At 38.1% G+C, this 1,153,433-nt stretch overlaps 2 protein-coding genes and 1 long non-coding RNA gene across 3 annotated transcripts; 2 read left to right on the plus strand and 1 right to left on the minus strand.

Annotated features, from left to right (window-relative positions):
• Positions 1-326,183: 326,183 nt before the first annotated feature.
• CTNNA2 (catenin alpha 2) lies at positions 326,184-816,552 on the minus strand. The gene is made up of 18 exons (XM_082051003.1): positions 816,430-816,552; positions 765,198-765,304; positions 722,882-723,077; positions 700,676-700,842; positions 696,916-697,035; positions 694,020-694,286; positions 679,003-679,206; positions 445,228-445,308; positions 428,142-428,294; positions 388,622-388,714; positions 388,196-388,352; positions 384,877-385,077; positions 371,671-371,822; positions 364,212-364,325; positions 360,102-360,283; positions 357,279-357,384; positions 354,140-354,274; positions 326,184-327,318 (listed from the first exon to the last, which is right to left on the minus strand). Exons 2-18 carry the CDS (start codon positions 765,297-765,299, stop codon positions 327,031-327,033), a joined length of 2,718 nt encoding a protein of 905 aa, XP_081907129.1. The 5' UTR covers positions 765,300-765,304; positions 816,430-816,552; the 3' UTR covers positions 326,184-327,030.
• LRRTM1 (leucine rich repeat transmembrane neuronal 1) lies at positions 486,225-487,790 on the plus strand (the record flags this gene model as incomplete). Its single annotated transcript, XM_082051002.1, has 1 exon — positions 486,225-487,790. One exon carries the CDS (start codon positions 486,225-486,227, stop codon positions 487,788-487,790), a length of 1,566 nt encoding a protein of 521 aa, XP_081907128.1.
• Positions 816,553-818,190: 1,638 nt separating the features above from the next.
• On the plus strand, positions 818,191-825,468 carry LOC309439342. The gene is made up of 3 exons (XR_014183970.1): positions 818,191-818,260; positions 819,519-819,731; positions 823,971-825,468. It is a non-coding gene; the product is annotated as an uncharacterized lncRNA (long non-coding RNA).
• The last annotated feature ends 327,965 nt before the right edge of the window (positions 825,469-1,153,433 follow it).

Consider the following 1,153,433-nt stretch of genomic DNA (forward strand, 5'->3'; position numbering starts at 1 on the left):
ACCAAGCACCCCGGTGCTCTTGGGAGCTGACTCTGTAGAGCTCTTTAAAATAAACCTCTTTACCCTTCCTGTGATAAGCTTGGCTTGTGCTTCAGAACGAGGATGCACCCATTGTTATTTCATTCACATCATCCAGCAGCCATCAGGTACCGAAGGACTTCTGACTCCTATCGACCCAGACATCCTTTGAGCTGACAACTAGAGGTTAAACACTTCCTATCCTACCAGCATACAATTAACAGGGATTAACTAGTACCTGTGCCTCTCTTCTGGCCCAGGCACACACACAAAACAAAAAGAATTTGGTAGTGAGTGAAAATAACCGAAATCCTGTTGACACACCTCGCTTATTTGACCCTTTAAGCTAACAGGCGTTTAGTTTCAGTGGGACTTCAAAATCGACACTGAATAGGATTCCCAGTGAGTTAAATTCCTTGGCAGGTAACCAGACGATGCACTATATGTCTAGTAAACCCATTTCCACACTACATTAGGGATTTATCAAGGCAAGCTGAATCAATTCTCTACAAAAACGAAGGAATCTTGAGAGAATTTTGTGTCTGTGCCTTCAGTTCTTCTTCTGTCCCTGGTTAAGATTTATAATTTGGCAGCCTATTTCTTCGAGCTGGTATTGAGTTCACAATGTACCTTTCTTCCATAGTAAAAAAAAAATTCCTCTTTTTTTGTTAAACAATGACTATAGAATCGCTATGCTTTATAGCTCAACTAAATTGAAGCACTAAATTGCTATATATGTAATTCAAAGCTGTATGCCGTAGCTCTGCAAACTAATCTGAAAGTACCTCCAGATCATTGTTTGTCAGAAATAGCACTTTATGTCTTTACATTTTCTTCTGAAAGCAGCGCTATTCTGTATTACAAGACACGGTGACAAAATAAGATTTAGTATTCATAGCTTAATAGATTTTATGATTTTTCAAAGTCATGTAGATTGCATTACTTTCATATAGTAATATAAGAAAGGTATCCTATACATGAGTTAGTGAATGTGCTTTTTAAGTGTGGGGTTTGCTAGTATTTGTTGCAATTTCAGGTACTTAGCTTGACCATTTTCATAGTTTTTTGCTGACTAGAAAATTCCCATGTTCGCTTTATTGAGAAGTATGTCTTGAAATCTTGCTTGAAAAAGGTGTTTCTGCTTTACCATTTGTTAGTTTTCAGAATTTTCCAGAGAATGAGCAAATATTTCTTGTTTTGTTTGTTTTTTTTAATGGTATGTGAGCACATGTCTGTGTGTGAAGCTGTTTTGTTTTTGAGGGAAACAGTTTTGTGAGACTAGATGAGGAATTTGATCTTCAAGTCACTCATAGTATCATATGCAAGTATCCTCCATGCCTCTAATAGAGTATCAACGTTTTCTTAATTCTGTCGGAAGGGAAAGGGGGAATGAAAGGGCAAGGGAATGGGGAGAGCATTAGAGGACAGAGCTTGCAGATCACAGAATTACCAGGAATCCTTCAGATCTGGGATCACTTCACCCCATCCTACTCTGCCCCAATAGTGACTCCAAATCCCTTATCTTAATGGTTTAAATTTTTTTAAGGTTCTGAAATAGCTACACAGATGTGCTGTGCCTTTCTACCCTAAGAAATTGTTTGTTTTATGTGATGCTTGAAAACATTTTATAAGAAGTTTCTAAACTGTTAATACATAATGAATAGATTAGAAAAGTTTTCTAAATGAATTTTTATAATCTTAACAGAAATATGCACGCACTTTGGATTGTGTTCCATAGCAATTAATGGATCTGATTTATTAGAGGAAACTATTCCTTAATTAACCCCATATCCATTATATGAAATTATAGAATATGTATGAATGTATGAAAAAGTGCATATTGCATGGTGCTTTGGACTATAGTGAGGTACATATCCCAGAATTAGAGGGTACTGACAGAAGCACTTCATGGAAAGGAAATGATCAGCACTGCTCTGAAATGTACTGAACGTTGGAGCAGTAATTCTTACATTTTGTTGTGGCTTTTTTTTTTTTCCCCTGGCTTTGACAATCTGTCCCATAATTCAGGCAAAGATATAATATGTGGCAGAATCAAATGCTCTTTTACAAAATGCTGTAGGGTTTGCCTTTTCTATCTTCAAGTATCCAACCAGGCTCTTTAGTTTTCCTAAATCTTCACAGTTCCAAAATATTCTTTTTTACTTTGTTCTGGAGGCAGACTTTTAATGTCTTTCTTCAGTTTTAAGCTGGATTCTTTCCTCCCCTTTTCCTCCCCCCTTTTCCTCCCCCCTTTTCCTCCCCCCTTTTCCTCCCCCCTTTTCCTCCCCCCTTTTCCTCCCCCCTTTTCCTCCCCCCTTTTCCTCCCCCCTTTTCCTCCCCCCTTTTCCTCCCCCCTTTTCCTCCCCCCTTTTCCTCCCCCCTTTTCCTCCCCCCTTTTCCTCCCCCCTTTTCCTCCCCCCTTTTCCTCCCCCCTTTTCCTCCCCCCTTTTCCTCCCCCCTTTTCCTCCCCCCTTTTCCTCCCCCCTTTTCCTCCCCCCTTTTCCTCCCCCCTTTTCCTCCCCCCTTTTCCTCCCCCCTTTTCCTCCCCCCTTTTCCTCCCCCCTTTTCCTCCCCCCTTTTCCTCCCCCCTTTTCCTCCCCCCTTTTCCTCCCCCCTTTTCCTCCCCCCTTTTCCTCCCCCCTTTTCCTCCCCCCTTTTCCTCCCCCCTTTTCCTCCCCCCTTTTCCTCCCCCCTTTTCCTCCCCCTGCTTGTCTTCTTTCGGTGGCTTTATTCTGTGGCTTAAACTTTGTCAATGACATTGTTTCATAACTTCAGACTTTTTCTGAAAAAAGTTCATTTGTCAACAGCAGACCTAAAATATGTTCAATCCTCAGTTTTAAAATGGAAAAAAAACCCAACAACAACAACAAAAAAAAACCCACCAAAACAAACAAGTAACCAAATTATGGGCTTCTGAGAAGATCACCATGATTTTGAGTCAGCAATGCTGACAAGTACCTCTTTTATGCACACTTAATCGACAACTATGACCCTGCTGTACGTGATTGAAAAGTTAAAATTACACTGTACAGCTTGATTCTTCTTTGCTTCTTTTGACACTGCTTGGACAGACACGAGACCTTAAAAGCTACAGAAGCTTCAAAGGCTATTGCAGTGGAACCCACCTGCCAGTTATGATAATCTCTAAGGAAGGAGACTCCACAACCTCCTTCATATGGTTGGATATCTCATATATAATAGTTTCTGTCCTTACCTAATGACTACCACATGAGATCTTCTAAATATGTATACATTTAGAGTATATCACAAAACAAACAATATATCTTTTTGTTAAACGTTACTGATTTGAAATATTGCTCTAATGTTTTCTTTTCAGTACTCTGTATAGGAGTCCTTCAAATTCATTTACTTCAAGCACAGCATTTGTTATTGTAAGCACATTTTTCAGATTTGAATTTAGTTCTGATTTATTGTATGCTGTTTGTTTTCCTTGTTGCCTGGGTTATTGCCTGTACAAGTAAATGTCTTCAGGATACTTCATCATTGCTGAGAATCTGTGATAAGATACTAAAAATGTCCTTTCCAGACTGACTGCTAGACGCATTAGGTATTGCATATATTGTGACTTATTCTTTCAAAAGTAATGAACAAGCTGTTCATCCTTTTGTATGTAATGCAGATAATTAGGTACTTTATTAACCATTATTTCCTGTGGAGAAGTATCTATGTGTCCTTTTAATTTAGAAAAGATCCTGCTTTTCAAAAACTGCTTGGCCTCTCTAGTTAGTAACACAGGTCTTTGAAAGGACCTCATCTTGAGCTTTATCTCTTTAAAACGGGTTAAGATTTTCTTTTTTGCATCAAGATGCTCCATATTCGTAGAGGAGACCAAGCATTGTTGTGTATTACCTCAGCTACTTAGCTGACATCGACCCTGTCACCTTTCTTGATCTCCTTGCTTTAAATTCATCAGGGTTAAGAAATGTCTTACCTCCTTTAAGAATTTACCTCAGAGTAGATATTGTAGCATAGACACACATCTTTAGATAGCAGTTTTGTTGTAAAAGTACAGGAAGGGGTTCCTCAGTTTTCTTATTTATTATATTTTCTTGTTTCTTATGTGCTCCTTCAACCTGAAACTTTTTGCAGTCATACTCTATCAGTAAACATTTAGTTCTCTTCTGTCTCCCTGTATCTCTGTATGTAACTCTTTCTTCCATTTCTTGATTACTACTTACTAGTTCTCAAAAGCTGCATCTGGAACTGGAGATCTGATGTTTGAGATGAGGAAATGGAAGTCTTATTTAATAGAAAATAAGTTACCTTCTTTTTGTTTATTTTCTAATTTAAATCCATCTGGATAGTACAGACTGAAGATTTAACCCAGAATTTAATGCTGGGATTCTGCTCTGCAGAACAGAGCTATAAATAATGGAGCAAACAAGAAGGAAGGAGGGAGGAAAAAAAAATCCTTCCAGCATTTTTGCTGATTTATCACTGTATTATCTTTTGTCTAAATGAAGAAGCGAAAGAAAAGGAAGGAAAGAGAACATACCCCCTTGTCACTGAATCGATCTGTCCTGTACATCCTTCAGCAAAACTTCCAGACTTGGGGGCTCAAAATCTGCAACTTTTGCAGAAATCAAGTCATTTAGCAAAGGGAGTCTCTACTGAAGGTCCTCCAGCCTCTGCTGCTCCTTCTCTAATCTACTAACAGCACAGAAACCTAGAAAGAAATAATCGCAGACTGTATCCTTCAAGTACTCTCCATCACAAAGAGGCAGTTTTTGCAGTTTGTCAAGCCAAATATAAATGAGGATGATTACCTTACAGATCGAACCTTACGCAAAGGAACCTAAAGTCTCTCCTACATCACTTTATGCACATTTGAACTGGAATCCCTCTTACCAGACTGTTAATGCTGTTATCGCAGAATCATAGAATCATTTTGGTTGGAAGAGACCCTCAGGATCATTGAGTCCAACTATAACCTAACCTAACTCTAGTATTTAACCATGTCCCTAAGAACCTCATCTAAACACCTTTTAAACTCCTCCAGGGATGGTGGCTCCACCACTGCCCTGGGCAGCCTTTTCCAATGCCCGACAACCCTTTCTGGGAAGAATTTTTTCCTAATATCTAACCTAAACCTTCCCTGGTGTAACTGGAGGCCATTTCTTCTTGTCCTATCACTTGGGAGAAGAGACCAAACCCCTCCATGCTACAATCTCCTTTCAGGCAGTTGTAGACAGTGATAAGGTCTCCCCTCAGTCTCCTGCTTTCTAGACTAAACACCCCCAGTTCCCTCAACCACTCCTCATCAGACTTGTGCTCCAGCCCCCTCATCAGCTTCATCACCTCCTCTGCACTCCCTCCAGTACCTCAATGTCCTTCTTATGATGAGGGGCCCAAAACTGTTAACAGTTTCAACTAATTCATTTCAGGAAAACGTTATCTTTTAGCACCATTGTCATAAAAGATCACTTAACTCTAGGTTAATAAAAAGAAATCATCATAAAAATCCTCATTAAAAAAAAAACCAAAAAACATCTAAGATAGAAGCTTGTCACTAAGAATTGAGCCCACAAGAACAACCTTCCTCCTCTTCTTACCACCCTTCCTAAACTTTTGGGATTCCATGCAGGTCAGATTTAGGCAAAGATGTAGCTTCTGTACTTGGATTTACCTTCTTACATGCCAACACTGTTATCTCTGTATGTTGTGGAAGTAAAATGTGTGTGCATGTAATGTAAAACAACATTAAATTGCAAAATTACCTTTTCTTTTTTTTTTTTTCAAAATGTGGTTCAGTGATAATATATTTCTAGAAAAAAAAAAAAAAAGTCTTTTTGTGCAGTATTTCTTCTGTTTACTAGCTGGGGTATCTTCCAAGAAGATTGTTTGGAAGATTTTTGGTTGTTTTTAGCTAATTTGCTGTTTTCTGGTATGCTAAGGAGAATCTACTGGAACAATTTGTTGGGTGAAGAAAGCAGCAGTCAGGAAGTTTTGTCTGTAGCTGCATACTAATGAAAGGCTAACAGCTGTCAATTATTTTTGTATTTTGTAGTTCATTCCACTTGGAGTAAATAGTGTCTGCCTCATTTGGGGCTGTTGCCTTCAGGATCTTAGAGGGCATTGTGGTGATTCTCCACTTGGTCCAGAATTCGGAACTATTAGCAAGCTTAGCAAAACCTTAATGACATAAGTGGTCTAAGTGGAAAAAAATGAAAATTACATGGTGGTTTGAATTATCTCATCCTAAAGCACTTTTGTTTCTGTCCACTGAAGCATATGGAGTCCTGATGGAACTGAATTGGACTGTAACATCTGTTTTGAAACCACCTTTTATTGATTCTACTCTCACACCATCATCTCTGAGAACATAAAAATATATTGCACTGTTCCGATTTTCTTGCATTACTTTCCGTTTTCCAGAATGTGTTTATTTCTTTATTTCACATTGTTCCTCTGCATCCGAAGCCCTAAATGTCCAGTTTGTGTTCTATCAAGTCTTATTTAAGGGCTTTAGCTTGTATTCCTGAATATAACTTAAATTTATTGCTTGTTTAAGAGGACTGGTGAAGGGATGACAGCGCATAACATTTTATTCTCTTCTTTCCTTCAAAGTTGCTCCCTAGTCATGGCCTTCTCATTTGTGTTGCTCATAATGATCTGAAACTGGTCATCCGAACAGGAGTCAGTTTTTAAGGCTTTTTTCCTTCCTACTAAAATGGCAATAAAGGGATATGGAGCAGGGTAAAAAAGTACTGGATATTGACTCTTTTAAATATGAATATCCATAGAAGATTGTGTATTTATTTAATAGTATTATTGCTGCTATTGCAGTAATAAAGGCTATGCAAGATGTTTCCAGGTGGTAATTTTGTTTGTTCATCCATTCAGATTGCTCCAGAATGATAGTTTTTCCTCCTCAACCCATTTTGCAAGAGATATTAAAATGGCCTCAAGCATATTTCATCAGAATCACTGAAGCTTTGATTTTTTTTATATCCTTGATTTATCCTTTAGAATTCCCTGTGACCACTGAGATTTGTCAAAAAAATTGTATTTTTCTTTGTAGTCCTCATTATGAGTTTGTGTTACTCAGTAAAACTAATGGTTAATTTTTGTCCTTTATATTCTTCTTCCATCAAGTTTACCCACTGTGTTGTATGTGATGCCATGTTATGAGATTAATCATGTGAGAAAAGAAACAAAAGGATATATATATGTGTTTGTATAAATATATTTATGAGTGTATGTTCCGACATGTCTGGATTTGAGTCAGAAGTGACCTTTTTGCCTTGTCGATCAGAAAGCGTGGATCCCCATTATCCTGGAGCCAGGGTACTTCCAAAATTCAGCACTTGATTATCTGGTTTGTTGTTTATTGCACATTTTATCCTTCTTTCTGTGCAGACACAGAATTGAAATAAATCCCAGGTTTCAAAGATGGAGCAAAAAGTGTAACGCTGTTACACTATTTCTCATTCATAGACCTGACCAATTGCTTGCCAGTACTTGTATTTGTTTGGATTTCTTGTGATGAAATTTATATTTAATTTTACTGGCTGATGCAACTCATTGCTTGCCAGTACTTGCATGTGTTTGGACTTGTGATTAAATTTATTTTTGAATTGAAAGTCACTTTATTTTACAGGAGGGGCAAAAAAAAGGGCACTGTGTGTAACTCCATCGTGTCTTGCACCTCCATGCATCATTTATACAGGTGCAAAAAGAAGGTAGAAGGCTTCTGTTCTCAGCTTTTGTGGTTTCATTCCTGTAAAGATGCAGAATCTCCTTCAGAATAAAAATCAGCTGGCAAATGAGAGCCATTCTGAGTTAACCAGAAAATACATATCATTCTTTGCAAAAGCTCAGAAGTTTGTGTTTGGCTCCCCAAGGAGAAATTTTATCAAAACAAAAGCAATATTGGTATATCTTGAGGTGAATTTTCTATTAACAATAAATATATTCTTCCTTCCTAAGCTCCCTACATAATAAATGGAGATGCACTTACCCTGCTCAACCTGATTTGTGTTTGCCAGCAGTTCAAATATTCATCTGGCTTTGGTTTGCTAGTACTTGTGATATGAAAAGTCTGTATCAAAATTGGCAGCGAGCTTTTAACCCCTTTTCGCCATTGTCTGTCAGGCACCCCCTTAATTATCACTGAAGGTGGAACTGGAATATCTCTTACTCAGTATTAAAACCTTCACTCTTGTTCGCATCTTGAATTAAATCAGCCCTAAAAGTGATGCTGTGATTTAACTGAAATCGTTGCTCAAGTGCAGATGAAACAACTTTCTGCTGTATGTTATTATCTCAGGGTGAAAGTGATATTGCAGAGAAGTAGCAGAATGGATCTGGACTGACTAAAACCTCTAGAAGAAGCCCAGACATGGGCTTAAAGAATTTATTTCTCTTTTTTTTTGGCCTCTAACCCACAGATGGATGTAATTCTTGTACTGCGTAACAGTTGCATATACAGCAATCCTTCAACGTGCCTTGTCGAGACTTTTTTATCCCCCCTATTTTTCATTGTTACTATCTTACTATCCTTTACAGGTTGCAAGCAGGAGGCATGAGGAAAAAGGGGGATGTCTTTCTCCAAGGGAAATGAGATAATTGTGTAAGAGGTCTTAGACCAATGAAGACAAACTTCATGAAATAAAGAAGTCCATTGAACAGGTCTCAGGAACCCAAATCTTTAGTCTAGTTTCTATACGCCCATGCAAATATTTTAAATGAAAGTATCAATTAATATTTTCTTGGAACGTGCCGTGCCCACATAAAGTTAGTGGGAATTCACCTTTTCTTTCAGAAGGTTTCATAAACAATCTGCTGTGTTTGAATTACCTAGTGACTCAAATTCCTATGGAGCTGGACTTCATCTTTCCTTTCTTCTCTTACTTTTGTGTGGACCAGCTGCCCTTGAGCTGCATTTAAACTAATCAAGGCAAATTGGCCTTTGGTCTGTGCTGTAGATACCCCTGTCCTTTAGGGAAGGCAGTGGCAGGTGGGGATGAATACAACTGTCTAATGTATGGTTTCTTGTTTTGCTCAGGCTCGTAGCCCCATATCTGCAAACTAGATAGTAAATCAAGTAATTCTTTAAATATGTCAAAACGCTGCATGAAAGGAGAGAGACTGTTCTGAGTACCTTCGTTGTTCTTGCTTCCATTTGCAAGCTAATGCCTCGTACCTAAATCTATCTTAATTAAGGATGTTTCCATTGAGGTGGAGAATGCCTTTCATCTGTATATCCATTAATCACATCCTCATTAACTTAACTAGTATAAGGATGTTTGCCTTAAACACATTAGTGCAATTTTTATGCTACTGTCTGCAGTCATTAAAAGGGGATTGTTTTCCCTACCCATAGTGGATAAACCATTAAGTGTGGAAGCGTTAACGGCTAGAAAGGGTATATGGGATAAGTTGTTATCTCTAGAAATGTTTAGAGCGTTTTACATGCTGTCACAAACTAAGAGCCAGGAAGCAGTTTGATAAATAAATGTGACAAATGGAAAAAGCAAACAAACAAAATAAAAAATAATACCTTAAATTATTAGACTATTAAACCAGTTAGAGCCAATGTGACATCCTGCACAACATAGGCCATAGGAATTGGGAAGTAATTAATTTCTCTGGGCAACTAGCTACAACTGAAATTGGTTATTATTTTATATTTCTGTGTTCAGTCTTACTTTAAAAAAATTTAAAATGAATGAAGAATCCACCATAGCACAGATCAAATTTTTCAGTTGTTCACTATTAAATTATCTTTCCTATTAAAAATAGAGATTTTTATTCCTCACCTAAATGAAATGAGCTACAACTTTCATTCATTAAACCTTATCGTAGGAAATGCTTTGAAAGGGATTTCAACAGATTGTCTGGTCCATCCTTCTGCTTCTTGGCAGAATCAAATACAAGTTTCCCTTGCTTCAGGGCAGGATTAACTCTATCTAAACCATTCTTAACTGGAGTTTGTCTAAACTGTTCTTGAAAGACTCAGATGATGCTGATTTCATAATCTCCCCAATACATCTGTTCCAGTACTTAACTATACTTATTTTTAGAAATCTTTCTCCGGAGGTCTACCTTGAATCTCTGTTTCAGAACTATAAGCCCCTTATTAGTTGTTCTTTGCATCGTGAATAAGGAAAACAGATTAGTTCTTTTTTCTTCCAGTAGACTAATGAGGTTGAAGACTGAACCTGCTCTTCCCCCCACAACGTTCAGCTTTTATATGCTAGAGTTAAATTCCATGCACTATAAACTTTTTGTCAAGTTCTTAATTCTGTAATCATGATTCTGGTCTTATTTGGAATCTCTCCATATTTCCATTGTTAGTGGTGGTCAGCAGACTTGATTCTCTTATCTACAAATGAATATGGCTCTCATTCTTACTATTTTTTAATGCATGTGGTGCTAACATCAGCCTTTTGAATTGTAGTACTGTGCTTAAATTGACTTAATTAGCCAAAGAGAAAGTCTCATGTCCTATAAACATGGTTTGTGCTCAATGGACATACTTAAAATCTGGTTTTCAAAGAACTGAATTCAGTTTCACCTGCTTCAAAAGAGGGACAGTACTATTTTGTCTTAGGGCAATCATAGAAAGATACAAGATCCAGGTTCTCAGGGAACTATTATACTTTGTTCATGATCTTGGAGGTTGGAAACTTATTTCTTCCCCTACAATATAAGAGAAACTTACACCAAGTTGCCATCAACTTTTTAGAAATTAGTGCTAAGTTCTTCACTAAAAACAATGTGCAGGTAGGCTTATAGTATCTTAGAAGTGCCATAAATCTCTAGAAAGCTTATAAACAGGACCACCATCCAGCCCTTTTTTATCATCTGAATATAGTAATTCCAAAGATGTGCAACATTTTCAGTTTATGGTCATATATAAACTGGCAGAGGGCAGGCACATTTTTGGAAATAACTATTTCTAAGGCGAGATTAACCTTACCTGATACTTTAAATAATGCTAGGAGAGGTGAAGGTGGGGGAGAGAAAGCTTTGGGAAATCCTTCTTTAGAACACTTGCAATTTGTGTAGGTGTCTTCGGATGCTCTTGCAAGCCTGTGGTTGCGATCAAGGCTTAGACTGAAGGCAGGGTCATAGAAGGAGCAGGAGCAGCAGTAGAAGAGAGTGTCTGAAGTCATATGAGTAAGGTAGTAGTACTTTTAAGATGTTCCAGTGAATCAAGATATTAAGCTTAGGAAGGAAAATGAAGTGCCCATTACATGAAGTGTCTGTATCAAGAAGGATAGATGTGATATTTGGAAGTTGCTATGGAAAAGAGCACTCACATCATCCACAAAAGTGGGTATCTAGGTAACACCTCCAGACAGAGCTATAAAAATGTTTCTTCTACCTTCCTCCTTCTACCTCAAAGAGATACACTTATCTCAAGCCATCAAATACCTTTCCCTTCCTATATAAACTATGACAAACTTAAAACCAGTAACACAGTGTGCTAAAGCTTCAGAGACTTAAATTCTGCTGAAAAGGAGACAAAGAGAAATCAAGGGCGGCTCAGATTCCTCTAGTAGCAGGAAATTTATTAGATGAAAATGCACAAATGAAACAAATCTATTGGTGTGAACACCCTATTTCAGGGGCAGTACCTTGAATGTCGCATTTTCACTCTGCTTGCTGTTTTATCTCCTCCTACACCTAAAAACTTTTACCTAAACTTCTCTCTTCTTACCTCCAGGCCTTTTCTTCCAGTGCTCATCATTTGAGACTGAATAATTCCCTCCTTTTATTTATATCCTTACCTTGAAGATATTTATAGACTGAGATCATGTTGCCCCTGAGCTTTTGCTCTTCCAGACTCCATAAATTTTTCTTCCTTACCTTCTGTCTTATAATCTTCTAATTCTTGTATTAGTTTTTTCTCCTCATTTTGTATTTCCCTACATTTCTTCTGTTCTTTCCAAACAGTGGAAAAATATGCTCCCAAACTATAGTTTTGATGTTTTTTTGCTGTTATTATAGCATTCTGGTTTTTTTTATTCTTTAATCTAAATAATTGTAAGCAATTATTGTTATGCTCTTCCTCTTTGAAAATAAGTAAATAGCTGATGCCAAATTTATTAAAGCTGTCTATTATTATACAAGAGGACAACATAATTTAATGTGCATGAAACAGAACTCTTCAAAGTTATTTTTTTTTTTATCTGGTCATGTATAATGAAGTTCTCAGTTATGAAGCCTCCTGAAATCTCTATGATGAGAGCTGCTTCCAGCAAAACAACTCTACAGGTCCTTCCTAGTTCATGCTCCTGTATTCATGTCATGAAGGTCTCCAAAAAGGTAGATAAATACAAGTTATTAGGATCTTTGCAAGGCTAATCAGATGCAAATATGTAATCTTTATTACACAGAAAATGACATCCACTTATCTAATGGTCTCTTCTGGCTTTAAATTCAGTAAATGGTATCAAATCCCTAGTGCGAACACTACCAGAGTGAATTGAACAGTTTAAGTATAATTTTTCACCTTCTAAGGTTATGATAGAAAAATTGGTGTTCCTCTTGTTTGTTTAGGGGCTAGTGAGAAATTGATGAGTCTCCAGCAGCTACCGCTTTGAGGTCTTAAACATTTAGCTCAAAGAGCAATATTTCATTTTTATAATGTTGTTTACCCCTGACTGTACAGGCTGAAATCTTATTGTCAGGCCAAGGAAAATCAACTTGCTGTGAGATTTAGGAGATTTTAAAAACACATAAGTAAATAAAACCTTGACTAAAACAAATTTAATATTGAGAATGCATATATAAACAGTACTGTTAACAGATTTGGTTTTAAAAATATTCTTTGGAAACTCAATAGAGTTGGAACAGAAAACTTGTAAATGCTTATTCATTATTGGGATCCCAACCTGAGATTAAAACTGTTTGAATTAGACTTAAATTTAACATTTCTGAGATCACAAATGAAACACCACCTCTTAAGGGCTACATAAGGGTAACACATAAATGCCATGAGAAATGTTCTGTCCTATGTAGGGAACATTTCAGGAGGTCCCACAGTTTTCTAATATCCTAATACCCTCTGTGCATTAACAGATTACAATAAAGCTGATTTTAAAGCATAATGTGAAGAGTACAGTGGATAGGTAAAGAAGTAGTGCACTGGAGACCTAGGTTCTCCTGTCACCACTGCATGTCAAGAATCTTTGAGCGATGTCGGTGTCATTTTACCTCAGTTTACTGTAAGTTAAAAGACTCATGATGACCTTTACAAAACCCTTAACAACTGGTTAGAGCTGGCAGTTAATATATTTGAACCAGGAAGCACTATTATCACTATTTGTTTATAGAGGTGTGAAAATGTTTAACTAGAACAAATAATAGCAAAGAACTTCACTTACACTCCTCTTTCAGGAAGTGCCTCAAGTCTGCTAGGTAGACTTAAACAGAAAAATCAGTTCAAGTTGTTGCCCAGGAACTGAATACCATGTTTTGGGCTTGATCCTGGACCCCTTTGGATCTGCAAGAAATACTCAATATTAATATTGATGGGAGCAAGACGGGAATATGGAACGAGGAGCATAAAGAAAACACTGAATGAGTGTTTGAATACAGAACACTGCTGATAGGATCAAACCAGTCATCTGTTTATGAGATTTAGTTTTATTTGTATGGTAAATTCTGATAGATGGCCTGTCAGGTTGATAAGGTTACTTCTGTAACTTTATTTTACCCATAATGTATTCCTGCAGTTTGGAATATGATTAAGAACTCCTGAGTGTAAACCTCTTGGAAGACAGTGAAGGGTGAAAGCATATGGAAAGGTGTAAGTTGTTTAATGGGTGAAATCCAGTGTGGGGACTCAGGAGACCTGATGCATTTCTAATTCTGGCACAGTTCTGCTTCATCAGTCTCAGAGTGACACTTCATTTATCGGTACTTCAAGTACCCATTCACATACAGAAATAATAATCCTCACATCAGTCAAATCTTTCTCCCTTTTCTTTTCGTATTACAAAAACATGACAGCAGGACTATGTCTCAAGAAGTGTTTGTACCTCATCTATCACAGACAGTCAGATAATATCAGGTTGGAAGGCACCACAAGGATCATCTGGTCCAACCTTGGCAAAGCACAGTCTAGACAAGATCATCCAACTGAACCTTGAAACTGTCCAATGTTGGGGAATCCACCACTTACCTGGGGAGATTCTTCCAATGGCTGATTTTTCTCATAGTGAAAATTTCCCCTTAGTGTCCAGTAAGAATCTATAGGAGTAACTTGTACCCGTTACCCCTCATCTTTTTGATGGGACTCCTTATAAAAAGGGAGTCTGCAAAAGGGGCTCCTTCAAACACTTCTGCAAGTACAAATTAATAAATATATTCCCCACAGTTTTCTGGAAGTGATCTTAATTACAACATTTTTCAGAAACCTCCATATTTTTTCATTGATGTAAGTACAATCAAGCCTTAAGAACAGGAAAAGAGAAAGAAAACAGGGACACTTTAGAAAAAGACATTGAAAACCTTAGTGTGTTAGATGAAGGCAGCTTTACTTAGGAAACTCAAGTGAAAAGAAGCTTTGTGACAAGAAAAGGACTTTAGCAGGATACTTTAATTTCTTTTTCCTTGTTTGGTGGTACTTTTTCTTGAGGGTTTAATTACCAGGTTGATTAGAAGGAAGGAATTTGTGTTCATAATTGGCACTTATAAAAATCATCTTTTCCTTCTTGGTCTCCAAATGAAAGATGATCTCTGATGTCAATTTGACTATGAAGAATTGAATAAGAGAGCAAAATATACTACCTGGAAGTGGAATTTTTATAGTATACAGAACACATATTAAAAGTCAAATGTATTTGTTATGCTCAACAGAACCAAAGTTTTATTAATTATAATTTTGTATTTACATAGTTAGAAAACTTTATGTTAATTATGAAAATGGCATATTAGTACTCTGTATACCAGTGTGGTAATCAACTTTCAGGATTCAATGATAGTGTGCAGCTACTCTTTAGTGATATGGAGTCTTCTGTAAAGGAGAGTTTATTTCTTAAAAAGCAGCTTTCAATATGTAAATGGAAAAAGTCCCCTCTATATCAGATGGGATGTGCTTACTGATGATAGTTACATACAGTTTTTTTCTTCATTAAAAAAAGGCAGGTAGGTTAGAAAACAGCAAAGATTCTGAGGAAAGGAACAGAGATACATCCTTACCCAGAACACATACAATATGTTCAGCAGTCTTGGAACAAACTCTGAGGTTTTAAGATAACAGTGACTCAGTCAGAGCAGCCCAGATCATTGCAAAATTCCTGAAAGAGCAGAAAACAGAATAATGTAGTTTTTTCTATACCAGTAAATTGTTATCGCCACACTCAGCTTAAGGGACCTTTTCCTCTCTGCTATGCAACTCACAGCTAACTTTTCTTCAAAAGACTGTGGTCATTGACCAAAGGAAGCAGTCATTATGATTTCAGAGCCATCCATGAAAATCACAAAATCTGAGCCCAGAATGTAGTTTAGATTGAGAGACTTTTATTTGGCTTGATGGTTCATGCTTTCTCCTTACCTTACTCTTTAACTAAATGAGTTTGGTGAGTCAGTGTTTTCCTCTGTTTGACACAATGAGATTTTGTTAGAGCCCTTGATCTGTTTTGTCCTCACCCTCTCATTTCTCTGCATACTGATTGCCTGTTCTTTGTGTGCAACTGCTGTTTTTTCTCCCTTTTCTCTCTTCTTTGTCTTTGCCTTGGATATTGCCTTTTTCTCTATATTTCTCCATGTTTCTCTTTCCCCGTCTCATCTTTAAACTGGGCCTGTAATGTTATTCAGTTGTTACTCTGTTCCCTGCTGTGCCAGAATTTCCACTTCTTAAGAAAACAATGGCCCCCTTCTGCTGGCAACCATTGATTTCATGTATACAGAAGAGAAACTCCACTTTCTGCACAGTACAGAAGCTGCTGCTGCTTTCTATCACTGTGGGACAACTGCTGTAATATTATCTTCCATAGCACAATGCTGCCTGAGTCTGTCCAGTGGTAGACACTGATCAGGAATTTTTATTTTATACTTTGGAGGAGCCCTCAGGCAACTATACCAGCTAGAAGCAGGACAAGAATAAGAATGTGGACTGCCCAGGGAGCGTTCCTCCTCTGCTCACATTTATGAGAAAGTGTCATCTCTCTTGCCTGGTCTTGTTTCTGAGTCACAGGTTGGTGAGATAAAGACTCACAGTAGTGGTTCATGGACTATAACAGTTCAGGGACAATCTGGGTGCCTTGATGGGTGGGAGAGGCAATCCTGTGATTCACAATGTGGAAAAGCCAGAAATCAAAAGCTTTTTCTTTGGCATAGTTCTTACAGGCAAAGCCTGCTTCAAGATATCTCTGCATACCGGTAAGGTTAGGAAAAGGGACAGCCAGGAGTGAGACAAAGATTAGGGACTAACAGCAGAAGCTGAACATGCTCAACTCTGTAGGGTGCTGAGAGAGTTGGCTAATGGGTTGGGAGAAAACTCTCCCTCATGTATGACAAAAACGTAGCAATCAGAGAAGGAAAAATATGTTAACATTGCATTCATTTTATTTAAAAAGTCAAGAAAGAAACATGGAAGAGAATAAGCTGATTGAAAACAGTAAACACATTTTCCAAGGACAACACAGGCTTGGTTAACCTGGTCTGCTTCTGTGATCGAATGCCTGGCTATATGGACAAGTATCTTCACGTCATATTTATATGCATATGTGTGTGTGTGTGTTTGTGCATGTGTTTTAACACTACATTTGTAGTTCTATACATCTTAGATGACTATGAAGTCACAGGCTGGAAAAGTAGTTGCATACAGTTTTATTTAGGTGATGTTTGAAAGCTTATTTAGTTGGGTGTATTTATTTTGCTTGTTGTTGCCTTAGGCCTGGCTGGAGTGTTGATTAGTATGTTCATTTCTATAAAGCTTTTGCTAAAACGTTAATCAAAGTATACCTCATGGAAATAGTGACCAACGGTTGAAAAAGTTAAGATGAGTATATTGATGAAGTAAGGAGAGCAGCACCACAGCTAGATGGAGACAATAAGGGATATATACAGCTATGGGACACCAGATGTTCCAATGATGATGAGATAGATCTTTGTGAACTTCCCAGCCCAATTACAGTACAGGATTGTACTGATCACTGTATGTAAATGAAGTCAGAGATTTTGTATATTCTGAATTGATCTAGCAGACATAGTTTTCTGCCAGTGAATTCTTACATGTATATACAGCTATGTTAACATTTTGTGCCTATTAGCATGATCAAACAGGTTAAATTTGTACTACTAAAGTAAACTTACAACAGTGGTTTCAGTTCTATGACTAGTGCTGGCATCTTTGGATATCACATGAACTGGTGCTTTAGGATGGTGCCAGGATGATGATACATACACATTAACAGCAGAAAGGTCCAACAGCTGATGAATACAACAGCAGCTGCTGAGTCTGTCATAGGCTCATTTAACATGTCAAGTGCCACCTGCCCCTAGAAATAATCGCTGGCCCGCAGGAAAAGTGGAAGAGTGTTGTGCATTCCCATTGCTCAGGGCCAGTCTCTGTAGAGAAGATTGACTGACTCGTCAAATCCACTACTTCATTGTGTGGGCTGAATTTCCTGTGGGTTCCATATGGTGCCCCATGGACCCTAAGATTTCATGCTTCTTTCCTTAAGAGTTTTTAATCAAAGTGCCCAAGATCATACTGAGTGTATATTGCTGTTCAGTAGCACAGGGCTTTCATGTGTGACATCAAGGCTACCATGTAGCATGAGGGAATTGGAGGCATCTTAAGGCACAAGTGTAGATTTTGGAGACAACGTAACCTGTTGTAGCGTATATCCATACTCCTCCTGAAGCATAATGTGTGGAAAACTATTTTCTCTGCTCTGTCTAGGTTTACTCTTGGAGAAAATTAGCTGGTTTCTCAAGAAAATTGCCATCTAAGCTACTCAAGTAATCAGGAAACCAGAACTCATGAATGAAATGTTGAGTAAATTTGCCCAGTGACAGTGTACATATAGCTGTGAGGAAATCTTTTTGGGGAGAACAGATTTGAACCTTGCCTCATTTTTCTGTTACAGCTGGAAAACATTGTTAATGCAAAACATTTGGCTCTAGATTCTTTCCTGAGACCAATAAATCACCCAAACACATTAGTTAACACAGAGTTCAGAATTTGTTTCTTTGGGCAAAAAACATTATGAATTTCCCTTTATCAAAAAAGTGTTCAGAAGTGAGTAGAATAGCATTCACCTGCAGGACTCCTTATTACAGGGTAGCCAGGTGTTCTCAGTTGTGTCCCATAAGCTGTGCCCTTGGTCAAATCCTTTAAAGCAGAATGCCATGCTTTTGTCACGGCTCGACAGTGTAATATCCAGAAGCCTGACTGAATGAAGAAATGTAAATTGGGGTGTTCATGCAAGACTAAGTTACATATTGCTGTGGTTTGTTACCGAGTTAAATCAGTTGCTAATTTAGCAAGGGAAGTGCTATAGGTGGTGATTCTGCTCAGTGTGTTCCAAATTATGGATTGATGTTTCTTAAAAAGTCTCACCCTTGGCCATGTTTTTATTTAACTGGAATTACCCACAGGTGTGGCTGCAGTCAGCATGGCCTGTGGGACTATGCTGAAGCACGGAATGTGACCAGTACTTGATGTGACCACATTATAAGTTTCTCCATCTGTCAACTTGTTTCCTTCCTTACTGCCTCTGCTATTTTTAAAGCTTTCTATATGGTCTTTGCTGCAGAATATGTTCAAAATTTTTATATCCCTAGTAAAGAAGGTAGATAATGTTTCACTGGCATCAGCAGTATAACTGACCTGTATTTGTTCAGTGGCACTCAGTATTTACATGATAATTTCTTTAAAGGATCTTGCTGTAATTTATGTAGGAAATAAGTATTGTAATCCTTAATGGCTGATGAAAATCAGGTGCCCAAAGTCTGGTAGCACTTGTTCATAGTAAAAAAATACAAGCCAGCTCATTTCTCTTGAGCCTTAGTCCTCGCTCACTTGGATGTACTGCATATACTGTAATTACTTTAAACCATGCTTTATAGTACAGTGTACTATACTTAACATTAGAGCCATATACATTAATAAACATATTTTTATTCTCTGTTTATCTGAATTTACATCCTCATTTATTACAAATATACTCATGGGACTATTCCTTGCACAGGTGTCTAACTGGTTATGATTTTGTGTTAGCACACTATAGTATCTGCACGTTATAGTAAGACAGTACTAAGCATCACTGATGATAAGGATTCTTCCATTTCCTTTCTCATCACAGTCCTCTATAACAGATGTTACATTGTCATTAATTTTATACAAGTTTTCTATGTACAAGTTATATATCTAACTTGTAGGAAAGCAATCTGGGTTCTTTTCAGAGCTGTTTCCAGAGATGGGATTATTTGGGTTGGTAGGGTGAATTAATTCCATTGTAAAATAAGTGTATAAAGCACATTGACAGATGATTTGATGGCTGAAGCTTGATACAAAAAAGTCTATATGTTGACTTTGATATTATAATCACATATATATAGACTTGATCAATAGCATGAACAACATACCTAACTTATAGAGGGTAAAATTCCATTGAGAAGAATCTTATCCTCATATTAAATGGGGCTGAATTTCCATCTGGAAGAGCATATATATATATATATATATATATATATATATATATATATATGTATTTCCCATATATAGAAGGAGTGTGAGAATGTAAATAAAAGTAAATATTTAAAATAGTCAAAGTGAACACCACCCTGGCTGTCTAGTATGAAAAAGGAAGACTCTGGAATAAGGAAATCATATGAAATATTTTATCATTGTCTTCATGTGGTTTATTGCATCCTGATGATCACATTGAATCTTTATATACAGGTCTCATCTCACTTTCACTCTTATTTGCAATTTCCTCAGTTACATTCTATTTTTCCTCCACAATTATGACCAAGGCAGAATTTACTCATTTTGTACATTTTCTGGGGTTTCTCTATGTCATCCCTATCAGACACTGTGATCAGACTGCAGAAACTCTGGAAATCGTTGATCTAGATGCTATATATATAGCATATATATATATATATAGCAATCAACCCCCCCCAAAAAAGGAATCTTTAAGCACTCCCTATCAAAGGTTACCTAAGGGGGAAGTACTGTAGGATTTTGAACTAATCTTGTTCTTTTGGCAGAAAAGGTGTGAACTGGCTAAAAGCAGATCTGTTGTAGTTCCAGTCTAAAATACACTCACTTTTTGCTGCTTCTGTAAGAAGAAAGCTGAGGGCATGTTGGAGTAAGCCTGTTCCTCCTTTTCTTACAGCTGTACAACAGAGATCACCTCCTCCATCATTTAAAACATCTTTCTCCCTGCAACCTTATTCACATTAATTCTCTGGGCAAGCATGAAAACTGTCTACCCTGATCCTCCCACTATAAGTCTTCCAGAATCCTCTGCCTTAAGAAGATCCTTTGATTCTCAGAGCTGTTTATGTGTCCAACTGTCTTGCTAACATCATTTAATATTTCACATATTTCCCCCCTTTTTTTCTTCTGCTTCTCCCTTTTCTGTCCTTTATCACAATTATCGGATTTTGTTCTATCTCCTGTGCTTGACTAAAGAGAAACAGTTGGTGAGGTATTCCCCAGGGGTCCATCTGCATGTTGTTCTTCAAAGTTTGCATTGTCAGAGCCCTCTTCACCTTCTGTTTCTGAGTTGTCAGAGAGCCTGTTGGGAATTTTGGGTCACAGTGACAACACGGCAGGTGCCTTCAGAGACTGTGAGAACATTCCCAGCTAAAATGTTCAAGGCAAGCATGTTGCTCCCAGGCAGATGATGCATCACAGGTGAAGAGTCCCCATTTTTGTTGGCTTTATCTTTTGTGGGCTGTTCACAGAGATGAAGTAACAACAAGCAGTATAGAGATGGAAAGTGAAAAAGGAAAGTGTCATCTCACATGAATGCATCTCCCTTTGGGTTTTGTTTGTCGGTAGTTACAACAGTGGTGATCAGTGCAGGTTAACTAGTGCTAACCCAAGGCTGTGTAAGGTATATCTGGTTAAGCCTGTGTGATTGCTTTTATCCCAGAAGAAACCTTAACTGAACATAGTATGGAATTTAAGGCTCTTCTCCTTCTACTCACATATTGGGTGATTTGATCACTGTGGAATTTAGCCAAGAATGGGCTTCTCTGTGGCCTGGGGAGAATTGCCCAGGTACTACATTCCTAAAACTAGTTCCTTCCAGAGGGTTTAACCCAGCTACATTGAGGAAATTTACTCTGTACAATGGGAACAGAGACATTCACATCCCTAATCATGTGCTAACCCAAGACTAGGAGGCATCAACAGCCACAATGTGGGTATGTCTAAGCTTCTCTGAAATCTCTATATTTGCAATATTACACCAGATTCAACAGAGAGACTAAGTACCAGATACAGTATCATGTTAATGTGGCTAACAGATGCTAGACCCAACTTGCCCGTTGCAGCAATGTGCTTGGTGAAAAAGAACAGTTTGAGCATTTGGAACCTTGGGAGTTTCTCTATTGTGCAGTGTAGAAATGCCTTTTGATACTTAGCATATAACTTAACCCGAATAGTGCATCTTCTGCATGGATGGGGTTTTCTTTAGAAATTACCTTCTGGAATGGTATATGACATTCTAATAGGCGTGTAAGGTAAGGTTTTTGTGAGATAAATTGTCTGGGCCAAGCGGTAGTTTTAACTTTTAATACAGGTCCAAAACAGTCCTACTTAGGCAGTCTGTTGGATGGACGAATAAATGTGCTTTTTCACTTCCCTAGCCAAAACCTTCTCAGCCAATATTCAGAAGGCAAGTCTACTCCATTCTAATGTCTCTCCCTTTTTATATGCAACATTAGTGTACATAGCACCACTGCATCTACTTTTACAGAAATCTTTATGATTCTGCAGATCCACTGGAGACCCTAAATAACAAGAGAATAGCAACACATAGAGCATAACTAGATTGAAATACGCTTTTGATTTACTTGTGGAACAATGGAAAAATATCAGTGATGGTCAAGTAGCATATTGCTTTTTCTTTTATTTGTGTACCTTTTATTGTGTTTCAAGTTGCAACCATAAAAGCAAAGGAGTCACCATTGCATCATCACTTCAATATCTGAAATGAAATTGTTAACTGTAGAAATACCCATTTTTCCTGGTGTCACATTTACATAAATATAGAGTGAAGCATCCTGAGAAACTTTGATTCTCAACTGGTTGACAACACCCATACAAAGTGCTATCAGCAGATTCAAGTGTGTTGTGGTACTGAATTCTGCTCAAGGAAATATGCTTGGATATATGTTCCTTTCTCAGTACTAAGACCAAAGCCTCTTGTAAAATGAAGCAGTGCTCCAGGGGAGAGTTCCCTGGGACGATTATGATCTTTCATGGCATATTCTTGCTCTCAGATCTAACTGTGGATGGTGAAAACTGGCAAATGTTTGGTGTCCTGCAGCTTCTAAAATGGTGAAATGGAGAAGAAAAAAACCAACCAAACAAAAAAACAAAACCAACAAAAACATGGGGAAAATGCATAAAGAGAACAGTCCCATGTCATTTCGTGTTTATTTATCCTAGTAATATGTAAAGATGCTGTTTGAGTGATACAAGAATCTGGAGATGTCAAGAAAATTTCTGAATTTTCAATATCTTTTAATACAAAGACACAGAATTTCCTTAAATAGCTCCAGGGGCAGGAAAGACATTGATTTTATAGAAATAGGAAAAGAAGCAATGCCATGAAATAAGGCAATATTCTATGTACAAAGTCTCGTGACCAAAACAATGAGCAAACCAAAACCTCAGTGGCTTCTGAATGTCATAATATGAACCCCATTTATTTTCCTTGTAACATACAGAAACAGCAGGACTATAAACCTTGTACTACAATTGAAATTAAGATTAATTTTTTGAGAAGAAGCCTGTTGAAGATAGCTTTCCTATTATGAAAAATGTTATTCTATTTACCAGTTGGCTTTGCTTGTTGATATTTTTGGTATATCAATCACCTCTGTCATTGTATCTGATAGGTAGAATGAAAAATTTAAATAGGAAGTATATTCAGATTAAAAGTGAAGACATTTAAACCTTGGAAAAGCAACCAATTTAAACAGCAGGTTCTCTATGCCCTACTTATCTTCTTATTAAAATTTTATTGAATTCAGATATGTATTTTAGACACACCCAAGCAACATTTCTGCATTGAGTTCAATAGAGGCACAAAGTTGTTTGTAACACATAAGTGATTAAAATAAATCATAAAATTATTTCCTATGGCCTGTGTACCCCTGGAGACATAGGAACTCCAAACAATATCTGTATCCCTGTTTCAAATACTTTCATACAGAATAAATTCCATCCATTTGAGGTTATAAATTGCTAAATAAAACATTGTCTCTTGTTGCTTTCCTTTGCATAATTCAACTTCATGCTCTGATTCTTTGTCATTCTTCACAAAACTTCCTTTTGTAATAAACTAAGTATTAAAAACTTAATTCTCATATATGAGATATTTAAAATGTATTTTATAATTTATTTCATCACATACTCCTGTTAGTATTTGTCACACATAGTGACCATTTTTCACAGTTCAGCTGTGTGTTAAAGAATGTGTCGAACTTTAAACTCTCAAAGAGACCCAGAATAGATGGGCATGAACTTGAATTTAATGCAGAATCAGGATCATAATCATGTTTACATTAAATGAAGTTATGCTCTCACCTCTTCTGCTATATAGGCATTAATCATCCATGAAATCTTTCCATTTACCTCAGAATATGCTTCCACATAAGTATCTTGCAGCAATTCATAAGATGCTGTTTGCACTGCTTACTCATAAATTCAAGGTAATTTCTTTGATCAGTAATAGCTTCTTTACACAGTTTCTGCCTTCAGTTTAACTGAGATTGATTACATTTGCAATGGGTCTGCTTGACTGACCAATTGCTTTTCATATTGTTTACAGTATTTTCATGTTTTTAGACTTGATGGGTTCCTCCTTATCACTCATCTCCACTTACAAATTTTCATCTGATATGTGCCGTATAATGTCTGACTGGAAAATGGTACCACAATAATTCCAGTTTGTATGTACGAAGCATAAAAATCTGTCAATACTTTAAATTATGCCAAGTATTTGATAACTAAGGAATATTTAACTTGTTTTTTTAAAAATTTCTCTACGCTAAAATGTCTTCTTTGTTAGTTCACATGAGAAGCATATTGTTTTGATTGTTTTAATTTATATTTATTTAATATCTGAGAAATCAGAATTCAAATGGAAAGTGACTAACTGAAGTCACCAAATTAACCAGTTGTGAATTAGAAATTCTTTTGATGGAAATGAACATATGAACATGACCTTTGATGTTTACTGTAATATACATCTACTTGAAAGCAGTAAGAATTAGAACTATTTGGGGAAGCAGTTGAACGGTGCTTTTCTGGACATCTGTCTCTCAAGTATTAATTCCTACACACGTCATCAAGAGAAGCCATTTAGACAAATGTATAAATTGGGTGGAATATTCCTTTTCCATAAGTATCATAACTCCAAGTGCCTCCTTGATAGATTTATTTATAGAGAGCTCCCCATCACTTCTCCTTCTGCGTGAACAGAAGAAAAAATAGAAATTAGTAATCACCCTCTTTAATATGGGGTTAAGAGTCAGCTGAAAGAACGTGATTTCTAACAAAATCTCTCTGACTGTAAGTCAAACGAAATAGAATTTGATGTCATAGTTTAAAAATTACTACAAGCCTTGCTACTTTCTGTTTCTCATATGAGATGCCCTCATTAACTTCACTGTCACAAAGATACATAGCATACAATTCCTATCTGTGTAGCTATATTAAATATTTACATGCGGAACGTCTTCTCTTCCTCCCTTGCTTTAATTTCAGGTACTTAGCTAATCACCTGCATGTATGTCTAACACAGTGCTTCTAGCACAGTTTTAAGGAGTTTTGAAGCTGAAAAGGATGATTCCAGTCCTGTTCCAGTAGCTGTGAACAGCCACCAGTGTGACTATACCACCCTTAGAACATCTGTCCTGATGCCTGATAACTGAATTTCTCTGTTTCCCATTTCCCTTCTGAGGCTACTCGTGAAAAGATCACTGTAAAATATTTAGTGCCATGTCTGAGCAACACAAGATTTTTTCTAACCACAGTGCTAAGGCACAGAAATCACTCAGATACCATGTTGGTAACTCAAGCATCCAAAAGATTGCAGGGAAACATAAAAAATTCACAAAGGTGAATATACCAGGGTTTTAATATTATTTTTTTTTTCTGAATTATAGGTATCAAATATAAAAGCTGTCTTTGAATACAAAAATGCAAATTCAGTTCACAAAACCACCACAAAGCTTCCCTGCAAAGAGTCAACATCAAAGTTCAGCTTTGAAAGTTTAACTCTAGTCGCAGATGCCAAAACTCCTAGTAAGACTCCTGTTTAGCCTGGAGAAAAGGACTCTGAGGGGAGACCTTGTTGCTGTCTACAACTACCTGAAAGGAGGTTGGAGTATAGGGGGTGTTGGTCTCCTCTCCCAAGCACAAAGTGACAGGACAAGAGGAAATGGCCTCAAGTTGTGCCAGGGGAAGTTTAGATTGGATATTAGGAAAAAAAAATATTCATGGAAAGGGCTGTCAGGCATTGGAACAGGCTGCCCAGGGGAGTGGTGGTGTCACCATCCCTGGAGGTGTTTAAAAGGCATTTAGATGAGGTTCTTAGGGACATGGTTTAGTGCTAGAGTCAGGTCGGGTTATGGTTGGACTCGATGAACCCGGGGGTCTCTTCCAACTGAAATGGTTCTATAAGATCTACAGTCTAATTCCACATATGAAGATTCCAAACAGGCTAAACCTTTAGCAAAAGAGGCCCTGCCAGGAGCGGAGCTGAAATTGAAATGTTATATTATCTTGTCAGACAGTGGCCAGTGGATCTGCCTGACTTTATGTTTGCCGTTACTGAAAGAGCAGAGATGTTTAATGGTTACGTTTTAGCATCCTGTCACATATTGCATGAACACAAATGATCAAGCTGAATATAGGTACGGAATTTTAAAGAGGATGAAAGTACTGATTGACATAGGATAAGAAAATGCTTACATGCTATATTCAATCAATGCTTGGGAAAATGAGCACTGAATGTGTGCCAGGGCACTGCACTGATACTGTTGGTTTGGGTAGTAGCAAGGTAATAAACTATTTATTTTTGCTTATCTCCTATGGCTTGTGTTCATTTCCTGATATTTTCATGAAATTCCTTCATTGTAATTTACTGTTAGACTATTCATTGTTTGAAACTTTATTCCCTGAAAGAAGTAAAACTTAATTATGCTGATATTGATCAATTCTGCTTAGTAGTTTAATTGTGCCTGAACCTGTGTTTGCATTCAATAGAGGATTAAGTCAAGACTGGCTTCCAGGATGGTCTCTAGAACTATTGAGGCACCAAACAGCCATTTGGCATATGTAGAGATTCCTACATTTTTCCTGTATGTGATAGTTGTCTGTATTCAATTTGTTATATTTTTGCTATTTTTATTTTGTCTGACTTGTATTAGCTCCATGGCCACTTTTCACTTGACTAGAAGGCCGGCAGCATATTTTCCTTACCATGATAAGGACATATAACCAGACAGATACCGCTGTGAGGTTTCCTGTATCTTGAAATTGTGTTTTATGGACTCATTTATTTATTACTTCTATGTTGACCACCTCAGTAAGCTAATCTGTCCTTTTCACACCACTTCCAGACATGGATTGTAATACCTCAGCAATGTAAACAACGGGCACAGTAAGAAATAGTCAAATTGTTGGTTTCCCTTAACTCTAATGAACTATTTCAATTTAAAGTAAATTGAGAATGAGCCTTGTTCCTTTGTCTAACCGTAGCACTGAAAGTCAGAAACTGTTAATCCTGTTCTGAGCCTTTCTATTATTGATTATGCATTGTACAGCCTCAGACAAATTCATTTGGCCTGTTTGTGTCTCAGTTTCTTTCTGCATAACTAAGATAACAAAATGTAATGAAAATGTAGGAGTGTTAAAAATTAGTTACTGATTATTTGCCAAGATGTGTTAAAATGTACAGAAATACGAGAATGAAAACCTGCCATCTTCAAAATAAGTCAGAAGAGAAAAAAATTATTTTGTATGGTTTCACCCAAGAAAGTGGGAAAGACGATAATACTGATGAGAAACCAAACAAAAGAAAGAGAAATGAATTTCTAAAAACATGGCCATTGCATGTAACACAAGAAAACTTCAGCAAGTTGAAACAGAAAAGATTACTGAGCATCCTGGCAAACTGTATCTGCAGGCACATGACATACACATCTGAAATACAAACTTATAGGGTGTTTAAAATCAGGCTTATTGGAATTATTAATATTTTGCTGTCTCCATCTATTTTAGAAACACCAAACTGTGTAGGAATCTTTGGGGGTCTAACCACAAATGCTTTTTTAATTGTAATTAGTGTGTTGGATCCACTCCACACATTTCTCTTACTGAGTTTGCAGATTACACCGAATTGGGTGGGAGTGTTGATCTGCTGGAGGGTAGGAAGGCTCTACAGAGGGATCTGGACCAGCTGGATCATTGGACTGAGGCCAATTGTATGAGGTTCAGCAAGGTCAAGTGACGGGTCCTGCACTTGAGTCATAAGAACCCCAGGCAGCGCTACAGGCACGGGCGAGAGTGGCCGGAAAGTGCCTGGCAGAGAGGGATCTGGAGGTGTTGATTGACAGTGGCTGAACATGAGCCAGCGTGTGCCCAGGTGGCCAAAAAGGCCAATAGCATCTTGGCTTGTATCAGGAATAGTGTGGCCAGCAGGGCTGGAGAAGTGATTGTGCCACTGTACTCGGCACTGGGGAGGCCCCACCTCGAATCCTGTGTTCGGTTTTGGGCCCCTCATCACAAGAAGGACATTGAGGTACTAGAGAGAGTGCAGAGGAGGCAATGAAGCTGGTGAGGGGTCTGGAGACCACAAGTGTGATGAGGAACAGTTGAGGTAACTGGGGCTGTTCAGCCTGGAGAAAAGGAGGCTAAGGTGATAAGGTCTCACCTTATGGTTGGACTTGATGACCCTGAGGGTCTCTTACAACTGAAATGATTCTGTGATTCAATACAATTTTTGTTTCTATTTTTATTTTAACTTTCAGTTGGAAAGAGGAGTTGCATGACATTAATTGAGGTTTGAGAAATGCTTATGTATTTCTGTTTCTTTTGAAACTCTTTGGATCTGGAGAGACACTTTTAAAGACACACTTTCTAACTAGATTTATAACAATAACAAGCACACAAAAGAGTTGATGGTGTTTTTGCTGTTAAGCTCAGTTAATTTTTACTGGAAACTCAGTTCTTAATTTGACAAAAGGCAACATTGGTTTAAATAAGGGTTCAGGAGTTCGTGATTCAGCTCATACTTTTCATACAGCTGTCTGCAATTTCCTTATTCAATTTAACTGTTCTGTGCCTAAATATTGGTCTATAAAATGTAAATTGGTTATACTCTATGCATGTATGCAGGTAATATTTCCAAACATAAATAGAATATATGTGTATATATACAAATACATATGTACAAATCACAAATTCCAGCACAAGCGCTGGAATTCAGTGACTGAATGCATGTTGCTGTGTATTGTTGCAACATGTTGCATGTTTCTGTGTATGGCAAAACACACACTAGAACAAGAGAATTTCTGGTTTGATGGGGAGGAAAAAATTCTTCACCTTGAAGAATTAGCCCTGGAAAAGGGCCCCAGAAATACACAGCTTGCAGTTTTGTATTTAGACTTGGACATTTCTTCTCCAACAGTATAACTGGTTCCACTCTGTTGTAGAGCTACTGTTGTACCTGCGTTTAAAATATACTCATTCTAATTCATCAAAATTCTCTGCTTCACAATCCTTAAAGTAAGCTGATTCTTCCATGGACACAGGAATGTGCAGAGGAGAGATAGTGAGCCATAAAATCAGGATCAGACGTCTTGGAGGTTCACAGTCACCAAAATGTCTGTGTAGCAAAGACTACATAGGGATGCTCAGACTAAGGCAAAGAAAACTGTGACATTTTTCTCAATGAAAGATTTTGATGCAGTTTGAAAAGATGGATTTCATTTTAACATGTACTTATTTATTAAAAAGTGGAGAAAAAAACCCCAACAAACAACTTTGTCTAAGAGTGCGCATATGATGGAAGTGGGTTGAAAAAATAATCCCATTTGTTTGATAGCTGAATCATATTTTATATTAACCTAAGTACATAAGTGATATTTTTGTTCAACACAAGTTGTGGTGTTTTTGGTTTGGTTTGTTGTTTTGTTTGTGTTTGGTTTGGGTATTTTTTTTTTCCTATAAATTGGGTCAGCAAACTGGAAAATGAGTCTTCATGCCCACTCTTTAATTTGATGTTCTCACCATGCAAAGACTATTTAAATCCCTTATTGAAACACCTCTCTGCTGTGTTGTAACCAGACCACCACCTGCTGATGATCGTTACAGGTTTGCATGTCACAGGCATTTAAAATCTTGGCTCATGTTCTAGAACTTGAACTAGCTGCCTGTGCTAATCAATAGTGAAACATTTCAAATACCCGCTTCTGCTCAATGTAATAGCCAGGGTAGTCATAGGAAGAAAGTCAGTCTTGACCTTTCTAATGGATTACTCACAATAACAGAAGGAATAGGACAACCTTTAAGTGGGTGACCATAGATTTCACATTTACACAATTTCACTGAAATATATGTATTCATTAACTGAAAGGGAAAACATGGAGATTTAATAACAATAACGTATATTTAAAGAACTTTTTGACTTCATCTAAACTCTGGCCAAATCACGTTGGAAGACTAGCTTTTCATAGTAAAAATTTCATATGTTGCTACCCAAATGCAAAATATGATGATAAGTTAAAAACTAAGTGAACTCATACAAGACTGTAATACTAAATAATGTACACTGTAATCTTTAAATTTGTAAGTCTCCATGATTGCATACTGTTTGTGCTGGAGATGGTTTGATACTCTCATGGTGGGTATAAAGTAGCTCAAACCATACACATTTTGAGTATAATTGTTAGCAAGGCAACAGCAAAACTTCAGGAGAAATGCTTTGGAATAAGACATCTAGGGAAATACGTATTCAGAAAGATGTAGACATAAATGTAAGTTTCAATATCATACTCCTCCATATCTGGGAGAAAATCATGCTGATAATACTGGAGATAGTAGATGAAGTGGGAGAATTACACCAGGATGAGATACTAAACAAATTGGAGCAACGTATTTAAGCAGAAATATTCTAATTGCTTACTGCAGTTTTATGTTATTGGAAAGAGTCTGGTCATTTCAGCACCAGACCTAGCACATAAAATTTTATTGGAGGTTTTTATACAGCTGGTGTTAAAAAGGGAGAGAATTCATTGAAAGCAATGAAATATACTCCTCTGGATAGCTTTTTTTTCCCCTCATATACACCAGTTTTACATCATTGTAATTCCACAGATGTCAGTGAGGTTACTCTTGATTTCCACTAGGATAAAAGAAGGAAGAATCTTGCCCCTTCCTTTCCTGTCTGTATTTTTATATAGCTTCAGAAGTCTTGCTATTTAAAAAGCCACGATGGAAAAGAACAGTGTAAGGATTTTTATTATTATTATTATTCTCACATAAAAACAACGACAAAAAAATCAATTAGGGTTTTTTTATTCCTTTTTTTTTTTTTTTTCTTCCTTGCTTGGCTTTTTAGTTTTTTCTGTTCAGGGCTAAAATGGGACAAGAGGCCTTCCTAAAGCAAGAAAAAATGATAATGTACGTATCTTAACATAGTGCTAAAATGCAGAATAGGTCTCCCAAGTTGTGGAGGGTTTAGTTGCTTAGAAATAATTGTTATATATCTAACTGATTTAATTGTTTTGTGTCTTAGTATCAGGCTGTGATATAGATGTAATATTTAACAACAAGATTCAGGAACTTTATTGGATGCCCTCTGTTAAACACCTTTATAACATCACATTACCCACTGATTGTTGGATATTATCCAAGAACAGGAGAAAGTAAGACTGCAAGATTGCAAGAACATCTGAACTACCCTAAACAAGTCAGCATCCAAAATGCTTACACTCATTCCACACCCTTTTAACTCTATCAGACCAGCACTTTACTTACCTGCAGATATCAAGAAAAAAATCTATGACAGCTTGTTCTGTCCACAGTGGAATTGAACAATTTTATTCCTTTCAACTTTGCAGCTCTTCTTTGCATGTTTGTTGTATTTGAAAATCAATACTGTGACTCTTGAAAATTTTCTATTCTTTAGGGATTCTGTAAAAGCTTTCCTAGGTCGTGTTTTCTAGTCCTTCAGTTATTCTCATTGAGGCTCTCTGAATTCTCCATCAGCAGTACAATCAGTCAGCAGAATTGAAAGTCGTAGTCTGAGTGAGATTTTAGCAGTTCTTTAAGGCTGGAAGGCAAATATTCATCATAAAATCTAAGACATCAGACAGACACTGTTGTTTTATATTCATTTTCTAATCAACTAAAATATTCACTTCCTAATGATCTCTCTTCTCCCTCTCCTCTTCCCCAAGCAGAAAAACGTTTGCATTGATTTTACCTACTTCCAAAATTTACATGTGATCCGTTATTAAAAGATCTGCCATTTTCTGAGAAGGCAGAGCCAGGCACTTAGGGGACTTGGTTTCAAGCCCAGACTGTTCCACAGCCAGAGGTTCATTTTCTCTGTGTTCCCTGAGGACTTTTGAACAGTGGCAGTTCTGAACTAAATTTTTGAATCAGTAGCTCCCTCCTTAAACCATTGTATCTGCTACTACTTCTTCTAACCAAAGATCCCACAGACATGAAAGTCCTGTCATCTTGCTCTGAACAAAAATCAGAGGATGACTGACATAGAAAAGATTAAGTATCATGGCCTTAAGTCACTGTTTCCCTATCAAGCATCTTCCCATATCAACATCTTACCAAAAAGATTTCTGCGCTGAATTTGATATGTACAATTATTCTTCGTAGATGGCCACACTAGTATTTCTTCAGATAGATTAAATTTCTTGAAATGTCTGTGTTTATTTTGAGCTGACACCACATTCCTATGGCACTGATTTCCCTACAATGACTGGCAAAAATGACATTGACATTCTAGCCCTGCAGAAAAGAACGAATTTCTTTTTTTTCTGTGCTCCTTTTGTGATACAACTTCCCCACCAGGGCCTGAATAATAGGTGAAGCTGTGCAAATTCGATGAATCTGCAAAGAAGCAGTAACTGCTGTATTGTACATTGAAACTAACGACTAGGGCTAGCTTTCCTGTCTGAACCTGGCTCCAGACTTTATCTTCACTTTGTTTATAGCCATGAAGGACCCAACATTCAAATGCTGAATGCTCAGTACCCAAGCAAAGGCAATATTAATTTCATTTTGCTCCCCTGTGCTCACACAATGTCATGGAAAAGAATAAGAGTATCTATTTACATTAATAAACATTTCTGCAGTAGCAAATTATCGCATTAATCAGATTAATGTTCCATATTTATAGATCTATCAAGAACACTTCTTAATCAACAGTGGGGAAGCCCAAACCTTGCAGCACTGAGGGCTGGATTAGGATTTGTCAAGAGCTTAAGGCCTGCTCAGAATTCACATATTATTTACATAATATGTTTAAACAAAACAGACATACATAACTGTGATATTTGCTTTGATTTGTTCCTTACCTGACATCTGAATGGTAACTATTAGAGTTTCATATCCAGCTACAGGAGTTGGACGTGGGGATCCTTGTGGGTCCCTTCCAACTCAGGACATTCTATGATTGAACAGTTTGCAGGATGGGAGCAGGCAAATGCTGATGTTCAGAGCACTGACTCTGACCCAACAATATGTGTAGTTTTCAAATGAGATTGGTTGATTAAAATGGAAAATTGTAGTGTGTTTGGTACTACTAGATTCTGTATTTCTTCATGTTTTCAAATTCATTTCTGCCTTGGATTTTCCTGCTGTCCTCAATGAATTTGCCACCCTTTAAAAGACGTAATGCGACACCAAAACGGGACTTCAAGTAACAGAGCATTTGAAAGGAGGAAAAGAGGAATCCAAGAGCACTTCATCTTGTCTTCCCTGGACACCCACATTCAGAGTGGATAAATTGTTATCTGAAGATGTCTGTTTTTACCATAGTTATAAAGCTGGTTTAGAATATTAGATTAGACAACTCAGGAGGTCTCTGAGCTAGAAGACAGCACACAGCAAACTGGTATCTTTTCTTGCAGTGATTCTCATTAGGAATCCATTTTGGCCACTGACAAAAGACAAGTTGCTGAATTAGGCAGATCATTGGTCTGACACGATAACCATCTTAAGTCCTTATCAACTTTTAAATGGCAGAAAGTTGCTGTTATAATTTGAATATTTAGGTAGGGAATACCAGAGAAATTACCTGAAACTTCAAACAAACTAGTTCTGCCAGGAACTGATACTTTTTCTTGACTGATATGAGTTTCACTGGAATGGTTTGGATGGGAATAGAAAAATAACATTAAAGGCTTCTATCCTAAAAGGTTTGTACTCACTAGGTTCAAATCTGCTTGGAAGTGATCTGCATCTCAAACTCTTCTTATGTACTAAGTGTGAAGGAAATGTAGTATGTGTGTTATGTATGAGAACAGGCACAGACTGAAGCATAGAAGGTTCCATCTGAATATGAGGAAAAACTTCTTTACTCTGAGGGTGCTAGAGCACTAGAACAGGCTGCCCAGAGAGGCTGTGGAGTCTCCTTCTCTGGAGACATTCAAACCTGCCTGGACACATTCCTGTGTGATCTGCTCTGGTGAACCTGCTTTAGCAAGTGGGTTGGACTGGATGATCTCCAGAAGTCCCTTCCAACCCCAACCAGTCTGTGATTCTGTAACTCTTGTGTGACTGTGTTTGTACTGCACATTGAAATGGCAATACCCAACTGCTATTCTATAAAATTTCCATCCTTTCCAGGGAAATTTCCTTCTTTAATTAGTCTTTTTTACTCAAGTGACTTTCTTTACTCTCATATTCAAATAACTAGAAACCATGTTACTAATTACATGCTGCTATGTATCTAAAAGTCATCCATCTATGATGACACAATTCACGAGTCAGCATGACCGCACTACATTGTGGGGCTGTTATGCTGTTGCACTGCACTTTGAAAACCTACCTACATCATACCTACTTGCATTTCTGCCTGTCCTCTATGAAGAGGAAGATATTTCATGGGAGAGGTTTTCCTCCCTGTCTACTCTGCCCTGGTGAGACCACACCTGGAATATTGTGTCCAGTTGTGGCCCCTCAGTTCCAGCAGGACAGGGAACTGCTGGAGAGAGTCCAGCGCAGCCACCAAGATGCTGAGGGGAGTGGAGCATCTCCTGTGTGAGGAAAGGCTGAGGGAGCTGGGGCTCTGGAGCTGGAGAAGAAGAGACTGAGGGGTGACTCTTTCATGGGGATCAAGTTGGAAAGGGTGAGTGTCAGGAGAATGGAGCCAGGCTCCTCTCCATGACAACCAATGGTAGGACAAGGGGCAATGGGTTCAAACTAGAACACAAGAGGTTCCACTTAAATATGAGAAGAAACTTCTCAGTGAGGGTGCCAGAGCCTGGCCCAGGCTGCCCAGGGAGGTTGTGGAGTCTCCTTCTCTGCAGACATTCAAACCTGCCTGGACATCTTCCTGTGTAACCTCATCTGGGTGTTCCTGCTCCGGCGGGGGGGTTGGACTGGATGAGCTTTTGAGGTCCCTTCCAATCCCTGACATTCTGTGATCCTGTGATATGCTCCTGGTCATGTTGCCTGATCGAATTTACTCAGAACTGTGACACCACAGACTTCCTCCTGCAACCCATTAACACTTCGTCATTTCAGACTGCCAGGACCTATTGTCAGTAACAATCTTCTTTGAAAGGGGTATAGCATGTAACATCATTACCTCAGTAATCATATATTTTCTTGGGTTGTCTGCCTGCAAGTATCTCCCCATTGATTTCTCTTCATTAGTGTATCTGCCCTTAGCAACAACCTTCCTACTTCCATGGGCTCAGGATAGCCAGTGCTTCCGCCTTCCCTTCATTAATTACATAGTATTAATCCCTAATGGCATGGCAATCAATTCTGTGTATGTAAATATATCTGTACTCTATTACTCTGCCTATGAAACATAAGCTTTCTCTCCTTTATCCCAGTGTTCTGCAGTCACAAGCAGTGAACAGAACAAAAATGCAAATGTGGCTCCTGCAGCATGTTTGTGTTTGCAAACTGCACTGGTCTGTGGAGCTGGGAACTGATGGAAAAATCTGGCTGGATGAGCCTGAACAAAACTCCCAACTGTGTTCAATATCTGTGGATTTTGATGAACCAGTTTCCTATGTTAGTCAAAGGCATTTTTAGAGGAGTTTGTGTGGAAAAAAGAGGAGTGTATTAGTTATTTACCGTTGCTGTGTATTGGGTGCTAAGGATCTTAACAATAATTGCAGGAAGGATGCTATTGAACAATCCTTCTCCCCCTTCCCCACCCCCTCCATATGCAGATATACTTAAAGGAGATAAAGTTAGGATAATATATCTACCTATAGATTATAGTGTCATGTGTGTCAGGCACAGCACAAGCAGGAATGCTACATGAGAGGGGACAAGGCAAGAGTGACCACAGCCCAGGCAGTGCCTTCACCGACCAATGTGCAGCCCCACAGCATCTGAACACAGGGTGCTGGTAACAAGGTCTACTGACAATCTCAGAAAGACAAGCTGAAGAACCAAGTTGCAGACCCATCCATTCACCTGTACTCCCGTTTCTGTCACTGACACTGTTATTGCTATCTCCCTGGAACACAGAAATACAAAGAACAGACCTCAACCAATTTACTTTTCATAATTTTTGCTCTCTTCTTGTCTTAGGACATCTAAATCAACTCTTTAGTTTTCATACTCTGGATGATGTAGCTCATCTAGACACTTAGGTTGCGCCCACCGTTAGCATAATACTGTTGTCTTCAGGTTTCTGATTCTCCATAGGACCATGATAAGGACTCGAGTACGTGCGACTGTTCTCTTGTTCACTTCAGTGAGCATTATATAAGCAGATTGCTTTTGGCTACAGGTTAGCCTCTTTTCCAAAGCAAAACTAAAACCAGCTTTTCACACAAACCCAGGAAAGCCTTTCTTGTCACTGAGCCATATTTAGGATTTTTGTGTCAGAGTCATTCTCTGTTCTAAAAATTGGTGATGCAAGTAGCTATTAAACTGTTCTCCTCTTTTTTTTGCCTATTCCCTTTAACTGTCAGCTTGTCACTAGATGAGAATAAGTCCTTGATTCCAGTCATTGATATATTTGTATTAGAGCAAACCACTTGTGTAGACAAGGAAAACCATATTCTCTCTCAATGGAACTTGTTCTTGCTTAAAAATAAGATCAAGTCTATCATCCTGAATCATCTTGAAGGCTTACTGAGCTGCAAACACTGGCAGCAGAAATGCAAATGAGATCAAAGCCTAAGAACTGTGTCTATTATCAATTGCCATTTGTCATCTCAATTTCAGGCAGGTGTATTGAATAATTTGTCTTGCCATTTTCTTTGTTTATGACTACAGAACAGTGTATGTTCTGTGTTGTGTCCTTCACTTCTGGTCCCTGAGAGCATACTTTGTCTATGCTGAGACTGTGCTGAGGCAAAACCAGATTATCCACCATTTTATAAGGTATATTATTTTATTTGGAAGGAATTGTTGTTACACAGTCAAGAAGAGAATTTCTGTATCCTCCTGAAATGGACTCTCAGGGCATTGGACTCTATGGTTCCCCAAAAACTCAGGACTTAAATGTAGACTTAATCTTTTCCTTCCCAAGACAAGGGTAAGAATTCTCTCAGAGGTGATTGGTATAATTATTTTTATTTTACATCATTGATGCTGTATTTGATCGAAAGTAAAATTGGAGAAAAATTGGGAAAACAGTAAAATTTAATGCAGATTGTAGAAGCTGTAACCCTTTATTTAAGAAGCCACATATATGCCTGCAAAACTGCTTTTTCAGGATATGAACATCATTTTGGTGATGTACAACTCCATTATGGCTCCTGGCTCTTGTCTTGTGGTACCAGATGAAGTTTAATTTGATTCTAAGTTTATCCAAAGTTCTAACTAATGAATGTGTCTTGGGCAGTTCCTTGGTACACCCAGTATACTTATTTACATTTTATTTCTTTACTTCAAAACAGAATCTACTTTGTTAATAGGACTGTAAAACATTTATCAAGGCATCTTCTTCATTGTCGGATAATTATTCCTGGATCGTTTTGCAGTGGCTGAGAATCAAGTTCTAGTAAATTTACCTTCTGTTTCTCTGTCAACATTAAACAAATCAAGTAAGTTTTTTTATAATCTTTCTAGGGGAGTAATATTCCAAGACACATACTCATATTTTTCTCTTCTTTTAAAATAATATCTCACAGTGAAGTTGAAATGTCAGTGACTTGTTTATGGACAAAAGTAATATATACAGAATGTTTAATATGGGATAAATCTGCTATTCAAATGGCTGCTGCAATCAATAGATCTCCCTGGATATCACGCCTGGCACAGCAGCCTAATCTGAATTTTATGTCAGACTCACTATTAGAAATTGAGTAACTTAGTTTCTGAAAAATTGAAACGTTGGAAAGACAGACGGCATTCTGTGGTGTTTATAAAAAGTCACATTTGTCATTGCATTTTGTTTTTTGTAGTGTTTTTCACCTCTGCAAGATGAAAACAAATTAAGCAGTGGTAGTTTGTAATACTTTTAAAAATGGCAAAAATGGCACAATGTAATAGACAGTCAACTTCCAAATCTGTGTTGAATTAAGCTTAATATATCCCTGATACAGCCCTGGGATCGTGCAGGAAAATTAGATGTCAGTAGTTTTACTACTTAAAATAGTCATCGATTTCTTTTTCCCACTTTCCAAAGCTTAGTGTCTCCCCTTTAATTTCACCCTTCTCAACACAAAGGGCTTCCGTGAAACCTTTTAACATTGCCCTCTGCCAGCCCTGGAGCTCTGCTGGAGCCAGTGCCATTTAGACCAGCTGGGGATTCATTCCAACAACCCTTTTGGGACTTTCCTCAGCATTGTCACCAGACCCCATACTCAGAGCTGTGACTGCCTGGCTCTCCTCTTCAGTTCTTGCAGTGAGCTCAGCTGTTTTTGTTCCACCATGTTAACCATTTACCCAATTTGACTGGGATACAATTGCTTAATGCTGAGTGTTGTGTATCTCCTTCGTTTCAAATGCCCAGATCCTCTTGCATTTCTTGATAGTACCAGGGGACACTCCATTGCATTCAGATGGCAAATCAAGCCAACAGGACTAAAATGCTGTAACCAGATGAAGAGCCACAATTCCAGTGTGTTAAAAGCAAACTGTGCAATGGTCCAGGGGACAAACACTAGGGATATCAAGAACCTATGTTGCTAGAAGACGAAGTCTCAATAAATATTGAACACATTGTTCTACTCCTGTCCCTGTTAGAGCACAGTAAATTGACTTACCCAGTCCTGGAAATGGTCAAGGCCAGGCTGAATGGGGCTCTGAGCAGCCTGATCTGGGTGAAGATGTCCCTGCTCATGGCAGGGGCTTGGACTAGATGAGCTTTGAAGACTCCTTGCAACCCAAACCATTCTATGATTCCATGATTATAATGAGGAGAAGCCAGTAAAAATCCAGAAAAGCCACACTGTAATTGTCAGGATGCAGGAATTTTAAAAGAATCCAAGAAACAACAACAAAAACTTTTGTGAACTTCTAAATGTCAGTGGTGCACACGGTAGATATTTCAAGTGCACTTAATTATAACACATCCGTGAATTGGCAATGGAAAAATCCAATTCCAGCAGCAGAGATGACTTGCAGCTGCAGACAGCAGAGGGATGTGAATACAGAGAGCACTTATATGATGAAGGCAAGACCAGCAATCAGTTGTGTGCTTCAGAGCAATGAAGCACAATCAATCTGACAACAGGGCCCCATTGTTAACTGTGACTTTCTGTTGACAGGAGTTGCACAATGGAAGGGCCCTGCAAAAGACCAGCCTTGCCCCAAGCCCAATCACAGTCTTTTCTGTGTTTTTTGTTTGTTTGTTTGTTTTTTACCCTTTCCCCCCTTTGCTTCATAGCTGAGATTTCCTCATTAGGAGGCAATTCTTCAGCATAGTTCTAAGTTTCATTACCTTGCTTATATTTTGTTCTGCCTTCACATCAGTATTTCAAGTCACAGAGGTTTCCCTGAGAGCTATGACTGATAAAAAATAAAGCAGGTGCAAGTCTACAACATGAAATGTTACAATGCTGTTTGGGTGCACTATATATCGGTCAGATCAGCATGCAGTGAAGCAGAAGTGTACTTTTCCTAGGTTCTTTTTATGTATGAGTTAAACAACACAAAGATCACTGATCAGTTATATCAAGAAGAAAATGCTCTTTTTTTCTTTGTCAATGAGCAATTTTTCTACCAAAAGTTTCTCCCATACACAAACTAATATTAACATTCTAGGGACAACTAGCTCTCTTCATCTGAGCTAGTTCTTCAGAATAGTCCAGTCCTTTCCCTAATCATTGCATAATTCGCTTTTTCTAAAGCCTTTGAAATGTGCCTTTTCTTTTTCTGAAAGACCTATCATTTGGAAGTTTCTTAAAACCACACTGTTTTTTAAGTTCTCTCCCATCCTGAGCAACAATGGCTATCTGACTGATATCAGCCTTTTCTTACAAAAAGACTCAACAGGTTTACATTAGTCCTGATTCCATTTTCCCAGCACATAGAGGCATCCCAAACATTTAGAGAGAAATAATAATTAACTGCTACCCCCTGAACTGAGCATTTTACTGTACAATTTAAGCATGGATAGCAATACAAAGAAAGACTTGACAGGGAGAGAGCAAGCACATAACAACCAGGGAAATGGTTACAAGAAGTTGAAATCATGAAGACAAGGTCACGGTCCTTATTACATGGACTGTGCAATAACTTAAATTCTTCCCTCACTGAAGTCAGTGGCAAAAATCCAGTCCTTAATTGCAGCAAGGTGCAATGTGAAAAAATGTATAGGAAAAAGGCAGTGCTCTCCTGAAGAAAAAAAAAAGGATATATGAAAAAGGAAGGTACTTTTTGATCTGATAAACTTCGACATCTGCTTTAGGCTCAGTCATCTTGCAGTGGTGCTGGTAGCAATGCTGAATGCAAAGTAAGTGAGAATTAACTATTCACTGTTACAGCAAGAACCTGAACACGTTTGCCTGCACTCTGTGTCTGTCTAGAGATGAGAAAGAGGGATTCAGCTTCTATTTCCTCTTGAGGAGCCTAAAGATCTCTTAAAGTCTTCATGCATCTTCTCTGAAAAAACATCCTTTCATAAGCAAGCATAGAAAAATGAGGTACAGCAAGCTGGAGAGATACCTTATTTATTGTAAAACGCCCCACAGGTTCTGAGGCAGAAAGCTGCAGCAGTTTGCTTTGTTCGATGCATTGTGGCAATCAGGCAGCTTATTTTCTGACCTTCAGAGATCTGGCTCCACAGGAAAAGGAAACTAAAAGCAATATAAATCTATGTAAGGATGTGATTTCAGTGAATCTTGTGTGTCATGGTACAGAGGCAGTAGAAGCCATGCAAAATGCAGAAGCACTTTGATCCACCCATCAGGAAGGATCAGAAATAGCAATGCTCTTCCCCATATAAATATCCATGTATATCTCAAAACTAATCCGACTGAGCATAGAAAGGTGTCCCAAATTAAAGGATCTGATGACTAATAATCTCTTTATAATGGTAGCTGAATAGTATAAAATGCAAAGCAAAAAATAAATCTCATTTTTAAAACCTTAGATTAAAAATAAAATCTGGGAGTATACACAAGGAGGTATCTCCGTATGTGTCCTGTTTTATACTCTGTCCCTAGACATCTGCTATCTGTCGCTGGATACAAGACAAATGGCCGTTTGTTTTAACCCAGTGAAACATTCCTCCATTTCTCCTTTGGATTCAGATCATTATTTTTTATTTAAATCATGGCTGAAAATTAATAATTTCACTTACAGTGATTTCGATCATTCTGCTCTGTGTGCCATTACAAGGACCAAACTTCAGAAATCTGTATTTATTGGCTGAACATACAAGGACTTTGTTGCATTTGTATTGAACAGAATAATTGCTTTGGGCATAAAAGGAGAAAAAAACCCAGATATTTTCACTTAGAAAATTGTTCTACTCTAACCTTTCATCTGTATTTTAATATTGCCTTATTTTGTCTTGCAAATCATATCTAATTAATTTTTTTCCCTTACTATTTTAAACTGTCAGAGAAAACTTGAATTTACTTTGTTCAGCTAAGTGAGATTATGCTACGTAAAATCATGGAATTGTCACGTAAATAAAATAAGCTATTGCCATGTTACATATATTATTGGTACAACTGGGTAGTTTGCATTAGCCTTCTTATAATGGGCACCTGAACATGCCTTGTATAGATTGAAGGAAAATTGAAATTCCTCAGGAATGATTGGTGTACCATAGATCAGTTAGAGGTCATAATGTTATTTAGTATTTTATGGTGAATAAATCAGATGTTCACTTCAAAATCCCCCTTTTATATGAGCTGTAATACATCCAGTTCTTTATGGCAAAGGAGTGAATTTTTATGAACTGAATCTGAACCACATTATCCCGTAAAGTAATGGGGCAGCCACACATATAATGAATAGGACATCGCTCACTTATTTTGTATTCTCTGTGTCACGCTGAGAGCACAACAAGTCTGAACCAAGGAGATTGCTTCTCCCTGTGCAAACAACAGGACACTTGCAGCAGCAAGGGTGGGAGTCTTCAGGTCTACTTTAAACATCTAGATTAAGATGATTGTTTAGATTCTCCATAAAAGGAGAAGCTTCACAATGTTCTAAATAAAACCCAATCTAGGAATAAAGCAAGAAACCACAAAAATAAATGTGCACTGGACAAACTTTCTAAAGAGAGGCAGGTAAAATAGATATTTGCTGGCACTCAGGCAGGTTTGCTATGAATGAATATTGAGGTGGTGAAGAAATAGAATCATAGAATCGTTAACATTTCACATGGAAAGTCTTGGTCTTAAGCACATGGCCAAGATCTTTGAATCTGGCTCTTGCTGTATGGCTCAAGCTTTTCTGCTACATTGTGTGATTAATATGCTTTGTTTTTGATAGGTGTAACTATTAAAATATTCTATGAATACAATATATTCTGGGCCAGTTATAAGTGACTCACAAAAGTAGAGGAGTCACATTACACAGCTTAGTTCATCAGACACTTCAGCTCCTACAGGCATTCAGCCACAGACATTAGCTAAATGCAGAGCAACATGTGGATTACAAGGAGTTTGTATATATACAAAGTTATTTGCTTGTTTCTTAGAATTTATCTCATTATTTTCCAGCTGAAATAGGTAGGGAAGGTGAGAAGAATTTTGTTAATAACTGATGCTAGCTTCTTACCCCATTTTTCTTTTCTTTATCAAAAGAAGAAAAAATTTTAATGAATACATTTAATTTTTAGGAGTAAAATAATATTACATAGGATCAGGGATAATTTGTTCTCTTCTGTCTGAGATTTAAAACATTTTTTTGACTGATTCTTAAATAAATTTTGGTACATGTTGGAAGGATGCTCTGAACGTCTTGATTAATTTTCATGTGCCCATTCCAGCCTCTTATCCTTGAAAAGAATGAACATATAATTACCTTCATTAGCAATAGAACAGCTGATTGTTGCTTCAAACACGCATTTTGTTGACATTTCTTTTTCTTGAATTTGCAGCTCTGAAGTGACAGGAAAGCCATGGTACAAATTGTTCTGATGAAAAACTTTCAATGTTGGTCAGAAAAATTTCTGACCCTGCTTCTTTCTTATTAACAACAGAGATTTTTTTTTTTCATAACTTAGTCTAATAGTAGCTAAGGGTGGAGAGTAAGGGGGTGATTCATTTATCTTAAATTTCAGCTGTCTGAAATTTAGGTGTCTCATCTAAAGGAACTGTCTACATATCCTGTCGAGGGAATGGAAACAGATAAACAACTCCAGAAGGCAATACATCTTATCTTAGAATGGGCCTATTTCTCACTCCACTCACTCAAAATGCCAAGGCATCCAGTTAGACTTTGTGTTTAACTGGTCTTCAAAGAAAGTTACATTATTTTAGAAAACTGTAAATCTTTTGCTTTCAAGGATTTAGCAGGTAATACCTAAGGAAACGCTTTGGGAAAAAAATGTGGCTGCTGTGAGATTTATCACTGAGCTTTTCAAGTTTAATACTATGTCAATGCTGGGGTTTAAAACAAACAAACAAACAAACAAGATATTCTATAGATCATGTATTACTTTCAGTATAGGCCTGAACTTGAGGCACTGTGAAAAGCAGATTAGAAATAAATGTTTTGATCTTCCTTTATTACCTGAATTTAAAATAAATTTTTAATGCTACTTCAGCTTTGAAGAGTTTTAAATATCATTGGTGTAGAGAAAGCCTTGCATGGGACTTTTAAATGAAAGTTTTTATATTTAAAAAGTCTTACTCTTTTTTTTTTCCCTATTCCTACTGGCTGTATGTTAGAGAATCCATCTATTAATAATATCTGTTCTTCCTTTCCACCCTATGGGAGATAACAGGAAATAATCACATCTTGTCAGAATCTTGGAGAAAATAGGAGCACTAAAGGGCTAAAAATTTATTTCAGAGAAACAGTGCATTCAATATAAATTCGTTGCTATGCGTTTTTCTAAAAAAATGTGATTTGTGGTTTTATTACTATTACTGCTGCACCTGTTTTGCTTGTAACTGTTTATGAGCTAATGTTTCAGGTGTCATCTCTGCTTATTCCCAAATCAATCAAAAACTTGAGAATAAAAAAGCCTCAGTCAATGAGCATAAATATTATACAAGCAAATCAGTCAAAACAAGAAAGCCATAATAAAATCAAATGTACAGCAAATATATTTTTCTTAACTGGTTACTAATATTTTTCCTTACTGGATTTTTCTTTTTTTTCCTTATTTGAGAGTATTAGTGATGTAGCTCAGCATGAATTTTGAGTCTTGATTTACAGATCTTAGTGTCATTTAATCTCTTCAGTCTAGGTATAGGTCTAGACTGTAGGATATAGGTATTGATAGAGTTTCCTACATTAGTAATACCTCTACAAAATTAATGGGAAACATTACCATTCAGATAGTACTCATGACTTCCCCAAGAAATTAGGTCAGATAGGGTTACAAGAAAGGAACTAATGAGCAGCTGACCTTGTAACAGAGACTATGGTTGAACCTTATTTACCAATAGCATAGAGGATTTAAAAAAATATCTGAAGATTACCACAGAAAGAGGGCATCAACAGTCTCTGGCAGATATTTTGAAGTGCCTGAAAAGGCATAAAAAATTATTTTTGACTAACAAGAGGTTATAAAAGAGTGACTCATGGGATGGAGAGCAGGGGAAGAAAAGAACTGCAAAAATAATTTCCAGCCTAACATGAGTGAGGACAGCACAAGTACCCAAGAATGACTAGAATACAAACTTTCCTATGTATTAATAGATCTATAAGATCTGATTAAAACTCTCCTAGCTGTAACTTATGTAATTTCTAGGTGTAGAGCTAATTGGACATAACCTGTAGATTTTGATAATAAAGTCACACCTTAGATGACAAAATCTGTCCCAGTATTTGTACTTTGAAGTGGTGTGGTAATCTGTAACAGCCCCTGTAAAAGAGATTACCCTGCCAAACTCCTTTGAGGACCAGATGGTAAGTGGACTAAATGTTTTCCCTCCACTAGTTGAGCCCAACTGGTGAAAGTCACTGGCCCTTAGCTGGCTGCAATGTGGATACCAACTGCATTTTGCAGCCATTTTTGGGTATATTTTTTTTGTCACCTCTGTCTACGAAGTGGGAATTCACAGTTCAACTGGGTCACCTCTACAGCACCAACAGTACTTAACCCCTGAACTCCAGCTACTTGAGCAGCCTGACTTTTGCTGGAGTTTAACTCTCCCAAGGCAGATTTGCTAGAGTATTACATATAATTGACAGAAATGATGATAAACAGGAAAAGAATGGCTTTTTTTTTTTTTCTTCAGTACCTGGCTGCAATGTTCTTTGGTGAACAGTGTTGTGGGAGTTCCTGAAAAATCTGTTAGAGCCCAATCAGGTCCCCAGCAAATTTGATGATTTGAGCTGATGAGGTTAGGTGATGAAAAAACATAGAAATCAATTTTCAGTTAGGACCCTAAAAGCATCAAAGATATTAGTGAATTATTTTGTAGTCAGAGTATGAGCTACTTATATGGAAAATTAACTCTATCCCAGCCAAAACCAGTGCACCCCTGTTTTTACAAACAGTTCCTCCCACGGGGGTACCAGGCCCCTGTTTTAAGATTCTGTGCTTGGTTTTAAGATTGTTTTTGTGGTTTAGAGGATCTGATTTAACAAATCTCATCTGTCAGTCTTCATGCAACCTTGAAAGTTTCAGTCTAACAGAACATCTGAAAAGAAACAGTGCTATACATTGAAAATAGTGTTGGCAGATTGATAGAGGCACATACAGAGAGATCTTTATTTCATGAGTAGCCTAAGGGAGCACAAGTTGCTGGAACTTCTGTTTTAACGGGGCCTGGAGGAAGAGCAAATTGCAGCAACTTAGATTCCTCTGATGTTACCCACTGTGCCTAAATATAGATCCAGCCTTGAATATAGTGATGCCTGTTCCATGCAGAGTTGTGAGTGCTAATTGTCTGACATGATGTCCAAACGCAACACCGAGCAAACATTTGTGGTGCTGTATCAGTGCTCTTCTGCACACTGCCAGGGGGTTTTTGTGGTCGCAGGCAGACAGCTACAGACCTCAGCGGCTGTAATGAAGGGTCATATCTGAAGCACGAATGTTGGAAATGGAGGTGTAACAAATCTTGGGTCACTGTGGTTTGTATCATAAAGTCATCAAATCACAGAATAGTTTGGGTTGGAAGGGACCTTCAAAGCTCAACCAGTCCCACCCCTGCCATGAGCAGGGACATCTTCACCAGCTCAGGTTGCTCAGAGCCCCATCCAGCCTGGCCTGGGATGTCTCCAGGGATGGTTCATCCACCATCTCTCTGGGCAACCTGGGCCAGGGTTCCACCACCCTCAGTGTAAAAATTTTCTTCCTCATATCCAGCCTGAATGTCCCCTCTTTTAGTTTAAAACCATCACCCTTTGTCCTATCACAAAAGGTCCTGCTCAAAAGTCTGTCCCCATCTTTCTTATTGGCCCCTTTTAAGTATGGAAAGACCATAATAAGGTCTCCCCAGAGATTCTCTTCTTCAGGCTGAACACCCCAACTCTCTCAGCCTTTCTAGATAGGAGGGGTGTTCCAGCCTCCATCCCAGTGTCCTGGAGCAGAATTTCATAGATAGCTCTCTCTTTCTGATCGGTACCTCTTCCACCATAAGAGGGGGATGTCTCCCTTGATCTTCCCAATTTCTGCTTCTCTCTGACTCGCTGCTGATCTCCCAACTCTATCGCCAGCCTTGCTGCAACTTCAGTGTTTGTTGGATCCTTCCATGAAGTTGCTAGCATATACGAAAACAATTCAGTTCGGTTTGTTTGGTTTTGTTTCGGTTTGGTTTTGTTTTTGTTTTTTTCCCTGGATTTAGTTTTTGCTAAACTAGTGGTATAAAACACAAAGCAGCTCATAGAAGGTTTCAAAGTGTACCAATACCTGCTGGGAGCAAGAGGGAGTGGGTAGAGGGATCGATAAGAAGGAACTTCCAGTTGTGGTGACAAAGTTACTACACTGGTTCACTGTGTTGTGTGGAACAACACTCGTAAAGCCATGCACTTATTGCGGTATATGTTGCTCAGGAAGTAAGTTGTGGTTTATAGCATGCTTTTTCTAGGAAGGACGGACTCTTTCCAGCTTTAGCATGAGTAGGACAGCTAGTGCTGATAACCACTTCAGGTAACAAAATGAGAACATGAACCCCAGAACCCACAGAATCAACGGCCATAGAGGAGTGAGACATCTGAGCTCAATGCTGGGTAGGTTAAATTTATCAGTTTAGTTACAGCAGCACAGATTTTAGTTCAGTTTAGAAAGCAATTCTGAAGTTCAGGATGGCTCAGTAGAGGCTGATTGCGAAATACCACCCCCACATTATTAATTGGATGAGAGCTAGTTTTAGAACCTGTATTGGTTGTCTCTACTTTTTACTGCAAGGGTCTCTCTGACCATGTCACAGGCATCTCTTTGAAATGTTAGGTCAAAATTCAAGAAAAGACCCAGAATTTAAACTGTGTGTCATTTTGTAGAATCATAGAATCATTTTGGTTGGAAGAGACCCTCAGGATCACCAAGTCCCACCATAACCTAACTCTAGCTCTAAACCATGTCCCTAAGAACCTTGTCTAGATGCCTTTTAAACCTCCGCACAGATGGTGACTTCACCACTGCCCTGGGCATCCTGTTGCAATGCCTGACATCTGTTTCCATGAATATTTTTTTTCCTAATATCCAATCTAAACCTCCCCTGGTGCAACTTGAGGCCATTTCGTCTTGTCCTATCACTTGCTACTTGGGAGAAGAGACCAACAGCCTCCATGCTACAACCTCCTTCCAGGTAGTTGTAGACAGCGATAAGGTCTCCCCCTCAGCCTCCTTTTCCCCAGGCTAAACAGCCCCAGTTCCCTTAACTGCTCCTCATAAGACTTGTGCTCCAGACCCCTCACCAGCTTCATTGCCTCCTCTGCACTCTCTCTAGTACCTCAATGTCCTTCTTATGATGAGGGGCCCAAAACTGAACACAGGATTCAAGGTGGGGCCTCCCCACTGGCACGATCACTTCCCCAGTCCTGCTGGCCACACTATTCCTGATACAAGCCAGGATGCTGTTGGCCTTTTTGGCCACCTGGGCACACACTGGCTCATGTTCAGCAGCTGTCAGTCAACACCCCCAGATCCCTCTCTGCCAGACACTTTCCAGCCGCTCTTCCCCGAGCCTGTAGTGCTGTCTGGGGTGTTGTGACCCAAGTGCAGAACCCGGCACTTGGCCTTGTTGAACCTCAGACTACTGACCTCAGCCCAATGATCTGGTCCAGATCCCTCTGTAGAGCCTCCCTACCCTCCAGCAGATCAACACTCCCACCCATACCGAGCTCTAGGGAACACCACTCATGACTGGCCACCAACTGGATTTGTCTCCGTTCACCACAACTCTCTGGGTCTGGCCATCCAGCCAGTTCTTTATCTATCGCAGATTATACCCATCCAGGCCATGAGCTACCGGCTTCTCCAGGAGAACATTTACAGCCTTCCCCTCATCTACTAGTTGGGTCACCTTTTCAGAAGGAGATCAGGTTGGTCAAACAGGACCTGCCTTTCATCAACCTGTGTTGACTGGGCCTGATCACATGGTTTTCTTGTATGCACCTTAGTCAGGGTTGTGAATTCTGCTTTCAACCAATACTTAAATTTGAGACATTTTACGACTCATAACCTATCCAGGGACCTTGTGCTCAGCTTTTGGGATAGGTATTTTGCCCTACTTCTCTTAAAAGACAGATGTATTTTTTTTTATTATTATTTTTAAAGGGCTAGGCTCTAGAAACAATGCTTAAATTTAATAGCTACAGTTGGAAATAATTTCATAACTTGTCTTTCAAACACCTGCCAACAGAGAATTGCTCTCTACAGTATATTACATTTTTAACTGTCAACATCAGACTCAGTGTCAGGCAAACTGTGACACTAACTAGTCTCTAAGTGTGAACTGGAATCCAACCAAGGAAATTCTTAGATGAGGCTTCAAACTCACATCATAGCTCTATCCACTCATTTATTATTTAGAAAAAACAGTCTGTAATGTTTTAGTTTGCTAAACTGAACTGATAGCTTTCAGCACTTCTGGAATAAATCCATACAGGGCTCAGTTCCCAGTTGGGCACAAAAGGTTTGTTTGATTAACATTTCCAAAGTTCTTGGTCCACCTCTTGTATTATTTAAGAAACATTCTTAAGATAATGATATTTGGAGAACCTTTTAGGCAGGCTGCTCCTGCGGGTTGATGGACATACTCACTTTCTTCTTATACCGTCGTGCCTTGAGAAATTTGGCAGCAGAATCATAATAAGAAAAGATGAAGAACAGCTTGTAAACTAAGGAGGAGTATTCATTGGGGAAACCAGGGTACATCTTTCAGTCTTCTCTACACATTTTGAGCTGCTTCTTTCTCCATCTTTATCAGGCAACAACTGAGTCAGATAAAGTATATAGGAGGATCTTGGTTGTACTGCCAAAGGAGAAATATCTAAACTTCTAGATAACTATTTCAAAGCAGGAAGATGAAGTAAAATTCTGCTTTTTTGGGCCTTGGAAAAATGACACCTTTACCTAGTTCTTAATACTGTTCTTGATAATACTCCACATTTTATTGGCTTCTTTGGCTGCTTTTACACCCAGATCCACCTGTTTTAGAAAATTTATGTTCAAAGTTTGGCATCATGTATGCATGGTTCACATTATTGTTCTGTAGATTAATTTCTTTACTTCTATCTATGTAAAAGCACTCCTGCCATTTTCTCATGATTCACTCAGTTTTATGAGGTCTTTTTCTAGTCCCTGACCCTCAGTGAGACTTTTGGTTACCAGGAAGAGATTAGAAGCATCTGAAGATGTAAACATTTAATTTTCCTTATATTTCTCTGTATCAGTGAGTTTGTTTAGTTGAACAAAACCATTTTCAGCACTTGTTCTTCTTGGAACCCTTTCCCCCATTTCCTAGTTTAAATATTATTCCATGACCTTGCATGGATCCATTTGGATTACATGTAACTCTTCTTTCTGGTACAGGTTCTTCAAATCCCAGAAAGTTCCTTAGTTTCTAGCAAATTTAAATTTCTCTTCTCTGCACCTAAACCTCATTGCTGTCTTAAGATTCTGGATCTCTGCCTGCTCTGAGGTTTCATGTTTGACAGTATTATGGAGAATTCTATTGTGGAGATAGTGGTGGCTTGAATATAGGTCTCAGAACTAAATTCATCTATTTTTCTGCAACTGGTGCCAGCACAACCCTCAGACACGGGCTTCTACACTGCATATCTGTACAACTTATCTTCTGAGGTCTAAAATTCCACCTTTTCCATGCAACAGCAGTTAAGTTGTGGTGTGGTTCTCTCACAGGCCACATACGCAGCTGTCTGTCCAGTGAATAACCGAAGCTCCCATTCTTGCTGCCTGTTGCTTTCTATCCCTGAGAATCCACAGCAACAACATCCAAGGTGGGAGACATCAGCAAATCTCTTCTGAGATACTACGCCCACTTTTTCAGCTCAGTGCCCTCATTCCCTGAGACATAATGGGCTGCTGCTTTCAAGTTTCACCAGCTTGTATCTATGAGACAAATTTTACAACAGGAAACCTCTTCCTTCAGCTGTGCAGATAATGTTTCAACTGTCAGTTGGCTGTGATGTGCTGCTAATGCTGTATGTGATACTTTACAAGATCAATTCATCTTTCTCTCTGACAGATTGCATAGATTTCAGAAATGAGTTTTGTCTATCTCTATTTTAGGAAGTGTACAGCTTGCTTTAAGTGCCACCCCAAAATAGTATTTGCTCATATGCATATGTTTACCTGTCTGCCTCATGTTTTCCATCTCTATACATGTTGTGCAGTAGCTATGGTACTTAAAATAATGCAGGTAAAGCTGATGTCTGGAGGATTAATTCTTCATATAATTGCGCTCACAGATATAAGGTTAAAAAATTGTCAGCACTAAGCAACAAGAATTACAATTAGCTCTATCAGCAGAGAGCTCACTGTATGAACTTCTGTAGCATCCAGTGTACTACTAGTTTTTGTGTTATTTTCCTGACTGGTTCTGATGAATAATAAAAGAACCTTAAAGATTTCTGAACTGAGAAAATAAACCCTACATGTGAAAAAATAGACTGTTTTACAGTGCGTCAATTTAAAATCTATTGCTTATGCACAGATTTCATATTATTTGTGAGTTTGGTGTGTGAGATACTGGGTACACTCAAGAAAAAGATATGGTCTATTAGTGTACAATTTGAATATGAAGTCAAGAGTCCAATAGAGTCCAACCTTGTGACTCATTTTCATGATGTACTCTCAGCCTCTTTTAGAGATGATGGAGACAAATAGGCAAGTGCAGGATGTAATTAATCCTCCTGTTCACATCCAGACATGGGATTGCATCATGTAAATAAAGCATAGATAGAATGCACATGTTGGAATAATGCTATCAGGGTCAGATGTTACTTTGTATATGCTGATTGAATGTGGTATGTACTCGATTCATATATATTCACATACATTCATGTACATAGTTTTCATTTAGATTGTTGGATGTTTTTTGGTAAGTTAATTTCCACTGGTTATAATTAGCTTTTTATTACAAATGGTACGAAGGGATCAAATATACTATGGAATCTTGTCCTACAGATAAAAATTTAAGCAGCTGGTGGATTCTATAATATTCACTTTGGATGTGTTGCAATGTAAAATAAAAGTAATTTCCATAGTCAAAGGGTTGGGATGTAAAAGACGTTGTGTTCCTCATCTTGGAATAGGTAGAGTAACTATGTCATTTTATCTCACATCTCTCTTAATGTTAAAAAAACCTGTATGGACTGTGGAGTTCAGATCTCTGTCTTCTCACATAGAGGAGCGTCCAAATAAACTGTCAACATAGCCTTGTAGCCCTGAATCACACAGTTTATGAAGACTGAGAAGAGGCCAAAGGAAGTAAAAGCCAAGGATTGGTAGCTAAGACCAAGGTTAGCTTGCCTACAGTGAGTGAGGGCATATAATGGAGAGAGGTCTCAGTTCCAGACTCTATAGTATCTCCACATGGTAGTGCAAGACCAAAAAGGAACAAAAGATTTCTGCAAATACCCACATTAATATACTTCTTACAGTTTTAAAACTGGATTGATTGCTGGTCCAGTCCATATTATCAACATACAGTGATACTGACATGCCCTGTGACTATTCACTCTTACAGGTAGCTATTACTGATAAAGCTGATTGTTGCAAAAAAAAAAGATTTTAGAATAATTTTTAGGTAAATTTCCACCTCTTGGAAATCTGAGGGTCCTGACTTTGCAGCATGACAGAGTAACATTCTAACTTACTAGTAGCAAGAAGATTTCCAAATATAAAAATATCTTCTATTGTGCTGGTGGGTTTTCCATACATGCACAGCATGCTTTCATATGGAAAAAACTTCAATTATAGATTAAGAGAATGAAAATACAGAAAAGAACGCAAGTTAAATTCTCAGACATGGGCTACACTTCAAATTCAAACAAAATGGCAATGGAATTGGTCCTTAGAAAAACTAATCAAACAATTATACTTACTGGAAGTCTTAATTGACTCTGTGCATCTTTTAAAATTGCAAACCTTATCTCTTATATTGTCTTCCTCTATTTGGTAAGTAGGCTAGCAATTAAAAGATACGTGTGTTTCCTTTAGATTTTTTTAGTGGGTTGCTGAAAAAATGTTACATGTGGCAATTGCTCTCCATTCAATTTTTTAAAGCCATGTTTTACTAAATAGATTATTTTGATTTCTCTTTGAAAGGAGGAAAAATACAACAAAATTGTCATCCTGAGTTGGAACAAATCATAATTAGTACTGTGTGGATGAAATCAAGCTTTGCTAATCCAATGAAAGGCTTCTCTAATGGAGATTTAAAACAAGACAGAAAATCCAGCCTTTCCTTCTTAATATGGCACTTCTCTCCTGTCCCTCTCAATATTTAAGCTCTTCATACAAGGTTAAAATCTTAAGAATCTGGACTCCTTCTAGGCTTATAAATATCTTTACATGAAGTTACTTTCTAGTGGAAAATGTGTGGAATCTAGTGGAAGAAATGTCAGAATACAAATCTAGTAATTCCCATTCTGTCACCACCAGTTGTCAGTCCAAGACAGCTCACCATCTAAGATATGGATATTATCAAATCCTGTGCTTCAATTTTTTTTTTCCTTAGTCAAAACTTTAAAATATAAGTAAACACAGACCATTTACAACCTTGACGCTGACTTTTGCTCAGTGATCTTAGCACATGCACCTTCTTACCTCAGCCTGTGGGATCCAAAGAATGGGGTATTCAAAGAACTGTTATTTAAGGGAAGAAACTGTATAAATTCCTGTGTTTCGGGAATGTTCGTTGTTGTTAGAAATACCTTTAATACAAATGGAAATACGCTATCAAACTGTGGCTACATCATATCTGCTGCTAAGCAGCCAGTGCATCTGTATGTAGATAAGGTACCATTCAATATCTATTTCAGAAAAGACTGATGTACTTGCAAAAAAATAATTCAGGCCTTGAGCACCAGTAGACCAATGGGTGGCATGGACAGAAGCATATGAACATATATACATGTACAAGATACTTGACACTTTCTATGTGGATGTGATTAGAGATAATGTGTGTGTGCTATAGACTACACAGCAATGTTGTCAGATCACATTGGAAAAAATTTCCAACTCCTGTGGACAAATAGTTTTGGAAGTGAAAGATGGCATGTATTGGAAAATCCTAATTTAAAACTAGCCTTACCAATTTTTTATTGATTTCTTTTTACAGTTGGTCCAGTAATGCACAGGATGATCATTGTGGATTGGATTAAGTCTATAGATTAAGATACATACAGTTAGTCTATGTAGGTGTCTACATGGGAGTTAGACATCTAAGTTCCCATTGCGGTCAAATGGAGTTAAGTCACTAGGTCCTTAGAGTCCCTAGATTACATCCTCTTTGACTCTAACAGGAGCATAAACAAGTATTTCACATGTAGATGTTTACATGAAAATGACTAATTTGACTTGGTTTAATCTTTAAACAATATCATATAACATACCGAGACTTAGAGTCCTCATTCCAAATTCATGGAAAATGCACATTCCTCTTGAATGATGTAACACTTCTAAATATCAGGCTATCCTATTAATGTTCAGGAACACACTTCTCAATGAATAAAATGAATTCTGCATCCATAATTTTGTAAAGAGCTCCTGTGCATATGCAAATGAGCATGTATAGGCAAATAGAGGAAAGTGATATCTCTTGAATATTTAATAGCTGTGTCTATCTCTCCTAGTGTCTAAACTGGTCCCATGTGTGGACTTACACATTGGTGTGTTGTACTAACTGCTTGATTATTAATACTCTCTCTGACATAGTTTAGGCTCCTTCTCATTCTCCCAAACTGCGTGTGATCGCAGTCACAGGATCATAGAATGGCCTGAATTGGAAGGGACCTAGAAGGATCATTGAGTTTGACTCCTGTCCCTGCATAGGACCACCCCAAAATTCACAGCATGTATCTGAGGGCATTGTCCAAACTCTTCTTGAATATTGTCAGTCGGGTGGGTAGCATAGACCTCCTCTCAAATAGTAGCTAAAGGAACCTCTTCTGTAGGGAACGAGTGTTCAGCTGTGGAAATACTGTGACTCTCCCTGTTAGGGCCAGAGAACAGATAGAAAGGGCACTCATTTTACTTACCAATATAGATGTAGCTAGTAAGTATTTAACCTCCCCTTTTCTCTCCTTTTTCACCCAGAATCTTTCAGACTAGGTGTACCATTCATATAAGGTCTGAATTTCTATGGTATCAGAGCAAACAAGAAATCAGCTATAGACCACCTTTATACCATGTGTTAAATATTTAAGGAACAATGCAACATACCTTAAGCCATTAAAGCTACAGTAAAAGTTGGTTCTGAGACTGAACAGCATTTGAAGCAACTTCAAAAAAGGGCAGACCCCAAACAAGTGCATTATCTATTGTGGAGCTCATCTGCATGTCAGAAGTCTGTCTCCTCCAGCTGCACCATGCTGATAAGCCTGAAGAAGTCTAAAAAATGAAGAAGCCTACTGCTTTTCTATTTGCTTTTTAATACAGTTAATTTAGAGAACTTTTTAACAGTTTTTGATCAGAGTTATAAACCAGGGATGATAGGAAGTTAATCAATATGAATATACTTCTCTCTATAATGGAAGTTTCTTTCAGAGAGGAAAAATATTTGGTTAACACAATCAGGACACTCTTCATTTTTATGCAAGTGTGAACACATACGGAACACACATATGGAAATAATTTAGTGTCTATATGAAAGACTTACTAAATATAGATATACTGGAGTTCTTAATCCAAGTTGATGAGACAAAAATGTATTTAGAAGTTTTCTATTAAATACAAGTTAAACACTTAACCTTAAGTGTGCTTGATATTACATTAATGTTTTAAAAACTGGTGTTTTCAGACTGTCAGTCAAAAAGCAGAGAAGAGGGTGGATAATCTCTATGGTTGAAAAGGTTAAGGAGAGAAATGCTTGCAAATCTTTTCCTACATTGATTCTTTTTTTCTGCTTTAAAATAGCAGAAATGAATAAATAAACACAAAGCCACTAAAAAGTAAATTTCTGAGGAACAGATTTTCAGGCTATATTATTAAGGCCAAAAGATTAGAATCATAGAATAGGTTGGATTAGCAACATCCTAGAAAAGTAAGTAACAGTTATAGCTGTCAGCAAAAAGATATTTCAGGGTATGAAAGCCTCAGGCTTTTTGGTGTAAACTGACCACCAAGAGATAGAAGGAAGAGGAGTTATGCCTTTATACATTTATTCCATAATAATATTAATTATAATTTTTTTCTGAACTTTTCTTTGGATTTGAACTTGATGGACTCAATCTGAGTTCAGAGAGCTAGTCTTATACACTATCAGCTCTAAAGATATGTGGTACAACTTTTGATTTGATTATCACTGTGTATTAAGTTAGACCATCATCTTCAGCATTGTCAGAAATACCAATTTGAAAAGGGTTCCTTTTTTTGAAGACTGTGTTCTACAAATAGTGTATTTTATCCTAGTCTTCTTATCCAAGCAGTCCCTGAGCCCTTTCCTAGTGACTGGGAAGGACCATACACAGTTATCAAAATTATAGAATCATAGAATTATTTCAGTTGGAAGAGACCCTCAGGATCATCGAGTCCAACCATAACCTAACCTAACTCTAGCACTAAACCGTGTCCCTAAGAACCTCATCTAAATCCCTTTTAAACAGGGGTGGTGACTCCACCACTGCCTTGAGCAGCCTGTTCCAATGCCCGACAACCCTTTCCGTAAATAATTTTTTCCTAATATCCAATCTAAACCTCACGCGGCACAACTTGAGGCCATTTCCTCTCCTCCTATCACTTGCTACTTGGGAGAAGAGATCAACACCCTCCATGCTCCAGCCTCCTTTTCTCCAGGTTGAACAGCCCCAGTTCCCCCAACTGTTCCTCATCAGACTTGTGCTCCAGACCCCTCACCAGCTTCATCACCCTAATCAGGCATGCCAGTGACAACCTTTGCATATTCAGAAGATTCACACATTCAGGAATCTTTAGAGTAACTATACATACTCAGACTGTCTGATCACATTCATGGTAGGTCTGTCCATATCCCTGCTTGGGCAAAAAGCTTCCAGGAATAATAACAAGCAAGGAAGACTGCTGCTAGCAGAGCTGGTTGCTCGAACCATTCTGTGTTGCACCCTTTTCCAGATGGTTCTCAGACTGAGGGAAACACATGGCTCTGATTGCAGTCTGATTGTCATCTGTCCCAAAAGCATTTCTGTCCTTTGTACCTGACCATGTGAAGTGATAGAGATCACAGAATCACAGAATGGATGGGGTTAGAAGGGACCTCTGGAGATCATCCAGTCCAACCCACCTGCTAAAGCAGTTCCACCGGAACAGATCAAACAGGAATGTGTCCAGGTGGGTATGAATGTCTCCAGAGATGGAGACTCTGCAGCCTCTCTGGGCAGCCTGTTCCAGGGCTCTGGCATCTCAGAGTAAAGAAGTTTCTCCTCATATTCAGATGGACCCTTCTATGCTTCTGTCTTTTGTCGTCTGCAAAACAGTGGTAGCTATTGTCCTGGCTTCAAGACATAATATTGGAGGCTGACTCTAGAGGTTTCCAAGGAGGAAAGGCCACTTGGATTGTGCTACAGAGAAGTTAACGTAATTTCAGGCCTCTCATGAACCTCAGGCTGTAAATTAAGGAAGGTCCCTGCACTACTGATGCCCCTTTGGCTTACTGACACTTTAGCAACTGCTAGTTCTTGAACTATCCCAGCTCTCTACTAACACTGTAGTACTGATTTGCTTACCTACTTATGAAAACTAGACTGTTCATATTTTTAAACTGTCACATATATTTTTAGTTCTGGCAGCTGAGTATTCTTCCAAATGGCTTCCAGAAGAGTGTGACCCTTAGAAAAGGCCAGAGAACACTTTCAACAGGCAGTTGGGATGCTGCTGCTTTGATTTGGAGTCCGAAGAGTTCACGAGCACAGACATGGACTGTACCATGACTATTGCTCTGAATAACCAAAGACAAGTCCCAAGGATGTTTAATTTTCTATTGCAGATGTGGCCACTATACAACACTGATCAAACAGAACAGAATAGGAAAAATTGTCTGCCAGCTTGAAGCTAAATGATCCAAACCATGACTCTTTTTTAATATGTATTGAATCACTCCCTCATACAATGTGTCATGATCTTCTAATGGTTTTCATCTTCTCTCATACAGTTTTTCAGAAGTTAATTATTCTACCTATATAATCAGTATGCACACAAATTCCAGGCTGTAGCATCCACATCTATACAGTTTATGTTTTTTTAATATTTCAAATTGGTGTAATTTTTAGTCTGCTTTGTGCTGTGCCTTCCTGACTGGAGCTCTCTTTCTATTTGAGCTGTATACCATATTGTAAAAAAAAAGAAAGAAACAAACAAACCAGAAAATAATCAAGAGTCATCTTTTATAAATATAACATTTCAAATAAAATAGTATTTACCAGTATTTAGGTCTTAATTGTTCTCTCAGCATTAACACTGCCCACTATCATTTATACTTCCCTCAAGATTTATTAGTGCTAATACTATTATCCATTTCTCCTGGACCATGGACCAAAGAGCTTCGTGTCCCAGTTATGCAAAGAATTATGTGTTTACATTTTTTTGTATCAGCAGCTATGCAGTTGACTTATTTTACAGCACTGAGTTGTAAGACAGACGAGGAAATGACAAGGGAACAATGTACAAGAGACTCATATTCAGTTTAGTCCTCAAGTGTGAGATTATCCTACAGACATTAGTGGAGAGAATTCATTGTGTAATGAATGTCCTGAAACAAACTTCCCTTGCCTCTGTATCCACTTGCGTATAATGTTATTACATAATCTGGTTAATAAGTACATGAAGTTTCCTTTTAAATTATTTACATTTTAAAATCAAACACTTCTGCTGTGGAACTTCTCTGGGAACTCACAGCTTCAGTGACTAGAAAGGTTTTTGTTTCAAAGTGAATGCAGTCACCATCAGTTTATTAATTTCTGTGCCAACACTGTTGTTTAATTTCTTTCCATATTTTTTACAGTATGTGGTTTTGTAAACCGCATTTTGCAGAAAACCTGTATTCTACTAAAGCAAACAAAGCAAATTCTGTTTATATCTCAGACTCTGTTTCATGGTCATTTTAGCATTTCTTGCCTACCTGTATCTCAGCAGACAGAGGATGTCAAGAAAAAGGTGAGGGGAAAATGCTGCAAGAATCAAGACAGGAACTGCTAATGAACAGATTGATAACCATGGAAAAATATGTGTGGAGATGTTAAGGGGATAATAACACCCAGAACACGGGGCCCCATGATCAAGATGATTTTGGTGATATAGGGCAGGGGTGCCAAGCTCATTTTCACAGGGAACCACATCAGCCAAATAGAATTTTAGGACTATAGAAATGTAAGAGTAGTAGTAGTATAAATGTAACTACTCCTACATTTATACAGTCCTAAAATTACATTCGGCCCTTTGAAGGCAGCTGTGAAGCTGATGTGGCCCCTGGTGAAAATGATGTTGGGGAAGGATACAAAAGCAGGAGATGTAGGATAATATTTCAGTTGTTTTAGCAAATAAAGTCAGTGTCAAGGAAGAAAAAGAGAGCTCATAGCCAGAATCCTTCAACCACTAAAAACAGGAGAAAAAAGAAATAGAGGATCTACTGACGGGAGAGAGCTCTGCTGAGGGAACTGGAGCAAACATCACAGTACATGCAGGAATAACAAAAGAAGCAGGATGGAGAGTATGTATTGTCAAAATAAGTCAGATAAAAATGTATACTATTCACTTAAAATTGTCCATATTTGTATAAGAGGGATTAAGAAATGGGTTTCTGAGACTTTATGGGGAGAAGAGTGTATAAGAGCCTGTGTAAGGTGATGCAGAATCAAAGTAAACTCCCTCCCCAGCTCTGAAATAAAACACTGGCAAAGTAAATACGTTCAGCAGCAAATACAGGTGTGTGGCTCTTTCCAAACTGCGCTTTGCACTAGGCAGTAAATTAGTTCCCAACCAGCACCAGAGCAGATACAAAATAAACACAGCAGCATCCTTATTTATTTATTTATTTTAAACTCTGAGCAAAGCACTAAAAATTCAGAGCAACACTGAGTGATAAGCATCACTCCCTCGATAAATGATGGGCCTGTTGCTAATGGCAACAGCTCTGTTCCTAAAGTTAGCTGGGCTCTTATGGTGGCAAATTCAGTGTCCTCACGTCACTTGCAGGATTTAGCTCATCAGTTTTGCCAACTCCTGCAGCCATTCAGCAGCATTTAAGCATAAACTTTGCCTTTCTCTTTGAATGATATTTATCAAAGAAAAATACAGTTATAGCTAAATTCTGATTTACATTATAGTATCCTGAATATATAAATATATTCAATATTTATTCTTATGATTGTGTCATCCCATTTAATCTCAGATTACTGGGGTTTTGTTTTAAATAATTTTCTACAATACTGTAGGACAGATCCTTTAATTCCAGATGAAGCTTGACGGAAGTAGTTCATCCAAGTTATGGGAGACGACTAAAAATGGGACATAGGACTAAATCATGTGTTGGTTTGGGTTTCAAACTGTAATAAGCAAGTGATGTGGCGTGAGGGGCAAGCATTGCATTAGTTTATAGTTGCAATTTTGCAAATAGATACACACTAAACCCAGTCTCTGAGGTAAATGAGATTAAAATTAATCTCTGTTCCTGATTTGTGAGCCTTCTAATTGGTTTCAAAGATCCTTTCATCAAAGTCAATGAGGAAAACAAAAGTATTTACATGGGAACTTTTTTATAGAGAATTCAGAATCAGTTTTGGAAATCTCGTTTGGACTTTGGTTTTGAATTCCAATGATTTAGAAAATTGTGAGTTATAAACGGTCTGTCTAAATTGATGTGTTAAACAATGATTAATATTGCCTTTAAAAATTTAATTTCAAATAGAATTTTCATTTTTTAAATGAAATATGCATTTCAAACAAGAATTTTTCCTCATAATTACAAAATTGTGGAAAAAGTTTTCAGCCACGTGTTGATGACAGAAAAGATAGCTGCGGAAACTGTTTAAGTATTAGTTCGTAACCTCTACATTATTGCACTTGGAACTCCATAAACTAAACAGATAAAATACAAATTATTACTTTTCCTCTTTTATGGCTTTTCAAAGGTTAGCATAATTATCTAAAGTCAACAGTGACTGTCCCACAATTAAAATAATTACAGTCACAACCTGAAGCCCCAAAGAGAATCAGGAGCTGGTTGTGTAATGCACTGTAAAGCACGGTACATAGGGGTATCTACTTAGGGCTGTATATGACCTAAACTGGTTTCAGAAAAAAATAAATTGATGGGCTTGATAACTCTAGGTTAGACCTGTCTGTTCCATTTTGTGCAGTTTTCTATCACAGTCATTGAAACAGCGTCTGGGATTCAGTTTTGTAATGATATTTAGGCACCCACTTCAAGTTAGTTATTCTGAGTGTTAGACACGTAAATGATGGCTGGCAGGAAGGCGAAAAAAATGACTCTTTTTTTTGCTGGTTTGCTGGTGACAAGGGATGATGAGTTTTTATGCTGGTTTTACACAGGCTGAGATGTCAGCACCAAGAGACAAAAGAGCTGATCAATCAGGTCGTGGATGCTACCAAAGCTTCACAAAGTTTACACCTCTTTTGTCTGAAACACTTTGTGGTTGTTACTGCATGTACAGCACACTTCCCTGCCACGTAAATAGAAATCTGCTTCCTGTAATGCTTTACAAGCATTATTTGCAGCCATAAAATACAAATAAAAGCATAAAATATTGAGGAAGATATAATTTTATAGTACATTAAAAATAAAAAAAAATTAACAGGCGTGACAGGTTAACATTTTACAAGCATCAAAGAAGGAGGTGAATTATGGCATTATCGGCAGCAGAACAAGCTATATCTCGCGATTAGCCCTGGAGTACTTTATTTTTCCATCCCATTTCTAATTAGAGTCTTGAAATGAGATCCTATTAGCAAACCCCTAAATTACAGGCAGCCAAATGGGGACTCAATCCAAATACTTCTAGTGTAGTACACAACTGTGAGCCCAACACACTGTGTCCTGCATACAAAGCATTTGAATTCTACATGTACAGAAGGATTATATGGAAAAATGGGAGGGAAAAAAGAATTAAAAAAAAAAAAAAGGGAAAGTAAGATCTCCCCATGCAAGTGGCCTTTGTGGTTATATTTTACAATGGGGGAGTTTTGTGCATAGGGCCAAGAAAACTCAGAGGTCTTTTCCAGAAAAAAAAGAAGTGAATTTCCACATCAGAATACTTAAGAACTAAGATTCTCAAGATCAAGAACTAGAAAAATCACAGACTAAATCAGGAAAGGAAAATAGAAGGGGAAAGGGAAAAGGGAAAATGAAAAAGAAAAGGAAAGGAGAAAGATTGGCTAACAGGCAAAAAAAGCCAAAAACTTTCTTGTGTCCACAAGCATGTAATAAAATCTATGAAGCCTTACATTGTTAAAATATGGAACAATATCCCGTTATAAGCAAAAGGCAGTGTATCCTGGATTAATCTTTCTTTTTATTGACATATCCTGTAGGGTGTAAAGATGCATATGTATGCAGATGAGAAAAAAAAGAAAACATCTGTCTTTAGATTACATCAAACATTACTACAGATTCATAATATCTGTTCGATATGTATGACTTAAGTCATACATACATACATACATACATACTTAAGTTTAAAATTAAAAAGTATGTAAAAATAATTATATAAATAATCTAAAATATCGAGTGAACAAAGTAGGATTCTAGTTAGACTGTGGCTAGGGTTTGCTTTTAGCATTTTTATTCTCTAGCCAAACCCACTTGAAGTTAAACAAGTTCCTTGAGTTGCCACTGAGTGAACCCACCAGTAAAAGGTAAAGGAATTGATTAGGTAATTCCTGAAACGATATCCTTTGAGGACGGTAAATGTATAAATACGCAAATAGATTCTGATCCAGGGTAATTACTTTAGGAACCTAAGGCAGATTAATTAGTTTCTTAGCAGAGGACACAGGAAGGAAACCAGTCATCTGAAATCAGCAGCACAGGTTGTCTATGTTGTTGGTGAAGCGAGATCCATACTTCTGTAGGATTCCAGAGGCTCTTTGCTCTGCCTGGTATCTTTACAGTCAATTAATTTACTGGTGCCTCTAAGAATATGTAGTTCATGAAGGGCAAGTCAATGGCTGTGTCTTTTGTCTTATCATCCAAGAAACAAAATAAAAAATACACTTTAAGAGCAACCAGAAACGTGAGAATATAAAGTAAGGGAAAAATTGAGGGGAAATTTCCATGAACATTTTATTAACAAAGGGGTCATTTCAGTACTGGAACAGAGATGGGAAATGGCTCCTCAACCAATTCGGTATTTCTGACATCTGTGCTTGCTAGATCTAGACAGAAGTTAGAAGAAGGTTTCTGCTTTAAGAGGTATCAACCCAATTGTAACAGATTATGCTCTTTGTCATAATTGTGGTTACAGTGATATGCTATATGCTCTGAAACTGCCAGAGACAGAAACAAATTGCAACAAAGAGAAGCTTTTGGTGCTTATTTCATAGGCAGAAATTATAAAATATATGAAAAGGTCAAATGTAAAAGGAGGTATCAGGTCCAAGAGGAAGCAACTTTTATTACCATGGTCAGTTTAACTGAACATTGCAAATATGAAAAGATAAAAGGAGGCCTACTAGGGAAGAGGGTAATTGCTGCTATCAGAGACACTGATCTATGGGCACAATTTCAGTTACATCAAGATCTCACTCAGCACAAAAAAAAAATATGAAAAAGTAGTAATATAACTCCTCTTTTTTTTTTTTTTTTTTTTTTTAGTAGCAGAAAGGAAGATAACCTCAGACAATATTGATTGAATAAAGAATGAAGACACAAATAAGGAAAGAGTTCTATTGAATTTACTACACTAAGAATTGAAAGACCAAAAAATTTCAGTAGTGCAGGGAGATGGAAAATCTGGGGAAGATGTAGTAACACAGAAACTACAGCTGACAACCGTGTTTAGCAGAAGAAAGAGGATGTAGCTCAAACCAGAAGGCAGAGCATTGTACAGCAACATGCCAGTTTGCCAGAATAATAAAAATGATCCGAGGAATTTTAGCTTTAGGTAGTAGTGAATCCTTATTTATATTATAATTAAAAAAAAACCACCAGCATGAACAGAATGTTGAAATTCTTAACCAAAAGTGGTCATCGTAATTTCAAGAATAATTTGTAGTCAATCTAATAATGGATATTTGTAAAAGCAAATGAAAATATATACAGGGGTAGTCATATGTAATGCAACATAGGATGCTTGTAGTCAGTATCCAGACAAACGGGAGAAAAATATAGTCCTTGGAAAAATATAGTGCAAAGACTGATGCTTTCCCACTAGGTGGCCAGCAAAACAAGATCAAGGATGCATCAGTAGCAGAAAGCCAAATCACTGAAGAGATGTAGCCGCATGGCTTTGTGGGAATAGAAGCGTTTCCAAGAGAATATAAATCTTGCAACATCAACAGTTCTAACATCAGTCTTTGACCTCTGTATTTTCTTACTAGAAAAGATAAGAAAAGAATAAAAAAGAATGGAAGGTATTAGAGGTATTTAACAGATAAAAGTACTTAAGGACTAATGCAATGAAAATCTCAAAGCTCAGCAGAAAATTACCATATGTATGTGTTAAAAAACCCAAGCTGCTTATATTAGCTTGTTTACCATAAACCAAATATTCTCAAAGTTATATACTTTGAAAGTCCTCTTGGCCTTTCTCCTCCTTGGCTTTTTCATAAAGAATCTAAGCATTAACTGTATTCATCATTATATTTGGAAGGGACTGTGTCAGCTGGCTCCCAGTCAGCATCACTCTAGCAACAGAAAATTTCTGAAAAGGAAATCTCAGATGGTGCCAGGGTTGCTTGGCATCCTTTACCATGCAGAAGATGTGTTGGTTTATGACAGAAATAAAACTGAGCATGATTAATTTTGAGATACTTTCAACCGTGCTCTGAATGAGGCTACTACCTGTGAAAAGGAGCAGATAAAACATGTGCTGTTTAATATTAAGAAATAAGAAGTTCTGGTGAACCATCACGTTTCTGCAGTTCCAGAAAAAGCTCAGCAAAGTTTGTGAATATGGCAACGTTGCAATGGTCAAAAGCACTAGATTTGGAAAGCATGTAACAAAGCCATTTAACATAGTTAAAGGAGTATGGATACACATAGCTCTTTAGCATAAATTCTTTATTGTAGCTGTCATTCAGAGGTAAAGACAAGGGATGCACAGTTGCTGATATGTATATATATATAAATCTCCCCATCAAAGAAAACCTGTCAAGAGACAAATAAACACACCCTGTTATATTCAAATAAACAATATCCGCAGAAATAAGAACATGTTGTGTTCCCGTGTATAGGCTGCTCAGAAAGGCACAAGGACTTGCAAAAGGCCTGGTCTTCACGTATTCAGCTAATTTTATAATACCAAAACAGATTGTAGCATCTCTAACATACTGGATTCTTGTTCAGCAACTGACCTTTGCTTTTAGATTCAAACACTCTGATAAGAAGCGGTGCTTTCTTTTAATCTTTGATAGCAGCAACTATTCTTATGGAAGGTCTTTGTTAAACAAAAACTCATGTAAAAGAGCAGGCTTTTGAGGAAGATGCCTAAGTAAACAGATGTTAACATTGACCTGACAGAAATTATCTTCTGTCAATCAACAAAAATGTAAAACATTTGTTGTTTTAATTAATTATTTATTCAAGATAAATAAAATTTATTTATTGCTGGCAAAGAAGAAAGAGCCAAGGGGATGAAACAGATGAATTGCCACAGTAGTAAACAAAAGCTGACTTTCAGATATCTGACACTGGGATTATGGAATTACAGTAGTTTTAATCCTTTGAGACTTCAGAATAGCTGCTCGTCAAAATCCTGAAGAGAGGCAAGAGCACAAACAAGGGCATAGCATGAATACAGGAGTTTGTAGGGTTTGACTGGGATGATTCAGACCTAAGGAACAGCTGTGAAGAACATAGCATGGGAGGGAAAATAAGCAAACAAGAACATCCAAACCATTCCCTCTTCCCCCAGAAACAGTTGCTAAAATCATTAATCTCTACAAAGCTACCTGACAGACAGAAACAGCTAAAGCTAATACTTGCTAGGTATGAAATTCCTAAGCTTTTCATAGAAGACTCTGGCCCTTATATTAACACCTCTGATGCGTGTCTTCCATTTGCCGAAAATGTTGATTTGTTTTTTTTAGTGCTTATAGCAGAAATCACGCTACTTACTCAGCAATGAGAAGGTACAGTGGTGCAAATGTGATAGAACAGTAAGAAGTTATCTATACAATAATTATGATGTATTGATCACTTGCATCTGGATTCTCTCCAGTAGAATGATGGGAAGCATGATGAGAGTGACTCTACCTGAAGCACTCATTAATCTTAAAACTCAGAAGCCCAACCAGAAGTAACTACTAGAGCAAAATCCTAAAATTTAAACTTGGCAACTGTAATGATCTAGTGTACAAAAAGGGAAAGCAACTTCTTGAACAAAAGGATCTTCTTTTTTTCTTCTCCTTAAAAATCTTCTGGTGCTCTTTGTCAGAGCTCCTGCTCATGATGACTGCAACACATTTCTTAAAAGAATGAAGTGCTACATTAATATTTCTTGCTGCAGTAAAGAGAAAACAGATAACTTATAATGGCGATGTGAGTTAAAAGCAAGGAGGGATGTCCTCCCTGAGTCCCTTTCCCAGTCTCAAGGAGCTGCACCTAGAAGTATCAAGAGAACTGGTCCAACTTAATCCAAGTTCAAAATTCAGTTCAGATTTAATTCTATGGACTGGATGAGAAGACTTATAAATCAGTAGAGACAGCTTTGAGTCATTTGGAAATGTTTCAGATTCTTGATTTAAAGAGACAGGACATATTTTAACATGCTGGAAAAAATTTTCTCAGTTTACTTCACAGGTGTGTCATTTAATATTATTAGTGAGTTGTACCAGGCATTAATTCCCTTATAAATGAATTTGCTTAGGATTTTCTGATATAAAATAGCTGTTCAAAAAACCTGTCATTTGTTAAAGTAAATGGAACAGTATGCATTTGAATTTAGAACAGCATATAAAATGTCAATCATTGAAATTAGACATATTGCATTCAGAATTCTATGCATGAAAATAAACAGTTCTGAGGCTGTGGATGATATAAAATATTCCCCTGTGTACTCATACAGTAAGATTTTTGTGATTTAAATACAGTGTTTCATCTTTGTCTCTCTATTTTGTTTAAGTATCATATTCAGACTCCTTATGTGTTAAAATGTGTGGTTCTGCACTGGTTTATTAATATCACTGTGCTGTTTCTTGGGAATTTCCTCACAAAAACAGATACAAAATATACCTACTCAGAAGGTACTCATTTCTATTCTTTTTTATATAAGAAAGTTTATTTTATATTGTTTCCCTTAGCATTTAGAGTGTGTAGGCGTAACTTTGCACTGCTGCAGGGAATTGAAGTGTATTTCCTTTGTAGATTTTGTAGCTGTTGGTTTTGTCTCTTTGGGAGCAAGAAGAAGCTAGAGATTTCTTCTGGAGAAGAAAGTTCTATTATAAATATTTGACACATAGCGAGAATGATTTGCTAAACCATTTTCTTGTTTGTTAAAAAGATGCATATATTTCACTAGCACCTGCAAATCCCAGTCCTGAGACAAGACCCAGCTATGTTTGGCAGTAAGGAAGATCCTTTTTGCTGTCTTTCGGGGAACTAGTGTGAAGCATATTTAGTTATTGTGCTCCATGGCAATTTTGACATTCGCCAGCTAGCGTTTTGACAGCAAATGCCCTCTCATGGCTTGTGCAATAGCCTGGCCTGATAAGCTTTTATGCGTGAAGCCACCATATTTAAGAAGAAATTTTTTCTATATCCATCCACCCATCTATCCACCCATCTACTCATCCTGTGTTACTTTCCCTGAAGACCAAAGCATAGGCCTTGGTGCCTGCTCTTCACTCCACAGACAGACCCTACAAACTTGCAGTTCTTGGGAAACTGCGTATTTAAGCTGAGCGCAGAGCCACCTTTATAATCTACTGGGCTCTAATTGCAGCTTCCTACTTCAAATGCACAAAATCTCTCTGAGAGTGGTACTTTTTGTCAGGCATTGGAACAGGCTGCCCAAGGGCAGTGGTGGAGTCACCATCCCTGGAGGGGTTTGAAAGACGTGTAGCTGAGGTTGTTAGGGACATGGTTTAGTGACAGTGTTGGGTTTACAGTTGGACTCGATGATCTTAAAGGCCTTTTTCAACTAAAATAATTATGTGATTCAGACCATAAAGAAGGGTAAATTGGGCTAATGTGGTACGAGACAGAGGCGAGTGGCTCATACTCTGACACGGAGTACAGCTGATGCATTCCAGAGAAAAGCCAAGCTTAGGTGGCATGGCTGTCCCCCAGCACACCAGAGATCACCTGGACACAACGTGATGCTTCACCTGTCCTTTGCTCAAATCCTGGCTTTACTTATCATCACTGTATCATATTTACTTTTCTTATTCTTCTGCTTTTATGTATTTCAAAGTGCTCAGCCCAGGGTTCTTCTCTGCTTAGACTAATTTTTTGACACCTAATAAACACTTTTGCTATTTCTGTCTCCCTTTATAAAACCAGGGCCTAAAGTGCTACTGCCCCTGAATTTTCAACAAGCTGATGATCCTTCTGGTCTGAATGTGTTATATTCTTACTGGTATCAATTTGGGGTACTCACACTACCAGGTCTTGTAGTTTGTCATTCTAAAGTATTTGTAGACTAACTGAAAATGAGTAGCTACTGTTTAAAACTGCAAATGCCAGACTTGCTGAAGAAAAAACTCTCTAGCTTCCTAAAGTTCCTTCCTCTATTTTGCTATAATTCAGTTTCTGTATTTACTATTTGAATAAATATATTCTTTATACTTTCAAAACTCAGTGTCTCCTAGGTGGTGCTACAGAGGAATGAGTGTGAGTTATTATATTTTCCTAATATGGTATGGGAAAGTTTTTTATTTTCTTGACCTTGTTAGTTTAATAGTTTTATAACCAGGAGACAAATAATTCCTCTGAAAAATATCCTATAACTCTGAGAAAAAAATAGCAAATTCTCATTTAAATTACTTACATTTTGGAGTTCAACTTTTTTCAAAAATTCGTTTTCCCTGAAGCAATCCAGGTGAAATTTAATTGGATCATTGTTTAATTGAAAGTGCAGATATGGAACAATTGCAGAAATCGTTCAAATCTCAAAAAATACATAAATATATTTATTTTGTCACAGCAAAGCCAGGGAGATGGATTTTCAAAAGACATCCTCTTGACATAGCTCTTTCCTCTGTGCAAGTAAATGGAATAATTCACAATCAGAATTTATTAATGTCTTTGAAACCGCATCTCATTTTTCACCTCAGGTGTCTGTATCAGAAACCAGTGTCAACAATAAGACAGCTGCATAATCGTATCACATGTGAAACTGTTTTTCATATGCCTGCCCCTTAAGTACAGGCTGCCATCTATATTGGTTGGTAAATATAAATGGAGACATTATAATGGATAAACTTTTGGGGACTCACAATTTCTTTTACAAATACATGTGAATTTGCTATGTTTATAAGAGGCAGTTCATGACACAGTTTTTGTGTTTCCTAATCATAGTTAAATTTCATCCCCCTAAACTTGTTTGTTTGTTTATTTGTTTGTTTCTGGCAGAATCCAAAGCTTAGAACCTTTATTTTCTTTAGAACTTATTAGGTGTCTGCTGTTGTAGCATTGGAGCATGTAATGCTTTTCAATGCAATTATCCTCATCATACCCTGTAAAACAGGATAAAACTAATAGCCCAAATTTATGGTTTTAATCTATGGTGAGAGAGTATTTTTGTGTTTATCTTCCAGTGAAATATATTTAGGCACCACAGCATGAATTTACTGCAAGTAAACACTTTAGACATGTCCTGTGGAACCTGTGCAGATGTGGGTCACCTCTCAAAAAGACAACTACAGGAGAGAACAGCATCAGATAAGGATCCCTTTCTTTCAGGGAGACACACACCAAAACTAGAGGTGTTTTAGGTTTGAGTCCTCCCATTGGAGGTCATTGATTTCTTCTGTCTTTCAAGTGTGTTAATTGGAAGAAATGAAAGGAAGAACCTCTTTCCTTTCTGGTGAATTTGTTGCACTTTTTTAGGAAATCATTTAAAATTAATTAAACAAAACAAAACCAAACCAACCAACCGACCAAGCAAAAACCCAAACCTAACCACCAACAACAAAAACCCCCAAACCAAACAACCCAAACCAAGTAAACCCAAACCAAGCAGCCAATCAAAAAAAAAAAAAAAAAAAAACAACCCACAAAACCAAAACAAAACACAAACAAAAAACAAACAAACACACCTTAATATAAAATTAGTATTTTATGTTGAAACCATGCATAGATTAGATGGGACATCTGAATACCTGTCTCCATTACACGTAATTCTTAAGAACATATGGAGTCATTGAACATTTTAATGTTTCTGGCAAATGCATTTTAATTATTTTTTCTTTTTCCTTCCTTATTTACTTTGTTGTGCTTTGCTGTCACCTTCACAGCTTCTGCAGTGATTTATCAAAAGGTCTCTCATCTGCTCAGCCATGCAGAATACTGATTCTGTGTTTAACTTGCTGGATGAATCACACAGGGCAAAAGTTTTTGTGCCTCTTGCATGAAAACTGACCTTATGCTGAGCTTATGATTCCTGCTTAACAGCCCTCAGGAGACAGATTGCTGAGGGACATAAAATCCCGAAAAAGGAAAAAAAGAGATTGATGTTGCTGTATTGTATAGGGAGGAAACTAATTAGAAAACAAAAGACTATGAAGACATACTGAGAAAGGAGGTTAGCATAGAAGTGATGGGGGAAGAACTTTGACTTGGAACAAAGTAAGGCAATTGAGAAAGAATTTGAATCCTAGCTACAAAACAGTAAAATTTAGGATGCTTATCTTTCTGGTAAGGAAAGGGTTGTCTGGTGGAAAAGGACAGCTTAATTTTCTTTTTCCAAGATAAAATGAAAGATTTTTAAAAAAAGGAAGTCTTAGTGGCATATACTATAGAGATTTATCGTCGCTTTTAGGTTTACCATAGATTAATGCTTTTGATGTTTTTTGGAAGCCAGAGAATGTCTCATCATCAGATGCTGAGATTTTTTGATACCTAAAATAACAGGTATGAAAATAACACCTGATACAGTACAGGCATCTTTCCCACTCCTATCATCCTAAAGGGTGGGGAAGAAGCAGTATCATGACTCCAGCCACAATATGACTGCTCTCAAAAGCTCAAAAGCATTTAGCCTGCACTGCTGAGCTACTCACCTCCATCAGTGTGACTCAGATTTGAAATTATAAGGGCTGCAATTTGCACTTGCAGTGTTCAAGTGGGCATTTTAAAGTCAAACCAAGCTTGTAAAATGTCCAAATTTGTATGTTTAGAGCTGACTTGTATCATGTACTTTCTGCTATCTTAAATTACACTAACAGCATTTTCATTTAAGGAAAGAGGTTGAATATAAAACTGGATAAATTCTTTGAGTTCTTTTTTCTTTTTAGATTATTTATTAGTGATAACAACTAATGTACTGCTTAAGGGTAATGAATCTTATTAAATGCACTTTCAATTATCTCCTAAATTAATACAAGAGCGCAGTTCCACTGCTAAAGACCCACAGAATAAGACTGGAAGAAGAACTAACATTTGCTTTTTATGAAAGACTTATTATTGCCTCCAGCTAAATGATGTATATCCAATCAAGTTCTTGTCCTATCAGAGATGTAACATGTGTAAGCAGGTTAAAACATTATGTACTACTTATGGAAGTTGTCTATAGATTTAATTCAGAGGGTATCCCCACTTCTTGCAAAGACTGTATGAAGACACATTCATTGTTCATGGCTATTTCTCAGCATGTTTAGCAGATGTTCTCAGTAAACTCAACAATTACCTAGCCCGTGATACAGCTCAGTGTAATCATGCTACATTAGTATGAGTGAAGGGATTTTGTCTTCGGAGATAGAATCATTCCCTTAAGATGCAAGTTTATTTGGGAGGTGAAAGTCAACTTTCTAAACATGTAAGGAGTGTGCACACACAGGTGCCTTGGGGAAATGTCACTTTATATATTCCCCAGCTTCTCCAGCCAGTTTAGCATGTTACCTGGCTAATTGTTGGCTCCTTCTACCTTACCTTCTCTTCTCCTACCCCTGCTCCCATGAGGTTGGCTTTGGCTCTAGGTAAATATTAAATATGACTATAATAAAAGACTACTCAATGGGAATGGTTATTTGCATTCCCATTAGCCTGGATATCCTATTAATAATCTGTCTTTCAAACACAATGCCAAGTTTGAATGTAAATGCATCTTTATAGCTCCTGTGCACTACCAGAGATGAGCTGCCACAAAAAATCAGTCGGCTTCTGAGGGAGAGAGATTTAAGGAAAGGTTATCAGCAAAGAATGCTGAGGAAAATGTCTGGAATAGAATGAGATTAGCTGTTGGTATTTATAATCAGGAAATTCTTCCTTTCCATAATTCTGGAGTGAATAATTTCTTTCATCTTCCACAACATGCAGCTGACAAGTCTGACCACTGGAAGCAGTGGCTGCTAAATGAAAAATTTTGGCCAGCATCTCAGCAGCATGGAGGTTTCCCATTGCTCCTGTGACCAGACTCAGAATATGCCCACTGCCCATGCACACTGCTTGGTCTCCTCTGACACTCAACAAACTTTTTTTAGGTGTTACAAAGTAACACCAACAAAACTAACAAAAAAATAAGAAAAATCAGCTGCAAGAAGTTCCTAGAGTTTTCATTTCTTCAGAGACTAGAATGGTACAAAACTTTGGTATAATATGAAATTTTTATGCCAACTTCAAAAGTTGTTAGCAATTCACTGAACCCGTTTCAGTATTGGAATAATTTGTTTATTTCTTATTAACTCATTGGAAAATAAATGGACTACATCCTCAAAAAGAAAGTTGTGGTTTTGTTTTGTTTTGTTTTTTTCTTTTAGCTGCTTTATATGGAGTTAAAGATAAATTCTTAATTTGACAGTTACTTCATTTTTCATTTCATATTCATGAACTTCTGTATAATTTCTATTCTTTTTTGATGATTTAAATTAATCTTTCCCTTGAAGATTTCAGAACGGGGCTATTACCAGCATTCCTTGGAAACAGATTTTGGTTTTGGAACTATAATAAAGCTTTACTTTCTTTAAAGCTTTGTTTAAACTTTCTTCAATGTTTTCACCTTGTTGTTTTTAGCTGGTATGTCATATTGAAACCTGTCTGACTCACAAACAAGGACTCGCTCAGTGATTTGTGGAGGTAATGGGAATCAGTAGGTTCAGCTGATTTACAGCAGGAGTTGTCCATGTTCTGCTGTTCTGAAAATCAAGTTTTATTTACTAGAATTACTGTCATGCAGGAGGAGATTTCCATGCACAAAGAAATTGTTAAAGGTCTATGAAAAGTGATAGAAAGACTTTGTGTGTGTGTGTGTGTGTGTGTGTGTGTGTGTGTGTGTGTGTGTGTGTGTGTAAAGCAAGTTAACAGGCTGCCCAAGGAAGTGGTGGAGTCACCATCCCTGGAGGTGTTTAAAAGATGAGTAGGTGAGGTTCTTAGGTGCATGGTTTAGTGACAGCGTTGGGTTAAAGATCGAAGTCAATGATCTTGAGGGTCTTTTCCAACAAAAATGGCTCTATTATTCTGTAACATCTATCCACATAAAAAGTGCCAAATGAATTCGATGTCAGCATGGTTAGGATATAAGATCTTTAATTTGCTACCTGCATGCCCTTGCAATGATGGGTATATAGATAATTTTGTATTATAGTAGTGTTATCATGCAGTTGGAATAATGCTAATTTATGAAGAGTATCCCTTAACTAATCCAATACATATTAGAAATGAAAAAGGCCTCCCAGATAAAGATGTGTTAAAATGTACCGTAGGATTCCCCTGCTATTAATGGTACAAAAGCCATGACCTCTCATAATGATTTTATCAATAATATATCAATTAATAATTAAAGCTCCATTAATTATAAACTGGAAACTCTAGTAGGTCTTTCTGCAGATTACAATGACACCTTGGCAAGGAGAGGAGTGCTAGATGGGAATAATGTTTGATCAAATTGTTGAAATTGTGAAAGTGGATTAGAACAAGAAAACAAGATACAGCGTAATTGCAAAGAACTCATCTGGTAAACCGTGACTTAACCTTTGTGCCTTGAGATGAAAATAGTGAGAATAACAGATGCGGTTTTAGTTCTTCCTCAATAAATAGGTTTCTGATTAAAAAAATATGTGATTTTTTTGCCCCCTGTGCCATACTTTTTAACTCCTTTGCTACTGTGGACCAAATATTTATTCCAAATTTGCATATGAAATTCCAAGTTATGACTGGAAGGTTTCCAGTATGGACAATCAAGCAAATTCATTTTCATTGAATAGTAGAAGGGTTATTTTTAAATATCGAATTTGGGAATATAAAATGAGTACCAACAGATAGCACTAAATATATATATATGTATATATAAAAATCAGGTAGGTAGATAGAAAAATTGACAGATAGACAGATATATTTCTTACCAGGAATAGAAACCCATATACCGTATTATCAAGTTGTTTACCTTTGTCTAATCAATCAGAGGCAATGTTGCATTGCATGAACAACTCTAACTTCCACTAAGGGGATTCATAGATTCCTCTAGCAAACATGACTAATTTTATGGATGTTTACTAATTAGGGTTTGGAGAGTGGGTAAGCTGATGCAGAGGAAAACTGAATTATATATCTCTGTGTAAGTTTTATATAGCAGTTGTTTCCACTTGTAGATCTTAAGCAGGATTGCAACGAGACACAAAGATACTTCTTAGTCAAGATTTCTCATCTGAAATAGGTAGTGCCGTGCAATTTTCCATACTGAAGGAGTCAGTTGCTCTATGGAGGATCAGAAACCCTTTTATGTCATGATAAATGGTGTAGTGCGCAGTGGTCAGCAACAAAGGTCGAGCTTGTGTCTGGATGCATACATTGGCTGAACATTATTTTCCACTAATCAGCTAGTCGCTAGTGATAATATTTGTGATCAATTATTTCTGTATTAGCTCTGCACACAGTGTATTTCTTGCTTTTTGTGGACTGTGGAGGGAGCTTCAGCCATTAACTGAGACTAGATGCCTGATGCTAATGGTGGTGGATAAAGTGAAACCCTTATGGACCACCACTGATTGAGGAGGTTTTCATGTTTTCTTTCCTGTGGCTCACACTGAACTTAGGCAAAAGAAGGCCTGCAGTTCGGTGACTAGTTTTCAAAATCCTGGCTTTTCTTAGAAATGAGTAGATAACAGTATTTGCCATACTTACAGGAATGCTTTGAGCATCTTGCAGAAGACTCTGAAAACAGAATATAAGGCTGTGTTATATGCTTAGGCTCCACTACTTCTGTATTTACATGAGATAACAACACTGTACATATCCAGTGCCCTACAGGTTTTTCTCTCTTTATGAATTTAGGCAGTTTTTCAAACAAAGCATGTATTATGTATACAGCAAGGGAAATGTCTGCTTCTGAGAAGCCAATGTCTCAAAAGTAAACATGTATAAATGTTTATACATTTTTTAACACATATTATTTACCCAGAAGAGCACAACAGCTGCTTCCGAGTTGTTCTGGTCTCAATGGTAAATAGGTATTTTGGCAGTTACTTGAAACAGAAATGACTCTTTGGTTCCATTCCATTCTAGCCTCTCCACTTGTTATTCTAATGGTTATTCCAGAGGAATCAGGTGCCAGAGTAGATGGATTTCACTTCACATGAGGATTCTCACAGATTAGACTGGTACCTCCTGAGTAGAGAGTATCTTTTATTTTTCATTCTCTGAGTCAGAATTTAGTCTCCTCCCTTGACCTTGTGATTTTCATGACCTCCAAACAGGGATGAATTCTTTCCTATTCAGTGTCACCTGAGAGTGTGTACACACTTTAATGCGTGTGGGTATTCACCAAGTAGCCCCATCCCCGCCAGCAGTAGCAATAAAATTGCAATGGTGTGGTACTGTCTAGGTCTGATTACTTGTCCTAGTCACTATCCAGAACACCAGATGAGCTTGAAATTAATCTCATTGCTACTGTCAACACTGAGAGAGCGAGCAAATGCTCTCACACGTGCTGCAATGACTTTACTGATGGCTGGATAGACAAAAATTGGCTAGACACATGGAAGACATAACCAGGCATTTCTGCAGCCTGCAAGGAAGCAGGATCTTTCCCCCTTCAACCTGCACCTCCCAGCACTGGGATCCACAGCTCTAGAGGTCTCCCCAGTGGGTAGTTCACAGGTCTATTTTTGCATTCAGGCCTACAGCCAGTCACTAATTAAGGCCCAAGTGCACACATCATGTGCATCACTAATGCTTCTGTGTGTTATATTCTGTAATTCTCCTGGCTATGCTAATTTGTTACAACATCAGCTCACTCTCTTAACTAAAATTCTCTGCACTACTAGAGATGGTTGTTCTGTGTGATTAGTCCTGTTGTCGTGTATGCCCTGGAGTTTATTGTCCAGATCTAATCTCTCTGGTCTGTGGTAGCTATTCCAGTTGTTTCCCCACATCCTCATGGCTCTAAATGAACCATTTGAACTGATGGGAAAGAACAGTTCATACTACATCCATTGCCTTAGGTGTTTATCTGTGACAAATACAATTTTTTTGCATAGAAGAGTGGATATCTGACAGTTTGCTCCACTTCACAGACCACCACATTAGTGCAAATTCTTTTTCACTGTGAAAGTTTAGCTATTGAAATTTGGCTGCTGATCAATTAACTGTAGCAGCACATATATTGGGATGTATTCTCTTAGAGTCTTAAGGTTGTGATAAATTTCAACAGATGGGTGCACAGAGAGCTGAGGGCTCTTATGTGTTAAGTTGCCACAGAAGATTCTCCAGAGCTCATGTCTGAGAATAAACATGACTCATTAAATCAAACACCAGAGTAAATGTTATGATATGATCCATTACAGTAAAACTGCTTTCTTACATATCAGGACATAGAGGAAACAGAAATGTCACTGAATTTATGAAAAATGCACTTTATTGCTATTTATTCATGAGCTATCTTAACGTTCAGTGCTTCACTTACAGATTTGAGTTCCGCTAGATTTTTTTTTTTTTTTTGAGTATCATACTGGATATGGCAAATAATTCATGCAAAAGCATTTATAACATTAAAAGATTAGATGGCTCACCGAGCTGGTGATGGGATGAACAAGTAATCATTGCAAAATCACAGATTGAACAGGAAGTCATTTAGGATGTATTTAAGCCAACTAGAATTTCAGTATATAGTTTAAGGTAGTTTTGTATACTTTCTCTGCAGTCAATGAAGAACATTAGTCACTTCCAGAAAGTAATTCATATCACCCATCATAAATATTGAGAATGGATCAATTTTGTCCCAGGAGGTGAGTGTCACTCTGAAATTAGTTTTCCTATCTTACGGTTATTCAGTAGTCTACTGATATGAATTACTGTCTCTAATGCAATTTCATGCAGTATTCTGTATTCACAAACCAACATAACATCTGCTGACAGCCTCAGATTAGATGAAAAGACAGGGCAAAGTGAATAAAAGAAATATTTCACTGTTGCTAGAAAATACAGATCAGGAGAGATCGGTTCTTCTTGCTCTTAAAAGAGAGCTGTAGTCCTGTATACAGTTCTTGACAGGTACTGCAGGTAGGTTAATCAGTGCCCATGGTAGCTAGAGAGATTAATTTATCAGTGTTGTAATTTCCCCAGTACTAGCATCACATTTACCCACAAAACAATATTTGAAGGACTTTATTTAACAGAGTAGTTACTGAAAGCTGGCATTGCTCATCAGATGTAAAAGTGGATGTAGGTATCTAATAAGTGAACTGCATTTCAGAGAAGAATATGCACTTTGTAAATACCATATGTATCTGGATTCAATTGATAAAAATCCATCTAGGAGGTGATTTTTAGAGAGGAGGTGAGGATGTTTAGGTTGAGATGCAGCAAAATATCTGCATTTTCTGCATCATATAATCATTATCAGTCATATAGAGATGTAGTTTAGCCTGTTTATGAGCATGTTTATTTGAGATTTTATTGCCTTTACTGTCTTAGCTTTAAATGTCTTCAGAAACTTTCTAATATGTTCTGATGTCTGTGTGTCTCAATTTCTTGTGAAACTCTAAAAACAATTTCCACCCACACGCCAAACAAAACTTCAGCCATTGCAGTCTCAGTTTGCTCAAACTTGCCACACTTGACTCCTGCAAGGCTTCTATCACGTTACATTTCTTTTCTGGTCTACATCAAATATCACTGCTTCCTAGGGCTATCAGGGGATCGCAACTTCCTTACCAAATCCCAATCTTTTTTACAGTTTTGGCTTTGCATATCAGATTAGCAAAATGCTAATGAAGCCTATTAGCTCATGTGTCTTCAGTGATTAATTTTTAGCTATAATTCTTTTCTTCCATGCCTGTACATTTGAGATTTCCAAACGTTTTCCTAGGAAAACATGGTGTGGGACCAGTACTCTGCTTTTAGTAGCAGACACAATTAATTACATTCAGTATCCTGCACCTAAAAATCTTTTCACTTTTCCTGACTCCGTCATGTTGCAGACAATTGATCCCTTTTCCTAATAACTTCTGGTCAGCTACCTTGTACCAGTCTTATTTATCAGCCTTTCTATGTATCCATTAATCCTAAAGCCCCCTCAAATTATTTAATCTGCTCTTCTGCATTCCTTTCTAATAATGTGGGATCATGATTACTGACAGATTCATTATGAATCTCTGAGTTCTTCATCCCTTCCCACACAGCTCTTTTTCTCATGTGTCACCCATTCCAGTCCATTCTGAACTCCAAGTCCCATCTTCTTTGGACCTTCATTTATGCAATTAAAAATGCTTCCAATTTTTAAATGTTCTGTTGTCTCATTTTTCCATAAATATGGCAAGGAACCAAACCTTTTCCCTTCTGGAAAATTTCAAAGGGAAAAAATGCTAGTCTGTAGCTCAGGTCTAATATCTGACTGTTAGTCATTGCAAATTCAAGTGGAGATGAAAGCAAATTTTCCAATAGTGGAAGAAAAGGATGGGGTATGGATCTCTCTAGACTTCATCTTAATTCATCCTGTTAATTTAATAGTATTTGAAACTGGCTTTTATCCTCATAGACTTTTATAAATGTTCATCACACAACTTCCCTGAAATAGAACTCGACTATTTCTGCTTTACAGTAAAGGATTCATCAGAGGAATTAATAAATCAAGATAAAATCAAGATGAAAAAATCAGGTTGTCCAAGATTTCCAGTCTCTCTCACTATTTAGATATATCTGTCGTAGCTTTATGGTTAGGACAGACACTCCGTTGCATTCTGACATGCATCTGTGAGTTGCATTGGAAGAAAAATTTAATCTAAGCACAGCTACTGTGGCCACTGCTACTCATGTCATTAAAGAGCTGCTTTTGAGCCTTTTCCTGACACAACGTTCATTTCATTACTTCTGTCATGATGCACAAAGGTCTTCCGTTGAATGATGAGAGCTTGAGCAATGATCCAGGCCAAACAGGTCAAAGCCAGGGATATTGACTATGTTGACACATGATCACCTCATTGATGAGTCAGATCTATCCTAATTCAGAAATCTGGTCTTTCTCATGCTCTTACTGCACCTTCTCCAGACTGAGTGAAAGAACTGATGGATCTAAATGGAGGAGAAGATACTTCACATGGTAAGGGCTGCAAACAAGGAATTGCTTATGGATTGAAGAAATTATGTCAACTTTTGCATGGTAGGCTTCTGTTATTTGCAACAATTTGATGTGCCATGGGACTAGATTTCAGTCTCAGAACAATAATTTTTTAAAGATGGAGAAGACTAGTTTGATCGTCACTATTAAGCTGCTGTATAACATTGATCTTCCTCTGCTGTGTTTCAACAACGTGCTGTCAAATATCTGGCTTCCATTTTATGTGTGTAAGTTGCTTGACTTTCTTAAGCCTGGCCTTTGTTGGAGTATCCTACTTGACTCAGTGTTGTCTATGATAAATGTAGCTAAACTGCAGTAGTATGTAAGGTATCACAATGAGTTCTCCAGTGCCTGTTTTATATTTTGAGAAGAATCAATAACTTTTGAGCTTAAGACTTGCTTTTGCTCGCATGTATCCTTGAACAAATCAGCTTGCCATTGGGGAAGAACACATCAAAGTTAAAGAGCTAGCTTTACAGTTAGAGCTTTTACAGGAGTTAAGCATGGCTGTGAGCAAAAATAGCAGGGTTATTTTCTTTCTTTCTTTCCCTTGTTTCCTTGGTATGGGTTTCTTACTGGTTGTTTGGGCCTTTAACTCTTATTCCTTCTTTTATCATACACTCTTCATTGGTCTTTCCAAACATACAGGAAAGCTACAGAGGACCCTGCTGAGGGGCTTAGGAAAAGACAGTTGGAAATTAGTGTTAAAAATGCTGATTCTTTTTGATTCTTACCTCCCCTCAACCCACACACCTCCTTAGTTACTTCTTTGGAAAGAACCAGTCAGAAAATATGGTTGGTTTATGGCCTTTTTAAGACATTGTACAACACACTTTTTCATTCAGTCTTTTCTATCTAGCAAGTCTCTTTTTTTAAAGAATATGTTGTTGCTACGCAACTGTGAATGAGCCATAAAAAGAAAGGGAGCAGGGAAAGATGAAGGCGAGAGGGAGGTAAAAAAAAGAAAGATGTTCTTAGAAAAAAAGAGGGAAGTCATAGACTACGATTTGAAAATTAAAAGCAGGAGAAGATTTTTCTCTTTCTTTAGCTGTGTGAAGGCAAGAGGCAGAAATGGAAGAAATCTCCTCTCTTGCCCTCCACTTCTTTTCTTCACTTCGTCCAATCATCTCCAGCTTGTAGTGCATGACCAAATGATTGAACAATTTGAGAAATAGGAGTTCATGTGGTTGAGGGGTCTGAGTGGGATTCAGGTCTGCTAGGTATTCCCTGCTAACCAATTATTACTTTGGGTCACCTAAGGCAGAATGTTTAATCTTCCATCCAAATTTTATTCCTCTAAAACAGGGACAATGCCTCTGATTTTTGCCTTGTCAATTTAGACTACGAAAGCTTCTTAATAAGCACTGACATTTAACACTAACACATCCCAGTGTGGTCTCAGGATCTCTTTGCTGCAATGATAGCAGGGAAAATAATAGTAAAATAAGGATCGTCACACCTTACTGACCTCTCCACTTCGATGGTGCAAAGCATCTTACAGCTCTTGATGTTGAGCTATGGCACAATTCCATTCTATCAACACACTTGAGGGCTGTGCTTCAAATTCAGGAGGACCTACCTTTACCCCATCTAACTCCAGGCCTTTGCAGTGCCTCGGAAACACAGGTCCCTTCTATACTCTGTGGATATACCTCTAGATCTAGTTCACATTTCAGAAACGCCCATTTTGCTTTCTTTTGAAAATCTTCAGCGAAAGTATAGGGTATCACAGTATGTTTGGGATTGGAAGGGACCTCAAAAGATCATCTAGTCCAATCCCCCTGATGGAGCAGGAATGCCTAGGTGAGGTCGCACAAGAACATGTCCAGGCGGGTTTGAATGTCTGCAGAGAAGGAGACTCCACAACCTCCCTGGGCAGCCTGGTCCAGTGTTCTGTCACCCTCACTAGAGAAGAAGTTTCTTCTCAAATTTAAGTGGAACCTCTTGTGTTCCAGCTTGATCCCATTACCCCTTGTCCTATCATTCTTTGCCACCTAGAAGAGCCTGGCTCCTTCCTCGTGGCATTCACCCTTTATATATTTATAAACATTAATAAGGTCCCCCCTTAGTTTCCTCTTCTCCAAACTAAAGAGCCCCAGCTCCCTCAGCCTTTCCTCATAAGGGAGATGCTCCACTCCCTTAATCATCTTTGTTGCCCTGTGCTGGACTCTCTCCAGCAGTTCCCTGTCCTTCTGGAGCTGAGGGGCCCAGAACTGGACACAATATTCCAGATGGGGTCTCACCAGGGCGGAGTAGAGGGGAAGGAGGACCTCTCTCGATCTACTAACCACCCACCTTGTAATACACCACAGGATGCCATTGGCCTTCCTGGCCACAAGGGCCCAGTGCTGGCTCATGGTCATCCTGTTGTCCACCAGGACCCCCAGGTCCCTTTCCCCTACACTGCTCTCTGATATGTAATTTCCCAACCTATACTGGAACCTGGGGTTGTTCCTGCCCAGATGCAGGACTCTACACTTTCCCTTGTTAAATTTCATCAGGTTATTCCGGGTAAACAGGTGCCAAACCTGGGTGCCTGAGTTAATTCTCTGAAGTTGAATAGATATATTCAGGCCAATGTGGTTTCCATCTCCTTTTTACATGTGTTTCACTATGTGGTGTTTTTACACAGTGGAAATCTTCCATTCCCTCCTGAAAGGAAATTTCCAAAGAGGGTAAGAAAAGCAGCAGAAGGTAGAACTGAGCTCTGCGAGAGAACTGGCAGGATGATGCTACCTTGTTTAGAATTAATTTGTTTGTGCAGTCTTGTTAAAGTAAAAGTGGCATTTTACTTGCTCTGATGAAGACGGAATTAATTTCTCTATGATTAGCATTTCTGCTTCTTAGAGATATTCACTGGTGTTCAGCTTTTTTGCCTGTAATAGAGGATCTTTAAAAACAGAATTAAGAATAAAGGCCCCACTGTCTGTACTTACGTGACAGTGCTTCCAAATATTGAGTTCTTATCATCTGATTTGAAGGGGGTTTTTTGTGTGCTTTATTCTAATAATTGGTGGGGCTGATGTGCTAGCCACTGTTCTTTCAAAATGAACAGCAGTCACCATTGGCCATGGAATAAGCTATGAATAGTATTGGTGAAGATTTCTCCTCACTGTACCTTGCAACGTACCTTCATGGATCAAGTCAGCTCTCTCTTTCACACCTTTAACATCCTTTGTCGGTCTTATCTATTCAAAAAGCAAAATCTTTGGTGGAAGAGCTTAACCCTTGAGCAAAAGATTCAGTAGTGGAGCATCTAAGGCATCTTAGCGCAGGAGTATAAGATTTGTTGCACTTTATCCATCTATACGAGGGTCCTCATTAGGATGATGCTAGCTCAGTGAAACACTTCAGTTCTGTACAGATCTTTGATTAAATTGATCTTCACTGTGTGTTTTTGCTTCCTTCATCTGATCAGTGGCAGCTGTGGAGCTGTTCCAGTGGCTCGCTCAGCTAGGCCAAGCAATTAGCAAAACCCTGAAACTTTCAGCCACTACTGATGGTGGTTGGTTCTACTATAGCTTAAGAAAATACTCTGTATCCCCTCAGCATCGCCAGGAACCAGAATTGAATTGGAAATGTGGTATTTTGACTTGTATACTGACTATCAGCAAAGCTGTTCCTACAGTTTTTCACTATAATCTTTCCTGTACCCATGACTCTACTCCTCTGGTCCTGAACCAGGACTTTTGGGTCTGTCCAGTGCAATGAGTCAGCAGGACAGAAGTTCTCCACACTGAGCTCTGATTCCAAAGCAGTCATGTTTGTTGAGTACTATAGGTGCCGGAATGCCTGGTGAAGCAGGAGTTTTATCTGATTGAACATACCTTCCTTCTGATCTCCTAATGGCCATTGTGAAACAAACGGGAAGGTTCCTCAGTTTCACTTGAAGGAGATATAATTTTAAAGGAGTAAATAATTTCGCATCTAGAAAGCCTGATTCTTTCAGGTCATTAGCAGAGGTGGAACGTCAGCAATAAGCAGGTCATTTTAACGCAAGCTTCAGGTAGCTGTTGTTAATTTTTTTATTAACTTTCAGTGATAATTAAGTAGGGCCAACAGCCTTTGACTAAATGGTGCGAATCTCTGGAGACTGTAGAACCATGACCTCCAGTTTATATGCAGTATTTTCTGCATCATGATGAGATTTTAACAAAGATTAAAATTAGCTGTAAAATGTACTTTGTACTTTAAAAGCATGGGATACCTCATGGGATAAGGGGGGAAAAAAAAAAGAAAAAGAGGAAAGAAATTCAAACTCTAAAATTTGAATTTCCATTTACTTCTGTTGGGCAGTGGCATGACCATAGAACACATTTTTTATATATATGTTACGTGGTGTTTAAAGCTATATATGTTTTTTTTTTTTTTTAAGAGTTAAACCTTTCCCATAAGCACAGTAAGTGTATCATGTACCTGATGTGATGGAAGATTGACTTGATGACACACTGTTGTTTAAATAACTGCCACCAGCCATGTCTGATGTATGTATTTCTGTGGATGATCCCTACTTTTCACATCCTTCTGCTAAGACTCCTTTGAACAAAGAGTTAACTCATCTACAATATTGCAAAGGTTTTAATGATATCATAGTCACATATTGTACTGAATCATAAATATCAGTTAAATATATTTAAAGATATATTTAGCTTTTACAAAGCGAGGGTCTAAGAAGATCCCCCAGTAGGTAAAATAATATGTAGTTTCAACATAAAAAAGTAACTTTGATATAAAAAAAATAGGTAAAACTTGGCCTATATTCCAACTATACATTTATATTATTGGATAAAGAAGGAAAGATCACAAGCAAAATGTCATTGATACAACTTTTTTTTTTTTCTTTTTTAATCCTGACAGCTAAAGTTTAAAGCACTTTTTGTTAATATTCTGTATTAATGTATTCTGAGAGCAGTTTTAACAGCAAGATCACCAAAAGTTCTTTGCAAACCAACATTCAGACTGGAAGGGAACTTGGATTGCATACCATAGAGCTGCCATTGTCCTGGGACAGACAGGGGTTTAACACTGCAAAGCTGTACTTCTTATGGAGCTATGGAATTATGGTGATGTCTTTTCTGTTAATTGTTTTAATCCTGCATTAGAGAAGAACTTCTAGTTTATAATTGGTTTTGTCTTTTTTTTTTTTTTTTCTGGTAAAATTTGTAGGAAGTGTTTTGTTTTTAGTTCAATTTATGAGGACCCATATAGAGATACTAATTTTTACCCAGAATTAATCTTAATATTATTTTCATAGTTCTGGCATTAAAATTAAACAGTGCCTGCAAGATAGCGCAGTATTATAAATAAATATTTGAAATATTTTTTTGACTGGTGTCAGACTAAGACCTCAATACTGATCCAAAACAAAACAAAACAAGATCTTGAGAGAAAGTGTAGTAAGTTACCTCCTTAGATCGTTGCAGACTTTGGTAACTTCAACAGATCCCACAAGAACAGGACTGTGGATATAGATAAATATTGGATCAACAGTCCAATAGGTAGGAAACTGTGTTGTCCAAAACTAATGCCTTTTCTATGAGACAATGGTTTGGTGTGAGTATCAAGAGTTGTTGGATGTTCCAAAAGAAATTAAAATAGTAAAAATGAGGAAAGGGCAGTTGCAGAGGCTGTTATAAAGCCTGCCAAGTAATAAGAAGGGCTTTCTTGAATTTTCACAAAGAAATTTTCACATAAGAAGGTGTGATGGACATTATTATTGAAACCACTTTCCTTTACAGCCCAACCATTGGTTTCTGTCATCATATTCGATAGAGTATGTACTTCCCTGTTTGATAATGTGAGTTTGTGTGAAGGAATATTCATCTCACCTGTTTTGGTGAGAACTGTGTCTGCAACTCTGTAAACACTCTCAGAAGCTCAAAAAACTGCTTTATTCAGAAGTTCCACACAAGAATGTTCCTGGACTCACATTTCCTCTGTAGTGTACAGTGTCTGGTGTTGACTGTTTGAGATTACAAACTTCTTTTATAAAATGTAATTTCAATCACATATCATTATTTAATAATAATATCTTCCTAACATTTTCTTATGTGAAAGTGATCTGACTTATGCACTGACCAAGAAGGTCACTTGAACAATAATGTAATATAAAAAAGCTCTCTGAGTATTTAAGATATGGCTATTAATTGAAGAAATGTGTCTGGCAGCACATTATCATTGACTTCATCAGAGACAGACACCTTGTCTATGCTAGTAAATTAGACAGTGACAGAGAATATTCCTGAGCACTGGGACTTGAGTCTTTCTACCTTTAAGATTTTAGGACATGCCAACTAGAATTTTTGCAGACAGAAAAAATTCTGCAGTTTAGAGCAGAGAGACCTTTCCCTTAAAATATGCAAATTGGATAGATATATCTGCCTCATTTTAAGGCAAGTGATGTTGGGTTTTTGTCTCCTTACCTTAAAGATTTTAAGAAGAAGTTGTTGGGAGGAAAACAAACAAACAAAAAGCATAAACAAAAACACCACACACAATTTGACAGTCAAAAGGGTTTTGTTTGTTTGTTTATTTGTTTGTTTAAAGAGAAGTTGCTTGGAATTCTTTGAAAGGATTTGAACTCAGTAGACATTGATGAAAACAGAATTTTGCGTCATCTGTTGGAATGAATGCCAGAATAATTTGAAAGAGGATACAGTAGCCTAGGAGAGTGGTGCAGTTTCCAAAGAAACACCTTGAACTGATTTTATTTGGTTATTAATTTAAAAGGCAGGTGAGCAATAAGTGAAATATTATAAATAATATATAATATATAATGTATACGTACTACAAATATGTATGATATATAGTAAAATGAAATAGAGCCAAGTGCAATGACTTTCTTTTGGGACAGAATTAATCTCATATAACTTTTGCCATCCAGAAGTGAGGGGTAGGATTCAGATGCACTGTCCTGTAATGATGACTTTGTACCCATGAATAGGAAAAAACTATTTAGACTGAAACGATCCAAGAAAACAACACATGAGAGAAAACTGCTTGTAACCATTGGAGTGGTAAGAGTTTGTAACAGTTTGCCAACAGAGTAGCAGAAGTAAATATTTAGTTACTTTAAGAAAGAAAGAGATCTGGTTAAAGCACTTCAGGATGAATTTGTCCATGTTAGAAAGAATCTGATGACACAAGAGATTTCTTTATTCATAGGTTCCTTAGAACACAACCTTTAAAAATACATACAAAATTTCCCATCCTGAGAACAAGGATATTCTTTGTATACATTACACAAGGTACATATTAATGAGCAGAAAGTGTTACAAATATTGGGAAAGTACCAAGCCAGTAAAAAAGTTAAGATATCATTTTAAAACCAGTCAAGAATCAATCAGGGAGGGTTGTCTTTTTTCCATAAGGTTATAGAGGGAAGGAGTAGAAATCACGGCAATTAAAAGGGATTTATGTTTAACAGCTATATGCCTTTGGTATGTTTTACTGCCATTGTTTTGGCTGCATCTGCCACATCTGTGAAACATGGAAGAGAGAATGTGCCTCCCACTTCTTCTTCTTTGATCCATACCTTCAAGTCGCAGCCTTTCAATCTGATTTTCTTACAAAAGAAAGTTATTTCTTTTCATGAAATTTCCTCCTCTTGGTATGAGTGGACTAGCACATACCTTCTGCATCTAACATGGAGTAAATGAACTTTCATGGTGCTGTAATGTATTCTGATAGCTTTTGGATGCTTCAATACAGTGCCTGTCTACCAGCTCATGTAAATGGTTGAGAAAACAGATGTAACTTTCTCATTGCAATACCTGTCTGAGATGGACTCCTCTCCTTGCTATTTTTTCTCCAGGACTAATACTTTGATACATTTGCATCTGCTGTGTATTTTATAGTGTATATATTTTGCTGCACAGATCTAACATCTAAATACAAATGAGGATCTGGCCCATAGTTTCACAATTTTAACTAAATAATTAAGAAAGTTTCTTCACTCCATGATTAATCACCTAAATAGCTGTTAAAAGTTTCAGAGGCTGTGAACACTTGCCTCTTCCACTAATTAAACAGAACATGTTCTTGAAAAGGACTTCTGAAAATCAGAACACTCGAGTGGCTAAATTTAGAAACCAAATATCACTGATATGTTGTAAGTTGATTATGTCTCAACTCACCTGCATTCAATAATCTGTTAAGATGCTTTCATGACAGGTATGACTAACTATATGATTTTGTTCCTGTCCCTCCTTAGCAAAACTTGCCACTTTACTATTTCTTTGATTAATTTATTATCTTATGCCTACAATTAACATCAAAATTATTTAATACAAGCAAGTCCGAGGATACATTTGCGTCCTGTGAAATACTTGAAAATGCTTATGCAATTCTGATAACAAAAGTGGGGTGCTGTGAAACTCAGTAAATCACTTAATGCTTATAAATTATTTTGCACTACTCAAATGGGGATCTCATTGCTGAAATAATTGTAATAATGTTTCTTGCAGTTATGTTGTTTTTAGATATCAGTGCGAGGAAATAATAATGATGATGATAATAATAATAATAACTATTATTATTATTATTATTATTATTATTATTATTATTATTATTATTATTATTATTATTATTATTATTATTATTATTATTATTATTATATCATCTGAGTGAGATTCCTCTTGTCAACTCCACAATACTGAGGGTCAAAAATATCCACAGAATATGGCATTCAAGAAGAAGGATCCCTATTTCAGATGCAATTGCTGTACTTAGAGACAGATCCCACTTCCAGAGAATAGTACACCTGTAGAACCAAGCAAACCCACCATGGCCTCATGGTGCACACACTGAAACATTAGCAACTCATATTCCTATTACAGGTTTGTTCAAATTTTTTTAAAAGGTAAATGTGATCCAGATGACCTCACGTGAGGCAGTGTTGCCCTTCCCTACTGGTCTGCCTTGACACCAAATACAGTCCACGGTCAGTGCAGAAGTTGTATTTTGTGCTCTGGATAGAAATGCAATCATGTGGATCATCGGTTCAGATCATACCTGTGCTGTGGATGAGCTAATACAGCACTACAGCTTTAGTAAGATGTAAATATGAGCATAAAAAATCATATTTTTTAAATTGTGGATGATTTAGCTAAATGCAGTGGGACACAAATTATAAGCTGACTGACTTTATGAGCTAATCGGGATTAATATAGTATCATCTATGAGCTCAGTGAAGTTCCTCACGTTTTTTGGTAAGTATAAAACTTTGTCCATCTTTTAGAACTACTAATTTGAGCATGGGGTGATTTCTTTTACATCACCTATTATGTAGAAAGAAAGACTCCATTCCAGACATTGTAGCATAATATACATGTCATTGTTCACATTACTCTGTGAAACAGTGGCTGGAAGCACTGAGCTGCAAAATGTGTATTGTTAATCACTGGGTCATTAACCTTAACAATGTCAATGCATTTGCCTATCAGATTCAACTAAATGACTGCCCGAGGTAATAGTTAAGAGAACATTTCACACAGATGAACATATTAATGCTTTATTTGGTTCTAAATGCAGTGTGAAGGATTTAGGTATGAGCTAATATATGTGAAGAGGAAAAAGGAAGATGAAGTACAATAGAAAAAAGAAAGTTAACACTTCCCAAAAGAAAGTGAGTAGACCCCGGCTTTCTGCAGCTGAGAACCACATACCTATCTCACTCTATTTTTAGTTGCAATAATTCAGATTAAAAACTATGCTATTTTGAGGATGACTTAAATCAAAGTCCCTAGGTTTCATTAAAAGACAGAGATTTTTTTAACATCTAATCTCTAATTTCTATAATTCATGTGAGTTCTCTGATCTGGTGTTTCCACAGCAAAATGCTGCTGATGAGATTTTCTATATTTGGCTACAGCCTGAACTATCCTCTGCCTACATCTGACAAAACAGGTCCCATACATCCTTCTGACATGAAAATATGCCACTACTATCCCCAAAAAAGTTTCTATTGTACATGTCCAGTACAATTGACCATACATGGATAAATCAAACACTACACAAAACCTGTGTTCACTTCTCCCTTTGTATCAGAGAGGAGCCTGGAAAGATGTCACCCGGCAATAGACTTCTGCTAGAGTGGCTTATTTTGCAAACTCATCTTTGGAGACCTCTGTCCAACACATGTTCCTCAGACCTAGGATAGATTAATTTTCCTGGTGCATCTCCTGGATCCCATAGTTTCCAGGGACCTGGAAGAATCCTTTAGTCTTTTCCTCTGGGTCATTTCCACATGAGCATCTGTCACCCTGTGGGGTGGCTCAGAAAGCTGGTGGCACAGAATAACCTGTTAGCATTGCCTGAAAAATACACACAAATCATCAGCCATTTCCCAAGTTTCACTCAAGAAAAAGGTTTTAATAGTGCGCTGGGTATTGGATGATTGGTCCCGGTGGTCTGCAAGTGGCCTATAGAAAAATATTCAAATTGAAGGCCTTTTAAAACAATTGCACTGATATTTTTCACTGCAAGTCCTTTCAAAAAGTCTCAGTTATGGGGCTTTCATGCTTCACTTGGAGGATTAAATACACAAAATGACACATTTCAAAATCAGTTCCTATTAAGCTGTTAGATAGCCTGATAACTTGTTTCTGTAAACGTGCAGTATTCAGTCACATTTGCTATTGAAACTAGTCTATTAACATCACTGCACTTAGCACTAGCAAGGAAGAGATCATACCCTATAAATATCTGACGAGTGTTATAAAAAAAAAAGATAGGAATGAATTAGGGGGTCTTAAAATAGAAAGTGTGATATCACTTGGTGGATGTTTAGAGAATCAGGCCACTGATTTTTTTTTTTTTAGTTTTAATTCCATTTCCTTACTTTTAGTTATGGTCTCCTAAAGGACATAAAATTTCACTTTCCTGTCCTTATACCCTTTGCAGACTGTTACCATGTTCTCTTAGGCACCACCTAGCAAAATTATACTATCCGAAGTGGCTACTGAAGTTATTTACCTTTATTACAAAAATGATTTCTTGTTGTCAATATTGTGGAAAAGTTCATCTCATTTTTTTGGTGGTTTCTCTCATGCATGGATATAAATCTGTTGCAATTCCCAGTGAATAAACACTAATAATTTTGCAGTACTTGGGCCTTTCTGGCTGCATGGGCTTGGAAGGAAAAATTTGGTAGTGTGTTAATTCTAAGGAAGCTTTTTAATGTTCTGTTATTTTGGGGGGATTAAGGATTTGGATGGTGATGAGGGGGAGTGAGCTTTTGTCATCAGTTTTGGTGACACATAATCTGTTTTGATTATATTGAGCTTTTTATTGTTGCTATTTTTTCCTTATTTCACTCATTCACGAAGTCACTCTGTGAAAGCTTTTTTTAAGTACTACTATTCTGGTAATAAAGAAATGAATGTCAAGCAATGCAATTTTTTCTAAATTTACAACTAATTCTCTTAGACAAGATCAAAACTGACATAAAGAAAATATCCTTCATATGTAAAGAAACAGACCAGGCTGAATCTCCCTAGTTACATCCACTGACAGATAGTAAGGTGGCATTCTTAACCATTAACAATTTGCCACAACTAATCCCAGTCACTTCTTGTCGCATTTGTTTCTCTAAAAATGGGAATGCATAATATGAGGATGAATAATATTTTATCAGAATGAAGCTTCTGCAGCTGTTGCTAGGTCCAACAAGATGTAAGTTCTATTTCTGTACACGTTCTTAGCCTTCCATCCCACTCTCCCTCTCCAGGTAATTGGAATTTGGCCCAATGAAGCTGAAAGAAATGTAGAGCAACTAAGATAGTAAGATACACACCAAACAGCTGAAAGGAGAAAGCTATTGCAGCAGAAATAGCTGGGTATGGAACTGGTATTATATTCTTAATATTTATGTAAACCACTGACATAAGATTTGTCCTATCTGGGACAAACTCTACCTTCTCTTTCAGCGTAGTTTTGATTTTTCATTTTCATTTTGTTTTTCAGAACAGTTCTATATCTCCTCAACCCGACAGCATAGTGCAAACAGTTTAACCCAGCTTTTATAGTAGACTCAAAAAGTCACTAGGTTATGCAAGGCAAATCTTTGCCCTGCTAGGCACATTTTCTTCTCTTTTTCCGATAAGGTACTCAAAGTGCCTATAAATTCCACGTGCATTCTGGCAGACGGCATGCTCTAGAAGTGTAGTAATAACCAGGACTGACTGTTCTGGGATGAGAGCAGCTTGGTCTCGGAGTACTTAGTTTTTCTTCTGTGCTGCTGTTTATCCCACAGTGGAAACAAACAAGATGTTGCAGTAGATTTAAACTTGCAATCCTACTTCAGCCTTATGGATAAATCATTAGACCCTCACTCCAAATCAGGTTTTGCTGCTGCAAATCATCTGTTTACATGCACATCAAGTTTAACTCTTAATGATGGTCTCAGATGTGCTCCACATTGAGAATAGATGGACTCAAGCAGCATAATAAATTAAGTTGTGACTGGCAAACAAATATGAATTACTGAAAATGAGCCAGAGATAGCCAAGATAATGCTTATGGGTTGATTTAGAAATGCAGCTGCATCTGCATACTCTTGGCATTGTTTTAATGGATGCTGAGAAACGGAGCTTGTCACCTCAGACACTGGTTGGCATTTAGTGCTTTGGAATGTTGATTAGTATCTGCTTGTGCTACTGTGTTGTACTGTGTCAGCCAACCATCTCAAGTCATTGTAGCTTCAGGGTTCTTACGTTGTAATTTATTCTGTATCATAAGATTGTCCTGCATGTTCATAACTGGGGAAGTCGAAATGCCTATGGTTGTGTCCTCATACAGATACTGTTTTCCCCATGATGGAAGTATAAAATACATTTTGACTATGTAGTTAAGTATGTGCCATTAAAATGTCTGTGTCCAAAATGCAAAGTTTTTCATCAGCATTTACATAACTTGCACATACCTATAACTATCCTTTTTCGCTGAAGATGCTTCCTTCTTATTTTTCTAGTAAGCAAACAATTCTGATTACACAGTTTTGCTTTCTCCATATGAATATTTATACAGATAATGATCTAGAAATGACACTGTAATACTTAGCTGATAATGTGATGTGCTGTTGATTAAGTTCCAACTGCTGGAGAATATCTGGGCTGACAAATTTATACTCTGGATAGGTAGTTATTTTATTCATTTCCTTAACCTTAATTATACATGATTCAACCTTCTTTCTAAACAATGGGTACGGCATCCAGGAAAATAATTTGATACATCAAGAAATGCTATTCCAATGTTTCTATACTATCAAAGAAAGAACAAAGTTCTAGGCCATGCAGCTGGGGTGAAATTGTCCATGCTGTTATTTTCAAAATATTCCTTCCACCTATAGTTACTTTCCTCTTGCAATAGCACTCCAAAAATACAGGCATTTAATTTTCTTTTTGCTTTAGTTAGCACTTTGCTTATTGAAGGCCCTCGAGGGAAGTGGAAACTCTGAAATACGAAATGCGATTTATGCTTGCCTTGTAAAATGCCAGGGAAACTGCTTTAAGACCATAATAACCCTTGCTGCTCATTCCATGAACATGTCTGTAGAAAATGTTAATTTAATCAACAAATTATAGCTTAACACAAAGCAAGAAGTGTGGAAATACTGGCAGAGGAGGAGAAAAGGTCTCTCATAATTTTTATGATTAATCATGAATTTGAGACTCTTTATTATTCTTGCATAAATGAAGAACTTCGCGTAAATGGATTATGTTCTGCTCCCAATTCCTTTTTTTTCCTGATTCACATCTACATACATGTCCCATGAAAATTTATGAGAACCCACTTATGCTTACATGAATGCATTGTTGTGAAATTGTTGATTGCTTTATTTATTTGTGGGGTTTTTTTGTTGTTTTGTTTATGGTTTTTTTTTTGTTTGGTTGGTTTGGTTTAGGTTTTTTTTTGACAGAGATGTTGTTTGAGAGGGAGATCAAACAGAGAGCTCATACCTTCAGCAGAAACCCTGCAGTTTTACGCTGGTTTCTACCAGTATTTTTAGCCCATGGATACTGATCATGGGATGCCTGACATAGTCTAAGTGTTCCCTGCCAGATGTTGAAGCAATGAAGTTAAAACAGGAATATTGGAATGAAAAGGAAAGGAAATAGATTTGTACAAGTCAGCTTAAATATCCATTTGCAGTCAGGCAATATTACATTTTTCAAAGGCGTATATTAACTGATTAGATCACCTGCAAATAGATTGTTAATTAATAATATTCATAATACAATGCAATATAATTACATTAGCAGGAGAAGCTGTCAGATCTATTGTAGCTGTGTCATAGAGACATTAATCCTAAAGATAATGGAGCAAATTCTTCTCTGTTTGGTTTTTTTTTTTTTTTTTTCAGTGTAAGTATGGAGTAACTCTAATAACACAGGCTGGCTGTACCTTTATGTGACTGAATAGTGAATTAGTCCCATTGTCCTTTAATGAAAAGCTTTCTGAAAATACCTGTCAGTGATGCATACTTGGTAAACCATCTTTTTGGTTGAGAATAACTCAAAAGACAAAATAATGGGTGTTAGCTCTGCAGTTTGAGATGTACATAGAGGAAGGTCATAGAGGGAAAGACAGTGGCTTAGAGTAATTTTTATATGCCTCTAATGGTAAACTCAAGTAATCTTTACTTCATTCTAATTAATGTCCACCTACAGAAAATCTTCAGGTAAAAAATTTGCACCTGCAGTAGGTGCAATTCCAAGGACCAAAACCACGAAGTTTAACTCTTATATATTAAATCAGTTTAGGAAACCTTAAGCATCAAAACAGCTCACACTTGAGCTGCACTCTTTCTCCAGCACGTTCTCTTCTCCCAGGCAGCAAGTGATAGGACGAGAGGCTTGTTGTGCCAGGAGAGGTTTAGATTGGATATTAGGAAAAAATTCCTCCCAGAAAGGGTTGTCAGGCATTGGAACAGGCTGCCCAGGGGAGTAGTGGAGTCACCATCCCTGGAGAGGCTTAAAAGGTGTTTAGACGAGCTTCTTAGGGACATAGTTTAGTGCCAGAGTTAGGTTATGGTTGGACTTGATGATCTTGAGCATCTCTTCCAACTGAAATGATTCTTTGATTCTATGATAAAAAGACTTGCATGAAATGTTGTTCTGGCCCTTTGCCTTTAATATTCACATCTTCCCCTCTTCCCCTCAAGATGTCTGAAGAAATCCCTTTGATTGTTGTGTTTGTACTTCCTGTGATCTGATATCATACCCCTTAATGCAGTGGACATTGCTGACCCACTACAAAAATAATAACAGTTGAAAAAGTAATTGGCATCAATATCATCCTGCCTTTAAAACATATGGAATTGCACTTAGCAGCTGGTGAAAAAAAAAAAAAAAAAGAAAAAGTGCAGAATTTGTAATAATCAATTAGTTTCATTTTTTAAAATGCATTTTAAAATTATCAGCCAAACTAGGCAATTATTAAGATGAAACTGAAAAATTGATATTTTGATTGCAAACAAACCCTTCTCCCTGTTCAGGGATGTACTGCCTACAGTCAGCAGAGAATTATCTAGTTCTTGTGGAAAAATATTTCAATTCGTAGACCTAGGCTGAAATCAGGTCAAAGTCTATCTGACTTCTTTGATACATGAGCTGCCACCTTGATTGACAAAATGAGAATATAACTAGGCATATTTTGCGTTAAAAACATTATTTACTGCAGCTGGATTTATTGGGATTGTGAAGGACTGGTGCTCTTGTACAGCAATAGATCAAATATAAGTAGAGTATCCTGTTGAAAAGCCCATGTCTGCTACACAAAAGGACACAGAAACAGATGCTTGAACTTCTACTATGCTTAGCATTTAGGCTAAAGGTCTAGGAGGAAAAAGGAAGATGGAATAAATCAATAAAATAGAGTTAGAATCCAAAAAGAAATGTATTTAGACACAGAATAGATATATACCCTGCCTCACTCAAGAAAAGGAACCTGCAATAGTGTTGGAAGGGTAGGAAAGGCTCAGAGGAGCAATGGGGGCAAACGTGAGGAGGCAAGTGATAAACTGAGCAAGGCAGCAATGTCTAGTGGGCACATATAGCTTTGCACAGTCAATAGAAGATATTGATTTAGTGTACTCTGGAGGCTGCTGATGGCAGAAACACTCCAGTACAAGACAGTATTACACACTGGAACTTCTTGGTCATCAAACATTAATTCCAATACTATTCAAGGTGTATAGCCAGCAGCACTAGTAATTAGTAGTTTTCTGAATTCTAAATTTTCATTGCAACCACTGCTAATTTGTTCTTGTAATGCATATTGAGATTAATTGTCTATCTTATGAATCCTCTATTAGCATCATGCTGAAGGGGCAGAATGGACCTGTGCATTGCAACGCAGAGTAAGACTCTCTTTTCCCAAGAGGGCTTACAGATGGAGGCCAGACAGGCTTGAGATGCTAAAGCAAGTAAAGTTATTATAGAGGTCTGATGTCAGCCAACATCCTATTTGTTACCAGTAGAAGATGGGGAGAGTGGGATAAAAGAGAGAGAAGAGAGAACAGAAATCATGTGAAGGGGTCAAAGGCAGAAGATGGAGAATGGGAAGAAAATGATCCCAAGGCAAAAATACTGGGTGGAATAGAGCAGGAAGAATCAGGAAAAACAGCTGTTCAGCATAGGACACCAAAAATCTCAAAAAATGTAGGCAGTTCTCTGAAGAGTCAGGGTTTCCAGCTTCAGCTGTTACCTTTCTGCTCTCTGCTGGGCTACACTCACATTAAATTTTCTATGTGGACTTCTCCAGCATAGAAAGGTATAGAATATCTCACTTTATCTGTGAAACTGTTTAATTGGGAAAAAATTATGGGTTTTTAGCCTGAAAAAAAAAATGCATTCCTCATGCTAAATTATCTAATATCTGCTCTTCTTATGAGAGCAGTTTTACTGCTTGTAATGTATGCCTTGAGTGCGCACACAGTATGGAGGACAAATGTTTATGAGTTACAGATTTCAGATGTTCATATCCATAAAGGTGTGAAAGCATAGCATGGGATAGTTTGCTTTGTTGTTCAGGGGACTTTGTAGCTTCAGTACCTCCTTGGTGCTACAGTTAAGTTGTGATTGATATTCATTTAAAGGTAACTCAGGTGCAGCTGTACTCTACTGAGGACAGAGTTAGCACTGTGTTTTCAACATATCCTTAATTTCTTTAAATAACAAGTTCTGTGGTGAACTACTAGAATTACTCTAGTAATTTCCATATCAAAACCATTAGTTTGGGAATTTTCTTTCTTCAATGACATGTTACTCCTGCTTCTTATCCCATTTGAGCTCTGTGGAGTATGTAGTCGATGAAATGTGTAGGGGAAATGTGATTTGTTTATTGAATGCTGCATTTTTAATTTGAGTGGGCAGGTTGGAACTGCCCTGAATCACCTTCAGATAAGAGTGAGTACCAATTTGTGCTAAGTTTGGCTCATGCACCTTTTACAATTTTTGATGTTTAAAGAGCTTTATGCTTGTTCCCCCCACCTTTTTCCTCCAGGAAGAAAGAAATTTTTCCGTCTGAAAAATAACAATACATAAGGAAGGTAAAAGTATGTACTTTTCCTATAGAACAATTAAAGAAACTTGGTCACTAAATATATACTCTGACACTAATAACTGGCATATAATATGATGTATTTGCCTGAGGTATTTGGAGGAATCCTGAGTGACCAACTGGCAGTTGTTTCTGATCTGTCTTCAGCTTCATGAAGTCTACAGTTGTTTTGTATTTGCTTAACTTACCGAAGGAAACATATATTTTCCCTCACATGAAAGAAGCAGCAATCTTTTGTTATTTGACAAACACATCCCATGGATCTGAAAGTGATTTTTTGATCCACACATCTTTAGAAAGCTTCCACAGTGCTTTTACTTACGTACCTATCTATTTCTTCATTGTCTCAAGCAAATAATCCAAATATTTCTGTTACATGTCCCCCAGCTTCACCAAGGGATTCCATGACAGTTCCCATTACTACAAGGATGCTTTCCAGTGACAGTTCTCAGCTTGCCTTAGTCCATTTCTTCTTTTCTTCTTCCAGTTGCCGTTCTTTGTCATACCCTGCTGATCACATCACAGGTTCCCATGACAATTCTCTGCTGCACAGCTACACAAGGAAAGGTTGCTAGACTGAAACTCAGGAACGCAGTCTCCCTTGCAAGGCATTTGCATTGCTGGGCCCTCCAGAGGATAGATGCCAAGACTCATACTGAAACTCAGGTTTTATATTCCAACAGTTGTGGAGCTGTACGGAGTGGTGCTGTGGTTTCATAGATCATAGAAAAGGATAAAAGTATATCTAGCTAGTGATCTAGTCTATTCATCAACAACCGTGCTATTCCCTGGGGTTGCTATTCCACTCCTTGAAGCAGCTGATATTTAAATATCTACTGTAACAGGTCTTCTGCCGAAACAATTGGGAATTTCTGTTAGAGAACCACTATACCAATGTTGTTATCAATATTAGTCTTAATTGCCTTGCACAAGTCTAGTTTGCTCACGTAACCTTAAGAGCTGTAATCAAAGATCAGTGCACAGGAAGGGACTGTACAAGGGAGGGAAAGTATATTGTCTACCTACGGTGCTTGTAGTCTTTAGATCAAAAAGGAGTAGCTGGTGAGTTATCCCAGCATAAAGACACAGATGCCAAATTTAAAATTACATTGAGGAATCTGTGTAAAAAATATTTCTCTGTAGCCAGTGCAAAACTGGAGGGAGGGGTAGTCTGAGACAAGACATGTTATAAAGAAGGATTTAAAACTGAAAATAAAATTCCTTCACAAATGTTTAGAGAGATTTTTTTTCAGCAGAGGATGCAAAGAGTAGAACTGTTAATAGGGAAAGCAGATGATCAATTATTGTGCAAAGGTAAGGGCTGATGACTTGCTCAAATCATGAGTCTTACAGGAATAGGGTGAAGTAAATTACTTTTTAGAGGCTAGCACAGAAAGCTTGCTTTGGATATGAAAAAGATCAAGCCACACATCATGGAGGGAATGATGCAATCAAAGCAATGTGCCAAAACCAACAACTTGAACAGTGATGTCTTCATAGATTGAGATCTCTGGTGGGTTGGGCTGTTCATTACTATCGAGGTGAAGAATCAAACACACTTCATGTGGATTTATTTTCAGCTCTCAGTGATGATATAGTAGTCAGATACCAGCAAAATTTGTCAAGGTCTGACACGGGAATGACAATCTGATGAACAGAAAATGTGTGAATTTTCTAAATTCTAAGTTATTCCCTTATTTAAGAATACATGTTTCTTCACAGGGCACTGTCATGATTCTGAGTCTAGCTAGTTTTGCAGGACTTAAGATTCAAAGCTCTCAATTTTCACAGCATCTGTGTATGACAAGTATTTTTGTAATGATTAGGTGGTGTGAGGTCAAAAAGGAGGACCATCTAAGCCACAAAATACAAGCCACTACATGAACTAGGGTAATTAACTTCTACAGAAATTGTATTATGCTTGATTCCATTTCCCAGTGGTGAAAATAGGCTCAATCAACTGTGTCCTCAAAATATGGACTTTTCTGAAGCAGCACAATACATGATGCAATAGGAAGAAATGGAATATTGAGTGAACCCTGAAGCAACAGCTTGATAATTTTTAGGGTTTATGAACTGCCGAAGCAACTACTTTAGCTATGCTGATTCAATAGGTTCATTTCCACCAAGAGAAAAGGGAAACTTCTGAAAGTAATGAAACTACTGGATTATAATTTAACTAATATAGAAAACATTGAGATCAACTTCTGCATTTCATGTGTAGACCACTGAACATAAGAAGATTTTCGGAAGCCAGTCCAACTTTTTGTGAGAGCTCCAAACCTCTTGCTCATCTTTCCTCAATAACCATCCAAAATTCTGACTCAATAAGGTTGAATTCCTACAGTGAGAAAAAAAAAAACATAATTAAATGTTCTATGGAGACACAGAGGAGCAAACAGGTAGGGTTTAGATTGCATAGAACACCTTAATTTTGTTACAAGAAGTGTCTGCATGTAAATGCAGAAGAGTTGGGTAGTATATGTTACTGATATGGATATTCCAAATGTGAATTCTTAAAAGTAAAAACAAACTAGAAGATGCCCAATGTTTGATAAGCATAACTATTTACAGGAAGCAGGCAATTACTACCTTTTATTTATGTGTGCATGATAGGATGATTTGAAAGGAGTAATATCCTATCACTCAGAGAAATGTTGATAAATGAATGACTAAAATGAAAGCAAAACTTAGTAATATGTAGAGAGGAATTGCTTTTCCATAGGCACAACAAGAAACTATTTCAGTGATTTACAAATTACATATAAGTTTTCTCAGTTATTTACCTTTCGTACAGGAAAAAAAAAAAAAAAAAACATAAACTTTTTGCCTGTAATAAATGGTCTAGCCCATCCATCTCAACAGTTAGGGGAAAAATTGGTCTTAGGCATTTTTAATTTTTTTAGTAGTTTTCAGGTTTTAGGGTTTCTGTTATAGATTTTTTTCCCCATCTTGGACATGCCTCATTAATCAGCTACGCATTGGAATTTTGGGTCAAAAGTGGTCTCAATAATGTTTGCATTTCAGAAGAGGTAATTCTTTCAATATTGTTTCCAAAGTAGATCCAAATGACATGCTCTGCATGTGGAAGAAACTTCATAGAATCATAGAATAATTTGGGTTGGAAGGGACCTTCAAAGCTCCCCCAGTGCCCCCCCTGCCATGAGCAGGGACATCTTCTCCAGCTCAGGTTGTTCAGAGCCCCGTCCACCCTGGCCTGGGATGTCTCCAGGGATGGTTCATCCACCACCTCTCTGGCCAACCTGGGCCAGGCTCTCACCACCCTCACTGTAAAAAATTTCTTCCTCATGTCTAGTCTGTTTAAAACCATCACCCCTTGTCCTATCGCAACAGGCCCTGCTGAAAAGTCTGTCCCCATCTTTTTTATAAGTTCCTTTTAAGTACAGAAAGGCCACAAGAAGTTCTCCCTGGAGCCTTCTCTTCTCCCAGCTCTCTCAGCCTATCCTCCCAGCAGAGCTGTTCCAACCCTCTGATCATTTTTGTGGCTTTCAGGTTCTTCTACAGAGAGACTGTAAAGGACTGTAAACCATGCAACTGCTTTGCAAACTGAGCTGTATTGCAATTCCCTTTTTTTTTTTTTTTTTTTTAGAATTGGTTTAAAAAGCAACTAGTGGCAACATAATTTTGCCACCACTGAAACCTACTGTGGTATTTCTACTGATAAACTGGTTCACTCCCTGTTTACTTCCAGGGTTCTAGCTACTAGATTATTGTACTATAGACATGTGATTTAATTCCCATGGTCTAGTATGAAGGAAGACAGTTAGTTTTCCTTGCTAGGAAATGCAGGAATAAGACACATGAGAGATAATGAGATGTATTTGAAAGGAAAAAAAAAAAATCAAAAGGAGAAAATATAAGATTTTGTAGTGTTTTGTTTTTTCTTTTTTTTTAAAGCTAAGTAATTTGGTCCTCACTCTCAAAAAGGAGAGCTGTTACACAGGCAGCATCCTTCTAAGCAATAATTAAATCCTTTTCTTCCTGGGATGGTGGTTTCTTGGGGAACAGCTCCTATGAAGGCAATAGCTCCTGGCAGCTCCTGTGCCATGAACTAGTGCTGTCCATCTAAGTCCTGTCTTGCCCAGTGCTAGACTGCTTCAGCAATAAACAGGGACAGATCTCGACTTGCCTCAGCTTCAGTGGGAGCTGAGGGTTCGTATGGGATCTTCTCAGCACCGCAGTTTCAGATCCTGTTGCATTTTTTGTGCCATCCAGCAGTCTCCATAGCAACCCTCAGTGCAGCACTGTCTTATGCATTGCATATGTGCAGCCCATGTGTTCTTTACCTTCTGCTTTTAAACACCTTATATATATATATACATATATATATATATTTTTTTTTTTTTTCCCTACAGAAATAATGACTTTAATACAGATAATGACCCTGCTGTTTTGCCAGATGAACACTTGGGTAGCTTTGCAGTAGTCCTTTCTGGGTCTAAATCATGCACTAATGACCAAATGTCATTTTCCTACACTATTTCCTGAGGTTAGTTTATAAATGTATGCTGGTAGTGCTAATGGTACAGCACTGGTGTTTGCACTGTTAAATCTACATACAAACGAAGGACAATTAGGACGTGGGCAGTCATGCATGATCATTTCTGGAGCCATTGTACAATATTTATGCTTCTTTATGCTTCATCTGTTCTGCGTTAGTTGTCTCTTTCAACTGGAGCCCTGTAGAAAGCCTTGTGCAGAGGGTAAGGCTATTATTGTGTAGTTTATTCAGAAGAGCATGAATTTTGCAATATTGTTACCAACTTCAAATGTTCAATAACTGTATCTGCATGAGTAGAGTTTACTCAGTACCCATGGTGCCCTGTCAAGGATTAAAAGAATATTATAGGGCAGCCTGAAGCAACCAACATCTGCTTTTGGACATCTCATATTAGCAGTGACATTGCCCACAGGAAATTGCTTCTTTTCTACTGGTGGAACTTTATATCTCTGGTTTCTAAGAAGTGTTATTGTAAGAGCAGAAGAGGGAAAGAAGAGGAAAAAAGGAAAAGAAGAGGTAGAAGAGAAAGAAGTACAAGAAAAAAAAGAGGAGGGAAGAGAAGGAGAAGAAAGAGAAACAGAGTAGGAGAACGAAGAGAAAAAGAGAGAGAGAGAAAAAGATAAAGAGAAAGAAAGAGAAAGAGAGAGAAAGAGAAAGAAGGAAAAGAAAAAGGAAAACAAGAAAAAGAAAAACCTCAGGAGGATGAAAAGCCAATTGACAAACGACTAATGGAGACTCCTTGGAAAGCAAATAAAAAGTTTCATTTCGGTTACACATTGTTTCCAATAGCACATTTAAAAGAACTCAATCAAAGTGTGTAGAACAAGCACTTAACCTAGCCTGACCTTCTTGAAACCTGTCTGTCTCTTCCCTTCTCTGATCTCTTGATCCTTGAGTGTTGAGAATATTGTTTCCAGGAACATATTAAGGAGAAGGATCCACAAGTGAACAGGGACATTCAAAGACTCAAAAGAACTGTATATTTCCAAGCTCACTTTATGGTGTCAAGTAAAACATCGAGTCTGTCTCGTGCAGTGCTCCAACAGAAAAACTAGTTTTGAGTGGTTTACATCACAAAGATCATGTGAGGATGGAATTCGCATTCAGCTAACAGAGTCATCAGTAGAACTGCTTGGAAATAGTTTTACATTACAAAATTGTGTTATAATTTTTATTTTTATATTTATATGTGTGTGTGTGTATATATATATATGTATATATAATTATTAATTTTTTTGGGGGGGTGAAATTTCCCAAGAGAGAAAAATTCTTTCCAAAGTGAATGGTGGAAGTAGCACAAATCTTCTCATGACAATGCTTCTGAGGTGAGAGAATGCTGGAAATTTGAAAACTCTGCAGTTGAAGAAAGGTTGGAACAAATGTCTCCTGTTCCTATGTTCATACTCCAGTCTCTAAATGATACCAAATGATATAGTCATATGTAAACAAAACCCAAAAATCAACCCTAAATGAGTCAGTGTTGTCTAAAAAGGTGCCTCTAAGAAGTTTACATGTGGTGTGAAAATTTACAGACAAAAGCTTCCATTTGATCCTGAAACTTAAGGGTTATAGATAAACGCAAAGAGTCTGGCAAGAGACAATGTCACAGAACCACCTCATCATCCAGAGTTTCCTAAATCATACACCTCTATAGCCTCAGTGTAGCAGCTATCATTAAACCCATCCTTACACAAAGGAACTTGATTCTTCTGAGGTATAGGATAAAGAACATAAATAATTAGGTCCGGTATTTCCATCCCAACCAGAAGTTTTGGGTGCTTTTGAGGCATTTTGAGGGTCTAGTCTGACATAGCTTGCCCAATAATACCCAAGCAACCTTGCTAGAAAAGGAGATTGAGCCCAGCTCTCTGACACCAACTGAGCAGTCATCTTCTTTTTGTACATTATGCAGAGAAAACACATGTTCATCCTAAAGCTACATCAAGTGACATGAGCTGCAACCTTTACCAAAGGGTGTTCCATGGGAAGCATTTGACAAACAAGTAAATACAATAATGGTGTAGAAAATATACTTTTGCTTTTAATGAAGAGCATGAGATGAAACAACATCTGCCAAAGAAAGATGAAAAAGAACCAACTGTTCCTTCTGTTCTCACTGTTTACATAGGCATAATACTTTGCAGAAAGGCCATATTCAGGAATGCAGTGTAGTTTTTCTAAGAAATGAAGCCACAACAATAGAAAAAAATCTTGAAAAGGAAAATTTACTCTTCTACCTTTTTGACTCCATCTTCAAAGATAAAGTATCTTTGTAGAGATCATATATTAGTGAAAACAGTATGGAAAAAAAGTAAACTGTAGACACAGAAGAACAAAGCCAGTAGATAATGCAAAATAATTTCACATTCATATAAATATTTTTGTTTGTTTTCCTGAAAAGCCATTGTGTGATTTATCACAGTAAGCAACATATATGTCTGGTTCACTGCAAAGTCCCCTGACTGTCCACACAAAATGTATTTTACTTTGTTACTAGAATTTCTTTTGCAATGAGCCAGCCAGTTCCTTACAAAATGAAAGCTGATTACAGTACTCACATAGAGCACTTGAGATTTCTGCTGTACTTAAAAAAATATTTTACTGTCCTAAAAGGTCTTGCATCCTCAATTAGTCAGACTGTGGCACAGCCCTCACATTGTCCCATGTGTTTGAACTGGAAAAAAACAATTAAAACTCTGTTCAGCAGAAACACTCTAGGCAAAAGTCAAATGAGATCTAGGCAATATAGTGAATGGAAGCTGGAGGCTAACTCAACTGAATGAATTCAGGTTACTAGCTCTAGGAAAGCTGAATAAATTTCAAGATGCTGCTGACTCTATTGATTAGATCTCCACAGAATACAAACGGGAGCTTAGACAGCCACAGTGCCTGCAGACATTGGCATGCAGGTATTTAAATTTTGGCTTCATTAATCTGGAACTGAATTCCACCCAGGCACTCTTCTGCAGGGCAATAGACCTCAAACGTGTGATCGCAAACTGCTCTGAACCTCGTAGCTGGAGCCCCTGGGTTGTCCCTGGGCATTTATGCCCTTGCTTCTGCACCATGGTGACTGCTTATGGACCAGTTTTGTCATAAACGCTTTAAACAGTTCCAAGCTGTCATTTTTCTCCCCTGTCCCTCCCATTTAAATTCTCATAATGAGAAAATTTCCTTCTTTTTCTGTTCTTCAGGGATTTCCTGTGAAAAATTGAGAAGTATTATTTTGGCATGAGTGGGTTAGATCTACAAAACCAAAATGAACACCTGAAGCTATAGCAGGAGATGTCTGATCTTTAACTTTTTTCTTATAATGCAAATAAGTTTTCTCTCAAATCAATAACCTTTGTTTAGGCACGAGACAGAGCTTTCTCTGCAATCTAAGGGCCATCAAAGTCATTATCACCTTGTGCTTTATACTAAGTTTTTGCCTTGGACTATTTTCACCAACACAACAGACTAAATCTTTTCTAAGAGAAAAAGAAATGAAGAAGAAAGGAAACAGAAATAGTTGTCTTTAAATTAGGAAACAAAGCATTCCACAACACACACACACATTTTGTTCTGAGAAATGAGAAAAAAAAAATGAGCTGCAAATGATGTATTTTATTCATATTGCTAATTCTTGATTCTTAAGCCAAGGGTTTAACTAGACCAATGCTACTTCAGAAAGGAAAAAAAAAAAAAAAAGGAAAATTTTGCCACAACCTTTAAGCCCTCCTCTCTAATCAAAAAATAGATAAGGGCTTTTTTAGGTGTGTGATTCAAAGCACTTAAAATAGATTTTTGCTTTGAAATGCTCTGTAAAAGAGCCTGTCTCAATGGGCAGAAACACAAGGAACTGGTTCCCAAACATGACTTTGAGCTGGATGTCTCTGGGTAGTACAAACATGTCCCAGTAACAGCATGAAGTAAAACTTCCTCACTGATGAATGACACAAACTATTATTCAATTTTCCTGACATGAGTGGCTAACGTATTAAATTATAACACTGTCGGAAATCTGCCCTGCATGATGCCTTATATTTATTCTTTTGTTTCAAGTCAGATAGTGTAGTTATTGCAGATAAGTGAGAAGTCTTTGAGTTTAAGTGCCAGAGGCTAAAGAGATTTTGCCTCAGGATAAAATACAGGAATTATTTAAGAACTGAAAAGTATTGTAAATTTAATAACAATCATTAATAAATTAAAACAGTCTAATTAAAATATAATAAAATGATAGGTTCTGTAAGAGAAGCTTGACTATGGGAAGCGTTCTGGTTATATGGAACCATTTAACATTTCCCATTCCAGTGCTGGCTTTACAGATTATATCTTTTTTATTGGTTGTGCTAACATAGTGACTTCATTTTGCATCTTCTTTGTTCTTGAAATGCCACAGTTACCTAGCTCAGTTTGAATTATGTACTATTATACTCCATTGCTTCTCCTTTTGCTTTATGGCAGTCAACTACACTCACAAACGAGGAGTAACAAACAAAAAGCCCAGGATTGTCTTCTGTTTCCCAGGTTCTTTCTGCCTGAATGGCCACAGATGTCATCCCAGGAATTTGCTCCCATTGTCTCATGCATCTATTTCTCCACTAATTACAATTATCTGCTCCAAACTCTGTTTCTGACTTAATCTCTTAAAGATGCTTATTTACTCTGTCTTGCTGAGACATAGAGTTTCACTCTGTGTTGGGTTCATTACTCAGAATCCTTTACTATTCTGGCAGTAAGTGTAAAATGATGTATTGTTGATCATGCAGCAATACAGCTGTTTGCTATCTGAAATCCAGAGTGAGTTCTGGTTCTTTCTATACCAATGAATTTGACCTAAAATTGCACCTCGCATTATCCTACAATCTATTTAACTTCTATCATGTACTTCTCATTTATCTGCTGTTTACTCACATTCTACCATCACACTTATTGCATATTCTTGCCCAGTTATTAAAGGCCTCATCCTTGAAGGTGCCTACGTATCATTGGTCAATGAACTGAATTTGGTGTTCCTTTCATAATGACCCAGCAGCAGGACCATAACCTTCCTGCTTTCTTGTACTTGGCCCAATGATAGAAGCAAAATAATCTTCTCTTTCATATGCAAAGAGATTTTACCCATCCATAGTTGCAAATTAAGTGGCTAATTTCAATGCACGTTAACCTACCAACAATACTAATAAATGTAGAGCAGAAATGCAATATTTTAATGTAACTAAAATGTTACTGCTGGCAGTTAAGGTTTTAAAATTCCAGTGTTCAAGTGGTTGCATAAGTTTAAAACTTAATGGCTTTTTCTTTGTTCATTTATTTTTGTGTGCTTACATATTAAGTGCTTTTCTTGAATTTTTTTTGGTACTTTTGTCTTACTATAGAATTTCCAGCAACCTCCACTGGAAAGCAATTCATATCCACATCCATATATATATATATATTTATGTCAATAAGTATTTTCTATGGAGGATTACTCTGGAAGAAAACAGAAAACAGCAAATAGACAAACAAAACCAAACCCCCAGAAGGTAAATACACACTTAAAGATTAAATAGAAAGAAACTTGATAGTATTTCTGAAAGATGAGATGATAGAATCATAGAGAGGTGATCTCTACTTAGCAAAAAAGCTGAAAGAAAAAAATACATGTACTTCACACAATAAAAACTGAATCAATCCAAGTACATAAACCTCAGATGATTTAATGTATACTGATATGTATTTAATCCCATTTTAATACATTTTTCATGGAAAAAAATACAATGATTAATATTTTGCTATGGCAACTCCTTAATGTCCTATTCCCAAGCAAAATTCTTTCTTAATTTCTCTGAAACAATCACAGTCTTCCAGTATATAGGTGTGCTACTGAACAGGGTCATGTGTTTTTGGTTGGATTTCTTTTCTTCTTCCTTTCATTTCCTACAAGGAGAGGGAAGGCTGACAAGGAGCCAGCTATAAATCATTCATTTTCAAAATTATGTTTTGACCAATCTCTGGCAATGAGGGAATTATTATTGCAGGCTTCTATGTGGTCTAAATTATGTCACAGGCTATGGTTCCCTTAGTGACCATACAAGACTTGAAAGCTGCAAATTCCTGACATTATTTTCTTATTACTCTGGTAATCCCATCTTTTCCATTGTTCCCAGCTGGAAGCTGATAGCCTGAAGGGCACAAAGGGTGGAAGATAATATCAGAATTTTAGACTTTGACTTTACAGGAATTACTAGGTTCTGCATTTTCTTCTGGTCTTCTCATAAAGTCACAGAAATTTCTAAGTAATTTCCAAAATATCCACAATGGAGTGTTTCACTGGGATTTGTTTGTTTGTTTTCCTAAGACCATTCAGTAGATATTTTTCTAGCACAGCTGAAGAACTTGTCAATGTGGATTCCTTTTCTCCCTTCTCTTGGCACAAGTTCCTGGGGGACAGGATTGCCTTAAGCAATGTCAGTCAGGCAGGGATGTTGTAGGGAAAACAGTGACTTGGGGTGTTACTGACCTTTGGAAAACTGCGCCTCTGGAAAGCAAATGCCAAAGCCTATAGCAGCAAAAATTAGACCTCACAAGGAGCTTTAAAAAAAACCCTAGTGAGATGAAGCTTATAAGTGCAGTCTGAGCCATTGAGGTACCTCCAACAGCAAGACAGGAACTTATGGGATAAGGGAAAATTATTCCAAGCAGTGATTCCAGCTTGTAGAAATGAGCCCTCTGGTTGTGAGAAGTTGATCTGTTTTCCTGTTTTCTGTTTTTTCATGAGATATTAATCTCAGGTAGTGACACTGGCTATGCTGAAATGCCTGCATGAGCCTGTTAAACATATGTGAACTGGCTTTATTTATCATGTAGATCCCAGGTTTTGCCAGGTGTGAGGGCACCAGCTGCCTCCTCAGACAGAACCCCCACTATTCCTTCCAGTTCTGCTTAACAAGTCTTAGCCTAAGTTAGTCTGATTTTAATTGCCAGTGCTGGATTTTGTTATGCCAATATTTTTTTATGCTATGGAAACATTTAGTACAAGAGGCTTTTCCCTGCATAGGAATTACAGATAATCATAAATTGTCTTCCTGTCTTTTCCTGAAGCAGATTAAGTAGCTTGAGCTCGTGTGATCTCTGTCCATGAGACATATGTTCAAGAATACAGGACAGCTTTATACAACTTCTCAGAAATATCTCTGTTTTTTAAAATGTTATACACCAGAACTGGACATGATATTCCAGTAATGCCTAGTTGATGTTTTCTGTAGACATGTCATGCTTCCCGCCCCACTCCTGTGAGTACCCACTGAAATCTTGGACTCACATCACATATAGCTGATTAGTTTATACTAATTATTAGTCTTACACTAATGCATACAAATCTGGGCTCCCCTGTTTAAGAAGGATAAAGAATTACTGGAGGGAGTCAGGCAGCAGGCTATGAATATGATGAGGAGTCTGGAGCATCTCTCTTACGAGGAGAGACTGAGAGTGCTGGGTCTGTTCAGCCTGGAAAAGAGAAGCTGAGGGGGGAATCTCATCAATGTTAATTAATATCTCAGGGTGGGTGTCAAGAGGATGGACCAGACTCCTTTCAGTGGTGCCCAGCGACAGGATGAGGGGCAATGGGCACAGACTGAAGCACAGGAGGTTCCATCTGAACATGAAGAGAAACTTCTTTACTTTGAGGTGCCAGAGCCCTGGACCAGGCTGCCCAGAGAGGTTGTGGAGTCTTCTTCTCTGGAGACATTAAAAACCCACCTGGACATATTCCTGTGCGACCTACTCTAGGTGAACCTGCTTTAGCAGGTGGGTTGGACTGGATGATCTCTAGAGGTCCCTTCCAACCCCAGCCAGCCTGTGATTCTGTGATTTATTCAGAAGCAGTAAAGCCATGGCAGTACAGAGGACCTGAAGTCCTTCCCTCCCTACTCATGTGCAAAAAATGTTAACTTTGGTGCTGCTGTATGGAATTCAGTAATGTATGGAGATGAGTACGCTGTACTCAGTGCCTACCATGCATTTGCATTTTGCTTGCTGTACGGGCAATTTAAACCACTGTTTGAATTCTGGCCAACTAAATGTGGTGTTATTTGGGGTTGGAAGAGGAAGGGTTGTGGTTGGAATTTCTCCATTATAGTAGAAGGTGGCATGTGTCTTGCAAACAGGCTAAGTGAACTGGTGACGTTCCTTTCATCTAAATCTAACTCTGCCTCTCATGACTTCCTGCAAGAGATGTAATTACTTGGATTCTTGCTTCAGGCCACTATTGCTCTTTCAGTGCTACTCTGCAGCTTTTGAACTCCTACTGTATTTGCCCTATTATATTTTTTCTTCTTCTTCTTTTTAATACCAGCAATAACTAGCTTATTATGTTAACACTAATTTCATCTGATGGTCATCTCTATCTGAAACACAGAAGCTCTATAAGTCTTGCAGCCACGTTTCAGCAGAGAGATATATGTGAAATGACTTAGGTTTGTCTTATATTTACAACCTGTCAGCATGCAGGTGATGGAGAGAGGAAAGACCATTATTTTTCCTATAAATCTAAAGTTCGGAAAGTTTTATACAAGTTTTCTATAAATTATCCACTAACTGATAATGCCACATGCAGAAAGGTTCAATATGCATTTTGAAATGTAATATAGTTTGCAAGGATATGTGAAGCCAACAGGCAACCTGAATTAAGGAAAAGAAATTTTAGGTTGTATATCACAAACCCACAGTCAATTTTGAAAATTACTAGCTTACTTTAAACTTCAATACCTCTTATCATCAAGATGATCAATGATTCAAAATATCTCCTGTAATTTTACATACACTGTCCTTTACAACTCAGCAAAGGCAGCAATTTTACTCACAGTATTCATGCATATAGACACAACTATCTGTTTCCATGGATAAACCAGTTCTGCATGCAAATATTATTCTGTATATGCTCATGTTTATATCCCTTATGGGTTGAGGTCAGGCAGAATTATTCATGAAAGCGGTTTTAGGTGGCTTTAAGCTTATCTCTTTCCATTAAGTATTCAAGGAGCTTGTGTCTTCTGAAAGACACTTAAATTAACTTTCAAAAGTAGCTTAAAGTAGATAAAACAAACATCCTGACTGCCAAATTTAGTTATGAATACATAGTTTTCCAGGGGCATGTGGATTTTTTTAGATCTGGATCTGTGATATAGAAATTAAACTCCCTATACAAGTCCAAATTTCAGGATAATCAGTATCAGTATTATGGTCTGAATTAAGTTTTTCTATGTTGTGATTGCATGCTGATGAAAATGATGCAAGCACTTAGTACTTTGTTCAGAATATTTTGCCTGCTCCATAAAACCCCAATTAACATGACACAATAGGTAACCCAAGCAAATGTTTAATTCCCTTTTCATAACTGAAAGAGTGTAAAGCAGCCAGTGTTTCTTAAAAAAGCCCTCAACACAAGAGACATGAAAATAGACGGGTCCAGTTGCTATAACTCAAACATGAGCTCAGGAAGGCAGACGGCAGCACTGCTGAGAGGCAGGACACTTGTGTTCTAGTCTTTTCCCAAGCCTGGGGCGAGTCACTGTATTTGCTTTGCTTCATTTCCCATACGCAAAACACTGTAAACATGGGCTGTCTGTTCTGTTGGGAGTTGAGTCCTCAGCGGGCACCACAGGTGTATAAGTTAGGAGGGGACTGGTGTGAACTGTTATGGGCCCTTTTCTCTGGACTAAGCCTTTAATGAGCATGACTGCTCTCACCATATAGATATGAACATATGGATCTTCGCTTGGGCTGCTTCAAGGTCAGTATATGAGATGTGCTATGTGAAAGGTGCATAAAATTACCCTTAACCTCTACATTCTGGAAAAGGTGGATTAAGCCTTCTCTTTCCAATGCAACAGTCATGGGCTAGTTCTACTTGCAAAACATCTGACACATTCTAAACAATTTTTAACACTCAGCTATGTTCTCACTTCCTTATCTGACCAGCAAGTAAACCTTTCATTTGTTCACTTTTGGTGCAAAAGAAAATATGTTCTTTTAAAGTTGTTTAAGTGTCCTCCAGGCACAAATGAATATGGGGTATTGCCAAACAACTGAGTAGGAATGGCTTCCTAAAATGTAGCTGATGCTTCATACATTATGTATATAGCTTTAAACTAAATTACAGTCTCATTCTGTCTTTTAGATAGATATATATATTTTTATATATATATATATAAGAAAAAAAATATATATATATAAAGAAAGCAAAGTTTGTGGTTTTGTTTTGTTTTTATTGAAAGACCACTGGTGATGTGAAGTAATCAGTAGACACCACAGTCATGTTTACAAGAGTAGCTGTCTAATCATCTTTGCTTCCCAGTGTATTTACTGTAAAGAAATATATTTCATTTTAAAAAAGAAACTAACTTGTGCAATCACTATATACAGTAAAACATTGATTCTGCTCAGTACTACATTTGCTATTAGACTTGAGTGAATGCAATAACTAACCCAAAGCTGACATATAACAGAGGAAGAAAACATTTTTATTTCAGAGGGATCTGAACAACTTTCAGTTTTCAAATGATTGGAGCAAAGATGCTCACTGTAAGGAATTGACACCATTAGTCATACATTTTATTTGATTGCTTTTCTTAATAAGTCTCTTCGTAGTGCTTGGATTTCCCTTTTCTAGTGAAAGTAGGGGTAATTTATATTCCGACACGACTCGCTGTGGTTGCTGTTCATGAGCATACCAATATTAATCCACCAAAGTCTTATTTATTGTAGCTGACAAATTAGGTAGAAGAAATCTGTAATGAAAAACAGTGTTAAATTTTATGACTATGAAATCCTGTCATAAAAAATTAAAGGCCAAAAATATAAGGGTCAATGAATGTCATTAATTTTATCTTCATCTGCGCCATTGTATTGGTTAGTATTAATAGGAAGGTCTAGTAGCTACTGACTAGAAATGAGCAGAATGAGTAGGAAATATAAATCTTTACCTATTTATACTTGTGAACTATAATCTCTCTCTCCCTTTTATATAGATATACGAACATATACACACAGGTGTATACAAGTGTCACAAAGTTTTCTCTCTTAGAAATCTCCAAATCTGCCACTTCGACAAATTCAGTGTCAAAAAAAGCGCATCTCTTTATTTCCTTCCAAAATCATGTTCAGGATTTCTTGGATGTTTGATACCAACAGTCACTGCCTACACACAAAACCTGGCTCCTGCATCTCTCATAAAAAAAAGACCTTTTGGGCAACATTCACCCACAACTCAGTTATCATTTCTACTGTAGATTCTGATGGTGAGAAAACAAGGAATATTTCAAACCATTTATGGTCCAGGAGAATGGCATCCTGCCTGCCTAGAAGTTAAAGTTCCTGCAGTGAATAACTTGGTAAATGACCTACAGCTGCCACCAGCTGAGCTCTCCTGGCTGTTTCTCCTCACGGTCTGTAGAAAGCCAAGGTCTGACAGTCTTGGGTAGGAGACAATGAGCAAGAATTGCTTTTTTGCCTCTCTTGACTTCATACTTTGTGGTTGTTGAAGCATTTGTGTTGGCTGTGTCTAGGAGGTGAAATGGAAGCCAACCCCACAGGTTTAGCCTCAGCCCAATGTGTTGCTTAGGCATCTCAAGCAGTAGCATCCAATATTTGCAGATTTTTTATGATGAAAAACAGATTTGATTGCTTCTCTGTTGAGCTGGAAAGAAAGTGTTTGGCTTTGCTTCTTGTTTCAGTAATGTCTCTGATTACTGCTGGAAAGCTTTTTGCAAAGACAAACTGCTCATTTCAAAAAATGAAATGCAACAATCTATCTTCTGTTTCTTTTACTAATTGTTGGGAGGAAAATTATTTTTATCTTTGCATATAAATGTGAAGCTCTTCCCAGTCTTGAGATCCACCAGTCTTACAGACTTTTTAACCTCACTCAGATTCCATTTTAAGTATTGAAATGGTTCTTAATTGCTGGGATAGGTTCAGGCACATCTTTTGAAAAGAAGGGGGAGGAAAAAGAAAGAGTGGCTAAGAGAAAACTTAACAGGTTTTGTGGGGTATTATTCTGTAATATGGCATGTAGTTTTACAAATTCTATACATTTCTTAGGACAATAAGCATATGATAGAGAGATGTGCTGAAATCTGAAACAATAAGAGTTAAGGCACATTATGACTTTAAGGTACAGCAAGTTACACAAACAGTCTCATCTGTTCTTGTCGGTCCAGCAAGGCAAGACCAATACAGCACACCTCTGCTACCTTCTTGATTGCCACATTACCACATCCCACTCAGAGGTCACAGTTTGCACTCCTTATGATTAAGTTGCCTGATATGGGTGAGTTAGAGTCTTTACAAGTCATTTGTTTCTAAGTTTATGCATTTTATTGGTTCCTCATCATCTGCTGCCGATCAATATGCCATTGATTATCTAAATGCCTAATCAGTTGGGTTTCAATGGTTTGCAATGGCTGATCAATCGTGTCTGTGAATATTAACAATTCTGCGTATATCTTAGTTCAGTTTGGATTTTGTTATTTTTTTATGCAGCAAAAGACTGTTCAGATTCTGTTTGGGGCTAAAAAAATATAGGACAGCCAAGATACACCTCCTCACTTACAAGAGCTTTTAATTATGCCATGTATGCTTATATTAAACAAAGCAGAATGTGTATCACATCTTCATGCTACACCATGAGAGTCACACTTCGGACTCACAGTAAGATCAGAAGGAGTAAAGTTAGAGAAACATGTCTGGATGAATGTTCAAAAACTAGCCAGAGCAGCCAAAGAATATTGTTATTCACCTTTGGAAGACTGCTGGGAAACCTAAAAATTCTTATTATTACATTTTGCCAAGTTCGGATAAAATTTGAACATGCAAGGTTACAGCTGAATTTGATTTTGCTTAAAGTTAATTAAGAACTATAGCCTGTTTTGTATCTACTGCCTACCTACTCCCTAATCCATACTCCCACCCAGCTACTCAGTCACTCCTTCTCCCTGATGGGGTGGAGGAAGAAAATCAAATGAGAAACAGGAACAAGAAAGACTGTGGGTCAACATAGAGACAGGAGATCATTTACCAATTATTGTCATAGGCAAAACCGGCTCAACTTGGGGAAAATTAGTTTTATTTATTGCCAATTAAAGTTTTGTAGCAAGAAAAAAAAGGCATACCTGCTCGGGCTGCAGGGAGTTTCCTGCTCCACCATTGTCTCCTCCATAGGCGGCAGGAGAACCTCTGCTTCAGCTCCTCAAGCATCTCCTGCTCTGTCTCCATCTCTGACCTTGGAGTGTGCAGGTTGTTTTTCACTTTTTTCCCCTCTCCTCCTCTGCCTGACCAGTATTTTCTGCTCATTTTTAAATACATTTTCCCATTGGTGCCACCAGCTTGTCTGTGTCCCACAGTGAGGTTGTTGTGGAACCTACAGGAACTGGTTGGAATTGGCTGGAAACAGCCATGTCCAGCTCAGGGCAGCCCCACAGTTCTCCTCACAGAGACTTTTCTGCAGCCTCACCCCACCAACATCTTGTCATGGACACCGAGTCAACTAATTAATTTCTACTGATTATTGCTGTCAGTGGGTGTCAGGTTCATGGGAGTTGCCAGATCCCTCTATAAAGATTTTAATCCTTAGCCATATATACAAAGCTGCTTAACCTTATTGAAATATTATTGGCAGCACCAAGAAAGAAATCCTCCTGCTCGTGGACAGAAATCAGAAATAAGCAGTTCACAGAATCCCAGGGTGGTTGGGGTTGAAGGTACCTCTGGAGTTCATCCAGTCCAACCCACCTGCTAAAGCAGGTTCACCAGAGCAGATCACACAGGGTCGGTCCAGGCAGGTTTGAATGTCTCCAGAGAATTAGACTCCACAACCTCTCTGGGCAGCCTGGTCCAGGCTCTGGCACCTCAAAGGAAATAAGTTTCTCCTTATATTCAGATGAAACCTCTGGTGCTTCAGTCTGTGCCCATTGCCCCTCATCTTATCAGTGTGCACCACTGAAAGGTGTCTGGTCCATTCTATTGACACCCACCCTTCAGATATTTATCAGCATTGATGAGACCCCCCCCTCAGCTTCTCTTTTCCAGGCTGAACAGCCCCAACTCTCTCAGTCTCCTCATAAGAAAGATGCTCTAGGCCCCTCACCATCTTCGTAGCCCTCTACTGGACTCCCTCCAGTAATTCCTCGTCCTTCTTAAACTGGGGAGCCCAGAACTGGATGCAGCTCTTCAGATGTGGCCTCACCAGGGCAGAGCAGAAGGGGAGGAACCTCCCTTGACCTGATAGTCACACTGTTGTTAATGCAACCCAGGATACCATTGGCTTTCATGATTCTAGCTTAAAAAATATATATATATATTTTTTCTTAAGTTGAGTTTGTGATGAAACGCAGACTTTATTTCCGAGGCCTGGGGGAAAAGGGCTATTGTTTCTGATGTCGTCAGTTCATACCTTCTTGTTAACACAGTCATGCCTGCAAATATTTTTTTCTGTCTCCTGGAGAGAAGATGAGTTAAAATCCTGCTCTGTTTTCTAGAAGATGAATCGGTAGCCTGCGTGTTCCAGAGAGGAAATACTCCACTCACTCTTCTTGTTCATTAATCTACCGGGTGTCGTTACAACTGCACAGAGTCCCAACTAGAGTTTATTGCCTCTGCTCTGTTTGTCAACTTGGTGAGTAATTTACATGAAAATGCCTAGGCGTTCCATTTAAGAAGAGCAAGTCCTCCTAAAAAACGTTTGTCTGTACCGTGAACAGAACCTAAATCATATTCTTTCTTAAAAAAGCATGATCTGACTCATTGCAGCCTTCAAATAGAATTTCTGGAGGTTGCTTTCACAGTTGTGTGGAAGATAAATAGTTTCTCTGAGGTATAGAAGATGACTGGTTTCACTAGATTTATTAAAGAACAAGATGGAAAAAGTTGACTAAAAACAATAACTTACGTTTCTGGTGTAGAACAAAACGTGTCATTTGGTCTGCCTTAGAAATTTGAAGAGATACACAGGTATTGAAACATTTGAATGGTTTATCAACAAGGAAGCAAAAAAGAGTTGGTTCTCTTGGGATTACTTGAAGTGCTTGAGCATAGTATATCAGTTGCAACATATTGTATGCATTCCTTAGAGGTGGATATTGTAGAGGAAAAAAGCAAAACACACAACTGGTTGTTATGGGGTTTCTTGGTGAGAACAACTGAACAATGTAGCTTAATACTTCCACTTGTAAGACTTCAAAACAGGCTTATGATTTTCTAAGGCTTAAACTATTCAGGATAATGTATCCTCTGTCAGATGTTTACTTCACAGTACACGTGATTTTGAATGTTTCAGATATACAGTTCAGCCTTCTCCAGTAAAAGGATTGAGAGGAGTGGAAGTTTTTTGGTTTGGTTTGGTTTCGTTTTAAGTGATTACCGTCCAATCAGACAGAAATACAAGTGCTTCCAGTCTTTGAAATAGAACCAGGAGTTTGAAAGGTGTTCAGTCATCAAGGGCACTGGTAAAGATTTTTATAATTTTGTAAATACATAAATATATATATAAACACATATTTGAAAGTTAAGGATTGTACATGTTTGGAGTAAGCTTCTTGATGCAAACCATTCTTTCTACTCTGGATAACAACTTATATCATGTAGAAACTGATGAGCCACAATTCATTCTATCTACGACCTTATTACAAAACTGAGAGTTTCTGTCAGTCCGAAGATTACTTCTGTTACAGCTACCCTTCATCACAAGAACCACTGAAAATCAGAATTCATAGTTCATTTGCAATGTATATACTCAAGAAGTATGGAGGGAAAAAAGAAAAAAAAACATTGACTGGCTTACTTCGAGGTGAGGAACAAAAGGATGAACAGGGTTGTATGGAGGTACACAGAAAATAAGAGTAAAGCAAAACCACAAAACAGTGAGAAAGGTAAAGTTACAATGTAGAATGATTTTAAAAATATATAATAAGAACAGGTGTAGCCTGAAAAGGATATTGAAGAACATGGCAATTGACGAAGAGAGACCAGGAAAAGTATAAACACAATGCAATAAGAACTATTGCATTGGGAAAAAAAACAGATTTCTTTTTCATAGCCTTCATTTTTTATCAGCCAACATCAGTAAATCCCACCATCATGCTATATTTTTTCTTCTTTTTTTTTTCTAATCATTTGCCATGTAACAGAAAACGGCGTCCTACAGCTGTCTGCCACTGAGACAGTTGAAGCGACAGATGTTTGCTCTATGGATCTGAGGTCTCCAGTCTGTCCAATGGCCTCAATTGGAACCATTTTGATGCCCTGTGATGCAATAACACAAAAAACACTTCAGATATTTCATGATTAAAAACTATTCCACAAGATATTCTCTAAAACTGCAAATCCGGGCACATAAAACTTACTGAATGCCAAAACTGACAGCTGCATTTCATTTAACCTGCTGGAGTGCTCACATTATGGTGGTCTCCCAATAAACTTCCGTGACATTTTAGTCACAAGACATTTGCTTGGAAGGAAATCGTTGCATAGTTTGCTATTTCATATTTTTAGACTCATTGTTTACTGTGTACTACTTTAGGATTTCCTTCCAAACCATCAAGTTAGACACTATATGAGCTTCCCAACAATCAACTTTAAGACATTTATTCTCATTAAGATTGATTCACTTTATTTACACTCTCCCTTTCCTTTCTTTTTGCTCAACATCTCTTGAAGTCTTTCACAGGTCCTTCAGTGTGGATAAGGAGAAATAATTGCAAGCAGTTGAGTTATTCAAGTCACCTAAGTGAGCCAACAGCCTTTTCTAGTTTACCCAATACATAAAAAGAACTCCAATGACTGTATTATTATAGTGGCTTGTGAAGATAGTATAAGCTAATGCACTGCTTGTGGTCAAGATGGACTTGTTTTGTGCAGTTTTGTTGCTCGGTGGTGAATCCTAACTCATTTAGAAAGGAGAATTCAGTTGGGTTACAGTATCTGTCCATCTCTCCTCACATTTCAGTCTATGATGAAGAACAGGTTAAGAGACACAAGATCTCTGCAATTGTTGCTCTCTTCCCTAAATTCTGCAGATTTCTGAAGTTGTTGTTAAAAAAAAAAAAAAAGACCTACCAATTTTTATGTTCTGAGTTGTAATTTTTTTAATATATTCCTTTTTAACTTGTTTCTTTGTCGCTGTTTATTTATTTTAACAAGTTCAGGCATTTCCTCTTCCATCTACACTTTCTATTCTCTTGTTTTTGCTACATGTGATCTCTCCATCTCCCCTGATGGAGGTGCTGCTCTTAAAACTCTGGTCCTCTATGCTGCTGAGAACTGAACCCAAAGCAAAGGCAGAGCCCAAGTCCACAATCAGGGACATCAAACAGGCAGCCCTGAGCAAACCCACATGAGTCTGACTGATTTTTATTACCTTGTTAAAGGATTGACACAACAGAAATGAGAGGGAGTTGCACTCTGTGCAGAATAATAGATTGTTATATCCTGTCAGCTGAAAGTGTTTAATGTGGTCAAGAGGGGAGATGTGATAACCTGCATCATGATTGCAAGTCTGCTGGCAAGGAGTTTTCTAATTAACAAGGGATAGTTCCATATAAATGAAGACTGGCACATGTAGTCTCTATAAAACCATAAGGAAAAAAATTGCTGAGGTTTTTACTGGCCTGTTAATGTGATCTCAGTAGTATGGATGTTTGGAAATAACCTGGAAGTACAGACGTTTGACTGAACTCTGCTTCATTCAGTAACATCATTCTAACAATCTTAGCAATCTGATCTTTATACAAAAAAAAAGTATATACATATGTATATATATGAATATATATATACATCTATCTAACTTTTCAAAAGACCTAACTTTACAAAAAAAATGCTAGTTCTCTTTCAAACTCCATCAGATTAAGAACTAGGTCTTTGTTCTAAAGAAAGCCAGCCTACAGGCCCAACTCAGAGCCCAAATCGCTGAGCGGGATGTACAGCCTATGAGGAATAAGACGATATTGGCAGGACATAAACTTGCTATAAATAATTTGGACTACAAACAGGAATGCTTCTAACAATCAAGAGAGTTTTCAGCTTTTACTGAGGTATATAGAAGCAAACAACATAACTCATTTTCACATAAAATTTCTTAAGTTTAGGATAGAAATTGCATAGTATAGATGTCTCTGATAGAAACAAAAAAGTGCTTGACTTGGTAGAGCCACAGATCTCTTGTGGTTCTGTGTACTTTTTTTTCTTATGATGGCAGGTGAACATTACAGGTCCGAATTTTGATTTCTGTAAGGTAAGCTTAAAAATTCTAATGTTAACTAAAGTATCCCAGGATGTATCTCCACATTATTGTTTTCCTTCTCATTTTTTGCTTGGTAGTGTCTTCAAAATCATTGGAAATTGACTGAAAAAATAGATGTGCCATGGGAATGGAATCCTGGTTTTTATGCTGTTCTAGCATCTTAGTCAATAAATTATTTTTCTCCCTAGCACATTGTGGTTTTACTCTTAAAAACCAATTGATTCTTGCTGTTAGAGTAGATGTGTATGAACTCATCTTTCCATGTTTTCTAAGTCTGTCTCCAATAAGCATAAAGCCTCGTCAGCTGTAAGAATTGGTTACCATGCTGTAGCACATGATATTATTCCACAAACCTTTGTTTACCCTGAGTAAGAAAGTCTTTAAAGAGTACAAGATTTTATTACAAGCACAAATAGCTATGCTTATCTACATCGGGCTCACAGAAATAGTGCAAGGGTTTGTTCAAAGTACAAGCTGGGGTGTCTTCTAGTCATTTTTAGATACTATGCCCTTTGTGTTCCTATAAAAAATTTCAGTGCCTTTTTCAGCTCCCAGAAGCAGTAAGAGGTTTTTTTTCAAAGCAAATATTACCCTACAGGTAACCAGATAAAGCAGGACCCAAGCAATTTCTGTTTTTCTTTGTGGTACCTCTGAATTTAAAGCAGCTGAAGGCTTTTACTCAGATGAAAAGCTTTTGAGCTCTAGTGTAAATTCATTCTTATTTTGTAGATCATGAGCAGTTTTGTGAAGGGACTTAAACAATGAGATTTGCATCACTTGCTTTAGCCATCTAAATGTGATGGTGTCTCAGTAAAAGCTTTGAAATGTCCAATTTAGGAACCTAAAGAGGACAGTTTCATTGCAAATATCTTAACATCTCTTTTTCCTGACACTAGAAGAAGCCTAGACGACTAAATTATAGTAGATTCTAAATTTTACCCACCTAAAGTCAGAGGAATGCCAGCGGTCACCCCAGGCAGACCAGTCATTTCAATTCATGCATTTTTTTACAGCATATCAGTGTTTTTTACTTTGCCACCTGTAAAACACAGGAGCTTTTTCAGGGTCTATGACAGGTTAAGCAAATCAAGCCTTCTGTCTGTAAACTCATACAAGACACTACAACTTCCTTGGGAAATATTTCAGAGTTCAAAATCTGAAAAAGTGTAATACCATCTGCATTACCAAGACACCAAGCCTTAGCGTCATTAAACTGACAAATGAGTCAGCCATTTACTATTTGCTTTCCAATTTCTGTGTTTTTAAAATATCACACAAAGGTTTGACAGGAATCTGACATATTTGACAGAAGGAATCATAAATACTTCTTCTCACTGGTGTTCTTTAAAGGCTTTTTCACATTTAAAAATTGAAAGCTCCTTGATATTATGCCCCATCTAAAATAGCTAGTGGCTTTTCAGCATTCTTTTCTATTAATTAATTTTCTGAAAGGTATCATAACATATTTCCTCTTTCTGACACAAGTATAAAAACATTTGACTGGTGGCTGAGAAGACGGAGACATCACAAGTCAAAGCTTTTCTATTAGATTCAAAAGATACTGCTTATAACTCCTACCTTCAAACAACAAAATACTTAAAATTCAAAGCTCGTGTGCTTCGGAATGGGTCTGGGAATTCATTTTGTTATCGTCTTCGATTCTTGTTGTTAAAGCAATCTAGGAATTGAGAAATGCATTAGCTTACCTTAGGGAAATGCATATATATACTAAAAGCTGAAAGAAAGCAGAAAGCTAGAGAGATACTGAATTCACTAAAGGATATGGGTTTTTTTATTATATCTCAACAATTTTTTGGCACTTTGAGGAAGTAACCCTTACCACTGGTCCAGTGCACAGATTAAACTGTCAAACAGACTGGCTTATTTTATGTACAAACCTGTCAGTTGTCCACTTTCTGGTACATCCTTCATAACAGAATAAAAGGGGACTTGAAACAACTGTTCAATACCATTTTATCTATGCTAATTGTCACATAGCTGGGAACATGGGAAGAGTAAGGCAGTGACAGTCTATGTTATTTTTTAAAGATGGTTGTATGAAAAGTAAGACTGGTAGACTACATTATTTTTTAAAGGCTGTTGTGCTTATGACACCGAGAACTTGATCATTAGTTTTTAACACTGTTCAGGAGTGGGACTCATACTACAATTTCCATTCAAAGGGGCAAATAATACACAATATAGTCAGTGTTGAAAGGTGGTCATAGCTGTTGGATATCACTGAAGCCATGATTAAATGAGGAAAAAGAAAGAAGGAGGAAGGACGGAAGGACGGAAGGACGGAAGGAAGGAAGGAAGGAAGGAAGGAAGGAAGGAAGGAAGGAAGGAAGGAAGGAAGGACAAAACACCACCACAAAAACACATTCAATTTGATTGTATAAGGTCCAAAATTTTAATTGCTTTGGTACTTTGTGTCATTTCAGATTTTCAGTATGTATATAACTTGGTTATTTGGCTGTAATGACACCACCAGCCAGATTTTTATCAGTAATAGTCAACTTTTACTATATATAATGAACCAGAAGTTCAGATTATATAGTATGAATCTTTCATATTTTTTGGTCTGGAAACACACAATTCAGTGGTACCATAGTAAACAAAAAATTTGACAACAATTAAAGCCCTGTCATGACCTGGTATGAAGTGACTCATATGTAGGGAGTGTTTCTTCTGAACCAGAAAATAGATCTTCGATTTCAGGTCAGCTTGAGGCTTCCCAAAATTGCGGTGAAACAGCACTTATAATGAAGTGTTAAACCATTCTTTCAAAATTCCTTCTTGCCTGTTCATTCTAAATATCTACATAAACTGGAAAAAAAAAAAAGTATTATGTTCTAAAAAAGATGTTTCCTCATAATTGAAAGCATTGGGTTCTGGCATTAGGCTTACATAAATAAATATTTATAAAGTCAATGTGACTTTGCAGGAAACATTAAATAGTGTTGGCTTGGCACGCATTAAAATAGGCTTTTTTATTAATAAAGCTACAATATTTTATTTAATACCTATGTAAGATCTGTTAATGGAACAAATGCCTTTCTGCATTGTGGTTCTTTCAGATTTATGTGGCTTTCTTCTGGCTTGTTTAAAGAATAATCTCTCCTCCTCACACTGTGACTTACCTTCCAATCTCTGTCACTAAGGACTGTTTATTTCAAAGCTCTTTTCAGTAATCAGTCAACAGTAAAGTCATCGGCTTTGGTGAGGACTTGCTTTCCTTTAATTTCATCATAGTTTTTGCTTATGACAAAAATCAGCCCAGAGTTTTCAGGAATAAATTTTTACAGGTACCTGGTGAAATCGTTGCCTAGAGAAGTCAAAGGAAAATTCACTTAAACCAGAAAGTTTTGTGTATTAAGTTTCAGACTAAAAACATCCATTGCCATAGCCTAGTCATACCTCAAGTAGAACATTCAATTTCAGCAATTCCACACTAGTTGTGTATGGAATTACAGTATATATTTTAAAAATATGTCCAGTCTTGATGTAAAGACTTCAAGTGACAGAGTCACATCCCTTGATAAACTGTTCCAGTGGTTATTTGCTGTCATTGTTGAAATATGTGCTTTTGCTTGAACTTGTCAAGCTTCAGTTTTCACCCACTGAATCCTCATATCCCTTTTTTCTGGTGGAATAAAGAGCAGGGTAGGAACAGACAAGTGGTCTGGTGCATTAGTTTCCTTCCCCACTACTTTACAGGCATTGATTATCACCCATTAGTACAGGCAGGATTAATTGTAACAAATCCAGTCAAGTTTCTTCTGTCAGATACTTCCTATAAGGTTGTGTGAGGTCCTAATCTAAAGGAGGCTTTTGCTATAAATTATTTTAGCTTGTATGCCATAGTTAAAGGCAGAAATGCTCCAAGGTAGCAGTTTCTTTTTTTCACCAAGGAATTTTTCTACTGTACTTCCACTAACCTTGGATAGTCCTGCCACTACAGCAGTATTTCCCACTACAAAAGACTGTCTGTGTCTTTCTACCTCCTGTCTAGAGCTCCCTGTGGTGTCTTTAATTTTTTTTTTCCCTTTTAAAATCCTTCTTCGAACCCTTAAACTCTTCACATATCACCTCACTTCCTCTGTCCTACTTGAAGTATTTCTGGATCTCTAGTCCCTTCCTTTCAGGCAGGTAGGAAAAATTTAGTATTCCTGCCTTGTTTCAGTTGCAGTAAATGACCAGTTAAGATTTAGTGACCAGCCACTAGTTTGACAATAACACAGCACAGCCATTATCAGCAGTATTTGGCACGTACTCACATAGATGTATCAAGATTATAATAGGCCCATATTAACAGCTTCAGAAGATTGACCAGAAATCATTAATGTGCAGTCTTAACTCTCAATTCATCCTGGTGGGGAGAAATGGGAATTTTCTCCCCTATTCTGTGACATGGTTGGGTGAATATATCTGAGACTCTTCCAGAGTAACAGCCATTCTAATTCTCCATGGTTGGATGAATATATCTGAGGTTCTTCCAGAATAACAGCCATTCTCTTGCAAAACTTGTCCCAGCTTTATAGCTGCAGTGACTAGAAGATGTAAATCCTATAGCCCTGTAAAAAAAAAAAAAATACACTTTGCTTTGTAGGACATAGTACATGAGACTGAGAGAACTGGATTTGTTTCACCTTAAGAATGTAAGACCGGCAAGAGATCATATTGTTGTCTTCAACTTCATGTTGCTGGGAGAATATAGAGGTGGAGGAGCCAGACTTGTCTTGGACGGGCACAGAATAAAGAGAAGGGACAACGGACACAAATTAAAATCCAGGAAATTCCACTTAAATATGATGAAACATTTTTTTCTCCATGACAGTTTCTATCCTTTGAGACATTCAAAGCTCAATTGGACAAGGTCATGTGCAGCATTGAGGCTTGCTTTCAATGACGTTGAATGAGACACCTTCACAGGTCCCTTACAAACTAAATCATTCTGTGATTCCATGATAATCTTTTTCTGATTTTTTTTTCCTATGTCATTATTTCTTCGGCATGGTCTTTCTGTATTCAAGAGTGGATACAGCATTTTTAAAAAGTTAACATGCCTGTGACTGTTGGTGGTGTGACAAGTGCTCAGTGGGCAGTGCATGGCACTGCTGTTCTATCTACGTACGCATGGGCTTGTCATAGCTCCTATTTCCCATGCCTACCTTACCTCTACTAGACCACATAAAGTATTGCATACTGAATATTAATTAGAAATCTAAATGTGAAACACAATCTATTTGTATTGTCCATTAATGCATTATTTAGTTACTATGTTTTAATCTATTGATGGCAAAGCAACTTTATAGAATTTTGATTTCCCTCCAACTCTCTCTATTGAAAGATGCTAATTTTAACTTATTGAACCAACCAGGAAATTTTTTTTGACCTTTTCATTCTCTTGTTTAGTGTTGTGCCACAGCTCTTCGCAGAATATTTTAATCAAATACAGAAGCTGTATAACTCTTAATAGTTTGCATTTCCCAATACTGTAAGTGGCATTATGTTAACAAACATTGAAAAGTTAATTACAAGAATACATTATGTGACACGGACCTTAAATATATGTTTCACTGAACAAAATTGTGAGTTTTTCCAGAATCATAAAGCAAGGGACAAAAAGAGTGGACAATAAATAACCACATACAATAATCACAAGGCAGCATTTTTCATAGATTCATAGATTTTAGGCACAAAAGGGACGAATATTGTCATCTCAGCTGCCCTGAGATGACATTTCATCTCCTGACTCCTGCACAGAACCAACAATTAGTTGCTCAAATAATATATATATATCTTCAAGTAAGACGATGTCCTCTCTCCAAAGAATATCAAGGCATTGATTCTTCCAGTGTTTAATCATTTTCATAATAAGAATATAGAGAGTTGTTTCATGCTCTATTATTTGTACCTCTCTAGCCAAACAATAAAGGGCTTGTCATGGGCATTTATCCCAAAATGGAAAATTAAGTAATACTGTCCAACTACTCTTTACTGCATAGCACCATTATTCAGGCACTCACCTGGGAATGGGAGATTAAGGTTTAATATTCTCTTCTTGCTGAGAATGCTTTGTTCATGTAGTGAAGCATATTTTACTGTAAGGCACTCCAAGTCTTTCCAGTCGGTGCTGCTTATTAAGCCAAGGTGAGAGCACAAGGGAAAACAACTCCAGAAATTAGGGATTGGGAATGAATCTAGAATGCCAGGATTTTAATTTCAATGAACATGTAAGCACCATGAAAGCAAGTGGAGCACTGTCAGTGGGATAACTTCAGAGAAAGGCACAGAGTAATCGCATATTGCAATTTAACCGGGATACACCTGTGAGTAATGAGAGATCTGGGATTGAATCTCCACAGGTAGAGAAGAAAATTGAATTCCCTGCCTTACCTCTTGTTTGAGTGCCTGAAACCGTGGATTACTGACTAAAAGACAGGTGATGTTCCTTCTTGACATGAGTCTAGTTGGTGCTTCCAGAATTTAAACCAGGTCTAGATTGCAAATATCACTCAAAACCAGTAGGCTTTTTTTTGCAGGTAGTGAAAGTCAGAGCTATTTTTCATCTTTCTACACTCAAATATGAAAGCTCTCAACACAAAGCAGAAATTACAGTAAATGCATCTATTCAGCTTAAATTTAGACCAGGTTTGGTAAAGAGTATGAAAAGTCATATAAAGCAGATAAAACTTTGGTAATAACATGGTCTGGGAATGATTCTATGCTGTATTATTAGTCAAGCCCAACATAATAGATTTCAGTGTGACTCCATGCTTTTTCTTTTCTCTCGCTAATTTAATTTTAGCGTAGTCCATTCAATTTCAATTTCAGACATGTATGAGGCAAAGGTTTTCCTTGCTCACAGCCTTGAAAGTGAAGATACATTAACTGTTTCTGAATTGATGCAGATCTCAAAACTAAAATACAAATTGTGCTAACCATTTAAGTTAAATTTCATATAAATTGAGTATATAGTTCTTGTTTGTTTATTTGACAGAAGGAGAAGAATTTAAAAGCACTGATGTCTTTCAGAAATTTGCCTCTTTTCAACATGCATTGTATCTGTAAAACAGAGGGCTGAACTGTGCTATTTCTGTTTACCAGTCTCTCTTTTCTAATTAACATGAATGTACTTCGAAAGTTCGATATACATTCTCATATTTGAAAATAAAATATGTTTCTAACAGAATTCGTACGTCCTATGGGACTAGAGAAGTATAGGTTTAATGGCCTGAAACAACAATAAATAGTAAGAATAAATAATGCAATCCACTTTGCCTTACTGTTGTATAAGCTATTCAAAACTAAACAGAAGTATTCTGGATGGAATAAGCTTTCAGCAGTGCAGTGTGCATAGAATTCATAAACAAGAAGGATTTCAAAGCTGTACAGAAACAAAGTAAAAGATCTGTGATCCGTGTAGGTAGGTTAAATACTGAAGTTACCCAAAATTTGACCTAACATCTGCAGATGCACACAATTCCTCCATATATATATCCATATATAGACCGTGTATAGATACAGCAAAGTCCAACTAAATATAATAAGATTGATGAACTTTCTTACCCTAACCACTCTATATAATATGCTAATGGAAATAATAGCTCTGCTCCAGAATTCCGGAAGGTTTTCTTAAATAAAAAGACATTGCACTTGGGATATTTAGACTACATTTTCCAGAGCCATAGTACATTTTGAAAGGGGCCAATTATTTTTTGCCACAATAAGATCCTCCTATCTTCAGAGAAAGGACAAGAAAAGACAGATGACGGGCCACAGATTATTGTACAGTAAAAACACTGAAATGTGGACTTCTCTTAATAAGAAATAAAAGAAAATACACTTTGTTTTTCATGTAACTTTAAACATTTACAGTGTTATCCCATTGAATGCCAAATATAATAGCAGTTGTAATTATTTATTTCCTCTGACCTTTTCACTCATATTTAGTGACATTATCATTTTGACACATTGGGGTAGGATAATTACAAAATTATTTGGTGTTTTTACAAACAAGAACAGTCTTAAAGGAATTAACCAAAGCAAGAGAGCTGTGTTTAGAACTGCAGTGACTGAGACTGACAAAGAAGCATCTTCCATTGAGTGATGACCCAAACATAACAAGCAGGCATGTTTGCACATGGAAGAAGCTAGGCAATTAGTTTCAATTTTTCTAAATTTTTATATAGCCATGAGGAACACAGGACAAATACATAGGGATTTGTTCCATTAAATGGTGAGGTTGTTAGGTGTGTCATATATTGTCTTCTTACCTGTTTGCAAAGCAGTGACTATATTGTTCTACATAGATGAAAGTGTATATGTGATGCATCAACAACAACAACAACAACAACATAAGCAGGACTTCCCCCAAAAAGTTTACAGTAAAAGCTTCAGTGAATTTTAATCAGTATATCCATTTTGGTTCAACTTCAAATATGAAGGATTTCACACTATGGACGGCTGAGAATTTCAGTCACCTTGGACAAGAAATTGTTATCTACCAAAAAACCATACACGGGTTGAGTGAAATACACCCCGTACCTCCTCTTGTGTCTTTGGTTTTGGCAAGGGGATGCCAAGGGCAAATAAGTAGAGTGGTGAACTTTGCAGTGGTTAAACTTATTTAAAGAAAGTTGATATCAAAGGAGTGTTGACATAAGCTCCTCTGTAACTGGGAGATATTTGCCGATATAGATTTGAAACCACAAGTGGATAAATTTCCCACCCCCTCACTTCATAATTCTTTTTTCTTGACATAATATGCAATCCTTCAGGTTACTTAGCCCAGTCAGTCTACATCTGATTTGCATTTAATATCATTCATCATGAGTAATTATTTCTGTGTAGACTCCATCAAGCACACTTTATTTCAATATCAATGTATCCTCTATTAATTTTTTCACAAAGAACCTGCCTTACACAATTTATATACAAATGCTAAAACAAATATATTTTTAAATAAAAATATCTTACTTGATCAGTAAATTAAACCTACATGCAGCTCAAAAAAACCTGTCTGCTCAACTTATTACATTATTACTGCACCAGTGCCCCAATTAAAGTCTCTACAGAGTCTCTCACTAGAGAATGCTGTGTGGATAAATAATTTCTTCAAAAAACTAAACAACACAGAGAAAAACTAGTTGGTCATAAGCAAAGAAAGCTGTCATGGTCATTAACTGTAACAACATTTCGGATTTTAAAAAAGCAAAAAATTTGAGTGGTTTTTGTTTCTTTTGCTTAGTTCAAAGCTTGTAAGATGTGTTTAAGTATTACCGAAACTGCATTTTTTACTACATTAAACATCTGATAATTGTCTCATAATTTTAAAATCTGTAATCATTTTAGTGAAAAAAAAATCATGTCCAAGCAAAGGTTATTTTTCATTCCCAGGTTTTCAGGAGGAGCTATCAGTTGTCACTTACTTTTGGGTCAAACACCCCTCAGCAATGCAAATTCTTAAATCTTTACATGCATGTTATAATCATGTGCATTCAACTTTTATACGTGGGCTCTTTATGAGGAGTTGATTTAAGTCACGCTCAGGTAATTATCTACAGCCAAGCAGAGTTTGCAGCAAGTCCTGCTCTCTTTTCAATCTTCAGTCTGTTGGATCTGTCTTTCTCATGCTTTTTCATGCTATGCAAAATACAAAAGACAAATAGAATGGCTGTATTATGATGGCTAAGCACATAGATCAGATGTCACCACATACATCCATATACCTCTGTCCTACAAACTACTTAATAATTCACATTTTATGTGAGTTGAGACAGAAATTACTTTTTGTTCGGCTGTGTCTAGTCATATGAAGGCTACATGACTATGAAAATAAGCATCACCCCACTGATGTACTATTGATATTTAGTTCAGAGACTGGGGAAAAAAAATGTTGGAATAGTTAATCCTGCTGGTCCACCAGCCTGAAATGTTAAAGAGCTGAATAATTTGATCCAGCATCACCTGCATCACTCTTGAATGGAAAACTTTTCTGTTCATCTTCTCCTGGACTTCAGAATGGGCACATGATTTTAATCCCAAACTGCCTTATAAATAAAGAATCTCGGTTATCAAAATCTCTCAGGCATGTCACACCATCTGCCTCATCTTGTTGAAACATGCCATACCACGGTATGTTCAAAGAACATCAGCCCCCATTCAAAACTTCAGAATGTTCACAGGTCTGTGGTGTGTCATTCTTAAAGAGAGCCAGAATTTATTATCCTTTCACTGTTTTGTTTTGTTTTGGTTTTTTTTTTAAGGGTAGTTTTATCATTCTCATGGTTTGTCATGATCATTTAAGAGTAAAGCCCCCACAGAGGTTCCTAATAGACTTGTTTTGTCTTCAAGTATTGGACAGCAACTTTCCCCTTTTCACAAACAGCTGGTTCTTGCAGCCTGTGATCATGGTCCAAACATGACCACATGGGCATCTATCGTTACCTTCTTGGGGCACAAAAGTAACCACCCCTTGTGCACAGGGAGATTATAATTGCTGGGCTTGTTCAGCAGCACGTTCCATCATGATCATTCCACAATCTTCTCCACTTTCTTACCTGACTGAAATCCTTGGCATTTTTAGGCAATTTTGACTAATGTCTTAGAAATTACAAAAGCTTGTAGTCATTTGATTCCTTTATTTCATAGGCTCTTTGCATTCTCAGAAGGCTTTTCAAAACCTTACCAAGCCTGTTTTACTTCTTGCTCTAAGGAAAACCTCAAACAGCAGTGCCAAATGTAGTGAGAATTCAGTGGTGGAGCAGGCCACCAACCCATATACATTGTATTAATACAAAAATTTCAATTACCATTGGGTGTAGTTTGCATTAGTATCATCTTAGAATCACAGAACCAGTCCCATTCAGCCTGGCCTGGGATATCTTCAGGGATGGGGCATCCACCACCACTCTGGGCAACCTGGGGCAGTGTTTTACAACCCTCATTGTAACAGTGATTTCCTTGTGTGAAAACGCATTGCGTAGCCAGTTGCTGCAGCCCAGGAAAAAATTGCCAGTTAAGACGTTAACCAACACTTTACCTTGAAGGATATAGAAGAATACAGGACTCAATCTGTGTGAACAGCTGTTGACCAAGTCTGCTGTCTTCAGCAACAGTAGTTACCAGTAAAATGCAAATTGGACATTATGGAGTTAAGGAAGGAAAGTTGCACAAAACCTAAAGGCAACATAAAGCTGCAGAAAATGGCTTGACCTAAATGACTGAGACATGAGGCAGGAACTGTTCAGCAAATTGGAAGTTGTGAGTCATTAATGATGCACATTGTTCAATTTACAAATTAAATTAATTGTGTTAAAAGTTCATGGTTGTGAGTCAAGTAATTTTTCAGACTACGCATCATATTTAGAAGCATTAAGGAATTTCTATGGATGGAAAGTGAGCTGTTATTTGATGATTATGTCTCTTTCCTAAGAACCCTAAATTAAATTTTTAAAATGTCAGGCAAATTATCCGTGTGTGCATTTCTGAGGCACAAAAACTTCATCCTTAAAGGATGTTATTTCTTCATCTGGTAAGACCTGCTATGCCTGAATATACAGAGCACGGTACAGCATCTGGTCTTTTAAGCTTTAAAAGCTTCTGAAACTTCTCAGAGGATAAAGCCATTATGAGGTGTATTTTAAAATTAATCCAATAAATTAAGCAAGAGCTTATTCAATTTAATTTACATTTACAGTTTTTTCTGGTCCACAGCTATGAAATAAAAAAAAAAACAAAAAAACAAAAAAACATTGCTTTTGTTGCCTGTTCATTAACTCTTTCAGTGCAAGGGTCTAGATGGTAAGTATGTAACTTATTTCTTTCCAGGCATTATTTTTTTTCTTTTTGGTTTGTTTTGCGGGTTTTGTTGTTGCTGATGTTTTAATAGCTATTTAGTTTTTGCAGATCAGTACAAAGGGAGCATATTCTTCAAACCTTTCAGTGCTTTAGTCCTGTATTTACATTTTCAGCATGCAGCAAATATAATACCTGATAAAAGGTCTTGCTTGAGAGAAAGACATATTGGTATGTTCTGGTTTTGTGTTACATTTCACTCTGTAGTCCTGGTTGTATCAGCTCTTTTTAGGTGATGCTGTGGTTTCAGTTTAGAAGACAGAATTTCACCTGGAAGCTGAAGAAAGTTGTCTCTCAAAGGTCATCATTTTATTTTAGCTTAGACAGTGAAATTAGCTGCCAGAGGAGTTTATGAAATTGCTTTCACTGGAAGTATTCAGAAGTAAATATTAAACTGGGGAAATTTGCAGAGGATTAAGTCAGTGATCTGATTAAGTGGCAGACACCTGGGGAGATGCAGGAAGATTTCTCGCCAAGGTACAGCACATAGTTCACCTCAGCTGGTGTTTCTTTATAATCCCCAAGTCACAGTCTCGGTGGAGATGCTCTGGTCCAGAAAGGCAGTGCTGCATTTTCTGATTTGAAACCTGATTCTATTCTAACTTAACTACCAGCATGGTGATGGATCCTCATTCTTCCCTGGCCCTATAAGCAGGAGATAACAGTGCAGATTTTTATGAATAACAGGAGTAAAATCAGCTTGCCACGATAAAAAAAAGAAGAGATACTACAAGCTTCCCAGTGTGAAGAGTCTTGAGACAACTGCCAGAGGAGCAAAGTGGAACAGGAAGGACTTTTACAGTAAGTTTTATACACCGTCAAGGTGAAAAAACCCATCGAAAGCTTTTCTAATGTTGGCACCTCCATGAAGTTAGTCAAGTTTCCTGAGCCTTTAGGAAACCCTCTGCCAATGGTACCCAACATTCATGGACTTACAGGCACTTAGGTTTAGCAAAAGCTGCCTTGCAAGAAACAGCATAAATCAATGTCTCTCAATGGCTTTAGAAAACAAACCAACCAACCAACCAAAAAAACCCACACAAAACCCCCACAAAACAAGCACTCTTTGATTGTTCTGTGACCTGTTGTTGTCTATGTTGACTGTAAGCATCATTGGTCCACAAGCCATGAGATTTTAACATCCAATTCTTCACTCCAAAACTGGCATTTCTCTCTACATGCTAAGTGATTGCTATTCCAAAGCAAAGATTTCTGTTCTGCAGGAGTGACTCGCAAAAAACAGTTGGGTTGGAGACTATAAATATTCATTCAGAAAATGTCAAAATACGTCTGTCTCATGGCCTGTCTCAAAATTAAAGTGTAGTGTGTATATTGAAGAACAGAGTTCAGGATACTGGATAATGAAATCTGCTCTCTCCTTTACTCAGAAACAGAGCTGAGCAGTCACTGTTGTCATGTCATTCTGACGTGGAAGTTTAAAACTAAGGTGTTTCACCTTAAATGCATCTTAGAATCTTTCATGTCAAAAATCACACCAGTCTGTGCTAAAATACACTGGTATTAGCTGTCACTGTTAGGTTGCTATTTTTTATTCAGTCTGGCAAGCAAAAAAGACAGATACTGAGTTAACAATTAGTTTTACAATTAAGAACGCCTCTTTTTTAGCTTCATGCTGGATGGCATGTTCATGTTCTATAAATTCCTACTGTCCTACTACCCATGTCTATTGTAAGTAACTTAAGAGGAACACACAAAAAATTATTTTACTTCACAAAATGATTGATTAATTCAAAAACCAATATCTATAGGCACAGTTTAATTGTGATTACTTCAACTACTGAAATAAAATTGAAAATATTTAGCTTGGTGTATGTTCTGGGTAGTTTGTGCTTTTAATCCGTTCACAGATACATTTTTACAGGTATTCCTTACCAGTGATCATTCTTTCCACATAAATTAGTACTGTATTAGTATTGACTGATAGCCAATGGAATACCATATGCAAGCAGCACGCAGACTGCTGCCAAAGAGATAACTCCATCTCTATAGGGTAATAATGAAAAGACAAGGATAAATTTCTATGGAGTAGTGCAAGACTGTTCATGCTCCCAAGATTTCTTGGTGTCACTTGGATAGGAAAAAACAGAGGAGGGTCTGGATATGTGGTGACTCACTGGAGTCCCCTTACCTAGATGATCTTGGCATATCGTTGACTATCTTTGGTTTCACCTGTACAATATAGTGGGAGGAGACTTGAGGGCAGCGGTGCAGTAACACAGCTCAAAGAGTTACTTTCTGTCATATTAATATTACCTGGAAGGAAGACAAATACTACAAAAGTGGATGTTGCCATTGTATTTTTCCTGTTGCCATACACACACTCTCAATACCTTGTTTTGCCAGGATCAGGATGAAATTTTCAGAAGTCAGGATTTCGGAGCCTACCAAAAATTGTTGATGAAAACAGCTTCATTGTCTTCAGAAATAAGACTCTGCCAGAGTTCTGGCAAAGAAGAAAAATGGAATTTGTATTTCTTCATTATACCTTCTTCTGTATGGGTGGAGATGTGGAAATAGTAGTTCTCAAAGTTGATGGGACCAGAACTTAGCTTCACTGACTGCAGCTAGAAATCCATTTTATACCAAGTAACTCTATAAAAACATATTCTCTTTTTCTCAATAGAAAATGCGAAACTCAGTGGAACTGAAAGAGACTAAAGTACAAATTAATATTTAGAACTTTTAGGACTGCACTGTGGGTACTGGTGACACCTGGATGCAATGCAAAGGACTAGAGGTAGAAGTGCCTGAGCATCAAAAAAAAGCAGGTCTGCTAATGGTACTGATCTTCCTGATACAGGCTTAGGCCAATCTCCTTGGAACTGTCCCTGAGGACAAATTCTTCTCTAGCTTCAAGACAGTGCATTCAACTCTTACTGAGGGTAGAGGTACCAGGCACTGTTGGATACAGGACACTAATTTAGGGATCAGTTTCTCAAAGGTATCTGAATTCAGCTATTCTGTGATTCTGTAAATGGCATAAACTTCAAAGCTCTCATTTCTTCACCATAGTTTATGACATAGAATCATAGAATGTCCTGAGCTGGAAGGGACCCACAAAGATCATTGAGTCCAACTCCTGACCCTGCACAGGACAAACCCACAGTTCACACCGTATGTCTGAGGGCCTTGTCCAGTCTCTTCTGTATTCACTGTATTCTTGGTTAAATACTGTATTCGTGGTTAAATTCATTGCTCCAACTAGCTGTATTTCTACCTGACTGCATTAAGCAGAATTCTCATTGAGTTAAACAGGTTGAAATTTTGTGTAAATGCATCTCTATTATGCATTAATTTAGTTTACCTCTTCCTGACATTGTAGACTCATTGTACCTGTGTGTCACTAACGAGTCTATGCACTATTCGTCCTTTTATTGCTCTTAAATCTGTGTTTAAAGGCTCGCCTGCAGTTCGGTGTTATTCCATACAGCAGACCAAAAATGTGAAAAGGACTTTGCTTCCCAGGGAGAGGTGAATATATAGGAAACTCTAGGGAAGAATTGGAATATAACGATATATAAATCCATTACTAAAGGAGCATTTGAGGAGTCAGGCCTGGAAAACAGAGCACTTCTGGGTCAAGGAGCTACAAGTAAATTATGAGAAGCTCAATGACCCAAGCAAAAAAATAACATTTCTAGCAGTGTATCTGCCAACAACCTTATAACAAAGAATTTGACAAGATTCTGTCAAGATGTTGGTTCAAGCTGCATTTCACTAAAGATAACACCAAAGTCATTGAAGATGCGAGATTTCTATGAGTCTCATTGTAAGGAGGATGTATCTCTCATTACAGTGTCTCTGGAGCAGGGAACAGGAGACAACTAGAGACACCAACCTGAAGACAGCAGTTTGTAACCCACCCTGGAAATCCTGTGGAGGGCACATAAAAAGAAAGGCTTTTCCATTTAGTATTTATCTATTTATTTATTTATTTTTAATTTAGAGACACAGATGATGTTAGTTCTTTTGTAGTGACTCTGGTATTTGGAGGTAATGCAAATGGAAAAGTTACTTTCCTGGGTAACAAAGTTTTTATGCCATTCTACCCACATGCTCAAAACAAACATGCTGGTTGTCTCATCTGTAAAAAACATTATTAATACTACATTGTGAATAAGCAGTTGAGTAGCCCCTCACAATTCCTTCCTGCTAATCCACTCCACTGCACATGTATCCAAATCTCATTCTCCTATCCTGCTATCCAGTCCTCAACCATCCCTGCAAATTCTAGTCATAAAAACTGAACCAGAAACACATTTACCAAGTGCTACAAAAACAAGACCCCATCCAAATAAATTTGCCTTGCCATTCGATCAGTGTTTTGCTTGAGGTAATGAGTTTTCATAGAATTCCTTTTTAGATGCTGTTCAAAGAAAAATATCCCAGAAGTGTGTGAGATGTAATCCACAGTATTTTATCTTTGCATGTGATAAAGTACATTCCAGATTACTGCATCAGATCACTGTGTGGGGTATATTTTATAGCATTTCATCATACCATTCAACATATGCATTTAAAGCCATTTATGCAGACATTTAATCCAGTACAAAGCGCAGATTTCTAGCAGCAGGTAAACTCTTCTGAGGAAATATTTCAGAGAATAAGCTTAAATACATGTGAAAGTACAGAAATACAGTAGAGCACAAATCTGAGAACACTGCTCACTGCTGTGCTTCTGGTGATACATATTTCACGTGTTTGTCTAAAGGAAATATGAAATACAATAAAAACGACAATGGTTCTTTACAATGGGCATTCCATTAAAAGCACAAGTGACTTGCCTGGTTTTCTAACATAGAAAAGTTATATCCTGGGAGCATCCCATTTTAGTTACTGGCTGCCCAGGTGCCCCAGAAGGCAAATTAAGCTCATTCCTGGTGAAAAATAATAATAGGAATAATAATAAGCTGTAAAAGTGGAATTTCAAAATTGATGGAGAAAAATGTTAACATTTTTTATTCTCTGATTTTCTTGATAATCAGTACCATCTTTCCCCTCTGAAGCATAATAACTCTAGGCAAAATCTGGCAGCGGATCTGCTGAGAACTCAGCGAAGGGGAAGACATAATTTGCTTTCTTAAAACTTATCCGTAGTCATCTGCTCTTGACCCCTGGACATAAACCAGACCAGCAATATCAGCAGATAAGTGAACTTAGAATTCATACTCAGGTTCTCAAGTTTAAGGATGAACCTGCTACTGCAGTGTTTCAACAACTTACCAGAAGAGAAACTGTGCTGAAAGCCTGCACAAATGAAAATAGGAATGGTTTTGAAATTTTGTTGAATTATTTGCCTATTTGCAGTATGCATTAAAACTTAATGGAAGATAAAACACATAAAGTTAGAGCTAGAGATGGAAAGTAATTTATATTAAGTATTTGTATATTTTCACTAAAAAAATAAACAGTGCCTATGCTGAAATGTGATCAGTTATGCTTTTACAAATGCCCCAAATAAAGTGTCTTAAACAGGCATATTTCTGAACACAGAAGTGGGGTTTTGCAGATTAAAAAAACCCCAATGAACATAAAAATAATTATGAAATAGCTCATGAAATACTCAGGAATTATCATCTTAAATTTTGATGGAATATTACATAAAGATTAAAGAAAGTATTTCAAGCACAAGTTTAATAAAATATAAGTTTAAGATCACAAAAATGGTCCCCCTGAAATTATCTTGAACTACATCATGAACTATTTCATTATATTGCATAGAATATTAATGACGTTTTATTCCTCAAACATTAAAATATTCATGAAGTTTCACAGAAATATTATCAAAATGTCAAACAAAGCATAAAGAAGTAATCACAGCCACCAAAAAAAAAAAAAAGGCATAAAAGTCACTTTTCCATACATAAAAAATATCTTTTTAAGAGTATACTTCTTAAACTCATATATAAATAGTATACTTAGATTTTCAAAGAGCTTTGAAAACCCTTCTCTTCAGAGGAAACTAAGTTGTCATGGGATAAAAAGAAAAGTCCTCCCATGGATTAACTACGGATTAATGAATAACAACAAGAGGTAGGAAATAATTACAGTTTTCACGAGGAAGGGAAATTGCCAACATAATCCCAAAGGATCTGTGCCAAAACCTGTGCCTTTCAATGTGTTCACAGGTAATCTAGAAAAGGATACAGATAGAGAGCTGAGAAATGTTAATGATTATTCTAATTTAGCCAAAAGAATAAAAGGGCAAGTTGACTGTAAGGATGGCAAAAGCAGGTCACAGTTTTGAGTGACTCGAAAATAAAAAGTGAAATCAGATGTTGATAAATGTAGGAAAAAAATTAGCCGAAGTATGCAAATTAGAGCTTTATTAACACTCAGACACCTTAGATTTATTTGAGATAACTCAGAAAATATTACTTGATATTCAGTAATAAGTGAAATGTAAATCAATGCCAGGTTATTGGGAAACGAATAGAAAATAAAAGAGAAAATGTCATTAAGCCACTGCGAAGCTCCTTAGGAGTGGTCACACCTTGAATACTACTTCTCCTTACATCAAAAAACATGAAATAATATCAGAAAATGTACATAAAAGAAAGAAGCAAATTACTAAATACAGCAGAGTCTATGTGAGAAATTAGCATGACTGGGATTTGAAACTTCACAGTAGAGTAATGGAAAGTGCTGTGGAGAGTGATCTACAAATGAAAGATTTCCGTGTTGATTCCTTAACTAAATTTTGTCCATAGGGTAAGAATTTAAACTTAGCTGAAAATAGGGTAAAAATTCCTTTACAAATTGATACTTAGGAATTTCCCTGCGCCTCTGTATCAGTAACCTTCATTACTGACTCCCATGATTATGCTAATTTTTGCAGTTGTTAAACTACTACTAAGTGAAAACTTCTACATCACTTACATGGTCAAATTTGTTATTTCTTTTTTTTAAATTTATTTTTTCCCGGGGAAAAAACAGATTTTAAGTTTGACAACAAAAGCTACAGATCCAACATCTGGTCCTTATAGAACAAGTTTGCAGAGCTGTAACGTCTGAAATGTCCCTCCTACACAGCATTCACACAATGTTACAATAAAGGGATCACCTTGCATAAAATCTCTACACTCCACTGTTTAGAATTCTTTGAAGCTAGAGAAGGCAAAAGAAAGGGTAATTGCTTAGCTGATGTAAAACCAGGCTCAAGGCTACAATTATTTGAACAGTAGTGCCTGCTAGCCTCGCCTTCAGCTACTAAACAGAGCTGCTTTCCTTCCTTAAATCAAGTAAACTTGCAAAGGACTGAATATATTCGGCACAAAAAATGTGTCTTTTTCATTCCAACTAATATTGTAGTTACTTAACTGATGAAAGCGTGAGTTTGTTTGGAAATACTGCACACACAATGGGACATTTACTCATTTTTAGAAACAAACCAAAACAATGTTTCAGCCTTTCAGATTACACTCCTATGAATTGCCTTTTTTGGTAGGTTTTCCTGCATGGTGAGACTAATCATCCTTTAGTCATCTTTGTGGAACTTCACTGGACTCATTCCAGTATATCCATGTCTCCCTTGTACTGGGAAGCTCAGCACTGGATGCAGCAATTTAGGTGTATCTCAGCAGTGCTTCATAGTGGGGAAGCATCACATCCCATCACCTGCTGGCAAAGCTCTGTCTAAAGTGGGTCTATAACTTATTTTCAAAAGGTTTTATGTTATTTAACAGGATTCTTCTGAATATAGAATTTATAAATGGTTCTGGATCATTATCTAGACGCACATCAGCAACAAAATTTTCTTGTCCAATGTCTACATTGCCAAAAAGCAGGTTAGCACCTAGATCTCCTGAAAATTTATTCTAAAATGTTTTCTTAATTTTTCACTTCCTGTTCCCCCTTTCTCTTCCCAATGAGTCTAACGTATTTTTGAAAAGTGTATATTTTCAGAAATTTAAAAACACAATTTTCCTTCATTGATATTAGGTACAATGCAAGATGATGGGAACAGTATGAAATGAAACAGTAGAGTCAACATGGTAACATATCGATTTACAGACCTGAATTTAAATCAGTACTGACATGCAAAAACAAAAGACTGAAAAATTGGTACTGTTCATATGCTATCATCTGTACTTATTTTGTGTTCTAGTACCACCTAGGATTCTTATCGTGCAAGGTGCGGCCCAAATCCTAGACAGAAGAGCATTCTGTGCTCCCAGATAACAGAGATCATATTCATTTGCAATTTATTTGAAGGCTTCACTATTTTCCAAAGGTAGTTAAAACTGTTATTTATTAGGGGATTTCTTGTAATACTTGTGGAATACATAAAATCTTAATGTATGCAAAATAACTTTGATGATAAAGTCCATAAATCCTCTTTACTGTGATGTCTTCTATAATTACAGTCAGTGACTCAATGGCTATTTTAAAACAAAGGGCACGTACTTACAAATCTTCATAAAATTTAAAGCTAAAGAAGGTAGAGGTACTATCATGATTATCTAGACTGACATTTCTATGTGGGCTGCATCATTTATCCCAGTGACAGAATCCTGTACTGATTCCAAAGGCTCAAGGTTAAACTAGAACATCTGTAGAAAGATACTCCGTACAACAGAAATTATCTCGAAGTCCTGGATTCCAACGTAAGCTGTCAGAAAGGCATCTAGTATAAGCTACAGAAATACAGGCTCCCTCTTACAATTGGTGAAGTTCACTTATCTGGAAATAGCTATCCAGGCTATTTGGAATAAAGTATTCATTTCTTTGAATAACTACATTTTTGTAGTTTAAAATTAGGTTAAATGCATCCTTCCAAATAAGAATTTTTACCCTTTTGTCCTCTGCATCCATGGCAAGGTTATTGATTATCTTCATCTACTGACTGAAATGTGATAATGAATTCCCAAGGTTAAACCGGCTCCTAGGACAGGGCAGGTGGAAAGGTTCTCCGATCTCCCCTCATTTAAATGCTTTCTGAAGATCACAGGCAGAAACTTTGTTAGAGCTGGAAAGGAAATGTAGATTTTCTTTCCTCCATTTCCCTATGCCATGCAAAGCTTTTGAAGGTGGGATACCAGGATGCAGTTATAACATTCTCAATGGCTGGCTGGACACACAACTAGAAAAGTCAAGCTACTGCTTCATAGCCAGCTGCACCTTTTCCAATCCCACGCCTACCAGTAATTGTGCTTTACAAGGCAGTGTCTCCAAGCTTCTATTTGTGGACCAGGAACTGGAGCCATAATATGATCCCACCATTAAAACTCTCCCCCCTAGCCCAGCTCCCAATCCCAAGACTTACAGATAATACATTATTCAAAATCATCCCACAATAATTTGAGGGCTCCATACTGTCACGCTCCAAAACTGATCACAACGTATAATCCAGTAGAAGATGCCACCATGTACGTGTGAAGGAACACATTCAACATATGAGGTCAAATAATTCAGTAAGCAAGTAGCTATCTAACAAATGCATGCATACAGCTGGCTAAACAATAAAAGCTACACATAAAGAAGCATCCACAGAACAGTTTGGGTTTGCTTGAATAGTTGTAAGAGTGGAATGGCAGGAAAGGGACTCCAGTATCTACAGTTGCACAACCTGACTATCAAAAGGAGGATGCTATTGTATTACAGGAGAATATTTTGAATTACTGTGATATTGTTTGACCAAAATCCATGTTTCTTTTGTTAAATACATGCTCTACTTTCATAGTGAGTCTTCAAGCTGAATACATAATAGAAGGTTTTTTAAATTTTAAGAGTCGTGGGGCAGGACTATAGGAGGTATGGGGCAGTTTACAGAGATGTTTTAATAAACCATAAGGGTATGTGGAAGCATTTCTTCATTTTGTACAACTTTGGGTTTTAGTTCCTGGTATTTCTTCCTTTATTTATTTTTAATGCATGAAACTTAAACAGCGGTAAAAATGTTAAGGAAGCTTAAAGAGAAACGTGGTTTTCTGTTGTAATCTTGCCCCTGAACACCTGTGAACTGTTGAGTTTAATTGGGTTACAACTGGTGCTGAGTCTGTGTTTGGAGAGAGGGAGGACTCTGTGTGAGGAGGTGTTTAATGACTTATTTACCACTTTGCCATATATTTACAGTGTGATTGTTTCTAGCTGTGCTCTCTGTTCCCAGCTTCCACTTTCACAGCAGCAGATTAAAGCAGCCTGGACAACAGAGTAACAGTAAGTTCACTTGCATAAGCTCTTCCCAATTTTTGCAGAATGAGTTTACTATAATAATGACAGTCATTTGTAGTGTGGAAGCTGATGTGGGTTGGGTGTCTCTTGTGGACTGATTTGCTGTGTTAATGTTCCCTGGCCTGAGGACCTCTTCAGATTGTAGCCTTCAGTAATAGTAATTAAGGCAAAGGATAATATTTCAGTTATTCCCATGGGACTGGACAGCACATGTATGGTTCAAGTCACACAATGAGCAGAACTTCAAGGCCTGCCAGGTATTTCACACTTCCAGAGCTATGTGTAAAATGCAGCCCTATCATACTAATTGCAGACTCTTTACTCAGCTAGCAATTTCCCAGTAGGTGGAAATAGTTTTTTCTACATTTCTATATGCATTACAGCTCTCTAGATCTGTAACAGATGATGGTCCTGAAGAAGTGCAGTCCAAGACCAGATGAATTTATTAATGTGGTTCTGAAACAGAGAAGTTCTATACCTATTCGTAGTTTACTTAAATTTGCAAGTATTTATATAGTCTAGAATAATTGTGGGCAAAAATCGGTGGTACACAGAATGTCAGCTTAGATAGTCATCATGGACCTTCCTGATGTTAATGGAATACTAAGAAAATGTCTGCCAGAGGCTTTCAGTGCATTAGCTGTATCACAAAGTCAAGGCAATTGATACAGTGTCAGTAAGAAAGGACCATCTTGAGAGGATACACCTTATTGTAACAATGCATCAGAGCTTTCAAACGACAAATCCATCATTTTCCTTTGCCAAAAATCTGAGTAATAAAATGATGAAATAAGAGCTGTTGGACTGCAGCAGAGATGTACAAAATATCTTGCCACGTAGCTGCTTTTGTTCGTAACCATGAGAGATTTCATAATGAGCTGCTTTGCTAATCATACTATAACACAGAGAAAAGGATTTTCTGAAATAGGCAGAACCCATGAGACATTTAGGAAGAAAGCTGACATGCAGTCTACTGTAGTTTCAGTTCTAAAATGATTTGAGGTCTGAGCTATTGTGTGCAGAACACACTACAGCAGAGTATCAAGTACGAGAAGATTGTCACAATCTGCCAGGTTAAAAATGAAAAATAAAACGTTCCTTCTGGTAATTAGATTAACATGTAACATAGAAAGACTTTCAATACATGCAGGAGATAATACTTATTCCTATTTTTGTTCAGAAGTAGATTAACTCCTCACTTTGCCTTTGATAGTTCCTTCTGATTTGCTGTGTTATCCCCACTTTCTCTAATGTTTTAACTGCCATTCATTTCAGTCTCCGCCATGTACTGAGATGAAATAGAAATAGATCAGGTTCTCATTAAATTCTTGGGCTTAATTATCATGGGTTAAAATTATCAATTTATAGACTTATATACCATCTTATTCAGGAGCTCAACACATCCAACAGACAGATCTTGAAGAAGCCTATATAGAAGCAGTTGGCTAGGTCTTAAGCCATGTGTGTTCACCAAAACTCACTTATCCAAACAAAAAATCTAGCACCTTGGAAGACTCTGTATCTATTTTACAAGTCTCTTTTGATAGCCTTGAGGAGAAGATTTGCATTCAGAACATATACAGGAATGAAGCCATATGTGTTGAAACACTGACATGTCTTCTCATTGAAGACAAAATCTGTGTCTTTATCCTGATGCTTAGCAGGATCTAACTCTCTGTCCTTCACTACAGCATCAAAGGATGATGCAGGTTGTAAGAAACCTCAGTAGGTCTTTAGTCCAATATCCTCCTTCAGTATAAGCCTTTCTTGTTTTATCTTACATTCATAATCTCCCGTCCCGCCACTGTATCTTCTCAATAAACTATTCACTGGTACTGGAAGGCTGATATTAGGTCACTGTAGAGTCTTGTCCTCTCCAGGATGAACAGGCCAGTTCTCTCAGTCTCTCTTCATCAGTCTTACTAAGGTAGCTTCAAAGCTACTTCATGCTCACCCAATTTTTCCTTCTTAGTTAATAGTGGGCCCAGCTATGCATCCCCCCAGTTGTCCCTAACTCCTCCCAGGAATCTTCTTGACTGCTTATGTCCTGCTGTTTCATCCTTCCAGCAGACATCAGGAAGCTTAAAAGACTCCCATGAGAGCAAGGATCTGTGATCTAGTGCCTTCCTTGAGCTGTTTTAAGAACACTTTTACCCTGAACCAATTCTCAACCAAACTGTCATCTGTCCCAAATAAGAGCCTCATATACGCGTGATTTATATCTTGCCTTTCTTTCATCTCTCTTTTTTCCATGTGCCTTAGCATAGCTTCCAGGAAGATTTACTCCATGATCTTGTCAGGCACAGAGATGAGACTGACCAGCCTGTAGCTCCCCAGGTCCTTCTCTATTTGCTTTTTGAAAATGGGGGTTATGTTTCCTCTTTTTGAGTCAGTAGGAACTTCACCAGTCTGCCATGACTTTTCAAATAGGATGGATAGTGGCTGTAGCAACTTGATATGCTGTTTCCCTCAGACCATCAGATGCATCCCATCAGGTTCTATGGACTTGTGCACATTCAGGTTCCTTAGATCAGGCGTGTCAAACTCATTTTCAGCGGGGCCCACATCAGCCTTGCAGTTGCCTTCAAAGGGCCAAATGTAATTTTAGGACTGCAGAAATGTAATTACTTCTACATTTATACATGTAAGTGTATGTTACAACTGCTGAGCTGAGCTGTACCTTTTCTCCACATTCCATAAACAAATAAAAATTGCATTTAAATGATTGGATAGAATGTAAAAGCTACTATTTATTTTGTCGGGAAGAGGAAAGAAAAGTAACTTTGCATTAGGAAATGCATATTGATAGTTAGTGACAGCTTAGAAAGGCAAATTAGGCTCCACTTCAGACAACTATTTTAGGTCAGGCTTTTTAACAAAGGGTACCAGTTTCATTTGCTTGCACAGCTCTGGTTTTAAGTGCACTCATGATGAAAACATCTTGGTGTGTTCTTCTCTTCTTACAAGATGCAGGACATATTCATGACATTTCTTAACACTCAAAGAAATTGAATTGAACTTTATCCCAGTGGAAAGGGATTTAGGTATTACTGAAGTAGATTAGTGCGAAGCAGGGACTATTTGAAGAAAAAAACACATCATTTACAAAGAAAATAACAGATAGTGACATAAATTGCTAGGCTCTGTTCTGCCTATTAAAAGTTGAATGAGGCAGCTTGACAGATGATTTTATAATGATGCACATGGGACTTTTTTTTTTGGTGGTGGTTTTATTTTTAATACACTCAGGATCTTGTTGGCCTCATTTGATTTGAATCTTTGTAATGTGCAACATGGTATCAGATAACAAGACCCACCACAGTAACTCCTTATCAGCTGCCAATACCTGACAGTTCAAAACAATAAATAAAGTAAACAGTGATATAATAGTCAGCTCAATCATAACATAGACACAGACAAAGTAGTTCCTACTTCCTGTGGCTGGAGCATGAGAAGTAATTTGCTGTGATATCTGCAATAAAAAAAGATCACTAGTATGCCAAAAGTGTGCTGACATAAGAGTAAAATATCCTGATGAGCATTTTCTGTTTGTTTATCTGTGCTGTCAATTTTTCTGCTCTTCCATGTCTTTTCTCTTGTCTTGTACTTTGAATGCAAGATCTTTAGGGACACAGTTAATTGAATATTATATGAAAAGATTGTATTTAATAATCCAGGGGATCTTTCTCAGTCCTGTGTTTCTTTTTTAATGGCACACAAGGAAAGTTTGAGCTTTGTTTTATGGAGTTTTTCCCTTGTAGTTTGCTGATTTAAGACTTCTGAGAAATAGCAAGTTTTACTATTAACACGTCCATAAGAACATTTTTCCTCTGCCAAGTCTTCTACCGTATGAAAAATCTAGATGCCAAGGAGTGGGGACACATGCAGGGTAACTAGTCTTTCTTTTAGGAATTGACCAAAATCCCATTGGGGTCAGTTGTAGTCAGCAAAAATACTGAACTTGAAATAGTAACCTTTACTTTAAAATAGTACGAGCTTCCACTGAAGGGAATAGGGCTCAACCTAATGCACAGATTGCCCCACTCTTCATCAGAAGCCATTAGAAAGATTCCAGTGAAAAACTTGCATTTAAAATAAAATGAAGCCATTAAAGAAAACAAACAAACAAACCCCCCCAGAAAACACAACATAGGGAACTAACACATAAGAAGAGTGTATTTAAAATAAAGACCTAAAAGATTTTCTGTATGGGAAGTAATAAAATAATTTAGATGATAAAAGAGTTCTGACACTGACAGTATGCCATATGAAGCTATTTTGATATTAAAATATGGCAACACAAATGTTGTTTATCAGGAAGAGTCTTTAAGTAATGGTGTGAGGAGGAGTTTGCTACACATTTTATTTCCTGTTTAAAATGCTTTTAAAGATATGGTTTTTGAATTTAATGGGTTGTGGGGGAGTAAAGAGAAACAATTACTCTGGAGTTCAGTTTGTAAAATATTTAGATTTCTTCACTTTTTTCCTAATTTTATATTATCCCTGTTTAAGTCTGTCTTTCACAACTGGAGCTCTTCACACTGTAGAAACACGGAGCTTAAAATAATCTCATAGCCAAAGAATTTTGAGGCTTATCCATTTGTTTGTGCTCTTTCTTCTCCAAAAGATATATTAAAAGACATGTCCTCCATGCAGAAAGTGCTATATGCTAAGAAAGTATTACTTCAGACTACAGCTTATTAAATTAGAAAACAAACAAACAAAACCAGCACAAAAGAAAATCAAGCCTCAGACTAGGACAGAGACCTCAAAGTTTTCCAAAATATATCCAGTTTTGTGTCTGCACAATCTCAGCAGACACAGAGGCCCCTCTTTCTGGGTCTCTACCAGTTATATTCTACTAACTTTACTTAAAGACATGGACCTAAATAATAAATGTCAAAGAAATATATCTAAAACTTGAGCAGGGATAACCCATGTAGAGGAAAATAATTTTTATCAGAGGCCCTAACACCATGAGTGCTCTCCTACCTGTGTCCTCAGTGCAGAAGCTTCAAAACCAGGCACAATGAGGTTGTTCTTGGATAAAAAAGACACAGTACTCAAAAATTTTACTGCTTATGTTATCTGCCTACAGTGGTTTTTATCTTAGTGAAATTACCTGTATAGAGAATATTATACTTGAAGGTCATTCCTATGTACACGATATTACATGACACTGAACTAATGAAAAATGCAAATTTATCTCAGCTCTACCACATAGAAAAGATTCACTGAGGGAAAAATAACGTGAGTTCAATTTTGGTGTCTTGTCCCAAGCAAGTTCAGAAGTGCAATCCCTCAGCCAAATTGTGCTGTCTGCTTCCCTCAGAGCAATATAACCCAGCAGGTAGTCCCAATGTATTTCTGTCCATTTGTCCCTCAACTTCATCTTCCCAGTGCCATTTCCCTCTATTTCTTTGTTGCCTCTGAAACATTTCTCACTAAATTCTTCATGTGAAAACTACTGCACAGTGATGCAGTAGTCAGATGGCTGAGGCCAACTGTCTGAGGTTCAACAAGGCCAAGTGCTGGATCCTGCACTTGGGTCACAACAAGCCCAGGCAGCGCTACGGGCTTGGGGAAGAGTGGCTGGAAAGTGCCTGGCAGAGTGGGATCTGGGGGTGTTGACTGACAGCATGCTGAACATGAGCCAGAATGCACTCAGGTGGCCAAAAAGGCCAACAGCATCCTGGCTTGTATCAGGAATAATGTGGCCAGCAGGACCAGGGCAGTGACTGTCCCCTGTACTCAGCACTGGTGAGACCAAACATTGAATCCTGGGGTCAGTTTTGGGCCCCTCACTACAAGAAATACCTTGAACAACTGGAGCAAGTTCAGACAAGGGAAGTGACCTGGGGAAGGGGCTGGGGCACAAGTGTGATGGGAGCGGCTGAGGGACCTGGGGGGTTCAGCTGGAGAACAGGAGCTGAGGGGAGACCTTCTGATCTCTGAACTGCCTGAAAGGAGGTTGGAGCATGGAGGGTGTTGGTCTCTTCTCTCAAGTAGCAAGTGATAGGATGAGAGGAAGTAGCCTCAAGTTGCACCAGGGAAGGCTGAGATTGGATATTAGGAAAGTTCTTCGCGGAAAGGCTGGTGAAGCACTGGAACAGGCTGTCCAGGGCAGTGGTGGAGTCACCATTCCTGGAGGTGTTTAAGAGACATGTAGATGAGGTTCTTAGGGACATGGTTTAGCACTAGAGTTAGGTTAGGTTATGGTTGGACTCAGTTATTTTGAGGGTCTCTTCCAACCAAAATGAGGGAGAAATCCAGGTATCTTGGCTCTCCCACAGTCCCTCTATCACATTGCCAGCCAGTCCCATGCAGATTTCTCTTCCACAGAGACACTTAAAATGGTGCTAGATCCATAGTTTTAGGCACTTGCATCAGTCTCTGAGTCTTTTTCTTTGGCAGTCACTCATGGCAAGCATGTCCCAACAATGAAAAAGGGAACACTGGACAAGTACAGTTTAGGATGATCATCAGTGAGATTTACAAGTTTCTCTAGAATCATAGAATGTCCTGAGTTGGAGGGGACTCATGAGCATCAAGTCCCTGCATATGACAGCTCCACAGTTCACAGCTCTAGAAAATATCTGAGTAGTTATCTACAGTTTAGGAACTAAAATAGCTGTTCAAGAAAATTCTGATGATGAAATATATCAACTTCAACATTTAACCATTATGTTTAGTCATTTGTGATTTAACTACACGTAACATTGTTGGAAACATGGACTTCCATTTGAATTGCCTTCAGTGCTCGCTAGATTTCTTCTCTAATAGCGCTAAGTATAATTGGTTCTGCTACCACCTGTGGTGTACTAATCTAATTTTGGCCCCATCCCAGCACCTATCTGCTCATAACCATCAGTTACAACAGCCTGAAGGCATCTCTGTAGTGTGTGAAGTTCAGGTACATACCTGAGTGCATTACAGTAGATGCAAAATAACCGATAGAGAAAATTTGTCTGTACTGGGATGAGGTGGCCACAGTTCTACTCTCTGAATGAATGTAATTGTACAAATGGATAAAATTGTACAAATGAGTATCATATGGTTAAGTGGCATCTATCATCACATATAAAGTTCTGTTGAATGGAAAGATAAAGTGTTGCACGACACCAAAAATTCTTATTAAGTATGGTGTGCTAAACAGACTTGTTTGCACAAAGATTTATGCTAATTACACTGTAAAAGTACAACTCAACATCTTGTTTTGAAAGAATAGTGAAATGAAATGTGCAAGAGTGAGCTCTTTAAGGTTTCTCTCTACTTCTGTAAGAGATTCACTCTCAGATAACTAATAGAATTTTCATTTATTATTCCGTTAGACACTACACAACAACATAAAAAAGAAAATCACAATAAGAAAGATCCCTGATATTAATAGAAAAATGAGAGACATGCTCTGATATTTAGCAGACAAGATAAAAGTAAAAATATGAAATAAAACCCTGGGATGGAAAGTCAGAGATTGAAAATTACCCTGAAAGACACTGATCATTTTATTTGGTAGTAAAGCTCTACCAAGTAGGAGCTTTTAACTTCCTGCTAGTCACATCTGGAAAAAAATTCACAGCTAAAAGCAGACTGCCATATCAGTATGCACACAATATTTGGTTTTATGTGTTTCTTATGTAAATGTGTTTACAACTTCATAAACAAAACTGTAATCTTTCCCATTTTTTCAATAAAACCCATTTACTTTGTACTTTAAGCCTACACAATGCTTGAAGTGGAGACAGGTGCATTTCCCACTCACAGCACAGCACTTCTGCAAAAGCAAAGATTTCAAATAAGTCAGTAGAGAGAGACAATCACTCCCTGGCTTATCTTCATATCTTAAGAACAGAGGTATTTTTCTCATTAAAGAGAAAGATTCAGTTTGCCTGTGGCTAGTGGCAAGCATGAAAAGAAAGACAAAGATACTGCCAAGGATGATCTATGTCACTTTGGCAAGGGGTGAACCTGTAATGCTTGGACGTGCTTGTAATGTCTCAGGGAAGATACTCAAGGGAGAATGAATGAGGAATGCAAAGGACTCATCTTGTGTAGAAAAGGTTCCATCACTGTTCAAGTGAATTGTCACTTTTTGATACATGCAGATTGAGTTTTCACAGATACCCAGAGAATTTAGAATTCTATGTTTTGAATTTTGAGATCTAAGCATCTTTAAACTCCTCCAAAGCTGTGCGTGTTTCAGAATCAATTTCCCAAACGATAACATTGTTTTATGACTCAGTTTAATAGGTTTAAGTTAAAGTTACCCATGTGTTATCTGTCAGCTTCCACTGATGTGAATTCCAGCATTGCTATTCTCTATCCAATCCTCCCTGCAAGCAGCACTAAGTATCTATTTAACATTTATAATTTCTTCCTCTTCAGCAAAGCTGAACACACACACACACACACACACACACACACGCACGCACGCACACACTTCCCTTGACACCATTAAAATGTCTAAATGTTGGAAAGATTAGGCTCTGCTAGTTTTGGATTTTCTGAATAGCAGGTGAGGTCTTTTCCTGGCTTCCTTGTTTACTTGAAGAAGCATTCAGTGTTCAAAAGAATGGATCATGAAATCCCAGGAAGATTTAATAGGATTTCTGGTTCAGCTTTAAAAGTTGACCCTGTCATCTCCACTGAATTACAGAAATTTTGCAGACTTAGCATGTGGAAACAGTGAAATTGCAAATCCTTGGTGTATAATAAGTTGTTCACCTTCCAGGTTCTCTTCATGACCAATAGGATCCTTGAGTTGTTGTTTGGATCCTTTGATGGATGGATCCCTATGATGAATGACTTGATATGGCTTCATATGCCAAAATGCATTTAATCCAATTAATATTTATGTCCTATAAGAGGTACGGTTAGCAGTTCACTAAATGGCATTCAATGGGAATCAGTATGAATTCTCAGTCTATCACAATATTATGTGTAGGGGCAAAGACTTGTTAGAAGTTTGTTCATCACAGATTTCAATAATTTGCTCCTAATGTACACCAGAGTAAATGACACATGAATCTACATTTCCAAAAGATTCTTGAATGTTAGAGACCTTTCAAAGCTAACATAAATCAGCATTTTAAACTCCTGGAACCTTCAATTTTTGATGCTCCTTGGTTAAATTTTTGGTGGTTTTGTTTGCCATTAGCATTTGATTCCTGAATTCAGCCCAAGAAGACACAATTTTGGTCAACCTCAGAATCCAAGGCTCTGTTAGGATGCATAGTTATGCTTCCTATTGATGACTTAAATAAAGGTCAGTGTATCTTATTTCCACAGTTATACCTTTCCTAACCTCAAATTCCAGAATGCATCTAAAATAAGTATTAAACATATCCCCTTTGCAAGAGATGCAGGACATAGAGATCTCAATAGAGATCTCAGTGTCTGAACAATGCTCTTAGTCATATGGTTTAGTTCTAGGTAGTCTTGCAAGGAACAGGGATTTGGACTCAACAATCCTTGTGGGTTCCTTCTAACTTCTGATGCTCTATGATTCTATGATTGTAGCCAAGTTTTTCAAGTGCTGCATGATTTTGGGGAGCACAAATTTAAAAAAGTTTTTAAGTGTCCAATTAAAAAAATACAAAACCTTCTGAAAAAATTAATTTCTTAAAGTTTTCTGAAGTTACCCACTGAAAAATTAAGCAACCATCGCACACTGGTTACTTTCAAGAACTGTGTCCTTTTACAGTCTGGTTGTGGGAAACTGCAGTGGGTTTGTGGAGTCCTTGACAGAAAATATGGGAGTAGAGATCAGCCTTGAAGATATTAAGATTTACCCTTGAGAAAGATGGGAGTAAAGGAGTATCCGGAGGTATGGACTTGTACCCGTGAGAAAGGAGAGATATACCCGTGAGAGAGAAGGGGATAGAAGAATAACATGGATGATAGCAAAATTAACCAATGAGATATTAGTGCTGTAACTTGTGGCCAATAGTGAAAAGACACATGAACTGGTAGAATTGTATAAAAATGCACTTGTAGCAATAAATGGCACCTATTACTTTCATCTTGAAAGAACTTGGTCCATGTCGTTTGTCCGTCTCAACCGCGACATCTGGTGCTCACTGCTGTCATCTTTTCAGATTCCTGCAGAAATCTCACTGAAAGTGGAATTAAGACAATCAGTGGGTCTGTGCCACAGAATTATTTGAGCCCACTAAGAGCCAGGCTTCATTGCATGCCACTCAGACCTGAGTGCTGCATTAACTGTGGGAACTACAGTCTGCCAGGAGAAATCATAGGAAGGCACACAATAGTACATAGAAATTTAAAAAAATTTTTCTGAAAGTAGTCAGGAATGCACTTAGGAAACAATTTTTCAGGGGCCAGAGGAGGGAATAAATAATGTTTCCTTTCCTCATACTTCTGATTGTCTGATCTTCTGTTATTCTGAAAAACATATATGATTTTTTTTTTTTTCCTGTAGTAAAGTTGTTAATGTTGTATATAAATCCTTACTTAGATTTTTCTATTGTTTCCTTTATTGTTTGTATGCCCAGCAGGGAAATCCAGAGTGATTGTACATACAAAGACATAAAACACCTGGGCAAACAACACTTATCCCTTTTCTTTATAACTTGCCTCTTACATATCCTGTTCCTTACCATATACGACCTTGCTTTTCCACTATACTCTCCTAAAAAGGAGTTTAGTTTCACTTTAAATAGGTAATTTACCCTGGAAGTAGGAAATGACAATATGAAAATTAATTTTTCTGCAGGACTGGATGATTATTGTTATTATTGTATTAATTCTCAGCGGTCAAGTGATAACTCTGAGAAATGGCATCTGTTACCAAAAGAACTCTGTTTTATAGTATACATTATTCATGTGTGTCCCTCTTTAAAATTATCTGGTCCATAGCCAGGAAGGCTAAGGTCACTAAAGAGACATGCTTTAAGATGATATATCACCATAGCCCTTTGCTAGCTTTGTAATAAATGTTTTAATTAAAGGGTAACATCAGAAAGTCCAACATCTGGAACAGGTCTAATTGTAATTCCTAATTTTCACAATTTGGTATCTTCAGCTCTGAGAGCACTGAAACACCCACAGCTAATTATCTCTTGCTGTTCATTATTCTGCAAATGCATTATAAACACAACTTAAATTTTTAAGGTGCAGTGTTGTATAAGCACTGTCTGCCTTGTCAGAATAAACTACTGTTTTTGTTGACTTCTTATGTTCCACCAACCTTACAAACTAAACAAGGACTTTATTCTCCAGGATTGTCAGTCCAATAGCCTTCTCTTGGACTATAACATCAGTTGGTGTTTTAAGGCTAAAAGAGGAGGTAGAAGGATTGAGGGAAATTGTATTATTTAAAGTTTTACTTTTGCATATGTTTTTCAGTCTCTCCTTCCAAAGCACTGTAGCACTCACTGCTTGCAGATATCTAAAAGAATGTAATTAATTTCTTTATTTTTTCCTTGCTCTCATCCTTTTCATAATTAATAAGTACATACTCTTTTTGCCAACTTTACTCATCTCGCAATTGATATCAAATGCCGGCACTTCACTGTCAGTGTAGATGGATCTATTTCTTTTCAACTGTCATCTTCTGAGTATACAATGAGCTTCTTTTCACAAGCAGACTCTAATATTTATTGATTTTTACTGTAATGTTAATGTATATCATTATATCAGTTCAAATGGAGATCAGTGTGCAACAGGATATCAGTAATGTCTAAATGGATCAGTAACAAGTGGTGCCTCTCGGGGATCTGTATTGGGACTGGTACTGTTCAATATCTTTATTAATGGCAAAGACAAGTGGGATCGAATGCACCCTCAGCAAGTTTGCAAACAATACCAAGCTGAGTGGTGCCGTTGATCATAGAATCGTAGAATAGTTTGGGTTGGAAGGACTTTCAAAGCTCATCCAATGTTACCCCTGCCATGAGCAGGGACATCTTCACCAGCTCAGGTTGCTCAGAGCCCCGTCCAGCCTGGCCTGGGATGTCTCCAGGGATGGGGCATCCACCACCTCTCTGGCCAACCTGGGCCAGGCTCTCACCACACGCATCATAAAAAAATTTCTTCCTCCTGTCCAGCCTGAATCTCCCCTCCTTTAGTTTAAAACCATCACCCCTTGTTCTATCGCAACAGGCCCTGCTGAAAAGTCTGTCCCCATCTTTCTTTTTGCCCCCTCTTAAATACTGAAAGACCACAATAAGGTTTCCCTGGAGCCTTCTCTTCTCCAGGCTGAACAACCCCAGCTCCCTCAGCCTGTCCTCCCCCTTAGCATCTTGGTGGCCTTCCTCTGATATTCTAGAAGGAAGGGCTACCATCCAGAGTGACCTTAGCAGGCTGGAGAATTGAACTCATGTGACCTTCATGAAGTTCTACACAGCCAAGTGCAAGGTCCTGCACTTGGGCTGGGGCAATCCTCAGTACCACTACAGACTGGAGGATGAAGGGATTGAGAGCAGCTTTGAGGAAGATGACTTGGGGATACTGGTAGTTGAAAAATCAGGTTGGACAGGGCTTTGAGGAACCTGATCTAGTGAAAGATATTCTTGCCCATGGCATGTGAATTGGACTAGATGACCTTTAAAGGTCTCTTCCAACCCAAACCATTCTATGATCTGCCATCTGACACCTCTGGAAGAGGTTTTGTGTGCTGTTCTAGTTAGTCCAAGTGAAAGTGGAACAGGCTTTGGCACTTATATTAAACCACATTAAAGGTGGTAAAAAAAATCACATGTATTGCTATTGCAAGAAATAATAAGGCTGTTCTTCCCCTCACTTCATGGGCTTCCTTTATGTAGTTTAAAACACTTCAAAGTTTTTTAATAAGTTGAAGAGAGAGAAAGGAATACGAAGTCCCGATGTTTCAAATCAAAACCTAACTGATTGTTATCTGATTTAGACGAATATGACATAGAAATATTTTTACTGAAAGTTATGAGGTCTACATCCATAGAAGACACATTGCATTTACCAGCTAAATGCGAGAATGTAATGTAATGTATTACATCCAGTAGGTTCATACCTGCATGCTCTAAAAAAGCAAAAACAAGTTTAAATTTGTGTCCTACATTCAAGAGTTCACCTTGAAATCCTTGGAGCCTGTCAGTTTAACCCCTAAGAAATGTAAGCTTTCTCTGGTTTTTCCAAATAACAAGCAAGAAAGCTTGTCAATAATATAGGCTAAAAGGATATTCAAAGGGATGCAAAAGAGAAAGAAATGCTTTTTCGATTTTAATATGCCTATCCTATCAGTTCATGTTTTTCTACCATCTTTCCTCATAGAACTCAGGCGAGCTGATCGATTAGTGAAAGAAAGAATACCAGAAAAGTAAAATGTGAGCAGATGAGAAGACTTCTCTATACTATACTGCTGTAGACTATGAAACTTTGCTCCATATTTAAGTTAGAATGAGAAAAATAATAACAATAAGAAGACAAGATAAAAAAGATACTAATATAACCTTAGGATTTGTGCTTTTAGCATATTGTGTGAATTTTGAACAATTGCATGGGGGAAGGTTTAGAAACATTCCTGGTGCTCTTTTTATATTCCAGTTTATGGATTTGGGTGGCAAATTCCTCTTACCCAGGTTTGAAATGATGGATTTGTTACTAATTTCTAATGGATATTTATCCCAGAAGTAGCTGCATTTTATATTATCATTAAAAACTTATTGGATAATATCTCAGGAGACTTTGGGACAGAACAGGAGATATAAATGGAATATCCTATTAATATTCCATTAAGTTAATAATATCTGTCCAACCAAATCACAGTTATATTTCCTACCAGCTTTTAAATACAGTTTATTTCATTTTAGTGTTTAAATTCCCGTTTGTAGAGCTGTGCTAGTTTCTATGTGCTAGTTTTTGCTGTTTATCATCTATTCTTCCACATGTGTGATGGATAAATTATTGAGCTGGAGGCAGAGGTATAAGAAACAGAAAAGTCTAAGGCAAAATAATGATTTTGACATTGTGTCCAAAGCATAACCACATGTCTCAGTGAATCCCAGACTCTATCTGATTACACATTCACACACTGCTGGATGGTTGTTTATCTTCTTTGACAGTGGGTCCAGAGGAGTGTTCAATGAGCCTTAATTGCATTAATTTATATAGATTAGGGGGCTTTTCTGGGATTACATTTCTCATCAGGTTCCAGCCAGACCTGTTCACGCTGGTCACTTCACATTTGTGTAGAATATGTGCCGCTTCATCAGATACTCCAACAAATCTGAAGAGGCAAATAATTACAAAGACTAATAAGACAGGACCCAATTGCTTCCACCTATAAATAAAACCAAAATAACCATAGCTATGGTAGAAACCTTGAGAAGGGTGAGCAACTAATGTTACCTCGTTTTTATTCTTGTTATTATTAAATGCAGTTACTTGCACTCTATGTTTATGTTTTCAGTGGGAATTAGTCCCTTTTTTGCTTATGTACAAGAAAAAAAATCTAAGCTAAAATTCCACGGTTTTCTTGTGGACCTATGGGCTACATGCCTTTGGTTCTGATTCCCATGTGAGTCTGTAGGTATTTTTAAAATTAAAATTGGAAGAACAGTAGTCTTGGTGCCTTCATTTGAGATCAGCTTTACTACTCTTCTTGCCATGATCTCAGTGTTACCTAGAAGTTTTCCCAATATCAGTAACTGATTGTGCCCAAGTAAGATCAAACTTAAATCTAGATAGATTAACAAATCAAAGTCTAGGAAAGGAATAACAGAAATGCTGATAAAAGTTTTATGAGTTGACACTGAAAGTAAGTTATTGTATAAAGCAATGCAGTAGAAGATGTAAAATGAAAGCCAGAAGCCCTGTGGAAAAGGGGAAAGTAGGTATCAATTGCTTCAGAGAGAAACAGAGGGAGAGTGGCAAGTGTAGAGTCTTGCATCTGGGCAGGAACAACCCCAGGTTCCAGTATAAGTTGGAAATGACCTATTGGCAGTGTAGGGGAAAGGGACCTGGGGGTCCTGGTGGACAGCAGGATGAGCATGAGCCAGCACTGGGCCCTTGTGGCCAGGAAGGCCAATGGTACCTGTGGTGGATTAGAAGGGGGGTGGTGAGTAGGTCAGAGAGGTTCTCCTGCCCCTCTACTCTGCCCTGGTGAGACCACACCTGGAATATTGTTTCCAGTTCTGGGCCCCTCAGTTCCTGAAGATCAAGGAACTGCTGGAGAGAGTCCAGCACAGGGCAACAAAGATGCTGAAAGGAGTGGAGCATCTCCCATGTGAGGAAAGGCTGAGGGAGGTGGGGCTCCTGATCTTGGAAAAGAGGAGACTGAGGGGTGACCTCATTAATGTTTATAAATATGGAAAGGGTGAGTGTCAGGAGGATGGAGCCAGGCTCTTCTTGGTAACAACCAATGATAGGACGAGGTGCAGTGGGTGCAAACTGGAACACAGGAGTTTCCATTTAAATATGAGAAGAAACTTCTTCCCGGTGAGGGTGCCAGAGCCTGGACCAGGCTGCCCAGGGGGGTTGTGGAGTCTTCTTCTCTGCAGACATGGACACCTTCCTGGACACCTTTCTGTGTAACCTCATCTGGGTGTTCCTGCTCCGGCGGGGGGATTGCACTGGATGAGCTTTTGAGGTCACTTCCAATACCTAACATTCTGTGACTCAAGAATATGGCAAGCGGGTAGACAAATTGGGAATGATGGCAGATCAGAAGTGTTTGAGCAAAGCGGTGATTGTTTTTCTCCAAGTAGGTCATCAGTTCTTTGCCGTGGTTGTTTTTATAAATCAGTAATGTATATATATGTCATCACTATTTTTTTTTTTTGTTTGTTTTTTGTTGTTGTTGGTTTGTTTGTTTGTTTGTTTCGTGAGTCAATGCTCTCCAGCTAGAAACCTTAATGTTAGAAATACAGAGTATTGTGTAGTTATGAGTCACTGAAAGGAGTAAAAGCAGATGGAGCTTCCAAAGGAAAACATGTACTAACCTGCAGATGGTAAGCACGGTTCAGCCAGCAGGATTTCAGTGCCTGAGCAGCACATCGTCGAGAAGGCACTTTGCTCTGGTGTCTCTGCTGAGTTTCCAGGGAAACTAATGGCTAAACTGAGTATGTACAGACTGTTCTCTAAGGTGGAGACATTGTTTTCATAGATTCACAGCTCAAGCTAAAATTTCCCAGAGGCCAAGTGATCCAGAACAGAAGAGCTTAGATGCTTACACTGGGATTTCAGTAGCTCCTGTTAGTGTAATTTCCAGCTTTGCCAGAACACCTGTCTCACAATAGAATAATCTAAAGAATTTGATGCTACACTCTTTTATCTGGCATGTCTACTTTGAGAGATATTAACATATTTTTTAAAATAAAATTTTTAAAAAGGGTTATGCATGAGTTTAAAAGGCACTTTAGCATTGTAGGGGACAAAGTGTTGAAGGACAGCAGTACTGCCACCTCTTCCTCAATTTTGATGCCAAATAACCTAAGTTCCAAAGTCCCATGTATCTGCAAAAATGAACAGACATCACTCCACTCTTCTTGAAATTTTAAGTCTTATTTTCATGGCTGATATTTTAAAGAGATCATGGAGATCTTGTTGAGGATCATTTTTTCATTTTTAAAAACATATAGATAGCTTCTCAGTCGATAGATTCTTTCGAGTCAGAATGTTAGTCCTGAAGTGTCATCTTCATCACACCAAAAGATTTGAAAAGTCTCTTTTGTAGCAAATATTATATTAAATACAATAATTTAGAGGACGCTGGACCTTGGTGCATCTCTTAATCTTCCTTTCCAAACTAGATACCTCAATCGTTAGGCTACACTGTCATGTTAATACTGTTTGCTTGATAACTTAAAGAAACGTCAATTATTCTGCACAAATTCAAAGTAGTTTGTCAAAGGAAATTCAAAGATATCTACCTCCTGATGCACAAGAATAGCTCATTTACTGATGGTTAGAAGAAACCTGAAGGTGGTAGGAGTTATGGCACTGAATTCCCTAAGCAGTCAAAAATCAATAAATGACTTTTCCTTCCCATCACTCCTGGCACTAATGACAGGCGTAATAAATATCAGTTTGTGATTCTGAGAGGGATTAGGCATCTGACAGATGCAAAATATCAGTTTTATCAAGAATAAGATGGTTTTGGAAATACTTCAGGGGAAAGCTTAGACTCGGGGGGAACCTCTGCATCATGAGTCGTGTTGCCTCCAGTTCTTCAGTTTAGGGAACACAGGAGAGGAAAGTCATAGGGAGGTGTGGATAGCTCAGTTTGGGGTTGATGTCTTGAATGCAAGAATCAGACTCGACACTTGAATCACTTGAATTCCCTTTATGGATTTGATCGTAAATAAGTTCCTTTTATGATTAAGCTGTTCTACTCACCAGAATCTTGTTGCAAAGCAGTCAGTTTGACATAGCATGTAGGTACTAATCTGCAGATAGGACTATCTCTCCTTGTCAAAGTTGCTGATTACATAAAAAAAAAAAAAAAAGAAGAGAGAGAGAGAGAGGGAAAAAATATTCAGTTATAATGAAAAAGCCAATTTAGCTTCCTGCCAGAAAGACTATAAATATGACATGAAATTAATGCCAGCAGTGAAGGAACTTATGGCTAGTTTATTACTGATTTAGAATTAACACTGTCTTTCAGAATTAAACAAACAAAAACATAAATACAAATACATAAATACCTGTCTTAGAGAAAATTCTCCCCTATCTGTGATTATTTTACCCCCCAGTCCTACACTTGGGATTTTTGGATATTTCAGAGAGACCTCAGTATTTTTATGAGACCTGTGTTTCATCATGAGCTTTTTTTTTTTGTTACTACAATTTACTCTAATGGTATTCCAACGTCACTGACCTTGAGTCTGTAGGCCAGAATGTAGATTGGATCAGCAGCTTTATGTTCAGAATAACAAACTTAAAAGGTTAAAACCAGACTTTTATACCACACAAGCCAAACTAGAATCAGAAGGTAAATTGCCTCTGGATGTACTATACTTGGCAACTTGCTTAAGAAAAAAATAATACATTAACCTGCTTAGAGTATAAAATTATCATCAGCAATTGTCACTGCTAGACAGCATTACTCTGGAAATGGGAATTTAAACCCGAGTGACTGAAGTCTAGTTCTAAAGCACAACAGAAAGAGAGAGAGAGGAGATGGAGATAATTTGATCACACTGTAAAGTCAATATCTATCTGCAGGAACATTTGCTGTTTACTGTAATTTCCACAGGCCTCTTACAGACTTTTCCTTTTATAAAAGGAGATTTGCATAGGTTTTCTTATGCATAAAGTTGCTTTACAGCATTTATTTCACAAACATAGCAGCTAACAGGACAGCTAAATCTCAGAATATGCATATGGAGAACAAGCATGAGAATTTATGTTGCCGTTCTTAAAATTATACTGGGTAGCTGAGGGTTTTGTATAGACACACACAAACTTTACCACAAGAGAAAGCAATAAGATAGGAAGATAAGTTTTTGGACGTATTACTTTCAAAATTTATGGTCTATGAAAACTATTAAAGAGTTCAAGCCATATTTTCAGGTGCTTTAAATTGATAGAGTTCTAGGAAAAGGAAGAAATCTGCGCTGAATTCCACCGTCTCAGAATCTGCTTCACATAGAAATGCCAAGTTTCCCTCTTCGCATTGCTGTCATAGGTCACATAAAGGGAGAGAAGCTGACTTTCCTGCAAAAATCAGATTATACAAGGAAGCTGATCTGAGCTGACATGATTTAATTTGGTCCAGAAGATTAATCCAGACTTCAGCTGCCAGAGGCTTTTAGATAAATAGCACTTAGCCCACTTATACTGAATGGATTTTTTTTTTTAAAAAGGAAGGATTATTAATTAGAACAGCGGTAACTTGAAGTGTAAGAAACCTGCAAAGGCTTAAGATTCATGTGACAAAGGCTATGAAATACTGCTGTCTTCAGAGATTATTGTATCAATGTTTGAAATGGGATATGTGTTTCTATGATCTGGTTAGTGACTGTACTTGTGGCTTATCTGATGAGGAAAAAAATGTAGTATCTAAAAGCACTGAGGAGAAAACAAAATGGTCCAGGCTGCTTCAAAAGGGCTGTGAAGACAAAGCTTTTGAAACTATTTCAAATGCCAGTCCTGACCTAAGGCTGAGCAAAACCTTAATCCAAGATAAGACGAGCATTGTGACAACTTAACATTTCAGTGCACTGGATGGATGACAGAAGTTTCATGTTGCCAGCAGTCAGATGTGCTCCTTCTACATGTGTTTCTTTCTGATATACTCACTCTGAAATATTTTTGTTTTGAATATAACATTAACCAAATCTCTAGTTAGACCTAGTTGTTCCCTAGACAGCAGAATCTTCTGCTAGGTTCCCCCTAAATTAAAACTAGCAAACCAAAAAAGGTAGTTTATTGTAATTTGGAGGAGTCTGCAGTTTAACATCTTTGGCTTGGAGGGGCAGAGTGTGGGATTTTACTGCAAGAAAAATGACAGAAGTAAAATTTTATTTTGGAGATTAATATCTCCAAATATTAGCCACAGAAATGATCCGAGACAGGAACAGCTCTGCTGGGAGGACAGGCTGAGAGAGTTGGGGTGTTCAGCTGGAGAAGAGAAGCTCCAGGGAGAACTTATTGCTGACTTTCAGTATTTAAAAGGGGCTGATAAGAAAGATGAGGACAGACTTTTGAGCAGGGCCTGTTGTGATAGGACAAGGGGTGATGGTTGGACATAAGGAAGAGATTTTTTTTTGCTTTTATGATGAGGGTGGTAAAACACTGGCTCAGGTTGGCCAGAGAGGTGGTAGATTCCCCATCCCTGGCCAGGCTGAACAGGGCTCTGAGCAACCTGAGCTGGTGAAGGTGTCCTTGCTCATGGCAGGGGTGGCACTGGATGAGATTGTAAGGTCCTTTCCAACCCAAACTATTCTGCGATTCTGTAATTCTATGAAATTTCAGTGGAGATCAGAGGGAAAGAATAGGGAAGTATCTGAAACAGCTTGTGACACAACCCCAAAGAGTGCATTGGAATGCACAATTAACTGGTAACACTATGGTAATGGCTGTGATGCCTGTCAAAACCCACTGTGTTAAACTTTGAACAAACACAATTCCATTCATACATTTTAAAAAGATACAGCACAGCCAGGAGCAATGCAGAGACTTTATTCCTGTTAATAACAGAAATTAATTGCGTTTTCTAGTTTCACACAACAAATCTGTTGCAAAACAAGAATTTTGTTTTTCTAAAGCTCAGTTAACAGCCCATCCATAAAATGTGTGTGGCAAATGCACTTCCCACCTCTTTGCCCCTACCAGAAACTCCTAGGCTCATGGATCGCTATGGTCATGCACACACCCCCTTGGTTGACAGACAGGTCTTTTAATCAATGACATGCCTCAATTAAGAGAAGTTTCTAGAGAACTACCATAAATGACCACAGCTCAGGTTCAACTAGGTGTGAATGAGCCCCATTGGAGACCTACATTGAGTTGGTCTTCCTTGGAGCTGTAGGTCTGCAGTTGAAGACACTCCTTGAATTGGCGATTTAAGGAATATCCTCAGGAGTTGAGATAATTTTTTTGACCCTGTAAGTGATCTGGGTACCCTTTAGAGTTCTCACTTTGACATAGAATGGGAAGATGGGCATTTTGAATCATCAGTTTAGAGTTTGAGGATCTGATTGTGTTGAGTTTGAGTTGTTTGTGTAGCAATTGATCTCCTAACTGGTATCTGAACCTGTGTTTTGTCATGTGGGAGTGCGGAATCATTTTAGGTAAACCCTGTTTGTAGTTGGTTTTCTGCTAAACAGTTCTGGTTAGAATAAAGTGTATTTGGAGCTTGGTGCCTGCCTAACTTGACTTTTGGGGTGCCTCTGTGATAATGCTGAATGACTAATTAATGTTTTTTTGGGATTTCCAAATGAGATTATATTAAAGCACTGTTCAAAAAGGTGAAATTACTGGCTATTTATGTAAAACTGAGGATGCTGACACCTACCTTCATTTTGTTCAAATGTCAAGAGCCTAGTCTAAGGTAATACTGAGAATTCCCCATGGAAAAAAATCAATGGAGATGGGTGACTCAGGGACATGCACCCATCCTAAGTGTGTATGATAGGTCAACAGATGGGAGTGTGTGAAAAACACCCAATAGAAGTGACACATTCCTTTCTAGATACTTCTAAATACTACCTAATATCAGAAACTGAACTTGGACACTGAAACTGCATCACCCACACTGAAAATATGCCATTTAGCCAAGTTAAGGTAATGCTGTAACCTGTACATATACTGACACGTTGATTAAACAATACTAATTTGTGTGGTAGTATAATTGGATGGAAGTTCCATTGATTTCAAAGAACTCTGCATAATCTACTTCTCAGAATTAATTACATATGTTCCCTCAGACTCCTACCATCCAGTGGAGAAAATCTGCAAAATCTTGTGATTACAGATCTTAGTCTTTAGAACTGTAAATCTTAAATTCTGCAGGATATTTTGTTGTTTCCTGTTGGCCAGCCAAGAAAGTTAGACACATATAAAAGAGAAAATCCTTTTGGAGTAAAAACTGGAAGCCACGTCTAGGCAGGCAGATGAAGAATCCAACACAAATTATTGTGTTAGTCTGAGGGTGAAGTCTTATGCTTTACTGTCCAGGCGTTTTATTAAATTTACAGCAACAGGTGTTGTCCAGCTCTTAAGACATCTGGTTAACTTTGGGAATTTGAATAGGTCTTACCCCAGTTGTTTGTATTGTTGCATTCTCTTTATGCAGTGGTCATGAACACAGAATTTACTTCAATAAAGTTTTGTAGCTACAGATAATCCTTTCAGTCTTATGCTTGGTCAAGATTTAATTACTCCTACACTTCCTGTGGGAAGGAAGGGAAGATTTTGATCCCTTTTGAATTACCAAGTGTCATAATTTTAGTGACCAGTTCCTAAAATACTGGTTTATCTAATCTCAGCATTTGTATACAGCATTAAAGTACAGATCATTCTATCGATTGACTCTTCTGTTGAAGATTAAAAACTCATTAGCAACTGAAAGTCAGAAATACATAGCCTATGTACTATTTTTTGTTACTATCAAAGAAATTATTATATCAATAAATATTTCATGAGAGATGCTTTGCACAGAATTCCTCTATTTGCAAAAAATAACTTTGAGGACTTAGTGGCAAAAATAAGAATATAAGGAAATAATTTGATACCTCTTGACTTCACGTGAAAAGAGAGCTCAGAAAAGAGTGAGTCCTGTGTGTGTCTGCAGCTATTTTGGACTAAAAGTCAGGTAAAGGTCAGAAAATAATAGCAGCATAACTGGCAACATACTTGTGAAGAAAATTTGGGACATTGGGGAGATACGATGTGTCAACTACATGTTTTCTGAAGAAATCAGCTCCTTGCCCAATGAGTGAATCCCTTCTAGAGAGAATAAGTTATTGTGTAACAAAGCTTGTGAAGCAGAACTGTGCTCCACCTGTATTATGAGGGCATCTTAAGGATTCTTCAAAACTACCATGGAAGAATTAATAATTTTCATTCATTTCAAGTTAGATTCTATATTTTTAGATATAGCTCTACCTATCTGAATACACATGCACACATGTGAGAAGTGTGTGTATGTATATATATATATATATATATATATACACATACACAGACACATTATGTCAGAGAACATCCTGAGTTGGAAAGGACCCACGAGGATCATCGAGTCCAACTCCTGTCCCTGCGTAGGACAACTGGATGTGTGATTGTGTGTGTATGTATGCATAAAAAGATATAGGTGATATATTTTTTATTTATTGAGAAAAATATCTTGGATAATAAATATATAATAGCTTTTCCTGTATATAATCTTATTTTCAATAGATAATCCCCTTCATGCTCATTCTCTTTATGAAACAGAATTCCAGCCATAACACCGTAACATCCCATGGTTTGTAGCTCAAGCAGATTGCAGTTAAGTACTTTTTCATTAGCGTTTGCATATGAAACAAATATTTGAAATATTGTTTGTTTGTTTGTTTGCTTTGTTGGGCTTTTTGTTTGTTTTTAGAGAAGAGTAAGAAAGCATATACTATGCATTTTTTCCCTTCAAAAACACAGATGTGGAACTAATAGTTATGTTTCATGAATATCTTTAAAGCCAACAAAATTAAGTTTTTGGAAATTACTTTTGGAATGGCTCTTGAGTTATGACAGACTCTTTCTGAAAGCTCTGGCAGACAGCCTCACACATTTTCTTTTTAAGATGGTTTATGATTAGAGCTCTGTGCGTAAATCAAGGAAAAAAGGTGACAATTTTCTTGGGCTAGAGACAGTGAATATAATCAAGGTTCTCTGTGGTCTGCCAACGTAAATATATAGGTAAGAAAACTATTAAACTGCACATTTTCACTATTAACAGTGATTTGACATTTTCAAGCAATAAAAGGTAAAGGAAAACAGAAATGTGTGGTGTAATTCACCATAAGTCAAGAAATAACAATGAAAGTTTTTCAGATTTCCTGTCTGATGTTTTTATAATAATATTCAGCTACTACCTAGAGTGGTTTTCATCAGTAAACTTCAAAGTATTTTTCAAAGCAGGTAATCTTTAGAAAGGTTTGGGAAAATTCAAGCTAAAACAAGTTTTCATCAGGTTTTGCATAAGAAAGAAAAATAAACCAATTTGATTTCCACCAGTTTTCCCAGACATCAGGCATGTGTTTTCACAGAAAGTACAAACTCTATCTCAGTTTTATACATTGTGATGCTTTGTGTTGGCACAGGTACCACAATTGCCTGAAATGTTGTTTGAGAAGGAATTTGCAATTTCTTTACTACTTCTTTTAAATTGCTATTCATCCAACAAAATTACATGGAAATAACTTGTATTTGAAGCTATTGATATATGGTTGTAATTGCAGGCTTTAAATATATAAATATTCCCTGACTGCGGATCACATTGATTAATGTAGGGAAAGGTAAGGGGAATGTGTCCAGGTCACAAAACTGTCTGGAGAGGATAAAGTAAGTTCACTATCCTGTCCCATGGGTAAGAGGGGAATAAACTTTTTAGAAGTAAACTATTGAAATGGTAAAATCACCTCAGTGTTTAGATGCTCATGTATCTCCCAAACCATGGACTGCTCTAGTGGCAGGGTTATCCTGCAGTTTGTGAAATACTGTTTCTTTATTTAAAGTCAGAATATTTTATTATTCCATGCCAGGGAGCTGAAAGGTGAATAGACCAAACTAAAGCCATTCACTAAGGTCCTGGCAGAAGCTTTTTCACTGACCAATGTGATTGCTGAAGAGGATTATTATCAAGCAAGGAGAAGGAACAAAAAAAAATGCCTCTTTAAGAGAAAGGTTTTCAATGCATAAAAGAGATTTTTGTGTGTGTGTGTGTGATTTGGATGCAGACTGCAGTGTTTGATGACCCCAGAGATGTCCTCTCCTCCTAAGATATATGACACTGTCTCTTAGACTTGTCCTAATGGAATAAAGGACTATATTTCTGCAGAGCTCTTGCACTGCAGAGAGGAGATGTATTAATGATGGTGGCTTCGGTGCTGACCATGTACGGCAAATAGGAACTGAACTGAAATCTCCATATTCATTTCACAAAGGTCAGTGAACAGATATCGTTGCAATACATCTTTTAAGCCTGAGGGATCTGATTCAATGTTTTATCATTTTAACTTTATGTCAGTTTAACTTCTCCGAAATCAGGCCGATGCTGAAATCAGTGGAGTTAGAAATGGCATGAAGCTGGAAAAAAGTAGGGGTGAGTCATGCCTTTTTATTTTCAAATATAAGAGATGAGTGTTTACTGTGCTTTCAGCATGAAGCCAGAATAAATGAGGAAATTTGGAGTGGGTTTTGATGACTTGTCTGAACCTGTAGCTCAGAAGGCATGAATCCATGCAAACCAAAACCAATATACAGTGCATGCACACATCCCATTGAACAAAACCTGCTGACTTTCACACAGCTTTAGCTGCAAACTCACATTTGTTTGACATTTTTTCCTTGAGGAATTGTTCACAACAATCTGCAAGTACCCAGATAGAGAATGTTTGCAGGGAAGAATGGCTTCATAGAAGGGATGCAATCACAAAAGATTTGCTGGTATATAAAGCAGGTAAAAAGAAAACAAACCCAAACAAAATATCCTGGAAACAAAAGTAGTATTCTCTTATTGTTGATATTACAAACTAATCAGGCAACTGCCCACTCTCAAGCCTGAACTCCTTCTGTAGTTTGTTGTCTTTCTGAACTAGTGGTAAAATATCGAGGCTATGCATTGATTTCATATGTTTACTGATGCCATTTCTTTACCATACAGCCCACAGGTATTGTCCCCTTATCAGTCATACAGATAGTGATTTAAGGCTGATAACAGTAAGTACAGACTCACTATCCCTTCAATTACTATTGCAGTACAACCATATTACTTGAAGTATGATGGAATTACGAGTCTTTTTTTTTTCTCCCATGAAACATAACTAGGTCCTGGCCTGAAAGCGTTGCAGTAAAAGGGTGTAAGTGTTGGGATGATATACCATACGCTCCTCCAGTTTGTGAACACTAAGTGTGTTTTGAAGTTTGTGCACTACTGTTAACAATTGCAGTAAATCTGGATCCATGAAGGTACATACCTCATAGCCTTTTATGAGAATGTAACAAGGTGGATGGATGATGGCAGAGCGGTGGATGTGGTCTACCTTGACTTCAGTAAAGCCTTTGACACAGTCTCCCACAGCATCCTCACAGCTAAGTTGAGGAGGTGTGGTCTAGACAATAGAGTAGTGAGGTGGGTTGCAAACTGGCTTAGGGAGAGAAGCCAGAGAGTGGTAGTCAATGGTGCGGAGTCTAGTTGGAGGCCAGTATCTAGTGGAGTGCCTCAGGGGTCAGTGCTGGGGCCAATATTATTCAATATATTCATTAACGATTTGGACGAGGGAATTGAGTGTACTATCAGCAAGTTTGCTGATGACACCAAGCGGGGAGGAGTGGCTGACACGCCGGAGGGCTGTGCTGCCATCCAGCGGGACCTGGACAGGCTGGAGAGTTGGGTGGGGAATAATCTAATGAAATTTAACAAGGGCAAGTGTAGAGTCCTGCATCTGGGCAGGAACAACCCCAGGTTCCAGTATAGGTTGGGAGATTACATATTAGAGAGCAGTGTAGGGGAAAGGGACCTGGGGGTCCTGGTGGACAACAGGATGACCATGAGCCAGCACTGTGCCCTTGTGGCCAGGAAGGCCAATGGCATCCTGGGGTGTATTAGAAGGGGGGTGGTTAGTAGATCGAGAGAGGTCCTCCTTCCCCTCTACTCCACCCTGGTGAGACCACACCTGGAATATTGTGTCCAGTTCTGGGCCCCTCAGTTCAAGAAGGACAGGGAACTGCTGGAGAGGGTCCAGTGTAGGGCAACCAAGATGATTAAGGGAGTGGAGCACCTCCCTTATGAAGAAAGGCTGAGGGAGCTGGGTCTCTTTAGTTTGGAGAAGAGGAGACTAAGGGGGGACCTTATTAATGTTTATAAATATATAAAGGGTGAGTGCCATGGGGATGGAGCCAGGCTCTTCTCGGTGGCAACCAATGATAAGACAAGGGGTAATGGGATCAAGCTGGAACACAAGAGGTTCCACTTAAATTTGACAAGAAACTTCTTCTCAGTGAGCGTGACAGAGCACTGGAACAGGCTGCCCAGGGAAGTGGTGGAGTCTCCTTCTCTGGAGACATTCAAAACCCGCCTGGACATGTTCCTGTGCGACCTCACCTAGGTGTTCCTGCTCCAGCAGGGGGATTGGACTAGATGATCTTTTGAGGTCCCTTCCAATCCCAAACATACTGTGATACTGTGATACTGTGATACATACAATTTCACGAATTGCAATAAAAAAACAACTTAATATTAATTTAATTTTCACCTTCTAACTCATCTCTAATGAATGACTTAAACTTGATCTGTTATCTGCCATCCTAAGACTAGGGAGTATTTTGTAGGTGTATTTTTTACCATGGAACTGTGCTATATCAATACTATTGTCACTACTGTATAAAGGCAGAAACTGAGAAGCAAATCTTTCTTGAAACCACAGAAGAATGGGGCAGAGATGGTTAGAGAATCCAGAACCGCAAAATCCCAACCCCACACTTTTTCCCTTTAAAAACATGTAATGCAAATAGTGAATTCCAGCAGTGCTGCCAAGAGAATAATTGGAAAGCTGTGAAGACTGCAGGTATGGCTGAATACCATCTGGGACATAGAAGTTGCTCATGTGAGAAATTTTTGCTCATTGAGGTAGTTCTGTGAAAGGCAATAATAACATTAGAGAAGGAGTGTTTTGGGGAGCATAAGCATATTGAGCTGACAAATGTAGAACTGCATGTCCAATAGTTATTTTTTTAAATACTTAGTTTTACAGTGGTAACTTAAATCAACAGCTAAAACCTTTAAAAAAAAAAAAAAACCCAAAACTGTGCTAGGTGATAATTCTCTTATATACACTTAACCACACTAGTGATCGCACCATATACTATAGATCATTTATTTAAATACATTGCGAAGTACTGAAGTTTAGATCCTGCATTCACTATTCAGTTAACCAAGAGAGAGGGGAATACTGCAATGCAGAGCACCTAAGGTTTGCTAATGCGGATGACTAGAGTGACCAAAAATCAAAAGAAAAGAGGGATCTGTTCTCTCTCTCACACACACACAAATGATAACACTGAAGGAAAAATGGTTAGTAAATGAAGTCATGATACAGGGTCTATATTTTTCAGACTTTCAACAGGAACAAAAAAAAAAAAAATAATGAGATGTCTCTACACTAAGATAATTGACTAAAAGCCAAGACAGTAGGAAGATTCCAGAAGCCTCATAGTTGTATGGATTGTGTGTTCCCTTTGTAGGAACATTGGAGAACAGATCCTCTCTTTAAATGTTTTCCTTGTCAGCAGGAAATGAGGCAGAGAGGCTCTTCATGGAGATGGACTGTGATGGTCCTGGATGGTGAAGGAGTTTGGCTGGCAGCAGAGGATAAATACAAGACACAGGTAAGGAAGGTATCCCAGATCACCTAGAAATATAGAACTGTATAGTTGAAATGGCCGAAACTCATACAGTTGTTCAGCCCCCTTTAAAGCAGGTTCAGTTGTCCCAGTCACTCCTAGGAGATGTTTCTGTAACCTATTCATAATGATCTCCCATGCTGGCAGCTCCGTGGCTTGCCTGGTCAAGTCAGTGTATCACAGCTCTGATCATCTTTTTTCTCCTAATACTTAACTTGAATTTTCCTTGTTATAAGTTAAACATGCTACTCTTGTCCTACCTTTTGAAGAGACAGAACAGAGATAATTACCTTTTTCTTTGCTGAATTAGCCACCCCAGGGTGTGATTCTGTGATAGCTGTGGTCTATAAACAACACTGGACTATGAATAAGTATCGTAAATATCTAAAATGTATCTTCAGATAGACCAGAGCCAAGGGCAATTCTCTTTTTTTTTTTTTTCCCTGTATCTATGAGAAATAATGTTATTGACATCTTTGGCATATAGATGTCAAAATTGCCACTGTAAGATGTGCCTCTTATTCAACATGAAAACCATTGTGTGTGATTCTCATTTATTTGCTCTCTTGTTTTTTGTGACATGACTACAATGGTCAATTTATTTCTCCATCTGAGTTTATTTTTTTATACCTTACCCTATGCCCAGTGTCTTCACCTGCTGCTTCTAGTTCCCAAAGTGCTGTGAGATCTCAGTGTGTCTGCAACCCTTCCTGTGGGAATACAGAATAAAATGCCAATTTGTGCATACAATCCCAATGCTGAACAAAATTTATTGTGGCACAACAAATTCCTCCATGTAACTCAAGTCACATGAACTTTGTAATACAAGACGTTACATGGGGGTTTGAATTAGAAATATAATTGCCTGCCTCACCCTGAAACTCACTGGCGTACACTAAAATGTGTCTTACTTTATCCCCTCATTACCAGGTTAATGAAACCGAATGAGAAAACTGTGGAAATAAGCCAGAGAGAAGAAACAATTATTGAACCTGGTGGTCATGACCTCAAAAACACTGTGTCCCCTCATCTCTGGAAAAAATGAAGGTTCAGCAAGAGGAAATTGTCACAAATGCAGGGTCACAATGGAGAAACAAATTTTATCATTTGACTTGCGGGATTTAGGGTGATGTGGTCGCGACATCTCACGCTGGTACGTGTATCAATCATTCCAGGGCCAGAGACAAACAGCCAAGTATCACAGGATAGAAATGTCATTTCACCCTATCTTTAGGAACGATTTCAGCAAGAAGCTTCTGGAAACAGCAGAATACCAATTTAGCAGCAAACCACTAAGATGCTTGTGAGCACAATACATGCTGAAATTGCACTGCAAGATCTTGAAAGACTGCTAGATTTTTTTTTTTTCCTTTTTCCAACAGGAAAAGCTACACATTTTTGGCTGTGGAAGTACCTCCAGTGCAGCTGAAATTTCTTCCTGTACCAAAGCACATGACGCTGCCAACAAACCTTTGGCTGTTTTATAAGCTAATTTTTCTCTATGGCTGTGAGAGGGATAAGACTATACTTTAGATGCAAATACTTTTAGTGTAGTATCGATAACTCTGATTTCCCTGTACTCACAGTGAATCAGTCATATCTCGTTACAGTACATGCAAGATTACATTCACTACATATCTGATTAGACAGGTACTCCTTTTTCAAGACAGGCGTTATAATATTAATGACAAAAGAGACAGCACTTGTCAACAACGATAGCATAACTGAGTCAGAAATATTAATTTCTACGTTATTAGTTAAAATGGGTGGGTACTGGAGTAACTCATCTGTGCTGACAGATATCTCCTGTTCACTGTAGCAAATGAACTAACAGATTTTCTCATACTGTAGTAGAAAGATTTATCTAAAAAAGGAGCTAGGGTTAGGGTTTAAAGAGTATTGAGCTACTGGATTCAGTTGCAATCATATTAGTAGCTGTGAAATCAAGCTGTGTTTTCATCTAGGTATTGGTCTGATTTCCTCTTACATCATCAGGAACATATGAAACACAGCAGTTTCTTGATGAGAAGAAGATTATAGACAAGAATAATGACAATTCCAGGAAAACAACACCCCTCCTGTGCTGCAGGCTGCGTAAGGCAGGGATGACAGTACTGATCCGTAACGCCAATAGTACAATGAATATTGACTGTGCAAGTGAATATCGATCATACAAATAGCAGTCATAACATTTAGATTCTGTCATGATTTAGCTGCAGTGCAGTGAGGAAACATGACTATCGGAAAAGACAAAGAGCTGTGCTAAGCAGGTGGTGCTACTGTTTTATAAAATATACATATTTGTCATGAAGCAAAGATCAACACATAAGTCTCAAAGAGTTTGATACAGAGCAAAGGCGTTGTAAAAGGCAATACTTTTAATTTCCACAGCTACGCCAACCACTGTAATTGGTAAGTGCCTTATGATCTCATTAGCTGTAGGTACAAAGTATCTTGTGCTCTTTGGAGGAAAGAGAGCTTTGCTTTGTTCCAGTGGGGAAATATGGACAGACTTTCATGGAGAAGAATGGACCGCTATGAAAATAAGTAAAACCTAAGAAAATAAATATATAAAATACTACTTAATATAAGACCGGAGAATACAGTCTACTTGTTCTTACAGCTCTTTTAAGAGATGTGGATCTGAAGAGCCTCGCAACATGCCTTGGACTGTTTAGGTAAATGATCCTATTTTTTTATAGACAAGAATAGATATTTCTGACGGATTTCTAAGCTCTGTCTGTCTTAAGCTGAAACTGAAGTTCAAGCACAGATTTTATGGTTTTGATCAGCAGTGTCCTCTTTTGACTTTGAGTGGTGCCAAGGAAGAAGAAGAATTAGCAAAAGCAAGAGAATTAACCAGACTTTCTTAAATCTATGACTAAAGCAAAGGACAGAAATAAAGCCTGTAAAGTAAATAGTCTTATTTAGCCCATTAATGCTGTATTGTTTTGGTAGACAAAATGCAAAATTATTTAAATAGATTTGTTCTAAATTGAAATATAAACTCAAAATTTCTAAACAAAGACCCAAACATAAACTAAAAATTGCTTTAGAAAAGTAAAATAAATTCAAGGGGTTTTTATATTCAGGAAAACAGATTCAGGCTGCTTGATGCATGGAGACTCTGTAACTGGCTTATGTAGAGTCCTCTGGAGTTGGAGACTTTTCCTGCATAATGGAAATAACCCAGAAGTCAGTCAGCCCTGCATTCGAATAATTTCCCTGCATTATGGTTCAAAAACTGATGGCAACTTGAAATACTATGGTGCCTGGAATGACCTTTGAAAAATTCATTCCTTGCAAGTTAAATGGATGGGCATAGAAAACGTGCTGTTTTGGAAAACGTTACTTTAAACTAATACTTCAATAAAATATTGCTTTTATAGTGACTCTTCATGTTCCGATGAATACACACACCATAACATTCCAGAAAAGCTCTCTGGCTGTAACAGAAATGTCTCTGTTTTCTCCCATGTTTTCAAATTCCAAAAGAAGATGCAGAGAAGAGGAAAAATTACCTTAAGTATGACGAAAGCTATGTAATAGTCTGCTAGAAGAACAGTTACCTGTAGTCAGGAATAAAAAAATACCAGCTGTGTTGGTTTAAAAGTGAAGATGATATGCTGCTTGGCACAAGTCTCACAATAACATGTACAGAAGGTCAGCCATGAAAATGGAGTTGGCATTTCTGGGCTGTTTCTATGTTTATACAGACTACCCACAGGCGTACTCATGCATGGTGCTTTCTTGAGGTGGTAATTTGCGCAATTTAAAACTAAATATCTGTAGAAAAGCTCTGCGCAGAATCAGAATTTCCAGTGTATTGCTTCTCTCCTTTCTCACTCTCTAACATCTCTTCTGTAAAAGGTGGAGGAAGGCCTTATTAATCAACCACAAAGTACATTAAAGAAAACTGTCTAAGCACCTAAATAACTTGTTTATACAAATGATCTGCTCCACTGTAAGTGATGGGGTCAGGAGTCCCATTTGTCGTGGCGTGCCATTTTATTGATGCAGCTGGATACATCGGCAACTGTAATTTTGTCACAGTCTGCTTTCTGTTCCTCCACAGGATAATAATTCTTGGGCTGTCAGATGCATCAAATATCCCAATGCATGTTGCATGTTTGATAGGGCGCTACCTTAGTCATTAATCACGCATGGAGCTAGATTTCCTCTGTCGATACAGCAATTCTGCAAGGACAAGAATGTATTATCAATTTTTATTGAAGAAATGACAAGAAGAGAGTTGGTCAGTGTGAGGTTGCTTTAAGGCAGTTTCTTAAAATTATACTGACTAGCTAAATTTCATAATCTGATTTAACTTAAAAATGTTTTCCATATCCTGTTATATATCAAGTCTCAAGGATTGATTTTTATTTTTTCCAAAGTGCATCCCTTTCTCAGAATATAATATCACTTTAGGCAGAGAAAGGATGATTTTAAACAGTATCCCATGACAAGATCATTGGCTATGGAAATTAAAAAGAAAAAGTCTCCAAGATCTTGCAGGTTTTGGAAAACATGTTAGAAAAACAACTATTCTGACCATGATACTTAAAAATCCTCCAGACTTTCAGTAGTCATTCAGATTGTCAAACAGATGCAAAGGCTAAACCAAAGCAATATGAAATATGTCAGGCATTTCAACTTTACATTTTTGTATTCATGTAGTGTACGAGACAAAAAGGTTATGAAGAATCAAATCAACTTCAATACCGTCAAAATTCAACTTATAGAATTATGGATGATCAACATTAACATAAAAAGATTTCTGAGGGAAGAGGCCTCTTTGATCTAGCAGACAAAAGTATAATGAGATGCTTTGGCTGGGAGCTGAAGGTAAGACATATTTAGAACAGAAATAAGGGAAACATTTTTAACGATGAATGTAATTAACCATTGGAACATTATACTTAGGAGCAGAGGGGATTTTTCTTCACTTGACATTTTGGAATCAGTCACTTTCTAGAAGAAAAGCATTAGAACACCTACAAGTTGTTATGAGCTTCATACAGGAATCAACATGGCAGGGAGGAATAAAATATAGGCAGATGTTGAGTACCTGTTAGAGGTCTGTTTATAGATACAGTATCATCCTACTAATCAAATGCATTTATTTTTTCTTTGTATATTCTGCTTATTATAATGATGAGAACAACTGCCAATTTTTTTTTTTTCCTTGGTCTATATAATTAACAGAGCAACAGAAGAAGGGCTAAGTCTATTGGAGATATTTCATCATCAGTAGTTAAATTAAGGAGCTGTGGTAAAGGTTACAGTTATCTGTACACAGAGCACTGTTCCGTGACACCTAAAATAGTAACTGGTGTTTAGTACTGGTGATGATGATACATAAACCTTAGAGGATGTATTTTTTGTTTCCATGAGAGAGTAGCTAGTTAGTAGGATAGTTTTGGGAGGTAGGACATTTGTAAATACGATAAATGTCACCTGCAGTAATTAAGTGTGGATATTGTTCCAGCAGAATCACACTGAAAAATTGGATTTTTTTCTAAAAGAATAGTTAATTGATGAAATTCTTTGACTCTGAAGACCCTCTGCTCATCTTCCCATGTAATCTCAGCATGCAACATTTTCATTTGCGGTCTGTGATGTTATACACAGAAGAAAATTTAACCCTACCTGAAGACAATTTCCCCACAAGTACAAAGCCATCTGCATTTTCATCAAGTTAAGGAAACATTAAAAGTTGCTGAAGTCAGGTTGAGTATCTCAAAAGGCAAACAACACATTATGCTTTATTTACTTACTTATCTGATAAGTGCTTCAAGTGTCACAGAGAAAAAGAAGTTTTCAGCATTCCCTAAACATGACAAGACAAGAAACAGATTAGGACCAAATAGAGAAGTGCTTATTTTGGGAAGGATTTTTTGTTTTCCTTTGTTTCTTAGTTGCCCCTGTGAACTATTATCGAACCAGAAGAAGCACATGAGAGGGTCACAAGCTTGAACTGTTTTCTCTTTACATATTTCAGTTAATTTTTCTTTGAGTGGGAAAACAATGAGTCTGTCAGTCCCAGGGTTGAACAGGATTAGATTGATGCCTCTATTCTTTCTGCTAGCAAGTGACCTGAATTCACATATTCTGTTTATTTTAAAAAATTCTATTATTTACTGCACTGACTCAGTATGGTATTTTTTAAATATTTATGAAAGAAGCCCTTACATACATACCACTGATGTTCTTCCTTGGACTGCTGCCAGAGAATGAGCAGTGTATGGCTTGAACAATGAGTTCAGATTATGCAGTATTTATTGCTTTTCTATTTTATCTCTTTCATAGAATAGACAGAAGCTTTCATCTGTTATAAAATACAATACTGTTTTCTCCACATGATAGTATTACTTACTAGATTATTTTTTTTTCCTAACCCACCTTGTCATTTCTGGTTTTGAATCTTCCTTTATGCTTCTACACCTCTTTTTTTTCTTCACAGAACACAAATATTTTACTATTTTCTTGGCACCCCGTGTTCTACTAAAATTTTAAGAATGTCACACTCCATTTAAGTGTCAGGATGAAGACATCTAGTGTAATCTCTTCTTCCTGTAAGTGCTTCTGACTTCTTTTTTGTCTGTATAATTCTGCCTTGCAAGGAGCCTTTTGCAAAGTAATGTTCTTAAGAACGCTGTAGATGACAACAGCTCACCTATGGCATTAGAAAGAAATGAAAATGACAGTGGGTGAATAGCTGGGGGAGTGAGATACTAGAAAGAAAAAGAAGTATTCTAAGTAGAGTGAAGCAGTCTGAAAGCTCATAGCTGAAGTGTAAGGTAATGAATTAAAAGTGAATAATATGTATTTCCTCTAAGTGAGCTAAATCCTTGCTGGAGCTACCGGATTGACAGTTCTGAAAGAAGTTGTCTGTGGAAAGGATGCTAGGACTACAAAAGTGCAAGTTTTTCTCCATCACTGGGCATTCGATCTGGCCTAAGAATGTCTTAGTAAGGGCAAAGTATGCAGCTATTTTTCTGCCTTTCTCTTGGTGGTTTGGATCTCTCAGACATTGATCAAGAATGATCAATTAATTTCATATAAAGTCACCTTCAAGCTGTTATTGATGATGGTAGTTACTGCACAGTTTCTTGTCTCCTAGGGAGTGCTAAACCTTTGTTTAGGTACACAGAAATAGGAGCAAAGTGAATAACAACAATAATACATGACTTAATCTAGAAGGAGTTTTGGGGAACAACTTTTCAGTGTGATAAAGTGTGTTTGGATTTTGTCAGAAAACCACAGTTTTAACTTTACTTATTAATGTTCTTTGCCAGGCTTGGGTAAGATATCCCAAAGGAATCTTTTGGTGTTAACACTTCAAGTTTTACCATTTCACCATAAACATAAAACCATTTCACAGGAGGGTGGTAGTGATAATAATCACATGAAGATACCTATGTTTTTAAAGTTTGAAACTGTGGATAATTATTTAACTAAATTTGAAAAGATGTATTTAACAAGGCAAAAATTGTCACTGTGAAAACAGTATATAAAGCCTTCAAATGTATTTTACAATATTCCCCAGAAAAGAACATTCAATCTTGTTTGAATGTGGTTTTTTATTTTCACATGGCCCGTCAGGATTGAAGTTGATAGAAAAACTCTTTTGGGAATAGTATTATTAATACACTTTCTATCCAAAGAAAATGGAAGAAGAAATATCAAAGGGTTGATAGAAACAGATATTTGAAGAATTGCAGGAAGACATCAAACAGAGCAGGCTTTAAAGAGTGGAATTAACAGAAATTCGGTGTATGTTTAAGGACTGTTAACAGAAATTGTCAATGATTTCATCCCATGATAAACAGACAAGATGTGAAATTAAAGAACTAATCATAAAAATAATTAGATTTTCACAGGTATTCTGGGAGTGACTGTGATTTTTGGTGCCAAACAAAGATGCTTTCGGGGATGGGGAGAGACAGGTCCTCCTGTATTTCTGGTACACTGGTATTTTTCAGTGTAATTTAAACCATCTTAATGTTGACAATTTGAGTATGCATATTGGAAACATTTCAATCAGCAATGGATAGACTGATAATTTCTTACATAAGAGCTAAAAAAAATACTACTTTTCTTTAACCTCCTGGACCACAGCTCTGTACAATCAATTATTCTTATGCCAAAAAGCATAAAACAGAGAAACTGAAGAAACGCCCAAAAAGCTAAAATCTTTCCCCTGCCTACACCACGTTGTCTCCAACAATATATTTGCTGTTGTTTTTGTCTAAAACACAGACCCTGACTGATACTGGTATTCAGCCTATATAGTAGATGTTATTCTAGTCCTTCTATCCAAAGCTTTCTGCTTTTTACCCTTCTGACCCTGGGAGAAGATGAACTGACATCCACTATAAACTGAGATGATTTTTTTTTCTGTAAATTTCCCATCTGTTCCCTCAGAAAACAAAAATTATTCCTGAGATATTTTCTCATTATTACAAGTAGATAAGTAACAAAGTCCAGGTAGCTAAAAAAGCCTTTGCTACATGAAGAAAAAGTAATTCCATAAGAATGCAATAAACACATGTAATAAATTGTGCAACAAAAGACCAGGACCAAAATTCATGGCTTAGACATTAGTAGGATACTTATTTTATAAAGCTTAAAGCAAATGGCTTCTTTACTTTTATTTGAATTATAAAAATAACAATAATCTTTAGTGAGAAATGGTAGAACCCTGCAGTCTGTAAATATTCATTAATGGAATTATAAGCTATAGTTCATTTTTATTTGTTTTGTTTTACTCCTCCTGTTTTGGTAGGAAAAGGAATCAATTTAACAATGCAAATTAATTCTACATTTACATAAAATCATTCACCACCATTATTTTTAATCTTAGAGTTAAATATATCATGCAGTTAGAAATTGCAGGAAGTACATGTCTGTGTGTAAATAGGTACTGTGTAAATTATTACCTACTTTATAAGTCAAAATAATCAAAACCAATAATTTGACACTAAAAATTCTACAGAGAAAAAATGTTTGATACCTCTTATCCTCGTATGGCTTCCATCACTGTGCTGAGATAATTATTCTTCATTCTACAAGTAGAGGCATTTATTGTAGCTAGAAGAACGACGACATCTGGAAAAAATATAATTTCCATCAATGCAAGTAAAATGAAGTCAAGGTTTCCCCTTTTGCTTTACTCACTTTTTGCTTTCTTCCTAGCCATTAGGGTTTGTTTTTTTGTTAGTCAGTAGTCTGCAGACTTTATCACAGAGGCCACTTCCTACCTGTTATGCACTGGAAAGACGCATAATGGTGCATCCTTGTGTGACATCCTGGGATGTATGTAGGACATACAAAGGATGAGCTGGCCAGGTAGCCAGGAGCTGAGAAACACTTCTTGGTCTCCAATGTAGATATGCCCAATAAGAGGAGCAGTTGGGAATCAAGGTGTACATTTTAAGATTGCTGGCAAAAAAGAAGAATGAGAAATTAAGCCCCCCACAACTGAACAAAATGTGTCTTCTCACTGATATTTCTGAAGGAAGAATATAGTCTACTGTACAGAGAGTACTATGTTATTTCAATGTGGAAACAAGGAGCAAGCCTTTTTAAAAATGTGTATAAGTAATTGTTTTGGGTTAACCCTGGTAGATAGCTAAGCTAAAATTAGTCTTAGTGGAATTTATAATTTGAAATGTTTCTATTTCAAAACATTTCATGGTTTAGATAATCTAAAAGCAATTGAAAGGCTGCAGTCATGGACTGTGCTGACTTGGATATGTTTTAGCTTGTGGCATTCTCAAACTTAATCATTAAGTTTTCTTCTGACCGAAAGTCTCTGATTTTGTTTAGTTCCTCTAACTAAAGGGCTGTGGTGGAACCATAAGGAAAAATCCTATCCCCTGTTATATACTGCAGGCCTACTTGTCTTTGCTCTCTATAAACACACACTTTTAACATTAACAAGTACAAAAGTGTATTTATTCATATGCTTGTACCCACATTGGTGTAAACTCACAAGAGTCAAGACTACCATTTTACCTTCTGGAAGGACAGGAAGAAATGTCTTCTCCCCATTACACTGTGTTCAACCAGAACATCACATTGAAATGAGAATGTCTTAAGAGTACCACTGACTTTGAACATTTTTACCTAACAATTAAGAATGTCCTTGCCAAAAAGTATTAAGACCATGAAGAAAGTAAGATCTTCCATACATCAATAGGGTTTATTGACTAGAGGTATGACACAGATAGGTTTTGAGCTCCCTGGTGGTATTGTGGGATCAATCTGAAAAAAAAAAAAAAATATATATATATATATACATATATATATATATATATATATATAGCCTGGTTTAGCTGCAAAATTAAGGGAGCATTGGCATATGATACCATAGTTAAAGCAATATCTATCTACAGACAACTTTCAAATGTAGTGACAAGGGAAAGGAAAAGCTAAATCTTGGAAGTTGAGCTCTTTTTATGGTTGATAAGGAGTGCCATCAAATGCATGGGAAAGCTTATGAAGCAAGGGATTTTAAGCAAAATTTTCATCATCAGAAATAATCATTACCTCGGCTGCCATAGTGAACAGTATTACTGCAGAAGCAACAATACAAAAAAATAATAAATTGCCCTAAAGACAAGAACCAAGCCTTAAAAATCCTCTGTCTTATTCAGGATTATGGTCTACACATAAATATCCTACAGGGAAACACTGAGTGATCTCAGTCTGATCACGTTTTATGGATATGCACCATATGGATGAAGGGGAAATGTCTACATTGACAATAGGAAGCACTGAGCAAACAAAATGTTATCTCTGGGGCGCAAAGATAGACAAATTTACATAAGAAATGAGTTGCACATTTAAAGAAGAAGGTTAATTAACCATTTCAAAAGTTTATCTGAGAACATGACCAGTTCCACCAGCTGAAGTCTCCCAAATCAATATTAGAAGCCTTTTTAAGTGATATTAGCTGATTTAACCAGATTTTTTTAGGAAATTAATATAGGCATCACTGAATAAAATATTATGAGCAGAGCACTTCAGCTTTAGAGTCTATAAATAGAAGAAAAATGGCTTAACTATAGTGGATGAGTCGTCAAACGACTCCCGCTGATACGGAAAATGACCCCAAAAGCTAATTGCAAGCATAAAATATTATGTAGCTCTTGCCAAATATTTGCCTAAATGATCTCTTTGCTTTGGAAAGAAGGCATTAACCTCTCCTCACTGTGCTATCTTTTACAATTCGTAAGTAAGTACTCATAAGCTATAGAAATAATGATAAATTAACCAAAAATTAATCTGAATGCATATTTGAATACACTCAGACAGAATGACTAGGCTGTAGCTTTTCATATTTGTTTATCATTGATTAATGATATAAGTGAATTTGAGAAGGTTTGAAGGTTTACTGATATGAGCATGCAAAACATTTGAACCTATTTGAACCAACTATCTGATCCACGAAGTGGGTTGGAAACACGACAAGCTATCACATGAGAGCTTCAGATGTTGGTTTCCTAATATATGTTGCCATGCTTTATTTATTATAATTTTCATGCTTAATATTCAAATCTGAAATTTATTTTCTTTTTGAACTAGTACTTCAAGAAGAGTATTTTTTTTTCTGCCATATACTAACAGACTACTGTATTTGTACATGGAAACCGTATTCCTCCTCCTGGTATTATTACAGATGCATGACATAAAGCTGCATAAATGTCATCTAAGTCTCAGAGGATCGTCTACTCTGGTTTCTTGAGCCTATCTTTGCTCCTGAAATAAAATCAGATTAAGACTGCTAGGAGTGATATGCCCAGAGAAAGCAAAGAAACTGGAAAGGTGAATAGTCTTAGCCATAAAATGTCTCTGAGTATTCAGCAATACTTTCTAATACTCATATAGCAGCACTTTGGCTTTGGGATCATGTTCAAAGCTGCTTTTGTGGTCTTAGGACTCTACATGCTTGTCTCAGCCTGCCTCAAATTTTGGTTTTACTACCAGTTTTCTCTGCAGTCCACCCTGGCATCTTCCATATTTCTCAGCACAAGGTGCCTCCTTGTTCAAATTTCCTGATTCTTCTGCTTCATAGTATCCTGAAAGATCCTACCCAAACTCTTTTCATAGCCTTCAAAGTGATAAAATCACCCGTTCAGATTCCTATATACCACAGACCACTTAACGGTATTGAATTATCTTTCAAGTGAGAGCAGTCAGTGTTTATTCCATACATTTGTGCAGTTTTGAGAATTTCAGGAGACTGAGAAGTCATCACTGTTTTTTTAGTTTGCTGCATTTATTTTCCATGTTAAGGATTTGTGCTTTGTTTTTAATTTATATTAATCAATTTCTAAATTGCAACCATTACACTTGATAAAGGGCCTTTAATACCTGGCATTTTCTTCAGTGAGAGTATTTATGTTCTGTAACTAAGTCATCTCTCAATCTCCTTGTGAAAACGGAAACATACTGAACTTAATATATTTATCATATTTCTTGAGTCTTCAAAACTATTTGTGTCTCCAGTCTGTGCATTTTTCATCTTTTTAATATCCTATTAAAATCACTGGTCACTCACTGAGAACACAATATTCCAATACTGGTCTCACAGATGCAACTATTGACTTTGATTTTTAACAAACTACTCCCTGCTTTATACATCAGGAGTTACAGTCATGTCATTGCACAAAAAGCTATTTGCTTGGCTACTATAACTCTTAAATCCTTTTAACGCCTTATAAATTTCCAGCACACAGTCTCCCGTTTGGCATGACTGACGTTTGTCGTTCCGCCATCTCTAATGCTTTACTCAGCTGTGCAGACACATGCTTTGTTCAAGAGATCCAAAGTTACCAAGCAGAACAAACTTCTTTATGTGATTGCTGCTCCCCCTATTTATTTAATAAAACACAATTTTTTGGGTCATCTCCCAGATTTCAGTAATTTCAGATCTGTCTCTGGATGAATGATCAGAATATTCCGTATCATAAGAATTATTCACTGCGAACATTTCCATCTCCATGTTGCCCTTCACCTCAATCTTTTAAACTGTGAATTTAACCAAAAGCCTTCAGGAGTTCTGCATTACTCTGACAGGAGAATAGCACAAGAGATTAAACATTTGGTGAGGTGTCTGGATACCACCATGGCTGGTAACTTCACATTTGCATTGTTGTAAAGAAGAATTTGGTCCTTTCCACATAGCACTCATCTCAAAACCAAAACAACCAACATCATTCCCAGATGAATAAAGCTGGAAGTTATGCATGAGATCAGTAAATACACATTAACTCATTTGTTTCACAGTTGCAACCTTTGAAAGCTTGGGAGAGAAAACTGCATTATCAGCAGCAGACAACAGGTGGAATCATGACACAAGTCTGATAGTTCTGAATTAAAATTTAGTCATATTAAAAGTTAATCTAACAGTGTTATTGCAGTCATGCGGCAACTTTCAGGCCTGATATTTTTATTTTTTTCCATAATTTTATCATTTACACCTCAGCCATCAGAATGCACAAATGACCTACAAATATGCAAGTCACAGAGAGCATCTGGCAGCTTTGTGCTCAGCCACCCTTCACAGCACGCATCATTCGCAAAATAATACAGGCATACCTTAGGGCACTGCTGTTTGCACCAGCAGCTGCATCAGTGTTTCTATAAGGAATACAGATTTTTGTGGTTTTTTAGTTGGCTATAAAACTCGCTTTCATACTGATGCTGACTGACTGGCATGAGGGGGTTTTAAAATTTATTTTAAAAAGAAAATAAATTTGGCATTTTAAAGGACAAGACCACCAGCTGTATGTAAAGTATTGATATCAGACAAGTTCTTAAATGCAGTACACTGTAAAAAGCCTGAGTTACGAGGCGTTTTAGTGTTTGTTTTCAAGACACAGTGACTTGCTCATGTTTTGTTATCAGCTGGTCTACAGTCACAGAGCAATTCTAAATTTACTACGGTGGAGTGGTTCTCCTGACTGCCATGACACTGTTTTTTCCAGTAAAAGTGGGGGTCCAGAACTGAGGCTAGAACACCTGAATTTACCTCGGTATATGCAGGTAATTACAATACTGATTAGATCTACCCTGGCTGTAAACTTAACAGAGCCTATTTGCTGAAGGTGTCTACTGAGCAGTTCTTTATCTGAGCTCCGTTAGCTGCCATGGGAGCTTTGTGTTCAATTCATTCATCAAAAGCATCTATTGTCATTTGAGACACTCCAGGACATCCTACATAGCCTACAACTTCCAATCCAGAGGATGTATATTTTTCACCCCTGGTGTGTCACACCTTCCAAACTTCTAGAGATGCCACAGATCTACTACCATGTTTGCAATGGCTCCAGGTGGCTGGTTTTCAGCAACTGATTCAGGACTCTCACATATAGGCATTTACATTTAGATTTAATATCAGAACCTACAAGCTGATGCCCACCTCAAATTTTCACGTTTCTGCTAAACCAGGAGAACTACGAAACTGTACAATGATCAAAATAACATAAAATTTTCACCTAATTCTTGTTGCAGCCCGATTTTGAAGTCAGGAAATGTTATAGTATTCACTTGTTCCCTCTGAATATTTGGAACGGGATGTTCCCAATACGTACTGCTATTCAGTGCTTCATCTTAATTAAGAAACTTCACAGTGTCTGTGCATTTTGTTCTGATTTAAGTAACTAAAGAAATAGTCACCAGTAGACAGGAAACACAATATATTTGCTTTCCTTAGAGGGACCATCTTCCTGGAACATTTTGGAATAATCAAGTACTCACAGACTGTTACTGTGACTAGTAGGAATGCTGCAGAGAACTTTCCTTTAAAATGACCAGAGTCGTGATTAGCAGCTTTATGCATGAGCCTTTTTTTCTGGACTGCTGCAAGGACAGGATCTTCCCCAGAAATTCTTGATACAAATGACCTGCACAGTCACATGTGAATGAAGAGATGAGAGACAAGGTTATTTTGGAGACTTGAAAGGAGTGTGTTACTCTTTCTTGTATAAAATCACAGTTCGGCAAATCAGGCTATTGGGGTCTGCAATAAGTCTTTCTTTTATTTCTCCCTATTCTCTTCTCACTTGCCTTTCTATAAAAATCCTCCAAAACTTCACTGAAGTTAATGAAATGTCACCAAAGTAAAAAGAATCAATTTCAGGCCATTTATGTTGCCTCACATTTGATCTTCTTGATGTTTTACTTGTCTTTGTCTTCCTTTCTTATTTCCCAAGAGAAAAAATAAGCAGGATCAGAGCCCAGTTCATCACTGAATTTTTACGCCAGTATAAAGCCATTTATTTTAGTGCTTTATACAGGTATGAAGTCTGATTTATAATGTTTGGATGTGCACATCCACAAAGTGATAAGTTACAAAGCAGGTATGTTAAAGTTAATAGGCTGAGATTCATGATGTTATTTTTCAACTCTAAGTTCATTAAGGATTTGTTTTTTATGAAACATCTGAGAAGTAAGATATCAAATTTAAGATTTCAGAATTGAAATAGGGAAAGATCTTTAACTGTCATGGCAATAACAGACAAAATATCATTAATGTCTGGTTTGAATACAGTCTGAAATTGAATTTCTTTCATTCCATGAGAAAGTTGATAACAAGGCAAAATAAAACATTCCAATAATGCCCATCCTATATTTCAGAGAATAAATATGATTTCTTTAATGAGAAATCTGAAAACTGGCATATTTCATATTAAAGTACTAAAGGAAGCAATGATTTCCAATCAGAGAAGACTAGAACTTCAAATTAAAATTACAATAATAATATGGTCCGTTGCCTCTGCCCATTCTGCGTGTTATTCTATTATTTTCTATCGGTTTTGTATATGCAATTTTCATTCATGTTTGTGTAATTTGAAACATAGGTTCAGCAGTATATTCCAGACACAACCAGGTTTGATATTCCTCAGATGAAAAGCTCCTGTGAAATGTTTTTGAATCATCTGTCTTCCTAAAGTATGTACGAATAACATCACGACTACTGATGTCTGCAGTACCAGTAATTACACTCAGCATTAGTAGAATTGTATTCAAAGTCATATTTAGCCTAAAAAGGACAGCAAAATTTATCTACAGCCATAACATGTAGCTCTGATTAACTTATGGAAACAAGACTGTCAGATTTGTTTAATATTTTAATAAATAGTATTAAAAAAACAAAACAAAATAAAAACAAAAAACATAGAAGACTCTGGGGAAAAAAATATATGGAGGATTTATTCTAAATAGGTTTTACCTTCAGAATCCAGTGCGGAGTATGGAGCTATGCAGGATCAAACTTTTAAGTATATTTGTTTAGGCGGACTTCTGTTGAAATTTTTTGCTTTGCATTTCTAAGAGGAAAGAAGAAAAGCAAGGTTTATAATGCTCATCTTTTCACAAAAGCATTCTTGATTAATATAGACAAATCATTTGCAAAAACAAACAAACAAAAAAACACAAACAAACAAACAAAACCCCAAAGGATTGGGATAAATTATCTGATAGCATCTAGTATTCTGCCACTTCAAAAAGATGAACCGTTTAACATTCTGTCAATGAAAACTCCGTAGAAAACTTTATTTGAATATCTCTATCAAACTGGAGGATATTTTTTTTTAAACATTTGAAATGTATAGAGGAAATTTAGACTTTTTTAAAATTATTTTTTCCTTTTTTTTTTTTTTTTTTTTTTTTTTCAGAGGGCGAGTCGCTGTTTCCTTAATTTAATTTATTCTGGCCCCAAAGCAACTTGCCATTTAAATATGTGCATAACTTTAAATACATGCTTGGTCTCCATAAAGACAATAAGGCTTCTCACATGCTTAAGTACCTTACTAGATTGGGACCTATAGACCTAGTTCAATTTCAAACTGTCTTTTAATTTATTTTAATGAGAGTTAGATTGGATGCTGTATGAATTTATTTCACCATTGTCATCTTGCAATATTTTACCCTGGGGACTGAGTGCAAATACTTGAGATTCAACATGTGTTGCTCATCACTTTCGATTAGAAAATATGCCGTGTTTCCCATCTTCCTGTTCTTTGAGTGGAAGAACACAGAAGGACTTCCCACAGGATGCCTTCCTGTTCAGATTAATTTCTCACCTTCTGCAGATGCTCATATGAGGCTTTGAGCTTCATTTGCTATGAATATTTGTGCCAGTAAAACTTTATTGTCTGGATGTGTGCAGAAAGTGAGCGGAAAAGGCATGTGAGTGTATGAAACCCCTTACTGCTAAGTGTTATTTACATCTTTCACTGTGGGTAATGAACAGATGAGTTGGCTACAGGAATCAACCAGAGAATTTAATTTTCCCAGTCATATTTTTCAATGGATTGTTTGAAATTTCTCTAAATACTGGAGGGATGAGAAGTGTATGAAGGCCAATATAGAATAAAATCTTGCAAGAAGATAGCAGAGTTCAGTTCAGAGTGAGAACAGAGGTGGCAGTCAGTGACTCACACAAAGGAATTTATTAAACTAGATGACAGCTGATGGAAAATATTTGAATATTCATTAAAGTTGGAAAGCAGTAGGGCCATTTTATGTTTAAACTCTCACATTGCACAGATGAGAATTGTTAAATAGCTGTCACATTCAACTTCAGTGGTTCAATTTCAGTGGTGAGAAAAGTCCTTGTGAAGTGTTATAAGCATGCATGAGTTGTATGCTGAATGATTATATCTGGTGATAAAACTTGTGAGTAAATACATTAAATGTTTACAGGCAAAAAATCTCTCGTCAAGACAGGATTATATCAGATAGAGTTTATATTTATCCCTACGTGCTAATGCAATATATTACAAAATTCTATAGAAATATTTACAAGCCAAAATAATAAGTTCGCTTTATAGACAACCTCATCATGGTGAAGATGTTTGTGTCTATAAACAACAGAATTTCCCTTCACACTTGAATAATTAGAAAATGGAGAGCAAGGGCACAGATGAGAAGAAAAGATGAAAATCCATTTCCTGTGGAAATAGTGTGCTAAAAACTGGGTTATCAACCCAACAGGATAGATTCCTTAATACAATAGCTACCTTTTCAATTAGCCCCTGTAAATTAACCAGCTCAACTAAACTTTGGCAGGATCTTATCACCATAATGAACAATAAACTCTACATTATTAAAATTCCACTAAAGAAAACTTAGTGTGAGATAAGGCAGACATGAATGATCATTTAACATTAATCCTGATGACAACCATTTCCACTTTGCTATTGAAATTCCCTCCTTCCTACATTTTCATTTCCAAATACAATACAGACAACATGCTCTAATCAATCACATATACATCCACCGTAATTTTTATACAAGGCCTTGTATCTTCAATATATAAGCTATTGAAGACAATTTATCTTCCCTCTTGCTTTGCAGTCTCATTAAATGAAAGGATAGGTAGAGGAAGGTAATGTACAGAGGAGTAGCAGGTAAGATATAGAGTTTTGGGGACCATAGGTAGTTTCAGCACTGACCTTTACATTGAGAATTCATTTAATGATGAATTACAGATGTTGATAACAGTCTAACATAGTCCAGTTCAAAAGAGAGCTATCTTTGTCTGGCACAGCATCACCTGAATGTGATGAGATTGCTTCCAAACTAGTTGTAAATCAGAATGAGCCGTCTTGATCATCTGTGCAAAATGATTCCAAGTGAAGGTTCGTCTCATACGGAGTCAGCTTGATACTCACAGTCCTGAATTCCCCTCCACCCCTAAGTGTAAGGAGTAAATTAGGATGTTTGTAATCACAGGCTGTTTGTAGATGGTAGATTTTGGAGAAGTGGTGCCTGCGTGGTAGAGTTCAGATCACTTACGATGTGACTGGTTTCCTGACCATGTTTGAGTTTGGTGTTTGTGGAGACAGACTAGGATAGCGATGCTCCTAGTTTCTAACATGTTCAGAGGGGTGGATGGTACAAAGACCTATTCATAAATCCCCAGTGTTTACTCTGAACTGATACCAAAATCTGCAATTACACCTGCATTAAGTGCTGGCACAAAAGGCCTACATTTCAGAGGGGAATTATCAGTAAGGATAGTTAGCACTTAATGTCTCCAAGAGCAAAAATACATCAGGTGACATTGGCAAGTTGGCAAGAGGTGTTTTAGTTTTGTTGTCTGAGCATGGAATGGTGATTTAAGTACCCCCAAAAAGAAAAGACTTAATTATTCTACCATAAAACTTTCAAATGTATGCATGTGGATGAAGGACCTAAGTAACTTCTCCCACTTCACCCTTAAACCTTCTATTAACTCTTATTTCAACAAGTCAGCACAGTAAAATCTCCAGTTTATAAAGATAAACATGAGAAATACTCTATCAAAATATGAGTCATTCCTAAAATGTATCTATTTAAATAATTTCATCGGTTTCTAAGGAGGCTGGCAAACTGGAGAACAGAAAATGGCTCTTTAACTAAAAATGAGGACCCTTTTTTCTGAAATCTGCCACAAAGATCAGTATAATGGTACCATTGAAGATTTTGCAGACACGATTATAAAAATGTGAGTCTCTTTGATTTTCTTTTTTTTTGACATAGCTATTGCATGGAATAATTTTCTAAATTAAGACAGCATTTCATTCAGCCTCCATCAGAAGTTGCAACTGGAGATTTCAAAAGGTGAGCAGAGTACAAAACGAGAAGGAAAGAAAATGCAGCTACCATTTTCATCACAAGTCACAGTGACAATAGAAAAAAGATGTTATGGAAAATTCATGTAAAATGACTTGAAAATTAAGCACATATAACAACGTCTCTGAAAGAAACATGAACTAAAAACTACAATGAAAAAAACGGAGGATAAAATGAAACTGTTATGCATGCCAACAAGAAGAAAGGTTCAATCAACTCACGTAAATGCAAATCAAGACCTTTAACGTTTTGAAGAAGAGCTATACAATGCAGTGGGAAGAATTTGTAGACAAGAACAAGTTTCAGGGACCTGATGAATACCACCTGAAAAGCAATTCCCTTCTGTTAACTGCAAAATAAATATTTGAATGAGTCATGGCTCCATCTGACTTCTCTGTATACAATGCAGATATTGGTAACCATGAACTTTTACACTTAAAATATCCAGACAAAAAGGACCTTGTTAAAGGTATTCTGAGTATACCTACAAGAAAAAAACTGTGTTGTTAAGGATGTGCTTTTACTAGTTGCAAGCATGACCCAGGAGTTTAGGCCCCAGGAGTTAAGTCTTACAGTCTAAGTTCTGTGGTGCCAGAATAAAATCAGAATCAAAAGTTTCTTATCACTAAGAAGAAGAAATTGGATGGAGCTGTTTTAAGTATATTGTAGCCAAACGTTAGGAATAAGGCTAGGGAACAAAGTGGTTGATTCAAGTAGTTTCCTAGGACCTTTCAGATATTTACCTTTCAGTGTCCGTGGCAGCCAAGAAGGACCCGTGTCGTGGGTGCATCCAGCACAGCATGGCCAGCCGGGCAGGGAGGGATTGTCCCGTTCTGGTCTTCACTGGTGCGGCCTCACCTGGAGCACTGTGTGCAGGGCTGGGGACACAGAATAAAAAAGATATTAAGCTACGAGAGAGTGTCCAGAAGAGGCTACAAAGTAGGTGAAGGGTTTGGAGGGGAAGCTGTATGAGGAGCAATTAAAATCACTTGGTTTGTTCAGCCTGGAGAAGAGGAGTCTGAGAGGAGACCCCATTGTGGTTACAGCTTCATCACAAGGGGAGGAGGAGAAGGAAGTGCTGATTTCTTCTCTGTGGTGACCAATTATAGGACCCGAGGGAATGACAGGAAGATGTGCCAGGGGAGGTTTAGGTTGGACATGAGGAAAAGGTTCTTCACCCAGAGGGTTCTGGAGCACTGAACGGGCTCCCCAGGGAGGTGTCACAGCCCCGAGCCTGACAGTGTTCAAGAAGAGACTGGACAACACCCTCAGACACATGGTGTGAACTGTGGAGTTGTCACATGCAGGGATAGGAGCTGGACTCCATGATCCTTGTGGGTCTCTTCCAACTCCAGGCGTTCTATGATTCTATATGCTAGTTATTGATAAATCAACATACAGCCAAGAAAGTTTCACATGTCAGAGTTCATACTGAGTTGCTTTGTGACAAAGATGAGATGATCACCCCTCTTATTAGGTAAAATGCCTTTAATACCAATACAAGATTTGATGGATTTTATATATTTGAATAAACTACTGTTATTAATACCATCTCCCCATGCTCTCCAAAATGAACAATGCTATAAATCCTTTATCTGTTTCTGGGCTGACCAAGGCACAGGCAGAAGGCAGACAGAATGTGAGACTTGGGGGCGAGAAAATGCTTCCAGCAGAAAGAACAGATGAATTAAATTAAGAGAGACAGTTTACAACAGCACATAGGAGGGCCAAAAAAACCCAACCAAAACAACACAAAACACCACAACAACAACAACAAAACCAACCCAAAAATCAAACCTATCTGGACCAGAAATATCCAAATCTTCAGTGAACAGGTAAGATGTCCACATTGACTGTCTTTGATGTGTTCAAACTTTGGTCAGTATATTTTCATCATGGACTGTATATATGCCTTAAATGACAAAAATCTGAATGTTGTACGTAACTATATCCCTGTCTACAAATGGTATGATATATGCTTTCAGTGGAACATATGTCAGACCACTGGCATTTTGTCCCTGATTAGCCTCATACTAAGCTGTCTTCTTCTGTAACACCATAAGGCACCTGATCAGTCAGTTATAAATATTACGAGGCTTTTAATATAAATATTGTAACTCTTTTCTTCCAGGAAAGGCATATGCTTTTCAATTCCATGTCATCAGATGATAGTGAATACAAGCTTCTTGGTAGTGAGTATTCTTCTCATTCAATTTGGTTTTAAGATGGCACATATTGAGATCTCTTCTGATACATCATGTCCTCAGTCAGCAGATGATGTCTCACTAAATTATTTGCATAAGAACAGATTACAATTGCAGTTGGAAGGCCCTTGTAAGTTGATTGAGCCCTTGTAAGATTTCTGGTTTCCAACTAGATATGTTTTTCTTCCTAATTGCTTATTGCTCATTAATATGTCTATGCAAACAAGGTGAAGTTCTGTCGCCTTTGTCATGTACTTATGCCTCCTGCCTATGTATTCTTCTATTTTTTATGAACTTAGGTCATGTCTATCAAATAAGTTTGGCAAAAAAACCCTCATTTACAATTCTTTGCAATTCTTTTAAGAGAAAGAAAATATTTCACAAGAAAATAGCAGTTTCTTTTAAACCTTACTTAACAAAACCATTTCAGGCTGAGATCTACTTTTTTTTTTTTTGTGAAATGTTCATTGCTTATATAAATATTTTCATGGATAGAACTATATATCATATACATGACCCTGCATTTAGTTCTCATCTCTATACATAGGTATAAATGTATCAACATGTCATAAAAATATATGTAGAGAAAAAGAAACAAACCTAACTAATCAGTAATTTGGTATTTTGCATACTAACATCATGGGCTATGAAAACTGCATTTCAAAACTTGTTCTAAATCAGACCTATCTATTCCAGGACAAATATCCAGATAAGCTGATCTTGGATGGTACATGTTTTTTTTTTTCTAATTTTCTTTGTGTTAAACCATTAAAGTTCTTCATCTCAATGCAGAAATGACTTTTGATTTTAAGATATCACTAATTTTCATGGAAAAGAAAAATATTTTTCCTTTTTCTACTATTGAGTAACATGCCCACATGCAGTGCTGTTAATGGACCACATGGTAAATTTTGACCCTTCCCTTTACATTCATACCCTTTATACTCACCTTGCTGTTTTGTGCTATTATTTTCCAGCTTCAGTCAACAGTGAGGAGTGTTACTTAAGGTACGGACTATTTTGACAGTGAATTTACTTCAGCATGTCACTGTGAAATAAAAGGGAAATAGGTCATGAAAAACAAACCAAGGAAAACTAGGAACATTTAACTGGAAAAAAAGCAATAACTTTCTAAATGGGGAAAAAAAAAAAACCAACAACAACTATAATTGTGAATTAATCTAAAATTTGGCCAAACAGGAATATGTCATGCAATCCTGACTATGGGGGATCTTGCCCCAGCTGGGCTTCTCGGTAGTATCATAATACATTATAAATATTTAAAATTAAATGATCTTCTGGAACAACGCAAACTGAAGTGGGAGAATACATGAAGGAAGTCAAAACTGTATACAGACTATTATTTGATCAGCTTAAAAAGTAATGCATGTGATTTGAGGAAGAGCTGGAGATCTAGAGGTGTTTGCTTTACCTGCCCCATAATATTGGAGAATTGTGAGGCTTGAAGTACAGAAGGTCTGAAATCTTAATTTAAACAGCATTAGATACATGTAACTAAGTAGCATACTTAAGTATTATAGAAAGAATTTTAGCTTCCAGGGTCTCATAGGTCTAGTAAAATTCATATCTGCAAAACCATTAAGAACAGTCAATCAGTTAAAGACAGAAGTACAATCTCCATCAATAACAGCTTCATCTGCTTATTTTTCAATTTTAGAAATCAAGGATTCCTCAATAGAAAAAAAAATCTTCTTATCAACCTCTTGATGAATAGGCATCTTATCCATCCATTTTATGCTACTTATTTCTCCCATCAGATGGATTTTGTTGAAACAAGTTTTCACATCATTTTGAAATCAGCATGCAGACATGGTGTTAAAAACCAACCAACAAACAAACCACACATGCTGTTATTCTCACTGTCCTTTGATCACCTCTTTGTAGGTATTTTTCTAGGGTCACGCAAAAGGTCTGACTTGGTGAGGAAAAAAAAAAGAAAACATAAAAAGATGCTATTGTGTCTAAAAGCACAGAAAGCAGCTGAGAGATTCAGCTTCAGTTTCCCCTTCATTAAAAGCTGGCCACATTCCTGTAGGCAAATCCTTTAAATGAGAGGTTCTAAAAGTGCTTTATTACCAACAACTGGGGACAGACACTCAAAAGTGCTTTATAAATGGAAGGCTATAAACACTTGGAAAAAATCCAGCCTAGAGGACTTTTGTAACTTAGATTCTTTGAGCCCAATTCTGCAGTCTTCCCTCTTGAAATCAGAGGGGCTTGAGGATACTCGGCTTAAAGCAGCATCATATTCTGTCCCTTTGTTTTCCATATTTGTAAAATAAAAAATTATACTCCCTTCAGGACTGTGACAGGAATATCATTAATGTTAGGAAAGCTGGGCTCTCCAGGGAGGTGTCACAGCCCCCCAAGCCTGTCAATATTCGAGAAGTGATTGCACAACAATCCCCTCAGACACATGGTGTGAACTGTGGGGTTGCCATATGCAGGGACAAGAGTTGGACTCGATGATCCTGTGAGTCCCTTTCAACTCAGGACATTCCATGATTTTATGATTCTAACCAGTGCCAGAGAAAACAGTATTAGGGCTTTGTCCTATAGTATTATTTGTGTTACTAAATAACAATTATAAATATATGAAAACAAAATCTTATAAGAAATGGATCCCTGTATTTCAGTGTTTAGACCTGTTGAAATTTTGTGGTAGAATGCTCTAGAGCAGGAAGTTCCATAACTTCTTTGTTACTCTTCTCTCTGCTTTTGTGGCCTCATTTCTTGTACTATGAAAGAACAAAACCACAGCAAATTCATAGTTATGAAAGCCTTTATGTGTATCATTCTGCTTCCCATTAAAGCTATTTGATTATAGCAATGTAATAATCGAGGACAGGACCTCAAGTGAATCTAACAGAGATATGAAATGAGTGTCATACAGCACAAAGGAGTATTATGTATTTCTCGCCTGCAAGAGATCAGAGGTGAAATGTGAAATGACTTTAAAAGCTGACATGAAGAGATTCAACTAACACTAACAGATATTGATACAGGATCAGATGCATTTGGCTTTTCATGGTTCTAGGCATATTTTAGATCCTATAAAAATTCCTTGCTATCTTAAATCCCCTGTGTGCAGCCCAGCTGAGATTTGAGGTAGTTCACTAGGCCGTTCCTAAGCACTAAGTAATCCTTTGATTAAGGAGAGATTGGTAAATGTCAGTGTTACGTCTGCACTGCACAATCAAATGTTTCTGGTACTTTCTATTATAAAAAGAAACAAAATGATTCAGAAGCAAACCACCCTGCAAGTTGCAATACATTTCTACAAATCCTATAGGTCATTTCAGATCAATGAACACATGTAACATATTTCTTAAGAGAAATTTCTCATGAGTTTATATATCTAACAGACTGCTAGGTAAAGTTTAGAAGTTTAAAAGTCTGTGACTATGCTAAACCAGTCAGGTTTTAAAAAAGTAACATTTTAGTGGTGGAACATTTGATTTCTTGCTCTTAAAGGAGTCTTTTGTGGTAGAAGTGAATTCCTCTAAATCGCCAATGCAAATGGAAATATTCTAGTACTCGCTGTACACAAACATAATGCAAGGAAAAGAAAACATTCTGTTAAGTAAACTTTCTGATGTATACTTGAATGTGAGATTTCTCCTTCTTTGTGCTTGCTGATCTATAAACATAAGGCATTAGAGCTTCTGTGTTGTCTGCCGCTTCGTCTGACACTCGGGAAAAGTGGAGGTTTCATTCCCAGATCTGCACTACATCAGTTAAATGATTAAAAACAACAGCGACAACAACAACAAAAACACATTATATTTTCCAAACCAGTACAGCACAGCAATAATAGGCTTAAAATTTGGAAAATTATTCTAGTTAGATTCATCCATACCTTCACCCTTTGAATCAAAGCTGGGCAAGCTGAGTGCCTTGACATAACTGAATTTGTCTTTTTGTTTGTGATATTGCAAGGCACACACTGTTATGTTATTTTCCTTCCTGAATAACTGATTAAATTTATCTATGCTTAGGTAAAAACACTGTTCATAATACACTCCCTTACTAGTTAATATCTTTAAAGGAAGAAAACATAGTTCAGTTGGGGGCCAGGAAGAGGCATTTACTTTACCTGCAATAAAAAAAATCCCAAAAATAAAGAACAAACAAAACTACAGATTTAGTAACCTCAATAGTTTTATGATATAAAACATCAGTTTCAGTAAGTAATATATACTATCCATTATTAATGTATCATTAATTAAACCATTCAGCCAGTGCTAAACAATCCTGGAACTTCTTCAGCCACCACCCTACATATCACAAAGGTTGATTTGTCAAATAAAAGCACAAAAAGGCTTTTTATAACTTTATGTCTTTTTCTTTTTTAATAATTTGTTTGAGAAGCTGCAGCTCTGCCCTGATTATGAAGCATTTTCCACTGTGTAACAGTGTCTCAGTATGCTATTTACTTTCTTCAGCCAGAATTTGTGAAGATGTAATGTATTTTTGTTTGCTGGACATTGTTTCACAGAAACACGGCAAGCAGCAATAAACCTCATACTGGAAACCTATGAGCACATTACAATGCACCAAACTATGGCCATTGAATCAAATGATAACAAGATTTGTATGGTCCTTAAGAGAGTTATAGAAAGAGAAATTCCAGTATTAAAAGACTCTGCTTCGTTTGTTTCACTGATTTTATTTTTTTTAAACTATGAAAGTCATAGATGTGCTGCAGTGATAAAACAAAAATATCAGCATTGTTTTGGATGCTTTCTGATATTCCCTCTCCATCTTCCTGTTCTGGACCAATTTTGTTGATAAAAATGAATGTTACTGTTTTCTGCAATTGAATCTGGTTCAACATACTTTGTTCTGCCCTAGGGAAGACACAGCTCCATATACTGTTCATATAGAAGCAAAACTTGTTGGCCTTATACAGCATTGCACATGAAATTCTCAGTTTCTTTCATCCAGCTGCAAAGAATTATCCACTAAGACTTGTGAAATTAAAGTAAAATGCATTTGTCAAAAAATAATGATGGAACAAGGACACAAAAAACATGGACTTCGGGAATGATATCTAGAAGTAGTTTTAAAATATATCCTTTATTTAGAATCAGATACTAGTCTGTCTGTCAGGGTGGGATACAGCTGCCACAGTTTAGCAACAACTATGATGATAATTAAAATAGACTGAAACAGTAACCTTTATAAATATAATCAAAACAGCATCTAAGATGATTATGTTCCTCATTTTATTGTGATTTTGACACAAATGAAGTCAAGATATATTTTATTCATATTGTATTTGCTGTTCATGTTTTGCTTTATGGCACTCAGAGATAGAGGAGTACGAATGTAAGGAAGACTATAAATTAAAACAAAGCCATGTTTTATGGCAAATACTACCACATCTTTATAATGCATTAGCTTAATGTGATAAAACAACAGTTTTCATGGTAGTTCATTTGCATTTCCCTCCTTGCAGGTTCCCAGGTATTTTGAGGTATCAGTACTTAGCTTGTGGAAATTATTATGGTGAGAGGAAAACTAAAAAAAAAAAAAAAGACCAAACGTCATCCTCTAAGTTTTCTTATCTCAATCATTTCCCTTCAAGTCATTTTATACCATTAGATATAATCCTTCCTTACCAACAGGTGGAGATGGAGTGTCTGAATCTATTTGAAACCTGCTGTTCATTTATTGTCAAGACAGTTGGAATATGAAGAATATGTCTGAGAAGTCCCAGCTTTGCATGCTTATTCATAAAGTTATAACGGTTTGAACTTCAGATGTGAAAAGTTACGATTTCCCATCCTTACCAAGCATGTAGTTCTCTCAGTGGATTATTATAGACCGTCTTCAAAGACTGAAATAATCAGATAAGAAAAATACATTTTCCCCTTCTCTAGAACTGTTCTTAGAATCTCTGCATCAAGGATGAGGACAGAAAGCTTTTCATTTGGGGATTTGTTTGTTTTAATGAGTGACTAGGACCAGCATTTCACAATTTAATAGAAACCAATCTGTCTATCTAGGTCTTTATTCCAAACCTTTCTTTGCTTCCCCTAGCAACTGAGCACTTCTTTGCCAAAATAGATACCCAAAGATGACAGAAGTCTTACCAGAACTTGTTTAGTAAAAGATGTCAGAGATATCCCTGCACTCCCAAAAAGACATTCAAGTGGCTGTGCGTGATGCTCTAAGCATAATGCAATTGATGGTTAGACTGTCAGTGGTGTCAAAGGGAGAAGGAAATCATTCTGTACCGTCTGGGGCAAGAAGTCATGCTCAGCTCTCTAGTGGAGTATCCAAAAACGTAATATATATCGTCATAAAGAGCTTCTAATGTACAGCCAGATCTGCACTTTGCAAGGCAGATTTCACTTCAGCTAAGGAGAATGTGCCCGGAATAGATGGTATGCATGACACATGATTATTATATATATATATATATATATATATATATACACACTAATATATCATAATGTAATTTCTTGTAACAGTAAGACTTAAATAGCAAATGTAGTCTGATTTTTATTGTTGGACAGAAGACCAGAGTATAACACAACACCGACTGTTTGAACAGTCTTCCATCATTTTTTCCCATATGTTTTCCTTCTCCTTTTCTTGACAGGGAATACAAGTGTGTCTGTCTGTACATACACACACATGCACGCGAAGAGATATAGATAGACATATATGAATATGTAGTATGTTCTACACACACACACACACCAATTACTAACACTTTACTGGACCTTTCATAAGTGCATTTCTGTTTCCTGAAATGCTCTTAAATTTTCGTACATGTATTTTTGTGCAAAAATGTTGTTATTATGCCTATAGAAATGATGGGAAGAAAAGTAAATGTTTCATCTCCATATTATGCAGAAATTAATCGAGTGGAAGAAAGTTCTATTGATTCTAGCTAAAAATACTCTTTCAGTTGTCATCCTCAAGTCATATGCTTTTTAGGTTCTCATGCAAGAGCATGAGAGTAGTGTACACCCCATTTAATCTGATCATGATTGCCTGCTATTTTAATTAACCTTTATTGGAATACCTATATTGCCAAGAAAATATACTTTGAGAAGCTCCATTAATAACACTATTCTTTGTTAGGGTTGTGTTTTCTTTTTTTTTTTTTTTTTCCTGTTTCACTCATCAAATTCTTTAGACAGATAATAAATCTGCGCAGCCTAGGGTTGTTGGCAGGCTGTTTGTTTTGTTATGTTTTTAAGTATAGTTTTAAACATTATTTTTCTGAGAAAAAGAATACTTAAGAAAATAATTTCGTCCCTACTTTCCAGAGAGGAAAACTGAGGCAGAGATTATACGTTTTTTCCCTCCCTGTACAGCAGATCTAGCCAATAGCAGGTTCAGATAGATAACCCAGATAATACAAGTGTTTAATCCTAATATTTAATGATCATACCCTCCCCACTCTACATCCTTCCTTGCTTCCCACTGGTACATCACTACCCGATTACCATTCTGGCTGGGGTCAACAAGGTGGTCTAGGCTGGTGTTTCAGTTTCAACTCAATCCTTTTTTCTCACTATGAGGTCTATATCCCTATAGTCTTTATTACCCTGTTTCCCCAGAAATAAGACAGGGTTAGTATTAATTTTTGCTCCAAATGTTGCTTACATTTTTACATGTATAGCTGCCTGGACACTATTTAAATTGACTTTTTAGATGAATTGTAACTAGGGCTTATTTTTGGAGTAGGGCTTATACTTCAAGCATCCTCAAAAATCCTGTTAGGGTTTATTTTTGGGGTAGGTCTTATTTTCAGGGAAACAGGTTAATCAAATCTTTGACATTTTCTGCTAAAACCAGAGGCTACCTGACCATGAAAAGCACCTTTTGAAGCTTCTGAATCATGGGTCCGCTCACCATAATGGAGTAAACCAAATCATGTTATTTTATGCTCATGCAAGAGCATGAGACAATTTGGTGCAGCCATCGAAGTACTGTGGTGGCAATGGAGCATTTATTTCATTGAACAGCATCTCTCTAGCCAATCAATACTGACCTGAAGACTTGTCACCAGGAAAAAGATAAGGTTGAACTGAACTTCAGGTGATCAGTTAATCTTTCTTTCTGTTCTAAGGCAGGATCCTGTGCCTGACCATGTTTTATAACCCACCAAGTGAGTTCCTAAAGGGTGCATTTTGGTGTGTTTTCCAAGATCTTCAAGACATCTGAATTTTTGTTCTTTTCTGTTATTTTTCTTCTTTGGCAATAGACTCCAAATCCATATGTTGCTTCCTTCTACTATAAAGTTACTAAAGAAAGCTCAGCAGAGTCTCCCCTACTCTTAATTGGATCCTTTCCACTTTCATTGGGAAGACAGAGTGCTTTAGATGATAAAGAGCTGATCAGTTGTTTTCAATGGAGTTTCAATGAACTACCTTTACTATCACCTGGTTCTGTATAAATATAGACATTTCAGCAAGAGTAAGGTCTACTGCTTTTCGTCCACCATGGGCTGCATGCTTTAAAGATTAGCCTGGTCTCACTTTTTAAATTTTTAATTAATATATTCTATAGGCCTAGTAAAGTATGAATGTTGAAGTGGGATTTTCCAGTCACTGCTATTTGAATCATAAACACAACCCTCCATGCAAGTACAAGTCACAGATCTGACCTTATGGGCTACTCTCGAAGCAGCCTGGTGAATGAGAAATCACAGGACATCATAAATTCTATCTAATGAAACACATGCAGATATAACAAGAGATGTTATATCTGCATATAAAGGAGAGAATGAGTCCTGTTTGTTCTCAGTTATGCCACCTCATTTATAACTGCTTACTCCTTGACAAACAAGTAAAATGTTTCATATTTCAAACATGATCTGCAAGCAGAAAAAGAAGGCGTAATTTAAGAGACAGAAATACCAGTTGCCTCTATAGATTTTCATGTTTTTTTGAGTAATATTACTTACAAACCCTTGCATAAGATGAAGCAAAGTACTTGGTAGTAAAATATCAAATAAGAGAGTGCAACGTTCTCCCTAACTGCAGATGTGTGGAGAACTGGAAATGATTTGGTGGGAGCTGAAGCGGAGAAGGAAGCAGTAAGAGTTAGCTTTGGACATTTAGTGTTCTAAATTTCTTTTGTCAAAGTTCTTTCTGTTTCATTGTTGATGCTATGAGAGAAATCTGATAAATACTAATGGGAAGGTATCACTTGGTTCAAAACAAATTTGAATATCAAATCAGCAGAAGCCCACTGACAAAGCACTGAATAAGCCTAAATATTTTCTGCACACAAATGAGGTGCCATATGTCATATGGTAAGAGGAAAAACAGCTTTATCCTACTGATAAACTATACATGTATTAGAATAAACTAAGAAATACTATTTGCCAAAGTAGCTTTTCTTTCCTCTCCTCTGCTCACTGTAATGCTTATATCTAAAACCATTCTCAGTTCTCTTCTGCTTGGACACCAACTGCAGCTTTAAAGAAGCTGTGCATGTTTTATTTCACATGCTTCTCTTTGCTACAATTAAATACACAGGAGAGAAAACCATCCATTTTTAATCATTCTCCCTCAAAGGGAATTAATTCACAGGAGCCTCCTTATGTATCTTCTGCCCCTTAATTCTGAGGTTTTCCAAGTGCAGCCTGCCCCTACCAAAGGGAGATTTTAGGAAAATGCAATGGGACCTATGCGGTACACGCAATATGCTGCTGCTCTGTGACATGGAAGTAGCCGGCTAATAATAAATATTCCTCCTGTCTTCTCCCCTAGAAACTGTGACTAAGATTTCTAGTGTCTATGATCATAAATTATTACTTGACAAGGTTCCCTGAGATGGCTCAGGTGTATGTGGCTATTTCATGAACCCCGTAGCACCAAATAAAAGTAACTGTGTGCTTTAAACAGCAGCTTTTGTGGAGGTTACAGTATCATATTTCTTATTTTACAGACAGAGAAAATGGGATATTGACAGTGAATGATTTATGCAAGATCAAATCATATACAAATAGTTAAACAGGAACAGAATGCAGAATGTCTCATTCATGTATATGTGTTTTGACTACCAGAATATGCATTTGGTATTTGTATATTTTAGTGGGAAGATTAGCAAGGCCACAGAAGACCCCAAAAGCTCACAAACTGAGTCAGGCGACAATTTCTCATCATTGTGCCTCTGCAGTCTTCCAGTGGTAGAAGGCCACCATTATGTGTACGACACTGGATCTGAACCTCTTTAGCAGGTATGAAACCGAGTTAATTAATCATTCTGCAGGGCTGAGTAAGTAGCTTGTTGAACTTATTTCTCCATGCTTAATTCCAGCAGAGAAAACGTTTTTTTCATTGGACCTGGCCAGCAGGACTATTTCTTAACAGCAAGAACTGCTGAAGAGGTTCCTGGATGGCCCATTACTCAATTAAAAGGTCATCATTCACTTGCCCAGTTCTCTCTTCTTTCTCCTGCCATTAATTGTTTAATTTTCTGCCAAATACAAATTAACTTTTATGTGTCTGATGAGCAGTAGAAGGTGACATACAGATAAAAACAGTTTCAGAAAAGCTTGCTCACAATGCAGTGTCCTACCTCATAAATAATTATTGGCCTCATACCAGTAGGCTCACACAGAGCAGCCTGCAGAAGTTCTTTTTAGTGTATTCTAGCTTTAACAAAGATTTACTGAAGGGTTTTTTTCCTTCTGTGCATGCATATCTCTATTTCTGATCACAGCAAGCAGGCCAAGTAATTCAATTTGACTAAGAGTACAATATTCTGGAGTAGTATTGCAAAAAGAAAGACTCCTGTTGCTCAAAAGCAGGTGCCCAAACCATGTATGCTTTCATGGTCAGCTCTCTCCCAGCAGAAAATGATTTCCCACCCATTCATAAGTTTTGGAGATTTGATTCCCATACATAAACTGAACCTTTCTGGACCCTGCAGCTAAGACAGCAAGGATTCCTTGCCCTCTGCTTGCAAAAGATGGAGGTGAAGTAGTAAAAACAACAGTAAGTTCCTGTGGAATCTGTTCTTGCCAAGTGATGTGTAGTTCTTTCAACCCGCCAAAAAGTATGCAAGTTCAGTATAGTAAGAATGCAAAAACTTCTAATTTTTTTTTTTTTTTTTTTTCCCCAAAGATCCCACAGGATTTATCTAGGGCCACAAAGAATTGCATGAGTGGGGTTCTCCAGCCCTGCTAATGTTGATCCTTTATTGTGTTTGAAGTTGAAGAGGTTGGCTCAGTTTCACCTGACTGCAAAGTAATTTAGCGCTTAGTCCTAGTTGCTTTCTAGTAGTGCTGATTCCAAATCTGGTGATGCACCAAGGTAAAAGGATGGCAGAAGGAAACAAATGATAACCTGAAGGGACTCTGGGCATAAAAAGTTATCTTCTGTATAATATGATATAGTTATTACTGTTAATATTTGTGGCTGCCACAGTGCCTGCAAATCCTAGTTCTAGACCATCATCACACTCCTCTAAGTACCACAGATTCTATAATAAAAAAAGGACAAGGACTAACATGCTATTTTATTCCTTAGAGAGTGTTTTCTTTCTGTTAACAAGGTCTACTAATAAAGATAAAGCAACAGCATCTTAATTCGGGATGGATGGGCTGCTGTGCCCTGTTTCCATTGACGGGAACACTGGGCAATCTGATTTCATGTCCATGCAATGACACCTTTATGTTCCTGCTACCCAGGAAATTTCAGCTTTACAGATCAGGAAGCTGAAATACAGAAAAGAATTACTTGTCCAAGGCCATAGGGCAGGCTCTGGCAGAAATGGGAATAGAAACTGTGGATACCAAGTCACACCAACTATACTAAATAACACACTAAAGTGTCTTTTCATTTTCCAGCTTTCTCTACTGCATTTAGGCAATTACAGGGCAAATTCAAGGTACAATGCCTTTTTAATTAAAGTTCTTTGTTTTCTTTTTCCGAATTAAAAAAAGAGACAACTTTGTTTAGAAGTCATTGATACTTACAGAAAATACTTTGTATTTTTTTTGTTCAAAAGGTAAGGAGGAATCAAAACAATTTTATTTAATTACTGCTGTAATTTTGCTTGCTTAGTGCAGAAAAGCAGTTTATCAAGTTGACAGGGAAGGAATTTATAAACCTAATTGTTGTACTTGTAATAAAAAAAAATATATCACTTAACAATTAGACAGAAATAAAAGTTCAGAATTCTTAAAATTATTCAAAAGCTTGGAATATGATGGAAAACAATGAATTGTTTCTAGATTCCAATAATGGTGCTTCTCTTTTCCCATGATAATGAACACTGAAAGAAAAGTATGTCATCGAAGTGTAATCAAAGCCAGCTTGGTTTGTAAATCATGGACAGGGACAGAAGCAGAACTTGGATTTTTTTTCAATCTCACACTAATAGTTCAGCAAGACACTGAAGTGCACATTAAAGAAGATAATACTTCCCCAGATATTTTACAAATGCAAACATACAATATGTATTGAGCTTTTATCAATATAATGAAATGAGAGACATCAGCACAGAAGTAAGAGAGTGTTTGTAAACTGAAATGGACTGTTCTGAACTAACACACTAGGATATTAAATACAAATTACATAATGTATTTATGTCACCTGAATAATGTTTTACACTTGATTGGTAGGGGATGATCGACTGAGCAGGGATGTAAGAAATACAGTAGCTAATCAGAACCCTCATTACCTGCAAACTGAAGTAGACTCATGAAGGAAATCAATACCACCTCAGCATTGGGATAATGACAGCAAACCTTCATCTGCAAATCCTCAGTCATGGCAACTGAGGTTTCTGTTTGTCCCTGTTCAAGTAAATGGGACTAGCATCACAGTAAAGATTTATAGGGCGAGATCCACGATTAGGTATTCATTCTGGTTTTGCCCAGAGTGAAGAGTATTGAGTCTCACTCTTTATACTATAAGGACAGCTCACTTTCCTTTATTAAGTAGAAAGAATGAGGTGTGAAAGGTTCCAGAAGATTTAAGGAACTGGTCAGTCAGTTGATATGATCTCATCTGGGCAGGTCTAAATGAGAAGCAGTAACATGAAAAGACGAAGAAATTTTCATGAAGGGATTTTGCTCTGCTGCTGCATACAAATAGGATATGTGAAGACTGACAACTGTAAAATTGTCAAGGACAAAACCACCAAAGTATTTAACAAAAATACTTCACACTGATGCTGCGGGACTCCAATGTATAACTGAGCTTTACATGCCTGAATTATCTCTATAGTGAGTTAAATGATTTATTCTAGATCCTGGGGTGGATGGGGAGAGGAGGTGTAGGCATCATGTTTCACCTTGAAGGCTGCACCTGTTGGGCGGGTATTTATGAAGATTTCATCAACATTTTTTGGATGTGATAACTCTAAAATAAAAGCAAGTTCCTTTTGAGAGTGAGAATAAAATTTTTTTGTTGTTGTTAATACCTAACAAAACCAGGGTATTCTTCTTTTCTACTTCTTAAAGTTAGCATTTGATACATAACTCTGCCTCTTTTGTTTCATTTAGGAAGAAAGAAACCAACACAAATATCTTTTCTATAAGTTGGAACTCCTTTATTAGTAACTTCAGAAATATATACCTGGATTTTAATTTTGGTCATTTAAAACAACATAGTATTTTGGAAAAGGATAACCATATCTAACCTTTTAAATTTTTTCCTCTTCCATCTGCTATGCAAGTTTATGATGGATAAAAGGGAATACCAAGAAATAATATAGTGAATCTCTAATTGTGCTGCTTTGAAGCATAGGGAGTTTTTCACCAAAACTTGTATTAAATTCTGAGGCTCTGTATTGAAAGCTAGGGAACAGTCAAAATTTATTTTGACTTATCACTGACCCACAATGATTAAGAATTATAATTACAGAATTAGAAGTAAACTGACCTAACATCTTTTTGAAATGTCATGTACTTCAGTGACCAATACTTGTTCTGTATTGCGTTTTTACTCTGGGTTTGCATATCTCTTGGTTGTATTAGTCACTATTTCTTCTTGATCAGACTGTGTTTTTTAAATAGCAGACAACAGAGCAGCTAGTCCTCATTGGAAAAGCAGACCATGTTATTACAAAGCTAAATTCTTTCCTCATAATGCGTAATTAAAAGATGGTCCATTAATAGTGACATCCATTTTATTTCAAATAACTTTTTTATTAACTACATTTGATTTCAAAGCTGGGTTCATTATAATAATTTAATTGGCTTAACATTAATGTAGTGATTACTACAGATTACTACTAATTTACCTTACTTCTCATAGGCCATTTCTGAAGGGAAACATAGGTATGTCATTAGATGTTCTAATGTATCTGACAACTCAATTAAAAATCAATTGGTTTTTATTTCTATAATGTTTTATTTCCCTTAGAAGATTCACAGGACTGTGTTTCCAATACTTAGAGTAGACACATTCTCCTACCTTATACTAAGAAAATTCTCATTTTTGGGGCATCTTAAATTAAAACTAAAGCATACCAAAATACATGAGGTGCTAATGCAGTGAGAAAACAAGAGAGTCCATGATATGTCAGACCAAAGGTACAAATAGATTATTGTGCTGTTTGCAATGGTGTGCAACAGCGGATGCTTAGAGAGTGAGAAGAAGAAATTGGGCACTCTTATTATGAATATCCAATACTATAACACCTAAATTCTAGTCCATGTACAGGAATCAGTTATAGCTGTCTTTCTTTTACAAGGAAAGAAGATGAAGTACCATCAGAAAATCTTAACACAACAAACAGGAAAGCAAAAGCTGAAAAGAAGAAAGTTCTGGCAAAACAAAACAAAAACCCAAAAAAAACCCCAACAAAACAAAACCACCAACAACAAAACTCTATCAGCTTTTCTGAACGTTGCTTACAATGCTAATGTTCAAGTGCAAGACATGGATTTCTCTCTCCAAGGAATCACAGAATGGTTGAGCTTGGAAGTCACCTCTGGAGGTCACCTTGTCTCGGAGCTGGAGAACATCTCCAGTGTCCAGAGAACGCTGTCTGGTCATGACCACAACATGAGAGAGCTGCATCCCGTGTCTTCCACTCCCCATCAGAGATTCAGAACTGCAGATCTTACCCCCTGGGAGAGGATTCAACCAGCAGTGATTGGCACTGGAGATGGAATAATCTATTCTGAATAGGACAGCTACAATTCTCAGGCCAAAAAGAAAGAAAGAAGGGTGAATAAAGAGAAACTCCAACAGTCTGCAAATGTGAGTCAGATTCTTAAACCCCATGACTGCAGAACTGCCTTTGGACAGGAGATTTCCATATTGCAGTTCACGCTCTATAAGTTATCTGTGCATTTTAGACATCAATCCCTCATTCTAACTGTGTACAAAACCCTCAGGTCACAGCCTCAAACTCCTGTCTACTCATTCTACGTTAACCACTAAGCTATGGAGACACATTACAATGTGCCCTTTTTTACCCCTTCCTTCCCAAATGTATGCAAACCCTATATAAAAAAAGTTACTACTCAACAAAGTGCAAAATTTTAAGCTGTTCCCTCATTTGCTTTCAGTGGGAATGAAACACCTAATTTGATACCTGAAGACACGCAGAATGTCCTATTTATATATTGCTTAAATACATATATTTACACGTTAAGATACCTGACTTCCTTTGAGCATCTACCCTTTCTGCTTTTTGCAATATCAAGATATGTAAGAATGTCACAAGAACAGATGAAAAAATCGCATGCCTCACTAAAATAAATATTATACTATATTATAATATACTATGCTATACTAATTAATCATAATTGCCAGAAAAGTGACAGTTGCAGATTGTAGAAACAATGTCTTTGTCACTTGATATATAACCAGGAACTGGAAGAAAGAGATATAATGCAACTTCTGCATTAGTTTTGCATGGGATGGAAATGTTCTGGCAAAAATAATGTTCTCTGATATTGTAACCTAATAGGTTTCTCATTCTGAATACTACTGGCAACACTTGTGATTTCTGATAGGAAAATGTTTGTTAGAAATCTTAGCATCTTGTCAGAATACATGTCAGTGTGAAGTCAAGAGTGTGATTATTTGTTACTGTATGATTTTTGTGTTACACGGAAATGTGTAAAAAAAAAAAATGATAGAAATACTCATGGTAAAATTTTTACTTCCATGCTGAGGGGAATCACTCAGAGAAATTTACTTATTAGCCTCATGAAATGCACAATTTAGTGTTAAGGTCAGATTTCCAGAAAGGTACTAAGAGGTCTCCTTTGTTTAGTTTCTGGTTTTCCACTATGACTCCAACTGGCCATGAGAATTTTTCTTGCTATGTTACTGTTCATTGGCTCAATCAGACTACTTAAAAAAGGGTATTGATGGAAAATTGTAGGATTGTTTAACTCAATGGTCTTAAAGATTTTTCTCTTCTATGGAGCCTATATAAGAACTACTGCCCTTGATCTGCTAATCTCCCTTTTAATTTCTTGAATTTTCTTGATGGGAGGAGATGGATGCTTGTCCAAATAGTATTGTTACATTTGCAAAGAGTGATCAAAAATGCTTTCTTTGTACTCTAATCTGTTTTGCTTTGCATACCTGTACCCTCCCTAGACTAACGAAAGGATAAAATAAAATAAAATAAAATAAAATAAAATAAAATAAAATAAAATAAAATAAAATAAAAATGAAGAGAAATATCTGATAAAGTTGGGTATAAATTTCTGGTCAAGGTTTTAATGGGAAAATTGAAGTTTGGATTAATTAAAATCTTATTAGTTACTGATGAACTGCTTAGTTAAAATCATTTTTGCATTGCTTTTCAGAAGCTGAATTCTGACTTTTTAACCCAACAGTGGCATTTCTGTATCATTACATATTTTTTGTCTCCGTTTTTACCTGAGTACAAGGTATTAAATATTTTATAAATGAATGAGTGAAATGCCTTTTTCAAATGACCAAAGAAAATGCTTATTTAAACCTTAGTATTCTGCTTAAATAGGTTATTAAAAGAAAAAAAGCAACAAACAACAAACCAAGAAACCACAACCCTGACTAGTCATTTAAATTAACATTAAATCAAATCTGTTACCAGCACAGTTACAACTGGTATTCTGTAATAAGTGCAATTTTTATTATTGGTTAGTTATGGAAAAAAATAAGTACAAATTAAACAGATTTTTTTCTTTTGCAGAAAAGAAGAAATATCTGGCAGATCAAGACACTATTTTCTTAATTTAGACAGGTTAAAATATGTAAAGATTAAATGATTTCACAGAAACCTTGCAAGGAAAGTGATTGTGACTTTAAGTACAAAAATCCCCATCTTAGATTTTTCACTGTAATAGATGCAATTTAAAATGTCAAATTCGAGAAAGTATGTATGCATAATAGAAGTTCATTAAAATATGTACATGCTCAAGTTTGGTCCAACTGCTCGTAGAATTTATTCTTAAATTTTAGATTAATTTATTTAATGATGTCTATGAATTCCTTTATTAATCCCACAGCTTCATGGGATGGGTAGATTTCAGGATTCAGAGTGTGGGCACAAAATATATGAAGTTCGATATTTCTTCAGTGACTTGTTTGTATCTGTTGTGTTTCCCCCTACCTCAGCAGTATTCCTACTGATGTTGGCCACGTTATCCACAAGGAAGATCAAAACTGACTGTAACTTCAAGGCCATTTGCTTTGCAGAGATGTGTGAGAATGTACATTTATATTCTCTGCATTCAGTTTTCCAGTGGAATGTTATAGACTCAGTTAAGACCTATAGGTCACAACCATACTCTGTAATGTGTTCTCAAACCCAGGAAGCTTGTTTTGATAGAATGCTGGTGATGAGAAGACATATCCACCTTCAGCTCTCTAAGTCTCTTTTGAGCCAGCATAGGTTGGTTGGATGTACACTGAGAAACCTCTAGAAGGGGGCCAGGGTGCTGGGCTTTGTGTGAGAGCAGACCCATCACTTTCCTGAATATAAAAATCTCCACTTTTGACCCACCTGGAGCCATTTTTGGTAAAAGAAAACAAAAATTATCTCCAGCATCAAACCAATAACACAGCAGCAAAGATCATTGAAGACATGCATAGGAGATATGGTGGAGAGGGGGCAGAAGAAAATTAAGACAACTAAGAATACTTAATCTAGTTATCCTAATATCACACCCAAAAGCTTTCTCTTTCCTTCTTTGTGTCTGATGTATTGTCGACATTTGCTTTCCTCTCAAGGCCAGTGACACGTTCTCTGTGTGCTCAGGTTGTTATAGCAGGGAGCAGACATTACTTGGCAAAGTGTGTTAGTTTTTATGTTCAATCCTTTTCTTAAATCTCCCTGGGGTTTCATTTAGATTAAAATCCTCCTTCCTCCCACCAAACATTATTGATCCTTGATTTATTTAGGAGGCAGTTTCAGCACTTCTTCTTTCAGGTATTGACTGCTCTTACTGCCTTGGAAATGATAATGGCCCTTCAGAAAAATAGGTGCTATCTCTTGCACTTGAGTAGATATTAGAAAAAATATTAACAGCTCTCCCCTATTTGGACAGACAATGAGTAAATCTCTTTAGGAAGCTTATTCTAAACACTGAACCTTATATTTCCATGTAAAGTCCTAAGCATATATCAGTGGAATTGATGCTTGTAGCTCGTTAGTGGGTGTTGGTTGAGACAGAAGTGAAAGTAAAAAGATAAAGTTAGGTCTTTGTGAAGTTGACTAAGCAGTTTGCTTAAGGGAAAAACAAACCACATGTCTCAGTTCTTTACATCAGGACCTGTAGAAAACCTATGTTGCACCATTAACAATAGCTGTCTGAAGTATCTTCTTATCACAGTCTAACTATTGAAGTTGCAGGGCACAAAATACCATTACCCTAAAAAAGAGTTCATGAGTAACTGTAACCCCTGCAGGCTCTGCGTGGCCTGTAATAATTACACCCTGCCATGGTTTTGAAAGACTCTCTCACGTATCACCTGGTAGGAAGCTGGTCACCTCTTTAATAGCACTTCTAAATCCAGAAACACTCCTTAAAACAACCTCGAAGAATGTTCAGGAAACTTCTGTTGCATCACAGCTGACAGCAACTGACTGTCTGGCTTTATTACCCTGACAACACTTAAGGGAGAGGAAATGTGTGCTCATCAACTGCTGGGTAGAGGAAAATTTGCCCTTCAAAAATAACAGCTCTGCACAAGGGTCTGTCCACATTCCTGTATGTCCACTGTTCCACATCAGTATCTGAGTTCTCATAATAGATGTTAATGAACTAAACTTCACACTATGTCAGTATTACAGGGAAGTGTCCACCTTCCTCATCTTTACAGATGAAGAAATCATTGAGACAAAGAGGAACCAGGAGCATCCCCACCACAAGGCACAGAGCAAGGATTTGGGTGTCCCTGAGTAGTAACACAATGTCTTGACCATCTCTCCTCTTCTGGATTCTTTGTATTTACACACATGGCTGAGGGAAGAGACACCCTGACCTTTTAAAAATCCATAATGAAAATTTCCTCAATGTTTTCACTTTGCCAAAAATGAAAGGCAACTACTCTCTGTGACAAACTCTGCCATAAATGAAAGGCAACTACTCTCTGTGACAAACTCTGCTGGGTAATTACATTTGCTACCAAAAAAAAGTTTGTTCTCAGCTATTGTTCCATGTGTTTATTAAAAGAAATCAGGGTTAATGCAGTCACCCCTCAGAGTGAATTCATCTCCCGGCAAAGGATTTCGTTTCCAGATGAGACTGTCACTAAACAAGAATGTGGACTTCAACACGTAAAAGCAATACCGATAGGCTCTTTGACACTGAACCTCATCATTAAGGTAATAGATATCATGCCCCATTACTTTTAATGGATTGATTAATAACAATTATTGCAGCCTTTTCATAATAATTTTTGAACATAATAGATGTGCTAATATTTGGCTTGCAAAAGTAAAGGATGAATGATGGTACCGCAAAGGAACAAAGCAGCCTTCCCATTCCCTCTGTTATTTCTAACACTAAAAAGCATTTCAACTCCAACAGGGTGAGGACCCAACATATGCGAAAAAAGTTGGGAGTGTAATGACATCAGTAATTTTAAGATAAAATTTTTAGAAATTTTCTGTTCTGTAGAAATACAGCTTTAAGACGCTCACAAGGTAGAAGACTCAAAATAGGGTTTGTTAGCTATAGCTTTAAGCTTATAACTACAGGCAATTGTTTTGCCCTTGAACATATAATTTAATCCCAGATCTTAAAGTTTAAAAGTAAATGGGATTTCCCACTGAAATTAGATTCTTGTGTAACTTTGAAGATCACAGTATCACAGTATGTTTGGGATTGGAAGGGACCTCAAAAGATCATCTAGTCCAATCCCCCTGCTGGGGCAGGAACGCCCAGGTAAGGTCGCACAGGAACGTGTCCAGGCGGGTTTTGAATGTCTCCAGAGAAGGAAACTCCACAACCTCCCTGGGCAGCCTGGTCCAGTGCTCTGTCACCCTCAATGAGAAGAAGTTTCTTGTCAAATTTAAGTGGAACCTCTTGTGTTCCAGCTTGATCCCATTACCCCTTGTCCTATCATTGTTTGCCACTGAGAAGAGCCTGGCTCCATCCTCGTGGCACTCACCCTTTATATATTTATAAGCATTAATAAGGTCACCCCTCAGTCTCCTCTTTTCCAAACTAAAGAGACCCATCTCCCTCAGCCTTTCCTCATAAGGGAGATGCTCCACCCCCTTAATCATCTTTGTTGCCCTACCCTGGACCCTCTCCAGCAGTTCCCTGTCCTTCTTGAACTGAGGGGCCCAGAACTGGACACAATATTCCAGATGGGGTCTCACCAGGGTGGAGTAGAGAGGAAGGAAGACCTCTCTCGATCTACTAACCACCCCCCTTCTGATACACCCCAGGATGCCATTGGCCTTCCTGGCCACAAGGGCACAGTGCTGGCTCATGGTCATCCTGTTGTCCACCAGGACCCCCAGGTCCCTTTCTCCTACACTGCTCTCTAATATGGAATTTCCCAACCTATACTGGAACCTGGGGTTGTTCCTGCCCAGATGCAGGACTGTATACTTTCCCTTGTTAAATTTCATCAGGTTATTCCCTGCCCAACTGTCCAGCCTGTCCAGGTCCTACTGGATGGCAGCACAGCTTTCTGGCATGTCAGCCACTCCTCCCAGCTTAGTGTCATCAGGAAACTTGCTGATAGTACACTCTATTCCCTCGTCTAAATCATTAATGAATATATTGAATAATATTGGCCCCAGTACTGACCCCTGAGGCACTCCACTAGATACTGGCCTCCAACTAGACTCCGCACCATTGACTACCACTCTCTGGCTTCTCTCCTTAAGCCAGTTTGCAACCCACCTCACTACTCTATTGTCTAGACCACACCTCTTCAACTTAGCTGTGAGGATGCTGTGGGAGACTGTGTGAAAGGCTTTACTGAAGTCAAGGTAGACCACATCCACTGCTCTGCCATCATCCATCCACCTTGTTACATTCTCATAAAAGGCTATGAGTTTGGTCAAGCATGACTTACCCTTGGTAAAGCCATGCTGACTGCCCCTAATAACCCTCTTATCCTTGATATGCCTTGAGATGGCACCAAGGATAAGCTGTTCCATTACTTTCCCAGGGACAGAGGTGAGGCTGACCGGTCTATAATTACCCGGGTCCTCCTTCTTGCCCTTTTTGAAGACTGGAGTGACATTTGCTTTCCTCCAATCCTCAGGCACCTCTCCTGTTTCCCAAGACTTGGCAAAGATAATGGAGAGTGGTCCAGCAATGACTTCAGCCAGCTCCCTCAGCACCCGCGGATGCATCCCAGCCCGACCCCTGGATTTATGGATCTCCAGACTATTTAATTGCTCTCTAACCCAGTCCTCATCAACTAAAGCAAACTCCTCCATTGACCTGGCTTCATCCGGGGTCTCAGGGGTACAGGGCTCCCCAGGACAGCCTCCGGCAGAGTAGACAGAGACAAAGAAGGCATTCAGTAATTCTGCCTTCTCTGTATCTTCTGCCACCAGGGCACCCACCCCATTCATCAGCGAGCCTACGTTGCCTCTGGTATTAGTTTTATCTGCTATGTATTTGAAAAAGTTTTTTTTGCTATCCTTGACCCTTCTCGCCAGCTGTAATTCTAAGGTGGCCTTGGCTATCCCAGCTGCCTTCCTACATCCTCTAACAGCAACCTTATATTCCTCCCAAGTGGCCAGCCCCTGCTTCCATGACCTGTAAACTCTCCTCTTCTGCTTGAGCATACCCAACAGATCCCTATTCAACCACGCAGGCCTCCTGGCTCCCTTCCTTGACTTCCTACGTGCGGGGATGCTCTGATCCTGAGCGTGGAAGAAGCAATCTCTGAATGCAACCCAGCTATCTTGGGCCCCTTTTCCTTCAAGCAGTCTTGCCCATGGGATTTCCCCCAGCAATTGCTTGAAAAGGCCAAAGTTAGCCCTGCTAAAGTCCAGGGTTGCAATTCTACTTGCTATTCTGTTCCTGCCACAATTGGAGAATGAAGGTGATGTCCTACATCACAAGAATTCTGAGGATAACTACAATAAAGATTATAAATAAAGTCATGTAGTACAACAGTAAATTCCAAGTAGGAACCATGAAAAATGTATTTTACAATCTCTCCATGGTATTTCCAGAAGAAGTAGACATTATTCTTCAGACTCCAGGTAAGATACTGAATGTTGAAAATGAAAACACAGTATGCAGTACCATGCTGAGCAAGGAGCCTATCTGGACCATGATGTGCAGAAGTGACTTAAGAAGAACACACAGTAGAGTTGATGATAAAATGTTTGTTGTTATCTCCCTGGAAGGTGTAGAAGGTCAGATCAATACACCCATCAGTCCCAGACCCAATGGTTTGTACAGGCTCAGCTTTGCTGCAGGCTTTGATTTCTTACATTCTGCACCCTGAGCAGGAGGGAAGCGCTGTGCATGTGTCGGTGCCTGTGTTTGTGTGTGCATGTGAGCGAGAGATGTGCAGCGAGCTGGAAACTAATTAAACTGTAGTGTTAGATAGGTGACGAAAAGGGCTCCATAAAAGCAGGATGGTGCCAGAAGCTAGAGTTAATATAGCACCTGGCATACAGTGAATAATAATAATAACATTAAAAGTGTCCTGAACTAATTTATTTGTAGGAGTAAAAAATAAATAAATAAATCTATAATAATAATATAAAAGTTCAAACAAAATGTCATGTTCAAGCAACAAACCTGGAGGAAAAGAAGCAGCAATCTTACATCTTAAAAAATGCCCAATAGTATAAAAGAGCAGTTAACAATGAAAGGTTTGAGGACCACTGAATACTGACTGCCAAACCTCCATTAAAGATAACCCTAAAATGTTAAGTGATTGTAATAAAGACTTTCATTAGGTGTGATGGGGGAAGTATGAGTCACTACAGTCACGTTGCCAGGTCTCTTGAATCTATCATGAGTATCCTCAAAGGATACTGATCCTCAAAAGCCAATGTGGCTTTTGGGCAACTGCAGACAGAAATGCAGTACCACTTGCCTAGAATTTCAGCTGACTCTGCTCATCCATTGTTTAACTGTGTCAGCCGTGTCCACCACTTAATTTTATAAAGGATAAATAAAGCAAGGCTCTCACTATTGCCCTAACCTTCCACAGTAAGGAGAAGAGAGGAAGAAATCTTTCCTCAGCATGTTTGGTCCTCACACTTACCCACGGCTGTTGAAAACAGTCAGGATGCTCAGAGAAAGTATTTCAGAAAGAGCTTCCAGCCCTGAGGTGCCTCTGGCAAGAGGCTGAATAAAAAACTGTACCAGCATGGTATCCCTAAATAAGATAATTTCAGGTTATTAAAACAAACATAGTGAGTGGAAATAATCTTCTCTAGGGATTACTAGACTGACATTTCTGCCATTAGAACAATTGCTCAGAAGTGAAACCACATATATGCACATGTACACACAAAAACAAGACAAGAAAGGGATCTTTGTATGGGGAATAAATGAAGCAGTAACTAAACCAGTTGGTGACTGTTGGTTTTATACAGCCAGACTAATTAGCACTGTTTTGAATGTTTGAATAAAGAAACAGTTAAGAAAAGGTAAGTCAGTATCCTTAATTAGTATTCTGCATTGACATTTGCAGTCAGTTGACACTGGTCCTTTTGAAAGACAAAGAGGATAAAAACTGTAACTCTAATTTTACCTTTGGCAATCTCATTATTTTCTGCAGTATTGCACTGTCAAAGAAACAGAGTTAAACACTGAATTAAGCTCAAAGATATTGGCAAAATCAGGTGACACTGTACACAATATTGAAGCTTTCACCTCTCGGTTTCTTTCCTAAACATCAACAAACATTTGAAGCTTTCTAAAAGCTTGCCTTTTCTTTTTTTTTTTTTTTTTTTTGTTTTTTAAATGAGTGTTTTATAGCTTTTGTGTTCACAAACCCAACACTATCAGTGCATGTTGCTGGTTTCAAATCAAAGCTCCACTGATTTTTATTTGTTGTGTTCTAGTATTGGTACCTGCTACCTACTCTGCAAGGTAAAGCACCATCACTGAAATCAATCAGAAAAAAAATAAATCCCTCAAGCCCACAGAATTTAAAATGAAAATCTGACCCATATTGTTCTAGTATTAGTGAAATGAGAATTAGTTGTCCAAGTTTAAATTTGGAGCACTTACAATCCATAAAGGTGCTTCAAATTTGTGCCCGCATGAGAGCAGCATTGCTTTACTAGATACTTTGAACAAATTCGCAGGTTAAAGAACAGACATCTTCATAGGTTTTGATGTGGTTTCACTGGACAAGCTTCAGCATAAGACTGAACAGAAGCAATCAAAAGTGGGACTGGCAGGTTATAACCATAAAACACCTTTGGAGGCTCTTGTCTTTCAGGATATCTTCTTAATAATGTCCCCATTGGGATATACATTTAGATATCCTAAAAAGACCGGTCTTTAATAGCAAAAATGATCCCCTTTCACTCCCACAGGTTTGCAAGCTGAAGAGCTAACTCTCATATTCATTTGAATCTCTCAGTCTTTATGGACAAGTATAGGAAGACAGAAAAAACCATTTCTTCTAACTATAATAGAGATCCAGTTGGTAGCTCACCATTCAGCAATAACTATTCCATTCTGCACCTCTCAGCAAGAAAGATGGGACACAACGGGATTTCACCACATTTGTTATAATGGTAGAATAATTGGAACAAGTCTACCAGAACACCTGAAGGGACTGATGGAGTATAAATACCATTTCCCTTAGGAAGTAGATATGAGTCAAGCTCACCTGCCAGCCAAAAAGCTTTCCTATCCACCTTGGATTTAGCTACGCTTGGTATCTCCTGTTTGATTTTTCTGACAGTCAGTATTATTTCTTATTGCATGACATACAGGCTTTCTTTTTATTTTCTTTCTTTTCCTCTTTTTATTTTAAGTGAGTATGTAGGTTATTATTTATGCATGGTAGGGAATAAAGCAGTCACCTCTCTGTGGAAAGAAAAGCGCAATTCAAGCGATTTGACTGGTCATTATTTCAACATGGTTCATATATATTGTCATAACAGGCTGCCAAATTGCTGTTCCTTCATCAGTCCCATTTTGCATGAAGAGTAACACAGGAGAAATAATTCATTTGTGCTTCTTTTTAGCTGTAAAACACTGTCAAGCTGGTCTCCCCTTCCTCTCTGGTACACACAAATAACTAATTTAATAAAATACCACAGAGCACAACGATAGAAAGGAAGAGAACTAATGTTGCAAAGAATTCCCTTTTGAGAAGTTTTCAATGCTAAAACCCTTGAAAGATCCAGTGCACAAAAGTTGCTTGAAACATTGTCTGGATAATGAAATGCAAACCCTAAAGTTTTAAGAACTCATTGATGATTGAAAAGTTCTCCTGAGTAACAAAAAACAGAACAGGAGAGCTGTTTTCAACACATCAGTCAATGAATATTGAAATGACTGTTTGGGATAACTCTTAACTGTTCTCTAGGTCCTTGCACTTCAGGAGACTCCCCTCTCCTGCAGGAAAAGCTGAGTTTTGTATTCCCAAAAGTATCACTGTATCCAAAATACATCAGAATACATTTTGGTGAATTGTGACCATTTTTCCAGCCATTTCAGATCGTGCCAACATTATTTATATGCCAATAATCTGTCTGTTGTGCCCATGATTTGACAAGATATAGGTTATTGCATATAGTACTGGAACCCATGAGAAACAATTTCTTTATTGACATCTCCCCGTTAAGAACTTGAGATCTGTCTGTTATAAAGTTATTAATCTGTCTAATGTTCTTTGCTCACTCTATGTATGGAAAGTTTCCTTTATTCAAATGTCAGACAGTCATATGCCAAATGCTTTAGAGAAAACCAGTTTCTTTATCACAAACAGACCTTTTCAGCTAGACCTGAAATTCTATCAACTAAAACCTGCTTTCATTTTACTAAAAATTCCCTTTGAAATTATGCTAACATCATGAATCTGAATTTTTTTCATCTAGTCCTTTGCTGCTCAAATATTTTACTAGCTATGTTAATTTGTCTAGAAAAAAAAAATCAACTGATTGATGCAATATATTTCCGCAATTTATTTTAGCCCTTTTCAATATTGAAATTAGCAATGTTCCAAACTTGGTTATTAACAAACATTCGTGATTCACAGGGTTCCTTGGCTAAGTCCTTTAATGCTTATAATATAAGTTACCTTGGCTTGCTAATTTATTAGGATTTTCAAGTTTTCTATTCCATCTACAAGACCAGAGAAAGCTCCATCATCCTTTGTGGCAGGGATAAACAGCTTGAAGCTGACACTTGACAATGGAACTACAGTCTATTTTTCTTCCTCTCATTATTTAGGGTGGTATCAGCATATGCCTCCATCATTAATAAGCAGCAATCCACTCTACCTACATAAGCAGCGACATCTGTTTTCCCACTTCCACCTCTCAAGCTGTGCCTCAACAGGTAGACCACCCCTTCCCAAACAGAGATGTCTCATTTGCCATCACCATTTGCAGTCCATTGGCATTTGACATAAGTTGCTCCCTCACCTTCTGCATTAGAGGTTGTCTTCTCTTTACTTTCTAAACAAACACAAGCAGTCCTCCCTTTCCTCTTATCCCCACACTTGGGGGAAGACAAATCTGGTTTTAAGATGTCTCGTTTCACAGTTTTTTTAATGCTAATGCCTGTTGCAATTCGCCTCTTCCTTAGATTTCACTTGTAGCATTACCACATTTTGGGTTTGGCCACAAATTCTCTGCACAAAGCAAGCCTGACCAGGCAATAATCATGGTTTAGTTGCAGAGTTGCTGTGTTTTAAATTAGTGATTAATGTTTTACTGAGAATATAAAAATTATCCCTTGCTACAGGACTTCACTGTGTTTCTGAGGTTCTGAGAATTAAGTGGGTTTTGTTGCAACATCTAATTAATATTCCCCAGCTAAAATTGCTCAGTGTAACACAATTTTTTGATGTAGTCTAGGTCATTCTTTAGAGAGATTAGGTAGTCTATAATAAATTCCTGCTCAGCAATTTCATTACGTACAACTTTAATGAATTAGTATTTAGAGTCCTGTAATTCTCAGTGGTCTCCAATTATAAGCATCTGATATTGACCCCAGCAATTCTCCTTGCATTCTGATTCTTGAGAATCACCAGCTCCATCACATTTCCTTTCTGAGTATGGTGTTGGCAACAGTACATGTACATGTATTCTTAACAGACAATTTGCAGTTGACTTTGTCAGATGTAAAGGTTTTCCAGCTCAGGTTTCATGACTGAGTATTCAGAAATGACTGGTCCATTTTTAGCCTTCTCTCTCTTATTTGCTTAAAGGTCTCTTGACCATGAAAAGATTTAGATGAGGGCTACCACATTAAACCAACCTACTCTCCCTATACTTGACCCAAGATTCTTCAGCCCAAACTATCAGTCTGGTGCCACTTAAACACCTCATTTTAGTATCACCTGGCTCCTTTCCTCTATAGACTGCAGAATAGTTGGTTTTCTGGGAAATTCATGGACAGCCTGGATATTTTTAACTTTCATCTTTCTATTCAGATCATTCAAGCTTTCTAGACTATGAGGAACAGTGCCAGATGCTGTGTCACTAAGCTCAATATAGATGGAGCCAAAGGCAGGCTCAGTTTTCAGTCCTACAGTCTCTCTGATCACTGAGTCATTGTGTTTGCCTTCATTCCCAAAAGCAAAAAATTGACTTGATATCCTCCCAACTTTACACCAAATCTTGTCCACTTCTCTTAGTATTCTCTCTGACAATTGCCAGTTATGGATACTCTGTGAGTTATATCTAAATTTGTGTTTGAGTTGGGCTGTTTTGCCTATGTCAACCATTAAAGACCTCTCTGCCAGGATTTCTTTGCTAACACAACTGTGCTTTTGGAGGGGGAAACAGGCTGTGACTCACTTCAGCATCTGCTGACACCATAAGGAGATCTGAATGGATGGGTGGGTGGGTGGATGGATGGACAGAGCTTTCCAAATTCACCTGCCAAACAGACAGAGGAGTCTTTCATTTCCAGTGACAACTTCTGAACATGCCATGTCCCAGCTTTCATACCCTCTGTTGGCAGCTGAGTTGAAGACCTGACCCATCAGTATGTTACATTCACACTGAAGTTTAAGAACAGAAGAAGAAGAAGATTGTGGGGCTTCTGGTATTCATAGTTCTTTTGCTTTTAACATCTTCCTTGCACTGCTCAATGAAAAGGTAGAAGAAAATACAGTCCTTATTCTCAGACTTTCTCTTCCCTCCCCTCCGACATCAGTGTGGACCAGCAGGTAGGACACAAGGATAGCAGAACCTGGTGCAAAGTATATTAATTTTTCCCATTATTAAAAGGTGTTATTATTTATTAAAAGGGATTATATGAAGGGGGTGGTGGATAACAGTCACTTGAAAGATAAAGCATAGCACTTTCTGCAAGCACAAGAGTAGCACACTTCAGCTCTAATCAACACAAAGCATCAAATTTCAGAGCATTACAAACAAAAACCACTTCCAGGTCACAAAGTTTAACAGATTGAAAGAAAGACTGGACATTGGTAAGCCTACAAAAATATGTACAGCTATAGTAGTTAATGTAAGTTCTGGAAGGTTATTAAGCACCATCCTTCAGTTTTCATACAGATTTTGAATATTAGAGATTAGACAGAAGTGTAATAATCTGTTATTTACATTATGTCTTCTGCTAATGTGAAATTCTTGCATCTCTTTCTGGGATATCTAATACTATGCACTGTAGGACACTACACTGTGTACCGCATATCTCAGGTCTGAGCCTGTATTTCCATCCTAACATAATAAAAATATTCCCAGTTGCTTAAGAAACAGCACCGACAGGCTTTAAAAAGGAATTTCTCTATAGCAGGAAAAATAATTCCTTTAAAAGGGAATTTTTCTATAGTTTGATGCTACCTTTTAGGGAATCAGGACTCAAACCAAGAAAGTAGGGGTCAAATCACTGATGGTGTTTTTTCCTTTGTGGTTTGTTTGGTTTTGTTTGTGTGTTTGTTTTTTGTTGTTTTTCTTTGTTGTTTTTGTGGGTTGTTTTTTGCTTTGGTTTGGTTTTTTTAGAACACCACAGTGTAGACAACTGAGATAATTGAAGTATCAGTGGGACTTTAATAGCAAGAGTTGTATAGGATGCAGCTAAGACCTTTGCACTCCTGAAAATGTCAGTTGACCTGAGCCAGTCATCCCTGCAAGTGGGATAATTATTAACTTGTTGTTATAGACTTATGGACTGATGCAGAAGAGTTATTTTCCCCAAAACTGCATATGAAATTTATTCTTCCCTTCTTTCTTGAAGGCCTTTATTTTACCATGACAATATTTTTCTTGCTTGTATTCTATGAGCATGGAATAGTCACTCTTATATTTGAACAAGTACAATCTGTTAAGAAATTCTCTAATGGAAAGCAGTAACCTAAATGACAAACAAGGATCACATTTTCCACACCCTAATTCTTAATGTTGTCTTGGGGTTTGGTCTTTTCTCCTAAAATGTGGTGGTAACTGAATGATTGACATCAAGAGTGGTAGCATAAAAAACCTTACACCTGTGTTCAAAAATCTAGTGTCTCTAACTTAGCAAGATTGTACAAATAGAACAGTGAAAACCATGGATAAACAGGCTCCATATCTTCCAATTAGTTTTTGAATTAATCAGAATGTTACATAATTTCTTAATGAACTTGAAAAAGCTTGTTAAAATGAACAAAATTAGATATTAATTTTGGCCCAAATAAGAGTAATTGTTTTCAATTATGTTAATAAATTGGTTTTGTACATTCTTTGGGTTTGCTGAAGGGTTATATTTTTAATATAAATAACTGCTTAGTCAGAGCTGGATTTCATTACCCTTGAATATAGGCTGTAGAAAACCAGTCACGGGCTCTGATGAAAGCTTTTTACATTATTTGCAGATTTTTTTCTTTTTAAGAAACCCACAACATCCCTAGGAAGTGAAAGAAATACTGTTGGGTGGAAAACATTTTGAAACTTCTGCATTTAGTGCAGCAAAGAAAAATGCCTTTAACAGCTGATACACTGGGCACATAATTCAAACTGTCTTGCATTTCAGACCTAAATTTATCTTCCATCCACACAGATTTCTACTCTATCACACTTTTTTTCTACTCAGAATTATTCACATCAGAAATGTAGGCTCATAAAATGTAGGGTAGCAAATGTGTTATTTATGTTAAAGAAACCATCCCCGCTTCTTATTTTAGCTTTCTGACTGTGGGTTTATTGTGTCCCCCTTCTTGGGGCTAAGTCCCATATGGTATCTCACATTTGCACCCAAGCAGATTGGGAATATGGTGCCTTTGCCTCTAAGAACCTGAATTAATATACTAAGACTCAGTCATAAAGTACTATAAAGAGCTAGCGGCTTTATTGACTTTAAGCTCTTTGGATGCATTTTTGCCATGTGAATTATTATAAGGTCCTTTGCGAGCTTCCCTGGGGTCTTTTGAAAATAAACTCACAATTGCCTTCAAAAATGCTGTGGCCAGTCCTCCCTTAAAAAAATCTCCTTTCTTTAAACACCATGAACTCTGGCAGTACCTACCCATTTCTGTAAGGGAAGTAGAGTCCAATAGTCACAGTTTTTGGATTGTTAGTTGGAAGAAGAAGAAGTAGTTAGAAGAAATTCTACTCTAAATGACTGGTAATTAGTTTTTTATTTTCCCAAGATAATGGATAAAAAAATCCTCCTAATAATCATAGCTTTTCTGATGGCCTGTCTTACTTCTAGACACAAGATTTATCTTCATAGGGAATATGGCAAGCAATGCTATTTGAGAATTGCACATACAAGGCATTCTGCAGTCATACATGTTCAAAAATATATGGTTTTAGTTAATTTGCATTACGTCCATGTAATAAAGTCACCGTCATTCAGAAATTATTTCAGAATAATAATAAGATTTTCATTTCACATCCTTTTTCAATAATAAATTCTCCATGAAAATCGACTCAAAATTGTATGAGGCACAGGCATTCGTTATTAAAGAGTTCTGATAATAGACACTGATGATTACTCCAAACAATGCTTCTGGGGAACTTTGTTCCCAAAAGCTTTCAACCAATGAATCCAAGAGTTCAGTCTTAATATTATCTGTATGAAATACAGCAATGAAAAAGCTAAATCACCACCAATATGCAGATGAATTAGGGCTCTAATTCTTTTTCCATCACACACCAGTGGAAGTATAAACTGAAGCAACATTTTTTAATGTATAGCTAATGAGGAAATCATGTTGTAACACACCAGCCAATTCAGGACACAAGGAAGAAGTATCACTACTCTACTGTATCCCCTTTGTTTCTTCGTCTCACCTCTTCATCACCTGTGATGATATGAGACCGCTATTCAGGCCCAGATATAACTTCTTCACCTGTCCATATATGCTAGTTAGACTGTGAACAAACAATTTTATAGACTATGCTTTTCCTCTCTTTTTTTTTTTTTTTTTCCCCATTTTCCTTTCTCTTTTTGAATTTCTGGCTCAGTAAAGCTTTGCCTAATAAGTTCATCCAAGTCTTCCTGGGGAAAACCTGCCATGACTTACATTGTGTACCACTTGCGGTGATAGTCTCATTAAATAATAAGTATTGATAATAAGAACACCACCATTACCCCAGCACTTTGCTTAAGCTGACAACGGTGACACAAGCTGCTAACAACACAAGATACCACTTTATTCACCAAGTAATCTTGACATTAACTTATACAGCAATAAATAATTATCTAAATTATTTGTTAAATTATCAAGTAGCAACCTGCGCTTTCCTTTGCAGATCCCAGTTACATGATAAAATTTCCTTTTGAAGCACATTACAATATTAAATTGAAGTGCTTTGGATGCTTATAAGATACTAATCTTACCCTGAAGAAAGACCCTGATGCAATTTAAGATTTCTTTCTCCTCAGAAGTTAAGACTAGATAGCACTAGATGAGGATCTACTCTACAGTTTTAGTAGATCTCAAACCCAACATAGTAAGAAACCTACTTATTGTGTCGGAATAGATTTCTTTCTTCCCTCCAAAGAAATATTTATACAGAAAAGTACACTACCTCAAGCAACTGCAGGATAAGAATAATTTAATCTCATAAGGAAGATAGACCTCTGAGATTCCTAGATTTCATGCAATTTTATTCTAGGGCTAAAGTTAAATTGTAAAGGTATAATCAGAAGTTCCAAAGGAAGATCTCATTTCTTACTGAATTGAGACAATCTGAAACAGCTGTCTCCAGAGAATAAATTCAATTAAATCTATCATGAGGGATTTGATTACTGTTATATATTTGCAGTAATCCTTCTTATGGCAGTTGAACTCTACACGCCTTTCAAGAATGTACTGATAATTTTTCTGATAATATATCTGTATCTGGGAAAACTATTGGGAAAATCTCTCATTGAAAGTAAAAACAAATATGAAAAACAAAAAAAAAATTGCACTGAGTGTTTCAGAAATTATAAAAATCACAATATCAAAGTCTGTGTGAAGACTAAACAGCTAGAATTAAAAACAAACAAACAAAAAACAAAACCATCCCCTACTCATATCCTCGAGATCTGCCTCTTTTCCAAGAAACTCAGCCTCAAATACAAATCAGTGCTTCAGTGTTTCCAACTTGGGTCATCTTGAACAGATCTTTTTATCAGTTTTCTACTTCTCTCTTTATCCCCTACTCCAATGAACTGCCTAAGTAGGAACCCAGGAGAACTTTACAAATTCTTTGTTTCCCAAAAATAACCAGAATGAGATTTACCATTTACACTTGCAGGAACATTATCTACCAAAATATTTTTTGTGCATAAGTTAGACAGCAAATTTATTTAGGTCTTCAGTGACAGTAGGGACAGTAAATGTTGTGGGAAAGGAAAAGTAAATAGCTTCCCAACTTTCAGGTGAAAAAGCTCTGTAATTTTTCTTTGCCATTGCATTCTCCCCACTTCATACTAAAACAAGACACAGGAACAGTCTGATCCTTCTTGTGGTTGCATCAGTCATATAATTTTCTGATGGCAGATACAATGGATTCTGCAGCTACTTTGGTTTGTGGTTGCTTAAATTAAGGCAAAAACCTCCAGATATTTCGGTAGATAACCGTATAAGTTCAGTTTTAAAGTAAATAGTAAAACAGTTAATCAGTTAAATTACCTTAATCTTTCTTTATCATAACACCTTAATGTAATCAGGAGGTTAAAAATCCTTTACGGTTACAAAAATCTGATTTAATAAACAATACATTCTGTAACAACATGTTCTATTAACAGATACTGTCAGGATCATTTACACACTGAGCTTCTGTCTCAGCAGTGCAAGTGATGGTTTCCCTTCCTTTCCCTTTTATGGTATATAATTCACCTGTTTAACTCTTAAAATTCATATTTCTCAAACTGTCACTTAACTGTTTGATAAGCTTTCACTAGACCTGTACATCTTAATATTCTCACAAGCAATGCATATTAAACTGTGAATATGATTTTAAATTTGAAAGGTACAAATAAGTGATCAGAAATTAAGAAGCCATACTGATACAGCTAAGGCCTGGATTTCTCAGTAAAAATTCACAATCAAATCACACTGAAAATACCTATTGAACATCATATAATCTCATTAACTAAAAGAGAAAATTACATGTAATTCTTATTCTCTGAAGGTATGAGTTATAATAAATCCTACCAACATACCAGTGCATGGGCCCAGGAGCTGGGATCTATTATAATCTACTTAGCCTCTGAGAACCTAATTTCTGCTTGAAATAATAATTAAAAACAACAACAAAAAAAAAAAAAACAACCAACCTTAAATACATTGACCTCTAATACATTCAGAATTTTAGAATAAATCAAGTAGCAGAATTAATAATTGACTCTTTAGTAATGTGCTCTAATGAAAGAAAATAACTCAATATGCTTAATGTTATCCCTAATTTGAAGCTCCATCTAATAGCCTATTCTTCATATTATTCATCCTGCCAATTTCCAAGGTAAACCTTTTTAAGCTTTTGCAAAAGGGAACAAAGGTGAAATAAAAATATAGTTGTAGCTACAGTTTGAAAGTGTACATAATCCATTATTTTATGTCATATCCCACACAAGATAAATAATATTTTTCATTTACCTTGCAATAGAAAATAACACTAGAGCTTCAGTGTGGCAAATATAACAAGATATCAGGTTTTAAATAGGCAAGACATAAAAAAGTGAAAGAAATCAAGCCACACTCTCCCCATTTTAAAGGATGAACAGACAGAAGAAATTGTGCAAAAGTCACATTAAAAACTTGAGATAAAGCAGAAAGTGGAGGCAATATGTTCCAGCTGTTAATCAAGTAGTCGAACTAAATAAGCATCCTCCTTCCCTCATCAGTTCAGTGGATGATTATCTGCACACCAAACGTAAAATGTGCATGCACACGACCATTCTCATTCTAAAGTTACAAGAGACATTGATTAAAAAAAAAATAAATAATCAAGCTTATCCATGAAGGAGTGAATTTTCAGTATAAATTACAAACAGAAAGAAATGCTACATTTTATTTATTTATTAGTTGTACCAAGGTCAATGGAGCAGAACATTTTTTTGGGGAAACTCACTGTTTATTAGATACATTGTCAGGATTGTGCCTAAGATGTTTAAGAAGGGAAGGGATCATCTACATTGGATCTGAAACTGAGTTTAATGTCAAAGTGTATTGACATACAGTACCTATGGTATCTTTGCAAAATGTAACACTGTAACAAGCTATTTGGGATGCTAACCTTGACAGGAAAAATACATTTTTAACATGTAAATGTCAATAGAGGTTTTCATTGCAATAGTGTTTTGGCTGAATAGGACCATAACATATGCAAAATCAATATTGACACATTCCAACCATAGTTATATTTATATTCATTTTTTTCCTTCTGTCTTTTCATTTACAGTTATTGTGTAGGTGAAGCAGATGGAAGAATACCTTTTCCCTTGAAACTGGAGATATTTATGAAATTATTTACATTCAAAACTCTTTGAATTCAACAATGAGTAGATGACATGAAAAATATCTTAAGTATCTGGGACACTGTCCATCAAATTCCATTTAAATAGATTTGTGAATTTATTAAATAAATTAATTAACTAAAGGCATTGGTAAAATTCTTAACTGTGTTCTTCCTAATTAGAATTTTCATTGATTCTGCAGTTCTATCTAAAAACCTCATTATACTTGCTAAGACATAGAAAGTCAAGAACAAGGGAAATGCTGAGTGACTGCCATTGACTGTTTTGTGTACATATATTATGATTTTATCATATGATTTAATTAAAAGCTTCTGGAAAGTATATTACTACCATATCTGCGAAAGTATAAGCAGCAACTGTTCTTTAGTTTTTTGATATATTAATTGTCATACAATTATGTATAAAGTAGCTCTTTTTGACTTTTACCAGATGATAATAATACAAGCTCCTTGCTTATGGTTTATAAGTGTGGAGGGGGAGGGGAAATGTTTATCTTTGAGACTCTGTTTCTCATTATCTTTTACAGTAATTAGGTGTCTGTTGATCTGGTCAAAAGCTTTTCCATGGACATTAATTTGTTCAGTTTTGTTCAACTTGATCAACCTTCTTTTATTTGCTTGCCCATAATCAGATCGTGTGGCCCAATAGACCCAACATGCAAATGTGAATGCTCATATCATCTAATCCATCTAAATTACTTTGGAACCTCAGCAACTTCAAAACTAAATATTTTGATCCTTAAATCACAGAAATTCTTGTTAAAAATATCACAGCAGAAGTTAGTTTCTCAGTTTCTGGCAAAATCTTACTTTATTGAGACCAGTGCCTATTACTACAATAATTACTTTATGCTATTAATATTTAACTAACTGAAACACTTCAACTTCTAGTTGATTTTAACCTCTGTAAAAGTCAACACTTTCAGAGAATGAACAAACTCTATAATGAATTTATTTTTCTAACCCAATCTAGGTATTATTTCCTAGATAAAAAGTTGTTCAGGCATGTACAACATCGTTCTTTTCACAATAGTCACTTGTCACTCTGAATTAAGCATATCTGAAGACATACCAAATTGCTACTAGATTCATGATCTATGACAAAGGATTACAACATATTTTATACCAGCTGGGTAAACTTGCAACCCTGATTCACTTGGAGTTAATTATGTCCTTTCCCCCACATATGCCGATATTAAAATCCATGTCTTTGGTGCTAATCTTACAAGAGGACTTGTCACATCAATGTGCTTTCAAGTTTAAGTATCACTGTGCTGAGCAAAAATGTGCACTGGTGCAGGGACTTCCAAGCAATGCTGGGAAGGTCTGGAGTGAGCACTGCCTAGAGAAGACATGGAAGTTTGAGACAGATCTGTGGTCTTTTCTTTTGCAAGAGCATTGACAGGCATCAGCACTCGAGCTCAGATGCCAAACATCCAGAAATCAGATGAAATGATTAATCATGAAACAAAGACACAGTCAATCAGGGCCTGACCTGATGACAGCACAGAGTATAGTCTTCAGGATGGACAAGATGATCAGGTTTGTCACTTCAGATTCGTCACTATTGTTATCCTCTAGTAAGTTAATGTGAAGGGGCAAAAGAGAGTAGGTAGTAAGGTGACAGCATTTGTCTTCCTGCAGCTGTTGTGTAATATTGCAGACATTCCTGGAAAATGTAGTAACCTTATACATTTAGCAATAGGAAGTAGAAAGGGAGGAGTAGGTTTCCATCCATATGTTGCTGGTCTGAGTAGCTGGGTAAGCTGTGTTAAAGTGGACCCCCAGAAACCTGATATGGAGGACTAGATAAATACTTAATGTTTTCAAAGACTTTGCCTTACTGGACCTTCTTCTGAAAAATAAGGGTTGTCACAAAACTAATTTTTGAGTCATGAGTTAGACTTGACCTATGGGTTAGTTAGCCCTCAGTTGCTTGTTCATGTGAAATATCATTCACACAGTTGTTTGCACCCAGGTACTGATTCCCATTGCCAAGCTGAGAACGTCCATTCCTAATTAAATTAAATCTATCGCTGTATCTATAAGTTAGGGTCTTTATTTTTTTGCCTCTTTGCTGTCTCTGAGGACTAATAGATAAATTTGACTTTGATTTGATACTAATCACGGCTTCCTAGAAGTTTCATTAAAATTCTTTTCTGTGTCTTTGCTTTACAGGATTCAATATCCTTTGCTATGAGCCTGTGACCTCCAAAAATTAGTGGTGAAAAGGAATATTCAAAAAAGCATTAATTTCGGGTAATTTCACATTTGCTTATTTCAACTTAAAAGCTAGCCAAGATGAATGTAGGTTTAAGTTCATTAGAATGTTTAACACATTGAGCAGAGAGCTTTGCATTATACCTGGCTCTTGAAACATTTAACTTCTTCCTGCTACACATCCTAAATCTCTGTCATTATTTAACTCCAGCCAGCAACTAAGTACCACGCAACTGCTTGCTCACTCCCCATCAGTATGATGGGGAGATAATTGGAAGAGTAAAATGTCAGTTACAACAATTACAGTCAGTTAAAACAGTTACACCACAGTGGTATCTTTCAAGGAAAGAGTGAAGTTTAGAAATACAAACTGTCAGAAGTGTAAATTCAGTAATCTAGAAACAGTTTGCTAATTACTTATATGAAGGAAATCAAGTCGGTCATAAATCAGTAACAACTGTGGCTCTTCAGGGAACTGAAGTGCAGAAGATGATAATGAATGACACTCTATGTGGAAGGACAACGTAACACTCTTTATGAAATGCCACCATAGACTTATGAGCATTGGTAAATATTTGGAAGCTACTTCAGCCTGTATTTAGAGCCATAGCCACACTCTTCTATTAGTGTGTGCGTAATATGCTACAGCTAATATTTCACACTTATCCTTGCAGTACAGCAGTAAACGTCCATTATTACCTATGTCATTATTTTGTAATTCATATGCAGACTTGTTTCCTGTTACTTTTCAGGAGTTTCCATAATGAAACTTATTCTGCCTGGGTTGATATGTAGTTCAGCATGGTCATACATGTCACAGATTTTTCTCCCAGACTCATTCAGAAGGTGCATAGCCAAGGGAGACCAGCCCAAGCACACTAACCAAACTGAGCAGGTTGGAGCCAGTTTTTTTTTTTCTCTCCTTCGAATTTTCTATTCCTCTGATGATGCTCTTCCAAACCAACAGAACTGGTCTTGAAAGCAGCAACTGGTCAAAGTTTAGAGGACAATGCTCATTCTTTTCCTCTTGAAAAGACCTCCACAGTAGTCTCTTAGTAACTGCAGGATAACAGAATTGCTGCAATGAGCAGAAAAAGATGCTAAGATATCAGAGTTCTGATATAAGGTGTATTTAGGGCCTAAAATCTCTCTTGAAAAAGTCTACTGTAAACAGCTAGATTTTCAAGATTCAGAAGCTGAATTTAGAAGTTAATACAAGACAGATAGGCAATGGAAGACAAGGTGAAAACATAGCTCATAAGCGATGTAGAATGCATTTGTAAAAGTTATTGTAGATGAGTTTCCTTGAAAGCATTGAAGATGCTCTTTGTATAATCGATGAGAGGAGTCTTGATCATGCAGTCCTCAAAAGAGCCCAAGCAGATTGCTGCTAAGCGAGGACATGAGGAGAAGATGACTTTGTAATAAAGAATGTGTTAGCTGCTTTTAAGTAACTCAGTGATAATGTAAACTATATTGAAAACTGCAGCAAGTGGAAGAAACATTAAACAATACCTGACAGTCCACAGAGAATGTGATAAAGTCTCTGCATGAAATTAACTCTGCTTGTTCTTGTTATATCTGCTAAAAATGGCTGATGTGACATAGGGGACATGAAGGAAACAGAGGACAGACAGTTCTATAAGAAATAAGAGAAAACATAACAAATGACAGTGCTCAGATGCAAGAACATGAGAACCAAGACTCCCTTACAACAAAACAGAAGGTCTCCTAAGACTCATCTTAGTGTGGCACTAATGGGGTGCATCTAGGTCCAAAATCCAGGAAAATCTTTCTCAGAAAAAAACCTGCAATAATTAGCTTAAGCATTAAGTCAAACTTGTCTGCCTTTATTTGCTGTTACCAGACATAATTTATAGAAGAGCAAAACTCCAGACGTTTTGTGATGGACAATACAACCCAAGGAACAAACCACTATTTGCACAGAAACAAATTGTTAGGAATACTATTATTCTTTAGAAACTTTAATTCAGTCATCTAGCCCATTTCTGTATATATCGTATAACCATCATCTAGTCATCTGCTTTCACAGACAGAGTTGCTGGGTTTTTTTATACCTGATACTTTCTAGGTCTTTATTTGATTTTTAGACCATTTTCACAGCCCAGTAAATATCCAGCCCAGGAGATGTATTTTTTCCTTCCCTGTGCACATATTTCAATGTGTTTGCATTTGCCATTTGCTAAATGCATTATGATACACCATGGCTTTGATTCCCTGAAGAATTCATCATTTGATACACTGATTTAGAAAGTAGCTGATGAAGGCAATGGGCTTATAAAGTTTCTAGTAACAGCTACATCCATACGCTTCAGCAAGGTACTAGCAGATGTTAAAATGTGTTAGTGCCCCTGGATAAGTACAGTTTGCAAAAATAAGTTCCAGTAACAGGCTTCCAGTTTTCAATTGCCAGCACATTTCTGCTGGTTATAAAAATATGTGCAGAATGCTTTGTAGAAATACATTTGGTAAGTATGCAGTCATTCCAGAATGCCTCAATCACTATGTTATCATCAGAATGAATTTCTGCTTAGTCCAGCTGCCAGACCCTCTTGAGACTATCTGAAGAACAATGAGGCATATCTTCATCTTAAATTAATCTCATTTTAAATGAGGAGAGACCAGTGGGAACAATTCTGCTCCATGATATAACTGCACTTTCCATTCATAACTCCTACTGATAAGCCTATACTACCGGCAATCAAATTCTGCTATCAAGTATGAGTCTGGGGTGTATCCAAAGTGACTCCAAAATTAGTACACAACTACTGTAAAACTGTTCTTGTCTTGGAAGATGAAATCTCAAATGCAGACAAGGATTTATGTGCCATCATACTTAATATTAGAATACCTAATTCTTGGGGACTTCACCTTCATTATCCACACAAGGAACCTACTTGGGCTGCCAGTTGAGAGACCGCTTTTGATATGTTCACCACAAAGAACTCAAAGAAAACCAAGCAGGGCATTCTCAACAATGCGGGTAAACCCCTGCTTCAGCTTACTGTGAGAATCTGAAGCACAAATAGAGTAGCATGCCATTCCCACAGTATTTCATTATCAAAGACTGCAGGATACAATATATTTATTTAGCAACTACTATAAATTAAGAGAACTATAACTGAGATACTTCCAATGTTATGCGTCACCACAGAGGACTGAAGGTCCATATGTTGTTTCTTGATGTTATTAGGTCAAAACCTGCTTCCTTCTATTTCCTATTTTCTTCTCCAATTATTAATTCGTTATAGGTACCTAGTTGTAACTGTGGAACAAATTTCTCTGTTGGAATAGAGGCATTTACCTTTCTCACTTCTTGTAATTTTGACTGTCATATCACCTCTTTTTTTTTTTTTTTTTTTTTTTTGTGTGTGTGTGTGTGTGTGTCTGTGTTTTGTTTGGTACATTTTGGTTTTCTTTGTTTTGTTTTTTGTTTTCCCCTCAGTTTCTCAAGACCCATACTCTGGTCTATATAGCAACAGTCAGATCATACAAGTTATGTTTTGTCACTGTGTGAGCTATTCTGCCTGGTTCTTTGCCTGCCAGCCCTATGAGAGGGTTACTTTAGGAAAAAAGGATGCCTTTTAAATCTAAGTACCCTTCAGGACTTAAATAATTTTTATCACTAGGCACCAACAGCATAAACCCTTTACTAAAGGTAGGTTTTTGTAATCTTTCTTGCAATATCACAGCAGCAGATATGCCTTTCTTTTAAAGAAAATTAAAAAAAAAAAGGAAATGATAAGAAAAATCTCATTTTAAATAAAAGCTCAGAGAGGAGTTTGTAACTGCTGTATAGGGAGTGAGGAGACTTCCCACCCCTCTTATTGCAGCTATTTCATCTCTCATGGATTAAGTAAAGCTTGAGTGAATGGCACCTTTTCTCTTCAATCTGCTAAGATATTCACCTGTAGGGTTAAGATATCCACCCACTCTGCTCCAGAGAAACAAGAGCTCTCACCTTTTTAAGTGATGAACATGTGTATTTTTTTTTTTTGGCCAGGGACTCAGCTAGCAAACCCCTGCAGTGACATGAATGAATCGACATCTAATTTATGGTTCCTCCTAAGGCTTAAATACATCCTGTTGAGTGAGACATTCAACAGAAAGGATGAGAAGGAAGATATTATCAAGTATAGGTTCATCAGAGAGGCTGTATTCTCTGCAGCCAATATTGAAAAGGATTCATGACCATTAACCCAATGTTCCTCTTTAAGATACATTCAAACATAAAAGGTAAAATAGTGCCAGCAGCATTATTTTCTAGAGGGGGACATTACTCCAGATATGTGATTTATCATGCATTTGTGTTGTTGATGACATGAGAACATTGGGAGGCTGGTCACGCCAAGATGAAGAATTTCAGACGCTTGGGAAAAAAACACTGAAAACTAGAGTGTAAGAGCATCTGGGGTAAAAGTGGCAGCTGAATGGAGGGTTTTTAAGGACTGCAGTTTTGGTTTCAGATAGTCAAAAGTAGGGGTGAGCTGGAGTTTATGAATGAAGGAAAGATATAGCAGGAGGGAAAATAAACATGTACTATTTATATATGCCTGTGACATTTAATAATTGCAAGAAATATAGGAAGTGAATTCCATCCATCTGTCCCACAAACCATCATTAGTCAGCAGCCTTCTTATAATCTGGTATCAGATGAGGCTGTTGAGACTTTTTTCCTTCTCTTTTTTCACTTGCCCTTATGGATCACACTAATGAATCACTCTTTCTCCAGCTATTCTCATTTCTTCTCTAAAGTGGCACTTCATAATTCTTAATCCCAATTTTAATTATGTCTTAAGTAAGAGGCTTCACTATATGTGATTTATTGTATACAGGAATAAAAATATGGATAATGTCTATTACTTACTTCTTTCCTTGCATTTTTCCTAAACTGAATTATAAAGTAGAAGGTGAAAACTGATAAGAATAGTCTTCTAATACATATAAGTTTGGTGTCAGTCTCAAATTTTCTTAATGTAAAAATTAACTGTGTCTTTATCAAACAATAAGTTAAAATATTAAATTATCAATTGTAATTGTTAATAACCAAAGTAATACATTGGTAGTCAATGCATATATGTATATGCAAACAGTAAAAATATTGTTATAGTAAGTCTCTCCCTCTCCTACTTTTAACCCAAAATTATTTCAAAGCCAGAAATGTGTGTAATTATAGGCTATCTGTGTGATTCCAGGTCTGATAAGTCCTGTAAGTTTCAGGTCTGTAAGTCACAGTTTATCTTCTAAACAACTTTAAACTGAAATACTAAATGGTTGTTCTACCATTTAGATTTTTTCCAAGTAAATTCTAATTCTATCAAAAAACAAAACCCACCAAACACAGGAAAACAAAACAAAACATAAATATATGTAGTCAATAAGTAAAATCTTATCTAGATCTTAAAAAGTATAGCAAATGCATATTTTTGTCATGTGTTGATCCAGGCAGAGGAGATCATCTGACTATTTGACAATAAAACTATATTTTCTCACTCTTTTATCTGTAAATTATCACAGTTTAGCCACTTCATTAACTCAGCGTTTTGAATATTTTACTAGAAATTTTCTCCAGGCTATTCCCACATCAAAATTTAAAACTTGTACTTGACCTAGAATATCTTTTAGAAAGTCATTAATTTTCAATTCAAAGAATAAAAATGATAGACTTGTTGTAATGACTAATGATACTAATTGTTAAAACTGTGCATTTTGTAGCTTCTTATGCTTTTTCTATTTTCTGATGGACTAACATGCCCTTTCAGAAGTCTGATCTTCATGTGGATGAATTTACATAGAATTTCAGTAGGTCCTCTCTTAATCTGCATTTGCTAAGTTAGATGCTTGAATGTTTTAAAAGTTTATTCATTTATCGATGTTAGACTGATTTTCCAGAGAACTATAGTTTTTTATTTTGAATTCAGCAATGGTCATACTTTAATACTTTATCTATGAGCAATAATACTTTTGCACTGCTAGTCAGTATTGCCTTGATTTTACATGCAACATTGTATTTGCTAATTTGACTTCATCCTCTAAACCTTATCCCTTATCTTATACAAAGACAATAAATGTTTTGTAAGAATATACATCTTTCCTCTAACCCACTTCTTCCTGTATCGTATCACACTTTGAAATAAGTTTTTTGAAGTTCCCTAGTGTAGAACAATAAAAAAATTTATGTAAACACCGAATTAAGGAAATTAAAGGTGAGATTTAGTTCACAGACTAATGTGCTCAAAACTCAGCTTTGTGGTGGGGTTGGCTGATAAGACACAGGATATAGGAAAGACTCATGTCCAATAATTGGAGATCAGACTGGACATCTTAGGGTATTTTGAGTGACACTAGGAACCAACATGTGGACAACTGAATTAAGACCTTGGCCAACACAGTCTGAAATCTAGAAAGCTACAGAGCTACAGAGCTCACCCAATGTACATCTATTGTGGGAGACCTCAACACTTGCACTGATGGTGTTGATTAAATCTCCTGCTACTGTCATATGAACTGAACTGGTAGACATTCCCACATTGGCAACTAGTTTAGGTGTCTAAATCTTGAAGCGTAACCCCACCTGAAATGGCTAAAGTGTGACAATTTACAGAAAACAGGGTAGAAGAAAGAGCTATTCCCCTGATGCTTTGCAGTGGAAAATAGCTAAAGAAAATGGTATTTGAAGTACTAGACTTTTTCCTGGCTTGTAGTGTATTCCATATTGTAACTTGAGGACCATGCTGTCCTTAGCTTCCCTTTTAAAGCTACACAAAGCTTCTTGGTAGCTCTGCCTTATGCCTGTTACAACAAACTACTGTTTCAGAATTGGGTATAATCTACAAAATATGATTCAAGCTAAATTTGCAGGTGAACCTTCATTTTTAAGTTTACTTTGTCCATTTGGTGCACAAAACCGGAACAGCGTTCTGTGTGAAGCAACACTGTTTTCCTTTAAATATTAGAGCTGTTGTTATCAGAGTGAATTGAAAAAAGCTGAAACTATTTTTTGTATTTTTAAGCTATGTTTTAATGAAGAAAATATTAAAATTATTAAAATCTGGAGAACGAAACAAGAAGATTGGATTTTGCCATAGTTAACCAATTTAGCTCAGCTTGAAATAATATTTTGCACTCTGGCATTTTTGTACCTGCTTGTCTCTCTAATGAAGGGAAAATAACCTTCAAATGCTTTCCTTACATTGATAAGAAATCTATTAGAGTCCACAATCTATAGACATCCATTTCATTCATTGTCTCAAGTATCCCACCAACTTTATATATATACATATATATATATATATATCCGAGAAACAACTAAAACAGCTGTGTAAAATTAGAAACTGCAGAAAATTTTATACCAATAGGATCACAATAAATATAGTACCCTCCAAAAAACATTTCTTCTAATACAGGGTATCACTCTTGAAATTTTAAACACTCAACGTTATAAATGTGAAGGACCTACTCAGAGAGAAACCAGCCTTCTAATCATCGGTTCACAGTCACGCTTCGAACACAAATGTCACTGGACACGCACCCTACTTTTAAGTGCTAAGAGCAACCTATTATTCACAATTTTGCATTTAGTGACAGAACCACTCTAAGTGCATTTCTCAAGTCTGTCATTCAGAGTGTTTAAAGATCACACTCTTAGCACTCAAGAGTAAATTTATCTGGTGTTAAAGATAAATTATCTTACAAAGTTGGTGTCAAGTTATATTATTCAAACGTGGAAAAGACATTAAAAAAATAATAGTCAGGGGGAGACCATATGCAAGAACTCGAAGCAGAACACCCACAAAACTGCAGGTAGATGTATCAAGATACAAATATTGGCACTACCTTCTCAGGTAGGTTCCTTATGCTGACAGCACTGTAAATACCTAGACAGAAAATTTAAGACAATACATCTGAATCCTCCATCCATTAAAAATTAAGCAGATGTGAACGTTCCTATGAATATATGTATATATAAATTTTGGAATATAACTCAGGAAAAAAGAAAATATTCCAAGCTAGCAAACAAATTTTTCTTACTGCCTGGGTTGATTAGTTAACACTTTCCAACAATTTTTATGATGAAACCAGGAAAAACAAAAACAAATTTTGTCTTGTGGCAGCAGCCTGATGTACACCAGATGAACACTGCTTCATCAGGAAAACCACCGCGTAGGAAGAATATAAAGGTTGGACGTCTAAATATCAAAAAAACACAAACCAAGCCAAAACAAAGAAAAAACTAAACAGCAAAGCTTAGTGGAATCTTATCTCTATTTAATGTAAGAGCAACTGAAAGGCAAAATCATGAAATACATTCCCAGGGCTGCACAAGTTAGGCACTGGAAAATGTAGTGATCTATCTAATAAACACAAGTAAAAATGTCCACTTTCCCCTGTCTTAGCTCAATCCAAGCACTAATGAACTGGCATGGAGTAACTCCTAAGCACCTTATTTGAGGTGGTAGAGACAAGGATAAGGACAAGGAAATGCAATTTGCAACTTCTGCTATAGACTATGTAACTGATATTAATTTTTCTTATACATCAAATAAGAGAATTTTTTAATTTAACACTGTGTCATTACATACGCAACACATTTGAAATCTGTGCCACTTCAAATCCTAGGGCAAGTAACTAACACCCAGCTTCCAAAGTCTGCAGGTTGAACTTGTCTTCTCGACAGAGAAATTTACAGGAGACAAGAATCTTTGCACTTTTACCGGTTACCAACATTCAGTTCCCAACCATTCACATCATTTCCCCTTTTCATTGGTCATATAGGGATTTCGCTCATAAAGAATAAAACGTTATTCCTATACACATTTTGCATTCTCTTGGAAGGGGAATTACAGACGCACTAGACAGTAAACTGAAGTGAGTATTTTAGTCGCAGTGGGTTCCAGTATATAAACCAGGCAGAACACTGGATAAACTTGGCTAAACAGCCATGAAAAAAACAAATATAAGCAATGAAGCACACTTGAACTCTGTAATTTTTTTTTTTGTTTGTTTGTTTTCACTTTATCACACACTTCAACCAAGGATCTCAAAACTCTTAAAAATATTTATGAAATCTTACAGCACTCCTGAGAGGTGAATTATCATGAGTTGCCACTTTAAAAAGTGTTACACTGAAATTAAAAGCCAACTCAGCAGTGGAAATGTGAAAAGAATTTCACACATCTAACACCTTCCCTGCAGTTCTGAATAAAAATGTCCTAAGTTGTGTGTAAAGGCAAGTACTCAGAGACACCCTGGGAGCTCTGACAAGACACACTTATGTTGTTTATTAAATTAAAAAAAAATGAATGATTTGCATTAATTGATTTTATTCCTTGCTATCCCTTCTCTGTTCTTAACAGTCAGTTAAGTGTCACAGTTCTCTCCCCATCCCATCAAATGTCTCATCTTAAATCTCATTTTTCAATCACAGAAACAATGAGTTTGCTGTGAAGTTAAATTCAGATAACCCTGAGAATCTTGCTGAAAAAAAAGTATCCAGAAGCAGTTATATCCCAAATTTGTACTAATGTGCACTTCCAAATCTGATTGATTTCAAGTCTCATATCAGTGAGGAGGTTGATCAAATGTTCAGTGTCATAGGATGATATTGTCTTTATCAAAGAGTCTCCCAAATAAAATGAGAAAATGAAAGGATTAACTTCACTGAAACGGAATGAAACTGGGGTACAGTATTTCTCCTGATTTGGATTGAAGCTCCTTTGTATTAGCTCAGTGTAATGGATCAGAATTTGGACAAAATCCTTGCATTAACTTTGAGGTACTGAAGAGTGCAACCCAAGAAGGAAGAATTTCACTGAAGATTAAATATGCCACACTTTGGATAATAGTAAGTTAAACGTGACTTTGTGGTAGCTGATTACAAATGTGATGGAAACATGAATAAATCTTAGAACCTGATTTTTCTATCAGTATTGGACTATTTTGCTTAATGAGACAGTAGCTGTTTAGGAAAGGGACAGCCTCCGTGCATTTTGCAGTTGCAAAGCCTTCATGCTGATCTCTATAACTGGAATTGTAACACTGACAACAGGACTCACGCTCAGTGATGGTTAAAATACTAGAAACACTTTCGTGTATGTAATATGTAGTCCCCAAAGAGATTTTTTTCATTGGTCAGCAATGGTGGTTGTTTTGTTTTGGTAGTGTTTTTTTTTTGTTGGTGTTTTCTTGTTTGTTTGTTGTTGTTGTTTGTTGTTTTGGGTTTTTTTTCCTCTAAGTTGTTCATTGGACAGATAAATTAATTTAACAGAGAGTATGCATTCATGAATGGAACAAGATTGACCTAGTGCTTCTTGTTTCCTTGTGCTGTTAGGTGAGAACAGCTCATAACTCAGAACTGGCTAAGGCTGACTGTCAGTTCATGGCTATTAATATTATTAATATTAACCTATTCTTCAGTTTCGGAAAGAAGAGAGTGAAAATGAGGCATGGGTTTCTTGAGAAATAAATACCTTGGTTGGTATTGGATTAATAAGCTAAATAAAGTCAGTACCTTGGGGGAGTTGTTTAGTTTGTCCTTGTTTGTTTGTTTGAGGTTATTTTCCTTTTTCCAAATGAGATCCATACTTTCTTATTGGGTACCAGAAATGCACACAATTACACAGATTACCCATTATCCAGCTTTCTGATGTAAGTTATAGTGAAAGCAGAAATGTAAAGACTGTAAAAAAAAAAGTAGAATGTACTTTGTTTTTTTCCTTTCCCCTCCCTGTATCTCCCATCTAATATCTACAAGGGAATTTTTTCCCCGTTGTGGCAGATGTACCTCATGAACACAATTATATATTCTGTCCTTGAGGCTGAAAGCGTTCTCAAAGACTTGTTCAATTACTAAAAGGGGAAAAAGTAGTCCCTAGAGAGTGCAACACTTTTTAGAGTTTATCAATCCCAATCAGTGGGGCTAACTGTCCATTGATTTACTGACAACCCTTAATAAATTTTTAAGTGACTGTATGTCATGAAAAGAAAAAGATACTGTTCAGAATTTTTCAGTCCTGAAGGGCATACTTTTTAATACTTTAAACTCTGGTGTATTCCTCACTGTGACCATCGAGGTTCAGTCTTAAATTAGAACTGCAAACCTGCAGGTATTTTCTTGTACATTACTAAATGTGATTACAAGATAGCTAATTTGTTTGCAGCTCTGCTACTACTCTGATTTCATTGGATTAATAAGCTAAATAAAGTCAGTACCTGTTAACATTTAGACAGAAGATGGCCAGCTTACTAACACACACAAGTATACGAATTGCCTACAACATAATTTTAATAATTATTTTAGTTCTGAGGTAAGGTATTCCTCTGTTAAGAGCTGTACTAGAGTACATCATCCTCTTAATTGCTCTCTCTCACCCATTCTTCTGCTATTTCTCAGTGTGTGATAAGGTCTGGATATCACATATTCACTGCTGGCTGAACCTCACCCCATTTGAAAAGGAAAGTCTTCGCTTTTTTTTTTTTTTTTTTTTTTTTTCCCCAAGTAGATGAGGTGACTTCTCCTTGGTTGTATAGAAAAAAAAACATACTGTACAAGTGACACTAGAGATCCTTAATCTATTGCAAAGCCACAGTCATCCATGGCTAAACCTCCTTCCCACATGCCTGCCAAATGCTTTTCCTCACATGTTGACCCACACAGTATGGATCTTTTCATTCCCTCCCTTTCTATCTCGTCCTTTTTTCTCTGTTCTGTCTCTAAATTTCTCTTAGTCTGTGCCCACTTACCATATGTTGTGTTCTTCCTGATCCTACCATCCAAACAAAATCCAGACTCCAATGATCAGCACATATTCCTTGCTATGTCGGCACAGATGGCCTAGAGGATCTCCAAGATTGGCTGGGCCACCAGTACACAGCCCAAATGATGTCCTGCACATCTTGTACATCTGCCTAATAAAGGTGTAACAGCTTTCTCAGTTGTCCACTCCACTTGTTGGAATGGAAGAAGCCGACATCATGATTGGACCTTCATTAGCTTTCTGTGTTATCCAGGATTACTGACATTCCTATTATGGACCACTGGCACTTCATCACTAGCATGGCTTCTGGAAAAATAAAAAGCAATACAGAGACTGCTTCATCCCTCTGAAACATATGCCAGACCACCCACAGTGATCCCTGGTACAGAGCTCATGGCCACCTGTTACAGAGATACTGGTGTTTGTCACTTAAAGACACATTTGTTAGCTACTGCAATATTGAGTTGCAACTACTTGAGGATGATGTGTCTAATGGGCTGTTTGGAGAGGTACAGCCATATACAAGCCAGGCATAAAACAGCAATCAAAAAACATTATTGGTTAAGCCCAAAAAAGTGGTGGAGAAATCCAGCTTCCCATGTCATCACTGAACTGGGAGAAAATAAGGAGAAAGACAATTTGGAACCTTTTTTTCATTGCCCCTGTGAACCTTTAGAAAGATGGTGTTGCATATTAATAAGGAAAAACTGTTTAATTTATTGATTCGTCTTTAAAAATGATGGGTGATGTTGTGTACCTAGTCATGACATCTTTTCTTAATTTGATGCATTAAGCAACATTATATTCAGTTTCATTAAATGATCTCCCTTAATTATGACAATTGGTAACGATGGTCATTAAAGTAATGACATTTGTCACGATCAGTAATGGCAGGGATAATGAATAATGAACAAGGCAAAATTTCCACAGAGACTTTATGGTCTTATATTCCACTTAGCAGCAGGTTAGAAAAACACAGAAACCGGATAGACCCTGGGGACAAAAAAGTTTGAGGAAGCCAACAGAGAAGCTTCCTTTTTAAAATACTAAAACACAGTAACCACTAACATGGATTAATGATGCTGAGTAAAACCAACCAAAAAAAAAATAAAAACACACAACAAAACTTAAAAATCTTGTGAGCAAATCCGTCTTATTTGGTCTGCAATACTATCACCCTATATATTCTTTTCATCAAGAAACACAAACTGTTTTTTAATGCACCTGGGATAAGAAAGAGCAATTTTTTGTGTATTCTACTGTCAAAAAGAGAGAAGAGAAATACATGTTACAGTACCTGGACATGCTGGAAGAGTGTCCTAGCAAGAACAGTATTGAGTTTAACAAAGACAAATGCAAAGTCCTGCACCAGGAATGGAATAACTACAGACACCAGAGCAGGCTAGCATCTGTGTGGCTAGAGAAGAACCTCTCTGAAAGGGAATTGGGGGTCCTGGTCAACAACGACCAGAACATGGGTGAACAATGTGCCACCACAGCAACAAAGGCAAATCAGATCCTGGGCTGTATCCACAGCGGCATTGCTAGCAGAGCTAGAGTTGTGATCATCCTGCTCTACTCAGCACTTTCCAGGCCACACGTGGAGTACTGTGTCCAGTTCTGGTCCTCACAATTCAAGAAAGATGTGGACAGATTGGAGAGAGTCCAAAGGAGAGCCACAAAGATGATAAAAGTGTGGGACAACCGGCCCTAAGAGGAAAGAATGAAAGGGTTGGACGTTTTCTCCATGAAAAAGAGAAGGTTCCAGAGGACTTTGTTACAGTATTCCAGTGCTAAAAGCGTGGCTATGTAGAGGGTGGAAGCTTTCTCTTCACAAGGAGTCACATGGAGAAGACAAGAGGCAACAGGCACAAGTTCATAATAAAATCATAAAATGTCCTGAGTTGGAAGGGACCCACAAGGATCATCGAGTCCAACTCTTTACCTTACATATGACAACCCCACAGTTCACACCATGTGTCTGAGGGAGTCGTCCAGTCTCTTTTTGAACACTGCCAGGCTTGAAGCTGTGCCTACTCCCTGGGGAAGTTGTATCAGAAGAGGATTCATCTTGATATAAAAAAAAGATTTTTTTACAGTGAGAACAATCAATCAGTGGAACAACACGGCAGAGTCCCCGTCTCTGGAAGTTTTTAAGATGTGACTGGACAGGGTGCTAGATAGTCTCATCTAGGCTCCCTTTCCCACAAAAGGCTGGACCAGATAATTTTTCAAGGTCCCTTACAATCTGTTCTATGGGCTGTTCTGTGATCCTATGGTTTTATGCTGAATCTCAGAAGTTGTTTAGGTACTGATACTGAACAAAATAAGGAGTTAAGAATGCATACATATACTTTGAGACTTAATAGAATTATCTTTTTGTCCACCTACAGAAGTAACTCAATCTTATAACTAATCTGTCTTTACAATACCTCCTATTTTTTTTTCTGAATATAAGTACAGTGAATTCCAAATACAATTTTCTTTTTTTACATGAACATACTATGTGTATGCAGAAAGGTACTGCACATGTCTTGCAGTAACACATTAAACTCATCCATGAAAACAGAGAGAACATGGCAGAGCATGTATTTCTGCCAAGAAGCAAGAGGAAATACCTAGGGCCAAAAAAAGCTCATGTAGTTTTAAACTTCATACTATAAATACTACCAAACCTGGTGGTATGTTCATTTTATCTGAAAAAAAAGAGGAGACCATGCACCTTATTAGCGTTCATTCTCTTTGCCCAGATTTTCTATCCATTTTCAATAAGCAGAGCTATGAAAGTTCACTTTCTAATAAATGCCTTGATAGCTTTTAATCAAATGATGCATTATTAGCAAAGATTAAAAGAACTAATTATGTACAGCATAGTTGAATGATGGCTGGAGGGAGAGAGAAGATAACTATCTCTGTGTATTTGAAAACTAAGCACAAATAAAATAAAGGATTTTTAATTTTTAAGGCAGAAGGAAGACAGGCCTCATTTAGAAAAATATAATTAAAAAAACCCCACTAAGCTGGAAATTCAGTAAAGACAAAAATGGCTATTAGTCTGCAGACTAAACTCCTCAAAGTTATTGTGAAATCTCTGTGACTGAGGCTGCTGAAAACTCAACAAGAAAAAAGTATTCGAGAGAAACTCAAAGGAGTATTTGTTGAGTATGGAAAACAGATTTCCTGGATACATCCTAGACATAATGGACAGCTGTGCCAAGAGAAAGGTCAGACTTTGGGCAGTAGAAATGATAATTTCTTCTGCTACTCCCATATGGATGAGATTTAGCTGTTACCATGTAGGGGTTCACAACCTATGATACGAAACATATCACATTAGAAAACCATAATACCATCTTCCTTACACAAAAATCTGTGAATCTCAGGTGTCTTTAGGCACAATTTGGAAATAATTTTAAGTAAGTGGTTTAGAAATGAAAACAGTTAAATAAGGGTTTACATAGCAGTTGTCACCACCAAGGTGCTAAAGCCATATTGAGGGCTGTATAGCTATATTCTAGTATAAAAAAAATATGCTTTTAAATGCAATAAATGGCATAAAAAACTATACTGAAGTGAAACCTAAAATAAAATAGATTTGAGCATGAAGTGAAAGGATTTTAATAATTTGACAGGGCATGGATAAAGCATTTCACTAACTCCACAATAGACTTTGCTAATTTTATGTTTGTCTGTGAACAAAGAGGGCTTGGTGCAATGTCCCAGGAAATCTCTACCTGCCTCATATCCCACAGACACATCAAAAGAAAACCCTCCATGAACAGAGCCTCAAAAGCAATGGAAGTTGAAAACAATCAGCTAACTATCTCTTCTTGGATGCAGCATATGTATCTGCACATACCACAGGGCAGCATGGAGAAGAGCTGGGGCAGAGTTTCAGTAAATGCCCTGTTCTCTTTATCAAGGGCAGTAAAGTATTTTCATTCACTGTTTCTTTTTCCCATACTCAGACTATTGTTAGAGACAGGCATGACTTAATGCTGTTATTTCCCTCTCCTCCCCCTCTTTCTCCCTCCAAAAAAGCAGAAGTAAAGGGGAAATAGATGATGCTATTACTCCCAAGGGTGGCTCAGTCCATCAGGAAATCAAAACCAAGCCTATGATTAATGTGATTAATTCAAAAAAAACAGCTCCTTCAGCTTCAAGAAAACCTTTTTTTCCCCTCGTTATGAATGTCTTATTCAGCTGAGGACAGTAAACAGTCTTATGTTCAGTGACAGATGTTACATTCAAATGGACTGGAAATGTGATGAAGTCTCCAGTTTTGTCCCACAAAGGCTACAGAAAGTACTGGAGTGAAACACTGAGAAAATGGCAACCAACCAGCCTGGATTTATGAGCAATCCAGAGGATAGGGAATATGGAACATGATCAAGAACATAAAATATCTGAACTTCTTTAAAATATTGAACCTTTAGAACATTATGTTCACTAAATAAGACTTAGTTGACAAAAAAATGAACAGGTACGAACACTATGTGGATTAGCTTGGAGATGATTTAGAGCTGAGTGAACAGTCTAGAGTACATTTTCTCTGCACATTTGGCTTTCTGTTTTCAAATTATCTGTGCATAAGAACCAAAAAAGAAGAAATGGAGAAATGAATTAGACCAGAATTACTACTTCACACCATATTAAAAAAAATTAAGAAGCTGAAGAGAAGCTAAATCAGAAAGGACCTTAAAACAAACAAAAAAATAAATTCTGATTAATGTAGAAAATAAGGACTCATGCACATCTGAGAAAAAAAAGGTAGTATGATCAGAGCAATGAGACAGGAAGAACATCTTACAGGAGGCTTTGAAGTAAATTGTTGGGGTAAAGCAAAAGTTGTCCAGGGCATGCGAAGATGAGGTTGTGGTAATAAAGATTCCAGATAATGAAGTTTGTGAATACTACTTGCAATTTTCAATCAGCTTTAGTACAAGTGTGGATCTGTGTGGAGAACATAATTAAGCTTGGAAGCACATTGTTTTTCCTCTTCTATGATATGACTTATTTTTTTTTTCTCCTTTAATAGGTATTGCAATAGGCTTAGATGGGAGATAAGAAACCATGTGCTTTGTTTCCTTACTGTACTGTCATCTTTCCCAACCAGAAAACTACAAACAAAACCAAACCTAACTCTTATCTTTGATCTTCCAAAATGAGAAATTACCATATCCAAAATCAGAAACATAGCACGGAATTGTTTGCTTTCTTATCACAGTGTTTCCAGATTACAGCCGGGTGAGAACCTCAGTTTAATCGGAGTTGGTTTCATTGTAAATCTCCATAGTTATATTTAATAAGAGTTCATTAATCTTCTAGGAACATAACATCAAAGCTAGGGGTTTGTTAAAAATTTTTAAGAACCATGGTTGATTCTTGATACAATGGGCATATTTCATTTAGGCACCATTTTTCTGATTTTAATAGAGAGCCTTACTAAAATCCAACTGTTAAATGTAATCAGTTTATGTTGAAAACATAAAATAATCCAGTAAACAAGGTAAATAAAATTAGATTATAAATGACAAAACATAACCAAAACCGGCAAAGGGTAAAATTCAGGTGTGGTGGAATTCCACAAAATACAGGAAAATTAACTAAGAGCAAGACACTATATGCAGTACATGTAGAAATCTTTTGTGTATTGTACCCCATAATGTGGTGGAATTAAGATAATTTGTTTTTTAATGATTAATGAAGTGAGAAAAATTAGTGTGTATTTTTTTTTCCCTGCAAAGAATATAGCAGATGGATCTGTCAGCACTTTATAAAGTTCAAATTAAAGATGGGGATTTTCCTCTCCAATGTTTGCCTTAATTCTGTGGAGGAGGAGGGCTGTGAGAAGGAAGAATAACTGTATTAATTCTGAATAAACCCTTAGGTGTTATCTTTTTTTTTTCTTTTCCCCAAGCAGTTGGGTTTTCAAGCAGTTAAACTGTATTTTATTCCTTCTCAAGAAATGTATATTCTTATTTCTTAATAAGCCATTCCTGAAAGTCTTTCACAACAGTTGCATTGCAGAGGGGGCTTATTGCTATATAGTTGTATTGTCGCTAGAATCCAGCCTCTTACTCAACAAAAGGCGTATAGGCAAAACGAAATCAATTTAATCCCTCTTAACATCCTCCAAGGTCTTTCAGCAGACTTATCATTGCACAGGCTTATGCAACTGTAAATCAGAGCAAATACCCACACCACTCCTGGGACTTCTGGAACAAAAATACTTGCCCATATCATACACAGTATACGTGTAGCGACCTTATTTAACATTTATGTCTGAACTTTACTACAAGTAAACAGTGGCTTCTGTCTTCCTTATCAGATTTGCTTAATCATGACAGTTAATGTTCTGGAGTTTCTTGACTCACAGTTGTCACACTGCTGTAGTCTTTGCTCTATTAAGACAGACTTCTGAATATTTCAAACCAAGGCAGGAAATCCTCATGTCTGCTCTAAAAGTTTTCATAAATGGAAATAAGAACAGTGTAAAGGCTGCGTGGCACATCTAGATATGTAGACTACTTAACACTAATACTAGTGCAGATGCTTTGTCACTGTCTCCTAAGTATAAATTGCCTCTCTTCAGGATTTTTAATAGCTTCCATGTTGAGCAGAGACACAGATATGACAATTGATATGTATTAATTTTTCTGTCTCTGGGACTCAAGTGCCCACATGGCAAACTGGAGGCCTACAATCTTGGTGATGCTCTCAGAAACATTGTCCCACAATGATGTCCAATCTTTCCCTGGTGAGAGTTGCTGCTTCTTGGAGTTTGGGCAGTTCAGCAACGGAAAAGTTGCAGCTCACAGAGCAAAACCTTCCTGTTTGTATAGATAAGCTATAGAATTGCCAAACCAGCCAGAGAGAAGCATCTTCGCACTAAATCACCATATAAGAAGCCCAGTGACGACCTTTTCTATAAAACACAGGAAAAACATTCCTGGAAGAGAGTTTGAATTCAGGTTTTTCCCCAGTCCCAAGGAGACAAAATCATGCTTTGAACACTTTAAAGAACCTTAAACCCCTTTTGCATAGTGACACTGCTCTGCTTTACTTGGATTCCATGAAATATTTATTCTTAGTCTTTTTAAGTTGTAAGAGGCTAAGGTGAGCTATGGGGTAGGTGTGCAGTGCTTACTCCAGCACTGTATTAGGCAGGCTTAGAGGGACAAGATTAGACGACATGAGATTTAGTAGGAATGTCACAGAGGCTCAAGCACTGAGATCTTCAGCCCCACCAAGAGGGGTTAGTACCAGCTATACATAAGAACAGTGGAACAGATATAGACATGGAAAAGCTGTACAGACTGACCCAAGATATTTAACTCTGCTCTCCAATAGTCCATCAGACAAGGATTAGTGCTAATCTAACACACCTATTGCTTCTAGTTTTGGCATTAATTCATCGTAGAATCATTTCGGTTGGAAGAGACCCTCAGGATTATCGAGTCCAACCATAACCTAACTCCAGCACTGAACCATGATTCACAAATATGTCAGGCATCTCTCTGAAATAATGCATTGAGCCACAAATCCTAGTAAATTGGTTAGGAATTTTGAAGTTCACAATTAGAGTCAGGCAGCAAAATGCACATCAAGCACCTTGATGCTCCCATGGATTTTACCTTCACCGCCAATTCAAATACTTATCTCTGGTAACTTGAATTGGAGAAGTTGTGTCCCTGTCATCAGTCTAGGACTTGTCATCATACAGTCACTCTAACACAAAACTGAAATATGACAGAGACTGAAGTCAGCCAAAATTAATTAGATTTAGCTGCGATTAAACAAATACCTTATTATAATTAGAATGCTTTCCAGGACACTATCTGTTTAATCACACATCACCTGATTAGTTAAGGGAATCAATTAATTTTGCACTGTCCACCAGCCCATTTTACTCTGGGGAAAAAAAATTACATAAAACCAAACAACAACAAAACCCCCACAAAACAAAAAACAAACAAACAAAACAACAAAAAAAACTCCCTACACCTTGCCAGAAGATTTCAAACGCAAATTGCATAAAACCTTTTCCAAAACTGTTCAGATAGAAATAGTCTTAATGAAAACTTCCATACAGAATTTGAAGCAAAATATGAACATGAACCTATTATCCATCTTTCCTCTTTTAAAAATGTGCGGGTTTCAATGGTATTGCTAGCAGTTACCTAAAGAGTTAAAGATTTGCAACTATACCTGTCTGCACTACTGGCCTATGTGTTACAAGAGAAAGAGCACCTGCTGTAAGAATAGAAACCTCTAATAAGAGGAGAGACTTTTACTAAGCCACTCATGCTTGGAGTCTATTGAAAGATAATCTTTGGTACAGTACTTCCAGAAAAGCAGTGAACTGAAATCAATATTCAGTAAAAAACAGATTAAGAGACCAAACTAAAGAAATCAAAAGTCACTCAGCAGAACAGACGTACACCTTGAAGATTATCATTCATCGTAAAAGCACGGGTTCTTTTTAGCTCTTGGGAGAGAACCATTTCTAAGGATGAGACCCTGTCTCCTTTTTCAGTGAAAGTAGAAGCCCATACATTACAATGTATTTTAAATCTCCATATTTTATTAAAAAAAAAAACAGTGAGGGAAAAAAAAAGGTTCAAAGATCAGCTGATCATGGGGAGAAAAACTATTTTTTGTATCAAAAAGGAGCTGCTTTTCCCTCACACATTTCAATATGTCTTTGTTTTTCTTTCTATGGAAAGATGCAATTTCTTTAGTCTTGAGATGAAAGATGATTTCTGCAGCTGGGAAACTGGACGAACATTTGGCAAACTGAGGTTATCGCCAACTTCTTCAGAGACCTTGGGCCAATCTAATTACTCCATGACACCATTTCCATCCACAAAATGTCAATAATAATAGTGTGCATCCTTCCTGCTCAGATGGCCAGATCTTTGAACCTGCCATAAACCCTTACTATGAAAGCACATAACTTCCTAACACAAAATTAAGTGTATTCTGAAGGTATACTCTGATTTCTCTTTCAATACATTTAAGATTAGGCTCCTACTTTGTCAAGGTACAATTTTGCCTTCCTTTCCCTGTCCTTTGGTGTATGTTAACAAAAACAATACATATGTTCATTTTCAAACTGTGAAACCCAGGAATGAACTTTTTCCTCTCCTAATTATTAGCATTAAGATGACACAAGATCTAAAGGATACAAGGGATATTTTTTGCAGAAAAGTCTAACTGTAGAGAAAGGCCAACTATCTTAACAGGAATTGCAGGTGGCATGTTTGATTTCATGTCTGAATGATTAATATCAGCAAATAAAATAAACCTATTTTAGTGGACAGCATATTTACTTATTTCTACTGTAACGTAGTTCAAATCCTGGTCTACCTGGTACTAAAACTTTTACATAGGGAAAATAACACCAGCAGTAATTAACATAAAAATCTGTTTTGCTCTTAATTAAGTGTACTTAGTATTGAACATTGTTTTGATATTTCCAACATCCATCCATAATTTCTTAAAGTCCTTCTCCGCAGAAAGTAACTCACAACCCCAAAATAACAAACTGTATGTATTTGCTTCTATAAAAAGGAAACAATCTTTTTAAAACATATGCCACTAAATTTGCCTGTTCTTCGGATTTTTTTTTCTGATTTTAAAACTTTCTTCTGATGCTTCCAATAAAACAAAAAAGAAGTTTCACATTCTTAAGTGCTTTTTCCACAGGTTTGTTTGGTTTTACACCTTTATAAGAAGTAAAAGTTTAAATATTTAAGCACACAAGAGCTCCCCAAGCCTTGGCAACCTTGAAATCCTCTTTCTGCTACAAAAATAGACTCTTTTCCTTTCCAGGACAGGATTTAAATTTGCTAAACTAGAGTGAAGCTTCACCTCCCACTATATCCTTGCTTCCATGGCTGCTTACATACAATTTTTTTTCCTTATGCTTTCAAAATAAAAAGAAATAGAAAAACATGAAATAAAGGATAACTGAAATTGTCTTGCCAAAAATGCAAAAAGAAAAAGCCTGAAAACACACCTTGGAGACACCAGTGATCAGACGTTTGATCCCTTCCCTTTATGTTGCACTAGGGAGACTCACAGATATGCTGGACTGAGTCCAGCAAAGGACCACAATGATAATTAAGAGACTGAAGCATCTGTCATATGAAAAAAATGTGAGATCATTTGCATTGCTCAGCCTGGAGAAGACTCAGGGAGATCTTATCAAGATGTATAAACACCTGATGGGCAGTAATGAAGGAAAGAGCCCAGCTCTTCCCAGTTGTGGTCAGTGAATGGACAAAAGGCAATTGACACTAAGCCAATTACAGCAGATTCCATTTGAACATAAGAAAAACCTTGTTGGTTGCAGAGGTGATTGAACACTGCAATAGGTTGCCCAGGGAAGGTTTAAGGTCTCCATCATTGGTCCCTTCCAAATTCTATGATTCTGCAGTTTCCAGGTAAATGCTGACCTTTTTTTTTTTTTCCTAAAAAAACCAAACAAGTCTGTGTAAATACCTTAATTGTTTATTTGATTATATTTTCATTAGAGCTAGTAAGCATATTGTATCGCAAGCTTTCTTCTAATATCCCTTACTAGCAAGCCATCCCAGATCATAGAATAATTTCTGTTAGAAGAGACCCTCAGGATCATCGAGTCCAACCATAACCTAACCTAATTCTAGCACAAAACTGTGTCCCTAAGAACCTCATCTAAATGCCTTTTGAATACCTCCAGTGATGGTGACTCCAGCACTGCCTTGGGCAGCCTGTTCCAATGCCCAACAGCCCTTTCCACAAATAATTTTTTCCTAATATCCAATCTAAGCTTCCCCTGGCACAACTTGAGGCCATTTCCTCTTGTTCTACCACTTGCTACTTGGGAGAAGAGACCAACACCCTCCATGCTACAACCTCCTTTCAGGTAGTTGTAGACAGAGATAATGTCTCCCCTCCACCTCCTTTTCTCCAGGCTGAGCAACCCCAGCACCCTCAACTGTTCCTCAATTGCCAAACCCTTCAAGTTTTTAGCTTCTTAAATAATCTTCCTGGGAAATCTTGCTTCTCCATCCAAAAAAAAAACCAAAACCGAAACCAAACCAAAACCAAACCAAAGAAAAACACATAGAAAAAGATAAATATTATCTACAAAACAAGGCTTACCTTAGTGCCTATTTAACTTGTGTATGGCTTTCAGGTTTCCACTGACTTTCTAGCACAAACGCTATATTGACTAATTCCATATAGTGTCAGATTACATGAGGCTAAGTATAAAAGGGGCATATGAAGCCACAAGGCCACAACAGCTACCACGCAATTCAATGCTTGACTTCTGCAAATCCTGTGCTGACTGTACTGTCCACTCATTCCTCACAGCTTCTGCAATCTGTAACAAAGCAGACATGTATCCCGTGATCTTTTGCCTGTTGGCATTTCTTTTGTTCTTTCCCCCCATGGTGTTAAAGAAAAGCTGTATTTTTCACTGCAGAAGGATTTCTTGTGCGTATCTTGAGTCTCGCCCTCAACTGTTCACAGGTCTTTCACCTCTGGTGATCAAGAACAGCCTTCAGCCTGCGTTTGTGGTTTCATAGACTTGGCCTACCTAGAGGCTTGAATTTGGGACAGCTTATTATAGTTCAAAGCAATGGAATGCCCACTCTGAAATGAGAGATAAAATGAGTCCCTTGCTTTGATAGCTCTCCAGTTATGTTCTTCTGTTTTCTCCTTGTGTTCATATGACCACACACATTCTTTCCTGATCCATCTCCTATCAAGGAGGCACATCGAAGAGAGACACATAGAAAGACATGCTGTCTTCTGTTAGACTTGCATGGCAGATCATCTCAACTTTTTAGACCAAACAGACTGACTTTGGAGACTCACACCACCATTATTGCTTAACACAAGACTAAGGGCAAATTCTTTGTGTGTAACCCAGTAACTCAACCTCACAGTGTAACTGCTCAGCGACACGCTGGCTTAACCCTGCTACTCAAATCTGGATGGTGATGACTTAAAGTGGTTTTGCAAGGCAAGCTTATTGGAAAATAAAGTTAAGTTCCCAGGCGATACAAACTAAGGAAATTACACCATGTCCTTATGTCTACGTATATTCAAGCTTGTTTTTTTTTTTTTGCTAACTAGCTCTCAAAATAATGTATATTTGCTGATGTCAGAAGACAAAACATTTTGCAGCCTTTCAGCAGGACTCCTGAATGGTGTCTGAGAAGGAAAGTGGAAAGCAGAAGTATATAAAACCGTTGCATCCAGGAAGAGTTCTGTGTAATCACATTAAGTGTTTCTGCTTCGATACCTACTCATAAATGTCAGCTGAAAGTTAACTTTGTTGTTTATTAAATGTATGTTAATAATGTCACTGGAAATCTAAGTGCTCTGTTGATTGCAAATGTAAATTGACAATGCTGCGGTCTCTATCTGCCCGTCAATCACAGCAGTCTGAGTTAGTGAGGTAAAAACAGAATAAGGGAGTTGATTACAGAAGTCATTGAAGGAAAAGATAGATGGCAGAGAATATTTTTGTATTCAGCAGTATCATTACACTCCCTACAATATAACTCTTTATGCAGTACCTGATAAAGATTCAATCCCTATAGCCTTTTTATTTCAATTTAAAGCTCAGTTGAGATGCTCTCCCTCCCCAGCTACCACCTCCTTTAGGAAAGAGTCACAAGTAATGATGACTTAGAGGAGACAGCACCTCAGGGAGCACTGTCTAGACCCACAGCTGCTGGATGGGATCAAGGACCTTTAGAACACCTCCCTTTTCTTTCCAATCATGCATTTACTGTCAAAAATGGCATAACACTTTTGTGCTAAAACTCCCCAAAGAGTGACCATATCCAAAGCAAGTAGTAGCTAGCAACCAACCATATCTCAAAGAGGGTGATCAAAAAAATCTTCCTTGGGGAAGAGAGAAGACAACCATTCTTTTTGTAAAGATGGCTTGGAGTTTCAATCCTGCTTTTCTACCCAGGATCTATAAAGGTTTTGGAAAAAATCTTTGTTAGCAAATGTGAACTCCTTAATATTGCTTGATTTTTGATACTGATAAAAAAATCATTTCATGTCAAAGACTAAGTGCTGGAGTCAACAAGGACTTAAAATCTCAAGTTTATAACTTACTTCTCTCTGCCTTAGATTCCCTACTATCAAACAACATAACATTATTGTGCAAATCTACTATGAATGTCTTCCTATATTGTTTGCAATAGTTAGACTTCAAATTCATTTGAGCTCCTAATTTCCAGTATAGTCTGAGTAACAGTAAATCAGAACCACATTATTGTGGCATTATGCAGAAAGGGTCCTGAGTGCCATTTGATTGACGTTATTTGTTTCCTGTATACAAATGAGTTTCCCTCTGAGCGCCACAGATACTGTCTCGAACACTATCGTTATGAAGATAAAACACTGCAGAGACATCTTTTACAGGAGAATTAAAATAACTCATAAGCAGCTGAACTAAAGAAGCTTGTTTTTCTATGGGTTTGAGTCCTATCTCCTACTGCTTTCCCCCATCATCTGTTCCCAAAACCTTTTTCTTGTTGAAATACTGAGTACAGGGAAAGCCACTGCGAGGCTCCATCTGCCTTGTCTTGGATTTAGACTATTCCCTTAGGAGCTGTGCCTGGTTTTAAGTTACCTCTACATCAATCAGCACTAGGTTAGGTTGTTTGCCCATTCAGTCAGAATTCTCGCAATTCTGGTCTTTATCTGTCAGGACATATTGACAGTTTTGACAAATGGAGCAACAATGGCCAACAGATTCAAAAAGCATAGAGAGGAAATAAAGCATCAGATACACAAAGAAGTTGATCTGTTTGGCGTAATTTACATACAAAATTATTTTAGCCGCCTTCTTCAAATCTGACTTTTAAAAGACTGATTTCAAATTCAACCCAAACTGTTAGGAGTCAGACAAATATATCGCAGTCTGCTAATAAGTCATTTACATAAACATACAATCTGCTAATTTCAGACAAGTGTGTAAGCTAAAACTATGTCAAATTTCTAATACTGGAGAGAAAAAAAAAACAGATAAAGCAAAAGTAGTTTTGTTAGGTACACAATAACAATGCTGGAAAAAATACCTTAAGTCTTAAAATGTCAAGTGACAAATTATTTCATAAATTACTATTTAAGTCAAGTAGTAGTTGACTTGATTTTTTTGAAAAAAAAAATATAATTGAAGTACTTTAAAATTTTTCACTGCCTATATAAAATAAAATAATTGCAAAATTAACACATAATTACTTTCGGGAGTGACTAATTTTGGATTCTATTAGGTATGCATTAATTGCTATGCTGACAACTGGGAAAAAAAATACAAAAAGTAAAACCCTTCCCTTATCAAGGTCAGCATTTGCATTATAAGACTATCAAAATAGTGTTAAATCAATTAAATAGTCCAATATTCAATGGCTGCAAGGCATAGTGCAGTGAAATGGAAGGACAACCATAGGACTCAATAGGGCTTGCTGGCAAGATTCCAGTTGACCTCAGGCTCAAAGGTCTGGTGTCACAGCCCTGTGAAGACAAATGTTCCCAATGAATTTACTGGTGCAGGATTAGGTCTGTTGACAAGTTACCTATTGACTGATGTTCATCAGCTATGTAGAATCTGCTTTCAGACCTCTTGTTCTGCTCTATCATACATAAGTACTTCTGCTATTCAGTCTGTGGAATTATGTAAAGATAATTAAATGTCCATCTCTTGTTGCAGTTGCTTGTTTTATTTCATCTGTGAATAGGAATAGCTAATAGGGCAGGGTGCAGTGTAACAAAAGAACTTGACCCACATTTTCATTCCCTGAAATAAGGAGAAGTCTCTTCTCATTTACTGTTTGCAGCCACTTTGCTAGTAGCCAGCTGCCTTAACTATCAGGCTGAATTAATTGAGAAAGAAGAGCCAGCAACCTGATACAACATAATAAACTGTCCCAGTTGAGACCAGAAACCAAGATCTACAAGTTCCCTCCATGCAATATCACTGCTTTAATTTTTCTAGATGTCCTGTTCCTCATGCCAGCCACTTCATTAATGTCCAGTTTTACAGACCACAACAAATGGTTTTAGAAAAGCGGTTCCCAGGACTGTTCTTTCTATAAGGAAAACAAGGGATCTACAAAAATCGAAGCCACATATGGCTTTGACAAAATTTGTTTGCGAGGGTAAGCAATTGCATAGACCCAGCTCATTTTGTCCTGCAAACTGGATGGGATGGCCCATCAGCCAGTGAAAAACTGAACTGGAAAGGAAAAGGCAGAAAATTCTGATCTCCACAGTGCTTGCCAATGTTTTAGCTCCCTTTGGCCTCACATCTGGAATCGTTTCCAATAAAATCAATGTGTTTGTTTTTAAAATCTCAGCTGAAACGTCATGATCCCCTGTATTTCTTAGTTTACTGGGTAGAATACTGTATAGAATACACATCTTAGTCCAATGTGATTATGATAACAGGAAGAGTGACATGAGAAAATTGCGTAGACTCAGTTTTTCAAAATTTAGCTTGATGCTTGTATTTGTAATTTCATTTATAAACAGGTAAGTGTATGACATGTTCTTGACTCTTTTCAAAACAAATGCTGAGCTCTCTTTGGTCCTTTAGCACCACAAGGACAATTTTTGCACATAAATTCTAGCTTGTTGAATGAAATTCCTGTAACCCCTCTGTCTCAAATTTGACCTAGAAGTGTGAGGTTCTTGTTTGGTTTTTACTTTTATTTATTTTCTTCAAATCAGCTGCCACTTTCCACACTCTGAGGATGTTTCAGAATGATTATTTAGCATGGGTAAGTCTCTGGTTTTTTTCACCCCTCTGTCTAGAAGTTTTTGTCTCACATAGTCCCAGAATAAATACAGGTGGGTAACTGTTTTACCCTTGAGTTTGAAGAAATCAAAGCTGGTGTTTTTCCCATGTACAGGCATCATATCCAAAGAGATATTTTATTCCAATACACGCATAAACAGAAACTACTGAGTTTGCATTTTAGGTGACCTTGGCACTCACTTCTTCTAGGCAGCCCCAATACTTGGGTGTGAAAAACATCTGAAATAATGTTATGGGGTATTAATACACATTAAGCTTTTCACTTATAAGACATTTGTCTTTCAAAAAAAGAAAAGACCTCAGCAACCAAAGTAATGTTTTTCATTCACATTTCTTTACCATCCTATCCTACTTGGCATTGCAGGTACCAACTAAGTATGAAGTTAAATTGACAATTTATTATTGCGGCGAGGAAAAATTGAGTTAATTATAGGCAACTGAACAAGTAATGATTTTGAAGTTGTTGATGCTTTTTGGTTTTGCATCTCAGATTTTCTACTGGTCCAGAGAACTGTTTTTTTCCAGTAATAATCACTCTGCAATCACATTTGTGATCATTTTGAAGCAAGGAGGATCACCCCAACCCATGACAGGCACACTAAAATACTTCTGTCTTCCTGATGTCATGCTTTTTGGAAAAAGGAGATGATACATAAACTGATTGGGCCAGGCAACAGTTTTCAAAAATAATTATCCTTATTGAAAATGAGAAATATGGCCTTAAAACAAACAAACAAACAACAACAAAAAAAAACAAAAACAAACAAAAAAGCCACAAATTGAGCACAGCAGAGAGAGAAAGAACTGCTTTGAAGATACTTTTTCTCATTATGAAGACTGACCTCTATATTTCCATCTTGCATTGTGAAAAAAGTCATTACTTCAGGTGAACGGAAACTGTGACATTGAACAGGAGACAAAAAATGCATCACTGTATTCAAAAGAAATAAGCGAACATTTTCCCCCATGTTGATAAATTTACCAAATTGTATTCTTCAGCAATGACTTCTGCCCTACATAACAAAACCCATGTCAACTACAACTGAGAAAAGAGGTGTTATGAATAAGAAAGGATTTATAAAAGTGTCCTCTCAGCTTTCTTGATATCAAGCGGAGTCGCATATTTAAGTTTGTTATGCAAAGTAGATTCTCTGTCATTTAAAAAACAAAACAAAAAACCCTACAACATTTTCAAATTAGCTTTTAGGTTTCTACTAAAGATTTTTAAAAAGTTAAAATACAAATGGTTGGTAATGACTTTTTCCTGTGGAAACATCCATACCTAACTGACAGATATTCTCCTTTGCCTTAAATTAATTCAATTCAAAATGCTACAGAGGCATAAATAATTAAGTCTGATTTTCAAAGACAGTGAAAAAAGCAGGACTTTTGCTTGTAACTGTTGCAACCTTACGGAAAATCCTCATTGCTTATTTATATTTAACAGGAAATGTCTTTTGTATGGATGGGGAGCATGCTAAACTTCATAATATCAAGGGAGACAGTCTGATCAGCCATTCATACTTAATCCTTTGTGTTTTGATTTCATTAGATCTATATTTTGCCAACTTGAAGTAAAGGTTAATTAGAAATATGCCAAAAATTGTTCTACTAGGTGCTACCTTACCAAACAATCTTAGAGATGTTCATATATGGCACTGGAATAATGATTCCAATAATATACTTATAAGTAATGTCAGCTGAAGAAGGCCAAAGGATTCTTGAGGAGCAGGTTGAGGGAACATCTGACCCTATTAACTCTACTGAAGGCAGCTAGAACCTGCAGCTGCTCTTGGAACAAAAGAAAATGGGTTTTGGAAAGCTGCTATTGGAACCAAAACAAGATCTTTCACAGCTTGGATGTAAAATCTGGTATGCTGCAACTCAGGACTGGATGACAGCAAGGATATTCTTTGAACTAAGGGGAAATGGGAGAAAATGACAAGAGTTTCAGTTCAGTATCTCACTGTGGCGCTACTCCAACCAGAGCTTATAGTAATGTGGTCACTTGGCCTCAGCACTTTTCAGAGGAGTCCTGCTATGTGAGCTGACCCTGAAGAGCATCTTCTCCTAACTGAGGTGCCTTATACATTTTGCATCCTTCTCTGAATCAGCATTTCAGAGAAAAAACTCAAAATTTACAGCTGACTAAGGACTTGAAAGAATAAACTTAAGCTACTTGTTGCTCTGGGTTAATTTTTCAGGCTGTTTTCGCTTCATTTTTATCTGAAGATATGTTTACCTGCTGCATATTCAATACAAGCCCATATAAAATATAAGTAGGCTCAATACGGAATAGACATTTCTCTTACACTTCATCCTGTCCAGTATCTGCCTACACATCACCACTGAACTTCATTGTTTCTAATAAGTCCAGGTCCCCAAGCTCTATCATCCATACACATGTCACACAACATAAGCCCTCTCCTGTCTTTACAGTGTTCAGGTAAAATAATTTTGTTTTCCTTTACCTCTTTACTGTGTCTTGATTTGGTTACAAAGCAAGTCAGAGAGAACCTTTTTTTTTTTTTTTTTTGTTAATAATCTAGCGTTCCACTCACTGAGTCACACTGACTTGTGAATTGTTGTATTTGACTAATTTTTTTTCAAATAAAAACTAAATAAGCCATACACAAAATAACTTCATTTACATACCATTTTTTGTCTCGTAGGACATCAGGAAAATGTAGCATGTTCCTAGAGTCAACTAAATGTATTAGCAATGCATGCATTTCTGACAAAACCTTCCTAAACAGGAGGTTAAACCCCATTTGGTCTTTGAAACTCATTCATTTTTGTCTGTTACAGCTTTGATAACAACACCTCTCTTATGACTCCTCAATCACCCAAGATAGTTGAGGCACTGATAATATCAGACATCCTATTTCAGTCACACTTCATTAATAATATTATGAAAAAAGACCAAGTCACTATTACATTTTTTTTTTAAATGTTGCAATACGGTGATTGTCCTTTTGAATTTAAACCTATTTAAAAGTAAACCAATACATATTTATCTGAAATATTAGAAGGTCCGCTTGCAGATTTTCAGCCTGATCCTACTTGCATTAATACCAAACTTGCAGTGTCTTGCAGGAAGATGTTTTTACTTCTGTCATTCTTCCACTTGCTGCTTTGCATACTATCTGTATTTCAGGTACCTCAAAGTGATAATTAGCTGTACTGGTCAGTCTCACCTGTAGATGGACCACAAGTCATATAAATAAATGACTGAGGAATAATCTAAGTATCTCAGAAATATTTTAAAACAGGTCATTGCTAAAGCAGTTCAATCTACCATTGGACAGTAGCAATAGAAGGAAACAGGACCTTCCTGCAAATCTTTCATGAAGGGTGAACTTCAATGTACTCAGATTGTGTGAGAGAAAGCAACTCCTGCCAACAAGATTAAATTGTCAAAGTGAATGAATTTAAAACCTGGGTTTTAACTTTCTACCTATTTACATATCACACAGAGTTTAACGATTAGCAAATTAGACACAAATCATGTGCAAATCAATGCAAATTGCTGGTTCACACACACAATGTAAACCTCATTTTTCATGTTGGGATGTAGCCAGTTCCTAGTTAACAAGCATATGGATTTCAGATCTGGGGTAAATGAGTTTCTCTGTCACAAACTGAAGCTTTCCCTCCATTTCACCCGCCCCTCACCCCACATTCCTCCACTTGGCACAAAATCACCAGACTTCTCATTCAATCCACATAATTCAGTCACTACTTGCCTTCTGTCAGACTTCGTGTAGGCAGGTAATAATTTCAAGGATCATTAAATTTGTCTATGCTTTCTCTAATCTATACTCTTTGGTTAGAGTTTTGTGGTCACTTACACTAAATAGAAATACTTGGTTTATTAATGGAAGATATATATATATATATAGATATATATATATATACACACACACACACACTTCTTTGGAAGGCCCCTTGAGATCACTGGAATATTTATAGATCCCTACAACTTTTGTTTTCTTGACTTTTGCACTGTGTCATATATAACTACTCTGAACTGAGCTGACAAAAGCCATTTGAGCTCATCCTCATAATTAGAAACCATTGCATTCACTGCTTCTTCAGTGCTATTTTTTATTTTAGTGGAGATGTCCCTTTTCCCCAGGAGAGATTGCACAAAAGAATCACAGAATTGGCCAACAGTTGTGTCTGGAAGCAACCTCTGGAGGTCCATTGTGCAAACTCCTGCTCAAAGCAGGAGCTACTTCAAAGGTAAATCAGGCTCCTCCAGAAATTGTGGAGCTGAGTTTGGAAAACCCGCAGGAACTGCAATTCCACTCATCCCCTTGCTGGGCCCCTTTTTCCTGTGTGTAAATGCTGTGGTGGGGGGGAAAAAGAGAAATTCCTAATATCCAGTTGGAGTTTGCATTGCTGAAATTTTTGGCCTTTTACTCTTGACCTGGTAACTTCTCTCACCCCATCCACAACCATCCTATTCTTAAGCCCCCAACCCTCGCTGCTGTACTCACACCAGTGTCTCAGCTCTGGGGGACTCTACAAGGTCCCAGAGACCCCTGAGTAGCAGTTAAAATATGTTACTGTCCATTGGTGTGCTGCTGCCAATATCTGTGAAGTCTGAATAACAAACTTCTTATGCAATTACCAACCATATTTTTGCTCCCTCTCAGCAGTTTTGCATAACAGAAACCTTCTGTAAAGGCCAGGTAGAGAAAAGGGCACCTGGAAAACTCTGTTTCTCAGCCTCAAACTGACTTTGAAGTGTTTCAGACAGGGAAGATCAAACCAGACAAATCAAGGGAATGTGCCCACTGGCAACATCCAATCCTTAAAACTCCAGTGTCTCTCATAGAAAATATCACATAATATGTATATGCAGTAGCCGTTGAACTCTAACCATTGCTGAAGTCACCACATCCATTTAAACTGCCTCAGGCTAGAAGGGCTAACTGGTCATGAGTGATTTCAATCCCTATCAGATGCGAATAACATAAACAATCAAAGAAATATGTCTTCTCTGACATGACCCTTAATCACTGCAGAAAAAGAGATGCTGACCTTGGTTAACATTGTGCTGCTGAATTTGATATGAGAGATCCCACTGATCATGGATTCAAACAACTGGGGACATGCAGAGCCTTCATTTTCTTCCCTTCATTTATTAACCGTGGAATTTAAGGTACAGAGGAGAACGTTACATGGGCTGCATCCTTAATTTTCTGCTCCCTGCTGAATATGAAGCTCTGTCATTTTTTTTTTGTATAAGAAAGAAATACTTATATAACCAGGGCTCAAGAGGAAATGCCAGTTAAGTTTCCATTGTAATGCATGTACTGAAGGACAGAGAGAAATTTCTGCAGGTAACTCTGCACACAACATTTTGTTGGCCATTGTCTATATAATGTCTACAACCTAAATAAATGAAATGTGTAAATTTTTTTTAGTTAGGGGATTTTAGCCTTAAGAATCAGCCTTTAATCAGAAAGGTGGTTTAGTGCTCTGCAGCAGTACCGGCACTCTTTTGCAGCATATTCAAATGTATTAATTGTATGCTTTTTCTTTTAATCGTTAAAATTAACACCTTTCCCATGACAATATCTTTTTTCCCCCCTCTACACTTGATGCTTTCACAGATCACACTTCTCCCATCTAAGCTGATCTTTCCTTTACTCCTTGCCTTGCTGCCCAAATAAATTAATTCTGTTATGCCAGTGGTTTTGCATGTATAAAACATCAGATATCAGTGAGCATTTTCTGACCTTCTGTTTCTTTCAGAAGTCTGTTCATTATTCTGTGGCTTCAAACAACCAGGTACTAGTCATATTTTTTAGACTTCACGATCATCCATCTGATGTGTCAAATGTTTAAAGAGGCTTTGCCAACAAACATACAGCAAGCTGAAATTTGCAGAAAGCATTAATAGTCTGATTCCCAGTCAAAAAATGTCTACAAATACTTACGGGCCTCTCTCCCAAGCCCCGGATATAATCAAAGAGACTATGGTTATAGCTATATCCTAAATTCAGTATTCCTGCTAACTCAGCCCCAAAAGCTAACTGTATTAGAAAGGATATGTCGGTGTGGGGTCTGAAAAATTATAGCTGATTGGAAACTGTTGGAAATGACCTCAACAATGTCCTGAGTCTAAATCATACTCTGAATTTGCTTCACCTAAAGTTTATTAGTGAATTAGGGTCCAGGTCAGCATATGGATGTAACCTATATTCTCGGTCCTAGAGGTAGCAAAGGGGAGGCACATAACGGCTAATGATTTTAACAATAGTTAGAAAATCTTTTATAGTGTGTTGGAAAGTGAACAGGGAGTTTCTTGCAGCTTTGGGTGCTGAAGTAGCCTTGGAAAGTCTGTCTTCCTGTGAAAATCCACTTTTGAAAATATCTCAGAGCTTTGGGTTTAGGAATTAACCTACATGGGCACCATAGTGACAGTATTTCTTCAGTAAGAGAGCTCTTAATTTCCAGCCCTGAACTTGAGTTTTATGCCCCCATCACAGTGTATAACAGAAAGTCATTAAACAAGGTGTCTGCAAGCCACTTGCTTTGTATCTAAAAATAAGATCTGTGCCTTGTTTCCACCATGTAATCAGTCCAAGAGGGTGACCTTTTTCTTAAGAAATCAAAATGAACTACCATGACCACTGCATGTTTTTACCTCAGAAATCATATGGATTCACAAAACGACTGAAAATGTTGTGGTTTCCCCCCCATCTCCTCCTTGCCTTCCCTTCAGCTAGTTTGTGTTTGAGGTTTTTGTTATTATTTTAATTTATTCATATTAAAATCTCCTAAGCCTGGGCATTGTAAAGGAAAACTGAGCACTAAACTGCATCCATGTAGTGCATACAGCAGTACCCAGGCCTGGCTCTAATGCTCCTATTGAATCAAAATAAGCTGACATAAGCTGAACAATAGAATGACTGGGTTTCTAGAGTCATAGCTTTTAAACTGCTGAGCTTGAGCTGCAATAGGACTGAAGTTTAACAAAATAAAGCAAAGGATCCCCCTCGAAACAACTCTCTCTGGCTTTGAATGAATGCTATTTTTCACTGGCAAACTTATGCCTTTCTTCTATATGTCTATTCTGTGCACTTTATCTGCTTCCAGGATTGCCTTTTTGTAAAGATGAAGACAAGTATGATACCACTCTGAGCCATAGTTCCTTTGGGAGGATCTATAAGGCAAAGCCATTGCTTTCTCAGCTTCCGCAGAAAGTTTGTTCCAAATATATAAATATATAATCTTAAGCATATTTGCACTTTTTTTTTTTTTTTAAATATATCTCCCTCTCTCCAAGTAAATGCCGCTTTTGTTGTATCTCAGATGTAGAGCCTTGGATCTGAAGCAGGGAGAATCATGATATGCGTTACCAGGACGTGGTGTCTTTGAGTACAGCTTCCATCCCAAATTAGTTGCTTTTCCTTCATAGCTGTTCTTTTAATCATTTCCACTGGCATAACCTCCAGATAGTTATTCAACCATGTAGTTAGCTTTGCAGGGCATTTGAATTCTACCTTTCTCTTGATATAATGCTCATTAACAGTCAGCTACCAATATTTCAACACAAAAATTATTTCATTTCCACCCTAAGTCTGCAATATGTGCCTTTCAGTTACCATTGCAGGTATGGCAATTTGTTTGATTTTTTTCCAGTTCCCATCTCTCCCAGGAATGGAGGAGTTCTAGGGAGAAGTTTTATCTCATGCTTCCAGGGACTGCAGAAACTCTGAACGAGCGCTGGGATGAAATGAAATAAAACTGGGAAAAGATTGTTAGGTTCATAGAATTATTTAGATTGGAAAAGACCTTTAAGATAACTGAGTCTAACCATTAATCTGACACTGCCAAGTCCACCACTAAACAATGTCCCTAAGTGCCATATCTTTCAAATATCCCCAGGGGTGGTGACTCAACCATTTCCCTGGGCAGCCTGTTCCAATGCTTGATCACCCTTCTGGTGAAAAAATATTTCTTGATATCTAATCTAAGCCTCCTCTGGTGCAACGTGAGGCTGTTTCCTATAACTTGCTACTTGGGAAAAGAGACTGACCCCCACCTCACTACAACCTCCTTTCAAGTAGTTGTAGAGAGCGAGAAGGTCTCCCGTCAGCCTCCTGTTCTCCAGGTTAAACACCCCCAAGTCCCTTAGCTGCTCCCCATCACACTTGTGCTCCAGACCCTTCATCAGCTCCGTTGCCCTTCTCTCTCCAGCATCTTAAGGCCTTTCTTGCAGTCAGGGCCCAAAACAACACAGGATTTGAGGTGGGGGCTCACCAGTACTGTGTGCAGGTGGGCAATCCCTATCCTGGTCCCACTGGCCACCATAGTGCTGATACAAGCTAGGATGCTGGTGACATTCTTTGCTAGATGGTGGGTTAGGTTAGAGAAGTATGGTAGCTGCAAAGTAGAAGATAGACAGATGATGAGAGCCTTGGACAAAGTAAACCCATGCCACAGCACAGGCTGGGGGCTGACTGAGTAGAGAGTCAAAAAGGACTTTAGTATCCCTGTAAAGAAACTGAATGAGTCAGTGTGTGCTTTAACCACCATGATCGTAAAACACATAGTTGAGTGCATTTGAAAGAGTCCTATCAGTCAAAGTAAATTATTATTCTCCTCTTTCCAGCATTTGTGAGATAGTATCTGCAGTACTTTGTGTAGCTTTGTGCCCCTGTCCCTGTATAAGACAGATGGAGAAACTGGAGAGATGCACACAAAAGGACAAGGCATCAAAAAGCTTTTCCCAATGAGACTGGTTATGTACCACAACAGAGGTCCAAAGGAGTGGTTTGAACCTTCATCCTTGGAGATTTTCAAGACTCAGCTGAACAAAGCCCTGAGAAACATCCTCTGATTTTGAAGTTAGTGGGTTTCAAGCAGGAGGTTGGACTACAGGCCTCCCAAGGTCCTTCATAACCTAATTTTTGTATGATTACAGTACATAGATTATTTAAAGATGCCAGCAAACATTGGGATTAACTGTGTGCAAATTTAGTTAACTCCATAGATCATTCTTGCTCATTATCTTCAATGGAAATGGACTGAGATACAGGCCCATGTCTGTAGGTGGTAGTATTTCATTGTGCGGTTGTTATCTAGCAGAAAGAAGGAACTGATGGCATTGATTTAGGGTTTGTGATTTTAAATAACTGGCAAGCCAGGCAAACTCTGTGGATGGGTACTTTCTGTTGCAGTCAGATCAAAACAAATAACATAGTTACGGGGCCATGCAAACTGTTTTGGTTATTGTCATATCATGACATGGTTTCTATTTCTGACAAACATTAATTAAATTTCAAAGCACTTTTTTGTTTTCCCCCAGCTTTCCATATGTCAGCTGCTATCCAAATATACTACTTAGACCTAACTGGAAAGAAAATTAAAATTATTTTTCTAGTCTCTGATTTTTAGGTCCTCAAAGAAAATCCCAGACAGTGCAATCTGTACTACATGTCCAGCTCTACCCACAGCTCTAGGACAAGTCTACTGCTTACAAGGATTGTCCAAGCCTGGAGGACTGCAGACTCAGCCCTGCAGCAAATAACAAATCCATACCTTTCCCAGCTACTGTTTTAGTCATTCAAAATTCACCAAAAATAGAGAGCTTAAGGCTGAGATCAAGATTCTCCCATTTCATGTAAATGCTAAATGGATCAGTCTCTTTAGAGAGATAAGTTGCTCTATAGTGTCAATATGTAGTGTTAAAAAGTTACAAATAAGTAATCAAAAGGAATAACATACACACTTATACAAAGTGGCACTGTGGCAAAATTTGGCAGAGAAGTAATCTCCTGGATGTTCATTCAGGCCCTGTACTTGAAACACCAAATCGAGTTCAAATGAGTCATCCCATGAAGATACATTAATAGCATGGTTTGAGTCAGAAGGGACCCTTGATCATCATCTAGTTCAACTCATCTGCCATGCGCAGAAACATCTTTCACCAGATCAGGTGGCTCAAAGCCCCGTCCAACCTGACCTTGAACACTTCCAATATGGGGCATCCACAACTCTGAGCAACCTGACCCTTTTTACTCTACAGGCAACCTAAAAAGCACATTTTGGGACATAAAATAAGACAAAACCCACTCCATCTCTAATTCTTTATGAACTACCATGAAAAAAGCATTTTACAATTTTTTGTAGTCATGTTAACTCGCTGCTTTGCTTACATTGCCATATTATACTTCATGCAGCAAGGTAGCCCAAAAACACCTCACCCCAAATCAACACTTATCAGACAATATAACAACCCCATGGCAGCATCCTATGAATGGGTACAAAATTTAGTTAATTTCAAAGAAGACACACTGTTTTCATTACAGTCATACAATGCCTGACAAATTATATTTAAGAAAATACAGTATTTTGTGTGCTCTGTATGGCAGTAAGTCCAAAGAGCCACTTTTGAAGGTGATAATACACGATATAAATTATTAGTCTGAGGAATTACATGAGCACATAATCACATATGGTTTTTAAAGTTTTATAAGACTGAGCAAGAATTGCTCCTAGAAGGCTGTTAGAAGCCAATTTCAGGTCATAAGAAGGAGGGCATCCATCCAACATGCTTCCATTTCATCTAAAACCAAGCTCCAGGGAGCATGAACAAACACAAAAAGGAGAAAGTATTGGAACTATTACAGTTTTAAAGAAAAAAAGTACTTTTTGCATTAGCAGAAAGGGTATTATTCTGGCATTCTCTTGACCCATTATGCAAAATGTTTTCTGAAAATTCAGGTAAATGATAGGTAATCAGGTAGGCATAGTGCTAAGGAAAAGAAATTGCTCACTGTAATTAGCAATACAAATGTAGATTTCAACAGGTGAGTGACAAGCAATTGCTGAAGTTAGATGTACTTTCAGTCTTAAATTCAGATAGTAATATAAGACTATGAGACAGCTAGAGCATGTTAATATAAAAAGCTGCTCAAAAAATTAAGTTTGAAGCCTACTTTGAGCATGTACACTTCAGTTCCAAATTCATTGATAGATACAAATAGAAGAACAGTTTACTCATGCAGTACCTTCACAGTTCCTGATCTCATGTGTAGGAAAAAGCATTAGTGCCAGCCTCATGGTAATAGATTGCAGAGAAACAAAAGCAAAGCAAAAGATGCCGAGAGACTTAGGGTTTGATACCGGGAGAAATTTATTTTAGACAGGTTTACACCATGCAGTCAATAAAGCACTGAGTTTGCAAGATTGACCATATGCGAGCTCACAATGAAAATTTGGCCAACAAATCAGCTGTAACCTTGCGTTTGTCACTAGCTTTCCATCCATTACCCTATTCTTTCCTCTTTGCAGTAGCACTTGCATTACTCGTTATGTCTTCTCATTTCTACAAGAGATAACCCAGATTCCTCCAGTTTTCTTCAGAGGCAACGCTTCTAGATTCCTTATCACTCTTACTGCTTTCTTCAGTTGGTCCACATTAACATTGACTATTTCTACCTAAGTGTAGAATTTTGAACTTATCTCTGATAAATACCAACCCATATCTCCAATTTATCAGGATCATTCTGAACTCTCATCCTGTCATCCCATGTACATGCATTTTCTCCCAGCTCAGTGCAGCCTGAATTTCAATAAATAGAGTTTCCATTCCATCATCTGGATGTTAATGAACGTGTTTACTAGCATCATCCTAGGACATATCCCCGAAGAGCCTCACTTGATTCATGCTTCCTTTTCTGTCTGTGTCTCATTCTAAGTACTCTCCGAAAACAGAACTTTGCACCCCCCGATAGTAATTTCCTGTACACCAGGGATTCACAAGCTTGGTTTTTATTATCATAAGAATAGCTTGGGTTGGAAGGGACCTTCAAAGCTCCCCCAGTGCCCCCCCTGCCATGAGCAGGGACATCTTCACCAGCTCAGGTTGCTCAGAGCCCCGTCCAGCCTGGCCTGGGATGTCTCCAGGGATGGTTCATCCACCACCTCTCTGGGCAACCTGGGACAGTGTTTCACCACCCTCAGTGTAAAAATCTTTCTTATATTTAGTGTGAATCTACCTTCTATTGTCAAAAACCATAAAACCATCACCCCTTTTCTTGCAACAGGTCCTACTACATTATTATTATATAATAGTATAAGTGTGGGTCCAGGAAGACAGTACTGGTAGAAGTAATGGTGCTGGATGGCACCAGTTCTGGTAGTGACTGGATCAGGCTTGTTTATGAGAATATTTTGTATGAAATATTACTGATTCTTCCTGCTGATACCTTCTCTAAATGAAAAAAAATCAGAGAATGAGACATACAGCAGCCTAAGTTCAAACTCAGCCAATCCAAATATGTGTGTATTTTTTGCTTCATATCTCTCTGACAGGAGGAGAACTTACTGTTGCAGATGCTAAGTGATCTAATTGAAGTTTTTCTTCCCAGAATGACTGATGCAGAAATCATCAGACCTTTAAGCCTTCTCCTCCCTTATGTGTAGATAGCATTTCCTCTTCCCTAAGCTGTGGACCAGCAGTTTCACTCATTTTTTCCTATTACTAGTCATGAACCACTCAAGAAAATTATCTTGTTACTACACCCAAAGATCACAAAAATGCCTCTCCTTTAGGCTTGGATGTTTCCAGCTCTACCCTTACAATCCATCCTAAATCAACAAGACCAGCTTCCACTTTTAAAAAATATATTTTCTTTTCTCCCCTTAAAGAATACCTGTGAGCTTTCCATTGCTTTATTAATTACTTAATTTTATCTCTATTACACTTTCTGTCCTTCCACACCTTTGGGTAGATTGTACTCTTGTTTCTAATAATGGTCAATGCCAAAAACTGAAGGGGAAGCATGGAGAAAACTTCCACTAAAGATTGCGATGGTAAATATTTTTCATGCCAGTCAGAGAAAATCTAGTACAAATGAACAATGTGAAACAGTTGTTTTCTATCTGGATAATCATTTTAATTTAGTTACAAAGGAACTGAAAAACTTAATATTCCTGAGACGTAAGCAGCTCATAAGTTACAACTTGAGATTTGAGACATTTAAAAGCAGGTTTACATGAGCTGATTCAATCAGTCTTTGTTCTGTACAAATTAGCATAGTGCCAGCATTAATAGTGTATGTTCATGTACACAGGCGACCTCAGCATAAAATGCTTTCTGACCTCATATTTCTTTGGGATAAAATACCTCATGATTTTGTCAAATATAACTTCTGGCTTCCCAAAATATATCTTCTTTTGTGTAGGCTTTTGTATTTACCCTTATCCTATTACACTGATCTAGCCAAATGGACACATCTAAGTGGCCTCACATCAGAAACAAAATCCAGGAAGAAAAAGGTTGCTTATTCACTGGCCTTTTCTACAGATTTTCAATAGAGTTACAGCTGACCTTGAAACTTTCTCTCAGATTTGTGGCCTGAGAGATAATGGCAGAAGTGCTGATAGACTAACTAGTGTTTTGGGATATGAATCTTTGTTCCGTTTACTCCCAGAAGCAGTATATCATTCTGCATCTGAAGTATTACTTATTCCAGTACTCTTACCTCTGTCAGCACTATGAGTAGTTATCTCCCTCCTTATCATTAAGTAAGAAAAATCCTGTAGAATGGCAGGAAACAATTCACACTTTGGAATAAGAAAAAAAAAAATAGACAACAATTTGTGTGCAAACCATAAGCTGTATGGCAGTGAGACAGGACTGTAGTCCTGAAGACTGACTGAAAACAAGTGTCTGTCACTTCACTATTATAAGAGATTAAAACAATCTTAAGATGCTCCAAGGTGGTATCTGTTTTATAAAATTTCCAAATCATTCAAGAAGAATTTGATTACCTTACTCATTTTCTCAAAGACAGCAAAGAACAGGTAAAGCCAATATATTTCAGGCTTTGCTGTAAGAAATCAGTTTATTTTAGTGGCAGGTGATGTGTTCAACATCTTTTTGAAATGTATCACTTATTAAATTTCTGACAACTCATATAGCATTTCTGGATGCTCATAAGACACTGAACCGTGAGTCACATGGATAATTTCTGGAGCTATGAAGTTCTTCGGTGTTCATGGTCATCCATACCTTAACATCTCTGGTAGCAAAATGAGCACAAACAGTCACTATTATCAGTTCCCATAGTATTTCAAGGTAGGTATTTGCCATTGAAAAACCAGAATGAGATATCTACCACTCAGCCTACAGCACTAAGAGAAGCAACAGTTCTGCTATGGAAAGGTTAGAAAGCTCTTTGTTTAGGTATCTTCCATAAACAAGCCAAGAACTAAATAACTGCCTGCACTGATTTCCACTGATCTGTATCTCCTGGAAGCGAAGGTAACTTTTAGATCATTCAGGATTATTTGAGTAAAGGATCTTCTAAGCAAAGAACTGATGATTCTACGAGACCTGAACAGAGACAAAAGGCAGCCTGGTACAAATTTCAGTTTTGTGTTAATGAATAGGCTGTACAGTGAAAACTAAGCATCCAAAACAGAGAGTCCACACAACACTTGGTTTGTCAGTACTGTGGTCATGTTACATCAGATTTAGTGTTTCCTTGAATTCACAGAGGTTCTACTTTTCCTCTTCACGTTTCAGGATACAGTAATGGCTCTGGCCATAATCCAAATTATTTCTGTTGTTCAATATTAATCTATTCTGGCATATTATGTTCAGTGCTTTTTTGAAAAAAAATATTGAAACACAGCTTTTAAAAAAAAAAAATGGACCAGGACATAGAAAATATATTGCAAGTTGCACATCAAGGTGACCAGCCAGGACAATTTAAAGCAGCCAGTTTTCTCACATCCCTAGGTGAGTCAAAGAAACATGTTTTAATCAATAAATCTGTCTGACACACTGCCAAAGATACGTTTTGGACTTACAGAGGTCCTGAGAATGATTTGTAAATATTTTGGTAGTAAGGTTTATTTTAAGATCTTACAATGCAATGTAAATAGAGGGGGGAAAAAAGAATCAGGAACATTTAAAATACTACTCTAAATAAGTATGGGGGAAGAGCTAGTTCCCTGAATTGGAAACCAAATTGATCACATATATCCTAATGGTCCCTTACTTGTGAGGACCAAATTAGCCATCCCAGATACATACACTGACTGACAAGCAGGGGAGGGAAGAAAACACAAGGTCTAATAATCCCTGCCAGTGACTTGGTTTGTGAAAGGATCCCAAAAACAATTGCAACTATCATAAACAAGTGAAACCAGTAAAAATTGCATTTCCTGTTATCAGGCACAGCCATCAGTCTGGGGAGAGGGGAGGCACTCAGGGGGACTGCCAGGGAGCAGATTTTGCTGTGTAGATGCTCAGCCCAGTGCACATACCAAAGGGACTATGCAACTGTGTAGGAAATCAGTCCCCTCAGCATGTGCACAGCAGAGAAGGCAACTGCTAACAGCCATTAAATATGCTAATGAAGCCATGGGGCTGACCGGAAAAATCAAAGTGGGCAAAGTTTCATGTAATGTTAGAATGATGATGGAGGGTATGAGGATGGAAAGAAGGGAATATGCCAGGCCTTCTTTCTAATGCTTGATATTATTGTATTCACAATGTAATCTATTCTCCATTTCTTTTTCTTGATAAATTTAGGAAAACTTGATTCTATCCTATTCCTGCACATTCATTCTGTTCGAGCAGTCAAATAAGGTTCCAAACATTTCATAGCACAAATTTTAGCTATATTGTACCATAACTAACTGGACAAAACCACTGGAGGTACAACAGATAATATTCTGAAATCACAAAATAGCTGCTTTGCCACTGAACAGGCTGTTGAGTCAAGACCCAAGAGTCAAGTTTTACTTTTTGCTCTGCAGGGTGGCCTTGGGCAGCTACTTTGCCTCTTCCCTCAACTTCCTTTACCCACCTCTACAAAGGAAAACAATCTGCTTCTAGCAAGTGCTGCAAGAGATGCAGATTTTCTTTAACTGTAGAAGCCTTGTAGCCAGTTAATGATACCTACTTAACTCCCCCTCATCTCCCAAAGCAAATATTCTTTTGCTATTAAGAAAAACAATAAGCTTTAATAATATGGAGTTGAAATTACCCTTATGTTCTTCCAAGATTGTTGGAAATAGTACTCTAGGGAACACAAATCATAGGACAATGAAACCTTGACCTTGTGTTTACTGAGAAGCTCAAACAGTTTGTGCTTGCAGATGACACATTTTTAATGGGGAAGAGGTTCCATGATAATTATTGCTTACCTTTTAAGTTCCCTCTCCTTTGACAAAGGAGAAGTTGTCTAGCTGAACTCTACTAGGAAAGGTATCTGTCATAGTCTGAGTCCCCAGTTTTCTCCTAGGATCACCTTTACACCTCTTTTGCAACCCGTTGCTTATTATTCCATGCTGTGCCCTCCTGCCTACAGCTGCAGCTACAGACTGCAAGAGCAGAACACTTTACGGTTGGCCGTGTCAGAGGCAATACTCAGGAAATCAATTCTGAGCCACCCAATATTGACAAGCACCTTCAATCACACAGAACCAGCAGAGCATCACCGGTAGCTGTTGGCACAGCTTTCCTTATCTCACCCATCACTGTTTGCTGCTCCCTCAGCTTCCAGAACAGCTGCCTTGGACAAAGCAAAAGCAGTTGAGTGATGGAAGGTTGACACAGGAATTACCACTACTTTGCATGTAGGAAGAGTCTGCATGGCACTAGTGTTTATCATTTGGATATTTGATGTGTTCCAAACATTTGTGTGTTGCTGCTGGTGTTCTGGATAGGCAGATGAAGCGGAGAGCAATCTGAACTCTATCTAATGAACTTATGAATAAGAGACCTGGTCTGTCTTATGATTTTTTTTTTTCCCCTGAGAACAGTGAAGGTATTAGTACAATCTCTTTATACTAGAAAAGTGAGCTAGAAAGAGAAGTGAGTCTATAATATCATATTGTTGCTATGCTTCCACATTCATTGCTTATTTATTTCCCAAGAGTCGAGGACACTTTTTACTGTCCTCAGTAAAAAAAAGAAGTAACTTCCCTTAATATTTTTCAGGTCATACTATGTCTATATTGAGCCTATCACTTTTTTTGGGGGGAGGGGTTAGGGGTGGTGGGGTGAAGAAGAAGAGGGAATGGTGTTCGAGGAACAATTATATAACTGAGGCTGCATCCTCTAGCTGTCAGTCAGCAACTCCCAGGCAAAAAATTCTGCAACCAAGTCACTCAGTTTTAAATGAAGAGTTAATTACTGGGCTTGTGTATAAAGCTGGGCGGCGGGGGGGGGGGGGGGGGGGGGAGTGCACAATTATTCCAACTTTCAGTAATTAAATATTGAAATATAATATGATTTAATGTCTCCTATTCCTGTTTCAGCTTGGCCACATACTCCTTAAGAGATTTATATGAAAACTGGTACATGGTCATTAGTGATTTGTCTTCATCTGTCAGAAAATTTACAAATGTCATCCACATCAAGAGTGATCTTCCTGTAGTTCTTTCTGTATACGCAGCTGACAATTGTCACGTTCTGGAGCTTTAAACAGCATAAAGGCTTCACTGATACTGTATCTAATGGATTCACGCATCTCTGCATTCACATTAATATTTACTGCTAATTAGTGTTGTCGATACAGAGCAAGTAAATGAATTGTGGGATTTATTTGGATCTCCAAGTGAGGTTAACATTTCATAGCAGCATCTAAAAGCCTTAGTACATCCCATGAAGTTTTACCAGACTTGTACCACACTGTATAATGGAAATAAATGCCAAAGGCAATAAAAATATAGTCCCATACTCTTCTTTGAAAAACTGACTCTATGATCGCATTATAGCACAGAATGGAACCTTGTACTTCAAATCTTTTTAGTTTCTGTCTGTGTGCATGAGTGCATTGATAAGATAGAGAAACATAAAAATAAGATATAACTGAACAGCTTTCCTGTATGTGCAGCTATGCAAGTTGAAAAGATCAAAATCAGCAGTAGGAATAAAACAGCCAAAATCACAGTTTATTGAAGGTCTTATTGGAAGATTATTGCATTACTTCCAGTACAGAAGAGATACAGATCTGATTTAAATGGATTCCAAATATGTTTGAACTTCAGAATAGTGTAGAATGATCCATTTTGCTTCATTTTTTGCTGGGAGAGCTCATCTTTAGACATATATATCACACAAAAAAAAAATAATTTCACAGAGGCATAAAATACCAACTAGTCCATCATTTACCTGGGCTGAATGAGCCCTGCCTTAGTTTTGACTAGAGCCACCTGCCATGGAAAACATACAGTGATGTAAATTGGGCAGCATCTTCCAGCCAGGTGCTGTAGCTCCTGGCTATCAGGAACCACATGGAGAACCCTGCACCATGGCATGTCCTACCTGTGACTGAAAGCTTCATATCATGGCCATGCCTTTGAACACAGTGGGTCATCTGACATGGGATGCCATACTGTGGTAGAGGAGACCCAATAGGACCTGGATATTTATAGGAGGGGATAGTGATCAAAGATAGAGCTGGTCACTCAAAGCAAGCTCAAGGAAAGCAAAACAAGGCAAACCAATTAAAACAAAAAACACAAGACACCAAGCATCTTGAAGCATACACAGTAACCAGTATTTCCTGCCAAATTCAATCAAGTTTAATTACTAGCTTTCACCCAATTAGCTTTCTTTTTCATATCATTTTTTCCTCACTTTGGTCCCCAAATCCTGCAACAGAGATCCATCAAGTGATTAATGGCTGACATGCTTTCAGCTGGAGGAAACCATGTCAGATGTATTACTGATCCTCATACAGATTTCAACTAACAGCTCACCACAATAACACTTCAAGAGTAAAGTTCACTTGCATTAATTTTATTAACGTAAGATTGACTGCTGAGCTGAATGCATCGCTGCAGCAGAAAAACAAGTGATCAAAACAGAACAATGTTTTTTCCTCTCTTCTTAAGAAACACTACAGTCTGCTAAAACCATTCCTGCTGAAGTACTTCTCATCCTGAGAGGTTCACAAATAGCAGGTTTTATTCTCTGCAGTCACAAGTGGCAAGATGGTTAGTTTTCAGATTTCATTTTTCCAGCAAGGTCATTTTACCTAGTGATTCAGCACTTCACCATTTCATTTTCTCTCTAAACATTAAGAAGGGGGAACAATGTCTAGTGGGAGCCCACAGACACACAACATTTTGGAGGCAAGATGGAGAAGAAAAGGGTCAGATACCTTCTATTTTATCAAGGAAATGATTACATTAGCTGGTTGCTTTATTTAGATGCAGTTCAGCCAGCTTGCAGTTTGTCTATTAGAACTGCCTTGCTCTTAATTATATCAACTTTTGAAAGCTTTGATCAGTTACAATACAGAGCAACCATTTCAAGCAGAGAGATGACTATGTCAGACAAGACCTACTGATTCTGACCAGTTTAAGTTAGTGTTTACAACATTTTAAGTCCCATAATAAACCAGAGACAAAACTGTCACTAGGAAAATTGTAGATGATAGGGAACATTTAAACTTTTAACATTTAAACAATTAAATCAAAGTAGTCCATGGCCACAGAAGAATAGCAATCTATATACTTGTTTATTTCAGTTGGTGCAACTGAATGAGAGAGACAATAACAGCTTTTTGTTTCAGTCACTGGAATGAAAATAAGTCACATTAAATACATGGATTTAATGTATAGATGGAATTTTTCTCCTCCATTGAAATGATTTTTTTTTTCCAGTTTTGGGAAATTTATTCACCATGTGGTCATTGCTTTCATCTGTATGCTGAACTGCAAGAATTTGAGAGCCTATGTAAACTGTACAGGTGCTTTGCATCTCTCTACCTCATTTCCATCAAAACCCTCAGTGGCTTTCAGAGGTTGGTGCTGGCACTTTCTGATATCTATGGCATCATTCTGCAAAATGATATGCTTTCCCGAGTTGCTTAAGAAAAAAATTTGCATTCAATTCCCAAAATAGCCATAGAAGGTTTACATGTCCTTGAAAGCATCACTTCAAGTAGGATTCATTGAAACCTGACTGATAGTCAAGCTTTTCAATGGCTCTAGGAAGCCAACAGAGGAAAATTGAATTGCCCTCTGCAAGTGCTGCTGTCTCTCCAGGAACTATAGATGGAAGGTAGATGACAAGGTTAGACTAGATGCATAAAGTTACAGGACCAGTGTCTCTCTGCCTCATTTTCTCCACCTTTAATTTGGTCATGGCAGCAATTCCCAGGGTTACTGTATGAGGGCATATTCATTAACATTTCAAGTCCTGCTGCTAAAGACAATTATGGGTGAAAGATTTAAGAGAGTGACACTCTGGCTTCTTGATTGATTTTGCAGTGCTGATATTTGTGGCTTCTTAAATCCTACAGCTGCAGCCATTCCCATCTTCTCTGTGTGTAATGGTTTGGGGTTTTTTTGTTTTTCTTTTTTTCAACTCCCTCATAACTTCTGGTATTCTTTTTCTCCTTTATCTATTTGTCCTCTTTTGGTGTCACTACAGTGATTACTTTCTATTTAAATGATCCTAGAAATATATATCCTTCAATTTTTTCTTTTCCTGATAGTCAGGTGTTGTTATTTTTTATTATATTTATTATATTTTTTATTATATTTAGTTGAGGAGTTACTAGTTGAGTTGTAAACTGTAACCTGCAGTACTAGTTTCAAGACTGAAACATGAGACTATTTGAATTAGCTTTATACAACATTTTTCTTTGTCACCTGTACTGTTACCACATCAACCTTCAGAAAAAAGCTTAGTGGGAATAGACTGTAGTATTGTCAGCCCAGGCTTCTAAACCTCTCTGCTTGAGTTTCAAGCTCTGATTAAATCTGAACTACTCCCCACTTTTAAAGTGCTAGTGGGAAGCAGGTCAACTGGCGAAGAAAACAGCATCTCAGGAGAGCATACATCAGCAGCTTTGGGGGTCAGGCAATATAACACTAAAGACACAGAGAAAATTCAAGAGTCAGCTCATGATGTATTGCTTTCCTTACTGCCTTCGAAATGGGGCTCTGTCACAAGCAGCACAGTGATATATTGATGCTCCTTCTTCCTCATCCACCCCACCAACACCTCACCTCAGATCTGACATGACTCTTGAGACAAAATAGAGCTTACATTTTTTCTAAACTGGTCCCTGGTCACTGGGATGTCCCTTTACTTTAGGGAAAGTTTACCACTAGGAGTTCAAGTTCAGAGATTCAATTACTTGCCCTCACCAGGTTTGGGGGCCAAGCAGTCATGGAACATTGGAGAAAAAGATGCATAAGTGCTGTCTTGATGTGAACCACACCTTCAAGGCCTTGCAAGAATTTGCCTTCAGTGAAGGGATTCAAACTGCACATTTCCTACCCATACTGGAACAATAAGCATTAGTAGAACAAAATCAGAACATAGTTCTATGTGTTCCTCAAGGTCAGCACCTCAGACACTAATTACAGAGAAGTAAAGGCCTCTTCACAGTGTCTGTGTGGGTAATCATAAAAACATTTTAGTTGGAAGAGGCCCTCAGGATCATTGAGTCCAACCATAACCTAACTCTAGCACTAAACCGTGTCTCTGAGAATCTTGTCTAAACACCTTTTAAACACCTCCAGGGATGGTGACTCCACCACTTCCCTGGGCACCCTGTTCCAATGCCTGACAACCCTTCCCATGAAGAATTTTTTTTTCCTAATATCCAATCTAAACTTCCCCTGGCACAACTTGAGGCCATTTCCTCTTGTCCTGTCACTTGTTACTTGGGAGGAGAGACCAACACCCTCCATGCTACAGCCTCCGTTCAGACAGTTGTAGACAGCGATAAGGTCTCCCCTCAGCCTCCTGTTCTCCAGACTAAACAGCCCCTGTTCACTCAACCGCTCCTCATAAGACTTGTGAAAACCCAACCAGCCCTGATTAAAAAAACACCACGACTGTTTAGCAACCATCACTTGAAAAAACATATTCCTTACTTCAAGTCATAGACACACACAGAGCTTTCCAGTCTGACATTTAACATTAAACAGAATACCTGATATCATATATATTCTCCACATACAGAAGCACTAAAATGGGGAGTCAAGCACATATAGTCAGTGAGTTAATAGAAGTAACTTGAACATATGCAAGGACACCTAAGTGAAAGAACTCCAACTTCTTTGCAATTAGACCTTCTCCTTGCTGCACAGGATTTTATTTCTGACTATAAAGCTGTAAGCATCTTCTGAAAATTAAGAAGTCCAACCTTTCATCTACAGTCTTAGTTATAGAATAAATTTTACAGTTTAAATACAAACTCAGCATAGAACTTCAACAAGCAGTTCAGTGAAAAACAAAACTATTAAAGCTTAATTACCTGTATCTTTGATTTAACAGTAGAATAACAAACCCTACCTTTCTTCTGTCCTTCCTTGCATAGACCTTTCTCAGCATAACACCCACCAACTTGCCTTCTTTTAACTAGGGGACAGAATGGGTTATTTACAGGCCTGCCCATGCTGATTGCTTAAGTAGCTATTTTCTCCTGGCTACCATGTGGGTGTTACATACTGCAGTAATGTGCAATATATTGCACCTGTTGTAACAAACGAGCCAATGTTCCATCCTTTTGGCAAATTTATACAATCTCTTCTGCCTTCTCTCCATAGGGTAATAGGTTCATAACGGAGAACAAAAATGAAAGCACTGAAGGATACCAGGTCCTTGGGAGTACTGAGTCAGAAATACTCCTATGATTGTCGAAGGGGCAGAAAATGAGCTTTTCCTGATGGCAATAATCTTTCAATTACTGCCCTAATTAAACATTTCCCAACCTGAATGTAGAAGTTCTTAATCAGAGATGGGAGTATGTATTTCACAAATGGCTATGCTATAGCAGAAGTGTCCACTCAGTTTCCTGCATTGTGGATAACTTCAGTTCCTATCTCCTCCTAACAGAGTTTGATTTTTTTATATATATATTTCTTATATGCCAAAAAGGCAACTGTCCCCCCTCATTCTTAACCCATTGATCTCCATTTCTAGAGCAAGGCAAACCCATCCATAACACTGTGGAAATCTTTTTCCTCTTCTATGAAGTTTCTGTAGTGACTTTTTGTCCTTATCTCATCTGTCTTGCACCTCTCCCTTGCTAACATCTATGACAGTTCTTTTTAAAAAACTTATTATATTCCCATCAATACCTACTTTGAGTGTGACACTTTGTAGCTGCTGTAACAGAGACAGCACAAATGACCAGGCACCAGAGAACAAATTCACACAAATGTTACTTTTGTTTTATTAGAAGGACATAAACAAACCAAAAATAAAATGGAGCCTTATAGGCTGAGAGTGTAAAAAAAAAAAAACCTTGAAACTGTCTTTGAAGTCTTCCTTAAAAACAGTGAGATTCAAACATTTGGTAACACGGATTTTATTTTATATACTCCTATACTTAATCATCAAGCAAAGGGAGCATCTTTTGCTTTTGTCTTACCCAGGACTTAGCACAGTGAAATCTAGAATTGCTCTCCCTCTGTGCTACAAATGACGATTACAGCCTCTCTTCTCTAGGAGTAATTTCACTAAATTTTTCTAAGTGATCATTATTGAACTCATTAAAAAAGAAAAAAAAAAAAAAAAGGATAAATTATGTTCCGCTAACCAGGATATAGAGATTCATGTTTTTGCATTTTGTATCTCACATCCCCATTGGACTTTACCAGAAAAAAGTCTGAGGTAATACCTCTTGAAATTTTATTCGTGGCCTACACACTAGCATGTATATCGATGCCATGTAATCTGAGAAAAGAAGGAAAATAAGAAGAACATATTAAAGAGGAGTGCAGCAGTAGAAGTAAAGCCTTTACGACAACACTCTAAAACCTGGGTTATGCTGAATCTTATAATTACTCAATATTGTCAAGTGCTAATGAAATGTCACTGCTAAAAATCATTCCTTTCAACTGACAGGAAAGAATATGATGATACTTCTGTAAAATTTTCTTCTTCGTGTTCTTTTCAGCTACTTATAGATCTTTCAGATGGCTTTCAAATTTCAGAAAAAAAAGGGGAGGGTAAATAAACATTTTTAAACTAGGTGTGATTTTTTCCTTTTAACTGGTCAGCTGTATTAAATATCTTCATTACATAATCTCAAAAGAAGAAAGGAAAAAAAGAAAACACTCACCTTGTTAATACTGCTGAAATATATCAAGCTTAGAAGGGCTAAAAACATCCAGCAGGGTAAGAATATACAAGAGAATTTATGAAATGCTTAAATCCTAAGTCTGCAAATTTGTTTTTATTTTTAGCTTGTGTAACAGTGGAAGAGGATGTTTTTTCCACAGTTCTTTTAGCATAATCTATGTCATGACCAGTGCCTTGACTTGTGCCATCTTTGAACTCATGTGACATAAAGATCCACACACTAAGATCTCAGCTCCTATTTTACTAGTCATATTGCACTCTTTGTTGTGATCTCAGCCAAATTTAGCTGACCTTTCCAACAAAACCATGACCGAATCCAACTAATTGCAAAAAAATTTTAGTCTTCTCAACCTAATTAAGGAAGAGGAAAAGAAAAGCAACCACTTGGAGGACTATTGGATAAATAATGACACCAAGACTGAGTCCTGTTCCTAGTAACACCTTCTCTTCAGCTGAATCAATTAAATATATATATATATATATACACACACACATTCAGATAAGTATGTTGTTACTACTGAGTTTCTTTAATGGCACCGTCTTCTTATCTATACGCTACCCACATATATTTCTTTCTGTAATCAAACTTTTTTCAGAAGTTCATTAGTTTCCATATTTTTTCCTTCTATCAGTGCAAATTTATTTCCAAAATGCTTCTATGCTCTTTCAGCTCTCCTTTCTATAAGCTGAAACAGACTTATTCTGCTGTTTTGTGGTTACTTTCTTTCCTTCTGGTACTCCTTTCATAACTTCTTCTGCAAAGATGTGGGCTACAAAGAAGTCAAAGCTTTAGTCCCTTTCCCACAAAACAAAATAATGTATGTACTCTGTTTTCTGAAACAACTGCTTAATCTCTCGGGTCCTTATCATAAGTCATCTTGAAAACATGGAATGGAAAATGAGACAGCCTGGCTGCTTTCCTGGGATAGTCTACTGCAGATGCAATTCACCCAAACAATGCAAGTCTGCTCATGAACAGACTTCATTGCCACCACCAGGTTTAATTCCATAAGTCATACACATTAGTCATCCATGGGAAGTGTCATTTCATTTTTAGACCATGACCTCAAAAGAACTTCGTGGTATTGGTAGATTTTGTGTCAGTGCTCACATAAATTATCAGCTGTGGAAACCAATGTGGGATCTTGACACTGATTCTACTCTCCTTCCAATTGTCAGAAATCAGTTTAACTTGCTGGAGTATATTGCAGAATAGCAAAATGCTTTTTGAGTAAGGATTGGAATACAAAGATATTTAGACTGAATACTTCCCCTCTAACTTAATATAGAACTACTACATTTATAGTCTAGAAACCTATGGTGTAGGACAGAGAGAGAAACAGGGAAAGAGAGAGAGGAAAAGAGATTACATGAATAACTTCATGATGTACCTTTCATAGAGGGCTTTCTTAGGAATGGAGAACTGTTACATAAAATGGACAAATTACGAACCAGTGTCAAAGAAAGGAGCATGGAGAATATAGATTCCTAATTATGAACATCAGATTAAATTTTTTAATTAAACAAACTGAATTTGAACTGTTGATCATATACTGCCTGCTAAAAGAAGATATTACACTATAAATGAGACTCCTGGACACACACATGCACACAGAACAGACACCCTCTCACCCAGTAAAAAGGAAATAGAGTTTAATGAGAAAACAAACCAGATTGCAGTGATAACGGCCAGATCAGAACAGTATCCAGCAATCCACTTACACATGACCAGCTCCTTTTATCCCCTAATTACAGGAATTACAGGGTTTCTCCTCCTCAAACCAGCTTGACCCCTGCCTTTCCCTGACTCTGCTTCTTCCCCTAAACAGCCCTTTGTGCAAACTCCAAAGTTCTCATAAGGTGTCTCATGTAAGCCTTCTGAGTCTGTAAGGTGATCTGGAAAGCCCCTGCTGTTGACTTGTCATGATGGATGTCATCCTGGCCAACAGGACTGACAGTTCTCCTGGGACAGCCCTGGGAGATCTTCATCCTAGAAAAGGGGATCGTGGTGCAAAAATACACACACTAACTCAAACAGTGCTGTGTCATGCTGACACAACAGTGCAGGTCTCAAAAGACTCTCCTGTCTTACAATAGAGCTCTGAGCATCCCAAAAATGCAGTTCACATGCTCCTGCTGTTTCACTATTTTAAGTGTTTTAAGTGTTGTGCAGACATAAATGCATTGGCTGGATGAGACTTGGACTACCATGAAGTGTTGATGAGACTAAAGTTCTGCCCTATTTTCTGCAAGGTGTCTTCATAAGTGACCGCAGCTAGACCTGGACCTAATCTTTAGAGTTTTCTTTCCTCCAGGAAAGCCTGAAGTAGCTGAAACTCAAAACAGAACAAGTGCCACCACCAAATATCTGACAACAAATCTGACCATCAAGAAAAAATACATAACATGTAAAAACAGTGAGTAAATAGCACAAAGAGAATTGTAGAAAGGTGGTTGCTTCAATCACTTTTAGAAACCCTAAATTAAATCACTGGTGCTGTAGCAAACTATTATGCATTGAAAGTAAAACTGGGCTACATAGTATGGAGGATATTCCATCTTTCATTTCAAAAGTGTAAATCCGTCTCTCATTTACACGAGTCTAAATCTAACATATCTCAACTAATTCACCAGAAAAGATAATTGTGCAGTCCAGAGCAAAAATAATAACCTGAAGAAAATCCCAGTCTTCGTTAGTTATTCCTGATTAATTTAACAATTCCTCTAACTTTAACCATAAATTAACTGATAGTTTTTATCAAACTAGAATCTCCATGGACAGGAGCTGCCTTCCACAGGCTGGTTGACCTGTCTTCTAAAACAAGACTCATAGTAAGTCTATACAATCTCAAAGTCACATGAAGAACTGCATTTTAAGCCTTTAAACAAATACAGCTGACTGACTGCTTTATCTCCCTAAGTACTAAGACTTTAATAAATTGATTGTAATTTATGTAGGCATTCAAACAATGGGGTATAATGAAGAGATTAGAATGGTGTAAAACCTGTTACATACTATTTTGAATGAATACAGTCTCAAGACAGATTACCAAATTAAAAGGAAAATGTTTTGATTGCATTCTATATCATCAAGATTCTGTCTGCTTTGGAAATGGTGAGCAGTTAATTCCGTGTCAGTGGAAACTAGTTTGTGAAGGAGCTCTGAAACTATATCCACACACAAAAGTCAAAAACCTGCAAAGGCATCTGCAAGATTTTCTGATCTGCTTTTGAAGCACGGAAAACAAGAATATCTTTGTACAGCTGCTAGAAAAGGGTGTGAAGATTTACACATTAACCCCTCTTTCTTTTTTTCTTTTTTTAACCTTCGTGAAGAATAGCAAATGATAAAAAACACAACTGAGTCTTTATTGTAGTAGAGGTTATAAGTTTGTTTAGGAGAGGTGGAAGATGGTTTGGGCTTTGCATTACAACTTTTAAGACAGGTTATGTTCTCTGCTCCTCAACAGACTTCCTCTATGACTTGAAGCCCTTATCTCTTGTGCCTCAGTTACCTATTTCTAAAACAGGGCTATTAGCATTTTTCTGCCTCTCAGGAATTCTGGGTGGGTCAATACATTAAGGATGCGAGGCATGGAGATAAAGAGGTGAAATGGGCTGTACATCTCCTAGATGGATGGCTGCAGAGTGAAAGCTACAGCCAGAATTTTCAGAGCACTAGAGAGATTTGTTATTCTGATCCTTAAACAGGGTAGAGCTGTATGAAGAAAATACGACCTTGAGATTCTGCAACTCTTCTTTTGATTGCCTCAGTACCTAGAAAAAGACTCTAAATTAACCCAGACCCCTCAATTTTATGCTTCATTTGGGATTCCCATCAAGTGACCATCCGCCTGCACTGACCATTACCCTTTTACACTGTTAGTTAAAAGTGAAGAAAAAGCATCATCTCCTTAACGTAGTCATGTACCTTGCCCTGATGTGATGACCGAGACTGTAACATTAAGTGCAATCTCGTGATACTCTGAGTCTATAAAAAACTTAAAACCCCACACAGAAAATAAATGTCACCTACACATAAAAGTGTCATTTCTCATATACCAGTCATTGCCCCTTTGCCTCTCAGTTTCCCATGAGCCACAACTAAATTTCTTTCTTTATTCTGTCTTGTCTTCCTGATCCATCAAGATATTCCAGCAAAAGTAGAGAAGTGGAACAAACCTGTGAAAAAATGGAGGTGGATACAGTCCTACTTGGTTTAACTTTTTCATGTTCAAAATGTTAAAGCAATTCTACCAATATGACCTACTAAACCAAATAAATGTATAATGCCAGATAGAATGGACAAAACTCTCTCTTAGAGAAGTATTATAGCTGAGTAAGGATTCAGTTCAGAGTCAGAAAATCGAATTCAGATCGTTTCCTAAATGCATAAAGTGGAGGTGGGGATGTAAAAGTCCAGACCTGGAAATCCAGAAATACAGCTAGAAGCAGCAAGCAAGAACAATGTCTGAGAGGGAAAGTGCTAAAAGTTCAGGTTTTATATTCCTCATTTTAACATGAGGGGTGATTAGGAAGTATTACTATCCCTATGTTCATTCACAGAACACTGCTAGAATAGCAGAAAGATTTTTTATTTTCACTGAATGAATGAAAGCTGTGAAGGTAAGTAGGGTATAATGTATATTTTGATCTTAATTAAATACTTTTCCATCACATCTTCAGGACAAAGTTCATCAGCTGTCACAGAAATATACTGCCAAACAAAAGAGAAAGGGAATGATTTGAAGTGGGTGAAATCTCAGATTATACAACATAAATGGTTATTAGATTCATATTCTCCATACAACAGCTAATCTATTCAATGTTTATTGATTCACTTGACCAACACTTATTCTAAACACATAAGAAATAAGATGTTAGAGAAATCAGTATATTATTGTCTCCTATTTATGCAGAAGCACTCCAAAAATTCTCTCAAAGCCTTTATATAAGATAGCTTAATCATTTTCATAATAAAGAAAATATATTATAGTAAGGGCTAGCCAGCTTGGCCGCTAGAGCACTTATAAAACAAAAACAGAAATTGCGACAAAGGATTACTAAGATCACAGAATCAAAACCACAAAAAATCAGCCTATGTTATAATCTATTTTCTAATTCCATGAGCTCATGCTAATTCTTTCTTCTTGCTTTTCACAGAGTGGGTAGTGCTCAGTATCCTCTTCAGTTTCTCAGTAATGCTTATTTGTATAGCAACCAAATGCTCCAAAAACATTACTTAACTTTCAAAACATTTCTGTGCAATTAAAGCTGTCTGAATACAGCCCTGGGTAACTGGCTCTAGGTGGCCCTGCTGGACCAGAGGGTTTGGACCAGAAGACCTCCAGAGGTCTCCTCCAACCTCAACCATTCTCTAATTTTGTGAAAAATACTACTGTGCTTATTTTGTTGAATGGGAAACGGAGGCAGAGGGCAATGAAGACTGCTCTGCTTGGATCACCCTTTTGAAACACCTCTGTGTAATGTTTTAAGGTTATTTACATTTGTCTTTTCAAAGAACTCTCTACATCTTTAGTTTAGTATTTTTGCAGATAACATACAGACTACCAAAGAACAGATGGTCTCAGAACAGAACCAGCACTCACAGAGGTGGCAGCAGGTAAACTGTCCTAGCATTACCTGAGGAACTCTTAAGATCTTCTTGAGGAGAATCCATCTCCAAGGAGTTCCCAATCTTTTTTAATCATGAAACAATATAGTGAGCTCCATGTTTCATTTGGTAAATCCATCCAGGAACACTTTGGAGTTAATTTAGCAGTTCATAAGTAAGACTTTTTCACACAGTGAATAAAGTAATAGTCCTAAGATGGTACAAAGTGGAATGCCTCCAGCCTTCACTTATTGTAACTGTGGTACATAAATGCACTGAAACTAAATCAGGATTGCAGAAATGACCACTGTTCTCACAGCTTCTGACATTTGTGCTTGAATTAAGACACAGAATACCTATCTTAAAATAATAAACAAAATTTGCTATTGTCTATAGTTTACAAGTAACTGTCAACAAAAAATACATCCAACTCCAGTATAACAAATCAATCCAATGTTCTCACAGCTTCTGACGTTTTGCTTGAATTAAGACACAGAATACCTATGTTAAAATAATAAATAAAATTCACAGTTTTCTAGTGTTTACAACTAACTGTCAACAAAAAATACATCCAACCCCGGTATAACAAATTGTACTGACATCCACATGTTTCACAAGTGTACTTGGTGACTCATTTCCATCACACGACTCTCTGCTAAGTAAGCTAGCAAAGTTACTGATAGCCCTAGGGGATATTCATCCTTTACAGGAATCAACAGAAGAGCAGAATGAACACAGTGTGTTTCTCAGATATTTGCTGAAAACAGAACTCTTTCCTCAAATGAGACTTTAATCAAGCTGACCTGTAAGATGTCTTACACCCCTGGATACAAATGTGGTTTTTTTCCCAGGTTTGAGTTCTTATTTTTCTATGATCTCCTTTTCATTGAATATTTTTGGATGTTTCTTGATACCCTGTTCAGAAATCAGACCATCCATTCCCATTTTTCCCATTTTTTTTTTCTTTCTTCTTCCTTAACTGATTATCTTCTCTGTCTCCAGCCAACTCCTGCTTTCTAGTGCCCCTCTTAAGCTCTTCAGGAGATACTAGTCTCCCTTCTTGGTCCAAATTGTCAGTCCCCAATCCTAGTACTAATCAGTCCCAGATCTTTAATTTTCCTTGCCTGCTCTCCGGTTCACAGAATCTACTAATCTAGTTATCCCTAAACCTCAGGCTGTAATCCTATTAAGGCATTTTTACCAGATAGTTTTCTCTAAATTAGCATGTCTACATTTTGTATGGAAAAATGGCAGAGACTTCTGTGAGTGTCCTTCTTTCTCCAAAACTCATTCTAAAAAATTCAGCACAGAAAATTCACCAAGAATAGACAGCTTTGCCTCATAAAAAAAGGGCAAACTATGCACTTAACAAATATGAAGAGGGCATTATAGTGCATTCCTCATGTGACTAAACCAATTTCTATCCTGCTCTGTCTCTGCCTTGTGTATTGAAGTGAACTTCTTGTTCAATCCACAGCACAGGGACCCAGTGTGAGAACCATATGTTCTACAGCCAAGCAAAATAGAGGACAGTCTGCCATTTTTGCCCTAGATTGTTGAATCCCAGATGTAGAAATGTGGTTATTACTTTCAAACCATATCAGCACTGGAATATCAACTTGTCATAGCGATTTATCACATTGGAATTGGAAGTCATAGGCTCAGCTAATGTGAAGAAGAAAAAGACCAAAAAGACACAAAAGTTTTAGAAAGAGGGGAAAAAAAAAATCTCAAAAATAGATATCTAAAAATTAGAGTCCAATACAGACAGAAGTTTAATTCACAAGGCATGTAACTACAGCAGCTTCGTAGTAATCTGTTCCCCAGTTAGGTTACAATTACTCTAAATTAGGATGGAATTTTGCACCAGCTGAGCTTCAAAGTTAAAAAGAAGCTTTTGGGTATGAGCTTTTGCCTAAAGCTTGGATTCTCTAGGTGGAATTTTAAGGGCTAAGGAACTTTGTCTTGCCAGACATCACAGCTGTAATAAAAAGAGTTGGTGTTACACCAAGTAATTCAAGGACTTTAATAGATCCCTGTCAGAGCCAGGTTTCCAGCCTAGGGTCAGAGTTTCAAAGCCAGCAACCCCTGCAGAAAGCAAGCTTCCATGCTGTGCTTTTTTCAGCTAAGCCAGGCTTTGCAGGTAGCTGGATCCCAGTGCCATGCAACTCCAGCCATTTGGCAGGCAGCAAACTACTTTGTCAAATTAGCCCCATTGAGTCCAAATCACTAAACAAACCCTGAGAAACAGCAAGAGATTAGCTATCACAAACTTCCAATTTTGCTATTTATAGCAACAACATTAGCCAAATAATCTTGGTTTTGAGGGCCCATATCCTAACAGACACACTCACATAATTTTTTCAAAATTATGCTGATGCCAGATTGAAAGTACAGTTACAATAAGCAGAGATAGCTCAAGTTTTTTCCTGTTTAGATTTTTTTTTCTTTCTGGATCTTTCCAGTAGCTTCCTCGCTACTCTTCAATACACTCCTTTGGCACGACCATGTCAACTTCCAGCAGGCTCACATTCACCATGGAAACTCCTAATACGTACAACATCCCATTCACCAACTTCATTATGACATAAAGAACAATTCTACCTAGTTTAACACTTCATTTAAAGCATAGAGCTGGGTCATGCAGGCAATGTCTGTGCAAACAAACTGGTAGAATTCAGCAACTGAAGCAGAAAGTGTTGATGACATCCTCAATATTTTCTCAAAGTGCTGACGACAAGTTCATGGTTTTGAGTAGTAATGCCAACAGACTAATTAAATGCTGATGAGAGCCTAAGAAACAGGACCAGGTAAAATAGATATTGCAGTAAGAGGAGAGGAATACAAAGTAAAATCCCCTTCTGGATTCTTATACCCCAAACTGTGGAACATGTGCCTTATTGAACAGTAGAGCCTCTATGGCATCTTTTCTTCCTGCATTGTCACATGTGAACAAAAACATGAAGGAGTAAAAAGAGCTTGTACCTGGTAGAAAAATGAACATAAAAGTAACTAAAAGTATGCAAATATTTTATTGCTTTACAGAGTTGTGCCTACAGGTTTGGCAGAATTTTCCTTCCTTCCTTCCTTCCTTCCTTCCTTCCTTCCTTCCTTCCTTCCTTCCTTCCTTCCTTCCTTCCTTCCTTCCTTCCTTCCTTCCTTCCTTCCTTCCTTCCCTCCTTCCCTCCTTCCCTCCTTCCCTCCTTCCCTCCTTCCCTCCTTCCTTCCCTCCCTCCTTCCTTCCCTCCCTCCTTCCTTCCCTCCCTCCTTCCCTCCCTCCCTCCTTCCTTCCCTCCACCGTTGCCTCTCAATCCTTTTTCACTGAAGCTACTCCATACCTGTATTTCTTACAGTCCTCATGGGATCCTCCTCAGTTCATGTTATTTCCTTTTCCTTGAAGTTATTGCTCTTGCATAAACACCATTATTGAACCTTAGGCCTTTACAATTTGACACAACCAGAGCTTTGATATGTCATTTACTATTCACTTAATTCATTCAAGTGCCAGGTAACATAACCCCTGCCCATCTTGTATATTTAGGTGACAGTCCTTCCGTGCACTTTTTATCAACATCTCTGGGTTTGCACAAAATTTAACACTAATTGCCGTGTTTTTAATGGCAAATGTAGGTATAACACAACTAAACAAAATACCCAAGCCATAAAAGGATTACTTCAGGATTAAAAATAAGAACGGTCCTAGAAGAAAAGCCCTCAGGCTTGTTCAGTCTTGCAAATAAATTAAGAATGGAATTTGTAGCATTATTTAGGACAGCAATAAGTGTGTGCAGGAAGATCATATATTATTTTCGTTTTTTAGACCAGCCACGATCACATAGAAATATTACCTCTTTCACTGAGCAAAGTTAGAGCCTAGAGAAACCCAGGCTTAACCCATTTGCTTTCTTGGAAATCCACAGAAATACATGGCAATACTGCAAAGGATTGAATCTTTGCTGGCGTCAGGGTCACAGCTTCACTGAAAAGACAAAGTTTTGGAAATCACATGGAGACTCAGTGAAGTTTCCACTGGATAAAAATTGTAATGAATCAGGTAAATCAAAAAAATGTCTTTCTACCATGTTGATGTCATATATGTATTCTATGGTTGCATTTTCAAAACCCCTTTTGTGACAGATGGACTTGATTATTCCCATTTTACAGAGAGGACTGAGATGCGGGAAGAAGAGCCTATCATCATACTTGAAAGTTGCAAACAATGGAAACAGCCGCAGCATTCAAACCGCAAGACTATGCTTCAAATATAAATTACTAGACAATAAACACTTTAATGAAGTACTAATTGATTATGCAGTACTGCTGGATGTTTCTTTTAATGTACTACAGATGTTTGGATACTTTACACACTAGACTTTCATAAAACAGATGACCAGCCATAGAGAACCTCATAAGACTATTTAATGTCTTAGCTATTATGAGTTTTTTTCTTGCAGTTTCATACAGTGAAGCTGAGGATAATAATATATTTAATTTTCTTTCTCCTCTAATGTGCCTTTGTAAGTTAGTTAATTGTGCAAACATATATGCAGAAATAGAATACATATGCATGGGAAAAAGGGCTCTGTGGTATCATAGAATATTAGTGTACCCTGAAGCTTTTTTATTACTAAGCTGTGAGTTGTACCTAGAGAGGCACTGAGATTACTGATGCAAAAAACAGCACTTTCTCAAGGTAGGTCTATTTTTTTTTATAATCCAGTATTATGCCTATCATTTTCATCAAGTGGCAGGTATTCATTCCTTCTGCAGTGATGTTTTGTCCTTGTATAAAATGTCTTCACAGTTCTGTTACAAATAACTGAATACTACTCCCATTTAGGGTTTTGTGCAGTGGCCAGAGCTCTGTCCAGAACACAGAACAGGGGATTATTCAGATTACTTGCTGTGATGCCCTTTTAGTTACTTTATATATATTTCAATATCAACATTTACAAACAAATCTCAGTATAATGTCAATTTACCCACTACACTATTTTGGGGCAGGAAATTTCTTGAATAATTGTGTGATCTGAAACTGGGGAGTTTGAGACAATCATCTTGTCCTGTTGCTGTTGTGAAAAATGACAGCAGAAGACATCAGAAGATTCATCAACCCATATGTGTCAGATCTGTTAAAGTTTTATAAAGGATTGGGCTTGGCAGAGAGCCTGTTCTTGGTTTGCATATGGAGAGGTGAAATATCAGTTCTGGTGTTTGGCAGAGAACACCATTCATGGGTAAAGAAAAAGGATGAAGGTCTCCAAAAACTGAAGGAGGGAAGACATATGTATGTCATTTCTGTATTTTGCCCTGGTTAGATGCTGCACAGAAACATGGATGAAGCAAAAGGAATATGAAGAAAACCCTCCTCCTTCAGACTGGGGACACAAGGAAGTATCTTACTTGAACTCTGCAGCTGAGCAGGAATTCCACAGACCTAATTTCCTACTGAAGCATAGGATGGAGGACCAACACAGCAGTTAAGTACTTAAAGTCATAAGTGGATCAAAGTGCATTTAAGAACAGAAAGCAAATATTTAAGCCTTTAGAATTAAGAGATTTAAATGGTGAATATATATATAAGGATTAGGGAATATATATGAATCTTTCACATATCCTAAGGAGCTTTCTTTGATGCCATGCATAAAATAACTGCCTCCCGTACAATATTGTGCATTATCTGCCAGACACCAACAAGGACAAGATGCTGAATTAAATGAAACTTCAGTAGTAACCTGATGGCAATGCCCTTTTTTCTATGAATAGTCTAATGGGAAGGTCTCTTCCACAAACAGCATCACAAATAATACAGTCCTTGAATTTCAGTCATGGGTATTCAGGTACACATATTCCGGCATTGTGGGCCAAACCAGATGAAGATTGAACAGAAGTTTAGAGCTCAGATATGATTTTAACATAATCTTGTTTTCTGAAGGTTGAGAGATAAAAAGAAAGATCTGGTTTAATCTTAGGAAATAATTATTCCATTCAAATAATCTAAACAGAATTGTGCAATTTTAATTATTTTAATGATTGTGACTAAATTGAGAAGATGATTATTCATAAAATTATTGTATCATTCTTCTACAAATAAAATGAGACAAAATGTATTTTGTGGTTTCAGGAAGTTTAGTTAATACTAATGCAGTCACTATATTTACTGCTGTGAATCTTATTCAATATTCAAGTGAGTTCCAATCAATTTTCTCGTATGAGCTGCATGTACGAATTTTAACTGGCAAATTAGATAGATGCCATTTGTTGGGTCTTTTGGGAAATAAGAAATCCCTTTACAAGATCATCAAATTAGTTTTCACCAATTGTGTGAAATGATATTAAGCAATACCAAGTTATGTTTTATTTATTCCAAAGCCTGCATCAGGAATTGATAAGTCAAAGCCAGCAAAACAATCCCAGGTGTAATTTTTATGAAAATGTCTATTTCAAACCACTGAATGTGACAATTTTTAATTACTTGGGCACATGTACGACTTGCATATGACCTCTGTAACAGATTAGGAGATGGAGCTAGATTTACATCCCAGATGAAGCACTAGAAACTCAACGATCTGCAGGTATAACCACTCATAATCTATTTCTCCTTGATGGGAAGCACGAGACTATGTAGCCATTTGAAAAAAATCTGATGAGGGACATCACCACCCATCAGTAAGCAATAATGTAAGGACAAGAAAGCCTCATAGATCTTGCAAGCAAATTTTTGCATCTTATAGTACTGCTTTTAAAACTCTTGAATACTTCAATACACATAAGTCAAAAACTGGCATCTTCATAATCTCAGACAGAATTCTTGACTGTCTGAGCTAAACAAAATCTTTCACGTCTCACATAGGAACCTAATATGGTTGACCAAATCGAGTTACTGCAAGTTGTATGAACACATTTATTAAATCAAAGTATATTTTGAAAAAAACTTAAATGACATTTGAGTGAAATTTGAGATCTAAGAACTGCAGCTATCAATTATGAATGAAAAGGTAACTCCACAAATAAAGACACCTTGTCTGAACTAGGAAAATAAAGTTTTCTAATGTTGTGACTCAACCACTTGTGGACTGAATAGAATAGATTTGGTTTGTGGTTGTGTAACTAAAAATTAAGATATGGAAAGTTGGAATATAAAATAAATTTCCTCTTAAAATTAGTTGCTAATTATTAATATTAATTTATTCTAATGCCTATGCCAAACCACTATTTGGGGATTTTTAAAGACTTTTAGAAAATTATTTTGGTTAAAATTACTCAATTTCAGTCTGAACTCAAAATACTTTAGTTGCTGAATGCTTATTTGTAATATTAATTAAAAATGAATGACAAACAAACTCACCCCCTCCAACCAAACAAACAACAACAAAGAAACAAACAAACTGTAAAATACACTCAAAACCCCACTCCAAGCTAAATGAACTAATGAACCAGCAAACCACCCAACCATATTTCTAAACTATTCTTGTGGGTTTTCTAAAATAAATGTTGTATGTTCTGTCTCCTTGCAGTCAATAGGGGGAGGCAGGTACCTCCAAGGAGAAGTCACAGCACAAATTACAGCTGACAGAGTATTCCCTCAACAAGTGGCCAGAACAGCCAAGGATGTCCCAAGAATACGTTGTTACAGCCCAACCCCCATGTAAAATGGAAAATGGAAGGAGGAATCTGTTTCATATGCTATTTGATAAATTCTCTGTGCATTGTCTGAGTAGAATGTCTACCTGTCTATATGCTTACCAGCAGTGCTGATAGATCATTTCAGTATCTGACACCATTTACAACCTTCTAAGTCTTATGCAGTGGCACAGAACAACTAGGCTTTTTGCAGTATGCAAGAAAAACCACTATTCCCTAAGGGTTTGTAGGTGAGGAATGCATGTCTGTGTTTGAGCTTCAAGGTGACCCTGATTACAAGTAGTTGTGCACAGGTCTGGGCTCAAAGGGGACAAGGAGAAGGGGAAGATGTAAAAGAGGCAACTGGTGTAGCAAGAGAAATACCCGGTGGACTGTGCTCCTCTTCAAAGTCTTCAGTTAACTTGTTCTACTTCTATTTTATGCCATTCCCACACAGAAAAATTATGTTCACTGTGAACATAATGAGTGCATATTGAGAGCTAAGGATAAGTAAACATAAAAGTGTTTTCTAAAGTTACAGCAAAAATTACACAAACAGTACAATAATTGGGAAAACAAGGGGTGTAAGAGGAAATTCTGATATACAGGTAACTCCCACAAATTTTCAATATTTTTGTAAAAAATATTGGGTGTACAGTACATAACCAGAATTCCTCTAATAACTTGAGTGCTGTTCTGCCTGAGTGGTCTAAAGAGGAATGACAAATAAACTACCTTTAAAAGAGTATTTATCTGGGATAACAGATAATAAGTAGCAACAAACACAGTCTAATTATTAAACTATATCACTGTAGCCTAAATTAATCAAGGAGCTGTGATTGCTGAAGCTATAATAGTTGGTTTTAAGACATCTACTCTTTTGTATAGTTATGAATTCTTACATAGGAAATGAAATATGTATGCTGAACCATTTATTCAATAACCATTTATTCAATAACCTGTGATGGATAATCCATCTATACAGGATAAAATTAATCACAAAACTCCCATTAAGTTCAAAGATTATATATATATGCAGATGTATATATGTGTATAAAACACCTTGTACAGATAGCCGGAGTATCCGTTACTAAATAGAGACTTGGTGCAGAGACAGATTTGAGTCTTATCCTCCTGGATAAGGCCTAGGTGTAAAAATCTGATGCCACCTTCAGCTGGATTTAGAAAGACTCAAGGAATTTTTCTGGCATAACCCTTAAAGCTTAACTGTGTGTAACAGCTTCATATTCTTCACTTTGGCAAAAGTTACTTCTACTTGCATGGATTTAGTGACACAGCAAAATGTGACTGAGTCTTCTGTTTGTACAAAGCTCCAACATTTCAGAGTGAAAAATCTGGCTGTGCTGGAGTCAGAAGGAGTTTTTCAGTATTTAACCTTTATTCCTTGTGTTTGTAAGGTTGGGACTGAAAGCAAATTACTCCGGTTGCAGACTAAGCCCTGGCTTGAGATTAGGGGAAAAAAAGAGGTCCTGATAGCATTGGCAAATACTTCATAGCACTATGCATTAGGCAGAGAAAGGAGTGGGTCAATCAGTAACAAGATTAATCTTCTTATCAGGATAAAGTTTTAAACTCATTTTAGTTCACTGAAATTTTTCTAATGATTTTTAAATTATTTATCTTAAATAATGAGTCAAATGGTATGATCTCAAAAAAAAAAACAACCCTGATTATGTTTGACTCCAGCAGTTTGAACAGTTACATCACATTTCTCATTTAATTTCAGTAGGAAAAAAAAAATAAAGTACATTTCAGAAAGGCCAAAAGATTTTGATTTTATATACTCAAAGCAAACTTACTCAACTTTACGTGTTGAAACAATATTCCTTTCCACCACATTCAGTCAGCATGAAACAATTTAAAAGAGGCTGCATATAACCAGAATTGTTGAGGAGGTCAGCTGGAACCAAAGTGAAACCTTTTTTTGTGCACAGCTCCAGGTATGAGTTTCACATTCAGCTGGCATGGAGCAACAGGCTCAGCAGGAGAAAGAAATTCAAATGGAGAATGAAATAACGACCTTCTCATCATGGTCCTTCCAGATCATTCCTGCAGTATACAGAAGCTTTTACTGCCATCATCTATGCAGTACTTGACTGCTTTGTCACTAAATGGGTGAATCAATCATCACAGGTCTTGAATTCACTGGAAAAATATCCATTAGTGGAGCTATGCCAGGTCAGAAAAAAATGGCCCATTGTCTTCTCCCTTTCAGTGATGAAGGGAAATGTTCTTTCGGCTAGAGGCAGAATTGACGGCTTCTTTCTGTTGCTTATAAAGGCCAAAGTCCAAAGAAAAATACAGCAAATGGACAGCAAAAAATCTACCTTTGCTAAAAAGCCTATGAACTATCACTGGCACTGAACACTTCGCTTTAGTTTGCATAACACTCTCAGCAAAGTGCCCTAACCACCTTCTCTTTGGCCTTATTTACCCAATTACTATAATTATATATTGATGATGCTGACTCATTTATTGCTACAAATACAACTCGAAATTTGAGGGCCTTAATTCAACCCTTTGGATCAATAAAACATCCAGGACTTGTTTCCATACATCAGTACAGAAATGCAGCAACAGGCAGCCCAGTCTGAATTGCCACTGTGCACATATAGTTTCCCTAGGTCCTTTCTGAACATCTGTGATGGCCTCTTGCTGCTTGCACCAGATGAGACACAAATGATCATCCTGTCCTTTTACAAGGGGAACGGACTGTAGTTGGAGAACAAGTCATGGGTTACTCCTACGGTGCCGCAGTAGGGAAGATACTGAGCACACACTGGAGTCCAGGCTTTTTAAACAGCCTCAAAGCTGGAGAATTCCCATCGTTTTTGCCCACTACCTCAACCACCATAATGCTTCTAGTCCAGATTTCTGGAACTGACTCTTAGTCCTTACGCTCTCTGTCCTTCTCCTGCCTGGATTTGCCAACTGCATCTCTACACTTGCACTTTAACCTTGGCATGCCTTATTACCCAGTCTGACAAGCTGAGAATCACTGGTGTGGTAAATATTAACTGTATGTTGTCTTTCTTAATGTTTTGAGATCATTTAATTTGGCCTCCTTGCCTTTTACTGGAGAAGCTGGTATTACCTCACAGAACAGCAGTATATGTATATTGTTAGGCCAAGTGAGATTGTACTTTTTTTTTTTTAAATGTGTTGCAGAGCTTTTACCAGTTGTTTTGGTTTTTATTTATGCAACTGCTTGATCCCTTTTCAGTGCTAACCCTGTGTAGAAAGCGTAGTTGCAACATGTACCAACCCAGCAAGGTTTCCTGGGAGCACAGAGAGAAACCTCCTTAAGCAGATCAGTTCATGTGCAGCTCCAGGCACGTGCTAATTTGAACTGATTTATCAATGCCAGCATCTCACCCAGCATGTGGCAACAGGATTCATAATATCCCAATGGGGGTAAACGGCTCTGCATCCTGACATCCCTTACCTCCTCCTTGCTCCAGGCATTATCTCCTGTGCTGGCCCCTGGGCTCTGTGATCTCAGGGAGCAAAACCGTGTCTCGCCTGGAGAAGTCTCTCCAGAGGGAGCTGGAAATCTTGTTTGCACTCAGGCTCCCATTTCCCAAGCACCCACACAGGGTCAGGCACAATCAAGCCTGTTGTGTTTGAACAACTCTTCTATTCATTTTTCTCCCCCTGGGGGTTCACAGCTTGAGTAAGAGCTTATCTTTTATCTGGATGAAAAGAATACCAACTGAATTTAGCAGCTTTTCTTGCATCCAGCTTGCACTAGGGGGTCTGATCTAAAAACCTGTGGCAGCTTTTCCAGTTCTTTCAAAGAGATTTGGGTTGTCCTTTTAGCATCAGGATTCTCTTCTGATGAACCTAATTGTCCCATGGAGGCTGACAAGGGGCAGGCAGCCAAAGTGTCCCAGGCTGTCATTGCCACTCGCAAGTTAAGCTAGGTGGCCTTGTAAGTACATCTAAGAGAATGAAAAATGTATTGCAACGTTTTTCCAACTGCAGCCATCAGAAGGATTATTTTATTTACCCTGAGTAAAAAAGCCAGTGACTGATTCAGCATGTACTGATTCAGTAATTTATCTCAATAACCTCTTGATTCCACTACCACTACAGAGACCAGTGAGTAGAGAACAAGGATTCACTCAGCATGTGCCATTCGGCCTTCTTGGAAAATCTACCAGTAGTTACGGATGCTATCCTGGAGATAACATATCCCTGAAAGTTGCTCCACACCAAACAGGTAAGTCTTGATTCAAAGGCAATTTTTAAAGAAAAACCTACATATTCAAATATTCTCTGGTTTATGCATCACGCTTTAGGAAGATCAGATGGCTACTGGTTTTCTTTGCACTCATATTAGAAAAAAAAAAACCATACTAAATTTCCTACACATCCAGGCGATGGCTTCCAGTCTTAACATTGGATGCTTCAACCCACAGTTCTGCATCAACCGAGTGTGAATGATTTCCATAATGAGTTGAAATTGGTAGACATTTTTACACCATTTGAATAAAAGAAACCATATAAATATAACTAATTTTTAAACAATATCACTATTTTTTCTTTTAAAAAAAAAAAAAAAATTCTAATTAAAAAATAAAGAAACAAACAACATCCTAGAATTAGATTATTTACCCACAGGACATAGGAGATCTAAAATATAAATGCTCAGCCTTATCTACTCCCTTTGCTTTACTTTCTACTAATTCCTTTAATAACTGAAATCTACTTTAAAGACACCTGGCACTAGAGAAATCTGGAAAAAATCCTCTCCTTCCTGGGAGAAATATCCATACATCGTGACATTAAATGCTTCAACAAGCATCATAAGGAGAATATAAGCCAAATAGAAACCACAGTGTCTTCAAGGAGAAGAGCTGAGTGTGCTGAGAACATCTGAAAACCAGTCCTGTTGTATCTTATTTCACAGAGTTCTCCATCAATTTATAATGCCTGTTCCATAGCATCAGTATCATAAATTTCCTGTAATTCCTTATTTCCTTGTCTTTGAATGGCATGAAGCTCGTGGCATTTTTTTTACTAGTTTTTTGAAGACATTTGTCTAATGAAGCATATTCGTAGCTAAAGAGACTTTTCAGAAGTATCTGCCTCTTGCTGTACGACTTGATAAAAGAAATAATGTTCCTGACAAACATGGACACCTACTGCTTTTGGTCATCTTTCTAGATCCCTATTTGCATCTTCAGGCACCCAAACACGTTCACAATTCTGGTCCTTTGCTATTGCAAATAGAAAATTATGCAGTAGATAATACCACTTTGTGTTATAACAATACTATGCACAGACCTAGTTTCTATTCACCCTGATTTTTAATATGCCCAGGCCAATGAGAACATAAACAATGCTGTCATGCTTAACCTGGGATGTAGAACTTACAATTTATATTGCTTTCTGACTCAAAGAAGAAAAAAGAAACACAACAACCTTCCTCCTACCACAAATTATCTTCAAAGTAGAAGATGACATCATTATTTTATAACTATACTATATGCCATACTAAACACAAGCAATGTTGAAGATAAACTGCTGTGGAATGAGTCATACAAGATCCATAACCTTAAGAACCAGACCTAGGATTTTCTTGCAACGAAGAATACTCTTTCAGATTTGTTCTATATTGCAAACCAAATAGCTAACTTTCCCAAATTCAGTTAAAAAAAACAAAACTTGTCCCAGACCAACTCAAGTGCATTTCTACTGTGTGACTTCAGTTGCACAGCAGTTTTGCTCCAGGCCCTATGAGAATAGGTAAGGGTTTCTTTCCATGTTAATTGCACAGTAATATAAGGAGGGAAAAAAAAGCATTAGGTAGGTTTCTACTGATTACATCTATGTCAGCAGTGCATGCTTATGAGGTTATATATATATATATATATAAATGCACAGAGGATGGATAACATAATTTTTTTTTTTTTTTTTTTTTTAAATCCAAGCACATAAAGTACTGATTTCATCTTGCCTATACATCAGCTAGTGGAGCTAAGCCAACCTGAGTGAGCATGTAAGAAGGACTAAGCCATGCCAAGTAGAAAGCTGGCTTTGTTTCCTACCCTCTAGAGCAAGGATGAAGGAAGGACCAAGTTTTTGAACCCCTGGAGTTCACAATTTGGATGCAGCTTTGCTTGCTAGGCAACAAAAATCTGCATAGCCCCTCAGTAAGGTCTAAAATCATTTCCATTAGAGGTCTTTGTAGTTTGGTTAGAAGTATTTAAAGGCATTTTGTACTTTTACAACCAGTAGGCAACACCACTTTAGAGAAAGAATATGTATTATATTGCCAAATCGAGATGAAAATGACACAGAAACACTAGAAGACTTACTGCACATTTCCAGCTCTCCTACCTTACATTGTAAAGACTAGAGACAATGCAATGTGCTATGATGGTAAATAACAGCTCTGAAAACAGAAATGTTTCAGTCTTACAAAAGCTCAGGTGTAATCCTAGGAAACCCACCTCACATAAATAATACCTGCACCTACATTCAGAAGGTGAGAAAGAAGTTTCCCTATACATCAAATCCAGCAAGTTTTGCACTAAAATGTCAATCTACCGAGTGAGAAGTCAGACTGCTATGGAAGAGACTGAAGGGTTAACCACAGAACAATATGTATTATTATTTGCAGCAAGAGGAAAGTAGAACCATGTGTCACCCTGTGCAACACCAGCTCCTGATTTCAGAGTGGCCCAATTTCAGTCAAAGCTGCCGGTGATGTGAATTAGGAAGGAGATGAACAAGTTGGCTGATGTAAATGGGTTGGCTTATTTGTCAGTATGAATGCCTCGTGAGATTAAAAGATCTTATCCCGACTAAAATCAGAAACTTTATTATAAGTTACGGAAAGTGCAGGAGACCCCTTTTATTTTAATATAATACTCCTTTAATTCCAAACAAAGGATTCAGTTGATACATACATATTTCAACTATTGATATGCTGTTGAACATTATCTTTTGCTGTTGTTCATTTCTTCTTTTGTTGTGCAAATAAAAACCCCACATATCTGCCTAACCCTGTTCACCTTTTTAGTCTTAGTTCTTTTTTTTCTTTTTTTTTTTTTTTTTTTTACTTTAATTCCATCACAACAAAACACACCATCAGAATGTTTCATCCTTTTTCCCCCCCAGAGCTTTCATTTGCTCTCACATCATTCTGTTTCCTTTCTTGCATTAACATCAAACAGTTCGGCTGTGAAGACAGTCACTCATCAAAATCACTTGGAGTAATTCCAATTTCACACTGATCACACAAATCTGAAACCCCTCCAAGCAGAGATTTTCATCATAAGAGAAAATTTGGTCTCCTGTTGGGGTTGCGGGTATTTCAGTTTTGTCTCTTGTTAGCTCTTGGAATAGATGTGTCATGGGATCTTACCTACAAAATTGAATTGATTGCAACAATGATTTAGGATTAAACAAGATTATTTTATTTCTTTCCAAGGGGCATTTGTGCTGCAACTTTTTCTTTTTTGCCTTTTTTTTTTTTTCTTTCTTTCTTCCTTCTATTAGTTTTCATTATGGAAAGTATAAAATCTGTTTCTGGTTTGTCCTACCTTCTTATTGCTTTTTTTTGGTCCTATTTTGATGTTGTTTTTACATTTTTAATTATGTTGCACGTTGCACCTGAAGTCCTCAATCAAGACCAGAGCAGTGATGACAGGTACGTCACAGATTGTGAAGACTGTCCCCACAGCTTTCTAATACAAAACAAAAAGCATTGAAAATGGAGCAGAAAGACAAAATGTATTGCTTATGATCTATAAATACATCCCAGCTCTTCATAATTTTCTGGACATGCTCTGTTTATGTCCTCTACCATATTATTTGTTATACGCAGATTTGCAGCTGTCTGCTGTAGACGGTGAGATTATTGATACTGATTAAACCTTTAAGTTTTTGCATGTTTGGAAGCCACCATATCATTAATTATCCATAGAGCACAATAACTATGGAGACTAGATTTTATCATAAGAAAATATTTACTTTTTTAACTAACTTTGTGAAACTAGCCCAGACCAGTTAAACATGTTGATTGTGAAAGCATTCTTCATAGATTAATTCTTTAGAATAGAAGACTATTAAATGCTTTAGGTGTTATATTGATATATTCAATGTTTCCTCAGATTTCACAGAAGTACTTTGTTTAACTTAAAACATTTAAAGGTATGCAACCTAGCAAGCCCCATACTCTTGGACAGAAATGTTCCTATGGGCAAGTATACCTTCATTACATGACTTTTGTAGGCAATGACTGTTTGCCTATCTTCAGGTATGAATTGGATATCTCCTCATCAGACCACAACATCTGTGAGAACGTATTAGTCAGTGTTTGGAGAATAAATTAGGAAGATTGTTACTGATTTGAATTCTAATATTGTAAATTAGAAATTATACCATTGATCAATATAAGTATATTCAAAACTACAGACTGAGTGTGATGATAATACACTGCAGCAGGAGAAATTCCAATTAGATATTAGAGAAAACATTTAAACCATGAGGATATTCAAACACTGGAATATGTTGCACAGAGAAATTGCGGAATATCCATCCCTGGAGAAATCCCAGGACCAGGCCCTGAATAATCGGTCCAATTTGAAAGTCAGATGCAACATCATTGTGCTGGTCTAAGTACCAAGGAGGTCTCCATGACCTCCAGAGGTCTCATCCTGGCCACATGACTCTCTTTGATGCTGAGTTTAGTCTTCAACTCTTGGTCTTCCTGAGAAAATTGCCTCAATTTTCTTTAACAGCTCAGAGCTTAGTGCATTCAGCCAAGATGTGGAACATATGCCTGATTTACTCTTTCCCTGAGAGGATACAAAACCACATCTCTGTCCAGGAGAATGCACTAACCACCAGACCACAGCTCTTCCAGGGTGAAGATCAGGAGAAGAATCCTTGACCCCTTCCTTTTGGGTCTGTTTCATTTCATATAATGCAATTAAAGATTCATTAGAGAGACACTCGTGATTGGTGGCTTCATCTGGGAAAGCTCTGATTTGTTTTTTCCACTCCAAGGATTTTACTGTATTTTATACAATATTTTTACTGTGTTTTATATAGTAACCATTTCATTCAGAAGACATCAGTAGTCAGGTGTTCAGGTGCTGACAGAAAGAGAAAACTAAGTTATAAACAACAGCCAAATTACAGACTTTTTTCTCTTAATTTCACCTCCTAACCTCTCAGATGGCTCACTGGTTTCTGGAGGAAAGAATAAAGAGAACAATGAAAGATGTATATATATATATAGCGTAAATTTTCAGACAGTTCCTCACAACTCCATGGTATTTTCTGAGACATATGGCTAATTTCAGCCTCAAACATGCTATACAGATAAAGCAGAACCTTATACCTCATGTTATCCCTCAATTAGAATATCTGCCTACTAATATTCTGTTATGGCATAAATTCTTAAGATATGCTCTTCTCCTCCATATGACCAGAAAAATCTTCCAGTAACAATACCATTTGAAGATTAGTTATTTGTTAAGGTTATCTCAGTATTATCTGACTTCCCTTTGAGAGACTGTTATTCTACTGAATAGTACAGTGAACAGGAAAATATTTTTATATGTATTTGTTATATATAACATAATATATTTATCTTCCTAATCTTTGAAGGTTAAAGAAGAATAGATACAAAAAGGAAGAGAAAAGATATATCAACTTAGACTGCAGACCGAGACATATTTGTTGTATAAAAAACCCCAGAAAACATACCAGGGACCATACATTGCTTCCAAGGGGTAAAGTAAACAGCTCTTTAAATGCTGTCATAGAGATCTCTTATTTTTCATTTTCACACTCCTCTCATATTTTAGAAAATATTGCACTAGGAAATGCTGGACTTAAAAAAAAAATACTGCAGTAATACTAATCCTGGCACCCTTAGCTGTGGAAAGGCTTCAGAAAGCTAAACTTTTCTCACAAGATGAAACATAGTTTACTCATCTATGTGCTCATCAGGCTTAATTTATCCCTCAGTGGAAGGGTTGATACAAAGTTCATTTTCATCTCAAAACAACCTAGACAGTGAGGAAGAACCATAATAAAGACATTTTAAAAATTCTCTTACATTTTATTTAAGGCATTTTGATTGTTTCTTTATTTTAATTAATAAAATAATAGTCCCTCACTTGCCTGTGTATTCGCTAATGCTCTCCCTTCTAGTGCACTAAGAGTAGGATTCAAGTCTCCTAATTCCATAAAACTCCTGAGCAAGTCACCTCAGGTTCCCTTTTATTGTCAAAGGACAAAAATAGTTACCTTAGAGTGTGATTTTCTTGATCAAAGGTAGATGTCTGCTTTAGGGTGCATTAACAACACCCTACAGTTGCTTGCTTGTTTTCTTTTGCTGTAAAAGGAGTCTTCAGTGACTCATTGTAATAATTTAAATATCTTCACAGTAGTGTCTTCAGTCAGACAAACGTTATTCCTGATATCAACTCATACAAGGCATTTTTAGCCAGTTAAAGTCTGAGCATTTAATCTTCGCTGATCATTTAGGCTTCCTCTGAGAACATCACTGTTCTACACCGTGCCTTCTGTGCAATGCCTGTTGAATATAAATCCTTGTATTTTCAATCACTTTGACTTAAATGCTCAGGTAATACAAAAAATGTGGAGAATATCAAAACTATCAATAGCTTCCTTTCCCCAAAATACCACAGGACTTTCACATGACAGAAGCTCTCTGCACAATCAATCCCAGCGATGCAAACACCTGTTCATTTCCCCAAGGAACACGAGACCATGAGCCACATTCCCACAGTACACAAGAATAGCCAAAACCTTTCACAAAAGGACAAATCAACACCTTGTTCATAGTGTTACCCATGAGCACAACACAGCGAGGCTGTTCTCTTTATAGCCTCTTATTTTTTCCAATATGTTATTTGCTACTCCTCATTGTACAGCACCTTTATAAAGGGTGTAGTTTCGCAAAATGGCTTTACATAGGCATACAATCTATTTCCATTTCTTTCCACAAAAACCAGCCCTCATGTGGCACATGTCTAAGAACCTATCTGTAAAAATATGGTATTTTCTTTCATTTTTTTTTTTCCCCTAGAGAATTCAAATTTTTCTGTGTACTCCTTGTCTCCAAAGATGAGCAGAACAATATATTGTCCTCAGGGCTGAATCTTGTTTCATTGCTACTGACAAATGTAAGATTTTCGTGTTTAGGTAGAAGGGGAACACAAGACAACAAAAAGAGGTCTTTCCGTGGTCAAAATCTGAGCTACAAATTGCAGGAGAATTCAAGGAGTGACTGCTTAATGGAAACTTTAAGCTGTAATAGCAGGTCATAAAACTTCTTTCAGCATAACTAGAATTTTATTGGCACACAAAATTACACAAACAATTATGACACCATCAAGGGAAGTGATGTTGTCAGAGCAGGTTTGAAAATGTAGTCCTCACTTTTTTCTGCTTTTCCACTCATGTCAGAGTCATTGATTTTTTTCCCCCTCTTATCAGCTTTTCTCTAGTGCCCTATTTATTAGGCAAGTAAGATTCCTACTCTTTTACTCTTTTTTTGTTTGTTTGTTTTTTTTGTGTTTTTTTTTTAAATTGTTTGTGATTATTAGAGAGCCACTCATGTTCCATCACTGGTTTAGCACTCTCTTAGCTATAGACTGTGGTTAACTCACTTTATATTACAGTAATTTTACACACATCAGAAACATCAATAAAATAAAACCAGGCAGTTATAAGCTTTCGTGTGTTTTATCACATGCTGTATCCATGCACTGTAAAAGGTGTTTGCTGTACAAGCTGGAAACTGATAAGTCGCTGACATTTAAAGAGGAGGCTGTGTGGTCTGGGAGAGATGTACTTTCAAATTAGAAATGTTGGTAGCAGCAACCTCTGAAGCTATGCAAGGATTTTTTTATATGCTCACAGATTGTCAGTTGCCATTAGAAAAAAATCTGAACACCTCTAAAAGTATCTAAATTCACCGGATAATTCCATCAAAATCTGATCTAAAAGATCTATTCTCTCTTCAAGCCAGCAAAACTGTTACTAAATTTTCAAACTTCAATATCTTATCTTAGGTGATTTATACATCTTTATAAGCACCACTCCTTGAAATTAAATTTAAGATAGTTTGTGTGCAGGTCAAATGACCTGCAATAGTCAAAGACAGGAGTCATGAGATGTAGAAGAGCTATTGGAAGAATATGAAAGACTACAGGGAGTCAAAGGGCTTGGCAGTATTGGAGTTAAGGGACACATTGCTGGGAATCAGGGATTTGCCCACTGTACCCTTTGCTTTGCATTACCTGCCCACATGTGTAACTGAAATGGGGTTGGATCTGGGAGTTTTATACTGTTTATCCTCATGAAAATACCACCTGAAGCCTTTGACACTGGTGATGAGTTATGACTCAAAGTGTTGAGGTCTTAGTAAAGTTTTCATAAATTCTCTTCAGGTGTCAAACTCCTCCAGATTCTGGCCATAAACACCACTGATTGAAATTAGTACAGCCCAAGAAATAAAATAAATTTTAAAAAGACATAAAGAAGTAAATCAGAATTATTCTACATGAGGGTAGATTTAACCCGGTGTCTTCCAGGCATTCTCCTTCCATGTTTCTGAACTGTGATATTTACTCTCATAATCACAAATGAATTAAGAGTCAGCACTGTACATGGGAAATTAAAAGCAGCACTACTTAGAAGGGATTCCTCTGTGAAATTTTCCTGAAAACACACAATTGCAACCTGAATGCTGATAGACAACAATATCAGAGCCTGGACAGGTAAACGGATAGATTAAATTGAAACCAATGACTTGAAGCTTGGAATAACTTTTTAACTGGCAGAGACCTTCAGCAGTTTGAAGACTCAACTGCAGAACTGATATTGATTCCCTAAAATGAATACCAGTAATAAAAAATAATAATAAAAAAAGTGTCTAAGCAACCAGACAGGAGAGGAAGCGGGGGTGGAGCAGATGGGGGATAGGGTGGAAAGAGACCATCTTGAGCAAGAACAAGCAGTTCTGAGAAAGGGAATGCTAAATTATACATCTTCAGCTAGTCTGTGATGTCTGATAGATATTTTCTGGGAGTTATGTAACACAGTAATTGCTGTTATATTTTTTTTTTTCATACCATGCTGATTTTATTAAATCATTCAGCAAATGCTAATTTCTGAGTAGCTTTTCCAATTAGTCACAACATTTCATGGGTATCTCTGCTAGTGAGCAGATGCTTCAACCTCTGCTCCTACTGAGCAATGTTTTTCCCCCCTCAAATAATGCCTTGTGCTTCTCAGGGTGAAGATGATTGAATCTGTCCTCAACATTTTGCCATATATAAGTCATTCACATAGTCTTAAGGTCAAAAGAAGAAAGAAAAAAAGATTAGTTTTGTACATGATACTCTCCATAGCCAATAGGAAAACTATATCTCAACGTTGATAGATGAAACAAATCCTACTGTCCTGGTGGACAGCAGGATCACCATGAGCCAGCACCAGGCCCTTGTGGCCAGGAAGGCCAATGGCATCCTGGGGTTTATTAGAAGGGAGGTGCTTAGTAGGTCCAGAGAGGTTCTCCTGCCCCTCTACTCGGCCCTGGTGAGACCACATCTGGAATATTGTGTCCAGTTCTGGGCCCCTCAGTTCCAGCAGGACAGGAAACTGCTGGAGAGAGTCCAGCACAGCCACGGAGATGCTGAAGGGAGTGGAGCATCTCCTGTGTGAGGAAAGGCTGAGGGAGCTGGGGCTCTGGAGCTGGAGAAGAGGAGACTGAGGGGTGACCTCATTAACTTTTACAGATATATAAAGGGTGAGTGTCAGGAGGATGGAGCCAGGCTCTTCTCGGTGACAATCAAGGATAGGACAAAGGGTAATGGGTACAAACTGGAACATAGGAGGTTCCACTTAAATTTGAGAATAAACTTCTTCCCAGTGAGGGTGACAGAGCCTGGACCAGGCTGCCCAGGGAGGTTGTGGAGTCTCCTACTCTGGAGGCATTCAAAACCTGCCTGGACACCTTCCTGTGTAACCTCATCTGGGTGTTCCTGCTCCGGCGGGGGGATTGCACTGGATGAGCTTTCCAGGTCCCTTCCAATCCCTGACATTCTGGGATTCTGTGAAATGATTTTGTTTATAACCAGGACTTAAAAAATTAAAATATTTTCAGGGAAAAGGAAATAATAAATTATTACTTTTCCATTTTAACTACTTTAGATGTGGCTTTTCCTAATATGTAGATTTATTTCTGAAAGCTGAAAACAAACACATTGATAACTGTCACTACCAAAAAAACCCACGAACAACCAAACACCCCCTAAATCCCCTTTTTGTTAAATTGCTGAAAAAAACCCATCTTTAAAAGAAATACCCAATGGAACATTTTCAAACAATACTATAAAGTATGATCACAGCATGCTAGCCTTTTTTTTTGTTGCAGGTAGATATTGCACTGAAGAATGATGACCTGTCTTGCAGAAGGAGAATATCTGATCTATTGTATACTTTAACATCTGCTGGATTATTTTTTTCAGCAGTGAACATTAATTTCTTTACCTTTATCATGCACAATACTATGGAAATGGCATTTTATGATATATGACTTTCTGCTGTCTTTAATGAAATTGACCTCAATTTCTCTATCTGTAAAGCAGAGGCAATGGTTGTGTTTAATTATTTTCCTCATCTTTTTTTCCCTTTTTTAAAGTTAAAATTCCACTGATGAAAGGTGTTATATGAGAATCAAATTTCTTACCCCTGAAGCACTTTCAGTACAATTGAATTTTAGTTGAAAAATATCATAATGATTATTTACAATTATTGCAGCATAGAATTAGTTTCACAAGCACAATGGATACATGAAATGTTGGGGATTCAAAGTACATCTTTCTTCATAGCATCCCTCAACGTAAGTTACAGTAGTTCATCATAAGATAAATCGTATGTTTCCATTATTAGCTGACCCAGCCTTGCTCCGTGCCACATCATGAGAACGACCTGACAAAAAAACTTATATTTCTTAATGACAGAAATTCAGGTGATCAGCTTTACACAGATGTTAATACATAAAGTGTGTGTCTGCACTGATGTTCTGCTTTAAGATTTCATTGTCTCTTTCCAGTGTTCAAAAAGTTTTAAGCATATTTTCTGCAGCAAAATGCTCATTTTCCCCTTGTTTTCCAGTTGAAAGATGGCAATTCTGAATATTTTCAAATTAAGAAAATAGTAATCTATTTCCACAGGATAAGAACATGTTCTAAAAAAAAAAGCTTTCACCTTAGAATTCCATAGAAAAAGTGGTCCAATTTTAAACATATCTGATTTGGTCTGGCTCAGGACAGACAGAGAGGTTGTTTCACACCTCACCCTCAGAACAGTAAAGACAATTCTCCCTTAATCAGCTGCCACTTGATACTCTTGCTTCATTGGCTCTTCCTTTATTTACTCTGCCCTAGTCAATTCCAGCTACAAAAACATAATTACTAATTTCTTCCTGAACCTTCTAGGGTGCTCATCACTATAGAAACCAAGTACTTAATAAATAATAATTAACTTACCCTTGCTGGGAGGTAACAATATCTCCATTCTACCAAGGGGCAGCCAAAGCACAAAGAGATTTAAAATCAACTATATACACTAATTGGGAGAGTCCAGCCTGACACACTTGGAAAGTTATTTTTCCAGGATATGTATCCTTAGATCATGTGTTTTTGCAAGCTCAGTACTCAATGACTTTGGCTGCTACTGCAGGACCTCAGACTCCTGCCAGTCATCACCTAAGGTCTCAAGGTGAGAGACCGGGAAAAGATGAACACTCAATTAATGACAATTTGTGCAAAGTTCAGTTTAAATGACTTGCTGTGCATCACACAAGTTGAAGGCAGAGGTTGAAATATAATTATCTCCCCAGAGCAGCACACAGCAACCTCACCATGAAGCTGTCTCCTCTTTCTGCGATCCTTTGGCTTGCTCAGTACAGTTCCTGACAGAAAGTGAAGACGATGTCTGACAGACAGACTCCTCTACTATGCAGCCATGATATATCCACAGAAGTCCGTCATACATGTGGAATAAGACAGGATCTTGTGCCAAAAGTTGTCCGTGTTTAAGCAATTAAAGATCGTATCATAGTCTAGATCAACCAGGGAAGCAAATAATCAGACATCTTGAGTTTTGCCTAATTTTGTGTTGTTGAAGATGCTCTGTTAGCTGTGCATTGTATGCACACATCTGTGCATTGCGATTTCCACCTTGGCACTCACTAATCATACTACACTTCCCTAAGAATCATTGCTTGCCTGACAGGCTTTGCCTTTATTCCACTGTCTTATTTACTTTCTTTGAACAATATTTAATTTGAGGAGTTGACAGTGTGGACGTCTATGAGCAAATCATCCTAAATGGCCTTCATAACCAATAGTGAGAAATAGGCTTTTCCAAGGATTCAGCTAATCTCACATATTTCGTTATTATATGTGAGGATATAATGAACTGGAGCTGAGGTGTACCTCACAGTGTCATCTTTGACTGCAAGATTTACACATCCACATTAGGCGAGATGAATGTGTGTGATTTCCAATCTTTAAAAAAAAAAAAAATCTGAAAAGAGAGCAATTCTCTATGCCCTGTATCCATATTCTTCAAATGGAGATTGTGTTAGTATTAGATATAGCAAGTAATTACAGGCACAGCAGCCTGACACTGGTTCTGAGGAAAATAATATTTGATATGGGATATAGCAGATAAAGACCTAAAGGAAGGCAGTATAATTCATATTTTTTTCTGAAAGCAGATCCTATCAAGCTCATTTGATACCTTCTTTCATGAAATTGCACATTTGATTGATTGTCAAAGTTTACAAGGCATTTTTCAGGGCATCGTATACCATTGGGGTTAAAAAAAATCAAAAAACAAATAAACAAAAACCACCAGAAAAATTTATAACTCACAGGAAGAATATTTAACATGTTGAAAAACAGCTAGCCAACAGTGTATCTCTGTACGGAAATGCAACTGTCCATGAAGAATCATCACTGCAAGAATGTACCCTAATAGAAAGCTGCTCTTGTTTCTCATAACCAATGATAATTTCCTCAGAGTCAACGTGAGCATCTCTACAAAAGCTACATTGTGCTGTGTGAACTTACTCTAGAAGCCATTTGAGTTAATGAGACCAATGGCATGTTGCGATGCTCTATTTACACAGTGGAGGGAACGAGGTTCACACTGGGCAGTGGTCACAAGCAAAGCTGGACCAAAGGTGGTGGGTTCAGCTCTAGACGGTGCAGAGAAAACCAGCTCTCCAGGGAGACTGACATCTTCGTATGGGACAGAATTGATCCAGGTGATTTTTTTTTTTTTTCCCCAGCTGTTTCCTAAACACACAGTGTAGAAAATGTCAGTCCTGAAGGCTACACATTGGTAAAATGGCATCCAAAAAAGTGGATATTTTTTTTTTTTTTTTTTTTTTTTTACAGGCAAGTATCAAGTAACTGTTTCAATATGCAGACCCTTGTGAATCTTGCCTGTCATAGAACAGAATACAGTAAAGCCTCATGTTGTTAAAATCCTGCTGGGTAATAACTTACAAGACCTTTAATATATTAACTTCAGATGTCAGTGCAGCTATTCTGGCTTTAATCAGATGAAGATCTGCTTTGGAATGGTCTCTTATTGTCTTCAAAACACAACTAGTTGGAAATATATTGTTAAATTTGTCTTCCACAGAAAAAAGTTTTGTCTTCTACAGAAAAAGGTTTGTTTGATTTAAAATTTGACAGCAGGAAGATCAGTTGTTCACTGTAATCCTTCAATGCCTCAGTATAGATTTTTCTTACTGAGAGCAGAAATAGATTTGGTATTCTGGGAAACTATGGTTATTGGATTTTTTTTCCACAAATGAAATGCTTAGAAAATATTTATGAACTAATGTAATAAATATTTTTTCTCCTCAAAGTAAATACTGACAGTTTCCTAGCCAGATCTGCTCGAAAATGATGCAATTCAAAGCAAGTAATATTTTTTAAATGTTTGTCTTATCTTATATTTATTTTAAGGTGGAACTGACAGGAGAGAGGGAGAATTTTGCTTAAGGATGCAGTATCAAAGTGAAGAGGTTTACTCTCAGTTATAGTATTGCCCTTCCTACAGGGAGCAAGAAAATATTTCAAGCCTTTCATTTATTCTATAAACTAAAACCTTCACCAGTAGCTCTCACAGTCTTATTGCAAAATTTTTCTTCTTTCCTATGGCAGAAGTGTTAATATGGTGCATCATTTAAATAGTATCTTATTTCTTGTTCTCCTCCAGAAAAGGAATAATCAGGGTCTTGTCAGTATGGGCCAGAGATTGTTAGACAGACACCAGAACTACGAATGGCTGTTTTGTGCATGGAGCAATAAAAATATTCTCTAACTGTCCTGGAAACACAAAGAGCAGCAAGAGGCTCCTCAGCTTGCTTTGAAATGTTATAAAATACAGAAACCATATTGTTTTCAGACTTCATTTTCTCTCCCTACTTGTGCATGTCCCCTACTTGACGTTTAACTCTGCTGATGTCAAGGTGGTCTGTGTTTCGGGAGTTATTCTTAAATACTCCAACTTTCACAGACACATTCTCATTAGTAACACAGTTCTCCTATTTCCTTCTCAGTTTTATGACCAGAGACAGTGCTGTGCCCTGTATTTGCGGTAAAGTTGTGAGATGAGTTTTAAATACTTGCAGCAAGGCCTCTTTGAATAAAACCAGGAATCTTGGTGAAATCACAGAACAATAATAAAAAGATACATGCACCAGGACAGCTGTAGTCAACATTAAACCCTCAGATATCAATTATTGATGAGAAGTTCTCCTTGTGCTTGTAGAGGATTGCTTGTAAGGATCTTATTATTTAGAATTCTTAGTGAGACTTCATCAAATATATACAGTTTCCTGCAGCTTAAATACCTTAGAAGTTCACCAGAAGCTTTCGGTTGTTTAATGTTGGGGTCTTCTTTTTAGCTTATCTGAACTCACTGACTCAAATAGGCTGCTGCTAAAACCAAAGCTTGTCTAAATATGAGACTATAATCTGCTCCTACTTGGATCAAAAGAAGTCTCAGAAATGTGTATAGATGTACAGGTAAAAAAAAAAAAAATACACAAAATTGAATAGAAGAATCTGGGTTTGATGATACATTAGTTTAGATAAATATCAGTAATCAGCCTTTTCTGCTGGAGTGGGGCACAACAACAGGGTTAAGTAATTTCTCAAGTTGTTTTACATATGGAGAATTCAAAAGACATAGGACTCATGGAGCTGGTGATCTCTTTTTGATCATGCTCTGCATGCCAGGGATGTCTGCCATGGTGTAAAACAATCCTTTAACTACTCCTACCCAACAGCTTCCCACCTCCTCACTCTGGTGCTTCTTTGGCTTGCATAATATGGGTTAGTCACCAGGTTACTTAAACTTATGGCACAGTTCTCTGATGAGTAAGAGCAAGCAGCCAAGCTCCAGTAGCCAAGCATTCCCAGTGCAGCCGGTGAAAGATGTTAAAGAAAAACCTGCTCGAGCATTTTACATCTTATAAAAAATAAAATCCATTAAAACTGCAATAGGATTCCAAAAAGGTAGTGAGCTGCTGTTGATTGATATTAAATTGATTAAAGAAATAAACATTCCATTCTTTAAAATAAAACAAACAAAACAGTGCTCATGGAAAATAAGTCTTTGTTAGTGCAAATTTAAATCTGGGTTAAATCACTACTGATAGAGAAAATATGTGTATAAGAACAAGATCTTTATTCAGTATCAGCATATTATAATCTAAGCTAATTTATGACTGATGCATCTTTGTGACAAAATAATTATAGGCAATTTATGTTAAAGAGAAGGTATTTTGAATTTTTTTCTGTTTAATTTGTATACATAAGGGATGTAAAGTCACTTTAATGTTACTGCACAGGACAAGAATCCACAGTTATGAAGCATTTATATTACAAAATGATACACGGTTTCTTAACAGAACCTCAGGCAAAGATAATTAGAATAAAGGATGTTTGCAACAATTTCAAATAAGATTAATATAATCTCCTGATAAAGTTCTTCACCAGGGGCAGCAGCATTACTGATATGACTCATTGCTTTAGTATTAGCCATTCTTCACTGGCGTCTAATCTGCCAATGTATGGATTTTATTATAGAATTAATTGTGGATAGAAGATTTTGCATAACATATTTCTGAAGTTCCTATTCATTTTGTGATTTTTTTTTTCACCTTGATACGTGTATGACTTCAGAAGCGGCTCCTTTGTAATTTCTTGATCACTTATTGTCAAATTTAAATCGGTTTCTGAAGCTTCCTCAGGCAGAGAACTTCTGTGCTCAGGTGGCCTCATACAGACAGACATACAGTCAGATCATGCAGGTTAATGAGACAGGTAGACAGAAGTGAGAAAAAGACAAAAAAGAAGCAAAGGACACAGGTTGAACAAACCTTCACCAAGATTCATGCTCTTACACACAGCCTGTTTTTGGTACCCAAACTGCTCAGCCAGCTCTAACGCTCCCTGGATTTATTCTGAGCACACAGACCAGGCAGCACGAAGAATTTCAACTCCAAATTTGATCACAGAAGGCAACCCAAACACCTCCAAACCCAAACAACCCAAACACCTCCATTTAGAATAGGAGTTCGGAGCATTTTGAAGAGATCAAATAAACTCATTTCTCACCCCTAATTTTCAATGCTTGTTTGAATGTCTTTGCTACCTCCACCATTAGTTCCCATGTCTGTCAGACTTCTGTTTATTTTTTAAGCAATCTGAAACTTTAGGACACCACCTAAAAGGCTTAGTTGCACAATCAAGTCCAACCTAACCCAAATAATTATGTTAGATGCCCCAATACTGTCTTTTATGCCCTACTTGCAGAAAACAATTCAACAGTTTATTGTTATTCAACATAAACGTCCCTGTGCTTCAGACTGCAAGCTTGTTTTGTGAGTCTTATAACGGCACTAGCCTAGAAATGGAGCCAGTCAAGTGACTATAAAATATATATATATATATATATATATATTCAGGGCCTGTCTGTCCTCATGAGAGATTAAAACAAACAAACAAAACCTTACAGGCAAAGGAAACTCTTGTTTAGAGGGCCAATGCTGAGTAGATGGTGCACACAGTAAGAGTTGCACCATGCAAGGCACAATTTCAGTTCAGTAGGACATACATGCCCCTGTCACATAAAACATAGAAACTATCCTCCGCCGTCAAAGCCTGCTTAGAGAAATTGCACCTTCACAGGACACCAACCATGTGCAAAAATAAAAAATCCATGCCCCAAAAAACTCAACAAAGCAAAAATGAGGGGAAAACACAGCCCAGTTTCAAGCTTGAAGTAGTTGGGAAATGAAGGGTGTCCCAGAAGGGTATGGAATTGCTGCAGGGAAATAATAGGCTCCTTTCTTTTAACTTTATGCTGTTGGCCCACAGCGTAGAGCCCTTCAGGTATTTCCCTGGGGTATCTCAACCAAGTTAGCAACAGGCTGAACAAGACGGTTTAGCAAAGAGAACCCTAAGAGTCACTGCTGAGTGCATTATTACGATAACACAGAGACCTATTAGCCTTTTTCTCAATGTAATCACTGCAGAGTACATAATCCAGAAGGAACATTTTGCTTCTGACAAATAATGTTTTGAAGGTGATCTGGGATAGCCCTGCTTTGGACAATCATATTTCACACACCTGCCACAGAGAGCACAGCTTCACCCTACAACCGAGCATGGAGCAGAGATGAGTAGGCAGAGAAATGCTGGGAAAAGTTGTGGGGAGAATTAGGTCCTCCCTGGAAAAAGGGAGCCTGATTTCCTCAGGCTCCAGAATGGGTCCGGAAGAAATGGGAAAGACAAGAAAACATGGAGCACGACGTTCAGAGAAGGGCGTCTGTGTGATGCAGGTAGCAGATGTGCAGTCCAAGCACTGAAGAAGATGGGAAGGGAGATCCTCCGAGCACTCTGTTTCCTGCCAGTCAGAAATGCAATGATTGATGGAGACTGAGCCTGAATGCAAGGAACAAGCTACAGTATTGCAGTAAACAAAGTTGAAGTTGTTTATCTTGCTCTTTGCTCAGGACCTTTTTGCATTTTAGTTATGTTAAGAATTATTAATGGCATATATTCTAATGAATCTTGACATTTACAGTTGTTTTGATCTCCTTTGGAAGGATTACAGTGGATAAAAGATGTATTTTCTGTGTTAAAGCCTTGAATATCTTGGGCTTTTTTCAAACAGTGTAATAATGTTGCTTATCAGGGTTTTACTTGCACAGAAAATGGCTGTGATGGAGTTATATGCTTCTGGTTTTAGATGTAACTCAGGGACAACTAGTTTGGTTATCTTGAAGTCATGCTTTGTGGCACAAAATAGACACAATCTCAAAAAACATCACAGAAAATAAAGAGAAACTAAGCTAGAACCTGGACCCATCTGCAATGATGCAAGATGAAGATCCATGAAAGTACTTGGTCTAAGCTTTCTCTTGAAGAAATGTGTAATAAAGGATAAAAATATTTGACAACAACTTGTCCTGCATCCCAGGCTACTGGAAAAGCTTCCTGGTTGTGTGACAGGTGCGTATGATAAGATGCCCACCCAATTAGGTTAATGAAAAGATGCTTCCTCCTGAACACTAAATCATAGAATCACAGAAACATTTTGTTTGGAAGAGAGCCTTGAGATCATAGACTCCAACCATAACCTAAATCTAGCACTAAACCTGAGCTGAGAGGGGAACTAATAAAAAGTCAGAGTGGCTATACTTAAGATACAATGCCAGAGAATTCTAAACCCATAAAATCATCAGTAATCAAGTGTTTATTTAAGCAAGAACAGAGCTTTCAGTAGTTTAACTGAAACCATGAAATCCCATGGCTTTGGCAGTTGTGAGAAACATCTGAAAATAAAACACTGAAAAGCAAGGTGCTCTGCATGATTAAATTAATAATGTAGAAAAGGCTTCCCAAATAAGAAACACCAATCCTGACAGAAAACATAAAACTTTTCTGCAGTCAAAAATAGTTCATCAATAAGAAATGAAATTCGCTTTTGAATTAGTTCTGGTAGCTCATTTTTTCCTGTAGAAATGCTGTGAATACAGGTTACCCGCCACAAGCAACATTTGTCATATCACGAATGATGCATTCAGTTTTCCAGCGGGGCTATATCTAACAATCTGACCACGAGTCTTTCAAGTCCCTACCATCACCTTTGCAACAAGAAAGTCCAAACAGATCAACTTGAAACTGTCCCTTGCCAATGGCCATACATTTACCATACATTCTCATACAGAAAATACCTTTAATTTGACTAAGCAGCCTTTTAACAGGAGACCCTCAGGGGAAGCAATTAAATTTAATGGGAGGCATAACTCCTAAATAAATCCATCTCTTAGCCAAGGCATCAATAAGCAAAAGCTCGCTTACCCTCTGCAGCACACAAGGTACTCGGAGACATTCCCACATCAACTTCAGCATTTCCATTCCTCTTTTCAAGTTTAATTTATGTCCTCATTTCCTAATGAGCTGCACTAAAGCAATAAGCCTTGATGAGGAAGGCATTATCATGAGACAACTTAGTATGCCAAACACATGATGCTCTACAGGTCAATTATAAGGTCAATTAACAAACTATATTCTCAGTCAGACCTTTTTGGTAGTAAGAACAGTATAAATTAACAGGCTTTTGAACTGCCCTAGTAATTTTCCTTTTCTCTAAGTCTGAAACACATTTGAGAAGATTAAGGAAAAAAAAAGTCATTTAGGGAGTGATTTCTTCACATCTTCATTAAACCAAGGCAGTAGCTTCTGAAATTGAGACAAATGTCAGTCTTTTACAGTTATATTTGAGTCTGGAAGCAGCTTTCTGCTTTATATTTCTGTAGATGAAGGAAAAAACTTAAAAATCATTCTTTACACAACTACAGAACGTGGGAACATGAGTCAGGCCATTTTTTTCCTCTATTTTATATTTTTGCCTAGATTTAGCTCGGCTAATACAATTAATAACATGAAAATCTGTATCCATTAAGTTAGTTTACATGTATTAGGTAATTTCAGTCCTTGACATGAAAATTTCCCATAATCCACAAAATTTGCATATGGAAATTTAAAATAGGTTCCCTTTAAAGATGGTGACCACAGAGTGTAGCCCTTTAAGGAGGTGAATTGCAGGTGCTGTGTGTTTGGTTTGTGGTATAATACCAGTAGATCTGATGTCTGGAAGAATCAAGAGACAACTAAATTCACATCAGGGTGTTCTTTCATCCCTGATGAAATATATTTAACAAATTAACACAGATTACGGGTTCCCATGTGAGTATATGTGTGGGTGTAGACCTAGACTAAAACCTGACATTCAGTTTGGTTTTTCTTACCACCAACCGGGTTACAAGAGTTAAGTGGGAACCTCCATTATCTACTTTTCACTCAGAGGGGACAGCAGTCATGGTGGTTTAGGACTTTTTCAGTCTGAGAATTTATATAAAACCTTTAAAGAATTTTTTTTTAAACTTTTATTTGTATTTTCTTCTTGAATATGCAGTAAAATGTATTTTCCCTGTTGGTGGATCACAGATTAAGGAATACCATGCCTGCTAGGGCCCAGGTCTCTGCTTGCCTTGTCCTGAACCGTTTGGTAACCATAGGAGTCAAGGCTGCTGATGTCTACATTGATCAGGTTGGTCCAGCTCCAGACTCCTACAGATGACCTTTGCAGTAACGATTCTGTAACCTTTTCATACACTGACTCGTGGACACGTGGTATTTGGAGAAGAGAAGCAGAGAGGGGATCTTATCAATATTTATAAATATCTCAAGGGTGGATGTCAATAGAATGGGACCAGACTCCTTTCAGTGGTGCCCAGTGACAGGATGAGGAGCAACGGGCACAGACTGAAACACAGGAGTTTCCATCTAAACATGACAAGAAACGTCTTTCCTTCGAGGTGCCAGAGCCCTGGCCCAGGCTGCCCAGAGAGGTTGTGGAGTCTCCTTCTCTGGAGACACTCAAACCCACCTGGACACATTCCTGTGTGATCTGCTCTGGTGACCCTGCGTTAGCAGGTGGGTTGGACTAGATGATCTCCAGAGGTCACGTCCAACCCCAACCGGTCTGGGATCCTGTGATTTGTGCAAAGTTGGATGGGAAACGTTGCATCAGTCTGGGCAAGCTTGATGTGCTCATCTGAACGCTGATGCCACCATGACCAGTCCTTTGGACAATGAGAAGGGGTGGAGAGAGCCATTGAATATTCATCAAAATCTTGTGTTTCCTCTTTAAGGTTTATTAAATTTTAAATTATAAAGCCGCTCTACACCTATACCTCTCCTTTTCCAAGGAAATACCTTACTCATTTCCAAGGAAATAGGCATTTTTTACGTGAACCTGACACAGCTTTAAGATTACTACAGCTGCCCATTTTCCTATTTTATCTCAGGATTTGTTTTTTTCAGACTTCATTCCAGAGTGTTTTTTTGGAGATGCTAAAACAAAATGCTTTTCCTCCTTCCAAACATAGTCATTTGAAAGTTTTCAAGGTACAAAGTATGACTTTCACATAAAGGCTGTCATAAAGATATGGAATGTAAACCCCTTTTCATTACTCTTTTAAAAGTAAAGAAAATAGAAAAATGCTTGCTTTGATTGTACACAACTCGAATAACAGCCCTAAAATTCTAATAGGTGAAACAGTTATCCAATTCTCCTTCGATCATGAGACTCTGCACCATTCTAGTCCTTTAGATGAGCTCTCCTGTCCATAACACTTGTATTTACTTTTGTGTTACAGCTTCTTCATGCTGAAGTGATGAAAGTTTACCTGCAAAAGAGAATGAATGGGTAGATATGAATCAAAGCAGGGAAGACAATTATAAAGAAATAAAAAGAAAAAGAAATGATCAGGATCTTCTCTAGTATTGGTTTTGTGACTCGAGAAAATACCTATGATTTTCAAATTTATATCATTCACTCCCCTTCCTATAGATATTTCTTTCATATTGTGTACAAGCAAAATAGGTGCTGAGATGCAGTTTTTTTCCGCACTTAATCATTTGAGAAGTCACTGTTGTAGATAAAAGAAAAATAAACATGATTTCTATGAGCAATAGAAGCACCTGAAGATGCACACACTGAGAGACGCTAAAACCTTTGTGTATGGAATGATGACTAATATTCAATGTGCAATATAGCTGATGTATAAGATACGTGTAGCACATCCTATCGTCTCAGGCAGGGAATGTTTCCACCAGTTCACACAAATATAAATCTGTAGTTTAAATGGCTCCCAGTGAAAGGGATCTCCCATGGAGTGTGATATCCAGCTAATGCGAATTTTGAGATATCATTGCCAATGAGATATTATTGCCCCCAACATACACAATTGTGTGAGCACCCAAATCAGCTTAGAGCAGTGAAAACTGAGGGAGCTTTTCTTCACAGCACAAATAAATGGTTCACTGAAATATCACAGAGCTTCTCCAAGCTCTTAGTTGTGCAGACTGCAGATTTAAAACCCTGTCTTAAGGGACTCTTAAGGGACAAATTAAACTAAGAGGCACGTAGGCTTCACATAGCTCTATGACAGAGTCTAGTGATCTTAATTTATTCCACAATTATAGCCCACATAATGGATCTTCCTTGTAGTCTCAGTTGTAGATCAGGGCATAATTAATAATGAAAATTATATATGACAATTAGCAGGGTCTCTGTTATCTCCTGCAGGTTCCAGACACCGGGCCGCATAATTCTGAGTAATGCTGGGCAGTAACACTGCTGGTGAGCTAACGAAAACCAGGAGCCTATGGTTTAATTGAACCAGGCTTGACTTCCACATGGCCAAAACACCCCCCACCCCACCCACATATATATATAGATACATATATACATATATGTGCATATATATATATTTGAAAAGTCAGGCCTTGGGATCTTCAGAGATCTTAAAAACTCAATACATCCCATGCAGAAGGTCTTGTGACATATTTGTGATAGTCCAGCTAAATAAAGGCACCACACCTGTTTCCTGCGTAGCACATTGCTACTTGGTAGATATTTGGCCATCTAAATCTCTGTGTAGCCTGGGAATTTTTTGTGGGCATATGTATTTATATATATATATTTTGTGTGCACACATGCAAAGTACATATAAATGCAGACACTGTTAAAGAAAAATCATCAAATAGATCAAGAAAAATTAAGATTTTTGTTTTTTTTAAAGTTTGTTTGTTTGTTTTCCATTTATCCTCCTGTTAACAGCCATTTCTGTGGTTCAGTGAGGAGACAGAGGCATTAGCACAATTTAATATGACTTCCTGGAAACACAAGCCAAAGAAACTTTTTTTTTTTCATAATTCTTGCATGAAATATTTCAGAAAAAAAAGTAATAAATCAAATACATCCTTCTAGCAAAGTCATTATTTCTGAATATTATAGGAGGGTTTGGAAACATTACTTATCTTTCTTTCCTCCTTGTATGTAATTTTTGGTGAGCTGGGACAAAGCAGGTGAATATAAACATTTCACAGTCTGCAAAGATGCATCTGGGCAGGAACAACCCCAGGTTCCAGTATAAGTTGGGGAATGACCTGTTAGAGAGCAGCGTAGGGGAAAGGGACCTGGGGGTCCTGGTGGACAACAGGGTGACCATGAGCCAGCACTGGGCCTTGGTGGCCAGGAAAGCCAATGGTATCTGGGGTGGATTAGAAGAGGGGTGGTGAGTAGGTCAGAGAGGTTCTCCTGCCCCTCTACTCGGCCCTGGTGAGACCACACCTGGAATATTGTGTCCAGTTGTGGTCCCTCAGGGAACTGCTGGAGAGAGTCCAGCGCAGGACAACAAAGATGCTGAAGGGAGTGGAGCATCTCCCATGTGAGGAAAGGCTGAGGGAGCTGGGGCTCTGGAGCTGGAGAAGAGGAGACTGAGGGGTGACCTCATTAACTTTTACAGATATATAAAGGGTGAGTGTCAGGAGGATGGAGCCAGGCTCTTCTCGGTGACAATCAAGGATAGGACAAGGGGTAATGGGTACAAACTGGAACACAAAAGGTTCCACTTAAATTTGAGAAGAAACAACTTCTCAGTGAGGGTGACAGAGCCTGGAACAGACTGCCCAGGGAGGTTGTGGAGTCTCCTACTCTGGAGGCATTCAAGACCTGCCTGGACAGGTAACCTGCCTGGACAGGTAACCTCATCTGGGTGTTCCTGCTCTGGCAGGGGGATTGGACTGGATGAGCTTTCGAGGTCCCTTCCAATCCCTGACATTCTGTGAATTTTTCAGGTGCATTATTATGCAGTAATTACAAAACAACACTGGAACTTTACAGTTTCACCTAAAGGGAGAGGCTAATGTTGGGTAGCAGCTACTCACCTATGACATCTCACCTGACATTATCAAAAAAAGGAAATATCATTGCACAAGTAATTAAATATTCCTTTAAAAATATAACTAGAGCATGAAAATGCATTTCTACCTCCCACAGCTTTTATCAAGCTGTCAAGTTCTCCGTAGCTTGGTGTTAAGTGAGTCATAAAGGGAAAAATATCTAAAGCAGGAGAAAGGTGTGAACCCTCGCGTGAGGATGCACTTGGTCATTCAGTGAGAAACCACAAAAATTATTGACTATTCCAGATCTCTGCAGGTACAAGTCAGCAGCGAGCTCGGTATGTGCTGAACTTCCCAATAGATGTTTGAATTCACTGCTAAGATGACATGGGATAAACTGGTTTTGGACACAGCTTCAGCTGTGACCTTTCTCTTCTGGACAAACTACCGATAAGGTTCAAACAAAACATGCCGCTTTCTCTCTTCCAGCTTCCTACCTTTACCACATATGTATTGATCCTCTGCATTGCAAAAATAACTGAACAACCAAGTCTGATCTGAAAGATTGTTTGAAGGCATATTTACAGATTGAAACGAGATGCATTGCCTGATTTCCAATATAAGCCTTTAATTTAGATTCATACTGCGAGGGGCGGGTGTCATTTAAAACAAAACAAAACAAAGCACTTGTTTTTTGCTTAAAGACCCCATTGAAATATAAATTTTTATATGCAGAAATGTCATTTTAAGCCTATAAATATACATCCTATTTATTAAACTCAATTTTCAGAGAGACACAAGAAACTTGTTTTGGCCAGCTTTCACGTGGAAATGCAAAACAATGTGCTAGATATAAAAATACCCAGTATTATTGTCTTTTTTGGAATTACTTCTCACTACATTCCCATACCTTGGTCCACCTCTTTTTAAAATGTAAAAGAACTGAACTATTGATTGGTATTTCACACTCTAAGGACACAGTAGAGAGAAAATGCTGGATCAAAGCAAATCTGTGCTGAGCTTTATCCCCTGCTTCCTTATTATCAAAGCATTTGTGCAACTTTAAGCATATGAATGCTATCATTTATATGCAGCCAAGCACTTAAACTCATGTATAAATTTAATGATGTAATTGAGATCACTGGGGATTAAGGATAAGAAAGTGCTATGTATGAATAATGTACTAAGTTATTTTACTACACTCAGATTTCACCTCTTTGGCCCGTCCAAAACTCATATTCCTCTGTATTATAGTAACATGTCTTGCTCAGGAGCTCCTTGACCTAAAATACATATTTAGCTATTTGAACTCTTCTTCTCACTTTCAAATTATTAATTCAATAAATAAACCAATAAGGAAAAAAAAATAATATTAGGAAAAATATTTTGAAAGTTACTTAAAAGTTCTCAGGCTATTTTCTTTAACTTCTTAATTCAGAAATTGGCTGCTTTTCTTGATGAAGAAGTTTACTATAAACTGAAATACTCTGCTGTTCCTTTTTCCATATTTTATTTAGATGTGTTATAAGACAAATCCCTTTCTCTAGCCTACTCCTCATGGCCACGGGTCAAAAGATAGAACCATTTCTGGAAGAAGCATTTAACTCACTCTTGTAACTTGGGCTTCAGGCTTCTCATCAAGAAATAACAAGAACAGTGACCACAGCATGGAAACCCACACTAGGATGGAAACTACCTCAAGCTCAAGGGTGCCCACCTGACCTCTACACTGACCTTCAAAACAGTCATTTGCTGTATGTTCATCTGCTGGAAGTAAAAAAAAAGTAGTCATCAAGAAACATACAATTGTCATTTCTAGAAACAGCAATGTAATTGTTTCTCTAGGTACAATTCAAGGAGAAATTTTTCAAGGTTGTATGTATACAGTAATATGTATGTTATCCATATATTTGGTTTGTCAACCAAGATGATACTCACAAGAAACAGATGCAACTTTCTGATCGAAGGCTGTGGAGGTCCAGTAGTTGTTCATTACACTATGCTGGTGGCAGGAGTTCCCTGTTGACAGTGGAGGGCTGGATGAGGTGAACCTTTCCAAAATTCACACGCATTCTTTTATTCCTACACTTCATATTAGACTGAAAAGTTTGCTAGATCTTTCAGATCTGTAAGATTTCCAGATGGAAAGTCTGTGGGATGAATTATTGGTTGGAGTAGACAATGGAATTGTTATCATTATGACGATGGATATTCAACTTGCTGAACTTGTTCCTTATTTACTTATCTCATAGCCTCACTCTTACCTTATTTAGCCTCTCCATATATGAAAGCAATTCCAGACTTACTAATCTTTCTCATATTTCCATGTATTAATACTTTTATTTGTGCACAATTGTCTATTTTCTTTCTCCATGCACCATGCTAGGACATATTTATTTGTCTGCTATTTGCTATTTTTTCTTTAAACTTAGTATCTGTCTTTTGCCCCTCTAATTTTGCTGGTAAATATCCTGATTACTTTTAGGTATTTTATTGGTACACAAATAATGCCAGCCTATGTCAGACATCAGGGCATTACAGTGAAAGCTCTTCAAGGACTTCCCCACAACTTCTAATGTATTTTGATCATATGTACTGTCTCCAGTTCTGATTAGGGACTCTTTTTACTAAACAGTACAAGTAAACAAAGTGAAAATGGTAATTTCCTAAAAGGCCTCTGAGAGTGAATTTCTTTATATAGATTTTGTAGGAGGGCAATAGAACAAAATTTGCTACATTGCTGTTCTAAGGAAGAATCAGCGTATCTGAGAGAAGCAAACATCTCCCAAGAACACAATATGGGATATACTTGTCTCTTACGGTATATGTTGTTGTTTATCACAGTGCTTCAGATCCCTTATGATGTGATGAATGTTCTCTTAAGTTGCATTTCTTCGCACAGTGCTTTTAATAGAGGTCTATACAGTGTGACACAAGAGATGATTTCTAACCTTTTAAGCTTATAAGCCTTATGAGCTTAATAAATTGAACTATCTGTATGATGTTTCTGAGGTGGTGTATTTACAGAAATAGCTTCAATTCACACTTGCCACATACGTCTCATATGTACTGAGGCTTAAAGTTGTCTCAGATTTAAACTCTGGTTCTGACCCACTCACCATGTTTGTCTATCCTGATTATAATAAATGAGAAAATGAATGTAATGTTGTTTTACCTTCACAAAACCAACCAAACGAACCCCAATTAAACAGACAAAGAAACAAAAAAACCAACAAACAACCCCCCTCCAAAAAAAAAAAAAGAAGCATGAGGCAAAATGAATCACTGTTTACATCAATTATGATTCAGAAGATATTTCTGCATTAAAAGAGATGAGTCATGTTGAGGATTCCAAGATTAAATGAGTTTATTGAGTTAGTGGTTACAATGGTATGTCAGATACCTGTAATCCAAGCTACACCTACATATTTGCCTCTAAATTCTCACACTGGCAGTTTCTGTGTCTCTAAACATTCCATCACCAGGTCTTCTATTACTAATATAATAATAATAATAATAATATAAAAGGCAATGTCAATCACCATATTGTGCTTCATACTCCACCATAAGGAATTCAATTGGCAAAAGTAAATCTCTGGTCATATTAATGGGTTTAGTTGAAATGTGAGCAGTCATAACACTACTAGAATATAAAGAACAAAATATGGTTTAAAAGAAGTATTTTTAAAGATGAATTACTTTGTATCTGGTTTAAAAATTCACATACTATAATGAAGATGACTTAAAAGTTATATCATTTCATTATTGGGCCACACATTTAAGCATATTGGCTAGTACATTTTTGCACTGGAACAGAAGCAATACAAGCTTTATGGTCTACCATTACAATTCCATTTTTTTTTTTTCACTTAATATACCTGCCAACCTAATGTTTCTTGCATGCACAAAAATTTCTGGGTTTAGACTTATTATTTAATCCACACGTACCCCTGTGATGCAAATTCTTTGGCCAATTCAACGCTATAGTTTAGTTTAAAAAGTAAGCTTGGAATAAGTCCATTTAACATCAGAAGTGAATGCCCTAAATTTTGGCATTGCAGAAAGTTAATCACTTCGATAGTCTCAGGTTGCATGCAAATCGACACTGCTTCCCCCCACCCCATGCCAGACGCATACAAGTCGGCAGGTATGCATACAAAAAAAGAATATAAAACCCTCCTGGTAAAGCTTAGTGGTTTAGAATGAATCCATCGCTTTAAATTCACTTAAGGCCTGTACAGGGGAAATATGTTTCTTCTGGGATCCTCTTCTCACTCTTGTCTGATATTCCTCTGGTTTTTCCCTCTTTACTAGAGGTTTCTTCTCAGGGGCCTTCATCTTCCAAGATACAACCGGTGAGTTCACTGCAGCGGTACCATAGACCTTCTGATATTTAGTAGAAGCCACATATGAAGCTTTCACTGTAAGGACCACAGCGTTCATCAGATTTTTAGCTGCCTGGATGAGAGAAGTGGCACTGTCCAGCTATGAATAGAAAAGAAAATGAAATACAGCAAGGTTAGTCCACAACTGAATCACTGGACCATTTCCTGAGTGAAGTCGGGATGCTCTGAGATCTCATTAAAAATGAAATTAATCCTATCCCTCAGGATTAAACAAGCAGCTTGAAGTAACAAGCACCAGCAACAATATGCACCAAACTGTAAAGGTAAGACTGTGGTAACTCAGATTAAATTTTTGTAATAATTCAAAGGAAAAGCTTGTGCTGTCTGTTTTGTTTGGTTTATTATTCTTTTTATATGGGTGAAGTAGTTGCCTCTTTTTTCACAAAAACACAAGACTTCTCACTTAAACCTTTAAAAAATACTTTTACATGTAAAAAACTGCAAAACAGGTTAACAGGGTTTTTTTCCAAGTATTCAGGTTTGTTCTAATTATTCCTATTAAGCCCAGGATAACACCCCCAATGACGTCTACAGGAACAGTGTGAGGCCAGTGCTGAGCTTGTTAGAGAATCCCATCTGAAAAGATGAAAGGAGGTTTTGAAACCCCTAAAGAAATGAAAAGATGAAGCAGTTAACTGCAGGCTTTTGTAGCTACTGTAATATTTGAGCTACTTGTGTTCACAAAGCATCTTACTTTATGACTATGCATTTCTCTCATGTACCAATCTGCCTGAGCTTCCTGGGTCCTCCAAAAGTGAGAGGCCTTAAGAATTGTCAAACTTCCAACCTTTGGGACTTCCAGACAACAAGCTTCCATCATACACTGAAATCAATCCTTTATCCCTGGGCAAATCTTTCAAAATTATTTAAGCATATAATGGGACTTCCAAAGCAATGTCTCAATGTTCCAAAATGCAGATTAGGCACTTCCCAAATCCAACTGGACATCCTCAAATTAGTAGGTGCTAAAAATATGCTCTTAAGTACTGTAGCAACCCAGGCTATTGTTTAGGATGTTCACTTATCTCTTTCCCAAATACTGAAAAAGTGGGATATACTCTTTGTGACAAACCCTTTCAGTTCTTCCATGGAAGCTGCCTTATTTGTCTTTTCCAGCTTGTAGGAATGATTTTCTATGTAATATTATTTTAACTCTTTAATTCTACCCCACATACTCAGTAAGTTCTTAGCTATTTTGAATTAGTATAAAAGGACTGTCTCTCTCCAAACCTTTCCTGCTCCATACTTCGGGAAAATACGATTCCTTAACATAAATTCTAAGCATGGTAACCAGGATAAATACTCATAAGGCAATAACAAAGACCATATTATACTTCACCTTGCGTATTTTGAATCATTAACAGAAGAAGAGGTCCGGAGAAACCTCTTTCTGAAGTGTCAGTGACTGATGTGAACAATAATAGATGTTACAGAAAGTCTGTGTCTGGAACCACGTTAATCTATAGACTTACCTATTATTTTTTATATCTTCTGCTGTGGTGTTAAACTCATTATGATTCATTAAATACACAAACAGCTACGTACAGTGAGGTGAAAAACAAGAAAGCATTTCAATGATTTTCACGTACTTGGTGCCATTCCCTGAAATGCATAGTTAATTGCCTGCCCCCAGTAAATATTTTTCCTCAGGACTGATTTGTATTTTCTGTTAGTGAAAGAAACTAAGTTAAAAGATGGAAAATTACATTAAATGGCAGAAACATGACTGTTCAATAGGGAGTAATGAAATATAATTCAGTATAGTTTTATTCTATAACCACACTACTGCATGATTTGTAAAGCAATCTGTATGTTTGTTGGGAAATAACAGATCATACTCTATTAAATTAGGATATTCTAATTTACTGCAGAGATCTACAATCAAGGATTATTCATTGTTAAATGTTTCTTTTGGAAACGCTGGTGGATTGATATTGAATATAAAGTGATGCCGTCAAATAGTATTTACTTCATAATCAATGTGGATAAACTGGCTGGATCAAGCCTATATTGCACACTCCTGAATGAATTCTATTTATTGAAGGTTTCTAATAGCCTCACATTTTCCAGCATTTCTTTATGAAAAGAGTTCTGGTAGCTGTTTTACATGGGGCATATATAAAGGAACAGAACAATTAAAGGAAGCATTTTGAAATGAGGAGGCACCTAAATTAGATGCTTAAAACCACACAAAAAGATGCAATCTACATCTTTAAACACATTAGTAATTTTATGGAGTAGATCAATAAGGGTGAACAGAAGCACGTGCTTCTGCAAGATCAGATGCGGATTGCAATGTCTGCTACAAAACCACGCTACATATTCTGATGCCATTTTAATTATCTCTAGTTTCAATCTGCTGTTAAAGTAGATAACAGCCTCTTATTTTCACCATTATTAATCACATTTTCACATGCAGATACTTAGTCCTTGCCCTTAATATCCATTAATATTGTAAAATGCTTTCAAGTTCTGGAATTAGAAAAGAGACATAAAACCCCCATAACAGTATTAGGCTATGAGTGTTCTCCAGAATCTGCTGGTAGCCATCCCATGTATCCAATTTGGTTACGTAAGCACTTCCAGTGATTTTCTTATTGCTTCCAGCTCCTTGCTTGTATTATGGCTCAGTAAAGAAGAATTAAACTCAATGAACATCATTCCCATTAACATTTAGATCTTACTACGCCACTGCATTACTTTGTTTTTAGGCTGTGCTTTGTAATCAGCAAAACTACGGTGGCATAAAGCGGGAAGGAGGCAGCAGTGAATCATGCCCTTAGTGCATTAAATCCTTAAAAAATTTGGGCATAGAAGCAGATGCATTTTCCCAAACAGATAATATTAATAATAATTAAAAAAAATAAGAAGGAAAATTAACATTTCAAATGAAAGAACCACTAAGAAATTATTGCACAGTACAGAAGGAAAACTTCACTCTCTAGTAATGGTTCAGGGAATTGTGAATAGAACGACAGCTTTCTGTGCTAACAGAGCCTTTGACTTGCTACATAAAGTAACAGTGTTCTGGTACTTAGATCTCTTTACAAATATATTTGCCTCCATTTAGGATAAAAAACCCTCCTAAACATAAAAGATAAATTTAGGTTATTGGTCCATAAAAGTCCAAGAAGAGAGAATGTTAGAGAAAATTCAGAATTCATAAAGAACTTAAGAATTACTACAATGGACACAGTCGCTTATCCAGGTTAAAACTGCCATCTGCCCAGAGGTGGCATAAATCATTCAGAAAATATATATCTATAAAATAAGATTCTGCTACAAGCTAACTTTGCAATTAGTGAATGCAAAGGTAGAACACTTGAGCTACAGAGCGTAATATCTGCCAAGAAGATAATTTCAAGGGTTTTTTTCCCCAAAAATCTATAAGGCTTTGAGGAGTTTTTGATCTGCTTATAAGCCGTGCTGCATTTTTCCTACACTACATGTGGAATTTTCCAGAATCTTGTGACAATCAAGATTTTTTGCTTCTTTTACATAGACACATAATCTAAGTAAAATACCCAGCAATTACAATACCAAAATAGCTGAAGAAGCAGGAGAGAATGAAGCTGGAAAATTTTGTCTTTAACAATAACACAAATGAAAAGAGATGTTCTCCCTGCATTGTCACACTACTGTGATGGGGAAGGACTGTACCACAGTGTTTAGAAAGGAGAAAATTTAATTTCCAGAGATATTTTCATTTTTATAACAAGAAATAATACCACAAAAATGGAAATAGAGACAAAACCCCTGTAATTTCAGTAAGCAAGCATACAATATAGGTAGCTTTAAAGAGATTATTATTTAAGGATAGTCTATATTACTAATTTTTATTTTAATAAACCTCAAAAAGTGGGGGAAGACATCAAAAGAATTGGCTATAATTCCTAGTCTGGAAATTTTTGAGCCATGCAAATAGAACGACCTGTGAAATTATAGGGCAGTTCAGCTAACGGCACTTCCAAATAATTCAATGTCTATGACAGAATCCATAAATACAGGGAGGAAAGAAATACTGTTAATGGTAACCAAATGGTTTTGTGGGTAAAAATATTTTCAAAGTAACCTATATCATACTTTGATGTGATTAAACTTTGGATTGCTTAAAACAATGCTGTTGATATAACTGGACCTTTGGAAGGTGTTTTGCTTGGTATCACATGACAGTTCAATTAAAAACTCATCTCCTTCTCTGCAGACATTCCAACCCGCCTGGACACCTTCCTGTGTAACCTCATCTGGGTGTTCCTGCTCCATGGGGGGATTGCACTGGATGAGCTTTACAGGTCCCTTCCAGCCCCTGACATTCCGGGATTCTGTGATACAAAATTAACAAGGCACATACAGAATGTTTCCAAATTCTCTAATAGCTAAGTTTCCAAAAGCATGTATACACACACACAAAAATATTACTAAACAGTGACTTTTTGCAGTGGACTCTTGGAGAAACCATTTTCCAGCTTTAAAATATTCATATTTCTGTTAAAAACCTGGAACCTGAACACAAAACATCTTATATGGGATGCAGTCAGATCTGTTTTGTCCATTAATGAAGTACATGATTAAAAAATTAGTTGATCAAAGTCAGGAAGTACGTAGTAACAGAAGGCTAATAATATTGCAGGTTCAACAGATTAGACAAATATGTAACAACTTACTGGTTGAAAAGTGAAGCAGGTCATTGTAGCTATTAATTAGCCAAAAATTTTTAGCAGTGATATTAATTAATCAGAAGAACTCATGAAAGACAGTGATTCTATCCCTAGAAATTGTGAAATCAATATTGAATGTTTTTGCTTAATATGTACACTCTAGTTTCAACAGAACTATTGGACATTTTTAATGCACATTCATTCAGAAGCCTATGTGTTAGTTATGCAGAAAGACAGCTTAGATGCTAACAACTACCTATATGGACCTTGTATGAATGCAAAAAAAAAAGTAATTATTGATAAATAGAGTTTAGTCTGGTTTATTTTGCACAGATTGGGAGGAGAAATTATCATTTCTTCAAAATGTTGAAAAAGAACCTGTAACCCTTTGAATATTCTTGGCTAAGACTTGATTTGTGTCCTTCAGAAGGTAATTTAGGCATTGGCAATCCCTTAGGGCTATCTGTGGAACCGGGGTACGTTCCCTGCTTGTCCTGCTTTTGGAAGCAAGTTCTTACTTTTGTGGACAGGTGACAAACAAAAAATCACAAATCAAAACTCAATTAACAGCCGCTCGAGCAGCTAAAGATTCCATGAAGCAATTATGAGTCTGGAGGATAAATCAGGAGTATCATTTTCCCAGATTACATTCTTATGCAACAGAATATTTTCCTCTCAGCTGTACTTAATAGTAAAACCAGTCCTACATATGTATGTAAGATATATATGTAAGAAATCTTATTCATAATAATTCTGTCTTACATTTCTGTGGCACATTTCATGCATAAAACATGATACTATTAGTGACAGCCAATGCAAGAATGGCCGATTTGCTATGTAAATGCTCTCATCCCTATGGTACGAGACATCTGCTATTTGTCAGCACTTCTATGCAACGGCCAAAGTCATATTTAAGTCAGTCACTTGAAAACGCACATAACGTTTTTGCTACATATGGATCCATTGTGAGAAAACTACCCTATACATCTGAAATGATAAAACAAACTAAATGTCATTGTTGGGAGTGTAAGGTGGCTGTCATGGTGTTAGAAAGAGATCTGGGGCTACATAGAGAAAATAGTATTATACTCCTCTTTTCCTAGATACTTATTTTCACATTTGATTCCAATTAACTTATTTCTTTATACCTGTTGAATATTTAATTCATTTGGGGGGTGGTTGTGTTTTATAGGTGGCCAATCCACTGACTAACTATACTAATCTGCATTTTTTCAATTAAAGGTAAGAAACACACTTAGTTTTATTTAACAGAGGCTGCCATCTCTTAGGGTATCTTCTGTCCTCTCTGGACATTTAAAAACAGATGTTTAATTTACAAGGTCAACAGGATACCAACTGTTTTATGCCAGTTTGAAAAAGCATAAACATATAAAAATCCTCCCAATACTGGCATTCCCAATAAAAGATAAACGGACATAATATGGAGAATTTGTAAAGATGTATTTATACAGTTGATTTACTTATTCCAGGCTATTTTAAAAGAAAAAAAGGCTAAAAGACAAAATGATACCACAATCTGCTTTGAGGAGAATACTTAGTATGAAACTAAAAACAATATATAGGTATAAATATAATCATAAAATACAATTATGCACCAGATATCACTAAAATTGAGGGTGATATACTTCATTCACTAAATGAAGAAGTTATCTAAGTTTATGACAAAATAAGAATACTAACTCTGTAAAGTATAGGAAAACCACCTAAAATATTATTATCTAATGTCCACCACAGTTGCATTACTGATTGTAGCAAAATAGTACAATCACGTTGACAACTTTAAAATCATTCTGTCCCATGGAATGTTTTGATCTGAATTCTCGGATGATTAAAAGGACTTTTATATGGCTCGTTTGAAGACAGGCTCCTACCTAATCTTCCAGGTGAAGATAAATTGTCTGCAACAATGAAGTCTGAACTAAATTGGACAGGATAGGTTAACTCAAATTGTAAATAAGTTGTTTTGTTATTGCCAGGAGGCTTAGTGAAGAAAAATAGAGTAAGAAGTCTATCAAAACTCAGTATCAGGCCCAATTAAAAAAGCCATTAATGCAAAATTTTATGTAAGCGGTCTGTGTATCACCACGATTGTATACACCAGTTTACACAGGGATTCATAGGCCAGAAGTTAACGACATTGAATCTGATGTCACAGACAGAAAAATGCAGACAGGACTCTGTCAAAAGCATCTCAGTATGAATTTCCACTTTCATATCCAACTGCAGTTAATCTGAAAGAGGAAATATAGGATATCTAAATAGTCCATGCTACTCATCTCCCTCCTGCTGAGTTCTGGTTTGTACGCAATTTGAAGATAGATATCTTTTTTTAAAGCCCAAAGTAATCAAGCGCTCTTTCAAATGGAGTTTTGGAAGCAAACCTTTTGTTCTTTATCTAGAGAACAGGTATAATAACAAGAAAAGCATGTCTCATACAGTCTTACCTGAAGGGAGTCCGAATCGTGTCTGGTTGGCTGGGAAGTGTACTCTCAGTGATAAAATGCAGGAGACTTTGGATGAAAATAATCAATAAAGCACAGAAACACTGCATTCTTTACATGATAATGTGTTATCTCCTGCTAGTCCTCTTGGCTTTGTCACAATGAAAACAAAAAGCAAAGCAGCATAATGCAGGATTTCAGACAGCAATGCTGAGAAATGTGATGTTTACCCGACTTCTCTTTTAATCTGAAAAATTTGTAAGATGAATCGGAATAGTGTCATATGCAAGTTATCTCTATGGCTTCAACTGTAAGGATCTCTCACATCTTGAGGCAAATTTGCTCCTTCAGATAGCTTAATGTCTCTAAAGTTATGCTTGCCCAGGTCAGCATAAAGCCACTTTGAAGACAGCTGCTCTACAAGTGAAGCTGGCTTTCCTCAGAAAAGGGCTTAAAAACAATACATCACAGTCCAAATGGATGAAACAAAATCCACTTGTAGAATGGAAGATAGTACCAGGACAATTGTTCCTCATTTCCTAACGTTTGCCTGCTGCTGTTCATGTATATTTTATGTCTCATAGAAGCAGATAAAAGGGCTTGATCATTCAATATATTGATCATTTCTGAGGTGGTAAAAGGCTTTTACTTCGTTGGGGCTGAGGGTCCTTGCAGTGCTGCTCAACTCAATCAGTGAAAACTTTCTCTGTTTGATTCCCTGGGCACCTTCCAGGACCTTACAACAGTATGCAATGAAATAAAGAAAAATAATTGAATACCCACAGTAGTCTTCAGGACAGACCCCTATTTCAGCTTTCCAGAAAAGTCCCAACACTGAAAGAGCTAGCCTAATAATATATGGCAAATAATCTGTAAAGGAAATTCTAACATTATATTCCAAACACACTATTTACAATTAACTGTTCTATTTGTTTGACCAACTCAATCAATGGTTAAATAACATTCACTAAGTGTTTGTTACTAGAAGGCTTTTTCCCTGGTCAGCTACCGAATATACAATTTGTGAATGCATTTGTTCATTTCATTTATAAATTTAGCTTGGACTAAATGTTATTAAAAACCAGCAAAACAGGTAAGAATTACTAGATACTGCAAACAAATGAAACCAGAACAAAACAGAAACAATTTTAAAGGCTGTTGCAGTTGACATGGGAAGAACAAGTACAGGTGACAGCAAATTAAGAATAAATTGGAATGAGTAAAATCTTGCTCTGAATTGTAAAGGCTCATTTTTATTACTCACATTTTGTCATGCAAATATTCATATAATCATAGAATACTTTAGGATGAAAACAACCTTTTGAGGTCACCTACTCCGATGCCTTGTTTAAAACAAATTGAACTAGATGAGGTTGTTCAGGATTTTGCTTAAACTCAGAGTATGTCCAAGGATGGATAGTGTCCTACGTCTCTGGACTACGGAACTCCACCCTGCACTTGAATTTCATTGCCCTTGAGATGAAACTTTTTTTTACTTATATTTAATTGGTATTTCCCATGTTAAGACTCATGCCTGTTGCCCCTTTTCCTGTCACTATGCATCTCTGACAAGTCTAGATCTGGCTCTTCTAGAACCTAATGTTAGGTAGTTGTAGGCTACAATATCCCTTAGACTTCTCTTCCGTATATATGCAGATGTATCTAAAAGTAGAGTAAATTATATTGGCAATATCATTTTCATTGTTACAAGAATAAGTGTCTCATCCAAAGGGAGAAAACTGAGCAACTGTAGAGGATAGGAAAAAATATAATGAAATACTGACAAATATTTAGTAGCTCACACAAGCTGGTGAAGTCCACTTCTCTCTTCAGAAAATTATAATGCTAGGAAATCCTAATTTACTTGGTCTCTGCTCTCTTTTGTGACACAGTGTTTTAGATGGCATTTTCCCTGAACAACAAATGCAGAAGAACCTATGGCCTCAATGATTCATGTAACCCAAATGGTTTCTGTGCTTTTTACCTCAGGACATTCTTCCCCACACACAAATAAATTAATTCATCCACATCTCCAAATTTTACCTCTAATCCAGAATTTATGTAAAGGAGATGAAGGTATAAACTCTGCTGTTATTTAGAAGAATATTCAAATGAAAAAGCATCTGCACTGGCTCTTTTCTTATAAAGCTTTTTCCTAACTTAAATATTGTATGTTAGTCATTATTATCTATAGACTCGTCTGCACTTAATTGGCATCAGAACAATTGCAACTGAATGTCTTTAAAGATCAGTCAGGAACCAAGAATGGTTCATAGCTGGTGACACTAGAACCCCCAGAAGCATTTTTCAGATGTCTGTAAATGAACAGTTTCTCTAGGAATGCGACAAACAAAGTAGTGCTGCTCATAAAAGCCATTGAGATGATGTGTTTGGTGCAGAGGTTTGCAGAGGTTTGCAGAGTCTCCATTTTTGTAAAAGAAGTCTTAGCCTACCTCATCCTACCTAATTCCAGGCACTGGACCAAGGCGTTCCAGGCTCCTGTATGCTTGGTAGAGAAGACCAGGAACCATGGAGCACTTGAGATGTTCCATGGGTTTGTTTTCTATGGAGATGGGCCAAAATACCCCACCTTTTAAATTATAATTAGAGATCCTAAATTGCATTAGATCCTAAAGACAGTACAGTGAATCTGGTGAGTCTGCAAAACAATTGTATTTGGATTTGACCCAGTAATCCAAGAATTCAAACAAACTTAATGAATATTTTTAGGACTGTATTCTTTAATATTTCTCTTTTGATCCCCAAAAGTGTCAAATGGGGGAAACCACAAATTATAAAATATACACAATCTCTCCAACCTACAGAAACTAATGAGGTTGGGACCCCAAGAGAGATACTTTATATAGATAAATTCTCCTTTCAAAATAATTTAAATATTTCTGTCCAGAAAAAAATCAGGCAGTTTCCTTTTTCCCCATCTCTATGTTTCTCTGAATATATGGTTTAATACACCTGCCCATGCTTCTGTATCCTTTTTCGAAGATACGAGTAACCTAACCAGTTATCAGCATCTACTGAAATGAGAATATGTTTTCTAGAAATGGCTATTGATCTCCACTAATTAGAAAGGAAGCCTGGAGTGAACGTCTCATATGCAGCTGTTTACAATCGGCTAGATGAATCACTCTCAACATAGCAATGGAGATAATAGGCAGAAACTCTGCGTAATTCAAGTAAAATCTTTCTGAATAATAAAATATTCAGTCTTCATTTCTCCATAGACCTACTCTCATCTTTTGCACAACTTGAGTGGGGTAGTCTCACCCTGTTAGTGCAAGATTTCTTTAAAACTCTTTCTTAAACCACACTACTTAACTACAGTGAACTCTTTCTCCTGGTTTTTATTTTTATTTGGCCATCCAGAGTGGAAACTGCAACATAGAATGGAAGACAGAGAAATGCTGGTCTTGAAGGAGGATGTAGCATTTGAAATTCATCTTGATTCTACAGGTCTTTTCTGCCTTGAGTGTAGCTCAGTACTCTCATTTCCAGAAGGGAAATAATGACAAAATTTGCTTCTGTTTTCAGTTATACAAAGCTACACAATGATGTTTGCCCTTGAGACACTCAGATGGGACTGATAAAAATCCAAAGGATTATGACTCAACAGAATCATGTTGCATGTCAAGATGTGACTGTTGCAGAAAGTCCGAGCCATTCAGGCAGTTCTTGTTTCCTCCAACCACTATACTCAGTCCAAGTGCTACTGAGCATTTTTGTTGACAATTCAAATGAACTGAGGTCGAAATTGCAATTTAAATCAACATAAAGTGTCCTCTAGAATGCTGTGACTTCTTTTGCTTAAACAAGATTAAAGCAAAAGTAATTCATTTTGAGTCAATGGTGTTATACCAGCCTAAAACTGCAGCAAGAGAGGGCAGGTGATGAGCAGCTCTCTGCCAGCTGACACGGTTTGCGAACAGATGGTGCATTTCACAGCTCTCCCTCACTTCTCATATAGAAAAAGAAGGTAAGAACCAACCCACAAAGTTTTAATTCAACTTGTAAGAGAAATCAGCTTGGCAAATACAGAAAATTTGGGAATTTTACATCGCCATCTTAATCATGCTGAAAAAAAGGTTCAATTCCTGTATATGATCTGGCATCATTAAAGTAGTGCACACCCCTTGCCAGTATTACTGAAGAACGTATCGGTAACTTTAATGCTTACCTCCTTAAATATATAGATATAAATATATTAGTTACTGGTTTTACTTTGAGTCAGTAATACAAAATATGCTTGCCAATGTAAACCAACACAATTTTTAAGAATGCTTTACATAAAGTAACTTTCAGTGTGCAAAATGCTTATGAAGATTTAAATCATTTACATCAGCATTTATTGGAAGAAGTTGCTCAGATATTTGCTTTAAAAGTTTCATATTGCACACTAAGTAAAATCAGCTGAAATCTAGGCCTTCTTATATTTTACTTTAATTTATGTACGTGTAAATAATATACAGTTAAAACAAACATTGCAATTGACTGAATATACATTTAAGCCAAAGTTGTAAAATACAGGAATCTGTGCACTTTAGATGTTTTAATTTTATTTTAATCATAGCTGCCAGTAAAATAATTTAACAGGGGAATTAGCTCAGTAAATGTAAAATTAGGCTATTTATTCTATAAGAGTTAGGTTACTCAGGCAAACTCACATCCTGGGGTTGCATGAATAAGAAATTGTTATTGGATTTGGCACAGGCAGATTCCAGGTTAATTCTTGCAACAGTTTATGTCATTCTGAATATCATTCCCTTCACAAACTGCCTCCTATACATAAGTCAGGCAGCTGCTAATTTGCTCATTTTACATGAAAAATGGAGACAGAAATTTTCTCTGGATTTCAAGTAGTCCACTGACATCTCTGTTCCACAATACCCCCTCAGTGCTGATCACTATCTCTAATTCACCTTAATTACTGAATGATACAATTCTGATTTCCTGTTCCCAATCCTTATATCAGTTTTTAAAATAGGTTCCCTCTTTATGCCACTAAAATGCTTTCATATCATTGAAGTGAGATTAGGGGCACGGTACAGTTGGTCTTTATGTTTTACCTATTCTGTGCAAAAATTAAAGTGTCCTGCATTATGCAAGAATAATTATGCGCAAAGACAATTTTGTAAACTCATCAGCAAAGGATGTGCTTAGGACCTAAATTAAATTTTACCTCAAAGCATTTGCCTCTGAAAAGAACAAACCTCAAATCATCTTTAACAGCAGTAGTTCCTATAAAGTTTTCCCAATGAAACATTAGAGGTTGGCTAACCTGCTTTTCCTTTCCTACTGAAAAGATTAAAGTTTCCTAGGGAAGCTAAATTTGCTAGACAAGCTCTTGGCTTTGCAAAGGAAGATTTGAAGACCCCAGTGTTTGGTTTACCAAAGGAATAAACAGTAGTAATAAAACTCCTTGCACACATTATTCAAAGTTAGAAAAGCTCCCACCTGCCAGCGAACACATTTTTTATTCTTTGTCCTTATTTTTCTCTCTGACAGGAAGGAAAACGGTCATTAGTGAAAGTTTTGGTAGCTTTGTAAACAAGGCTTTCATCCTCCCAGAATTTCATTCAGCTCTCCTATGCAATGATACAAAGAGCATCACTGAGTCATCAGGGAGGAATATCTATCCATCACAACTGATCAATCCCCAATACATGCCAGTGAGCAGAAGATGGAACGGTCTGCATCCTCTACCCAATTCCTCAAAGCCACCCAGTCACCTGAGAATAGAAGTACTTCATCAATCAGACCATGGACTACCTCTGCTGAAAACGCAGAGATTGCACTCCCTTTGCCTTTGATTTATAGAGTATGCATTGCTGCCTTTTAGTGCCTTTCGCTGAGATATGACAAGACCCCACACAGAGCTGGTAAAGAGCTTTTAAATTAACCAGAACAGCAAGATTTGTGTTATCCCTAGGGGCCAAAATCTTCATATGATCCTTCTTCTGCCCTTTAGCATGAGAGCTCTGACATCTTGACAACTTTAATAGATACCCAAGAGGCAGAGCAAGAAAGGAAGGTCTTCATAGTCCATCTTGTCTTTTTAAAAAGGCTGAGGGATATTAAAACAGTGAAGCAATAACACTTGGGGCCAAGGGAAACAGGTAACAAGACAGTGCTTTAAAGGAAAATAGCAACCTTTAGGTATTGAGACAAAAAAAAACCCACCAAGAAATTCAGTTTTCAATATCCCTGCCCACCTCACGTTCTTGTCACAGAAAAAAAAATCAAATCCTTTGATTTATGATTTCAAAGGTTAAATCTCAGTTACATGTCCTGGAATTTGATTTCCTGCTTAATTTTATATCTTCCACAATTTACTTTTGAATTTTATTTCGTCTTTAAAATAGATCTTATAATTGGCCTATTGCCAATGCACAACTTCATAAACACTCTGGATAAAGCAAATAAAAACAGTAGCAGATAATATATTAAAATAAAACCCCTGTCCTGTATAAATGGGCATTGTCCACAGTTAACAATGATAAATATATAAATAACACCATCTATCTTTAATCACAGAGTACTTCAGGAAAATGATGGCCCAGCACTACTGTAATTAAATTAACGAAAGTTTATCAGTTGAGTTCAAGTGGACCAGAGTCTGCCCTTTTCACAGTGTGAGATAAATGCTGAAGGATCAGTTTAAGAACCAGTAAATAGACCACCTCTGCAACAAGATGTGATCATTGCTTTACAGGTGACATTAACTCTAAGACTTCAGAACAGTAAGGAAATCATTTTTCACAGGTGACTAAGACAACACATGCAACTTATTCTGTGAGCCCTATGGTTAACAATTAAAAAGCTAACAAACGTCCCCCCAAAACCCATATTCTCATGTTTTCTCCCTCCACCCCCAGATCTATAGAGACAGTTAAAGATAGAGATGAGACAGGAGGTTACTCACCGTCGAGGAGTCACCGGTTCCGGCCTCAAGCGTAGCTCCCTCAGCACAGGTGGGTGGGTGGGTAGAAAGTTGACTAGCCCTGCCCCCATCTATGACATCACACTCTACCTCATAAAAGGTAGTGAAAGTGCTCTGAACTCCAGTCTGATTTCCGAGAGATACAGAAAAGAGATAGTGAGAGAGAGAGCAAGAGAAATATTGTGCCGTAGCGTAGAGATGAGGAGAGGGGACAACGTGTGCTGAAGGAGCTATGCTTGGTCAAGGAAACAGGGACTCTTCCACGATGAGTAACCCCGCTGTCTGGTGGTTCCTCTTACTTGCTCCCATAGCACAGGTTAAGCATGCAAGACCTACAGGGTAGGCTGATTGGGAAAGGGGAGAAATTTTGGCACCTTTTTTAACGAAAACCAGAAAGGATAGAAAGCTATATCTCTATTAAAAGCTAATTAGCATCAGATTGGGTATTAATTAGGTTAATAGACTTCCAATAACATAATTTTATATATGGTTTTGAACAGCTGAGCTGCACAAAACCATAAACACTGATGGAAGCAGCTGAAATTCCAGTGAATACAACTGGAATTACACTTGCATCCACCAATTCTGAATAAAAAATATGCATTCCAGCCCTCTGGGCTGACCCTTGAGTAGAGTTAAGCCAAAGGGTAGACCACCAAAACCACTATATGAAGGAGGTCAAGAAAGAATTGTGGTTTTGTTGCATTGAAAATGAGAACTGACAAACTGTGCTGAAAGAACAAGTGAGGGAAGTATACAAATTTTGGGCATACATTTATTTACAGAGCACACTTTAAAGTTCCAGAAAATATCAACAAAATTGTAAAGAATTGTGATGCTTTTAGAGACTGTACATTTTTAGACAGTGATGACCTTACAGGCTGAAGCACATTTGTTTTTCAAACAACTTCCTAAGAACTGAAACTGGAGGTCTTAAAATGGGATATTCATTCTAATTTATTGTAAATGGAATTTTTATCATCCAAATTCTGGAAAAGAAAGTCTGAGAGTAAACATAATTGCTTATGTTATCCACTGGGATTGTCTTAATAACCTAGCTGTATGCTAAAATTGAAAAAAATAGTATATGCTGACAAACCTAACTCCATTAAATAAAACTGCACAGAGAACGGGGGACTCTTCAGTGCCAGTAAAGAGTGCTAGCATAAGATCCTGCCTTTTGGAAGAGGAAAAATGAGTGCTCCTTAAATCTCTTTTAAGAGTGTTAACAGCACAGAGTTAATATCAACATTTTCCCTTAGGCTTTTTGTTGCTACAAGGATCATGTAATCTATAATCTAGTAATTATTATTTTTTCAGTCCTCGTAATGATTAATGTGTATTCCCTGCTCTGTTTGTTTGGTCTTTGATTTTCTTTTATTTTCTTTCCTTCTATTTAAAAGAGTGTGACTAATGTCTAGTACCAGTCACTTCACCTAACAAGAGAAGGCACATCTTTTTCTTCTTAACCTTCAAAACTTTTAATATAATCTAATCCTGCAGTATCTGTAGATGCCACTTTAAACCAGTGTATTTGTGGATTTAAAAAATCAACAAATCAGTTAGTCCAGTTGACTAAATGAAGAGCTATTGTGACTGTTAGAGATGATATATAACTTCAGGAACACAATGCAAAACTAGGTTGCATCTGAGTAACGTAAAGAGATGATAGTGCTGTGAATTTCAGTTCATAATTGAATTAAATACATGTCTATCTGATTTCTCATTACATCATCTTGATTTCAAGATACTTGCATATATGAAGACAGAGAGGAGGAAAAACACCTCTGGTATTATCATGTGTGTCTACTAGTCCAAAGACAAAAGAGAAATTGAACTTTTAAAGGCTTTTATGGTAAAAAGTACCAAGTAGAAGTCAGTTAAATCATAGCTTAGGTAACCTATGACTGACTATTGCACCACGATTGTTTTTGCCAAATAAAGTAGGAATACATTTTGATCCCCTGTGACCACCAGACTTCATGAAGCCTAAGCAAGCTTGCTCATTCTGATGAAGAGAAGGATGTTCAGATGATATATCCTTAAATATGAGAAATATTACACTAGTAGTACCAGTTCTAAGAGTACTCCTAAAGAGTAACAAATTGTCTTTTATTGGAATAGAAACAGCAGCACAATTGAATTCCAGAAGACTGAGAATGGCCACAAATATTCTGCAGTAACACCACAAGATGAGAAATATGGTAGCTTCCATCATGGCAATGTAATATGAGCAGATTGATAGATAAGGTAGCAGATAATACCCCAGATAGTACTTTGGACTAGCACTGCTCAAATCTGAAATCTTGTTTTGAACTGTTTAGGATGATACCCGCAGTTGATAAAGAAAAAATTAAGGGAAGAGCAAAAAAGATATGACATTTGTGAACATACACTAGCACACATTACTCACCTAAATAGTGAACAAGAGCAGAGAGAGAATATACCTAGGTGAAAACGTGTTAAAAATGTATATACATTCAAGAAAGGAGGGGAATCTTCCAAGTATTCCAAGGAATACATCTAAGATTAAACGAATGCATGGAAATGCAAAGACAGTAAATGAAGACTTCAAGTATTTTCTTAAGTGTTGTAAGCTCAGCATAAAGCATAGGAAACTATGTAAACACAGATAGAGTAATTGATTTAATCATTTGTATCCCGCCACTAGAAACCAAGAAGAAAAAAAAGTCCATGTTCAGTTTGACATCAAAGACGTGTCAGAGAAAAGTACTTTCTGTCTTGCTTAAAAAGATGGACAGATGATGGGAAATGGGCAATCACCACTAAAGTACCAGTGGCTGCTTTTAAAGTTTCAGTATAGCAAAACTGTGAAAAGCTGAGGAGTGCCAACTGCACAGAAACATCGTACTGCTATACCTACCGAAGGCAAGAATGGATATATCTGAGTAAAGATGTAACTTCTCTAACTTTTTTGACAATGGGAACGCTGAATCTAGCTGCAGGTATAAAGAAGGATGAAAATGTTTCTGCCATCTTTTGGATCAGATAGTGATGCTATAATCCAGTTTTATACAGCTTTAATTTGGTCTTTGATGAGATTTAGGACAAATCACTTGTATGTTTCGCCTCATTTTCTAATGATACTATTACCTACCTGGTAACCCAGCTCACAAGGTATATTGATGATGTCTTAGTAAAAATTAGAAAGAATTGATGTTTAAAGAAAGCATTGGAGAGTATCTAACAGTAAGAGGTTAGGATTGTTTTTTTCTGATACTGGACAGCTTTTTACTTTGACTCCATATGTCTTGATGACTTCATATCAATGCCTTGAATAAAATATACAAAAGAAACATTTTTTTTATGCTGTTGCTTAGAAATATTTTTCTGTTTCTCCTATGAGGTAAATATAATAATAATAATAATAATAATAATAATAATAATAATAATAATAATAATAATAATAATATGTTCCAAGTGTGAAAAAAATATTTCAGAGTTAAAGATATAATGCCACTTCCAACGTTCCTCGCTCAGTCTGATCTCTTCCTGAAGGCTACGACCTCCTACATGCAATGGAAATACATTCCTATTGTGAATTACATTAAGCACTTTGTTGTAAACTGGTTTGTTCAGTATTTGCAATTGCTTCTGCTCAGGCTGGGAAAACCTGTTGATGTTTTCCCTTGAGGGTATATCTTCTTGTCTGTGTTTCCATGTGTATGCTGCTCATCTGCAACTCAGGTTGTCAAGAACTGTAATTAAAGTGAAAGAAACTGATGAGTCTGAACTGAAGTTGTTATTCTTTCAGTATCTGCAGAAGCATCATCTGATAGTACTTTAGTACTATCATCTGATAGAACTTTAGAAGTCACATTAAGTCTCATCACTATCCAGATCAGGAAGGTAAATAATTGCAAGAACTGAAAGATGTACTTTTATATAAGAAACACAGTCCAATAACTCCTATTTTGTGTTAAATCTGTCATTATGTAAATTCAGTTCTCCATATTTCCATGTGCAAGAAACCTAATTTTGCTTTAAAACCACAGGATATACCTATCTGCAAATCTAAGAAGGCCAACTGAAAGACCCCAGTGGAAATAAATTCTTATTTAATACAAAATTGTGAAGCTTTGTCCCAAATCACCTCCTTTACAGGCAGTAAGACAGTAAAAGAAGCAAACATGAGATAGCACTGAAGTCCTCTCTTTCCTCATAGTAATTTTTACAGGAATATTCCTTTAGGAACATACCTTAGAGTACATTAGAATGGTCTCTAAGCTTTGCTAATTATTGCAGGGCTGGTGTAGTTTGTGTATCAGAAAGCCGTAATATAGGAAAACAAGCTGGACTGAAGCCATAACACTGCTGTAGCAGGCGAGCTTTGGATTTCAGAGTGGTCACTATTATTAAAACAAATGAAGTATGTAATGAAGCATATATATTAGTGTTTCCTTCAATTCTCTAATATTTTTCTATCTTGATATTTGTTTCAAGCCTTAATCTTGAACCTGTAACACTTTGCTTTGTTCTCATGGAACTAAATGGCTTAACATTATTTGATATCAGAAATGCTTTTCTTTGCAGAAGACTCTTCTAATGAGAAATTTCAATAAATGTAAGCTTCAGAAATTAATGAAATTTGTTACCTGATAAAGCACAAGAACATGTAGCCAAAATGGATGTTAATAAGGATAAAAGTCTGACCTGTCTAAATTTTGACCTTCTAAATGCAGACAAATAGGTGGTGTGTCTCCATGAATATATTCTAATGAGACAACTGCAGTGTGATTTTCCTTTGCAAATGAAATTCTAGATAACATCTTTCCACTTATGCAGGATATATTGTTTCATATTTATGTGTGTGTTTATATGGGCATTTATATACAACAAGATCTTTTCTTAGTCCTTAAAATAGCCAGAACATTGTAGCTTCAAAAGAACTGAGATTGTTTCATAAGAAATATTGTTGAATTTTTCAGTTATTTCGTAAGCTTCATTTAACTATTTTTCCTTACATAATGTAAACTCAGCCCACCACCAATCCACCTTCACTCATCTGCTTCAAAGAAATAATCATAACACTAATAAAAATAAATCAACCTCTCCAAAGTCTTCTGTGCTTTTCTTTAGGTGGATCATACTTACGATCCCCAGGTTCCCAAAGCTCAGGGTATATACCGATTAATACTATTCTTGTCCAATCCAGCAACAGTTACAACGGCAAACCATGTGAACTCACCGACGTAGAAATAAGATCCTATGGGAACTTTCACTGAGCTGAATCAAAACGCTGTGCAAATATCACTTGAAAAAGACCTCTGGAGGTCTCTTGTACAACTTTTGACTTGAAATGACTTGATTATCAACATTAGATCTGCTCAGCTGCTGCATTGTCCCCCTGGGATTTGAACCCCTTCAAGGATGCCAATTGCTTAAAGTCTCTGGGCTCCTGGTCCGCACTGCTTTTACTGGAAAGCAATAGGTATACTTCATCTAATGAATTAAATTTTTATTATTTTTACATATTTGGAACAGGTATTGTAAATGGCTTTAAAGACACTATAGATACATTTATTTATGTAATTTTTTTTCTTTATTTGTGTTTGAGCTGTTTCATAGGATAACTGGGAATTCTTCACCATTTTAACTTTCAGAAAGCCCTCAGACAGTATTTCCATAAAATACATAATATATAATGAATATATGACCATTAGGATTTTTATCAGCACTCATGTTGATTAAGCTGCATAACTCACTGATGTCTTCATCCTTTAGGAGTAGTAAATTGACTCAGTGTCAGGATGATAAAATTTTTATGTTACCACATCATCAGGTAGTCCCTTTCTTGGACAGTGTATTGAGGGACACAGCCTGTGCCAGCAGGACTTGGAGACTCCTGTATTAGTCACAAATAGAATAGCTCAGACAATTTCTTCTAGATAAAGGCTTATCAAAACCTGTATATTTGTAAGTATCATGTGCTTCATATAGCCATATATTTTGGAACAGAATAGACTTACTATGGCTTTATTTTACCCTCAGATCTATCAATATATCTGCTTACATTCAAACACATACGCAGAAGATACTTAAATATATCTCAATACCAAAAGTCACAGCTGAAAAATCTCCCTGTATTTTTCATTTCTTCCAAAGCAGATGGCATGAGCTAGTTGAATAGAAAGTATTAATAGATCCAGGCCTCTCACTTTCCCCATCTAGCCCCAGCCATTCCATCCTGGAAGCTGTGGTTTTACAGTGGTAACTTCAGAGTTGCAATAAAGACCCCAAGTTTTTCTTTTCTCTCCTTGCTTGTTCTACTAGGAGAGTAGAGATTATTGTGGAGTCCAACCAACTTTCTGGTCCTGACTTTATCTCAGTCCTTTCCCACAACTGAAATGCTTTGATTTCATATTCCTATCTTACTTTTGGTTTGGCTTTTTCTTCCCATGACCTTTTCCTATCTCACATTTCAAGTTCTTTGGCTTACTTTATTCTTTCCAAAGTCCTCCCCTTTATCTGCTGTTTTCGTTCCAAGTCTCAAAACTGAACTCCTTCCCATCAATGCCAACCTAAACAAATATAATTCCATGAGTCCTGTCTCACATTATTTCCACAGTATTGGTACATATGGTACACTGTTCATATTTGCAAAGTCCCGTTTTTGCCATTATAACTTCTTACTCCAATCTTGTGGTGAAACAGTGGGTAAACATGAAAAGCAACTTAAAGGAGAGGGAGAGGGAGAGGGAGAGGGAGAGGGAGAGGGAAAGGGAAAGGGAAAGGGAAAGGGAAAGGGAAAGGGAAAGGGAAAGGGAAAGGGAAAGGGAAAGGGAAAGGGAAAGGGAAAGGGAAAGGGAAAGGGAAAGGGAAAGGACCGAAATTAAAAAAACCACAATCACAAAAGTGAAATTATATTCTTAAGCAATCTAGCAATTATTTAATGGTCCCTAGGTCCATCTTCCACTTCCCTTTACCAACTTGAATATATTCATGTGTGTTATAACCTTTTGTCATGTATTACCACAACCCAAACCCTAGTCTTGCAATCATAGAATCACAGAATCACAGAATTGACTGGGTTGGAAAAGACCTCAAAGATCATCGAGTCCAACCCTTGGTCCAACTCTAGTCCGTTTACTAGATCATGGCACTAAGTGCCATGTCCAATCTCAGTTTAAAAACCTCCAGGGACAGCGAGTCCACCACCTCCCTGGGCAGCCATTCCAATGCCTGACCACTCTCTCTGGAAATAATTTCTTTCTAATATCCAGCCTAAATTTCCCCTGGCAGAGTTTAAGCCCATGCCCCCTTATCCTATTGCTAACTGTAGTCAGGTTAGACACCAGACTACATCTCTTCTTTGTGGTGTATAACTCTTTGACCACTGTTTGAACACGAACACAGCAATTATTTAGGAATAACTGCTTACACTCAGCTCCAAGTAAAATGAAACATTAGCGGACAAAATAAAAAAATTCTATTAGTGGTATCTATTAATCACTAAGATCAGCCTGGTCTTAGCTCAGGTGTTTCCTACTGAGAACAGTGACAGCTTGCCAGTCCAAGCAGCCCATCCCAGAAATACCTACAAAGCCTGGTTTATTAGACTGTTTCTGTGAGTATACTTCATGAAGCACTTTTCCATTTCTGTCAGAAATTAAAATTAAAACTTATTTTGTTGCTAGCTAAGTAATAGGAGTAACCTTTTTGCACTCCTGAGAATCTTGAAGAAAGGAATATGATTTGTCAGTTTGCCAACTCTCCCTTCAGCAAATTTTCTTTTACACAATGCTAAATTCTTGCCTGATTCAGGAGGAATTAAATTGCTTTATTTACCAAACTCTAAACCAACATTTTCTCCATCCTCTTAACCATTTTAAATGCAAAGATTCCCTCTGATTGCCCTACTTGAAAACAAACAAAGGAAAAACCCCAGAAAGACTTTCTGATGTGGGGAAATGAAATACCACGTCAGTGGCTCTTAAGTAACTGCTTATGCACAAGCTGTTAATCCAAATTCACTGCAAGGTGGCCTCACTCACTTTTAACAGCAGGTGAACTTCAAATTACTCGACTTTTCTTTGAGTCTATAGAATTTATAAGGAGCAACTTGAAACTTCACTACACATATGCAAAATAACTTGTTTTTACAGCACGAGGTAGTTTAGGGTGATCCGGCCTCAAATGAAGGAAATGTAAGAGCTTTAAAACATTTTGGTTTAATAGAGGTAAAGTGAGAGGGAAACTTTGTCGGCTCACTTAAGTAATTGCTGGATGGACAATGTTATTCTGTGATAAATAATAAGAGATTCATTCTTTTTTGATGAGAACTATCTATTTCTGGTTACCTTATTCTTATCACTGATCAAGAATAAACGTACAGTTATTTTTCAGTATATCTCACATCTGCTAATATTTTTATGTATCCAACCTCCCAGTCCAGCTGTTAGAGGAATTTTCATCATGTCCTACCGAAAGTTAACGAAGTGGCTCCAACTCTTTGACCTTCCTTTTTTCCCCCCAAAGTCCTCACTTAACTTTACCAAGCAAGAACTCCTAGATAAAGTCTTAACTAGTCTGGCATCTTCAAAATGTTATAAGAATCCTTCTCTTATTATTGTAGCTGAGCCTATTATGCTAAGATAAATGGGCCCTTGAAAGTAATTGGAAATTGCAGGCAGCTAAAGTGTATGTTTGGAGTGTGCTTTGGCTATTGATTCAGTATTTTTGGACAGCGTTCAAAGGTACGTGGCTGTTACTCTGTATGACACTGCAGATCTATCTGGCTTAGAAGTTTCAGACTCTTTGGGCAAATTTTCTGATAATACAGCTGATTATTTCTGTAGAGTTCTATATCAAACCTGAACACAATAGGGGGCTGCCTTGGATAAGGGATTTGCTTAGGTTCTGTTCAATATTATCCTGCAGGAAAGACTGTAACAAAGCTACAAACATAAACAAGAATTTTTTAAAATGTAAGCTCATAGCCTAAACAGAGAGTAGGTAAATGAGCTGATCGGCTTTGGAACAGCAGTAAACAGAACAAGTGGATATTTATCCTACGGTAAGAAATGAATACATAGATCTGTTTTATTGTAATGGTCTAGCTAACAAGAGTCAGATGGGAGTACTAAAAAATAAAGCAGCCCTAGAGTTAGAAGAAGTCTGAATTTTTATCCAAATAAGAAACACCATGGTTAAAACTAACTCTGTTCAACAAAATATCATGTAAGGCTATCTATCAGCATGACCTAAGTAGATGTAAATGTATTTACTTCACTGACAGTAGCATATGCTCAGCACCTCAAAGGATTCATTCCAATACCATGGTGCAACTCATTATGAAGCAAATATGCATTACATTAAGTAAACTAAGGCAAAAAACAAAGAAAATTATTTTGAAGTGCTTTTAGTCTGTGATTTTATTAAGGGAGGTTGTTTACTCTTAGAGGGGAATTAGAAATTGAATATTCAAATTTAAAGTAACAGAAACATATATCTGTTCATGGACCAAGGTCAAAGAGACTTTTATTAGAAACAAGAATATGATCTGCACAGATTATAAAGTTTTTTAAAGTGTTTTGCATTTTTTGAATATTAATTCCTTTTTAGTTTATCTAACTTCCACTACACCTCTTTTCTCTACTTTCTTCCTCATAATCTTCTTCAGGTTTACTCGATTTCTCACTGGAGAACAGGTATCACATATTCTTTTCCTTATTTTTAATTTCAAAATTCAATTGGAATCAGGAATTAAGAGTCTCACCTTATAATATAAAGGGCCAAGTCAACAGATAGTCTAAATTGGCCTTGCTCCATTGATATTAATGAGGTCAGGCTGATGTGTGCTAGCTCTCAATTGCCAGATCTTACTTATCTGGTGAACATAATTTTGCTATCTGCATGCAGAGAATTTGATGGGAAAGATCAAAGGAGAGAAAAAGCTGGGGGAAAAGGAATAGAAGAAAGAAAGGGGAAAAAAACAGTGGGTTCTTTACTGAAATAATTTACACTTCAGGAGTTTGACATTTTCTTACTTTTTGATCTGTTTTTCTATTTGCAGCAAAGTCAGTGATGCCAAAAAGAACCACTTCATATGCTATGCTAGTATCATATCAATCTATAGAGGAAAAAGCAAACAAGATCAGCTTTATCCTTATTTTAAGAGATAAACCATACTGAACTACTGAATCTTGTGGGAAAAAAATAGAAGTTTCAGCAAAAGATATATAGCACATTATATGTTATGTACACAGTATTTTTGAAGTTGTTGCAACACATTTTTCTCTAACAGAGCTATAAGAACTGTGGGGTGGCTTTCATCTGTCTGTTAGGTTTTAATTGGGTTTATGTCTCTTTTCTTTTTACACAAATATACATATGCCCACACATAGATTCATATATACATATGCATATATTCATTTCATTTATAAATATTGATTAATACTCTTAATGATGCAAAAAAATTAAGCAGCAAGTCTACTCCCCATAATAATTCTGAATCATAACTCATCTTTTAGATTGGTCTGAATTGTATTGTGGTTCTTTTAAAACACAGTAGTAAATTACAATATTGTAATAATTTTCCTGGTGCTTTATATTTACATCAAAACATTTAAATATAGCACATTCACATAAACTTCTATAGTCATAGGTTGGGAGTCTTGAATTCTGGATTTTTCTTATGCTTCTAACATTGTACTGTATGCGAGTTGCCAAATAATGGTATTTCATTTTAACGTAAATAAAATACTGCTTATTTGTAAACGGCTATCCAAGAGAAAATGAAGAAGAAGATGGAAGCAGAAGCAGCAAGTAGACAAGCAGATGTAGATGTGCACTTGGATACCAGATCTCTGGATAGCAAAGGAGCATACAGTACCCAGCACCTTGAAGATAAAACACTATCAGGAAAGTGTTGTACTAACTGTGTTAGACCAGACAACAAGATAATGCTCTCAAAAAGGGATGCACAGGAGTTCAGCTCTCTATATCACCTCCTGCAACAGCAGAAGAAACAAGCTGGGCAATCCATCTTTTCTCTATGTTAGTACTACTGAGTCTTCGGAGCAGACCAAAATAATTTCTGTGGTTGAAGCTTGTTTTGTCTTTATCTGCAAGAGATCGCAAAAACCCAACCAAACAGAAACGTAATGGTGATGAAGCCTGGTAAGCAGCAGATGCTAACAATGCCAGACTGGAAATGATGAAGTCAAGCAGTTTGGCCACTTAAATTTCACAACGGATGATGATGTTCCAATAACGAATAGATGCTAGAGATTCACAATGGCTTATTCAGCATCCACACACACTGAATAAAGAGACTTGAAAAAGAAACACACAAAACCACAAAAGCCAAGCTGGTAGAAGCACTGATTTGGGTAACTGTTATAGATAGATGAATATGACAACTCAATGAGTATGAAAAGCTGGACCCAGATGGCAGTAGGTAAGAAAAGATCATAGCATTTACGATGCAGCACAGCTGGCAGCGAAACAAGGACAGATCACTCCATTAATATCAGGAAAATGGAAGAGGATCTTTTCACCGCTGTGGGAAGATCAAGGTATTAAAATTACATATGTACATACGTCAAGAAGTGAAGACCAATTGCAGGACAGACACAGGAACATTTAAGCAGCTCATTTTGGGATTGCATATATGACCTCAGAATGTTTGATCCAAGAAAGGCTGGCAAGTGTTTAAGACCTTCTATAGTGCTTTGCAAAAAATCAAAATGTTATGTGGTTGAGAACATTTGCTCTGACTTCTGACATGTTTGAGGAAGGCCAGTGATTTCACTGGGGAATATTATGGATGAAATGAAGGGCATAAGTTAGTTGTCCTAACAATCTTCATACTTGATTGGGCTTAAACATTTGAAGGGTGCTTTTTCAAAACTGCATTTGAAAACAATCTTGTTTCAAGTATCTTGGGTCTCACAAATCTCCATCATTTTGAAAACAGACTAAGGAGAGCGATACATATTATACATTTCAATACATATGGTCTGTGTTTGAGTTAGAAGATAAATGTGTCATGGGGCTAATACTAGGGTGATTAGTTGAAAGAACTAAACAAGAAAATAATGAAGAGCAGCAATTGCTACTGCGTGGTTCTAGTAATCTCCCAGAGGCACAGAGTCCAACATTAGGAGAATTAAAGAAAAAAAAACAGTTTAATAATATAGAAAGCTCATTGTTTATAATGTTACTACTGCTGCTCATTCTTGTCTTTATTTCTAAAAAAGATTGTAAAAAGTTTGTAGCATTCATTGAAAATAACTGAAATAACTAGATGGGAATTAGACTATATAGTCATTGTTCTTGCCAATAGTATTTGAAAACAGCACGTGCATCAAAAATTAAAATATTTTGCTGGCCTTCCAGAGTTTTTGCTAAACCTAGTGTGCATTGGAACCTGAGTGAATGAAATCCCATTAGTCAATACCATCTTAACAATATGCACTACATACAGAGCTGGCTTCTGCACAGAGGAAGGAAATTACTAGTGCTAACAAGGGAAAGAAGGTTTATAATGAGCAAATATACAAAAGCTCTAAATAATTATAATATTCACAGCTTGACAATGACTTTCTAGGCTATGAAATTACTTTTTTTTTTTTTTTTTTAAAAATGAAGATTTTACAAGGTTAGTATAAACAAAGGGTAATTGGAAAATCAAATTGCTCTACGCAAGTTATTGTAAGGTCTGGAATAATGGTGATAGCATTTTAAAAAGCTTGCTTATGAATCACTGTATTTTTGTTTTGTACACTATTGCCATCAAAAACGCTCCCTTTCAAGTGCTACATGGCAAACATAAATGGTTAAATACAAATACCAACTTACCCCTGAAACAATAAGTTCTCCACCCAGGTTCTGAACTTCTGCCTTCACTTTACTGCAGATATTGAGCTGGTGGCAGTAGAGGGCAATGCGCTGCAGGTAGGCCAGCAGATCCTGTTTGCAGGCGGAGTCAGGGCACTACAGACAAGAGAAGATTTGATTAGATACAGATGAATTTGTATAATTATAGAGAGGCAATCATAGGTGATAGTGGTAATGTGTGTATATTAGATGGATCCACTTTATCTTTACATGGGATACTTGATGAAATGTGAAAATTTGAGCTATACCTTTCATTTAACTCAAGACTTATGAATTGGAGCCTGAAGATGCACTATGCAATTTTGTAAAAAGAAGAAACTTCTCTGTCTGCCACTAATAAAAGACAATGAAAATAATACTATTGCCATGTTTGTGAGGCAGGTTCACTTATAATATCAATTTGTACAGAACAGAAGAATCTATTGAGCAGCCAAAGACCAAGTTTGACCTGAACCCCAGGTTGTCAGCTGGGTGTCCAGGTTAAGATACAACACAGATGAGTTGAAGTCCAGATAAACCCAGTTCTGACTGGGTACATCCACTCTAACATTAACTCTTGATTGCCTTGCCAGCTTCCCTTGCATTTGTGGAGACTTTCAGAGGACACACCTTTGCTTTAGATTTGGACTCAAAAGGCAGAAGTGAAGCTGCTTGGGTTTGGTACTGACAGCTTTGGCAAGCTTCTTAATGCATAAATACCTTAATCTGTGCCAAAAGTAAAATTATTTACTAGATTGTGACATATCACAGAGTCTCTCAGGAGATGACATCAGTCTTGCAGCCCTTCTCAAGAACACAATGAGATACGTTGGTCCTTCTACAGGTCTAAGGGACACCTCTTCGTACTAGAGGGAAGCTTATCCGCAGTCCTGTACCATTTTGGATTCTGTGCTTCTAAAATGTATTTTCATTGAATCATTTTGGTTGGAAGAGATTCTCAGCATTGTCGAGTCCAACCACAACATACTCTCAATACAAAGTAAATTAGGTCAAAAGTGGCAGATTCAGTGAACGCTTTAAATTAATATAATCAGAAAAGGCCCAAGAACAGTTTATTCATAGCCTATGGCACTTTTAATAGAAGCTGCATCATCCCCCACAATATCAGCGCAATAAACAACAGTCTCGCAGTTAATATTCAAAGTCTTGCCCCAAGAAAAGAGACCCCAGTAGTTCACTCTAGTGAAACATTGCTAAGGGGTCCATTGCTAACAGCATTTCTCCAATAAATACTCTTTGGGGCTACCCAAAATAGTGTGACTGACAATGTTCTTTGAATGTATAGCTTAGGGAATAAAGATTTAGGGATTTTTGAATACATCTTTTTAGAATCTTACAGAGTTTATGCTCAATTTTTCTAAAATATTATCAGAGGACTTCAACGAAAACTGATATAATTAAATACAGACAAGTCAACAGCGTCACAACCTCTGACTTGAGATGATCGCTCTGGCCCCAACAACTGATGTTGGCAAGTGATATGTTTGCAGTGAAGTAGTTGCATATATTGCCATCTATAACTCTGAAAACAGCCACTTTGCTTTTTTTCTCTCCCTTTAAGACTAACAATATACAAAGCTGAAGGTTCACTGTGGCTGTTAGGTTTACTCTGCTCCATACTTACGCCAATGCTACAATCTCTCTTTCCAAAGCAGAATCCCTGAGAGACCCATTCTCCCTGCTGGTGACAATTTAATATAGAAATATTTACCCTACTCGTCAAGTCTGTGACCTGAAAGAAATGAACTTTAAAGCAATATGTCTAGAGAGCTGACAAGGCTTTAAATACAAGTACTTTGGAGCAAATGAAAACGCAAGATCTCATTGGAGCAGTAATTAAAAACGCAACTGTCCATAAGAAGTTTATATTGTGTGTCTCCAAAGTTCTGTAAAATATCATTAAAGCATAAGCATTAAAACAAACACTTCATTCTCATAGGGATGTTATTCTTTATTATTAAAGTGTGCATGTTACAGTGTTCTGAAATTTAAAATCTGACTCAAGCCAATACACTCTAAGCATAGCAAGTCTCTTTGTGTTTCTTTCTTTAAAATATTCCACCTCTGCAGATTTTGTAGACTAGGAATTTCACAAGCTGACAGATGGATTTCTTCTTTTTTATGCTAAAATGAACAGATGCTACATCTCAAGGACTGGAACGGGTTAAATACAGGAAAAAATGCTTGTTGATAATGAAAAAGCTTAAGCTCAACATTTCTGAGGTTATAGGAAAATGGGCAGCTTCAGGCTTCTTGCCACTCTGGTCCATATTCCCTGGCAGGATGTGTTACACTCTATTACAAGCTTACTTGAAGAAGAAAAATAAATACTTATTTCCAAGAGAAAGATTAGTTATAGCTCCTGCTTCCAGTAAACTTTGTCCCGATGACAATGAAAAGAAACAAACTGTAAAGCTTACAAAGGAAACAATAGTCAAATTTAACTTGCCTACATTTAAATTAGCTACCTTAGAACCTGAGTTTGAAATTTGGCTCTTTACTTTTAATATGGTGTTTCCTCTTGTTGTCCATATGGATATATAATCCCATGGGAAAGAAAGAGGCTGAATATAGCAAGTTCATCTTCCTATTTGCGACATGAATTTGGAAAAATGGACTGAGGACGTAAACCATAGAACATAGAGCAGGGGACTGCAAAGTGAAACCACAATACCCTGATGCAAAGCAAAAGAAAGGGAGTCAGTGAATCTTGAAAGAGAAGAGTGTGATATTAAGGGAAGTTGCTGGAAGAAAGAGCTGAAAATAATATAAGGATTCCTAGGCATATGGCAAGGGTAACCGAGCATCCAAGTTTCTATTGCTTTCATGACAACAAATGTATTAGTCTAATTCTAATACAATCACCTGGGTCCAGAAGGGAACAATTCAGGCATTTCTGAGGTTTAGAGAGACTCATTTATGAATTTTCTGTACTAAAAAACCCAAGTTGTTTGGTATAGAAAAACTTCTATTCAATTAGTAGAGCAGTATCCAGAGAGTGACTTCCAACAGGTAATTTTCTGGCAAGATAACCTTTTCCTGCAAAAGGCAACTCATTGATAGAGGTTACATTATACTTCTGCTCATTGTTTGCTGTTACCTGATCAGCTACCGCCCGTGCCAATTTGTCCATCCTCGATCCTGCCTCTGCAATCTTCTTGGCCGCATTAATGACATCTGATGTATTCTTTAGGGGGCCTTTACCCCTGTGAAACACAATACAGTTATGCACAATCTCAATAAATCACGAAAGACAACAGTTTTAGTGACCTTGTTTAGTGTTTGATTTTAAAATAGTAATGTGAATGACTTCTTAATTTATTACAACTTCATCTTTTAACTACTTTATGGTACAGCTTGATTAAGAAATCGCTCTGCTATATTTCCTCTCTCTCACAAAATGGCTCACTAGCAATTTAGTCTGATGGCACCTTCAAGCACATGAACTACATTTAATAGTATAGGCATTTTTAAGTGCTCATTAAGCCCACATTCATTCCGGAAGACACAACTATTTCAAAATTATGTTATTCCCAAGGCAGTGCTAAATATTAAGCCTGTCATGTCTAGATCAAGACTGTCACATTTTAGAAAACCTTTTCTGGTAGATTTTTGTCAGAAAATCAAGATACTTGGGGCATAATCCTTATGTTACACGAAAATGCTACACTTAAAACATAATTAGTTTTAAGACTGATCTTTCACTAGACTCTTCAGATGATGGACAAACCTCTGATTTTAGTCCTTAAAGTTACTAAAATGTACACAGACGAAAAGTAAAAAGTCACTGAAGACTTCTCTGAGTTTGCTTCATACTCAAAACATTAATTCTATTTGTAATAAATGTGTAACTGCTCCTGGGAATGGCTCAGTTGGAAATGAGCTGATTTTTCTCTCTTTTTTTTTATACAACGTGGAGAAATATAGGTTCAGATAAAATTGACAGAAAATCAGAATATGATAAAACTTATTTTTTTTAAACTAAAACTGAAGGCATTTTTTTTCTAAACACAACATTATAATATCTTTACATTTTTTCATCTATAATGTCAGGAATAACACACTGAAACACATTTCCATTTTCACCTTCTTTCCCTGCTTCCTTTTCCACCTTAAGCAGATATTGAAATACAAAAAGTATCCCACTGTTTTTGAACTTAAACTGTCACAGAAATCCTTCTTAGTGACCTCATACGCTTCTACATTAATTATATCAGCATATCTGACTGTCACAAACTCCATACATTAGAAAAATTTGGTTTATTTTAGCATTGCTGAGGTTACAGTCAAGCACAAAGGTGTGAAAGGCTTTGTTCTGTTTTAATGGAATACATTAAACAAGTTTGTTACTGAATCTGATGCAGACAGAGTTGCACTTTGAGTTCTGGGATTTTTTTAATTTACTTAATTTGTCACAGTAGTTTTCTCTCATTCTCATACTAGTTCTGACGTTTGATGGTAAAAAATGCGATTACAAAAGTTTCAATTTGATGCTCAGTGTATCAAAGGTTGTCTGAGAGGCTGCAGAACGTGTTCATATTCTGGGCTGTTGCCTTAGAATATTATTTCTTCCTTCCATGAAATGATGGCACTTTATGGAGAGTTTTTCACTTTGGTTTTAGGCAGAAGGATCAGAAACCCAAAGACAACACAAAATTATCAATATTCCTCTTATCCTTATTCCTTATTCCTCTATCTACCCTTCACAGGAGGTTCTGCACTGTCATTTGCTACACGTGAGTGGTGAGTCTACTGCAAAGCAATAGTTGTAAAAGCACAAACTGAGAGAAAAACAAATAAGCTGAGAGAATTATTACTTGTAAAGAAGCATAGTAGCAAGCTATTAAAGTAAGCAAACTTTCTATATGCATATTTAAATTTTAAATGGACAAAAATGTTTGCTGTTGCCTGTTACCAACTAACAACCTATGAAGTGCAAACGTTCAAGTTATTTGCAAATTAATGGTATTTATACATCCCGCCCATCAATCCCTCCATCCATCCATCCATCTATCTGGTATGTGCAAACCCTATATTGTCAATGCAGAGACGGTCTGCTCTGAAATAGGTTGAAGGCTCCAGACACAAGGCATGTGATTAGCTGGAGATTAAGAAATCTATTTAAGCATCTCAGGGAGATAAATAATATATGCTGTATTTTAATTGTGAAGAAAAACATAAAGATTTTTGTCCAGCTTTGTCTGATCACATTTTGATAAATACCATTTAAAATTTTCAGTTCTCATTAAAAGTAAACACTGAAAAACCTGTAATTTATTATGGTGATCTGTAATTCAAAGTATCTTGTAAAATGTTCTCCCTGGTGTGATTAACAATATGTCTATATTTAAACAAAATATTTCTGTTTCTATGATATCATTAATGAATGGCCTTTCGATGCTTCGCAATTAGAAAAGAATGAGACATCAATAGAAAACAGAAATGAAAGAAAAAAAAATCATTACTGAGAGTCTCCAATAAAGTGTTAGATCAAAACAGTTTCATTTCATTTGGGATTTTTTTTGGAAAGAAGTTCGCTGTTCAAAATAGTTTTGTCATTATTTTTGATTGACACAAATTGTGTTGAAATGCTGTAAATTCAGAGAAACACATGCATTTAAAGGGATACTAAACAAAATGTCAGTTGAGTGTCTGTAAGGTCACAGACTGTATTTGCTGCTGAAATTCAAGATGATCTGCAAATAAAACAGATTTGCAAATAGGACCAAAACTTCATGTGATTAATCCCATTTGGTGAAATATCCAGAGCAGTCCTGTGTAGAGAAATGTACAATTATGTATGATGTGTTACCTGGCTTTGCATGCCCACAAACAGAGCCCATCATCTCAGCTATAAATCACAACAAAAAGGAAAGATACGGGATGTCTAAAGAAGTTCTCAGCAAAAGTTATTTTGTCTTACCTGGTAAAGTCTGTCATTTCCATCATAATCATGCACATCTGCTTGGCTAACACAATGATGTCGTTACCGCTGTCATCCCACTTGGCCACCTCCGCATCCAGTTTGCTCTTTTCTTGGTGGAATATCTCGACCTGCTCAGCAATCTTAGCCTTCTCCTCCTGAGGAAGCTGAGCCATGATAGCCTGGATTTCAAAATATAAATAAAATAAAGAAATGGGAGAGGTTGGGCATGAAAAAAGGAAGGTAGAAACTATGTACATTTCCAGTGGTTCAAACAGCACGACCAACTTCTAATAGTTTCTTTTTATGGGAGTGGAAAATGCCAAGTAAAATCCGGTAGACATTTCATTTCTGTTAGGACAGTCAAAAACAAATTCACAGGATGTTCATAGCTCTTCCTACACCTTCAAGAATTTAAAAATTATATATGTCATGCCATGATGTACAGATTACTCAACAGTCTAAAGAAAATTCCTGTTAAATCATGACTTTTAGGAAGAACAAATGAAAGAAATCTACATGAAAAGGCAGACGGAGTTGCCAGTATCTCCCCTAGACTCATTCTCGGTCAGAAATAGATGTTTCCTACTTAACCCAACACTAGAATATGACAAGCAAGATAATGTATTTGAAGTGAATTGTAATGAATGTACCTTTCAATAATATTTAGTGGTCTAATTGTCTCTTGGAAGATATGCAAAAATGCACTAAACAGGTTGATACTAATCTGCCTCGACATCATCAACAAAGCAGAAGGATCTCTGCCCCCCAAAAAATGTAATAAAGAAAACCGTACAAAATTATAATAATCACTCTTGAAGATGAAATGGCCACTTTCAATAATGATTTCCAAGTTGAGCTACTGTATGGCTTTAGGGGTTCTGAAGACCACATTATGCATTTAATGGGGTGTGACACATATTTAAGTGTCATTACATTTTTTTTTTTGTTTATGTCACTTTCAATCAGCTGAAGCCTTTCTCTACATATCCTTAAAATGCTCTTGGCTTTTAAAAATTCATAATTGACCTTTTCCAAAACTGAAATTAAAAAGGGTTATAAACGGTGGATCAGAAAATAAGAAATTTGCAAGTTAATCAAATTAAAATTCAACACATGAGTTTTAATTAGCCCTTATCAATGTAAGTCAGCAGTTTCAAATGTTAGCGTATTAGTCTTCCCATAGAAAAATACAGTGTAGGTCAAGCTAACAAATACATGTATAAAATACACATAGAACACTAGAACAGGTGAATTAAGTGAAATCAAGAGAATGTGATAGGAGGAAGATTTGGAAAGCCAATCTGTATGTCTTGCATGTGGTTTCTCTCTGTGGATAGCTTCACCTGCACACTCTTTAAACTGGCATACAGTGTTTTAACATTTCCATTCCAGCTGCTGATGTGTTTTCAGAGAAGCTATATCCCACAGCAAATGCAGCTTATATACAGAAGTTTTATTTCTATTGAAGACCAATGCAAGTATTTCTGCTGAAATATTAATAGCTTTATGGAGTAAGTATATTAAGCAAATTCATTACATTCTAGAAATAACACCCAGATTTTCTACAGAAAAGGTTCAAATATGATACTGTTCTGCTTAGAAGACTCATTTCAATGAGTCACTCAAGACTGTAGACTGGGCAGCTTCTGATTAGCATGTTTTTGGTTTTGTTTTTCAGTTCAGGTTTTCATTGTTTTTTGCTTCTTCTGGCATATTGCATTCTCTGTTATTCAGAAATGGTACTGTCTTTATAACATATTTAGACAGTGTGTAGCTGATCAAAGCAGAAGGTTTTTAAGTGCGGCAGTGGCAATAACCACAATAAATGTAATAGAATTTAAGACTCCTCAGTCCCTAGGTGAACTAGATTCTTAGTAAAAATATTACTGCGGTCTTTATTTGTTTTTCAGAACAAGATGATATGCTACACAATCCTAGATGTAAGAAAGAAATAAATACTTTGTAATAACTGCATTGTATCTCAATACTTTTGTAACTGAGACTTTAGTAGAAAGTTCTTTGAATATATCAAACTTGACTCTTTAAAACATAAAAACGCATCCAGGTTCTCTCTAGGATGGGACCTACAATCTATCTGCTTTTCATTTAGGTGATCATGATATATATGGTATGTCCTTGATACACAAGGACAAAATTTTCTGTCCTTGGAATGCAGTGACAGAAAAACAGCTTTCCTGATACAAAGTATGGTTTGTTTACCATCTGTATTCAATACTCAAGGAAATAAAGTTGAAAAGAAATCTCTGCCCATCCAACTGTGTCTGTGCCCTGCATTCCTCCAAGCAAGCTTCATTTAGGTTTGCACTACTCTACCATTTCTTTTCAGGGTATTCAATGATTGTGCCAAGGCCTTGAATGCTGTGGTTCTTCCTAGAGGAGCTGAAAACTCTTCCTTCCTGGTCCTCTGAATCAATCTTTCAAAGCTTTGTTGCCTTTTGGTCTTCAGGTTTTCAGCCCTGTAAATCCTCTTCCAGAATTCAAGGTAAGAAGTCCCCACTCTGTTTACCAGCTTTGGTTACAATGTGTGAGGGGACGATGCTTCTCATTTAGTCCATTACTTCTACTTTTAGCACTTACCAGAAGAAAATGCAGCCATAAAAATCATTTGGGTGATTCCCAGTTCCCCACTGCTTCTCTGCTGGAAAATTTTAAGACCTTTTTTTAAAACTGTCTTTCCAATCAACTACATTTTCATTATGTCATTTGCCCCCAACATTATATTCTGCTTTTTTTTTTTTCCTTGATAAATAAAGTGAGCAGCCTATTTATTAAAAGGTAAACATTCATCAGAGGGTGGCATAATCCTGAGTGTTAACAAACTTCACTTCTCCAGCACCTGTGACCCCTGAAACACTCATCAGCTTAATTTGCAATCCCCATGCGCAAGCTAAGGTCACAAATCACAACTACTCGAGTTTATCATGATGTAATTACCCTGGTAAAATTACATTGACTCAGTAACAAATGTCTTCAATTACAATTAAATTACAGGGACTACTCGGTAGCTTAAACAGATCTTCTTGACAGGTTTGCACACTGGGAAGGATGACTAATGTAAGATTTCTCTGGATACAGCACGTGGTGCCCTGATGGGATTTTTTGTTTTAATTAGCTGACTACTCCCATGGTTACAGCACATTCCATGGCCATCTTGGGCATGGTGAGCATGAAATTATCAAGTTTTCTATTCTTGGAGAAGTAAGAAGGGTGGTCAGCAGAACTGCTATTTTGGACTTCCAAAGGGCAGACTTTGATCTGTTTAGGAGGCTGGTTGGCAGAGTCCTTTAGGAGGCAGCTCTGAAGGACAAAGGAGCCCAGGAAGGGTGGTCGCTCTTCAAGAAGGATATCTTAGAGGTGCAGGAGCAGGTTGTGCCTATGTGCCGAAAGACAAGCCAGAGGGCAAGAAGACCAGTATCGTTGAATAGAGAGCTTTGGCTGGAACTCAGGAATAAGAGCAGAATTTATGAGCTCTGGAAGAAGGGGCAGGCAACTCAGGAGGTTTACAAGGATGCCGTGAAGTTGTGCAGGGAGAAAATTAGAAGGGCTAAAGAAAAACTAGAACTTAATCTGTCTACTGCTGTAAAAATACAATGAAAAAAGTATTTATTTTAATATAAATAGATGAGCAACAAAAGAAGGGCTAAGGACAATCTCCATCCTTTATTGGATGTGAGAGAAACATAATGACAAAGGATGAGGAAAAAGCCAAGGTACTTAATTCCTTCTTTGCCTCAGTCTTTAAGAGTAAGACCAGTTATGCAGTTGGGGTCAATGGTTTTAAAGGTCTTTTCCAACCTAAAGAGTTCTGGCTCTGTGAAACTTCAAAGGCCTTTTCCAACAGCACTGGCTGGAGTGAATGGCTGATACAAGGCATCATATAAGCCTAGGGAAGATCATTCAATAAGTCAGTAATTTTGAATAGGTGAGACACGAAAAACCTTTAAACACCAAGGCTAACTTACTCCTGTCCTTTCTTAAGTGACCCTGAAGTTTTGAAATCACTGCATTTGCTTTCCAAGGCACAGATTTTAATGTGTAGCTATTAATATACAGACACTTCATGTAGCATGTGGACTTTATACTCACCCTTGCACTCTGGCCAGCAATAAGCTGGTCATCTTCAGTCTGAACACTCGTTCGGCTGCGAACATCATAATCTTCCTGCTCAAAGTCCGAATCATCCTCCAGCTCTTCAGGGGTCTAGAGAGGAGACAGGGGGAGAAAGCAAAAGAGAGGAGATGACAAGCTTATAAAAGATACAGACAAAGTCTTATGTACAGTAAGCTCTTATTTCATCGACTACCTGCCCAGGAAATGCTGTTTCTCTTTCTTTCTAAATTAACTTGTCTGCCCAAGCAGCCAAGAACTGAAATTGAATTGTCTTAAAAATGAAGTTGTTTCAACTCTGGTTTTCTTTACAAATGGAATTTATCATTACCTTGCTTCAGCTTTTCTTAACTCTGTTAATATGATGAATATGGTTCCAGGAACAAAGATCCTTTGGAAACACTAACAATGGGAGTTCAGTATTTCAAAATAATGTTATTTCACATATAAGTGGATACTAATACTATTATATTACTGGAATTTCCACATAATCTTCAAAAAGGAAAGTAAATACCTGGGAAAAAGTAACTAATGCCCTGGAAGAAAAAGTTATCAAAACAAATAAGAGATTTCCCCTTGAAAGAAAACATAAATTATGTCAACTGGTTTTGAAACAAACATAAAGTTTATAAACTGCTTTAGCTTGGTGGTTCACACGGGTCTTTTCAGATACAGACTTGTGGAATTTGTCTCATCCCCTAAACTGAAACCACATTAACTGAAGGGTCTGTTTATCTGTTATTTTCATCTTCTTGCAAAAAATTAGGAGAAAAAAAAAAAATTCCATATGTATATAAATAGAGACAAAGAGAGTCTTTTAAATCATTATTTAGTACTATATTTAATATGGATAGTGCAAAACCTGAATTAGGTGTTAGAAGGAAGATTATGGTCCATTTTGTGCTGGAGTAGCATCTAGTACAACAATTTGACCATGAGTAACTTCGGCTGGTACAATACATGATACTGGCAATAGAAAAAGAAGATTACAGTGACTGTGCAGAGAAATCCTCACCTTACTGGATACCCATATGCCTCAGTGTTAACCTAGACGGGCAACCACTACAGAAGAAATCATCCATGCTGGCATTTCATGCTTGGAGGCAACGTCAAGTTTGCTAGCAGAGGTGCTAATCATTGCCAGTTGTCATTACAGTTCTGTCGAGAAGATGCTCAGTCACTAGGAACTGGTCCAAACCCTCTAACATAATGCAGAGAAGTCTTTTGGCGATATTTATATTACAGCCCGGTTTCCAACATGAAGTGCACATCACTGTTTGTAACGGAAAAATCAGCTGCACAGTGAAGCGCACATGATGGGGAGAGTAAAACGCAGCCATCATCATTTGGCTTAAAGAGTATGAATTAAATATGTGTTTTGATGCTGAGTGCTGGAGGAAGAAATAACCAAGTATGACAGTATGGTAATGAAACTCAGGCTGCATCTCTGAAGAGATGTACGTACAAATAGTGTCTATAACGGGGTAGACAGGGGATGAAATTTAGGTGAAAAAATGAATTTGTCTTTTCTGCCACAGGAAAAAAAAAAAAAAAGAAAGACTCATCATTATAATGTTCAATGGTCTTGCTTTCCAATCAGTTTTCATCACTTCATTCTCCTCTGTTCAGCTGCTTGAGGGCAGGATGGGACTTTAAAATCTGCCATAAGCAAACCAGCTACTAAGAGAACCTTACGATTCCCTGTGCAAAAGATATTATTTCCTATTATAGGGCTCAGCTTTTCATCTGCTTTGGCTTTACTGTACAAAATAGGAGTAGGGTGGAGAGTTTCAACCCATTCTTCATAAACCAGCTGACTCTTTCCCCATCTTCCAAGTCCATTCAACTAGCCAGTTGCACTGATCATTGTAAAACTGACACCCTTTCCCCTCCAGGTATACTCTTTCTAGTTCCTTCTGTCTCCACTTTTATAGATAAGTCTATAAAAGATAATGTGCAGCCCTTTCCCAGACTTTCATAGTCAGAGTTGCAGTAAAGTAAGGTTATAATATTCAAAATATTACATCTCAAGACTGTAAGCAGTAAGGACATGAGGGTGACCCTTAAAAAGCTAAAAGATTCTGAAAATTCTGTGTTTCAGGAATTTATTCTTAAAGAAACAATCGGAAAAAATATATTCTTGTTACTGCCCTGCATTCATAATCTTAAGATTTACGGTCTTTAAAAGAAACTTAATGGGTATAGATGTTGAACTTGGAGAAAATGTAGTTCAAACCTGTCCTGGTTTTGTGTAAAACAAGACCAGTTCTCTTTTAGTGAATTTTCCTTTCAGCAAAGTTCTTCTAAGTAACTGCACATTTTTGAGTTTGGCAGCATGTTTTTCAGGCACAATTAATGTAAGTTAATGCAACTGTTAATAGTAAACTACAAATGCAAGAAATGTCAGCATTTCCTCTCTGTACCAGTGAGATCTAGTTCAAAACTAACCTTCACATTCACTCAAGTTTTTCAAGCGTGGAAAATTTAACACCCTCATTTTCTTCCAGAATAGCTACATTTTTCATTAAGATGAAGAATAGTAGTTAACTGTTATCTATGTGCTGCAACTTCAAAATTGTTGCATGCTTTTTACTCTTGCACCATTGTTCTATCTGATTTCTTGGAGATGTAGCCCGTATATAGTAGGCTCCCCTATTTGTTTAGACATAAAGGTGAAAAGAGAAATATTATCTTGAAGTACTTTGACTTAAAGAAGTTGTTCTTAGCACGGCCTTCTAAACATACCATAACAACTCTAATTTTAGTGCACAAATAAAAGGACCTTGGTATTTAAAACACAGTTTCCAAGACAACAAAGTCTGGAACTTAATTTGTGAGTTGGAAGACAGGAGGACTGAATCAGTCTTGCAGACACCTGTACCTATGGTCACACAGACGTAGGAAACATGGATTTGAGATTGGAGACAGCTTTCAAAAAAAAAGCTCTGAAAACCACCAGTGGCCGGAAGAGCTAGAATAATTTCAGAACAAACAGATTTTAGAACCTCATTGATTTCAACAGAAAAATAGACCATTTTGATAATGTTTAGCCTATCTGTTCTGTAGCACAGGCTGTAAGACTTCCCAGGACTGATTTTTTCAAACATAATATCTCTTTCACACATAGACCATTTTCTTCATTCATCTAATTCAGATGAATTCTCTTAGTGTAAAAGAATCTTTCAGAATCCCAGGTAAATCACCCGATAAATACATACTTTCTCTTTGAAGACGCATGCTTTATTTCTAACATGCATTTGGTGACTTTCAACTTCCAGTCATTGGATTGGTTTGGTTTTGATTTTGTTTTAAATATCAGTCTGGCTGCTAGACTGAAGATCTTGCTGTAAACAAAATATCTTAGTTCAATACGATTTTGTTTTATCTTTCATAACTGCAGCATAAAAAATGTGTATTATACATGTATAAATCATAAAATAGCATATACATGCAGATTTAAAAGTATTACTTGCTTAATATTTCACTGATTGAAATATACTTGATGAAGATAGAAACCCCACTATGCTATAGTACTGTAGGCACTTAAAAATTGTGAGATGCAATTATAAGCCTTTCAGCACTGTAAACACCAAGTCAAGCTAACCTTGTAATGAAAGAAAGACTGAAAAGATATTCCCCTACTTTTCACCATGAGAATATCCTCTAATTCTAAAAGCTAAGGAGAAAAGTGCCTTTATAATATGCTTTTCTATTCAACTCCACACTATTCTGTATATTTGTTCTCTTCCAAAGTGACTCAGGTGCACCAGTGTCTGAGTTGCAAAGGAGAGAACGTCTCTCACAGAAGGTCTTCAGCTGCTTAAAGATTTACAGTAAAAATCAACACTCTAAATTCAACCTGGGAAGAAGAGGTAGTCAGTGTAGACCCCATAGCACTCTTTGGAGATAGGCTATTTAAAAAGATGATGGTATTCTGCACCAAGCCTAGTTTTCCAGATGATCTGAGATATAGCAGCACTTGGATTTCACCATAGGTGATCACGGCTAAGCCTACACTGACAAGTGTGGAAGAGTAGAAGAGCAGTCATTGCCAAGTAGCTATTATAGATAACCCTTCACTCTCTAAAGAGATCTTACCAAAAAGCCTCATTTTTTAAACAAAGGTAACCCAAAAAAGGCCTTTTTATGCCTTTCACATATAGCATCTGGTGGTGTGGTTCATGCCAATCTCTGGTCTTCACAGGCTGAGTAGTGGCTCAGTGTGGTGTGGTACATGTTGAGCTTACAGGCTGATGGAGATGTCCACAGCTCACTGATTGAGCCAGCCTCCTGCCTGTTTTATATATATAGACATACATATATATATAACAGGCCATGTTGGATGAGGATTTGAGCAACTTGGTCTAGTGGAAGGTGTCCATACCAATGGCAGGGGGGTTGGAACTAGATGATCTTTAAGGTTCCTTTCAACTCAAACCATTCTGTGATTCATATATCCAAACAACTGAGGCTAAGGACTCCACATTTACACCACCCTCATTTCATTTTTATTCAGACTCCCTGCAGTCTTCTCCCACTGACTGAAAGTCTCTTAATAACAGAATAGAATAGAAATCCATTTAAGATGCTCCTAAAGCACGTCTTCCAGGAACACCACAAAGAATCAAGTTTATATGCCCTAAGACTACTCTGTATCATGAACTAAACCACAGCAAGAGGGAACAATTGGTGATTGCTCCAAAAGTGCACTTCTGATACAAACAAATGTAACACTAAGGCCAACGTGAATGCAGCTAACATCAAAGTTACCAATAGCAAAGGCCACGTGTGGAAAGAGAAGACTGGCCTTGGAGATGCTTAAGAATGAGAAAAGGTGCCACTGTGATTCTTTCTAACTGTTGAGAGGGTTTTTGTCTAATAACTGAGGGAACTTCGTAAATTAGCTATTAAAAATAAGAAAAAAAAAAAAGTAATTTGATCCCTATGCAGTAATAGAAAAGATGTTGAAACTAAGTTATTATTTTCTATCTTAATTTAGGTGCTATAATTGTACTCCTAAATTTATTTTTACCACTGCTTAAGTTGTGGAAGATTTTTTTTTTCTTCTGTATAGATCATAATAATGGTCCTTAGTGTAAAAAATTAGTCTTCTTTTTCCTCCAAAAGGACAATGAAATCTCCCCTTTTAAAGGAAAAAAGAGAAGAACAGAGCTTATCCCACTTGCCTTCAGCTTACCAAAAGTTATAACACCAACAAATATTATTTTAAAAGTGGCTTTATTTCTTCTATGGAATGGGGGAATCATCTCAGATAAATTCAGTCTTTCATGGCATGCACATGAACAATTACTGCCTGAAAATAATTGTATCAGTTGCTCTAAAAAGTTTTCAAGTTGTTTTTTTGTTTGGTGTTTGTGGTTTGGGATATTTTTTAATACTTCTGCAAGAAGTTTTACATCCTGAATTAAAGGAGTGCATGAGATTTGATAGATTACTAGATAAAATATTCTAAAAATGGTCTTTTATAGCTTAATGCCTCACCCTTCAATTATACATTCCATTTCAGTGTGAGATGTTCAGATGGGAATGCTAAAGAGTGTCTCAAACTGAAACTAATTTTCTTTTCTACAGCAAATAAGGTTCTGATTCAGCAAACTCTGATCTATGTAAGTTTATATATGTGGATTTTCCCCGTTAACTCACAAGGATAATGAGTCCATTTATGTGCTTTAGTTCTCTACCTGGGTAAGGAGTACTACGTTTAGCTCCATGAATAAATTAATTGTCTGAATGCAAAAGTACATCTTCCTAATCTGGGTAAGCAGAATTCATTAACTCCTATCATACAAGGAACAGAAAGTAGTAGCGATATAATTGCAAAAGTAACCTGGGATGTTCCTGAGCAGTCAGCAAAGCCTGCATGCTGATCAGCTTTCTGAGCTAGTGGTTAAATAAGACGGCAATTAAATAAGTGATTGTGCCTCCGGAATTTAAAATGGTGCTTTGTGCCGAGCAGAAGTGTCTCAACCAGTTTGGAAGGTCTCACTGGAACCTCTCTGGGACAACTCTGATATACAGGGGGGTGCTGGAAGCCAGAACTCCGCATAGGAGATGGGAAAGCGTGGGTCTATAGCAGATCCCAGCTGATGATTGTGTCTCATGAAGTAATTTAAAATGACTCGTGAGAGACTATAAAAGATTAAAATGCTCTTAGAAGTTATTCTTGTCCTGAGAGAAGTTTGGAAACTGCTGATACAGGCTAAGGAACTGGATAATCAAAGAAAAAAGAGAAATCCTTCACTCTGCAGATCTTTCCATCCCAGTCCAGAAGAGCTGCAATCACCCAATGTTGCACACCCAGAAAACAGGACAGGTTTCCCCCGTCATTAGTCATTCCTATAATTCAGGCTACCTGAGATTAGCACTGCGTACAGGAATGGAATTTACATTTCACAGGTCTAAAATTAAGCATGTCAAAAGCTTTTTCTGTAAATGTTAATGCATAGTGACAGATGACTAAAATGAAGCTATTCTGAAGTCTCCAACTGCCTCAAGTCTTACATCAGTGCCACAATATACTGACAACCACGAGTGTATGTTACCTGTTTACTCAAAGGGATGAGCTGTTTAGTACTGTTATTTACTTCATAGGTTTTGGCTGCAATTTTCACTGTAGCTTTATTTCTACATGGCTTGCACTGGGGCAGATTCAAGTTAAGTGGGATTTCAAATCAGAGGTTCAATTGTTGAAAAGATGTCCAAACAGGTGGTTTTGATTGGTTGGTTGGTTTTGTTTGTTTGTGTTTTGTTTCTTTGTTGTTGTTTATTTTGTTTTGTTTCTTGTTTTTTGTTGTTGTTGTTTTTTAATCTTTTAGTGTAGACTACACTGTAGACTACACTGAAAAGCAAGACACACATCTACTCTCACCATGCCTAAGAAAATCCAATCAACTGGTTAGGCAACGCTGAAATCACAAATTCTTTACCTCAATAAACATCCTAAACCATCCCTGCCAAAGCCCGCTGGAGCAGCAAGGTGATTTATTTATTCATTTAGATTTTAACCAGACTTACCTCATATCCTAGGCAGCACATACACATTAGGAAAAAACAAAACATAAACCAAACAACAAAACCATCACAAACAACAAAATCTGCACAAGCTCTGAAGATCTAAGCAAATTAATGTTATTACTACAGAAACAGAAATGAAGTTTGCATCTCTTGGCAGTTGTGATCATATCTTCTCTTGGGTGATTAATAAATCAATTGTGGTTTGTCTCCTAATACACGCTCTTCTCTTTACTCACAAATTCCTGTTTTACTGCACAAACTTTTGTCTCATGCTTGTTTCAATCTCAAGCTTTTCCACCTTATTATGAAACAAAGTTGATTCCAAGAAGCTTTTATATTCCTCGCATCCAATCTAATACTTCCCTTCTAGTCCTAACTTTTATTTCCCAGGTGTCTTACATACCCTTATCATCAGAACAGCTTTCCTGATGTCACGAACTCCATCATAAACCAAGCGGGAGGCATCTATGAACTCATTTTCTTCAAATGGCTGTGGGACATTCGCACTCAAAGCTTCAATGGCAACTTCAACTTGTTCGGCAAAACGTGGCATAACTAGATTAAGCAAAATGAAAGGCAGTAAGATTAGACACTTTCTTTCACAAACATTTTTTCCCCTGCCCTTGGGCATAAATACTTTCCAGTAGACATGGTGCATATTGTTGTTACGATTCAAGACCCAGGAAGGCTCATGACGTGGGTTTGTACCGACTCCACGCACGCAGAGCTCTGGTACATTTCCTGACAGCATGAAAATAGTGATCTTCATATTTTCTCCTCCAATTGCACAACAAAAGATGCAAAACTTCCTTTAAAAAGTGTGATTTACTGAGTTTTAAAAGACTGCGAGAGATCTGAGCTGTCAGGAAAGTACATTTAAAACCATTACAACTTGGAATGAACACAGTACATATTCATGCCAAATGATCAAAGCAAAATGCAGCCATTATGCCTGCTAATTTAGAAAACTAACGGCAGTCTAGCTCATATTGAATAATAATAATTGCATAAGGAACAAAATGCAAAATCTAGCAAATTACTTTTGTGAAGGCACATAAGTGAACATTCTGTTTCTTCACTATCATCATGTATATAACATAGAAAATAGCCATAGATATTAGCTAACAGTATTATAAACTGTGTATGAGCTTTTTAAATACATATCTTTAAGCAATTATTTACTTATGTAAATAGTTAAAGGCATTCCTTGCAGTAATAAGAGGCTTTTATTCAGATTTTATACAGGATTCCTTTGAAGGCATAATCACTATCACTTTTTTTTTTCATATCATATATCCAGAAAGATAAATGTTCCCCAGTTTAGTTCTCTAACAACTCAAACCCAAATCACAAAAACGGGAACATGACATTCGGGTTTCACTAATTATAATTCACCTATACTACTGTACTTTATTACTCCTTCAATATTTTAACATTAATATTGGAGGATTGGGATCTCATACACTGCAAGACAAACAGAATCAACGTTCTATTAGAAATCTGGATAAAAAAATCTATTGGGATTAATTCTTACAAATTTCAGGAACTTGGGTCAAGTTTAAGATTTACACATAGCCATCTTTTCATTACATTCACTTCATTATTATCATTTGCCTTCTTCCAGCATCTAGGTATGCAAATCATGCTCCAGTGGTCTTATTATTTTGACACTACAAGTGAAAGAACAGGGAGAGATTATTCCTAACTCAATTGCCTTTTTTTCTTATAATATTATCTTTCTCTATCATCTTTTCCCTAGACCCTATTTTTAATGCACTTTTTAGTAGCCTGATCCTAACTGGAATTTCCAGTGCCATTTTCATCAAGAGCAGTGAAAACCTTTCCTAGGAAATAAAGTTTCACATATGTTCTCCTTGACTGAGTGTCCTTAAATATATTTTACTCATAATGAAAACTATGTATTATGCATCTTATTACCTGATTTAAAGTAAAAACACCGAAAAACATGATTCAAGACTAATCTACATTTTGAAAAACAAGTGGCAGCAACTAAGATCGCAACTTTTCTGTTTCTGACATTAAACTATTATCCACTGGATGCTAAAGGGGAACCCTTTAAAGGGATATGTCTATTCAAATCTTGTTTATCTTACGTATATACACATATATATGTTTGTTCATGTACACAGATGAGAGAACAGAATGGTATATTTCACGTAGATAATGTTCAGTAAGTGCAATAAGTGCTTGGGATATATTGGAGAAATCAAGAAAAAGTGACAGCAACAGTGGACTTTAAAAAAGTAAACATTAACAAAGCATTGCTAGGCAGAGGGGAAACATTTCCATTAGAAAAGGACTTTGAGAGAGCTGGAAGGTTTGGAACGAGTATTAATAAATGCATATATGAAATTATCTTGATTAATGGAAAACTTGAAAGTGTAGTAGGAGACTAATAAGATTGCATAAGGAAGTCTTTAGCCTGAAAATCAAAAAGCAATCATTAAAAATACAATGAAAACATAAAGAATAAAAGAAATATTTTTAGGGTCATAAGGATAAAAACAAGTAAAGCTGGAGATGGAAAAATGACAACAAAAAAGGAGGTAAAGAACCCTAATATTTAGGGCCCTAAAATTTCTGTCTAGAATTTCCTAAATAGCAGAGGTGGTCAGGTGTATAATATAATTAACAAGAAGTGCAGCAAATGTGGATTACACAACAGAAGTTTGTAAAACATTGACATAAACACAGGAAAATGTATCTGCTAAATACGTCTTCAAGTTGACAGACCATTATAAAATTTACCCTGTAGTTCTTAAGAAAATAATCAAAGGAATTTCTGAACCACCTTTCAGAACTCAAGAAAAGCAATAACAGTGAAAGGATTTAGGAACAGGAGAAAAAGCACATATTTATGTATACAAAAGCTGAGAAGAAAAGAAGGAAAAATTATATAATATTCAGCCTGATTTCAATATCTGGAAAGAAAATGAAACATGACATAAAGCAATTAATGTTTAATTATCTTGTAAATAATGAGCAGATGTTGGACAGGCAACAGATTTGTCAGAATAGGTTGCATTGAGGTGTTACAATATTTTTCTTGACAGGGCAGCTAACTAGTGGGTAGGAGGAAGCAAGAGATGTGATGCAGCTGGATTTTGGTAAGATTTATGACATGGCCACACATGACATTCTTAGAAGAAGAACAAGAGAAGCACAAATTGAATTACTCTATGGTGGACATGGAACTCATTAGAAAAAGCATCTCAAGGAAGAATTCCCTCTGGTACATTGTCAAACCGGGAAGATATGTCAAGTGGCTTCTTGCAATGTGTCCAACAAGGTGATGCTATGGTACAAAATGGCAAATGTCAATCTAGATTATTACAATATAGAAAAAAGACTTCAGAGAAGATATTGTGAAGTTGCATAATGAAGCCCTTTTTGGAGTACTATGCCCATTTTTATAAGTACCCGACTGTAGAAGTGTGCCCACAAGAAATATATGATTATTTTTCCTTAAAAAAAACCCAAAATATACTTTCTGGTTGTGTCCAGACATATTTCTACGTTTTAACAACATAATTTAGTCCAAATAATGTAAATGCTTATATATTCTTTATCTAGAAGATATTTGTTTAAAATACTCAAATGAAGGAATTTCCACCAACCCCTCAAGGACATTGCTCAGAGACTGATAGAGTTCACTGCTCAGATTTTTATTCCCAAAGAAAGAACATAAAGATGCTTATTTTAGTTGTCTATTGCATTTAATTTCTTTTCTTGCAATATATATTGTAATTTACAATTAGCATCTAAACATTTTATTTGGGCTACAATTATTTTTTTAAAGGATAATTAATTTACTAATTATTAAAAGTAATTATTTACTTGATAAATCAGAACTCCCCCTGGTATCTGAAAATCAGATAGTGTTAATAGGCAGTTAGAGTGTTTAATAGGCAGCTATAGGGTCTTTGTTCAGCACAAGATCCTGCAAAATGTGCAACTATAAGAAATACTCCTCACCAGAAATGAACTTTTAATTTGTGAGAGATGATTTAAACTTATATATTACTTTACTAATACAATGCTATTGGACTTATGACCAGGCTTTTCTTGAAATGGATGTGCAAGAGGAACAAATAGGTAAAGGTCAAAGCAGAATTCAATTGTCAAATAATTACAGGATCTTCCATATTTTTCTATGTTCTCTTTGCATGAGAATTTTTCTCCTCCTACTTAAATTTTCAAGTCCTTCATCTCAGTCAATGAAGCCTTACGCCAATAATGTTCCAGATTGAAGCCCCACAGGGAGTTTTTCTCACTATGCCACTGAAAAAGATGCCAACAGACACGATTCTATTCCTCCATTCAAGCAGCAGCTCTAGTGCATTCATAAGTATGAGCTCGTGGGAAGGAGATGAAATGTTAAATTTTGTTCATTTTGGTGAACATGATGTACTCATTCTTGACCACATGTGTAGCCAAGGGGAGTGCCCATTGGATGTGAAAGCTCCTTTCAATGAGGTTCTTAGGGACATGGTTTAGTGCTAGAGTTAGGTTGTGGTTGGACTCGATGTACTTGAGAGTCTCTTCCAGCTGGAATGATTCTACGATTCTAAGAATTTTGACCTTGCAGACCTGGCCATAGTTTAGTCCTTAATTTACATTATTACACATGGACATTATCTGCTATTTTAAAATGGAAATAACTATTAAACTATATGCTGGCTTGCCAATTGCATTTTTACATCAGTGCTCATTTTTGATTAGACAAGCAAGAAAAAAAATACCTTAAACTAATAAGATCCTATTACTTACAGTTTCTCTAAGCACATGTTGTCATTTAATGCAGTAAAGATTTTGGAAATTGAATCGAGAACTGCATTATTCTCCAGTTAAGGTTATCAGGCCACACTCGAGGAGCTCCATGACAGTGATGGATGGGGAAATACCTTTCTCAGTTGCACCCACAAAACCTCCAGTCTTTCTTATCTGTAATTTACTGCACAAAGAAGGATATTCTTATGCTGACAGTGAAAGAGCTACAATCAAAGGCATAAAATCTGGTGTTGAAACTTGTAAATGCATCAGACAGAGGATGATTCATTTATTATGTATAGAGACCTTGGCTATGAGTTTCAGATTTGGAAGCAAATCAATACTTGCGTGAAAAAATTAAATATTGTTTTCTTAGTTTGAGCTGTGGTCTTGAAAACAGTTCCACACTTCAACTGAAAATGTGATCCATTACCATCTCTCAATCTAACTACATGAATTAATTAGGCACCTGTATAAATGTTGACAGAATAAGGTCCCAAGTTAATAGCAGCATTTCTAATTTACTGACTTTGTCATCCTAACAAATAAAGATTTTTAAAGCGTTTCTATAGATGAGTTTCCAATGGTACTGAATGTAAAATCACTACCAACAATCTAGGCTGAACGGCTGCTGGAGAAAAACTGGGAAAAAAGAAAGTTAAAATTACTTCCATCTAGTTTATTGATTATTATTATTTTTAATATCAGCATAATAGAAAAATAACATATTGCAATGGATGAATTCATGTCTTGCTAACAACCTGCATTTTCTTTTGAACCATCCTGCACCACACGGAAAATATTTTCTCAAAAGCTTTCTTGCTTTTCTCCCACCATGCCCATATCTCCTACACATTCAAATTATCAATTAATTACAGATTTTCTAAAAATAGATTTTCTATGGATTTTTTTCTCCTCTGGTAATCAGTTTGTATTGCAATGTCTGTATTTAAAAACATAGCCACAACTTTTGTTTAGTGACATGTGAACAAGAAATTCACTTTATAAACAGGGAAAAGTTGGGTTACATAATAACATTATTGAGATTAAAGAAAAAGGTGTTTAGGCTTTATTGTTTACAGCATTAGAATATTAAGTTTCATTATGAGCAAGATTAAATGAATGCTTAGCTAATTTTATGCACTTTTATGGCCTTATTACTTAGGCGTGCAAATGCCTCACAAACTTAAGTAGATATGAATGGTAGTGACCTAGAAATGGAGAAATGCAATCAAGGTCAAGGTCCCTCCAGGCATACAGCTTTCTAATTTCTAGTGGTATCAGTGGGAGTTGCAAACGGTGGCTTGGTTTCATCTTACTCGTTCCATAATTTTAGGTGCCCACCTGTAAAAAAATGGTCTGATTTGGGTAAGATTATTCAAGAATGTCACAAAAGTCTAACGGTTTGGACCGCTAAACTGCTAAAATTTGAAGGAAGGATCCTTGAAAATCTCACTCAGGGAAGCTGTGCTTCTAAATAAACATGGCTGTCATGTATGTCAAGTAAATCAACAGAACTATCCAGGATGATTGGCAGTATTGTAAGCTAAGAGTTATCAGGGGACACTAATAAAGCAAAAATCCATGCAGGCCACACCACGCTACAAAAAAAACCTCAAAACAAACAAAAAAAACCCAAACAAACAAGTTCTGTTAGGAAAAAAGCCCAACCATTATGCAGATTTAAGAGCTTTTAGTACAGAAAATTCACAAAGGTATACCTTAAAAATTCAGAGTTTTGAATAAAATTTCCTCCAGTTTGGTTATTTATTTCTTTATTAAACCATACTGGGAAGTTTAAGTATTTTATACAGGTATTTAAAACATAATTCCTATGGAATATCTGACATATTCTGTCAAAGAGAGCACAGTTTCTCAATTCAGCTTGAAGGATGTAAAAGATGACATCTCATTTAGCTTAAAGTGTTTGTCAAAGTCTGTTTCTAGAAGAATCATAAATTCCTTATCAGATGATTCTACATGTTTAATAAAATGTTTATTAGTTCTTGCTCTCATATCATATAATAATATTTAACATTTCAGCCATTATTATTATACTGCTAATTAAAAATAAAAATGCTTATAAAGCTGTACTGAAATAGTATACAATATATAGCAATATTAGACTAACTGGTTTTCTGAAAAGCAGATTTAAATATTTTGTGGCTTGGGCTAATGTATGCTTCCATCTATGTATCTTTGTAGAACATACTGTGCATAGACATATCATGCATACATATATATATAAAAATAATATTTGGGTTGTCATGGATGAAGAAATGCCAATGTATAATTATGTGTTTTACATCACTGGATTGGGTTTTCAGAGTGTTTGTCATTCTGTGCTCAGAAAAGTGGTCTCTGACTCCTGTTACAGCTAAATACTCAATACAAATGTGAATCTTCATCATCAGTTCATAGAATCATAAAATCATAGAACGCCCTGAGTTGGAAGAGGCCAACAAGGATCATTGAGCCCAACTCTTATATGACAACCCCAGAGTTCACACCGTGTGTCTGAGGACGTTGTCCAGTCTCTTCTTGAACACTGTCAGGCTTGGGGCTGTGACACCTCCCTGGGGAGCCTGTTCTGGTGTCCAGCACCTCTGGGTGAAGAACCTTTTCCTCATGTCCAATCTAAACCTCCTCTGGCACATCTTCCTGCCATTCCTGCAGGTTCTGTCATTGGTCACTAAAGAGAAGAGATTGGCACCTGTCCCTCCTCCTCCCCTTGTGATGAAGCTGTAATCACAATGAGGTCTCCTCTTAGTCTCCTCTTCTCCAGGCTGAACAAACCAAGTGACTTTAGCTGTTCCTCATACGGCTTCCCCTCCAAACCCTTCACCAGCTTCGTAGCCTCTTCTGGACACTCTCCAGTAGCTTTACATCCTTTTTATCCTGCAGTGCCCAGAACCGCACACAGTACTCCGGGTGAGGATGTACCAGAGCAGGGTAGAGTGAGACAATCCCTTCCCCGTGTATCAAACTCTGCATCTCTCATTAATCACTCAGGAAATAGGAAAAGCAAAAATTAAGGCAAAATTTATAGCATGGGGGTTTAAGCGTGATAGCATAGGAAAGGATGAAACAACACTGTCCGAAGCACAAGGCCATCTTTTCTCTTCTTGCTCTTACCAATTCCTTTTTCCCCATAATGAAATGGTTAAAATATAAATGTAAAATAATTTAACTTCTTTACTGCACTTTGCAGTAAACACAAGACTTTCAGGAAGAATCAGCCTTCACTGCCAACAAACTGCACCACTGGCTTAGCTGCGGACCATAAAACCAATGTTCTCAAGGTGCCTTGGATTTATGGCCAAGCCCTGACCTTCTGGCCCGTATGTCTTAAGTAAATCTTCCGAGAATTCACAGAAGGTTCCTATTTAATCTGTGGGTATATGCTGTTATGCAGTATAGACATGGTAGACAATCATATAATGAAAGAGTAGGTCTCAACGCATACAAAGATGCATACTCAACGCATACTAATGATGGCTGCAGGGACATATGTGCCTTACCAATTTCGTATGTCTCACTCATTCTCCTGCCTACTTGTGCAAATCAAAACCACATACGACGAGTACCCCAAAACATTATTGCTACTAAATGGAACTCCCTTCTACTTAATACTTCAGATAAAAGGTAGCTGCAGTTCTTTGAAAAATCCCTTCAAGAAAACAGTTGCGTTCTGTTGGACAAAACATGGCTTATATAACACAAGCAAAACACTCTTTCTGGCTTTTGCTATAAGTTTGTGTATATCTGTTTGTAGGTGTGTGTAGGCAAGGGGATGCATGGAATGCCAGTGTTTTTATTTTAAAATATTATTGTACAATTCACACTTACATTCGCAAAATATACTGTTGGAGCTAGTCAATGTTCACTGCATTTTTCTACCTATATTTTCTAGACCTGGTATATATTTTTTCTACCTCCACAAGCATCCTCCTTACTTTAAGAAATGGCTCTTAAGAACACAAGATGTTTTTGAGAAAAGATTTGAACAGCAACTAGATAATAATGGTTTACAAAAATGGTCACTTTTATTATACTAACCTACCATTCATTATCAAAGATATCTGGGCACATCCAAAATAGATAATCCTAGTCTTTTTAAACTCTCCTACAGTTAATTTGCTTCCAAATCCCCAGATTTCTTTAATTTTGTCATCCTTATATCTTGACCTTTTTCAATTTCTGGAAGATCTTTAGGCCATGGAGATCAAAGCTGAAACAACTATTTGGGGCGCTCAGTGAATATCCTCCTTGAAGTACAGTCCAACATTTTAAGCACCGATTTGAGGACGGTTGTGCACAGAAAAGGTATCGTTGCCCAGCTGCCCATAACGATACCATATTTTTTTCTGAGAGGATGAATTACCTCAGAGCCTGTCAGTGTAGATAATATAGTTTAAGTTGTTCCATTTACCTAGAGAAATTAAATAAAATTATCTCTTATTGTTGTCTTTCTGATGAGGAAACTCCCCTATTCCCACCGGCCAAACCACCATTTTCCTTTTGGCAAATTTTGCTTCTGTCTATCCACCTGTTAATTAATACATTATATAACACAAGCCACAGTGCTGACCCCTGAAACATCACAGGATTTATCTTTCTGCCTGCTGAGAAATGGTCATTTATACTTTGCTGGTGCCTTGTAACCAGTTCTTAATCCATCAAAGGCTTTAACATTCACTCCATGGTTACCCATTTTCCAAACAGCTGTGCGTGCAGGACTTCATGAACAGCCTTTGAAAAATCTAAATCAATTACGTTATATTCTCCTTTAGTGCTACATTCTATTTTTAAACTCTGAAAGTAGAGAGAATAAGAAATAGTGTTTAAGCTTTTAGACACCATGGAGATTCATACATCTCTTATGTGTTGCATTTAATTGGTTTACAATATATTTTACGTGGCTTCTTAATGTATTCCTCTACACATTGAAGGCAGTCTCTCTGTTTAAAAATCACTTGGATCAAACTAAGCACTGGTGGAACATACTATTGGGTATTCTCTGGTCCTTTTGTAAAACACCTTTTTAAAATAATCCATTAAATATTTTTTGTTGGTGATACCTTGACCTTTAGATTTCAGTTTAGCAAAACTTGAACGAAAATTCTACAGTGCTTTGCAGAATAAAAGTCATAATTTCATCAAAATCCCTGAATAAATGATCTCATGTTCTTGGGATGATGGTACCCAGAAGTTGTACTATAACTACCTGAAACACCCATAAAACATGAATTTAACATAATTTATTTTTAAAATAGGTTCCGTTTTGCAATTTTCAGCTCTCCCTCAGATTCAATATTCTCTTTTTTATTACAGCTATGCTTAAATTCATCTCCTTGCTTCTACATTTTGTTTGACTTCATATGACTCCTGAAAAAACCATCTTTACTACATTTTAGTATTAGCTTTGATAATATCATTGAGCTGCCTTTTCCTAGTGATAAATATCTTTCAAGTTTATCCTAGTCACACTGATAAAACTCTCACAGGCTTATTGCTGAATTGTCAGTAGTGCTGATTTTGAGCTTTAGTTCATTCTGATAAAGACAAAATAAAATAATTGAGTCAAAACAGAAGTCAGAGACTGGCCTACTAAAAAAACCCTAGTTACAAAATTACTAGGATATTTTTAAAAACATGCTAAGAACTGAAACTCTAATTTCTGATCTGAATCAGACAATTCCAGATTTCCTATGTCCTTTCCAGGACTGAGTAACCCAAGTGCTATGGTAGTGGCTCTTCCAGGATGGTTTTCAGACATCACAACACTAAATGAAGAACAAAAAAAATATTGGAAAGCTTTTGCAGCCCCTCCCAAACAGTTCTTGTTTCATTTGTTTCACCTTTTCTCCTTCATTTCCCATTCACTCCCTTTCATTAAAGCCCTGCAATGTCTACTCTAGTCCCTAATTTAAATTGAACCTTCTGACCTTTAAAGAATGTCACAGCTTCTTCTCCTCACCGCATCTCAGAATTCTTGAAAAATAAAATTCAACCTCATTGCCTGTTACTTGATTCATTTCTATGGACAACTCTTTTTACCTGTTCAGGAACTCATGCTGCTGCTTTTCAGTTGTTACAACTTCTCAAGCAACTGCTGACTGGACTTCTATCTCCTTGTTAAAGTCAATGGAACGTTCTGTGTTTTCTATGTTGAAGATGTCCCTGCTCATTGCAGGGGAGTTGGACAAGGTCACCTTTGAAGGTCCCTTCCAACCCCAATATTCTATGATTCTGGTCTTAGTCGGACCAGGGTGCTGAGCCGCATGAATGATCTCAATATTCAAATAGAAATTGTGTTCTCTGTTTTGTCTTATTCCTTTCCCTCACTTTTCACCACCCTCTTTTCCTTTTCTTTCTCCTCTCTTTTCCTTTCCACGTTTCTCTACTTCACCACTTCACCATGGAGCTGCCCAGGCCAAGGGCTGCCCCCAGGGAGACCCTGGCCGTTGCTCTTTAGGAAATGAAGCTAAAGATATTAGTAAAACTCCAGAGTCTTCCCTCTGCCCCCAAAAAACAGATGCACATACACACACCAAAACCCAACCAATCAACAACCAAAAACAAAATGAAAAATCCCAAAACACACAACCCACAAAGAAACAACCAACAAAATTAGACCCTGAAGCTCTGGTTTATCCCTGCACATAATTAACGTTCACTAATTCTTTGAGTTTTGTGTTTGTTCCTAGCCAGCCCTGTAGACTCTGTGGTTTTATAGTTTTAATTTCGGATTTATAAGGAAGTCAGCAAGTGAGAGCCAAGTGTTTATTTTGGTTTTAAAGGAAAATAAAAATATGCAATTTTAAGAAGACATTTAGCAATGCGTCACTCCCTAATCCTGCTGTCAGAGATAAAAATCTGTCTTCTACCAAGTGCTTGGCTATAAAGGCCGTGGCTTAGTCAAAAGAGAGAAAGAAAGCACTAAAACACTAAAGAAACCCACCCTATCTATTCCAAAGGCTGTAAAGTAAAACAACAAACAAATACAATTTTAATGGGAAACCAGTTATTAAACTAAGGTTTGCAGAGTGGCAAGTTCTCAAAACCTACCAGTATTGTTTTCATTAAAGATTAATTTTCTCCCCCTCCCAACGTTAGCAGGGTGTTTCTCTTTCCAAAACAGTGAATCCATATTTCTGTGGATCAAACCCAGCACTCATATAATATGAAATTCCTGCAAAAAGAGGCTTAACAGAGGTTTTCCTTTCCTGCGTTGATAGTTTAAAGTAAATCATAGTTATAAGAGAAAGATAATGTGCTTATTTCCCTTCCTTTGTCATGAAAATATTTTTTCCCATCTTTAAAAGCACTTCATTTAAAAATAAATGTTCTGTTCAAAATAAGAAGGAACACAGATGAATAAGATAAAGTGTTCACAATTTTGTGTCTCAGAGAGATTTTGATATGTGCATCTGGGGGTGGAGCCTGATAACCCTCATCATTCTTGAGTGTTTGATAAAATCTGCACAGGATCTCAAGGTGATGAATAGAATTAATAGATAAATATATGCATGTATTCACAGATACTCAAATCTCTACATCCATAGCTACACAGATGTATATGTAGACAGACAGTAGTTTTGGGGGAGAGGGCAGGGCATAAAAGGGCACAGAATGGGGTAGGGCGGTCTAAATACCACTACTTTAGGATGACAAAATGAGTCAGTAGATTCTACTTTTTTAATGAACAATCATAGAGAAATAATAATCAGTGCCTTTGTAAATAGCATGAAAAGCTGCGGGTAGAAATTGAGCTATAATATCAATGATCCACATTCACATCTGGCATAAATCATTTTATCTTCACTGGCTCCATTGAATTTGGGCACATTCTGTGTTCTGACCTTATATTGCACAATGTGTACATGATGAACAAATCTTAACATTTAAAATAGATATTTATTACTTATAAGTTTACTTAGCTTTTACAAAATACAAGATAAGTAAAAACTTTGAAGAGCAGAGACACAGTGTTAAGTATTGAATCTCAGCATTAACAAGTTGATGTTGTTAAGATGCACTTAGTCCAAAGCTTCTAGCACTTAGTTATAATTTAAATTATATCAAAAAATGTATTAAATATGGAATGTATTTACTGTGTCTATTATTGATCTATATAACTGTACTTTATAACAGTTGGTTACTCTGTTCAAAAATTATTAATAAAACAATTTACGGAAAATTACGTCAGAAATTTTAGCTGGATAAAAAGCCTGAAAATGTGTTGTGTTGCCTCTGAAGGCAAAACCAGATTAAAAAAAAGTGTTTTCACCCCGTCTACCCTTCTAGTATACTTTTATATTTTTATATAATCAATTTATTTTATATAATCTAGCAGAGATTTATATCTTTTCAATCAGGTAACATATTTTCAGTTGCTCAAATGTAGTTTCGATGGAAAAATTGTTTTGATTAGAAACACAACTTCGGTCACCAACAAGAACATTCACCTGCACAGGCCAGAGAGTAACGTTTGTAATAATTTTCTAGAGACACATAATACATAATCCACCAACTCAGAAAGAACTTGAAGAAAATGCTGTGTATTATTTATTCAGATCATTGAAACTTTGATGAAGTAGACTAGCCTTGATGGAGTACTGAATCTCTTCTTTTATGTGGCTCTTGTCAATATGACTTCTGCAGTAACATTGAGTAGGTAATAAAATCATGGTCATTAACTTGTTTGTTTGTATCTTGCTTTCAAGCACAGGTTTCCCTCTAAGTTACAGATTTCAGAGAACTAACTGAAAGTTGCAAGTGACTTACTATAAAATAATATTTCAAGTAAGCTTACCAGTTTCAGAGAGCAGTTTCGTAGCTTCCAGCACCTTCTCGGTATAAACTCCAGTTTCATAGTTTTCCATCTCTGCGTTAATGATGTGAATCACTCTGGCTGCACGGCCTCGGATGGCGCCCGCGGTTCTGTCCAGTGTATCGACATCCCCCTCTTGGAGAGCAATCACACACTTGTTCACATCTTCCAGAATGTGGTTTTCTGGAATGTAGGGAAAAAAAATATGGCTCATTTGATTTAATTCTTCCCTAGCAAAGCTCACTGATTTGGGGAAATGACAAATGACAGTATGTTAAAAAAATGATATCTGTCCTTATCCAGGTCTGCAAAACAAATAGCATTCTGTAATACTATGCCACATAAGAGTAAAAATCTCAAGAGTGATATTTATCTTTAAAGCAGACTGGGCTATATCCTTCCACCTATATTGTGAGTACCAACCTGTAACTCTATGACGAAGTCACATTGCTTTCACGCATCACACTGATTTTTATTATAATGAAAGTGTAATAAAAATCAATTCAAAAAGGAAAGCAGTCAAATATTATGCAGATGTTCTATTAAACAGCTGGGCAATTTCTTGAAGATGAATTTTCACATTCTTATGAACATTTAATATTTTTGGTGCATTTGTGCCTAAATATGACACAGTATAACTGTCCATGTTCTGAAGTAAGAGTTGACACCACTGAGTTTGCTCAGATGATGTAATATTAAGTAGGTTTCCTGAAATCTGGGGACCTGCATTGTTTTTTCTTGGCTCAGAATCACACCATCTACTCTCATGTGCTGTAGTATCATAGTTTTCTCACATACAGATAATCTGAAAGGATCAAGCAGATTTTGACTAGGTCAGATAAATTTTTCCCACAGCCAGTACAGTTAAAAATCATTTCAATAATAAAATCATGGCTGAATTTCAGATGTGAGCAAACTCACTCTGAGAAACTCAGTGACTCTACACAACTCACTTTTCTGCCACAGCCACCACTAAACTAAAAATGAAATGCTCTTCTTTGTAGTAGTAATAAATAAAACAGAATCAATCAGTGCACCAACTGCTTTTTGTTCGTTATTCTCGCCCACAAAAATAGAATGATACACTAATCTTCACGGTTAAAAATCCCAAGGTTGGATCATTTGAGGGTTTCAGAAATGATTTACATTATGTTGAATTTTAAACCGTAACAACTGTGAATGAAAACTGGAAGTGTCCTGAGCTGTGAGTCAGAATAACTTGTAAGGCTAAATTCTTCATTTAAAAAACTCTCTATCCATATCTAAAAATATTGTTCTGCTAAAATTTTTCTTCACTATTTTCTACTCACCATTGCCATTCATCTTTACCATGGCATAGCCAAATTTTGCCGAACAAGAAGCACTTTCTGAATATGAACAGATGCAGAGTTTGGAATATAAAGTAACTGACTTAAAGCTATGGTCAACCTTCTTTTGGTAGCCACCGTATTGATAAAACATGCCATCAAGTGTGATGCTTCATATGAAGAGGAAGAGGTATCTATCACCAGACAGCAGCCCATTTTCAATGCTTCACTGGTTTAACATCCAAAAATAAAAGTACTCGGTGTAAGCTGAGCCTTCCAAGCTTACAGCTGTCAGCAACAGGCTTTCTGGACGCATGACACATTTTCTCACTTTTAATAGATAAAGATGTCTGTGGATAGTATTAGAAAAAAGTCTAAACCCAACAGAAATACTACTTCTCATCTGCCTTGTGAAGTTTGGATCTAGGTCAAGACTGTGTTTGATATGAGAAAAACAAACAAGACAAAGTCATTCATTCAAGTTTTATGGATACAAGTGTTAGGAGTGAATAAAATCCTCAAACAAATAACCAAATGGCCATTTAAGCATGTTTGCCATCTCTTAGGCTTGTGGACTGGGTCTACAGTTTACAGCTTGGTCTGCCCTTTCCTTGTAGAACTAGGTCTGTTATGAAGTGCCTCTCACCATGAAATCTTGAATAAAAAAATTAAGTGCTACCAATTGTGAAGCACCTTTATATTCTGAGAGCTCATTTTCATTTTCTTGTCATGGCTTGCAGTAAACACTCCAGCCGTGATGTTTGAACAGTTGAGTGTTAATTATACTAAACCAAACAATTTCCTGTTACTAATAATAGTGGGATACAACTAAACAAACGAACAAACAAAAAAGTTTATTTTTAAAGGATTTTTTTTTTCTTCTAAAGATCTTAAACTTGTATTAGAAAAGTTAACAAATGTCAAATAAAAGAATGTAGAATGAAACACAAAATTAAGTCCAAGCTATCTCCTGAAGACTGGGTCTTTTGTAATGTTAAGTTTAGAGTAAGCTAAGCACACTGGGCACATTCTGTGTCCTTATTCACAACAATGAAATACACCTCTTTCAGATCATAATAGGAAAATGAGTTTTCTGCAGCAGACAATTAACCCAAGACATGCAGCACTCGGCATTTACAGTACTCATTGTGTATGACCATATTATAACAAAACACTCTGCTACAAGTTGTAGCACTTTACAAGGAGGATGGAGAAAAGATTATGACTCAACGTCCTTCTCCATCCCTTTGTTATGTAAGGACTAAGGTACTTTGTTTTTGTAGAAGAGCTTGCTTTGCATTGTAATCCTTCCCAGCAAGGTCAGAGAGGTGCTAAAATTTGCTGTTTCTTATGCTACTTTAATTCTCTCTGGTTGCATTGCTACCTCAATAACTCAGGGACACATAAGTGCTTCCCAGCTCTCTGGAAATGTAGACACTGGTCATGTCCTGAAAACATACCTAGATGGGATTCATATGTAGCATCTGCCTATTTCCCTTCTTTTTATCCCTCTTCATGGCATGATAACCTGGTATTGATGATCAGAGGGCCAGGACTATATGGTACATCTGCCCCACTGTTTAGACACAGCTTGTCTGAGCCAAGTGACAAAATGAAGTAAGGAAAGTTCTTCTTTCCTCCCGTTGCCTCCAACTGCACAAGGAGTCTGACAATTTTTATAAATACAGTCAACCAGGTCTGGAACACATTTTTAAAAGGCGGCCAAAATCCTACTTTGTGCCTGAGTTAAAACAAAACTTCCCTAGAAATAGAATCTCAAATAGGATGCTATTTTCTGGTAGATGAAAAGCTAACCATTGCTACCAGGGATTAATTGGCATGGCATGGTTGCTCCTACCGAGCACAGATCATCAGCGTTCCAATAGGAATGGTCTAATGGACTAATGATGCTTCAGTAATTATAGCTTTTCTCTGCTCTTACCCCTTACTTTAATTTAGGAGTTTATTTTTAGAATAATCCCTTATCCCGATACCTGAAACTGAGAGGAAATCGTCCACCGAAGTGATGTCGTCAACAGCTTCAGTGAGAACTCGCACTTGTTTCTCCCACTGATCTTTAAAGACATCCATGTTGTCCTGTGCAACTTTGCTCTGGGGTCTGGCAGCCAATGTGAGCGCAGCATTTATTACCTGTTGTTCAAAATCATTCGTTACGAGAAGTGGCAAAAGTTTTTTCACAAGGGAAAGAACAAATAGATTATGGATGGTGTTAAAAATATAGTGTTACACCCCATCTGATATGCAGGTCTCAAGATACAAATGGATTTTTCACAGTTCCTGGAAAGCAGGCAACAACGTAATGACAAAGGCAAGGCTATAATCTCCATCTAGGCTGTTTTCTCAGCTAACTGATGCTTTCTAATGCCAAAAGAGTAATTTTTAGCAGGCATCTTACTTACCTGTGGGCAGAGACTATCAATCTGTGTTGCTGCCATACGGACTAACTTCACACCTTCTTCATTATTTGAGATCGAACAGGCCAGATTTGCAACCTGCAATGAAATCAGCAGAATGAGAATTATGTTTTAGGCAAGCAGGCCATTTTATACCTTTCTCTCTTCTTATTGAGCCTTGCCTAGAGTGAAAGAATTGTATACAAAAGGAACGATACAGCATCTTCTGTGCTTGTGAACAGAAATCCTTGTAGATTACTTTTTACTAGCAAACTGAACTACCGTTTTCATTAGATTTTTCTCAAAATCTTCCATTGCTGTCAAGTATTTTGCAACCTCCTCTATAGCTTGAAAATAATATCCTGAGGATTCATCTAGAGAATGTAGAACGTCCAGCAAAATATCTATACATTTTCACACACAGAATTGACTGGGTTGGAAAAGACCTTAGAGATCATCAAGTCCAACCCTTGGTCCAACTCCAGTCCATTGACTAGATCATGGCACTAAGTGCCATGGCCAATCTCAGTTTAAAAACCTCCAGGGCCAGTGAGTCCAGCACCTCCCTGGGCAGCCATTCCAATGCCTGACCACTCTCTCTGCACAGAATTGCTTTCTAATCTCCAGCCTAAATTTCCCCTGGCAGAGTTGAAGCCCATGGCCCCTTGTCCTGGGAGAAGAGCCCAATCCCCACCAGGTTAGAACTTCCCTTCAGGTAGTTCTAGAGAGTGCTGAGCTCACCTCTGAGCCTCCTCTTCTCCAGACTAAACAACCCCAGCTCCCTCAGCCTCTCCCCATAGCTCTTGTGTTCAAGTCCCTTCTTTCCTCAGAGTTTATTTTTCTTTTTATTAACCATGTCCACTATGAATAACAGCAATCAGGCTCATCCATATACTCCCTGCTTTGCAAAATATAGAATCGTTCATGTTCTAACATATGGAATTGCGTTTTTCCACCTGTGAACAAAATTCTGGTACTATCACTGATACTGGGAAGCTACATATTTCTCTAGTATCTTTGTTGTTTTGGATCTTGATGGTTTTATGCATGTTAAAATTGTTTTAATTCTCAGGTGTATCTATTTATTTCTATGTGATTGTCGACCCTAGAGTAAATGTTCATTAGCAAAAGTATCACAACTCGATATTGTGAAATGTCTCAGCTGAAAGCCTTATTCTGGAATGTATGCCCGAAGATCTCAATCAAAGATGTAGGTATCTACATGTGCTTTCTCTGGCACAGTTTTGGGAACGCTGAATCTCGCAAGACTGAAGGTTGTTTGGATAATATGAAGACAGGGGAGATTGAGAGAGGGACTTGAATGAGATCTTGAATGAGAAATCAGGCCATGACTTCAGACACTGCAGAGCTGTGTCCCTGTAGCTTGGATACAAGTGGTAAAGCATGCAGATCATGTTCTCCCAGTTCATACAGTGCTTCTTGCAAAAAAAAAAATCCATTCCCAAAAGCTCTGTGTGAAGTCCGTGATTCTGCCATGGGTTTTCCAGACAGCAACTCATAGAATCATAGAACAGAATAATAGAATCATTTCAGTTGGAAGAGACCCTCAGGATCATCGAGTCCAACCATAACCTAATCTAACCTAACTCTAGCACTAAACCGTGTCCCTAAGAACCTTGTCTAAATGCCTTTTAAACCCCACCAGGGATGGTGACTCCACCACTGCCTTGGGCAGCCTGTTCCAATGCCCGACAGCCCTTTCCATGAAGAATTTTTTCCTAATATGCAATCTAACCCTCCCCTGGTGCCACTTGAGGCCATTTCCTCTTGTCTTATCACTTGCTACTTGGGAGAAGAGACCAACACCCTCCATGCTACAATGTCCTTTCACATCACAGTGCACATGACTAAGATCATCGGTGATATTAAGATCACAAGTGTACACTCTGGGAGAGGAGAACTCAAGAAACGTTTTTTCAATCATCCAAAAGTATGGCTCCTCACTCTAATCTACATTAAAATAAACTTATAAAATTTCAAGTATGCTTCCTTGATTCACTGTGCCTGAAGGCATAACTATAAGTTGGAAATAATTCATAAATTAGTTCAAATACCCCCATCTTTCCAATTTTCCTCCGGTCTCCCTTTGTGGTATTAATCTGTTCTCGTTTCCAGTGTGCATCGCCACATTAGCCCTGGTCCATCTGTTCTGCATAGAACCTATTTCACTTCAGAGTTATGTAGAACGTGGTTTGCATATATCACAGTGGCAACGCCCAGGCAAGAAAAGAACCCAAGGCTTCAAAGAGTCTTGCAGGCATTTCCTAGTCAAGATTTTATCATAATGTTGTGGGTTTTATTTTCATTTCCTGATGAGACAAATGAGTTAGTCTGTTTGTTAACAGCCTTACAGCGCTCATGTCAAAAACACTCTCCTAAGCTGACATCTTTTAATTAATTTACCATTTTCTGTATCACTTCTTTGCACACATCAAACAAACCACTTTAATCTTCATGAGAAACAAAACCTAAGCAAGATAATAATTAGAATGCAGTAACATGAGTGGAAATTACAGGCCATAAAAACTTGCAAATGGTATTAAGTTGGGCAAAGTTATCTTCTGTATTTTTTTTCAGATTGCCCGTTTGTTTTGTGATTATCATTATGAAAATCTATCCTGAGGCCCCAGATGCACCATATTTCTTACTTGTTCTCAAACAGCAGTGAGAGATGTGACTGAAAGGGGCTGGGTGTCATGAAGTGGCAATCAAACCCGTAAGCAGGTCTTTGAGTTCTCTTGGAAGACATCTTCACAGAAAAAAGACAACCAACCAACCAACAACAACAAAAGCCAAAACCAAAAACCCCACAAACAAACAACAACAAATATCCTACAACCATAAAGTAAAAATTATTATATTGTTTGGATGTTACTATCAATACAAAAAGAGCAAAACTGTAATCTACAGCTACATTAAATAGGCATCAAAAAGCATTACAGTTATCTGTTTAAAAACAATAATTATGCATATAGTGAATAATCATAATCTGAATAGTTTCTGTGGTGTGTTTCAAGTCCTGTATCATCAGCAGTCAGAAAGCAATATTACTTTCAGAATTCAGCAGGGAGTACCAGCCTATACCATGGGAAGATCTGATTATGTCAAATGAGCATACAGATAAGCAAATCCTACAAAGGTAGATGCAATCTGGATAAAATTGAATTTAGCATTACGAATCAGAAAAACTATGACTTTACCCAAAACTTATTTTTAAAGCAGGGCAAGAAATAGACATTACTTGCAAAAGCCTGTGTTTCGGTGCTGTTGTGTAAGCATGGATCTGTGAAATAGCACAAGTTCTAAGTGCACTCAGTCACCAGATACAACACTATTTAATTATTTTGACTGACTTTCTTATCAAGTACACCATCAAATTATTATCAATTAAGGTTTTTGGTGCTGCAACACCCATACACATAAAGCATGAGATAATTCAACATGGTTTAGCCTACTATAAATTCAGCAATCTCAGAGAGTTTTCCTACTTAAAACTATGACCAAAAAAAGCTTAGACCCAATTCCACCCCACGTAGCTATTTTGTATAGGTGCCAAACTGATCACTTTGGATAATCGACAAAAGAGAAATGGAGATTCCAGAGACTGTTTCAGATCTTTGGTTGACTATCTCATCCTCTATATATATCTAGTTTATTATTTAAACTTGGATTATAGCTGGTTCTGATGATTGTTGACAATGGTATTACTGAAATAAGAGAGGTTTTAATGGTGCATTATAACTTGTTTTGCATGTGTGTATTTAATACAAATGTTTTGTGAAGAACTCAAGACTCTCTAAGTTTGGGAATTTATTTAATACACCACTCCTGAGTTGGATGGAGCAGATAAAATAGAAGGGAAAATAAAAAGGCTGTATGTTATCATGGCTGCTAATTTGCCAAAACTTTGATTTGACAGCCTTTCACTTCAAGTGCTCTGTCTCCACTAAAGCATTGAAGAGGAGATTTCATGTGAGGCTGTGGAATTAACTAGATTGATTGATTGATTGATTGATTGATTTCTTTCCTTCTTTCCTTCCTTCCTTCTTTCTTTCTTTCTACTAATTTTCTTGAGCATTCTGAATTCACTGATTGCCTAAACAGAACGTAAGTTTGTATTATGATCAATGTGAACTGTCTGAAGAGTATTTATATGAATGAATACATTTTAAATACCAAAATCAATGAACTGTGAATCATCCTTGAAATGCATTGGGAACCTAATAACAGTGAAACTGCTGGGTAGATAAAGATTATTGTTCAGAATTTCAGGTCTGCTAAGCTACTCTTGTGCCATCAAAACAATTGCTAAATACCTTAAATCTGTCCTGCAAGAGCACGGAAAAGTAATGAGCAAGAAATTATACACTCCAGCTCCAGTGATGCTGTATCTCTCTAAAATCACTAAAGCCACTGAACCAGTTCTAGAACTGGGGAGGTCGAAAACTGTACTAACTCCTTCAAATTAATTGTCTTATCATTGGCACAAATAGCCCAAGATATAACTCTACAGTTTGCTAAGTATGTATCTTTGATCATGCAAATAGTTCTAATTATTTAAAATATATGCAGGATCAGTCCCAATAAAATGTATTTGCATGTATTTGGTTGTATTTCAGCCTCAAGCTGTTTCTTTCTTTGGATTAGTGCTTTTTCATTGCATTTGCCACACAAACTACCTAGGACAGGAAAACTGCCATAAAATTGCACCCCAAGTTTCAAAAGTAATCTTTAATACTAGTTTACTTTATTTTTACGCTGATGAAAATCAGGTGTAGGTACTTTTCATTGTGCTTCTGAACTAGACTATTTCCAATTTTGACTTGTACTCTTTGTATTATTAAAGGTAATTATGGCAATCATGATGTATTGACCTCTGGTTCAAACTTAAATCCAAAGATTTATTGTGGCCGCTCGGAATTTAATATATGTGGAAAGTTCCAAAAAATAAATTCATCATGTAAAATAAATTCATCAATGTAAAAAAGTGGATCAGCATATGCTATAGCAAAGGAACAATATAATAACAAAGGCTGTAGAATGTTGTAGCTAATGTAAGTATTCTGTTATTTTTCTTTCTACCATAGTTTGCTTAGAAGAAAGGGTACAAAAAACTTGATTTAGATTCCCCAACCGTTTAACCATTCTAAGGTAGAGAATGTAACCTACTTATATCTCAGTTTTGTCTATTCTTTGTATATATTTGTTTTTAACTTTTGTTATATGCATATTTCTTATTTATGTCATTTTCACTGTAATTAATGGATCGGAATATTAGGAATAAGAAAACTTACAACTAGGCTGTGGTTTTTTTAGGGAAGCATGGAATAACTTTGAAAAACCTCAAGACACCATCAGAATTACCTGCCTACACCACACATTTGAGAAATTGAAACTTTCTGAGTTACTCAGCTTGAGTTGAAGGTGATTTAAGTAAGAGACTTCTATGACATTTATGGTGAACTAAACCCAAGCAAATAACCAGTTACTGTGTTCCAGCTTATGAGTGGTAACTTGCTGAACTGTGATATCTTGACTATTTGCAATTATTTATCCATCCACTGAGTAAATTATCCAGATATTGCTACAATCTCAGAACCCTTCAAAATTTTGACGTATATTAATGTTGGTAGTGCTGTAGGCAGCCCAGTGACATTCATGGAACAACAAATAGATTTTTTTCTAAAGGAGAGCACAGAATTGAAGCTAAGTTACCCAAGATCTTCAGCTTATTTATCCTCTTTCTATTCACTCAAGCATTATATTATGAGCAAAACGCTATTTGTCACTAGACGGGATATTTTTGCACATACACAAACAAGTGCCAAAACCCAAAATGTCACTGAGAGTACATATTGCAGCAGATTCCTCTTCATCTCTTCATGCACAGCAGTGCCAATTTGTACTACCAAGAAAATATTAGGCTGTGGTCTCTTTCCCAGTATCTATTCCATATGGCATGGGGGGAACCTCATACTGGATAACATTGCCAATTATCCCTCATTTATATTAACCAGTCACATAGTTTTATCAAAAATAAGACCTGTATTTTTAAGCTGTTGGCGTGTACATACATTCACATATATTAAAAACAATCTAACTGCACACACAGCAGTAACAAAGGCATTTGTTCTGTAAATTACTAATAATCTGATTTGTGGGGTTTAATGTTTCCACCATTTTTTTTTTGATACCATACTCATATACACACAATATATTAATTAATATAAACTTCTCAGACATTTACAATACTCTGTACAAACCTAAGCAGGATGGTAACAGCAGGATGTTAGAAAGCTACAGAGAATTTTAAGCACAACAGTTAAATCTTTTATTTCATGTCTTATATGCTTCCCACTGAACTCATGAAAAACTCCATTCTTCTCAAAAGGTCAACAGCATATTCACTCATATTTACTACAGGAATAAGGCTTTTCTACTCACTCAAACTCCCTTTAGACTGCCCCCATATCAGATTTAGTTGAAAGAGCTTTAAGAGATTGCTGCTTTTGGTAAACTTTGAAGTAATTCTGATTTGAATAAAGTCAGTGGGTCTTAGACTGAGATTTTTGAAAGAAACTTCAGAGTGTTAGAAGCCTCATGTGTACTAGAAGATCAACTCAAAATGCAAAATGATATTCAGAGTAAATACTGCTGCTCCCCCGCCCCCGCTTTCTCTTTTTAGATGGAATTTGACCATCCAACTCTCTTCCTGAGGGCAAATTTCTACACCACACTGATGAGCCACAACCGTGATAAACATGGCTGATTGCAAGCACAAGAAACCCCCTACTGTGGTTCAAAGACCTACTAAAAGAAAAGGGGTACAATGTTGATGTGTATCTGTGATTTCACACCCACCGTCCAGGTCATTCTGATTTCTCAGTAGGATCAGCCCAAGCATTCACCATGAAAAACAGAGGAAAGCAAATTGATTCCAGAAAAGGTAGGTGATCGTTTCAGAGCATTTTCCCAATTTGCACTGAAGAAAATAACTCTGCAAACCTCTTCAGTTTCATCTGTAAAATTATTCAAGAAATGCTGTTGGGCACTTAGAGTGGAACACTGTCCAGAAGCTCACCCTGCATCCTCAGCTAGAAAAACAGCTCAGAGGTGCTTCGGTTGCCATACATGAAGACCTGATCCTGCAATTAATAGTCTAGGCATACATCTGTTAGGGCTTCTGTGCTCCAGCATATTTCTAAATAGCTGGAAATCCAAGGACCTTAGAAACTTGGGTGCAGATCTTGATTCCAAGAGTTGAAATCAATAGAAACTCAGTTTCACATATACAGGATATCTCCCTTGAATGATTTGCTTACTACATTGATGTAATTTCTGAATTTTCTCTGTCTACATGTGTATCCATTGCTGAGGAAATCAACAGCAAACAGCTGCAGTAAACCAAGCAGAAGAGGAGGACTTAGTCTCAAGAACAGTTAAGACCAGATTCCTACTTTAATTTTAATTAGTCTTGAGCAACATAGCGTTACACTGATGAAATGCAGCTAACCTTTCTCCTACAAGAAGGCAGCTTATAAAGCTATAGGGGATCTGTTGTCTACTGTCCATCCATTCAGGTGGGCCATGAAGCTGATATCCTGTTCCAAACCACATAGACTGCCAAGTCTAAGTAGTATACCTGGAATTGATTAATTTGATTTACTGATTTTCTGAGTTAAGGGTATAAATGCATTTTACATTGCAATAGTACATATTTATTTTCTTCTTTTCACAGAAAACAAATGTAAAATGTCCTGCTACAGGATTTCCTTCTGCACAGGTTGGAGATCAGTGACCCATCTCAGTGCTCTTTTACCTCTGTTAACAGAATCAGGTTACATTTCTATACCTGGGCTATTCACACTGAAAAAACAGTGGACAAAGAATACAGAGGCACACCAAAAACTACAGCAGCACCTCTGAAATATCAAACAACAGAACCTTTAGCCAATAGTAACTGTTGCATGCAATATGGACAAAAGAATTTCTTGTTTGGTTTACCAACAAACGAGGAGGAAATTCAGGGTGTTTGTGTGTTAATCCTTTCTGGTCAATCTGCAATCAAGGCCATTGCTATTAAAACTCATAATGAGTAATGAATAATGTTTACTAAAATCTTCAAGGGGTGAGAGGGTACTTAGTGTCCTATGGAAACAAGATTTACAGGACTACAATGTGTATGAGTTGATCTCATAAAGCAATTTTGACAACATAACCCTGGCAGTGCTATAATTAATAGATAGATATTAATAGCAAGTAGTTACCAAAGCAATCTACCTATCTAATAACAGTCCACTGCTTTTGGCAAACCATTCAGTCACCCTAGAACAGGGATGCATGCTTGACCAGGCTGTAATAATTAAACATTATATTATCAAGAATCTATATTTTGACAGCTGCTGAAGAAAAGCAGGAGATTGTAGTAGGAACTTGAAAAAGTTCACAACAGTAACAGAAGCTTTGAAGATATTAACACGGTGTGATATCAGACACCTCAGGGTATAAACAGATTACAAATTATAATTACTGATCCCTAAAGAAGCATAACTTGCAAATTATATAGAACCAATTTTAGTTAGCTGACCAATGTGGATGGAGCTGAACTTGGCAAAGGATGAAAAAACTAACAAGGAAGACTTCTACAGGTATGTTACCCAGAAAAGGAAGGTCAAAGAAAGCTGATGAGCATGACTAGAAAACTGTGATGGCCATCTAAAGTACATGAAAGTCCACACCTGTATTGAGACAAGTGTCTCACTGAGGGAGAATTCATATTTTTTTTGCTTTATCTGGCCTTCTTGACAGCCTGGAAGCACTGGTCAGTACAACCACTTATTCAGCCACAGCTCATGATGCGTTTGTCCAGCCACCAAAGGAAACGTAGATAGGAAACATGGAAAGGGGCTTTGAAGATGAGGAATTTAATGGGGATGAAATAATGCGGGCGTAAGCAGAAACTAGAGACAATACAGAAGTAGAAATGTGATTCACCGTCATAAGGACTGGAGGAAAAACTACAGGTATTGCATGAGAAGAAAGGTTGTTCGTGTGAAACAAATCAGAGATTATCATGGTAGAGGTCATATAAAATACAATTTTTAATTTTTGTTTTTAAGAAAATGTATTAACTCCCTTGCTCATAGACAAAACCTTGTAAAATACCATGATTGTCTTCATGGAGTGAATGGATTTCTGTTTGGATTAATATTTTAAAGGCTTACAAAGTCACATTGAGAGAAAGATTGATTTTACATGTATCCAATTTTTGTGCAGTAATAGTCTACAAAATGTTTTTTACAATAATTTAGTAATGGTTCAACAGTAATGCAAAATGATGTCATCTGCCCAGAACAGACAAGGAAACAGAACTAGATGTTCCCATTTCCATTCCTCCTGTCAGTATGTTTTAACCTTGGCATGAAGAGAGCTCATATTGGCTCAAAACATCATTTGGTTTTTACTCATCTGCTTAGTAGCCCTTTTTCTTGCTAATGCATCTCATTTTCTCTTGTAAAATTCATATTTATGATAATTATCTTTACAGTATGAGTATCTGACACAAAGAAATAAAGACCCAGGATATTTAACAGAAAAACAATATATGGATTTAAGTGGTATTTTCCCATTTCTGTATTATAAAAAGCTAGCAAGTCAATTATTCTTACCTTTTTGTCCTACCACTGTGTAGTCATACTTCTTGCATGATCAGAAACAGATGACTTACATACATTTGTTTAACAGCATCTATTTATACCAGTAAGCTAACCACAACCAAGGCACAGACCTGAGCACTTGCACACACACATCCACCCTTTTCACCTGTAAACATCATCTTTAGCCGAGTTTCAGCCTAAACTGCCTCATCCATATAACACACGGTCTCTCTTATATCTATTAAAAAGGTGTGGGCAAAAGAGATGGCACTGAGAAACCTCACATCTTGATCTGTTCCAACAGGTAAGTAAAGGACAATGAGGTGAGAAAAGACATATTTACATTTACCTCTCTCTCCACCTCTGAAAGGAGAATACATTAAAAAAACAAACAAATCAGTATTATTTATTCAATATGTTGGAATTTGTATCCTCAAATTATATTTTCTCTTAATTTAAGACTGCGTTCTTCTGTTGTCTTTTCTTTTTTTCTTAGAGTTTTGGGGTTTGTTACAGTACTAATAAGAATGCAGAAATTTTCACCTTAGTTGTAAACTCAGTCATGTTGTTTATTTGATTAAAAGCTGTTACATTCTGGCTCAATCTTACATTTTATCCCAATTGTCACACATTAGCTATTCTATGCTTGAAAGCTGATTATCTTTTTCAAAGAAACATCATTAGCCCATTCATATTCAAAACCATTTCAACAAAACCAGGATTATTTACTATGTATTAGAGTGCAGTTTCTGGCTTTTTCTTTTACTCCTCAAACAAAAAAAAAAATAAAGAAGTCATATCACAGAATCACAGATTGAAGTGACCTCAAAAGACCATCCAGTCCAATCCCCCTGCCAGAGCAGGAACACCCAGATGAGGTTACACAGGAAGGTGTCCAGGCGGGTTGGAATGTCTGCAGAGAAGGAGACTCCACAACCTCCCTGGGCAGCCTGTTCCAGGCTCTGTCACCCTCACTGAGAAGAGGTTTGTTCTAGTTTGAGCCCATTACCCCTTGTCCTGTCACTGGTTGTCACCGAGAAGAGCCTGGCTCCATCCTCCTGACACTCACCCTTTATATATTTGTAAACATTAATGAGGTCACCCCTCAGTCTCCTCCAAGCTCCAGAGCCCCAGCTCCCTCAGCCTTTCGTCATAAGGGAGATGCTCCACTCCCTTAATCATCCTCGTTGCCCTGCGCCGGACTCTCTCCAGCAGTTCCCTGTCATTCTGGAACTGAGGGGCCACAACTGGACACATTATTCCAGATGTGGTCTCCCCAGGGCAGAGTAGAGGGGAAGGAGAACCTCTCTCAACCTACTGACCACCCGCCTTGTAATACACCCCAGGTACCATTGGCCTTCCTGGCCACAAGGGCCCGGTGCTGGCTCATGGTCATCCTGCTGTCCCCAGGACCCCCAGGTCCCTTTCCCCTACACACAAATAGTTTTTAATAATGACTTTTTATATCAAAAGTTCTTCATGTGACTTTTAGCATTAAATGGGAAAAAACCTGTAACTAAGAAGTCAAAAGTGATGTCAAAATTCTAAATAGGACTGCAGAGATCTTTAATACACTGTGCTCTAATTTAAGGTCTTCTTGGCATGTAGTGATCAGTATAATAAGTCCATTGTCTTTGCTATCAGGCTAATGGCAATTATCTGTCTGCGTGTGGGCTCCTTTGCAGCCTGTGGCCAGTGGGTCCATGGTAAGACTGCAGAGAGCCTCTCCACCAGTCCACCTTAATTTTTAAGCTTTTATTTAATTTGATTCAAACTAACAGGTAAGTCTCAGTTTCCCAGTGAATATTAAATTCTTGAAAATTCAATGAAAATAGGAAACAGTTTTGAGGACACAAACCTTATTAGCCTCTTAATACCTCTTTGAGGAATGAGTTTAAACTGAGGAATCTGCATAGATGAGAGATTTCATAAATTCTCTGGGAAAAGCTTTGGCTGGATATGCCTCTTGACCACAAAATACAAATCTCTAAGAAACTAGAATTCATACTGACCAGTGTTTACTGAACTGCTTGTTTAATAAAAGACAAGCTTCTTCCTACAAAATACAGCAAGAGTTGCACATTGGAAAAACTCTTTTAACTAGGAAGCGGGAGAGTTACTGTGCTCCTGAGGGGTTACACGTTGGTTATGGGAAAACAGGTTTGCAGTAGGAAGATGTTTTACCATGCTTTTAGAAGAGACTCGTGACCTTTGTGATATATTGAAACTAACACTTTTAATATTGCTGTGGGCATATAACCCTAAATTAGGCTGAGAAATTGCTCTGGCACTTTGGTTTCTTGTTTCTGGAAGAACTTTTCAGTAAATCACCTTTAAAGTTAGCCACAGGTGAGTGAGTGAATGAATTACGAGAGTAGATTTTCCCACTGTGTTGATTAGGAAGTTATCCTCCATCAAATCACAAGTCATCAGGATCTGTTTTCAGTTTAAATGATTTCTGAGGCATCATTCTGGAACAGGAGAAAACTGAAAACCAGGAAATGCAAGGACACATACAATAAAATAGGCCATTCTTAAGTCTCCTCTCAGGCCCATTCCATGCTGTTTTGAGCAGCAGTAGTTGCACTCATGAATATATCCAGATAAAATGATGGATGAAAACAGTATTTTTTTTTTAAACCCATAGATTACCTATCTGCGGACCAGGTGAAGAATAACACCTCCCTATCTCCTTTATTTAGGAGCAGGAAAATCAATTTTCTCTTAATATTGGGAACATTCAAGCCAAATCTGATTAGTTTCGTCAAGAGACTAGATACCACAGGAACAGTCATTTCACTACACCAATATTAATATAATGTTACTACAAGTCATGGAAATCAGAGCTGAAGGGAAATTTGACAGATGATGCTCCTGTCTGAAGGCAGGATCAGCTGTACCTAAACCATTCTTGGCAGATGTTTGTTTCACTTAGTCTCATGAGTCTGCACTGATACCAGTTCTATGGATTTCTATTCCTGTAAATGAAACATTTAATTAGGGAAAACAGATAGCAAGACTGTGTGACGAGGTCAGATTTACTAGACCAACTGCAATGCGTGTGCGCTAATCTGCGCTCAGGGCCCATTCAAATGCATATTAAGAGATTGAGTAGTGACAGGAAAATAGAAAAAACAAACAAACAACACAAATCCATTTTTCTTTCCTCTGCGTATTTCTTCTTTGCAAGCTCACTGTTGGCTAAAGTCTGGATCTATTAGACTTTGTGATTGAAGAAAACAGGGGAAAAAAACATTTTTCTACTGCACAGCAGTAAGGCTATTTGCATCCATTAGGACTATCTTTACATGCATATAATAAATCCATAGAACTTTAGTAGCTTACAAAAATAGAAACAAAAAACCTCTTAAAATGGGATCTACCAAGAAGCTTCATGCATCAGTGTGATATTTTTAGTTAATATAAATGTTGACATGTCTTCATACTGTCTTTTTTTTGCATCTGAATTTCTGTGCTTGATAAACCACCACAAAAGATTATTGGTTGACTATAAAAAAAACTTACCTTGTAAATTAAATTTCCACATGTTACCCAGGTTCTTATGATATCTTTACGCACTTGGAAGACCAAAGGAAAAAATATTAAAACATATCTTTGATGGATTTTTCTTTCTCTGACAAGTTATCTTCAGAGCAGGTGACATGCTGGGTCCTCTGATCTGATTAACGCATTGTTATTGCTGTCTCTACTCAGATGTCTGTAGTATCTTTGACTTTCCAACTAATGCAAATATATAGCTTTAAATATAAATTCTTTAAATTGTGCATGTGAGACTAAGAGGCAAAGGGAGTTCAAGTGCAGCTATAAACAAAAGCAATTAAGCACTTGCACAATAAAGAACAGCAGATCACATTCAACATTTTACTCAATAACTTAATTCCAAAGTAGAACTACAAAGCTCACCAACTCTAACATAAAATGATGAAACCTCTTCATACAATGCATCCAATGAGACAAAGCTGAAGATCCCAACAGATCTACAGCAGCTTTGTTCCACGTCAGCAAAGCTTCAGTGACTGACACCAGCCTTGGTTCATATAACACACTCTTTTGTCAATAAACTGTAGCTTTACCAAGCCAAGGTAGAGATGAATTCCACAATCACTCCACCAGTGATCCACAAATGTAGTAAATGTTGCTCTGTTTTCACTTCTGAATATGCACAATTGCATTCCTGAATGTTTATGGGACTCCATGTAGAAGTGTCTCTGTAGTCCATGTATAGAAAGAGGTAAATAAAATACAATTTTCTAAATGTGTCAGATGATTATGAAAGGTTTTCTTTCACAGGCATGAAAAAATCATGATTGGTTGATGAAAGAATGTGTTGTGGTCTATAAAAACAAAGGTATATATCATTTCTACCAGAGATAACCTCAGAATCATATAATAGTTTGAGTTGGACAGTACCTTCAAAGCTCCCCCGGTGCCACCCCTGCCATGAGCAGGGACATCTTCACCAGCTCAGGTTGCTCAGAGCCCCGTCCAGCCTGGCCTGGGATGTCTCCAGGGATGGTTCATCCACCACCTCTCTGGGCAACCTGGGCCAGGCTCTCACCACCCTCAGGGCCAACAATTTCTTCCTCATGTCCAGCCTGAATCTCCCTCCTTCAGTTTAAAACCATCACCCCTTGTCCTATCACAACAGGCCCTGCTCAAAAGTCTGTCCCCATCTTTCTTATGGGCACCTTTTAAGTCCGGAAAGGCCGCAATAGGTCTCCCTGGAGCTTCTCTTCTCCAGCTGAACACCCCAACTCTCTCAGCCTGTCCTCCCAGCAGAGCTGTTCCAGCCTCGGGTCATTTCTGGGGCTCCTCTGGACTCGCTCCAATGGGTCCATGTCTTTTCTCTACTGAGGACTCCAGAAATAATGAGTGTTGTTTTACAAGAGCACACTGTTCCTGTATCCCTTTGTTCTTCTAACCTGCATATTTTTAATGGCTAATTCATTATGAATTCACTGAACAACCATCAGCATATATTTGCACTACTACAAACTGGAATTTATTCATCTAGCTGCACACTGGGATTTGTTTAGTTATCGGGGGTCAGTGAACATGTAACACAGTTTTATGAACTGATATTGAACAGGAAGAAACTGCATTAGAATGAAGCCAGAATAACAATAAGCCAAGGAGTCAGATAAGTATTTCTTGCTTCAGTTGTTATATACACATTTTTTTTTTCACTGTTGGGAAGCTGATGCTTTTTTTTTTTTTCTTACTATTCTTTTTTTAAAGCCTTACTTTCTTTCCATTACAATTTCTTTTGTAGCTCTTTAAACCCCTTGGCGTCTACCAGGATGACAGCTAAAAGGGCGAGGGAGACGAATGGCACAAGTGGTCTGACAGTTTTTGGCTGAACCAAACACAAAACAGGTTTTTGTCCCAGAGACAACGATTCCCAAATGGCAACACAATGTGTTGCAACTTTCTTCAAAACCTACAGATTGCTATCAAATCTTTGATTCTCTTCTTTCCCTATATTTAGCATTATATGGCCATCAGCTTCAGGAGAATTAATCCTGATTTACATCACTGTGAGTGGCAGGAGAAGTGAGCTCAGTAGTTTGAGGATATTAGATGTTGAAAGCATTTGTTTGCATAACACAAGGAAACCAATTCAATTTGTGAGTCAATAGAAACATAACCTACCTTAGGCTGTTCCCATCTGAGAAATTACATTTTCTAAGAGTCAATAGTTTGCAAGCTATTACCTGCTACCTATTATGCTAATATTACACTGCAGTCTTAAAAAAACACATCAAGAAACAATGTAAAATCATACAGAATTATGTGGTAACACAAGACTGACATTCAAATTAGGTTGTGAATATGTTGCTGAGATGCATGTTCACCCGTTTGGTCAAACTAACAGAAAGTAAGATCATGCAAACAGACATAGGATATTCATGTAACTCTTAAGGATTCTTTGATTATGAAAAGTCTGAAGAAAGAAATACTGTTCGATGTAGGAATCAGAACCAAAATTCCTAAATTTTCTGTTCCTAGCTGTCAAAACCCCATATAAATAATGGTAAATGGATTTTGCTGAGGGTATTCTAATAGAACATATGTTGAGCAAACACTGGTGTACTTAAGATCAACTTTACTCATTTTAGAAGTTCACAGAGCAGCTGATTTTCATGTTGTGTTATTCCCAGTTTAGGCAAGCATTCAATTTGAGAAGGGAGCACAGAGGTGATTTACATTTAGTATCTCGATCTCATTTCAAGAGAATGGCTTAAATGCAAACATAGTCAAGTTGAAAGTCTTAATGTTCTACTTGAATTCACATGATTTATGGGAGGGAAAAAGCCTACACTGTTTCAACAGGCTGAGAAGTGCTAGTTTCATCTACATGGACTAAAGGAACCCAAATTCAAACAGCACTCAAAACTAACTTTTAACACTCCAGCTGACATTCAACACTGACATTCAAACTTGCATTCCAGCTAAGAATAAATCTTTTGAAAAATCCTAAATGTAAAATAGGGCAGATACCACATTCATCTATACAGATATAATTAGACATACTGGACTGAATTCATGTTCTTACCCTGGATTTATGCAGTGTAACTGAAGCCTGCTTTTCAGTCTTCAGACCAATGCCAAATATGCTTCTGAGAGCGGTCAAGTGACAATTCTTTCTCCTCAGAAACATAATGCAAATTGGAATCAAGATGCCCAAATACGCCAGTGCAAGCTTGCAGTATTACCATAAAAAACTGAAGTATTTTCAAGCATTTTTATCCATTTTCAGAATCACTTGTTGGCTTTAGTGAGACATTCTGAACATTTGAACTGCACTCTTCTATTCCTAAATCACCTACAGGAAAGTACTGCTTTTCCTTTTTTTGTTAATAAATGTCTGGTTTCAAAGGATAGCAGTCTCTGCTTTCCAGCTGTCTTGATATTAATCTCAGTATATGCAAGGAGACCATATAAAGGTAAAGGCCAACAATCCTGACTTGCCCAACTGTGGTCCCACCTCAGTGAGACCCTTGTGTTTGCCTGCATGTCTAGATCAGAGTAGTTAGTCCCTGACATGCTGGTATGAAAGTGGAAAAAACAAAAGCTAATCACTCACAAAACCAAGCTAATGAGTATACACAGAGTGATGAGCTTGCTTTCCAGACAAAAGCTAATATCAGACCATAGGCTTCCCATAAATCTCCCCAAACGTGGGTGAAGAACCAATACTACCATCACAAGCCCCAGGCAGCTCCCTGAGAGTCTTTCATAAGCTGTCTAGCATCTATTTGGCAGAATTAAAGCTCTTTATTTATTAAATAACTACACCAATTCTCTTATTTTCTCCGCTCTAATTCTGAGGGAAACTCTTTCTTTTCGACAGTGGATAAACCAATTAAAAAAAGAATTCCCACCCAACCCATATAATAACTACTTTATCAAACTTGAGAACAATTTGGGAGGATTTGTGGGACTTGATGTCTCTTCTCTAGATTGTTAGCACACAGGCTGTTTTCAAATTAACTAAGATAATAATCTTCCTTAATCTTCACTGCTGGCACAGCTGCTGCTATCAAGCAGTTTTCCTCTTTAACAAACTAAAGCCCCAAGTACACTGTAAAAAGGTAGACAATGTATAATTAACTAGTCTAAATTCAGAGAGCATTTTAACTTCTCAGTGATGTCTACACTCTGCTTTACAGGGAATTTATCTTTTGTCTGTAATAAAAATATAAAGTGCTGACAAAGATGGATCAGAGACAAGTACCATGTTTTTTTGCTGCTACATTATTTTTTTCAAGTTAGTTCAATGTGTCTTGGTGGTTATGAAGGGCTATACAACTTTGGAAGGGAGGAGCAGAGAGGGCTCGAGTTCTGTCTATAATGTTCAAAATCTGAAACTCAGTTGCTGTGGCTGATTAAAAATGTGGGTACCCAAAAGATATTAATTATTCTCCAGCTTTATCAATTTATTTAGCTAAATCTATACAACTATTCTTACTCAGGCTCTCAGATCTCCTGAAGGGCAGTTCTAGCCAGGTGGGGATTGGTCTCTTCTCCCAGGCATCAGCAATAGGACAAGGGGCCATGGGCTTCAACTCTGCCAGGGGAAATTGAGGCTGGAGATTAGAAAGCAATTCTGTGCAGAGAGAGTGGTCAGGCATTGGAATGGCTGCCCAGGGAGGTGCTGGACTCACCGGCCCTGGAGGTTTTTAAACTGAGATTGGACATGGCACTTAGTGCCACGATCTAGTCAATGGACCAAGGGCTGGACTTGATGATCTCTGAGGTCTTTTCCAACCCAGTCGATTCTGTGTGATCTCAACTAGGCTACTGCTGCTTTCTATAGCCAAAGGAACATTTAGGTTTTTCATTCAGCATTAGTGGTGAAAACGAGCTTCAAGATCTCAGTGCAATTTGTAAGAAAGCAGCTTCATAGAACCTCAAGCTCGTTTTGCTCTCATAGCAGAGATGAGTGAACCAAGGCAAAAACCTTCTGTACCAAAGACTGACAGCTGACAACAATTTCCAGGAGGTGAGAATTTAGATTCTCTCCTATTTAATTCCCCAACAGCAGTGCTGTCTCCTTGATTTTGAAATATGTTGGGAAAAAGAGTTAATATATCCTTATCTTCGTACAACTACTTAATTTTTAGACATCTAGAACTACTTCTATTCTTTGCCTGAATATGCTTATACCCACAGCTTTAATATCAGTAGATAATGTCCAAACCACCAGGCTACGAAACACTTATCCTTGCTGCCTTCATAACAAAGTTTTAACAGTGTGCATAAAAACTTTCAAGATTCAGTGAAAATCAAGATAAGGTTTTGTTCTGAACCCAAATACAATCAACTACATGTAATTCAGAACCTCGTTCAAATGGACATCTAAATAAAACACAGGCATCTTTTGGTAAAACTCGGACTAACACAGTTAAAACTGCCAATACAAAGAAATTCTAGCTCTTGAAAATCAAAGCCATCCTACCCATTCATTTATGCCTCAAAAATTAAAAATATCAGCATTTGTCTATTGGTGTATTTCTCCAAGAGTTAGAGAAACTGAGTTTAATTAAAGACAGTAATTACACATAATACTTTATTCCTAGAGCATATGAACCCACATTAAGCTGCTACAGGGTTTAAAAATACTAACATACATAGATTTTCTGATCACTGTAACATTAGCTTACTTAAAAAAAAAAATAATCCCTTCCGTCAACTTAAGTAAAATACATCCTTATATTATTACCTTTCTATATCAAAGTATAGATCACGTATCTCAGTCCTTTGACTTCCAAGTAAAAAGAAAGACAAACACAGGAAATTAAATATAATCTTTTTCCTTGTAATGTTTTCTTTGGTTCTGACCAGCTGTGACTCACTGGACACCTTAAAAAACAAGGTTGCATCAAGAAATAACCAAGATCATAAAGCTCTGCTATGGTATTTTTTTTCCTCTAAGATATGCTTTAAATACAGTCTCGAGATCAAATTTATTTTCTTTAATATCTATATACTACTTTTCATCACACTCACAGCTAATCCTGATTTGTCTTTCCATTTTATAATGGAATAAATCAGATCTTTACCAAAAAAACCCCTGGAAATTTCATATTTCAGCTTAAAGAAGGAAATGAAGAATATATTAACTAAACAGAAATGAGAGAGCTTGAGTAAAACAGAAATTAGTCAGAGCATTATGTTTGATATTGCACAATACTGCAGGAAACATGACCATGTTTCTAAAACATGTGAGAATTCCCCCACACTTTCAAATATACTATTAATACATTAATTTATCCTTGTGTCTTTCCTCCAGATCTTTATCGTTAAGCAGAATATATTAATGAGTGAGGCTTAGCTTTATTATAAACATATATAACAGATTCAGGAAAATTCTTTTATAATAAGAGAATAAAAACACAGAAACTGTGCCAGACAAACTATCTGTATGTGAAATACATGCCAAAAAAAATAGAGCTGTTTAAAGAACATTTTTTTCCTGTTTAATAGCTGCAATGAAAAATAATCACAAAAAATGGTCTCAGGTAGACATCGAGTATATTTCTGACGTGCACATTCAGTAAACTTTCACAAATAGTTTACATTGACCTAAAACTACATTTCTTTTGGGAAAGCATTCACATGAGAAATTTCACACAGCTTCTCTCTAGTCCCAGGTTTTCCTGGAATGAGTCAAACGTGTAATTATACAAGATGCATCTCTGTATTTATCATCCCTGGTTTATATTTGTTTGGAGGGCTTGGAAGACTCGGTGTTCAGCTGTATGGATTCATCACATCAGCTTCAGAATGGCTCCACCTGTTACCATGCAAATAAATTCCCTATTTTTTACCTGCCACCTACAAGCTTTACCCTTCAATATCAAGAGTATTCTCTTAGTGTTTTGATTAGTGTCTGACATTGCCCACAAAATTTAATGAGCTGTCTTATTTTTCAACAGAGAGCCCTTTCATTGAAAATTTCTATGGATTTTTCACAGAACTGACATTTTCCTGCACCATCCTACCATTTTTCAGCCTTTTATAGTCACACACTGTAGATGCAAGTATATTTATCAAACAATTATTATCAATTACCTGAGACTTGAAGCTTCACAGGCATTTTATGAATTCCTGAGATTTTTCAGGGTTCTGACATGACAGAATATATGCCAATATGTTGTAAAATAATTGAAACCACACAGCCAGAAGTCAAATTATGTACCACTTGCTGCTACCAATATCATTATCATTCTGCTTATGTGGACTTCTGGGAAGGAGTCTTTCTTTTCAAGAAGGACAGACTCACAATCATGAAGTAATTGCCACAAACAATTAAACATTGTCTTTTTATCCCTTTAGATATCTCCTGACAGATCCTTCTTGTCTTAAAATGTAACTCATGTAGAAAAGGATGTAAAATGTTGCTTTAAGAGACATTATGCTACATCTATATTGTTAAATACGATAATTCCACTAAATGATCCCAGCTCTTGCACTAGGCCTCTGATGATCTTTTATTCAGAATTATATATGTATCTACGAGGCCAAAAGGCTTGGCCATAAGTCTTTGAGGAATTGCCAAAATAACGTGGATTACCACAGTGTCCATCAGACCAAGAAACTGCAAAAGATTAAGCAGAAATAGAAATTGTATTTCCTGATCAACCATGAAGAATTCTATTAATAACAACTCTGACAGGTTACAAGCACAGATGATACTCTATCAGAAGAGCCGTACTTGTGTAATCAGTTTTAAAGACAAAATAGACCAGATCAGAGATAAAGCATCCAAAGACACAGGAGCAGATAAAAATTTTGAAGAAAAAAATATAAATCCAAATTAAATTTTTAGTACAAACAATTGTAAAACTTCATTTAGAAAGGTTACATGAGTAAAAAGAGCAACATGAATCACACAAGTACAAAGAGGTTCTAGGATGGTTGGGGACACAGGACATTAGAAGAAGCTACAATAGCTTCTAAAAAATACATTCAAGATAGATGCTTGGAAGGGAAAGATAACTAAAGCTTCTTATTCTGGTAAGATTTTAAAAATGAAATTTCAAAGATCTGTGATCAACATGGTAATGAAATTTTGGAATCGTCTTCGACATAGAGCTTGAAGGTTTCTGGAGATTACAGATTAGAAATCATACTGGAATCAGAAAATAGATTATGGGACATCTAGAAAAATTTCTCTGATGATTTACCATTTTCTATGGTCTTTCTTGTACTTCACTTCTACAACATTCAGTATAGAAGCAAGATTTTCAACTTTTGTTGTTGTTTATTTCTTTGTTTGACTTTACAGGCAGCACCTTCATAGCAAGAGTTCTGCTTTCCTGGTAAGTACAGGATCCCACATATTCCATGAGAAGAAATTCAGAAAATTCTGCCCTCGATGTCTTCTAACACAATGAAAGGCTCTCTTGAGCAGACATAGAGATGAGAAACTAATAATGATAATTATCATGTGAGTATGACAGAGATGCAGAAGGAGGAACAAACATGAAATTTAATTTGATCACAAGAACAAATCACAATACTCTTCCTTTCTTTCTCTCTTCTATGATCCTTCTACAAGTCATCTCAATGAAGATTAAATAACTCTCTCTTGTAAATTCAGATTTTCATTACTTTATGCAGAAATGGAGATAGGCTTTTTTTATTTCCAAAAAAATATTACAACAAAAATGCCATAATTACAGTATAGGATATGAAGAACACCACACAAGAGCTTGTTTTTATTTATTATATTACTGAAGAAAAAAAGCAAGCAGGAAGAATGAGAACAAGTACAAAAGACCTGTGCAGGAAAAGCTGTAGAGAACACTATCAGTGAGTAAAAATATGGATTTCTGCCTCCTGACTGTAATAACTGCTGTCACAGAATCCCAGAATGTCAGGGATTAGAAGGGACCTGGAAAGCTCATCCAGTGCAATCCCCCCATGGAGCAGGAACACCCAGATGAGGTTACACAGGAAGGTGTCCAGGTGGGTTGGAATGTCTGCACAGAAGGAGACTCCACAACCCCCCTGGGCAGCCTGGGCCAGTGTTCTGTTACCCTCACTGGGAAGAAGCTTCTTCTCAAATTTAAGTGGAACCTTCTGTGTTCCAATTTGAACCCGTTACCCCTTGTCCTATCATTGGTTGTCACTGAGAAGAGCCCCAGCTCCATCCTCCTGACACTCACCCTTTATGTATTTGTAAACATGAATGAGGTCACCCCTCAGTCTCCTCTTCTCCAGCTCCAGAGCCCCAGCTCCCTCAGCCTTTCCTCACACGGGAGATGCTCCACTCCCTTCAGCATCTTTGTTGCCCTATGCTGGACTCTCTCCAGCAGTTCCCTGTCCTGCTGGAACTGAGGGGCCCAGAACTGGACACAATATTCCAGGTGTGGTCTCCCCAGGGCAGAGTAGAGGGGCAGGAGAACCTCTCTGACCTACTGACCACCCCCCTCCTAGTCCAACCCAGGTACCATTGGCCTTCCTGGCCACAAGGGCCCAGTGCTGGCTCATGGTCACCCTGTTGTCCCCAGGACCCCCAGGTCCCTTTCCCCTACACTGCTCTCTAATAGGTCATTCCCCAACTTATACTGGAACCTATAAAAGATACCTTTATTATTTAATTGTATATTTTTTTTTCCTTTTTCTATGAGAACACTAAGAAAAAAAAAAAGCCATCTAGAACTAGACTTAGAGTGTGCTCGCATTTGGTAAAGGAAAATCAGTTATACCATGTCTGTGTTGTTAGATAGTCATACAGCTACAATTATATGTGTAACTATGTGTACAACATTTGTAGTCGGTATAACTGAATAAATCAGACGCAAAGCACATGATGTATTCACAGCAGCCCAAAGAAAGCAAGTATTCAAATATGTTGCTGTGTTATCTCAGTCATTCAGATTTTTTTAATCAAGTTTTCCATAAATATTGCACCTTTGTAAAAAATGTGTCACACATTTTTGAACATATGCTCATTGATTTGATTATGTCAGGCTTGGGCTTTTATTTTATTTACTTTTTTTCTGCAATATTTGAAACTTCAATCAGTGTTTGCCAAAGTGTGAGTTAATTCAAAGGCAGCTGCACTTCAGCTCAACAAAGGGAATAGGAGCTAGAACGATGGAGCATAAATTCATGTACGAAAGATGAATCTCAACATGAGAAGGTATAATATGAATCAGCTTTAAAGATAAAAATATGTTGACAAAGGGTAAAAATTGCTAATGAGACATTTATCCCTCTGTCAGAAGCCAAGGTTTATAGAGTCCTTTTTAACTGCTTTTTAATAACTACTGTCTTATGCTCTTCACATTGTAATAGATACATAAACTTATAGTGTTTATTTTTCTTGAGGGAATGGTATTCTCAAGTTTTGCAATGGTATTCTTGAGTTCCTTCAGGAAATCGTAGGCAGAAAATAAAATCTGGCCTGCTAAAGATTCAAGAGCTGGTAGCCAATAGTGTTCCAATTCGGCCCAAATGAAGGCTAATTAACAGGAGAAAAGGGGGCATTAGGAACTGAAAATAACAGAACAATGATACTAAAAGAAAACCTTCTCAAGAAAGTGATAGTCTCAAGTGTTGACCAATTTTAGCCCAATTTTTCAGCTCCCAAAGATGTAAGTCCTCTTTGTCCCCAGTCCCTTTTCAATGATATTGAAAAATAAGAGTATGACTTGGAAACACATTAATGAAGTTTGTGTGCACTACTTCCACTGTTATTTTGGCTTCCTTGTCTTAGTCAGAAGGAAACATAAGTTTTCCAGGTATTTCATCCCTGTGGTTCTCATTAAAGTCAATGGAATTATGTTTCAATCCCATAAAACCATTATGAAAAGTGACCTCTTCATCTATTGTAATTAGAGGATTGCAATTGGCATTTGTTAGCTTGGTCTGCAGTGTGAGAAGTTCTTGGAAGTTTATTCTATGGTAATCAAATCAGTTTAGTTATTTAAATGCTGAAAGTAGAGGTCAGCCAAGCTGCACTGTGTCCCATCTGTTGTGTTAAAGTTGCATGCCAAGATAGCGTTCAACACACGTAAGATGGAAACAGGAGCATCTTTGACAGACACTGCAGACTAAAATAAGCTCAGAGAGCTCAAACAGGTTAAGATTCAACCGACCACAGGCAGTAGCTGCAGGATATTATTATTTTGCTGCAGCTTAAAAGAATACATTAGAGAATCAGATCTTCAGCCTGCATGAAGTGGGAAGTGTTGATGCTCCTCTTAGACACACTGGTGGTCTTACTTTCAGAGAGACTTGATATTATAATGTTATTACAAGGGAAGAATCTGATGCAAATGAAGCATTCTGGTCTTCATGAGAAGACAATTAGAAGAACACAATGTCTTCACTGCAAATAACTGAGGGCAGAATTAGAAGTATACCACACGCAATAACAATGAGTACTCTGGTAAACATTTTTCTACCACAGATATGACTTTTCTCATTACAGATAGAGGTTCACCATACATAAGTCAACATTAGCTAAAAGACATTTATTGCCACCTCACTGTCTAGTATACCTAACAAAATTGCACAAGAGAGAAAGGTATCTTCAGAGTCAATGTGTCCCATGTATTTTGACTGAGTGCCATACTTTGGGATGGTGACACCTATTAGAATTGACCTTCTCTACAGCAATGACCCATAGGGTGTAGACAATAGCCATCTAAAAGGTTAAAAGATTAGTTTAAAGCAAAAGGTAGGCAAAATGAATCTTATCTTGTACGCTAGAAAGGTTCTATGTATTTAAAATTAATCCTGGAAGTATACTATATTTACTTTTAATGGTTTATATATAGTAAAGCGTAGGCTATATCTAATGGCTTCTAAATGCTCAAAGCTTTTTGCTCACTTGTATCTAGTTTACTATTTTAAGGCTACACAAATAACAAGTCAACTAAAATTCAAAAGACACTATGGTTAAAATCTAGAAATTGGAACAAGCAGTGTGAAATCCTCAACGATAAACAACTGATGCAAATCACAGTGATCAGATTAATTTCCTAGATTTGCCACAAGTTCACTAATACCCTGGGAAAATTATTTCGCTTTCTAGGATGTTACCTACAAAGTGTAGATAATATTGATGATTAAATTTAAAAAGCATTTGGAGTTCAACCAAAAAAAAAATCTGATGTAAGACAGTTTTTTGGTGCTTTTGAGCATTATAAGGGATACGAGGCAAGAAGCATCACCCAAATCCTAAAATAACCTGAGATTATGTAGTTATAAGTTCGGTCAAGTCGGAAAATTTGGACTTACACCAGTTTGATGGAGACTGATGTTACAGCTGCGAAGACGGAGAAAGACTTATCATTTTACACCTACTGAGCATCTGGTTTTACACGTTTACTTGCGGCTTGCAAAATGCCAAAATTTTTCTGTTAAACATTACAAAATGAGAAGGAATAAAAATTGCTATTCTCCTGTTTTGAAGATGTGGGAAATCATTAATCTTTAAAAGAGAAACTCTATATGAAGATAAAAAAAGACAAGTAAAGACAAGGAATAGGATTGTATGCAGCAAAAACATTAGGGAAGAAGTTTTTGTATTTGTAACTCAAAGGCAGAAAAATGATTAATCATTCTAATGATTGCTACCAAATTTCAGTATATTTAGATAACATCTCATCCATTTGCAAATCAGCAAATTCAAAAATGGGGAGAGAGATGCATGTTTCTCATTAAGTAAAAGACGATTTTTAACCATGATATGGATGAGAAAGAAGGAAACTTTTGCAGAAATGGCAAAGACAGAAAGATGTAAGGGAAGACCTTAAGGTAAAACTGTATTTGCACATCGCACTCCAGAGCTCCTACTGCTTTCTGGCTTTTTGCCATCTCATTCTCCGCACACCACTTCAAATGGGAAAACTGCTCTCAGCGACTTTCAGAAATGAAAATATATGGTGTGAATCAGAAATTCCTCTCTAATCCAAAAAGGGGTGGAAGGGAGAAAAAAAAGATAGATTTTTACCTGGGGTGGAGAGGGGAAAATAATGAATATTAGACTATTATAGTACATTTAAAAGATTCATTAACCTCAGTTTTTAATTGAGTAGACAGTAAATAAAAGACTGATCAAAAATAATCAGATTAAATTAATGATTTATGCTCTTAATGTTTTTTATCTATTAGGCTTTTGAAAATCATGTGTCACAAATTAGTATAATTAGTATTTTGCACTGATGTAGAACCTTTTGTATAAGGTTGCCAGTGAGCTAGTCATCCCATCTATTTACCATTACTCAATGAAATGGGCAAAGCTGACAGTAATGTTGAGATATTTGTATGCAACCCAAGGTACAGAATTTCATCTCCTCTTGCTTCTTCTTACACAGACTGATTGTGAAATGTTACCGCTTCCTACTTGTGTTATTTCAGTGTTTGACTTTCTTTAAACCAGTGGGTGTCCAGGTAACTCAGTGATGGGTTCCAATACTATTTACAATCAGAGGTTTAATATTATACAATATTGTATAGCAGCTATTCCTACCATTTCTTGTATACACGTCAATTTTTATAACTTAAACCAACAAAAATACCAAACATTATTTTGTTAAAAGGGATTACCTTTGATATGGTTGTTTTCTGAGAGGGATAGCACAAAGCCTGAGCTATTTTCCTCTCCTACATAAACTTTACTCAGCTATATTGGCATCCTAGCAAGAACTATTATCCTGCTGAAGAAGTTGCACTCTGAGTCAAACAAGCTATGGCTTCTTTCTCATTTCCCCGTCACCTATCTAAAAAATTCTGCAGCATGTAATTTCCTTGTTCTTTTGTTAATATTCATTGCCGAGTGCCTTCATCTTCTTTCTGACACTATGGCAATAGCAATTTTTGCAACAAAAACATATCCATGGGACTTTTCAGCCGCGTCACAAACAGTGGTTTAAGATCTTATGACTGGTCTTAACTGTTTCCTGGGGCAGGGTAAAATTTACAAATCCCCTTAAACTACAGAAGAATACAGATTGTGTGTTGGAAAGGTAACAGCTCATCTGCTACACACTCTGTGTATCTGTGGGTAAGAATTGTACTTATTTTTATTACGAGTAAAAGTAAAACTTGAGTCATTTAATTGGTAACACGAAGGGTATAACTATGGAATTGTGCACTGCAAGGAGATGTAACACCACCATTTTTGGCCCTATGATAAAAGTTTCTGATTATTTAGCAATGACTTGCCTTTCTCACTTAATGATATCACTAACCAGTAAGCCAGTCAACTTTTAGAAGCAGAGCCTCTATCCTAGAATCCTTTTGACTGCAAGAAGTACAGACAAAGATAAAATCTGAACTTTTCCTCCCTTCTCTCTTATGCTTCTCAAGCACAACATATTGTAAAGAGATTAAGGCTTACAGAACATCTCCTGAACTGCTGAAGTCTTGGAAGCACTTCAGGATCAAAAAACATACCAGTTTTATAATGTGTGTACTGTGAAACTAAGCTTACTCTCGAGATTACACTTTCATGCTAAGATCATTTTCTTGGCTACTTATAAGTTTCTTAAGAGGTTGTACTCAGGCTGAAGCTCCTCATGCTGTGCTCTGAGGCCACAGGATAAACTTTTGTGGAACTCTGAAGCAAACGCACTTAATTATTTATTTGATTTTCAGAAATCCAGGCTTGGAAGTAAAGCAATAAAACCAATCACTTTTCACACTAATCTAAGTATTTCACACTAATCTACATCCTCCTTTATTGTCATCAATATCTCATAAAGGAATTATTATTGAAACGTGATCCACACATTTGTTACAATGTTGTTCTAATGGAGTAGAGAGGTGGCTGTATTTTCTTTGGTAATCTATCTCCAAATTAAGGTATAAAATACATTTTTCAAACACTGAGGAAACTTGGCATTAGGATTATAGTATTTTACTCAGTAATATCTAGATATTTTCTGAATTATCTTACTATTATATTTACCCAATAAGGTATAACAGGGTTGTAGCATCATGGGTTTTCCAGCGTCTCTTCTCCTCCATAACTGAGTTCAAGTTTTTAACTAGGAAAATTGTGACTGAAGATATTTACTTTCTGAATCCATATCTACATGAATCATTGAATTTTCTTGCTGGGTTGTCAATAAGAAAAATAAGAAAAGAGTAAACTATATTAAAAAAAAAAATCTAGTCCCATACATACTTGCCATTCAAGAGCAGCATTACAAGCACATATAAATTACTTCACTGAAAATTCACCCTAAAACCTTATCTTCCCCCAATGGTCCCCCCAGACCCTTATTTCTCACAGCCTGCTCTGCATCCATTCTCAGCATCACTCTGATTTCTGTTACTATTTCCCTCATGCAATTCTACAGATTTTGTTCGAATAACAACTGTCCTGGGGGAAACAAAGACATGGTCCATCTGCCTCTGCTGGTTATCTTAAGGATCTATTTTGACAGAGAACATATTTTAAAGCTACACAGGCCATCCGAGGCTTAGACTATAGGTGTGAAAACACAATAACAACACTTATTGAACTTATGGAAAATGGCAAAAGGTGCATTTCAGTACTGAAAACACCTGGAGTTCCAAGAAAAGACACATAACATATTGATGTGACATGTTTTTTTCAGTCAAGTAAAGCCAAGACACCATGCCTACAGGTATTACTTCTATTTAGTAAAGCTAAGTAGGACATTTTGTAGACATACTATTGAAATTGCTGAAGAAAGAGGTGGTGTAGAGATAAGTCACAGAGTTAATTAGACTTATTGAAAAAAAAACAAGAAATGACTTACAGGAAGAAGACCAAAGGGGCTTGTGTGCTGTTGGATCAAAAGCTGCAAGTATCTATGTGGCAAACAGATTTATTATAAGAAAGGTCCTTCTTAACAAAGGTGCAGATAAGATGTGGAACAAACTGTAAGGGCTGAGAACTATGATATGCTTGAGATTACAGATAGATTAACTAGTACTGAAGGGAATTCACTGCTGAAGTTAGCGTAATTGATTATGAATTTGGTATCAGTGAAATGTTTCTAATCAAAATTTAGGACGGTGGAGTTTTGGCTTTCGTAAACAATAAATACACCAAGATATTGTATACATAAAGATAAATGGAAGTGGGTGCCACTAAACACAGTCTATTGGAAAGTTTCCAGTGTACTCATGTATCACAGGGAGTTTGAAAAGCCAACAAAAACAGCATCACTGACGAGGAACATTTATACGATAAGGATTATTTTGATATTCATGCATTACCAGCTAAACAAGTACAGTCTTGGCACTGTAGTAAAACCAGTAAAAATGCGGTAGAATGGGTGCATCATCATAACCACTGCACTTGTTAGAATATAGTTAAGAGGATACAAAAGAAAAACCAGGATAGAGTACACCATGACCCACACATTGCCTAAGCTAAAGCAACACAGAGACACCTGTACAATTCTAGTGTACCTACCATACTAGTATTTGGAGATGATGATTTTTGCATTTGCATTCCCTGTTTTGGATTAATAAACTTTATAACTCAAGGGTCTATACTTGAAATTTTACTATATATATCTCAATTGTGATATTTTTAAAAATCAAAGTTGCTATGACTTTTGCTCAAAATCGTAAGATTTTTTGATTACAATTTCTTCTTTTACATCAGTTCAAAACTCCATCATTAAGCATGCCACTCTGTCCTCAAGTCTTTGACATGGCTTTTCCTTGTGCATCTTCTGCTGATTTTCTTGAGCATGTCTGAATACTTATCTTTATATCTGACTCATTATTTTCTTGTGAATGCTGTTTTCAGAAGTACTTTCTGGTCATACTGAACTTTTTGGCTTCCTAAATATTTCTAGGCCTTCTAAATCTGTCCTGTACGGTGAGAATGACTCAGTCCTGGATGATAAACTCCTTTTCTCTATAGTAATATATGCTGTTTGTTTATTTCCTATTTTATCATGAGTTTGGAACACCAGCATAGCTTCTTGTATTTCATCCTTTATTTTATTCCCTACCATTACCCTTATTTCTCTTAAATTTCATGCTCTAACACAGGTTATTTGATTAAACTCTTCCTTCTTACAGTGAAGCCTAAGATGCATATGTAAAAGCACAGTTCTTAATATAAACTGATTGAAATATAACCATGCTAATACATCACAGAAAAAAGGCCAAGATGCTAAACATTTTATGTAGTTTTAAAGTGTTAACCTGTCTTGAGTAGCAAAAATTAATCCAAACGTACAGCTTCTAGAGTATAAACTTAAATTCCCTTTTTAAAGAAACACTGGGAAAAAGCATCAGTTATGATTAGTGCTTGTTACCAGAGACACAAATAAAACTTATAAAATAGGATATAAGAATAAAAATAAAGAATGGGGGTAGGTAGGGCTGCCTAGAAAATATCACATTTGAATAACTAACATGCCAAGAATCTCATTCTCCTTATCTTCAAGAGCAGGTATTCCCTTGAGATCCCCACAGCTGACAACTGGAAACACGTCTCTATTACACAACACATTGAAGACAGTCAAAAGAAATTAAGAGATTAAGAAGTTAATAGATAGAACCCATTCTGAAGTTTAAAAACACATGTCTTGAAGTCAACAGTAATAAAAGAGCCTTGCTCTGGGTTCCTTTTGAAAACAACCTTATTGCATCTGAAACAGGTTGAAAGACGAGGAAGCCAGCAGAAGTCAGTTGTGGCATTAATTGCATTTCTACCGGATATATTCTTACCATGCTAGTCCAAAAAGATAGGCTTGCTCATATTAATCTTTGTCCCTTTTAACTCCAGCTGTGTAGCTTATTACAGCCTGCCCTACCCGCTCTAAGAAATCCTTCTTCGACTTGCTAGAAAGAACAGTCAATGGGAGAGGAAGAGGTTGTCTCATGAGCGATGCCCTGCTGACATATGAATAAAACAAGGTTCATCATATGACTATCAGAAAGAGAGACAGTTACCATCTTCTTTTATTAACCTCTCTCAAAGGATAATACCACTTGATGAATTTCCCACTTCCAATCACAATCCATTTTTGGGGGTAAGAGATCAGTTTCTTCCATGTGGCCAAAAAAGTAATAGTTTGGTCAGTGTAAAATACGGGTAATAAATTTCATCTGCTAAGTGAAGAGGCGTTCATATTTGCTGCCTAGCAAAAAGAAATATATATGAAAAAAACCCTCCAAACCTAAAAGAAACTGAAGGTAGATAAATTACACACCTGCCAGTATTGATTTCTAGCTGCCAAACAGTGAGCTGAGCACTCATACAGCTGGGAATTTTACAGTGTCATCACACAGATGCCATGGATTCATCCTGACAATTCGAGAGCAACGCCTCTGCTAACAGTTCATTTCACCTCACTCATTGATGATGGTGTAATTAAGGAAAGCTTGTATCTGTCTCAAGAGCTTTCACTTGCTTTCATCTCTTCCCTAGCAGAAGAGATGACATCTAAATAAAAATCATGTCCATCAGAAGTGCTTAAGTTCAAATTAAAAGGACATTTAGGTACCAGAGGGTGCCTACCACTAAAAATTCACATATATTCACTCCTTTCAAAGCAGTCCTTCCTATGGAAGAGTTAGGGGATGATTTCCAGCCTAGATGTTGTATGACATGTTGGTACACTGAGGGTACTAATTCAAGCAACTGGTTAGGAGGAGCTAAACCCATGATATATGTAATCAATTAATCTAAACGGTACCAAGAGCTCTTTATTGTACCATTAGCAAATTTTAAATCACAAAGACTGCTACGGTTGGATCGTAGAAGATGGTAGACACAAATGGATATTAGAGTTTGTAGGTGTAGTTTTATTTGGGGAAAATGTGCCACATGAACCACACAGCAGAGCAGCATGAGCAGACAGGAGAGGTGAGTCCCTGGCTAAGCAGGTGTTATTCACTAGACAAATATTTTTAAAAAAATAACTTAGTGGTTAAAAAGGGAGTAATCAGACTTAATCTCTTTTACAGAGGCCATAAATAAGCATGGTTAAAAGTTAATTATCTTTAAGAAAAAAAAAATCAGCTACCTGGAAAATATTGGAAAATTACAAGGAATATTTATGAAAGAAGAAAACCAGATATTTCTCATCCAAATAATGAGTAGAGTATACAAAGATACGTTAAAGAATTACAGCAAAAAAAGTGAAATAGCTAAAATACATTTTCATTTGTATAAAATCTTCCAGTAGGTTGTTTTGTTTAGTTGTTGTTGTTTTTGGGGTTTTTTTGTTTGTTTTTCCAATGAGTAAAAATACATAATACAATCATTTGCCAATGAATGATGACGTATAGGAAACCAGATGACAGACCATCACAGCACAGGCGTATGTCTACATCCTAAAGCTGGATATGCATTCAAGATGACAGATTCTGCAGCTATTTAGAATCATAGAGTCATAGAATCATTTTGGCTGGAAGAGACGCTCAAGATCATCAAGTCCAACCATAACTTAACTGTGGCATTAAACCATGTCCCTAAGAACCTCATCTCCACATCTTTTAAACCCCTCCAGGGATGGTGACTCCACCACTGCCCTGGGCAGCCTGTTGCAACACCTGACAACCCTTTCTGTCCTAATCTAAATCTAAACATCCCCTGGGCACAGCTTGAAGCCATTTAAGCCATTTCCTCTCATCATATTGTTTTTACCACTCTTTTTTTTTTTTTTTTTTTCCTTTTACTTTTCAATCTTGTACTCTCCTGGGAAGGAAAAAAAGAACCATCATTACCCACAGGTTGCTACCTTTATGTAACATTTGCTTATTATGTACATTACAGAAAGATGTGTGAACAAACAAAATTATCATTCAAGCCTTCTGGTGTTGCTATGAGACACAGAAGCAGAACAATCTAAGAATAAAGGAAAGGGACAAATGAATAAAAGATGATTACTCAAATACTACTAATGGTCTCACAGGTTCTGGTGTGCTTGTTTACCTGGGTGTTTATTAGTGGGAAGGAATTTTTGAAACGAAACTATATTGCCAAAGTACCTGTGAGATAAGGATCTCCCTCCCCTTTCAACCATCCTGCATTCCTGGGTTTCACCAGAAACTTGCCAAGGACAAGTGTTGAAGGATGAGCATCCAGGTCCTTTGGTATTTACTATAGCCAAGTTCTCTATTGCTAAATTGTTTAATTTCACCCATGTTTCCATGTTAAGAGTGAAGTCTGCAGATCACAGGCAGGTTCTGCAACTATTTCCTCCTACAGCTGACTTTGCGAGCACAAGATGGATCTATATTGCCTGAAGGCAGAGGTGGATTGGCTGAAAGCAATCTTGAAAATTCAGACATTGATTATTTAACTCCTTTAATAACTTATCTTCTTCATGGACAGGTACACAAGAGGCTCGAAAAGTCACAAAGCAACAGTTATTTCTGTGCCTCACCTTTTCTACAAGGCAATTTGATTTCATTTTTACTGTTAATCTAGAAAGCAGAAGATGAAACTGGCATAGATCCCAGTGGGCTAATGTGAGTATCTAGTGGCTAATGTGAGTAAGAAAGTCAGCATAAAGAGTTCACCAATGACATAACATTAGCAGAAAGTTTTATTCTGAAAACTTTGAGTTCACTTTGCCTCAAAGACATTTACACCTCCAAGATGGGGAGATGGACAGAGTAGATCTGGTTGCAGTAGGGACTCAGAAGTAAATGCAAACAATTCAAGCTTTTCATGCTCTTGTTGAAGATAACTGGACTTGTGGTTTTTAGTTATCATCAATATACTCATGACGCTTACTAGGAATTGAGAACGTCTGCTGCCCATGCAGGAAAGAGAGGCCTGAGATGGAAATTAAAGTGAACAGATGAAACATGAGAACACGGAGGTAGCCCATGGCTTTGATTTCAAATAAAATCTCACAACTCGAAGGGCTTGAATTAAGCTCATCTATGACTTTTTAACAGTCCTTGATTAGAACAGAGAATTACCATCTTCTGAATATTATTTCTTATCTAGCTTAATGTCAACTAAAAGATAAATGCAACAACAAAGGCTATAAGAGGAAATCCATGTACATATAAATTTTTCTTGATGGAAGCTGGATACAGAACCTATGAAAGAATATTGACACTTATTTTCATTATCAGAAGAACTAGTTGTATACTCTGATAAGGTATTGATCTGCACTGAAACAAAAGAAAAAAAAATAGAAAATTTCAAGTTTGGACAGTATTTGTGCAATATGCCAGTAGGAACACTCTTTGTTCCTCGAACAAAGGTTGCAGAGAAAAATAAGCCAAATTCTTTCCTCTTAGGCTTGCTACTCTGGGTTTTGCCTATCTTAAATGAAAGCCCAACTCAGTTCATAAGCTTATACAATACTTACAAAAGCACAAACAAAATATTTTTATCTGAATGTGAGACAGAGTTGTACAGTGTAAACGGTCAGAGCTCTGTTGATCTCAGGTGTGTTGCAGATTTACACAGAAGATCTTTACTCCCTAGGAGAAAGCCTAGCTTTGTGTTTCTTAGACACCAAATGCTCTCCATGATTTCTGAGAGGTTAAATTCACTGTTGACCACCATAGTAACGCACACATTACTGAATCAAGTAGGCACTGAGCATGTCCAATTGCTTGTTTAGTGTGCTGTGCACACTGACCGTGTTTGGTTTCTTTTCCTCCTGTATTCAGTGTGCAAGCCTGTTTCCACATTTATGATGGGAAACATACAATCAGTCTGAATTAAGGAGCTACAATACAGTTCTTGGAAAATGAAGGGTAGTTTGCACTGTGCCTTATAAAGAGTTTAAATATCAGCTTTTTTTTTTTTTCTCCCTTGACATTTTAAGAGGAAAAAACCCAACCCCTAAACTCCCAAAAGTAACCCCAGTATCCTGTTCAAAGTAGCGATTACATGGTCAGGAAAAAGTTATTAAAGACTCTTATGAGTGTAATGAACAAAAAGACTATAAAACAGAAACTCTGCTGTAAGGTTTCATCTGTTACAAATTACTATCCAGCCTTGTGATTCTATTGATTTGCTTGCACTGTATCAAATTTTAATCACCATAAACCACTGCCTAACACAGTCCTTCCACTAGCCAAGTGTTCTTAGAAGGTAGCTTTGATTATTTTGTCTCCAGAAATCTTAAGTTTGTATGAGATGAAGCTGATAAACACATATAGGCCTCACAAAATTATCCATAAAAAATTAATTCATACAAAATTGGTAAGGCACTGGTTTTTGTTTTGTTTTTAGAAAGATTGTTTGTAGCTGTTTCAGCTTTGGTGCTGCATCAGTTTGTGCTAAAGAACAAACATTCCCTTCAGTCCAATTTTGTTGGAAATAAGTTTCAAGTAAGAATAAAGCAGCTGGACTTAATTCTTGTAAATGTTCACTTAAACTAAACGTTTAAGTCCTTCCATAAAATATTTTTTAAAAACTCACAACTTAAATCACACAGAATGACAGAATATCAGGGGTCGGAAGGGACCTTGAAAGCTCATCCAGTCCAATCCCCCGCCAAAACAGGAGCACCCAGATGAGGTTACATAGGAAGGCTCTCTTGGACTTTTCTCCATCTTTGTGAGGATGGAAACTCTGATCCAATTCACTAATTTAACCAAAAGGCCCTGTAACCTGAAGTTTCACAGATCTTCATTAAATGTCAAATATGTTGATGTTTCCTATAGAAAGTAAGTAGGCAGCTTGCTGTCATGACTATCATGCTATCAAGAGTTTACTGGCTGCTGAATTTCATCTCCCAGGAAAAATGGTTGGATTTAATAATTTAATTTTGCAAAAAAGAGTCCAGAGGTCTAACAGTTAAACTATGGAAGCTGAGCTAAAAGGAATAATAAAAATATAATTAATTAGCTGCCATATAACACTTTGATAGATGCATTGAATAAATCTGAGCTGATTTATCAGTCAAGTGCCTTTGTGTAGTAGGTATTAGAATTATCTGTCATTAACCTTATGCTACAAATGAAGGTGCCAGGATACAGAAGTTAAATGACTTCCCAAGGTCACATTTGAAGCTGGCAACACAACTCAGGCATTTACTGACTTTCAATCATTAGAGATAATTTTTTAAAAAAGCATTAAAGGGATTCATGAGGTAAAGATCATGACCTGGAAAGGCACCATCATTTCTCTAACTTCAGTTTCAAAAGGCAGAAAAGTTGAGAGATGACTGCTGAAATATGATTTGAAGGAAAGGAATTAGCCAGCCAAGCCTGGAGTGGTACCATTTAAATTCTGTGTTATTTGATTGTTGGTTTTTTACCCCAAATAACTGTAAGACAATTTGAGTCATTCTGGGTTATTTACACCATAGTTAAGCTGGGTCTCATTCTCGGGATGCTCTGTCTTCTTGGGATCTGGAGGGAGCCAGGAAAGGTTCTACACATAACTATACCAGATCAAGTGCCTCAGGTTTCATGAGGTGACACCTAACTCTGAGTTTCCAACATAACCCATTGACAAAACCAGTTGTCAGTGAATGTCTAGAAAAATGAGAATTCCTCTTTGCAGTTGTAATTCTCAAATGAGGCATATCACAGCAAGTCAAGTGAAAAGCAAAAGACAAAAGTTACCATAAGAGGCAGGGAAAATACATAAATAATGAAAACAGCTCTTAAGAGAAGATTGAAGTATTCTGCAATATGAACTATAAAAGAAAGTTGGGTTCCATAAGCCTCATTCTCACAGAACATACTTTAGAAAATGTATTGGCTGTGCAAAGAAAATTTTGTCATTTGTATTCATCAAATATCAAGAAATGTATTTTTTTTTTCTCTCAGAAAGGTAAAACACAGCTTTTATATAAAAAATTATAGAAACATGGGTTATTTTTCCTGACCTTTTGATGGACTTTCTATTGAGCTTGGAAAGAAATTCAGATTCTAATTTTAAAATTAATTATTACAGAGTTTTGACAGTATTGGATCTGCAGTTCCAAATTCTTGTAACATAAGTAAGTGTAACTCCACATCCTTCAGTGGAACCATGTTTGCATGTATCAGCAAGCAATTCTGGCCCTGTGCCTGAGAAAGGATCTTACATTCCACAGTCACTTGATTATGTCTCATCTTTAAACCACATTTTACTATTTGCAAAATACTTGACCCACAAAAAAACATAGAAGCCCATCTGCTAAGATACCACTGTGCATCGTTCAGTAAAAGTGCTGAAACTGTTTTAAGTTCAAAATCTAGTGAACAGGGACGTAAATCTATTCCAAATATTTATTTTCTTGTGCAGTTTTATGAAACTGAAATGTGGGTTTCAAAATTCTGCTTGCAATAGAAAATAATTTCTTCAAGATACCTTATTGCCCAAACCAGAAAGAATTTTTATAAATAAAAGTCAAAGATACAGCTAAAAGGACCCATCCTTGGAAAAGAGTAATAGTGGACCCCCAGGTTCATACCAGATGTCAGAGACATACAAGAACCAATTAAAGATCTGCTTCTAACAGTCTGGAAAAACCTAAATGGAATAAAAATATCAGGCAGTAGGGCTAAGACAACTATCGTTACTATCATCATTCTTTTGTTGGTGGACTACCTAAATATGATCACATAATGTTCAAAAACAGAAACCAAACTCTACTTTGGTCTTGAGGACAAGTCTAATGTAATGTTAGGCTTGTAAAACCAAAGCTATAACTATTAATGACTCTCTCAGTTGAAAGTGTTTTATGTCTTTTTGGTTTTGTTTTTATTTGTTTGTTTGTTTTGGTTTAGTTTGGCTGTTTTGCTTTTAATTGGGGTGGCTGCTTTTTTTAACTATAGCATTTAATAGGTATTTTTCCTCTTTTTATGTCACTACTTCTTATTTTCTTTTTAAAAAACATCTTCTTAATTATTTTTAACTTTTTAATAGTTCTATTAGACCCATAATTGCAATGTTTTGTTGCAAGTCTGTGGAGGAGGGGACTGCTATAATATTAACCACATACATTCATTGCATATGATTTATAGGGCTACAACTCTGACTGCCACTACAATATAACTGTGACTATTGTACAGGGGTTTCCTGTTTGTTTTTTCTCTCTTTATGTACCTACTGACTGTTTGCTTTTTCATTTCCACAACTCCAGTCACCAGGTGACAGTAGCAAATCTTTGCATAATACAGAGGGATCAGGACTGGAAGCTGGTGACAGTCCTGTGCTCCTATTTCGGATAATAGTAGTGAACCTTATTATACATGGCATTATACAGAATTCACACAGAGCTTTTAAAACCCGGGACCTACCAGGACCTACAAGTTAAGTTCTATAGCAAAGACCTGACTCCCAGACCTTAAGACCTTGGTTCCTTGTTTTGTACATGGGAAGAGCAAGATGCTCCAGAAGGGCATCTTACTCTCAATAAAAATACATCCCACACATATTTGTCAGGAAACTGTCTAGCTCTGGTCAATAGTAACCAAGAAACACTCCTTGCTACATCTCAAGTACCAGAGAATTAGGACAATGTCTGCTTAAAGAACAAAAACCATGCAAAACTATAATTCAATACTTATCAAATCAGTAGTTCCCTAATCATATTTTCCTTTGCTAAAGAACACATGGTACTGCTACAGAGAAAGGATGTTGCAAAGGGGCTCCATATTCTTCAAAATAATGCTAGTATAGAGAAGTCAATAACACCACATAATGATGTCAAACAAATCATTGTTATTTTTCTTCAAGAAATATAAGCATTTTTCATAGTTCTTGATCTGTTAAAGGCAAACTGACATGAACTTTATTATTATTTTATTAAAAGCCCATTCAATGAGCATCCAGGTTTCAATCATTATGTTTTATACCTCTCATGGTAGTATAGAGCTATTGCAATAAAGTCCCTAAAGATGTGAAATTATCATTTGACTTTGCACAGTAAGTCTCTTAAGAAGAGAAGATACTATATGTATATATCTGTAATATGCACCTTTCAAGAGTAAACACGGTCTTAATGCTGTGCCTTCTCTAAGTGTCCTTTTTCCTATTTTAGTTCAGCATGACAAGCTCTTCAGTTTAGAGCAGCCTCTGGCCAGTACCAGATTCAGTATTTTGAAGCACCTATTTGGATTTTTACTTAATAGAGATTAAGATCTATTCTACTGTTAATAAAGCTGAGGTGAAATTTACTTACTGTTGCCCATTACTTTCAACAAAATACTAGAAATACAATTTTAAACATTCTTGATTGCTTTAATTAACTACTGAAATACAGTGCATGCTCTTCCCTGGCAGTCATCCAGACATTTGCTGTGCAATCAGAAGGATAAAGTTGATCAAAACTCCTGAAACCTGCATTACAGAAATGCTCCCTCTGCCATTTCAGCTGTATATCATTTTCCTTGCCTCTTCGAGAGAGGCAGGATGGAAATCTAGCCATGTCAATAAGATCACTTACCTCAACTAACTTGTTGGCGTGTTCACGGAAGACCTGAGCATACTCCTTCACTTCTTTCTCATTACCGCTTTTTGCAGCTTCGATGAGAACCAGTAACGGGACATTGGTCTCCAGGAATGAATCCGATATATGATCCATTACTGCCTTCCGTAGCTGTGACAAAAGAAAGCAGACCAGTAAATAAAAGGAGAATTATCAATATACATTCTCACTGTATTTGTTGGCTACTTATATTTAAGCATTGATGTGTTGCATCTCACAGTACTGCATGGGAGGCTGGACTTTTCTCTTTCTTTCCTCCAAGTTGTATATTAAATATCAAGCACTTACTGGCCTAGGGTCTGCAAAACACTGCCGAGATTTGTGCTGGCATCCATCTAATCCTACTGGACTGAATGGATCTATATAGGATGATGGTGAATACCCATGTAATACATTGCAAATTGATGAGACCTGAAAGCTGCACACTTCTTTAAAAAACAGTTCAGCTCACTTAGAAGCCAAATATGGATTAAGGAGATTAACTTCAAGCAACCATTAACAATATTAGCCAGAATATTTCCAAGCCTTTTCTAATTCCAGCACTGAATAGTATGCTGCGCAATAATGAGTATTTAGTTTAGCACATGGCTTGGGCTTTGTATTCTCCTTCAAATACCTCCAACAAGTATAAACAGAAAACCTTTTTAAGCATTTACCAGGCAGAGTAGAAAACATATTACAATTTATTCCAAAGGAAAAAAAAAAAACAACAACTAAAAACCAACAAAACAAACAACACACCACCTTACAAGTTACTGAAAATTGAACATCTGTTATTTCTCAAAAACATCTGTTTGAAACAATAGTACTGTAGAAATGATGGCTAACTTTTCTCTAGCTTGCTAATAACTACTAATTAATGTCAAACTTCACTAAAATTTGAAAGAGAGTTAGAAAGATGACTGAAATCTTAAGTAATTCTTCCTGGAAGCTTAATTGCTCTATAGGACTATGGATCCAGAACATTTTTACCATGTTTCTCCAGCTTTTTTGTTATTAAGAAGAAGGAACTGTGGACTCAAACACAAGCTGGGAGCTATTCAGCCTGGAGGTCTGGCTGGCCATTAGTCTCCTTAAATCACATTTTTTGAGTTAGATGAAGCATTAGGAAAGGTAATTTTCTATGTTTTGCAGGCCAGAAAAGAAAGCTCTAGATAGCCAAGGTGTCATAAAAACACCCAGTCAAACTGAAAACGGGTATGTTGTTAAGCACTGTAAATACATGATCCAAGGCATGTTTGCTGTTTGACAGCAGCTATTGTCAGCTCTATTTGCATAAGGAGAAAGTTAGATTTGAGTATTTCCATTCAAGTGTTGCAGTAAAAACAAGCTAAAGCAAAATAGCATGTGTGTGTTTGCATGAGGTATTCCTTTTATTTCTGTTATAACTAAAGCAGCCAACATATTAAGAACAACAATTTTTAACTCCCCTTAAAAATTAATTCTACTCAGATTCTACCTGGAAAGTGTTATTACACTTCCAAAATGATTAAAGGCACTCAGAATAGCTTACACAGTAATACATACGAAAAAGGGGGAAATAAAAGACAAAAAAGAAGAATACATCAAAGAGACCTGCCAACAATTAGGAAGCTGGTGTGTGGTTGCTACTACCTATCACTTTGCCACCTTGTAGTCTTTCTTTTTTTCTCTCATCAATCTGCTGATATCCACTCACTGACTCAAATTTTATTCTTATATTGAAAGCTCTTTCAGACCTTCCTTTGAATCTGCACAGCATCTACAATGAGATCCTGAGCCATGAATAGTTATCGCAGGTACCATCTCAACACAAAGATGAATACAAATATTGCTTCAAATATATCAAAGCACACAGAATCACAGAATGTCAGGGATTGGAAGGGACCTTGAAAGCTCAACCAGTGCAATCACCCCGCCGGAGCAGGAACACCCAGATGAGGTTACACAGGAAGGTGTCCAGGCGGGTTGGAATGTCTGCAGAGAAGGAGACTCCACAACCTCCCTGGGCAGCCTGGGCCAGTGTGCTGTTACCCTTACTGAGAAGAAATTTCATCTCAAATTTAAGTGGAACCTCCTGTGTTCCAGTTTGAACCCCTTGTCCTTTCACTGTTTGTCACCGAGAAGAGCCTGGCTCCATCCTCCTGACACTCACCCTTTATATATTGATCACCATGAATGAGTCACCCCTCAGCCTCCTCCAAGCTCCAGAGCCCCAGCTCCCTCAGCCTTTCCTCACACGGGAGATGCTCCACTCCCTTCAGCATCTTGGTGGCTGCGCTGGACTCTCTCCAGCAGTTCCCTGTCTTGCTGGAACTGAGGGGCCACAACTGGACACAATATTCCAGGTGTGGTCTCCCCAGGGCACAGTAGAGGGGCAGGAGAACCTCTCTGACTTACTGACCACCCCCTTCTAATCCACCCCAGGTACCATTGGCCTTCCCAGCCCTCATGCTCATCCTGCTGTCCCCAGAACCCCCAAGTCCGTTTCTGCTACACTGCTCTCTAATAGGTCATTCCCCAGCTTATACTGGAACCTGGGGTTGTTCAACCCAGATGCAAGACTCTGCACTTGCCCTTGTTCTATTTCATTAAGTTTTTCCCTGCCCAACTCTCCAGCCTGTCCAGGTCTCTGGATGGCAGCACAGCTTCCAGTGTCAGCCACTCCTCCCAGCTTGGTGTCATCAGCAAACTTGCTGACAGTCACTCTATTGCCTCATCCAAATAATTGATGAATATATTGAATAAGCATTCCAAAAAAGAAAAGATACAGTAAGATGTTAAGAGCCGTAGAATAGTGCACCAGCATAGGATTCTGCATTAGATGCCTGATAGACTTCCAATTACAATTTATATCAGTCCTTCCCTATTAACTGGTGGGTTTATATATATATATATAGGAGGTTCAGATTGGATATAACGAAAAATTTCTTCACTGAAAGGGTTGCCAAACACCGGAACAGGCTGCCCAGGGAAGTGGTTGAGTCACCATCCCTGGAGGGGTTTAAAAGATGTATAGATGAGGTTCTAAGGGATGTGGTTTAGTTAATGGTTGAACTCAATGATCTTGAGAGTCTCTTCCAACCAAATGATTCCATTATTCTAAAGGGTTTGTCTCACATTTGCTTAAGCACCCTCTCTTGCTGGTCATCTTCCAACACTTGCTGAGAAGCTCCGCTCCCAGGTGAGATGCCTCACTTCAGTACCTACAGTTAAGACTTTTTGAAGTCCACTGAACCAAAACATGCCAAATGGTGGTGTTTCCAAATGAACACACCAAGGTGTTAAAAATCCCATGTGGTTTCCATTTCATTCTCAGGGAAAACCCCTAAAAAAATCCACTAGCTCAAGTTCAATGTCATTACCAATAAAACTATCCACCCACTGCACTGAAAAAAAAAAATACTTTAATTGTTAAAGGAACACCAAGAATTTTCTGTTTATATCTTTCCATAATTACACACCTGTTTCAAAGTGTTGTGTTGAATGAACAAGGAATTCAATTTTTAATCAAGGTAAATGTGTTGTTAGTATTATAGACCTGATTATAACAATACGCCCCATGGAACTGTAAGAAATGTCTCAAGATGTTTAAGTACATTGCTTGTTTTCATCAATATTAAATACCTTCAGTCTACAACCACATGCCAGAAATCCATAAGGACAGTAAGAGCATCAGCTCACCAGCAATTTGGGATTAACTATATAAATATATAGTAGAGTTATATCTGAATAAAAATGAATGAATGAAAAAATTGATATCTTGTTTCTAATGGTCACTATATGGTGCCTTGTGCAGTTCAGAATTGCAGCAACTGAAAAAACAAAAAAAATCTGAGTTCTGACTGTCACAGGTTTGATAAATATAGAATTATCAAATTCTATTTTCCTATGCTGTGTTAATCTTAGATGTCAGCAGCATATTTTTGACCCCTCATGTAAAAACACATAATTTCTTTAGAAATTGGTTATCTGAGTTTTAGGACGCCCATGCATTGAGATTGAAAGGTATAGTTAACGGTTTTTATATATGCAGGAGACCACTAATTTTTCTATCCATCATCACAGGCTATAAAGAATGACTTGACAAAATCATTTGTTAAATGTGACAGGAGTATGAACATTAGACATTCATCCAACAGCTGAAACGGATACATGACAAGGTAATATTAATTGCACAAGACAAGACATTTGAAAGTATTAGCTCAGCATTGCCAGTCTATTTGATCCAATTAGGGCTATTCATCAAGGTAAATAACAACTGGAAAACTAATCTTGTATGTTCCTCTGTGTACTGCAACAAAGTCCAGCCAAAGTGATGACTTACGCATCCAGAGATTTTACTGTTTCCTACAACCGACATCAGTTCAGGAGGGAATGGGAGAAGTCTGTGACTTAAATTTAAATGGTCATCATAAAACATGCGGCAAAAACACGTCAAGTTTTATTCTAAAACCAGCATGAGATCTTCCACTAATATATACATTAATAAATGTCTTCGTAATGCCTTAATTTACCTCACATTCTGATGTAATTATGATGACACAAATTATTACTCATAAGACAATGCTTTAGGATTCTTTCCCCACTGCATTTTTAAGTTAGAGGTGACTTCAAAGTGTGGATAGTTTTTGCTACATGAAACTGTATTTGTTAGAGGAGAAAGCACATTAAATAAAGGTCTTGATTAATTCATTTTGTCATGGAGAAAACTTTCTTAATTAACATATAGCTAAAAGAATAATAAGCTTGCCAGCCCAGCACAAAAATGCAAAAGGAAAACACCAAGACCTGCAAGTATGAATGGTGAACCACAAGGCAGATTTTATGTCTTTCCAGTTCAGTCAATTAAGTCAGTTTATGGCGCAGAGTCAGTTGCTGGTTTTGATAGCATCATGTTCTACTGTTCTAAGCACTATTTTGGGCTGTTTTATCATTGCCAGTTCACAGCTATAATTGAGCTCAAAGAGGTTAAACTGCCCCCTGAAATTATGTTTTCCATGGCTATATAACAATTTTAGAACCAAAATGTCTCAGTGCTACTTACAGTCTAGCAGAGAATTAAATGTCTAATCCTGACACTGGAAAGTAAAGTCACAGCAGGAGATTAATGACTCTAACAGATTGTTAAACTTTATAAATACTGGCAGTATAAAGCTATCTGTAACAAAAGTTTACCAAGGAATACCTTATTCACCATTTTCTATTTAATGTGCATTACAAGCTGAACCCAACTTCAGTTTCTGCAGCTGCTGAGCACTCCCAAACAGGTATTAATTTAATTGAAAGACATGAAAATAAAGACTTCCCCATTGCAGTTAATGTCTCCTCTAATATATTGTGAATTTGAGTTCTGGAAAATAAGATCATAAGATCAGAAGCTGCTGCAATGTCGTGCTAAAGAGAAAGTCTCAGTCAATTCTGCACAATACAACCCCTGAAGATGTGACCCCAAAATGGTATATTTGGGAATGTGGACTCTAAAGCCATAAATTATGTCTTGATAGATTAAACAACAAAAAGATTAACATTTAATGCATGTATCACACTTGGATACTCAGACTAAAGATTTCTGGAATATGCTATATACAAATATTTAAGATTTGAGCCTAAGATTAAAACTCAGGAAGAAATTATATTATGAAGACTCATCATAATCCTTAATGTATTTTTTTTGTGTGTGCAAGCTTTCTTCTTAAAGAGAAACTTCCTTAGTCAGGGAGAGACTGTGCATGAATTTAACAAGTAAAGGGACTTAAAACAACAAGTTTTGACCAGAATTTTGAAAGACAGTAAGACACACAAAAAGTTCCTCCTAGTTGTAGGTTAGTACAGAGAATTCCTCAAACTGGTATATGGCGTGTGTGTATATATATATATATGTATATATATATATTTATATTTAGGACAGAATGTTTACCAATTTTGTGACTTTGAAATTTTATATTGTCTTATAAAAAAATATGTATTTGGCAAGAGCAAGCCTCAGGCTTGCTAACAACATTAAGACAGTTACATAAAAGCAGAGAAAAGTATATAAGCTAAGGGGACAAAAGATGTCCACATATCCTCCAATATATGAGTATTATCAGGGCAAGAACTCTGTCTGGTTTCATGTCTGGACAGAACAATAAAATCCTAATGCTGACTGGAGTGCTGGGATAGTACCAAATACTTATTATTTCTAACAGTAAAGGACGATACAGGGCTTTGAAAAGGTAGAGAACAGTATGGAGATTACTATTGAAAAATGTAAAAACAGGAGGACTGAAATACAGTCAGTGACTGAACTGTTAGTGAAGTCAAAATAATGCAGAAGTAAAAGACAGTGATTAACTTTCATATTCTGTGTGACCTGGGAGGGCAGAGTTGTGACAAGGAGTATACGGGAGGATGAAGGTGCAGAATGAGACACTGCACATAGAAATAAAGGAAAGACCATAGGAGGTGAACCCAGCAGAGAAGAAAAGGGATAAGACTTTGAAAAATATCCTTGTGAAAACTGAGGGCTGTGAAGTATCAAAAATGTCACCAACACTGCAAGTCCAGAGGGTTTGATGCAAAAGAGGAGAGGTGTGACGAAGAAGAGGGTAATGAAGAATAAGAATCATGGATTAAACATCCACAGATTAACAGAGAACCACAACACATTGTGTATCTTCGTGTATTGTCTCAGGCTTTGTTGAAATGGTATTTGGCTTTGGAGCTTTATGATTTATATATATATATGTATGTATGTATATATATATATAAAAATAAATAAATAGATAAATATATATAAAAATATAAATATGGTAAATAGGTTAAATAGCTATTTGGTCACAAATGGGAAAGAAGTTGTCTATGAAAGCCCTTCATGAAATTATTGTCACTGTGATAAGCAGGCATAGTAACATCATTTAAAAGCAGTTAGATCCAATACATTTTAAAGGTTTTATATAATATGTACTAGATGTGTCACACTTGCATTCCCACCTACCTCAGCTCCATGAGCAGGCTGGCATATTGAATATTGTCATCAGCTTCTCTAAGACCCAGAGATTTAGCCCAAGTGAAAGCTGCTGACAACTGTCTTTGGTAGACCTACCTACTGGAGTTGCAGACAATGCCTGAAATGAGATTAAAAATTGATTCTGTTCTGCAAAAATGGGTTCTTCATCATCCTTTCCAAGAGTGACTCAAAGAAACTGATTCTGTCCCATGAAGAGAGATGATTGATATCTGATACTATCAATTATCAGCCATACCTTTCAAAAAGGCCCTTACTGAAGTGAGATCACAGATTGGGGTTTTATCTTGAGTTTGTTCTATTGAGGTTTTTGTCAGTTTTTATCACTGTTTTATTATTTTTTTTGTGTTTTGTTTATTTTTTTCTCATTTTTAGTAATTTCTATAAAGCAAAAAACAAAACCGAAACTTTTTGTATTTCTGATTGCTTAACAAGTAACATTAAATATATTTTATAATACTTTAGAAAGCATTACTGAACAAAATTAATGTCAGCTGAGAAACAAATACAATGTTGAGATCCCATTTGGAAATTAAATTCTACATACTTTGCCATTGCTCATAAATCCATTAGGAGGACAGAATTACAGAAGCCTTTGGGAAAGGACTATGCTTTCCTTTACATTGATAGAGCTCCCTACCTCATGCTACTGCATTATTCATAATGAACATCAAAGCTTGAAGCTGTCTTGATGAATCCAAGCTTCTATAAGTTTCTTTAGTTGATGTTATTACAGGTCATTCTCTGGTTGACACTACGGAACAACAAGAGCTTCTTTACATAAAACTATCATCAATAGAAATTTCTTGGAATAGTTTTTTTTTCTTTCTTTTTGAGTAGCTACATTATACGCATCTGTTAAACGTCTTGCACATACAGTGTCTCCCATTAAAAAGAGTTTTAAAATCTCCATACTTGTTTATCTGCAGTCATTACAGAGCTAGACATCTTATAGAATTCCTGGAGTGAGTACAAAGATTTGTTGAAATATGTGAGCCTTCACTCATTATTTGAGGGATAATAGATAAACTATGTGCAATAATCTGCTCTAAGGCAATATAGCTGTCATGGAGTTTTGCCCAATAACTACTGACAAGCCACTTTGAAAGGCCAACCCTCTGTGTTCATAACTTCATTCAGGTAAAAAAAACCCAAAAAACAAACAAGTCTCTATTTCAAAAAGCAAAAGCAGCTATAGCTACTACACTCTTTGGATTTTGCCAGACAAAAATAAGCCATCATTACTATTATGTTGCAGATCAACCTTGCCTTCATTTAATGAGAATGTTACACGCTGTGTGTAGCCTTACACAAAACTACCTGATATGGGTATATTGTCCTGAAATATGGTGCCATATGTGCATCAGTAAACATTATGTGTAGAGTAAATTAAACCCTGCCTTATAATTAGGCAGTAACGAAATTACTGCAGGCCTGAGTAAATCAGCAGTATTAAAACGCTCTCCATTTCCTCTGAAACACTTCAGAGCACCATAAAAACCTCAATGTCACAGTGATAGACATCTAGAAGAAATGCATTTTGAGGGAGACAAAGACAGGTGCACTCAAAAATCACAATTCAGTGCAATTTAAATAACAGTCCGCTGCTTCTAACTTTCTAGATCAGATTTCAGACATCTTTCTAAAACTTCTTTCCTAAGGTAAATACACCGGTTATTCTATCAAATGGGATCAGACAAAAAGTGGATGCAGTATTGAACAGCGTTCCAGGGGCTTACAGTTCTTTCAGTCCAAGCTGGTGAAATTCCGAGTTTGCCTGCTTCTGTGGCTTTAAGCAGTGCCTACAAATTCAGTAGAAGCTGAGAGAGCGGAAGACTTTATCAAGTGGAGCATCACCATCTCTGCTTTATAACCCAGTATTACACAAGACTCCTAATACCTTTGTACAAACCGCTTGAGAAACCCAGTAAAGAAGCGCTGACGTATGTACAATGCAGTGCACCCCTATTAAATAAACACAAGGAAAAAAAAGAGCCACCGATACATAATGGTGGCACAGAAATAAAACTGCATTAGCATTTGATAAATCACTTTCAGAAAGCCAGCTTCCAGAGTTCCATAATCAAGAGCACTAGAGGCACTGCAGGTGAAAATGAGGCAAAAACTACAAAAAGGTGATGAGTTTCTAACGAGCAGAGGCTGATGCCTCAGGTGGAAGTTTCTTCTCAAATTTAAGTGGAACCTCCTGTGTTACAGTTTGAACCCATTGTCCCTTGTCCTACTGTTAGTTGTCAAAGAGAAGAGCCTGGCTTCATCCTCCTGACACTCACCCTTTATATATTTGTAAACGTTAATAAGGTCACCCTTCCTTTAGTCTCCTCTTCTCCAAGCTCCAGAGCCCCAGCTCCCTCAGCCTTTCCTCACCCAGGGGATGCTCCACTCCCTTCAGCATCTTGGTGGCTGCGCTGGACTCTCTCCAGCAGTTCCCTGTCCTGCTGGAACTGAGGGGCCACAACTGGACACAATATTCCAGGTGTGGTCTCACCAGGGCAGAGTAGAGGGGCAGGAGAACCTCTCTGACCTACTGACCACCCCCTTCTAATCCACCCCAGGTACCATTGGCTTCCTGGCCACAAGGGCCCAGTGCTGGCTCATGGTCACCCTGCTGTACCCAGGAGCCCCAGGTCCCTTTCTGCTACACTGCTCTCTAATAGGTCATTCCCCAACTTATACTGGAACCTGGGGTTGTTCCTACCCAGATACAAGACTCTCCCTTCCAATCCCTAACATTTTGTGATTCTGTGACTCAGGTTCAAAGGCACTTAGATTGATTTATGGCTGGCTCCCTTTGAAAAATGCCAACATTTTGTCAAGAAGCATTTTCATGCAACAGGATGAAGTAATATCACCAATCCCACTGCGCTTTCCCTTGGGAACAACTGGTGTCTCCTCTTTGGTAGTACAACCTTAGCAAGGCTTCTGTGGGTCATCTATTCAAGTATGACCTTGCTTCAAGTTTGTCTTTGCAAAATAAATCTTTAGAAAGCATTAATGCAAGATTAAATTTTGAAGTTACAACCTTCTTGGCTATTCTACTACTACTTAACTCTTTCATGAAGTTTTGCATCTTCAAAATGCTGTATTAACTCTCTTGCAAATTCTCAGCGTTATGTGAGCAAGGTATGGTCTATGACCCTCTCTCTGTGTTTTCAGCCCTCCTTAAATTATGTAGACCTTGTATTTAAAAAAAAAAAATTCACCTTCCTGGTTTACAACCTTAACCGGTGTCCACTTGTCTGCAACAAAGGGCTCATCAAAACCTACTTTTATGGAAATGATAGGCAGAGTTTTCTTCCCCAGCCCTCCCAGAAATGGACCCATTGCTGCAGTGTTGACTAGCTCTATAGCTTGAAAATTGAAGTGTTATTCACAAAAACCTACCTTTAGGCTCCTCTCTTTTGGGTTCCTAAATTAGGAAGCAGTTTATTCATAACTCCCTATATCCAAAGAAACATAAGCTTTTCCAAAATACAGCCTTGAAACCTCAAACCACCCTCTTTGTTGACCACAGAGAAGGTCAAAGGAAAACCAGCTTCCTTATATTATCAACTAATTTCCATACTTGACATCAGCTGGTGTGACTTCTCAGGGTTCTCTTTTTTCTCTTCCCCCTGCCCCCTCAATACAAGATTTTATTTCCTTGGGTGTGCTGTTCAGCTTCTCAAAGGAGCTGAAAGGAATTGGTTATCTAGTAACTTTAATTAGAATTAGGTTCACATTTTTTTTTCAGAAGTTCAGAGTTTTGTTTCACTTTCTGAGCACTCATGCTTCTCTTGGGTTTGTATCTTAACGTACAGACGCTATGCACCTTTTCAAGCTGGTACAATGCAGAATACCTAAGTTGAGGCAGCTTTACCTCCACAGGAGACAGTAGCTTGGCTGCTAAATTATGATAAAATTTCCACTGTTGTAGGGGGTTTTGTGTTTTCTTCAACAGTTTACATACTGTAAAGAACCAAGCTATACACACGCTTGAAGAGAGATTTAAGTCCACAGACCAAAAGCATTATATGTGTCTATTCATAATATAATTTGCATTGTACAGGTTACATGTGATAAAATCTGTTCCAACAGAACACATTATTTCCATTTTAGGTGTCCCTTCAGTCTAATTGTATGAGTTAGTATTCATGGCTTTTATTTTTTTATTCTGAGTGTCTCCCTAGAGTCTACATCAATTTCTGGCAGATTTGAAAGTGCTAAACAATTTTTTTAAATAGCAAATAGCATTCATAAATAGTCGTGATACAACTCAATTGAAGTGGAAGTGACTGACATAAAAAGCAAATGGACTACGCTGCCTCAAAGAGCTAGTAAAAAAAAAAAGACTAATAAATGTAAGAATATTATGAAGCCTGTTATCTAATTCAAACTGTTGTAACCCATATTAAAGAAAGCACACTGAATTGGGAATACTTTGAGAGACCTATGAAGTAGGTAAAAACTGAGTATGATCAAGAAGTTCTCCCTAGGATCTTGGATTTACACCACTTGCATGAATAAATTACAAGAGGGATTTTTTTCTCATCAGCCTTTAACCTTTTAAAAGTTTGACACGTAGCCTGATATAGAAACTGAAAGAATATTATCAGGGATTGAAAGATAAAGAGTAAAATAATTGAGGCTGTGCAATAGAAGGGAGGTATTCAAAGGGAGATATTCTGGAGAATATGGCTGAAAACAGACTAATAAATACCATGTCTGCAGCCCACCGAGTGTCTTAGAAAGGTATTTGTGATTATAAAGCTTAGCACAAGAATAATGTAAAAGAGCAATCAAAAATACATGAGGGTCATGTGAAAGGATGTATTAATTACATGATGCATAAAGAATTGATTAGAGGTATAGAAAAGGCAGACACGACTTGGATATATATATATATATGTATTTCAATTTAGACTACTGCAAAGTATGTGATTGAACACGTCTGAGTGTGTGGCTGATAGAAAGACACCATAGGACAGTCACTATTATTAAAATATTAGTTTATGTCTAAATTACTAAAACTGATCCTGAGTACCTAAGAGTGTGACACCATTCCTAGGGTGGCTACTGGGAAAAGCAGACACAGAAGAAACAGTCAATATCCAAACCTTCATCAGTATTCCTAAGAAAGAGAGAGACAGCTCATTCAACCCAATACAGAAATTGTAGAAGTGCTTGGCTTTCAGCTTTGAGCTTACAAAGTAGCTGAGATTAAATAATGAATTTTCAAATGTCAATCCACAGCCACATGTGAAACTCATTCTTGGAAAATCAGAGGTGAAAATGAGCTACAGGTTGCTGTAGAAATCATATTGAAGGGTCTATTTACAGATAATAACATGCTATAGTTACACAATGCCAATATTACTAGCTAAGCAGCACAGCAGGGGGTCTTAAAATTAAATATACTTTTGAAAATTTGCAGTGTTTTTTTGCAGAAAGCAGAACAGGATCATAGGTTTTACCATAAAGACTTTTGTTTCTAGACTGATTTTCTGAGGAAATGACTTTACTATATGTCTATCCATTTTTTTCAAACACAATTTATTGGCCAAGTTTAAAACCATCTGACAAACAGAAAAGTCGCTAAATAATTAATTCAGCTGTTGACAATTTTGTTTTTCAGTCCTGTTTCCACACAATGCGTATTCCTCGGAGGTTTGTAAGATGTTGTCTCAAAAAGACTATCTGAGACGAGGGCATTTTGGATAAAAAGAAATGCTAAATCAAAATGTTTTACCCCACAGAGTGGTGTGAAAAATTCACTTAGCCAGGAGAACAAGCACAGATATTTTGAGTCCAGAAATGATGACAGCTTTCTATATTCCAAATCACCATCCTCGCTACTAACTGTATGTAGCTACTAATACACTGTTGACATTGTTTTGCTTTTTGTGGTATCTGCCTGGCAGGTTGAACTGGGTTGCACTCAAAACCACATAATCTAAGGTCACTAAATAATAATCAGAAGGCAAAAAATACATTTTGATACTGCACACAGGGTCACAGATAGCATTAATTTCCCTTAGACATTTGTTCCATTAGAGAAAACAAACCTTGAAATCATAGAATCATAGACTGTCCTGAGTTGGAAGGGACCCACAAGGATCATTGAGTCCAACTCCTGTCCCTGCATATGACAACTAAATCAGTCTAAACATTCAAAATACAAAATGTAGTCATTGAAATGCAACCAGTAATGGAGTTATTTCTGGTCTTTCCAATTCACGGTTCCTACTAATATATTTTATAATAAAGTTTTGTTGCCTAAAACTGCAAGGAGAACCAGAAATCCAACTCTGAGAAAAATATGGTACTTATAAATTTTTGTTTTATTCAACTTTGGAATGAAATCTGAAAACTTCAAAATGATTAAATCATCTTAAAACAATGTACAACTTTCCTGAAAATTCTGAAATTGTGTTTTTATTTTCCAATATTTATTTACACATATATATTTCTACTTGCAATGCTAAGCTAAAATAATCTGCCGACTTTCAAAATGAAAGTTCAAAACTACTGAAAAAATGCAAAAGTGACTTTTCAACACCACCGGGTTTTCTTTTAGTTTTCCAAATTAAATTTCTGGATAACTTCTGATAGGAAAAATTTCTGTAAAGTATTAATTTCATAAAGTATTTCTACCTAGCTACATTAATGACATAAAGCTAATTCTGCAGGAGGTGGATGAATTCTCCTTAACAGGTAGATGAGAGCATCATTTCCAGGATAAACTGAGAATCGCTGGTAAAAAGTCTTCCTATTTCTTTACAGTTCCTTCCACTTGGAGGCATACAAAGTGTTAGTCTGGCTTGAATGGACAAAAATGAAGAATTACTTCATTTCAATCTACTGCATAGAATACTGTGGACAGGCTGCTCTGTTTAAAATTAATAGCAGTACAGATATCTGCTCGTTAAGAGAAAACTAATGGGTTTGGTTATTCTACCTTGCGGGGAAATCAATGGGTTCATACAGAGCGAACAAGCTCAACCGGAGCAGGACCCAAGGAGAAGAGCCGATGGCAGCAGGAGATAACAGCACTGACAGGTGGGACACCAGGGGTGGTGACAGCAGAACAGCTGGTGCCCTCCCCGGACAACTCCAAATGATCTATAGAGCGTGTTGGTCCTCACCAGGCATCCAGTGTGTGTGTCAGCCAAACACTTTGGTGTGTCCTTCGTGCTTATCTTTGTTTCAATGTCACCCTAAGGTTGCAGTGGTTGTAACAGCACATGTGCATGTTGCTTTATGATCAGTGGTAGTATTGAAACTATAGGTTAGCATTATTTTTTTTCCCTATGCAAACAAGCAAACAAAATAACCAGCATCAACAAGCACCCTGCTGCTGCTCTAGCTTGCTGTACTACATAATGAAAGATGTTTTTTTTCTTCCGTTTTTTTTTCTTTATTTTTGTTTTCTTTTTAACAACAGACTTGTGTGCCAGTGGGGAAGACCCCAAATCCTGCCAATTGGCAACACTTCTTATCAGACACAGAATTCTATGCTTTTTTTCCCACATTGTTCACAATCAAGTAAGAAATGGCAGCGGTAAGCTATGGGTTGGTGAGACTTGTCTGCCTCCAGCAACTTGTGCAGTCTGGCTTAGGTTGATGTTCTCACAGGCAGTTTATATTAAGACATAATTAGATCTCCGTAATAGTTTTCCAATGCCCAGAAGAGTTTAAATGATGAGGATAAAAGATGCAATCCCATCAGAATAGGAAATATTGATGTGAGTGTAAATTGTGAGATGGAATTTTAGCACCCTGTATCCCAACCACAATCATTTCACGTCCGTTCTGTAGATAATGAAATAAAATCTCAGAAATTAAAAGCTAAGTAACCTGGGCAGAGAAAGAAAAATCAGTCTTAGATGGCTGACTACTGAAGTCTTGCAAGGGAGCCTCCCTACCAAATGAAATATATGTACCTTTTTCATTACCAAAACATATTTTGTAGGTTGTCCAGTTTTACTGTGGTAACATTAAGCTTCATAAATCTGACAAGCAAGGCTGCTTTAAAAGCTATTCATTAAAACCAAAAGGCATTATGGTATTGAAAGTTAACCAACTTTCAATTTACCCCGAAACAGACTGAAATGGTATAAAACTGCAATCTCAGCTGTGGTTCCTTTCTTCTTAATTTTCAAGCTCCTCTTCCCAGCCGTTAAACTAAGCCCTCAGGGATATCCTCATCTTCTGAAATTTAGCAGAGGGTGTATAGGCAGGTCTTGGTAGACACACACATGTATCCTGTTGATTATACATGTGATGAAGCAGAACACTGATTATGCTTCCAAAGCATAATGATGTATAGTCGGAACATACATTGTTGAAAGCAGAGACTCCATCTTCCTCTATGCCATGCAAAACCTAGCACAATTATGATCTAATCTTGATTAGTTTACTAGCAACTGCCAAAATTTAATAAACATTATACCTACATGATTAACCTTCATAAATATCAGAAACTATATTAAAAGCTTCATCTCCAAGCAGGAAAATATTTATATATGCGCTTCACTTTACCCACATACAGAGTTCCAACCTTTCTGAGGTTGAATTTAACACCCATGGGGCTGAATCTACATGAGAAGCAGACAGTTTATTAAGAAAGGTGCCACTTTTATATCACGTTTCGGAGTAAATTTGGCTTTAGAGATGAGTAATTCAGGCAACTGCTGAGAACCTCACATAGAACAGCAACTCGTGTTAGTCTGCTACTTCCTTCAAGCAAGAAGAACAGAGGTGGGAGGCAACACATGGTACAAGCTCCACTGCAGAACCTGGGATCCCAGAAATTAGGAGGTCAGAACAATGAAGATCTTTCTTCTGTCATTAGCTGATCAACAGATGTGATGGGAGGTTTGTACAGGACACTCAATGATTCATACTATCTCTAAGTCCACTGCAATATTTATTTATTTTTTTTTATTTGGAGAAATAAGCTCTGAGAATATGATCCTCAAACACATTTGCTGAGACTTAAAGGAAGAGATGAAATGAACTGAGTTTTAGCAGTGTAGAGCACTGATTTCAAAACGTCTGTAGGGGCCACTCTGAAACTATCACATTGCAAATAGGTATTTGAAGCTATATTTAAGTCCTTGGTTAGTCTTGTAGATTTGTGGACTTTGAATAATTTTGAATAATTTTTTTAATTGCAGATTTTTTTAAAATATTTTTTTTACAGAAAATACAAAATTGGGATCATACCAGAAGCAGAAAAAAGAGGTAAAAAGAGGCAATCCTCATGCCTTAACTTTAAAAGAGTAAAGATAAACCTTTTGTTTACCCATCTCCCTTATATTCTTTTCCATCTCAAGCTTTTTGAAGAAATCTTTCAGATTTATTACCAAACACAACGATAAATGTAATATAAGAAAGTTGATCTTTACAGTTTAAACTGTGCTCTACAGTTATTCGTAGGATCATATAATGGTTTGAGTTGAAGGGACATTCAAAGCTCATCCAGTGCCACCCCTGCCATGAGCAGGGACATCTTCACCAGCTCAGGTTGCTCAGAGCCCCGTCCAGCCTGGCCTGGGATGTCTCCAGGGATGGGGCATCCACCACCTCTCTGGCCAACCTGTTCTTTATTAGCCTTCTCCATATCTTCATAGGATCTTTCTTAAACACCAAACCTTAGAAGTTTTCTTTGCAAACGTTCCGCTCTTATAAACTTTTTCATAATCTGCTCATCATTCCTGTTATTTCAATTAGAGCATTCAAATAAATACAAATACGCACATATGCCAGTGTTTTTATGACTGTGGTTGCTGGGCTGCAAAGGCAGTGAACGTCTGGCCGATCTGCCTACCCTCCCACATATTAAGACCATTGAGAGTTACACTTGGAATATGCTTCAGTCTCCCATTTTTGGCTCAGTAAATACTCCTCCTTTGCTTAATGCCATGTGTAATGTAGTGTCATATCTAAATAAGGACACATATTCTTTATGCCTCTACAAGCCGCAAAACCAATCTGAAGGTGAAAAGCAATGGCTTCCTTTGAAAATCAAGAAGCGTTATAAAAAGCATAGATTACCTGTCTTCGAAGGTCTCGTGTTTTCTTGGTCATCTTGTCAATAGCGATGTTGAGTGGGTCCCCCTTCTCTTTCCTTCCAGTCTGTTAAGAATGAATGTTGGAGTTAGAGAAAAATAGTCCAGAAAATATAGACTTTTTTAAAAAAAGTACTGATTTATCAAAGGAAATCTGTGCATATCTTTTTTGTTTGCTTCCATCAAGTTGTTATTTCCACTGTAATGTTTATTTTAACATGTTTACGTGTGAGGACATACTAGATTATTTTAAAGCAATCCTAAAAAGATAAGAAGAAAGATTAAGGTGACTCACTGGCGACTTCAGAACTTTTGCACCAATAAATAATGTGCATATATTATAGCTTATACTCCAAAAATCTGGCAAGACCTTTCACTATAAAACGAATATTAAGAGTTTCTAATCTCCATCCTGCCAGGCAGTGGGAACGTTAAACATGATAATAAGCAGCAACACAGCTTGAGGACAGGAGGAAAATGGTCCCTATGCCTGTAACAAGAATCATATTGGCAGACATTAGGTGCAGTATAAAGATGAATTCCACTTAAAACACTTTCCTGCAGGAAGTCTCAAAGCAAAAACCCTCATGAAGATTAAAAAGGGGGGAAAAAGCTTTTTGTGGCTTATAACCAATGAAAAAGAATTTTTTGTATGTTCAATGCTACAAAAAAAAAAAAACATTAAGCGAATTTGTCAGCTGTACTACCTTTCTCTTAAGAGAAATCTGCTTCTCTAAAGATTTGTCACATCTCTCATCACATTGAACTCTGTTTGGTAGCTTTTCATCAGGAATCAAAACGATCTTCCATTCTTTCTGGCCGCACTTTTTCCTTCCCAACACTGTTTTCAAGCACTCCTATTTTGAATTGTTTCTTGCATATGCTTAAGAGGGATTTTCTATTTGCAGCTGAGCCTAATAGCATATGTTTCTGGGAACTACTGAGAAGTCACTTTTGGAGTAGGATGGGGATGAAACATTCCCTTTCAATAATGAACCCTCAAATGCACAGTGCTATTATCAGCTCTACACGGCCACGTTGGTAAGTGGCGTGTGTTCCAGTTATCTGCTTTAAGCATTCATTTGAGGGAACGCCTGCTTTCTACTATTGTCTGTAATTCTAATTATGATATGAGGCCAATGCATCTATGACCGTTTAGATGTCTGCAAAACCCATTATTTTTTTTTTATTAGAAATTCAACCACAAAAATATCAAGCACCATGAGACTTTAATGTAAAACATTACATTTACCTCTTAGGTTTTCACAAAGAACACAAATTCACACCAGGAAATAGAGAGAAAGTATTTGCTGTGATACAAGAGGAAGCATCTGTGTAACCTGCTGATATTTTTATCTCATTTTTCTTGTGTTCATCCTTTCCCTGACTTCTTCTGGTCCCCAGCTAAAGAACTACAGCTCTTTAGCTTAAGCAATTTCAGCACATGTTTTTAGTGGTAGATGCCCTGAATTCAGTTCCTGATATTTTGTCCAAGAGAGCAGCTGGCATTTGTGTACACAATCTATAGTTTTTCAAGCTGCAATTTCTCCAGTAAAGTGAAGCTAATAAGTTTGGTACAGGAAGATGCTCCTACCTGTTGAAATGACGCAATGTGGAGTGCCAGCGGAGCTGGTCTCAGCCAGGTTCCTAGTCTCTTAAACTACAAAGCTATTTTTTAAGAAAGTTTTTAATTATTCCAGCTGTGTACTGGCTGAACCACGTATCGTTGGTGACATTAGTGTTCTGGGATGCTTTGTTTTCCCAGTCAAATAATTCAATTTCTGTAATATTGTTTAAATTACTCTCTTCCTTCTCATTGTTTAAGCTTTAACGTATTGGCTTAGACAGATACATAACCACACCAAATGTTTGAAGACATTTTTTGCTGGGGCAAAGAAAACCTTTTTTGCTTCCATAAAACCAGGGAATAATTTGCTAAACTGTGCAAATTATAGTGAATATTAACACAATGTGAATAATCAATATTGACACTTAAGGCTACATTGGGATGGTATTTTACAGCTCTCAAGCAAAACAAGAAGATAACAATTCTTCTTCACTGATCTCATGCAGGGCAGATGTTATTTTGTTTTCCCCTCCAATGTGGGAGATCAAGCACTTACTGCTTGGCATCTATTTAAGGGGTCAGAACATTGTCCTGAATGAGAACTTGGGAATTGCAGGGTTGTCAGCTACAGGACACAATGACACTGAATAAATTAGGTTTTTGGCAAACTGTACCATTTAGGAGCAAAGGCTCCTGAAATTCCTTAAAGGGTCATGTGAAAAATGTAGATATTTTTATATTGCTTTAAAAGTTTGTAATTTAGATTCCTAACCTGAGTGGTTTATATTGCTCATAGGAGGAAAATGAGACTAGGTTTGTAGTAGTCTGTACCTAACACCTCTCCTAAGCCTCTCTTCAAATTTATCCTGTAACTTTTTTAGTCTAGTTTTAAATTAAATAAACAGTGGCCCTTAAGGTACATCCTATTGTGAAATGCAAGACAACTGGGGATCCTTCTGTGACCCCTAGGCCACACAACACAAACTGTTGACATCCATCTGGCCAACCCCTTCTCCTTCCAAAATAGAGTAAGGCCTGTTCTGTATCGCTTCCCGAAAACCTCCCTGCTGGGATATCAAGTGGACAGAGATCCCCTTGAGCTCTCTCAGCGGCAATATTTTATTAACATATACAAATACAGATGAAGTCAGAGACATTTTGTATGTTCTGCACAGTTTTTAGTTATCCAGGAATTTTAAGTGTTCTTCACCTGTGATAAAATGACTACTGCCTTTTCATCTGGATACAAAACCCTTTCCTCACTGCATGATTTCAAAGAAGGAGAAATTTGTTTAGTAAATCACATTATTGACAAATAAATAGCGTGGCATGTGATGTTACATAGCTCCAGGCAGGTCTGTCAAACACCATCTGCCATGTGCTGAAAATATAAATTTATTAAAGTTTATTTATTTAAGTCCTTAAATACTCTTGTATTAATGTTGCTCTGTGATAATTTTTTTGGCCTTCATTCCTAGAAGGGATAGAAAGGAATTTAGTGGTTTCCTGTGTTTCTGAAAAAAAAAAAACAAAACAACATACATTTTTGGTATTGTGCCTTATAGCACTTCTCTGTTAATCTTTTTCTGTAAAGAGGAGAAAGATACCTTAGAAATAGGATGAAAAGGAAGTAAAAATTGCTGCTGGCATTGGGTTAAAAGGAGAAAAAGGAGAAATGCACAGAATTCCCTGAGTGCCAAAATATTGGTATTCAGTGTTCCTGTGGACATAATTACATCTCTTCCTGGTGTAATGAGGAGAACTTAGCTCCTGAAGAATATATTAATCAGGTCTCTGATTCCTAGTGACCAGCAGTTGAATACTGTTTTTAACCATGATATTTTCAACTTATTCCCTCAACCTTTGTTACTCCCATCCTAATTTCCCTAAAGCTTTTCCCTGCCTGTTGGATTGAATCTCAGTTGATCAGGTTGAGATGAATTCCATGGGCTCTCAACCAGGGGCTGTGCTGTCTGCAGAGTCCCCCAAGTCAGGAATGGGTTTTCCAATGCAGTTCTCACCCAAGGCTGCAGTCTCCCTCCCAGATCAGGTAATATAAAATCCAGCTCTCTGAATACATTCTTCAAGAATTTTTAAGACTCATTTGCCACCTGTCCAGATGGTGGAAGAAATCACGGTCTCATATTTTTACTCTAGAAAATGCCAACAGTCACAACCACTGCCAACAATATTACTTGAACAATAGAACAAATACAGAACACAAACGTCACCTTTCTTATATTAAGCAAAGTGCAAAAAGCTTCACAGTTAAAAATGAATAATATCATGGTAAACACTTAGACCGGGATCTTCATTCAGTTAGGAAGATAAATAAAATAATAACAAAAAGCACTTAAAGATGGTAAGAAATTTCAGCATCTGCTAGAATGATCTGTGCTAAGACTTAGTGCCATTTTTCCTTTTGAAAAAAGACTTTTTTCTCTCCCTCCCTTCCTTCTTTTCATGAGCTGTTCACAGTTTGTACTGCTGAAGCAAAACAAAAATCCCCCAAAACATTTTTCACAACTATTAAGGATATTTATATCCCACAACTTGCTCATTACAGAATTGTTTTGATCAGCATGAGGTACGTAACTGGAGACTCTTTTCTAACCCTTTGAAAATATCACGGAATCAAGAGTGCACCCATGGGTGCATCCCATGTGGACCCATGGATTTATGGATGTCCAGGTTGCCTAACTGCTCCCTAACCCAGTCCTCATCAACCAAGACAAACTCGTCCATTGTCCTGACTGCCTCTGGGGCCTCAGCGGTGCGGGATCCTCAGGACAGTGGAGACAGAGACAAAGAAGCGTTCAGTAACTCTGCCTTCTCTGTATCTTCTGTCACCAGGGCACCCACCTCATTCATCAGTGGGCCTGCATTGCCTCTGGTGTTAGTTTTATCTGCCACATATTTGAAAAAGCTCTTCCTGTTGTCCTTGACCCCTCTCTCCAGGTTTAATTCTAAGGAGGCCTTAGCTTTCCTGTTTGCCTCCCTACACGCTCTTACAACGGAGTTATATTTTCCCCAAGTGGCCAGCCCTTCCTTCCACGATCTATGAACTCTCCTCTTCCACTTGAGCACACCCAGCAGTTCCCTGTTTAACCACACAGGTCTCCTGGCTCCCTTCCTTGACTTCCTATGTGTCAGGATGCTCTGATCTTGTGCCTGGCAGAAACAGTCCCTGAACACTAACCAACTATCTTGGGCCCCTTTACCTTCAAGCAGTCTTGCCCATGGGATTTCCCCCAGCAATTTCTTGAAAAGGCCAAAGTTTGCCCTGCTGAAGTCTGCTTGCTATCCTGTTCCTGCCACAGGAGATTCTGAACTTCACCATTTTGTGGTTGCCGCAACCCAGGCAGTCCTCGACCTTTAGCGCTTCAACCAGACCCTCCTTGTTGGTGAGGATGAGGTCCAGCAGCGCACCTCTCCTAGTCGGCTCCTCCACCTTTTGCATCAGAAAGTTATCGTCAATGCACTGGAGGAACTTCCTAGACTGGGGCTGGCTGGCCGAGATGTCCTTCCAGCAAGCATCAAGGAAGTTAAAATTCTCACCCATAGACTCTCAACTCACCCCTCATCCGTGCCTGGACAGTACTCAGTACATTGTAGTTGCTCTCTCACGTAAAAAGCAACTCCACCACCTCGCCTGGCTGGCCTGTCTTTCCTGAGAAGGACATAGACATACATGACTACATTCCAGTCATGTCAGCTGTCCCACCATGTCTCTGTAATTGCCACCAGATCTTAATCTCCTGACTGAACACATATAAACCTCCCCTGGCACAACTTGAGGCCATTTCTTCTTGTCCTATCACTTGCTACTTGGGAGAAGAGTTTCAGTATGGTAATGAATATCCTTGTATTTACAAGTTTGGTTTACTTACAGTTGTGTGAGATGCAAACCCCCTATTTTGAGCATATTTAAAAAAAAAAAAAAATATATATATATATATGCAATGTCAGATGAACATGGCTGACAATAGTAGCCTATTAAAGAAGGGGATGGAGTGCCAAACAAACCACAAAAAGTACAGCAACTGCAGACCTACAAGATAACATCATAGACAAGGATTCAACGTGCATGACAATTAAATGAGAGATGTTAGAGAGAACTATTGTCCTTTGTCTTTAGATGTATAATTTAGAAGCTCAGTCATCCAATTTACCAATAATAATAATAATTACAGTAACAGCCTAAAACTGTGTAAGAAATGTTGGGACCAGTGCTTCTACCCCTTGCCCTGTCTTATCTGCTGCTGTAGATATAAGCCAGAATACCTGGGAGAGCTCAGTCTCCTAACATATTAGATGTTGCATGTCCAAGACATCTTCACTGCCATTAATCAGGTAATTTAGCCTCTAGGAGACAGGTGGAAAGATTATCTATTGATCCAAAAGCCTCCAAACCTTGATATACTTTTATATTTTCATCATCCCCTAGGTAGATGGTTCTATTATTTACAGTTTATTTGGAACTTCGATAACACAATGTTTTATTAAGGTGTAAATAGCGGCTCAAAAATATATCTGTCCTAATATTTTATTTTAAATGTTGGACAACATCACTCTTTAAAAACTATGCTCATGTTCAACAGCCCCTTAAAAAGTGATGAAGAGAAGCTTAGTACTAAGAGGAAAAACATTTTGAACAACAGACATAAGCCGCATCAGTGCTTTTAACCAGAAAATTAGGTTTAAACATACCAATATATAGTCTCCTCCTGACAGGTTAAGAAGACTAATTTTGGGTCAAAAAAAGGCTAAACTACATACTCTAGCAGAAGTGAACAGAGACGAAATTTCATTGGAAGCTGAAAATTCTAACTATTAGCTAAAGAGATGGCTCAGGAAAACATATTTTGAATCTATGTGGTCCCTCAATGGATAAAATAAAATGGTATGGTGAGGAAAGCTCTTAGGAACATGGTGTGAACACAAATTACTGTTGTACTCAACTTAGCAATTTTATCCCTTCTTTATGTTTATTCCTGCAGACAATTTTGGCTTTTTTTTAGCATTTATTCTGAGTGACTAGATCTAGAGAATCACCTCATATGGAATGAAAACTTGTGTTTCCTTTTCCTCTTAGTCAATCACTTTTTTCTTAAGGAAAAAGAAAAAAAAAGAAGAAGAAGATAATTTTGTATATACGAGGGAGAAACAGATTGCTTAGATATCCTTTTTCTATTTGGGTCTTTCAGCTTTTCTTTATGCAGTTGTGAAGGAAAAAGCTTCAGTCAGAACACAGGAAGGGCAAGACAGGAAAATCCTGGTATGTATTGTGCCACTTCGCAATAAAACACTGAATTATAGGCTTTCTTCACAGTGCTTCCACAATATTACTCAGTTCTAGAATGCCATTCACTAAATAACCTGCTCATAAATGTGTGTTACAGACAAGAAGTTCTCCTAAAACAAAACAATTGCTTTCAGCAGCTTTTAATTACCTTACAAATTTGTGACCAGATCACAGCGAGTGTAATTGGTTCCAGTGTAGCATAAATAATCGCAACTATGCAGAAAACTGGGTAAGCCACATCCCTGCAATCCCAGACAGTAAATAAAGCCAATAAGATATAAATGAACCATAAGCTGGACATGATATCAATAGCTCAGGTGCACAAATCTTGAACATGGCCTGGATCCAAGCAATTTTTATCTAAATCTGCAGACAATTAAAACTAAATATGTAACGAAATCAAGAAATTATGAAAACTGAAGGTGTAAACGGTTGCAGAAGACTCTTTTTCTCTTTTATGTATGTTTTTAAGCGCTCTAAATGCCTTCAAGTGGTGAACTGGTGATTTAAACTGCGTATTTAATATCAAACATGTGTGGTTTATTCTTTTATCTTCTCACCAGAGGGACAACTTGTATGTGTTTTACTTTGGCTGGTTAGTGGCTATTGCTTTTCTTGTTTTGCATAACTCACTCTAGTAACTACTTCTTGTCTTTTAGCAATAAACATTATCAATGACAGCAGTTTGATTTCAAAGATGATTTACAATCAGGGCTCGATCTTATTAGTTCCCAAGTGGCAGCTGCTACTATTAACTGATATTTACCCATAATCACGTACTGGCATCTAAACTTCCCCAAAACAAAACCAAACAATCAAGAGGATTGCCTGAAGATTTTATATTTATAATGGCATGTTAGAGGTTACCAAAAATTGAGAACTTTTTCATTCTTGAGAACGAGGCAGCAATTTGTTGTTTTTGTTTCTTTCTTTACATTTATGGAAATACATTGAATATTTCTGTGAATTTTTGAACTATAGTTTCCAAGATCACTGTGGTGAGGATACAGTCCTTCTCTTCTATAACAGCTACTAGCCAAGACTGGATTTAACAGCATACTGAGGTACCACAAATGCAGAACGGACAACTGGTGGGACTTTACTAAATCACAAGGCAAGTGTAACATATAAATCTCATTGAGATTTCAGTAGGTAAACCATACACATTGTGCACCTAGTAGAAGTTCTTCCTAATAGAAAGAATATCCTGCCATCATTTAAGAGTTGTGTCATTTAATTAAATTCAGACCATAATACAGTGCACTGCCATTCAATAAAACAGCCATAGTTTTCAGGGTACGACCACCTAATATAATTTTATCATCTAGAAATATTGAATAAAATCTAGTTATCTTACTACTTCTATACTTCTGTGTTCAATACATAGTAACACACATTTTTAGAGCACCAATCTGTCTTACAGATTTATTTTGATATGGGACATATATCACCACACGAGGTGGCTTCTCTCCACTGACAGTGGATGGGGGTTTTGTGGTACTAGATGATCAATTATTAAACAGCTAATTTTTATGAGATAAAACACCTTCTTAATAACTATAAAGATTGTAGCCCTCCTAAAGACCAGGCTAGAGACAGCACCTTGGACAAATTCTGTGTGTTTTGGATTATTTTCTTCCAGAGAATTAAAAAATATTAGCACCATAAAGGCTACAAACAAGCTTCCCCAAAAGAGCTTCCTGTACTTTCAGGTCATGATATTTTGAGGTCCTGTAAATAATTCACTTTCTTCCCACTGTCTAAAAGAGATAAACTTCATAAATCTTAGATTAGGCATTGGATCTTAACAATCTTGTTTCTCAACGCTCATTTTCATCCTTCAAAACCCTTAAAACACTCATACACCACTTTAATATTTTGGGCATCACTACCAATGGCCTTGGGACAATGCTGCGTAAAAACTGTTTCTTATCTTTGTAATTATAGGTGTGATTGCAAGAGACAGTCGCTGGTCACCAAGACATCACAACCTAATGCTGAAAACAACAACAAAAAAAACCCAGTTATAGCTGGATTTCTCTAATCTGAGCTTTCTCAGATAAAGACATGTGACAACACCAGCCTAATTTGGAAACGGAGTTTGTTGATAATAGAAGAAAACAAGGAAATGCAGTTGGAGAGCTAAGACTGACAACCTGAGCCAGGTTTTCTGATAAGTCTTGAATAAACCACTCCGATTCATGTGTAATGTGATCTATATCACTGCAAATGCAGGTGATACAAGTGTTAGCATCCCAGTGTACTTCTGATCCAGATTTTTGTCCTAATGTCCTTGAGAACTGATGCCTCTGAAGCTTCTCTTCACTCCTTTCTGGTTTTAACAATTCGTATTAGAACACTGATCTGCAGAGTATTTTTTAATTAAAGATAGTTTTTTCCTTTGCACTGGACGTCACAGGACTCAAAGGGAAAAAACATCAGGGTTTTCATAGAATAAACTGCACATTTCTATTCAGAAGATGTCAGTACACATAATCGATGCTGTTACACTTAAATGCGTATAAAAAACCAGAATTGTAGAGGACAGAAATGTGAATGGTGTAAACTGTTACAAAACCATCAGCTTCACTAAAGCCACGCTAATTTACACCTGCTGACAATCTCCCCACTCATCAGTTCAATGAAATCTTGCAGATACTTCCATTTAGAAGGTCAGAAATGTTTACCCCAGAATCTGAGATTATTCTAATTTTTCCACAGCTATCCATTTGCAAACGGCCCACTACAATCTCCTCATTTAACCACCAACTGCTTTTCAGCTGTAAATTGCAATATGCTTTTAAATCACTTCTGGATGGTTTATCTTAATCTAAAATAACTGGAGGAAAAGGAGATAATGCAGATTTTTTAATTTCTCTTCAACTATGGGAAGCCCATAGTGAAGGACTAGGCAAATAAAGTGGTAAAATTTACCCACTTTAATATAAGGTCTTGAGAAAAGTTTATTCTATCATTACAAGCATAATAATTAATGTTACTAACTAATGAAATAGTTATTAATAAAACATTCTATCATATTTTCCATTAAGATTTAATCTGTTAAAATGTTTATACCAGCAACTATGAAAATAGGAGTGGTAGAGAAGTTCAGGACACCTTACAATAAGTAATGAATAATATCACAGGCATCTAAATTCAGAAAATCTATTGAGTAAATCTTTTTTATGTCTCTGCTACAGATTAGTGGTCATACTTGTTAGAACTCTTAATGGAAGTGATATGGGTGCCTGGTATGACCACTGGCCTCAGTTTTACGACTCATTTACTAGAAAGCACTTGTAGCCAAACTCTTCCTAGTTGGCTTGACAATAATGAGTGTTATTCACCGAATTAAACACAGACATCTAAGCATCCCTAGAAAACATGCTTTCAGTATTTTTCAGGCATTGCTCTTAAGTAGAATGGGAAAAGTACATAATGTTATTTGGTTGCAAGAAATGACTTTCCTATTTGTTTACATATTTAAGAAAAGGCTCCAATTGATGACAGTATTTGACCATTGGGTCGACTTGTGTAGTGTGAAGGGGCTTTTTAAACAAACAGACATCTCTGACAAATGAAGTGACTGTTGGAAGTACAACAAAGACATCACAACCTTTACAGGTATTAAATGAACATTTTTAATGAACACATTTGAGTTCCAAATACACCATTCTGTTTAGATGTAGAATTGTTCTTAATGGCATAAAGATGGTTATATAAGCTTAGAGTTCAACACCCCCAAATCTGGCCTGTCTGTAGGATTGTCTTGACTGTGCTTGCAGTGCTTTGATCATCAAACATCGCTGAAAAATTGTATTTCAACTAGCTGGTTGCATTCGTCACTACATAATTGATCTCTTAATGAGATATATATGAAATATTATATCTGCATTTCTTTCTTTTTAACTGCATCGTGCTTATACTGCTTGGATGATCCACAAGGAAATGAGATTTTATTTCCTACCAAAAATCTGTTCATCAATGTATGCAGCTGGAAGTCAATGCTAACCCAGTATTTGTACTTATAACAGAGAATTAAAAGCTTTTTCAAATTCATCACTACTATGACATGTGTCTGGCAGCAAGATTTTTCAGTCTGACCTGTAAGCAAACTATGCACATGAGGTTTAATTGAACACATACTGTAGTTTGAGTTACCATTTTTAATGAAGGGAGAGAGAGGAAACCCTGGAAAAGAAAATAACTTAATCCTCATTACTGTAATTAATCATTCACTTCGAGTACTGGCTTCTTTGTGTCCACGCATTCCTTTGTAGGACATCACAACCATGAGGCATTGGTGATGGAATAAAACAAAACAAAATAAAAATAATAGAACTATTTAAACCCCAAGCAGACATTCAAGCATCCTCCTTTAAATCCCAAGCATCCTTCTATTTTTACAGAGCAAAGCCATGGTCTGTTTCTGTCGCCACTTCAGATCAATGCGCTAAGTGACATCCATTCAAATTGCTTGTCAGTTTAATCAGAGGAAGGGAAACACAATTACAGGGCATTAGTGTAAAAGCCACCACAAAATAAAAGAATGACCATGTGGGATATCTGAAGCCAAGGCCTGTTGAAAGTAACTCTATGACATTTTCATCAAGTCTTTTTACAGAAAAAAAAAAAAAAAAAGCCCCAACCCTTTGTAAATGTTATTACAAACTAATTAGGCATAGAATAATGCTTTAAATCTATAAACTGATTAGAGTCCTTATTTCTCCGTGTAGATAGCAGAATCTTTTTTGGCTTTTCTTCTGTTCTCAGAAAAAAAACGTAAATGCATAAAGACCTTTACTAAAACAGTACCTGGTGCATTTACAAAGCCTCTCAGTGCTCCCTCTCAAGTCAGCAGGAGTTTTACCATTATTTCCACTGAACGATTTGAACATTCACTTTTTGCAGACACTCCAAATTTCCACTAAATATAAGTGATATTTTTGCAATCATCAAAGAGATGACTTGGATTCAGTGGATGAAATGGGGGCAAGGAAAGGAAGGGATGACTTCTTCTCCACCCCAAAGGCAGAGGGCAGAGGTGCAAGTCTGATGGATTCAAAAGGACAAACCAATGCAAACCTGTCCCCAAAGCCCTGTCTGGTGTCCCCAGGTGGGATAGGACAGGGTCGGTTCCTCAAATCTCTCTGACCCTTTGGTCCCAAGCTGCACCACAGCTCCATTTCAGCAGGATCGGTAAAAATATTAATATACACCCAGCCTGGAGGTAGAGAGGAAATAAGGATTCTTGAATCCCCACAACAGGGAATTAGATGAGGCCTCTCATTACCTGAGTGATACTCAACTATTTAAAAAATAATACAGTTGGTAGAATGACCTCTGGGTGATTTAAATACAAAGGAACCTCACTTAGACTTTTCAAAGAAATAACTCTCAATACCCATTCCCAGGATAGACCATGAGCTGGAAAAAGCCTTCTTCCAGCCCTAACTTGCTTTTTAAGATGCAGATGGCACTGGAGCCCAGACGATGCCCAACACAGTTAATCTCCCAGATTGAGGTGACTTCAGTTCTTCAAGAGTCACAATGCATAGCTGAGGTCCTGGTACCCCACAGCAAAAAAAATCACTTAAAATGTTCTTCTTGTAATTCAAAGCTTATAGACTCCGAGGTCTTTAATTAGATTTGACCCTTTATCTTCTATATTAATGAGACAGTAATTAATTTGACCATCCCTACCTGGTTCACAAGGTAATTGAATGAATAGCTCTGTACATCCACATAAATGCCTCCAAAAAGAGCTATTACTGTGAATGTGCAATATGAAGAGTTAACCCTGTTATGTTGATAATGATGGCATAGAAACTGTTAAGGTAAGTGCCATTGGAGCATATCTAATAGCTAATGGAAATGAAAGATAGGATATGAATACGCAATACAAAACCACTATACTATTTACACTCTGCTTAGCCAATAATAATAATAATAATAATAATAATAATAATAATAATAATAATAATAATAATAATAATAATAATAATAATAATTATTATTATTATTCTATTATTCAAATTTCTTTAATATATTTTCATCTTCTGTCACAACTACAACTCCCAGAATATTACAAAGGGTTAAAAGCAAGATAGTTCTTTTAGCAGATTGCCACAAAGACTTCTTGTAGGAAATTAAGTGGAAAAAGAGAAATAAAGAATGTTGAATGAAATCACAACAGACTGAAACCTGTGGTTCCAGTGCAAGACCTGAAATAACTTTGAAACAGATGCTAATTGGCACCACCTTCATTCTGATGTTCATAAATGAAACTGAACAAGCCTTCAAAGGTGCCAAAGGGAGACCAGTCATCCAAAGAACATTAAAATTTGCTTGGATTTGGTTTGTCAGCTCCAAAGTTATTTATATCCTGCTTAGTTATTTAGATGCTTTTGAAAATTCATCCAATGAGACAAGTGTGTATGTTTTCAAAAGGGGTGGAAGTCTGTGGAAGTCAAATTCTTAAATTATCCTGGATATGCCTGTATTATCAATTGGCATTGGCTTTGGAGGTGAATTACCAATCTGAGGTTGCACCACGTAATTCACTACAGGAGATTTTCTACTGGGGAAGAGTTTGTGGTTTTTACCAAGACAAATGTGGTAGTTTACAAGTCTCATTACAAATTAAGGACTGTTAAATGTTATCCACAAACACCTACAGCTGTTCGGAATACCTTTTAATGACAGACACATACAGAAAATAATTGCAAGTGGTAAAAGTGCCAACTGACCTCTACATCTGGTTTTCTTCTTTCCCTCCTATATAATTTTAACTTTGACATTCCAAATTAAACCTGTTTTTAATATATAAGGATATAAACTATTTTAAATAGTATCATTCTAATAATTCACTAAGTTGGCTCTGCAGTGACTTCAATAGCAATTTCAGTAGTAACACAATGTAGCGTTCCACACTCATCACCTATATGCAATACCCTATACATTTCCCTGGCTTTGTCTATAAAGTGAGAATTGGATAAACGTTTCCTATAAAAATCAATTATTCCAGTAAAACAGGAACAATTGTAGAGAATCTACATGTTACGCATGGTCAAGATGTACATCAACAAGATAACAACTGAATCCACAGTCTATGGGAACTAGACCATACTTCCAATTCCCAGTCCAGTTCTGCCTCTAATAGACTATATTTTAGCTAAGCTTTCTTTAGTATGGCAATTAGCATTAAGGGTGAGTCAATTCCATGATGATCAAACGCCTAAAGAAATTTAAAAAATATAAACTAAAGCCCAGCAGGAGAAGCTCTGTGGCTTTCCACACCGCATGATGCTTTTCACTTCAAAACTACTAAGTAAATTACCGAGAAAAAGTTACTGTGAATAAAATAGGCTGCACTGTGTTAAGCGATTATTTCTAAAGTGTGAAATGGGTAGGAAGCATCTCATCTTAAAGTAGGACCATGATGCATATTACCTCTCTAGTCAAAAGTGAACAGTCTTTATTTTTTACATTTTCTTTATCTTGCAGGAGCAAGAGCAAGAATGAGAACTTTATTTTCTAACAATCTTTTATGTGGGAGAGAAGTGTAAAGACTCAACTTGTGAAAACTTGTGTACCGCACTCATGTCTCTGGAACAATCTTATAGATTTTCATGAGCTCTCAGGAAATGCCCAGTAAATTATAAACGTATTTGGCTAATGATCCCCATTTAGGGAGCGCATGATGGAAATGTGATTCCCCATGTTAAAGACCAGCATTTTTGGGTGTGTTAAGAGTTACACCTCAGTTAAGATTTAATTTGTGAGATAATGCAGAACACAACTTGCCTTTAAGTGTGTTTTGCAAGTTCACACCCATTCTGTTCCTCAGTCTTGAAAACCAGTAGTAAAAGGTCATTTTAATAGAAAAGTTGTGATCGCAGCATGGGTTACGAAAATACCTTTTTGATGCTTCTGAGAGAACAGAGGGGATTCTTGCAATTAATTAATACCTAGATGCATAACAACAGGCTATTTCACAGGAAGAAAATATGATTTTTTCTCCTATTGTTTTACTTGTTGTGGTTTTTCTTTGAAAACTGTTACTAAAAGTTGCAGGGACTGAAAAGAAAGTGGAAAACCACATAAGAATCAAAAAAGAGCTTTCTCTAAGACAAAAGGTGACACAAATTGGTAGTAACGAATTGTGTATACTAGCTGGCTAAAATGGCTGTCCATTGAAGGGATAATTACACATACATTAAAATATTTATGCAGAGTTCATCTCCCAGATCAAAACCAAGAGGTAGTAGAGATTAAATAAGAGAGTATGAGTCTGGGTTTAATGACTGATGAGCACAATTTAAAGAAAATATCTTCCCTTAATAAGCTTTTTCAACAAAGGCAATTCAGACTTTTGTTTTCTTTTCTTCATATTCATAAGAGATTCAATTCAAAAAGATCAGAAATGGTTATATTTTGTCAGATTAAATATCATATGGATATCAGATTTAGACTCTGTGAGGGCAAAATTTCGGAACACACGCAGAGCCATTTAGTGACCCGTTCAGTAGAAAGAGCAAAAGCGTATCTACAAAGTGGAAACTCATTTTGGCCTTGGTCCTAAAACTGGTTTGGAGGTTTGACCTTCAGAAGAACTTCACATAACACAGATGGGTTGACCGGGGTTGGCCACAGGAAAGCATTTAACAAGTCAGTGTTGCAAAGTATTCTGGAAAGATGCAGAACAAGCCTCTAAATATATCAAAAGTGCTCTTCTCTGCTGAAATATCTATATGTTAATACCTTGTTCTCTGGGATCAGAAAGTGTTACCTCCAGAAGATGAATGGATAGAACACAATAATTTCACAGAATCACAGAATGTTAGGGATTGGAAGGGACCTCAACAGAACATCTATTTTCAATGCAGAGCTTTGAAATTTTATTTTATAATTTAAAATTGCTAATACTTTAGCATTTAATAATGTAATATTGTAACACTTTAATTTGATATTTTTAATAATTTTAGAAATTTGTATACTTTCTAATACAGTAATTGTAAGGTGGGGTTAGTCTGTACTTAGGGCTAAGTGATGGCCAATGCCAAGTGATTTTGGAAGCTTCTCCATAATGTAAGAAAATTAGGCAAAGGTAACAATACTATAGCAGGACGGTTATTCTGGCCATCACGTTTACCCACCGATGGATGTAGCCCTGATATACCCGGACAAGATGGGGAGCGGACAACCTGAAACCCATGACAACATCACACATGGTACCTATAAACATTTCTGATGAGCCTGTTTTTCTAATGTCACATGCTCATACAAAACAAAAGAGAGTGTGTTTTAAAAATTAATATTTAATGCGCTTCTCTTTAGTACAATTTTTTTTCCTTACAAAACTGCCTTAAACACACAAGCGTGCGCACACATTTACAGATATTTGTATACTCAAGGATAAAATTTCATCTCTCGGATAAGTTCCTAAATCAGGATGAGAATGTCCATCAATCATCTGCTATACTTAAAGAGTAGAAATTCTGGATAAATGAGGCTAGCAGAATGGCTGCCTATGCCAGCACTAATTTTGACTGATAAATTCCAGAGTAGTTTATTACAACAAATACCATCTCCTAGTAAAATTCTCTATTTCCAATATCATTCTGCCCTCCAAATATACATGTTTTTTACATCAGAAACAAATTGCAACAAGACACAGAAGAATGAGCTGCTGCCTCAGAAAGCCATTTCAAATATTCCATGTAACTTCAAATTTTAACAAGACAAAAATAAATCTGGATGATACATATTTATGCATTTGTGTGTGTGTATTATGATTTTATCATTCAAATTCACTATATTTTTACCTTCACACAATCAAAATAAATCAAAATTCAAAATAGCCAGGATTTCTTGATTGTTATATATAATAATTTCACTGCTGGGACAGGTAATGTCCAATATCAGGCACTATGTTAAATATCTTATTTCAACTGCCACTTCTTTTTTATGCAAAATCTTTTTCAAATTGCAGAACCAGACACTTGAAAATAAAATATTAGTATCACAGCTGCCTGTTCAACTAGAATTTCCCCTTTTTTTCTCCACATGTTATTTTACGCTCCTCAATTATATGATCAGATCTTAATTTTTCCACAGGAACTCTGCTAATGTGCATACGATAGATGAGCCTCATTTGTTGCTCAGTTGTTTATACAGCTAAAATATGTTGTTTGCAAAATTAACACAGATTAATGTAGTAGTCTAAAAATGTTGCTGGGTATTTCAACAGTTTCTTATAAAACCACAATTTAGCTGCAGAAAACATCGTATTTAAGATTGTAAGCATGGCAGAGCAGAGCTTTTTCTTTTGAATTATCAGAGAGAATGTTCCTATAAGCAAAATGTTATTGTTCAAGTTGGCATTAATATGGGATTTGTTCTCCATTGATCGCCATGCTTCCCAGGAGTGATGGGGGAGAGCTGAGCTGCAGTGATGTTGGACTGAACTGGGGAAAAGGACCTGGGAGTCCTGGTGGACAGCAGGATGACCATGAGCCAGCACCGGGCCCTTGTGGCCAGGAAGGCCAGTGGTACCTGGGGTGGATTAGAAGGGGGTGGTCAGTAGGTCAGAGAGGTTCTTCTGTCCCTCTACTCTGCCCTGGGGAGACCACACCTGGAATATTGTGTCCAGTTCTGGGTCCCTCAGTTCCAGAAGGACAGGGAACTGCTGGAGAGAGTCCAGTGCAGGGCAACAAAGGTGCTGAAGGGAGTGGAGCATCTCCTGTGTGAGGAAAGGCTGAGGGAGCTGGGGCTCTGGAGCTGGAGAAGAGGAGACTGGGGGGTGACTCATTCATGTTTACAGATATATAAAGGGTGAGTGTCAGGAGGATGGAGCCAGGCTCTTCTCAGTGACAACCAGTGACAGGACAAGGACTAATGGGTACAAACTGGAACACAAAAAGTTCCACTTAAATTTGAGAAGAAACTTCTTCTCAGTGAGCATGGCAGAAGCTGGAACAGGCTGCCAAGGGTGGTTGTGGAGTCTCCTTCTCTGCAGACATTGAAACCCCCCTGGACACCTTCCTGTGTAACCTCATCTGGGTGTTCCTGCTCCATGGGGGGATTGCACTGGATGAGCTTTCCAGGTCCCTTCCAATCCCTGACATTCTGTGATTCTGTGTATCAAGAAGGTATCTAAAAGCCATTAAATTAATTCACTATTAATTCACTAAATATCTGCAGTGAAATGCTGTAGCACAGCAAACACTGGTCTGGAAAAATATTTTGTTTTGAATATGGAATATCACAAAATGTTTTGGTTTGGTATCCTTATGATTTGTGAACTAAATTGACTTTTGAATTATATTGACTTAACTGGTTTTGCTATCACTTCTGCTTTTTTTTATTCTTCTAAGAAAAGAGAAGCATTATAATAACTGGCTATTTTTGTAAACCTTGAATCTACAGCATTAAATGTGACCATTTTTCTTCCCTTTGGAAATAAAACCTAATAACCTAACTGGATTTATATCAGCCTATTCTATAGCACGTTCATGAATATAGACCCATTTTCAGTTTCTGGGACGAGAATTCGTGATCGCATCTAATCTCCTATGCCTGCCAATAAGTTTTTGACAGTGAGTGGAGAAGCTCACTGACTTCTGAGGTCATTGAATGAGACCATAAACCATTTTATACATCACAGTTATTAGCAAGAAAAAAAATAAATAAACAAAGCACATTAGTAAGAATAACAGAAAAATACTCCAATTGCCTTTTGCGCTGCTCTAACTGCATGGATTTTATAGGCTATATTATTCCCCAGAGGACACACTGATATAAATAAAGAAACTGTGAGCAAATGGAGATATTTTTTTTTTTCCCCTCACAAGCATTTCAGGAATTTCTAAGTTCAAATTTTGAAGATGGAAGCATCTCCCTGGAAACATTCAAGGTCACATTGGACAGAGCTTTAAGCAACGTGATCTAGAGAAAGATGTCCCTGCTCATGGCAGGGGAGTTGGACCAGATGATCTTTAAATGTACCTTCTGACCCAAACAATTCTATGATTCATTGCGATTTTGTTATATATCTTTTATTCCTTTTTTTTTTTTTTTTTGTAATCAGAATAATTAAAATGAATAAAATTCTGACCTCTGTACTATTCTCACCTACTGTATGGGGTATTTATGTAGGAGCTGTGAGATCCCAGTTGGGCTCTGCTGGGAAACGATGCAAAACAGTGGCCGGATCAACTGGGTAATTCAGTGAATTGGACTGAGAATTCGGGCACACATTGTATTCTTACCAGTAAACAAGAGACACGTCTTCACCTAAACTGTAATAAATAAGAACAGCTACTTTGTGATTTCCTGCATAGATACACACCGTAAAAGATTATTAACTTTGAAAGTAATGCAATGTATTTAATTGAACACTGTAAAACCAGTATTCAGACAAAATAATCTTTTTAAAAGTGCAATGAAAATGAACAGATCTGTTTACTGCTTCATAAACAGGGGGTGAAATACTCTGTTTTGTAAAGATGATCTGCAATATTTACTTTAAAAAGCCAGCAATCTAAACATTCTTCTATGCAAGTCTTTATTTTAAATATCAATTACTATAGCATCAGAGAGCATTCATACAGCTAAATGATGCTTTAACTAGCTTGTTATGATAAACGTTCTATGACCGCAACAGTGTATCTATCAAATATTTTGCATTTGAACCAGTTGTAGGATTTGCATTGAACTAGCAAACCAGGGGAAGGGGAAGAATCTCCTCTACCAATTCCTGGAACATGTTATAAATATCATACCAACATTTCAACAAATTTTGATTTTTAATACCTTTCAAAATTCTTTTCTGAGCACCCATGTAGAGTGACTCCCCTCTTTATATCCCCTGCAGATAGCATCAGCATATTGTGCTAAAAATGAGAAAGACATAACCCTTAGACCTAATAATGGCAATTTAAAATCATAATATACACTATGAAAGTATACACTGTTTAAAATACACATGTTTTTTAAAAAAAACAATACTTTGTGTTCTCTTTATTTGTCTTTTAGCTTTATGTTTTAAGGAACTCTTTCAAATATCTCTGTGTACGCCCATTGGTTAGAAGTTTCTTTTACTAAAACGAAATTAAGAACATTTTGCATGAAATGAAGATATGGAAATGTAGAGTGAACTTAAAGATTTGGAGATCCAGAAACAGAAGAGTTAGCTACAGTAACTACAAGACATAAATAATATTTGCAATCTTAATTATCCTCCTACTCTCTCATGTCACCAAACCCCTTCCACATTCTGGGGCAGTAACCACCTACTCCCGCTAAATCACTTCAGCGAAGCCTGTAAATGCTATCTAACATTTATCTTCTGTTACACAAACATATGCAAATGCTTATCCCTATGTATAAGCACACAGACACACCTCCAGAATAATACTCAAATCCCTCCATCGAGGTCGGTGTCTTCAGACTCATTGCTCCCATCCCAAAGAGTCTGAGATGTGGGAAAGGGCATGGTGAAGGCAGATTAATAAGAATAATATTGTCACAAAGTCTAATTACAGGCAGGAGAGCTTGGTAATTTAGTCATTTGTCTCTTCAGTTCCTAGATTCTTGCATCTCTCCTACTTTTTCTTGCCCACATCAGTCATATGATTCAAAGTTTACTCCTGTTAGTGAAATTTCTATTGTTTATTGTCTGATTTCTTTCCATAGAAACAATCTTAAGTTGATTGCCTAGCTAGTGTTATGAGTAATTTCTCTTTCAACTGAATCAGAACTATCTTCATGGTGCTTTTCATAATTTCATTTCCCCTTTTTCAAACATCCATTAAAAAAGCTGGGGTTTTGTCCATTAGACACTCAATATTCTACAGAACGCCTACGTGAAGGTGTTCAAGAATTTGCTTCAGTTCCACCACAGTGCGTTTCTGTTCCCTGAGTTAAGATGCTGCCATGGGTCAATATGCTTTCTTATGCCTCCTCACCAAGTCATCCTCGTTCACACATGAAGTAGTTTCTGGACTTGTGAAAACACCTAAAGAGCTCATGAGGCTTCAGTGGAGACACCCCCTTGTTTGTTAAGCCTTTCTGCTGAAAATGCAGTCCCCCAAAATACCCCAGTTAAAACTTCTCCTCTGCTTCCTTGCTTCCATTTCTTTACTTCAGTGCTGTCCCCAATTTTTGGACCAATTGACTATTCAGCCTTCAGTCTCGCCTGCTGTACAGGATAAACACAAAGGTTTATTTTGAATGGCAGGCTTGAATGTTTTTTTGATGACTAGTATGACTGTCCTCATAGACACAAATATCACTTAAATCTGGGAAGGAAGCAAAAAACATATGGGAACATTTCTCAAGCCTAGGAAAATATTATTTAAAATTTGAAATTATATAGATATATATATTCTTTCTTTTTCTTTCAGCAATTTAGTACGGTGATTAGCATTACAGTTATTTTTACTTGTGGAAATAAAATAAAGAGAATCGAAACACAAAATGTTGCAAGCTAAACAAAATAATAGCATCAGTCATCTCTGAAATCATTATTGCACTTGTGAAACAGAATAAAATTCAAGCATATGAGACTTTCCTGGAAATTTCCCTCACAGTATTTTAAGACATCTGTTCAAAGCAGAAATATAGGGTGAATGGAGGGAGAAAAAACAAAAAAATTTGTATCTTCCTTATCGTCCCTATTGATTACACAGTTTAGAGCAATTTCTTTGGGGCATTATGTGACCTTTTCCTCTTGTATGAGTTTCTCCTCAGCTCTGGGGTGCTCACACTGAATCAGCTGGATGAAGTTTTGCCATGAGGAAGAGAAATGGACTTTCAGCTTGGCTTTCCACGTCTACAGGCACGGACCCATATTTAACTCATTTGTCCCACTTAAATCAAGTGCTTGTTCTACGGGGACATCCCCCGCCACTCACAGGGACTTAATGCTGACTGCTCTGTCAGTCCCAAATTATTAGGCAACACACCAAGGTAGCAGCAAATTGGTATTACACTGTTTTCTCTATATACTGAACAGGTCACACTGTATCACCCATTTGCTATATTCCTCTCTGCTGTGAGTAAATCCAATGAATATGGCTTTTGTATCTTTCTACTATCTGCAAAAGTGCTTCAGTAGATCTTGAGTTACCAGGACCTGTTTGTAAGTCCATCGTGTTGGACATGTTTTTCTCCTAAAATTACAAACACTATACTAATATAATTTTTGTCTCCAAAATTAAACTGTTTCTACCAGTCCTATCAAATTCCTGCAGCTTTCTCACAATACCTGTACATTTATGGGTTTTTTCATGCTATTGCCCCATATTGTATTTCTCCATATCAATAACTTTCTGCTTTAAATAAATTCTGAATCTATTCTGCCCCTATTTTCTCTCTTCTCTCATTACTCACAATCTTGACCTCACAATTTTGGAGCCCTTGTTTTCCTGCCTTTCAAAGCCTGCTGTTATTTCTGACCCTCAATTTATAAGCTGTGCTTTAACCCAGCTCCTCATAAAGAATGAAGGACGAGCTTGGGCTTAGTCTGGTCATACAAATGTAGATTTGCCAGAGAGAGGAGAAAGAGTTACAAAGTGTTGTCAGTGGTTTCTGCCTTAAAATTGCCAGTTTATAGGTGCTTTGTCCAGTTCCAGCTCCAGATTCCTTTTTGGGCAGGAAAAGGAGCATCCCTGGGGTTGCCTGACTTGGGGAAAAAAAACTACGGGACACAGAAAAGGGAGCATAGAGAAACTACTGAGAGGGAACATGTAATCCATAAGGGAGGAAGTTCATGCCCAAAATACATACTCATCTGTAGGGCAAAATGATCCTTTCAGAGGCAGCAGTGGCAAAACTCCACTTGGCCAAGCATTCCCCATGTCTGTGGCACAGGTAGGACCAAGGAAACAAAATATGGTGCAGAGATTTGCTCCCTAATCTGTAATTTGTGACAGTGAGTGACTACAAGACATGGTGCATCTGAAAATATTCAACTGCCATCCAGAAGCTGGTATACCTCCCTTTCCTAGGCCAGTCAACCAAGACTGAAACAGGCTGGCCAGAGAGGTGGTGCATGAACCATCCCTGGAGACATCCCAGGCCAGGCTGGACGGGGCTCTGAGCAACCTGAGCTGGTGAAGATGTCCCTGCTCATGGCAGGGGTGGCACTGGATGGGATTTGAAGGTCCCTTCCGATCCAAAACATTCTCTGATTCTATGATACAGTGTGACATGAGACACACTCTGCTTTACCTGTTTCTAGAGGTACGCAAAGCCCAAAGGCACTGGAATTGCCTTTGGGATCTACCTTTGGGATTGTTCTAGCAAATGCTTCTGCACAGGTGATGCTCTGGTGCAGAAAATACGCCACCTCAAATCTGTGCGGTCATTGACATATAGCTGCCTCATGCTGCAACGCCCAAAACAAATCAGTAGGATTGTCTCATGCCCTACAGGAAGGAGTAGCAGCAAGATTAAATGAGAAGAAAACGATAATTAGTGATAGAAATGATAGATTTTACCACACTGGGGAAAAAAAAAAAAAAAATCTCCTCAGCATTTAATAAGAGACATGAGATTTGAAGCTGCACTGGGGAAAATTTCCTATTATCCAGAACATTTAAAAACCGTAACATGATGCAGCAGACTACTTCTATAGAGATTTTAAGGCTCTGATATCAAAAGGATTGAGCAGAATAACTCTGAGTCTGTGTGCTGCCAGCCCTTTGCAGACCCCACGGTGGAAACGTTTGCCTAGAAGTCAGCAGGACTTTCCTGGTCTACCAAGGGCTGAAGGGATGAGGACTGTGAGTGTCTGGATGCCGGACAGTCAGTAAAATAGCCCTTGTGTGACAGTCAACCTCTTCTGAGAGACAGGTTACAACGAAACAAAACCTGAGATAAAAATAAAACAATGAGAAATAAAAAAGAATAAGCCATGTCTGGACAAGCTGTTCTTTTTTTTCTTTACATATCTGATCAACGTAATACAGCCCTATAGGCATGAAAACCAAATTGTTATGTGGGGACGAGCTGAGCACGATGAGTTTTATGTAACAAGCCACAGAAGAAAAGGGCTGGATGCCTGGGGTGCCAGTTTTGGCTTCTGAAGCACAAAATCTCTGCTTCAGCATAGGATTCCTGTGTGGTGTCTGTTCTGTTAGTTTAGTCTCTGTCTACCTTCCCTATCTATTTATAAGCAGGAATACTTCACACAGGTATTTTGAAGATAAACAACATAAAGAAAAATACTCAAAACCGAGAAATATTATTGCACTGGAAGCTGCAGATGTACTTTAGATAGCTAAAAGTGTCTATAGTATTGGGCAGGTGTCAAACAAATTGAAAGTAATAATATAATAGATTACTCCATATGAGCCAAAGTTTCATCAAAATGCTGTTTAGATAACAAAAATCATATCAGCTTGTCATTCATTGTGTGCGCGTGTGGGCTTGTAAATAATCATCCCAAAAAAGCAAAACAAAACTCGTTTAGTATATTCCCAGGAGAATAATGCTACTGAAAAAAAATAACAGAAGCTTTATTTCAACTCAGCAAACCAAAGCTGTTAAAGAGTCTGCTAGGCAAACATATTCTGCATATACAATGGTCACTGACTAACTGGGGTGACATTGAGGTGTTACAGTCTAAGGCAGGCAAATGTCCATGCAAATTAATGGATATAACATATTCCAGGACTTCAATGAAATAGTTAATGCCTTTGAGAGTCCTCAAGGGCATAGCTGTCCAGCTTCATGAATTTTTACACATAATGTGGGTAATCAGTAATTCAAATGTTATGTCGAGCTCATAGAGACAGGATATATGAATGTAGTACGTCTTCTCACAGCAACTTTACAGCTAGAAATGAGATGTATCTACTTCCATAGTAGAATGTTGGAAATATTTTTTAGAAGCTTATTTCATATTAAAATAAAAGTTAGGAAAATACATAATTCAGCACAGAGCGATTTGTGCATGTAAGTGAACGCTCAGCATCACCGAGCTCTGTGGGAGAGGGTGTTACAGGATGGGAATGGTGAAGATGGGGACCGCAGTCCTGTAAGCATCCCTGTGACCAGAGAAAATAGGAAGAAAAGCCCTTTTATTGTTAAGTCCTTGCAGGTTTCCTTGTTTAAATTAATGAGTTTATTCGTACTCTACTGACTTTCTGGGCAGACAGAGGAATGAAACATGTCTTACATTGCTTATGAATGTTACTAAAATGCTCTTTCTTTCTCATTACAAGACTCTAAATTCCCAGCTCTGCCCTAGAGTCAGAAGGAGAAAATCTATTTTGTTCTTGCTGCGTCCTGCCTGTGAGCCTTGGATGGTAATGAAGAACAGTCAGATAACGTCAGCTCAGGCAAAAATCGAGAGGAGAAAAGGAAATCTTGGTGTAGGTGAGTTCTTCCAACATCATTGTTAGATGTGGATACTTCCTTATGTTACACAGTTTCATTAATATAATATAATTAGTCATGCCGTATGATGAGTTTGCTACCTAAAAGCAATTCTTTGACTCACTTAGAAATGGCAGAGAGATGTCTTTTCTGGGTCCATCAATGTTTCATATTGTCATTAATGACCTAGGTGACAGAACATGGAATACACTTATTAAATTTGGAGGTGATACAAAGCTGAGAAGCACTGGAAGTACTCCAGAGGGCAGAATAAAAATTCAAAATGATTCTGAAAAATTTCACTTATATCCTAAATGAGAAGAAAAAAGACAGATGTTATCCAGTAGGGTCATGTGCAATATATTCACTCAGTCGGGAGAAGCAGCTGTAAAACACAGAATGAGTAGTATCTACATAGAAATTCAAGGGATTTTGTGCATCATGGAGTGAACAGGAGTCACCAGTGTCACCCACCTGCAGAAACAGCAAACACCAGTATAAGGCAGAACAACACAACTGCAGCCAACTGTTCTCTGTATTAACAAGATCTCAGCTCAATTACCATGTGGTGTATTTGGCACCGCGTATCAAGAAAATATGGACCATTTAGAATGGGTCCCAAAGAGCTCAAAAGCAGTTACCAAAAATCAGCATAAAACCCCCAACTACTAAAAGCTTGGACACACTGGGCTTGTTAAACTCTCAGAACTTGAAAAGTGAAGCATTGGAATAGATTCCCTTGAGAAATCTTGAGTTCTGGAGTTTACAGGAAGAGCTGATGTGTCAGAAATGACAAAACTAAGACTGCATTACAGCAAAAAGATGGACTGGGTGATTTCTTAAATCTACTGCACTTATATGAACTAAGTGCCTTTATGTCGGAATGACTTGTCCAGCTATAACCAAAAGATAGAATCACATTAGAGCAGAGGAGCTTTTTCACTCTTATTCACAGTGGTTTATATTTAATTGAGAAGACTGGGTTAGATGCGAAACTACAAGTAAAAGACGATTTACAGGAAGGCTCCAAACTACTGTCAAGGCTAAGACTCAAAGCTTAAAGGTGCTTCAGAAATCCACATCCCATGATTTTGGTGAGAATCCATTTCAGCTCCAGAGGATCTTCAGAAGATCAGAACGTGTTTATTCTCCATATTATAAAAACAAACAAACAAACCCTACCCCAGAAACACAAACCAAACAAAAAACACACAAAACCCCACTGAAGTCTAACATATTTAAAGATTTTTAAAATATAAAAATAAAATAAGCACCTAAAATAAGTTCCACTATTGTATTGGACCACTACTGCTTAAAGCAGAAACTAAATCAAGAAAGTTCACAAAAAAAGGTGATGTCTCATATCTTGACTAATACTCTGCATTTTTTTTCCAACGTAAGAGAAATGGATCACAGGGACATGGTTTAGTGGTGGACTTGACAGTGTTAGGTAGGTTTATGGTTGGACTCGGTGATTGTAAAGGTCTTTTCCAACCGAAACGATTCTGTGATTCTATATATATTGCATCTACACATATTTTTTTCTATTTCTTGATATTTTGATTGAGCTGGCTGGATAGCAAATGGCACATGCAGATAGTTTTTTCTTCCTACCATGTGAAATGTTTTTCAGCCTTGTAAATTGTCAAGAAAAGCTTACCTATACACAGAATTTACTCAATTAACCTTGCATGCCATTATCTAAAACTGTATTATTTAAAATTCCTATAGAGAATAAATACATTGCAACAGAGTAAACATGTTTTTACAGTCTTCTGTAGTGGTTATACCACTCTATTATGTTTTTTAGACAGACATCTGGAAAACCTGCTTCGGAATGAAAAGTAAGGAGTGTGGTGTATGGTGTAGAGCAAAAGGAGAAGAATTATGGTATGTAGCAAAATTAATTAATTCCTGCTATTGTTAGGCTATAAACAGACTGTAGAAATAGTTACAGGGGAAATTTCACTGCATATATAAAGAATAATTATTTATATTTAATGTTGGGCTACAGACAGCAGTTAAAGTGCAACATCCATCGGAACATTGACTGTTTGATTCCAATTTTAATGGCAACTCTTAGGTAACATTGCATTTGAAATCTCTGAACATAACACTCAAGAAAATTTCAGTCAAAAAGAAAAAATCAGATGAGAATGTGAATGTGCTTGTGAGCTGTTCAAGTAATGCACTGGAAGACTTTGATAAGCACAAAGGAAAGATGAACACCTGTCTGCCTGTTATCCATTACCAATCTCTTTTTAATATCAAACATCTCTGCATTTCAACAGAAACTTCAGACTGAAAAAGAACAAATGCTTCTATACTTCTATATTTTGTAAACTTCACATGATCATTTTTAAAAGCCAGACCAGTAATGGGAAATCTAGCAATTTGATTTTGGGATCATAAATTCAAGGTCTTTCCTAAGTCAATATTTTATCTTATGATGAACATGAGCAGATTTTCCAAACTAGAAAAAAAAAGAAACAGAACAATCCTCAAAAAAAAAAACAAAAAAACCCCAGTTGTTTTCACTTGTTGAGGAACCACATTTCAGAAATACTTGCACTACTCATATGAGTAGAATAGAAATTTTAAGGAGTGATTTTTTTTTTATGATGACAGTGGTGAAACACTGGCCCAGGTTGGCCAGAGAGGTGGTTGATGAACCATCCCTGGAGACATCCCAGGCCAGGCTGGACGGGGCTCTGAGCAACCTGAGCTGGTGAAGATGTCCCTGCTCATGGCAGGGGGGGCACTGGGGGAGCTGGGAAGGTCCTTTCCCACCCATACTATCCTATGATTCTATGATTCTGTGACACTGTAAGACTAGAAGCAATGCTGATCTTGACTGGATTACTTGTGAACAAGGACTTGTATGATGAAATGGTATTTCCACACTTTCCCTCTCATAAATATGATACTCACACCAGGAATATGAGCTGTAGGATTTTGATGGCTTTTACCAGTAGGAGCACCATGGAAGTCAGCTTGATGCTTTGCTTTTTCTCCATGGTTTAATTGGAAATAGCTGACAACCTCCTCCCTGACGCGTGAGGTCTTCAGGATACATTTGTAAACCTCATTCTCCACTGATTCGTGTGGCACTTCAATGGGTTCTTAGTGGAGCAAAATATATAGTCATATAGTTTGTGTGGGGGGGAAGATCTTTAAATGTATGCTCTTCATTTACTAATAGGAGCACAAGGTCTTTTCAATACTGGAATACAATTTTTGACAAAGTGCCTGGTGGCGAATTTGAAATACTAGCCTGAGGGCCCCAGTGAGACATAATTCATTCCAGTAGCTAGAACAAATCCAGCTTCTACATCCATTCCTCTAAAGTCATTATTGACCCAAGGGAAAATGCTAGCCTTAAGCAAGTTTTAATAAAGACTCTGGTGGAGTAGTTTCTGTAGCACTAAATGCAATAATGAGAAACAAGCCACTTAGCTGCAGTAGGCCCAGGACCTGTATATAACCCAAAAGCCAGTTTTCTGAGGTTCTTGGGATTCTTTCCAGAGATGAAACAGGCATCCAAAAGAGATTTAATTACCTTGCTCACTAATTTGTTACATAAAAATCAGTCAGGCTTAAATGGACCAATATTCTGCTTGTCCTATATAGGCATAATTTATTTTACTACTGTTTCTGTGGAGTAAAAATGTCACCACAGAGTAATCAAGTCTGGGTTGAAACCCAAGGTTTTTACTAAACCTGTGAAAATGTGAATATCTAAATCTGGCCTTAAACATCACTCTGCTTTAGGACTTTTACTCAGCACAATAAATGTTTTTATCCATGACCATAAGCAAATAGCATCATTGATGCTACAGACTGTGGCGGCTTGAAAGTTTCTTACGTAATTACTGAAAATTCTCTAAGGACGAAGTAGGTAAACAACAAAACCTGATAAGCAGTATATATTCTTCTGAAGTTAGATCTGTATTTATTAAAGAAAAAATGATAAAAAATAGCTATGCCTCGCACTGCCTCTTTTTATCCATCAGCCACAAAATAGAACTTTGCTAAACATAGTGGAAGTGATTTTAAAATTAAACTACAGTCTTGATACAGAGAGAGAAAGAATCTTTTGTGTGGCTGTTATGATCATTAGTCTCCATCCCAGGCAGAGCAATCACAATCTTTTGTGCCTGTTGTTGGTGTCTGGCATTCACTCACAGAGAGACGCTTTGTTTTATGTCTTCAGATTCTACAGGCAACTATTTAAGTTGTGAAAGTCAGCAGAGGAAAACGGAGAAGTAGACTCTTCTGCATTGATGCTTTGCTAATACAATTGATGGGATGGAATAAAAGCAGGAATAAGACGGGCTGGATATAGCAGCGCTTTGAGCAAGAGGGGCAATCTGAGAATATTCTCATATCTAATAGGATGCAGTAAACCCCTGGTCCTGCTCTTGCCCTCACCCAAGATAAGCCACATCTAGATACATCATTATCAACTTCACCAAGACATATAATTTTAAACATTTTAAAAGCCTGAGGAAGTGTTTACCATGCATAGCAAAAATAAATGCTTTAACATAAATGATGGGGAGGCATGGACTGTACGCTTTACAGTCAGCCCATCAAACTTAAAGCCAGTATGCTGTATTTGCAGCCAACCCATTCATTTATTTCACATAAAAAGAAGTTTTGGGTACTAATCCTTTTTATGAAAACTCCTGGAATATTTTTAAAAGTTACAGGGGAATCAATGTGTGTTTTATGAACCGGGACAATTGGTGCTTACAGGACTATTTTGTTATATTTTTTTCCTTTTTGGTGCCATTTCAGTTCAAATCAAATACTATGTAGTGACTTCAAAAAAAGTAAAATTGAATCACGTTTCTGTGAAACTCTTCGCTAGTTATATAGATGAGATGTGGGGGGCGAGTCTAGAAAACGTTTCTAGTTGGAATGGAGATGAAATGTCAGGAAGACTGGAGTTGCCATCTACTGGAGTGTGCAAAGAATGACAAGTGACATGCAAAAATCCTGAACCGAAAGCATTAGTCACAATAACAGTCTAAGTACATCGTCTGTTGCTCCATAAGTAACATAAAAATATATATGAAATCTCCAAAGAAAAGGAGTTATTCTCCACTCTTAGCTTTTGAGAAGTCGGAAGATGCATGAGGAGACTGTGTTAAAAGAAATCTCATTTGCTTACAGCTTTTACCCACATTCAGCCAAAGATTATATTTATCACTTCTCATCAGAACACAGATAGTTCCCGCTTTGGAGCTTCAAAAGCGAAAAAATATGTCAGGATCTGAAAAGAATGGTAAATTTGTCAAATATGAGCGCCTAATCACTGCATTTTTAAACCACCATTTTTTAACACAAGATATCACTATGGAATATCTCCAGCTGATGGAACACTGACAAATATAACAAAAATGTTCTGAGAGCTGCTTATCATCAAAGAAAGTTACTCAATATTCACTGTACAGATGCTATAATGTGTAATAAGTTCATATGCAAGGAAAAAAAAAAAGAGTATTCACTTTTATGTTTCTAGATGATCTAAAGCAGAGTTTTTATTTCCTACATAGGAATCTTGCAAAAGACCAATTATTCACATAAGCAAATGAATAAAATAAGTGTTTACAACAGGACAGACAAACCAGATCTCTCCAGGGAAGTTCAGAGGAGAACACAAAGGTGAAAAAGTCCTTAAAGTGATATGAATTAAATTACACAAAATTAGCAGGAGACATGATGTTGATGACAGGTACAGCCTGGAAATTCAGTGCATTTGTAGACATGAGCACAACATGTCCCACCTCACAAGACAAAAACCCAGTTAAAAACTACACACACACACTGGGATTTTTTGGAAACAGTTTAATATTGTCTCAAATTTAGTGAGGATGCTTATTAGTCTCTCACTAAATGTAGTGGATGAAGTGACTGGTCAGAAGTATCTGACATGTGAACTATGTCATTATGATTAATGGAGTTCAGACATAAAGGGTTATTTCTCTAGAAAATGTCAGATTGAATAATTACTGGAATTAATCCCAAAGGGCTTTAGAAAATTTTCTACCCAGTTTCAAGGCACATTTTTATCACATTTTTCTTTTGACTAGAGGGCGATCTTTAATTGCAGTTTTAAGTAAAACAACTAGTGTAAGCAATTCATCAAACATTATGAGAAATGATGTATTTCTCTAACAGTCCTTGAAAGTAGCTAATTCTCTTTTTACCCTCATCTCTAGGCAATATTGCAAGGTCCAATCAATAAATAAACTGGTTTTGTTCTGCTTCTGCAACAAAAAAAAAACATGCTGTCCCTATTTTTCGTGCACTGAGTTAGGTATAGAATATCCTAGAATTGATATATTGGAATATTACTGGCAATATTATTAAGATAAGTAGGGAACAGATGATAGCATTATTTGGTCTCTTGCATTCCTTAAATCTAATCAGTATTTAATGGATAGAATGGTGCCAGCAAATCCAGAAAGTCAGAGAGCACATCTCAAAAGCCTCAGAGCTGAACGTGTTTCAGGGAAGTATCCCAAGGTCAGCATTACTTTGCAGTCCTGCAGGTGCATCCAACAGGCTCCATGGCCCAAGAAAAAACATCATGTATCAAAGGTTTTTTTAATATTGTTTTCATATTTTTTTTGTTTGTTTGTTTGGGTTGTTTTGTTTCATTTTCCCAATAAATGTTTTTATAACTACTGTAAATGTGATTTTCTTTGGGCAGAATTAACTCCCAACTTCATCTGCACTAGGGAAGCTTCTTCCCACTACATCTTCAGTGTCTTCTGATGCTTGTTGCCTTGGTGGCCCTCATGGCCATGAAAACAACCAGAAGTGGCTCCTTCTATCAGTGCATGGTCCAAGCTCAACCGGAGAAAGACAATGTGACCAACCCTCACTTGTATAGATTACACAGCTGGGAGCACTGTAATTCACTAATTCTTGTCCAACAATTGACTTGAACACCCAAGCTCTGTTGATTATTTTATATTCATTAGGACATAGTGAAAGATAGCCCATGCTGGGCATTACACAGGGACATACGAAGAGACAATCCCTGAAATTAAGACATGGAAACAGAAAACCAAAACCAACCAACCAACCACAAGAACCCTAGATGTAGGAAGAACAAAGGCATAGAAGACACCAAAAAATTATATACAATTAGAAGAAGCGAAGTGAAGATTGGGACACATAGTACTGCTTCTAGGATTATTTTTTTTTTTTGCTGTTGTTTTTTAAGGCTCGATATCTTTATGTCTCTCTGCTCAGACACTGCGAGATCCAGTTGTTTAAGTGCATAAACGATGCCCACTTGCTATTCTCACACCCTTTCTGATCTCTCTTGCAATATTTGGCAATCGTTATCGTAGCTGCTTAATCACCTTTTGTCCCCTACCTGCTGATTCCCCAAATGGGCCCCATTGAGCAACCTACATGGTGGATCCATAGAGATTCTGGGGGCTGAAGGATGATGCTGGGGGACATTTGGGAGCAGCTTCTCTGCTCATCATCCATAGGGCTGGGGGGAGAAGGGGAATGACTGGGTACAAGGTACGGTGGGACATGAACCCTCAGTCAGCATTTATAGACCACACCAAAGAAGTGCAGAGTTCAGGAGTTTCATGCCAACGATTTCCCACATCTTTAGGATTGCTTTAAAAATATAATAATGACAAATGGTTTGCTTTGTTTCTTTCTGCAGCCATACAGCATCCGCTTAAATACATAAACACCTTTGCACAGACAAAAATCTCCGAATAATGGGCAAAGAACTACAATATATCTTGAGCCACGGGCATTTCACAGATACTGACCTTTGATTTTGATTTAGAGGCTCTAACTAATAAAGCTTGGCTCCACACCAAATCTGAAGAAGAAAATCAAGCACTCTCTTGTCAAATTATAATTAATTTGCACTGCAAAAAAAGAGCAGAAGTAAGCCAAGTGTTCTTTAAAAATGGTCTCTAGAATTCAAAACACACAGTAAAATGTCCTATGTCTTGAAAAACAGGCAGATCTTTTCCTGTCTTTTCAAGTTGATTATGCATGTTTCCACCCATTTAAAATATAAATTGAGTCTTAAGAAACAATAAGCTCTTCACTTTACATTGATATTGAAGTTTCAAAACTACAGCAGTAGGAGAGGAAATATGATTCTGACACATATCTGAAGTAAGCACTACAGATTTGTTACTATTTGCCCCCCAAATCTGCTGTTTCACCGTTAAAAAACTTATAAAATTTGAAGATAATTTACATTCCTATTATTCTATGTATGTCGAGAATGTGGCTCTTGTATGCTTTGTATATAATTGCAGGTAAATTCAAGATCTTTGGATACGCTATTAGAATTTACTACACCTCTCTATACATTTATTGAGAATAAAGAAGCAACACAAAGTTTTGATTACGTTGTATGTTTCTTCCTTATAAGATACAAAAAGTCTTTATTGCAGACACGTCAATACGTTGAAACAAAACCAAACAAGAGCCAGGGAGGCACATTTCAAATACTGCCATTGGAGCTCACAAAATCAAATTAGCTGTTAAGCAAAGCTGGGTTTCTGAGATTACACATACACCACACACAAACCACCCCCATCATATGAACATCTTCAGTATTGCCTCAGTATTTTTAAGTTGTTTTTTAAGAAAAAGGTTAGGTTATTCTCTTATTTTAGAAGACATGACTATCTTTTGTTATGCCTTTAAATATGTCCTCCTGAGACTCCTGACCCATGATTATTTCTCTTAGACATTACATCAGTTGCAAATAATACGTAATGAAGCCATAAATATTACAGGTAGTCAACAAAACCTCTTCTTCAAGTTTGCAGAAAATCACAATGGCTTCTATCTGAAATGTAAGTCTTCAACCTGCTTTCTGCACTATTGCTTCGGTGGGTGAGCTAATCATTCAGATTCCTGCTACTCTCCCCCTAAGCCACCATACACAAACAACCATCATTTCCACCAATTTTATGCTGAGTTTTCCCTTCGGATTATGGATATCGTTGGAGCAGAAGGATGGAAACATAGAAGTCCTCTCTTCTCTGTTTGCCAAAATATACCAAGAAGCACATATAACTGAGAATAATACAGTCTGCCCAAGATCCAATTGCCTCCTTGCTATAGGCACTCTGCTACAGTCCAACATCTATTTCCATGACTACACAATCCTGTTCATACTGTTCAGGTCTTCAGTAATTCCAGGAATCAGATCTAAGAGTATATCAGATGATACAATTTCCAGATAATATTGTCCAAAAGTGAAGTTTAACCGTAAAATTCCCTCTGGAGTCAATTCAAATGGTACCCTCTGTGATGGAAGAGAGTTCAAGAAAAGTCTTTATTCGATTTCAAAATACTAGCTTAGCACCAAATTTATCATTGACCTTTTTTCTTTAAATAATGTGCCTACAAAGGCCAGCAGAAGGTTTGTCATCTTTTCTGACTGTGCTTGAAAATTGGAAGGGAGCAAAAGAAACAGATTAAGGGCGACAGATTGTCTAATACTGAGAAGTACAGTTTTCCTGCTCTGGGAAAAGTTTCCAAAAGCATTTCATCCGTTTGTAAGAACTTTCCAGGAGACAGCCAGGAACAGTTTTTAACTTGTTCATCCTAGCTTTTTATAACTGATTTCATAAATTCGCTCTACTTTCTGCTACCTGAAAGTCTGAGAAGTGTTTACTGCCACCAAAGTGATGTTGTTGATGTTTAATTTCCTATTTTCCTACAACAGTTGATAAAAAGAGTGAACTGGTTTGCATCAGGAAGGTTATACTAACATAACACAAGTTACTTCTCTACAGCAGGAGTTTGTTGCATGGTTATACCTACATCCCTAGATGGGATTTGCCATCTTGCTGACCAACAGAAGTTCTTCCAGAGATGGACACAAAATTCCAGTAAGTCATGGACACATGATGGGTTTAGGGCCATAATCAATACGGCTACAGGGCAGATTTTTCCAAGTTTGAACCAACTCTCCTCTTCTATCATTTTGTAGTGTATTCATGGTCCCATTATCATCCAACCTCTCACAGGTTTGATGAATTTGAGTAAACATCAAGATCAACCAACCAACCAACCAACCAGCATGAGATGCAATGACATCAACAGTCCTCTTGGATTAGCTACATCCACGGAAGAACAGAATCATTTCCATAAAAAGGAGTCATAAAACACAAATAAGACCATTTAGCATTACAGTTTATTAAAAAATAATCCTTGCAGATAAACTCTTAACAGTAGAAGAGGGCAAAATAGATGTATTCAAGTGTATGGATAAGCTGTGGTCCTTTTTGCTCTTAAACTAATTGGAAATCAGTTACAGTTCATTCTCTGACACTTCCAGATATGCTGGGGAAGGTCTTGATATGAACCTTTCTGGAGTGTCTAGCTTAGCATTTCTGAAGGTAGAACTAATTGATTTCCAATTAAATATGACTAACTAACACTTTACAATTACTAATCATTACACTCGACACATGCTTCCTCCAAGACCTCCCAAGACATTTTTAGAGATGTAAATTAGCAAGAGTTAATTGAAAACCAAGGTTTCAATTTCCACTTTCTCTATAAACTAGGAGTTCCAACAATCCAGTAACTTGATGGTAACACACCAGTCTTTGCTTAACCTGGATGCTACACGATCTTCAGCAACGTGTTTATTAATCACAAAAGGAGAGTTTTCACTTGTCGTCATTTTTCCCTTATACCTGGACATCCACAACCAAAAACACCAGTGAGAGCTTTGACAGCACATCCAGAAATCCATAGGCAATTTCACAGCTACTTAAGAGAGTCAGTAACTCTTTAGCTTATTCAAGTAGTCCACAAGTAATGAACAGAGGAGAGAGACACTTCCAATTATATATTTTCCTAAAAATTGACATTTCTGCACTGCATTGACAGTTCTGAACACAGGTCTTTATAGAGCTATACATGATGACCTGCTATTGACTGTGGCTGATGACGAGAATGGAGTGACTGTAATGAGATGGAAAAATGTTTCTCACATTGTCAAAAACAATAAGGTGATTTACATAAGAATGTCTATTATTTAAAGGTAGTAAGAAATCCAATGTATCTGTTTTGCATTGCTAGAATTTAATGCTAGTTATCATTATTACCCTGACATCTTTAATCGCCAGGGGTATTTTGGTCAAAAACGTGATTAATATAGTGCATTTTTATATATACTGAAAGATGTATGCTCTATAGGTGATGGACTTCTTATCAGCAGAAACCCTAAATTCTATACAGAAGGGACATCCAGCCAAATGCCAGGGATGACCAAGATATAAATACCCGAGAAATAACAGATTTAATTTGCTTTAACTTGGAGTCATGATTTTTTTTTCTTCTTCCCTTTTCTGTTTTTAAATGTTTCCTTTATAGAAAAGGCCATGGTTCAGTGCACTTGAAAATTAAAGACTACCATGTAAGATCAAGGTTTGAGTCTGTCCATTCATGAAAGGAAATTAAAATCACCACCAGAAGTACCACTTTTTATTATGCTGATAGAAACCACTCAGAAAATACCAGAAGGAAGAAATATACTTAGCATTTAATATACTGATTTTTTTCTTTCCGTATTTTGTTGGTTAATTTATTAAAAGATGTATAAATGCATAGCTAGATATTAGTGGACAGATTCTGATGTTATTCACTCTGTTCCAACTCCATCTGTACTGTATTGCAAACTCAGGCAGGTTAAATATCCAGGCACAAACTGTAATGCCATGGAATGTGTGAAATTAGTAAGTATGAAATGATTCTGAAGCTAGTTAAATGGTATATGACATTAATCTGGATACAATATTAAAAATATGCAGGCTAAATACATTGAAAAATGTTTTCCTTCTTCAACCTGAACAATTTTGGCAATCACTGCAGGGTGATGCCAGTGAATTAGACTCCAAGAAACAGCTCCCCATCTAAACTTCCTAAAACTTTACTCAGGTTGTCTTCTGTAACCTACTTTATGTTGATTTAATCAATCCCCCTTAAACACATATAAACTTAGTTTGCACTTCTTAAAATGTTTTATAATAGCACATTTAATAAAGCTAATTTAAATCCGCTAATTTATAGAGATTTGCCAGAGGCTTTGAAACTTCAGAAAATGTGTAAACTTAACAGTTTGGCTGTGATAACAGCTCAGACAGTGGAAATTAAGCCCTTTGCATTACAATCATCTTCAAATTAGATTCCTAGTTTTATGGCAAAAAAGTACACTTCAAAAATACAGAAGAAAAACAAATTTACAGAAGATATTTCAGGCTACGCTGTTTATTCACCCAAGTTTGTCTTTTCAGATCCATGTGCCACAATTCTTGAATTCAATCACTGTTCTGCCTCAGCATCACAGCCCCAAACATACATTGAGGTCTCTCATTTTAAGACTACCTGGATTCTTTTTTACAAACAAATTTTGGACTAATAAGAGCAAAGTCTCTCATGCAATAGAACTCCGACAGAGCTGTAAGATAGTGTGCTTAGGGCCATTAATTCTGGGTCTCTAATTCCAGTTGTCAGTCTTGCAGCTGATGCTATATAGGTTTGCTACTGTCTGCTCTAATTTCTACCTCTGGAAACAAATGATAATAGATTATATGCCAGTGTAGGAATAGGCAGATTGGTTGGGATCCAGGCTGTATCCCAGGTGACTGGAAGAACGAGTGAAACAAAAATAAAAGTATTCAGCTCTTCACAGTGATGTATCAATGAGCTTCATCTCCTCTAGAGGAATTCTTCACTTCATACATAGCATTTAGATGGTAACCAAGTGATCATTATCGTCATCTGATGTGCAGAAAACGTCAGCTTTCCTTGAAGAAAGATAGAGTTGACATTTTGAGGGGTACTGTTGCAGATCTCTCCCCAAATTGTTATATGAGAGAAGGCATTAAGCCCTACCCCACGAAGACTCATAGGGTACTGTCTTTTAAGGGACACAGCCTTACTGCTTTCAACCTTTTTTTGGTATCTGTAAAGTTCAGGTCATCTTTCTATTTTTTTTTTCCTGCTACTTGCATCAAAATATTCAGAAATGTAACCTGGAATATATTCTTGAACAACATCTATTTAGTCTTTTCTCCTGCGTCAATGCTCTTTCCTTTGGTTCAGTCATTGCTTTAGCTCCTACTTTTGTGTACTGAGAAAAAGAATGAAGGTTCACTGCAACCAGTGGACTGTTGCATAAACAGCCTGCTTTGAATAAACCTGCATGATCCTGGGAGAGGAAAAACACGTTCTGCTTTCCTGCCCAAATGCTAAAACATAGAAGAGTTTCATACACTATTAAAACATCACATTTTTGCTTAGAGACCACTGAAATGCAAGGGCTATGAATAGCAGCAAACTGTAAATAAACTGAATTAGGAGCATAAAAGCACATTGATTCCCAGGTTCTGAAATCACGAAGTGGTTTATATTGGTAATTTATTTAAGACTTTTCTTTTTGGTAGATACATATGTAATGAATCTCCTTCATGCATTTTTATGCACGAGAGCTTCAGTTTTCCAGGACTCCTGTAAAACAACTTTTACTGCATCAGATTACTGCATTCCTTGATGTCTACCAGCACGCAGCCCCAGCACCCAGCCGCACGCAAACACAACCACCAGCTCTGCAACAGATACTTCAAAAAGAAGATCTTTTTCCAATTAATACAGTTGTGAAAGAGAAAGCAAACGGAACGGTCTTGCCCTGCCTCCCGCATTTCACAACCGAGGCTGCTTTAAAATTAGCACAATCTTCGGCGTTACTTGGATTTCCATGTGAAACTTCTTCACTGAGAATTCATGCAGAATTGCGAGCTGTCAGTTCTGATCGCGTTCACCAGCACACAGGCTTCAGACTCTGTCTCATAATAGGAAAAGATGGCCAGCGTTTTCCTGACAGAAGTATCGTATATTTTCCAGTCAGTAAATATTACAGAGAGATCTCGTTGTTTATGCATTTCCCATAGATAATGGGGATTGCAAATTACTAGGCAAGGATCTTTTTTGGTGCACAGAACACAAACTAGCACAATCTGCAGAACTTATTAACTAATTGGGTTTTAAACCCCTTCTTCGCATGCTGCTGACCTGGTCAGAGTAACCTATACATTGATCTTATTGCAAAAGCACGGTAATCTTTATGCTGCAAAAAATTATACTTTTGTGTGCCGTAGTGCACACTGCAAAGAAAAAAAGCCTTTAGGAAAGGCATGTGTTGAACACACACGAAATATGCAGGATGGAAAAAGACCAAATGTAATTAAAGCTTATATGAAACCAGACATTCCTATTTGCAGAGCTCTGGCTGCATTTCTATGAGAAAGAACGCACAGAATTTCAAATCATGCTCTATTTAGACAATGTCAGAATAAAACCACGTTCCCCCCCACTCCCCCACCCCAAGACTCCAAAAGGCAAATCTCCTCATCAGAATTAGCGAGAAAAAGCAATCCGGAGATATTGGTTTATATATTCCTTCGCAAACCAGGAAATCAAGTATCTCCCTCTCCCGGCTAATAGCTTATAAATTCAGACTTTAAACAAAAGCAAAAACCAAATAAAAAAATCCTAATTCTCAAGCTTCCTACTTAGCACTGCCTCGCTCTTGATGATTTGTGCGGCTGTGTGTGCGTGCCTGCTTGAGAAATGGCGAGATAGGCTTAAAGTATTTTCCATTTCATCAAAGAGCATATATTACTTTCCTGGATTCGCTCGAATGTTGGGTTTCTCTCTCTCTCTTTTTTTTTTTTTTCCCTTTTCTATGCCCAACCCCTTTTCAATCTGCCCATGTCTGAGATGCGGAGTGCAGGCGTACAACCATGAGCAGCTTACGACACTCAGTGAACACTAGGTGCCTCTGCATGCTCTAGCAACACACTGCTCAGCTGAAGGGAAGGGATTCTTGCTGTCTCTCTCTGCTCTAAGCATCACCTAACAAGCAAAGCGAACAAAGAATGGGAAATAAAGCTACCCTTAGCCGGTCAGTGACTGAACGGTAACCTCTCTACGGAGCAAAGGTTGTGCCGGTCAATGGTCGTTGCAAATGACGGACATTAAAGAGATTGCCAAATCCTGTGGAGGCGTTAGTAAAGAGTTTGGAGTTTTTTTCACGCCACAGTGTTAACCGCAGAGAAAAAGGACAGAGGGAGAAGGAGAAGATCAAGCTCATGTACATAGTTCTGAAACTTGCAGGTCCTAGGAGTCAGCTCAAAAGCTAAGCTGGACAAGCCTTTCGCTCTTTGAGCAGAAGCGAAGTGAGACATTGTGAGCTTGCCAGCCCTGCACAAAATTGAAAGGGACTGAATTTGTAGCACAGAGGGGTCTTTTTTAGCTCTGCATATAATTAGTCCAAACACAAAGGAAGCAACTGAATGGAGGTTGTCACTCTCTGGAAAAGGGTGGGTAAGACACTTTTTAATTAAATTCTTTCATGAAGAAAGATTTTTTTTTTTTTCCTTTGCTGCAGCATTTAACATGAACAAAATCACTATCATTTTACCTTTGAATGTCTGTGAACTTTAATGCTGCACAGCTCTGCATGCTGTAAAGTGAAATATTTGCCTCTGTGTTTGTTCTGTTTGCTGTTTTGCTTTGGTTTTCTGCCTTTTTTTTTTTTTTTTCATTTATTTTCTTTTTCCTTAAATAAAATATGATGTAGAATTTGAAAAGATTCAATGGACATTCTCAAGCATATTTGGAAATATTCTTGCTAATGGATTTCCTTCTTATTGGTCTCTGTTTAAACTGGCTGCTGAGGAAGCCCCCGGGGTTGATTTTGTGTACGCTGGGTATCTTTTCTAAAATGCTTCCAGCCGTGAATAGTGGGTGTCCACAGCTCTGTCGGTGTGAGGGCAGGCTTTTGTACTGTGAATCACTGAATCTCACAGAGATGCCTCGCAACCTGTCGGGCATGATGGGCTTGTCTCTGCGGTACAACAGCCTTTCAGAGCTGCATGATGGACAGTTCACAGGGTTAATGCAGCTCACGTGGCTCTATCTGGATCACAATCACATTTGCTCAGTGGAGGGGAATGCCTTTCAAAAATTGCGGCGAGTTAAAGAGCTCACCCTGAGTTCCAACAAAATCACCCAACTGCCCAACACCACTTTCCGACCCATGCCAAACTTGCGCAGTGTGGATTTATCATACAACAACCTACAGGCTTTGGAGCCCGACCTGTTCCACGGGCTGAGAAAACTGACAACTTTGCACATGCGGTCCAACGCCATCAAGTTCGTGCCAGTGAGAATTTTTCAGGACTGCCGCAGCCTGAAGTTTCTAGACATAGGATACAATCAGTTAAAGAGCCTGGCTCGAAACTCTTTTGCAGGCTTGTTCAAACTCACTGAGCTGCACCTCGAGCACAATGACTTGGTGAAGGTGAATTTAGCTCATTTTCCCAGGCTCATCTCCCTGCACTCCCTCTGGTTGCGAAGGAATAAAGTTACCATTGTAGTAAACACTTTGGACTGGATATGGCAACTTGAAAGAATGGACCTCTCCGGCAATGAAATCGAATACATCGAACCTCATGTTTTCGAGAGCGTACCTCACCTCAAATCCCTGCAGCTGGATTCCAACCGGTTGACCTACATCGACTCCCGGGTGCTCGACTCCTGGAAGTCCCTCACTAGCATCAGCCTTTCTGCAAACTCCTGGGATTGCAGCCGCAACGTTTGCGCCCTGGCCTCTTGGCTGAGCAACTTCAAGGGGCGCTACGACAGCAACCTGCTCTGTGCCACCCCTGACTACGCGCAGGGCGAGGATGTTTTGGATGCCGTGTACGCTTTTCACTTGTGCGAAGACGAGGCAGACCCCACGAGCGTTAACACCCTCTCCCCGGTAACCAACAACAGCGACCAAACGTTCAGCTACGGCTCTGCCACCGCCACGTACGACGTGCAGGACGGCGACGAGGACCAAACGACGTACGGCATCACCGTGACCATGCCCGGCGAGAACTCGGAGAACGCCGTTCAGATCCACAAAGTGGTGACGGGGACCATGGCACTGATTTTTTCCTTCCTTATTGTGGTTTTAGTGTTGTACGTCTCCTGGAAGTGCTTTCCAGCCAGCTTAAGGCAACTAAGACAGTGCTTTGTAACACAGCGCAGAAAGCAGAAGCAAAAACAGACCATGCATCAAATGGCTGCCATGTCAGCCCAGGAATATTACGTTGATTATAAACCCAACCACATTGAGGGAGCCCTGGTGATCATTAATGAGTACGGATCTTGTTCCTGTCACCAGCAGCCAGCGAGGGAATGCGAGGTGTGATTTTCCTTGGGGGATTTAAACAGTGTGCAACCAAATAACAGCGTGCAGGCAGACAGTGGCACCGGGAGGGGGGGTTTGCTGGGCTTTGCTGGTGTTTCTGACAAGCCCCTCTGCCAAAATTGCTAAGAGGGGCTGTCTAAAAGACTCGACATTTTAGCTTTATGGTGTCTTAAAAACCTTCAGGACAGTCAATCTTAAGATTTCATATGCTAATACTCCCTTTGAAGATCTGTCAATATTCAGGAATCTGAGAGTGTAAAAAGGTACCAATTATTGATCTTTTGTAAACTAAGAAAACTGTTTAAAATAAAAAAAAATAGCATTTACAGTTTTTACAGCCTGGTGTATGTTACATGAATTGTTCCCTGTATACAAAATGCAACAGTTTAACCTCTTTTTTCCTCTTCATACTGAGTGAAAGTCGAGAAGCAAAGAAGCCACGTAAAATAGAAAGCTTAAAATGAACCAGATGGCTTCACATTGTAATTAGTACACATTCCCTTACATCGTGTTGCTGGAGATATGAAGCATGACACTGGAATTATACTTCTGTTAATGTGCTGCCTGTAATGGGATGTCAGTCCAAGGAGCCAGTGCACCTCAGAAAGGCTGAAGTTTTGACCATGTCCCTGGGACAGGGGTTCTGAGTATTTTAAGTACAGCTCACTTGTTACTTGCTGTAAGATCCATAAAAAACTGCATCGTAAGCCCTGAAAGTATTTTATATCAAAACTGTTGTTGCAAAGTCTCACTAAAAAAAAACAAAAAAACCACAACAAATAATAAAACTCAAACAACCAAAACACTGCCAAAATGTGCTCAGCGTAATTTCCTTTAAAATAAAAAGACAAATATATATATATATATATATCTAAATTTAAGGGCTTTTACTAGTATTCCCCACTTTTATGCTTGAGATCTACTAAAAGCAAGGAAACCCTTGTGTTGTGAACTGTGGTGAATGGAGGAGAGCAAAAGCTGTTCTGTTCTCAGCGGTGAAACCAGAGTGTCTCTTAAGAGCAAAACCTCAGCTGTAACACTATCAGAGTAAGACAGAGAGTTACTCAGTCCTGGGTTACTGGGTCTATAGTAAACTGCTAGCAAAGCCCGTCTCGTGTCCCCCACTTCCACCACCAGCCTTCACTAACAAAACAACTCGCAAAATCTCTGCAGAGGCTGAAAGTACATGAACCCTCCTTAAGACTGATAAATGGATTTGATGGCTATAAGCAGTGATTTAATAATGTAGATTCACACAGCTGTTTTATTTGACTGCCCTTAAATAAAGGCTTCCTGTCCTTGTATTTTGGATTTTTCATTCCAGCATGTGAACAACCTACCGATTGATCTTTTCAACAACCCCTCTCGTACTAATGAAGATGAGGTAGCTTTGTAACAGCAGGCAGAGCATCTTGAAATTTTCTTCATACAGCATTACGCGCTAATAAAATGCTAACGATAATGAATTGGCTAACATTTCTATGTAATATTTCTCTATCCTTAGGTTACCATCAATAGAGGAAAATTTCAGGAATCTAACGTGTTTTAATACAGGTTTTTCCTCTGATTTTATAGCATCGAAGTGCCACCTTGCCACCTACTCTTTAAAAGCTTCAGCAGACTTACAATGCAGAGAATAGGCACCGAATAACCCATTTTTTTTCCCTGCACAGCAAATTTTATCTATAAATTTTGAATGTAAAGAATATCTTCTCTTTTTTTCTGACTAATACTATTTTTTAGGAGTCAGAACTTCCTCTATTTGCTATCTCTTACTTTGTTTAATATTAAACAGGGTGATAGCTTCTTAATTCACATTTTTTATTTAGTGAGACTATAATGTCATCTGTGAAAGCAATGAGATTTTGTATTGGGAGAAGACCTTTTTCATAGAAAATCTCATGAAATTCAACTGCATTTTTACTAAAGCCACTGAAAATTCACCCACATCTTTGAAACAAGCTACGGCTGTTAAAACTTGGCTTTTCTCTCTTTAAACTAATGTACATTTCTGTGCCTCAGACCCAGAAGGGCCTGATCCATCCCGAATTTCCCAAGAGATCTGAGGGGTTGAGTGTCCATGTATGAACCCACCAGTGAGGGCAGAGTGTCTCTTTGGGTGCCTGCTCCCATTTTAAGCAAAAATACATTATGCCATGCTAACTGAGGGCCAAAATACACATATTTTCCCCGTTAAACCCTTCTCTGAAATCAAAAAGGAATTTAACCGTGAAAAATTGGCTCTCTGATTTAGGATTATATTATATTTTCCTCAGGTCAACATGCAGCACTGCAACCAGAACTGATTACAGCTACTTGTCAGGAAGCTTCCAAAACCAACCAAGATTGTTAAAACATTGTCTGCATATGGTAAAAGAAAAAAAGTAATATATATATGTATTAGCATTATTTCTATAGTGACCTCCTGTTGCTATAAGGAATATAGTGCAGTCTTGGTTTTGCCCCCGTAAATCTGATGCAAGAGTGATACCGACAAACAATCATCCCATGGTTGTATTTCTATGTATTTTTAGCATATTTGTGGGTTGTATTTTAAACACGCTAGTGATTGCACCCCTCTGGAATTACTCCTGCTGTTTATTGGTGTTAGCAACCTCAAGCTACATTTGCAAAGACGTGAGCAATTCCGCCTCTGGAATTTATTCACCCCTGTGCTTCATGCGTCTTGCATTGACAGCTCAAGTAAACTGAACAGAACATTTCTCTTTAAAGGTGCAGTGACTTCCTAAGTGAACGCTGATTTTACTATTGCCTGTTGCCATTTCTCCCTAAGAGAAGTAATGACCACCGATGATTTGCCATCCTTAGCAGGATGATAGATGGATCCACCATGTAGAGCACAGCACTTATTAAACTTCAGGAAACCATATATTTTCCAATCTTCACGTAGAAATCTTTCCTAAGGTTCATATCTTCTAGAGACAACCTCCTCATGTTCTCCAGAGGATATCTGGAGATCTGGATACCCTCTGAATATCTCCTGGTAGAAACAGAGGTATTATCACTGCTCTTCCATGGCAGGAAGGTGCTCCACAGGGTAACCACATCTATTCTGAAAGTTTACGTGAAAAAGATATGGATTGTAAAGGAATAAAGGAGCAAGTATTTCATTTCAATCCGGCTACTGCAAACCCAGTTATTCATCCTGCTCCAGGCTGCTTGCATTGGTATATATGAGAGTTATTATATTTGTACTGCATTTATAGCTGCTGCAGGGACAGATTTTCCTTAACTCTTTCTTCAAATTTCATGCTCTCCAACTGTCCAGAGATCAGTCATTCCCTCTCTTTTGGTGGCCTTATGCTGGCTCCAAAATAAAATGAGAAGAAAAAGGAATGCTTTTAGGGTTAACTGTGACAGTTTTTTGTTCAGGAGATGCTTGGGGAATACTGAAGGAATGAAAATATTTTGCATATTCTCCTGTTAATGTTCCACTTAATAGGACTATCTCCCTTTTATACTTAGATAATTAGCATTTTTTTTCTTTTTATTTAAGTGTCTTTTAACATACAAGGCAGGATGAGAGGTAAAAGAACCTTTTTTGAAGATGGTTAACACTACCAGTGTCATAGATCTCTAATATGCAATCTCTTGCTGCTAACATCAATACACACTCACAGTGCACCCAGTGATGAAGGAACTGTTGCTGTGTATGCTTTGAATGTATATAAAGGATGATTTATTTTCCTTTCTGTCTTTTTTCTTTCCTTTCTGTACTACTTTAAAAAGTCATATGAAACCACAGAACCAATGCTAATGTACCACATTCTGTTTCTGGCCTGAATATGTAAAATGTAAAGAAATTCTGTGTTAAAGCTGCAAATTCCCTCCTTTACCATGCTGTTTGAGTACTGCAGGGGGTTAGACCGAGGGGATGATCTGTTCCTCTATGTGCACAGCAATAGGCAGATGGTTGATGATACCTAAGGATATTTTTTGTATGTTATAATATATTCTGTATGTTTTTACGGACCATTTTCTTTGGTTCTGATAAAAAGTCCCTCATTCACTTCCGAGATGGACAACATTTGTTCCTTGTATGTGTCTCATTCTGCATTAATAGCAGAATGCTATGAATACCCCTCCTCTTCCCCCCCGGCTTCTCCAATGGTATTCAGAATGGCAAATAGAAGGAGAATTTAATGAGGAAGCTTATTTCTAGTGCTATAATAATAATAACAACAGTAATAATAATAAAATAATTTAAGAGGAGACGAAAGATGAAAGAAAAGACTAGAGTAATGACAACTAAATCAGGTTGTTGCTGGCTCCCTTTGCCTTTTCCTTTTTAAAGCTGGTAAATCTAAAGGACTAGCACAGATGCAAAACCAAGACTGAAGGTGGGCGGAGAAAGCAGTTTTAAAAACCGTGCAAGCAGGGATGAAACAGCTTCTGCAAAGGAGGGTACAACAACTGAATAGCTTCATTGAGCAAGAAAAAAGAAAAGGAAAAACTGAGGGGACAGGACGAAAGGGAAGACGAGAACCAGTGAGAAGTCAAGGGGACCGCTGTGCACACATGGAACATGAGACTTTTTTCACCTCCCACGTTGAAACTGCGGCAAGCACAACATCAGAGATTGCAGGAGGATACCCAGCACCTCGCTCTCTCTTTCTGCCCATCTTTCCAAACTCTCAGTCACACGCGCTCTCGTTTAGAGGCGCAGACGGACACGTTTTCCCAAACACACGCACGCACGTTCCCCCGTCATTTCCTCTGCCACCTCCTGCTCCCGGGGAGCACAATGTCCCCTCATCCATCATTTTGTTCGCCGAACTCCAGCACCGTGTCTCATCCACTGATTATTTTGGCCGGACTTCTTTGCTGTCCTAGACACAGTTCACCACAGACTTCCTGTATAATCAGACTTTTCTACCCAAAATATCTATTCCCCCCTACACCCCATCCCTTTAGAAACCCCAATTTAGAGACAGGGGGTGATCCTGAGCTATAGCAAATTCTCATGCTAATTATATCCACACTCATACTCCCTCATATTCAGCTTTCATGTTCACAGTTATTATGACAAACAAACCTGAGCTATTTTTGCTGTGTTCAGTTTATCATTATGCACCAAGGTTATACTTTTCCTTGACCTGCTCAACCCAGTCTAATATTAACAAATTGAGCATTTATACGGGTTCCTTTCCAAGCATGAAGTTGATTAGGAATTTAGGAAATGCTGGTGATTTAAAGATTAACCTTTCATATAATTACTGACATAAAGCAGAGCTATTAAGGTATTAGAACTATTCAGAGTATATTCCACGTGAATAAATAAAAAAAAACACAACAAACCAAACATTTAGAGCCATGCAAGACTTTCCATATCAGCCTTTTTGTTTTAGAGCAGAAAACCTGGTTAAAGGAAAAGACTAAGCTCAGTCTACCTCTAAAGTTATGTAGAGGAAAGCAAGGCGACAAAAATATTACAGAAACCAAGCAACAATCTTCTGCTGGCAAGACACAGCCTGTAATTGGGTGGGTGGCTGTGAAGATCTGAGATGAATGCTGCAGAGCACTGTAATTTTATTGCAGTGTGTCTGCTTCAAAGCGAACATACTTGCAATGAAATCTGTATTTCCCCGAGAACAGGGCAATTGGTTTCGTTATAACGCTAACGTCACTTGTTGACATTCAGACACAATTATTCAGCCTTTAAACTGATTAGTGTTGTTTGCTGGTGTGGTAGTTTGGTGAGACAGTCAAATGTAACAGGCTGGACTGAAAGGAGGTTGGGGTCAAAGTAGCCAGATTTGCATTGCAAGAGTAAAAAAACAGTTTAAAATAAACATCAGCATTTCACCTTTCCCTCCACTTCTCCTCTTCCTAAAAATCCACATACGAACATCACTTATAGAAATTAGAGATAATCAGCAGTGGCTTAAAGGATAAGGTTATGTGTGCCTGTGCTTGGCAAACAGCACATACTATTCTGCTACAGCACTTTTTATTTTAAACCATTTCGCTGCTCTCATGTTCTTCACGTCCCCACCAGACACAGTAACCACCGCTAGAAAGATGCCTTTCCACACGGGCGCTATGGGAACATGACCCATTCCCTTCCATTTTGAGCTAACAAACATTAAATCCAAGATTTCTGAGGTAGTAGGTAAGTATAAAAATCTCCTTCATCACTGAATTAGTGTTTTCAGCACAGCAGATTCTCTGGCTGACATGGTTTAGACACTAAGCTCTGTCATTCTTTTATTGCCAACTTTGTCCTGGCTTTTTTCACAATGTACCTTTCTTCTAATAGCAAACCAGAGTGCGACACCGGAGAGGGGACTAAAAATCATATTTTCAGTAAAATCTGAGATTAAAAAAAGTATGCACGGACATATCCAATTGATTTAAGGGTTTATCCAATGAAGGCGATGCAGCTTATATATCCCAAATCTCCCTGACGCAGCACACCTCTGTACTCTAGTGGTTACAACACAGAATGAACAAATATCCTCCTTAGAGCTGGGTGACTCCAACTTTAAAATGCCTTAAAACATTTCCCCTCTAGTTTTTATATCTTCTTACCCGCTTTCCCATTTTTCATTCTCAGAGGCTCCCAGGCAGAGTGAATCGAAAAGGGGGTGGGGAGGGAAACCCTGAAAATCCCAAACTAAGCTGCAAGAACAGTCCACAGCTATTGAGTTGCAGAGGTTTTGATTCTTTTAACAACTGCCAGCGCTTTGAAACGCATCTGCTGTCAAACATCATTGCAAGACGAGAGGTAAAGTCAACTAGCAGGAGTAAACCTTCATCTGTCTCTAGTTCGGTGCCTCTCCTGACAATCTGCCTTGCTTAGAGAGCCTAGTAAATATGAAAGAATGTTAATAATAATAATGAGATAAACTACCAAGGGATTTATTTTTCCTCCCTCTATTTTTTAAACTTGGCTCTGTACTAAAGTTTATCTTGACAGAAAATTTACGTCCCGGATCCAGTTTATTTCCCCAAGCAATTTTTCAACGGCAAACAGAAATTTGTGGCTGCTGCTAAAAGGTTTGCAATCCCCATGCTGAAGAGGCCACCGCATGTCAAATGTTTGCCTTAATTTCATGTAAATGTCACTCCATATTGGATGTTCTGTATTTCTTTGCAGCTGCCTCCATCTTCGCAAACCTTCCCCTTGCACCGTAACTACCTTTACAAACAGCCCAGAACCCAACGCTACTGTCAGATTCAATTCCCAAACAACAACTGGATGTAATGAATTTATCATGTAATTGCTGGAGTCTAATAAATCGAATGCGAATCCTACAGACAAAGAAATCCTGGAGACAAGAAAGGAGTAGAAGAAATGCAGCTGACATATTCTCTGTGGGGAAAACACCCCCCAAAACACAACCAGCTTTGCGTTGTAGAAGGTGGAGGGCACTGAGCATCACCTGCAAACAGGTGAATTACACGGGACAGAGAAAATCACTGCCAAAACATAAAGGGGAAATTGGGAAGGGGGATGGCACCCATAGCAGATTAATCAGAATGAGAATTAGGTGGAAGCCAACATAGGAGAAACTCATCAGGGGACAACAAAGCACTGAGGTGGTATTTGATGAGCAAATGAGTCACTGGAAAGGTGTATTTGCAGTAGGGGAAACAGCAAGACATGTATTTCCTTGGAGCTGAACCCTGAGCTTATTCCTCTGTCCATCTTTGCTCTGTTGCAATGGGCTTTTTTGTATACTTTTTCAAAATCTTAACTATTTATTGCTGTTACGCACAGAACTGGACCCTTGCAGATTGTGCTCTTTATGTCATATATGCTAAACCAGTAATTGTTTTGTTGTTGTTATTTTTTTTTAACTGGGTGGCACTTCCATGCTGAAGGAAGCCCTATTGTATTGGCTTTGTGAATGTATTGCTCTGATTCCAGCAACCATTCAGGATTAAACAAGGTTATTCTAGTGGGTGGAAAGAAGATCTTATCACAAAGTTCCCCAAAGTAGTTTTATGAATTTATACTGTGTATCTTTTATAAAAAAGGGAGTTGAAAACTTTTTATATCCTTTTTTCCCTGGTTATGTTTTCACATTCTGTACCATAATCTGGCCCCAATCTGTCACTTTTCATTAGCAAAGGAGTCAAGCTATGGTTGTTAATGATAAGTCTTAATGAGGATTTGATGACTAAGTCCTGCAAAATCAAACTTGAAACAAACACTAAAATCTTTCTCAAATCTATTGTTTCTAAGTAATAGAGATGTTGGGAAATAAAAATGAGAGTGTTTAAAGCAAATAAGGCATTTAAAACAACAAATCAGTAGGTCCAAATAGAAATTAAAAAATAAATAGTGTAAAATGAAGTGGGGGAGCTGGTAAAAATGAAGATAGATTTCTTGTAAAAGTAGCTATTGCACCAAAACATAAATACGCTGCAGTTCCACTAATTGAGAGCTGATTAGAGATGATCATAATGGACTGGTAAGTCTTATCTCAATAGCTGTTAAGTTCATTTTAAGATTTATGAAAGTCTGTAATACCATACAACAGGGATAAATTAACTGATAGTCTGTGGGGTAACATCATGTTTCCATAATAACCTGCGGTCCTGAAATACCATGATAATATTTTAAAAAGTGTTATATAAAAAAAGGCAATTTTGGATTTGGACTTTTAAATAGTTTTTGACAAAATGCCTTTAAAAAATATTGTTTCCCAAAAGATAAGTCTATGGTCATGGAAAATTAGCTGAACACCCAAAAATACCATGGTCTTCTGCTCAATACAGAAAAATGCTAAAGTGTGGTCCCAAGGCCAGGGATGCTGAATCATCCAAGCCACAATCAGGAAATAAATGGCATTTTTCAAGTGACAGATTATTGCTATCACAAAAAAGTAATGAAAATCACGAGGGTGTGCAAAGCGACTTCCAAAGGCTGAAGATTATATAAGCTTTGATGGATGAAATTCTGAATTGTCATATACAAAGCAAAAGACGAGATGTAAGGCAAACTGTTTATCCATGCCTTGGAGAGGTAACTTATACGTAACATTGGACAACTGTTTTTCTGGATATTGTATTGAAAATCCCTGCTCAGCATGCAAAGAAAAAAGGAGAAAAAAAAGTGAAATAACATCTCAAATGTATATATAAGAGAACAGCTCTCAAGAAATTAAATAGCTTGATATAAATCACTGCTACGCTTTCAGAGACAAAACAGTCCCCAGTTCTGTTAAGGATAAGGTGGGAAAGGATAAAACCGCTGGATAAAGCTAAGCTACCAATGAGTAAATAATAAATGATTTGGAAAAGTTTGTACGTAAAGAAACAGGCAAAGAATCCAGACCTACAATTACAGCACAAGAGCAAATCGTGGATCCATTCCCCCTCTAGCGGCCAGTCCACATAGGGCCATTGCAACAATAGAATCACAAACAGGAAAAGAAATGCACTGGCAATTGATTTTAAAACAAGCACACACTCTTTTTTTTTATTCCCCTCACAACTTTATGCTGCTCCATTTTATATTATTATTATTTGCTATTCCTCACTAAGCTTCCTGCTGCATTCCTGTGTTGTTTCTTGTCATTACTTAGTGCAGAAGGTGTTTTACAGCAGAGATAAATTGTTTTGTGTGCTATGCTTGTATCTACATGCAAGAAGAGGATACGGAGTGTAACAGGGGCCCATCCAACCTCGAACGTCAGAAATAATCACAAATTAAAAAAGCAAACTTTGGAACTCACTGTACAAGACATCAGTGATGCAAAAAATAGGCACTAAAAAAGGCGCAGTTGTACAGAATTGGGAACACTGAATTACTTTTGTAAATCAAATTTTAGAGTAAAAATGGTGCTTTTTGGGACACCATGGCACACCATGGGGTGGAAACCATCCTTTTAATTTCCTACTCATGGACCAGTTACTGAATTCCAGTGTTCCCAACCTGCACTGCCTCAGTCACCTGAGGAAACTGAGACCAGATGAACCCTTTGCATCCCCATGTTTCCTTGGTCAGTTACTTCTTCTATCAGCTGTAGGACAATGCTAAAATTGGAAGAAACCCCATTTTTACCAACTTCTCTGCATAACTTAACAGACCATTTTGTGTTCCTGTCTTTTCACAATCCTACCCTAGAATGTCTTGGGGTCCAAAGGAGCTGGGATGCTGCTGAGGACTGAAAAGGAGTGGTACTCTATTTTTGGTTGAAATAACACAAAACACTTTGTTAGGACTACATGTTCTGGTTAAGTTCCTGTTATCTACCAAAAAAACCCCAATATATATATATATATATATATATTTATATAGGTATAGGGAAGATGAGAAGCAGCAAGCAATTACGTTTTTCTCTTACAAAATCTTTCCATCACTTCAGTTTATCAGCCTCTTCTTCAAATACCATCCTTACTAGTGTATTTTTATAGATATAGGATAATTTACATATCATATAGACAAATTAAGGAACCCTACAAGTGATCTGCTAAGAAATTGCCCAAGAATGTGCTTCTAATTAAGGCTTGTAACACACTATGCACTCTTGTGTGCATTTGAATAATTAAAGCATGGTTAAATAGTGTGGTACTGCCCTTCTATAGATTATTCTGAAATTACCTGTTAACCATCTAAGAACGTGCCTTGCTGCTGGCTTTTGGTGAGGACTGCTCTCTAGTTTAGATGGAGTTAAGACCTATTATTTTAATGTTAATTTTAATATATTGTTGTGAATTTGTTCAACTGAAACTAAAGAATAACACAACAAGGCACAGTTCGACTTCTTATGTCGAAACTTTCAAAATGAACCCGTTTCCACGGTGTCTTAATAATTTTACCCAATTAAAACTATTTTGAAAAAAGGCTATTCAAATGATTTCTATATAACAATGTAAGCAGTTTGCTCTTCCAGCGTAAAATTAATTCATTACTATCCACAGTCAGAGCCACTTTGAGAGTTTATCTCTTACTGATGCGATTTCAGACAACTCTTGTACTTGTAATACCTGCTGTCAAGAGAGATTCAAGAGAGATTCCTGTATCCAAACCAGCGTGGTCAGCAGGACAAGGGCAGTGATCCTTCCCCTGTGCTCTGCATTGGGGAGGCCACACCTGGAGTATTGTGTTCAGTTCTGGGACCCTCAGCTCAGGAAAGAGATTGAAGTGCTGGAGCGGGTCCAGAGAAGAGCAACAAGACTGGGGAAGGGACTTGAACACAAGCCCTATGGGGAGAGGCTGAGGGAGCTGGGCTTGTTTAGTCTGGAGAAGAGGAGGCTCAGAGCTGAGCTCAGCACTCTCTAGAACTACCTGAAGGGCAGTTCTAGCCAGGTGGGGATTGGGCTCTTCTCCCAGGCATCAGCAATAGGACAAGGGGCCATGGGCTTCAACTCTGCCAGGGGAAATTTAGGCTGGATATTAGAAAGAAATTCTTTACAGAGAGAGTGGTCAGGCATTGGAATGGCTGCCCAGGGAGGTGCTGGACTCACCGGCCCTGGAGGTTTTTAAACTGAGATTGGCCATGGCACTTAGTGCCATGATCTAGTCAATGGACTGGAGTTGGACCAAGGGTTGGACTTGATGATCTCTGAGGTCTTTTCCAACCCACTCGATTCTGTGATTCTGTAATAAGAATATAAGGAACTGTACAGACAATGCACAAACAAAAAGGGTACTTGAGTACTATGGGTATGGGTGTAAGTAGAAGGAAAATCTTACAGAGAAACCTAAAGAATATGGATTATTTGCTCAATATGGAAAGACATCCATACTGATCCAATAAGGACAATTTTTTTTCCACCAATACGTACATATACAGGCATATACATATTTCTGGCAATTACAGTATGTATTGTACAGTACAATATGTGTTACCGTGTTTGAGCACCTAACACTGGGTGGGAATTCTTTACCTGTTTCTTAAGTGCAATAATATGCTGAGCTTCATCCAGGAAATGCATATTTCATACATAGAACTTACTCTTCTCAATCTTACTCTGTCAAAATAATCAATATTTATTTTTCCTAGTTTTTTCCTCACAATAGACAAAAGGCACATCCCGAGTTCTCAGCTGAAGAACCAGAAGTTTCTACAAATTGCAGAAAAAGGGCTTCTTCAGATTGAGAGTTCAGTGTAATCTGTGATTTCCCTTGAATGCCATTACTAGGGTAAATTGTCAGATTCCAGACTAATTCATCACTTATTAATTAATAACATGGACACTTATTTTTTTGTTACAGATAACACACATTGCAGACTACCAGAAGCATCTTTTATTGCTAAAGTTATCTCAAAGGCTCTTCCCCAAGATCTGCCACAATTAAAAAAAAATACTCAGGAAACATTCAATCATCATCTTAATGACAGATCATTTTTCCCTTCACTAAAATTAAATCTGAAAAGCCATTTAATTAAACTAATAATAACTGCATAAATGATAACTGAATGACTTTAACCACACAAAGAATTAGCACTATGGATGCTCTCTACCCAGACACTAAAATATCGCATGGCAATGATTTACCACAAGGATAAAAAACTTAATAAAGCAAACTATTCGGAGCAAATGTTTCTTATTTATAAACCAGGCCTCTCTTCAATATCCTAAATTCTCTGCATTTTCAATAGCACATTTACACAACAACAACAAGTTGTTCAGGTGCTCTGCAGAACAGCAAACAGCACAAATTCAAAGCAACGTCCAGAACTGATTTTAGTCAAAAAGGACTAAGTTTTAAGCTCAGTTTTAATACCTGCTTGAACCTCCTGGAGTGTCTTAAAACCACTACTCACTGCAGCTTTACAATATATAGTGCATGCATACATTTTGTGCAACTTCTGCATGATTTCAACTGTACATTTACGCACTATTTGCAACCAGCAGCAAACACATAGTTGGAACAATTTCTTTTTAAATAGTTTATCTATTTGCTTCTACTTTAGAGGTTTTATCTAACATATAGCTAACCTTGTAGAAGTTTTTATTTTTTATATTTTTCCCCCTTCTAGGAGCTAAAAAGAGAAAGTTTCTTTCTATTTCAAATACAATTTGCTAAGTCTCTTATGTGTGTGTATTCTGTGCTTCCAGAGAATTAAAGAGAAATTTTATCACGGAAAGAATAGGAAAATAGATTTGCAGATGCAGCAATCTTGTAAAACGCAGAGTTAGAGTTCAGAAAAGCATTTGCACTTTCATCAAGAAGGAGAAATAATTTCCCAAATTGCCCCAAGTCTCTTCCTACAGAGATTAAAAGGACAATGATACAACTCCTACGTGACTCCTTTCAACTGCTTCTAACAACAGACCAGCTTCAGCTCCAGCCCTGCGATTATGCTCTCAGGATTACTTCATGTCTGTCTCTTGGTTCCTGTGTTCATTGATGTGGGGCTGTTTTTGCAAGGTGAACACAAGTTATTTCATTCAGAGGTGTGAAAAAAAAGAACTGGGCCTTGATGCATTAGTCAGGTTTCCATCACTACAAAGTAAAGCATCAATTGGGATTAAAACTCTAGAAATCACATTTTTTGAAACTCTTGCCAACTACATAATTATGCCCCAAATGATTTTGTGCCAGGTGGCTTTGGCTAACAGATGGAATGGTATATTTGTTCACTCTTCAAAAACCAAGCTTCATTCCAAAATCTGCGAGCCAGGAGTATCTAAATTATTGATTGACAGTTGCATATGCCTAATAATTAATTAAACTCTAGCTACAAATTGCACTGAGTCCTGTGAGTACTTAAGAGGAAAAAAAAATGTATAGAAAATGTGCGGTGGTGTCTTTACAGTAACATTTTTAAATCATGGCAGCTAAAAATAACAGTATGCAATGATGCACTGCAGACAAAAGAGCTTTGGTATGAAGCATCTTAGAAATGCTTAAAGTAGGATATATTATACAACATTAAAAAATATTCCTATAAGATTATGTTTTGCAATGCCAAACTTCTCCAAATGTTTACTAAAATCAAGTAAGAGTTGTGACCAGACCTAACAAATGCTGTCAGGTTCAGAAGACTCTTCCCAGGCAACATATATTCTATATAATCACCATTAATGCTCTGGAGGGAGAAATCAAACCGAGATCAAATCATGAGACAGCCGTTGGTTTATATATCCTGAATTAGGAGTTATCCGAGGCTCATGTATTTCCTGCCTGTAAATCCCAGATGGAAATATTGACATTTTTGTCATCCAGGGTATGGCCAGAGAGTCCATTTCATCTGGATGTCTCAGCACACATGCAGATTAATTGTGCTGAGGATTCGCGGTGGACATTTCAGATTGATGAATGGCACATGTCATCCATCATTTTCATACTGGAAACAGGCTGGATTTTCTGTTCCTGTGCAGATCAGCGGGGCTACAAAGGTACAAGAAGTCTACAGCAGAGCTGACCTTGTCTCATTAAACACTTTCCTATGTGTCTGATGCTTATCACCAATTTTCCAGCCAATGCAATGACCCCCATCAAAATCCCACAAAGCTGAGGGTAACAATGGATATATTCTCCCCCATGGGAAAACAATAATTAATTAAAAAAACAACAACAACAACAAAAAACACACAGAGAACGGCTTTTTGTCGTAGTATATTAATATCCCTACTTCTATCAGAAAGCTGTGCCAGAAACACTGATTTAATAGGCACTGCAAAGCAATTACCATGCAAATAATATTAGCCAGCAATTTGTTATTTTTTTAGTGAAGTCCTTGTTTTGGCTAGCAGGCCATAGTTACAGATCCCAATAAAACCGGGTAATTGAAAGAAATTTCAAGTATCTAAATAGCTGTGACAACAAGCATAAGTAGCAAGAGTTCCCAGACTGGCCTCTTGGTCTGGTTGCAATTTCAAGTATGGACAACCCGGGGAGACAACAAAGGAACAACTTACACAGTAAAAAGAGAGCAATGAAGCAATGGGAGGGAAAGATATCCAGGAAAATTCTCTTTTAGTAGTGACAGTAGCAAGGAGGACACTGCAGAATGTTTTAAGAGACTTAAGAAATTCCATCCTGCCCTAACACTTCCCTTTGTCCATGGTCTTCATTAGAAACTTTTTATTTGGAGTAAATCTGTCATTTTATGTACCATACACTCATCTATCTCTAGCACAGGGTGGGAAATGCTTAGATTCATTGAAGTGCTAAGCTCCATCTTCAGCTTTAGAAGTTGCCCAGTAATTTCCTTGTCCTGGATTGGAGCTGTACTTAAATCACAGTTGCTCACCCTACACCAGAGTGCTGCGACACCCACTGTGAGCATTTACTCTACACTAAATGGCCAAAATAAGATGGCTCTTGTTCCTTGAGTTAAACACGTTTTTGTCTGATCAAATTAGTGAAATAACAGATTTGACTGTGTGTTATCTCTGCAACTAAACGTGAGTTAATTAAGATTAAACTTGAAGATAGAAGACAGGACTCACTATTTTTTCTGATTTCCCTCACGTAGGATGCCGATTATATAGCATATAAAAATACATTATAAGAACACGTACCTGTGCTATGTTTCCCTCACCACTTTAAAATTCAGACACTTCTTTTAATTAACAATCTAAATACTCCAAATAGAGAAACACATTTCTGTGTATCTTATGAGGAGAAAAAGAAAATCAACACTAACACGTTTCCTAAAACTTCTAAATATTTTGGGGAGGAACAAAATAAAAGTATTTTCTAGTTAAACTGATAAATATACAAATATTGACATTGTTGTGCTCAAGATCAAGTACAAATTGAATCTGTGATTTCATTTATGGAAACAGGTAAGCTGGGAAATGCAATTACTATCTATAAATCATTTTGCTATAACCTTCTATTTCAATCTCCTTAAATAGCAAAATGCAACTGAAGCTATTTTAGTTAAAGCCTGAACAAAATAAATCCTTGTGGCAACACTCATCTGTCAGGGGATTTGATGTTCTCCAAAGTACTTGTTGGTATAAAGCAAGCAATCTCTCATTTCTAACTGACTTTCTTATTGATATGTATGAGCTAAGTAGTTTATTATTTATAGTTAAGTGTGAAGTGATATGTTAAAAAAAAATACAAAATTAAGGAAACTACATATTACAAGGTCTAAAATATTTAATTCCCATACAGAACAACTACTGACAGTTGTGCACTTGGAAACATAATCACATAACTAACTATTAAATGATACCTCCTAGGTAATCTAGGACAATAAAATATGCTACGGACTAGTCTGTCATCACTTAAAGGACCTATGGAGATCATGATATATGCACCCACTTTAAAGCAGGCCCTGCAGAAGCCAGAAAGATTTCTGGAAAGCTGGTCAATAGTGAAACAGGCAAAAAACTTTTACACAAAACTTACAAATTATTTGAGACAGCTGGTGAAAACCTAAAATTTCTAGCACACAATTCACTACAAGACTGAATCAAGAAGCAAGAAAATAGGAATGGGAAGAGTCTATGTTCTGCAATGCACAAGTTTGGTGCTTTTTACTGAAGGCATCTTAATATAAGTGAACAAAAATAAATGTATGCAAAAGCTTACGCTGCCTTCGAAATAAATATTAGTCTTCTTCATTTCTTTATATCTCAAATAATCTTATCTTAACCTTATCTTACAAGGATACCTCTGCTGGCATGATAACTGAATTAATACTTCAGTATTTCGCAACTGAAATCTGCCTCATTTCCTCAACAGCTCTTCAGGCGGAATGGCAGCTGACATGACAAACCAGGCAGGAACACATTTGGCATTTGCCACCAACCTATATCAAGATACATAGTCTTGACTCTCAAGCTTTGCCAAGGAGTAGGAGTATTCACAGGCAAGAATCCCAGTTTTTTACACAAGATTTTAAATACAATATTGGTGGTTGTTAATAGAGCACTGTCTACACCAGAATTTAATGCAAAATGTCAAAGTTCATAGGTATTTTCAAAAATTGGTGGAACATATTTCTGGACTGGCTCTGCCAGTGTTATTTCAGATTTTTTTTTGCTATAACAAAACTCCAAAGTCATTGTTGAGAAGTTGCCATCAGCAGTTTCCACCTAATGTGACCGGTAGGACGTCTCCCTATCCAAACATGGATCAAGTGCTGCGTTTTCCCAGGGAATCAAGGTTGGCCTAGAAATCCTGTGGCATTAACATCCAAAATCGCAATGTCTCTAGGTGAGCTGATTACATTCCTGACTACAGGAGCCTGGCTGGAAGCCAAGCTAATTGTGCATAACGGGAGCTCGATTACAAATCTTCCTACTTCAGTGTAGGCTCTCATAGCCAACAGCTTGTTTCTAGACCTGTCCTGAGAAACTGGTAGCTCAGCTCAGTTCATTTCAAAGTCTGATTTTATCACAGGAATTTCAAAAAAACCCAGAACCTCTTCGGTGACGAAGCTTTTTTCCCTTTTCCTCTCTGGTGGGAGTGAGCGTCACTTCTACAGATGGGATCTTCGCATTGATGTTGCTGATTAAACTGGAGCACGTCTGGATGGATCTGGAGAAAGTTCTGTTCTTCCTTAGACACATCACTCCATCAAGGGCTTGGTTAAATCTCATATTAATCTCTACTTCTTACCTACCAATACAGAGCTCCTAAATGACCTTGTTTCATTTCACTGTCAGCGGCTGCCTTTGTTAGACAGTGCTTGGCAGCGTGGATGTTTCAACCATTCTTTTAGAACACTATGAAAGAGGTTGGTTGTAGCATAAAAAGATTTTAAAGAGATTAGAAATCTAGATTTGCTTGATGTCAGAAAGAGAGAAAATAATTCCTTGTAATAAGGTATCACCATCAGCGTATCAAATGGTTGCATTATAGCTAACTGAAAACTTCAAATTTAGACTAGACTAAACAGCCAGCAGAACAGCATCGGATGATATTCACGGGATAAGAAACTCTATCCTAGACAAAAGTGGCTCTGAAAATTAAAAAAACAAGGTTTTCAATTCTTTTGTAAGGGAAACGGTTCAATTGCCCTGTATGTCTACACAGGGTTTGATAAGAAGTAATCAGCTCAAATTGCAACAAAAGAGATTTGGGTCACATATTAGTAAGCATTTTCTAACTGACAATACAGTTCAGGACAGAAGATGAAATAACTTCTACTTGTGCCAAGAATTTTGGCATTTTTATTCTTTATTGCAACTGAACTGTATGAGGACTCTTCCAAATAACCGTCAATATTATATTGCTTTTTAGGAACAAGAAGTACACTTTGTATTTTGCTTTGCAAATTAAGGCCTTTTCCACGTACTGCTAGCTCATTGATTTTCTTATAAACTTACCTAGACACACAAATATTTAGGAAAAATACATATACATGCATGTGTTTTTGTAAGTTTTTGACAACGTGCAAACTGACATGTAATTAAATCATTAAATTGGATTAAGGTAAGTTGCAGGGAACCACTAACCTTTAGTGCATAGAAATCCATACATTTGGATTGGGATGTATATTGGAATGATTTTGAATGGTAAAATTACTGAGTGGCCACCAGGGCAGTAGGCAGCTTTAATAAGAATATAAAAATGTTTGATATAAAAAGTGGTATCACTCATACAAGCATAAACTCAGAGTCTTCATTGTAAATACATCCACATATTGTCATTAATACAATACAGATTATTTTTAGATATTCAGGATAGACTTAACACTACTTATCTTCAGGTTAATGGAAATTCCTGTACACTCAACAGCACAGTCACATCACTACTTAGTGATTTTAAAAATAAAGTGCAAGTTTGAGACAGAAACAAGCACTTATGATGTTAGCTTCAGTCTATTTGCTTATTTTATACATAACATAAAGGCAAAGTAGAGCAGAGGTATAAACCCCTGGTTTTATTTTATTCAGCTACTAGTTTATCAATCAGACTCATTTTGATCCCTGTATTTTTCATTTCTTTTTTCTTTTAAGAATTTTTGCTCTTTTTCAGTAAAGGAGAAAGATTGCCAGGAGAAAGAATGGCTATCATTAACTCAGATGTTTCATATTCAGAACAGGACTAAATGTTTAGCAGTTCCAGATGGGTTCTACAACAGGGATAAGGTACGTTTTAATCCAAATATGTCTTTAGACTTCCATTTTCTATAATATTGCATACAAGTGTATTAGATATTTTTATTTAGCTGCTAAAATGATAGAAAAAATAATAATTGAAAGCATTTTAAGGAGTTATTTAGCTCATTTTCCCGCAACAAGGCAAAATCAATTGTATCATTCCTGACAAATGTTGAGCTATTATCAAAACCCTGCACTGCTAGGGATTTTGCAGCATCCTCAGGCAATTTATTCCGTGCTGAACTCCCTTTACTCCAAATACATTTTCCCTAATTCTAATCTGAACCTTCCCTGCTGCAATGTTATTCCACAACTATTTCTCCCGTCCAGCAGGAAAATGAAACCTGTTTATTCTATTTCGCTTTGCAGCAGAGTTTTACATAGCTCAGGGCCTAGAGAAAAAATGGCAGCAATTTTCACTTTTCTAGATGAAACACCACTAGTTCACTCAATATTCTCTCATCAGTTGTATTTTTCTAGCTCTTTGATCATTATTTTTCCTTTCCTTTTCAATCAGACTTCATTTCTTCAGCAGTCTGCACCCCAAATTGACACAGTAGTTCAGCAAAGGTCTTAAAAATGCGGTCGGGTAATAAATCCCGCTTATAGGTGCCTGAGCTATGAACAGATTGGGATGTGCTGTAACTCACCTACATCCTTTTCTACAGAATCTCTGCTTCCTTAATTAGTTGTTTCTTTTTCTAAGATGCATATTTTATTATGTAAAGAGATTTAGGGATGATAAGTAGATCAAGGAAACGTTTAGAATTTTGCTATCTTATGTATAAATATTGAAACTACTCATATTTATGCTTAAAATTAAAAACCCATATTTTTGTCTCACTATAGCCTGTGTTTAGTTTACATAATATCTCAGGCAAATTTATAAAGTTCAGTTCTCTCAATACTCTGTATACACCAAACTACATTCTTTTAAGGAGCCACTTTTCTTTTAATGAAACAGCTCATTTGCCTAATTTGCCCATGCATTAATGCATTTGCACAAGCAGAGCTGTTAATTTACCTGTCTATTTCAGCCAAGCATTGAACCATATCCTTAACTGGAGATGGACTTTACATGGACCTCAAACTGGGAACAAGCCAATCATTTAGTATAAAATAATAAATCCTTCCTCTCACAAACTACAGTCTGGAAATACATTGCATTGGAAAGCACTTTTAAAAATTATTTTAAGACAATATATTTTAGAAAACAATTCAGTCATCAGAACAAAGAAATATTGGACAAGTCACTACAAAACAATTTTTTTAAAAATATATTAAAAGTTTTTTTCCATTTTACAAAGGCAGGGATTTGATTTTCTTATCCCTTGCAGGGAATGGCAGCTCTGCTGAGAGCACCGCAGTGCTTCTTCTGGACCTGACCCAAGTGAGGTGACATTTGAGAGACATTACAGAGCTGAGAGGAACTACATTGATTATTATGAAAAATCAAAGCTGTGTTCAGATTATCTCCAACTACTTAATGCAATTCAGCATTGTGTAAAACACATTGGGGTTAAATTACACTGTAAATGTAGCTCTAAGCTCTGATGTATAGCTGTAAGTCCGTTTTTAATTAAACAAAATAAACCACACATAATGATTTAATGAGAATATGAATATTTGGAGGGGAGATACGAATCTGTTTAACTGATGAGTCTGATAAAGTCCTTTAACGTCCAGACTCAAAGCCCATTGAAACAAGAAAGACTCAACAGTCAATACACACAAAGGTACCTCACACAAACTTCTGATTTTTGTCACTAATTCTCTGTATTTTCTTTTTCCTGCTGCCTTGAAATTGCTGTGTGCACACACAAACCTGCCCTTTTCTCTGTCTCCAAGAGACAGAGACTTCGGGCTCTCCACCATTCTGACGTACCTTCCCATTTCAACAACTTTCATTTCACCATATTCTCCTTGGCTGAATATTTTTCCACCTGTGGAAAAATTTTGTTTCCACCTTCCTGTGCATTTTCACACCTGGCAACAGCATCTCTTCCTCATCTCCAGCTCTGTCTTCTTTGTCCTGGTTTTGTTAAAAACAAGACCAGTTCTCTTTCAGTGATTTTTCTTTCAGCTCAGTTCTTCTAGGTGCCTGCACTTCTCTGAGTTTTAACCTGCATATTTTCCCTCGGATGCTGCACTCGGTGCTGATAAGAGACCAAGGGAATGCTGAAGCTCATGTTTAGATTTATTACTATGGTAGCCAAGAAAGACTGATAAGTTTTCCCACGTTCCGTTGTGAGAGGAGCGTGTTTGAGGAGGGGTGGATGGAACAGGTGACTAGAGCTGACCAACGGAAGTATTCCACCCCCTATATAAGGGGGTGATCACAGGGTCACTCTCTCTTCGCCCATGGCGGCATCTGGAGAGGCCCCTGTCTGTCTGTCTGTCTGTCTGTGACCCACAGCCCTCAGGCCCTGCATCCCGCACCCAGGTTCCGTTTGCTGGGCAGTCCCGCCCGTGACTGCCGGGGCCTGAGCTGCAGCTGCTGGAGCCGCCAGCCCCGCACCCCCAGCTCTGCTGCTGAGTGACGCCAGCGCCACATCCAGCGCTTGACATTGGCTTTGTATATTTTGTATATATATTCTCTATTTATTAGCAGCATTAGTAAAACCCTTTAAAACTCTCCAACTTGAAGTCTAAGTCTCTCTTCCTTTCCTCTTATCTTTCCAGTCATCTTTCCGATCTAAAGGAAAGGGGTGGTGGGAAGTGAGGGGAATAACAGGGACCATCTGCCGCCATTTATTGCCGCCTTGCCTTAAACCTTGACACTCTTCCACATTATTACCAGTCGAAACATCTTCACATGTGCTCTCAAGGTCTCTCACTGTGTATCTCCCTTGCCTACGAATCTGATTTTTAACACTAATTTCTCATATCTAACCACATCCCCATGTTATCATTTTCCTTTACTACAACTCTTCCTCTTCCTCCTCTTTTTGCGAAGCTGCTGCATATGTTTCCTGCAAACGCATTGCATTCTCAAAGCTCACTGTTACTCAATGTATATATTACGCTAAAATGACTTCCAAATTTATCACCTAAGTATAGCTGTGAAATCAGGTTTTCTCCGGTTTCTATTGGGGTTGTAATTTCTTTGGGACATACTTTGTGTCTTTATTTGCATTCTGTACATAACATTTGATAAATTATTTTTTTAAAATGTGGAGGTTTTCTCTTGTCACTTGTGGCTTTAGCATTAGAGCCGTATCATAGCTAGTATCTGGAAAAGTCTATAGAAAGTTTATATTCAGTCCCAACTCAGGCAAAATTTGACAGGATTTAATGAGATTCCTGACTAAATTCAGATTGACGTAATACTTAGGTCTGTGAACACTGGAGATTTTCCATTACATAAATGAATCCAGAGAAATAATCTAGAGGCATATTATGAATGAGAATACTTATATATATATATATGTATATGTAATTTAATGTTAAAATCTATCTAATTGGATATACTTTGGTTTTTTTTTTGTACATGTGTGTATGAATAACTATAGCCTGGTAACTCCTGACTTAGTGCTTTTTCATTACAGTTATTCCTAAAAATGATTACTGTGTGGAAGCAGACAGAAATGCTGATTACCACACATTAGAAATCTTATTTTGTATATTCAGGATTAAATATATTTTTTATGAACATTATTTTTTAACCACCTCATTTTCAGACTTTAGAGCAAGGACTGCCAAGAGTTTGAATTCAATCAATTTATTTGGGAGGTCACATGAGTAATTTGTATAAACTGTGCTTATATTTCACATAGGCACTCCAAGACTGCTAAAAGCAGCGGTTCCTCTCTGAGCACCAATGCAATCACCAGCTGAATTAATGAATTCACAGCCTGGCCTTCAAACTTCACTATTTGGCTTAGCACAGGCAGGGTAACACATCTAATCTCTCCCCACCACTTCTTTCTCTGTCCATATATAAGCTTATATATACTAATATACAGAGAGAGTGAGATGGAGAGATTCATGCTGACCGATATTCCCATTCCAAACATTCTGTTCACTATTAGTCACGATAATATTGCTGATTCTTTTCAATTACTTGTATTGTGTTTACAGCAATTTAATATTATCAAGGAGTTAATATTTATCCGCTTTCTTTGGAGCTCTTGGAATTAATTTTACCAGCGAATTTAAGAGTCTGCTCATCCTGTTAAAAACACAGATGCATCGAAGAGAGCGAGCCTCTAGGAGGAGTCTTTATTATAAGGACAGAGACAATACTTCATTTAGTTCCTCATTATTATGTATTTTTCTTTAACTGATGCTATTGTTTTGCCTTTTCCAAACATAACCTTTAGTGAAGGCCTGTCAGTGGTTACTAGTCAAAATTTGGTGAAGATCCCGAAGAGATCCGCAAGCTTATCAGATAATAATCCACTGCTTTACTGTTTTTAACTTTAGGAGAAAGACTCTGGACCAACCACATATCTGGAGAGAATTAAGTATCATTAATGAGATGATGCAATTAGAGAATTAAAGAAAATAGATGTAGATGAGACCTTTGGAGACCATTTATTGTCCCAATTTCTCCTTGGCCATTGTTTCATGACCCTATACCAGCCACTGGGTTTTATTTTGTTTCTGAATCTCAGACTTTTAAACAAAGTGAGTTTTCTTCAGTCAGTAAATTTTCACTCCAAGAAATTAATAGAAAAAGATTGGTAAAGACTGTTACTTTGCAAGAGATTTCTTCTAGTGAGGGAAACCTGACTAAAGCAGCTAATTTTCATAGATGCATAAAAAAATGAACCAGGAGATATCTGCAAAGTCATCTAGTCCTTATACAACTCTCAGAGAAGGCAACAGTATGTTCTTACTTATTTCAGCAGGTGTATTAATTCCATCACCAGGGAATTATTTTTACCTATAAGTAAACTGCTCAAGGGACTTTCACTCATTATATTTACTGAACCAGCCTGGAGTAATTTCATATTTGTTTTGATCTTACTAATCAAGACGTTCTTGATCTTCAGCTTAAAGCCTTCTTGGATTCATCTCATTTCTTCTCACCAACTTACACACCAGTAACAGTTACATAATCAACTTCAACAATTTATCTTTTTTTTTTTTCATATCCATGCTTTTCAAACACCTACATACATATCACATCCTCCTTAGTTGCTCTAGATCCAATGTTTTAGCTAATTCTTCATGACAGTATGTCAATGTCAAGTATTATTGAGCCTTAAACAAAGTCAAAGATTGCCAAATGGAACATTCAAGCATCTTCCCAACCCATTATATAGCAAACAGTTGAGAGCTGATTGTAGGAAGGGATTGATTCAGCGGCAGTTACCTACATTTCTGAGAACAGCTTTTTAACCTCTTTTTTTTCCTGTAAGGATTATTTCTGCTTCTTTATTCTGAAGGGTGCAACAGTGTGTTGCAGTAAGGACTTATATGAAAATGATTTTCAATTTTCATCATTGGATCAGAAGAGGTTATGAAGCCAAGAGAAAAGCAAAGAAGCTCTTGAAAAATAACGCGTGGTCTACTTTCCTTTTCCTCCAGAAACATAATGGAGATGATACGATGGTGCTGTTCACAGGAGTTTTTCATGGGCTCTTGAAAAATAAATAGGAAGCTTCAAATTGTCTTTAATTTTTGAATTAAATGCACTTTAACAAGCATTGCCAAGGTGGATGATTCATAAATACATGCTATTACAGGAAGAGGAAAACAAAATTATGAAAATAAAGTGGATTTATTTTTTAAATTGTTGTAATATATCGCCAAAGCATTTTTATATACACATCTTAAGAAAATAATATGGAAAAAAAATCAAGCCAGGCCACACAAGCATAAATCTGGCATAGTTTTACTCTTTTGACAACTGTGAAACTACTATTTTCAATTTATAATTCAGCTGAGCTGATGACAGATTTCCTTTCATCATCATTGATTTATGAGCTCATCTTGTCAACTTTTTACCCCTTCCCACGTTGTTTATACAAGTTGAGGCAGGTTTTTTTTCACTCAGAACAAATGGCAACATTTCAAGAAACACTATCAAGTTGTGTAAATCCATAACTGGCTTTTGAAACTCAACAGATTCTGTCTGGATGCTATAACTCAACTATTATAACACTAGGAAATAACGAGAAAGCAAAACTAACACAGGACCATTCTTTATTTCTTTCTCACTTCAAAGACAATAATACCATGAGTAACTTCACTGGGATTGTTTGTTAGGACCAAGTAAAGCACAACAGGTATGAAAAGTTCATCTGAATCCAAAAATCCAGTCTTTTACCATAAGTAGGTTCTTGCTTTTCAGTTTTGATTGGTTGGTTTTGGTTTTGTTTTCAGAGTGAACGTGATAATTTATTCCTGTTCTATCCAAATAAAAGGATTCTTATGAAAAGCAAACGAGTGGTTGGATCATTAATTAATACACTAGTCAGTGCTCTGGGATGTAAGAGGAACGGGTACCCAAAGAAGAGTGGCCCTCTAAAATGAATCTTCGGAAGTTGAACTAAACAGAAGGGGAAAGGGGAATTCTGTAAAATAGTTATTTTCAGGCTGGAATTTTTAGAACTACTTTTTAGACAGTGAAATCTCACTGAACCTCTGAACTTCTTCCCAAACTTTGCAAAATCCCAGCATTTAACTTCTCAAAATAAAACATATCACTCTGTTCTTCTTGTCTGTCCTTCTGTTATCTCCTACAATTTATATAATCTTTTTGACCTCATCACTTCAATATGAAGAGTTGGAAGACTTGTAATTATGATACTTTTATTAGTAGGTAGTATATGTCCTTGTATGAAGTCGGGAAATGAGAGAAGGTAATTCTTTTGATTAGCTGAATAATCAAGCTGTTGTTTCTTCAAATGACCTTTTGTGTTATGATATAGCTTATTATCAGCTTCCCCACATTAACTCTCCTCTAAATACTGTTCTTTCTATTGTAATTTCTTTCTTGACTCAGGAGAATGCATTTTCTCCTTCCCTTTTCTTCTATTGAAATTGTCAGCATCTCCCACAGTGCTAAATCTTTGGCCAAGATCAAGGTATTAGATCGAGGTAATTGACTGCTTATCTCTTATTTAAATGATACTATTTAAAGTCTTATTTTAATATCAGTCTTATTTCATACTATGTATAATATATGCAGCTTCTATAACTGTCAGTGTATGAAATTTCCTCAGAAATACCAGGGTCAGTTAATGCTTTCAGTTCACTTGTCAAGCATCCTATAACTTCATTTAGCCTGAAATACATACAGGAATTTGTTAATTGTATTCAGGTGTCAAGCTCTACAAAAGCCTTGTAAGAAGGATATTGTGTAAGAGTTTCTCTGGTATATGGTCCAGTAACAATGGTGTGCAAAAGTGCAATATCTTTAAATTACAGCACTTGCAAGAACAAGGATATTTAGTATGAGTAACTACGGCAGGGCTAGCTCTGTCATTTTTATGTGTTTATTTTCACTATTGGTCCTACAGAGATGTTTTCGTTCACCTGTCTCAAATTCTAGAAAAAGATTCAAAAGTACAAATAACTTTTGTCGATGTAATTTATGGAGCTAGTTTAGAAAACAAAACTAAACTAAACCTGTAAAGTCAGCAAAGGGAACTATTTTTATCAGAGTATATTGTTTAACAACCCTTCGCAGTCATCAAATTTAGTGCACCTATAAAGTGCAAGGCAGCTGCAAAGATGAACCAGCAGTTTAAAAATACTAAAGAGCCCAAAATGATCCGATTTCCCATCTCCCTGATCCACTGATATTGTCAGTTCTGCATAGAAGTGATGTGTATATACAGTATTTACAAAAGGTTGTCAGAGTTTTAAAATTGGACAATTTTAGGAAGCAATTACTAAAATTAGGAGAGTGAGCGACTGTTCAGAGTTACAAGCTGAGTTAATGTCCTCAGAAGTACTTTCTTTTGATTTAAGCAGCGAAGTTCTTATAAGCCTGAGGTAGGATTAACACCCCTGAAGTCCACAGAAGTGTGTTGGTGTCAATCCATACACAGATCAGATCTAGAAGGTGAAATTCACACTTTATGTGAGCTGCTGAATTTCATTAACTTCTGAGGAGCTGTGCTTATTTCCATCACACTAATACAGAAACCTGATGCATAACTGAAAACTCTTAATGGCCCAAACCCCTATAAACCAATACTTTATAGAAAGAAATAATACTATTGTGGAGTTTTTGATCTTGGTTTTGCTTTGATCTGCACCCTGATGGCAGGTGTAAAAATGAATCGTTGTGCTCACTCTCCAATTTAATGGGGAAAAAAAAAAAATCTGTTTGCTTCATTGTAACTATTCTTATATTTCAGCTTCCATTTCTGCTGCTGTCAAGCCCACATCCATTCATTTTCCCCTATGGAAATCTCCATCATCAGTTCTGCCCTTCAACCTCCCTACCTGCTCCTCTCCCCATCACTCTTTCAAGATTTCATCTCATCTCTGGGGTCAAAGACACAGCTCAAAGATTCAGGCAGAAAACTAGTGCTGTGGAAAGCCAGTACAATCCTAAGGAAAAGGAAAATCACAACAACGAGGAATTGGGTGCCTGTTCCAAAGAGCAAAGAAGGAGAACCCTTCCACACTTGGATGAAATCCTCCAAGCCAGCACTGGGCCAGTGACTACATTAATGTTCAGATTAATATTATTTAGCTTAGAAATCCGCTATGTGTAGTAACCAATGAATATTAGCTCTCTACTCTTAAATTGTATGTATACTGTTTGCAGAGTCGTACACAGCAAAAGGTGCCCAGACAAAAGCAGCACAGAGAGGGATACATAGGCAGCCAACTAGGACTTTTCACATCTTGGCAACGCCAAAATTTCCTAACATTTTTACTAGTAATAGAGCTGGTGACCCACAGTCTTACACCACCGCAAGGACAATCGAATCCCAGCCAAAATCCCACCATTCTAGAGAAAAATCAGAGCCGCTGTCAACATTTTGCAGCAGCTTGATAAGTACTTGCTGTATTTACGCCAACTAACAATTCCATTTTATTTTATGAGTGTTATTTTGTCTTCCATCTTGTGCTGCAACTTTCAAACCTCCTCACGTTGTGGTGGAATGCCACCCCCCTCTTTCCCCTTGCCCCCCTTCAGTTTGGAAGGAGTGGGCGCATCTCCCTCTTTCTCTGGTACTTGAGGCTATCAGCTTCTTTTGTTTGGCCCCAGAGCCCCCTGGCCAGGGCCATTAGGAGAAGGGAGTGCCGAGGCGCCACTGAGCCGCTGGGTGCCTGCGGCCAGTGTGGGGGATGTTTGGAGGCTTCAGGGGCACCCATAGTCAGTGTGGGGGGTGCAGAGAAGCTTCTAGAGCGCCTACAGGTCAGATCTGATCAGCCTATAAAAACGGGACTCTCGTCGGCGACTCCGCCCATTGTGCGGGTCCCTCGGAGCACGAGCTTGGCCCCTGCCGCCGGGAGCCACGGGCCCCCCCCCCGCTCCCCGGGATGGAGACTCCACTTGCCCTGCCGCCACGTGTGTAAGTAAAACTTCTCGCAGGATTGCGAGCATATTTATACTTTCCGTGCACATTTGCACATATATTTTCCGTGCACATTTGCACGTGTACTTTAAATTAATCCTCGCACAATCACGAGTGGCTGCCGAGAGCCCCTCGCACAACCGCGAGTGTATTTTCCTCCCGTGCACGGGTACTTTAAATCCTCGCACAATCGCGAGTGGCCGCCGAGAGCCCCTTGCACAATTGCGAGTGTATTATAAATTTACCCTCGCGGAATCGCGAGTGTACACTTCCCGTACTCACTACGAGTGCGAGTATCTCTTTTTTAAAAAAATAATCCTGCACCGTGTTTGGCAAGTGTGTGCTCCTCCGGGACCCAGGGCCGGCTCCGGCATTGTTTTGGTGCAGCCTAGTGCCATGTACACTGTGGACCGCCTGTTGTATTAGTTGCTGACCCTTCAAATTATTTTCCTCAACTGATATCCGAACCTGTATTTAAGTCACTTGTGGAGTGCTAAAACCCTGTTTCTCACTGGTTTAGTAAAGGTTGTTGTGGACTCTCTTGTCCCTTAAATTAACCTCGGGGTGCCTCCGTGTAATATTTCGTGACACACATCTACAACAGCGCAAGATGTAGTGAACAATAAGTCTACAAGGCAACTGGTTTTTCATTCAAATGGAAAAAACACAGCACCGATAGCTGGCCAGTACCCTGAAGAAACAATCCTGCCAGGTCTCTTTATAATCCTTCACTTAAAGATGGATGAGCTGGTCTGCTTTCCCTGCTTATTTGGGAATCATTTTCAACTAACGTCCCCCTTTTGCAAAGACCCTTTTGCAAAGGCCAATTTTTAATAGTCCATTGTACTTGTAGCTTTTGGTCTTTCCCTAATGAATTGAAATTTCTTACAGGGCATTCAAACACACTTCTATGAGTAGGTGGCCTAGGAATTCTCCTCCTGTGGATAATTTCAAACTCAGTTGAGAGAAAGTGTTGTTTCTGTTTTTTTTTGGGTTTTTTTTTTTTTTTTTAATGATATATTAAAAACAAGAAAAAATTGATCATCAGGAGAAGTAAAAAAGGAGTATCTTCCTTCCTAAATGACCTTCCAGAGTCTGACTGTGATGATTTTCATACATAAGTCCAATGCTAGTTAGCCATATACTCCACTTTTTTGGAAGAGCGTATCAAAGTGACAAAGCCTATTTAAATCTGACAAAAATAGAGCAGATGTAAAGCACTATTGTACAATCACATACAGTTAACTCTTCTCTGCACATCTTCCCTTTGGCTGTAAGTGGGATTTCTACATACCGGTACTTATTATTGCTGCCTTTCGGTGCCCTTAGATGTCTCTTTACGCATTTTGCAAAGAGAAATTTGTTTTCAGCTCTCAGGGTCACTCCAAGATGAAAAAGCCATTGCTGCTAATCAAAAGCCTGAAGTTTTTTGTGTCTGTGGATCTTTGACTTCAAAATACCTACATAAAATTCAGTGTAAAAGGAACAGCATGGAATTTCACTGACATTTCTCGGGTAATTCATCCACCTACCGTTGTCCAGTTACAACACAGATGTAGCATTATCCATTAATGAATGCCAAATTTACACATACACAAGCTTCGTTCTTATCATCCCTGAATTACTAAGTCATCAAGATCTGTCAAAAGCATTTCTCCCTTTCTTCCATGCTACAAGACAAGGAGGTCGTTGCTGTTAAGGAAAGGTTTTCTATATGTATCAAAATATTTCAGTTAATAGTACATACCAACAAGTGGACAAAATAAACGAAGCAAAAACACATCTTAGCATGAAGGATTGGAATTTGGACATACAAGATGAAACATGGTCTACTTAGGAAAGAGTTGATATGAGCTGATATCTAATGTTATAAAATGTGACGTGTTTCTGTAAATCCCAGAGACCTTTCCTGCTCCCTGCTTTCTCATCTTGAGGTCTTATAATGGGTTAAAAATGAGTTTTTTATACAAGTATGTAATAATATGCTTACTAATATTGTCGATGTGGATGCTCAACAGCAGATGCTTTATGAGAGACCCCGGAACAATATCTGCTACAGTCCTGATTCCCTGTGCTCATCACTTCTGCAAACCTTCACACACCTCATATTTGCTTTTGTGAGGAAGATATTTCCACTTCTTTCTATAGAATAAATAGTTCCAATAAGAACATGAAATACAGTGGAAAAATAAAATGAAAACAAAGCCAGAAAATAAACGTAGCGCATCTGAAATGTGAGAACCAGCAGCGAACATGATGTGAAAGTCCTTCGAGCATAATGACCACGGCTTTGAAGATAAATTGAAATCACAACTGTGAGGAAAAAGAAGCGGTTGCTTTGCATTTTTGCAACGTTACGAAATATTCTGTAGACTCAAAACCTTTCAGAGTTAACCCTGCAAAGACATGTGCGTGAGAATTAATTCAGGTAAATTAATTACTTTAATTAATTCATTAAAACGGGAAAGATATTTATGATACAAAACCCCATTCTCAGCTTACTTACTAACATCGTTATTTACTTTTTCTCCACCCGTCCACAAGGCTCCATCTCTCAAGCTACCAGGTGACAACAGAGCTCATCTAGGAAGATAAACTGAGCTACAGACACATGTTTTTTTCCACGTTAATCCTCTCCCTCCAAAAGCCACATAAACAACAGTGCCGAGAACTCCTACATAAATCACACAACTCAATAACTCTTCCACCTGCACATTTTTCTAATGTTATCTCAAAAGATGCTGTGATCTTCCACAACAGAAAGAAAAAGGAAGCTCTTTGTCTCTGTAAATGATTTGCAAACAGCAAATAAACACTATATATCACCTAAAGTAAATGTTCGGGATTTTTATCTTTTTTTTTAAATTAGAAAATCCTGATTCATCAAGATTTGACAATTTTGCCAAGGATTTTCTTCAGTCTCCTGAATGCACTATCTGCAAGGAGGAAGACAGACATAAAATCATTCAGACAGACAAAGGGCAGGATAATTCCTCTCTATGCAGACCAACGAATCTTTAATTATGTATACAAATGGAAAGCTGCAATGGGAGACACTAATTCCACAGTCTTATGGTCCTGGTAAATGTTTTGATTGCCAGGCTCAAATTCCTGTATCAGTTCTGGTACAGCAAAGTCTGTGTTTCTCACATCCCTCAGTTATTCTGTGTTTAAAGAGTAATATGGGTTTGTGTTTCAAAATACCTTTTGCATTTGACAAGAAAGTTTCACGGGATAAGGAATGCGGTTTTTAACCTTCATTTTTAGCATTTTCTTTTCTTGTATATAGACAAGCAAACACACACACGTGTATATACATGTATATACAGGCAGCACACAAATGAAAGGCATAACTGAAAATCACAAAGAGCAACCTATCAAATTGTGATTTGATGAAAAAGAAATAACACTCTATTTATATCAGTTTAAGCCTAAATAACTGCTATGCTTAATTATTAATCAAGCAGGATCTTGGATCCTTTCAATAAACTACTGCAGACGATTGAGGCTGAAATCTCTTGTGTTGAGACAGCAAATCATGCAATTGACACATTTGAATGTTAAAAACAAGCAGCAAAAGAAAAAGCTCTCATATGGTACCTCAACTGAGATTACGTGTAACCAAAACAGAATCTGATCTAGTTGATTTAAAATACTCTTAACTTTCCTCCAACCTACACATCTCTTTTCCATTTAACTCTGCTCGATGCCAGGTACCAAAGCGATTATGGTTTTGCATCTGTAAGAAATAATTGATTCAGGATGAATAAAAGTCTAATTCTAAGAACAGCAGTGATAACTAGATGTGGATGCAATCCTCAGAACAATCCGTATCCTCTGTATGAATAAACAGTGATTTAGGGAAAAATAAACCTGGATGAAGGTTACAGAGGGAAGTCCTCTGTCTGTACTCAGGTTTTCCAAATTGTTTAACTCAGCCCTAATGAAGCAGAGACACTGGTAGCCATGGTCAGGTTAAGCAGCACAATAAACAATCACTAGAATAGAAAACTCAATATTAATCAGTCCTAATCAGTCAGAAGAATCAAAAGGAAAATTCACTAGTAAAATTTCTGCAAAGCTTCAGAGTTTTTTAAAGGAGTTTGAAACACTTTCACTGCAGAAGCCTAATAACAATGTTTTATTTTTACAATATCCTTTTCATAATGACTTAGTATCCAAAATGAATGTGATTATTTTATTTATTTATTTATTTAGAGGACACTATTTATATATTAAATAATCCAAGGTTACTAACCTAAAAAACTGGTTTGACCACTTCACATAAACTCAGTTTTAAAGGCTAAATTCAGCTTCCTACTGTAAAGTTACAAACTCTTAGGAACTCTACAAAACAGTGTTTTTTTTTGGTGTCCTGTATAATTTCTATCATTAAAAAGTCATGACATTCAGTCACAAAGACCATTCTGAAAATTAAAAGGAAAAGAGAATTTGAAACAAATGCCATGACCTTCAGTTCTCTACCACCGAACAGCAGTTAAAGTGAAATCACATGCTCCTAAAATCCAGATAACATTAACGTTGCCCCCCCAAAAAAATCCAAATACAACCAAACCCCAACAGATCAAACAAACAAAATAAGAAACAAACAAACAAAAATCAACCAACCAACCAACAAAAAAAAGCATTTCCAAGAACTCCAAAAGAATTTGATCCCTTAAATTTTTGGATGATCAAATATATTGTTTATCAGAATCAGAGATATTAAGCCAACATACTTTAAAAACTTATTAAAATCTACAACTTAACTGTAGAAGAAACAACACTTGTGTGTCTCTGACCTTCAGTAACTCTATCAATAAAATATCATAAATGCACACCAGAAATTCCACCCATTACCAGTAAGAAACAATGGCAAACACCAGGTACGGTAATTCACAACCTTCATGCTGTTTGAGGATAGACTGCAAACTGCCATCGTACCAAGATCATTTCCTACTGAAGTATTGGTGCATCAGGGCTTGAAATCAAATACCAGCCCTGGGGTCAACACACCATTTTTCTTTCTAGCATATCATTTGGTCAGACCGTAGAAACACCATCTCAAAAACTGGAAAACCCTGAGTTGTAGATTATTCCACACGTTGCCAACTGGACAGTACTGGAGCAACTGGAAAGCTTAACTATTTAATTCAGTTTAATGTGACAATGAAAGCATATTGACATCCCTGAGACATATATAGATGCTCGGCCCGAAATGCATGACTTTAAAACTCTATTTTCTCAATATGTAATAATAACAGAACTCAATAAAAATGTTAATGAGGTACATTAAGTGCAAAAAGCTAAATGATGCTGATAATATCACAACTCTGTGTCAGCTATCGTGTGAGTAATATTCACACTAAGTTAAAGGAAGGAGGTGGCATAAACTATTCTTTGTATGGAGTGTGACAGGTCGTGAAACCTAAACAATCTTCTCTGATAATGAATTCAGAAGAGAAAGCCAGGAAGAAAATATTTGTCAGTGGTGTAGAATATTGTTCAGAAATTAATTTTCCATTTGTTTTTGAAGAAAAATAAAAGAAAAACTGGTAATATACCCAAACACATGACAAACAAAATTAATTGGAAATGCACCGGTGGTAGCAATCTTGTTTCTTCGTTACTTTGTGTTTCTCATTTTTGCAGGAGCTGGAATATACTTAAATTGCAAGGTAGCTAAACGGTAGGATACAATGGGACTCCTCTTGTTGGCATAATTCTCCTTCTGGGAAAATCCTAGAGGACCAAAATGACAGGCAGAAAACTCCACATCCTGCCTTTGCCCAAGCTCACACGGGCCTGAAGGAATATATGAATACCAAAATGCTTCAAATGCTGATAGGAAAGTTTAAGCCCCAGATTTCTAGAAATCTGGAACACCTCAATGGTCCCAAATGACTTGACTGAAGTTGCTCTGAGATAAGAAACTCAAACACAACCCAAAAGAAAAAAAAAGAAAGGCATTGAAAACTTTCATTCCTACTGAAAATGCTGACCATGAGCTCTCTGTTGCTTCAATACACTGTAGGCATTTTTGTCATTTCACAGCAAGCAAGTATCAGCTTCACTGGACAGAAGCAAAATTTACATTTTGTAGCAATAAATTGCAAATTCCCTCTTTCCAACTTTCCTCTAAAACATATATTGTTGATAATTAATAATTATACACCTTACACTGGGTAATTTCTTGAGTGTACAACTAGACTGGTTCATTACTGACATAAATATTGGCACACATGCTGTAAGTATATAATGCAGTATATACTGAAACGCTGTATCAACAGCTAAAGTGCAATTATATGCATCACAGTGTGTATATACATTTTCTTGTTTCTTTTTCATAGCCTAGTCACTTGCAACCCATGTTCCTTTCTCTTAGCACCATGCATGCCATTTCACCCTATTTTATCTGTTTGCGCTGTTAATATTCCTTCCACACATGCGTTCCCTGACCTGCAGGGTCACAGGGTTATCGGTACAGAGTTCAGCACAAAGACGTGGTATTGACTGCCGGCATATTTTATTTGCTTTCAAGTGCACTCAAGTGCTTCTCAAATAAGAATTAATTCTAGTTTATTTTTTCATGGTTGGATGAGACTCGACATATTGATGTTTTTTCTCCACCAGACCGCAGCCTAGAAGGTCTACAAACTACTTATGTTGAGTTTTATTTGACTTTCTTGCACCAAGTTTTTCTATGCCTGCCTGGCTCTATTGCTGGCCCCTCTTTTAATATCATACTACTATACTTCTAGGGTTCTCTACTATACTTCCAATCTCCTTTGGCTTCATCTGCTCTGCTGTTTTAGGTCTATAGTTGTTGCATATGGTTTCAGGCTCATCACAGGCCCAGCTGCTGTCTTTCGCAACATATGTGACATTTTGAGAACTGGACCATCAACCTATCATCCATCTCAGCTTCTTGTTCTCTTTGCTGTACTATGCTGCCAACACAACCTCATTATCTCTTAGTAGGTTCTGTCTCCTTTTTATTATGTCTATTTTCTATATTTCTGTTATTCTAGTATTACTCTTTCTTTGTTGCTCTGGAATTCCCAACCTTAAGGATATTCGAAATTCACCTAAATAAGACCTTTAGTAACTTGATCTAAGATGACAACGGCTTAGACCAAACACCTTCAGGGGTTCCTCCCAACCTAATTATTCTGTGATTGCATGTCTAACCACGCGATGGACAACTCAACGGGAAGTGGAATCTGGGCTGTCCAGTCTTGTCTCAGCACTGGGTATTATCCCTGAAATCCGTACAGTGCTACCCAGCTTCATTCTATTTTTTTCTCGACTTGGTTTCTTTTGTATTGAAATCTTGCTTACTCTTTTTTTCTTTTGCCACCAACGCCTTTTTGTTACTTTGTGGATATGGAGATGAAGTCATCCTGCACTCCATTTCCATGTATAGCTCTCTGTCCTTGCTATTTGGAGGCATTTCATTTGCTCAGATCTGCTTTTCTCAGCAAATGATTCACAACTCCCATGAACGCTCTGCTTCTAATTAAAGATTTGATAACATTTTCCAGGCTATTCCCAGATACCACAGTTCTAACACTGCAGTGTCTACTCTTTCACACTTTTATTCCATGCAAGAGAAAATGTAGAGAGCTCATGACAATGATCCCAACCCATTGAGGGCAAGAGTCATCAAAACACATATAACTCCTTACTTTAATGCTTCTATAATTTCTCATCCTATTTTCTCTCCAAAAACGTGGGTAGAAAATTCTTAATTCTGAACTTGTCCTTTTTGTTGCCTCTACACACAGTGTTTTTATGCTGGTCATGACCAGTGACCCTGGTAGCAATACTTCTGGAATATTTTTGCTTGTCCATCACACTTCCTTTCTCATTTGGGGATTGACAAGACAGTGATCACTCACTTTAGCTTGTTTCAGGTAACATTTAAAATACTCCGTACCAGTACAGTGAAACTCTCTACTTTGTCAGGTTGCCTTCAAGACTTCCCTTCATCTCCTCCAAACCTTTAGTTCCTACACCTGACCATTTCTCCAGCTTTAAGATAGACCAGTGTAAACACATAATTTAAAAGATGCAAATAGTTTGCACACGGAATGTTGGGGAGCAGAGATTCACAAATACAGAATCACAGAATGTCAGGGGTTGGAAGGGACCTGGAAAGCTCATCCAGTGCAATCCCCCCATGGAGCAGGAACACCCAGATGAGGTTACACAGGAAGGTGTCCAGGTGGGTTTTAAATGTCTCCAGAGTAGGAGACTCCACAACTTCACATTTAGCTTTAGAATATTTGGATTAAGATGGACTCTTTTAATTTGGCTGTCTTCATTGATCAAGGTTTTAATGCAGTCTCAATTTCATTGAGAAGTGCAACTGGGGGGCAGCTTTGTGTGGCATGAGGGTGAAAATGAGCAACTGGGGTTAACTGAAATTCTTGAATCTCATTTCTTTTTTAACCAGAGAAAGAGTAACGTGAAGCTCTACACTAAAGGAAATTCTCAAGTAAACCAGAGTGAATTACCAGTATGGCCACAGCTGCTCTTTTATTAAAATACATATATGCAGTTGCAGAAGTTAGAATCTCTCAGAACTCTCCTGAAATTGTTCATCTGTATAATGCTACAAAGATTGCAATCTCAGAACCATATGGTTTGATCAAAACCCCACCTACCTGTGAGAAAGGTTGAACTGATTTTTATGGGACTTGATTTTTTCTTATTATAGTAATCGTTTTTGTGTTAGTGGAAGTTACACTAAATTGTTCTGCAATTCGTAAGCTAAAAGCATGTTTTGAATATGTCCAATTAAAAAGATATTCAATTACAAGTGATTTATCTCACTTTAATTTCTTATAGATCATTCAGCAGTAAATCTAATTAACTGCACTGGATAATTTTCCCCCGATATTTTCTTAATACCCCAAAATATTCAAGAAGGCAAAGCCTGTAACGGAGTTGCTACTTTCATTATCTTACTATCAAGTTGTAGCTTTATACTTCAGGTTCATGTTACAGGTAGCAAGTGAAGTAATATTTCTTTTCAACAATATTTAACAGCAAGGGAAAAATCACAACTGAAAACCTTAGTTTTCCTTGCATCAACAAAAGATACAACAAAAATTCAGAGCAATAAAAGTGGTGCTCAGCTGCATGGTAAGGTAGCTTAAGAAGAGTATTTCTGAAGTAGTCAAGTGAAGTTAAAGCTTCCCTAATGAAATTAAACAATTAAAACTATGATTGCAAAACATTCCTGACTTAAATGCATTCATGAGGAGACTTCAGCTTTAAGTAGGATTCTCAAGACAAAAGCATAACTTCATCTATTAAAAACCCCTCACTTTTTATTTCCAAATATTATGAAAGATGAAGAAAGGAAAAATGTAGGGAAATATAGATTAAAAAAATAAATACACTTGGTGGTTAAAAATAAGATCCAACATTATTTTTATATGATTCTTCTGTATTACTATTGCACTTCTCACATACAGGCCTCCTCTATTTTGCTTTTTAAAACTCATTTTTCTCAGATCTGTTCTGTGCTTCTTCGTATACACTGTTTTTCACTCTTCTGCCTCTCATTCCATTCTCTCTTCTCTCTTTTCTTTTCCCTGGCATATAACAATGTGATTTTACCCTTCCGGCCCACCCTACACAGGTCTCCTGTTATCCTGGCACATCTGCTGGGATTACTCTGAAGACCACAGTTTATTTTACAAAATGTTGAGCACACGGTAAAATCGCCCCCCATATACCTGAAAGCCACAGCAAACATTTCACTTCTGAGCACCTGTGGGTTTTACAGAACAACACGACCAGGTTTTTATCTCACTCGTATCAAACAAAAGTAAATGCAGATCGGCAGCTTAATATTAATGCTCAAAGAACCAGCCCTGCCTGAAGATTCACAACTGGAAGGGTATTACATGGGAAAGATAAACTGATGCAAGCCCTTCCTACAGACTCTGAACGCCAATTTGGTCAATAAAGTATTTAAGCCCTCAGTGATTTGTGGGCTGTTCCAAGATTAATTTTTGAAAATCTTTAGCAGCGCAAAAAGGTCTTTGATTTACTTTCACTCTAAATTATCATGACCAGCACCAGAGCAGGAAGCTCGCTTTCCAGTCTTTCTTTTAATATCAAGGCTTTTGTGATCTGATGGACAGGGCAGAACTTACACCTTTTTCTTCTACATATATTCACTATGCATTGAGCCCAAAGTGCTGACTCGAGGGAAATCTGTCCTTAGCACACACTAAATAAATACAGATCTCACTGTTGGGGCTCAGATTTACTCCTGGTGGTGACAGCTGTATCAGCACATTGGGTGAATCTGGAATTTAAGTTGTTTGAGGGTCAGCAGAGTGACCTTGCCTGTCTGTGTGTCCAGACAGGAGAGGGTCTGCAAATGGGTTTGCAGAGCCATATCTCAGTAACTCAGATGGCAGCGTCACCTACCGGGTAATGTGACATTGAGACGGCATAAAAACCTCAACAATATGACCCTGATGTTACTGAAGTTGGGAAGACTTGTGAGGATTGAATGCAAACCCCTAATTTTAGATTTTGCCTTATGGATCCAGCCCCTGGGACAATGAGGTCGCGTCCTCCATCTGATGTCAAACACCCAAACTCACCCCCCGCTTCAACTGGACACATGACACACACACATGCACCCACCCAAATGCAAAACACTACAGAAATAATGATGCAAAATACTACAGAAATCATGTTTGTACACCATGGCATTATAGGCAACTACTTTAAGGATGTGACAACTTCCAAATCAGCCAAGTTGTAAGGAAGGTAACACTCATTGCTGCCTTTTCTTCAGGAGAGATGGAGTAAGCAAACAGTTCCAGAAATTACTCACCAGAGGACTTTGAAAGTGCTATCATCTTTTATCAGTGCTAACTACATATGGTCTGTACTACCAAACCCTTGCATGGAACATAGAAGGAAAACTTATTTGCCAACCTACTTCAGGCATACAACATAGTTTGGGTTCCTCATGTAGTTAATGGAGAAAGATAAGTGCTATCAGAAGGCCATTCAGAGCAGGAATCAAATCATTGTCTGCCACAGGTGCTCTAAGTTTTCCCAAGTTAGATGTGGAACTTAATATGACTATTCCTTGGTGCTTTCCATGAATATTTTTGTGCAATACAACTTTTGTGCCTCTGAATGTAAGAGACGCTGCCTCTGTGGTGTCCAAGTGTGTTATAATCCCAACGCAGCCCATCTGCTCTGCATTCACACACGGCACTATGTTAATTTGGGGTCTGAATAAATTACATCTGTGATGTGGTCACAGTACAAACCCAGTTCTGTGGTGTACCAGCACAGCCACCCGTATTCCTGAGGGATGGACATCACAGATGGCCACGAGTGCATCGCATGGCACTAAAGTAAGTGCCACACAGCGACGGCAGCTGGAGCCCCCATAGTTGCCTGAGGATACACTCTGCCTGTGGGTTCAATGGGGTTTAGTCTTGGGTATCTTAATTTGTGGTTTGCATTTTGATGAAACGATAGAAGTTCCTATAGAGTAAATTAAGCACACTGTAACGAATGCAAATCAATGGATATATTAAACTCTTTCCCTTCTACTGCATCGGAATTACTTTTTCTTTTTTCCTAAGCATGCATTTTAAATCAACTCCTCCAAGAAACTTAAGCAGAGGATACAGATGTGCAAACACCACCACCTTCCCACTGCCACATTCGCAATTTGCAAATTGATACAATATTCTTATTAAAATTCATCATATCAAAGCTACAGTACATCTTTAATCACCCCATAATCAGAAGATAAAGTATGCCAACTCGGACTGCTCTCTCGAGTTGCCTACTGATCTAAATGGTTTTTATGCAGTTTTGGAAGCTCAGGCTTGTACTGAACAGAGTAAATACAAGGATATGTGGTTAGACCACAGCAAAGCAGAGACTACTGTTGTCATTTTGCTGCGGTGCACATGCATGTGTTTATTTAACAATTCCATGAGTTATTCTGACTTCAGCACCCTGCAGTCCCTGACCCAACAGGCCACTCCACTGGATATAAAAGCCACATGCTCAGGCACAGCTTGGCCCAGTAAGCAGAACTGCTTTGCATGTCCCATCTGCTGAGAGGTCAAGGCTTCATTAGCAGAACCAGTAAATGAGAGATTAAAATGGACTCTGGCCAGTTTAGCACATCTGCCATGGAGGAACATCAACCACCGGTGCTTTCAGGGGACTTGGGTTATTAAATGAAGTTTCTTCAGAGATATAAAAAGGTATGAAAGACACAGTGATGCATCAGCTGCCTCTTGCTGGGATAAATCTTCCTGATCCACCATTCCCACAAACAACCTTGGTTGTATTATAACTCTGTTCACTGAGGTGACTGCAATCCCTTGTCTATCCCGTTAAGAAGTAGAAACTTAACTAAATCTACACAAAACTTTGTGGCACACACCTACTCACTTGATGATCAGAACCAACACATAAGTTCTTGACAATTCTTCAGTGACACCCATAAGCAAATGAGTACAAGAGACATGAGTAAGACCTAAACTAAATAAATAAAAGAAAGAAATGGAATAACATCCCAAAAAAGTATAATTTTCAACATGAACTCAAATCGTCTTGTAAACAGAAATCAACACGTATCCACTGAGCTCTCAGCCAAGTACGTGCATGGTGAGCATCTGACACTGCAAATGGTGCTTCTAGTAATTTATTCTTTTCATTTACTTCCATAAGATTAAGAACTAAACTGTATTTTTATAATTGAACTGTATTTTTATTGGGGAACCAAGTCTGACTAAAAGACATTTGTTTCCTTAACCTTGATCTGTGTAGAGGAAGAAGGAAAACATACTCCATATTTTTATTTCCAGGTGTTTTGGTGTACCACTAAAACAATGCTAAAGGATCCCCATAAATGAGCAACTCAAAAGAACCCCTATAAACATCCTCTCAAACTAAAGAATAACTGAGTTATTTGGTGAGGTGAAACCCAGTATAATTAATTTGTTATCCTTTTGTGTAATGACACTACACCTTGAGAAAGACTGTGATAACAGCCAAATACAACAGGTACTCCATTCTTTGTCAAGAAAATGCTTTTCTTTTGTTCCATAGTATAGTTTAGTATAATAATTCTCATGTAAAGTCAATTGTATTAATAAAATAAATATTGAATGGTGAATTTTAGAGCTCCAGGAATATTTTTTTTCCTTTTAACTTCAGCCACAAACAGTTTTGTAGGCTTAGGTACATTCCTGTAGTTAATGCTGAATCCCACTAGGTGTCATCTACCGCTGTATTTCTACAGAGAATATTGAGATGCTGGCTCATAAGCTGTCTCACGTTAATGTTTCTATATATTAGTCATTCCTTGTGTTAAGTTCTCAGTATGTATCCATAAATCCTCATTCTATACATTACTTATGCACATCTCATTATTAAAACCACCATTGTTACTTTAATTAGGCTTATTTTGTAAAGAAAATGTACCTTCTTGAAAGTATGGGAAGCTGTCGCATTTTCAGGAAAGAGAACAAATCCACACCAACTCCAAAGGAAAATAAAACCTCTTCCGTGCCTTTTTACATGGCATTCCTTATGCTTGAACAGTGCTGTTTCTGGACAAACACATCATTTCTGAGATACAGCTAGAAATTATCTCAGTCTTATAACAATACTACCCTGGATGGTGCTCAGAGCATATAATTCAACGTATATTTCTGCATATTCTGACAGCACCGTTAGAAATGTGTGGCTGAGAGGCTGATATTTGTTGGAGAAGTAGCTGGAGTAGGATAGTGCAAAACCTACATTAGTCCAGACATACTAAACTATTTATCTTTAGCGTTCTGACTTGCAGCACGTTAAGACAATCTTTACAACCCCAACCCGATATAATTTGAATCTGGTCATAATTAATGCAAATCAAATGTTCCGCTGAGATTTGAAACCAACAAATAGACAGATAAATATGGTTTTCAGATGTGCAATGGAGTTTATGTATTAGCCAGTATAGAAAGGTATAATTGCTGCTGCGTGAGGCGCTGGTACCGGAACATGATAAGAAATTCCATCGTTCCTGTCCAAGATCTATGTCCTGGTTTTGTTAAAAACAAGACCAGTTCTCTTTCAGTGATTTTTCTTTCAGCTCAGTTCTTCTAGGTGCCTGCACTTCTCTGAGTTTTAACCTGCATATTTTTCCTCAGATGCTGCACTCGGTGCTGATAAGAGACCAAGGGAATGCTGAAGCTCATGTTTAGATTTATTACTATGGCAGCCAAGAAAGACTGATAAGTTTTCTCACGTTCCGTTGTGAGGGGGCGTGTTTGAGGAGGGGTGGATGGAACAGGTGACTAGAACTGACCAGTGCAAGTATTCCATCCCATCATCGTCATACCCCTATATAAGAGGGTGATCACAGGGTCACTCTCTCTTCGCCCATGGCGGCATCTGGAGAGGCCCCTGTCTGTCTGTCTGTCTGTCTGTGACCCACAGGCCTCAGGCCCTGCATCCCGCACCCAGGTTCCGTTTGCTGGGCAGTCCCGCCCGTGACTGCCGGGGCCTGAGCTGCAGCTGCTGGAGCCGCCAGCCCCGCACCCCCAGCTCTGCTGCTGAGTGACGCCAGCGCCACATCCAGCGCTTGACATTGGCTTTGTATATTTTTTATATATATTCTCTATTTATTAGTAACATTAGTAAAACCCTTTAAAACTCTCCAACTTTAAGTCTCTCTTCCTTTCCTCTTATCTTTCCAATCATCTTTCTGATCTAAAGGAAGGGGTGGTGGGAGGTAAAGGGGATAACAGGGAGCGTCTGCCACGGTTTATTGCCGCCTTGCCTTAAACCGTAACAATCTATAAATGCCAAATATAAGTACGGAAATAAAATTACTGCCAGAAGCACAGGTCTAGGCAAGAAATGGGTCCCTGAGGAACTTGCTGTCTTTAGAAAAGCAAGTAAAACCAGAAGAACATAATATTATGAACAGCCAATAGCTCTAGAGAAGAGGAGCAGCAAAGACTGATTCAAGCTAGATGACAATTTTGGCCCAAGAACAACTAGATATGGTGATCAATTAACTTAGTTTAATTCTCAAGAGATAAATAGATATTAAAGGTTTCTGAAATGACTTCTCAGTTGAGAGTGGTAGCTGGCCAACTCTTTTTAAGGTGGACATTTCTCTGTTCATCATAGTTTCTTATATTCGTGGTTGACATAAGTCACAAAATTCACGTACATCACAAATTAAATTTCATTTTATTTTTTTATGCTTAAATATTTTACTATCTCAAAACATTTCATGTATTCTCTACCTCAATGGAACCCCACACTATAATGTAGCAATCATTTATGTGATAAGGAACCAGATGGTACTAGTCAAAAATCATTTTCATTCCTTCTTATGACATTATTTGTTAAGAATTCATGTGTGAGCAGCTACCAGTGGGGCTCTAGATATTTTAATTAATTCTTTATATTTGTATATACAACACTAGAACTTATATTTAAGTATACTATGTTAGTAAATAGATGTCACAGCAATATCATAACATGCTTATAATCCTAGGCCTACTGGTTTTAGAATGTTTATTTTAAATGCTGCAAAATTAACAGTTATCTTCTTTTGCACAGACTTCATGCTACACACTGGAATAATGGACTAGAATAATAGAACTGTTGAGGTCACAAATGACCTTTAAGACCATCAATTTTTAACCCAATGGAAAATATTTCCTTTATTATTAACAAAGATACTGCTGCCTGGGTTGCTTCTCAAATGGGTCTCTATTGTATCTCTATCCCTATAATTTCTGTTTACCATTTTTTAGCAACAATTTCCTTCATTTGCATCTTTGTATTAAGAACGCCTGTAAAATACTGGGGTGTTGAACAAATAATACAGTGGCACACCATATATTGATACTTCAAATTTCCTATGTTAAATTTGCACATGACTTTTCAAATGGCTTCTCTCAACAGTCACTTAGTGACAAGATTTATATAGCCCACATATACCAAAGTATCTGAATCAGCTTAAATTCCCAGTACTATGGAAAGCTCACCTCTCATGTACATTGATTTGTGTTATTTCCATATAAGTAGTACGTTACAAAAGATGCAGTAGTAGGGCTGTTGAAAGCAGTCTCTTTCAATAAAATAACTGTTACCCATTATTTCAGTAGGTATGTCCTAAAAGCCACATTTTTCATTCCTGTTGTTTTTTCCCTCACAATACCCTGGTACAAACCCCTCAGGATGGGGAACCCACATCCTAATAAGAGCTGGTCTTGTCATGTTCCCCCTTTTCTCACTCAATCAACTCACTATTAGTATTAAGCAGAAACATCCCAACTTACTAAATATCTTGCTATTCTGAAGTGTGAAGAGCACAGTCTCCAAAAGGACCGCAAGAGCACACAGGAATCTCTAACAGATTTGAGCAAACTGGTGAAAATTCAAATTGCAAGATGAATCTAAGGCTCCCCGATTAAAGTATAAGGAAAGATTTATTCTGTTTGCAGGCTGGCTTTTCATGACCTGCCCCTCAAGTACAGAAGGATTCACATCATTACCATGATTGAGACCATGCATTTTTCGTACAAAATTCTACATCCAGAAAAATAAAATAAAATAAAAAAAAATCTAGCACTAAATAATATGGATTGGTGGGAAAATGGAAGAGAAAGTACAACTCGAAGAATAGTTTTAATGAAGAAACGTTTCCAGAAACCCTCATGTGAACCAGATCCCGTGATATTTTAACAAACAAAACCAAGGCCACAAACTGGGTGATGGGTTTTTCTGACACGGGACATAAAAAACTGAACTTTACCAGAACAGAATATTATATTAAGGTGAAACATTAATCTTGCATGGGGAAGACCTGCTTGTGGTTGATTTTCCATACACACCATACACTGTCTACCAATGTAATTATCAAGATGCAAGAATTATTTATAACCCCTTCCTCTTTGAACCCAAATCCTTCATTATAAAAGTGAGACTAGTGCAGATGCCTACAACAACAGGCTAACAAAAAAGAGAAAAAGAATAACAGTTATTTTTGTAATTTAAAAATAAGCTTGTCTTTAAAACATTAAACTGCAGGTGTGTAATTACAAGGGAAATCTAATGGTGCTTCTGATTTCTCATTAACACTTGACATATGCAATGGCAGGAAAAAAACTGCTGAATTTTGACTTGCACTGAAGAGACGGCACTGTCAGTATTGTAACTATCCCCCTCAAAGTCCTGCTAGCTTTAGTCATATAGGTAGTTCAAACAGGCATTACTTATGGGGCTTATTCTTTATAATAATAGCAAGATAATGGCAGTTTTGGTCCAGGAAAGGCTACAGATTAGTTAAAGAGATTCCAGACCTCCTCACTCCCACTCACATGAAAATGGTCATTTTATCTTTGTACGTAAATACACAGCAACATTTGCAAAGTTTCCAAATTATCTCGTTTTCTTAGAAGAGAGAGACTATAATTGGTTGGGCTGTGCAAGCTCGTTCTTTCTCCTGCTAGTTAAGTCGCGGACATTCATCTTCCCACAAAGAGCCCAAATTGTTCCCGCCTGTGCCGTATGTTTTGTTGCCTCATTTTGACTGACCTATCAGATCATAAAGAGCGGAACGAGACCTTCACATCTCTTAATTGGTGTCATTAGGAGTCCTTTCTCATTTTCTATGAAAAAGACTAATATCTCCTAGAGAAGAACCGAAAGCCTCTCAGATTTGAAGCCAGAGACTACATCAATTAAATATAATTCTTCATTAAAAGATACGAAGTGGCTGGGGCTGGCTTTCTGAGTCGAGAGGCATTTCTTGTTAAAGTTCAAACAAATAAATAAAGTTTCTCTTGCTGTTTTCTTTATCCTGCATTATTCCCTTCTCAGTGCAGACTGCCCGCTCACTGTGAAGGAGAAATGCAGAATCATATTCACATGACTCTGAAGTTTCACCCATGCCTCCTGAATAAAACAGGTTCTTTCCAATATACCCGCTGCCAGAAAACATATATCAGCTGAAGACTTTGAAACTTCAATTAACAAATGACCTGTAGGCAGCGTCGCCTCGCCATGGTCCATGAACAGACATAAAGCAGCGTATTAAACCACTGTTACATTAAACAGCTTCACTGAGCACCCGAAGACACCCTGTTCTCTTTCTACCTTCACAAAATTATTTGTTCTTTTTACCAATACCGCATGATCCGAGCTGGCCTTTGCAAGGTATTCTGATTGCAGAGCACAGCGCTGACGTGACCCAATGGACCATACGGAAGGATGTTAATAAAGATGTGTTCCAGTTGCTATCTACAAGCAAGTGTTTAACACGGATATTATATGGTGGGAATAATAAGGTCATCGCTACTTGCCTGGCCTTATTAATAAGAAAAACTCCTGCTGGCTGAATCAAGGGGGTTTAAAGGATACAGTGGGAAGATGCTGAAAAGTGGTTGAAGCCCCAATGGCTGCGGCCAGAGCCTGATGCTGTATGTGCAAAGCAAAGCTGAGCTGCCAAAGGGGATACAGGAGCAAAGAACTGACTTTGAGTTACGTGGTGGTAGCACTGAAAAGGCCTACATGTAAGAAAAATTGCCTACTGCTAGATACATTTTTAAACACTGTGGCTTCAACTTGCTTTACCAATTTTAGTACTTACACGGGGGAACAATAGAGCAACTAGAAAATCCTCTGATGTATACAAGTACCTACTTAAATTATACCATGTAACAAGTCTGTTGGATTGTGCAGGGCTAATATCTGTTAATAAGGCAATTTATGGAGCTCTTTCGTAGACACATATCGTAGTTCAACAGCTATTCAGTAATTCTCATTCCATAGGTGACGGCATCTGTCTCTGTAGCCTTTCAGAAGCAAATCAGGAGGCTGCTTCCTAACTATCTTACTATTTTTTTCTAATTTAGAACAAGCAACAACATCATTTTTTGGCAACATTTGGAAAAGTGTTTTTTGTATGCTACTGATGTAAATAATAAAAACAATGTGGGGTTTAATTTGCCCTCTGCACAGAGCTCTGGCAGTCACAGAAATTGTCTACACTCAGTTAAGAGCAGAATTCCACTCTCAGTTAATAAATAAAACCACTTGTATAATACAGTCAATGAAATAAACAAGTTGTAGCACATCTATATCTCTTTTCATCCAGGGCTGTATTTTAACAGCTTTCCAAATAAAACTGTTCCCTGCTAAAGGGTTTTTTGTTTCTATAATCACCCGTCGGACCACAGACACAGTGAAATCCTGTGGATCAAGGTGATTGCAGTTCTGTTTGGACTTGTCAGCTTTCATACCCCTTCACTGCCCTGCAGATTTTCCTGGGTCACTGTGACAACCTTGAAGCATACCCCCCATCCTCAGCAGAACAAAGACCTTGTTATGCCTTAAATGTCTGGGTTTTGTTACTTTGGGAGGAAGAGATAGATGACGCCTCATCTTATCTTCCCCAAAATTTTATGGCCATGAAGGTAGACACCTTGGAAGATAAGGGCAATTAACAGTGTTGCTGTAAAAGGTCTCATGGCGGAATTGGGATGATAGAGATGGACCATCTGTTGGACAACCAACTATGAGAAGAAACCACCAACCAACAGCTACCCCTGACAGGCAAGACAACTCACTTCTGGTCAATAACCCCCAAGAAGAGAGAAAGCGATAACTCTGTAATGATTTTCTTGGATTTAGATGATTTGTTTTCATAACACTTGGTTATTGATTTCTGAAGGGAAACAGGTTAACAGTAGCACATAAGGATAAAAATATATAAAAAGAAATATAATATTTATATTTAATAATAATTTTATTTTTATATAAAATATTAAAATACGGTTTCACTGAATAGCACTAAGTAAAGTTGTGGCACTGATACGAGTGCTTTCCATGAGACATTTTACAATATTCACTTGGAATATTTTGTATTTTTATTTTGACAAATTGACTCAAAAGCAGGACCCTGTGTATGGCTTAACTCATCCCTGATATCCCGCAGACTTGACATGAAACACAAATATTGTGTCCTGATCCAGTTCCATCTTCAGTTTTACCTCTCTCTAGGAGGGAAAAGACTCTGAGTCTACCTGTGATGGCTAATATATATTTACAAGATTCAATACCTGGTTACTGGAGCTAAACAAATTCAGAACACCAATAAACTTTTAAGTGACAATAATAAACCCAGAGGAAAACTGATCAAGGCTCAGTAAAATTTAAGATCAAAGCTGCATGGGAAGGGTTCATATCACGTAATTTGAGGTAGTTAAAATATAAGGCCAGCCTAAACCAGAGCACAGGCAGTGGGGATAGACAAGATCCCCAGTGGGCAGCCCAATTTATTACATTTTAAATAACTGAACTCATGGGATGAATCTTTCTTTTTTCCACTTGCTTAAGAAAGCCGAGTCTATATGAGTATTTTGCTTGAGAGATGAAGTTGGGTGAGATACATTATTCATCACCTTTCCAAGAAGCATGGGCTTAATCATCACACCTAATGCAGGTGGAAATTTATGTCAAATGTTATGCCAAAGGTCAGATTACACATAATCAGAATGGCCCTTTTGACTTTAAAATCTATAACGGTTATGGATTAGGAACAGCTCCCTTGCAGGCAATGCAGTTACATGGATGGGGAATTGATGAGAGATGAAAGTCACTCATGACAACTCTGTTATATTTCTTTTTCATAATGGCTGTCCATAAAGAACCACTCAGTTCATTTTTAAATGACTGAACTTTTTGAAGCGATCTGCTAATGGCTCCTATGACATTGACAAAATCTGAACAACATTTATCAGGTACATAAAGCTGAGAACATGGTCTCTACCGTGCATCAGAGAAATTTATCCCAAGCTGTCCTAAACTTGCTGACATTTTTTAAAAAATGACTTTTTAATCCAATAAATATTAATACTGTCTCAAGAGACAGATGATATAAAATTCTTCCATTTCCCAACAAACCAATATATTTTATCTGTACAGAATATTGGGTTTTGACTTGTGTCTGGAAATAATGCAAACAAGAACTTTAATAAACATAATAACTCAGTTGAGTGTGTGTGGGGAAAGCTGAATAACCTCAGATTTACATCCTTTTAAAATAAAGGTTGTCTGACAATGTTGTAATATTTTACCCTATTCCATTTGGATGTTTTCACTGGGATTTGCCAGATGCGTGCACCTAAATAAGCAGGAATGAGATATAACTGTGTACAGGGCTGGAATTCACTGGTAAAATAGATACATCACAATAGAATCAGGGAACATATTTTTCTTAAAACATGTACTATAAATGCTTCATATTTTGGCATCTTCATGATTTATATTTAAATATCATTATTTTCATTTCAGAACAATAAAACAGACTCTTTTTCTCTGGGTTTTTTTTTAATGGCAGAAGTTCTCCACTGACAAAACAGAATGATGTACTTTAGTCATCTACTGACATTTTTATTAATACACTGACATAACTGAAACAAAATAATAAACCACAAGAGAAATTATTATTTAATATTGGCTGTGAAGGGTAGAGATGTTCAGTGGATAGTGGAAGCCAGATCTTACAGCTACAATTTTCTCTGAAGTATTGTTAATATAATTTCATTTTTCAGTAATATCTGAAGACTACTAAGAAATCACTATAAAAATTCCTATAAAAACAACTTGGACTCTCAGAAGAACATGAAAACTTAGAATTGAACTGGATCAGTAGGGAGCCTGCAGCAGTTGTTTCTGGGATTACAAAACACTCAAAAACCAAGCAGCCCCCCCCCCCAAAAAAAATCTACAATAAAGTTAAAGCTTAAACTCCAAATGCAAAAGTTACACGTAAACCCAAGAGCAGGAAGAGAACGCGGCAGCTCACAACCATCACCATTGTCCTCACTCCCTTTAACTACATGGATTACATGAAACCAAGATTTTCCAAAAAGTAGACCAGCCAACTCAGTCCTAAAAATCATTGTTAATGTTTTCTAAGAGAGAAAAAATTCTCACTGACCCCAAATCTTGTGAATTTAACATGTTTAAGCAGAACTTAATCTCAGTAGCAGAATCCTGTCTGTAACACATCTGCAGGTGAGATTCTCCAATAGCTCCTCACAAGCCAAGAAGACACAGAAAAATGATGAAACCCAAGTAGAAAGAGGAGTAAAGCCTCGATGACCATGGAAATCTTTGGATTAGGAGATGAATACAGTATAAACACACTACAAATCTTAGGCATTTCAGAAGGTTTTTTCAAGATAAATGTTCTCTGGAAATAAAAAGCCTTTGTATTCTTATCATCATAATCATGGCTAGAAAAATGGGTAAAAATAGTATTTCGTTACAATCGTCTTCAAATTTTCATTAAATTCACCATGTTTCCCCTTCCACTTACTATAAAAATTTTCTTATTTAATTGTACCAATAAGTTTTTTAGTCTATTCATCTCTCCATATCTAGTGTCTTAAGTTAGAGATTTTAAGATCCTTCTACCATAGGCAGATACGTGACCAGGCAAATGTAGATGAGCAAGGTATAATTCCGCTTCTTAAGGCAGTTGAACAGTATCACCACATAAATAGGATTGTGTTATTGATTCTTTAACAGAAGCTCTACAAGAAACTACTCAGTGCCAGGTAGAATTCCTTCATAGATTTGTATCTGTTAAAAGATCAAAGACAGGAAATTTTTGCACTGAGGGGAAGTTATTAGTGGAATCCCACAGGGATCCGAATTGGGTCTTGGTTCATCTTTATGTCCATAGTTGACCTAGAGCTGGTGAGGTAGTGAAATCTGCTTGTGATACCAAAATATTCAGCATAGTCACAACTAATTGACAGTGTGAAAGGCTGCAAGGAGCTTGGAAACAAAAACACCCAGCTGAAATTCAGTATTTAAGTGCTGGCAGCACCCCAACATCACATTTACACCAATATTTCCTACTTAACAATTAACTCAGGAAGGAAAACTTGTGCCAGTTGAAATTGTTGCCCAAAAACACAGCTATAATGTTGTTGGATGATCAAGAACACAAACAGAAGGAACTATTCTGGAAAGAACAGAAAATGACAATTGCCATGAAACCATATAGATGTGGGGTGGGCCTGTGCCTGCAATGCCACAGGTGAACCAAAGGACAGAAAATAGAAAGAGGATTAATATAGGCATAAAAATTCTTCCATTTAAAATGAGCCTTGTGGAGACCGACAAAAAAAAGGCCGACATATGCATTTATAAACTTAATGGAAAAGGTGACTGGAAGGTAATTATTCATTGCTCTCATTATACAAGACCTCAGGGACAACTGCGCTGAATGATTAGGCAGAAGAAAATAAATACTCTCTCACTTACAAACATTTGTCATAGATATCTTGGAGCCATATATAAAAGGACTCAAAAAGCAGTAAAACAAATTGAAGAATTATTACACAAGATGTCCCAGATGCAACTTTTATCTCCAAAATTCCTTGAATCCAAACCAGAAGGATCACTCAGCATTTGTCTTCTTTTGCTGTTTGCTTAAGCAGCTTGTAGAAGTTTCTCTCAGAAACAGGTTAAACCTGGAGATCTTTGGTCTCTCTGTCACTGCAGATGTAACTACTTTCTTTGTTGCAAACAAAGTTCAGGTAACTTCTCTTAGCCCTGACATTCCTTAATACGAGTCCCCAACATATCATTTTTGCATCAATGCAACATCTCAGCTTGTTCTCCACAAAGGACCCATCACTCCATGCTGTCCCTAGATACTCCCTAAGTCATTCAGAACATCTCTTCCCATCCAGTCCTCTCAGACTGTGATGAAAACTATCCATCCCAAACCCTTCCACATACAACCTTGAGATCTTCACAGAATCACAGAATATCAGGGATTGGAAGGGACCTCAAAAGATCATCCAGTCCAATCCCCCCACCGGAACAGGAACACACAGATGAGGTTACACAGGAAGGTGTCCAGGTCTTGAATGCCTCCAGGGTAGGAGACTCCACAACCTCCCTGGGCAGCCTGTTTCAGTGTTCTGTCACCCTCACCATGAAGAAGTTTCTTCTCAAATTTAAGTGGAACCTCCTGTGTTCCAGTTTGTACCCATTACCCCTTGTCCTACCATTGGTTGTCACCAAGAAGAGCCTGGCTCCATCCTCCTGACACTCACCCTTTATATATCTGTAAACATTAATGAGGTCACCCCTCAGTCTCCTCCAGCTCCAGAGCCCCAGCTCCCTCAGCCTTTCCTCACACAGGAGATGCTCCACTCCCTTCAGCATCTTCGTTGCCCTGTGCTGGACTCTGTGCTGGACTCCAGCAGTTCCCTGTCCTGCTGGAACTGAGGGGCTCAGAACTGGACACAATATTCCAGGTGTGGTCTCCCCAGGGCAGAGTAGAGGAGGAGGAGAACCTCTTCCTTGCACTCGCTCTCACAAAACCCAAAATCCAATGATTTCCCCAGGTAGAAAGACGTTATCGAAAAAAAAGACTCTGGAAATCAAAAAGGAGGACATATAAAAATTCCAGGTATAGCTTGTTTCCAGGCAGAATAGGTTATGGTGACTAATTTTCAGAACATTTGCTTCTCTTTTCAGTGGTCTGTTTAGGGGGAAAAAAACATCCTGCGACATTTACTAACACAAAACGCTCTTCTGAAGTGTGAATGCTTAGTATCTTTAACAATCAGGCGATTTATTCAAATGTCTAAAAATGGATATAATAGAAAATTATTTCCTTTCTGTGAGCTTAAAAAAAATAATAGTACACTGAGATTCAATGGTTTTTGTACTGTTGTATCTTATCTTAGAAAGGCTTAAAAAAACTTGAGAACTTCACAACAAGCTTGTAGATGGGTTAGACTGGTGTGTTAAAAATGCTTCTTTTCCAGAAGGCATAAATAATTGCTGGGAGAACGATCAAGAGTCTCATCCAAAGTCAGTAGGAAGACTCCTACGGACATCATCATACTGGATCAAGCCCAAGGTTCGTATTATAGCTCAATGTATTTTTGTACTGGCACTGCAATGAATTCCAGCAAAAAGAAAGTTTGAAAATGTTAAAGGGGAAAGAACAGGTTACACTGCTAAATCGAGGGAAATTTTGAAATGGATGTGCTTCCTACACACAGAGCATCAATTCTGCTCTTCTATTCCTGTCTACAACAACATAAAAGTCCCAGTAGGTGTAAAAATCTTCTCATAATGCTGTCTGCTTTTCAATACATACAAGACAAAATGCACTCCCTAAACATATTTTCCTTCAGAAACCAATAGTTAAGTAACAATTTCATATCCTCTCCTTCTCCTTATTTAACTCCCATATCCCTTTTCTCCAGCTCAAAACATTTAAAGAGCTTTATACCACTGCTGATCCCTGTTTGATTAAATTTGCAAGGCTGTTTATTTCTTGCAGTGATTTGAGAAATAATCTATCAATGCAGCTCTCAGCTTCTCAACAGAATATACTTGGGAGCACATGCTCTTTTCTTTAGGGGATAAATCAGTTTTTCAGATGCCACTGCTTAACTGGGGCTGAGAGGCATCCAAATCAACGGTACTGAAATTCTTTGAGGAAGTTTCTTACTGCAGGTAAGAACAACATTTTGATAGAAGTGGTTGTGCTTTAAGGTGGAAACCTTTACCTACAAACAGATTGAAAAAACCTAATCCAAAATGCAGTATGTTCCTCTAGGGATTATTAGTGATTTCATAGTTTGCACTTTCCAAACAGGCCGGGGAAGAACTAGTGAGCACGTTTACAATACTTGATTAAAACTACAGGAATGCTGTGATAGGAAACATAGGATTTTTTTTTCATCAGAGAAGAAACAGCAGCGAAAACTCATTCCCTCACAAATGTCGGGTCAGCTAGGATCATGAATCTTGAATCGGAACATCATCTTTTCTTACAGTACACCAGCTGCAGCTGCTGGAATTGGGATGCGGTAGCTGGTTTGCGATCCAGTGCAAGACATCATGAATTTCAGAGTAGAACGTTGTTGTGGAGATGAAAGACTGCAGGAATAAAAGATGAAGGGCAAGAGGGTGAAAACTCATCAATATTTGTAATTCTAGAGGACCTGAACCTCAACCACTTCTGCAGTGTCATTGCATGGTTCTTCATGTAAACAGGTTGGTTTTGTCTTGATTTTTTGGTTGTTGTTTGGTTTGTTCATTTGTTGGTTTGTTTTTTCTGTTTATTTGGTTTTTTGTTTGCCTTTTTTATTCCTGCTCGCCTTCCTCGGTGAAAAATGGTGGTAATTATACAAAACCGCATAGTTACCAAGAATTTAATTTTGTGCTTTAACAATACAGAAATTAGGCACCAACACAGCTTCTCTAAATGAGATTCGCTTCATTTCCCTGTCTCCCAAACAGAATGCTTCCCCCTTCCAGAATAAAATACACAGAAAACTACCATAGCCCAAGGGAATCCCTTGGATGACAGATCACCTCCAGAACAGGGGCTCACAGAAAGACTAATGTTGGGAGGATCCAGACAGAAGCCTGAAGAAAACCCAAAGCAGTGTAGGGGAAAAGGGACCTGGGGGTCCCGGTGGACAGCAGGATGACCATGAGCCAGCACTGGGCCCTTGTGGCCAGGAAGCCAATGGTACCTGGAGTAGATTAGAAGGGTGGTGGTCAGAGAGGTTCTCCTGCCCCTCTACTCTGCCTTGGGGAGACCACCTGGAATATTGTGTCCAGTTCCGGGCCCCTCAGTGCCAGAAGGACAGGGAACTCCTGGAGAGAATCCAGCACAGGGCAACAAAGATGCTGAAGGGAGTGGAGCATCTGCCGTGTGAGGAAAGGCTGAGGGAGCTGGGGCTCTGGAGCTTGGAGAAGAGCAGACTGAGGGGTGACCTCATTAATGTTTGCAGTTATATAAAGGGTGAGTGTCAGGAGGATGGAGCCAGGCTCTTCCCAGTGACAACCAATGATAGGACAAGGGGCAATGGGTACAAACTGGAACACAAAAGGTTCCACTTAAATTTGAGAAGAAACTTCTTCATGGTGAGGGTGACAGAACACTAGAACAGGCTGCCCAGGGGCGGTTGTGGAGTCTCCTACTCTGGAGACATTCAAGACCTGCCTGGACACCTTCCTGTGTAACCTCATCTGTGTGTTCCTGCTCTGGTGGGGGGATTGGACTGGATGATCTTTTGAGGTCCCTTCCAATCCCTAACATTCTGTGATTCTGTGATATACCCACCCCCAACCACCTACTCTTTCCCTTTCCTCAAATTAAAAAACAAACAAACAAAAAATCATCTTACCCTAAGTCTATTTCCTCCAAGGCTTAAGATTAAATTTCCTCAGATGTAGGTTAAACATTTTTCAGCTGGTGAGATGACACACGCCTGCAGATCACAGTGGGATCTGTATCTTTGCTGGTAAATGCGGCAAACCGAGCCTTGCGGAAAGACTCGATGGGTAACAGGGTTCTGAGAGCAACTCATAGCTTGATCAATAATGTCAGCATGCCAGACTGAATTGATAGACAGAAGTAGAAATATTTCAGTGGAAAAGGATTTGTAAATAAGGATTTAAGCATCAGAATAGGGACTGGTTTTGGAGGGGGGACTGTTGCTTTGGTTTTTAACTTGACCGAAGCTATTATATTCTAAGTGTGAAACATATACCGAAAAATCACTGATTGTGTTACTGAACAAATCAAATAAAGAAGAGCATAACTTAATGTCAATATTGCACTGCATTTTAATTTCTTGTGTCTCAATGGAATAATGTAAAATGTCTATCCTTCCTCCAATAATTTATCTTGCAGAAATTTTTTGCAATGAATATTAATGTCCTTTGCTGATCTGATGTCACCGATATCAGTATTTATTGCACTTTTTTATTAGCTCTGCTATTATAATTCACATAAAACAAGGCACAGCACAAATAAGAAATGTTGTAAATAGCTACAGAAAGCAGAAGCAATCAGTTCCTACCAAGGCATGCATTTTAGCCCCCATCCTACCAAAGCACTTTATTGTGTGCATAGACTAAGCCCAACCTTGGTGAAAATGTCCCTGCTCACGGCAGGGGTTGGACTGAATGAGCTTGGAAGGTCCATCCAACCCAAACTATTCCATGATTCTGTGGTTCTACATCATTTTTTTTCCCTTTAAGTTATATGGAGCAATCTAGGATTATGATAACTCTTGGAGACTGTTCACATTGTTCCAATGACCAAAGGACTCCCAGTCCTTGAGAGAAGAAGTCTGAATAATAGACATCTATTCTATGTTTCTATCTGAGACTGCAATAGATATGTAAACTGATAAATCTCCTATGAAATCTAACATAAGAAGGCAACAAAATCTTTCAGGTTTTGGCAGAGCACCTGATTCTATACAGAAAAGATCATGAAATGACATGCACTGAAGCTTCAACCTTTTATAAATAGAGCAAGTTAGTGATGTGTTTAAACCTTTTTCAAAGACTGACATTTGTGCCAAGCCGCGTCAATGAGAGTGCAGGAAGCAAATCTCAAAATCAGCACTACTGGTTCTCCACCCACAAGGATGTTTATAAGGTTTTTCAGACAGTCATGCCTGTGTCAGATGCAAAATCCATTTGTTTTTTCCATCATTGAGCTTAGCATGATGCTTTAATTATTCCTCAGGTGGCAGGCATAAAAATATAGGGGTACTTAGCTTAACTTAGTGACAGAATTATAATGCACGTTGTGTAGAATCGATTCCCTTTTTAAAATACAGGAGTGCAAATTATCAAGTAATTCTATCGATGACTTAATTTCATGTATTTATTTACTTATGGGCAGAAAAGAGGGGTGACTCAAATTTATAAAACCAAAAAATTAATCTGACAGTATTGCCATGTGAGTATTGAACAAGAAGTTATATAGAAGTTTAAAGGAAAATCCCTTGCTCTTTGTATATCTAACACTGCCAATATTTGGCACACTGATTTCTGGAAAATGTAAACTACTGTTAGTGTTCATCAATGACTTGGATGAGGGAATAGAGTGACTGTCAGCAAGTTTGCTGATGACACCAAGCTGGGAGTAGTGGTGACACTGGAAGCCGTGCTGCCATCAGAGACCTGGATGGGCTGGAGAGTTGGGCGGGGAAAACTTTAATGAAACAGAACAAGGGCAAGTGTAGAGTCTTGAATCTGGGCAGGAACAACCCCAGGTTCCAGTATAAGTTGGGGAATGACCTATTAGAGAGCAGCGTAGGGGAAAGGGACCTGGCGGTCCAGGCGACAGCAGGATGACCATGAGCCAGCACTGGCCCCTTGTGGCCAGGAAGGCCAATGGTACCTGGGGTGGATTAGAAGGTCAGAGAGGTTCTCCTGCCCCTTTGCTCTGCCCTGGGGAGACCACACCTGGAATATTGTGTCCAGTTCTGGGCCCCTCAGTTCCAGAAGGACAGGGAACTGCTGGAGAGAGTCCAGCGCAGAGCAACAAAGATGCTGAAGGGAGTGGAGCATCTCCCTTATGAGGAAAGGCTGAGGGAGCTGGGGCTCTTTAGTTTGGAAAAGAGGAGACTGAGGGGTGACCTCATTAATGTTTACAGATATATAAAGGGTGAGTGTCAGGAGGATGGAGCCAGACTCTTCTTGGTGACAGCCAATGATAGGACAAGTGGTAATGGGTACCAACTGAAACACAAGAGGTTCCACTTAAATTTGAGAAGAAGCTTCTTCCCAGTGAGGGTGCCAGAACACTGGCCCAGGCTGCCCAGGGGGGTTGTGGAGTCTCCTTCTCTGCAGACATTCCAACCCGCCTGGACACCTTCCTGTGTAACCTCCTCTGGGTGTTCCTGCTCCATGGGGGGATTGCACTGGATGAGCTTTCCAGGTCCCTTCCAATCCCTGACATTCTGTGATTCTGTGAAATTGCACTTTAACAAAACTCTGTTACAAAGGACTTGGTTTAAAATGAAGCAGACATAAGTTGTAGGGAAGAAAAGTCCAGAAGCCAATATGTGAGGCTGGTTAAACTTTCTAAAGAAGTCAGTTTTATATCATAATAGAGGATCTGTAAGCAAATTTCCATTGCAAATGGCATTTATCTATAAATATTACTGCATAAATATTAGTTAGAACTACAGGGTGTTTCAAAAGGTAGACCTCATTTAAGTCTGTACTGCTTTGAAATTGGGTCCATCTTTTTGAAACTCCCCAGATTTCATACAGCTACAATAATACAACTGGCATATCCACAGTGCAAATAATATCGTTTACTATTTTTAGTTCTGTTAATTGCAAAACAAGATTTCTGGACACATTTTATAGAACTAAAATGTAATGAATAAAATAAAAGTGTAACATGCACAAGATGGAACACGAGATACATCATCACAGGTAAACTTATATTTGAGAGGAAAAAAATAGTGACAATAGTAAAGCAAAACGTAAACTTCAATAAGCAATATTATATTGCCTTTTAAAATATACAATTAAGAATGCTCTACAGATAACTATAATACTGTAACATCATTTGTGATTGTAACCATAATACTGGTTGAATCCAAGTCAAAAAGAAACCTAAATATTTCCAAGCTATGCCAAGTGGTGTCTGACTGGAGGTGGAATATACTCCCAGAATAAGTGGCAGAGGATCTTTAGTGGGCAGACACACAGTAGGAGAAAAAGCCAGATTTTGTAGGTAAATGGAATGAATGACCTAACGTGGCTTTTTATTCATCTTGTGAAAACATTTTCAAGAGATAGAGCAAAGTTATTGCCCAAATCAGTAATGGTCCTCTGTAAGTGAATAGGAAGTTGTCACATCAATTTGGGATGGACATTCCCACAAAAGAGAGCACCAAAAGCAGGGAAAGGAAAGGAGCACAAAATGTATCTTACCTGATGTGAGCCACCCTAAAGTTGTACCTATAAACTACATCAGGAAAAAGAAATGCATATTCAGAGGCTGATTCTTCCTATCCTAAGGCAGGCACCTAAGGTAGTGCATAAAATTATCCTCCTTTTGCTGACAATATGGAAAACATGGAGATGCTTAATTTTAATTGTCTAATGAGCAGGTGAAGTGCAGAAAGGGCAGAGCTTTCACTTTGTACCTGCAACAGCCCAGCTCAGCCAAATCAGCATTGGATGGAAATTCAGATGAATAGTCTCTAAGTAAGACTTTAATTGATTTTCCCCATGCATAGAAAAAGCAACACAGATAAAATCATTTGTACCTCGTTCCAGAAATAGCACAGTTACAGGCTGTTCCTTTTTCAGGGTGAAATACCTGAGTTTGCCCCAAACATATGTGGTTGTCATTCTTTTGATCATGCATAACAGAAAATAAATACAGGAAAACACCGTGGCAGGTTTGCTTAAGTGTATGTGGTATGAACTTTACTCCCCTGTCACCCTTTCAAAGTTGGTCTAAGCATCACGTTAACTGAAATATGAAAAATGTGTCAGGTGATCACTTGGTATTGATTTGAGTTTAATTCAGTCTGTCAAAATAAGTAATATATTACCTGTGCTCTAAGTATGGCATACAACTGAGGAGTGCATTTGTATCCATTTAACACTTTTCACTATAGATTGTGTTTGTCAAAAGCAGAACAATGTATCAGTGAAAAAATGATGTACCGATGTTTTAAAACCAAAGTCCAGGTGTTAATATAGTCTTTGCAAATAGTTTAACATATAGGAACAGAGTATAAATGGTGAATTCATTCCATGCATACTCAGAAAACCTTGGAAAGGAGATCTACAGGGACAGCAGCGATAAAAACCCAAAATCATTCCAGGTGAGAACAATTCCATCCAGCTAAAACAATCAGTTCCTTTCCAAACCATAATACCAGCATATTCACTAGATTTCTTACTTACTTATGCATTGTACATGGAGCCCACAACCTGGGTGATCCACATGCTAGTAGTCACTGCATAAAGTCGTATTAACTTGCGTATTCTAAGAACACACAGAGATATTTTCCTGATGACTACAGACGGTGGTGTCAAATAGAATTTAGTGTTTTTCCTGTAATTTAGTAACTTTTATTTTCTTAGTTGTGGACAGGGAAAAAATGAAATTTTCTATGACATACACAAACTTCTGCATATTGAACCACCTGCAAACCAACGTAGCTTGGGTCTGCTTAGAGTATATTGCTCCTGAAAAACTAATGAGGTATTGAATAGTGAACTCTGCACTGCTTAACCCATAAAGGGGACCCATTGGTAATACCTGCTAATGCCTGCATTCCCATCCCTTGTTGAAACACCTTAGTCTGCAAATGAAACATTGACAAACAGGAGTGAAAATAAGCTGATTTTATCCAGTGTTTATTCAGCTTTTTCCTACTTTAACGGCTTGTTTCATTAACCACAGAAATGAGATACAGACGGCATGCTTTGAGAAAAGCTGGGACTATCTGGACCTCTGACTGGGGTGAGAAGTTTTATGTGCATTGTACCTGTCGCTGGTACTAAATATTTGCAAACTGTTACTAATGAAGAATTTCCCATTGCTTACACAGGCAACCACTTCCACAATACAAGGAAATAAAGTCATGATCTTAGCTATCTTATGACAACTTTCTATAATTCAAATAAATCTACAGCATAAATAACTGTAAAATAAATCCTAGTGTTTGATTAAAAAGTGAAAAATGCAACAGCAGCAAGTTGCATCCAAAATTCTGCTTACGAAAATACATAAATGAAGCTGTTGCTTTAGTGCAGAAAATGCAGTTTTCTGTCAGTATAGAGCATTTAGCATCAAGGGATGTAAATATGGCTGATAAACATGTCTAGCCAAACAAAAGCCTTTTTCCAGTAAATCCCAATACTTTCAATCAACTTGTTTATCAGAAGTAATTATTTATTTACCAATTTACTAGATTTAAGAGAAGACAACATATAAACTAGTTGACTTAAGCTGAGTGACATAAATCTTTTAAATTCAACTTAGCTAATGAATTTTGCATTTGGGGATGAAATCTTGTCTGCCCAATGATGGTTCCCTGAAAAAGTGAGCTTTTAGTATTGGGTTTGGTCCAATTCCCACTAATATCAACTGAAATGCTGAAATTTAGGTTCCTTTGTGGAGAATCAAATGTCACTTAATTTGCTCTGCACTAACCACCATATTTTCCCCCTCTACTTTGTCACTGCCGATATTACAAAAAGTGGTTAAATGTTGAAATAATACCAAAAAAATAAACATTTTAATACTTCATACCTTCAGTGCATATTTTCTCTTCCTTCTTCCCAGTTTTGCAGTAGTCAGAACTTGATCCTGCTCATAACTCTGAGTGGCTCTTGCAATTGCTGCTTTTATCTGATTAATTTTTGTAGAGTGAGAGGAGGTTCTTAAATTACTTCCTCAATTAATTTGTGATCTGTTTTCTTGAATGACTTTGCCTGGTCTGAAACTCATTGGGCACATTTTGAACCAGACTTCAGTGACCTGAAGTTCTGCTGGTGCTTTTGACTGTCAACAACTTTTTGCTCAAGCCATTCGGTTAAACAAAGAACAAAAGCAAAATTCATGTGGTTTGAATTATAATCAGGGCAAGGAGCAGTAAACCAACTTAGTCTATCAGAATATAAACAACCAACAGGTGATTCTGGTTTAAAATGTTTGCAAGAACCTCCCTAGTTAATCAATTAGGAACCGGTTTATCTTTGATTTTCTGCTCAATCTGCTAAATCCTGCCACTTGCCAACATTTCTACCTGCTACAACAGAAGAGGATTATTAGATTTACAATACCAGAGCATTATCTTATGAATAGTACAAAATATACTCAATAATTCACAGAGAAAGGAGGCATGAGTGCCCAGCAATATAGTGACATTCTCCATGCTGCATGGGATTATCTTTTCATCATTCCTGTCTTTTCCCCAAATACCTTCTATTAAGCCAAATACTACATATTGCAAAAAGAAGAAAATGCAAATCAAGAAAACTGTTGAAAAGCACATTTATTAGCCAGGATAAAAGTCATTTATGCAGGGTTGATTAAAAAATACACATAGAGGAGAATCAATATAAGAGCAGGGAAGTCTTTCTCTAATATTTTCCTTAATTTTGAAAACATATATAAATATATAGATATACAGAGAGAGATAGATGTGTGTATAGTACACACAATCACTTGGCGCTGAGTGCACTTCAAGGTCTTAATAGCACCATATGCTTATGTTTGCTGAAGCTGTAAGGTAGTCGGTAGCAGTCAGGTAGACATTGATAGTCCACTCAAATCCCATTCCTCATAAGTTTACAGACAGGTATATACTAAACACCTTTCTGGTAAGAAACACAAATGGTAAGCAACTAAAACCACTTCGGGCGCAACATATTTTTGGCACAGTTTACATTGCCTACTGCACAACAACATATACAGTCCTGATCTTGCATCTCTCTACGTATTTTTAAATGACGCATACATTTATAACTTTGACACTAAACTATGCATTAAAAGTGCAATTCAAATATAACCTAAAGTATCCTGCTTTTGTTTAAAGTTTCCTTCTTGTGCTTTTGATGCATTCCCTGATGTCTCTTCTTTTCCTTGTTAAACACTCGTGCTCACACTCTGTCTGACTTAGTAGATTGTACAGTGGTGAAATCTCAATTTTGCTGTTGGGAAATTATTGAATATAACAACAATATGTTCAGGGAAGCATCACCAGGACAAACCAATCCTTCTTTACTCTTCCTGGAATGGGCTTTTCACAACGACTTCACAGTTCTTTGCAAAGGATACACCACTAGTGGGGCTCAGGGAATACACTGCTACTGAAAACAAGTGGAAGCACCATATCTTGCCAGATCACATACAGAATCATTCATAACAAATAGCATTTTTATTAAAGAAAAAAAAAGAAAAGATAAAATTAGACTGCCAGGATTACAAATTCAGAAATGTAATTAATGTTGCAGGCTTGAGGAAAATCACCCACCCAAGGAAATCTGGTTTCCTCTGAGACCCGCTAATATATAATAGACTTTGAAAATAAAGAATACTACTAACAAAAAGCCCCCAAACATACGCTAGTTGGGAAGGCAAAGTATGTTCAGAGCTACTGTCCATTTTCTATACCTGAGATGGCTGATATTCCAAACCAGAACCTTCCTAAACACTGCCCAGCCAAGTACCAACAAAATCGCCTCTTATTAGGGGAATCAAATCCATCATACAGAAAAAGGTCCTTACAATTTTACTATCCATAATATATTCAAAGCAACCATAATTTTAAGCTGGCAATTAAGAGAAAAGGAAAAAAAAAAAAAAACCTTGTCAGAATGTCATTTGAAATAAATTTATTTCCATGTTAAAATGGAAATTCATTAAGTTTGCCAAGTGTTTTAATGAGCCCTTCTTCTTCGAGCTAACAAAGAATCGATGTCTGAAGAGAAGTGTTGCTCATCAGGCTGCACCAGAAACACTTGCTCGTGTATCCTCCCTTTAATAATGTATTATCTTGACTTATACTTTATATGAGTTGTCTTGTCTTAACAACAGTAAATACAGCTACAAAGCCATGAGAAATACCCGCCGGATGATGACACTAATTGCACTGTCTTGACTTGAATTGAAATTGCTGAACAGTAAATGAGATTACTAGCCTAAAGATAATTTAAATGTGCAGCTGCATTTATCTCATCTCAGATGCAATTTGCCAAAGTGCTTAAAAAAAAAATCATACCAGGCAGCCATCTAATAGAAACCTTTGTTTCTGAGGGTTTTGAAGATAATTAAACCTTGCCTCATATGTTTTGTTCTATTGCCATATTTTATAACAAGCAGTAATTCGCAGGTCAGAATAGAAAGCTCAGGTGATTTCTTAAATTGTGATATCTTTTCTTGTCTTCAATACAGTCTTCTAATTTTTGTTGGACATTTCCAGCATTTCCATGTTTTTGATAAATACAAGAACAAATAGTTACTAGAGATGAAATTTCATGTACTCATGACTTATGGACAGTCTATGCTGGATCATATAATTTTCTTATAAGCATTGTAAAGAATTAGAAAAGCTTTGTGAAAATAATATTAAAATATTAGTTAGTCTACCAATTCTAAATCACAGCTAATGTGCCAGCTTTTTCTATTAAAAGATTATGCTACAAGCTTAATTAGAAGATTCACAAACTGAAATCGTGGTTTCATTGTATTTGCATATACGTCTGTCCCCAGAATACATGAGTTTTCTCTGAAAACATATTTTTCCTTTTTTTCTTAATCAACACTAGACAATATATTCAATATATGCAATTAGTATGGGCTCCTAAACCCTGATATATGTTTGCACTCCCAAGTTTGCTTGCAGGTACTTGGGTAAGAGGGAGGAACTCAAGTGGCAAAATGCAAGGGCTAGAAATTAAAACAAAACAAAACAAACTAAAAAAACCCCACCCAAACAAACCTTAAAACCGCCTGTGAAAAATACTTCTCAACAGGTTAAAATCTTGTTTTCACATTTTAAAATGAAGATTTTCACCTCATAAGAGTCAGCATCTTTGTGAAAATATCTCGTGCCTTTACTCTCTCTTCCAAATTTCCTAAACCCTTCTCATAATGAAGTAATATTTATTATTAGTTATGTTACTTCACAGTAGTTAGGGAGCATTTTCTATACCCCCAAATTCTTCAAGAACCTTTATTTCCAGTGTAAATTGGATCATGGCTGCATATAGTTCCATTTGGAGTGCAAAATACAATCTTCAACTGCAAAGACTCTTGTATATAACATGACCTGGAGCACAGATTGTATATTCAAAGTTTTAAGGGGTGTGCAGGCTACCATCATTTGAGGTCTATTTTCCACAAATAAATTCACTACTGAACTCCATGTCTGTCAATATGAATTTCCGTGTCTGTCTATGCGATTTTTTTACTCACACTAAACATCAGCTTGAAGAGCAGTAAACTAGGAGGACAGTAATAAAATAAAATTGTGGGGAAACATACTGACTCTTGAAATAAAAAATACTTTAATCTGAGAACAGAAATACAGTTATAATATAGATTTCTACTCTGATAGATGTCTAAATTCTTTATATAGTGAATAGGATGGCACTTTTAGGGCCCTGTGAATGCATCTGCAAATAGATGTGTGGAACACATCAGATTAATCACCTGCTAAAATTCCCGGTTTTCCCATTAATTATTGGAGGATTATAGCCAGCTCAGATGAAGGATTCCACACTGTGAAAGTTGAAAGTGTGGTGAGATGGCACCTACTGCTCTTGCAAAGGACTGTCGGCTGTGGCCTTTTGGAAGCCTACATGAACCATTATCTACTTTGGAGCCAAGCATCGTCCTACACATCCACCGACCCTTGATAGGTGACCTTCACTGCTATAGTTGCATTAAAATCCTCGATAGACGGCTTATGTCACCACCATATCCCAATATCCCTCTCCTGTTTGTACAGCTAGAAACTACAAGTATTATGTTGAACGTCTGCCTTCCAACAGGTTGCAATGCTCTTCGTGTAGACTTACAGTAGCAAGTGGCCTCCTTCACCCTGCTGTCAAAATACAAATACTTCCCTGTGTTTCCACATCTGAATGCTTTTGCGTGTATCTCTGTTTGGCTCAATATGAGGATTTGTATTGATCCTCATTTGAAAGGCAATTCTTTTTATAACTGATAATCCTTTGTGCCTTCATAACTCCAGGCTGGCATTTAACAACAGCCTCCAGCAAACCGTGGAAGTGCTGAAATGTAAAGGTCAAGGACAAAACAGAAGCTTTCACAAATTACAGCTCTCTCACCACGTTCTTTACAAATACGCTTTTTGAATTAGCAAGATCTGGTGATGCTGAGCAGATGTAAGAAAACAGACCTGGTTTGTCAGCTCGGTTGCGTTAAATAAAACATCTTATTCTACCCAGCTCGGAAAGCCGCACTGTCCTGTCCATCCACTGTTCTGGCCTTGATTTTGCTGCCTCTCATACAACACACACACCCATTCAGAAACATTTAGTTCTCACAAGTCGTAAAAAGCAAACGCCAACTATATTTGACATTGTGATAAATATCTCAAGATGGAAGAATCAAGGTCTGTAACAAAAATTTCTGTTCCTTTTCCTACCTTTTACAGTAAAAGTGGTTGGAGGTTTAATCAATTAAATCCCCTTCTCTTCTCCAAAGGTACACAAGCATTGACATAGACTTATCCCTTCCTTGGCTACAACCTACTCCATTTTAAGAAGTAATAATAAATCCATCCATATCATCCCTCCCAGATGAACCCAGGTTCTATCCACTAGGATCAATCAACTTACAATCTAGATTTATTATTCTTTCAAAAACTCTTCCCTTTGGGCAGATGCAATTGCATCTTGCTAAAAGCAAAAATGTTTCCAGCATAATATTCAGTTATTAATACTCTTTGCTTGCTTTCTTTTTTTTCCACTATATTTCCACTATATTTTACAAAATATAATCATTATTCTTTAATTCTCCTACTAATAGTAAAATATCCAATGATAAGTAAATGTGAAGTCTCTTAATTCGGCATAACTGCACAATATCATCTAATTTTTAATGCTTGTGACTTGATATTTCTCCACTTTTCATAATGATTCCATGAAAGTTGTTCTATTAATTTTCAAACTGTAACAGTTTGAAAGTAATTCTTATATATGGTATTAATTATGTTTAAAACTGATGTAAGTTTTCTGTTTACATAACAGATGATTCATCATGGCATCTATATGAATGCATACATATTTTTTCTTACCTTATATTTTCGCTTCAATTACACATTTCTAAAGTCTATTCTTTCTTGCTTTATTGTTGTTGTTGTAGGTTTTTTTGTTAGTTGGTTAGGTTTGTTTTTAATAGTTCCTAGCATTTTAACATCACGTATTTAGAAGACTGCTTCTATTTAGATTTCTATCTCATCACATTTGAGTAATTCTTTCATGTCTATTTGTGAAGAGAAACTCCATGAAACTCTGTAGTAAGTATATAACTCATCTAATTAATCAGCATAAAGTGTCATAATAAATAATTCAAAAGAAAGAGTCTTGCAAACTGACTTTCTATACCAGCAACGTCTACAGTCATGTTACATATGAGGCAGCTGGGACTTGCTAGAAAGAAGATTAACAAATGGAATTGTGGTGGAGATGTAAAACACTAACAGAAATCTGAAAATCTTTCCCTTTCCTTTTTTAAAAAAATACTATACCAGATAATCTGTTATTGCTTTCTTTTAGGAAATGATGAAGACTATATCGAGTACTTTCAGTTATCAAAAATTCATTAGGATCTTGTGCTGGAGAAGAAAATGCTCAAAAACTGTTGGTTTTGATTATATTAACTCATGTAATTTCATCCGCTAACAAGCAACCATGAAGTAGATCATGTGTTATAGAAAATAACACAGAAATAATAATGTCCAAGTCTGTGAGTTACTGAAGTGAAGCAGAGTTAGGGTAGACTCAAGAGAAAAAAGGATTCTATCTCTTCTTGCACATCTGCAATATTCTCTCAGATACTTTAAAGTATATGACACATATAGTCTGATTCTGAAAGAAAATAAGGGATACTCTGGACAGTAAAGGCAAACTTGAAGAAAGAATGTCAAAAATAACATTACATGAACTTTGTTTCCTTTCTTGCTTGAGGAAAAATCCCCCATCAAACAGAGTCTTCACAGCATCTATAAAAACACATGCTTCCCTGGGGCTACAAAAGGCAAGTTCTATGTTGCCTCTCCCTTTACATCAATTTTCTAGCACTATCCTGACTTTTTTTTTTATGTTTTTCCTCCCATTTTCTTCTTTTCTCCAAGTTCAGTCTCTTAATCGTGAACTTATGTAACAGTCTTTTGTCTGTATTTGATTTTACAATCTCTTTCTGTTACTTCACAAGCTCACCCACCACTGGAGATTTCCTGAGTCAACTAGTCCTAGAGAGACATGAGATGGACCGAATGTTCCTCTACCACATCTACATCTCCCCTTGTCACACTATTTCACCTGTTACCTCACCTTGATACCTTCATATGAGCAAAATGGTCCATGAAAATGCCTTGTGTTTCTCCTGTTATGCCCTGAGCTTTGACTGCGTTGTGTTCATCTTGTCATCCCTGTTGTCCTCTGCAAACATATGCCAATAATGTCCTATGGGTCTTTTATTTTCAAAGCCTATTTCTATGTATATGCACTCTGTCCTTATTGTGAGAATTTCTCCTGATTCCTCTTCTGTTCTGCATGTTAGACTCACCTGTCTTCTGCTGGGAGTAAAACAGATTAACTATTGCTATAAGCAAATTCATCGCCACCTACAACACCTACTGAAGACAGAAGCCATCTTAGTAATGGCTGCAGTCTCTGCTCTACAGAGAGTAATATAACTTATTTTAGCTAAGTGTATTTATGGAGAAAGTGCCTCAACCTTCTTGTCAATGAGCAGATTTCAAAAAGAAAAATCAACAAAATTAGTAATACAGAACTCAAAAGGGCATAACACAGCTGAAAAATACTGTTTCAAGACTATCTCAGAGTTTTGTGTGATCTTCCAGGTTGCTGTAGCACTCAGGAACTTTGCCTAAGCTCAGCTCTTTGCTCACTTCTCATAGTGCAGCAATGTTAAATACCATTTCAGGCTTTCTCAGTTGGCACAGAATGGCACCTCTAGGAGGTTGTAGCATGAAGGGTGTTGGTCTCTTCTCTGTAATAAAAAAAATAGGATGAGGGGGAATGGCCTCAAGTTGTGCCAGGGGAGGTTTAGATTGGAAATTAGGAAAAAATTCTTCCCAGAAAGGATTGTCAGGCATTGGAACAGGCTGCCCAGGGCAGTGGTGGAGTCACCATCCCTGGAGGGGTTTAAAAGATGCAGAGATGAGGTTCTTGGAGACATAGTTTACAGGTGGACTTGACAGAGTTGGGTTAACAGTTGGACGTGATAATCTTAAAGGTCTTTTCCAACCAAAATGATTCTACGATTCTCTATTATTTAAATGCTTGAGCGTACAGGAAGGAACATATTCGCTACCATGCCTTCAACTACTACTTACAGAAAAGGTAAGAGTGGGACTTTGTGCATGCATGGAGCAGCCCAGTAGCAGTCAGTACTTACACAGAAAAGCCTCCAAGAGCCATCAAGGGCGTTGCAGAAACTGGTGGCGTTGATGCGAGATTGCAACTGGGCCATGCCAATAGTAAACTGAAGACTTAGGACAACCTGAGACAGTGGTGAGCTATTACACATACTACTATCAAATTACATCAAATCAAATACAATCTGGACAGCTTGAGGTCAGTGAAGATGGCAAGGTAATTGTTGGCAAGAAAAAAAGTCAGAAATCACGGTGTAATTAAGACACTCTGCTGATGAGCAGATGTCTTGCATGACTTGGGAAATGTCATTAGCTTTCTGAAATAAAGATGATGCTGTTCAAGTTAACTGATGGATCTACTTGCATAGTAAGGAACTATTTAACAGGACTATCAGCAGAGTCTTCTTTCCTCTAGCCCAGCTCTGCACAGTTAGATTGATAAAATATCCCTTATTAATTCTCTACTTAGAATGTATGTTCTTAAGAACAGAATTCTATTTTTTTTTTTTTTAGGATGTTGTGATGTCTACTGCCATGGGCCTCCAAACTTCTTAGGGTAATTCCAGTAAAAATCTATATTTTCACCACATTCTAATGTGTTTAATTATTTTTCTCTATCCATACTTTTACCATAACTCATATTCTTCAATACTTCCATATTTTCCAAATGCTGTTGTATCTTTTTTGAAGCTGCTACTGTCTTTTAAAGGATGACTGCATTGTGGCAATAGCAAAAAGATTCGTGCAAGTGAAATGTTTTGTATGCTTGGAAGGAAAAAGGGTTGTATATAACTCATCATTATTATAAAAAAAAGAAAAGAAGTACATCTTAAGAGGCACATGGAGTTATTCTTCTGCTGCTGTTTTAAACCTAAGAAGAAGAAAAGAGAGAGGGAAAGACACAAAAAAAGGGGGAAAGGAGAAGAAGACAATAACAAAGAGAAAGAGAAAGTTAAATGATGTAAATACCACGAAGGTGACTGAAAGTGGAAGGAAAATACTTGAATCTCCAAACATCACTTTGAAAAGCAACATAATTTTGACTCAATTTTTGCTAAACTACCTTCTCTCAGTTTCCCTTTTTCTTTTTCTTTTTTTTTTTTTTTTTTTTGGGGGCGGGGGGGGAATCTTTAGCTTTTCTGTTTTTGAAATATATGTCCTCACAATTTAATATTACAACCTCAGTTCTGCATGATGGCTTCAATTTCTTGCCCAGGTCCTCTTGAGAATTGTCAGAGATAGGAGGAAACAGTAGCAATCCCTTTATTAAGGTCATTTAAGAATTCTCATGATATTCATTTCCCCAGCTGTTTTCTTAATAACCCTAATACATTTATAATTTGCAATAGCACTTTGAAATTTATCCAAGAGTTAGCAGCCATCAAGGAGATGTCCTCAAGCTAACCTGTTTGTACTTGGCTAAATTATAAGTTTCAGGAAATCGTGATTTGCACTGTTTGCCATAACTGCAAGGGCTTGCCAGAAACACGCTGTTAAAACCTTTCAAGTTTATCATAAGCTCCATAATTTCCAACTAACTTGATTTCATTAGAGTTTGTTTGCCAAAATACTTATTGGTGGACCAATCCCCCCACATTCCACAAACCGGGAACAGAACTATATTTCTTATATAGGAACAGTGTCTCATGCAACCCAGAGATGCTCTAGTTGTGTGGCAACTGGCAATGCCATTTCAGAGAAAAAAATCCCTGGAGATGCAAATATCATATTTCTTATCACGTGGAAATGCCTGGTTTTTAGGAAAACTCAGGCTAACATTCAATTTTCAGATATTTTCAGTCTCCTAGAGCTGTCTGGAGTACCCTCGTCATGAGCAAGCATTGAAAACGTGAAAAGGGATCTTTCATGATCAGAATTTAGACAAAACTGAGATTTTCCATCTCAATATTTCCAATGGAAAAGATGTTATAGTGGGAAATTTCCAATCAGCTTCATTTTTCCTGTTTTTCAGAGAGCTCGACCACTCTGCAAATTAAAGGGGAGACAGACCCAGAAGTCGCGTTTCCTTCAGATCATACATCAACATCAGCGGTAACTCACATTGCCATATATTATCATTTTCAAAGCAGTTGTCAGGAGTAAATGAGCTCAGTCAGGGCATTGGGAAAAGGCTGCAGACCTTGACAAGTACCGGGCAAGAAAAAATTAAGCAATTATTTAGCATCAAAACTGAAGGCAGGACCCTGAGGCTCTACCCACAAGGTTTCTTATCATTTTCTTTTGACTTCTTGCTGACTATTCCTGTTTCCAACCGTTCTACTCGTACAGTTAATGAAGGAAGAAGCCTTCAGAAGCAGCCTCATTCATTACATAATACAGATTGATCTCAAAACAAAAATGACTGGTCCTTAGGTATGACTATAGTCTTAAATATTTAACTAAAAGACAAGTCATGCTAAGGCTAATCCCTGCCAATTAATCTGGGAGCTGAAACTCACCCTTCATATTCAGCCATTCACTTCAGGAGTTTCCCGTGTTTAATTTTGGGGTACCTCCCTCCCATTTAATCTTTTGTTATATATGTTTTTAACAACCAGATCTATGTATCTGAACTTTGTTAGTGGAGTGAGATCCTAACATCTTTCCAGCTTATTTTTCATAGTGATTGAATTTCTTAACGTTATCTCTTTAACAAAATTGTGTTACAAGATCCCCAGGACACTGGTTTAAAATCATAAAAAGCAGAACTATTTGATTATTGAAAAGCAAAGATTTTTGGTTTATTCTGTTTAGCGTATATTCTTAAAGCTTAACGGGGCAGTTTGCAAGAGAAGACAATTAAATGCAATGTAAAACTGAGGAGAGAACTGAAAAAACTGCCAGTTAACTCCTAAACTCACAAAACCGATAAAATAGACATCAGTATTTTAGGATAAAGGTGAAGATATCATGTGTAAAATGAAGTATTAGAAAGCGAAAATGGGACATCATAGTTTTATCATTGATTTCTCTTAGGAGGACTCTATACCAGCTAAATAGTTTCATCCTTTCCATTAGGAAAAAACCTAAAAATACAGCAAAACCCAACCAAAAAACCCAACAGTCCATTCCCGTACAGCACATACATAGAGAAGAGAGGGATGATTTATAAACTTGAAATCCAAATCAGTGGAGGGAGGTTTGATACAGCAAGTGTAAAACTTTACAAATTATTGTTTAGTCAATTCTTTCTCCTACAATGTACAATTTTTCAGCACCGTATCTTCTTTTCACTCCCTTCCTCCCACATAATAAAGCAGCAATATTTTCTGGCATTTTCCAGGGACAACAGATGCAATATTTACGCTGCTTTCTGATAATGCTGAAAAGTACCTTAGCTTTGTACTCAGCTTTGCTGCCAACCACTCTGGTTTTCTATTTCATATATACATGTATATTTATGCTTTTTGTATATATATTTATATAGGCTATAAATTTCGTCACGTGCAGACACACATTTAGATACACCTGTGTTTTAATATCAATTGAAATACAGCAACCCAACTTTTAAACTTTTTTGCTCTTGTTATAAAACAAAGACATTTAAAAATATTCTTATTTTATTAAAACATTGACGTATTTTAATTTTTGGTGTGACGTTACCACGTCCCTCCCTCAGTTTGAAATAAAACGTGTTTCAGAGGATGCTATTCAGATGAGCCTCTGATCCAGTTCTCACTATAACTAAGACCTGTGAGTAGTGAAAAATAACACACGAGCCACATTAGGCTGTAAAAACCATTATTATTGGTAGCAACTGGAAAACTTTCTTGTTGTTGTTAAACTGTAGTTATTGGTCTTTGAAAACTATTGGATGTTTAAGGAGTTTGAATTCCGTGGGTGTTCCGAACAATTCACAAAGTGCTCGACAATCGTTGCGATTGGAAAACATGAAAAAGCCTCATGGATAAGGATTTTTCTATAAGAAAAAAGACTATATAGCTTGACATCGAGGCTTGGTTAGGTGATGCGTACGAATACACGTTGAGAAAAGATTCAACACTAAATTTTGTACAAAGTCTCTAATGTTCACAGTAAAGAATCTTCTTTTGTAAAAAGCAGAAGATTTTTTGGGAAAAAAAACCCTACAAGACGTGGTAAAATCATGATAATTTCCATGATAAGTATCAAAACATGAATATTTGCTATGGGGACTGCAATAAATACTAAGCATGAATGTGACTACAAACGGATCTTGTGCTTCCTTTCTGTTTTAGAAGTGCCTTCCCATTTTAATATCAAAATGCCTTTGTCAAGTATTTCCTAGGAAGTTCTGCTTAATGTGGTATTTGCCCTTGGGCTGCAGAATAACAGAAGAAAGAAAAAGAGTTAAGAGAAAGAATTAAATACAAAAGATATTTATTAAAGGTATGAGAATAATAGGAAAGAAGCTTACGGCTATTACACAAAGCACCTTTAGTTATAATGAAGTACCAATATCAATTTCACTATTAAAGGAATAAGAGAAAAACCTTCTCCTAGGAGCAGCAAAAGGCCAAGAAAGAAGAGAGGGTGCTACAAGACAACTCTTTCTTTCCCTGAAAAAAAGTAAGAAATGGTAATTCTGAAAAGTATCAATTTGAATGTGACCCCATGAATGAGAAAGCCATTTAGAGTTTATTACTTTTTTTAAACAGCGCTACGGAATTTATACGTCATTCAACCTGACATTACGAGTGGTAATGGAAATCCAATTTAGGCTGAAAACTTATTGGAAGCAGCATGTTCCAATGGACAGGGCATTAGACATGGTAAAATAACTCGGGATATGATCATAGTCTTCTATGACTTTGAGTAAAATAACAGACAGTACTTAGTTTCCCTACCTGCACAATTCAATACTGATATTATCCTTTGTCATGTGTTTTGACATCTCTAGATTGAAGGCATAAAGGCATAAAGTAATATTAAATTCTTTATTTGTGATGAATGTAATTATATTCATCCACACAACTTTCTAGGACTGAGTAGTTAGTTACAGGGAGTTTCAAAATCCAACTTTACATTATGCTAAGTGGTATTATTTCAGAAAAAGAAAGAATAAAAGAACATTACACTTGACAGTTCCAAGGGATAATTAATCCCATCACAAATAGGTGTCTTAAATAGTCTATGGGTTTCTTTTCCCCCTCTGTGTATGTCTCCATTGACTACAAAAGGATGATTTTCTTACAGTAGGTGCACAACCTTTACACAGCTGCATAAGATGAGAAGAATCCTGTAAACTCAGAAAATCAGAATTTGGGGTGCAATCTCACAGCTTTTGGGCTATAAACTACAAAGTGCATGGTGCTTATAGTATGCAATTTTGAAGCTAAACACATCAAAAAAATGGAAGTGTGAATGTTCTTTACTTTTCCAGTATCATTACGGTGATGACACAAGGAGTCGAATTTTATTGCTGGTGTGTTACAAAATCATATTTTTAATTGGAAGGGAATAAAAGCATACTAGACACTGTGATGTAGGGTCTTAATCTGTGCATTCTAAGAGTTTATCGCCAATAGGGTTTTTTTGGCTATGGATTATTACTCGCAGTTGTCTAGAGGAGCTATTGATCACTGTTCAATGGATGTCTGTGGAATCACTGTTTCTGTTACTTTCTTATTATCGGTGGTATAAAAGTAAGCTTGATATAATTATTTGTTAGTGAATCTTAAACCGTCTTAATGTTTTCCATTGTATTATGTTTTTAATTAAGTTAAAACCAAATAAATAAACAAACAAAACAACAAAGCAGAAAAAACACCCATTCCATTTTTCTCGATGTATAGCATTATGACTTCTCTTTAACCTTTGAAAACCTTAAATAATCCATCCGCACAGAGACAGGTGCTGAAGTACCTATATGAAGCCCCTCATTATTTAGTATCCATTCGCTTCAGAGAAAGAAAATAACAGAAAGTGTTCAAGTGAATTATCTGGATATAAAACCTGCATACTAACATGTGCACATAAGCTCCCTTATAAATAAAATATACTTTTCCATTCATTTACAAATATATGTAATTATCCATGCTTAGAGTTGTCTTCTCTTTCAAGCTGAAAAGCTGATATAAATAATTCTTTCTATACAGTTCAGCTACTCAAAATAACAAAGACATTTTAATACTGCTAATCTGGCTAAAGCCAATATTTGTTCTGCAGCAATAACATATGTTGTTTTCTTCTCTCCAATATTTTGAATCATTATAGAGACATCTCTATATTAAAACTAATGCATTTAAAATTAATTCGACATTTATATTCCGATCACATTTTCTGTCATATTTCTGAAAGGATGCATTCTGCTGATGATAAAGGGCTACAGGAAACGACACTGATTATTTTGAATTAGAATGGTTAAGTTGAAGCTATTTTAGGCTGAAAGGAGCCTACTGATGATTTTATTTACTAGGTACAGTCAAGTTACTGATACAAGGACCGAGAACATGACAGCCCAAGGTGTAAGTGCATCAGTACCAGGTGTTTGAGCTTCCCAGTGCTCCCAGTTGCCCCAGTGCAAGGGGGAACACAACTTGTGCCTCTGGTTGCTGCCCCAAGGCTGTACTGCCCATGGGGTTAAATAACTTGCTTCCAGAGTTGAACACCAGTGCTTGCACCATTACCAGGGTGTGTTGGTGCTGAATTCCTCATCCTTTCCCTCTACATCTTTGCAGAGCAACCAGGAAAGCTCTGGAAAGGCCATTCTCCTGTTTTTAAATATACCACTGCCAACACGGTCATAGCAAATAGCCATATCTCAGAGCTTTTGGGTAACTCATTCCCATATGTACTGAGCCCATCAACACATAGTAAGGGGACACACTCATACACAGGAGGATTAAATTGTGAAATCTCTCCACATAAGTACGAAATTCCGTATACCAATATTTCAGATATCTATGTATACACAATGCAACGATATCTAATATTACATGCATATGCAGAAATAATTCTTGCATTCTGTCTCAGGTGTGGCCTAACAAGTGCTGAGCAGCGCAATAACCATCCCCTGGTCTCCTGGCTGCTCTCTTGCTGATGCAGCCCTGGACAAAGTTGTAGCTTTTTGGCTTCAAGGGCAGCCCTGCTGAGTCATGTTATATCTTTTCCTGAATTTAATGTACAGGCAAACAATACTGTTGCTGCTACTAATGGCAGTATGACCCAAATAAAGTCAATTGATGAGCCCTCGCTCTTCATCATCATCACCGTCATCATCAGGAAAGCATCTACACCGTTGTGAGAGACCGGAAAGTCTTTTCATAAAAGGTAGATGTAGCTGCACTACTCACTGGATGTAGCTTTATTACACCAAAAGAGATAACAAAGGCAACTACCAAGGGAAAACAATGCAAGTCCCTACATTGGAATAATTTTGTGGACTGACACAATAATCAGTAATTGGCACGGCTTTATTTTAAGGTCAGAAAGAAGTTTTGACATCACTTGCCCTGGCAACCATTAGATAGTTTGAACAGGAAAAAAAAGCTGAATCACAGTACTAGCAAACCCAGACAGTGCTACTATAAAGCAGAACTTTGTACTTTTATAGTTTTATTATAATATTTTAATTGCTAGGTGTTCCACATTATCTGCATTTGGCCAATTGTCTGTACTCACTGCCTATTTACCTGTTTCTGATATACTGCCATACAACTTCCATAGGTAAAAGGCTATGTATCTACATAAATCTAAATATTAAAACCCCAAAGATGTTAAGCTTATTAAAATAAAACTGTATGAAGTTATGCTTTAGACATAAACCTGTCCTGGACTTTTCCATAGCATTTTTCTCCCTACAGACTGCACCTTGACAATGCTTTTACATAAGTATAAAAAAGGATTTGAGCGTTTCCACTTCAGAAATTGTAATGATGTCCTCTTACCGCTTCTGTATTTTTTTCTGCCACAAAAGATTCGTAGCTACATTGCTGAAGGTCATGGATGGTTTTATCATCCAGCCAAGTAACTAACCAGCATTTGGCCAGACAGCAGAAAGTCATTTTTCAAGATCTACAGAGAGATGATAGGGCCTGGAGACTTCATTTTCATTAGTCTCTCTTCTCCCTCAAGCTGATCTTCCCTTGATTCAAAAAGGGTCAAAAATTCACCCCGTCCATGAGTATAGAGATTTTTTTGGAAATTTTCATAACAGTTCACCTGAAGGTGGGATTAACTGTCTCAAATCTTCTCAAATGTCAACCAGATACTTTAACTTTACAGGTACATTAACTTCACTATTCTTGTTCCATGAAAGAAATCTTCTCGAACCCAGCACAAGATGCTACATATACATGCCTTCAAATAAATGTTTATTTGACAGGGAAAGTCAGTAATAATCTAGTATTCCCTGTCAAAACATACGTCTGGTCTACAAAACCACCTCCCTCAGTTCATTTCAATCCTCTGATTATGATCCTTAACACACATGCTTTACTTTATGATTAATAATGTTTAAATTTCCCAGCGAGACTCGTCTAGCAATGGCAAATCGTCCACAATGACTAAGGACTGGCCTTTTGCCAGCCACGAGCAATGATCCTCTACCAGAATAACACTTTTCTAGGTCGAAATAAAACAATGTAATGTGTAATTCAGCCCTGTGCCCATGCTAACCGACTGAAACACCTCAAACTGTTATCAGCTCTTCCCCGCCATCCAACACGCTTTGACTTTCAATTATTACCTATAATTTTAAGTGAATCAAAACAAGTATCTTCAAGCAATAACAAAAGTCTATATAATTAAACTTGAATAGACTTAATTTTCCAGTGAGTTATACAGCTTAAAACCTTGGATAGACATTAGCTCAGGAACTTAAAGGATATTTTTCCTTTATAAAACCTGCAAGCAGCTTTCTCCCTTCCTGCTGGGCAAGACGCCATCACCCTCCTGGAAGCTCCAGTTAGAGGAGAGCGGCGTAGTGAACAGCATTGATTTCTCAGCCATGCAGGATGCAGAGAAAACAGCAAACTTGTCCTTCACTCCTTTGACGAAGGTAAAACTCTTCTCTGCAGGAGACGGCTTTTTATTGCTCAGCTGGAAACTATAGGGGGAAAAATAATAACCACCGGAAAAACCCACAAATGTCTATGCTCTATGAAAAATATAGAGAAGACTAAAGGATATATAAAGATGATACAGGTACGTAGAGACAAAAAAAATATAGCTATATCTATAGGAAGATGAGGAAGCAGATCCAAAGAAGAGAGTTGAGAAAATTAAACCTTAATAATGCAATGCTTATCTTACAAACAAAAGTATTTTTATTCTGAAAAGCATAAACAGTTCATAGCTCATTGACATATCACTAAATATATATTACTGGAAAATACTCCACCACAATGGCAGTGAGATGGAAGAAGAAGAAGATGATAAGCATGAGAGCAAGAAAATTTAGGCATTTCCACACCTGTACATTTTAAAATGACTGATATGTGAATTTGACTCCATGAGTATGATTTAAACTAAAATAAAAATTATCCGTTAGGACACTGGCTGCAAAATTCCCAAATGCAACAGAGCTATAAAGAATGAATGTTTGGAAAAAGAAAAATACAAACAGCAAAACCAACACACTGACCTGATCTGCAGCAAAATGTACAAACGCCAAAGTATAAGAAACTTATTGGAAAAAATATGCCTATGCCATGAATTACACGATAAAGAAAATCTGAGAAAAAAATATTCTAAATCTGGAAAGAGCAAATCACAGCAATTGGAATGAAACACTGACATCTCCCTATTGTCATGTCACCTTTCCTGCCATCACTTTGATTTTTTTTAACACCTCACTGAAATAATAATAATAATCATAATAATAATCATAATAATAATCATAATAATCATAATAATATTCATAATAATAATAATAATAATAATAATAATAATAATAATAATAATAATAATATCATCATCAGTGGCTGACTCCATCTGAGTTTGGTGAAGCCGAGCTGTGAACCGTCTAGATCTGCACTTCTTACTGTCACAGAATCACAGAATCCCAGAATGTCAGGGATTGGAAGGGACCTGGAAAGCTCATCCAGTGCAATCCGCTCCGCCGGAGCAGGAACACCCAGATGAGGTTACACAGGAAGGTGTACAGGCGGGTTGGAATGTCTGCAGAGAAGGAGACTCCACAACCTCCCTGGGCAGCCTGGGCCAGGCTCTGGCACCCTCACCAGGAACAAGTTTCTTCTCAAATTTAAGTGGAACCTCTTGTGTTCCAGTTTGAACCCATTACCCCTGTCCTACCATTGGTTGTCACCGAGAAGAGCCTGGCTCCATCCTCCTGACACTCACCCTTTCCATATTGATAACCATGAATGAGGTCACCCCTCGGTCTCCTCCAGCTCCAGAGCCCCAGCTCCCTCAGCCTTTCCTCACACGGGAGATGCTCCACTCCCTTCAGCATCTTTGTTGCCCTGTGCTGGACTCTCTCCAGCAGTTCCCTGTCCTTCTGGAACTGAGGGGCCACAACTGGACACAATATTCCAGGTGTGGTCTCCCCAGGGCAGAGTAGAGGGGAAGGAGAACCTCTCTGACCTACTGACCACCCCCCTTCTTATCCACCCCAAGATACCATTGGCCTTCCTGGCCACAAGGGCCCAGTGCTGACTCATGGTCATCCTACTGTGCCCAGGATCCCCAGGACCATTTTCCCTACGCTGCTCTCTAATAGGTCATTCCCCAACTCAAACTGAAACCTGGGGTTGTTCAACCCAGACACAAGACTCTACACTTGCCCTTGTTCTATTTGATGAATTTTTTCCTTGCCCAACTCTCCAGCCTGTCCAGGTCTCTGGATGGCAGCACAGCTTCCAGTGTCACCACTCCTCCCACCTTGGTGTCATCAGCAAACTTGCTGACAGACACTCTATTTCCTCATCCAAGTCTTTGATGAATATATTGAATAGTACTGGTCCCAGTACTGACCCCCGAGGCACTGCTCTAGATACAGGCCTCAACTGGACTCTGTCCCGGTGACCACGACTGTCTGGCTTCTTCCCTTCAGCCAGTTCTCAGTCCTTGTGGTTGGTTTTCTGCACTGTCCGTTATACCTGAATCCAGAATTTCAATGGCATAGCTGCACATAGGACAAGACCATTTACTTCAACACAGAAGCCGACCCTTCATACCAACCCCAAAACCAGAATCCAGACTGACTTTACTGAAGTAAACAGCTTATTCTTCCTGGCTACCAAGTATTTACTTAATGCTGGCGGTTCAGATACTGGTTACTGAGAATAAAAGACTAGACTCATGTTTCATTTTTCCCTAGAAGTTGTTTAAATTATGATGAAGCTGTTTTCCAAAGCATACTCTTTCATCATTCCGCATAATAAAAATCTCATTCAAGAAGAGATTATTTTTGTTGTTTTTCTTAATCCAGACTCCTAAATGAAGTCCTCCTGCAGTTAACTTTATTTTAAATTATCTTTCTAATGTGTCATAGGATTCATCTACCTGAGAACACTGTTTCAATTTACCCGTTCACAATTTGATTTAGTTAAATGCAACCTTGCTTTATTTCAATTTATCTTGTTGCAGTTCAAGTTAATGGGGAATTGACTGAAGTTCTGGCTCAGCTGCACAGAAGCGAACAGCTGTAGCGATTTAAGATGTTCCTCTTCTCCAGCTGCTCACCCCATCCCTCCACCAGATATCACTGTCCCTAGAAATTTGGCAAAACTGAGCCCGTGGAACATAGCTGACATGCAGGCATATTGATAAAAACACATCTTCACGTATTTCTCTGTTTAATCTACTTCTTCAGAAAAGGGACACAGCAAAGCGTGGACGCTGTCACATCTAAAGATGGTTTTCTGCTGCTTACCCCTTACTGATAACACCCCACACAGGAGAGCTGGAGAGAGTCCAGTGCAGGGCAACAAAGATGCTGAAGGGAGTGGAGCATCTCCCGTGTGAGGAAAGGCTGAGGGAGCTGGGGCTCTGGAGCTTGGAGAAGAGGAGACTGAGGGGTGACCTCGTTAATGGTTATAAATATATAAAGGGTGAGTGTCAGGAGGATGGAGCCAGGCTCTTCTCGGTGACAACCAATGGTAGGACAAGGGGTAATGGGTACAAACTTAAATTTGAGAAGAAACTTCTTCTCAGTAAGGGTGACAGAACACTGGCCCAGGCTGCCCAGGGAGGTTGTGGAGTCTCCTTCTGTGCAGACATTCCAACCCGCCTGGACACCTTCCTGTGTAACCTCATCTGGGTGTTCCTGCTCCTTTGGGGGGATTGCACTGGATGAGCTTTCGAGGTCCCTTCCGATCCCTGTCATTCTGGGATTCTGTGAGATCTTAGTGAAACTGTCCTTCCACTGACGTGGGATAAGTACATCACATTCCTATGTCTGCACAAGTTTTTGGTGATTTTGCATAATTAATAGATTTATTTGCACACACTGGTCTGCTTGAATTCCTCGCTCTCATGCAAATGATGTCTTATATCTGCCATTCATTTCAGCTCTTTGCAATACCAAAAATGTTGATTAAAATGATAGTGAAAGATTAAATTATTGATTCCATAAGTTCCAGAAAATCAACATTTAGCACAACATCATGAAGCAATCTTTCTTTCAAGATGCCAAACAGGATTTCTTTGTGAACTGACCTGAGAGGGGCAGGCAAAGGGATGGAGCTCAGCATAAGATAAAATGTCACATACTGTATATCTGCCTTGGATAAAAACACAGTGCAACAACATCTGAGCTAGTGTGGAACGAAGGTGGAACCTTCAGACAGTGACAGCAAAGGTGCAGAATCTTTAATTATATAAGTAGGAGCTTTGTTGAGAAAAAAGCCAACCAAGCCTTTTGCAATATAAGAGGAACCAGTGTCAGCCTTGCATTGAATCACAAGAACGCTCTTCATATTACAGAGTGTGAATTATTTAACAATACAGCTAAAAATGCTGAAATGTCAAGGATATTATTTTGTGCGTGTGTCTGAATATATAGAATCATTTTGGTTGGGAAAGACCCTCAGGATCATCGCGTCCAACCACAACCTAACCTAACTCTAGCACTAAACCATGTCCCTAAGAACCTATATATATATAATATATATATAAAACCTATATGTATATATTTTTATATATGCACAAAAACATGATTTCATTTTGAAAATTCAGGTTTCTAAACAATGTTTTAAAATTATTCCATCCTTTCCTCCTGCAATGTCAAAAAAAACCAAACCTATAGAAATACTAGGAACAATTGTAATTTAATACCACAAAATGGTGAAGAAACCAACTGATTTCTTCGACACATCCAGGCCTACAGATTAATCCATCAAGAAAATTGTTCCGCCCTTCCTCTAGCCCATGTATTCTGTCTTTATTGATTTACTCCACTTGTTGCAGGCAGAACTGCAGACAGATTGCCGATGCTCACCAAGAGGGAAGCTGCCCACGTCTTCCCACCGCGACACGCTAAATGGACTCTTAGGTAAAATGAAAATGGAAACTGTTTATGAATGACACCCCAGCACACCACTGAGCAAAGTGAGTTCTGTTAAGCTTTACAGAAAACAGAGGAGTAAACTGAAAATTTAATGTGAAAGGCAATTTACCAAGAAAACTGATAAAATTTCATGAGTGGCTAGAGGGAGGAAACAGTCTGGTTAGTGGATTAAAAGGCTGACAAATGTGTCTTAGGAATCTGAAGACAGACAGCACTAGATGAATACTTAATACTGCTCATAGGAGTCAATTATTTCCAAGCCAGTAAATATGACACAAGGTATTAGGTTAGATCATAGAACCGTATTATAGAGTCATAGAATCATTTTGGTTGGAAGAAACGCTTACATGTGTTTCCCTTATAACTGCTTCACGTATTTTCATAATAACGTATTCTACAGCACACAGGTACGCAGATATTGAAGACCAAACCTCATCTTAATTGCCCAGAACAGTATTAAGTCCTCATGTTCTCACCAGCCATCACCCAGTTTCATTGCACTTCATCCAGGTCTGCAACTGGATGTAAGAAGAAACAACAAGGAAGGAGGATGGTCTCTTTACATCTCCCCAAAATTTATCTTTCCACCGTCATTCCTGAACTGGTTCCCTAGAATGGTGAAAACTTACTCTATACCACAGAGTTAATGAATCTGTTTTTCCTTTTGTCAAAGAAGGCAGAATCTGATCTGCAAAGCATTTAATTATAGCATTTAATAACTTGGGTTTTTTTTTTATGAATGCAGAGAGAAAATAGGTTAGACATCAGTAATTTTTTAACCTTGATTTTGAGGGGGAAAAAAGAGAAATCCATTTAAAATGAGAAATTGTGATTGAGGGGAAAATAACTCTAGAAATAATTTCTTTTAATGTTTCGATGCAGCATTTCAGCCATCTGCAAACCACCTTCTAGCCTCCCACTCCTCTGACTTTCCTAACGCACTGCAGGTTGACATCTATTGGCATCAGGCTTTAAAAATGCTTCAGTCGAGATCTGTATAATCCTCACAACTAAAATGTCTTTGTTCTGTTTTATGATCAAACATTTGTGAAAGCACAGCCACCAGTCCCAGCAAGCATTCAAGATGCTCACAGGTGAGTTAAGGCGCAATAAAAAGCACAGTAATCTAGCAAATCTCCTTGGAGAATGTGTTGTTTATCACCATGCCTGCAGACTTCCACTATAAACGTATTGGCAACCACTTCTAGCAGATCATATGCAAAGACATTAATGTAATTTGAAAAGTTTAGAGACGCAGAGAAAAAAACAATCAACAGCCTCCATAAGAAATTTCAGGAAAAAAGTGAAGCGATTTAGTAAACATGAATAATTGTGAAGTCCTTCAATGGAAAAAAGGGGAAATTGAAGAAGCAATGACCTTTTGTATTCATCCTTCAAGTAGCAGTTTTTAGAAACTTTTGTATTGCCCATAAAATTAGCTAGAAGATAAATCTCACTATGGTGATTTGCTCTTTATAAGTCCAAAGCCAGTATTCTGAGTTCTCACTGTATAATTACTTCAATATAGATAAAGCATGACTCATCTGTTCTACCCTAACCTTTGCATTTAAATTTGAATTTTATTCTTGCTTATCTTTTTTTCCTAAATTGATATTACTGTCTGCTATGTTTATTAAAAACAACTTAAAGCCACAGTGCATGTCAAACTCTGCACTGAGGCACCATTTGTTGTGTGATTTTAATTAACGTGTCTCAGGGAGATTACAATTCTAATCATTTCTATTAACTATGTCAAAGTTTCCTTTTTCTGAAATGTCAGATTTTGTTTCCCACTTCAAATTACACCTTAATACCCACGAGGCTTTTAGTAAATGCTCTGCACACCCAAGTATGGGGCTCAGAGGCACTGTCTTGTTTTCCTACTAACATCACAACCATGGTTGCTTAGACAGTGTCTTTAGTACGTTCCCAAATCTGCCCCCTCTGGATCTCTTCCTCCTCCCCCATTCTTAATGAGACAAAATTTCCATGATGCAGAATTCAGTATAAAATATAGGTAGGAAATAGAGCACTGAATGGTCAGTACTTTCTAAACCCCACTAAACACGTTGCTTGACAAGGAATGAGACCAGCTCATATACCCAATTCTTTCATTAATAAACTCATCCTATACAGGACTCTACTCAAAGAGAAAATCAAAACAAAGTCACCTACACTTAGACTACAGTGACAGCAAATTTTAAGGTTAAATATTTGGTTATCTCTGTACATTTTTGCCCGTGACTTACCAGAATCCTTTGAACATACACTTGGTTTGTCAACCGGCTGTAGGATGAGCTGCTACACATAGAGGAAATATTCAGTCAACACTTTGTTCAAGTGAGTTTATTACAAAATTTCACCCTAGATATCTACAGTAGCTCTAGGCTACCAAAAGAACACATTAAAAACCTCTTACTAGACTTTAGAGGGTTGTGGTTGTTTTCAAAACGTCCCTTTATAACCTGCTTCCCTCCTTTTCAGTGACCTAACCATGGTACCACTCATTCTTCCCCAGCCATTTTGGAACTGGGTAGCAACATTTTCTGCTGATCTGAATAAACCACGGCACTTATTCAGCATTTTGAATGGGATTCCCTTACTCCATTAAACACTCTTTTTTCCGTGACCGCTGGATACGAGCCGATTGGAAGGAGCGTTATGCAGCAGTGGGAGCTCGGTGCTCATCCCAGCTGTCGGGCTGTCCTGCAGGGAGCTGAATCTGACAAAGGTTTTGCAAATCGCGAGCAGAGAAAACAGCCAAAGGCACGTCAGTCTGAAAGAATCCCACACACCACACTAAGCCATGACATGAATCACTTTCTTCAATGTCCCTTTTTTTTAATTAAAGGATGAGTGGTCCGTTTGCTGCCATCACTACAAGAGTCTTTAAGCTCTTAGCTTTGAGACAGTGGGATGCACTGACATGCGCAACCTCACTACTGCTAATTAAGTTCAATGCAGCTGTCTACCTGTTCCTGTGGAAATCTAAACAAAAATTAATTGACTCTAGATTGATTTTTTCCTCCGTCTAAAAAAAAAGTAGATAGAGTTTTGGGAGTAGAGTCAATTTTAAGATATATGGTTTAACTAATGTGCAAATATGTAAAAGTAGACATTTTTCTGCATTTTTTTTAGGGTCTTGTTTATAAGCAGAGATCAGGATCTTTGATTGGAAGAGATTGAAGTTTTACCTATGAAAAAAAAAGAAGTCCTGAAATCTTTACAAAATGCCGGAGTGTTTTGCTTTCCCTCTTGTTGTGCAACGCAAAAGGGGATACAAGAAAAAACAAGCAAACATTATTTTGCCTATGTCTGTATCCTTCAGATATTTTAAAACCCAGACTCCTTTAATTCTACCCATCTTATCTTTCCATTCTTACTTAAAAGCATGGTATAATTTTCTTTTTTCTATATTGTTCTCTGAATTTCCTGAAATGTGTTGATCCAAATAACCAGAGCCTTACAATGATTAGCAGGATTTGAGATGGGTTATCGCAATTATTTGGCAGTGCTGTAACTCTTTGCATGGCTTTCTATATCATAGTAGATCTAACTTAGTAAAATCAGCAGCATAATCTCTGAGATTCACCTGAGGAGGATATCACTTCATTTGGTAGTTTCTAACACATCTGAGGAATTTTTCCACTGATTTTCTCTAAATTATTACTATTTTTTTTTTAATCTTTCTTGATATTTGAGTGTAGTTTTCTCACTTTGCCCCTTCTGGTGAATAAAATGTGGTTTGGATTTGAGAATCTCTCAATGCACGTCCAGAAAACACAATTTGAAAACATAGCACTCATAGGAAAAATGAGATTCAAGAGCTGTTGTAGCATAAAAACTTGCAAGTAAACACACAGAAAAAAATAATCAGCTCAAATCCACTAGCCTTTTTAGCAGTTCTTCAATGGACGCTACAGTAACATTCACATTTGTTCGCTCACCGCTTCCGTCCTTGGGTAAGATATTTTCAAGCACTACACAACATAAGAAGAATGGAGGTTGTTTCTCCAGTGCAAGGCTGTTTCACCCTCTCTACTTAAACCCCCCAAAGAACACCATGAAAAAGACTAAACCAAACCAACCAACCAACCAACCAAAAAGGTTCCTATGTGGTTAGACATAGTGTAGATCAATACCAGTCCTTTTAGAAATTGCAATCTTTTCTGGCTCAACATCTATAAAGATTGAAAGTAATTGCTGGGTACAAACATTTCCCATCCCTCAGCTGAGCTTTTCTATAAATATGTTAAAGAGCTGAACTGACACCAAACTGAGGTGTGGTAAGGGCTTCACCCTGCCCTCTGAATCTATGGTAACCCATAGTAGACTGTGACTCAAAGTCTTAGACATCCTGAAACCTGTTGATGTTGGCAAGATTGCAGAGAGTGCTTGAAACAACACAACAAAAGCAGCTTTCAGGTCAGCCAAGATGCACATCTCTCCCATCCTTGTTTGCCTGAAGTCCCATCGAACTGAAGTAGCCAAGGAAAAATGATGAGAACCATAAAAAGAGACAAAATAGTTGTATGGTCTGAAAGTCAAAGCGCAAGGCTGGCCTTGATTTTGTCTGCCTGCAGACAGTCTGGCAGGGGAGGGCAAGAGGAGCGGGATGCAGATACACTCTGTGAGCTGTCCTCTTGGGAACCGTGTTGTATAAACAACATTCAAGAGTTCCTACATCCTTTTCAGACCCTTGTCGGGGAGTGTTTAATAGGTGAAGGGCTCTCCTCTCACTAAATTAGACTCTGGATTTAGAAACACACCTGTACCACCTATCTCACCGCAGGGAATATTAAGCACAACTTGGCTGTAAGCCTGCAGAGCAGCTTAGTGAAGCAGTATTTAAAGCCCTTCCTAGAATTTGACAGCTTTCCCAGAAAAGAACTCTTCACTAACTGGGGAGACGTAGAATTATTTTTTCTAAGAACTAGACTCTCCCAGTCTTAGCCCAGAGTTGCTGAAACACAATGTAAGGAAATTCTTCATTCACATCCAACCAATAACCAAATTTTGCACTTCAGAGGTGGCGATGGAGGAAAAAAAAACCAAAATATATAAAGAAAAAATAAGGGGGGAAGAAAAAGCAGCTTTTAATTCTAAGCATTCGAGGCAAATAACAAAGGAGGCTTAAAGGAAATACTGCAAAGGATCTTGTTTCAAATCAGTTTTCAGAAGAAGGCCTCAGTTAGAACAGAGGGAGAAGCTGAGAAAGAATTCATCTAGAGACATTACTTTCTGTCCATATCCCTCAGTTTAGCCTTCAGTGCATTTGTGCACATCAGTCTTTAGCAAAGTTTGGAACGTGATGGGATTGTAAACCTGGGAGACTAATAAATAAGTAAAATATTTTGATTTTTTCTCTTGTGTCACTGTTGATCCTGAAGCAGTTTCCAGATTGATGGCACCCAGCTGCACCTACAAGGTACATATAGATTTTGGCACCATTTCAATACCAAGGCTTGCAAAGGAGAGTTAAAACACTTTGTTCAAAGTTGCAAATTTTTCCGGGGCTGTATAATTAATGTCTTGTTGCTTTTCCCTATTTCTTCAAATTATTCAAAATAATGTGATATGAAATTAATTATTTTTCTTTGTTTGGCAGCTATCCAGCATTCAAATAGCAGGGTGGCTGCTGTGCTTAGGGTTGAATTGTCCCAGCATATTATATTTATACAGTTTCATCTCTGTAGTACATAATCTGGCAAGGGAATAATCCAAAGATTTTTTTAATATCCTGCCTTCACAACATGCAAACAACCCAGAGAATGGATTTCAAATTTTGGCTAGGGATTAACACAAAAATGTTCTGAAAATTAGGGATATAATTACATGAAGTTGATTATAATTTTCAACTCCATATTTCCTAAGGCTTTATATTAAGCAATGTTGGTCACCCTGGGCTTGTTACTTCTCACAGTCCTTCGCATCATCGATCAGCAATGAAACACCACAAGCAAGTGACACATACACACACTCACACAAAGAAATCTGTTATGGGTTTTGCATGTGAGCAAAAGTGAAAAAATAGTGTGTGGGGTGGTCATGGGTCTCTTGGTCATCTCAAGCTTTTGCTGTGCTGGTGACAGCAATAGGAAACTGAGGGCCTAAATATATCTTTTCATTCCTGAATCTCTTTATTTTAAGGTTTAACTGCAAGACAAAACGAAGTTATTGTGCTGGGTTTGGCTGGGATAGAGTTAATTTTGTTCATAGTAGCTAGTATGGGGCTATGTGTTGGATTTGTGCTGGAAACTCTTGATGCCACAGGGGTGTTTTCGTTGTTGCTGAGCAGTGCTCACATAGAGTCAAGGCCTTTTCTGCTCCTCACACCCCCCACCAGTGAGTGGGCTGGGGGGACACAAAGGTTGGGAGGGGACACAGCTAGGACAGCTGACCCCAACTGACCACAGGGATATTCCACACCATATAATGTCATGCTCAGTATATAAAGCCAGGGAGAGAAGAAGGAAGGGGGGATGTTGGGAGTGATGGCCTTTGTCTTCCCAAATCACTGTTACGTATGATGGAGTCCGGTTTTCCTGGAGATGGCAACACCTACCTAACGATGGAAAGTGGTAAATGAATCCCTTGTTTTGCTTTGCTTGCAAACACGGCTTTTGCTTTACCTAATAAACTGTTTTCACCTCTACCTACAAGTTTCCTCACTTTTACTCTTCCAATTCTCTCCCCCATCCCATCCCAATGAACAAGTGGCTGTGTGGAGTTTAGTTATTGGTTGGGGTTAAACAACGACACTGACTAATAAAATCCATGTGTGTGCCTTTCTCAAATTTTAGTCACAGTTTGTAAATAATAAAGAAGTGGGAGTCAATTAACTGCATTGAACATAACCACAAGCCCATAAATTCTTTTTACTGTATTGAGTTACAGCTTTGCATACTAATGGCTCATATTCCTTTTTTTTTTTCCTTAGAAATGTTCTGTGCAACATGATAATTACATAAATCGCAGCATTCCTTTTTAGTGGCTATTGGAAAAAAATAGTTATGAATTTTATAAGGATCATTGTTTCCTTGTTTTTAAGAGAGTCCCACATGTGCACACCCATGCGTGACATGGCCAAAGGCAGCACTGTAAGGAAATATTCAAATATTTTCCAGAATTAGAAGAGTCAACAATAAAAATAGACTAAAATAACGGTGACAGTGACTGGGGAAGAGAACCACAGAATCACAGAATCACAGAATGTCGGGGGCTGGAAGGGACCTGGAAAGCTCATCCACTGCAATCCCCCCATGGAGCAGGAACACCCAGATGAGGTTACACAGGAAGGTGTCCAGGCGGGTTGGAATGTCTGCAGAGAAGGAGACTCCACAACCTCCCTGGGCAGCCTGGGCCAGGCTCTGGCACCCTCACCATGAAGAAGTTTCTTCTGAAATTTAAGTGGAACCTCTTGTGTTACAGTTTGAACCCATTACCCCTTGTCTTACCATTGGTTGTCACCGAGAAGAGCCTGGCTCCATCCTCCTGACACTCACCCTTTATATATTTATAAACATTAATGAGGTCACTCCTCAGTCTCCTCTCCTCCAGCTCCAGAGCCCCAGCTCCCTCAGCCTTTCCTCACATGGGAGATGTTCCACTCCCTTCAGCATCGTGGTGGCTGCGCTGGACTCTCTCCAACAGTTCCCTGTCCTGCTGGAACTGAGGGGCCACAGCTGGACACAATATTCCAGGTGTGGTCTCCCTATGGCAGAGCAAAGGGGCAGGAGAACCTCTCTGACCTACTGACCACCCCCTTCTAATCCACCCCAGGTACCATTGGCCTTCCTGGCCACAAGGGCCCAGTGCTGGCTCATGGTCACCCTGCTGTCCCCAGGACCCCCAGGTCCCTTTCGCCTACACTGCTCTCTAATAGGTCATTCCCCAACTTATACTGGAACCTGGGGTTGTTCCTACCCAGATAGAAGACTCTACACTTGCCCTTGTTCTATTTGATTAATTTTTTCCCCGCCCAACTCTCCAGCCTGTCCAGGTCTCTGATGGCAGCACAGCTTCCAGTGTCACCACTCCTCCCAGCTTGGTGTCATCAGCAAACTTGCTGACAGTCACTCTATTCCCTTGTCCAAGTCGTTGATGAATATATTGAATGGATAAAGCACCATTTAGGGCACCATATTTTAAAATAACTGCAAACTTCTTGGGGGATGTACAAAGAGGAACCACAAGCATGTTGAAGAGATGCAGGCAGTGTCCTATGAGAGAAGATTCTTTGTTTACTCTTAAGATAAAAAAATAGGAAAGGTAATTACACGTTAGTCAAGTACAGCATGAATAATGACAATCTCCAGAGGACCTTAAAATAACCTCTCTTTTAGAGTAACTCCTGAAATGAGAAGAAGGAACAGGGTGTTTTCTTAAGGTGTTTTGTAGGCAATTCTATGATTCTTTAAAAAGAAGATAAAAAGGCAAATCTGAGACTGAAAGAAGCCTTAAACTATTTCATCTTGGTTTTTAAGTTCTACAGAAGTTAATCACCTCTCATTTCTAAGTTACATAAACCATTATTTCCTATATAATTGTTACATAACTACAAATAGAAAAAAATAAATTATGTATGGCTACAAGAATTACCATGTTTTTCAAGCAAATTACTGAATACCCTTAGCACAACTCATAAATATCTCTATCTACTAATGACCAAACTCATTGTTAGTATTATTTCTGCTATTCTCTCATTACAGTCCGGTTTTGGGATATAAAAGGTGCCTGATAAAGTGAGAGTTTTCATCAGTTACATACTGCCAGCTAGCAAAGCAGAAAATAGTGAAAACGGCCATTTCTATTTCATACTGCTTAATATCCATCACTTTAATGGAAATGAGATAAAGTAGATAATGGTAATAAGAAAAGTATTAGTAGCACATACATATATTACATATTTCTCAGAGGTACCATTGTTGCACCATTTACATTGTTAATATTAAAATGTCTCGAGCAGCACAATGCAATGTAACCAATACTATAAATATTACCTTTAATATAAAAGAGTTGAATGAGCTTTTAACCTTGAATTCAGTACAATGTTGCAAATAACTTTCATACTTATATGACCTAGCTCATGTGAATAGCTAAGTACTTTTTTCCCTCAAATAAATCTTTCTCCAAAGTAAAACTTCCTTGGACTATTCTTAGCTGCAATATCTACCGCACATTAAGCGATCATAGACCTTTTCTGTACATCTTGTAAGTGTAACTCAGGGGCAGAAATATCAATTTAGATGAAGCCTTTGTATGTAATATTAAATACACAGAAACACTTTAGGAAATATTCCATTTTAGAGTTATTTAATAAAAAAACCACAAATGTTCAGGAAGGGTACCCACATGTTTAAATAACCTGAGTCCAGGCAGAAATGTGATTAAAAGAAAAGAAGGAGAAGACAAAAGGAGGGAGTTCAAAATAAGCAGCACTTGGATCGTAGTAACACTGAGGTTGGAAGAACCCTCAAGAGGTCTCTAGTCCAACCAACTGCTCAAAGAAGGGAGATCAGACCAATCTTCTCAGAGCTTCCTCCGGATCATTCCATGTATTTGTGCCTTGATGGGCTAAAGACTGAAGACAAGAATTAGAGAGGTAGAAATGCACATTTCATTCTGTGCAAAGGAGCCTGTGAGGGAGCACCTCTTCACTTTGCTCATCCAAAGGCAACAGGGGCAGGAATAAGGTAAAAATGGGAAATCTGAGCACAAAACATTAGCGACAGGGTTAGGAGGAAGGCGATCGTTGGCTCCTATCTGCAGGGTGCTGCAATATGACTGTCAAGGGTGCTGATTGTGGGGTGACAATCAAACCCTGGCAGATGTATTGTTAACCTCCTCTCCCCCCCTGCTCTCTCCCTTTTGCCCCTCTCTCTCCCCTCTTCCCACTAAGGACAGGGGATCGGAAGGGAAAGAAGGACAGAGAGAAGAGAGCTGGAAAAATTAAAAATGTTTTACTAATGCTACTAATAAGAATAGAGAAAATAATGCAAAATATACAAAACCAATCTTGAAAGTCCAGGCAACTGCAGAGCCAGCACCCGAAGTCCTGGACTGGACTCTGCAGCCAACCGGAGCTGGATTCAGTCTGTCATTAGGCCTCAGTTCGCAGGGACGACTCGCAAGGTCCTCTCCTAACATCGGACATAAAGAAAAGGGACGAGATCCTCATGATCTCGCACTTTTATATGAAGTATTCACGTGAATGGGATGTTATACTCTGTTGGTCAGTTTCTTGGTAACCTGGTTTCCCCCAATAAGTTAGCATTCCATTGCCATGTTTACCAAAACATGTATCTGGTTCTCCAGGAAAATTCAGCTAATATTAAGTTTTAGCTGACAGGCAAAATTCAGTAAAAGAGAAACTTGTTTTTTAACAAAACCATGACAATGACCAAGGAGGAAACAGCAGGGCAGAGATTGGGCAAGGGAGAAGTAGGAAAATCAGTGCAGGGGAGAAGTGAACTCATTGCCAAACGCTACGAGCACGAGATGGACATACAGAGAATGTGTTATTTTCTGATCCAGGCTGCTGGCATGACTGTTTTTATAAAAAGTTGTTTGGCATAGGATATTTGAAATTTTTATTTAACTAAATATCTATGGAGAAAAAACTCTTTTTTAGCATCATATACCTCAACTTAATGTAGATGATATTGAGCATATAGCACCCTCAGATATACATGCCAGCAGTCGTGAAATTTGATTATGCAGAAAAAAGCAAAGGAATCTTCAGTACAGATTTGTATGACTATCACTGCGAAGAAGTGTATAACCATGAGGTTTAAATGTAAAAAGTAGCTTAGAACTTAAGAGTTTGAAGCTCAACTTCTTACACGAGGGGCTATTGATAAGAATTTGTTGTAAGTCAGATGATCATCAGGTGCAAATGGTAAAGGAGGGAAGAGTTATTACTGTAAATAAGTATAATATAGCAGCATAATGTGCCTGCGAATAAGCCAAAAGCAATATTAGGAGTGTTGGGTGAGCGGAGATATGAAATATTAATGATATTGCATAAGGCAGTGGTGAGTTTTAATCTGGAACACTGTGCACTTCTCATCACTTCTGTTAAGAAAGAGGAATTTAAATGGACAAAGCAGAAAAGAAAGGGGTGAGGAGACTGTGTTAGGGTAGGATTGCTGAAAAAGGCTGGAAAAGCTGGGGTTGTGTAGTTTTAGGAAAAGGAAGGCTGCAAAAGGGCACTGTAGGACTGCTCTGCTGAAAGATAACGTGAAACAAAACCGTACAGAGTAAGACTCTTTAAAATGAAGGACACTGCTGGCAGAAAATTAATGATGTATGAATTGGCTAGGAATAAATGCAATCCAGAAAATACGAAGTTACTGACAATAACAAGACTGGGGTTCTGAAAGAGCCCTTCAGGAAAATAACAAAACTAACCCTTAATTTCAATGAGAATCGTCATGGATTCACAAGCAGGATTAAAGGACATGTTGCAGTAGTGGGGGTCTGGTCATAAGAAATGTAAGAGGCTTCTTTTTTGGCTTGTATTTATTCCCTTAAAAATCCATATATATGCATGCATCAACTGTTTATGAGTGTGGTGCTTTCACTCCATATACTGAGATACAAACTCCTTTCTCCATGAAGAATAAAAAGTCCACTATTGGGAACACAGGTGCTGGTTTATTTTCATAAAATGCTACGATGGAGTGATACAGCAAGCCGGAAAAAGAAAAAAATCAACTTCAGATCTCCCAAGAATGACATTAAAAAGTTAAGCAGCACTTAGTCTTCTTTAAGATGTCATTCCTGTTCAATGCAACTGTTAGACACTTAATGCAGATAGATGGGCTAAGCGGACTCGGCAAAGACAAGATTTCCTCCTTTACATCCACTCTAAAAGCTTTTAAAATCTCTCTGTCAGCAACAATTTGACTGCGTATCAATTGCGTTCCCCTACTACCGCGAAACTTAGAGTAAGAGAACATCACAGGGAAGAAGAAACACATTTTGATAACTCTGACAGTCAAATGAAACACTGTCAATCTAATTGGCTGGAAAGCTGGGACCATACATTAACCTCACATTGCTCATTAAAGTTCTCATTCAATTAAAATAGCAGCTGGGATGTATTTGAGTGATGCCACCCTGTCCTGCTGCCAACAAGGTTATTTCTGGTGTTGACCTCATGACTCTGGGACTTGAAAGGCTTTCAGAGCATCCGCATGGTTTATAATACAGATCAACTAACAAAATACAAACTGCTTACCTATAACCTCGACACAAATGCTGTGCAGTGGCTATAGGTCGGAAATGAGTCAGACATTTTGCTGTTATTTTCAACATATGGTCAGAGATTTTATACAGTTCTTTACGCATAGGATTTATATAGAAAAAACCACTCTGCTTTGAAAATTAACCATTTGTAATAGGACTTACTTCACAGTCTTCTGGTATTTATCCTGTTGTTTTTCTTTCATAAATTAGAGAAGAGATACAAAGTTCATAATTTAGCTAGGAGTTCTCAAAAGAACAACACCACCAAAAAATCAGTTTTACGCACAACAATATATACTTATTAACATAGTAAAAGAAGAAAACATGAATCATCTTCCGTTTATATATTTAAGAACAATCAAACTGATCCCCCAAATGAGAGGAAACATTTCCCAAATGCCTATATTCTATGTATCAGTAAAATGATAATTCTCCTTACGTACTCTCCATTTATCTCATAGTTTTCATGATGCCTCTAATAGGAATAATGTTGGATACTTGCAAAGAAAACCTGATGGCTTTATTCTCATTTCACAATACTGGCTAAGTCAAAGCAAAAAGAAAATACATGCTAGATGTGCAGGGAACACTAGGAACAGCCCCATTAAAGTCAACAGTTAGACATGAAAATACATAAAACTGGCTAAAAGAAGAATAACAAATGTCTTTAGATAATGTATGAGAATCACAGCATGAATCTTCAGCAGAGATACATCTACAAAGAGAAGTTTGGCAGGAGAACCAATTTTAACTCGCCGTTTCAAGCTAAAGGTGGAAAGAATGAAAATTTCATAGAACCAGCTTTCTCTGAAGAAATCTTTTGTGCTCAAATAGTACGTTCTGAGCAATTCTAAAGCTCAAAATACGGAAATTAGCATCACAATCCACCGTATCTCTTGCTTTTATTTGTTAATGGAGGTTGCTATTTAGCAGGACTGTCGATTTGTTACCTTCATTGACCAACCTATTGCTCAAAAAAATAGGTTTTATTAGCCAAAGTATTTGCATTATTTTCAAAAGCTTTAAAAAGTGACATTATTTCATGGTTTAAAAAAGTTGCATTTTCAGCCCTGGACCAAACCAATTTGCAAAAAAAAAGAAAAAGAAAAAAAAAAGTTCTCTTTTGTCAAAACTTTATGACAAGTTCTATTTTAAAGAGGACTTTTATGGAAATAATATAAAGTTGTGAACAATCAGGATCAGTAATAGCAGTGCTGATCTGAACTGCAAGTGTACTGATACAAGAGACATCAATGACATCTAAAACAAGTTCCCTTCCACTTTCCCAGGAATACATGAGAGGCTGCATGGAATTTATTCAACAGAAAATCACTGTACATGGCGTAGTTACCAGTCAGCTCTCACCAGCTCAGCGTATTCTCAATTTTATGTCCTTCATGGAGGGTGGGACTTCTCTAACCAAACAGACATGTCTCCAAGACAAGCACGTGATGTCTATATTAGAACGAGCTGTCTGAGATCTCTTCATAGTCAATAAGGAAAAATCTAAATTTTCAGGCTACAATACTTGTTTCTCTAAAGTGTCTCTAAGAGAAATCCAGTTCTGGGCCCCTCAGTTCCAGAAGGACAGGGAACTGCTGGAGAGAGTCCAGCACAGGGCAACAAAGATGCTGAAGGGAGTGGAGCATCTCCTGTGTGAGGAAAGGCTGAGGGAGCTGGGGCTCTGGAGCTGGAGGAGAGGAGACTGAGGGGTGACCTCATTAATGTTTACAAATATATAAAGGGTGAGTGTCAGGAGGATGGAGCCAGGCTCTTCTCGGTGACAACCAATGACAGGACAAGGGGCAATGGGTACAAACTGGAACATAAGAGGTTCCACTTAAATTGGAGAAGAAACTTCTTCCTGGTGAGGGTGGCAGAGCCTGGCCCAGGCTGCCCAGGGGGGTTGTGGAGTCTCCTTCTCTGCAGACATTCCAACCCGCCTGGACACCTTCCTGTGTAACCTCATCTGGGTGTTTCTGCTCTGGCAGGGTGATTGCACTGGATGAGCTTTCCAGGTCCCTTTCCAATCCCTGACATTCTGGGATTCTGTGAAGTCATGAGACAGTTTATCTCCTTAGGAAAACTCATCTTTTTCTTCGTTTACAGAGTGAGACTAAAGTGAGAATCATTGCAAGGCAGATGGATGTCATGCAGAATGGCTTGTAGAGGTTCACCTTCATGAATGTACGGGGAGTGGTTTTCTGTCCCATTTTTCTTGCCAGAGACAGTGTATAGAACTGACGAATGATTGTCCAGCAATGAGTAATTGTCCCGCTCTGCATCCTCACCTGGAGCACTGTGTGCAGCTCTGGGCACCACAGGATCAAAAAGACACAAAGCTGCTGAAGAGTATCCAGAAGAGGCTATGAAGGGTTTGGAGGGGAAGCCGTATGAAGAGCAGCTGAATTCACTTGGTTTGTTCAGCCTGGAGAAGAGGAGACTAAGAGGAGACCTCATTGCTGTTACAGCTTCATCACAAGGGGAGGAGAAGGGACAGTCACTGACCTCTTTTCTCTGGTGACCAATGACAGAACCTGAGGGAATGGCAGAAAATGTGCCAGAGGAGGTTTAGGTTGGACATGAGGAAAAGGTTCCTCACCCAGAGGTGCTGGACACTGGAACAGGCTCCCCAGGGAGGTGTCACAGCCCCAAGCCTGACAGTGTTCAAGAAGAGACTGGACAACGTCCTCAGACACACGGTGTGAACTGTGGGGTTGTCTTGTGCAGGGACAGGAGTTGGACTCAATGATCCTTGTGGGTCCTTTCCAACTCAGGACATTCTATGATTCTGTGATGAAAATTGCTCTTCCGTGATGTGCTTGAGTCTCAACGCGTGGACAGCTTTGTGAGAAGGATATTCTTCACCAGTATTAGTGGAGAGTTTCAGACATTAAGGAGAAGATGAATTTTTTTTATGACCGTGACAGAACCAATTTTAATTTTAATGGAAATATTTTTAGGTACCTTTTTTTTTAGCCTCCAAATTCTAAGCTTCTGTCTCCTGAAGAAAACATTACAGGCACATTAAATATACATCTTAACATAACATGAGTCTTTCCTGTTTTGCTCCACATGTGTGATTTGACCTAATACTTGGATGTCTCTCTTTCATATATTTGTTTCCTAGGTCTTTCCCTTGGTGACTAGTAACTGCATTCATAATGGCTCTTCATTTGTTGTCAGGCAGTGCCACTGAAAAGCTGAAAATGTCAGACCCCATAAAAGCAAAGTCTTAGAGCAATGAACATTATTTTGCTGGTGAAAAGCCAGTTTAGGAAAGGGACTGTGTGCTGCACTGACTCCTGTCTCCATTGTTCGAGTAACTACCCTATATACCAGCCCTGGTTTCTTCTTTCTCTTCCATTCACCTGCTCCATTTTCTTGCTCCACCGAATCAGTAGCATTGACTTAAGCAGTAAAAGGGACTTTCTCCACTGGTAAATCACTGTTGCAGAGGATCAGTTACACCAGGAAACCTTAGCAGGAGTGTAACTCAGGATATAGGAACCCTATTCCCAGTTCTGCCATTTGCTGTTGAATGATGCTGTACAGGTCGTACCACCTTTCTGTCCTTCAGTTTTCCATCTAAAATGGAGTTATTAATACTCAATCTTTTATAAAGTCATTTGAAGTCTGCAGCTGAAATGAGATTTTTTTTCATCATTGACTCCTCAGACTTTCTAATTTATTTTTGTCCCACTCTTCATTCTACGTTTGCTTGTGGAGTAGGAGGGAGTTAAAGAGATTTGGTAGGAGTTATAGGAGTTATAGTGTTTCTCACTGAGATTTTAAAGTTTATACTCGATCTCCAAGATCCAGGAAACTCAAGGAGTGGTTCCATGGTGAACTCAATCAGTTTAACTTTAACAAATACATTCAAGCTTTATGGTGCAGCAGATGATCATCAAATAGCTTTTTGCTTTTAAGTGAGATTTTTTTTTTAATAATACATATACTGAATCAATTAAACGCCATCTCTTGCTGTGTATTTCACACAGCTCTCACCTAGCAGTTGAAAATATTCAATAGATTTACCATGAACTTTATCATCCCCAGCTGCACTTGGGTTTTACATCCTTTCGCACCTAATCCTCACCATCTGCACATTCAAGATTAGACAGGATCCCTTGTGGACCTTGCCGCGTATGAGCCTCCAGCTCAGTGATTCTGAAAAGCAACTCTCATCACTCAAACCACATCCCATACACCTGCAATTACTTCATAGCATTAAAGACTCAGTTGACTCAGAGAAATACATTAGTATTACTTTGTAATTACAGAATCACAGAATCACAGAATCGACTGGATTGGAAAAGACCTCAGAGATCATCGAGTCCAACCCTTGGTCCAACTCTAGTCCATTTACTAGATCATGGCACTAAGTGCCATGGCCAATCTAGTTTAAAAACCTCCAGCGCCAGTGAGTCCAGCACCTCCCTGGGCAGCCATTCCAATGCCTGACCACTCTCTCTGCACAGAATTGCTTTCTAATCTCCAGCCTAAATTTCCCCTGGCAGAGTTTAAGCCCATGCCCCCTTGTCCTATTGCTAATGTTCAGTACCTGGGAGAATTATACTTCTAAATTGCTCATAAGTTGTTAGCATATAGATGCTAGAGGTTTTCAGGTATTTTAAAAATTTATAACTAAAGTTTAGTGTCTGTTTATCATCGTATTAACATAGGGTCTGCCTTCTTATTTGACTAGATTTAGAATTTAAAATAGAAGCTTGATTGTTCAAAATGATCTGAGTACAAAGTGACTAGGATACCTTTTAAAGGTCAGTTCTAAAATGATCATTACGGTTTTGACATTTTAGATCATTTGCAATTATTTGAAATCTTAGTCCTGGTGCTATTTGCACAGAAAAGAGGCAATGCAGTTAGACAACTCTAAATACTTATGACGGTAGCCAACAATATAATTCACCTTTCCCATTGTTCAAAGATACTTCTACAGATTTCATTAATATCCCAAAGTTAGCAGCGATATTCTTGGCTACAATGCCTTTGAAGTCATTATTATCTCTGGCTGCAAAATCAAACAATAAGCTGACGTATTGGGTAGTTCATTAAATGCTGACTCCTTTGTTGCTTTGTTTTTTCTTTTTTGTTTGTTGGTTTGTTTTGTTTGTGTTGGTTTGGTTTTTGTTCTTGGTTGGTTGGTTGTTTTAAAGTTATTTTTCTAAGGAACATATTCTATAGTCCTTTTTCATGTGAGAATTCAAGCCTGAAGGATGCCATCCAGCATTATTGCCTATGTGATCTATATGGCAGATGGATTATCCAGCTACTTTTCTATGTAGCAATTTAAGAAACAGAAACCTAGAGTTACCAAATCGGTGTGTTTCTTTTTCTTATTGAACGTGCATAATCCATCTGAAGAGTGCAGGAAGTGATGGTGATACAGCTCCAAACCAAGGGAGTGATGTACATTTAGATTACCAGCACAGAGCTGCTGTAACAGAACATGGCAGCATCCTTTTAACTCTACGGAATCAGTAGATCCCCTAAATTCATGGCAAGATCCACATCCCAGATGCTTTGGGCTTTGGGGATGGTTTTACACTCTGGTCTGCAACACAGGACCAAATTCATTCAGGTGGCGACATGAAACCGGGGCAGAAAGTGCTCAAAGCTCATCCTGATGCACAAGTCATGCAGAGCTGTATGTGGATCTAAGGGCTGGAAACACTCCTGCATCCTTCTGTTCAGATATATCTTTAAGTCTTCTGTATTTTTTTCTGTCATTTATTATCGCTTCCCTAGAGTCCTGTGTGCATCTCGAATGGGGAGTTAAAATGCAGGCTGGATCTTAAGAACAAGCTACTATTAGAATAAGAAGTTTTAAATAGCCTACAGGAGTTGGTCTCCATCACGATGTAAAACCAGCAATAGTTTTGATTTAATGTAACAATTATCTTCCTCTCTAAAAATTCTGGCTTTCAGAGAAGTTTTAATCTATGAGAAATATGAAATTTCTCCCACTGTATTTTCCTTCTTATTTTCAAAATAATGAATAGTTTTAAAGCAAAGAGAAAGGAAAGTTGTAATTTCTGACCTGGAAAAAAAATAAAAGGAACAACACCTCTGTTTTCTGAAAAGCAATGAGCACGGTTCTCTTCTATTGAACTACAAGAATAATAGGTATTAATGATGGCATTTCTATTACCTTCATAACCCTTTCTCCCAGCTGAGTGAAACAGGTTTTACTCAATGAACCTCAACCATTTGAACAGCATAGAGCAGCACCACTGCAACAGCATCATACAGCACATCTAAACTGTACAAATACATATATTTTAGCTAGCTGCAGAGGATAATAGATTAACTATATTTGGAAGCCTCATTTTCAAATTATTAAAAAAAAATACACAAAAAAACCCCCACCAAAAAACAAAACATCAAAAAACCCCATAGTCTTTAGAAAGAATATTTGAAAAGAGTCAGTGAACCCATATAGCTTGGGGAAATGCAATTTAAGGTCCCTAATAATATATTGTGTAATTCTATTTTCCTTAGCTCAGGGATTTTTCCACCTCTTTCCTCGTTTTAAAAACAATTGTCTCATTCATCAGTTTCTTGAATATAAAAGAGTCATTCCTAGGAACGTGAAATATGGATGTCAACCCCCCGCCATGTACTAGAGAGAGTTATTCTGTCTCAGAGGAAACCATAAAAAGGCAATGAGCATTGGCACGGAATTCCTGGTTCATAGATCTGAAATGTAACAGGAATTGTTGCAAAAAATCGGTATCTTATTGTTCTTTGACCTACACAAAATGGGTCCATTTATGATCCTTTCCAAAGTCAATGTGCATCTGTTCAGTACTCTCACTACAACATTCAAGCCCAGGTATCTGAAGCTGCGTTGCACCAAAGCACATCCCAACTGAGCAAAACTTTGGGTCAAAATTAGTCCTAAATTTCCACAAGCCAGGTTAGAAAAAGGTTCATGAAATGTATCTGTAATCAGGAAGACACTGTTTTCACATGAGCATCAGTCTGTTGAATGCCAAGGAACTGTTCTTGAGACAGCAAGAAAAAACACCGTGGCACAACTGTTTCATCAGGAGCTTCCAAAGGACATTAGAGAGATAGGGAAGACACCTGGAAATAGGATCAGAAAGGAGAAAGAAGGAAGATTGGATGGCAAAACTGAGCGGTACCAAGGAGGGTTTGCTAAAAGAGGTGAAGATCTGCAGCTGATGTGAAGTGAATGAGATAGGCTTCCTGCTGGGCTGACAGCATATGATAGCATAATTAAATATTTACCATAATGAGGAGTCACAAGGGAGTGTCCATATGCAAAACTCCTATTTCCTTCTGACTGCTTGGCCTTGCAACCCTAACAGCTCTCTTCCAACAACGAGGAGGGTGGGGGTGTATATTAAATGTAATTATACATACACAAACTTCACAACACATGCCAGTTTTCATATGGGGATATTAACATTCCTTACAAATTAATTAAGCTTAACAAGATACCCATAATTAGACTGCTGAGGTTTATTATTTCTGTTGTACCATAGAGAAATAGACCCAGTGAGATTAAGTGCCTTATCTAAGTAAATGAATCTCTAAATTATGGTAAGAACGCAGTCCAAGGGCCCTGATTCCCACCAAAATGCCTATTTAAACTTTGAAAGCTCTGCATATGGGCACACAACAAATCTGCCTCCTTTTGGTTTTGTGTGTATCCTTTTCCAGCTGCAAAATTACTTCTACAATCAGATATTAACAGTAATAGTTGTGAATGTTTTCCTTAAAAAATTCAATCAATCCAACACCTTTCTGAACTTCCTCTCATGCTCTTAATTTGTGTTTGCTTTCAGCTGACTTTCAGCAACACATAATCCATTTACATTCATCTCAGAGAGATGTGGGAACAGTGCCTTTACTAAACTGCTGCTCTAATTAACTGAAATGTTTTTTTACAGATTGACAAATACATTAGATAAATTACAGTTTCTTCCATCTAGCTGTCTGATCAATTTAGACAGGAGCACATACACCTATTGAGGCACCAGACGGTTATTTTTTAACCTTCAGATGTAAAGGACTTGGCAAAAAGCAATGAGATTACAGGGAATGTTTCTTCATTTAGATCACAAATTAACACTAATTAAAGTACTGAAACGTGAGCTGGAAGTGATCATCAGTTTTATAGGTGACTCTAACAACCACGGATTAATACATGAGGAGATATATAGATATAGAGAGATAGAGATAGATAGCGATAGCGATAGAGATACAGAGATAGTGATAGAGATAGTGATAGAGATAGTGATAGAGATATATAGATAGAGATATAGATAGAAATAGAGATAGAGATAGATTAGAGATAGAGATAGAGATAGAGATAGAGATAGAGATAGAGACAGAGACAGAGACAGAGATAGAGATAGAGATAGAGATAGAGATAGAGAGATAGACGTAGAGATAGATGTAGAGATAGATATATTTAAAAAGCTATAAGTAACACAAGTTGCAAGAGCACAGAGGAACTGAAAGACAATTAGTCTAATCCAAAGTGGTAGGTTCGATATTCCTAATGAAAAGAAGCCACATAACAATATACAGTCAAATCCACTAGTAAAAATAATGACCTACTGACCTCAAATCACATTCTCTTATTCTCTGTTTAATTGCAGGATCACTGAAGAACTGTCATTTCAGATTATTTGCATCTAGCTCCAAATAAAATGTCTAGATATGGGTGAGCCCTAACTGGTCCTTGTGATGAAGACCACCATAGAACATGTCAACTTACCTCTGTATACTATTCAAGAACTTAAAGTAAAACAAGACACTTGTCTTTTTAGACTTGAAATCCTTCATTATCGATCCTTGGAACATTAATGTGTTTCATGGTGTGTTTGTTCCATAAAAATAGTAACGGGTTTGTGTTTAAGTGGCACTTTGTAAAGCAACAACAAAACCCAAAACAAAGCCAGACAAGCTTCAGTGGGCAATTGGGTTCTGCTGACATGCTTGGAAAAGGTCAAGACTGTCAAATTTCACTTTAGAAAAGCCAAAGTAAGTGATACTTCTGCAGCCTCACAACACCAACATATTTGACTGTGTCCTGTGTACTCTTCAGAGGGTACAGAAATGTCCTTTGCTTTTTGGGAAGCTCTTGTGTTGTCTTAAAGCTGTGATTTGATCGAGTTCTACTGGTTATCTCACCCCCACATCTACAATCTTCCCAGTGCACAAACCTGTCCTGGTCTTTCATGTTGCTTCTTTAGATTCTTCTGCCTTCTGCCAGGTAGGTGATGGCTTGGTGGCTCTTTGCCCTGTATTGGTATTTCTTGCACAGACACCCAATATGATAAAATGTGGAAGTAATGCCTGTATCAACCATTCCAGAAAGAGAAACTTGAATTTCTACACTCAACAGCTACATCAGCAAACGTTGTGTTTTCCATTCAGAATAACTAGCCTTAGTTTTTCCTCCATAACCACTCCGATGCTTTCCTCTTGTCAATCTATATTCCATTGAGACTTACTGCTCTGTTTCACAACAACCCTCCTGGAGATGCAAACACAAGGAACTTCAAGATCAAGCTGTATGAGCAGTACCAGGAAAAAAAACAACCTAGTTTTGATAAAGAGCAAGTACAGCATCACCTTGTCAACCACAACAGATAAGGAGTTTGGAATCAGCCTCCAAGCTACTAGAACCAAAAAGGATGAAAGCTGGCCAAGCACTGGTTAGTTATCACAGAGTGTTCAAAATCTGACAATCACATAGGACCCTATTGACAGATGATACCTTTTCCCGCTCCTAAAAACAACAGATAAAAAGAAGATATTAAGGAAGAAGGACTTTGTTTAGTCAGTTCTCCAAGCTGCCAGTTGACAAGGATTGCTTAGATATCCTCTGGTTTCTCTAGAGAGCCCCTCAGAACGGCTCCAAAATCATCTGCAGACATCGAGAGTTATCAACCACTTGAGCTACCTGCTCCTCTAACCTCCGTCCTGGTTTTGTTAAAAACAAGTTTCTCTTTTAGTGAATTCGCCTGTCAGCTAAAGCTTCATATTAGCTGCATTTTCCTGGAGAACCAGATACATGTTTTGGTGAACATAGCAATGGACTACAAACTCATTGATAAGGACAGATTCACATCTCAGGAGAGGGGCAACGAGAAACAGGTGACCAAGAAACCAACCAATAGAGTATAACATCCCATTCACGTGAATACTTCATATAAAAGTGGGAGATCACAAGGATCTCGTCCCTTTTCCTTATGGCCGACATTAGGAGAGGACCTTGCTAGTCGTCCCTGCGAACTGAGGCCTAGTGACAGACTGAATCCAGCTCCGGTTGGCTGCAGAGTCCAATCCAGGACTTCGGGTACCAGCTCTGCAGTTGCCTGGACTTTCAAGATTGGTTTTGTATATTTTGTATTATTTTCTCTATTCTTATTAGTAGCATTAGTAAAACATTTTTAATTTTTCCAACTCTCTTCTCTCTGTCCTTCTTTCTCTCCCGATCCCCTGTCCTTAGTGGGAAGGAGGAGAGGGAGAGAGGGTTAACAACACATCTGCCACGGTTTTATTGTCACCCCGCAATCAAAACCCTTGACACCTCCTGCTCAATTTCTGGCCACAGAAGAGGGAAGCAGGCAAAATAACAGAAAAAATATGAGAATAAACAATTACTGAATGTTGAACCTATCAAATTCAGACAAGAAATAGGTATATATTTTTTTTTTAAACAATGAGAATAATTAATCATTAGAAAAGCCTGCTAATGATTATGCTCGATTCTTCATAATGGGCTGCTTAAAAATGAAGGTAGGATTTATTTCTGGAAGATACGCTCTACTCTGAATGGGAATTTAATGAGGGAAATTCTTTGCTCTGTGTTATGCAGAGGTCAAAAGAGATGATCAAAATGATCTCTCCCTGATTCGCCACCTGTAAATCTGTGTCTGTCTTTTGCTAGGAATTGTATTTAGGAGCTTCTGAAGGAGGATGAGAATGAAAGATAATTCACTGAGGTAGAATGAATTAAAATCTTGGGGAATTTTGCATGTGCTGCACTGGAGTCTATACCAATGACAGCAAAGTAACCTTTATTTATTTTTGTAAAAGAGACCTACTGTGCAAAGGCTATGATGTGTTTACTATTATTCAGTGTCAATTACAGTAAAAGCAGCCTTAATTTTGCGGAAAAAAAAATCAAATTGTTCATAAATCTTTAACTGAAATAATGATAGGTAAAGTTCTCTTTAACTTGATGCGATATTCAATGGTACACTAAATAATAGCGTTATAAGACATATAGAAAGATATAAACATAGAGGAACCTAATTATATATCTATATACGGTGACCTATCTGATAATTACGAGATGTACAATATCTTAATGACACACCTTGAACTTGCTAATATAGATTCTAACTTGTGCCGCATGCATACTCTCAAAAACACACAAAAACGCATTTCTTTTTGAAGTTAAATGTAAATATTTCTTCTTACGAGTAATGGTGCTGGTATTGTCTTGAAGCTTTTTTCCCACCTATTGTATCAGGGGTACGACCGTTTTCAGGGTTGCTTTCATTTGTGCAGTTTTTAGCGCTGTTTTCTGGTACGTAGGGAGATTATATTATGCTTAGCTCTCTCAGATATTTTTACATAGATTTATACAGTCTTATTACGGAAAAGCAGGAACCAACAGTGTATTTTCTGCTTGTTAATAAGCTTAGTTCTGAGCAATATTCTGTGTATTGATTTTTTTCCCCCATACTTGAAACAAAAAGCTGCCAGAGCTTAAGATTTAAGAACAATGTACGTGGCATTTTTCTCACCTGTTCCCCCTCCTTTTATTCTCCTTCCTCACTTCACTTTTTGTAACTTACTTTATTTAAGTGAAACATTTACATTTCTTCTATCTATCCACCCTCCTTTCCTTCTCCCTGTTTCCTTTTCTCTAGCAAACCCTTTTCACCCAGCAGGCAGGTCACACCTTCTTACTCACTTTATCAAAAACATGCAGAGAATGAGGAAAAAGAATAGGTAAGGGAAAGAAAATAACTACACTTTAGAAAAGAAATTAAAATACAGTATTTTTTAAGCTGAATAATGATACTTGAGCCAAGAACGAAAGCACAATGAGCTCACAGAACTGAAGATCCTCCTTTGGAAGAATTAATGTTGGAAACAAAACCTTGAATTTCCAAAACAAATAAACAAAATACCCCACAAGATGAATTTTGGAGTATGGACTAAAATAGTGAATGAAAATAGAATGCGAAGGGAGGATTTAAATGCTGTCAGGTTTTCAAAGCAACCCTTCATTTAACGATCTAGAGCTCTGACACTCACTGTCTGAAAATTCAACTTTTGTTGGCATTTCCTTCTTGCTCTCCTGGTTTAGTTTAGCCACGAATCACCTGTTTTGCTGCTTCTGAGTGCAAGATGCGTTGACAATTTGACATTCCGCCCGCTGTGCACTAACCACATCCCAGCTCTTGCTCCTGCTGATTGCAAAGGGGAATAGGGATCTCTCAGATAAACATATTTATTATGGTATCAAAACGCATGGTTACACTTGGTTGTTGGCAGTACCTATCTAGCAATAAAAATCTTAGGAATAAGCAACTCTGGTACAGAGCATGAAAATTTGGGATGGACAATTCATATCTCTTAAAATCCAGAATTGTCTCCCAGTGGATTCATATTCACTGTACACTAAATGCTCATGTTGAAAAGGACAGCAATATAGTTTAATGCTAAAGCACAGAGTGACGAAGAGTGATGATAACATAAACGTGTGATCAAATTATAACTGTAAATATGAACCGTAAATGAAATTGTATTGATGCCAGTTAGTCTTCAGGTCTTCCATCAAAAACTTGTCATGAAGAAAAGATCAGATCTACCAAGTAATTTCAGTATATCTAATTTACTCATCTAACTCTACTTGCTTGAGTTTTTAAGTAACTTTGTAGACATGTGTCCAAATTCCTGTATTGTGAGCTACTTAAATAAATTCACATTAAACCTTTGCCTCACTTTCCCTGGTCTACCTGACTGCGGCCACAACTAACAGCTCATTTCCACTGCACAGCTACGTTCACCCTCCAGTTATCGCTAATGACCACCTTACTTTATAGAAGATCAAAGGTAGTGAAGGTACATGAAATAAATCTACCTGAAGGTGTAAAAAGCTGCTTGAAAGATACTGAGAAGCAGATGGAAAAATAAAAACTTGAGTTTGTTTTTTTCTGCCTTGGGGTGGGGGTGCAGGAAGTGAAGACAATAAAGAGAATACTAAAATTCTCATGCTCATGAAAATAGGGGAAATATGCATGTGAAATATTGAGATAACAGTGGCTGGTTTTGCCTTCTTATATTTACGAATAATTCAGCAGTTGGGGGATATTTGGGTGGGATTTCGCCCTCCCTTCACAATCTCTAGTTAAAAGACAAACAAAAAGCAAGCATTCATCAATAAATACATCTGAAAAATGTAGTAGTTACCAGATTGAGTGTGCTAAATATCTTTACTATATTAAACGCTAAAGCATAAAATAGAGATATTTTGCATCCTGGGGTGGATTAGAAGGGGGGTGGTCAGTAGGTCAGAGAGGTTGTCCTTCCCCTCTACTCTGCCCTGGGGAGACCACACCTGGAATACTGTGTCCACTTCTGGGCCCCTCAGTTCCAGCAGGACAGGGAACTGCTGGAGAGAGTCCAGCACAGGGCAACAAAGATGCTGAAGGGAGTGGAGCATCTCCCGTGTGAGGAAAGACTGAGGGAGCTGGGGCTCTGGAGCTTGGAGGAGACTGAGGGGTGACCTCATTCATGTTTACAGATGTATAAAGGGTGAGTGTCAGGAGGATGGAGCCAGGCTCTTCTCGGTGACAACCAATTACAGGACAAGGGGTAATGGGTTCAAACTGGAACACAGGAGGTTCCATGTAAATATGAGAGGGTGCCAGAGCCTGGCCCAGGCTGCCCAGGGAGGTTGTGGAGTCTCCTTCTCTGCAGACATTCAAGCCCGCCTGGACACCTTCCTGTGTAACCTCATCTGGGTGTTCCTGCTCTGGCAGAGGGATTGCACTGGCTGAGAGTTCGAGGTCCCTTCCAATCCCTGACATTCTGGGATTCTGTGATTCTGGTTTTACATTCCCCTTCACACATTGTATCCACACACACCTATTTTTTTTGGAGAGGGGTTATACTTCTGAATTCTAATTCGCATCCTAACAAACAGGATTTGTTTTTTTTTTTTTTTCCCAGTGTTAAAGTGCAGACACGTTACACTCACATCCATCACTTCACAAGCTGATTCAGCAAGCATCGCGCCGTTTAAAACAGCTAAAATCGTGACCTAGGAGAGAAGTCTGACTAAAAAACCAAATGTCACAGTATAGCGGGCACCAGATGAAGGAAACTCATCCACCACATCCCTTTATACTATTAATACAACCATCCTTGGGCAATATAATCTTTCTTCCAGATTTTGACAGTAAGGAGTTTTCTTTAAGCTATGATGGAGAAAAAGCATAATTTTTGCCCATCTTTCAAAAATATTTTCAGTTTCTTTAGTCAGCTGTGATGATGCCACCGCATGTGACACCACTGTTATGATTTTGAAGGGAACTGGAAACATTTTCATAGTGTGGAGAAAAGGACTGAGCTTATTGTATGCAAAGAAAATAGACCTCCAGTTAATGAGCAAAACAGCTACTTAGTTACACAGGTAGGAAAATAGGGGTCAAAGATGGTGAAGTCATAAGGGAGGTCAAAAAACAATGCAAACACAATAAATCTGTGTGAGTTCAATCATCGCTATTTCAAGTCCTACACAACAGTCACTGACCGGCATCTCCCAGCACTGAAGGGACATAACAGCTGCTTGTTCTACAGAAAGCTGGAAAGAAGACCTATCAGAAGACACTAGGACACATTTCACATTTAGGATGAGAGGAGAGGGTCTCAAGTTGTGCCAGGGAAGGTTCAGATTGGATATTAGGAAAACACTCTTCATGGAACCCATGCCATTCCTGATGTTACAGTTGGCTGACAGCACCCCAAGGGCTGCAGAAGACCGCAGACACTTGGTCATGCACAGGGGGCTTTGCCAATCTACGCTGTCTGTAGGCATATGCCTGATGAAAGCAAATTAAAAGCTGATATCCCTGTGAAATAAGAACCCCTGTAATTACTGATTAAAGAAGAGGACCCTACCTTGGCACACACTCCTCCTACTCAATCCCTGATGCTCCCTTTCCCCTTTACGTGGTCACAGGGCTCAGCAGAAAGACCTTCAAAGGACAAAGCTTGGAAGAAGAGATTTACCTACCAAATAAAGAACATCGCAGCTTCTTTCATTCATTTAAACAAATTAAAACACAGATTATTATTTACTTATGGTCTGTTATCTCAAAAGTAGAAAGAAACTTGTCCCAGTGCATAAGTGCTTCAGCTACAACTCTTTCTCCCACTGCTTGTTGTGGTTTGATTTAGCTAAGAAATTTGCGTGAAACTTGAAGAGGACACATGATACATATGTACAGACACTATTTTTATTTTTAACCCATTCCTGCTGTTGTTTAGTGAAAAGACGGCATCTAGCAAAAAGAAGTAATACAGTAGACAATTAAAACTCTACTACTAAGAGGAAAAAGTGTATAAATGATCCAGAATGCAGAATATGGTGGCAGAGATATTTTTCATTGCTGTTTGTATTGTGATACGTGCTTCAGGCTACACCAAAAACAAAGGGCAGATCCCTACCTGCTGCTCATTAAGCCAATTTTCTTACATACAATAATCTATTAAGATAATAATGAATATTGTATAAAAGTAATTTAAGAAAAACAGAAGAGATATGCACTACAGTCAAGACCTTTTCTGTAGTACATGAAATCTCATTTCTGCTTCATGGTGTATCCACAATTTTTTCTTCCACAATGCACTTTATAAGAACATTAGAGGATTTATCCTGATTTCACTCTCTCTCCACACTAAGACAGAAAACTCAGAGCACATGGTGTGGCTCATTTTCTTCTTACAAAACAAATTTCTGGCAACTTCAGCAAGAATATAGATTCTCGCAGCATGCTGTTAACCTCTTGGGCAAAACAGTATTTCTAAGTATATCTCTATGAATTTGGAGACCAAAAATTGGCAGCATAATTTTGTGTTGGCTTTGAAATACACAAAAATATTTTACTGGGCCGACATAGCTTTCGGCGCTGACTCTGAAGTACTCGGTAACGCAGAAAGAAGAGACAAGGCTGGAATTAATTTACTCTAGCACTATAGATAGGTTTCAGCCCTCAACATGCAATTCAATTTCTTTCAATTCACACGTATAATTATGTTTCATTTTTGTCACACAGACTCCGCAGGTAGGGTTTTGTTGGTGGGTGCTTTTGTCCTTTTCCTTCACATTTCTCTTGGCTCATGGGGAGACAGAGGTCATTATGAGAGAGAGCAATATTACTTTTCCGCCCCCCCCCCCAACAAACCTTTATCACATAAAAAATATAACACAGCTTTTGTTTATAAGCCTTAACATGTGGCAGCATGAGATACTGTTACAAGCTAAACATTCAATATGTCTTGCAGCATATAAAGAAGCCAAGCTAAAATCTTCAGCTTTCAGGTACTATTTTAGAAATGCACATTTTTATATCAGAGAGCCTTACCTCCTGTTGGCATTCATAGAATCATAGAATGGTTTGGGTTGAAGAGACATTCCCAGCTCCCCCAGTGCCCCCCCTGCCATGAGCAGGGACATCTTCACCAGCTCAGGTTGCTCAGAGCCCCGTCCAGCCTGGCCTGGGATGTCTCCAGGGATGGGGCATCCACCACCTCTCTGGACAACCTGGGCCAGGCTCTCACCACCCTCAGGGCCAACAATTTCTTCCTCGTGTCCAGCCTGAATCTCCCTCCTTTAGTTTAAAACCATCACCCCTTGTCCTATCACAACAGGCCCTGCTCAAAAGTCTGTCCCCATCTTTCTTATGGGCCCCTTTTAAGTCCAGAAAGGCCGCACTAAGGTCTCCTCGGAGCTTCTCTTCTCCAGCTGAACACCCCAACTCTCTCAGCCTGTCCTCCCAGCAGAGCTGTTCCAGCCTCGGGTCATTTCTGTGGCTCCTCTGGCCCCTCTCTAGCAGGTCCATGTGTGTCCTGTGCTGAGGACCCAGAGCTGGACCAGCACTGCAGGGGGAGAAATTATAACATCCCAGTTCAGCCCTTGAATGAAACCAGAAAGACAAACATATTTTTATATTTCCCTAGTGTGTTTTCTCAGTGGTGTCATCATCTCATGGCATTTGTTCTGACAGTGTTGCCTGGTGGCAACTGCACAGAGAACAGTGTGACTCCCCAGAAACACAAATCTCACCGCATGTAGGAAAATATTCCTATCTGGAGTAGGTCAAGGAGATGCAAAGACATTCTCACGCAAAGCAAATCAATTCCTAAATCACTGCAACATAGAACTGAAGCTCCTTGACAGTGGTTGGATGACTCAACATCTCTGCAGAGGCTCTTTGCTGTACTTCTGTTTCTGATGGCACTAACAATTTAACCTGTGCTAATAGGTGATTGTCAATTGATTTTACAGTTTTCAGGCAGGAATGAAGTTATGGCTACTCTAAGATTGTTCCTCAAAGGCAACATCCTAAATATAATTAGAGCAACACAGTATACTAGTCCATGGTATCTAGACTACTTTTAAAGGCACGTAATTCAAAAATATCTCTTCCCTTTCCCTTGTAAAACCAAGTAATTAAAAAGTAAATAAATAAATCAGAAGTTAGCTATGAGAATCAGGGAAGGGGTTAATCACTCAAAGTTAAAGACAAGAGAAATTATTGTGAGACAAGATATCAGGAATCAGTAGTTTTCACTGACTTCATCAAATCATGCATTTTTATCATTTATTTAGTTCGAACTCAACATCTGACGCATGGTTGCCTTCGATTCAAGACATTCAGAGTGACAAGCAAAAAGTTTACTGTTAAAGATTAATCATGTTCTTCTGTTCCCACTCTCCTTCTGCTCTTAGTTTTAGGATGCACTCAACTGTAGCTTTATTATCACATTATGAAAAGAAAAAATCTGCTTTAGATTCCATGTGTTTGTAATTTATTCTTCCACATTTCTTCCTCAACAGACACAAGTATATATTGTGCATGTAATAAAAATTCATTTCATTCATTATTTTTGTACTCGACTAATAGTAACTACTTTCCCAAAGTCCTTCTGTCTATCTGTGCTTCTCAAATGTGCAGTTTATCTTTCTCTTGTTGGTTCTTCTCACCTTTACAATATCTTTAAGGTCATTATCTCTCAATTCAGTATCGTTTGGCAAAACACTTACTCCTGTCTTCTTGGTTTGGCACAGCAAGCATTGCTGCACGGCTCCGATCATCACCATGCTGGAAGAAAATGCACGTGCTGTGCACTGTGCTTGATCATCCACAGGTTCTAATACCCAGCTATGCCCTTTATCTCTTTAACATATATTATTTTCTCTTTTATTCTTCATGTGAAGCTTCATTCTCTGTAAAGCCTCCTGTATCAGGAGCAGAGCATCTACCATTTCTAAACTGGCTGTGTTTATTAAATCACATTCATTAATTTTTTGTAAAAAAAAAAAAAAGGAAATAAATCTCACTTTTTCTTCTCAAAATATCTCATACACTTTTTACCCAAAGCTTAACAAAGCTGTATTTCCATGGTAAGTAGCAATACTTCCCACATGATTCCCATCAATGTCTACAGAACTCTAGCTTTTATTTTAAACGATATTAAAAAGAGGTTCTGTCATTTATAGTTGCAAAGATAACTGTTCAAACATGAAAGCAGGAATATCAATGCCATAGCTGCCTCCTAAGCCTGACAGCTGCAGTGCTTCTGCTGCTGCTGAGAATGAGATGCCAAGCAGCCAGTGTCATTTGAAAAAGAAAAAAATAATGCTATATATAATTAAAAACAAACCACAAAAGCAACTTCTCTCCCTTTCTCACGCTGCCTCCTCCCCATTTGCTGTTGCTCATAACGAACTTGCGAAAAAAAAACCCAAAAACCTCTTTTCTTTTCTGCTTGTCTAATATGCCGGAGTCTGATGATGAAAAGAGACAATTAGAAAGAACTGGACTTGCAAAGAATTTTTTTTCTAAAGAAAAGCACAAAGAAAAAGTGAGAGATGGGATCAGAAGGGAGGGAGGGGAAGGACGGTGCATCACCCTGTACCTTGTGATGGCTGTGACACCAAATGATATTGTAGATCTCTCTTTGACAGAGAACGTTAACTCATCTGAATCCAAGGCTTCAATTCTAAAGCACTTATTTCCATTTTTTTTTTTAAAAGCCCAAACCTCTCAGCATAGAGGGAATCAAATACATGGGCTATATTGCTGCTGATGAGTTTTACCTGATTTAATTACTTCCGAGAGGACAGATAAATACATTAGTGAACTGAGAGTGTCAAACCAGTGCGACATGGTAAAAATACCACATAACACATCAGCAAAATCCTGACAGTCGAAAGGTCAATGCAATAATGGGATGAAACATTTAAAAGTAATCACTTTTTATTGCAATTATTTGCAAATGTGTAGATAAGCAAAATAAATGAACGTGGCAGTTTCTTTTCAATGAACTGAATACTGGACATCACATCATCAGTAATTAGAAAATTCAGTTGTATATAAAATGAATGAAGTAAATGTAATAGCATAAAATATAGTACCTCTTTAGAGAATGAAGAAACTTTATTTCTTGCTAAAGGAATAGGCAACAGCAGAATTAAAAGTGGGTAAACCTCAGCTACACAATTACATTAGCAATTACAGCAGCCCAACAGGGTTAATTATTGCCCGATGATTGACTAAATCTTTCTGTGGTAATGGGCATTGCATTCAGAACTGGAGGACGATATTTTCTGGACTGCTGGAGGCTTTTAATTCCTTTATAGCATGTTAAAATATAGTCAGTCTTTTAGCCATTTGAACCTTGTTTAGCACAAATGGTTGAACTTGAAACTCATTGACGTATATGGTCCATGAAAGATATCATTAAGAACTGTTGTACTGGATTTTTTATTTTTTGTGTAGCTTGTAATGCGTTTAATTATTAATGTCTCTCAGTCATTTATGGCGCATTGTTTTTCAGATTTTTCACATCTTTCACCTTACCTGTTCAAAGAGTTACAGGAGCCACAACATAATATACAGACAAAAACATTGGTTCTTATCACTAAAATCTGCATTACTCAAAACTGACTATACTTTGAGTCCTGGTGATTATACAGATTTCCAAGGTTAAGCTGAATAGTACACTGAGGGCAAAGTTATCACACAGAATCACATAGAATCGCAGAATTGACGGGGTTGGAAAAGACCTCAGAGATCATCAAGTTCAACCCTTGGTCCAACTTCAGTCCGTTTACTAGATCATGGCACTAAGTGCCATGGCCAATCTCAGTTTAAAAACCTACAGGGCCGGTGAGTCCAGCACCTCCCTGGGCAGCCATTCCAATGCCTGACCACTCTCTCTGCACAGAATTGCTTTCTAATCGCCAGCCTAAATTTCCCCTGGCAGAGTTGAAGCCCATGCCCCCTTGGCCTATTGCTGATGCCTGGGAGAAGAGCCCAATCCCCACCTGGCTAGAACTGCCCTTCAGGTAGTTCTAGAGAGTGCTGAGCTCACCTCTGAGCCTCCTCTTTTCCAGACTAAACAAGCCCAGCTCCCTCAGCCTCTCCCCATAGGGCTTGCGTTCCAGTCCCTTCCCCAGTCTTGTTGCTCTTCTCTGGACCCGCTCCAGCACTTCAATCTCTTTCCTGAGCTGAGGGGCCCAGAACTGAACACAATACTCCAGGTGTGGCCTCCCCAGTGCAGAGCACAGGGGAAGGGTCACTGCCCTTGTCCTGCTGACCACGCTGGTTTGGATCCAGGACAGGACACCATTGGCCTTCTTGGCCACCTGGGCACACTGATGATTTAATTTATGCTTCTGTGATTTACAGGACAAATTCAGGAATACAGGTTGATTATCTGATTTTCAGTAACAAGAGGGCCCATAACCTTCACAGGTTATTAATTTTCAGTACAAGAAAATACTGTATGAATAAAAAAATACTAGAAACAAACTGTATGAATAAAATCCTGAACACAAAACTCTATGTTTTTCTTTGAATTAATAGCAAGTATCTGGTTGGTTACATGTACTGTTCACGGGCTGTCCACGCACCAGCAAGCTGCATATAATTGGATAATAGCTACTGTTCACGCGCCGCAAACTAATAGATGATTGCATTGAACATTTCTGCATAAGCTCTAACATTAAGTAAAATGTATCTGTATTATAGCTAACTCGCTGACTCTTTTCTTCACTAGTCAGTCTTTCTTTTGTTTTAGTCAAGGTTCTACAAAGTCACATGAATCACACAGGCTGCTTGACTCCTGCTCTCTTACTGTCTTGCTCTCTTGCTGAACACGTAGGCCTCAGAGGCCTGTTCAGTTCAGTTCCATACAATGTGCATTAACTTCAAGAAAATCCCTCAAATCTCCCACATTTTATATCTTAAGTAGAAAAAAAATAAGAGTTCATTTCACATAATATGGACCTATTAATATGATCAAGAAAAAATATAACTTGCCCATTGCTTGAGCACAGTTTTCTGTTGAAAGCGCTAATTTATATGCATTTAAATCACCTGTGAGATTGTGTTATCATCGCTGATACATCAGTTGGGTTCCATCTCACCTGCTTTCTTGATCTCTGAGGAAAATTATCTGACAAGATATTAGGAAATTCCTACAATATATATTTTTTTCAATGTAGTTTTCAAAAGAAATCTAGAAAATACAGAACATTTGGTACCGGCCATCAAACTGATATGAAGTTCTGCATTTTCTGCTGTGGACACAAGAAACCTGGCAGAGCAAGAACTCTGGGTAAAGAGTATCTGGATATTTCTCAATTTCTGAGCACAAACAGCTTAGATTCAGCATTTAAGAGTCTTTTCTTACTTTTCCTGAGCGTGCTCTCGCACAATCTTAATTACTACAAAAGATCAATTTAGCACCTTCCAGTGGAGCGTTAACTGGCACAGCTCACATCAGCCTTAATACCGGAAAGCAGAAATACAATAGCAAAACCATGAGTTCAGTACTGTGAATGCCTTAAAACCTTGAATGCCCATTTCTGTACATAAAGCAGGATGAGACACAGCAAAAAAAAACAGGCTTTTTTTTCCTTTCATTTTTCCTTCTAACTTTTTAAGTTGTTAATAACTTGTGTGATGCTGCTGGATAACTCAATGAAACACAAGAATCCATTGACTCTTGCAAAAGGAAAAAATCGTGGGAATAGGCTAAAAGCAACAAAGGGAGTAAAGAGATTCAAAACCACTTTTCATTGCGCAGCTCTGTATTTTGATAACCTATGGCTTTTAATAAAGGTATATTTTCTACTGAAAAAGAAATCGAGACAACAATAAAATTTAAACTTCAGGAAAAACAAATCTGAATGTGTTTGAACTTTCTAAATATGACATTAAGTCAGCATGAATATATGTCTTCATTTTGAAAAACACATGTATGGAAGCACCTTAAATATTCAGGTTGAAGCAAAAATGCTGTTTTATGCATCCTGATACAAATTTGGATTTACTTACCAAAACAAACCAAAACACTAAAGAATATCAGTAGCCTGTGAACAACAGCTCAGACCCATGTGCATTATAGGCACATTTTTCAGATCTGCACAGAAAAAGATAACTTGAAATAAAACTTGTCCCTTAACTTTTTAACAAATGTGTTTTCTTTTTCAATTTCATCTTACTTTACAAGCTGTGATTTAGCACAGCCTGGGAAAGCAATCTAGGGAGCCATCACCCCCCACTTGTTCTATGGAGATATTCTTTTCTGTTCTATGTTTTCACAAAGTCATAGGAATCTTATTAGAGTTTTATTTTTTCCAAGGAAACGATGCCATTCATTTGGCATATTGAATTCCAGAATTTACAAAAAATGAAAGGCAAATGCAAAAGTCTAGTCCTACAGGCTTCTTTTAAAGGCAGCAGCTTCCATGTGCAAAAGCTGCAATATATTTAAGTATATATACATATATATATTTAGGTCTGGTAGTTCAGTATGAGCAGAACAGAATGTATTTTCTATAAAGGAAATAAAAAGAAATCAAAATAAAAGTAAAACCTGATCCATATGGTCACGGAATAGCCAAGTCTAGTCCTAAAATTTCTGCAAAAGCTTTCAAAGTGAAACAAGAACAACTTTAACACTGTGCTTTCCTTCTTTTACATTCAACATCACATTTTATACCTATACAGAGTAACAATAATAATAATAATAATAATAATAAAATCAAAACTAGGTTTGCTAAGACCATCCATTAAAACTTTGGAAAACAACGTTCATGTCCGCAGTGAAGAGTGTGTCAGCTACGTATTTTATTGTTGATATTTCTTGCAATAAATAATTCACATACAATAATCCACACGGCGTGACAGTAAGTGATCCAGGGCACAGACCAAGTATTTCCTTTAATTTTTTAATTTCTGAAGTCTCATTGGTTTGTGTCATAATTGTTCTGTTAGGTCTGCTTTCCTTCTTATGTCTGGTAATAAAAACGTAATTACTGAGATATCTATATTTAGTTTATGATCTATATATATCTAAAATGTCTGCTTATTCATTACTTTACCTAAATGAAATATTACGTCACAACGAGGATAATCTGTGACAAACTATTCCCAAGGGTTTTTAAACATTCCTGCACAAAACTCATTATAAATGGAAAATTAATGAGGAAGCTTGTTTAAAAATTATCACTAGTCTCCCGGGGGCTTAAGATTAACATTTTAAAAGTGCAAGCAAGCTCCTTTTGATATGTTATGGTCCTTAGCAATAAATAAGTTATATTGTTTCTCAAAATTACTATTAAATTAATCTTCTGGTGTTATTGTCATTTTGAATATTACTCTAGCATCTCAACAGACTGCTTAATACAGTAAACCCTTACTCAAACTTTATCACTCTTACAAAATAGTCCTTTTAATTTCTATTATTCAAGTTAATAGGCTTAGGAGTGGCTAGCCGTATTGCTCATGAGTACATGAAATCTAAGCTTAGGCCCCATATGAACTGTGACATAAATATATAGAGAGAAACAGAAAAAAAAATATATAAAAGAATGACTAGATAAATGAAAGGGTAAAGGTCTGGACCAATTTTCCTACTAAGAAAAAGTCAAACTGGAGAAGGAAGAAACAGTGATCTTCCTTTCTTGATCCTATGTGTTCAGGCTGTACAGATATCAAGAGATGCTGCAAACTCCACGAATCATTTACAGTCCAAAAGTCATTTCAAGTTAACTTACTTTCTCATTCTATTTGATATATATAACAAGCCAGAATGACCACTACTTAGACCTTTTCCTGTTGCACTGTTACATGGAAATTTCACAGAATCACAGAATGTCAGAGGTTGGAAGTGACCTCGAAAGCTCATCCAGTCCAATCCCCCCGCCGCAGCAGGAACACCCAGATGAGGTTACACAGGAAGGTGTCCAGGCGGGTTGGAATGTCTGCAGAAAAGGAGACTCCACAACCCCCCTGGGCAGCCTGGGCCAGGCTCTGGCACCCTCACCATGAAGAAGTTTCTTCTCAAATTTAAGAGGAACCTCTTGTGTTCCAGTTCGTACCCATTACCCCTTGTCATACCGTTGGTTGTCACTGAGAAGAGCCTGGCTCCATCCTCCTGACACTCACCCTTTCCATATTGATCCCCTTGAATGAGGTCACCCCTCAGTCTCCTCTTGTCCAGCTCCAGAGCCCCAGCTCCCTCAGCCTTTCCCCCCACAGGAGATGCTCCACTCCCTTCAGCATCTCGGTGGCTGCACTGGACTCTCTCCAGCAGTTCCCTGTCCTGCTGGAACTGAGGGGCCACAACTGGACACAATATTCCAGGTGTGGTCTCCCCAGGGCAGAGTAGAGGGGCAGGAGAACCTCTCTGACCTACTGACCACCCCCCTTCTAATCCACCCCAGGTACCATTGGCCTTCCTGGCCACAAGGGCCCAGTGCTGGCTCATGGTCACCCTGCTGTCCCCAGGACCCCCAGGTCCCTTTCCCCTATGCTGCTCTCTAATAGGTCATTCCCCAACTTACACTGAAACCTGGGCAACTTATACTGGAACCTGGGATTTCTCCATTTCTCTCTTAAATGTTCCTGTTGCTGCTGACGTGGGCTGCTGGGAGGGAAATTACATGAGACTTCACCTCCTCTGGTCAAAATGTGAGATAAAGATTTTTCGCTACTGTCATTGAGATTACTTGTGGATATAGAAATACTGTATATTTTGTTTCCGTCATCCAGAACACTAACTTATTGACATGATGCAAATGAACAATAACAAATACAAAGGTTAATGTTTCCTTCAAGAAAATACAACTTAAATTATGCAGCACATGGAGCTTCACAATTTAGTATTACTTAAGAATATAAGAAAATAGAATTTTGGAAATGTAGTTTTTCAGCTTTCATCAATACTAACAGCAGTTCTTTAAAGCAAAGCCTTGCAGAGCTTGCACTGAACATCTCCTTTCTCTTCATTAAAGTCTTAATCTGGAGCGAACTATTAGTTTTTGTACATTATAATCCAACCAAGGTATTATAATCAAGCTCATTGTGTCTGTGTGATGGAGAATGAGGAGTGTGGTTGGGTCTGAGTGTATTTAAAGGAGAGCTGAGAAGTTTTCAAGTGAAAGGCTCTGTTGATAAATGGTGGTTAGGAGAAGAAATTTGGTTATTCAGTGAACAAAGTGGTGTGTAATTTATTTTACTTCATTAGATGCTGAATTCTTCAAACGCTGCTAGGAATTAGAATGCTTTGAAACTAATTATTTTAAGTACATTTAATCATAGCTTTGAAGTTACTTTCAACATAGCATGCTCTTTTTCATTAAATTACATCTTTCTGCCATTCCACTGCAACTACCCTGTTCAAGGGCAGAAGAGGAGCAACAACACCAACAACAAACCTGCTAAATGTTACAAGTAAGCACAACAATAGCTTTGCCCTGTGTTTTTCAGAAGTATTTCCATAACCTCCTACTGCTACAAGTGTACCAGTTCCTGCAGAAACCTGAGCACAATTTTGAATACATAAACATTGTCGTAAAATTAAACAATTATGTCATTATATATAGTACAAATAATTGCAAGCAGAGAAGTAACAAAGCATGGAAGAAAGATGAACAAAAATGCACTTGCAAGGTGCATGGATTTGCAAAGCTTAAAGGAGTTTGATATTTCTCTTTAAGATGCTAAATCCTTGCGGAAAGGGGCATTTTTGGTTTGGGCTTGCTTTCTGCTTGAAAGAAAATATTGATTTGGTGATTTCAGCAAGGCAGAGCACCAAGAATCTCCTCCCTAAGCATGAGCTTGGCTTTGACGTTATCTCCAGGTCGAAATAGCTGTTTGTGTGGACACGAGCAACTTGGTGTTTTCTGAGCCTGATGAAAGAATGCAAATGTAGCTTCAAGTAGCTTTGCTGATCTAACCCATCACCTCTCCTATTTTTAAATGTGCATGTTGTACTTCACTGATTTAACTGGACTTTAATTGGTTCTGGATAAAGCTCCAAGTGAAGAGAAAGAATGGTTTATAATCTTCTCTCTGACTTTTTTTCCTCTCTTTTCTCTTGTTTTGTAAAACAGCTATACCATAGTGCAGGCATATGCATGACATTAGATAATCCCAACATCTCCCAGACAACTAACACAATGAAAGGGAGCACAAGACTTTTTCTCTTATTCTTTCTTAGGTTTATAACCTGTCTGCATAGCTTAGAATCATAAAACTGTTTTTGTTGGAAGAGACCCTTAAGATCATCGAGTCCAACCACAGACTAACTCTAGCACTAAACCATGTCCATAAGAGCCTCCTCTACACATCTTTTAAACCCTTCCAGGGATGGTGACTCCACCACTGCCCTGGGCAGCCCGTTCCAATAAATCATAAACGGTAAACCTACCTTATGGTAGGAAATAATCTATTTCATAGCCTAATATTAAATTAGAAATTTTCTTGTATTACCAACTCTGCTACAAGACCAATTTATTGCACTTGCCTGAAAGGTTGGGAAGATTAATGGGATAAGATTTATTTCGTATCTTTTTGCAGAGAAACCAAAAAAAGTCCTATAGATGTAGAAAGACACAGGTAAATATCTGTTGGCTAAATGGTCTTAATTTTGTTAAAGGAAATAGTAAAAAAAGCTGTTTATGTGGATCAACAGAACTAAAACATTTCCAAAAGCAAGAAAGTAGAAAAATGGCAAAATGTGGCCTGGAGACAGGGATTTGTGAGGACATTTGCTAGGACTTGTGTTAGACATTTCCACAGAAAAAGTAGGTTGAAGTGGTGATATAAGAAGCAATGGCTTAGCTGATCAAATACAGGGTCTTCTTAATAGGATGTAGCAGTATACAAATAACAAGATATAAAAGGGAAAGAAATGAACATGTACCAAATATTATCATCAGCACATTGAGAAAAATAGAAAATGAGAGAACATCTCTTCCTCCTTCAAGTCAAAAGCACAATATTCAACAAATAATTGCAGCCTATCCCTAAAATGTCACCCAACTGAAAAAAAACATCCGTAATGGCACAAAGCAGTGGTTCTGCTTGTTCTTCGAACTTTTCTTTCTTTCTTAATGGCATATTCCATTAGGTCAGAATTTGTCAGAAACACTGATTAGAAGAGGAAGAAAAATCTCTTTTGTTACGCTCTGCCTAAAACTTCGAATCAGCAGCAACACTGAGTGAAACACAACCCTAGCAAAAAGTGAGCGTTTTTCATTCTCTAAGATTGATATTTATAAATGTACAAGGTTTTCCTAATTGTGCTTCCCAGAACTATCACAAAGGCAGCACAGCACAGAAACTGCAGATATTGAGAGATGTTTAGTTCTATTTTGCCATGATCCAAGGGCTTCAGTATATACACACTGTCTCAAGAGTTGGGGGGAAATAATAATAATAATAATAATAATAATAATAATAATAATAATAATAATAACAATAATAATAATAATAATAAACTTTCCTGCACAGAGTAAGAATCATGAACTATTATTAAATACCATTTCACACACATTTGGTGACATTAACTGGATTGTCCAACCAGTTCAACTCCATCTGTTTTATAAGATCCCACATCCCTTCTCCTGATTTTGCCTCGTGACCCCAATTATGTTGTTCCCCACTGCCATGTTCAGCCCATCTTTGAATTCACAAGGAACTGCATTAATGTCTGAATCTGTTTTGCAGAAGATACTGATAAACTACCAGGTGCTTCTCAATCCAGAAAAAAATAGCCCATTAGATAATGTAAATTAACTATTGGATAATTTCTAGCTACATTCAAAGACTCCTTAACGTTTGAGAACCCTGAAGCTGAAGTGTAGGCAATTCTAAACGATATTCTGGATGCACAATATACACAATGTCTCCTTTGACAAAGTAAGGAAAGTATTTAGGAAAGGTTCTTTCATAGACATTTGTAGTTGTAGAAGGTTCGGAAAATAGCAAACTAATATTTCCTTTAAGTTTTATATGGAATTCAGCTATTGCTGTAATAAGTGAATTTAAGTTCACTATTGGAATCATATTTTTAGACTGAAAATCAGTACATCCTCTACTTTCTTAAGGACATTTTCAAATCTTTTCAATCATAAAAATCTCTCCCTACATAACTTTATTAGGATAAAAGATATGCACAGAATCACAGAATGACAGAATGTCAGGGATTGGAAGGGACCTCGAAAGCTCATCCAGTGCAATCCCCCCATGGAGCAGGAACACCCAGATGAGGTTACACAGGAAGGTGTCCAGGTGGGTTGGAATGTCTGCAGAGAAGGAGACTCCACAACCCCCCTGGGCAGCCTGGGCCAGGCTCTGCCACCCTCACCATGAAGAAGTTTCTTCTCAAATTTAAGTGGAACCTCCTGTGTTACAGTTTGCACCCATTGCCCCTTGTCCTATCATTGGTTGTCACCGAGAAGAGCCTGGCTCCATCCTCCTGACACTCACCCTTTATATATCTGTAAACATGAATGGGGTCACCCCTCAGTCTCCTCTTGTCCAGCTCCAGAGCCCCAGCTCCCTCAGCCTTTCCTCACACGGGAGATGCTCCACTCCCTTCAGCATCTTGGTGGCTGCGCTGGACTCTCTCCAGCAGTTCCCTGTCCTGCTGGAACTGAGGGGCCACAACTGGACACAATATTCCAGGTGTGGTCTCCCCAGGGCAGAGTAGAGGGGCAGCAGAACCTCTCTGACCTACTGACCACCCCCCTTCTAATGCACCTTATATGCCTTAGTGTTTTAATTAACTTTTATTACATGAATGTGGTGCAAGCATCCATTCTGAATATATGTGAATTACTTTTGGAATTGATGCAAATATCTAGAAGAAGAAAAATATGAAAACCAAAAGAATATATTTTAATTATGTGAATTCTTACACTGTTTCCCTGTATCTTACAGCAAGATAGAGCAATGAAAACTTTCCGAAGAGAAAAAAAAAAAAAATCAAAGTTTAATAATCATTAGTTTATGAGATGCTACAAACCGATACATTTATTCCCCAGTCCTTACTAACTGGGAAAATTAAATGCAACAGGAAGCATCTCTGTTGCAAATACCAAAACCAAATTGCTAAATAAAAAGTAATTTGAAGTCTGTTTGTTGTGGGTTGTATAATTAGGAATATGATTTTAATAAGATTCTAATTCTTAAGCCTCTGCAACTGCTAGGTTATAAAATAGTAATAGATTGCTTTTTTTGCTTCCATGCTCTGTTTTTAAAGTAGCGATATTAAAGTGAAATATGCCACACTATAAATATCTGCATTATTTGGGTTTCTGATTTATCCTATTTATCCCACTTATTTTTTAGTTATCTACATCTTCTTTACGTGTTACAAAGACAACTCCTCAGATTTCTAAATAAGTGTCTCTTGTTCAGCTAACACAAAGGATAATTTAGAAAAATCATGGTTATAACTAGACATTTTTTCTTAAAGCTTCTATAAACATATTCTTTTCACTTTGCTTGGTTCAACGTATTATTGTGTGGGAAAGCAGGATGAACTTTCTGGGCAACCTTACTGGAGAGCTGGCAAAATTTTAACTGAATTTCTACACCAGATAATGAAAAACTGCATAGAGCACTCTAATTATGTTTCTTCTTGGAGGAGTTCCTATTACAATCATAAGCTACAGTCATTTTGGGTTGTCATCTACAGCCAAATAGATGACAATATAAAAACAATGCAAAAAGGGTTATAATACTTTGGGTAATTTTCAATGTACATATATCAACATGTATAAATAGATATATATATATATATATTTAAAGCATAGGTAGTCCTCCCTCTAATTATTATAAGCATGGATAGTCATCATCATCATCATCGTCCTCCTCCTTCAATATGTTTTCACACATTTTCTAAATTATTCCAATTTTGATTTTCTTTTTAAGTGATTATAATTTGTAAGGCATTCTTCAATATTTTGAAGACTCCAAATTTTTATATTTCATATACCAAGCAGTACTATTATACTTAGAGGTTTAATTTCCCAACACAATTGGACTGCTGGTCTGCTAAATCAACCTTGCAGAGAATTGTCGACTGCCGAATGAAAGAAGTAAAAGAGAATACAGAGGAAAAAAAGATGAAAGTTTAATACATTTAAATTTTTATTGTAGAAGGCATTAACTTGAAATTTAAAACAAAAATGAAATATTTTGCTAATCTATCATGTAGATTTTTATTCCAGGAGTCTAAGAGCTCCACAAGATGGCATCATGCAGAGCTTCCTAGGAAAATCTCACCATGTTAGGAAGCTTGACAATTGAGTCTTTTACTCACATTGGAAAAAGAAACATCTTTAAAATACTATAAACAGGTGTGGGTTTTAGTCCCACACTAACTTGAGGACTGTGACCTTCATAGAAAGACTTGGCAATCTCACAATCAATGAAATTCGTCCAATGTACCAAGGAGACCTATTGATGGTCAGCACTGAATCCCTCTGATTAAATTCAAAATACAAAATCAGATTTTTCACTGCGTATTTTCTTGTCCTTTCCAAGGATCATAATCTAAATTACCTTTGGTAATTCAAGAATACACACAGAGTTTTGAGAGACATATTATCCCACAGTAACTACCCCAGGTAGCTTACAATCTGGTTTAATTGAGAACAATGATGTTCTGACAATCACTGTAATAACAAGAGTAGCGATAAAAAGAACAACCAGCAACAGTGAACAAACATAGTAGTGTTAAAGGAAGACTTAATAAAAATATTCAATGTGTTGAAATGTTAATGCTATAAATTTCATTATTATCTTCATAAAACACAGTATCAAGAAACTTGAAAATATATAGCAGAAAAGTACAAGTAAGAATGGTCGCACAAGGTTGTAATTAAGCTGATGGCTATGTGAAAAAAAACACATTTTAAAAACTTTCCCTCTGATGTGGTTGTTTTCAGAGGAAGCCAACAAAACTGAAAAGAAGATAGATAGTTTTAACTGAAAATAATATAGTCTGAAAATGAGATAGTCTTAACTTAAAATAATAATTAAAAAAAACCCTCAGAAATATATTATTAAAGATAATAGTCATAAAAAAGACTGATTCAGTAGCAGATATTCCATTATACTACTCTGTAAAAAAAAAAGTGATAAAACTATTAATCCTGCTCCTAATTTATCATCTACATGATGGCAAACTGACCATGCCCAGGTGCCTACAACAAAATGAGGGATATTTTGGTTTTTGACTGAAAAACAAAGAGATTTGTGAGAAATCAGAAGCAACACAAAGATTTACAATGTATATTTCCACTAGGGCTTTACAAAATCTTATCTTACTTCGATAGGATGAGAGGAAATGGCCTCAAATTGTACCAAGGAAGGTTCACATTGGATATTAGGAAACATTTCTTCCCAGAAAGGGCTGTTGGGCATTGGAACAGGTAGTGGTGGAGTCACCATCCCTGGAGGGGTTGAACAAACGGAGATGAGGTTCTCAGGACATGGGGTAGTGCCAGGGGTGGGTTAATGGTTGGACTTGGTGATCTTGAGGGTCTTTTCCAACCAAAATGAATCTGTGATTCAGCAGTACAAAAGAAGGGGCTGTGGGTATGAAACAGTGTTCAAGTCTATGAATGCGTTCAACCTCCATCCTTGGCGCTTTCACGGAGCTACATTCACAACAACCTAAAGTACCAAGATCCTCACTGGGGCTGAGCCAATATGTAACTGAACTACTGCAAACTGGATAAACCAGGCAAAAGCTGATGCTTAATTCAGCCTCAAGTATCTGACATATGTTGCCAGGTACTCCTACTGGAGTCGTACACCAAAGACTCAATGTAAACTTTGCTTGTGAACCAGCAGTCTTGAGATTAAATACAAAAAACCTCCAACCAACTAACCAAATCCCCTAAAACTTGTAAAACATAAATATTATTCAGTGATGCCACTAACATTTAAAATTATGGTCAAATTTCATAGTGTAATTGTGCAACAAGTACCATTATTTATAAAGAGTTAGGAGATGCTTCCATTCTAATGTCTAATTATAACTCTGTAATGAAAGTATCAGCTATCGAAGGTGAGACCATGCTGGAGACACTCAGTCAACACGAAAAATCTGTTTGCCATGTTCATCAAAAAGAAATCAAAATGAAAAAGATCAAGGTCACCTGGCAACAGCAGATGGTTTATGATAGTTCTTGTCATGGCTTTTGCAATATTTTTTCAAAAAGGGGAAAATCAGAAATAAGCCAACGATTGCTGTTTATTCTCTTTATCATTATTTCTACTGATCTATACTGTTTCAACTCTCATAGTTGCAAATAAATAAATAAATACCCTTCACCGCAGTGAATCAGCACATTGCAGATTTATGAGGGCTTCATATTTCTACTGCAAACATCAAAAATACTTCACATGCCACAAGTTAAAATGCTGTCTACAATCTCCCCACTTTAACAGATGGGCTGTTTGTAGTACAGAAGAAGGAAAGGAAGGAAATGAATTATATCAAAGAATAAACCACAGTGTTCGTGTGACCAGCTGTTCGGCGACAAACAGAGCCCCACATAACAGATACATCACTCCTGCTCAGGTTCTAGAATATTCAGTAATTTTCAGAACAAATTTGTCACTATTTCTGGGAAATGATTCTGTGGGGAAAAGAATAACATGGAACTTTTGCGCTTCTGTTATCAACAATTTTCACACACAAAGAAGAACATATAGCCCTGCACTTTCAGCTCCTACCTGACCTAGTAGCTAACAGCTAATACCTAGTTGTAACTATTTTTTTTAATGTGCATCTTCTAATAATTCATACGCTTAAGATCAGTGATTCAAAGTAACCAGTTTACTCACCGTGCAGTTTTAGAACTAATGTAAAAAAAAAATATTAAAAAGTTAGAAGGTCCTTTTTTAGACTCTGCAGTTGAGATGCAAAATATATCTTAGCTGGTGCTGGTTCTGCTGCTTCCAAGAGCTGTATCCACAGCAGCATCCAAGCTGTGTGTACACTAAAACCCCTTTGTGCACCCTAAAAACTACTTCCATGATTCCAACATACTCTTTAATACAGAGGTATTCCCATAAGCACTTGTTGCATCTCCTGCAAGGTCCTATCGCTAACGATACACCCCCCTTTATTGATATTTAGATTCACCGTATTTGGGTGAGTGTGTGAGTCTGTCTCGGAGCTCTCCTTACCACCTCAGCCTCCTTCCTCATCTCACAGCCTATGCATGAACACATTTCCCAGTTTTCCCAAGGTGGAATGGAAACAGTGACATGCAGAAGAGGCTCAAAACCACCTAAAAGAACCGTAGTCAAACATCTCCCAAAAGGGGAAATTAAGAGATGCCCAGTATCTGGAACAAGCATCATTTGTGGAAGAAAAGTAATGTTTTGTGACATAGACGCAGGTATCTAGGGCATAAAAACTGTATTCTTGGCAAATACAAACTACCTAGGGAATGCTCCATAAATAACCTCAGGCGAGAGACAGGCCAGCACAGTTGTACTAAAAAGAACAATTCCAAGTCCTGACATCCTTTGGCAATTTAGAAACTATCTGATTTCATTTCTGAGGCTGCCTTAAAGTAGTCTAAAATGTACTTGTTAAAGGAAATGTAACAGCGTGTGACACACCACTGGAAATCTCAGGAAGCCACCACTTGATAGAACACAATCCGAACGAGGTGCTAGTCTAGAGCATTGGGAAATGCTCCAAAAGAAATCTTGCCTCTTCTGTTAGTATTCATGCCACTTGCATGGGTCTAACTTCTTTCCCATAGCTTCAAAAGTTAATTTTAAAGCAGATCATTAACTGAGAACTTCATAATTATTGTGATATTTCTTGAGCTACTTAACATCTCACCATACGAGCTGCTAAAGCATCCAATGCCACAATAACGTAAGTAACTGTGATTAAAAATTAAACATCTAAGAATGTTATGTCATATCTACTGTAATAACAAAAGCAGATTTCTTTGTCCAAAGCTCTTTTGGTTTTGTTTTTGTTTTTTTAAAAAGGCACAGCCTCAAAATACAAAACATTGGGTCAGTCTCCAGGCTTTATTGCTGCATGCTCAGCCTATCAACAAACTGTATCAGAAGAAAACAATAATGTTTTAAAAAAATGGTTTAAGGAAAAGCCTAGGATGCTGTCTGTTCTATGCAGATCCTGTTCTAGAACAAACAGCCCATGGCAGCTTTTTTTTTTCAGGTTTTAACTTACCTCATTAATGAGAAAAGTTCAACTAATTGGCAAGTCAAACTTCCCACTTACCTTACTTTACCTATTGCCTTTCTAATTAATTTCTAGGTTTTCACAACATTTCTATTTGCATTACTTAAAATGACAAAGTGATGTCTGTGATTGGACAAGTGTCTTGCTTAATATACCATATGACATCTTATAGTTTGACAATATTTAACAAGAAAAGATCTGCTCATTACTGCAAATCCCCTGTTGCCCAAGACCTTGGTTAGACAAAACGTTTCTGTGAAGTTCAGCCATCTAATTAGCTTGGTTTATTTTTTGAAATAAAATTAGGTTTCCAAAATTATTAAGTCACCATGTACTTTTCCATCACGTTAATTTGCTGTAAGTAAAGAAAACCCAGATACTCCTGAGCACACAGAAAGAACGACAAATCTATGGATATATGCCAGTTTGTACAAATTAAAACATCAGTGACATGTGATGAGTGGTTCTTACCCTATTTAAGACAATGGGTGAAAGGAGATTGCTGTCACGTGAGGATTAGGGACAGACTGATGCTTGGGACACCTCTGCCCTCAGCTCTTTCTCAGATGGGATGCTCCACACAATCCCATTTTGCTCCTCCATATTAAAACTCTGTTGGACTCCCTCCTACTCATGATTAATCTCAGTGTTCTTCAATTAATTTGGGAAACAAGCAACTTATTTTAAACTCCCATAATTATTCCTGGAATGCCAGCAAAAGCAAATTAACTTAATACATTACAAATTAACATATGATGACCCACATTAAAGTTTTTTTCCTCTGAATATGTACACATGGATTAAGGAAATCTAAGGAATGTGCTTACCACTGCAAATGAATCTAGTCAAAATGGAGAGAATACATGTCAAATCTATACACTTATTTTCCCCATCATCACATCCCATTAAACAGCTAGCTATAACTTTATTACTCTCTCTCATTTTTTTCCAAGCATCTACTTCTTATTTTGATCCCTTGTTTGTTGTTAAAATGGCACTAATGTTTTACAGAAATAGCCTAAAATTAAGGCATTGTGCTTATTGCTGCAAGTTTAAAATTCCTTCCTCGATATCCCTCTCCAACATTACGATGAAACCTCCCAAAAATCTAATTTCAAGAGTAATTAGCAAATTGTAGTAAAACCAAATTAAACGGATCCACCCCGATTTGTCAATATTGTTCAGCTGTAGTAACTGTCAGCCAAAGGTCACTCAAAGATCATAAACTGTGTAACATCAACATAAACTTGTCATGTTGCTTTTCAAGGCTGCTGCTGGCGACTGTGAAAACCAAAGCAGATAACTTCCCTAGATACTCACCATTCCATTCTAGTAGTATTTGCTTACTAACAGCACAGAAAATGCTAAAAGAAATAAAATAAAAAAAATAAAGCTTAACTGAAAACAAGCTCTGTATAGATTTGAATTTGACCTCATTCTTTTCATTTCTGTGAAGAGGCAAAGCAATTTTCTAACTGTCCACCTAAGGTTATCATCCAGCTGGATAAAGACAGTGCAGCGTCAGCAAGTTTGCTGATGATGCCAAACTGGGAGGAAGGGCTGACACAGCAGAGGCTGCGCTGCCATCCAGAGACCAGGACAGGCTGGAATACAGGGCAGAGAAGAAGCTGATAAAGTTCAGCAAGGGCAAGTGTAGGGGCCTGCACCTGGGAAGGAACAACCCCAGGCACCAGCACAGGTTGGGGCTGACTGCTGGGAAGCAGCTCTGCAGAGAAGGAGATGGGAGTTCTTGCTGACAAGAGGTTGACCATGAGTCAACAATGTGGCCTTGTGGCCAAGAAGGCGAATGGATCCTGGGGTGCATTAAGAAAAGTGTGACCAGCAGGTCAAGGGAGGTTGTTCCTCCCCCTCTGCTCTGCTCTGGTGAGGCCACATCTGGAGAATTGTGGCCAGTTCTGGGCTCCTCAGTTTAAGAAGGACAAGGAATTACTGGAGGAAGGCCAGTGAGGGCTATGAAGATGATGAGGGGCTTAGAACACCTTTCTTATGAGGAGACACTGAGAGAGCTGGGGCTGTTCAGCTTGGAGAAGAGAAGCTCAGAGGGGATCTCATCAATGTTCATAAATATCTCCAGGGTGGGTGTCAGAGGATGGACCAGATTCTGTTCAGTGATGCCCAATGACAGGATGAGGGGCAATGGGCACAGACTGAAGCACAGGAGGTTCCATCTGAATATGAGGAGAAACTTGTTTCCTGTGAGGTGCCAGAACCTGGCCCAGGCTGCCCAGAGAGGTTGTGGAGTCTCCTTCTCTGAGACATTCAAACCCCCCCGGACATGACCCTGTGTGATCTGCTCTGGTGACCCTGCGTTAGCAGGTGAGTTGGACTGGATGATCTCCAGAGGTGCCTTCAACCACAACCAGTCTGGGATTCTGTGAATGAGTTATCACTTCTTTCTTTGAAGATATTCAGCTGAATATGGGCACTGCCTCCAGATCTTTTAAACCAACTTATTAAATAGCACAAAGTTACTAAACATTATATGACAAAGTAAAGGATAAAAAGATAATCATATACACATTGTCAGACCAGAGTATTCTTTAAGACTAAAATGTCAAAGCAAAATATATATTTGAGGGCTTAGCACCTTCTTGAGAGACTAGGAGATGCCACAGTCTGGGTTTTAAACAAAGAAAATGGTCATTAAGGGAGAGATCATTATTTTGTAACTTGGCCACTAATAAAAAAATTAGGAGATCTAAAATAGGATAATCAGGTAGGACATTTAAAATGAACAACAATAATTACTATTTCATACAATATATAATTAATTTCAGAAACTCACTGTTGCAGGGAAGCTTAAACTTATGAGTGGGTTCAATAAGTCTCGAAAAATGAGTGGATTATAGGCCCATTTTTGGCTGTTAAAACAATGATTCAGATTGTATTTTTATTTTCATTGTGTACTTTTTCCCTTTAAAAATAAAAGAAAAATAGTGAGCCCTCTGTCTTCTAATAACCGGCAAGAAGTGAAAACAATACTTTGTATTATTATCTCTCTTAAAAGAAAAAATATGCTTGTTTGTCGGTGGTTTTTCTTTTACCTTTAGAGTTAGCCGATAAGCAAATATATTTTGCTTAATTTGACATGGGGATACACTCTGAAATGTTTCCAAGCGATGGTTCTCAATTTCAAAGAACAGGCTTGCTTATTTACTCCTGCCTCATGTGGTGGTGTGTGCAAGTAGACAGATTTTATCATTTTCCAAACAGAACTCTTAGGATCTTCCTAAGTTTGAACCAAGGTTTCACCAGCAAGGGTCACCAACACACAATACAAAGTTACCAATAAGAAACTCTTTTCTTGGGGGTGAGGTGGGGTTTTGTCACATTTATCCCACTAATTACAGTGAAAAGTCAATCAAAGCCCAAAAAATTCCACCAGCACTTTCCACTCTAATTCTCTTTTACAAAGCTATCTCATGTCTATGCTATTTTACCAACTTTGACATTAAGTTCACAGTGATTCTGACAATTTCTACCACTTTTACATTCATTAAGCAGTATTAAAATCTGATCAAATTCTAAAAATATTTTTTTAAATTCAATCACCACCACCATTTCACCCTATAAATAAATATTGACGTATAAAATGTAAATGGCAATAATGACTTTTCAGTCTGTGTGAGAGAATTCTATTACCCTCCAATTATATCCCAAGTCATTTTCATTTTATTTATATACTGAATATTGGGCGGCCTATAGTAATAAGTGAACCCTAAATTCACTCCAGCTTATTAAAATTTGCAGTGAACAAGAATGACACACAAGGTCATTATTATAATATGTGAGATGGCAATTTCTTTTTGAATATCTGAATGGATACAAACAATATCTGCTGATGGTGCTGGTAAAAGCCCCCACAAAATCATATTCATTTAATGAATTAAACTACTTCATGACTAAACATTTTTTTGGAAGAGAATACAACAATCAAAATTCAAAGCACTACAAGTAAATTTTTAATGTCATAATATTTCAGTACTTTCTTAGTGTGATTCAATTCCCTGGTTAAGACTGAAAAATAATTATCCACCATTTCCAAGAAAATGTGTTTTTTTCTCCATGCATACTCTCATGACATAGTAGAGCATTTCATTTAATTTTGGAGAAGATTACCCCCTACCAGAAAAGGGATATAAAATGCAGTAAATCAAATTATGAGCAATAACATTTATTTACTTATTTATTTTTTAAATTTTAGTATTTTCATTTTTTTTTATATTATGTTTGTAACAACAGCTTTTTTAAATGTAATCGTGTTATTTGAGAAACAACACCTGGCACTTAGAATTCCATAGTATTCAGGAATTATTTTGAAAATAATTAATCAATTCACAGCATCAAGTGGAAACTCCTACTCATAACTTCCCAGCAAAGACAAAAATGTTTCACCAGAGGAATGGAGTTACGATACGTGACTCCAAATCTGGGGTGGGATGGAGATTCACCTGCACAGAGGTCTCATCATAGATAAAACTCCACAGAGAAACAATCTGGGAACCAAGAGTGACTCAACAACTCTATTTTAGGATTGTATCTCTCTTGGTTCCCATTTACCGCACTGCTTTTCATACCATGGTGTGGTCTTCAGGTATAGGGGTTGGACCCATTCCAGATAAAACTAAACAGGTGATGTGATTCCGAAGCTCATATCATGAGCTGAGACTAGATGTAGGTCCTCACAAATCCTTCTTAAATGGGTATCATGTGGACATCGGGTCCTCAGCACTAATTATCACACAACTTTCCACCAAGCTTTTCTCAGCTTTGACACCAAAATTTTGCTTTACCATAGAGTAACACAAATGTTATGTTGCAATCAGTTTGCTAAGCTAAAACTGTTGCCAAGGGAAGCCTGTTCTATCACTTTTTTGGTGCTGTGACTCTTGTCACTTCAAAGACACAAGGGAATTCTTTGGTTTGGATACAATCTTCTCAGTGATTTTTTCAGACTAATGCTTGAGATTGGTAAAATAGCACATTGAGACCTTACACTTTCAGTAAGGTTGAAGTTGATCTATACTAGTAAAGTTATGGAAAAAAGTTTACCCTTGTTCTATAGATTAGAATTTAGCTGATGAATATTAGAAAATATGAGTAACAGATTTGCCAAAAGCTGTAAATTATTATGCCAATGCTCAGCAAATAATTGTATGGTGTTTAGTACCAACAAAATGTACACATACACAGTGTTTCACAAATTTTACATTATTAGGAAATGGAGACAAGCAAATAAGGCAAAAGTTATATGATTTTACTTTCAGGGAAGTTTTGCACCATTCTACTTTTTTCTTGCTGACAACTCCGTTTATCTTCTACACCCTCTTTCCCTTTTCATGTTGTCTCAATTTTGATTACTCTTATGGTTCAGTTCAACATGTCCTTTTCCATTGATTCTTTCTCCATTTTTGGGGGGAATTTAGACATAATATAGGAAAACAGACAACCTGATAACACTGAAGGAATCAAACAGAGGAATCAAACTGAATAATGATAGAAGAGTCTTCCTTGGACCTTTAACTTAGAAGAAAAGCACTTTCAAAAAATGTACTTTCAGTGATACCACTATGGATGCTTTCTATACTGGGGATGTGTAAATTGAGAAAAACAGAGAATGCAAGAGTGTCAGTGGAAGAGATCAAGAATTGGAGATTTAAAAGAAAAAAAGAAGAAGAAGAAAAAAAAGTAATGCAAAAAATAAGTAATATAGATCAGATTTTTAAAACAAGAGAGAAAAGAAAAGAAGGAAGCAAACAAAACAAGATGTTACAGTGAAGAAAAGAACTCAGCTAAGCATTTCATTTGAAAAGTGATGTACAAACAATAAAGCATGTATCCTCATCTCCGAACGGTTTCAAAAATAACTATTAAAACAACCTTGAATGAGTTACAAGTCGCACTTGTGAAAGCTGAAACTTCATTTTGAAGACTAAGCAAAGACAAAGGCAAAATCTGTTGAAACGCATTTCTTGTCCACTACTTCTGAAACACTGTAATTGTGCTTACTCTGTATTCCTGCATGCAACACTGAATTCATCACTTTGCTGCCAGGTTTTCATTCCATATTGTATATTATTGGAGTGTAAAACTGCTGAATGTGTTCCAGTGAGATTTTAATCATATTATAGAAAACGTTCCAAGCTGATGTAATCAAACGCCTTTAATTATGGCAATCAAATGTATTATCAGTTTACTATTGCTAACCCATAGTCAGCACACAAAACCCAGCCTGAACTACCGCATGGAAGAGCAGAGTCTGCTGTTTATGCATGACTTATTTGAGCCTTATGGCAAAATGCCTCTTTCAGTTTAGGTACAAATATTTTCATGAAATCATAGAATACCAGGTTGGAAGGGAGCTCAAGCATCATCTGGTCCAACCTTTCTTGGCAAAAGGACGGTCTAGACGAGGTGACCCAGCACCCTGTACAGCTGCATCTTGAAAGCATCCAGTGTTATGGAGTCCACAGCTTCCCTGGGAAGATTATTCCAACAGCTGATGGTCCTCACTATTAAAAATTGCCCTCTTGTGTCCAGTCAGAACCTACCCAGGAGGAACTCGTACCTATTGCTGCTCATCTTTTCTATGAAAAAGGGGAGTCTCCATCTGGGACACGCCTCTATCTCCAAGACTTTTTAAAGTAATATGAGAGTGGTCTCACAACGTCAGCTCTCTTAATACCCTCAGGTGGATATTGTAAGGGCCCATCAATTTATAGGGGTTGAGCTCCTGTAACAGTCCACATACCCACTCTTCCTTCATTCACAGTGGGTTTGTGTTTGCATCAACCTGGGTTTTTCTTCCCGAGTCTGGGGGACCAACAGTGCTGGTAAAGACGGAGGTGAAGAAACTGTTGAGAACTTCTGCCTTTTCAGTGTTGTTGGTGACTACTTCACCTCTGTGAATATTTTCCATCTGTTTCTGTACCTGAAGCATTCTTTCTTCTAGTTTTTGACATCTCTGGCCAATTTTGATTCAAGCTGAGCTTTTGCTTTTCTAACTGCATCCCTAGATGCCCTGGCAATGCTTTTGTAGTTTTCAATGGGTATTCACCTGCTTTTCCACTTCTAGTATGCTTCTCTATTGGTTTTGAGCAGACTCAGAAGTTCACAGTTGAACCAAGGGGGTCTCCTGCTCCACCTACTTCCCTTGTTTTTAAAGGGGATTAACTGTTTTTGTGCTTCCAGAAGAGTGTTATTGAAAAACACCTGCATTCAGTAGCTCCTTTACAGTCCGGGGAAACTTCCCTTGGAATCCATCCCAACTGATCTCTAAGTGAGTTGAAGTTTGCTCTTTGTAAATCTAAAACATTTGCCTTAGTACTAACCGTTGGTGTCCTCAGCAGGATCCCAAACTCCGCAGTATTTTGATCACTGTAGCCAAGGCTATCACTAACCGAGATATTATAAATGAGGTTTTCTTAGTTTGTGAGTAGCAAGTCCAGCAGTGCCTCATTCCTGGTTGGCACATGTAACATTTGTGTGAGGAAGCAGTTCTCTAAGCATTACGGGAACTTGACAGATGACATGAGCTGCTGTATTGTTCCTCTATTGAATGTCTGGGTAGTTGAAATCATACATAAAGAACCAGGTTCTGTTGATGCAAAGCTTGCTTAAGGGAGCCAAATATTGCTTCATTGGCTTTATTGTCTTCGTTTGGAGGTTGGTAGCAGATGCCTACTGTAAGATTTCCCTTGGAGATGACCCAGAGGTATTTCGCAGGGCTTCCACAATCACTGTAGTTGACTTCTATATATTCCAGGTTCTTCTCAACACAGGGTGCAATGCCTGCTCCTCTTCATCCCTGCCAGACTTTATGAAACAGCCTAGAGCCATCCAACGCAATCCTATAGTCATATGAGTTGTCCCACCATAGAATCATAGAATCATTGCAGTTGGAAGACACCCTCAGGATCATCAAGTCCAACCATAACCTGACCCAACTCTAGTACTAAACCATGTCCCTAAGGCATCTAAATGTCTTTTAAACCCCTCCAGGGCAGCAAAGATGATTAAGGGAGTGGAGCATCTCCCTTATGAAGAAAGGCTGAGGGAGCTGGGTCTCTTTAGTTTGGAGAAGACTAACGGGGGACCTTATTAATGTCTATAAGTATGTAAAAGGTGAGTGCCATGAGGATGGAGCCAGGCTCTTCTCGGTGGCAAACAATGATAGGACAAGGGGTAATGGGATCAAGCTGGAACACAAGAGGTTCCACTTAAATTTGAGAAGAAACTTCTTCTCAGTGAGGATGACGGAGCCTGGACCAGGCTGCCCAGGGAGGTTGTGGAGTCTCCTTCCCTGGAGACATTCAAACCCCACCTGGACATGTTCCTGTGTGACCTCATCTAGGCGTTCCTTCTCTGGCAGGGGGATCGGACTAGATGATCTTCTGAGGTCCCTTCCAATCCCAAACATATGTGATACTGTGTGATAATGTGATACTTGTCGCTGCTTAGTTGGTTGTGATGGTGTGAGTGTTGCCACTTTGCACCCTGTCCCTTGAGTCCTTCACTTTGAAGCCCACCTCACCAAGTTAGCCAGCCTGTTGCCAAAAATTCCCTTGCCTTAGCTACTGCTAACCAAAAGTTGCTCAAAGAGACTGTGATGTGTCCACTCTTGGAGACAGTGTGAGAGGACAAGGCCCTGAGCAACCTAATGTAACACCAATGGTACCTTTGCTTTGAGCAGATTTGAACCAGATAACGTCCACTGGTTCCTTCCATCCAAAATTATTCCCTGATTCTGTATTAGTGCAGTAATGGCTGTTCATAAACTTCAATTCCATGTGCTAATGTTGAGGGAAAAAAAAAAACCCTAATGTTATTCTGCAATTGAGAAGATAATTCACAGTGAGAACCTCTAAGAGACCATTAAGTTTCCTTATTAAGTAAGTATGTTTAGTTTGATTATTTAAATAAATCATAATTTCTTACTGATCAGACAATCTTTGCTGCACAGTACAACAAGAAGCTGCCATAGTTACATGAGTGAATCAGTTTGAGGGGGCTATGTGACTTGTCATGATATTAGGAATTCTATTTAGGGAAGTAATTATCTACACATGATGAAAATGATCAATCACCTCAAAGTTAGTAACAAATGTGCAGTGTTATATGGCTCATTAGTATCTATGATGCATATACAAAAACCAGAAAGTTTCTTTGGCACTGATAGTTACAAGTACTGCAATATGTTTTTCTTGACTGAAATAGATAGGAGTTCTGCAGCAGAAGAAAACATCCTCTTCTTTTATCCCAAAATAGTGTCAGGACTCAGTATTCTCGCCCTGCTACAAGACTATAAAAGGAAAAGCCTCATCACCTGTGATACACTCAGAATATCTGGCAGTATTGTGAAGGTAACTGCCTCCTCAACTGGCATGAAACAATAGACATGTCTGGCAAGACAACCCAAAATGTATGGGTGACATAAGCACTGGAATATTTACAATGGGATAAGATCAGTAAGCTCCTCTGAGGACCTAATGCTGGGTAATTTTAGCAATTCAAAGACAGGAATGAGATTCATTGGCAGCACTGACACAAAAGACTGAGTCATTGACAGGGACTCACTCATTGACAAAGATTTTTCAATACTTTCCCCAACTGCATTATGCTCTGAAGCCACACAGTCTGGGAAATCATGGGTCAAGAAGAGATTTGAATTTACAGAGATTGGGGCATGCCTTAGAATACCAGCACCTGAGCATTCAAACAGCACGGTTACTGATGGCAGGAGCAACACTTATTTCTCTTCTTAAAACAGCCAAGCTTTTGTCTTTAAGAAATTATCTTGTTTGTTACTAAAGTAGTTACCTAATTACAAAGGCAGTTGTGTTTTGCCCTGTGACAGCTCTGATTCACGACATGAATTGACCTCAATCCTTAACCAACTTATTTATTTTAAAGTGTGGGAATGGGTATTCAAGCGTGGTTACTGAACATAACCTCTCTTCCAGATCCAGAACATTTTTTCCATCAAACATTAGATTCATGTTTCTCTTGAGGGAGATGGTTTTCTGGTTATTTTGGGCCATTACTGGCTGTGTCTACATTAGTAAGTAGTGTAGTATAATAATGACAGAGGAAATTGAGACAAATGTAACATTTCAACAGGACTAGTTAGTAAGATCAAACCCTGCTGATACATAAGCTTTTTGGGGTTTGTTAACATCAAAAAAAACCCCACAGCCTGCTTATTACTTATGGGCAGGACTCCGGCAAACTTTGCTAGATGGATCAGAGTTTTGAACTGTGCACGTAAACATCCTTAAATATATAAATTCACCCCTCAAAGATCCATAATCCAAAGTTGGATTTGCATTTGTATGCTGGGTAAAATAGATATTGATTCTGGACTTTTCCAATAAGGCGCATGGCGACCGCTGCTGCTGAAGATGTTATCTCATGTGTGCTTGTTAAAAATTGCAAAAGCCATGATGAAAGATAATAGCCAAACATACGATTTGATGAGCTAAGTTGCTCATGAAAGAAACGTGCATTTAAACACACTACATCAAGGCAGGATTATCATCATTTCGTACCGAAAGGTCAAATGTATCAATTGAGATATTTGGCTTTTCGAAATTTATCATTTGGCATTACTGAATTCCCAGGTCACACTCTGGATCTCCAAATGTTGTCTGTCAAAACACATTTAGTGAAAAGCTTAGGACCAGATTATCTGACCATGCACTTGGCAAAGTTAAAAACACAAGTGTTGCAACTTTTTGCAAATACCATGAGAAAAATGAAAGAGGAAAGGCAGTTTGATAAAGGATCTCATTAATTAAACCACAAGACTATCTGCAAGTGGGCAGCACAAGCTTCCAACTCATGAAAATTTGACCTGAGAAGAGACAGAGAAGCAGAGATCAATGGTGGAAAGAAATTAGCACAATCCAGAGTTGTTTTGATTATAAAACAGCTTTGATTTTAAAACACAGAAAACCAAGTCATACAATAGCTGAGAACTCATGAAGAAAACAATAGCTTCTCACTCAACATATTATTTCTCTTTTGGTAAGAGAAAACATGATGCAATTACTCTTTGAGGCAAACTACATTGAAATGTAACAAGGAGCAATCTAAATATATTTTGTATATATAAGGTTTATTTTAGATTTTCAAATATTGTCCTCAGAAGCTATTTCCACTAATGTTCTTTAACTTGCTATTCGTGAAAGTGCTCCAGGCTGTCTCAGAAAACTCATTAATCACCTCCTAAAAACACTGCGCCAATTAGTACGTATGGCGCTCAACATAACCGAGCTCTGAACCGTGGTGCCGGTACCCGCTTCCTTCTCTAATAGACTCTGCTGTCACCATCATTACTCGCAACGGTGACCCAGTGTAGACATTTTACAACACGTTGGGAAAGCACCAGGTTTTATAACTGTCATCTCTTTAGGAAGTTATTTTTTCGAGATCCAATTAGCAAGGAAAGAAAAAAAAAAAAAACACAATACAGGTTCACTAAGTTAATAAACGAGTCCCACAAATTTAAAACTCGGTTTTGTTTTTTCCCTCCTTAATAGAAGTAGCTAATATGAAGAGGAATTCATATCTACCCAATGAGATATCTCTTTAAATCTTGCTTTAACAAGCTGCACTGACATGCAGGAGATTCATATGCAGCATATTGAAGTAAGAATTTCTCTGTTTTGCTATTAGTGTGAGTTTGATTTAAAATTTAAGAAAAAAAAAAGCCTAAAGATTTAAAGAGGATGATTGACTGCATAGATTTAATTCATTTAAAGGAGAAGAATACAGTGACTTTGAAGTTAAAGCAAAAATGTTAATACCGCATCTTAGTTCTAAAGAGAAATACAATCTATGCAACACAGAGACAGCTAAAATATCCATAGGTTACCTATATTATTCACAATTAGTAGCAGCTCATACTACCATCACAAATTGCAACAAAGCCTTTCTTCATGAGAACATCTGCTTTCACTTCCAGCTAAGAATTTAAAAATATACTACCTTAACTGAAACATGAATTGCATTAAAAAATATATATTTATATCTATATTTGTTCTTTCTCTGGAAAAAAACTTTAGCGATATAAGCAGGCAGTATCCCAACAGCTTTTTCAAGACTAAATAGGAAGAAGAAAGGGGCAAAAATATCTATTTCTCTTAGGTCGGGCAGCCTCATGTAGCATGGTGTGATTTTTAGAGGCTGCCCGGCAACAACGCACTGGCTGGAAATTCTTATCTCCACTTCTTCAATTTCTCAAATTCACAGAGCAGAACAGCAGGAAACGTGTGTTAATGAGCAGAGCGTCCCCATTTGTGTACCTTCCTCCCCGATTCTGCTCCTTTGGTTCTCTCCTCTAACTCACTGTTTTCAGTTCTTGCAGTTTTCAGTAGTAAATCAACTAGCATAGCCCAAAGGATTGTTAACAGGTATTCATTGCTTTTAAAATAGCTTTAAATGATTTGAATATTGCTTAGCAACACCACCGCTATTTAAAGGGCTGTGACAATAACGTATGTATGAGTAGGTCCAGAAAAGAACAGCTTCATGACATTCACCCAGTGCTTTATACAGAGAGCTGGGTGCTTCTGCCTCGTGTCCTTCCTCCCCTGAAGGAGCAGCCTCTCATCCCACATCCCAAATAACACTTATAGGTTCAAGATGTCGAAGACTAAAATAACACTGCACGGACCACACGCACTTTAAAATCCTTAAGAACGCAGTCCTAACAAAAAAGGTTATCGCTAAACTTAGTGTTTCTCCTTTGGTAAGAGAAATTATTACTTTACCAGGCTCTGTCTTGTGCTTATGAAACCCCAGAACGTCTTGAAAAATGGATAAAGTTAAGGTTTGCTTAATAGATGAAATAAATAGATGCAGTGGGAGTCCTGTTACTATATCAGATCATGAAGAGGGGACTGGAGAGGTGAAGCAGAGATGTTTGTGCCAGCCTGTCTTCTCACAACAACCTACTCCATTCCCACGCCAAAGTGGACTATGCAAACAAGAGATCGATTGCCAAAACCAAAAGTCACGGAACACCCCTTTATTAAAAATGAAACAGAGAATGGGTCTTTCTACACAGTATGGCTTTAACAGTTTAATGTGCTGCGTGTGGTTTAGAGATGACCCATGGCATGGGATTGAGGAACAGATTCCAGCTATAACAACTAAAAGCAAAACAAAAAAACACACACCTGACACGTATTTTGCCATGCAAGATAACAGCAAGCATCCTAATAGGACAAAATACACAGAGAATGGAGATTGGAGGATGTTATTCTCTCCAAGTGGTAAATCATAAGCATGAAAGGGGTGAGAACTTCAGGATTATTGCAGAGTTTTGCAAAAGAAGCCATTTGCAATGCACAGTAAGTTTTATTCAGCCCACAAAGCTACAAACAATGCTGCAGGGCTGCCACCTACTGGAACTTGATAATATACAAACATAAAGAGAGGAGAGGGAAATTAGTGACTGCTGGATAGAGAAAAAGAAGAGGGAGTGGCTGTTTGCAAGGGAAATTGTGATATTTATAGTAAATGCGTCCAGAGAAAATAGGATTACATTCTCACGTCTGAGAAAAGAACAATGATACGCTCCCCGAGTCCTTCAGACCAAATTGCATTTAAGGATCCAGACTTCAGTGACTTCTCTACACTTATCAGGAAGGTCTTTTTCTTTTTTATGCCCAAAGGGTTTGGGCAATGGTCTGAGACATGGAAAAAAAAGATAGAAGAGCAAACAGAAAGCACATCCTCACCCAGAAGCATTCATCCTAGAATAATGTAACTCAGCCATAAATTTCTGCCATTATCACTTATAATACTATGAAAACATCCAAAAATACATCAAGTGAAGTGGGTCTTTCAGTGTTTCTACTGAATGGAAAAAAAAATTAAAACCTTATTTTTATACAAATTGATCAAACTAACCTGCAATTCAGGTCTAAAAAGTATGGCTTTTCCAAATATTACAGTATTTCTGAACCAAAACATATCTAAATATTGATTGTCCTAAAGAACTGCTGCATGCCTTCCTTTTTTCTTCACTGTTCTGTATCTCCTTCTTCGTCTCTACCTTTTCATCTTCTTCCTACAGTTCCTCTTACTTTTAATGTTTCCATGGCAATGCCAGCAAAAGAAAAGATTAAATATCCTCTGTGCATTTCCTTCTTTTTTACAGAGAATTTGGAAAGATGACAAAGAAAAAAAGAAAAATAGTATCACTTATCCCCCAGAGAATGATGCAAGAGTCAGGACAATAACTCATTATGTGATCACGAAGACTTAATAGCTAACAGCTATTTGTAAGCTCATCTTCATAAACATTTAAACTGAGAATAACTGTTCTAAAGATATCATGTTAAAAACAAAAATAGAGGGAAAATGAGAAAGTATAATCCAATGGGGAAAAAAAGTTAAACTATTTAAGTTTAAGAACTATTAAGAGTTCTTAAGTGTTAGAGTTTATAATGTACCTTCAGGATAACCTCCAAAGTGTATTCTGCTTTTTTTTTCGTTGAAGTCTTGATACTGCGGCAAGAAGTTGCGGATCTACAGTATAAGAATAGATGTAGTTTTGCATCTAAAATTAAAAATCAAGAAATCCTCTTGAAGAAGCCTGTTCAACATCAGCATTTCTTAACCCTTCTCAAAGGACAGAGTTTTCCTTTAATAGCTTATTGGTTTGAAAAGGAATTCTAGAACCACCACAGCTTAAGAATCTGGTAGATGCACTAAAAATGTAACTGAAATAGAATCACACAGAATTGACTGGGTTGGAAAAGACCTCAGGGATCATCAAGTCCAACCCTTGGTCCAACTCCAGCCCATTGACTAGATCATGGCACTAAGTGCCATGGCCAATCTCAGTTTGAAAACCTCCAGGGCCAGTGAGTCCAGCACCTTCCTGGGCAGCCATTCCAATGCCTGACCACTCTCTCTGCACAGAATTGCTTTCTAATCGCCAGCCTAAATTTCCCCTGGCAGAGTTGAAGCCCATGGCCCCTTGTCCTATTGCTGATGCCTGGGAGAAGAGCCCAATCCCCACCTGGCTAGAACTGCCCTTCAGGTAGTTCTAGAGAGTGCTGAGCTCACCTCTGAGCCTCCTCTTCTCCAGACTAAACAAGCCCAGCTCCCTCAGCCTCTCCCCATAGGGCTTGTGTTCAAGTCCCTTCCCCAGTCTTGTTGCTCTTCTCTGGACCTGCTCCAGCATTTCAATCTCTTTCCTGAGCTGAGGGGCCCAGAACTGAACACAATACTCCAGGTGTGGCCTCCCCAATGCAGAGCACAGGGGAAGCATCACTGCCCTTGTCCTGCTGACCACGCTGGTTTGGATCCAGGACAGGACACCATTGGCCTTCTTGGCCACCTGGGCACACTGTTGGCTCATGTTGAGCTTCTGTCCATTAGCACCCCCAGGTCCCTTTCTCCCTGACTGCTCTCCAGCCACTCTGTGCCCAGCCTGGAGCGCTGCAGGGGGGTGTTGTGGCCAAAGTGCAGGACCCAGCACTATTCATTGTAGAAATAATTCAGAATTTAACTAGAAGGAATTCATTCCATTTTTAAAAATCCTTCTCCTGAAGTACCCATAGGTCCATAGCAGACATCCCCAACTCTCTTATGTTAAGAAAGACACACTCTATTTATTCAATACATTGCTAAGAAAAATAGATATGGATGCATATGTCAGTGTAATTTAAGAAGAGAACATGCTATTTGGGGAGCTCAAACTATGATACCTTTGCATTTCCAACTGTGGGAGTGAAATAAATCTGAATTTTCCTTTCCCCTGCACCACAGCCTCTTCATTTTGGTAAACAGATTTCCACTGAAATGGGAAGGTGAGAGATATCAAAAATACTTGTCAAATTAGGTAAAAGTGAATTAATAAGGGGGTCGGGTTGACTTTTCTTGTGTGTAAGTCTGAGAACAGTGACACAACAAAAATCTCAACTTAAGAAACTGATTGAAAATGGTTACAAGCTTTTTTTCAGGGCTACATTTCACTTGAAAATATTCCAGAGTTGTAACTGGACTTTCCAACTTTTTTTAAGAATTTATATGAGATTACTTAACATCGAAACAAAACACATTTTTTTAGTGTGACAATGGTACAATGGACAAAAAACATTCTCACCACCACACTTCTCCCTTTTTAAATTTAATTTAGAAATGGTTTAGAGCAAAGCTGAGTCAACTCTGCCTCAAGCTTTGCTTCTCGCTTTCAAGTCCTTTGGTCCCTTTTTTAGACTGAGAAATTTGCTGCGAGCCTCCTCCTTCCATGTCTTGCTTCAGTATTCAGAATTTGATAAATGCTGGTACACTGATATTTAGAGAACTATTTCTCAGAGAGTTCAGGTATCAAGTATATGTACCCACATAGGAGGTTGTAAACCTTAGAAATTCCAGGTCTAATATTTAGATGAAATATTTCCCTTAAAACTTTTTAATTTATTCCATATTGTATTTAAACAAATTGCATACCATCTTTCAAAAATTCAAATTAGTTTGAAATCTTGAGGAAAATTGATTATTTCCTGTCTATGCAGAATTTGTCTTATTTGAAAGGTTCAAATAGATTTGGGGCTATTTTTGCCTCTCTACTTCTAGTCCACAAAAGATCCACCACCACTGTAACCAATGCGAAAAGCTCCAGTGTTTCGCTCTTGCAAATTATATTGAGTGTGAGATTGTTTAAATGGTCAAGACGCCCACAAAATTAATATCATTCTTGTGTATATTTGAGTCTTCAAATATAACGTTGAACAATGATTAACCCTTAAATTGTATTTTGATCCACAGGGAGTTTATACAAATAGCCACAGAAAACCAAGTTTTCTAATATTGATATTCTGATGACATGTTCAAACAGCCCTTTATAAGAAAATTATGAATGTTAGAGAAGCCGACATTACTAGGGACTGATTTCCACCCCATGTCTACAACTGCTTACACAATTAACCTATTGACATGAAGATTTCTTGTTAATAAGAAATCCGCAATGTGTGTGCCAAGAGTTTAAAAGCTAATATGATCTATTACTTGATTTGTCTCTAGAAAAATATGCATACTGGCTTGTTATTGCATATCTAACTACCTATTTAATGTTCATAATGGAGTTCTTGTCATTTGAGCAATCCATCTTTAGAGATATTTTGTGAGTAATTTCATGTTTTCCCCCCGTAAATACTTAGCCAATAGGTACTTTTTGGAAAAAATGATGATATAAAGAAAGTAATATATGACACCATGCATTTTCCTTAGTAAAGTACATCTGTGTTTCTTTTTAGGCCTGGTGTTCTATTTTCTTCACTTTGAATGTTTGTGAAGGTGCAATTTCTGGCATAAGCTAAATTTTTGAGCCTTTCAGGCCTCCTTGCCCTCTAATGCAAATTTTCTGTAGATTAAACTACACAGCTCTATCACTCTTACTTGGAATTCTTCACATTAGAAGCCACATTAAGGAGTTTGGATTGATGCCTGTAAACTTGTTTTTCCTCTAGAAACCTATGAAAGAATAAATTTCCACTAGACAAGACTGTTTTCTTCCAGAAGCAGTTCTTTCCAAAAATAAAGTGGCATTTAATTGCAAGGCAAGCATAGCACTTCGGAAGATATTTCTGTCTTTCTAACATAGTTGATCTGTATTTTCTGGACAGGACAGCTTATAGGGTTTCTTGTATTGATAAATCTGAAGTTTTATATATGTAAAAACTGGAACTAATAATTACTCTGGAGTCAGACCAATCTCAAGCCCTTTCCTTTATCCTTCTGGTTACTCAATAGTTTTTATGTTCATTTTTCTCTGTTCCCTTGGCACTCCGTGTTTCACTTCCGTGGGTCCATCAGTTCTCATTTATTTAAACATTCATTTTAAAGCACTATTTTCCGATACAATGCAATATTATTCCTCACCTGCCAACATGACAATGCATGAAATTCCAAAGAGACAAATGGCATGCAAGTCTTTAGGTCTGGGAATACGGACTCCAGCACACTAGGATTATTTCTCAAATAAACTGGAAGCCAAAAAACCCCAAACAAAATGAGAAAAGAAGGAAACAGCTTGGAGTGATAGAAGGTCAGCTACCTATTAAGAGCAAGAACAGTGTGGCTCAGCCTTAGAAACCCAGAGTATGAGCAGCTTTATGGGATACGATTTCTACCTGACACCTTATAAAGCCACCATGATGGTACCAGTGATGAGGATGGATGTGTCCACCAGGTAAGATAATCACCGTGGATTATTTTAACCCAGAAAGGCTGAAAAACTGCTAAGAGGAAACTCTCTGAGAGTGGAAAGTATCAGTTTGGTCCATCGTGTTCATAGGGTATTTCTAAGAGTCTGAATGATTTCCCATTGAAATTTTCAACCAGGGAAATAACCCATTGCAATAAAAATGGGTTTAATATCAGGGCACTTGCAAATACATTGTCTGGAATTGTACATTCCCTTACATTTAATTGAGGTTAAAAAGAAAAAATACATCTCAGAGCTGGGAATATATAACAATAGACTAAACACTAAGAAAAGCAAGGAAAACCAACATTTAGAGAAGCCCATATCGTTCCAAAAGGAATTTATAAAAGAAAACTACACACGAGGGTTTTTAAACTGCTAATTTCAAAAACCATGTGAAGGTTGTCTATTAGAAATTATTCTAAATGGTATGTGTGACAGCTTAATATGCCTATTTAAAATAAATATACTCCAATTCCTTTCTCAAATGTTCTTCTCCCACTCTCCAATGATACAAGCTCATTTAACAACTGGTAGTCAAACATGTTCCGACAATACTGAAGCAAACTGCTGAGGATTATTACAGGCAAAAAAGAATTCTGCCATTCTAAATAAAGTGGCTGGCAATTAGTGATTTCAGTTGGCCTTTCCCCCACACTGTTTAGCAGAATGTTATATTTAAACCTTATTAAAATGTACAGAGATTCCAAAATCTTAAATATAGATTTCCTTGTGAATTTGCTTTCAAAGTCAAATAGATAAAACAGAAATGTGGCAATAATTTTAGACAAAAGAAATGGAAAGGTCATATTGGGTTATAAAAGAAATCCTTTTATTAATATACCTGCATTGTCTGTATCACCTTTGGATATTCCAGAGGATTATTATCTTGAACAGTGAGGTTAAACCCTATTTCTACATAAGAGTCTCTTGAAACCTTAAAGGGTCAAGAGAAAATGAAAATAAACACCTCTAGAGTATATTTATGTATATTAAAGTGAAGTTGTTGGCTTTTTCCTTGAATTTAAACTCACAACTCTTCCCACACCTTTTTTACACGCTAGAAAATCCACTGATTCCTCTGTCAGAAATAGCCTATTCATAATTCAGAGAAAACAGGGACGAATTAGAAGATTACCTGAGATCCTTTAAATCATATTCTCAATTCATTTCGGCATTACCATCAGCATTTATTCGTAAAACGCCATGTGAAACAGAATGGCATTAAAAATGAAGTTGGTTTGTTTTGCTTTGCATCCAAGTGAAATGTAACACCTGATTCTGATTTTGTTAATCAGAACAAGATGAAAGCACAAAAAAAAATGAAAGAAAAGAAAGAAGTGAGCTAAGCTATAGTCTTAGAAGCAACTAGGAGAGATTGTCTTCAAAGGTTTTCATTTTGCAAAAGGAATTGGTGGATGGCATAAAACCTCAGAGCAACTTCATAATCACCTTGTTACCACGTTTCCAGAGGAAGAAAGTTTATATGGGACTTAGAATAAAAAGTCATAGCAATGAACCACAACTATGTTCCTTGGGGCCATGCATTGGCAGTTAAAAGGCAGATACACATCCTGGCCTGTCTTTTGCTCACTGCATTAAAAGATGATTTAAAGCACTTTTTATGGTAAAGTTCCTTTAGATTCTCCAAGCTGTGTGGAATAATGAAGACTGGAACTAATTAAAGACTCATATTTTTCTTTCTGATAAATAGACAAGCAGTAAAAGGGGGGAAATACCCAGCTATCTTGCACCACTTATCAAAGTGTTATATTTTAAGAGTTTTATTACTTTTCAGCCGAAAGTCCCTGCAGACAAAGCTCGGCCTTATCCCCCTGTAGGTCCTTCACCCCCCGGCCACCCTTAGCCTATAGAAAATGAAAATCTTGTTTCAATTCCATTCTCTCTTGATCCATAGTCCGGGAACAAACCAACATTTACTTGTTGTCACTACTTTGCTAATAGTGAATGTTTCTACCGATAGATGGGACAGTCATTCCCTTCCCTGCTGCTATTTATGCTGGAGCATAAATATTAATGTAGAGAAAAGTTTAGACCGGAGGGAAATTCTATATCATTGACCCATCAAGAACAGATTGCCTTCATTTTGCAAAAAGTTGCCATTTCCCCCTTGACCACAAAACCTATTTCAATTGCTGTAAATTCTGTCACTGACTACATAAGAAACACAAAAAGACGCACTCCAATCATAAAGAGTGGGACAATATTAATATTAAAAAATGAATGCAATTAAACATGTACTCCTGATTATCCAGCACAAGCATAATCATTTATTTTCTGTACATGCTGAGCTTAAAACTTAGAATAATGTTCTTTTTGATTAAAATTTCATCGAGCAAAGACATTCTTTGCCCATTAAATAAGAAGTTAGAATATGTATAAAAAAAAATTAATACAGGAGGCAGCCTGCACACTAGTGAGGAGAAAACACTTACAAAGTAAGGGAAATATTATTGACTGCCTTTCCAAAATTTCATGCCATCCATAAAACTTCCCCTGTATTATAAAGGGTATGTCAGAGAGAGGTGATAAAACAAAGTTACTAGAAGGTCTATGTTTCCATTTCCAGAATGTGTGCATATTGTACATATTAATAAATATCAGTGAGATTAAGTCAAATAATGCATATGAGCAATCAAGCAAGAAGTTTCTGAATCACTGGGGATTGCTGGTATACTTCTTATTTACAGCAGCACTAAGCAAACCTGTGATTATATTAAAATACAGGTGAAGCCTACATTAATGCAGAGGAGGTATAATGAAGACTAAAAAGACAATACACCTCTAGTATTCTTAAAATGAGCAGACAAAGAAAAAACTTCCCATTTCTCATTGAACGGGGTAAAAAAAAGTCAGTTTCTCAGTTCATTAAGAAGAATGAAGTGAAAACTTTTGCATGTATTAGAAATTATTCACAGGTTTAAAGATGTTAACAGTAGAAGGTGCAATTCTGATCACATTTTTTTGGCCGTCAAGTCTAAAAAAAAAAAAAAACAGATGTGAAATTGCACTCAGTGTTTTTAAACATGATTATAATCTCTGATAGAGGAAATTAGGGGAAATCAAAATATGTATATGTCTTGTTTCTATTTATTGACATATTGTTTCAGATAGTCAAACATCCTTCAGAAATAAGTGACACATACCTCTAAATGAAGCAATTCAGTAGATTTTTGTCCTGCATAATTGCTAAGTCAGTTTACCGTCACATAATTTGTCCTGAGACCTGGAAAAAGGTTCACCAGGTGGTTCACTTATGGTTCAGTTTAGGATAAATGTCTTTACATCTGTGTGAGATGCTTCACCAGAAGCAATGGAACACGTACTTATGTGCATTTACTGAATCAAGACCACAGAGTGTGGGCTGATGAAATATATAACAGCCATACATAGATCTCATTGTATGGGGACAAGCATTTTAGCAGGGCCTGTTGTGATAGGACAAGGGGTGATGGTTTTAAACTGAAGAAGGGAGATTCAGGCTGGACATAAGGAAGAAATTGTGGGCCCTGAGGGTGGTGAGAGCCTGGCCCAGGTTGGGCAGAGAGGTGGTGGATGAACCATCCCTGGAGACATCCCAGGCCAGGCTGGACGGGGCTCTGAGCAACCTGAGCTGGTGAAGATGTCCCTGCTCATGGCAGGGGGGGCACTGGGGGAGCTTTGGATGTCCCTTCAACCCAAACTACTCTATGATTCCCCACAAAGGCTACAACAACATCTCATCCTGTCCTGCCCAAGATGGAAAAATATGTCCTTTCCTCTCTAGCAACCTCCTTTTCCCAGCTTTCGACACTCGAAGAACATTTTCCTATTCTTCTTGCAGTCCAGAGAACCCATTTCCCAGCCTGCTAGGCTATAAAGTGTTACACTTAACTTCTAAGATATGTATTTTGAGGGCAACAACTGCATATTTTTATGTGATAAATATTACACTTTCTGCCTTTTTCTCTCCCCCAGACTTAAATACAATATGAAACCCTCAACTTCATTTTACAAAGCACAGGTAGAATTTATATAAAAGCTCTCATTACCATCAAGGCACCGATCCTCAGCAAAGGTTCTAGGTTGGTGCTACCTAAAGTGGGTAAGATACATCACTTTTCTTCTCATTCCCCAGACTCTCAGAGGAAGATGGGGATTGGAAAATACATGGTTTGGTATGTCTGAGAACTGACCTTTCACTAATAAAGAGAAACACAGTTGCTGTTTTAAATCAAACGTCTTCATCTGCATCCAGGTGTATAAAATTTCAGTGAGATGTTACCTGCAAGAAGGACCTAATTAAACAGAATTGATTTCCTCCCAAATGTTTGTCACTATGTATGGTTTAGGAATTTCACTAAATTTTGCTGCACAGGAAACCAGTGAAGCAAGAAGGAAAACACACCAATAAATGAAATATTTGAATGGCAATTATTTTCTATCTCCCAGCTGCTTCTAGCAGAGAATTCACCTCATTTTGATGAAGGCATTTGCTATTTCTTAGTTGTGAACAAAATAGTCCAAGGTACAAAGTTCAAAATAGAGCATTCAAAGAAGACAATAATTAGAACTACTCAACTACACTGAGATGCTATTACAATTGAACAGCTCTGTCTGCTGGTAGCAGGGTCAGAAATTTAATGTTGCACCATTTGGTGTAATGGCTGTGATAACTGCTCGCTTATTTTCACACCTATAGTGGAAGATAATTAAAGTAATATCCTTTTGTTTGTAATTGGGTGGCATTACTCATCTAAACTGAATGCAAAAAATGAGAAAAGGATCAGAAAAATGAAGAAAGTGTTAGATTTTATAATTAGCACGTCAGAACTTTCTCTACCCTGAATTTATGTCAGAAAACAAAATTATTTAGTAAGGGCCTGAGAATTAAAACCTCTGGATTTTATTTTTCTTCAAAAATCACAAAAAGACTAGAGAAGACATGGAGTGTAATCTATATATATTTTAAATATAGCTTTTATATTTTACTCCTAGAAAGCAAATGCATTCAAATGAAAGTAGAAAGTAGCATTTGATTATTTGGTGCTGCTTAATATTTTCATTTCACCCCCTCACTTTGGGATAACAAATCAATCTTTCAGCACACAGAAAAAAACAGGCTCTGAACTGCGGACTTTTCTGTATTTGCAAGAAGTTTCCTTTAACTGTTGAATTTCATTTCATAACCTTCCTGGACCTCTGCTGAGGTGAAAGCTTGAACTGAGATTAGAATGGGAATCAGCATGATTTGACAAGCCATTTGATGTATTTGCCTGTAATAACTTTGGCATTGCAACCTTCAAGGGGACAGAAAGCTGATGGCCAGAGAAAGGAGACAAAGGATGTGGTTCTGTGACTGAAAGCCAGTCTTTAATAAAAGGCTCTGGGTTTCTTATGAGGGGATAAAAAGATGAATTTCTTAAGCTTTTCTCATCCTGAAAACAAAAAGCAGTTGATTGCCAGATATACCAGGTGTGCAAGATCAAAACGTGCAATAGTTTGAGCATAAAATAGCCAAAATGCTCTGTACAGGAAGGTAATTAGATTATCATCTGAATGCACAAATCAAAAGTAGGTATCTGTTGGAGTTGTTTTGACTTTAAAATTTGATAAGGTTGGACAAAGAGTCTTAAAGAACTAAAATTGTTTCATTGCCAGTGAGGCTCTGCTAGGTCACCAGAAAACCCTCAAAGACTCTTTCTTTTTCCTTTCTTCCTTCTTCCCTTCCTCTTCCCCTTCCCCTTCCCCTTTTCCTTCCCCTTTCCTCTTTTCCTTAATTTAAATTGGGAGTTTTACTACTTCTTTGAGATTCTTGTCTTGGCCATCTCCAGTACTTTCAGAAGACAAAAGCACAGGAGTTTTGGAAATCCCTGTAGACATCCACATATCTCACTGTCCAACACCTTTGTTCAGTTCCTAAAGTATTTTATCCTGCATGTAATGTTCTAACGACTCGCTAAACTATTTATGTAATGAAGCATGTAAAGAAAGTGAGCAACACAGCCCAATACAATAATTATAAAAATCAGACTAATTCTGGATGAATTTATACGTATGCATTCTCCACTCCATTAATTTAAAATGAAAATATAAGTATCCAGTCATTTTAAATCAATTTTTTTCCTTAAATATGCATATGTACTTTCCTGGTTTTCCCATTTTTGAATCACACAAACTGTACAGAAACATATTGAAATACAATAAACTTTTTATATTAGCTCAGCTGAAGACAAATGTTAATGCTGGGGAGAAATTGCCAAGTAGAATTCCTAAAAGAAACATTAAATATTCTGTTATCAAGGAACACGAAGTTTGTGCACAACAAAATCCCGACTGTGGAAACAATGTGAGACTTCCATAACCAGAAAAGCTTATAACTGTGTATTTAAGGGTCATTTATTTAATTTAAATGGTTTTAACAATGGTAGAATTTTAGCAGCATCTTCACATACCAAGGCTCAAAAGGGTGGTAAATTGGGGAATATTTACCAATTCAACTAAAAGATTTACTAAATGCTACAATGTTCACATAACCCAAATACGCATAAAGTTACAATGTTAGTGGTTTGCAATTAAAAGTAGCAACGATTTTACCTTTATCAGTGCCCAAGGTATACAAGGCAAAATTTTGTATGGAAAGTCTGATTCCCTGTCTTGAAATGTTTCCCAGCTAAAGTCATAGGCTTCCCTAAACCTGCTTACACGGGTAAAATTCTGGTTAGAGACGAGAGTCAAAACTGTATACGAGGTAAGAAAAATAGTTTCAGAGACTATTAATCATTCTTTTTTTCCTCTTAAGCTATTAAAAATGCAACCCGCTCCCTCAGATATACGTATGGCTGTGTTACTGAGAAACAGCAAGGAAACTACTTCATAAAATATTGTTAAACAATATTGTTATAAAAATCTGTTTCAGTAATAGTAAATAGCAAGCTCAGGAATAGTAAATGTCAAAGCTCTTGGAGTCTTACATCCAGCAATAGCTTCTGCAAACATGATTTATCCCTTCTACTTAGCATTTTTTTCATTTCTTCCTTGATTTTGCCTAAGGAAAGAGATTCACAGACTCTTGTACCAACTAAAATTACTGTCAATATGCAGGAAAATGATTGCAAAAATAGAGCACTGAAATGATAATGAAGTAAGAAGGCAGGACAGAACAATTCTATAAAAGACTGAGTCAAGCAGAACAGGAATAAAAGTGTATATTACGTATAACCCACCGGTGTGAACCTCGTCTCACAAAGGAATAACGTATTATATCTGTACTTAAGCAACAGTAGGATTGTACAACAATGGGTTTAGAAGGAAACAATTTGGGAGATATTGGAGACATTCACAACCCCACTAGACATGGACCTGGGAAAGCTGGACTAGTTGGTCCTGCTCTGAGCAGAGGGGTTGAACTAGATCTCCAAAGGCACCCTCCAACCTTGACAATTCTGTGGTAGTCGTGAAGAATGAAGAATGAATCAAACTTATCCTTATAAAGCTAATTTTGATGGTTTGAGTGGTTTTTTTTGTTTTCTTTGAGTAGATTTGGGGTACACCGTGGCCTAAACCAAGTTCTTCTGAATGGAGAATGTTGAGGATAACATGCAAAGTCTAAAAGTGTTGAAAATGGGGTTATAATAGGTATCCTCCACCTTTACGCTGTTGAGATGATGCTGTTAAGACCTACTTGGGCATTCATGGTGGATTTCTCCCCTACACATGAAACAAAGCTTCTAACACTGAATTTTCTGAAGAGTTCTTGGTTTCCAAAGCTAATCTCTGACCTTCTTGCATAGTCCTGTGTTCTCCCTCTTCTCTAAGGTTTCCCTGAAGAAACTTTGTTCAGAGGAGGCTGATATAAGTCTATTTACAAGCAATCTTGTGTTCTCTCATGATCTTTCTGTCATAGAAGTGCTCTTATAGATGTTTATCCTTGCATTGTTAAAACTTTGAAGGAAATTAAAATGAAATATTAGATGATTTTGAGCTCTGGTTGTTTTGTTTTGTTTTCATAAGACATTTAATGAATTAATAAAAAAAAACTCCACAAAAAAAAACCCAAACGCACCCATAATGTATATCACAGAATGGTTGGGGTTCGAAAGGACCTCTGGAGATCATCTATTCCAGCCCACCTATTAAGCAGGTTCACCAGAGCAGATATAGATAGATAGATAGATAGATAGATAGATAGATAGATAGATAGATAGATAGATAGATTAATAGACTATTGGAGAAGAAAAACATTCTTTGTAACTATTATTCCTCCTTTCTCAATAAATGCTCTCAGTAACATTCATCATTCATTAAAAATGATTCATCTCCCTTGGCCTTTATTCACTGTTTAATGTTTCTAACGAACTTAATGTAGCAAGTGATGTAATCAGACAAAAGCATGGTGAGAGCTCTTTCTGCCACTATAGGCACAATCAGATTTAATTAAAAATGCTGTGTTAACTGAAAGTATTAGTTAACTATTACAGGCCCAATATATTGTCTACCTTAGAGAAGCACTTTCCTCATTATCAAACAAGAGTTAGAATCTAATTGTCGCCTCTTTAATCTGCTGGGTGCATTAGTATCTCATTAAATGTGCCTCACAGAACAAAATGATTTGTTTGATATTATTGGAAAGGATCAACAAAAAAAAATAACAAGTTCTTGGAGGTTTTATTTCACGAATGAATAGGTATAACTACCCATTAATTACAGCATACCTGAAAACAGTGAGTAAAATTACATTCCACTGAGTGAAGCATGGATAAAAGTTTCAATCTGGAACTGGTATTCAATGGCGAATTGTACATTTTCCTGTATTCATTGGTGAATTGTACATTTTCTTCTGCAGGCAGTTGTTAAAACAACTTATTGATTGAAGAATAACATCCAGCATCTACTAATTTTGGTTTATATTTCTACATACATTTTAGAATAGTATTTCACTATGATTCCAATGCATATAGGCTGACAACATACCTTTCTACTCTAGGCATTCCACCATGGAATGAAAGTAGAAAAACTTTAATTTTGAGGTTTTTGTTTGTTTGTTCTGTTGTTTTGGGGTTTTTTTTGGGGGGGCGGGGGGAGATGTCCTGGTTTTGTTAAAAACAAGACCGGTTCTCTTTTAGTGATTGTTCTCTCAGCTCAGTTCTTCTAGGTGGCTGCACTTCTCTGAGTTTTAACCTGCATATTTTTCCTCGGATGCTGCACTCGGTGCTGATAAGAGACCAAGGGAATGCTGAAGCTCATGTTTAGATTTATTACTATGGTAGCCAAGAAAGACTGATAAGTTTTCTCACGTTCCGTTGTGAGGGGGCGTGTTTGAGGAGGGGTGGATGGAACAGGTGACTAGAGCTGTCCAACAGAAGTATTCCATCCCATAATCATCATACCCCTATATAAGAGGGTGATCACAGGGTCACTCTCTCTTCGCCCATGGCCGGTATCTGGAGAGGCCCCTGTCTGTCTGTCTGTCTGTCTGTCTGTGATCCACAGGCCTCAGGCCCTGCATCCCGCACCCAGGTTCCGTTTGCTGGGCAGTCCCGCCCGTGACTTCCTGGGCCTGAGCTGCAGCTGCTGGAGCCGCCAGCTTCGCACCCCCAGCTCTGCTGCTGAGTGACGCAGCGCCACATCCAGCACTTGACATTCGTTCTGTATATTTTGTGTATATATTCTCTATTTATTAGTAGCATTAGTTACTTTAAACTTTAAAACTCTCCAACTTGAAGTCTAAATCTCTCTTCCTTTCCCCTTATCTTTCTTATCATCTTTCCGATCAGTAGGAAGGGGTGGCGGGAGGTAAAGGGGATAACAGGGAGCGTCTGCCATGGTTTATTGCCGCCTTGCCTTAAACCTTGACAGATTTAATTGGTGACCCATATGGGGAAAGAAATGAGACCGTACGAAGAGAAACGAGACCATATGGAGAAACAAGACCGTACACAGAGAGAGTGTACGGGGATATGATAAGAGAAACCATGACAGGGGGTTTGTTTGTTAATTTTTTTCTTTTGAATATTTCAAGAAAGTCAATGAACATTCTGGATCCTGTTCCCCTCGTTTCATGAACATCCCTCCCATCATTCCATAGCTCAGCATCCCTGTGATTCTAGGATATCTGTTAGAAGTCCTATGTCTGTCTTTCTGTTTTCAACAGGGCACTACTATCTCTTAAGAAGAGGGTTCCTAAAATGTTTATTTTTCCATAGCTAACGAACAAATGCTGCTTATTATTAAACAAGCATGGTAAGGCATTTAAATGTTTACTGTCCTCTCATCATATTAGTTTGAATACCAGATGGTAGCAAGCAAAAAATTCCAGTAGATTCTTCAAGCAATTTCCACTTGGGGCTTCAGTAGAGCCAGAGTTAGTAACTTTGCTTATAGAAAATTATTAGGTCCTATAGTCTGGGAACATGGATAATAAGAGATGTAAAGTAAACTCATTCTGGGTTTTTTGGCCAATTTTCAATAAGTAAATCTTGTGAGAAAAAAAAAAAATAAAAAGAAAGCTGAATACACGTATGTTATACAAGTAATTTTGTCTGAATAATAATACTTTAAAAAAATGAGTCTCAAAGTTATCCGTATTTTTTTCAGGGATACACTGATTTTTTTCTCTCGAGAATGTCAACAGGTCAAAAATACAAATCCCATAATAAATTATTTCAGTTTTTTCTAACATTCTCTAATTCCTAGTTTCATCCATTATTGCAGTCTTGAAAAGATGAATCACAGTAGTTCATATTTAATGGAAATACTTATAAGTAGTTTCTTTTTTTTTTTTTAATGAAGTAGAGATGGCCTTGTTTTCTTTTTCATCTTTGAGAGATAATTATTCCTGTGTGAAGGAAAATTACTTTATATTCATATGGAGGTCTAGTAAAATTCAATAGAAGTTTGAGGTTTACTTGCAAAATCTGTCTTTTTTTTCCAGCTTATGTTCAAATAGTCACCACCATAAAGACAGAATTCAAGTTATTTCTAAGCCAAAAGAAACAAGACAATCCTCAGCGTGATGTAAACTTCAAGAAAATATTCAAGTGTAATAAAAGATGTCAAAGGTCTACCAATGACAATCATAGCAGCTATTACTTTAATTACTCATAATAAATCCACATTATCACTGCAATATATGCACTACATTGGGTGCAATAAACCTCGGATTCGTCAAGGCAAAAAGGCTGTTTAGTTATATAGAAACCAGTTACAAAAGGTGAAATCTTCGCCTCACTGACTACCATGAAAGTTTGATATTGATATTGACACTATACTGAATATGTGAATAAAACATCCCCTTTGTAATTACTTATGTAGATTCCCTATGACACCAACAAGAAACTATAGCACAAATATTGACTAAAACTAAAGAATTTCTGGGGTAGGCATGTGGAAATCAGTGGGAAATTTATGAAGGAATTCAATGACATCAAAGTATCACACCTTATAAAATGCCAACAAAAAATAGATTAACCAAATAAGATAGTGTATGAGTCATCCCATGCCTGTGCCCCCTACATGTACAATTTACTTTTCATAGAAGAAAGAGAAAGTAGATTTACACACTAACATACCAGAAAAAATTAGGTGTTCAATTTTTGCAAGTTTTAAGTGTTTAATTTTGCATTGGCTATTAAAAAAAATAATTTAAAACAAACCAACAAAAGAAGAGATATTGCCTTGAACTGCTGAAAGTAAAAGATGATATTAGGTAAGAAAAACCTGTTCATTCAGATTTTGACAAGTACCACTTATAAAATCAGCTGCATTCTCCAGAAAAATCAATTTTCTCGTACAGATTACTGGGCCCTATGTGGGTTGTTGTGACATTGTCCCTACTGAGGGTGTATTATTTTCCTACTTTCAGTAGGATCACCTGTATTTTGAGTTAAAGTGATCCAAGCTGTTGCTAATCTACCCCTCCAAGCATTAATACACAACGTAATAAAATTGAGAATAGATTCTGTCTATACTAAACTCAAAACTGTCCCACCTTGGATCATCTATCATGTTCCCAAATGCAATACTATTAAAATAATCAATAAACATTGTAAATTCATGTCTTAAATAGAATATTCACATTACAAATGCACATTTTCTTTCAACTAGCTATTCACATTAGGTGGCACTTTCCATCCAGTGATCTGCCTCATCACCCACCTTCCCTATGGTACATTATATGATTTCATATATCTTAAATATCACAAGAGAAATTGGGTCAAATTAATCTGACTTTTTCATAGTATAGCCATGATTTGTGTTATTGCTGAGTACAGTTGAGATTTAGTAAAAAGCTGCAGAAACTGGTGGTGAAGGCCGGTATTAAAAAAGGGCAGTCAGGACCATTGAGGCTTGAACCTGTAGAAAGGCTGATATAGATACATAAATATATAGATATATAAGCATATAGGTATATAAATATATAGATAGAGATAGAGATAGAGATAGAGATAGAGATAGATAGAGATAGAGATAGAGATAGAGATAGAGATAGAGATAGAGATAGAGATAGAGATAGAGATAGAGATAGATCACAGAATCGACTGGGTTGGAAAAGACCTCAGAGATCATCAAGTCCAACCCTTGGTCCAACTCCAGCCCATTGACTAGATCATGGCACTAAGTGCCATGGCCAATCTCAGTTTAAAAACCTCCAGGGCCAGTGAGTCCAGCACCTCCCTGGGCAGCCATTCCAATCCCTGACCACTCTCTCTGCACAGAATTGCTTTCTCATCTCCAGCCTCAGTTTCCCCTGGCAGAGTTGAAGCCCATGGCCCCTTGTCCTATTGCTGATGCCTGGGAGAAGAGCCCAATCCCCACCTGGCTAGAACTGCCCTTCAGGTAGTTCTAGAGAGTGCTGAGCTCACCTCTGAGCCTCCTCTTCTCCAGACTAAACAAGCCCAGCTCCCTCAGTCTCTCCCCATAGGGCTTGTGTTCCAGTCCCTTCCCCAGTCTTGTTGCTCTTCTCTGGACCCGCTCCAGCACTTCAATCTCTTTCCTGAGCTGAGGGGCCCAGAACTGAACACAATACTCCAGGTGTGGCCTCCCCAATGCAGAGCACAGGGGAAGGATCACTGCCCTTGTCCTGCTGACCACACTGGTTTGGATACAGGAATGACTTGATATAACATTTTAAAAAAACATTTTCTCTGTTTAGGTAATGCATTACTACAAGCCAAGATTCTTGGTATGTTGTTAAAAATGCCCTAGTGTTTGACACTATAAGCACCCTTTAATATATTTTTGCTATTATAAAACCAGTTTTTAAAAGCTGGAATAAAAATCCGCCTTTTGCAAGGCTGATTGAAAATTCCAAGACCTACAATATTTTAATGGATAAATTGCAATTTGCAACCTTTTCTCTGATCATTATCCTCTCAATCCCACTGTGATTGTTTGTATCTTTAATAGAAAAGGGTTTTCAAGACTGAGACTTCGGCTGTGGTGAGAACAACCCTAATGGAACAGGGTAGCCAAAAATTAACACCTTAGTGAGTTAATGGCTTTGTTTCTTTTTAAGAAAAAGGATGAAGAGATAAGTACTTCCAGTGCTATAACCAAAAAGTGGGTGAAAATAAAAAGACTTATTACCTGTGTGCAGAAAATAATTAATTTCCTGCTCTGAATAGATAAAGTCTTGTGCTTTGTTATGGGCTTCAACATTTAATGTAATATATTTTAACTGATTTAATAATCGCAGAGAACTATTAGGCTCAGTGCCTTGCCAGTCAATATTAATTTGAGTATTTAATAATCTTTTGTTCAGGGTGGTTCTGTGTCACATCTGAAGTGCCCAAAGAAAGAAACAGAGGACCGGAGGCAAAATTAAATATCAATAATGCTTGAGGAAAGCTGAAGATAAGACACTTAAGGGGTCAGATACAGGTTTCAGCCTTGTGAATTCATCTAAAGAAAAGACTTCTTGTTAGAACAAGAGGACTGAAGCAAAAGATAAAACTAGTCCTGACTTAACGCTCAGTATTACGATACCTTATTCTACTTTGCAATATCCCAAGAAAGTTAATAGATATAACTATATATATATATTTCTTTAAATACAATGCAAGAGAAGGAAAATGACAAATAAATATTAAAATAAAAGAGGAAAAAAATTGTATATTACAACCTAAATTTTGAATGCATGGAAGTTTATATTATTTCAATAAACTCATAATTTAAAGGCCATTAATCACATCACTGATCAAAATCAGTCCACGTCATCATTGATCAAAATAAGTCTGTCAAATATATATATATTTTAGACATATATATACACACACATATATATTTTTATATATACATATATATACATACATATTTTTATATATAAATATATATATGTATAAAAATATGTGAAAACATACTTGCGTGAATAGGATATATAGAAAAAGAACACATGCATATCTAAGGATTCTGACCTGCAAATTTCTACAAAAATGTGTATATGTATATATGTAAAAATGTGTATATGTATATATGTAAAAATGTATATTCCCCTTTGAAAATACCTTTTCTAGATTCTCACTGATAAAAGCAGTTTTGATTTACTTTCACAATTAATTTTAACTAGCTGTGTGGCTGTCACAGTCAACATTTCCTATCTATCACATCAAGCGAGTTAAAATACAAAGGTTTATTTTGTGTAGTTGCAGCACTTCATATCTCCACGAAACAGGATATAGATCAGTTGTAAGGATGCCATCAGTCTACTAATGAATTAAACCTAACACAAGGAATTCAAGAATTCAGAAAAGTGTATACGATGTTTTGAAGTCAGAAAAAGATTAAACCAGTGAGGAAATGGGAATAAAAGGTAAAATGGGCAATGAATTACGTGTCCACTTTATGCTTAGACTTTATCTTTCAATCAACGTCAGGTTTTTTTCAGTAACTACGCTGGTTATAGCGACACAAAAGCAACTGTAAAGAAATGGGACTTTTACCTAATTTACTTTTCATGAGAACTTGCAAATGCTTGGTTATTTATTTATGTTATCTATGGCTAGCAGAGGAAAATCCTTATCAGTACACAACAGTACCCAAATCACACTGTGTGTCTGCCTTTCCCACAGTTAGATTCAATGTCAGACTTTTTATTACTGATTGCATCAGGTCAAGATTTCACCTACAAGCTCAATTCTAAAAACTTGCAGGTTAAGATGGCAAGTAACACACAAGGCATCTTTCAGAGATAAATAATGAAAATATTAATTCAAAATAAACATTTCTTTATATTAGAAACCAGAAATCTTATCTGGGACAAGACTCATGTCAATTACATTCTCCCTACATTTTTTCTTTTCAATCTAAGTGTATGTCATAGAAGAAAAATAGGATGCAACCCTGTTACCAGCTTCATTAGAAAATGGTATAATAAACATGCACCGTACACGCACACACTTGAAACCAATAATAATGCACTAATCATACCAGAGCCTTGGAATATTAATGCAATTCAGTCCATGACCGTTGGGTACAGAAGTGGAAGAAACTAAGACCTGTTGGCTGTAATTCTTCCTCCATGCAATCCGCAGGTTAGAAACTCTTGAGGTGATCACAGAGGATCAGCAGGATTAGAGGCCACCAAATATTGTCCTTAGATTTATATAATCCTCCTTTGAAATCCTTTAAACTCCTGCATTCAAAACACCTAACGGCAAAGAATTCTACAAATTTGATGTGCAAAAGAAATCACTTCTGTCTTGTGCGCTTTAAATCTGATTTCTTAAACTTTTCTTTATCATAGTACAAAGTGAATAATCATTCCCAGTTTTCTTTTGCCATAACATACTTGGTTTTATCAAATCTCCTACAGTGTCTCGCTTCAATCATCCCTTAAGCAAGATGAAGAATCATTTCTCTTTCCTTTTCATAAGCACCTCTATATTTCTAATCATCATTGTCAATCTTCCTCGAACCTTCTCTATTCCGCTTAATATATATAGAGCTACATTTATTATTCAAAATATAAAGGTACAATGAATTTATACAGTGGGAACAAGACATTTACCACCTTGCTGTCTCTTCTTTCGCTAATAATTCTCAGAACTCCCTGTGTGGATGTTTTCACAGAAGTATCCCAAATGACTACAAGTCTTCTCTTCTTCTCCACTACCTTGGCCTGAGCGATAACAGCTGATGTAGAGTTTGGAACTGTGAAAGGATATTTAGGAATTGTCTCTTTAACTTCCTGATGCGTCTCTCCAACGCTGAATTTGCTACCACTGAGCTACACTTGATTCCCTTCTGTTGAGCCTCTCTGATGCCATCCTGACTGTTCTAAACAATGCTGCACCACCTGAAAACTTCATTATTTTATTACTTGCACCTTTTCTAAATTATTTATGTATACACATTTAGTGTGTTACATAGTGATCCTTACTAGTTTTCAGTTCTGCAATCTACTCTGCAATCTACTAGGTCTCTCTTTAAATCTGTGTCGTATTTACCATCTTCCTCTCCTCCAGCGCCAATGTCAAATTAGACAAGAGGTAAAAAATCATAGTTGGTCCTGCAACCAATTCACAAGTAGGCTCTTTTTAGACATTTCCATGCTTCTGGCTTACTTTGATAAATTACTGCTTAATACAATACGATCTCCTCCTGACATTTCAACTTAAGAACTTTCAGCAGTTTATCCATGGTAAAGAATAGCTCTGACATGGAAACCTCCCTGAGCTCCCACACACAATAATAGAAATCAGTTTAACTGTACTCAGGACTTCTTTTATACCATAACTCATTTGCTATCTCAGAGAGATTCCCTTCTTCTTGTATATTTGAAATCAGCTTGCCCTCAGCAACATGCTACTCTTCTCTTGTTGTGATTTTCCATGCCATTTACCTCACAGTTATCCATTTTCATCATTAGCATTGACTTCAACTTTTTAAATAATGCCTTTTTATTTCTGGGACACCTTTTCTTCATTGTTGAATCACGCAGGTGTGTGCTCATTAAGACTATTTCTTGGGAGTTTTGTGATTTGCACATAACTACATGTCTATTTAAAATTTCATATTTAAAATTTCATATTTAAAATTTCTCCATATGATTTGTAAACATATTTCCCAATTGAGTCTAACAACTCATTTTTGTATGAAAATAATAGGGCTGGGGGAACTTTTCATCCCTTCTAATAAATTTGGGCAACCATTATGAATCAACTACCCCGTAGCAATGTCTTAAAGGAGGTCTGGTCCCTAAGAATGCCCAGATAAGCAGTTCTCTCTCTTCTTGCTGATTTTTTAATGAGTTGCTCCACAAACTAATGATTTTGGTGTCTAACTCCTCAACGTGATGTCCAGTCTGCATAGCAACAGATAAGGTCATTTCCAGAGGCTCTAATTGCCTTTTCTGATCACAGCCACCGAATGCAACAAAATACGTCTAACACTGAAAATAGTTCCGCACTCCAAAATTCCTCTTTTGGCACTGAATTTCATTCTAGAGGTTCTATGGCGTTTTTTGGTACAGTAACTCCTTTACCTGATTGGACTCCAATATTTCTCTTCTAAGGCAAAGTGCATGGCGAGATTGAGCCTGTTATTCCTGAATCATTTCCACCACATGTGGGACTACGGTGGGTCTGTGGATTCCCTGACAGAGGGCATGTCAACAGAAATTAGCCTTGAAGATATTAAGGCCTACCCATGAGAAAGATGGGAGTAAATGAGGATTCGGAGATGATAAGGATGTACCCGCGAGAGAGAAGGGAGTAACAGAGTAACATTGATAATAGCAAAAATAGCCACTGAGATGTTACTCCTGTAACTTGTAACCAATAGTGAAGAGACACATGAATTGGTAAAACTGTATAAAAAATGCAATCGTTGCAATAAATGGCATCTGCTACTTTCATCCTGGAAGAACTTGGTCTATGTCGTTTGAACACCTCAACTGCGACAACCACATCGTTACAAAGTCCATTGTAAACTCTGAGCCCTATTGACAAGTAGCAGAAATTGTTTTCTGGGTGAGGAAACGCGCTGATACTCAGACAAGTACATACATACTGGTTTGCGACTGATCCCTGGATCAACAGAAAGCAAAGCCAAAGAGGACATAGTATGACTCACATGATTACATTTCATCCAAATATTTTATGGAAAGAAAGAATCTCGTGGTTTAAATATTTTAAATCCTTCTTGTCTTATCCTCCCAAACTAACAAAGCAAGCACATCACAGAGAGAAAATAAAAGAGGGATTGACAACGGCAATGGCAGAGAACTGGCACAAGGGCACCAGAGAAAGGCAAAAGCAAACAAATAAAGCAAGCATTTCAAGTTTCTCTGCCCACCTAAGCTCGGAGAAGATTCAATTACATTTTCATCTCTAGAAGTTGCCTCTGTAAATGTTTTGGGAGATACATCACAGGTCCACAAAATACATTATTGCTACAAGACTCAATCAAAGTGCTTTAAGCCTTTAGGGAAACGAAGCAGGTTTCTGACAGCAGAGTTAAAAGCAAACATTAAAAACAACAACAAAAAAAGGAAAACTTAAAAATAAATTCGAAATTTGTGAATGTTATAATACTGCACATGACTCCATCCTGCAATGCAACAGCCAAGCTACCTAACCCCAAGAATCAATCCAGACTCACCAGACCTCACGTACCCACCACATGTCCTCATTCACTTCTGAGAATCCCACCAAAAACGGGGACCTGATGGTTTCAGTCCAGTTCTCCGAAATGAACACAACACAATGAGCAAGCGCGGGGGAATATACAGAATATACATCATCATTTTTAGCTAGTGAATAAAACCCGAGCTGTTACAGATCAGTACAAAAATCTGAACACTTCCCATTCCTCTTGGGGGTTCAGTGATTCCCTTTGGTGCCCTGAGAGCCTGTATGTGATGAGGAAAGGCAGGAGCCTCCTCCAGCTTCTGATACAAGCACCTCACCATCATCTTCTACAGCAGAAGAGGACCCAAACCAGAGGAAATGGCTCAGAGATCCCTTTTATCATTCTCCTGCTCTGCTAAATCACTGATTAGCTTCTTTCAGAAAATAATAGAAGATTTTGTTGCCAAGGTGACCCCATTTGTGAGAAACCAGACCTCTTGCAGGGTGATTACATTTCCATGCTACAGCCCTGAAGGGAAAAAAAAAAACATCTTCAATGCTTGTATTTATTTCAATCTCTGCACTGATCTGTAAGAGAAATTACTTACACATTAAGAAATTGAGTTAGCAGCTCATTAAAGACACGCAGGACCTTAATGTCCCACTACATTTCTAACAGACAGGTGGATTTTTCCAAACTTGTAGAGCACAAAGACAAGGCTTTGAGCAACAGATCAGTCACGTACTGCTTGGCTTTACCTCGGCGAAGGCAGAGAACAAAGGAACAATTCCTCTGCCTTCCCCATATTTCAATTTAACCACTGAATAACATAATTGTTATGCCTTAAACTCTCACCTGAAGTGCCTGCCTTAGAAGATTGGATAACAATGATTGTGAAAAGTATTGTAAGCCTGTTGAGATTCGTACAAGAAACCTGTTTTTTCCACAAAGCCCAGGGAAGAAAAAGAGTGATCAGAGAAGTTATGATTGCTGTTAGCACAATGAATATGGATTTCAAAGATTCTTCCAGAAGCTAGAGCGTACTTTTCATTTTATATTCTGAAACTTTAAAAGTCTGTAGTTGTTTTCTTTTAATATAAATTAAGAACATGACACATACAGAAAAAGAAAATATAAGAACAGAAGACATAAACAAGGACAATGCACACAAAGTTTCTCCTGAATTAAACTGGTTTCGCTATAGAGATCAAAGGCACTATAAGTCACCCTGAACCAGCCAGGAGCCTGATTAACATGCTGAAGGGAGACTGGGATTCAGATCCTCTCCAAGCAGAGGATGTAAATAACTTATCCCCCTCCTGGCCACATGCTGAAGTGGTAAAAAAGCAATGAAATGCCATTACTAATCCTCAGTCACACCATTGCCCTCACTAAAAAGAAAAATGAAAAGTAGAAATTCTGAAAACAGAATTTCTGAACACAGAATGAAAAAGTTCTTATTCCTGACCAATATTTGGAAAGCAAATGTTCTATTCAACATCACAGCTCCAGTCAAATCTTATCAGTGTGGCTTGTTACCCAGGACAAAAGCAGGCACGACTGGATAATTTCTATTATACATCTTTGAATATATTTTAAAATGTGTTAATTCTTCTCATCCTTGCATAGAACATGCAGATCGCTCAACCTCCAACACATGATCAACACCTAAAGAATGTCTCAAGAGGTTTCTGTTCCTAAATGCATGTTTACAGTATTCATACTTAATTAATTACCTCTAGTATCTCCTTTACTAAATAAATACATATGTTTAATAAAGATTTTAAATATGTGAACACCAACATCATGATTTAAAGTTTACTGTGGCTTCCCTATGAAGTTAAAATCAGTGCCAGTCTAACAACATGACCATTTCACAGTAAACTACCTTTACATTAATTTCAGTAAACTCTTTAAAATAACCAAATGTGAACTGGTTTCTTAACCAAAATTTCCAATTCCACCTAAGTCCACTTTTATTTAAAATATCTTAGTCCTTCAGAAAATACTTTGGGAATGACAAATAGGATATTTTTACAATAGAGCTCTCCGCTAATTTTAAACTGGAATTGTTTTTTTTGCATAGGATCAGAACACTGAGCAACCTGAGCTGGTGAAGATGTCCCTGCTCATGGCAGGGGTGTCACTGGATGAGTTTTGAATGTCCCTTCCAACCCAAAATATTCTATAATCCATGATTCTAAAATGTTTTTACATTTAAGCAGGAATGAAACAGGTTTTCTCAACAGCCATGACTTACTTCTGGCCCTTTAAGAAAATAAATATGCCAGGGTAGGAAGGGTCTCTTTAGCTTGGAGAAGAGGAGACTGAGGGGTGACTCATTCTTGGGGATCAATATGGAAAGGGGGAGTGTCAGGAGGATGGAGCCAGGCTCGTCTCGGTGACAACCAGTGACAGGACAAGGGTCAATAGGTGCAAACTAGAACACAAAAGGTTCCACTTAAATTTGAGAAGAAACTTCTTCCCAGTGAGGGTGCCAGAGCCTGGAACAGGCTGCCCAGGGAGGTTGTGGAGTCTCCTACCCTGGAGGCATTCAAGACCTGCCTGGACACCTTCCTGTGTAACCTCATCTGGGTGTTCCTGCTCCATGGGGGGATTGCACTGGATGAGCTTTCCAGGTCCCTTCCAATCCCTGACATTCTGGGATTCTGTGAAATATTCTTTCTAGAACCTGGAGAAAAATTGAAAATAGACTTACAAACCTATAAAATTTAAGATATGAGGAAAACAAAAAAAACCCAACCAAACAAACAAAAAAATATCATTATAAAACAACAAAAAAAGATCAGTTTATTACTTATTTCTATACTTTTTAGCATCCCCCTTGGAGAAATGTGTTCACAGGTACCAGACATACTTTAATATCGTAAAGTGACAGGCGAAGGTTGCGTTTCATATCCCAGTGTCAGGCTGCTTCTACTCCTGAGGCCTTCACGGCCTGCATTCCAGGTAGATCTTGTCAGTTATATGTCAGGAAATTTTGAAAGGAGACAGGGAAATGAAAATGACTCTACTAAGACTAATACAGACATCAAGATCGAGATGAAAATGGGAAGAATTGTTCGGAATTCTTAATAACTCTTTCTAAAGGTCATTTTGCAGCTCTGAGTTTAGGTCCTTCTTCCACAAAGGAGAATGGAATGAGCTAAAAAAAGACAATTTTTAGTACTTTGTTTTTCCACAGTTTAGCAAATTAGCTAAAATACACCCTATTGCATCATTTGCTGTGTATGGCACAACGTGCATTCAGTGTATAATTACTTTTGCCATAACATATCACAAAATGAAAAATCTATCATCTTGCCTTTCAAAAAGACAGTTCACAAAAAGCCAGGCAAAAAAAATGCTGAGAACATGAACTAAAGAACTGGGCATTAAAACCATGTGTATATTTGTTGTGAAGTCCAATCTTTTCATAGTCCAGTACTATTTTTTTTTTTTTTTTTTTGCATTAGCCTATGATGACCCCACACAGGATCCAGTTTCTCCCTTTTTGGACTCACAAAATCTAGTTATAACAACCCTTAGCGGAATGCCATGAATCACATGCACCATAATCAAGACCTTTGCAAAGGCCTTTGGTACCCAGTAAAATGACGAAAGCAAGATAGGAATCTCAAGTGACAGCTTGGAGGTCCAGAATCAAAGAATAAACTTCTTTCACCTGGTATTCAGATAAAAAGATCAATAAGGAAGCCAAGTTGTAAAAGCCTGGGCAAGTACTAAAACTAAGTATTAAATTTAGGTCTAATGTTTCCAGAAGCTTCATCTAATACCTCTGTCCCTGCCCACTCCTTGTCTATCCATGACCTGAATCACATAAAGCACACACATACACCCTAAAGATATATACACACACTTATGTCAAGCTGTTGCCTTAAGTTTGAGCTTTAAAAAAGCCATCATACTTCTTTTACAACCCATTATTATTTGTATTTTCTAGAGTCATGACAGTTACGGTGGGGAAATACCATTCCCTGACAAGAGCACAAGTCCTTTGGTTTAAACGAGGGCCTTTAAACTAAATGCATGGGGGCTAGTTGGATAGTTGGGTTTTTTTGGTTGTTGTTGTTGTTTTTTTAGTTCATTAAGTAAAAATTAAAGCCCTCAAGACAATGAACAAATAACATCACTTTTCACAGGCCTCAATGCTAACCAGCTCCACAACCAATGGAAATCCTGCATGCTATTTACAAAATTTCCTTGTGCCCAATTTCTAGCCTAATATTAATTAACTTTCCTCTCCAAATAAAATATATTTGTTATTTTTCTTTATCTTTCCCTATCTTTCTAGTTTCAAATCTCTTTTGAGTTATCCTTCTTTCATTCTTATTCCTAGGCCTCTTATGCAAGCCAAAATGTGCATAGGATATGAAAACAGGATTCTACTATCTGTTCATGTAGTAGCAGGTTGGTAAAGACGCTACTAAATACTAAAATAAAAATTGGAAAATGTCAAGATAATATATTCAAGGACAAGATGTGAATTATGAATGCTTTAAGAGCCCAAATTCCTCTCAGTATCTTGAGAGTTGTACAGGCAGTAATATTTCAACCCTATCACTACAAATATATAGAGTGTATATTTCTTCTTAGTTTTTTTTGGTTTTTTTTAATTATTATTACTTATTTTAAACAAATTATCACTCAGTGGTTGAAATCAACAGGATGAATTTCCTATCCAAAGTAATAGCTGATGTTGCTTAAATATTTAGTACTTGAAGCTCTTGAAAATTTCAGATACTGTAATTGTGTAAGCATGAAACAGGGCCAGATTTATATTACATTTTCCCAACAAAGAGTTGGAGTTTTTTTGTGTGTGTCTGTCACCACAAAAGTGAAGATGTTTAAGAAACTTTGTTAAATATTCAGTAGAATAAAATTTCACACAGTGAGGAGTTGAAGAGAAATGAGTATATCTGATTGTTAGCTGCTATACAAAAAGTATTTCTACAACAAATACCTACTTTTTACTCATAGCATGTTGTAAGTGAACGTTATAAAACTAGAAAACTGGTTGGTATTCTATTCTTCGTGGACGTCACTCCTTTATTACTGAAGATAGATTTAATTCCATTCCAGTCAGCTGGTGTTGCACTTCAGTTATTATCGTTCCAAAGGGTGTAATGAAATGTCACTGCACTGCAATACCAGAGTCAGGAACAACATTATAAAATCAATACGACGGTTAGGCTATTTTGGCATTCATATGTATAGTTTATTTTATAAAAATAGTGAGTGCTGACTGTATTAATGTTTCTTTCCCTTATATCCTCTAGTTTTCAGTTTCCTATGATATTGAAATGCTTCAACTGTTCAACAAAAAATCTCCAGATTTGGCTAAGCTGTTAGTTTCAGAGAATCTGATAGCTATTGCCTTTTTCAACAGGCATGACAAAAGATGCAGAAAACAGTAAGTTTAACTCAATTTATCCCCTATAATATGCATTGCTGAAAGCTCCCTCTCTTTCTTTCATCAGATTCTTATTTGGGTTTAATGATGATAAGCTGACAGTGTGTGAGTGGTCAGGAAAATGAGCCAAGCGACACAAGGCTCCATCTGAAATCAAACCTGAATGTCTCCTTCAGCAAGCTTGTTTCTGCAGAACACTGGAAATTGAGATCAGCTCAGTCCCATGGTTTGCAAGAGATGATGGATCGCACAAGATCAAAAAGTTACCATTTCCTAGAAATAGATATTGGTTTGCTCCTTAACTCCAAATATTCAAACTGGCAGGTTCTTTCCCACCAAGGCAAAAAATTATTCAGGGTTTGCCTCAGTAAACATCAAGATTAAATTTGATAAAGATGGTGTACATAATTCAAACCACTTACTCCACATTCAAAGTCATAATGAATGCTGTTGTGGTCAATGGGGCAGAGTCCAGTTGGAGGCCTGGATCTAGTGCAGTGCCTCAGGGGGCAGTACTGGGACCGGTATTATTCAATATATTAATCAATTATTTGGATGAGGGAATAGAGTGACTGTCAGCAAGTTTGCTGATGACACCAAGCTGGGAGGAGTGGCTGACACTGGAAGCTGTGCTGCCATCAGAGACCTGGACAGGCTGGAGAGTTGGGCGGGGAGAAATTTAATGAAATAGAACAAGGGCAAGTGTAGAGTCTTGTATCTGGGTTGAACAACCCCAGGTTCCAGTATAAGTTGGGGAATGACCTGCTAGAATACAGTGTAGGCGAAAGGGACCTGGGGCTCCTGGGGACAGCAGGGTGACCATGAGCCAGCACTGGGCCCTTGTGGCCAGGAAGGCCAATGGTACCTGGTGTTGGATTAGAAGGGGGGTGGTCAGTAGGTCAGAGAGGTTCTCCTGCCCCTCTACTCTGCCCTGGGGAGACCACACCTGGAATATTGTGTCAAATTCTGGCCCCTCAGTTCCAGCAGGACAGGGAACTGCTGGAGAGAGTCCAGCACAGCCACCAAGATGCTGAAGGGAGTGGAGCATCTCCCGGGTGAGGAAAGGCTGAGGAAGCTGGGGCTCTGGAGCTGGAGAAGAGGAGACTGAGGGGTGAACTCATTCATGGTGATCAATATGGAAAGGGTGAGTGTCAGGAGGATGGAGCCAGGCTCTTCTCAGTGACAACCAGTATTAGGACAAGGGACAATAGGTACAAACTGGAACATAGGAGGTTCCGCTTAAATATGAGAAGAAACTTCTTCCCAGTGAGGGTGGCAGAGCCTGGCCCAGGCTGCCCAGGGAGGTTGTGGAGTCTCCTTCTCTGCAGACATTCCAACCCGCCTGGACACCTTCCTGTGTAACCTCATCTGGGTGTTCCTGCTCCGGCGGGGGGTTGCACTGGATGAGCTTTTGAGGTCCCTTCCAATCCCTGACATTCTGGGATTCTGTGGTTCTGTGCACAGATTTGTTACATTTATTAATGCAGATATTAGAGAAACATATTTCATTGAAGCGTTGGGAAGAATTGGTTACTCTCCCAGACATTTAACAAAAATAATAATTATGGTAGAGTGACTTCAAGGCTGAAATAAAATGAACTAACATGGTCTGTGATGCGCTGTGTGTTTACACAGCAGGGACATCTGCAAAAATATGACACAATTCGTTACTGGAATGAATACACATCTGAGCAAATGCAATGCAAGGAGTAGGGTATTAATCTGCTGGTTTCTCTCTAATTCTCAACTACCAAGACAAACATTGAATCTACTATATTTTAAAGACATTGCCATAGCAAAAAGATTGGAATGTCTCATCAGGAATTTGGATGGAAAAGGTACATGCCATGGTTTGACATAACAGAAATGAACAGGCAAGAAACTTCCTATATTAATTGCTATGTTTTCTTCCTCCTTGTTTTCTTAGGTCCACCCTGTAACGAACATATAATTATAATCAAAGCATTGAAAAAACATTCCTCCTTTTCTCCCATGATCAAAATTTAAAAATGGCATCACGCAGTGAGAAATTATTTGAAAGACCGTGGTACTGAGGGGCTTTCAAATCTATTTTCACACTTTCTGAACAGATCTTCCTTTTCTAAGCCTAGTCAGTGAGATTTTAATGCTCCGTTTCACACAGTCACTCTGGTCTCCCTTAGATCAGTTCACTACCCAAACACCTGCACGCGGTGCCTAAATGTTAATATATGCTGTCAAAACCAGATTACCTTCCACACTAAATTATTCCATGTCATTATCCGTATCGGCCATCTGCAAGCCTAATGCCCTCGTGTTCTAAAATTCCAAGCTGTATTATTTTTGTTTTACATTCCTGCATAAATCCATTCAACTCAATATGCTATAGCAAATTCACAAAATCTAATGCAATCTGCCGGCCTATAAAACACCAGTTAGGGAAAATCGAAGGGTTTAATATAGTAACAATTTGAGAAGCCGGTGAGTTGGCTTTGTGGGCTGAAGGTTGAACCACATGCTAAGTAATATGCTAAGTGAGACAATCCACATACCATACAGGGTATGTATTTGCTCTATATACATAGTGTGGCCTTGAAGCCATTGGTGTATTTGATATCTAATACAAAAATGAACAGTTGGTCTGATTGGATTTTAAGTGATGCAAATCTGGAAATCAAATAGGCAAACTCCCTTTAGACTTGGTCTATTGAAACTATAATTGTAAAGAACTGGAGATTACATTTACAGTGCTGCCAAATTCTCGAGAGATTCAGAAAGAATTTAACAGCGGGAAAAGTATTTATCATTTTAAATTTGTTACTAACAAATAGAAATGCACACTGCACGTGACGCTCTATCATTTTGCTATTACAATTTTGCTTATGTGGCAGTAAAAGTGCAACCACTCTTTGGTGAATGAAATGCTCTTTAGTTTTCATAGTCATTTAATTACATGGCTTTCCAAAAAAAACAGTTATATTATTGTTGTTCTGTTAGTCTGGCAACAGTAAGTAAAGAAAAAAATACCACTTACAATTCCCAGACTATAAATTAAGGTATGATTTGGAGACCAGATTCACATTCTCAGCTAGAAAGCAGAAGTTTCATTTCACAAATAAATCTTAAAAGCGACAATGGACTTGAATGTAACTTTCTATCTAATAATATTCAGTGAGAGGTTTATTATCTTCGGTTAAGAGAGACAGAAGCTAAAAATGTGAGATATGCACACACACCCAATACATTGTGAAGTGCGAATTCATAGAAATACGAGCTCAAATCACAGTAAGACAGAAAAAACCCTTTTCACTGTGATTGGTATGTCCATCAGAAAATGACCCGAGTCATAGTTCTTGTAGACAGACTTACAATTCACAACAGTGTTAAGATTTTATTGCACTTTCACATCTTAAATTCATTTACTTTTCTAATGTTTTGACACTGTTTTTATTCTTCCTCTCAGGAGAAAGTTGTCCTATGCATTTTTTGGCCCTGATTCTGACTTTGACTGCTCAGACAAAAGCCCATTTTTGTATCAGGTTTTCTTCCCAAAAGGCTTGTTCAAGAAATGCATAATAAAATTAGAGGGTTCCTGATCATCTCCCACTCCACATCTTCATGGCTATTTTAGCAAATAAAACAAGAAAATCTAGTGTATTAGGCTTGATACATTTAAAAGATAAGATCCAGCATGTTCAGTTTTGTTCCGGTGCTGGAAATGTAAACAACATCAAATTAAAGTTGATAATGTCTACGAAATGTGGTTCAGAAATGTTTTGAGGTATCTACAAATATAACTACCAAAGTGTAGCAGTTTTAGCATCTTTACTGACTGACTCAGTTTCTGCCCTTCCTAATTCATCCTGAACTGAATATCTTGCAAAATTCAAGAGGGAAAAAAAGGGTTAAAAGAGAAAAAAAAGGATCAAAATGATGCAAAATAGCTACTCTAGAGAGCTGTGTAAATCCCTTCAAATATTAATGTTCTACAGGCTGTGTAAGTAAGGATCCTAGATTATTCATTTTTAAACAATAAATATCACCTTTGGTTCAAGAACTCCCTGAACCATAAATTGCTGGAGGCTAAGATAATAAATTTTGCAAAGAACAATCGCAATGTTTGTTAGTTTCTCATACTCTTCTTTCATCATCCCCCGTGACCATTATCAGAGATCATCTACTAGGCCAGGTAAAGTCTTATTCTCAGCCTTTTTACGTTCTTATATCCCCAAATGTAGCCGCCTTCTTTAAAGCTAAGAGCAATATTCAGCGCTAAGAACCTATATAAAATTATCTAACATCATTGCCACAAACTCCCATAAGATACGAGCCAATCCCTGTATGAATTTATTCACAGTAAGAGGTGCTAACAATTTGCTACACCAAAATTTCATTCAAATACGGGATTGCTGAAAGGACCATGGCTGTTCCTTTGCAGAATTTGTTTGAAACTCACTTTCAGAACCGTAACGTTGATGTTGTCGTTCATAAATTGCTGTCATTTCCAAACTTACCTTGTGTATGATTTAGTCAATGGTGAGAGAAACACATCCCCAGGCAATAATCCATGCCACTTAAATACAATGTGTGTTTTGAAGGTATCAAGCTCTTTCACTTGAGTTGGAGGAATCTAAAACGACCTGGTTCCTCACTTACAAGCCTCAAAGATATGAATCCGGGCCCAAACAAGCAACCATTCTTCACCCTAATCACTTGAACCATCTTAAATTCATAAAGACAAGCAAACATCCCATCACAAAACAGACATTAAAAAGCAAATATTAGTCATGCACTGTCATCCATGCAGAACCATTCTTCTTTTGCATTTTTCCAGATAAATATTTTATACATACCCAGATATGAAGCAATAAGAATGGGTTTGATTAATTATCTATTGAAACAAAATCTAATATAGATAAAGACGGTCAAAAGAACTTTCTACCCGAAACGATTTCCAGGGAGGACGGCATCTAACAGACTCTGATCATGAGAAAACAGCCAAAATATGAGAAATTGAGATAAACCCCCAAGAAGAACACAGTCACTTTAATCATTTATCTTTTAGGGCAAAATACTTTGTTTTACACAGTGGTGTCCCTCTAGCAATTCTCTGTAAAAAAAAAAAGAAGAAAATAAAATAAAAATAAATAAAAATAAAAGCAATTTGCCTAAAAATCTCACACTAATGCGCTCAGACTACTATGGGGTTACCATCTGGCTTAGTGCCTCATTAGTAAAGAAGTGACCCCTACGCATAAAACACTGTTGGGTCATTCCAAGCTAATGAGCCTTCAAGTTTTATTGTCTGGTACATACAAATGGCTGGATGTAGATCTAGTCTAGTCTTACGCACTTACAATCAGGCATACCTTTTATTTACTCATTCACTTATTTATATATTTACACTGAAAGGAGAGAAAATTTATGTTCATCAAAGGTGAGGGCAGATTTCCTTAAAACAAAGTTCCTCAGTAATTTCTGACAATAAAACAAATTATCTCACTGATTCAACTATGATATGAAATTCCAAAACATTCACTTCTTCATGCTTCTTTTTTTTAAACATCTGATTTCATCACTTTAATTTAAATGCATACTGAAAAAAATGCTTACAGTTGAACATTTGGATTAATGGGGTGATAAGTATCCACGCAGAACACATCATGATGAACCGGCCCTCATAAAACCCGAGACCCAAATCGAACAATGTATATAATTAAGCTTGAAATTTTGTGAGTTAGCTTTACTGCCTTTCCTGGGCATATCTATATCATGGAAACCAGGCATTTTATATTCTGATTGAATCCCTTATGCATTTGTGTAACAGTGAACGACTTTTCACTGACATCCATGGGATTTGGCTCTATAGTCCTCATCCGATACGGAGAAATCAAAAATACTGCATGCGGATAAGGGTTTCTCCTAACCTACCCAGTCAGAGAGTAATTTTGTAATGAACTAATGTCTTTATGACTGACATCAACAACAAACAATTGCTACTCTCACTTTATGGCTCTTTTTCCCCTGGTTTCTGTTTGGTTGGTTGTTTTTTTTTTTGGTTTGGTTGGTTATTTTGGGGTTTTGTTGTTGTTTTGGTTCAGTTTCTTTTGGGTTTGTTTGTTTGTTTCTTATTTATGTTCAAAATTTAAAAAAAGAAAACACAATAAAAAATTCTTCTTTTTTCCTACAATTACGAAGTCTTATTCATGCCATAGAGCCCTCTTTTTATTTACGTAATAAATTACATTAAAGTTTGCATCACAAGGCCTTTAGTGATTATTGTTCTGCTTAAAATTATAACTAATGTATTTAAAGATTAAATAATGGAATGACAAATGAGTTCAAGCACTTTAATTCTGTAATTTTTTAAAAATGTTCACCATCTGAATGTGCCTATATGGGAGATAAAAGGCAGTTACCAGAAAAAAGCTCATGTTTGCAATAAAACATAAAAATTCCACTAAGCAAAAGCATCACAAGGTCGTCCATAGAGAAAAGAAATACAGAGACAAGTGCTCTGGCCATTTCGTATTGCAGAAGCTTCTCTTCTCACAGAATCACAGAATGTTAGGGATTGGAAGGACCTCAAAGGATCATCTACTCTATAAGAAGGAAAAAACACCATTCAATGACCTCAGGAAATTCCCTGGGTGAAAGGTCCCACCAGCTTGGGACAACTCACGTTTGGGCTGTTGATTTCCTTACTTTTCCCTTCAAAATGCTCTAATAAAATACAAACAATGCAATTTTTTCTTTGGTTGATGGTGCTCCAGGTGTTATTATGTTAGGACATTTTCCTATGATTAAGTCAGATCCCACTGTTCATCTTAACCATCAACCTCCACCACGCTGTCTCTCTTCAACAAGAGGTTGTGCGGTGTTTAATACAATGGCTTTAAGAGAACCAAAGGTTTCATTACGTTAATATGTCTCTGGTGAATTCTACCTTATCTGCTTCTTCAGCTTACCCTTAAAACCCAATTAAAATCGAATTTATCTGATCCCAGAATTCAAACACTATCTGGCAACACGTTTGACAGCCTTATAGTAACTACATTACTACACATCATGCCCCAAGGTATTTTAGATTATGTCAGAGCTCAGTCATTCCCCACTTGAAGCTACAGAATTTTATTTTGAGGATATCAGATTTTACATTGAAATGCAAAAATTTCATTGCAATGTTAACGCTTAATTACAATTATAATGCATCCATCCGGGTTGTCACCCCTAGTGCTGTTTTGATTTTAATAATCACTTTAAAAAAGGAAATAATTGGTCCACGTGGCAGTCAATTAATCTAATACATAACACATGTATGGTGAAAATGCGTGGTCAATATACCACCTTAAACTTAATCGTAGCTTACTTTATAATGCAGATAAGCTAAAATTTTACTATAGACAAATCAATTTCACAAAATGTTTTATCATCTCATTCTTGAAGCCAAATGCATGCTAAAATATATTAAAACGGTTGCAATATCTGTGTAAAGGAAGGGTTCCGACAAAGTTTCCAAATGTCATTAAATGTTATTAAAATTTGATCAATTCTTAAAATTCAAAAGAGGATGCAAATAAAAATGAAAATTGCTTTTTCCTCTAGCTCAGTCATCTTAAAAGTCATTAAACTATTCTCTCTCTCTCCTACTATTTGACTAAGGACGTTTTAGGGAACTGGCTACAGTAGAGATGTTTTTTCTCTTTTTCATTTCTCAAATAAAAGCATAAAAATAAACCACATGTGCTCCCACAAGACACGGTGTCCACGCAGTTCTACTGTATTTACCAACCTGTAAGAGAATTTCCCAGGTCAAATCTCATTTCGCATTATCATAAATGTGACTACTGTAAAAAGCAATTGGTAAATAAGCATGTATGACAATCTATGTGTTCCTAAGCTCTGCATCACACATTTACCTCCGAAATAATTTCCAAAAAGGCAGGAGAGGCTTTTGCCCCTTGCCTGTTAAATTCTTTATTGGCATCAAAACATCAATGCCTCTCAAAAATGCAAGTAGAAATTCAGATCTCATTTCTATTTCCTAGATCATGCACTTAATTTGATTACAAAATATATATGTATTCCCCATATAACCTTTTAAGCCTTTTTTTTTCTAAATTTCCAATAGCTACTAACAAGGTAACTCCTTCATTTTCTATGTTATCACATTTTCTTTGATCACAGCTGTACCACATCGGCAGCAGATCTTTAGTGATGCACATCACATTTCTGGCATGCAAGCGTGCCCTCTTCTGGACATCAAATACCATCGTTGCAGATAATGACTCTCTAAATGATATTGAATTCTTCCAACACTAACTGACAGTGTCTTGTTCTTATTTGTAAAAACATTCTTTGTGTAAATGGAACAAAACAAACCCCACAAATAATACAAATCAGTGCAGGATGCACAAACCAATGGTTTACAGGCACATGTAATATTCTAGTTTTGTAGCTTTGATTGTTAAACGAAGTGTAAATGCTGCAAATGACATTACTAATATGAAAAGAGTTGTGAACTTTGCCTGTGGGAAAGTGTACCCTTAACTATGAAAATCACAGAATCACAGAATCGACTGGGTTGGAAAAGACCTCAGAGATCATCGAGTCCAACCCTTGGTCCAACTCTAGTCCACTTATTAGATCATGGCACTAAGTGATGATCTATTGTACTAAATGGGCCAAATTTCACTTCACATCCTCTATCCTTCCCTTATTTCAGTGTGACTTCCTACCAGCTTTCAATGAATCATAGAATCTCATAATGGTTTGGGTTGGAAGGGACAGTCAAAGCTCATCCAGTGCCACCCCTGCCATGAGCAGGGACATCTTCACCAGCTCAGGTTGCTCAGAGCCCCGTCCAGCCTGGCCTGGGATGTCTCCAGGGATGGGGCATCCACCACTTCTCTGGGCAACTTTCTTCCTCATGTCCAGCCTGAACCTCCCTCCTTTACTTTAAAACCATCACCCCTTGTCCTATCACAACAGGCCCTGCTGAAAAGTCTGTCCCCATCTTTCTTATTGGTCCATTTTAAGTCTGGAAAGGCTGCACTAAGGTCTCCCCGGAGCTTCTCTTCTCCAGCTGAACACCCCAACTCTCTCAGCCTGTCCTCCAGCAGAGCTGTTTCAGCCTCGGATCACGACAAGAGTGAAGAAAGACTTGTACAAAGTGCTAAGAGCTGATTTAATACATATTGTGATGTTAATACGGTTGGCTGTGACAGATTTTGAAAAAGCCGAAGAGGTATTATGTAGATTTATATCCTAAACAAGGGCAAACGCACCCGACCATCCATTGGTGATGCACAAGTACAAAGCCCAAGCTCCTTACCGCTCCTCCCTCCTCTGCTCACCTGCAGATTTATAATATCTCAGAGAAATAAGTATGCATAGTTAATTTACCCTTTATGTTTTCATTGCTACCTTCCGGTTTTCCACATGATTACCAGAATTTGGACACATTATGTTTATCAAAAAAACCCCACAACCTTAAGCGAACAGAAAATGTTGTGGAGCCTCCAGGAGACAGAGATTTTTGACATTAATTTGTGAAAGCTCCCTAATTGCAGTAGGTCCGTGCTTATTTTATTTTGATGCATTCCCAATAACTCTCTGAGCTCTAGGAATACGTTGCTTTGCATCTGAAATAATATAACACACATCGTTTCTTTGCATTATGCAAGTATTGAAAGTCAAATCTCTTCCCCAAAAGCAGATAAACATAGAGCTAATAATTGTATTGCTATTGGCACGGTATAAAATGCATGAAAAACTTTTCTTATACTAATATCGACTTGCAGACATAGAAAAACAACAAATTAATGGCCCATAAATGCTAACTTCAGTACAAGGAAGAATTCCAGAAGTTATGAATCACACCAGATAGACAAGATTGATAAAGGACTTTTCTATAGGTGACAAATAGCTTTAACACCATTCTTTTCAGATAGCCTAAGTCTTGCAAAGATTAAGGTAATGCTTTCCAGCATAATAAGAGCACTGATGCAGAAGTCATTATTTCTGGAAGAACACAGTTCAGATAAAACAAAACAAAACAAAACTAATTAATGCAAAATAAAATGAGCGAAAATATGAAAATCACTGGAAGAAAATGCAATGTGTGTATACATATATATATATATATAGGAACTATTTTTGGTTGAATCCAGTGAATTGAAAATGAGCACATACCCTAATAAAGTATCAGAAGTATAGCCAGGCATTTTGTATGCATACTTACGTATATGAGGTAGAACAAACAGGAATAATATATAAATTTGTCAGAAAAGGCAAGTTTTCTGAAGGCAACTTGTTGAAGAACTTGGAGTCCACTTAATAAATCATTTATTCCAGACTATATCTTGTAGGAAATTCGTATCACATATTCTAGGAAAGCAGTTTAGCTTGTTTGTTAGAAAAAAACAAAATAATCACAATGAAATCCCACATGATCCCATTACTATTGTGCCCACTTTATTCCATCCCATGTCATTCTTCTCTCAGTTCAACAGGCAAACCAAAGGAATTCATTATTTGCCCAGTTATAGCAAATATTCAATACACTTGCTAAGGAGATTCAGGTGGTCTTTAAAGAAGAAATTAAATTGAGAGAAATCCTATGTCTTCAAAGAAACAGAAATTATACACGTCCTCCAACAGTTAGATACCACAATTATTAAAATACTGCAATATTATTACAGATTTTGTTTTAATGTGGAAATGTCAAGGCACTTTAATGAATTAAAACTGACATTATGTCAATTTTAATGCTGGAGTAACAGATCCCCAGAAAGACTAAGCATTATACGAACAAATCGAATGAGTGATAAAGGGCAAATAACTTCATTTTAAGGTCTGTGATTGACCGCTGGTCATTGCTTCCTACCAAGATAAACAGCAAAGAAAGAAACATATATAATTTATAGAATTCTCCTGTATATTTCAATTCTTTATGAGACTGAAAGATTTGAATTCACATGTGGAAAAAGCGGTGTTTCCTGATTAGGCGTCCAGCACTTCTAAAGGCAAAGAGAGGAAAAAAGCGGAATATCTAGTTTAAGAAAAAAAAAAAATCTGATAGACATTTAGGATATATTGGGCATATTAATGATTTAAAAAGATTATATGAAACACCACAAAATATATATTATTTAATATAATTCTTAGAAGCTGAGTGAGCTGATGTTGGATTAACTTTGATTTTCTTCTGTGAATTGACACGGATGTCACAAGGGACACGGAAGATAAAATATCTCAGGCTGAACTGATGGTCTAGAAGTTGTCAGCGCTTGTGACCCCAAGGAAATGGGACTCTTATTATAATAATCTTGGGCAAAACATTTAAATTAAATCCCACTGAAACTTAACAGAGTCTTCATTTTAAACGTGTATAGGATATACTGGGACCTCAGAAGCAAAAAAGGATGAAGAATATTAAAACCCATCACCAACAACCTGAAAAACATGGTTCTGAAGACATTTCTGCTTTAATTGTATATCTGGTCAATCTATATTTTTAAAATTTCCCATAACTTAGGTCAAATGACAATTTACTATCATTACAAAATTATATTTACTACTATATACAGCTATAATTATTTTCTGAAAACATATTGTTTTCAATCTTTCTTACAAATTGTTTCATAGCAGCTGAAAATTAATGTATAACAATTAACTTTAATACTTCTTGAAATACATTGCAGTGGAGCCTAGACCAGATAACAGAAAGAACGTAGATATTGCATATGCGTGAACAAAACTGTGTCAATTCTATTGACATCTTTCATTAATCTCATTCCATCTCCATTTTCCTTGTACTTCATTTCTCACAGGTCTCCTAAATATTTTATGAGTCTACACGTATTAACAACAGTCTCAATCGTAGTATCCAAAGCAACAGGAATATTGAGTGGAATAGACCGGATAAACACACAAGTGGTAAGAAGGAGCTCCATCATTTCTTATCAGATCTACATCAGGTGGTTTGCTTTGCAAAATATTACTCAGTATGTCTAGATTTAAACAGATCCTCAAAAGTGCAATTTCCTTAACAACCAAATAACAATAAAGTGATAATAAGGAAGATAATTCTTTGAGGCATTGGAATGTAGGCTGTCTTAGACCTTTTTTTTCCTAACTCTTCAAATCAATCACTGGGCTTAATTAGTTGTATAGAGATACAAAATAAAGTAAAATAAAATAAGTCCTCACAAGCAGGCACTTGGTTGGATTTACCGGCATTCTTGTCAGGAATGTCCTGTCAGAAACATCACTCAACCTATCATAGCAATTCAGTTTTAGATTCCAAAATCCTTGTGTGATTTATACACATTTTAACAAGAAAGACAAAGCTTTTCTCATGACATATCATGGTCTGCCTTTAAAGACAAAGAGCTTAAATGAAGCACCTAAAAAACAGTTTCCAGTGAACACCCCCATAGAGAAGCTATCAGTACCGTGGTTCAGAAACAGCATTTCCTCCCATCAATATTAATTCAGTAAATTTAAACATCCGCTGGTCCAAACAGATGAAGCACCATGGGGCTGTGTAAATTTATAACCACCAGAACCTGAAGTCAAGATAAATTGTTGGCATATTTGTCATTTCCAAGCCATAAAGTCCTAGTTTCTCACAGAGCTTTTCTATTTGTTTCTCATGGAAAATATCAGCATGGTTCTCTGGCTCTGCTAAGAAAAATCAAACACAGACTTAAATATATATATATATATATATATATATATATATATATATATATGTGTGAACAAAGAAATCAAAACTCACTTGTGCAATAGTAACCTGCCTGAGAAGCAATGCTGTGACACATCGTAAAACATCTGCCCATTTGGGAACACATCCTATTCCTCCAGTCATAAATCCTGTGTTTTTCCTTGTGTCTTCCAAGTTAGGAAAGACAAAATTGCTCATATAACTCTAAAAGAGCAAAGTGACTAGTAAAATAGATTATCTCCAGCTTTAAGTGAAGTAGGAAGCTTTAAACAGGCCTTTTTCTTTCTAAAATAACTCAGAAAGCTGGGAACTCAACAATGGTACCAATGGTCTTGCTGAGCTGGTCCTAAGTGAGTCGATCCTGTCGCTCATCCCTGATAGTTCATCTCAACACAGATTCCGACATTTCTCTGTCTCGTAACTGGAATTTACTGTCGCCCAGATTAACCTTCTGCAAGTCAGCACCAGAAATGACAAGAGAATTATTACTTTTCTCTTAAATATGAATTTAGATGAAGTTGTTAAGTATGGAAGCTGACAGTCTCTTGAGAGTTTATGGATTTTCATTTGCTATCATGTTTTTTGTTCTCAAATCAAGTACTATAACTTCAGCTGCCTGTTAAGGACGCTTCATTCTCACGTATTGCAACACTATAATTTTACTTGGAGCAATTTGATTTTTTTATTGATATATTTGTGAAGCAAAGCTGCCCGTAGACCTGTGTTTTCTCATTTGTTCTTATATTTTGCATTTTCAAGATATGACATTTTCCTCTCTGTAAGAAACAAGAATTAGAGCCTATAGCATCTCACCTACAGTGAAGAGGCATCAGGGATGGGTAGTAACTTCAGAGAAAAAGATTACAAATAAAAAACAGTAAGCAATGTTATTCCTATGGTATTATCAGTAAAATATCAACAAAGCAAAACAAAACAAGCCTAATCTGCAGTGCTCTCATCCTCAAGTCTATATGTTAAATTATCTGTTGTAATACAAGGACTTCAAATGAAGGACTGTTCATTCCACTAGGATATAGAGAAATATTCCCTGTCCCCAGACCCCAATTACAATTAAAAAAAAAAAAAAAACCAATAAATAAATAACAAAACACACACACAAGATGTTCTGAAACGTTGGCAATGGCTGGGAGCAGGAGAACTGGGGGTGTGAGAATGAAGGTTGGCTTAATGATGAGCCCAAAGGTTTGAGAGCAAAACTGTGTATTTGAACCAGATAGGAAACGCCTCTTCCAATGTGAACTTGAATTAATGCCAAGGCAGGAACCAGCCGTGGCTTATTCACTTGGCAACTGCTTTCCAAATTTCTCCTTGATACACTCCAGCCACCCAACATTCAGTTTGTCTCTGCTTGGCATTGAAACCAATGGTGTCTGAGGGAATTCAAATCATCCTTTTTTAAGCGTATTTTTCCAAAGATATAATTTTCTTCCTTTCTTGATCAGACATCAACACAGCAGCACCCTGATGCTTGCTAGAAAGGCCACCCAGCATTGGGTTATATATGTTTGGCAGCATATTTCTAATCTAGGAGTCGGAGTTTAGAAGCTGGAAGTGCCAGGTTTCAGGGATTTTTGTTCCCTGCCAGCCTGCAATACAAATCTTGAAGGATCCAGGAGAGTAAAGCAGCAGGAAACTAGACCACAATCAGAGCTAACCATCCTTTAGATGACTTTCCTTTTGCATTCCGACAAATGGAAAGCGACTGTATGAAGAGCTTCTGTGGAGCTGTATTTAGTTCTTCACTGTAGGGAGGAAGTCTAGAAATGTAATTTTATTTTGAAATAAATTATGAGATTTATCGCACGTACATAAGAGTCTGAAAAATCCCCAGCAATTTTCTGTGAGAGACAGAAAACCAAAAGTCTTATGACTGAGTTCTCCTGCCCGTCCTTCCCAGAAATAAAAGGTTTTAAAGTTCAGTTGAGTTCAGCATAGAAATAATAGACACCATGCTGAGAAAATATTATGACAGTTACTGATAAGACAAATGAAACTAATACGTATTACCAGATATACAAACACTAATGAAACTGTTGATATCTTGATAAAAGTTCTTGCAGAGGGTTTATGTACTGTGAGACTCCAGTCAATGCAACATATAATATACAAATACATAATTATTCATAGAATGGGTAAAGATCCTAAGGACTAGTTTTCCTGCAGCAATAATAACTCAAAAACCTCCCATAGCAATTATTGCTTAAATAACCTCTGAACTGGGACCAGAACTCTGAATATTTGTGAAGACAACTCGGATAAAACAATAGTACTTGACATGTAGGAAATGGAAGAACTCAGCACTATCTGAGAAGGAAGGAGGAACCAAAACACACCTCTCCAACCATGTTTTTTCACAATCCTTGAAATACATTCCTGTCACTTTTCCTAAAACCTTTTCAACAGAAAACAACACAACTGCAAAAGCAGCATTATTTGTTATCCATCTGCATTGAAATCTGTTCTCTTGTCACCAAATGATAAAATTATCTGCAGCATCTCTCTGTCTACTTCTCTGAATTGCAAACCAGCTTTAACTTTCCCCAGTAAAACTCCGGATAGTACACAGAGAGATTTTACTCCTGGCATGTATCTAATTGTAAGAACATCATTATCTACTTGTTAGTCTGTGATGGATCCATAAAAAGCGGGTAGACAAGTGGGAAAAACAACATTGTCGCGTGTATTAAATTTTCCCTTCTTATGCAGCAGAACGTATTGATCCAGTGAAGTCTGATAAAACAACTAGTACAAAACAGATCTCAGGTGCAGAGAATACACCACGAGGTACAATGCATGTACTTGAAAAGCCCGGCAGGAGCACAGAAGATAAGACACGTGCGTCTCTGCAGGGAACTTTCTAAGAAAGGGATGCACAAGGGGGTGGTCTGCAAGTAGAGGAGGGGTTCTTTTAATACATCTTATACTACTTAAAAGGTAGAGGTTCTTTCATTGTTCAGTTGGAAGCAATTTCCTTTTTCTTGCACACAAAACCTGGGAAAACCCTTTTTATTCCTTGTGTCGCATTCAGCGACACAGAAAATACACAGAATTGTGTAGCCAACCTTGTATTTCATACAGCTGCCTGGAAACCTCCCCGTTTCCCATTCATGCCCATTCACCGGGGAAAAAGATCAGGGAAGCTTCAGGAACGACGTCTCCATTCTGAGTATGTTCTCTTGTGCTCGATATTTTACTTAGCTTCTATGAGAATTTAATACAAGACAGACCATAAACCACAACTGATTTACATGGGACTTGGCAGTGCAAATATCCAACAGATAAAAGGGAATATGGAATCTACTTAACAATCAAAAAATAGAAATATATATAAAAAGAAACACCCCTCTGAACCCAAATTATATAATTAGATAACTGGAGTGAAACAATTTTGAGCCGGAGAAGGACTGAACTAATATTGACTGTACAGTACATTGCCAATACTCCACACTTCATTGTCTGTATACTTTAAATAAGATCAAAAAATATATTTAATTTGTTCTATGTTCTTTGTGTCTCATGGCGAGCAGTGTGCCAAAAAATGGTCCATCATTTCCCAGATATCAAACAGCAAAAAAACCAAAACCCATATTAATATCCAACTAATTTCAAAGCTTTAAAGCAAGAGCAAGGTTGCTGGTTTAAGGCAATATGGGCAGAAGATGTTCAAGATGTCCATCTTCACCAAGTCATCTCAAAGCTAACATGCTCTGACAGTCCAGCCAATGCTTCATCAGACCTATAAACACATCATGTTTGCTATACGCTTTTCAGTTTTACCCTTTCAAAACTTATCAAAGCTTCTAAAAATCTTTCCAAGTGAAATCCTTTGTCAGAATGAACACGTGTAGCATTTCTGCAAACCAAGAAAACACATCCCCAGAGGTTGAAATGGTTAAATCAGAAGAAATTTCTCCCACGACAAATAAATGAGTGAAATTCAGTCTCTAAATAGATGCCTAAACCGGAGCTGCCTCCAAGCCAGGTATTTAATCTTCTATCCTACTTAATGGGGATTTAGTTAACATAGTCAGAGGTGTCTAGAGTTATTTGACTTATCCCATATTAGATTATAACACTGACTCATCCAAATGGCTCTTCAGGTTCTCTTGGCAGTATTGATCTCATCTCCAGTATTGATACTGATCCCTGTCAACTATAACAGGAGTTTAAGCAACTGAAGCTCAAATATTTCGATAAAGGTAGGAGTCTGGTCTTGGGTTCTTCCCTAGAACATCCATGACATGGACATGGGGCTGACAGATACAACACAAGACCCATGGTAGATCCAAATGCTTCTGAGCAACATTTAATGCAATATGGTTCTCAAATTCTACCATTCCAGATGTGTTCGAATCAGAAATACTTCACTTTTTGTAGCTTCAGTATACATTCAGTTCTTATAAAGTTTACTAAATAGCTGTAAAAAAATAGATTAAAGTGTTTACCTTCCAATACAAAGAAGGAAACAACCAAATTGATCGGAATTGTGCAGCTCAGACTATATAAAAGAGTAGACATACAATGGTAACCATAAAAACAGATGCTCACACCATTATGTGTTTAGGTAAAAATGATGAAGCTCTATTAGCCATGACCAGTGTGGTCATAAATGCCTACGGTCATTTAAAACTCTCCTTTCTCTGCAAATGTGGTCAGAAATAAAATAGGAATGTTTCTGGTCTGAGGACAAATGGCATCGTTACCAAAAACCTGTGTACTTAAGAAGAGGCACCACGATAAAATAAGAAGCTAAAATCCACTAGTTCTCCAAGTTTTTTTGAAACACCTTTGAAGATTTCAGCTGATAGTAATAGTTCTACAAAGCAAGATTATGTAAGAAGCAATCCAGCAAGTCCTCTTCCACCAGTCTCATCACCTGTGATTTAATGCTCTCTTGATAATTTCTAACGCATAACACAACAGCACAGACTTCGCTTTCATTCACGGTACAAGAACCTTTCAACTATCACTTCAGAAAAATCAAAAAGCAAATAATACACACTTTTAAATTGTGCACCATCAGAAACAGCTACACCTTGAGCTGACTCTAGTATTGGAATAATACCTTAAAAAAATGTAATAGTTAATTTTGAACTACACAATAAAATGACTGAATAGAAGGAGTGAAGTTTTGCACTAGTGATACTCTACCAACTAACTATAACAGTACCAATGAAAATAACAATGTTAAAGGTTCATCCTTGAGCAGTCTCTTCAGTGTTATTTCAATGATGCTAATAAAATAGGATCCAAAGGTGCCACCCAATACTCCAGTATCAATGACAGGCAAGAAACAGCCAAGCATCGGATGCTCAGTTTGATACCCGGTTGCAAACATTTCCATTTTAAAAGAGGTCGTTGAAGTTGCTTAGGACTTTTTCATACATCTCCAAAGGACACAGCGACAATATTTATGAGTTTTAATACACAATGTTAGGCAGAGAGAATTTTCTGGCCTAAGTTGTGCAGAACAAAGGTTATGCACGACAGGTAGAAAAATTTACCACCTCTTGAAATCCCCACAGCTTTATTTAAGATACTGCAGTTATGTTTCTTTGTGTGAGCGTCTGAACTCACTAATTTCACAGCAACTGAGTATTTCACAGCTCCAACAGCAAGTGAAGAGCTTCAGAGGTTTAACCCACACAATCTCACATGAGTGACATGCTAATAAACACAACGACCTCTAAGACACAGTGGAAATCGTGTTGGAAATTAACTGTATTCACCTTCAATAAGAAAATAATTCTTAGGCCATTTTCCACTTACATTTCTTGCCATTAGTTTTCATTAAAAAGAGTATTTTACCTCAGAAGGAATACTTGTTGGCCGTTAATTACGTAAGAAGAAAGTTTAATCCCAAAGCTATGGGGAGCATGGAGTTCACCTCCCATGAGCTTCTGAATGTACCCAACTTCTCTCAAATGTTTGCAATAAATTAAAAAGCTAAATAATTCAAAAACAATTACCATTAAAAAGTTCAATAATTCAAATAGCACTACCATTACCAAGCTAAATAATTCAAATAGCATCATATTTCCTCCAGGTATAAAGACACATTAGCGTTTTGGGTCAAGTCGTAATGTTAGGCTTAGCGAGGTTGAATCATTCACTGAAAAAGAAGGCAGGAATAAGAGAGAACGACTTACGTTGTTCATGTACTCGCTGAGCAGGTCCTGCAGGGCCTGTCTCACGGCGTTGCATTCGGCCACGATTCTCTCGCGGCGATCGTCACGCGTGCACGAGGAATCGGCCATGAGCGCCGCGCCGCTGATGATGCTCTCCAGCCGCTCCTCCAGGGACGGCCTGAAACGGGCCTCGCTGAACGTCATCGGGTCTAAGATAATTTTGTTCTAAATGAAAAAAAAATAGGAGAAGTTAGGAAAAAATCAGTATACACTTAAATTAGGAAAAATTAGGAGAGCACACGGGTCTTCGGTATTTTTTAAGCGTCTCTTGTTTCAGCGGCTTCATGGGGTTGTTAGTCGTTCATATCTAATAAGTAAAACCGTCTACCATGAAGCTGAGAAATAAACAACAGCAGAGTCAGTTATACTGTTAAGTGGCAGTCCTTATTTTATCAGAGCTGGGAAGCACTGGGGATCATCCTCCTGTCCTGGTTCTCTTAAAAAAAAGACCAGTTCTCTTTTAGTGATTTTTCTTTCAGCTCAGTATATATGAATTTGGTAGCTTCTCTTCAGATTCCCGAAAAAATCAATATTACGGAAGTATCTGGTTGCTCTAAAATCTCAACACATAAATAATATTAAAAATAATGCACAACCTATTGTTATAAAACACTTCTGCCGAGAACAACACGACAAAACTGGTGAAGGGACTTGAACACAAGCCCTATGGGGAGAGGCTGAGGGAGCTGGGCTTGTTTAGTCTGGAAAAGAGGAGGCTCAGAGGTGAGCTCAGCACTCTCTAGAACTACCTGAAGGGCAGTTCTAGCCAGGTGGGGATTGGTCTCTTCTCCCAGGCATCAGCAATAGGACAAGGGGCCATGGGCTTCAACTCTGCCAGGGGAAATTTAGGCTGGCGATTAGAAAGCAATTCTGTGCAGAGAGAGTGGTCAGGCATTGGAATGGCTGCCCAGGGAGCTGCTGGACTCACCGGCCCTGGAGGTTTTTAAACTGAGATTGGCCATGGCACTTAGTGCCATGATCTAGTCAATGGACTGGAGTTGGACCAAGGGTTGGACTTGATGATCTCTGAGGGCTTTTCCAACCCATTTGATTCTGTGATTCTGTGAACTGGTTCAAAACAGTATATGGGAAGCATATGGGTAAAAACAATTCAACACAAACTACTGTAGTGTTCATGTATTACACATATATATTGAATCTTGCAGTAAACTAATGTTACTCTTTCCTGAATCTTCTGAAGCCTCCTTGAATACTCAGGAAATTCATATGAAAGGTGCAAGTTACTTATAACTGAGGAGAAAGTGGAGTATTCTCTGTTAACTAATTCCTTCATTTTGAGTATTTTATCAGAAGCCTGTTAAAATGCTACTATATTGCCTCAATATAACATGAAAATAAATGAAGAAATTATCATTATTAGACAATTACACTTGGATAAAAATGTGAAGTACCCATTCCATTGGGCAACTTTTAAAAGTGTCTTTCTAAAGGCATTTGCAAGATATTTGTGTTTGTTTTTAAATGAGGAAAAAGTTAAAAAGAGAACACTACAGGCAAACAGTCTAAAAACATCTTTCATTTGAGAAATAGCTGACTGGTTAGGAAAATATCTTTGCTCCACTATAAAAAAAAAATTGATTTTCAAAGACTGTTTTCTATTGCTGATATTTTCATTGTTAAATTATGATCACTGATAAACACTTGTGTACTTTATATATCAAACTTATTACCAAATATTGAGAGCTAGACTGCATAGATTCTACCCTATTAGTGTAGAAACATATGCAATATGATGAGGTTTATGTCACCGCTAGATTATATTCTGAGTTGTTTTTCTCCCTTTGTATTTCAAGGTAACAAATACAAAAAAAATAATCACCTGCTACCACTCAGAGGCACATTAATAACACCGTGTAATTCAGTAACCTTTTGCTGCAATCATACTAATCAGTTTCATAATTGTATATTGTCTAAAAATGCTCTGTAAGCCACGCACTTCTTATTTGAGCTTTAAAAGAAAATAAACGAAGAAACAGGAATATAAGAGGCAGATCTGGAAAAGTTTAAGCATTTTGTATTCTAATAATCACACCTAATCTAGAGCACCTTGGATTTTTGTTAATGAACCATTTTAATTTTCACAACATTTTGATAACATTATGACTAGTCTATTTATTTTAATATCCAAGAGCAATCAACAAGCGCAAGCCAAATGAAGCAATTAATTCGGAAAAATACAACCCAGCGTATTAAGATGTAAATCAGGATTTGGGGATATGATACATAACCAACACCTGCTTTTAATGTTGAAAATTGTATCCATTTATTACAAATCAGAACAGGCTCAAACGAACTTATTTCAGGCTAAATTCTGATTGCAGGTGAATATATTTTCTTTCATTTAGTGGGACAAAGCTTTTATAAAGATCTTGTTTCTCAATAAAACTTCCAACTAACTCCATGCACTGAAAAGATAACTCTCATTACTATACATAGAGGATCAAGCTCTGAGAAATCTATAACTTAACTGAATCCGTAGCAGTTAAATAGTAACAAACATAACATCAGGAAATTTATGAAGACTCATTATTAAATAAAGAGAAATAGAAGTATTTTAATTAAATACCATATTGTTTCTATTGAATCCACAGAAATAAATGCATCATTAGCCAGAATCAGGAATAATATCTCACATGTGTCTTCCAGGGTCTGTGTTTTAGAAGCATCTAAATCAGAAGCAACTTCTCCAGGAGCTGGGCTTATACATATCGATATAGCTGTGCTTTTCCATCAAACCATAATACTTCAAAGAATAGAGCTGATTGGCACACTTTCGTTCATAAGCATTGGGATTTTCACAAATCAACTTTACATTCATCTTCACAACAGTGTATTTAATTCAATAATAGTGTCACAGAGGCAGCCCAGAAATCAATTTAGGCTGGCAATAAGCTCCAAACAGACTTTATTCTGTCCAGATCTGTTTAGTGGAGAACCAACTGGAAATGGGGTTTACCCAAAATTATTCAGCACTCCGGCAACTGCCGAACTGCAGGTTCGATACCAGTTTGGAACAACATTTCCGTACAACCACGCAAGAATGAGGATCATAGAATTATAGAATCATTCCAGTTGGAAGAGACTCTCAGGATCATTGAGTCCAACCATAACCCATGGCACTAAACCATGTTCCTAAGAACCTTGTCTAAATGCCTTTTAAACCCCTCCAGGGAAGGTGACTCCATCACTGCCCTGGGCAGCCTGTTCCAATGCCCAACAGCCCTTTGGGGAAGAAATTGTTCCCAAGATCCAACGTCAACCTCCCCCTGGCACAAATTGAGGCCGTTTCCTCTTGTCCTATCACTTGATACTGGGGAGAAGAAACCAACCTCCTCCACAGCATGCAGACACAAAAAGAAGATGCTGCTTTTACTCAAGGGTACCTCGCAGAAATAATCTCTTGCCCAAGGTGGGCAAGGGCTCACTCAAGAAGATTTCCAGAAAAAAATCCACAGCCCCACTCCTCCCAGAGTGCTCCAAGAGAGAATTCATTGGGGGACCCATTTTACAGCCCAGTTGAATCTGGCCCTGGTCATCAGAAGCTGGTCCAGAAGCTTCTCTGGTCCTGGGCACCTCCTGGGCTCATGTCTATGGACCAGGAGTTCCGAACTGAGAAGCCACTGTGTCCTGGGGGAGGACAGGGACAATGGGGCACAAACGGTGCTAAAGAGCCATCAACTGCCCCATTGACAGCTCGGGATCTCACCATTTTTGCCACAAAGAGCAAAAGACTGAAACTGCATCACATGAACTATCTCAGCAAATTATATCATTAGGAAAAAATTCTAAAAATAATCAGCTGAATGTTTCAAATTATTTTCAGTGTTTCCTTAGTCCAATGTTGTTGTTAGTGGTTTTTTTCTTTTTTTGTTTTCTTTGGTTTGGTTTTGTTTGGTTTGATTTGGTTTTGTTTGGTTTGATTTGGTTTTGTTTGGTTTGGTTTTAGTTTGTTTGGTTTTCTTTGGGTTCTTTTGTTTGTTCTGTTCTAAATACGTGACCATTCAAAGAAACATTAATGCTCACGGTTCTTTTTTGTTTTCTTTTTCATTCGTTTAAATGACCACAAAAACTAGTCCTGAACACATATGGGAAGCACACATTACTAGAGAGGAGGATTTCTGCTAGCCAACTTATGTTGTACTTGTAGCAAACCTCTTTTCTCAATCCAAACATCATCCATACAGCACTATTGCAATTTCCATGTTTCACTTATAACAACATAATCTGTTTTTCCGTATGTGCTCCATTTCTCTTCTTCCTTATAACCATAGGTGTCAGGTTCTCCACATCCACAGCAAATCTCAAACAGCACATCTGACACCTCTCAGTGAATCCTGAATCACATTTTTCTTCTTAGATGCTTTTGAAGACACTGCACTCCACAATCTTCCAGGAGACCCAATGACATGCTAAAATCATATTCCTGAAATATTTCCATCCTTTTCGAGTCTTTGAGATGAACACTCTGTAGAGCAAATATCTCCAAGTTTCACAAGCAGTTCTCTCATAATCCATGAATGAATTTAGGACATTTTGTGCAGGTTACATGCAAATACCATTTTCATATTAAATAATAAAGTGTGTGTCATTGGGAGTGCATAATTAATTTAAGCCAGCTTTCCTCAACGTAAAACACAGAAAAGGAACACATTAGTGGATTTTTTTCCTAAATAAGAAGAGATCTTTATGCCCACCACACCTTAGTGCATGAAGAGTGGAAATTCAGAACCACTGAATAATTTAGCTTGACTTCTTGAGGTCATCTGCTTTAAATGCCTCATTAAAAGCAGAGACAACCTCAACATCAGGCCAGGTTGCTCAAGGCTTCATGCAGTCAAGATCAAATCTCCATCCTTAAGAGATATTGCAGACCTCTCCCCCATCATTTCACTGTTTGATCACATTCATGGTATGTTGCTTTGCTTTTTGTAGTTTGCTTTCTCCCCAATATCCAGACAGAACTTCCCTTCAGCCAGCTTGAGGCAACTGCCTCTCATCCATGAAGCTCAAAGTAGATTCTACCTCCATTTTCCCTACACCATCCCACTAAGAAGCTGAAGATGCCAACAAGATCCTTCCGAAAAGCCTCTTATTTGGCAGCCTGAAATATTCCCAGCTCTTCCAGTCCCTCCCAATTGATCATGTCCTGCAGCCCCTCGTCACCTTCTGCTCTCTGCTCAGTTTTCCTTGCACTGGGAAGCCTCAAAATGGATCTGGACAATATGATGCAGTTTCATACGTGCCAAATATAAGGGAAAAAAGTCACTTTCCTTGAGCTACTGTCTGCACTCTTATTAATGCAGCCTTTTTTTTGTTTTCTAATGTCACATAAAATGCACCAAACTGAACAGAACTCTTCTGGAGCTCTTAATCCACTTTTATAACACGAAACACTGCTGGGAAAGAAAACCTTAGAAATACTAAGAAAGAAACAAAACCACCATGCTTTGTTCAAAAAATAATAAATATTGACATAGTTAATTTCTGACAGGTGGTTATAAATAATTGTTATTTTAGATGTATTTTTTAAAACTCTTCACATTTCTCAAATATCTCACAGCAGGTGTTGAGTTGTTGGGAAAAGACACCAGGGATGAGAACCCTCTGCACGACAGATCTGACATTCAGTTCCCAAAGAGACACTATTATTTGCTTCGGAAAGGTTTTGCTCCTTTGCAAAGCAGGTTTGCTCTCTAAACGCAACTTCAGATGATGCTATCGGCACGTATAAAGTTCTTACACATACATTAACATTATGTTAACAAGGAAATAACGTCTTCTTGGAAGGAATTAAAAAATAGTTATCAGGAAATCTGGCTAAATAAATCCCTTCAAAAATCTCAAATTCCTGTCATTTCTTGATAGCCACTTAATGAATCATGAATGTAAATTAATTGGAACATTTTACATTTTTACTTAATTAATATTAGAGCCATAAATCAAGGACTGACACCATAATTCAGATCTTCTATTAAGTGTTTCAAGCCTCTGTACAACTGCAGACAGATTGGTGTAAATATATGTCATTTTTGGCTTCAGTTGCTGAAACAAAATCCAAGAAACTTAATGTAAATACAGTCGTGACTTATTTGAAAACTGTTACACTTGTGTTATCTTCTTTAAGCATATTATGGTTAACAATTTTCTCTCTTGTATTATCCATTTTTTAACCATATAAAGATGTGCTTATAAAGTAGTTGCAGTGTTTTCATAAATAAAAAACTTACAGAAAATAGACATCTTCATACTAATTAGTACTACAAGCCATCTTTACCTCACTCAAACAGGAATAAATGATCAGGAACACTAACAAATTATAGGGCATCACTTCTGAAATTTAATTTACCAGTCAAATTACTCACAATCCAACTAAAAGTACTGAAAATAACCATATACCCTACATAAATGCATTGCCAAAAAATCAGTTTTAATTAGAAATATAAAGTAAACCAAAAGCAGATAAGTAATGTTAATGATTTGGGGGGCTGGAGGGAAGAAAGAGTTTCCAGTTCTGAAAAAGCTGAAAATCGAGCAATATATGATATCCAAATTCATTCCTTAGTGAACAAATAGACTCATACACTTTCACATTGTTCAGCATGTTGTCAAGCTCAGCTATAACTCACAACAAAAATTGTGACAAATAATATATTTGGAGAAAAAAAAAACACAAGCCAAGAAACTGGTTTGCAGAGTTTTCCTGTCTCTACAGTTATTTATATGTGTCGGATTCTTACCCTCATACAGATACTTCTTTCTATAATTCCGCATTCAATTACCTCCCATCCAACTGCTGACTGAGAGAAGAAGGAATTCAATATTTCCTTGTGCTTCTTTATTTTTTCTATGGTGTAAAAGGATGACAAATGCAATGATGGCCTTTATTTGGCCCTTTAAACAACTGACTCTGCTCTGGTCTTTAAAACACACAAACCCACCAGTTAAACAAAAGTAATTTCTTCCTGTAATTGAGAAAAAATATATGTTAAAAGAGCAATTATCCTAAACAGAACCAATGTACCTTTCAAGTTAAAAACTTCATTATAACAGTTTTCCAAAAGTTTACATCTAAGACAAACCCAGTAACGTCAAGTGAGGTATCACGGTTCATGAAAAGCAGCACAGTACAGCAGGAGAGACACCTTAGTGGAATTTAGAATTTAGGGCTTTAGGGTTCCTTTATTCACTCCTGTATTAATCTGTTGTGTGGCTCTGGACAAATGATTCCTTCTTTCCTCTATTTCACTTTCCATACTCCATTAATTCATCTATTTAACATATAAAACCTTGAGGTTTCATGGTGTGTTTCTCAGCCATTCAGCAGAATGAAAACATCGGTTTTAAGACAAATGCCACTGCAATGTGAACCATATTAGAGGAGTGAACCAAAAGCTCAGTGACAAATGCCCATTAAAACCTGAAATGCATAGATATCTTAGATAAACAATGTCAAAACCACAGGGCAGTATGAAAAACTCTCTTTGTGTAAAAAGACAATGTAATATACTGAGAGAGAGAGTTTTGCAGAACAATGAGGGAGACAAGACAGTATAAATAAGAGTATTCAATGTATTTCTTTAGTAGAAGAGCCTGCGTCACTGTGAAAACAGATGCAGTGAGCTCGCAGATTTGGTCTATGTACGTCAGTCACAGAATCACAGAATCCCGGGATGTCAGGGATTGGAAAGGACCTCCAAAGCTCATCCAGTCCAATCGCCCCGCCAGAGCAGGAACACCCAGATGAGGGTACACAGGAAGGTGTCCAGGCAGGTTGGAATGTCTGCAGAGAAGGAGACTCCACAACCTCCCTGGGCAGCCTGGTCCAGGCTCTGGCACCCTCACTGGGAAGAAGTTTCTTCTCACATTTAAGTGGAACCTCCTGTGTTCCAGTTTGAACCCATTACCCCTTGTCCTATCATTGGTTGTCACTGAGAAGAGCCTGACTCCATCCTCCTGACACTCACCCTTTCCATATTGATCACCATGAATGAGTTCACCCCTCAGTCTGCTCTTCTCCAAGCTCCAGAGCCCCAGCTCCCTCAGCCTTTCCTCACATGGGAGATGCTCCACTCCCTTCAGCATCTTGGTGGCTGCGCTGGACTCTCTCCAGCAGTTCCCTGTCCTGCTGGAACTGAGGGGCCAGAATTTGACACAATATTCCAGGTGTGGTCTCCCCAGGGCAGAGCAGAAGGGAGGAGAACAAGGGAGTGACCCTCAAGCTGCCTCAAAATGGCGGCACCTGCATCACCTCAAGACTCAAAATGGCGGCAGCAGAATCACCTCAGGTCTCCAAATGTCACTAAAATCACCTTGGCCACAAGGGCCCAGTGCTGGCTCATGGTCATCCGCCAGGACCCCCAGGTCCCTTTCCCCTACACTGCTCTCTAATAGGTCGTTTCCCAATTTATACTGGAACCTGGGGTTGTTCCTGCACAGATTCAAGACTCCACACTTGCCCTTGTTCTATTTCATTAAATTTCTCCCCGCCCAACTCTCCAGCCTGTCCAGGTCTCTGGATGGCAGCACAGCTTCCAGTGTCACCACTCCTCCCAGCTTGGTGTCATCAGCAAACTTGCTGACAGTCACTCTATTCCCTCATCCAAATCATTGATGAATATATTGAATAATACTGGCCCCAGTACTGACCCTTGAGGCTGTCCATGTCGCCCAAAGTGCCAACAAAGCTATTTAGCTCCTGTTAAGTGATAAATTAAATGTTTCTACCTGTCCCTATGCTGCATTTCACACACAAACCGTACAGCTGCAGTTTGAATAACTATGAAAAGTGTGACAGTGTAATGCCCCAGGGAGGAGGACGAGGGTTCCCCTTCCTCTGCCTTTTCCAGCTCCCCAAAACACACCCCTGTTCACTCTGCTTCAGCATGGCAGCTTTCCATCAGCTGATCTGACGTGTTAAAAGAGAAATAATTCAAAGCAATAAATGACCGTCTTTTTGCTGGGACAGCGGGATGACTAAATTCATAGCACAGGGTGTTTCAAAAGAGATGGACCCAATTTGAAGACAACTGTGACCTGAAATTGGGTCCATCTTTTCAAAACGCCCTGTAGTTTGATTAATATCACAATGAGGTAGAAGGGCAGAGCCAAGAGCAGGAGCAACAGCCCTCACCTCCATAGCCCCCCCACAGTCTTGGAATAGTTGAATAGTTTGGATTGAAGGGACATTTAAAGTTCACCCAGTGCCACCCCTGCCATGAGCAGGGACATCTTCACCAGCTCAGGTTGCTCAGAGCCCCGTCCAGCCTGGCCTGGGATGTCTCCAGGGATGGTTCATCCACCACCTCTCTGGCCAACCTGGGCCAGGCTCTCACCATCCTCAGGGACAACAATTTCTTCCTCATGTCCAGCCTGAATCTCCCTCCTTTAGTTTAAAACCATCACCCCTTGTCCTATCGCAACAGGCCCTGCTCAAAAGTCTGTCCCCATCTTTCTTATGGGCCCCTTTTAAGTCCAGAAAGGCCGCACTTAGGTCTCCCTGGAGCTTCTCTTCTCCAGCTGAACACCCCAACTTTTTCAGCCTGTCCTCCCTGCAGAGCTGTTCCAGCCTTGGGTCATTTCTGGGGCTCCTCTGGCCCCTCTTCAGCACATCTTAAATCCATTCGCTAAACACAAAGAGAGATATTGTTTCCAAGAAATGTTTCTGCCCTTCAGTGATCACACACCTGAGTTACACAAGTATCTCAGAGGTGCTAAATAATGATACTCAAATTATTACCAAGTGCAGTCTAATTTGAAAATTTCACTAAGTGTTATTTTTGAGCTATTCTACATAACCTGACAAAATGTTAATACATTTTTGATTTAACAGTTCAGATATTCATGCTTATTATTAATGACAAAATAAGCAAACTGTAATAGATAGAATGATACTGGAACAATTGTGTTGCTACAGAAAACACACTTCTATATAGAAACATTGATTAGGGGTTTTTTGAAGTGCGTTTCTTTTGTGTGCTTCTAATATCTCTACCAAATTTGTTTGGATGATTGTTTGCTAGAAAAACTGCTTTGTAAATAAACCAGTTACTGTCCTACAGCAAACAGATTAACTGTACTAGACAGGAAAACACACAAAGCACCTGCTGTGTTTGGTGTGTGACTTTTTTTACCATCAAAAGAGTTGGTAGCAATGTGGAATGATTGAACTTAGAAACAGCATTTTTGATTGCTGAATCTTTCTCACTAATAATTTACTACACAGGAGCATTTTAGAGAAAAGAAAAATAAAAGAAAATTAAGAAGCCCACTAGATGGTGCTGTTATACAGAAAATAGAGACGAGCAGTCCCATTCTCACTGCTAAAGGTGAATGAAGGTGGCATGATCCTACGTGCAAAAAGAAAGGATGCTTCACTTTCTAAAAGGGCACATTTCATACCAAAATCCTCTTATTTTCAGTGCTGCCTCTGGTACTGTGGAGCTGCTATATCCATAATACCATCCATATGTTCCCACATGCACACAAGCACCGATAATACGTTTAGGTCAAAGTCATATACAAGGTCATCTGAATTTACAACACACTTTCTCCAGTCTACACTAACACATGTCTATTTAAATTCAATATATAAGTGTCTCTATACAGAAGTTGCCATTTGGTTGTGCTTCCCTAGACACCAGAGCTCAACAAGTCTAGTTTTAAACCGCTATGTGGGCCACGCTGTTAGATTTTTGCAATTGTTTCTTATGATTTCAATACTGAAACCAACACACCTACACCTGCAGTCCCCAGGACCCCCAGCTCCGTTTCTCCTACGCTGCTCTCTAATAGGTCATTCCCCAACTTATACTGGAACCTGGGGTTGTTCCTGCCCAGATACAAGATTCTACACTTGTCCTTGTTATATTTCATTAAATTTTTCCCTGCCCAACTCTCCAGCCTGTCCAGGTCTCTGGATGGCAGGATCCTCTGTACAAGAACGATTAGCCTAATTTTTTGTGTCAAAATCTAAAGTAAAATATTCCGAATTGTTGAAAATGGTAAACATCCTAGGGTGCCCTGCTTGAAACCCCTAGAATGTGACTTTTGGTGGTGATCAGCACTTGGAAAGTGTTGTCAGCACATCCCATTGACACAACTACACTTCCAGAAACTGAGAAATCACTCTCCTACTCATCAGCGACCCCTAGTGCCCAATAAATCCTATTTTCGCCTTTTCTATTCGGTCTTGCCAGACCAAAGGTGCCATTTCTTGAGTGAAAACAAAATGTTCTCAAAATTCATAATAAGTTCTGAACAAATTTCTGTATGTAACTTGAATAAACTTGGGAAAGTGTCTTGAGGGGAGGTAGAAGGTACATCCTTATTTAATGAGCATAAAATACATACCAAATTTTACTAACAAATTACTTGTCTAATAAACCCAGGAATATCTGGATTTAAATGATCTAAAATTGAAGGAGGAACATTTAAGTCAAAGAGGTATTAAACACTTTTGCAATCAATCAACTTCAAAGAGTAATTTCAAGCAGCAAATCTAATAAGAAACTGATCTGTGAACTCTCCTCATTTCTACATAAATTATCAATAAATTAGCAATAAATGACAACTCTTTCCAAAATTTCGCTGTTAATAACTTTACACCGCATGTCACCGTTGTATAGAGTGTGACAATTATCATGACGCCTATTTAAACACAACAGCTGAAGTGCTTAAAATAGGTAGAATAATGATTTCTGTTACATGTGATGATATTTGGATTGAGAAAGCATTCAGAAGATTTACACTGCTGTTATTTGACATGTTAAGCTGATTCTGAAATTAAAAATAATGAAGGCTGAGAAATGTTAAATATTACGGAAAAAACCTGTAAACTCAATTTTGGTATAGAGGAATTCTTTTTTCATCTGATACAAGGTTTAGTATGCACTTCATATCAAATACAAACTGATCACAATCAATATAACTGATACTGTAAAGTAGATATACTGTGAAATTATTTTAACTAGATAACAGAAACTTCCTTTCCCTTGCTGCAGTAATATATTGCCAGTATCAAAATTAAAAATTTTTCTCCACCATCTTTTTACCAGTCTGGTCATTTTCCTTGCTTGTGTAATTTAAGGGTAAATTCACAATCATCCCACCATTGCAGAAATTTAAAGATTTAAAGAAATTTGGGCTTTCCCTGGATTTTCGGACATGTCATCTCTGTTGCAAAATCAGGTGTGAATAAATCTCATTCAACAGCTAAGCAGTGAGGCAAAATACAGATAAAATAATAGTTTCAATCTTTGCATCCTCAGTAAGAGCAGAAAGTTTCCATGTAGTTTCTTAAAATTAGGAAGAGAATATTCTCAAAAAGGAGAAATTTTTTCCACATGTAATTGCAAACAGCATACAATACTATGGATATACAACTCCCACACGCATCCATGATGCCTGCAATGTCACACAAAGTAGAAAAGTCTTTACCTGAGGAGAAAAATGATGAACAAATATAGTCACAAAGAGGCAGGGGACTCTATCAGATGTCCCGTGTGGTCTTCACTAAATTCACTCAGCACAACGACTCTCTTTGCATTGAACCACAGCCTTTTCCAGAGAGCAGCAGCAGCATCATCAGTTTGGGACTGAGAAGTCACATGTTTGCTGTTATTTTTGGTCAAGCCTCTGCGTGTCCAGAACATGCAAAGTCCCCAACAAAAGCCAGAGTGCAATGGGACCAAACAAGGATATTTTTCTCAGGATTTTACCAATGAGGGACAGTGAGCTGAGAAGGCCCCCAAAACCATGCAGAATTCCTGAAATCTTGACTCAAAAGAATTTCACATGAAAAACTATAGATCTGGGAATACATGTATTTAAAAAAAATAATAATAAAATCAGTATAGTTGATGCGGGTAGTCCTGTCTCATTTACTTGAAAAATACAATGGAACTGGAGTCAACCTGGGTCCTTCAGTGGTTCTGAATGGTTTTAGCCTCTTTGCTTGCCTCTTCCTACACCTATCCACACATTTTCTCCTGTCACGTTTCCACTTCTAACCCCATTTCCCTTTTGTTATTAATTGTATACTCATTCCCTGCCTTTTTTCAATATCTTACTCAATCCTGGAGCTTTTCCCTGATCCCGTATAATTTACCCTTTCTACAACCATCTCCAATGCAGACCCAATGACAGCAAGCCACAAATGCAGAAGACAAGTCCAGCCCAATGTGAGATGAACCACCCGCACTACACCTCCACTTCAGCGCCATGGAATTGGTGAAGGGTTTGGAGAGGAAGCCGTATGAAGAGCAGCTAAAGTCACTTGGTTTGTTCAGCCCAGGGAAGAGGAGACTGAGGAGAAACCTCATGGTGGCTACAGCTTCATCACAAGGGGAGGAGGAGGGACAGGTGCCAAGCTCTTCTCTTTGGTGATCAATAACAGAACTCGAGGGAATGGCGTGAAGATGTGCCAGGTGAGGTTTAGGCTGGACATGAGGAAAAGGTTCTTTACCCAGAGGGTGGTGGATGCTGGAACAGGCTCCCCAGGGAGGTGTCACCCCCCCAACCTGACAGTGTTCAAGAAGAGACTGGACAACACCCTCAGACACACGGTGTGAACTGTGGGGTTGTCACATGCAGGGACAGGAGTTGGACTCGATAATCCTTGTAGGTTCCTTCCAAATCTATAAGTGAAGTTAACCCAACTGTAACTGAGTGCTGCCAGCTGCAGGGACCCAGCTTACCATCTCCACACCAACACAGACATCTGCTTATTCAATAAGAGCAGAAGAGGGCTTTTCTCTTAGAAATTTCATGCTGGTCAGACAGAGAAAGTTGGAGACTGATGGAAAAGACTCTGCTGGGACATCTGTGCAGGGAATAAAACTAAGGAGTACTAACCATAAGCAAATATCTTGTAAGCATCCATTCATCTCTCCATCAGAGGGAAAAGTTAAAATATCTCAGCTGCCGACCGACAGGCCCAAAGCAATCAAAGGGAAATTGAGTTGCCCTAAATAATGAGCAGTTCCTGATCGTGTGTGACAGATGCTTGTATTGTAACCTGGTGTATATAATCAAAGGCTTTGTGAAGCACTGGAACAGGCTGCCCAGGGCAGTGGTGGGGTCACCATCCCTGGTCGGGTTTAAAAGGCATTTAGACAAGGTTTTTAGGGACATGGTTTAGTGCTAGACTTACGTTATGGTTGGACTCAATGATCTTGAGGGTCTCTTCCAACCAGAATGAGTCTATGAATCTAAGTCAAAAGGACACTCTTTCCTAATAATGATAATTTTAACAAATCCATAACCAAAGTCAGAATGAAAAAGGAAAATATTTCCCGATACTGTCTGCATTGTTTTTTTTTTCTCACTTTCTAAAGATTTCTCAAGTGTGAGATAGGGAATAAACATAACAGGACTGGCAATGAGATTAACAGTTAAACAATTAGCTGTTGAGAAAGTTGCTTAAGCAAAACTGAAGCTGCTGCTGGAATAGAGGCTGGAGCACTTTGCCTGCAGTTGAAGCAACTGGCACCAGCTGTGTCTGAAAGACACTTTTTCCATATCTTTGATGAATATAATTCATGCCACAAGTTGAACATTAATGTTTCCAGGCTGCTCAGCTCCATCACCATCTTTACGTTCTGACTTCCTGACTTGTCAGACTAACATGATTCCACCATTCAACCTACTACAGATCTCAGTCACAGAACTGGATTGCCAGATTAATCAGACTTTGTAGTATTTAGAATGACGTGGCTAGATTTTGCAAGGACACTGGGACAAAAGAGGACTTCTTTATCACAGTTCCACAAATAACTCCTTACAATTCAAATCCATCAGCAGCAAACGACTATTCCTCATTAAAAATAACAAATCTGCAATCCAAGGAAATGGACCTGAACGAAAAGGGAAATCTGCGTCCCGTTCAAGAACCATTTAGTTAATAGCACTGTAAATCGCATGGAGAAACACTTCATTTTCCATGTGCTTTTGATACTTACATCAAATTCATTTAATGCAGCGGCAAGCTCTCCTATGCCGGTGTGCCCCTTGTTCTCATCAGTGGGTGAGGTGGCCTGGGCAGCATTGGAGATCCCAGCAATTGCTTCTTGCACTTGCTTGAAGACGTAATCCCTGTTGGCCCTGGTGGCTGCAACGTCGGGGTGACGGAGAAAGGCTTGGGAGGCGGTGTAGAGCATGGTGGCGTTCTTCTTCAGAGCACCTCGAGCTGCTGCCATCTCATCCCTGCAGTGAGGATCTTTCAGTTCCTACACAAGAAACACACAGTTATTATACTTGGTAATGGATTTTGTTATGTTAGAATGTAGTTAAGTGTCCCTGCGTCAATATCGTCCAGAGGTGGAATCAATGACAGAATCCACTATAAATCACAGAAAGAAATTATTCGCGTGCCCTTTACTACTGCGTAGCTACTGTTGTTGCATTCTGCTCACAGACTCTTCTCATCAACGAGCCTCTACGCTTCCCTTATTCAATGGCTGACAGAAAATGTATAGAAAATATTCAAAATTATTCTTCCGGATTCAATCTGACAATCACATGAAGACAATGCAAATGCGACAATCCCGTTGCAGTGAGCACCATAGCTTTGTAAGTACTCATCTACGTCACTTACAAAATCATTGTAAGGTAGACCTTTACAAATCAAAATTAAAAAATTACAATGATGAATATGTTTTGAGTTCTTTAAGCCATAATAAATAAGTTGCTTTTGTTTTTAGCCTTCATATTTTGTTCTATTCCTCATTATCATATAGTATTTGTTTTAATGAAATATACTTTCTTTTGTTTCCCCTGACAACAAGCATTGGATGCTGTGCAACGTTACCAGAATAAGACGACACTGTATTATTGCTATTTAATCCCTGAATATATTTATTTGAAGGATATATCACACTGTCAATGGAAGCCTTTCAAACACGAGGTAACTGACATGATTCGTAAAGAGTAACAAAACATCGCTTCTGTTTTAAAACTACTAACAAAGACGTTTGGAGATCTTAACTGTTTACTTACAATGGAATCTACAGCAAAATTTAAAAAGAAATCAGATATTCCGGATTTAAAGGGTTTACCCATTGACCAGTTTCAACCTCACAGAACTGCCGGTTTTCAGAGAGAACTAAGTTACTAAAAAGTTCATCAGGCTACAAAACAGAAGAGAGGAAAGGAGAATCTGTGAACAACTAAGTAGTAACTTTCATGCTGCCAAGATTTTCTGGAATTACATGGAACACCCTACTGGCATTATAAAAATTACCCTTAAGACCAACAATTTTAAAAGGTTTATACTAAGATTTTTTTGTTACCTTTCCGTTGAGAACTTAAGAGCCATATATATTTTCATTAGCTTTCACGTTTTTCTCTTTTTTCCCATATTTATAGCTACTTCCACAAGGGAAGTGTCTGCACACAAATAACAGCATCGTTGATGTGATGACTAGATTTTACATCTTTAATTTATTTAATTTCAGTCTAACTCTGAAAATATTATATTTCATTAAATGCGGGAGTTAATTGTGATTACTGTATGTCCTGGTTTTGTTAAAAACAAGTTTCTCTTTTAGTGAATTTGCCTGTCAGCTAAAGCTTCATATTAGCTGCATTTTCCCAGAGAACCAGATACATGTTTTGCTAAACATAGCAATGGAATGTGAAGTTATTGATAAGCACGGACATCTCGTGAGAGGGGCAACGAGAAACTGGTGACCAAGAAACTGACCAACTGTGTATAACATTCCATTCATGTGAATACTTCATATAAAAGTGGGAGATCACGAGGATCTCGTCCCTTTTTCCCTTTTTCATCCCTTCTGCTTATGGCCGACATTAGGAGAGGACCTTGCTAGTCATCCCTGCGAACTGAGGTCTAGTGACAGACTGAATCCAGCTCCGGTTGGCTGCAGAGTCCAGTCCAGGACTTTGGGTGCCGGCTCTGCACTTGCTGGGCCTTTCAAGATTGGTTTTGTATATTTTGCATTATTTTCTCTATTCTTAATAGTAGCATTAGTAAAACATTTTAAATTTTTCCAACTCTCTTCTCTCTGTCCTTCTTTCCCTCCCGATCACCTGTCCTGAGTGGGAAGGGGGGAGAGGGAGAGGGGGTTAACAATACATCTGCCAGGGTTTGATTGTCACCCCACAATCAAAACCCTCAACACTGTAATATAGAAAAGAAAGAAATAGAAGGATAAATCTGGAAAGCCGGGTTTCTAAATCTGGTGAGCTGTGCTATACAAAGTCTACACCCCTGGATGATTAGTGGTGTTCAAAAAATCTGAATTTAGGGAGACCTTACAAAGCTCCAGAGTGACAGTGCTGTCTGGACTCTTAAAAACAACGTTTTCCAGGAGCAAATTATCTTTATTGCAAAGTTGAGTAATTGCAGGCATTGAATAAATGTTATCCTGACTTTCTGATCTTTCTTTTACCCACCTTAGTAATGAATATAGTACTTGGTCTTTTTTAGCATCTGAAAATTAATAATGATGGCTTTCAACACAAAGTAGGTTTTTGTTCTTCCTGAATTTGAGTTATATTAGAGTGCCAAAGAGCTCATGCTTTGCCAGCTATCAGAGTGACCTCAAATCAGCACGGCTTAGAATTGAATAGGAATAATCATTAAATGAAAACTATCCTTAACCTCCTGAATCACTCGCCTTCTCACTCTTCATTCTGTTAGTAATTGAAGCCGCTTGGAAAATATTCTTAAAGAAACTACATTTAAAATAAATTATCACATTCAAAAAAATCAATGCGATTAAATTATAGGCCATGACACAGCAATTGCACATGTTAAACTAGACTTAGCCATGAAGTACAAGATCTTTAGAACCAAGATTAACTTTCTTAACCACTGCTTTATAATGGACTCACCTGTTGTCGTCTTGCTGCTACATAGTTCAGTTTGACCATCTCTTTTCCAAATTCTTTGAAGCGATTTGCTAAATCTTGCTCATTTGTTGCATTTTTCACGGCTTCTAGTGCTTCCTCCACCTGGAACATGATATATCGAGTGTGTTAACATTTTAATCCGCATGCGCTCTTTGACAAAGTCTACAGCTATTCTGCCCAATACTCTCTATTATATGCACTCAATTTAGCCTTTATGTCCATCACTGTATAGTGGCTTTATGATAGTTCCACTAACTTTAATTAGTTTTCTTAATAGAGAAGCTGTGTGATTGTCATTCTGCATTACTTTCCATTGACTGTACTTTGGTATCATGTAAAGCTAATGTAAAAGGCACAACTATATTAATTTCCCCGCTAACTCTTATCAGATGAAATGTTTAATATCTGCGGGTTTTAAAACAAAATAGATGAATACATTCTCAATGTGTGGTACAGGCTTTATGGGAAAGCAAAAGGAAGTTGTTAATTCTGGATGAGAAAAAAGTTTTGAAAAGGAAACTCAAACTTAGCATTAAAATTTGAATTTACCCTGATATACGCAAAATGCTGTATCCTTGTGAAATAAATGAAACAATGATAGATCCAACTCAGAATAAAGTTATTATTTGTTTTTCCTCAGCTTTCCTCTTGCAGTGACTTTTAAATTGAGAAAAGAATCTACCAAAGATAATATATCTGCGGTTACTCAATCGTGCTGTAGCTAAGATATAAACCACCAGTAATAGAAACAAGTTAACCTACCAAATATATCGTGAAACTTTACCTTATGTACAGCAAGAAAAAAGTATTTGAAGGGATAAAATGCTGCTTTTATACAAGAAGTAAAGGAAATTTTCCTGTGACTAGATTAAAGTTGTAATTTATCTGTTGTTACACACATTCTCGTAATTGAAGCAATAGGTTCTAGAAATAAGGTTGAATAGAAGTGTTTCAGTTCTCAATCTTTTTGCTTGGAATTGCATTTTTATCTTGGGAGGGAGGGAAATACAACTTATTTGTGTTGTTCTGTGTTTTCCTACAGTGAGGGAGGATATTTTTATTGTGAGCTTTTACCTTCTTACTGCAGATTTAAGAATATCCACAAATTACAGGGCAGAGGAGTAGCAAATCCATACATTTCTATGGGAAAATGTATAATTAAAGCGCATAAATCCATAGCTGTTATGTTGGAAATTTTATACTGAGAGTTGCAAGCTACACCTTATTCATAATCCAATTACCTTATTCAGAATCCAATTACCTCTTCATTTACTCTTAAAAAGAGCAGCGGTTTTTAGAGCTGAACGGCCTGCCTTATCCACTAATATAAATTACAAAAGCATCATTGTGTTAAGTAATTTGTTCTTGCAGGATTCCTTGCAAAATATGAACATCTTCCTTTCATATCCAGAAGCATTTATATTAAACTACCTGAAATATTCATCTTTAATCTGTTTGCAATGCCAAATACACGTATGACAAATTGATACACGGGTTTTTAAGTCCTGCCAGCTCCCTGTTAAATAGAATTGCTAGAGAATTTGCTACAGATTCCACTCTGCTAATTGGATTTTGAAAGGTGTTCATCATACTCTATCATGTCAGTTGGGGCTCAAACCCACGAAATTCCAAAATGAAGAAGCTGCTTATGAGAAATGTTACAAAGGACATGAGCACAACCCCCTGTTTGATTAGAATTGCTTCTACAACCTCATGTTGGAGCCAGAAGTATCCTCAGAAAAACACAACTTCACACAGCTCTGCAGATGTGTTCCTCTGATTGATTAACTAGCATTAATTGCAATAGACTCGTAATTTTGTATGTGTGTGATCACATATATTAGCATAGCCTATTTTAGGAGTGTTAAACAAGCTTCTGTAAAACAAGCACTGCTACTAATTTTAGTAATGCAAGATATAATCTGCAAGAAATGACCAACTGTCCTTCCAGAAAGCATCTCCATATATTCATTCTAAAACATGAACTAAAATGCACTATTTCCCCTGAAGTCTGAAGCGGGACTCACTCCCTTAACAAGCTTCCAGTGAAAACTGATTCCAGTACATTTCAGTATAAATCAGGCTTCATGACTTTGACATGTAGAATGATTTTGGCTTATTAATTTTATGCTTAACTCACCCCACTCTTTGAATGTTACCATTGAGTAAATACAAGAGCTGTTCCTTCAGCAATTTTCTAAGCAGGGTTTTTTGCTAATACTTCAATTTGTATTAATCTTGAACTAGTTTCCCTCATAAAATGGTAAAATAAAAATATATACACAGTCAATCCCCAGAAATAAATTACCCTTTTTAACCTAAAAAACCCTAATCCTTAAGTTAAATTTTGCTAAAAACCACCAGAGATCTCTGGTTTCTTAGAAACAGACCCAATAATAATATCTGACAAATGCAGATATTACAAACCGCATTGCCATACACTGCCCTGGCAAATCTAGAGTGCAACATGTCTAAAGAAATACACCCACTTACTAAACAGTATTAGGCACGTGTGTTTGAAATGACATAGTACATGGTCGTAAGAGAAGGGAGAAATCTCAGGGAGAACAATATGAAAGAGCTCAAATCTGAATTTTAATCGTAATGTTTCAAAAAATCTGTTGTTTATAATATTGAAGCATTAGTCTCATGAGCAAAGGACTTTTTGAATTACAGTCGCACAGAGTGTTATAGTGGGGAAAAATTAAAAGCAGGTAGTGCTGACACGGCACAGAATCAGAGCCACGTGATAACAACGACAGGAGCAGCTTTCTGTTCGTTAGGGCAGAGCTGGGCAGAAAAATCGGGATTTTTTTCATTATGAAAACGGTTTTCAGACTATTTAGCTTCTCTGTACATTTTGTAAGCTGAAGAGTTCTCATTGTTTTATCCAGACTATAATATTGTTGTACAATTACACTATTAAAAGACACACAAATCCCCCGAAACAACAACAAAAAGCAACACAAACTTTTTGGGCCATTATTAAATAGAAATAATTCTCCATCTCCTCTGCTAAAGTCACACATAGACTCTGCAGGCTTTAAATATCCTGTATCTGAGTTCTTGAAAAATTTTGCTGTTTCAGGGTTTTGGGTTTTTTTAATGCAATAAAAGTTAAATAATCTAATAAGTAGGAAAAAACAATTCATCAGTTTCAGCTGTGAAGTCTTTTAATACTGTTGTATAAAGATGTGAGTGGTGGCAGCCAAAAGCATCTACAAATCCAAACCAAACCATCTGACAATCTTTAATTCCTCTGCGTTCTTTTCTTCCTCTTTGATGAGTGATTAGACCCTTGTGCTATTGTCTCACTCCAACTTAAAGATTCAATCTTCTGACACATCCAGAAGGCATGAAGAGGATAAAAAACAAGCAGAATCACTGTAGTACCTAAAGTCTGCCACAAGATAGCGATGCTTTACAAGTGCTGAGTTTGCAAACCATGGGGATAAGATGTGAGTAAATGCATCTGTTCAGATCAGAGAGTTGCTTAATACCGTTATTAGTCTGGGCGTTGAAGAGATCTGACAATTTTGACTTTGTCTCCGAAATTAAAATTCTGAAAAGTTAGAAGATGAATGAGACTAATGTTGAAATGTATTATCTCCTATCTCTTTACCAGCACAGTGAAACAGGCTGAGAAATGTGAACAGTGAAACTCATTACTGATTTGTTCCCAATTTTGCTACAGACAAAACTTGCAAAACCAGTAAAGAAGATTCAAAATGCACACACATACAATTTTCAGATGGGACAGAAGCCTCATGACATCGGCCATATCAGCCAGGATGAGTAAGCGGGTGACAGCGGAAAGCAAGGCCCGGGCGGCCCGCACCATGGTGCCGCGCTTCACCGAGGAGCACGGGTCATCGGCGAACTCCGAAGAGGCAATCCGCATTGTTTCTCCTAGAATAACAGCAAAAAAAGATCAGTTTTACACTTTTAGATTTTTCCAGAATGTATAGAGAACTCACTATAGAAACTAACTGTTGTAAAGAAAAAAATGAATGGCTTAGTTATTGAATATTGAATTGCTCAGGAGAAATATTTTCTTTTAACACATATAACAACTGTCTCAATACTCAATACTTAATTCTCAACCTGTTCTTCTTCTAGAGAAGTCACCTGTAACAATTCAAAAGGAAATCAAAACACCAAGACATGCTGAAAGCAACCAGAGCGTGTTAGAGAAATACAGAACTCACCTGTGCTGGTCAGACGATGGGACAGAGCAACCCAACAACATCATCCCAACTGCATCTCTCTACAATTCTGCCTTCAAACTACATCCTTCTCCTTCATTCCTGCTTTCCAGTCCTTCTTGCTCACTTACTCTGCTCTCCTCCACCTAGAAGACCTATCGCTTCTATTCAAGGGGAATTTTTCATTTCTTTTTTTACTCAGTCATAGAATCATTTCAGTTGGAAGAGACCCTCAGGATCTTCGAGTCCAACTATAATCTAACCTAACTCTAGCATTAAACCATGTCCCGAAGAACCTCGTCTAAATTGTAAGATGCTGCTGTAGACAGTACAGTTTAAATTTAGGATCAAGTGCTTTTTTATTTTTTGATGAACACCATCCACCTTTATCAGAAGGAAGTAAAATTATTGTCAATAATAGGTGAGACAGTTGTAGCAGATAATGGCTGAGAACCAACCGCTGGTTACGAGAACAGACAATGAAGCCTGCTAGAACCATTAAAAAGGGAGTAAAGCTACGTCCTAAGGAAAATCAGGCAGTGATTGTAGAGAGGTGTAATGATGTAAAGGTTCTTGGAGAGACCCAGCAGGGAATTAAGAGCCTCCTAGATGAAATTGTGGGAATGAGTAAAATCTCTGTGCCCAGATTGGGAATTGGAGTAGATGATCTTTCAAGGTCCCTTCCAGTCCCTAATATTCCGTGATTCATTTATCTTCGAAAAGACTTTGAAGATAGTTGAGTCCAACACTGCTGAGTCCACCACTAAACCCTGTCCCTAACAGAGAATCGTACAATCATTTTGGTTGGAAAAGACCTGTAAGATCATCATGTCCAACTGTTAACCCAGCTCTGCCAAGTCCACCTCTAAACTATGTCTCCAAGAACCTCATGTCCACATCTTTTAAACCGCTCCAGGGATGGCAACTCCACCACTGCATTGTGTTCTGCTGTGTAGATTTGTTAAAAGCATTTAAAATAAGCCAGCCCAGCTACACAATACAATCCCATCAATATATTGCCTGCAATTCTCTGACAAACAAGAACTGATTTTTTTAGATGATGAACAGATTTAGCGTTCTTTATAGCATTATCTGTTGCTGCAAGACAGCTCTACATGCAAGTTACTTTTTAAAAGCTTCCGTATTCTCTAAATGCATCATAAACTTTCAGCAGTTTCTATATTTAAGTTCATTGGTTATGACCTTCTTTTCAAATCTCAATGTTATTTATTCATACAATAAAAAAAATTATGTCTGTACAGCTGAATTAATAGGTTTATATCAATTTTCACTTATCTTGCTACTTCATTGCCTTAAAACCTACTCCATCGCATTTTCTCCATGACACTTTCAACAACAATTTAAACATATCATGAGTTAACGACAGATCAATAATTACGCAATCCTCATTTTTTATGGAAATCAGACTGAAAGAGGAGCAAACCCCATTTTGAATTAGGTTTTATATTAACTCAAACTTTCCTATTATTTCGGAAAAAAAAATTCTGTTTGTCTCCGGGGTAGAAACCCAGAAAGAAAGTACTTCTTAATGTGAAATCAAAGCATATTTATATTGCTTTTCAGACCATTATAACAACATCAAAAAAAATATCTCAGATGGCATAAGTTCCCATAAGACAACACAAATACTGGATGAGAAACTAGAGACACTCACAGTAAATAATTCCCATTAGAAAAATTATCCTTTTTATATTACTATTAGGACTGTATGTTCTTATTATAATTTGTCTGCAGTATATCTTGGATGATAAGCTGATTATATATAATTTCAGTCGAAAGAAATCAAATGACTCATTTCTAAAGCTGCATACATTTATTGAATTTCTATAATGTTGCCAAAACTCTCAAAAGATTTCTTAAGAGACAAGAAACAAATGATCTCTATCAGGTAAAGAGAGAACAAAACAAATTTCTAAGAGTGATCGAATGTATTAATCTATGTTAAAACCTATTGTTGCTCAACATCACCAAATTCTGGGTACCTGGTCTCTGCAGAGAAACAATCCCATGCATTTTCTTGAGGTGTGGAATGACCTTACAACGCTTGACGTTATAAGGAAGGTATGTATTTATTTATGACGCCGGACACACGGGGAATCATTTCACCTAACATGTGTGTAAAATTACAGTAGCTGTGAGCTTGGTTAAATGCAGTAAAGTGTTACATAGTCATGAAAGATTTAGGAACATCTATACATATTCATAACCTGTCCCTGAGAAAGTGGTTCTTATTACAATGAGTTCCGGGAGACCATTTCCATAGTCTCCACCTCTGGCTCCTCCTGGTTGCAGCTGCCCAGTGATCATGAACCCGAGTCCTCTTTCTCTGTACATGGTCACCTTTGGTCCAGTGTGATGAGTTGGTTGGGTCTTAGAGTGCTGAGTTGGTTAAAACTGGCGTATCTCATGTCCTGTGCCCAAGTTTCTGTAATCTAGTTCACGCAAGGATGCACCCACGGATTATTATCTTCTCAAGGCGTCAGTGAAGTCCTGTTTCTCGTACAGTAAGTTACACAGAGTTAAGCAAGGCTTAGGCAATAGTGATGTGGGTTAAAGAGTTAGCTCTCTAAGTGTCTTTAGTAATGTGGGGTAGGGTTAGTTCTTTAAGTGTCAAGTGTTAGTTTTTTAAGTGTTAATTAGTTAATTGTCAATTCCCTGTATCATGCCTATGTGCCAAAAAAATCACTGAAACAAGCAGCAAGGAACTCTGAGGCCACAGGAGTTTGTATTTTGTCTGGCACACACTTTAAATCAATCAGTTATTGGAAAAAATTATCAACAACTATTGGCTGGGAGTGTGCTAAAAATTGGGAATTAAATTTCCACAATTTTTTTTTTTAATTTTACTATTATTATTGTTGGTTTTGAGTGAGTGACACAAAATATTCCCTGTAAAAGAAAAGGCTGAGAGTGACTGCAGAATCCCTTAGGATCCATGGGGAAAAGGGTTAGATTTGAATTTCCTAATCTGGAATCCAAACCCTGGCTTTCTGGATTCATCTAAGTGTAAAACTTGGGAAGGCATCATCTTCCCTCTGGTTATTTATTAAAGAAACACACTGTTGCAGGTTTTCATAGAAATTTGGATCCAGAGCACACTCTTAGAGCATAAGTAGCTAATGGAACCCAAGGAGACACATGCAATGGTACCCAAAGCCCAGCAAGACTCTCTGATATTTAAACTCTAAGTTGGACTCCGATGAATTGAAAGTGATTCAAAGCATCCAGCAACACAAGTCTTTCATGTGAACATACTCAAACTTGAGGTATATCCAAGATGAAATGGCAGCCAAAGCAAACTTTGCATTTTGGAATCAGATGTCTATAAATTGTATAACTCTCATTTTGGTACTGAAGAGATTTGGTAGTTTTCTGCCAAATTACCAGTCTGTAGCTACAGATAAATATTAATATTGAACTGTGAAAGAAGGAGCTGATATCTAGTAACTGGCTAAGCAAGCAAGAAAATTATCTTCTTGGGCTTGACTATTCAAATACATAAAAGTAGCAAACATTAATATATTTGCAACCAACACTGGTGGACAGAGGGAAAACACATGGAGGGTCAAAACAGCAGATTAAAAAGTTTGGATTAATTATTTAACACTATAAAGCGCAAGTCAGGTGAAAAAAATCTTGTCCAAAACAATTAAGTAGTAAGCAGACACAAATAAGTAAATAAAAAAGTATTAATGTAGAAGTTCATAGCGGGTTGTTTAAAACTCATAAAGAACTAGCAGCTCACAATTTCAAGTCTAATAACCTATAAAACCAGCCATTACTGGGGAGGCAGGATTGTCTATATCTCACTGCCAATTAATGTATTTTTATCCTTGTACAGCAATGATATCAAACCACTCTCAGGCCAAAGGGAATGTTGGAGCTACAGCTACTCAAATTGTTTTTCAGAGAAACCTTTTTATCTGGAAAAAGCCATCCCTACTTTGAGTTCTACAGTTCTTTCCAAGTTCATTTCAAGTTACTCTGTAATCTATATTAAATTACTTGCAGTGAAAATTAGGTCAGCGCAAGAAACACAGACATCTCGAGTCATCAGGTCTGCTTCCTTGCCACTGCAGACAGCCATGTCATAATATAATTAATATTAATTTTAATATGATAATAACTACACTCACAGGCTTATCAAGCTGCCATCTTCAAAACAGCTCAGACATTTAACCCCAATTAATCCTTCTGGAAATAGGAAACTCATTTCAAAATGAACGCTAGAATCTGACAGGTTTTTTTCTTTCATTAGAGACATTTTAATTCCATACCGACTGTATTCATAGGTAATTTATTACCATTTCTTCTCATGCCCCATTTGTCCTTCAATTTAAGTAAGTATTCTGCCATTGTGTTCGCTATCATCCCTGGTTTGCTTCATGCATATTTGCGATGAGCCATGACAGATTAAAGGCAAAGTCCTCCTCTTATTGCACAGAATATCCATTCCTACAGTCATTCCTATAAAACAATTCTGTTTCTGGAATACATGTGATAAAAACTGCAGCTTTGTAGGATTTATCATTCACAGAATCACAGAATCGACTGGGTTGGAAAACACCTCAGAGATCATCAAGTCAACCCTTGGTCCAACTCCAGCCCATTGACTAGATCATGGCACTAAGTGCCATGGCCAATCTCAGTTTAAAAACCTCCAGGGCCGGTGAGTCCAGCACCTCCCTGGGCAGCCATTCCAATGCCTGACCACTCTCTCTGCACAGAATTGCTTTCTAATCTCCAGCCTAAATTTCCCCTGGCAGAGTTGAAGCCCATGGCCCCTTGTCCTATTGCTGATGCCTGGGAGAAGAGCCCAATCCCCACCTGGCTAGAACTGCCCTTCAGGTAGTTCTAGAGAGTGCTGAGCTCAGCTCTGAGCCTCCTCTTCTCCAGACTAAACAAGCCCAGCTCCCTCAGCCTCTCCCCATAGGGCTTGTGCTCAAGTCCCTTCCCCAGTCTTGTTGCTCTTCTCTGGACCCGCTCCAGCACTTCAATCTCTTTCCTGAACTGAGGGGCCCAGAACTGAACACAATACTCCAGGTGTGGCCTCCCCAATGCAGAGCACAGGGGAAGGATCACTGCCCTTGTCCTGCTGACCACGCTGGTTTGGATACAGGACAGGACACCATTGGCCTTCTTGGCCACCTGGACACACTGTTGGCTCATGTTGAGCTTCCTGTCAATTAGTTCCCCCAGGTCCCTTTCTGCCTGACTGCTCTCCAGCCACTCTGTGCCCAGCCTGGAGCACCACTACGAGAAATACTTCACCTGACACCCTGCAGGATTCATGAACCTTTTTCATTAGAGACAGAGTCTCACTAAGACCTACATACTAAATTCTTTGCTACCTGGCTCTGAGAAAAAATGTGTATTTAATACATGTTTTGTAAATGAAGTGTCTTAGTTTGTTTAGAAAGTGAGTTAAAAAAAACCCTGGACCTTTCAGGGGAGAAAGACTGTATTAACTACATGGGAAATGCCTATCATTAACAAAAAAAAAGCAGCAAACAAAAACCAAAACCAACCAAAAATCGCCACCCAAAAAAGCAAAAACAAAACATAACAGCCAAATTCAGCTTGATTCCTGAGTTCTAACGGTTGCTGTAGGACTACTACCAGTAAACACCTGACGGGAGGGTACAGAGAAGATGGAGCATCTTTCCGGTGGTGCCCAGTGACGGGACAAGGGACAACAAGCACAAACTGAGGCACAGGAGGGTCCCCATGGACATCAGGAAACACTTTTTCACTGTGAGGGTGACCAAGCTCTGGCACAGGTTGCTCCGTCCTTGGAGATCTTCAAAAGCTGTCCTGACATGGTCCTGGACAATGAAAGTAGTGTAGAACCAGCCACTGTCCTTTCCAGTTTCTCATTCAGGAAGAATGAACTAAATCTGTTCTTTGATGCTTCTTTTCTCTCTCTCTAAATTCCTCCTGTATTCATAATCATGTGGATTATTTACCCCATATCTTAAAACATCCTATTTTGTTTACAATACTTTAACATTTATTCTCATAAGTGAAAATAGGTCATTTCAATAGTAATCTCTATTGACATTATATATATATATATATTTTTTTTTTTATATTATTATTTGGGAAATAAATTGTAGAGTATTTTCACATTGAATAATGCAGTATATTTACTAAATATAAATACACCTTAAAAATGTTATTCAGGATTTCCAAAGCTTCACACAAATGGCTGTTAAATCCTCATGTCCCTTTTTCTAACACTTTTCTTCTACATCTCTATTACTATGTCCCCTAAACTCATTTCCTATTTCACTTGCACTTGGGATTTTGTTCTGTCTGTGGAAGAATCTCCACTGTTCTCATTGTATTAACAGATTTCAAGGCCAGAAAAGGCCATTTATGATCCAGCCTGATCTTTTCCCATTTATTTTCAGCTACTAGAGCTGGGTGTCTCTGGAATTTAACATACAATCAACTTCACTTAAATTTGTCTCACATTATGTTTGACATTTACATAGAATGATGGAAGAGAAATCACTATGTATTTTAAAGCAGAACGGATATCCTTAAAACTAGTATGTATTTTACATTCAATATTCACATTTAGATCCACTTTCTTCCATTTAGACACATCTTATTCACTTCAGACCATTAAAATGTATAACTTTAATTAACTCAACTACTCCTTTCCTAAGGGACAGTAAAATAGCAAGAACGCAGAACTTTAAGACATTTAGTCACATATCTATGACAATCTAAACCAATTATTTCCCAAACATTACATTTTAGAAATATCTTTTCTAATTAATAGCCAGATTAAGAGCACACTTGACACATCAGTGATACACTTAAGTGCAATAAAACATTAATTAATTTTCAATTCCAAAGGCAATTGGTTTGGATGTGGGGATGCATTACCATTTCTAATCCCTCTTTGTTTGCAGCTCTCAGCTGCTTCACAGTTTAACAACCTTCAGGGACAAACCAAGCGACTCATTAGTCTTTACTGAACCAGAGAGCTCAGGAACATCAACACGAGCAGTTTAGATGTTTCACACTGAGTTTGGTGCGAGGGCACATGAAAAATTCAAATGTAACTCAATTATAACATGGTTTTATTTGTATCCTAACAAAAGTCACGGAGCTGAACTTCAACGTTCTACAGGAGACAATGGAAATGTCTAGTTTTATCCCAAAGTAGCATCTGTATCGTCAAATTAGCTCCATCCTTGCTTTGTCCAATGGACTGATAAACCTGATTGCCCAAGGCCGTACATGGGGCAGTTTGCTCTCACTTCATCCAGGACTGAACCAATAATATTTCTTCCAAGGAAACCTGGGTATGCTTGTTTGTAGTTCAGATATTGAGAACTCTAACTAAAATAGGAAAAAAGCAAGTGTTTCCTTCTTTACCTTATAGTTGCAGAACTGAGACAAGAAGCACATTCACAATTAGTAGAATATTTCACCACATTACCAAGACAACACTATTCAAATAACTACAGTGGTAACTACTAGGAAAAGTTGCCATCTTTTTGGTGAACTGTGTGTAATAAATTTGTTAAAACAATTACTGTGAAAACAGACTAAAATGAATGTGACAAAGACTCTGTTTTCTGGGTCCTAGCAATTAAAGTCTTCAATCACTTAATGGGCTTCTGCATAGCAATTTATGAATTATAATTATAATTAATAAATTTGAGTGAAATGTATCAGGTATTGGAAGGAACAAAATTTGAAAAGCACCCACGGCTTTCTAACAGGATAAGAAAAGGAAGCACCCTAAGAAAACTGCTGTAGCTTTCTCCATTAGGCAGACAGAATCCATCATTCTGGATATTACTCTCATTCTGGGGCTTGAAGAGGCTTCCAAATATCATACAGCCAAGCAAGTTAGCGGGTAGATTAAATCTGTGCCCTAGGCACTGAGAACTAAGTCCAAGATCATAATTAGAATCAGTTCCATCATTCTTTATTATCACATAAAAAGATTGCCCAATGAAAAGTTGAGTTGAAATTGATATTTCTTGAGATAAACTTCAGTTTCAAGGAGGTGATATTTTCCAGCAAGCTACATTTGCTTAACAAAGTTTATCAAAAAATTCCCAACAAGCTCTGAGAACAGAAGGAGCAGCAAGTTACTCATGTGGAATTATAGAATCATTTCAGTTGGAAGACACTCTAAGGATCATTGAGTCCAACCATAACCCAACTCTGGTGCTGCCCCATGTCCCTGAGAACCTCATCTCCATGTCTGTTCAACCCCTCCAGGGATGGTGACTCCAGCACTGCCCTGGGCAGCCTGTTCCAATGCCCCACAGCCCTTTGGGGAAGAAATTGTTCCCCAGATCCAATCTCAACCTCCCCTGGTGCAACTTGAGGCCGTTTCCTCTCGTCCCATCACTTGCTGCTTGGGAGAAGAACAACACGTCAACTCGTGGGCAGCATCGAGAGGAGGTGGGTAAGATTGATGCTGGGATTGATCAGTTCAGTGGATTGATCAGCCTGAGATAAAGGAAATGGGCAAATTGTAAAAATGATAAGGACTCATAGCATATTCTTAATGTTGTTATTAAAACATGGGGAACAAACACTGCTGAAAGTACAAAACTCTTCCCGCAACACTGGGATTAAGAGAACAGGCATGTTAATGTTGGTATGAGATAGAATCAGAAAGGAGAGAAACAGACCAAGGAGGGTCACCAGCATGGGGAAAATCTATGGGATAGGCTTACGGTAAAAGAGAAAAAGACTACAAAGTATACAGAGCAGAACACTTGCAGGTTTGCATAGAGCAAGAGATAGAAGGTACGACAGAACTTTTGAAGAATTAAATGATTTCATTTCTACTAGCTTTTCACATTATCTGCACACTTTATTTACGGTAACCTATATTTGAGACCCAATGTAGTTAATTCCACACCATAAAAGAACTTGCCAAGTATTTCTGAAATCAGGCCCACACATCAACCTACATGAAAACTAAGTCTATCCTTCCAAAACTGGAAATTACATTCAAAAAAATAAAGATTTTGACATATTATAATGATCTTTCATCTAAACTTAGCTTGGAAACATATTAATACCCTCAAACTTCATTGCTAATTTAAATTGTAATTCATATATCATACAGATGTTAATATAACATAGCCTGCTATATAACTGCACACAATGCATGAATGTTTCAAAGCTGCAAGAGCTAATTTATACCTATTTCCCTTTTTTCAATTTTATACTATAAAATCAACATAATTTCTGCATGGCCAGGTGTCTATAATGGACAGTCCTAATGCTCAAACAGTAATTTTTCTGTATTTGCTATACAGACTCATATCTAGCAAGTTACCCATAAAATAACAGCAGATAGGGTTATTATGGTCTTGTTAAGAAAAGCAACATATGTTTCATCAAATACTGTAGAAATCATAGAATAATATAAACAGAGGATATAAACTGAATTATCTGAAATTAAAACAAACACACACACAAAAAAAAAGCCAAGAACAGTTCTGAAAGTCAAATTTGGAACAATTATGCATGAATGAGATTTGCCAACATCACAAATCAAAATCAGTGGAGTGTCTAGATTTTTATTTTTAGTAGCTACAAAAATAAGTCTAAATTCCATAAGCACTATAGGATGGTCTCCTTTTCCAGTTTTCTTATATATAAATAGCAGCCATAAGAATTTACAGACTTAATTTTTGGAAAGTAATTGCCTCTGATCAAGACTAAAACTGAAAAATAGTTAGCTGACAATCAGAATATTATAATTAAACATTTTAACATAAGACATTTAATTAGACATTATATATATTATATCTAATATATAATCTATATAAAATAAATATAATATATATTATATGTAATAATATTCTATTCTATTCTCTCTATATATATATAAAATATTAACCCCAGGTTCCAGTATAAGTTGGGGAATGACCTATTAGAGAGCAGTGTAGGGGAAAGGGACCTGGGGATCCTGGGGACAGCAGGGTGACCATGAGCCAGCACTGGGCCCTTGTGGCCAGGAAGCCAATGGTACCTGGGGTGGATTAGAAGGGGGTGGTCAGTAGGTCAGAGAGGTTCTCCTGCCCCTCTACTCTGCCCTGGTGAGACCACACCTGGAATATTGTGTCTAGTTCTGGGCCCCTCAGTTCCAGCAGGACAGGGAACTGCTGGAGAGAGTCCAGTGCAGGGCAACGAAGACGCTGAAGGGAGTGGAGCATCTCCCGTGTGAGGAAAGGCTGAGTGAGCTGAGGATCTTTAGCTTGGAGAAGAGGAGACTGAGGGGTGACCTCATTAATGTTTACAGATGGGTGAGTGTCAGGAGGATGGAGCCAGGCTCTTCTCGGTGACAACCAGTGATAGGACAAGGGGTAATGGGTTCAAATTGGAACACAAAAGGTTCCACTTAAATTTGAGAAGAAACTTCTTCATGGTGAGGGTGGCAGAGCCTGGCCCAGGCTGCCCAGGGAGGTTGTGGAGTCTCCTTCTGTGCAGACATTCCAACCCACCTGGACACCTTCCTGTGTAACCTCATCTGGGTGTTCCTGCTCCATGGGGGAAATGCACTGGATGAGCTTTCCAGGTCCCTTCCAACCCCTTGACATTCTGGGATTCTGTGATATGTATGACATTATAATTAGACAGATTAACATGAGACATTTAACATAATTAGACATTATAACATTTTATATTCCCTCCATCTGTAAAGTATGACTGGCCTTTGTAATATTGGTAAAATGTACTGCAGGCAAAGGTGTGTTCAAAATACAAAATGGAAATCAATAAATTTAAGTCTTTTATATATCAACTAAGCAACTTTTAAGATTCGGACATTAAGGAGTGTATTGCACATCTTCATGCTATCATTTTTATTACTTCTCTTATCAGCTACCACTTTCTGAAGCCATATCCAAAATTAAAGCCTGTATAGGAGAATGAAGCTTCTTCATGACTACTTTTAAAGTTGGATGACTGCCATGGAAAATGCAGCCAAAAATAAAGATTACAGAAGGAAACACTCTTTAGGCAAGGAGGAAAAATGAGGAGGGTATAAGGAAAACTCTTGGATAAAGTTAATTGCTCCAAGGACTGCTCATATTTTTCTCATTAAATGTGAGTAAGTAGCAGAAATAATCCTGGCAATGCAGATCAGAACTCAAGATTTCCACTTTTTAGGTAGGTTAGGTCATTTACAATTACATTCTGAACAAAAAGAAAAACAAACCAAAAACCCCCTTGTTTTTCTAAATCAAAAATATATTTTAGTACCTCATTTACAACTCAACAGGGAAAAAAAAATATAGTTTTGTTGGTAACTTTTTTTCTATGTAATTGTTACTAAATCATAGAATTATAGAATCATTTTGGTTGGAAGTGACCCTCAGGATCATCAAGTCCAACCATAACCCAACTCTGGCACTAAATCATGTCCCTAAGAACCTCATCTAAATGCCTTTCAAACCCCTCCAGGGATGGTGACTCCACCACTGCCCTGGGCAGCCTGTTCCAATGCCCGACAGCCCTTTCCATGAAGAATTCTTTCCCAATATCCAATCTAAACCTCACTCATGAAATTTTCTAGTGACAGTTTTTGAAGGACTGAAAATCCTGTGCTCATCGTTCAGCAAAGTGAGGAGGAAGGACTCAAGAGGAGGCAAGGGGACAGGATAATGGTGGCAGCGCAGGAGGAATCTCAAGCTCATCTTCTTGGGTTGACTACTTCCCAATTTGCATCTCCAAGATAATGTTCCTGCACTGCTCCAGATGCCCCTCAGACCAGTGTCCCTAATCCTGTCCATCACTACATCAGCCAGTTGGTGAAATTTTACCTTTGCTCCATTAAAAACTTACACACAATCTTCTTAGGTCACTCCATTGCCAAGCTGAAACAAATCTCTGTCCAAATACTTTCCATCCGACACACAGAAATAACTGATTTTCCCAGTTCAAAGAGTGAATCAAACTTGGTTTTGAACAAAAAGCAATTCAGTTCAGAATTTCTGCCCAATGAATCAGTTGTGATCCAGAAGATGATTCCCTGGCACATAAATCAGAGCAGCTTCAAAAAGAGAGGCCAAGATGCTCATCCCATAGTGTTCTATAGCTTCACGGTAACAACAGTCAGAGACTTTGATTCAAAACTCTACATTAAATTACACACAGAGAGGACTTAAATCATGATTTCTTGCATGCTGGAAAATCTTCTTGCAAAACATTGTTTACGGTTCTCGCAAATTTTGAATTGAAAAGGCTGTTCATGTAATACTGCTGGGGATTACTGACCGTGAACTAAGCCTACCTGGTTTTGGAATTACTGACTATGATGCCTCTTCCAATTTGTAAGACCCTATTTATTTATATATATATATAGATATATAAATCCTAGTGAAACTATTTTCCAAATTTGACCAGGATTCAGAAATTTCATGCCTACATGATGATGGAGTAAAATGTTTACTGAAAAACATGCCCTGTTTAACATCCCTTGATTTTATCTTTTTTAATTCTGGTGTATTTCTGTAATCCTTTCTCAAATAAAATCTTGCTTCAGAGAAATATTGCTCCTAAAAGAACAAGTAGGAGTTTCAGGATCTGATTTTAGAATTCAAGTCAAATATTGCTGGAAGAAACACTCTTTCTATGACTTGAAATTTGTGAGTATAATTTAATTTTTAGCAGCTGTCAGAAGTCAAAATTTCTTTCTTCCCTGCTATAGAGCCACAGTAGTAAAAGAAAATCTTCAAGAAATACAATATAAATAAATAGTATGAAAAAGGAAAAAATCACCTAATATATTCATTTATATTATTTTTCAAACTTATATCATTGTGCTTTTGTAAAATCTGTCTCAAACTGTCATATTTAGGTAATACATCCGAAGTCAACCACCCTTTATAAAAACATTCCTCAGAGGTGTAAGCTGCTTTTAGAAATTTAAACTAACATGAGCTAAACCAAAATATTGACAAGTGAAATGAATAGTTGAAAAGCTCCAACCAAGGTTGTAACAGAAATAAATCTTGAAAATGGTGTAGAGAATAAGTATAGGCTCTCCATCCTTAGCTGGCTTTACCAAGAACAGGTATTACCATCCGTTCAAGACCTCCCCAGCTGCCTGAACTGTTAAGGACGTGTTATGGAAAATCAAATATATGCATTTCATTTTTCTCTATTTTTTAGCTTCCTGCTCCTTATACAGACTCACTATGGGATGCAGGGGAAGAATGTTTTAGGACAAGGCTTGTAGTGCGGTGTTTAGGGAAGGAACTGAAGGTGGGGAAAAGGAAGGATGGAGATGATTTGGGAAGGAACAAGCGTGGGAAAATGGAGGGACAAGAGGATAAAAGGGTCTGGTTGCTTGTAAATAAATGGCTGGTCAGAGCACGTGTCTGGCCATGCCTTGGGACAGATTTTCTGATTTCCAGCTGCTGGAAAGACCGCGGCGTCTGGAGGTTGATTGAGACATTTGCTTCCATGTGTTTGTTCTTGAGTGTGTCCCTGGGAGTGAGGCAACTGGAGAGACCAGGACCAAGGGGCCAGCTATGGGATAGACCGAGAAGCTAAATCCAGCAAGTGGAAGGATCCACATGATAGATACAAATATAGGTACTTCCCATCAATGGACCTTCAAGCCTCTGCAGCCTGAAAGGAGAAGAGGATAAGACACTTGGTGCTGTTGGGCTTGTATGAGGGCCAAGCGGCTGATGTGTGTGGTCAGCCATGTTGATATGTGTCCCAAGAGGGATAGGACAAGAGAAGATGGCTTCAAATTGTGCCAGGGGAAATTTAGATTGAATATTGGGAATAATTTCTTCCCCAAAAGGCTGTCGGGCATTGGAACAGGCTGCCCAGGGCAGTGGTGGAGTCACCATCCCTGAAGGAGCTTAAAAGACACATAGATGAGGTTCTTAGGGACATGGGTTAGTGCTAGAGTTAGGTCAGGTTATGGTTGGACTTGATGATTCTGAGGGTCTCTTCCAGCTGAAATGATTCTGTAGTGGGACAACTCATGTGACTGTAGGATTGTGTTGGATGGCTATAGGCTGTTTCATAAAGACAGGTGTTGAAAAAGAGGAGAAGGCATTGCACCCTATGATGATAAGAACCTGAAATATATAGAAGTCAACTACTGTGATTGTGGAAGCCCTGTGAAATACCTCTGGGTCCTCTCCAAGGGAAATCTTACAAGTAGGCATCTGCTACCAACCTCCAAAAGAAGATAATAAGGCCAATGAAGCAATATTTGACTCCCTTAAGCAAGCTTAAGACTAGACTGTGTTAGATTAACGGTTGGACTCGATGATCTTAAAGGTTTTTTCCAACCAAAGGATTCTATTATATGAGCTGTATATGTGTGTTTGTGTGCATGTGGGAATCCACCCTCAACCTCACTATTGCTTGTACCTGGTGCCATGGAGCTGCAGCAGCCTCGTTACTAGATTTGGGAACCCCTGACACTACTCATCTGTACAACAGCTCTTGGAGATTCCATACAATGTCTGCTCTTCCATCGAAGTGTTTTAAATCACTTTAGAAAATGAACTTTGATATCATTCAGAGGCTAAATTGTCTGAGAGCTGAAGAATAATTAACGGATTTGAAAAGGTTCTCAAAGAGGATTTGCATAGAATGACATTTAGCATGCCATATTTCTTAGGATGCGCACCGCAAACATGAATAACAATTGAGGGAGCTTCCAAATGTAAGAAGCAATTTACAACAGATTATTAATATTTTTAAGCAGCAAGATAAGAGTTTCCAGGCAACAGCTTAAGCAACTTGCTGAATATAATGTTTTATACCTCCGTGCTCAAAGTTGCCTGTTGGGCAGGTGTGAGACTGGCCATTGGTGAGATCAGAAAAAAGTAAGCTGCAATATTGGGAAAATAAAAGATATGCTTCTTGACAAAATAAAAAATATGTTTATTATACACACAAGTTCTTCCAAAGCGCAGACCAAGACTCAACCTCCCATCAAGGAGAATGGATCACAGGCCTCACATCATCTTTCAGAAACTGATAGAAAGTCCATTGTCTCAAATAACTGCTTTACAGTAACTTCTTTCAACACACACAGAGACGTTTCCTCTGTCTAGAAATAACAGCCACTAACTTCTATGAGTAAAAAGAAAAAAAGAAAGAAGTTCTTCCACACTTCAGTGAAGAACATTATAAACACACTTACAAAGAACAGAGATTTAAGTGAAAAGACCAGATCATTTCTTTTCTAAAAAAGATTTTTCTAGCCCCTAAGCCAGGTAAGGGAAAGGTTATGTAGAAAAAAATCTAAGCGAAAACAATATTATCAGATTTATTATTTTCTTTTCAAGAATCTATTCTTCCTCCTTCATACTTGCCAGATTTAAACCCAATATCCTACGGTTCTTTCATTCAGCTCACAATTTGAGAATAACAATAAGCCAGAAAGACTCAGAAAAATGCCAAAAAAGAGCCCTGAAGTAATCAGTGCTCAGTTATTACAGTAAAATACCTTAAAATATATTAAATTGCAGACCAACTCTTCATTTTGAATCTTGCCACTGGGACTCAGAGTTGAAAACAGATGCAGAAATCAGACAATACATCATCGTTTACGTCACAAGAACCTTTACATTGTAACAAGGCTTCTACAGAAACACCCTCATTAATAATTCCACTTCCATACATTTGTAAATGAAGAAAAATGGTGAAAGAACCAGCAGAGAGGAAGAGAGAGCAAGCCTACATCCATTAGTCAGATTCTTATTAATCAAATGAAACAAAATGTAATGTATCCAGCTTTTCCGTGAGAACATGAGAGAGAAGCAGGAGGACTTTATGGGAATACAGAAGTAGGGTAAGAGAAGGAGGTGGAAGTAAGACGGGTTAACAGGGAATGGGAGATCTAAAGAGACCATGTGATAAGTAACATTTCAGGCCCTGAATTGCAAGGAAGAAAAAAATAAGTGTATGACCACCGAAAGCAAGGAAAAGGAGAGAGAAATGGAGAGAAACTATAGAGGAGAGCAGCACAGGTTGGGAAAGTCAAGACCTCCAGGCAGCAAGGCTTAAAGACTTGGGATAACACCCAACTGCGGGGATGGGGTTTGAGGAAGGAACTGTTGGTCTAAGATGCTGTAACTGAAATAAAATCGTACGATTAGGAAAGGTCTCTTATAATACAAACTGACGGCTGAACTGGGGTACTGGTTTAAGACTCAAAGATTGTTGTACCTTGGGCTGAGTTCGACAGTCTCTGGGACAGTTACATGTGAGATTACAGACACCAACACAGAATCCGTAGGGATTGTATAAAAAAACTTCTTAACACGAGGTACTTAAGAGTATTAAAGTAAAGCATTAAAAATATTACTTTTTAGTATGGTCCATCACAGAGGAAAAAAAGTTACCAAGAAAGTTAAAGTCATTTTGGTGTGACAGGTGTTGACATACACTTTCAAGCTTACTGACAGTCATGGAGCACGTGGATCATATTATGTTAATGCAATGTCCATAAATCTATAGGAACAAATAATTAAACCTACCTCAAGTCTACATTGTCTTCAAACACAAAAAGCATCAGCATCTATTTTCTGACCCTTGATTGAAGTATAAATTTTAGATTATGGTGTGAAGTTGTACCTATTCTGCTTGAAAAGCAACCATTTAAAACTCATTAAGCAGCTGCAAGACTAAATCATGTTTTTAATGGAAGTTTTAGCTATATGCCAGAAAACTTCTAGGAAAATCATATTACAATCAAGCAGTCACTAGCACATATCTACAAGATAGACATTGCTGAAGTCATTTGATAGATAGAATAAATTTACATATAAATGTACATAAATACGATCTCTTTCCTTATCTTGCTTTTCTTGGCATCCTAGACTGTTTCTTAATAAATTAGACCTGAGCCCAATGGACCAGCAATTCTTTGTAGACTTCATGTGAATCACAACTTGAAAGTCTTCTCCACTGGGAAATTCCTTCTTCTTTATCAATAGGGGACCAGTTGCACTTAGACACTGGTGCTATGAGAACATGCCCAATGGTTTGTAAGAGTTGGTCCAAACAGCATTTGCCTGACCATCACCATCGGGGAACAGATGTCCTGATAGAAAGAATTGGACAACAACTTGGAGAGAGGCCTGAGGAGAAGAATTGTGTTACACAGGTCTCTCCAATCCAGGGACAACAGCTGCTGTCCAGAAGATGGATTCTCACCTGCTACCTCTGTCACACCTGCCCCCAGCTTCTCCCTCAAACAAAGGCCAACAAAGAAGAGCATGCCCAGAAGCTCACCAACGATCCTGAGGTCACCCAATGGTCCAGAAAAAGACCCCTGAATGTGAGGCCACGCAGGAGCAGATGGGTCCTGGCAAGCAAAGCGGGGAGTTTTCAAGCCTGCAGAGTTAAGCCTGGATTGTGAAACAAAGGCGGAGATTGGCCTCAAACAATGGGAGTGAGAGGGAGTGAAGAAGCATAAAAGATGATTCCTGACTGGACATCATTAAGATCTTCCCACCAGAGGATCCTGGATCACGACGCAGGACCGGCAGGACTCTACGGGACCGAAGACCAGAGGGATGCCTTTAGGACTCGGTGGTGGTAACCAAATCTTTTCCCCCCTTTTTCTTTTTCTTTCTCTTTCTCTCTGCTCTCTCTATCACGTGCCACTTCATGGGCAAAATAATAAAGTAACACTGTTTGATTGAATTATAACCTCTTGGCATTTTGGTTGCCTTAATTTTGCGCTTCGAGATCAAGGTAAATGAACCACCACAAGTCCATCACCAAATGGACCATGACACCGTTCCCCTCCCCAGATTGCATTTCTTTTTTCTGAGTTCTTTTTCATTTCCCTGCAACTCTCAGGCTTTGTAGTTTCAGGGTTTAGGGTTATTATAACTAAAAAAATACACAAAAATCTCACTCTTCCCAAAAGTTCCATCTGCAGAAGACTGTCTGCTTTCCCTCTAATGTAAGATGATATGAATGACAAACATCAGCATTTCTTAGGTCTCATATATCCCCTGTCTGCAAGATCTTTTACACAGCTCTGCCAACATGGGAATAAATACCCACACAGCAAAGTATTCCACACCATAGCAATTGTACTAATTTCACTTATGTGGTTTTGAACTGAAGCTTCTTTTCCTGTTTTGACATTTTTAAGACCTACGAGGTTGAAGTATTCCTATTATGGAATTATTGTGGGACACATATATATGCACACATACTTGGACAGTTAAGAGCTTTATGCATAAAATATTTACTCTTTTTTAAAAATTGTGTGAAATTAAGAAAAAAAAAACACTATCTCCTTTCTCTTAGTTGTTTGTTTTTGTGGGTTTTTTTAAATTCGATTTTGTAAATCAAAACTAGCATCTTAGAGCTATATCTTCTTTACATTCACATTCATTACAAAGTCTTTTGCAAATAATACAGTGTATTATTCAATACCTACCAATGGAAAGCAACTGTCTCCAGGATGAATTGCAACAACTGTCTATAGTAGCATATACATACAATATACATATCCAGCAATATAAGGCAGGAAATGAGGAGCACACCTGAGGCAGCTGTAACTGCATTTTTAGGTTGATGGTGTAATTATCCAAACTGAAATGTTGCCAGAAAATGAACTAGCAATACTCTGTCAAAACACAGTCTCAGTTCATTAATCCAGCAAAAAAGAAGCAGAAGAAGAAGAAGCAGAAGAAGAAGAAGCAGAAGAAGAAGAAGCAGAAGAAGAAGAAGCAACAGCAGAGAAGAATTGGCTTATTATCAATTAAAAAGTCAGAAATTCAGTCAAGAAGAAAATCAAAACTCTCCACAGCAAATCCTCTCAGATGCCTCTAGCTTTACAAAGCACAGATCTCCAAAGAAATCACTGTTAACTAATATAAAGCTCTAATGATAATAAGAAAGATAATAAGGAGCTCGGATACCATGCTAATGAATGGGGTACATTTGTTGAGATCAAAGAGCATGTAACAGGTTAGGCTGGTGCTCTGAATTTGGAGAAGGTTCCTTGGGAGAAGCTGGGAAAACTCACTAAAAAAAACCCCACCAGAATACTGGCATAACACCATGCATAGAGTATAAAGCAAATACTGGAGACACCATCCCTGAAGGCGTTTAAAAGGCATTTAAGTGATGTTCTTAAGGACATGGTTTAGTGCTAGAGTTGGGTTATCGTTGGACTCGATGATCCTTAGAGTCTCTTCCAACTGAAATGATTCTATGATTCTACATGAGTAACTTGCTGCTCCTTCTGTTCTCAGAGCTCTTTGGGAATTTTTGATAAACCTTGTTAAGAAAATGTGGCTTGCTGGAAAATATCCACCCTTTGAAACTGAAGCTTATCATCTCAAATATCAGTTATAAAAGATATCTGGTTATGGTTGGACTCAATGATCCTGAGGGTCTTGCAACCAAAATGATTCCATGACTTGACTTATTCTGATGTACAGGCAATGGAATATTAAAAAGAAAACAAAACAGGAAAATAATAAGAATAGTAAAAGAGTGAAACCAAATATACAAATAGTGGTTAGGAGGGAAAAACAGCCTCAGGACAGAACAGAATGGAATATTTACAAATAAGTGTTCATGTATACAAGATTTTAACCCTGCCTGCTCATATGATCATTCGAGTCCAATTTTCACAAACTAAAAAGCTATCATAGAAGTGCTGTGGGTCTAACACACTAAAAATTCAGTATTTTATACCTAAGTCCCTCAAATTATTTTTAAAAGCTCACCCAGAGATCTGCCAGTCTTGTGCTAAAACCCAGAACTGACAATACTGACAGATGGTACCTTTAGATTATAGGATTTACAATGGAAAAAACCCTGAAAGGTACTTAAATCTGCTGCAGTAAAAATAATTACAATCAAAGATGATAAAAGAGAAAAGTTTTGTTATGGGCATATATTGAAAACTTATTTTTCCCTTACCACACACGTAATTTTGAAAGCATCTGATATACAATTTTTTTGAAACACTGTGTATCTTGAAACTTGTTGTTTAATCTTTACAGTATGCAAACTAATTTTAACATTTATCTTATTATCATCCACACCTAGATTTTTTTTAATATTGCTATTATCTGTATATTTTTAGACGTTTATAACCTTGTACATACTTCAATATTTTCAGACTTTGATAATCTCTGTACATACTTCACTGTAGACCTGAAATCACAAGTAATTCTATATTGCTGTACTGTTTGGTTCAGAATTGTTACATTGTTCACAAATATACACGCCACAATCCTAATTTTAAGTTTGCATCCACAGGCCTTAAATTGCCGCTCAAATTTAACAAGGTGAAACATCATGTCCCGACAGAATAAAAAGTAAGTTGAAAATTCAACAATAGGCTTTGGCACTGGACAGCATGGCTGTTGAGATATATTTGAGTTCACTATTTGGTGACAGAATAGCTAAAAGGAAAAACAAAACAAAACCAAACAATGAACACATGGTTTTAATCAAAGTTAGAAGCCAGAGAGTCTTGGTCAATGGGGCAGAGTCCAGTTGAGGCCTGGATCTAGTGCAGTGCCTCAGGGGTCAGTACTGGGGCCGGTATTATTCAATATATTCATCAATGACTTGGATGAGGGAATAGAGTGACTGTCAGCAAGTTTGCTGATGACACCAAGCTGGGAGGAGTGGTGACACTGGAAGCTGTGCTGCCATCCAGAGACCTGGACAGGCTGGGGAGTTGGGTGGGGAAAAATTTAATGAAATAGAACAAGGGCAAGTGTAGAGTCTTGAATCTGGGCAGGAACAACCCCAGGTTCCAGTGTAAGTTGGGGAATGAACTATTAGAGAGCAGTGTAGGGGAAAGGGACCTGGGGGTCCTGGGAACAGCAGGGTGACCATGAGCCAGCACTGGGCCCTTGTGGCCAAGGTGATTTTAGTGACATTTGGAGCCCTGAGGTGATTCTTCTGCCGCCATTTTTAGCCCTGAGGTGATTCAGTTGCCGCCATTTTGAGGCAGCTTGGGGGTCACTCTCTTGTTCTCCTCCCCTGTACTCTGCCCTCGTGAGACCACATCTGGAATATTGTGTCCAGTTGTGGCCCCTCAGTTCCAGCAGGACAGGGAACTGCTGGAGAGAGTCCAGCGCAGCCACCAAGATGCTGAAGGGAGTGGAGCATCTCCCGTGTGAGGAAAGGCTGAGGGAGCTGGGGCTCTGGAGCTTGGAGAAGAGCAGACTGAGGGGTGACCTCATTAATGTTTACAGATATATTAAGGGTGAGTGTCAGGAGGATGGAGCCAGGCTCTTCTTGGTGACAACCAATGATAGGACAGGGGCAATGGATTCAAATTGGAACACAAAAGGTTCCACTTAACTTTGAGAAGAAACTTCTTCATGGTGAGGGTGCCAGAGCCTAGTCCAGGCTGCCCAGGGAGGTTGTGGAGTCTCCTTCTCTGCAGACATTCAAACCCACCTGGACACCTTCCTGTGTAACCTCATCTGGGTGTTCCTGCTCCATGGGGGATTGCACTGGATGAGCTTTCCAGGTCCCTTCCAACCCCTGACATTCTGGGATTCTGTGATTCTTTATGCTCATTGCCATTTCCAAAGATACAAGTATTTTAATACTTCTAAGTCATATTACAGCTATACTGTAGGACATAGCTTTAATTACATTATCAGAGCAGCTGATACATGTGTTTTGGAAGAAATCTGGAGAAGCATCAAATAAAACAGTTCCCCAGTTAAGCATTTAGTTCCACATACCTTGTTTGCGGACATCCTCTACAGCAGCCACCAATTCCTCCTTGAGATCCTGGCTCTCTTTAGCAATTTGATCTCCTTTCTCCAAAAAGTTTTGAGTGGCCTGTTCCACTGAAGCAGCCAACACATGAGCCTTCTTAGAGCGCCCTTTCTTTTTTCCAGAGGGCCCTTTATTGCTTGTGTTCACAAGCGTTGTTACCTTTGGACAAGAAAAACAAGGTTTTTTGACTCTTCAATTGCACAAATTGACCTGGCTCAATAACGCCATTATTTTCTTTACCCTTGAAATGATGTAGCAGTCACATGTATCAAACATATAAAATATAAGTTTTAAAATCCAAAGCACGGCAGCACAGACCTCAAAAAAGGTCTTTTCCTTTCAACATCTATCTAGTCTGGGTGAAGCAAATCACAGTCAAGCAGTGAAAGAGACAATGATAATAAACAGATATGGAAGGGGTTTGGTGCTAAAGCATCATTTTTCTCACTGCTTTTCATTTTTTTAAAAAAAAATGAATAAGCCGATAAAATGAAAATCTAACGTGTGGGTCAGAAACCATTCAAAAAGTAATTTCTTGTGATAAGTACTGTCACATTCAGGTTTTGATAAAAACACTGTGGCTGTTTTCCAAGCATTACTCTGCCCTGGGGAGACCACACCTGGAATATTGTGTCCAGTTGTGGCCCCTCAGTTCCAGAAGGACAGGGAACTGCTGGAGAGAGTCCAGCGCAGCCACCAAGATGCTGAAGGGAGTGGAGCATCTCCCGTGTGAGGAAAGGCTGAGGGAGCTGGGGCTCTGGAGCTGGACAAGAGGAGACTGAGGTGTGATCTCATTAATGTTTACAGATATATAAAGGGTGAGTGTCAGGGGGATGGAGCCAGGCTCTTCTCGGTGACAACCAATGACACGACAAGGGGTAATGGGTTCAAACTGGAGCACAAAAGGTTCCACTTAAATTTGAGAAGAAACTTCTCAGTAAGGGTGCCAGAGCCTGGACCAGGCTGCCCAGGGAGGTTGTGGAGTCTCCTACTCTGGAGGCATTCAAGACCTGCCCGGACACCTTCCTGTGCAATCTCATCTGGGTGTTCCTGCTCTGACGGGGGGATTGGACTGGATGAGCTTTCAAGGTCCCTTCCAATCCCTGACATTCTGGGATTCTGTGTAAGGAATGAGTAGTATTGCTCCAGTATATTTTTAACATATTGGCATAAGACAACAGCAGATAATGAAATGATCCCACTTTCTCCCCAGTATTTAAAAGGGAAGAAAATCTGTTCCCACGTTTGTAGAATCTCCTAAAGGAATTTCTTACTGAGCAGTTAATAAATTGATTAGAAACTTTAACCACAAAGCTTAGCTGGATGGTACAGTGTGTACCACAGATTTTTGCTGGACCAAAAAGAAGGTCTGTATCATTTTACCAGTAAAAAGCTGTGCTTGTGTAAAACAGGAATATTTAATTGGGTAGCATCAGGTGTTCAACTCATAAATAAATTGCAATGGATCCATCTTGCTCAGGGATGCAATTCACCCAAACCACGATACACACCAGGGCAGTTGAAGTGACTTATCACTGTGTTAACCTAGAAATTAACTGTAAGAAAAGAAATAAAAACCTGTGCTAAAAAGACAGTGCACACTACAAAACAAAACATTTCAAAATCAAGTATAAAAATTTGCTGTCATCCCATCCGTATGATGAGAAGCATGAGAAGGTGTTGGGTACAGCGGTGAGCAAGGAGCTTTGTGTCACGCTCTATTTGTTATGAAGAATCAAAAGAATAAGGGGTTGACAATACCATATGATATGCATGGATGAATGGATGTATTGGGTGAGAAAAACATATTCTAGAGCCTTCTTTCAGAAAGGAATCTGCCTGGTTCCAGAAAGGTAATATTCTTCCATTATCTTGTTGGTTGTTTTTTTTGTTTGTTTGGGTTTTTTTTCTTAGTTTTTGCTTGACTGTGATTTGTTTTTCCCACTATTTATACTTAGAAAGAACCTTTTCTTTATTAGTTTTCCCTTAAAATTATTATACAAGAACTTAATGTACTACTGAAATAATTTTATAGAGATGTGTATTTTGTTCCCCCGTATCTATTTTTAATCTCCATATTATGGACAAAGATGATCTGGTGCCAACAAGGGAGCGCACCCTCATTAAGCTGCATATGATGGATTGGGGGATCCCTTGATATGCTTCAGGGCAGGGTTGTCTCTCATAGGAACCCTAAAAAAGTCAATGAGGACAAGTGCAAAGTCCTGCAATGGTAAAGAAGGAACCTCTGTCAATTAGACAGGGCTGAGGATATAAAGAAAACACATGATTGTCATTTATAAGGCAGATTTTAGTTAAGGACCCTGAAAATATTCTGTAAACTTTGCTATGATGGCCCAATTAAAAGATGAAAAGAAAGCAGAATTCTGGACCATGCTGATGCGAACATCTCTCAGTTCCCAAGGAAGGATTGTAATCAGTGAACTGAATGTGACCATCACACAGCAACAGATAGAAAACTCATCTTGTTGATGATGACCCTACTCATTGCAAGGGGTTGGACCTTTAAAGGTCCTTTCCAACCCAAACTATTCTCTGATTCATAAGACTAGAAGGTAGCATGCAAGAAAAGAAATGGTTCTCCAGTCTGCCGTTGGGAAATGGTAATTCTGGATTCCAGTCGTTGCACTAACAGGTTGGATTCTGCAAAGCTCAGAGTGCTCACAGGCAGAAAATCACTCACAAAAACTGGAATCTTGCAATTTTGCCCACCTCGTGTCAGCTTTTTTTTAAAAATTACATTAAATTATCAGCTCAAAATGCTAAGAAAGCAAGTGTCTTCCAAAATTAGAAGCACCATTCAGAAAAGTCATCTGTATTGGGGAAAGGGAAGGGAGGAGGAAAACTTCCGACATAGGTAAAAGAAGAAACCACAATACGTTAGCTACTTTCCCCTTTAAACAAAGCCATACAGCAAACTATAACATAATGTGAGTTATATAATAGATAATAAAAAATTAAAATCCCTTTTATCTTATTAACACCATGCTTGGGTAAAAATTCAAAATCCCTTTTATCTTATTAACACCGTGCTTGGGTTTTTCAGATGTCTCCACAGAGATTTTAGTCACATCTACGTTAGAAATAAAAGAAGGTATCTCTATTTTCTGGCAGGGCTTTAAAGCTAGACGGTTTATTTTAAATATCCCATTTATGTTGGTACAAACAAAAGACTGTCTCTATCTGTTACTACTTAATGCAGACCTCACCCAAAATGTTGTACAATTATCAAATATATCACTTGATAATTACCATAAGCTCACTTGGCAACCCTATAATAATCCTGACTTTGTGATCACACTAGGGAATCTGCTCTCTTCTTTTATTAAAGCAGCTCCACACAGTTCCAGCACAGATCTCTGTTGGAAAAACAGAACTTCACTAATTAATAGCTGGGTCCCATCTCAAATTAAGTCTTCCTTACACAGCTCCAGCAGCACAAAAGAAAGGTGAGGATGTCTTCGCTAAAGCAGAAAATTCTATTAGTGTGGATTTCCCTATTGCAGGGGTCATGTGTGGGCAGCGGTACCAGAAGTGAAAGGAGATAGAGCTCGATCACATACTCATCAAATTAAGCTCCAGTCAGCAGCTACAGCTCATAGAAAAACACTCCTGGCTCTGTGAATTGAACTGATTTCTGAAATACATGGGCCAAAAGTTTAAGAATTGTAATACTTCCCCACCCTCCCCAATAGCTGCTTCAATTGCATTAGTTCCTCAAGATTTTCCATAACCACATTACAAAATGTACTGACACTTTTTGAGGACACTACTGATACACATTTTTTTCTTTATTATACTACTAATCCTCATAGTTTGTCACTGATGACTCACCTAGGACTGATACCTCATTACTATTTTTTCCAGTACAGACTGGGGGATGAAGGGATTGCGAGCAGCCCTGTGGAGAAGGACTTGGGGGTACCGGTGGATGAAAAACAAAATATGAGCCAGCAAGGGGCACTTGCAACCTAGAAAGCCAACTGTACCCTGGGTTGCACCAAAAGTGCAGCCAGGAGGTGGAGGGAGGTGATTCTACTTCACTCTGCTGAGACCCCCCTGCAGTGCTGGTCCAGCTCGGGGTCCTCAGCACAGGACACACATGGACCTTGTGGCAGTTACAGTCTCCCCCTGGGAAGGGGAGGGGAGAGGGAGGGGAAGGGGGAGAGGGGTGCAGAAAAGCCGAGAAGCTTCTGAACACCCATAGCCAGAGTGGGGGGTGCAGAGAAGCCGAGAAGCTTCTGGGACGCCCACAGCCAGATCTGATCACACTATAAAACAGGGCTCCCGCCCAGGAACCCCTTTGTGTGGTCTTCTTGGAGCAGCGGGTCTGTGTCGGAGTTCTCCCCTTAGGCTGGAACACTGTCTAAGGAAACTTCCTGGGACTGGCTGCTCCTCACCTCCTCGTTTGGGTGAGTGATAACTTACTAAATATAACCTTGAATAATTCCTTGTCGAACTCAGGCAAGTGTGGTCCCTGCTAGACAAGCAAGTGTATTCCTTGCTATACAAGCTATATAAGCAATTCCTTGCCTAATTCAGGCGAGTGTAGTACCCTGGAGTCAGAGAGCTCTGCCTTTGTTTCTTGTGAGTACGTGCACGCACAGTGCGGATCTCCATTATTCTCATTTGCTTCACCCCAATAATTTCCTCAGCTGATAACTGAACCTGTATTTTATGTTATCAGAGTGCTAACTAATTGTATAAACCCTATTTCTAGTCAGTTGTTTTGCCTGACTTTTCCAGTCAGAATAAAAGTCTGGTTTAGATCTTGTTTGCCCACCCCCAAACTGATGTTGGGGTCCCTCATGTATGGCTACAGAAACATGTACATTATGGAAACTATTCACACAAATACTTTTCGGTTTGACTGCAACAAAAGAAATGAATGTAAAGGGGGTTGTCTGTAAGATCATTAATTATTTGCAAGAAATTTCACTATCGTCTTGCGTCCCCTCTATTTTCAAATAAATATTCCTTGCTCTTCCCAGTGGCATTTCTTGAATGTGAACAGCTACAAGTTATTCCTCTCTTCTTGTACACCCATATATCACCAAGCTGCTGGAAATACTCAATGACCTGAAAAAAGACAACCCTGACATTTTAGAGTAAAGGCCCTTTTGCTTCTAGATCTAAAGCTACACTTCCACTCGAATGCACTATCTTATTGCCTCGCTGGTTACACTAATGGCATGCCCCTCAGCATTGTTTTCCAAAATCTTGTTTCCAAAAGAAGTTTGTTTGATCAAAGGAAAAAAAAATAAATAAGCAAGAAAATGAGAATTTTATTTTCCAAACTGTCTCATGGTTTGGTTTTCTTTCTTTTTTTTTTTTTTTTTTTTTTTTTTGTTTTCTTTGGGCAGATGGTAAAACAAGGACTTTTCAGAATATTTTGTGAAAGAAACGGATTGTGTTTAGGGTTAAAGCACCAGCATGGCTGCCTGAAGGTCAGATTCAATTCCTCGCTCAAAAAGAAGTAGAGAACAGACCTGAATACTGTGTTTGTGACCTTCGGTTTGACCAGCCAGAACCAGAGGAAAAACTTTGCTTTATATATTCCTACTCTGCACCACATAGACTTTATGATACGGCTCATGGCAGTAGATCATTGGGTAATCCTAATCCAACTATCAAACAAAACACCATCGAAAAGACTTTAAACAAACTACTTCTTTATTCACATACAAATCAGAGAAGCAGCTACATAAAGTTTTTTGGGCTGTTTTGTTTGGTTTTCATATATTTGCTTGTTCTCTAGTACTACATAAAAAACTTGGTCTTTTTCCTTGTTACACCAATGTAATTCTGAACAAAGATGTTCTGCTGAGCACGACTCAGTCTTTAATATAACTCTTTTTTTTTAATAATAATTGTTCTTCAATTTTCTGTACCAACTTCAGTAATTTGCCACTGTCCTTAGCCCATAAATTGTAACAGTTAGTTTTCTCCTAACAGCTTACATCATTAACTCTTGTAATTATCTCTGTGTAATTAGCACCAGCTGTCTACCTAATTCATAAAACTGTAATTCCTTTTCTATTCCATATAGATATTTGAATTTTCATTAACAAATCTAACTTTCACTATCCACATTGAATTCCAGTGTTTTAACACAGTCGTCTTGTATTTTCTCCAGTACCATTCAGTGTTTGCAAACACCTGCTGGTTAGAAGAATTAATAAATAAGCAAACTATTCTCTCTAATGTATAAATTATTAGCTAAGATGTTAAAAACTGCCAGCGACACACCTACTTTTTGGATGTAAAGCACATATATAACCCAGGCAACACTGATTAGAGCCAATATATTTCCATCCAATCCAGCTGGAGGACAGTTGGCTGCTCTGATTCACCTTTCTGCTGCCAAATACAAATTCCTGCACAAATTTGCATGTTTCTATTCTGTCTTCATGATGTACCTTTAGGATGTAATTTAGAGATAACAGCACCGTTACTGTTCATTTATATTCTTCTTATCAGTGTTCACACCATGGGAAGAGGCTTAACCAATGTGAATGTATATTATGTAGGTCATTCCCAAAGTTCTTCAGCTAGTATCTTAAAGTTCTTCAGAAAGAATCTAAAAGTCCTCCAGTAAATATGCATTCTCTGTGGAATCTCCTACTACTCATTCTGTCAACAAAAAGAAGCAAAAACAATTAAAAAAACCCATCACGCCTATTTTCCTCCTACAAATCTGCCTGGAAAATTCTCAACAGACACACAAACCTCCAATATGTTTGGAGACTGAGGGGTGACCTCATTAATGTTTACAGATATCTAAAGGGTGAGTGTCAGGAGGATGGAGCCAGGCTCTTCTCGGTGACAACCCATGGTAGGACAAGGGGTAATGGGTACAAACTGGAACACAAGAGGTTCCACTTAAATTTGAGAAGACACTTCTTCCCAGTGAGGGTGGCAGAGCCTGGCCCAGGCTGCCCAGGGGGGTTGTGGAGTCTCCTTCTGTGCAGACATTCCAACCCGCCTGGACACCTTCCTGTGTAACCTCATCTGGGTGTTCCTGCTCCATGGGGGGATTGCACTGGATGAGCTTTCCAGGTCCCTTCCAATTCCTGACATTCTGGGATTCTGTAAGTTACGTTAATAAAATATTGCTCCAAGTATATTTTGCCTCCAATTTGTACTAAATTAGGAAAAAAAAAAAAATTCAATTGTCCTTTTGTGGCAAAATTCTACTGTTGATTGGCATTAAACTATTGTGATGCTATTTAGAGGGTTAATATGAATTCCAGCGCCTTTTCTTATTCCATCACATAAGGTAACCTGGTAGACAGGAAAAACATGTTATGTTAATGTTCTACTCATGAAAGTTAAGCAGGTTTGTATTCCTGAAGTTTGCTACGGATCCACTTGCTCATGTCCATGAATTGAGCTTCCTTGCACCACCCAGACAATTTGCATTGACTGTGACCCCAGGAAAAGTCCTAAAAATAAATATTTCTTCAATTGCTACAGCTCATTCATCCTCCATGGAAAGTGTGACAAGAAGAATGCCAATTAATGTCATTTATGGTTGTGCCACACCGTGGAGTGGACACTTGTCAACCGGTAACATCATTGGGACCAAGATAATCTCATGGAACTGGCAGTGCAAACAGCGACATTAATTACAAGATACCATCTCCGTGCTGTTGCAAACCCTCTCTTTTAAGAAGTAAATAATCCCCTTCCTGGATAGAGGTTTCTATTGTCTTGTTAGGAATTTCGATAATTCCATCTTCTGCCAAGCTAGGGATGCTTAATCAGATGTTTAACTGGACTAATCCCACAATGGGTTCCTATTGCTTTTGAGAAAAGTCTTCAACAAAACTAGCAGCTCAATCTGACTCCTAAAAAAATCTGCTCAGTATCTGTAATACAAGTAAAATATAGAAGTTAAATTTTCAGCTATTCCTCTCTACTTCTCTTTCACTGTGATCCTTTAAATTGCAGAAGGGTTCTTGCACCTAGTCCCATGCAACTGCAAAGGACCGTACAAAATACACAAACTCCCATTATTTCAGTTCTTTAGGTTGGACCAAGCAAGTCAGACTGTACCATTTCAAAAATTCAGGTTTGTGATTTGTCTTAAACATGCATTTTCTGTCATCTGTTTCTTTGTTACGGATAAGAATAGCTGATGACTAAAATGAACAAGAATTCCTCCCCACATAATGGCATCATTTTAGCAGGATGAGCTTATATAGCTTTAGAGACCAGGCTGTGAACTGGTGGGTGATGCATTGTCTTGAACAGGTGAGAAGTGTGGGTTTGAAGTACACCTCAAGCTCAGGAGAGAGGAGAATCCAGTCTTCTTCCTTCATGGGTAAATACCTTAATATTTAGAATATTATATAAGAAGGCGGGTGGCAACACTAACATTTGAAAATTGAAGAATAAGCCATTTTTTCCATCTTGATGGAGGACTTAGACTAACTCCAAGCAAACTAATCACCGTATGACAGAGGGTCCCCTCTCCGAGCAGAGAATTAAGCATATAAGTTTCAAAAGGGACGGAATTTCAAAAAATCCACTTTCTTTGCCTTCTCTCCCACTTGGCATCTTATAAATTTCACTCCTAAGCATCTCTCTTGTCTCTGCATTGCACAGGGAGTCTAATCATATCATTTCAGTTTATGAATTATACTCCAGGAGCTGGGTGCCTAAAAGGACCTGGCATCTCCATACATTTGAGTCTTCCAAAGTTCTAAATCAAGGATGCTTATGCGTTTCATATAGCATAGATTGAATTTTAATTGAAGCAACATCTGGAGATACCAGTCCTTCTTGCTTGTGATCTTGCAACCATCTTCCTTCTTTTTACCCTTGTCCTAGTGAGACAACACCGTATATCCATGTGGGAGCTTAAAATGTTGAAACAGTAAAGGCAAGTTAGCTCCTAAATATCACCTCTCTGCAACTCACCAGAGTTTAATAGCTTAGAATGAAAAAAAAAAACGTTCCCTTAAACAGCAAAACATGATGTTTCTCTTACCTCAGCTAAAAACGATCAGAAAGCTAGTAAGTCAGTAACAGTAAACGTCGCTGTAAGTGTATTTTCCTGTTTTTCTCAAATACTTTATTTTCTCCGATTTTACCAATTTTAATTCAAGGCAAAACTTCGTTATGCTACTTATCACATGCAATTTGCTATAAGCATATGAAACCTTCAAGAAAAGCTGCTAGCAACCTATGTGAATTAGGAGAAATAAAAAAAATAACAGCTCTTTAAGCCTAATTCCTCCCAAAAATGAGTACAGAGCTAATAGTCTAGCTTACAAACACGTAATGTCCATGATGCGAGATATGTAGAATAGCTAGCTAGGTATTCTTATCACAAAATTAAGCCTTGTGGTATTCAAATGGTATAAGACAGGGGTGTCGTAGTTACATTTATACGGTCCTAAAATTACGTTCGTCCCTTTGAAGGCGACCACGAGGCTGGTGTGGCCCCCAGTGAAAATGAGTTTCACACCCCGGTATAAGAAGTAAAAGATTAGGAGTATTCTATATTACGCAGGAGAAAATCAACAAACAAGTTTCCATTTCCATAATTAAGAGTTATCAGCATTAACCAATGGGAAGTGAAGCCACTTTGTCCTGAATATTGATAAGCAGATCTTCAAAATCTCAACAAGATGACAAGCAAGATGTATACATCTCCTGTTGAATCAGAACCAAAACTAGCATATTCATAGTCATCTCCAAATACCAAATTGTTTGAGACCTGTACATAAAAAACCCAAAAGACAATAAAATAAATAAAATTAAAAAAACAAAACAAAACAAAAAAACACACCACACCTTCTTAACATCAAAGTATCCCCTATTTAGCAAATCGTCATTATTTCTCTCAGTTATTTAGTAGGATGTCTGACTCATTTAAGACAGATACTTCATTTAACCACATGAGGGCACACCAAACTAGAGTAATAGTCAAACACGCCTTGTGCAATCCCTGGATTTATTGTACTTTGTGCTGTATTATTGGATCTGTATGAGACTTGTCGCTGTAAACAGTGCACACTTTACAAAGTGAAATTCTTAGTTGACGTTTAACCTATCATTTTCTTGACACTTTTTGGTTTAAAAATCTGTTCACAATCTTCAAGGTAGCACTACTTAAGATTAAGCCTCGAACTCAACCAAAAAAGCAGGCAACGGTAGTACTGGCTTGGAGGAAAAAAAAATGGGGGAGTGGGGACAAAAGAGAGATGGTAATTTCCTTAGTAAAGTTCTACAGCTTCTTCTAACTAATTCTGGGGTTATTTATGTTGAAGAGAAACTAAAAACATAAAGTTTTAGTTCCTAATTTTACCAATATTGTATCTAGACCAGATGCTTTAATATTAGCTAGTTTTGTTTGCCTTTATTTTTTTCCCCCAATGACTGTGACATTGTATTAGAGGAAATAACATAAGAGGATTTAAATAATCCTTAACTGGAGAGTAAACTAAAATAGCAGGCAGCTAGAAAGGCAGATAGCACTACACTGAAGTTTCTCACAGGTAGGATGATCTCCCCAGGCTTCCAATGGCCAAAGAAGAGAAGGTGACACCCTCGGAAGTGCTCTCCATCACCTACCAGTTGTCAGCTATCACAGAATCCCAGACTGGTTGGGGTTGAAGGAACCTCTGGAGATCCTCCAGTCCAACCCACCTGCTCACGCAGGGTCACCAGAGCAGATCACACAGGGTCGTGTCCAGGTGGGTTTGAATGTCTCCAGAGAAGGAGACTCCACAGCCTCTCTGGGCAGCCTGGGCCAGGCTCTGGCACCTCAAAGGAAAGAAGTTTCTCCTCATATTCAGATGGAACCTCCTGTGCTTCAGTCTGTGCCCATTGCCCCTCATCCCGTCATTGGGCACCACTGAAAGGAGTCTGGTCCCTCCTCTTGACACCCACCCTGAGATATTTATAAACACTGATGAGATCCCCTCTCAGCTTCTCTTCTCCAGGTTGAAGAGACCCAGCTCTCTCAGTCTCTCCTCATAAGAAAGGTGCTCCAGACCCCTCATCATCCTCATAGCCCACTGCTGGACTCCCTCCAGTAATTCCTTGTCCTTCTTAAACTGGGGAGCCCAGAACTGGACACAGTTCTCCAGATGCAGCCTCACTAGGGCAGAGCAGAGGGGGAGGAACAATCTCCCTTGACCTGCTGGTCTCACTCTTCTTAATGCTCCCCATGATACCATTAACCTTCTTGGCCACAAGGACATATTGTTGACTCATGGTCAGCCTGTTGTTGACCAGAACTCCCAAGTCCTTCTCTGCAGAAATGCAGATAATGCAGAGTATCCTTTAAACGCTATCCTAAATAGCATTTAAAACAATCTTCTACATCACTAAAAACCTAAGGAAAAGATTCCCAGGAGTTTCAGTTTCAGTTAACGTAAAATACTGGAAGTGAAGAAAGTAAAATATTTCAGACATATGCAGCGACTTAGTACTCTGGTTTCTCTCTAACAAGTAATTTATCTTTTCTTTAATGAAAACCTTTCCCATATAAAACAACACAAAACAGAAGCAAACAGTCTTCCACTCTACTTACATAACAGATTAAATCAAAATACCCCCAAAATGGATATTATTTAATTTTCTGGGAGTTCTGTTTCCAATAATATAAAAAATAATGGAATTAACTTATTCTTCATGACTTTTTTTTTTTTTTCTTTTTTAAATAACAAATGACTGGGGGAAATGAGGAAAATTATTTTAAATTACTGCCAAGAACATAATTTTTTTTTTCCAAGACCAGATAAACTCATTTAAGGCAAAATGTGGACAAGTTAAAGCCAGTATTACCACTACGTTATTTCAATCCCTACCTAAAACAAATTTATTTGAATGAAATCAGACCTATTCAAAATTATATGATCCGAGACAGGTCAGATGAGACCAGACTATTATACTTTTTATTCTCTTTCCCCACCCTTTTTTTACCTGTAATCAAACAATAAGCACACACAGGTATCCAGTTTGGATAAAGAATTAATTGAATTGCAGAGCTTGAACAAAATAACATTTCTGATCATGAATGTTGAGACGCTGGCCCATTGCACCATCAGCCACCCATTTCGTGGTGACGACAACTTCCAGAAGAGGTGCAAGGACACAGGCAGACATAAGTCAATCCCAATTTTTCCATTTTAATTTGCCAATTGTTTCAGTTCCAAAATCATTTGAAATGCAGCCTTGAAAGAATCTCACAATAGCATCAACAGCCATACCTCCACTTTTCAGCTGCAGTCATGCTAACATTATGAACAGCAAAGAAAACACTGCAGAGATTGTAAATGTAGAGCACCTAGAAATATTAAAAAAGGAATATTCCCTGAATGGGGTTTTTAAAAACTGCTTATTTTGCACATTTCATACACTGTATAAAAACTCCTTCACTGACTTAAAATTCAAAAATCATGTTGTTATATATACACAATCATAAGTTAATTTGGACAGGAAGGGATTTCTGGAACTCTCTAGCCCAGCCCCTCATCAACACAGGCCCAACTTCTGTGTGAGATAATGACTCGTTCCAGTAAAGCAAAGTCTAGTTTAGTCATGAGCCCCAAACAGGACTCAGTGCTGCAATTGTGGTCTTGCAACTATTGATTTGAGGTGAATCCCAGACTGGTTGGGTTGAAGGGACCTCTGGAGATCCTCCAGTCCAACCCACCTGCTAACACAGGGTCACCAGAGCAGATCACACAGGGTCATGTCCAGGCGGGTTTGAATGTTTCCAGAGAAGGAGACTCCACAGCCTCTCTGGGCAGCCTGGGCCAGTGTCTGGCACCTCAAAGGAAAGTAGTTTCTCCTTCCCCACAATGTCATACTCCAGTCTCACGTTCAATTTGTTGTTCACTAGGTCTCTCAGTTGTCTTTTTTTCTGCAGAGCAGCACCCAGACAGCCTGTCCCCCACCCATACAATGTTACTAGATAACTCCATCCCACCACAGGACTTTGCATTGCCTTTTGTTGAGCTTCATTTGGGTTCTGTCAGCTCATTTCATGGGATCATAGAATCGTTACAGCAGGAAGAGACCCTCAGGATCATTGAGTCCAAGCATAACCCAACTCTAGCACTACCCCATGCCCCTGAGTACCTCATCTCCACCTGTCCAACCCCTCCAGGGATGGTGACTCCAGCACTGCCCTGGGCAGCCTGTTCCAATGCCCCACAGCCCTTTGGGGAAGAAATTGGTCCCCACATCCAAACTCAGCCTCCCCTGGTGCAACTTGAGGCCATTTCCTCTGCTCCTGGTGCTTGTTCCTGGGGAGCAGAGCCCGACCCCCCCTGGCTCCAAGCTCCTTTCAGGCAGTTCAGAGATCAGAAGGTCTCCCCTCAGCTCCTGTTCTCCAGCTGAACCCCCCAGGTCCCTCAGCTGCTCCCATCACACTTGTGCTCCAGACCATCACCAGCTCCGTTCCCTTCTCTCAACTCACTCCAGGACCTCAATGTCCTCCTTATGATGGGGGCCCAAAACTGACGACAGTCATAGCTTTTGACAATATCGACCTTCTTCCCAAATTGATGATGTGTGGAAATGTTTTGAGTGCATTTCATCCCATTGCCCAAACCAATAGCAAGAGATTAACAATACCAGCTCAACAGTAAACCCTGTAGAGCACCCCTGGCAACTGCTGGCCAGTCTTTGACCATTACTCTTGCAGTTTGGCCACTTTTTGACCTGCTTTGTAGTCCACCTGCCCCCTACACGTCGTACAGAGGCTGAGAAGGCAAGGCCTGTATTTCATCTGCTATCAAGATCTGTTCCCCTGACAAAGCAGGGTTTCTCTCTATTGTGTACCTTTTGCACAGCACTACAGGAAAGAAAGGTATCCTCAAAAAAAGAATATATATACAATCGTGTTATGACAAATCAATTGTGTGAGAAACTTGAAGGAGTTTGTTGAAAGGTTGCCTTTTATTTATGTAACAACTGACCGAGTTTTTAACTCATTACTATTCAACTAAAAGGAGATTCAATGCTGTCTTTTAATGGTGTCGTGGAATGCAACCCCCCTCTCTCTCCCAGTTTGGAGTAGGCACATCCCCCTCGTTCTCCGCTACTTGAGGCTAACAGCTTCTTTTGTTTGGCCCAGGCCAGGGCCATTAGGAGAAGGGAGTGCCGAGGTGCCACTGAGGGTGCCTGCGGCCAGTGTGGGGGATGTTTGGAAAGCTTCAGGGGCATCCCACAAACAGTGTGGGGGTGCAGAGAAGCTTTTAGGGTGACTCCAGTCAGGTCTGATCAGCCTATAAAAACGGGACGCTCGTCGGCGACTCCGCCCATTGTGCGGGTCCCTCGGAGCACGAGCTTGGCCCCTGCCGCCGGGAGCCACGGGCCCCCCCCGCTCCCCGGGATGGAGACTCCACTTGCCCTGCCGCCACGTGTGTAAGTAAAACTTCTCGCGGATTGCGAGCATATTTATACTTTCCGTGCACATTTGCACATATATTTTCCGTGCACATTTGCACGGGTACTTTAAATTAATCCTCGCACAGTCGCGAGTGGCCGCTGAGAGCCCCTCGCACAACCGCGAGTGTATTTTCCTCCCGTGCTTTCACATAAGCACGTGTAGGATTCCGTGCAAACTGGCACGGGTAAGTAAATTATTTCCTCGCACAATTGCGAGTGTATTATAAATTTACCCTCGCGGAATCGCGAGTGCACACTTCTCGTACTCACTACGAGTACGTGCATCTCTTTTGCACCGTGTTTGGCAAGTGTGTGCTTCTCCGGGACCCAAGGCTCGGCCCCGGCATTGTTTTGGTGCAGCCACGTGCATGCACACTGTGGACCGCTGTTGTATTAGTTGCTGCCCCTTCAAATTCTTTCCTCAACTGATATCCGAACCTGTATTTAAGTCACTTGTGGAGTGCAAGAACCCTGTTTCTCATTGGATTAATAAAAGTTGTTGTGGCCTCTGTTGTCCCTTAAATTAACCTCGGGGTGCCTCCGTGTAATATTTCGTGACAAATGGTCATTCATGTGGTGTATCTGCCACTAGAGGAAAACCACTCCATCCACTTGGGCTGAGGGGGAAAATTACTCTTCAGCAGAGAATATTCCATGCATTAAAAGTTAGGAAATAATAGAATCATAGAATGGTTTGGGTTGAAGGGACATCCAAAGCTCCCCCAGTGCCCCCCCTGCCATGAGCAGGGACATCTTCACCAGCTCAGGTTGCTCAGAGCCCCGTCCAGCCTGGCCTGGGATGTCTCCAGGGATGGTTCAGCCACCACCTCTCTGGCCAACCTGGGCCAGGCTCTCACCACCCTCAGGGCCAACAATGTCTTCCTCATGTCCAGCCTGAATCTCCCTCCTTTAGTTTAAAACCATCACCCGTTATCCTGTTGTAATATGCCCTTCTAAAAAGTCCGTTCCCATCTTTCTCATAGGCTAGTAGTGTATTCTACTATGCTGGCACACAAATATATTTAATTTTATTTTAGAATTTCATCACCGGAGACCAGACACAGTAGTACAGCTCTCTAATTCAAATAGTCTATTCAGAGACATAATTCTGGACATGGCAAAAGAGAAAACTCCCAGAAACCACCTTTGGTCAAGCACCAGTTTTGTCCCAGGATTCGCCAGGAGCAGAAACCATCCTCCTGCTGATCTTGATATTTTATCAGTAGAACAGCAACATCATCCCACACAGATCTAACAGCTACTTCTGTCCCGCACGTTGCACAGACTGATCTACTTGAGCAGACATCAATAATATTTTCATTGTTTGTTTCAACAAAACCATGAGTAATACATCTAATTATCCCGCTTGCATATGGTACCTAAACCTTTCTAATCACCACAGTACTAGGCATTTGTCTGCCTACCTGATAACTGAATTTGGGGTTGTGTTTTCCCCCCATGTTAAAGAGAACAGATTGTTTTCCCCTCCGGCTACAAATGAAATAGTCCTTCCCAACCCACTGTCTCTTACCATTACCACTGTCACCATCAATTTTCCCTATAGTAATGCAGTAACAATAACTTCGGATTAAATTTAACCATATGGAGAAGGAAAGAACGAAATTACAAGTTAGAGGGAAATAACCCCAACTGGCAGTGACAGCCAATAAAAGTCTTAGAGATGTAAAAGAAAAGAATCTCATCTATATATTCCCAGCGGTAAGTGGCAATTGGCAGAACAGCAGGTGCCAAAGGGAAGGTGTTACACCTGAAACACAGAAAGTGACATTAATCTGCTTTTCAGCTCATGCCGGCACAAGCAAAGGCACACAAAATAAGCTCTTTTTTTTTATTAAAGACTGAATGTATCAATTAACATTAAAGTATATAGACTTTGGGCTGTATTTTTAACAATAAGCGATTTAACAAAGTTGTGATCCTTAACAATATATAATTCCATATTACATTTTTATCCCAATTATCTCAGTAGGCTGTTATTGCTAAAAAAACTTTAGAAACTAGATTTATTTCCCCAGTCAGCTTCCTACCAAGCACCTCTTAAGTGTGTTTCCTTTAATTATGGAAAACAAAGGCCTTTGTACAATGCTAAAATTCTCTAACGTATAGTGAATTTCTTTTTTTTCTAATTAATCATGTTAATTGATTAGAGTTGCATTTCAATAGGAATGAATCTCCTGCACCGTCTCCGGGTAACCTCTCACTTTTGCTATTTGCTGTGAACTATATGAACATCATTATCAAGGAAGGAACAAAACTAATTTTCCTTCTATTTTTTTATGAAGCACTGAGTTACTACAGAAAACATTCCCTTATAAATGTAAAGGGAATTATGTTTATATACAGTAATATATAGATTAACCTAGGTACATTCTTGAAATTGTCCTATTTACAAATCGATTGAGTTAAACCAGCACAAAATCCAACTATGGCCAGTTATTGTGAATTTAAAAATCAAGAATATTTTGCCTTATAGTTTTGCCCAACTACAAATGGTTTAACATAAATATGATTAAGTTGGTGCAAAAGGAATCGCAATTTTTGCATTGTTGAAATTTGACATTTGACATTGGAATATGTTCCTAAAATGCTTTCCAAGAGTTGGTCAAATCCCAAAGCACAGATTTTTATGCTACAGGAACAAACAAATTGATTTCTCATTGGCAAAAATGTGTTGACTATAATGGTTTTATTTTGCTTAATAAAGATGTGTTTGAGCCTCGTTATGATTTAAAATTCACGGTCCAAAACCGCAATTACTTTTGCACCAACCTAATAACATAACACTAGTCAGCATATCTAAGAGCCCTTATGCCAAGGCTGATTATATTACTCAATGTTAAGATACTGCTTAGGATTTAGCTAATAAAAATTATTATATTTAACTTTTTCTATTCGATAGGTAGATCTTGGACTTCTTCAAGGTAATTTTCTCTGGTCACCTTCACATTGTAAAATCTAATAATGGCACAAGGAGCAAAGGAACTTTCTTATATTTAGTGCAGGTCAAAGCATTCAGACTCTCTTTTTATCCATTATAACATTACATTTAAAAATTCAAGCAGGATTCTACCGCAAGATGATTTTATTCTTTTATTCCATTTTTTTTTTTACTTTGTCCTCAAGTTCTCCAGTATGAGAATCATACAAATCTTTTTTGTACACACAAGTTTTCATGAAAGAGCACTAACTAAAAGTTGTTTCCTGAGTAGCAGCATTAAAGATCGAAGACTAAATATCAGCCTTACAATTATACTTAGTCGGTATTATTTATTCAATAAACCATTTAGTATTAAAAATGCTTTTGTTAATTGAACTAGTTTTCCATTGAATTCTAAGCCAAATAAATATCTCAGCTCATGACCCCTAAGAAAGAAGAAAGAGACACCTCAGGGCATATATTTCAGCCAAATGAAATTCTTAGCGTTCTGAAATGCCAGAAATTATAAGATTCCTGAAATCTCTCTGTTTTGCAGTGGTTGGTTGGGTTGCTTCTTAAGTAAGAAAACAAGCTCCAGCAACAAAAAAAATACGTTAATTTATGATGAATTGTTGAGAGTTAATCTACAACTTCAAGAAGAACTTGGAAGAAGAATAAATGTCACACAGGTCTGCAACACGGTGGCTAAATTCAGAAATATATTAAAAAAATTATTGAGTTATTATTTTGTGAGGAAGAGTAGGAGGATTTTGTTTGAACTACTGAGTCGTTAGCTAACAAGAAATTCTGTAAAGCCTCATGAGCACCTTAAACATCTTGACAACATCAGCAATTAAGAAAGACGAGTTTAAAGAGAATGAATATCTTTCTTGGAAGTATTTACATGAAATTGAGAAAGGGATTATACACATTGAATAGCAGGAAATGTTTCTTTTCAGGAAGATAAACAGATTGGTGTGCCATTTAGGAATAATTAGGAAGATTTACATTCCCTGGGTGTCATTCTCTCTTATCTAATAGTCCTCTATATATTCAAGGTTTGTTGTTATTGTTGCTTCTAATAATTGGAAAAATTTGCACCCATGACTGTGAATACAAACAGTGTGGAAATTGATTAATTAAAATACAATCAGCAAGAAACATTCCATTCTTAAGTAACAAAATCAGCCTAAGTTAGAATCCAGAGACATCCTGCAGTATTAGACAAAGGCTGTTTCTGTTAATGCTACTGGATACTACTCAGTACTGGAATAGATAAGGGTATGTTTATTCTCTCCTAAAGATTTGTTTGGGAATTCAAAATTCACATCAAGTTTTCTGTTTTTTAGAAAAGTACATTGATTATGAAGTAGATGAGTAAGATAAATTACACATCAAATAAAAAATGGATAGTATAGCATGAAAAAAGTGGCAATCAACAAACCTTGCCTCTAAATGAGAATGGATGTGCCTCAAAATGTCTTCTTTTTTTAAACAGACAGAATTTACACACAAATCTTCAATATTTCCAGTATCTGACACAATCAACCAAACTTGAAGCCTGAATCTAAAGAAACTGATGGTTTTCTACATAGACAAACACAGGTTCAAGAGGCTTCAATATTTGCTTTGATTTTATAAATGAGACTGAAGTCGCAGAAAAGACATCAAGTGAGACAACTTTATAAAATTACCAACCCCCTAGAAATCCACTTTACAGTCACTAAATATTTTTGGCCAGAATACTAATTCAAGTAGTTAAGTATTTATGATGCCATTAATATAATCAGTTATGAATGGTAAATTGATTAAATGGGATGTTTGATCACACAAACAAAGTTTTCCCACCCATTAACTTTTCAAACGAAAACATTTCCTATTTAAGCACAGATGCTCTGAAGGATGTTTTCCCCCATTTCAGTGTCTTTGAAAAGATAATTTAACTTCAGGAACGGTTTTGCCTTTTGTTTCCAACAATCCACTTTTGAAGAGCCATATAAAAATTCCCTATGCTGAATTTAAAAGATAAGTGTACAAAGAACTAAGGATACAGGAAAACAGCATAGAGCAAGCAAGGAAAAAACTCTTGGAAAGAGCCTCTGAAAGTAATAAAAATGAAAACCTACTGTCCTGGTTTTGTTAAAAACAAGACCAGTTCTCTTTCAGTGATTTTTCTTTCAGCTCAGTTCTTCTAGGTGCCTGCACTTTTCTGAGTTTTAACCTGCATATTTTTCCTCAGATGCTGCACTCGGTGCTGATAAGAGACCAACAGGATGCTGAAGCTCATGTGTAGATTTATTACTATGGTAGCCAAGAAAGACTGATAAGTTTTCCCACGTTCCGTTGTGAGGGGGCGTGTTTGAGGAGGGGTGGATGGAACAGGTGACTAAACTGACCAACAGAAGTATTCCATCCCATCATCGTCATACCCCTATATAAGAGGGTGATCACAGGGTCACTCTCTCTTCGCCCATGGCAGCATCTGGAGAGGCCCCTGTCTGTCTGTCTGTGATCCACAGGCCTCAGGCCCTGCATCCCGCACCCAGGTTCCGTTTGCTGGGCAGTCCCGCCCGTGACTGCCGGGGCCTGAGCTGCAGCTGCTGGAGCCGCCAGCCCCGCACCCCCAGCTCTGCTGCTGAGTGACGCCAGCGCCACATCCAGCACTTGACATTGGTTCTGTATATTTTCTATATATACTCTCTATTTATTAGTAGCATTAGTAAAACCCCTTAAAACTCTCCAACTTGAAGTCTAAGTCTTTGTCTCTCTTCCTTTCCCCTTATCTTTCTTATCATCTTTCCGCTCTAAAGGAAGGGGTGGTGGGAAGTAAGGGGATAACAGGGAGCGTCTGCCATGGTTTATTGCCGCCTTGCCTTAAACCTTGACAGATTTAATTGGTGGCCCATACAGGGATCAACAAGACCATATGGGGGAAATGAGACTGTACAGAGAGATAGTGTATGGGGATGAGATAAGAGAAACCGTGACACCTACTCATACACACACACACTCTGAGACCACCTTCCTTGTTTATTTTTAATACAAAGAATTGTTATTTCAAGACATAGTAGAGAATTTTCAAAGAAAAAAGGCAAAACACTATGAAGACTCCCACAATATTTGGTTAAAATTTACTTGTTATTTCTGATTATCATTCTCTGTGTGAGGACAAACCTTGCGGTTGTTTATTCTTGACCCAGTCATTGATCCTGATCTCAACACTTAATAAAAATCTTACAGCTTTCTTAGAATAGTAATATCTGTCAATCTTGTTCTCCTTGAAGAAAAATGTCTCGAGAATTGAAAGGAAAGGTCAAAAAAGCATTGTGAGCTTTCCTGTTTTTTCTGTGACACAAATCTTAATATTATTTGTGTTTGTTCATATCCTTTTTATCAGGAAATTGCTCAGGTTGGAGCCATAACCTTTCACAAGCCTCAGAATAATATAACTCCATAACAAAAGTAATTAAAATGTGGCCTGACATCTCCCTGACCTGAGATCTTAGACACAGAATATCTCTGATTATCCAAGGTCTCCATCATTTTCTCTTAGGCCTGTGATCGAGATTTTTAAGTGAAATACTTCAGCCTTCAAATGTAACAAAAGACACTGGAGAATTCAAGAGCAATTCTTGTGTTTGATATGTGAATAAATGGAAAAGAAACATGACACAACAAGCATAAATTACAATATTATGTTAAAGAAATTAGTCAAAACTAAAGCTGACCACAAGCCTACAGGACACTTGCTGCATTTAGTATGAAACTGGTAGGTAAACTTCAATACTGAAAATATAAGGTATGCGGAGTGTGGAAAAAACAAGGTTATATACGAAGCTATCCCTATGCAGAAGAGATCAAAGAGATGTTGTGAATAACTCATTACATGCTAAATGTTACTACTCATGGTGGTCCAAAAGCCAAAGACATAACAGGAAAGAAATTCAAAAAGTACCTGAAAAAAGCAGGCTAGATTATCTCACCCCAAGCCAGATCACCTCTACCTCTGCCATTCCCAACGGTGGTTTGCAGAACTGTTGTCCATTCCAGTTTTGAAGACCTGGAATGGCATCCATTGCATGACTTTGTGGGGAAATCTATCGCAATGCTTCACTAGTCTTACTATGAGAAAGCTTTTCCTGATGTCAATCTGGAATCTTCCCCTTTGCAATTTAAGTCCGTTACTTCTCATCCCATCCACTACAGGCATAGAGAACAAATTGGCCCATTCCCTTTTTGTGTATTTGAGAACTCTTACATTCCATTTCAATGTTCTTTCCTTAGAATAACAACGCCAATTTGTCCAATCTTTCTCAGAATCTCATGTTTTCTAGATGCCTGATCTTCGTTACTGATTAAAGTAACGTAATGTTCATTATGTTACTTCGTCTTATCTAGACTCCTTGTAATTGTTCAAATCTTTCCTGAAATCTGATGCTTAAACTGGACATCACACTTCATCTTACTTGACCAGCTCAGCTGTCCCAGGGCTGAAAAGCCTGGGAGGATAATTTTTCAGGTAGAGGCATTTCCTGAATTTAGTGCGTGTCTGTTTAGTAAAATCACGACACTCTTGACATGCTCAGCTATGATCTAGTACCATTGCTTGTCTCCTGTCAGGTCACTGATGCGTATTTACGCAGTTAATTACGCCTGGTCAAGTGCATAATTACCTGTACTGAATTACACCCTATATTTTCAGGTTACCTTCTGCAATTTGCCAAGGTTGATTCCAAATTCTGTCTACCATTGTTCTTACAGCCTCAACCCCAGCTGGGTGTTCTCTGCAAAGGTTGTAGGTGTTCTCCATTCCATCATCTGGACCATTAGTTAAAATATTGAAAAAATCTGATTGCCATTCAGTTGACTCATCTATCCTGACACCAAAACCTTGGGGTAAATTTTATTACATAGAAGTTTCACCTAAATAATGGCTTCCATTTCAGGCAGTATTAAAAGTCAAGACACATGGCACCAAGTTCTACTCAGTCAAGTCTAGTCCCTGTTACAGGAGGCAATTGCAATAATCTGTGTTTCATGTATCCTTGCACAAACTCAATTAAAAAATGTCACTGCCTATGAGCTGAAATTCCAATCACTCCTTCAAAACAAGGTCCAGTAGAACTGGAACAAGAAACCGAGGAAGAAGAGTGACCAGAGAGAGTAAACCTTCCTTCCCGCATACACACCTTCGTGATACCTGGCAGCTCTTACAAGCATCTGGTGCTTATCAAGGCCTCTGTCCTTAAGTGGGTTTTTGCTGGTTTTTGCCACCAAAAAAAAAAAAAAAAAAAAAAAAAAAAATATATATATATATATATATATATACATATACATATATGCATATATCTCTCTTTGGTCCTACCTGAAAAATCTGTTTTAAAACTGCCTAGCAACCGGGTCATTCAACTCCACTGATAAGTTAAGAAATGGTAATAAAACTGCCCAGGTCTACTATTGCATTTGATAGTGATGAAAGCAAAGACAGTTTGGAGCAGCTGAATGAGTGATATAAAGCATTACACATCCCTGCAGTGGCAAGGTGTGGCAACAAACACCTCTTCTGTAGCATCATTTTTTAATGACCTTTTTGAGGCTCTGCATAGTTATGGACATACCATGTATTTTTATTCTAACATCTAGAATTTTTAAGCTTGAATATCTCTTTTTGTAATATACAGAATTGTTTTAAAAAGGCTTTTATCTATAAATTTCCTTCACTAGAAAAAGCACTTGCATTTACTCAATCTTTGAATAAACTGATTTTACACATACGCGTAGGATTCAATTTCTAAAGACAAGTGTGATTTAAAATAAATCTAGGGATACCTGTAGTATCTACAAGTTAAACTTTGATCAGTTCTAACTTGAAAAAAAAAATAAAATAGACTATTTATTGTCACTTGTTAACAACAAACTGAATGTCAATGTTTCGAATGATGTCACACAACTATAAAAAGAATTAAGATTGTATCACTTAAGAAAAATATCTATTTATTTAGTAGAGGGACAAAAATCAATCCAAGACAGCCCTATTGATTTCCAGTCATGAGGTAAAATGAATTGAATGCTGACTTTGTGGGTTTTTTTCTCTCTCTCTCTATTTTTTGTTCTTTTTAACTGGCACTTAAACATAACAAACAAGAGCTAAGAAGAAACAGGGGACTGAAAGTTCAAGTTCTTATCAGGAAGCCAATGGAAGGAAATACTTAAGTATGTACTTAGCACTGAACAAGTACTTACAGCAGAATTAGTAGGAGTTTCAATTGTTTTCATAAATCAAGTGAATGAAAATGAACAAGCACATTGCTTGCAGTAAATCCCAGAGTCATCTAACAGAATTGTAAGAAACCATGTTGTAAATGAGAAAGATAGCTTTGTAACCACAATACTTCTAACAATACAAACTTGTAAGAACTAGAAAGTATACATTTGAATTACTCTCAGCTCATGAACAAATAAGTGATTAGGATCAGACTTGAGACAATCTACTATTAATACTCTGTTTTCAAGTATTTATAGATTTCCATGAAATTATATCTTCCTGCTTGCTCCAGTTTCCCACTCTGGATGTAAATATTACACTACATTTTTGTGAAGAGGATTATCAGCAAGGGTTTTACTGTTTCTGGACCAATATTACTCAAAATGGGTTATTGTGCCAAGATCCCACAGCCTTTTTGTTGAGGAGACCCAGTGTCCTCATCTCTTGCATCTTTTCTAAAACACAGCCAAGTGATTTCCATGTGTCTTTACTGTGGAAATCTCAAAATGAACAATAAAGACGAACAACTCAAAAACTCACAGGACCTTTTCCTAACTTCTTAGTGTTTCACCCATACTTTAAAAAATAATTTTGCTCTTCTCTCCTATATTGGACTATACCAAATTTAAGTAATGAAGATACTAAACTACGCTCTTTTGTGCAAGTCATAGCAAAGTAATGCTTGGAAAGTATTCTGATTTTGCATTGGCCGATTAAATTTGAATGAAAAATATGTGTCATAGTTGTATCCCACAGCTGGGCAACCGTACGGGAAGAAAAGCGGAACAAAACAAACAACTGTTAAAAACCTATGAAACAAACACTAACGTTTTACAGAAAGTGTATTTCAAAGCCTATTGGCACATCATCATTGCAGTAGCACCTCAAAAAAGACCTGACAAAATACCAATCTCTCTTTTGAGCTCTAAAAATTTCAGTTTGCCTATGGCAGTGTCCAAACACTTGTTTTTTTGTTAGTTTTTTTTTATTCTTTCAAGAAGTTACAAGGCTTCTTATCCGTCCCATCTGGGAACAATTTTTTCCCCCATCAGCTGTTTAGGAAGCAAGGCAAAAGCAGGTCCAATTTTCATTATCACTAGATTATGCTAATCTTTTATCTAAGTCTGGTAAGACACTCAGGGAGAACATCGTTGTCATAAAAAAATATTTTGGGAGGTTAAGTCTTAAAGTATCACAAAATGTCAGGGATTGGAAGGGACCTGGAAAGCTCATCCAGTCCAATCCCCCCGCCGGAGCAGGAACACCCAGATGAGGTTACACAGGAAGGTGTCCAGGCGGGTTTGAATGTCTGCAGAGAAGGAGACTCCACAGACCACCCCGGGCAGCCTGGTCCAGGCTCTGGCACCCTCATCATGAAGAAGTTTCTTTTCATATTGAAGTGGAACCTCCTGTGTTCCAGTTTGAACCCATTGCCCCTTGTCCTATCACTGGTTGTCACCACGAAGAGCCTGGCTCCATCCTCCTGACACTCCCCCTTTATATATTTGTAAACATATATGAGGTCACCCCTCAGTCTCCTCTCCTCCAGTCTCAAGAGCCCCAGCTCCCTCAGCCTTTCCTCACACAGGAGATGCTCCACTCCCTTCAGCATCTTCGTGGCTGCGCTGGACTCTCTCCAGCAGTTCCCTGTCCTGCTGAAACTGAGGGGCCACAAGTGGACACAATATTCCAGGTGTGGTCTCCCCAGGGCAGAGCAGAGGGGAGGAGAACAAGGGAGTGACCATCAAGCTGCCTCAAAATGGCTGCAGCTGAATCACCTCAGGGCTAAAAATGGCGGCAGAAGAATCACTTCAGGGCTCTAAATGTCACTAAAATCACCTTGGCAGCAACAGTCCAGTGCTGGCTCATGGTCATCCTGCTGTCCCCAGGACCCCCAGGTCCCTTTCCCCTACACTGCTCTCTAATAGGTCATTCCCCAACTTATACTGGAACCTGCACTAGATCCAGGCCTCCAACTGGACTCTGCCCTATTGACCACGACTCTCTGGCTTCTTCCCTTCAGCCAGTTTGCAGTTCACCTCTCTACCCGATCATCCAGACCACACTCCCTCAGTTTAGCAGTGAGGATGGTGTGGGAGACTGTGTCCAATGCCTTACTGAAGTCAAGGTAGACCGTTTTGGAGGAAGTGCTCAGAATAAGTAAGACAAGGCTGTTCTGTGAGCACCAGTTCTATGAGCTCCTTAGTCTCTAAAGTGATGCATTTTCCCAGCTCCCCATTGCTTCCTAGTTTACATCCCTCCAGCTGCAGATGGGCGGACTGGCTCGCTATCGCTTGCATGGTAATTGATCTGCTGGCTTACATTTCCCTGGGTGAAATGACTTGTAAAAATAAAGTGATAAATAATGAACTACCACATGCACTTCATTTCTAAGTAGAACCAATTTTAGAATATAAATTGTGCTGGTGAATACAATATAATATGAAGTCTTACATGGGGGAGAAAAATACACAAAATACATTGTCCAAATGACGAAGTAAAACTGTTTTTTTGGTTTGTTAGTGCAGGAATGATGATGACGGATGACAGCCCTCTAAAAGGCCTTCTATAAAATGGAAAACATTTGAGTAATGTGCCATAAAAGTAATACAATATTCACGGCTAAGGCAGTAAATCAGAACTGATCAATATGGTCAACAGAACATCAACTTGATCAATATGGAAACACAATGGAAAATACTAGTAGTTTTTCACATATTCACCTTATATTGAGAAAATCTTTACTAAACCCATAATCTATTAAACCTAGATCTCAACTAAGCCTCAGAAGCACTAGAAATATATAGATGTAGTTACTTAAAAAGAAAACATGTCAAACAAGAATAAAACTTAATAAAAAACCCTCCAAACATGTTAGTTATGTAAAGCTCTTCAGTATCTTGTATAAGATTGACTAAATTAAGACCACAGTAAATAAATTTACAAGGACAGGCAACATCATAGAGATCTCATGAAAAGTAAAAATGAGTTACGCAGTAGTATAAAATATCATTATAAATGTTAATAGGGACTTCATGAATATCAAGTTGCCCACACACTCTCAGTGGACAAAAGCAGAACTTAATGAATCCAGCATAAGGCCCATTTTGATGAAACAATTAGCTTTTTGATACAAGTTCAAACCTATATAAATGGAAATGCAAGAACCTAGCGTAACCTTCCCTGTTGGACTTTTGTGAAATCGGATGCTGATTACACCTATTCATTTTCTGGTTAAATAAGCTTATTGCAGAGCGTTCAGATATTGTGGTGACAAATATATCACCTCCTATAGAGAGTGCACAGTGACAGTACAAAGCAAACAATATAACATCAAAAGATAAATCATACACGCTTACAGCAGCCACCGCTAAGGAAATCAATGAAGATAATGTTCTCTATAGTGCTGGGTAGCGCGATAGAGGAAGAGGATATATAAAAAATGATATGTTAAGTTCCAATATATATCTCAATATATGGCTTTTGAACCCCTTGCTGTCTGATGGCCACACCAGTGAAAGACATAAATGTTAGAAGAGCAGGCGGTTCACCAGAATAGAATTGACTCTGTGGAGAGTATACATTACCTAAGTATTTGCCAGCAGTTGAATGGAAAATTTGTAATTAAATTTGCAGTTTGGACTGCCAAGTATGCAGAACATTTGTAACGTGACTGGTTTGCCAATGAATGAAGGAGATTTCTTTAAATGAGACTTAAGAAACTCAATATATAACAAGCCGGTGAATTCAGTCTGTTAACCTAGAATAACTTTCTCTAAACCAGGAAGTTTGAAACCAAAAAATGCAACCCTGCTGATTCCTGCCCTGTCCTGTAATAAAAACACATGAGCTCAAATGTGTCACAGTGAAAGTAAAGAAGTACTTAGGAACCAGATGTCACCATGGGACCCTTAACGAACTAATGACATTCCTACCGTAAAAGCAAAGATGTACTGAGTTTGGCAGAGAAAAACATGGACCACCAAAGAGTGTGGCTTGAAGAAAAGCACAAGAATTTCTAGGTGAAAAGGAGCAATGATTTTTTTTAAGGCAATGCTTTTAAAACAATATAGAGTATCCAGATGTTATAACCAGGAAGAACAGAAGGAAGAAAAGGAGAAGAAATTATCACAGGACGTAACGATGCAATAACTAGAAATTTTTTGGCCAAGGGAAGTATTTGAAGGAGTAGACAGAAACAGTCTGGTTAAATGGGAGTAGTAAGCCAGTCCTGTTTAAAATTACTGCAGGAAGCTAAAAACTGAAATTAAACTTCTAAAGCCATCAACTCCAAAGTTCTAAAACTGCATCTTTGTACTGAATTTCCACTCCATAAAGAATGAGAACTTAAATATTTTCAGTAGTTTTCCTTCCAGTTCAAAAGTATTTAATTACACTTTCTTGACGTGCAATTCATAAGTTTTATTGGTATTTTGGAACAGAAAGGTGCTTGGGGACAAAACTGAGCAATTGGCAAAAGCAAAGGATTGGATGGGGCGGCCAGGAGGACAGGGAGATGAGAGGATTACATTATATTACATAAACTTAAAGATCCTTTGGCTTCTCTGCCGTAGCTTAGCATTTGGTATGAAGGTCAGAGGAAGCCAAAAGCTGCAGGTCAGCAGAAGCAGCAGCAGGTAATCCCTTTGGGTCAAAGTTTTGTCCTTCATAGCAACTCTGCAGTTGATTTTAATATGAGACAGAGAAATTCTCTCTGTAAAATTACTTCTTCTCTGCTTTCAGAATACAGATTCCAGAAAAGCACCAAGATTTTGCATTTAAAAAACATTTTAGTGAGCCAAATACTTCTTCAGAATTGGGAGTTCAGAAAATATCACTACCCAAAAATGAAAGGGTTTGATTGTTTTTCTAAGGATGCTCAAAACCACACATTGTGGCCATTAGATACTCTAGTGGCATCTCTTTACATGCCTTTATATTGGCTGAGTCCGTAATCTCAACTGGATGCGACTGTTGCTTCAAGGTAAATCAGTTTTAGGGGCATCATAATTAATAGTGAACCATCACATAAGCATCTTAATTTATTCTGACATAGTTTGTGACATAATTGGGTTTGAATTTATCTTCTGACAAAAACATGTATAAAAATACACTGTTTTGACTATTTGATTATACACTAAACCCGCACTGTGCAGTTTGAACTGATACTCTGGGCATCCTATCTCATTTCCATGAGATGCAAAAGGAATGATCTATGGATGTTTAATGGCCTTTCTGGCTCACCCAGCCTAAAGCACTATTGTTGGATTGTAAAACCAAAATGGTCACAAAAGGCAAAATCCCTCACATTAATTGAGGACACTCTCCTAAGTCTAAAGAGAAAACTGCAGGGCAAAACACTTGAAACATAGTTGTGTAACTTGATTATAACACTTTTACTCTTGGAATATTTTTAGTTCATTGAAAAAGGATGAGAGATGTAAAGAACACATGCATTACTAAGCTCTCATTAGAGATGTAGAAAAGATTACGCAGTGACTACTACACTGAGGTCAAAATTTCAGTCTTCAGTTTCAAAGTGCTTAGTAACTTTTGCTCAGTAAAATTTAAACACCTGCAAAACCTCAAGGGTGATGAATTCAATAATAATTTCCACTCTCGCAGGCTGTCTGCTGCAAGAAGAAAGTCAATTTTCATAACGAGCGTAAAGACCAATACAACGGCTGCAATTTTATTAGGGTCACAGACTTGTTCTTTAACAAAAATCTCTCACTTCTTTCTACATAATATTCAAAACAAACATAAACCATAAATAAAGATAAGCACTCACATGGTGCCCTTTGAGAGAGAAAAAGAAATAGCTTTGAGCTGCATCACTCCATTCTGTATATTACACTACTGGTATGTATCTATCAAGAAAGTCAAAAGTACAACTTCAGTCATTCTGCCTGAAGAATTTAGAATATTTCTGTAACAGGGTATATTAATAAAAATAAATGTGTAGCCTGCCATGTTAGCAGGTACACATACTTCAAAAACCAGGTCTGGCCGTTTCATTTTCAAGTAATGATCCGAATTAACAACGTCCAAGGAATGATGATGATAAATTACATTGGGTACAGTGCTGAGGCTCTTAAATTTTACCTTGATTGAGAACAGAAGACCAACTTTTTGCTCTCCATATGGCACCGCAATGACATACCAACAAACATATGAAAATATGAAATATAATAATGTTCCTAACTCCTCCTTACTTCGCCAAGCAAACTATCAATGAAGTATTAATAGAAACTTCTGTCTCTGGACGTGTCTGCCACATCGGAAAGCGGACAGACACAGTCCACAGCCTGGACTTTCCTGTTCCCTGTCCAAACACACAATTAAATTACCTTCCCTGAATTCTTGGTACTTGCAATAACGCGATTAAAAATGTGCTCTGGATGACAAGGCATGTTTGTTAAATTACATTCATTTCTGGTTGGAAATAAATGATGTAACCAGGTTACATCTTGAAGAAACAAGTTAGTTAATGCTGCTGCATTCAGAAACCCCCAAATAAAGATATCTATTTGACAGTGAATTTATTCTTCACATAGGGGTTCATACAGGGCATGGACCACACTATAAAATGAACTAACTGATCATAATCAGTACTAGACAAAGAGCACACCTGGATGTTTTCAGTTACTTCAGTTGTGTCAGACAAGAACTTCTCAAATAAAGCCATTCCTTTTTCTGTAAAGGATTACAACACTACCACAAACTTTATCAATCCATTGCCTTCCAATAGTCAACAATATGATATTGCACACACATGGAAACACTGAGTCCCTCAGTATAAAAAAAAATATAAAGTATAACTATTACAGGTCCATGGAAGCATTCAAAATATCTGATGTCATGGGAACATACAAAGGAAGCCGATTTAAATATGAACTGAGCAGAAGATGAGAACGAAAATACATATATATGTTGTGCCTCATGCATGCATTTCTCACAATTTTTGGAGCCAATTGCTTTTTCAGAAAAGTAAAAATCTACCTGGCAATTAAAGTATTTCAAGCAGAGTAGTAAAAGCTTAATTGTTCTGCACTACAGAATGCAGATATGTGTAACTCGCTGGGAAAAATTGAATAGGTTAATACGTATCCCCTGGAAACAACTCAATATTCAGCAGCTGTTCAGTACACTGAACATTATGCTTTTGCATGAATAGCTTCTAATAAAAGAATTTACTATTAGCATAAGCAGATACAATACATTTTCATTACTATAGAGCAAAATGAAATGAATCCCAGAAATTAATTCCTGTTTTAAATCTTATTTCTCCAAAATCCTTCTTTGAAAACCTGCAGTTCAACCATTTGTACAAGCAGATAAGGTTTTAAAACAAGAAAGTGTATGACTTATAATATGATGCTCACAAGCACGGGGCTAGGTTGTAATTCCACAATTTGAAAGGTCAGTTTATCGCTGTACATCCTAAAGATCATGAACTAACTCTGAAAGATTGACTGACTTGCAACCTGATGGTTGTGTTGAGAAGGGAATTGCACTAGGCCTGGACTTGGTGCAACAAGTGCTCCCTGGTAAAGTCAGAGAAAATATATGACCAGGTCCGTGAGGAAGACAAGACTCAAGGATTCATCTGTTGCCCACCCTCCACCCCAAATCCATGCTAATAGGCAGGATAAAGTTGGGAGGGGGCAAAGACAAATTAATAGAAAAACGAAATTGGCTGAATACACCGTATGTTGGCAAGAGTTTTCAAGGTGGGGCAAAAGGTGGAAAAACCTTCAGACGTTGGAACATGAGATGCATAGACACATGTGAGATAAGAGATGTGGTCAAAGAAGTCAGGTTATGTGAAAGCCATGCAAGATGCCAGGTCAACAACCAAGTGCCTTGGCTGCTGCCTCTCCTAAAAGAGGGGAGATTCAGGCTGGACATGAGGAAGGAATTGTTGGCCCTGAGGGTGGTGAGAGCCTGGCCCAGGTTAGCCAGAGAGGTGGTGGATGAACCATCCCTGGAGACATCCCAGGCCAGGCTGGACGGGGCTCTGAGCAACCTGAGCTGGTGAAGATGTCCCTGCTCATGGCAGGGGTGGCACTGAGGGAGCTTTGGATGTCCCTTCCAACCCAAACTTCTCTATGATTCTATGAATGGGCACGCAGGAGGCACCGACCTGGCTTGGGTACAGCCCAGAGCTCTGCCACAGCTCTTCTGCTCCAGGATCCAGCACACCAGACACGGCCCAGAGCACAGGACACGGCACCCACCACAAACACCAGTGCTGCTGTGGGTGATGTGGAAAAGGAGAGCAGACTGAGTGCAATCTGGAGAATCGCATCTGCAGTAACATTTAGCATATTTATTTTTGGTTTATATTCTTCCACAAAAAGAGTTTATTAAGCCAAACTTAAGCTATATTTCTCAGTTTAAAAGCCAATACTTAAGCAATTAAATCTATTTTAATCTTTAAAATTAACTTCTAAAGAAAAAAAAAAAAACAAAACATAAAATAAGATGTCATAGCTATTCTATTATTATTACACCTTTTTTGCTAAATACCTTTTTATACAATCATAGAACAGTTTGGGTTGAAGAGACCTTCAAAATTCATCCAGTGCCACCAGTGTCCCTGCCATGAGCAGGGACATCTTCACCAGCTCAGGTTGCTCAGAGCCCTGTCCAGCCTGTTCTGGGATGTCTCCAGGGATGGTTCATCCACCACCTCTCTGGCCAACCTGGGACAGTATCGTGGTTTTGATTGTGGGGTGACAATAAACCTGTGGCAGACGTATTGTTAACCCCCCCTTCCCCCTTCCCGCTCAGGACAGGTGATTGGGGGGGAAAGAAGGACATAGGGAAGAGAGCTGGAAAAATTTAAAATGTTTTATTAATGCTACTGATAGGAATAGAGAAAATAATACAAAATATACAAAACCAATCTTGAAAGTCCCAGCAACTGCAGAGCTGGCACCCAAAGTCCTGGATTGGACTCTGCAGCCAACCGGAGCTGGATTCAGTCTGTCACTAGGCCTCAGTTCACAGGGACGACTAGCAAGGTCCTTTCCTAATGTCGGCCATAAGGAAAAAAGGGAAGAGATCCTCGTGATCTCCCACTTTTATATGAAGTATTCACGTGAATGGGATGTTATACTCCGTTGGTCAGTTCCTGTGTCACCTGTTTCTCGTTGCCCCTCTCGTGAGAGGTGCATGCATGCTTATCAATGACCTCACATTCCATTGCTCTGTTCACCAAAACATTTATCTGGTTCTCCAGGAAAATGCAGCTGATAAGAAAGCTTTAGCTGACAGGAAAATTCACCAAAAGATAAACTTGTTTTTAACAAAACCAGGACAGCCAGGCTCTCACCACCCTCAGGGTCATAAATTTCTTCCTCATGTCCAGCCTGAATCTCCCCTCCTTTAGTTTAAAACCACCACTTTGTGTCCATATACTTTTATCTATGAGTTTGCTATTGGCCACAAGTGAAAATTTGAGCAACTAGTCCCTTTCTCCACACTGACCCAATGAACTAAATGAGAATGAAAATTCTAGTACTGACTTAATTTAGGATTATTCTAAACAACAGATATGTGCAGAAAGGAAAATTTCTTCTCAGCAGAGCAATATTGCTTGTGTATTCTTCAAAGGTCATCTGCACTTCATTGAATGCATCTGTGTTGAATACGCTAAGCATGAGTTCCATATGCTTAATAACCCCATTATACGGTAGTAAAAGGTTTGAGAAGTCTCATCGGTGAGCACTGAATGACTACAGCAGTACATAGAAATATACTGTATAAGAGAGAATATTCAATAAATCAAGGAGAAAATATTAATCACCTCATTGAAAGAGACAAGAAGAGGACATTTCTTCACAATCTGAGCATTTGCTGCTCAGACACATAATATTCAAGAACACCAACCGTTTCTGAGGATGTGGGAAGAGATACTAAAACTTAATTTACCAAACAGGAAACTAAATAGGGTCATTTTGACCACATGCTTAAGGCAAGACTGCAATATATTTCTAAATTTCTTTGGCTGAAAATCAATGCTTTGTTTAAAATACACCAGGAGCTCAGCTCTCTCTAGTTCCATACTATTACATTTTATAAACACATGCAAGGATTGCTAAAACATTTATTCGGATCCATTAAAAGGTGCATAAGCAATGGAATTAATATTTCAAAGAAAATAACATAGGGATACAAAATAAAAAAGAAAAATAAATATTCACATATCCATGGCCTGAATTCATCGAACTGCAAATAAATCAGTCAATCTTCAGCAATATGTACTGAAGGGAAATGGAACCAAAATTGCCATTGCTTTTCAGAACAGGGATCTATTGTAATTAGGTTAATTTACACCTCAAAGCAAAATCTTGTAATTAGGGTATTATTTTGTAATCAGGATTATTTAGTAACATTTCTAACTTTTTTGGATTGGTGACATAGAGCAGATTTAGTGGAAAACACAAATGCGAATAAGATTTTTACATCACACTGAAGAATGAAGCTGAGATGGATTATAAGCTTTAATATCTAAATTGCTCCTGAAGTCATTAGAAACGTACATATTTAATCACAGAGCTTGTGTATCTATTTTCTCTTTTTTCTTGCCAAATCCTTCAAAAATATATCCAGTTCCTAATCAAAGATTCTGGTAGCACTGGGTTGCCCACCATTCTAGAAGAACTATGCCAGCTCATATGTTATTGACAGTTTATTTATAGATTGTATTTACTTACTTATATTTTCAGTTTCCAGTCAGAGGATTTTGTCAGATTAAAAAGATCCTTCACTTCAAGAAACCTTTTTTTGCTGATACATAGATGTACACCGGTTAAGAACATAATACCTCTTAAATTACAACTCCCGTAACACTTACTCCAAAATTCCTGCTGAATATCAGTTGACATTGAGATGTTTTAGTTCCAGCTTGTGAATCTTATATTTGAATTAATTATAAATTAATTCCAGAATATTATTTACACTGAAGTGCTAGCAGAAATAGCCTTAAAATCTATACCGCCAGTTAATTTAAGGTAATTTCCTTTTATTGATAAGCCTGCATATAAATGAAATACATCCAAAGTCTTTGGTCTGCCATTAAAAGACAAACTCAAATCATTTGTATAATTCTTCTCTGATCTCCTTCCAATTTATCAACATCTTTTTTAAGAATGGGGAATCCTTCCAATAATAATCTCTTCAGTGCTATAACAATAATACTGCCTTACTAAATTTACTTTATACCCACAGTTGATCAACTTAAGGATCATATTATCTTTTGCTACAATGAGCTCCCATTCAGCTGGATTTTGAAGTTGCTATTTTGAAGTTGCTGTTTAAAAAACCATAACAATGCATTGGATTCACATTTAGTGATATTAATTTTATTTTTCCAAGTCAAAGCACTGAATTACACTGGAAAATTATCCTAGGCTTCGAATTATTCTGGTTACATAAATCATTATATTAGCAGTTATATCTGCTGCAATCATTTTGAAGTTTTTTATTTTAACCACTGGGACAAAAAAATAAGTGTCAAATGCTTTTGGTGAGTACAAGTTTACAATACAAACAAGAATTTGCTTATCCACCAAAATGAATATCCGTTACTTCTTTTGTAACAAGGCCACTGTCTATTAACCGTGCAATCAGCTTTTACAACATAAGCTGATAAACCTATCCTGCTTTAATTAGCATTTTTGACATAAGAGACTGTGATTTGCTAATGCATCTGTTGACTGTGAGAACTTTTCGGAGTGACATGTAGCTCACAAGATAATAATAAAAACCCACACACACTTAAAAAAAAAAAAGCCACGAATAAACAACTGCTTATCGAGCAAATCGAAAACAACCAACTAAAAATGCAACCAAAGCCAATTTTTCTTCAAAACCTTTAGATGTTCCCCTTCTACAGTGATGACCCCAATTAAATCAACAAGATTCTTAAGAACATTCTGAGTTGTATGTTTGAGGACAGAAAAAGGCTCAGGCCTGCTTCTCTGGGTCTTGCTATGTAACTTTAAGGACACAAGCAGATGAAAGATATTACAATAATTATCCATATTAGTTCGATTTTCTTGCTTAGAGTTTGGAAATCCCAGGCAAGAACATCAGCCTGGAGAAGAGAAGCTGAGGGGGGATCTTGTTTATGCCGATAAATATCTCCAGGGTGGGTGTCAAGAGGATGGACCAGACTCTGTTCAGTGGTGCCCAACGACAGGATGGGGGGACAACGGGCACAGAGAGAAACACAGTAGGTTCCATCTGAATATGAGGAGAAACTTCTTTCCTGTGAGGTGCCAGAGCCTGGCCCAGGCTGCCCAGAGAGGTTGTGGAGTCTCCTTCTCTGAGACATTCAAACCCGCCTGGACACGACCCTGTGTGATCTGCTCTGGTGACCCTGCGTGAGCAAGTGGGTTGGACTGGATGATATCCAGAGGTCCCTCCAACCCCAACCAGTCTGAGATTCTGTGATTCTAATTTTCTGAAAACTCTTTCATGAAACAGTTGCAAGAAAACCATATGTGAGAAAATAATACGGTTAGGAAAATGGTCAGACAAGTTTTAGAGCTCCAGGCTACACTATTTCAATAGACAGGATGAAAACATTTAAGAAACTGTTTGGTTTGGCTTTGATGAGAAGATGCTAGAAGCCTGAATGCAGAGCCCAACTTCAAAAACATGGATGGACCTACTCTAGGTGACCCTGCATTAGCAGGTGGGTTGGACTGGATGGTCTCCAGAGGTCCCTTCAACCCCAACCAGTCTGTGATCTGTGATCTCAATCTGTGAGATCAGCTCTGTAGATGGGAAAAAGCATCTTTCTTCTGCTCATATAACAGCCAAGGCCATGACACAACGTAAACAACTGCAGCGAGTTGGATCATTTATATATTCACCATGTTTGCAAAGGCATCCAGCAAATTTCTTCTCAGGATTTACTCATCGCACTTGGATAGACTCATACCAAACACAGCAAACCTGCTTCGTAAGGTCAGGCTACCTGTCCGACTGAAGAGTCAAAGCACTGAATGTCTTATTTAAGTTAAACTGTGAGAAAAATGTTTTGTCTGTACCGCATAAAGTCAAAAACACTTTCTGGTAACCCTAAATGACCGATAATTTGCTAATGATGAAGAAGATCGAAGAGTTCCTCAAGGAACGGAAAATTTAATACAAAGAATTACACACTAGAGTAGGTTCATTCTAACCAAAAGCTTTTTTGGTCACCATTTACAGCACACCTATGACACCCTCAGCATAACTTGCATTTCTGACTATGATACACCGATAACAAATTTTCTTGCCATCTCTCCATAGATCTTGTGTGGCAAAAGAGAAAAAAAAGTAGCCACCGTATTGCATTGCTCTAAATTTAAGCATCGTTATTGAATAAAAACAGAACACAGGAATAATGGATGAGATCTAAAGCCCTCTAAGTCTTCACTCTGCCCCCAGCAAATGCTCACGTGCATATGCATAAACTCTGAAGTACAAACATACATAAACACTTTTAAACAGGGAATAAAATCACCGGGAGGCACAGACTGACAAGGTCCAGACCTTACAGGGCACCGCACGCCATAAATAATCTGCAGCTTTCTATTTTCAAAAATAGAAAAGATAAAATTTAGCTAAAGGTGACTAACAGCACAAAAAGTCCCTGTACTAAGGAGATCCCAGCTAGTGTTGGCAGAACGGTGCAGATGTTAGTGGCAAAAAGAAATGATGATGGCCAGAATGCAGCAGATGTTTCTTGCAAAATTTAATGTATTATTATTATTATTATTATTATTATTAAGTGATACCTAGCATAACATTGGAGAAAGGAGGTAATCACAATGCCAAGCCTGACAGTGTTCAAGAAGAGACTGGACAACGTCCTCAGACAGACGGGGTGAACTGTGGGGTTGTCACACGCAGGGACAGAAGTTGGATTCAATGAGCCTTGTGGGTCCCTTCCACCTCAGGACATTCTGTGATTCTATTACTCTGTTCCTATCCAAAAGAATGACTTCATAAATATCATTTAAAGTTCACTTTCAGTTAGAAAAAATAAATTCCATATTCATCTTCTAATAGGATTTGGTTTCAACTCCCTGGTGCAAATGGCCATCAGTTAATCAGTCCGACCTTCTGCACTCCCAGAAACACCACAGATCTGTGAGTGTTCTGATAGAAGCAGAGCTTAAACAGATATTAACGCCACAATCAGGAAAATACTCCTGTTCAAGAAAAAAAATAACCTTATCATACTACTGAACTGAGCTCGAATGATCCAAAAATAAACCTTTATAATTCAGTTTCCCTTAGGTCCAACTTGCTTGTCAAGGGGTCCAGATGTAGCTCCCTGACAAAAGAAATCAATAATATATTTCCTACAGAGCTTAGTTAGCACACCAGATTTAGGGTTCAAATGCAATAAACCCAAGGTTCACTAAATATAAATGATATCCAACTAACTAGAATGGTTGGGAGTAGATTTATTTTTCTCATGGCAATATAGAAATTGGTCCATTTTCCAAATACGCTGCACAAGGGATTAGATAAGCACAAGACCGTGAGCTATAACATTAACCATAATTATCACAATTTACTAAAAACTTGCACTAATTAAAACTATTTGGAATTCTATCTAATGACTTTTGTTTTATAGATACAGGGATGTAATTTTACTGAGTGATACTATATACAAAAAAATGTAAAATCCTTAATCAATTATTTTCTATCTGTCTTATGACATAATATTGTTCCATTCTAACTTACTGAAATGGGCATCTTCAATTTATGGGGAAAAACAAACAAACAATATGCACTGCAATTCAGAATTATCTCTTCACTGCCAATCTAGAAGGACAAAAATGTATCGAACTGAAGGAAAACATAATCAGTCATGAAAAATCTGCAACAGGAACACTCACCAATATTTGTGTTATTGCTAAAATTCTGTCATAATACATAATAGTCCCAAAATTTAAAGATTCTAAAAGGTACAACTGCTGCATGACTTCGGTAATAAAAGCACATTTTTAAAACAGCCACGCTGCCATTCAAATATATAGAAAAAAAGATGATGAAAAGAACCACAGGTTGACACTAGAAAATTGAAATCACATCAAAAGAGCAAATCTTATCTTCAAAAATGACACAAAGCTCCTTGATCCTTTCTTCCATGCATTCACACATGAGTATTTCTGTTTTTTCCGACAAGAAATTGCATTAATGTTGCTGGGTTTTGTTTGTTTCTCTCACCTTAACATACACTTGTATTAAAAGTTCTTATTTCTATTAAATTACTATGCAAAACCACCAGAAATCAAAAAAACTATCCCTTGAGTCTCCACAAGTGCTATTTTGTAGCTACACATGAAGTAGCAGATCACGGCGCTTAAGCCCTTCTTAAAAATGTAATTATTTTCTTATGAAAACCATCCATAGGCTGACAAATAAAACTGTCATTCATTTTGGCTACTATGCATGAAGGTGAAAATAAGAGACAGGAGCCCTTGAGGATGTCTATTAGTTACACCTTTCCTTATAAAAATGTCATAGAATTAAAAAATACAAGATTTCTGGTAAAAAAGGTTAGCTGTTCTAAACGTTCAGAAAGCAAAACTAGCAATAAACACAATTACTTTGTACTTTTAGGTAATTGCGACATTGTAGCCCAAGAAACATATTTCAATTATTAAATTCAGCGTTGCTAAGAATGGAAATACTGTTCAATTTTTCAGTCGCACATTTCTTACAAAATCTCAATAATGGTAACGCCTCCAGCTCAGGCAAACTTCCCATCCTATAATTTCTAAAGCAATTCCTAGGTTATCCATATTTACTCATCTGGAACACTAATGAGCTTGTCTAAAATTCAGTTTTAATGCACCATTCTCCTGACTCACCTAAGTGCGCTTTTTCAAATGCACATTTCTGTATTACTCCCCCAAATTGCAGTAGAAACACGTGGATGTGCCACCATTTGGAAATTTGTCATTCATGCCTATATATACACTTAATTCAGACCTTAAGTGTCCCCCCACACATATATAAAAGGCATGATCAGCTCTTATGGAGCCCAAAGACTTGTGTACAACTATTTCTGATTTTTCAGGCATTCTCCATAATCAGACACAACTTGGAGAACAAGAGGATACTCTAAATATTCACATGTGAATGCCAAAAGAAAACACTGATTTGTCTTGGTGGTGCTAGAAAACACAGAATCAGACAAATTTTGGCTGTATGGGACCTCAGGACATCATCTACTTCAAACTCCTGGTCAAAATAGGGCTGCATTCAAAGGCACATCAGCTTTTTCGGTTGGTTGGGTGGTTGCTTGGTTGGGTGGATGGTTGGGTGGTTGGTTGGGGGGTTGGTTAGGTGGGTGGGTGTTTGGTTTTTGGGGTGGTTGGTTGATTGAATGGGTTTCTGTGGCCGTTAAATCTCCCTCTTCTGTCCAGTGACCTATTTTTAATGACTTACAGAAGAACTTCAAGTGCTCCTGATTTCTGTATTAAGTAGCTCTTATGAATCTACAGTGGACTTCAGAGCTGAAACTCAACAGGGATTAAATATTGATGCATTTATTTATTTGCCGAGATAAACTTTCAAGTAACATGTTCTAGTTAGGAAGGGAAGTGCTTTGAAATTTTTGAAGGAGATTCAAATCTTTGCACGTGGAATGTGCACATGTTGGGGTTATCGCTGCACAGGCAGATTGCAATAGAAGCCCAAACAAAGGTAAATGAGCTACTATTCTTGACTTGATCAGAGTGGATATGCAATTTTAAGCAGTAAAAGCAAACAAAAAAAAGCCTTTAAACTGAGAAAAAAACCAAAGAGAGCAGCTGAATAAATGAAGCTAAAGATGCAACAGGTAAACACAATTTGAAGGCAGCACATTTCTCATCACTTGAAGCTTTCGTGATCACGTTTGCGTGGCTCACAGAAACATGCTTTAGCCAAACAGACTTTATTGCATTCAAAGTAGAGGAAATGAAGTAAAACTACTTATTTCTCCAATATGAGAAATTCAATTACGTGTTCAAAAAGCTGTGGTGTTTGTTTGTGGGTTTTTTTGTTTTGTGGTTTGTTATATATATATATATATATATCTATCTCCAACTCATCTAGAAACCTATAAAATAAAGAAATCAGAATGGAAATATTCATAAACGTTGAATAAAGCAATAGTCAAACTTTTTCTGCCCCCTCTGGGTAGCATATTTTCCTTTTTTTCTGCTAAACCAGAATTACATTGCTCCTCATAAAAAATACAAAGGTAAGGAACTTGGGCACCTTAGTTTCCACCACCGAAATAATCCACGTCCTGTAGTTCAATTTGTAATTTCTTTATGTACATTTCTTGAGATGTGCCATCAAACACAAATCTAGCTAAACCAAAAGTTAACTCAAACCACTTGAGAATCGACAATTCCACTTCTTGGCCAATATATTCTCTTTCCTGGGCAACGTGTTGGAAAAAGAAATCAAAGCAAAACAAGAAATTCACTCACAGAAAACTCAGCAATTTGCTCTTTTCACAACAAATGATGGTTCACAGCAGCTTCGCCTCCTACGCCAACACCAGGATTAAAATAACAGAGAGCTCGTAACATAATTTCCAGTTGGCACCACAATGAGTTTGGGATTTTAGTCCATCTTCCATATCATCAACAAAATTATCAATGAAAGTTAATTACCATGTTAGCAGCTACGTGGAATGAAACTTATATCTCTGTCTTTGAGTGTGTAGAGTTGGGTATGTTGTTAGAGAATTTCATATCCAGAACAATTTGTAGAAGGACAATGTATATTTTTTTTAGAAACAAATTAAAATAATAGATGTCATTTCATTGGAAAGTGACTCACTGTAAGGAGCACAGGAACCATACAGAGACAACATATTGGGGAATTAAAGAAGTAGTGATTTATATTTTCTCTCTGTTTAATTCTGAAAACAAGAACACCAAATTTGGTCTCACACTCAAAAGAAATCCTGCATTTCCATCCAGCAGAGCAGCCTCAAGATCCACAACGCATACAAGAAAATTATTAGAAACAGACGGGGTTAGCTGGCACTCATTTTTAATATAATGAGCATTTCTAGAAGAAAAATGACTTGTGTGTGTATTTTAAACAACGGCGGTAATATCACATTATACACATTAACAAGAATCACTTTCATTTGGCCCTTTTTAGACCATTGAACAAAAGTTTTAGCTTCTATTAGCAAATTTTACTCAGTTGAAAGACAACCAGTTGAGCATATGCTCCTAATGAGCAACACAAAATGAAACAAGTTTTAATAGTTTATTGAATTTGGTTGAGTTTGTTCATTTTGAATATATAACATCAAGGCAAGAGTGTGAACTCAGATCCCTGTCTTAAATTGTCTGCTTCATAAATTTCTAAGCTGCTTTTAAGACGAACATAAGTAAATAGTTGTTGCTGCTGTATTTGTGCTCATACTTTGTGACTATAAATTATTTAGAACAAGAACTTCTAAACTTGTTTGAACAGAGCTTTCCGCTAGCGATCACAAACAAAAACTGTTCAAGTTTTTATTAGCGAAGGTTATTAAGTTAATTAATGTAAAATGAGCAAATATAACTTCAGATTAAAAGAAGAAAAACAAATCAAAGATACTTGCCTGGGTAACGAGTGGCTCCAACAGCCTCTCTACCGTGAGAGTCCTGATTTCCAAACTTTTGGGGTCCCATTTCAAAATGATGGGTGACGTTGCCGAAGTCATACTCCCTACAACAGACAAAGTTACACAAAGTCCATTAAAATTATTAGTGTAATACCCAAATACTCCCCGTAATTTGTTTAGAGAATAGTATATGTGCCATTCCCATTCACATATACAAGATTCTCCATAATCTTACTAGAGTTCCTCTGCTCCTGAGACCTCCCAAGTACACCATAGTCATGCCCACTGAGTGCTTAAACATTTACATTCAGAATTCTCTTCTCTCATATGCCACTTAAGAACAGATACCATATCATGCTGCACATGTGCTGTATTGGGTGTACAAGGCAAGATTTTGTGGGCCAGGGAATGCCCCATGTTGGGAACAGCACAGACCCATCACAGGAGGCACCTGACGCTGGTGACGCTTCTGGGAAAACACATTTAAGAAAGCAAAAAACGTTGCCTAGAAGTGTAAGGTAGAGAAAGTGGGAGCGACGATACTGCAGACCCCAAGGTGAGAGAAGGAGAAGGGGGAAGACAGGACTTCGGGAAGGACCCAGGAGTTCGGGAAGGACCCAGGAGTTCGGGAACAATCCATATGTCTGGGAGGGACCCAGGAGTTCATGAAGGACCCGGGTGTCAGGAAAGGACCCAGGAGTTCTGGAAGGACCATGGAGTTCTGGAAGGACCCAATTGTTTGGGAGAGACCCAGGTGTCAGGGAAGGACACAGGAGTTCGGGAAGGACCCTGGTATTTGGGAAGGACCCAAGAGTTCTGGAGTGACCCAGGAGTTCGGAAGGGGCCCAGGAGTTATGAAGGGACCCAGGAGTTCGGGAACAATCCATGTGCCTGGGAGGGACCCAGGAGTTTGGGAAGGACCCAATTGTATCAGGAGGGACCCAGGCATCCAGGAGGGACCCAGGAGTTTGGGAATGATCCGTGTGTCCGGGAGGGACCCAGGAGTCCTGAAAGAACTCAGGAGTTCCGGAGGGTTCCAGGTGTCTGAGAAGGACCCAGGAATTTGGGAAGGAACCAGGAGTCCGGGAGGGACACAAATATTCAAGAGGGACCCATGTGTCCGGGAGAGATCCATGAGTTTGGGAGGGACCCAGGAGTGCAGGAAGGACCCACGTGTCTGGGAAGGACCCAGGCATTCGGGAGGGACCCAGGAGTTCGGAGGGAACCAGGAATTGGGGAGGGACCCAGGCATCCAGGAGGGACCCAGGTGTTCCAGAAGTACCCAGGTTTCCATGAAGGACCCAGGAGTACTGAAAGGACTCCGGAGTTCCGGAGGAACCCATGTGTCCGGGAGGGACCCAGAACTTCTGGAAGGACCCAGGAGTTCAAGAAGGACCCAGGAGTTCGGGAGGTAAGCAGGTGTCTAGGAAAGACCCAGGAGTTCATGAGGGAACCAGGTGTCTAGGAAGAACCCAGGAGTTTGGGAAGTATCCAGGTGTCTGGGAGGGACCCAGGAGTTCGGGAAGGACATAAGATGTCAGGAAGGATCCAGGTGTCCAAGAAGTACCCAGGAATTCGGGAAGGAGCCAGGCACCCAGGAAGGACACAGGCGTCCGGGAGTGACGCAAATATTCAAGAGGGACCCAGGTGTCTGGAAGAGATCCAGGAGTTCGCAAGCGACCCAGGAGTCTGGGAAGGACCAACGTGTCCGGTAAGGACCCAGGAGTTTGGGAAGGACCCAGGAGTCCAGGAGGGACCCAAGATTTCGGGAGGGACCCAGGAGTTCCAGAAGTACCCAGGTGTCCATGGAGTACAGGTGTCCAGAAGTACCCAGGAGATCGACAGATCCAGGTATCCAGGAGGGACCCAGGAGTTATGAAGGGACCCAGGAGTTTGGGAATGATCCTTGTGTCCAGGAGGGACCCAGGAGTTCAGGAAGGACTCAGATGTCAGGAAACGACGCAGGAGTTTGGGAAGTACCCAGGCTTCCGGGAGGGTCCCAGGAGTTTGGAAGGGACCCAGGAGTTCGGGAAGGAACTAGGAGTTCAGGAAGGAACCAGGAGTTTGGGAGGGACCTGGGTGCCAGGAAAGGACCCAGGAGTTCCGAAAGGACCCAATTGTTTAGGAGGGACCCAGGTGTCTAGGAAGGACCCAGGTGTCCAGGAGGGACCTACTAGTTCGGGAGGGACCCAGGAGTCCAGGAGGGACCCATATAGACACATTTAGATTTCAGAGCTCCCTCTAATTACAAGCTCCAGCCAGGCCAGTGCCACGCAGAGATTTGTGCCCCATCGCAGCATCACCCGTATGACTGAACCCACCAGCACTGATGGTGCCATCCACTATTTCTTCAAAACTGCCCATAAAACACAGCAAATTAGTCACTGTGAAGATTGAACATGGGAGGATTGGTTTGTTTTCAGTACCTTTTCCCACTTTACGTCAATGGACAAGTTATCAAAGCCAGAGATGGAAAGATAACAACCTAATGACCGTTCATATTTGCATTACACATGCAGAGCAGTAGAATAAAAATTTACTCTCATTGTAACCACTTTCTTAATCAAATCTCTACGTTAAAGTTTCTACCTTTATACACACTATGAAATTAGCCTGTTTTCAAGACACAGGTTGATTTTATTTGGCTCACACGCTCAGCTTTAATAAGCTCAGTTTGTGCCGCCAACCAGCACAACGATGGTCAAACCTTCTTGGGTTTTATCGGGGTCCTGACCGGAGAATTGAAGAAAACCAAGAGAATTCAACCGCGGCAAATATCATTATTGTTTCGCTTGGAAAGTATCCAATATTGTCACTTATCGCTGCTCATGGTGCGTTGGTTCTTTAAGTCTGAGTCATTTTGAGGTTTGTACATTCAAATATCTCATCGTTCTGCTGTTCTCGCTAATCCACGGCATCCTGTCTCTTGTTCTGCTGCCACCTACAATGCGCTCTAAGCTTCGCCCTTGTGCCTATTGTGCTGCTGTTCAGTTCCTTTTTATTACATTATTTATTACACCCCACTCTTTAAATTCCCTGTTTGTCTTCACATCATTCCACTGTGCCACATATATATATTTTTATTTTAATAATTCTTATCACTGCAGCTGCAGATTTGGAATGTCCGAGAGCAGAATAGATGCGGCAGCTTCCAGTCTGCACAGTCGTTCCATTCATACTCTGGTGTGCAAGGTGATGTATTCCAGTGTGCACATCATATCTAATAGATTATCAGCAGTCTGGGACCCAGGAGTCCAGGAAGGACCCAGGTGTCCGGGATGGAGCCAGTAGTTTGGGAAGGACCCAGGAGTCCAGGAAGGACCGTAGAGTTTGAGAGGGACCCAGGAGTCCAGGAAGGACCCAGGAGTCCGGGAGGGACTCCTTCTAGTCTACACAGTAATTCTATTAATACTCTAGTGTGTAAAATTATATACTCTAGTGTACAAAATAATATCTAATATATTTTCATCAGTCCATATTTGTTGCTTTTTGCATATTATTCATATTTCAACATTTACGTTCCCCATCTTTTCAATGAAATAAATATAGGAAGAAAGGGCCAACCATCCCAAGGACAAATCAGAGTTTACTACTGCTATTATTTCCCTATTCATATATTTTGTGACTTAATAATTTCTTTTTGCCTGAGAAGTGATTGTGTTCTCCTCTTAGCATTAATTTGGAGTTCAAACCAACGTTCCCCGCGAAACATAAATGGCTCTTCGATAATATCGTGCTTTCCAATGGCCCTAAAATTGTACTTTCAAAAATAAGAATTTCCTGAGATTTGGGTTATGAACCTGAAACTTGGGCGGAAAAGAAAAAAAGGTGAGAAAGCAAATTTGTAGTTTTCTAATTTTTATCAGCCAGTTATCAAACATATGGACGTGTCATCTATACCAGTTAGAACTTCTGTACTCACTGTTCTAGAACCCAGGTGTCCGGGAAGGACCCAGGAGTTCGGAAAGGACATATGCACATGTTATCTATACTAGTTAGAACTTCTATACTCACTGTTCTAGAACCCAGGAGTTCGGGAAGCACCCAGGATTTTGGGAGCAACCCAGGAGTCTGGGAAGGACCCAGGAGTTCAGGAAGGACTCAGGTGTTCAGGAAGAACATATGGACATGTTACCTATACTAGTTAGAACTTCTATACTCATTGTTCTGGAACCCAGGTGTCCGGGAAGGACCCAGGAGTCCAGGAGGGACCCAGGAGTCAGGGAGGGACATATGGACATGTTACCCATACTAGTTAGAACTTCTATACTCACTGTTCTAGAACCCAGGAGTTCAGGAGGGACCCAGGTGTCCTGGAAATACATATGGACATTTTATCAATACTAGTTAGAACTTCTATACTCACTGTTCTAGAACCCAGGAGTTCGGGAGGGACCCAGGTGTCCTGGAAAGCCATACAGACATGTTATCTATACTAGTTAGAACTTATGTACTCACTGTTCTAGAACCCTTTAGAAACTTTTTCTTAAATTTGCCGCTGATATCTGTGCTATGAGCACAAGTGGCCACAGTTCCAATGAAATTAGTGGCTACGTGTGCAATTCTCGACAGCTGGAGAGAATTTCTCAGCTTCATCACTGTGATTGCAACCGGGCCCCACGTCAACCACTCCTTCGAGATGCATCTACTTGTGGGTTTTCTTTCAATTATGCAAACCAAAAACACCACAAGGGCTCCAAATCAGTAAAAATTAGATTTTCCTAGAACACAGCTTGGCTGTTACGAAAAGAAAATTTGGAAAGATAGAAACAAAATGGATTGATAGCAATTCATCTCCTTTGTACTGTGTTCTTCCAGCATAGATCCCTTACTTTAGTCTTGCTCTCAGGTCTAACGCTTTGTGCGGGCTTGTTCGGTAGGACAATGTTTTACTATGTTTATGATAGCCTGAAGAAGTCCATTTCCAAGAGGGTTATAACAAATCATCTTAGGTGTCTATTCATTACTTATTAAGGCATCAGATTTCTGGTAACGCTACAGGTTCCTGACTTGATTCTGTGTCTCATGTTGCCTCCCTGATCCACTACACTCTTCTAATTTAAACAAAACGTAAATAGCTCAAGCTTTATTATTTTATTATTTTCTTTTCTACTTTCTATTTTTCCTTTTTTTTATTTTCTTTTACTTTTCCTTAGTTACTGACAAGAAATTAGCTGATCTCAGGACTAAATACAACATCTATTGAAGTGCAGAATTCCAGTCTACATATTCCCATTGTTTTTCCCCCTCCCTTCCAACCAACAATTGCTTCAAAGTTCTTAAAATGGCTATGAAAAAGATAGATGAAATTTAATTTTTATTTTAAAAAGTCATAGAAAAGCAGGAAAAATAACCAGGATCCTTATTACATGCACAACAATACACTCTGAGATTGATTATTAATATAATTAGTTATTAATCTGTGAATTATAATAGCTTTATGGAAATGCTGGCTTAACACAGAGTAGCAACCAAAAATAAAGGGAGGAATTATTCTGACAAGTAAATAGAATAAAACAGAAAATACCATTATAAATCCACAGCATGAATTCTATTTGGCCGTCACTGTTCTACAAAGAAAAATTGCAGAACTGAGAAATATGTGGTGGCAACAAGGACGATCAAGGACTTCAAAAAAGAATTAAATAGATTAAAAATCTTCATTATGCAGAAAAAGACACTGAGGGGGAATACAATATGGCCCAGAAAACCTGGAATATCATAGATAAAGTGAAAAAAATCTTATGGAAAAAGTGTCAAAAAAGTGTTAAATTATCAGCAAAGGTTTTGGAATTCCGAGTACTAGAAGTTTACATCGGCTCATAAATGAACTCAATGCCCTCATGAAAGGGAAAGGAAGGGGGAAAAAAACACAGAACTAACAAGAAAAACCCAACTGACTGACCTGAAGCCCCTGAGCTTGTTCTCTGAGTCCAGTAAAACATCACTGGCTACTTTTGCTGGACTTTTACTCTGTGGAATCAACTGTTTTAACTCATTAAATGGACTTTAAAACTCTTGACACACCGACCCACAGTCTACCATGGTATAAAGACAAACACAAATCACTTGGAGACAATCTCCAGGAAGATAAGGCAACTGTAAGGGAATAAATGATCGGGCCAATGTTTTGAAGTGAGATAAATCTCCTCCCTTCTCTCTCCTTGTGTGACAAAATAACCAGGACACGCAGCACCAAGCTATTGCAGCATAAAAAACTTGGCCCTGACAAGGCAGATCAGAAGTGAATGAACACAGTAGATAGGGAGGGTAAATATAGAGATGACAGCCTCACCTCCATCCCTGGGAAAGCAATGGAACAACTTATCCTTGGTGCCATCTCAAGGCATATCAAGGATAAGAGGGTCATTAGGGGCAGTCAACACGGCTTCAGCAAGGGGAAGTCGTGCTTGACCAACCTCATTGACTTTTATGAGGACATAACAAGGCGGATGGATGAAGGCAGAGCGGTGTCTACCTTGACTTCAGAAATATAACAAGGGCAAGTGTAGAGTCTTGCATCTGGGTAGGAACAACCCCAGGTTCCAGTATAAGTTGGGGAATGACCTATTAGACAGCAGCGTAGGGGAAAGGGGCCTGGGGGTTCCATTGAAATATGAGAAGAAACTTCTTCCCAGTGAGGGTGGCAGAGCCTGGCCCAGGCTGCCCAGGGGGGTTGTGGAGTCTCCTCCTCTGCAGACATTCCAACCCGCCTGGACACCTTCCTGTGTAACCTCATCTGGGTGTTCCTGCTCCATGGGGGGATTGCACTGGATGAGCTTTACAGGTCCCTTCCCATCCCTGACATTCTGGGATTCTGTTCAGAGGATGCTCTAAGGGTTATTGGTGCCAAAAGAGAGAGAAAACACAACAGATGCAACATATATGTAGGATGTGTAGATGTATACATGAATTACTAACCAAAATGAGGACCCTTTTCTTTTTCTTGCCCATAGAGGTAATGAACGTGACCTCTCCACTACACCTCATCTCAGCAACAAAATATAAAGACCCCTTGCTAGACCATTTCAGGATGATCTAGTCCTTCCTATCCATTTAGTTTGACAGTAAAACATCATCTTCAGGCAAATATTCACATTATTTTCTGCATTTCTTCCCTCCTCTAGTCCCAGCTTTTAAAGGAGTCTCACTAGCTCGCTCATTCTCAAAAGCAGCAATATAGATTTAAATCCTCTATTCTACTTCCACACCATCATGATCTTGCACAACTACTTAACGGTAAGATAGTAGCTAATGAGAAAATTCAAAAGAAAGTCATTTCAAGAAATAGAATTCTATTTAACAGTATTTAATTACTTAGATCACAGAAAGGAACTCAAACATTCATACCAGCAATTTATTTTTTTTAATGTAATAAGGGCAAGCAGAAGAAAATACTTGTCTTCTGAAACTTTTCTTTTTTCATTTCTATGTGTCACGAATAGAGAATTATCCCACTAGAATATTGAAAATAATATAACCTGACAAACCAAACAGATGCCTTAGCAATAAATATTCCATTTTTTGGATGACTCTTGCAGTTGTCTTTCATTTGTCACCTGGTATAAAGCTCATTGCTCTTCTCAAAATGCAAATTATAACCAAATTAACCCTCCAATTTCCTTTTAATAAACTGTTTCATAATCTATGCCACTTTTTCCTAAAATTTAACTCTAAAATCTCCCAACATATGAAATATACTATAAATAAAAAAGACCAAAACACATCTCCCACACATTTTTAACTCTCACAGTGGGGGGAAAATTAATCATCTATGAGGCCACATTATGAAATCCCAACAAATTATCCCCAGATTTCCGTTTTTTTTTCCTTCTGTTGAAGTGATTACATGTTTAATTGCTCCTAAGAAAAAATAGCTTGTGCAAAATGCCCCAAAAATTACAACCAAATAAATCCATCCATTCATTTCTTTTTACTTATCTCTCCCTTAAGTTCTCTCTGGTGACATTAAAACTTTCCATGAGCCGTAAGCATCAGAAATTTACTGGGTTTTAACCCATTTTTGGCATCATAGGAACTGTTTGAGGAAGGTTTGGTAACCATTGATGTATTTTTGGAATTAAAATATAGTTCTACGTAACTTCACTAGTTTATTGCAAGTAAGTAGAGTAAATTAAAATATTAAAATACTAAAACACTAAAATATTTAAATATTTAAATATTAAGTGAAGCTAAATCTTTGCTATGCAAGCCTTGCAACGTAATGCATCACAACAAAGAGCACATTTAATCAAATCTGTAAATTAATCTAACCTATCAACATATGTGAAATTCAAGGCATGTTATACAATATAGTATTGAGCCATATGAAATGATAGTGCCCGAAATCTACCGTTATCTTGCCTACGTCTCCATAGAAAATTGGTTTATAGAAACACACATTTGAAATTTATATACATGGGGTAATTTAAGGTGTTACTTGCTAGAAATTAGAATATTGGAAATAAGATTTATAGGTCAGATGCTTTCACTGAGTATATCCCAGAAATACATATGTGTGTGTTAGTTTAAATAGTTAGACAACTCAACTTATTATTTTTTTTCTACCAAAATAATAATAAAAAATAAAAATTACAAAGAAGAAAAGCTTGAAATTCTATTTCTGTTGCCACTGAAATATCCCGTTCAAAGCCTGAGTTTAAGATGATGATGAAACAATGTCATCACGGTAAATATCTCTTCATCTTCACTTTTAGAGTTGCAATAGCACCTTTTACAATTTCTACACAATGCTCTTCAGATTGGGAGTCACAAACTTATTGCTTTTCATTAATATTTTTCAAGATGCTGCATATTTTATTTAGAAACACAATATTCACGCTTGAGAAGAAAGCGTGAAATCAGAAGAGATTATTTTGTGGGATTAATTTTGATCCTGCTGTCAGTGAGAGAAGTGTCTAAGGGGGAAAAATGACAATTTCTTAAATGTTCTCGATTCAATCGATGTCTAAATCACCACTGCCGTGTCTTACTGCCATTGAGACTTATCTATCCATCATTCACGGTTCCATTCTCTTAGAATGCCTTAAAATAATCGCAATGTAAGAAAGGAATGAAAAGTAGCTCAGCTTATCTTGGCCAGATAAAATCCATACCCTGTAACTACAGGTTAAAATTACAACTAAAAATAGGAAATATAGTTATATATTAAAGATTTAATTCACCTTCTTGCGAGATACTATTAATATAGATCTGTGACTGTTGCTCTTTTAGGAAATATTTCCTCGTCTTTATTCGGACTCCTATTCCCACTCACCACAAGACATAAAACAAAGAATGAACAAATTACGTGTATTTTAAAATGGGAAATTCAAGTTATTATTTCCAGAAAATAAAATATGTATAGTTCTTCCTGAAATTAAAATGATCAATTTGACGAGTTACTCCTCATTTTCACATTCACCACAGAACATCCTAATATACAGGTTCAATTAGGACTAGAAAACTGTACAAACCCAACTTCCTAATATTAAAGACAATCCCACATTTTTGTGCCTTTCATTGGTAAACAAGAAAGAGCACTAATTTATTTACCGAGCGTTTATCCACTTTCTAACACCTCCCCCTCGAATATAGTAATTACTCAAGTGTCTATAAATCAAATACTACAACAGTTTTAAAAGCACATAGAAAACTTTTCACCCACAATTTCATTTTTGTGGCCAAAATCAGAAATTCCCTACGAGTTCTGCTCAAAATGTTGAAGTAATTTGAATTCTAACAAAGATGTTTTGGGAGGTTCCATTCATTATCTGCTTTCAGCTTTCTAGTATCTACTGGTTTTCCAGCCAGAACTGTCGGACATATTACCTTAATAATTTCATCTTTATCAAGAAAATAAGGAATTATATTTGATTAGTGGTGGAACCTGGTGGTTCCACTATTAATCAACTCAAGTCATAGCTTGATTTTGTGGGTACTTATTTTAGACCCTGGGTATTGACTCCACGCGTAATTCGCGTAGTTTGTATATGATACCATGTCCAAAACAAGATTATAAATAAAATACAGAGGCAGGTTCTCTAATGTCTATTAATATGGATAATGCAAAGGGAAAAATAGCTAAAATACGCCAGCAACTCCAGAAAGGCTGAATGAAAAGCCAAGTTCCCACTGATGGCCACATTATTATTTTTGAGACTTTTTATGACTGATCTAAGGGAAGAAAGAAAAGGAAAGTTTCATAAAGTAATAAGCAGAACAAAACAAGGTAATATATATATATATATCTATTTCACTTAGTACTTCAGTATTATAAAGCACTTCAGCTTTGCCTTGTGCTATGTAACTCCTGCAGAAACTACCAGGTCATTTTCTTGTACTGCAGCAAAACGCATTAAATTTTCCCAATACAATACAATACAATTTAATTATTATTTTTTGCTCTCCTTTGCTAACTACAGAAGCCTAAGCCTTTGGTATCAAGGAGACATCCAAGCAAGTTTTTGGATGGAAAGAATTTCAGTTTCTGTCATGCTTAGTCATGCCAAAGTGTTTTACCGGCATTCACTATGCACACAAAAGAAGCAATCATCTGAAATAAGGACCGCACAGGAGACAATCTTGTACCCAAGGGAACAGAACAGCAAAGTATCTCATTTTTCACACCAGATTACACAAGCAAATTCTAAAGGAATTACGCTAAAAGGGCTACTTTCTGTTCAACGAGAAAGGGTAGGATTTTACAAGCCTAATATTATGTGTTCATTCATAAAAGCTGGGAACGGGGCCAGACCTGATGGTGTACATTCAATTTGACCTCTCAGGAATGTTTCTTTCACTGCAGAACCTCCACATTAACACATAGCTTGGAATTCTACCTCTAGTGCCAGTCACAGGTATCACCTCCCAGGGGAGATGCGGTTAGTTATAAAATCCTTCAGGGGCCATCACTCAAAGTGTCTGTCCTACAGATGACACCAATGAGCCTGAAGAAAGTGACACTTTTGGATGCTACTGAGGCAATTCCCTAAATTGAGCCGATTAATGGAGAATCTTGCAATAATGGCAGTGACCACGTCCAAGAAAATAATTCCATTCTTCTGTAGAGTCTGGCATCTGGGCAGGAACAACTCCAGGTTCCAGTATAAGCTGGGAAAGACCTATTAGAGAGCAGAGTAGGCGAAAGGGACCTGGGAACATCAGGATGACCATGAGCCAGCAGTGGACCCTTGTGGCCAGGAAGGCCAAAGGTACCTGGGGTGGGTTAGAAGGGGGTGGTCAGTAGGTCAGAGAGGTTCTCCTGCTCCTCTACTCTGCCCTGGGGAGACCACACCTGGAATATTGTGTCCAGTTGTGGCCCCTCAGTTCCAGCAGGACAGGGAACTGCTGGAGAGAGTCCAGCACAGCCACGAAGGTGCTGAAGGGAGTGGAGCATCTCCCGTGTGAGGAAAGGCTGAGGGAGCTGGGGCTCTGGATCTTGGACAAGAGGAGACTGAGGGGTGACCTCATTCATGGTGATCAATATGGAAAGGGTGAGTGTCAGGAGGATGGAGCCAGGCTCTTCTCGGTGACAACCAGGGATAGGACAAGGGACAATGGGTACAAACTGGAACACAGAAGGTTCCACTTAAATGTGAGAAGAAACTTCTTCCCAGTGAGGGTGCCAGAGCCTGGCCTAGGCTGCCCAGAGAGGTTGTGGAGTCTCCTTCTCTGCAGACATTCCAACCCACCTGGACACCTTCCTGTGTAACCTCATCTGGGTGTTCCTGCTCCAGTGGGGGAAATGGACTGGATGAGCTTTCGAGGTCCTTTCCAATCTCTAACATTCTGGGATTCTGCATAAAGGAGGGAGATTCATGCCGGACATGAGGAAGAAATTGTTGTCCCAGGTGGTGATAGCCTGTCCCAGGTTGGCCAGAGAGGTGGTGGATGAACCATCCCTGGAGACATCCCAGGCCAGGCTGGACGGGGCTCTGAGCAACCTGAGCTGGTGAAGATGTCCCTGCTCATGGCAGGGACACTGGTGGCACTGGATGAACTTTGAAGGTCCCTTCAACCCAAACTGTTCTATGATTCACCAGCTTTGTATTTTTTTCCTAACTTCAATATATCACCTCAATCACAAAATTCTCTTTCATTGCAATAAACACAGTGTTTCCTCCAGTTCACCAAAATACTGAAAAAACAATTTTGTGATTGTGAGACATTCAGCATTATGATGTCCGAACCATTCTAGCTAGATAGGTATTGTATTATGCAAGAAAACAGAAACATACAATTTAGTTTTTCTATTAATTTCTATTCTTCTGTTTCTATTGTCTTCTAACTTCTATAAATTTCTATTGGAAAATAGAAACATACAATGAAGCTTTTATGTACTCAAAGTAAGTAGACTTGGTCACCGAAAGTGACAGCATCCCATTCATCCAGAAACTAAAGGAGGGCTGTAGTAGAATTATTTTTCATTATATGTCAGCCTTTCTAACATTTAAACCTTTGTATAACACAATTTCTCTAATATTCACTGCTTTTCTTTCACAACAAAGAAATCTGGCACCAATCACTTGTCTGATAACACTCCATTAGTAAATAAAAGTGTCAGAAAATTTGAACCTGTATTTGCTCTGGGACACTTTCTTACTCCTTTAAATTTATCACTTTTTAATAAAACACCAATTTACTGGCAATAAATGAAACAACGTGTACGATTTTTTAATCCTCTTAGCCATGCCCAGTAGATTAATCAAAAACCTTGGCCAAGTACAATTTAAAATATGTGACCCTTTACCTACTATACAAATTTCAAAGACTAACCAGACTTCAATTGCATTTTTTTCAGAGTTTTTATCACAAGCTTAATGACGAACCCGAGACTCAAGTCTCAAATGACACTTTATCATTCTTCAGATTATTTGAAATAACTTCAGTTTTATTTTTACACTATGGTGGCTGCTGTTACAGTCAATCCACCACCTTTCAGTTACAATTATGACCCAAATGCCTCAGACTATGACAGATTCATCAGTAGTTTGGCAATTCAAAAGAGTGTGTCAAACACAAAGAGATCTTATGAGAATGGGAATATATTCTCCCTTTAGAGAGGATGATATGGGCTCCAAACCATTAGTAATTTTAACTATTGTCTTCAATAGGATTTGAGCTCCTATCAGGTGAGATTGATGATGACTACACGGTGACTAAAGCACCAAAAATTACCCCTTAATCTTTTTGAAGACAATCCATTTTCTTTTTTTTGTTGTTTTCTTTTTATATGTTCCCTGTTTCCCATTCCCTTCCTATCACATGCACAACTCGTTGCACAACCTTTGGAGAATATTTCTAAATGTGGGTTTTCAGATGACTTGTCCCAATTCTTCGCTCTCTTAGTAGCTCTCAAAAACTTTTCTAAAACCTTTTCCCACCACCACTGTATTTAACAGATGTAAGTAACTTTCTGTTGACAGTTTCTGATTATCGTCATAGTAAATTTTGGGGTTTAAAGTCATTTGTACGTTGAACACGGCGTATTTAAATGTTTGAAATAAAGTTAATTCTGTACATACCAAAAAACAAAGAAAGGGAAGGTGGATTTTGATTAATTCTTATTCCCTTTTATAATATGAAGCTGATGGCGTCCTGAGCTTGAGTGGTGCCCTTTGTGCTATTTGTGCTGGGTCAATAACAATTTTATTCTTCCCAGTTTCATAGAGATGGAAATAAAAACACAAGCTATAAAGCTCATATCTAATTTGGCCTGTTTATTCTATTTAGCCAAATGTTCCTGTAAAATAACCTATTATACCACTAACACCAAAGTCAATTTGTGAACAGAACAGATAAAGCAAACAGGAACAGGACAGTGCCAGGCAATGTCGAATTTGATTATTATTCTAAATACTCCCCCTAAAAGGTTTACTTCTATTTTTCAACCTTTATTTGTAATTTCTTCTGCTATTTAAATGCTTCATTGCATACAAAACAAAAACTCAGCCAAAAAAAGAGAATTTCCATAGCAACTATTCCAAGGAATACAGTTCAGCAATTCTTACCATAAAAATTTATGTACTTTGACCAATGCTTTTCTTTATTTAGATGGATTTCTTTATCTGTGTTCAAGTAGAAATACTAAAGTTGGTCATGAAGAGATTCCTATTGTCACTTGATTAAAAACTAAACTTTATCCAGAAGGATGTTCTATGATCCCGAGAGAAACAGTCACGTTAACCTTCCAAAATTTAGGAGTTCCAAAACTCCGAGGTGATTCTAAAGACATTTCAAGCAAGAATTTGCTTTGATATTTGAAACATCAACAATGACATCACATAAAAATACAAAGAGAACTACTACAGATTTGTATATTAAACACAAATTATATGCAGCAAAAAGAGAAGCAAAGCTTCTGAATAAGAAGCCAGAATCTATATTTAGACTGAGTGCAAAGTTTTTTAATTTCTTTTGCCATTTAGAATTTTTTGAGGTTTGGGGTTGATTAGTTTTGCAAATCCTTTGGGGATTTATACATTATCCTTTTGCTCTCTCATGGCAACATATAAATGCCAGCGTGATATGTAGCGTTGTTTTAGATAAACCAATATAAAGAATTATTAAATTAGCAGCCTCAAACACCTCAGAACAGATTCCAATTGTGATGTGACCAGAAAGATCTTTAGTATAATCTTAGTCTCAAAACAGGGGATATTTAAGGCTCATGACAGCCCAGGTCACAACGTATATGACATTCCTAAATTAGTGCATCTGAGTGAGATTATTTACTTAAAATGCACGTGGCTGTAGTATTAAAAAGATGTTTATGGTTTTCTTGATTTTAAAAAAGGTGTAGTTTCCAATCCATACCACAAAATATCATTGACTTTTCCTGCTAGGGGTTTCCCCTAATTTAGGAAGAAGATTTTACCTTCTCTTTCACATGAAAATTCATACTAAGTTGGTAAACCAGGATGGGGATCAGAAACACAGAACTGTAGACACCTCACATGCAATTGTTAATTTGTTTTTACAAGACCTGTGTGTTCTTCTGTTGAAGCCACCAGAATCACTAGAAAACCTTTCTGAAACTTCCTGATTACCGAATAAAGTCTCATGTCATTCTTTGTTGCAATACTGAAGTTTCCTGAAGGAATAGAAGACACCCTCAAGATCATTGAGTCCAACCATAACCCAACTCTAGCACTACCCCATGTCCCTGAGAACCTAATTTCTGCATCTGTCCAACCCTCCAGGGATGGTGACTCCAGCACTGCCCTGGGCAGCCTGTTCCAATGCCCAACAGCCCTTGGGGGAAGAAATTGTTCCCCACATCCAACCTCAGCCTCCCCTGGTGCAACTTGAGGCTGTTTCCTCTGCTCCTGGCGCTTGTTCCTGGGGAGCAGAGCCTGACCCCCCCTGGCTCCAAGCTCCTTTCAGGCAGTTCAGAGATCAGAAGGTCTCCCCTCAGCTCCTGTTCTCCAGCTGAACCCCCCAGGTCCCTCAGCCGCTCCCATCACACTTGTGCTCCAGCCCCTCACCAGCTCCGTTCCCTTCTCTCAACCCGCACCAGCAACTCAATGCCTTTCTTGGCGTGAGAGGCCCATAACTGACACCAGGATTCATGGTATGGCCTCCCCAGTGCCCAGCACAGGCTGTTGTCAGAGGGTGTAGGGAGGCAACTAGGAAAGCTAAGGCCTCCTTAGAATTAAACCTGGCAAGAGGCATCAAGGACAACAGGAAGAGCTTTTTTAACATGGCAGATAAAACTAACACCAGAGGCAATGTAGGCCCACTGATGAATGAGGTGGGTTCCCTGGTGACACAAGATACAGAGAAGGCAGAGTTACTAAATGCTTCTTTGTCCCTGTCTACTCTGCCAGAGGCTGTCCTGAGGAGCCCCGCACCGCTGAGGCCCCAGAGGAAGGCAGGACAATGGAGGAGTTTGCCTGGGTTGATGAGGACTGGGTTAGGGAGCAGTTAGGCAATCCGGACATCCACAAATCCATGGGTCCGGATGGGATGCACCCACGGGTGCTGAGGGAGCTGGCTGAGGTCATTGCTGGACCGCTCTCCATCATCTTTGCCAAGTCTTGGGAAACGGGAGAGGTGCCTGAGGACTGGAGGAAAGCAAATGTCACTCCAGTCTTCAAAAGGGGCAAGAAGGAGGACCCGGGTAACTATAGACCAGTCAGCCTCACCTCCATCCCTGGGAAACTGGTGGAACAACTTATCCTTGGTGCCATCTCAAGGCATATCAAGGATAAGAGGGTCATTAGGGGCAGTCAACATGGCTTCACCAAGGGGAAGTCATGCTTGACTAACACCATTGACTTTTATGAGGACATAACGAGGCGGATGGATGATGGCAGAGCACTGGGTGTGGTCTATCTTGACTTGAGTAAGGCATTTGACACAGTCTCCCACAGCATCCTCACAGTTAAACTGAGGGAGTGTGGTCTGGACAGTTGGGTAGTGAGGTGGACTGCGAACTGACTGAAGGAAAGAAGCCAGAGAGTTGTGGTCAATGAGGTGGAGTCCAGTCGAGGCCTGAATCTAGTGGAGTGCCTCAAGGGTCAGTACTGGGGCCAGTATTATTCAATATATTCATCACTGACCAGGGAGGTTGTGGAGTCTCCTCTGCAGACATTCAAACTCGCCTGGACACCTTCCTGTGTAACCTCATCTGGGTATTCCTGCTCTGGCGGGGGGATTGGACCCATCCCAATGATCCAGCCAGTCCAGATTCCTCTGTACGTCCTTCCCACCCTCCAGCAGTTCAACACTCCACCCAACTTGGCGTTATCTGCAAACTTACTGAAAGTCCACTCAATCCCCTCATCCACATCATTGAGAAAGAGATTAAACTCATCTGAGCCCTGGGAACACCGCTCGTGACCGGCGGACAACTGGATTTGACTCCCGCAATAGCCATTTGGAAACAAAATAGTTCATATCTTAAGCAAACTTTCTCTTCAGGGCTTTAGGACTCAGCTCCAGACCGTGCTGCACATCATGATTCAGAACGGGCACTAATCCCACCCCATCCAGAGTGACATTCACTCTGAATTTAGAGACATAAGGAGCAGTCCCTGCATCTCATCAATCAGCTCAGGGTTACAAGTCTTTGTACAGACTGGGAGAAATCTACCTCTGATAATTTCTTCAGCCTAGAGTCCTTATTCCTGAGAAAAACGTCCTAAACAAGACACCAGCGACTCATTTCTTCTACATTTCTCTGGTCTTTTTGTCCTTACAGTGGTAACACTCCCTGACTTGCCTTTTGCATGCATGCTACTGAGAGCAAAACTTCTTGAAAAAGTTATTAAAAACCCCTAATCAGAAAAATTAATTATGATGGAGGATATGTAAACAACGTGATTGAAACTACCTCTAAATTCATAACAGTCTGAGGAATTTCTGGCATTAAGACACTATAGTGGTGGGTGTGTTTTTTCATTACATTCATTAATAGATAATGACACTTAAAGATATTGAAGCGTCTAATGTTCCAGCAACATCTTAAGAAACAATTAGTTAATGCTGAAAGGGAAGCCTTCAATTAAAACCAAGACAAAGTGTGTTCTTATAACTCAATGACCACAGAAACTGTTAATTGTTTGATTAAAAGCACAGAGATAAATCTATTTACAGTTTCATAAATAATGCTGGGTATTACCTTAAGTACTGGTAGGGGTAGAGAAATGACTACAGATATCTCAGCCTTTGCTTTAGGCTGCCACATCACAATGAAATAGTTTTACCTCGTTTAAATGAAATGTGTCAAACACGATAAATTCATGTCAACTTCGAGGGAAATATCAAAGCAAGAAGTCATGGTAGAAAGGAGAAAAGGAGAGTTTGCAACATGTCGATCTGAGGAGGATCACAAAGTCATGGGGAAAAGAAAAGGGAAATTACTGATTGAAGGAGGAACAGAAGCTTTACAAAGAGTAGAGGGAAAAATCAAGGAACTTGAAGAGGATGATCCAAAAAAAAAAAATCACAGATATCCACATATATCCCAAGGTATTTAATCCAATGGCTTTGAACTGTGAATTATTTGCATTAAAAGTCTATATATAACTCTGACGTAATGGAAAAAAATAAGGAAAAGATAGAACTAAAGGAGGATTGGAGGTAAGAGCAGAAAAGTCATTTTTCCACTGCTCCACATAAAATACAGCATCAGTATTTGTGATCAAGCTTTGCAATGTATAGAATATCTACCATATTTTGGGAGAAAATAGTATTTTTTTCTATATTCTGCATAGGAGAAGCTGCTTATGGCCGTAAGTGCAGCTACTGTAAGGAAAATATAAAATAACAAGCCTTCTGGTTATGCCTTTTATACTCAAATTTAGATACATAGATAAAATTTATCTTCCTATAAATTAATGTATTTGTTCCACCTTCTTCAATTTTGCGTAATACAGTTCTGGAGTGAAACTTGACCTCGTGTTCCCAAGAGATTATTTTAAATTAACTTAAAAAGAAGCATTTACTAGCAAGCTCTCAATATTATGTTAAATTGAGCCTCCAAAATTAAAATTAACACAATTTAATGTGTCACTCCATTTTCTTGATACCTGTGCTAGAACATGGATTATTCAACCTGTGTAGATATCATCCATGTGAGCCAATTAACGAGATTCTATTGTATTTTGCAACAGAATTCAGAGATCAACGCGGGTTTGTGACGTCACATAGTCCTTGCGGTTTTTAATCACAGAGCTTCCGATCAATACAACGCGCTTCTACCTCGTTAAGATGAAAACTAATGAGCAAAGCTAATTGAAATTTGCGAGTTCATCCATTTAGCTAGTGGTTGTAGAACGCTTAATTCTAAAAATTCAGTCGATAATTTGGGAAAGAGATGGAAAACTGTCAGACCAATGAAATGAAAAAATGGGAGAAAAAAAAGGCAGATTCAGAAAATAATTTACTGAAAAAAAAATTAAATCTCTATTTCCCTATTTTCTCCAGAAATACTTTCAAAATCGTATTTTATTGTTCAGGGTTTTTTTTTTGCCATAAATACAAGATTAAATTTTAAGCCAAGCCTCAGTATACTTATTACCCTATGCAAATTAAACTATACATATACCCTAAATCACAGCTGTTGCAATGATAAAACTGCCTTTTTTATTTCTTTCAGTCCACCTATTTAGTCTAACTCCACATCTTTTTCAAAGTTCAGATCACTAGTTTGTTGGGCCATTAAATAAAAATATAATGAATAAACATCAGTATAATAACTGGAAATCTACCACAAACCTACCACAAATCTATCACAAATCTATGATGAACACACACACAAAATAAATTTATAACTACAGGTACTGTTTAAAGAAGTATAAATAAAGTTAAAAAAATAAGGCATTCATCCTGCACGTGTATTTTATTAAAATGAGAGATATTTAAATGCCGATTTGCTGCATTTTAATTACAATTCAAAGGTTCAACAAAAAAACATCGGTCTAATAACATTATTGAGCACTCTTTAAATGTAAATTATTTTAAGAAATAGGACAAAGAATTTAGAGAGCACAGAAGCAAACAGCCAAAGTGAAAGACCAGAAAGGAAATTTAGAAGATAAATAAATTGAATCAGTTTGTCTTCTGCTTGAAAAATAAGTCTCATTAAAATTAATTTCAATTTTAATGGTGGTATTTTCCATAGCTATAATGTTTAGAACAAATTGGTTTTATGGTGATAGGCAAAAATTAATGTTTAACTATGAATACCATGGAGCTTCCTGGCTTTATTTTTATTAGGAATGTAAATGAATGATTGTATTTAAATGTAAATCAACTAGTTTTAAAGGTCACTGATCCAGAAGAATGGTTTGCCTCTTAGAAAAGTAACTGATAAGGAGAAAAAAAGAACAAACTTCAATTTTTTAATTTTTTTAAATTATGATTCTTCAAAATGAATGAGAAATAAGACAAAGAAATGACAAAATTGGAGCTATATTATTTATCTTTTTACATAATGCCATTGAGTTCCATATCAAATATGGAACAACTCCCCCATAGCTGCAAGAATACTACTAATCAAAGCAAAATTATAAAGCTTCATTTACTGTATACACTCTATATAGAAATATATACGTATATTCTACATAAAATACGTAGCGATAAAAATATATACAGCGAAATAATAAGATGGCACAACTATTTTCAGAGAGAGTAAGTCTTTATTATTCTTTAACTACCTAGGAATATCTCTGCTGAATGAAACTCACGGATTTTTAAGCAAAGTAGTGCAAATAAATCATGAACGCAATATTTCCAAACATTATTCTACAGTCCAGACTAGTGTTTTAAGCTACTTTCAACCTTTATCTTCTTCAAGAAAATAAAGAAATATTTTCTGTCGTCGTAAATGTCGATTTAAAGCAGTGATTTGAAGTCATTCTGGATTTTAAAATTTAGATGTGGCAGAACTTATTGGAAAACCTAGTTGAGACAGAAATAAGCAATAAATTCAAATGAAGTGGTTAAACACCTTTCTCATGTGTAGTATCTCCAAATCAAAGGTGGGATAAAATATCTCGCTATTGGCCTTTAATTTCAGGCTCTCATAAAGTTGAGTTTGGCCCGTCGGAACGACATCAGCTCTGCCTCATGTTGATCGTGGTTGGTTTGCATCCGTATTTTCTGAGAGACAGATTTTTTAACAGGATTGATTCAGTGGATTTCTAACACACCACCCCAGGGGAAGGAAACAGAGACACATCCATCTAAGTTCCAATAATAAGAGATTCAATAATTCCATGTCCAAAAATGCTTTGGGTAGGGAAGATGTCCCGTGGGCAGAATTTTCACAAGCCAGTAGATTCAGTTAGAGGGTAAGTAATATTCACGGGTCTGAAAACCGAGCTCCACATAAGGCACATTTCTACCTTCAAAGAAAGGTTCTCCTACCAAATTTCAGTTTATTTAAGCTCTTTCATTTACTGGAATAAGGATGGTAAACTTGGCATCTCTTACTAAACAGAAAGGTACAGGTGATTTCTCCAAATCCTCACCCTTATTTTCCCAATTAAATGAGACGGGTCTCAAAGCTACATTTCTCCACAGTAACGTAAATCATGGAAATTCTGCCCAAAACGTCCAGAGAGGGTGATGACAACCTAAACACCATCTCTTCCCAGCTTTACTTTGACCTCAAAGGCTGGAGTTCCATAGAAAGCGTCTTAGTGCTCCTGGTGCAGCTTGACCCACGTTATTCTTTTGAGTTATTGAGTTATTCTTTCGACACTTATGTGTGGCTGGATTTGTATTTTTAATTTGTTTTACTTTTTTTTTTTTTTTTTTTTAAATCTACAGCAATTTCAGACACTCAGAGGTCACAGCATTGAAACTAAATTCAATCCCCATTTCTGAAACTCTGGAATAATCACAACTAAAAGAGTGATGGCTAATTTTCCCTTAATACATAAAAATCCCCATGCGTCTATAAAACTCCATATTCTACAGAACCGCCGATTCTTTCAATAAACAGACCAAATGAAGACAGAGAAAGCTGTCAGAGGAGAAATTGGTTAAAAGGCCTGACAGAAAACAAAGGATTTTCATTTTAATACAGATAATTATAGAAATAAAATAATGCTGGCAGTGGTTTGATAATAATTACACAAAGGAAAGGTTTAAAGGGAACAAAATAATCTAAACATTACTTAGAAAAACCACCTCATCAAAATAGGAAGTTTTACTTTTTTTGATGTTTTAGACAGGAAATTATAATATCACTTTTGTTTTAATAGATGTGATTATTGTCCGTTTCTCTTGGAAAAAACAACTTGTCGTGACACTTACAGATTTCTGATCTACCTCTTGCAAAACCACCTGCTTCATATCTATAGCAAAACGGCAAAATTAAATGAAAATTCAATTAAATGAACCTAAAAATTAACAAAACTGCTCTGAGCCAAAATTTAATCGCAAATCCCAGCCAAAATTTAATTTCCGCATCTCATCCCATCCCAGCTCTTTCCACCATCTCTTCACGCACTGTGATGCTGGGCTATTGGACACCCCGATTTTCTGTATCCATGTCAGAGAAACTCTAAAAAAGAGTGATGCTGTTTTGCGGATGCTGCTGCGGAGCGGTTTCCTGAGGTATCATCTTGATTTTTGATCTTTGCTCTTGCACTTGGCTGTGCTACAGGTGCCCTGATACAACTCACGACCCACTCAACATGACCTCTTATCAATGGGTTGTTCCTTATCAAGTAGAAACACATCTGAGTTTCTTACACATCTCTGATGTGTGCCCGTGTTTTATTGAAAAGGGGAAAAAAAAGGTCTTTTCTTCAGCGCCTGTTTCTGCTTCCCAAGTGCAGCCTGAGCATCGATTTCATCCTTAGGGTAGCACAGACATCATGTCCTGAGCTGCTCCTGTTGCCCACAGCAGCAACAGAATCACAGAATCCCAGAATGTCAGGGGTTGGAAAGGACCTGGAAAGCTTATCCAGTCCAATCCCCCTACCGGAGCAGGAACACCCAGATGAGGTTACACAGGAAGGTGTCCAGGTGGGTTGGAATGTCTGCAGAGAAGGAGACTCCACAACCTCCCTGGGCAGCCTGGGCCAGGCTCTGGCACCCTCGCCATGAAGAAGTTTCTTCTCATCTTTAAGTGGAACCTCCTGTGTTCCAGTTTGAACCCTTTGCCCCTTGTCCTATCCCTGGTTGTCACTGAGAAGAGCCTGGCTCCACCCTCCTGACACTCCCCCTTTCCATATTGATCACCATGAATGAGGTCACCCCTCAGTCTCCTCTTCTCCAGCTCCAGAGCCCCAGCTCCCTCAGCCTTTCCTCACACATCAGATGCTCCACTCTCTTCAGCTGCACCCAAACTACAAACTGCCTGAATTACTGCAGATAAATACGGGGACTAAACTCTCCCCAGGCAAAACCACGCATTGCAACTTCCCATTCTTTCCCATGTCCTGGTCTGCATCCCCAGCCCCGTGGGCAGCAGGTGGAGGGAGGGGATTCTGCCCCTCTGCTCTGCTGAGACCCCCCTGCAGTGCTGGTCCAGCTCTGAGTTCTCAGCACAGGACACACATGGACCTGCTGGAGAGGGGCCAGAGGAGCCACAGAAATGATCCGAGGCTGGAACAGCTCTGCTGGGGGACAGGCTGAGAGAGTTGGGGTGTTCAGCTGGAGAACAGAAGCTCTGGGGAGACCTTAGTGCAGCCTTTCCAGACTTAAAAGGGTTGATAAGAAAGATGGGGACAGGCTTGTCAGCAGGGTCTGTTGAGATAGGACAAGGGGTGATGGTTTTAAACTGAAGGAGGGAGATTCAGGCTGGACATGAAGAAGAAATTCTTGTCCCTGAGGGTGGTGAGAGCCTGGCCCAGGTTGGCCAGAGAGGTGGTGGATGAACCATCCCTGGAGACATCCCAGGCCAGGCTGGACGGGGCTCTGAGCAACCTGAGCTGGTGAAGATGTCCCTGCTCATGGCAGGGGGGGCACTGGGGGAGCTGGGAAGGTCCCTTCACACAAACCATTCCATGATTCTATGATTTTTATTTTATACTTTCTGAGGCACGCGAATTAATAAACTCTTCCTAACCTGACTCAAAATTAAACTGGTGGAGGAAGAGATGAGAGGAAATTTCAGATACCACCAAACTGGAACTTATTTAATTGAACTTCCTAGTTTGAATTCCTGGCTACAATTCCAAACTGGATAGATCAGTTTTCTGGTAGAGACTGATCATAAAAATCTACTGGCCAACCCAACCCACTATTAGCCTTTTACAACATTATTTCAACTGTGATGTCTGAAACTTCATACCAGCGACAAGATCGCTACGACAGTACTAAAAATGCCACTGCTCTAAATGCTTAGAGGGATATAACCAGAAAAGCCGGGGGGGGGTGCGGAATGTTAATGCACACAATACAAGTATTTCCTGTATATAATTATAGGATTTTCCTTTCCCAATCCACAATCCTGATTTGCCATGAAGGGAGCCAAGAAATCCCTCCTTGTCTATAAGAGCAACTGGCTTTTCATTCCAGCTTTGCCTTTGCAGATCCCAGATGAGATGAAGTCTTAATCGCTTAAGACTTCATGCCCCATAAAGAACTTCACAGCACAGATGGGAATTTCAACATTTAAGCAAATCAGGAGTTTCAACCCCATAAATATTTTTTTCATAGAGAAATAAGTTTAAGAAAATATTATTAAAATTATCTCTATTTTTTTTCGTTTGCTTGGTTTTTGTAAATCATGACCACACTATGTTGGCTTTAAAGTACTTGAGAATAGTTTTTAATACCACGTTTTTACCATGGAAGAGTTTGACTATATTTATATTACCTTGTAAATGAAAAATCAACTCTCTTAAGCTTGCTAATTCATAAAATGGTTCTAAAATCCCGTTATTATTATGAAGGACAAATTGTTACTGCAGGGGTATTTTCAGCCCCGTTTAAGCCAACATTTAAGTTCTACTAAGTTTTTAAGATTTCTGCACTGGTCCTAAGTTCCTTCATTCTCTGAGAACATTAGGCATGGCCTGTGTGAAATCTGTCAATTATACCTAGAGAATCCCCAAATTTGGGGAGAAGGCATGGGGGCTTTAATATCAAATATTAATTGTGTTCTATCTGATGATTTCTTTTTATACCAACTTAAAAATATCATTTCAAGTGCCTTCAAAAGCATGTATTAATATACCTGATGATTTGTACTTCTCCTCAGGTTTCTACTAATGCTATGAACAGAGCAATAAGCAACAACTGATGGAAATTAGTGAAGTTACCAGTTATCGTATAATATTTTTGGCCCCAAATAACCTGCTATCCCTCATTCCCAAAAAATCAATCAGAATATTTCCACTGCTAAAAAAACAGGTCAAAGTTTAGTGTAGAACAGCTGGATAAGGTTCTCAGCAATATTCAGGTAAGTGATATAAATGACCCACCGACAAGATGCTTTAGTGCTTTCCTTTCCTTTCCCCATGACTAATGAGCATTAATCAAATCAAAGGCTTTAACTGCCAGCTATGAGTCTTCTGCAGCACAAATATCTCCCTGCCATAATCAATTTAGCTACACGTCCCAAGAGAATCAGGTATGGTTTCTCAGGTAGAAGAAGAATTTTCAGCCTCTTCAGGCTGACAGTCCATTTCTTGAGATCAAATATTTTTGCAAGTGGCTCACATTTTCTATAGAAGAAAGAAGAAAAAAATCAAAAATAAAAAAAAAAATCCAAAATAAAAAAAATAAAAACTCAAAAAAAAACACAACAATCAACAAAAAAACAACAATCAACAAAAAAACAACAATCAACAAAAAAACAACAATCAACAAAAAAACAACAATCAACAAAAAAACAACAATCAACAAAAATAAAAAATAATCAAAAGTAAAAAAGTAAAAAAAAGAAAGGGAAGAGGGAAGAGGGAAGAGGGAAGAGGGAAGAGGGAAGAGGGAAGAGGGAAGAGGGAAGAGGGAAGAGGGAAGAGGGAAGAGGGAAGAGGGAAGAGGGAAGAGGGAAGAGGGAAGAGGGAAGAGGGAAGAGGGAAGAGGGAAGAGGGAAGAGGGAAGAGGGAAGAGGGAAGAGGGAAGAGGGAAGAGGGAAGAGGGAAAAAATAAAAAGTTAAAAAAAAAGTTAAAAGTAAAAAGAAAAGGTGAAGTGATGAAAACTGCAAACTCTGCAAAGATTCACAGACATCAATGAAAATTTGGCCACAAAAATCTGAGTTGTTTGGGAAATTGGGATCATTAAAGAAAACTGTTGCAATAGGACAAAAATGCACAAGTACAAAACAAGAAAAACCAAACTGGCTACTGAAAAGAGAGGGAATAGCACTAAAAGTAACGACTGGAAGGTTTTTAAGGTCATACAGAAAGCAACAGAACTAACACACTGTGTTCAGCCCTGATATTCAGACTTTAGAAAAGTCACCAAGAAACTAGAGAAGGGAGTCACAAGGTTTCTATGCTGGATAATCACATCCGCAGTCAACAATGAAACCACTGTCTTTCTGTCCTGTTACACAGGTATTATTTTTGGGTTTTGTTTTATGTCGTCCAATCCAATCTCCACCTAAATTTTCCAGATGTTCTGCTGTTACAACATTCTGATTCATCCTTGTATCCCAAGCTGAGCATCATCAACAGCAGCTGCTTAAGCTAAAGAATGACTGGAAATCAGCTTTCTGCAACAGGGCATTGACTTCAGATATCAACATCCCATCAAGCAGCTGGCTAAATTGTTACACAGGTAACTTGGCACCTGCGAGGAAACTCTTCCAAAGATCTGTCTCCTCATTATGTTCTTTCGATCCTCAATACTTTTTGGGGCCGGTATTATTCAATATATTCATCAATGACTGTCAGCGTCAAAATATTTCAAAAGTCTATATGCTTCTTTCCCTTCGAGATATCTCATTGCCATTTTTAACTAACGGAAAACCTTTTGGCTAATGCTCATCTGGGCAACAGCAGACCCAGCACTGTACTCAGAGACCAGGGGTCTCCTCTCTTGGGTGTGACATGGAGCTGACACTTGGCTAGAGAAGTTTCCTTGTTTAACTACTACTGAGACACACTTCATGTGTCTAGGCAAGCTCTGCAACATGACAGCTTCACAACAAAAAAGCTGGTTGGCTAAAAGGCTCTGTGGCAAGAAACAAAAATAGTGTTTGTCACAGTGGAGGAAAAAAGGGAAAAAGAACAGGAAGGAAGCATACCAAATGCATGTGCACTCTCTACGTCCACCTACTGCAAGAGGGGATGTGGTGGCAGTTGGTTCTGACTCACTTTCTGCCCCAGCAGCATGTGAGGCAGGGACCTGACAAGCTGTATGGGGAGTCTTGTGGAATATTGTATGCCAGGAGTCAGGGAACTTGAACAGACCATGTCTGTTCTATTGGGCCTTACATTTTGGGCCAGAGAAGCCCGTATGTTATGAATGTAATCTCTAATATTTAGTATTTTGGGGAAAGATAATGTGTATGTGGATCAAGGGGTGGAATGTACTGATCCTGACCAGGAGACCACCGTAAATTGAGAAGTCGGAGACCCACATCACAGGTGCCCTGAGCAGCTGCAGGACTGTGCTGTGCTGCATGTCCAGCGTGGCCCTTCAGGCCTGTTACACTGCACGGGTCTAATGGCACAGGGGCGTTGTAACTGAGGAGCCTGCAGGCAGCTCCCACTCGCTACTGGCAATTACACCACTTGTGTGGCCTTGCCATAGTAGAGTAGCTCAACAACCAGAAACAAGGAACTTCTTTCTACATACGGGATCTGTGTGGTGTGCTATAGGAAATGGGTCTCTTGAGCTTGGAGGAGACTGAGGGATGACCTCACTAACGTTTATAAATATGGAAAGGGTGAGAGTCAGGAGGATGGAACCAGGATCTTCTCAGTGACAACCAATGATAGGACAAGGGGTAATGGGTTCAAACTGGAATACAGGAGGTTCCACTTAAATTTGAGAAGAAACTTCTTCCCAGTGAGGGTGGCAGAGCCTGGCCCAGGCTGCCCAGGGAGGCTGTAGAGTCTCCTTCTCTGCAGACATTCAAACCCGCCTGGACACCTTCCTGTGTAACCTCATGTATGGGGATATAGCGGAAGATTTGGCAAGGAGATTAGTTAAATGACTTGCACCTGTCTGTAGAAAAAGCACATACATCACACGAATTGTTTTACTGACCTTGTGTGCTTGATGAGCAGAACCTCTGTGTTAGATAACATAGGCCTGTGAGAAACTCCAGGCACCTTACCAGTATGTCTGAGATTCCTGCTTTGTTGTGAGAAAGAGCGGGAGTCTGCGCCTGCCTGAAGCCTTGAAATACAGGCGAGCTCAGCTGGCCCGGTGATCTTCCAGCAGGGCTGGACTGACCAGCACCTGCGTCCCCACCGGTGTCACCTCTGCCTGGGAGCTCAGGTGTGGCTTCGAAGATCCCCCAGTAGAGAGGTAACTAAAATCAAACTTGCTCTTTGCAATGCATTCGTGGCCTCTGGCTCTCCTTGCGATGTGCCTGCATATGTGTACACACCTCATCTGGGTGTTCCTGCTCTGGCGGGGCGATTGGACTGGATGAGCTTTCCAGGTCCCTTCCAACCCCTGACATTCTGCAATTCTGGGATACTTTTCTTGGCTGCACTACATAGAGAAACTCAATGGCAGTTGGGTTGGGGTGGGTTGCTGTCACTAAACCTTGCCTTGCTGATCAGGTCTAACTCAGTCTGTGTTTGAGCTCCATCTGTCCTAATCCAGCTCTTGTTTGTCTTTCTGACCAGAGAAACTGAGTCTGGTATATCCATAGCATTTAGCTCACTCTGTCTAAGACTCAAAACCAAAACTACTAAGATATCATGAAAACCACCCTTGAAGAACCATAAAAACCAACTCTACAACAACAAGGCAAAGGTTCTCTTGCTTCCTCCCCTTTTTAAAACAGGGATTAAATCTGGAAGCACCAGCATCATGTTACGCATTAGGGATGCAGATTTTGCTATATGGACGCAGATATAGGAAGCAAAAGAAGTGAATGGACAGTGATGAAAAATAGAGAAAAATAACCTTTTCAGAGATTAGTAAGTAAATATTGCTTAACTTAGATTGAACTTAAAAAAAAAATAAAATGCAAGAAATATATGTATATCACTGAACTTGCAGCATATGGATAAAATTAAAAGAAAAATAATTACTGAAAAAATATTTTTTAGTCCATAAGTTAAACTATTTTTTTTTTCTCAAGCTACAGAGAACCCTAATCTGATATTTCCTTTTCTCTGAACAAATAGGTGTGGATATTTTAGTACAATTTTTGCAAACTCTATATCTTCCTGAACAGGTAGATAAAGCTGTTTGAAGAGCGTTTTTCTGAGAATAAAATTTGCTTGGTTCGACGTGGACCTTCCATGTAATGTTCTTATAATGGGTAAATTAGTGGGTGATGTAAAACTCTGAAAATGGAAGGACTGTAATGAAAAGCCTAATATGCTTCTTAGGGTAATGCTGAAAAAAGCGACACCATGTTTAAGTCCATCGTGCTTTTATCCACATCCCCAGGCAAATCAAACTCAATGAGCGATGCGATTTTATTAAATATATTTAGAATGAGCAATTCCCTTCCCTTTTGAAAACAACTGACTCGAGGGAACCCTCTAGGACAGGGACCAACTACTGGTGGCTCTTCAATCCGCACAGGATTTCCCATTATTGACTGAAGGTGGAAGAATTGCAAACACAGAGGGAGAAAATAAAAATCAGCTCTAAGAAGCCAGCACCACATGGATTTTAAACAGATAGGAGTTGGTGAGGAGCCTACGACACTTCGGAAGCTGCTCGAACATCCCCTCTGCTGAGCCTGCAAGAGGATGCTCAGAACGCCCATTGATTTGAAAGAAACCTGTAATAATTGTGGGCTAGAAACTGCCTTGATTGCATCCATTTGTACCAGCACTTGTCTGGCGAAAGCACCTAAGAAATGTTTGAGAGCATATATTTCTCTTTCCAGATATAAATCTCTGCTCTTGAGGAGGATGGAGCAAAGCGGTAGCAGATAAATATACGAAAGATGCTCAGCTTAATTGGTTTGTCCTAAATGAGCAGAGGAGAGGAAAAAAACAAACCAAACCAAACACTGGTTGACCATTTTAAAAATTCAGAAAAAATCCATTACTCCAGAAAACAAATAGTATTTAAATAGGGGATCTTGCTGTATCACCTAAAAAGGTCTAAAGAAGAGTGTTTGATCCTTAAAACATCCATCATTCTACAACTGTACTTTTTGAACCATATATAAACACATATAGATACAGGCTATACAGCTCCAGCGAGACAGAGATATTGTCAGATCTTTAACTGAGAATCCTCAAAATTCCTTTATCTGGGAAACTAACGGCCATACCCATATGGTCAGATCACTTAAATCTGAGCTGCTTCTGGTTTTGCGCTACCGAGTTCCGTACGTAGCCATTTCAAAGTTAATATTCTCCAAAAAATTGGAAATTCAACCATAAAAATGCAAACTTTATTGTACAAGATCCTGTGCAAGGCCATTTTAAAGAATTAAAAGCATGTTTTTCACTGGTTCTGTGGTGCTCTGCTCAGAAGGAAACTAATTTCACCACTAATGGATCTGGAAAAGCAATACAGATGGGAACAGACCGACCGACCGACCAGAAGACCGACCGATTGACCGGAAGACCGACAGACAGGAAGACAGACCGACCGATTGATTGGAAGACAGACTGACCAACCAGAAGACCGACTGACCAACCGACCGGGAGATGGGAAGACCGGAAGACCAACCGACCAGCAGACCAGGAGACAGGAAGACCAGAAGACTGACTGGAAGACAATGCATTTTCTTCCTCAATGCCGTTAAAACATGAAGAAACTTCTTGCATAAATGCATAAAAATCTGCAAATTACAGTGAGATTAATTAACAGATGACTGGTCTTTGCGGGCAGGAGGAAATGCACAAAGTAACCAGGTGACAACAAAGTGCTAGTTCTTCAAAAAAAGCAGTTCAGGTAACATCAGGTTCATTTTTCCATGGCAGAACTTTTCATACACAGTCTCTGTCTTGATAGTGAATCTTTGATCAGTGTGTCTGCAAAAATAATCTCTGTGAAGATCAAGAGAACAAAGGAACCGAGATGAACTTGAAAATGGCAATGAAACTTCAGGTCACCAGGTAAATAAACTACTACGGGCACCTCAATGGAATACAAACAGTTTTCATATAGGATTAGAAGAGAAAGTGAATTGGTTTATAGACAAAAACAAAATCAAAACACACCAAGGTGAAACTGTCACTTTATACACCTTTGCAAACAACATAATGCATTAAGTGTTAATAAAAATTGGCAAAATTCAGACAACATCAAGCCAGGAATTATAAAAGACGAAACTAATCAATGCTCATTGTGGCACAAAACCCCGCACTTCAACCGGTCAATGGATCTGAGATACAGAGAGCAAGTGTGGAATCAATCAAAAAATGAATACATGGCGATCTAAAAAAAAGAATAATTCCATTATTTTATGGAATTATTCCATTCTTTTATTTTATTTATTCCCTTATTATATGCTGGACCTCATGCTCTTGCATCCCACCTTCTCTACCTCCCATCTCTACTGGCTTCCAAAGGATTTCAAAGAGATTCATAACTGGTCTTGATTTCTCATTGTCTTGTCTTTATTTTCTGTTTTAATGAATATTATTGATTTTCTTTACTGCCTTGAAATTCCTTAAGCAAAAAAAAAAAAAAAACCAAAAATAATCAGTTTTAGTGTTCTTTTTAATTGTCTTTTAAGCATACCTCCCTGTATACGTAGTTCCTTCTGGATATTAAACACTACTATAGTGAATTTGATTTTTTCTCCCACCTCCTACAGGCTTTGAACCAAAATATATATGCTCATATATATATATATATATACACACATATATATTTTCTCATTCAAAACCAAGTCTTTCTCTTCCATGATCCTTGACTATAGCTCTTCAAACAGAAACTTCTGCCTCATTTTCAATGAGCTTTTCCCACCTCATCGTAGAGATTCAGCCCTTAACAATTTAACTCAAGCACTTATTAAACTAGTTAATTTGTTTTATCTAACTGGATTCTAAACTTTCTGGAAGGTAAAGCACATCTTCTCAATGTAATTTGTAGAGTACCACTAGTCCACGGAGGGAATTCCTGCCACCCCTTGAAAATATAGAGATGGAGAATGAAGTGACTATTTCCCAATGAACAAAAAATAAGAATAATCAAAGTAGAATACTGCAAAATAAATCTCACTACACCACATTACAGTTCTTATCAAGCTCGGTGGCCAGGGGCAAAGATGGTAGATGAAGATGTATTTTCCACCAGTGCCAAATATGGGGAAAACATGGGAAAAGCAACCCTAAGTTTACACGTAAAACAATTGGCTTGAAGTTTGCAACTGATCCTGGAGCTGGAAGCCTCTGAAAACCAGCACAAACACACTTTGATTTTCAATATAAATCACAGAGAAGAAACACAATCAAAACAATGTAAAGACAGCCAGCGTGGACATGAATAGAACTCACAATATGTCCTATAAGAAATAGACCTCCAGACCTAAGAAACGCACCTCGAATTCTTCAGTCATTGGGTTTCTAAGTAGCAAATAGTGTTATTTCTTCACCCGAATTTGCGGAACCAACTGCAGCAGGATGTTTCAGAAGTGAAGAGAATATTGAGAAAAATTCTGGAACAATAAAACATCTGCCCGCAATTAAAAACTATTGTCCAGTTACTACCCTTAGGCTCCAGAACTCCATAAAGAATCAGGACAGAATAACGAGGGATGAATCAGCCCATACCATCTCTTTGTTTTCAAATATAGAAAGAATACCAGATGTTGTTATTAACTTTGCCTGTAATAATCATGTTTAATATTAATCAAAAAGAACTGCAAAAATCATTGGATAACAGAGACTTGGACTTTACATAGTTTGTTGTTTTGTGGCGTCATCAGGTCAACTGAAATTTCTGCTAAAATCTCACACATGTCCTAACACTTCGACAAGCTACTCAGCAGCCAAGGACAGTGAGGTGGACTGCAAACTGGCTGAAGGGAAGAACCCAGAGAGTCGTGGTCAATGACATGGAGTCCAGTTGGAGGCCTGTATCTAGTGCAGTGCCTCAGGGGTCAGTACTGGGACGAGTATTATTCGATATATTCATCAATGACTTGGATGAGGGAATAGAGTGACTGTCAGCAAGTTTGCTGATGACACCAAGCTGGGAGGAGTGGTGACACTGGAAGCTGTGCTGCCATCAGAGACCTGGACAGGCTGGAGAGTTGGGCAGGGAAAACTTTAATGAAACAAAACAAGGGCAAGTGCAGAGTCATTAATCTGGGCAGGAAAAACCCCAGGTTCCAGTATAAGTTGGGGAATGACCCATTAGAGAGCAGTGTAGGGGAAAGGGACCTGGGGGTCCTGGGGAGAGCAGGATGACCATGAGCCAGCACTGTGCCCCTGTGGCCAGGAAGGCCAATGGTACCTGGGCTAGATTAGAAGGGGGTGGTCAGTAGGTCAGAGAGGTTCTCCGGCCCCTCTACTCTGCCCTGATGAGACCACATCTGAAATATTGTGTCTAGTTCTGGTCCCTCAGTTCCAGAAGGACAGGGAACTGCTGGAGAGAGTCCAGTGAAGGGCAACAAAGATGCTGAAGGGAGTGGAGCATCTCCCATGTGAGGAAAGGCTGAGGAAGCTGGGGCTCTTGAGCTTGGAGAAGAGCAGACTGAGGGATGACTCATTCATGGTGATCAATATGGAAAGGGTAAGTGTCGGGAGGATGGAGCCAGGCTCTTCTCAGAGACAACCAATGACAGGACAAGGGGAAATGGATACAAAATGGAACACAAGAGGTTCCACTTAAATTTGAGACAAAACTTCTTCCCAGTGAGGGTGGCAGAGCCTGGCCCAGCCTGCCAGGGAGGTTGTGGAGTCTCCTTCTCTGCAGACATTCCAACCTGCCTGGACACCTTCCTGTGTAACCTCATCTGGGTGTTCCTGCTCCATGGGGGGATTGCACTGGATGAGCTTTCAAGGTCCCTTCCAACCCCTGACATTCTGTGATTCTGTGAAGGAGCTTCATCAGGCTTTTGGGGATTCACATCCCATTTTCAAACTTTTTAGGTATTCTAGTATTTGTGTTTGGGTTTAATTCCTTAACTATTGACAACACAGGCACCTCCAAAATTATTCATAACACCTTAGGCACATATTTATAGTCAGAGTAAAGTCCTACTAAGTCCAGTATTAGCAGATTTACAAATACATGAGCAGCGCTTTCCAAGTCTAATTAAAACTTCCCTAAGTTGCACATCTGTTAAAAGCAAAAATACACCAAAATAAATCCTTCAAAACACAATAATAGCAAACTACATGCTCCACTTCCCAAAGCTGGATTTCATTCACAAATGCATCAGGTTCCATTCTCAACACAAGATGACTCATTGTATATTCTCTCCCTTCAGACTTCAAATATTTTGTTAATGTATGCAGGAAATAGAGCTACAACAGTTTGCTTACAAAAAGAGGGTTTTTTTAAATAAACTGAGATCTTCCAAAAGATGGGAGAATTCTACCTATACAGAAAAGAATATTTGGTATAGAGTAGAATATTTAGTAACAAATACATACTATCCACGTCTCACAGAATAACAGAGAAATAAAATTAAATTATCAAGTAAGTTGGGCCCAAATCTGGAGGGAAATATCAACCGATTATTGATAGTGATCGACCAAGATGACCATTTAATTTACATAAGAAATGAACAGAAATAAAGCCACAAAAATTACTTTTAGTCTGGATTTTATAACCATGCACCACTCTTTGCCAAAATGTAATGGAGAAGGCGAGAATGCTGAAAACAGTCAAAACCAGAATTCACTCTCAGTCTTTCACTACAGTTTAATTTTACATTATTTGACCTGAAGCCACCCTAGCAGCTCCTAAAAAGCAAGAATGTCACAAATCTCAGTTTTATTGCCCTTTTCATAGAAAGTTTTATAAAAGCTCATGTTTCATATGTCTCCTTACTCAACATTGCTTTTACTTTAACGTTAGCTTTTTAAGCACACAGGTATTTTCAACTGCCTTTCTCGTTGTGTTTCCCAGTCGCACATAATCACATCCAAGCTCTCTTTCATAAGTCAGAATTCCTTCTACTCATTTTTATTTCTCAATGCAAGCCAGGAAAATGCCTCAATTACTTTCTAACTCCCTATTCTGCTCTCAGCAGAAAGCTCTGAATTTCAAATCAAACAATATACAGTTGTAAGAAACAAGACAGCTCCTTGCGTTAACGAAGGAAACATCTACAGAGATCCCTGTTTTTCTCAAAAGAACTCAAATACCTATGATTTTACCCCTTCTGGAGCTGAAATAAATCCTACAATTCCCATAAATCTGTCCATGAGATACAGTCTATATTATCAATCATAACTTTTACTCAAATCAAAGTGATTCCAACAGCCTTTCTCTACAGGTGCTGTTAGTAAAAGTACTACGATCATCTTTCAAACTGAAATACCATTAAGTAGCAGATAAGAGAAAGTGAATTAAAAATAAGTAAGTAAAATGATCAATATGCTTATGCATTCCTACCAACCTGTGGTAACTGATGAGGCTACTCTTGTTTCACTTAAATCTTCAACAAACTGGAAGTTCACTCAGGCTGGCTGACATAGTTGGCACAAACAACTCACAAATTGGATGTACATTAAAATTCATGCTTTTTCTATAAGCAAACTCCACCGTATTTTCTTGAGAGAGGGTTTTCTAGTCATACTTGGAATATAATGGGAGACAGATCACAGAATCCCAGAATGTCAGGGATTGGAAGGGACCTCAAAAACTCATCCAGTCCAATCCCCCCGTCAGAGCAGGAACACCCAGATGAGGTTACACAGGAAGGTGTCCAGGCGGGTTGGAACGTCTGCAGAGAAGGAGACTCCACAACCTCCCTGGGCAGCCTGGGCCAGGCTCTGGCACCCTCACTGAGAAGAAGTTTCTTCTCAAATTTAAGTGGAACCTCTTGTGTTCCAGCTTGTACCCATTGCCCCTTGTCCTATCATTGGTAGGTCCTACCATTGGTCCAGCTGAGTCTTCCGCACTTCTTACTGAATGAATTTATGATATTCCATTCCTATATCCTTGGGTGCAAAACCTATTTTGTACAAGATCTACCTTTCCCCACCCAGCAGGTCCTGCTCCTCTCCTCTGCCCGGCTGAGGCCACATCTGGAGAACTGCGTCCAGTTCTGGGCTCCCCAGTTTAAGAAGGACAAAGAATTACTGGAGGGAGAACAGTGAGAGCTATGAAGATGAGGAGGAGTCTGGAGCTAATTTCTTATGAGAAGAGACTGAGAGAGCTGGGGCTGTTCAGCCTGGAGAAGAGAAGCTGAGAGGGGATCTCATCATTGGGATCAATATCACCAGGGTGCATGTCAAGAGGATGGACCAGACTCCTTTCAGTGGTGCCCAACGACAGGATGAGGGGCAACGAGCACAGACTGAAACACAGGAGGTTCCATCTGAATATGAAGAGAAACTTCTTTCTTGTGAGGTGTCAGAGCCTGGAACAGGCTGCCCAAAGAGGTTGTGGAGTCTCTTTCTCTGGAGACATTCAAACCCGCCTGGACACGACCCTGTTCAAGCTACTGTAGGTGAACCTGCTTTAGCAGGTGGGTTGGCCTGGATGATCTCCAGAGGTCCCTTCAACCCCATCCAGTCTGGGATTCTGTGACAATCAGTCTCAGCTAAGGCAAGACATGGTAGGTCAGCTGCAAAACAGAGAACTTGACATTTAAGACTATTAGTAGTTCTAATAGCCTGAATCAATTACTTGATCTCCACAGTCCCCAGGTTGACTGTTAAAGTTAAAAGTTACCCATATTAAACCACAACAAAACCACTCTGAAAATTGTTTTTATATCCTTCATCTTATCTTTGGTTAAAAGAAAATGATTGCTATTTTCAAATTATATCGGTTTAAAATTGATCACAAGAACTTCAAATGTCCACTGAGGTTGCTCTCTCTCTCTTTTCCCTTATTTTCTCCTATTTACCATGATATTACCATGGAAAAGGTGGTAGTTACTGCTTGACCTCTCGATGCAAATTATTCAACAGTGCTGGTCACTTAAACTACAGGCTCCCAGGTCGTAAAAATCCCATCCCAAAGGGCACTTGTTTTCTCTACCCCTGAATTATCCCCATCTTTGAGACAGATGCTACACAACTCTTGATGAAGAAGGAGACCTGCTGTGAGGAAAATTCGTGTTTTGCCTTAAAACTGGTTCAAACCATTCAATCATTGAAAAAAATATATATATATTATTTAGCCATTTCTTTTTTGTCACCTCTTGGATTTAAATGGAATTAGAAATACAGACTGTTTGCAAAATCACACAGAAATAATCCACAGTGCTGGACTGCAACAGCAAAGCTGGGAAACCAACAATAAAGGAGACGGTGATTTAATTTCAAACAAACCTCAGGGAACCGCAGGTGGTTGCTACTAGAAAATAAGAAAAAAGGGAGAATCATCAGTGCTGACAAGAGCGTTTCAACCTTTTCCTAATCGAGGGCGCTGATTTGGGCAGAAGGCCTATAAAGTCATGGATAAAAAGTGACATTTTTCCTAGAGGACAAGCAGCTGTTGCTTAGAAACTGTTTACAGACAGATCCTGCTGGTGTATTTAAAAAAAAAAAGAATACAAAAATAGGTCATTCTTGGCTCTGGGTAGATCTTTATTGATATAAAATTCTCTATGCCTTCTTTTTATGTTTGCTGTCAAAAATTAACAATGCTTTAGGAAAGCTGCTCGGATGCTCTATTTATTAATACTGCGCATTCCCAATGGTGGAATAATTGACTTTGAACCAATCTGGTGAATGAACAGAGGGGATTCACATCGCAGTTTTTAGGCTGAGCCCAAGCTCCGGGCATAGGCTGGACCATCTTAGGAGGGGACTAAATCAAAAGAGAAATTAAAAGAGTGGGGCAAAAGCACCATTAATCTTCTCATCTGTTTCTCAGTTGTTGAAGAGGAAAAAAAAAAAAAAAAACAAACAAAAATACAAAAATTAAGAACAAACAATGCCAGTAGATCAAGAAAAAAAAGTCTGTTCTACTTTTTAAATGTATGATGAAGCCAGGTCTGCTCAAAACACAAGAGAAAAGGCTCTAACACTTTTATTTGAAGCCATAAGGTGATCACGTTTGCCTTGAGGTCTGAATCGGATCATTTTATGAAGGGAAATGGCATCAGGAGCTCCTAAAGTGTCTAAACCAAAATGGCAAGAATATCGGGCAGTCGCTGCACAGACAAAACAAATTAACTCAGAGAAGATGGGAAAGAAAAATTATATTAATCCAGAGCCAGTTTTCTCCCCTGCATATATAATCCCTACTTGAGCACTTCTTCCTCATATAAATAACAGCATTTCTAAGAAGCCTCAAGTAAGAAGGCTCTTAGATCATTATTCACTTAAAAACCACTCCAAAAATTCCAACAAATGACTGCTTTCTGACTAAAAGAAAATAGAATGCACAGCTTGTGGTAATAAACAGCTCATTGTCGTCATTGCAGAGAAAATCAAATTTTTAATCTTCGCTTCAAAATAAATGTAGTATGGGCGTGTTTTTTTATATTAAACAAATCATACTAAATTAATACAAGAAGTACCACCACATGGCACTTAAGGTAGAGAAGGTCCAGATGAGATAGTGATGGCATGGCTTCCCACTGGTGGCTAATGGAAGAAGATCCTACTCTCTTATGCCTCAAATATAGCCAAAGCCAACTTAAAAATAAAAGCCTTTTAATAATTACAACTATTATTATCCCAGATTATCAGGGATTGGAAGGGACCTCCAAAGCTCATCCAGTCCAATCCCCCCACCAGAGCAGGAACACCCAGATGAGGTTACACAGGAAGGTGTCCAGGCGGGTTGGAATGTCTGCAGAGAAGGAGACTCCACAACCTCCTTGGGCAGCCTGGGCCAGGCTCTGCCACCCTCACCAGGAAGAAGTTTCATCTCCTATTTAAGTGGAACCTCTTGTGTTCCAGTTTGAACCCATTGCCCCTTGTCCTGTCATTGGTTGTCACTGAGAAGAGCCTGGCTCCATCCTCCTGACACTCACCCTTTCCATATTGATCACCATGAATGAGTCATCCCTTAGTCTCTTCTTCAAGCTCCAGAGCCCCAGGTCCCTCTGCCTGTCCTCACATGGGAGATGTGCCTCCCTTCAGCATCTTTGTTGCCCTGCGCTGGACTCTCTCCAGCAGTTCCCTGTCCTTCTGGAACTGAGGGGCCACAACTGGACACAATATTCCAGGTGTGGTCTCCCCGGGGCAGAGTAGAGGGGCAGGAGAACCTCTCTGACCTACTGACCACCCCCCTTCTAACCCACCCCAGGTCCCATTGGCCTTCCTGGCCACAGGGGCACAGTGCTGGCTCATGGTCACCCTGCTGTCCCCAGGACCCCCAGGTCCCTTTCCCCTACGCTGCTCTCTAATAGGTCATTCCCCAACTTATACTGGAACCTGGGGTTTTTCCTGACCAGATACAAGACGCTACACTTGCCCTTGTTCTATTTCATTAAATTTTTCCCCACCCAACTCTCCAGCCTATCCAGGTCTCTGGATGGCAGCACAGCTTCCAGTGTCACCACTCCTCCCAGCTTGGTGTCATCAGCAAATTTGCTGACAGTCACTCTATTCCCTCATCCAAATCATTGACGAATATATTGAATAATACTAGTCCCAGTACTGACCCCTGAGGCACTGCACTAGATCCAGGCCTCCAACTGGACTCTGCCCCATTGACCACAACTCTCTGGCTTCTTCCCTTCAGCCAGTTCGCAGTCCACCTCACTACCCGATCGTCCAGACCGCACTCCCTCAGTTTAGCTATAAGGATGCTGTGGGAGACTGTGTCCAATGCTTTTGATTAAAAGAACCACTCAGAGAATGTTAATGATTTACAAAACTGAAGATAACATGGCCCATTTCCCAAAGGTTCGTAAAGGAGATTCGTGCAGTGGGGAGGAGAGTGAGGCCACCTCGACTTTTATTCATGTTATTTCTGTGCTTATCTAAATGGGAAACAGAATTACTTTCTGTTTATCCCTCTGTCAGGTTCTCCAGGTTTTCAAATAACCCTTAATGAAATCGCAAGACTTCCCCTAAAAAAGCAGAAAGAAAAACAGCAACAGGACAGCAAATACTGGGCTGTAGGAACTCTGAGCAAGGGTGAAGCAAAAAGCAGCTCCTTACATTCAGCTACTTTGAAATAAAACGTGACAAATAATCAATCACACTTTACTGAGGCCTCACTACAATGACAAGACAAATACAACTCTTAAAAACTATCATTTTCTTCCAGCTGAAGAACATAACTTAGTATAAAATAGTTCAGCATTGGAACCATTCATGATGTTAACACATAAGATATTCAGAAAAGACCTGAAGCATAATGTATTATAATAAAAAAAATAAGCTTGTCTATTTTTCATCTTTTCCACAGTATCCCGACAACTCAATTTTAACACATTCCAATGTTTTTAACTTTAAAAGCACCGGCAACATATAATTTTCTTTTCTAGACAGACACTTCTCAGACTGACGTTTGGGCTGAAGTTTAGGATTTACAATAGACAAATATTTTCTTTAACAGATGTAAAACGCAGTGGGTTTTTGTTTTGTTTTGCACTTTCAAATGAGACGACCTTGATAAATGCAACTGACAAACAACAGTCACTTTAGTGGTGATTAAACATGTGCAAGAGCTGCACATGGTAGTTTCCCTATGGTAACAGAAGAAATCTAACAAATTACACAACTTCATCCAAATTATCAATTTTATTTAATGGAAACCAAAAATGAAAATGCAATTCTCACTCTTCAGACACCAAAATGTCCCTGGAAGGACAAATAATAAAACCTTTCAAACATATTGACTCTGATCATCATCCTTGGCACATCCTGCATCTCCCCATTGAATATTTTCCATAGTACTCTCCCTATTTAGAAACATGAGCCCACAATGAATTTCAGTTCTTTATACAGGGTACTCTGTGTATGAGTTACATACACCTACAATACTCGTAATTTTAAGGCAACATTCATAACTCTCCCTATTTCTGTTTACCCAACGGATCTCGGAAATGTCGGTATTCTCACCAAGTTTCATAATTACTGTGGCAAGGCATGTTAAATAAAAACTAATCAAGAGTTGTGGTTTCTTCCAAGACACTCTTCCTCCTACATTAACACCGCTTGAGAAGGTTTTTTTTAAATAGTTAATAAATGTGAAGGGAGCAATATGAAATGGATAAGGCTAGGAAACACTTCACTGAGGGTCAGTGCGATGGATGGTTCTGCATGAACATTAGGAAGGAAAAATAGATTGGGACAGAAGTTGCAATTAGAACCGTAAGAACAGGTCTGAGTTTGGCAACCTAGATCTGCAGGCCTTCATATGAAGGGAACTGAATCTGCAGGTTTGTCTTTAATTAAATTCTTAAAATTAAAACACAATTTCTTGGTACATTTAAAAACTGTTCATTCTAGGAGAAAACAACTGCCACCACATCCCAGCACATTTGTGCCCTTGAAATACAATGAAACTCCTCAACTTGAGCTGCTATAACCCAGAATATTTTACAGATACAACCCAGGACCTACATAAGACCAGTGACCTGAATGAAGAGCAAGCTTGACACCATCAACTGTCTGCAATAATGTCCTACAAGCTCACGTTTAGGTAACCAAGGCCATCTGAAGTGTTTTGTTGTGTCCCAATGCGACACAATGAGTTTCTCACTTCAAAAGAGTTCAAAATAGGAACAAAAAATAGCTCATTAAAATAAAAGTTTGAGCGGTATTTATCAAATATTTGCAGCAGAGGACAAATCGGAGGCAAAGAAGAGCTGATGTACTGGACACATTCCTACTTAGAAAAAAAGACACAAACTATTGAAATGGAAATTCTGTAATTACTGCTAAAGGACCCAGGGTTTAATCTCGCATCATCTAAATACCCAAAGCAACCCCTTATCTAAAATACCCAGAAATGCATCTGCAATGCTGGAAGAGGGTCCCACTAAAATAAACCTTTCTACTTGTTCATTGCAAAGTTTTTCTCATATTTTGCACATTTCTCGAGATCAGAGAAGCATATTTCAGATTCAGGGCAATTTATCCCAAAAGGAGTATTATGTGAACATTGCTGAGAGTCGATATGGGTGCTCTTTTTTTAAAATGCAGAAGGGAAGTTCATCTACTGACATCACAGTATTTTTTATTGTATTTACATACTTACCTCTCATTTAAAGAGCTCAGTGCTTGAAGCTGTTCAAGGTCTTCCTGTAACCAAGAGGTGACTTCAATTCTAACCATTTAGTAGCCATTTCTCATTAAAACTAGGTGGAAATGACTAAAAAATACATTTTTAAAAGAATTATTTAAAAACTCTTTCCTCACATGATCTTGGTTTCAACCCAATGAAAGAAAATCACAACGTAATGAAGAACAGCAATGAAAGACAAACATCTCAACCAGCGTCACCAAGAGCTGAGTGGCCAAAGTCACTCAAAATCTTGGAGATACAGGTTCAAATTCCCAATTCAGACCATTAATTTCAAGCACACCTGAAGAAGTGTTCAAACTACATCATCTTATTTTGTTGGGGAACGTGGCTTTTGGTTTGTCCTTTGAAGTTGTTCCTTTTTTGTAACTAAATACTAATTGCTCTCACCCACCCACGTCCTGATCATTACAGACTCCAACTCACACTGTTTCAATAAATGCTTAATTACTGTGGATTAGCACCCAAGGGTTGATCTGGAAAGGCTTTGGCCATCCCAAGTGCTGCAACATCCTTAGGGTACAACAAATCGTGGCAACAGAATGGACCTCAGACCATCTTATGGTGCAGAAAGAGGAAAAATAAAAGATCCCCATTTTTAAATCACTACGGAAAACTGATTTTAAATAAATAAATAAATCATTACCTCTAGTGTTTCCCCTTCCTCCTGACTGATCTTTTTATGGCAAAAAAGCCAGGAAGCTCTTCTTGTGCTATATAATATTTTCTTTCAGTTTCTTTTGGCTGATGGTCAACCACCCATTAATATTAAACTCATTGCATCTCAACATCATTCTCATGAACCCAAAAGCCATAAAACAATTAAAAGAAAGTTAAGCCGACTCCACACTTCGGTTGCAACCAACTTAGGAAGGGTCTGTCCATCTGAAATTCTGAAAGATCTGAGCTAACGGCTTCAACTTCAGTGCCCGTCAAGCCCTAAAATTGTCGAAACCAAGGGGAACACGGAGCGCGGAGCCTCAAAAAAGCAGCTTTATTTGTGGCAACCTAATTTTGTTTGCAAGCCTATTTTTGCATTCAAACCACTCTGCTTTTCATGTGTTGAATCTGAATGGATACCCAGCAAAACGCTTACATCAAGGCTACAAATCAGTGATGTTTCTACTTAAAAATAAAGGCACCATAGCTACTATCATCACACAGCTTTCTCTACTACTTGCCGACATTAATTCTGAAGGCTTTTTGGCTACCTTTGCATTAAATATGTGCTTCCATATTACTCTGTCATATAAATTAGGTTATGCTGCAGCGTTTGAGGTCACCTGGGATCGTGGAATACCTCTGAGAAGACTCCACAAAAAGCGAGCTGATAGTGTCTCTAGTCACATTAATGAAATTATAATTTCTTAAATATAATAAAAATTAACAGTAAAAGAGGGTTTCTTACTCTGACAGTTGGAGGTCAATATTGAACATGGTTACTCCATACGTTTTCTGGTTCTTAGGCTGTATTTGTAATCAAAATTACTGCTGGTTCTAAATGCAGAATTAGAACAAGGCGAGTTAAAAAGTATTTGCTGTAGTAAATGCTCTGGAAATGCACTCAAGTTATTTAGAAGAGGAGGAAAAAATGCAGGGGAATGATAAAATTTATATGACGTTTTATGCTGGTTTTTAAAAAAAATAACAGAGCGTGATTAGAAGACAATTCTGCTCAAGACTCATGGGAATGTCATAGAATTATAGAATATCCTGAGATTGGAAGGGACCCATAAGGATCATTGAGTCCAACTCCTGTCCCTGTACATGACAACCCCATAGTTCACACCATATAGAAAACACCTATTTAGTTCCATGATTCCAACCTGTACGAACCCAACATTCCCTGGGCTTGAGCCTGAATATAAAGGTTTGAATTTGAATAGGAAAGAAAAAACTTTGTCCAAGGATGCAAGTCACCTGAACACATTTTAGAGCGGATTAAAGCATCCAGTATTCCAGCTCTCTTAGCCGTACATCAAATTCTCCCTAAGCCATGCAAGTTAAATTAAATCATAAGGTACCAACAGTTTTTTCCTTCTACATTTTTTTAGTGTTCCTCTTCTTGCTAGATATCAGATGTGACCTAGAAATGATATTTAGCAAAAGTCCAAAATGTTATGTCAGATGAATGAAATAGACAAGAATTCTAGGGAAAGATGATGGGGCAAGGTGATGGATGATGGGGCAAGGCGATGGACGATGGGGCAAGACGGGGCCCATCCCAGTACAAGTGGCAGCTTTGCACACTGGTGTGGCCTCCAACCAGTGCTCCCAGTGAACTGGAGTATTTGTTTGAGTCTATTTATTCCTATTCTACCCCTCCACAGCCTCATCCTCCTTCATTCACGGACTTCCTGACCATATATTTTTCTTCGAAGTATTTCCACACAGTACCTAAGCACTGGAAATGTAGATTACAGAGATAGCAGATCCATTTAAAATTAGACTGAGCAGCTGTAATTCTGCATTTGCATTTCCGACTTGATTATAGTAAACACTCAGGACTATTTGTGTAAGAACCAGAAATGAGTTCACAAAAAAAACACACGAATCTCTCTCACTTTGACAGTAATAAATGGCAATTGCTTCTTCCTAACTGGTGACAAACGGTAGTTGTTTCTTTGCAATCCTGTAACTTCATTGTAAAGATTCACCTGCGGATTTGAATCGCGAGGATTAAAATTCACCACCTTTCCTGTATTTTACGAATGGAAGAACTATTCTTCTGCTCCCAGATTGAATCTGCTAAATTATTTTGAATAAGACTGTTAATGCTGATGAGTGATAGTGGATAACCATTTAGTAAGAGTTTTGGTAAATTTTCTATCAAAATCAAGCACAGGTGATATAATCAATTTTACTGAAATATTCTGGCGTAATTCTTAAAAATTACAAATGGTTCCTTTTCTATTTGGGTAAAAATTGAAATAACCATTTGCATCATATGATTTTTAACAGAGATGCAGGGAAAAAGAAATAATTAGCCTCTATATTCAAAGTTTCTCAATAAATATGGTGGTCTATATCAAAGCAACTGCAGCTTTTGCTTCCAGGAGTTTAAGCACAAGATTTAATCATTTTAATAGGAAATATATATTATGTTTCTTTTATCTAACAAATAATCGGATGTTCTATTACACAACACTGGCCATAGAGAAATTTCACCTCATGCATTCGCCCCATCTTGCTTACAAATGTAATATTGCTTCTCTATTCTCTATTTATGTTCATTAACTTAATTGTTCTCTATTTAATTATTTACAAAAAAAATCTCTAAATTGACTCAAAAGTTGCAGGATGCTAAACAGAACATCTTAATAGACCAAGGAGTAAAAGACAAGATGTTTTTCCAGAGGGAATGTAGGAGCAATTAAAAAACCAAATATATTTGAGCTAATTAAAACTGTAAATATCTTTACGGCATTTTTCAAGAAGTTTTATTCACATTTGTTAAGGTGTTTCCTTTGGAAAGAACACAACTATTGCTACTAACAGCATGATACTGCAATAGAAACAAAACAGGTATTACAAGAATTTTGTCGTAGTATTTTACTCCATGATCTAACTTGAAAGTTAAATCTTTAGGAAAAGGTCTTTTGGGCTTTCTATTGATGTCTGAAAAGACTAAGAGAACTGATAAACGGTTTTCTCAGGGCTGCACAAGAGGAGCAGAGTTTATGCATTTAAAATATAAGGAACAAAATAGTTCCAATTGATCCATTTTTTATAAGTAAAACTTAGTGAACCGAGAGATTTAACTGTCCCTGCTGTGCTGGTTGGGCTTTAATAGAGAATTTCCATAAAGACAGATTCAATGGAACGTAAAAGGGTAGCTATTAGTAAATAATAGAGCATTAAAAATTAGAGTTGATTAGTTGTAGAAAAGGCCAAACTGATTAATCCATTTACAAGAAGCCTTAAGTAACTTAAAAGCTTAGGTCCCATTTGCAGAAGTCGCCTGGGAGCCTCACCTGACCAAAACCACTTCCACTTTCCGCTTATTAAATCTATTCAGAATTTAAGTTTTATATCCAAATTGCCTTCTGTTCTCATATTCTTGTCTCCTTTAAGCATGATGTAACAGAGACTTGTTTTTAAAATACATGACTGCAAAGAAAAGGACCAAGTACACAGGAGAAATGTCATGTCATAATTATTATAACTCTGGGGATAACAGGTTGGAATATCTATAAAAATAGCTTTGAAATACAGAGGTTCTTTAGGGTAACTGTAAAATCTACTACTTTTTTACCTCTCAAATTCAAACCCTGTGAGATGTTCTGGCTGTTAAAGGATTCGGTTTCACTTCACTGAATAATTCTCATTACTTAAGGAGCCTGAAGACTTGGGCAGTCTCTGCAGCAATGTTCAAATTTGTTTCTCTGTTCTCAGTCCTAGAATACTGATGCAAGGGGTGATGTGACTGAAAAGTGCAGCTAGACAAAAAAATAGTCCAAAAGAGACGAAATTTGAAACAAAATCTGTATAGCAGGGTTTGGTGGGGGTGGTGATATTCCTACCTGGGGAAATAACTTTCATTTTGCTGGAAATGTTAAACTTCAACACCTTGTTCCAACCAAAAGTAAAACACTATTCCTAAAGTAACGATTTTCCATAACATGCAAATCCTGATTTTTCAACCTGCTATAATAGCAAATGATGCTCACAACAAGTTCCTGTCTTACTGTTTGAAAACTTTCTTGTACGCAACCATTGCTTGGAAACAGATTTTCTAGTACTCTCACAATGGCTCATGTAGGATGTTGAAGAAACCATCCAGAAAACTGAAATGTAGACAGAAACCTGACCCCAAGTTCATTTACACCCAGAGTGCTGAAGACTCAATACAACAGCATTATCATTCTATACTTAGATGTATTAATATTAATTCCCATAAAACAGTAAGAAGCTGGAATACAAGAATAACTTAATTATTAACCACTTCTTTCAATGGGCCAAAACCTGGTTTCTGATCTTTATTGTCACGTCCTCAACTTAGTAGCTATGGAAGTCTTATCACTTTTTCCTCTTTCACATTAAAATATGAACACAATTATTTTTCCAACAGTGTTCAAGGCGTGATAGACTTAGAAGCAGCTTGATAACAGTCGGGTTCATGGTGGTGTAGATACAGGTGGAGGATCTTACCCATCCAGAATGGGATCTACAGAGGAACCAGAGTTTCTCAGCCACTTGTGCTTCCCACACCATCCGAGAATCAGAATAATTTGGGTTGGAAAGGACCTTCAAAGCTGATCTGGTCCAAGCCCCTGCATCTTGGGAAAGTTCTCCCTGCTCAATGTATCCGCTTCAGTCTTTATCTAATTCCTCAGGAAAGCTGATCCTAAGAAACGTTATGTTTATATAAAGCAAACAAGTTTATTTTAGGCAAGAAGCAGCTCTTAGCTCGCCTCCAAAATCCAGCTTTCTTTTCACCTTCTTTCAATTCTGCTCTTTTTACATCTTCTCCTTGCATCTCTACCTCAAATTAGCTGTAGAGGAACGATTCCTACAGAGCTGAGCCACAAAAACTCCAATTAATTTATGACCCGAGCATGTCGCTGTAATTACTACCAGGTTAATGCTGTTATTCTGTATTTCTGTACAATTACTCTTCCCATTCCCAACTACATATTGTATTATTTCTGTATACTTGCCCTTCATATTTCCAGTACCATTTGGTATTATGTCTAAAAGCAAAGTATGTCCTATATGTTGTACTGCCTATGAAAGCAGTATGGAGAAAATAAAGGAAGAGTTTAGCTTTCTTCAGCCAAGCTTTGAAACATGCCATATTAAAAGCAAAATGTTTGAAATGTAATTAATTGTATGGCTGTGTCATTATACATAGAAAAAATAAAAAGAAGGATCTCATACTCATGTTCAGACAATTTGTAACACCTGGCAGGCATTGTCATAACTACTACAATTTGACAACCAAGCAGATTCCAATAAATAGTATTATTAGAAGGAAGAAGCCATATATAATGAGAAAAAAATAAGTGTTAAGGGATAACAAATTATAAAGGTTTTGAATCAGTGCAAGTGTAAAAAATTGATAGGTGAGGATGAAGATATTTATAAGCAACAGGAAAAAAAAAGGGGGGGGGAGGGATTTGTAAGGACCAAATAATTCTTAACCCTCTCCCAGTTGTGCTACTGAACAGGGACTCTGATCCACACTGACAGTGCAAACCAGCAGATGCATTCAATAATTAATTAGTAAATAAGTGAGACCATTTGCTGGTCCCTCATGAGAATGAAGAATTACTTCTTCAGTCCATTGCAAGTATGATGTTAGAAACAATATTATTTGGCAATAAACATTTTTGATCAGCAGCATAGTTTAAAAGAGCTGGTGGAGTGTGTGTGGTTATAGGAAGGTTGGAGTGGTAGAAAAATAATCATTTAAAAAATATAAATGAGGTTCTACTGATCAGTGCCATAATACAAAAAAATAGGAAGTAAAATTAATTGAAATAGATCTTAAATGAATCTGTTTTTATTCTTTGATACAATTGATAATTCAAATCAGTAAAAATATCTGTATACATGTATAAGCTTGCATGGAACTTGGTGTGGTATCCTATGACAGCCTGACAAAGTGGCACCAAATAGGTTCGGAATGAGTTAAGTGACATCTCAGAAAGGGAAAAAAAAAAACAGTTTGAGAAGAACACATCACAACATAACTCAGATTAACATGGAGTTCCCCAAAGGTGGAACTACTATCACAAAACACTAATTATTTGCAAGCATACACGTTCAATCGTGACAAAATTTGTGCAAGTTATAGATTGACAGAATGCTATAGAACAGATAAATCAGTTACAAAAAGCAATCAGGAGTGTTTAGTATATTCAAGCTATGCTAGAAACAAAATATCTTTTTTAAAAAAAGCCACGTACAAAGTTATAAAGCCACAATAATCCAGAAACCCACAGTAGCTGACAGAATGATGAACTCTTGTGGACAGAAACAGCCCTGCAAAATGCAAAATCCAAATGTAGTGCTGCAGATCAAGGGTTAATATGGGAATGCAACAAATAAATGGAAGAGCAGCACCGGAGAGGTAATATTTAAACTCACAAACAGTGACAAATTTAAAGTATTTTAGTCCACTTGTGTTTTTTCCAAATAGAAAGGGGAGGGAATACTAAGTTACAGCAGGTAAATATTCTTGTGGTAAGAAAACACTTTGAGTTCTCCAGCATAGGGGAGAAAAACACATCAGGAACCAGCGACTGGAAGCTGAGGCCAAATAACTTAATAAACAGCAGATTCTCCACCTCTTACTGACCAAAAAGCCAATTTTTCTGGAAAAATAGATTTCAGCCAAATGCAAGTTGTTGCACTCAAAAAGTGACTGGATAAAATCCAACTGGCTATAATAAAGGGGTCAGAGTAGAAGATCTAATTGCTTATTTTGGCTTTAAAGTCCCAGTCTACAAATACTCCTGGTTTTCAGTGGTTCAAAGGCATTGCAGTAGTACAATAAATGCTCAATGTTAACATGCATATTAATATTAATTCTGCATAAATGAGGGTTGCATGGCCATGTAAGGACTCAAGCAACACTGGGGTTTTCCTGGTGGGGCTTTTTACCATCAACACAGCCCATTAATGGAACTACAGCTGCCTTGTTTCTGTAAACCATGATTTACACAATGGAGTGGCAAAGTTCAGCCTTCAGGTCAGTACTTTTTCTCCTCTAGAAAGAATTCTAGTACAAAGAGCCTGATACAATGCATAGTATCAATCATAGCTTGGTAAAAAGGGAAACCAGCAGCATCGTAACAGCTGCAAAGCCTGTGAGATCTGTTTGCATCAATATCATTTAAGACTATTATTTATGCTACATATCTACCTTGTTCTCCAAAACACACAACGTTCGCTGCAATCTTGACAAGTCCGCAGAATCTACATTTCTTAGGGAATACATACCAAAATAGCGTATAATGTGTGTTTTAGTATTATTCAGGCTGACGGCGTTTTGCTGTAGTGTCGGCTGCTGTGGTTTGTGCAGGTTTCTTCAAGAACAGGGGTTTTGCAACAACCCTACCCTGATAGTAAAGTATAAAGAAACTTCCAGTCCAGCAAAGGGAAGCTGAAAAGAGGCAGAAAAAACCATTCTGCCACTACACAGCGGCAAGGAGAGAAACCCGACCACCAACCCATCATTTCAACCGATGGAGCATCACCTTGAAAAGAAAAGCATCACACACAAACGGCGAGAAGCACCTTCACCCCTCCAATCTGCGGAGAAGCAGGTGCGTGTCACCTACTCCTCACATTACACCCCTTAGTAAGTGCGTACAAGTTCCTTTCCCGAGCGCTTGTCGCACACACATCCACAGCCCCGATTCCCAAAGGGATGAGGCAAGCAGGGAAGCCTCACCACGCCGCTTCCCACCGTGTCCAAGCAAAACTTCTTCCAATTTGCAAGCCACGCAATGAGACGCTTTGGCCATCGCCCTCCGGCCAACAACCATGCCGCTTCTTGCCATCCACACGGCGAGACAAAGCCACGTTTTAAACTTTCGCTCATTGCCACCGGAGCAAATCCCTAAGATGGGAGCTGACACCTTTAGGGCTGGATTTGGGGTGGGATGTGAAGCGGGTGATTCGAAAAGGTTCAGACCCTGGCAGAGGCCTAAAGGGGAGGATTAGAAAAAAGCTCCTTTTTGCTCCTTTTCCCCCTCCCCAGGGCACAGCTCCGCTCCCCGCCGGCTCCAGCAGAGACAATCAGAGCAGCAGTGACTGAATTACAGACACGCACGGTGGATGGAGAAAAGGGAGGAAGAAACCTCTGATGCTTGAAGAAAGGAAAATAATTAAAACAAAAAAAAAAAAGAAAAGACAACACTAGGTTTCACCCCGAAGCCACGCTAGGTAAATAGATGAATAAGCGAAACGCCACGCCTTTGACCCCTTCTTTTCTTCCCCAGATATAATCCCTGTCTTCTTGTAATACACACACACCATAAAACGACCGTTAATTCAGATCCATTCTTTCAAGGAAGGGGGATTGTCTCTGTGTGTGAGCGACTCTACCTCCTTCACCGGGTGAGAAATAAAATTGCCTTTATAAAAAAGGGGGATAAGGGGTAAAAATAATAAAAACACGGTTATTATTTCTGGTGGGTGCAGGAGGAAGGAGTCTGGGGGATGGGGAGGAGTGGAGAAAGGTGGCTGAGAAGAAAGGAACGGAGGAGCAGGAAGCCCGGGGAAGGATGAAGGGAAGGAGGATGAGGGGGAAGGAGGATGAGGAAAGCAGGATGGAAGGAAGGAGCTTGGGGAAGGGGGAGGGAAGGAACGAACGGGATGAGGAGAAGAAAGGAGGATGCTGTGCCCTGGCCTCACCTCGGCTCGCTGGGTGGGGGTGGGAGAATCTCTCGCCGCCGCCTCCTCTGCCGCCTCCTCCTCCTCCTCCCCGGCAGCGCGGGGAACTGGCGGTGTGGTGCGGTGCGGCTCCGCGCCCGGCCCCCGCCCACGCCGCTACCGGCCCGACCCGCGTCCGCTCGGCTGTACGGGCGCCCGGGAGCCGCCGCCGCCGGGCTCCCCGCGGCAGCCACTAGGGGAGGAGGCAGCGCGCCTGCGCCGCTGCGGGCCGCGGGGGCGCCGTGCTGGGGGGGCCGCGCAGCCCGCCCCGGTGCAGCGGTTCCAGGCCGCGGCGGGGCCGCCGCAGCGCGCAGTGGCTGTGAGTGTGGAAACGGCGTTACCAGGCGGCCGGGGGAGGGATGCACGGAGGGGGCGGTGCGGAGGAGCCGCGGGGCTGGGGAGGGAGGGAGGGAGGGAGCGGCCGGGTGGGTGCCGGATGGGACGGGAGAGCCCGGGGCACGGCGGCAGGTGGAGAGCGGAGGTGAGGGCACCGGCGAGCACGGGCAGCGCGGCGGGGCCGGGGGGGGCGGTGTGTGCGGGTGGGAGCCCGGGGGGGCTGCGGAAAGGCCGCGTCGGGCGGTTGGCAAGCGCAGAGCGGCCGCACACGGGCAGGGCTGCCGGGCAGAGAGCTGTCAGCGGCCAGCGGGACGGGAGAAGTGATCGTGAAGTGATTCGGCAACTCGGATCCTGGGGTCAGTTTTGGGCCCCTCATCGTAACAAGATCATTGAGGTGCTGGAGAGAGTGCAGAGGAGGCGACGAAGCTGGTGATGGAGCACAAGTGTGATGGGAGCAGCTGAGGGACCTGGGGGGTTCAGCTGGAGAACAGGAGCTGAGGGGAGACCTTCTGATCTCTGAACTGCCTGAAAGGAGCTTGGAGCCAGGGGGGTCGGGCTCTGCTCCCCAGGAACAAGCGCCAGGAGCAGAGGAAACGGCCTCAAGTTGTGTCAGGGGAGGCTGAGGTTGGATGTGGGGAACAATTTCTTCCCCAAAGGGCTGTGGGGCATTGGAACAGGCTGCCCAGGGCAGTGGTGGAATCACCACCCTTGGAGGGGTTTAAAAGGCATTCAGACGAGGTTCTCAGGGACATGGTTTAGTCCTAGAGTTGGGTTATGGTTGGACTCAATGATCCTGAGTGTCTTCCAGCCTAAATGATTCTATGATTTGTTCGTGTAACGATCTCTTATGCTGCTCCAGATACCACGCTGGGTGCAGGCGATTGCTCCATGAATGTACCATATGGACCATTTGCAAAACCTTTGTTTCTCCTCTTCTGTTAAACTATGAAAACTTCACTTATGGCTTTCTTGTTACTTGCTGTAGAGCCCTACAGCCTCTGCACTGAATGTCAGGTTTTGTCCCACGCTGCAAAGCCTTGCACTTTTCTTTTTCTTCCTGTTATTTCACTTCTGTCACTTATCTTACTGTGCCTAAGGGTTGGGGTTTTTTTGCCACACTGCAGCACCTTTTCCTGCCGTTTCTTTCGGATGGAACATGCTGCCACCGTCCTGCTCCAAAATCCCTGAGCCTGAAGCCACAGTGACAGAGGATCCCTGTGCAGTAGGTGTCGTTGAAGGGACTTTGCCATTTCGAGGCAGTGCGAATCCCGCCGACGTGCTGTTCTGTGCATCCTTTGCACTTCTTCTGCCATCCATCTGCTCCATCAGCTTCTGTGTAAACTCGCAGGCGAAAATGAGGGGAGGAGGATGAGTCTTCACATGCTTTTACCTTTTCTTGTCTATTTTAGGCTCGGAGGGGACTTGCCAAAACAATTGCCTTCCCTCAGGCTATAAGGGAATGATGTTAGTAGTACAGGTATCTATCTTTTTCTTATCTCTTCCACAGCCTGAGAAAAATATTGTCAAGATCTACATTGATTCTTACAAAAACAAATAAGGAAGGGAGCTGAACTGGAATCTTAATTCCCTTTATCAAGGCACAGAGTCCAGGGGAGAGTTTGAAACAGGGGAAACAATTTCTTAGGCAAGAACTCATTTAAATGTGATCAGATTCATCATGACACATGTGTGTTAGGCCATATAACAGATGTAAGTAGACACAATCAATACTTGGAATTATTGGAACCTTACAGTATGATTTAGGGCTGAAACATGACCCATTCCGTACATGTAATCAGAGATCATGTTAGGCTGTCCTGCCCTTTATCATGACCTGTAAATTATTACTGTAAGGCAAACAAGGCACTTAGTTTGTGTCTTTAATAGGCTTTCAGGTTGCATCAAACGACTTTTCTAGGTAGCGTTATTGTCTTTCCCATCCTGTTGAATGGAGTCATGCGATATTAGGAAACCTTTTGGGTTTTGTCTCATTTCTGCACTCCACATCTTTTGAATTGCCTGTTCTTCTGGGTAGGGCCAGTGCCTTACTCTGTTGTAACGACTGGTCTATTGTGAATATGAATGGAAATAAGTGAGATTCCCAAAGAGAACATGGTGAATTACAAATGTTTATAAATATAACATAGTAACTTACAAAGGTTTCTGAATGTAACATGGTAACTTACAAAGGTTTTGGAATATAACGTGGTAACTTACAAAGGTTTCCAAATGTAACATGGCAAGTTACCTCCACCTTAATCACAGTGCGTTATATCACCAATTGCACATCAGCTAAATGTTTCTTCAGGCATTTGACTAAAATGAGCATGCGCTATAATGTACATATAAGACCCACAAATAGTAAATAAGCACATTTATGAAAAATGATAGAACTTCTTCCCTCCGCTAGTAACTAAACTGCAAATACATCTCTTGTGAATTCGAACCAAAGGACTCCTTCAGCTGTGTGTGTTTCTGGTTAATGTGTGTCAATTTAAGAAACAGATCAGATTACTTACCCAGTCCAGATTACTTTTATCTAAGACATGGATTGCTGGACATTTCCTAAGCAGTCTGGCAGAGTGTGATAAAGAGATCTTAAAATCTGAAAGAACTGTATGAACTTACTGTCTCGAAAGAGGGCTCTGTCTCCTGTTTAGACATTTATTTAAGTTATTAACTGATTTTTCAAAACTACCCTTGTTTTTTTTTTATTGCTGTTAACTGTCTTAAAGGAAAGGAAGAAAACTGAATTTGTTACCGCTGTGTGCTAAAAGCTGAGATAAGCTGCTCTGTAAATGAATGTAGCTCTTACCGGCCAAGGGAGGTGAACCGACAGCTCCTAACAAACGTTGCGACTGCCGTTCTCCACCTACGTAAAGAAAAGAGACATCACCAAAGCATCAGAAATACTGGAGTGGAAATGCTATTCTGCATAAACGAAACACGTATGGATGCTTTTTGTAAATACATGGGGTTTTTTAATTCTGGGTCAACTGTGGAACTGCCTGTCACAATATAGAACCCAAATATTAAGTGTGGACATGAAAAATAAGAATAATTAGAATACGAACTAACAGAAAAGTGGAAAGAGGGTATGATTCACATTTATCAATGAGCCTGGTTGGCCATTTGATCTTTACCTTTCCTTAACATTTTTGTGTTGAGTTCTGCAGTGCATTGTTACTCAGAGGAAGAACTAGTCAGATTCAAGTTGCTCATCTTTTCTCTTGTAGAACTGTCTTCTACAGGAAGAGAGATTATTGCTAAAAACGGTCTTGATTGTTTGCTTCAAGAGCATGAGCTTTTTTGAGTTCTTAGGAATGCAATAGATCTTTGTGTCTAGATGGACTATGTTTCTTTCAACACCTAATCCTGGACCCTTGTTCCTATTTGGCCAATACTTGTGCTTTGTTGAAAAAGAGAATTTCTGAGAGCAGGAAAGTTATGACTAGTGGAAAGAATCAGTTAAGTAATATCTAACTGAGAGAGATTGAGGAGGATCATGTTTCTTAGGCAACTCGAGTAGAATTTGAAAGCCACAGGTGGAACTTAAAATGCTTTAAGCTGCTTTTAGGCTCAGTTTTCTTAAAAGACAAACCAACTAATAGGTTGTTTCTTTAAAGTAGCTCGTTGCCTGTCTATGCTGAAGGGAGGTTGTCAGCAGGTCTGAAAGATATTTCAGTGCCTTGTATTAATAAGACATTACCCATCGGACTTGATTGTCTGAGTGCACATAGATATACAGAGATTGACTGAAATCCTTCACTGTCCCTGAGCACATTTGGGCAGGGAAAAACTTAATGAAATATAAAAAGGGCAAGTTTAGAGTCTTGTATCTGGGCAGAAACAACCCCAGGTTCCAGTATAAGTTGGGGAATGACCTATTAGAGAGCAGCGTAGGGGAAAGGGACCTGGGGGTCCTGGGGACAGCAGGATGACCATGAGCCAGCACTGGGCCCTTGTGACCAGGAAGGCCAATGGTACCTGGGGTGGGTTAGAAGGGGGTGGTCAGTAGGTCAGAGAGGTTCTCCTGCCCCTCTACTCTGCCCTGGGGAGACCACACCTGGAATATTGTGTCCAGTTTTGGGCCCCTCAGTTCCAGAAGCATAGGGAACTGCTGGAGAGAGTCCAGCACAGCCACAAAGATGCTGAAGGGAGTGGAGCATCTCCTGTATGAGGAAAGGCTGAGGGAGCTGGGGCTCTGGAGCTGGAGAAGAGGAGACTGAGGGGCGACCTTATTAATATTTACAAATATATAAAGGGTGAGTGTCAGAAGGATGGAGCCAGGCTCTTCTGTGTGACAACCAATAGTAGGACAATGGGTAATGGGTACAAACTGGAACACAAGAGGTTCTACTTAAGTTTGAGAAGAAACTTCTTCCCAGTGAGGGCGCCAGAGCCTGGCCCAGGCTGCCCAGGGAGGTTGTGGAGTCTCCTTCTCTGCAGACATTCCAACCCGCCTGGACACCTTCCTGTGTAACCTCATCTGGGTGTTCCTGCTCCATGGGGGGATTGCACTGGATGAGCTTTCCAGGTCCATTCCAACCCCTGACATTCTGGGATTCTGTGTGATTCTGTGACCTTTTTGCAGAGTATTATAAGGCCTTTTTCCTTAAGTGGTTACTTCTCAAATCCATGGGAAGAGATCTGAAATTGTCTTAATTCTGTTCTTTTTTTTTTTGAACTTTAGTCAATGCCACCTGTTAGCAAGGTGAGTGTTTGTGGAGGGCATCTCTCATCTTTTGATTGCAAGGAGGGCAATGTGCAGTAGATTTATTGCACCTCCATATTTTGAAGCGGGGGGGTGGAGAAAGAAGAATTTAGAAATATATATATATTGCATGTATTCAGAGAATGTGCTATAAGCTTTGGAATATTCAATTCAAATGCCATAAAATCTCTCATACACTTTTATGGAATGAGTTGTGTTCTATGTGGACAGGGGAAAAGACTGAGACTCAAGGAAATGTAACTTCTTAGGTTGTCCTCAAGCTTCTTTCTTTACGCTGCCTCAGTTTCTCAACCTCTAAGTTGTCTTATCATACATGTATCAGAAAACAATATTCTTTACATCTTACCCTGGTGCTCTTCTCTCAAAACCCTGATCAGATCAGCAGCTCTTAAGTAGAGCGCGCTGATTTTCACGTTGCCCAACTTATAGCTGGTTCCCATCTGCTGTTTGCAAACACTCCGTGTCTTGTGCTGCTGATGTTGTTCACTCCTCAGAAAACAAGCTCTATTTTCTGGTGTTTGCACACTGCATCAAAACAACAGGAAATCTGCCTGTGACTGTGAATCCTACACAATGCCAGAATATAGTTTGTTGTGTTTTCTTGCTGAAGGTCTCAATTAGTGAACCTTATCAGAGGTAAACAATTATGTGGCAAATTGTAAGGCAATGTAGTTCATATGTTCAGAAAGTGTATGTTCATGTGGTCTCGTCAGGCACAGGTTGAAACACAGGAGGTTCCATCTGAATATGAGAAACTTCTTTCCTGTGAGGTGCCAGAGCCTGGCCCAGGCTGCCCAGAGGTTGTGGAATCTCCTTCTCTGAGACATTCAAACCCGCCTGGACACGACCTGGTGTGATCTGCTCTGGTGACCCTGCGTGAGCAGGTGGGTTGGACTGGATGATCTCCAGAGGTCCCTTCAACCCCAACCAGTCTGGGATTCTGTCTATGGGGGAGAACAAGACAAGTGACATAAATAAAGGAGGGAGGTGGGCTGGGTATGAGAGGGGACAGGAGGTGATAGGAGAACTAGGCAAAGGCGCATAGACTAAAAAGCTTCAGGATGTATTTTTGGCTTGTGCCCTTGAAGAACTAGTTGAAATTGTCTTCTGGAACTGCTCTGTCCTTAGGATTCCTTTCTTTTCCTAATCAAAGAAAGGCTTAGGGAGAAGGATTAATATCACAGAATCGCAGAATGTGAGGGACTGCAAGGGACCTGGAAAGCTCATCCAGTCCAATCCCCCCGTCAGAGCAGGAACACCCAGATGAGGTTACACAGGAAGGTGTCCAGGCGGGTTGGAATGTCTGCAGAGAAGGAGACTCCACAACCTCCCTGGGCAGCCTGGGCCAGGCTCTGGCACCCTCACTGAGAAAAAGTTTCTTCTCAAATTTAAGTGGAACCTCTTGTGTTCCAGTTTGCACCCATTGCCCCTTGTCCTGTCACTGGTTGTCACTGAGAAGAGCCTGGCTCCATCCTCCTGACACTCGCCCTTTCCATATTGGTCACCATGAATGAGTCACCCCTCAGTCTCCTCTTCTCCAGCTCCAGAGCCCCAGCTCCCTCAGCCTTTCCTCATACAGGAGATGCTCCACTCCCTTCAGCACCTTCGTGGCTGTGCTGGACTCTCTCCAGCAGTTCCCTGTCCTGGAACTGAGGGGCCCAGAAGTGGACACAATATTTCAGATCCTAATAACTATCACAGAGCAAGAATGATTCTCTTTAAAATTTTCAATCTGAAGAACAGAAGGGGTTTCTGTGAGGCCATAGTTCCAAATGCAGGTCATTCATTATTACTCTCTTGAAGAAAACAGCCAATGGATTTCCTCACTCAGGGAAATTACTGTCCTCAACCTTCTGCTTTTTTGATTATCATGTCCAGTTGTGCTTTCTGTACATATGAAGTAGGGTGGAGAGTATCTGGTACTTGCTCATCCACATAAAAATTGCTGGATTCCTTCACTGAATCATAGCACTTTTCTGCAATGTGATTTCAGTGTATTGTGTTAAACTCTGATCCTTTTTCAGGCCTTATTATACGAGCTCCTGTTGGCTTAATGAGGTTTTTTAGTGGACAAAACATGACAAGGAATATCCATATCTGACATTGCATCTTGGTGATCTAGAGGTAACCAGCTGTAGAACTTTTGGTCTACAAGAAAAATAAACTTGTTTTATTAACCTTTCTTTTGTTTATCACCTCTGCTTTGCACTACATTAAAGATTATCTATCCTTAATGAAGATTTAAAACAGATATTTGTGATATATCACTTGCTAAACATTTTTAAGCAGAAGAAATGCAATCACTCAAATATATTTTCTAGTTTGTGGGCACAAAGTAGTGGTGAGATAGAATCAAGATTTGGTTTAGACACAATAATGGTTTTGGAAATTATTTGCCACATCTTGAAGTATGTAACATTTCTAATTTCTTTTTGTTTTTTTCTGTTGACAGAGGATGATGCATCTTTCCATCTACATCTGTAAAAACGCACACGAGACTTCTAACTAAAACACGGCCTGAAGAAAGTTAATGAGGTTGTTAGTAGTCTGCGTCACAAATGAAAAGGCTATAAATGATTCTGGTCTTTTCCTTCAGACCTTGGTGAATCAGGACAGAACATTGACTTTTCTAAAGGAACAGCCACTGTAAGTAAAAAAATAGGAGAAAAATCAAGAATAAAAAAAAAAAAAGGAAAGCCGATGACAAGAGCTACTACTGATTGTGACCATTCTCTTGTGAGCTGGAGGTTTCTTCCATCTTAATGGACATTTTGACCATCTCGTTAATTAACTTTCTTTAGAAAGGTCAAACCTCTTTTTCTGCTCAAGGTCATGTACTTCAATAAGAAATTTTTAATCAGCTACAGTAGCAATATAGCAAGATAAAATCCAGGGGGGGTGATTATGAGCACATTACTTCACACCCCTTTGCCCTGTCCTCACTTTTCACTGACAGTTAATGATATAAAGAATTTGACGTGACCTATGTGAATAATCACACAGGCTTATGAAGATGCGCAATTACGTAGCAGCAAGCTCATCCACTTCCAGTTTGGAGATGGATTTAGCTTCAAACAGAAAGAAAACGACAATCCAAAAATCCACATGGGCCTGTTAATTGTGAAAAGCGCTCCATGGAAAAAGAGCATGCCACCTTTACGTTAAAAAACCTTGTTTTCAATAGCAAAAATGCATAGTGAAATTTAATCATGCAGCTTATTGCTTCTTAAAAAATGACTGAACCTCTTGATCGACTGGGTCAAGAGTTACACGAGGCCTTGCGTAAAGCACAACTCAACTGGGAATGACACTGCAGGAATATTTACATCTTCAGAGTATTCTTCAGGTTTCAGTGACAACAGAAGAAGAAAGAAAAGAAAACAGAGAGCGATTTTTCATTGAATTAATAATCCTGCTCGAAATATTGAAGGATCGCCCAGCAAACTGTGGTGACTTGCAATAAGAAGTTGCGGGGTGAAATAAAACTACTGCTATCCTGTTTTGGAAATTTCTGTCCAAGTACTAAGATCCATTCCATTTCATGAATTCTTCATGCAAACTGCATAAAATACTTTTTTTTTTTAATATAAAAATGAGTTCTTTCCATAACAGTATTTTGGCAAATTAAATTAAAACAGGTTGCTATGACAGTTTCTACAAATATTTCTATTTTAGCCTTGTTTTGTATTATAAATATGTCAAGATGAAGCCATTTCTGTCAAAACAGATTTTTTTCCTCATGGGAAATTTTTCCAGGCATTTTTTAAAATGCCTTAATTTTCAGTACTCATCCAAGTCAAGATGAAGGTTATTTCAAAATGCTGTTACATCTGCATAATCCTAAACCCACGAGAGCATAGCTTTAGTCTCCTAAATGAACAACATCATTAGATACAGTATTGTTAATTTAATTGACTTTGTTTACTGCGCTGTATAACAAGTGATTGAAAAATAAATGACATTTAACATTGGTTAAGATGTTTCTAGTGGTTTCTGAAGTGGAAGTCAATGGTATAGATAGGAGCTATTGTCAGAAATTGGGAACAGTCCTGTTTTTTGTTCCAGTAGCAAAACACCAAGTGAAATCTTAAGTGGATAGTTGAAACTGCATCTAGTCCTTTGGAAATAAGAAGCTCACTGTGTTAGTCAATAGTAAGTAAGTATACTTAGTAGTATAGTAAGTAAGTAATAGTAGTAAAGTAGTAAGTAAGGTTACGTGTAATATTTACCACTTTGGGAGTTGAGTCCTCACATTCAGAGGTATAGAAGGGACTGAGTATTTTCAGGTTTTACATTTTTGGACATTAGAATATAAGAACTACACATTGGAGAAGGAGCTTCCAAACATAGAGCTCACCAGTGTGGAGCAATAAGGTTGATAAATTATCATTGAAGATGTTTCTGTGATTAAAATTCATAGATATGCCTTCTAGAAATTAACTGAGACATCCTATACACACAGGTTAATCGTGGGGTTTAAATCAAGGGGATTTTTTGGGTTATTGATTGATTGTATCTCCTAACAGTGGTTGATATCCGTGCTGGTTTATGCCACGGTCTCTCAAAATGTGGTCTGAGAACTACAGCATGGCAGCAATATATACTTGAGTTCTGTTGAGAAATTAGAGATGATTTGATTAATGGCAGCTTATTTCTGGTGCTCTGAAGCTGCTAAGAAAGAAGAAAAAGGGAACATCCCAAAGCAAGGAACAAAAAAAACATAGAGCACATGGAATTTTAAGAGAAACCCCTGATTTTTGTTTTGTTTTAATGTTCGAATTCTAGTAACCTTCACTCTTTTCTTCCTCCCCACACATGCTGACATTAATAAGACTCTTGCAGTTGACTTGCAAAAACAGACGCATTTATTTAACGCTTTTATTTTAATGCTTCAATGTTTTTGTCCTGTTAGCAGGTTATAAATGCACGTGGTTTGGGAGAACCTGGAGTCATAGGAAGTCAAAAGGAAAGTGCTCCAGGGAAATCAGTTATTTGTATAAAGCTGATGAAAAAACAAGTGCTTCATGTGAGGGCTCTGACTCTGTTAAAGGACATTTGGCTCCAGGACAATTTGTTTAACCTAACAGGTGTAAATTTATGTAGCTGTAAAAAGGATGTTAGAACTAAAAATATCTATAATTAGTGCACTTACTATGAACGTTTTTGAGGGAGCTCAACCATAGAAATATAACCATCATAATGAAAAAAATATAACAATATTCAGGAGTATGTGGAAAGGAAAAAAAGAATGACATCTTACCATTCAGTATTTGAATTTCCAAAAGTAAATGGGCAATAAAGGTCACACCATGGAAGGTGCTCAAGCTATACATTACCAATACTTTCTCAACTTATGTAACAATAAAATGCTGTCGGAGTAGTTCAAATCCATTTGACTCCATAAACATATTAAAAATCATACTAATGATGTAAGAAAAAGACATGCAAACAATCATAAAAGATTATCATTATTTAAAAAGTGTGTGTGGTGCCTTGACCCATTAGTATGCCGCATTAAAGTATTGAATATATGTTTTCATTATTTATTGAGTGGCCAAAAATTCTTAAGTGCCTTTTAGGTAGTGTGTAATAACACCCCTTTCCCAAAAATAAATCCCAGCCGTAGAATCATAGAATATCCTGAATTGGAAAGGACCCACAAGGATCATCGAGTCCAACTCCTGTCCCTACATGGGACAACCCGAAAATTCACACCATGTATTGTCCAATTGCTTGTTGAAGACCTTAATTGTTGTACCTTTTATCAGTATAATTATAAAGGTGTAAATTACAAGGTAGGTTGATGGGTTATAGCTACATGGACATGAGATACAAGGTCAAACTGTAAAAGTAAAATATTGAGCAAATAAGTTTTAATACTACTGTATTACACATCTCACTTCTCCCAGTTTTTGGTAGCGTTATTTCCAAAAAGTATGTTCCGAGAAGAGTGTTTTCTTAGTAAGCAAACAGTTATTCCAGTATGTTCTAATATGCCGGGGACAATTATTTTACAACAATCTTTCTTTATAAGGTGACAATGGACGTTGAAAAATTGCTGAATCTGTTTTATCTCCACTTTATCTCCACTCAACTCTATCATTATAATTTATAACAAAAAGTGACTAGAGTAGTAATTGAAAGAACTTTTGGCATCTTCAAAATGAGACTTGGATGCTTAGATAGATGTGGTAGGACAGAACTGAACTAAATTAAAGTTCAGAGTAGCCCTGGTAGGTGTATATTATGTGATATTGCCATTAAATGCAGTTCGTCTGTAAAGACAAAAAGGAAGTAATTTAATGAGTCAATCCAAATTACTGAAGCAAATGATGCACATGTGGAAAATTGCATCATGATATGACAGAGGAAATTAAAAATAAGGTGCAACCTATCTGGAACCAAAAGATAAGCCGCTTTCCTGGGTTTACTGTCCTAATGCACCCAAATTTCTTACCTCTTTTCTTGTCAAATTCTTCATGGTCCTATAGGGGCAAAAACCCTTTCCCAGAGAAAAACCTGTACTAAAGTGAATGGGGAATATTTCTTGAGCTGTAAATTTAAATAGAGGGAAGAAAAAGTTTCCAGCCATAGACTTTCCCATATGTATAAAAATCAACTCAAAATTATATAACTATGAGAGACCCAAAGATAGGCAAAGTATTGCAGCATTTTTAGGAAAGCTCATGTTTAGGACAAGAGGAAATGGCCTCAAGTTGTGCCAGGGGAGCTTTAGATGGATATTAGGAAAAATATTCTTAATCGAAAGAGTTTTCAAAGGGTTTTTGCATTGGAACAGGCTGCCCAGGGCAGTGGTGGAGTCACCATTGCTATTTAAAAGGCATTCTTAGGGACATCGGTTAGTGTTAGAGTTGAGTTATGGTTGGACTCGATGATCTTGAGGGTCTCTTCCAACTGAAACAATTTCATGATTCTACAAAAGGACCAAAATATTCAGTTATTCATGCATAGGGTGCAATAAGCACTTCCATGAATAGTATTGAAAGACTTTCTGTGGAGTTCTGTCCTATATTTTCAATACAGGCTCCTCAAAATCTTTAAACATCCCCAGCTCTTATTGCAAATGGGTTTTTGAAGCCAGTATATTTTGACCCCGGCACAGTGTCATTTTAGTCCACTGATTGACTTTTCTTTAGATAATTTACAATAATGCAGAAAGTAAATAGCTATAAGAGGGCCAGACACATATACAGAACGAAGGAAGCGCACTGCACTTAATTTTAATGAGAAATTATTTTCTTTTTATATAAATCTTCCCAACTTTATCCAAGCAGTGTTGCACAAGAATTGATAAACAGTCTTCAGAGCTAATGTGTTGGGTTTTTTATTCTCTATAAAAAACTATATTTATTTCTTACTAATGAGGAATGAAGGGCCAGATCATCAGATGGGACAAAGCTGTGTTACTCCACTCAACTAAGAAGAGATCTATATATATCTGGCACTTGTTAGTTCTGGTCTGTGAGACGCCTCCAGGTTTGAAAGGAAAACCTAATTTTGTCAGAACTATCTTCTCAGGGATCAGTTTGACCTCCTCCTCCACCCTCCAGATTTGGGGAATTTTTAGCCAAATCAGAACCATCAGCAAAGTGAGAGGATTCTGGAATAGTGGGGGAGTCATGCCCTGACATTTCAGGGAGTTGTGCACAGCTGTGGGATGAACAAGACCAAATGTTACATCAGGATTAATTGTGGTTCCTAAACCTGGGATAGAAAATATGTTGAAAGTGTTTATTTTAGGAAAAAAAGTGAAAAACATCCTTGCTCCTGTGGACTGGATGGGCTGTACGAAACATCCAGAATAATTGTGGCCATTGAGCATCTAGTGACATGACACAAAAAGAGCTTTAGCAAGGGAACAAAAACAATACTGTTCTATCCCTACTGCTGATTAAAGCCTGGGAGTACTGTATCTACAGAATTATGCACATTTTAAACAAAAAAAAAGATGTCACAAGCAAGAAAAATAAGGCACGGGGTGTAAGGCAAAGCTTTCCTCCAAGGCATTGGTGTTTAATCAGTCTGTTACTGTCCCTCTCATAGTGACAGTGGTGCCATCTGACTTGTGCATTTACTGCCCTGTGCCAAACAGTTGCCGTAAAACAGCTGTTTAACATTTTCCTATGCTTGGCTGCGCCACGATAAATACAAAGTCTGGAGCAAACAGAAGATTATTTTAACTGATACTGCCTTCCATTGAAAGATTGACTCATCCTTGAAATAATTTACCATATCCAACATCCCCACTGAATATGGAAAGACCATTAAAGAATTGAAAACAGAATGCCATTGGAAAAAATAATCAATGACATACTGCTAAAGAAAGTCACTCTGTGGAAAGGATTTAGTATGGAAAAAATCAGTCATAGTTTTATACAGGGTAGTATAGAAGAGATAAGGAGATCTGGAGAGACTCTGGAGAAGGGGTTACTCAGTCGTAAAAGATGATGAAACATCTGTACATTCCATCCATCACTGATTATGGGAAAGAACATTAGATTCGGCAAATTGTACAGAGGTCTACCGTCCAGCTTTTATAGAAGAAAACCAAAGGAACAGGTTATACAACCTTGAAAATATCCAATTTTTCTTTTGTGTACGCAGAAGCAAAATGCTGTGTAGTTTTTTGTACACTAGGCTGTTTCTGAACAACTAGTCATTAAAAATATCAATTGTTTTCTCCTAGAATGAACAGTTTTCAAACATACCAAGAAAATGTGTTTTAATTTTAAGAATTTAATTAAAGATAAACCTGCAGATTCAGATCCCTCCATATGAATGGCTGCAGATCTACGTTGCCAAACTTGAACCTGTTCTTATGGTTCTAATTGCAACTTTTGTCCCAGTCTATTTTTCCTTCCTAGTGTTCATGCAGAACCATCCATCGCACTGACCCTCAGTGTTTTATATCCTTATCCATTTCATATTGCTCTGTTCACATTTATTAGCTTTTTAAAAAAGAATAAGATATTTTTCAAAATCATCTTTCTTTACTAGTTTCCATCAAAGCAATAAGATTATGATGTCTGGCAACATAACCTCCGCTACTACCAAGTACCACCTAATTTTTCTAAGATATCAGTCTCATTCGCAAAAGAGAAACAATCCTGAATTTAAAGCTTATCCCACAGCCAGATATTTGAATTTCAGCCAAATAGTTCCAGCCCAAGTATTACTTTCAGTGTCTAATCTATATCCTGGTGTTTAGATACAAAAAGAAAGTATTGAGTCTTATGAGTTACAGTGTGAAATTTCTTCATGACATTTCAAATCCTGGAGTCAGTTTGGGGCCCCTCACCCCAAGAAAGGCCTTGAGGTGTTGGAGCGATTTGAGAGAAGGGAATGGAGCTGGTGAGGGGCTGGAGCACAAGTGTGATGGGAGCGGCTGGGGGACCTGGGGGGTTCAGCTGGAGAACAGGAGCTGAGGGGAGACCTTCTGATCTCTGAACTGCCTGAAAGGAGCTTGGAGCCAGGGGGGGTCGGGCTCTGCTCCCCAGGAACAAGCGCCAGGAGCAGAGGAAACGGCCTCAAGTTGCACCAGGGGAGGTTGAGGTTGGATCTGGGGAACAATTTCTTCCCCAAAGGGCTGTGGGGCATTGGAACAGGCTGCCCAGGGCAGTGCTGGAGTCACCATCCCTGGAGGGCTGAACAGACAGAGATGAGAGTCTCAGGGACATGGTTTAGTGCCAGAGTTGGGTTATGGTTGGACTTGATGATCCTGAGGGCCTCTTCCAACTGAAATGATTCTATGATTCCATGCGAGTGCCCTTGCCCTGTGAGAGCAGCAAGGAACTGCAGGTAAGTTTGATTCTCTTTCATTGGAGAATGGCTTGAGTCAAATTAACTTGTATTTACTATGGGTACACAACAGGACAGCAAACCACAACTCTGTCATATGTGGTTGTATGCTGAAAAGTCAGTATTTTTGCCACGAAGCCTTACTGGATGGCTTGAGAAATGGAAAGCTAATCAGCAGACCATGTGCTAAATGTGTCTGTATCACACGCTTCCCTAAAGACCATCTTCCAGATTGAAAGTCTGATTAGTTTTTGCTCGATCTGACACCAAGCTGGGTTGCTTGAAATTGCTTTTTGATCTGAATAAAGGTTGTGATACAAGAGCAAAGAAATTTTGGGGGAGCATCAGAACAGCATCACCTCGAAGGAATTGCCCATTATTTTTTCCACTTCTACAATTTACAGAGTTCGAGACAAAAGTTGAGAACTTGAATCAGGTTCTAACATTTCCAAAATGCACAGCTAAGCAAGAAATGTCATTCACTCAAGCCATCATCAAAATGTTTCTAATTACATCCCCGACTAATTACATTACTGTATACCTTTTAAGTAGCGGTTTTAAAATTACAACACTTGGCTCCAAATCGATTCCTTATTTTTAGGCAATCCTTCCTATCAGCTGGAACCTTAATCAGATGATAAGTTTTCACATAGAACTGCTGATTATAGTCCTAAACCTGCAAAGTGCTGCAAGATCAGAGGAGGATGAGAGAGGGAGGAAAAAATAAATTAATTTAAAAAAAGAGAACAGGATCTCTTCATTCCATAATTCAGCTATAATTAGCATAGTCATTTTATGGAGTGGGTGCAGAGCACCAATGGCTTTAGGTAAACGCGACCTGTGAGAGCAAGTCCAGACCCAACAGGAATACTGCCTTTCTAAATGCCAATAATAATATGGACATGTACCCCCCCCCATTTTTTATCTAACTGCACTAGATACCTAGATAGATAATGGGTTGCTCCTTGGCTGGATGTTTGTTTTCTCTTCTACACACGTTTCCCAACAGCAGCCATGTGCGGTCAACTCAATACTCCTCAAGTCATTACACACTTGTGCCCAAGAGGATTTGCCTTTGAAAGCCATTTAAAATGCACCAAAAAGGTGAATTTTCCTGTCCAAAGCTTCTCCAGCATTTTTCAGAGCTTGAAGTGGACACCTTAACCAGATTTTCTGACGTTATCTTGCTAAAGGTTTAGACTAACAGGAATAGACAAATCCGTAATCTCTCGTCAACATTCTTGGCAAAATTTATGCTCTTGTTATTAGTATTGTACTTATGCATTAAACAACCTCAAGTGCTCCCACTTGGCAATGTAAATACAATTATTTTATTTGTGTGAATATTTCTGTTCAGTATATTTGTTGTGAGACACCTGATCTAAGTCTAAATCTGGAAAGGTAAGTGATTTCCATCCCTCGTCAGCATGTAGTTTGAACTATAAATAAAAAGACTGTACTAAGGTTCAGAGTTTTTATGTGGCAGGTGTTGCAAAAAGCACTAAATGGAGACATCATCACCCAGCAAACTTTACACATTAAGACTCAAACACATGAAACAAGACACGAAGGTTGAATTCGCACATAAGTCAAAATAGCAAAGAAATAGTACAATGTTTTCTACGCCCTTCATGTTTCTGTGTATGGGGATTTTTTCACATTGAATCTGTTTCATGAAAACAACAAGAAGCTTAATCATATCAACCAAAAAATGTGCATGCTATTTGAAAAAAAATACCTGAAAAAGCTAAGAAAAATGTTTTAAAAATAAAAATAATCTTTCAAAAAATCAATTCCTTTATCATAAACTAAGGAGTATAAGAAACTATTTTAATTACTTTTTTTAAGGTCAAACAAATCCTTTTAAAATACAAAACAATTTTGTATTTCTTTTCATTTTTGCCAGACGGACTATAAATCAAAATAAAATGAATTACCAAAAGCAGATATTGATTCATTTTTTCATTTCAGTCAGTGGACAATAACAAAAATGAAATCAAGTATTCATGCATTTCTAGTATTTTTGTTGTCGCTAACGCAAGGGTAGAGGTTGGAAGTAAACACGTTGGAAAAATCAGGATTTGAAGAAAGGTAACACATGTTTGAATTTTAGTATGGACCTTTTCCTGTGTTTGAAGAGGAGTACAAGAGAAAGTGTAGATGTACAGGATAAGCTGACAGTAAATTCAGAGAATATTAGGAAAGGTCGGTGTCCTGACAGGTTAACGGGTCAAACGGTTCGGTAACAAAGGGGATTGGCTTGAAAGACAAGAAGTTATTATTTTATATAGATTCACAAATGAAGCTTGTGTTTGAGTTATTCCCCCATATAAGAAATGAAAATACTAAATTTCTGGATTTAAATGTGCCCCATTTGTTTTGCTCGCGTAGTCCAGTTTTGCTGCCAAAATCCCAGCGACGTATATGCTATTTCCCATTGCCACTGAGGTCACACCTATCTGGCCAAAAGATGAGATTAGAGGCTATTTTACCTCATGTATTTTAGCTATTTAGAGTTAAACAGCATTTTGCTATTGTGTAGACAAATATTATAGTGTTTAAAACAACATCCACCCCCAGATAATTTATTTGCCTGTATTACAGTAAATTTATATATTGATATTTGCTGCAGTGGCATCTAATGTTGTGTTTAGCATCTATATCATGCAGGGCTGTGCACAGCTATGAGAGAAGAATGCAGTCTAGGTAATATGAAATATAGGAAACACTGTATTTATATGATTATATACATCTAAAATTTAGAATTATGCTAGTATGAAGAAGGTTTTTTTCTAGGATTCCATTGACTGTAACACTTAGAAAATACTTTATTTGGGGTTTTTTTTAGTTCTCTATTTCATGAGGATTTTTTTTCCCCCTTAAATTAATTTTTTTGGTACATTTCTCAGAATTTTTCTACCTATTATACATCTCTACTATTTTTTTAATATTCTCACATTTCTTTGCATTTGGAAGGGTACCAAAACACTAGAGCAGACATGTTACTTCCATTGGCCCTTTCTATGAAGAAAAATGGGATCAAGCATAATAGACACGGAAGAAAAATTAAGTACTGTTTCTCAGAAAAACATATTGAAAGTCAGTCTATTTAACTATAGGCTCAAGTATATATAAATGACTTGATATTTTTATTTTAGTATTTGCAGGAAGATGGATCCCAGCCCATTAAAACTTGAATTTGCAGAAAGACAGGCACTCTGATGGGTCGTCTGTCAAGGTGAAGGCACTAAGAACCACCAGCTGACTGATTTGATGGATTTTCACTTTCTTCTTTGCTTTTAGAAGGCAGAATATGTGGAAATGAACAGCTGGTAACATTTGCTAGGAGATTACGGTGCTGAGATTCTGATTTAAATTTGACTTTTTTGGCCATAAGCACATGAAGAGCACATGAAGTGTTCCCATTCCTTCACATATTTTCACTTGAGGAGAATTACTTCAACTGCTCCCTACATAAAAAAAAACATATCGGATTAAAGAGCAAAGTGCTCTCCAAGGGAAAAAAAAGCCATATATTTCCTATAAGAGGAAGAGCACTCTTTAGGGTAGCTGCTACCACCTTCTGTAAGACTGTTGAAACACATGTAAATGAGAAGAAATGTTGGAAAAAAATAATTGGTGATGTAGTATGACATCCCTATATTGTCTCTTTTAGACTTAGAGCTACAAAAACCTTGACTCGTGTATGTGACAGAGCAACCCAGTCAAAATATCTCTGACTACTCCCTGTATGAGATAGCTTGGAAATATTTTAGAAATTATGTCAAACTAGGCTGTGTGTTGTCACAAATACTGTTGGCATCTGTTGTATGTGCAAGTAAAGTAGAATGAGACCTAGAGTCTCCAGAGGTAAAAGCCTTAGTGCGCAGAACTGCTGGGCTTCAGCAGTCATTGCTTTAAATTTGTCTGAATTTGGGACTCCTTAAGCTAGGGAAGCACTTCTATCCAAATTCGCCTCATTATTAAAAAGGAAGCACTAAACATTTTGGATCCAGATCATGTCCGTATAACAGAGTTTGAATATGTTAGTTTTCTTCTAATCGCAACTTTGTCACATGCCACACAGGTTAATTCTTAGATATCTGGGAGTTGATGCTTATCATGTCATTGAGATAATTATGGTTTGGGAGTTTTTTAGGTGCTTAAATAATATATTGAAGAAATACTTGTCTGTTTGTATTTACCTGCCAGAGTAGAGATTAACTGAGAAAATTCTACCAGAAAATCTCGATTCTTGGTCTAATTATGGTGATGGTAATCAATGGCATTAATGTCAATGTCTAACTAATATGTACTTACAGAAACTGTCATATAGTAGTAAATCACCTTCTTATTAGCAACCTGCCCTAAGTCTTGAGCAAGACAAGCTGAAGCCAAATCACCTTATTCCCACCTTCCAGGACAGCAGGTGTTAATATTAATGTTGGGTGTGTGCTCCTCTCTATTAATTATTGTGGTAAATCTTAGAGGCAGATATTTGCCTGGTAAAACTAGACCAAGACCACCCAACCTGTTTAATTAAAAGCAAATAAGTAAATCAAATCATAGTGTTTTCCAAGCTTTGTCAGCAGAAGCTGGATAGGACACAACCATCCAGAGGTAAAAAGCTGGACCGGTATATGGAACTGCATTAAAAATAAATACAAAGAACAGTTTTCTGTTTTTCTGAGGGGAGCCTTGGCAAACATAATGTAAATATAGTCCATCAGAAAACTCTAAAAAACCTAAATAAAATGTACCACTCTTGTAGATCTGGGGTTAACTGATCAGATAGCATCCCCACGTTAATTATCAATGAGAGCTTTGAGTTATAAGAAATAATTGCAATGGATGGCTGATTTCACAGAGCATTCTCAATCAGTTGATGAGGTGACCTGATTTAAGCTACAGACATTTTAATAAAACCAGGAAAAGTAATACAAGTAGAAGCAGAAAATACATCAAATATTTCAGATATGAAAGAGCAGCTTGCAAAGCAGAGAGTCCAGAAGAGTGTTGGGATTTATAGAGGTGTGGTAAGCCTTATTTACAGTCAGACTAAACAAGATCGATTCATTTAGTTTATCTGAGACAAGATTATGATTAAGTCACCTCTAATCTATAAGTAGGAACATGGAGAGAAGACTTCTGATAATGGAAAGCTCTTTAATCTAGCTGACAGAAGCATTGCAAGAGCCAATGGACACAATCATTTAAATCATGTTGGAAATAAAGCACATTTATAAACTGTGACGGTTCTGTGTAACAAATTACTAAAGTATGTTATTGATTCGCCATCATTTTAAGTCTCTATGTTGGGATGTTTTTCTAGGAGAAGTGTTCTAATGCTGCCAAAAATTATAGTCTTGATGCAAAAAGTGCATATTGAAAGTATATATGATGAACTACAGAAAAGGTTGGACTAGGTGGACATAATGCAGTCTTCTGAGTTTATACGTTATAAATCTTCAATATTAGGCCACGGTTTATGCACTTCTGTAGCTTCTGTGGTAAGTTACATTGTCCTTTGGAGAAAAATCAAAGTAGATAATTCTATTTTTTTCTATTCCTTTTAATTTCATGGCATCTTCTAATCTACCTGGCTTGTTTGTGCCTGCTGAAAAGGAGACCTGGGGTCGTTCAGCACTTCAGACATGTGGCATATGTTCCTGGGCTTCATTTTGTGCACTACAGCTCACTGACTTTAAGAATTAATCTCTTAGGTCCTTCATTCTCCTACACACTTAATATTTTTTCTTTTTTTTTTTTTTTTTGATCCTCATCCCTAATATTTTTATGAAAACTTCCTGCAGACCAACTGCACCATAGAAGCTTCATTTTAGTGATATGTCACATCATCTTTGCATCTATTGCCTGCAGCTGAAATTGTGGATGCGGTTTTAAAAGTCTCAAGCTGGAGAAATCTTTGTGGGAATATCAGAGGACAGCGCTAAGAAGAAATATATTGACAGTTCGGTTCACTGAGCAGCAGGCAGGAATTTAACAGGGTTTGATAATATCAGTAGTTTATAATTGTTTTATTTCATTAAAAAAAAAAAAAAAAAAAAAGGCTGTTTCCATACAGGAAAGCAAATGTAGATATTCAGCTATAAGGAAGAGGTTTGGTAGCAGAAATCTTGAGAGAGGGTGCTAGTAAACAGAAAGGGTAAGAGGTGATTTTTCACAAATAATGCAGGAACCAGCAGTAATTTCGACAAGCAGTTCTGCTGGCAGGGCTGACTCAGCCCAACACAGTAAAGACTCCTCTTGTTACAAGTACTTTCGCTCACAATTAGGATTCTGACTACCTGAAATCACCCCAGACTTAACAGCTCACTTTGAAAGAGCAGGAAGCATTAAATGGATTGGCCAACCTAGTGCAAATAACCTTATTAAATTTATCGAAAGCCTATTCACCAAATAACATATCCTGCAGCTAAACCCAGTGGCTTTTGGTCTCCATATGCCAAGAGTCCAGCCTGTGATTGCAACTCAATAGCACGATTCTGTAAAATATGTTTTTGGAAGACTGTAAAACAAGTAGAAGTTTTGGTCAAGGACTACATAAAGTTAGAATTAAATCCAAAATCCAAAATCCAGTTCTAGAAAGAGCAGGGAGACCAGTACACTGGCAGTATGATTCATCTTCCTTAACTTTAGCCATCCTAAAGGAAGGTGTTGAATCCCAATTAGTCATTCCTTTTTTGTCACTTGTGGAGGACGGTGTATCCCGCCTGCTTTGGGAACTGCTCTTTAGAGAGACTTTCCTCTTGATCGCTGGTGGAGGACACCCAAGGGAGAAACCACTGGAAAACTCCATCTTCCAATTTAAATCTAAACAAGAAGTTTCCTCGTAAGGTTCATGCTGCTGAAACCAAAGATGAAGGGTTCAATCTGTTCAACGGTGCATTAGTTCCAGTCCATGATGCTAATAGTCAGAATAGGTAAAAATGTGAATAATGCTTAAATAATAGAGGAAATTGGCAAAAACTCGCTATTATTCCATAAGCAGTCAGTTACATTTCCTTATGTAGGTGAGCCTTTAGATGTAAAGGTAGGGTAAATTCTCACTCTTCAGTGCCTGCACAACCTGCACTGCCTCTGCAGAGTGCTGAAGAAAATGGTATAATCAATTTGTGAAAACAGTAAGGTTGTGGATGGAGAACTTGCCTTAAATTAATCTCTGCCAACAAGGCTCTCACAGATGGTTAAAAATGGATAGATGCATAATATACTTCCAGTTTGTACTACAGAAGACTCTTGGTACTTGCAGGAGAAATTTCTAGCAAACATGCATTACAAAGGACTCTATTGAAATGAGAACAAAGGTCCCACTAGAAAGATCTCTGAGGATTCAAATGTACCTTTTCAGAGGTGAAATGTACCTTTTCAGGGTGCATTAGTTTCAGTCCACGCATAAGGTTCAATTAAAATAACTAAATAGAAGAAAAAGTAGAGAGCCGAAGTAAAATTAGGTTAATGGCTTTAAACTGAAAGAAGATTGGTTTAGATTAGATATAAGGAAAAATTCTTCTAACCACAAGATGTCAAGAACCACACTTGCCTCTTCAGCCTATGGCAAAAATAAGAAAGTGGTCCTGATCTCAATGAATTGAGATAAAAAGTTTCATGTGAGGTGATTCAACCAACATACTGTCATAGTATTGTTGTGGTTCATTAAAAAAATATAAAATCAGCAAAGAAAGTATAATAAAGCAGTGAAAGAGAAGTCCAGACTAGCATTTCATTTCTTAACAGCTCCCTGCTTCAGAATGATTTACTGCAGGGTTTATATTGATTTGCAATTGTTAGACAGTTATTATAATTTATGTTGATAAAGCAATAAGGGAGTACCAAAAATATTTATTAAATATGAGAAACTCTGTAGAACTCGGACATTAATCAAAGTTGATCATCTACATTATATGTGCTAATAAAGCATTAGTGAATATTTAACCTGAAAATAAAATACAAGCTGATAGATTACCTCCTTCAGAAACAGACAGACTTTACGCGAATTTAGAATTATTTAGCTCATGACACAGCCCAGGATTTAAAGGTGGGCAGCAATTTTGCTGTGTGATTTTCTTTTTTAATGTCCGAGTTCCTTAAGAAAGGAGTGTTAGAACTAATTTTGTTTCTTGTTCATTTAAACATCAGCAGTCCTGGGTTTTGCAAAAATCTGAAAGATATTTATAAAGGTGAGTCAGATACTCTATTGTATAATTTAATCAGGTGGCCTTCTTTGATTTTAATGCAGAAATATAATAAAACTTGAACAACAAGAACAACAAGAACAACCACATGAGAAAAGCCCAAAGGACCTAAGGCTTTTCAGCACTTTGTTACATGTGTCAGAGAAAGAAATATTGGGGGTGAATTTAACACTTGCACAAGTTTCCTGATTAATCAGCAATTAAATAATCATTTCTTAAGCAAATGGTGCACACTCTTCTGAGCAGCTGAACCAGTCTCTTGCCAGGCAGATCTCCAGGTTAGGGGATAGTTTTGATGCTCAACCTGTCCTTGGAAAGGTGGAAGGGTGGTGGAAGGGATGCTACCTGGAAAGCAGTTAATCCATTAGCGCCTCCTAGTTGATTAATTTTCTGCTTCGACTCATTTTAATTCTCATTCTGCTGATTGTTTCCTTTCAGGAAGGGCATCTGTAGCAAGGTTATCGGCTTCTTGGAAGGACACACCAAAGCCACTGAGCACAAATCCAAGCCCACTTTTCCAAACAGCTGCGGACAAATCCTGCCTTAGAAACGTTTTATCCTTTTGGTTGGGAAAGACCCTCAAGATCACGGATTCCAACCATTTCCCCACCCCTGGCACTACCCCATGTCTTGAGAACCTCATCTCCATCTGTTCAATGCTCCAGGGGTTCCAATGCCCAACAGCCCTTTGGGGAAGAAACTGTTCCTTATGTCTAATCGTCATTGAAGCGAACGGGAGTTTTCCTGGCACTGAAGATCAGAATTTGGCCATAAGCAAAATGTGTCAGCTAGAAGTGACATGCCTATTACAAGCATTAAAAAATAGTTGCTTTTAAGTTAGGAATAGGGAAATGGGCTCTTAGAAACCATATTCAGTAACAATGGGACATATAATGAAAAGCCAATGGTGGCAGCAAACTGCTGTTACCAAGGGAGGATAAAATGGGATGTGAAATATTAAGCTTTATAGGCATGTAGACTGACTACACTGAAGTTATAACTACCAGAGGAAACGATAACATTATGGCAGATATTGAGGTCATGTATGATGCATTTATGAGAAAGAAATTAGGATGAGTTGCAAAGGCTTCCCTTAAACTATATAATCTGAACTAAAGGTCTTTCAAAACTTCCATTAATACTTTTTTTAAAATAGGGTGCAAAATTTCACCATACATTAAAAATTTCTTCTGCAAAGTTTCAATGTGTGAACCGTGGATATTTCCTTTGATTGAACTTGTGTGCTATTTACTAATTAGAATTGACTGCCTGTGTCAACAGAGCTGTTGCAGGCAGTTATTCCATTAAATGGAATGCTGGCTTTTGTTATTCCTCACAACCCCCCCAGTTAAAACTATCAGACTATACCGTTTGCTCACAAATACTCATCATGAGGTGTTTTATTTCCCAACTGCAATATTGATAAATATTATAGTCAATTCTTACTAGGTATTCATGGCATACACCCTAATTGTCCATCTGTTACTAACACTCTGCTATGCATAATGTGCAATAACTGTGTGGCTTAGGGGTAAGAGCTGTAGGATTTATTTTATATTTTTTTAATTATACCTCTCATTTGCTTAGTACAGTAGGCATAGGAGGAAGGAAAATCTAGCTTGGCCAAATTGTAGGTGCTGCTGAAATGCATGTTTTAATATTAACAATGTGACATGTCATAGTAGTACATGTAATAATAATAAGATAATCAACCATAGGTATAGATTAGCGGGACTGTTAGCAGAGACGTGGTTTTAGAATAGAGAGATGTTCTTCTATAGTTTCTCCACTCATAGGTGTAATTGATAATAGAGCTGTAACACATCTGTCTAATTATATTAATATACCATGTCTAGTAACAGCAGCACCAATGGTTTCCAAGGCTTTTCCCACACTGTATTTGTGTCCATGATTTCTCTTACTATCTCACTTTGACATTCACACATATGGTCCTGTTGTTGTTTAGTGAAATCAAGGGGACCCAATAAGGGATGATATTCATATTATGGTATTTGGTAAATAAATTTATAAACTAATACAAAGTTGCAAAAGATTATTATTTTGTGTTTCTTTTTTTCCAGAAGAACTGCATATCCAGAGCTTTCATTTATGTCTCTAGATGTACTTGAGGGTGGTGGTGAGAAAAGACCTTGTAGGTATATCTGGTGATTTTCTCCATTTTAAAAAAGGAAACTAAAAAGTTAATGCAATACATGCTTCAGTGTGTTAAATTATGGACAGAAATGCTGCTTGCCCCCAAAGTTTTTATGAGCTCCAGGTGGAAGTTCTATGGCCTTAATGATTCATTGAGATCTGGAAATGGCACAAGTCCCATTGAAGGTGCAGGAATTACGCCAATCCTTCCTTTTTGTTGCCAGTAGAATATGCAGCTAGCAATTCCCAGTACTCTGCTGGATTCACATAACGTGTCAGGGAAATGATTTTTCTCTTTGATTACAGCAGTAAAATAAAAAGCACTGAAAAAGCAACATCTCAAAAACAGCACAGTTACATGAAAAATCCAGCTCCCTGTAAAAAAGTATAATAACTAGGGAGTCACAGTTGTTACTCCTTCTTACAGCACTTTATTATTCCAATGGCATTTGGAAACCCTTCCAGGATGAAAGTAAGAAAGGGCAAGTCAGCAATCAACCTCATAGTGTGATGGACTGCGATACATCAACTGCAGCTTTAGTGCATTCGGACTCTGCAGAAGTTCTTTGTTGGCTGAACTGCAGAGGCAGGAGGAAAACAACATTTTTATATCCTATTGGCTTTTTTCTGCTCTTTCCATCTGGCAATAGTGTTCAGGAATTAAAGCAGGAAATGGAGTTCTGGCTCTAAAGGTCTAAGATTTACTTATTGTCTTAAGTAATCATAGACAAATATGTGTACACGGCTTTAAGTGTATTTAGGTGCTTAAGTTTTACTAAAGCAACTTGGAATTAGGCAACTAAATACCTTTCAGAAGCTTACAGATTCCTTTCAAATTCAAACTCTTTTAAATTTCCAAGATGACGAGGAACATCTGTGTTAGTGGCTTTATTTGCAGCACTGCCAATTATGTGCTGTTCTAATTAGAGTCAATGAGAGGTGTGGGCTTTTACTTCCCTTGTAAAAACATTATCAAATGAAACATTTTTTTGTTTCCCAACCTTCTCACTTGATTCAGCACATCATAGTGACATTATTGATCAAGATCTCCGCATCCCCTGTCCGACAGTTACTATTTCTTCCCCCAATTAGCATTGCTACTACTAGACTTGGCTGGCTCCACTACATATCGAATTGGCAATTTTATTCTTTGCACTGAACAACAAATTCAAAACACAGCCATGTGTATCATGGATAAAAAGGTAGGGAGGGGACTTAAATCAGCTGGGAAATTCCACGACTGGAAATGCTCGTTTGTAACAAAGGGAAACTAATGTGTTTTAGTGCATAGAACAATGTTCACCTCTTGCTTTCTCGCTCCTCCTCCTCATCAAACAGGACTGTGGTTACATATTTATGTGGGGAAGGATAATAAAGAAATGGTGAGTAGAAAACAGAGAGCTTGTTACAAGTCAAAGATTAGCCCAAGTTGTAGCCCAGACATCTCCCTGCAAGCAATACAGTCAGCAGAGCATAAAACTTTGTTTTACTGTTCAAGGCGCATTCAAATACTGCAGCAGCAGCAAATACACAGCTTTTAACCACACAGCAGAATAACTTAGTTTTCTTATTTGTCTGGGAGATTAATTTCCCCACAGTTTGCCAGATATTCAGTATGAAAGCAGATTCTTCCATTGAGCTGTTTGTCCCATCAAAACCCAATGGATTAAATTGTCTTTGGGAGTCAATCATTGTCTGCAATATGAGTGGTTTATATACCAGATGCCTAGTTTTGTGATCGATGATTAACTTGAGGAAATGCTTATTTTGAACAAATAGCAAATACCAAAGGAAAAAAAAAAAGTTGTGCTATACCCTGCAAAATTCCACAAATCAAAGTAGTACGTGCAGTTAAGATTTGGCATAGAGAATCAGTAGAGTATGTGACAAAACACCATTGAGCATATGAGAGAATTACAGTATTATTGATTCTTTATGGCTTTGGAATGCTTTCTAACTAGTTACTCACAAAAAAAGAAAAAAAGAATAAAAGTGCTGGTTCCCATTTGAAATACAGAACAAAGTTATTTAATGAGCCACCATAAAGCATAAACAAGTTCAGTTAGCATTATGCAGATAAACTCAAAGAACTTTTTCAAGATAATAGTTTTAAAAAAGGGACATACTTCAGGAGTTATAGTAATATTACCTCACAGTCCAGCTGTTCGCATTGTGTTTTCAGCTTCTTTGAAATGATGCCAAAATAAAGCAAATTCGAATGTTATCTGCAGGAAAGTTCTCTATGGAATAATCACCAGAGTGCTTTTCATTATAACACAATTATATCATCAGCTTCTAATGATCAGAATGCAGAGCAGCTGATTATTTTCATAATGCAATTACTTCCTAACATTTCTGAAAACTCAGCTGCATGCAAACAGTTCTCTCCAAATACCTCGTTTGTGTGATTAATCATATGATGGGAACTCCTCTCTCTTACCCCCTTCTAAACGTTCACCTGTTTTCACTTTGCTTCCCAGCTATAGTGGTCATGACAATAATAAAGGAAGGAGGGAGATGGGCTATTGCTCAAAATATACAGACTGATCCTAATGGGCAGATTTTTCAAAGTGAGGCAAATGCAATTGTTCACAGATACTTGCCCTTGCCATTCTCTACATGTGCAAACCCCAAGGTAGCCATATAAATCAGGTATGTGTGCATGGGTTTTATTAGCTTACAAATACAGGTAGCTGATGTGATTCTCCATTGTATGCATACCCGAGTGCTTAATGTGTCTGGTGGGTATTTTTATATACGAACATTGCCAAATTGCTGAATTTAACCCTCTGGTCCTTCCTGTCAATACGAATTGGAACAGGCTGCCCAGTGGTGGAGTCACCATTCCTGTTTAAAAGGCATTTAGATGAGGTTCTTCAGGACATGGTTTAGTGCTAGGGTTGGGTTATGGTTGGACTCTATGATCCTGAGGGTCTCTCCCAACTTAAATGACTCTACGAATCTCCAAGGCTTTTTCTAATAGCTGCTGTCTTTCATGTATATTTTGAAATAACTGTAATCCTAGCGGAACTAACCACACAATAAAATACAAAAGGCTGCAGTACTTGATTGTTCAGCAGATGCTTTATACATAGATATTGAAATAAAAATAATTAGCGCTTCTAGGGACCTTCAGCTCAAGATCTGAAGCCTTATTGGTAAAAAATGACTTAGTCTTATATGAAATCCATTCCTTTTGCAAAACTCACTGATTTAAGTGGAGAAGGTACGTGTGGGCCATTATCCTGTTTCTCCATCTCCAGGGTAGCTAACCACATTACCTCTAAGGATCTATAACATTCTCAGAAGGTGAGAACTTCTGAAATAAAAGATTTCAAGCAAGTCTACCAAGACCTAGATATAATAAGCATGATATTTATTTGAAAAGGAACATGAATTAAATGCACACGTGAGAAACAAACGTATGAGATTTTAAAAAGAAAATTATTGTAACAATTATAATGGTAATAACAATGCTATTAGAGATAAGACTCTCATTGTAAATGCCTGTGTCATTCTGGGTTAAAAATTTATTCATTTTAATTTCCTTAGACTCAAAGTATGCTGGTTATCAGCTTTACTCAAAAGAGTTTCTTTGCACATTGGAAACAAGGAGAAATTTGGAAAATTGCAGCTACTTAAGCTTAAAATCTAATTAAAGAGAATCCTCTCTGCTTAACATTTTATTTCGTATTGGTCCAAGTCGCATATTCCATGCCTGGGTTTGTCTACATCTATTAGCACCTCTGCATTTGGATTTTGCCAGGTAAGTGATAAATGACAAGTCTAGGCTAGGTTTTTAAATAGAACCTTATGCTGAATGCATTTTACCGTTTCCTATTTAAGACAGAAAAAACAAGCCAGTGATAAATATTCCTGCCTGTGCTTTATTCTGAGAAGCAGAGATCTCACTTAGGAGAAATGATTTGCTTTAAAACAGCTTCGACCTCCTCCCTGTCAATATCTAGCACAGATTTTCCCTGCATCCCACAAAATCCCCTTCAATATGTGACACATGGTGGGGAGCATCACATCAGGAACATAAAAACAAATAACCAGTTTTATCTGCTGCTTGGATTCCAATCAGTCCTTATGCAATTCAATTATAGATTTGAAGGACTTCTGGTAAAGGGTTTACCTAAATCCGATGTAATTGTGAAAAACATGGAAAAAGAGAAAGAAAAAGCTGAAAGCCAAACAGAGTTCAGAGGGAGTTTTGTCTGTGCTCTAGGATATGGACTTCCTTGCTGGGTGGCTTTTAATCACAGAATCCCAGAATGTCAGGGATTAGAAGGGACCTCAAAAACTAATCCAGTCCAATCCCCCCGCCAGAGCAGGAACACCCAGATGAGGTTCCACAGGAAGGTGTCCAGGCGGGTTGGAATGTCTGCAGAGAAGGAGACTCCACAACCTCCCTGGGCAGCCTGGGCCAGGCTCTGGCACCCTCACCAGGAAGAAGTTTCTTCTCAAATTTAAGTGGAACCTCTTGTGTTCCAGTTTGTACCCATTGCCCCTTGTCCTACCATTGGTTGTCACTGAGAAGAGCCTGGCTCCATCCCCCTGACACTCACGCTTTCCATATTGATCACCATGAATGAGTCACCCCTCAGTCTCCTCCAGTTCCAGAGCCCCAGCTCCCTCAGCCTTTCCTCACATGGGAGATGCTCCATTCCCTTCAGCATCTTTGTTGCCCTGAACTGGACTCTCTCCAGCAGTTCCCTGTCCTTCTGGAACTGAGGGACCAGAATTGGACACAATATTCCAGGTGTGGTCTCACCAGGGCAGAGTAGAGGGGCAGGAGAACCTCTCTGACCTACTGACCACCCCCTTCTAATCCACCCCAGGTACCATTGGCTTCCTGGCCACAAGGGCCCAGTGCTGGCTCATGGTCACCCTGCTGTCCCCAGGACCCCCAGGTCCCTTTCACCTATGCTGCTCTCTAATAGGTCATTCCCCAACTTATATTGGAACCTGGGGTTGTTCCTGTCCAGATGCAAGCCTCTACATTTGCCCTTGTTATATATTATTACTCTACACTTTCCCTTGTTATATTTCATTAAATTTTTAATTTTAATTATCTTTTTAATGGGTCATTAAGATGCAGGAAAGCATTTTTGGGGGCTTTAGCTAAAGCTGGGGTTGCTCATGACTTGAGCTGATATCCTTTCGTTTTCAGCGCGTCCACTGCTGTATCGGGAGCCTAAAAAAATATATCAGGACATACAGTTGTATCATTAGGACACAAAGAATTTCCTAAACATGAAGCCAGGCTGCCTCAGATCAAGCAGGAGGCAAGATGCTGCTTTTTCCCATCCATGTACTGCCAAGCAGGTTTGGTAAATATAGAAAGAGATTCTTTAGGATTCTCCTTCTTGGGATTCTCCTTCTCAGCTGCTTTGATTCCAAGCAGCTCTGGGAGGTTGTTAGTTGAACGCCTTCCCGTTTTCTTCAGCACTTTAAACCAAGCCATTTTCAGTTAGTCATCTTTTACACTGTTTTTTAAACACGTTGTCACCAAAAGATGGGCTGAATACATAGCAGAAAATCTACATTTGTGGCAAGTTGAGCATTTAGACAATCATTTTGTACATGTACAAATAAAAAAACCTGGTTTTGAGTAGTTTGAAGGACACAAAATTTTCGTAACAATTAAGGGAATGAAAAAGTCTCTTGGATCTTCCCAAAATAGCGTGGGAAACGTTTTGAAGCAATGGAGTAACTTCGCATGCTACATGACAGGCTAAGACACAGTAATTAAAAAGTATTTGTATCCTTCATTAGGTGCTGTGTGTGCATGTTGTCTAATGAAGTGCATCACTGCTAGTGTACAAGGGAAACTACTCTGTGCAAATCTCTCTTTTCACTCAACTGGACTTTTGCCACTGGTTTCAAAGACAGCATGTTATCCAATAATTAGAGAAAGCCCAGCAAAACTGGAAAAATAGGTCATCATGTTCAAAACAACTATGATGTGATGCTTCTGGCCAGTTATTTTCATACGCTGTGATTAATTTAAATTAATTTAATTTAGCTTGTTTTAATAATTGTGTAACTTTAATCCGGATGCCCATGCCAGATGGCTCAACCAGCCTGAAAACAGGAAGATGCTGTAATTGTAGCAGTGTAATAACATTTATTTACTATAAGTCTGTCTCTGCTGCTCATCAGAGCTCTGCAATTTTGTGCTCTGCAGTATATTGCTCCAGTACGTTTTGCTTTTATCCACACAATATTTTTCCTCTCCAAAATTATTGGAGTTAATTTGTTTTTATAACGCACTTTTCCCTTTTGTATTTTTTGTGAGAACTCCACCAGCTCTTCCAGTTCTGGGTTGTCCCTCCACACCACTGCAAATCCTCAGTGTTAATTCATGGTTAAACTGGTGTCAGATTCAATTCCTGGACTAATAATTGCCTGGATGAATTCTGAGCTTCAGGATTTCTCTTATAACACTTGGACAATTCATGTATCTTCAGTTTTTAATTCCCTGATTCAGAATTGTGGAAATATTCTACTTCTAAGTTGTTACCAAAAAAAAAAAAAAGGTTTCATTTTTAGAGCTGGAAAATCAAGGACTTTCTGCTTCTGCCTGAGCAGCATTTCCTTTGCCTTCTTTCTGGTTATTTAATTTGCATTCACACACAGCAGGAAGCAAAAGTAATTTTTAACCTCAGATTTAACATTGGTGATTTCCTGTGTTCCTCCTCTCAGACCTATGAGCAGGAGTCTCATTTGCCCGTTCGCACCCCAAAATTCATGTCCAAACTCTCACATGAGCAGCGACACAATTAAAAGATAGAAATATTACTGAATTTGTTGTTTGAAGGGAAACATTGGAACTTTGGTGCATTTAGGTTAGTTTCTCTTCATTACTACTTGATTGCAATTCCTACACATTTGTGCAAATTGAAGGAACTAATATATCCATCCTTTGCAGGCAATGTAGACATCCCTGCTATTCCTGACCTCAAAGAGAACAGGAGAAAAACTCTTAACAACTTCATTTGGAACAGGACTGGGAGCCCAGTCCTCCGAACAAAATGCTGAATCTATCAAGCAACGCATAAAACTTATAAATTTTCTAGAAAAATCAAATGCTGCTGCTGGTTTGCTCTACTAATGGAGAAAGAGGTAGTTACAAACACACACCTTTGAGTATGTGGGTGCAAAACGTTTGGGTAAATAAAATAAATCTATCGGTATGCACTGATTTGGAGCATTTGATGTTGTCATGCCCATCTGTGTTGTGCTACCAGAGATCCAAGCACCTTTGTCAAACACACATCAACAGGTCCTGGAGAACCACCTTCTTTATTTTTCTCACTTCTTCTATATGTGAAAATTTCTTACTGAAATAACAGATAATTTTTATGAAGCCTTTTAAGTAACGGAGACAGGTTTTATTGCGAAAGTGAATAAAATACTTCCATTGGGAGAAATGAAATTAGTCGATTTGAGGACAAAATTCATCAGCATGGACCAAAACTGATTTTCACTGAAATCAGATCGGTAAGAAATTTGCTATGTATGATCAGCGGTCCACATTCTAATAATAATTAATCAGTTATCTGCTGTATTCGGCTGCTCTTTTTCTGCTCACAAATACTTTGCAAATCATGCTGATTTTCTTGCATACTTATTTCTTGTTTGCAATTGTTCAATGACTAATTTAATTCGGCTCATGATGGGTTCATGCACTATTTATTTAGATTTCAGGGTCTTTTTTTTTCCTTTTTCTGAATGAGACATGCTACTCTTCTGTGTTTGAATAGTTGCCTGAAAAATTCAAAGTGGGGATGATTCAACAAGAAATGACCAGAATTCATGTGAAACACTAATTTTGTTTATTAACCAAATAAAATGTATTTGGGTTCTCATTTTCCTTCCCTATTATATGTTAAAAGTCATAGGGAAAGGGAAGATAGGGAAAAATCAAGAAGACAATCAATGAAAGTATTAGTGTGTCTTTATATTTTGGTTCAAAAAAACAATAGCTGCAAAATGCTGGGAAAAGTGAAAAATAAGACTCTTCGAGAAATGGTGGTTTTGTAAAAGAAGAAAAAAAATAGTGATGTCTCATAGGAGGATCATGAATAACGAATGACAAGCAGCAATAATATAATATTGTGCACATAAGAATATAGGCACAACAGCTGTTCATTGGGCAAATACCTGATTATACAGTTTTTAGTAATAAAAAAGGACAGAGGCTTGGCTGAATTGAAAAACCATTCTGAGGCTAAATGAACATTTCTGAATGCTGATTTTACAGCAGTTGGGCAGCTCTAGACGCACTTTTTGGGGAATGGATATATTAGGATATCATCCAGTGCCCATTGAATGTCAGTGGAAAAATTCCCTTTGATATGAAGGGACTTAGGGTCAAGAAAGGAAATAATGAAATGTAAAATGAAAAGAATTAGTTGTATGGGAAACAAGTGTTAGAGAAGGTAAAGCCCCTTCATGGCTGGGCTCTCGTTGATAGTTGCATAAGCCCCAATTTTCTCAACACAACTCCAAATAGGTGTGAAAGTGGAGGGACTGGCATCCTGCAAACGTTTTGGGGAGTATGTAGCAGTGACCTGTAAACTTTGCATTTTCACACGGCTAAATTCTCCAACCACCTCCAGTTTACTATATGTAGCATGTCATTTAATGTATCAGCTTCATTCTTGGCGTTTTGACAGTTTTTATTTACGTCACTCGGGAAAATTTATAAATGAGCTTTCCAAACATTTTATATCAGATAGCCCATTTAATTTATCCCAGGCTGATTAATTATCTTCTGTAAGTGCTATGCGTATCTCAGACTTCTGTTTTAACCAATTTTTAGTATTACCTCTTTGTTGCCTGAGAGTGCACCTGCTTCTAATTATATGCAGATGATATGCAATTACATCTTTAGAGAGATTCAAATGACAATGATTCCTTAACTTTTAGTGCTGCCTTTCTGACATAAAGCTCTGGTTTAGTACAGACATTAACTAAGCTAAAATCAATTAATCATATACCTTGAAATACATTGGCTTAAGAATTGCAAATAATAAAAAAAATTGAAGCTGGGACCTCTTAATTATGTTGGACAAAAAGTGTCAGGGGAAGTTTGCATCAATGTTTTAAGTGCTTTTAAATCAGTGTGGTATTTTCAATAATTCTGGTTCTTACAGACAACTGAAAGAGCAGAGTCTTGAAAGTCAACTTAGAAATTACTTACAGCCTTATTAGAAAGCTAATTCTATGAGTTAAAGTCATCCAAAAAGTGATTTTAACCATATCAAATAACTTCTTTGAGTATCACTGTGTCTTTGAACACAGAATCATTAGAATCAAACGTTGACTAATGAGCCATAGAAAATATACAACTATGGATACAAAAAATGTTTTCAAAAAAAATCACAACATGGATAATTCAAAAAACTGAAATAAGTAGAACTCATAAAATCTATTTTTAAAACCTGTTTCATTTATTATTATCTTGCTAGTAGTTATCGAAGTATTTTCTGCGTGTTGGTGGCATGTATAGAACTAGAACATGTCAAAATGCATGTATGTACAGAAGCATTTACTCCTTACAGTATTACCAATGTTATTTTCAAAGCAGAAATGCATCAATCCTAAAAATACCTCATAATTCTCTCCTACTGGCAGGTGTCTTCATCTCCATGCTGCCAGATCTGCAGGCTTGTTGCCAGCATGATAAGCCATGCCAGGAAATGCTGCATTTCCACTGACCATCTCAATCTCAACAAGTAGAGATTAATGGATGCTTCAAGTAAAATTTTGATTTACATAAACCATTTTGGAGTCATGCGATTAAAAATGGCAGTTCAGCCAAAACTGCAGATATGTTTTTGTTGTTTAATAGCTCTGCAGTATCCTTAGTAACAATAAAAAAATAAGGTTGTGAAGAGCATATGTAGGCTGGCAAAAGGCATCCATTCCTGGTACAGAACAACAAACTGAATGACAAACCAAAAATACCTACTGCACTTTTTTTTTGCATCATTTACTTATACCTTATCTATTCACTTATACCTTATCTATTAGCTAAGACAAAAAGATTATTGTCTTTCCTCACTACCCTAGACATGTGACAATGATTCTTATACTACATTTGAATTAAACACTTATATTTATCTACAACATTATGCAGCTCACACAGACACTACAGAATTGATCTGAAAATTCTGGGTAAGGGTCTTGTCTTCAAGGGGAAGGTGGTTGATGAAATCAGGTGCAACAGCCATAGCTTAGTGGAGCATTGATTGCTACTTTTGTACCGTGTGTTACATTAATACTTTTGATTTATCCTATTTAGCTGGGAAAGACATGCGCAGACCTGTGACTCAAGAGGGTCGGGCTCGAATGAAAGAGAGAAATGCCAGTTGTTAAAACGCTTGCAAACCTCTGGGCTGAATGATTCCTAAATTATACTTTCCACACCTGTCCTTCCATTACACTCTCTGCCCATCTTGTCCACTTATCAAAGAGAGTAACTGAGGCTTTGGAGCCATTTATTATCCTTTTCAGTGGAACACAGTTGACCTTGTGTTTGTAGAAAGCTTTTTTTGACCCATCCACTTTGAAGAAAAAAAAAACAAAACACCTCCAATCAGTTTATAATGGTGAAACAGAGAGTGAAATAAAATTGTATTGATGAAATGGATATAAGAATACTTAGGCTGCATTTTAATTCAGTTGTGGTGCGGTTCGCATCTAATAAAATTCCTCTCAGGAAATTTTGTAAGCTGACCTCTCCAAAGTAAATCACAGCATGATTCACTGTACACCACACAGCCAGTTTTCATAATCACGGTGTGCGAGATAAAGTAAAATTGCAGTGAGGCATGCAACGGGAGGACAATTGCAAACTATGATCCCACTAAGAATGAGCAGAAAAAATTCAATTAACATCCTGCTTTTTAAGAAGAATTGGTGAGGACCCATTGTACTTGTTAAGAATAAGAAATGGCATTCAGGATTTCAGTGTTCAGGTCTTCGTGTGGCTACCACTCTTCTAGAGGTGACTTTGCTGATGAAAGGACAGTGAGTCCTCTACAGCAGTGGCTTTTTGTGATATTCTGTGGCCACTGCTGCATTGCCAAGTAATGTGATACTAAATGAACAGATCTATAGGGTGACATATTTGGTGCTGATCACTCAGTGTCCACGCTCTATATGTTTAAGGTATTTTCACGCTGGCGTAACACTAGTTCTCCAAACAACATGTGCAGCGGCTGCTCCAAAGCAAGTGATGTGAACTAATATGTGCTAAGTGGACATAGTACAACCTCAGATCAAGTGGTTATCCAAACTAGACATGCAACCCCTTTTTGAGTCCGATGGATTATGAAATATCCTGTCACATGGCAATTCTTAAATGAAATACACAGTGTGTATTTTTGCTTTTTGCCTCTGTCATTTGTGGGTGAATCCCACACTGGTGATCTCAGAAGAAGACATGAGTTTTAATGCTGAGTTTTACACTGTAAGATGATTCACAATAAAACCACTGCAAAGAAGAAACAGCTTTAAAATCCTTCTTAACTTAAGCTCTTCTTCCTTCTCGACAGACTTAATGCAGTTTTATTTACTTTTTTAGGCAGGGATCCGCTTATAGGATGGTATTGGTTGGTTGCCTCAGACAGGCTCTATTGAAACTATATTTGCTTATTGCACATGGCATGTTATGAGCCTTAAAACAACTTTTAAAGCAACAAAAATCAACTGCAGTTGCTGATATTTTCAACCGTATGGTCCTAATTTCTTCAGATGCAGGGATCAAAATGCAGAGGGAGAGCATGCTGAAATAGCAGACTCATTTATAAATTTTATAACAGCGAATATGAGATAGAAAACAGACCTTAACCCACTAATGGTTTGGGTACAGGCAAGGCAAATAAACAGAAGCTGAATAGAATTTTTTTTTTCTAGTGATATTACATGGACAAAAAGAAAGGAGAAGACACAGATCCTTCTCTTCCTCACCCCATTCAGTCCATACCCAGGTATCACTCCTCACCTTGATGGGAATGACTGAATTAGGATTAATGCAAGGAAAGAGACATCACTGGCTCCTTACTGGGTAGCTTGAATTGATTGCGACTGGAGCTGCTGGCACACACCAGTTTTCTTCACACTAAAATCAGACTTTTTTCCACTGAGACACTGTGGGAAATACACATACGGGCCTGTGGGAGTCCAGTCAAACTCCAGAAAAAGAAATGAAAACAACATCATAGTTATTTATAGGGAAGATCCCGATGAGTCTGGAGTCACGAGTTCGACTGAATCACTTTCCTGTATTTTTTTCACATCTTTGCTTTAGTTCCAACTGCCTCATGTCCAGCTGTGACGGTACGGTAAAGATGTTTGATTTGTCCTTGTACAATTTACTCCATTAGCATGTGTACATTTTACAATCTGTTGAAACACATCAAAGCTGGAAATCAGTACCAGGGAAAGTAACCTAACCTGCAAGGACATAAGAAGCAAGAAATTGTACAGTCTTCAGTGGTATTTGTCTCATGGAGCACATCTGAGATTTCCCTACGCATAGAGTTCTCTTGCACTAGTGAAGTGGTTTTCTATTACAATTATCATAATGATAGAACCTATAAACCTTTCTAGTCTCTTCTTGTAGATGAGTGTGATGCGACTGCGTCCTTGTATTTGTATAAGTAAGTGAGAGAGATGAGTTTCAGCTCAGACTATAGTTTTGTAGGTAGTCCTCACATCCCACTTGGAAAAGAGAACGTCATCCTCCCAATTTGCTTGAGATTCCTTCTCCTCTGTATTCCTTTTAGTGTAACAACTGCAAAAGACACACAGCAAGGGAGAATCAATATGCTTTGCCATTTTTTCTTGTTCATTTTCCCTGTAGTTTGGTTGCGTTCATGCCTTTTCAGCTTGACTTCAATTTACTTTTTCAGAACGATGCCAGAAAATTAAGCTCTGCTTTTAAGTTACTAGATTTTTACTGACTTCAGAGGAGCCATAATTTCTCAAGTGTCATATCTCATCTTCCTTTTCTAAGCTGTGTTAACATTATGTTAGAGCAAGATGTGACTTTACTGTTGTCAGATACCTGAGAAGACAAACCACAGACCTACAAGAAGATCAGACACCTATGTGCCAATCTGGTCAAAAGACATTTTTATCCGCAGATAAAATTTAATAGTACTATCAGTTAATGTTCAAGGAATGTGTGCCATTTCCATAGTGGCTAGTGACATGAGATAAAAGAATTTAGAAGACAAACAGAATGAGAAACACAAGACTGCAGAAAATACCCTGTTGTAGGAAGAAATCCTGATCTAAGTGACTCATCGTAACACAAACGTTCTCCCATGGGAAAATCAGGAGATGCAAAGTGATGGAAAGAAAATCCACAAACACACCTGCATATATATACTTGAAAATATACTGGCCCATACTCCTATTTTCTTGAAATTCATTCATTGTTGTGCAATGTGTGGATAAAATGTGACACCCCCCACATTCTACCAATTTCACTCTCTTATTGATCCCCTCTTGCCATGTAAGACGCTCACAGAATTCTTGATACCTTGTAAAATTACAACAATGTCAAGGTTGCCCCAAAACAAACAGCTGGAAAAAATGGGCTTGTTGCTTTGAGTTTTTATATTAACATAATTATTCACAGGAAAAAGAAAAATCATGAGGAGTGTAAGAAGCCACTAGAACTTCCAACACTTTGATATTGTGATCTGTAGTACTATATACTCATAGAGATCCTTAAACATTTCAGATTATTTGCCTTATGCTTATTCTTTTCAAAGTGATTGTGCACAACTCGGCTTTCATTAAAAGCTGGATTTCTTCATCACGAGCTTTTTAGCACTTTCAATTTGAATTTGGAAATCTTTAAATGCAATCAGCACAGAACCCATTTTTACTAAGGCTTTCTTATCACTAATTCTTCTTTATCGTGATGGTTATGTGTCTCAAAAGAGCAGCATGGTGAATGCTCAGCTGCCACTGTGATTCTGTTTGAGGCAGGAATAGTTAGCTTAAAGAACTTCATTCAGTGTAGAAAATAAATAAATTCCCACATGCATTTCAGTGCCTGCCAGAAATAATCTTTTTATTTGCATCTCCATGACCTCAACTACCTTTTTTACATATATAGATGAACCAAGACTCTGTAGGTAATCAAAAAACCACTGTGCAATTTTAGATGCTGATCTCTGAAGTAGAATGGCAAGAAGTCCAGAATTGTGTTTAGTTTAATTCAGCTTTCAAAATATATTTTCCAGTCTGATGCAGAACAGAACTGAGGTTTTGCAAATGTATTTTCAGCTACAAATACAAAACAGCCCCTTGCCTTTCCTAGAATACACTGACAGCCTGGTGTCTAGAACCTTGCTACTGCCTAGTCACCTTTGAAGTTTAGAATTTATTATTAAAAAAGTTCAAATTGTGTTATAAAATGTTATAAAGTTTGACTTCTTGCTGGTGTCTAGAACCTTACATCCCATACCTCCAGTGTGGGATGACTGGATACAAATTTGTCTGCTCACATAGGATAGAAATAACTGATCCTTGGCATTCACCTTCTCAGAGTCTTGTGGATTGTTCTGTTTTTATCTGACATTGGGCTTTTTCTTGGGGAATACTGAGAAAACATTCATTTGGACAGAGTAATTTTTTCATGAAAGTACATGCACTCCTTGGGAAAGTTTCCATTTGGACAAATTATTTCAAGTTTTGTATAGGTGTGTGTGAAGGTGCCCCTTTTTCTTTAGTGCACACGTTCTTCTCTCTGCTAAGCCAGAGTATCATGTTGAGCTCCATTCTGCTGAGGGTTGATATAATGTAATGCAAAATGCATATATATATATATATATATATGTATATAATGTCATTATGGCATATTGACTCCCATCATCAGGCCATACCCTAGAACTGATGAGATTGCAGCTGTTCGCGGCCATGCATCACCTACATTTTATGAAGTGCCTTCCACTCTTGATTTTCAATTGCAACAAGCCACCAAAGATGTGCTGTTCAACAGCTTGGGGCTCTACATTACAGGAGATGAAGTGTGTATTGGGAGAGTAAATTGTGATTTTAACTTTAAATGGAAGGAAAGTCGTAGGTGGGGTAGAGAAGAAATAATAAATCCATTTTCTGGAACAAATAGCAGCTCTTGTGGTTTCCAACAATAAAATCAAGAAGAAAGGCCTAAAGACATGAACATTTAAACAAACAAGTTGAAGATTTTAAAGAAGAAATGACAGTGGGAGCTCTGAAAACCATTGCCAGCTTTCCAAGAAAGCCTCCTTTGTTTGTTTGGGTTGGTTTTGTACGGGAAAGAAGTAGGGGGAGAGAAAGCAGTTTAAATTAAAAGACTTCCTAACCACCTGGGTTGAGGTAGGAGACTATGCTTTCACGCTGCTTGCATGCAGAGAACTAGTTATTTTAAAATTTTAAAAGGGAAGCTGTTAAAAAATAAACAGGGGGGAGAAAAACAGAGAGAGTAACAACAACCTAACAGCAGAACCGCTGAAATGTGAAGCTTTGGGAAAGAGCAAACAAGAAAAAAATACGTCACTGGTAAATGTTTCACTCCTATAAGAAAAGTTCAGGAAGAGGATGTTCATGACTTTTGTATTCCTTGGTGACCAGAGACTCAGTTATACCCACTCTATCTGTATTTCTTATCTGGGCAACATGGGTTGTGGTTTCTGGAGTCTGTGCTTCATAACTCGCAGTGTATTCCCTTCCTCCTTACTCCTGTGGTAGCCGAAACCCCACACGCAACCTTCTGTCTTGGACATAGATTTGCCTTCCTAAGTTAAATGCTTGGGGAGGGAAAGTATAACCATATTGAAGGTTCCTTTTTGTCCCTCCTTATTTCTTTTTTTCTTTAATGAGCCTTTTGTGAGTCTATGCCAAACCTTAATCCAACAGAGATTCAACATCTCTGTTAGAGACTGGGTCTGCCACAAAGCTGAAAACACGCCAAAATGTGTTACTTATTTTTCACATCTAATTTATCATCTAAAAATTTCTGCGCTTTATTTGGAAGGTGAGTAAAACGGATCAGACTCCACTGTAATATTTCTTTAACTTCGGTGGAATGACACAACTCCTTTGGTGTGCTGTGTTATTTAATAGCCACAGACTCCATTGCTAAATGCCAGCATTCTTTCTAGAAAAAACACTATTCATGTTGAGAATTCACATCCCCATTTCATTATTAATTGTCCTTTAACTGGCTGTCATAAATTCATTTACTTCTTTATCTACAACAATGATTCTTTGGAATTGTTATGACAGCCTGCAAGTATGAGCAATGAGTTTGGTTTCAATGCAAAGATATTAGAACAGTGTTGCTGTTATAGCTGAGGTGACTGAGAGAAGTCGAGTTGTGGAGGTAGTGGGAGGATGGAGAAATTTCAGCCTTCCGGCATTTCAAAGCATGATTATTTCAGAACAGAGTTAGGTGTAGACCAGCCAGCTGGAATAGTGACTGCAGTCTATGCAAACATCTGTTCTTGCAAATGAAAATTAATAGAAAACAAAGGGAGGGGGAAAAAAATGAACAAAGGAGCTAAAAGGTAAAAAAGTTAACTGATAGATCAGGTAAACTGGGTAAAAAAGTTAACTGCCAGGTCAGGTAAACCGAGATGTTGCTGTGCAGAGCTGAATTAGCTTAAGCCATAAATCTGAGACAGTTTAATGCAAAGTGATACCAATACACAATAGAAATCTGGCAGGTAATGCTTTATAAAAGCCACATATTTTCTAAGCGTATGGCCACAGCACACTGGGGTTAGTGAGAAGAGCTCTTCAGAAAGCAGTTCTGGAAGAGATGCTCTGTGCTCGGCGTCCAGTCCCCCCAGTGCGGGCGGTCTGGGAACAGATTCCTAAGCCCAGCAAAGTCACACATCCCTTTCTGTCACACCACAAGGCTCAAACTCCTCCACCAAACACCCTGTAACAAACACAGACACTTGCACAAAATGCCAATAGTCTCAAAACTCTATGGAGGTGCATAAAAATAAATCTTTTTAGCTTTAATGAGTAGCTATATATATAAAATGTGCAAAATAATGTATTATTTTCTGATTTCTCTAATAAGTTTTCCAGTGGAAAATGCATGCAATAACATGTCCCAGGCCGGTACTAGAACCAGCTGCTGACTTCTGTTGAGCAAGTTGGCAGCAGATTTGATCCAGGTCAGTAGTTAGAGCAAGAACATCCAATTGAATTACATAACTTGGCAAACTCCTTCCTTTTCCAATCTCCTGCATATTCAATGCACCTTACTCCTAACAACTTGAAAGCACAGGCTTTGGGGGAAGATTTAACTTTAACTTTGGATTTCCTACATCCTGCTCTGAAATAACCTCACCTCCCATCACTGTGTCCTACAGGTTCACTTGAAAGAAGCTCCTTTTATACACCACGGACTTTTTTGCTCAAATGGATCCAAGCAAGCCGAGGGCCAGATGATACCTGGCTCTATTTTTAAGAAGGAAACTTCCCTTTTAAGAAGGAAACTTCCAGACATTGCTCTCCATCTCCAAGGAAACAGGGAGGAAGACACTATTTCATTCTCTAGCCGCTTTCTAGTGATTCTGCCCAGGAAGGATGGGGCAACAAACAAGGATTTTTACATTCTTTCACCTCTGTTGCCCCAAGCTGCTGTGTGACTTTACGGTGAATCATTTCCCCCTCTCACTCTTTTGCATTTCTAAATTTAACTCACTCAGGAGGTGTTTTTTTCTGCTTTTTATTGTTTTCTTGTCTTGTGGTTTTAAAATAATTTCAAATTGCTGAGATTCCACGGCATTCTGAAGTTCTTCTGCTACTACTCCTCGCAGAGTGAAAATGAAGGGAAAATAATAAATTCTCTTATGTCTGTCATAGGCATCTTCACAAAGCACATTGTCTTCCCTAGGAGAATGAATTGAATACCAGAGCAATTCAAAGAAAGAATGAAGCTCCATCCTGCCACAGGATTTGGCTTTCCTGTGACAAACTACTAAAGAGGTTTTCAAGCTCTTTATGCATCTGGGTGTGTTGAGGGTGGTAGGAGGGTTGTTTTTAATTTAATCTTTAAACCAGAGGGTCATCCAGACACAAGAAAGGTGTGGAGTTTTCACTCCCAAGACTTCTTATCTGGTGTGTTAGAAAGCTTCTGCCCCCATCCCACCCACCTGGCACACCGCCACACACTCAAATAAACAGCTCTTACCACTTTCACACCTCAACGTGTTGAGAGGCTTCTCTTTTGGCAGTGGCAGAACAGAAAATTTATGCCCAAACACCACTGAATGACGGGAAGAGAGAAAAAACCCACAGAGGGGAGAAATTTAATAAAATATAACAAGGGCAAGTGTAGAGGCTTGCATCTCGGTAGGAACAACCCCAGGTTCCAGTATAAGTTGGGGAATGACCTATTAGAGAGCAGCGTAGGGGAAAGGGACCTGGGGGTCCTGGGGACAGCAGGGTGACCATGAGCCAGCACTGGGCCCTTGTGGCCAGGAAGCCAATGGTACCTGGGGTGGATTAGAAGGGGGTGGTCAGTAGGTCAGAGAGGTTCTCCTGCCCCTCTGCTCTGCCCTGGGGAGACCACACCTGGAATATTGTGTCCAATTCTGGTCCCTCAGTTCCAGAAGGACAGGGAACTGCTGGAGAGAGTCCAGCGCAGCCACCAAGATGCTGAAGGGAGTGGAGCATCTCCTGTGTGAGGAAAGGCTGAGGGAGCTGGGGCTCTGGAGCTTGGAGGAGACTGAGGGGTGACCTCATTAATGTTTACAAATATATAAAGAGGGAGTGTCAGGAGGATGGAGCCAGGCTCTTCTCTTTGACAACCAACAGTAGGACAAGGGGTAATGGGTTCAAACTGGAACACAGGAGGTTCCACTTAAATTTGAGAAGAAACTTCTTCCCAGTGAGGGTGCCAGAGCCTGGACCAGGCTGCCCAGGAAGGTTGTGGAGTCTCCTTCTCTGCAGACATTCAAACCCACCTGGACACCTTCCTGTGTAACTTCATCTGGGTGTTCCTGCTCCAGTGGGGGAATTGGACTGGATGAGCTTTCCAGGTCCCTTCTGATCTCTGGCATTCTGTGATTCTGGGATTCTGTGAAACACAAATAAAGAAGCAGCAAGGAGTGCCCCTGTGATGCTAATCTATTGTTCCACTCCCGGAGTGAAAGCAAGAGCTGTCAGACAGCCCAAATCTCCTATTTCTGGCTTGTGTTCTCACCTTTAAAAAGCTTCATTCTCCACATAGAAGCAGGAGATGCTCCTCAGGTGAAGGGAATGCAAAAAGAATTAGTTAGCACTCAAAAGATGCTTACAAAAGTGCCAAATATTTGAAGTAATGAAAAATTAAATATAATATTGCTGACATGTTGCATAGATACTGAATTCATCAGATGAAATTGTCAGCATTTGGTGGGGTAGCTCCTCTGATGCAGTCCTTTCCCCTTTGTACTTCTACTCAATGTTGTATTGCATGCGTGGGAATCCATTTTCACCTGTCCCCACTAATTATAATTGCCTCAATTTCTGGGTACCCATTGCCTTTACTGGGTTGTGAATATCTGCAGACTTCACGGATTTCAACCAAATTTGTTGGCACTGAGTCCATCTGGAAACTGACAGCCTTGGCAGTGTTTCACAGCATCCAGAACCAAAAAGGGATGTTTTTTCTAGAATTTTAAAGATGTAATGATTTAGTCAAGAAAACGTTGAAGTGATGTTATTATAAAGCAGGAAAGAGAATCCAGAACACAAGCTCCCTATTTTAACTCAGAAAAATATTCTTCTGAAGTATTTCTAGTGAAATGGCATGTTTTCCGTTTTATTTAAAAGATAGATGACATATTTTCATTACTAGTAGTAAAACTTTTCAAATGAAAAAAAAAAGCCATGAATGCACATCCTTCTCCCCCAAAAAACTCAATTTAATGCAAGTTTAACACAACCTATCTTTCCTGTACCATTCATATCAGACTTTATTCTTTAGTAATTACTGGAAGTGCACACAGCCATTAAACATTAGTGCTTTTTCATCTCTCTGAAGGACTGAAATTTCCAGGTCTAGGATAAGCGGTATTTTTTGCCTTTGATTCATTTAAACTCAAAGCATTTTGCTCTCAAAGCAAGTGCAATAATTTAAGCAAAGTGCTTTTTTTTTCTCAGCAAAGTCCCACATTCACTAGTAATGGCAGCTGCAGAAACCTGAACTGTCTCGAGCACTCGTGATGGGAGCAGCTCACATTAGCAACCCATGGTCAGTCACATTTGCTTGCGTTATCCTCTTTAATTCAGCCTTACATCATCTCCTTGTGGGATGCTATGGGCGAGCTTGGCTGCAAGTCACCTACCAGCAGCTGAAACTGTTTATCTCCAATAAAAACCTCCACCCTACTTTATAACCTTTGTGTGTTTGCACAGGTGGAGTATGGGAAGCAATGATTCATGTAATGAAAAATTAATACAATACAACACAGTTAACGTAACATAACGTAACATAGTTGTACAAATGAATTTGAGTTTATGCTGATATCTTCTGACCTCTTGTCTCTAGAGACCAATGACAGAACTCAAGGGAATGGCAGGAAGATGCATCAGGGAGGGTCAGGTTGGACATTAGGAAAAGGTTTTTCACCCATAGGATGCCAGACACTGGAACAGGCTCCCCAGGGAGGTGTCACAATCCCAACCTGACAGTGTTCAAGAAGCAATTGGACAAGACCCTCAGAACATAGTGTGAATTTGGGGTTCTCCTATGCAAGGACAGGAATTGGACTTGATGATTCTTGTGGGTACCTCTCAACACAGGACAATCTATGAGTTTGATTCTATGATATATTTGTGGTTTATCTTTACATTGTGCCAAGCTTCCTTCAGTTGCAATATCTATTTTATTGCCACTTCTCTTCAAGCCTCATTTGGCTGCCCTCATTCCCATCACTACCTATGTCTTGTGGCTGATTTTAGGGGATTGATTTCCAGAATAAACCACTACTCGGTGTGAGGAAAAGAGGCTAAATGATACCTGCACATGCCCACTCATTTAAATCCTGCATCTTTCCATCAGTAGCTGCAAAGCCTCAGGGACAGCACCATAAACCTCAGTGCTGCCTCTGCCAGCTGCAGATTTTCCATCCTTAAGCAGATTTGTAGCAATCAGCAGTTTCCAGTTTCCAGAGGGACACAGCTACACGTTCCTGGATCAGTGCTAGTATTTTTTTTTTCATCTGAAAGCTCTTTTTCACACACACACACACACAAAAAAGAAATAAGAAAGAAAAAAGAAAAGAAGAGAAAAGAAGAGAAAGAAAAGAAAAGAGAAAAGAGAAAAGAGAAAAGAGAAAAGAGAAAAGAGAAAAGAGAAAAGAGAAAAGAGAAAAGAGAAAAGAGAAAAGAGAAAAGAGAAAAGAGAAAAGAGAAAAGAGAAAAGAAAAGAGAAAAGAAAAGAGAAAAGAAGAGAGAAAAGAAGAGAGAAAAGAAGAGAAGAGAAGAGAAGAGAAGAGAAGAGAAGAGAAGAGAAGAGAAGAGAAGAGAAGAGAAGAGAAAAGAAGAGAAGAGAAAAGAAAAGAAAATAGAAAAAAGAAGAAAGGAAAAGGAAAAAAAGGAAAAAAAAAAAAAAAGAAAAAAAGAAAAAAAAGGAAAAAAAAGCCATGGCAAAAGCTCACACACATCAAGAACGGTCTCTTTTCTCAGGTTCCCCTGAGCCTGTTCAGTGTCCATCAGCCTGTTATCACAGCTGCACAGCAGGATGAGCCCTCTCTGAAAAGTAAGACCAAAACCAGAAGAAATAAAGCATAGCAAAAAAAAAAAAAAAAAAATTAAAAAAGGAAAATGGACTGACTATGCCTTCCAAAAAGTGATGTTCCAGAATTTTAATGCAGGAGATTACAAAAGCTTTACAACATATTTAGTTTGTATTCTTTTATTCCCTTGTGGATATAACATCTTTTTTGAAAAATGATTGGTTTGAAAAAATTGCTTCCGAGAAAAAAATGCCCTTTGAAATAATTGATTTTTGCTATGTGGCTTATATTTTTAGTGCAAATATTTTTAGTGCAAATGAAAGACTAATTTACTACAGCAAAATACATGGCACTGCAAACACAGAAGGATGTGAGAATTAAAAAATAAAAGTACGTGTTTATTTCACAGAATAAAATGGAAACCATTTCAATTTTCAGGAAAATAATTTCCCTGTGTTTCTACCTGTTATGCTTAGATATTTCAAACAATTGTAACATATAAGTTCTGATGTATTTTTGGAGTCAAAAAGTCTAATCAGAAGCCTGGGATGCCAGGTTATGTAATGAAGGAATAGGAGCAATTGAGGTCAGGCAAAATCTGATGCTTGTACAATATTAAAATTATCCAAATGAAAACAAGCCTGTTCAAGAAGAGATAATAAAACCCCTAAAGTAGCTGACAGAATATGAAAGGCTAAAGCAAATACTCTTACAGGTATTTAAAGTCGGAAGTATTAGCTGGTGCTTGATTTGACTTGCAGATACAAAGAAAATCTGTGAATCCTAAATATACACAGATACATACAGAAAAAACAATCATAGATACACTACAGAAATGTCATTGAAGCCCTTCCCACTTCAGGCATTTCAACTAACCCATCACTACTGCCCTTTGGCAAAACCCACATCCAATATTTAGTGTTTGGCACAAGATCCTAGAGACTTTGGTGGTGATGACTCCTGATGTAGATGATGGAGGGCAGGTCCCAGGGAAGGACGGAAACTCAGAGAAGAATTTATGTAAAATTAAAGAATATAGCTTACAAAATATGATCCATAGAATCCCTGGCTCTGTTTCTAACTCTGCCTAAAAACATCTCAAATGTGCATGTCCTCATACAGATCCGTCTGTCTTGTAACAAGAATTTTAATGTCGGTCTCAGACTTAAGAATCAAGGAATATTGAAGGCCCCTGACTAACAAACACCTTCATAGGATTCCAAATAATAGATATGATGGTGATCTTTGCCTTAAAAAATAGTAAATTAATGAACACTACATTCATCGGAGAGGCGCGAGTCCTGAGCTAAAATCCGTTCTCAGCCTGAGAGCCTTCAATTTCATCTGTTCCACCTTGCAGAAGAAAACAACAGTCAACGGCTGACATGTATCGATCATATATGGAGTCATGCAAGAATACTATAGGTGAGGTACTTGCCTGTGTTATTTTGAAGCTGCTACTCTTTCCAGACAAGAATGCAGAAGTCAAGGGGACAGCAAAGTTAATAATATAAAAGAGAAGTGACTACAAATTTTTGCTGACAAACAAAAATAAAAGGTAATTCTGGGTTCTCTGGGAGACAACTTATTTTATTTGGACAGTTCAAGTATGTTATATGATAACTGTAAAATTACAGAAACTGTTCCAGGAAGCAACTGCAAACCAGGCCTTCCCATTTCACATGAATCACTAGGCTAGAAAGACACATTTATTGCCATTTTTTCTCTCCTTTACGCATGTATTGAGTAGTAGCATGAAGAAGTGAAGTACAAAGTAGCCAGAGTAGCCCAAAGTTGAAAGAATATTGAACTTCTGTTCTGTAAGGTGAAAGATGTGGGCTGAAACCCTTTCTGAATAAAAGGGGCAGTGAGCTAAGTCTTTTGCTTTCATGTTGAGTTCTTCAGCCACCACTAAACACCGTGAAAGGTGAACAGTGCCACAGCACAGTTTTAAAAGACAGCAGTGAAGTCTGATCATATTTTTCAAAGAGAGGAAGGCTATTTGGTAGACTCGTCTTGCACAAGGACAGGTTAAATATTTGTCCATTCCTAATGCAAGGCATATGCATTTAGCTTTGGCATTTGTACAGTGAGTAATCCTTCAATGCGTCAATTTTACTCTGTCTCCCAACAAACCCTTACAAACTGAGGCACCTTGCTAAATGAATAGTACCCACTCCCTAAGGCTGAACTGGTCGGAGATGTCAGAATGTGAAGAAGACATTGAAAGGACCAATGGAAGAGATTTTAGAGAGAACCAAATCGACTTTTAAAATGTAGCAGAAATACAACCACGGACTAGCTCATCATTCATTAAGGAGTTTGGAGACAGACAAATAACGTGTTAAGGAGGTTCTCCTGCTGCTCTACTCTGCCCTAGTGAGACCACACCTGGAATATTGTGTCCAGTTCTGAGCCCCTCAGTTCCAGAAGGACAGAAAACTGCTGGAGAGAGTCCAGCGCAGTCATCAAGATGCTAAAGCGAGTGGAGCATCTCCTGTGTGAGGAAAGGCTGAGGGAGCTGGGGCTCTGGAGCTTGGAGAAGAGCAGACTGAGGGCTGACCTCATTCATGGTGATCAATATGGAAAGGGTGAGTGTCAGGAGGATGGAGCCAGGCTCTTCTCGGTGACAACTTATGATAGGGCAAGGGGTAATGGGTTCAAACTAGAACACAAGAGGTTCCACTTAAAGATGAGAAGAAACTTGTTCCCAGTGAGGGTGCCAGAGCCTGGCCCAGGCTGCCCAGGGAGGTTGTGGAGTCTCCTTCTCTGCAGACATTTAAACCCTTCTGGACACCTTCTTGTGTAACCTCATCTGGATGTTCCTGCTCCGGCGGGGGGATTGGACTGGATGAGCTTTCCAGGTCCCTTCCAACCGCTGACATTCTGGGATTCTGTGATTAAGCTTAGCGCTGCCAAATAAGAGGATCAGTGGAACAACCGTGGTCCTCATTTCCCTGAACTGCAAGGAATATGCACAACACTCATGTGACTTGCAGGACCAAAAAAGCACCAAGTGCTAGAAAAGAGGGTCCCGTTTGCTGTCTCTCTATGCTGGAGCCGGCAGAAACTGAGCTCTGGGATCCTCGGTGCTCCTGAAGAGCAGTGACTGGAGCACAGACACCCAAACTTGGGCACTGCATTGCTGCATCAGCTGTTCGACATCTCCTCTACCCTCAGTCGTGCATGCAACACCTCTAATGTGCTCATGCTTTAGCTCTGATGCAAATCTCACACATGGGAACCAGAGATTTTCATAATTTTCGGGACTGTGGGAGACTTCTGTTGAATATCCTGTCCCTAAGAAAGAGGGTTCACTGGCTCATTTTTGTCAAAGGTGCTCTGTATTTAAGGTACTCAGATTTAATCTCAGTGAGTTTTATTTCATTTTGATGCCTGTGGAATAATTCCCAAATGGTTTTCAATGGGCATGTTTATTTTTTTATTTTATGTTATCTGTCTTCTTCCGTGCAGTTGGTGTAGCATAATTACTTTGCCCATTTACCATGCTCAAGTGGCTGGTAAAATTTTGCTGGCTTTTAGTGTGTCCATTTGCTTAACATTTCTTATGCTGAAAGAAACTGATATTGTACTAGACACAGTTCTATGGCAGTTCACCAGGTCAGTGCTGGAACATTACTATATCAAATTGCAATGTAATACTGAATTGCTTTTGCTTAGTCATGCTTTATCTTCCAAGGGGCAAATGCTCCCATTTTCTCCATTTTTTTTTTTTTCCAACAGGCTCAAAAAATATCAACTTACTACTGCTCTGAAAAAAACATATAAACGTAATGTCCCACTTCAGAACTACAAAGGAATAAATCAGATTTTTGCCACACAAAAATGGCCATGAGAAATACACAGAATGAAGCCAATGACTGTATGCATTAATTTCTAAAGCAGTTTCATTAGAGCACTTTGACACAAGCATAATTAATTGTAGCATTGTGCAACAAGTAGAAAAAGAGTGAGACAAATAGCAGAATAGTATTTTGAACATTTATGTGAATAAAAGGCTGACCAGTTTGTTGCTGAGGTAACTATAACTCAGTTTTGTTCAAGAATATTCAGGTGAATGCACTGATATTTATCACAATGTGGGCAGAAAACAAAAGCTTCCCCGATACTGTGAGCATGCCAGAATAGTCTCAATGGGATTGCTCTCACAAACATTTGGGAAAGCTCTCTTTTCAAAAAAATCACTTTGCAAGTGGATTATGTCGTGTTTTGGCCATGCCTCATCTTTGCATGTGATGAGATTTAGCGAGTCAGTGAAAATGATTTGGGGACACACTGAAATTGTGCACTGTCTGCATCATGATGGATGGTCAAAAAGAGAACAGAGGGAAATGTAATGGCATTTATACTCCTAATTCTGGAGGCTGGAAACCTCCAAAACCTGGAGGCTTGATTCGGTTTGCAAAACAGTGGCTGATTCATAATTGATGAGAAAATATGGGGGGGTTGGGGAAGGGAGGCAGGGAGGGAGGGAGGAAGGAGGAAAGGAGGGAAGGAGGGAGGGAGGGAGGGAGGGAGGAAGGGAGGAAGGGAGGAAGGGAGGAAGGGAGGAAGGGAGGAAGGGAGGAAGGGAGCCATGTGAGAACAATGACATATCCTACACAGGCCATGGATTGTCTGCTATGTTGTCCTCAAAAGATTGGTCTAGAAGTAGAAGATGGATTGTTCATGACTATGTACTTTAAAGAAACAATTAAACCACTCTTTGTCAGAGGCAGTTAAAACACATTCAATTTGTCCTCAAAACAGTGGTCTTACCTCTGTGACTGAGTTCTATAGAGAGATCCATATGGCGTTGCCCAAATAGGATTTCAATATCTAGAAGATGCAAGTGGATTCAGAAGGGAATGGGAGTGTGGCTTTCAAGATGAATCAAGATAGACAGTGTAACATAATTCCGTTTTGATTATGCAGTGCTTGTGCCAACCTCATGGAGCAGATATACATCTCATCCAGTTTATTATAGCTGTGTGGCAGCTTGGCGCATATCACATCTTAAGAGCAAGAACTGAGACATTCACAAATGGATGACTGCAAGCATAAGTTTGTCAATTTGAAATTAAAGCCGAAGATGTGAGTGCTGTTTTCAAAAACAATGTGATTTATCTTGATCACTCGATCAGGAAGATATGCCTGCTCTTAAAAAGGGATATGTTTAAGAATTTAAGGAACTTGCTTACTCTTGCTAAAATGAATTTGTTGGTTATTCTCTAAGCTAGCAGGACTACTGTGCAGGGATTAGTGAATAAAAGTGAATAGTTATCACCACCCAGATAGGATAATACATGTGGATAGAATTTAAATTCATCATTCCATTTATCTAAGTACTTACAGCAATATTCATGATTCATAATGATTTACAAATTAAAAAAAAAAGTAATTGCAATCAGGAAAATGCAAGCTATAAACAGATTAACACCCTCCTTTATTGCCTTAATTCTTTCCGCCCTCTCCCTTTTATATGGCAAGAGGTAACAGAAAACAAATCCCACTAAACCAGCACTAAGAGATGATAACTGTGTAATTAAGGGCAATTGTCTCTTTTGTCACACTAATAAGCCAGAGAGCAGAGAAACATCTCCAGAACAGGAGGGGAAAGACAGGGTGCAGAGGTTAATAAAGTATAGCCCATATGTTATTTGGCTCATATATTGTCAAAATAGTATAGGATTAGTTTTCCAGTCATCTAACTTTGAAGCTGTCCTTACAGAGTAAAACCTTTACTTCTTGTTTAATGGTGTTCTCCCATGTATTATTTATGTCCTCTTTTAAGGACTCATTGTATGTAGTGATGAGGTAACCACCACTGTCAATAGCTGCTGCTACTTTGGGGTGCAGGATGCCATCGTGGCAACCTCTTCACTCTCACATTGACCTTGAGCTGAAAGACAATACGAAAGATAGATGGAAGCTGGACAAGAAAAATATGCAAAATTTCAGAGGAAAAAAGTCAGAAAACCTCATATATATTTTTTTTCTTTTTCCCATTTTTAGATATCACCAACCACAAAGCTCTGTGTTCTTTACACTGTATGCTGAGAGGTGAGTACCAAACCCAATGCCACAAAGCTATGCCTCTTGGAAAGTAGTACTTTGACTGTGATGTTACTAAGTTTATTCGAACTAGTCAACATCTTGACGTGTCTGGGCAAACGTTCACTCTTGAGATTGTCAATTTGTATCAGTTTTCATTGATGCATAAAAAAATCACCCCAAAAAATCAACTCAAGATATTGGTAAAAAAGCACCTGTAGGTGTTTTACCATGAGTTACAGACCATTCTCTCAACAACAGTCACTGCCTGTAAAATTATCCTGGTTGGAGGAGACCTCAGGAGACCTCTAGTCCATCCTCCTGCTCAGAGATCAGACCAGGTTGCTCAATGCTTTGTCTGTTCAGCTCTTAAAAGACCTTCAAGTACACTGTGTTCCCCTATTCAGGTTCTTATCTGTTGCATGTATGAAATAAAATTTGTTCGTTTAAATCAAGGTGTTCTAAGTTAACTTGTTTTACCTTGTATTTGCAATGGGATAGGAGCACACAAAACACCAGTGAGTGTAGTTTAGTTGATGAGTGGCACTGTGTTAACGACAGTAACCTAAATACTTGCAATATTTCTAGAGGAACCAACCTATATGAACAATATTTAACTGAAGAGACTGTTGACCCAGCTTGGAGCTTCTAAATACTACTAGAAAAACAGGAAATGAACACTACAATAATTGCAGTAAATAATCAAGCATCCTATGGACTAGCATCAGGTTTTTATACAGTAGCATTCATAAATTTAGTTCCGTCTAATTTAAGTACAGTTGCAGAGTAGCTTTAATATTTAACACTACATATATAGTACAAAATAGATTATGTTGGTCATGGTAGTCCCTTTTGCAGGTCTCATAACTATTGAATGCACCAAAATATAGCTTTATTGCTTAGCTATATGTATGAGAGTATCTGTCATGTGGACATGAAGAGATTATGTGTCTGAAAGAAGAGCTGGCTAGTAGTGTATTTCTATGGTGTGTACATTTTTAAGGCAAGGTAGGTCTCTTGAAAGAAAGAAAACAAAGTATTACCCAGGGCTGTTTGGGACATTTCTAAGAAATTGCCTTTTCTTTGATAAAGTGCGGTTTCATCAAAACCTTTTTTTTTTTTTTTTTTTTTTTTTTTTTCCCCTGAAGCAAAATACACATCAGTTTTCTCAGAAAAGACGTGTGGGTGCAGGCAGAATTTCTTGTCAAACTGAAGAAGAATGGGGAGAAGGAGCACAAAGACACTGTCAGCTATTCCAAAGAGCCTTTAGTTGGGTGGTAAAGAGATACCATGTGCTCCATTTGGTATTTATATGACAAGTAGGTAAATTCATGCGGTCTGGGTGGTATAAAGTCGTAACACGCAACATCACTTGATTTCCTCTGTCTACACTCTTTGTTTGTGCCAGTTTGGAAAGGGAGTTCAGAGAATCACAGAATCATTTTGGTTGGAAGAGACCCTCAGGATCATCCAGTCCAACCATAAGCCAACTCCAGCACTAACCCATATCCCTAAGATCCTCATCTAAATGCCTTTTAAACCCCCCCAGGGATGGTGGCTCCACCACTGCCCTGGGCAGCCTGTTCCAATGCCCGACAGCCCTTTGGGGAAGTATTTTTTCCCCTAATCTCCAATCTAAACCTCCCCTGGAACAATTTGAGGCCATTTGTTCTTGTCCTACCACTTGCTCCTTGAGACAATAGGCCAAGACCCTTCATGCTACAAGTTGAAGAGGAACCTGAGCTCCAGCCACCTCCCCTTGAGATAGTGTCTGAACTGCTCAGGGGTTGATATCATAAGTTCTTACGGAAGTATTTTGCATTTTACTTAATATAAAATTGAGCGAATATTTGTTAGAACCTATTAGGACTTATCTTTCAGTCTGTTCCTTTCCAGTCTTCTAACCAGCAGACTCAGCCAGAGATAAAGCTTTATTTCTTTCTCCCTCTCTAATTTTTCACATTTAATGTTGTTTTGAAGTTTGTCTCTATACACACAGGTACCATTCTTCAAATCGTACACATTTTTGCAAAGGCAGAAAAAACTGTTTCTTGCCCTGCTCTGATATTAACTGGCTGCTACCTCAGTTTTGATCCCATTATTGCTCTCTGCACATAAATCTTATTTAGTCAATAGGATTTGCCTGCCTGGAGGAATGCATGATCAACTGCACAGAGAAGCATAAAATAGATTTTTGTGCTTCAGATCCTGAAAATGTTTTTTTTGTAGGGAAATAATTCCCAAAGCTGTATTTGGCTAATATGTCTTTTCCTTCACTGAACCTTTTTCTTATACTTTTTGATTGCCGAAGGATATGAACTTCAGTGTCATATGTCAAGTCTTTTGTTCTACATTTTACCTTTCCTTCTATTTTTGGAGTTTGTTGCATTTTAACACTTATTTTGACATCTTGGTTTTAACATTTTGGCGTGTTGCATTCTCTTGCAGGAAGTTTGTGTAGAGCAATGCTAATTCACCAGTCATTGTTTCGTGTAGGTTATTCTAAAGCATTGTAGCACAAAAAACATAATATAGCACATTGAAGCAACCTGGCAATAGGAGAAAAGCACTGGAATGTAATATGAGAGTATAATATTTAATAATGCAAAAAACTTTTTAGCGTGTTCTGCCAGTGATGTACATCTACCTGTGCTGGCTATGATCCCTCTGCACATGTGATGCATTCATTGCAAATGACATTAAATTCTCTAGGATATTCCAGACAAATTGGAGAACCCACAATATAAAAACCAGAAATGTCTTCAATGAATATGAAATATATTCAATAACCTGGCCAGAGGGGATGCTTCCCCCAAATGTCCTTATCTGCCATTTGGCTGGCATCCTTTTGGTTGGTTATGTCCCTTCCTAGTGATACCCACCTCTAAGTTTGAATGTTATTGACAGTTATTGACACCAAGCTGGGAGGAGTGGCTGACACTGTGCTGCCGTCCAGAGACCTGGACAGACTGGAGAGCTGGGCAAGGAAAAAAATGATGAAATAGAACAAGAGCAAGTGTAGAGTCTTGAATCTGGGCAGGAACAACCCCAGGTTCAAGTGTAAGTTGGGGAATGACCTATTAGAGAGCAGCGTAGGGGAAAGGGACCTGGGGGTCCTGGGGATAGCAGGATGACCATGAGCCAGCACTGGGCCCTTGTGGCCAGGAAGGCCAATAGTACTTGGGGTGGATTAGAAGGGGGTGGTCAGTAGGTCAGAGAGGTTCTCCTGCCCCTCTACTCTGCCCTGATGAGACCCCATCTGGAATATTGTGTCCAGTTCTGGGCCCCTCAGTTCCAGCAGGACAGGGAACTGCTGGAGAGAGTCCAGCGCAGCCACAGAGATGCTGAAGGGAGTGGAGCATCTCCCATGTGAGGAAAGGCTGAGGGAGCTGGGGCTCTGGAGCTTGAAGAAGAGGAGACTGAGGGGTGACCTTATTAATGTTTACAAACGTATAAAGGGTGAGTGTCAGGAGGATGGAGCCAGGCTCTTCTCAGTAATAACCAACGGTAGGATGAGGGGTAATGGGTTCAAACTGGAACACAAGAGGTTCCACTTAAATTTGGGAAGAAACTTCTTCATGATGAGGGTGTCAGAGCCTGGACCAGGCTGCCCAGGGAGGTTGTGGAGTCTCCTTCCCTGCAGACATTTAAACCCGCCTGGACACCTTCCTGTGTAACCTCATCTGGGTGTTCCTGCTCCATGGGGAGATCGCACTGGATGAGCTTTCCAGGGCCCTTCAACCCCTGACATTCTGGGATTCTGTGATTATGTGACTCTGTGCTTGTGTGAAAGTGGTTAAGCTCTTGAACTGAGTTTTGTAGGAATATGTTGTGCATGTTAATTATAAAAACATCTGAGAAATTTGCATCCATCACTTTGTCTTTTAGACACAGCTAGCCCATTTCCATGTGCGACATAGGAGATGCGAAACAGCTTTTCAGTTCAGATGTTTCTGTTACTTATTTTAATGTTATCCCCACCTAGAAAATTTCATAGGCTCTAATTTAAAGACAGTGTCATTTTTTCTGAATCCTTTCTATTTCCAGTTGGTTAATTACTTTTGAAGGGGGGTAAGCACAATTGGTCACGACGTCCAAAACGGCTGCACACCATTGACTTAGGCCATAGCATTATAATGCTTCCAGCCTGAAACCCTCACCCTCTCATCATACATCTTGACATCTTGTTTGCTTCTTAGTCACTGCAGATGTTTTCATGGAGTTGTCTACACTGACAGCAAGACCTTTTTCCTGAGTGATTACAGCTAATTTATAAGTCAGCTATGCGTCTGAGCAGTTGAATTGTCCTTTCCAGCACGTAATCACCTTGAATTCATCTGCAGTGAATTTTATCTGTCATGAATGTTGTTCAGACAGTTTAGTCTGGCCATCTAGAATTCTCCAAAGTCTTATTTAGTCTTGGCTGATCTAAATTACGGCACAGAAAATACATTTTTCCACGCCAAAAAAATGTTTTGCTGCTAAAGGCCTTCTTTCAGTTATTAACAATATTTATTGCTATTTGTCTCTGCTACTGCATGGACTGTGCAAGATATTTTCCAAGTCTAAAAGAAACCAAGAGTTATCCTCCAAGGAGTTCAGCTATTAAACACAGTGTTGAAGCAAGGGATCCACAATGCAACCGGAATATTCAGGGGAATCATTAGCTACACTTTGTTAAAAAAAGAAAATAAAACTAAACAACAACAAAACAGAAACAAAACAAAAAAACCCACTATAATTTTAATAACTTTTGCAAAATAAAAACCCCAACTGTTCTCAGATATTTTTCAGACTACTCAGTGTACAGAGCTGGTATCCCTGTAGGCAGCATTGTGGATTTTCATGCCTGTTGTGGATTCCTGTGACAATTGTCTTCCTGTGATGAAATGCAACTATCAAGTCTGACCCTTTTTTATCTTTTTACCAGTTTTTAACCCCAGGCAGAACTTTACCCTGTGATAGATTAGTTTTTTAAGCAGCTTTTTGTAAAGAATGCTGTTAAAAGCTTTTTAATAAATAATGTTAACTGCATCTCGTCTAACCACTATTTTAACAACATCCTCAGGCTCAGATTTAGCAGTCAATCCATATTTAGCAGAACATTTCATCACAAGAAAATTGCTAAACACAAGCCACAATACTTTGCTGAAGAGAGTTGGACTTAAGCATGTTTTTGGCTTTGCTGAAGAGGGGACTTACCAAGTCGATTAAGCAGAAGCTGAGCAGAGGCTTTCACATTCAAAATATTCTTTATATCATCTCTGAGCCTTCATATTTTTTTATTGTTGTTGTCATCTCTGAGCCTTCATATTTTTTATTGTCGTTGTTGTTGTTATTATTATTATTATCATCATTATTATTATTATTTTCTATCACAGCCACCTGCTATGTATGTAATACACTTATTATAAACCTCGTGGGACATTGACTACTTTGAGATCTAGCTCAAGAAAATACCATCCCCACTTGGGTTTTCTAGATGACACGTAGAAATCTATGATACTGCTGCTAGTAGCCTAGAAGCCAGTAGCTTTTCAAGTAATTCAGAAAGACACAGAACCCAACTGTGTACTTTATTTCTATTTGTAACTGTAATACCATCATGGAATTGAGATTGCCACATTCCATCCTTGTATAGCCTCGGTGGAGCTGTGGCTATCTATTTTGCCTGAAAGCAGGATGAAAAGCCTTCATTCTTCTGTAGCTAATTCCCAAAGAGGGAAAGTTTGACTATGTCTAATATTCACGGTAGCCCATGGACCACCCAAACAGCTTTCAGCTGTAGTTCTGTTTCCTCCTTCTTCCCCCAGTTTACGCCATATCAATATTCTGCAAATTATTTCAATGTCTGGCAACACAGAAGATGAATGTAGATCAGGGTTCTCAATTTCCCCCATCATCAACTTGGCAACGATAGCCAAACAGAAGAGCATTTACAGCACTGAATGAAGAATAAATCTATAAAAATTTAATTAACCTCTGCAAAGCTTATTGAATCCTAAGTGAGTTTGATCACAGTTTTTGTAAGTAAGGAAATGCTTGGCATATTTTTGACTTTTGCACAATAGTTTGAATTGGGTATATATACAAATCAAATTTATTAAATGAAATTAATAGATTCTGTTATTAGGATCTACCGCCATAAGGATGGCCAGCTACATGTACAAGCGAACCCCCATTTCTGCTATAAATACAGCTTTCATTTATTCTCCTAAAATGCAGAAAACTAAGAAAGGAGAAAAACAGAATCAAAAAGGAAACAAAACAGTAACATACATTATCTTCTACTGACTGAACTTAACATGACTTGTGTTCTTTTGGTCCCATAGATGTCATCTTGAGTTATGTCAGTTCATGCTGAGAGAGAGGATTAAAATCAGCTGGTATGGATTGATCCATCCCCCCATTTCAAGAGGATTAAAATAAAAACTTCTACTCCAGAACTAAAGATCTATTAAAGTTACCTTTGTCATTTGTAGGTTTTTTTTCCGGCTGTCACATCCCCATCTCAAGGTTGAAAGAAGTTCTTGGACCTGATTTCCTTCCTTTACAATTAAATCATTGTTCAAATGCTTTTCTTCTTTGACTAGAATTTTAAAAATCAAATAATGACATATGAAAGTTGTCATTTTCCCTCCATTTTAACCATTAAAACCACTACACTTTCTTTCTAAATGAACTCAGCTTTTTGACTTAGATTAATAATAAATTTTCTATTTGTCTAAAGAAAAATAGGATGTATTTGTTTTCCGTTGATGAACTTCTTAGCTTCAAGACCTAGGATGTAGGTTCAGAACATCTAAAAGACAATGTAAATCTCCAGAGTAAATATCACGGCAAGAGAATTCATTTATTTTCCATACTATGACTTTCTTCAATATAGTGAAAGGTCAGGTGTGCAGTAAATTCACTGATGCTAGGACACTATCTCTGTAAATCTGATCATCTTCATGTCAAAGTGCCAGATACTTCCTGCTATTTTTTCCTATTTTCTATTTTTTTTCAGCCCTCTGTAAAAATAGATCAATTTACTAAAAGATACACAACCTCCATGTATCCTCATTAATGACATTCCAAAAAATAAAACCAGAAACCAAGCCCGCAACCCTTTGGAAGAAAGATATGTCACTGCACGTGATTGCCTTGCTACAGAGACAGAAGAAGAACAAATGTGACTAATGATATAATGTTATCCAACGTGGTATTTAAAAGACATTATAGAAGTAATATCAGCTTCTGTTTAAAAGACTCCAAAAATGGAAGAAAAGTGGTTTTGGGATAGTCCCAAGATTTCAAGTGTGCTCATGAAACTCAGGTAACATTTTCCCCCATTCTAACTTAAAAATACTTACTTCAAGATCTGCTGTTAACATCACACAGTTATTCTCTTCTCTGCCTAATGAGAAATAGAAGATTTTTCAATGCTGAAATACCTTATTTCAGATAATCAGCTGGCAAGAATCAACCAATCTCCATTATCTCTATTTGCACCAGCTGAAGTTCTGACCACAGATGTTTTCCAGCCAGTGAGCAGAAATGAGCATTCATGGGAAGCAATAAGAATAAACTAAAAGGTAGAGAACCCTCTATAAACTATTCAGCTCTTCACTCTTGGGCTACTCTATAACAGGGGGAAGAGGGAAGAAGGACCAACCACATTACAGACTGAATATGGCTCAGAGCTTTTCGTGACTCATTTTTCATTCCATATGTGCAGCCACGTATTTAGTTACTGTTCATCTAGCTAGGAAGGATGAAGAGATAGAAATCTAAGCTAATGTTTGAAAACCCTTTAATGTAGAATAAATTAAAACATTGTTTTCTGTAATTGGAGGACAACATCCTTTATATAATAGTTTGGGACCTAGGGGCAAATGCTGGACCTGTTATGGAGCTGGAGATCTTCATTTTGTAATGGCAAAATTCATCTATTTGCTTATAGACTGTGTATTATAAAAGCCTTTATTTTCAATTTGCGTAGAAACACTATTGTTCTTTCTGCACCCAAGAAAGAGCACTCTAATCTCAGGCAAGAAAAATTCAACCTTTGGGCAAAATGGATAAAAAGCCCCAGAAGATTTACATGGTTATGTTTGAAATAATAGAGTGGCTGCTTGAAGCCATTCAGAGATTTTGAAAGTTGGAGAGAACTCAGAGAGAGAAATAGACTGAAGGGTACAGTGCAGGTGAGGAGGGCATAAAAATGCAATTTATCACTTGCTTATGAAGTTTGTTACATGAATATCAATACCAGGTGGGTTTTAAAATGAGACGTACATATATTCCTCAACCTTTCCAGCAAACCATCATCAGCCTTCACAGTAGTCTAGTGCTGGATGCAAGCGCATTAGAATACAAGATACTGGCACGTCTCAGTATATCAAATATATATGCTCATATTTTGTAGTAATGGTCGTTACCATGGGCTATAGGACAAATGGGTTTCAATGGATCTTCTAAAATTCCATTCTAAATGTTGCCAGGAAATGACGAATGTGCTATCTAGTTGCAGGGGGAGCTTGGGAAAGGAAAATGTATTATCTAAATGTGTATTCAGCTCTGTAAAGGGCACTGAATACTCTTAACGCTTGTGAGCAATATGATGAGATTAGCTCACTACAGGCTGCAAAGCACTTGTCAATTTATAATGTTTAATTATATATATCTTATGTTATAATTACACCTCATTAGTAGCTTTGGTTGTTCTATTGTCAAGGTATTTTAATGATTGTCAGTTCCAGATAAACCATAACCAAATAAAAATTACCTATTACGATTATTATCTTTGCTAGTAGAAACAATTTAGATCAAATTCTTTTTAAAGGGCTGCTAATTATTTATTCTTTTCTGGTTACTTTACCCGTTTTGTTTTTTTTTTTTTGCTGAGAGTAAATGTATTTTCTATCCTGGCTCTTAGCCAAAGAAAGGAAAAAGCTGGAGGGTAAAAGGAGAAAGAACCTTGGTCGTCAATCTGTAGCCTTCGTGAACATAAAGGCATAATAGTTATCTATTGCTTTGTTCTGCACTACCTAGGTAGGAGAAATGGCCATTAGGAAGAACAGGGATTGCCATACCTGGTCATACATATCCAGTATAACCATCACTGTCAGTTGGCTCTCATTACTAAGAAAAAGAATTCTTTCCAAGCCAAATTTAACTCCATTTTTTTTTTTTTTTGTATGTTGGAACATTTCCCAATTTCCTCTTGTTACTCAAAGCACCATAACTTGGGATTCATAGGTTACCTTCTATTGCTTCTTATCCACTTTTTATGGAGAAAGGCACTTTTACCATTGGATGCTCTATTTAGGAATTAAGTGTTTAGTCTTCATTCCACATGTAAGTGATCGAGAGAGGGAGATACTTAGTTCAGATGCTCTGTCCTTTAGAGTCCCCACGGGCCATAAACTATGCATTAGTACTTAAGAGGGGTAAATTTCTCTTGTACAAAGGCTTATCAAAAATTTTCATTTAAGATCAGTCTTGCTAAGCTATGGTGTGGTACAAACACACAGGAAGAGTTGAGACTTGCTTGCCCAAAGAATAAACAGAGCTACAGAAACCTGAAATGGTGTTGTCAGTTTCTGACAAAGCCTTTTGCTTGGATCTTAAGACTGTTGTCTTTCTGCCCTCTGTGCCTTTTCTTTACAAGTCATTTTAGGGAAAACAAGAATAGAATTGATAACCATACCCATTGGTACCAAGAGGAGACTTCAAATCCTGCTCTGTGACTGCTAGAAACAAATTATCTTAGTTGAAAAGGAAAATGAAATTTTCATTAGAAAAGTAGGATATTATTAATCAGCGCTCTTTGTTTATATTATGGTGGACCTTTAGATTTATTCGGCCCCACGCAAACACATAGAGACTCAGGTCCTTGGATGGTGGAAATTATCATAGCTTGCAATGGTTCTTGGGTTTATTTAGCATTAGGTAAAATATAATGGGGTGTGATAGAGCAGGATAAGCCCTCAAAAAGCTGGAGAGCAGCAGAGAATAGCGGGATAAAACTGGGCTCTGCTTTGCCAACAAGCAGCCACGACTTATGATACAGTCTTCTATTAAATAATGATGACTCACTCTCCAGACAGTAATTTATTTATATGCCTTCTTTAATGTTTTGCAAATCCCTGCTTTAAAATAAATGCCCAGCTGGAAGACAGGAAGGCTTGGGAGACAGAGAATCAGTTTGATAAAGAATCAGATTAAATAAAAATGGCATGGAATTTGACAGCAAGTGCACATGGCTGGAAATAAAAACCATAACCATCCCCCAAGCAGAAATGCAGCCTCATTGTTGGGACTGGTTGCTGTAGTTTGAGAGATCAAGTTTTTAGTGTACCTAGTGAAACAAAAAAATTGAAAAATAGATGAAGAAGATGAGAGACATTGTCTTATATTTAGTGACAGCATTTCTTCCAGTCTGAAACACCAATGAGCTTACATATTTTCAAGCCAGAAGGGACTACTTTGATGTCAGAGTCTGAATTTTGAAAAGTATGGCTATGTCTTGTAAGGACAGACCAGTGGAACCAGGAAGAAACTAAATAAACTTCTAAAGTGCAATTAATGTGACAGAAATGCTTATAGCTTAAGGATGTAAAACTACCATTTGGATCACAGGGGAGGCTTCAGTGTATGTTGTAGCAGGTGTGACAGTCTGCGTTTGGTATCTGGATTGGAAACAAGGTAAGGACAAGTGAATGAGATGAGGCTAAAATTCCTATTTGATTTCCAATTCTGCCAGTGAGGATTCCCCATGCCTGTGTGCCTCAATACCCATAAGAGCACGTGGAGGGTAATGCCTTCCTTTGTAAAGTGTATTCAGATTCATAGCTATAAACTGCTTTATAAAGGGATAAAAATGAGGATTTCTATGGGACTGACTCTGTTTCAAACACAGTGGAGTTGAGCATCAAATGTACGTTTAGTACTTTTGAAAATCTCCCCTAATTGCAATTAATATTAGAGTACTTCAGCTGATGTCCTCAATCGCTGCCCCAGGCAGGTCTCCTGGTCCCTTCATGCCCATGACTTGCTGGAAATTACTCCAGTTACTCCAGCAGCCCAGACTCTATTTGCATTTTGCTTTGTGATTATTATTAACTTAAATATATTCTGCTTTTGTTGACACTATTTCCGTATCTATCCACCTGCCTTTCTCCGTGCCTGGATGCAGAACCCACAGTCTGAGCTGATCTCGCTGTTCAGAGCTTAAAACCCTGAAAGGGATTTTATTGTTTGCTGGACAGCAAGAACTTGGCCAACTGCATTCACTCTCTTTATAAGCTAAATTACAGTTGCTCTGACAACACGGTGAAACAACAGGGCTGTCTATTGTCGCTCTTTGAAAAGGGTCAGATGCTTCACTGCAGATTTAAATGCAACCGAGGTCATGCCTGCATGGGTGGTGTAGACAGTCACACTCTCTTCTGGCCAAGCTCTTAGCTGGATGGTTATGACAGAATCCCAGAACGTCAGGGGTTGGAAGGGACCTGGAAAGCTCATCCAGTCCAATTCCTCCGATGGAGCAGGAACACCCAGATGAGGTTACACAGGAAGGTGTCCAGGTGGGTTTAAATGTCTGCAGAGAAGGAGACTCCACAACCTCCCTGGGCAGCCTGGGCCAGGCTCTGGCACCCTCACTGGGAAGAAGTTTCTTCTCATATTTAAGTGGAACCTCTTGTGTTCCAGTTTGAACCCATTAACCCTTGTCCTTGTCACCGAGAAGATCATGGCTCCATCCTCCTGACACTCCCCCTTTCCATATTGATAACCATGAATGAGTCACCCCTCAGTCTCCTCTTGTCCAGCTCCAGAGCCCCAGCTCCCCCAGCCTTTCCTCACACGGGAGATGCTCCACTCCCTTCAGCATCTTAGTGGCTGCGCTGGACTCTCTCCAGCAGTTCCCTGTCCTGCTGGAACTGAGGGGCCACAACTGGACACAATATTCCAGGTGTGGTCTCCCCAGGGCAGAGTAGAGGGGCAGGAGAACCTCTCTGACCTACTGACCAACCCCCTTCTAACCCACCCCAGGTACCATTGGCTTCCTGGCCACAAGGGCCCAGTGCTGGCTCATGGTCACCCTGCTGTCCCCAGGACCCCCAGCTCCCTTTGCCCTACAGTGCTATATGAGCCAGCTCCTGTCAGGAAACCATAAAGCTCATAAGTATTCCCTGGTTAGTCTTTTCCAGAAATACTAATGTGCTAATGTGGTTATGCAATTTCTGGATGGGAGTGCAATGAGAGAAACTCAGGTCTTGGTGCATGTTGATACAGTAATGCTTTCTCCTCAAATGTCTACGTACTGATGCTTCACTTAGTTTGTGTTTTCCAGAGAGCTACTGAGAAAGTCCAAACCCCTATATTTTATTCCCCCTCCTAGCCAGTGATGTATTGAGATCCCTGTCGCCTTGGTTCATGTCCTCTGCACATATTTTAAAGGAGCTCGTTTGAAGATTCAGATTTCCTTTGGTTGGAGGCCAAATGGAAGTAAAAAGAATAACTCATTATCATTATAATTGTCTTAATTCCAGGATATGAAAGGAGCACAGGCTGGTGTATTTTCATGTTAAATTAATATTTTTCATGTTATTTTAGTTGTCAGGAGGGCACAGTAACAAATCAGTTAAGAAACACTTTTGGATAAATCCAGAGATGCAAAATCAAATGACTTTAGACTTTGTCCGGCGTTGGTAATATTAGCTACTGGGCATAGACATGACATGGGACTCTGATGTACCACTTGAATTCAGACTTTTTTTTTACCATTAATGTTTATTTAAACACTGTTGTTTGAGAAGTAAATTAACAGTATATTAACCAAAGTAAATTAGGAAGAAAACACACATTAACCAATGATCTTTTCACATCAGTTCTTTGCTCCTGTGACTCTAAGCTTGTTGTTATTTGTGCTGAGCTTTTGCTGTGTGATTTGTTGATGGAGAAGTATTCACTGTGGTAACTGCTGCATAAAACCTGTAGTTCCTATTACACACTGGGATAAAGTGAGACCTCTGCCAGGTCTGTGCTTTCTGCACGCAGTGATCTATCCCAGACCGCAGCATAATCCATTTAGTGCTGCGTTTCTGTTTAATGTGTCCACCAGCAATTCACATCAATGCCATCAGTCAGTTGCAAAGTGCTCACCAATAAATCCTAGACTAGCAGCTACTTTAAAAAGCAAAAGAACATCTGGGTTTGGGGGTCAGTTGTGTATTTAAGCCATTGCTTAAATATGGAAGGCAAGGCACCATAAGGGCTGCATGTGCTGGGTCTGATGGTGACACTCCCCGGGATAACGGATAACGGAGGTGACAGCACCCTTGGGACCTAAAAGCATGGATAGAGATGTGGGCTATGGAGGGGACGGTCCTACCATCTGGCTTTTCATACAAATACCCACATCAAAGACCCACATGAGATCCAAGTAAATGCAACCTTTCAAGGTGCAACTCAATTGCCCTCATTATGATTATTGAATCGGGTATTGTTATCCTCAATTTGTCTGCTTTTCTGCTTGTTACTAGCTTTTTATTTTTTCCCCGCTGTTCTTCGCTTTGGCTAGATAGCTGTTGAGAGCATTCAGTTCCACTTAGTTTTGATTTCAGCGAAATACTTTTTGACTTACAGGAAAAGCTCATTTGGGCATTTTATTCTCTGTCCTTTTTCTGAGCTATGTGCGTTTGCTGGTATACTACTGTGTGGACTATATCCAGGCTTTTCTCTTCAAGGGAGAGGGAAGAATGATGTTTTTATCTCCAGACACCTTGCAATGTCATAATCTCTTTGTGCAACACATTCAGAATTTAACAGTAAGAAAAATTAAGATATGTGTAGGATGGACTATACACCACAACAGCAAGTCCTTGTAACTTTCCATCTATAATGTGACCTTCAGTATGACTTAATTATTATTTTTATTTTTCCTTCCCTTTGCTTAGGAACTCATATCAGCATTACGGCACCGTGCAATTCCTGCTTGCTGAGCCTGTTTTCATTTGGACCTGGAGACGGCATCCTGAATTTAACACCACAATGAAGAGAGAATTGCAGCTCTTCAGCCTTCTTTTATTTTTCCTAAGCTCCCCTCTGGATGTTTTCTCAAGAAATGTAAACTCAGGGACTCTGGTGGATATCTGCTAATATGCTTATGCTTTGCACAAAATATAATGTAGATGAAAAAAACCCCAACACGAGAACTTTTTGATAAATTAGCTGGTCTCTGGTGTCTTAACATTGGAATGAGCTGTTTGTAAAAAGGAAAAACTCACAATGTGGAACCTGTTGCAATAGAACATGGTCAACAAAAGACCTGAATTATAAAAAGCACAGAATATCAGCACAGACTATTCCTGTTGGAACGGTATTCTTGACCTCGTATCTATAATTACTGCAACAATCAATAGCAGCTCACCTTCCCTCATCTCCCTCCAAGCAAATAAAAGTATTATCTCCATCTACACCTATGCAAGAGCATTTTATTTTTTCCTTTTTACTTTGATAGAAATGTTTTCTATTCACTGGTCTTGGCCCTATTTAAATGCCATCTAATAAACGCCAGAATGGCCCAGTAGATTCTTCTTTAATTTATCAAAATGCCATCTCACAAGCTTTAGGTCAGGTCACTTATTTGCTTTCAGTTCCTGCCTTAATCTCCAGCTTCCTCATTATTTACCTGGAGTCTTCTGGGTATAAAACTTGATTTTAAAAATATGCAACTCCAGCTGCAACTGTGATGCCACTTTTATCAGCTGTTCTATCAGTCCAACCCTCATTTTGAGCACAGTGACACCACCAGCAACTTAGGACAGGTCATTTTCCTGATCTTTTTGTATTCTCAGTTATCATTTACCCAGGAAGAACAGAAAACACTTTGGGAAAATGGTAAAGAAACCGGGAAATAAGACAAAAGTCTCAGTGGGGTATGTCATTTTGGTAACCTGGTGCTATTCAGAATTGTGGGATGTCTCTCCTTTAGCCCAATATGTTCTTGACAAATGGCACATCAGTTGACACTCCGTCAAGTTAATTATTCTCTCTTTGTGGTGTGACTGGTCCCACAAAGGGTCTTGCAGGCTATCTGGAAGCATTTTCCAGATCCTTGTCTTCCCAGCATGTGCCATGTTGCAAACCCAATGGTTTTTGGTGGTGAATCAGGTTCACTTGAACCTGTTGCTGCTGAGGAAAGAAAAAGTCCTTGCATGTCATAATGACTTGAGCTGTCTCTTAACGTCAGTTGAACTTAGAGAAAAAAAACCCCACATTTTATTCTAAGAACACAAAGTTTTGTTTTTTGTTTTTTTTTCCATTAGAATATTGGTTGCATACATAACATTTATAACAGTGTTAAAGAAGGAGGCACCAATGAAGTTCAATTTTAGATAATGTTTTCTTAGCTGCTCTAGTACATCAGAAATTCAAAGACTGGTTGCCTGCTTCCCTCTAGTCCCAATCTTCTTTAGTCTCATACTATATCATGAGGCAAAGTGGAATCTCTCTTTATGTCTTGCATCTCATTGGAATTTCCTTCTTCTACCAAACAAGAATATAACATTAAATGTTTAATATACTTATTGGTAAGGAGTGGCCAGAACTGTATGCACAACTCCAGATGGGAAAAGGCTGTTGTTTTGGAAAGCGTAACTAATACTTCCTTGTGTCTATTTGAAGTATTCAACCTGATACCTCCTAGATCAACATTTGTCTTTTCCATGGCCATACTATGTTGGTGGCTTACAGCCGTACTCTGATTGACAAATATACTATGTTATATTTCCTATTAGCTGTTTGCACTCTAAAACTTGAAGCTTTACTAGATTATTTGTTCCCAGTCTCCCGGTGTGCGACCTTATAACTTCAAAGTGTTAAATCTCATCCAATTTCTGTTAGTTCAGTTGCCGTTCAATTATATCACTCCTCTGTTTCAGCAATGTCTCCCAGTTTTTGTCATCAGTTTAATTAACATACTCCTAATTTGTCCAAGTTTATTAGTGAAAGCATTTAACGAGACTATTGCCAGCACCCAATACTTGAATGTTTCCTCAGAAAACCTCTTTCCTTCTCCTTCAGCCCAGTCCACTGACATCCTCTAACTCCTTCTCATCCTCTTCTTTACCTTGTAGCTACTGTTCTTCCCTTGTTCTTCCACTGAACCAAACACTTCCTTTGGAACATCTTATTAAAAAATTCATTTATATTTAAATGAGCTAACCTAACATCTAAATCAGAAGTTTCCAGGGGATGAATGCGTGTGACAACAAAGAACACTTTTCCATATCAGTGACAAAGGAGAAAATGTTTTTCCCTTTATGATATCAAAGTTCATAACTAATGACATATGCCATGTAGTGCTCTATCCCCTTGGAAAGACGACATATGCTTTGAGTATGAGGTTGGACGATGTAAATCCCTGAGGTTCCCTTCAAAAGGAACTGTTTCTGTGATAAAAAAATCAGACTTGAGAAACAAGGAAAGGAGGATAACTCTACTGCTTGGCCATGAGAACAGGCTTCCTAGATGGGCCGCACAGTCTCCAGCTTTTCTCCAGGCTGGACAAAGCCACGTGTACCTTTTTTTTACCTCAGACCTCATCCTGCTTTGAATAGAGAATCATGATTATCCTTCCAACATGAATTTTCCTGTGATCCTGTGAATCTACATGTTACTTTACTTCATCTATACAAAAATGATATACTGGGGCTCCAGGTTGCCCATGTCATGGACAGAAAGACGTTTCTCTTAATGCAAGGCTAACTATATATACATTCTCAGCTGGAATGAATTGTCTATCACTCTTCACTAAGTCCATAGAGGAAGATTATAAGAGCACAGCTTAGATTAGCTGCGACTTTACATGGTTAAAGTCGGTCAAGTGAATCCTGCCTAAGTGTAGTTCACTGTACCATACATTTCACAGGATGCCAAGTTAAACATGATGCAATAAAGACTGAATTTGGATTATAGTTACATCCATATAAACCTTTACTAGGGTGCCTTGATTGGTTTTTCTTTGGATGGATATTTGCTTTTACTTCCAGACCTGAGAATGTGAACAAAGGGAATAGTCTCTGAATATCTTCTATCTTTTTTTTGGGGGGTGTAGCTTGGTGGATTTTCCTCTTTTTGTTCCCCAATATTATTTGATATGAGTAACTCTTTCACAAGTCTGTCTAGAATTGTTATGAAAAAGCTTTCCGCATGTACATGTTCAGAGAACACAAAATAAAGCTGCCTGAATTGATATGAACAAACCTCATGTTCCTCACATACGCAGAAGCCAAGCCACCATGTGCATATAACATACCACAGTGTCCGCACTTCCAGCCTATAAATAATGACTGTAGAAGGAAAATGTGCTAAAATATGGCCTAGGGACAGAGGGTTACTGCGACTATGATGCAATGCCTGGAGCTAAAAGATGAAATTTCTTCATGTAACACTGCAGCAGCTTTTTCTGTGTGTGTCCTGGGGGCAATATTTCACTCTACAGTTCCTCAAAACAAAAGGCCAAAGAAATATTATGACGACTCCCCCCCGTGATTTTTTTGCCACACAAACATGTACAGCCCATGCGGTTTTATTCCATTTCCTTTTAAACCCCAGCTCCTAATGAATAATGTGCAGGTTGAATGTGTTTCATATACGTAATAGAAAATAACTAGAGGAACAAAAACCTCAGGCTATAAAGTCAAATAAATAAAACTCAGGAAATGCCACAGTTAAGGTTGTTCGTGCAACTTGACCTTGACTCTCTGATGGCTTTGCCCCAGGTTATAGTCACTGTATGTTTTTTTTCTAAAGGCACATGTTGCATTTATGCTATTTCAATTCGCTTCTTTGTGCCTCCACTGAAAACTATCTCATTTCCAAAAAGCTCCTACTCCACAGTCTGCTTATTTTCACTTTGAGTCTTCAAGTCTTCCACTCCTCTTGTCCTCAGCTTCTGCCCTTCCCAAAAAATAATATAAAACTAAGTAACTGAATAAACCGACCAACGAAAGTAGAACTAATGTGTGCCTTGCAAAATTTGTTACGATGAAATTAGGAGAGCGAGGGGGGTTGCTTACTTTATAATTAGTTTGGCCCTTGTGTGAGAAAGCTCTGTTTAAAATTAAGTGGAAAGAGGCAGTAGGAATCTGTACACCGTTCCACAGGTCCCGTTGAAAAGAGCCGTGTTTTCCATTGCAGTACAGGGGGCTGGATTGCTTTGAGGTATTTAGAGCTCCAATAATGAGTGCTGTTTCTATAGTCTATAGAAAAGTAACTCCCAAGGTTACAAGGAGTGCTAGAGATAGGAAGGGAACAAGGCATTGAATCACAGCTTAATTGCAGGATCATTCTGCCAATTTTACCATCCTCTTTTCCTTCTTAATTCCTACATCAAACATGAGGATTACCCTAGGGATGAGCATGGCACAAATGCCCTGAAAAACATCTCACACTACTTGTAAGACGGTTCATGAATCTCTCGTGAAGCTGCCTCTCATAGATTTTTGAAAACTACATTTCTCCCTCTATTAGTTTTCTTTCTTAGCCCTGTAAACACATACGGAGCGAATTAATTTTATACAGTTCTTGTCTGTCAGTTATTGTTTTATGTGTCATGAGGTTTATTTGGGAAAGAAAATTAGGGTGCTGCTCCTTCAAACATTAAGCAGATGTTCCATGCTAGCAGTGAAGGCGGCCCCCCTGAAATCAATTAAATTATTTGTATGTGGGAGGGTAAACAAACCTGCCTGCATTCACAGGAATGAGGACCTCTTAGCTAAAAATAATGTGTGTATTGGGTAAATGTCCAAGATTTCCAGTTAAGACAGCTGGTGCAGCACTAGTCATAGAGATACTAGTGGCTTGGTTTTTTTCCCCCCACTGATCTCCTTATTCAAGGAATACTGGGAAAAGGGCAGCAGATAGACCTAGACACAGAAATAGCAATGCTTTATCATATTTTTCTCTATATTTTCAGATATCACCAGCATATGGTGGCTCCCCCTCCACAGCCAACCTTTTCCTCCCCCATTCTAATTAAAATTGACTGAGAAGGGAGCTATGGATCTTTTCTTCTTTTTCCTTTCCTTTCCTTTCCTTTCCTTTCCTTTCCTTTCCTTTCCTTTCCTTTCCTTTCCTTTCCTTTCCTTTCCTTTCCTTTCCTTTCCTTTCCTTTCCTTTCCTTTCCTTTCCTTTCCTTTCCTTTCCTTTCCTTTCCTTTCCTTTCCTTTCCTTTCCTTTCCTTTCCTTTCCTTTCCTTTCCTTTCCTTTCCTTCCCTTCCCTTCCCTTCCCTTCCCTTCCCTTCCCTTCCCTTCCCTTCCCTTCCCTTCCCTTCCCTTCCCTTCCCTTTCCCTTCCCTTCCCTTTCCCTTCTCTTTATTTTCTTTCTTTTCTTTTCTTTTCTTTTCTTTTCTTTTCTTTTCTTTTCTTTTCTTTTCTTTTCTTTTCTTTTCTTTTCTTTTCTTTTCTTTTCTTTTCTTTTCTTTTCTTTTCTTTTCTTTTCTTTTCTTTTCTTTTCTTTTCTTTTCTTTTCTTTTCTTTTCTTTTCTTTCTTTTTTCTCCTCTCCTCTCCTCTCCTCTCCTCTCCTCTCCTCTCCTCTCCTCTCCTCTCCTCTCCTCTCCTCTCCTCTCCTCTCCTCTCCTCTCCTCTCCTCTCCTCTCCTCTCCTCTCCTCTCCTCTCCTTCCTTTCTTTTTCTCCTTTTCTTTTCTCCTTTTCTTTCCCTTTCCATTTCCTTTCGCTTTCTTTTTCTTCTTTTTCTTCTTCATCTTCTTTAGCATCAGATATTAAAAGGTGACAGATCTATTATATCACAGCAGTGAACCTTTACCTAATGCCTGAATCAGAGACACTTCTCTAGGCAGAGGGCCTTGTTATTATACTTCCACTTTGAACACATGACCACATTGTTGCTGTAATATATTTAGGAATTTGGGCTTCCTGTACTTTTTTTTTAATGCAATTTTAGAGCTATTTCTGTGTTTAGTTCCATAGAATGGACTGTAGAACTATTTCACATGTTCATATTAATGCCCACCAGTAATTTTCAGATACTTAAAACATATAAATATTTGCATTTATTTTTTTCATTAATTCTTTAAATAATAACAGAAAGAAAATTTATGCTGTTTTAAAATAACATATTTGATTCACTATTCTTTTAAGTTACATTTAATATAGCCTTTATTTTCTTTCTTATAGGAAACAGAGACAGAGTTGGAGCAGACTCCAAATTTCCTCACGTAGTGGTAACTGGACCATATTTACAACAAAAAGGAGAAAGAAAGACCATTGTCTTTTTCATGCATGCTTGTAGACCTCTACCCAAGATAAAAAACTATAACATAAGTGAATTCTCTTAAATAGAGCACAGTTTTCCTTGGGTGTTCATTTGCATGAGAATGCAGTATGAAACTGATGTACAATTTGACTCTTTAGGTTAAATTGTGTTTAATGCTTTTAAAATGAAGGAGGTAGAGAAAGAAGGATTTTGGAAAGGAAGGGGTGAGAAAACAATGGAATAAAACCTGATTAGTATGGTTGTGAATAAATAGCTTCCTTCAGGGGACAACAAACTGGGTTGATGTACTGTGAATACCAGAAGCTGAAAAGATTTGCAGAGCTTGGGAATTCGTTTGTTGCTTTTTCTAGAGTTATTTTAATTTCCTTCCTCTCTTCCACCCCTTGTCAGGAAAACAAACTAGTCCAGGGGTTTCGAAACTGAGATGCTACCTGCTGAAGTAATTCCTGCAGCAATACATGTTCAATTTTTGATGTGGAGGAAAAAAATCTCGCCTTCAATGCCAAGCACATCTCTGCATATCTGCATTTATCTTAATCTGTTTCTTCACAGGTAGTCTACTGAAAATCAGAGGCCTGATTCTGTACAACATACAAAACAAGGAAATAGCATATGCTTATGCGAAGTGTTGCAAATTATGTTGCAAGGACTAAATATGAGGTTCAGTCGGTACATGATCCTCCTTTGGAGACATCTGAACTCCTTCAGACATCTCAGTGTTCAAGCTCGTACAGAAACAGGCCCAGCGAGCTGAATTAAAATGTTAAGGGTAGGATAGCACCTTCAGTTTCTCTGGCTTCTTGGCTGTGTCGTCTCATTTCTTCTTTAACATATTGTAATCGGCTTTTATTAAGTGGCCCAGGCAATATCAGACTGGACTTCTTCCTTCTCTGCAATGACAAAACTCATAGCACTGAAAAAATGAATCATTTTCCTGCTTGTACTTTTTTCTCTTTTCATATTTCCTTTTAAGTGACAAAGAGTGAAACTTTGAAATGAAACCAACTTCCTCCAAGCTAGGACACTGTAGAAACTGATGTACATCCTTAAGCAGATTAAAGAACCACTGGGTCAAACTTTAAGCCTACCCTATAATGTGGTGACCTCTCCTGGTCCTCCACCTTGCAGTGTATCATCCCAGACATGCCTTCCACAACCAGCTTGTCCTCCTCATACCTAAGGGCTTTTATTCAAACCATTAGCCATTAAAGATAAAAATGAAAAGGAAAAATCAAAGTGAAAAGGAAATGAAAGATTTAGTCTTGTGAAGAGGCTAATATGATTAACTTTATTGTAAAGAGGTGGTGAAGCTGCATTTTTGATCTCTCTGTAGCTTGGGAGCTGTAGCCATGTTGCACAGCAGGCTTCAAGATCTCAGTACTCTGGGCAAGCGGACCAGCCCTTTTAAGTGCCTCTCCTTTTTTCTTTCTTTCTTTCCTTCCTTTCTTTCCTTTTCTTTCTCTTTCTTTCTTTCTTTCTTTCTTTCTTTCTTTCTTTCTTTCTCTCTCTCTCTCTCTCTCTTTCTCTCTTTCTCTCTCTCTCTCTCTCTCTTTCTCTCTTTTTCTCTCTTTCTCTCTTTCTTTCTCTCTTTCTCTCTTTCTTTCTTTCTTTCTTTCTTTCTTTCTTTCTTTCTTTCCTTTCTTTTCTTTCTTTCTCTCTCTCTTTCTCTCTCTCTCTTTCTCTCTTTCTCTCTCTCTTTCTCCCTTCCTTCCTTCCTTCCTTCCTTCCTTCCTTCCTTCCTTCCTTCCTTCCTTCCTTCCTTCCTTCCTTCCTTCCTTCCTTCCTTCCTTCCTTCCTTCCTTCCTTCCTTCCTTCCTTCCTTCCTTTCTTCCTTCCTTCCTTTCTTTTCTTCCTTTCTTCCTTTCTTTTCTTCCTTTCTTTTCTTCCTTTCTTTTCTTTCTCTCTCTCTTTTCCTTCTTCTCCCTCTCATTTTTTTCTAGGCAGGACAGGAAAACTACAGAATAGATATTTTCACAGTCTATAACTGATCTCTGGGTAGGGATATTCCTCATGGTTTGCACTGTGACCACAGCAATCAGGACTGTTTGTTTTGAGCTGATGACTTTGCACTGAATATAGTGATAATAGTAGTTACTTAAGTTCCAAGATGCTTTATCAAGCTAAAAGGACAAGCCTTGTTTCACAAGTGGGATATTTGAGATACAGGGAGTTTAAGAGACCTCTTCATTTACTGTGGCAAGTCAGTAAAGGAGCTACGAATATTCACCAGGTCTCCAGGCTCCACTTATTCTGGAAAAGAATTACAAAAGTAGAAATACAGAAAGAAAACAATAGAATCATAAAATAGCCCCACCACCACCACCACCCCCATCACCAATACGTTAAGCCAAGTGCAAGTTTTCTTTAGGAGCTGGAGCAACTTCCACTGATCTTATTCTGTACAGAATAAGAACATCTTTTCATATTGTTCCCTGGGGTGCCGTTCGTCATCAATGTTGCTGAACATTTCTCTCTGTTTCGCTCAGTGTAATCACAGTGGTTGTTGCTTTAAACTGGATTTGAAGGTCTAAAGTCTGCATTTTGCCAGGAGGTTTGTGCATACGCCTTGAAGTCAGAAAAAATCTTGCAAAGAAAATTGATAAACTCAGCTTGTTATTAGATAATCAGTCAAGACTTCAGTTATTAGTAAGGAAGTTTGTCTTCATCAAGGGAAGTGCAGGATAAAGTCTTACTATCATGTCCTTGTGTTCATGTACTGCCATTGAAACGACCAGGTCAGATGTGGACACTATTACCTAAAGTAAAATATTAAAATGAAGGTGAATACCAGCCAAAATTACTTTACCGACACAACTTTTTTTCTTAACTTTATTTCTTGTCAGAAATATTGGGTTTTGCTGAAGTTTTTGTAAATTCTATAGAATCACCATCCCTGGAGGTGTTTAAAAGACATAAAGATGAGGCTCTTAGGGAAGCAATTTAGTGGTAGATCTAGGTTGTGGTTGGACTTGGTGATCTTAAGGGTCTCTTCCAAGCAAAATTATTCTATGATTCTGTTCTATAGAATTGAATAGAGAAATAATTACAAGAAAACAAAGGCTAAGGAGCAGAAATGTATGTGCTGAGAAATCAGTGGATGAAATTTCCCAAGGAGTGAGAAGCTCTGGACACCAGTATGACCTGCAAGAGCTGATAAATTCAGAAAACAAGAGGACTCTGGTAAAACTGAAAAGTTACTTAGATAAGAAAACAAGCATATTCAGGTATGTGGCTTATAGGAGACCACACCACTTGAGGGGACATGAAGGTGTTGGGACAGCTGGTGGGGAATGGTGCAGAATGGTGAATAGATCAGATGGGTAATCCATGGGTGATGTGACATAATGTACCTGCGCCCTTGACCCCTGCAAGGCAGAATGCCAGAGGCCATGAGATAATGGACCTCACCTTTAACTCAAATTATATTTTGAGGCAAAGGCTCTCAAGCATTGTGTGAACTTTTGACAAGCAAATCAATAAGGCAGCATTACACAGTAGACCTGCTGTTTACAAACTCTTAATATTATTAACTCTCAAGAAAAAAATGATCGATGCAACTCAGTCATTACTAATTCTTCATAAGACAGTTATCTCCTGTAGATCCTATGCAGTGTTCACAGGGGCAGGCCCTATCCACACTGACAGTAAGAAAGTCTGTACCTTGAAGACCTTATTCAACCTTATGCTAGAATGAGAAATGAGTGCAGAAACCACTTGGCCAACAGAAGACTAGAAACTGTCCTTCCACACAGGCTGTTTAATGACCTTTTTGCTGTTTGTTATTGTAAATGAGGTCCCACTGTTGAAGATAAGAGCTTGCTTCCTTCTGTATGCTTTATTTTGGTTTTCTCCTTGCATGTAACAAATGGCAAAATAGTCATAATTTTATAAGTTTAATGCAGGGTTTCAGCACTAAGATACAAAATAAGCATACCTTACAGAACCTCTCTGCAGATTAGAAGTTAAAAATAAGGCTGTAACAGGCTAGGCTATTGGCATCTGCAGCTTGCTATTTCCACCATTATCCTCCCTGTTTTATAGGATTTATAAATCAGCTTTGAAAATTTTCTCCAGGCTAAATTTTGGCATAGAAGGTCACAGCCAAGACTTGGTTTCAGTAAAACTCATTAAAAATGGTTTGATGTTTTAAATTACACTGAAGCAAGAGAGGAAAAATTCTATTTCTGTGGCTTTCAACATTTCTTCCTCCGCAGTCCCATCCAATTTGAATTAAAATACATCTGAATAACTGTGTTGTGGTACCACTTTCTTTTTTTGTGGTGTTGCCATCCAGTCTTTCTGTGGGTAAGACAACCCCTTTCTAATCTCCAGAATGTGCGGCTCAGCTGCTGAACACGGTTGGAAAACATTTCTATTTCAGGAGTGGTTTTCCGCTTTGAAAATGTTGTAAAATCTACGGCAACATTATAACGTCTGAGTTCAACCAAAAGTCCATCTAATTCTCTCTGCTGATCTCCGTGAACATTGAAAGAAGCAGGGTAAAAACCAAATGTGACTCCTTTGGATATTTTTTTAGTTTAAGTTATGATATGGGTGGCTGCAAGAGGGAATGGCAGATGAAATTAAGCATTGCTAAACACAAAGTAATCCAAGTGGAAAGAAGCAACCATAAATATCCATTCTAAGTGAAAGGCTCTGCATTAATTATTGCCACTCAGAACAGGGATCTTGGAGACTCTACAGATTGGTACAGCCCTTAGAAGTTGTTTAGAGGCAGAAGGGATCTCAGAAACTGTTAGGATGGGAATTGAGACCCAAACCACCATGACGATTCTGTGTGAATCCACATCTGTAGTGTCTCCTGAGAGTTACGTTTTCTCAGCATGGCTGATTCGCCTCAGAAGGAGGAGGAAAAAACACACAAAGATAGCAAATATGACCAAAGGTGTGTAACAATTTCTGCAATAAGAAAGAACTCTATAAAATAGTCTCTTTAGCTTGGCAATGAGTGGGATGGACATGATCAGTGATGTAGAAAACAATGAAAGACATTGAAAAAGTGAGCAGTAAATAGTTTTTATTCCTTCCTTGAAATACACGGATTAGGGGACACAAAAATCAATTATCAGACAACCGGTTCAAAACAAATAATGTTAACTACTTTTTCATATGGAACAGTAAATTGCCTTAGGAATTTGTGGGAATTTGAATGAATGTGCTCAAAAACTGACTCGAGTTCTTCAATGAGACTATATCAAGCTAGGAGCCATTAACTGCAGTGACGAGTCCCTACACCTCTTGCGGGATTTGCCAGGCGAAAGATTTCACTGTAAATGTCTTCTTAGTTATATTATCCAGTTTCCTTAAAGATCTGCCACTGGCCAGTATCAGAGATAAGGAAGCAGCCTTGATGAATTTTGTATCTGGTTCTCTACAGCTGTTTTTAAGCTCTTTTCTTATTTTTATTTTTGGGTTTATAAATTCCAGCACTGGAAAAAATGTGTTTGGTTAATAAAGGTTTATAGCCCGTGGGAAGGAAAGTCTGTTCTGAAAAGCTTAAAAACACACATTAAACTACCAAGGAATGTTCAGCTTGGAGAGACCATAGAGATGGGGAGGGTCAGTTTTGACAAATAAATGTAATTGGATGCATCTAGTTATTTATTCACTTAGTGATCATCTTGCATCAGTACAGGCAACTTCTACATCTACATTGACATCTATAACCATCCTTGCCATTAAATGCTTGGGATAATGAATATGAACAGATGGTGTATCCCTGTTATAAGCAATGTATATGTTTATGTCAACTTTGGAAGCAGGATGGGTGGGACCCAGGGTCACACATTTCATAACCAATTATTGCTCCTGAAAAACACAACCAGTTTATTTATTAGGTATGACAAAGTACTAAATTGGCTTTGCCAACTTTTGAGATGTTATCATTCTTCATGCTGCATCTCCAAAAGTCACATCATTATGGGGAAAACTCAGTTTGCACTTCAGAAATGTACAGGTGAGACTGTGTGACTACACAGCTTATTATTGTTCCATGATGTAAACATTAATTTTAGTCAACCCAAAGCTGAAACGATGACAGGTAAACAGAATTAATGGTTTGCGAAAGTTTGCCTGGTTTTCACAATGTGTTAACACAAGATTCTTGTCCCATCACATGGGTTGTTCAATAGTTTCTTTATTGAAGCAAAAGCCTTACTGAGACCAGGTTATGAGTTGTTTGTTGGGACCCATCGCATCATCAGGTTATTGTTTTTTCTTAGAGAATCAAATTTTGGAATGTAATGAAGTTTTTGAAGTATCTCTGCTTTTACCTAGAAAGGAACTGCTCTTCTCATAGTAACTGGAGAAAAGCCTGAAGAGATAAGCCTGCAATAACATGAATGCTCAGGAAATAAATGAAAATAATATCAAACTTATCAGTTTTAGAAACTTCATGCTCTAGGGGCCATGTTTGGGTTAGTAATGGCTTCAGAAACTTTATCTTTCTAAACTTCCATTCCTCATTTGTTCTTTTAAAAACTTTCAAGAGTTATGATGGATAACGACAACTTCTGAAGATTTGGATGAAGTGTGGAGTCAAGTAAAGGAACACCAAAATGTTTGCTGTGATTCAGGAGGTCTGACTGTTAAAACAATGTTTAAACAATCTATAATGCTTGAGAAGACCAAAGTAGATGTACTACACCAATACAGTATTATATCTATGAAGAGTCAGCACTTGCTTAACTAATGTACTGAGAGTAGCAAGCAGAGTTAATAAAGTTGTTCTCCAAAGATAGTGAATTTTCATTCCGAAGATTATGCCTTTTCTTAAAATGAAGAATTTCTTCAAGAATAATTTTGTTGGTAATGATTTTTTTTTCTTTGAGGAGAAATAGCCACAAAATCTCTTTTGAGATTCTCAATGAAAATGGATCATAATTTGAAACTGGTCACCTGAATCCAAATCAACAGCTGAATATAATATTAAAACAAAAAATGGAGACTATTAACCCATCTGAAATGTTTTGGTTTTCTTATCAATTGTATTTTAGTTTAGGTGCTTTCTTTTTCTTTTTTTTTTTTTTTTTGTTCTGATAAAAAACCAGAGAGTATGTATAAAACTCAGGAAACCTATTTTTCATCAGAAATCCTCATTAGTTCAAAATTGGTTTAGACCAGTTCTAAGAAACATGTTCAAAAGATGAACACTTGTACAAGCTTGTTGCCATGGACTTGATTTCTTATTTAAGAGCACAAACTGATGTTGGTCTTGGAAAAAAAAAAAAAAAGGAGCTCTTCAGCACATCAGCATTTCTAAACCTCTCTGTGAGAGTTTTAGGTAGATATTGCCAAAAGTTATGCTGGTTAAATTTACTCTTAACATAGTGAAGAGATTTTTCTTGGTGGTGACAACACTGGTTTAAGTCTATTTGTTTTTGTTCTAAGTAGTACTGGGATTTTTTGCCCTAAACCATGGCAAAGTCAAAGTAATGAATTGCTAGACATGAGCATTTTATGTCCTTTTGTTATTGCCGAGGAGAAAAAAAATCAAAACAAAACCCAAAACTGTGTGTAATATGTTTAATAGTTGCTGTGCACCCAACCAATAATTATTAAAAGATGCAGTCAAACACCAATATGACCTGAAATACTTCATTGCATCCTGCTACCTGGAGCTTTATAAACCACTTTCAGGAGGGTTTAAGTACTGAACCCAAGTAATATTTGTGTGGGAGTGTTCCCCAGGGAAAACACAGACACTGCGGTAAGTGATGTTATCAGCCAGTTAGCAGCACTATTGATCACACCTAGTCAGGATAAACCACTCGTTACACAAAGTGTTGCCACCTTGAAATTATTCTGGGAGCAGAGGGAATGACGAAGATTATGACTGGATGAATGAAGAGCTTGTCATATAACAGGAAACTAAAAAAGCTTCATATACCCAGAATGATTGCATAACACCCTACTGCTTCATAGACACCTAAATGTTTCCCAGTGGAGTTGTGAATCCTGTGAAATTAATACATATCTATTGAGTCTTTGCTGACCAAAGGCCTCTAGAAATTCTCTGTAGACTACCTAGTGTCTGCAGATCATGTGTTGAAAATGACATTTAAATACCAAACTTGGATAAATTCAGGATGGAAATCAAAACAAAGTTTGTAACTGCAAGAAGACTGTGGTTGTGTACCCAAGCCATCCAAGAGAAGAAATGGCAGCATGCATCCTAATTGGCTTCCAAGACTGACTGATTTATGAACAAGATGATAAAAGACCTAAGAATTTAATTTTAGGACTATTTTATAACCGTGTATTCTTGTACACGCCCTCGAAATCTTACTAAAAAAAAAAACCTTTTTAAAATTTAGCTGGAATTTTTGAACATTTAGCAGTCCTGGAAATTATTTTAAGGCTGCTGAGCATTTTCCTCAAGGGCATTTTAGATAAAACTAGAGAATATGTGCATTGTCACACATTTAGAGCTGCTTCATAGTGAAGATCTGTGGATAGATGGCAGGAAGCTGGAGCTCATATATAACTCCGTGCTGAACATCTGAGCATATGCAATAATTCTGATGATTTTGGAAAACATCAGTCACCGCACACATTCTGCATGCTTATATGGACCTACTGTGCATAAGTTGCCCAGTTTTTTCCATAGATGCCTTTGGTATATCCAACACCATTGTTTCAATTTCTGGGTAGCATTTACTAGTTTTATACCCTAAGATATATGAATATAGACAGCAGATGGTCTGGCTTAAATTATAAACTACTGACTTGAACAAAAGCAAGATATGTTTGGAAGATTAAGAGCAACAGAAGTAATGTTAATTGAGAAATCCTGACCTACTCAATGAAACAGAGTAGCTGAACATGGTCTGATTTTAGTATAATTTATATTTTGAGGTAAAATCAGTTTATCTTAAGTAATCCTGCGTGTGATTTACCTAACCTATTTTATCATACAAGTAAAGTGACTTGTGTATGGCATGGCCAGGGTTACCTCCTTGGTCATGTCACAACTGTAACTTCCTTTAGATCCATTAAGAAAAAATGGAAATATGTTCTGGTAGATTTGCAATATGTTTTCGACATATTAATTGTTGAAACAATTGTTGAAGGACAATTTAGGTAGAGAAGCACATTTTTAAAACATGTAATCCACTCTTTCAAGGCCACCCTTCTGCTGACTCGAACCCTGATGCATTTTTAAATTCCTGGAATGAGACTTTTTGCCTGAATCCTTCTTTTATTGAAGGCAACGGCAGCAGTCCACACACTTCTGGGAGAAAAAGATCTGGCATTAGTGAAGAAGCTTGAATAAAGTATGTTTGACTGAAAATTACTTGCCTAGGTTGTAATCCCTACTTTGCAGACAGTTTGGGTCACCTCTCAAGGATCTGTCTGATTAGGTTCAATGCCCAAACTTCGTATTTTTGTGAGGCTAAATTGCTGATGATGACAGTTAAGTTAAGCTGTTGTTTTACAGACCTAACTTATTCTTTTCTTGTCTTATTCAATAGACTAAGCTGGAGTTGAGGGACACAGAAATGTCACTCAAGGCCTGAGTGCCTGGAAAACATTTGGTACCTTTGAGGCAGATTGGTGCAATGCAGTGCCTTGATTCACTTTAATATTGAGCCAGAAAGGGAGACTCATGTTTTTTTAAATATCATATGCTCCTGTTTGGCCTCTAGGATAAATCCCTGCTTCACCAGGGTTGAGTAATTCAGACAACTGTTTCTTCTTCCCTTCTTCCTCCTGTACTAAGGAGTAAGCAAAAACATTTTTCTTTAGATCAAAGGATCTCCCTTCTTCCTCATGGTATTAACACTAAGAGGAAGGGGGAACTCACATCCCTGCAAAATATCCTATAAACTGGCACTTAAAGCCTGGCTGTGGAAGCACACAGCTTTTTATTTCCTTGGACTGAGGTGGAAATTAAAGTTATGTTAGCTATCTCATGGGGTATCGATCGAAACACTGCTGCCATTTGAAGGCTGCTGATGTGCACTTTTTGCATAGATGACCTTAGTGATAGATGTACTCAACCAGAGCCCCCTTGCAGCCAGCAAGACTTGCTTGATTCCCACGGACAGGAGCTGTGACTTTGTAGCCTGCTGGGATGGGCATTTATGTAGGCATAAGGAAAGCAGGTTTGGTTTTTTTGATCTCTTTCTGCTTTTCTTTCTGCTTCTTTAACCCAATAATTATCTAAGGTAAAGTATGGAGAGTTGTTGGAGAAAATAGGACTTTAGGAACTGAAACATTTTCTCTTTAGGTCTAAATTGCAATAATGCACAGCTCTGCAGGTGCAGCTGTCAGATATGTCTTCAGCCATGCAAGAGACAAGCTAAAATGCAGACAAAACACCTCTTGTTGAGATTTCTTCTTGGCTCACCATGTTGATGCCGTCACTCTCAACCAGGATGCCAGTGGTGTCCCAGAGCTCATGCAGAAGCATAGGTGCTTTGCGCTGTGGTGTGATATGGTTATCTACCCTTAAATAGCTGGTGCTGATGTTTGCAGTGACAAATTCCTCTTGTAATTCAATGTCTACTGTCTAATAAGGGGAGGTATTTTTTTGTTCTCATGATATCTCATGAGGGACTGGCCAAATTAGATCATGTTTCTCAGGGCTTTACCCTGTTGAACTTTGAGTATCTTCAAGTAAACTACTCCACCTTTCTGGGCCCCCATGCTAATGCTTGTCAACCTTCATCATGGGAAAAGTTTCCTTCTAATTGGATAAAAACTTGTGTCTGTTGTCTTTTGCCCTTACACTGTGCACCCTTGAGAAGCATCTGGCTCTTTCTTGCTTAAATCCTCCCACTATGTAATCGTGGACAATAACAACATCTGCTCCAAGACTTTTCTTCCAAAAACTGAGCAAATCCAACTCCCTCATTCTCCCCTTGACAATCATATATGATAGATGCTCACCTGACTATAGGATGCCACATAAATAAAGAAAAAGATTGGGTGTTCTAAAGGGCTCTAAACAGGAGGGTTTTCCCCAGACCAGGACAACTATTTCTGTAGCATTTCTGACACATTTGATCTGCTTTGTTATAAAAAATAACCCTGAAGTGGCAGTTTAAGTGTCTCTGTAAATGCTGGAGTCCCATGATCACTCTTGGTCTCAGCCTCCTCTTCCTTTAGCTTAAGAATTCAGTCAAAGAATTCAGTCCCATGATCACTCTTGGTCTCAGCCTCCTCTTCCTTTAGCTTAAGAATTCAGTCAAAAACTCACTCTCAGTTCTCCTTTCTGGATTCCCTCCAGCTGGACCATATTTTCCTTTAGCTATGGTGTCCATAACTGGACACAGTGTTCAGTGGAACAGAAAGGCCTGTTTATGCCTCCCAGAGGTTGTTTGTCTCTGCAAGCGCCTTTCTCATTGCTAAGTCTTTCACCAATCCTGGGGATCCAGCCAAGAGGAAAAGTGTTTGCTTAGGAAACAGCAGGGTGCAAATGTGCAGCAAATCCTTGCTTTAGATAAAGGAAAATATGTGTCTTCAGGTTTTGAAGTTTTTTGATGAATTGGAATGTCCAGGACAACTATATTGAGGGGTCAGTTAAGCTGGGATCACAGAATCCCAGAATGTCAGCGGTTGGAAGGGACCTGGAAAGCTCATCCAGTCCAATCCCCCCGACGGAGCAGGAACACCCAAATGAGGTTACACAGGAAGGTGTCCAGGCGGGTTGGAATGTCTGCACAGAAGGAGACTCCACAACCTCCTTGGGCAGCCTGGGCCAGGCTCTGCCACCCTCACTGAGAAGAAGTTTCCTCTAAAATTTAAGTGGAACCTCTTGTGTTCCAGTTTGCACCCATTGCCCCTCGTCCTATCATTGGTTGTCACTGAGAAGAGCCTGGCTCCATCCTCCTGACACTCCCCCTTTTCATATTGATCACCATGAATGAGGTCACTCCTCAGTCTCCTCCAAGCTCAAGAGCCCCAGCTCCCTCAGCCTTTCCTCACATGGGAGATGCTCCACTCCCTTCAGCATCTTGGTGGCTGCGCTGGACTCTCTCCAGCAGTTCCCTGTCCTTCTGGAACTGAGGGGCCACAACTGGACATAATATTCCAGGTGTGGTCTTCCCAGGGCAGAGTAGAGGGGCAGGAGAACCTCTCTGACCTACTGACCACCCCCTTCTAACCCACCCCAGGTACTATTGGCCTTCCTGGCCACAAGGGCCCAGTGCTGGTTCATGGTCACCCTGCTGTCCCCAGGACCCTCAGGTCCCTTATCCCTGCACTGCTCTCTAATAGGTCATTCCCCAACTTATATTGGAACTGGGGTTGTTCCTACTCAGATGCAAGAGTCTACACTTTCCCTTATTATATTTCATTAATTTTTTCCCTGGCCAGCTCTCCAGCCTGTCCAGGTCTCACTGGATGGATCAGACTAGACTCCCATATCAACTCAGCCACTGCAAACCTTCTCCTGGTAGGTACCAGCAGGTACCTGTGTTCCTTCTCCTGGTAGGTACCAGGATGTGTTACCCACCCTTGATGTAAGGGGCTTTAACATGCTGAGGTGTGAAATGCAAGGCTGCCACTCAGAGATGGGCTCATTGTGTCAGAAGATCATAAGGTTGTATTAGTACTAATAACTTTAGAAGCCATTGGAGGATCTCATTGGAAGAGTCCCTCACAGCAGCTCAACAGCAGCCTGACAGTGGTTTACAAATGTTTCTCTATCCATCCTCAGCTCTTTTTTTTTTTTTTTACTTTATTGCTTATTTATTATTTATAGCAGTAAAGTTTTATTTAAATCATAAGCTCTAACCAGAATTCAGTCTTACTTGCTACAAAAAAATACTTGATTTAGTCAGAATTTTAAGACTTAATGCCTAAATAGAGGAAAAAGTAGATTAAAATTAAAAAGCAAAAAAGAGAATTTTAGAGAGAAATTAATAGTCTATTGTGGGGTTTACCTTGAATTTTCCTGCAATATTTGGAATACAGTCTCTTTGTGATAGACACCTTGCATCTCTAATGTGTATAGTAAGCTGCAGGTTCTAAGCTGAATCATGTCTAATAGTTTCAATTTCTTTACAGAATATGTGTGCTCACAACTGATGTAATGAAAACAGTTCATAGGACACAAACGCTTGTTCACAGATTAAACTTCTTAACTTTACACGAACAAGATTTTGTATTCTGGGAGCTTCAAGTGAGACAATTATATTCAAGCATTTAAGGAAATGTCCTTGGTTTCAAGAAGAATGAGTCACGTGGGGACTGCTTTTCTAGAAATGCACTACAAACCCCTTACTGATGAGTTATGGATTTGTGGGCAGTTAATATTAGGTAGATCAATATGAATAAGTTGTTTGAAATTATTTTTTTGTTTGAAAACTGGGGCTGATTTTACTTAAACCTTAAATTTAAACCTAGATTTGATAACACTGTCTTATGAGATACACACACATTCAGATCACCTGACTATATCTTGAAAAAGGACAGTTTCTTGTCAGGGGAAGTATTTAAAAGTCCTAGAACAGGAAAGCTTATGAGTTAGAATAATATTTTGGGAAGGTTGCCAAAGCTGTAACACAAGCCTGGCTTTTATAAATCTCACTGAATTGCATTATTAACCCTGAAATAAAAAAAATAAAAAAAAAAAAAAAATAGGACCATTTGCAAATCTTATTTTGATAATTAACATGCACAAGTGATAGAAAGCAAACAGCAACCTTCCCCTGGACACCTACTCCTCATTTGCACATGCTAATCACTTACATTTGCATACATATATGAAAACACAGCGCTTTCCCCATTAGGACTGATCATATTCCTCATTAAGTTAAGTAAATAGCCCGAAATACAGACGCAGTTGTAGCTAAATTTAACATTATTTTCTGTAGACTAACAACCAATGCATTCTTCAGGTTTTTTGGCTATGCTGGATAGCAACTTTAACCTTAAATCCTGTTTAGCCCTTGCATCACTTCCAAATCAGCACGGACCCAACAAACCCCTCTGTTCTAAACATCAAGAGAGTTTGGAGAGGAGGGTGAAAATAAAGATGTTCTGACTGGAAGTTAAGATGGACTTTCCATTATTACAGGTACTAGTTTACTGGTGGAATTTTGGTGGGTCTGGTTAAGGAGCATGGAGATCTATTTTTAAATAGTGTGACAGGGTCATTCAAACTCCCCATCAAACCTCTCACTGATATGAAAATTCAGCTCAGGAGATCATGGATGAATAGCTCATCACACCAGGATGAGTATTTATCTTAAACCAACAGCTTACATTAAAAACTTAATATCTAAGTATATTATATATTCTGAAAACAACTCAGTTCTGGTCTATTCTGGGTTTTCCAAAGATATGAGCTCTTCAGCAGTCTTGTTCTCTTACCCTGAGTGAAGCCAGCCAGCTGAGCTGGGTTTACACCAGCACCAGAGCAATGCAAAGCAGTCACAGAAAATCAACGTATCTATCCTGTTCTGTGAATGCATTGCCGCTCCCAGGTATAGTTGGGTAAGCAGAATTGTTGGCATAAAGATGGCAATGTGATAAAACCCTTCAGTATTTCATTGAGGAGTTAGGATGAGTTCATTTTTCCTCACAACAAGAAGCTGTCGATGGGGAAGCTGAAAGGTACATCTCCAAACAGGGTGGTGTTTAAAGAATGCTTTAATAATCTACAAGAGACACTGAGCAGGGAAAGAGGGGATTTTGCAGGAAACAACTGCTATGGTTTTCAAGGTAGGAGAAATCTAGGCAGAAGGAGCTTTCCAATTTGTATAAGCAGCAGAGGAAATTCAGTGTTGAAATGCAAAAAATAATAGAGGGTATTCTGAAGTATATGTTTATTTTATACAGCTAGCTGTGCAAATTCTACATTAACAGTTTCAGCTCCAGTAGGAGATCTATGAATCATTATAAATGCCTTAATGAAAATATTTATTGTGAAGGTGAGGTCAATTGAACAATATTGCTAGTGTGCATGAAGACCATAATGGAGAGTAATAAAATGATACAAACCTGTATAAATCAAAATACCGTCTCACGTTGAATGCTATGTGCAGTGGGCACAATAGAAATGAAAATGATTTGGTACTTTGTAGCAACAACTATTAAAAAGTTATATCGTTCACCTTAGAGAAGAAAAAAAAATAGCCAGACTATGATAAATGTATATAAATAAATAAGATATACAAATCAAGAAGCTGTAGAACTCTGCTTAGCCCTTTCTTATAATGTTAGAACAAACAGTATTTCCTGAAAAAGAACGGTAGCCTTTGGAATGCATTTCTACATGAGATTGTGTTAATCATAAAGTTAGTAAGCTTAAAGATATTATTTAACAGAGGTAACTAACCTGGGTTTCCTACAGATGTGTATTGTAAATCACTTCTCTTTACTTGTCTCATTACCACCTCTCCTACCTGTTGGATTAAGAAAGTTGCCTGTGTGCTGGGCAGGATAGATGTACTCATTAGTTAATAGGTATTTCTTCAAGAGATGACATCAACATGTTAACAAAATCTTCCTTCTCTCTTCTTTCTTTCTAAAAGGCTGGTGCAGCTTGAGAGTTGGGAGACTTCTCTGGTTGAAACTGAGCAAGACATTCAAAAGAGAAACAGATAGGTTATCAGATGGAAAGAAAAGAGAATAAAAGAGTCCTGCTTGTCCCTAGAGAAATCTGATTTTCTCTAGGCTGCAGGTCAGTTTTCATCCTGCAGTATCTTCTAAGGAGACTGATCCCAGAATATCACCAGTTCTGGGATGTTACAAAAGATTTTGTGAACAATTCCAGTGTTGGTTGAGTATTGAAATCAGAGAATGCTCCAGCACTGGCTGGACAGGGAGCCAGGAAGATGACAGAGATGAGGATGACTCTTCTCTTGCCCCCTGCCCAGCTTCCAAGCCATCTGGAGGGGCACAGAATCACAGAATGTCAGGCATGGGAAGGGACCTGGAAAGCTCATCCAGTCCAATTCCCCCGACGGAGCAGGAACACACAGATGAGGTTCCACAGGAAGGTGTCCAGGCGGGTTTGAATGTCTGCAGAGAAGAAGACTCCACAACCTCCCTGGGCAGCCTGGTCCAGTGTTTTGTCACCCTCACCATGAAGAAGTTTCTTCTCAAATTTAAGTGGAACCTCTTGTATTCCAGTTTGAACCCATTACCCCTTGTCCTATCATTGGTTGTGACCGAGAAGAGCCTGGTGAGGCGCGATGAGAGATGAAGAGATGGAGAGCCTTGCCTGATTGAATGCAGAGGCGGAGGATCAGTAGGTTTGCTGGGTGAAAGCCAGGGCTGCAGCCCAAATTTGACATATGAGAACTTGAAAAAGTTGCAGAGCAGCTAGATTATGAAATTCTGCCAATGTATTTCTGTTTGTTTAAAAGATCATGTATCAAGCTAAGTTTGCTACTACTTCCTAACTGCAAGAGTTATAATTCTCCAGTAGTTGTGAATATTTACTTTATATTCAGATACAGCTTTTATTTCTCTGCCTATTTCTCTGAGAAATAAGGATGTTTTGTTTCTGATACTCCATTTGCAACTTGGAATACTAAAAGTGAACATGCTGTTTCAAAGGAGTGAAGAGCATGTAGTTTCAGTCCAACACCACTTACTCGGGATCATATAAAACTATACGCAAGAAAAACATGTCTCCAGGAGACATTTTGTTGTCTCTATACATCTCTTCTGTACAAACATGGAGCAGTTTGGAAAATAAAATGTCTTCTACCACCACATATACATTGAGATTCTTTAAAATCAGGAAATGCAATAAAGAGCAAAATTTTCTGAGCTGTGGAGCATCTTATGCAAATAAACTGGTTTTTGTCTTCACTCTGCTATTTCTTCCAGAGATAAATGCTGGAAGATTTAAGTGGTGTATTTTGATCTGGAGTACTCGAGTTTGCACAGAAAACATTTCCACTAGTGCTCCTTAAGCACACTGTGAAATGACTGTAGGAGCTGAGTCTGCAGGCCATGTTGTATCTTCTTGATCTGCCTTTACTGTAGGGAGCCACTGATAGATTGACTACTGTAATAAATTTTGAAAAGCAAGCATCGTGGAGGTCCAGTGAGAACAGATTTCCATGAAAAAGTCTCATTTGTTACTATAAAAAAAACCTGGTGTTTTCTAAATTTAAAGGTATCTGTACTCTTACTGAGTATCTGTAAACTTACTGAGACAGCCCTTTTGTGGGAATTACATGGGGAAAAAACATAGAAATGAATGAGTTTTACTAAGAGGTCAGGCACATTTTTTGCAGCTTATTCAATGGAGATTAAGTAGCAAGCCTTTGAAGTGGGAGGTGTAGAAATGCATCCCTGAAATTCTCATTTTTCTGTCATTTTAGGAAATGTATGTGTGTGCCAAAGTATCTCGTCGTGCTTCTGATGTTTTTATCAGATCCATGGAAATGTGGTTGGTTCCAGCCTTGAAATGTAAATTTGTCTTACACCGCTCTTGTTGCCAGTAGGATGACTAAAAATACATATGTAATGATGTTCCTGGAACGCTTGCAAGTGCCTTTAGATGATGATTCCAGGTTTTTTGCTGCTGTCCAAAATAGTGTTAAATTTACAGGCTCGCTTTGGACAAAATGTATAGAGTTGTATTTAAACTAAAAATTCCTCTGAGGATAAAACGACTGAACTATTAGAACTTTGCCAAGTACGTAGGTCACCAAAAAGAAGCCTGAAAAAAAATGAGAAGAATTACGTTTTGCCAATTTGTTCTGCTTACATCTGGTTTCATGATTTTCTTGTTACTTTAAACATTCTTTGCAGTATTACAATCCCAAAACAACCCACAGCCTGGTAATTCAGGAAGGCTTATAATTGAGGCAGATCTATCAAATTTTGTTGAAAAGAGAAAAATGAGAAAAGTAACAAAAAAGTTAGAAAAATAAGCATAATCCTCATAACCAAAGGCAGTTGTTACAAAGGCTTCTGACTAATACTAACAGGGATTTTGGAAGTGGGGACATTTTAAGTCTGGTGCCTAAAAATGCGGATTTAGGAAAACATACAAAAACAACTATGTAATATTTGGAGTCAAAAGTCTTTTTCTGCTAAAATGATATTTAAAAACTGGCATGAGTGGAGGAAGAACTGGATTGATTTGAAGAGCCAAGAGACTGTTTTTCAAGAAGACTGTATGTCCCTGCATTTATTTTGGTGGGAACCAGGAGCACTCAGACCTTCTGAAAAAAGTCATTTTAAAGGTTTTGATCACATAAACCTAGAAGGGCAACACAGGACACATTTGGGTTGGACTCCATGTCATGGTTATTAATACAGCTGTAATTATGGAATTAATCTTGCCCAACTTCAAACATCCAATGTGGCTGTTTCCGTTAGACTCAGTTGTCCGCTTTGCCTTCAGTCAATGGAAAGCAGGAGCATGATAGAGAATGAACCATCTCATCCTTTCGTAGGTATCTAAAACCGGTGATATGAATCTTGCCCTACAAGGGCATATTTCCCTCCAAGCCACTCAAAGGAGCGCAAGATATGTGTCAACATCACAAATGTCTGAAATTTGAAGAGGTACATCTTGCCCTGTATACTAAAATCCAAGCACTAAGCAGTGAATATTTTACTTCTTTATTCTTACGTTCACCGCTTTCAATGTATGATACGATGATACCCCTTTAATGATTTCTTTTCCATGGTGTGGAAGAGATTTATGTTACTTGGTAAATTTAACTTCGTACTTGGTGCAGTAAAGAAAGGGAAAGTGCACTTAAGAGTTATAAAAATCTTGGCTCTCAAACCATAAAATTTCTGCAGTGTGGGTATTTCAGGTGTTTTATTGCTGAAAGTGCTTAAACTAGTCTAAATGGTCATTGATAGGAAATCAGCATCAGTAGTATAGCAGTGAGAGGTTAAATACCATAAGCAATGATATCAGCTAATGGCACATACAGAGTTTTGAGAAATACCACTTACAAAGCTCTGGAGAAAGAGGCTTTAAGGTAAAGCTAATGAAACAGATAATGTGGTTAACCTGGATTGATTCAAGATGAAATTCAATTCCCAGAAAATTCTTGGTCCATTGACAAGATTACACTTTACTATTGTAACTACAGTTTCTCAAAATACATCACTCAGACTGAAAACTAAATATAGTTTGATAATTAGCTGCAGAAAAAAGATTTGAAATTATATACAGTATCAACAAAGAAAATAAGTAACTGAAATGCTTAACAAAATTATAGTTTTTTAATAAGAATCAACTCAGCTTCATTTCAAATTTCTATAGACTGAAGGTCATTTCAGTCATCAGACAGTCATGATTTATTCCCTAGAAACTAATAGGCACACTGCAAACCTAACAGAAATGAAGGATTTGCAGCGTATTACAGTATTAGATATTGGCTCTTAGGAAAAAAGCTTCTTGTATGAAGGCAAATGATTTTTATTGTAGCTGAAGCACAGTAATTGTTTGAAGAACAACAAAAAAACAGTAAGCTATTTCTGAAATATAATGACAACAAAATGAGAAATAGAATCGAGCTGAGGACAGAATGAGATGGGAGGGAGAATTTATAGCCCTGTGCTAATTTCATAATCTCAGACCCTGAGCTGGATGGAAGAATGACAGAAAAGAACTTTATCTAATAGATGTGACAGAAGTGATGAGATTGAAAGATGATAATCTTCATCTGAACTATTAAAGATTCATATTCCTAGAGTTAAATGTTAAACTTTCTCATAAAAGTGAAGTGTTTGAACATAATATATTTCGAAATTAGAACCAAGAAGAGCTTATCCTTCCATGTCATCCTCTATAGCTTTTTGTCATAAACTAAATGTCTTAAATATGCAAGGGAAATCAGGTAAATAGACACTGAGCTTGTTTGCTCATTCACTCACATTAACAAATTTGAAGACTTCTAAATGTGTTTGTAAACATTAAGTTTTAGGCTTATGAATTTGCTGTGCTGCAGAATTATGCAAGTCACGTAGTCTTGCACATTTACTGTTGCAGTATTTTCAAACAAGAACAGACAGGGTTTCTAAGGGGATGGGAGGCCCAGTGGCTGAAGAAATATCAGGGTCAATAGCTGGCAATCTGCCCTTTAAAACAGTAGAGCAATGGGGAATTAATCAGCTTCACCAGTATTTAAAACTCAGCCTTTTACTTAATTGCATAAGTGTGATTTGGTCTAAGTTTTGTTTAAGCTTCTGAAAAGCTCAAGCAAGCTTCTAGGATGCGTGTAGCATGGCTTTGGGGTCTCTTTTTCCCCTCAAATCTTTGACTCTCTCTCTCCTCATAAGGTCAACCTAGCCAGCAGCAGCTCATCTTCATTTCCTGGCTTGATCTGTTGTGCTGTCCATCTGAAAATTCCTAGTGGACTTAAAATCAGTATATTCACAAGCAAATTTTTATCCTTCCTCTGCCAAACATCCACTCCCCTATTTCTTCAGCTGTGGGGAACTTGCATGTTCCCCTCTGTTTCTCTGCTGGGTAGGTTTGGCTTGAACCTGACTCATCTCTGAGCTTATCTCCCAGCACAGCCAGATCTAAGGTATACCATTGTGGGGGATGCAAAGTCTTTAGGACTGGGCTGGTCTACCAAGGAAATCTCTCATTAGGGTCATTCTCATCTCATACCCTTGTTTCTTCCTCTTACTCCTGACAACCTCTTCTTCGTACATTTATATCCATTTATAAAAGTGAAGTAAGTGTTCCTGTAGTACATCATTTAGAGGAATAAGGTACCTTGTCGCTGTTTTTCATTCCTTCACTGTCTATCTTCTGCACAACATTCAGCATGAAGCACTGAGATCTCCGCAGCCTTACCCAACCCTGTTGATGTTCTCCTACACCGAGATATAGCCATGCAGGAACAGCCTACAGACTTCAGAACTGTCTGTTAAAAATATCAGCTACTTGTTTTCTTCCTTTCTTCTCCTCAGTCCCTTAACTAGAGAACAAGGAGTAGGCTAGATGACCTCAACTTCTTTCCAGTTCCATTTTCTGTAACTCTGTAGGTAAAGCCCACAATCTATTCACAGAGAAAATTCACTGTTCACCTTCACATTTTGCTTGAAAACACTTTGTGGAGCTGCCGTTGAGAAAGGAGCCAATGTTGATAATGATTAGGGAGATACTTTAATGCGGCTGCTGCTTTTCAGGTTAATCGAACTGTTTGATGGTTCTCTCTGCATCTCCTACATTCTACAAAGTCTAGTGCCTGAACTTTCTGTTGCAGCAACTCTATCTCGGTCATATATTTGCACAGTGCAATGATGCTTTAGCTCCTTCATGCTGCTGGGTAAAGATAATAATTTTGAGTGGACACAGTTTGAGGCTTCACACCAATTATGAGTAACGTTAAAAGATTCTGTGCTTTCCAGCACTGAGAAGTTCTCTCTTACTGAACTGTAGCTTTTGTGGTTTATAATGAGTCACTAATCCAATCAAAAAATGTGTGAGTGTTGCATAAAGTAACAGAAATGACATCGATTAACAAAATTCATCTGGGAACTAAATTTCACCTTCAAATACTGATAGTCAAGACTGCAGAAAAATGTACCTACTACTGCTCTTACTGATGTCTGTGGTGATCGATAAGCCCATCTAACACCAAAATACTTACCATAAATAAAGAAAACCCTGCTAGCAATGTCTGAATGTGAGAATTGAACATTAACATGTTACTTTTGATAGGTCAAGACTTATAAATACAACCACAAAAACCACAATCAGACACAAGTCTGGAATCTGGGCTGATGCAACCCTATTTGGGTTGATTATTAGTGTTAATTCCCAACACCATGTCTGTCAGGGCACAAAGAACTTCAGGTCAGGACTGAGCATGAGACTTGAGAGCAGGATTCACCTTCCTGTTCTCTTTTGCACAAATATAAATGCTGAGATCGATTATACAATATCCATTTCTCTCCTGGTGACGAATCACACTCTCCAGAATTTCATCTTCTACTTCTCAGAAGATGGGACAACACATTATCTAATGGAGATTGCATACCTTCCGCATGTCTGAAACCATGAATAAAATCAATTTAGCTGCCCAAGATGTGTGATTACTTCTGCATAACCATATTGCTTGAGGCATCCTGCTGTTTCTATTGCAAACCAATCATCACACTTATATGGATATCACACATTTATTTTGCAACGTGAATGTGACTAAGTATTTTTTTTTTTTTCCTGATTTTGAATCAAAAAAGTAGCAAATAAGTGGCTGTTTCACCTCTGGTTGGCTGATGCCATGGTGGTGAGCAAAGGTATGAAATGGAGAAAAAAAATACATTTGCTCCAGGTAACGGTTCAGAGTTGTGCAACCTGTTTAGCCATTGACTGGTTAGAAGAGAGAAATACAGAGACTCCTGGAAAGGCAATGAAGCAGATGGATATCTTTGCCCGAACTAGAACTTCTTCTTCATGAAGAGAGAAATGTTGGAGAATCTGCGATGAAGGAGATATAAATAAACCAGTAAGATTTGGGCTGCATCTTTATCTGGTGCAAACTGGAAGTTAATGGAGCAGTGAATTGGGGATTGGACATACTGTGCTCTATCTTAATTTTTCTCTGAATGAAGTGGTTGAGAAAAAAGCGGTGTTGCCCATGGCCAGGTCTCTGAATAGTCAAATATCTGCATGGTTATCAGATAAGTCAGTGGCAGATCAAAGAAAATGTATTCCATGATATATGGAGCATATGTGGCGGGACAAATCGAGACACTACATTATACTTTGCAAATGTGTTCCTAGCCTTAAATAAAACATTTGCTACTAAAAGATCCATTTTAAGAAGGTAATCCAGAGCCAGACTGTGGCTGCAAATCAGGAAGATGATCACATAGTTGCCCATTAGAAATGTTGGGGTTCAAATTCAGCCCTCATGCAAGCTGGGCAATAGTTTCGCACTCCTACACTGGGTGTGCAGCTGGCAGCCAACCTTTGCGCTTCCAATGCATTCAGGACACACAGAAACGTTGCTTCCCATGCTGTACAACACTTTATTGCTCATGGGCTACTAAAGGATTATCGGTAATTCAGGTGATTTGCAGAGAAGTTCAATAACAGGCTTTCACTGAGCCCTGTGCATGAGATAATGACAAAAATGCATTTCAAGCTGGAAATATACCTCCTATCTCTTACCCAGTCAAAAGCAATTCTACAGCAATGAGGTAGTGTACTTTGAGATGGATTTTAATCTCCTTTACACCAATGGAAATTAGAGAGACTTCAGGTAGAATCAGGAGAGCTGCAGCAACATAAATCGATTCTTTTTTTCAGCTGCACATGTAGGGAGAGAGGCTTTTTTTCCAAATAAAGCAGGATCAAACGGCAGAATTCTCTCTCCTTATATCTTCTTCCCTGTATATACTGATGAATTTCAGGTAGAATGATTAAAGACGGGGTGAAGCACAAAGGAGATCAAGTAATGTTGATGAGAATAAGTTGGTGACAACAGCAGTTAATACCAAGGAGGCTGAGAGAGGATTTAGTGGTTATGGCACAAGCACACGGAAGGAGATAAGGCAGAGACAGTCAGCAAAGAAGCTGTGGGAACAGAGTCAGCAAAAGACAAAAGGAATGAAAGGAGCAGCTCAGTGATTAGGAGAGCAAAAACCACTTAGGGATATTTGTCCCCATCGCTGTATGTGCTCAGCTGCCATTGCAGCACAAGAGGACTGTGCCTTGACAGGAGAATTCAGCCCTTTTAGCAGGAGGGATATTTACTGTGATCTATATGGTCCCTGTCACCATTATTTTTGATGGCAAAAGTGTTGTTAAAATTAAAATTGCTGTATGCGGCTGAGGTTACTGATTTTTCATGGTGAGTCAATGGAAGGAAGGTTTCACCCCACGTCTCTCCAGTGGGCAAGAAATGGGGGCTGGTGAGCTGAGAGCCTGGCCTTGTGGCTCTATCATTGTGTTTCTACTACTACTACTATCATACGTGAACTTTGTACTATAATTTACTACTCTAGCCTGTGTCAGAAGATTGTTCTTCATAAGGTCAGTGGCATTTTTCAAAGAGCAAAGCAGTAATTTTTGCAGGAAACAGTTGCCATATCCTAAACATGCATTTAGATGCTATCCCCAGCCAAGCAACGCGGTGCTCAGAGCATTTCCATACCAACATAAAGGGGGAAAAAAAAAAACAACATAAAAGAATTTCTGTGCTTTTGAACTACTTGGAGCATTCCTTTGGCCAACAGATTCAAAGAACTGGATACAACATGCACAAAACTGTGCTGAATAGGGATAAAAGAAAGACAGTTTCAATGCTTTCACCCTATTGAGTACATCCTGCTGCAGATTTCTGACCACTCTCTGGTGCTAGCAGTTAGTGACTATATAAAAAAGGTCTCTAAATACTTGGCTGTGCTGACCGGCACACGCTTGCAGAGGGAACAAGCTGCCAGCCCAAAGCATGTGTTCAGCACAGAGGACAGATAATTATGATTTCTCTCTCGAAGCACCTGGATGCCATGACCATGGTTCAAGACCCCCTGATTTAGGTATTGATCCACCACAGAGAGTAAAATTTTAATTTGAATAAGACAAATCAGGTGGAAGCTGGCAAATTGTGGCCATTATCTAGCACAACATATTTTTTTAGCACTTACATGTTTGGTTAAATGTGAGCATTTCTAGAGCACCAGAAGAGAGGCACTCAGCCACATGTACTCAGCTGTGCTTTGGACAAGGAACAATTTGAAAGAATTTACCTTGCAAGATCAAATCTTCACCTCCCGTACCCAAATGAGAGACTTCTTTTCCTCTATAACAAATAAATAGTTATCGGCATGGAAATTTCAAATGTACAATATTGAGAGCAACACCAACAGAGGTTAAAGTGTGGACAATGCCCCAGTTTAGAGGAGAGAGGGAAAAATTAATTTTTGTTCCTTTTAGCTTATGCCAACTGCCCCAAAATGTGTTCTGGCAGCTGGGTACCAGCTGGCCAAATCTGGGCACATGTATTTCCAGCAAAAGCCCTTGATCCTCAGTAGCATCACTCCTCCTGGTCAGGGTAGTACCATTATTCTGGCCATGCAGAGTTTTAGGATTGTGGCCACAGTCCTGCACCTCTACACCATTTGAAAGCTGGAATCACTGTTATCCTGTTACAAGTTCGCATAAAGCCCACAAAATCTTAATAATTTTGTAGTTCCGTGTAGCAGTGATGCATAAAAGGGCAGTAAACATTTTCATGTGCAGTTAACATTTAGCTGGTATTGATTTAGTTTATTTTGAAAGGAATAGAGAACTGTTTTGATTGGAAGATATATTCGTTATTGAGGATGGCTTTGAAGTTTTGTCCAGCTGATAGCAATAATAATGAATAATTATTGCAGGCTTAATCAATTAACCACGACAAGTAAGTTTTTATAAACCTGAAACCTAGGCAGGCAACAGCTCATCCTGGGTATTAATAGTTCCATGGAGCATGAGTTCTCAAGTTTAGCACAATAATGTATTTGGATTTTAATAGTAAGTGTGGTCTTGAAAAGGTCTCTGACCTTTCTTGGAAATCTATAGTGCATTCTTAGCCAAATAAGTTTTTCTCTTGCTCATAAGCAAGCATGCAATTATTTTACCTTCTGCTGATAACAGTCCTCCTGTGATCACAGTGACCTCGGGGCTATTTTGTATGGGCAACATTCTGCAAAATTCCTACAGCACAGCTGAGGATAAAAAGCCCGTGGAGTTGGTCAGTGTGATGATTCACATTTGGTATGAGCATCACCCAGCTCCAAGCAAAGCTGTGCCAGAACAGTGGTGAAAGCTGCGCTGCATATAAATGAGAACTTGAAAAACATTTTGAGCAGTTCAGATGGTGAAGACATCTGCATCTCTATCCTCAGTCCATGTTTCACAGCGGCACGTTTCTCTAAGCACCAGCGCACAATTTGAAGTTCACCAATGGCATTCAAAAATTAAGACAATACAGTCTTGGCCACCGATCTGTTGAATCTGTTACCAAAAAGAGCCAAAATAAAAAGCACCCTAAGAAACCATTCAGCACAGATGACTTCAATGAGACTCACCCAGTCTCCTGCAGCCAGTTAATATCCCACAGAAAATAATTGATGGAGAATGACAGTAGCAGCTCTTGCGTGAGAAAGAGACTGTCTCTGTATCTCAAAGCATATTTTTATGAGATTCTGGAATGGAGCTGGTCTGGGGTAATTGTTGTTGGAGACACTGAAAGGCACTGAAAGCACCAGCAGGCATTTTTGACTGAGCTCAAGAAATTCTTAAAATGTGAAACACAGTGTGAAAAAGGAAAAAAAAAAAAAAAAAAAGAAATAAAAAAAGAAAAGGAAGGGAAAAAAAAAATCCACTAACCTCCCCTAACCCAAACCCTGCAGTTGTAAAGCAAAAGGAGCCCTCTGAAGACAGACAGTAAAGTCAACTCCCTGTAACTGAGAGTTCTTGCAATCAGAGAAGACACAAGTGTGAATTTTTCTTTCTTCATGGCCTGGAAAAAAAGTCTTTGATATTCTGGAGGGAAATAGAAAAAAAGAAAATGAAAGTGAGTGAACTCCACTAACAACCTTCTCCCCTTCCCTGCCCCTTGGCAGAAGTGTTGGTATTAATTTATGCAGTTGCTGTATAGAGTCGGCCAGATATTTTCTGCCAGAATACATTCCTATTTGAAAATGTTGCTTTGCCTGATAGCAATTATTTTCTGGAAGTTTATTGCCTGCTTTTTAAAGCCTGATTGGTCTGATTTATTAATATTTCTTAATGTCCAGAGTTTCACCTAATAGGTACCACCCAGGTTAATTGCGCAGCTGTGGAAGGGGTCTAAAATTATGAGATGCTGGGGTGGGAACGCCAATGCATGCAGAAGACCTGTAACCATCTTTTGAAAGCAACAGCAGAAATCCGTAACACACGTGCCTCAGTTGCTTCAGGTAGTTTATTATGTAGCTAGAAAACTCCAGAGTAGGTTAAAACCTGAATAATTCACTTGCATGGTACAAAGTTCAGTCATTAGATGTTTTTGCCTGCCTCCAATAGCTACCAATGTCCCTATCTTTGAAATCCTTCTTATTATATGAAATACAGGTAGATTTTAAGCCTTTCCTTTATAGCATTTAGCAAATGAGCCATATATACAATGTTGGGAGCACAGAAGCTCTTTTCCTATTTTGGATAATGGTATGGAATACCATACAGGGTTTTCTTTTTTCTCTTTTTAGTTATTCCTCTTATATAGTTACTTTTGAGGTCACCTTTCAACCCCTGGCAGGGCACAAGACACCTTGAGAGTGGGAACTTTACCATGGGATGTGAGCAGTTCCCCCACATGGCTGGTTTTTGGATCACACATTGAAACAATTAAAACTGACATCAGCTGCAAAAACGGCTGCGTTTTCCCACTAGAAGTGATTGTTTTCGTCTCCATTAAAACCAGAGAAGTATAAAGGATTTTGCGTTTGATTTTGCATCTTGGGTCTGTAGAGTTAAGGCTCTTTTGTGCACCTGTCAGTAACATAACGTTGCCTCAAGAACGAGATTTCCTCTAAGCATCTGTTTCAGCTGATTGAATATTCTCTTACTGTAAAAGTCTAGCCTATTGTCTGATGAATACATGTTATTTAATTTTCGAACAACGTGCCAGGGACTCCTACAGCTTGTGTATGCAAATTCTTCAGGGCTATAAAAGACCCATTGTTTTTGCATCTTGATGGATCACTTCTAAGGGATAAGGTAGATAATTAATTTATCATATATATTTTTTTTTTAAATATGAAAGTGTGATTTAACAAAGAGAACAACTAAGTAGATGTGAAAAGTTTGCAGAATTAAGAGCACTGGCACTGCAGATCGGGCTCACTCACAAAGAGCCTTTGTTGTGGACACATTGATATTCTAGATAAGTCCAGACGCTTCTAGTTTTTTTGTTGTGGCTTTTTATTCCTGTGTGGTTTTTTTTTTTTTTTTTCTTTTTGAGGTCGTCTGAGGTTTTACAGTAGCAATTCTGAGATTTACAAATTACAGAGCTAAACACAAACTGAAGTGGAAATGGGAAATTAGTGGACTGCACAGTAAAGTCTGGCTGATAGATTGCTGCAGTTCACTTTAAGCTTGTCTAAGCTTGTGATCTGGCTTTCCTTTTCACTTAGGAAAGAAAAGAGAAAAAAAAAAAAAAGAGACTTATTCTTAACTTGAATTAACTTGACATCATTAATTTGAGATAAAACTCTCGCAAAGACAAGGCAGTTTGGCACTTTTGCCCAGGTTACCAATTGAAATTCAAGCCTTCCTGAAGAGATGGTCCCGGCCTGGTATAAATCAGGAGCAGCCAGCCCAGGGGTTGGGAGAACAAACTCTGATCCAGATGGCAAATGTGACTCTCATGACTATAGACCGCAGGAGGTTGCTGTGGCTACAGCAAAATGTGTGACTTTTCCAGGACTTTTCCCACAAATCACCAATGTCCAGCACTGGCAGATTTAACAAATGTGCTTCAAGCTGACAAATAAATATGAATGACTGAGCAGGAAGCGTGATATTCAAAAAGCCCTAACAAGCTCAGTTTATCTCAGATGCAATCTGTTGGCCTGCCTACCATCCAATACTTTAGTGGTGGTGGAGTTGAAATGTGGGCTATGATAGCCCTGAAATGGCCAAAGGCACAATTTCTCCATCACGGGTGAGCAGTTCACGGAGCGGATGCTCCGTCTACGGTAAATGTGCAGTATTACTGTAAATCTGATACAACCCTGCCCTCAGTGAGCCCTTTCCCAACTGGATAAGCAATTGTCTCTGTCAAGGCTGTTTGATAATGTGTTAGACCTGTCCTGCATGTCTATGAGGTGACACATTTTCAGTGAGATTAAAGAATAACTCTGCAGTGAAAGCAGCTAATAACAGTCCCTTGGGGCCCTTCAAAGACAGATTTTTCTTTCTCTCTTTTTTTTTTTTTTTTTTTTTTAAAGTCAGTATCAGCTTTCCTACATTGACCTCATGCAATGCAGAATAATGCAAATATTTTCTTTCTCTTACGAGATTTACATATTCTGCACAGGTTATGTATTTGTGTTTTATTATAACAGAAATAATGCAGAAAATGCCCACATCTTCCTATTTGTCGTATGGAAATAGATACGTTGTGTAGTCATTAAAGGGAATGTCCATCCTGGTCCTTTCTGACTTGCTTATTGTAATGGTAAAAATTGTAGCAAGACTCTTTTTTTCTCATGACTTAATTAATTTATATAAGGTGTAAGTTACTGCCTGGGCACTGACAGACTCTGCACAAACTCATTATTTCATCTGCCAGGTCAGTGGTTGTTCTGATGAACGTGATCCTGCTATGAGGAGAGTCACCTGCTCCTGTGTCACTGCTGTGTGTCCCCAGCCTCTCCAGGGCACATCTACCCTACATACATAGAGTCTCCTCCTTTCTGTGTGCTCCCTGTTCATTTTTTTGAATGTCCGTTTCCCTTGTTTGATGCTTAAATAAAAAATTTGTTGGGGTGATGCTATTGTTTGACAAGCTTATGTTGTGCCTATGCCCCTTTCACAGAATCACAGAATCCCAGCCTGGTTGGGGTTGAAGGCACCTCTGGAGATCATCCAGCCCAACCCACCCGCTAACGCAGGGTCACCAGAGCAGATCACACAGGGTCGTGTCCAGGCAGGTTTGAATGTCTCCAGAGAAGGAGACTCCACAGCCTCTCTGGGCAGCCTGGGCCAGGCTCTGGTATCTCAAAGTACAGAAGTTTCTCCTCATATTCAGATGGAACCTCCTGTGTTTCAGTCTGTGCCCATTGCCTCTCATCCTGTCACTGGGCACCACTGAACAGAGTCTGGTCCTTCCTCTTGACACCCACCCTGGAGGTATTTATAAACACTGATGAGTTCCCCTCTCAGCTTCTCTTCTGCAGGCTGAACAGCCCCAGCTCTCTCGGTCTCTCCTCATAAGAAAGGTGCTCTAGGGCCCTCACAATCTTTATAGCCCTCTGCTTGACTGTCTCCAGTAATTCCTTGTCCTTCTTAAACTGGGAAGCCCAGAACTGGACACAGAACTCCAGATGCAGCCTCACCAGGGCAGAGCAGAGGGGGAGGAACAACCCCCCTCGACCTGCTGGCCACACCCTACACTTGCCCTTGTTGAACTTCATCAGGTTCTTCTGTGCCCAGCCCTCCAGCCTGTCCAGGTCTCTGGATGGCAGCGCAGCCTTCTAGTGTGTCAGCCCTTGCTCCCGGTTTGGTATCATCAGCAAACTTGCTGAGGGTGCCCTCAATCTCTTCATCCAGGTCATTGATGAACAGGTTGAACAGGACTGAACCTAACACTGACCCCCAGGGAACTCCACTAACCACAGGCCTCCAACTAAGCTCTGCACCATTGTTCACAACCCTCTGAGCTCTGCTATCCAGCCAGTTCTCAATCCATATCACTGTGCATTCATCCAACCCACACTTCCTGAGTTTACCTATGAGGGTGTTGTGAGAGATGGTGTTAAAAGCCTTTTTGAAGTCAAGGTAGACAACATCCACTGCTTTCCCCTTGTCTACCCACTCAGTCATACCATCATAGAAGGTATCATCATTTGTCAAAGATGATTTCCCCTTGGTGAACTCATGCTGACTACTCCTTTCTACCACATCAATGACAACAACAGTGATACCAGCACAAAATACTACACCAAAAACTTCATAGAGAAGGAATGGAATTAAGGGTGAAGCCAATGCTATCTGGGATGACCCTGAGTATATGAGATACTCAGTAGGACTGGCAGATACATCTGTGTCCTACAGACAGCTGGAAGCCAAGTCCCTCTCTCCAGGGTGTCCAAAGTAGCACTAGACACCTATATGTTTTTAGGCAGCTGAATGTCAATGCGAGTGACCTACCTGCAGTCAGAGACGATAACCAAGTTATCCAAACCTATCACTTTAACCACATGATCCATCTTTCATCTCAATTCCCCAGTTGTCGGAGACAAAAAGGATGCTCAGGTCCTTGCTGCCAAGTTACGTCTTCTAGAAATATATGCTGCCTCTCACTTGTGGTGTTCTGGAAGGTTCCAACCAATCTCCTGGTAAAGGTAGCTGGGAAAATGAAGGAATGGTAGCAGATTGTTCTCACAAGTGTAGCTTATCATTGGATTTGACAAGGAGAGAGCTAGCAGGGAGCGTGTATCCACGCGGGAGGTGAGGTAATGCAAGCAGAAGCATTAAGCTTCTGTGGGTCACATTTTCATAGCTGACGACACAAAATGCAATTAGAGAGGGAAAAAAAAAGAATTTAGTGACTTGCCATCTATAAACACCTGCATTCAAGCTGCATTTTACACCAGTCAAATACAAAGTAATAAGTAACTGTTCAATTTGAGAGACCAGCTCTTGAAGTCTCAGGCCAAGATAAGAAAGGCCGGTTATCTCAATGTGGAGATTAAAGATTAGACATCTCTTATAAAATATTCATAAAGCACTTGAAGCACTCTGTGGGTGTCAATGCCAAAAAAAAACCCCAAACAAACAATTCAATAGTCCCTGGATAAGATTTCATTCTGAACTATAGACTCATTGAAGATTCTATATTCTGACTTGGTCAGGACCTGAGAGGGAGGATGGTTCTTCTACTGTAGTGTAGATAAACCTATTTTTATGTGAATTAGATGTTTTGTTTTGGTTGGTTGGCTGGTTTTTTTTTCTGCAAACTTGTCAGTTTATCCACTTCCTCAAACGCATTAGGACCTGCTTAACCTTTTTAATGTCCAGTACTCAAGTAGCATCTGGCTTTATTTGTCAGTTTTAAAAGGAAATAAATTGTTCAAATTTCTTATGTTTCAGATTTTGAGGAGCTGGGGTCTCCAGGTTGGTAGAGTAGTTTGCAAAATAAGGCTCTAATTTCTGCTAGAGCTTCTAGGAGTTAAAGTAATGCTGTCTTCCTGATGATGAGGAGAAAAAGGTTTATTTCTGTCTGAAATTGTGTTCAAAGAAAGGCTAATTAGGTTATATTGATGCAATATTTATTTTTAGATAGCTCTATTTTCAATATTAGCACCCATCATAATTTAAAAAAATAAATAAAAAAAAAAGAACATAAATGTAAAAGCCCATTAATATTTTTGTTTGTTTGTTCTTTTATATAACAGAAGAAGATTCTGTCAATATTTTGTTGGTCCTCTGCTTGGCTGCCACTGAGAAATGAATTGATATAACTTATTTCTAATATGATTTGTTAAGTCTAGAACAATAATTGTGAGTGCATTTGTGTTATCTGAAAGGGGTTGGGTGGGAAGGGATTGCTTTAACCCTCACTTAAATACATTGAGGATTTCTCACTGAATTTAGCCCTGTAAGAGTTAAGTGTTTGATTTAAGTTAGTTGTCCATAGGAACAGTAAAGTGAAGGATATTTTTACAAGGCTATTTGTCTTTCCTTGAGATAGATAACCAAACCAGTAGCCTGGATCCCATCAGGAGAATCTACCTCTTTCCAGTGAAGGAGCTACTTAATGAGGTATGACGTAATTAGTTTGTATTTGATGTCTGGCTGTTGGATAAATCCTACCAAAGTGAGCACAAATATTCACATAGACAGGAAGACATACATAAATCAGACCACTTCTGCTCCTTCACAAACATCATCACTCACAAACCATTTTCTAGGTGTCTTATAAAAATTATTAATGGCTCAATTATAACTTATTTTTTCCTGCAGTACTTCAGACACCTAATGTGTGTAGGCATGCTCAGAAAATCCCAGAAAGTGTCTGTTTGCACCTGTAGATCTATGAAAATCTGGTCCTAAGGGCATTTGAAAATGCTGCCCTGTGCTTTAATATTTATTACATGAACTTTTCTGCTGTCATGTTCATCCCTTACACTAATGAAATGTAATGTAGTAGAAAGAGTGTTTTTCTCCAAATATGTTTGGAAGCTACACAACAGCACTTACAGATTTCTTTTGGACTGGAATTATTCAAAGACAGTGATTTGTTAACTCCAGTAATACCTGTACACCTCTACTTTGCTAAAGGTTAGCTTTGCCGAACAAATCACAGGTTTCAACGGCTTGTAGTAACCTACTCAGCACGTGTGTGTTACAGGGATGCTAAAGCACAGAGTACTTAAGCAACAAAAAAAAAAGGATGCTGATAAATCCCATAATATTGCTTTTGTCTTTAAATAAAATACGGTGCGAATTCAACATAAAACCAGACATCAAGCATGCTGCCTGATAATTTGGCTTGGATTCTAATCAACAGCATGTTTACTCAAGTGAAACATGGTGATAAATACCCTGAATCAGAGGCACATTGTGATTCTCTGCAAAATCCTCAGTGTTAAATTGGCTTTTTTTTTTTCTTTATCCTAATTGAAGCTTTTTCATTACTTGAACAGAGACAACAGAAAACAATTTCTTCAAGGAACTTTGTCAGTCAGACTCTGGATTTATCAAAGTCTACCCAATAAGCCTGAAGCTTCTATAATATTACTTGAATGAAAAATTATTTAAAGATGACTCACACTGAAAATACTGGGTTTTTTGTTTGTTATTTTGGTTTGTTGTTGTTGGGTTTTGTTGTTGTTGTTTAGTTGGCTTAGGTTTTAATTTTTTTTTCCCTTAAAAAAAAATAAGATTTGTCTTCAAAAACATCTGTTACTTGTAATTTTTCTTAATTTCATTTACATGTCTGAGAGTCAGGAATGACATGGAGAAGTATGAAAGAAAGAAGGCTTCATGTGCAACTTGTTTAGATTTATTTTGATAGTTGCAATGAAGATATGGAAGGCTTATTTCAGAGCTGTCGCATTTTATTGCTTAGTCCTCCAGGTAATCCAGCCTGCCTTCCTTCCTTCCTTCCTTCCTTCCTTCCTTCCTTCCTTCCTTCCTTCCTTCCTTCCTTCCTCTCCTTCCTCTCCTTCCTCTCCTTCCTCTCCTTCCCTCCTTTCCAACTCCTCCATTCCCTTTAAATCCTATAAATACCTAAGGAATGAATACTTCTTACAGCAAACAAGTGAAAATACAAATCCTACTGAACATCCTTCCCCCAGTAAGCACAACCTTTCTAATCAACTGAGGATGAGGAAGATGAGCCCCCAATGAAAGCACCCAGCAAGTCACTGAGGTTGCTGTTCTGCAAGCAATAAGCCACAAATTCAGAATAACTTGACCCAATTCTTCCTGTGACATTTATGACCAGATTATCCAGCTTAGTTCACTGCCTCATACCCAGTGTCCTGAGGAAAACTGAGCTTTAAAGCCATTGTTTTTGCATGACTTTCACTCAAGTCCATATTTTAGTGGTCTCTGAAAGGCCTAGAGCCAGCCCAAAGGACATACTAGGCTGAGGGATGAAGACAAAAGCTAAACCAGAGGAATGTGGGCTTATTTCTCTTCCTAAATGGTAGCTGAGTTCTTTGGAAAGCCTTGTATTTGATCTCAATTCTCCACCCGTATGAGGCAAAGAACCTTTCTTCTACTGTTTATACATCTTGTTTGCTTAGAGTATAAACTCTTTAAGGCAAGAATGGTCTTTAGTGAAGGACAATGGGACATTGATCCCAGTGAAGTTCGTAGATGCTGCAATAATACAGATAGTGCAGAATCACCTCAGTTCCCACAAATGAGTGTCACGCATATAATATATTGATTTTTTTCCTCTTAGTGAGTTCCCCTTTTCTCCTTTTTCCTCTGATCTTTTTGATGGATAAAGAAGACAAAGGTTTACAAGGTCAGAGGACTAACAGAGAAAGAGCAATTTAACTGTGCAACAGTGAAAGAAATCTGAGCAAAATACCAATCTGCAAAGGAAAAAAAAAATATCAAAAGATAAATAAGAGCTGAAGAAAGACCAAAATTGAAAGAAAACTCCTCTCTAAAGGAGATGGAAGATGAAAGGCAAATGGTTTTTAATATTAAAAAAACCTACCCAAACAGAAGTCCAACATGATTTTGTTCTGAAGTAGTAAAGGGGAGAAACAATTAAATAGATTTAATAAGGAAGATGGAGAGAAGGATGGAGGGAATTATAAGTCAACAGAAAACAGTGAGGAAAGAGAAAAGTAGGGCAAATAGGAATTAACAGAAAAGGAAGAGCCTTAAGAAGCCCACACAGCAGGATATTCTTTTAAACAGACAAACGTCTGCTTCCTTAAAGCTTGAAGGAAAAACTTGATATGAAAGTCTCAGCTGTTTTCTTACATATCTGCTCTGCAATTTTAACTGACAGCCCTTTTCCCAGCAAAATTTTGTCCCCCTGAAGCCTTCTCTTATTTATTGGGCAATAATTTGGGATGAGTGAATATCCATTACCACTGCCTTGTGTCCATCGAGTGTCTGCTGATACCAACCTGCCTCCTACAGTAAAATAAGGGTGCTTGTAGAAACAGTAAACTCTGAGAAATTTTAACTTTATTACACTTCTCATTTTGTCTCAGTGTCAGAAATAAAGGAGGGAACCTCCCACTCTGCAATGTTTATGGAAAGTGTATTAAAAATCTTTTGCTGGTTGTACTTGAAAACAGTGATGAAGTAGCTTACTACTGCAAGGTAAGGACGAAATTTCTGATGTTAAGACTTTCCCTAGCTAAAAAGTGATAATTCCAGTTGTATTTTCCATTACAATGTCAAACCCTATATATGTTGGACTCTGAAGAAATAACTCAATTTTTGTTATAATGCCAGGGAAGGCTGATGTGTGCTCGAATTCACAGAATCACAGAATCGACTGGGTTGGAAAAGACCTCAGAGATTATAAAATCCAACCCTTGGTCCAACTCCAGTCCATTGACTAGATCATGGCGTTAAGTGCCATGGCCAATGTCAGTTTAAAAATCTCTAGGGCCGGTGAGTCCAGCAGCTCCCTGGGCAGCCATTCCAATGCCTGACCACTCCCTCTGCAAAGAATTGCTTTCTAATCTCCAGCCTAAATTTCCCCTGGCAGAGTTGAAGCCCATGGCCCCTTGGCCTATTGCTGACTGCCTGGGAGAAGAGCCCAATCCCCACCTGGCTAGAACTGCCCTTCAGGTAGTTCTAGAGAGTGCTGAGCTCACCTCTGAGCCTCCTCTTCTCCAGACTAAACAAGCCCAGCTCCCTCAGACTCTCCCCATAGGGCTTGTGTTCAAGTCCCTTCCCCAGTCTTGTTGCTCTTCTCTGGACCCGCTCCAGCACTTCAATCTCTTTCCTGAGCTGAGGGGCCCAGAACTGAACACAATACTCCAGGTGTGGCCTCCCCAATGCAGAGTACAGGGGAAGGATCACTGCCCTTGTCCTGCTGACCATGCTGTTTTGGATACAGGACAGGATTCATTACTGAACAGGTGAAACCAGCCTCTTGGTCCATTTTTTACCAAAGGAAACCTAGACAGCAAGGTCTGTGCAGAAAATGCATTTTCGTGGCAGAGTTCATTTTAGTGGTGACCCTATGTGTGAATAGGTGCTTGGTAATATGCTAAAATCCAGTTAAAAATGCCAACTTGAAACATCAGATGAAGGGAAGCTGGCCATAAACTCCTGAAAATGTAGGCCAGAGGTAGCCAGGCAATTTTACTTTTTATAATTTGAAATGAGGAATCGTACTGACCTTCTAAATTAAACCTGTGTATGGCAGAATGCATGCTGCAAAATAAATGTTTTGGAACCACCCTCCCCTACACGCACACAAATATAGGATTTTTTGTATACATATAATTCTAAGCAATTTTCAAGGCAATTTTCTATCTTTTCTATCATTTGGAGTACAAGTAAATGTCCCAGCAGTGGGTAAATAATAATTCTTAGCTTTCTATGGCAAAAAAAAAAAAATAAAAATCCCATTTTCTTTTGTAAAACATTTGCTAGAGACCTTGATTTATTCTCATATAGACATGGAAAGTGAGGACCTGTCTGTAACCTGTGAAGCACAAGAAATGAATGTTAAAGAATGCATGATGGGTCCCAGTTAGCATAAAATATTAATAATGCAAGTAAAGCTGTGTGGGTATTGCAAGTCTGCTGCCATCTAATTGGACCACATTGTCTCCTAGCAAAGTTATAATATGAATGTTTCTTCTGCATGTTCTCAAACTCTCTGCTCGTCACTCCCAAAATGCCTGTGAAAATTTAGCATCTTTTGTTATTGTTTTTATTATTATTATTATTAGTAGTAGTAGTAGTAAAGAAAAATAAATAAAATAAAATAAAATAAAATAAAATAAAATAAAATAAAATAAAATAAAATAAAATAAAATAAAATAAAATAAAATAAAATAAAAGTCCTTTTGTTATCTACAAGAGGCTGCTGGAGATCAGCCTGTCTGGGAATTCAAAATACATCCCTCAGAGAGTTTCTTCTTCTTTCTGCTATAACCTAAGCTAAATGAAAATAAGTCTTCAAATACAGAAGAAAAATGGGGTGTTAGTTAGAATTAGTGTCTTTCTAATCATCCTATTTACTGAAAGCAAAACCACTGGACATGCTAGCGTATAGGTTACTAGAAAATCTATCCCAGGAACTTAGTACTGCAGGATGCTCTAAATGGCAGAAAAGAGTTTGGGATTTGGGCTGATGCTTTCTCAGGTTCAAAACTATCTCAAGTTTCACTTGACACAGACAAGTCCTTCTCTCATGGCTATTTATTAGTATATTTGAATGATCATAACAATTTTAGATCTTTAAACACTTTCCCTGGAAAAGGAGATTTAAGATTGTCTTGTATGATTAGTCCACACCATTCAATTACCTCTTGATGGATGGATAAATCACAATCAATGGGTAAACAAAGGGTAGATAGCCTTCGAACACTGCTTTTACATCCTTTATTGCTACTGATTAAAGGACAAGGTACTTGGTATAGCCTGGCCTGGTCTCATCACATTGACCTCTTGGTGCCTAAAGCAGGAGCTGAGGTTAGGAACATAGATCCTTCCAAAATCTGAACTGCCACCAGAAGGTGCCCACTGTCTAAATAGAAGACTTTTTGTTTTGTGAAATTCTCCATTATAAATAAAAAAGTTAGGTGTGGTCTATGGCCATTCTTTCCAGGCTAAAGAACTGAATGCTCTGAACTAACCCCAGGGTATGGGAGCATCTATAAAAAGTGTTTGTGGAAAAGGGAAGGACCTAAGCACTTGAAATCAAGCTCACACTTTCAATATTGACAACAATTGGAGTTTAAATGTTTTGATTCAACCTCGAAGATATAGCAAACGTGGCTTATAAATAATCTATTAAAACTAGACATCTTGTTTCTAGCTCTGCTATTGTATTTGGGTTACATTTTCAGGCTTTCTTATCATAGTATTTTTCTCTTTTCCTCAGTGTCACACTTAACATGCCTTGATTTAGCTGGCTGGTATCCTACTATAAAAAGTGTCAACACCTCAACAGTGTGATCCTACATAGGGCAGCATGGGAGCCAGGATGAGAAATGCTTTATCAATGTAAAATCATAATTAATGCAGTCAAAGGTTCATATACATCTGTCAGTACAAATCTTGTACCGGAATCTTTTCCAGAAGGTCGTTTTCCTTTCATCACCTCACACGAGCATTTCGCACTACACTGCCTTCTTCTTCACGAGGTACAGCAGGGGACATTTCAGGTCTTGCCAGATGGCCACCTCTACAGAACTTGGAATCCTTAGATAAAAGGTTCTTAATTAATTCTGGTTTTATATCAGCTCTTTTCAACCACCATAGTCAGTGACTTTCTCCCTCTCTGACAGTAGCATTCCATTACTTTGAAACAACGGACTAGACTCCGGCTTCACTACAAAGTCTGAGGGTGTGTAATAATAAATCACAAGCCTATTTTTGTTTGCATCTTCTGTTTAAGGATTCCAAAGAATTTCACAAGAAATCTTGTGTTTGAAGCAAAGCTCATGAAAGTGTTAACTGGAAAAAAAAAAGCAACCTTAAAAAAGAAACTGCTGGGAATTTGCCTATGATGAATGTAGGGCAAGATCAGCCATTGAGATTTTACAGTATTTCTCAGATGGTCTATGAAATGAGGTTGTCACGTCCCATCTGACATGATCTCATTTCTAACTTAGATTTTGTCAGTAGTAGTTAGGGCTTTTCATGTAAGTGAAGACAGTCTCAGCCCCTGGCACTGATTGTACCTTCTAGGAAAGCACCCAGTGTTTGACTGAAGATCCTTTGTGAATCACACACTACTCTCCTCTGAGAAGGATTTTGTTGTATGAATGAGCGAGAATGTCCTGTTAACAGACTCAGATTATTAGATTTCTTTTTTCTAAGTAATGAAACAAACCACAAATGATCACTTAAGATGTGTAGCATGAAGCATTGAGACCCCAGCCCTTTCCCAGAGTGTCCCAAACCTTTTTGCACTTCCATATAATGAAAATACCCAAAATATCTGTTCACGGTTTTCATTTATTGTGATCAGAGACTGTCTGATTCATATGGTGACAAGTAACAGTTCAGCTCACTTGTTATCCAGCCTGATCTGGGAACACTTTGCAGCAAAATGTGTGACTTCTCTCATTAGCATCCCAGTCATAAGACTCATCTTTCTAATTATCATCCCCAAAAGGACATTTGAACAGGTGTCTTCTCCAGGGGAACATGATGAATCTCTGTCCCTTACAGATACAATATTCATTAGACATTTATTTTTCATTCAGTATTGCATTTACCTTCTGTCATGGACCAGCAGCTTTTAATTCTTTGTTTCTTACAGAGCTTCAGCTTCTTAGAATATGTCGACATCACACATTGTAGCGGAGTACAGGTCTCCCTGATCTAGCAAAAGCTGCTCTATGTAGTGAACTGTAAGAAATAAGCCTAAATCAGAATTCAGCTGAAAAGTAGGCATTCCTACAGTTATTGCAACCTTGCACTAATTTTTTGTATTATTGGGAAGACCTAAGATAGTGTTTCAGTTTGGTGCTGCATTATTTTGTACAAGATGAAACAGACAGCTGTTTCTTTGCTACTTCTGCTTTCAGCTCAGTTGTCTGTGCACAACACATAAAAAGCATCTTTCCTCTTCCTAGAGGTGTCAAAATAACTATAGGTCTTGGTAGTCCACTAGGAATGTGAATTTTACATAAGCTGCTTCAGAAGATGACCCATGTTTTTTGGCAGAAGTCCTTCCTTCTTTTGACTGTAGGTAATGAAGTTCTTAATGTGAACACTTTTGCAAGTGTCCATAGCCAAGTGGCCTGAGCTGTGGTTGCCAGGGAACCCACCTTGCCTACTTTGGCTATTCTAACCACTTATCTTAAGTGTCATGCAGGGCACCAAAGATCAGAGACTGAGTTCCCATATGTAAAGACCATGGTAGGGAAAGGCAAATCTTTCAATCTGTGTGTGACTCTGAGTTTCTAATGGTGAAACCCATCCAAAGCTGTTTGAAGGATATAGCAGTGGATGTAGAAACTAATCTGACGTACCTGATCTCAATGTTCCAGTCCTGCTTTGTTCTAAGATATTATTCCACACCAAAAAGCAGATTAATACTAGTAAGAAATTAAACGCACTTTTAAAATTCATAAATACTTTTAAAATACTGTGAATCTGAATAGACAGGCAAAATATGGGAGTGAGATGCCCAAGTTGTAAAAGAGATGTCTGAAACACATTAGAGACCACGCAGGAAAGGAGCCTGGTCTGCTTTTTCTCTTTGCCATTGTCTACTTTCAGCAGGTAGTAAGAAAGTTGAGGATACAGATTCACTTATGTCTCTTTTCCTTTCACCGCAGTCTCAGAAAAGTATGTGCTCCTTGACTCTCTTCTCTGTGTGTGTGTCCATTTAACACCAGGCTTTTTCCTTTCTTTTCCTTTTTTAAAATCTGTGTTTTTACCTATGAAGATGAAAAACCACAACCTCTGAGGACAGAGCCTCTTGCAGGGGCCAGTGTCACCAAGGTGGAAGAAGATTCACCTCAAGCACGTCTTTCATGATTGAAAAAAGGAAAAAAAAGCTGAAATTGCTATGCCACGTGGGAGAAATAAACTTTAATAAGAGCATAGATTCAAGTCTGCCAATTCCCCGCCTGAATATCTTTCAGTGCCAGCGAATCACATTCACGTTGAACTTTTTCAGTTGCCGTGAGTTCAGTGCAAGATTAATCTGGCACTAATCTTTGAAATTTATAATGGCCTTAACATTTACTGCTAGATGAACTCAGACACAAATATGGGAATCATTTGACTGTCATACAATTACCTCCACTCTTCTGCGTGGGTGCGTACGTATGGGTAAATAAACAAGGCACTACTTTTTGTGCTGTTAAAGAGTCTGTGAAAGCTTTTTCCAGTGCTGAGCTGACAAATTGACTGTTTACTTTCCTATAGAGGCAATCAAAGTTTGCCTGCTTTTAATTCCCCCTCCTCATTTTCAGCTTCCTCTCCCTCACTTCACATTTCACAGCTGTCATGTAATTACCTGAGGTGTTTACAATTGCCTCCAAGTAAACAACAGATTTCTGTCTTCTGCATTAGATTATGCATATGATGCGTGTTGAAGCAGGAGAATGTAAAATATGTGAAGACTGAACAAAGAATTCAGTAAGCCTTTCCAGTCTCAAACTAACCAACCACTGGTTAGCCTGTACCACAATCAAGCTTTGACCTTGTGTTAGCCAACAAACTGGTTCCCAAAAATGGACTATCTATTAATGCAGAAAAACCTCAATAAAAAATGACCCTTATTCTGACCCTTTCAGCTCTAGCACTTCTAGGCCTTCTCTGAGGCGCTGCAAATATTTCAGGATGTCTGCATTGACCTCATGACAAATCCAATGCCTTTCCTTGTTAGGAATTCCTCACACCAGTATGCCATTGTGTAGTTCCAAAAGCGGCAGGAATATATCTGGTAAGTCAAATAACCTGACAATCAGTCACAAACTCCTCTGGGCATGCAAGTATATGCTCAATTTTTACTTCTGCCACAAAGCATTTAATCATATGCCTAACTTGAAGTCCCATCAAAGGCAATTACAGTAAGTGTGTGCTTGGATGCTTGACTGAAGACTCATGACCTTCAGAAATGAAGCCTAAGTCTTCATTTAAGGTATTTTTTGCTTTTTTGAGGTGAGAAATGTTTTGTGACGTGTAAATTAATGTCAACCCTCATAAATTAATTAACTACAGATGAATAAAAATAATTCATGCTGTAAAAGAAAGTGAGCATTTATTGAATCAGCAGCTCCATCCCCTCTTTTTAAAGCATTTTTTTGGAGTGCTTATAAGTGTAGGGTAGAGCACTTATCCTGTTTTCTTCTTCTGAGGTATCTGAGCTCCTGTTTCTTAAAACTCCTTAGTGAAATTTCTTTTCAGCCAAATAATCACACTGAAGGGTCAAATTTCGGTTTTGAACAACATCAACAGCATAGTATCCTGTTTCACTCAGGGGTGAATCGTGAATATTGTTGGAAATGGAGTGAATTTTAAAACACATGCTAAGGAAAGAGAAACTGGGGGGTAGAGCAGGAGAGTGGGAAAGCACAGTACAGAAACGACAGTGGCCTCTGCTTGTTCCCTTGAGACTTGATTGTGACAAAATAGATTTGCCAAAGACAACTCAGTATAATTACTCTGGGAACTGGAGGAAAATAAAAGGATTAGCATCGTTCAGTATAGAGGGACACAGTCTCAACAGGTCTTTCAAATTTTCAGAGGAAAGAAACTCATCTAGGAATACTTTTACCCATCACAGCTGCATTTACTCTGACAGCATCCTGTCTTTTTGTCTGTCTAAAGGGTAGGACAACATAGCCTGTGGAGAATTTCTCTCTACCTATTGCTCATAGAACTAGGATCATGAGCTTAAGCTAGATGCTGGGCATGTCCAAACATACCTAACACAGTTAAAATGAGAGAAGATGAATTCCAAGTGATGGGAATTTGAATGAGAAATTTACCTCAAAGTCATGGAAAGGCTCTGTGTTTTTTTTGTCGTTTTTACTTTAAGGTATGTTAAGATAACTTTTCCCCACCTCCAACCAAGGTTCCTTGCCTAAAGGATAATACAAGCAGAAAATGCTGTCTGAATCCATAAATGAGCACAAGAATTGCTATGGAGAATGAAGAGAGCCCAAAGGGATTAAAGGAAATGATTATAAGCTCAGTTTTAACCTTGCTCAGCTTGAACTGGTACATAATCACACATAAGATAATGTTAGTTTGCCTAGAGGGAGATTCTGGAGTAGTGAGATCAATCTGTGAACTTCCTGCTTAGAAATGGGGAGATTTACCTACAAGTGAGTGACAGATCAAGATGGACCAAGGAAAACAGACTTGGGAAATCCAGGAAATATTTAGCAGATGGAAGAAGGAGGCACGGTAGAAATTAGAGTTGAAATTTATTGTCTGATTCTGAGCTTGCTTGACGACACCATAACTACAGCTAAATTTATTCTGATGTAAGTTATTGTTGTCTTTGTAGAGCACTTCAGATGTGCTGTGATGCAGCTTCCAGCAGACAGATGCTGGGAGGTCTTCCTGAGAATTCAGGTGATTTCCAAAGGTTATGAAAGGTTAATCTCTTACTTGCACATTGGAAATAGGAGAAGATAGTCTGATTACTGTTGAGGAAAGTGTTTGCTTTCCTTCTTGGAGGTTGTGTCTCTACTGCTAAGTTAAATGGGAATAAGGAACTTTCTGCTGACCGGAAGCACCTTCATGAGATGCAGTACAAGGTCATGCAAGCATTTTTTTTTTTTTTACTATGTAAAGCCTGTTGGGATGGCTTTAGAAAACTGTACAAGGTGGGAAGACAAAATTCACACTACGAACTCCACGCAAATTCCTGAGGGAAGTCCTGTTTCCAGGAGACCACAAAGAAAACTTCCCCAAAGAGCATGTTAGTAATCAAACAGCTTGGACAGACATGGGTCAGTACTGTAGCCAGTGCCCTGTTGTATTTGGTGTCATATAGTTTGAGAAATGGAAGTAGCAACCTGGCTTTCCTTGCTGTGCTGAAGATGTGCCAGGGGAGGTCCAGGTTGGACATTAGGAAAAGGTTCTTCACCCAGAGGGTGCTGTACACTGGAACAGGCTCTCCAGGGAGGTGTCACGGCCCCAAGCCTGATAGTGTTCAAGAAGAAACAACGTCCTCAGACACACGGTGTGAACTGTGGGGTTGTCATATGCAGGGAGGGGAGCTGGACTCAATGATCCTTGTGGATCCCTCCCAATTCAGGACATTCTGTGATTCTATAACTTAGCACTTCTGTGCAACCTCAACAACATGTTGTGGTCACTTTGTCCAGAGGCTGCATCCAGATATGCTCATTCTGCTGTGCTTTATGAAGTGCCTCATTCTTAACTCATGGGTCTGCTTATAGCATGTTTTTGGTCCAGTAAACATGAGGAACAGGAAGAGCAAAATGCTCTCATGTAGGAAACTTGAAAGAGAAATAAAAAAACAACCAGAACTACTGTAAATCAAATTATTCTGAGAGAATCACATCTTTGCTCCGATTCATCTTATACACTTAAAGACTGAGAGGACTATATTAAGACCTAAGTGATCTTAGGTTTCACCCATGGACAGAAGGAGAACGGAGAAGAAATTCACTATTTAAAAAGTTTAAACTCACCCTTCCGGAAGTGCTTTTTCCATCAAGTATTTTGCATATATGTTAAGTGTTTAATCAAACTGTAGTGCAATATATCACATCAATGACTTTGTTGCTTATTTCACCAGCAATTACTACTTTCTGATTGTTAACCAACATCCATTACAAAATGTGGATTTTCAAATATCTCAAAAGTTGCAATAAAGACTGCCATGAGATAAACCTTAATGTCTTTTGGAAGCAAGAAATACAAGTTGTTTTTGACATTCACAACCACTGCTAACCTTCAAAAAAAAAAAAAAAAAAAACAAAGGAAAGAGGATTTGTTTTACATGGGAGGTGTAGGATAAATGTTGGGAAAGTGAGTAAGTATCTTACGCAAAGAGTACAAAGTGTTCATTTAGCTGCAGGTCATGGGACAGGAGCAAAAGCTTAAATAATGGTAATAATACCACAGCTAATGCATTTGTAATAAAGTTTGAATCAATATTCACAGAGTTTGTTTGCAGAGCAATGGAATTTTACTGTTATGGAAAACATTAGGAAAAAAATCAAAATCAATACAGAAAACAAATAGGAACACAAATGAACAAGGAGAGAAAGGAACTACCTGCTAAGGTGATTAAACTGCTGTTTTGCTCTTGGAGGAACCACTACTACCATAACCAGGGAGAAGGAGGTGGTTTGCCTTCCACTGCCCAGAAGGGAAGACATCTTTTCCACACAGCAACAAAAGAAGTGTCATATATTGTCTCTTCTACATCATCATCATAAAGGTGGTTGGCTTTTACCTGCAGAAAAAAAAACAAAACAAAACAACAAACAAACAAACCACAAAACCAAACAAAAAGCAACAAAAAAGACCAACACACTCCAGCTTAGTCACCATCCCTTTATGTACTTACCCCAGACACTGTTCCTACATCATCAGAGTTAAACACAGCTGCTGACACTACTTGTGTCCATCCCACCAGTAGCAAAATGGGCTGGAAAGCTGTGGCAGCTACAGCTCGTTACTCCTGATTAGTTAAACAGTGTTAATCACCGACTGACTGACTGATGGATGTGTTGAGGTTTTCACCAAGCAACACCTCCAGGGAGATCAGGATTAGTACCAGATCACAGTATGTTTGGGATTGGAAGGGACCTCGAAAGATCATCTAGTCCAATCCCCCTGCTGGAGCAGGAACGCCCAGGTGAGGTCGCACAGAAACATGTCCAGGAGGGTTTTGAATGTCTCCAGAGAAGGAGACTCCACAACCTCCCTGGGCAGCCTGTTCCAGTGCTCTGTCACCCTTACTGAGAAGAAGTTTTTTCTCAAATTTAAGTGGAACCTCTTGTGTTCCAGCTTGATCCCATTACCCCTTGTCCTATCATTGTTTGTCACCGAGAAGAGCCTGGCTCCATCCTCATGGCACTCACCCTTTATATATTTATAAACATTAATAAGGTCACCCCTCAGTCTCCTATTCTCCAAACTAAAGAGCCCCAGCTCCCTCAGCCTTTCTTCATAAGGGAGGTGCTCCACTCCCTTCAGCATCTTGGTTGCCCTACGCTGGACCCTCTCCAGCAGTTCCCTGTCCTTCTTGAACTGAGGGGCCCAGAACTGGACACAATATTCCAGGTGTGGTCTCATCAGGGTGGAGTAGAGGGGAAGGAGGACCTCTCTCGATCTACTAACCACCCCCCTTGTAATACACCCCAGGATGCCATTGGCCTTCCTGGCCACAAGGGCACAGTGCTGGCTCATGGTCATCCTGTTGTCCACCAGGACCCCCAGGTCCCTTTTCCCTACACTGCTCTGTAATATGTAATCTCCCAACCTATACTGCAACCTGGGGTTGTTCCTGCGCAGATGCAGGACTCTACACTTTCCCTTGTTAAATTTCATTAGGTTATTCCCCGCCCAACTCTCCAGATTGCTGCCTGTCTTCTTGGGAAATGTCACCTTGCAGCTCCTTTAAAAGTCTCCTAACGGGATCTTTCAAACTTTTCCTTAAGGATTTTATATCCTTCAGTGCTATGTATAGAAAATAAATGATTTCTAGATTTTTGTTCATGTGTACCTAGAAATGAGCATCCACAAACACATGTGCAGAGGAACTGGGGCACTTTAAGTCACTCTAAATCAGGTTTGTTGTCATTCTGCCCTCAATCCCATTCTCTTCCACATGGTATCATTCCCTGACTTACATTAATCAGTACAGGGTAATTACATGGCTCAGGAATACGGCCTGGCCAAAAACTAACCTGACTGGCTTCTAACTGCATCAGCTCCCTGATGTAGCTCATTGCATCATATTGCATAAAATAATAACCTGTGCGACAAATCTGCTAGTGCCAGCTCAAAGTTGAAGATGGGAACATGAGGCTGGGGCTGAAGTGGGGAGAGCAACCTTGGTAGCTTTGGTTGAGATTAGCTAAAGCACGGTGGGATTGCACTCTTATAGTGTAGTTAGGATTGTACGGTGATTTATGGGCATCTTAATGCATGCACATGCTCGGGAGTGTGTGTGATAATAAATGTGGCAGAAAAGCTTGGATGGAAAGAAAAAACACTGTTAATAAAAACTTTAGGAATAATGGTAACTAGTCTGTTTGCAAAGTATCTACTGCACAACAGCAGTCAGAAAAATAAAATAAAAACATGATCTCTAGAATGGAGGAGGTTGGCAAGGGAAATGTTCCCAGCCTCAGAAAGTTCACAGCCTCTCCATGTGGATATGAAGTGTGAGCCCTGACATCAATTTGAACTGTAGCACAGTTGATTGAATGCAGCGAACACGCTCACGTTGAGGCAGCGGAGACAGAACCAGATGATTCACAGCCACATGGTTTTCATCCTATTAAATGGAAACGAAGCATCCTCAGCTGAGGCACCAGCTCAGGGGAGGATTGTGGCCATAAAGTAGTAATGGATGAGTGATTTTCCAATTATTCAAACAACACTGAATGAGAAGAGCTGTCTGCCCACTCACAGATGCCGTGCATGCCGTGGCCACAATCACGCTTCCAGAAGAGTTATTTACAAACCTTTTTATCAGCTTCCTCAGTTCAGTGTATGTTTAATCTGGAACCTTAGGGTGATGGGACATATATAGAATCACAGAATCACAGAATGTCAGGGATTGGAAGGGACCTCAAAAGCTCATCCAGTCCAAGCCCCCACCAGAGCAGGAACACCCAGATGAGGTTACACAGGAAGGTGTCCAGGCAGTTTTCAATGTCTGCAGGGAAGGAGACTCCATGAACTCCCTGGGCAGCCTGGTCCAGGCTCTGCCACCCTCACTGGGAAGAAGTTTCTTCTCAAATTTAAGTGGAACCTCCTGTGTTCCAGTTTGAACCCATTACCCCTTTTCCTACCATTGGCTGTCACCGAGAAGAGCCTGGCTCCATCCTCCTGACACTCACCCTTTATACATTTGTAAACATTAATGAGGTCAGCCCTCAGTCTCCTCTTGTCCAGCTCCAGAGCCCCAGCTCCCTCAGCCTTTCCTCACACGGGAGATGCTCCATTCCCTTCAGCATCTTTGTTGCCCTGCGCTGGACTCTCCAGCAGTTCCCTGTCCTTCTGGAACTGAGGGGCCACAACTGGACACAATATTGCAGATGTGGTCTCATCTGCAGAGTAGAGGGGCAGGAGAACCTCTCTGACCTACTGACCACCCCCCTTCCTATCCACCCCAGGTACCATTGGCTTTCCTGGCCACAAGGGCCCAGTGCTGGCTCATGGTCATAGAGAGACAGCTGGATCCACAACAACATATTCCTTTCCCAAAGAAAAAGAGATTACACTAGGGAAAATGCAGGAATCATAGACCTACTTCTTCAGTGGCATCACCTTGCCAGGTGCAGGGCAGTATTAAGTCAGTTTTCTATGAATTTTGATGCCTCTTCCTTGGGAAGTTGCAGCCAAAGCACATGTACCTTTAATTGACACCTTGTACTGAAAGAGGAAAGCTGAGCAAAATCAAATCAAATGAGATCAAAACTACACAGAAACAAAACACCTCCCACAAAGCTTGACCATCCTCAGCTCAAGATTCATATATAAGCAGGAGAAATATTGTGACTTCTTTTTCACAGCTTGTTCTATCCTTCTGTCTAGGTGTGGCAAACATAACTGCTGCTGTTTCCTTCTATGTGTATTTTCCCTACTTTGCTGATTGGATGACACATCAGGTTTTATTTGTTTTAATTTTTTTTTTCCAAATGGAAACATTTCAATTTATTGAGCTGAAGGCTTGAATCAAAGCCAACAGGAGGCATTCAATGGCTGAAAAGATTTTCAGCTTTTTCTTTAAAAGCACCTTCACAGACTATATAGGACTGCTCTGCTAGGCCAACAGACTGCCTGTTATCTATAAAGGTGCTGCAGAGATACTGAAATATATATATACTGAAATAGTATTTTTGCAGCTTTTTGTGTTACACATAATATCTGCAGTCAATGAGAGAGGCAACATCGCACCTATTGGAAATCAATAGCTAAGGATGGGATGAATTATATTTCTAGAAGTACCAAAATCCTTTTCCATTGACTACTAAGAGAACCCAGACAATGACCTTAGATCGGTCACTGAGATTTTAAATGCATCTACATAAATGAATGGTCTTTTCTTTCATTTCCACTGCTTTCTGTTGCTTTCACTAGTCAAAAGAAAGCTTCCATTTCTTCTGCTGGTCCCTGCTGGATAACCTGTGAATGGAGCCACATACTGCTTTACAGACATAAAGTGATAATGTGATTTTTTTCTGCATTCCTGGAGCAGGAGGGGCTGTAAATTCTGTCCTCTTTGCTTCATTTTCCTTGAAGCTGTAGCAGGTAAGGCAGTGAGATCTTAGCAAAGAGGAGCTGAAGTTCAGGAACGCTCAGCAGAATGTGTTTGTCCAGTCATGTCATGTAGGAGTGATGCAAAGTTAAACTCTCCCCTGCGGTGGAGATAAAAACTTGTCAAATTGCGGCATGGACGTACATCCCTTTTACCAGGGGCATCGTTTCCAAATAACGTGTAGCTCTAGGTCATTCTTAAATCACACTGGCTGTTGAAATGACTAGGATATATAATGTGATCTGAGAGACTCACAGATATTCTTACCCACAGCAAGAATATTACTTTTTTATATTTTTTTCCCACTAGTGAGCAAAAAATAAGTTAGGATTGCATTACAAAAATGTGAACTATGAGTTGGATTCCTCTTCTGATTCTTTTACACTTACCTGGAGCGGTGCCTAAAGTGTCAGAAGATCTGTATGGTTTCCACAGTTCCCCTTGACATGGCTAAAACACAGACAAAGCATGCAAGCTCATCACAGAGAAAAAAGAGATTTGGTGTCCCACTGAAGTGAATAAAGTGAATAGGAGTCTTTTCCGCTGCTGTAGATGGTTGTGAGAAAGCCCTTGAGCACTTAATTTCAGAAGCAGTCAGATCCCTTCCAGGCTCCTGCATGAAGAAGGAAATATTTTTGTAGCCCTGTTGGTTAGAAAAGTGGAGGAAAGAATCTTAATGTGTTTTCACCGAATACTCAAACTTGGCTCAAATCTGCACAAATCATATCTGAGACCCTCTGTCCAGCCAGCATATTTCTGCTTTCTGTCTATTGTGATCTTCTATCTGCCAACTTGGTTTCCATTGTTGTGCATCAGTCTTTAAAGCTGACAATAAATGTAACAGTGCAAAGAATGTTGTATTAAAGCCCAAAAAATTCTCATAATTGACCCCTTACAGTTAACTTGAAAAGCATAACAAAGCTCCTATGCTTGCCAATAGTTAGCTGTGCAAATCCAGCTGGGATCTAAAGACAACAGATCAGAACCTGTCACTGAAATTAGTGGCACAACACTGACAGCAAACAAGCTGACCTAATTTTTACAGGTCATTTTAAACAATAATGATGGCCTGATCCTTCACCTTGGTATGATTCTTTTGCACATAGGTTGCATTGCAAGTATCCTGGATATTAGCCATGTGTCTCTATCTGATATAAACCCTCTGCTAGTGGCTAGCTGGCATAGTTGGATGATATATCTCCTTCAACTGCTGGATGTGGCAGAAAGATGCATGAAGACATGTGAGATAAGAAGGTCACAGGCAGAGCTCACTGGATAAATGAATAGTGCCTCGAGGACCTTTGCTATCTGGTACAAGTCAGTTGTTCCAAGGGAGAAAGAGCACTTACAAAAGCCACAAAAGTAAATACCTTGAGAATCAAACATCACACATAAAGGCTTTGATATGAAAGCGTTTACATCCTATGACTGGAGTCTGGGTTTTTAATTTTCTGGGCTTGGTCAGGCCAAACACAGCTGCTGGAAGTCTGCATGCTTGCCAAGAGTCCCCCAGCCTTCCCCCAAATACATCCAAACATATTTATTGTGACTTTTATCTAATAGTATGAGCTCTGCTAACGATACTTTAACAACAGCTAATAGCAAATGTACAGATACTGGGTCATTTAAGCCCCTAGGTGCATCAAGACATCAGAAAAGTCGAAGTACCTTTTATCTATTTACAAATCATGGCAAAGAAAACAAGATTAAAACCAAAAGGCACAACTGGTAAATTTTTTGGGTGTGCTGAAGCAAAATATGCCTTAGTAGGGCAAGTAAATGTGCTGCACTGTATCTATGTTGAAAATCATGAAAGTAGAGAGGGGATCTGGGTTGATTTTTGTTCAGTTTTAAAAACATTTCAGGAGTTCATTCTTTGCAATAAGGACTATACTCAAGAGCCAGATGTGAACATCACTGTAATTTCCTTCCTCTATGGTTTAGCTGTTGTCAAGACATCAAAAGCTGGTGGAATAAGGCAACCTACTATGAACTGTATAACCCAAAATATCCAAAATATTAAGAAAACAGGACATCTTGACAAGTATATAACTTCTTGTCAAATATAATCATGACTTAGTGGAAAGATTTAATTCATTGCTTAAGGAATATTGGACATCTTTAGAGGACATTTTGGGAATGCACTTCAACAATCCATGGAATACATTTAGGAATACAGCTGCAGTGGGGGAATAAAGCACTGGTGGTTATACTGAGGCTTCAAAAGGTACAAACAGGGTATATTGTATTAATATAATTGGAAAAAAGTATTCATTTTCATCAATTTATTCACCATGCACTAGTAAGATGTTTCAAAAATAAAGAGAAATTATTTAAATAAGTGTTAAGGCATAGATTTAGGCAACAGGAATGAGGTACCTTAGAGCATCTATCTAAACATTGCATGGATTTTGGTTATAATGAGCATATGCAGATCTAGAAACAGCAGTAAATTTTAAGGATTTGTTCAACATCTTGGAAAGATCATTTTAACTGTGTGCTAAGTATAGGAATGGGTGCCTGGCTTTGTGCATGGCTGTTGACAAATTTGACCTTGGGTCATAATTGCCGCTACAAAATGCAATCCAATATTAAATACACCAAAAACAATGGGGTTTAATGGTAAAGAAAACTGACTGACTTGATCTAAACTCACAGATGCTCATCATTTCTAAAATACACTGACTTGGACACTTAACTATGAAAGGAGGTGCAATTAGGTCTGCATATTTTAAAATTGTATTCTTAATGAATGTAGGAGTCAATATATTACTCTGTCTACAAGTGAGGGGAAAAGAAGTCAATATTTTACAAGTATTAAGCAACATTTTTCTCTCTACTTTTTGAGACTAGAAGATGGTGATACAAGTGGAAGCTAGAGTGGAATGAAAAGAGAAAATCACAAGGATTTATTAAATAAAACCACTGAAACGAACACATCTGGTTGGTCAGCCTCTGAAGCACAGAATGGAGTGTAGGGCAAAGCTTGCCTTGAAAGACAAAACACATGCTAAGAATTATGTTAAACTTTACACTTGGATAATGTTATTTGACATCCAGAATCTGTGTTCCATCGCTCTGCCCTTCCTAGACATTTTCCTTTATGTTGTGGAGAGTCAAATCTCTCTGACTATGTCATCATAACAATTTTCCCCCGACTGTAGCCAACAGAGACTGTCTTACAGTAAAAAGTGAATAAAAAGAAATCTGAATAAAAAGCAGAAAGAACCAGGGTGCAGAGTGGGAAGAACAGATGAAATGAAAAAGAAGAGAAGGCCTGAGGTGAGGAGTGACCTTTTCCACGTCCCCAGGGCTGCAACACTGCAGCATCTAGATCTTATCAAACTAACAGAGGGAGACCCAAATTCAGCTTTTCATACTTCACAAGGATCCCCAAAGGCAGGATCCCTCTATAATTGGTGGAGCCCATCCCACAACCTAAATAACATGGAGATACCTATAGAAGAAGAAGTACTTCTCTTCCTTTTCTATTTTTGGGAACAGAGGTGTATTCATGTCACAAAGTTCAGCGCTCGTTTTTGAGGCATGGCTCATGACTTTTTGCCTATAAGCAGTGGTCAATACTGAGATAAACTGAAAGGATTCAGGGGCTTTCAAGGCAGGGTTGAGGTCTCTTTTCTCAAAACCAACTTGTGCACTGAGGGCTAAAGTCTCACAAGTAGCTATCAGAAGGTGACAATCATTTTTTTGGTGAGAGGAGGAAGAATACTCTAAACCTACAATGACTAGCAGACTCATTCCAACTAGTAAGGGTAAGACAAGGACAATCTGATAAAGACCTTAATATCCACCAAGCTGGGAGGAAGAGGCACTTTCAGGTGATGATTCAGAATGGAGGAGGCTGCTGCGTGCTGGAGATGTCTGTCTCATTTTGTGGCAGGAGAGGGCCCCAGGGTGATTTGCTTTCAGAATGATGTGCCACACAAAGTTAGATGGGAGCAGTCTTGTACTCATTCTGTGGGGATGCATGTGGTCAGCTCATCACTGCTACAGAGACACAGAAATACAGAAAAATCCAGTGAAGCAATGTTTGAGGCAATATTTGCTGTATGGTCAAATAATCTAAATAAATAATACAGACAAAGGGGCTTTTTACCTTTTAGCTGAACCCACCCCAAGGGAGCTGAAACATGACAGAGAGATGCTCAGTGGGCAGCAGAGACTGAGTTCCATGTTGCCATGACTACGCTGCTACCCAGGGGAGATGTCTGTATCAACACAAGGTGGATTTTTACTGCTGGGCACAGTATGGACAGACTTCACAGTCTTACAAAAACCTACATCTGGGAATGAGCCAGAACGTCCCTTTGGTAGAACTTATCTTCTCCAACGTGTTCCCAAATTGAGATCCAAGGTGGTAATCATCCTAGTTGAATTTCAATAAATAGTTTTTGGAAACAACTCATTAAAGATCTGTAAATTTGCCCTACTACCACAGATTGGCTGAGACCCTTAGGGAAAGGTCTGATAGTTACGTGGATAAAATTAGTGCTAAAGCAGAAAGAAAACACAGATCCTTGAGGGATCAGGAACACCAAGAGAAGAAACCCAAACAAGTAGAGTCCTCTGGCAGCTCACATTCCCACCCCGAGCCTCTACAAAATCCTGGATCTCTTTGGCAAGAGCTTTGATATTCCACTGTTTCCAGTTATGATGTCTTGCGAAACAGAGCAAGCTAAGAGAGAAAATAAATTTTTCTTGAAGGTCTGAATTGTTGCTGGTTGACACTATAAAGAACGAAATACACAAATGGCAACTAGGAGGACCCACACTACAAAAATATTTAGAAAGAGTTTGAGAAAAAACTAGGCTTATTGTTTTTCCATTGTTTTTGTCATGCATTTAATAGATCTGTAAACTGATAATGTACAGATATTACACCTTGATGTGCCTTCTATTTGAAAGGTGTGATGGGCATAGAAATCAATCCAAGAAGTTCATTTTAGACTTTGAAATCCAAGTTAATGATATATAAATTCACAAGTGGATTCCTCTTTCTTACTGTCAGGAAATTATGACAAATTGTTCGAGAAAGTAACTTAATATCAGGACAAAATGTAGGCAGCCATAAGTCTTTCAAAATTATAGTGAGATTTTCATAAATCTTGGATCAAACTTTCTTCAGAGTACAGTGCTTAGGAGAAGAAAATTGTATTGTGTACCTTGAAAGGGTACAGCAGTGTGTAATTAGGCTTATCTGAAATAAAAGGGACATGTATAAAAAATGCCAGTAGTCAAACAAATATATTGTCTGGCAGTGCATTGTGTGAAGATTGAGTGGTTAATTCTATAGGAGAAATACAATTTTGATGCCAACATGGGAATTAGACAGATCTGCCCTGTTGGAACTGATCACAGATCTGTCAGAGATGGTTTTCTTTGACTGGAAAATGGATGGTTTAAAGGGAAAGCAAACACACTCAAATCCTTATAAAGGGATCAGAGCGATTTTTGCATTTCAGCTTGCATTTTAACCAAAATGTTCCACGTTTGGATGTTTTAAATATTACTGTTCAGTAGAATTAATGCTTAAACCAAAACATAATATAGATTTTTAGGAATGACCTTTTACTCCTGGTCTCTATAAAATTCCAAACCAGACAATTGCAGTGCAACAAATAAATAAAACCCAACCAGCTGATAAAATAAATCTATCTATGGGAATTTAAGATTCAGTCCTTGTCAGAGAGCACCAGGAATGCTGAGATTTTTGGAAGCCACTAATTATATTCAAAGCATAACACATTCTGAAATTCAGCCTTCTCGAGGTGTCTCAAGCTGAGCACCTAATACCTGAAGCACCTCCAATAATTAATTGCTTTTCCAAAACCTGGACTAGGCCCCAGATCCCAGTATTTTCTCAGAATGAGGACAGCAATACCTGGTCCTTTAATGAGATTTCTTTCTCATGCATGAGATGCATGAAGGTGATGTAACATGCACTTTTTTACAGGGTTTTACTGAAACGTATGTGGAGTTTGGAAAGCTTCCAGCAGTATTTTAGATGCTATCACAGTACAAACAAATCCAACGGTAACAAACCTTGTTTGCTATTAGATATATTTTTTAGAATAAATGTGGAGGAAAAATTGTCAGCAAATTGGACCATCTGAGGCTTTTTACTTTCCTCCTGATTTATAGCTGTAACACCCTTGCAAATTTTAAACTAGTATCAAATCCCTGCAGAATCTTTATCCATCTTAAACCAAATAATTGTCTTTTGCAGTAATACCAATTTTCCTGTGCCTCTAGGCTTTCAGGCTTTGATAGAAAGTTCTTTTGGATGCTAATTTATTTGGTTATACTACAGTGAGATAAACGTGCTTGCAGCCAGTTTCTGGTAGGGCAAAGGAATATAAAATCACATCAGCAGCATATGTTCCAGAAACATTATGAAAACTAGAAACAGAAGGAGGAAATTACAGTAAAATGGTCCTCTTGAATATATGGGATCTCCCCAGGTAACAGGATTATTCAGTCTATATGGCCATGCTAAGGGTGACAAAGGACAGTAAAGGGTAGGGGATCAGATTTATATTTGAACAGTTGCAGTTCTCCAAAAATGTGGCACCTTGCAAGGCAGCTATCTGGACTCCCAATATCTGATGTAGAGAAAGAAGCCTCTGGAGGATTTCTTTTACATGCTAAGGCAGAGGTCTGTGATAGGTAGATAATTTTTCTTCAGGAAAAGGTCCAACTGACATTGTCCTCATTTCTAGCCTGTTTGTTATTCAGCTTAAGCTTACAGGTAATTTAAATATTCCTTTCCATGAAGAAGATAACGATGGGCCAAAAACCCACCTGTACCTCAGCTCTCATGACACTTGGACTGGAACCAGGTGGACACCAGCCCCCATTTGTTTCCAGACCTTCATTTTCCCCCTGGCTCCTCAGGTCCCTCTGCAGCTTTCAGTGTCCAAATAGCAGAAACATCCTTCTTTCTTTTCCTTTTCTAATCTGTTGGAGAACCATTTTCATTGGTGGGGTTATGAGTTTTACAACTTCAGTTGGCTTCTTTATGTTTCTATGTATGGACGTAAAGTTATCTGCTCTTTGCATAAGCATTGGAGGATCAGTGCAAAACTAGGGTATTCATTATCATGTCTCTAATCTTCTTCCTCTATACAACATTTGTGCATGACTAATAAATTGCAGATTGATATAGACATCCTTACTTGCATTGATTAGTGAACTGTTTTTTTAAGCTCGGATATTTGCCCACAAATGTAGACAGTTCCTACTTTTAAAAATCTATTTTCAAGGAACCTTAATTCCACTGACACAGGGACTTAAACTCCAAATTCCCACAGACCTGCTGACAAAGAGCAACTGAACCCTTAAGTTACCACTGTGAATTTAGACCAGGACAGTGACACTGACATTCTTCTTCCTGTCTGAGTGGAAAAGGAATTTATCTAACCTCAAAAACACCAAAAAAAACCAAACAAACAATTATTCCCTTATTGAGAGACAGCTATATTAGTATAAGCAGTAAAATATCCATATCAAGATGACTTGGGAACCAAATCTTTAAAAGTAACTGGGTGCCTGACTCATAGTGCTCCATTAAGAGATTGGTTCTTTGTTCCCTTTGGAAAATAAGCTTATATTTTGCAACACGTGGATTAAAAACTAAAAAAAAAATAAAAAAAATCCATCTGGTATTTACACACCTTGTTCTGAATAAACAAAGGAGACCCTGACTGTAAATCTTCAACCTACTGAGTTTTTTGTGTTGTTCTTTTAAAAGCCTTTGGATATAATTGCGGCAGCTTCATTGTTCACTTGTAGACATTTTGAAAAAACTCATTGTTTCTGGAACTGTGCAGGCTGTGGGAAATCATATTTCTGAAACTGTATTGGTCTCAGGGAACCAGTATTTCAAATTCTTTATTAACCATGGGTAGCTGCTACTCCAGTAACCCGATTGAGTTCTCCTTCTCTTTTGCTAAGCAACGAGACAATTAACTTGACCTATGTCTTTGTAATTTTAAGTCAGATCTTCAGCAGTTAATTACAGCAAAATCACAGCAACATTACACTTAAGGCTCCATAGTTTTCGTTTCAGTAGGGGTGATAATGTTTTCTGAAAACCTGTATGCACGGAATTATCACATTAATTTGAAATGGTTATTGTAATCTGTGCCATGATTAAAGTTTCTAGGACAATTTGAAGGTAAAAGAGAAACATCAGCTGTAGTAAAGAAGAAAAATATTTAAATGAATAGTGTAGTTGACAGACAGGCAAATAGATTCTGGGCTATATTCTGTGCTGATTTACTTTCAGTTTCAGGGGAAATTTTCCCACTGTAGCTCGAGTTATAAGCAGTGCCCTTTTGGATAAAATGTAACGTGACACTCAAGGCATATTGTTTAAAATTCTACAGCATTTTAAATTTTAAAATCATGTGATTCCATAGGTTCTCCCTTTTATCAATAAGTCACAAAGCAGGTTTTTGTCTTCTAGGTTTTCCTCTTGATGCACATCAAACAGCGTGGAGTTTGTTGCTATTCTGATTTTGCAGCTTGTCTACTTGAAAAATCCAACATCATCTGTAAACTGAAAGCAGGTTTTTGTTTGTTTTATAAAACCAGTTCTCAGCTGAGAACTCAGGTATATGTTATCACTCATTTAAAAAGGCAATCAATATTTTGGACTGGTGGCATATTTATATATTAATATATTGTATACATGTTATATATAACATATATTTAATAGATTTATATATTGCATAGTTGGCTTGCTGTATACAAATATTAATAAAGTATGCAATGACTGTTTCTCCTTGGTAAGTGCCTGTAAACCAATCTATGCAACGAAGTGCTGCTGCAGTTATAGACCACTACATGCTGAAGGAGTTTTCTGCCTATTTGTTGAAATAATCTTGGGGCTGTTACCATTTGAACGGCTACAAATGCTGTTCAGCTTTGTGTGTTTGAGTTTTAGCTGCCCTGGATCCTTCAGAGATCCAAATTATGTGCCACTGAAAATTTAGCTTTTAAACAAAAATGCAGCTACACCCATGTGTTTCATTGCAAGCCCTCATTACTCCGGGGTATCAGAGGGAAACCACTTGAGGGTACTCAAGGGAAATCACTTTCTCACTGCTGCAGCTCACCTATATAATATAGGTTTATACTTATGCAAGGAACACAGTTACATCAGTGCAGAAATGCAGAGGAAAACCTCTTTGCCCTTGGAAGTCATTTTTCCTGGGAGAAAGTGTTGTTATAAAATCACGTGAGGGTTTCTATGTCCTCTGTTACAGTCAGTGCTTATTAGAGTTTAACTCTTCTTGAAGCATCCCAGAATAGGAGATACCATAAATACAGCTGATAAAATTTCTATTTTTTTTCTCTTAAACCAAGATATCTTAACCATGCTTTCAATAACCATGTTATTGAGAGTGTTGGATCACAGAGCAGCTTCCCAATGGTCACAAGTTCAGTGCCATTATTGCAGACAAAAGACTGGCCCCAATTTTATCCCTATTTCCCCTATAGGCATTGGGCAATACTGTCAGCCAACACCAGCCTTGCAAAACTAACATGTCCCTTTCCAGAGAAACCTCTTATAGAGATGCTGAAACTAGTTTTCCACCCTTGCATATGGACTCACTATCATATTTCCTCCCAGCCTCCTCCCTACCAGTTCTGCAAGGCTTCCTATGGTTTAGACTTGACTATACCAGCAAAATAACTTTGCCGCTAGCTGAATGCTTTCTGCCCGTGATTTCTTTGGCAAACACAGCTGTGTGGTCTCTCCTCCATCTAAATGAAGTGTTAGTGTTTCTAACAATGCTACTGCAAGGCTTGTGAAACCAGAAAGTGGGGAGAAAAGCTAGTGCCCTGCCCACAGGGGAGGGCAAGAGGGAAATGAATTCACAGCTCTTAAAGGAGGGTTCATAATAAGCACATAATAAGCACTGGAGCTTTGCAGTGGCTGATGCATCCAGTATAGAGCTCTTGAAAATAAATGAAGATACACAACTGCTTTGGTAGCTTAAAACTAAGGCAATCACAATTCTCAAATACTTACCTAGAAAAAAAATAAATTAAAAAAATAAATCTACCTACTGGCTTTTTGATCTGTTGCTCAGCAAGGATTCACTCTTCATTTTATAGTATTGATATACATATATAAATCTAGTATGGGTAAGGTTAGCTACTATCCCTGGCTGAGGGTTAGTACTAATGTCCTATTGCTTGAGAATACAAGCTAATATAATAGAAAGGTTTTTTTTTTCTTTCTACCTTCCCCCCTACCCCCCCAAGCTTGGAGAATAAAAATAAACATCATTCCACTAACTTAATTCATTCCTTCTTCAGTCATGTTTGCATTCATTATTAACTTCCTAAGAAGACATAGTTATTTGATCTTATGTTGACAAAAGCCAACTCTCCTCCTGTTCCCCCCTCCCTACCCTCATGGCTTTTGAAACTCATTAGTCAATCTCAGTCAAATTTGAAGTGGAGGAGGTAGGAGATTCGGAGAGAATTCGATATCCACAAAGGTGGTGAAATCTGTTGTTGGGTGGAAGTTGTTAGTGCTGCGAAGACAGAAACCTAAAAAAAAAGAGTTTTTGTTAGTTCCTCTGCTCACAGAACAACTTCTTTCATCCTCTCTTTGTTACCAATTCAGGAAACACATTCATTTTAATCGAACATAAGTTACTGAACTTACTTGCGAGAAATCAGGTGAAATTTGGGAAACTTAAATTAGATGACCCCAGAAAACCCTCTGGCTTTGAATACTGTGAAGTTATTAAAAAATATACAGATCAAAAGCAATGTGTAAATGGAACTCCAAAGTGACCTGTGCCAGCGGATGGCAGAAATTGACTGTTTGTCTGGTCATGGTCATCCAGGTGGTGCATTGAGGCCATGCAACTTCTACAGCCAGTCATAAATATGGATTATGCTTTAATACTCCTGCTCAGTCTATGGTATCAAATTTCAGAAAATGTAGGTGTGAAGAAAAGCAAATTCATTGAATAAGTCAGTAATCATTAACTCATCTGGTCAAGTCTAATAGTTTCCTTTCCCATTGTGCATGCAATGGACTATTATGGGATTTCAAATGTAAAGAATGAAGATTTTACAATAGGGACCACCTGGTAGAAGCACATAAGACAAGGTAGCTGACGCACAGTTGTGCTTTAGCTTTTCACCTCTGGAGGCTTGATTTCCAATCTCTTTTAGATCACAGCTGGGAAGAGGAGAGAAAAGAAAAAGGGGAAAGCTGGAGGTTGCTGTTAGAGTCGTTGTATAATATGCATCCCTTGAGTTGTATTAATATTTGCTCTATGCCACTACTTGCACTCAAAGATCCGTCCCATCGGACATTCTGTGCTCGATGCCCCTGTCTCTTCGCAATAGAAACATTAGCCCTGATTGTCACCGGTGTGGAAGCGAGGAGAATCAGATGCTCTCTGCACACAGTCCCTTGTGAGATGCCAACAGGGGACAGAGTGTATCAAACAGTATTGTATCTGACACAACTCTTTAAAAGAGTCGTTTAATTTCCCAGAGAAGCAGGAAGCTTGCCTAATCCATAATGACCCAAATCATTTTGTGATGCGCTCTTTTAAGTGAGTTTGGCCATGTAGTTTCTCACTGACAAAATCCCTTGATTTTCTAAGGGTATGGAGAAAGATTAGTGCATAAAAGACCATCTGTCTCCTTGCTGCTGACAGGCTAAAAGATGGTCTTTTTCTTTTCTATGGAGCAGGTTGCAACCCTCCCAATCTGGAGGTGGCGAGCATTCGTTATCTCTGTGAAGCAGTCGCCAGCAACAAGGGCTTCTTTTTCCCTCAACTCGCTGTCATGGGATAATCACTTGGCCGCTCGATGGGCCAATTGTGTGTGAGTTCCTGGAGTCCCTCACACCCAAGAGACACAGATTCATACATCAGGTATTGACGGTTTGGTTTCAAGACTGGATATAATCATGTCTTTCCACTGGGTAGACACGTTGGCCTTCCATCAGGAAAGCTTTCTTTCCTGATTACTGATGAAGTCTTTTGGGAAAGAAGTGAGATTTTTCCATCTGTCAGCGGCAGCAAACCGAACATTATTTCCTCTATTGTGACCGGTTCTGTGCAATGAGAAGCAAAGAACTGTTTCACTTTTATTACTGCTTACACTAGTGTGGCATTTGGAGCCTAGGGCCCTTCCATGCTATGTGGTTTGCAAACTCAAAATAATAACTACTTCCCATCTTGGGGGACTTAGTGTGAATAGATAAGTCAGGCAAAAGAAATAAAGACTTATAGTCCTGTTTTAGGGATGGAAAAGAGACATGAAGAGACTGAGCAATCTGCCCAGAATTACACAGGCATATAAGGCCAGAGGTGAATGACGCATTCGGGTGTTTTCCCAGTCCCTTTACTACCCTATTTCTCTGCAACTTTCCAGTTGGTGTTGTTCACAGCCTTCCACTCCAGGCATGTACTTGCAGTTCTGTCAAGATAATATAAACACATTTGATAGTCTTTAGCATTTATGACAGGTAAGGAAGCATACTGCACAATTGTGGGTTACTCTATCCTTGCTTTTGGGTGTCTCATAAAACGTAAACACTGGCCCCTTTACACATCATACATGCAGTGGACTAGTGTAATATCAACCTAATATTTAATAGTTACAAAACGGTATGCTACCCTCAGGGAAAGATGCTTTCTAAATTTACAGCGCAATCTCATATTTGGTGGATTTGAGCTTTGCACATGTCACTGGATCAGCTGCTGCTACTACCAGATAGGCTTATCTAGATACTTACAGAGCTAAAAAATTGCATATGTGTATTGTTTGGATTGTGGTCTGTGTATCCTATCAGCCACATTCAACTGCTTATTTCTGGGGATCGTTTTTCTCTTTTTCTTGAAAAAAGGACTTGGTTTCTTGCATTCTCCCCTCCCTGCATGATTTTTAGGCATCGTGGTTATCAACATGCTCATTTTCCCACCCATGAAGTATGGGTAATAAGATAAGAATGTGTATAGTGTGAAACTGAAATCCCCAACTTAATCATGATATCAAAACACAAGCCGCTGTAGCATTGACATTCTTAGTGGGCCAGACAAGCCAAGAGAGTGCTTGTAATTCTTGGTCCATGTATTTTAAGAATGAGGACAGCTTCAGTCATAAATTGTTTAATGGAAACAGAGGGGAATTTTTTCATTAACAAGAAGAAGGCAGGTGCAAGAGAGAAGTGGAAAGCCAGGAGAAATGTTCAGCTCCTTATCAGGTGGAGAAGGGAAAGAGGCTCCAGTGCTGGGTTTTTCATCTGGGGGTTCACAGAGATCTTAAGAAAGTACACCTCATATGGCAAATCCTCTTTCTAGGAGAAGGCAGATCTATATCTCACCATCCAGACCTTCCACACTCTCCAAGAGAGAGGTTTAATAGTTTTTTTTTGTTTCCATCATGCATGCACATAGCTCCATATCAGAGCTCCCTACACAGCAGCTGCCGCATCTTGGGGCCATGACATGTCTCTGACTTGCTTGGGAAAGCAGCAGAGTCACAAGGCTGTGATCTTGATGCTTCACCACTTTTTCCTACAGCTGCTCAAGCTCAACCTTAGTATAGCGTTTTTTCAGCTCACTGGCTGGCTATTTCTGCACAGTTTGCCATTAATAGGGGACTCTGAGAATGACTGTTTTGGGTCAGACTGAAACCCCTCCTAGCCCAGCATCTTATTTCAGACAGTAATCAATGCTGGATGCCCAGAAAGAACACAGGAGCAGGCATGGCTGCCATTCTGCTTCCTCAGACGACTTGTTCAGTCTCCATCAGCTTGCGGCTCAGAGCTGTACTGAGAGGTGGTGTTTTCATCTTCAGCTGAACTCAACATAGGACATCTTTGCCTATAAATCTCTTCAGTTTCTTTATGCACTGACATAAATAAGGGTCAGCCCATTACATCCCCTGCTCACTGGGTACTTCACAATTACTCTTTAAATGCTTAGTCAAAACCTGTGGGAGAGACTTTCTGCTGTGAGGAGGAGATAGATGAAGAAAAAAACTCAGTTTCATGCTTAGAAAGCCATACTGCTTTACAGAGAATATAATCTAAGATCTTGCAGCCAGCAAGAAGATGCTGAATTTTAAATGCCTGCTGACAAGTGTGTAAAATGAAGAGGTTTGATTTATATTTGAAACATTTGTGTGCTTCATAACCTCTTTGGTATTATAGAAAGAGTTCAAGCCCATTTCAGATACTTTTGCTGCTCATTGTATATCTACAAGTTTCTTGCACCATCATATACTCCCCTCACCAAGGGCTGTGCCTCCACCACTTTTATTTTAAACAGTAAAATTTGTTATTATTGTGAAGTTGGCAGAAACAGAGTTACGTATGTGCAAACTTGTGTCTCTTCATCCATCCGAGAGGAGCAGCTGTAGCTCTAATATGGTCTTTCTTTCTTTGCCAGCAGATTAGAAAAGGATTATGGAAAATAAGGATACCAAGGGGAAGCAGCATTTCATGTCTGCACCAAGGCAATACTTCAGCTGGCATCAGTCACTATTTACTCTGTGTTTTACATGTGAGATCAACAAGGGAGATGCAAAAAGAGAGGCCAGGAAAGCCTGGAAGTCGAAAGCATATTGTCTGGCTGTTTTCATTCTTTTATATTTAGTGTAGTGCCAGCCTGCAAGACAACTGCAGTACACACAGGAAGGATGGATTAAGGACTTGGGCACTAGCCAACATTCCTCTTTCTGCTCTGCCACATTCACTCCATGTAGCCTTGAGCAAGGTATTCAGGGGCAGATCTGAAACAATATGGTGTGACCACACCAAGTAGAGAAGCACTATGAGAGGGACCATGAGGTGGGTTGTGATGTTTCCACAGATAGTACAGAACCATATAGAGACACAGTGTGGGACTGGGCAAAGGGAAAGCTACTGTAGACGTCTCAAAGTCAGCTGCTTCTAGTTATCATGGAAGAAATACAGATAATTCCACATCAGACTCCAATGCAAGGTACAAGAAATACCAGACAGATAGAAAGGGCAGAGACCTTATTGCTCTCTACAACTACCTGAAAGGAGGTTGTAGCATGGAGGGTGTTCGTCTCTTCTCCCAAGTAACAAGTGACAGGATGAGATAAAACAGCCTCAAGTTGTGTCAGGGGAAGTTTAGGTTGGATATTAGGAACAATTTCTTCCCCAAAGTTCTGTCAGGTATTGGAACAGGCTGCCCAGGACAGTGGTGAAGTCACCATCCCTGGAAGGGTTGAACAGACGGAGATGAGGTTCTCAGGGACATGGGGCAGTGCCAGAGTTGGATTATGGTTGAACTCGATGACCCTGATGGTCTCTTCCAACCTAAATGATTCTGTAATTCTATGATTCTATAAAGCAGGGAAAGCAGGTTCTTAAATCCTAAACTATGATCACAAAAATTTCTGTTCTTCAGATTCCTAAATTCTAAAGATTTTGCATTGGTTCTAACTTAAAAAATCCTTAGGCATTGAAAAGTTCCAGCTTTGCATTCACCCCCAGATAAACCTGTCCTGGCTAGGCTGAGAGGCATGACACCCATTCTGTGCCCAAGCCTGGCTGGTACACAAGCCATCTCTAAGTCTCACATAGGGAATCATTCCCTTAGGTCTTCTCAGACTGTACCTCACACAGACCAGTGGAATGGGTTGCCCAACAAATGTAGTTATCACAACGGTTTGTTTGGAAACATGATTTAAAATAACAAGCCCATATTAATGCAGGATGGAGCACTCACATGGGTTCCATCCCATGGCCCAGATCTAGTGTCACTCAGTCTCCATGTGTCCCACAAATGTAACTGGTATCCTCACAACTAGGCTGTTCCACCCCACCTCTGGAAATCATATCAGCATTCAGGAAGAAATTCAAGATTCACTGGACAGAAGAAAAAGTGTGTGTGACTAAATACACTGCAAAGTATAAGATCTATGGAACCAGGGACTTATGGGCTATGAAGTTTCACACACACATGAGAAAATTCCCACTAATGTCCCAATTTAGATACCTGAGCTCATTTTTGGTTTTTTTTGCACGTTAAAATCTGTTGAAATCCTTGAGACTCATACACTTGTAAAGGCACTTGCCAATTGCTGCAGGTTTGTGCTGAAGTTTCTTTCCAAGAAACTCAAGTCTTTGTGGAAGGAACGCTCTTGTGCCAGATAGCAGCAAGTGACATATTTTAAAACCACTACACTGGGCCTGTTGAAGTCAGGGAACTTGTTTGAGGGTTAGAGTGAAAGCCTAGTTCCACTGAATATGTTCTTACTGAGAAAAATCTTCCAGATGTAAGATAGTGAGTCATCTCCTAGGACAGCAGAGAAGTTGGATGTATGTCCAAGCATGGCCAGTAAAGGGCCACAAAGTTGACTAAGAGATTGGAGCATTTCTCAATGAAGAAAGACTGAGAGACCTGGAATTGTTTCCATTTCAGAGATCTTCCTTATGGCAGATCTTTTCAATGTCTATAAACATCTGATGAGAGAATTGAAGTCTGGGAACCTGTTGAAGTCAGGGAACTTGTTTGAGGGTTAGAGTGAAAGACTAGTTCCACCGAATATGTTCTTACTGGGAAAAATCTTCCATATGTAAGATAGTGAGTCATGTCCTAGGACAGCGGAGAAGTACAAAGTAGTGCAACTCTTAAAACTTGTGAGAGAGCGGGAGAACTGCACCAAGGAAGGCAGTACACAATTGGACGAGACATGAGTTATTAAGTCCTTTATTCCTCCATTTGAAATATCTGATCTGGAAGATAATATGCAAATATCAGGGCCACCTCCTGCTACCCAGTTATTCAGAAAGGTTAGAGCCCAGGCTCTGCCACAGAGAAGCACTCAGACTTTCTCATCAAAATATGGCTCTCTGGCAAAGTGAATACTCTGGGCAGTCAAATGCATTACCTCTCTGCAGTATCTCTTCCAACAGCCTGAATGAAGGATTAACGAAGATGACTTGACATTTACCTAGATTTGTGTGCAGCTAATAGGGTTGATAAAAGTGCTCTATGAATAATTTATATTGGGTAATTCACAAATGGGAAGATTCATCTTCTTCCCATAAGCGGAAAGGAAGGGGGAGGGTGGGACATCAGGTAGGAAAGATTGGTCTCTAGCTCCATAATATCCTTGTCAGTGGAAAGTGAGGTCAAGATTTCCTGGGTTAGTATCATGGTTACTTCCATCAAGGAAGTAATTCTAATTACACAGAAGGTTACAGCCTGTCAGCCTATCCTCTATTATTTTTTTTTTCCTATTGGGTAGGGAGGTGTGGTCTTTGGAGTAATGAGCAAAATATATTGCAGCTGAGGTCCTCATTATTGGTCTTTGGAGGAGATGAGCACAGTATCACACAATCACAGAATAGTTGAGCTCAAAAGGGACATCTGGAGATTTCTCATGCCATTTCTCTTGCCTGTCAAGGTCCCTCTAGACAGTGACATATCCAGACCCAGTAGTTCAGTCAGTATTCAGTTCTCCTCACTGTCTGCTCATCCAGCCCATGCCTCATCAGTTTCTCTATGATCTTATGGGACATAGTGTTGACAACCTTGCTGAAATATAGATAGATGGTGCCCGCTGCTCTCCTCACATCTATCAGGTTGGTCATTTCATTGTAGAAGTTTATTAGGTTGGTCAAGCACGGCTTGCCCTTTGTGAATCCATGCTGACTGCTCCTGATGATTTCATGTGCTTTCATGTGCCTGACTCCTCCTGAAGTCCTTCATGTACCTGGAAATGTTTTCCAGTAACAGCTGCTCCATCACCTTCCCAGGGATCGAGGTGAGATTGGCTGACCTGCTTGTATTTTCCTGGGTCCTCCTTCCTGCCCTTTTTGTAGATAAGAGTGACATTTGCTTTCCTCCAGTCATCAGGCACATCTTCCAATCATCCTAATCACTCAGAGATTATTGAGAGTGGCCTTGCAGTGACTTCAGCCAGCTCAGGGCCCGCGGAATTACACATATCCAGGTTCCTTGAGTATTTTTTAATCTGATCTTCCTCTGATGGAGGAGGTCCATTGGTCTTTATCTCCACACACTTGAAGTGGGCCTCTTTTGATCCTGTATTGTTGATTAAAAAGTCCAAATCACCCTGCACTCTCCATGCAAGCCTTGTCTATCGCTTCCTCACTTGATTGCTGGCTGTCATTTCCCAGAAGAAAGGCAGAAGGTATGGTGACCTGATCAAGCCAATCATATGTTGTGGTAGTGTTTGTATCATGAATGCAGTGAGCCCTTGAGTTCACAGGGAAAGGTGACTACAAGCCTTTAAGTGAACACTTTCTTGCTCCAGATTACAGTTAACAGGAGCAACCATCTACTCCTGCGGTTCATGGAAGCGATGAGAACTATATATCACTGTATATGTGGTGTTCTTCAAAATCCTTAAACCTCACAGCTACTTGTAAGGGAGGCTTAGAGAAAAAATAATGGCTTGCCTGGAGCCAGCATTAATGTGTTTGATTCCTACTTGTGGCCATAGCACTCTGCTTTAGTTTGTAAAGCACTGTTTTATGGTTTTGCTCACTACTGTGATGGGACTACAAATCAAACACAGCTTTCGGAAGGATGTGTCTAGATAATTTAGTAATATCCCCGTGAAGACCATGGTGCCCTTTAAACTCACAAAGCTGTGTTTTGCACAGACTAGAATAATTACTTTTCTAATGAGGACAACTCAAAGCAATTAAGTAAAGCAGAGCAGCTCCTTCAGTCTTGAAACCTTCTTGAGAAGGTCAATCTGGTCCCAAAAGAACAACTTCCTCTCCCTCTGAAGATTTTAATCTGACCCACTCACTTTTTAAAGACATGTGGCCTATGTTACAACTTAAACCAGATACCCTATGCCATTATTGATCAGCTGAAAATGCTCTGTTCCATTGATGAAATATGGCGGCAACCTGAGTTTCGCTGGCGATTAAAATTCTCCTTTCCCCATAGCTGGGTCAATTTAAACTCCAACTCAGAGTGAGTACTCCAATGCAGTGTCCTCGAACCAAGTGGCTCCATGTCTCAACTCTTCTTTACCTTAGAGCCAGATTTTAGTCTGAAGGTGTGTTTGAATGAATGGCAAAATTCTTCTTGCTTTCAACAGAAGCAAATTTTCTTTGCTTGAGTTGAATTTCACTCGGTCAAGAGTTCACACTTGTCTTGGTAAACAGGAAAAGACGTGACCCAGCTGGTGTGAAGGATTCTGACCAAACTCCCTGAGGCTGCACAGAAGGGTTAAGTCCTCAGGGACATGAAGTCAAGACATCTGTCTCCACCACTATAGAGTCTACTTCTAACTCAAGGCTTGGTCATGCTTTGACTTTAGTGGCACAAAACACACACAGCTCTCATCCACATGAGTGAGACTGGCCCTTCTCTGCCACCAACACGGGACCTCAAAGAACAATGATACAACTGCTAAGGATGAAGCTGTTAGAGTTCCATAAAGGAGGTCACCACACCATTGGGTTGTCCCCACAGACTCATCCTGAGCAGATAGTGCCAATAGTGCTAGGAAGGGGAGGAAGCACCATGGCACAGCAAACACTATTATGTTCTGCACAAAAAGCTCTGAATTATGTGGCTTCTAAAGCATGATTTTTAATTAGGGGCTGGGCTCCTTTTCTAGGGCAAACTGTTGTCGGTACAGAACCCTTCATGTGATGCTTTGTACCCTTTCAGTCGCTGAATCTCTGACCCTTTGTATATTCAGAAACTGTACTAGACTGCATCTGTCTGCATGTGTGACAGTCACTGGCAGCTGCATCTCCTCAGGGACGCATTTATGGAATACCAGCTATTTAGTGCCATCTTGTTCGCTCAGCTGGCAAAATAGAAATCACTATAGAACAAACCCAAAATGAGGCTTTCCTCCCCTGGAGGATCTGATGGTAATGCACCTCTTTTATCTTGCTAGACCACCAACACGAGTGGGATGAAATGACTTGCTGAATATCCTCAGAAGACTGAACTTTCCTGCACTCTGTTGGATGTGTGATATCCCAGGCAAGGTTTCCACACTTCTCTGATGCTGCGTCCAAGGCAAGGATTATTGCTTTTCTGTAAATTATGGCTGAATTTTAATGAGAGAGAACTTCTAGTTCAAGACTGAATTGCTTCTGAGTGCGTAGGACTGAAGGTAAAGTGACCTGGATTCAGCTACCAGTGTGGAGAAATGACAGTGATATGGAACAGAAATTAATCAGCTTGGTGAAAACTGAAATAAATGAGACAACAGGAACAGGTTCACTTTATGCCAAGTGAAAGATCCTCTTGCTGAATAGAAAAATTAAATAGTTCTAATTTAGAGCACCAGCAAGAAAAACAAATAAGAAATGAAGTACAATATTCCCTAACTGTAAAAGAGATGTTTCCTTGCCCCAGCTGCCAAAGCACTGACCCTAGAAGTAGGAGGCACAGATTTCACCCCTACTTTTGCTTTGATGTGTGGGAAAACCACACATTCTTTAGTCCTTCTTCTGTCAGGTATATGGGGCATAGTTGTTTCTGTTACTACTTTGCCCATTTGCTAGTGTATTCTGAGTGTAGATATTAGGAGACAGGTACCTTGCTCCCGTGTGAGTGTCCCATCTTATGCCTGGATTCAGGGAATATTGAACACAAGATAGGATCCCTCTGACAGGAGAATTTGAGGGAGAAAAAAATGCTACAATACTCACCTGAGGCTGCAGTCTCTGAAACAAGCAGCACGTAGATGCAAAGATAAGAGTCCAGCCTCCAGGGAATAAAGATGTGCCCATGGAGGTATAGACAAGTCTGAGCTGGGACTTACTAAATCATCATTTCATCTTCACTAAGACAAGGAAGAAGAATGAATTTAGCAGTCAGGATGATTAAAAGTCAAATCTTATGTCAGGTGAAAGTTTAATTAGCAATGCCAGATGGAACTGCATCAACAAGAGGCATTGAATGCTCCCTGTCCCTCAGAGGAATATCCCACATTGCAGCTGCAGGGCTACTCCTCTGGGGCAGGGGGGCTGAAATCTCTTCAAGCAGAAGATGGAACTGCATTTAGATTTTCATCTGTGGGCTGTCACCATAAGCCTTGGACCATTGGATAACAACTCCTGCTGTGGCTATTTTGTAAGTGTAACACTCCTCTCTCTCCCCTTTGTTTTTCATTTATGCTGCAGCTATTTAATGAGTTGTCTAAAATCCTGACTAGTTCTGGGGAAAACCTATATAATACTTGCTGTTGGTAAATTAACTTCTTGCCCTTCTATTTCTTACCCTGTTCTCAAGTATCTTCTATGGAGGAAACACCCAAGGTATTGTAAAAGGTTTTTGTTTTTTCCTTAAAGCAACTCTTCAGTAAATAAACTGCGTCACTCCAGACTGCTCACTTCCATATTGAGGAGGTGGAACTCATCTAATAATCATTACAGTACAATACTTCCCTTCGAAGCACTCCCAGGAGGCTCTCTTTATCTGGGAAAGAGTAATGGAATATTCACACCTAATCACCACGACACAGAAATACAATTCTTTAAAGGGGAAAATCAATTTCCCCTTAATATTTAAAATACTAACAATGTACTTAGCCAGAGCTAAGAAGTTAGATGAGATTATACGTTTGCTGATGATGATCAGGAGTGTAGTGTCTGAAAGGGAAGTGGGCAGAAGGAGATGTAATCTGGGGTTTAGTAATAAAAATGGTTTGCAATTAAAAAGCATTTAAAAAAATAAAAGAGAAAAGAGAAAAAAAAAAAGAAAAAAGAGAGAAAAAATGAAAATAAAAAGGAGAAGAAGAAAAAGAGGAAAAAGGAAAAGGAGAGAAAGAGAAAGAGAAAGAGAAAGAGAAAGAGAAAGAGAAAGAGAAAGAGAAAGAGAAAGAGAAAGAGAAAAAAAAATAAACAGAAAAAGAAAAAAAGAAAAATAAATGGAAAAAAAGAAAAAGAAAAAGGATTAAAAAATAATAAAGAAAATAGAAAATAGTAAGATAATTCTGTCCTTAGTTCAGTTCCAGGCATATTTTCAATTTAGATATTTTCTCCCTTGCCAGTGCAAAAACCCAAGGGTGTTGATCCTTCATGTTAAAGGCCTGTTTTCCATCCTTTCTGACGTTAACGGGGCTTTTATCAGCCAGCGGTATCTGCTTGGATCTGTGACACACAGACAACTTCTCAGTGCTCACCTGGGATTCTGGTCTCTTTTTCCTTCACTGTACCCCCACTGTTACTTTGTTTTGTGAGTCATGGCAGTGGCAGAAATTCTGTCCCTTGAGATCATATTAGGAACTTCCACAGAAATCTATGTGATAGAAAAATGGATTGCCAGCTAAACGTCATTTTTCTAATGATAAGAATTTCTTTATGTGGGGAATTCACAATGTCTGTTTAAAAAACATAACAAAACAAACAAAAAAAAAACCACACAAAAGCAAAAAATAACCAAAAAAGCCAAACCAAACCAAAGAAACAAAAACCAACCAAACAAAACCCCCAAACCCAAAACCTGAACAAATTTCCATCTCAAATCTTTCATTTTCTTATGTGATAAAAATCTATAGGGTCTGTTTGATTGTTTCTTTGTCTGTCTGTTTAAGAAAAAAATCCATTATCCTAGTAAACAAGTCTATATATAGGGGATAGCTAAACAAATCCAACCCAGTTCTTCTGTGCAACATCCTTGTCTCCTGAGAATTTCAGTTATGTCCCATTTGTTCCTGCAGTCAGACCGCAGTGCTTCCTTTCTTCTTTATTTCCTTCTGTTTCTTCTTCTTCCTTCCTCTCATCCTCCTTTTTCAATGTCAGTCTAAAAAATCCAGCCATGGGAAAACATGGAAAAATCTAACATTTAATATTATTGCAATCTTGGGCAGAAATAACATGAAATTTAGTGATTCTGTGGATGCATACATGTAATAGGCATGATTTATTGGACATGTCAGGGGTGCATTTTGTCTTTAAATATCAAAAACATGAGATGTAACTTGACGACTTATTAAAAGAATGTCTCACTACCTAAGAAGAGTGATGCCATAATATACTTAAACACACAACAGTTTTTGGAGAGGGTTTTTTCAGAACAATATCCCAGCATACGATTTAATGGAAGGAAATAATTACTCACAGATTGTTAGTTTTGCTTTTTGCAAGCAATGAGTACAGTTAATATTGTCATATCGCTTGCTTGTGTTTACAAGCTTCAATCAGTCCTTTAAAACAACCCAACCTTCCCAGGGCACATGGATTGAAAAGGCATCATTTTAATGGGCTTGTAGCTAATTAAAAAGTGTGACATTCAGAATGTGGCTGGAACATGGCATAAAAAATTACAGAACAATACATCATGTCACAGACAAGGGGCGAAATGTGTGTCCTGGCAAATATTATGTAGGAAAATCCAGCTCGAGCTAAGCTCTTGTATTCAGTGAGAACCCTGCATGTCTCAACTGGACATGAGCACTGGATGTGTTTTTGTTACAGATAAGATGCAAGACCTGTTTTGCAATCCCTGCCAGGTCCTGCCTTTGAGGCTGTGGTGCAGATCAATCTCTGTCCTAGCACTGGGCAGACCTATGGTGAGCATGGCATGGCAAACAACTCCTGATTCCCAGGGGCAGAATTTTGTGCAGTGAGCAGCAAAGATTTTTCTTCTTTTTTTCTGATGTTCTGCATTACAGGCTGCTTGGCGTCCTTGATTGCACCTAATAACTAGATAAATACATTGGGTTTGACTAGTCTCCATTTGTATAGGCTATGCAAAATGTGCTTTCCTGAGCTAACTAAGGGCTGCTGGGCACCACCAATAGGCATTTGGCCCCAAGGAGCACCAGGTGCCTTTGCAGAAGGCTTTCCATGTAGAAGAGCAGTTTCAAACAGCAGCCTGGGTTTCACCCACAAAAAACATTTTTTTCTGAATGAGAAAGGCTACTGAAAAAGATTCGGAAATTATAACACCTTTCAGGATAAGGCCCTATGTGTCATAGAATCAAAGAATCATAGAATCACAGAATCACAGAATGTCAGGGATGGGAAGGGACCTTGAAAGATCATCGAGTCCAATCCTCCCGCCAGAGCAGGAACACCCAGATGAGGTTACACAGGAAGGCATCCAGGTGGATTTTGAATATCTCCAGAGTAGGAGACTCCACAACCCCCTTGGGCAGCCTGTTCCAGTGTTCTGTTACCCTTACTGAGAAGAAGTTTCTTCTCAAATTTAAGTGGAACCTCTTGTGTTCCTGTTTGTACCCATTACCCCTTGTCCTACCATTGGTCATCACCAAGAAGAGGCTCCATGCTCCTGACACTCACCCTTTATATATTTGTAAATATTAATGAGGTCAGCCCTCAGTCTCCTCTTCTCCAAGCTCCAGAGCCCCAGCTCCCTCAGCCTTTCTTCACACGGGAGATGCTCCACTCCCTTCAGCATCTTTGTTGCCCTGCACTGGACTCTCTCCAGCAGTTCCCTGTCCTTCTGGAACTGAGAGGCCACAACTGGACACAATATTCCAGGTGTGGTCTCACCAGGGCAGAGTAGAGGGGCAGGAGAACCTCTCTGACCTACTAAGCATCCCCCTTCTAATCGACCCTAGGTACCATTGGCCTTCCTGGACACAAGGGCACAGTGCAATCATAGAATCATAGAATCATTTCAGTTGGAAGAGACCTTCAGGATCATCAGGTCCAACCATAAGCTAATCTAGCTCTAGCACTAAACCATGTCCCTAAGAACCTCATCTAAATGCCTTTAAAACACCTCCAGGGATGGTGACTCTACCACTTCCCTGGCCAGCCTGTTCATGCTTTCCTTTAGGAGTATCTGCAACCCAATAGTTATGCTAATTTTGACCCATGCTTTCTCACCTTAGCTATCTGTATCATTATAGCTGTATATAACTATTTATGTAGATCACTCTAACTATTTTTTACTTCACCATAACTCTGAGCCTGGAAATGGAGCAGAAATGTGGTACCTAGAGCTGGTGGCAGAGCTTACTGCAGAAGGAGGCAAGGTCAACGAAAGAACAGGTCAGCTTGTTGGAAAGGAGACAGAACAAAGTTAGTTTTATTTATTTTGTTTCTAATAAGTGCAACAGAAAAGAAAGATTTTAAGGAGGGATTTGTGGAAAAGTTAGTAGTCAGGTGTGGATCATCATAATTGAGGTCTCCAAATAGATGATGAACGGAAATATTGCTGTATGGGTTGATTAAGTTAAATATTTTTGTGTGATGACCTTCTTCTCTCCTGCTTTTTAAACTGTTTCTATTTATTGCAGAGAATTAATTCTTTTTCTTTCTTGACTATGGATATTGGCTCACAACACCAGAAAGATTAAAGGGTTTTTGCTATTTCCATTTAAAATCTTGTTAGAATTAACCCCAGATTCATAACTTAGCTGTCAAAAAAGACTCCATGCTGAACTTAGCAATTCATTTTTTTAGAAAAAGAAAATTAAGGATATCTATTTGGCTGCTTTTCAAGGAGAGTAACACAAGGAAAAAAAAAAGAAATAATGAAAGAAAACAAAATGTACCAGTACTGTTAAATTTATTGCTTTTATTATAATTTCTTTGGCTTATGTTAATTTAAATGAAATTTTTCAGACCATTAATCCACAATATAGACCATAGTCCTCTTTGTACTTAATTAAAAATGGATAGATTGATACAAGAAGGATGAGATTTTTCGGAAGAACTCAATGCTGGCTGAACTCTGCCTTGACTGAAGTCAGTAGTGAAACTCCCCCAGAATTCATTAAGAAGGGAGAAAAGCTTGGCTGAGCATTTTTGAGAATCTTACCCAAATGGAGTGTGGTAAGGTATCACTTTCAAAACATTGCAAGGTGTTTAACACCGTGGTTTCAATTAAAGTCAGTTTATTTTTTTGTTCTTTAAAATATACATCACGGATAGGTGTTGTGGACTTTGAAGGATTCTCTTGAACTGTTGTGGCTGAATTGAGAAATTCAGTCTGGCTAGCAGAATGCAGCGTTAAAAGTGTACATAAAGAAACTGAGAGACATAGAAATAGTGATGTTTGGAGGCTGAAATGAAACAAATACCTCAAGAATGGATTTAGAAATTTTTAATGGATTTACTACTTACAACTGACACAAGTTTTTAAGGCCAGTAACCACTTCCTCACCTATGGCCTCTTGAAATCCAATGTGAAAACCAGAAACCATGAATGGACCAAGCATGACGGATGAGTCCTACTGGAGAGCTGGAAGAGGGGAACATCACAGCATCAGAAAGGACATCACAGCGTCAGAAAGGAACATCACAGCGTCATCGCAGCGTCAGAAAAGACAATCCAGCTGAAATCTTAAAAGCTCATAAAATTTACTGTGATTCACATGGTGTGAACTGTGGGGCTGTCATATGCAGGGACAGGAGTTGGACTCAATGATCCTTGTAGATCCCTTCCAACTCAGGACATTCTATGATTCAAAACATCAGGGCTGGTGGATCAAAATTTAAAGCCAAGCTGTGCTTTCTAATATAGAGGCTCATTTCACAGAATGACAGAGTGTCCAGGCAGGTTTGAATGTCTGCAGAGAAGGAGACTCCACAACCCCCCTGGGCAGCCTGGTCCAGGCTCTGGCACCCTCACCGGGAAGAAGTTTCTTCTCATATTTAAATGGAACTTCCTGTGTTCCAGTTTGTATCCATCGCCTCTTGTCCTACCATTGGTTGTCACTGAGAAGAGCCTGGCTCCATCCTCCTGACACTCATCCTTTATATATCTGTAAACATGAATGAGGTCACCCCTCAGTCTCCTCTCCTCCAAGCTCCAGAGCCCCAGCTCCCCCAGCCTTTCCTCACACGGGAGATGCTCCACTCCCTTCAGCATCTTGGTGGCTGCGCTGGACTCTCTCCAGCAGTTCCCTGTCCTGCTGGAACTGAGTGGCCACAACTGGACACAATATTCCAGGTGTGGTCTCACCAGGGCAGAGCAGAGGGGCAGGAGAACCTCTCTGACCTACTGACCACCCGCTTTCTAATCCACCCCAGGTACCATTGGCCTTCCTGGCCACAAGGGCCCAGTGCTGGCTCATGGTCACCCTGCTGTCCCCAGGACCCCCAGGTCCCTTTCCCCTACACTGCTCTCTAATAGGTCATTCCCCAACTTATACTGGAACCTGGGGCTGTTCCCGCCCAGATTCAAGACTCTACACTTGCCCTTGTTCTATTTCATTAAATTTTTCCCCGCCCAACTCTCCAGCCTGTCCAGGTCTCTGGATGGCAGCACAGCTTCCAGTGTCACCACTCCTCCCAGCTTGGTGTCATCAGCAAACTTGCTGACAGTCACTCTATTCCCTCATCCAAGTCATTGATGAATATATTGAATAACACCGGCCCCAGTACTGACCCCTGAGGCACTGCACTGGATACAGGCCTCCAACTGGACTCTGCCCCATTGACCACAACTCTCTGGCTTCTTTCTTTTCATTTGGTTTATATTTACCATTGGGGAAGACATATTATGTTACAGAAGATTCATTCATAAGGGATCATGTTGAGAAGATATAAAGTAAAACAACTGACCTGGCAGTTGTATCCCTAACAGGCCAAATGTCTGTGAAAACATATGGTTCCTTTGCCACCACAGAGGCTGTAGAAGAGACAGTTTAACGGGCTTCTGCACAGAAATTTTAGAACCTTTCATATCACACATATAAATGATACATTTCATCTTTATGCCACCCTTCTAAATCACAAAAAAAAAGTAAATTCAGTTAATGCTGAAAGGCAGAAGCACCGAGATGCTTCTGTGCTTTGCTATTTATAGTGCCAGGCCCAGCTCTAGCTTAATCATCCAGGTGTAGTTCAATATATTTCTGACCCAACCAGGTAGAACAGATGCCTTGGCTACATTTCCAAGCTCTCAGAGGTTTTAAGACAATCCCACAACTTTCACTGGAAGTATTTTTCTCAGCATACTGATAAATAATCTCAGGGAGAGTGTAATTGTCCATAAGAAAACATCAGCTGCCGAGCAGAAAAAAATTATAAAAAATTATAAAAGGGACGTATGGAGTTCCTTTTTTCCAGCAGATGCCTTTGCTGAAGTCCCTCCCTTCCCTGGCTCCATTTCAGCCATGTTAATTGTCATAACTATCTCCTATAGTTCCTTGGTAGGAGAATTGTAACAATTAGCCCGTGACTTTACACCAGCTGTCTTGGCATGGACGAGACCATGTGCTTTGGACTCCAGACACCTGCAAACCCAGTACATGGTGGATGCTTGGATGCTGCACCCAACAGCTGTTGCGTTTCAGGCTCATTCTCTTGGAGAGGGTAAGGATGGGGGAGGAAGAGGGGAAAATGTCTATATGCCTGAATTTCATAATTTCTCCTTTTTGAGGTTTATTCTGTGCCATCCCTTCCAGAATGCTGTGCCCTAGCAGTTGTCTGGAGGTTATACTATCTGTAGGGTTCCATATGTTACAAGTCTTTGTGAGTAGCTCTGAGTAGCTAAATATAGCAGGGGAGAGGGGTGAAGAAGCAACCCCCGCATTTATTTTGATTTATTTCCAGTTACTCCCTTTTCAGAGCCCTTAAAGGACAGTTCAATTTGGTTTGTACACTTCTCGATTAGTGTAATCTGGAAGCTGGCAGTTACTTCTTTGGCAGTTTTACCCCAGTGAGTTTAATAACCAAACGAGAATTGCCGAGAACAGTGGTATCAAATTCACAGAAAGAACCATGAATGCATTTCTTTTCCCCAGTAAATGTTCAGTGGGATTATTAAAGAGATTTAAATGTGGGTGGCATCAATTTGAAATGCAGATGGTGTATCTTATTAAACACCATTTTAGCTATTTGTAGTGCTCAGAACAGTATTTGCCCTGAATTTAAATAATGATGTACAGTATTTGTTAAAAAACATGCTTGGGCATGTTTTGTTTAATTAGTGGCTTGAAATTTCCTAGCATATGGCTTGTCATTTGGTAAAAAGATATGCAATTATCAACCTCCTTGAAGTTTTACTATTTAAATGCAAAATTAACTTACTATGTTCAGCAGTTAATGGCAGACCATTAAATATAGTATTTACTAAACAAAAAATATATAGGAACAACTCAGTACGCCTATGCTACCTGTACCTGTAACACCGTACATCTTTTGGTTCATAGGAAGCGGACTGGACCCAGTCCGCTCCCATGCTTCATTACCGGAGTTTTTTGCACATCAGTGCAAATAGCATCGTGTCTGTTTATTATCTTTAAAGGCCTGGATGCTGCTTTAGAAACATCAATTTAATTTTTATTCTTCAGGAAAGCGAGCAAACCATCTGTTTAGATTTCCAGAACTTTTTGAAGTGCTGCAGGCTTTTTTCCCTGTCAGATTTTGGATGGACTTTGAAAGCTCTTTGGAACTTTTAGTTGCTTGCCTGTTCATTTTTCATTAGGAAATGGAAATGAGAGTCTGGAAGACTGAAGGATGATGTGTATTTTTTTTCCCATGACTTACCTGCTTAGTTTCTACTCCTCATCATGACAGATGACTAATTCAGCACCTGACTCCCTTCCAGCAGCTAAAGCCATTTCCTCCATCCACCACCTTCATCACAGCCCAGTCCCAGCAGAGCTGATGAACAGACTTGCCTCAGGCCCCTCAGCCAAACGTCACCGCAAGCAATATTATACACTGAAATGACTCACAAATTGGAAGATTCTCCTTTTATACTCTTGAGAACGACTTATCTCAGAGAGCAAAGAGAGAAGCAATGAAGCCTGATGAAGCGGTGTGAAAGGAATGACCCCCAGCCCGACACATTAGTTTCCTTCACAAGTCTTATTTCATGGCTCTGTCACACAATGTACTTCTGACAGACAGCAGGATTCAGCTTAATGTATTATAGACATGTACATATGATCCAAGCCCGCCTAGGCTTAGTGTTTATTTATAGGAAAGAAATAGGCTTTTTCAGGGTTTTACCTCTTCTATACATTTCCCTCTGGAAGACATGAATGGCAGCCCTGAAATGCCTATTTCTCTTAACTAACTATGAAGAGAGGGTAGAAAGTACATGTCTACTCTTGGAAATACAGAACTCCAAAGTTCACAAATCGTGGCTGAAATCCTGGCTGCTGACATCAGAGACAAATCCCTATGGATTATGACAAAGTCAGGTTTTCACTTTATTTGCTTTCTTATCGTGACTATATCTTGGTTAAGTAAAAGCAAGATGCTCAGCACCATCAGAGGGACAACCAAAGCCATAACTCTTTCCAAGATGAACCATCAGATGTTCATCATCATCATCTGAACATCATGAATCATCCCACCATCTCACCGACCTGCTTCACTCCCTTCTAACTCTGACTTCTTCAGGTTTCTTTTTGTGATTTACATAGATGTGACCCATGGCTTTACCTCCCTTCCTTTTGTTCATTTTTCAGTTTGTTTGCTTTATTCCTTTTCCATAGAATCACAGAATCATAAAATCATTTTGTCTGGAAAAGACCCTCAAGTTCATCAAGTCCAACCATTAACCCAACTCTGGCACTAACTCATATCCCAAAGAACCTCATTTCTACATCTTTTAAACCCCTCCAGGGATGGTGACTCCACCACTTCCCTGGGCAGCCTGTTCCAATGCCCAACAACCCTTTCCATGAAGAGATTTTTCCTCTTATCCAATTCTGTTGTTTTTCTGCACTGCCTCTGTTCCATGTTTTTTTTTTACATGACTGTGGCTTGAACTCCCTGTCTTATGAACAATTTCCTTGTCTTCCAGCTCTCTCTTGATGAAGATGGAAGAAATAAGACATTTTGATTGTCCATTAAATAGTTGTGACTGGGAACAGGTATCACTGGGAACAGCCCACCTCAGGGAATATTTTTAAGAATCTAAATATTGTTATTAAAATATAGGATTAATTCACTAAACTTTGGAGAATGTTTCTGTTAGGTATTAATACAATATTATTGTAAATTTTGTGCTTCTTTTTTACTTATTTTGCCCTACAGAATACTTCGTTTTATATTAAAATGTGATGAGTGTTAAAATACCATTAAAATACCACTTTATCCCCTGTTCATATGCTCTTTGCTGGACAAAGGTCCACTTTTTTCTACAGACAAGAAATCAAAAGGAAGAAATAAAAAATGCACCAGGTCATACATGCCTTATGGCTTTAAACCTACATTCCAGTAGCAAAATAAACCCATCTACATCAGAAGAAACCAATGAGGTTTGACAGCAAAACAACAGAGGCATGGTGGAGGGACCAAATAATTCAAACTTTAAAAAATAGAAACACATTCTAAAAAAATGGAAAATGTGACTTTTCATCTCTATCCTCCCACATCCAAATGGGATACAAAGTGGTGCATTTTGACCCACTCAGATGCCCCAAAATCTAAGCAGTGTTTATGCATCCACTCAAAAAATACAACCACTGTTAAAAAGAAATGGTTCCAATGATTCACTGTGGGAAGCTCTTTCCTCCAAGTTGTTGTGAACCGATACTCCAGTGGGAAGTTGGGGTCACTGTGTTTCTGGATGTCATTTCTTAAAACGGAGACATAAAAGACACCTTGACAAGTTGTCATTAAAGATTTCATGGCAATATCTGTAAATGCAAGGATGCCTGCTCTGTTGCTGTGGCAAAATTCACATTCGGATGATTACATCTTGCCTACTTACACTCAGCCTGCATTTTCAATTCCATATGTCATTCTTCTTGTCTTCTCATCTTAAATTGCTATATAGTGCTGCTGTGCATTATTAAACAGTTGCCACTTTTCACCCCAGTGGATCTTGCATTTAAATGATGGATTTACAAAGCCTATGCTGCTTTCTTAAGTTTGCTGGTACAGCTGGTTGACTTTTTCCAAGGAAAAAGTTTTTGTTCAGAAACAGACTCGAAAAATTATTGGTTTTCATTAAAAGTTGTCAAAATCTCTTATATTTTTCTTTTTTCCCCCAAATTTCCATCTTTCTGAATTGAAAATGAAATTGATTTATATAAAAGGAAAAGTGTTAAAATCAATGTTATTCTTAACAAAAAATAAAACATTTTTTCAATTAATATTGACAATTATTCTAAAAGCATTTTAGACATCTGTTTTTTGGATTTTGCTGTGATCCAAAAATAAGAAAAAAAATCCGTTTCAAATAATTGAGAAAAAACAATTCCAGAACTGCAAATATTACAGCAAAAATATTTCAATTTATTCTGGCAAGTTCTTTTTATGTTTCATCTTTTAAAAATTGCAAACTATAATACCACTCATAAAAAAAACATGTCTGTAATTCTGTTTCTCAGTAGATGTATACATAAAATGAAACCCAAGTGCAATTTGTTTTTTAGATTAGAAACTCAATGAGATGGGGATCACTGCTCCATAAAATTAAGCACATTGTACGTAGGCTAGAGAAGCGTTCCTAAAAAGATGAAGTATTAGAATCTGTCCCAAGGAGGATACAGCAGCTTTCTAGGGGGTTTGAAGAAATGGAGAACTCAGTTTTGGGCAATGAAACAAAACAGTAGATCTGTTAGGGAGGTGGTTGAAATGAGATACTGATGAGAGGTATTACTTGGTGGTATCTGTTGTGCTTCAGCTACTGCTCAGTCGTGGCAAATGAAGAGCTTTGATTAATTGGCCCAGTCATGGAAACCTCACAGTGTGGGTGCGTTGTGTTATCTCAGGTATACAAGAATCCCCAAATGTAAAACTAGAGCAGCCAATACCCTCTGAACAGAACTTAGACTATTTTAAGACACATGGAAATGCCCCTAAGGACACAGGTTCCCTAAAGGACTTTAAAAAGCTTTAAAGCTTCTCGTTTTATCTATAGACAGCTTTATAAAGTTGACTGTTAAAATGTGTTAAAATAGTCTGTGCTGTAAAGCCCTTTTAGAAACAATAGATTGCTCAGGATCAGGCTTCTAACCAGGGCTGAACATCTCACTCAAATGTTAATATCCTCTATGGCTTGAAGTATTGACTGCAGAGGGAACCCAAGGCAGATGCTACAGTAGAAAGAATGTAGGTAATTTGGCAAAACAAGAGGAAAAACAGTAAATATCATGCATTTAAAGGATATTGCTGTGTCCTACTTTGAAAAAAAGTTCCCCTTGTATGTTAAGACCATAGCCTCCTTGTCCTACCATAAATATTTCCCTTTAGGTCTGAGAATACACAGGATCCTGCCTTCTGGATTTCATGTAGGTTTGTTCTGGCTGTTAGTAAGATGTCAGGAGCTGATGTTGATGCAGAAATGAGAGGTCTCCCGTCACCATCTGTGGTGCATCCAACCTGTGTTTTAAAGCAAAGCTGAAACTGCCGTCAAATAATCTGATTTAACAAGATGGGGTTCCAAGCAAAACATCTGGGACAAAATTAGGAGTGAACATGTTGAAGTTGGAAGAATGCATCACCCTACATCATACTTATAACACTGTGTAACTGGTCCATCAAATGGCCCAAAAGAGAAATAAAGTTTTACCAAAGACAGTGATTTCGGAAGGCAGGGCAGTCCCTGAAACATTCTTTCCAGTGAGGCACAAATAGTGGTTTGGGAATAAGCTCTAAACTGCTATTTTTTATACCAAACTGGATTAAGAGAAGTTGTCTCACAAATTAAGGGCAGCCTTGTAGATCAGGATGGCCAAGCAGCATATAGAAGGCTTCTGGATGGCTTTTGAGGGACTGATGCTTTTTGCATCCAAGTTCAGCATCAAGGCACTATCTGCACAAGCTACATCTTCAATGATTTTAAAGAGCAGCCATGCACAACAGTTTTGGCTATTTTAGAGGTCATTAATGTGTGGCTAAATGAGACAAAATTCTTACTGGACAAGAATTGCATGGGTGAATTCCAACTATATAGAATGTTTTCTTTTCAGATCATTCCATGAACGTTAACTAATGAATCCTAAAAGCACCTTGGAGCAGAGAGCACAGAAGGAGGGTTATGCAGACGTGTCAGTAAATATTTAATTTATTCACTTTTTTATGGGCTGTTTTCATGGAGTAATTCCACAGATGGACTCATTGATACCAGCCCATTAAAAGAGGGAACAACTGTGACATGATAGATAAGGCATATTTTAATAAGAAAATCCTGCAGGTGATGTAACGTTGCAAGCAGAAATCACTTATTTCAGTGGGACTTTGCAAAGAACGAATGAAAACAAAATACACAGTGACACAGATGCTCAGGGGACTTGCTTCTGAGAATCCTGCTTTATCTTTAACTACAAAGGCAAGATTGTCCCTTATGTTCAGCGAAGACGTGCCAGGGGAGGGTTGCCATGGCAGAGGAAAACCACATTAAGTCTCCCAACCCCCAGCATGTCTGCTCCTATTTCCACCCACTCACCCATCTGGCCAGGTTGCAGCGAAGGTGCGATCCATCTGGACACAGCATAGAAACCCACCAGGGAATTCCTGTCTGGGCGATTTGTGGCTGGATTGCAACATTTCTCATCACCACCTGCGTTAAGACGTCCAGGCATACTCTGTGAATCCAGCCCGATAGATTTTCTACCCTGAATTATGCCCTGTCCATGTTCCAGCTAGACCATTTGGAACTATGATTTTGTTAAAGCTGATTCCCTTGCGTCAGGATTGATCAACACAGGACTTTTTTTTTTTGGCAACACAAAGGAATGTGTTCTTTGGCCAAATCCTGTGCCTACAGAAGAGAGTAAATCTCCCTTTTCCTTTGTAAAGGTCAGCTTTTCAAATTATCCTCATACATATATGGCATCAGAACATGTGAAAAGGTGATGAACACACCGATCACATTGAAAATAGGGAGTGTCATGGTTTAACCTGAGCTAGCAATACAACCACGATAGTTGCTCACTTACCCCCTTCTAACTTCACCCTCAAATAAGGGAGAGAATCAAAAGGGAAGGGAGAAACTTGGACTGAGATAAACGCATTTTAATAAAATAATAAAATACTAATACACTGCTAGTAAATACATATATAAACCAGAAATAGAATATAAAATAAAAGATACTCAATGCAATTCCTCATGAACTGCATCCACACCAAGCAGCCAGTCCCAGGAAGCAGCACCTGGTCCCAAACAGCAGATCCCAAAGAGAGAAAAAAGGAAAAAAAAGGCAGAAAGTCTCTAAGGCCTCTGTAAAAGGGCAAAAAGCCTAACTAACATCCCAAACAGAAATCCCCCAGTTCTGACAAAAAGAGCAAAGAAGAACATACACAAGAGAAAGAGACGAGAAGATCTCGACTCTCCTTAAAGATGAGGGATGATGCTAATGGGCTGGAATACTCTTATTGATCTATCTGAATCAGCTCTGCCCCATCCATGGCTCCCTTCCTTGATGCCTCACAGCTGTGGGCAGAGCGCTCAGAACATCCTTGGCTGTCAGATCAGAGCAATTAAAAACATTAACTCTGTGCTGGGGTGTTATCTCTTGTTCTCAAACTAAATCCAAATAATGGCCATGATAGCTACGAAAAAAAAAAAAAAGGTTTCTAACCACATGAAGAAAATTAACTAATGTTCAGTCAAACCAGCACAAGGAGGGATAGAGTTAACTCAGCACCTTTCAGGAGCGGTGCTTCAGGGCCATTTTATTCCACTTGATTCGGGACTGAATCCACATCCTTAGCTTCATGCTAGAAGGAATGCTGCCTACTTCTGGTGGCTTTGCTTCAGAAGAAATGTAAAACCAGTCTGCTGGCTAAATTTCAGTTTGGATAATTACAGTTTTGAAGAGGGGAAATTACTCTCTGCTTACTCTTCTGAAGCACTTTGGAAGTGTTAGTAGGAGAGACTAAATGGGCCAACCCACCAGAAAGGTAGCTGGATTTTAATGAGGGGTGAGATTCCCCCTCCACAGTACATATTTTGTGCAGGGAACTTCAATCCACATCCAGCCTACGTGAAAGATGGAGGGCTATTAACATCTTTCTAAAACCTCACAGGCCTTAGCCCATGATATATCTCCCTCAACCCTACTCTTATCTATCAGACTGTCTCTCTGACAGCTCTTCTGATGTAGCTTAATAAAGGCCTATTCCAGACTCATTTTCCCAGCTTAAGTCTGCTGATTTCCTCCTTTATTTCCTCCATCAGCAGCCCCCTTCCTTCAAGACCCACTGTGTCACCTGGGCATTTTTCTTCTGTTATCATTCTCTGACATTCAGGCTATCTGCAAGACTGCTTGGCTCTTTATCCGTCTCATCTCAAGGAGCCAAGCTTTGGCAGAAAAGCTAAACCTCATCATTGACCTTGACACCCAGTTCTGCAAGCCAGTGTAGCAACATCCATCCTTGTCTCTGCTCACGGCAAACTGGAGTTCCCAAATTATTCCCTTCCTCTTTAAATGATCCTTCTAGAATCTGGCTGTGGAAATTATGCTTTTAGCTATCTTCATCCTTACATCTTTCTGATGTAAGCTGATTTTCCCCCTCTGTACCAAATCCAGCATTCTTACATTTTATCTTAGGCATCAAATCCATCACAAGTTTTCTTATTTGTTCTTGACCTTCTTAAATTTCTTCAGTGATTTCATTTATCACATCACTCATTCCAGCCCTGATATTTCCATTGCCATCACTTTGTGTGACATTCTCATGCCTGTAATGTCCTAATTTTTCACACCCATTGAGTCTGCGACCCAAAATGACATTCTTCCTGAATCAGGGAATCAGATATATTATCTTCATGATTATTCATTAAACAGAACTTTTAGAACAGCTAATGCATATGCATAAACTTATTGTTCACAAAGTCTGATTGTTCATTCATTCTATGAATTCATTACCACAAGATGAAATTTCTTCAGTGTATGAGGAACAGACCAAAAGACATACATGCAGGATGGAAACATTTTTAAGTACAATGCGTAAGATTTTCAAGCAAAACACATGATATTTGAAGGCAAAGAATATGTTTCTAAATGGTAGCACAATACTTTCTTTCCCAGCTGCTTCTTGCAGGGAAGCACAACAGGTGTCAGTATGGTGGACTAGATGGATTATCCCATCTGCTTAAATGCAGAAATCTTTACATCCCTTCTCTTTCCCATAACCTCACTTGTGTCACTTGTTGGGTTTGTTCATTTGGTCAGATCTGACATTATTCAGAGATTATGCTCATCTGATTTCAACATTCACACAGTCACAGAATCACAGACTGGTTGGGGCTGAAAGGGACCTCTGGAGATCATCCAGTCCAACCCACCTGCTCATGCAGGGTCACCAGAGCAGATCACACAGGGTCATGTCCAGGCGGGTTTGAACGTCTCAGAGAAGGAGACTCCACAACCTCTCTGGGCAGCCTGGGCCAGGCTCTGGCACCTCACAGGAAAGAAGTTTCTCCTCATATTCAGATGGAACCTCCTGTGTTTCTCTCTGTGCCCGTTGCCCTTCATCCTGTCGTTGGGCACCACTGAAAGGAGTCTGGTCCATCCTCTGACACCCACCCTGGAGATATTTATAACCATTCCTTGTCGTGTTTAAACTGGGGAGCCCAGAACTGGACGCAGTGCTCCAGATGGTGCCATTAGTCTCACTGATGATGACTGATACTTGCAAGAGTAAAGTGTTCATCTAAATCATCACATGGCCTGGACTGTCTTTGGGCAAGGATTGTAGGTAATTCTGCTCACCAGCTGTGGATTGATCTCATCTTAGGAGTCTAAAAAGATGATTTTATTGTTTTTAATCTTAGATGTTGCAAAGCAATCAACATATTACTAGATGTTGTAGCAGTTTTAATGGATCTGAGTGTTCTGACCTTCCACTGTAATTCATAGAGATGAACAGCCCAATGCTGAAAAAAAGCACAAATATATTCCCTGAATTTCCTTTTAAAGAAGAGAAAGAAATCAGTGAAACATTGTATTAAAATTTGCATAAAAATTTCCCGGGAAAAAATTGTTTTATTATGTCATTAAGTTAATTTTTCAAGTTGTGGATGTATTTCGGACAGTGAAAGATCTTTCTCTCAAGTCACTGTTTTTATTAGCTACTAATGCACACAGCACCTACTGAATACTGACATATCATTAATATTTCTTGACTAAAAAATACTTTTTTTTTACTCAATTTGTACATCTTTTCTCCCTCAGTCCTCCCATGGGCTTAAATGTTGTATTTGCATATTTATATAATAGGTGATTTGATGAAACACCAGGATGTACTATGGATGTTGGACAGCCTATAAACAGAAATTCAAGACATCTGCCATAAAATATAGCAATGCTTTGGGCTGCTGTACTTTAAGACAGCTTTGTTAAGGTCATCTATGTGTCAGGCCATAGGCAAGAACTACCTGGAAAATTCAATTTCTGTAGACAATTGTGAAGCCTCGGAAAATTTTAAATCTTAAATCAATAGCAAAAGGAGAATGCTTTGCTTCTTTTTTTCCTCACTGCATTTTTGTTCTGTCGAACTCAAATATTCCAACTTTTTATTCCAATTCCACCAAGTTAAGTCTGATCACACCAAGACTATTCCCATTTCTCCAAAATAAAAATGTGCTTCGCACTGCCCCTGCCTTTTTATTGGGAATGCACAATCTCCTCTGTGGAAAAATGGTTGATCAGGGAACTGGGAGCTTGGAAACTGTCAAGGTTTGCTGCCAAATGCCTGATGGTCTGGGAAATTTGATTTTTTAATCAAAGAACTTGAAGTTCTGGTGTACCTCTCCTATGAAAAGAGACCTTTTGAGACCTCTTGGTCCCAGAAAGCTTGGAAACATTTGATCTTCAATTACCCACACTCAGAGTTTCTTGAAAATCTACGAGACAGTCAAGAAGCCCAAGTTCACTACTATTTGTACACACAATTTTCACAGTCTTCACTGAAAATAGATCCTCTAACTGAAGTTTCAGCTCTACACTTTCTAATGGAGAGGCATTCACTCTGAGAACTCCTAATTGTAGTTACAAAGAGTCTCTCCAGAGATTCAGGGATATATTCCAAGTCACAATCTTTACTGGGCTTTCAGAGAAGCAAGGTAAATGTTAATGGCTTCAGCCACATTTTTTTTTTCACTAGGAAATTTCCCTTTTATAGATCACTGAGATCACACTCTCAGAGCTCAAGAGAAATTATTTCTTCCCTCAAAAAATTGCATTAAAATCCTATAACTTCTTAGTGGAGTAAATGCATATTTTGATATACCTTTGCAGTGTCGTGATTCATACTTCAAGGAATATTACTTTGCCATCAGCTCGTCTCTGAGGAAATGCCAAATGAATATTGGAAGGCAGTGAAAAGAAGGGTGCCAAAGCATGGATGGAGCGTGGTGAGATGATGGATGCTCAGATGGACACTGAAGATGGTAACGTCTTTTAAGCAGCAGATATAAGCTCAGGTGTGGTGGAAAAAAGCGACGGGATGTGACAGTGTTACGGAGAATGTCAAGGACAGATATCTGAGAAACTGCAGCTAGCCAATGCACCAGCAATGATTAGTCTTCATGTGACTTTTAGTATTGTCCTTGAACTAGAAGTTCTTAAATTACCTGCATTGCATAACAACATTGTCAGTTATTAAGTGTGCCTTGTAATTGGTTAGAAAGTCATTAATGATAATTTGTTTCAAAACCAAACAGCTGGTTCTGTGAACTTCTAGGTAACAACAAATGTAAGAACAGAAGGAACACTAATAATGCAAATCCACAATATATCCAGTTGCTGTCCTAATTCCTAAGGAATTAATTTTTTATATATATTCCAATAATAAACTAATCTTGATGACACTTTTTCTGTTTAAAGTATACAGAAATTGAGTCTTGAAAAGGTGTGTTTTGTTTTTGTTTTGTTTTAGTTTATCAACGCAAAGCTGCTTTAATTTGATGTTTGAAATTACATAGCTCTCATTTGTGTCTTTTTAGTAAAACCTTTAAGAACATTTTGTGTTCTTAACAACTTCACTATCATAAATCAGTGTAACTTCACTGACTTCAGAAATTCTGCCATGATTTATATCAGTTGTAGCTCTGCGACTCCATTCTTTGATGCTGGGTGCCAGAACAACAGTTCACTGCAGTTTGCTAGAATGTTTCTGATCAATATGAAAACAATCAAAACCTCCCAGTATCTTTTTTTGTTATGAGAATTTCTATTACTTTTTGAGAGTCCAACCCTGCAACACACTTGATCCTTCATTTCCTGCTATTTGCAAGGGCCTCTCATTGAGTTCAGTGGGGAACTGGGGCTCTTGACCCTCTGCACGACTGGACCCTACAAGTTGGAAGGAAATTGCCTTGCATCTTGTAAAACGTGCTAATGTGCTTGTGCATTCATGCACAGCAATTGATCTTACAAGCTTCCGAATGTTCACTGGACTTGCCATTATACCATGAATATTTTATAGCAGCAGCACTATAATAACAGTAATTACATTTGCCCTTTTACAGAACCTTTTATCTAAGGATTTCAAGGTGCTTTATAGATGTTAATTAAGCCCCACGGTCTTCTTGTGGAGTAAGAATTATTATAACTATTCTGCAAATAGAGAAGCTGAGGTACAGAAAATCTGAACTTGATCTTGCCCAAGGTCATATGGCAAATCCCTGCCAGAAGTAGCAGATGAATTCAAGGGTCCTTGCACCAGATTCACTGTAGTCTTTTACTTGATTTGGAGGATGCCAACAGTGAGCAAAAGTGTTTAAAGTTGAAACTTTGGCTGTTTTCCTATTATTTGGAATATTACACAATTTTACTTCTCTGAAGAGTCACTATGCCCCTCAATACACTCATAAAATAATCCATTTGTCAGAAGGTACATGCTGAAATGAATCTGAGGTGTTATGCCCAGAGGACCTGATCCTGTACCATAGATGCCAGTAGAGGCATTTTACTAAGTATTAGCCCGGTCTTGCAGGTACCAATGCAAAACTATTAATGACATCATGAGCCATCAGTGAGCTTTAAACAAAGTCATACAATCATAGAATCACAGAATGGTTTGGGTTAGAAGGAACCTTCAAGATCATGTAGTTCCAATCCCCTGCCATGGTCAGGGACACCTTCCACTACAATAGGTTTCTCAAAGACACTTCCAACCTGGTGTTGAACAGTTTCCAGGGGTGGGGCATCCACACTTCTCTGGACAAACTGTTCCAGTGCTTCACCACCCTCACAATGAAGAATTTAAATCTAATTTAAATCTATTCTCTTTCTCTCAATCTCTTTACTAATAGTGAAAAGATGTCCCAAGGTATATTCTAATGTCAGTGCCTGTCATTTAGATGAATGAAAATGACTCACTGATTTCTCCTTTGATAAACTTGTTTACTATGAGAGTGCTAGCCCTTGATTGCTTTGTAAAAAAAAAAAAAAAAAAAAAAAAAAAAGTAATTATTATACAATGATTATACAGTTAGGCTTGTGTCTGAAGTGACAAGAAAAGCACTCATTCATTCAGGGAAAATGGGCACTTTCCTGAGTGGAAAAGTAGCTTAATGAACCTTAATCCACATGCAGACCAGAAACAAGCAGCAGTGTTTTTATCTCAGTCACAGCACTGAGGGAACATGGAATGTCTCTGCATATCTGACTCCAGACTTAATGTGACCAAAACCACATGTGGGTTGTCCCTGCAGCTGGGGAACAGATGTATGCCAGGTTATGCAATGTGGGAAGTGAACACAGTGGCCCCATTCTCCCATCTGCTGCTCCCCATGGCACTCAGCTGGTTTGGGATAACAGAACCCACAGAAATATGTTTTTAAATACAAAATGCTTTCCACTTCTTAAAGTGGACAAAATCCCCACTTCACAAAAGTAACTGGGAAATTATCACTTGCTTGTGATAATGATGCAGGACGTCCTTCAGGGAGTTCAGAGATACCTTTACCAGTCAGGAAGACACTGTAATTACTGTAAATGATGAAAAATCCTTTAAGCTATAAGAGACTTGGCTGATCTAATCAATATCTTGCAATAACAAGGTTTTGCCTGGTAAGAACTACTGTGCAGTAATAACATTGTTTATGATTTATTCTGCTATCTTCCAAGATTTTAGTCCAACAAACCTATGTCTATCAGCAAAACAGTATCACAGAGCAGTGCTAGTGGTTAGAGTCATTTGGATATTACCCCAAAAAAACAATATGCTCCTGGCTTGAGTGGAGGTTGAATGGGGATGAGCGGGATGCCAGCACGTCCAAGGTGAGCAGGAATAAAGCAAGACCACCTTTGCCATGGAGAAATGTCTAGTGCAGACAACACACTTGTGAAAGGAGTTATTCCCTTAGCACAAGTTTCTAATTTTTGTTTTGTTTTTCATTTCATTTCATTTCTTTCCTTTCCTTTTTTCTTTCTTTTTTCTTCCTTGTGGGCTATGTGTATGGATCCCATCCTAAAAAGGGATGGAGTTTTCTGTCCATAGCAGGGATGTATGAGCAGCCTTCCCTTTCTTATTTGTAAGAAAGAGGATCGTTCATGGGAAAAACAATGAATGAAAACTCCTCACTGTATTTTTGACTATAGCTACTCATCTGAAATAAAACATTGGACATAGCAACATAGTACAGAACAATGTTCCACAGATTGCAAACAGAAACTCTCTGAACTGTGTGCTGGGAACAGAATTATATTTTAAGTTCAAGATTTGATTTGCAAGCACCTTAGTATAACCTGACAATATCTCCGTTGCCTTTTACTTATTCATTTCAGCTCTTCCGCCTTACCACCTCTCAGCTTTGATGCACTGAGAATCATTAGTTAGTAAAGCACATTTAGTCTATGCTGTAAGAGTATATATTTCTGAACAGAAGCAAAAACTCATACCAATTAATTATTTACTGAAATGGAGACTTCTAAAATATATCTCAAGGAAGTTCACAGATTTATTAATTTTGGTTCATCTTATTTGGAGTTTTGTTAATGGGATTTTCAGCAGGTGAATAGCTGTTTTATTTTTATATGCATCATACTCAGTTTAAATGCCATTTCATTAAAAGCTGTTTATGAGCAAAACACTTGAAAATAAATGTGAATTGCCCAAGGCATTTTTCCTCATTGCCTGTGCTTAGGCTGTTCCCTGAAATCAAAGATTTGATGGATTTTTGTTTTGTTTGCATTACAGGTTTTCATTCCATGCACGTAACAAATGAAAAGCACGAATTGGAGTGACCATTGCATTTTGAAAATCAAAAAGCACTTGATTTATTCAAATTATGTTTACATAGAAATGATTTCACCCATCAGTGGAATGTTACTGCCTCTGGTTTGGAAGACAGTCTTTAAAAAGAAACATTGCTAAGTCAAAAAAAAACTTTATCTAACATAAAACTTGAGGAGAAATGTAGGCTTGCAGAATGTAATTACTCATTTGGATCCTAGCCCAGACACCAAAGCTATCACTCCCTTTAGCAAAAGTAACTTGGTATCTTAAGTGGTTGCAGATAATGAAAGCTTTGATTCTGCAACCTTTCTGGAAAATAAAAATAGTATTAGTAGTATAAACCTTCCCAAAAATGTAGATGTAATTGTATTTAACATTTAAACAGCACTTTAATCAAGAAACCACCAAGTGCTCTTTAAAAGTAAAGGTGTGTTTGATTTTCAGGGCAGCTCTATTCACTATTTTTGGTTCTCCACGTTTCAAAGCCTGAAATAGGTTATTGCAAGGCAAATAATTGACTGTGTTCTGGCCTCTGATTCATGCAGAACTTCTCAGTGTTTCTGACAGGGAAGTTTTCTGCACGGATCATTGGCAGACGTAGCTACAAGGATGTGGTCACAGTGGTGACTATGACAGCCAGTATTGGTTTGAAGGATTGGTTCTCCTTCCAGCCTATTGATTTTGGGTTTTGTAGCAGCATATTTAGCACTGGTGTCAAAGTCACGGATGGCTTTGTGATAAAGCTTCTGTGGTGTTTTAAAAACCACAAGAGTGATATCCCAGAGTGGGCACATCCATTTTCTGTATGACGTGCAACATCTATGCAATCATTTCTATCCACAGCCAAATGTAACCCACCAGTTGGTGAGCATGTCTCAGCAATGGAGATGTTATTTCTTTCCTTCTGTATCTTTGACATTTCCATCAGTTTCCCTAAAGGATTCTCTGTCTTTCCTTCCCAGATTTTGAGCTATTGCCAGACTGTCATCTGAAGAACTGTGTTATTTTACATTGTCTTGGGAAAATATCTGTCGCATAATTGGAGAAGGGAAATATTATCCAAATGGTGCTAAAACTCACACTTTATGTACTACAGCAGTTTCATAAAGCCCACTGGGAAGATAGGAAGAGAGACTTTATGGAGAAAAAAGAGTGGAAGGTTGCAAGGAATGACACATGAATGAAAAAAAATGAAGGTGTGGGCTTTTATTATTTTTAAAATAAGGAGTCTAAATATCCTTAAAATTTTTTTACAGTCTTACCAAAGGAGATGCTAGAGAGTGTCTAATGTGAACTCTCTGTAACAATAATAATAATAAAAAGTAGTTCCACACAGTTTAAAATGTACCAGGTTATGTTTGTTTTGTTTTTTTGTTTATTTTTTTGTTTTTGTTTGTTTGTGGTGGTTTGGTTTGGTTTGTTTTCTGTGAAACTCTAAAACATGTTGCAACCGGTCTCATGGGAATTAGAGATACTGGGGGCCACCCAGCTCAAAGCAGCTTGGCAGAGACGGACTTGGTTATCCTGGTGGACATCAAGTTGACCATAAGCCAGCAGTGTGTCCTTGCTGCAAAGACAGACAGAATCATCCTGGGCTGCATTAGGAAGAGTGTTTTCAGTAGGTTGAGGCAGGTGACTCTTTGATTCTTCACCTCTACTGGTGAAGCCACACCTGGAGTACTTTGTCCAGTTCTGGGGTCTGTCTATAGACATAGAGTCACTAGAGTGATGAAGGGACTGGAGCATATCTGCTATGAGGAAAGGCTGAGAGAGATGTGACTGATTAACCTAGAGGAGGGACTCCCATCAATGTATATAAATACCTGGAAGGAGGGTTTGAGGAGCCAGGTTCTTATCATTGGTGTCATTGGACCAGAGGCTTGTGGGCACTAACTGAGACACAGGGTGATCCCTCTGAACATCAGGAAACACTTTTTGACTGTGAGAGTGACCAAGCACTGGCACAGGTTGCCCAGGGATGTTGTGGAGTCTCCATCCTTGGAGATTAAAAAGTCATCAGGGCATGGACCTGGACAACTGCTCTAAGTGGTCCTGCTTGAGCAGGAGTATTGGACAACATGACTCCAGAGGTCCCTTCCAACCTCAGACATTCTGTGATTTTGTGATACAGTAATTCTGTGATTCTGAGCCTAAATATCTTTCAGCTTTATGAAATTGGAGACCTTCAAAACAAGATCAGACCTTCAAAACAAAACCATCTAGCTTTACAGATGCCCCTTTGGCTGTTAAAAGAACACGTTCTCCTATGTCTACCAGGTCATCTAAAAATTTCCTTTTAAATGTTTCAAATGTTTTATCATCTGATTTAAAATATCCTAAACCAAAAGGCTTCTAATTATACATCATCCCAGGAAAGAAAAATTGCAGTTTTCCTGTGTCCTGCTGTCGGATTTCAGCCTGCCCATCAGAGTCAGGGGGAAGAGAAAGAAACTGGTCAGCATGTGGTCAAGCAGAGAGCAATAGGCAAGAAAGGACAATAGAGGAGTGTGAGAAATTGCTGGTAATTGTGGTCCAGCCCTTGAAAAATTTCTGTCAAGAGACAGCACTAGGAACGTGTTAGTTTTCAGTGGTGTATGAGCTTCCCATGATAATGAGAGAAGCTTTTTTCTTTATTTTTTTTTCCTTTGATCTGTATGCATGTGTTTGTGGCCACATTGCAGAGGTAGAAAGGAGCTATTCATTTCCTTACGAAATGATATTTGAAATCTTCCTTCCCTTTTAACAAACTCATCCATCTTCACAGGACCTTTGCTACTAGGCAATTTCTACAAATCAAGCTGAACATTCGATCTGTGTTGTTTTTAATGATCTTTCTTGCCAATATTTATAATGTGCCTTGAAAGCTGAGGCAGAACATGAATTAGATATTTAGTATTAATTAATGTGTCACTCGGCAGAACATGAACACGCTGAGGAATCTAGTAGCCACGTTTAATGCTATCAGAGAGGCTGGAAGCACTTGTAAATTGCTAATATATTTAAAAGGTGTGCCTCCCTACCTTTCTTTGGAGATTGATTTCATTTCTTCGTGCTTTCCTCTCCCTTTTAATTGCTGCAATCTCACTTCTTCAGCCTCAGTTTCACCTCCCTCTTGTGCAGACCCCCATTACCTCTGACTCTGGCTATATTAACACTCTTTTTAGCACACTTACTAGAACTTTTCATAATCTCTGCCAGCGATGTCACAGTAACACCCAATGGGGCATGTAGGTTTTGAAGAGAAGGCTCTGGAGAAAATACAAATACATAAAGGACACAGATGTGACTGTCATATCTAAAAATGCACATTTTATTTCTACATTAGTATTAATATATAAATATAGAAATATATAATAGACAATATTAATAATATTACATTTTGCTACATTATACTATATATTATTATATAATAATCTGTAATAATTATATTATGCTGTATTGTCCTATTAATTATTTTATTAATAATATATAATTACTCTAATATGTTATTATAGATTATTATATTATAATTGCATTGTATTCTTATGTTAGGTGTTATTATATTATTTATATTGATTATATTGTGATATAAATGAGGCAAAATGTGCTCTCACTGTGCTCAATGTCATTTCAGAAAGACCAAGAAGTGTTCTTCCATTGATAAACTTTGAGTTAACACTAAGAGCTAGAATGTACAGATATTAACAGACCAAAAGATAATGCAAAAGAACCCCAGTGAGACAGATCTGGTCAGCCTGGTAAGGAAACTATTAGTATTATGGATCCAAAGATGACCAGAAAATCTACCTTCCCTTCCCTTTTCTACAACATAACTGAAAGTTGATTTTCAGCCTAATGAACTGCGTTCTTCTTCTTCTCTTTGTGCAGTGAGGGGCCTTATTTACCTGTTAGTTCTGTACCCGACAGAATCTGCAGTGATCAGGTATAGCTCAAGAGGTTTTTAGTCTACAGTCAGAGTAGCTCAAGTTGAAGCATGATGGATTTCATGCAATGATATCCCAGGAGATAAGAGACCAAAGCACACATCTTCCCTGCCTCCTATGTTTATTTTCTGTTTTCCTTTTCCAAAGCAAAATTCATGGTGAATGTGTCTCAGTGGAAATCAAATAATTCAAACAGAAAACAGGCGAGGTAATTTTTCCCCTCCTTTCCCCTGTCCAGCAGGTTGAGTTTGTTGGAAGCATTGTTGGTTGGATTTGTTATACCCTTGAATTTTCTCAAGCTCAGTTCCTGTGATTTTCTATGAGAGCAAGTTGAAGAGTGTAAAAATGACATGTTGGAATTGTTGGTTTGTACATTGAATGCCAAAGAAAAACCATTAGTCTGAATTAAATTCCTAATTTGGATTGACTCTGTTAGCCTTTATCCTTTTCTAGTAGATCACTATCTCCATGCAGTCTTAGGCATTTCCTAATACTCTTCTTTAGGCCACAAATACACTTTCCTATATTGTCTTCTCTCCAGCTGCCTTATTCCTTCTTTATTCCTTCTTTATTTCTTTCTTTATCCTCTCAAGAAAACATCAGTGCATTTCTACGGTCTAGTTTCCCCTTTCCGGATCAGTGTGGGATTTATAAGCCTAATCATAGTTGCTGTTGAGAATAATACGATGTCATTGGTGGCATTAATAGGAAAGGAAGACATAATCATATGTTTTCAAAGCCTATCCATCTCTGCCCTAGAAAGTCTTTCAAATGGGCATGAACTGAATGCACTGGGTTTAAGACATATTACAAAATCTCAATAAAACAAGCTAGATTTCACAGAGCTCTGCATTTCCTGAGCTCACCGTTAACTTACCTCCAGTGTATTGGTGAAACGCCAGCAGATTGATTTGCAAAATTTGTGTCTCTTTATAACACGTTATAAAGTACTTTATGGGACCAAAGACAGAAATATCCCTGTCTTAGAGAGCTTCCAAATTACAGCTTAATGAAAACACTGTGAGACACAAAGGGAAGACAAGGGCACAGGATAAAAAAGGGGGATATATTCTTGCACAATGGATTCCCATTACCCTAAACAGAAACATACCAGGGAACATATGTCTCTCAGCAAGATATCTTTCATGACACTGTAAATACAGCCAGTAGATGCTACAATATTCATTCTGTTGGACAGGGAGAAGTGAAGGTCAGTCAGAAAAGGAGAAGGGAGACTTTGAGGTTGTCGAGGGTTTTGATTGCGAGGTGACAATAAAACCCTGGCAGATGTATTGTTAACCAGCTCTCCCCCTTCTTCCCCCTTCAGCTCCCCACTCTACCCCCTTCCCACTAAGGACAGGCGATCAGGAGGGAAAGAATGACAGAGAGAAGAGAGTTGGAAAAATTAAAGGTGTTTTATTAATGCTACTAATAAGAATAGAGAAAATAATACAAAATATACAAAACCGATCTTGAAAGTCCCAGCACTGCAGAGCCAGCACCCGAAGTCCTGGATTGGACTCTGCAGCCAACTGGAGCTGGATTCAGCCTGTCACTAGGCCTCAGTTCGCAGGGACACCTAGCAAGGTCCTCTCCTAATGTGGGCCATAAGGAAAAAAGGGACGAGATCCTCATGATCTCCCACTTTTATATGAAGTATTCACGTGAATGGGATGTTATACTCTGTTGGTCGGTTTCTTGGTCACCTGTTTCTCATTGCCCCTCTCGCGAGATGTGCATGAATTCATTTTCAATAACCTCGCATTTCATGTATCTGGTTTTCCAGGAAAATGCAGCTAATATGAAGGCTTCAGCTGAAAGGTAAATTCACTAAAAGAGAAACTTGTTTTTAACAAAACCAGGACAGAGGTGTAAAATGGTCCATGGCACAGCATGACAACAAGCATCTTTGGGCAGATTTCTGGCAAAGGGGCAGCAGAGCTGGGTGATTGGAGCCAGATTAAGGCAATGAAAAGACAAGGGAAGAAATCTCTTTTTTGCCAGTGGAAGGACTGAAGTCATCTCCACAGCGCTGTGAATTCTGCATCACCTTCAGAGTCTCGCTGCTGTGGGAAGCAGCTCATGGTGTTGCTTTAATTCCTGCTCTGTTTATCTTTCTTCAGGTTTGGGCACTGGTGCAGAACCTATTACACAAAAAGTACACAGGGTAGAGAGCAGAATGATAAGCCATGCGATAAAAGCATGTTTATGTCATTACATTTTGAAAATGTGATATTGCTTTTATCAAGGGAGCGAGAGTCAAACTAAAGGCCTCTTGGAACCAATAACAAAACACCCACTTCATTCAGCCTGACCCTGAACACATGAAAGAGATAAGAAACCTTTCCAAAATATATGGAAAAGCAGTATCTGGATACTCTTTAGTGACCCGACTGTGTTTAGGTGAATCTAAACTGCCAATAAATATTAAAGCTGTTAGGTTCCCTTATTCAGAACTGCAATGCAGGAAGATGAATAGCCCTGTCTTAGTTCAGGATGTCTAGGTGCCAGGAGGAAGTAGAACAAATGACACCCAGAAACAAGCATGAGAAAGTATTGATTGAGGCGAAGGGACTGGTTTTAAAAGAAGGAAAAGGTGAACCTAAAGTGATGTAAGACAGGTTGCTTTAGAGTGTCTTCTACACTGGAAATGTGTGAAGCTGGGGTCCGGCCTTGCAGGTCTTGTCTGTAATATTTAGTTCCAGACTAAGACCCCGTATTTAATCACCCATATATAAGGATAATGTTTGGGGTCCTCACAATTGCATAAATTCATACATTACATACCAAATATGCATATAAATTGTGTCCTTGAGTGGGAAGTATGGGGTACTAACATTATTTGGGTTGATCAGCTGGGATTTTCTACCATGAAATCTTAGACAAATGAAGCAATATGGTTCTTTCAGAAAGTTACATCACACAAAGTCATCTTGAACAACGTGGCTTGATTGTTTAATTCACAGACTCATAATAATAGCTGGGTTATTCTTAACCAAACTGAATTATGTAGAAAAACCACCACCCAAAGCAGTTCAAGCCAGCATGTTTTATTTTGCAACTGAGACGAACTGAGAATCACACTGGTGGTTGTCAGGGATCTGCTATTGAGTGATAATTCAGTGCTTTCAGTCATGTGTGCACATTATTTGGAAAACCAATGCAAATAAAAGCAAAGGACTTTTTGCTGAATTCTATTTAACTAAAAATGGAAGTAAGAAATGAGGTTGAACAGGCACTAAGATGTACACACAGGAAATATTTGGCTTCAAGATGAGGATAATTGCAAACTGCCAAAGTTTAACATTAGCCTATTAGTGCTGCTTGCGTTTTAGTATTAGAGATCTAGACCAGAAAAAATGAAAGGCTTACATCCTTGTTGTGGTACATGTTACATTGCAAGAAAAGAGAGAAAATACCTAGAGCAACACATAATTAGTTAATATCAGCAAATAGTCCTTCTTTGTTAAAGTCATCAGCTGGCGCTGAGATCCATATGTGGCTGCCCCCTGGGCATTGTTCTTTTAGCACTAATAGTTGTAGTTGATGGTATTAATTGCATTTTGCATTAGTGTATCAAGTGTGGTAAGAGCTATATTGCAAACACAATCTCTTTCTGATCTTCATTTTCAGAAATAATGTTGGGGAAGACTGAGGAGAAAAGGCTCAGAGACATACCAGCCCCGTGTGAGGAAAAGTCTCAAAAATCTCCCCAAGGAAACTTATGGTATTCCTGTTCACACTTTGTAACAATAATGGGGTTTAGTTTAATATTTTATGGATGGATTTTTTTAATTGGATCGGAATTCTGCCTTAAGTCTTGATTAAAAAGACACTTCTCTCCCCCTCGGCCCCATGCCTAGTTCTCCCCGTGGAGCTGTAGATGCTGCTGATTTTGTCTTAGGGATAATAAAGCATCAGATGTGCTCATGGACAGCACTCATTTCACATGTATCAAAATAGCAGCGTGTGTCACTGAGAATGATGCTATGTCCATTCTATACAGCACTTAGCAGGGGAGCACGAGTTCCCATATTCAACCCCAGATGTAGCTGCATTTGATGGTGTGTGTTACAGCACTTACAATCTAGTGCTGTAAACCCAGCCCATGGCATTAAGTCTGTTATAGGGCTGCGGACTCTGCCCCTGAAATATATGTTTTTATAGCTCAGGAGTCTATAAATGCAAAAACCAAGAAGTCCTAGTGCAATCATTTTCTGTTATCTTTTTTTTACAACCTGGGGAGGAGAAAAACATAATGATTTATCATGGATCCTATAAACACAGAACCTGCCAAGGATCTGCCTGAGGTCCCAACTGTAGCCACTCTTGCAAAAGACACAGGGGGAACATCACATAAACCATAAAGAAAATTGCATAGGTCATTGCTCAAGCCCCTCAGTGTTTTGCAACTTGTGCTGTCATTTATAGATACACAGATTAAGTCTCAAACGGGTTTCATGTGGGACCAAACAGGTTACCCTACAAAAACCCTGGTGCACCTGAGCACGCAATCAGGAGAGGCAGAACAACTCCTCTGGTCTATCTTTTACTTGCACTTGCCAATGTAGGAATATGTCCATGCAGACAGACAGACAGACAACAGCAGAGCAGCAAGCAGAGTCTGCAAATGTAAATCTTGTGTTTATGAAAATTAAAATCTTTTGACTACCTTCACTCGCCTTTGTACTGGGCTTTTTGCTCCCTGGGTGAAAAGGAAAACCAATAGAGTTTTAAGAATTTTAGCTCAAAAACTGTAGATTTCCTTTAATTCATATTACTATACCAGGACATTTATTGCCAAAGTCAGAACAACAATCAGTGATTTCCAAGACCTAATTGGAATAGCTCAACTGGAAAACATGAATATGATCATCCACCTTCCAAAAATGAGGTTTCCCCATGATGCCAGCTTAGAAATGAAGAACTGAGGAATCCTTAGTGATGCTGAAAGATCTGGGCAAACATAACTGCATCTTTATAGTCAGGGGCTTTATTATCTTAAAAAGTTTAGAGTTATTATACGGTAATGAAACTTTAAAAACTCATTGCATTCTCTTGAGTTCATGTTTTTCCTTGCTTTAAAGATTGTTGGTGGTGTCTCTGCAGGAATCGAAGACCCCAGGGAGACCCCGAAGACCCCCAATTTCAGCCTAAAACTTCAGCTGAAACTGCCACAATGGGCAAGAGAAACAAATACAGAAAGTCCAAGTAGTTTATTCTCAGATCACATAGAAACAGAGATACTAAAACACTGAGCTGCGATAATACAGATACTTATCCAACAGGCAGCACAACTTGGAAATTAAAAACCTTGTCTCTATTTGCTGAAGTACTGATCCAGCAAGTGTTTTCTGTAGAAGGTCTGACATGAAAAATAGTTTTAATATGTACTAAGGAGATGTGTTTCAAGATGTTCTAAGTGAAATTATAAGCTGTGATAACTTGGTATACAGAGAGAAAGGAAAAAAAAGAGAGAGGGGAAAAAAGCCAAAGCCAGAGAAATACAGAAAAGGGAAGGAAGGAAGGAAGGAAGGAAGGAAGGAAGGAAGGAAGGAAGGAAGGAAGGAAGGAAGGAAGGAAGGAAGGAAGGAAGGAAGGAAGGAAGGAAGGAAGGAAGGAAGGAAGGAAGGAAGGAAGGAAGGAAGGAAGGAAGGAAGGAAGGAAGGAAGGAAGGAAGGAAGGAAGGAAGGAAGGAAGGAGTCTGAAGCAATGGTGGATAGAAAGATAAACTCAGATGCAGACTGTTAAACTTATTTAGCAGCCAAAGAATCCAAAGATATCAACTCTCTGTTATCATTGTGATCTGTGCTTCAGGCAAAATTTCCTTGGCGCATTATTGACCTTTAAAATTACATTCTACTCCCAAATATTGCTCCATGCTGCTATCTTTTATTATACTTGGCTTTCTTGCAGCAATTGTTTATCAGTCTGCTCTTCTCTGTTTACCTTAAGCCTTTCAGAAGCAATTACATAGACGGTGGACATAACCCAAAATAACAGGTATAGCACAAAGCAGAAGAGAGACTAACAAAGCTCAGGATGAGGAGAAAAAGGGGGAAGGGAATAAAGCTGAAAGAAGGAAAAAGTTAAATAAATAATGTAGAAGAATCCTTTCACTTCTCATTTGCTTACAGGCAAGTTAGGAGTTGACACTACTGTAGCATGAAATATAGGAAAGACACAAAAATGACCATCTTTGATCAGATCAGATGTCAGATACACAATCTGTGAGTAAAATAATGCTGAGAGATGTTAATTCCACAAGACCAGAAATAATCCTTTGCTAGACTAAGACCCCAGACACTACTCTGCTTTCCAGGGTGCTTTGTGCTGCCTCATGAGGTAGAAAAACTGTAAAGAAATAAAATAAAATGAAGAAAATTTGAAAGGCTGCAGAAAAAAAAAAATAAATATGTAAGTCTGTCCTTGAATCTTCCTTGTCTTGATATGGCAGCTTGCTGATTTGTCAAGCCTGATTTTGCTGTTGCCTTGCAGAGGGATGACACACGCAAAATGCATTTTCAGCAGGCTCATGTCAGCCAGTGAAAGCACGTTGGGCACACGACAGAGAGATCTTCCTTTATTCCTTGTTGCTCATTCTAAATGAATTTTAGAACTATGCAGAATGTCAGATTGACAGCTGAGCAAGCACTGAACAAAGTCACCCAGACAAACGGACTGTTTCTACATATGTTCTGGCCACCGTGTCTCTGACTGGAAAATCAGTTTTCAGTCCCTGGGAGTTTCCTTTAAGAAACTTGGTTATATACTTGGTGGCCACTGGTGAGCTCCACATAGCTCTATAGATGACAAAACCCAAAAAAATAGTTGTGATGGTACTTAAGGAGCCTCTATGCCCCATATACCTCCTACATATTTTCTACTTTGCATTATACACAGCTCATAGTTCAATATGATGGTGTTTCTCTCTTATGTACAGGAAGAATTAGGCACAAGTTACCAAAGACTTAGATGCTGCATGGTTGAATGCAAGAGCCCTTTACAAAGTCATCCCTGGATCTGTGGGGACCTATTTACATGAGCTATCTTCTCCATCTGTAAAGCAAGATCAAACAGCCCATCACTCTCACAGAAGTGTTATGCAGATAAACACATAATAAAGTTTACAAGGTGACTGGAAACCAAGAAGCTCTAAGCATTATTAGCAGATTATGATGTAGGAGTTGCACTGAGACCACTGTGCTCATTTTCATGTAGACCTAATAGTTATTTGTCAACGGCTAATGATTTTTTACGTTCACCTGCACAGACTAAATTCTAAGTTGTGATGTAGGGCTTATTTCCCAGCATATCACAGTCAGATCCACTCAGCTCATGGGTTACTCCAGACTTGGGATGCTGTTTTCCCAATACCTGTGTTCGAAGAGGGCAGGTTCAGATGGCACAAATAATCAGACAAGTTGCATTTTCTACTTTTGGACTGAGAGACTTTGAACTGCAATGTTTTCCATGTGATTTTTGCTTTTTAAGGTGACTTCTTCCACTACACTGCTCAGTGTAGCTTCTGACTAATCTAGCTTTGGAAGGGGGAATATTCTTTTTTGTGCTTTTGTAATCAGATTTGTTCATGAACAAACAGGGAGGGTACTGAATAGAACAGAAACATTTACATAGACTTTGATAGGCTTTGCATTGGATCCATAGCTTTGTGAGATAAAAAAGTAAATTATCACTCCTTCCTGTAATAATCTCACACAGAGATGCCTTACAAACATTACATTGCTTTACAAGGATAAAATTAGCTACTTGATCAAATTAACCCCCACGCTAAATTATTCTGTCAATTATTCTGCAATTTTTTTTTTTCTCTACATGGTGACTAGCATCATAAACACCATTTCCATTTATTTTCAAATATCTGTGCAGAATGCCTGGAGTATACCAATCCTCTTTATCACATGCGACCACAATGGAAATTGTGTATGTGTTGATGTTTGTGTCTTCTATTAGGAATTTAACTCATTTTGCTCTGATAACATCATGTATGTGTGTTTTAGGACTCAGAGAACTACATTTTTCCATGGTTTCATTAATCATGTCAGACCTTCAGTTAAATCTAATTGCAAGTGTCAGTCTGAAGAAATTAATTTTGTGGCTATTATCATTAGGCAGAACGATTAGCAGTTAAATACTGCCCTGTAGAGGAAACCCACAGAGCAAAACATGAGAGCAGTAATAGCTATTGCTTTCTCATTTTCAAGAAGGAATTACTTATCAGCTGATTTTCCTGCTTTAAGCATGCAAGGGAATTATAAATTTAGGGAAAGTGTATCTGAATAATCCTTCACCCTGCAAAGCATTAGACACAGCATTTTACCCTGAAGATAACAGTGAATATGGCAGCATGCTGGCAATATACTTTAGACCTGGAGACAGACTTTTGGCTTAGGCTTTGGCTTAAATGGTTCTTGAGCAGCCAGATGCACGGCAGATGTTTCAGTTGCAGTCCAAGGCAGAAAGCAGCCTCACTGTGTTAGACATCTTCTCCAGAAAAACTCCTCTTTCTTCACACATGGCACAACTCCCATGCATGCTAAGCTCATATTCACCGTTTTGGCTCCGTCAAGGAGCTTTAAATTTAGTGTAGATGAAAATAATGCCCTTCAGGCCAGACCCTAACCCCCAAAAGAAAAAGAGGCAGGGCAAATATTTCTTTTAACTGCAATTAAGAGACATTTTAGGGAGTGCAGTGGAATTATTGGTTGTGTCTTCAAAATATATGAAAACTTTTCTACAGAAAAGTGTGTGTTGGATCAAAAAGTCTTAATGTTTTCCCATGAGTACTTTTTCATTCTACATTGGTTTTGCTCTTATAATGGCAATGAGAATTATTATTACTTCTTTGTCATTCAGCCTCTGCTGCACCTTGGACAATTACATAGCTATCAAGTTTATTCCTTGTGTTATTATCTCTCAGTGTATCACTTACTGAAGGCTGGGAAGTGGAGGGTGAACCAATGGAGATCAGCTGACATGTTGCTTTCTTTAGTTTTTTCACACTAGCCTCTGCGCCAAAATATCCTCCTACTGCTGATCTCAGACCTGGCTTCCCTCCACATCCTTTCCCTCTACAGTTCACCCAAATGGTTTCATCCTGCCTTCAAGCAGAGGGGTTTGCTCACAGTCTTCCTCCAAAGACTGATCACCACACCACATCCTTTCCCACTCCCCAGAAGCCTTCTTTACTTGCTCACTCTCATTTTATTGTTTTGCTAATAAGGACAGAGAAAGGATGCTATTGCTATGTACAATTATCATAATTGCAAGGTACACAAAGCATTTGTCAGCAAGGAACCACATAACAGTTGTTGACTTTCACTTAATCTTTTGTCTTTTGCTAAAGTTCAGCATAAAAAATGTCTTAACTTATGGCTGTCACGTTTAGAATCATAGAATGGTTTGGGTTAGAAGGGACCTTAAAGATCATCTAGATCCAACCCCTCTGCCATGGGCAGGGACACCTTCCACTACAGCAGGTTGCTCAAAGACATTTCCAAGCTGGTGTTGAACACTTCCAGGGATGAGGCATCCACACTTCTCTGGACAACCTGTTCCAGTGCCTCACCACCCTCACAATAAAGAATTTAAATCTAATTTAAATCTACCCTCTTTCAGTTTAAAACCATTACCCCACATCCTGTGGCTACCAGATATGGGTGCTGGACAGGGCTATTGAAGTCTTCAATGAATACTCATGGCATTATAAACTTTCTTTCAGATCTCAAATTGTTTTGTGAAAATAGTTTCCTTTGGACCACAGGGCAATTCAGCATCAAAAATGATTTTAACCTCTTAGAAATTCCACCCTGATCATTTTGGGCTATTTACTCAATGAAGACAATGTTGAATGAGAAGAATTATAAACACATCCTTCCTTACTCTGCTGTGTTGGTTTGCTTGAATATTCTCATGAGACATGAAAGTTTGAATCACTTCATGAAGAGAACAAAATCGAACCTGAAGAAGTGCTGTAACAACTCAGTTTTGGGTTCAGTGGGTTGATTTGTAGAGCTGCTTCTTTTGCTCCAGTGTTTTATAAAATCCTAAGTGTCTGTGGATTTGGGGTGTCCAATGTTGTGACAGCAGATGAATGGGAGTTTGATTCTATCCCCCTAAATCCTACAGTCCTCGATTTCATTTACATCCCTGATTTCTCTGTGTTATGGACTCTAGAATGTTGTGAAAGGCCCAAAGATGAATGGAAAGTGGCAAACTAATCACAAAACCTGTTATTTCTCCATCCTTACCTTAACAAAGGACCACTTTACAGTAATTTACAGGCCAAGTTTCAAACCTTGACTATGACCTTTAATAAAAAAAAAAAGGCAGACAGAATTTCTTTTTGAAATGGAAACATAACAAATGAAGCAATGGGCAAACGTGCCTCAAATATTACAACTGGGCTGCAGTTGTAGATGGAAGTGAAAGGAAATGTCTTACAGAAAATATGAGAAGTCTGCAGACAGCAGTGTCCAACCTAAACAGCTTTTTCAAGTGCATACTATTCTCATTAACATGCTCTGGGGCTCTGTTCCTCCCTTGTGCTAGGATTACAGAAGGGGGCTGAAAATTTGTTATTGCTTCTAGCGAATAGACTTAATTCTTGATCTAAAGCCCACTGAAGTCAATGAAAAAAAAGACTCTTGTTGAGTGCAGTGGACCTTGGCTCAACCTTTTTGGCATTTAGCTGAGGTAGCTGAAACTTTTCCCCCGTGAGCTATCCAGGTTTTGTTGAACTGAGCTTTCTCTCACAGTGTGCGGTATAATAGGCCGTAGTCGAACACATTAGTGAAAAGGAAAGCCAGAAATATTGCTTCCTTTTCAGCACTGCTATATAAGACTAGAAAGCAGTTAAACGCTCTAGAAGACTTGAAGGTTAAAGTGACAAATTAGTAGGGAACATGTAAACATGAAAGACAACAAGCAATTGAAAGTATTTTGTCTGTTTTCTTGGTGATGAAAAGAGAAAAAAAAATGTGCAAAGATTTGCTTCTCTGTTGCTGTGAACATCTTTTGCAGACAAATAACACAAATACAGAGCAAGAGGCACTGCAGGAGATCAACCCCTGGCCTGGCAGAGCATCATCCAAGGCTCTGAAATGACCATGTGGTTTACTGTGTGTAATGCATGCCAGAGCAAGGTGTTTCAGAAACCGATTCTTAAAAAGCAGCATCCTGAGCCAAAATCCATCATATTCAAGGTTCTCTGCAGGGAGGGAAAGGCAGGAGGCAACAGTTTACCTTAATTTTCCCCTCTTAATTTGTAGGGAAACCCCTCTTATTTAGGGCTGATAAACATTAACCCTTCTGAAAGTAGGAACTGAAGTCCCTTCTTGGCAGAGCTTGACAGAGTGTTACTCCACTATTTCACTGTACAGCAGGTTATTTCCACTATATACTTACAAAATAGCTCTGTTATCAGAGCACCTGGGGGAAAACGAGCAGATCGGAGTGCTGGTCTCTTCCCATCAGCTGGATTCAAACCCTGTGTTCAAGGACAGTGTCATATGCTGCAAGGCAAAAGAACAGCTCCTCATACATTTTACTGCAAGTTTCCATTGTATAGATATGATCTGAGTGTATATCATCCAGAAAAGGTGAAAAGGGGAGAAAAATGTGTTGTGAAACCATTAGGATGCTCCCTAAGAGCAGGTTAGGGTTTGAGTTTAGGTTAGGGACGAAGATCTTAACCTCCTCTTCAAGGACTAATTATAAATAAATTTGAAACTGTATAACCTGAAGTAACAACTGCAAGAGCAAGGATACCCATTTTTCACATGATAGGATTAACTGCTGCATCAGGTGGTTTTGTTTTTCTCCCTCCCTGTGGTCCCATACATCTCCGAAGTCAAAAGCCAATGTTTCAAATCCTTCTTCTTTTCACCCAGCTTATGTGATTTAGGCTGGAGATCATACAAGGTAGGACAGGACATTAAACCTTATTCTCCCAGGTTCTCTGTGAGTGCTCCAGATCGAGTACAGGAAGGGAAGGGTTCACAAAATCCCTCTGCACCAGCAGCAATGGTAGAATAATGGTGTGAATAATTCACGGTGCTGGCAGGGCTTAGAGCTGAGTGAAGCTCCAGAGCTGAGCCATCATTGGCCTGAAAGCTGGATAAATTATTAGACTGCCAGTTCCATGAGAGGGTTGTGATACTCTCTGTTGGCATGCCACATTTTCCCTCTACTCTTACAGTAATAGTTCAGTAGTACCAACATTTCCACAGGAGAATGATTAAAACAAACAAAGAATAAATCAACACCATTGATCCAGAGATATATTGTGTCTTGCAGGCTTGCAATGGACCTACAGCTTTACTTCCACATGCATCCCCCCCGTGAACAACTTTTGCTGGACTCAGACCTCTGTGTCAGATATTTCTTACTGAAGATTTTTGTTGGTCATCTTTCCTAACAGAGCTAAATAGCTATATCTTAATTGCTTCCAAAGTTTTCTTTCCAGATCACTATGTTAAAGATTGTTTTCCAGCGTGAAGCTGAAGGAAGGCTGTTACTACTACCTACAGGGCTTCCTCTACCTTGACAGCAACCTTGCCCTAGAGATTTCTAACTCAAAGGTCTCAACTTTTCAATTTTTGAACGATGAAGTAGATGAAAGTAATGTTAAGTCTGAAAGCCTAATTTTTGTTTTATCACCTCTAGTTAAGCCACATAGCATCATTTTCACTTATGTAACACAGCATGCACCAAACAGAGGGGCAGGAAGCATAACAGAGCTGGTGTGATGTTTTGCACAAACCTGGCAAACCGTCGCTATCAGCTGAACCACTGCAGAAGGTGTTATTTTCACACATCCAGCCAACTCACAATTTCTCCCCTCTATCCTTTTTGCACAGAAAGAGCAATTATAAAGGTGTTTATCCCAGAGCAGAAGCTAGTTGGGCAAAGCCTTACTAAAGAAAAGCATCATCACATTATCACTAACTTGCTTGTGAAACTCTAATCAGGTTGTTGAGACAGAGACATTCTCTCAAAACTCTTTCACTCTTTTGGAATTTAACATTCTGGGTCCGTGTTACCGCTTTTCCCATAAGCGCCATTGCTATAAACATAATCAATTGAGTTAATTCTGTGTTCTGATACTTTCCTGAGTGTCTGTAGATCTAGACAATGGAAAATAGAGAATATACATCTTGCAAGAACCAGCTAGCTCCTTTCCTGGATCACTTATGGGTGAGTATCTTAAGAAATCAGAGGCTTAACATATCTGCTTTGACAGTTTCATGATCTTTTGGGATATATAGCAATAGAGAAATATAGGAGCAAAAGCATAAAGATTTGTTTTGTTTTGTTTACAAAGCTCACAAGTGAAAAGAGATATTGGGGAAGTAATATAATTTCCAAAATCTTAGAATGTGCAAACCTAAGTAATAGACTACAGGACTGAGTTATTACACATTGTTAATTTATACAAAGGGGACAGAGACACAGGTAAGGAGGCACTGGAACAAAATGAAAGCCTAGAAAGACGAGAAAACAACAAAAAAAGAAGAAGATACAACTCTAACAAGGCATAGGACACAGGTATCCAAAGAAAGCACACTTACCAAAGTGTGGAGTCCATCTCTCTTCAAGATTTGCTCCTGCAACATGTTCAGCACACTCCATATCGCAGTACATGGTAATAACGTAGTAGTAACCTTTTAAGCTGTTTATGAGCAAACACTGTTATTTATGTCCACAACTGTACCAGGGTGATTTCTTTGAATCATTTTTTTTTTTTTTTATTGCAAAGGGAGAAAGATACATAACACCTGCTGTAACTGGTCTAATTTTAAACATGTTGAGCAATGGGATTTCTATCAGTTTCCTTATGAGGCTATTCTGCAGTCTAACAGACTTCACTATGTTGGAACATCTTTCTTGATACCTACTTCCTTCTTCTCTAAGTTTATCCCATCACTTGTGAAAATCTGCACAGACCTTTTCGTCATGAGAACGACTGTTCCCAGGATAAATTTTTGTGTTCTACTCCCAACCAAAATTAAACAGTTTTATCTGTGCAACGGTGAATTTCAGAGCTATGGAACCAATGTTTTTTCAGACTAGCTGGTGCTATTTATAGTCCTTCCCCTTGTTCCCTGGCACTTTTCCTTAAAGGTTTCTTATATCCTTCTTAGCCTGCTAGAGATTTACAACAAGTTCACCTATCTCCTAACCTTAATTTCCTTATAAATTCAGACATCAAAAACCTAATGATATAAGGGGAAGGAGGTTGGAAAATAGTTACAGAAATCTTACTTGGTGTATGTTGCAAGTCCTGTTTCACTCTGATTTGGCAATCTACTCTGCAAGTGTACCATTAACAGAAATTGATATGAGTAAATTGGTGAGAAATGGTAGTCAATTAAGAATGCCTGAAAAGTCTCTATTGACTAACAGCCCACAGTATTACATGTTCTTCCTTTCTTAGCTCACAAGACATGATTAATTACTCTCAAATATCTGTAGGTTCAAGATACAAGATATCTACTGTAAATCTGCAAATTAAGTATTCTTTAGAGAGAATAAGAAGAGGAACACTTCAGCTGTCCTGCTGAAGCCACAATCACATGTAAGGCTATCTGGCTCAATTTGCCTTCCCTGAGGATTAATTTAAACCTCCTCTTTTTTTCTTTTCCCGTTCTCTATTTGTCCACCATTTTTTGTATTGCCCTCAACTACTGCATAGCAGATCTGTTGAAAAAATTACCTTGCACCTTTCTTCTACTCCTCTATGCCCTCTCTGGAGCACAGACTTGAAACAGTATGTCAAATTTAGATGTCTGCTATTTGCAAAGCATAGGGACAAGCTGAAAAGGATTTGGAAAAGAGCTCTGAGAGAAAAATCTGATAAAAAGCATAACTAGAGAAAATCAGATACATTTTCAAAACCTGTGTAGACAATTTGAGTGAAGAAAGTACCAAGCATATACCTTGAATATTACTGAGAACTAAGTGTTCTGCAGCATGGAAACAGTGAAAAAATCAAACTTTGTGTCTAGAAGGTGTGTTTTGAGAAATAATGTGTATGTTAATATTTAATAACTAACACCTGGAACACTTAACTTTTGATGAAACAAGTTCCATTTAAATTGGAGCCTTTCAGTCACAGGTGGGTAGTTTTGTAGAATATAGAGAGAGCAGCCCAGCCTAAATAGAGAGTTACTGGTGTCTTTTCTATCTCTCTTAAAAAACATGATGGATGATCCTCTCTTTGCCTTATAACTAGCTGACTTATAACTAGTGTCCTTCGGTTATCTATAGGCAAGGAGGTCCTTGAAGCCTTATGCCTGGGCACAATGTTTTTTGTGATACTCAGTGTTGACCTAGGAGCTGCACCTCATTTGATACAACTTACCCTGGAGCTGGGGAACACAAGGGACCCAAGACTTGTTCTTCTACTGACAATGGTAGACAACCTAGAGATTATATGAAATCAATTGAAATATAAGTTTGCACAAATCAGTAGCAGCTTGCAAGCAAGAGTCTTTGCCAATAGGAGAATGAGTACGTATTTTTAAGAAAAAAAAAGAAAAGGTCAAAGAGCCAACAATTATGAAGTAAGGAAGATGAATATCTATGAATTTTGAGCTGTGAATTCAGTATTTCTTGTTGCTTTTCACTGAATAGGTTTTGAACAAGAAAGGAAGTGTCCGTCCTCATGTCTACATAGACAAAAATGAAATGACAAATGTGCCAAAAAAAGGATGTGTTCATGTCAAGGACCATCTTGCAATTAAAGGTAGACAATTTGAGGGAAAAACAAGGTTGTGATTGCAGTGATGCTGCAGCAATTTAATTGTTGGCAAGGCATGGTAGAGAATTATGTTTGGAGGCTGATTGCTTCATTCAATGGGGGGACCACTGAATAGGTGTAGTTCGCCCCTTTACCTTCAGTCCTAAAAGGTTATGAAGCAAGGAACACTTTTTAATTGTGATGAGGGAGACCTGCTTTACAAGGCTAGCAGGAAAGACATAGCTTTAGAAAACCCTCTTTCAAAAAAAAAAGATGAAAGCAGAAAACCAAATATTGATTATTTAAATCCTGAAATAGTAGTGAAGATCACCAGCTGTTTTCCCTGTAGCATAAAACAGCTGGATGTCTGCTGAAGCTAAAATAATTCCTTTTCAGCGCAATGCCATCAAAAAGGTCTGCATGAAGAAAAGTGTCTTTGAATCCAGAATTCACAAAGCAGACCAGCAGTTTCAACAAGAGAAACCAGCCAGTGCTTGTGCTTATTCCTTCCTGAACAACATACCCCGTTGTTGAAAATTAAAAAATCATCAGGGTAGGTTCAAGTTACAGTTAATAGATAAAGAAATAACAAAGGCACTTAAAGCTCATTGCAAAGTGTCACCGCAACACTGGAAAAACTGATTCGACAGGATTTGTGTCTATCAGATTTGCACTTGCATAAATAGCATGTTGGGGAACTTCATTTTGATCTGAAACAGGTGTGTGGAGTGGAAGTTTATAGTTTTGACTTTTCTTCATGCTCACTGTGTATTTTTTGGGGAAAGGAGGTGAAGATTAGCAACGGTAAATTTTCCGAGTTATAGGATCAAGGGATGAAACTAGAAAATGGGAGGAACAGAAGAGGTGAAGTATCAGTGAAGGATGTTGAAATGAAGACCAGAAACATCAGATAAATCTTAACATTCTATTCTTACTCTTAATTGGCTCTTATTAATTTACTTTTTATTTAATATTACATAGCAATGGCAAAGCTTTGGGGTATGAGTTCTTTGTAGGCAATGTGTACTACTCTATTCCTAAACAAAGGAATATTTTCTGATTCCTATTAGGAAGCAAACATTCTGCTGCTATTATACAGGGCCAAAGCAATGGCTATTATTATTTCATTCCTGTTACTTGGACGATGTCTTATTTCTCAGTAAGTATCGGCCAAATTTAGAAAATAGAAACTTTTGCCTCTCTATGAGTGGTAAGTTATGCATTATCTGGGCTGGTCGTATTACAAAATATTAAATCCACATTATGTCAAAACAGAGGAGACAGATTTGTAATCACACTGATGCATGACACACAATAAAGAATGTTTGTGAATTTGCATTTATGAATAAAACTCAGATTTAAATGGATATTCAACAGACACTAATGAGTTTTTAAGGACACAGCTAAGGTATGTTCATACAAAATAAATCAGTGAAGCGTGTGAGCTGAACAAATGTGAGCATGGATAACACATTTCTTGATGAAAAAGCCAGAAAAATACTGGCAGGTTTAGCGCTTTCATCATCAGCCTTTATGTGCTTTTTAAAGGATTAAATCCTGGCATCAGGACATAGTGTTGGATCACCTTGAGGGACAGTAAATATTGCTCTACTACATTATGAAAATGTGCACAGGTTTCTCATAACTCTTCCCATGCCTGGTTCTCCCCAGCATGCGATCCTTAGCCATCCCTCACTGTTTACCAAATCAATTTGCTTTGAAATTGTGGGTGAAGGAGGGTATTAGAGGACAGCTGACATATGAATGTGCTGGAAAATGGTGGTAGCTTTTTTCTTGCTCTTTCCTCCTTCCAATTTGGTGACCCTCTAATGTTTTTCCTTGCAATATTTCATATAGACAGGTTTGGCTTTATTACAGCCTCAGGCATCCACACACGCAGATGTTCATAAGTAAAGTCTGGAAGTACCAAGTGTGTGTATTAAGTTTTTGCCTTAGGCAAATTAATTTGATGAATATATGAGTTGGACAAGAAGAGATATTTTAGTGTGCACAGTCATGTAAAGTATTCAGAAACTATGGACTATTAAAAGGTGGTAGAACATATACAGGATGCATGCTTTTTGAACTCATGCCTACAAATGAGCTACCTACAATTTTTCTAGAAAAAAAAATTGCTAAACAGACCTTTGCCAGCTTGAAATGTGTTTCAAGGAGATTGGTAAAGCAAAAGAAACCTGAGCCAAAAATGGTAATTACAGGAAAAACAGCAAAACCCAGCTATCTATGAAAGGTAGCCATTGCCACTGGCTTGCAATTTAACATCGCACTCACTTATTTGCAGCTCCTGCTCAGGCACTTATTGATAAATTGGAGGGAAATCCAAGAAGAAGAATGGTTTGCAGGAAGAAGGGACTGACTTTTGAGAGAAGATCAGAAGAACTAATTAAGCAGAGGTTGGTGAAAGGAGAGCTCAGGAAAAGGGCATGAATCTACCTACGTCTGTAAATGGAACACCACGTCAATACCGACTGCAGGATTGTTTAAGTAGGTTCACAGAAAATTGGGTGATCTGGGAGAGAAAGTGGGCAAAACAGTTCAGTCACTAGAAAAAGAATGTTGAGAGTGGAAATTAAGATTCTCACTAATTTTGGTTGAATCTGATCTAAATTGGAACCCATGCTCCAAACTGCTGTATTTGAAACATTTCAGTTCAGTGTTTTTAAACGTCATGTTGTGACTTTTTTCACATTTCAAATGGTGCTTTAAGGTGGCATATAGTTAAACGTCATTGTTTATAACAATGAGAAAAAAAAGAAAAGGAACGAAAACACCTTAGTTTAAATGAAGATAACTACTTTCTTTGACCTGAAAAATGCCAGGGAAGGGGACATTTCTGTAGTGAGAAAAACCAAATGTTTTTAATTTCCAATCAACCTTGAATAATTCCCCTCCCCACCCCAAATTTGGCAACAAAACCAAAAACAAAAGAAAAAATCAATTATTCACAGAGCTCTACTCCTGGGGGCATAATTAAGAATAATTGGAAGAAATTAAGCGAGAGAGAATGGAGGCTTCAATAGTAGGACTAGCTTTTCTCCTGGTGCGAAATACAGGCTTGATCCTGCAAAACGCTGAATGTTGCTTGTGAGATGCTCAGTCTCGTTACAACATCCCTTGGGAGACACCAGAACTATTGAGGCACTATTAAATGTCCTGAGAGCATAGTTCAAAATTACTCTAGTCAGAACTGCTTGCAAATACTTGGAAATACTCTTCAGACATTAGGATTCAACTTCAGATTATCCAAAAATGGAGATGACAACCCAAAAGCATCTCACTTTCTGTCTCTTGTACCACTCCGTAGGGTAGGAGCTGGCTTAACACTATGCACAGGGTTCTGATTTCTTTTTTTGAAGGATCTTTGCTGTAACAAGTCAGGCAGAATTTCTGGAGTTCCCTGCTGGGTGTTAGAGAATATCTCTATTTGTGGTGTGTAAGGCTAGAAATGGTGTAGAAGGGACCACAGGTGAGTTTATAATTAAACCATGTACTCTGACCTCCACACATCATGGTCCCTTATGTTTCACTCCTGTAATCAGCAGAGCAATTTGTGTTTATAACAATGATTTCATATTTGTTTCCCAAATATGTGATTTCCTTGTAGGCAAAAACCTGTCAGGTGGCAGAGTGTAATGTGGTTGGAAAGTTGTGCAATATGAACACGAGTGCTTTAGGAAAATCTGCTACATTTACCAGTTTGTTTTCCAACCAAAATAGTAATCTCCTTAAAGAATGAAATTGTGTTTGTTTGACAAGGCCTATTTTCCGGAGACAGTTTTGATTGGCATTAATTATATTCAGAGTCTTTACCATGTGAATCTCATATAAGCTTTTCCATTATTTTGCTTGAGAGTGATAGCTGTCAGATCTCCAGCTCTATCTGTGCCTTAAACAATATTATCTCACATATAGTCTTTCCATATTTTGGACTTTCAGTGGAATGAAAAGATTTATTAACGTTCGCAGCAATACATCAACCATCTCCTCTGCCAACTCTGTCAGAGTCTTCTGAAAGTTGTCTGAACTGGCTGGTCATAAAAAGAGGTGGTTTTGGTGGGTTTGGTTATTTATTTCTTGGTTTACTAAAACACTTACAAACAGAGCTGTCATCACAGAAAATATGTAATATCATCTTATCATTTTTCACAATGGAAGTGTTTAGGGAGCATTTCTTGATATTCTGCAATATGATTCATAATGGGTGCCCCTGTCTAAGGAAAGGCTTATGCTACTGATAGGAATTCTTTTGCTCTTAATATATATTAAAATTTCCATAACACTGTCTGCAATGGCTTTTCCCCTCATGTCCTCAGCTTCTCTTATCGTCTTCCTCTCATAATTTATAGCAACTGGCACTTATTTTCATTTCTTATAGTTTCAGGTTTTGCTCATGTTTGTTTTGCTTCTGGTTTTTACAATGCCTGCTTTTCTTATGAAGATAAGAGTATTATTTTGATAAATAGATTCTTCTTATTTGATCTTGACCTGGTGGACTTTTTGGACTTTGAATCTAGTTGTTAAAAGAAAATCTTCTTTTTCTCTCCTCCTTTTTATTCCCACTTTCTTTGGCTCATAATTTTCCTCAGCTTTAGAAAATGGTCCTTTTGAAGCACTAAGTGAAAATATTATTGCTTAGGACTGCCTTCTGTTTATTCTGTATATAATCAGGTCATGACCACTGGTGCCTTAGCAACCACCATCTTCTTGTCCAGTGATTAATTTTTAGTCATCATACCCAGATCCAAAATTGAGTTATCTTGCATTCTGCGCACTACCTTTTCATTGAAAATTAAGTCTATCTGGTGGAAGCAGCCTGGAGGATATTAATCTAACAGCAAAGGTGAAGGCACTAAGGAGAGAACTCAGTTTATAGTTAAATAAGCACTTCACAGAGAAAAATAAAAATGTGGGAAAATTGAGACTTCTGAAGCTCTTAGAGAGGGTGCTGAGAATGGCCAAGAAACCCAGCACCAATACAGCAAAAATAAATCAAATCATCTTCTCAACTAGCGCATGCATCAGGTCAGGAAGGTGTATGAAAATACTTCAGCAAGAGAGACCTGGGTCATAAAGATGATCACTAAGAATATGGAATACATTTTTGTTTGAGGAAGCCATTGTGAGCTGTATGTGTATTTATTCGGTCTGCCTCCAAATACTTCCAAAAAGCAAATGCTTAAAAGTCCATTTTAAGACGAAATCCATCTGTTTCTCCAACGGTTTTAAGAAACAGTTTATTTTGTCTAAAATTAACTTGTCTGACACATTGTCATGCTTGGTTACCACAGCAACAGTGGCAATAGCTATGCCATGTGATCTTCATTTTATCTGAGTTTAGCTGTGTAAAATTTTACTTATAAATATGTACATGTATATACGTATGTATACATAACTCAGTTCTGCACCAAGCTCTCAGCTGAAAAGAACCTTGTTTAGCTGACAAGCTTTAACAACAATGTCCAAAACAATATTTCTACCTTGAGATTTACTTTTTTTTGGTCACGTTGACATGACCAGCAGTTTTTCTAGTTTTCCATAAGCAAAACACATGAGGCTCTTTCCTGCTGAACTTCCAGTTTCATACCTCGGTCCTGACATCCCCACAGCACTTTGAGCAAGAGCATGGGAGTGAGGAGGTGGGAAAGCATTTGCATGTCCCCAAAACTGTATAAGAAACACAGAATGAAAATAAGGACAGATTTTGATAGGGTTTTCTCAACATATTCACTTGCTTTCCCCACTTGAAGATTCCAAAATGAGGCCAGTTCTAATAGGGTCCTAACGTTACTCATTTATAATGGGACCTCAGAGGTTTCGTCCCTACAACATCACTGTTGGAACAGTGCAGAGAAACTGTGGATTTTAACAATCTGCCTTTAAAATGTATGACACCTTTTCTTGTTCTCTGTTCCCCCTGTAATCTCACCATCTGCCATCAACATCCACAGCAACATAAACACAGACTAATTGTCTTCGCTGCCATTCTATAGGACTGGAGCTTTGAATGCAGGCAAAGCAGAAAACAAAATAAATCTAGTATCGTTTGAGAAACCTTGAAAAGGCAAGCTTAAAATTTCATTTAATATGACAGAGAAGAAAAGGGTATGTTTGGCTTGGGTCCTTTAAAGCTGTCAGTCTGTTGGATGGCCCTAGAAAACCTCATCCTGCAAGAACCTGGAGCTAGAAGGAAAAAATCAATAAAAATAAATTACACAGACAGTATCGGAACGCATAATTATTTGCAGGATCTCTTCCTTGCCCAGGAGAAGTGCAGACCAAAGGAAGGGAGGGATCTGGGCAACCTGCCCACCACAGAAGCAATGAGGAAGTCTGGAAAAGCTCTTTAGATCCCACACGCCATCCATCAAAGCTTAGAAAGCCTTTCTGCTAAGTGCCAGGCAAAGTGGCTGTGAATTTAATTCTTTGTGCATAAGTTACACAGTGATGTTAAAGAAATGCTTTTATTACTTGTGTAGTCTAATGCATTCCTAGGTTATTTTTTGTGACTTGGATCAGTTATATCAAGGACCATTATCTTAATGGCTGCTAACAAAAATTAAAAAAAAAAATTATGCTGATTTTCTCCGGTTGTTGATCAAACCCGTCTTCTACAAAATTACCGATAATCTCCATACACAAGAAGTGCCTTATAGTCTTCTCCAGTCATTTGTGAGGCTCAGGAGGAAGACTGGCATGAGTTGCCAACTGGGACATCATCAAAATGTGGAACAAGTGTGAAGTTGAATAAATCATGCATTTGTAGTGAACAAACACAAGAGGGTGCAATAAGCACATCCAGAAACCCTTTAGCTGTCATGGAAACCTCTTCGGTTCGGAAACTACAGCTTTAATGTATATCCATCGATTTGTATCTGTTATTGAGAGGCTGTTTGCGTCAGAGACAGTGCTGAGTAATTCATCAGCATTGCAGGTAGAAGATGAGGCATTTTGAATCTGGATTCATGAAGCACATGTAAAGTAGTCTTGTTCTGCAAAGAATGGATGATGCTCTGTCTGTGAGGGGACAAAAGAGAGCAAACCAAACAGCATGCTAATGAATAAGAAGGAAAATAAGAACAGCCAGGTTATTGCAGAAAGGACAGATCACATGTAGAAACTCACTGTCTTCCTTAAGTTGGGGCCAACTTGCCTCCAGTCATGGACTAGTTAGCAAGGATGCTCCCTAGGGTGCTCACCTATCACAGAATAGCAACCAGGGTGCTCTCTGTCATTGAAGTTGACAAAATCCACACTTTTTGCTCAATGATATTAAGTCAGCCTCCTACTGAAACCAGATTGGACCAAGACCAAGAGTTCTAATGTCCCCAGTCACCCAGCTAGCTAGTATTAGAGTGAAATCTCCCAAATGCCCATCCTCTGCTCTAGTAACCAAGGAGAACTTGCTTTTTATTAATGTCTGGCTCAGCTATGTCCCAGCTGTGCTGAGAGCCTTGGAGCCAGATTTTTGAAATGTTTCCTAGTTTCGCTTGAAATCATCAGGCCTTTAATGTTGTCCTCTGAAACCCCAGTGGTGCTCACAAGACTTTTCCTGTGATGCAAATAGTGGGTCCCTTAGGTCAGCAAAATAATTCTTGTATGTCCCAAAGGACACTGCGTTGCCACTGGAGAAAGAATCATCATCATGAATTGCATGGAACTTCTGCATAACAGACAAGCCTGATGTCCAGTGCTGTGGATAAAGTCTGTAGCCAGTGCTGATTTCCTAAAAAACACAAATTTTGGTTTTATCCATTTGACCGAAGGCTGACCCTTGGCTGGCATAAGTGAACACCATCCCACTACTGTTAGCTGAACTGACCTGTCCTGTGCAGTCGAGAATCCAGCCCATTAACCTCTCCTACATATGAAACAAGGCAAACATTTAAAAATGCAGTTGTAATTTTCTACTTGAGAACTTTCTCCAGCTGGGTGCCTGGCTCAGTAGTTTCCTATTCTTGACTTCAGCAGTACAAGAAGTGCAAATCGATTTTATCGGGATTTAATTAAATCTGTGCTGTGACCTGCAATGCAGTCTGATTCACACCAGTAAAATCTCTGATTGCAACAAGGCTGAGCGTGGACTTAAGGGTTTGTTATTTAGACCTTCCTGCAATCAATAGGGCCCAGCACAAGCCTTTCTAGTTTATCCAGTATAGTGTTGGGTGAATGTAAATTACTTGTCTAGCTGCTTTCTGTCCACTTCAGCCTGAGCATATGAGGCAGGTTAAATAATATATTCAGAAACCGAGATCTACACCAACCTCAGACTGGGATTTCCCAAGGGAAGTTCTTCAGCAGCAGGACAAATATCAACACTGCCATTCTCCACGGCTGCATCTACTTCCCATGTGGAAAACTCATTGAGAAATCGATGGACTATTGGCAAATCAACTATGTGAATCCTCTGGAATGGAGATTTTGATTTTGCAATGCATGTCATTGACTCCTGGCTGTATACAACGGTAATTATTTTAATTACCAGCACTGTAGCACTAAGAAAGTACTTTAAATGCCAAAACAGAATGCCTTCTTTTTCCTTTTTTTCAGTTGAACTGTATGTTATGGCTGCACACAGACACAATAGGTATTCAGTACAATTCACCTGAATGTGAAAGCAGCAATAAGTCTGCATTCACCTTCTCAGTTCACCGAATTCACGTTCTTAAACTGTTTTTTTTTTCACTTCATTCTTGGAACTCAGCCCATTGCACAAATGTCTATGCTTTCTTTTGGAGCAAGTGTCATTTCCAGGGGGAAAAAGAATTTTCTAATCACCGTGCTCATCCTGGAGTGCAGAGGATTTTTGCAAACACATGAGCCACTGAAGGCTTGAAAAGCAGGACTGGTGCCCTCAGGCCAGTTCAATATTCTGCGGAAAGCTGAATAAGAAAGCCAAGAGCAAGTGACACCAAGCTGGGAGGAGTGGTGACACGGGAAGCTGTGCTGCCATCCAGAGACCTGGATGGGCCGGAGAGTTTGGCATGCTTCACATTAATAGTATCAACCAGTTCATCCTTCCTTCTCAGGGGAAAGACCCCCTCACACTCCTCCCCTACTTCAGCATGGGGTTCCTCCACAATTCTCCTGAGTCCTTCCCATGGGGGACAGAGCCCTCCACAGACTGCAGGTGTGTATCTGCTCCACCATGAACCTCCATGGGCTGCGAAGGGAGATCTGCTCCACCACGAACCTACATGGGCTGCAGAGGCACAGTTGGCCTCACAATGATCTACGCCATGGGCTGTAGGAGAACCTCTTCTCCAGCACCTGGACCACCTCTTCCCCCTCCTTCTTCACTGATCTTGGTGTCTGTAGAGTTTTTCTTCTCACATATTTTCACTCCTCTCTCTGGCTGCAGTTCCACAGTTGGACTATTTATTTTCCTCCTTCTTACCTATGTTATCCCAGAGGTGCTGCCACCATCACTGATGTCTCAGTCTTGACCAGTGGTCGGTCCATCTTGGAGCTGCCTGGTGTTGGCTCCATCAGACATGGGGGAAGCTTCTAGCAGCTTCTCGCAGAAGCCACCCCTGTATCCCCCAGCTACCAAAACCTTGCCATGCAAACCTAGTGCAAAATTATAAACACTACAGATGACCATTAATACATCTCCTGACTGAGTTAATAAATCAATAATTCATTAATAGCCATAACTATTTCAGAAAAAAATAAATAGTATACACTTTTTCTCACGTGGATCATTATAACTGTTTTCAGTTTAATGCTTACAAAGTGTTTGGAGTTTCCACAGCATTCAAAGTGAAATATATAATATTGGAAAGTCTAAAGATATTTTACAGCAAAGCTTTTACTCTTAGTCCCTGATAACCAAAGAGAACCTGAGTTGGAAGGATGTCTATAAACTGGAAACTGGGAATCTGCTTTATACAGTACTTAACACCAACATTTTTGAAGTTTAATGCTAAATTATCTGCTTCAATATGGACTTCATTGACCAATTTCAGGCATTTCACTTTGAAAGCATTTTATGAAATCTGGAAAACCCAGTCCAAGAACAGTTGATCCTGAACAAAAAAATCCACTGAATAATTCACAGGCATTTTATATATGGAATAAGGAAAAACATATCCACGTTAAATATATACATATATATACAAAAATCTTATGTGAAAAGTCAACAGAAAAACCTCGATGTTTACCCACAAGCATTTCATTTAATAGATTTTGTGATCAAATGAAACTGTCATATAATTTTATATTTAAAGGCATCCAGAAATTAGCATCTTGCTGGAACAAATACTTGATCTTAGTGTGGGGGCATTTGTCATCTAATTTCACTTGTCCCTAAACCTTGACTGACATTTAATGTCTTTGCACTTTAGTGTCTCTAGCTATAGAATGAAGGCAATAATGTTCTTGACTTAGAAATTGTGTCTGACTCCTCAAAGATAGCTCTATATCAATCCATACCCCACTGGTATCTGTTTGTGGTTTGCAGAAATGGTTACTGCATTCCATTTACATCCCAATAAAATAATATTGCACTTGTTGGGAATTACTGGTGTTACTGGTGTGTGCTGGAGAAAGGCATGAGCTTGACCACCAGTAATCAGAGCTACTGAGGGAGGCCAGCTCAGGAGTTTTCTCAGCTTTTTGTGACAATTTTTCAGCCAAAATCTGCTCAGAGACTCTGCATCTATCACCTATGAGACTGATTCAATATAATTCAGTCCCTCAATTATCAAGGCCAGGTATGTAAGTTCACTTTCAGGGAATACCTTCTTCCCATATCGTGCATACTTTGGGATGGAGTATTTGTTTATTTAGCAGACGAAGTGCTTGTGTTAAAGCTGCTCTTCACATTATCTGTGTACTTTGGGTGATGGAGTGCCATTACAATCTGCTTTTTCTCATTTATTCATTAAACAAGAGCTGCACCATATTGGCCATAACAGTTTTAAATTTATTAATACTCTTGATGGCATTAATCTGCTGAGAAAGTAGTTTAGACAGACGAGATAATGAATGTTTTGTTCCCATCTAATTTTAAACCAGTGTTTTCTGTGGTGATTGCCCTCTATTTGGCACTTGAGAGGCTGCATCTGGAGTCCTGTGCCCAGTTTGGGGCTCTCCAGTGCAAGGAAGACACCGTCATACCAGAGTGAGACCAGAAAGGCCACTGGGATGAAATGGAGGTGATGGAGAATAGAAAGCACAAGGGCAGGCAGAGACAATATGGTTTACTTAGCTTTAAAAAGAGCAGCAAGGGCTAGACTCAGAGAATCATAGAATCGTTTAGGTTGGAAGGGACCTTTGAGATCATTGAGTCCAACCTTTAACCTAGGACTGAAATATGGGCCACTTAACCCACAGAGGTCTCATTCAATTCAACCTATTCTGTGATTCTGTGATTTTATTCACCACAGAAAAAAAAAAAAGAAAAAAGAAAAAGCCTGGGTTTAACTTCACCAAATAGCCTATCAGCTACACATTTTCATATAACTCCAGCTTCCTATATGACAATAAACCAGCCCTTTGTATGTCCCAATTTCCACAAATACAATTTTCAAGTGAACCAGTCTCTGTGTTGGCATGCCTCAGTTGTCCCCTTCCACTTCATATTTGCTGACTGACCACCAAAGAATCTGGAATTTGGAGAATTAATCAAAGCAGAACGAAGGAAAGGTTACGTATATGCATTGTTATTTGGACCATGCTATTTTAAACATATACAGGCTGGCTTGGCCAGATATAACAGTCCAGCCTCTGGTTTGCAGACAAGCTCCAAGCATCACCACACTTTCTGTGTGTCTGGTCCTTTCCAGCCCCAATAGCCTCATCTCCAGGTTTCACCAGCCTTCCATTCCTTACCTCCAGCTCCTCTACACCTCAACAAATGACTTGTTATCCCTCTTTGGAAGGTGTGTGCTACCATTAACCTCCCTGGCTAGCAGGGGCACTCCAGAGAGGATTTTTGGCAGGTAACTGAGAGGCAAGAGACAAGAAAATATAAGTGGAAGGGTAAAAGTAGGGAATTTCTCTACCAGGATACAGCTTCTTTCATACCTCTTACTTTGAGAGGCGTGAATAAAGAAATACCTAAGCAGTCTTCTTGTGTCAACTTGAGTTGCAGAAGCAAATCAGTTTATTACACTACACGCAGCATGAAAAGCTCATTAAGAGAAACCAGGTAAATTAGCTCAGGCAGACCCCCTCACTGGCACGGCCACGCTCCCACTATTCTTACATCTCTGTACTGGTTATTCTATAGTACATATATAACCTGGTGTACTCTGTGGTAATTGTTTCATTTCAATCCAAAAATCCCAAGCCCTGCACTATGACCTGATTTCAAGACATATTTTTCCTCCACATGTTGTTTTTAGCATTATAGTAGGTTTTCACAGAAAGGATTTTTTTGGAAAACACAGGTTCTGAACAAGACATTTGAAAGAAGTGGACTGACACTGAGAATTCAGATCAATAAGGAGCTCTATGGACAGCAATGGATAGGAAAAGGAAATTTGTCTCTCTTCTGCTGCAGGTTACAGATGTAAGGTATTGATTTTTGTTCTCAGCACGGTATGACCTAAGAGTGAATCATACAGAGCTCAGGGGGTTCAGACCTCATTTTGGATGGGGTGCATTTCCCAGCAGGTTATAGAAGATGAATGGGAAAGATAGTAATGACTACAGAAAAAGAAATATTAAATAAAATATCAGCAATGTAAATATATCTCATAACAAATGCTGCTTCTCCAGAGTGTTGCTCCTCCATCTGAGCAACTTTCTCCTCCAGAACTAGTCCTACGATTACATGAATGTTCGTTAATGAGTGGATCAGATCATTCCTTGACTTACACATTCAGCAAAGAGAACGTCCAGCAACTTGACCAAGTGCAATAACCTTCTGATAGATACATTCAGCAAACAATAGGTTTCTGCATAGTGTTTACCATCATCCTCAAGGGTACCTGCTCTGCAGGGCTGAGGCTTCAGGCTGCATCATTAAGACAAAATAAACTCAGCTGTGGCTTCTTACATTCACCATCTTCTTTAATGTTTAAATACTAAGGGGAGTAGATAAAAACTGCTAAGAGGTGTTGTTTCTTGGAAGCTCTTCTAATGCTAGGAGGCCCCAAAAGACTGCAGGAGTAAAGACTTGCAGGTGGGTTAAAAAAAGAAACAGGTAATTCAACTTGTAATGAGACAGATCACAAAGAAGGAGCTAACATGTAAAGGCAGAAAAAAAAATTGCTCATTTTATTCATTATAATAGATTCATTATTCTTGCAACATAAAAGAGAGAAATAATTCTTCATTCATTTTTTTTTTCCTACAAGACTCAGTTCTGCTATGATTTTGAAATACCATTCCCATTCCTCCCCAAGGTTTGTGGCACATGATTTCCATTTTCCATTGAAAAATTTGGAAAAAAATTCTACCCAAATTGGATTGGTCTGCATTTCTAAAATGCCACTTAAAATGTCACCAACCAGAAAACAGATGCAAAAAACCTGTTGTGTGAAACAGAAAAGAAAAAAGGTCATCTATTCCTTTTGGTTCATGGAAATCTCATGAGAAGATGGTGCAGTCTGTGGATGAAATAAATGGACAACCATCCTCTCTTGGGTAAGATCTGCTAGCCAGAGTTTTAACATTGCATTTCCTTGGTTTCTTTCTAGGTGTAGAATTTTTTTGCGTCATTGTGATGGGGTTCAAGTAGAAAGGTTTCATTTTATGTCTTTTATCTGTTCTTTAAGACATCTCCTGAGCAGCTGAGATCTCAAGGCAGAGACTGTTTCTTGTGTCTGAGAAAATGTAATTTAGAGACTCTCCACCTCAAATATAATACATTTGCCCTCCATCATCCAACATGTCTGTACTTGCTTTGAGATCTGTATACTTTTCCTGGGCTTTGTCTATTTTGAGGTTGTGCTACTAGTATCTTCTCTCATGGGCAGAGGGACAAACTGTGATTTAAGAGGGCTCTTCCTTCTTGAGTATTTATATGTCACTACTCCTTAAGAGAGTTGATCTTTAAAATCCCCCTCGAATAGTTGTTGCAGCCAGCCATGGGTAATCATTTCTAATCAAGCAAGATTAGCATATAAAATGGGCTATTGAGATTTTATAAGGCACCCACTCTGTGTTAGTATATCAGAAATACTAATTGGATCCACATAGAAATGGAGTTTAGAATTTTTGCAGAGTTGGCTGAAAGGAACCTGAAGATCTTATGTAGTCCTTGTCTCAAGGACAGTCTATATAAAATTCTGATTGGCTGGAAATTGGGAACTTACAATATTATAGGTCTGACATATAGTCCTAATTCCATCTACCTTCAGTGAGAATTACTGAGAAGGGAAGAAGAAAGTCCCTTTTCACTAACAGTTCCTTAAACAACACACCTCTACAAATATGGTGACATCCTACATTACTCAACCTGAAGCAAATTTAGGAAGTCAGTTGTCCTACAAAGAACACCTCAATCTAATCTACATTAAAAATGTTACAGTTAATTCCTATCTATCATGTGAAGTTCTGATATAAAGTTATAGTAATAGCACACCCTCCCCTTTCCCTCCCCTTTTTTTCTGTTTATGGATGCAAGCTCTAATCAATGTAGACACTTATAGACTTATTTCTTTGATTATATGGAGGGGAAGTTTACAGCTGTGAGATATGAACATGATATTCAATGTATACTAATAAGGAAATCAGTCTGGTGGATGTTCCAAATGTAAGAAACAGTAAGAAGCCACCTTTCTTTTTCACACTTATTTATTTCTATGTGAATATATTTGAGACAATGTCTGAAATAATTGTGCTTGGAGAGTCTCAAATACTTTGTGAACATGGGCAAAAACGTGTTTCAGTTCTGTATTTGTGAATAAGTGCCCAACATTCATTCCTTACAGAACTTAAATTATATCATTTCATTCCCTCCCTAAACTAGCTAAAATAACTAAATCCAAGGAATTCACAACACATTGATTTCTTCTTCATTGAGCTCTGAAAAATAACTTTTATTTTATTTTTTTTTTATACCAGTAAACAGAAAATGTGTTGTCTCTGGAAAGTTTGACACAAAGACAGCAAACATGCCACTTGACGATAAATAGGCCTACTGGGAAAAGAAATATGTGTTTTCAGACGGTGTTTATGTATGGAAACCTCACCATTATTGTGGATATTTCTCAGCATTTCTTCTGCAGGACTTAATGACTTAAGCTGAAGGAGTGATAATTTGGATCTGTTGATCCAAAAAATGACAATTTCCCATAGTCTATGACTCAGGCATAGAAACTTACTCTTTCTTCAGTCAAAATCTGGTCTGGAGTTTTAAACTCAGTTTAATAGATAGATTCAGCCCCAAGAACTTCCTTTGGGTTCTTAGTGGATTAGACTCCAGTGGTCCTCAAATTCTAGTCAGAAAAAACAAGACGTGTCGTATTAAAATGAGCAGGTGGACCATCTTTATGGCAAAAAGTCCCTACTGCAGCTGAGCTTTTATATGCTCTTTTTCTTTTTAATTCCCCACCTGCAAAAATCTGTCAGGTGAGCTTGACCTCAAGTTTAATTGCCAGTCACACAACATGCACATTGCTTTTTATAGCAGTTTAGTTTAAAGTACTTGGGTATTAAATTCCTGTGGAAATCTGAGACATGCCTCATAAAATGTCATGAAATACCTTTTATACCAAGGTGCCAGTTACTATCTAATTTTCTTAGATGACAGCCTCTTCCCAAAGGGGTTGTACAAGGAAAAGATAAACATGGGGCAGAAAAAGGTTCTTTAACAGAAAAACAATGTGTCATTTAAATGCAACTGTTGTTATTAACGTCCTAGTTTCCTAACTTTTCCTGCACTAAGCCACTAGTGATTATATAGACATTTTAAGGCATCTTGGTAACTCTGTGACATTATTTCCAGAAATGTTCATAATTTTGCTAACAAATATTTATTTTTTAACTTTTATGCCACTTGGTAATATTTTCCTTTTTAGGCTCCTACAGCTTAGTGACTTGTTCTAGGTCTCCATATACATCGTATCACTCAGTTTTGGTTAAAACCTTGTGTTTCGTCAGAAAATTATTCTTTTAGTACACTATTTCCAGCTTCTCTGTCTTAAAAACATCAAAAATCTGAAACACTGTTTGATATAGGAATCAGTTCATTATCTTAACCTGTCTCCCATAGTTATTTGAAGATGCTCTCATATTTCTCTCCTCAGCCTTTTGTTACCAACACAATCTCAAGACAGGAGATCGCAGCAGTTTCAAGTAGGTAGCTGGGACATCTAAGGAAAACATATGGAGGGAGTAATGAGGTCTGGGAGCTGTACACATTTTAACATATTTAACTTCACCCCTAAGACTGAAGCTTTATAGGTTCATCTGGGTCCTGCTTTTTGTTCCAGAATTAGGCCAATACAGTCTTTCAGCAAGTCCTTCACATCAACCCTCACATTAATTCCCCTTTTTCATTCCTCCAGCTGAAGCTCAACACAAGTAAGACACAGCCTGAAAGAGAAGAAAAGCATTTTGAAAGTCTCAGATCCTGCTTTGAGCTTGTTTGTCTGTGATTTCTCAGTGATAAACTGCTTCCAGAAGATGCACGAGCACCATGTGCTACCAATTTACTGCTACTGTCCCTACCCTTAAGGACTGATACAGCTGGATGTTTTGATCCAAACAACGATGATTAAGATCCTGAAGTTAATTACTTTTTTTTTTTTTCCATTCAACAGATGCTGTATCAAGTCTTGATTTTTCCTGAATGAAATGAAGAATATAATGAAAACAGCCTTGTGCAAAGATATTAGAATGGGAGGAGAGGGAAGAGAGAGGAGGAAAACAACCTCTTATTCAGTATGGTTAAGATATGAACTTTTGGAATGTTACCAACTTCTCTCAATTTTTGTCAGAGTCCTTGAAGATATGTGCTTGAATATGCTTCAGCTGAAAAATACTATTACTTGGTCCCATCAAGACCTCTGTTGAGCTCTTGTCATGTTTTACTCTTCAAAATTTCCTCAATAACACGCCTAATAGTATTTGGGAATAATTGGGCTGCATGTTACTTCTTATTTTTTTCTTAAAGTCAGCCTAGTTTTCTTCTTAGTTCACTTTTTATCAGTGTTGATTTTTGCTGTCCTGAATCACAGTGGAAGCGCTCTCTTTGATACTACCCACATACGAAATGCTTTTAGCAATAAGAAACTAGTCTATGAAAGAATCATTGCAGTAACCATCGGAGAGGCACATCAAATGTTATCCTGTGCATCTTCAGTGATAACCTTGTTTCTTGACTAAGTTCATGCCATCAAGAGTTTTGTTTTTCATGTGTAAAAGTGTCACTTTCGATTAGGAAAATATTAAGAAGCAAGGTCTGAAGAAAAATGCTCGATGCAAAAGTTCTTAACGCTGTGGGCAATGCTGAATATTGGTGTTCCCAGGACTGTTCTCACTGAAAGTCAAGACAAAGGTGGATAAAGTTATAACTGATGGGACAACACTATAAAGAAGTAATTTCTGTAGGGGCCTTCCACCCTCAGTAGCTCATTCCCCATATACCTGTTCCCCATCAGTGGCACCAGCATCCAGGTTTTCCAAGGCACTGGCCTATCTGAAGCTTATAGATACATGGTCCCCAATATGAAGATGTTTACTTCGCTTACAACTAGAACCAGCCCTGTGAAATAGTAACCCATAGCTTAACCCTGACATCCTAAGAGCAAAAACCTTCATAGAGCTGAGTGGGATTTGAGCTAATGTTATTTGTCTTCACAAGGCAGCTCTCAACTGTTGTAAATTACCAGTCCCAGCAGTGAAGAATACCAGACTGAGAAACCAGTCTTTAATTTTCTTTTTTTCTCAAGTTGTTCCAGCGGTGTTTTTGCAAATGTTACAGGGAATTGTTTTCTCTTATCATTTTTCAGCAGAAATGACAGGCTGGTCTTTTTCCACATCATTAATATCATTCTCACCCATGGCACTGTGCAAAGTGAAAATTTTGTTAGTCTGGAGTTGGAGGCCGTATGTTTTCTCACATTTTATCCAACAGAAGTGAGGCTGGGTTTCATCCAAACCCATTTGTAATGTCCCATATTCTTTCTCACAATATGCCTTGGCTTCATGGATCCTTTTCCAACTGCAGTTATCACAGTTCTCCATCGCCAACATGTCCTGCATGACTGTATCTAATATTGACAGGGAGATTTCACTGTGAAATGGGAGAATGATACATATACTCAAAATAGGCCTCATATTCTGATTCTATTTTTTCCACTTTGCACATGTCATGAATAGTTTTGTGAGGGGTTTTTTGTACTGCAGTTGGAGCTACAATGTGTAGGTGAATCGGGGATTCCTCAGGCTTGCTAGCAATGCTGAATGTTAATTAAATCCTATTAGAATTATGTAGGTTCTTCATTCTAAAAAATCAAATACCTTGTTTTCATTTTGAACTATATAAAAATTGTTTATAGCAAAATGCAAGGTCATTTTGAATTGGAAAATTGACATGGTTCCTATTTAAGTAAAATTAAAAATTGTTTTGAAATTTGTACCTTAATTTGATTGTTTTGCAGTGGATGCTTTATCTTAAACAGTGGCAAAATAATAAAAAAAATGCTATTACTTTTTCATTTGTAAGCAAATTATTTAGTAGAGTTGCAATTGTCTTGGGCAATGTTTCTGTACAGCTAAAGCTGTACTCTTAATTAAAATCAGTTGCCTTCATAAGATACTCTTTTTCTATTCTGTTTTAAGGACCCTATTATGCTGCATTCTGAGAACTCATAAAGCATGGTACCATCCCTATCCTTGCACATCAATATTTAAAGAGGAAGATTTATTGTCCCAGTCTTTTATTATCGGGAGACTGAAATGAAGAAATTAAGGAATTGTGCAATAAAAGTCTTAGCTGCTGTAAGTTTGAGGCTGCTGCACATAAATTTCAGAAACATCGCCTGCAAAATGGATCCCAGAAGCAAGGCATGTTAGGTACGCACAGTTCCCACAGCAGATGGGGAAAGTAAAATCCTCCAGAATGAGGTCCAAAACAAACAAGCTGATCAGTTCAGAGAAGCTTAAAATAAAAACAGATGATGAGCAAGATAAAGATGTCTCATATCCCTCAGGCAATTGAATGAGCGCATCCAGTAGCTATCTCTGTTCACTTGGGGACGTACTCCTTCAGCCTTGAGATGAAAGTGTTCATACCTACACCAATAGTACCAAGACCTGAACAAGCACTCCATAATCAGTTGTTAACTGAAATGTAGAAGCCACCATGCAATGAACCTGGGATGTCCTTTCTCTGGAGGATTCACAAGGGTTTTGTGCATGGATCCACAGTGAATATTTGAGGAGGTGCCTATAAGATGAGCAATCTAGGTTAGAGACCCAGAAGGACATGGAGGGAGCTGAGCCCCAGTTAGGATGAATAGGGTAATCAGATTTTTCTGTAAATGTGGTGAACACACATTTCAAATGAAAGTGAAAATAGCTTTATACTTCAAGAAATGCTGGGTTCTGCTGGTGTATTGGTTGTGCTCCAAGACCACCTTTGTTTTGATAGACGCTCCGAAGACTTTTGTGAAGAAATATCTAATTTTGGGGTGCTTAGTGGTAAGAAGACCACTGAGAGTCTGAAATCCTTTATATGGCCCAGATGTCTTTCCATTTCATCCCTTCCTTACTTTGTGTTTGCTCTTTCTGTCTTTATTTATGTTTCTTCTGGCTCAAAACCTTCACAATTTATAAAAACTTAGTGCTACTCACTACAGAAATTTATTTCAGGTGACTTATTCTATGTGGCTGGTTGAGCTTGCCAAGGATTTCTGGTGAGCAGATTTGTGTCTATGTGAGGAAAAGGGGAGGGAGAGTTTTGCATTGCAATCAGTGTAAGTGGGACTAAGCCAGACATCTGACTTGCACAAAAAACCACCCCATCATTAAGGCAAGATCTGATCTTCTGAGTGCAAAAATATAGTGAAGAAAATGAAAAGAGTTTCCCCCATCGTCAATGTTCAAGGCTTGGGACTGTGGAAGAGGCTGGACACCTTTCCTGTGCTCTACAGCTCAGTCAACTTCCAATTTATGCATTTTACAGGAGTAATAAAATGTTGTTTAATTAATTATCTTGTAGTTTCTCTGAATAATTTTTGTGAACTAAATGATTTTATAGCACCATGCCAGTTAGGATTTCCCAAAAACTTTACAACATTTCCCCAACAGTTGAGACTCATCCTCAGTTTTGTAATGAATAAACTGAGGTCTAAATATGCCTGACGACTTGTGCTACGAAGACTTGCAGTGTAGAAGCAGATCAGGGAATAAAACCCCATGAATGCCGTGGCCCATGCAATAACCAATAATTAATATTTAAGATGATCAAGAGGGATAAAACAAACACTTACTTTATCCCAGTGCATGGGCCTGTCTGTGTGTGCACTGTAAGTATTTATATCCATATAATTCCCTTTCCATCAGGATAGGTCTTATTTAGCAAAAGGAAGATGCTAAGATTAATGTTTATTCCCACATTCAATGAAATAGGCCTTCACCATCTGTGAAGTTAATGTAACAAAACAACGTTTTCACATGTCATTTACTTTTAATTTCTTTTCTGTTCTTAAAAATGTAGTCTAATTAAAGAAGGAATTGTGAAGGAGAAGAGCAGGAGGTGAAGAAATCTAAATGCAGAGCTTGAAAGCACCATGTTGTAATTTAGGATTAGAAGAGGAAGAGATGAATTTGTATGATGATGCCTTTAATATTTATTCACTTAGAGAAGTGTTTATTGAATGCTTTAGGCAGAGAATAATGATTACAGACATGCTCAGAATTGCAGTCACTCAACCAGCTAAAATATATTCTCTCCTCAAATGGAGGAGGTTCAAAAGTTATAGGTCCCTTAGTGTTTTTCACAGATCATATGCTAAAGATGTCCCAAGAAGCACCAAAATCTGTCTTGTAATCCTTCAAATGTTTCTTTTCCAAAAACACATACATTTAATTAAATGTATTGAAGTTAAAAATCAATTAGTGTGTCTTGCTAAACCAAGCTTTGGTTTCTAAAATTTGACATGGAAAACTGAATCAAAAAAAGGAAATCTGAAAGGTTCATATATAATATAAGGGAAAACTAGCCAGAGTCACAAAAATGTGATCTTGCAAACTGTAAGGTTCATTAGTAGCAAGTGAAAAGCCAAGGAAAGTATTCATCCTGCTTTCAACAGAAAGTGGGAGTTATCAACAGATAATGACAAGGGGTCATGATGCTTAATGAGTTTTTTGCTTCAGCCTTCACTAAAATAATTAGCCTTGGCCAGACAGACTAATAAAAGTTGCACAGAGCAGAAAGGCCAACCCAGCTAATGCAAGAGGTAACTAGGACTAGAAATTGAAAACCGATAAATGGTGGTTGGGGATATTATAATTTCCCATCTAACTTTATATTGTTTTGTTACATTCATATAGAGAATTGGATGAAATAATTTCCAAATATCTGGTGATTTTTCTGGAGAATGGATACCTGAAGTCCCAATAGGTGGAAAATTAAAAGACAAAACATCCAAAAGCATACTGACTATATATTTAAAAGAGCTAATTGTGACACCAAGGAATTATCATCATCCATCTTAATGCCCAGCTGCTAAAGAATAAAAAAAGCTACCACAGAATAAACAATTGGCAGACACCTAAGACAATAGGAGCCAACATGAAGCTACCCAGAAAAAAATGTTTCAGACTAATCTATTTTCCTTAGTCCATAGGGAAGAAAAAGAACCACAATGGTTGGTGTTCTATCTCAACTTTAATGAAGCTTTTTTTGTCATCCTATAAAACATCCTCAGTGGTAAGATCTGAAAGCATTAGCTGCGTTGTAGACAGGGTGTAAGTGCTCTACGGAGGGTCCAAAAAGAGCTGAAAAACTGGTTTTTAATTGCCAGAGGTTGGCTGCCAGTTCAGACGGAGCCGCATGGCACTGGAACTCTCTTGGGTTTGGTGCTATTACATACACTCAGTAACCCTGACTAATAAAAATGTATGATTTTAGATTTATAGACACCCTAAAATTTTGTAGCAAAGAGAGGCTGTCAGCATAGTAGAGGGGATAAGTAGAATTCTGAATATTCATCATAAACAGAGAAACCATGGTGCTACTTACTACAAATAAGCGCAACTTTCTACATTTAGGCAGCGATAATCCTCTTTAGAAATGCAGAATAAGGAAAAGTGGTTAAACAGCAAATCCACTGTAAAGAGTTTTACTGAACTTCAAATTGACAATCATTAAAGAAAACTCACAGTAAACTCACATTTGTGGAGAAGGACAAACTATACCGGGCTATATAAACATGAGTGGCATCTGTAAGACACAAGAAATTTCCCTTCTCTCCCTTTATAAAGCCTAATCAGGGATATTCTGACCTTGATTTGAACTTGACACCTCTGTGTCCAGAAGAAAGCAAAGAGAAAGATGAGAAGCTTGGAAAACACACACCAAAAGGAAAAAAATGAAGGAACTGCAGTGATTGAACCTAAAAAAAAAGAATAGGAGGTGAGACCATGACGAGGATCTTCAGACACGTTAGATGAAACTGCCAAGGCAAAATATTGTTTTAAATACACACAGAGATAAGACAAGAGCTATTAAGAATAATTTCCAGCTAAGCAGATCCCTGAGTGTAAGAGTGTAAATTATCACTCAGATCTCTTAATATTTTTATTTCTGCCTCCTAGAATGGGATAGACTTGGGGGTAGGGAGTTAAACATATATATTATTTTTTTCCCATTTTGATGGCTTTGGGGACCATTCTTGATGGAAATCTTAGTAACATACAACAATGCACCAGTGTACTCTTCCTTTAGGAGTCCACATCACTTCTTTCAAATGTGCAGGAAACTATTTTAGTAATTCTTTTGGACCAAATTATTAGTCAGTTGCTTTGGAAATTCTTTCACTTGCCCGCTTCTTAAGCCGTTGTGAATTTCTCCAGGCCTTGCAATAAATCCATAAATGATAGCAATTTGACACTGGGATACATTGTTAAAACAGCACGAAACCTGGGGCAGTTACACAACCAACAGCTTTTGTTCCACAGGCATCATACAGCACAAATAATGGACATTTTATTCTTAGCCAGATTGCAGATGCTTTACTTGCAATTTTGAATGCTTACTCCCATGAGCCAAGCCATTTAGAAATCTGGCGCTTTCATGCTAGTATGATTTTTCTACCAGGCTCCTCAGGAAATCTGACATTATGTTTTGTGACATATCTTGCAGATATCATTTTCTTTTCAATTGCTCACCCAAATGTTTCCTGTCTGTTATACACAATACAATTTAATATTGCAAGCTGCTTCTATACCCTGCTGTTAAGATGTAATTTGTTGTTTGTAGTTCCTTTATAAAGGGCTGGTGATGTTCATTTCTAATGCTCAAATTAAAGAAGAAACTCAGAAATAAGATTCACAATTAGACTAGAAATTTGATAAATATCACATAATTAGAAGCAGCCACTTTTTAAAATAAAAGAGCAAAATAAAATCTAAAATGTTTATGGGCTTGAACAACTATTCTTGCATTCACAGTGAATGCTCCTGAAATGATAAACAGGAGAAATATCTACACTTCAGAAGAGTCACAGTTACAGGAAAAATAAATATAATAACTGTGTTAAAAAAATTAATTATATGGCAAATATTGCCAAATATAATCACCATGACAAGAATGGAAAGAAATTAAGATACATCCACTTCAATTTAGAAAACCACACAAAACTATTTTCACATTTGAAAGCCAATGAGTGAATGAAAATTCAAGAGAAATCGAGATAAAAAACAATAATTGTATCCTGCAATATTACTGTGAGTCAAGAGGAACAGTTCACATAGCTGAAACCAACGAAGCCTTAATATAATTTTCATATTTGGAATTGCTCTGCTACTTTTTTGTTTTAGCCACAGCAAAGTGATCCCTCTGTGAATTCCCTATGCTTTGAACAATAGATATAAAATGAGAAAGTAAATGCATGAAACAAAGATTTGCTTATCAGGTGACAAAACTGTGTCCTTTGATACCATGTCATTAAGTTCTTTGGGTTTGCAGAATATATTAAGAGAAGCTGAGCACGATACATTAATTTGTAATTTATTACTTGTCCAGGTTTTCGCTGACACTGTAAAAGAAGCTATAGAAGACCATTTGAAGTCAATGAAGTTTTAAGGAATAATTACTTGAAGCTCTGCTTCCCCTCTTTGTGCTCATCCCCTTTCTTCACATGCAGGCTTTCAAGGAAATGAAGCTTTAACTCCAAATTTTCAGGAGGGAATTGTGGTGCTGCACAATGCCTTTCTGCTCAGACACTTTTGGCTGGGTAGGCAAGTTTTGCGTGATTTTAAGAGAGAGAAAAATGGACAATGAACTACTGCAGCATACAAATAGCAAACTCCTCGTTTGGTGCATGTTGCACTCATCCTACTGTGGCACAGCACTAAGTGGAGCCCAGGGGACACAGAGCAATGATTCTGCTGAGTTACAAAAATATCTAACTGTTGCGGCAGAAAGGTCAAACCCAAATGTGAAGTTTTCTGAGGATAAGCACATATCTGCTAAGCCTGTGCCTTCTCTGCAAGGTGGTGGGAGGAAGGAAAAGAAAGATTTACTCTTTACTCATGTTTTGTGGGGGAGAAAAATGTCCGTTTCAGAACAAAGCCAGATGCTGAACTCAACATCCTCCTCTCCTATTCTAGCTGATGCAGAATACTTATTTTTTTGCACATTTTCTTTTGTTGCTTCAGAAAACAAAACAAAACCAAAAAAAAAAAAAAGCCAGCCAAAACATTATCAAAACCAAAACAAACCAACCAAAGAAAACCCCACAAAACAATGGCAAAAAAACCCACAAACAACAACAACAAACTCTAGTGATCACAGTAAAAACTCCTGAATGGCAATGAGGGAGTAAGAGGCAGGGAATGGTGATTGTGCTGCCACTTATTTTGCCGACATCTCGATCTTTGCAGAGATTTTCCATCACATGGCTTGGCAAGTGGGAGATGACAGAAGTAGAGCTGGCTTTGATGAGAACGGGCTGGGTCACAATGACCATCCATCCTCTTCAGGATGTTGAGGGTTTTTATTGCGGGGTGACAATAAAAACATGGCAGATGTATTGTTAACCCCCTCTCCCCCCGTTTTCCCCTTCACCACCTCCCTCTCCCCACTTCCCACTCAGGACAGGCGATCGAGAGGGAAGGACAGAGAGAAGAGAGTTGGAAAAATTAAAAATGTTTTATTAATGCTACTAATAAGAATAGAGAAAATAACACAAAATATACAAAACCGATCTTGAAAGTCCCAGCAACTGCAGAGCTGGCACCCGAAGTCCTGGACTGGACTCTACAGCCAACCGGAGCTGGATTCAGTCTGTCACTAGGCCTCAGTTTGCAGGGACGATTAGCAAGGTCCTCTCCTAATGTCGGCCATAAGGAAAAAGGAAAAGAAGGAAAAGGGACGAGATCCTCGTGATCTCCCACTTTTATATGAAGTATTCACGTGAATGGGATGTTATACTCAGTTGGTCAGTTCCTTGGTCACCTGTTTCTCGTTGCGCCTCTGGTCAGATGCGCATCAATTGTTATCATAACCTCGTATTCCATTGCTGTGTTTACCAAAACATGTATCTGGTTTTCCAGGAAAATGCAGCTAATATGAAAGCTTTAGCTGACAGGCAAATTCACTAAAAGAGAAACTTGTTTTTTAACAAAACGAGGACACCGACCAACTGGAACTATGATGGCGACCTTCAGGCTCACGATTTCACACAATATAGTGCACAGATGTGCAAAGAGCCATATTTTGTTCCTGCACAGCCACATACCCCAGATAATTAATCTTGCATGGACATAGGGTTGTACCACAGGTAAATCTTTGCACTGCCCCCAGCCTGCATCCCATGCAGGTTCCAGTCACAGATCAGAGGGAGTTGAGCATTTTTCCCTTCCATTGCATCAAACAGTTAATTTATCTTAAACATGGGATCTCAGTTTGGCTTGAAAAAGGAGCATGCCCCAGGTGTCTCACATATTCCTAATAACATTAGCTATTTACTAGGCCAAATAGAGACTGAGATTTGCTTTGCATCTCAGCTGCAGAAATTTCTTCTAGGCAGCAGAAGACTCCAGCACAAGTCCCTTTGCCAACTAACATTTAATCAGTTCTTACTGCAAGAGAAAAGACAAAAAGATCCCCTTTCCACAGTAACAAGCAGCTCACAGGCTCAGGCACGGACCCAGCAGGTAGGAGGCATCAGCACCTTTATTTTTTAAGCTACAGGACTTAAAAATGAACACAGATTTGTGCTAGCTTTTCAATTTGAAGTGCTGCCTCTCCCAACAAAATCTGGCAAGATGACAGTCAGGGAAGTTTTGCTGACTTTTTAATGCAATCCCATTGTAGCAGTTTGACACCTGTTGCCTTCAACCCTCAGTGCTGTGTAGAAAGCTCAGATCTGCTGAATCTATCAGATAACTGGAGGCAGTGTTGAGTTTAAGTCTTCTTTGTGGATCTTGCAGAAAATACTTGGTCTTTAGAGGTTTTTCCCTTGGGAGAGCTCAGGAGTTTTTGTTACCAGTGCTTGTAGCAGCAAAGACAAGTCTGCAGGTTTCTTTAAACAAGGAAATAATGGTGAGATGCTTCCTTACTGCCACTTCTTTGCTGAGACCCCTTCACCCACTAAACAGAGGATTCTGCTGAACACATTAACATTACAATAGTTCTTAGGGTTACAGCCTGAGACCCACTGTACAGAGATGTAGAATAAGCATCCTGTTTCAAAGGTTTTATATTCCCAGTAGGAAAGAGACAAATGTGGTGCAGTTATATGTACACCATAGACACACAGGAGCCATACATAGCACCACTAGAAAAAAAGAAGGGGTGATACCCACTAGTATATACAAATTTCTTCTAGCAAAAATATGTATATGCTCAGGATATTGATATGAGTATATGCAACAGAGAATAAAGGCACCAGAACAACAAACCACATGATTTGTTGGTTTTGGGGGTTTTGTTGTGGTTGGTTGGTTGGTTGGTTGGTTGGGTTTTTTGAAGATACCAAAGAAACATTTTTCCAAGATCATGGATGTCCAGCGATCTGGATGAATCATTTCCTTCTTTCACAACAGGACAACATGTGATGCACAGAAGGAACAACCTGCAACTGGAAACAGGTAGGTTGGAGATAAGAGGAGTGGAAGATGGGAAGTACAAGCCTTCCTATAGCAGCATGAAAGGGGTTTGCAAAACCACTTCAGTGCTTTGGTGGTGAAAATCTCTAGTGTTCATAGGTGTTTCTACAGCTTCCTTAAGAAGTCATTTTGCTAAACAAGCCAATGGACAGAACCTGGCGAAAGCTTCCAATTGAACAGACAATAAGTCAACCAGTAAGATCAATGCTTAAGGTCTCTTCTTGCTAAAACACCGTGGTATAACTCAATATTGGAAGTATGTGTGTCCTTCAGCGTATACAGAGACTCTGAACTTCAGTTCCTTTATTTAGTTTGTGGGGGTAAGGATACAGAGAGAAAATTTAAAAAGGAACAGCTGGATTTTATTCTCTATTTTTTCCTTTTTTTCAAGTTGTTTGGAACACATTTTCACAGCTGGTAGCATGAAGTGGTGATTTTGTAACTATTACAAAGGACCCAGAGGCAGAGGAGAAGTACAGAATTTTGAAGTAAGATTGCAACCTGGCTAGCAGAACATGTGATGAAACTTCACAAAAAGATGATTAGCTGGTCAATTTATCAGTAAATAAATTATTTTTTCCACAAAACAGTCCTGGTCAAGCTATATGACCAGTGTATTTCGTTTACCTTCCAGAGTAAATATAGGCATTTCAACCAAACTCTGACTATTCTAGGGTCCTTTATAGTGCTTTTCAGTGCTTATTTCACTGAAATTCTAATCTTTCACACTGTTAAATATAAATGGGCATCTGATAATGAGAGCAACATAGAAACTGTAGGTATTTGGAGCTTGTCTATAGTTCATGAACTTAAGAATGACAAGGATGGTTTTGGTCCCATTTGCAAATAAAACATCTTTTCCAGAATCCAAATGAACCAAGGTGACTCACGGTGACCAAGGGCCCCATACCCTTCCTAGAACACAGGACTGAATTTAGAACATCTCATCAGAGATGAAACATTGATAATTCCTCTAGTGTCTCCAGTAGAAGAAACATGGTGCAAGTGCATTTTGTGAGCTGCAAAGTGTATTTTGGATCAGAACACAGGTGCTGTGATTCTAGAAAAAGTCCTTTGGCTGGATAGAGCTGGAATTCGGGGCCAGCACTTCACAGATGTGAAAGTCAGTATTTCATGTAGTTCCCAGAAGAAAATTAATGATGAGAAATCATCTAGCTGTTTCCTCTGACTACTGGGGTATTCTTGATTGGAAGCTGCTTACTTTCTGACTGTCCTTGTTTGATCACATCCTTCAAAAGAGATATTTTATAAAGGAGCACTTGCCTCTTCAGAAGCTTTCTCCAGTTATTAGATTCTTCGCTTATCCTAATGTTTGAGTTTGTCATTGAATCCATGCTCACACCACAGAAAAGCTGCCTGAAGGAGAGGCTTCTGTGAGAAACTGATGGTAGCCCGAAGTGTCCAAATATGTTGGTATCCATTCTGTAAACACAAAAGGCAACGTGGAGAAAGAATCACTTCTCTAAGCCACTTCAGAAAAGAAAAGGGACTAATAATTTAAATTCAGTACCTTGACAGGAGATTTTTATTATTTCTCATCACTAAGCCATTTAGATCAAGTAAAATAGAAGTAACCTTTATTATCTGAATCATACCTGAATCTTAGTCCCATAAAAGTCAAGCCTCTGAGGTATATCAATGGGAAAAGTTTTCTGATAGATTAATTGTTCAAGGATGGAATTTACCAGGAATTTTGAATTTATGGTTCTATTCTCCCTGGAGAGTTTAAAAAAACAGACAAACAAACAAAAAAAAAAAAAAACAACCAAACCAAATCAAATCAAAACAAGCAAGATGAAAGAAACTGAGGGAAGGATTGAACCTGCACAATATATCTCCAGATTTCATATACCCAAGCATTTGTCAAGCGTGTATCTCTGAGAGATACACAGGTTTGGATTTTAAATATAGAACATAGCAAACTGCAAGACTGAAGAAACTCTTTGTGTCAGAATCCAGTTCTTGGCCATCATTAGCAAATATCAATTTCTTCTTGTAGAAACAAAAGAAGTTGATCAGAAACACCTTCCAGAGTCATAGAAATGGGCAAAGATTCTGGAAACTTATTTGTTTTAATTTATTTGGCTTATCTCTAGTGGGAGCAATGCAATATTGACAGCGTATCCTCCTCCTACTCATGAACACAACTGGTATTATATTTGAGCCAAAGGAGAAAATAGGAACAAACTCTGCTATTGCAGCATTTTGGCAAAATTAAAAATCTTCATATGACTATGGGAGAAAGGGTTGCAGTGGAGATATTAGGAATTTTCACAAGTAGTACAGCCTGTGCCTGCACAAAGCTGGGCTTGGTTGACTGTTCTCTATGACCAAGTTGCAAGAAGGCATTTTAGGCTGGTAGCACTCTGAGCTGAAAGGTTTGCCTTGAGATAGAGGTTTCTCTTTCTTCCCAAGGGTTCTTAATCTGAGAGTGGCACTGATGTGAGTATCAAAGTTTGCTAAGACTCCTTGAATGGCATTTCCTCAGCTGGTATCTAAGAGATCTCACCCCATTTAGCCTGAAAGCAGAGGGCAATACATCCTGAGCAGAGGAAATAGCTGAAGAATTCTTGACTGACATTTAGCAGAAATCAGTATATTGGATGGAAATCTCTTTGTGAAAACTAGTAGGATGCAAATGTCCAGATGAAGAAGAATTCACTTAAAAGCAAGCCAAATCCAACATAACTTGGCAGATCTAAGGACCTGTACAAGATCCACTGAAGAGCAAACACATTCTGTCCTATTGGCTAATGGTTTGGTCATGGGTCAGTTTTAGGCATATGTGAAGGTATGATTTACCCATTCCACTCTTAAAATAGTCCAGTTCAGGGTACCACATAGAGAATCCTCACTACTCAATACTGGTGAAACCTCATCTCTGTGTCCAGTTCTGGGCTTTGATACACAAGAGGAAGATGGACATACAGGAGCAAATCCAGTGAAGGGTACTGAAGATGATTAAAGGCTTGGAGCAGCTGTCACATGAGGAGATACTGAGAGAGCTAGGGTTGTTCAACCTCGAGAGAACGCTTGGTGGGAGGTGGATCTTATCAACATGTATAACATGTATTAGTACCTGACGGTGGGAGTCAGTTTTGTCTCAGTGGTGCCATTTGAACAGACAAGAAACAATGGGCACAAGTTGAAATTACAATAAATTCCATTTAAATGGCCTCAAGTTGCACCAGGGCAGGTTTAGATTGGATATTAGGAAAAAATTCTTCCCCAAAGGGCTGTTGGGCATTGGAATGGGCTGCCCAGGGCAGTGGTGATGTCACTATCCCTGAAGGTGTTTAAAAGGTGTTTAGATGAGGTTCTCAGGGACATGGGTTAGTGCTAGAGTTAGGTTATGGTAGGACTCGATGATCCTGAGGGTGTCTTCCAACCAAAATGATTCTATTATTCTAAATAAAAGAAAAGGCTTTCCTACTGTGAGGGTGATCAAACACTGCAACAGGTTTGCCCAGAGAGGTTGTAAAGTCTCCATTCATGGAGATATTCAAATTCCAACTGCACATGGTTCTGAGCAATCTGCCCGAAATGGCTCTACTTTGATCAAGAGGGTTGGACAAGATAGTCTCTAGGGGTTCCTACCAACATCGACACTTCTGACCTTCTGTAATTTTGTGTCCCACTAATGGTGTAGCTATTGAATGCTCAATTTAAGCTTTTATGCCAGAAGTACCCAAGCAACAGATGTCAAAAATGAAGCAGGGAGCAAGCACTGACAGACACCCGCACCAAGGAGTGGAAGCAGGGGAGCGCTTTCATCTCTTAAGACTTCTGACAAATGCATTAAAACATGTAATGTGACTTTTAGCTTAAGATGCCATCTGCAGGTGAACGCAACATAATCCTAAACTCAGCCTGTGACTGGAATACAGCAAAAGTAGAAACTTAGATGTGATTCAGTTGATAGCAGAGGAAAGTAAAAAATAAAATCCGTTCTCTTTATCCCTTGTAGAGCTTTTAATGACATTTTCCACACCAGGCATAGTGCTGGCTTAGATGACTCCTATGGTCCTTAATATGCACAATAATAGTAGAAACCACATGCAAACATCATATTCCAGCTTTTTGCAAAGCAGTCCAGCTCCAGCAGTCCAGTGAGGACGTAGCTGAAGTATTATAACAGTTCTCCTTGTAGTTTAGCAGGGGGCACATGCAATACTGTGGTATGAGTGAGAATAGAGTAGGAGAAATTGGGAGCTGAATTTTACCATGTAGACACTAGGAATGAGGCTGCAAGATTTTCATCAGCTATGCTGCTTCGTATGTGCCATGCATGTCATTTGCTTATTTTGGGAACAGCTTATTACTGTGTCTGGTCTACTGTAAATGTTAATGGATGTAAATGCTAATCAAGATTCTTGTTCTGGTTTCTCACCTCACTTAATTGGATTGCATTAGAGCTTGTTTGATAGTTTGCATTCAGAATCACAAATGGGATTGGATCACATCTCCCTTGTCTCAGCAGGGTGGCAGGTGTGCAGCAGAGAAAGAGTGGAAGATAACAGCAGCAGGGCAAGTATCTCAGTGAAGCCAAATACCTTTTTTATGCAAATAAATGTCCTGCAGAGTTACTTGGAAATGGTCACACACTTGAGAGTGTCTAGCAAAAGTAAGGAACTCTATTATTTTACAGCAAACAATATAGGAGTGACCAGATGATTCAGTTGAATTTGGGAAATGCAGGAGTCTGTTTATCAAAATATAGTGTATTAAAAATACTGTGACCAGACTTAGGAAGGAGAGGAGTATGAGGTTCTTCCTCCTGCTATGAGTTTGGCTTGGCTGGTATTGAAACATGAGGAGCAACCCCATTAAGTGCTATGTTGTTCTTAGAGTAGTATTTGGACTTAATGAAAGTAACCACTCCTGAAAGAGAAGAAAGCAACAATAAAGTTTGCCATGTAGCTAAGTGTCTCCAAGTTTTAATGTGCAAGCATTGCTCCAATAGAACAGTTCTGCAGATGCTAGGGCTGACACACTACTTACATTTATTCACTTTTTTTTGTTTGTTTTCCCACTGGCTAAAATCTATATCCACAGAAACTTTACTTGGATGACGAACTTAATATTTTCTGAAAAAAAATGTGAAGTGACAAGGTTCATTCTAGAAAAGATGATGTTTTTTTTCATCTTTAAGGATTTTGCAAGCTTTCCATACATGAATGTGATTGGAAAGAAATACACATGAAAAATACCCAGATATATTTCTGCTCCCTAGCAACTTTTCAATAACAATTAGGACAATTTATATAATATATATTATATATAATATTTAATTTATAAAACTGTCAAAAGTATTGCTGGTCAGAAATTACTTAAGACATTGTAACCAAAGGTGAAATATTTGCATCAAACCTATGTTGAAAAACTGCCAATTTCCCAGCTGAAACCTGAATTTCTGACAGCTCTTGTGAAGGTCTAATTGGGAGATCAGCACATTTATTTCTTCCAAACCTTGATTGCCCATGTTTACTTTGTTAACCCTGGTAAGAGCTGAAAACAAGACACATGTAACTGCATGGATTTGAAGTCCTCATTTAATTTTTGTTAAACAACCTTCTCTGTGTTTTTCTTCCCTCCACAGAGAATTTGAAAACATCAATTTTTCAATTTCTAAACAGAAAGTCTGAATGATAAGAGTGGTTTGTGCTTTCTTATTTGACAGAAGTGGAAATAGGAGCCCAGATGTACTAAGAAATATAGCCTGGAAAGCATTTAAGTGCTTCTAAAACACATGGGATTTAGGAGCCTAAACATCAGTTCAGATTTGGCTCTTGTATATAACACCATGTTCACTGTTCACCAAATACTTAGCTAGATAACACGAAGGAAACCTGGCATTTTCGGTATGTTAATGTTACTAGCTGAGGTTCTTTGTAAAACTGTCTGAGCCAAAATGTTTTAGAATATTTCTAATTTTATTACCAATGGAGCTCAGTAATGAGAAAGTATGTGGAGTGCCAGGTATGGCTATACCCATTTTTTCTTCTAACACTCCAACTTACTGACATTTTATACTGCTGTTATTTCAGAATTTTCTTTACATCCTGAACTAGGGATAGGAAAGAAGCCTCAAGAGGAGGATGGCAGCTTCTCCTCACTTTGAATTTTCTCACAGAAGAAGACAATGAGAACTCTTAGTGGGAAATGAAGCTCAGGAATATCTCCAAAGAGCCAATTTGAACGCATTTGTGTGTTGTGCAGAGGTTCCTAACACACCAAGCTGATTTGGCCTTGAATGAAGAAGTCTCGGAGTAAACTAATTTGTGTGGAAAAAAAAAATATATATATACATGTATATATATTTCCATTCCATGTTCTGTCTACTAGATTCTAAGAGAAGGGTGAGCATTAGTGACACATAAAAGAAAAGAGGTACTGAAGGGGAGTATTTTTGCAGGAAGATGAAGGTGTAAATACCCCAGTATGATGAGTGCCATAGTCCTGTTTGTTGGTTGTATCTTACAATTTTAAGTTCAGAAACTGCACAACAAAATGCCCTCCAGCTTTCTTATAAACCATCTCCCCTGTTTATTATAAACACCAGCTGACTTGGGAACTAGCAATGACCATGATGAAAGAATTAGCTTTGCTCCTCTGAGGAGCTTGGCTGCTTTCCCATTGCTAATACCTTCTCTTTGCAACTCCTAACAGTTCAGTCCTATTTGCTGCAATATATATTGTGGATGGTGAATACTCAGTGTCTGTAATATCTTTGCAAGCCTGACATTGAGTAATAGCCTTCTAAAAATGCCTTGAAGGCATGTGGCAAAATGCTCCATAAGAAAACAGGTAAATGCAAAAACGTCACGGGATTTTTATAAAAATCCATTGAAAAAAAAGAAGGAAATTAATTGCTCTTTATGTTCAGCTGTTGTGTTAAAGTACCTTTTGCTTCAACACTGTGCATGGATACAATACTAAGTTCATTTTTGCAAGAGAGATGTAGCTTTTCTCACAAGAATGTCTATCACCTAGAGGATAAGACATTATTCAGTTCAAGAAACTCTCCAGAAAAGAGCATCACATATGGGAACAGTTTCAGGTACTTTATTATTTTCCCAGACATTGAAGAGCCTCATGGAAGATCCTTCCACGTGTCAATCATCTTTACAGACCCACATTCTGACTGAGAGATGGAATGAAATCTCTGGGAAAGGTGGTAAACAACAAAAAAGAGACAAGAAAAAAATCTTTCATTGTTGCAAATATGTCCGTCTACATAAACCTAACTATAATGTGTATGTGCTAGATTATACATTACATTTTATCCCACATTTAAGAGTGCTTGGGGCTGGTAGCCAGCTAGAACAGATGAAAGAAATAATAGGTTCTTAAATAACTGTTTTCTCAGTAAGCAGCTTCCTGGGACCAGAAAGAAACAACTAAGAAATAATGCTTTTAGGGTAAAAAAACTACTGTATAAACAGTTGCCAAAGACTTTGTCTTTAGATTACCATCTTTTTCTGTCTCCACTGGAATGGAAGCAGAGTTGATAAGCTTCACTGTGATAGGAAAAGGGGTAAAGGCTTTAAACTAAAAGAGGGTAGATTTAGGCTAGATATTGAAAGACGTTTTTTACAATGAAGGTGGTGAAACACTGTCATGGGTCACCCATACAGGTAGTAGATGCCTCATCCCTGGAGACATCCCAGGCCAGGCTGGACGGGGCTCTGAGCAACCTGAGCTGGTAAAGGTGTCCCTGCTCATGGCAGGGTTGGCACTGGGGGAGCTTTAAATGTCCTTTCCAAGCCAAACTATTCTATGATTCATTGAGACATGTTTTATGTTTTCTTGTGACCATGACACGCAATCTCTGCATGCTGTCAAAATGCTTTGTCAAGGTTGAGCAGAGATAAAGATGCCACAGAAGTTCTTGCTATAGGTATAGAATAGTATAGTACCAACATGTTATGGAAATGGAGCTGAGCATGCAATGAAGAAACAGTGACTTGGCAGCTCCTTTGTATGCAAATACATCCATGGTCCCGATATACGCTGTAAGTCACCCATTGTAGAAGCCTGAATTACATTACTGGTGGAAGCTGTGGTGACACAGGTGACCACAGAGCACAGAATCACAGAATTCCAGAATATCAGGGGTTGGAAGGGACCTGGAAAGCTCGTCCAGTCCAATCCCCCCACCAGAGCAGGAACACCCAGATGAGGTTACACAGGAAGGTGTCCAGGTGGGTTTGAATGTCTGCAGAGAAGGAGACTCCACAACCTCCCTGGGCAGCCTGGGCCAGGCTCTGCCACCCTCACTGAGAAAAAGTTTCTTCTGAAATTTAAGTGGAACCTCCTGTGTTCCAGTTTGAACCCATTGCCCCTTTGTCCTATCATTGCTTGTCACCGAGAAGAGCCTGGCTCCATCCTTCTGACACTCCCCCTTTCCATATTGATCACCATGAATGAGTCACCCCTTAGTCTCCTCTTCTCCAAGCTCAAGAGCCCCAGCTCCCTCAGCCTTTCCTCACATGGGAGATGCTCCACTCCCTTCAGCACCTTTGTTGCCCTGCGCTGGACTCTCTCCAGCAGTTCCTTGTCCTTCTGGAACTGAGGGGCCAGAACTGGACACAGTATTCCAGGTGTGGTCTCCCCAGGGCAGAGTAGAGGGGCAGGAGAACCTCTCTGACCTACTGACCACCCCCCTTCTAATCCACCCCAAGTATCATTTGCCTTCCTGGACACAAGGGCCCAGTGTCATCTCTTGGTCATCCTGCTGTCCCCAGGACCCCCGGGTCCCTTTCCCCTACACTGCTCTCTAACAGGTCATTCCCCAACTTATACTGGTAAGCAACAGTTAACATTGAAAGAATCATCCAACACTATATTCTCTATCAACATCGTCCTTGAAGCTGCCAGCAAGGGAGCTGCTCACTTACATCCCACATTTCTGGAGCTCCTGTAACTTATTCCTGGCTTTAGTCACCACCAGCCACCGTGCAGTGCACATCAGACATAAAGTCCCGTCTGTTACTGCTCACAGCTCACAGGTATGGGCCAGCCACAAAATATCGCTGTATTCTTGAGCCAGGGAATAAAAAAAGACGTGAGCATGGACCACTCTCCCTACCACAGTGAAGAGTGCTTTAGAAATGCTTTTAGCAAATAAAACAAGTACAGAAAGAAAATCTGGCAATCAAACTGGCACCTTTCACTCAAGTGAAACAATTATTTCAATCAGCCATATACTTAATCTGTTTTTTATAAAGTATAGACTGCAGGGTGTAGCCTGAGATGTCCAGATTTCATTTCATAACCATGCTGCTTTATATTTCATTTGGTTTAGCTTTATTATTTTTACAGTCTACCAAATGCACTGCAAAGGTATAACAACCATCTTCAATGTCTTCTGTTTATCCTTGAGGCAGTTCCCTCCTGCCTGTTGATAAACTTCTTTGAGTAATATGGTTATTGAAAAAATAAATACATTTCCATGAAATGCATCTAAATGTGATCCTCTCTGAAATGCTATTTAAATTCTATGCTACACCCTTTGCTCAGAGGTTTGGGGATATTTCTTTAATCCCTCTCTCTCTCTAGTCTTTCAGTCACAAATGAGCTTTCCAGGAATAAACCTTTCAATAGTCTTATACATGATATGATGAAATTCTACAGCAGAAATGACACAAACTTTTATCCAACTGCTGGAGTCTGATTATTTCAAGAAATATATTCTGCTCAAAGTACCAGTCATGCTCCTCTGCTGTATGTGGTTCTGAAGTAGTCGTGGCTTTCATCACTTGGCATTTAAGAAGTCTTATGCTATTTCTCTGTATGTTGCAGTACAAGCAGTGAGGACCTGTCAGCCTGAATCACTTTCATTCTCGGAGTCATTATAGGAAGGGACTAGAAGAAAGTATTGTTAAGAAATAACATCCTCTGCCTTCCCTGTAACTACCTTTATTATACATTAAAAAAAAATAAAAAAAAATAAAAATCTTTGAAGACATTTGCTTTGAGAGACTTTCTGAAATTAGTAAAAAAGGACAAAGAAAGCAGAAGAAAGATCTTCAAGGTTTCCCAACTGCATCTACTATATTTCATCACCAAAAGCTCTACAGATTTCAACCAAGGACATTAAAAAATAAAACAAAATACAAACATTGCTCATTCAGAGGAAAGACAGTGTCCCAAGGTAAAGATTTCAGCTGGCTGACTGCCCCCTTTTCATTCTCTTCCTACAGCCACTCATTTTGCTGTGACCACAACCATTGCACACCACAGATCAAACACCCTTCTCTGCAACCACTTGTAGTAAGTTCAGCTTCTGCACTCCCATGTTTCTAACAGTTTTTGGTGTTGGTGGTGTTGCAATATCCAGGGCAAGAAGACCTTGCACTCACCCAGTGGTCCTGGAGCAGTCCAGCCAGTGGACATCACAAGGAGATGGCTCTGGGCCAGAAGAAAGGGTCTGTAGCTCAGCACCATCCTGCAAATACAGCGATGGTCTTGGTTTGGGTAGAAAAAGGGTGACATGCAGCAACAAGAGGATAGAAAGACATTTCTGAGAAGTGAATGGATGTTTTAGGTGATCTAACTCAGTAGCTTCTCAGTTTTACAACTCTGTGCATATAGGAACTAAAACTGTTTTACAGTGGAGGAGCAATGAATTAATTTCCAATGTGTTTTTTACAAATTTTTTAAGCTTTGTTGGATAAAGCATGCAGAAGAACCAGCAGACGTTTCCCAGAGCTATAACATAGATGTGCAGCTGCTGAGGAAGTTGATTTTACCTACTAGAGGAGGGAAGCTGCTGATAGAAAAATATGTCTCCACTAGCAGTTTGCATTTCTTTAGTATCTTTCTGGCAGTTGTTCCACAGGAAACCTTTTCCACTGTGGGATACTATCTGACAGAAAAGTGTAGTTAGTGATGGAGAAAATTGTATGTGCCCAACCAGAAAGGATTTAACTGTCTGCTGCCCACTGCTAATAAAAATCTTATTATAATGGAGGTTTAAAAATATTCCTAAATTTTCAATTAAACTTTCCACTGCACAAGATATTCTTGGGAATCCTACTCAACCTTTTTTATTTTTTTTTTCTAAATGTAGAGAGACATTTATTTTTAAAGTTATTAGCTGCCAAAATAGAAATAAAAAAGCAGATTGGATTATCAGAGGAAAAAGTTCATCTATAATCCAATTGCAAACAACTTTTAACCCTTTATGACAAGAAAGGGAAAAAAAAAAGTACTAGAGAAAAAAGCCAAGAGGTTAATAAGAATGTTAATGTGAAATTTCAGATTGAAATGCTACGCCAGTGTCTAGAGACGGGTGAGCTGTGAACAGATATTTCTTTTGGCCCACAGAGTTAGAGCAATCACAGAATGAGAATGATCCCAGATAATCCAGCACAGATTTTTAATTGGCTCTATGAATAGCTGAAACCAGGCTCTGGGAATTTAGTCATTTCTGTATGATTAATAAACAGCAAGTTAATGGCCAGAAGGGACCAACAGATCAATCAGTTTGACATCTTGCAAAACAAAACTTGTGAGGTTTCACCCACTTGTCCTGCATTGCTTCCAGAAACACATCTAGTCTTCATCTGCAGATAGCCAAAGATGGAAAATCTGCTGCCTTATTTAGGAGCCTGTTTCGCTGTTAAAAATATATGTCCTACTGGCAATTTGAGCACTTCTAGTTTCATTTTTTCCATCTGTTGCTTGCCACTGATATTTTTCTTCCTGAATTAAAGGACTCTTTTGTACTTGGGGTTTTCTCCCAACCAAGCTGAGCAATACTGATAATCAAGGTGTTTTGTTTTGTTTTTTTCCTTAGATTTCTTTTCCTTAGATTTGTTATTGATGAGAGAGTCTATTAGTGTAAGGCACTTCTCACAGCCCTCAAAAAACTCTTTGCAGTTCACTTTTTATTTCTCCAGCATTGTCCCAGGAGACTCTCCATAATACAGAGAACAGCCTGGTAATGCCCTAAATGTTTGTATTTAGGCAGACAAATTGATCTAGTTGAAGATGTCCCAGCTCATCGCAGTGGGGTTGGACGAAGTCCCTTCCAACCCAAACTATTCTATGATTCTATGAAGTTTCAGCTTCTTGTTTGAAGAGTTTCTTCATTATCCCAAGATACAATGATGATCTTTTTGCATAGTCGGTGTTATAATGAGTGTTGCATTACACACTTTACAATCTCTTATCTTTCTGCATTTCTGTGGCTAAAAGTGCAACTTATCTGGCATTCAAAAGCTTAATAAAATTAAATAAAACTACTGCATTATTTCAACTCAACTAGTGTTTTAAAGATGTAATGGGACACATTTACTAATTTGCATTGCATTTGTGATGTTATATCAGGTAATTATTCTCAAGAACATCAATTCTGATTTGGACCTCTGCCTTCCACCTTGGCTGTTCAACTTGAATTTTCTGATCACTTCATCTTCCTCAAAGGTAAGAGGCTACTTAACAGAAGCTATAATTTCTGATTTAGAGGTGACTTCTGACACTTTAATCACAGTTCTCGTTGTAAGAAACAGTGTCTCGCAGTGACACTGATGGTGAACTGAATCATGTTACCTTCTGTGCATACTCACACCAGAGTTTAGATGCTCCCTAGCTATGACAGTGTTTGATAGTCTAACCATAGATATCCCACAAAACCTCTTTCTTGGTCTGTTCTGATCTTCCAGGAATGGCCTCAAATGCCAGAAGAAAAGCATTGTTCCCACAATTGCTTTGTCATAGTCTGGATAACAATTATGGGTAACATTTTACACAAATGTATTTTATCTGCCTGTATTTTGTGAAAATTAGGCATCTGGAATCTGATTCTTTCGTTTCTGAGATTTAGTCATGGCATTCATCAAATCCCATTGTCTCCTCACTGAAGAGGACAATTTTCTATTAAGCGCTGTGAGTGCATGCCAAAAAGGTGAAGATCAGGGGAGGATCAGAAAAAGCAACAACTAGAACTGTCTATAGGGAGGAAAAAAATGAACAGGAAAGGTTCATTATATGAGAGGGACAGTTTTGCTATAGAAAACCATCTTGGAGACTCAAAGTCAAGGTGAAACTATTGAAATGGGCAGCCGGTTATCACCTCCCAGCTCAGTGTTTTCTTGTGTTTTTGACCCCAGTGTCTAGTTTAGACATCTACCTCTAACATGCCAAAATCAATGGTGGCTTCCTTACTTTCCTTAAAATCAGGAAGAAGAGGTAAACAATTCCACGGTAACTCATGTTAAGGTGGTCTCTAGGACAGGTGGTTTACTTTTAGAAATATGTATCTCCCTCCACTAATTAGAAAGGAAGTCAGGTTAACCAGAGTGTACAAAAACTGTTAATTGCTTCCTTTGAGATGCTCACTCCCTATCCATCCAACTCATGCCACTCATGATGCCACTTATCTATATCATACTCCATTTTAGCTGTCCCTGTGGTCAGAAAATTCCTATCTTATTCAACTGCACCTCATATGGGAGTTTCCTTTATTCTGCACAGTTGACATCAATTCAAGAGAATGTGAAATCTATTGTCTCCTTTTTATTCCATATCATTCTGTCATGGACAACCCAACACCCCTCAGATGACTCTTGTTTGCATGTGTTGCTTGAGATTCTATGAGCAGGCAAATGCTCCTCTGAAAATTTATGATAAAGTCTTAACACTGTTATATGAGCTGTCTTGCTGATGTACCTATTCATAGAATCACCATATAAAATTTTGGAAATACTTTTTTATGAAGAGTGATGAAGTAAAACATATTTCTCAAATTATGCATTTTTCCTTAATAAAGTCACTCACATGGTAATAATGAAAAAATCTATAATGTTTTCTTTTTTAAATCATGATGAGGGAGTCGTTCATAATGGATTTTTTTATTGAGACGTTTTATGGCAAGAATTTCAAAAGACATTGTGTGCACCCAAATTCATTGTGCCCTGAAGTCAGTGATAGCACCTGGTAGTTCCAGTGAGAACACGGTGCCCTCAATGCAAAGCACTTTAGATACTGAGCTTTACGTATTTACTTCTTTCATCGCTATATACTTTATGTCTTCTTGTTTTCTCACACATTTTACCCTAAAACCACTCAAAACCACCCATGACTCAAAGCATTACTTGCACTACAGCCACATTCATCCACATGATACTGTATCATGTGTCTGTATTAGACTAAATTAACGTTTTTGGCACCAAACCTCTGCCCACAAGAATTCCCTGTATCTGCATCTTGTTACAGGCTGCACCCCATCCAAATGCCATGCTCAGCTCACAGTTTCACAATCCCTTTGAGTAAGCACAGTGGAAAATGGTTATTTTGCAAAAGTTTGCTGTAAATCTGGAGAAAATTTTGCCTTTGGAGGCTTATTGATCTTTGAATCACAGAGGATCGCTCACTCACGTGGATAAAATGCATATTGTTCACCCAGAACTGTCCTGTTAAAACCATCATAATTTTTGCACATTGGTGGTTTTTTACTATAAAAATAACCTTTTTTCCTTTTTTTTTTTTTTTTTTTTTTCTTAATGGCAGAAGCATTTTATAAAGCAGATGAAAGTCTTGGAACTAAAGAGTGAGGTGATTAAAAACAAAATAGAAATTCTCATTTGGTACTACCTCCTGGTTATTTAAAGATTTACAAGTTCATTTGACACCTACATAGATGAAATTGTCCTTGTGCATGGCTTAAATCCCTGGTGGGGCAAAGACGACCTAGCTGGCCTTTGTATTTTATGTGTTCAAAGGGTCTTTGTTAAGTATCTCATAAGGAACTAGCTGGTTAATGAGGTCAAACCAATACATTCATTGCTTAAAAGTAACCTTCTTGTCAAAGCATCATTTGGCAACTCAGAAAATGTAACCTCAGGTCTGATTCTGTCTTACTATGACCACACTACTTAGAGCAGATCTGTTAAATTAGTGAGGTGTCCTAGAAGTGCAGATTTTTATTCACTTTACACATTACTTGGGCCAAGGTTAGCTTTTACTGCAAATCTCAACATTGGGCTTTGAGACTCAAATGGATCTTCGAAGCCAGACTTCTTCCAGAGACAGCTTTCAGACTAGAAATGAGGTCTGAAGGACAACCTTGAAACTTCACTGGAAGACCATCTCATATAGCAGGTGACCTGTGGCACAGGGTGTGGCACTTGCATATCCCCCTGAGATCTGGAGCTTTCAATGGGGCAGTTAATGGCTCTTTTAGCACCTTGATGGGACCCTGAGTCAGTTGACAGGGTCGTTAGCAGAAGAGGTGCCCAGAGCAGCTGAGAAGCTTCTGGACCATGTTGTAATGCTCACAGCCAGAGCTGACCAGACTATAAATGGGGCTCCCGCCAAGGGCCCCCTTTGAAGTGGTCTTCTCAGAGCAGCTGGTCTGTGAAACTGGAGTCCTCCCCTTAGACTGAGACGCTGTATAAGGAGACTTCCCAAGATTGAGAGCACCTCACCGCCTCATTTTGGTGAGTGGTAATTTACTGGATATATCCTTGAATAAGTCCTTTCCTAACCAGGCGAGTGTGAGTCCTTGCCTAATCCAGGCGAGTGATTATTTCTTGTGGGTACCCTGGAGTCAGAGGGGTCTGGTTTCTTTCTTGTGAGTGCATGCATGCACACTGTGGATCCTCATTATCCTCATTTTGCTGCATGCCAATAATCTCTTCAACTGATATCCGAACCCATATTTTATGTTTGCAGAATGTTTATCATTGAAGAATGATATGGAATAAAAAGGAGACAATAGATTTCACATTGTATAAACCCTGTTTTGGTTAGTTTATTGGCTGCACTTTTCCGGCTAGAATAAAGTCCATTTTGGTATTTGTTGTCCACCTAAAACTGACTTTGGGGTGCCTCCGTGACACAGGGTTTCAAAGGAGCCTGAAGAGGCTGGTCAGACTCCTAAAGCCACCCAGCATTGTGCAAAGATAGTTCAGTAGAGGAGACCGGGGAAATGGAACCAAAAAGGATGCCAGACCACTTTCCCCACCTCCTTCATCTCATTAACAAAACTTCAGCAAACACACTTTTTCAAACCTTTTCTGCCCCTGAATTCTTTTTTTTTTTTTTTTAATCTCTACAGAAAGTTATCTTTGAGCATCAAAGTGGCTTCACAAAACCTTGCAAGAGGGAATATTTGCAGCCATCACTTTTTTAGATTGCACGGAAATCGTAAATACCAAACAATGTTTGTGGTTTGTGTGGCTTTTCTCTCTCTTCCAATTATTTAACTCTTTGCTGAAGGGTAACATTACCATTGTTATTACAGGAGGAATAGAAGCCTATCACTTGCCTTGGCAAAATGAATAAAAGGGTGTCCTTCTATTACAAGATGCTTTGAAAGTTCTCATGAATTAAAAGACTAAAATTTAATAAAAAATTCTGCCAAGAGAACACACTTTGCTTATCTGATGGTTTTCTGTTCAGTACAGGACACTGCTGGCAGAGGTAGGAAATATCTGTCGATGGACATCTGATGACAGAATGATTCATATTTTCCACAACAACAAAAAAAAATAAAATAAAAATGGAGGGTGGATGTAAAATGGAGAATAAACAGAGTTTTCTCCCTGTTAGAGTTTTAAGCATTTACCTGAGGAGGCTGTAGAGATGCTTTCACTCAGAAAGGAGAAATGACAAGGACATTAATTTTTCAGGAGTAAGAGGATGTTTATAGTTGAGGTGTATTACTGCAAAATCTTATCTGATTCTTGGTTTAAAAATTGCATTATATCAACCTTGGGCTATCAACATCAACAAAATAGTTTAACTGGAATTTGGGATGATCACAGAAAGGGTAAAACACTGAAATAGATAAGCTGAAACAGAAGGAGCATCTTTAGCCTCAGGGGTTTCTAAGAGCAGACACTGTCTGCGTTTACACAAAGCTGAGTCCATTCTGAAGCAGGAAGATGAACAAGATGATCTTTCAAAGTCCTTTGTAGCCCTAACCTCCAGGTTAATGTTTCTTTCATCTAACATAGGAATAGATTCATTTAAATACACTTATGAGAGGGTTTGAGCCAGGAGCAGAGAATCACAGGTCTGCCAGGCTTGCTGCAAGCCTGTTTTCCTTTCCTGCACAGCAATTTGGGGTGAAAGGATTTAATCTGGCCATTAAACAAGAAAATCTTTGCATATGCCATGCATCAGCTCAATGGGAAACGTCATCTTTAAAATCTGCAGAAACACTCACCAAGGTTAAGGGCCAACTGGAGGCACTGCTTCTGCTCTATCTTAAGGGTTTGGGGCAACATGGGCAAAGGTGAATGAATCAGACAGCCTTGTCACAGGGTGTGAAAATAACTGATCTAATAATCTTCTAGAATCTCATTTTTCTCCTTGCTTTAAAAAAAAAAAAAAAAATCTAATATAAAGAAATTCAACTTTCAAGGTCACATCTGAAAACCCCAAATAGCTAGTTTCATCTGCAACACACATTCATTCTGTCAGTGTCAATCTCTTTCCAATTATTACCCTCTGAATCCTTTTGCAAACAAAAATCGGTGTGTGCAAGGGGCTGTGAGACTTCTTGGTAACAATGAACACAATGAGGTCTCGATGAAAAGGTCAGTCCAAATCCATACATGACATCTTTCTCTCGCTGTTCTTAAGCTGCTGTGAAGGAAATAAAAGTAAGATAAACTCAAGCGTGAAGTCTGACCCTTTCTTTGGGTGATATAGGATGACAGGTAAGGAAAGGGGAAGAAATTAAAACCTTAGCTGTTTTTACAGTAACTTCATAAAAATTTGTTTGCGAACAGAATAAATCTCAGCAGATTAACAGAAATACATTTATAACACTACTGCTGGTAACCAGACACTCTTCCTGGGAACCTGAGACCTTCAGGAGGATATTTGGAAAGAAAAAAACCCAAAGATTAAATAGATTAAAAATTCCTGAGAAATTAAAAGACCCCTTTCTCTGACAAAGAATCATTGACAATTTTACTCGAAAGGCAACAAATATCTTCACCCAGGGAAGAGCTGTTCTTGCTTTCAGGACTCATCCTTCTTATAACTCCTAGTTTTCTGCTTGAAACACAAGGCAAAGATAATAGAATACATATGACCCTCCTCACCAGAATAAGTCAGTGAAAATGATGGTGATGATCTATGTTGTTTTCAAGAATGGGATGTCTACATGAGGGTTTTTATACTCTTTGCTACTTTGTGCAGTAAAGATAGTTCAGGTGGGAAGGCAAACAATGGTTTTCAGTCAGAGAAACCACCACCTGGACTTCACAAACTGACTGGATTGAGTCTGGAGCCCCAGGGGAAAGAATGGGAATGTAAGGTGGTTAAAAGGCAGAATCAAGCAAATAAAGGGATGCCAAATGTACAGAGAAGCAGGTGAAACTCCATATCAGAGAAGCAGTGGTACATGGGAGAGCCCAGGCCCACCTAATTTTTGAAGGAAATGTTGAGCCTCTGGAAAGCCATAACGCAGGTGCCTTCACCTTTCTTTCTTGAATGTTATATTCTTTTCAATACATAAAAATAGTGCTGTGTTTCAAAGGGGCTGCTGTGAGTCACTACATCAGCTTCTCTGAGCCAGTACATCTTCCTTTGGGTCACAGCTGCCAGAGGAAGAAGCTTCTGTAGGGTCCAAAATCTTCTGGAGATGCTCAGAAAACACGTCCTATAAACTGGAACTAAGCATCACAACAACATGCCATGACAGCAAGAAAAACACTGGATTTGGACCTGATAGGAGGGGAATGTCAGGGCTCAGTCACCAGAGAGGGTGCATCTCAAGACTCTGAGGAACTGAGGATGTGCTGATGCAAGGTGACCACTGAGCTCAGTAAAATATAATGAAAGGTAAGATCTATTTTGGCTCAGCACTCAGAATTATCTTTCCACAGATTTGTTTCTGCAAAAGGTGTAGAGTGTGGAAATACATATAATGCAGCCCTCATAATAAAACAGACCCCATCGTTCTTGTCCCTTCAGTATGGGTCCATTTGCTTGCAGATCTAATTTTATTATTAATTGATATCACATGATGTACTCATCTACACAATAAAGAAAGACACAGTCAGTGGTTAATGGAGCATACAATTGAACACAGACAAAATGAGAGGTTGGAAGGCCTGTTGTTGATGATTTAAGCTCAGTGATATGAATTTTGATGCTCCTGGCAACATTTTTCTTTCAATATAGGCATTGTTTGTACAATTGGGCACTGTTAAAATGTTTCACAGAAACATCTAAACATAGACCAGCTGGATGTTTTAGATGAGCTTTATCTGCTTTCATTTTATCTCTTTCTTTTGCATAGAAACCCAAAGAGCTGTGGACCTGAGCATGACTAAACTAGCTGCATCAAGGTCTTATACAAAATGGGGAAGAATCCAAGGCAGGGTTTAAGGAAAAATGTAAGAGCAATGTATTAAACATCATTGGGTGAAGACCAGGCATCTAAACCCCTCTTGAAAAGCCAACAAGCTTCAGAACATGGTCTTTCTAGCTAGGAGTAGGAATGAGATATATTGATATATCTTTATATTGAGACATATGGAGGTATGTTGACATGGTCTTTTGCCACGACACGGTTTTTCGAAAGAAATGCTCACAATAAAAATCCAGCTCCTAGAGGGACTGTGAACCAACCCCATTATCCAAAGAATCTTGATCATTTCAAACATCCCTATTGCAGAATTGTAGGTTCCTGATCACAGCTTACAGAGTAGGGAACTATATGAAAACTTTCATAGACTTTGCTCATGTTTTCCCATATTTGCAGTTAGAGGTATTTGATGTAAAAATTTCTGTTTGCCACAGTTTACTAATAGTGAACTAGATTCCTGCAATGCATGAAGTGCCTACCACAAATCCGAAGAAAAAGGGACAAATAAGGAATAATTATAAGCATGTGGCTGTTCTTGCAGCCTGTTTAGGAGTGTAATATTTAAACAAATACGTGTTTTTTCCTGATCTTCAAGAAGACATGCACAGAAATAAAACAGAGTTAACATTTAAAAAAATAATGTAATAGAGAAATAAAAGAAAAAGACAGAACTTAATGAAAAATATCGATAGAAACAATTAAGGTTAAAAAGTTAAAAAGCACTTGAGAGGCATGGAGTTTTTATCTAGTTTAGCAAGGGGAGGTGCTGTTTATTTGCAAAACAGCATTATGTGCAAAACCAGAAATATCTAAATGGAGATTCAGAAAAAAATAATAAAAGCAGACTTGCACCATATATTAGTCAAATTTAATACGATTTCAGCATTGACATTCTTTTCCAGCTACATTTGTACCAGTTTCCATAAGCTGATCTGAAGGGGAGCAGAAAGCCAGATTTGCATGCAGAATGGACTACAGTGCTGTGAAATTTAATGCTCAGCCACACGCACCAAGTTAAAATGCTCTCAGACCTTCAGCTTGCTTAGAAATTGTCCAAGGAAAGAAAAAATGCAGCTGGGGTGTGAAGCATGATGGTTTGGGGAACAGCATGGTACCCAACCATAAAGGGTGAGGTAGTATTATAGAGATAGGAGGTCAGACCAGATCATTTGTCTTACACTAGGCAAAACCCCTTATATCAGAGACCATCCTGGGCAGCTTCCTAGGCAACAGATATATTAATGGTCGTGAATACCCAATTTGGAGTAAAATAGCCCAAAATACATCTCATAATTCCAGGTAAAATGCAAATAAACCATAGCTTATTCTGAAAAGAGCTGAAATACTCCTGAAGCTCACACATGGACCGACCACACTGAACATAAGATTAAGTCAGTGCTTTGCATTTTGACATGGTTTTGTTTGTTTGCTTTTAAATTATATCACCACAGCCAGGAACTAGCAGGAGGTGAGGATGTAGCTCGCTTACCATTCAAGGACAGTGTCTAATGTCCTGTGGCTCGTTGTTCTCACTGTGCGAAGATCTATCATTGCAGCTCTTTCCATAGCAATCTCAGACACTCACCACGTACTGAAGTGTGGCTACACACACTTTCGTGACCCAATTAGCTGTATTTTCCCCCAGAGATCTATTCTGAAGCTCCTGGCAATGAGGAAAGCACTGCCAGTTCTCTCTATCTGTGTTTTTAATGGGGTGCTGACTCCACTCCCCAGTGATGTTAAAAGGGGCAGAGGGCAGAAGTCACCAGTTTCCCTGCTGAGCTCAGATCTTGAGGCATCTAGAAAAAAGGCTCCCAAGAGCTTAGCATGTCTGTTACTGAAGATTTATGATTTGCAGAAATGTAAATGCCGTTCAAGAATTGTGACTTGGCTCTGCCGGTTGCAGATATTTGTGAGCTGTGCTTGTGGAGGGGGAGACTGTTGACCTAGAAAAGACTAACTGGGAGCATTGGGGAAAGCTATCAGTCAAACTTTCTACAAATATTATATGGAAAACCTCTTGACCTGTGTTTACGTAAGGGCTTTAGCTGTGATTATCACTGAGCTCAGACCATTCTTGCATGAACTGAAGGATAGAATCTTGCTAGTGGCAGCTGCGATAGATGCACATCCTTAATCCCTGGACAGAGAGATGGATGTGAGCTGTTCACTAAACAACCATCCACTCCTCTGAGAGTCCTTAAATGCTAAAATGACCGCATAGGATTTTACCTCCTGCAAGAACAGTTTGGGTTACTGGCAGCTCAGGGAAGAAAAAATAAACAGCTTAAGGTCCCTTTTCCCATCTTTAGCATCTATTGCTTTTCTTTCTTTGCATTGCAAAGAGAACTATTAAACTGCAGGATCAAGTTTCTGAAATGTGTTTTCAGCAACACCAGAGCGGCCACAGCCAGGCAGGGCCAAGGTTACTGTGGGATGTTAATTAGCTGCCTGCTTGACCCATCTGCAACACAGGCTGAATTTGTGTTTTTAATTTATTTCACACATGACTTGCTCTTACAATCCTTTTCCCACAACACCAATCAGACTATACGGTAACCTTGGGTTCTGCTTCTGGTGTTAACATCTCTGCAGTGCGCTGAGGTCGGGATAAGAAATATATGAGTGTGTGCACATGCATGGTGGGTGGGATGGGGAGCATCCTTTGTTTTAGTGAAACAACTCACGTTTCTGAGGCAAATTGTGTCTGGCTTATGGATTAACAGGCAGGAACTTGTCTTCTTCTGGGTCTTCTGGGTCTATCTATTTACAAATGAGGCATAACCACCATTCTGAGAGGCTAAGAGGGGATCTCATCCATATTTATAAATATCCCAAAGATGGGTGTCAGGAGGATGGACCAGACTCTTTTCAGTGGTGCCCAGTGACAGGGTGAGGGGCAACAGGCACAGACTGAAACACAGGAGGTTCCATCTGAATTTGAGGAGAAACTTCTTTCCTTTGAGGTGCCAGAGCCTGGCCCAGGCTGCCCAGAGAGGTTGTGGAGTCTCCTTCTCTGAGACATTCAAACCCGCCTGGACATGATCCTGTGTGATCTGCTCTGGTGAACCTGCGTTAGCAGGTGGGCTGGACTGGATGATCTCCAGAGGTCCCTTCAATCCCAACCAGTCTGGGATTCCCTCTGTTAACCTTTAATAAATGCCAGTAAAACAAGAGCCAGTACCACATGCAGCTTGAAAGTTGATGCTCTGAGCATCTCCTTTAAATATGTAGGAGCCATGGGAAGCAACACTTAAGGACCTTATTGTACAAATGGCTTGTGCTGCTAAATGGGGAAAAAAGCAGCAACTAGGGGCCACATAAACAATCAGGCAAACAGCAGCACATCGTGAGGTGCAAGAGTGGGCATTTTCCCCACTGGGATGGAGAAGGGATGTGTATTTCTTTTGATCCTTGCAGGCAAATCCACAAGTATCAAATATTAATGATACTGCCAAAACTTAACCACTGATGGGCTTTAGAATACCTTTCCTGAACTGCAATACACGTGCATCATGTTAAACTATCATCCAGGAGAGATAACAGAGCATCTCACCAGTCTCATGAAGCTTTTCTGCCCCCATTCCCTTGCACGCGGTGAGTCTCTGACTTGGATTATTTTAGAGCTTTGCTGTTTGTGGCTCTAAGCATAGTCCCACTGTGCTGAGCTGTATAAATACAGAACAAAAATAAAATCTTTTTTTTTTCCAATTTAAGTACACAGTAATCAACAATAAGCAGGTTACGGAGGAGGAAGCACTACGACAGTATTGCTCAGCATGTAAGGGAAGACAAATGGCTTGTTTCATATTACAGTAAAGGGGAATAGGTGCAAATCAGAAGTGACATGCTCAGATGTTCTTCCCCCAAATCTAGCAAAGTGTGGGAGGGGAAAACTGTGCAGATGTGACAGCCTGCAACCTTCTCACTTCATAACAGTCAAGACATGAAATTATGAGAGTTTTAGGTTTTTGCAGCAATGACAGAGTGATTTAGAGATAGTCTAACAATAGCACCAGCATGTTTCAGAAATGACCTGGATTGACATCAAAGTCCAGATAAAAGAACACAAGTTTTTTCGACTATTACTCTGATTACAGCATTCCCATGCAGTAAGAAACAGAGTTAAAGCAGCACAAGGCTCATCACAGACTAACTCCCAGTTTTTTTGCCTTCCTTTATCCAGTTTGACTGCTGCAGACAGCCAAACCATCTCATTTAAAGGTAGTTTGGATACATCTGTTGTTGGCTCCATGCAGCACCCAGTGACTGCTGAGCAGAGATGCCCTCAGGTAACAAGTGGAAATTTCCAAGGGATTAAGGAAAAAATTGACTGAAGGGCTCCAAGGAGATTAACCATTGTGTGTTAAACATGTTTAGCATGAACTAATGATTAGACATACACAAAGAAAGCCACAGGTAAGAGGTAATTAAATGAGGTTCTTGTAGCATATTGGCTGTTTCTCAACTCTGTGTCAAACAAGGCACATTATACTCTTAACAGGCAGCTATTTTTCTTCTAGTCATAGTAACTAAACCTATAATTAAATACAGAGTGAAGAGCACTCTGCGGTGTGGATTATTAAAAAAAAAAATAATAATAATAAAATAGGAGCTTCGATTTTGAAACTGATGCTATAAATCAATGAGGGAAAAAAAGCCTAACAAGCTTCAAGGGAAGTAAACAAGCACACTGTTTGCTGTTGGAATTTGTTTGCTCGGTGTCACATGTCTTTTAGGTCACCATGTCTGCATAGGTAATTACAGTGAACTGCTCTCGTTAGCGGGATGCATCTGATATATATTGCCACAGATTCCCACCACTCCACCATGGAAATCTGAACAGCAAAAGGCTGGTTGTGTGGGTTTTTAAAAACATAACTGTGGAATAAAGACGTCCATAAGTGACACTGGGTCATTCAGAGAATTATTTGGGCCACGTTTATGGAAAAGGCTGGTTCCTAGCTGCTGAAAACTCATACTGGCTGGTTGATGGAGTGCGATAGGGTATGAACAAGAAACATTAGTGGTTTTAACCCTTGGGAGTGACTGGGGACAAACAAGACATAAAGATCTGCCTCACTAAGCTCATTCAAAGCCTCCAAATTAAACAAGAAGTAGCAAAGGGCATCAGTTCTAAGGCATATTCTGGAGTCACACATTCCCACCGTCGTTTACGTCCTTGAAAAAACTCTTCCCAAGCATCTAATTGCATCTTTAATGTTGCAGGATACATCTTCTAAACAGATAAAAATTAATCACGCAGAAATATTCAGGAAGACATCACTCCCAGACAACTCTGCTTGTCTCCTAAGTGCTTTGCAAACATCAAATGATGGTGAAGGTTTAAGCCTGACCTCTCTGGTCTGGAAAGCTGCTTTAGGAAGGCACGGTGGTGGTTGCAGTTTCCTAGCAGATCTATTTGTGCACCAGGTGTCAGCACAATACAATATTTCATTTCTGCTGGAATCAAGTCTGAATAATATGACTCTGGTTACTCAGTTGCTAAATTGCTTCCTGATGTGTGTTTAATGCAGCCTCTAACTGCCCTTTTTCGCTGTAATTTCTTTCATTAGTGCTCAGTTGTGTTTTTCTCTGTTTGTTGAATTGGTTCCTTGCCTTATTAGGCTATGCAACTGCTTGATTATTTTTTCCATCATTTTGTCAGAAAAAAATGTTTAATGTTGTGGTAAGAACTGAGTCTGAAAAGGAATTAATGCTGCACTATATAACTCAGAGTGATAAACGTCTTAAAGACATTAGTAACACGTTTGAGGTCTTGGATGATGTTTTAGTTATTGGTGTTCTAGTCCTTACAGTTTTAGCTCCACATATAAAGGCATTTAGGCACTGGATCGCCAGTAAAATAAAAACAATGTTTACGTAGTACCTATCTTTGATTAAGACTTTAATCTGTGAGCTTTTAGGTGGTGTTGGATGCTAAAGTCAGACTTCCCTTTACCTCTGCAAACAGCCAGGCAGGGTGAGAGGCAAAGACACTACTTGGAAGGTAGAAAACATGCTCTCAAAGCTCTACTCTGCTCAACCTGGAAGATGCTTTTGTAAATCCCAGAAAAGAACTATGAGTCTCACACCTTTCTGTAAAGACATGTCTTAAGATCTCTGCCTGAAGCTATTCCATTTTGTGTAAATAAGTGTGCCTGAGCTTGTGTCCCCCCCAAAATACCATAAAAATACTCTAACGACCAGACAGTAATTAATTTTTTTGGCTTTTTTACTCTTAGGTGCATTGAACATCAAATTATTTATACAGAATATAGTAACTTCTATAGCATTATTTTTTTCCAAACTGACCCAGCAGCCTCATGATTACAGCAACTGCTTCAACTGCGGGAAACCTATAGTTCTCTGCTTCACATCAAACAGCAGGGGGAAGCAAAAACAGGTTTTACAAATCCCAGATGAGTCCCCTTACTACTGAACAGTGGGGCAAAATCAAATAAGGTCCCTGTTGAATGACCTTATCCCAGATTTCTCTGTACATACCATGATCTCTCAGCAATATGTTTGGGAAACCCTAGAAGATAAGATCTTTACAGGGCTGTTGTGAAGTCGTAGAAGTTTTAGAGCAGCACAAGCAGTTAGATGATGGTGCTTGCCCACTGGCAGAGAGCAGTACCTGAAAAACGCTGTCAACAGCAAATCAGGGAATACAGGAATATAAGTGGGAGTTTCAGATCTTCACTGCACCTGAACATCAGGCTTCAGCATCTAAGACAGCTGTTGGATATCTCTCTCCCTTTCCTACACCCATTCAGATCAGGTGCGACTTTTTGTTGCGCTGTATCAGCACATTTTATGTCTTAGACCAACTTGACACCAAAATGCCTGTGTTTCTGGGCCTGGTGACCCAAACTAGTTTTCTGCATTTTATCTGAAGAGTTTGTTTGTTAATAGTCAGCCTTGCCGTTCCCATCACAAAGAGAACTTGACGTTGCCTTGGGCTTTTCTTTTGTTGCAAGGCTGCTTATTTACAGCCCTGTATCTCTCCACTAAGAAGAGATTTCCTCTTCTTTCCTCGGTTTCTGAAGACCACATGCCAGCACTCTTCTGACAAACCTTCTCCAAATTCTCTCACTGATCCTTCTCAAAGTATTTTCTGCTAATCCACTGCTTTCTGCTGTGTCTTGTGTTCGGTTGTGGGCTGTTTCTAGTTCTGCCTCTGTCATTCTATCATCTCTATAATTGCACTGGTGTGTTCAGCAATATTCACCTGTGATTTTGGCTGGCAACTCCTGTTGCTCAACACATTCAGCTTTGGAAGAAGTTTAGTGCTTACGTTTGTGTTGAAGGAAGGGTAGATGTGGCCACCAGCTTCAGGCATTTGCTACCCAACATTCATCGTAACAGTATTTGAAATAAAAATGACAGCAGGATAAAGACAAAACAGATGAGTCTGCACCTTTGTCTTTCAGTGCTGCTTATCAGCATTATTCAAGACATCTAACTATCTTGTCACAGGCTGGAAAGACAGAAAAATTGAAAGAACTCCCTCTTTTGGAAGCATTTTCCAAGTTTTATCAGGAAGGAGCTAGAACCATTCTCTTTAGTATCCTCATGGCTATATAGATGCATTAAAATGTCTTTTTGGTCAGCTGGAAATACAGTCTGGAACTGAAGAGACTCAAAATCATCTAGTAAGACATAGGGGACATTTTTATAGTTGTCAGTGGACTCTGGGTAAGAATTTGAGGACTCAAGTAGAAAATCCAAGCATCTGTAATGCATATCATTGAATAGAGTGAAGGAAATTCTACCCATGAATGGCCACAGCTGGAACTGCTGTAAGGCATTTATTTTGACACTTAGATACACTTTTTTTTGCAAACCTTTCACTCCACGAGGTCACAAAAGATTTGCCAATGTTGCCACAAATTTTGAAGGAGTTTCTTCTTCTTAGAAGTGTTCTAGTAAATCTTGACTGGAGTCTGGAGCAGCATTATGGGGAACTGGCTGTTCCTTTTTTATATTTCTTCCTCTTAGAACACTGCACTTTTTTTTTTTTTTTTTTTTTTTTTTTAAATAACAACAAGTGAATGCAACATTGCTTCTCCTTTGGAGGTGTATTTTTTTCTTTATTTTTTAAGACTGTTGTCTTTTTCAGACACAGTGAAGGCTACAGCGGAGTTCCATTTTTGCACTGTGTTGATCTGAGATCCTGTATAATGGACTAGGTAATCATGCATTCTGTTTCCATTAGGATACCTTCAGATACTCCCACATATAATCCTAAATGTGCCTAAAGCAGCTGATGTGCTAGGATAATATCCTGATATATTACTTTACTACAAATGTCACTGGATTTTTGCTGGCACTTAAGTCGCTCTGAGCAACAACCTTTCTGATGACTCTTGTTACAAATCCACTTAGACTGCAGGATTTAAGTGGCAGGGGCTTTCTTTTTGTTATGTATTTCTACACCACCCACTACAAAGGAGCTTTGATCCATTTTTGAGGTTTCCAGGATTCACCGAACCAAAATCATTATGAATATAAAAAGATGATAATATAATGAGCAAAAGAATGAGAATGCACATGAAAGCATGTGCAAATCAAGAGAAAGCTGGTAATGTAGACACAGAAAAGCCCAAATATGAAGAGCATATAAATGACAAATATTCTGGCTTGCTGTGGTCTATTTTCCAGTAATGCAGGCAGCCGTATGATTTAGACTTGCTCACAAACACATCGTGCAGCATCTTAAGACCAAACATTTCTTGTACCAACATTTAAATTTCTCAGCTTTAACAATGAAAAATGATTAAGGCTGTTTTGCCATATTTCTAGCAAGCTGTGCAGGCTTTTTCTACACATCAACAGTCTCAAGCATTTGAAAATGCTGTGTTAGACATTGTGAGGCTCTTTTAAACATGGAGCTTTTGCACAGCTCTGGCACTATGGTGTGAAGACCTATTCAATTCTATAAATTAGAGTTCATACAGGTACAGAAATTGCAGTCAGGTTTTCCTCAAAGAGAAACGGAGCAGGGGTATGGCCAGCGGTGAAAGGAGTTGGATCTGGCTTAGAGCCTCCTTGGTCTCCCTCTTCTGGCTCAGCTTGAAGGAGCACACTTCATCTGGGATGAGCTGCAGCTCAACATCATCGCTACAGCCAGGTGATGAAGTGGACATTTGTGAAGAGGACACGTTCAGAAAATATTTTCCAGCACATGACTGCAAGTATCATCATGGAGCACAGAGCAGGGGGCATTTTCAGTCTAGTTCTCAAGCCCTCCTCCTGGTTTTTTGTGCGCTGGCTTGAAACTTTGCGAAAATCACCAGATATCTCTTTAATACACACAGAGCTGGGGGAAAAAAGAAAGGATGAAGGAGATCTGGAAATATGAGTGGGTAAATATATACAGGTTGTGACCCTAGATGTTGTGATGTAGCTGTTAATGCTCAGCTCTGGATAACTTGCACGTTTTACACGTTTGCCAGCATTAAGGGCTTAGAAAGTCTAAAGCTCAGTTACTAAGTTACCAGTCATTAAAATATCCACAAAGACTTTTCTGCACTTTTTTATAGTTACAAGTCATTCCAACAGCAAAATCAGATGTGAATTTGAGTTTCCTCTAAAAGGGCTTTGACGTGAAACGCACTTTTTGGATTATTCCTCTTTGCCTTCAGCTTTCTGAATCTTTCACAAACAAACCTCTAATCAGTTTTATTTCCTTAAAAAAAAATAGACAAGGCTACAGCTGTTAACTATTGGTTTTAAAAATGTGTCCCACAGTACCAAGTTTTTAATGTGTGTTGAAGTCAGACATGAAACTGTGAGAAACAACATCGCCCATTTGAATGAGCTTCCTTTTCCCAACACCTGACTTACAGATTTGTGACACTCGGAAGGGAATTTCACAATAGACACAAAAATATTGGGTGTTAATAGGGAGTGTAAGCTCTGAACTAGAAAAAGATAGACCACTGGGGAAACAGTTTATCTGTATTTTGGGTTTGCTGCCTATGAAAGACAGGGGCATGTTACCCACTGTTTGGCTGTGGCTTGTACAAGTCTTTCTTCTGTAAAAAGTGATGTCTTTGTGACTTTTTATTTGAAATGGTATGTGGCGAACATCTGCCTATATACATAACCACAAAATCAGAAAAGCTGGACTTTTTTTTGCTGTGCTTCCTGTTACTGCTTTTAAATTTTCTTTATTGTGTGTGCATGGTGATTTATTAATGAAAGAACACCATTCTGAAGTTTGGGATAGAGCCTGTTATGAGGATGTTGTGGTTTGAATTGCCTATCAGGTTTTATGTCTTTGCACTAATATGTGATTTGCAGAGCTGTATGGCACATATGCAAGAGGCCTTCAAGAACCTGTGTTTGACAGGAACCACAGTCCAACCCAATATTTGCTGAAGCAGTTAACTCTTTTTATGCCATTATTGGGATTCTAGAATTAAAAAAAAAATATAAAAGAATCAGGATAAATAAGGGAAGACTATTCTCAGGTTAAACCTGACAAGGTATGAGTCACAAATTCCTGTGTCCAGCTGCACAATAGTACCTAAAAATCAATGCCCCTTAGAATCATAGAATGCCCTGAGTTCGAAGGGACACACAAGAATCATCAACTCTTCTGTCCTTGCACAGGACACCCCCACAGTTCACACCGTGTGTCTGAGGACGTTGTCCAGTCTCTTCTTGAACACTGTCAGGCTTGGGGCTGTGACACCTCCCTGGGGAGCCTGTTCCAGTGTCCAGCACCCTCTGGGTGAAGAACCTTTTCTTCATGTCCAACCTAAACCTCACCTGGCACATCTTTCTGCCATTTCCCATTGTTGTTCACCAGAGAGGAGATCAGCACCTGCCCCTTCTCTACCCCTTGTGATGAAGTTGTAACCACCATGAGGCCTCCTTTCTGTCTCCTCTTCTCCAGGCTGAACAAACCAAGTGACTTCAGATGCTCCTCATATGGCTTCCCCTCCAAACCGTTCACCAATTTTGTAGCCTCGTCTGGACACTCTCCAGTAGCTTAATATTTTTTTTATCCTGTGTCCCCAGCCCTGCACACAGTGCTCCAGGTGAGGCCACCCCAGTGCAGAGCAGAGCGGGACAATCCCTCCCTGCCCGGCTGGCCATGCTGTGTTGGATGCACCCACAACACGGGTCCCTCTTGGCTGCCAGGGACACTGTTGGCTCAAGTTCAACTTGCCATCGACCAGAATCCCCAGATCCTTCTCCACACAGCTGCTCTCCAGCATCTCATTCCCTAGTCTGCATGTACAGCCATGGTTGCCATGTCCCAGGTTCTCAAGACCCTACCTGCCTCACCAGGGTAGAGGGATTCATCTTCGCTACAGCCCAGATTAAAGTTGGTAGCAAGATTTGAAATTAGAAAATTAGGAAAAAAAAACAAACGTGTAGCAAGATTAAAAATGAGTCTCGCTTTGTTAAAAAAGAGGAAAGTTGGCTTTTAGACAATAAAAACTCTTTAAGTTGGTGATTTAGGAGCACAGGGGTGTAAATTGTGCCCTTTATAGAAGCAGATTTCTAAGTGATTTTATCTATAGGCAGAAGTGTCTATGTCCAGCCAGCCATCTGTGATGTGACATAGTTTTTATGCTGGATTCTCTGAGGTCTAATTAGAACAACATTGAGTGCATGAACTAACCCTAGAGGGCTCCAACAACTCAGAAACAGACTGTTCATTGACAAGAAAGGATTGGAGTATCAAACGAGAGACTTTTACTTCGAGCTGTAAACTTTTGCTGTCGGAAAGAAAACAGCTGCTATTATTGTAAGTATATCTTTATACTTATATACATATATTGGCAAGATGTTTGGTGCAAAATTTCTCCATTTCAAGCATAACTAGGAAGTCTTTGGGGTTGTTTCTGTTGTTTTATTTTGTATCCAGGGGGTGAGTTGTATGAAACAGTAAACAGGACTTTTGAATACATTTGGCAAATCTGTTGAGAATTTAATAATAAATGACTAAATGTCATTTGATGAGCTTCAATTGTTGGAGGCTTTTGGGAGAATTATAAAAACAAGTGTGAATTGGAAAATGCGAAAGTAATACAAGTTCCCTTCATTTAGATAATCTTGATGCTAAAAAAGGCAAATACAAATATAAGATCTGTGACGAAATGAGAACTGCTGACTTTGAGAAATAGCACATGATGTGCAAATTAGACATTAAATTCTCCAATACGGAGCAGGTAAGTCAAAGTTTTTTAGAGTTTTTAACATACAAAAGCTGTATGACTCCAGCTCTAACAACAGAAATGATGTTTGTCTGTATGGGCCATGTATTTAGTAGGAAGATTTTCAGTCAGCTTATTTTTGAGCCGGTTTAGCAGCTGCTGCCATTAAGTGGAGCACAGCATGTCCTCATTGCAAGGGGCTGTCTCAGCAGATGATGTAGCATCCCATGGTGAGGATCTCAGTATTTATAGGAGCAGATACATCACTGGAGCACAATTACTCCAAAATTTTGCCAGGAACTGTTGGTCAGTCAAAGACCTTTCTCATTTGAGTAAGCGGCTTCATTCAAAGGACACAAGGGCTGTGTTTTGTTGGCTTGCACCAAACCATTCCAAAATGCAACATGGTGACAGGACTTTGTAGTAAATATAAAGCTTAAAAACAGCATTAAGTTTATTGATTAAAAACATGGTTTACCAAGTAGTTGTAGTTGCCAAGGTCATGGCAAAGGAGAAAAAGACAACATGTGACCAACAAGGGTGGTAAAAGTTAAGGCTTGGTGCATCACCTCTGACAGTCCAATAAAACTAGGTGTGCCCTAGCCAGATCCTTCTCAGCTTCTATCTCACTCACAAAAATAGAATCATAGAATCATTTTAGTTGGAAAAAACCTTTAATGCCATTGACTTGAACCATAAACCTAACACCGCTAAGTACCCCGCTAAACCATGTCCCTAAGTGCCACATTTGCATATCTTTTTTAAATACCTCCAGGGGTGACTCAACCACTTCCCTTCAAACATACCTTTAAACTACAAATGCTATTTAATACATCCATTCCTTTGTACTTATGGGGCTAAGGATAGGTGTCATTAATCATATTTATCTAATTGATAACATTATCTTAGTACCATTTACTGTGTTGGGTAATTTTTCCGTATCTTCTGGCTGTGTCTGCAATTAAACCCTTGACCTTAAAAGTCTTCTGGTTAAGGAAATAGTTCCGTAGCATTAAGAACACTTTACATTAAATATTTTCAAGTCAGTATTTATACACTAGTGATTATAATCTTAATAAAGATGTTATGTTCTTCTCCTCCAGAAGAGAAAGCCCTGATCTCAACACTAATTATATATATGAGAACAAAAAGAAGACAGCACTCTTGGCACCTCAGATGGAAATTCTGTTCCTTCTTTAGAAGAAAAAGATAGCAAGAAACTGTTTGCATCCAAGCCAGAAAATCCCACATTATTATTCAGGATTTTTTTTTGTTTGTTTTAGAAATAACAAGGAAGTATTAATGCCAGGCATATTACCTTGATTCAGCTATATCGGCTGATCAGAAGACACATTAGTAATATGGCTACAACATTTAAGATAGTTTTTCTTGGATACCAGTGTACTAAACCGAAAGTGTAAAATAAAAATTAAAAAATATTATTATTCATAATAACAAACCTATAAAACTAATCTACCAGGTGATTAGTATTTTTTTCCAGAAAGATGATAAATTACTCAGAAATAAGAGATGTCTTATATTTTAGGGTGTGGAGTATAATACTCATAACCACTTTGCATTTTGAGGTGTTACTATTCTCAGGCATCAGTTGTTGTGTAGAACTAGCTAGGGCAAAGAGGAAAACTTTTCGTCTCTGTAGCAGTTTTCTCTATTTAAATAAAACAGTATCACACAGAAAGTAGTAGGAGAAAGTAGGTATTATCATCTCAAACTTAGCTGAACCAAACCAGAACGATGTTCTTGCTCCTGGAGGTTAGTGAGTTGAATCTTACTGTGGTCTATCAGGTGTATACTGGAGTATATCAGAACATAAACCCAGAATTCCTATTAAAGAAGCCATTCCTATAAAACATAAGGATTTAATCTGAAATAACAGCTGGGATAAGAAAGAACATGCAATCAGAGTTTGTTCTCCTGAAAAAGAGAATGAAAATATTCTGACAGGGGATATTATTTCACAGCTTTGGAAAGTCTGCTTGGCAAAAATAGTTATGGTTTGAATATGCACTTCTGAAAGCATCAGTGTCTGCAAATACCATGCAGTGGAAAAGAGGGACAAAAATTAAGCTAGAAAACTTGCAAGTTGCAATCTTATAATTGCTCTTAAATAGCAGAAGAGGCCCTATGGGACAGTTATATATTTGTTTTTCTTCTATTCCACTATACATCACCTTCCAGCCTCTAATCCTGCCCACCTTCCTGCAAGACAAATACCATATAAGTACCACCATCTTCTAGTTAAAGTTACAAACAAGAAAAAATAATGGCCATTTGCAACGCAAAGACTCTTTTCTGAATGGCTCAAGTTAAACATATTGTGCAAGTTTTAATTCAGTCCTGAAGAACTACAGTATTGCTGTATTAAATATATAATCTCAAATTATTTTTTTTTCCTTGAGATTATTAGTGTTTTGTCAGCCTGAAATCCAGCTGTAGAGAAAATCTTCCTTCCTCCTTGTAACTCCAATATGTCTCTAGTAGGTCTGTGCTGTAAGTATAAAATAACGTGGAGATACAGGATACTCAGTGCAGTTTGCTGTATGCCATTGATAAAGTCAAACATATCTCTATTGAACAGGAAAAAATTTCCAAATTTCAGATCTTTGCTTCAAAGAATGAGATCAGTAACAACAAAATGGCTGTGGCTTTGGTGTTGATTTTTATTTTTTTAAATACTGTTTCAGGCTAGGAAACATAACTTCTTCAATATTTTCTCCTGAAGCATATAGAACCCTTTAGAGAAAATTAAGGGAAAGAATCAACTGTCCCTTCCTCTTCTTACTCTTTTTCTACCCCTAAGAAAGCAAAATAGAATAGATCGAGGCTGCTGGAAAATTCCAGGCTGGAAAACTTCAGTTCAAATTAAATTTAGTTCTTATATTAGATGGCCATTAATTTTTTACAACATACTTTCTGCATCTCTGTGTGCTGACTGTATCAATCTCACTGTGTTAATATCTTCCTATCTACACTTATTCTACCATTATTGGGAACTGGTGGTACTGCGGAGTATGAATTAAAAATTAACAGGCTCCTCTTTTTCTCTCTAAAACCAATTTTTCTGTTAGAGAGCTTTATTCAGGTATTATAACAGGTGGTTTTTGGTGTTTGTACTCATTGTTAGTGATTTTAGGCATTGTAAAATTTCAGCCACAGCTGCGATAAATGAGTTTCTAGAACTAGGGTCACTTTTCTGCTTTCCTGCAATGTTTTTCACTGCATATCCCTTAATTTTATGCAATTGCTCCAAGATGATGCAAAGCTGGGATCCTTTATAAAACTGAGTATTTTGGCCTGGAAAACATGATAGATCACATTGTAGGTGAGAGGAGTAACCTCAGTAACACTGAAAAAGAATTTTTAAAAAAGCAAGGAAAGTTTTTAATTATATTATATTTTTATTTCATGAAAAAATGTGTCTTTAAAAATACAGAACAAAAAAAAATAATCCCTGTTTCTGCAGGCTTCTGCTTTATCTCTGCCAGAGCTGGTGGCTTTTTTGACCCAGTAGGTCCACAGACTGCAGCAGACCTGGAGGATTGTTTCTGGTTTGTATTTCAAGGTCATGTTGAGAAACACCTAATGCACAGGTCCTGGAAAGCTGAGCGGATTATTTCTGGTCTTAAGAGAAAAGCAGAGGGAAGATGTATTCATTTATGCTTAGAACACTGAACTAATGTGCAGAAGACTTGGGTTTCCTGCCTTGATTTAGCCTGTGAACACTGTTTAATTTGGGTTCCCAAAATATTATCATGCAAAAAATGTCAAGATGTAGTGTAAAATGGCTTGGACAAGATGGAAGGCAAAGAACGTCCTGCAAACTGCTCCTGAAGAGGCAGCATAAAAGATTATGATTAGTCCTTTATACCATTTCTCATTTGAGGCAAAATAATATATTGAGACCCTTGTTCTGGTCACCTCCATCAGTCCTAGTAATAAATGGGAACAAAATTCAAATTCACCTAGTAAATCAACTAGGGAGAGACTGACTGTTCTCCATATCAAAATCCATGCAAAGTCTTGGTCGTTTTACCTGAAACTTCACCACATTTCTATAATGCAATGTTTGATAAGAAAAATCTTTAGCAAAGACCTCAGATCAATATCTTCTCCAATGACCCCATCACTGTCTTTGACGTTCCCCTTTTGAAGTGATTGCATTTCCTTTATGTACAAATCTGTATTTTATGCTCACCTTTCATTTCATTGCATATAGCAGTATGGATAAGAGTGAAAAAGAACGAGCAAATACATGACGTAATATGAAGCAGTTACAAAACAGTAGTTCAGGCACCCTTGGAATGGAAATAGAAAATACGTATTAAATGAATCAGAAGTGGCTTTGGTCAACAAGAATGAAAAGCAAGTTATGTGGACTGTGTCAGAGGCAGCAAAAAGAGCTCGCATGAATCACAGAAGCCTTCGTGCCTGCAGTGTGAGCCACGCTGATCAACACCACCCAAATATTTGGCCTAATAATTGTGTTTTCTGAGGACAAGTAATCACATTTCAAAGCACTCTTTGGAAATTGATTTTAAAGGGTGTCATTTTGGTCCCTTGCAATGCAAAAGTGTGCAGGTTCCTTTTCTTTCTCTCTCTTTTAGCACAACAACAACAATCCTTGCCTTTGGCCATCCATTTTAATTAACAGCATTCTCTGGTTGCGCATCAAATAGTTGGAGAAAGAAAATGAGTCAAAACCTGAGCTTTTATACCCCAGTATTTTCTCAATCTCATTAAAATTACAGGAAATAAAAGTTGTTTATTCCTTTTCCTTTTGTCCATAAAATATTCCAGAAGAATTCAGCTCAGCATAGTTTCTTGGTTCAGACAGATCATTAACGACTATTTAAAAAATGCTTAAGAAGGTCAGCAATTACAAACAACTTTTCCCTGGCTGTCTCCTGTCATTTTCCAGTAAGTCACAACTTAGGAATATTCAGGAATATCTGCATTTCTACAGCTGTTGAGAGCAGGAGTAGGAGGACAAAAAGACTCAGTTTAGTGTTTCTCTGCAGCACATAAGCCAAGATCTGGCAGCCACGACCCTCTCTGAAAATTTCATTTTGATTGCAGTAATTTTATTTCCACTTCTGTAAATTTGAGGCTTTTGTTATTGGGAATAAGAGGGTTAATTTTTCTTTAACATAAATATTTCCTGATTCTTCCTTCTCCCTTTCCCAGGCTTAGACCCTAGAAGCATCCACCTCAGCCACCTTCTTCTCCAGGTCTTTTTGAGGAATTCAGCGTATTTTGAAGGTCATAGAGGTTCCCACTACTCTTCCTCTGGGAACCTGAGACAGGGCCATGGCCAGCAATTATTTCCCTCCATGCATTCACTAGCAGAGGGACTGTAATTTTCAGAAACCCAACTGGAGACATTTGACTAAATTTGACAACCAGATTTCCTTTTTAATGTCATTGTTATACTACCCTTCAAGCAACTTAATGTCTTGAACATCTTTCTGTGTGTTCTCTGATAGAGGACTTCTCATGCTGTCACTGATTTTTAACATGCTAGCTCTTCAAAAGCTGGAGCTTAATGTTAATAACACATCATACAAACCCTGTCTGTACTACTGAAAGTCTTAATTCATTCCTGGGCAGAAGGAACTTTACATGATTAGAAAAAAGAGAATAAGGAAAATCCCTCCTGGCCCCAAATTCTGTGAAAATCTGCATTTTCTGTGACCATTTCTTTTTAACTTATAAACAAGATTGTCAAAGAAAACATATCACTGCAGTTTATAAATAGTTTAAAGCATGCAGCAAACACTGCACTGTTATCAAGGCACAGGGAGAAGTCATATCCATCAAAGTAATGCTTTCAGGATATTTTTAAGTGGTCACACTTCTAATTTACACCCTACAGGCATGAATTCTGTGAAACTGTGAGGAATTAAAGCCTTGTTTTCTTTTTCATACTGTGCAATCAACTGAAGTTCCATCAGCTAAAACTGAGTAACTGATGAACAGACTACCAGAGTCTTTTTCATGTCACTCCAAGAATTCAAGAGCTCATTGCATCACTGGATTTGTCCAGAAATCTCGCAGTTAAACACCTTTTCTTGCACAGTACAAATATTTAGATTTGAGCCATTCACAGCCTGAAAGGTCAGGACATCAACTCTTTAGGGACATTTAAAGCATCAAAACCTCCTGCAAATCAATTACTTGTTCACATAAGTTTAAAGTTTCCAGAGAAACCTTTATGCAATCTTGCTCCCAGTGTGCTGCAAAATCCAATGGATAATCTTTGACTAGAAAATCTGATAGATACCAAATTACTGAATCTCAAGGTGAAGGCATTCTTCCTTCCAAAGAATGAGTAATTTCAGTATTTTTAATTCTGTTTCAGAGCAGACAAACACGATCTCTTTTTTCATTTTTGGATGATTTGCCCATATTCTGAGACCTGGACAGCCTGGGCCTCTTATTGCTTTGTGTTGTCTCCACACAAGATATCTGGTTTGAAACATTCATATGAACAATTAATTTAAGTCTTATCTACCTGTATGTGTACAGATAGATATAGGTGCATGTGTTTTATACACCAACACACAGTCGTACTTCCAAAAATTCCATAGTAGCTGCAGGTTGGATGGAGATTGTAGAATTCCTTTGGATTTGAATGTTCTCAGAAGCCAGGACTGAATCATAAAACTAACAAAACAGATGTTCGTCTTCTTTGTTCAAAAGAACAAGACTATTTATTACACTAATTGCTTGATACAGTTTGTGCTACCGAGTAGATTACAAATGTCCAACCAGTCATTCATGTGTTCTCCCCCAAAACATGAACAAGACATTTTACTGTTAATCTGCACATCAGGAGAGTACCTGCATGAGTAACACTGATTGAAGTGGTTTCTATCAGGAACAAAAGATTCTTATTCCAAGCTGATTTTTTTTTTCTCAGTTTCCTTTAAAACCTCTCTGAGAATGACAGTTAAACTGATTATTTTGTCATCAACAGTGTTTTCATAGTTCCCATCATAAAAGGTAGGAAAGAAAGTGACATCCAGACCACCGTATCCGACCTTAACCTCTAAAGTGTTTGCAGAGTTTTTGCCAAACTAGTTGATGCTTTTTCTGTATTCTGCATGAAACTACATGCTTTTATCCCAAATATGAAAAAAAGATTTATCTCATGGATGTTTCCAGATCCCTACTTCATTTCCAATAAACAAATAAGCTCTTGCTGTTCCTTCCACCCATATGTTTGTGAGCATAGTATAAACCTGAATTTCATTCCAAGATTTTTATAAAGTTGATTTCACAGTATGTCCCCACCTTTTACGCCCACTGGATGGTAATCTGTCATCCACCAATGTGCAAATAACATCACTGGCGTTTCTCAAGAACAAGCCAATTATTGACCTTTTCACCATGGCCATCTTCAGTAACACTAACATTTGCTAAACATTGTTCTCCACAAAGCCAGAGCAGATTAGAAGGGCAAGTACTGTAATATCACTTTAGTTTAATCAGATAAATTGCTTGAGTGTGTTTTGTGTTTATTGGTTGTTTGTGTTGGTTTGTTGTAATTTTCCTTTCCCTTCCCTTCCCTTCCCTTCCCTTCCCTTCCCTTCCCTTCCCTTCCCTTTCCCTTTCCCTTTCCCTTTCCCTTTCCCTTTCCCTTTCCTTCTCTTCTTTTTATCCAATGAAACAGGATCCCAGTGTTTAGGAATTTTAAGGTTCTAATAACTTGAAAGTCATTGAGAATATATTCAATTTCTTGAAAAATGTTCACAAGCATATGACTATTTCTGGCCTGTCACTATGATGTCTCACAGTGACACATTGCTGAAGAAGAAATGATGGTTACGTATAAGGAAACCGTTATTCTCCTTCCGAGTACTGTAGAAGCTTGACTTCCATATTTCACTCCCTCTCCCTGTTTTTCAGTCCTTTACTATTCTGAGCTTCAGTTTATAAGAGAATGGAGAATAAATCACAGCTGGTCCACTCTTTATGGCTCTAGGATTTTTTGTATATATATGAGGACCATATATTTTCCCTCATACAGATTGCTAGGTAAATAAATCTGTGCCATAATCACATGTCGACCAGCCATAGGCTCCGTATCAGTTCAATATCTCAAACAGACATGTGTTCCGTAAAAATAGTTATCCATCACAAGTCAGAATTTTCCTTTTCCTTAACATTTGGTTTGAATTATATTCAATTTGAAAGAACAACTGAAATCCTATGCACTGCAGTGAAGATCAATTGTAGTATATAACATGGTTTGTATGTTGATATTTTTGTAACTTTCTCATTTGTAATCCATAGACGATCAAATTTGTCATCAACTAATCAGTTGTGTAAGCTTAATGCCTTGCATGAGTGAAACAGGGTGTGAGTCAATGCAGAATGTGATTCCCTGAGTGCTGCTCATTATTATTATCATGCCCCTAGCAGCTTTGACAATTCTTGCAGAAATATTTCATGTTCCATTTTAGAACTCCAGCAACTTCTGCCTATTTATTGAATGAGATTCTGGGGAGGGAAGGGAAAGAAAAAGGAAAATTTTCTAGCTTGAGCGTTTCCTTAAAATCTCACAGCTTCCTAAAGGTTGAAAAGAATCTTTGAGGACTTGCATCCTAGTGACAAGAAATTAATTAAGAATATATGCAGTTTTCTGAAAATGTAACAAAAAGCCCAGCAGAATCTGTAGAATCTAGTATTTTCTAGAGAGAAACTTTTCCAACTAATATATTAACGTTAGTCCAGCTCCAGTTGTTATGTTGTTTTCTAATGTTAAATAATATTTATTTCAGGAATGTGTTGGTCCTCCTCTATATATTACTGATTTTTCATTAATTCCACCATTTCAACTTCTAAATCTATAATTCTGTATGCTTTGTCTTTAATTCTTTATATGGGTAAGTGTTGCAGTTTTGTTTTTCACAGTATATATAAAAAATCCCTCTTTTATAGATTTGTAGCCTTATTCAATCAAAATGAATGTGGTAACCAGCCTATATCTCCACACTCCCATTGGATTGCTATAATTTTCCTTAAGGGCAAGTGTCCTTGGTTGTGACAAAGTACCTATTTATTTTAATGAATGGGTCAGGAGTGCTGAAAAGTGCGTTCAAAAAAAAGCACAAGATTTTCTCATTAATCAGGAAGTTGTGAGGTCAAGTAAAGTACAACATGTTTCCAGAGTTTGTCCAGTAGTCCAGTTTTCACCGCGGTCTTCTGCTGCTGGAAGTCAACCTATGAGAAAAAACTGAATTGTTGGTTAAATAAGTACGAAATAAGATGGTTGTAAGTCATATCCTCTCTCTCACATCCACCTAATGTATATTGCGGTCTCATTCTTCTTTTAAGTACAAAGTCTTGTTGTCGCCTTATGATTTTAAATTTCCCTTGCAGAACAGCACAACCTCCTTGGGATACAACCATGTTTTCAGTGTGTTGTTTGGTTTGTTGTTTTTTTTTTTCCCCACCTACTAGAAGGTAAGACAAAATAAATGGAAATGAGGAATAAGATACAGGTTTCACTTCAACGATGACAGTGAAGAACAGTAGTGACTCCCTCATACGAAGAGTGGATGCCTTTCTGGAAGGTAAACTTCAGCCAGAAGCAATTCTACAAAAGAAAGGGTGAGATAACCCATGTAATGCTGTACCAGAGGCCAAGTAGGTTGATCGATCTATTGTCTTCTGCTTTCCCTCTATCTATGAATTCTGCAAGACTTACGCAATGGTAGCAATCACCATCTACATAATCTTTATCACGTGTTCTGAAAATTTTTTCAGCAGCAGATGGTTTTGTTTCACAGCTGATACAGAGTTCACATGCAAATGTGTCACTTCCAGTATCGTCTGTGTCATCTAAGGTCGTTGGAATGACATAAATAATCGGTTTGTTAAATCATTCATCATCTTGTGGAAGGCTGCAGGATCTTTGACTGATGACTCTTAAGTCATGTTGAAATCAGGCTTTGGGAATAGGAAAAGACAAAGCATAAAATACTAGAGGAAATTGCTGAGAAATTGTCTGGAATTTCCAGGGGTGGCATGAAAGAAAACAGTCTAGACCTTCATTTCTACTACACCAGCTCTACTGTATGCTTTATCAAGGGCATAGTTCAATCTTTCCTTTTGGCAGCACTATAAAGTGGTCCTCAGAGAGCTGCATCTGAAAATACACAGCATTTTATTCCATGTGCATAGCAGTGGAGAGCACTTGTCTGAGGGGTGGTACAACTAATTAAGCTAAAAGAAAATTATTTTAGATGTTTGCTTCATTGGTTTTCACTGCTGAAATGAAGGATAAAATCAGTTTCTTTATGCATTTGTTAGAAAAAGAAAAACCTTCTTTTTCCTTGTATTAAATTAAATTTCTACTCTAGCTGAATTATGAAGTGGGTTGCCTTCATATGCTCCTTTACTCCCACTCTTCAATGCTTGCATACCAAGGAAAGGTGTTTCCAGATGGAAGAAAAATGAGGTAACCACCACAGTTATTTCCCTATAACAAATCTCTTTTTCCCATGTCACTGGTTTTCTTCAAAAGGCATATGCTCATTGAAAAATAAACATGAGGACATTGAATATATATTTGCCTGTAAGGGTACTTAATATTTGATTTTCTACTAAAATCGAAACTTGTCTGAGAGACATTCAAGCAAAACTGAAAGGGTTACCAAAAGTGCAGAAAACAAGGAGAAAGAAGACATTCCTTTCCTGAGTTCAGATTTTTTGGGGCAAGAACTACCTGCCCTAGGTCTAGAAAAAGCACTAGATTTCTCAGAGTCTCTCTTTCTGCTGACTTTTAAAGCTTATGTGATTTTATTGAAGTAGCACTGTGATATGGCTTGAGGAAGCAGACCTGTTGAGGATGACATGAGCATTTTATTAAATCTGAAATAATGGTGGTCAGAATAAGATCTTTAGATAGATGCATTTGTTTTCTATATCCAATATATTTAGCGTGAAGAAATTACATCTCGCGCTCGACAATGATACCCATGAAGTTACATTTCAGATCTGGATTGTCCTCCTCATGCTATCTTAAATATTACTGACCTGTTGGACACAATGGCACAGATTAATCTCATCAATTTTAGGCAAATATGCCTGAATAGATAGTCAAATATAGGCAAATTGGGGTCTAGGTGCTCTGGTTTGCTTCCATAGTCAATGCAGAGAAGTGCCAGAGGAAATGCCACATCTTAAGTGGGCTGTATTGCCCTGTATCCATATATTAATACCAACTATAGAGGAAACCTGTGACAATTGGGCTTTAACATAATTATATCTGTTAACTGCATAATATTAAACAAACCTTCTACTTTAGGTTTTGAGATGGTGTTTGGCTGTGTGGGGTTTTTTTGTTTGTTTGTGTTTTTTTGTTTAATTTTTGTTGTTGTTGTTTGTTGGGAGGGGGGTCGTGGGGTCTTTTTGTGGTTTTTGTTTGTTTGTTCGTTTGTTTTTCTCACACTTCTCAAGCTGCTTTCAAAGTCATTTCTCTGTATACAATAGGCCCTCTGCTACTTCCCTCCTTTGGATAAATGTTGTTTTTTCGATAACTTGTCTGAGATTAACACCGCTTAGAGGTGAAAGACAAATACAGAGAAAATCCTGAGAATTTCTTCAGTGTCTTGGAAAAGACGTTGCTTTCAGTCTACTAAGCTATTTGCAGCTTTTACCAATTTGTGAACCAAGTTTATGAGAAAAATAATCTTAAAAATTAGAAAATAAATCTTGTTACAATTTGTGTTATTACAAACCGAAGACCTTCGTGCTTTAAATTTAAACTCCATGTCTGAAAAAAAAGGTGTTGCTTAAATAACAGTATTTAGCTATTTAAATCAAGATACGTTACTCCTTCACCTTCTAAAGGTATGAAATTATTGGTGACATTATCTAATGAAATATGCATTTTTGAGCTTTGCTTATGGGGCAAAAGATGCAAATTTTGTTAGGTTCTTAATTGTTTCTTTGCTGTTAAGTTTTTGGGGTTTGCAGCTGATGGAATCAGATACTTTGCTGTCCCCAACCAGCATCCAAGGACTAGAGCAAAAGGACTTTGATGTGGATGTAAGACCAGAGCATATTTTTTTTTATCTGGACCTGCTATTCAAGCTATCAATTGTCCTCAAACAGGGTTGTACAACCCAGCCTTCTATCTCCTTCAGCGCTATTTTGGTAACATTGAATAATTCATGTAGTGCAGTTTAAAAACACAAGCCAAGGAATGCTTTGCATTTCCACAGCACAGTCTATCTAAAGACCTCCCTGTTTTTTCATCAAATAACATCCACTAATTTTAGATACTGTATTTAGTGGGCCAGACATGCTGTCAATCTGGCTTAGCATCAGCAAACTCTACTCAAAATCAAAGTTAAAAAGCATCAGGTTGATCACCCAGACAGATCTTTTTATCATGCAGACCAAGATACATTAATACTTAATGTCTGGAAACTAAATTTAAGAAAACTTAGACCTATAAATACATCCGAATATTTTTTGCAGTTACTTCCAATAACCATGGGAACACCTTCATAAGGACTGTATGAAATTCCCTGTCACTTGAAGTTTCAGCTGATGCTTGTGGCCCCAAGTAAATCATATAATGTGGGCTTGTTGAAGGGAGCCACAGGATAAAACATTCTAGTTTGCGTTATTTAAACGTTATATGTGATGATCTAATTTTATAATCTGAGAAACACACAATCAAAAAATTAAAATATCATTTAATTACTCAGTCTAAGAAATCAATAATGAAAACTTGCCAAAATGATGTATCTTATCCCTTTTAGCCTGAAAGAAAAAAAAACAACCCAGAGTGTGTAAAACATATATTCAGGGCAGCACAGAGCTTAAAATTGAATGTGTGTCCCCATATCTTTGGTGTCTATGCTTTTCCACAAAAAAACTAATTACTCACTGTGTAATTACTCTTAAAATTAATGGTAACTGCCATTTTCTCAACTAATACCACTACCCATGACACAAATCCCCCTGCCCTGAAACTCCAAAAAAAAAACCCAAATCCCAAGTGATTCTACAGCTGCTAAAATTTCTCCTAGTTATTTCTAAAATAGCAGAGCAGATTGCAGGGATTGGATTGTGCCTCTTCTCAAGTCACTGCAAATACCTGAAACCAAGAACACCAATTAACTTCTACTGCCATTTATTGACTATCGCTGTCATCAGTCACCCATGATTTGAAGGTTTGTGGCCCTATAAACCTCTGCTCAACTTTGCCAATCATGCTTTCATGAGTTCAATCAGAAAGTAACTATGGCAATCCTTTTTACTCTATTTTTCATCCTACCCTGTCACAATTTAAAGATCTTCCTACTATATAATTTTCCTGACCATAGACCACCCACACAACATTAGTTTCATTTTAAAAAGAATTTATCAATGACCCTATTAATTGGTACTGTTTGATTCAAGTAGTTCAATAGGGACTATTCCATTTGGTTTCTAAAAAATAGAAGGTAACAACCTTAAGTCATTAAACTGTTAGAACAATTATTTGGCAAAAGTTAAAACGTACTTTTGTACCAAAACCAATATATTACTTTTCCTGAAGAAGGTAAGTGGGAGATGGGATGGGGAAGAAAATGAGGAGTAATACAGTTGATCTCATCTCAGAAAGTGATTCATTATCAAATACAGTGAAGAACCCTTCATTTCATGCCAAGTAGCTACAAACAAGGGCACTGCACAAAGAACTCTTCTAAATTAATAAAGGTATATTAAGAAAAAATGTTTTTAATAGATCCTTTGAAATGTCAATTACCATCAATAGCACTTGGAAAGTTGAGAGGAAAAGAGGCTTTAGTAGCAACTTACTCTGAAAGACACTTTGAGTAGAAGACTATTTGTGAGCTATGCCTTGGGTCTCAGATATGCCTCATAACATACACTCAGTAACCACTGGAAAAAAAAATAAAGTCACACACTTGGAGTCTGTGCTTTCTGTTTTTCATCCATTTCTTCCAGTTTTGTCCCACTAAATGTAGATCTTTCTCACTGCTAGAGTAAAATCCCAGCTTTCTTGTAGGTTGTGCTCACAGCCACGCTACGAGCACATTCCTTTTGAAGATGCAGCAGATCTAGAGAAAATGGTCTTATGAACATATTTTTCACTTTTTCTGCCAGTCAAGATGAAGTGAGTATCATGGAGGCCTGGGGACATTTTCGCAGGGAGTTTCAGGATCTGGTTTGAAGGGGTAAAACCATTCCAGGTATGCCCAGGTCAGCGTACTAGTAACACGGATGAAGAGTAAGTCCAGAAATGGAGACAACCCTATTGCCAGAATAACTGCCAACAGTAGAAGCTTTGGTTTAGATTGCCAGAATTTAAGCTCTGAAAGACACTCTTGGGAGAGCAAGTTGAAGATGTTTCCTGCCTCACGTAATAAAAAGGAAACATTTGGCTTTTGTCTGCTACCTCCTCAGTCTCCCTGATGCCCACAGGCCAAGCTGTGTGGCCCTCAGCAGTGTGGATGTCCTGGACACATCATGGCCTCTTCAGTTGGAGCCACCCTACGTTATTCCTCTATCTTTGAGAGGTTGTCTCGTCTCTCCAATCTGCACCAGAAAGTAACTTTACCCTGAAGTAAGTGAAGCTTTACACCACTCCAGACCTGGATATATCAATAAAGACAATACATGTTGTGATGGTATCACAACTGGGTATCGGAACTGTAGAAGCCTTCACACAATGTTCAAGGCCTTCAGCCTTTCATGTGTTCCAAAGGGCTTCCTTTCTTCTGATAAATTGCTTTGACTATTGCAGGAAAAAAGGTGGAATAAAAATTAAAGTGAAAAGAACTGACTGCTCATTCATTGCTGCCTGACTTGCAGATTTACTGTGCTGTAAGGCTCATTTGATCAGTGTTAACATTTTATAGAAAGAAAAAAACAACAAAAAAGAGTACTTCAGTTAAATGAGAGCATCTGTCTCTCTGATACTTTGGAGGCATGTGGATAACAAATATAAAATACAGACAGGAGTAGATGGGATATCCTGACCAGTTTCCTGTGATTTTTTTTGGCTGAGTACTGCCTGGTCTGTTGAAGATGTAACAGTGCAACTGAAGATGATGACAGAAATAGAAACAGTGGAGAAGAACAAACTGTGCTTGCACTTAGTGCTCATTTGCTTGGTAAACCTGTGTGGTCACGTTCTGAGGATTTGATATCACAGCTTTGGCTTCGGTATTGTAATTTTTTTAAGTAAATGTCAGACAGAGGTGTGAGGAGAGAAAAAAAAGACATATTCAGAGAGTGATTAAAAAGCATTCAACAGCTGTCTCTCAAATCGTCCCTGTCATCCCTTCATTCATATATATATATATTTATTTATTTATTTATTTATTTATTTATTTATGCATATATTTTTCCAGCTCATGGAGTCAATCTGAAAGCTACATTGACATTGTGCAGACGGAACATCCCTGGGGCATTCTAAAGACCAGATCTCCTGTGTGTCCACCACCTTGTTTAACTCATGAAGCTTTTTTGGTAAGCCCACAACACCACCATTCTAGATGGAGCATTGCATTGCCTGCTTCTCACACAGCCTCTTGGATCATCTGGTTGCCGCCACACCAACAGTTCCATCTGGAGCTCCTGGGCCCATCTGCCCAAAACAGTCCTTCTGCATGCTCTTGTGTCATGTGTCATGCCCCAGCTATGCCATGTAGGACTTGTCTCTTAAAACACTCTGGACCAAAACTACTGCCTTACAGAAAGTATGTTCCCTACATTAGAAATATCCACCCCTTCTCCAGACTCACCTGAGCCCCTGCTGCAGTGGTCCTCAGCTATCTCTAGCCTGACCAAAGTCTAGATGCACTCATGGTCAAGGAGACACCAGCTCACTGCAGCATGACAAGCCTGAAGCTTTTATGCTAGAGGGGAAAAAGTGACCCTTGTACAAGGACATATTTTGCACGCTGTGGAGCCCTTCAACCATTCCTAGAATAGCGCAGAAAGTCTTGGCACTACGGCACTGAGGATCAGCCCTTCTGAGTCTCAGGGTGAGTTCGGTTTTCAGGGTAAATTTTCCATAAACAGCCACTTATTTGGATGATGCTATCATATTTGAACTCCAAGCCCAGCTGGTTAGCTTGAGCTGTGTTAGTATCTTCCACTAGACTTGAGAGGCACCTGATTAGATTTTAACTGATGACAGAAGACAGTGTGACAGGTTTCTGAAGCTGCTCAGATCTCACTTAAAGATTAGAAGCCAGGATGTCAGGAGGTAGAAAGAGCATTTCCCTGAATGTTACATTCAGCAAATTTATAGTTCCAGGGGAATTCACATTCACTGAACAAAATCAGAATTTAAAATCAGTACAACCCAAAAACCTTCCATGGAGTATGCTTTGGTATGAAAATGAGTTGATTATAGTCTCACGTCTCATTCCAAAAAAGTGCCTAAATGCTTAAATTTTTAATGCAATTCAAATGGAACATTTTGACTAAGCAGAAAATAAACATTTCAATGTTTTGTTTTACACTGACTCATTTTAGAAAATTATTTTATATTCTGTTTTATCCAAACAGAGATGCACATGTGTTTTTATATAAATAGATATACGCACATATATATTATATGTATTATACCTAGATATTTAATAATTTTGGTTTGTGATAGCATTTTAAAAAAGAGTGTCTTCCCACTCAGAACAATGAGCAGAAGCAAATTTAAAACATGGAATGGAGTCAGATAGAACCAGATATTTCTCGGTTAGATACAAAAAGTTCTTCTGCACAGCAGCATGGTCCAATTCAAAGATAAAACCATTGTCTTCCTGAAAATAAAACCAATTCACGTGCCTTGAACACCACCTACCCTTCTTCAGTACAATGATCAGCTTGCTGAGCCCATTCTCTGTCCTAGTAAATAGGATGGACTGAAGCCAGTTGTGAACCTGCTGAAAGCAGTTTCTTCACACTTATGCTGCAAGCTGCAAGGAGCAGATCTGTGAAAACTGGCATCATTAGGACTGCCAATATTTCTGAAGTGTTTGCTCGCGTGCTTCCAGCAGGAAAACCACCATGGGATATTAGAGGTAGATGTTGGCAGTCTCTGAAAGAGAGCTTCTCTAATATGGTTGAGGACTCTTAAGTCTCTATTTTGCATTGATAGTTAGGCTAGGTTAAAATTCTCCTCTCCCCTCTGCTTGTTCTCATGACATCTACAGGTAAGAATGATCACCCATAGATGAGTGAATGCTTCCCCTATTGCATGTTCAGAAGCCAGCAGCTTATTGGGAAAAGATGCCCTCTGTGTTTGTTAGGAAGGCACTTAAGGCTCAAAGAAAGATGAGAAAGGAAGATGTGACAACCAGAATGTTATGCCCTAGAACTTAAGTTTTAGCCTCTGTCTTGCTTGTTAAATTACAGCATAGTTAAGTGAGGGCTGGATGTATCTCCAGACTTCAAACCTCACAGTTTCCTTTGCATCTGCAGCATTTTACTCTCCCTATATAATTACAATGGGGTGATCTAAGCTAAGTTCTTTCAAAACAGTGGTCAGGACTCCTCTCTGTCATACCTTGTGGTGCTGGCTCTACAAGTCTTCTCCAGAGGAGCCTTAAGTAGTCTTCCAAGAAATGTAAGTTTGTGGTCCAGTGTCACCCATGACGTAGTGTCCTCCAGCTTTCTCGGGGTATGTTGTGACTCCCAAGCAAAGAGCAATGCTGGGTTTGGGGTTGCTGCCATTTTGGGAGCCACCTAACAACACAGAGATGGTGACTCAGAAAGAGCCATTACCCATCATTAGGGAATCATAGAATGTTCTCAGTTGGAAGGGACCCACAAGGATCATTGAGTTAAACTCCTGTCCGTGCATAGGACAACCACAAATTCACACCATGTTCTTGAAGGTATTGTCTAGACTCCAATAGGATGGGGCGGATGCTGAATCTTGACCTCTTCTGGAGGCCAGTCCTTGATTCATGGACTGGTTTATGAGTGAGTGATATAATTGTTAAGTTGATATATTAAAGGAGTGTAGGCATTTTTACTAGGCCTACAGCAACACAGCTCCTTTTTCTCCTGCTCTATCTATTGCTGAAGCTGGTGCTTCAAGGCTACGCTACACTCAGGAGCTTCTAACCTTTATGGACTTACCCCAATTACCCTCCCTTTGCAGAAGATGCAGAAGCTTGTAACTTGGCAGGGCCAACTGATATAAAGCTCAGCTCCTTTTCTAAAAGCCACTGCTGTCAGTTCATGCAGCACAGTGGCAAATATGATATCCTGGGTGGCCAGAGACAGATGACAGTGGACATGGAATATGTGTTTGCTAGAATGATTTTTGGATTTTACTGGAATACTCTTCAAAATCCAGCATTACGTGTAATGTCGCTGGCACGATCCCCAATTGAGCGATGTCCCTGAATAATGCTGCAGTCACTTTCCCATTATTTTGACATGCTCTTACTCCCATAACTCCACTTTGCTAATACTTGATGGAACTATGGTGGAATATTTGATTTCCTACCCCTAGGGTGTGTTTTGCTGAAGGATCCAAAGCTGACTGACTCATCTTCTATAACTAATATTTTCTTCGTCCTTATTTTTTTCAGATTTAGGTCATTTGTAAAGTGCATGTGCAGTGACAGCATGGGTACAGAATGTCTTTAAGTTTCCCTCCATGTTCACCACTTTCACAGATTTCAGAACATACAGTACTCAATGCCCACACTTTGCCTGTGTCATTTTGTTACTTCTTGTCCATATCAACATAGGCTGCAGTCATACCTGATGTCAAGGCCTCTGTATGGGAAGACTGTCAGCATGCTTTGCCAAGCCACATTCAGTTCCCACTGAATCTCATTTCATTAGGGGAGTTTAAAGAACTTTATATTTTCTGACTGCCACTATTTGCCATGTAGCTTTAGGCAGATAGAAAGTCCTGCCTGATGCTCTGTCATGTGGAAGTTTTGATACCCTCAACTCTCATGTCATTTATCTTTGTCTCTCTCTCGCTATATTGTTATCTTTACCTGATTTTGGTTTGGATTATTCCATTATCTTCTCAAGCCACAGGAATACATAATTTAAGATCTGAGCTGTAGTAACTGAAAGGCCAGTGGTACTGCCTTCTCCACCTGGATTGATAGATGTAGAAGGTCAGGCTTCTTGGATCTCTGCTCTGTGATACCTGGGAAAATGACAGGTCCAGGACCATCATCTGCAGGGAACATTCAGTCCTAAAGGCAACGGCAACTCCTGCTGCCTTCACTACCATAAAAAGACAAGCAGAAAACTAGACAGCACATTGGATACAGGTCATCCTTCTTGTGGCCTCAACTCCTGGGTTCCAGAGTTTTGCTGGGCTCTACCACTTTCTTCTGAAGACCCCCAGGTCTCCACCTTTGAGAGATGGGTTTGCAATAAAACTCAAGACCCTTCTCCCTCATCCATTTGGACCTCTCCCACTCACTCTGAAATAATTTCAAATGGTACCTTGAAAGTCATCAGTGCCATGTGAATGAAAAGCAAATTAAACAAGAGGAGAATTTTGTATTTGTCAGTTGGAGTTGGCTCAGTGCATGATGCTGCAACTCCCAGAAGCTACCTGTTACATCTTAAATTCTAGCCCTAGGAAATGTGAAAAGCTGGCTCACAAATGCTTTGTAGCTTCTATGTGCAATGTGCATGTAGTCTTTGCTTCTCTTTCTGTAGTAGGCATGCCATATAGGTTATTTCTCACCGGTTTTGGGCTTACATGGTAGCTCTTTGTCTCAACAAATAACGCATCTCAGAAATCCTGAGCTTCACCATTGGGTACTGAAGGGCATGAGAAAGTTTCAGCCAAAATATTAGTACTTACTGGCATGTTACACACACCTGTATCGTTTGGCCAGGCAGGTGGGCACACTGTCTTCTTTATTTGGAGTACAACTGTCCTGATTCAGCTGCAAAGCATGGAGATTCAGTCTTCACAGGAATAAATCCAGATATTTTACAGTGCAGCTGTGGGAAGAAAGAGCCTGGCATAATTTTACATCTGGCAACACCATCACTCACTAGTTCAGCATCAATCTGTGCTGTAAATAACACTATGATTCTAATATAAGTTTCCAGGCTCCCTGATTTGTCAACCAGTTAATCTGATCTGTTACTTGCTGAAACATCTTTAGAGTGAAGATGCCTGGTTGTAAGATAATGAAAAAAATAAGAATATTTTTGGGGTCTGGGATTGACAGAATTGCAGATCCATTTTACACAAAGTAAGACCAGAGTTATCAGCCTTCACTCAGTAGTGGCCAAACCAGTTTGCTGTTTCTTCTGATCCTTACACTTTACGCTGTTTTGTTTTGTTTTGGTTTGGTTTGGTTTGTTTTTTTTATGATTTGTGCTGATTTTTGTTTGGTTTTGGTTGGGTTTTTGTTCTTGTTGTTGTGTTGCATTTTATTTTTTTGCTTGTTTGCTTTTTAAAGCTGTTTTTGTCCAAAATTTATCCCAAGATGTGTAGGAGTTTGTCAGCTCTATCATCTTTATGTACACTGCAGACTGCTGCTCCTCTCCATAGTGTTATTCTAGATAAACATTTCTACTGGAGCTTGATGACTTTGATCACCCTTAACTGCAATGAAGCTACAGCTTGGGAAAAAAATGTGTGTTGGAATGGGGTGGTGAAGATTAGGAAGTTATTTAAAGCTCACTGCCTGAGGCAGATGCTCATGGATACCAAAGGCCTGAGACCACTTTCTGAGGACACCATGAATGAACAAAACCAAATCTCTCAGTCTAAGAGCTGCCCTGGTCCCTGCTGAGTAAAATGTCTGAAGAATCTCTCATTTAAAACAAAATGCAATATTCTGCCTGTAGTAGGTGCTGGATTAAAAATTACTTGTCCATTGTGTGCTGGTGCTGGTCACATACATTGGTATCATGGTCCCAAAAGAGAAAAAAAGGATTGCAGTAATTTAAGTTCTATTTTCAGAAAAAAAAATAAAAGAAAGGTGGTGGTAGCACCTGATCACAGCACTACTGAAATTAAAATAACTTCCTAAATTAACGTTTGATCTTGCAGAGAATTTAATTTACATAGACTCAAGTGAGAATTGCTGAGGTGACCCTACTTCTGACTGCAAGCCGCCTCCCTGAAACTACTACGCTGGCCACGATGAACCATTTACACAGCTGTGTGCCTTTGATCCGAGAGTCTCGAATGCTTTGGAACACAGCCACGAGGTGGGAAATATTCTGAAGGTCACTAGTGTTTAGTCTATTAGATAAAAAAGGAGTGTTAGTCCTGACAATAAAGCAGTCATATTTTCACAAGTACATGGGATAAATTAGGTTCATTTGGAAAATTACTTTTTTTTTTTAAAGAATCGGAAAGATTCTTTACAGCTTGCCCATTTTTTTTATATACTTAAGGGTAGAATCATGCACATAATCATTGTGTGTGGCCTTCAGTGATGAGCTCAGTCCACCATCTGTCCGAAGGTAGGATCAGGTGAATTTCTGACCTTATCAGGTATTTTGCTCAACCTGCTTTCAAAGGACTCCAATGACAGTGATTGAGCAATGTCCCAGACAATTAATTTCAACACTTCACTATCACTACCTTTAGAAAGCTCTTATTAATGTATTTTGTTGTTGTTGTTCTTGTTGCAGTTTATGCTTCTACTTCTTTTTCCATATGCCACAAATATGGAAACAGATTTCTGCCTTTTCTTTACTGGAACACTTTCCATATATGAAAATTCACATGTCACGATGGAGTGTTGAATGACACAGGGATGTTCCCTGTGGATCATCTTTCTCCTGTGACACATTGCAGAGAGCTCCTGATGTCCTAGCAGGAGTAAATGGCTCATATGAGAAGACACTGCTCATCCAGGAGTAAACCAGCTTGGGAACCATAGATTTGATGTTTCCATCACTCTTAGAAGCCTCTAAGCTGTATCACACCTGCGATAATAATTACATTGTGCAGCACTAGGTGGAAATTACCAGGAATGGGTACCTGTGTATGTTGCCTATGGTGGTTATAGTGAGGGGTTTTATTGCGGTAATGTCCTTGTGAGTGTGGTTGAATGTGAAGCTGGATAAAGGTGATGAAAAGAAGATAACAAAAGCACACACAGTACCCACTGAGGTGCAAGAAGGGATAAAAAAAGTAGACACAGATGACATGTAAAACCTCTTGTGCTCTGTGAGGACCCATCTCCTAATACATTTAACTAGTTTAAGGTCAAGGTCAACAGTAACGGAGCTGCTGAATCTAGAGAGAGATACAAGCTGTCATGTAATAAGGTTTGTTCCTGTAAGGCAGGAAAAGCTTGTGGTATAGCAGGAATTGCTCCAAGTGCTCATTAGATGGCACCCTTCCTTTATGTTACGGATGGAAGCAACAGCTTGGCTGGTTTTGAATTGACTGTGGTCTCTCTAGCAAGCATTATAAAATAAATTAAAAAAAAAAAAAAGAAATCCCACTTCTTGTCATTGGCAAGTTTTTATATTAGTTGCTATGTTGACCCACCACCCACACCTGAATTCAGCTACCCCACCCAAACTTTTCCTGCAATAGCAATGTAAAACCGGTCCCCCTTCCAAGCTCAAGTATGACTCACAATGATGCTGTGAAAAGAGAAAAAGGAGAATATTCCTCTCTCTGAAGACACCTCCAAATCACTCTTTGTTGAAGCAATTCCTAGACAGTTATATATAGTGTGCTTTCTGGAGTATTTCCAATGCAAGACACTCAATGAATGCATAATAATATTATGCAATTTAGCAGAATAATATGCCATGACTGAAAAGGGCTTCAGCAGTGGGAGGGAGCCCTGAATGGCAGTGAAACATACAGTGTCAGCAGAGGGTCAGTGTCATGTTCACAGAGCATCAAAATCATCTTAGTGACCTTGGTTTGATGTTTTTGCCATTAGACATCAAAGTCTGCTTTCAAACACTTAATTAATTTTTTACTTTGTATTAGATAAATGCCTTTAGGATGGTGATGCTGATGGTTTTTTTCATCCTTTTTTAGCAATAGGAAATGTTCCCTTTTAATTAGCTAAAGATTTAAGCTCTACAGTAAGCTCTTTTAATTGATTTTGGCATTCATCATTCCTTTAACTGACTGCTTAACCAGTTCATGATTTTAATGCCAAGTCTTTTTTTTTTTTTTTTTTTAATGGGGTGTCCCTTCTATTGTCTGACTTCGAAAGACAAGTCATTAGCTTGTAAATCCACTTTATTATTCTAGATCTGAGAGAACAGAACTTTGTTAAAAGAAAGCAAGCTAAAACAAAACAAGCACTGCAAACTATAAACTGTTAACACTTTTTTCAAGACACTTGAAAATTGTGTTATAAATTGCTATGAAACTGATTAGGATGGGAGCAATTCACAACTAAAATACATCTCTAACTTCATGGCACTCACAAATGAAGCAGAATTAATGGTTTCTGAGGTTAGCAGTCCATGCTCATTAGAAACCCAAATGATGTGCTTTGTAAATTGCTTGGTGCACCTGATACGATGTTAAAACCAATAAAGCAGCTGACATTTACTAGTTGAAAATCTAATGAAATATGATCTTTCAGTACTTGCATTCTAGCAATTCTCAAATTGATGCTCCTACAGCTGTAAATTGCTATGAATCATTTAATTCCTCTGAACACCTGCTCTCAGGTTTATTTGCAGATATTTTGCCACGTGAAAGCAGAGCTCTCATTCATCTGCGTTCTCATTTGTACTGGTGTGAACCTTCCAGCTCACAAAGATAAAAGGAAAAGGGGATCTGGCTGACCCACTCACTCCTTTATTGGTATTACTGCTTTTATTGTGTTTGTACTTAAGGACTTAGAGGTCCCTGTTGTGCTTGGCATTGCAATAAGAGGAGCGGACAGTGCTGCTTCTAAGGAGATTATAATCTAAGTAGAAAGGTTACAGCCAGGATGGAAGGAGAGTCAGAACACACAAACAGAGTGTGACAGCAGCTTATTTTCTCTCATTCCCGCCTGTTGTTTTTTAGAGTGAAGGTATTTTTACTGTGTGTGGACATGCAGACAGTGAGAAACAGGAGGAGGCTAAAGGACCAGGTAGAGAAAAAAGGGAAAAATGGTAGAGAAGTGCAAAGAGAAGGAATGACAGAGGGATCAAAGGAAGAATTAGGAAAAAGAAAGAGCAGAAAAATTCAATTGCATGCTGTAAATGACTCCTTGGATCCAGAGGTCTCAACGCAGATGGATTCCAACTAATTAATCAATTCCCCCAGGCACCTTATTTAGGGACCCTGTTGCCTTGCTATCATTAACGGATGGAGATGGATACCAAAAATGTCAATCTCCTTTCAAAATTATTTCTCTGTCCCCATTGATGATGGACCAGTTCCAGAAGGACTGCAGTATGCCTGATGCACCTGCCTCAGAGGGATATCTAAACTTAGATTGGATCAATCCAGGCCTTGGTGTTCCCAAAGGGTGTGTGTCTTGGCTGGAGATCTCCCCAATGTCATCCCACACCAAGTGTGCTGTTGGGAAGAAGGTTGACCTTCGCTAATCACTTTTACAACCTTTTTTTCCACTGAGTCTTTGCTTTGCCTGCTGCTATTTCTGGCAGATGGAGAACTTGGAGGTTTCTTTCCCTAGGCCCTTTTAATCCCCCAATAGCACATGGTGGAGTCTGATGGAGATGGGACAGTATCCTGGTGTAGCATGGTTAATCTGTTCTTCCTCCAGCATCAGCTCCAATTCAAAATGGGCAGTCAGTTCCCAGAGAAATGAAACAAATCTCCACATTAATGTTATTTGTCAGAAGTCCTTGATATCATACTTGCCTTTTAGCCTTACTCATCAACGTCCAGAGGGAAAAAAAAGCCCCAACAGAACCAGGAAACCTTCTGATAAAATGAGATTTGACAGAACTTTCCGCAAGAACAATGACTTTAAAACCAGCTAGAAAAATGCTTCTATAAAAATAGACCAAATCTATCTGTTGCCTTTGAAAAAAAAATCAATCTTAAGGTGAAAGAAAAAAAAATCTATTATTCCCCTTCCACCTTCTTATAATTATTTTTGAAGTCTGGGTTCCACCAAGAAAGCCATTTCAGTCAGTCCTTTTAAAATGAGTTAGAGATTTACTCCATTCTTTTCATTTCTTTCTTTCTTTCTTTCTTTCTTTCTTTCTTTCTTTCTTTCTTTCTTTCTTTCTTTCTTCCTTTCTTTCTTTCTTTCTTCCTTTCTTTTCTTTTCTTTTCTTTTCTTTTCTTTTCTTTTCTTTTCTTTTCTTTTCTTTTCTTTTCTTTTCTTTTCTTTTCTTTTCTTTTCTTTTCTTTTCTTTTCTTTTCTTTTCTTTTCTTTTCTTTTCTTTTCTTTTCTTTTCTTTTTTTTCTTTCTTTTCTTTTTTTTCTTTTTTTTCTTTTTTTTCTTTTTTTTCTTTTTTTTCTTTTTTTTCTTTTTTTCTTTCTTTTTTCTTTTTTTCCCCTGGTGCAGCACCATGTTATGCAGCACTTTTCATGTCTGTGCTGAAATACAGTATGTGAATCAAAGTTTCAAGACCAAGAAAGTCAAGACCTTCTATCCCAAACCATTCCATGATTCTGTGATTCTATGATTCCATGAAACCTGATAGATATTTACATAACTGCAAGTCAAAAATACCCTCAATATGTTTTCTATATCTATATATAGAGAAAGAGATATTTTGCACACCCAAACATTGGACCTAATGTTCACCCCAGTCTATGGAAAGATGGTTGTTGATTGTAACAGCCTTTGAATAAGTTTCATTATTGCAAGCTACTGCTAAATGTATCTGCCATCTCCCAAAGCAGGCAAAGAATGATAGAAGAGGTTTCTCAGTCCACAGGGGCAAGCTCGCAGGGAAATACAAATATTATCTGCAAAGCTTTTGGAGGAAGCACACTGGCATGCACCAGTAGAATGCTACCAGAATCTTATTATTGTGTCCCAGCTCATTAGTTGCTCAGAAAAGGAACTAATAATCACTTGGTACCAAAGAGCCTTGATGTCTGATATCAAGCTCATGAATAATGTGGCTTAGCCACATTCCCAAGTTCTGCATTAGTGGCTTGTTTGGGGACCTTTCTGAACCGAAGCCTTGATGAAGTGTTGCAAACCAGATTGCAAGACTGGACCAGGCCATTCTCTCACTTTGTCTTACAGCCTCACAAATGGTCAGTCTATCTGTTTCACAAGAAACTGCAGGAGAAAAATTCAGAGCAGAATTTTGCATGAGAAAAACACTGAATACAGAAAGCCTATTTCTAGCCAAAGTATATGGAAGTTACTTTAAATCCTGAGTCATTCTGGGGATTTTTTTTGCTGATATAACTCTAATTATTTGTTACCTGACTCCTTCAATCAAATGAAATTTAAGCTACGCTTTTTTCAGTGTTTGTTTACCTTATTTGACAGACTATGTAATAAGACCTCTATTATTTCACAATGTAATTATTACATTCATCACCAGGTGAATATATTAATCATCAAATGATTGCATGGTGTAGAAGCCTTCCAGACAACACAGAAGTGTGATTTTCCTGTCTTCTGTGCTGCTACAAGTTCTCACAGTTTGGGTTAGGATTTCTTAGCCTTTAGGATCATTTTTAGGCTATTCCTGATTCTTTTCCCCTTTCCTGTTTTCCCAGTTCTTTTCCCCAGCATATACTGGTATACACATTAAACTCCCATCCCTAGCAACTTTTGTCTGTGTCCCAAGAAAATGACAGAACACTAAATAAATCCTGGCTTTAAAGATTTCTGACTAGCAGGTGAAATTTACAGAGGGATGCAAACTACTGTGTGTTTGTTCATCAGTATCCTTCATTTGCATGACATCTTTTGCCTGTGAACATTTTATTACATTAGCCTCTCTTTTGTCACTTTGAATGTATACAAACACTTTTTCTTGAACACTGTTGTAAAAGTGACAACTTACCCTTGGCAATGTCCTTTTACATTTATTGCTTATTTAGCAGACATGGATTTATCCTGTGAATAGAAAAAGCTAGGAAGAGAGATAAGGATTTTAAGGTGGCTTTATTGTTGACTGACGTGACAAATCCACACCTGTAATTACCTCTAGTATACAGCTCCTCCTCTACTATGGTGAACTGGAAAAATTTGAGCGTAAAATCAATCATGATTTGATGAACACAAATTCAAGCCTCTTGTTGAGCTGCAAACTGAAGTATTATGTATGAATAGACTTACAGAAAAGGCAATATCTTCAGCAACTGGTAAATGGGCAGTGATATTGGTTGCAGATGGGAATCTCCATCAGAGGAGCTGTGTCACCTCCTAGTACTGATTTTGCTTCCTGAAATACATCTGTTTTACAGGGGGAAATTCCTTGTCCCCCTGAGGGTATTAGGTAGAACTGATTTGGAAAAAGACTGAATTTCTTACAAGGGTCAACATTTGGTAGAACTATAGAAAACATGTCACAGAAAAGAGAAAATTGAATGGAAACTTCTGGCATTTGTATGTATATGTGTGTGTGTTTTCCCAGTCTTTCAATTTATCTACATCTTCCCAGGCTATTATTTAGGACGATGACTTTGTTGACCCTAGCAATAGAAATAAAGGGATAATGCTACAGAATAGGTATATTTCCTTGTCATAACTCTCAACAGCTGCATCCCCTGACTAAAAACCAAAACTGTTTGGTCATTAAGAGTGAGCAGGTGTGAACTGATGGATTCAAAGCACACACAGATTTTGATTTCTAGATGCAATCAGCCAGTCCTTTATGTTCTTTGCAGGATTTAAAAATGCAAGTACTGAAGCTAGCTGAGAGCAGTTCACATTGATCAGTAGTATGAAAGGAAAAGGATTTAGTAACATTAACACGGTAATCTTATCTCCTTTGTGCTTAATTTCTAAGAACTCTTCAGGTAACAGTTTTTCAGACAGTAATAGCATTAGTCTTCAAATTGCAGAGGAATAAAAAAACCCCACAGATTTGAATGCTAAAGACTTCAAACACTTTGGATGTTATCATTGAAGATAATAGTTCAAACACAAAAATATAATTGGAAATATAACCACCACACATACAAAAAAATGACAAAAATACTGTATTTGCCAATAAGACTGCCGAAATCTTTGGAAAGCTTGCATATAGACATAATTTTTGGAGAATCCTGTATTATTATTCCAGTTTCATTTCATTGCTACCCATTAGTTCATATCACTTTGCTTCTTATAATGTTTTCAGTCTCACACTTCAGCCAATGTCACAAAAAGTCACCACGTTCCTATGAGCTCTCAAGAATGTGGTTGTCTGCTCTCATTGTTACTTTCGGAGTGAAAATAAAACATAAAAGAGAAATGGCAGAACATGAGTCTTGGCATTAGCTTCTGGAAAGAGATGTTTGAGAGTTGTTTTCCTACTTTCATCAGAAGAATTAGACTTTTCCAAATCAAAATGACTATGCTGTCATCTTTGGTTAATTCTTATATCTCTTTTGGATCATTGGCTGTAAATGTCTGACATCTTCACATTGTGACATCTTCTCTTCAAAATCATCAAAGTCTGATCTCACCATGTCCATGCAGATATTCTCCAAGAATCAACTTTATCTGGCATTATATAAATGTAAAGGACATTTATCTCTGGGGAAGGAAAAAGAGGAAAGTGGAGGATGACTGTGAACTTATTATTTCAGCATCTTAAAAATTCATCTTAAACTTTATGCATTATTGAGATTTTAATGCAGATTTTTCTAAAGAAATAACACTGTTTTCACTTGGGCTATGTTCAGTAATAACAATGTTCAGAGATTATAATTCCTTCTTTATGGGAAAAAAAAGTTCATCAAACATGCAATACAAATTTGTATGAACCACATATTTAATTGTGTGCATACAGTCTTGTAATTGCAAAGTAATATCGTAGTTCAACATAAATTTCCTCCATTCTAATATTTAAATGCAATTTAAAAAAAAAATCAGGCAGAGTTTATGATGAATATTTGAAACATAAATATAATTTTAACCAGATGTGTTTCTTGCCAGCTCTAGTAAACATGTCATCTCAGGTAATATTTTAAACTGACTTAAATTAATGCAACGTGCCCAGTGGAATGTGAAGAACTAAATGAACCAGAAAGCTTTTTGGGAAGTTAACTTTACAGAAAGAACACAGGGAGACATGAAGACATTTTGTATTGACTAATATCTCCTCTAACTCCACACCTCTGAAAATGATACTTTTTGCCCATTTTGTTGATATAACAGACTGCAGTTCTGCCACTGAATCACAGATACAGTAAGAGATGGGTTTCACAAAAACCCTCTAGGCATTCTGCGAATAAATATTACAGAGTTATTCTTTGTCTGGATGAAAGATTGAGCAGAAAACTAATTTCCCTGTGGAGAATAAAGCAGCAGTTGCATTGAGATAAATGCAAAAGGAATCAAGACAGCCCACACAAAATATCAGAAAAAAAAAAAAAATTAAAATCAAAACATGTAGGCCACGCTTCAAACTAATTAATAAAAAAAGATTGGATAATTGTTTCCTAAGTTAAAGAGCATTAATTCTCATGCAGTGCACGCTGCATGGATAATAAAGACAGGTTTGCAACAGTGAAAAGCCAAGCAAGCTACCTAGGTATTAAAAGTAATCCCAGGAAATAACCTCTGGGTTAAATTTGTAAAGTATAAAAGCTTCTTTTTGGTACGTTAGGGAAAATGTGAGCAAGAAGACTAAGACAAAACAAATAACAATATCAACCTGTGATGAATACCATTCAAGCACAAAGAGAACATTTGTAGTTCCTACTTTAAAATGATCACATTAGATTTCCATGTCTTTGCTTTAACCAATATTGGAACTGCTCATCATTGTAAAAACAAACAGAGCAAGTCAAGAAAAGAAAAATAGCCTTGGCTAACTTGACTTTCTTTCTGTCCACTTTTTTTGGTTTTATTCAAGAGTTTTCTATTTCAGAAGGAGGCTGAAGTTCAGGTCTGGGTGTAAGTGGAATCAATATGGTACAAACACCTGTTAAACAGAAGTGCAGAATTGTTTGCTGAATCAGCATGTGGGTTTATTTCACCTTCTGTTTGTGGAATCGACCTCACTTTAGTAACTTAAAATTTAGGAAAGGCAGTTTCCTTTGGCTGAAATGGTAGATAACAGACAGAGAGGCACCTCCATGGTATTGTGAAACATATGTTGACATTGCCATCTAGAGAGCTTTGGTATTACTAGGTGTTTGATGTAAATAAATACTGACAGTGCAGTGCAGTGTTGTGGCTGTTTTGTTTACCCTACCTGTTCTGCAGATTTTCAGAAAATGATATTTTGTTTCTGTCAGTTATTCCATTATTTTTCTCTTACATAACTCTAGCCCATTTTTTTTCTGACTTGGTGCTCACAAGCTCCATTTAATTTTATTTTATTCTTTGATAGATAAGATTTTCCATTTATCATTTTTGGGAAAAAAGTACAGTTTGTAGGGATGAGAACAAGACACTCAGATTAGCCAGTTTTGTAGCCTTGTTATTTGTTATGCTCTACTGGTATGTAAAGAAATGATCCAGCAAAATGCAAAGCACATTCATTATGGTTTTTTGTAATGACTTTAGAAACCTGTCATGTTAGCATGTGAGCATATAGCAATAGCTTAAATGAACAGTTAAATTAAAATGGGAAATACAGACCTGGGCTTCTGTTCTGTGAAACGTTCAGGATCCCAGTCCTTTTCTTCAAAACTCCAACTCCAAACGAGGAGAGGTCAAATGCATCCGACTTTCAAAATGTGCAGACTTGAAGTATTAACTATTCTCCAGAACTATGACTATAAAACAAGGAACATTAACTGGTCCACAAAAGCATGATCGTGAATCCCAGCTGTAGCTGTAGCCCATCATATGACACAGCTCCCTTGAGTTTGTAGGAAGAGAAGCATCCAAGGAGACAGGAAAATGTTCACCTTCAAAATCTGCCTCAGAGAATTGACTTTCAAGCTTATTCCTTCAGGTTCCTTTTTTTGGTTCTCAGATCAGCCCAATGCAAGTTAGTACAGGAAGGAATGTTACCATTGAATAGAAATTTAAGCATGCCTCCCACCCCTTGCACTAATTTTGCCATAATAAACTGCATAGGCTAAAAGAAGATCATGACCCTTTACAGGTCAAATCTATCCAAGACAAATCCTCAATACAGATAAAAGGTATTTCATAGTTTAAAAGATGGAGAGCGATCAACCCAGTACTCTCCAAATTTGATTTATTTTCTTTCCTATCAATTCCCAGACCCTGTATTCATATTTAATCCTTTATTGTTCCCCAAACTTTAGCATCTTTGATCTTTTTTCCTAGGCTGGTGGAAGTTCTGTGCACTTTCATTACCTCTAAATCTAGTTCTTGTAATCACAGTCAGCTCTAAGGAAAACGAGACTACTCTGGTTTGCATCTGTAAAGCAGTTCTCTACCTTTTGCAATTCTGATGTGTAAGCTATGACAGGTATCATGCCAACCTCGAGGCTCTGCAACTTTAATATCAGAGTTTCATCAAACTCTTGATTGAATGCCACCTGGCATTGGAGTTTGATTGCTCTCCATTTCCTATTATTTGGTCAGGGGTATAAAAGAGTTGCATTGGCTCTCCAGTTCAGTTCAGTGAGAGTTTTACAGAAGAGCAAAGTACGTCTGGTAGGAACATCAGGGGTTTCCATATTTGTTCCCACTACTAGTTCAGATTAGATGACCTCAGAATAAGAATGGCACACCACAAAACAGTGACCTGCCTTGGTGAATGGCTGGTATATGCAACTAAGACACCATTTTTCTTATAGCATTGAGTTCTTTGCAACCTCTATATACATATTCTGCTCAGACCATAAGCTCTTTAGATCATGTTTAGATCAAATCATGTTTAGATCATGTTTTAGATCATGTTTAGATCATGTTTTAGATCATGTTTAGATCATGTTTTAGATCAAATTTAACAAGGGCAAGTGTAGAGTCCGCATCTGGGCAGGAACAACCCCAGGTTCCAGTATAGGTTGGGAGATTACATATTAGAGAGCAGTGTAGGGGAAAGGGACCTGGGGGTCCTGGTGGACAACAGGATGACCATGAGCCAGCACTGTGCCCTTGTGGCCAGGAAGGCCAATGGCATCCTGGGGTGTATTACAAGGGGGGTGGTTAGTAGATCGAGAGAGGTCCTCCTTCCCCTCTACTCCGCCCTGGTGAGACCACATCTGGAATATTGTGTCCAGTTCTGGGCCCCTCAGTTCAAGAAGGACAGGGAACTGCTGGAGAGGGTCCAGCGTAGGGCAACCAAGATGATTAAGGGAGTGGAGCACCTCCCTTATGAAGAAAGGCTGAGGGAGCTGGGTCTCTTTAGTTTGGAGAAGAGGAGACTAAGGGGGGACCTTATTAATGTTTATAAATATATAAAGGGTGAGTGCCATGGGGATGGAGCCAGGCTCTTCTCAGTGGCAAGCAATGATAGGACAAGGGGTAATGGGATCAAGCTGGAACACAAGAGGTTCCACTTAAATTTGAGAAGAAACTTCTTCTCAGTAAGGGTGACAGAGCACTGGAACAGGCTGCCCAGGGAAGTTGTGGAATCTCCTTCTCTGGAGACATTCAAAACCCGCCTGGACATGTTCCTGTGCGACCTCACCTGGGTGTTCCTGCTCCAGCAGGGGGATTGGACTAGATGATCTTTTGAGGTCCCTTCCAATCCCAAACATACTGTGATACTGTGATACTGTGATGTTTCTGTCAGTTGTTTGAATAACCCCAGCACGGTGAGGCCATTCTCCATGGGTGATGTTGCAAAGGTGAAACTTCATAGAAAATCATGTTGCACTAACTCACCCATTTCATAGAGAGGAACTAAACCACCAAAATCAACATGAGTGCTCAACCTTGCTTCATGATTTGGAAAAGAACAGTAGAAATGCCTAGTGCAGTATCACACAAAATGTGTATCATAGACTAGATAGGAAGCCAAATCCTCAAAATTTCTCTGCATTCTTGGCTGCTGGGTACTTCTCTTGTCTCCTTCTGAGCTTCCCACATTGCAGTCAGTGGGCAACATTGGATTAATTCTCCTTGACTCCTGTTTATTCTATAAGTTATTTTAAGGTCGTCTATATTTAATATTGTTAGTTGCTCATTTTCAATATGCACATGTATTTAAATTTATTCATATTCCCTCACCTTTCAGTATAGTGACTGTCAGCTGTGTCTGCAAAACCTGCCAATTATTGTAACTTAGAGCACATTAACAGCCTAATTGATAGGCAGAGTAAATGGAGGAGCAATGAAGAGATCATCAATGCTGGTAAGCTAGTCAACAGCATACAAAGCAGCCATCAGCTATTCTACATCAAGGATTTCAAAGCAGTTAATAGAAATTAATATTAGAATGCATAGAAAAGAGAGTGTATGATCCTGCCTGCTTCACTAAGGTTGGACCAGACTGTAGAACTTAAAATTATACATGATTTTAGAGCCTAATTCACTTTAACTTGAGCTGCCCTAAGTTTTATGAGGGAGGACTTTATAGAGGGGGATCTCTCACAAAAGTTTACTCAAGACGTGTTGTTCTATATTACCGTCAAGGGCAAACAATGTCCAAACAAACAGCACAGTCCTTAGTCTTGGTATAAATGTATCTCTTTTCAATGTTTTGAGTCTCATTTCTACATTTCTATGTAGTGGAAATTCTGTACCCAAATACTCCAAGTTATGGAATTATTTATCTTATTCTTACAAAAAGCATGAGAGAAAAGAAAAGGTAATTCTCCAAAATGGGCCTCAGATGGCATAATGGATCTTTTCTTGTCTTCTGGATGGTGAGCTGTTGATTTCTCCTTTCAGCAGCATTTGCCTCCTACATTCTTGCTGTGCTGATGGGTTGATTTCATGGGCTGCAAGAGGGAGATAAAGCCCTGGACAAAAGATTTATTGAACCTCTGAGTCACAAGTAAATTCTAAAATTTGGGACAAAAAAACATCCTCAAGTCTTCTTTTGGGATGTTAGAGAATTGTGATCACTAGAGCTTCTAGACCTGTATCAGTTTGTCTGGGATGTCTTGAAAGTGTTTCATGTTACCAAGTAATATTGTTATACACATGCTGTCATCTTGTTTACTTCAATTACAGTTTAGGATTTTTCTTATTCTTTCTATTTTTCTTTTTCTTTTCCTTTTCCTTTTTCTTTTTCTTTTCCTTTTCCTTTCTTCCTTTTTTTCTTCCTTTTTCTTTCTTCTTCTTCTTCTTTCTCATCCTCTTCCTCTTTTTCTCAATAAAAAGCCTATTAGAAAGATTTTAGGAGAGTTAAAAATTACTTTGCTGGTTTATTAGACAAGGTTGTACGAGCTGATATTTCTCATAGGAAGCTCTGCCTGTCACTCCCCCATGTTGAACTCTATTCCACAATATATATAACTATATAAATAAATGAAGACACACTTGTAATATACTCAGACACTGCATCATTGATTTCAGGCTGAACCTGCTGTAAGGTAGTGCTAAGAGTCAGAAGAAGATGGTTTTAGAAGTGGAACAGAGTTTTCTAGGAGAAAAAGAACATAAATCTCTATTTCTTTCATGCCAAAAGACAGAAATCAAAGCACCCTAGAAGACCAGGGATATGAATCCTTAAGGCTACACAGATATTTGTTTTACTGTTCTTACTTACTGAAGTTCATTACAGGGGAAACATCACTTTAGTTGTATCTACAATCTCATCTCGTGGACTCCTCTGTACTGGGAGATGTTATGCACCCAGCTGTGGCATGTGGAAATTCACCTAAAAACTGCTTTACACTTAGATTTTTTCCCAGAGCTTTATCCCAATCAACACCCAGATTGATGAGTGGGGAAGACATCACCATTGAAGGCCAATCTACAGGCACCTCCCTCAGCAGCAGACCCAAAGCCAACACTGATGTGGGTAAGGCTACTTTAAACCTCAAGAAAAATAAATATATCCACATAGGAGCAAGAAAAGAGAAGTACTGACAATGACAGGGAATGGAGAGAGACAGCTACCTCTTAAGTGGTTGCACTGAATCACATAAAATCGACGTAATAGAAAACACCTTGGAGAGAGAGAATAAAAACACTATGGCTTTCAAAAGTCATTAGCAGCTTTTGAGAAGCTATAATCTTGATTGCTTTCTAATGATCTTGTCCAGTCATAAAATGAGGTAAAAATCACAAAGAAGTTCAGCAGGAAATGCTCTTAGTTTGAGATTAGAAAACATAGATACTAATATATCAGGCATTTGCAGGCTGAAATGACAATTTTAGTAGCCATTTGGTGTACTAAATACATATAGAATAAGACTAATAATTCTAAAATAATAGCAATAACAATAACAATAACAATAATCTAGATCATCTATTCCCTTTCATCAGAAAATCACTAAGCACTTTACAAAGGAGCTCAACACTATTCATTTCTATGAAAAACACGCGAAATAGGATTTTAAGCGGAAATCCCTCAGTTACCTACTCCTGGAATTCACTCATGATGCTTATCTCTTTTGTCCATCAGCAGTATTTGCAAGTCTAAGAAGCCTAGCAAAATTATACCAGGTGCTCTTTTTCCCTTTTTAATATGCAAGTGACAGTTCTTTTCCTTTACTGTGGCTCATCAGAGGAAAATGAGGAAAACAAATTTGTTTTTACACATTTCTAGAGAGAGACAACAAGGTGCTTTAAGATTTTTTGTGGAGGATTTTTCCTTATAGAATGACACCATCCTGAAGTGTTTCCAGGTAACTCAGGATCATTCCTGGACCTTGTATCAGCCCTCTGCCCATGGCTTATTTACCTAGAAAGAAGCTGGAGTGTGATCACCCTAAGACAATGGCATTTGCAATTCAAAAAATGAAACCATGATGATTTCCAATGAGTTCCTTGTGGTCATTTGGATATTTTTAGCAACAAAACAAAGCAAGCTCCTTTGTGTGTTCATGTGTTTATTTATTTTTGTGGGTTTTGTTTGTTTGTCTGTTTATTTGTTGTTTGGTTTGGTTTGGTTTGGTTTGGTTTGATTTGGTTTGGTTTGGTTTGGTTTGGTTTGGTTCGGTTCGGTTCGGTTCGGTTCGGTTCGGTTTGGTTTTCTTCCTAGTGTTGGTTGAACAAAACCAGATTAATTTCTCCACTCATCGAGTAAATTCTTTATCTCTTTTTCCTTCATAGCTTGGCATAGCACTTGAAAAGACTGAGGGCTGCTGATGTGCACTTCAAGACACTTGTAAAAAACATTTTTGTAAATACTGTAAATACAGCAGTTACATCGTAAAGAGGAATCTGTTTTTCACTGGCTAAAAATATCCCAATGTACACCTCAGTGTACATTTCCCATGTGGCCCTACATGCTTTTGGACAGAGCAGGAGAAACAGTGGGAATGAGGAATTCTTTTTATTCTCTGTCAGACCACAATTTCAGTCAAAACCACTAAACTGTGAAATTTTGTATATGGCTACAAAAATAGAGGGGTGTTATCGCACTTTTGGTTCAATATTTTACTGTTCAACCCAATTTCAGATCAAAGAGGAACAACCACATTTCCAACACACTTTAAATTATGAGGAAGTCCTAGTGCTCCACAATTAAACAACAAACAAACTACCAGACTAAACCCTTATTAATCTAATTTTGACCATGAATGCCCTTAGCCTCAACGAAATTAGGTCTCTCTATGATATGAAGACCAGAATATTTTGGAGAGCCTGAAAAATATTGTGGAAGAGATTTGGGAGCAAATCATTTTTCAAAGAACAGAAAAGATTTATTGTATTTTTCCCAAATTTTTCTCCACATGTTATAGCATAATACAATTATGAGTTGAAATTTGACATTCAGTTTTGTCATAGTAAAACTTACTGGGTCTCTGTGCCCAGTTTTCTGTACACACAACTATGCGTAAGCAAACACAGATGCATATGGTTGCTTTTAAAGGTTTTGGTTTAAATATCAAACCCTGAAAGTACTTAAAACTCAAAACTTAATTTAGCAGTTTACAAACATCATTGTTTATTTTTTAAAACTCTCCCAACTTTTGAGTGCTTCTTAAAAAAAAAAGAAATAATAGAATGAAAAAGCAGATAGAAACCATTTCACTGCACTATTGCCACTTGGCCCCAGCAGAAATAGTTCGTGAATTTTAAGTTTTCTCTCATACAAGGAAGCATTCCTAGGAGGATTTATAAAATAGTATGAAGAGTAGAACAAACCCTTAATAGAAGCTCAACAGAAATACACAGAGATTAAGAATCCACTGAATAACTTGTATGTGTCTACATCATGCAAAATGCTGCAGAAGACCGAAAGAGACAAACTACATTTGGACTTGTTTATTCAGGTATCAGAGAGAACCCAAAGCACAGCAACAAGGACTTAAAACTGGGTAAATCCACCCCATAAATCCCTCATTGTGAATGTGAGCTGCTGTACTTGCCAGCAAGGTCTGGGTTTACATATTCAGGAATGTGCTGACCCCAAAGTGATTTCAGACACTATCAGGCAGTCCCCATGATACCTGAAATTACTACCTGTTGTTTTCATCAAATAACTGTATTTTCTTAAAATGGTCAAACTCTGGATATTTACTTCTCCCTCCAACCTGTTTTAATTAGGAGCTGGTGTAGAGGAGTGCTGCACGTTTGGGACCTGGACCAGGGTTTGTTGGAAAGCAGCTGAAGATCCTCTAAGAAAAGTCTCTTTCCCTGGTGAGAAATATCACTTCAACATGACTGCTTTAATGTGCAGGAAGGTGGGGCCATTGCTGTCACTCTTACTGGGATTAAATGGTCTTGTTGTTTCCTGGTTTCATAAAAACTACTCTGAACACAACTTTTTTGTATCAGTGTGTTCGCAAAACTTATTGCCCTCATTGGTAGGGGTTATGAATAAACCCCAGGGCTGACCACAGCTGGGACAACACAGGAAGGTTTCTGGTCTGCCTCGAGTCTCCAGCACATTCCTATTCTGCAAATGAGAGATATGTCCCTTGACTGGGATTCCTTTAACACGTTACTTGTAAAAGAACTGCACCTTAGGAAAAAAAATCTTCTTAAACCTCATATCTGTAGCATAAGACAAGGTTGTACTTGTAAAAAAAAGATAATCCCTTGGAAGAAAGGATGCAATAGCACCTAAAACAGCATGTGTCATGAAATTTTGTATATTTAGACATCAATTTGGCCACCATCTCCCTTCCCTGCAACACGCAGTGCACATAACATTGCCATCTGACTCCTGAAAAACTGGGATGTGCAAGGCTGAGCCTGGGGCATGCAGGTGTTCAGACCATATAAACCTCTTCAGTATACCCTGAGATGCCTCTGCCTGTCTCAGCTTTCACACCAGCTCCAAATTCCAATTGTTTTGCTTGCCCGTTGAAAGCAGAGTGTGGCAGAGGGCTCCGAGCAGGTACATACAATAGAGCACAAATAAAATTCCTTGATGGAATCAAACTCTCATTTCTTCATCGTTCACTGCAGAGGGTGCTGTCTGCCCACATTCCTGTTCCTCAGGAAACAGGTGGGAAAAAACAAAACAAAACAACAAACGGTTGTGAACTGTTTAAAAGTTGAAAAGGCAGGTCATAGGGTATTATCAAAATGCACTTAATGTTTGCCCAGTTAAAGATATAACCTTACATTTCAGAGTCACAACAGTGGAAAAAAGCCACTCTGATAGCCTGGTTCATAATCTAAAGAGCATGAGGAATTTAGTCATGATTTATAATGCAAAGAAATTAAGCTTCCCTCCCTACCTTTAATGCAGTTTAAATCTTTCTGAGGTCATCCATTTAGGCAGAAGCACTAAAGTAAATAAGAGCAACTGTTCCCTGGAAAAATCACCATGCTTTGAAGATCTGTTTTCATATTGACTTTTCACTGCAACCCCAGAAACCAGTTGAAACATCGGAATTCTTTTATGCAACAAGAAATTTGAGAAAGTTATTTTGTCAGCGTAGCTGCAGAGTTTTGATTCAATAAGAGTGGAGTTTCATTCAGAAAATAGCACCCAGTACTGAAAGAAATGCAGTCAGGCATGTCCTGTGCATGTTTGTGGGGACGTCAGGGAAGGTCTTGCTTTCAGCATAAATCACTTATCTGGTACCACCAGAAATTTGGATTTTGGTCTATGTATCCAGAAGTGATTATGTGTTATGTTTCATTTCATCTATAACAGTCTTATTTAAAATACAACATTCCAATCTTTGGTATGCACAGAATATGTCTCACGTACCGGCACCAAGTATGGAAATAAGCACCTTTTGTGGAAACTGAATCTTGGAAAAAGGTGTCAAGGTGGACACCACTCCTTCTCAGAGAAAACTCTCTGAGAAGACTCTTCATTTGTTGTTTTTCCTTTTAAATTAGTTTTACCACTTTTGTTTTTCAAGTTGCAGCTAGACACCTTAAAAGTTTTGGCCATTCTACAGTACATCTATTAGAATGCTTTGGCACTTATTAATAAATACCTTTACATATCAAGTCCTTTGTGAACACTCACTGTAGCCAGTAGACTGTAGAATCCTAAAATCGAAGACACTTCCAGGGACGGGACATCCACAACTTCTCTGGGCAGCCTGTTCCAGGCCCTCACCTCTCTCATGCTGAAGAATTTCTACTACCCTTGTAGAAAGTCCCTGTCTTGCTTTCTTATAGGTCCCCTTTAGGTACTGGAGGCTGCTATGAGTTTTTCCCAAAACCTCTTCTCCAGGCTGAACAACTCCAACTCTCTTGGCCTGTCTTCATAGGAGAGGTTCTCCAGCCCTCTGATCATCTTTGTGGCCTCCTCTGGATGTGCTGCAACAAGTCTATGTCCTTTTTATGTTGGAGGCCTCAGACCTAAATGCAGTACTCCAGGTGGGGCCTCACCAGAGTGGAGTTGAGGGACAGAATCACCTACCTTGACCTCCTGGTCACACTTGTTTTGATGTAGTGCAGAACATGATTGGCTTTCTGGGATGCAAGTGCACATAGCCAAGTCATGTTGAGCTTCTCATCAACCAACACCCCCAAGTCCTTCTCCTCAGGGAGAATCCTTACACTGACTTAGAGTCTGACAGTTGCCTATCCAGAAGCAGAGAGGATAAATAAATCTGAACTCCAAGAAATCCAAAATACCATCAAGAAAGTCTGACCTGCATCATTAGAAGATCCTTTTGGTTAGCAATTTAGAAGAAAGATGTAACACAAGAATAAACTGGCTGTACATAACACAACAGCAGGTATTTTGCTACAAAGAAGAGAAGCAAACCAGCAGCACTCAGAGCTCTAAAACAGAGCAACCACACTAGTGTTAACCATGAAGAACCAAGTTAATGACACTGTTTCTTGCCATGTCAGTTTTGGTGACTTTGAACTAGAAGCTGAAGTCCAGAGGTGCATGGGATGGAATAATGTGTCAGCCTTTGGAGTCTTTTTGAGAAGCGAAGAAGAAAATGCTAAATAGAACGCAAGAGATGGAAGCACAATGGGAACAACACCTTGTCAGCCCTCCTCTGAATCAGAGAGGCAGAAGGGTCATGGAGACAACAGGAGGGATTTCAAGGCAGAGACAGGGTACAGCTGATTCCTGGGAGGACAGGAGCTGCACTTTCATTAATAATCAGTAAGTATGGCTGTTATATGTGACAGTGAAACTTTTGTATGATTTGTCATTGACATTTGCCATGTCCAAGTGAGCAGAGCTGAAACAGGCCCTCTTCACCGGACCAAACCAGTCACTAGGTTTCAGCAAACATTCCTGTGCTTTGCCTAACAGACATCTATTCACTTTCTTATCTTTGCATCCATATTGTTAGAGGAAGATGTGTTGTCATGAAATGTTCTGTCTCAATCTGGGAAATACAGGGCTGGGAGAGTTTCATAAATGAGATCCTTTCCTGCTATTTGATAACAGTTATGCAGGTTGAGTCATGGTGTAATTGTTCTCCATCACTGAGATACATAAACTTTAATGAAAATTCAGATTCTTTGTTCCCAAGTATGCAGCATTTCAAAGCTCCATCCTGTTACCAAGGCTAAGTGCTGTTGAAGTGGTGGTTTCCCTGTGTGAGAGGAGAGCAGTGAACACAATGAAGAAGGCTGAGGTTTAAAATCAAGAACAGCCTTAACAATCATGACAGCTAAATTAAGGACAGAAGGGAAAATGAGTAATTCTGACTGTCATTGTCCCTGGTCTTTGAGTCTTTTCTTAAGAAATGCTTGGAACCTACCTGCGTGAATCTAAGGACAGAAAAAATCAAGGCTTGACTGAGAAAAATATTAACTCCTTGAGCATAGTATTAAAGTCAGTTATTTAACTCACCTTCCATATAAGAAATTTGACTGCATAAGTGAAGCCCATGAATCTTGAGTTGAACCTGGTGAAGACTCCCTGGCCTCCATACCAATTCATTTTTCATTGCTTTAGGCTAGTAAAAGTGAAATCACAAAGATGTTGAACCCTTGCCAGTTCTAATGAATATAAGTTATATATTCAATAATCAGTGGCAGTTCACTGAATTGTTTAACAGCCTTGCCTCAACTGAACATAGGTATGAATCAAATTAAATAAGTTAATCTTTAATAAATGCAAATGAAAAACCTCATAAAAGTCCACAGTTTTATTAATTACATATAGGAAATATTCCTTATGGAAAGAGAACAAATAGTATTTCCTTGGCGATTTGCCTTTCCAAATCCTTGCTAACAAGAAGTTATTGAGCAGAGTGGGCATTTTGCTTGAGCAAAATTTCCAGATTTGAGTCAGGATCAACCCCAGAGAACCAGTCAAGCAAAATGATGGTAAACAAGTCATCATCATTACACTCTGTATGCAGTGGTGTTGGCTCTTAACAGTGCATGTGCTGATACTCTGTCTCTCAAAGAGGACATCAGGATCTGGTGGTGTTGATTGACAACCGGCTGAACATGAGCCAGCAGTGTGCCCAGGTGGCCAAAAAGGCCAACAGCATCCTGGCTCGTATCAGGAATAGTGTGGCCAGCAGGACTAGTGATTGTGCCACTGTACTGAGCACTGGTGAGGCTGCACCTGATGAGGAGTGGTTGAGGGAACTGGGGGCTGTTTAATCTGGAGAAGAGGAGGCTGATGAGAAACCTTCTTGCTTCTGTAACTGCCTGAAAGGAGGTTGGAGAATGGAGGGTGTTGGTCTCTTCTCCCGAGTAACAAGTAATAGGACAAGAGGAAATGGCCTCAAGTTGTACCAGGGGAGGTTTAGATTGGATATTAGGAAAAAATTATTCAGAGAAAGGGTTATCAGGCATTTTAACAGGCTGCCCAGGCAGTGGTTGAGTCACCATCCCTGGAGGGGTTTAAAAGGCATTTAGACGAGGTTCTTAGGGACATGGGCTAGTGCTAGTTATGGTTGGACTCAATGACTCTGAGAGTCTCTTCCAACTGAAATGATTCTATGATTCTACGATTCTTTTTCCTCGTGTGTAGATGCTTACACAGTGAGTGACTGAATCCCCTTTATAGCCAAGAATATTACGGGTGAAGATACTGTGTAGTGGAGTCAGCTGGGTGCAGGGTGCATGAACAATGTGTGTTTGGGCTGTCCAAAGAAAGACACTAAAACCGTCAAGGATCTCAGGAGAACAGGACCACTGGTTAAAGGCTGTCAGAAGATAGCAGGATGCTCCACACTGTTAGACAGAGCCCTGTTGTCCAGCAGCACATCTGTGTTTTACAGAAAACTTTTGCCTAAGGAAACATCTGCATTCTCTCAGTATCACACAGATTCTTACCAGTTCACCATAACAAGAAAACAGACTGAACTTGCACTGAATACATTTACACCTTCGAAATATTAGGCTTTTTACATATCTTGAGATACCTCTCATAAACTCAGGGCCAAAGGGAACTTTTCTGAATACATGAAGCCAGGCATGTCATAGATCTTCAGGCCCATTGCCCGCTGAGCAACATGTCTAAGCATCCCCTGAGAGATATGTCCTAGTTCGCTTAGAAAAGCAGTCTCAGAAGCAGCTGTGGTTGTGTAAACATAGACATGCAAAGCCATTAGGGATGCACCAGGATACTTCAGACATCAACACAGGCAAGCAGGTGACTCACACAGCCAGACAAGATGCTCCAGGGTGTCTATGATTTTAAATTAAGCGTGTAAAAATAAGATAGAATCCAGGCAATGCTAGTCTTCTCATGTAAGCTGTTCCAAAGGTCAATTAACCTCAAATTTAAAGGATGTGTAATAGAACATTCAGGAAGATAAACTCTTAGAAAGTGATAACTCCAGGGAAATTTCAAGAAAATATTGGAGAAGGTACAGTGATAATCTCAACTTTGGAGAGTTAAAAAAGAAATACATGAAAAAAACTTGCATTTTAGTGACACTGCTTTTAAAAAAATACATTTTTGTAGACACTATGCACTCTACAGTAGATATATAGTAACTCATCTTTCTTATCATGAACTTATACTGTCTTTAACTTTGGCCTAGCTAATTTCATTAGTATTTAATACTTCTTGGTACGCTAATAATAGCAACTTTAGTACCCTCTTTTTTCTTTTTACTTTTTTTTTTTTTCTTTCTGTGGAGGACAGAAATATTCTCCACTGAACCATTATCAAACCCCCCCCCCCCCCTTTGCCTTTTCTACCAACAAAACTCACCAATCTTAACTTATCAACAAAGACTTATTTATGAAAGTACTAAACTCATCAAAGCATTGAGATGAGTTCACATCAAGAACACACTGAGTGTAACAGAGTGCTACAAATTTGTTACCGTGTTTCATATAAAGAAATTCAAGGCAAAGAAGTAATACAATGAAACATTCCCTTTCTGGCATTATATTTGTACAATTGATCATGGAATTCAAGTCTGACAAGATCCTGGAAGATTTTTCTGGTCACTGGTTCATGCATCAAAATGCAACCTTGCTGAACTACTGTGTTGATTTTTATAAAGTGTAAAGAAAGTAAGTGAAATGTGAGGGTGGAGAGGCACTGGAACAGGCTGCCCAGAGAACCCAGAGAACCAGGATGCCCCATCCCTGGAATTGTTCAAGGCCAGGATGGATGGGGCTTTCAGCAACTTGGTCTAGTGGAAGCTGACCCTGCACACGGTAGGGCATTGGAACTAGATTATATTTCAAGTCCCTTCCAACTCAAAGCAATATGATTCTATGACTGTATCTGCTGTGACTCTCAGACATGCAATAGTTATGCTGGACATTAAGCTACATTTCTAATATTGAAATATGCTAGCAATTGGGAAAAAGAAAAATGCATATTTAGTACTTCACCATTTGTGCAGAGATTACTGAATTACAGAGCAGAAATTCAGGATGAAATGGAAACAACAAATCTCTTTTGACCTCTTCACTCACTACACTATTTAGCTTACTTATGAAACCAAGTGGCACAAGTATTTATGGATGTTATTAACTGGATGATACCCCACCATCACTTTGTACCATCATGAATTCCTTTGTATTATTATAACATTATCAGTTGCTATTTTCTTCACTTATGACCTTGAGCTGAGGTTCATATAGATAGCAAAGATCAACTGTAGACCTAAGGTGAAAATTTTGGAACTACAAGCATGGCTGACCTTCAGGATAAATCATCATTTTTGTCTTCATAACAATGGCAAACGTAACCCAAAAGTGTATTGGAGAGGGTTTTTTTTTAATATGAGCTATTGCTGGAAACAGATACTCACTATGAGGGTAGAAGCTAGTGAATGCTTGTAGCACCTCTATCCTCCAGTCCTGTGGTTTATAATTCAATATTAACTAATTCTGTGTAGACAGAATTTGTTTTTGTAAGCTTCAGAGCTACTTCCACACAGAACTGACCATAATCACATTTATTACTTGGCTTTCACGACATTTCTGAAATACCATAATAAGATAGAAGATGAGTTTCTGAACCACTACAGTGTCTGATCCAGATTCTTCTGGAATAAATAGAAAAAGGTCCTTAGGACTTTGCCATGTTCTGGAGAACTGCATTAAGTTTCTCTCCCACTTTACAGTTATTTTTTTTGTTTGCTGCATCACTTCTCAACTTCCAACAACACCTGACTCTGTTCATTTAAACATCTCCTTGTTATTGGTGTATAAATAGCTTTTAGTTTTACTTCCTGTCAGATTTAATTACAGGCTTCATGTTTCCTTCACTACACATGTCTTTGCTGATGTTTAACCAATCTTCTTTTTTTGAGCGAGCAGTAGGGTTTGTACAAAAGCTCTGATTACGTTAGAGATAATTGCATCTCAATTTTTGGAAGACTATGCTGCCAGGCATCTATGCCTACGTGCTTTCAGTCACTGCCACGATCCCAAACTGACAGCCAAAACAATGTGAATGAGTAAATAACAGTAAATCACCAATAATCTGATCCTCCAAGATGCAAAATGACCTTTCAATCCCTCCACTGAGCCTGTTGAACATATGGTCTATCATATGGTCTAATCAGTAGTTCTGAGTAGCTTATCAGTGATTTGTTGTATTTTGCCTAAAAATGTATACAGGAAGCAAATATCCTTTCTAAAATAAATTCTTTCATTCTTTAACCAAATTAGGTTTTACATTTCCTTTGAAAGAACTGCAGTGGCACTTCTAAGATGTTCCCCATCTTTTTGCAGCACATTGGAACTGAGGATCCTACTGTGTCCCTACTGAGCTGAGAAAGAGGTAATTAAATAATGCCGCAGTGTTTTGATGCTGCAGATTTCAACTGGGCTTCAGTGGCTAAAACTGACTTGCAGGGTAAGAAGGAAGGAGAAGTATGATCTGGTGACTATTTCTTTATTTTCTAAAAATATCACATTCCAGAACAATCTAGTACATTTTCTTCCAGAAAAAGAGTCATTGCCTGGGAATGATAAGGTGTATTTGCAGCACACGAATTTAACACATCGCTTGAATACATTCAGATGAAATATGATATGACATATCTGTAATATATGTAATATTTATATATGTGTGGTTTTTTTTTTCCTTCTGAAGTGAGTTTGGTACTTTGCTATCCCTACCTGCACCACTATATTTCAAGAATTCTTCCAGTTTCAGTTTCAGAGCTGCTTTATTTGATTCTTAGCTTATTTCAGAAGGACAAACAAATGGATGTGTTTTATTTGTCTTTTCTAATTACCCTTGCAGAATGTGAAAATGTTACTTTACTGTATAAGATGAAAAGGAAGACAGTTCAAAACAAACCTCTGTGGTTTCAGATTTTCAGATTTAATCTTCAAGCATATTGACCACGTTTGTGTGTAATATATTTGTCACGGGTTTAGATTGCAGGGTGACAATAAAACCCTGGCAGATGTATTGTTAACCTCCTCCCCGCCACTTTCCCCTGCTGGCCCTCCCTGTCCCCTGTCCCACTCAGGACAGGCGATTGGGAGGGAAAGAAGGACAGAGAGAAGAGTTGGAAAAATTAAAAATGTTTTACTAATGCTACTAATAAGAATAGAGAAAATAATACAAAATATACAAAACTAATCTTGAAAGTCTCAGCAACTGCAGAGCCGGCCACCAAAGTCCGGGACTGGACTCTGCAGCCAACCGGAGCTGGATTCAGTCTGTCACTAGGCCTCAGTTCGCAGGGACGACTAGCAAGGTCTTCTCCTAATGTCGGCCATAAGCAAAAGGGACAAAAAGAAGGGAAAGGGACAAGATCCTCGTGATCTCCCACTTTTATATAACGTATTCATGTGAATGGAATGTTATACACAGTTGGTCAGTTTCTTGGTCACTTGTTTCTCGTTGTCCCTCTCCTGAGATGTCCATCCATGCTTATCAATAACCTCGCATTCCACTGCTGTGTTTACCAAAACATGTATCTGGTTCTCCGGAAAAATGCAGCTAATATGAAGCTTTAGCTGACAGGCAAATTCACTAAAAGAGAAACTTGTTTTTTAACAAAACCAAGACAATATTTCAGCCTTTTCTTTTTTGCCTTCTCTAATTTGTTGTCACTGTGAGTTTAAAATCACCTGCATATAATTAAACACTAAGTTAAGTTAAGAAATTAAAGGAAGCAAAAGTAATCATCCTCCCCTGAACTATGAAACAATAATACTCATCACACTATGTTAAAGATTGTTCAGGACAAAATTTTCATTCAGGCAGATTCAATTCTATAACACTACAATGATCTCAGTTCTTTCTTTTCAGCCTCACTTCTGTGGATCGAAGGGAACTGATAATAGCATACTCTTGAGGACAAAATTTAACAGTAAAAAATTAAAGGCTTTGAATTTGCAGGTTGAATGGCAATGATTTTTTATGCAAAACTGGAATTTTTTGGTTGGAAGTGACTGAGAAGACCAGTGTACACTGACTGATCACGGGACAGTTGTGGCAATGACTTTTTCAGCCCTCTACTCATAGTCGTCTTCATGTGTTTTTTAAAAGTTGAAGGACAAAATGTTCTGAGAAAACTTTCAGGGACCTTTTTCCATCAAATAGTATTTTCCTCTATTGGAGCATTGTAACATGCAGGAAAGATTCAGCCTCTGACAAGGAAGGGACTCAGCTGTTCTTTTGTACATTAAATGTCTTCAAATGGCCTAGGCTAAATTAACTTCACTCTAGGACACTTACAGAACTAAGAGACATTAGAAGTTATTTCTGACTGCTTGTGGATGATGACTGAGCTTTCAAAGATGGTAAAAGCTGCCATAAAACTGGAGAGAGTCATCAATGCATGTAAAATAATATCTGTTTCTACAAGAAGTAGCTCCGCTCTATTTTTTTTCTTGAAAAAAAAAACAACAATTTGTATTTGTATTTGATTAAACTAATATCCATAGTTGTTGTTGTTGATGATATGTCACTTGCTGCAGCTCAAATGCAATAGTAAAATAGTAAATAAAGTGTTTGATATTTAGTCTTTGAAGTACCTAATGAAGTTGACTGGCACCTGTGATGCCTCAGTGCATCTGGCCCTCACAGTCTCCCAAAGTGAACTGAGGCCTCTCAGAAGCAAGAAACAATGAAATAAATTAAAAATAAAAATAATAATTAAAAAAAAAACCCACACAACAAAACAACAACAACAACAAAACACTGAAATCTATAATGGCACGTTTCAGCTATGCAGATGCTGCAGCAGCAGGTACATACCCTGAATGGATTAGAATCCTTGCATGTACTTGGATATGAGATTTTTTCTGGTATTTCCTGCTATAAATGCACACCGTTGCTGCTGAGTCCCTTGATGAAAAGTGGGGATCTGCTCATAATCTTACAAAACAGTTGGGACTGTCATGTTGTGAGAATGATGCAGGTATTCAGAAAGAATACAGTTTCTTTTATTTGCTTGGGTATTTATTTGTTATCTTCATTTAGAAACTCAATATGGACATCCACATACAGACTTTTAAAAAGTATTATGAAGTCCTTTACTGCATGGACCACAATAGGAAGTTATTTCCCAAAGTACTTGCTTGCTCACATCGATAAAGATGGAGCACAGCACAACTTCAAAAGCAGATAAGCTGCAGATCCATCTCACTTTTAAAAGACTATAATTCGTCAATGAACAGAACAATTTCCATGACTAAAGCTCTTTTTCATTGTATCTCTAAGTACTGCACAATCAGTGGAGAATTGTCATTTTCCAACCCACATTTGTCATGAGCTAAGTGACTAACCTATTCAAAGTGTTTAGTGTACAGCTTGGAAAACACAGACAAAAAGAGAAAATTAGCATCATGAGGAGTATGAAAAGATTATGTAAAGCTGAAAATTCAAATAATCTCCATTCTAGTCTTCTGATGAATATCCAAAGGTCTGTGAGCAAGGATTTTCACTAAATTTGTCATTGATTATATATCTGACACTGAGTTTTCCCTAAACAGAAAGTTTTATCATGCTAGAAAAGTTGGTTTTTAGATTGTGTGAAACCTTGGAGGAGTCTTCTGAGCATTGTATGTAAAGAGATAGAAGCAAATGAAAAACAAGACAAAATGCAAGCTGAATGTATTGTGAGCAGATAATGTCAAAATAACTTGATATCTTTCTCTGGAAATATAAGAGATTTTCCTGAAAAAGTGTTAAGTTTAATCCAGTTGAGTGTGGGTATAACATCTGATGCAATGCCATGAAGACACTAAAGAGGAGATGGCAACAGACAGCAGGCAAAGAAGTCACAGGTGGAGTTCTCCAAGAACTAAGTCTCAAGCATTACTTCTTTTAATGGTTTCTTTTATAAGTCTGCACAAAATGAAACTATGCTAATTCAGTTTCCCAATGACATGAAGCCAGAGGGCATCTTCTATACAGAGAAAAATCAGGACTTTTTATCCTTAAAAATGGATGACCTTGAAGACTGGAATTAAAAGAAAGCTCAAAGGAATTTAATATTAATTGAATAAAATGCAAGATTGCATACTTACAGACTGACCATAGGCATTTCTTTTGCAAGCTGTGTATTTACCCATTGGAAATGAGTGAGAACGGAGAACAGTGGTGTCGTACCACTGTCAGCAGGGTGCCCATGGAATGCTGGTGTGATGCCAGCAACAAGGATGCTGAATGCAATAGCCAAGAACTAATTCCAGTAGACTCCAGAAAAAAATAATGCACTGGCATAAGAAAAGAAACAGATCTCCTTTGAAATGTGGTATTCAAATTTGGCTATTCATGGTCAAGAAAGACCGACTCTTGAAGAGGAGTAAGACTGTTTTGATCGGGGCGACTGAGAACCCTCTTGTGGGCTGAAGGAGTGAGGGAAAAACCAGTAAGAGGAAGGCCATGAAGGGATGCAGTTGTCCTCTATCATTACCTCAGTGGAACAAATTCCAGGGAGAGAGAAGATCTTCTGAAGCTAAAAAACAATCTTGGAACAGGAACAATTGGATTTAACTGTCAACAAGTACCTTTGGTCTGATTAAAAGAAAAGATTTCATACTATGAGACTGGTGAAATTTTGGAATAGTATTTTAATAAGAGAGAAAGAAAGAAAGAAAGTGGTTTTGTAACAACTGCCGTGTGGGATCCAACTCTAATTGTCTTCTCTCACAAGGGCACAAGAAGGTATTTCTAAGCAAAGTACTATTATATATTTTTAGAAACATTTGTCTAAGTACTTACCTCCGAATCTGAAGAGCAATGCAACAATGATTTCTGTTTTGGCAGACAACAGCATGGAAAATAATGGCACCTCTGCAGCTTTTCTTTTAACCTCTTATAGTAGAGTATGATGAGAAAAGCCTCTTCTCTCATGAGCCCAGGAGATGGTTGCATGTGCTGACAAGTTCCTATGTCTCTCACCCTGATTGATGCTCCCCAATTGAGATCTCTCTAAACTGCTCAAGAGGTTCAGATGTTTATACCACTGAGCAGCACTAGTAATTTAAAAGTCCTACCTACTGTTAGGATATTTCAATTTCAGACACTTTTTCATCAAAAAATTATACTGGCTACATATGCCCTTTTAGCCACCAGAAACAAAACTACATATTATTTCACTCATGTTCAGCTCCTAGTTGTTTCTGAGTGGAAGCAGAGTGATTCCACAGCCTAATATTGCAGCTGGGCTTTATTCGTAAAATATGTTGTTTGTTTATTTGTTCCTTTTTGTTTGTTTGTTTGTTTTTTCATTTCAGTTAATTGAATTTAAATTAAATGAATTGAAAAAGGGAAAAGCATTTCTCTTTAAGTTAATTGCCTAAAATTTCTTTAGATGTTGCTCATTGTCCCTTATAATGCTACTCTACCTGTGACTCCTGCCTCTTCTCTGTTTAAGTGAATATTATCGATTAGGGTTTTAGTGTCCAGTACAGCAAGGTGATTTGTGATGTGACCTTGAAGTTCCACTTATGACAAGGAACAAAACATGGTCTTTTCTACATTCAGTTGGGACAAATATTGGAGATTCTCATGTGGACTATGTAGTTGCCTTCTCTTTACTACTTTAAACATATACAACATGAAATATATAACTAATCTAGACTCTTTTTCTTCTCAGTTGGAGAGAAGTTTGTAAATCTAATGCACTTTGACAGCTGTTCACTCAAAAGCTACTTTGCATCTTTTGCACCTCCTCCATTTTCCTGGAGTTGCTCGTGTTTTGTCACCTCTTTTTTAAGATGCCACTTAGCATTGCAAGTGCCTCTGAAAAGTACAATGTACCCTTAACAGAGGTTGCTGGGGTGCTCTTAAACTTTATCTCCTCTTTCTCCATCATGATTTCCTTAGTTGAAAAGCTCACAGCCCTGCTCCCATACCCGTATCTCCTGATGATCAACAATTAGAAAAATCAGAATCTGTAGAGGCAAGTTGAGAAAGTAAAAAACCTCACCAAACACTAGCCCATTTCCATCTTTCTCTCCATATTTGAAGGACCACCTGACATGATTGCTAATTGACTTTAACAAAGCAAGAACCCTTTCTTGTCACTGTTATTCCAGGTGGGTGAGACCAACTTTCAGCTTACAGCTTTGTTTTAGCAGGATGACACTGAGAGGAATGTTGTTTATGATCAGAATAAAATATGCAGAATCTGATTCGGGGGAAAGCCAGAATGACGGGTCTTATTTCATTGTTTTGTTTTGAAGGAAAGCTCATTTGGACTCAGTTTCAAAGGCAAGTTCTAATTAAAAGCACATTGTGCAGATTTGTAAAAAAGTGGCTAACTGTTAGGTCAGCTATCTTGTAAGCAGCAAGTCATGGGAAAATTGTTCTATTATGGGTTACATAAGCATAACAAAGATTTCATCTCTAATTACTATTTAATTTGTCCTCTTTGAATAGATTGCATAGCTTTGTTGGCCTGTAGGGCTTTAGTTAACATGGGTTTTGACTTTTTGCTAGTGAAAGATACTTCCCAATCAGAAAAGAATGTAATGAGACCTGTTCCTTCACTTTCAGTGGGCAGAAGAGAGAACACAGTACAAAGGCAAAAGAACACAGAGATAGTTGGAGCACAAATCGTACCAGATGTGGGTCAGCTGGGATTCCAGAACAGACCAAATTTAAGCCTGAAATTCTTTGTTCATTTATGAAACACAGAAGAAGGGTATGTCCTGCAATGACTCCTAATAAAATGGAGCATCACTTGTCATCCATGAAGCGTAGACAGGTCTTGGGTAATATGTAATGATCAGATAGAGGAAAAATATTATTTATCATAGATTTTCCAGAAACTATACCAAGCAATGGATCCATCCTCAGGTTCAAATCTTGGAAGCCAGATGAACATCACAGAGACCAGTTATCAGCTGCAGAGAACAAGATCGGCCAAGCAGAAGGCTATAGTCAGGAAGTTGAAACTAACACCACCATATATCTCTAGGTATATATTGTTGGATATTTTGCAAAATAGAAGAAAGGGTTAAATGGACTTTTGGCTATAGTTATTTTAATGATGTATTGTTACAATCAAGAGAGCTCCTCTACATATATATGACTGTATCTTTGATGTCCTTCACTGAGACGCTTTTGCTTAGGTTCTTCTCAGTTCATTCAACTGTTTAAATGTCCACTGAATAACACCTAGCGTGATGTACTCATTGATGCTGAAGCCCTTCTTATACACTGTCGTTAATTGTTTTTCCTTTTAAACTCCTATTTCTCGAACTGTCAAGCAGACTAGTGGATCAGATTCAAGTGGTTGAAACACGTTAAATCTAAAAGACTCGATATGACCCATCCAAAATGAACTAAAAGTATAGAAATTACCCTGCTGACTGGACAAGAAAAATGCAATTTAAGCTTTATTTAAAATGAGTTGCATTCAATGAAAACATCATTAACTCAAGTGCAGCACTATGCAAAGCAGCTTCACTGACAGAATAGAGACTTCTGGAGCAAAATTATTTATTCATCGTTATTAGTAAGTCCAAAGCTAATACGGTAGGCTTCTGGGTAATTATTTTTTTAATGGGTTGTAATAAAGTTATATCTTTTCTTTTGCAGAGCAAGAGATTGAGATATTACTACTTGTAATTGTTTTGACCTAGGACTAGAAGTCCATTAATTCTTCCTATTTTACCAGTTAGGATAGTGCAGGTGGGACTGTAAGTTTTGAAGAAAAAGTTGCCTGAAGAACAGAAAGTCCTCTAAATATTGCCATTGGTACACTACCAGACAACTGCAATGATTGCACTATTATGATGCTGTCTGGCCCATAGTTGTTCTCTAGAGAAGATCATCACCTTTTATCCTAAAGACACACTCAGTTTCTTCCTCCTGTGTCTCCTCTTTCAGACACGATTGTGGTAATTTCTGTAGATATTTATTTTTACTGCAAGCTTCTTTATTTCCCTGTATATTTTTTATCTCTTACCAGAGAGGACAAGACAAATTATTTTACATTTTTCTTTATTAGGTAGCACAGAGCAAAAAAAACGCTTATCATACTTATTACATGAATTGCAAAATTTTTAAAGATACATTTTTTCCCCTTAAATGTTTAAGTAGATAATATAGACTAAGACAAGACTAAGATAAGTTCCTTTTCTGGAGAGATGTAGATATGTGTTTAACTTTACAGATAACTGCAAGGGGACCACAAGTACATATGTTTTTGCAAGCCTGGAAATTTGTTGTGCCATAAACGAATAGCTGAAATAGCTGCCTTTCAAGGAACAAAATATGGAAGTGTGTCTTCCCTTAATGTCTACTGTCATTTGCTTTGAAGAGTAAGAAATGACTCCTTGAAAATGCATTTTCAGATTGAAAAATTAATGACTAGGACATGTTCCGTATGCTCTTTCATTGTATGAAAACAGCAAGAAAATACTGTTTCATGCATAAACATCTGGGGAAACATATGCTGTGTTTCTTTAGAATGGACTCATGTATAAACACCCTAGTCCTGAGTTTTTCTATCCCAATTTCTACTACTTGAGCAAACAGACACTTTGTGGTTGACTATCAAAGCATAACTTTTCATGCATCTTTCCTGGAAGTATTTTTTTCCTCAGTTACTCTTGGTCTTTTCCACATTATGGTTGCAGTGTATATCTTTACCTGCAACTCAGTTAGTGGAGACTACTAACCTGCATAGTCTATTTTTTCATGTCTTTGTCTCTCCCAAATAATATTAATTTCTCTCCCTCTGTTTGGCTTTTGGCTTTGGAAGCTTCTCCAGTGATTCTTGGAAACTTATGGCATTTGAATGAGATTCTATTTTTCTGTCAAATAATCCAACAACAGGATTTCCAAGACATGTATTGCAACAAGCTGATATAGGAACTGGTAAAGAGAGTATATGGATCTTCAGTGCTTCTAATAATTGACTGTATTTCTGCCTTTGCTTCTCACACTTACAATATGTCTCGGGAAAAGAAAAATAGATATTTGTTTGAAGAGTATATTTATAAAAAGAGTATACTTACATTTTTAAAAGTCTTGATGATTCCTGTCTTTCAATAAAACCTATATGTATACAAAACATATTTCTTAACGATGAAACTTGAAAATTCAGGCTAAAGTTGTGAAGGAACATTGCTTATTTCACAAGATTAAATGGCATCTATGTCAATGATACAAGATATGTTGTCAATCCAAGCCAAATATGTCTTTCTGTGCAAGTTTTTTAGATCAACACTTAGGAGCAGAAAGCAGCAGTTAGAATGTCTGCTGGCTTTCATTCATAGGCTACTTTGCTACTTATAATGCATTGAACACAAGTGAAGTGACAGAATTGCCTACTCTCCAAATTTTATTAGAGATGTCTTTGTGTTATAAACCATGCCTCAACTCTAAATATTTCTGGTATCTTATAAGAAATGTCAATTTTCAACTGTAGAATGTCTTAAAGTTGGAAAGAAAAGTTGAAAACATGATTCTGCAAAAGTTAGTAAAACTCAGAATAATATTAATCCAATCCAGTTTGTAATGATTTCTGAAGATTTGCAGTTGACTGGACCAGAAAGATTAAATAAAATTGGAATAATGTTACTGCTTTATATCTGCTTAAAATAATCCAGGATACAGGCTTCATCAAGGTTAGAATTTTAGGTGATGTGCGTGTGTGTGTGTATGTTTGAGGCAAAAGAAGATTCTGGAACAGTAGTACCAAAGCTGCTTTGAGGGTGCACCCCTACTTTGCTACTATGTACATCTGCATGCACTACAAATACAAATGAAATTCAGTTTCCACTTCCATTTTGAAGGGTTTTGGTTTTTTTATTTCCTCCTTCTTTTCAGCTGAATAGGAGTTCTAATTTCCCAGGGCCAGCTTCCAGTCCAGAAAGACCACTAACTATCACAAAACACAGATTTCACACTGGGAAACTCATTGAACCCAGGAGTTGGATCCATATGTTTTGGTTAATGTTTAGGGTTAGGAATCACAGCTGCATTTTGGTCAAGGGAAGGGGAACTGGCATTGCCCTTCAGATACATTTTCATCAGGAACTCAGGGCCAAACTGCAAACAGAATAAAGTAAGAATCGCAATGATTTTTTTTTGGCTTAGTACAACTAAATCATTGCAAAATAGATGTACAAGAGACGTACTTCATCCAACCAAATGTATATCTTCTTGGTGACTCTGACTTGGATCAGACTTATTTATGGGAATAACAAGTATTAGTAATGAAGATCCTGAATGTGGCCAAAACATGAAGCATTTCAAATGACACGTGTGTTTGTTGTTAACATGTTTACACAATGAGCGTTTCAAAAAGACCATTTGATCATCTAAAGACAGGTCAGCTTTGCAGTACTGAAATTTTCCTGTGACCATGAGACATATAACACATATTTCTGAGAGCTGAGGGGAAGGACAGTCACCAGTAACCAGCGGGGTTGGATTTACATTTACATTTACGTTTACATTTTCATGGCTCCTCCTGGATTTACTCCTTCTCTTAGAAAGCAATTAGCAAAAAGCCACTTGTAAACATCAACCTACACAGTCCTGGCATAGGGTCTTTTCTTCAATCCACTTAAAAGCCTCATGAAACCATCATGAGATACCCCTTGGCACATAAAAATATCCCCTGATTTTACCCTTTTCTTCTGTATTGCTCTTGATTAATATTTATCTTCCTGGAACACAGCCAGTCTTCATCTGAAGTTCATATAGCTACTGTTTCCCTGAGTAGACAGTTCCAGTTGCTGTTACAACAGATTCTGTAATTTTCTTTTGAATTTGTCTATAGTTCACTTTGCTTAGATTTTCTCTGGTTAGTTGAAAAAATATTTTATTCCCTTTTGTTATATTTCTGTGTAGGTCCTTAACACTTTAACCAAATCAAGTCTCCATCTTCTCCTCTGATAAATTTAAAGGTCTGATCTTTTCCCCCTTCTCACCATGAGACCTTTCAAATCACTTTTGTGTCTCTTTTCTGAATCATCTGCCATATTTTTTTCAAGACATTCTGTTGCAGGAAAGCCACATGTCACAGAAATGTCAAAGGCAGTACCAGTAAGAACATCAGTTCAGTGTTTAGAGCCAAATTAAGACAGCTGAAGTTGTTTTTAAAGGAGAATCTACAAGACAGATTTGTGTAAATACAATACAGATGTCCTCTTAGTTAAAATAGATTTAACTCTGGGAAAAGCTGTTGGTTTTGCTGACAGCCAGGAGATTCCAAATGAAACAAAGGAAATTATTATTATTGTTAATAATAATAACAACAATATTGCAGTGCTCCAAGCTGCAAGATAGGTTTACATTCTTTTTCTTTTTTTTTTTCTTTTTTTTTTTTTTTTTTGTTAATGAAACAGCCAAGTTAGACATGTGAAGAAATAAAAACTACAGAAGAAATGTTACCCAACAGCTAATGGAATCAAAATCCAAAGTGAAAAGAAAAAGCAAAAATAGAGGATCTTAAGGTTGAAAGCAGGCTTCAAACTGAAGTTGAAACTTCAGTTCAAAGTGGAATATGTGGATTTATAGAGGCCACAGATTAAGACCTGACACCTGCCCTGAAGGCTTTACACTCAAACTAAACCACAATGAGAGTCTCTCTGGGAATTGCTTAGTGCCCCTAGAAGGAGCCTTATGATTATAAAAAAATGCCTTGGGGCATTTTGAGTGAAATCCCAGTTTAGAAATAAATGATCCAAACTCTTGTTTTCTGTTATGCTGCAATAAATCCATCATTAACTCTTCAGATAAAAACTTGGATCATGCGTCTTCACCATATCTAAAATGTTAAGAAACTTTGATGTTGTCAGATTGTAACAAAAGTCATAGAAAAATCCTCTCCTGGCACAGTAAACCCAGGAAGATTAGCTAGCAACTCTCTAAATCATTGGCCCAATGATTTTAATTTCTGGACAATAAAACAAACAAAACACAGAAATACAGAAATTAAGCCAAAATTTCCAGTTGGATGAGATGGATTTGTGAGCCCTCTTTTTTCTCCACACAACAAAAAATAAAGACAATTTGCTGGCTTTTGAGAAATACAGAGTTATTTTTCTTTCTTTCTATGGTTGTATAGCTGTCCTGAAAAGTACTATATTGACAGCGGTGAATACCATCTATTCACAGAGCACTTTGATGACTGACACTCATTTGTTTTTCATGGCTCAGTTCACAAGATACATGTAAATTTGGGGCTACTACTCTTACAATAGTGATGACAATGAGAAGAAAGGAGGAAGAATGAGAGAGTGTAAAAAAAAATTACCTCAAATCAATGGTTTTTAATATTTTTTTTGCCAGCAATTTTGTCCAACCCCAAACTTTTGCTTAAAACAATCCTTGGATGTGTGATCAAATCCCAATAAAACTGAGAAGCAATGAAGAGGAAGGATGGATTTTGACTTAAAGACACAAATAGTTGAGTCCCAGCCTCATAGCCAACATAAAAGCACTGGCTGAGGCTGGGACCTACAGGGGAAGTATTTCCTCCTGGTCAGGAACTGCAGAAGGGTCAGACCATGGTTTGGGATCTTGCAGTGCCCAGCAAGCCTGAGCTCAGAGGAGAAACCAGCTCAAGCCAAAAGGAAGGGTGTGCAGACAAGTAGTCCCGTGTGGAGCACTGTGTGCAGTTCTGGGCGCCACATTATGTCACGGTCCATTCGGTGATGGACTCATGATGGTTCATTTACCTTGATCTCGAAGTGCAAAATTAAGGCAACCAAAATGCCAAGGGGTTATAATTAAAACAAAGAGTGTTACTTTATTATTTTTCTCATAAAGTGGCACGCGATAGCGAGAGTAGAGAATAAGGGAAAGAAAAAGAAAAGGGAAAGAAATGAAAAAGCAGGAAATGAGGATTTTGTTACCACCAAACAAGTCCCAAAGGCATCCCTCTGGTCTCCGATCACATAGAGTTCTGCCGGTCCTGCGTCGTGATCCAGGATCCTCTGGTGGGAAGATCTTAATGATGTCCAGTTAGCATCCATCTTTTATGCTTCTTCACCCTCTCTTGCTCCCATTGTTTGAGGCCAATCTCTGCCTTTGTTTCACAATCCAGGCTTAACTGTGCAGACCTGAAAAGTCCCCGCTTTATTTGCCAGGACCCATCTGCGCCTGCGTGGCCTCATGTTCAGGGGTCTCTTTCTGGTCCATTGGATGACCTCAGGACCCTTGGCAAGCTTCTGGGCATGCTGTTCTTTGTTGGCCTTTGTTTCAGGGAGGAGGTGGGGGCAGGTGTGACTGAGGTAGCAGGTGAGAATCCATCTTCTGGACAGCAGCTGTTGTCCCCGGGTTGGAGGGACCTGTATAACACAATTCCTTTAGGAGGTAGGGGCAAGTTTGGCTGAGGCAGCAGATGAAGTTCACACAGCAGCCATTGTTACCAGTAGCCCCCTGGATCAGAGAGACCTGTGCAACACAATTCTGCTCCTCAGGCCTCTCTCCAAGTCATTGTCCATCTGTTCTTTCTGTCAGGCCTTCAGTTCTCCTAGTCCCTGATGGCAAATGTTTCAGGCAAATACTGTTCTATCTTCAGACCAACTCTTACACAGTATAAAAAGGATATAAAGCTACTGGAGGGTGTCCAGAGGAGGGCCATGAAGTTGGTGAAGGGTCTGGAAGGGAAGCCGTATGAGGAACAGCTGAAGTCACTGGGTTTATTCAGCCTGGAGAAGTGGAGACTGAGGGGACACCTCACGGTGGAGATGGCTTCCTCAGAAGGGGAGAAGAAGGGGCAGGTGTCCTATCTCTTCTTTCTGGTGACCAATATAGAACCTGAGGGAATGGCAGGAAGGTGAGCCAGGGGAGGCTTAGGTTGGACATTAGGAAAAGGTTCTTCACCCAGAGGTGCTGGACACTGGAACAGGCTCCCAGGGAGGTGTCACAGCCCCAAGCCTGACAGTGTTCAAGAAGAGACTGGACAACGTCCTCAGACACGTGGTGTGAACTGTGGGGTGTCCTGTGCAGGGACAGGAGTTGGACTCAATGATCCTCGTGGGTCCCTCCCAACTCAGGACATTCCATGATGCTATGATTATACATGGGAAAAGCATCTGTGAATTTATCTGATTGAAACAGATATGCATCCTTCTGTGTAATATTGGTGCTGATGCTGCCCATATCTTCTCTCCCTCTTGTAAAACTGTATTCGAGCTGTAAAACCATGTCTGCATGTGGCCAGTCTTCCATGGCTCAGCTGCCATGCAGTTAACTTGGTCTTCACAAGGCAACACCTCAGGGTCCACAAGCATTAGTTTGAGCTGCCAGCCCCGCTTCAAGCTTTCTTGAATGGTTCACTGGGCTTTCATTTCCTATTTGTAAAATGGAGATAGCAATATTTCCTTTCTAAAAATTAGTTTCAAATTTGTATAAAGACTGTCCCCAGAACACCAGTGCTATTGATCCCTTTTCCCAGCTTTCCCAGGGTTCTGCTGCAAGGGCTAATAGAAGCAAATAATATATATCAAAACTATCTTTACATTAATGAAGCCTCAAAGCAAAATACAACTGCCAAAAGGAAAAACAGAAGGAACAAGAAATCATCATGAAATGAGAAAACAACAACAACAACAAAACCTCAATTAATTAAAAGAAAAATCATCAGCGAAAAAATAACTTATTTCCATAGGCAGTGCTGTGGCAAACAGGCACCTGAGTTAGTGACTACAACAAAAAGCAAGTGGTCAGGCTGCAGGAGAAAAGTGTTTCCCTTGAGATCTTTCAAAAGAAAGCTTGTGATGATTTAAAGACCCCAAGACCGCTCTGAGGGACAGAACTACAGAGCATTTTTTGCAAAAAAATTGTTTTTCTTCCCATTCAAGAGGGCGCATATATGTGGGGTTTTTTTATTTGAGGGAAGGGGGGAAGTTTTAATTGATAATGTGAGAAAGATACAGATACCAAATGTCAGCAGGTGCCTTAGTCACACAATAATCTCTGTGATATTAAGCCTGCAGATTAGAAAACCCATTTCCTGAAGTCTTATTTTGCACACAAGATTATATGCACTAGAGTACCATTAATTTTTTGGCAGACTGACATGAGAGGGACCAAAGCAACTGGCAGAGATGACAACTGGTGCAGATCCAGGAGATGCTGTCAGAGATGTTGCTGCCGGTCTCACCATGTCCTCATCACCTCTCCAGAGAGCAGGAGATTATTAGCAGGGGAATATGTGTTGGGGAATGGCTCACAAGAGATAAGAATACCACATTACAGCTTCCATACAAATCAAGAGGGCAAGACTCTGTATGTCTCAGAGGGAGCATATTTTCCTGGTCTGACATTTGTTTGCATTGTTGAGTTGCAGGTGGAGTGTCTTGTGCAGACTAAGCTCTTCTTGTCCATTGAAGTATTATGATATCTACGGTGAGGAGTTCTAAACATTAATTCCCTTTAAAGAAAATTAAGAACAAACTCAGCAAGTTTTCAATAGATATTTTTTGCTTTAATTTCATATCTTATCTTGGACAAATAAAGTCTGTGCACCTCTTTCATTTCCAAAGGATGCCACTGTTCCATTCTCCTGAAGAGTTTTGAGATATACAGGATAGCACAGGACAGTCTAAACATAGTGACCAAAGCTCTTACCTATGTGTTTATTGTAAAGTTAAAATTGGGGCTGAAAAGTGCCTCTCCCTAGTATATTTTTCAAAGCCTCCAATGAACATGGTAAATAATAGGAAAAGATGCTACTCTGCTGTTACACCAGCACAGGTGGGAAGGGATGTGCGGAGGAGGTATGGGATGATGAGCCAGACAAGTGGGAGATGCCACTCGTTCCAAGTTGGGTGTCTGAGTAGGTGATCCAAATAAAGAACAAGTATACAAAACTGAAACAAGTACTTCTCACATAGGCAACTTGAGAGAATAAATGGGTGGTAATTTGTGTCAGTTTAAATACAATTTCAAATTATAAGACTGAAAGCCTTAAACACTTCTAAAATACAGCTTAATCACATTACAGAAAGGGTATAACAAGGTTGCCTGGGCTGGAAAGTCTCTCTAAGGAAGGAAGGAAGGAAGGGAATGAGAGAAAGAAAGAAAGAAAGAAAGAAAGAAAGAAAGAAAGAAAAGAAAGAAAGAAAGAAAGAAGAAAGAAAGAAAGAAAGAAAGAAAGAAAGAAAGAAAGAAAGAAAGAAAGAAAGAAAGAAAGAAAGAAAGAAAGAAAGAAAGAAAGAAAGAAAGAAAAGAAAGAAAGAAGAAAGAAAGAAAGAAAGAAAGAAAGAAAGAAGAAAGAAAGAAAGAAAGAAAGGAAGGAAGGAAAGAAAGAAAGAAAGGAAGGAAGAAAGGAAGGAAGAAAGGAAGGAAGAAAGGAAGAAAGAAAGGAAGGAAAGAAAGGAAAGGAAGAAAGAAAGGAAGGAAAGGAAGGAAAGGAAGAAAGGAAGAAAGGAAGAAAGGAAGAAAGGAAGAAAGGAAGAAAGGAAGAAAGGAAGAAAGGAAGAAAGGAAGAAAGGAAGAAAGGAAGAAAGGAAGAAAGGAAGAAAGGAAGAAAGGAAGAAAGGAAGAAAGGAAGAAAGGAAGAAAGGAAGGAAGGAAGAAAGGAAGAAAGGAAGAAAGGAAAGAAAGAAAGAAAGAAAGAAAGAAAGAAAGAAAGAAAGAAAGAAAGAAAAGAAAGGAAATCTGCAAATTTAACTGAAAAGTTGATTGTGCCCTTTTAAAATAACACACTGTTGGGTCTTTGTGTGACATGGATTTCAATTGTTTTGCGGCAGGGAATATCTGCTAAACAAACCAGCATTTTTTCTGAATGTATTTGGATAAGTAAATGACACAGTTATTATGACTACAGTACCCAGAATGTGTCCTCACTGTAGGATTTCATCCAGAAAGACTGCATACAAAGCACTGAGAAATAGCTGCAGCCAGGTGAGAGCAAAACAGCAACAAATTAAGGCCGACAAAATTGCAGGATGAAAGCTTCATGGCAAGATGACTGTCCTACTTCTCCATGCCTGCTTGTCTTCAAAGCAAAATGAAAGCAGATGAAGTGGGGAGCAGACTCCTGCTCAGGACTGTGGATTGTGAACCGCCTTCCAAGCGAGATGGGAGAGAATGGATCCATCAACCTCCTTCTTCCTGGAAAGGACTCTCTGTTCTCCTCCCCTCAAGGTATTCAAAGGACTGAGATGCATGGGACCCCTCCATGCCCCACAAGGCAGGTTTTCATTTTATTCTGTGGCTGAGAAACAAAAGCATGGGGAGGTCAGTTGACTCCTGACAGCAACATCCTTGTTCCTACAGAATGTAACTCTCTCTTCCAGCACTCTAAGTTCTGGAAAGTTAACCAGGAAGGTATAAAATTAAATATTTAAAGGAAGCAAATACTACCAGAAGAAGGAAGGTGTTGCCATCCTCACCAAGCAAAGAAACAACCCCTGACACAAAGGTGACCTGAAAGCTGCAAACTTGTTATTTTTTGAAACACTTTGGAGACAGTTAATCTTTCACCATTTCATGTTTATGATTGTTTTTCAAACTTTCAATTGGGTTCTGAAAACATCTCAGAGAAAACAGCTAGTTAGCTTACGTGACAGTGTCTGTAGTTATTTCTCTTTTATTCCCCTGAGAATTATCCTATAATTTTTGAAGTTGGAGGTTGGTGTCAATGAGCTATTTGTTCAGGGTTTTTCTATTCTCTAAACTTCTCTTGTGTTGTCACACACTCAGAGACAAACAAGGGCTGAAGTGTCCAATTCCATAAATTGCTCAGCTACAGTATTTCAGCACTTTGTCCTGGATAATTGTATATTAGTCACCTTATGTTATGTTTCTATTCCCTGGACTTCTTCATGGCAACAAAACACAATGAGTAGTCAGTAATGGACAAAGACTTTTCTTGCTTCCAGCTAAATCAGTCCATCCACAGCTGAACAAGAGTGTTTGTATGAAAAACAATCATTCCTTAACCCCTTGACTTTAAAAAAATGCATCTACACAAGAAATTACAACAACAGAATACTGAGAACAAGCAAGTTTGACCTGAGCAGCCGTTAAGAACTGGGGTAGCATTAATTTTTGATATTTGCAACCAAGGCACACAAACTTCTCCTTTTCATTCCAGATCTTGTGTGATTTTTCGTGTGATTCAGTAGGCTACTGAATCGCATAAATGTGTGTTTATTAACCATTCTGGAGCATTTCAGATCCCAATATGTGTGTGTAGTCAAACACTGTTTTCACTTCTCTTGAACCCTGGGAAACTTCCCTGCATCTTCGTGTATAAACTCTAAGTTTTTTCCACAAGGTCAGTATATTTTTTTCCTGTTTTTTTATAGTGTTGGGCACCCCCAGCTTCTGAGTAGGCTGGTGAAGTCCTACAACACTACGAACAATTGTTACCATCAGTCCCATTCCTGATTCAAACGGGACTTTTGCAGGGACATTCCTCTTTCATTTCAGTGTGGAGAAACTGGGGTAGAAAGGATTTTAAAAAGCAGGCCAAAATCTTCATGCATGTGACAAATCAGGGATGACAGCCAATGCCCAAACCAGAAACTGAACTTTATTGTGCTCTAAAAAGTAGGACACTAGGGGGAGTGTCTGTCCTTCTCCTGCCAAAGGCCTCTACCAAGACTAAAGGGAAATAATTTCCTGCAAGAAATGAGTTAAATGCAATTCCTATTTAATCACACAGAATCATTTGATCTACATAAAACCAACACTGAGTCATCACACCGATATATCACCATGACCTCTGGTCTGCTCTGCAGTAGCTTCTCCCACATCCAGTGTGTGGTTCTCTTTTTTCCCCTGTTTTCCATCCCCAGGTAACACTGTAACCTGACTGGGCAGACCTGCCCTGTTTTCGCTCTTCTGTGCTGTACCAAACTCTTCTTTCTGCCTTAAATAATCACAATAAGAAGCTGAGACTCTGGTGTATTCATCTGGTTGGCCAGGTTAGCTGATAATTCAAAATAAGTCTTTAAATCAATAGAAGATCATAAGCTAGTAGAGAGGTAAAGCTCATACCATCCCTGTTACAGAAGCCATGTAACAGTATTGCACATATTAAGGAAAGATTATTGTAATGCCTTTATTTAGACATGTTTTATATACATATGTTTCTAAATTTAATTTTTATCTATCTATCTATCTATCTATCTATCTATCTATCTATGCATTAATACAGAAAGTATCCAAATGGTATCCAAAGAAAAACAACCTATATTAGGTAAGACTAAGGATATGTTTCAGTACCTGTTGCCTGTCTTAACCTGATACGTGGCTGAAAGTCAGGGTGAAGCAGGTATTTATCTCAAAGTATCTAGATGCCTACCATGCCATATAGCTCTTTGACCTCCTCTTCATGATCTTATTATGCAAACAACGTTCAGAGGGGAGCCTATTAATAGCAAGGGAGAGCAGCAGTGCATGGGCCATAATTTGCAAGTTCACTCGAGTATCAAAGGGGCCACAAACTCAACAACTATGTGCATAAGAACTGAAAGATAAGAGGAAATTTCTTAACAAGCACATGCTAGTAATTTGAGAGGCTAATTGGTGTAGGAAGCAACATCCTGAAAGTTCTTGGAGAGATTACATGGAAATTAATTAAATTGATTTAAAACACTTGGGAAAATCAGCTGTCATAAGTGACAGTCTTGGGTTGGACCATAAAATAACAAATTAAGTGGAATTAAACGCAATTGGATTTGGATAACTAAATCATAGACATCCAAAAGAGAGTGGATTAGAAAGTGATTAGACTAATCTTGAAGGGCAAATGAAATGAGAACAACTTTCCAGTCCTTAAATGCTGTCATTATCTTTTTAAAGTGGACAGTATTTGGTTTTGAGAGAAGTGAGGCGTGAGAAGGAGATACACAAACAAATAAATTATTTAGTAAATGAAGGCAAGACATTCCTGTATACAGCCTTTCTTACAACAAAGAAAAGGAAGGAAAGTTAAGGAATCAGAAGACAACAGATAAGTGGAAATGTTTCTTTAGAAGACTTCACAATACCTTTAGCTTCCAAATCTTTGCAGAATTCCAAGAAGGATTAGACAATCTTACAGACACTTCAAGCAGGAAAAATACTGCTACTTGGGGAAAAAAAGGTGTTAGAGGGGCCCTTAAAGTCAGGATCAACTACATCTATCTCATCCTTCTAAATTGCCTTATCTCAGAAACTGATCCCTAGTTTCTGTCCAACAAAGAAGATTAGCATGTTTTTCTGCTCCATGTTACAGCTTTCACCATCCTTGGAAGAAATAAAAACTGGGTGATGCAGCACATTGTCCCTTGTTCTGTCCTGTCTAGTGGTTCATAGATCCTGAGACCAGATACCCATTTTACACATGTGTACAGAAATTGAGATAACTTTCCTTTGGATATATAAGCTAGAAATACACAAGGTGGATATATTCAGATCTTCTGGCATTTAGACTAAAAGTGGATAATAATATCCATAAAAGGTTTACAGCCTTTTCAAATAGGATATAAAGAAATATTAGGGAGAATGCAAAACTTACTGCAATAATTCAACGTGACAGCCCACAACAGCTTTTAGAATCTGCCTTTGAAAATACACAAGCTTTCACAATATGTCTTATTGCCTCTTCTTTCCCTGAGGTTTGTGACTGTACAAAGCCACTGCAAGAGAAAATGCAGTAACTCGAGTGTCATTTGAGAGCTATTATTCACAGGCCTGAATAGTCAAACCCATGAGAGTACTACAGACTTCAAAAGCCAGGAATACAGAGGGGAAAATAAAATAGTAACTGAAACACGATGCTCTTCGAAAAGGCTTCGAACTCATTGTAAGATATGACTTAGGGGCCTCTAAGTGGCTTCAGTCAGTGCCAGGATCCTCCTGTGCTCAAGTAAAGTGCAAATAGTGCACAGAGCCTTCCCCAAAGCTGCAAAAAACAAGATGACAAGTCAAGCACACAGCATGTGGGGTCACTTAGAAAGAAGCCTATGCGAAACAAAAGCGTAGTTTATGGACAAGCAACAGTTACTCATTTAGTGTAAATATGTGACCTGCAATCTTCGTCCCCATCTCTGGACCCGCTGTTAACTCTTAAAATCTCACAGCTGTGTAATGTAGAGAGATATGATGAAAGGATTGTCCAGTGCTTTGCACATTATGGAGGAAGGTGAGCCATCCTTGAGGTGCAGACCTTAATAAACCCACTCAATTAAACATTCACCGCCCTTCTTCTGACTCTGCATCTCAATGTGTTACTTTAGAGAGCCATAGGGTGCCAGTTCTTGCATCATCCCTCCAACCTAACTGCAAGAATATCACTATGTTTCTGGACACCTAGTTAAAATGTTGAATGAATAACATACTTCCACCACTTCACATGATGAAGGTTCCAACCCTGAGCAGCTGACACTTCTGGAAGCACCGTTGCCTATATCGATGCAAAAAGAAAGGGCAGAGTTTTACAACAAGCTAGCTCAATACTTTTTTCCACCATGTTTCCATCAGCAAGGTCTTCACTAGGAAAAGTAAAATGGTCTTCACTCAAGTATCTAAGTCTGACTTACTCAAAAGTAGGGATTTCTGGGGAAGTAAAAGAAAAAGGTTTTGGTGTGTCATCAAAGGTTAAGGATTCTGGGGAAGAAACCAAATTCATAGATGGTAAGAAGGGATAGATGCTCCCTTCGTTATTCAGTCTCTTTTGACCTCACTCTAAGTATTTGGGGGCATAAAAATACATAAGATTCTGAAGAAGATTCTGAAGCTACATGTTTTTTCGAAGGTTACAGAAAAATTGAAACAATATGTTAAACAATGACTTGTAAGTCTGATATGATTTTAACTACAGAAACAGTAGAAAACAGTGCTGGCAGTGATTCAGAAGATCATCTCAATCACTACCTGAAAACTGCCAACCTCGTATCTAGCTGATCCTGAGAAAAACACTTTCACACTGTTCCCAAGGCTGCTTTTTGTTGGAAGTGGTGTGATTTCCCACAACATGGCTTACTCTAGGGCTTAACTTTTCTTAGTCTGAGAAAAGTCTCCTGGGTAGCTAATACAAATCACCCTAACTGTGATTTAAACTGTTTCTCCTTTCCCACACAGAGTGAACAAGAAGAGCATCTTTCTACATCTACTGCCTTTAACTTAGCGGAAGACTCTTGCCACATCTCTCAATCTTCATTAATGACCACAGCTTTAGGGTAATTTTCTAGACACTTGCATTGATTTTTAAAATGCTTGAGAGATGTGCAGTCCAAATGTAGCTCACATCATTCAACTACACAATAGCATCTGTATTTCGGCTAGTTATTTTGACCTTTGTCTGTAGTCAGGAGAGACAAATACACGTATCTGGAGTTCCCTATTGACTACAAAGACAGCCATGAGGCAATTGCTCAGGTTGAGGTGTCTGCATTGGAGACGAGTGATACAGCTGTCAAACAAGTGTTTGGTTCTACTCAACATGTTTCAGAGTATATTGGTCATCTGCATGGAGCTGGCAGATGTTCACAGAGTATGGAATTCCTGTGCCATTCCAGACAATTCGTAAAATTTCCTAAATTCTTTTCACCCTCTTTATCTTGATTCTTCAATAAATTCTAACTCCTTCTCCTATGTGAATCTCTACTAAAATATAGGTGCTTTGTCACTCTGTTGTCTTATAGAAAGACTGTTTCCAGAATCCCAGAAATTTAGGAGCTATGAGCAGCCTTCTCATTTCTTCCCAGCTTTATGTAAGATCAGTTAGGTAATGAAAATGCTATAGCCTTTTGCACTTATGCAAACATGTGCTTTAGCACCAATAGTTCCTTTTATCTTCCCTGTTGTTGGTTGTCCTGACAAGTGTAGAGAGAGTAATTGTATCTTCTCTCAGACCTTGTTCTCAGATAAATAATGTAAGTTCTCTTAGTTCCTTCTCAAGAAGTTTTCTGTATTCATAGTAATTCTAAGTACAAAACCTTACAAATTTCCATTATACCAGTTCTTCAGTCTTTGTCCTATTTTAATGTCCTTGTCTTTTCTTAGTCATGCTGCCCACTTCTTGATAATACAACTATCACATTAAAATGACGTCCCACATATGTGGAACATGTCACGTTTTGCTTCTACCTTTGTTATGCCATTTTCTGTACTGTCATTCCTATTATCCATCCTTTCGTTCCCTTATGTGTTTTTTTTGCAAACTAAGACAGATTATTTATTTTGTCTTCTAGACATATTCAACATAATTTGTGGGTCTATCTGCATAGCAACCTTTTTTATTCCTTCCTTACTTTATTTTATTTATAGGATTGAAGAAACTTTCCTAATTGTTTCATAAACATCCACTTGACTTTTGGCAATTGACATTACAATCTTATCCTTTTTGCCCCAACAGCTTATATTTCTTTGCTGATCAGTCTTATTTTCTATTCATTTTAAGCTCTCTGTTCAGTTTTCTAGAGCTAATTTTTCAGAGATAGAAGTTCAGAATTCTTCCTTACTGTTCTTCTTTTTACTTAACATACAAATTCCTTAATATTTTTCTATCTTTGACTTAAAGAAACTCCAGAAATCTTCTATATGCAAGTTTTCAAACTTTTCAATTGAGTTAACACCACTAGGCACTTCTTTCAGCTATTGACAGTTATGCTTTGGAATTTTAAATCTCATTTGCAGTCTATTTTTATCCTTGCATAAGTGTCCCAGTGCTATCTTAACATAATTTCTTTTTCTCTATTATTTTTGCTGAACCAGACGATTGTCTAGCTTTCTACTCCCATTCCTACATCAACAGTTTTTGCTACAACATATGGTATCCCTGTAGCTTTTGTTGTAGGTCTTAACTTGCAATTTGTATTCTCTTTTTGCTGCCTTAGTTTCCTGCATACTGTTTTTTTGAAGAAACCATCCCAAATGACACAAGTGAATCAAAGACATAGCAACCACTCTTATTAAAAATTTTGCCCTTTAGCCTTCAATCAGTGATGGTCTTTAGTTGATTGTTGTATCATTTGCCTGATTTTTCTTCTCTGAACGAATAGCAAACTTCTCCCATCCTTTATTATTCTAAAATTCTTTATCGGTCAAGTTACTCTCTTCCCAAGAAACATGCTAAATGTAGGGCTGTATATGAGTTGAGAATATCCCTCTTTCCAGTGGTTACTGTCCCCAAACCTTCCTGAGAGCACCAGCTTTTCAACCATCTGTTGACTGCCATTTTTTTCTCCTCTGTGAAGTACAAGATTGCCACAATAATGCCCTGAAACTCCAAATACTAGTGTTTATCCCAGACATGTATTCTGAGCCATTATTTGGGAACCCAGCAGCATAATTTGTGCCAGATGATGACCAGATTCTTCTTCTTTTAGAGTCTTTTCTAGCCTCAGGTTTGTGCTATTCCTCCTGAGACACTGCACACTATTATTTTGAATGCACTCAGATGCTGCAAAACTTTTTAATGAGTGCCTGGCTATCAGATATGCTTCTTTCTCAATTTGACATCACCATTCCAGTTTTTGCTTTACTTCTATTTGTAGTTACTTTATTGGTTTTGTGCCTCTGGTTCTTTATTGTGCTCTAGTATCTGTTTATCTCTATTTTCTTCTTTGTGTGTACAGGCATCTCCTCTCCCTTGGCAATACCACGTCTATCTGTTTTTCCAGTGCACCTAATTCATGAGTTCTTTTTTCTCAGCCTTTTGCTTCTTCCAGGCTCACAATCCTATATTTTCCTAGGACACCACTGTCAAGAGTTTTCTCTAACCCAGCAAAATGCTTCAGCACTTTTAGTTCCCTGTGCGATTGCCAGATGGCACTTCAGACATATGCAGCTTCTAACAACACTTATTCTTTTGGGTGCAATTTTGCAAGCCCCAAAACTTCTGCAGCCAGTCATATTTCAAGAAGGGAACCCCATACCACTTGCATATTCTCAAACACCTTAATTGCTGTGTAAAAACAGCAACAACATTTAAAAGTGCAATTGAAATAAATGCTCTCACTACACCCTTTACCCTAAAAATGCCATGTAGAACTAAACATATTTCTGTATGCATAAGATTGAATCATGAGCTTGAGCACTGCACAATATTGCTGGAAAGGAAAATAAGTCACGAAGTTCTCCAGGCAGAGTGTGGTTGATCTGTACAATCCAGCCGATGGTTTACTCTGCAGAACAAGGTGCTTACAACGTATCACTCCTAGTTATTCTCCTTTTCCTTGCTTGCAGCAGAAGCAAGCACTGTGGCAGGCTGGTGAGGGATCTACACAAGAAATTCCCTATTTTCTTCTAAAAAAATAATACTAAAAATATCAAAGTGACAGCCTAAGGGCATAAACCACCTACTGCCTCTTCTCTTTTGCCTTCCTCATCCAAACATAGTAGGTTTCAACACAACCCAGAGGAATGTTGTTTTTCCAGCAGAAGAACAAACAGGGACAGAAGGGAGATAAAATAAATAATCAGAAAACTGGAACAATAATATGGTTAGCATGTACCTGCTGGTTACTTCCCAGCTTCACCAGAATGTGCATATAAAAAGCAATGAATCTGCCAGCCAGGAACAAGATCACGGAGTTTCAACACTGTTCATGTTTGCAAGCTCTCTTAAGCCCAGCATTGACTCTTTCCTGGAATTATTTATTACATGTAAAGTTAAACGACACAATCCAATGTAAGTAGGCTTCATTGTCAACATTCTTTTCTTTGAATGTTTTGGGGTTTATAATGAGAGAGAAAATAAGAAAACCTTTCAAAAATCACATGTGCAAAGGAAGTTTCATAGTCATCTGCTCTTAGGCCCCCCATAAACCTCGTCATTTTGAGTGAAACCAGAACACCATTGTCTCACAGACATTTTGGTAAACCATTCAATTCAAACAGTATTTTGCGGAGAAAAAAATTCTCTGCTTCACAAGGAATTGATTATACAAAGGGATAAGAACTTGTAACTCAAGTATAGACTTCGACTATTTGAGCCAACATATTAATCTTTTTTTTTTAATATCAAAAATGTTAAGTTCTTAATCCGCATGTAAACCAGTTGCTAGACCAAGTTCACGTTATTTTTCAGCAATATTTATCAGATAAGTATAGTTGGTTTCATCATTTTTTGTGAAAATTCTTAATCTCACCATTCACTTCAATATTTAGTTCACTTTAGTAGATGAGTAAAAGCACTTGTACGTACTATAAACCTCTGTGTCCATCATAAATCAAAGATGATATGATTATTTTTATTTTTTATTTTCTAATCTGAGCAATGCTAGGAAATTAAAATACTAAACTACTTTTTATATGAGTACAGAATACAGTCACAGAACTGTCTTGGATCTATTTGCTGAAAACTTTTTCTTCTACTTAAACTCTTATGGTATTTAGCAAAAATATTTCTCCCTCTAAATTCTGAATGCCTTGAGGGAATATTACCAAATGTAACTACTTCCCAGTGCAATTTTGAGTTCTGTGACACTTGTCAAATTTAATTATTTCGCCTACATCAACTTTCCTCAGCTTAAAATTTTATTACCGAGATATAAATCAGTCATTTATACTCAAGATATTAATTAAAAAGAATAAAAGAAAACCATTTTGCTTGAACTGACTGAAATTTTGAAGATAAATATACAAGTACTTTATTCTAATAGATCTTTTTTTTTCTTACAGCTGTAGTTAGTGCTCACTAAAGGTATCAAAATGTTCTCTGCATATTTGGATACTTTGCATATTTGCATACTTTGAAGCCTTCCTAGAAAACATAAGTCAAGATGTATTGTAGAAGAAGAAATGAAGCCATGAATCAAAGAAAAAAAATGAATGCTCTTAGAACACTGAACACTTCTTAGAAAAAATAGTGGGTATCTTCTGCCACCTGAGATGGAACTCAATGGAACTTGTGAAAATTCTTAATATCTCAGTGGAACTTGATGACACTAAGCAGAGTGGTCCAGTTGACACGTCTGAGGGATGGGATGCAGTCTGGAGGGACCTGGACAAGCTGGAGAAGTGGGCTCATGCGAACCTCATGAGGTTCAACAAGGCCAAGCGCAAAGTCTTGCACCCAACTCGGGGCAACCCCCAGTATCAACGCAGGCTCGGGATGGAGGGATTTGGAGCAGACCCCAGGAGAAGGACTTAGGGGTGCTGGGGGTGAAAGATGGGACATGAGCCACAATGTGCGCTTGCAGCCCAGAAGCCAAATCGTATCCTGGGCTGCATCCCCAGCCCCGTGGGCAGCAGGTGGAGGGAGGGGATTCTGCCCCTCTGCTCCGCTCTGCTGAGACCCCCCTGCAGTGCTGGTCCAGCTCTGGGTCCTCAGCACAGGACACACATCGACCTGCTGGATAGGGGCCAGAGGAGCCACAGAAATGACCCGAGGCTGGAACAGCTCTGCTGGGAGGACAGGCTGAGAGAGTTGGGGTGTTCAGCTGGAGAACAGAAGCTCCGGGGAGACCTTATTGCAGCCTTTCTGTGCTTAAAAGGAGCCTATAAGAAAGATAGGACAATGGCTTTAGACTAAAAGAGGGAACGTTCAGGACAGACATGAGGAAGAAATTGTTGGCCCTGAGGGTGGTGAGAGCCTGGCCCAGGTTGGCCAGAGAGGTGGTGGATGAACCATCCCTGGAGACATCCCAGGCCAGGCTGGATGGGGCTCTGAGCAACCTGAGCTGGTGAAGATGTCCCTGCTCATGGCAGGGCATTGGACTAGATAACCTTCAAAGGTCCTTTCCAAGCCAAAATATTCTATCATTCTATGATTCTGTGTCTCTCACTCATGGTCTTTGGTAATGTACTACCAGCACAAGTCCTTCCCACTGTTGTTTGTACTGTTTACAATTCACTCCTCCCTTACTCCAAATTATTTTTTTCAAGGTAAAGGTGGTGATGGCATTTTCACCCACATGACTGCCTGGCAAATTGTCCTCGTTTCATTCCTTTTGTCCTCTCAGCAACTCAAAGGGTATGTGTATATTGAGGACTGAGACAAAGCTTGGACTGGGGATGACAGGTTGAACTCTGAATGAAGGTTGGTCTTGGATGAATGAATAACTGAAGTTCTCCAGCAACATTAAGTTGGACTAGTTTTTCTGTGCCCTTATAGACAAATGTTGCCTTAACTTCTTGTCATAAAGGTAGTTGCTACACAGAAAAATCAAACTGTTGAGACTGAAAGAGAAGGGAAGAGGTTAGGAGATCATGCCTGAGAAATCTTGGCAGTTGTCAGGGAACCGATCATCTGAGCAGGGTAACAATAAGTGGAGACTCTGAATCAGACAAGATGCATCTGCCTCCAGAAGTCACAATAGACATTTATTTATATTCATTTGCTCCTACAAACATATACAGCAAAGGTTTAAAGTAGGGTCGTGATGAAGCAATTCTTGGTTTAAAAATCTCATCTTGTCTTCTGTCACTTATAGTACTCAAGGAGAAAAATCACAAGAAGCATGGAGCAGAACAAGTAGAACAAATCTGCACCACAAGCTTGGCTAAACTTTATAAAACCTAAGAAGAACCTTTCACATAAACCAAAGCAATATTTTGCTGTGAGGAAATTGAGCAGTGAAGATCATGGTGTGGAACTCAGAGCTGTTTGGATTCATTGTAGTCTTCCAACATGTAGTGGCCAGCATAGAAAGGTGGTGTGAGAACACATTGACACATTGAACTGGGCCATTACTAAACATTTCAAATTCACTCAGTCCCACCTCTATTTGGGCTTCTTTTGTGTAATTCTTGAAACTATAACCAAAGCCAGGGTAAAAGAAATATATAAATTGTGAAAGACTTGGAAACACCAGTCACACTGCTCAGGATGCAGGCAAACAGTCATGGAGGGTATAATATTAAATTTTTATGTTATTTTATTCTTTTTTGGGTTTTTTGAATACTCTGATTTGATGTTCAGATCCTCTGGACTGTGCTGGTTGTGTACAGTTGAGCAGTAGACCCATTTTTATTGACAGCTTGAGTGTGTACAACAACAGAGTGATATAGTAGAAGACAACTAGTCTGTAAAAAGGGTACATGGATGGCTGGATTCTGCCATTGTTGTACTGCCAATCAAACCCCAAATTATTATACAAAAATGAGATGTTGCATCCACAGAAATAGAACTTGCCTGTCAATCTAAAACATTATACATATACAGAGCCTCAGACCAAGGTCTAAAAATGGTTTGACTGACAACTGTACTCTGCAGCGAGCGCAGAATTCTCTCCTCCCAGTTTTAATTACATGTCTCTTGTAAATACATATATTGAAAAATATCAACTAAGATGCAGCTGTGTTTAACTATGACTTTTTCCTAATCTTCCAGAGAGTTCTTTAGCATTTGTGCAAGACTTTGAAGAACTGCATGACATGGTAAGTATTATTGTTAAGCTGTCTGCCTCCCATGAAAATTACAGCATAGCTAAAAGAAGCAAGAGTTTCCAATAGAACCCATGGCTGTTAGATGCTGAAAACTTTCAGAAAAACAAAAGGTCTTTTAAATGTGAAACTTTTTCTGTCACTCTCCAAGTCAAGTAATTTGAAAGGAAAATATGATCCACTTTTTTCACTTGACATTTCCGTTTCAACTCATTCTCCGACTTCCTCTCTTTTCAGGTTGACTTAAACTAACTTTCACAGCCTTTGATGCAGCTGTAATGTCCTAACTCCAAAAGCCTGTGTACATACTGGTAGTTCAAAGATGATTTGGATATATAAACCCATGTTTATATATAACACCCTGGAATGTGTTTAGAATGGAAAACAGAAGAATTTCTGCTAACTGTAGTGTACATTGTTCTGTATTAGCCAATGAGTTATATTTGAAGGCTATTTTAACAAGCATGATTTATAAGGTTAAAGGACTTTTATACTAAGCCAGAAATTAATTTTTCATGATAATTTGTATCAAGAAGATTAGCTACATTTTGTAAGAACTTTTGCAAAAAAAATATGAAATCTTTAGCGATTTTTTTAATGAGTTCTTTGCCTTGAACTTTTTACATTTCTGTTTTTACAATTGCCATATGGATAGCAGTTATGATGGAGTTTAAATGAATTCTGTAGAGCTATAAACAAGTGGATATGAACCAGAGTGTGTGAAAGAGTGTGCTAAGCTTGCTCCATTTTGTTTGTTCAACTGCAAGAAGTTTCGTAAGTTATATTGTCATCACTGATTGCTGAATAATACAAGAAGGAACATAGCCAACCTACTGAGGTGCATTATGCAAAAAAGCATTTACAGACACAGGAGAAGAGCCTGCTCTATAGAGGTTGCCTGGCAGAAAGGATAAACAAAAAGGAATATGTTAATAATTAGACAAGAAAGGACAGAGAAAGCAAGGAGGCTCCAATAAATTTGACAGATTAGCCAAATCAACTATGTCCTCAACCTACAGATCCTGGTTTTTTGTTAACATTTCTGATGTGTTCATTGTGAAGATATTGTATGTGACCAAAATATTTTACCTCCTCCCATAAGGAAAGCATGAAGTAGCAACCAGATGGAGATACTGAAAAAAAAACAGTGTCCAGAAAGCTGTCTCGGATCAGATATGGGCAGAGGACACTTAGGCTCCTCATCAGAGCTTTGTGCTGTGTCTTTGTTTCTCTTCACCATTGGCCATAAAGCAGGAGTTGGCAGAGATGTCTTTGCTTTCAAAAGGAAGATGACGGTCAAAAGGATGAAGTTCTGATGTTGATTACCCATATGAGGATGACCTCTGTGGTTATGCCAAACACCTAGATCCTCTCCAGAAAAAGAACATAATCATAGGACACATCCAAATCTGCAGCTGCAAAGGAAATTTGTGTCATGTCACAATTGTGGCTTATATATTTTCATATACTGAGAAATGTTTTGTAGTCTGTGGCATAAGAGGTCAGTGCTCTATGGATGTTGTAGGGCTTAATGTATGTTACCCTGTGACCAGAACCCACCAGACAATGGAGCTAATGACCCAGCGTGATTCCCTGTGATTTTGTCCCTCCAAGGCCTGGATGGGAGTATAGAGGAAACTGAGCCATGATAGGCTTCCAGGTCACTTGATGCATCCCTTCACCCACAGAGGCGTGGGGGACTCCTCAAGTGTAACTATCAACTCCTATTTCTGAGCAGCACACAGTGCCCCTCCTTCCCTTGTAGTTAGGTGTTGGTTGTCAGCTGAGGATTTTAACAACAATCTGTGGACTCGAGAATTTCGTACCCCAGCACTTTCCCTTCTTTCTTGCTTATTCATACTGGGAGAATGGCTGTCCTACGTCCTACACGTCTGTACAGCACATGATACAGCAGACGTAGTCCTGGTCAGGGACCCCAGGCAGTCCAGTTCCATATAAACAAATGGTTATTTCAAGTACTTAAAACTGTTGGTGTGACTTATATCATTACCCTTTATCAAGTACTTACTAAATGCCACAGCCTTTTAACACAATTTCTTGTGCTCTTTTGTCAATTTTCGGAGTGTTTTAGGGCACTGAGATTCATTATAGATATGCCTGCAGTGACATTTAGTTAAATTAATTTCTCTATTATGTTATAAATTTAATGAGAAGTAATCAGATATTATTTAAAAAATGAGAGCACTATGCTTATTTCATACTTTGGAAGAATCTTCAATTTGCTTATGAAACAACTTTGTAAGTTAAATGCATAAAAGAAAAGTAGTTCTCTGCTCCTGACCAGCATTGTTGGTATTTTTTTTTCATTTTCCTTATGGCAGAAGATGGTGTAAAGTTATAGTGGTGTTAGTGGCAGGGCCTCCTTGTTCTTGTTTGGAACAGCACCAGGTACAGTGGGATTCCTGTCTTAAAATGGGGCTTCCTTGGGATTGCTGCTAAAGAAATATCGACTAATCGTTATCAAAGTGGGATATTGAGTTCAGCTTCTCAGATGAATGACATCACAATTCCAAATCCAGAGTAAATATGAAAGTAATACTGTCTAATCTTAGTAACACCTAAATCCAGAGCTCACTTTCTCTTGCCCCTGTGTTTTCTACACCAATGTATGTGCAGAATTGCTCTGGTTCAATGACCTACCCAAGTTAGCAACATAATCCAACTGAAGATGTCCCTGCTCATTGCATCAAGGTGGATTTGATGACCTTTGAAGGTCCCTTTCAACCCGAACTATTCTATGATTCTAGATAAGTCCCAATAGCCACAGTGACAGGGTTATGGCTTGGACTGGGGGCTACAGAGACCATTAGTGAAAACAAACCAGTAGAATAAGGTTTCCCATCATGGTTGTTACTTCATCCTGCCAGTGACACTACGCAAGCCAGCTAAAGCAATTGCTGGGCAGCTTCTAGCTGACATCTAGAGTGCTGAGGCATTACCCAAAATGACAGGTACACTACAACAAAACTAGGCTTCTTGCAAAACATAGTGGTGGTCATTATTTTCTTTTAGGGCAGGCGCTTAGCTCACTTTTTTTAGGCAATATGTGAGAATGTAGAATATGTGCCTAGGAAATGGGAAGTCTTCCTTCACACCTTCTGTTCCTGAAAAAACTCTAACTTGCAGGTTGGACTCTGGAGAGTGATTCATCAACCTAGGTGTGCAAAATACAAAAAATAAAAATAGAGATTTACTGAGTCAGAGACCTGAGGCTTGTAGACATATCTCTGTGTTGCAAACACTGAAACCGAATGTCCCCCAGCTCTCAGGGGAAACTTAGATGATGCTCCCAACATCTGTTTTACATTTTACTCAGTGACTTTTTAACATAGCAGTCCAAACAGCAGTATCTCTTTTTCCTTGCCATAGGCTGGTATATTCCTTCTCCACAGTGATTTGTTTGACAGCAAAAATTAGCAGGGAGATTCAAGTAGAAAAGTTTTAAATCGTAATGATAAATGGCAAATATTGCTTGGACGGGAAGTAATTAAGACTGTGATGATACGTTTAGCTCAGGAGGTGGGGAAAACAGAAATAACACCTAGTATTTGCAGTCATTAAACACTGAAGTATTTTGCCAATTAAAATCCTTCAGTGAAAGCAAAGCAAAAAGTACTTGCAAGATGATGACTCATTTCTTGCTCAGACAAACCTGCTAATGAAACATTTTCAATGCTTTCACAGCCTGATTTCTTCTCACCTGAGCCGCATGTAATAATATCAGATTTGATTTATGCTTATTTAAAATACCCTGGGGAAATAAACAATCCAAAACCCTTTCAAGATCCACCTTTACCCGGAAAACATTTTCAGTTGTCAATGTTAAGTTACATCATCCCAAAAGCTAGGTGATGTTGGTGGATATTTTTAGGTGCTACATGAGTCCATTTTAGTGTGGTTCAGACCATGATGTCATTTTACACCAAGAAGTGAGCAGCATGAGACTTGATTTGACTCAAGACTGACATATAGCTTAATTTCAGATTTTTTGGTTGCTGTAAACACCTTTTCACACAGGAAAAGTTTTCCCTGGCTTAAAACTACCTATCTCAAGTTTGTTAATATTTTGAAGACTCCTAAAAAGGCTTGCCTTTATGCTTTGTTTCCCCCCACCTATAATGAAATTTAGACAGACTTTCTAAGCAGTAATGCAAAAGTGAGAAAGATAAGTGCAATAACTTGTATTTTAGACTTCTATTTTATTGGGATTTTTGTATAGGGTATCTTCACAGAGGGATCTTTGCCCAGGTCTACATACAGCTAGCTGGTGGTCTTGTGTCCAGTCCCACTTACACATTATTCATCGTTATTTGTTATCTTAAAATCCATGCAAAAAAAGCCCCAAAACTCTTCTAAATATCTTAACTGTGTAGAAAGGACTGTGCTACGTGGCCATTTCTGCAACTGAGTTGTTTATAAATGTCTTTTCTATGTCAAGACAGTCAACTGCTTATTGACCTTTTACTAATATATTATCTGCTGGTATTGCAGTGTCCCAGCCAAAGGGTAAAAGTACATCGTTGCAACCAACTGATTACACTTACCTGATCATCACTGAAGGCCAAAAGACTAAATACAATTTAAGTGTTCTACTACTTGTTACTATAAATGTCCATACTAAGGAAAAAGAAGCATTTTAGTCTGCTGAGGTTCTGCAGTAGTTAAGCAAAATGAGTGTAACGTCTTTCACTGTCCTTGTTTGCAACACAGTTTTAGAGACTTAACCATCTGCCCTCTGTTTATTTTAAAGCAAGACATAAGAAACGAATATTCTGCTTTTATCTGCAGCTTTAAAATGTAGAGAGAAAAAGAGAAAACAGCAAAAAAATTACAAAATGTCTTGTAATCAACAGATAATCTGAAAAATTCCCTTAAACAGATTTTTAAGATAATGTAGCAATATAAAGGTTATATAAACTTCAGCAAAGCCTCTTAACATAGGTATGTAAGCATTATGGAAATTTGATTTTTACCTCAGTGAAGTATAAAAAGGCCTTTGTCCTAGCAAATATATGAGTTAGATTTGAATGCTAAGATGAGATTATTGGTGATTAAAGCCACCGTAAAGCACAGAAAAATTGGTAGCTAACATGAGTCACCCAAATTGAACACTTTGGGCACTTTTCAAAATACTCATAAAAAAGAAAAAAATAAATTCAAAGCAGATTAGCATGTTTCTGTAATAAAAATTCATTCTCTACTAAAATAGTTAACAATAAAGTATTATATTCAGGTAGAGTGCCATGGAGAAGAAGATATTACTGATTCTTCTCTGACCTACAGGGTTTAATCTTTCTTTATTAAAAAAAAAACCCTCAATACATCATAGCCTCCCTTCTATCCACCATATTGTAATGTCTTTGTGCAAAATTTGCTTTAAATAACAACCCACTAATATACTGGAAGTAAAGATATCTCTTTCTGATTTCAAAGGCAAGAGCATATTGTAACCTGTTAGCAACAATCTGGTCGGAAAGACTAGATTTTAATATTTTAAGTTACTAATTAGCAGAAGAAGAGTTTGTTTGTATGTTTCTCATCAGTGATCAGCTCTTTAGAGATATTCTTAGAGTTCACAACGCAACCATTATATGTCTTAAAAAAATGTAATTTTGAAAAAAATAAAGCAAGCCAAAACAAACTTCTTTCAAGAGAAAACCAAAGTATATCAGAAGATATGAGATAACAAGGTCACTGGTCACCGCACTGCAAGACGATGTGTGATTTACTTTGACCACCTACTTTCTAGTCCTGGTCCTCCAAAAAGTGACAGACAATGAGGAGCATCAGGACCTGAGGACTAACATTTGGCCTTGCTGTTTTCACACATCTTCCCAATGTAGTTTTCCTATTTGATCTTATTTAGACTCCATTCTCAGAGGGATTAATTATCTGTGATCATTGCCAAATGAAAGCACTTAAAGCTGTTAACACTGAAAATGTATTTATTAACCTTTACGGTCCTTCCCAAGAAGATTCCAGTTTCTAGAACAATTGACCTGTAGGGAAAATAATAATTTTTAAAAACAAGATCTTTAAATCTGATATTGGTTTCTTTGAACTCTGTAATGCTCCTATCATGGAGATTTATGTCATTTAAAAGACCATCTACTTACATAAAGAATCAGATTTCTCTCTTTGCCAGTTTAATGTTGCTATAAATGCTATTTGTCCCTTTCTGCAGAAGTACTGTCTTGTACAAGTTGGGTAAACAATACATTTAATTGTCTTTGTGGTGCCAAGTGGAGCATAAAGTTAGTGCGGGGTAGCATTTGTAGCTATCAAAACATCTCCCTGGAAAAATTTCTATGTTATTATATGGTATATGTCTTTCTTCAAAATGTCATTTGGCTTTATGGGAATCCTGAACTGTAATTTCAGAGTAATGAATAAAGGACATGACTCACGGCTATTTTTTCTTTTGCTTTTTTTTTTTTGGGGGGGGGGGGGGGGGCGGGGGGCAGTTAATACAGCTGCTTGAAATACGATGTGTTTGAGAGAACTTTCCTTAGTCCAGCAGTGACCTGGCCAGTAAATCAGTGTTAATCAGTTAATAGATCCATGGGAAATTGGAACCATTGTCACATTTGGCACACTTATTCATTACATTTATGAGCTCACCCAGTTAGTTAATTATTATAAAACTCCAAGTATGTCAGAGTGATACCCTCTAAGGATTTTTCTCCTGTCTATGTTGCTTCTAAAATGTTTCCCATTTAATAGCAAGGGTACAAAAGTCATGCGACGATAGGTCAGTATCTACACAAGATACTATTTCAAATAAGCATCATGAGATGGGGTTGAGCCACACAATCAAGTTATTACAAAGAAACTAGGTACGAAGTTTTCACCTGTTATTTACCTTGCAATATTTGTTCTCATGCATAGTTTTTTGCCAAAACAAATGTGCCATGATTTGGAGCAGATTAATAAGTTCTACAGGACCAAGACAAATTTACTTTACATTTGCCTGAGCACTAGAATAAGTACAAAGGGAGCTAAAGAGCTGTAAAACCACACCCTATAGAACATACTTTGTGGGGGGAAAAAAAAAAAAGGTTCTGCTGGATAAAACAAGATGAAACTGCAAGTCCAAGTACAATTCTGCCTGTATGCTGGGAAAGTCTGGACCTGGGTCAAGCACCTCTGAAACACCCTTCAAAAGGCTTCAAAACTCCATCCAAATAAAACCTTTTTATTCACAATTTGCTTAAGTTCATATAAGCTCCTAAACAACAGCTTGAATTATATTATCACCAGAGGATAGGAACTATTTTGTTGCATGAGGATGCAGGTTCTTCTGAGTACTTACACTATTGGCTGAATTTGGAGGATGCACATTTAACCAGAACCCTGTTTCCAGTGCAACCAACCAATTAATAGCTTTTTTCTTTTTCTTTTTTTCATTATTTTTCTACATTCATCATCGCTAATTGTTCTGGGCTTTTACTGTGGGCAGCAGAAGTTTTTGTTTTAGGGCAAGAAAGATAATAAAACCCACTAAGTCGTCATACAGCTAAAGAAGATGGAAATATTTCGTATGATCAACTCTGAGTTATGTTGAATAACAAAGATTAGGAGCTGAAAAAGCAAAGAAAGATCAAATAGATAACACAGAAGTAGGCTAAATTATAGTTAGTATATTCATCTTTGAAGAACCTGCTGATGGGCTTCTTTAGAAAACAGCTTTAAGAAACAGAAAGAAGACCAGTCCTGACATGAGTCACAAGGTTCTCTCCAAGAAGTCCAGTGCAGAGATATTGGGGTAAAAGAGCTGGGTTACTAGCATCCCAAACACCTTTCCCCTCTTACCCAAAGAGCTGAAAGTGAGTTACATCAGGTTCAAAGATCTACATGATGCAAAAGATTATAACATTTACTGAGATGAAAGGAGCTCAGGAATGTCACTGCCAAAGCTTGTGCTTCCACGTGCCATCATCTTCACCTTTGTTTGTGGAGTGAAAGACTTCCGAAATTACAAAGGTAGCTTTAAAGCTGTAGCTTTACAGCTATTGCAAACTAAAGTACCTAAAATCAAACCATAACAATAGACTTTTCAAAAGTGTCCAAAACCTTAAATCTTCTGACATGCTATTGAATTAATTTCCAAGCTTGTCTGTTATATCTTCAATCCCTTCTTCCTAAAAAGAAAAAAAAGACTCTCTGTAGTATTCTGTGCAGGAAAATTGTACATTCTGAGTTTTCATGTGGTTGTTGCTGTCACCTGTTTTTTAACTCAGATTCCAGGACCTTCTCTTTTATTTTAGCTTTTCCATTTTTTTTTTTTTTTCTGGACAAACTAGTCCTCAGTCCTAACTTTCTTAATGCATTGGTAGTGCATCTTGCTTTAATCTACTACTTCTTTGATTTGGGTAAATAGTACAGGGGAAGTTGTCTAAAATGATGTGAAATAAGTTTTGAAAACAGTTGCAGTATTTAGAACGATAATTTGATTGGCCAGAGATGAGTCATAAGTAACAAAATGCAAGGAATAAAAATTTGATGCTATCTTGTTTGGCTGAAACAGAATTCTATCCCTTCAGGCCAAAGAGAGTCAATAATCATGTCTTGTACCCTCTATTTTTATGGTTTTTTACTATTTGTTTAATATATTGGGATTATGTATCATAATAAAAGGAAAACATGGTTGTTATAAGCTTGCTGTAAAAACATAGCTATTTTTGGTTATGGCCTCAGAATTATTATTTTTCAAGTCAAAGTCAATCCATTTCCTGTTTAACGTTGTTACATTAATACTACCCATAAGATTTGTGGAAAATAGCAAGTAATAAGTATGACTCTTCTGATATCAATCAACCTTCACAAGTCATAACACAAGAAACATATCTGATTTTTACGAATGCAGGAGCCAAATGAGAAGTTTCAAAACCCAACTTAAGTATATGCAAGATTAATTAAATGGAGGTAGAATCCCCAGCTCTGTAGTACACATGTATAAATATCAGGGACTGAGGTGAAGAGTAGGAAAGATGTTTAGACTGTAAATAGAAGATGAGAATCATAGATACACGGCCTATTTTAACAACTCTTTTCCAATCTGCTATGACCAATTTCCCACCCAGCAGACAGGAGTTTGCCAGGAGTCAGGATTCATGGAGCAAGACTGAGCATCATTGTTCCTCATGGTACATGCTACCTCTAGGCAACCTTTGCAGAAAGGCAGGGAAGTCCAAAACTTGCATGATGAGTCAGAAGTCACCTCTCGGTGGTTTTCCCACCTTTGCTGACTCAGAGCCCTTGGGATGGTCCATCAACCAAAAGATGTTTGCAGCATCATATGTCTCTTTAGCAATGCCAGGAGAACATCTCTTTTCATTACACAAGGTGATCGTAACCACTTGTCATGTTAATTACAGACATGGTCTTTATGATAAAACTCCAGCTTGTTGAATATTAACAGTTATAAGCCACGAGTAAGTTCAATATGTAGATCATATTCTTCAATAATGCATTTCCACATCCACAGCTCAGTGCTGCCTCACAGTCCTCTCCATAAATTAAAGTAACTGTGTGACATTTATCGGGTACAGCCAACTCTGTGGTCCATAGCCGGACTGTCTGTGTCACTGCTCAGTGTTCTGCAAACACAGCAGCCTTTTATGCACAGCCTCACATCTGGAGGTTTTCACATGTCTCATGCCCTGAAGCCTTCAGCCCTCCCAGGTCTAAGCTCCCAGGAAAGGAACATGCTGGGGTGCACCCAGCACAGAGACAGCCAGGGTGCTGGGGCTATTGGTTTCTAGCCCTCAATTCACTAAACTTGTTCATGTGAGCTCAACACCAGCCCTACCATGGAACACATCAGAACGGGGGCAGCAGCCCTGAACAAGAGGAAGTCTTGGTATCTTTTCCTCCTCCCTGCAAATGCCACTACCTGTTGGGGTGTAACATGATAAGCTAGTCAAGCAAGTCATATCAACATCAAATAATTCAGAGAAGAATATGAAAACTGTATACTTTTTTTTTTTTTTTTTTAACAAATAAGAAAAGTTTATCCTACTTACACTCTACTCAAGGAAAAAAAATGTTAGAGCCACAAAGATGCTGAAGGGAGTGGAGCATCTCCCATGTGAGGAAATGCTGAGGGAGCTGGGGCTCTTGACCCTGGAGGAGACTGAGGGGTGACCTCATTCATGGTTACAAATATATAAAGGGTGAGTGTCAGGAGGATGGAGCCAGGCTCTTCTCGGTGACAACCAATGACAGGACAAGGATCAATGGGTGCAAACTGGAATGCAGGAGGTTCCACTTAAATTTCAGAAGAAACTTCTTCATGGTGAGGGTGACAGAGCCTGGCCCAGGCTGCCCAGGGGGGTTGTGGAGTCTCCTTCTCTGCAGACATTCAAACCCACCTGGACGCCTTCCTGTGTAACCTCATCTGGGTGTTCCTGCTCCATGGGGGGATTGCACTGGATGAGCTTTCCAGGTCCCTTCCAATCCCTGACATCCTGGGATTCTGTGATGTTGGTGCTATCAAAGATTCGTATCATTTTAAGGACTTTGACAATAGCACTTTAATATTTATAAGGCTACATCTTCAACATTATTTAACAATGTGTATCTGCTGTGGATTTACATGATATATAGGAAGTTATAGTGCTTAATGAATTGTCAGGTCTCATTGTAATACCTAGACAGCTTTTAGTGGCTGGCTGTTCAGCCTGAGTCTCTCTTTTTCCTACAATACTCCGAAGCACAACAGCGTGAAGACATAATGCAGGGTGCCACCAGGTCAATGCTGAGCTATTTCCAGTATGTTCTCATCTTAATCCTTTGCCCTCTGTTACATATTTTCATTGTGAATATTTTATGACCAAAGCCTGCAAGATTTAAGCTCCTTACCCTTTTCTGTAACAATTAAGCTTCGCCTTTGCTGTGCTGCTTATCTCAGAGACGCTAATTCAGAACAGATATTTTTTGCCAAAGTCTCTCAAGATGAAGCCCAACAGATGCAGCAGTGATTTATTTTTCCTTTTTTAAAGAATGAAATATTTTCTTCTTTTTTTTTTTTTTTGGTGGATCTCAAAAAGCAAGAAAAACAGAAAAAAAAATAACATTTCCAGCTAATAATGGTATACAAAAACCAACAGAAAGTAAATTCAAGGTTTCTGCAGTCACTGCTCTGGAGTTAAAATTATACTGTAGGCCAAGCTGACAGCACACAGGAAATTCAATGTGCAACAGGGGAAAATCTGCACAAGAGATGAGGTCTTCTACCTTCAAGCCAAAAAGAGGTTAAATTAGAAATAAAGGAAAACCTTATTTTCCTCATGATGAAATCATTTATTTATGGAATTGAGAAAACAGGTTGGGGTTTCAGCTTCACACATGATACACAGAGGTTTCTATTGCATTTACATCCCTTGCTTGCAGGACATATGTTTAGGTGCAAGCTGGAGCTGTTGCATTACCATGGCCCCTGTGGTGATTCCCTGTTACACATGAGCTTGCATCCTTTTACACTTTGTGAAATTTGTAGAATATTTTTTAAACTTCATAGCCCTGGAAAAAGGTTATTAGAGCAAAACACAGTCATAAGGATAGATTTATAGAGAGTCAGTGCTATACTTTCTTTTTTCTACCATTAGAGGCCAAATATGCATATTCAGCTCATAAGAACTAACACTGCCATATAGGGTAATTTAAATAATTATACAGGGATGGTCTCACTTCATTTCCCATTGGACTAGTGTCTAAATTTGCAGTAATTTCCAAAAACCCATGGTATTAATACATATGGAATTGCAAGACCTCACTATGGGCTAATTGATTGTCCCAGGGGAACTTAAGGAGCATTTGACTGATAAGAATCTGCCAAAAGGGGTTCATGGTTTCATTAATATATAGACAAGTACCTACCTGTTCCAAGCACGAACATGCACACACACAGCCACATACACACCCCCTCTTCAGAACCAAAGCCCCACTATTCTGGATGCTTTGAAGACAGAGTGATTTCACCTATTTGCAACGTTTTTGAGAGATATTGCCTGATAACAGAGAGTTAAACCCTGCACTTCTCAAGCCTAATGCACAGCTTCTCTGGCAATGAACAGACAAAATGATTTTGTGAAAACAGTTTAGGAGAAGATTTGTATTAAGCAATTCTGGGCATGTTCAAGTAGTTTACTACTTGTAACATCAATTACAATGAAATGATCTTATATTGAAAAGCTCAGAAAAGTTTCCACATTTAAAGTATTTTGCAGAATTATTGTATGGACAGACAATATTTGGTTTTTGTCTTCCAGGAGACTGTAAGAGGCTTCATTTATCCTAACTAAAAATGCCAAAATTTGAGCCTTAGATCTAGGCTTCCTTTCTAACCACTAGGAAAGACTTATATTACTAAATCTTAACTTGAGAGGAAATAAATTGTGCCCTGAAAGTGTCCATTTCTCTCCAAATTTTCATGACAATCTGAGCTAAGACACATACAAATATGTTACAGACAAGAAGAATTTTATGCGATGGATCACACCCTACAGATCAGAAAATAAGTTACTACAGCAGCACTCACCCAGTTCATCTCTCTGTACAACTATGTCAATAAGTATTTATTACTCCAATTACTATTAATATTTTTTCTTTTGCTCTTAAATTATGCATTATTATATTATTAATTACAATTTGTATTGCTGTTGACATTGTTAATGCTAATTATTAATATTTATTAACTCAATAAATATTTACTATTTAAGTAACACAAAATATTTGTGTTGGAACAGACCCTAGATCTTCTAAGTTTCTTATCTCCTAAAGTTTCTTGCTCCATAACTTCTGGAGTTATGTCCCAGCAAAATTTTTTGCTAGCTATTTTACAGTATTCTGAGATCATAGATTAATTGCCCTGTCTCAGAACTATCCACAGCAGGAGTCACAACTTTGGTAGGAGGCCCAATGCATAAGATGGAGGGATGATGAAACCAAAATTGTAGTCTGTTTGACAGTGTCGGAATCTGTCATTCCAAACAGGAAAGCCAGGTTGCATAAGCTTCACAAAGATAAAAGGGAAAAGAAGAAATTAATTTTGTCCAGTTATAACCCATAGAAACAACATTTGGAAAAAGCATGATACTGATGTCAGATTATAAGCTCTGTGACGTGAACATCAACGAATGTGAGGATGATTTAAAATAGATTAATATAATAATTTGACTGGCAGCAGAATATACGGCAGACTAGTTCAGATAAAGTGTTATATACTGATCAACGTGGTACTGTAATAGGTAATACACCCTCAATTCCAGTGTTCGAGAGTCACTAAATATATGCTAAATATTCAGGAACCTATTATTGTACCTGGCCATCTGCAGTATTATAATCATTAACTCCCCTCGTTTTGCTGAAACAAATTAAAAGAGATTAGAGTAATTGGAAAAACATTTTTTATAACTTGAATTCTGGCACACTGAATGTTATCAAGATAAATGCTCTGTTCAGATTTAGTTCTCGCTGTTCCATCCAGATTGCCTTGAGCAGAGAGAAAACATTACAAGATATCCAAGTGGTAATTGGCAAATTTATCTGGAGTTCAAAGGAGAAATCAACCCCCAGTCCTTCCACCCTTACTCTTCTCAGTCCTCCCACAAATATCAAATTGCAAATGAACATGAATCAATGCTGCCTGGGTGGGAGTGCTACAGCAAAGTGCCAAGTTACATTGATTCTTTATGGGGTTAAGTAAAGTTGAGGGAGTTCAATATCTCTTGGTATTAACACCTTCAAATGTGAAACAAAGACCTTTATTTCCAGTCAATATCTCCAATGTATCTATTTTCAGATCCATTCTCTTGATTTGTGCAAAGAATTGCTACAATTAAGTACACAAATTGAGGAACTGCAGACAAAGAAAAGCCAGTTTCAAGATCTCAGTTGTATTTATACTTACCATTAAGATTGACTCTTCTTAAAGATGGAGGAACAACAAGATTAAAGAAATACACACTATTTAAAGAAAAATCTAGAGTTCATGTGGTGCTTGCAAGAAGTAAGGGTGTTGTTAATGCTTGGAATTTAGTACATAATTTAAGATCTACCTTGGAAAATAATAATAGGGTTTGTTTCTTCTTCTCTGTATCTGAAAGGACTTAACAAGTCTGGAGTATTTCTGCAGGGGAAAAATGAAGCTGGGGGTTTTCAAGCAGAAAGGAAACCTTGAACGGGGACAGTCTTATATATCTTCAGCTGCAGATCCTCTCCTGAGAAAGTTTCTGTTAGCAGAGGCACCCACTACCATTAATCAGCACATGGTGATTATCTCTGAATCAAAACTCCTGCTTTTGGTTTTACTGATGGAAAGCTTAACCATTGCTCCAAACAATGGCTGAGAAATCATGTCTAAATGTGATCACAAGGACAAGAGTCAGCTGTCAGCGTTCTTCACAAATTCTGCAAGATAAAAAACACCAAGGTTCCATTAAGATTACAGGGGGAAAATGTAAACAATTATTCTGGAAATTTTCATGACCGTTGACATTCCCATTAGGGGTCAGGGTGGGCATGAAGAGAAGGATGTCTTGGATGGATTTGTTAGACTATTGATATCTAGGACTATAGAGATTCTGCTTAAGAAAAACGATGCCTGAGGCCACCTGGCTGGCTACTGTTCTTTCTAGTGGCTATCAGGAAAAGGGAACCTCAAAAGAAGCAAGAGGTCCAAAAGCAAACCTCAGAAATCTAGAAAACTTCATCAAGTAGTGTTTGAGGGCATGCACTGGAGATGTAAGCTGATAAATTCATTCCACAAGAAGCAGTCCAATAGAGCTGTCCCTCAATGCTGTCCCTTCAGTCATGCTTCAAATTACTCCAGACACTAATGTGATTTTCTCTACCTGCACAAAAACTGGAAGGCCTATGAGTAGTGGAGCAAGGTCTTTCTGTTGGTACAAGCACAGGAGACCTGGTTGAAGAGACCATTTTCTTTTGTTCGGGGACTGCTGGAAAGAAACTTGGCTGTAATATCTCTGGTTAATATAATATAAAACCTGATCATTTTTGAAATAAGGGTGCATATTAAGATATCCAGTTCTGGACACACAGAAAGCTAGAAATATGGAGGTAATTCTGGATATACAGCAAGAAATAATTTTCTTAAAGTGAACCCTACCAGCGTGTTCCTTTCACTGGCCCTGCATCCATAACCTCTCCAGTTAGCAGCAAGGAAACATGATATGGGCTTGGAAAACATCATGGAGAGGACCAGCTGTTTAGTTGCTAGCATTCTGTCCTGAAGGCACTGAAATGATGTCAGAAATAACTATTTTCTCTGAGAAAAATAAAGTAAGAGCCAAGTCATACCAGTAGGGCAGGCAAATGCAAATTTTTGGGGACAGAACTGAAAACTAAACATTCACTGTAGGCTATTTATGCTATAAATAGGAATCTTTAATTGCTTTAGTCAGCACCAAGAATAAATTGTTTAATGGCTCATTATACTTTTTTTTTTAGAACAGAGACATAAATATGACATGGCAGATTTGCTCTTAAAATTCTGTGTTTAGGTAAGAGTTTCCTCACTGACCCTGAAGTTAAGGTTTATAAAACTAGGAAATATCTTTTTCCAGCAAAGACTGTTATTAAATGGGGAAACTTGGATGGCTGTACAAGGTTTGTACAAACAAATTATCTTGTTATTTGGCTGGTGGAAAAAATGATCCAGACTTAGAAGCAGGGTGGCCTCTTGTAAAAGGGGAACCTGGGCGCCAGGGTGTCCTTCAGACCTCTGCGCTCTGTTCCAGCAATCTGGCAAGACTTGAAGCATTTGAGATGGACGCATCAGTGGTGGATCTTTAAAAGACCTCTCTTGGAGGCCTTGCAAAATTCCCATCTCACCTCTCGATGGTTTTAAGATTAATTTAGGAGCATACTTCATCCTGCAGCAACTCAAGTATATGATGAATTGAGGGAACGAGGACACCATCATCATTCTAGCCATGGAGGTTGCTGTTTTCTGTCATTGAGCTCTTAAGGCATTTATGCAGGTTTATGCTGAACTTTTATAGCCTGCAGCAAGCTGCTTGTTGCTCTACTGTGCCACTAGATCTCTCATAACTAAAGTGAAAGGTAGCACAGGGAGAGATGTCATAGAATCATAGAATCATAGGTTGAAAGAAACCCTTAAAATCATTGAGTCCAACCATAGCCTAACTCTGGCACTAAACTGTGTTCCTAAGAACCTTGTCTATATGTCTTTTAAACCCCTCCAGGAATGGTGACTCCACCACTGCCCTGGGTAGGCTGTTAACTGGAAGAAATTTTTCCCAATGAAGAAATTTTTGCCAGTATCAAATCTGAACCTCCCCTAGTGCAACTTAAGGCCATTTCCTCTCATCCTATCACTTGGTAGAAGAGACCAACACCCTCCATACTACAGCCTCCTGTCAGAAAGTTGTGGAGAGCTATAAGGTCTCCCCTGAAACTCCTTTTCTCTAGTCCATTATTTTCTCCAGTCCATATTTTCTCCAGTCTACATTAATATAGATGAAGTTGCATCTTAATTGTCAGGTAAGGATTTGAATTCACAGATGTGAAGCTGAGCTCTCTAATCCCTTGTCAGTGTTTGTGTGTTGATTTACTATTGGGCTTCAGTCTGGAATGAGCCAGCTGGATATTCAGGTGGACAAACCACACCAGGGCACGAGTAATAAAGTTAATACAGCTGCAGACGAATGTTCTCTTCAGATCCAGCTTCATAAGATTGTCTTCCTTCACCCCCATTAGCTCTCATTAGAGGACTTCAACCCTTTCTTCTTCCTTTCTTCAGCTGCCCAACAACTAGAGCATCCCCACGGTGTCACTAAGCCCCTTCTGCACAAGCCCCAGAAGTGCAACCCTCATTGCATATTAAGTCTACACATTGTCTGCCAGCACTTCTGCTCAGTAAGGTACAATTCAGAAGCAGATAGCAAGGTAATGCAGCGGATATTAAACACAACCCCATTTTGCACTGGAAGACGATGGGTAACTAATAGTTCTTCACAGACCGGACTGAATAATAGTAGATAATTAACAGGTGAGTCTGCTAGCAAGAAACAGATAAACAACCTGTGTTACCCACACATTTCTCTTTTCTAGGTCTTCATTGTGATTAAAGTGGAGACATATGTTTTACAGAAGAATGCACAGGTAGAAATCTATGCTGTTAACAAGAATACTGTTTAATACCGAGGAGGCGCTATCACCTTTGAGGAGCACATTGCCATGGTTAGAACGCTGCATGCAGTCAGGCATTCAAATTTTAACATTCAAGAAAGTCATACAAATGATTCAAGCATGCCCTGCCCTGAGAACGTGTTTAGTCCAGTAGTTCAGTTGGTGGAGAGGTTAAGAGGGAAATAATTCCCTTTAAGCAACAAGGTCCCTGACGATAGAAAGCTTCTGAGTAGTCACAAGGCTCAGAATTTGGAGGTAGAGCCAGGGAACTGAATATGACATCAACATGTAAATATTTTAGGAAATTAGCTAACCACTTAAATCATTCACCGCATTCATTTGGGATCTTCAAGCTGAGATTGAATTAGGAGTAAAGGTCACTTAAAGTAATTGTTTTACATTGTGTTTGTGACCCTTCCAGGACATATCTTGATTTAAACCTAACGCTGCCCAATCAATATAGTTGAATCAAGGACTGAATAATCACTTCAATACGTATTTTTAAATTAATCTTGGCTATAAATAAAGTTCTTTGGACTAGAGGCAGAACAAAATATGCCTGCATTGCCCTCAAAATGCTCAGAGTACTTTCTGCTGAGCATTAAGATAATGATAATAATGAATATTCATGTTTCAGAATTTTGTGTCTCCTGGGTGAGCTGAGCAGGATTTAAATTTCCCTTGGCACAAAACTGGGCAGACATATTTGCGTATCTGTGATTTGTTTTGGCTTGGTTTCATTGTCTGCAGCTTGAGGCAGGGCAGAGAACAACTCAGAGAAGTGGACAGAGAAAATATTTTCTTAGAGACTTTACTCTCAACTGTGTTCATAATATGCATCAGTCTGTGATTCAGGAAAAAAATCACAGGGATTGCTGCCATCCACCCTTTGCACCTTTTTTCTTTACTCAGATCCCACAGGTATCCCCCACCTACTCCTTTTCAGCAGCAGCCCTGGCTTTCCCTGTGCCC

Source organism: Streptopelia decaocto (assembly GCF_964273445.1).
Source record: "Streptopelia decaocto genome assembly, chromosome: 4".
Taxonomy (NCBI): domain Eukaryota; kingdom Metazoa; phylum Chordata; class Aves; order Columbiformes; family Columbidae; genus Streptopelia; species Streptopelia decaocto.

Coding starts and splice junctions, on each gene's coding strand:
- CTNNA2 (XM_082051003.1), bottom strand. CDS start 765,299: ATGACTTCGGCAACGTCACCCATCATTTTGAAATGGGACCCCAAAAGT. Junction 723,078..765,197: donor TGGAGCCACTCGTTACCCAG/GCAAGTATCTTT, acceptor TCTTGTCCAAAG/GTAACAACGCTTGTGAACAC. Junction 428,295..445,227: donor CACGAGACCTTCGAAGACAG/GTAATCTATGCT, acceptor CTTTTGTCACAG/CTACGGAAGGCAGTAATGGA.